Below are 1,051,936 nucleotides of genomic sequence, written 5' to 3'. Positions count from 1 at the left end.
CATGGGGCTTTCCTATTTTTTGTATATGTTCCGGCAGCAATACGGCTTTCTTAATTCTATCCCTCAGAGCTTTTCAATAAAGCTTCGGGGCAAGCGTCTCTTACTTAGTCAGAAGTGACCAAGCGGTTCGGTCAGAAGTTCCCTGGAAGGACTGAAGGCTCCATGAAGGTATACTGGAGCACGAAAATCAAGAAACAACACCATCCCTCAAATTCAGGCATATAGGAAGGGCAAAGCTCGCCCCAAGGTTGCTCTGACCAACTAGCCCTCGTTCGCAAGCACCAAATTAAGTACTAGTGTGCCCTAAGTACCAGATTCGCTTCCAGTGGTCAATTTCTGATCGCTTTCCAAGCTTCTAGCTGCTATATAGGCTGGGATTATTGCTAATGCCGCCCAGCTACAGAAGCAGAACGGCATGGCCCAGCAGCAGCAGGGTCGCGTCGAGCAGGCTCAGAGATTTTCTAAGCGACACGCACTAGTCTAACATGTGCACGGTATCCAACCCGGGCATGGACGCTTCCCTAATAGATAACGCGGGTATGATCATGAATTACTGTAACACCCCAGTCTTTGCCGTGCTCGACGTTCCCAACGGAACTCGGCATTCCCGCTCTTTCTAGAAAGTCGTCAGTACCAGACATATTATTCATTACAGTAGTATTTCGAAGTCAGATTTACCTCCACACTCTTTGACTTGAATTCCCGAGCCTTCGTTTGAAACACGCTAATCTAGAACCGTGCCGTATCGCTCGCATGGATCCAGAAGACTCATGTCTCCGGTGATTTACGTCGGACCTACTGAGTATACTCGATGCACGTTGTGTTATTCTACTACAAAATTGGTGTTGAAAAAACCGCTTTTAGGTCACTTATCCTTATCAATGCGTTCGTTTCAGGGCATTACCCGCTAGATGGAATGGATAGGGTCGAAATTTCGACTTTGTTGCGAAGGCCACAATGACCAATCAATTGCGCGGATGCAATCTAAAAGGCGGCACTAGCTGCCTTATCGTAGTTCGGATGCTAAGAAAAAATCGTTGCCGTTGAACCCATCATGAGCTGCGGCTGGGTTTTAGGCGACGAAGGCAAGCCATTCTCCAAATGTCGAAAATCCATGCCAAATTGGTAGACACAGAAAACAAGGTAGACAAAGTGAGGGACTGTTTGATTCTGGGGGTAAGGTAGTGTGAGTCATTTATTACATTTTGAAGACCACCTCCGAAAGTAAAGAAAAAACATCCCAATGAGATGGTCCGTCGTCTACCTAGATAATCGCCACTGGGACCCGCGAAGCCGGCACCGACGCATGCACCAGCCGTGAATAGAGACACGATCAATTCTCTGCCGAGCTGTCAGAGATTTTAATATATTGTGTGGTATGCGAAACTCACGTTTGAGTGTCATTTGCCTCAATCTTGGCTTTGAATGATTGTCAGACAAGCACCGCGGCAATGACATCCAGATCATCTGCGACTACATTAGATTCCGCGTGTCAAGAATGGCGATTGGGGACATACATCCATAAAGGAATGATCCAAGGCAGGCAAAGACGCCGACCAGGAACTATATCAAAACATGAGCTCGGTATTCTTGATGGAGTTGTCCACTCATACCTGGTACCATGCTGGCGAGAGACGCATGGTTTTAGTGTCTCATGTGTGGTGATAAGGGTTCGCCATCTGGGTTTGAAATTCCACCGCTATTCCACTGACTTTGGGATGCAATGATTTGCCTATTTCAAAGTTCCTTTAAACAAATATCGCGAATTTCCTTCCACACCCGAGCTTGAAGCTTCCGACCCTCAGCTGTGGAGATACATTCAAGACTGCCACTGATGTTTAGATAGTATGAAATTCAATCAGAGACGGAACGACTCACTCAAGGAAGTTGTCGTTGGTCCAAAACTTTCCATGGCCAGCTGCCCCGAGCAATGACGCGCTTAGCAAGGAACGACTTCCTTCCTCCGCAGATCTCCCGCCATATATGTTCAACAACATCATGGCGATTTTCTGAGGCCAGGGAAGGTCTCGGGTGAGATTAGTCACTGTGTAGCCGGGGCAGACGACACTGATAGCCACATGGTATTGTGGGTCCAAAGGTGCGACCAAATAATCATCTATCAATCCCTGCATAACATAGACAACCAAAAGTTTCGTGATGAGATATGAGCTCCGAGAGTAAAATGATTTGGGCTCATTTAAAGCTTCCAGCACATTGGGAGCATCGATGGGTATATCCTTCGTCACCGAGACGCACTCGGCGCTACCTGTGAGGATGAGTTGTGCCGGGTGCACGTTTCCTTCTGAACCCAATTTGAGAAGAGGTAGAACACAGATGGCGAGCAAAGCTGTAGACAGAACATTGACCTGTAGCGCTGATTCCCAGCCTGTCTTCTTGACCACTGAATAGGTTCCAGGGGCAACTCCAGCATTCAATATGGCGACCTGCAGGCCATCCGCTCCGACCTCTTCCTCCAAGCTGGTCGCGAACCGCTTCACGCTTCCGAAATCATCCATGTCAAGCTGCATGGCAATGATACGATCACATTTGCATCCCTCTCCCACAGACATCTGGATATTTCGCTTGGCCGCATGCCCCTTTTCAAGTGTTCGGACGGCTAATATCACCTTCGATGCCCCCAGTTTGACAAACTTTACGGCGGCTTCGTACCCAATACCGGAGTTGGCACCGGTAAGCATGACGTTCATGCCTGAAAATGAGACCTGCGGATCATTGGGAGGGTTTTTCGCTCCCCATCGCATAGTTTGTACGCTTCCGAGCCCCGGGGGTGTCTTAGTCCCAAAGAGCTGATCTCGCTCATGGCTTCCAATTGGGATAGACATGGCAAGTTGAGAATGAAGGCCACCAAAATAAAGTTCAATCTCGAAGTTATCAAGAATCAGATGTGAATAGGAAGAAGTTCGTAAACCCGCAAGTATGTCATCTATCCTGCCTGCAGAATCACAGGAGTAATTATGGCACGGCATAGATCCTATTGGGGCTCAAGAAAGCGATTTTATGCCTCCCTGCAGATGCCACTATGCGATTGGACACCCCGTGTGGTCGTGGAGTACATGCATAATCCTTGCTTTACACCGCCATTTAGCGATCGAGGGTGGGAGGGATGGGTCTAAAGGGGTGGAGTGGACACTCTCTGCCATCATTACACGGTCCTTTGCATGAGACAGAGCATCCTTGAAACTAGGGCGGGCTTAGAAGCAGAGATTATCTCTTATTTTTTAGAGGAACCTCGACTGAATTGATTTTTGCATGTCCAAAATTCCGACCATTTGACAACATGACAGTCTCTGAAACAAAGGATGAGCCCGTGAGGATGTTTGAACCATTCTATCTCACCTGCTTGGATCATACTGTGGGACCGGTTTTCATGAATTTCTTCCTATCGTTCCGCTGCAGCAACATAGAAGAATGCCTCATTGCCACCAACCAGGGAATCACTGGTTTGATCGACAGGCTTCCTTTTTTGACCGGAGATGTCATCCAAACCACCACCCCAGATGGCAGGAAGAATGTAATGCAGATCGTACCATCCTCAATCCTGATCCGCGAAGTTCCTATGATTTCTATCAAGCAACACCCCCACCAACTTATTCCAAATTTACCACTCCAAATCAAAGCAGGAGCTAGTAAGAACCAAAGATTTGCATCTCTCGACGACTCATACGTTCCTCCCGTCTCCTTGTTGCCCCTGTCACCAGGCCCAAGACCAGTTTTTCGCGTCCAAGTCAATGTCCTCGCGGACGGACTTGTTCTGGCGATAGGGTTCCACCACAGCGTGTTTGATGCCACAGGAGCTGGGCGGTTGATTGAAATACTAGCTGAGTGTTGCGGCGGCCCCAGCTCCCACGATTTGACACCCACAACTGAGGTCGAGGATGAAATTAAACTCAGACGTCTAGTTGACAATATTGGGACCTTCACAGCCGGGTCATCCCGTCCGCGCAAAGATGAAGGCCAGAACAGCAACATCGAAACGTCGACAACGGATTCGGACTGGGCCCTACCGAAATTGGACGTCTACTCTTTTCACTTCTCGGCTACTGCTGTCACCCAGCTGAAGACCGCTTGTAACAGCGTATTGTCGGATATTCAATCCCGGCAATACGATGACGCGAGGCCGGGGGGTGAATCGAAAGATCCCAGGCAAAAGTTCATCTCCACCAACGACATATTGACCGCCCTAGCTGCACTAGATATATACAAAGCTCGCAGCCATCACATCAAAGATGGCCAGACCGAGATAAATGCAGAGATGGTCGTGATTGTCGACCTGCGTAAGAAACTTGCCTCCCTGCCGAACAGCTACCTTGGGAATGGCGTTTCTCTCATCAGAGCCCGTGCACACCTCCAGGATGCGTTTCCCAACCCGGCTGTTTTGGTTTCGAAACAGAACCAGCATCCGACCATAGACAACACCACGCTTCTGGAAATCACAGCATTAGCACTTCAGCTTCGCCAGAAGCTCGCCTTAATGGATGACGCGAATGTGCGCCAGGATATAGCACGCCTGATGAGCAACAAGGATTGGAGCCAACTCGGTACACGTCTCCCGGACACGATCGTGTCGAGTTGGCGACAGCTCAAGGCGTGTCGTTTGGATTTTGGGCCTGCGCTAGGGCGAATTGCGGAGTTCAACCCGCAGGCTACGCTGTTAGATGGCTTTTGTATTATCCAGCCGGAGCGTGCGGGTGATGGGTGTGGAGAGAAGCCCGGGTGGGAGGCTTACGTTACGCTACAATCGGATGCTATGGGCTCATTTCTTCAGAATGGGGTATTCAGTACTTTGTCACAGGACAAAGTTGCAAGATACATTTCGTAAATTCTTGTTAGGAGAGTGGAGTGGTATGGATGAATTCTTGGTCTGTTTCAATTTTTATTTTTATTTTCATTTTCTTCTAATAAGTAAGATAGGAAATAGGAGGTTAGCTAAGATATCTGCCAATAGAAGATATTTGCGCTAGCTGTAAACTGTATATCATGAGAGAAATATTATACCACTTCCTAGGTATTACTTGCACTTTATGCCGCTTTAGACATTGATATTGTGATCTGCGGAAATATAGCACTAGTTCCGGAATATCATGCTATAGCCCCCAAATGATCGACAGGCATCTCTATGCAGTAGTTGGGATATGCGTATTACACAACAGCTTACTTGCAGGATGATGTATCACTGCATTGACTTCTCATGAAATATTACTGAGTGATGCACCAACCAGCTTCCAGTTAAAATGCTGTATTGATGATGCATAAGCCACTTCTGCAGCTACGCAATACCATAGAATGAGAGGAGAGCTGATGAAATACCCCCTTGCATATATAATGCGTGGGACTTCTGGCCAACCACATAACCTCTAGGAAAGGGATTAAAACATCGAGTTCTGAATCAGAGTCTTCCTATTAAAAGTAAAATCAATTGGAGATATTCTGTACTTCAAACCATTCTCAATTCACGAGACAAAAAACAGGAAAGATGTTTGAGCCAATTGAGACTCTGAACCACGACGAGAAGCCTGTGCCAGTTATTACTACGGCAGTGGAGATCCCAGGAGAAGATATCGTCCTCCAGCGATACATTCCCGAAATTAACTGGAAGAACGCGACATCTCATCCTGTGAGCTCCACGGTAAATGAGATATTTCGTAAGCATGCTCTCGAGCGTCCAGATGCCCCCGCAGTCTGTGCCTGGGATGGTACATATACATATCGCGAGCTGGCAGAGCGTTCCGCTGGCGTGGCCCACGAACTCCGCCGGCGGGGGTAAAACCCGAGGTTCTGTCAGCCCTACTGTTCGAAAAATCCAAGGTCGTCACCGTTGCCCTGCATGCGGTCCTCCAGGCGGGCGGAGCCTTTGTGCTGTTGGATCCCAGTCTACCAGTGGGTCGCTTGCAAGCTATCTTTGCAGAGTCGAGGGCACAAATGATTATCTCGTCAGCTGCAACAGCTGGCATCGCGGCAGAGATTAGCGCAGACTCGATGATAATGGATGATCAACAAATTCCTCATCCATCTACTGAGTCTTCCGATGGACTAGTCAATCAGCCCGAAAACGCGCTATACAGTGTGTTCACGTCAGGCTCCACAGGAACACCTAAGGGCTTCCTAATGGAACATCGCGCGCTGGTGACCTGCGCATTGGCGTGTGGCCAATCGCTGGGGTTGAATAAGAATTCGCGAACGCTCCAATTTTCGTCCAATTCTTTTGACCTGGCGACATTTGAGCATCTGATTCCGTTTATCTTCGGCGCCTGCATTTGTATTCCTTCCGAAGAGGAGAGGAAGGGTGACCTCACCAAGGCCCTCCACAAATATCAAATCACCCTTGCCATGTTGACCCCCTCAGTAAGTCGACTATTGGAGCCCGAACATTTGCCAATCCTGAAAACCGTGATGCTGTGCGGGGAGCCTGTACTTAGTGAGGATGTGCGCCGGTGGTCTTCATATGTTCACCTGCATAATGGCTACAGCCCCGCGGAAGCTGGGTGCATCACTATCATGAACGAGGCAATGAACGAGGCCGACCCGAACAACATAGGATACTCGCTTGGCATCACCCCATGGGTCGTGCATCCGGACAACTATGATCAGCTCCTGGAGGTTGGGGAAGTAGGAGAGCTGATAATCCAAGGTCACACTGTGGGTAGAGGGTATTTTGGCCCCCGCAAGGAAAGTCAGTCGACCTTCATTGATGCTCCGGCCTGGGTCGGAGATTTTATCCGTGAATCCTACGGATCATTTTATAAGACTGGTGATCTTGTCCAGTTCAACATGGACGGCTCCATGCAGTTTCTGGGTCGCAAGGACTCCCAAGTCAAACTCCACGGGCAGCGTCTGGAACTGGGCGAGATTGAGCATCAGCTGCGACAATATTTCCCGGCCCCTCACGCAATGATCGTCGAGTTGGTGACGGCAGAGAATCGGGAGCCGAATCTAATTGCGTTTGTGAGTCGCTCTCAAGACATGACCAGCATGGTCGCGCATGACAATCTCTTCCTGGTGCCAGACGAGCAATTTATTGCAGACTCGAGGAGGGCAGAAGGCACGTTGCGGGAGAAGTTGCCCGCGTACATGGTTCCCTCGGACTTCTTGCTGCTCTCCCACCTGCCTATGATGCCTTCCGGGAAGACTGACCGTCGGTCCATTCGAACTATGGCTGCAAATCTTGCGCCGATGGAGAGGAGGAAATACAGCAGTATGCTAGCGACCTCTCAGGGCCAGCCATCGACCAAGCTCGAAGAGTCTCTCGTACACCTCTGGGCATCCAGCCTTAACATTCCCATTGACCAGATCGGCACCCAGGACAATTATTTTAGTCTCGGCGGAACCTCACTTGACGCTATTCGTCTTTCTGCGAGCGCGCGCAAACTGGGATATGCCGGCTTGTCTTCTGTCATGGTATTCAAGCATCCAACTATTCAGCTGATGGCAGGCATGTTGGAAGGGGCTATAAAACAACCCATTTCAAACATGCCATCATCGGTATCATTCCAGCTGAACTCAACTGTGACAGATCACCTCCTAGCCAAGTGTCAACTGCAGGCCAATGAATTGGAAGGAGGCTTTCTTCCCACCACTGCGTTTCAACAAAAGTCCGCCGGATTGAAATGCATGCATATTACCCTGGATACTTCCGGCCTAGATCATTCGCGGCTAGAGGCTGCTTGGGAGGCTGTTCAAAAGAAACACATCTCCCTTCGGTCCGTTTATATCACTCATGATGGCTGTGTCTACCAAGCTTTCCTCCGCCAGCCTGAAACCGCGATTTCCATCCAATATTGTGACGATCAACCAATAAAGGAGGTTACAGCGAGCTTTTGCGACCGTGATGCTGAGCCCGTTCTCAATGGCAGCCGTTGGTGGAAGTTAACGAGAATCATCCAAAAAAGAGACAGCAGCAGTCTGCTCATCATCCGCACTACGCACGCGCAATTTGATGCCATGACACTGAATGTGATATTCAAGGACTTCATGGCCGCCTTCGAGGGTCGCGAGCTATCCCAATGCGAGCTGCATTTCTCCGACTACATGACCAGTCGTGTCAAACAGAACTTGTCTTCACCAGTGATGGACTTTTGGACCCAATTCCTGCATGGCTCCCAGATGAGTCAACCTCTATTCACGGACGCTTCCTCTGCCGACCTGCTTCCGGATCATATTGGCATGGTGTTTGTTATGCGCCCAATTACGCCGACCCCCATCCTTCCCGTCGGAATCACTCTCGCTTCTGTGTTCCGGGCTGCCTGGGCATTTGTGCTTGGGAATTATACCGGCCAACATGATCTGGTGTTTGGTGAATTTGTCGAAGGTCGCACGTTGCCTCTCGTGCAAGACGTGGAGAGTATCACGGGATGTACAGCAGCGGAGACTCCGATGCGTATTACCATTCCCCATCACGAGGGGGCCACCGTTCAGGATCTCCTCTCGCACTCGCAGGCGCAATATGCTACTCGGCTGCCGTTTGAAACCTGCGAACTACCAGATATTGTTCCCCATTGTGTTCCGTCTTGGCCAGTGGAGACTACTCGGTTCAGCCATCTCCTAGTGTTGGAAAATACCGAGGCGATTCCCCCGGTCATTGTCGATGGGCAGGTGTGTGCGCATAATTGGGCGTTCCACGGACGCCTGGAAGATGTGCAAGTGCAATTAGTTCCTGGGAAAGATACGTTGCATGTCGCTATCCTTGGACCGGAGATTAGGCTGTCGCAAGATATTGCAGATATGCTGGTAGACAAGCTGGCGACGACTCTCGGTCAATTTGTCTCGATGCCCGATGCATTGATCTCCAAGATCAAATGGTAAGAATTGCCATAAATGATAATATTCTTGGGAAATTAAGGTATCATTTGGAACTAGTACCTACGTATGCATACTCTCTATCCTTCATGGTAACCACTTCAGTACTGTATTGTACCCCTTAGTCTACCAGCCGACATCTGAGAGCGCTAGTCCCGGCCTTGAGTGTCGCATAATTTTACCACATATCAAAAGGTAGGTATTTGTGTTGCCTTTATCCTACGGGATTCGAGAAGAGGGTCACACTGATGTATTGGATTGATACTCTCTACCTCTTGTCTATATCCCTAAACAGCCCCCTTCGATTGAAGGATATAATCGTCTTCCGCGTGGAACAACCCATCCATAGGGGCATTCGTGGGAACATATGCATCGCAATTTCCCTCTCCCTTGTTCAGCGCATCCACTACTTTAGAGAATTCCTCGTGAGCGTGGCTAACACAATCATGGCAATGAATCCAGGCTGGACGGGAGATCGCATTAAAACGGTCGCCGGAGGTGCCAGTGTCCATATCGGCTTCAAGAGTAACTTCCTGGGCTTCGACAGAGCCTTCTTGGATTACGGAGACCCGTCTATATCTAGAGAGTAGTTGATATCAGAATCAGTTTTAACAGAGGACGGGCCCAAAACTTGCCTGAGCTTCTCCATCACGCGCAACGCCAAAGGAACACCATCTTCCTCCCGGCTACTCGAATCGTTCGAACGCGATGCCAGCCGCAAGCAAACTGCCACCACGGCGGCATCTTCAATGGCCTGGTTGGCCCCCTGCCCCGTATGTGGTAGAAATTGATGCGCCGCGTCCCCGATTACAACCATTCGGCCCTGGCGCGAAACCCAAGTCCGTATGGGCTTTCTTGTAACCAGTGAATGATTGAAACATTTGCCTTGAGGGGTCTTGGATATCACGGCAGATAGCTTCTTCGCGATCGGCCAGTCTTGTATATATCTCAGGACCGGGGCAATGGATGCGGCTTGGACCCAGTTGGTCGTAGCTTTCGTCGGGTCCTGTAACCAAATCTATGGTCAATATAAATATTCGACATGCTAAAATTGGTGCTAGATTACCCTGTGTGAACAATTCCACCACACATATTTCCCCTTCCCCATGGTCCCCATAAGAATCGTGACATCCTTTCCAAGATAGATCTCATGTCTGTCATGTGTCGATGCGTCCTGCAATACCCACTGTGCATCAGGATCGGTAGCGACCGCACTCGCATCAAACGTCGATCGAAATATTGCGCCCCCGGTTTCCAGAAGAGTGGCGGCGTCCTCTTCTGGGCTGTCACCGGTGATGATGGCACGCGTTTTGCTATAAATGCCATCTGCCCCAATCACACAATGCCCGCTTATTCTTTCTGCCCCCTCGACAATCACACCCGCTGTTGTTGCTGTCTCCCAATATTCCTCTACCGTCACTCCATATCTCAGATCCAATCCGAGTTCGCTTGTCGCATACTGATACAGCGACTCGACCAGGTCCGACCGACGAAGAAACAGTCCCGCCACTGGACTATCGGCGCCGAATGGGATGGTATATTTCAATTCCCCAGCACTACTGAAAATCTCCACCGAAGACAGTTCGCTACCGAGCGATGTCAGGGTTGAGGCAACGGAGGTGCCGTTGGCGTTGGGCCATTGCGAAAGGACCTTGAGGCCATTCTCACTTAGGCCAATGATATCCCCTAGACTCCAGCGGGCCGTTCAGCGAGGTGATTACTGGATGATACCCGGAGCCGGGGTATACAGATAGAACTGACCAAGTTGATATACCGTGCTTTTCTTTTCTAATCCAATCACCTTATGACCTTGTCGATGACACTCAATTGCGGCAGTGAGTCCAGCGATCCCAAGACCGACAATGATGATAGTGATGCCGGTAGTCGGTATAACTTTCGTCATTGTTGTGCGTATTTGGTATGTTACGAGGATAGAAAAAAAATCGTTGATTGGTATTCATAAGAGTACCAGGGAGAATTGGGAGAATTGGATGACCAAGATACAATCCCCCTAAGTGGACCTACAGGGACCTTTGACGTTCATTGTAGAGCACTGGTGCCTTATTTTACAGTCAATCGAAACAGATGTGCTCGTTTGATGCACGGGAACGGCTGATGTGGCGGTGTGATCTAGTTGCATGGATCATGCAGTAACTAGTCGATAGAGCGCTTGGGCTTATCGTATGCATATCTGATTTGATGTATTGGGACGGGATCTTTCGTCCACTGGAGTCTGGATTCCTCGGAGCTTACTGTCAGGTGCTCGAATTACTGTTTGGCTTACCATCCCTTAAGGGCCCGACATTCTCACGTCAGTTCGAAATCCTGTTAATAATAACCTGAGAAGTTTCCAATCTACAATGATCATGAACTAAGCATTGCTTTGTTCCTACGCCCGCCTTCACTGAGATATGACCTTTCCCGCTGTACCTACGGCCCAGGACGCGTCGGACGCATCTTCCAATTTTGAGCATGAATGCCAATTGCACAATTTGAGCCATGGCCCAAACCCTCTCACAGGTACTGCCAACTACCTCCTTCTCCGTAGAGGCATCTGACAATAGAGCCATTGATCAGGAATACCAAAGTTTGACTCCTTTGCTGAGCACCGGAAGCATATTCTGGTGCATATGGCAGCTGTATTTCGCAACTGGGCGCGTGTGGGCTTTACTGAAGGAATCTCGGGTCATATCAGTGTGCGCGACCCAGAGCATGCTGAGTATATTTGGATGAATCCAATAGGAAAGCACTTTGGCCTGTTGAAGGCACGCGATATGGTGTGTCTTGATGTCAAGACTGGAAAAATCGTCGGTGGTAATCTAGTATGTTCCCACGCCCCTTGTTCACAATCATCATTTCCCAGTCATGTTCTCATCTAGCTGTTAGACTCGACCTGTCAACACTCCTGGCTTCTTCATTCACTCGGAGATTCACCAAGCAAGAACAGACATCCATTCGATTTGCCACGCGCATACCATTGCCGGCCGCGCGTGGGCTACGTTTGGCCAGCCCTTAGATATGATCACACAGGATGTATGTGACCTGTATGGTGTGCTGGCGGTGAGTAAGGAATACGGGGGGATCGTCACAGCCCAGCAAGAAGGGCAGCAAATTGCGAAAGCCCTCGGCAGCAAGGGCAAGGCCGCGGTACTGCTCAACCATGGTCTTTTGAGTGTTGGCTCCACCGTCGATGAGGCCTCCTTTCTCTTTACGCTGCTCGACCGCAGTTGCCAGATCCAGTTGCAGGTGGAGGCGGCCTGTGCAGGGAACCCCGCCCTAAAGAAGCATATTATCCCCAATCAGCTGGCTCAGTTTAACTTTGCCATGGCAGGCCAGAAGGACTGGCTGTATGTAGAGGCGCAGCCGGATATTGAGTATGAGGTTGCCATGGCCGGTGACGCGATCATGTTCGGGTTGGACGACAGTTTTGTATCAAGTCCCAAAGGAAAAGAGCCAGTAACTCTTTGATATTTCAACTAGGTGTCATAGATATACAAAGATTGTGATGAAGCTATCCTGATCCTTGCATGTGCGGATTTAGAATTTAACCTACTCTAGATCCCACCCGCATCCACTGCATCCGCCATTCTCCCAAGTGTGTCAAATCGCCAGTCATACATGGGCTCATCTACATTGCCCATGATCGCCCGCGAACGCGCAATCCACACTGATTTAATTCCCACCTTTTGTGCGGGTTGGTGGTCATGAAATTGGCTCTGCGCGGTGTGCAGGACTTGATTCGACTCGACTCCCAGCCGCTCCTTCACAGCTTTCAACAGGTACTGGAAATTGCGTAAATCCGGTTTATATGACCCAATCTCTTGTGCAGTAAGCACCAAATCAAATGGAAAGCCCTGCAGACTTCCCGCGTTGGTTTTGGAGAAAGAAATTTGATCCACATTGGAAACCACTACAAGTTTGTAATGCTTGGAAAGCCGCTTCAATGCGTCTAACGTGTCGGGAAAGACCGGCCAACGCGCCACGCTTTCGCCAAAGCGCTTGTTTTCTTCAGGGGTGGGTAAAGGCAAGCCCAATTGTTCGATCAAGTCCGGATGCACAGCGGTCAGCAATTCACTGTATAGCATGCCAGGGGACTTGGTCTCATGTTCCAATTCGAGTTCATGGAAGAGGTGAAGCAGTCGGTCTCGCGGAAATTGTACGCCGTAGTGATCTAGTGTCACTTGGAGGGCGGCACAGATACCTTCTTCCCAGTCGACCAGGGTGCCGTAGACATCGAAGCTGAGTAGGCGGTATGCGGATAATTGAGACATGATTCTTGGATCTGATTGGAATGAATATCAGGAGCAGATGTTCTTTGCATCAGATGGAACGTTGGAGAAATTTCGATACGGAGTATGAGTTTTCTATTATAGCGATTAAGGAAGACGGTCTTGCTGCAGAAACGTGAGATTTAGACCACTGAATAATTCTCATTTGTAACAATGATTCCACGCGGAAGAGGTGAAGAATGTGACAGGTGTACGGGCAGAGTGCAGTGGACTCCATGGATATGCAAGTTATTCATCTCATTGTTGTCGTAACATGAACTAAAGATGATCGCATTACGTGATCTGGACATAAGGGAAATGATTTCCGTCGATAAATCGTATTCATCTGAGGCTAATGGACGCTAATGCGGTCTAATGCGGGCCGACGCGGGCCGACGCGGGTCGATATGAGCCATCATACACCTCCGCCTACAATCGCACTGTCCCCTTGCATATCCTGCATTTTCATGAATGTTGGCGGTGTAGTTCAAAGTCATTGAGCCGGCAGCAATTTTTTGTTCGCGATCACCTTTGTGGGATTTTCTCTAAAGTAGCGGTGTGTTGAAAAGCTCTTTGCATTTGGCATCACCAGGGGAACTATTTTTTACTGCGGCTGATAGGTGCATTCAGCGTGGTCGAGTGGAGCTGTAGTGAAGGGAAAGCAGATACACATACAGTCGGTAAGCACATATATTCAGTACCCACATTGCCACCTAGCCACCGCCCCTATCACCGCTTTCCCGGGGGATAGAAATATTTAGAGGGTGGGTGATTATGTGATATAGCCGGCAGAAAATCAAGTGGATAATCAAGTGGGTACAGAATACATGTGCTTACCGACCGTAGTATTTGGTGAAGACTTCCCATTATTAGTCTTAGAGTCTGAACCCCAGCGAGTGCTCGTATAATCGTAATGAATATGACATTCTACGCAAATGAGCAAGTATCCTGGAGGGCGACAGGGGTTCCAACGGCGTTTTCCCTCCCCAGTGCCAGCGAGCTAAGCGTTGCGGAAAGCTCGATCGCGGTCAAGAGCCGGATGGAAAGGAAACGGATTCAGAACCGAATGGCTCAAAGGACCTATCGTAAAATGCCCTCTCTATCCTACCGGTGACAGAGAACCAAAACAGCGAACTAATTTGCACTAGGCCAGCGCGTCAAAGCTCGTCTAGCAGAGCTCCAGGCAAGAGTCGAAGACGATCAACAAAATCGAGTGCAGCAGACTGACGACAACGACTCATTGATGGCCAGTACATATTGCACAGTGACAGCTGAGTCGTGCCAAAAATCGCCAATATTACTTCCAACACCGACCAGATGTGCTGCTTTGGGTGGGGTGCTGCAAGAGAGCTCATACCAGGAACAGAGTCCGACATTACAAGTACACCATTCACAGAACGAACGGGAGACAGGCGATGCTCCAATAGGGGAAGTAAAGCGCATTCTAGATGAGATCGGTTCCCCCCAACACCAATTGGATGAAACCATCTGGCAAGATAATGCAAACTTTCACGCGAATAGCTCGGTTGGCCTTAACACAAACCTGGGTAGGTGGCCCAAAGCCTCAATCCAGTTGATCAGGACGGTGCATTAACAGAGCAGCAGGACTAGCTGAGCAACCCGACAGTGATGCTGTGTTCATGACAGAAAGCCGAGTTAGCAGGGAACAGCTTTTGAACACCTTGGGTGACGCCTGGAAACCAAAGCCCCCCTGTCAGCCGATGAGAACAATCCCGTTGGTGGAAGCCTCATCCAATTCTACCCACACCTCAGACTCATCATATAGTCCCCCTGACTCGGTGGTGTCAGCAAAACAAATCTCGCTAAACGACCGTCTTGAATGTGTGATGGAACGTGTCATTGATAGTGGTTTCGAAAACTTTGACGTGCTGGTCACGGCCTATTACAATGGGATCTTTGCAGAATCATCGCCGCTGGCATACGAACAACGTCTAAGTCGCACTAGACGGCTGCCCAAAGTCATCGCGGATGTATGTCATGCCGCAGACCAATGGGACTCATGGGAGCGACGAGGGTTACAGGAAGAAATCGTAAAGACCACAGAGAACTTCTTATCTTCGGAGGGCGATGACGCACAAAGAAATCTCACTGAATGCATTATGTCCTTTGTCCGGGCGCAGGTGCAGGATACGACGAACAAGACATGTAGCCCCAATCCTATAAAACGGATCATGGAGAATGAGGTGAGATGATTGACCGCTCCACTGAAGGCAACATACTAAATGAAACTCCTAGCTTCCAACCCGGTGGGCTCTGATGATGGGGCTCGCCGCCGAAAATAGGGCAGCCTGGCAACGAGATCGATCAGACATAGCACTTGCAGCCATTGTCCTGTTGCATTTCGCCGGTCGCATACCAAAAGAACAGCTGCTTCGGCTTCTCAACACACTCTTGTGAAATAGGCTTGAAATGTTTATATACATTTCCCCGAAAGTAGACTCTAGGCAGCTAGTCCTGCATTTTGTCAAGTTTCAGTGTACTTTTTGGCTTTGGGAACATGAGTCGAGCAATGTGCATATCATGAGAAGAGTTTTGGAATCTAATTGTACTGGTTCATCTCTCCGAGGGAATCCAGCAGATTAAATGTAACTCTATATACAAGAACAGAAGGTGACCACACTCCATGATTCGGTCCCTTCAGGGCCAAAAGTAATGTCCCTCTGGGCTTACTTCACATAACGGAAAGTAATCAACCTACAGGGCATGACGCACCTGTGGTCCGATGCATACGACAATAAGCCACCAAAGGTGCCCAGATGCAGCGGTCTTATGTTGGGCACCCTAGGGCTTCGGCACCTCCAATAAATTCAAAAAGCGGCACACACTTAAGGCAGTACATAACGATCGACTCAACGTTGACAGTTCCTTTGAACATTTTACCAATTTTCAAAATCTTGCCAGCCAATCATTCATCATCTCGGGGACTTTGGAATTTCCTGTGTTCCTTCTGTGCTATTTCCGGTGATCTCTTCCCAGCAATTCACTCCTGCTACGGCGAGCATCAATGGAAGCTATATCACCCATCAAAAAGCTATGGGGTATGGTACGCCCCGTCTCACATCTCCAGCACCGTATCCGTGGTTATAGTCCCTATCAGCAATGGAACCGGGGAATAGGAGTGGCAAGTTCCGTCTTGAAGCAGACCGGAGACTTGGCCGTGGAACCTCATCTACCCCCGCTCAACGTTCAGAAGCAGAGGGGCAAAGCCGAGTTTTACGAGGCCATCGGTCGGATCTGCCAGCTACGCCAAAAATACCTGGAGAATCGGACAGTTTTCGTGGATGGCAGGGAGATGGTGCCGCTCTTGAAGGCGCTTGGAGCTAGAGATGAAGACTTCGCGACGCTTCAGGCCGTGAACAACGTCCTCATTGACGATCCGACTCTACCTTTCCGCAAGTCCCGCAATGGAAGATTCTGCTTCGACTGGAATACCAAGTCCTTGCGACGACTTGAGTTCCAGCCCTTTGCACTGTCATTGGAGGAAGACTTCAAACGGCATGACTCGAACACCATCCGTCGCTTCGATGAAGTAGACAATGATTTACAGCGCAACACGGTCTTCCAAGCGCTTCTTGTATTCAAAGGAGTCATGTGCCATGGGATTACGGTGAACGAGCGTCCGAAGCTTAATTATCGCAGCAACCAATGGGTGTGTACGCTGTTTGCTCTGCGCACGGTCACGACGCCAGAAATGCTGGGAGAGCCCGCCCTGGAAGGAGTGCACACAGATGGTGTCGACCACACCATGACAACCTACCTACGAAGTACAAACATGTCGTCTAACAGTGCAGTGACCTTCCTGCATGATATCAAAGAAAAAACCGGCATCCGGCTCAATGAGACCTCACCGGAACTTATCCAGGCCCGAGCGCAGCATCGCAATTTCTTGGACACCCTGTTAATTGTCGATAATGAGCGTAAACACAGCATCTCCCCGGTCTATGCGGTCGATGCCTCCAGAGAGGCTACTAGAGACATGCTGATCTTCTTCACGCGCAAGCCAGTGGTTGGAGACCATATTTCTTCTGATATTGACTCTCTTATTCCTCACCGGGAGAAGCAACTGGAGTTTCCGATCATGAGCCTGTCAGATGGATATGAATTGGAAAGCGCTGAATGAAAATTTTTCATTTGCCCCGGGGAGACTACATTTAGCATATCTCTAAATATGTCGAATACAATGGTGGGATACCGGGTTAAAACCGAGTATATTATATCTATGCAAAATCCGCGGATTCACCACAATTCTGGATAAGTCAGCTTATCCATTAGCCATTTTGTTACACGTATACATCGCTAGTGTAGCTACATATTGTAGTGGTGGAACGCATGACATAATGAATACAGTTGCGGTCTGAGGTGTCCCGAATACCTTGGGCGTAAGCAACAGCTTCCACATGAGAATAGAGACAGAAGAGGCATCTACCCAATTCATTCCAGTTGTCACTACAATCTTTCACTCATCGTGCCGTATTAAGTACATTCCATACGGCCTCAGTCCGGAAAACCGCACGGCTTTAATTAGGATTGCTGCGTTCAGGATTGCCCGTACGGCCTCACGGCCTCAACCTAGACACTTGCGACCTCCCTCAGCACGACCTTAACTAAGTGCTTGTTGTGTGTGTGTGTGTGTGTGTGTTGTCCACTGGTTCTTGTTGATTCAATTTGGCCGCTATACATACCTTCCCTTGTTAGTGGGCCACGCTCCAGAAATTAACATACTAAGCCTGACTACTTTAGCCTAAATAATGATAACGATTTATGCAGTACCTTGATTTCTTTTCATTTTAATTTAAAATGTATTACCTATATATGTTGTATCTAGATGAAATAAACAGCCTAGTTATACTTCTTTGCAAAGAAGTAGAAAAGATTGTAGAAAAGTTTTTTTATGCGGCAACACTACCTATGACGCATGGTTCGTGTAGCGAGCTAGTCCAGATTGGGACTCGGGGGTGGTATTGTTTTGTAGTTGTTCGCTCTCTCCCTCTCTTCTCTTTCTTTCCTCAGTTTGAGACGTTTCTGAATGGCACACAAATTATCCTGTGTTGGACTGTGACACTACCAGACTTCCAACCACTGTACTCTTCTCACATGGTAATAATTAATTTGAAGGTCAAGAGGAATAATCCGTCTTGACTGATGTATTGTTTTATTTTGAAAATATTTGGTCCTTAAGAGTTTTTGAGGTAACGATACGTTCAAGTATGCCGAGATAATATCACTCTCTATTTTTATAATCTATTTTCTTTACACTCTCCATTTATGCAGACATTCACTTCGACAATCTAGAATTCACGCATTATAACCAGGTCAACTCATCCAGCCTTCTCCACAAACAAGGCACCTAGAGACTCAGTGGCACTGGCATTCCAGCTCCGAATTGATTGCTCGGATCCCACTTTTGCTTCGCCGCCACCAGCCTGGGTAAGTTATGCTCTCCGTACCACACTTTCGGACCTTCATCGCCGAATGCCTCATTCACATAGCTATGGTGATTTTCGAATCCCATCGCGCCCTGGATATCTGCGCGAACCGGCTGCATAAAGTCATTGAGTGTACCAGCGTATTTCGGGTCGGTCACGTAGTTGACAAGTATCCTGAGATATCACCACAGTTAGCTGGAATCTCCCCGTCTGGCTTTCATTGCGACAGGAACACATACATTTGAATTTTGGTATCTCGCCATGGAAATACTCCTTGCTCCTCCTTTGGAACCGACATCACCTTCTTTTCGGAATGTCTCTCCATCATGATCAGCCCGTTATACCAGTCGTTCTCATAAGAGAAGGTGTTCCAATGGTTGAACGACGAAACCAATGTGTCCACATCAGTCTTCTTTAGACCCATTTGGTACATGTTGGAATTCCAGCCCGTGTTGCACATGATCTCGGTTGGTTCACCGAAGGCGTTCCATGTCATGTTCTCCCAGGAGGTGACGGTTGGGTTGAGGGCTTTTGCTTTGGCGAGATGGGGGGCAGCCTCTTCGTCGCTCCCTTGGACAATTAATCGGAGATGAATTTCAGCCTATTTTTGCCCTTGTTAGGTTTCCTTTGTTTGCTTTTGTTACTTTGGTTGGGAGGTTCATTCACCTCCTTGGTCGTGTGGTTGAAACCGATTAGAATTCCCCAAAAGACGTTGTGCTCGAGGTCCTCATCCACTGACTTCAATATCTCGAATGCGGAGGCATTCCTGGAGTTGGGAATCACGAAATCACCGACTAGACTGTTGCCACCATTGGTCTGGTCGTAGATCTTAAACGTGGCGGAGGTCACAATGCCAAAGTTATGACCGGCTCCACGAATAGCCCAAAAGAGATCCGGATTTTCGGTCAATGAGGCTGTGACTAGGTCACCTGCTGCAGTGACGACGTTAGCTGAGACCAGCGAGTCTGCCAAAATACCACGCGTGCTGTAAAGAGTTCCCAGGCCGCCTCCAATCATCGTGCCAATCGTGCTAATGCAGCGGTCGGTGCTAAGAGCTAAGCAGGTCAGCCAGACAACTTGGGATATCTAATTTGGGGATCAGAGTGGAATTACGGAGTTCCTTTTTCACATCATATACCACGTCGTACACCTGGCTGTTCTTTACTCCTGGTCCGACAGTCACGGTGTCGGTGTCATAGCCCAAAGCGATGTTTTTCATTAGGCTGAGGTCGATGTTCACCGCCCCCTTGACGGAAGCATAGCCTGGTTTGACACTATGACCTGATCCAGTGGCGAGAAAGGAGATATTATGCTCAGTAGCAGCTGAAACCTGAGTAAAGCAAAAACCCAATCAGCATCGATACGAAAATGACATCGGGGGTATATATGAACAACTTACAATGTTTTTCACATCGAGTTCGGTGGCTGGTTGAATAGCAGCATCATACTGCGGGTCTTCCAGATTGGACCATCTTTCATTGACCTTGAAATATTCCGGATCACCGGGGAGGAATAGATGGGCACCGGAAGACAAGACTGGGCTGAAAATAGCTTTGAAATCAGGACCTTCATCTCGGCTAGCAAGTGCTAGTGTTGATCTCGCTAGGATCGGTAATCCCGCGAGGATTGGGATCAAGTACGATCGCATGATATATACCAAAGTGCCGTTCTCCTTTTGTTTGGTTTCGTTGCGATTTGTCTTGGTGGAAAAATCCGATCTTAAGGGAAATCTACCTATATGTATATATAATTATTTAGGTAGCCACACCAGACTCAACCTGTTGGTGCTCGTTGAATTTCTTTTTGAGTTTGTTTTTAGATCTTGCCTGTTTTTCATCTGATATAGATATTCAGATGCGGAAGAATGTCCCCTTACCGACTAATTTTTACGCTCTACCAAGGTAGTCGATCTTATGCAGTGAAATCAATATTCATGCGAAATCATTCTCACGTTACACAAGAAGAAAATCCAGCCATTTGTCTCACAGGTCCTTGCTTTTTTTTTTTTTTTTTTTTTTTTTTTACAGCCATAGGCCCCTTACGCATTGTTGGATCTAAATTGCCAACATTCTACGCAAGACAGTTGCCTCGGAGACCCTGCATTTTTATTGCAGGAGGAAGCTTACCACGCTATGTCCAGGCAATTTACTTTGATTCCAGCAATTTCTGCATGAGGCTAGCACTGCTTCTGCCTTTTCTCCTGACTGATTTTTGTCTATGCTGGGAGAGGTTGCCCAAATACATAGATTGGTGTAGAGATACTGCATTAATGCCGTGGGAGAGGGACTATCAAGGCTGCAAAGATTAACTAATGCATGGAAACTCACTAGAAGAAGAAGAAAATCACATGAACGGGCTATCCGATATATTGTTCAACTATCCGCCTCTTGGTAGTATATGGGATAGCAACTATCAAATAGTAACAGGTGAACGAAAGTGACAATCACCCTCGCTTGTATGTATTCTCTACCCGATACACCCCATCGATGGGGATATTGGTAGGCACATACTCCTTCCCATCTCGAATAGCCTCCACTACAGATTCGAACTCCTGATAGGCATAGCTCTGACAGTCATGGCTAAAGATCCAGTCAGGATTAGGGAACCGGAACTCATCACGCTTGCTCTCTTCCTTGCCCCAGTCTGACCGGAGCACAGTGGCCTGAAATGTCTGACTCCCCAGCTGGATGACAGACGCTCGTGGGTATCGTATCTTTTCGACCACCTGCAGGGCAAGGGGCACGCGCTCCTTACCTGCCAGTGACAGCGCAATGGCGAGAACAGCGCCATCTTCAATTCCCTGACTTCCACCCTGGGCTACAACGGGGTAGTACGGGTGGGCAGAATCACCAATGAGCATAGTTCGTCCGCCGTCAGAGATCCAGGTGCGGAGTGGAGGACGATAGATGAGAGCATGGTTCACCAACTTGCTGGGCTTGGTGTGCCGAATGACGGCTTCAATTCTGTGCCTACCAGGCCAGTGACTGATGGTCGCCAGTGCATCCTCCATCTTGGCTTGACCACCGCCATTCCATGTCTCACGTGCTCCATAGCAATCCTAGAAACCGAAGTCAGTGGGACAGAAAGGTGATGCAGGGAAGGAAGAAAAGAGTGAGATGTCTACCTTGTGCGTCGTCATCCACACTACTTCTTTGCCCCTTTTCAAGGTCATCATGGCCACATTCAGTCCGTCCCCGAACCAAGCATAGGTCCGGTCCTTTGACTCAGTTCCGGCCAGCACCCATTTTGCATCCTCGTCATTTGCAAATGCGTCGGTCTCAATATGAGCCCGGAAAGTTGCCCAGCCGGTTTCCTGTGGAGCCACCTCCTCCTTGGTGACAAACTTCCTGGACATTCCATGGACTCCATCAGCGCAGACTACACAGTCTCCGCTGATACGCTCCCCATCATCCAAAGTCACACCGGCCTGTCCGTTCTCTTCCCAATAATCGGTCACCCGAGAGCCCAGTCGGATGTCAATCCCCAGCCGGTTCTTGGCGTGGGCGTATAGGAGACACACCAGTTTCCCACGATTTGTCACAATACCTTCCCCCTTTCCAGGGAGTTCCTGCCGAGCAATGAGATTATCGTTATGGTCCATCATATCTACTTGCGTGGAGTCACAGCGATTTAGGACGATCTCTGCGAACAGTTCATCGCCCCACTGGCGGATGACCCTGCTTGCGTTAGGGGCGATCATAATCCCATCGCCAGCTTTACAGTCATCAGCTCAGGAAGAATGCAAATCAACTATCTGATTTACGGGAGTATGGGGATATATGTTGTAGAATAACATACCGTCATGTTTTAACTCGGATACCTTTTCGAGGACAATCACAGAGTGAGCCTTTCGATGACATTCGATCGCCGCGGTAATGCCGGCGAGCCCGATTCCCACAATTACCACTTTAATCCCAGTAGAATTAGGAGCAGCATCATTCCCAGCATGCGGAGCAGATGCCGATAGTTGAGGGTCGGTTGTCATCTTGGTCATTGTTTTCCCTGTGCTAAGGGAGAAAAGCGGAATAAAACTAAGGCCAGAGAGAGGGGAACATGAATCGATCAAATGATAGAGGTTAATGGAAACTAATTAATTTTTTGTCATATGAGTATAACATACGATCAAGCTTACTGCAGTAATCTGCGTGCATATGTATGCCAATGCACCTACTGTTACCTAATCGAGCATAAGCTAGCTAGTCATGTGTACTTTGTCCTCCGCGGACTTTTGATCTTGTGGAATGTAGCATGCTGCCATGCCCTACTGCCCTGCAGCCACGCCAACGTAGATGTATATCCTAACCTGTTCAAGGGTAGCCTGCGCGTAATTCCAATACTAATGATTAGTAATAATTCATTCATAGTGTGAAATTTATAGCTCATTTTGTATTTAATTCGTTGTATGCATTTGTAGTAATACCATATATAATACAGGTGGCGTGCATGCATGAGCGTCGTTCTGGGCCGGGGTATCGTGTTAGGGGGCCTGATGATAATAACTCTATCGGGCAAGTGATTTTCCTTGCATGTCCAGATGCATCATATGTTTCATATAGATGATACATTGAAAAAGAGACATTGCATAAGACCAACTCTCCAGGGCTCACCGCTTATAGGCTAAATAGTCCTAAGACTACCAACCAGTTGCATATCCCTTACAAAAATGAAGTATGTGTTGTATGCCACATTTCGATAGTTGCAATAGCTATAGAGACTTGAACATTGAGCTAGTCGGGACTATCCGATGACGAATTCTTAGCCTTATTGCAATTATTATATGGTGGTATCTATACTGTAAGGAGATGCTCCAGGGACGCACGGTAATATCAAGAATGGAGACTAAGAGAAAGACCATGTATGTGGAGGTTTCTCTTCAGCTGCACATCAACATTGAAAGAAAGAATTTGATGTAATACAAGTCTGTAGATTAAAAGGAGAGAGGATTTGCGTTCTTCTTCCTTAATTTTACCAAGAAGAGCATTTTCGCTCATCATTTGATTTCACCAAGCCCGTTCATCCAATTAGACGGAAGATGACAATCCAATCTCTCGAGGGAGAAATTAATCTCCTAACTAAGAAGTGCCTTTTCCCGATCCGGAACGATGGGAACACTCCCGACGACGGGAAAACAAACTGGGGGCGGACCAAACTATGTACCTGCACCCTCAAGGCAGTTGGAATCCTTCCATCCTCGTCCTGCAAGGCCTCTTGTCCCTACCAGGGCCAGGAGCCAGACCGGAGCCCCGAGGCGCAGCAGAAAGACCCCGTGTGCTTTTTAGCTACCGTGTGGGCTCTGATACTTTGTGAATATGCCGAAGTCGACATCGTCCAAATTGGTGTCTGTCAGACCCCCGCCCCCTTGACAGCCGGGAGTGCAGCGAAGCAAAATATGAAGCTGTTCTCGTCTGCACCAAGTCGAATGGGGTCCGTCTCTCAATTGTTTCACCTCGAAGGATGGTCGGTCTCTAGTGTGAGCCAGAGTGATTATCCATATTTCAATACAGGGGTTGCAATCTATCAAGATCAACATGGGAAACCCGGGAGGGATGCGGCTGAGAATCGGACAGCAGGAGAGTTAGGCAAAGCAAGAGAAGGAGAAGAGGAAAAGGTTTGTCTTAAATTCCTGCCTAAACACGTCCGTCACTTGAGGGAAAAATAAAAGAAACACAAATAGCTGACTGGAAAACTCTCTATAGCAATGTGCTATAATGCTGGCCCTCGATTTGGAAAACTCCGAATGGTCTCTTGAGTACAACACTTCTGTCTTGTCCAGTGGGCAGGCGGACCACATGGCATCCCTGCTGGCTGAAGTAGTGACAACCGTGTCGTTAAAGGCAACGAGCAAGAGTAAACTTTCTCAAATGGCCATCACTAGCAGTGCACAGCAAAAGACAATCAAGGAATGGAATGGCCAAGTATTGGCCCAACCATCAGCTCCTACCATCCACCAAATCATCCACAATCTCTCCGACAGCCAGGGTGACCATCCTGCTTTGTTGGCAGCAGATGGCGAATTGACGTATGCCGAACTGGATGTCATTTCGTCGCGATTAGCACGCCATCTCCAGACACTAGGTGTGAACGCAGGCACTCTCATCCCAGTGTGTTTCAACAAATCATTATGGGCGGTAGTAACCATGCTCGCTATCAACAAAGCCGGGGCGGCATTTGTAACGTTGGATGCGTCACAGCCCTTGAGTCGCCTGAGATTAATTGTGAAGCAACTAAACGGCCCACCCCTGGGACTCACCTCGCCCCAGAATCAAGAACTGATGGGCCATGTGATTACACCGACGTTGGCGGTGGACGCCCAAACCATTCTCACCCTGACCAAGACGGAGAATTGTGAGGCGGAGGGCAAATGTTATAGCGACTGGCCAATCGATCCTACAGCACCGTCATATTGTTTCTTCACATCTGGTAGTACGGGAGAGCCCAAGGGATGTCTTGTGGATCACGCAGCGCTGGCCAGTGTGCAAACCCACTGCAAAGCCCTCCACTTGAATCCCACGAGCCGGGTACTACAGTTTGCGTCTTTCAGTTTTGGAGTGTCTTTGATCGAGATTTGGTGCACACTCGCCGCAGGTGGGACAGTGTGTATGCCCTCCGATTCCGACCGAGTGAGTCGTCTGGCGGATGCCATTGAGTCAATGGAAATCAATTGGGCTTTTGTGACTCCAACCGTTCTGGGGACCATCGATCCAGAGGCAGTTCCTGGACTACGACGTATCATGGTCGCTGGCGAGCCGTTGAAGAAGGCTCAAATCTCTCTATGGGCCAAGCGCACGCGGCTGTTTCAAGCTTATGGCTTTACCGAATGGGCTGGTGTGTGTTGCGTATCGCCGCAGATTCACTCCATAGCAGACATCGGCATTATTGGAGCCCCGGCGAACGCGCGTTGCTGGTTGATTGAGCCTGGGAACTCACGCAGAATTGCCCCAATTGGCGCGGTGGCGGAACTATTTGTCGAAGGACCCAGTCTTGCCCAGGGGTATTTACACAATCCGGAGAAGACGGCCCTCAGTTTCCTGGAGGCACCTGACTGGAGGCAGAAGGAACTACTAGTAGGGGTTGGGGAGTTGTCTTACGGAGGAGGTGTTCGCTGCTACAGAACTGGAGATTTGGCTTACTATGATTCCAATGGCCTGCTTCGGTATGTTAGTCGGCAGGATAGACAGGTTAAGGTGCGTGGGCAGCGGATTGACCTGGGAGAGCCTGAGTTCCATGTAGCTCAGGCATCGCCTCTTTTCCGAAAGGCCGTGATCGATGCCATTGTGCCTGCCGATGGTAATGGGGTTGCCACCCTGGTTGCCTTCGTTGAAGCACCCTTATCACACACGACTCCAATCACATCAAACGATAGGAACACCTTTTACACTATGCCAGACCAAGAGTTCGTGGCCACCGCTCAGCAGGTGATCGAGGCCCTGGAGGAAAAGCTGCCTGATGTCATGATTCCGCGCCTATTTGTGCAGATCCAGTCCATGCCGCTGACTGTCACGGGCAAGATTGATCGACGACGACTCCGGCAAGAGGCAGAGGAACTTCGACATGAGGAGCTGCTGGCATGGACCGGCGTGGCCATTGCTGCCTTGGAGCCCCCACAGACCGTCCATGAACTACTCATCCACCGCCTCGTCATCGAGCTGTTGAACCTTGCCCCGACACAAGTTGGCATGGAACATAATTTCTTCGCCCTCGGTGGAGACTCAGTGAAAGCGATGAAAATGGTCTCTCGGGCGAGAGCGGCTGGCGTCGACCTGATGGCAACACATATCTTTGCGGCTTCCAATCTCGGCGACTTAGCCCTTATGGCGGCTGAGCTGGGTCCAGCAACGACCAGTGAAACGGACCCCAACGAGCCATTTGTATTGTTTGATGCCCAATCCAAGCCAGAGCTAATCGAATCTGCAGCCTCTGTGTGTGGAGTCGAAGCAGCCCAGATTGAGAATATGTATCCTTGTACGCCGCTCCAGGAAGGTATGGTGGCTTTATCTGTTTCTAAGCCTGGGGCATATATTGCACGATTTATTCACCGATTGGAGCCTCATGTGGAAATCGGCTCCTTACGCCGTGCGTGGGAGATGGTAGTACAGGCCAGTCCAATCCTGCGGACAAGAATGGTGACCGACCCCGACGGCAGCAGGATGTTCCAGGTCGTTCTGCGAGAGAGCTTCCAATGGGATGACACAGACTCAGATGTAGAGATTGACTGGGATATGTACATGAAACCGCGGCCAACAGAGACCCTCCTGCTTGGGGCACCTCTGGTTCATGCCGGAATTCTTGCCGGGTCAGATTCCGCCTCCTTCGAGAGCGATCCGTCAGCGACCTACTTCGTGGTCATGATGCATCATTGCATATGTGACCGTTGGGCCTCTGGGCTGATGATGGATCTGCTGGAGAAGGCCTACGCTGGCGATTGTCTCGTCAATAACTCGATGACCCCATTCATCCAATACCTCTCTGGCCAGCTCGCCAGCCCCAAGAGCGAACAGTACTGGAAGTCGGAGTTCCAAAACCTTGCTGCAGAGGTGTTCCCTTCGCTCCCATTCCCCGGATACACTCCAGTGCCCTCGGCAAGCATCCACCTCTCGATTCCCTGCCAGCGTGATGCTCCGGGTGGATACACGATGTCTAATGTGATCCGTTTGACATGGGCTGTGGTGATCAGCCATTATACTAGTTCGCCCGATGTTGCCTTTGGTGTAACCGTTTCCGGCCGAGCTGCCCCCGTGGTTGACATTGAGAAGATGGTGGCTCCCGTCGTCGCAACGGTGCCACTCCGCGTGCGGTTCAGTCCCGAGGACACCATCATAGCGGCACTAGAGGCCATCCAAAACCAGTCGAGTGAGATGGTTGCCTTTGAGCAATTCGGTCTCCAGCGGATCCGCAAAGTCAGTCAGGAAGCGGACGATGGATGTGGCTTCCAAAGTCAGCTCATTGTCCAGCCGTCGTGGGCCGACGAAAATCGACCACTGCTGAACACCTTGGAAGCCGGGTCCTCGGTGGTTGGTGGGTTTGCCAGCTGGGCGCTGTCAGTCATATGTAGCCTGACTGATTCACGGCAGGTAGATGTTACCATGGAATTTGACCCCAACGTGATTTCAGTGCCAGGGGTCGAGCGGATTTCACAGCACTTTGAACAGACGTTGCAGTTCCTCCTAACAGAGCCTTCGCTTCCCATAGGAAAGGTGCCATGTATCAGTTCGATGGATATGCAACAATTGCACAAGTGGAGTGGGCTGACGTCCTCTCCCCGAGGTAACTACGAATGTGTGCACAATATCATACAGCGGCGCTGCGTTGAACAACCCACGGCCAATGCTGTCTGGGCGTGGGACGGAAAACTCACATATGCGGAGCTGGACCAGCTATCTACTAGCCTGGCTGCACAGCTCACCAATACGTGCGCAGTGGAAGCTGAGGTGATTGTGCCCATCTGTATGGAGAAATCCCTTTGGACCACTGTTGCAATCATGGCAATTATTAAGGCAGGGGGTGCTTTTGTACTTCTTGATTCATCCCAGCCGCAGAAGCGCCTGGAAGCTATTTGTCGCCGGGTGAAAGCCCGTTCCATAGTGACATCTCCATCCAAGGTCGAATTGGCCCGAACGTTGGTGGCTGTGGCTGTGGTCGTCGCGCAAGATCAGTCAAAGTCCTGGCCCCCTGCTGCTACATTTACACCAACTGTTGCTGCCCAGCCGATATCCACACTATATATCGCCTTCACATCTGGCTCGACTGGCACTCCTAAGGGAGTCATAATTGATCACCGGGCATTCTGCTCCAGCGCACTGGCTCTCAATACCGCCACGGAAGTCACAAGTCAATCCCGTTTGTTGCAGTTCGCTGGGTACTCTTTCGATGGCAGCATTATGGAGACACTGAGTGTATTGATGGCCGGAGGCTGCTTGTGTGTGCCCTCGAATTTCGAAGCCCGCAATGAGTTGGGCGCGGCGGCGCGTAAATTCCGCCTAACTCATGCCCATCTCACCCCGTCTCTGGCACGGCATATATTGCGCAACGATCCGGATTTTACCGAGATTCTCGTGAGTGTGGGTGAGCCCTTGACGCCTTCCGATGTGGCCGACTGGGCCGGCAACAACCCCAAGTGTCGAGTGATGAATGGTTATGGACCAGCCGAGTGTGCGGTCTCCACCACCATTCAGCCATGTATCAACACAGGCTCGAACCCTCAGAACATCGGGTTCCCACTCACTGGCGTCAGCTGCTTTGTGGTACATCCCGAAAGCCATGAAATCTTACTGCCCATTGGCGCAGTGGGCGAGCTTCTTGTGGAAGGCCCCACCGTCGCTCGAGGCTATCTGGACGATCCAGTCCAAACCGAGGGGGCCTTTATCTCCTCTCCGACCTCCTGGCTACGCATTATGCGTCCCGAAGGACCGTATGGTCGGTTGTACAAAACTGGAGATCTCGTCAGTTACAATAGCGACGGGTCACTGCAGTACGTTGGCCGTCGGGATGCCCAGGTAAAACTACGCGGGCAGCGCATTGAACTGGGGGAGGTCGAGGATCATGTCCGGCAGTCTTGGCTGGAGATTGATCAAGTTGCTGTCGAGATGGTCACCTTCAAAATATCGTCTTCGTCCAACACCCAAAGCCTTGTTGCTTTCGTGGTGCCTGCCGACATGGTGGCAAATTCCACAAACGGGGCAGGCGACGGTACTATCGTTCTAATTAACCATCCATCACCCTTATTCAAGGCGCAAGTGTCAGTTGCCCGTCTTAAATTACAAAACAGGATGCCCCTGTACATGGTCCCAGAGATCTTCTTGCCTGTCCGCTATCTACCCCAGAACATATCCGGCAAGCTGGACCGACGCCGGCTGCGTGATCTCGCAGAGGGGTGCTCACCTGAACAGCTAGCATTATATCGCGTGGATTCAGATAAAGCTTCCGCAAGAGCTCCTACCTCTGATGCAGAGCGGACGTTGCACGAGGTGTGGGCACATGTCTTGAACCGGCCTTCCGAGGAATTTGGGGTGGATGATAATTTCTATCATCTTGGTGGTGACTCCATTACTGCCATGCAGATTGTGGCACAAGCGCGCTTCAAAGGCCTGCGAGTAACCCTCGACGAAATTATGAGACACAAAACGATTTCCCAAATCATCCTCCATTCAGAGCAGTGCACAGCCGGATCGGCCGCCATTTGTGGGGAGCAGCACGATGAGGAAGAGGAACTTGACGCCTTTTTTGATCTTTCTCCAGTTCAACAGATGTTTCTAGATCAGCAACCTGAGGGAACTGGTATCAACCGCTTCAACCAGACCTTCTTGCTCCGTCTCACTCGGCCCATGTCGTTAGATACGTTGCGCGCCGCCCTGGATACTCTACATTCCAGGCATTCCATGCTGAGAGCCCAATTTGCACGGCTGCCTGATGATGGTCGGTGGATGCAAAAGATTCTGCCACCTGGCCCGGGAGAGACACACTATCACTGCGCTTCCCACCAACTGGATTCCCGTTCCGAGATAGGCGCAGTCACAGCGGCCAGCACGCACTTGATCAACGTGGAGAAGGGCCCTCTGACTGCGGTAAATCTAATTGACATTACGGATGACGGCTCGCAGCACATCTTCCTGGCGATTCACCATTTGGTGGTTGATCTTGTTTCGTGGCGCATCATCCTAGCCGATCTCAATGCATTGCTCGCTGGGGAGACTCTTGCACAGGAGACCAATTCCATCTCATTTCAGACTTGGTGTCGCCGCCAGGCCCAGTTTGCACAACATTCGCTGTCCCCTGAGGCCGCTCTCCCATTGACCTTGCCAGAAAGTTACCATGAGGACAGCAGGGAGTTCTGGTTCAATTCTGCCGACCAGTCCAACAGCATGGGGGATACACAGACTCAAAGCTTTACTGTGGATCAGAAAACCACACAGTCGTTATTCAAAGGAGCACAGGTTGCCTATGACTGCCAACCAGTCGAGATCCTGCACGCTGGTCTCTTATACTCCTTCCTCAAAGCTTTCCCTGCTCGCAGTGCGCCCATTATATTCAATGAAGGCCACGGCAGAGAACCGTGGGAACCCACTATCAATCTCGCACAAACCGTAGGTTGGTTCACCACCGCCTGGCCCGTGGTGATGGCGGCCACCCTCGAACTGGATCGTCACGACTTCCATCATATCTTGCGTCTAGTCAAAGATGCACGACGAGCGGTACCAAGCAAGGGGTGGGCGTACTTTACGTCTCGCTATCTCAGTCCGGACGGTCAACGCGCTTTTAGGCAGGAACACCCGATGGAGATCATTTTCAACTATGCTGGCGAGTTCCAACAATTGGAGCATGCAAATGGATTATTCGCTACCGAATCCCATGGAGATCAGGGAGCCCTGGACGCAGGTGATGATATCCAACGGTTTGGCATCTTTGAAATCGGTGCATCAGTGCAAAACGGTGGTTTGCGGGTTCAATTGGTGTACCCCCGCCAGATCCAACAAGCAAATCTTATTGACAAGTGGGTGAAAATATATCAGGCAACACTAGAGGGTGCAGCATCCCAACTCCAGGTTGCAAGCCAGAAGAAAAACCACACTCGCTACACGTTGTCCGATTTCCCTCTGCTGCCATCCTTGACGTACCCGCAGCTGCAAGAACTTGTGCTCACAACATTACCGACTATGAGTATTTCAATGGAAAATGTTGAGGAGATTTATCCATGCTCACCTAGTCAGCACGGGATGCTCATCGCCCAGGCCAAAGCTGCGCACAGCTACAACGCCAGTGTGACGTGGAAAATCCAATCCGCAAATGATGGGAAGCGCCGGGCAGCTGATCCACAGCGTCTGTATGCCGCTTGCTCTCAGGTTATCCAACGGCACGCAGCTTTGCGCACTGTTTTCATCGACAGCCCACGCAGTGGCTCCTACATGGAACAACTCGTCTTGCGACATGTTCCAACGGAGGCCGTAGTCAGCCACACAACTTTATCGGGATCGAATCCTCCTCTCCCAGCTGCCCTGTCAGAAGGTTGGCCCAAAGGGCAGTTGATGCACCGAATGAACCTGTGCCAATGGAAGCATAACGGAGAGGAAGAAGTCATGATTCGCCTTGACATGAGTCACGCGATTATGGACCGAACAACCATGCAGATCATTGAGCGCGATCTATGCCTGGCGTATGAGGGGAAGCTTTCACCGAGCAGAGGGCCGCTCTTTAGTGATTATGTGAGTTATATCGAGCGGCAAGATGGGGAGGCCGACTCCTCCTACTGGCAACACTATCTTCAAGACGTCGAGCCGTGTCTGTTCCCGAGAATTAGTGGAGAGGAAAATACCTCCAGCGAGGATTGGGGCCACGCCTCTCGCACGTTTCATCATAGTAGCCTGGGCAAAAGCACCATAGAGGAATTCTGTCGTCGTCACAATGTGACAATGTGGAACCTGGCAGGCCTTGCCTGGGCCCTGGTCCTCCGCAGCTTCACCAATTCTGACCATGTTTGCTTTGGCTATGTCAAGTCTGGCCGTGACCTCCCCATTGTTGGCATCGAGGACGCAGTAGGTGCCATCTTGAATCCTCTCACCTGCCGGGTATCTTTCGCTGGGGAGTTGACCGTACGGGATAGTATCTGCCAGCTGCAAAAGGAGTATTTGGACAGTCTTCGGCATCAGTGTTTCCCGCTCTCGAATGCCCACAGGCTTGCCGGTGTCATGGACGGATCGCTTTTCAATACCTCTGTTGGGGTGCAAAGTGGCCAGATATTGCAAGCGGGAGCCAGAGCCCTAGATTTCACAACACTTGCCATGGAGGATGGAGCTGAAGATGATCTGATTATCTCTCTGATTCCTGGCGGCGATAACACCACTGTCGACCTCCGATTTAAAACATGCGTTCTGTCGCAACAGCAGGCCCGCAGCGTTGTTGCCACCTTTGAGAAAGCGATTCGGTCCATTCTCACGGCCAAGAACGATAGTCCGGTTACAGCGCTCGAAGTCCTCAGCGAGCATGACTTTGACCAGATCTGGGCCAGAAACCAGAGTCTGCCCATTCGTGTGGAGTCTTCCGTCCATCAGATCATTCACGAGCGCTGCATGGAGTACCCGGACAGTGAGGCTGTATGTGACACTAACGGATCGTTTACCTACCGAGAGCTCGAAGATCTTGCGTCACGCCTGGCGCAACATCTTATCTTCAAGTGTGGTGGCGTGGCTCCTAACGAGGTGGTTCCCATTTGTATGGAAAAGTCCCGCTGGACGCCTGTGGCTATGTTGGGAGTGCTAAAGGCTGGTGGCACCTTGCTGTTACTTGATACCTCGTATCCCCAACAACGAAGAATGGAGATTTGCTCCGAGGTTCAGGCCCGGCTTGTGGTCAGCTCCTCGACACATGCATCCATCAGCAATGAGTTGGCATCCACCGTGATCCTCGTAGGACCAGAAAATTGTGCTTGGAACGAGGATTCCCAGAGTGATCCCAACTCCAGAAATATTCGCCTTCCCATTGTCCAACCCGAGCATGCCCTATATGTGGTCTTCACTTCGGGCTCCACAGGCAAACCCAAGGGGGTTGTCATCGATCATGGGTCTTACTGCACAGGTGCTCGAGGTCATATCGGGGCTGCCAAGCTCACTAGACACTCTCGAGTGACACAATTCTGCTCCTACGCCTTTGATATGAGTATGGTTGAACAACTGAGTGTTCTCATGGCGGGTGGCTGTATTTGCGTGATCTCCGACGAGCAGCGCAAAAACAACTTCGGCGAAGTCGCATCCACTCTCAATGCCAATTTTGCCATTCTTGTGCCATCAGTAGCCCGTCTTTTCCGCACCGAGGAGTTGGCCACGATTAAGAGCATCATGCTGGCAGGCGAATGCATGACGCAGACGGATGTATCTTTCTGGGCGCCTCATGTCCATTTAATCAATGGTTATGGTCCTGCAGAGTGCTCTGCCTTGTCTGTCGTCCAACCATCTATCTCCACCACGAGTGACCCGCGCAACATTGGATATCCCGTGGGATGCGTTTTATGGGTGGCAGACAGGAACGACCACCATAAGCTGGTTCCCCAAGGGGCCATTGGTGAGTTATTGATTGAAGGCCCAATTGTCGGCCGTGGATACATCAATCAGCCGGAGAGGACAGCAGAGACTTTTATCGAGCCCCCGGCCTGGCTGCAGGCCCTGCGACCTCAAACGAACTCTGCCCGTCTCTACAAGACCGGCGATTTGGTCCGTTCAAATGCGGATGGATCTCTCCTTGTACTAGGTCGTAAGGATCGACAAGTCAAAGTACGAGGACAACGGCTAGAGTTGGCCGAGGTAGAGGTTCACGTGCACCGGTCCTTCGATGGTGTCGCTCGCGATGTCGTAACTCAGATTATTGTGCCCGCCGGAAGCACCAAATCCCAGCTTGTTGCAATGATCCTTTTGCAGGAAGACAACCACCATGCAGGTGGACCAAAAGGCAACGACTCTCAGATTCTGGGACCTCCCAGCGATAATTTCGCAGCGCAACTGGCCGCCGCGGAGATCCGACTACGCCAACAAGTCCCTGATTTCATGGTGCCCGCCATCTTCCTCCCTGTTGCGAACATGCCTCGAACGCAATCAGGCAAGATAGATCAAAATCGCCTGCGCAATCTCATCACATCAATGCCTTTGGACAAGCTACATGGGTATCGGGCCTCGTCCTCACTGTCGTCGTCCTTGGTCGGGAACCAGCTCTCCACCGACGCGGAACGTGAGTTGGCAAATATCTGGGCAACGGTTCTCGATATTCCGGTTGGGACCATTAGCGCAAGTGATAATTTCTTCTTCCGTGGTGGGCACTCGATTGATGCAATGAAGGCATCTGCACTGGGTCGGGCCGCCGGCATGAGCTTCGGAGTTGCCGACATCTTTGACCATCCTGTCCTCTCAGAGCTAGCCAGTGTGGCAGTCCCCAAAGATAGCACTGAAAGCAAACCGTGGGAACCATTCTCTCTCAGCCCAATCAAAGATCCTCAGGCGCTGCATAAGGAGTTATGTGCAAAGAACATCATTCCTGTCACAAGCACATTGGAGGATTTGCTCCCCGCTACGCAAGCTCAGCATTTGTTCATCAAGAGAGGAACATTCCATTCGTATAACTGGACGATTAAAGGGCGCTCGCTCAACATGGATCGTCTTCGGGCGACATGTCAAACCCTGGTAGACCGACACAGTATTCTCCGGACCAGCTTTGTGGAACGTGACGGGCGCCCCATTCAACTTGTGCTGGCAAACTTGGACGTCAAAGTGCGCGAGATCCGATGCTGGTCAGAAGAAGATCCCTTGGAAGTATGCAAAGCCCTGTGGGATGGTAAAGACTGGCCTACCCTGAACGTCTTGGGTGGCTCCTTGCCTGTGAGATTCACGCTTGTCTCTCGCCCAGGGGACGAGCATGTTGTTCTCACGATCCAGATTTCACACTCTCAGTGGGATGGTGTCTCTATTCCAAAGCTTTTCAGTGATTTCGCGGCCATCTACAATCAAACTCCGCTACCGCCGACCTCCGGCTTTACTCATTACCTATACCATCGAATTTCGTCTGCGAGAGAGGATGTCCAACAAGATCCAACATTCCAATTTTGGCGACGCTACCTCGAAGGTGCTAACATGGCCGTTCCTTTTGCACCACGCGCACTCACTCTCTGTGCAGAGCCGGCTGCCGCAGCGCAGTCTGGTCAAACGCTCTGGGCGTTCAAAGGAATCACCCCTCCAACATTACCATCAGGAGTCACCATGGCTACGTTAGTCAAGGCAGCAACTGGGTTCTTCCTCTCTCATCATCTAGGTTCAAGGGACATAGTCTTTGGCCACACTGTCAACGGCCGAAATCTGCCCATGGATAACATCGAATCTCTCCTGGGGTGCACTCTCAATTTTGTCCCTCTACGGATTACCTTCCCTGAAGATTCGACCGAGTGGACGGTCATGGATCTTCTACGCCATGCACAAACCCAATACACCCGGGCCCTCTCCCATGAACATGTCGAGCTCCGCGACATTTTCCTACACAGTACCAACTGGCCTGCAGAGACGTCACTGAGCTTGATCGTACAGCATCAGAACATCGATCTGAGTTTCAGTCTTCCTTTACAGGGATCAAGCGTTGATGGTGATCGAGAGGATGACGGTTCCCTTGATGTGCAGTATTCAAAATTCGCTCGCTTCGATCCTTTGGATGAAGTCTGGATATTCACTGAGCCTCATGCGGATCGATTGGAAGTTCAGGTTTGTGCCAGCAGTCGTGTACTAGGTCAAGAGCAAGCTACAGAGCTGGTCAATCACATCTCTGCTATTATCGACAAGTTTTCAGCCGACCCAACGGCAAGACTGTTCGACATTGCATTCTGAAGTGGCTGGCTCTTGACAAGCTAGGATAATATCCTTACAAGTATCATTCATCTTTGGTATCATGCAACTCCAACTCTACTGTTGTTTTCTGGGTCGCATATCAATCATATCATGTACATATTTGACCTTAGACAGCCCTCCATACTCAATACATCCCAGGCTCTGCCTATGGTCTAGCAACCCAATTTTAATCCACAGAATTCCTAGAGATAGATTCGTGGTTTATAGATATCCCCGACACCCAGTGAGATCACATTATTAGGAGTTCGTAGGAATCAATGCCTTAATCAGTGACAACTACGGAGTATTGTATGAACTGAACATTTCAAACAAAATAATTTTCATCACGGAGATGATTCACTCATACACTGCGTATTCGTATGATTTGATGTCCCCGAGATGACCTCATCATTGGACTAGAGTACCTGATGGCTTACAACCGAATTGGGCATAGGCAAATACCCGTGTTGGGGTGCTGGGCCAGCTCTTCTACGATGCGTCATATATAATCATTATGCATCATATATTGCATCAAATATTTATATCTAGTAAGTAGCTGCATATCAATGCAGGGGATTCTTTCTTCCATACGGAGGTGGTCAGGACGCAGTGAGAAAAAAAAGGCTCCACCAAGGTCGACGAAGCGAAGAATCAACATTAATGGAAGAATGTGAAGCTTGAAAATGCAAAATGGAATGGAATGCAATGGAATGCAAGGTAATCCGATATAATCGAGCTGGACCGACGCCAAGTCTTGGGGCAGCTTTCAATAAATGCACGAGGTTCCTTGCTTAATTGGAGATTCTGGCACAGGATACCTACATTGCAACTATTTGGACAGATTTGGATATGAAAGTGGATCAAACCAAAACTTCCATGCAATTCTTGCCGAACGAAGGGCGACGATGGATGTATATAAGGTATGTAGCATGCTAGTATAGTTTACCCTGTCCAGTTGCTACAACCTGGTTCACTTTCTTTTCATGATGTTGAAGTCAATTACCTACGTATCCTCCCTCTGCCTCTTGCTGTCCATTGCACAGCCCATCCATGCCTTGGACGGAGGCACGGAGGCTCCTGCCAATGCTGCCCCCTATGTAGCAGCACTTTTGTCGTCCGACGACGCTTTCAACAAATGTGCCGGCGTTCTCGTCACCCCCAAAACCATTTTGACGACCGCATCCTGCGTCCAAAACCAAACCAGCTCCTCCTTGAAAGCCCGGGTTGGTAGCAGCGACCGCACTACCGGTGGAACCGTCGTGAACTTCAACAAGATCATCCAGCATCCCAAGTACAACACCAAGACTTGGGATTTCGATATAGCGCTTCTGAGCTTGAGCGAGGCCGCGCCCGACAACGTGCCGCTCGCGACGATCGGAAACTTCTCCGCTGCTATTGGCTCCGGTACGACGATGTACGGTTGGGGTTTGACCAACTACACCCATACGGAGTTCCCTAAGAAGTTGCAGAAGTTGGACGCAGTCGGAATCACTGACACCTGGTGCGCCGAGGAGTGGAAAGGCCTTCACTCCATCTCCAATCGCATGGTTTGTGATTGGCCGCCGGTGGAGAAGGCTACCTGGGAGGGCGACAAGGGGGGACCAGTCGTCAACACTCTCGATGGAAGTGTTGTGGGGCTCATCAGCTTCAGTATTTATGAGACTGAGAGGAAGAAGGCCCTTCCAGATGTCCATACCAATCTGGAGTACTTCAACAGCTGGATTAAAGCTCATGCTGCCTAGGTCTATTAGCATTAGTGGATCTCGTCTAAGGGCTTATTGTTTGCGTATGCATGTGGCTGTGCCTTCATATACCCCTTACAAGATACCTTTTTTATACTAGCCTGGTGTTGTTCCAAAGCACCATCTATATATAGTAAACATCAGCTGATTGTAAAGCTTGAACCTTCTTTGAAATATTTATTCAACATTGGTCGAATTATAGTCTGTAAAGGGCTTTAGGGCTTTACATATCGGAGATACGGAAGCTCAATACAGCTTTGAATCCTGCAGTCAATCATTGTCTATCCCCAACAGACTGTCATAAAACACGATGTAATAAGAATCCCCACAACAAAGCAGATGTATACACTATGAAATGGACATTGGGAAGAACCTAGAACAATGTATCTACACTGATTTTGTTCGAAGGAATGTAGACAAAACCGCATAATTGGCGTACATAAGCAATGCCTCCTCTATTATTTATATACATACCAACTGAAACAATTAAGTATCAAGGTCCTTTCTAGTAGAGGAAATCCTCACCTCGCCTTCAGCCCTCCCTCAAAGAGCCGTCGTCACCTGCTTCTTTTTCACCGAAATCCATTGGAGGCACAAAGCCCCGAATATCGAAAGCGCACTCATTGCGACTGCGATGTAGAACGACTGGGTGACAGCATTGTTGTACGCTTGTAGAACCACATGGAGGTTTTCAGGGAAAGCCTCCCGTAGCTTTGTTGCTCCAGCTTGAACAACCTCTGCTGGGTCAAGCATCGGCGCCAATTTCCGGATATTTGCAAGCAGACGATTCTGGAAGACATTTTGGGCAATGGAAATAAAAATCGCACCGGAGAGGGATTGGCTGAATACGACCAATGTAGTCGCAACGGGGATATCAGCTTCCTGCACCGCTGCCTGCACAACGATAGTTGGCAGCTGCATACCCATGCCTGCTCCAATCCCAGTCATAGCTTGATAACCTATCCACTTGGCGGGACCGGAATTAGGCTCCAGTGTTGTGAGGAGGCCATTGCCGATGCTGAAGAGTACAGTCGCAGCCAGCATGAAAGGATTATAGTATCCAGAAACCGTCACGAGCACGGCTGAAACCATTGCAAAGATAGTGACTCCTAAAATCAATGGGAGGTTCATGACGCCAGAGGTAGTAGCACTGGCCCCCTTAATTCCCTGGAACCAGAGGGGCAGCTGCCACAGAATATGGTTAGTAGGCATCCAGAGCTCGAAGGGAAGAAACATACATAGTAGACCGAGACGAAGAATGCGCCGCCGAGGCAGGTGTTATAGGCCAGCGCTCCCCACACGTTGCGATTCTTGACGATTCGAGGGGGTACTGTCGCTAGATCTTGCCTTACATGCTGAACGTAGAGCCAGACGCAGAGACCCACCCCAAATAACACAAATAGGACGATAATCCGCACATTTGACCAGGGATATTTCTGACCTCCCCATTGTAAGGCGAGAAGGAGACAAACGATAGTGGGTAAGAAAATAGCTGTGCCAATCAAATCCAAGCTTTGCAGTTTCTCACGGTTTGTGATTTCTTTCTTGGGTGGTTTATCCTGAAAAAAGAGTGCAATTACAATGGCTGTGACGGCTCCAAATGGGAGGTTGATGTAGAAACACCACCTCCACGTCGCATGATCTGTAAGAGCGCCTCCTAGCCTAGTTATATTTGAGATATTATTAGTGAGAGATCACAAAAAGAAAAAGGGGGTCAGCGCCCGTAACGTGCGAGAATATGACTTACAACGGCCCAGCCACGCTAGAAATTCCAAATATAGCCCCAAGAATTCCAGTATAGATCGGGCGCTTTCGCAAAGGCACAAGGGTAGCAATGACAAGCATGGCGCCTGAAAACAGGCCTCCAGCTCCTACACCAGCGAGAGCTCGCCCAATGATCAAGCCAGTTGAGGTTGGGGTAACACCGCAGACCAGGGATCCAAGTTCGAACAAGGCCAAGGCCGTCATAAATGTCCATTTGATTGAGTAATAGGTGTAAAGCTTGCCGAAAATGAGGGTCACCGCACATGTGGTTAACATGTAAGCGCTGCCATACCAGCCCATATCAGCAAGTGAATCGAATTCAGAGGTGATTTTTGGAATCGCCGTCGCGACGATTGTGTTGTCCTTTGCAAGGCGAGTTTTAACAGGACGATTTTGATGATGTGGGATATAGAGCACCTTACCAGGGCCATACAGAAAACGGAACAACAAAGTCCCACCATGATGGGAATCAGTTTCCACATCGATGGATACTCTTCTTCATCTCCTGAGCCATCGGGCACCGCGGCTTCCTCTTCTTCTCCCTTGCCCAACAACTCCTTTTTCGATCCCTGTGGTGATTTTGTCGAGCCATAGTGGTCAAGTTCGACATGGGATGATTTGTTGTCGCTTGCCATGGTTGCCGTAGAAGGGTTCGGCAATTGTTTCAGTTTAAAGAACTAAGCATGAATAACAATCGTCCTTGTATCACTCGTCACTCGGTTGTACACTGTAACATCAGGTAAGGGGTGGCAGTTTCATACATAAGCTTGCGTAAGATTAAATTCACAATAAGTGGGACGAAGGCTGAGACCGAAGAATGCGGGCTGAGAGTTAATGTGGCATCATTCTGCACGCCTCAATGCAGGGTGATCATCATTTATTGTATCACCAAAACAAAACCTTTCAGCTCTATTCCCCCTTCCACATTCATCCTGAGCAGCCCCTAATCGCAATTGGAGGTTCTTAGCACGGCGAGGGAATAGGTGTGTGGTCTCTGCCAATTTGCTCTTCCAGGGTTGCTTGACATCAGTCCACTCAAGCGTCGAAGCTAAAACGCCATCGTAAATCAGCATGGTAGATGATACTGATCATCCTAAGAGACGAGATCGACCGCGCAAGTATGCATCCGCCGAGGAAAAGCGGCAGCAAGAGCGAAGCGAAAACGGATCCAACGTCAAAAGGCGAGGGCCGTCGAGCAGGCTCGCAGCTAGACCTGACTAGGACCTGTGGGTACCCTCCATGACCCTGACCCTCACCTCCCCATGCGGAGGGTCAGGGTCCGAGACCTGGACCCGCGGGGACCCTGAGCATCGTCAAACATGACAAACAGTTAAAAAAACGCGACTCGGCGTCAATTGCATAAATTATGTAGAAACAGGCTGTATCCTATTGTATTTGTAAACTAAAACTTTATTACTTTATGGCCTTATCCTATAGAAGGATACTATATATTGTAGTGGTGGAACGCATGACATAATGAATACAGTTGCGGCCTGAGGTGTCACGAATACCTTAGGTGTAAGCAGCAGCTTCTACATGAGGATAGAGAGAAGGGGAGGCATCTACCCAATTCATTCCAGTTTTCACTACATTCTTTCATTCAACATGCTATATTAAGTACATTCCATACGGGCTCAGTCGGGAAAAACCGTACGGCCTCATTTAGGATTGCTGCGTCCAGGATTGCACGTACGACCTCACGGCCTCACCAAGGACATTCGCGACCTCCCCTAGGACGACCTCTACTACGTGCAGGTTGTGTGTGTGTTGTTCGTTGGTTGCTGTTGCCCAGTCTGTATTGTCAGACAGCCATCGAGCCATCCCCTTTTCAATATTGAAATGGGGATGGCTCGATTGCTGTCGGACAATGCAGACCGGACAATAACAACCAACGGACCACACACACACAACCCGCACGTACCAGAGGTCGTCATAAGGGAGGTCACAAGTGTCCCGGGTGAGGCCGTGAGGCCGTACGGGTTGAGACCGTGAGACCGTATGGGCAATCCTGAAGCAGCAATCCTAAATGAGGCCGTACGGTTTCCCGACTAAGGCCGTAGGGACTGTACTTAATACGGCATCATGAGTGAGACAACTGGAATGAATTGGGGAGATTCCTCTCCTATCTCTATCCTCATGTAGAAGTTTTTGCTTACGCCCAAGGTATTCTTGACACCTCAGGCCGCAACTGTATTCATTATGTTATGCGTTCCACCACTACAATATCTACTCCTTAGTCAATATTATGGGTTCATCTTCGAATAGGGGTTTAAATTAGGGATGGTTTACATTATATCTATAGTATAGTATCTGGTCATGGCTCTAAAGACTCAAGAGTCAAGAGTCAAACTATACACCCATCTAGCAGTCTCGACTTCTTTCGTATCCTACCTGATGCACTATACTGCGTATCAGGTAAGCCAGGCAAGGGTGATACCGAGTTCTCGTCTGAATCCTTAAATTCATTGGTATCAGAACCTTCCTCATCGCCGGAAGTGACCGCAGGCCGCTTTCCAGCGGCGATTGCTGAGAGTGGCGGTGCGTCTACGGTTGCCTGCGGAATTGCCGTAGCAGCCGGTATATCAAGACGTATCTTGATATCCTCCTCATCATCACTGGTAGCTTTGAAGTTATGTGTCTGGACATCAAGTGCCTCGGCCGAAGCTGCAATCTCATGATCCAAACGATACTCTTGGAGAATCAGCCGTTGCTTCTCCTTGATATCGAATCTTGTTGTACACATATATAACATGATATCGCGAATAGTCTCTAGGCTTAACGAGCCCCGGCGGTAGTGGCATATATCCCGGGCAGAGTTTAAAAGACGCTCAACTCCGGCACCAGCCGCCGGAATTGACATAAGATCACAGGTAATGCTTGCAAGAGGGAATTGCCTCTGATGATCTTTCCAGAAGGTCCGAGCGGATCCTTTGATAGTATCTAATTAGGTTAGTATCATGATTTATTAAGTAGGCGTACTGAATTACCACTCTGGAGATATTTAGTGAGCTCGTCATACTGTGGAGCAGTTGATCGTTGTGAAGAATCGCCGTCAACGGCGTCAAGGGCCTTCTCAAGCTCTGATTCAGTTACTATTAACCGACTATCAGAATATATATTGTCTGATGATAGACGTTGGCTATATCTCTCAAAAAGAGACTGAAGACTCTCGCGGTATTCCTTTCTATAAATCTTTCCTGTATCATCTGGGTCCCAATCACTTCTTGAAAAAAACTCCATCTTATTCGATGGCGCTAGTATCGTCCCAATTGCATAGAGATTCCCTTCGATATTATCTGTCTCGCCATAATATTTCTTCAGTTTCACCTTCGCAGCCTCGAGGGAGGAAAGCATCAGCTGTTTACAGGGAACCCTCTTTGGACGAAGCTGACGCATCGATGTTTCAAAATGATCAAAGAGCTTGTTGTAAATCCTAAAGATAAGGTGAATACTTGAGTCTTTAGTACGACAAACCAGCGTGGTAAGTGTGAAAAAGGCCTGGAAAATACAAAGCAAATAGTCAGTCTGTCGCCACCCCTCTGCACTTAATATAAAATGGTGTTGATCATAGTTGGAACAGAACTTGTCTAATGAGGTATGTAGTCTTTTCGCACGCTGGAGCATCAGAAACGTCGAATTCCATCTCGTACGAACATCCTGGATTGGGAGAAGCTATTTTCTAATTATATTGAAACTACCTGCAGCCCGTGTTATCACCCCAGTAAGTACGGAGAATATTACTCCAATTGTTTACGTCATTACTCGCCGAGCTATAAGTGCTTCCGACGAACGGTAATGATTCCCAAGCCTCGGGGGTTCGGGGAAGGTGAGATTAATTATCTCGTGCCATTTGTCTTTAACGTTGATTGGTCCTTATATATCAACACAAACAGCACAAACTATGATGCAGACACAACTAACTTGCTCGGAGACGCCGCCGCGGAGCGATGTGGGTCCGGGGAGATCATAATAAGTTCAAGCAAATAGAGCGAAACTAGCAAACACGCGGATTGATAATACAGGTGTAATCATTGAAGCCAATATAAAAAAACTTGTATGTCCTCCTCAATGATTATTTTCTCTCATCAATTCATACTATGATACCTAGATCGGCGTACGGTATGCCCTCCTCAGACTGCAAATTTTCTCTCTCTTTTTCCCCGCCAGTTTCTGGGTTGACCACGACTTCAATTATATTTAACTAGTTCATTTAGAAAATTATAGAGAAAGGTCTGTTTAGAGCTTTAGGAAGAAACCCAGAGAAGCATCAAGAAAGAAGTGAAGAATTAAGTGTTTTGGCCCTTTAAGATTATCTTCTCGGATGGGCTACCTGTAATCTTGTGACATTTTCCTTCCCTAAATCCCTTTTTTTCCTGGGCAAAACATAGAATACATTGATTTAGAAAAGAATAGAGCTTTTTATCGTATATCTACTCAATTGTTGGGACATTTCTTCAGAGGACTATTAGCCGTCTTCTTCATCCTCCGACCAGAATGAGGAGCCAGACGTATATCGCCGCATCCTCGGCGTTCTTATCTCAAGATTTCTAGCGTGCCCCTCCACCAAGGGCGATGAGACCTCTAGCCATTGAGTTGGCCCTCTGAGAACATTTTCTCTCACGAATCTTTCTGGCGGAGCCGCCCTGTCCATCTCCCGCCGCTCGGGCTCCTCAGTATAAGCCTCCCTGCCTCCTCCATTATCAACCCCGTATGACTCCCGTGTGTTAAAGAGACCAGGTATTTCGCGACTCGGTCGTGTCTCATGCGTCCTTCTGCGTCTCTCATTCGGCACTCTTTCAGAGTACCTGTACGATCTGGGCTCCTCCAGTGTATGCGTTTCTCGCAATTTTTTCGTCAATATCTCTTTCTTCCGGGCTTCTCGCTCAACGTCCATCATCAATCGCCGAGTGGTGCCCATTCTGGGCACATTATAGCCCGAATACCCAAAATCACTCGGAGGTTGGTCCGCTCCTTCTTTGTGCTCCATGTTGTGCATGGGCCTTGCCATTCGGCTAGGCCTCTTTCCTTTGTCATTGACCCCATCTTCCCATTCTGCGAATAGCTCATTGATGATCCTCGTTTCCTCCTCAATTGTCATGTCTCCAAATGAATCTTTCACGTTTTCGTGTTCCGGCCCAGGGGCCATTTCATGATAGAAAGATGACTCATTGTGGATGAACACTGGCGGAGGGGGTGGTGGGTAAGACATACTGGGCCCAGCCGATTCATGAATCACATTACTGATGTTGTCTTGATGGTAGGCTCCTGGACGCCGCACTTCAGCGTATACCTTCGATCCGTCCCGTTCGTCCCAAAGAAATACACGACGACCGTTCCCTTCGTCAATCGGACCCACAGGCTTCCCCTTTGCCTTTTTTCTCACGAAAGACAATCGCGGCTCACGCAAGGTTGTATCAGGTACTGGCCTTACACGCCTAGATGGTGACGAAGGTCGATTAGTGCCCGGTTGCACCTTCATATCTGCAGATCCATATGGTTGACCAGGAGGAATGCTGTCGTCATTGAAACTATGCCCGACAGCTTCACTGGCATATCCGGGGTCGTGGTTGTTGAACGAACTCCTACCAGCCCCGCTAAACCCACTGTCAGGAAGAAATCCAGGACCACCACCTCCCCCTCCCCATCCTCCTCCACCACCTCCGCCTCCGCCTCCAAGCCTTGTACCAGGACCATGTGCGGGAAATCCGAATCCAGGGGAACCAGGGCCTCCACCTGGCCTTATAGGACCGCCCTGTGAGCGATCCGCGGCCCATTCCGTCTTCAAGATGACTTCGATGCTCTTCATTTCTTCAGAAAAGAACCCTGTCTTTTGAGTTTTCAAAGCCAAGCCCGCTAATTTCCATTCCAACAGCGGATACTGCCGAGATAGCTGCAAATTTTCATCACGCAGCAAATTATCCACCAGCATCTTCTGCACGCTCGACTTCAGCAATATTTTACAGTCATCCTGTATCGTTCGTTTCAGCTTTAACCGCTTAGAAGTTTGAGCAAGGACTCTCAAGAAGAGATCTTCAGTGGATAGTGCCATGCGGTGGGAGCCAGCCCATCTCCACGAAATCTGCGAGGAGCTTGTATCGACATGTACGTGTGGTGGCCGGCCTTTGGTTATTGTCCAACCCATATAAAGAGATGTCAGTCGAGATAGATCGGGGAACGTATACGGTCGCCAAGTTGAATAGGCCCATTGATTTGGTGGCGGCGGATATACCGGGCCATGATGATGAGGAACATTATATTGCGGGTCTCGGACTTGGGGTTGGGGTTGAGGCTCTCGGGCACTCGGATTCTCTGGGACCAGGCCCAAGAAATAATTCCTGATTTTTTTGATCTCTTTGAACATGTTCAGAAGCTTCAACGTGATAGATTCTGAATGGTCGGCATCTCTGTGTGGATTTATGTGGTCAATCGCTATGTTTTATCTATTGAAAAAAAAAAGAAAAAGAACATACTTACATCGTGGCCTTGAAGGTAGTTAACGCAATGTTCAACTCCAGCATGTGAGAATCAATCTGTCGATCCATGTCGCGAATATCTTGCTCCGTTAAGAATGTTCTTTTGCGTTCTTCCTCGCTCAACTCAACCTTGTCTCGTCCCATAGGCCGGAGCATGCCAAAGGCAGCCCGAACTTTCGCATTGATACTCTCAAAGCGTTCAGTTGTACTTTTGCTAGCCTGGATCAAGTCGTGAAAACAGGTCTTCTGCAATACGTCTGATGCCATTTCCACTTCACTCTTTTCTTGAGACTGGCCGAGTTCACCGCCATCTCTTCCATCACTGTCGGGTACATTTCCATCCCTCGCTCCTTCTTGTAGCGTGCTGTCATTATCACCTTGACTTTGACCTCGAAAACTTTTGTCGATAATGATGTTTTTCTTTGCTGCTTCTCTCACAACCAGATCGCCGATACTGCTCAGTAATTGAGAAGTTGCTCGAATTCGGTTTGCTATTGATTGTAGGTTTTCACTCGCTGTCGCAACTCTAGCGGTAAACCTCTCGATGTTGTCGGTAAGATTGGCGGCAGAATCAACGGTGATATTGATTGTCCCTGATCCCGTGAGTCACAGTTTGGTAGATGATTTGTAGGATGAAAGATACCAACTATTGTGGTGTATCCAGAATTATTTCCAGTCACTACACCTCCATTATTTTGGATGTTGGTATTATCTACATTTCCCTGCTTGGAATTTTTGTCGTCTTTGAGGGACCCAGCGGGCGTGTCGGGAGGGGTTGGCGGGTCTGGCATGGGATCGATCTTGATTGGGCTTGAGGGAGGAAGCGATATTTGCTTTCTCCCTCTCCCACCAAGAGGTATTGAAAGCGTGGAAGGAACCGATTGGAGACGAGATTTGCAGGAAGGAAGATGCGCTGGCCATTGTGAGAGCTGGCGATGAATGAATAGAATCCTCCAAGACGGCACAGCACTGTCAGGTTCAGCCCCAGATCCATAAAGCAAAGCCCAGCGAGCGCTAGCGGTACAGCAATTTTTAGCCTCCAAGGTACATCGACTTTGACAGAAACCCGGGTTTGAGCCCTCATCTCCTCGGGCAGCTGTCCATAACCCGGCGCCACAAACCTCTGGGGCCTATCAAGGCTCACCCACGCTCGCCGATTATTTCCCTTGGTTTTGTTTCATAATCACACTGCAGATACCCGCATAATGGAGCTTGCCTCCGCATTGGCCAGACCCACGCGGGCTGAAGATGAGGCACCGAGGTTCATATTACCTCGAGTTTCCATAGGGTGGAGACTGATGAAGGATTGCTGACATCTGCCTCGCGCAAACTGCTGACAGCCACCTCGTGAAGGACTGCACAGAAGCATGCATCTGCATACGGAGTATCATGCATTGCGGCTGAGAAGACCTGATCGAGGAGGAGGGGTAGCAATCACAAATGGCCTCGCGAGGGCAGCTGCCTCACCTTCACCCTGCCTCTTCTATTCTGCTCTATATATTGGCGGAGTGCGTCTGGGCACTTTCAATCTCATCATTTTTGAGCTCTTTGAATTTGAATTTGAATTTGAGTTTAATAAACAACTGGACATGGCTAATTCTCAAGACATGGCGACGGGAAACACGACCAGGGAGGGACTGGGAGATATCCTTTTCGATGCTAAAGAAAAGGCTAAAGTGGAGTGAGTGAGCATGAAATCTGTTTTACCGTTCAAACTGACCGCAAATGTCCATGGACAGTATTGTCTTCGTTCATGGCCTGGGGGGTGACAGAATCGACACGTGTAAGCTAAACCCATAAACAGATCATTTAGAGATCGATGTGAACTTTGCAGAAGATCTTTTGTTCCCGAGATATAGCTGATCAAGTGCGGCAAACTAGGGACCTGGAAGAATTCAGATCGTACTCAATTTTGGCCCAAAAGTCTCCTGCCTGCGGACTGTCCGACCGCGAGAATTATGTCCTTTGGCTATAATTCAGACTTCGCTCATTTTTACCCCATGATTGGTCCGAAAGGTATCTCACCTGATCTGACGATCGATAATTACTCGACTTCTTTGTTCCACGCCCTGGTCGGCCTACGAGGAAAGACCGAGACGGTAGGAAAGGGTTACGGCCATATCCGTGACATTCTCTAACAAATAAATTTCTATATAGACCGAACGACCGATTATCTTTGTTGCGCACAGCCTAGGTGGGCTTGTCGTTGCGAATGCACTTTCACGGCCGCGTGGCGCAGATGAAGCCACCAAAGAACTCGCCGATAGAACCATAGGCACTCTTTTCCTCGGTACTCCCTTCCACGGCTCTTCGAAAGCAAAATACGGAAATCTAGCTATAAGCATCCTTTCATACTTCATGCCTACACAGAAGAGAAACATCGAGGACCTAAAGGAACGATCGGTCAAACTTATAAGCATCAATGATGCCTTCGCAAAGTTCCTGAAAGAACGCGATCGTTCGCGCACCAAGCCTTTCTTGGAAGTAGCTTGTTTCTTCGAAGAGCGTCCTTTGCATAAGGGGCCGATCGAGATTGGGTTCATTGTGCCGGAGGAGTCGGCGAGCTGGTTGGGCGTTGATGCAGTTTCCATTCCCGCCAACCACATCGATATGTGCAAATTTGAAAGCAAGTTTGGGTCTGACTACAAGAGTGTAACCGGCAAATTGTGCCAGTGGATTGGGGATATTGATAAGGCCCCAGGTTCGGGCGACGTGGGAGTGAAGGGGCTTAAAGCGCAGGTTTGTTAACGTAAAGCTCAATGTTTGGAAGATATTGACCTGAAATAACAGAACATTGGCGTCAATTTAGGCGATGTCGATAATCGTGGAATAACGAACAATGGCGGAGTTATCGCGGGTAATAATCACGGCACTTCGAAGGATGCCATTAAGTTGATAGGAACTGTGGTAAGTGAAACGCCATGAAGGGTATCATAAGATGCTGATGGTCTATAGAGCTATCATGGTGTGAAGCCTGAATGATATATTTTGTGGTTATTACTGGTATTTAGTCTCACCACCTTTGACTTCTGGCTTGCTTTCTAGATAGATTGTAGCTTCTTCTCTTCATCCTTCTTCATAGCTTCAATCTATCGTTTTCTTCTCTTTTTCTTCCTTTTCTTCAGTGTTATTGCTGTTTGCAAACAGCACAAATTGGTCAACTCGTCTCACCTTCTGACATCTATATGATCACCAGTCAGATACTTTAAAAAAACAACTCTATAAGATCCAATGCCCAAAACAGTCTACCCTTGGAATAACTTTAGACATATCGTGAATATAGGCTAATTCTGGAGCAATGAAAGCTCTGGATCAGATAGCAAGGCAGGAGGCCAGTCTTTAATGGCCAGTCGACCGAATCCTGCTCTGGATGGCACGGAATGGCTTCTCTAGGGATTTGCAAGAGACTCTCAAGACTTTGGAGGTCCAAGGAGGTGTTTTCCTCGCGCTTGGTCTAGCGTTCGGTGGGCGAGGAAATCCGGGGAAAATGCAGCAGGTCGTCTACCCTCAGCTGGCCAAAGAGTGCTCGCGGAGCGGCTCTGGATGAGACTCATCCCGTAGGCGCGAAGAAGGCTTGCAAATGCGCAAACTGATGCGTCAGATTCACGGCGCTGGCCTAGATACTGCTGTTTTTCATGCTGATGCGGGGAAAACCATCAGCTTTGGTTCCTGCGTCTGCTGATAGTGGAGCTGGATATTATGTTACGCATTTCCCTGAGCCCCGCTCTGTTGGTCCTTCTGGCGAGGTGAACGATATCAACACGAACCAGCTGGCTGACCTACAGGGCTCTTCTAGCCAAGACTATAAGCAACCCACCGAAGAACGCACCGTCACTATGCCTGTTCCCAGCGGCCATAATTCGCCAATATTTAATTATACCTCGCGGGGGTTCTCGTCCTGGCTGCCGTCAATGTACTCCCGAAATGCTTTGGCGACGACCAATGATCACCGCAGACAAAGTCCCTCTCAATCCAGTGATGCCGGAACGTTTCCAAGCGCAGGAGTTCGGGCCCAAGATAAGCCGAAGTGTGGTAGTCCAGCTACACAGTATGTGTCGCCCTCATATAGAGGGCTCACACCTTCAATTGGAGACTTGATCTTGAGCTACGACCAATCTCGCGCAAATAGCACAGATTCGATCCCTGTGCTAGACGCGGTGCTTCATCTCTGATCGCACTTCCAGCTGGCTCTCAAGACTCCAACCAATCACTGGACTCTTCAAAGGCTGATCTGCTTGCGCGCCATGGGGCTCATCTCCTTGATATTGAGCGAAAGCAAAAAGAGCACAATATCTCCCGTAAACCTCCGTCCACACAGCACTCTCGGAAAGACACTTACAGCGAAAATAGCTATAGATATGCCATTATCCCGGCGAGGCTCAGGCCGGAGTTATCGTCAATTTGGTCTTTTCTATAAAAACTTTTTTGGAAAGAGTATGACGGGTAAGACTAACGAAGCTGGCCTCAAACTAGGCTAGGGATAGGGTGAAGAAAGGTTGAAATGCTGCCAAAGCGCTATTTAAAAATGACATCACGGAGATTTTCTTCCGGTATTGGGTCCACATAAAAAGCTGCTTTAATAGCGAATATGTGAAGGAGGTGGTAGGCCCTGATGGCCCCCTCTTTGCCGATTTTGAAACTAGCATGGTGCTTCTCGCGTATGAGAAGCTGGTCAGGATCCGGACTCAGCTTGCACTTGAGAGATCCCAGATCTCCCTCGACAAAGGAGACGCAGCGGTTGCTATGTATTTCTTGTCCACCGCTGACAATGAGCGCAATGGTGAAAATCTCGAGACCAAAATTTCTCCCCTCTTGACAGCGGCATTGGAAAAGCACTGCCAGAATGAAGTATGGGGTGTTATTGCCAACATCGGTATTGTGTTGGAGAAGTTGAATCTCAATGCCTACTTTGAAGGAGCGAACATTCCGCAGTATGCGCTGGTGTATGTGTTCCTGAAGAACTCTGTATCAGTAACTGCTTTACGTAAGAGTCAACGGGCCTTTGAGAGTGCCCGAGAATATTGGTTTGAACGAGTATTTCGTTGTTTTCTCTCATGAAACTCTCATTATGAATACGGGTAAAGATATCAGGGTACGTTGAAGCATAAAGATTTTGCTGCTACATATCTAACAATAAGCCCTAGTTCCCCCTTGATCTACAGCCTACATTCTACGATCTTCCGGGCCCATCCCATCTTGATGGATTGGAGATAAATCAGCTTTCTGCCCCTAAAATCTTCCCCCTTTATAAACGAGTTGAATTCTAACATGCGGGGGAGGAAATGGGAGTTTTTCATGGAGGGTGCCGAGAGGAATTTGAACTATATAAGTACATATTGTATAGTTACCAATTCATCCTGATTTTAGCTTGGAACATTTGAACTGGCTTGGATGAGCAGACTGCCTAGGAACTGCCCGGGGCAATAAAAACATGGAAATCATTCATAACGTATTCATACTTGTCTATATATAGCAATTTGATAATCCATTCAAAGCCAAGGTCTGTCTATGCTATGAGTATTTGCCATCTGCAGAATCCTCCTATTTAATGGTGTTTGTATTGTCCATGAAGAATGTAAGATGGAATACCTCCTGGCCATTGACTGTGGGGCTATATTAGTGACATCATGGATGAGGTCAACAGTCATTCATACTCGCCTTGAAATTATTGTTGGGGATTGCGTGTTGCAGAATATAAAAGTCCCACAAATACACAGTAGATCAGTTCCGTGACGAGATAGGAACGGAGAGAGGTGGAGAATCTCGGAGGTGTATCGGCTCTCCGCATCGGCTCCCCGCATCGGCTCCCCGCACTAATGATGAAAAGCTCCTATCGCAGACAGGGGTAACGTTGCCACGGCGTTTGTATAGAATCTATTTGCCTCTTAAAATTATGTCATAGGCTATTTGTCAGGTCCACCTGTGACATGTAGCCTGTTGTGATCCCGTCAAAGGATATACCACTCAGGCGTTCAAGAACAGCAGTGTAGTATCTCTGTGGGAAGGTCAAAGTTTTGAGGCGACTGTAGATAGATAAATACTGATACAAGGGGTTGAGGTTCAAAAGCTGACGCTCGTGTGGGTCTGGAAGCTGTAAAGCCTTCCTTTGAATAAATAATAATGATGAAGAGAGCGCTCAGTGAGGATATCTAGGAACCTCTATAGGTGAGGCCTCATTGAGAAGTTGGCTAACACAAACCATCAAGCCTTTGCGAAGAGTAGGCCATCCTGTTCGAGACGCAAACACACGTAAGAGCTCCTTTACTAAGCGTTGCGCACTCCCTGAACTTGATAACATGCCAACACCCGTGATATGAACAAGTATACCCGAGTTACCCTTAACCCATCGCTCTCTTACACTTGGGTCGTGATGCTGGTCGATTTTGAGGACGGTGCCAATTGTATCGAGTTCTTCAAGGGCCGTAGAAGCGTCAGGTTTCAACCGCTCAAAGGTCCATAGGTATAAGACAGCTATAAGTAGACAGAAGTAATGATAGCAGGCAGTGGTGGGAGCCGATCGGACTTGCCCGAGTATGGCCCCCGCGTGTGCGACACAGGTTCGAGAAAGAACGGGATTATCTCGCATCCAACTGGCTAGATAGGCTCCTCCCGCCGCAATATCCTCCTCTGATGCATACCATCTGGAATAGGCATAGAGTTGCTTCAGCGGGATATGCCTGAGAATCCCAAGTAAATGGTAAAATATGTTCCTTGCATCCAAAATGCTCGTGCTTGTGGATGTCGAGGATTCACCTGTTGTTGTGAGCATCTTGTACTTCCAGTCCAATGTCCGGTATGATGTTGGTGGTCGCGTATTTGAATTCAGGATTTGGTTCTCCTGACCGAAGTTCAGAAGTGCACTGGAGTTGGATGCGTCTATGGCTCGTTGTTCTTCCACAAACAAAAGAAGATGCAGTACCAGTTTACTCAAGTCGGACGAGTGCAGCAAAGCGCTGTTCGAAGTCCAGTTCATGGAGAAAACCTCGTTCAAACTGAGCGGCTGTGGTGTATCTGGCTGATGTGAGCTTATGAACAACTGAAGACTAAGGCATGGATTGATATTGACCATTGCATGCCCTCAAATGAGAGCTCCAGTCATATTCATTGCGCATTCTCCACAATAAATCTGATGATGGAAGCATTTTCTCGTAATCCTTTGCCGAAAAAGTCGGTTGCATCCCCAAAAATATGAAGAAGAAGCAATCCAGCACTATGAATAAAAATCGGGTCAGTCGAATGAGAGAAACAGGACTAGAAAGATGTGCATGATTTCCCTGTATTCGGAACAGATTCTATATTTACTGACCCGAAAAACAATAGGCAAGTCTCCTTTCTGATTCACGACGAATCCATGAATGCCATTGTCCATCAGATTGAACACTGCTTGGCTCTGTCGATAGCAATGACCCCCTAAATTGAGGAGAAGTAAGAAATGGCCGTATCAGTGTAGCAAGCCAGGCTCGTTGAACCTGTAGATTGAGTACATGATCTTTGAAACCACTGAACATGAGGTTGACTACATTCAGCAAGAAACACTGTGCTAATGTCATTGTATCATAGCTCCGAGATTTCAGGGCCTGCAGATAAGTCAGTCAGATACACACAATGGCAAAATAATCGATCACCACTTACATCGAGGGGAAGAGATAACCTGAGAAGGTCTGTAAGCATGGGTACATATGCATCCCGTTTGGCGACGTTGGTATATTGGCATCCAACAGATGCCACAGCCAAAGTGAGGATCCACGGTGTATTTGCTTGTTCCAACAACGATGGATGAATGAATGGTAATTGGTCATCAAAATGCTCATAATAGAGCTGGATGAATGAGTTGAAAACAGAAAGATGGGGGAATGGAACTTCCTGAAAGCGAACATCATGCTGCTGCTCGTAGAAGGCAAAAACGGATTTATAGACATTGTTCAATGGCACATTCACATGACAAAAATTCTCCGCCATGGCAATATCGTCATCTGTAGCTTGCATTGCGAGTAACTGGAAGGGAGTTGGAGATTCTGACTGACGCAGCTCTTGGATTTGAATAGTTGGAGAGAATCTTTCGCCCTCGCTCCGAAACTCTCGCGTTGGAACAGGACCCTGAGAAGGTAATTTATCAGGACCACTGTTTAGACTGATTTCCGCACTAGAGGCGAATGGAGATAGTGAGTATCCCAACTGAGCTACCGGTGGATGATGGGCAGCCAGATGACTCTCAGAGAAGAAATCGGTGTATTCGAGCGTCCAAGGAAAGTCAGCGCTCATGTCCAGGGCGACCAGTGGCAAATCATGGACACCCGAGAAAACAGTATGGTTGCTCTGGGTGCCTTCCAGGACATTCGTACTGGATCCAAAGCTGGCCGGGCCAGATGGCAACTGAGACATCGACGAGGGCACATGAATCGGATCATTGATGTTGCTCGGCGAAGTGAAAACAGCTGGCGCATCGGGGCTCGAATCAACAGTTTGGTTCATCGGATTATCACAGTAAGATAATCTGCTATTCAAAATCCGATTCCCGCCCCGGTGAAGGCAGCGGCGACTTCTACTCAGACATCGGGCACATGGCATTCCGCCACTACATTTCACCTTGTCCTGGGAACAGCTCTGACAGGCGCTGGTACCTCTTGTGCGAACAAGAAGTTCCCGAGCATCATCTCCGTGCGTCGCAAGATGTCTAGCAAGGGTGTCTCTATAATCAGAATGGGTGAGATTGTGTTCGCCTGGCACGTTTCCTCATAAACTGGAAGCCTCACTGCCTTGAGAAAGTCCGCGAACATATCGAACAGGGGTACGGTCGGGCCCCTGAATGGCAACGAAGATGTCGATCAAGATGCTCGCGGCGATTGAACTTTTTCTGACAGTAGCGACATTCGATCTCGCTAAAAACATATGTTTAAGACGTTCTTTCGAGTGAGCGACCCCCTTTTGTTGGTTCTTACCGGTCCATTTGCCAACTTTGAGCGTACTTATGCACTCTATAACAATCGCTAGTGAAATCAAATATAGGATCGAGTTCAGACGGATCAGAGGACGTGTTGAGAGGCGATGTGGCTTTCACATCAACTCGAGCTGGTATGGTAGCGTAATAACGACGAGTTTTGACCGACGCGGCGTACGGCGGTCGGATACCCGAACCCCCGATACCCCACTTATGAACGCCACTCATGAATTATTTATTCTCAAGCCATGGGAATTGATTCAAAGAATATAAAATCAACATCTTTAATGTATCTAATTATATTCTGATCTTACATTTAAAGTTCAATATCAGGACCTAGAATAGAGCTGCATGAAATTCAGCCTTTCAGTCAGCGAGTAGATGAAGGGCATTGTTTATAAACTATGACAATAAGCCCTTTAGGTTCAAAGAGGATGAAGAGCCATCACCAGCCTGACTCCTGTGTCTCTGGCGGTCTAAAGAACGGCACGCGAAGAAAGGCAGAGACAACTGGCACGAGGACTTTCCCAGAGATTGAAATCAACTTGCCCAAGATTCCATCAAAGTCCAATGTCTAGTAATCGCACAGAAAGTCAGCTAGAATGCCTTGGGGGTTTACTGGATCTTTCACGCACCAGCATCGAAGTTCCCCCCGCTTTTCGAAACCCAGGTAAAAGCTCGCTCAATCATTGTCGATTCATACTTTGCACACGCTGAAGAGATCTCTTCGCCTGTGGGGGGCCTCCCGCTAGCGGCAGTACTGTTCAGTTCGAGCAGATATGGGAGGATGTCGGCACAGTCATGCATCGCTTGATTTCCGCCCATGCCTCTGTTGGCTCAGAATGACTGTCAGATAAACTTTTTCTTCTTCGAACTTGACTGCTGGTATGGACTACATTGGGAACCCCAAGCTTTATGAAAACGAAAATCGTACCTATTTGGCTGCATTGCGTGCACCGCATCACCCAAAAGCCAGACACGATGGTGCCCTTCTTCCTGTTTCCCTCCTTGTATTTTCTTCTGTAGTCGCACTCGCCAGTCCTCCGTGGGCTTGGTACTCGCTCGCAAGGGGGTGATGTAAATATCAGAGGATAGCGCATCATCTTGGCCTGTCGTGATTAAAAATTTCCTATTGAATGACAATGTAATCGGTTAATTACCAGCATTGAGTATTACCGTTCAGATCTCTTGATGTTCTCTTACAGTTCTGGTGCCCAGTCGCGGATAATTTCGAGGCAGAATTCTAGGCGGTTTGGAATGTTTGCATAGTCTTGGTATTTCGTTGATAGACATTTAGGGATATTCAGTCCCCAGTAGAATGAGGCCTCTGTCTCATCATAGTCCATATAATCGCTGGCAGACTTGTCCGCGTCGCGCTTTGCGGGCATGTATACTTCATAAACCATATTAGCTCAAAGGTCTCGAAGTGAGAGATATATCTTACAGGCATAGAAAAAGGACACTCCTTTTGCGAACACTATGATTGGCCCTTTTTGAAGCTGAACGGGAAGCTCATTCAATCGGTCTTTTGTAAGGCTTCCCTTGGCCAAAAAGGACCAATGTGTGTCGATATCCACCAGATTCTTGAGACCAAGTGCTTTGTTGACCCGTGAGCCGCTGCCATCGGCTCCAATTAAAACATCACATTCGTCGGATGTTCCGTCAGTAAAGATGACCCTTACTTTTTCACTGCCACTGTAAGCGACATGAATGATCTCATAAGCGGCAAATGATTTTTCATAGCGGATGTTTCCACTTAGTCTCACAGGGTTGAGAAGCAAGTTGCGACAGATTACCCGATTGATTGCGAAGGATTTCGAATACGTGGGCAAGCTGGTGAGATCCAGAACAGGTCGGAACTGGCTTGTGTAGATACATGGCGCTGCGGCTCCCGAAGCAGCAGATTTTCCGAACTTTTGAATAATTGCGTTAAAATCCTCGTCTCGTAGACACGCTTTGAAACCGGTTACAGCGGAGTCTCCCAATCGGATTTGATAGCCTTCTCGCTTGGAGTTCTCTGCCTCTCGCTCATAGATTGTGAAGAGGACATTATTGTTAAGAAGTCCATTAGCAAGCAAGGACCCTGCCAGGCCAGCGCCAATAATGATAACCTTGAATGAGCTTGACTCAGACATGTTGGCCCGAGTTGCCTAGAAGCCTGAAAAGAAAGATTACTTGGAAGCAACTATCATCATCAAGAAGGTTTCCGTTTCTATATAGATTTTCTGGCGACTCACAAACATCGACATTAAACAGTGGTATTATGAAAGCTGGCCTGCACTTTGTAGAGACAGGCAATCCCTTTTCCATGACGTCTGCGGGGAGCCGAAACCCCATGATCAACGAAAGTTAATGGGTCAGCCACAGTCCCGGGGAGTTGCCGGCCCGTTCAGTCATCGAGCAGTGGAAACTCTTTAACTTTGCGGAAAATAGAAAGGTAAATCCTTTGGACTCCGCTGAGCTAGCTTGTTGATGCTTTTTATATGTACGCGAAACTATACTTCTCCTGTTTCAATTATAAAACGATTAATCATCTGGGACAAGACATCCGTGACGAGAATGGAGAACAAAGCCACCCTGGAATACTTTGGTATATTCCCTTTAGAACCTTTATCCTAATACGCGTCTAATCTCACTCGCCCAGGCGCTACAACCTTTCGCCTTCGCGCATTAGGGCTAACAATATTCCACGACACCTGGTTGGATCGACCATCATTGATGCCCGAGTATCTCAACATAAACGATGTAACTGATGTGGACTACATATTGATCTCCCACGCACATTTTGACCAGTACGTGCATTTAGAGAAAAATTACATGGAACAAGATCACTCACCCCGGTTTTATTGAAAGTCTGCCTGGAGCGGACAAAATTGCAAAACGCACAGGAGCCATCATCATCGCAAACAGCGAAGCCATTAATCGTCTTCGCGACGCCGCTGTTCCAGAAGAGCAACTTGTCCCTGTCTCTGGAGGTGAGCGAGTCCCTCTCTTCGCTAAAGCCGTGCGCACTGCAGCCAAGGCAGGAGAAGTAGCTCTACGCGGAGGTCCTCCAGGTGCACCTCTAGAACCCCATCATTCACTTGCTGTAGCCGAGCTTCACATCTGGCCAAGCCTCCACTGTCTCATTCCTGGTGATCATGCCACACTGCCAGACATTTTTGACTCCGGTGCCGTATACCAAGGCAGCACGACTCCATTTGACAGTACCTTAGATATTACCCGAGGAATGAAACACGGGCTATTTCGGCTGAAGGAGATCATCGGGGAGGGCAATATGGATGAAAGAACTGCATCGTTTGCGAGCTGGATGGATGACAAAGAGGCGAATGTCATGTCCGCCTGCGATGGGGGGCAACTCATGTTCAACATCTTACTCGGAGAAAAGGGTGGAGGAAATATGAACATTCTATTCAATGCGCATCTAGGTGCATATGAAGGAATAGTGAGGAGCATTCAGCCAAAGCCGACTGTTGCGATTCTTGGGATTGCGGGGCGGGCAAATTTGAATGGGAGGCCGTTCGATGGGTCTGCAGCGACGTTTGCAACGAACCTGGTCAAGTGGATGGGAATGCCGGAGAAGGTCATCTGGTGCTTGCATGACGAGTGGTGAGCTTTTACCTATATTTGAAGCTCTTTTATTTGACTGACCATTCGGAAGTAGTCTCATTAAACCGTATCAGGTTGATACGAGAGCTGCGACAGAATTAGTGGAGAGAGAAACGAGGTCCAAGGTGGTGAGCCTCCCTCATGCTCTGCCATATACACTATTCTCTAAGTGAAAGACGTGTGTATTGTTCGCGGTGAATGGGATTCTGCCCCTCTTCACCGCATCCCTTGCCTCAGCCTCCATGATAGATCTAGTTCCATAGCTTCCATCTCTAGAATCTACATCTCTCTCTTTTCCTCCTTCCTTCTTCATATGTATAATACAAATGTGAACGGGGAGGTTATTATTTTCATCTTTTCGGTAGAGTCGCCCCCCGGGGGAGGGAGGGGGGGGTAGAGAGAATGCGGAACAAATTGCGGAGAGCCGATGTCGATCATTTTGGAAATTGTTAGCCCCGTTCATAGCTCAAGGTGGGGGTGATGGGTACTGAGCCGAAATAGTGAGCCACTGGTGGGAATTGAACCCCCTTTGGCTGCATAAAGTGGCCTACCTATATGTCGCTGGAGGGTCGAGAACAACATATGAACTGATCAATCATGTCCATCCTTCTTCACCTTGCCGTGGCCCTGTTGGTTTACACAGTGACATGCACAATCTACCAAGTTCTATTTAGCCCTCTCCGCACTGTCCCAGGCCCTTTCTTTGCGCGGTGGACGCGACTCTGGGAGCTTTTTGAGGTGTGCCAGGGTCACTTCGAGAAGACAAACATCGAATTGCACAAGCGCTATGGTAAACTTCTAATATCCTATTGTCGTACCTTGGACCAGCTAAAATAACAAACTTACAGGCTCGATTGTTCGAATTTCTCCATATACCTACAGTATCAATGATCCAGGCGCTATCCGTCAAATCTATGGTGCCGGATCAGCCTTCACCAAGCATTCATTTTACTATGCCTTTGGAAATCCAGACAAAATTCATGCAGACTTGTTCTCAGAAATGGACAATGGGCGGCATGCAATCAAGCGGAGAAAGGTGGCCTCATTGTATTCAATGAGCTCGCTGGTAAACTATGAAGCCGCCATTGACGAGATCAACAGTGAACTGTGTGAGAAGATGAGCTTGTTTGCGACCATAGGAACACCTTTCCAATTCCCCGCGTGGATGCAGTTCTATGCCTTTGATGTTATCGGGAAAATCACAGTCAGCTATTCCACTATACTAATTTCTCTTTCACTCCTCAATCCAACTAACATTCTGCTTAGGTTGGAGAATCTTTCGGCTTCCTCCAAGCTGGATCAGACTGCAATGGCATCCTCGGTGCTATCCATGAAAGCATGGTATACGGCGGTCGGCTTGGAATCTTCGCTGAACTTCACTGGATAATGGCGAAAATTGCCAGGACCCTTCGAATCCCCATTCCATTTGACTTGGTGTCCAACTATATCACAGGCAAAATCAAGGCAAAGACAAGCACTCTTAGCTTGTCGGACAAGCCGGACACAGACTTTCTCTCCCAGCTCCTCATCCGATTCGATTCCGGTAAACTTAACTATGCGGATGTTTTCAATTCTATCGGGGCAAATATTGCTGCTGGCTCCGATACCACTGCCATCTCATTAAGCGCTATATTCTATCACCTCTTAAAAAATCCAGAAAAGCTCCAGAAGCTTGAAGATGAGATTGACACGGTCATGCTTGGGAGACCCACGAGTGATTCTGTCACCTATCGTGAGTCACAACAGATGATTTATCTCCAAGCGTGTATCAAAGAGGCTCTGCGGCTTCATCCGGCAACGGGATACCCTCTCTTACGCGTCGTTCCACGAGGAGGAGTGATGTTGGCTGGGAAGTTCTTTCCGCAGGGGGTAAGAAGACCTGGATTATTCCCAAACGTTCCAGCCGATTTCGAATGTTAACCTTCGCTTCAGACAGTGGTCGGGGTAAACCCCTGGGTTTCGCAACAGAGTGAAAAGATATTCGGACCAGATCCCGCTTCCTTTCAACCGGAACGGTGGTTAGAAGACAAAGACAGAGTTTCGATTATGGAAGCAAATTTTCTCTCGGTAAGCCTTTCCACTGCGAAGGGTCTCGTTGTGATTGACTAGACCAAGGCTAAAACAGACATCAGTTTGGAGCCGGTGCTCGAACATGCATTGGGAAAAATATCAGTCTTTTGGAAATGTCAAAGGTAATCCCTTGCCTTCTGAGTAAGTTCCACTTTCAGCTGGAGCAATCTGAACAGCCATGGGAAACCAGCACTACTTGGTTCGTCAAGCAAAAATTCCGATGCCAGGTAACCTTAAGGCAAACTAAGTCCAGTTCGAGGGCCAAAGAGACCCAGGGTTAGATTATGCAAATTGGTAATGAATCATCGTTCTCCTTTAGTATAAGTAGTGAACTGGAAATTATATCGGTCTTGCGAGCCCAAGATAATGTCAGCTATCTGCAAGATACCAACGAATCCGAAGGATGTCCACGCCCCTTATCATGACCATAACTTGATATAGACCGAAACTCAATCACAGTGATACGTAGGCATCACAGATAGAATATTACCGAAAGTAAGCAATTCTGTGGGGATGAGGTTGTATTTGCAGTAATTATTCGTCGACTAAGTATCTGGATTTCAATTTCTCGCCATGATTGTTGCGCCACTTGCGGCGCGTACAGGTTGTCCACGGCCTCGCGGGTGAGAAATGCCAAGTACACGGCGTATAAAATGTATAGCGAAACATTGGGTGCAAGGGCCTGTGGGGCCTACGTGCGGTTAATACTGTAGTTGCGTGGGTGTTTCCTGGGTGAGAGATTGGTGAGCGCCATTGGGCACCTCATAGACTAGTACTAGTCCCAAAGAGGAAACCAACCTCTGTTTTGAAAATACACCAGATTCGACGGATTTCAGGCATTCCAACGGCCAAGAAAGCTTTTGGGCCATTGAGGGTGTGTCGGCATGGATATCCCCCGGATACCGGGAAAACTTGTTTTGCCTTATGTTGTTTGCATGTCTATTCCTCCATAAATTGCCGACTCGGGGATTAGAGAATACCAGAGTTGTCAATACCACTGATTACGGTGACCGCTTGCAAAGACGGCTTAGGTTTACAGGAGACGCTCCCTCTCAGGAATATCATCGCTTTTACTCCTTCCATGAGCTTTTAGTGTAACAGATAACACAGTGTTTCGTTACCTCCCACCATACTTTCCAAAAATTCTTACCATTTCAGCTACACTAATTTTATGTTGTTAAAAGATGGAACCACCAACCCAGAAAGAGACACCGTCGCTACAACGGTTTTTCCCCATTTAGTTGGGTCAGTGTGTGTTGTGTGCTGGCAACCATCAAAAGTTGCATGGTCTGCATGACGATACTTGTAGTTGTGTAAGGTATCTAACCTCACTTGGCATCCTGTGAGGAAACCAAATGTTCCGTTGGTCGGGGCAACATGACTCCGAGCCATCTGCTAATATACCCGACGGTGCTGGCTCAATGGCTCAGCCTTCCGGCCCCAGGTATCCTGAACATAGCGTCAGGGTCGATCGTTTGTGTTGTCTTGTTTTATGGTAATATACATTGCAGACAAGAGAAAAATTTAATTTAAGATCAATCAGAAATGAGGGAGATGGGTCGGTTGAGTGTAGTAGATGAATTCTCGGAGAACCAAATGACGAAAGCTAGTCGAAGTTCTATATCTCTCCCCATTACCCTCGATTACTTGCGCTTATAGTCGCGCAAGTGCCTCCTTCATCCTCACGTAGGGCTCCACCGCCAAGATCGCTTGTGTCGCTTCTTTGGTCGATATTTTGGACTGCGAAACACGCGCGCTTTTCTGAATTGCCTGAGGCCCGTGGTCGTCGAATGCGGTCCCAGAGTCGCAGTCGGTCGGGGATAAAGTCACCGTCGGAAACATCCGCAAAAAGCGCATTAAGCCCTTCCACATCTTCGAGACATTGGTTGGCCCCCTGTCCTTGGTACGGAACCATCGAATGGGCGGCATCGCCGATCAATACGCCCCGGCCCTTAACATAACTGGGTAAGGGCTCTTGGTCGCGGACTTAGAAGAGCTCAACCTGAGACACGCGACTATTCCGATTTCTGTTGTTAGCTTCATAAAATTAAGTAGGCCATTTCACCCAACTAGGCACCAGGGCTGTTAGATCAGGCACAGAAATTTACCTAGAAAGCCGTCTCAGCCATCTCGGGAACCCCCGGATATTCTCCGCCAACTCCTCCACGTTCCCCTTTGCGTTCCAAGAGTACTCAAGACTAGTCAGATCTTTCAGGATCGTGTCGGGGACAGTACAGGAAACACTCATATACCAATGCATACGAAAGGGATACATAACAAGGTTGCGGTTACCTTCGTCACCTGCGGCAATAATGGCTATGAAATTGCCCTCGTTGTATTTGAACATAGCTGGCATATGGCCTTCTGCTGCTATTGAGCCCTTGAAAACCTCCATAGGGATCATAAAACGATATAAAGTGAGTCCGCAAGGCGGCCGGTTGTGGGTGTGATGGTGGAATAACCGCGGCACAAACTTTCGAATGAATACCGTCGTCACCTAAATGAGAGGCTACTCATCAACTCTAGATAACTTTGTGACTAGCCTCGTTGCATCTTCCATCCAGAAAGGCAGAGAGTGACGCTCAGGGCATTGAGGTGCTCTTGAATTGGCTCGCTGGCATGAAGCTTCACAATATGGCCTCTTTCAGCCGGCTCTTGACGTTCAAATCGAAACCGCGGGTTTTTACCCTAGGTGACATTTTCAACGAACGAGATGATACGGAATCACTAGGGCACTATCTCTTGTACTCGAGTCAGTTTCAGGCCGAGGGACGTCGATAGGGATGAAGAATAAGAGGATATGCACAAGATCGTGGATGCCTATGCAAAAGTCGTCGATAACGTTAATGCTTATTTATATCCTGACGACCTGAATCCGACTGCAGAATATATAAGATTCCTGATAAAAAAAGGCGCAGAGGTAAACTATAGAGTATATGTATAATTTTCGAGGTTAAGCCAAAGCCTCTAACTCCCACCAGAGGCGATAACGTACCCCTTAGCGAAGGCGGGGAACTCCTCCTGAATCATATCTAATCTCTAGCCTAGGACCCTCTCTAGATTCTTTGTTCGGGTGGTGTACTATCCTTTTCGATATAGTAGCATCTATACAACAGTTCCATGATTTAACGGTATTTCTTTGGTATCATTAATACAAATTTGCCCTAGATTGGACTCCCGAGTCAAGCGCCATAGAGAGTCAAGATCTATGTTGGCTTTCCTCCATCCTCAGGGCCACTTCTTGCATTTTTCTCAAAGTGGGATTTGACACCCTCCAGATCCTTATCTCCTTCCTGCCGCTTTCTCTCGTCCTCAGTTGTCGACCGAGTAGAGCGTGCCTCATCATCACTCTCAGCCAGGCTCACATCTTTGCTTTCATCAGTCTGCTTGCGCAGTCCCAACGACTTTTCAAGCTCATGTAACGACCCCGCGCCAACAGCTAGTAGTTTACTTCCTGTCGATGCATGCTTGGCTTGTTTGTGCTTAGCAGGTTTGTTCTCTTCCCCGAGTTCAGAATTACTATCTTGAGCGGCTGAATCCTGGATTGCATCTGCCTGTCGCCAATCTGCGGGATCACTTTCGGGGATAGGCTCGCCTGGTTTCGGTTCGTTAATTGGTTTGCCGGCTGTAACATTGGCTTCATCTTCTTTCTTCTGGGAATCGGATGGTGATAACGGGTACCGCCATACGACCTTGACACGCTCGAATGCGCGCGTGCCCTTCCTCGCACTACCTTTGAGACCATCCATTGCGTCCCATTCAATCTCGAAAATTCCCGAGTCGTGGTCTTTGCCGCCTTCGAAGTAGGCGTTGAACCAGACGTGCGCAACAGAGGTTACCATTGCGAATCCTGTGTATGCGGCTTTGCTGCGTCTCTCGAAGTCGATGTTCACGTCTGATCCTGGCACAATAAGGGGTTTGGCGGGGCGGAACATCACAGCAGATAGGTTGCGGGCTGGGGAGACGGTTGATCGGCGCGTCAGATCAGATACCGATGCAGATGGCGTTGTTGAATCTTCAGATTGAGCGGGCGACCATGTTGCAGACGATTGGACGGCCGAATGATCCAGCTTTTCTTTGCTGCTGTTGCCAAGTTTCTTGACTGGGCTTCCTTCAGCAACAACAGTCCGCTCGCTGCGGTGGAATAGATGGATTCCCTTGATCTTCTTGCCTTGCTCGGCAAAGCCTTGCACAGCAACCTTGACTCCCTCTCTCAACCCCCAGATATGCACCTCGAGGATCTCAACCGGTCGCTCCACATACTCTTTGCCCAGCTCATTCGTCCACCGATCAATATACCCAACGTACCGCATCTGACTAGGAATGCTAACCCCATTCCCAAATCCCACGCGCATCCTCCTCTCGGTAAACCGGTTCAGCGCATCCTCTTTCTTCCACCCCTCCTGACTAATGAGATATCCCGTCGCCACGGTCCCACTCCGCCCCTTCCCAGCCTTGCAATGCACAACAGCAACCCGCTCACCAGGCTCGTCACCTTCCTTCTCATCCAGCCTATGTAACCAGTTCCGCATGCTTCCCATAATATTGGGAATCAGCGCAAACGGCGGCGGATGGTGATCCGGCCACGGGAAATGGTGAATCCGATCATACACCTCCTCGTCAGGGTAGCCGGTGCCTTCGGCGCGGAACTCCCAGATACACCAATTCTTGCCATGTTTTGAGTCGAGGAAGGAGACTAGCGAGTCGAGTGGGTTGCGGTATGCGCGCTGCGGATAGGTTCCGGAGGGTCCTGAGGTTGCGATGACTGCACGTGGTCAGTCTGGGTCTGGATCTGGGTCTGGGTCTGGGTCTGGGTTAGGGGGTATATACCGTTGTTGGTCACGTAGCATAGATCTAGACCAGCTTCCGGGTGCTGCAGTCGCGGACCAGCGACGATCTGGCGGAGAATTGAAGACTGCGGAGTAAGGGTCCGGGGGTCAGCGGGGACCAGCCACGGGGGCTGGGGAAGGAGGTACCATTCTGTTGCGAGGGGATGTAGCTCGCGGGACGGGGAATTCAGCACATGTGTGGCTTTGTTTCGAATATTTGAGAGCTTCCAAGGTTGGAGCTCTGGAGTTGGGCAAGTTGATGGGTTTAAGTTAATTAACTTGTTTATCGGAGCCGCGATTGAGGCGCAGCCGATGATGTCACTACTACACCTTAAGTCAAGTATAGGTTGAAGCATGGGTACGAAACAAATCAATTGTGGTGGAAAGGGAAGTGATATTGTACAGACTAAATACGTCTATGTGCAGTGGATAACTTTTCCAGTCCTCCAAGGAGCGAAAAGTGTCGTAGACAAAGAATCACCCGGAACGCCGTCGCCGTCGTTAAAAAGGGACCTGCAGGCACGCGCCGCAGAGTCAGGGAATTAAAAACGCCGGTTACCAAAAGAAGCCATCCAGTCTAGACCCCGGAGTCATTATTTCACAAGAAAAGAGGAAAGAAGAGTCGGTATGCTTAGGCGACCCCGTAGAGAGACTTGGGCACGATCGTGAAGGACTTGGCGGTCTCAGTGACATTGACGCTGCCGGACTGCCAGTAGTCGGATTGGGAGTTGTACTGGGGCTCGGGGATCGACCATTTGTGCTGAACAGCAACGTTCCAGATGGGGTTAACGACGGGCTTGACCCTGGCGGTGATGTTCTTCAGGTCGCAGACGGTCGCATTGGGCGAGATACCCTCGCAGTGGGTGCTGAAAGCAGGAGTGTTATCAGTCTTGGCTCCGGTGATGTTGAACTCGTAGATACAGCCTCCGGGCGAGCATTCAACGTTCCAGCCAGTTGCTGTCCAGTTGGCGGGCTTCTCGAGGGCAGCCGCGTTGGCAAGGCCCAAGGCGGAGAGGGCGAGAGGGAGGAGAGTGGTGAGTTGCATTATGCAGTGAAGTGAAAAGGAAGTGATGCAATTATAGAATTGACAAGAGTGGGAGGTGTGTAGAACGTAGAATGTAGAATGTAGGGTGTAGGATGTAGGAACAGTCGGAAGTCCAGAGGCTATATAGTCAAGAGGGGGCAGGGACAGGGACGGAGACAGGGTTCAGCATTGAACGGTAACGGCTGACGACCTCTGCTTGGCAAACCCAGCAACTCGCTGGTCCACTTTTTCCCCTTGTCGATCCGCCTCCATTTTCAGGCAGTTTCTACCCTCATGCTCGAACGGTTTTCAGGTTAATTATCAAGGCACGGCCTGAAATTCCTCGGTTTCACTATCTGACAGGTTCGAAGCAAGTTAACTTCCCTAGTCGCGTTTCAGGACGCCCGGTCTATTCTTAGGCGGTGGAGCATCACCTCGCAGTGGTTCCGAGTGGATGAATCCATTCCGTGGGTGAGGGGGAAAGAGGAACCAGGAGACGGGGAATTGTGATAAGGATTTTTCTATGGTTCATCGGCTAAAGGGTTTTTCGTTTCTTTGTACAGGACTATGGTACACTATGATACACTCAATTATGCGGCGAGGCACTGATTGTCGCACGACTGTCTGCACGGCAGACTACCGAAGCCTGAGAAATCGGCGGGTCGTACACGATGGCGATGTCTCCTGCAGGATCTCTGTGTTTTGAAACACGATGGACCCTCAGGGGTTTCTTCGGTTCTATTGCCCCGACCGAATCTTGGTTGGAGCCGTTCACCTAGTACCACTCATCTTGCGCATCGGTCGGGCGGTTTTCTTGGTTTTCATTCCGTTCCATGGCCGCCCGGGCTCTCTTTCTTCGTCGTCGATCCCGGTTATACGCAATTCGCGCTTCGTGCACGAGCTTAGTGCGCCCAAAGCCGCGGGGTCCAGCCTCACCCGTAGCGTCCCCACTGGGCGTTCCGTCACTGGTGGCGATCTTGATGCTCTCTTGGAGCTTCGGATGGTACTGCAACCGCATCGCGTACTCGTCCACCGACCGCGCACAGAGTTTTCGAATCTCTTTCTGTGTCTCCCGGGTGACCGACCCCTCTCTTTTAATTAAATCTTCGAAGTACATGCTCGCGGAGAGGTAGTTGCCCGCGTCCAGACACATCAGGATGATGCTCTCGAAAGTGGTGCCGTTGGGAATGACGTTGAAGGAAGCCATTTCTTTCACCAAAAACATCCCTGCGGCTCGGTTCCCTGCCGTTCGACACATCATGATAAACGAGTTGTACACATCGACATTTGCCCCTTCGGGGCACAGGGTATAGAGTTCTTTGTAGAACCCGATGGCATCCTCCACCACAGAGGGATCGTTACGGACATAGTGATGACACAGATCGGCAATGACCTGGACACTGGCCAGGGGAATGTCGCGTCTTTCATTCTTCAGACGCTTGAGGATCTGCCACGCCTCGCGATGGTCGGTTTTATGTTTGATCATGTAGTCAAGCATTGGCCGCGTTGCGACCTGATTGGGACTTGTTCCCTCCTGTTGCATCGCGCAAAGCACATCAAAGGCAGTAGGCAAGTCGCCTGCACTCAGCTTAGACATGATAAGCGTCGCATAATCTTCCTGGCCGGGCGTCATTCCTTTGTTGTCCATCAAGCGGAACACGGAATTGGCTAGTTCGGTATCCTCGGCGAGTTCAGCCACCGTTAGTACCTTGCTACAAACATCCTTTGAAGGTTGCAAATAGTCGAGTTCAACCATACGCTTCCACACGTAAGAAGTCGCCAGATAATGTCCCGCCGTACTGGCTGTTCCCAATACGTGCTTCCAAAGCGCTGTGGTCATGTCATGGCCCTGCTCCACTCGAGCTCGCATCAGGCGGTACACCTCGTCAAACTCTTCGACATCACATAGGTGGTAGATCAGCGAGCTGTGTAGCCAATTTTCAACCGGAATTTCCTTCCGCTCCATCAATGCAAGCTGATCAAGTGCCAGTTCGAACTGATGGTCGCGAAGTAGTCCTACGACCACAAAGTGCCATCCAGCAGGGCTCAGAGTAAGCCACCGGTCTCGAAGCTTTTGAAGGACTTCTTGGCGGAGGATGTAGTCCGGGTGCACAGCAAAGGCCTACGTGTTGAAATTAAAATTAGTAAAGCTCATATCACGAAGGATCTGTCTTCCACGAGCAATAACGTACCTGCAAAGCGGCGTGTAGGGTACCAGAGTCCGCAGCAATGTCATTGTCTTCCATCTCTTGTAAAAGATGGTGGACAGAGTTCACATTTCCAAGAGTGTTATCGGTATTCGCCTGTATCATGGCCTTGTAGTGGCGAGCTCTCGGTTCGACGTGACGATCGCGAATCAAAGATCTCAACACCTCTATCGTTCCAACGAATCCGGGATTCTCCTCTCCCTGCAGGATGGCCTCTAGATCGGATTGTGATTTTTTCCATAGTTGCCCATATTCTTTCCTTAACGGGCGGGATCGTTGTTTCGGTTTGGGGGGGTCGTTGGATGATATTCCAGGGTCCGAGCGCGGGGACGAATCATCTTCGTAGCTCTCTGTCACCGAATTGCCTTCATCCGTAAAATATGGTTTGTTTAACTCGTCAATGCTCACTGTCGTGATGTCGTGGTGTATATTGGATGGTAGTCGGGGGTTTGGGCACTGTGTCGAAGCATCTCGTGGATTTTCTGACACTGGCGTAGAATTGCCAATATGTTTTTCTTCGGATGGTCTTGCATGACTGCTGTAGTGCCGTCTAGGCGTCAAAGTCGGTGTGGGCGTCGGCGCGGAGAGGCGAATAGTTGGCGGCGAGCGTGCTTTAGAATATCTCTGTCTTGGCCTTAATAAAGGCGCGGAGCGACGAAGTGTCGGCTGTGAAAAAGAGGGACATAAGGAATACCACAGTCCGTCAAGGACCAACGCCTGCCGCGACATGTCGAGTTGCTTGAGCTTCGACGGAGCTCTGCGTCGCCGAATTCCCGTCACCCATGATAGTCACGTGACATATATCGCAGATTCTCCTGCCCTTCAACAATTGACATCTACAAGCAAAGAACAGAGTATTTCTGGGATTTAAAGTGTAGTATTTGTAGATCGCCGTTCGACCCAGTGACCCAGTTCCCACTGAAAAATACAGAGCCAGATACGCCACGGCCATGCTCGACCAAACTGTCCAACCGGATCCCCCCCCGAGAGCGACCTCACACACAGTCTGTTCCAGGGTATCTCGTTATCACATCCTTCCAGCCATGCAATGCTTGTCTGTCGATCATACGCCACCAGGACCGCCAGGACCACCGCGCCCACCACCACCACGACCACGCCCTCCGCGACCACGACCACCGCCACGGCCTCGCTCGCGCCCGCCGTCTCTGTGACCACCGCGTCGGCCCTGTGGTTGATTTGCTTGCTGCTCCTTAACTATGTCGATGATTTCTTCGGGGACTCGGAGGTATTTGATCTAGTGGGGTAGTCAACATGGTGAACCGAGTGTTCGGCGCATAGCTTACGTACGTTGTTGCCACGGATGTAGACTTCAGGAAGGCGGAAGAACTTGTCACCCTCAGGACTTGTCTGCACGACTTCGCGCAGAATAAGGTTCATCCAGTTGTCGCAGGTCACAAGGTGACCGTTCAGGGTCTCGCCGTTCTTAAGCTCCACCAGCATGGGGTGGCCCTGCGCGGCCGTAAGGAGGCCAAGAGGCAACTGTCAGGTTTGTTAGCGCATGGCCTTGAAGGTTTTTTGACGGTGTGCCACGCGCTTACCATGGTGAAATGCGGTTGATAGGATGTAGATGTCGCGGAAGTGGGAGGCTGGTTGAGTGTGTGCGAGGGGTAATCTATACGGGCAGATCCCAATCCCTTAGTTCGTGGATCACGGGATGAAAGAGAAAATGGAATAAAAGACCAATATGAAGGCTGTAGTTTATTGGAAAGTTGTTGAGAGTAACAATGGGTGCAAGTGAGCTCCGCGTCCGCTGTGACGGAGCCTGAAGCCGGAAAAAATGATCTGCCGAAATGCGGCAACGCTCTGGACTTGGTATACTCTCGACGGACATACTCTCAAATGCTTTCAATACATTACTGCTAGGGCAGATGTTATGTTTTGCAGATTTATGTGACGGGATTTAGTTGCGGGCATGAAGCCTTAATTCGTAGCATCACTTGCTATTCCATTGGCCGTAAAACCGTACCATTTCCTTTTCACCAGAGCGGTTGTGTTAGATTACATAGTAGAACAGAAACACGCGCATTAATGGAGCGTGTGATAGCCTTAGACCTTCGGCCGCTTGGATGATGAGGCCTCTTCCTCTTCTTCTTCGTCCTCATCATCCTCGACAGTAAGCTTGCGCTTGTCGCGACGACTCAAAGTCAAAGGAGCCTCGTCCTCTGGCTCAGGCAAGCGACCCTCGAGCGCCTCCAGGGTGATCTCATAGCCTTCCTCCACGTTCTGCACAGTGTCGTCCAGCTTTTCGACCCGATCCATTAGTTCTAGCTCGTTCAGCAACTCCTTGTGCTTCTTATACAGGCGCTGTTTAGTGAGCATGCGCCACCAGTAGTATCGGCGATCATTCTCGTGCTCTGCTTTATACTTCTTGATCAAAAGCCTTGCGAGGTTTGTACCTCCCGCGATGCGGTGGCTCTTGGGAATGGTGCCCAGGAGATACATCTCCAAGACATGGGCGAACTGTGTGGCCTCGATCTTGAAGGAGGTGCGAATGTCCATAAGAAGCTTAGTAGGAATCAAAGCGCCCGTGGGAACGGAGCGAGGGCGCTTCTTCTGAGAATAAGCCCCAAGAGGATCGGGGTTGAGGCCCACATTGTGTTTGAGGAACTCGGGGCGCAAGAGACAGTAATCGGCTGTGTCTCGAAGAGCATCGAAGCTCTCATTGGGATCTTCAACTGTCAACTCCACGATGGTCGGGTCGGCGATGCATGAAGCATGGATTGTTGTATAGAGGTGAGTACCGTGGCCCGAGCGGTGATGTGAGGGAAGAATAAGGAATTGTGCAATGCGAAGGCGAGACGGAAGCTCAGAAACCTTGACTTCGGGAAGAGGGAACACATCGTCTTTAACGGCGGGAGTCTCATTGCGGTCTCTCAGGTACATCCAGTACCGATAGGCTGTGGCGTATCCGACAATTGAATAGGACGATGCGGTCGGCGTCGGAGGTTCAACCTTCTCGTATCTGTAGATTATTAGCAACCAAGTAGACCAGGAATAACAAGGGCCGAAGATTACATAAAGAAGACCGTCCAGCGCTCAAGAGACCACTCAGGATCATCCGTCGCCAGAGGAGTTCCGGCTTCGATGAAAAGCGAAACAAGGACCTGCATACGGTCCAGCAAGAGACGCACTTTCGGATCCGCAAGTGATCCAGCCCAGATCTCGTATCTCCTCTCCTCGACTTCGTAATTAAAGACTAGCTTGCCCGGTGGTGTAAAGTCTATTGCGCTTGGGTCGTCCTGGACTGCCTTCTCATAATCGGGAAGGTTGGCGAATGCCTCTATAGAGCCCAAATATCAGCTCGTATTCCGCGCTCTACACACGGAAAATAATTTACCTTCGGGAACAAAATCCTTCAAGGCCCCTAGAAGATCCATCGGAGCAGTATCACCAACCGCCTTGAATCGATCGTCGTAAGAAATGTGCACATGGGGACGGAGATCATGGGCGGCAAAGCGTAACCGGATGATCAACCCTTTGTAGCCGAAGATTTGTTCATCGTCGCCAAAGATTGGATAGGTAAATTGAGGGTGGAACGTTGACAGCGTCTTAGGTTTCGCATTGCCTGGCTGCACGACTGTTATGTGGAGCGCATCGTTGGCGTCGCACGACCCTAGAAAGTAGGAAGTTAGTAATGATCACTTCAATTCGGATGGTGAGATCGCCTTACAGCCGTCTTCGCTAGCCATTCTGGATATGTGTGGGCAGGTCTGGAGTGATTGCGAGAAGGAAGATTAAGGAAGTCGCGTCTGACCGCGTCGGAGCTCAGTATTACTTAATCTGGCTTAGCGGCACTCTCCACTCTATGAAGATGCCAGATCTGATACCGATGTGATGATCGTGCTAAAATTGAAGATGTAGTTGTTCCTCTTATTGTTCATTGAAAAATTATTTGCTGCTGCTTTTTTTCTCGAGATAGCTTCAATCGAGGTATAATCTCCAGGGCACGCTGGATGCCCATTGTACTTCCGATCTTTTGCAGCCTTTGAATTACCCATTCGTGTACTTCATCCGGAGATCCCCCTGCCCCTCCCGCAATGGCTAACGGAAACATTAACATAAACACACCATTCAGTGGAGGCATACCTATGGTGCCTCCACCTGATACACCACAGCCGTGGGCACCCATTTGGCTCGCAGCGCCAGCGCAAATATAAGTCCCCATCCGAGCTATGGTGTCAAATGCTAGCTGGCGCTGTCCAAGGTCTTCGGGGGTTATCACTGCGAGCCTTGATATGTGCAATAAGATCATCTCGTTGACCATCAATCTTGCCCAGAAGTAATGATTGAGATCTCTGGGTGCCCATGTATCATCATAAACCATATACTTTCCGTTAAATGTACTTTGGGTATCACTAGACTCATTGATCCCAAAGGCCCACTTTTGTGGAAGGATGTTCGCCCACTGATCTAACTCCGACTCGAAAGACAGAGTTAAACTTATTGCAGTTCTTGGGTCAATGTTCGGGTTTGATCGCATGGAATAGTGCACTCTCATAAAACGGATCATGATGTCGATCAGACGGATAGCGGGTTGCATCTCGGGTCCAAATTTCGACATGATATCAGGGCTCCATTCAAGTAGGTCAGGAGTGCTTTTACCTTCGGCGATGAAGTATTTCACCACGGAGACATAGTAATATTGTAGTTGCGGCCGAGGCCGGAAGACCTTTAAGGTCTGATTGAATGCGAGCTGTTTTAGGAGTGCTGCAGCACCATCAACATGGACCGTCCACGAGTCAGGTTGCTTAGTAGTGCAACTGACCATCTTAACAGGAATCAGTTAGCTCGAACCTAGAGTGGGGAAACGGCAATTGCAGCTCGGACGTACCTCGTACAAACTTAGCATGACAATCAGCTTGAATGTTTCATCCGGATTGGCTTGCTGGGGGTTATCCACCGCCACACGGACGCTGCCAATGGCCACCGCATACTTCTCCTTCGCCACGAGACGTATGGCTCGGTCTCGCGTAACATTGGACTTGGCGGCCAGACCGACCGAGATGGCTGCATCTCGGACGGGTGGATGCAGTAACATTGCCTCTAACCAAGGGGAAATCTTTAATTCAGGTGGGGCAGTTTCTAGCATCGAAATTGCTGTTACAAATCGATGGAAGAAGAAGTTCAACCCTTGCTCGTCGACGGTGGACGAGACGGCAACTGGGATTGTGGGTATGAACACCGCTTTGGGCTTCGGTTTCTTTTCCAGCACTACAAGATTTGTTTCAGAAGATTCAGAGTGTTCCGGGCTAGAGGAAGATCTCTCGGAGTCCAAAAATCTGCGCCGAGCCTCCGATTTAGATTTCGCGGTTGCAGAGCGTCGGGCTGTTTTATCATTCTCGTCACGGAACATAAGGGACGGAACATCTCGATAGCCACCGCATGGTTTCCCCGCTCTCTTGCACTGCGAGCAAACCGGTTCGATGCGGTCACACTACCAAAGGTTAGGGGAGATATCGGGGGAGATACCCAGATTACTTGCCTTGATCCGCCGCTCGCGACAACTCTGGCAGCTCTTGCTGGGACGACCGTAAAATGGCATTGTTGCTTTGACGCAGCGTATTCAATTCGCTTGCTTTAAGAGGTCAAACGGGGTAAAAGTATCGTGCTCCGCGGCGTCGGTAACAAGTAGACGGTCGGGATTCGAGGCTCAGTGCCGATCCGTGTCAGCGTCCGCAAGTCGATCACCGTCTCATATGGTTGGCTGCACTCCGCCCACTTCGGTTTCGTGGCTCCGCATTTCCTAATGGGGTAGCCAATTCGTATGTTTCAGAGAAGATTATAGGCCGGTCAATAAGCTCAAGTCTCATTTACTGTAGAATAACCTCTCGATATCCGTGGCTAGCATATTGAAAGCACCCCGAGCATCCGTTTGAACGGGTGCCTAGAAAAATGAACCTTGGAATGGATCTATGACAAGTTGAAGGCTTGGCGGATTTCGTGATCGATAACGAACTCCTTTCCTCTTGAAGGAGGGCTTGGCTTTTTAACGCTGGGGTAAAATAATAACTCCGCCGCCCGAGCACGGTAACTCCGTGGACCGATCGCCGGTCATCTGTACTATATAGTCAGGGCCCAACCTAAACAGGGGTCCACGGGTCTCTTGGTCTGGGTGACACTTCGAATCTGTGTCCTTGCACATTGAAGATGACACTGGAGATGAGAGCCAATACAGGTGGAGATGATGTCTCCTACTATCGTTACAATCCATCTCTAGCAGTGGCCATTGTCGCCGCTGTTCTTTATGGGATCGCTTTCATTTTGACTTTCATCCAATGGTTTCGATTCAAATCCTGGGTTTGGGTGGTTATGGTTACTGCCTCCGCAAGTATGTATAAAACCTTGGAACAGCCGTGCAATATATTTTTCATTGATACTAATACCCTCTCTAGTGGAGGCAGTTGGCTACATCGCCCGATGCGTTTCTACTCAGAATGTGACCGACAAGTCCATCTACGCCCTACAATTCTCTCTCATCATTCTGGCTCCAGTCCTTATGGCAGCATGCTGCTATATTATTTTCAGCCGCATTCTATTCTTAATAGTTCCCCGCGAGGAACGTACCTTCAAACTCTGCTGGGTACCTCCACGATTCATCACCCCGATCTTTGTCGGCTTCGACGTTATTGCACTGCTTCTCCAACTAGGTGGAGCAGTGATCATCACGTCTGTCAGCCCCGACGATAACAATGCGGCAGATAAGCTCAACCGAGGCAAACACATTGCCCAAGCAGGTGTCATTATTCAACTGGCTGCGTTTGGTCTCTTCTCCATCGCTGCTGTTCGTTTCAACTTTACCTCTAAGCGATTCTCAAAGACCATTCATGACCGCTATGAAAGCTTTGGAGAGAAAGAGTATGTAATTGATGGTGTCTTGAAGAACAAGCACTGGCCAGCCTTGCTGCGAGCTGTGAATATCACCACTATCTTGATCCTGGTGAGCGAGCTTCTATCTGATCTATCACCGCTTGACCAACAACACTAACCGATGGATAGGTTCGTTCAATCTATCGTCTTGTCGAGTTCACTGAGGGTAGAACAGGATACATCAATAATCACGAGTGGGCCATGTATGTATTCGACACATTGGCGATCTACCCTTGTGTTGCCCTTTTCATCTACTGGCACCCAGGAAAGTATTTGCCGTACCTGGGATTCCGCTTGCCTAAGCACGTTCGCTAGTATGTCATAGATATTTTGGGATCATCAATTTAAAGAAGCGATACCATTTCTATAATTTGAAGATTATTTCCACGGTTTTTCTGATGTGTCAGCTGGACATGGACGATTATCATTCATGCACACTCGTTCAAAATCATCACTCTCAACTAAATCTATATTTCTGTCAGTCTTTATTCACTTTTACCTTTACATCAGCAGGATATGAGCCTTGGAAATATTCTACTGTCCAAGAAAGATAGTCGTCCGCAATTTTACCTGGTAGCATAAAGCATCGAACCATCTTTTTGTGAATACGCTCTGGCTTGAGACCATAGCCCACATAAGGAACCAGAGGAAGTTCCCATACTCGTCAAAGAAGAAACGCTAGTATAATTCATCTTCAGAGTATGCTTTCTGTATCTCAGGCAGATGCTGTTGTATTCCCATCTGTGCTGGCATTCTATATTAGGCCTACTTTTGCAAATTATCTGGTGGATCATAATGTGGGGAGGATGTTGGATTTATTTGATTTGGACACGGCTGAGTCTGAGGTGGGGAGGGCGTGGAAAGGAGTAGAAATTGGCCGATATGGATTATCATATAACATAATCTTATCATAGCTAGCTAGAGCCATTTTTGTTGAATCTCAAAAAATGCAATACGGAGTATGTGGCTTCACAGAGAATGCCAAGTATCAACGCCAGGCCGGTAATAGTTTCGTTCTGCAAGTCCAGATCGCCTGTCTTGTGGAGCACTGAACCTAGTGAATGTAGGACAACCGATTTTCAGAACTACCCGAGACCCTTTTAAGGCCGAAATGGTGAATTCTTGACAATATACCAGCATGCGTCAATATGGGTGGATGACCAGGTGTTTTGATCCTAAATTAGCGGGCGGTACCTGAGGCCGCGTGGGTCCCCCGAACCTCGACGGGAGTTGCGCCATCTTCGCCTCCTTCCCTGAGCCCAACCCTTCTTCCTTCATCCCTCATCCCTGACATTTGCACTCCTCCGGGGGACTTCGCTCCGAATTTCCCTTAATATCTCTAGGTTCGCACCATGATTGGCACCCTGTAGAGCCCGGCACACGTGCGAATCTCTTGTGACAAGAGGCTACCATGGAGGGACTCTTCACTCTGCTCGCCTTGTGCATTGTGATGGCCATTACGTGAGATGCTGCCCTGTAGTGGGATGCAAGATTATCAAAAGCTAACGTTGTGTACTCTGCAGGTCCTTTGTTGTTGGCTCATTTCCGCTCGTTTTTACACTGTCCCCCTCCCAGCTCCGGTTAATATCCTCGATTGGCATGGGAGTGCTGGTGGGCACATCTTTAATTGTCATTATACCAGAGGGCGTCGAAACCCTGTACAGCGCGAATGCTGTCGCCAAGAAAAGTCTCAATACCCGCACGTCGGCCGTGGCCTGGCAGCCTCAAGGGCTTGCGGGAGCCACGCCGGTACTGAACGATGGCAGCGATGCCTTGATACCCCCATCTGATATTTCTGTTCCTTTTCTTTCCCTCGATGGTGAAATTACACAACCTATTGTAGCCCGATCGGACGAAACACCATTGCTATATGCCCGAAATGAGGAATCTTCGAGTGACAAGTCGAGCGAGGAAGAGGAAGAGGAGAGCTCGCCGCATGCATGGATCGGCATTGCCTTGGTCAGCGGGTTTATTTTGATGTACCTCATCGACAAAGTCCCAGAGTTCGCCTCGCCAACCAAGAATGAGCGAGTGCCATATCACATCTCCCTTGATAATCTTGGATCGGGCCTTAGGCGGGGTTCTTCTCCCACCCGCGATGGAGGAATTCTGGACCCAGGACACTCCAGCTCTCGACGTGGTCACAGCTTTGCGACCACTACGGGCCTGGTGATTCATGCCGCGGCGGATGGTATCGCACTGGGAGCTTCCAGTTCAGACGCCGGGCTGAGTTTCATCATTTTCCTGGCTATTATGGTGCACAAGGCACCAGCCTCTTTCGGTCTTACATCGATTCTACTCAAGCAGGGCCTGTCGAGTCGGACCGCGAGAGCGCATTTGTTGGTTTTCAGTCTGGCGGCCCCTGTTGGCGCGCTGGCTACTTTCCTTTTTGCTCAGATGATGGGATCTTCCAGTGCTGCCGAGGCTGATTCTCAATGGCGCACTGGAATGCTTTTGCTTTTCTCAGGCGGTACTTTCTTGTGAGTGATGCCATCTCTGTTTGGTGGTGAAAGACTGGCTAATGAACTACGCAGATACGTAGCGATGCACACGATGCAAGAGAATGGCCCTGGCTCGTCGCGGGCACTACCCTTCAACGGGTATGGGGATTCCCGAGACTCTCAAAGCGGATCTGACAAGTCGATGAGAGACTTGATCGCCTCTGTTCTTGGCATGGTTCTGCCTCTATTCTTGCAGATCGGACATGCCCACTGAGCTTAAACTTGATGTGTTGTTTCTTCTTGGCTCCCTTCATTATCCTCGCCCGGAGTGGGCAATTCTGCCATTGCAATCTTCATCATTTCACTGCAAGGGAATGGATATCGGGAGCATATACCCTTTGGAATTTGTTGTAAGCTATACGTTGACGGGGTTGGCTATTACGTGTTGGACTGGATGGATAGGAGAAAAAATAAATGTATCATTAGATTTCAATAATTTCAACTTTGTCCTAGACGGAGTTGGTCATCATTGCATGTTCAGGTCAGGTTCTCACGATCACGTCGACGTAGCGTGACCGGGCAGTATATAATGAGGGCAATCCGCTCGATCACTCACAGGCGGATCCTCGCTCATATTTCAATCATCCCAGGGTGGTCATGCACATGGGTGATGAAAGTTGTCGTCAGTCTCGTCAGTCTGCATCATCGTCGCCCGACGGGTCGTTCCATGGTCGACGCTCGCGTGCCGACTGCCTATCCAGGGATTCGGGCCAACTATACAACCTATACTGATAGGATATACTGATATACGTCGTATCTATCGGAGGTCAAATCAGTGCCGAGTGAGTGACTCGAACCGGCATTGATATACCGAGACATTGCCTTGCGAAGTTGCCTCGCAGAATTGCCTATAACCTATACCCGGTGACCCCGATTGCCTCTTGCCGTTGCCATTGCCGTTGCCGTTGCCGTTGTAGTTACCGTCGCACCTGTCTGCCTTGTTGCCTCTCGGGTGGCCATCGGGCAGAGAAGGCAGGGAGTCGAAGTGGAGACGAAATGAGGCATCGATTGATTCCAGAGTGGAGAACGGGGGGAGCTTGGCGGCTTTGTCAGAGTCAGCCCAGTCACGACATCGACTCCGCCTGGTCCTTCTCCCTTTCCATTGATCTTTTTTTGGCTTCTTGACTGGGGTAAAAGCAATAAGAGAAAAAAAAAAGTTCACAGTCGCAAGTCGCAAATCGCAACTCTCATTCAGCATATCATCCAACAAAGTTCGGTCCTTTCTCTCCCTTTCCCGCGGTCATCCTTCGCCAGCCCCCGATCCGATACTACGATAATACCGCACGTCTTCCGCACACCGCACACCGCACACCACACACCGCACACTGCACAGCACCCTCCTATCCTCGATCCTCTATGTCTATCGGCAACACTCGGTGACCTCGGGATCTCGCATACCCTCACGCCACCGGTAAACGCGTCTATACACCCCGATAAACGTGGGACGGGTTCCTGGTCAGGATGGAATCCGACCCAGTATTCAGTGACCTAGCGGACGGGCCGATGAGTTCGCAAACAATGTCGGACCATCTAGATTCGCACTCTCAAGCCTCAAATCGCGACTCTATCTCCAGTTTTACCAGTACCCCCGCCCGATCTCTTAGCGCCAGCAAGAAGAATGTCACCCCGATACCCGCCAACCTGCTTCCCTCAGCTCCCGCCTCACCACCTACGCCCGCGCCTAGTCCGACACCGCACCAGCGACCACCGAACTGGGTGTCGTCGGATGAAGAGGAAAACACCTTCTTGCTGAATCTCCGCATCCACTTCAGCACCCTGTCCAACGCCCGCAAACAAAAACTCCTCGAGGGCATCTTGGATGTATGCGACAGCCAACAACTCAGTTTCGTCTCAAGTTATGTTGGCCCTCGGTTGAGAAAGGATCCTTTCCAAGTTTTTCCAAATGAACTTTGTTTAAGAGTAAGTCATACGATTCGACTGTAATAATGTGGGGATGCGGACAGACCGCTGACGACCTTCTCAACAGGTTCTCTCTTTCATCGACGATCCAAAGACACTCGCACGAGCCTCGCAGGTCTCAATACGCTGGCGCGAACTCCTGAACGACGACATCACCTGGAAGAACCTCTGCGAGAAACACGCATATTCCATGCGCCGGATCTCGGAGGATGATATCGAACCGTTCACCGCTAGATCTAGGGAATCGAAATCCGAGAACAGCTCATCTACCAACCTGCAACGGCGTTTGACCGTGTCTAACGAGCAGTCGGTCGAAACCGCCCCTGAACTTCCCCGCACTTTGTCGGGAGAGTGGCTCCCGCCCACCAGCTTCCCCCCTCGTAGACTCCGAGCCCGACCTGTTTCCTACCGATCACACTTCAAGCAGAAATACATGGTTGAGTCGGCTTGGAATAAAGGGGGCAGATGCACTCAGCGCCATATCACTCCCGATCAGGGGGTGGTCACGAGTTTGCATCTGACCTCGAAATACATCGTGGTGGCCTTGGATAATGCCAAGATCCATGTCTACGACACAAACGGTGATAACCAGAAAACGCTCCAAGGACACGTGATGGGTGTATGGGCCATGGTTCCTTGGGACGATATCTTGGTTAGCGGAGGATGCGACCGCGAAGTGAGGGTATGGAATATGGCTACTGGGTAAGTCTACATTTTTATTGGGTTTCGTCCGAGGCAACAACCTGACATCATTTAGGGCCGGAATTCACTTGCTTCGTGGTCACACATCAACCGTCCGATGCTTGAAAATGTCTGATCGGAATACTGCCATCTCTGGATCTAGAGACACCACACTTCGCATCTGGGACCTGTCAACGGGGACGTGTCGTAACGTCTTGGTTGGGCATCAGGCTAGTGTCCGGTGTTTGGCCATCCATGGTGATCTGGTTGTGTCAGGCAGTTATGACACGACTGCTCGGATATGGAGTATCTCTCAAGGCCGCTGTCTCCGTACACTCTCGGGCCACTTCAGTCAGATCTACGCTATTGCATTTGACGGCCGACGCATTGCCACGGGTAGCTTAGATACTAGCGTCCGAATCTGGGATCCACACTCTGGGCAGTGTCATGCCATTCTCCAAGGTCATACCTCACTGGTTGGTCAACTGCAGATGCGTGGCGATACTCTTGTAACGGGAGGCTCCGATGGCTCTGTGCGTGTATGGTCTCTGACGAAGATGGCGCCTATCCACCGACTGGCGGCCCATGACAATAGTGTCACTAGTCTCCAGTTCGATAACACTCGGATTGTCAGCGGTGGCAGTGATGGTCGCGTGAAAGTGTGGAATCTACAGACTGGCCAGCTGCTACGAGAACTTTCGAGCCCAGCGGACGCCGTCTGGAGAGTCGCCTTTGAAGAAGAAAAGGCTGTCATCATGGCGAGCCGGTCTGGCCGCACAGTAATGGAAGTATGTTCAAACCTATTTGTTCCTTTCTGTTTCCAACTGCTAATTATGATTCAGGTCTGGTCATTCGCTCCACCTCCAGAAGACTATGACGACGTCGTCATCGAAAGTACCTCCAGTACGCCTGGCTTCGGTTCGACGGACGAAAGTGACTTGTCCATTGAACCTCGCCAACGCACTCGCTTCTCCGACCCCCCGCCGACCATCTCGGGCAGTGATGCGGACCAGCCAATGCCGGATGCCGACTCCTGAGCCACGAATCTTTTTCACATATAGCCTGCGATCTAACGACTACGGATATCCTATTTTTGTCTTCCAGCGTCGAGGGCTTGGAACCCTTTCCAGCATTTGTTTTATTGTTCCAGAATGAGCTACTGGCGATTCTTTCAGTCACATGCATTCTTTCTAGAGCACCAAGCGGTTGCATAGTTGGTGTTGCCCTTTCATTTTTTCCGGAGAACCTGTCATCATCGTGGAGTTCCAGTCGGGGAGGAGATTTTGATTATTATTGTTGTTGTTCTATCAGCTTCGGGCTGGATCATTTCGGAGTAATTTGATGGGCCCAGATGATACCTTTTCTAGCGAGAATCGACAATGCAATATAGCGCCTTATAAAATTTCCTGCAGTTTGAGGAAGCTGACTAAGCTCCTTTCACGTAACCGTCCTGGGCATCGTGTCTTACTTTTGTAACTCTGTAACTCAGGGGTGTTTCTTTCGATCTACTCCTTGGACGAAGACTACGATGCGCATGTACTCCACTCGGGCTAGGCAGCCGAGTTGATCTATGCACCAGAAAGTCTCCGTCTGTGGAACCCCCCCCCCGGATCGAGAAGAGCGGAGTCTTCCCTTACCCCCCAGAACCTCGTCGGAATTTCATCGGAACCCTGGAGTGTCTTGTCAAACACAGTCTAGCAGGGTGGGGTTGAACAATGGTGTATGGGGGCAAGCCGAGCACCGGATGTTACTTGTGTCGCAAGCGGAAGATCAAGGTAAGCCCGTCGACGTAACCTCTTGATAGTGGGGGTTCGTGCTGTTTACATGCTCTCGCAGCGAATATGGATCTAGCATATGATCAATGCTAATACGATCTCCAGTGTGATGAAGCTCGTCCTGGTTGTCGAAACTGTGACATCTACGGCCGCCCATGTCCGGGCTACCGGCCCGACGCGGTCTTTCGCAACGAGACCAGAAAAGTCGAGCGACTAGCAAAGAAAGACATAAGTTCTTCCATCTCCGAATCTAACTCATCTTCTTCTTCATCTTCTTCTCAAGCTCTCACGGTCGTCGACCGCCAGCATCAGCCTAGCTCCACTCTCAGCTTGCATCGCATTGCAGATGCCACATGGGAGAATCGTGCACTATGTTACTTCTTCGACCAATACACCATCGCTGACAACAAGGATGAGGGCTTAAGCGGCCATCTCGAGTATCTCCCTCCTCTTTATGCGCGTGCCGCCGAGGTCGAAAGCACCGCGAAAGGCTCTCCCGCTGCGTGTCTGCGATCAGCAGTCGATGCTACGGCACTTATGACTCTTGCAAATTCTTCAAATTCCCCGCCTCTTATGATAAAAGCACGCTATAAGTATGGAAAAGCACTACGTGGATTACGGGAAGCACTGGCATCGCCTGATTCCGCCGTCAAGGATGAGACGTTTGCCTCCGTGATGCTTCTTTCGCTGTATGAAGATATCAGTGGCGAGAGAAATGGGCTTTTCAGCTCACACACGGCTGGCTTTGAATTTCTCATGAAGTTGCGAGGCGAGGGACAGCTGGATCACCGGCGCGGTCGTGACATGTTCAACTTTGCCTATGCACATACCGTATGTTCGATCTTCCCTTGTTTGCTTTTAAACGTGATACTGATGGTTTCTACAGTATGTCGAAATTCTCGCATTAGGAGATAAGCCACGACATGATATCGACTGGGTCATGGGATTGCTAGACCGTAACGACCCCATCGAAGGGTTGATGCTCGCAGCATCAAGAATCAGCCAACTCTTCGTGTCAATGCAAAAAGCACCCAATCCTCCCGAACTGGCCACAGTAGAGCAATGGATTGAGACCGGTCGCCGATCTGACGATGAGCTCTCGCAGTGGCCCTTACAACTTCCCGACCGCTGGCTTCCACTAATCGTCTACTCTACAGCAGGCGAGCCCCTGATGGTGTACAAGTGCATCGCAAACGCCATCATCTGGAACTACTACCGTGCAGCCCGCGTCATGCTCCAACAACTCCTCTTTAGCATAAACCGAACCTACCTCTCCATCATAAAGAAATCGGGAAAGCCTGACGATCCATCCCAGGCGGGATCCGCTCTCGACGAAACTGTCCTGCGCGCAGTCGTCCGAGAAATGACCACAGACGTTTGCAACAGCATTCCATTCTCATTATCAGACGTTGACGAACTGGGCCGTCCCACCAGTTCGCTCGACGGCAAACCCATTCGCGCCGCGCAGGCCTTCGGTCTAATTTGGCCGTTATGGTATATCCTATCCTGGGGTCTGCCAACCGAAGCACAGTTCAACCAGATCCGCGAGGTGTTATGGCGTATTGGGTCCACGCTCGGCATCAAACTGGCGTTGATACTGGCACGTGAGGCTGAGCGCATGCGTAGCGAACCTTCGGCACCTGCCGTCGGCTTCTCGGGCTGCTAGGAGTATATTACTGGCATGGGGTCTCTTGTGTTTATTGTTATGGTCTAGACCCGGCGTCAAATGTGAAGTAGGTGGAGTATGTAGATAACTGGTTTTTATGTATACACATCTCGGTGGAGCCGGCACCCGCCGGATATAGTGACGTCACTGTCTGTGCCGAGTGATCCTTCCAATGTTCAGCTCATCCCACGGTCTCGTTAGTTGAAATGTAGAGTAAAAGGTCAAAGAATTACGGTCGGGCATGAAAGAGCCGAGACTCTAAATCTGGTTTGGATTGGGTAGCTAGGAACCCAAGGAACATATTACTCTGTTGAGTCTATCAATGGATCGACGATCGTGGAGTTGCCTGATAAGCCCCATGCCGACCTTGCCGTTCCCGTCACTTGTGCCCCGTTCATAGCTCGAAAAATAGCTGTGCATTGCGGTGACGACATTCTACCTGGCTTTTTATTCACTTCATCCTCATCTTTCTCCTGTAATCTCCCCTCTTCGCGATCATGGCTACACAAGAACGCAAGCTTCCCTTGGGGAAGATCGAGCCCAACACCCTTAAGTACTTCTATAGCTGCGGACTGGGCGGTATCATCGGTAAGACCCCCTCACTTGCACAATTGACCCATGAAAGGTGCTAACATTCTCTTCTTCCCCTCCAGCGTGTGGTATGCAACATTGACCGATAATCTCGCCTAACACCCCCAATTGACAGCTCCTAGGACCTACTCACACCGCTGTCACACCGCTCGACCTGGTCAAGTGCCGCCGACAAGTCGATCCCAAGATCTACACCTCCAACGTCTCCGCATGGCGCTCCATCTTCGCCAAAGAAGGCCTCCGCGGCGTCTTCTTCGGCTGGTCGCCCACCTTTCTGGGATACTCGTTCCAGGGTGCCGGCAAGTACGGTCTGTATGAGTACTTCAAGTATTTGTACGGCGACCAGATGTTCCCTGATAGCAACCGCACCCTCGTCTTCCTAGGGGCCAGTGCCTCGGCCGAATTCTTCGCTGATATGGCTCTGTGCCCGTTGGAGGCTATCAAGGTCCGCATGCAGACCACTCTCCCGCCATACGCGAATAACCTCCGCGAGGGCTGGAGTCGCATTGTCGCGAAGGAGGGTCTTGGTGGCCTGTACAAGGGATTGTACCCTCTGTGGGCGCGCCAGATTCCCTACACTATGACCAAGTTCGCGACTTTTGAGGAGACAGTGAAGCTCATCTATAAGACCATGGGTAAGCCCAAGGAAGAGTATGGCCAGTTGACCCAGACTGGTGTCAGTTTCTTGGGTGGTTATATCGCTGGTATCTTCTGCGCTATTGTCAGTCATCCCGCCGATGTCATGGTTAGCAAGTTGAATGCCGATCGGAAGGGTAAGTGATATCACGGGACAAGAGCGTTGACCAAAGCTAATCAATGAGTTGAAATAGCTGGTGAGGGTGCCATGACGGCCGTCTCCAGAATTTATGGCAACATTGGCTTCTCCGGGCTTTGGAACGGCCTTCCTACCCGTATCGTGATGCTGGGTACCTTGACCGGCTTCCAGTGGTTGATGTAAGTTGGACCCGGCAAGTGAATTTGAGCTTTGCTAATTAAAAAACCCATCAGCTATGACTCGTTCAAGGTCTTCCTCGGCCTTCCGACAACCGGTGGACATTAGATAGAAAGAAACCTGGTTGCCCTGATGAATGAATATTGATTGAACCTTCACCGCCTGTGATATCGCGGCAGAAACAAATCGCGTAGAAGCGTGGGACACCTCTCCTTGCAACCCAGCTTAGGCACTTAAATACCTTCATTGCGTGTGCACACCCTATATACCCTCGGCATTAATATTCCGATATATTCTGTGTCTCTCACTGCTGCCTATTACGACCCCTTCACATCTACCACCCCAATCCCAACCCCAACCCACCCGAATTCACACACCTCCACTGTCTCCTCCGGTCAAAGAAAGACAAGCTCAACCGCGCCATTCTATGCTCAAACCAAACCCAGCCACCTAATTCATCTCCAAATATATCTGCTCCAATCGCCACAATGGAAGCCCGCCCCCAAACCACCTCCGCAAACCCACCCAGCGTGGAAATCGCCTACAAGCGCAAATGCATCGCGCTGAAGAAGCGCCTCGCCGAAGTCGAAGCCGAGAACGAGATCATGCGCACCCGTAATCGCCGCGGCTGGCAATACATCCAGAAAATGCGCCTCGAATCCTGCATGCTCCTCGAGCGCCTCGCCAAGGTCACCGGCATGGCCGACGAAGCTCAAGCCGGCTCTGCAGACCCGGAACTCCGCGCACGAGCCGCAGCCATGATGTCCAATGCATCTCTGAATGGCCTCGGCGCACAGGGCAACGGCACATATCTGGAGGATGATACCGAGGGGAGCTCGGATGAGCAACCTCCCACTGTAAGCTCCCCCGTCATCGCGTCAGCTCTGATACCGAGCCCCCATAAGACATCCTAACGCCAAATAGCCCGAAGAACGTCCCCTCCGCGTCAAGCGCTCTCGGAAGTCAAACATCAACGCCGAAGGCGGCGAAGATGAATCCGCCGCCCAAGAAGCCCCCGAGCAGGGCGACCGTGAATCCGCCTCTCTTCCCCGTCTCGCACCTGCTCCCAGCCAACAGGACCTGACATCCTCGTTCCGCGTGCAAACCGGGCCCAATGGATCTCCGCACGAGGAACATACTCCTAGCCAAGATAACCGGGATGGACCCCCGGAGCAGAGTCAGGAGGCGGTTGAGGGGATCGAGGGGACGACGCCTATGGATATGGATACTAAGGAGCCCAAGGTTGAGGGGTCAGGTTGATGCTGGATTTGACGGGTTGCTTGTTGCTTTAATTTTAATGGGGGTTTGCTTATTATACAGCGCTGGATACGGTATTTTTCTTTTTCTTAGTTTCTGGTTCAAGGCCTGTCTGCGGGCTGTTAGGCTCGATTGTGTCAATGGGTGGCTCTGTTAGATAGACTTACTCAATGGGACATATTCGGACTTAATCTTCAGGGCTGCTTTGTTTTTCGTAGTTCTATCTTGTAGGAATTGCGTGTGAGACCAGACCCAGGTGTACTCAAATTACTTCATTCGGGACATTGTCGGTGGAACAGTATCCAGATGGACACATACACATTCAAAGATGACTACCACAGACAAGAAGGGGAGATGGCTTGGCCTACGGAGGCAGTCTTCGTACTTTCATTTTGGAATCATCAGTGTCGAAGGGGTTCTTTTGTCAAATAATAGTTCACCACTTACCTCGAAGGAGGGCATGAAGCATCCAACTTGGTCGTGTGCTTGAAACACTCTATCGAACTGTCAGGAAAGCACGATGCCAAGATAGCGTGTGTGGTGTGATTAGCTGGCACTTCGTATTCAGCCAGCCATAATAGATCCACCTCATCTCAGATGATGTGTTGATGTATCAAGCAAGTACTGGGCATTTACGATTAGGGTGGTGGAGCTAAAGTTTCCCATTTTAGAGCAACATGAGGATTGATGTGCATTCAAAGATGTATTGACAAGAATGATCTGTACAGTGCAAGCCGACCGCCGTAACCCCGTTTCCTAATTCAAAGTCAAATCCATAGACTCCGATCCCAGAAGACAGCAGATTATTGTATTGATAGATCTCGCTTTCATTTACAGCGAATCGAGTGGGATGTGATACGCCGTGGACAGTAAGCTGTGGTGATAAGATGATAGGCTAAGCCGGGTTTGGAGTAATTGTGAGGGAAAGTGTTGTGGTAGGCCATCGTGGATACTCGAGACAGGGATGCAGGGATGATGGCCGGGGTCTGGTGCTCGTCTCACGGTGGCATTTAGTTCGTGCAGGGCTGTGATGAACTCTAAAATCATGCAACGCACCATCGAGGCCAGCGTGGGAGAGATGTCTGTGCTTTCTTTTCAAGTTCGTCGTTCGATAGCGTTGGGCTTTGTTGCCATGCCTAGTCGACACCGGCATAGAGATCAACGACAATATTGATGGCGGCGACAAGAATTTCCGCTGCGATCAGGACAATGACTAGGATTATGTTAGCTATTAGGTTCCTGCAGGCACATCTGTGTTACTTACCGATCCATTCGAGATATTCTCCGTGACGGTGTGTCAATTGGTCCTTCAAAACGGCAAGAAGATCGGCAATAACGTCCAATCGCTCAGTGAGCAGACCGACTCGCTGATCCATCTCCAAGTAGCTTCGCACGGCCTGGTACACAGGCTCCAGCTGTGGCTCTGCCCAGAACAGTTCCGGACTATCGAGAACAGAGCCCTGCAGATGGATATTGATGCGCAAAATGAACAGCTCTCCAATCTGCATGTTGATCTGTCGTCTCGTGAGGTTGACGCTACCCGTTTGTGCAATCTGCGCAGGCAATGGCGCGGTGTCGGAAATGGTTTCAGACACGAGGTCCTCGAAAAGGGAGGTCTTGACTGATTGAGCCAGGGCATGAGAGATGGCAAGTTTGATCATGTGGTTACGAGGGTCACGGAGCGAGATGAAGTCGTTGTAGATGCGAGCCTGGTATTCGCGCGCATAGTAAAAATTGAAATTCTCGATTTGCGTGTCATCCGGACTCAATATCGAAGAAGCAAACTTCGATATATCAGACAAGAAGCGCGATTCCTGGGCAGGCGTCATGCCCCATATGACGACGGTTCCGTAATCGAATAGGAAGACTTCAGGAGTATGAATGGTGGTATCGATATCGAAGTGTTCATCTGATTTTGTTTGGGCTACTGCGTGCTCTGGTGTAGCATCAGCGGCATGACCGGCCTCGTCTCGGAAGTCGATCAGATCCTCCCTGCGGGTTTTTGTGTTGTCTTCAACCTCCACAGCACTGTCGGAGTATCTCCGCTCACTTTGTCGTCGTTCCGTGGGACCATTTCCTACAGGGTTCGGGAATAGCCTAGTGCCTTTCTGCTTCTCTTCGTACTGGTAGTCAAACGGAGAGTAGACACATTCATCGTACAGCTTGGGATTCGCACCGCGAGTCTTGGATCGGGATTTGAGGAACTTGATCACACCTTCAAGTCGGTATGAATCGGATGTGCAATAAGCCGTCACTCGAGGGATGCGATCACGGTCGGCTTTACCCAGTCTTGCAGCATGGCTTCGTGCCGCAGGCTCCTTGATACGAGTGATTTGCGAATAGACATCTCGAGGGAACTCTCCGTCACTTTCTTCCTCTTCCGCCGTGACAGGATCAGGCAGCAGCTTCAATTTCTGCGCCTTTTTGGTTGTTCGCTGCGGACCAATCTTAGGAGCGGTGGGCGATGCATTCGGCGGTGCATTGTAGGGAGCGCCATGGCTGTTTCGACGGCGGAGCTTGCTATTCAATGCAGAAAGCATAGGCTGCCCTTGACGAGGATGGGCCCCTTGGGCATTGATATTCTGGACGGGAGGAGAGCCGGTCTGCAATGGACGAAAGGTGGGATCGGTAGCCGTGGTTCCACCATAGGTGCTAATTGTAGCCAACGGGTTGAACGTCACCGAGCGAGAGGCGCGACCGGACTGCGGTGACGAGTTGGGTAATAAAGGAGAGTCTTCGGTCGAAGCCATGACGAACAGGCGACTGACTCCACGGGGAGTTTAGTAGAATTGGGAAGCGTTGAAGCTGGGAAAAGTCGGAGCTTCCAAGGCCGGAGCTTCGCACGTGCTTCTCCACTTTAGTAATCGAGTTGTGACGCCGTCATTTGCATATAAGTTAATCTACTCTGGGATTCTACTCTTGTTTACTCTACAACGATAGACTCAATTAATCAATTCATTTTTGTTCGTCGATCGGACATATGATGCTGGAGGTATATGTACAGTAGCGTAATGCAGGGACATTGGCCTAGGAATGAAAAGAACAAAGAAACAGAAAATAAGGTCGTGGCCGAATTATTAACCTGTCCAATTTAACGGCGCGTGAATCCGGACGGACCGCCCGCTGTCCTTTGCATACCATTAACCTTTGCGGTGCTTCGCTCTCTCTGGAGCCAATTCTGCTTCACATTCCGACCGGCCTTGGAGGCCTTGGGAGCCAATGCGGGCTTGGAGCTCTTCTTCGTAGATGGCGCGTCAAGCACGCGAATGGTGACATCTCCAACCTGAACATCCTTTGGAGCCTTCTCAGACTTCTCCAAAAATCTCAATTTGGTCGGCTTCTTGGGCGCCATTGAGTCCTCGGCCGGCGGTGTGAGAGGGCGAAGGACAGGCTCAGCGTTCAGGATGTCATCGGGAAGCAAGGCCGGCAGGGCGGCGCGTCGGGCGTCCTGTGTGATCGAGCCTTGGAGAGTAGCCGTGCTTTCGGAGAGAAGATCGTCGCTCGAGACAATCTCCTTGGGCTTAGACTTCGCTTGCAGCTTTCGGCGCTCGTCGAGTTTCCTCCGTTTTTCCCTCTTCAGTTGTTCCTCTCTGCGCGAATATGTTAGAAAAATTGACTAGAGGTTGACCAGAGGTAATACATACTGTTGCTTCAGCTTCTCCTGTTTCTTCGCCTGGTCCTTGATCTTGAGGAGCTGTGCAGAGTTATCGATCATCTCAGGCGCATCATCGTCGCTGTCTGAATCCTCGTCGTCGTCCTGGGCTGTCGCGCGAATTTCTTCGGACTGTGTGACCTCGGGCATGGCAGGCTCCTCGCTATCGAATCGGAAGTGTGCCTTTGGCGCAGCAACCGATGACTTCTGCTTCTTGTGACCCTTCAACTCCTCTGAATCGTCGTCGCTGCTTGCATCTGCGGCTTCCAGGCTGTCTCTCTTCCTCCGCTTGCTCTGCTTGTCGTCAGGCTTCTCTGTGGCAGTGGACTGTGTCTTGCGTTTCCCGGCTTTCGCGACGCCATTGGCCTTGGGCTTCTCTACTTCAGGGGCAACAACGCCTCGTCTGGTGGCGGAGACCATGTTGGAATCGGTAGCGATATCGCTAGCAGGATCTGCAGATGTGTTTTGAGACTCCTCTCGCGTGAATAGACCCTTAGCAGCAGTGACCAAGTGAGAGAACATAGAGATCAGAAAATAAATTCGAGATTCGAGGTCCAGTGCAGAAAAGTTGTTGCAACCAAGCTGGCGGGTGATGCGCCGCCAAAAAAAATCGCTCGGCCTTAGGATTTCCCGATTGCGGGCAAGTCTTGGCACCCGCTACGATCTATGAGATCTACAAATACATCCCATTTGATAACCAAAGGGAACCAGATAGATCGACATTTGAAAGCAGAACGGTGTTAGGTAAGTTATTTTTAGAATTACTTTAATAATTCATAAAACAAAATTTCGCAAACATATATTTGATGATCGCAAGCACTATATTGCAAGGGCCCATGAGGCTGGATATATAGATTTGATAAAATGGAATGTTCCAACAAAACCTAGACGACTCCATTTGAGCCATTTTGAATGCCTAGGACTTCCAATAAGCCCGCTACTTAACACCTCAGTTGACTAGATCTCACTTCACAGATAAAGTACTTATATGTCTAAAAACATAAAGAGTGGAACGATCTAAATGAAACGGCCTTTCTTGGTCAACCACTTCTCAACATAGTTGAAGCAAGTAACAGCGGTGTCTCCAAACTATCCAGGGTAAGACTCGTAAGCAGTGCTAGTATTGATGGTGTCCTGGGCCCCCTCAACAAAGGCAATAGCGGTGTCATTACTGCCAGCATTGAGGTGCAGCTTCTCGGCGTTCAAGTAATCGTAGTGTCCAGTCATACTCATGGTAAGAAGAGGAACAGTGACGCCCTTAATGGAAGCGAGGGGAGCCATATTGCTGGAAGCATAGTCGATGCCATCAATCCCGTCGGCTCCGAGGATGTAGTCATCGCCGACCCGAATTGCAAATATCGAGAGGTAGCGCTTGATAGTGGTCTTGAGAGCACCTCCCTCCCACTGGTCGGCAATGCTTTTAAAATTGGCAGGGACACGTATGGATGGAATGAGTTGGGTAGTGGTTCTATTCTTGTGCAACAAAGGCCATGCTTGCGTAGTGTGAGCCAGATAGCGAGTGTCCTGGGCAAAGAAAAGGTTGTCGAAACCAATGTAAGAGACGCCGGGATGGTAAATGGCTCGTCGTCATTGTTAGTGCTGTTTCCTGCTTCGATAGCCACAAGACGCTCCCCAGCGTATTTTATGATGCGGTTGTTGCGGGCCACAGCTCCAGCCTGGAAGGCCTTCTTGAACTCGGCAGTGTAGTTAGACCGAGTGATGTTGTTAAAGCCGTTATTGGGGTTGAACACGTTGAGCGACTGGTTGATCTTGGACGCGTTACTCCCGTCCATGAACGCAGGATTCAGACTTAAGAATGTCATGGTCGAAATACCGTAGTTGGCCGCCAGGAGCATCAAGCCATCTGCAGGCTCGAGATCGTCCATTGCACTTGAGCAGTGGTAGATCTTCTCCGAGCCCTGGCAGGCTGAAGCACCATCTTCTGCAATATCCTGGTACGCAGCCATCATGGTGCCCCCACCACTGTGGCCAAGCATGACGACCTTGTCGATATCGGTCAGGTTACGCAGATATGTCATGCCCCGGTTGACGTTGGTCATCATGTCCTCGAAGTTGAGATCCGACATGTATCCGCTCTTGCTGGCATCGTTGTTTGCGCAGAATACGGTGAAACCTCGCCCTTGAAGGGTTTGGCAGGAAACAAAGGAAGTGTAATCCTGCTCTGCGTGCATCACGTAGACGGCGATTCGTGACTTCGGGCCAGCGACAGAAGGTCGGTAAAAACCACCAAGGACGCCATCATCGTCAAGGTCGACAAGAATCGGCCTTTACAAAGAAGAGCTCAAAGCAAATCCCTTTTGGCTGAAGCCCGCAAAAGAGAGGAGCGTAGCAAGAGCTGCACTTCTCGGGACGATCATTTTGATGCTGCTTAACCAAGGCACTAGGGTGACAGACAAGAATAAGAATGACGCTGATTTCAATTCTTCAAAGCTCGGAGCTGCACTGGATTTATATACCTACCGATGGCCACATTGCAATGAAGATGGGTTGTGCTTGGACTGTCTTCAGTCTATTAGACCTTGGCAGAAGAGAAGACGCGTGTTACTAATATCTAGCCCTGAAACGGGGTCAATGTCAGATCAAGTGGAGTAGCCGCATAATGTTTAGGCTCGCCTCGGATCTAGATAAACCGCGCATAACGTAGTAGTTTGAATGCCAAACTTCCAGGTCATTATGTCGGTATATTGGAGAATCTCAACTGTTGCAGATATATGCAGACTCTTTTCGCGTCCCAAAAAATTGTCTAATATTTTTTGGAGAATTGAGAATCACCAGAATGAGGACGATTGAGGTAGGAATCAGAGTACCCGCTAGCTTCCTCAAGGTTTTCTGCAGATAACATTTCCCCATCACTGGACCTGCGTTTCGCTCGACTGACCTTCAAGAAGTAATTACCACCGACCGAAGTGCGGTCATCGGACTTCTCTCACAGCTACCGAAGGACCCATTGATCGACATCCTTGTGGAGTCTAGTACTATTCAAGATTAGTCGCAATTCCTGGATAACGAGTGGAGGCTTGCACAAGGCCACTCACTGTGTTTAAAGTATAGACCCGAATGCTTGACCTCGCTCGGGAAATATCTTAACCCCTCACTGCGGGCATGTACAGACGACACTTTCCTGAAACCTCGAGATTCATGTAAGGCTCCTAGCAATACATCTCATATCCACAAGCCGTCTAGTGGAAATTAGCCCCGGCCGTTGAAAACACTCTTGCCTTGGATCAGGACTTTTTCCAAGGCTATCGATCTCGGATCTATTGTTACAGCCGATCCGCTCGGAAAGCCATTGTACGAACTCAAGGCTCACTCTGTAGATGGAGATATAACACTTCTGAACCTGGTACTTTTTTTCCCTTTAGCTCATCCCAGGTACTTGATAGAAAAAAAAAGGGTATCTCAACGAGGACCCACGCCTAAACGCCTTTCTAATGTTAAACCCCATGCTGTTGCTGCTAAAACACCAGAGCAGGCCAAATATAACACCGAAGATCCGGATGCAATCAGAAAAGCAATGCAAAAACAGGACAGCTGTACAAATCAAGATCTCCGTCGTACGGCCTTGAGCATACGCCTGCGCTCAGCAGCCTCCTCTTTGGCGTTGATGAAGTCATCTTCGCCGATGTCGCTCATATCATCCCACATCTTTGAGAATTCCTCAGTGTCATCCCCGCTAACAGCCCACATACTCTCTCGTAGGCGTTTGTTGCGCTCGCGGTCTTCCTCGATTCTCTGCTCGATTTGTCTCTTATCCACGCGCATACCCTGAGTCTTGGGGTTGCGGGGCGTTCCCGTCTTCGACTTCGCGCTGCCTTCCGGTGCCTCTTCTTGCTCAAAGTCCAGGTGTGCAGAGTGTGGCTCTCGGTCTTTGAGAGCTGCGTTGATCTCTTCCACAGCTTCAGCCGAGAGAATCTCTTTGCCCTGCAGACTGCTCAGAACGCGTCGGACGTGTTTGACGTTTGCGGCTCCTGTGCCATCGGGCGGCACCACTGCGTCAACGACTCGAAGGATGTCTCGTTGAATCATGCGGACGTAGGGGAGGTGGTCTTCTTTCGTAGCCATTTCGCAAAAGTGCTCGATGAAGGACATAATATTCGCACGGTTATTCATGTTGTTCTACACTAAATCAGTATGAGGGGTAATCTTTCGACTGAGATCTGCTTACTCTCTCGAGCTGCTCCAGAATGCAGGAATGGAGATCCTCATCGAGGTCGCGGTATTTGAGAGCATAGTGGGCGGCTTTCTGTGAGGATGTGACTGACGCGCTGAGGTGCTGCAGCTGCGTCGTAAACCGCATGCGCACTTCGAACGGATCGACCATCATATTGTCATCTGGTGTCGAGGAAGAACATGATTCTGACGGATCACTGAATGAGCTTGCCATTGATGCGGCCGAGCCGGGCGGTGAGCGGGGCAAAATGTCGCGTGGAGGGGAGTCCAGACGAACAAACGAGCGAAAATGGAGGATGAATCTTGAGATTGAAAATGGTGCAAAGGAACAGAATGTCGCGCGGAAAAGTGGCCAAAAGGTATCCAAAGTTTACAAAGTTGGTTGGGCATTTCACGTGCGATAAAATGAGAGATCAATATATTCGTAGGTGAATCTCCGCAGCGAGATGCTGGCTCTAACAGGTATCCATTTTCCTCCAATAAACACCACGCAAAAGATGCCACATTAAGTGTACAAAGGCTACAAAGAAAAGATCACAGGGATTCTCGCCTCAGAGTGCTGCTGAGACTGCTTCGTTCATCGCTGTGAAGGAGACCGACCTCTTCAGCCACATGATGAGCCTCATAATCATGGTCTCGGAGAGCCTCTTGTCGACGGAACTCGACGCCATTCAGAATTGACCAAACATCCTTCTTGGTCAGTAGTCCCTGCAAAATGCCCTTGTTGGCGAACAATACATAGCGTAATCCAAGCCGCTGGAACATGCGCAGCACGATCAAGAACGTAATGTTGCTGTTGAGTGTGATGGGGGTTTGATCCATCCATGGACGGAGGTCCAGGGTCTCCACAGGGTCTGCAAAAGGCTGATGGGAAAAGAAGACTTGAGTCTCACTGGTGAGGTTGCGCTGTGTCGGTGAGGTTGAATACTTCAAAGCAAATGAAAGTTCGTTGCGTGTGATGTAGCCCAGGAGAACGGGGGTCGAAATCTCTGAGATGACGGGGAAGCCACGGTATGTAGTGGTATTAAGAAGTGCACGCAGGGAGCCAATGGTATGTCCAGTTGCTGTGATGACAGAAACATCATCCACAGTGGTCATGACCCGATGAGCAGAGACGTCTGGGGGAATGGTATCGTCTCGGTGATCAAGGAATGGATATTCATTTAGTTGAATCCATGACTCGTAGATACCACGCTTCCCAAAGATATCACCGCACCACTTTGATAGCATCACGGCGATCATGATCGGGATGACATAGGTTAAGGCACCCGTCAACTCGAACATGATGACAACAATCGAAAGAGTCATCCGAGTTGCGCCTCCTAGCGCAGATGCTGCACCGATGATTGCATATAGCCCTGGGGTCACACATGGAATGTCGGGCTCACATTTGCTGAAAATGATAGCCTTCGGATAGGCTTCCTGCCACATCCGAACGAGTATTCCCAAAGCTCGGCCGTACAGAGCGCCAATGGCGATTGAAGGAAGGATGATACCGGCGGGAATATCAAGACCGAAGGTTAATGCAGAAAGGAAAAAGGCTAGCACAGCAGCCAGCAGCAAAATAGCGACTACGCCAAATGACTTGGCTCCGGTGGCGCAGAGACCGAATCGATCGTATGTCTCACTGCTGCACTCCGCGAACAGAGATTGAACAAGCTCCGAATTTTGAGCCCTCATGAAATGATTGGGGAAGTTGATCAAAGCCGTCAGAAGAGCCACGATAGCTACTTCAATCACGGGTCTTGACCAAGACCGAGATCGTCGCCATTTGGCAATTCGTAAGTTCATCCGGATAAGGAACGCGCCGAAAAGACCTCCTACAATACCGAGAATAATGAATGGAATGACCTCAAAGCGATGCCACCCACGAGTATAGGTGACTTGGTATAAAACAATGTTTCCCGTGCGAAATGGGTTCAGAGCTTGTAACGTGACTGCGGCAACCATGGCGCAAACAAAGCTTTGCCACATGGTCTTATCTGGAAAATAATACGATAGTTGCTGGGTTTGGTCAGTATCAACTTCAAGAAATCTTGAGGTTGCCACGTACCTCCAGACTAAAAAGCACTCCTCCAATGGGAGCACCGAAAGCTACTGAGATACCTGCGGCTGCCGCCGCAGAGAGAACCTCGCGCTTTCGAGCTGGAAATCGTTACTTTGAGAGCAATTTGTGAGACGTCTGATACATACCTTCATTTCCATTCAGACTATCGAAAGGCTTCATCATGATATTGGCACAACAACATGCAACATGCACGAGTGGACCTTCTTTGCCCAGCCACAGTCCGGATGCAACCGCGAGACACTAGTAAGAAGTTAGCAGATTCAAGTTTCGCAATATATGACATATTCGACTCACCAGTCCAAGGGACTTGATAGTAAGCGTCCAGGGACCCATGAAATGCCGGATGACAGTTCCTCCGAGAACTGTCTTGATTTCGGGAATTCCGCTATGTCTCGCATAGATGGCAAATTTTCGTACCAAAAGGCAAGCGCATACGGCAAATAGCACCTGATATGAGTTAGGGATTTTCGTTGACCTCTCCAAGCCTTGGGCTCTCACCGAAAAGGAAACGTAGAAGATGTATTCAATGGTATATTGTCCTCCTTTGGAGGATGAGCTCAGGGCACTTCCCCACGGTGTCCAATCTAGGCATTTCGAGTAATCTACCAAACCCATTGGGTCAGCGTATGGGCAGGACATCTCACAGAAAGAACTTACCATCTACTCCCCAGCAGCAAAAGCTGCGGTTGAGATAAAACTTTCCGCCTCCGCTGCCATTTTTGCAGTAACCAGTTTTCAAATCTCCCAACCAGTCTGTCGCGATGTCGATAGTCGCGGCAATGATGCCGACTGCGATACCCGTCGCAACCAAAACAAACCAGATATTGCTTGCCTCGATCAGCCGACGGAAATATCCCGCAATGCCCTGCCCGCTCGAGTAGAGTAATCGCTTTCGTTGCCGCTCTTTTGTGTACTCGTAGATCCAGTCGATAGCCGTGAAATCATCGTAGCCTACTCGACGCCCTGGCCCCTCGACATACCAGTCTAGAGGGGTGCCATCTTTGGAAGCGTCCGGGTTGCCGTTCCATCCAATGGCTCCGTAAGGGTCTAGAGGCGATGCATCTCCATTCTGAGCACCCTGAGATCTTGTAAATCCGTGACCTGTTTCCGAACCACCGGCGGGATTTGGGAACAGACTCGACAGACTGAAGCGGGACTGTCGCCTTTGTTTCCGTTTAAATGTGATTCTGTACCAATCACTGTATCAGAATTTTTATAGCAATTTCCAAATACTCACAGCACTTACGGTTCATGAATGCCCTCCGCGTTCCGACCTGCCTCGTGCGGCCGAGGGTCAAATCGATCATGTTCCGGCTGATCTGGCGTCGCGGCACTGGGGTCGCGATCGCCACCCAAGCCCTGACCAGTCATTGTCATTATGAGCCACTGATGGCCTTCATTAGCATCTCTAGACAAAAGATAGAGGTGCCTTTGACGTTTCAAGCCGCGGAGCTGCGCAAGCTGCAGGGTGACTAAGCTCTCGACTACAGGCGGTGGGGACTGTGTCCGGTGGGGCTGCTGGTTGGATGCGGCAGAAAAAAAAGTTACGGGGAATTCTGCGGTGGATTTCTTCAACTCACAACGAAGAGCTCCTCTGGAACTCGGGACTCAAGTATGAACGAGAGGCCCGTATACGAGAGGACTCTGACAGAGTCCCAAATGCTGGAGCAATTACCGAGCGAGATCGCGAATCTCGTTCGGTCTGCTTCGGGGACTCAACAGCTACACGCGCTTGCGCTTGGCGCATTACAACCACAGTGTACAGAAAGCGTGTTTAGACTTTATGAACCGATCGTCGTCGACCTGGCATCTCGATGGCTTCGATCGGATCTCAATGCCGACCCTATCCACGTCCTGGCGGCATTCGCTCGCATCCTACCATTTGCGACACACCTCCGATCCTTTGCCAGCCAACATGCCTTGTCCCAGGCAGGAGCTTTGTCAGCTCTGACTGGAACAAAGGAACTTACACTGCGACAGTTGGATTCGAATAGCATTCGTGTCTTACTACTAGCACTATTCCGACTTCTCTCCTTCGATTTGGAAACCTTCTCCAAAGCCGTATCGCCGATCCAACTTCAATCTCTTTTCCCCCACGATGACCGAGTTATCAGATACCTCGCCGTCAGATGCTTCGCCCTTTACATGCACGCGGCTGATGCAGCCACCGAGAAGATGCTCCGCGTCAACACTGGCAGTGACCCAATTGAAGGAGATTGGGAGGAGACCACTATTGACTACCGCCTTTTGGGTATTTGGGAAGAGCGGCGATGGGATGTTCTCGGGAACCATATTGAAAACCAAAGATCTTCAAGACCAGAGAATGAGACCATGGAGTTGATCGATAGGACAAGAGAATATTTCACCGCGAGATCCGCAGATGTTTGTGGTGTCTTGATCCCTCGACTGAAGGATGCTAGGCCGTCTTCCTCTTCCATCGTCAAAACCACAACCGCGACAGAGAATTTGCGCCGTATCGCTAGATCTCTTCTGGGTTTCAAGCCTGTCCTCCTTGTTGGATTGCCTAACGCTGGAAAAACTACCCTAATCAATGACATCGCTGCCGCCATGGGCCAGGCGGAAACCATGGTCACCTTGCATCTGAACGAACAAACGGATGCTAAGAGTCTGCTCGGCATGTATGCCACCTCGTCTGCAACGGGCTCCTTCTCTTGGCAGCCTGGTGTGTTGACCAAGGCCGCGAGAGAAGGCCGTTGGTTGTTGATCGAGGATCTTGATCGCGCTCCATCTGAAGTTATTGGACTCATCCTTCCCATAATCGAGAGGGGAGAGTTGACAATTGCTAGTCGGAGAGAGCGCATCAAATGCGCGGAAGGCTTCAAAATCATCGCGACCATGAAATCTTCTTACAACATCTCGGGAGAGGAAATTGCTCCGAACACATCCATGCTTGGAAGCCGATTGTGGCAGAGAGTCCAAGTCTCATCTCTTCCTGTGGACGAGATGCGCAATGTCATCCTTCAAAAGTTCCCTCTTCTTGAGTCGCGCGTGCCAATTATCATGGATGTGTATGGAAGGGTATGTGCTGCGTTCCACGGAAGTCTGGCGATCAAGGGATCTCAGGGTCGGACACCCGGTTTCCGTGACTTGATCAAGCTTTGCAGTCGATTGCATCGGCGCTTGCAACGTATGGGTGCAAAGACTGGCTTTGAACCTACACCGGAAGGTGTCGACGATGAGATCCTGTTGGACATTGTGGATATCTTCCTCAAGTACCTTCCTGAAAAGTCAATGCAAAGCTCTCTCGCGTCCGTTGTATCTGAGGCACTTCAGATTTCGCCTCAGCGTGCCCAGTACTGCCTTGATGAGCGCACACCCAGCTACACGGACAAGAACAACTCTCTTATGCTTGGCCGTGAGACTCTTCAGAAGATCAAGGTCCCGAGTGGCTCAGCATTGAAGCTTGCAGCGGCAGCATCTCGCTTTGCTTCCACGAGATCCGCCTTGGCGATCATGGAGCAAGTCGCCGCTTCAGTGCAGATGGCAGAGCCTGTCTTGCTTGTCGGAGAGACAGGTATCGGAAAGACCACTGTCATTCAACAGCTCGCTACCTTGATGCGTCAGAAGCTCACAGTTGTCAACTTGTCTCAACAGAGTGAGAGTACTGATTTGCTCGGAGGGTTCAAACCAGTCAGCATCCGTACAATGGCTGTGCCATTGCTTGACGAGTTCACCCAGCTGTTTGAGCTCACATTTTCAGCAAAGAAGAACCAAAAGTTCCTTTCTTCTGTGTCCAAGTGTGTTCCTTCGGGAAATTGGGTCCGTCTTGTCAACCTATGGCACGAAGCTGTTCGCCTAGCCAATGGTGTCTTTAACCCTGCCAAGGAGACTGAGAATGGTGATGAGCAACCGGCTAAGAAGCGAAAGCTAGACTCCCCGAAATACCAATACCTGCGGCAACGATGGGAAGGATTTGAGTCTCAACTTGCCGATTTCGAAGCTCAGGTTTCCCAAGGAGATGCCAAATTCGCCTTTGCCTTCGTCCAAGGTAAGATTGTGAGAGCATTGAGGAATGGTGAGTGGGTTCTTCTCGATGAGGTCAACCTGGCTTCCCCCGATACTCTGGAGAACATTGCCAGTCTGCTGCATCATGGCAGTGAGGGCTCTCCATCTGTGCTCCTATCAGAGGCTGGTGACGTTGAGAGAGTATTTGGACATCCCGACTTCCGTATTTTCGGTGCTATGAACCCTGCAACCGATGCAGGCAAACGGGACCTGCCTCCTGGCTTGCGATCTCGATTCACTGAGTTTTACGTGCATTCCCCGGACACCGACTTGAACGACCTCCTCGCGCTTATTGAAAAGTATCTCGGTAGCTTGACGTTGAGCGACCAGCGCGCGGCACCAGACCTTGCACAATTATACATGGAGGTCAAGAAGCTCAGCAACGAGAACAAGCTTACCGATGGAGCTGGTCAACGACCGCATTTCAGTATCCGAACCCTTGTTCGAGCCCTCATCTATGTCATCGATCACGCTGGCACTTATGGACTCCGTCGTGCGATTTTTGAAGGATTCAGCATGAGTTTCTTGACAGTTCTCGGTATAGAGTCTGAGCGATCTTTGATCCCTCTCCTCGAGGCACACATCTTCGGCAACGCAAAGAATGCCAGGGCTCTTCTTGGCCAGACTCCAAGGCCTCCCCAGGACGGTCACGACTATGTCCATTTCAAACATTACTGGATGCAACGTGGTCCTCTAGTTCCCGAGGAGCAACCTCACTACATCATCACTCCGTTTATTGAGAAGAACCTGAAGAACCTCGTCCGAGCAAGCTCAACGCGGCGATTCCCGGTTTTGCTGCAGGGTCCGACGTCTGCAGGAAAGACCAGTATGATTGAGTACCTGGCCAAGGTCTCCGGCAACAAGTTCGTTCGTATCAACAACCACGAGCACACAGACCTGCAGGAGTATCTTGGTTCTTACATCTCCACTGACGATGGAAGTCTGCGGTACCAGGAGGGTGTTCTGGTAGAGGCCTTGCGCAATGGTTACTGGATTGTCCTTGATGAGCTTAACCTCGCGCCCTCCGACGTGCTTGAGGCTATGAACCGACTCTTGGATGATAACAGAGAGCTGTTCATCCCTGAAACCCAAGAAGTTGTCCACCCTCACCCTAACTTCATGCTTTTTGCCACGCAAAACCCTGCTGGTCTTTATGGTGGTCGTAAAGTCCTCTCTCGTGCGTTCAGGAATCGTTTCCTTGAACTGCATTTCGATGATATTCCGGAGAGCGAGCTAGAGTACATTCTGAAAGAACGATCTCAGATTGCACCATCTTTCTGCACCCGAATCGTTTCGGTTTACCGCAAGCTTTCGTTGCTGCGTCAATCCAACCGACTCTTCGAGCAGAAAAACAGTTTTGCCACCCTTCGTGATCTCTTTCGATGGGCTCTTCGTGATGCTGATGATCGCGAACAACTCGCAGTGAACGGTTTCATGCTCCTTGCTGAGCGTGTTCGAAACCCCCAAGAGAAGGCTGCTGTCAAGGCTGTTATTGAAGAAGTCATGAAGGTCCGCCTGGATGAAGATGTTCTGTACAGTACCTCGCAGCTGGAGAAGAGTGTCCCTCAGATGACTGGACTGCCATCTGACATTGTTTGGACCAAGGCCATGAGGCGCCTGTTCATCTTGGTCTCTAAAGCACTGAGAAATAACGAGCCAATTCTTCTTGTTGGAGAGACCGGCTGTGGTAAAACCCAACTTTGCCAGGCTGTCGCTGAGGCCTTTGGCAGAGAGCTGTTCATTGTGAACGCCCATGTGAATCTGGAGACTGGTGATCTCATCGGTGCTCAACGACCCATTCGAAACCGAGCAGCAATCGAAAAACAACTCTTGGAAGATTTACAACTCCTTGTTCACGGTCAGCAGCATGAATCCTCTTTTGAGCAATTGAAGCAGGACTTTGCGGCCCTTGATGCGCAACAACGAGAAGAAAAAGACCAGGACTTATTGCGCAAAGTGGAGAAAAATCTCATCCGATGCAATGCTCTTTTCGAGTGGTCTGATGGAAGTCTGATCACTGCCATGAAGACCGGTGAATTCTTCCTTCTTGATGAAATTTCTCTTGCAGATGATTCTGTTCTCGAGAGACTCAACAGTGTTCTTGAGCCCGCTAGGTCCATACTTTTGGCTGAGAAGGGCCCTGTTGATTCTATGGTTGTGGCCGATGGTGGCTTCCAGTTCCTGTCAACCATGAACCCTGGTGGTGATTATGGTAAACGAGAGCTTTCAGCTGCTCTTCGAAACCGTATGACTGAAATCTGGGCGCCCCAGCTTTCGGAAGATGAAGATATTCTCCCCATTCTTCAAATGCGGTTGAACCTAGAGCAAGAGCAAGTTGCTCGAGCAATGCTTCAGTTCGCCAAATGGTTCAAGACTACTTTCCAGAATACCTCGACTACTTCTCTTTCACTTCGTGATCTCCTCGCTTGGGTTGATTTCGTGAACACTTGCCAAACTGCGGACCCCTTCTTTGCCATCATCCAAGGTGCAGCCATGGTCTTCGTTGATACACTTGGTGCCAACCCAGCCGCTATGCTCGCCATATCTCTTAACAATCTGGACGGTAATCGTCAGAAATGTCTCGACAAGCTGAGCGAATTGTTCAGTGCTGATGCCTCCAAGATTTATCGGGAATCCTCGAATGTCACCCTCGAGCCCGGATTCCTTCGAGTAGGCCCATTCTCTCTACCCACTGCCGGGGACACCGAACCCGACCCGCAATTCACTATGGATGCCCCAACAACCATTGCAAACTCCGTTCGCATTGCTCGTGGCCTACAGTCGTCGAAGCCTATCCTTATGGAAGGTAGCCCCGGTGTCGGCAAAACCACGCTCGTGACAGCACTCGCAAGGGCCCTTGGAAAGCCCCTCACTCGAATCAACCTTTCAGACCAGACCGATCTTACCGACTTGTTCGGGTCTGACGTTCCGGTAGAGGGTGGAGATGTTGGCCAGTTCACTTGGCGTGATGCTCCATTCCTCCGAGCCATGCAGCGTGGTGACTGGGTCCTTTTGGACGAAATGAACTTGGCTTCGCAATCCGTTCTCGAAGGTCTCAACTCTTGTTTGGATCACCGTCAACAAGTATACATCGCCGAGCTTGACCAGACATTCAAGCGCCATCCTAACTTCGTCCTCTTCGCTGCGCAGAACCCACATCACCAAGGTGGTGGCAGGAAGGGTCTTCCTGCATCTTTCGTCAATCGTTTCACTGTCGTTTATGCAGACAGTTTCACTGATGCAGACTTGAAGAGAATCTGCGCTAAGCTTTTCCCTGGTAGCCCTACCATCCAGACAGAAAGACTAGTTGAATTCATCTCCACCCTGAACCGAGCTATCACAACGGAGCGCCAACTTGGAGCTACTGGTGGCCCCTGGGAGGTAAACTTGCGTGACATCCAGCGATGGCTACAGTTGGCGGACCGAGGCGATTTGCAGATCCCAACCAAGCATTTCCTTGATGTTGTCATCAATCAAAGATTCAGAAGCGAAGAGGATCGTGTAGTGGTCTCGCAGATCTACGACCGTATCTTTACGGACTCTGATATCGGCCAAAAGAGCTACTTCCACAACCTTACGCCTGAGTATCTACAGGTCGGTTTGGGAGTCTTGACCAGAGACCCTCTCCTCCAACGCTCAGTTGAACCAAACATGAAGGTCCTTCCGAAGGACCTCCACATCCTCGAGTCGCTCATCCTATGTATTGACAACTCCTGGCCGAGTATTCTGGTTGGAGCTGCGGGATGTGGTAAAACCACACTGATTAGGAAGCTTGCGGCTGTTAATGGTGCCAACCTTGAGGAACTGGCTCTCAGTGCCGACACAGACACGATGGACCTGATTGGTGGGTTTGAGCAAATTGACCACCGGAGAGAAGTCTCATCATTTGTTCACGACGTTGAGCTTTTCTTGCGGCGTCAGATCATCCACTCTTTCGCCTCAGGCGATGTCTCTGATTCTGTGGCTTCGGCTCTTTGGATTTGCCAGCACTTCCAAAGCTCGGAAACTTCGCTGGAAACCGTGGTCTCCTCTCTTTCCGAACTTTGTCAGTCTTACCAGGATCCTACTTTGCAAGACTTCCTCACTAGAGCTCAGAAGCTGTGGGACACCATTCGCAATACCGACAAGATGAAGGTTGGGTTTGAGTGGACCGAAGGAGTTCTTACGCGGGCTGTTCAGAATGGATACTGGGTGGTCCTTGACAACGCAAACCTCTGCAATCCATCCGTCCTGGACAGATTGAACTCCCTGACTGAACCAAATGGTACTCTCATCCTCAACGAACAGCGAACCGAGGATGGCTCGGCGCGCATCATCACCCCTCACCCGAACTTCCGTATCTTCTTGACCATGGATCCTCGAAATGGTGAGCTTTCTCGTGCTATGCGAAACAGATGTGTTGAGATTTGTTTCATGTCAAGCGAGGTTAAGGACATCCCTGCCACAATCGGGCCTTCCTACACTTGCGAATCCTCGCTTTACAGACTCCGCAACCTCTGGGATTTGGAAATTGCCCCGTCGTCCACAAATCTTCAAGACTCCATTGAGGTTTGTCTCGATCATCTTTCGCCGGTAGACTTTTTCTATCTCCAGAAGTCATCTGGCACCTATTTGCCCAGTTATCCCGATGCTGAAGTAAAAAGACTTGTCCAAATTGCCCTGCAACGTCGTTCTTCTGCCCTCCAAGAAAATGAACATTGGAAACCTCTCAACGCTATTGCTGGGGGGATTGTTATGGGTGGGGCCTGTTTGGGTCTGCAAGGATCCCTGCAGCCAATGCACCCTTTGGTCAATGAGCCGCTTTTGTCTGTTACAGGTGGCAGTGGCTACCGCTCAGACATGGTCATTCTCGCCTACCTTGAAGAATTCAGGCTCGACATTCATCGCCTTCGACAAAAATTGGTTCAAGCCAACGAGTCTGGATTGCAACTTAAGCCCAGTGAAATGACGCGCCTCGAGAGGTCATTGGCATCGACGCGGATTCAGTCATTAATGAAAGATTCAACGCAGCCCGTTGGCTTCTTCTTATCTGAATGCGGCCAGGCCTTGTACGATTACATCCAAGGCCTGGACGAGACTAGCCTTCGATCCCCTGAGGTTGTGGCAGCACTCCGTACCATCATCTGTTTGTGCTGGGATGTTTACCGCGCGACAGACGTCAGCCAAGTTGACGAAGGTGAATTCCAAGTTTACCTGCAAATTGGTCGGAAGGTGTGCGCGTCGTTGCTCAGCTCTTCGCCCGCATTGAAGCCTTTGGAAAGCGGACTATCTCGCGCACTTGCTCAATTCCAAGCTGGCTGGGCGATGACTACTGGTCTTAGCATGCAGAAGATCTGGGACTCCTGGAGACATATTACCCCTTCCACCCAAGAGCAGCTAAATTCCTTAATTGAGCTCGAGACTACTGTCTCCGAATTCACATCTCTTGCCTTGCAAACACGCGTGGAGCTGTCTCAGCTGAGCCGTGTCTGGGATTCGCTAGTCACTGCTCAGCGATTCATTCTTCGGGATGGCGCCGATGGAGATGCTCTTATTCAGAGTATTAAGCAGACCGTGGCTGAGCTTGGCCAGGCCGTTCGAAGATCCGACTCTGCCCAATACCCCTACTTCTCTGAAGAATTTGAGGCTTTGTGCCAGTACCATGACATTTCATCGGACATTAATCAAAGTGAAGCAGCTATTAAATCTGTCGTACCCTTGCTTGCTGGTCGTCCTGCCCGCTCACTCGACTCTTCGGCCTCTAAGAGCCAAGTTCCCGAACTCCTCCAGCGAATTGCATCTTTCTCCGGTGCCGCAAAGGAATCAAGCTCCCCATTGGCAATTGGCGGTGTTCTGTCATTGTCATTGTTGGAAAGATTGGCATCGGTTGGTAATACAACCTTGGGCCAGATGGATATTCTCCAGGCCGAGAAGCAGGCCCTTTCAAAGGCCCTCTCTTTGAGCAGTCAACAAATTGCCATGGACCAGGCTGGCAACCTCAAACGCGTTCTCGCTAGCCTCACGCTACAGTTGGTCGCTTGCCATAGAGAGCTCTTGGATTCTCAATGCGCCGAAAATCTCATTTCGGTTCTGCAGAACATCGAAGCAGGCAAGTCCGCGGAGACTGCCCCTTCCGTGTCGCTGCGCCTTGACCAAAGTGTTGCAGATGGCCATTACTTCAAAGCTTTCGCCGAACATGCCCTTCCAGCTCTCATTCGCTCATTGGCCTCGGCTTCCCCCAACATCAATGAGAACATTCATTCTACCGGCCTCGCGGCAGTTCAGCTGGCCATGATTCTTTTGCGACTCTTCGTGCCAGACAAGGCCTTTGATCCCTCCCTTGGCCTGGTTGTTCAACGCACGCGTCATTACCAACGTCTCGATGAAATCAGTGCCAAGTCTAACGCCATTCTTGCGTTCGAGGATTCTTTCTCCGGTCAGCCTTCAAACTTGCGCTCCGCCTTGTTGCAAGAAGAAATCCAAAAATTGGGCTCTGCTCCCCCTCCCTCATCTGTGACTCGCCCTCGGAAATCTGAGCTTGGCCTACTCCATGGCGAGTTCACGAACTTGATTAATTCCGTTCTCAACAGGAACCCAGACCAGATGGTTGGATCTACAGAGACGGCATTGAAGTCCCAGGAAATGATTCAGCTTATGAGAAACAATATCGAACAGCTCAGCAACCGCCTCAGCTCGCACTACAGATCATACGACGATATTACTGTGCCAGTGGTTCGCTTCCTTCAGCTTCTTGATGTTGGTCTTTTCTTGGGCTCCAACCAGACTGATAAGGCCGGTGAAGCTCTTGACATCCAGTCTTTGAGCAACCGCACTCCATTCTTGGGAGGCTCAATCCACCCTATCCATTCCGAGGATGCCGTCAACCAGCCTGCAAGCTCAACCAACCTGGTTGAAATGCGACTCCATGAGCTATCCGCTCTCTGGGTGGCCAAGGATGCAGATTCATCAGTCCTTGACCTTAGATCAGCGCGTGATACAATCCGTCACGTCTTCGCTGATTTCCATCATTTATGGAAGACTAGACTCAGAGAGGACCAGGAGAAGGAAGCTGAGAAGTCTGAACTCTACCGTTTCAAGGGATCATGGGAGGACGAGGAAGAAGTTAATGAAGCTGAACTAAACGAGCTCTTCCCAACGTACGAGCAGGAGAATCTGCCTAATGCAAATGAGGTTGGGCGCATTGACCCCAAGATGATTGCTGTCCGCCTTGCCTCCCTTCATGCCAAGATTGTGGGCGACAAGCGTACCGGTCAAGCTCTGTCCACTTTTGTCAAGGATACTGGTCGCCTGCTAGGAACCATGTGGTCCAACAGCAAGGGTCATTTCGCACCAGTGCCACCCCAACACCACCTTTCCCCGGTGTTTTTACTTCTGGACGACGTTGTTGGCGAAGATGCTCAAGATCGACAGAAGAACTACAACTTCTATACCGACTCCAACATTGCCGAAGCCAGGAGGCTCGTGACTCTCGCCCTCTCGATCCAGGCTCGCTTTGTCCAGATCCAGACTGCATGGCCAGAGCATACTATTCTCCACGACGTTATCACTTGCTGCACGGAGATCCTTCAATTCAAGCATATCGAACCCGTCGCCAAATTCATCACCAAGGTCGAGAAGCTCTACTCGCTGGTTCATGAATGGCAAGTGGTGGCCAGCAGAGAGTATTCTGCCGCTCCTCTTTACGACGAGATCACGAGCCTGATCGTTGCTTGGCGTCGCCTTGAGCTTACGACATGGGCGAAGCTCCTGGATCTCGAGAAAGAGCGATGTATTGACGATGTCAGTGCTTGGTGGTTTGTCGCATATGAAGCACTCTTCGCCGTGCCTATTCAAATGGCCGAGGCTGGAGAGAAAGACATGAGCGAACACATCCATGGTGTCATTTCAACTTTGGAACAATTCTTCAATACCACCACACTGGGCCAGTTCAGCCGCCGCCTTCAGCTTGTTACTGATTTCCAAACTATTCTCACCGTCTTCGGTAAAGACTATGACTGCCTGATGCCTTTCGTCTCCGCTCTTAATAACTTTTTGTCTCACTACCGACCATTTGAGCCCACCGTGGACAAGACCCTGCAGGACAAGAGATCGGTTTTGGAGAAAGATATCAAGGAACAGATCCAATTGGCAAGCTGGAAGGATACCGGCATCGTTGCCCTAAAGGAGAGCGCCAGAAGGTCCCATGTCAAGTTGTTCAAGCTGGTTCGCAAATATCGTGCGGCCCTGGGCGAGTCCGTCCAGCCAATCCTTGAACAAGGCGTTCCCGATTCTGGAGAGAACAGTGTCTATACATCTGAGCCGCAGAATCTGGCAACTATTGTCATTCCTGAGGCCCTCTCGGCCTGTCAGAAGAGCAATGATCTCTGGTCGTCGAGAGCTCTCCGATTCCAGAACCCGGATGGAACAGCTCGCAGCATGCAAAATTTGTATTCGGCTATTCCATCCGAATTTGATATTGCCAAGGACCTTGATGGGTTCGTTGTATCTGTTATTGAGACCATGGATGAGTTCAAGAAGTCAACGCCGAAGACCTTGACCGAAGACAACAAGGACGACGTCCAGCATCTCAAGGTCCAGAAGCGCCGTCTCTACGCTGACACTTTGAAACGTCTCTTCGAGATGGGTGTTAAGCGAAATGCTGGAACAGCCATCATTGAAACCCAGGCATCGATCGCTCAAGTTCTGTCTACGAGTGCTGCCTTTGAAGTCGGCGTTACAGCCTCAGCCTCCATTCGCAGTGCCGAGTCATACTTCCACCGATTGCTTGATCTTCTGCCCCGCGCTCGTCTGGCATCTCGCAACTATTCTGAGGAGCTTAGCAATGTTGAAGTTTCTAGGAGTATGGGCTCGATTGAGCATCTACTGTTCCTGATCCGCCGCCAGAGAGGTGTCCTTTCACCCGCACTTTCTGGTCTTGGAGATCTCAAGGCTACCCTGAACAAGATGCAGAACTTGTGGTCAATTGGCTCGACTTCGCTCATCAAGGCCAGCCCTTCTGCCACGGAAGAATGCATTGGCCTGACCAGAGTTGTCGCATGGTTAACGCCAATTCTTGGACTTGCCTCTAACGTCGTTGAAGTCCATGCTAAGTTCTCAAGCGTCAATACATCAACCATTCTTGAGGGGATTCGAGTGAAGAAGACGATTTTCGATGACTTGCGCAAGTCTCTGGAGTCACTTCCTGCACTTCCGCCCGGCATCGCATTCCTATCACAGCAGGAGCTCACCCAGCGAGCTCGGTCTTCTCTCGACCAACTTGTTGCTGACCTGAGCTGTTGGACACAGGATCGCCCCGACCTCGCTTTTGCTTTGGATCAGATTACCCCATGGACACAAGCAAGCCACATTGCTCTTCCGACTCTCAGTGGCGCAGATAACGTCTCGATTGAAAGCTTCGACAACAGCCTTCTAGCTGCCATTGACAAGATGCTTGTCGGTCTTCAACGACTCAAGGACGTGCCTACTGGAATCGACTTTAGTGGTCTGCTTTCAAGGAGCGACGAGTTCTTCTCCCGAGCCTCAAGGGCTGTTCACCTCAGCGAGATCACCTTGTCGCTGGAGACAGTTCTCGACCAGTTGCAACACCTGCAAGACACCTCTGCTAAGACTCTCCCCATTGCCGCTGCTTTGGTCACCAGTATTCTCCCTATTGCCAATACATACTATCTTATCTGCTACAATCTGGCCGACCGCTTTACCTCGGTTCATCGCCAAGTTTGCAAGACCTCCTACATTTTGACAAAGACCTTTACTACGGTAGCGTCAGAAGGCCTATGCAGCCCGGCCGAGGCATCGCAAGAAGAGGGCAAAGAAGGTCAGATGGAGAGTGGTACTGGTCTCGGTGAGGGTGAAGGCGCCGAGGATATCAGCAAAGATATCGGAGACGACGAAGACCTCTCGGAACTCGCTCAGCAGCAAAACAAGGAGGACACCAAAGACGAAATGGATGATTCTGCCGATGCTGTGAACATGGATCAGGAAGAACTGGAAGGCGAGACTGGTGAGAACAATGATGATGAAGATGAGGAAGACAAAGACAAGAGCGGTGATGAAGGAGAAGACGACATTGACGAGGAAGTCGGCAGTGTCGATGGTCTTGATTCTGGTGCTGTTGACGAGAAGCTGTGGGACGGAGCCAATGATGACCAGCAAAAGGAGACCGAGAACGAGGAAGGAAAGGGCCAAGAAGAGGCTGATCAGCAAGCTGCCGCCCAAGAGCAACAGAAGGAAGGCGAAGAAGCCAAGAAAGGAGAAGAAGGAGAGGAGGAAGAAGAGGATGATGAAGAGGAGGAAGCCCCCGATGATGAGGGTGAAGCTGTTGGTCGTGAGGATATGGATGTGACGGATCCTCAGGCCAAGGAAGAGGAGACATTGGAACTGCCCGAGGAAATGCAGCTCGATGGTAACGACATGGATGGCGGTGATGAGGGTGAAGGTGAAGATGACGATGGCATGAATGATCTCGATGACATGGGTCCTCTTCCAGAGGACGAACAGAAGGCCAATGAAATGGATGATCAGCCTGGTGGTGAAGATGCGGACATGCCGCCGGAGGAGCAAGCCCCCGGCGAGGATGAAGAGATGGCTGATGGTGAAGATACCAACGAAGGCGAAGGAAACGAAGAAGAAGAAGAGGCCGGTGGAGAGGATCCCGAAGAAGCCCAGCAGGACGAATTCCTTGCTAAACGCGACGACAATGAAGAAGCCGGTGAAGAAGTTGCTCCTAGCGAAGCAGTCACCGGTGGCCTTGGTGCCGATCAGGACCAGAATGATGACAAGGGTGCCTCTGGAGACGCACAACAGGAGAGTGGTGAGAATGACCCGACTGCCAGCGCCGAGCAACAAACCGGTGCTGCCAAGGACAGCGAAGAAAGCAAGCGGAGTCGCGACCACGGCGGTGCTGAGGATTCAGCTCCTAACGATCCTCAAATTCAAGCATTCAAGAAACTCGGGGATATTCTCGAGGAATGGCACCGTCGCCAGAAGGAAGTCTTGAATCCGTCAGAAGAAGACGAAGAGTCGCAGCCTCTACCTCAAGATACCGATATGGCGGATGCCGACTTCGAGCACCTGAAGGACGATGACGACCAGGCAGATACTCAAGCTCTTGGACAAGCCAACGAGGACCAGGCTCAGGGTCTCGACCAGAACAAGGGCGTTGAGTCCGAGAACCAGCCGGGAGAGAACACTCTGCCAGATGTCACAGAGGAAAACCAAGAGGCTCTGGATAACCAGCTTCACGATGAAATGGAGCTGGATCGAGGCAACCTCCCCACTGATGGCCAATCTGGAGCTTTCATCCCTGGTGATCACATGTCTCGCGACAATGCAGAGGGCGCTCTCGGAACCGAAGATATCAATGATGAATTGGATGAAGTCGATTCTCAACTCGCGGCCATTCATCTCTCGTCTACGCTCCCTCCTTTGACACCAGAGCCCGAAGCCCGCCGTCTCTGGTCTCGCTACGAATCTGCTACGAACGACCTGTCTCTGTCTCTTACTGAGCAGCTCCGTCTCATTCTCGCACCTACCCTTGCAACTAAGCTTCGCGGCGATTTCCGCACTGGTAAGCGCCTGAACATCAAACGCATCATCCCGTACATCGCCTCCCAATACAAGCGTGACAAGATCTGGATGCGTCGTTCCATTCCCTCTAAGCGCAACTACCAAATCATGCTTGCCGTCGACGACAGCAAGTCCATGCTTGAAAGCGGCAGTGGCCAACTCGCCTTCGAGACTCTGGCCCTGGTTGCTAAGAGTCTGAGCATGCTCGAGGTCGGAGACCTTTGTGTCCTCGGGTTCGGTGATGAAGACCATGTCCGCGTCGCACACGAGTTCGGCAAGCCGTTCTCCTCCGAGGCAGGCATGCAGGTCTTCCAGCACTTCAGCTACCAGCAAACCGGCACAAACGTGCGCAAGCTAATCGCCGACTCTATCGCTCTCTTCCGCGAAGCGCGCTGGAAGCGATCCCCCGGTTCTGGTTCCTCAGACCTGTGGCAGCTCGAGTTGATTATCTCCGATGGTATCTGCGAAGACCACGATACTATTCGACGTCTCGTGCGCCAAGCTCTCGAAGAGCGCATTATGATCGTCTTCGTCATTGTCGATGCTGTCAAGGGAAGCTCTATTCTCGACCTTTCGCAGGCTAGCTTCGAGGCTGATCCTGACTCCAATGGTGAGATGAAGCTGAAGATGAAGCGCTACCTTGAAGGTTTCCCCTTCCCTTACTACCTTGTTGTTCGTGATGTCCGTGAGTTGCCAGCTGTTCTTGCTACTGCGTTGAAGCAGTGGTTTGCCGAGGTGGTGGATGTCTCTTCTTGAGAATAAAAAAATGGGTTGCAATATTTGGAGTTTTGATATTTTGGGGGCGTTGGGCATTTGTATATGATAGATTTTACTAGACATTCTTTGTACATGGAATCAACAGTACTCTTTTTGTTAACTTCGTTTGATCAGTGGTAGATTCTCGGAATTGGTATTGGTATCTTAAAATAGTAATGTACTCGTAAACGCCTGGAACATGCAGAAACTACCATCCATACTTGGAACCGGCCTCCTTCTTGTTTCTTCTGCCTGTGGCAAAACTCTCCTCCAGCGCCTCCTTTTGCGCACTCGCGGCGTTGACCAGCTGCTGCAGAGAGTGTTTGCCTGGTGCAATGGCACGAACCGGATTGTGCTGAGTGGCAGCCAATTCGGTCTTTGCAAGCACCTGGTTTGTGGCATACTCTTTGTCCGTGTTGAACTCAAGGATGCGAGACTCGGCTGGCGGCGCATTGCGGCCAAAGAGCTGTCGTCGCTCTGCCTTTGAAAGATTCAGGTCATTGGCAATGTTGTCCAATGTAGAAGGTTGCGAGGACACCGTTGCAGGTGCCGAATAGGTTGGAATAGCAGAGTCGAATTCTGCCGCGGGTGCTGGGGCTGCAGATGCCGACTCAGTTTCATTGCTGTAAACCAAGGGCTCGTACGTCCCTGATGACGTAGGGACCTCATCTGCCCGGCTCGTGTCTTCAGAAGACAGAGAGAAGAGACTGACTTTCGGCTTTGGAGGAGCTGGCGCGGCAAGCGCTGTTGTAGTTGGCTGCGGTGCTACCGTCTCTGCGGGTTTGGCCGATGGTGCTGGCGCTGAAGGTGTTGGTTGGGATGTAAGCTTCGTCGTCGTCTTCTTCTTTTTCTGGTTGCGTGCCACAGATAGGGGTCTGAACATCATGGGGTTTCCCTGCATTTTGACTTCCCCGACTTCGGTGTTTGTCGCCGCATCGTTTGTTGTGGGTTGCGACCCCAGGCTTCCAGCTGCGGGGATGGTATTGTCATCTCCAACGGCATCAGCGCCGAATGCGAAATCATTCCTCATCTCTGCATCGGCCTCGCGGCTAAAGCCAGGCGCCGCGCCGGTCTTCAGGCTGAACACTTTGCGAGTTGTGGCCACTGGTGCTTTCTTCTCAGCCTTCTTCGGCGCAGGGAGAAAGGAGTTGAAGCCTGAAAATGCGCCTCCACCCCCTACGCGAGGCTTCTTGCGTGCAGGTCCATCTTCGTCCTGAACGGGCGTGTGCTCGGGCTTGACCTCTGGGAGCGCGACCTGGATCTTGCGCGGGTTGCTGCGATCGACCCGGAAGCCAGAACCGGACTCGGGTTTCTTCGTGGTGGAGGGGGCGGGTGTAGTTTCAGGCTCAGAATCAGAGCCTTCAGAGTCGGAATACGCTACCAGCGCCATGGGGGGTGTTGTAGATGTTTGGGCAACTAGAGATGGCGATGATATAACTTCCTTGATGCCTTAATGCCTTGGTTACCACCTATTTTTACTTCTGCCTCAGGCCTAACAATTAGAATTCCCGATCACGATCTGATTACCTCAGCCGAGATGAGCAACGGAGGGATCTCAGGATGAATCGGAGGAATAATACGAGATTTGAATCGGATTGGAGGAAGAATAAAGTCAAAGTAAACTATACCGGCCAATCTGCCGGATGTGAAAGCATTGAGACCGATGATGGCATCTCCATCCGAGACAGTCTATGCATTAAGGGTAAGTCACCACTTCTTAACGTCATCGGTTGCTGGGGGTGATCCGGTTTCTCCGTGGACAGGTTGCACTCATGGCTACGAGACGTGGAGGATAGCAAGCTACCTAGGTATGGTCCTGTGTCTAATTGCCGAATCACGAGTGTTTCGTATAAAAAAAAAAACCGAGTACAGTATAGCTAGGGAGTTAGAGATCTTGACAGAGAAAGACTTGAAACACCTACGGGAGGCACTTGCCCTTCCTTTTTTATCGGGCAACTTGTCACCCTCCTTGAGTCGTGCATGTGCTCCTGTCAAAGTGCACTCGTTGGTTTCATCCTCTTCTTTTAAATCACAAAGCGACTTAATATTGAGCAGTGGAGCAAGCCGGGACCCGAAGGAGAAGAGGAGCGAGATCAATGCGTCATTTCCCTGCCCCTCCCCACCTTCCTCTCTGGACCTCTCCCTCTCTTCTCATGGCCCTCGCCCTTCGTCCTCCATGCCGAGCTTAGGAGGCCTGTTGAAAAAACGGCGCAAGGACTCGCAAGACCTCGCGTCGGAGCAAGCATCCGATCCCTCTAACGAGAACCAGGACGGTTCAAGCGCCTCCATGCAACCCGCCGTGCCGTCACAAGCATCTCCGCACCAGCAGCCCCTGGGGTCCAGCAATGCCGCCAGCATCAACAATATCATAAATTCCCCGGCCAATGCCAGCCAGAGTATGCAGAATGCGCCTCAGACACCCTCCCAGGCTCAGCAAGCTCAGGGCCAGGGCCAGCAGCCCCAGAAAGAGCGCACCACGAGGGGAAAGTACTCCCAAGAGGATTTCTTGCTGCAGCGCACCCTCGGCACTGGTAGCTTCGGTCGTGTCCACCTCGTCCAGTCCAAGCACAACCATCGTTTCTATGCTATGAAGGTGTTGAAAAAGGCCCAGGTGGTCAAGATGAAGCAAATCGAGCATACCAACGACGAGCGACGTATGCTGAATCGTGTCCGGCATCCATTCCTAGTCACTCTATGGGGAACATGGCAGGACTCACGAAACCTGTACATGGTTATGGACTTTGTAGAGGGTGGTGAGCTATTTAGCTTGCTGCGCAAGTCCCAGGTGAGTTTATCAGTCAATCGTTCCCTTTGTGTGCGTTATCTAAACCTTCATCCCCGCAGCGATTCCCCAACCCTGTCGCCAAATTCTATGCTGCGGAAGTCACGCTCGCTTTGGAATATTTGCACGCACATGAAATTATCTATCGTGATTTGAAGCCAGAGAATCTTTTGCTAGACCGTCATGGACACTTGAAGATTACAGATTTCGGTTTCGCCAAGGAGGTGCCCGATATCACCTGGACCCTTTGCGGTACACCCGATTACCTTGCCCCGGAAGTGGTCTCCTCCAAGGGCTACAATAAGTCTGTTGACTGGTATGTCTTTCACCCGATCTCTACCCCCATGCCCACATTCTAATTTTTCCAGGTGGTCATTGGGAATTCTTATCTTTGAAATGCTTTGCGGATTCACTCCTTTTTGGGACAGCGGATCTCCTGTCAAGATTTACGAGAATATCTTGCGAGGCAAGGTCAAGTACCCGCCATATTTGCACGATGATGCCGTCGATTTGCTTTCTCAGTTGATCACCTCTGATCTCACTAAGCGTCTGGGTAACCTGCACGGCGGCCCCGAGGATGTCAAGAACCACGCCTGGTTTGCCGAAGTCACCTGGGACCGTCTGGCCCGCAAGGATATTGACGCTCCCTATATCCCACCTATCCGTGGTGGCCAGGGTGATGCGAGCCAATACGACAAGTATCCCGAAGAGACGGAACACTACGGTCAGGCGGGCGAAGATGCGTAAGTTCTTTCAACCTATACTTGAACAACCCCAGACTAACCAACCTAGATATGGCCATCTTTTCCCCGACTTCTAATCGTGTCTGTATGATTTATGACGAGATGAAAGCCCGCACGGAAATGAATTGGGCCCGGCGGTGCTGGCAGGGAGGGGCTGGGAAAACCGCAAGAGATGTCTTGGAATCTTGGAAGTCTACCCGATCTTGGATCGTATATTAAAGCAACTGGAATCGAGTTTTTCTTTTTTTTCCCTTCTCGATATACAGGGATGTTTCTATAATGGGACCTCATGTCTCCAAACCAAAGAACCACGCCCATAATGTACACGGGCTCGAGGCCGTCAATATTCGTACACATATTCCTTAATATTCCATCCTTCACTTTCTTTTATCGTGTCAGATAGACTCAATAGTCTACTGGGTACCCATAGCGACCAGGGCAGAGGCATCACCACCCATCTTCTTGCTCTCCTGGGAGACACGGGCGATGTAGGTGCGGCTGGTGATGTTCCACATGGCGATGTACTTCTCCATGCAGCTGGACAGGCAGCCGCTCTCCTTGGACGAAAGCGAAGTGCCGGGAGCGGGAACGCAGGCATCGTAGCAGTGCTCGTTGATTTTCTAAACATGAATTAGTGGAGGTAGATGCGTAGAAAGACGGTGACGTACTCCGATCAGAGCGCGGGCATTGTTCATAGCCGACTCCTGCTGCAGCTGCTGCACGAGGGAGGCCTTGATGTCCTCAGAGGACTTGGAAGGGGCGGGAGTGGAGGAGCCGAATAGTGACATAGTGAATGTGATGATGTGGTGTTGTTGGATGAAGGTCGAAGATCGAATCCGAGTTCAAGGATTGAGAGAAGCTTCCGCTGTGGCTGGTGAATCTGCGCCACACCTGATGTGGACACCTTACAGTGCGCATCTACACGAACACCATACGCTACACTCTTCTACTTCATTACTTCTGCCGGCATTCGCTCCCTCTGCCCTCTCCCGTTTCTCAATCTATTTCTCTGGGCTCTTGGGTTCTCGGGTCCTGGTGACACCGGTCTACCCCCATCCCACTCTACTCCCACCCCCGGTCTCTCCTTGAGCAGCCCACCGGGCTCTAATTCGACCCTCCAACATGCGTCTTCCCGCCCTTTCTTCCCTTCTCTGCCTCGTTGGCTTGGCCTCGGTGCCTGTCACTGCCTACGAAGGCGATTCAGATATCAAAAGCATTCCGGTAGGTCACTGTTTGTTGACACCATGTGCGCAACCGAGGTACTGATTGCAATCGCTGTATAGCTTCGAACCCACAGTCTCAGTCCGGTATGAGTCTCCCCAGCTCAATGCAAAGCGCTATATGAGCTTCCGTCCTGTCGTATCTCAAAACGCGCCCTTGTTAACGCCCGCGATAGCCTTACCTCGATTCGGACTTCCAAAGCCGCTGGTTCGACTTCGGAGGAGATACAATCGTTCGGGCTGATAAGTGAGGCTATTCTGCTGATTAGTGAAAGGAATGTATTACTCACGAATGTTGTTGCTAGATACGTTCGTCTCACAGCCGATCGACCTTCGCAGCAAGGATGGATCTTCTCTCGCGTGCCTTTGACCGCGACCAATTGGCAGGTAGGAAGGGATACCAGGTTTCAATAATGCCCAAGAGGCTGACAATTCCTAGATTGAGCTGGAATTCGGCATTCACGGCGAGGGCAACTTGCACGGCGATGGTTTCGCTATGTGGCTCACCAAGCAGCGCGCCACCCAGGGCCCTGTCTTCGGTTCTACTGACCGATTCGAGGGTCTCGGCCTCTTCATAGACACGTACAAGAACAACCGCCCCGGTGTTTCGTTCCCCTACGTTATGGCCATGATGGGTGACGGGTCGACTACCTACGACCAGGCGCACGACGGCAAGGCCAACGAGCTGGCAGGATGTTCCGTACGTTCACTCGAAATAAAGGCGTCAATGGAGCTCTCAACTAACTGATTTCTAGGCTCGTGGTCTCCGTAGCGCTCCTGTTCCTACCAAGTTGCGCCTAACCTACTTCCAGGACAAGTCCCTCACCCTAGACCTTCAGTACAAGACCGAGGACTCGTGGACCAACTGCTTCACCCTCAACGCTGAAGAAACCAACATCGCCATTCCCTCCGTCGCCTACCTGGGTCTTTCCGCCGAGACCGGAGAGCTGAGCGACAACCACGACATCATCTCTCTCAAGGCGGAGAACCTGTACTCACTGAACCGCAACGGCGGCAGCCGAGGCTCCGACAGCTCTAAGGGCCGTGGCCGTGGCGGCTCCAACATCAGGCCCCCCAAAGAGAAGGGCAGCTGGACATGGTTCCTGTTCAAGGTTGTCCTGTTCTTCGGCGCTATCGTGGGTGGCTACTTCGGATACACAATCTACCGTACCAAGGCGCGGTCGTCGCGCTTCTAAGCTGGTCGAGCTCAGGGTACCGTGAAAAGCAGAATTTCTATCAATATCAGATTTGTTCTCTTGTGCTCCGGTTTTGTTGGCTGAATGTTTTGGTCTTGCATAGCCTTGAATGCGTGTGGTTATTTGCGTTCAAATCTTGTTTCCAGGCATCTATATCTTTTTTTTTTGAAACATTGAATGAATCCAGTCATGATTAGCTTAACAGTGGTACTTGATTTGTACTTTGTATGGAAAATGAAGTATAAAGGGTATCGTAAACGCCATGCAAATGCAACGCCAACCCCGGATCTCAATCGAGTTCAATCGCAAATGCATCAATGCCGCTCTTCGTTCCACATGCGATCGATGATCTGAAACACCTCCGTCACGCTTCGCAGAATCACCTCATCAATGCCCAGAGCACCATACCGATGCTGCATCTTATCTGGATGCCAACGCACACGCTCAACCTTGAGCGTCGCCGAAAGATCCCCACCAGGCACATGGCGCATAAAGGCCTGAACAGAATCAGGAATAACATCGCGACGCTTCCCAGACTCAACAGGCCAAAATAAAAGATTCCTCAGCGGCTTCACCGAAGCATCCTTAGTCTCCGAAGCCTCAGACTCCTTCACAACCCTCGCAATCTCCTCCCAACTAGCCAAATACCCCTTCCAAGCCTCTTCCCAAACCTTCCTCTTCTTCCTCTCCGCTCCCCTCTTCAGACTATCCTCCATAGCCCTCTCAAACGCCATTCTCTCCTCATCCCTCCCCCTCCCCAGCTGCTCATTCATCCTCACCTTTCTCCTCTCTTCCCTCAATCTCTCCTGTTCCTCCAGCATACCCTCGCGCGTCCGTTCCCACATCCTTGCACGCACATAGGCAGCATATTCCTCGTCGTCCATGCGCTCCAACTCCCCATCTGGTCCTTCGACTTCGGGCACGGCGTAAGTGTGGATTGGTTGGCCATAGACGCTTTGCCAGTATGCGGCGCCTTCGTCATCGCCTAGCGCGTCGAAGAGAGATTCGCGGAATGCGACGCTAGGCGAGAGGCGGGGGTTGGTTTCATCGGCTGGGGAGGGGGAGTGGTGTCTGTGGCGCCGTTTGGAGGGGCGGGAACTGTGTCTTGGGCTGTGACTTCTGTGGTGTCTTTTCGAGCGGGATGAATGGGAGTGTCGAGAGCTGTCTTTGTCGCGGGATGAGCTGCTTTTGAAGCGGAAGCGGCCTTTACTTTGGCTTGATTTGGACTCGTCTTTTAGGTCGGCTGGGTTCTTGGGGGCATTTTCTGGTGGAGTATCAGCGCCCTCTGTATGGGACTCCATTATTGAGAGGTAAAGGCCCTGGCGAGGTGTTATCATGAGTGACTACGAGGCGTGGTGGCACGCGAACTTAGTCAGTCCTTATCGCTTATTGCTTATCAGTTGATCTATAACTTCAATTTCACCTCCATTTAGTTAAGTAACTACACTAGGAGAGGAAAAAGGTAGAAATGTTCATCAGATTGAATACACCTAGAGATTCACAACGCCCCGTTCCACAGATTTGCTCCCAAATAAAGCGACCCGAATCAAAATGATAAAAGATTCATATGCGATAATGCGCCATGTTCTTCTTGATCTCGTCCACGATCTCAACGGCTTCCAGCGCATTCCGCGCTTCAAAGTCATACCGCTTCTGTTCTGTGGCATCGTTTCCGCGTAGGACAACGACCCGGAAGCTCTTCGGGTGCCGCCGACTGACCTTGCAGCCCACCACGTCGTTGAAGTTAATCGAGCGCGTTTTTGTATCGGAGGCGGTCTTGCCTGTTTCTCCTGGCACAATGTGCATGTAGTCGTTGTCAAATGTCAAGATGCGGTGATTCGAGGCGGTAAATGACATGGGTTGTTTGCGGAAGACGTGGTAACGGCGGTAGTAGCCACCAATGAGATCTTGCTTCTGCGAGGATGATGGCAGCATGCGCTGAACGTTCTTCTTGCCCTTCTTGCCCTTGTCTAATACTGTCGGGTTGCTGTTGTCGACTTGCAAAGGTGCATTTGGTGACGAGCTGCCCGGTGAGCCACCGAGGGAAAGAGGCCCTGCTCCAAAGCGTCGGCGCACAAGGTCGAGCTCAATGATGTTGCCCAAAGCCTCCACAGTACGGTCGAGTGGTGCAACGGTATTCGATCCCATCACCTTGAGTAGGTAGTTACCCTTATCCAGACCCCAGCGCTTGCACACAGAGTCTAGAATCTCTGCGATGTAACTGTCTGAAGTTGTGTTCAGGGTCATGACATGCGCTGAGCCTTCCAGGTTAATGAATCGAATTTTCAAAGTCTTGGAAGCGCCCATGCGAGGGGTGGCATGCGAGATAGGGACTGCCGGTCGATCGGCAGGGGTCAAAGTGGTATCGTTCAGAGCAGAGGAGAAGGGTAGGCCCAGTATAGGATTGAGACGCGGACCAGGAGTCTTCACCGGTGCTGCAACTTGAGCACCTGGAGCGGCAGGAGTGGCTGGCTGTTCACTTTCATCGGATCCTATACTTCCGCTGAATCGCGGATAGAGACGCTCGTTCTCGTCAAACTCCGCATTGGTTGCTTCCACGAGTGCGAATTCATCGTATGGTTTGCCTCGTGAACGGCCTCGTGCCTTTGCGGCCTGGTTGTTGTTCGATGTGAAATCGGTCATGGGGAGCGTCCGCCCAAGCGCAGGGAAATCGTATTCAACCTCGCCGTCATCGACCATGCGTAGTGCCCACCGGTTCACGGCCAACTTTTCGCGTTCGATAGACGGTCCACGTGCATCTTCGGAATACTTCCAGAGCGCAAGACCAATCGTCTCTGCAACAGTTACCGGTGCAGGTTGTTCTGAAAGCTTGGACTCTCGCATGAGCGGCATATCCAGAGGGTCATCGGGATCCGATGAAAAGGGGACATAAATCTTCAAGTACAATGGATCTTCCTGTCCTCTTCCAGAGAGCACCATGAATTTCTCCACCGGATTACTTGGGGCACGTTTGCGGGATTTGAGTTGACTTGTCAGCAGGCTGACCGGCTGTATTGTGCTGATAGGCCGCGGGGGTGGCAGATCATGTAGCTCCGGAGCTGGAGTCTTCGATTTTCGCGGAGAGGAGGTGTGACTTGGTCCAGTTCCCGCCGGGAGCTTGTGCATCAAGACCATTGGTGAGGAAGCATCCATGCCTAGACTGCCGTTGATGCCCACTCCAGCCAGTAGTAGGGAGCCAGATCCCGCTGTGGCGCCGAATTCAGAAGAGAGGGCGGAGTCGACTGACTCGGCTCCGGAATCCTCATCCTCTTCGTGCAAGTCTCCGAGGGCAATGCTCTCTGCACCACGACTGCCGGTCCTTTCTCGTCGCCTACGAGGACGCTCGGATACCTGATCCATTGTAGAGAACTGTACTTGGCTTGGTCTGTAGCTCTGCGGTTCAACCTCATTGTCTGTAGACAGGTCACTGCTGGTAGTGGTATCTCGGCGTGGTCGTTGCGGCTGTCGTAATTGATCTTGATTTGTTCCTGCAACTCCTGCAGAGCCCATACTATTGTGCGTGGCAACATTCTGGGTCGAAGGGGATGTAATCATTAGGCCCGGGCGTTCGCGCTGTTCGCGACTTGGAGAGGAATCGGAGCGATCTGGGCGAATGGGCATCTTGGAGAACTTGATCTGATCGACAGTGCTATATTTGCGTTAGACGGGTTTTGGAACACACTGAACGGGGCTGGATGAACTAACCTGTGCATGCTTTCCGTCTCCTCATCACTCTCATCGCTCAGGTCACTGCTGTCATCGTCCTCGTCGGCTTGACGCTGGACTTCTTGTTGCCGTTCTCGCCGACCTTTCTTCTTACCCGCCCGTACATGCTGCCTTCGTGCTGTAAGTTCCCCATGGCTCTTGCCAGTAACCATGCCCCCTTCGTCATCCTCGCCGTCCTCCAGGCCGAGGCCTTGGAGTTCATCACGTGCAGCATTCGCATCACGTACAGCTAATCGGTAATATTGTGAAGAGACAGCGGCCGTAGTCGGGATCGGAGGGGAATAAGTGCGCTTGATGTGGCTAGCGGTTTGGGCACTGCCAGCAATCGCGGCTGACCAGCCCGCCGCGCGGAATCCTGGAGTGTTGAGTACGGCGTTGTTAACATTGATCAGACGATCACCAATGCCGTCTTTGATTGTTGAAAGGTAAGACGATCGTAACTGCCAGATGGTGAAGCTTGAGCCCAGTCAGTTCCGCAACAATCAAGGACAGGGCGACGAGGTGGCCAAAAGGGGCTCGGAAATAAAAGATCCGACTTACTCTTCATTGTGGAGTAGAGACATATTCGCGGACTATGAAAAATGAGCAGAACTAGTAGAGAAAACTAGAGGTGCTGCACAATCAACAGTCGCGTACAAGCAAGCGAGCTTCACCACAACAGTGCCTTCAAGGTCGGAAGTACATGCTCAGCGAGGGCATGCGCAGGAAAGAACATGTAGTTCCTAATGAAAAAGAAGAGATTTATCAATCAGGGCCAGCCTGGAAGGTAGAGAGAGTGAATGGTAGAGCATGAGCTGAGCTGAGCGGAGTGGAGGTGAGAAGTGGCGGAGATTGCGGATCATTTTCCCCGCCCCTACACAAGGGTCGGCATGTTTGACCTAAATTGAATCTGGCTGCCCTTGATTTTTTTCTTTGCATATATATATATGCTATTAATTTGCCTATGACTAAATACTAGATATCGGCTTTCATTTCACGCCTAATTAGTATTAGTAACATGCGCCTTGACTTGATCTCTTTAATTCATAGTAGTTTGTGGTAGGGCTGAGGTATTTTTATACACTCCCTCTCAGCATAGTCAAGGACTGATAGGATCACGATGGTTTCAATGACTGCACAGGCGGAGGCTGAAGACTAGGATTCAATTATTTAAGAAAAGGTTGAGGCTGCAGAAAGACCGGGTTTGGTATGTTTGACCTACTTGTGACTATAAAGGCAAGATATCCACATCAATGTATTAGACACTTATTACTACGTCTCCCCTGCCGAATTTAATAGTGTAACATATTTGAATGGGCTAGTAAATTCGGTGAGTACATATTGTAATGATGGCACGCGTGATATAATAGATACAGCTGCAGACTAAGGTCTCATAAATACTTCAGGTATACATAGTATTTTCTTTATAAAGATAGAGATAGGATAGGTATCTACCTAATACACTATAGTTCCTATAATATAGTATCAAGGGTAATACGTATACTTTACTTAGAGTAACCTCCGTCCCCGCTCCCTCCTCTCACGTTCTCTAACAGAGCCTAAGGGTGATTACATATATTCTCCTAGCTGGTGTTACCTAGTCTGCAGAGTCAGACCGCCATCGAGCCATTCCCAGTTCAATACATGGATATATACATAGCTATAGTAGCCTGTATATCGCCTTTTTGCGAGGGGTCTTGTTATATTAATCAACCAATACTGTACAAGAAATGCGTAATATCTCGCTTGACTCGTAATATCTCGCTTGACTATTGTTTGATATAGGATGGCGTCATTCAAATTTTGATGTGCGGAGATATCTCCGAAGCGGTAGGAATTTACCTATTCAAAAGTTATTTAGTAGGAGTATGCAATCACTTTCGACAACATCCAGCAAAAACCCAGTGGATCTGATTAGCCGATTTGATATCAACATCTAGGTCATCTGCAACGGCCCAGACCAGCCCGGGATTCTTCTGGAACATCCGTCCAATAAGTACCAGGTCGAGGCCCCTGTTCAGGAGGTCATTGGCCTGGGGACCGGAAGTGATAGCCCCGACAGTCCCCACAAGAAGGCGGTCGCCCGATTGCTTCTTAACTTGTGAAGCAGCCGGGGCTTGATACCCAGGACCTCCAACAATCTTTTTCCTTGGGTCCTTCCTAGAAACGTCAAGAACATCCACACCACGGCTTGCCAAGATTTCGGCAAGTTGAATGGTATAAGGAATGTCCCAGCCACTCCATGCCACTGATACAGAAGAAGAGAGCCATATCTTCGGGCATGTTTTGCCGAGAGACATCAACAAGCTGGACTGCAAGCCGGATTCGAGTTTCGAGGCTTCCACCGTATTCATCAGTCCGCTTGTTCGAAACCGGAGAGAGAAAGTCGTGGATCAAATAACCGTGTGCTCCGTGTATCTCAATGGCCTATTGATAACTGGCATCAGTCAGGAGCGCACATCAATGATTTTTGTGAACACACGTCAAATCCGGCTCGGACAGCTCTCTTAACAGCTTCCCTCCAGGATGCCACGGGCGATTGTATCTCGCTGTGAGACATGCCACGAGGAATGACGTTCTTATCCTTATAGGCGATAGTGCTCGGAGCAACCACATCATCAGGCCAGCCGTGGCGCTGTTAAAATAGATTAGCGATCTGTAGTTATCTGATCTAGCCAGTAGAGCCTTCGTACAGGTGTAAAGACCTCATTTTCAAAGCCATTGACCTTGCAGGTATGGTTAGTACATGGCAATACTCCAATGTCGTATGAAGAAGACATACCGATTTTAAAGGAGCTCCTGGCCCACGAGTCATGCTTAGCCAGGGTGCAACTTTACTTGCCTTGCACCCAGCATGTGCGAGTTGAGTTCCAACAAGTTGGCCCTGACCATGAGCAAATTCCACGATTCTCTCTTCTTATACATGACTCTTGATCGCAGATAAAATAAATCAGATCGAAGAATCAATATAAGCGATTGCTCATACGAGTTTCTATCGAAAATGAAAATCGCCTTGCAAGTGGAGAACCGAAAAAAAAAAGCGAAGGGGAGATGAAAGCTCGCAGAGTTGTCCGGGGGCTCGTACATTGAACGCCCTCCTTGCCGATCATAGACTTCTTCAGCTTCAGCTAAGATTCTACGCCAAGTCATTTCCCCAGCATTCATTATGGATAATGATTGGACGGTTTCCGCCATGGCGGCCAGGCCACGCAATGTTGTCGGCACCTGTCCCCCACTTCTTGTGCTATTGAACATCAACGAAAGAAAGAAAGGGATGGGCTTTCTAATATGGCTTTTATGGCATTTATCGAGACTGAACGATATGTCGTTGTTCTTCGTGAAGCCAGCCCAACTCTCAACTGAACACGGCCGGGTACCCAACAGCCCAAGGCGGCATATTGGTATTAGTCTGGAGCCGACAGACCCAGAAGCGCTACCCGGTCCCGATGAAACCACGATTGGGGCCAGCCTTGAAAGCCAAAGCTAAGGAACGCCTGTCTCCACGCCGGGAAGTGGAGGCCGGGATCTCAACTGCAACTTCCCCAGATTTTGGGGGGCCCCGCGCGATGTTTTGGTCTCCATCTTCATTGTGTATATATCAAGCTTCCCCGGAAGATTCTGTCCATAGGATTATCGATCATTACAAACATCTTTCTCCAATGTCCACTACCCAGATTGACGAGGGTCTTCATGGCTATGGCAGTACTCTCGAGAAAGAAAATACCAATCAAGTCAAGACCCTAGGTCATCTGCGTCTCCGACATGCTGAAACGAACGAAGTGATTCTGGTTCCTACGCCATCTTCTGATCCCAAAGATCCTCTCAATTGGTAACGACACCATTCTCTTAGTCTGCAATAGTGTACCACTGATCGCTACTAGGCCAAGGTGGTTCAAACTATACACAGCGATCGCAGTATGTACCGCTATGGTTCTATGCAACTTCCTCGCTGCCGGGCCTACGCTCGCAATCATTCAGACAGCAGAGGACTTCTTCCCCAATTGGCAAGTAACAGGCTTATCGAGCGCCATCTCAAAGACGGCCTATTTCTTCAACTGCACTGCCCTATTCCAGGGACTAGGTAACCTTTTCTGGATGCCTCTGATTAACAAGTACGGTCGTCGGCCTGTCTACGTCACTGCATTCACGATTTATACCATTACCGCGGTATGGTGTGCTGTGGCTAAGGAGTATGCCAATTTCTTGGTTGCTCGCATTGTCATGGGCATTGCGGCTGGTGCCGGTGAATGTCTGGCGCCGGTGACTATTGCCGATATCTTCTTCCTGCATGAGCGTGGAACTATAACTGCGTATGTGCTAGAGAATTGATCACATTGGAACTACATTTTAACTTGCGACAGCCTTTACAACGCCTCTCTCAACCTAGGTGTCGCACTCGGTGCGATCGTCGACGGCTTCATCGTGAAGGACTACCCATGGCGATACATCTACTATGTCGCGATAGCCCTAATCGGCGGGGTCACCCTCGTTGTATACGCAACATTTCCCGAGACGGCATATAAAAGAGGACATGGCTCAGCAGATACCTTCACAACACTTACCGCATCTGGTGGACGAGTACGCCGCAACACAAAGAGCGAAGAAGAGGGCACTTCTGAGATCCACGAAGTCGTCACCAGAGAAACGGTGAACAGTAATGGAGGTTGGATCAAGGGTCTCAAACTTTACCACGGCAAATACACGGACGAATCGCTCTGGCAGATGACCATCCGACCGGTGGGACTTCTGATTCTCCCCCCAGTTCTGTGGGCCACACTTGTGATGTCCGTGACTATTGGATTCATCACTGCTATCACCTCAAATGTGGCCTCGGCCTTCTCTTCTACGTATGGATTTGCGGCTTGGCAGTCTGGTCTTTGCTTCTCGGCTGCTATCGTTGGATGTTTCTTCGGTATCATCCTTGGTGGACACTTATCAGACTGGGTCGCTGATTACTTTACCCGCCGCAATAATGGTATTCGAGAGCCCGAGATGCGTCTTCCTGCGATCATGGTTGGGGCTATTACTGGACCTCTTGCGTTAGCTCTGTATGGGTGTGGTATCCAGTACAAGATGCACTGGATAGTTCCCACGCTGGGCATTGGACTGAGTAAGTTTTCGTTTTTGATTCGAGAAGTTCGTCTTTCTAACATTTGCAGTCAACTTCACCATCACGCAAGCCACCAATGTCTCCCTTGTCTATACGATCGATAGCTATCGTCCCATTGCTGGAGAAGTTGTTGTCACCCAGCTGGCCTTCAAGTCTGCCTTTGGCTTCTTGCTCGGGTTTTATACTAACCCATGGGTGGACAAGCACGGTTACAACGTGGCCTACGGGGAGATGGCGGCTATTTGTGGTGGTGTCCTTATATTCTGGATCCCGCTCTTCATTTGGGGCAAGGCAATCCGTCAGAAGACTCTGGGTTGGAGGGTTATGAAGTGGGTTCGGTGGGATGTGGACCGTGAAGTTGGCGAGTAAATGGGCTTAGGTGGACTTTTACTATATAGCTTTGCCAGTCTGCTCTACTCTTTTGATTTTTACCACTGTCAGGCTAGGACGATAATGCAAATGCAACTAAGCTCTTCTTAAAAGAAGCATTGCTCTTCGTAGAGAATAGAAGTTTACAGGGTGTAGCGCGATGTGCATTGCAGTTTTGCGCTTCTTAAAAAACAGGATATATTACAAAATTGCAGCCTTGGCCTAAGCCTGAGCTTTAGCTTTGGTCTTGCGGCCCTTCTTCGGCTTTTCCTCGCCGTCATCAATGAAATCATCCGCATCCGCAGCCGCAGCCTTCTTCGTCTTCTTGCCTTTAGGGGCCGCCTTCTTCTTCTTTGGTTGACTGACGTATTTGTCCTTCTTAAGGTCTAACTCCTCGTCGTCGTCCTTGGCTTCCTCAACAACCTCCTCTTCATCAGATTCCTCCAGGGCATCTTCGATATCAGGCTTCTCCTTAGGTGCCGCCTTGGGCGCCACAACCTGGCTGGCTTTCATGAACGAAAGCGGGTGTGAGCGCTGATTGTAGACACGTGTGAATGTGGCTTTGGTCTGTGAGTCTATCTTCACGTTGGACTGGTCCATTGGTCCCAGGCCTAGCTCCATAACCGCATCAAAGTCATCACGGGTTAGGAAATAGGAGTCCATGAAATCAATGACATCGTCCACGCTCTCCTTGCCTTCGGTCATAAGGCGGTTGACTGACTTATCCCAGACGTACGGCATGTACTGCTGACGGATTTCATCACGGCTGCCCGAAGTGCGGAGGCGCATGTGGCCTTGGATTTCCTTGACGAAGCGGGACATTTTGCCTGAAAAGAAAGAAATTAGAATAATTCTCCCCAAATAGAAGACCGATGTCTGTCTTACCTTGCTTGCTGTTCTGGCCGAGCCAGCTGGTGAATTGAGGCCTCTCGCCCATGTTTCCATACTGGAAACTAGCTGGCCGCACGAAGCTGAACACGGCGTGGGCGGGCATCAGACTCCATTGCTGCTGCGTGCCATGGATCATACGATCGACAAGATCACCATCGCTGATACTCTCGGCTGCGTTATCTGCCAGCTCAAGCTGCTTCAGCTTCAACTCTCTGGCGCTCATAGATGACGTAAGAGCAGGCTTGGTTCTCAGGTAGTTCTCTTGGAGCATCAAGTAGCTGAATTCGTGATCGTTAAAGTAAAGCTCGATTTTGTCGTTCAACGTTGAGTTGGAGCTGGCCGAGAACATCTGGGCACTGAGAATCTTGCTAACAATATCCCATGGTTTCAAAATGATATGCTTCTCCCATGCCTTAGACATTTGCTTGCCCTTGTCATAATCCATATCATTTTGGCCTAGCTTGGCAGCAGACAACATGTTAATGACTTGTCGGATATCAGCATGTGTGCCCTCAATGAGACTATCCAAGACAGGCGGCGGAATCTTGAGTTTCTCGCGGAAACAGATTGTGGTCAGCCTCGCCCGAATCTGCTCTACGGTAGGGCGCCTGAAGGGAATGTCGAAGGTAATGTGGTCAAAAGGTTTCATCTTGGGCAGTCGTCGCTCGTTGCAAATGAGAATCAGAGGAATGTTGGTCTTTTTGGCAATGGCTGCAACAGCTCCAACTCCGCCGCGGTCACCGGCCGACATGCCATCGACTTCGTCCATGATCAGGACCATCTTCTTCTTGCTATTGTCGACTTTCTTGCCGTCTCCAGCAAAGTATCCTTGCAAAGATGTCGTATCGAGGACACCGAGGGTGCTGCTCTCAACGAGCTTCTTGCTTCGCGTGTCACTGGCATTGGTCTCCACAACATCATACCCTTCCAGCTTAGCAACCAAGTGCGCAGCCGTCGTCTTGCCAATACCTGGAGGGCCGTGAATCATGACTGCGCGGTATAGTCCTGATCCATCCTTGCCACCATTCTTGAACTTGAGCTTGGCATTTCTTTCCCAATTACGCAGCCAGGTTTGCAGCTTCTCCACATTTCCCTTATTGCCACAAATCATAGTGTAAGAAGTTGGCGCATACTTGGTAGTCCAGAGTTGATCGTCGACAGGTGTAGCCTGTGAGCTCTGAGAAGCAGGCGGAGTAGAGCCGCCAGCAGGAGCCTTGTTCATTCGGGCGGCCTGCTTTCGCTTCTCCTCTGCCTTCTTCTTCTCCTCGGCATCGATTTCTGCTGCCATCTTGCGAACTTTTTCTTCTTCGGCGGCCTTCTTTTCCTGGTATTTTTCTGCAGCTTGTCCAGAGCCACCATTGGCAGGCATTCGTCGAATTAACTCGAAAAGACCATCCTCGTTAATTGTCTTGAGTTTGTTCTTTGCGATGGTTTCAAGTTTCTTCGGACCAGCATCATTGCCAAGGACGACATAGCTTGTCTTAGAGCTGGGTGCTCCAGTGCACTTGCCACCATATTGTTTGACAAGCTCCTGGCCCTCCTCACGGCCCAACGACTCAAGTACGCCAGTGAAGACGAAAGTCAGCCCAGCAAGACAGTTCTCTGCGCCTTGAGGCATATCTTTAGTTCCCGAAACAGGAGGAGTACGAGATCGAGCCCCTCCGAAAGGAAATTTCTTGGTGTCTCCAGTTGGAGCAGGAGGTGATGGCGGCCTGACCAAGGGAATGCTGTCAAAGATATCCTGAATCTCCTTATTCTCGGCCACAGGCTCCTTCTTCTTCGGCGAGGCCTTCGTCTTTTTGGCAGCAGGAGGAGCCTTGGTCCGGGCTGCAGGCTTCTTTGTCTCTTCAAAATCTTCGTCTTCGTCTTCATCGATAAGGGCTTCTGCTTTGCGCTTGCGACCCGGTCGTGCGGGTTTAGGGGCAGGCTTAGGCAAGTCATCCATGATTACATCGTCATCTTCATCATCGAGAACCGTTCGCTTCTTCTGAGTCTTCTTAGATGCCGCAGCATTGGGTTTGATCTCAAGCACTTCGAAGTCGTCGTCGTCGTCGCTGTCCGCTGCTACATAGTCGTCCTCTCTTTTGCCGCGCTTGCCGTATTCGGTTGCGAAGATGTCATCTCCACCGAGATCTTCGTCTTCAACGATGGGTTTAGCTTTGGCGGATGCCCGGGGAGCATTTCGAGATGTCTTTGCGGGAGCTTCCTCTGGCTTGTTGGTCTTTGTGGGCTCAGCTTTGGCTCCTCGCTTCTTGCTGGATGCAAAGTAGTCCGAGGTTGATGTGGGCTCGCCCTTGGGTTCCTCGGGTTTCCTATGTAATAATTTGTTAGTGACTGCAATGCAGCTCTTCAGCGGATCGACCTACGCCTGAGACTTGGATTTTGCTTTAGGAGTAGGCGCCTTCGCAGGCGCAGCCTCTTCATCTTCGTCACTGTCATCCACAACCTTTCTGCTACCTATAGAATAATTAGATCCGAAATGAGGTGTAGGAGGAATATCGATGCCGTACGCTTCTTTCTCGCAGCGGAAGGGTCCTTTACAATGATACAAGGTCAGCAAGTTTCATAATGGGCAATAGGTGCAGATTTGAGAACAGGATCCCCCAAAGCCCGTAGTGAACAGAAGAACAGTAGCTTACTTCTTTCTTCGCGGGCTTCACATCCTCACTTTGGCTCGGCTTGCCACCGAAAAAACTCCTAATATCAGAAGGCATCGTGGGCAACACCGATCACAAAATAACCCAAGTGTGGGGGTAGAGCACCGAGACGATTGGGGATGAACACAAAGCTTCACAGCCTTGGACTGGCGCCTGCAACGCGGGTAACGCGCCGGGAGACGTGACTGCTGACTAACAGACACGCCCAGCACGTGATCACTTAATGGCGACTGATCGGGACTAGCGCCGGGCATCTCGAAAAGTGCCGTTTGGTCTGCGCAAAGAACTAGCGTCGTCCGTTGCATCTCTGGTCGCTTTCCTCGGTCACAATGGGTCCTCAGATCAAGATGTTTGCTGGGCCCCTGTCGGCCTGCACCCGGCCAACATGTGCGCCTCCTCTCCTGCGTTCCTAGATCGATTGCCGTGACTCGAAACTGACAATTGCAATGCAGGTCTCCCCGGATCGCTACCTGCCTTCTCTCTGGCTCGATGCTTCTCGACTACCTCGCCTGCTCTTGACTGGCTCACTCCCAAGTTTGCTGAAAAATCGAAGTCTCCCAAGGGACGCCCGCACGTCGCCACTGGTGGATCTACGCGCGGAACAACAGTGGTGTGGGGAGACTTCGGACTCCGCATGAAGGACCATGACCGCCGTATGCCCTCGTCGGCCTTGAAGATCGCAGAAGAGGCCATCAAGCGACGATTGAGAGGCATGAACTACAAACTGTACAAGCGTGTCAGCGCCAACATCGGTGTGTACACCAAGGGTAATGAGCAGCGTATGGGTAAGGGTAAGGGTAAATTCGACTACTGGACTGTGCGACTTCCCGTCAGCCGTGTCGTTTTCGAATTGAAGGGCGATCTTCACGAGAAGGTCGCTCGTGAGGCATTCAGATTGGCTGGACACAAGTTGCCAGGTATGTTTTGATATAATCCCAATTTGCGTAACGCGACTGATATTCATTCTGTACAGGACTTTGGGAATTTGTCAAGAAAGATGACCCTCCCGTCGTTGGAATCACCAAGCTCGGCAACGGCGTCACCCTCGAATCTCTCAAGCGTGCGCGCCGGGACCGGCCTCTCGGAACCGACAACCTCGACAATCCGCCGCAAAGCACCTCCTCCAGCCCTTCTTCCTCTCAATAAATCCGTCCTCACACATGATACCGGTTTTCATGTTCTCTTCATTCCCTTTTCCTTTCCCATGTTGACCTAAGCCCCAACACCGGAGCCGGGCCCATACCCCTGCAGTCTCCTGGCCTTTGCGGCTGCTGCATCGCCCTTGGTATCGAAATCCCGATCTTTTGTACATTATTGTCAGCTTTTATACACGTCTCAATGGGGCCGTTGAAGTCCGGCCTTCCGGGAAGATGTTCTTGAGTCTATTTTAGGAGTTTAGACAGAAGAATATGTTTAGCATTTACCTTTGTTCTCATTGATCTGTCCCATTCCTAGCTTTTGTGCATTGTCATATTCGTCTCGACTCGCAGTGCCATCTTGCACGGGCTGAATTCCGGTGTTAAGCTCGCTTTCTGTATGAGGGTCGCCGACTGAGGTTGTTAGCTAATGCCAGCCTGCGATGTGATTTTGGTAAAAGAGCAGTGTACCTCCTAGCTGGCCAGTCTGTTTCGCAGGGGGGATTGTGAATTCTCGGATGGACTCGTATCTGGATTCATATTAATGGACAACTAGAATTGTGCTGGTAAGGTTGGATTCGCCTACTGCGTGCTCTCCCCGCCGGGTTCCATATCGATTAGTCTAGGGTCGGACATCTCGGTATAGTCAAAGTCGTTTGGTATTGAACTTGCTTTAAACAAGAAAAAGTCTGTTCAATGATCAAAAAATATTGGTTTAAGTAGAACTGTGCAAAGCCTGGGGTCGAAGGTCGAGTGACGGTATTCCGTGATGACGTAGGTTCAACCGTAAACTCGCAGCATGCATCTTTCTGATCAACACAACCCCTCATGACGTGGGAAGGGACTAGATAGATGGAGATACGCAATTGTCCCTCAAATCTCCCTAAATTCTTGATTACCGAAAGACCAGTCGAATGCAAACATTTTGACTATTTCATGCATAGCTCAAACGAAAACGCCGGAACCCATCACGAGAAAATGCCTTGATACGCCTGTAAATAGTCGGGGCCCAATTTCCCGGCTTGAGTCATTTTTCACGTGCAGTTCTGCATTATGATAAATGACTCAAGCCTACTGTGACTAGGAATCGCCTCCGTAGTGTACAATCATCATTCATCCATTGTTTGAGATCTAGAAATCCATGCCCATCAAATAACTAAAAGGGGTAAGCAATAGAATTGAAAGGCCATCTGACTTGTGACTCACCTCTCGTAGATACGCATGAACTTTGCCACGAAAGCCTCGAGGTGGAAAATAACTTTCTATATTGGCATGCACATTAGTATCATGATCAGCGCACAGGGGCCAAGAACAACTCACACTTCCCAGCTTAATGCGGTGCTCGTAAAAGGCAGACCACTTGATAACATCCGGCTTGAGCGCGTCGTCCACCCGTGAAACAAGCTTGAAGGTCAAGGTCTATCATATGCAAATCAATATACGGTATACTAGTTTCGAGAGTATTTAGTACGTACCTTAAGAATGGTAGATGGAGGAATGCAGTGCGTCAAGAGATCATAGAGACGAGCGCGGACCTGTAGCAGTCGAGCGGGTGACCGTTCCGCAAGGATCTCATCCGCAGTCACCGAAATAAGCGCTTCCCAATCCGGCGGTGGGATCGCAGTCTTGTCTGTAACCTTTTCACTTTGATTGAATCCATGTCAGCATCCAATCAGGCACATTGTCATGGTCGAACGTACTTCTGCGCATAGATAGCCTCGAGCATCAAAAGCGCGCGGCGCAAATTCCGCCCACTCTCCTTTGCGATCCTCTTGTTCAAGCCCTCAGCCTCGTTCCAGCCTTCTCTCTTCGTAGCAATTTGGAGTGCGGAGCAGATATCGGTTTCAGTAGGCGCAGCCACCCTGACCAGCAGGGTTCGCGAACGAATCGGAGCAATGATGTTTGAGGTGCTATTGGCCAAGAGAATCAAGCGCAGGTTAGGACTGTACTTCTCCATAGTACGACGCAGCGCAGCCTGGGCATCACGGGTGAGGTGGTCGGCCTCGTTGATCACAACGACCTTGAACCGTTGCTTCGCAGACTGATCCACCTGCTGTGTTTGGGCGACCTCCTTCAGCAATTCCTGGACCACGACTCGGTCGTAGTTACCGACATCCGCGGGCGTGATCTCGAGGTGGTAGACGGAGGAGACGATGTTGAATTCAAGCTTGCGGTTGCTTGTCGTTTGGAACACTCGCGCGTCAATCTTGATCTTCTCGACTCCCGGCCCGTACAATTCTTTCAGTGTCGCGATGATACGTGTTTTCTTGCCTGCTCCGGATGGTCCATAGACAAGCAGGTGAGGGAAGTCTCCGCTTTGAGCCTAGAGTTGATTAGTTGTTGCGTGAGCAGCTTGCCGATTCTCCCAGCGCAGGGCACTTACCAATGAACGGAGACGGTCTGAGAGCTCGGGGTGATATGTGAGAGCATCAAGCGTCCGAGGACGCAGCTTGTCGACGAGGAGAGCCATTGTGAGCTCTGATATTCTCGAGATGGATGGATTCTTCGAGGTGGACTTTGAAAATGGAAATTGGGGGAACGCGTCGGGAACGCGCACCTAATTAACGAATGGTCCGTGCACGATCTGCGGGCTCTCCATGATGGACTACGCAGCTTTGAGGCAGTTCGTCAAGGGAACATTTGGTAAGAAATCATTGTTTAGATAATTTCGATGTGAGATTAATATCTATATTTACAATGGTGATCACAAGTGGCATCCCATGGTCTCCTTAAAACTCCAGACTATAGTACAGCACATTTTGTCGAGATGAGATGGTGTAGAAGAGGCAGAAACAGGATCGCTGATGAGATCTACTGGCAATTTGCTCAATATTTTTGGTACAAAGAGCATTTCACAATTCTCAAGAGATCCAGAATGCCCAAGGGCCGTGTGCAGGAAGTGATCATTGGGGAATGGGCTTCAAGACCCCGTTGTCGTCATATTTCGCCTCTATATTGGGGTCAGTCCAGGCTTCAATCAAAGACACAGCAATAAACAACTTACTAAAGAAGGTATAAGATAGCGTAATCGTATCAATGCCCTGCATATTCGGATCCGTAGCAAAATCGGGATCAATGAAGAAGAACACAGGCATATCAACCGACTCGCCCGCGTTGAGTTTCTGCTCTTCAAAGCAGAAACACTGGATCTTGCTAAAGTACGGCGCCACCTGTCCCGGTGTCACGCTGTACGTCGCAACTCCAATAATGTCAGAGTTGCTCTTGTTGGTCGCGGTGTAGAATGCCAGTGCCGTCTCGCCCGGCAACACTCGCACTTCTCGCTGCTGTGGAGTAAACTTCCAGGGCAGGACATCAGAAACTGAGCCATTGAAGGTGATTCGGAGGCGTCGGGAGTCTGTCACTGGCGTCACGCGCGCGGCTGTGTCACCGTCGCCGTTGCGGTGGGTGAGGATGGGCTGGCCACCCCAACCAGTCTGTTGGCAAATCTGTAAAGGAAACAGGAATGAGCGGGAAGATCTAGTCTAGTCGGTTCCTCGGAGATGCAAAGAGAATCTGTGAGGGCATATACGCACCATTTTGTACAGTGGAACCGAGCCGTATGCAAGAGCGACAGTTCCAAGGATCATGCTAATGGTATAGTACCTAGATGAATTCGCTGTCAGCATTTAATATAAATTGAGCAGATCCATCCAATCTCGGCTCACATAGTAGATGTATTGCGCTGCTGCGATTGCGGCGTATTGAACGGCGCCGAGGATGCATGACGCTTCTCGTGCAGGAATGTGTTTCTCGAGAAGAACCTCTTTTCAGCTTCAAAGATACCTTTCCGCATGCAAATTGGCCGTTGCGAAATGCTGTTTGTTAATGTGCAGCGCCCCCATGAGGGGAGTAGCCTGGTAAACATGATTATTGAATTTCAATTGGGATCAGATGTTCGACTCCAACGGACGATGGAAAGTATCCACACACGTGACCTACCCTTATCGATAAGGATATCACGTTATCGACACTAAGCAGTGTCAGGATAAGCCTCACATTTGGTGTTGCAAACTGTTCAGAAACAATAAGTGAAGCTTGATTTCGAGGAGGTACAATGGCTCTTGCTTTACTTTTGGTGAAGATGGCACCAAAAGGCTTCGCGGTTTCAATCATGTCGGGGTTAAGTGAGGTGTAGTAAAGTGATTTTAAGTGTTTGATTAAGGCTCGACTGATAAATTAAATGATGCATACTATTAATAGGTAATTCTAGGAACTCCTCGCTGGAGGCCCGAAAGAAAGTTGTAAAGACCACCATAGTAATACAAACAACAAGGGGCTTGACAGGTCCTTTTTAGAAGAGTAATCTAATTCAACACAGTGTTGGCAATGCGGCCAAAGACACCTCGGACTAGCCTCGGGTTTTCCCGAAGGCAAGTGAGAAGAACAGCGGCACTGGTAGCGAAAGCGATACGCTCGCGATATTGATACTGTAACGGAGAAAGGAAAGCGTTAGCAATCGCATGACCACGCCTCGGGGTTCAAGAAGGGCTGGAGCGTATAGGTGTAACCCTTTTGTAAGGCTCAAACATACCTTTATATCATACAGTCGTGGCAACACCGTTGCCACAGCGCGGGGTGCCACAAATAGCGCCAGCTCCTGTCGCTTCCGCGCTTTCTCGGCCAATACACTCCATCCACACATGAGACATCCCGCTCCGACACAGAGACCGGAATCCCACATCTGCGGAGTGACCGTCTTTAGATCAAAGACCTGGGGGCCCAGGCGCGTCCTAGCGAGACAAACGGCGTAATAGAACAGGCCGACGAAAGAGGCGAGGAAGGCAGATGATCGGGCGCCTTCAGAGATCGCGCGGCGAAGAACAGTGGGATTCTTCATCGCTCGTAGGCGCAGGACAATCTGTAACGGGATGTAGGTTGCACAAGCGAACTTGAAAGTCCGGGCAAAGCGGTATAGTGCGTGTTTCTCGCAATTAGAGCCGCAGCCCATGTGTACCATCTCGCATGGAATGGGTGCTGTTTTGGCAGGATCACCCCATTCCTCGGGCCAGCCATAGTCCCTGCACATAGCTTCGAGAAGGGGTGCTTGGCCCGTATCTTTGCCGTACACAAAGACGCCTCGGCGAGCCCGACGAAGAGCTTCGATTAAGCGTGAGTCCACCTTGGCTACCTCTCCAATCCACTTTTCGTAGGTTCGGGGCAACCTCTCCGGCTCATAGAACCATGCCCACATGACCACGGCCGCGCTCATTGCGAAGACCCCCGCATCTGCCAGACCTGGAGCTAGCGACTCAACGAGGGTCCAGCGACTCTGAGCTTTGCGCCGGTGATACCACCAGTTCCATGTTAGACATGCCATTACATCCACTGCTCGTGTGGCTGTGAACAGCGTCAGATCCATCGTTCTCCCAACCAACTCCGGACGGGGATGGTCAAGTGGATTGGCGGCATCTTTCCTGGGTTCTTGATCGGAGAAGGCCCGTTTTGATCGACTGTCCCACGAAAGTGTACGTTTCTTGTTCAAAAGTTCAAAACTAAACCATGCCGAGAAAAAGGCAGTGACGAATCGAATCAGACGGCGAAGAGTCTGGGATCTTTGGACGTCACCGTCGGAAAAGCCGGCTATGGATGCGAATATCCGATACAACAACATCGGAAGCAAAGTTGATCCACCGACCAGGACGGCACAGAAAGTCGGAAAGGTGTTGATGCGCAGAGGCCCCGCTAAGACTTGAGCCAACTATAGGGTTTCGGGGTCAGCGTGCGTTCTTGTTGAGCAACCACCCAACGGTTTTCTTCTAGCCACGGGGGGGGGTCGTGACTTGACATATCGCGCCCACCACAAAGACAGAGGCGCGACGCCCCCGACGTACCTCGCAAAGCTTCTGTTTCGGGGACCAGTCTCTGCGTGCAAAGTGTCGTGCATATGTGACCAGCTTTGGGGTGACTGCAGATAGATATCCCAGGGCATAAGCTCGAAGGATTCTGCAGGGCGATTACCGTTAGCAAGAGCTCCCACCTCCCAGATCTTCATGTCACGGGAGATCGGAGGACAACTCAAACAGAGAACGTACGGCTTCAAAAAGCGGGCTCTAGAGTGCCTGTCACGGAGACTCAACCGGAGATCCATCCTGCCGGTAAGCTCTATGTCGTGATCCGCGGGGCGAAACGATAAGCATGCCACCCGGTGATTCACGGCGGGTCAACCCCAGTACTCGTCAGCCAAGGCCGGGGGTGGTGGGACAAGGTCCTATCCGAGAACGACGATTGGAGGTGGCCGCAGTTCGCACCAGGCCGAAATTTGGGTAGTATTTTCAGTGGGAAAGGTTGTCACCTGCAGTAGTTAGGGGCCCTATGGTCAACCGTGGATCTGTGTAACAGCCAAGCTTAAGTGCTTAATATGAGGGACCGTCGGAGCCTAAGCAGAAAAGAGCAAGGCAGAGGGCCTCGGAGGGGCCTCGGTTCGTGGGGAAGGGCCCCCTTGAAACATAGGCCGAACTAGCGAACGGGGATGGAAGCGACGATCATCCACACGATGGCAATTGTAGTCAAAAGTGGCCGGTCGGTTACGGGGCTCTGCTAAGCCAGGCCCACGGATGATTTAATTAAGTGGTCCCAAAGGGGGAACGATCGAACGCCTCCGAACAGAAACAAGACCAGGCCGAGACAGCCTGCACCGCCCTGCACAGTCTGTATAGTCTAAGTCTGCACAGACCCCGGGGAAAGCCGCGGTGGGGGGAGGTAAGGAATTAAAAGGAGTAGTGAGAAACGAGTAACGAGTAACGAGTAGTGGGAAGTAAGTGGATTATACTGAGTACTTTGGATCGTGGTTGGGTTCAAAGTTGGGGAACATCGGGGAAACATGCCAAACGGTTGCAACTGTGCACTTGGCGTCAGGTACATTCGGAGTAGTGCGGGCGTAACCCCCCGAGTACCGCGGCGTACCGAAGCCATCCGCGCGCAGAGCGGTAATTTATGTAATTTTGGGTATAGCCGTTACGTCACGCGACCGGGAAAATTCACATGTGAAAGTCGATGGCCGATGCTCTTTACAATCCCCAGCTTTCAACTCTTGGGCTTTCGTTCTTGCTACTTTCTTGCTAGTTTCTTGATTCTTGATTCTTGCTTCTTGCGTCTTGTCTCTGTTCTTTTCACTCTCCGTGGGAACTCTACTCTCTCCCGCCGATACCCGCAATAGCATTATCAGCGACATCGTTGTTCGTGTCTTTGTTAAACGGTGAATCTCACTTATCAGATTGCTGGTCCGGGTTCAAGCAAAGGCCAAGGCATGATCACATCGTTCTGGTCCACGCTGCTCTCGACGTTTAGAGCAGCATATCATTGATCCAGACATCGTCTTTGCTCTCCAAGACCAGCAACCCACATACACCATGGAGGCATCTGGCCCCAAAGTACATACTGGTCGAAACTCCCCGCCACCTGGCCCGTTTGGCTGTGAGTATCTCGACCTTACTCGTCACGATCTCTTTTCTGACAGTCTTACGGATTCTTTTCTTGGACCCATGGATACTCCATTTGAGCAGGCTCCGGCCTTGCCCCCGGGTCCCTCTCTTCTTGACGATAACGAATCCCACATGCTCGACAACTTCTTTACCACTATGAATGCAAACAATTTTTCCAACGATTTCTGGATGCGCGGCCCCCAGGACAAATCCACCGGCCTTAATTTCAACTGGACCGAGGAGCTTCCCCCGACTTTTGCGGGTTCTACAACGTCATTATCGCAACCATCATTCCAACAACAAAATCTCAAAGCAAGTCTGATGGGAGGTGCTTCAGACCCCAACATCTATGCTGCAGCGTCCATGCTCTACCAGGGTGGTATGAATGGAGCTGAGCTCGGTTCGGTTCTGGCCCAGCAAGCATTTGCGGGACAGGCACTTCCTATCAATGGCCACCATGTCCAAGCTCGACGCGGCTCACAGCACGTGGCTCCTGCACAGGCGTCGGGATCGTCGCCTCGTGCTCAGCTTCCAACTGGCTTCCACACCTCAGAGATGCTCTTTGATGTTCGCGACCCGATCCCCGAAGATCAACATCCCTCCCGCAAAGTGCGTGGTCTCCACTGGGGCTCAGATAATAGCTTCATGGACCAGGGCTATATTGCCCCTCCCGACCAGCCCGATATGGAGACACGCACAAAGGATCTGCTTGAACATTTGGATTGCTTTGAACCACAAAGCAGTGCAGCCAACACTCGAGCCCCGAGCCCGGAACGAATGACCGGCGCTCATGCGCAACGCTCCGCCTTTCGCCCGATTGACGGAGAAGAAAGCTCACAACCGCGGAAGCGACAGCGTACCATCAAGGATGGTGATCAATACTCGGACGACGAAGATTCGAAGCTACAGACGAGAAAATCCAGGACCCCCAGCAATGCAAAGGCCCGACGGGCTTCGAATCAAACGACCCGTAGAGGGAGCATTACCCCCGGAAGCAAGCTGCCGCGAGAGAACCTCTCGGAGGAGCAAAAGAGGACCAACCACATTCTATCCGAGCAGAAGCGGCGCAATCTCATCCGCCAAGGCTTCGATGACTTGTGCACATTGGTACCTGGTCTCCGAGGCGGCGGCTTCAGCAAGAGTGCTATGCTCACCCAGGCTGCCGACTGGCTCGAGGATCTTCTGCGCGGTAATGAAGTCTTACACAGCCAATTGGCCAATATGAAAGGCATCAATGGTCTGGTGATGCCTCGATGAGGACCTCCCGTGAAGTGACCATGACTATTCTCTTTCTATTGCTCGGGCCTCGGCTCATTGATTGTTTATGTGACATTGCAAGCGATTCGGGGGGTTGGTGGGTTAAGTCCTCTGGACTGGCGAGTGGGCGTTAGTTTTTACAAGATACCATTGTTTTCATTTGAGACCGGCTATATCTCCGGTTGTTAGGGTGTTGATAGGGCTGCAGTGACGGACCATTTGTGATACCTTCAGACAGAATATGCATGAAATGAATCTTCGCATGCTCTACTTCTCACCAAGCTGGAGTAGTTCTACACATCAATGGTGGAAGTGCATTGCATTGCATATATCGAATAAGCTGATTGAACCCGTAGAATAAACCTGGGTGTATAGCTTCCCACTTTCAGTTAAATATGTGCTCCGAAGCCAATCTAGTAACGCTATCAGATGTAATGTACCTTGATAAAAAAATGCCAAGTGACGGGTTATATACTAGCTAACCAGTGTACTTCGGGAAAACGATCCCCCCGGACCAAAGCCGATCCCGCCCCACCGCCGTGTTTTGGCCGACGCGTCTTAACTTCAACCCCAACTCGACAAGCATGCCTCCCAAACGCAAGCGATCCGGCGACAGTCAAAATGCCGATGAATCTAAACATTATGCCTACTTGACACCAAGTGTCCGTCGAGTTCCCGAGAAGACAATCAAAGCGAAATGGTCCACCCTGCCCGAGCCCGTTCAAGACAAAGTCCGCGACTTGTTCCATTCACTCGAACGCCCGGTGATTGTGCGACAACAGAATGAAAAGAAGCGCATCGAGGCACAGAGTGCTGTTAATGCCGTGGTGCGAAAGTATGTTTCGTCTGCGCATGTGTTTTGGTCGCATCACGCCCGCGACTGTTCCGCAGTCTTTATCTCGCAGTTGCTAAAATATTGCTTGAAAATAGCCTAGGGAGACGGCTTCCTCGAATGCCATTTCCGCCGATTACAAAAGACTCGAACTTTGACTATGAGTCGGCTCTCGATGAACATGTAGGTGGTTTCTTACTATGCATGAAATCACAAGCTAACTTGGTGAGCAGCGATCGCTCGAGGCCAACCTTGCTACGATGAAAGATAGCATTGATCTTTTGAAGGCCGAAATTGCGAAAGAAGAGGCTCTTCTCGCGGAAGAAAAGAAATCTCTCCAAGAAATGGACAAGAATGCAAAGAGGGCGGAGGCAGAGAGGAAGCGCCAGACTAAGAATGAACATCCTGTGCTCCGGCAATTAGACGAGCTCCCTCAGATCGCAGATCAGACATACGAGTTCTCTCTACTGGATACCACGGGCAGCCAGACAGGGTTAGATGAGGTAAGATCACCAGCCAGCCATCTACAAACATAACATACTCATGTTTCTCTAGCTGGACGCGGATCCAGCGATCCAGAAGCTGATGAACCAACTTCATGGACATTTGCAATCCATGCAAAGCAATACTGCACCTATGGCAGGACTCAGTGAAGCAATCACCTGCTCGCAAGCCGCCTTGGACCATTACTCGACGCCGAACGACTGAAGTGGTGCTTGATCTTATGCATCTTGACTTATGAATCGAGATCCACGATTGAATGCGAGGCATGTGTGAATACCCCAGAGGCTTGCTGCCAACATACTGCAAGCCTATGGCCGCATTCTACGCCACAGGAACACCTGAGAGAACCCCCTGTCCCCTGTCCCCTGTCGCGTGCTCGGATCCCGATGGATTCGCAGGGGAACTGCGGCATGGTCACACCGCGCACTGAGAGGATTCCCCATCGCACGTGAAAATGAGTGTGTTTAGGCAGTCTGAAGACGCCTACGATTTCCCTTGAGAGGCGGGGGAATGCGTGCGATCCATCATGGTCCGTCAGATTTGGAGAACTCCATTGCGTATGGCACGCGTCAGCGTCCGATGTTGTTTTCCGATCCAGTATCTGATCACAAACCTGTCTATGAGACATTTAAATAGTTAATGACATTGACACCGCACGACTTCCAGGAGTAAATTTGGTAAAAAGTGAACCGAGGTCCTAACTGTACTCGGTGGCGGCTCCGAAAAGATCGGGGATCCCCATGCGGAGCAGTTCGGAGGGGCTGAGTCTCCGCTTTCGCGGCCCCAAGAACTCGGAACTTTGAACTTCGACGACCGGTTCACTTGGACACTCCACTAATGTCTGCAGGCAGCCATTCCACCTGGTCGTACTGATTTCACCATGACTGAGAAGAGCGCAAGCTCCGAGAGGAGCGCCAAGTCCAAGGGAGATGCAGGGAAGGATGCGCGCGTAAAGGACTCACCTGCGGCCAAGTCTGAAACCTCTGGCATCGGTCACTCCAGTCCCAAGAAGCGCCGCAAGGTCAATCACGGTAAGGTGCCTTTGCGCATGCCACGGGGATCTCGGGCTTGCCCTCCCGAGTTCTGCGACTTGGAGACGGTTTTCGCTAATGCTTCATATCTACAGCTTGTGTCTACTGTCGCCGCTCGGTAAGCTTCACATTCCAAACCCTGCGCTCATTCAGAGATAGCCCAGCTAGCTCATCCATGGGTGGTGGGGTTGGTTGCTATTTTGAGGAACCCGCTTTCGCTAACTGGTCGTGTGGGACAGCATATGACTTGCGATTCGGTACGACTTCCAACCCCTTCAAATCAATTCTATTCCATCCCACCCGTCTATCCGTTGTGAATCAGAAAAAAATGTACCTGCTGATCTGTTTCGATGACAGGAACGACCTTGCACGCGATGTATAAAGCGCAATATTGGGCATCTGTGCCATGACGAGCCGCGGGAACCCACGAAGCGGCGCGATCAAGATCAATCCGCCGCCGACGAAGAGGGCTCGTCCAATAATGAGCTCGTTAACGTTCAAGGTATGCCTCGGAATGTCGACGTCTCGGATGCTGCCGGTCAGCAAATCCTCCCCGACGGTACGATCGGAATCCCGCCTTCCTCGGTGCAGCCTGCAAACATTCCCCCATCGGGCCAGGGCCTCGATGAGAATTCTCAGCCGAGTAAGCTTGGAACTAAAGACTCTTTGAATTTTCTTGCACTCAGCTGACGTGGGATCCTAGTGATGCCGTACAATGACTGGATGGGCGGGCAGAACCAGTTCCAAGACATGCACTCGCTTCATCCGTCGTACATGTTTAATGCCCATGAAGTCACCAACGAGTACAACTTGCTGGGAGACTTCCTTAACAACAGTCTACTGGATGATGGAGCTATGTTTCAAAATCAAGACATGCAGGGCATTTACTCTAACCCGTCGGTGATGAACACGATGAACAACTCCCTGAGCATGCCCAATGGCCTGCCACCGCACCAACTCCCCCGCCGGCACAAAGCCTGGCGCCGCAAGGCGATTCCATTCAGCGCCCAACGTCAACGGTCGGAAATGACAAGGCGCGCGAGACATACTACATGACTGCCGCCGACCCATCGGGCTCAGACCCGCCAGAGGAACGTATGAACAAGCTTCTCAAAGCCAAGTACGACGCTGGACTGTTGAAACCATTCAACTATGTCAAGGGTTACGCCAGGCTCAACCAGTATATGGAAAAGAACATGCAACAACAGTCCCGCCAAAAGATCCTCGGACAGCTGGGCAAATTCCGACCCAAGTTTCGAGAGCGCATGCAGAGTCTGACCGACATCGAACTGATCCTCGTGGAAATGTGGTTCGAGCGAAGTCTCATGGAATACGATCGCGTCTTCGCCAGTATGGCCATCCCAGCCTGCTGCTGGCGTCGAACAGGCGAAATCTTCCGAGGCAACAACGAAATGGCACAGCTAATTGACGTTCCAATCGAGAGCCTTCGCGACGTACGAATCCTCTATTTGTTTTCCCTCGAAAGAATACTAACCTCTCCGTCAGGGCAAACTCGCCATCCACGAAATCATAGTCGAAGACCAACTCGTCAGCTACTGGGAGAAATTCGGAGCTATTGCCTTCGACAACACCCAGAAAGCCATGCTTACCAGCTGTACTCTGAAGAGTCCCAATCCCAACGCGGCAAGTGAGGGGATCCAGTGCTGCTTCTCATTTACGATTCGACGAGATAATCACAACATGTAAGTGTTTTCGGTCGAGGTGATCTGGCGTAGAAACTAACCCCCGTGCAGTCCATCTCTTATTGTGGGAAATTTCCTCCCCACGCAGCGGATTCACAAGTAATTTATTCAGACTTTATACAAAGGGTGGGCTTCCAAATGTGGGCTTGTGCTTGTGATTGGTCTTTTTGATTCTTTTGATTCCCCAAGGCTGAAGGCTTGCATCCTTTGCCTCAAATGTACAGGGGTGGAGGTGTACAACTATCAACTAAGTTACTTCCTACCTCCAAGATTCTACGAAATTCAAAATGGGTGGATATGTACCGGGTATCGTGGTCGGTTGTAGCTGTAACTTTCTCCTCACTCGTGGACTTTCTGCGCTCTTCATTCCAACGAGTGGCCACTGGTATCATTGGAACTATGGACCATTCTCAAGGGAAACATCGGCACCTAATGCATAAAGTACGGACACCAGTTTGACACATCGCTCGGGCCCCAATCTCGGCTTGGCCTCCGGACTAGTAACACCCCGGCCAAAACATTCTCTCGTCTCACAACCCTAGTCAAGCCCCATGAACCCGCCCTTTTAATCGGGAAGTGATGAGCGTAATGGCTCCCGAGTCAAGCACACGCCAAGGCCAATCACTTGCGCTCCAGAGAGGATTTCGTTCTGGATCAATGTGCGGTCTTTCTCTGTCCGATGTCAATTCCTTATGGAACTGGGAGATTGACCAATTCGCATCTTTGTTATTCTCCTGGCTCTCGGTCTAGGTGTGATCTTCAAGATGGAGGAAAGTGTACGGCGGATAGGGGACCACGTCCAGCCTTTCCTCTCGCCCCAACGCTACCATCAAGTCTCGCACAGCCGACAGAGTGAAAGTGGCACTGAGCTTATCAGAATTGGTCGGTCAAGCCCTGTCTTCACCTTCTCATCGTATCACGAAAGAGCGCAATCTCCCTGAGCCGACGTCAACAGACCTTTACGCTTAGTGTAATAATAGAATGTACCAATTATGGCACCAATTGAATGCACTTCTTCGTAATCAAAATTGAAGTTGTTGAACCAACATTATATTAAGTTCATATCCAAAGAAGATGAAAAAAAGAGGTCTAGGCCACCTTAGTGTAAAGATAGGGGTATCATCAGAAGTAGAGTATAAGAAAAAGCCAGGAAAAGAAAGTGGCCCTCCATCCCCAGTGGGCAGGATAGGGGGATACAAGGATGAATGGGAACCAGGAAAAGAGAAGATGACGTCAAAGGAGAAAGAAAGAGAAAAACGATAAAAACAAACGAAGGCAGAAGATAAATATGCGGTGCGAGGGGTTGTCAAACACCTGCAGTAATATGATATCTATCGCATAGGAAATCGAGGTCGTGTTATCAACTTCTCCTCTTATGTCCGAGTAAGTGGCTACTCCAAATAACCAAGAGGAAGATTGCCGGAAACTTCAATCATCGGCATTTGCATCGAAAGACCGGCTTCTCGAACCCTCACGAGCGCCTGTATGGCGTAGCACCGGGGTGGAGGGCGCTTGGCGAGGCATGCGAGGAGAGCGAGAAGACATTGATGAGTAGCTCGGCTTCCGGTCCATGTCTTTGCCACTGCTATCGGTCTCGGTCTCGCCGCTCTCATCGCTGGTCTGAGACCGCGCGCTCACAGCACGAAGGGTAAGGTTCAATTCACGCTCAAGCTCTTTTTGAGCTTTCATTTGCTGACTTGAGCCGTTGAGCTTTTTGCGATATGCTCTTAGAGTTCGGCACACCTGCTCAGTGGACATGTCCAGACTGCCAAATTCGCTTCGGCTAGGAGTTTTGGCGCGCGAGCGGTAGTCCATAGATGTCCGGCGGTTGGTGTTTCGTGCACTGCTTGGCTTCTTATAGGTTGATGTCCTTGTCTTTGGGCTAACTGGAGATGGTGACCGGCGGCTTTGATCGGTCGGGGTGAAGCATGTAGGCGAGCGGCGATTTGGAGGAGATGGTGTCTCAGCAAGAGAGTGGTTCTTGAGACTTGATGGTGTCAAGGACAATTTTGACATTTTTCTTGCCAATGTCGGAGAGAGCTCACGAACAGGTGTAGGGGTTCCCAAAGGGTTCTCTGGTCGGAATCCAGCCAGTTCACTCCTCGAAAGAACCTTTCGTAAGGGTGGTTTTGCTGCTGTCATTTCCTTCACGGGGCCTTCATCATCTCGCCCGTTCTGGAGGTCTTGTGAAATTTGTTGTTGCACCGATAAATTCCAGATCATCAAGATACCATCCATACCCGCCGAAACCAAGTTCCGTTTGGGAACGGACTTATCAGACTCATCGGAATCCTCTAGAAGCAACACATCACTAACACCTTCTGTGTGCCCAAACTCTCCAGTGAGCAACTGATCTCGCTCTAGGTCATATACGCGGATGGACTTGTCCGTGCTGGAAACTCCAAGTAAAAGCTTTGGGCACTGGCCTGGAATTTCTGACGTAACAGTCAAAGCACTCATTATAACAGCATCGGTTGCTTCCGAATCAGATGATCGGAAGCAATGAAGCTGTCGTCCCGAGGGTATGTCAAATTTGAGAATGCAGCGGTCCATAGTCGATACAAAAAGCAGGTTCGAGTCATCAGGACAGAGAGTCATGGAAACGGGAGACGATTTGAGGGTAATGACTCTGGATACGAGGTAGGCAACAGAAGTTGTTCCATCTACATCTCGTGTTGCCCGCTCCCGAACGAGAATGGTGCGATCCGCAGAGCTCGACAGCAGTTTCTCGCCGTCGTTCATGAACAATATTTGACTCACTGCCCCAACATGGTCGTCCATGGTCTGGATCAATTGCAGTTCGTTATCTCTCTTCTCGAACAGTTGCACCGTGCGATCTCGGCCAGAGCTGGCCACTAGACAAGAATCGGGAGTAGAGTGGATGGCGATATCCGTAATCTCGGTCCCATGAGCGCGAGCCTCATTGACGCAAGCCCAGGGCTCCCGCGAAAGAAGTCTGAGAACTCCGAGTTTGTCTCCTGAGACGAACCAATCCACATTGTCCCCAGCCCTTAAGACCTTCAGTTCATTTGCGATATCATCTTCAATCGACAGGTCTTGTTCGAATGGCACCATCCTGGATTGTAGACATTTTCCTTTGGCTTCCCAGAAATTCACGGAACCATTGCGAGACCAGGAGAAAAAGTCAGCAGAGAACGCATTCGGTGCCTTCAGACGACGAATTCCAAGCACAGGGTCTCGATGAGCCGGCATGGAGTTCTCCCCGGGTCCTGTTCTTGCTCGCCTTCTTCCCGTAAAGCGTCCATTGGGCAAATACGAATTTCACGGGTCATGTCCACTGTGACCAAATGGGAAGAAAGAGAGCCCATACAAGTAATGGGAGGCGATTTGTTTTTCTTGTCCACTGCGCCTTTCTCCACCCGGCCTGGCGACATGGGGGGTGATCGAATAGCCTCGAAAGACAATCGCTGCATCCTCCTGCCACGCCCGCCCAGCCAGACGCACTCGCGATCAAAGTCAACTGCCAACGAGGTCACGCTGAGCCCAAGTTGCGCCACTGTGGTCATTTTTTGAGATCCTTCCCGATCATCGATTAGGCAAACAGCACCCAACTCTGTGCCAACCACAGCCTCCTGGTCAGAGATGCTACCCACGCAGCTAAAAGTACTATCGCCCAGTGGCCCGAGCAGGCAGTTTCTTCCCGATAGTGCTTTTGGAGCTGGATTTGGCGAAGGGCCTCCGCCTTCCACGACCAAGCGAGATTTGGTAGGAGAGACTGGTCGATTGGTAGGAAGCCTCCACACCTTGACATGGCGCACGCCGGTTCTAAACCCCCCAAAAATTAGCGCGTGTTTACACCATTGGTAGTCCTGGGAAGACATACGTAACTAAGGATTGACCCAGCCAGCACATATCGCGGACCGAGGATGTACATTTGTTCGCTGAATGTAGCCTGGCCGAGCCATTCTTGAGATTGATTGACCAGATGAAGAGGAATCCATCGTTCACATTGCCGAGGGTTGCCAAGTACTGCGAATCAGGGCTGAAGGCAAGGCTGCGGACACCAAATGTATGGTCATTTAGAATCGAAAGAGGAACATCGGGTAAAGCGTCTCGGGCAGTTGAAAAGATCAATACGCGGGGGTTGTAACCGGTCTAGCAAGGGTCAGCGGCGATTGTTTCAATATCTCAGCATCTTGTTACTGACCTCTCCCACCGCGAGAAACCTTCCATTCGGGCTAATGGACACGCTGGTGACAGCCTTGATTCTTTCTCTTGACGACCATGCGCGTGGGCTTCCGCTATCGGAAGTTTCACCTGAGGGCGACGCAGGGAGATTGAGGTGTGGATTAGAGCGAATATGTGAAAGAGAGCGAGATTTGGGATCAGGTGTCGCTGGCGGGGTAGAATGATTGTAGAAGGACGTGGTCGGGTTCACGCTGGTAGCCGAGGGGCGAGCTCGGAAGAAGCGCTGGCTAATGTTGGCATCGTCGTCGAGCTCGGCGAGCACCGCGGCCGAGCCGGCGCATAGAGCAAAGCGCTTGCTCTGGTCGTGGCTCGAGAAGCCATTCGGGGTTGTGGTGGTAGTCCCCAGGACCGTCTGAAGCGATAACGAGGATTGGTGTGACGACTTGCTAGGCGATCGGGTTCCCGGTCGTAGCACAGGAGAATTGGAGGGTGTGATCTTCAGCGAGGCATTTGGCCCTGAGAAGCGCGTGGTTGCCATTGGGGCATTCGAGATAAATTTAGGCTCCCCTGAGTGCGCGGAGTCTTTTCATTGCAGATTGCGCATCCGTCGCAAGGGGTTCTTGAAAGGAGAGAAAAATGGCGTGGCGGGGGATTCGGGAGAAGGCAAGAGGGATGTGGGGTGGAAAAAAAAAAAACAGAAAAGCCAGGAGCTATCAAGTCAAGCTGAAGGATCGGGAAAATAACACAAACAGCTCTATCGGGCGCTAGCTATGTTGATCTTAGATTCCACTGGTAAGGAATGGACCGAAAAATGAACCGTGGATCGTGGATGGTGGGGAAGTATGTGCCCCTGACAGCTGTGGCTAGGCCGATGCCTAAGCCTAAGAAGGTCCAAAGTGTAGTTATTACTAAAGTAGTTTGACTACTATCTTACCTAGCTCTGCATCCTATGCGGAAACTCTAAGAGCTTACGCTGCCTTTTGGCGAGGCGAACGGTGGGGTCGCCCGTCGGGGCCCTAGCATAGCCTTTGGCACTAAACCCATCTTCGCAACGATAGGCCCTGTTACCCTACGCCTGGGTTTGGCAAAAGAAAGTTCTAAAAAAGAGCTTGAAAGTATCCTCGAACACACAACTTTACCTATATGTGTCTAACATACTAGCATCTCGCCTAAATTTCTTTCCAGACAAGATAACATTGCCGTACATCTAACGTGTAGGTCAAATCCATACAAAGAAGTCCTAAGGAGACCTCAACGGGGGTGGTAACTGAAAATGTTAATCTGCGGATGTTTTTTTTCTCTTTTATGAAGGCGAAGAGAAGCTAGTGCTCTGCGAGGAAGGACATAGAATAACATTGATCATGGTAAAGCTCAACCAAACCTCCTGCATGCAAGAGACAACGCTTCCAGACATTCTGTCCCCTGTGTGGACATCAATAAACGGACACAGTCAATGGTTTTCTCCCAGAGTAGCTTAAGAAATGCATCAAGCTCTGAATCCGCGTTACCCGATGCTATGATCGTGAGCATCGTCAGTATCAAGGGCCCCATAGTTAGGACTTGTTCAAGTGGTCGACCCATCGTAGAAATCATCAGTTACCGAGAGGTTGCTAGCTGAAGTTGTATGAGACACCGTAGCTGGTGATATCATCCATGTTTCTTTGGCTCTTATTGAATTATGAGTCTAATTTGTGGTGTGAAATGGAAGAATGAAGATGAAAAAGTGAGCAGTCAGGGTAAGGGAGGGAAATTTGTAGTAAACGAATCAAACACGGAGATAGAGAAGTTGGATTGAGAGGTTACAGACTTCCCATTGCGCGTCGCAGCAGAACCTGGTTGAGGATAATCACAAAACAGACTTCTTTATAGTTGGGCTTGGCTCTGTGCCTTACTTATCGGGCAGCGATCTTATCGCCACCGGGGTTCATCTTTTTCGTCACGACACTTCCTCCTTGATCTTCACTCACGCCACCTACAATGGCAACACAATGTACTGCATCTGCCAAGATGGCTCTCCCGGTGCTTTTACGCAGTGTATTCCGCTCTGAATTTCCCCGCAACCTGCATGCTACTTCTGCGCACCGACTTACTCGCCCTCAACGAACCTTTCAACAACCACGACTTTACAGCTCAACGCCGCGCTTTTGCCAGCTTGTGCTCGACCAGTCATCGCCTCAGTCAACTGAGTCCTCCTCACTCCAAACTACAGAAGACATCGCCTCAAGTGCTTCGCAAAAATCCACACCCCCAAGCGCGAAGAGCCAAGTAAAGACCAAGCGCGACGGCAAGAAAGCGACGAAAGAAAGCAAGAGTACTGGCAAGGATGCAAAGTTCGACAAGCCGAAGAAGCTTCCTATCAATAAGAAGAACACCGAGCATTGGCAAATACAAAAGGGCGCGCTAGGCGAGAAATTCCCTGCCGGCTGGAACCCGCCCAAGAAGCTTTCTCCCGACGCACTCGATGGTATCCGTCACCTGCATGCCACTGCCCCCGATCGATTCACAACTTCGGTTTTGGCCGAAGAATTCAAAACCTCTCCGGAGGCCATTCGTCGCATCCTGAAGAGCAAGTGGAGACCGTCTGGGGAGGAGGTGGAGAGCCGGCGCAAGCGATGGGAGAAGCGACACGAAAGAATCTGGAGTCAGATGAGCGAGTTAGGTCTTCGGCCATCCACCAAAGCTTCTAGGCCTGTGGGCGATGCGAGCAGGTTGTTGTATGGAGACGACGACAATAAATAGGGGGAAATCTCAATTTGTACATCATCTCGGCGTCCACTCTTGCATCATAGCGGTCTTTTTTTGATAGACATATTCTATATTGCACATATGGCTGGTGAATTAATGATCAAATTTTTTTTTGGAATCAGGGCTTGTTCCTAGATCATGGAGTGTTATATGGGTGGACATAGAGTCGACCAGAGTCATCCCATATCTCCAATTCGAGAGTAGTCGATCACTAATATTAATTGCCATGAATCAAATGTCTATTCAATCAACTATACATAATCGATTAGGGTAGCTATTTTGCACATTACATAGAACAAAGGGGTCCCGCCAATGGAATTGTGGAGGCGGCGTCACGCAAGCTCCCTACAACTCCGACTCCGACTCCGACTCCTCGGCAGACACGTCCCATGGACATACATCTCGCGCCTTGTCTTCCATCTGACAGCATGGTGCTGCCTCTTTGACAATCATTATAATCTGTTCTTGACGGTCGCAAATCCCCGACTCCTGAGAACACACACTGAGTGCAGTAGGTCGATACAGCAGACCACATGCTGACACCGCGCCGCTATGCCGTCGAACATCCAGGTCTTCGTGAACTGGAGAGACCAGACGATATTCGCAGGGGAGAATGTGGAATGCACTATTACCTTTAAAAACATCGCCGATACTGCATCTGAAGCCGGCAATGGAGCTGAATTTGGTCAACACCAGCGCAAGGCGTCTCGGGTCGCGAACCACACCAGCACTCCTTCAGAATCTTTCTTCTCGATGAAATCACCCCAGAGCCTCTTCTCAGGACGGCGATCGTATTCAATTAGCTCTCAGAGAAAGCCTTTCCACCGAACCGCCTCTTCGTTAAGCTCCCCGCTCGTCTCCTCCCAGAGCTTCCCCCCCCAGCGGCCCCTCCACACCTCGAACTTGGCAGCCTGGCCACAGCCATAAACGATCCGTGTCGATACTCTCAATCGATAGCGAAGGCCAGACCGATAAAGCACCGTCATCGCACAATTATAGAGGCAAGCCGGCCCGGGCCCATGGACGTTCAGCGAGTCTTCAGATTTCCCCCAGGAGGAACGACAGCTATGACGATTCTTATAGAACAGGGGATATGATGGCTCATAAACCTGCACTTCCTCGGACTCACAGTGGTTACTCAAAAGCGAGATCTCACGTGCCTGGTCCTACGCTCGCAGAATCCCCAAACGAGTCAGCCCCCGGCAATCTGACAGTCGATACCTCCCGCCTAGGACGATCTAGTCGCCAAAGTTCTCTGGCAACCAGCCCGGTTGACCCGACTGAGCAATTGCGCACTTCTTCTCGGAGGCGTCAGCCACCCTCTTTCGATTTCAGGTTTCCAGCTGCCTCTCCAACAACCGAGCCAAACCACCACCCACGTCTCTCTCCTTCGCCCAAATCGACCGACAGGATCACCCCGAACAAGACATCAGCGAGGGATGCTTCAACCTTGGGTGCACCTTCGCATCAACAACTGACGCGAATAATATCAGCTACAAGCGTCAACGGAAGTACCCGGAGCAGCGGCGAGTTTTACTCGGTCAGCGACCATTCCAGTGAGACATTAGCTTCCGAGTACACAACCTATTCAGCTCAAGGTGCACGAGCGCCCCCTCCACCCGCTGCTCGACATGCACGGCATTATTCGAGCGTGGCAGCCCCCTCTGTCAGATCCAACGATGGCCAGGCGCTGCTGATGGGATATGCGCAAATTAGCGCATCATTCACAGTCGACGGATCTCTCGTCAATCAGTCGGTCTTCGACGAAGTTAAAAGGAAAGGAGTCGTCGGTGGGCAACCAGGTACCGGCGGGCTCCCAGGACGGCCAAGCTCTGCCAGCAATGATCGAGCCCGCAAAGGTGGCGGCTTTTGGGGCTCGTTCAAATGGAACGCTATCGAGGAGTCAATCAATGGTCTCCTCTCTAACAATGAGCTTGATGGTTTACGAGAGATGCGTGGAGTTGCTTCGTCACGATCAATTCCATTGCTATCCACTCCACAGTCGCTTCTCTTCGTCGACCTACGGCTGTCGCCCGGGGAAGAACAATCGTACTCATTCTCCTTCTCTCTGCCCAGGGGGCTTCCGGCGAGCCACAAGGGCAAAGCTATCAAGATTTCTTACAATTTGGTCATTGGCACTCAGCGGCCCAGCGGCCCCAACGAATCTCAACGTGTCAACCGCATCAACATCCCATTCCGTGTGTTCAGCGGTGTTAATGGTAAGCTTCAACTCAACCGATCCCTACAGAATTCCCAGATCTAATAGCTTTTAGACAAAGGAGACGTTCTCGGCCATGATCTGATGTCGCCATACGTGATTCTCCGCGATGAAGCCAAGGTACAAAAAGTTGGAGCCAATGCTCCTGTCACTCAAAAACCACAGAGTATCAGCACCCAATGGAACACGGCTGGGGATTTCTTGTCATATGTGGATGAGATCCTAGAGCAGCGCGCGCGATCTAATTCTCTGTTTCCCCCTGGTGCACTTCTCTCGAGGAAACCAAGTTTCGAAGAAATTCCCCATGCAATGACTTGTAAGGACATCATCGACTTTGCAATCCTCCGCAGCAACCAAGCTGTGAACTCGCGGCGCAGTCCCAACCGTTTTGAGATCGCTCGCGATGGGCAACGCATTGCCGTGGTTGTTTTGAATCGCCCTGTTCACCGACTTGGAGAGACGATCATGGCTACGGTGGACTTTGAAAATGCCTCAATCCCATGCTATGCTGTCCGAGCGTCACTGGAAACATCGGAGAAGGTGACACCCACCCTCGCGGTCCGATCAAATGCAAGCATTCACCGAACGACACGGCGCATCCATGCGTCTCTTTTCGAGAATACCCTATACGCCACAAGAGTGGTCTTCAGCCCTGCAATCCCTATCACCGCAACTCCCACCATTCTCACAAGCGGCGTCACCCTAGACTGGGACCTGCGGTTCGAGTTCGTCACACCAACCATGCACAATGAACAAGGTCCCAGTCCATCCGGGACACAGCTCCTGGAAACACTGTCTTCTGATGATCGCGGCAAAGTGATGTCCGCGATGGAACATTTGGGCTGCGAGTCTTTCGAGATCTCTATTCCACTCACAGTCTACGGTGAAACCGTGCGAGAGCAGCTGCCGGAAGAGAACGAAGGGTACGCTATCTAAGGATGCGTGATATGTTTCCGGCACTGGCGGTACAGCCCAACTTCTTGAGCATTCGATTAAGATATCCCCCTATCCCACCTGTGGGTATGTTCCTTGCATGCGCAGCGTTTGTCGCATTTGTTAAATTAGGTATATAATTCGTGTTGATGCCCCCGTTTCGGCAGCACTTGAGGCTCTCCGTAGTTTCTCTCAATACATAATTTACGGGCAAAATTGCACTAAAAACAGCAAACAAACAAAAACAAAATATATACATATTCTTGGACTTTGGAAGGCTGCATAGATAGCCGCTCAAATGATAATTCAACGAGTTGAGCTCGGCTTGGATGAGCAGTCAGGGGGCAGGCACCCTTAGCCTTCATTATGTGCAGCTATCCATACATACCTTGACCCAGCAATTGAGCGGGGCTTTTAGATAGACCTATGCAGAGTACTAGAACTCATATCTACGCCCGGAAACAGTGATAAGAAAAATGTGTATTGTGCAAGTCACAGATATTGAAAACAAATGGAAGAAAAGAGGGATCCAAGAAACCCCTCGATTCCACCTTCACCAGACGCTAACGATCATGCGGGACGGAATGCAATATGAACCATCCCCCACAACTCTATTTTACATTTACAAAGCATCAGTAAGAGCCTTGTTCATCTTGGCGATCTTGGAGGAGACGCTGAGGTCGACGGTGCGGTCACCGATCTCGACAACGAGGCCACCGACAAGGTCGGAGTTGACCTAGGAATGTCAGCTAGATATTCAATCGGACCACAAGGGATGGTAAAAGTTTACCTTGGTGACAATCTTGAGCTTCTTGCCCTGGCTGTACTCAGACTTGGCAACGGCCTTCTCGAGGCGGTTGATGGTCTTGGTGTCAAGCTCCTGTATTCGTGATTTATTAGTAAAGCACTCGTTAATCGAATAACACGTGTGAGCAACGCACCTGAGCGGAGGTGATGCTCAGCTCGATCTCGCCGCGGTGAGCGCTCATCAGGGTAGCGAACTTCTCGCAGACACCCTTGAGGGAGCCGAGACGGTTGTTCTCGGCGAGAGTGGCAAGGAAGTTCTTCAGGATGTCGGCCTTGTCGGCACCGGCGACCTTCTGGAGCTCCTCAATGATCTGCTTCTTGTCGGAGACGGTCAGGGTGGGAGCGCCGAGGATGGTGTGCAGCTTGGGGTCGGCCTTCAGGGTCTGGCCGAGGTTGGCGATGGCCTTGGAGGTCTGGTCGAGAGCAGAGGACTTGGTGGAGGCTTGGTACTATAGAGAGGCAAGGTTAGAATCGGTGTTGTTTTGCGCGTGTTTGTCCCTGCGACAACCAGCTCCAGAATTGACGCAGAGGCGGCAGCGGGAGGGGTCGGGGCGACACGGAGTCGCGAAAAAACTCGACAGGGTAGGAGCTATATCCTGCAAAGGATCGGGTGCATACCAGAGCAGTGGCGTAGGTACCGTCAACGCCGAAAAGGGCGACCGGGGGGCGGACTTCCTGGGCCGGGGTGGCATAGGTGCGCAGACCGTTGAAGGCCGGGCGGGCGACGGAGAACTGCTGGGTGGCACGGAGGCCGGTGCGGGCGATGCGAGCGGACATCATCGTGGAATTGAGCAGGAAAATATCCTCGAGAGAGGGGGAGGAGGCCGTGGGAGTTGAGATGGAGGGAGATGCTAGCGACGGTCGGAGGGCTTGCGTCCTGAGTGCAGGTTGAGTTCGAGGTCCGACTTCTTCCCGAGTCACGTGCTGTGCTGACCTAATCCGTCCGATTTCCTTTTTCGTTCAGCTTCAGATTCCTTGAGTAAGACTTATCCTTGTTCTTTACTCAACAAAGCGTGTATTAGACTCGGATTGGAATATGATCTGTTTCAACTAACTATGGATTTATTTGATACATTCAGTTCCTGATTACAACTCACCAGGCTTACAGCCCAGCTTTCCGGTCACGGTAAACATCGGAACGGCATATGTCGCGTCAATTGTTTTGCAATAGCTATGTTTAATAACAACAGCAAACCCCCATTGTCCATTCTCCCCGGAGAACCCGACACGATCAAAACGTCAAAACGCCGATGAAAACCCATCAACATATCTGAATGGCAATAATGTATTCTCCATGTCCAAACGCCGGTGGGAACGATGTCTTCTGTGTCTCCATCCGCCAGAAAGTCCAGTTTCTGAAATCACAGGCATCTTTCCCATGCAAAGAATATGAAGATATCCTTCATGCTACGCTTTAGTCACTGCGCAACATGCTGTCCACCAGATCACCCAGAGGCCCCCAGTAATCCTTACCAGTAGCCAGCTTGTGCTCATCGATAAACAGGACATAGTGTTTGAAGCTGGTGTTGAGGTGAGGCTCAAGACCGAGGTGCACGACTACCGGGTAATGATGGCAGTAGATATGAGCGTAAACACGGTACAAGCGCTTGAAGATCTGGCGGATGAGACTGGGGAAGGTTTTGGGGAATGGAACGCCTGCAGACGAGAGAACAAATGAGCTTGGCACTCCAGGACAATCATCGAGTATACATACCGATTCGGCTAGGGAACATCTGCTCATTATCGATGTTGCTCTGTACCCAACTCATCAAATGCTCAATGTATTCTGGTGCGGACATCTTGGTCGGGCGCTTGAAGTTCTCCGAGTCTTGCCAGAGGTATTCGAATCTAGATCATCATAAGCCGGGATTCATTACGATCTATCTTCTCGCGATAAGCCATACTCATCGGTCGCCTTCATTTCAGGACATGTCTGCGGCGAGCAGAACTCGGTTATGGATCCATAGAGGAGGTTTATCTGGTTGTAGAAATCGACAACTATCAAATGTCAGAACTCCATTAGCATCGTTTGTCTGCCGATGGTGCGAAGGGTGTCATACTGTTCACAGCAAGCCATTCACTCGAATCCTCGCCCTCGGGGAGCATGACAGCCTTGCGCAGACTGCCACTTCCCAAAGTCGCCTCGGCAAATTGTCTGAGCTGGTAACTACTGGTGCCCTTGGCCGCAGAGCGGGGCTTGAACGGGGCTCGCGTCCGCGCATTGCTGGGAGGGGTTAGTCCATATGAGCCTTGCTTGAGCGCGCGCACTGCTGGAGAGAGATAGGATGGAGGTTCCAGAAGAGGGATATGAGAAGTACGGGTGGTCTGGTAGATGCCCGACGGGCTCAGACTGAGGGAAGGGGTTGGAGGGGATCGCGATAAGGAATGAGACGAGGTCTCGGAGGGAGTCGACATGTGAGATGAGGCAGAAGTAGAGGGGACCGACATTGTGGTGATGAACGAAGCCATCTTATTTTCTTGGGAATCTCCCTTGTTATTTGCGGCGGCGGGGTGAGCGCTGATCGGGGGTGTGCCTGCATTCCGATGTCAGGGTGAGTTGCGCTGCGCGGGAATTTGGACCGTAAGGCACGACATACCAAATGAGACCTTGGAAGTGTGTAGTGTGCAGTGTGCGGTGTGGAGTGAGCAATGCAGAAAAGAACGTAATCCAGACCGAAGAAGCGCAAGTGCAAGGGAGAGGTTATCGGGTTCAGCTCCACCAAACTTGATAGCGATCGCGGGCTGTCCACGTTGCCCCAGTTACCGCCCTACGTCAGGATATGATCTCGATTACTTCCATTGACCTTGTCTACTTCATGCCCTCAATCAACAGGCCTTACAGCCCTGAAGCTCGGGCTTTGAGTTGGATATCCAAATTATGTATGGTAATTTGAAACATCGTAGTTGACGATGACTACCTCACAGATACCCCGTAAACCCCCCCCCACCTTGGAAGTATATATCCGCCAGGCTAAACTCCGGGAGCAACAGGTTTCAATTGATAGACATGAAGGAAACAACCAAGTTCAAAGGTGGAGATGGATAGGTATATCCCGAAATTTAAAACATTGAAAGACATGTTTCACCCTCATTTCGCAGCTCTACCCCCCAATTCACGCTCCATCTCCCCATTCTCAGCCATCTCATTCAGCACTCTCTCGGCAATCTTCATAGCATCCACCCCAGCAGGAGCACCGCAATAAACCGTAGCATGAATGATAGCTTCCCGGATCTCAAGCTCACTGAGCCCATTGTTCCGCGCCCCTCGGATATGAACCGCCAACTCAGGACCGCGGTTCAGGGCCATCAGCATGCCGATGTTGAGCAGACTGCGATCGCGCTTCGCAAGGCCCGGTCTGCCCCACACGTTTCCCCAGGCCCATTCCGTAATGAGCTCTTGCCCTGGTCGAGAGAATTCAGTCGAGCCGTTCTCGAGGGCTCTGTCGACATATGCATCTCCGATAACAGAGCGGCGGGTTTTAAGGCCTTCTTCAAATAGTTGTTTGTGGAGTTCGTCGAACTTTGGGTCGGTGGACATCTTGGCGGTGGAATGGGAGATTGATCCCTTTCAGCTCAATGCCTGAATTAGAGTAGAGCGAATGATTTTCGGAGAGATCTCAAAAGAAGTGGCAAGTGTCCAGAAGTATCAAAGCTTGGTTATTTTCGAAGATTAGAATGAGTATTCCCGACTAGTGATCGCTTTATCGGGTTCGGCTCTGCAGTCGGGTCAAAGCGGAAACTGGAGCCCCGCATCCATATGGCTTTTTCTTCGGACACCAAAGCCATTGTACAGAAGAGGGTTGGAGGTAGTCCGTACCTACGATTAAAAAGAGCTTCGTTTCCCGCGTCAGATGCGAGTCCTGAAACGGGACATATGGCACCTTGAGCCTAAGGTCACGAATAATCTAATTTTTACAGCACTTGAGTCCCAAACGGAACATAAACAGGAGAATTAAAATTCAATTTGTGTCGAATGTACTTATGATCATGCACCAAGATCAATCTGGAAATGCAATACTAGAGAAAAAGGTTCATGCTTTTAGCTCGTAGAACATTTCAACGAGACCCACGCAATGCCCCAATTCGGGTGGTACATATCTTCCTTCTTGCAACCACTGGTCGTCTTGAGCTCAAAATTGGTACCCTTCGAACCATCACGGTCTTTCTCGTTGTAAATAGTGCAAGTGCCGCCTATCACGATAAAAGACCAAAAGACCATACCAGTGGGGCTGGAGGCACAGCTTGTCTGACTGAACCCACCGTCGGTGAAATACCTGCAAGAAGCGCCGGTGTCTTCAACCTCAGTGCCGAGATCTCGGACATTATAGCATTCCGAAACTTCTGCACCATGTAACTCAATGAGATCGTAATCGTCGCCACAATCATCGCCAGTGTAGGCTGTGAGTGTCCATTTGTTGGGCGCGTCTACGGCTGTAGTTGCGGCAGCCTTTGTAGTTGAAGTAGTCTCCACTTTGGTTGTTGTCGATTCTGCTTTTGTACTTATGGTTTCAACTTTGGCTGTGGTCTTGGTCTCTGCACCGTCTTTTGTAGTCTTTGTAGTTTTCTCCATTGTGGTTTTATTCGTCACTTTTGTTCCACAATTCGAGATGCAATGGCTCGAAGAGCAGACATCTGAGATAGTCGAGCATGTACCGGATGAGATGCACTGAAGAATTGTTAGATTAAGTTGCAAGGAAAGAAGTCAAACCACACAAGACTCACACATTTGCCCGATGGACAGGGATTTAGAGAAGCCAGAGCAGCGTACTTGCTTGGTCGTGCTGTTCCAGGTACTTGAGGACCACAAGTGGCGTCTGGAAGTGCGACCGGCATTGGAGGGAATCCTGTACTGAGGCATATGAAATTGCCCTGTTGGATGCCATCGCAGCCTTTCCAGCCATATGTCTGCTTGTTCCAAGACTTGATATCGGCCACAGTAATATCATAGGCATGAGCAATGCTTTGGCAAGAATCCGTTGCCTGGATAGCGTAACTGTCGCAAAGGCCATTGCCATCTGCCTTTGGTGGGAGGTTGGATGCTGTTCGCGAAACTACTGACCAAAGAAGGGTGCGAGATAGAGCATAGAAATCTTCGATAAGTGAAGATGCTGTGACGGTCCGCAGTAGCACGTTTAGGATGAGGAAGAACAATATTTCTAGCTTCGAGATCCTCATCATGAATCCGGACGAAGTAGACTCGCTATTTGCGATTACCTTTGAGCAGTAGCAACACGATTTATATGGACACCCCATAGTATGCCTAACCAATTGCATTGCTACACCTTTGAAAAGAAAAAAAAGAACAAATGAATCGGAATAGGATTGAAAAAGGGAGTCCTAATAATAGCATCAACATCAATGAGCATAAATCCAAGCTCAGGGTTTTCTGCAGGAACCTTAGGGCCGTGAAATTAAACTGGGTAGAGATTAGCTGTACTTTCAATATTTAACAAAGGTTCCCCAGATACAGAAGTATCAAGAACAATATGTTCCGTTAGTATTGTTCCTTTCATCGCTAGACGCGGAGGCGCCGTCAACACCTTCGGCTCATGTCATATTTAGGGCGATCTCATAAAGGGTGTACCAAAACTGAGGTTTGTTAATAGCCTCTATTCGATGAGGGATCATCTCTGAGAGACGCACTAAATGTCTTCTTCCAGCATCTAGGCTAGACATCTCTTTGAAGGAGGATTGCTACTCCTGACTCTACGGTCGATTTCTCCGAAGAGCTTTCCATGGTGTAGTGGAAGTGATACACATCCAGATGCCTGCATTAATCAAAATTTGACGGGTCGGCCCCCCCATAAAGACTCTCATCCACCTTTTTGTATTGGAGTTGAGCGGGTACGCCTTGTCAGCAGTGGATCCTCGGGGAAGCCCTTCCAATGGGTCTGACTCAACTGCCCGAGTTCAGGAAGCTTCCCCCTCAACTTTCATAACACATTCCCCGCAGGCACCAAAATGGCCAAAGCAAGTTTATCAGACCTCCTGAGAACGGGCTCTTTGGACTTGGCTCCTTACGAAGATGTCTACAAAGACTTCCATTTGCATCCTGAACTATCGCGCCAAGAGAAGTCTACATCGGAAAAGGTAGCTGCCCATCTGGCCCAATTGAAAGTCTTTGACATTCAAATCAATATTGGAGGCTATGGACTAGTAGGGGTCTTCAAGAATGGTCCTGGAAAGACTGTTCTTCTGCGAGCGGACATGGATGCACTTCCCGTCAAGGAGCTCACCGGGCTCCCCTATGCGAGCTCCGTGACTATGCGCGATGCAGACGGCATTGAGAAGCCGGTTATGCATGCCTGCGGACACGACATGCACATGACATGTCTTCTTGCCGCTGCTGAGACTCTCGTGAAAATGCAAGACGCGTGGAGCGGGACTCTGATCACGCTGTTCCAGCCCGATGAAGAGCGAGGCGGAGGTGCACAGGCCATGGTTGACGATGATCTTTACTCAAAGATCCCCGTCCCAGATTATGTCTTTGGTCAGCATGTCATGCGAATGCGTGCTGGGACCATTGGATCACGTCCCGGAACGATCATGGCTGCTGCTGATAGTATGAAAATCACGGTGTTCGGGCGTGGCGGCCACGGATCACAGCCGCACCAGACCGTGGATCCCGTCCTTTTGGCTGCGCATATTGTTGTGAGACTGCAGAGCATTGTGAGCCGAGAGATTGACCCAAGTGATCTTGCTGTCTTGACCGTCGGCAGTCTTCAAGCTGGGCAGACAGAGAACATCATTGCGGACAGGGCTGAGCTTGGGGTTGATTTCCGGAGTGCCAAGTTAGAGACTCGAGAGAAGCTCATCTTGGCGATCAAGCGCATTGTTGAGGCCGAGTGTGCCGCGAGTGGCTCGCCCAAGCCGCCCGTGTTCACGCCGACAAGACGATTCCCGCCCACTAACAATGACAGCGACCTGGCATCTTTAGTGGCTGCATCATTCGAAAGTCACTTTGATAGCTTTGACGCTGATACACCCAGGACGAACGTCAGCGAAGACTTCTCTACGTTGGCCACCTGCCGAAACATTCCAAGCGTTTTCTGGCTCACTGGGTGCATTGATCCAGAGATTTGGGATAATGCACAAAGCTCGGGAGAGGAAATCCCTGGAAACCACTCCGCTCTTTTTGCTCCTGTTATACAACCAACAATGAAGGTTGGAGTAGATGCGCTGTGTCTTTCGGTTTTGACATTTTTGAGGAAATAGCTAGATGCTTGGATATAAACAAACCTGTCTGTAATCTGTGAATTGCCCGTTACGACTGGGTTTGCCTTTTTGGTTGGCCGGTATTCTTTAAGTGCAAGAGGAACGATCCACAGCTTGCATGTAATGCTCGTGGAATTTGGATATCTATCTGGTGATATATTTTGTAACTTATCATACTCTACGATTATATTTCTTGTGTTAATTGTTTGGTGTAACCTTGTACCCCTTTCATTATCCCAAGATCGTCGGCCGTCCGCCTGGGCAGTCAGTCTTAATGGTTCTGCCCTTTGCTCTTCCTTCCCCTGCTATCTACCAATCCTACTGCTTTTCGAGAAAATGTTCTTGTTTAATATAAATGGACCGCGCCAGAAGGGTTACTCACGTTATATTGTTCCTTCCCTTTTAGCCTTTGCATAGCTTGCTACACGACATCTCTATAGGTCATGCATGAGATAAGCTAATTAATCGAGCCATAGCTCAATGCTCGTGGGATATCGGGAACTATATGCCTCAGAAGGATCATAACGGGGTGTTCGGAGATATACAGAACCTACCGCCCTTTCGAGAAGATACCTAACCTAAAGGAGCCTCTTCCACACTGAGCTCTTTAACTCTTTGCTCGACATCCCTTAGGCACATCGTTAGAGCTCTTGCTAGACCTCAGTTTGTCCCTTTTTAAAGGCATCCCTCTAGAAGGCTTTGAATACATCTTGATATGACCAGTCACTGCGAATTTAGAACTACTTCTATTACACTAAACATCTGGCCGTAGTCTGCAAATTCCTACTAATCGTATGACCCCTGTATCATCTCCCTGGGGCTCTACACAAATCACTCACTACATCCTAACTAACACCCGTAGAGGACCCCGGAGTCCCCAACGGCTCAAGCGAAGAGATAGCAAATAAAGGCTCAAAATGCATTCTTACTATAGTCTCGTATAAAATATCCAGGGAAAGATTTGACCTCTGAAGAAAGACATCCATTAGACGTATATGAGCGTGTCATGACAAAGGAAAAGAAAAAAGAAACTCATGAATCTACCCACCGAAATAGAATGCAAGACTCAAAACAATCAAGCATATTCATTAAGTGTGACCGTTTCCATTTCTATTTCCATTCTCCTGATCCGCCTGTGTCTCAAGCTCATCCTCGAATGCGCCGAGCGAGGCGGAACTACGGACGCGCTGAAGCTGGCTCTCAACGTAGTGATCGAGATGCTCGTCTGCTGCTCCATTTGTGCTTCCGCGGCGGCTGGCTGGTCTGCTAGTGTCGTAGTCGTCGTCGTCGTCCAAGGTCGAGGAGGCACCTGGGGTGGCGTCGCCGGGCGTGGAGTGGAAGTCGCTGCGGTTGCCGATGGAGCGGGTGGTTGAGGAGCGTCGGACAGTGGGACGTCTAGACATCCCGGGGCGGCCAGTACGAGAGAAGATGTCGTCGAAGTAGTGGGAGGCGGCAGCGAATGGGGAGCGGGGAGTTTGAGGGAGACGACAGTTGAGACTGGGAGATGTTAGTTATGTTTGATTTAAGGCATGCGTGAAAGAAGAATTGCTTACCCAGTGTCGTGGATGACCTTGGCGATGAGACCAGTCCAACCGCACTGGTGGGAAGTTCCGAGACCGCGGCCGGTATCACCATCAAAGAACTCGTGGAACCAGAGGTAGTCCTTCCAGTGCTCATCAAAGTCGAGCAGATCGGAGTGCGCGTTGATGGCACGACGGCCCTCGTCGTTGCGAGCGAAGAGATGCTGCATTCTGTGTTGAAGCTCCTCAGCGACCTGGCCTAGATGCATGTAGTCACCTGAGCCAGTGGGACATTCGACCTTGAAAGAATCGCCGTAGAACATGTAGAAGCGAAGCAGAGACTCGACGAGCAGGAAGTTGACACACAGCCAGATCGGTCCGCGCCAGTTACTGTTACCGCCGAACAGAGAGCTGTTCGAATCACCGGGAACGTATTCCACTTTGAAGGTCTGGCCATTGACGTCCATAGAGTAGGGGCTCTCCTCGTGGAACTTGGACATGGATCGGATGCCGTGCTCGGACAAGAACTCGGTCTCGTCGAGCATACGCTTCAAAATCTTCTCCAGGCGGTCCTTGCTGACAAGAGCCAACAGGAGTCGGTCATCTTTACCGCGATGCTTCATGCTGGCAATGTTACGCTCGGCAATATCTGATTTGTTCTCAATGAACCAATCAAGTCTGCGCTTGAACGAAGGGAACTTCTTGATGATCTCCGGCTCCAGAGTCAGGACAGCATAGAGTGGGATCAGGCCAACCAATGACCGAATGGGTAGCTGCTGAGTCCATGGGCCACCATAGGAAATGGCATCATAGTAGAACCTGGAAGAGTTAGTCTTCACTGTGTAAAATGTTTTATCTTCTGACGTACTCATCCTCCTCATTCCAGAGAGACTGGACCTTGTCATCGCCATTGCGGAAAGTCATAGCATCACTGATAAGGATGAAGTGCTCGAAGAACTTGGACGCAACTGGAATGATGTTAGTACAGAGGGCGCTTTGAATTTCGATCAAACTCACTGTCTTCGTAGGTTCTCCGATGCTTGGCAAGCTCCAAGGCAATGTTGAGCATGCACAAACAGTAGAAGGCCATCCAGCCAGTACTGTCGGCCTGTTCGAGCACACCACCAGTCGGCAGAGGCTCAGAGCGGTTGAACAAACCAATGTTATCCAGACCCAGGAAGCCTCCCTCGAACACGTTCTTCCCATCTGAATCCTTGCGGTTAACCCACCAGGTGAAGTTGAGCAGCAACTTCTGGAAGACGCGCTCGAGGAAATCCAAATCCTGGCGGCCGTACATCTTACGCTCAATCTTGAACGTGCGGAAGACGGCCCAGGCATGCACGGGTGGGTTGACATCTCCGAAGTTCCATTCATACGCAGGCAGTTGGCCATTGGGGTGCATATACCACTCCCTGGTCATAAGGTCGAGTTGCTTCTTCGCGAAGTCCGGATCGATCATTGCCAGAGGAATACAGTGAAACGCGGTATCCCATGCCGCGAAGAACGGGTACTCCCACGAGTCCGGCATCGACAGGATATCGTCGATATACAGGTGGCGCCACTGCTCGTTGCGAATACCTTTTCGGCCTGGCGGCGGGGGAATCTCACCAGAATCACCATTACTCCATTGATCCCAAATGAAGTTGTAGTATTGCTTGCACCACATCATACCCGAGAATGCCTGACGCTGGATGTTGCGCAGGTCCTCGCTCATGGGAAGTGGGTTGATACGGTAGTAAAAGTCATCAGCGTCGGCGCGACGCTGCTCGATCACATCATCGAGGACTTCCTCATCCACGAATTCCTCCTTCTTCTGAGAGAAGCGGAAGCGGACGACGGCACATTCCCCGGGAGGGACCATGTCGTCTCCATCAAAGGCATACCACGCGGCAGCCTTGGTACCCTCGTTGTCAGGATTGACGGCATCTTTCTCATCGTCGACGATGTAGTTGTGGAAAGCATCCTTCACGTAGGGGTGCTCGTTCTCGGTGCCCCAGAGCTTCTTGTTGTTGCTCTCGTTATCCGTGAAAAGCAGAGTGGGCTGAATATCGTCATCACTGGAACCAACAGGGGGCGAAGGGGCGAAGCACGCATATCGGTCACCGAGTGTTTTGTGAGTTGACTTGGCAGTGCGGTCGCCGTCCTTCTTGATCGATGGCTTTGCTTGTTCCTTCTCCCAGGACCAGGTGTTTCGGAACCAGACGTGGGGAATGATATGTAAGGGAGCCGGCTCAGGGCCACGGTTGTATGCAATGACACGGAAGATAAGCTCCTCCTCCTTGTCCGCTTCCTTGGCGGTCTCAATGAAGATGTCCCAGTAGCGATTGTCATCGAAGATACCGGTATCAAGGATCTGGTATTCCTTCTCCAGACGCGACCGCTTGGCATTCTCGTCAATCAGGTCCTGATAGGGAAACTTCTTTTGGGGATACTTGTAAAGAAATTTCATGTAGGAATGCTGCAGGACACGTTAACGCCGGCGATGAGATGTTCAGGGACAGTACTTACGGTGGGGGTGTTATCGACGTGGAAATGGGCTTCCTTGATACTCTCACCATGGTTACCTTGAGGGTTTGATAGACCGAAGAGACGCTCCTTCAGGAAATCGCTAGTCGCAAGTCAGGCCGGCACGTGCAAAAGGGAGGGAGCAGACTCACTCTTCACCGTTCCAAAATGTAAATGCAATATTCTGCAGGCCGTGGGTATCGGATACACCGGCGATTCCGTCTTCGCCCCAACGAAAGGTGCGCGACCGTGCATGATCGTGGGAAAAGTCTCCACCAGGTCAGCTATGATCCCCGCAGTTTGACCAGTTGCAACTTACAGCTCCAAGCGTCTCCATCCTCGCTGATGATCGTTAGTTACGTTCATAGACCCACGCTCTGATCGATTCCAAACTTACGAATAATCCTCACGGACTGGATAATGGTAAAATGATTAGCGAGCCGCACTCGGGCATTTGAGCCGTTTAAGCGTCAGACTCACCGGTTGCCCATTGTCGCTCGGCCACATAGGGACCCCATCGTTTCCAATAGCGAGTACGCTCTCGGTCTTCCTTGAGACGTTTCTCCTCCTCGGTGAGGTACTCGTGCTTGTCGATCAGCACCATGGTGGAGCCGGAATGCGGAGAGGGAGGGTCTGAATCGACCACGGGGTAATTGCAGAGAACCAAGGACGACTCAAAGAAGAGATAAAACTTGAGAGAGAAGAAAAAGAGGAAGAGGAAGAAGAAGAAGAGAGGAGGGGCAGATGCGTTTGTACTCCGCACAGGCCTGGAGCTGTCAAGCTCCACAGAAAAATGAGCAAAGCAGGGACTGCCGCAGTGATGCCGTCACTCAGTGGATGCGGGCGTACGTTCTCTATCGCCCCAATGAGAGCCCGTGCACGCGGTCGATTAGCATCTGGACTGCTTATCGCGCGCTTGCCGGGGACGATTCCAAGGTTCAGGTTTCCCTTTCTTACACGCCGGTCACCTTGGACCCTATGCAACGGGTGAAAAAAACTCAATTACGCCAAGGGGGACCGGAGCCCCAAGTACATACATAGGGCTTTCAAACATGCAACAATAATCAATATCTTGGACCTCTGTAGGTCCACCCGCGAAGCACCGGAAAGGTCAAAGTGGTATAAAAAATTACTGAATCCAAAAGGGGAATGAGAGAATCAAAATCTTCCGCTGATGCACTTCACGACTTGTTGGCCGTTTGCTCCTCCTGAGGCTGCTCAGGGACGGTAGTCTTGCCGGAGGGAGCTGTCTCATATCAGTCCCCGCATAGAACGACTTTCCGGGGCAAAAAGTACAATTTCGGACCGCATGGGGATGATCAAACTGAGCCATCCTTACCGACTGTCTGAGCCTCTCCCCGGTTGGTCTGGCTCGAGGTTCCGTAGACCGACTGGCGCTTCAAACGCTCTTCAGTTTCGCGAATGCGCCGTTGGAGAGCTTCGAGCTCGCGGCTTTGGATCATCATCTGTTGCTTCCTAGGAGATGTTAGTTCGGCGCCCGGCTCGTCCCTGGGTCAAGCACGGCGCTCGCGCTGAGCGGTGCCTGCCTGCGGGAGCTATCACAGATCCTCGGACTTACTTCTGATCAATACTAAGGGACAGGTTGTTGACGTCGCTGTCCAACGAGAAGGCGCTGTCGAGCGCTGTCGAAAAGGCCTGTGCCATGGTGCTGCACTCTTTGTCAACGCCCATTTTATATGATTTCAGAAGGGAAGATCACGCACGACTGAGGCCGAGCCTTGGGCTTCCATTCCTGCTCCATGTCGGACATGTTTCCTGTAATCAATCCGGAAGGGGGACCTCGGACTCTTCGAGTAGAGGGGCTATGTGCGACTTGTTTCGGGCGGGGCAGCTCAGCGGTCGCAATAGAGATATCACGTAAGGATAACGGATCCGAGCTTGTCGAGACAGGGGGGACAGTTGAAATAGTAAAAATGAATAAGGGTAAAAGATGACTATGATCTGCCCCGATCGAGTTCACTGCGGGCGTTGTCAGTGTTTTGGTCCTGTTATACTTCGATAAGCGCCCCCCTAAGAACGGGAGGGGAGCTAGTATGTTCAGGGGACTCGGAAACTCCATACCGGGACGCAAAGCACGGACTGAAGAGGTGATCGGGGACAAGGCTGAAGCTTTGGGAATCTTCCGGAGAGAGAGAGAAGGAGGGGAGGAAAAGAAAGAAGTCGAGGAGAAGGGACGATCGTCGACGTTGCTAGTTGATTAGTAGAATCGCGGAGGGAGCATCTCCACCGCAAGGGGAGTGTCATCGTATTACAGGGGAAGATGAGCGAACTAAGATACACTAAGTCCCTCCTACGTAGTGGTTTAGGGGCTTCATTCAGGGGGTTAGCTCTCCACTTGATTCGAAAAGGGGGTATTTCATTCAACTTCCCAGGGCGGGGTTGACTACGGATGAAATAGGAGATGCCTTGCAGCAATAGTTTAACGTCCGACTATACTTCGAGAAGTACTGAGAAGACTCATTCTTGATAGATGGAAACTGGTTTGTTTCCCGGCAACAAGGGATGACACGTGACCCATGTAATTTTCAGTATTTCCAGTATTTTCAGAAACACCAGCTTGCAGTCTTGCAATCTTGGAGTCGAGTGTCACTTTGCAGGGACATCGGGAGTTACGAATCCACTCATCTCATCCACTCCTTCCTCACCTAGTTTCATCCTTGAGAGCCCCCTGCCGCTCTGCTCGTGGATGGACTGAGGTGTCCGCTTGTGCTCTCCCTCCCTTCCAAACCCTTCCCAACCTTGCCGTTTCCGTCCCTGTGCCCGTCCCCGACCGATTCTGCGCGATCGAACACGCTCCGCGTTCCTTTTCGATCCTCTCCCCTCCACCACCGTGGCACCGATCCCCGTCCTCACCGCCAGTGGCCGACCGGGCGGGCAATGGGGAATGCCTCCTCTGTCGGCATATACACCTTTTGAGTCCTTGCTCTTCTTCCAGTCCCTGGCCACGTCCGATGTGCGACCGGCGAGCTTCGCGACAATCTCCAGTTCGTTGCGAAACAACCCGTTAGTTCGGCAGAATGTTGCGTTTAGTGCCGATCGCTTGACTGTCGAGGCATTGGAGGATCTTTACGCGACATTGCTGCGCGATGGGTTCGATCGCGATGCTCTGGCCGGACCGAATGTACGACCCACCGAAAGCTCCGGCGCAAGCAACCCCAAGAAGCGCAAAATCTCCAGCCCGCGACCAGAGGGGCTATCGGATGGAGTTACACATGCTGTTCTGGTTCCAGAGCTCGTGTCGCATCTCTATGCGCGGTACAAGGAGCTTGTAACGAAGGAGATCAAGGACGACGAAAAGAGATATACTGCGATTAAGGATGAAATCGAGCATTTGAAGGAGGAGAGTAAGCCGCTTGGCACAAGTGTCAAGGACGCTGTCAAGGTTGGGGACAATCTCGAGGCCGAACCCATGGATGTGGATGTGGATGTGAAGGAAGAGACCTTGCGACGGGAGTACTCAAACCCTGAAGTTTTTCCAGTGCAACCGCCTCAAGCAAAGAAACCGCTGGGAGATGGTGCTGGTCAAACTCAAGCAAAACAATCTCAGCCCCCAGCTCCTTCGCAACCACCAACTCACGACATTCAAACACAACCACAGGCCGTTAATGGTCAAACTCCTACGCAAACATCAGATGCCCCGTCGCTCGCGCCTCGGGCTCAGGAGACAGCCCCTGCCACACCTGCCGCAGCAAGAGCCCCGCATCCATCTCAGATCGCGCCTCGTCCCAATGTGCCAGGAGCCACGCCTCTAGCCGGGAAGCCTGGGGTTCCCTCAGGATCGGCGCAACCAACTCCTACCCAATCAAGCTTCCAGCAGTGGCAGCTCGATCCATCTCCTCAATCTCCCTATTCCGCCACTCCCACAGCTGTTCCAGCGCAACCAACCTCCGTGGTTACGAAACAACCCCCACCCGGTTCCATCCAGCTTCCACCTAAAAAGATCTCAATACCGTCTAATGTTCCGAGCACACCAGGTGCTCTTCCTTCGGGCGCCCAGACACCTGTGCCTATCGGCCATCCGCGTATTTCGCACACCCCGAGTATCGTTATACCGCCACACACAGATCGCCGGGGCTCGCGTCCTCGCCTATCCATTGATACACCAGGCTCTTCCACGCCATGGAAGATGACACCGCGTGCGAGCGTTGCTGAATCTCCAGTATCACCCGCACGTCCAGGTCCAGGAGACGTCAGTCCGATAAGTGACCGAGCTTCATCTCCCGATGCTATGGATGAGTCGACCCCCCGAGAACGAAAGTCTCGACGTGGCCAGCCAGAGGGCAAGTCTGGATCTAATATTAAATCCGAGAAAACATCCACTCGACGGACACGTGCGGCAAGCACTGCATCGTCGCCAAGCCGTGGGCGTTCTGCGACCCCAAGAGGAATGTCTCCAGAAGTCGAGGCTTCGCGGGCTACTAGCCGCCGCAAGGGTGCTGTGGTTGATACGGATGATCAAGTCACGAAAAGTCGCTCTAAACGCAAGCGAGGTACTAGCGAAGCATTGGAGCCAGAATCTACACCCATGGAGGCCCCTAGGGTCGATACCCGCTACGTTATGTGTACACGCGGTTTCCACCGGACTGCAGCACCGATTTTGAACGATGTGACCACCCATAAGCTTGCTTCCATCTTCGCAAAACCCATCGGGGAACGTGATGCCCCAGGCTACCACGATCTTATTTACCGACCTCAAGACCTGAAGTCTATCAAATCTGCCGTGCACCAGGGAAGCAAAGCTGTGGTTGCGGCGACAGAGGCTGTCAGTACACCCGCAGGCGATGGCGAATCACCCGCTCCTGCCGTAGGGACACCTTCCAAGCATAATGCCCTCATGCTGCCAAAGACCGAAGATCTCGTGCCTCCAAAGGGTATCGTGAACTCTTCGCAGCTGGAAAAGGAGTTCATCCGCATGTTTGCCAATGCAATCATGTACAACCCAGCTGCTGAGCGTGGCTTCGGCCCTGCTTTCCCCATGATCAGTGACCGTGGTACTCGTGAGAGCACGCAGTCAGAAGGCGACGAAGGTGGCATCATCCAGGATTCAATGGAGATGTTCGAGGACGTCGAGCAGGCCGTCAAGCGCTGGCGTGCTGCAGAACGCACCGCCGACGAACTGGCGAACAAGAACGTTCTCTCCCTTCGACGCGGCAGCGCCAGTGATTTCAATACTGATAGTGCCGACGACGCTAAAGGGTGATCATGGCTTTTATGTAAACTATGACGTTAAAGTGTTTTATTAGGAGATTCTGAATTGAAGATGATCTCATCCGGGGGCCTTCACTAGCCGCCCGTGACAAGCAATATTCTCTTACTCAACCTCGTAGCTCTCGAATTATCAAACACTCTGCCCCTGGTGTCCTATCAAAATCAGATCACCCCACAACTTCCATCCTAAGCACTCTTAGCAATACTTCTCGCTAAAAGTTCAACCCCAACCTCATACCCATAAACCTCCAACCCAACAACAATAGCAGCCGCCTTTTTAGATAAATAATTATCATGTCTGAATTCCTCTCTAGTATAAACATTCGTAATATGAATCTCAATAAACGGAATGTCCGTTTCAGTCAGCGCATGCCGCAGCGGAACACTAGTATGCGTCAATGCACCGAGGTTGATAAGCACCGCGTCGACATTGCCGCGCGCTTCATGGTTTTATTGGGATTGGTTTGGTAGGTATGAGTCCTCAATGCTTGATGTAGGTTTGGGTATCTATTGGGTAACTTGGTTCGTGTTCATTAGCTTGCGTCGGCGAAGGCTTTGGCCGATAGAGATGGGCATACTACGTATATACTGCAGGCCCGGGCATTTATTTTATAGTCCGATCGACATTTTTCGGGTTCGGGTATTCATTATTCCAGTATATATGGGAAGCATTACCTCTCTGAGGGTTGTTGCAATTGAGCCAAAAAATCCGTGTCAAGGTCTCCGTCATAGAAACCGAGGTTATGTGCGAATGAAGGCTCTTGTCTACGAAAGTCAGAAATGAATCAAATATGGAGTGCTAAGGGATACGTACCTGCTTGTTGGGAATGAGCCAACAAGCATCATTTCTTCGAACAATGCGTCGTATTCCTCTGAGCCTCCGCCAACTGGAACTGTGGTGTCGCTGATAGAAAGCGGATCCGGTAGATTTATGTCAGGTGGCTCTGGATGAGACACCATGGTGGCCGAGTTGACTTGTGTGCTATGCGTGGCTGGTATGGGTATCAAAGGTGTGTTGTGTTGATCACTCTGGGTTCCTGAAACTGAAGCTGAAGCAATTGCATGTCGTAACCAATCCCCTCCGTCAAACTGGCTGTTCGGATTTGCTGACTGCAGCAGGGCATCTATGCGCCTCTGCAGAGCCTCCTCTTCTGCCGAGCTCAACAAAGAGACACAAATGCCCAGCGCTTGCTGGCACTGAAGTGCAAAACAATGAACTATTGGGGAAGAACCGGCTGCACCCGTCATCTCCACGTAGTGATCTAACATATCGAGTACACAATAGATTGTTCTGATACACAATTCCAGAATAGCAGATGAGACCTGCCCAAGTTTGAGAATCAATGAAAGGGTCGTGAAGGCGGACGTAAGATGCAAAATAAGAAGTGGAGGGGTGGTAAGGCTATCGCGATTGTAAGGACGGGTTTGGAGGATGGCTGCCTGTTGTTGCCGCAAATTACCCAGAATATCTTTGGAATTTGATAGGGTATTGTAGGTGCAGTATAGGATTTGTGAAGTTTGCTGTGTGAGGTGTCGAATGGAATTGAATGTGCTGAGAGCTTGCAGAGGGGTTGCAGGTGTCTTGGTGCGAAATGCGGACCACACCTCCCACTCATCAACATCGTCTTCGTCCACAGGTCCTTGTTGTAGTTGTTCTTCCAATGAAAGACAGGGCGTTTTACCCAACAAAGCAGAGATAATATTGTCAAGAAAGATGCATCCATTGAATGTATGAGGGAAGCGACCTTTGCGCAGGTTCAAAGGCAGGATTGCTAGCATTCTCGCGGCTTGCCCAAGTGAAAGCCATGCTTGATTAATGTTCCCCATTGAAATATGAGTGAGAACTACAATCAAAGTCGATTGTATATGGTCAAGTTCCAGTTTAGCCATATTAGAAGCAAGAATGCGTTGAGTATATAATTGGATTGCAGGAAGTGCTGGTTGCCCTGGAAGTTGTATGCCTTTCAAGGCACAAGAGTAGATGATGACAGACCAGAGTAACATTTGTCTCGATGTGAGATCAGATGCTGATCGACCAGGGCTGATATGCATAGCTCGAAGAAGATCGCGACGTTCGAGGATAGGAAGCCAGCAATGGGTATAGGTAAAGTAAAAGTCAAGCAGGTCGGGTGTATGATCAGGAATAGCCCAGTTAGGAAGGGTTGGAGTCTCACACGGTAAGACGGGTATTTCACAAATAGCTGAGACCTCATTTGGTTTAGAGATCGAATGAGGACTGCCTTGATCAGCTATGCTTCCATGATCTCGCGTCTTGATCGGTTCCCACTCTGAATCATCAAGGCATTCCGACCCAGGTGTCAATAATTGAGACACATGTCGAGATAGCTTCGACTTTCGCCAGATATTATGAGAATGCTCGGCCACACCACTGGTAAGGAAGTTGCCCTTGCCATGGTAGTCTCGGAGGACACTATGAGTTGTAGCTTCACTGTTCGGAACATGTTGAAACATAAGACCCAAGACGATCTCAAGGCTCCGCACATATCCAGATGGAAGACCGCGCCGGCCACCGCCATTCTGGTATGTGCATGCTCGCTTGGCCGAATAGCAGATGGAACACACAGGCTGGTCGCCGTCACACTTGGACTTACGGTGTCGGCATTGGTCACAGGCACGATATATACGCTGCCTTTTGGATGGACGTGGACTGGTCATTGATACAGTGCATATCAATCATTCATTTATGTAAATCTCCTAGAATAACTTGTGAAGATTACAGTTGCCCTCCAGGCGTGGCGAATGTCATGTGATCGGCCTTGTCTTTAGCCGCTGTGGCATTCCACTTAAATTACACTCGCTCAATCGCCGACAGCGACATGACTTTACTGATAAATTGGCTGGCATAGGAAAGCAGCATATCTGTTGATTTGGCGTCGAAATGAGCGCCGTCGGTAGCGCTGCGGCGCCGTCGAATTCAAGCCTTACAACGTCACCAAGCGACTCTCTTGCTTTTCGACGACAATACGCTCCTGATGCAACACTACTACTCGTCGGTTTTTTCGGCGCCGGAAAGAAAACATTGGGAATCATAGCATCAGTTTCGCTTCGAAGAAGATTCATCGACTTCGACGCGTTCTTCCGGCAAGAAGTTCATTCGTCACCTCAAGAGTTCATTTCTCGGCATGGGTTAGCACGCTATCGTGAGGTAGATCTCGAATTAACGCGTGTCCTTCTCACAAAATACCCAAAAGGCTGTGTGATTGTCGGTCTTGGGGGAAGTTCCAGTCGACCACAGCAATCACTCTTGAACGATTTCGCAAGGGAACATCCGGTCATATACGTGAGACGGGATGTTTCAGACCTCCAACAGCTTGTTGGGTCAAGCAAAGAGAAATTTCAGCGCTTATTTGAAGTTGGAAATGAGTTCTTTGAATCATGTTCCAACTTTGACTTCTTTAACCATACACGGGGGCAGCCCTTTTGGAATGATCGCCCATTGCCAACCTATCTCAAGCTCAAGGAGACCGAGAGGATTTTAGTGGCATTCTTACACCGAATATTTGGAAATTTTCACCGCTCAATTTTCTCAACCGACCCATTCTCTCCATCGCATACCTTCGCCTTGCAAGTACCATTGACTTGGCTGGATGGGACCCAGGACCTCGAAGCACTCGAGGGAGGCGCTGATGCCATAGCCCTGGTTGTTCCTTCTGAGGAGTTCAATTCTCGCACATTGATGGACAGACTTGCACGACATATGACATCTCTGAGAAGACACTGTCGTGTTCCGGTCATTGTGGATGTTAAGGCTTCTCCTGTTATGAAGGCAGACCGCGAGACTTACCACAGGGTATTAATGTCGGTACTTCGACTTGCACCCGACGCCATAACCTGTTCACTTCAGTACGCCGTAGACATGGCCCAAAACATTCACATTTCCAAAGGAAACACGAAACTAATTGTTTCCGTTCATGAGAAACTTCCAGTGGGGTCTCCACAAAGATCTTTGCAGCGCGCAGCCCTTCAAGAACAACTTCGGGTTTCAAAAGCAGATGCCCTCTGCGTTACTGGGGAGTGCAGACTACCAGACGATAATTTTGCGATGGTTCCATTCCATGCGGACTTGTCAACGTCAAGCATACCGGTCGTCTGTTATAATAGGGGATCACATGGCAAGGCTTCAATCTGGCTGAACCCTACTCTTTCTCCTGTAGTGCTGCCTTCAATGACACATACCGGAGTGACTTTGAAACAAGCGCAAGAGGCAATGACAGCTTGCTTTCTTCACACCAAGAAACGGTTCACCATCTTTGGCCAGACTTTAAAGCACAGTCTGTCGCCAGAGATGCACAACGCAGCCTATGCTGTATGTGGACTGCCCCATATCTACGAGAGCATGCAGTCGGATGATTTTTCTAGTGTTCACAAATTAATGGATGACGAGAACCATGGTGGGTTGACAATTTCCCTTCCATACAAATCCGCTATCTTGCCCTTCCTCAACGAAGTCAGTCCAGATGCCAAAGATATCAATGCCGTGAACACTATAACGCTGGAACACAAATACCAATCCGACGGGAAACGAGTTACAATTCGCCGAGGCTACAACACAGATTACATCGGGATCAGAGATTGCATTGACAAGCACCTCTCGCCAGCTAATGCAGTACGAGATGGAACGACTGCATTGATCATTGGCGCCGGTGGAATGGCACACGCTGCAATCTACGCATGTTACGAGCTAGGTGTTCGAAGTATGTGCATTTACAACAGGACTCTTGAGAATGCACAAAAGCTGGCAGATTATTACCATCAGTGGGCACATTCAAAGCCAGGCGTCAAACTTCGTCTACATGCTCTCCTATCACCGGGGGATTCTTGGCCAACAGATCTTCGCCCGCCGACCATTGTTGTATCCTGCATTCCAACATACCAGATAGGGGGTGAGTCCCTTATAGCGGTGCAGCTTCCGGACCAGTGGTTTGAGAGCCGAACTGGTGGTGTATTTGTCGAGGTCGGCCACGCTCTCCTTCAAAAGTTGAACATTGCTAACATTCATTGCAGGTTGGCTATGGTCCATCCAGAACACAATTAATGGAGCGGATGATCCCTCGCGAATCGAAAGGATGGGTTGTGGTCGACGGGCTAATGGTTCTGGTCGAGCAGGGCATTGTCCAGTTTGAGATCTTTACAGGACGACCTGCGCCTGTCCACTGCATGCGGCGCGCTATTAGGGAGCAGTCCATCAAGTATGGATTTGTTCATAAATGAGGGGATGCTTTTTATTGCGGCGCGGCGATGGTGTGCAATTAATGACATGGCATGGGATGCACGATAATTAAGAACAAAGCACAATATCGCCGATGATATTGAACAAGATATTTTAGCTGCGAATAAGTTACAATAAAGACCCGGAACAGCTTACACTAGCTGTCGGCTCGGCTGTGGACAAAGCCGTATGTATTAAGACTTTATCTGAGCCTGCAATGATGTTGAAATAATGCATCTTTCATTCAAAAGCTCACTCACAATAAATTTGACCATTGCAAATACGACTTGCAAACATCTGAAATGAAGTGTCAAGCCGCCATAATGAGCACGTTCCTAGGACGAGCCTGGCCGCACAGTTTCGATTACAAACTCCAGCAAGCTGGGAAATCAAACCTCAAGGAACTTGAACTCTTTTACGCAGACCTGGAATTCGCGGCGCAAATAGTTTTCAGCAGCGATTCACCACCCAACGACCATTTATTCCAAGCAGCGGATCACGTCAGCGGCTTTTGTGAGACGCAGGGTTTTGAGATTATTAGCCTTCGCAGCGTGGCAAAAGCTGCAGCAAAGATCCAACCCTCAACGGTCTTTTCTTTAAGTCAATACCGTGAACAGTAGCCTTCTTGCTATTTGATTTTTTGTTGGACTTTCAACGACTGAGGCGATTGATTGTAAAGTCTAGTGACAGTTGAACCATTAGCTCACAAAATTTCAATTGATAAAATGCTACTTATACATCGAGGTTCTTCCCATCAAGCCAATCTTTAGCCTGCTGATACAACAAGTCGTGCTTCTCCCCATTGACCGAGCCAACATGGCGCCTATGTCCAGGCATATCTTTCAAAACAGTGACGCCCATAGTGAGCTCCTGGCAATAAGCCAAGCACTTGTACCCCTCAGGATACGAAGCCAGCTTAGCCTCATCCACCTTCGGCACCTTGTTAGGATTGACAGGTAGCAACTTATCCTTCTCATACCAATGACGAACAAAACGCGCGCCCCAGCGACCATCAGCTTTCTCAAAGAAGAAAATGAATCGACAATCAGCCTCGGCATCGACTTCACATCCATCGAGTGTGAACCGCTGCGTGATGGTTGCCTTCATCTTGGTGACGGCACGGGTTGCATCGGGCCTGATGTCGGTTGTCACGCCATGGCAGCGGTGCATGATGAATGCGCCTTTGTCCATGCCAGCCTTTGAGGCTTCCATGAAGTCTTTGTAGGATACACGGCCGGACCAGGTGGTGTATACGAAGGCGTCTTCGTGGAAAATTGACTCGAAGTTTTCCCATTCGCATGCATCACTAGTACCACTATAAGTGCTTGAAAGACCTTGGGTTTTTGTCAGAATAGGTACCGGTAGCAAGGCCAGCCTTCTGCCAGCTCGCGTAGCTTTGCGCGCTCCAGCACTAGGTTGTCTGGTCCATTGTTGCGAATGGCATTAGCGGGCCAAGTGCCCGCAGGGAGAGAATGTAGGTCAGGCATGACTGAATGTGAAATTGAGTAGAACTTGGAATACTCAGTTTCGATGAACTGGAGTAATTTGGCGTCCATATATGCTGGTGAGGGGTTGCTCGGAAATGCCGACGGCTAAGGTCACTACCGAAGATTCCCGTTCCCCGAGTCTGCAGATAATCCGGCAAGAGACCCCGGGATAGACTGATCACGAAAACTTGATTATCTATTTCAGGCATATGGTTTGAGCTCGTTTCTCGGAAATGATTTACTGCAACAAGTAAATAATTACAGAGCTGGACAGATGAAAGCAGGGATACGGATGCGCGCTCACTGTCTAGAGCATTTGCGCAGTATATTGCTGATAAGACTGGTTTTAAGGGTAATAAGTATAAATATCAACTTTTTTATTACAAGAGGAACTATTCAGGCACAATCTAGAACAGAAAACAAGAACTCCTCCATCTCCACCCACCACAGTCATTTTAGCCTCTCCACACTTATAGCAAGAAGGTAGTTTGATTATGACCCAATGCCTCTCTCATAAAACAGATTTTCACGATCGAATAGAAACCATTCTGGCCTCAGTCTAGTACACAGAGTTAAGCATGTTCGGCTTGGCGCTCTCCAAGTAGATTACCCTTTGCCCTGGTTTCCAGAAAATGGACTATCTCTACATATGGCTCAATCTCAACACAGTCAAAATGGCCTTCCAAATGTTCTTGGAAATCACTCCCATCAAGTGTCATAGCGTATTATTTCCCCTTTTTTTCAACTCGCTTGTTATCTCAACATTTTTTCCAAAGCTGTCGACTTTGATAGACCCCACCTGGGATACAAATCTCGCGAGGTCGACGGTGGACGTGCTGCAAGTAATTGACAAACTGTTCAGCAATATTCAGCCGGTCAAAGCAGCAGATGGCGAAGAGTGTGTGGGTAGATCGCTGGATAGACCAATGTGTATCTTCATATCGGTCAGGTCCTGGTGTGTAGCGAGACTCGCGGAAGGTGAAGGTGTCGGAGGGACAGCAAGTGGCAATACTGTTTGTCAACTGGATGAACAAAGTGGCACGCAGGGACTTTGCTTGCCATCTACCACTACCAGTCTTGTTCTGCACCGGTGCCAGGATGCGACACGTTAGCCCCCAATCCTACAATCCACCTCCATAGCCTGTAAATGAAAACCAATCCCACATCACTCGTAGTGTGGACTCGGGGTATAGTTTTCGCGAAATTCTGTATGAATAGGCAGTCTTTCATTTTGCAGTAGTGACTCCAGGTCGGCACATGCTGTAGTTGCGTTTCAAAGGCGGCGTTCGGCGCGCCAACCACCGATCCGCCACGGAGAAGGCAAAGAGTCAAGCTGGCACAGCTGATGCGGATTGTGTTGGTAACCTCTTTTATGGGCAATCCTCAAGTCTGTATAAAATCAATCCCAATTCTCGAATGGAAATGATAAGGGATTGGCTAAGATTTTCAATTTGTTTCATCTGAAGAGTACATACAGTTGTTCACTATAGAAGGAAATGAAGGTGGCCCAAATATAGTTTTGTGAGTTCAGACCCATACTATTCACGACTTCCCTAAACTATCCGTATTTCTGTAGTGAACCATCCCTGAAAGTCGCCCTTATTTTCACGTAGTCGGGGAATCAAGTGCAGCTGCCCATTTGGTGGAGAAGACTTGGACCACCCAGTCACATTCAACGTCTCCAGCGACTGTCGTTGTTGTAGAATAGCTCGACAAAGATCTTCCGTGGTCCGAGTCTCTGGGACCTGGAGATTATTATGAGTCATAAGCCGGAGATGGGCCAGGGCAGAGGGAAAGGAGAGGATTCTAACTACCGATCCAATATCAATATATGAACGATCGATACTTAGAGTCTTGAGAGCCGTGATGCCGAAGGCCGTATGCCCTGGAAACCCTACTGGAAGACGAGGATCACCTGGTATCAGAATGACCCTCGATAATTCGAGCCTTTCTATTTGGGGAATGATAAATAGCGCTCCTAAACCACCCAGAGGAAGGTCTTTACCACCATTCTGTGAGAGGAGCCTTAGACGCACTTCAGTTAAGAGTCAGGATCAGGCCTTAACACATTATCGAGTCACTCACCGGAACGAAGATTTCGCAAAGCTCGATCCTTAGGTGGAGTATAAAGACTGGCCTGCCGAACTAAGTCTTTTAATTCGGGACGAGGTTCTCCATAGCCGTCGTACCACTCCCCTTTACCTAATATTTCGAGGTGTTGTAAGAAAGGCATATGCTCCAGATATGGTAGAAAATCGAATGGACAATCCCAGTCATAGTCTGCGCCGTTTGTACCATCAAGCTCAAGTTGGCGAACCAAGTGTCCATATTTCTTCGCGAGCTCTGGGAAACCCTCATTCCCTTCCTGAATAGTATCATGCAATGCTGCTGCAAAAGCCCAGACATTCCTGAATAGCCATCGAGTCGAAAAATCATTTAATGTGTGGCATGTCAAGCGGAGGGATTTTAAGTCCGCGGAAGGAGGATCGTCTGTATCGAGCTCGCCGATGATACGATCAAGTATCTCGGAAGGAAACACTTTCAGCGGTGATGATTCCATGGTCTTGTTTATCATTGAACAAGAACGCATTTCATTTGTGGAGATGTTTGATCGAAATAAATACAGGATAGATCGAAATCAGTTTCACCACTTGCACACAGAGATTCTTTCTCGAACCCTCTTTCAAGACATGCTATTCCTATTATCGTTACTCTGCCCCTGAACCCCCCGTTTCTTGGCATTGTACAGATTAATGTATGTACTGGGCCTGTATTTATTACCTGTACTAGTCCGACATTCCCATCACGCCCGTTGTCTTCGTTGACAACTGACCACACTAGTGGCGCAATGAAGCATGGCACCGAGTCTAGCTAAATCTAGGCTTAAATCTATCCATGATATGATAAGCAATGGTGAACTAAATAACTAATCACCTCCCAGATGACATAAGCTGCTGGGTGCAGCAAGTGCGCAATCATCAGGATCTGAATACTTCACAGGGTGTTGAACAATTTCCTTAAGCCAGTGTCTTGGCAGGGCCCAAAATAATTTATTTGTGGTTCCTGGTGAAGTCGACTTCGCTAGTGGCTGTAATGACTTGCATTTCTCAAGGCTGCTACGAAATTTTGACAAAGTGCTTGTGCCAGATCCATCCAACTTGGTGCGCAGAGTCGTCCTGATTATAAGCAAGCCACAATTCTCCGGTCTCACCGATGACATTGAACATCTCCCCAAGTCCGTAGGTTAGGTAGGGATACCCGGCCTCGCGTCTAGGACTGTCGATATTGAACTCGAAAATACTTGTAGTAAGGAACAGAACCTTGGCTTCGCCGGTGGCATGAAAATTGTGATCAAGAACGCCATTTTCGTCCGGAGCGTTGGATATGGGCATAGCGGATGAGAAGCCCGGAAACTGTTCGACAGGATAGTCTGGATAGTTCTTCTCATTTGACAAGACAATCGTTTCGTCGGATGGAGAGGCCGTGTCCAGGTTCAGTTGAGGTGGGCCAGTGAACACCTGCGTACCGGCTGTTTTGGCGACCTGAGGGCTGGAAATGGCGTTCTTGACTGCTTTGGTCTCATCCAAATTTCCATTTCGCACTGCCTTTATGAGATCAGCATTGGTGTGAGTGATTCTGTAAAGTAGCCGCGCCACTCGATTGGACTTTTTGCCGGGTGCCAGGATAGGGATTGTCCCTTGGCTGTAGGTCGGAAGCTGGGGTTCGACGTTCAGCGTTTCCTCCTCCGGGAGATAGGGATCAGTGTCTGTGGCCGTGGTCACGGGGATCTCATCCTCAATTTCCGCCCCCGGAGTACTATCTGAAGGCCCCCGAAGCATTTCTGGGAAAATTTCTCCCTGACCCAAATCTACTGTCGCAAAGTTGACATGACAGCCTTCAATCTCGTTCTGCGATAGAGCTTGCAGAGAGGTGAGGATAAAATTACGGTTCCGGGTGAAGATTTCGGGGGTGATGCCAATACTCTGCAGTTCTTTCCGAAGCTGTCTCCACCCTTCTTTCTCGTCTATTGAGAGCGAGCTAGTCGATACACTTGACATTACCGAGGATTCACGTTTACCGCTGCGAATCTCGCTAATAAAAGTCTTTAACATACGTTCAACGTTTTCATGAGACGACCTGCTGCAATATCAGCGAAACATCCGAACCCCATTAGGTTTGAAAAGCCCACCGTATCATATTGGTGTTCAACACGTTTAACACTTGTATGTATAACAAGAGCTTCGCTCTGATGTCCACCAGTTCGTCCACGCCCCAGCCCATTCGTTCCCAGGTGACCTGAGTTTGAGGACCGACGTTATCAAAGTGTTCCTTCAATCGTGAAAGGTCACGCAATGCGTCGTGGCATCTATTTAATGCATCGTTCAGTTCGGGGAGCTGTGCATCGTCTGGATGAACCTTTTGGGTGTGTTCTTCAGTCGCATTCAGGACAGATACGAGAAGGCCAAGCTCATTTCTGACTTGGCCAAAAAAATCCGATGAGGTAAAGAGGGATTTGTAGAGGGAATGAGCTAGTGGACGGATTGTAGTAATGTGATCTGGGAATTTGAAGCGGTTAGAATGGGCAGTGCTTTCACAGCCATAGCCAGGTCATAGCCAGAAGTTGCAGAGAGACTCGTACGAATGTTGATGTCACGATCTGCGGAAAGATTGCCGCTGAAGACAGCCCCACCTTGGGTGTTGTATATTTCAGATCGCTCTATGGCACGGCAGTCCTTCGTTAACAAGCCTCTACCTGCCAGGGTTTGTGCAGCCTAAGGTTCCAGTAGACCTACCTGTGGAAAGGTGGAACTGTGCGTCGATCCTGCCATGATTATTCCCTACTTGAAGCCCGGAGTTCATATCGCCAAATAAGATTGACGATGTCATTATAACGGCAATGATTAAAGATCATGCCCGTGGGGGCTTAAAGGCTGCAAGGGGAAGAAGTTTGCAGGACACGAAGTCGGCCGAGTGGGACTCAGCCTCACCATCAGGTGATGCAGCGCACGGGGTATGTGAGTTTTAACGCGACTAGAATTCAATGACTAATAACTATAGTTATTTAGCAGAATTCCAACTAGACAGGGTGAGCCTCATATGGCAAACAGTCTATACAGAGTATCTCGGAAGGGAACCGACGTCGCCTAAAGGCTAGTACTGGCATCCTTCCAATCAACGAATGGCCGGAATAGCCCTCGTGATACCTTCCTGGTCATGGTTGAATGCATTGATATTTCCTCTCAATTCCCTCGTAATTCTACCGCCCCAGTCATCAAGAGCAGAGGCACACTTTGTCCCGCGCAATTTGAAGGTGCAAACATTGGGGTGGTCAATAGAGGTGTGTCAGGAGAAGCTAAAGGCGGGGTCCATAAGGGTGGTGATATGAAGGCAACTCAATTCTTCTCGACGCTGCGCAATTCTGAACATCTCTTCCGTTCCAGTTACCATGCCGCTTACACAGTCGCCCTTTACCGCCAAGTTCAATGACCGTGTCCAGGGGCTGTTAGATAGATGGCACGTTCCTGGTCTCGCGATAGCTGTCATCGATGGCCCGTCCACTTTCTCCAAGGTACGCGCTAATCATTGTCATCAGGACAGGGCTAAAGTCTTGACAGGGATATGGATTTTCGGTACTTCCCGATACTCCAGTGACACCTGAAACAGTCTTCTTCACGGCAAGCACCACAAAGTCCTTCACTGCCGCGAGCGTCTCGCTGCTCATTGATGAGAATCCGGGCCTTGACTGGACTTCGACCCTTTCATCAGTGATTAAAGATGAATTTGTTCTCTCGGATAGCTCTATTACATCGCAAGTTACATTTGAGGATGCCCTAAGTAACAGAGCTGGCCTTTCAGACCACAAACTTAGTTTCGGCCCGAAAACGAACTCTGTCAAGGACGCTGTACGATCTCTAAGACATCTTCCTCTGGCTGCTGATTTTCGTGCACGGTATCTGTACAGCAGTTATATGTTCTCCGCTGTTTCTCATGCAGTTGAGACCATGACCGGCTCTGGTCTCGGAGATTTGATGAAGGAGAGGCTTTGGGGTCCCCTGGGCATGAGGCACACATACTGGACACCACAACAAGCGGCAGCAGACCCAGGGACAATATTAGCACAAGGCTACGCCTGGGACGCATCCACCAAGACCTTCATCGAACAACCAGTTCCCGACTTTCCAGCCGTATCAGGAGCCGGCGCAATGATCAGCAACGTCGTCGACTACGCGAAATGGCTCCGCGGCATGATGAACATGTCATCTCCATTAAGTCAAGCCGCACATCAGACACTAACAGAACCACGCATCCATTTCACTGAATCTGGTAACAATCCATTTGCACCGCCTCATGCCTATGCTCTTGGCTGGACGATTGACACATATCACGGCCAACGTGTTATCTGGCACGGGGGTAGCTGGACTGGATTTGGGTCTGTCATGATGTACCTGCCAGATCTTCAGTGGGGGTTGGTAATGATGGGGAATACAACTGGGACGACTAACTGTGTACAGATCTCTCTGTTCATGGACATGTTGGATGAACTTTTGGGTACCCCTTCTCCTGAGAGGGTGGATTGGAGCTCTGAGCTTGAATTACGGATAGCGAATAGGAGACGTGATAATCTCCGTGTTAGGGAACGTCTCTATCCATCTTTGCCCTCTCAGCCATCTCGTCCCTCGGTTTCTCTCGACGCCCATGCTGGACGGTATTCTCATCCTGCTTATGGAAATCTAGACCTGGAGCTGCGTGGGGTTAGTCTTTTTGCCGATCGCCTGCTTCAAGAAATTCCTATGGTGATTTGGATGCTTCACGTCACGGGCGACTCATGGCTGGCGAGGCTCGAGGTTCTGCGTCAAGATCCCAGGGATTATGACTTTGTGAAAGCAACTTTTGAATTTACTGTGGATAGAGTGGCAAAGAGAGTTGGCCTGGATCTGGAACCTGCACTGGGAGGCGAAATGATATGGTTTAACAGGCTGATACTGTAAGCCCTTGGCTAGTCTATAGGTAGAGTTCTGATACTTCTGCCACCGCTGATCAATGGAAAGTAACATGGGGCAAGGGATAAGAGCTAGACACGTATGTACTCTATTTCCGAGGAGCACCGGGCTTGGCCCGGTGACCTGCAATCTATCTGGGGTATAAACATTCTCTTTGCGTCGTCCAATAGCATATATCATGAGTATAAGTCATTTAGGCAGCACGCACAGCCTGCTCAGGCTTCGTGCGACCCAATCCATCCTTCGCGTAAAAGTCCATGGGATAAATGCCCTTGTTGGCACTGTCCCAGTTCTCACGAATCCCAAGCGCGATGAGCGCTTCGTATGGTGTCAACAATGGGCGCGGGAATGCGTAACCCCAATCAATACTGAGACGGGGACAAGCGATCTGAACCCAGCACTCGACATCGGCCATGGAAGCCAGCTTACCAGGGAAAATCTCGCTCAGAAGAAGATTGATAATTGGAATGCCGCGCTCTTCCAAATGGCGCTCAATCATTGCCATCGTGTTGGGGTTTCCTTGGCGGCCAAGAGAGCCCAGGATGATGCCCCATTTGCGGGCAGTCTTCGCAGATGCAATCGCGTCGCGCCGCAGGGTGTGCATCTCATTGTGGTCATAGCCTTCACGAGTTAAGGTGCGCGAGTAAGGATCATAGCGGTATGCGGGAGTAGTGGGGTTGTGAATCATGGCGGACTCGAGGTGGAAGCGTCCATCGCCGAGGTAGAGAAGAGCATCGATCTCAGTAGTGAGTTGGGGTGATGTGCAGCCCAGAATTTCACCCTTTGAGAGAGGCATTATCTGTGGGATGACTACTTTGAAACCTGCACGTTCCATAACAGGTTTCAATCCGTGGAGGGTTGCGTTAAACTGTATCGTGCCGACGGTGGCAATAGTTTGACCGGGCTTGAAGTTACGCTCAAGGGTTGCCATCAAGTGGGTAGTGTCGATGCTGATATCGACGAAAATATATAGAGTTTTGATCTTGGTAACATCCACGGGAATCAAGCAACTGTGGGCGTAGTGGACGAGCAGATCGCAGCCAAGAGCTCGCGCAGTATAGTCGTCAATGCAGCAGGCGCCGTAAGTGACATCACCCATGATGAGGGTCTCGATTCCGGGGCAAAACTGTGTCAAGATATCGGAGATAGTCGTGGCGAAGATCAAAAGACCCTCTGGAAACTGAAGAGCCACGCGCTTGGCTCCGGAAGTGCGCACTCGGTGGATTGTCTTGGGGATCTCGAACGAGTAGTTTTTGGGGAGAAGCTCCATGGCTTCTTGTATTTCCGGGTCGTTGAGGATCTCGGGAGGCACTTGATTCAGAGTCCGGGCTGACCTTCTAGGTGCAGCTATACGTAACTGATCAGCGGGTGTTTTGGAAGAAGCCGGGCAAATCCTGCATACCTTTCTGGACCTGCGTTGACTCAAAATCAGAACTAGCCGGATCCTTCTGAGTCTGGGCATCTGCGGTACGACGGCCCACGAACCTCTTCTTCGGCTGCCGCAGCTGACTCTGTGCGCTCGTGTCCTCCATGATGGCAATGACTGTCTGGTGGCATGATAGTGATGAGCCCCGCTATCGATTTATCTTTTTTTCCGGTGGGGCGTCACCGGTAATGCACTAGTCCCGATCAGGCAAGGGTCTCTCCGCATCTCATAAGCTTCCCCTCGTCTTTCTCTGTTTCTACTTTCTTACTCACACCGTAACCTCTTCCGAATAGTTTATTTTTACTTGCTCGAGCTACCATGATGGCCTCACGCTCCCGTTTTCGTTTACTCTCGGCTTTGCGCACCCCTGCGTCTACACGCCGCTTTGCGACCGAGTCGCGGTTAGACTCGGATCACGTTCGCATCGTGGAAGTTGGTCCTCGAGATGGACTGCAGAACGAGAAGAAATCCATCTCAATGGAGACTAAATTGGAGTTGATCCGGAGACTGGCCAAGACTGGCGTCAAAACCATCGAGGCGGGCTCATTTGTCCCTGCGAAATGGGTGCCACAGGTGCGTATGCTCGGCATACCTCGGTGCATGATCTCAAGGACCGAAAGCTAACCTGACATGTTGCATTGTACAAGATGGCCAGTACGGCTGAGATTTGTGAACAACTCCTCACATCACCCCCCTCTTCTGAACATACCATCGCATACAATTACCTCGTCCCCAACATCAAGGGGCTGGAGAGTCTGGTCAAGATCATGGATGCAACTGGCGTGCCTGCAAACTCACCCGCGACAGAGTCAAAATCTGCCACAACTACGGAGATTTCTCTCTTCGCCGCAGCCACCGAAGCTTTCTCAAAGGCAAACACCAACTGTACTATTGCCGAATCTCTAGAGCGCATCAGGCCGATTGCTGAATTGGCCAAGACGAAGAACATTCGAGTCCGTGGATACGTTTCCGTTGCCTTGGGATGTCCCTATGAAGGTCCCGATGTTGATCCTACCAAGGTTGCGGATATCACTGCCACCCTCCTGGAGATGGGTGCCGACGAGGTCTCAGTAGCCGACACAACCGGCATGGGAACAGCACCCCGAACTGTGGAACTCCTGCAAGCCCTGAAAGCTGCAGGCATTGCCAACTCAGATCTGGCCTTACATTTCCACGATACGTACGGACAAGCCCTTCTGAACACTCTCGCGGGTTTGGAGCATGGAGTGCGGATTTTTGATTCTTCATGCGCGGGACTGGGATCATGTCCATTTTCACCTAATGCGACTGGGAATGTCTCGACGGAAGACCTTGTTCACACCCTCAATAGCCTGGGTCTTCATTCCGGCGTTGACCTGGCGGAGATGTCGCGGGTTGGGGCCTGGATCAGCGACAAGTTGGGACGACCAAATGATAGCCGAGCCGGAAAAGCAACTCTCGCCCGACTATAAATCTGAAAGGTAGCAATATGGGCTTTTGTGATTGGAGTTTCTCGTCCTCAAGCCATGCCATCTAGTGAATCGGCATGCTCTCTATTTTGAGTGGCAAAAAAAAAAACGCTCATCAGCATCTTCAAAGGTGCTTTCATTCAAGCCAAATGCTATGTACATCGTTATGAGCTTTTGAACAATCCAGGATTTTGTATTATCACAGCAGCCAGAATATTAAATCAACACCGATAGTATGCAGTATATCTTAGTCGCGGGGCCTTAGAAGTCGGTCACCCGGCCACCATAGCTCCAATCTCCCGCAGAACCCCATCGCAGAGGCTCATTCTTAGGGCCACCAATTTCGCCAGTCTTGGGGTTCTTCTCGCCTTCGAACTCGGGCTTCAAGCCTTGCGGCGTATCTGGGTGGAGCTCCTCGCCACTGCCGTTGACCTTGATCTCGGCTTGCGGGGACTGGTTGACTTGAGGTGTGCTGAAAGCGCCAGTTGAGCGGCGCTGAAGGTCTTCGAAGATTTCTTGTTCTTCCTTAGGAAGGCGCGGGGGAGCTGGGCCCGATGCGAATGCGAATGCAGGCTTGTCCTCGTCCTGGCGCAAGACTCGGGTGATGGAGAGGGATCGAACAGCGAGCCGGCTTGTGAAAGAGGGAGCGCATAAGCGGCGTAGAGCAAGTGTGGACGCCATAGCGATTATGTGGGAGGTATTTGTCTGGATCAATAAGGTTGAGAAGTAGAACGCGAACGGGCCCGAAGCACCTCGGGGAGTGGCGCCGATCAGTGGTGTGACTAAGAAATGCCGATCCCGATATCGCCGCCTTTTTTTGCTTCCAATCTTCTCGAGTCCGAGTAGCTGGACCTACCTTGATCTTCAGTCAGGACGATCAATTCGCCCATTCCATTGAACAATGTCTGCTCTCCGTGTGGCCGCGCGCCGCCTCCCTCGCGCCTCCCGGCTGGTCCCTTCAATTGAGTCACCCATTCAGCGTCGATTTGCGGCCACTTCAAATGTCCCTCAGGATGTGAAGGCTCAGGTCCAGGTATGTCCTACGTCCAGACCAATCCCGTCGGTAATTAATTGTGCTAATTGAATTGTAGAAGGAGGCTACCCTGCCCAACCCTGACCCCTCTGCCGACTCCCTCACGCAGTCCTTCATCAACGAGCGCACTCCGTTCATGGTCCCCACCTATGTCCGTCCGGCCCCGATGATGATGAAGGGACAGGGTGTCTACCTATGGGATATGGAGAACCGTCGCTACTTGGATCTTACTGCTGGTATTGCGGTCAACTCTCTCGGTCACTGTGATCCCGAGATCGCGAAGATTGTCGCGGAACAGGTGCGCTTGTTTGAGTCATACTAACACCCAGCTCCGCAATTGCTAATACTAAGCATCTACAGGCCGAGACCCTCATTCACGCTTCCAACCTCTATCACAACCCCTGGACTGGTGCCCTGAGTCAATTGTTGATCGAACAGACTCGCGCGTCCGGCGCCATGCGCGATGCGTCGCAAGTCTTCATTTCCAACTCCGGAACCGAGGCCAATGAGGCTGCTATCAAGTTCGCCCGTAAGGTCGGCCGCTCCAAGGATCCCTCCGGTGCTAAGCACGAGTTCCTCTCCTTCCACAACTCCTTCCACGGCCGCACAATGGGTGCTTTATCCGCAACCCCCAACCCCAAATACCAGACCCCCTTCTCGCCCATGATTCCCGGCTTCAAGTACGGTAACTACAACGACGTTGAGCAGCTTCAGACTCTTATTACGGAAAATACCTGTGGTGTGATTGTCGAGCCCATTCAGGGTGAAGGTGGTGTCAACGTCGCTACTCCCGAGTTCCTCGCTGCTTTGCGCAAGCGCTGTGACGAGGTTGGCGCTGTTCTGATTTTCGACGAGATCCAGTGCGGTCTGTCCCGTACCGGCACTTTCTGGGCCCACGGCCACCCCTCCCTGGCCCCTGCTTCTGGCGAGGCTGCCCACCCCGATATCCTGACTTCCGCGAAGGCCCTGGGCAACGGAATCCCCATCGGCGCAACCATTGTCTCCGGTAAGACTGTCGCCTCGCATATTAAGACTGGTGACCACGGCACCACTTTCGGTGGAAATCCTCTGGCCTGCCGTGTCGCCCACCACATCGTCGAGCGCCTGTCTACACCTGAACTCCAGAGCGCCGTCAAGGAGAAGTCTGCTCAATTCGTCGCTGGCTTCGAGGCTCTTCAGAAGAAGTTCCCCGATGTCATCTCGGAGATCCGCGGTCGGGGCTTGATCTTGGGTGTCCAGCTTACCCCCACTTTCTCTTCCAAGGCAGGCGATATTATCACCGCTGCCCGCGAGCGCGGCATGCTTATCATCACTGCCGGTGATGGCTGTGTCCGCTTCGTTCCTTCTCTGACCATCACTAATGATCAGATTAAGGCTGGCCTGAACATTCTCGAGCAGTCTATCGACTCGGTTGTGGCCAAGTCCTGAATTTTGGAATGACCCAGTGATTTGAATGCCGGCTATGACGTGTTTGATATACCATTTGATTGGCGACAGCGTATATTTTTGGTTTGAAAACATCCCATCTATAGAGGATAGACTGAAGAATAAAAGTGGAAGGGGAGAAATGTCAACTGTGAATTGTCATACTTCAAGACCCGTGCCAAGACTGCCGGACGTACGCGTAGAGTGGAACCCTTTCAGTGGGCCTGACCTTCTTTCCACCTCGCCGAAACAGATGCGATTACCATTCGTATCCCTGATCTTCTCTTTGAAACTAACCTAGAAACATGGATTCCCGATAGTCGTCACCTCCTTCTCTATTACCTGTAGTCTCTTCACCACCCTCACGCGACCACCTTCCCCATGACACGCCCCGCGTCCACAACTGCCCCGATAGGTGATAATGACATTTCACCGTCGCGGCGGGCTCGGTTCAGCGATCGTCTGAATGGAGTTTTCAGCGGCGCGGACCCCCGAGTCTGCGTCGCTTTCTGGCTGTTTGGTACGTATAGCCAGCGAAATCCCGAATGTTCAGCGTCTAACCGCCAAACAGGCCTTATCAACAATGTCCTCTACGTTGTCCTCCTCTCCGCGGCCCTGGACCTTGTCGGACCAGATATCCCCAAAGGCATCGTTCTCCTCGCAGATATCATCCCATCATTCGGGACCAAGCTCATCGCCCCATACTTTATCCATGTGGTTCCTTATTCGGTGCGGGTCATCGCGTTCGTGTTTCTGTCGATAGTTGGCATGGTCGTCGTGGCTCTGAGCCCGCCCTATACCGATGGAGGGACTATTGCGTCTAAGATTGTGGGAATTGTTCTAGCGAGTTTCTCTGCTGGAGCTGGCGAGCTGAGCTTCGTTGGTCTGACGCATTTCTATGGACCCTTTAGCTTGGCGGCCTGGGGTAGCGGGACTGGCGCTGCTGGCTTGGTTGGGGCTGGTGCTTATTCTCTAGCTACCTCTGCAATGGGAATACCTGTCAAGGCCACTCTTTTAGCGTCGGCGCTGTTGCCGTTTGTCATGGCCGCGAGCTTCTTCCTTGTTTTACCGCGGGATGCGTTGAAGCCGGTTAACTCGGCGACGGGAGTATACTATGCTGTTGAGCGCGGGGAGCATCCGAGTGATGAAGAGGGAGATGAGGATAATCATAACCTGCAAACGGGAGACGAAGAGGAGAGACTGTTGGGTGTCTCTGCTCCCACTGCTGAATCCCATAAAGCCGTTCATGTCAGCGAGTCGGCAGCCAAGTGGGCACACTTCCGTGCTAACCTCCACCGTCTTCGGAAGCTATTCTTCCCATAGTATGTACTCATGATATTCTTGCTCATGCTCTGTTGTTGACAATTCTGAAGCATGCTTCCTTTGCTTATGGTATTCATCGCCGAATACGTGATCAACCAGGGCGTGGCCCCTACTCTACTTTTCCCGTTACCCGCCACACCCTTCGAGAACTTCCGCGCTTTCTACCCAGCATACAATGCAATTTACCAAGCCGGAGTCTTCGTCTCGCGCTCCTCAACTCCATTCTTCCGCATCCACAACCTCTACCTACCCTCCATCTTACAACTTTTAAACTTGGCACTTCTAACATGCCATTCCTTGTTTAATTTCATTCCTAGCATCTGGCTTGTGTTCCTGATCATCTTCTGGGAAGGTTTGTTGGGGGGTCTGGTATATGTCAATACGTTCGCAGAAATTAGCGATCGCGTGCCCGAAGAAGACCGCGAATTCTCGCTTGGGGCTACGACTGTTAGCGACTCGGCTGGTATTTGCATTGCTGGATTTTTGAGTATGCCGTGGGAACTTCTGCTGTGCAGGTTTCAGCAGATTCATGGGCGAGAGTACTGCCGGCAGATCTAAGACTACCTGTGCTCAGTGCTTAGACTCCCTTATACTTCCTATTAAATCAAGAGATTAGATTGAAGAATGACCCTTCTCTAAAAACCATCTTGGATTTGAGCTAGCTAGAATTACTTATCAATCGTCTGTCGAGAGGGGCATTGCTCGACTATTGGTTAAGGCATAACGGAAATGCCTCGAGCTGGACCTCTTAGACGGCATTACCCGTCTGGGAACAAGGACGGCGGACCTTGGCATTACCTCGCGCAGAAGATAAGCGATGCTCCGCATGGATGTTGTGCGAGAACTCACAATTCACTAGGAGCAGGGTGATGGGCGCCTAAATAGCGGGATCTTTCAGCCGCATGAAAAGGGTCAAGGCAACAGGATTTGTAGTCAAAGGAAATTCAGGGACTCCAGGATATTTATCCAATGTTGACCGAGGTTTTATGTAAAGCTCGATCGTCCCTTGATCTCTATAATATAAAATTCGCGCCCTGGAGCTTGCCATGATTGCTAAAATCCATCATAGAATTATCGAGGCTTCTTGCACCAAATCGTGAGTTATCAAAGTGTGACCCAAAGTGCTGACAGTGGTTGGAGCTAGGAGACGTCTGGCCACGACCCCAGCATAAAGGCCTACGGGTACTCCATAGGGAGCCTTACGAACTCCGAGTGGATGCTCTTATCATGGTGTTCTTGAGCTGGATATTTTGCTCCAATTACATGGTATAGATGCCGGGAAAATGAGATCCTGTTTGTCCTGATTCATATCATTTGATTCAAGTTCACGATATGCCAAGAACTCAATTGTGGCACATATGCAAGATCGGGATCGCCAGAGCCAGGACGAAAAAGTATAAATACCTGGCTTATTTACAGACATGGGTGTTCCAATAGTTATTTGGAATGAATATCAAAGGGAAACATCAATATAGGCTCGTGATCGATTTATCCGTCTAGTCTTTTGAAAGCCCTAGAGCTGATGGCCTCTGCGTTCGTTGTAACTCGATAGTATCTAGTTCCAATGGGGTGAGTCTTATCTATCACTTTACGGCACTAGTTTCCCGCGAACGGGAGGAATAGCGCAATTTCATCGTATTGTTGGCCCGCTCCGTGGGCTTAGCGCCCATTTCCCCATTCAATTGGCCTTGCCTAGACAAAGTTTAAAACAATCTACCGCATATACTAGCCTAACCTGATATTTTTACTAGCCCAAGGTGGCATAGCTAGACCGACCAAGGCTCGGCTAAAATATCGTACTTTAGTCATGTTCCTCATGAGCTTCAGATCAGCTCCGTTATTGAATGATTTCCAGCTAAGTTGCCAAAACCGGAGCATGAAAAATTATCATTGGCTTACAAGGCCGCCATAAGGTGTTGAGATTTCATTCAGCCCAGCGGGGCTCACTTGGTTTTAGGTTGGTTTGTAGCATAGAGAGCCTACTTCTCCCATAGCACTAATTCATCACTCTTACACATATCTCCGAATCCAGATGTCCCTCTCTGACAAGCTTAAGGTGGCTACGTGGCTGAAGGTATTTGCTTGTTGTAGATGCGGCATGGGGTGAAAAACGGTTGACCGCCGCCTTGCCGCTCAAGATACGAGGAGGCGTCTTGTTTCATGCACATAAACATACCGGCTGACACTCAGAAAAGAATACTGGAATACTTGCATTCTATCATTCCAGACTTGAGAAGACATGCCGGCGAAGGAAAAATTCAACAGAGCTTATAAATATTTCCAATCTCGTGGAATAGATTTCAATAAAGATCGATGAGATCAACATCTTCCGCCATTTTACCTCAGAGGCAAATAGGTATCTAGAGATTTGCAAAGGCACGCTTACAATGCAAGGGGGCCAAATTCAAATATAGCGCGACGGCCCGTGCGTGGCCAGCCTGTAACAATATCGGACTAGAATCATCCTATCGGAGTCTACCTGAGTCTACCTATCCATTCCGCTCAGCACCTCCGATGCCGAGGTCCAAAGCGACTAACTGACAGCGTCAAATAGAGTTTCTACGCATCTGTCTGTTGCCATCTCAGCCGTACTAGGTATCTCAGGCTGAAGTCTTCTCAGCTCGGTCCTAATCCGGCGACGCCATTTTTACTGAAAGATTATTGAGAATTTTTTGAAAACCCTCTTGGTGCCCCACACCTTGCGTCTGACAGATATTCGAAGACAGCAACAATGTCAAATCGTAGTCACAAGACCGATGACTATCCGATACTGAGTCTTCCATTTGACTCAATGAGATCGGAGTATGATGTCGTGGTTATAGGATCCGGTTATGGAGCTGGCGTTGCAGCGAGTCGAATGGCTCGAGCAGGAAAGACAGTTGCCATACTTGAGCTCGGCTGGGAAAGAAGATGTAAGTACCCTTCGCATTTCATTGATTGAAATATTGTCGCTATGAATTATGAAACTTCCATTAAGAGGGCTCAATCGACATGCAAATGCTAACATGCTACCAAGCCGGCTCATTTCCGCACAGCCTGCCTCAATGTCTCATGGATATGAATGTTTCGGGAAAATCTTCAAAGAATTCCTTCCTGTCAAACTGGGTGTCACCTGGAAATCCTACACGGCTCTTTCAATTATTTCTAGGGAATGGGCAACATGCATTCTCTGCTCATGGTACGTGTCGGGCCTCAAATTAGTATGTGAGCATTTTTCTGAATCAAACCAAAGGGCTCGGAGGCTGCTCTTTGATAAATGCGGGAGTCTTTCTGGAAGCAGACGAAGACACTTTGACAATGAGTCCGTGGCCATCGGAGATCAGAAATGACCCTTCAGTGCTGGATGATTGTGAGCCTCCTGCTCTCCGCGAAATGGTAAAAGTCTTACAACTAACCAAAGCAGACTATTTGCGAGCTGAAACAATGTTACAGCCTTCCACGTATCCGGAAGAGTATCCAAATTTGCGCAAACTCGAGCATTTGCAAGAAGATTCAAAACGCCTGGGAACAGGGGAGAACTTCTATAAAGCACCACTCACCACATTCTTCTATAGTGGCCATAACAACGTCGGTGTACCAATGCAAGCAAATACAGGGTCAGGTCACGAGTCTACTGGCCTCAACGATGGCTCGAAAAACTCGGTAGCAACAACATATCTTGCAGATGCCTGGAATTGGGGCGCTGAGATATTCTGTGGGTGTGAGGTCAGGTTTGTGGAGAAAGACCCGAACGAAAATGGGTACATTATCCATTTTGCGTGGCATGGGAGTGGCAGATCCGTTTTCAAAAATTATTTCAAAGAGCAGCTTTTTTGGGTAAAGGCAGTAGGTTCCAACTCAACCGGGCTCTTTCCGAGCCATGAAACGAACGAAATTTGACATATTACCTCTCATAACCAGACGGATTTCTGTTTTCTTGGAGCTGGCGCTCTGGGTACCACTGAGATCCTGCTTAGGTCTAAGAAGTGCGGCTTGCAGATGTCTCCGCTCGTTGGAAGAAATCTTTCCGGTAATGGTGATATGTTGCTATTTGGTATGTCACGTCCAGCATTTCACATCGCTCGCATCTAATTCCGGTCTAGGGTACAATGGGAAAACCGATGTCAACGCAATCGCTCGCAGATTTTCACGCGATATTGAGGCACCAGGCCCGACTATCACTGGAGTGATCGACAACCGCCTTGTTGACCCCGTAGATAGTCCTCTTTCCGGATATATTATCCAGGATGGTTGTATCCCTGAGCCGATGAATCCAGTGATCCAGCTGTTATTTACTCTGCAGACAGTCAAAGACCAAGCCAGGTCCTTTGTGTCAAATCCTCGGGAGGGGACCAGAAGGACTTTTGCCATATTGAAGTCATTTTTACTTGGCCCATATGCAAGTGGTGGAGCATTGCAGCGAACCTCAACATATCTTGTGATGTCCCATGACAGTAATGAGATGACATTGACCCTAGACAGTGATCAACTATGTTTGCAAGCTCCCTCGGAAGGTCGCTCTGAGAATTTCAAGAAGATCAAAAAATTATTGAGTATTTTATTCGGCTACACACAAGCAAGCATGGGGTTTTCATACTTCTACGGTAAGAACGATCGATACTGTGGACGGCCCACGCTAACTCGGATAAGGGCGCCACGAGGAGGAAATTACTGTTCATCCACTTGGAGGTGCCAATATGAGCAGTGATGGTACAGGACTCGCGGGCGTAACTAACTATCTGGGAGAGGTCTTCACTGGCAAAGGTAGCGAAGTACACAAAGGACTTGTGTGCTGCGATGCCTCCATCATTCCAACGGCCTTGGGTGTGAACCCGCTCGCGACGATAACCGCTCTTTCAGAACGTTCTGTCCAGTTTCTTGTGGAGAATTCTGGACTTTCAATTGATCTTGCGACCCAGAACGGTGTCTTGAATACCTATAGCAAGCCTAGGGTCTCAAGCAATCCACGAAATCACAAGGAAAACATGAGCATCGAATCGAACCCTATCGGATGGCAGTTTACAGAGACTCTATATGGACATATTTGCATTGGATCGAGAAAAAAAGACCCCGGGCGCTCTGACAGGTTCGGAAAGGGCTCATCTTGTGCCATGCGGATATTTCTCACGATAGAAATCTGCCGGCCCCAGAAAGGTGAGAAACAAAGCGACCTTTTTTTGACCTCACACTTATGTCTTCATAGGGTCAGGTTACGAAGGGAAATGCACTGGAACAGCTTCTTGCTATGCATTATCGACAAACACGCTAAAAATCGTTGATGGGAGCGTGAAATTTTTCACGTCGATAGAAGACAAGCCCGAGTCGTCGAGCATCTCATATCAGTTGCAGCTCCTCTCAGTAGAAGGCAGGCAATATCATTTGGAAGGCCGCAAGGTTATCAACTCGAACATAGCATTCTCTGTCAGAAAGACTTGGGAAGCCACAACTACAGTCAACGTCAGCATCCTTCGGTCGGATGGGGCAATAGTTGGATCCGGGGCCCTTCATATTTCACTACTGGACTTTCAAAAGCAAATTCAAACGTTCCGGCCGACCGTGTCTCTGACAGCTGGACTTTTCTGGGATTTAATGGTTTTTCTGCTCTCGTTCATACTACACGTGAGCCTCTTCTTCTTCAATCCCTTCGTTCCATTGCGCTTCCCTCGCTCCTCAAGTGAGGACAAGACCCGTTCAAAACAAACCCTACCTTCAAATTCATTCAGAATCAAAGCCAGAGATGGTGTGCAGGCGCTTCTTGAGGTGTATGACTCTCTTCCTTCCGAAGGGAAAGGAATTTCGGAAGACAGCATAACCCCGCCGCCAGTTCTGCTTCTTCCAGGTATCACCGGGAGTGCGGTGCACAATCTTTACGCGTTACCATTCTTGCGTTGCAACATGATCGATTATCTCAGAGAGCGCGGACACCGTTGTTACGCACTTTCACCTCGCTGGAGTGCTGATCCTTCCGTCGCTCAAAGATCCACGGTTTTCGACTGCCGTCTTGACGTTGCCGCAGCGGTCGATTTCATCCGAGGCCGAGAGACCTTGAAGCCATACGTGATAGCCCACTGTCAAGGCTCCGTGGCCCTCGGCATGGGACTCCTCGATGGAACAATATTCAGCAGTGACCTCCTCGGTGTCACTGCAAACTCCGTCTTCATCAATATGGTCTTCGGATACTGGAACGCGATCAAAGGACGGACCACTCTTCTGATCCAACTATACGAATATCTCGCGGGTAACTTTTTCCCTATTTCCAGCAGTGCCGGAGATGCTGTCTTTCAACGATTACTCGATGCCCTGCTTCGATTCTATCCCTTGGGAAATAAACGAGACCGGTGCACATCCACGGCGTGCCGTCGAACCTCTTTTGCCTTTGGATTACTATGGAACCATGAGAACCTTGACGTAGGTATTCATGACAACGTTCATCGGTTCTTCGAAGGGACCTACACTAAGATGATGAAGCAAGTGGTCCGCATGGGAACAAAAGGAGGGTGTACCGATAATGAGTCACATTGTCTTCTCACCGAAGAGAATTTGCAGCGATTACAAGGGCTACCAATTCTTTTCGTTTCGGGAACGGAAAACCAAGTATTCAACCCCGAATCAACACTAAAGGACTATGAGTTGTTGCGCCGACGGTTCGGGGAGAGGCACTATCGCAGATTCCTAGCCGAGGGGTACGGTCATCTCGATCCTATTGTTGGAAAGAACGCTGCCGAGGATGTCTATTGGAGGATAGTGACGCATCTGAGAAGCTGTAGCGAGAATGGGGAGGTGCTGAGACCTAAAACAGAATCTCCGAACATACATAGCGTGTGATTTGGTTGAGCAATGGACGATCATCGTTTGCCAAATTTTTGCAGCGTTCCTAAGCGAGCCCCAGGGAGTGTCCAGCCCGCTAATACCCCACGAATAGTATCATAGTGCGTCAGCGGAAGTAAGAACTGGGGTTTGAATCCCCCACGTTGGCAGCGAAATGTACCCCCGCTGATTTGTTGATAAGAGTCAGCTGATGGCGTCACCGGCATGTGACGGCTTTCACATGTGAAAGTTGCATTTCACTTGACTTCATTTCAATTTTATTTAATTCCATCGTTGCATTGTTTTTGCGTGTTCCTCTTTGGATCATCATTGAGTTTTTCCTTCCCTTCCGGTTGTACAAAAATCTCCTTATACAGGTGCTAGGGTGCTGCATATGCAGCGTGGGTAGATATGATAGGTAAGACGCCTCACCATCGTCAAGATTAACGCTAATGCCAGTTACAGACCACGTCTTAGGGAGACCTTCTACGCGTTTCCGCAAAATCCAGGTTTTCGCCGTAGTTTCTTTCTGGTCACTTTATCTTTTGCGGTGAGCCGATGCTTCGATATATTTGATCCTGGAATGTATCGTGGCTAAGACTCTTATTCACCACAGAGCGAACAAGCATGGCCCCCCTTTCATTCGGTCTCTTTCCAGGTATTTCAGCAGTAAACTAAGTGCCTGGCAAACGACTGTGATCATTTTCCTTTGGCTCTACGTCAGCCGCAACTTTGCCAAGATCGTCGGACTGGAATGTCCGGAACCTTTGGCAAACCTCTACTCACGATCATTCTTCCGCGCGACATGGATCACAACTGGGTTAGACGCCGGTTTCTGGACGGCTATGAAGATTAAGCCGAAATGCCTGCGAGATTTGGCTTCGTTGGTCTTCACGGTCTACTATCTTATCGCCGCGGAACAAGCGGATGAGAAGGTTCGACGCGTTCGCGGCACCTTGACTTTAGAGCATCTGCGTGTGTCGTGGAACAAAGCTACATCTCCTTACCTATGGGTGTTGGCGAGCCTGCTCCGTCCCCGATTGACTCGTTATGCGCCTCGGGCGATTCGCATTGCACGCCCGCTCCACTCCGTTCACGCGGATCCTGTGAATGCATGGTTGTACTTTGACGGACCTTTGAGTGCACTCAAAGATCAAACTGCCATTATTCTAGATGTTCCAGGAGGTGGCTTTGTTGCTATGGGACCCCGGAACTCCGAAGACAAACTATCGTCATGGGCGGGTCGGCTGAAAGTGCCAGTTTTGAGCATCGACTACAAAAAGGCTCCGGAATACGCATACCCGTATGCATTACATGAGTGCTATGATGTTTACCACACTATCATGTCAACTAATGGCCGTTGTCTCGGGCTGAGCGGCTCAACACGCCCTCGAATCGTTGTGACCGGAGAAAGTGCGGGCGGGAACCTCGCCGTTGGCATGACACTGATGGTTTTGCAGTCAGCCATGGCGCGGGGTTGGAAAGGCGAGGATGTGCTTCCTCGTCCAGATGGCCTGGTTCTGGCATATCCGGCTTTGAACGTGAGAGTTGAGAGCTGGATGACCGACGAGCAAATGTCGTTGATCCAGGATAAAGACACTCGCCAGACCAACCGAAGCATTTTGCAGCGGAAGCAAGATCAATATCGCAAGTTAACGCCTTATACCTCCCCAGGTCATTCTGTTGAGGATTTGACTGCGATCACGAAGCAATCACCCCAGAAACCCGAGAAAGTCGATGTTGCATCCGAAACGTCAAGAGCACTCCGCGACAAATTGAAGAAAAGCGAGGATCTGAGCGAGAATGCAGTTCCTCAGCCAGAAGACCAGACTCAGCCTTTAAAAACCAGACTGGCCGTTTCATCAATGATATCTTATGTGCATGATCGGATCCTCACGCCTGAGATGATGCGAGCTATGATCATCCTCTACATCGGTCCTCACCACCGGCCGGACTTCAATACAGATTTCTATTTGTCACCCGTTCTTGCTCCAGATTCATTACTCGCAGCATTCCCCAAAACCTACATTTTAACTGGCGAGCGCGACCCCTTAGTTGACGATACGGTCATCTTCGCAGGCAGACTGCGCCAAGCGAAGCTTCATCAATTCCATGAACGCCAAGACCTGGGCTTGGAAAAGTCCCGACGCGAATTCAATGAGAAGGATCATGTTGAGGTGTCGCTCATTCCGGGAGTCTCGCACGGATTCATGCAAATGGCGGGATTCTTCCCGGATGCATGGAAATACATTAACCGCAGTGCGAGCTGGATTGAGAACATCTTTGACACAATGGATCTGGATGGCTCCGAGTACAGTCTTCTTCAGGCATCTCAGCTCTCCAGCATCCGGACCTCTGCAAGATGGAGGGGCTCAATTAAGGGCAATGGTAGTGCGAGAGGCTACTTTAGCAACCACCACCGCCGTTTCACAGGGGAGTCCTCCGCTGACGAGGACAAACCACTGGAAATGAGCATGAGCAAGATCACGTCATCATCTATCAACGAAGATCACCCGCCGGCTTCACCATCTCGCCGCCGTCGCCGCCGATCTCGTTCCTCCTTCGCATCTTCCCGAGTGACCGGGTTTACGAGCACCAGAAACGAGTCTAGCGATGCAAAAGACTTTCTTGCAAAGCTAGAACGCCTCGACCTAGAAGGCGTAGACCAGGACGGAATCAACAGTGCTCCAGAAAGCCCAGGCGTTCATCGTCCTCGTGGCCGAAGTATCGCATCTTTAGACAGCGAGGAAGATATTTTAGATAGACGCATGAATGGGATTGCGGGTGGTCTAATGGGATTAGGGGAAAGGGCACAGACGCCCGGCCCATGAAGGTATGAATTGGATGTTCATGAGGCCGTACATAGACGCATTAGAGCCACGGAGCAAATCACATTGAAATTGAAATTACCGACTGTAATAACATAGAGACTCTTTCACGTGAAACTGACATGTGAGATGTATTCCTTGCATGTGAATGTGGGTCCCATATGAGCACAACACGAGTGTGTGCTCCAGGGCTTCTATCACACGAATCTGTCTGATTACGACGACGTTAGAGGGGAGAAAGGTTTGCGGTTTGACGCGGCGCCAGAAGTATGGTATCGAGAAGACTGGAATATGATTGGACGGAATCACTCGGCATTGCGATGCCGGCTTTCGAGATCGTCCAGACCGACCTTACGCGGCACATGGCTTGCGATACACTGATTCGCTCCGTACTATCAAACATTGTATCTCTGTAGAGATGCATGTAGGTCATAGTCCATACAAGTCCACATAAGTTGTCAACCCGTACGTAGCTAATAATTTGAACCCGTTGGCCTTTCGTTCCAATGGCTGGTCCGTTTGTATTAGTAATACACATAATTATTCTCGAATATTCCCCGAGTTATCTCCGCATTACGCAGTAGACCACAGGAATCCACGTCTGTTACGTGACGGCCTAGTCATCGTTGAATCCGTACGCACGGAATTTTAGGGTTTCTACCTTGTAAATCGTAGGTAATATAGCTACTAGGACCTATGCTTCCATATATGGTGGCCAGAAATGATTAATTCGCCACTAGCCATCTGAAGTCTATACCTATAGCTCTCGCAAGGGTTCGTCTTAACAGATACAGGAAAGTCTCTTCGAACATGGAAGAAGCTGAATAGGAACTTTCTATGGATGAGACGAATCTTTCTACATCTAGAATGATCACCTGATCCAACGGAACGAGATCGCCGAGGAAACTGAGTCCGAGTCCGGGTGGGCCGGCAGCCCGAGTATGCGTCAAAAGTCGCCGTCGCTTGTGCCCGAGTTGACAAATGATGCTTTGCGGCATCTACAAGTAACATAACTTTCCGACCGGTCCCAAATCATGCCGACTCTGTGACAAATCAGATCCAGTGACTCTTGAAAAAAGGTAATGTTCTGAAGTGATAACTAGAAAACGTCACTCTTGCAAAATACAAAAGTTTCTCACATATCTCAGTCATTTGAAGTCGAACACGTTCATAATGTCATTCGATAGAGTCGCTGTTTTCCCTGCCTCTGGCGGTATTGGTGGCAGCACTGTCAAGCATCTTTTACCTCGACTTCCGTCCGAAAATCTTACCTTCGTCGCTCGTCATCCCGAGAAATTGAGTGACGCTTCTTCTGCCGGTGCAAAAGTTCGTCATGCGGACTATGACGATGATGACACCCTTTCGCGTGCTTTTGATGGTGTGGATACTCTGTTCTTGATCTCATATCCTTCAGTCGAGCATGAGCACAGATCGGAGGTAAGATGTGGAAGCAAATCCACCCGGAAGTATTTAACACAGTGCTAACAATTGTGCGAGTAGCGTCATCGGGTTGCCATTGACTTTGCGATTCGTAGCGGAGTTAAGCATATCTTCTATGGCTCTCTAGGATATGGTGGCAAGCCAGAGAACAAAGCCTCCGTGGCTCACGTTATGCAAGCTCATCTGGATACAGAGAAGTATCTAGAACATTTGTCCCAGACGAATAAGGACTTTGGATACACGGTGGTCCGCGAAGGCCTGTACTCCGAGTCGTACCCTCTCTATACCGCCTTTTTTGACCCGCAGAACCCGGTCAGTGAGATTAAGATCCCACATGACGGATCTGGGCCCGGTATTGCCTGGGTCAAGCGTGAAGAGCTGGGCGAGGGCACTGCTGAGCTTCTAAAAAGATTTGTCAAAGATCCGAAGAGCTTCCCATATCTTCAGAAGTCCGTTTTGCTCTCCGGAAGCCGGGTGGTGTCTTTGAAGGAGTCAGTGGACATTCTGGGCAAAGTGGCCAACCTACCTGTCAAGATCCACCAGGTCTCCGAAGATGAATTTGCTGCACAGCCTCAGGTCAAGCCGAACTTCCTCTATCATGGAGTCGATCACTCCAAGGTGTGGACGACAACCTTTGAAGCCTTCCGTCGAGGTGAGGCAGCATACGCATCACCTCTCCTTGGGGAGCTTTTGGGCCGTGAACCTGAAGATTTCCAGACTACAGTGAGCAACTCGTAGAGTTTCCTAAGGGTGATTTCTCGAAGCAAATTGTAAAACTTTTTCGAGACTTGGGCTTATTCAACTGAAACTTCTCGTCAAAACACTCTTGACCAGGTGTACCTACATGCCAATGTATTGGGAGGATACCCTCTCCCTTCTTGGTATTGAAATTGGAGGACTTTTATTTAGCGGTAAAAAGTTAGGATATTCATTCTTCAATACTAAATTGGCTGTGACAAGATCATAGGGCTCCACTAGGGCTTTGGCAAATTAGAAGAGGTTCCTTATTATTCCTATTCTTGCATTCGATTATTCAATGTAGTTACCATCAATCCTCAGAGGTTATATCGATTTGTAGAGAACACTTCCGTGACTAATAGATAGATATAATACTGCCTGCATGAGTGCCGTTTATGGTAAGAGTGGTTTAAAATAGCCCTCTTAGGCCTATCTCCTCCTCCTACTTCCATTTTTCGGTCCTTGTCTTAATATTACATTACTGGGGACCTGAGTCAAAGATGTCTTCTCCGATTAGCTTGCCTGAGCCGTAACACTGGCCTCCGTTCGTGAAGCCATCCCTAGATCAATTAATTTCCTCCTCTCAGCCAGAATGAACGCTATCTACTATCTCATTGAAAGTTGGCCAGTGTATGCTTTCTTATTCTCTATAATTGAAATAGAAAATATCCTAAGTACACTTGCATGGACTCTGTCTTTTTCACATCTACCTAGTGGGAGAGGTACGCGGTCAATGCCAAGCATCTGCCGGACAGTTGTGTTGGGTCTAATTTTCGAATCCGATTTCTTCCTAACGACCCTGAAGTGTTGGATTGCCGGCAATTTTTCTGAGCTCAGTGTATCGGAAATGCATATAATGATGTCATCCATTGGCATATACTGTTACAGTGACTGCATCGACATACCTTTTGATCTAAGGCCGGTTCCAAAGATACTCAAAGTCCAAGATGCAGTCTCTAGCCTATTCATCTTTATCTCTAGGCACCTAATCCGACAGCACCGAGTTCACGGTTTGGCATATTCGTATCACCGTTTTAAAGCACGAGCTATTTGTCTACTCAGGAGTTTCAGTATTACCGTTTCGAGATTCATGACCCGATTTCAAGTCAAGTCTGATTTATCATTTGGTCTAAGTACTAAGTATCAAAGGGAGTCCTATAAATGCAAATAGCCCGGCCACCTCTAGGCAGCTTGCACCAACCAACCTTGACCTTGCAATCTTTTCCATTTGTTTCAGTATTGGCACACCATGGCACTTTTTCCCGCGAACCATTGGGAACAGCCAGGATGGTCAAAGGTGCCTTAAACATTCGAACATTTTGCAAGATGCTTTGGAATGTAGACACTCCCCCATTCACCCCCTTTGGTTTCCAAGATCAGCTAGCCACCTCGGGCTATTTACATTAGCCACTTTCTGCGAGGTCTCTGTCCCCCTTCCAATATCACAGTTGCTTCAATCCTAACCCATAGCACTGCAAATGTTGCAGCAGCCAGTAAGACGCCGACCATGATACTAGTATTCACATAACTGTGTGAGTTCGTCGTTTGGTGTTGACTGCTACGAATCAACAGGCCAGCGATAGGAGTCCCTAGCAACGTTGCAAGTCCTCTCACCATATACAGCGCGCCGTTAACACCGACGAAATTTTGCACACCAAACAGCTCTACCAGGCTTGTCGGAAACAGTGAGACATAGGCCGAGGCAAACACTCCATAGAACACGGTGAACACGATGAATAGGGCGCTGCCACTGGACTGACTCGTTGATAGGGAAGAAGGGAGCCAAAGGGCAAGTACAGCCACGGATGACAGCAGCGTTGTCAAGAACAATGTGTTCAGCCGGCCCATACGGTCTGCGGCATACCCGATGGCAATCTTGCCAACAGCATTCGCTGCGTTCGAAATCGCAATGAAGTTGGCTGATGTGGCCTGTGAGTAACCCAGTGTGCGCGCAAAAGAGGCAAAGAAGAACACTGGCGTGTAGTATGCAGCCGACTGAAGGGCTGCTCCTAATGCGTGGGCGGCAAATTTGCGAGTGCGCACGACACGCCAGTCAACCAGCGGAATACGCAGAAAGCTTGCTCGTGAATTCGCGGCATTCTCTGCCTGGATACGGGTCAACTGGCTATCGGGCCATCGCATGAAAATGCCCGACACCATAATTAGCACGAAGGAAATCGCGGCGGTGATGCGGAGGCAATTCCGGAATCCCACGCGTTCAATGAGATACCGAAACGCCAAGGGCCAGGCGACTCCCCCGACACCGGTCCCGGCAAGAATGATTCCCATGGCAAGTCCGCGGTGGCTTGAGAACCAGGTGGGTGCCACTGTCACGGAGGGCATGTAGGCCATGCAGGTTCCAATTCCAAGTAGAAGACCCTGGGTGAGAAGGAACTGCCATAGAGCTTGACTAAAGCTGGCAAGAACAAGTGCGACGGAATAGATAACCCCGCCACTCCAGATGACTGATCGAGGCGAATATTGTTTACTCCAAGCCGTTGTGAACGGTGCGCCTATTGTCATGAGCGCGATGGATAGTGTGCCAATGAGATCAATCTGCGCCGGGGTTGCACCGGTAAAGGGCGTATTAGGGAGCTTGGACATAGAGTCATACAGATCCTGGTAGACACCGAATGTGAAGTTGATGCCACATCCTGTGAAAACCAGAGCTGTTGAAGAAGCCAAAATGAGAATTGGCTGTCTGCGAGTTTGTTAGTATGTTACCCGGAAGCACAATGACGCGTTTCACTAACAGACGTTCCGACAGAGTAGGCTGTCTAGCATCAGCTACTACCATGGGCTCTAAATGGCGATCCATAATGGTTATTTTGAGATTAAAGTGATGGACTTCTGGATGTTTTAAATCCTGGGCTCTTGAGTCACGGCGGGGTGTGGGGCTTTTCGGAGTTTAGCATTCGGCGAGAAGCCCGCCGCGCCGAACCCTCCAATGTTAAATGAACCATTCAGTTGATCGTTGTATCTTTCCTGTTGCATAATTGCTGAATTGAGTCAGAAAGTGACGTGCAACCTGGAGAGTCGGACATTTGCGCTTATATACTTCACAAGTAACTGGACCGGCACTGCATTCGGGGAAGGATTCACTGTTGACAGAAGCAAACAATTCGAGGCCACCAGGGTCCAGGGTACCTAGACGAGAGAATTCATAACGCCCTTGGAGTAGTTATATGACAGCGACGGAAATAAACGTTCAGGCCTAGACTCGGCAATGTGTTAGCGCCACCGAGATGATTTATTGAAACGTTCAACTCCCCGCTACGTGCTTATCAACACCCGCGCCACTCATTCCATCTCAGATACATTCTAACAGTCAATATTCAATAGCCTAGATGCCACAAGAATTGACAAGCAGCATCGACCATGCAAGTGATTTATGATGATTCCGGTCTCGGCCTGGTTGGCCCTAGGGTCCTAAGTTCGACTAAGACGATAACTGCACCCCAACTATGCTCCGCCAATGAAGACTAACGATAACGCGGCAAAAGACCGAAAGCACAGTAACGCCTCGACCCACATCGCTCTGATTAGGTGCGACAAGACTCATCGAAGCTGCTTAATTGGTCTCCTGAATATACCCCGCATCCTCGTCTCGTCTAGCGTAAGTCTAGCGGATTCCACTTGATAAGGCACTGATAACCCATCGCGCCGATGGGAATGCGCAATGCTTGAGATCCCGAGCTTCTGAACCTTGTCACCTGCAACTAAGATCTTGACCTACCGGACGATTTTCGCCAGCTGCTCAATGTCGCTAGATACCAGGGATGACGATCCCCAGGGAATAAAGCGAAAGCGGGAAGGACCAGGGAGCAAGAGACGAGCCTCACTTGCGTATGTGAGATTATCTCGGAATTACCCAATGAGTTTCATCGAGCTGACGTGGAAAAGATGCGATACTTGTCGGCGACAAAAGGAAAAATGCGAAGGCGGCCCCCCGTGCTGGAGATGTCAGCGACTTAGTCGACCGTGCCATTTTCAGGAACAACCGGTACCCAAGAAAGCGACGTTTGTGGTGTCCCGACAGCCTCCTCCCCCGGTACCAACGGACAGTGATCAGCGAGTTCAAAACCTTGAACATATTGTACGGCATTTCCTCGGTGATGTTCCCTTGGACGAAGAGAACATCAGTCGGATCGCGTTGAAATGCTCGGAGAAGAACAGTGAGATGGAGAACCTCTTGGACGTCAACGAATCATTTGATGTTCAATTTGTGTCTCGAAATGTGGCCTGTGGGTTTCTTTCCATCTGCTGTCCCTATTTATCTGCAAAATCTAACTCGGGGGCAGTCTATTCTGGAGAGTTTTCACATTGGAACTTCTCGGAAAAGCTGCGTCGCACAACAAGTTCCAATAAGGATACTCCCGCACCAGGGGTTAGTACAGTCTGTCAAGTGTCTCTGAACCCATAGGTTAATCTTTCACAGGTCAAAGAGTATTGGCGCCCGACTCATCTGCAATCATCAATCCACATTGTGACCGAAGTGATCGCCCAGTTACCCCCCGAACCGATAGCCACCTTCCTGATCGGAGTGTTCTTCAAATTCGCAGAGGGCAATGCATTCTATCTGGAAAAAGAATGGGTCTATGAGAAGCTACATTTATGTTATGATGGGACAACGGATCTGTCTGCCAATGACATCCCTTGGCTGTGCTCGCTTTTCTCGGTCCTAGCAATCGGCACCCAGATGGCTCACATGGAGGATGATCGCTCAAACCCGAATTCTGGAGAAACGGAAGAGGCCGCCGCGTGCGTTGAAGACTCAGTAGGACTGGTGTTCTATCATGTAGCCAGCAAGCTGGTCCCTGATGTGATCTTGGCCGCTTCATACGAAAGCGTGCAAGCTTTTGTTCTTTTAGCGACATGGGCCTTACCTGTCTCGGCGGGCGGGCTTTCCTACACTTACCTCGGCCTTGCGATGAAAATGGCGATTCAGAACGGTATGCATCGCAAATATGCTGGAGGGAATGGTGATAGCAGAACTATTGAGCTTCGCAATCGTCTGTTCTGGTCGGCTTACACGCTTGAAAAGTGCGCTTCCGAGTCTTATTACTCTTTGAAACAACACTGATAATTTCCATAGACGAACAAGTATCATGCATGGGCGGCCTGCTTCCATTGCGAGATCAGAAATCAACGCGGATCTACCCACCGACTGTCCAGGATTCGAGTCGCCAAGATTTCCAAACATGACTGCATGGATCAACTTGGGATCTTGGATGGGAGAAGTGGCTGAGACATTGTGGGTGACCACTAGCCCTGACCCAGGGCGTCCATATGCTAATTCGAATACCTTTTAGAACACAGTTTAAGAGGTGCCCCAAGAGGCTTCTTCTGGAGTATTCTGAGCGACTTCTTCGTCTAAAGAACTCCATGAAGCAATGGTGGGGCTCTCTTCCTACAACATGCCACGATTCCAATCCCCAAGGGCTCTTCTTTCGGCAAAATTCGCATCTTAAACTGAGCTACCTTCTTATTTTCATATATATGGGCCGTCCGTTTATCTTTCACAATGATACCAAGGATAGGTCTCTGAACGAGAGTCAGGGAGTTGGGAAATCGTATCGCTCTGAGCTCGTGAACAACTGTGTGGAAAGCGCCCTGGAGATGCTGGCAATCTTACAATCATTGGCAGACAACATCGGACTTTGCCGTGCGTCTTATAACGAGTTCAGCTCGTGCCGGGCGGCTCTTCTGGTAATTCTTGCGGAGACACTCAACTCTGGGAAATCCAAAAGGCTCCAGGACGGCTTAACACGCGGGATGACTTTGATACGACAGATGATCGGAGGAACTGCCTCCCAGTCCGAGATATCATATATTGAATCTATCGAAGCAGCCATCCGTCAGCTATCATCGCATGATGAATCTGGGCGCTCGGCTGAGTCGACCACCAACAGCTCATCATCCGCTTACGCCACGTTCAAGAATTGGACTCAATCCATGAAAAGCAAGAGCAGCGGAAACATCCTCGAGCTTTCCTCATTCAGTCCAATGTCTGGCTTTACATCAGGGGGCGAAAGTGTGTTCCATCCGGATATGAGCGAATTGACAGAATTCCTGAATCCGGAATGGCCTTCCGCTAATTTAGAGCTCGACGCGGAAGTTTTCTTCGGGCAAGATGTATAGGTTCTTTCCAAGTTCTCAAATCTAATGATCGATGTATTTGATTTGGATCTTACGGCTGTGGATAGCGGCTCTAGAGGAAAGCACTAGGGGAGGTTGTCGTTGACTACAATAGTTTTCGAAGCCAGCTGCAGGGAATCCCGCGTTTGGGCCATATTGCATGGCTGCCGTGGTCGCCTCGTGTCTTTCCAAAGTGTCTTACTCGTATGTATATAAAGAAATGAAAATTTAATCCTATCTGATTCCTAAAAATCAGTCTTGGTACAGTTTGACACTTGTTGGGCCGTCTTCACTGATTGACAGGCTTCTAGTTTGCAGTGGGCTATTCTTTACACCTCCCAAGCGTTGTACAGGCGCTGCATTACCAGGATGAACGGCGAAGCCTTGATTTTGGCCAATCCTGAACAGGATCATACCGTAATTCAAACCCCACGGAGCTGCCTCCACTGCAGTGAGAGTACCGAATTGTCCCATGTACTCCCAGGGAATGAGACCGGCAATGATTATCGTCCCTACTATACTTGCTTCAGCTGTGGAGAATTCTTGTGGCAATCCATATCGCACTTTATTTTTCTTCACTGGTCAAAGTGCTCGCCATCAAATATGAGAGAAAAGAGTCTTTACCCATCCAAACCCCTTATGTTCAAGCCCGCATGGCGAAAATGGTGTTCAGCACTCTCTTCTTTTGCACCGACCACATTAATACACTATTCAAGGAAGACATAAATCTTTTGAAGGGGATCCCTCTCATAGTAGTGAGCTATGATGTCCTTAAATATGGTGGCGTCTGTAGAGCCGCAGAAGAAACGCAAAAAGACGAGTCCATCTTGGGCATACGCGGGCAGTATTTGATACAGTGTACAATTTCTTTGGCCTGTCCTGATGGGAACTGATTACATTGCAATCGACTAGCTTTCGCACTATTTACCTTTCTCAAGGGCTTCCCGAGCGTACAACTCGTTATCCGCATTGTGATTCTGTCGCCACTGAACCACGTACTCCGGAACCTGGGCCACTTTGTTCGTAATGCTTGGAACGGGTGTCCCAACAGACTCCCAGACAGGAAGTGTCCCCGTCCACACTCTGCCAGTAACCTCATCGTCTTGAAGGTCTTTCCTGTCATCAGAAGGCCCACCTTGGTTTATTTTGGCGCTGGCGCTGGCGACGTGAACCCTGAGAACTGACGTGCTCAGATTCTCGGCACGCGTAGGAGGCACGCGGGAATTGTCCCAACACCCCGGGACCAAGCCGTCCGTAATGAGGCGAAGGGCCCATTCTTTCTCTGCTTCAACCGTCACAATCGATGCATAGCCGTGCAGCACAACACTGCGGTAGTTGCAGCTGTTGTTGAAGGGCGTTAGCGAGAGCTTGATGCCGTCGAGCAGGGTCGCGGCGACGCAGACGGGGATTCCCTCCGGTCTGTCATTGCCGGCTAAGCGCATGACACGCGAGGCACTGTGGCCATGAAGATATAGATCGAGGGCTCCCATCGACGAGCCATCAAATGAGCCCATGTAGCCAATCATGGGAAGGATGGTTGGAAAGGGATCATCGTCCCGGTTCGTAGGCAGAAACGACACGTGGAGGATGGGTGACGCGTTCACGATAGAATGGACCGTCTCGAAGTCGTACTTGGCTCGCTCGCGATGGCGGCGTACTGTGTTGCGTGCTTGCAGGGGATATGATCCTTCCATACTGGTGTCAATAGCGTCGGAGGCCTGTAGCTCGGGCGTTTATAGTGGGAACGGGAGAGAGACAGGAGAGAAAGAGGCACAGTGTATCTACTGTTCAGATTGTTTCCGAAACGAGTAAGCTGCACTAAGGTACGCCAGAATGAGAAAACCTAAGCTGTGCGTTAGGAAGATGAAATATTTATACGTGAACAAGAACCAGACGACGTGACCACGTCAGGAATGAGATATGGTATATCGGCCGAATGGTTTCGTGAGTATGATAACGTGGTAAGGCTCCTTCTATACTAGAATAAGGTTTCCGAGCGGAGGCACAGCGGATCCACTATATAGCTCTGGGGTAAGCCGCATGAGGGTCGGATATCAATAGACTAACGATGGGGGTGGCGGGGCCGGCCGCGGGCGGGGGCGGGCGCGAGCCGGCCAGCTCACGTCTAGAATGAGCGCGGACTTGATATAGTTCCAACAGTAATGAGAACCACTAATGCAGCCAGGGTTTCATTACCATCTCTGACCACTGAATATGGTGTTTGGAATTTGCACATACTCCAATCTAATGGCCGTGGTGTTGTCTGCATTAGGAGCTGATAATCTTCATCCGACGCTCAACCTTGTTACTGTGCAGTGCTTACCTCTAGAAAATCAGGCCCTCGGCGCGGCGCTGATCTGCTGTCTTGCAGGTGGGCAGGGCCGTTGGAACCATGATTGCAACCGTGGTGCAAATATCGGTGGAACGGGGGGCCATAAGCCGCAGGGGAGCTGAGGGTGACTTATCTGCCTTACTCCGGGGACTTCACTCCGGCCAGTGGTTCAATTTTTTGCTTGCCATTGCTACATCCGCTGTAGCGCTGCTGTTCTCCAGGGGCAAGAAAAGGTAGGCGCGATTCGAGTGTAATAGTCGTGAGCTTCCATATGAACAGATCCCCTCGATGGCGAGGTTTGTCTACTGTCTGACGCGACTAATAAGGGCACTAGGTCAGTTGTGTATTGGCGTCATGCGGGCGTTCAAATCGCAGCTGAGCTTGGCCTAAGCGGCCGGGTCCTGCCGGCCTACTACGCACATACGCACATCGAGAAGCACCGACGTGTGAATGGTAGATTCAAATGATGTCTTTTAAGTAATATGTAGAGCAGATGTATGTATCTACAGGGATGTAACCCATTGGCAATTCGTGCACCAAAGCTTCAATAATTGTTGATAAGTCTTAGGGAAATATTTGTTCATCCGGGTGCCGAACTGCTGGGCCAAATTGGCTGACTATCCGTCGTCTCTTGACTCCGTGTGGCTTAGTGGCGTGGGAAGGGCGAAGGAAGTATGACAGAAAATACCGTTTCCCAGCCCCGTGCCTGGGTTGCGGGACACGATGCAGCGGGAGTAGAATTGCGAGGCTGATAGGCGTTGCAGGAAGTCGGCCGCGGTGACGAGGGTGCATCCGGGCGCAGGGATCGCTGAAAATTCCCACCGGTTCTGCTCAGGAAGGTAGACATGCAATCCCACCTGTTCATGGAACAGCAGGTTAAAGGCCCCGCTGCCAGTGTGCTTATTCTTGACCACGTCAGCGATCTTGACGAGTGAGGGTTCGTATATGAGCTTGAGACCAGTATCGCTGCTGTCCGTAGTTCGATAGTGAGCTTCAAAACGCTTGTCGCTCTCGAGGCGGAGGGAATCAGAGAGTGATGAAAGCATGTTCAAGGCAGCAGCGTGGCAGAGCTTGTTGAATTGCCGGACTAGGTCGCTCTCACCCTGCAGAATGGGTAGAAGTCTTGAGTCATCACGGAGGGGTTCGTCGTCGGCGAACTTGTCAGTATAGTCAGCAGAGCCTGTCACAAGCAACGAACAGGAATGATAAGTACCTCGAATGTCTCATCACAATCACTGCTCTTGTAACTTGATAGAGTCAGTTCACCTGATGCCAGCGAATGATTTAGAAAAGTGTTTCTTACCCACGGTGGCTAGAAGCAGGTTGATCCTCGCGGAAATCCTTCAATTTTACTGCGAGGGCATATTGAATATCGGCACCGCTACTCTTCAAGTCCAAAAAGAACGCTCCGGGACGTGTAGCAGCATCGTAAAGCTTCTGCTTCACCTGAGAGTCACCAGTCAGGATACGTGCTAGGTCGACTGTCTCCAAGTTCACCATGTTGATGTTTGCGCCAAGCTTATAGGGGATCTGGTGGCTGGTCGTCTTTGCCTTTCCTTCAGGGAATACCTGGAAAGAAGCGGCGTGCAACTCTGACCCTTCGACATTTCATCTGTAATGGCCATATCTTGGAGACCTTCGAGTGGGACACAGAAAACGTTGCGCAAGCTATTCAGAACTTCCTCCCCTTTGCGCAGACTACGACCCCTCAGTTAAGTACGATTACAATTGAAGTGTTTGATATAGGACAGGAGGGTGAACTAGACTCAGATGATTCCACGGGGGCTAGATCTTTGTGCGAGGAGCTAGGGCTGGATATAGACAATAGTATGATCCAAGCTAACTTCTCCGCAGGGCTTTGAACGACACACGGGAAACTCCAAGAAGGGTATCGAAGGGACTGTCGTAGTTTTGAATAACCTAAGTTGGACCCAAATGTTGATTTTTCATGGTCTGAGGTAATCTATTCTGTTTTCTTTTCCTTCTTGAGTTTCCTCCAGGGCCTTCGTGCGCGAAGCAAAAATGTCTAAGGTCTGCCGTTTTTAATATTCAAATATTGAAAGCTTTCAGTGAATTTCTTTTAGAGAGCTATGTATCTGAGATCTTTTTGAACCTGTATAGCTAGCAATTTATCCTCATATAAAATCGGCCTATCCCATGGGGTGGCTAGGTACTTTCAACCTGCTGTATCCACTAACCAACGACTTAGCTTCACCCAAACAACATATATTTCACTCGCTTGGTCCATGTCTCCTTTCCAGTGGGCTTCTCTTGCTCTGCAGCTATAGCGTTCAAGCGATCTTCTTCATCAAAGTACTCTGCTTCGCTAAAGTCCATTTCCAGTGGCTTGACGATTTTGGTCTTGTACCAGAGCTATTGAATAGTCAGCAGGAGATTTCATGATTGCGAGAGAAGAAAAATATAAGTATGTCTCAACTTGCCTTGTATGCAACGTAGTCTAACACAAACAACGGAGCAGCTAGGTATGTGGAAAAGAAGCTTTTCACACTACCCTTCTCTCCGAATGGCCAACATGATAGATAGAACTCGCATCCAAGAATAAATACGACGATGATCAGACCCAGGTATTGAGTCCAAGGAGTAAGGAATCCCTTAAAGGGCAGATCACGGAGGTTTTTGCCTTGCGCCTTAAGACCCTGACGGAATCTCAGCACGGATATGAAACAAGACATCCACTCGAAGCAAGTGGCAATCCCAACCTGTGTGTCAAATCAGTTTTAGTCAAGCCTTGAAAGGTAATGGTGGGGCAGAAGGAGGAGGGTATGCGTTTTGGGCCAGGGTTTGGAAGATATCCTAAGTGCTTACCAATGCTGAAAACCATCCATAAACAACAGTACCCACGCTGCTCACGTTAAGATAACAGAGTCCACCTCCTAAGCTCAAACTGATAATCATGGCCACCCATGGTCGTCCTTGATCATCCTTCCTCCCAAAGAATGGATGAATGATGTTCATATCGGCTAGAGCGGTGAGACTTCGACTAGCGACATAGACACTGGTTATACCGCAGCTAATAACACTGAGGAAGATGAATCCATTAATAGCATGTGCCAGGCCGTAGACATCGGCGCGCTTGATGGCAATAACGAAGGGACTTCCAAGAGTTCCCTTGTTGGTCAGATCAGGGTCTTCGGAGGAAATACACATGCCAACAAGCCAAATATTGACTACAAAGAATGTGAACATGCGATAGAATACCGGGCGAACTGTCTTTTTGATGGTGCTTCTGGGGTTGGCTACTTCACCAGCAATGACTGCAATATGCTCACCTGCGTATTTTGAGTCAGCTAAAAATCCGTAGCTATGAGATTGGAATTCATACCGCCACCAAAGCTAAACGCGGCCTGGATAAATGCTTTGGCAATGCCCTTCATGCCATTTTTGAACGCGCCTGGGTCTTTCCAGTACCGGAATTCAATGGGACCGTTAGTTGCAGGGATTCCTCCAGATGTCATGATGAACATGAAACAAATCATGAGGATAATAGCCAGGCATTTGATGAATGACATCCAGTATTCAATATAACCATAGACCCGTACATGAAAGACGTTTCCCAGTCCTATGACAAGTATGAAGATTGTAATGTATGCCGCGAGAGGAACGACTTCCGTTTCGGGCCAGAATTTGAGAACTGATATAGCCGCTGTGATCTCTGCGGGTATGATCATGACCCACTATAGATATTGTCAGTGGGCCACAGTGATAGTAGAGCAGATGAGGATATCTGTACAGAAAACCAAAAGTTCATCCCGATAGCAAAGCCCCAAGCCGGGTCGATGTATTCAATGGATTGCCGAATGAAACCACCGTGGACCGGCTTGAAAGCTGTCATTTCACCAATGGCAGAATATTGGGCATACACGATCATTCTATTCAAAATGATCAGCTTTTTTTTGAGGGTATATCGTGTATTAGTGTCTTACGCAGTGAGGGTATACGTAACAGCAATTCCAGCGGGCCCAGCTAGGGAGAATGTTATCACCAAGACATATTATAGAAACACGGGAGATCCACGTACCATAGTGCAATGCCTGTCCAGTACCTACCCAGAGGCCCGTCCCGATTCCCGCCCCAAATGTCATCATCATGACTTTGCGTCGGGTCAAGGAACGGTGGTATCCAGCGGTGGGTGCTCCGGACGGGATCTCCTTGGAGATACCATGTTGTTCGTCTTCCGAAGTAACGGTTCTTTCGATGTCAATTTCTATATCGGCACCGCCTTTATTGTCCGATTTTCTCTGTAAATGTTCGGTTTGACTTTGCAGGTGCGGGCTTTCGCTGATGGTAGCCATCACTGACAAAAATAGATTGCTCGGTTCGATAGAACCTAGCCCTAGACAAAGTCTGCGTTGTGAACCCTTCTTTAAAACAAACATCCTCAATCAACTTCTATCTACTAATCGTTCTATGAAATCATTGCAGACCTTGGAGCCGGTGGATCAACCCATCCCGCCGGGATCAACAAGCGGGGTTGACGGGAATGATAAGTCACTCTCCACTTCTAGATAACTCGTATCTTCTTGGCCTTCTTCGTTGGCGGTGTCTCACTTTCAACTGCTTGTTTGACTATCGCATAAATTGCCAGGGAGCCCGCGCCACAGATAAGGATCTACACGAAAAGCATCGATTTCATCCAATTGCGTTCAAAATGGCCTCTTCTAAGAACGTTGTGTTCGACATCGTCGGTACCTTGGTATCATACGACTATCTCTACAATGCCATCGAACATCGCCTCGGCGACCGTCTGCGTGCAGAAGGTGTCAAGCCCTCGCTCCTAGGTCAGGCTTGGATGGAGACTGCTGAGCGGGAATACACCAACCTCAGTATCTCAGGCAGGTACCAGCCTTTTGCGAAGGTTTTGGAAGCTTTATTCTACCGCCTCCTTTGGATGGGTGGTATCAAGGAGCCCCGCAATTTTGCTTCTCCTGAAGATCTCGCTTACATTATGACCGAATACCAAAGCCTTACCATGCGGCCTGGCGCCGCAGAATGTGTGAAAAAGCTTCGCGATGCTGGTTTTACAGTATGGGCCTTCACTGCAGCTGATCTAAAGCGTGTCGGTGGATACTTTGAGAAGGCTGGTGTTCCACTACCAGCTGAGAATTTGCTGTCTTGTGATAGCGTTGGGATTGGAAAGCCTGATCTCGCCGCATACAAGCCATTGCTTGACAGGCTAACCTCGGAGAACGAGGGCAAGAAGCCGTGGTTTGCTGCCGCTCATATGTGGGATGTTTCAGCAGCCCGAACAGCTGGGTAATTAAACTGCTTCTTCAGAATTATTGTAGCAATACTAATATTCAAAAACAGATTCAAGGGTGCCTACTGTACAGTGCTAGAGATGGAGGCATTGACCAACCTGTTTGGCGAAATGGATGTCATTGATGCTACTCTACCTGGTATGGCTGATAAGATTATTGCTGACCAGGCGGCTTTTTGATCTAAAATTGACCTTCAATATGTTTGGGATTATATCAATGCTAGGATGTACCTGCTCTCGGTTTCTTCAATGTGCGTACCCTTTCATATCCAGGGCTATGCACATTGAAATACATGCTTACAGATAACCAGTGTAGTCTGGATCTCCAGACTAGGTAGTTGTGTTTTATATATGTGGAAATACTCTATAACTCCTGTGCCTATCCTCGTATATATTCAGTGCGCCCTTGGGGACAATTTTGGAACAAATGAACATCAATCAAGGGCCTGTTCAACTTTCCTCTATCAGCAGCTCTCATTTCTACCATCATCATAGCTAACGATGGATAGGTATGGCAATCAGGCTGTATCCTAAGATACCGCTATCGTTATCTTCTTAGTTGCCTCTATCGTTCAGAGCCGATCAGCATATCTCCAACCCGGTAAGCGGGGCCACCGGGAACAAAGCCGGTCCTTGAGGGGAAGCTCACTCGCCAAGATCAGCGAAGTCATCATCAATAAATGCACCCCTGTTTCAATGTTTATCGCTATCTAGATCACCCCAACTCTGCCTTCTCTTCGAAAATCAAAATCAAAATCAAAATCAAAATCAATGTCGAAACACGTGCCCGTTCAGAATGGGATGCTGCCGTTCTGGCGTACAGATCCCCACCCTCTGGATAACTATCGCTCTAGCGAGACATTGCCTGAGGAAAGTGATATTGTCATCGTTGGTGCTGGATATGCTGGGTCGTCGGTGGCGTATCACATTCTTAACCAAGTAGAGCCTGGGACCAATCCGCCCTCGATCACTATTTTGGAGGCGCGGCAGGCATGTTCGGGGGCTACTGCTCGGAATGGTAAGATGGGTTGCTTACTTCACGAAGCTTGGCTGATATTGTTTGTTTATGAAGGTGGACATATGAAGCCCGATCTATACAACTGGATATCTTCTGTTGCTGCGGATCATGGAGTCGAGGCGGCTGCAGAGATCGCGAAGTTTGAAGCGAGACATGTCTATGCTGTCAAGGTGCGTTTCACTCAGGGTGTCTCAGGGTATCTCATGACTTAAACTGGTTTTCATTAGGAGTTTGTCGAAAGGGAGAAAATTGACTGTGACTATACTGTCACAAAGGCAGTTGATGTGCAGCTGGATGCAGATCACTTCAACAAGCTCACGGCCGGTCGCGAGCGGCTCATTGCGGGAGGCTGCGCCCCCACAAAGGAGGCACAATGTGTCGGCCCCAGGGATGCGGAGGCAGTGAGTAATTCCAGAAGCATTGTTAGCATCAAATCACCAACTCGAGTAGTTCTCAGGGGTCAAGGGCGCAGCGGGCTGCTTCACCTATGACGCGGGCCACATCTGGGCCTACAAGTTTGTACTTCATCTTCTTGAAAAGGTCTTGGCCCAAGGTGTGAACCTGCAGACACATAGTGCGGTTTCAAATATTTCTAAGTCAACTGACCCGGCTTCTGTCTATCCCTGGCGGGTCGAGACACCGCGCGGGGCTGTCGCGGCAAAGAAGGTGGTGCTCGCGACGAACGCCTACACTTCGGCTCTTGCGCCCCAGTTCAAGGACAAGATTGTGCCTGTAAGGGGGACTTGCTGTCGCATTGCTGTTCCTCCGGCGTCTGCGGCTCCGCGCTTGACAAAGACGTATACCTTGCGATGGGGTGGATGGGATTACGATTACCTCATTCCTCGTGCGGACGGGTCCATTGTAGTTGGAGGGGCTCGCAGTTCGTTCATTGACAAGCTGGATAACTGGTACGATGTTAGCGACGACTCTCGTGTTCTGGAGTCCGCCGTGCAGTACTTTGATGGGTATATGCAGCGGAACTTTGTCGGGTGGGAGGATAGCCATGCTTACACGGACAGAGTATGGACTGGAAGTAGGTGCATCCATATCCCAAAGCAAAGAGCAAACAGCAACAACAAAAACTAACTCGAGTTAGTCATGGGCTATTCGTCTGATGGACTGCCACATGTCGGTCACGTCCCCGGAGAGGAGGGTCAGTTCATCCTGGCCGGATTCACTGGTCACGGCATGCCGCAGATCTTCCTTGCAGCAGAAGGCATCGCGAAGATGATAGTTAGTGGAGCCAAGTTTGAGGAGACAGGACTGCCCCGGCTGTTCCAGTCCTCCCAGGCCCGATTGGACACGCAGGAGAACAAGATCTTTGATCATAACCCGCAGGGTAGCACGCAAGCCAAGCTATAAGGGTCGGCAATGGCTACGAAAGGGGCATCAATATCCAATACGAGAAACAATATCTAGAGACTGATACGACTTTCAACTTTAATTGAGTCAATGTCGCCATATCTATTGTAGACGTGAGTGGCCGGAGATGGTCTTCACGGACCCACCCCAGCACGACTTCTCAAGGCTCGATGCCGGCAGTAATTTTACTACATGCGCCCAGTCTTCAGTAATTTCGAGCTGAGCTGGTCAGATATCATCCCCCCCCTCCTGTGCACCATCTTGCGCACCATCTTGCATTCAGGCCTCCCAGGGTGAGATGAGTGGTGGTCGCTTGACTCGGGGTCGAACACGAACATTCGTTCGGACACCACTACTGGTACAGGCCAGACCGACACTTTGATGCATGATGGACCCTTAAAAATCAAAATTGTTAGACAAATAGGAAGTCTTGATCCTGCTTGGCGGTCTTGGCAGCACAAACGTCACTCCGCGCGGTGATTGTGTGCGATCCACTTTGCCCCGGATCGTCCCTGGAATGGGCGACTTCGTGAAACCATCACCCAAGTGCTGGCAAGTGCACATGGAAAGATGGTGCTCGAAGTCACAGTATAGAGTTGACCGATTCGAGTCGCCGTTGGCTCTAGGTGGCTGCATCAGTTCACGGTCGCAAACTCGGTGATCATCTGTGGTGGTATCGCCAATCACGATGGCGTGCTTCTCCTCATCAGCTACCCACAATTGCGCGATACGACCCGCTCTTGGCCTTAACCTTGTGCTTGTCATGCTGGTCGAGCTCTGTTCAAGCTTATATACCATGGCTATCCTCCCGGCTTGCCGCATAAGTTCCTCTGGAAGAGCACCCTCCCCCGGGTCCTCACCGCTATATACATCTTCTGGCACACCGTCTCGATTCCTGCCTGATGGGTGCACCGGAGATGCTTCTCCCCAGGGAATCTCCCAAGGGGGAGCTGGACATCGAGTCCAACGCCCGGTACGAATACGACCCCTGGTTGCTGGATGATCATCCGCTCCGCTCCCATCCCACCGAATGTATTCCGGGACTGGGTACCTTTATTGCCGAATGGTTGGTATCAGTTCAGAAACGCTGGAAGGAGACATTACTTCGCGCCACTTGCCTTATCTTAGCATGCTTGTGAGTCAATAAGTCCCAAGTGCAGCCAGTGTTTCGCCTTGATGGCCGTTATCTAACCATGACATCTTAGGGCTGCATTGCAATGCCTTCGCGCGCTCCCATCTCCTACCAAGGTGCACCCGCGCCCTGCAACGGTGTCGCGTCATAGCCATCGCGACTTGCCCAATACCTGCACCTTTCCCCACTCCGACCCCCGACCCAACGCCCTTACGCAATCCGTTGCTGCCGGATGCGAAGGGTTCCGCACCGACATTTGGATGCACGGCAACGAGCTGCAAATGGGCTTGTCCAGCCACGATCCCGCAAATGACCTGCAGATTCGATTTGACTCGCTCCTCACACGCCGAGAAGCCGATGCATCTTCCCCTGGTTCCCAGCTCCCTATAAACCCAGAGACGATGAGCATGGCCGACGCTCGTACATTCATGCTCGTCCTAGACGCTAAATCACCGATCGATGAGCTGTATTCCATACTCGCGTTGCGCCTTGATACTCTACGTCAGCGTGGTCGATTATCTCACTGGGATGGTGCCGAAGTTGTCCAGGGTGCGGTAATCGTTGTGGTCACAGGCGACTCATTGCCCAGCACGGACTGTGCGAACCAATCCTATTCGGATGTGTTCTGGATCTCGAAAGGAGACATTTCCGGGGGAGATGTTATGAACGACCATCTCACCCCGATCTGCGCATGATGATATGCGAAGTGCCTTATGCGATATAGTTTTCTTGCTTATGATACCCAATGTCAATGTCTAATCAAACTGATATTTATTTCTTGCCGATGGAGTGGTGCACACGTACGACCCAAACTTGTAAGTCTTAGACTGGCCACCAGGCGGTCTGTGGCTAGCACGTAAACATTTTCGTCCGACCTAAAATCCTTGTAAGTGCCTGGACTAAGCACGGATCACCGGGGCTGCGTCGTTAAGACACGGTGATTGCATGCTGCCTAACTCGGTTAGGTATGGGTTGGGCAGCCCAACGTGGAAACGTTGGAACATTTGACCCGGACAACGTAAATAAGACAGGTCGACTCCGAAGCGGACCAGACTATACTATTGACTCTAGCTTCGACCGAACTGCTCCCGTACCAGAACGTAATGGGATCAGGGATCCCGACTGATACCCGTTATCGTGCGCACGAGCGTCATCCCGGCTCTGCGGATACGTTCCCCTGCTGAACCTCACCGTTTTTTTGCATTCGCCAAAACTCGATCCTGGGAAAGGAAACTCAATCGAGGTCTGTTCCTGGACACACTCTTCTCCGCACCTCGCACCTCGTCCCACATCGGCTCGCGGCACTAAGCGCCGATCGTACACTCAGCTCCGGGCCCTCTTTTATTTTTTTTCCTTTCCACCGCCATTCTACCGTCCAAGATCGCTCTTGAAGAAATCTTTTTTTCCCTCTTCCTGCCCATTTCTCGCCCCGGGGCTTAGCATGGACTATTTCCGACGCCCACACCAGAGCTCCTATCCGCCCCGACCTTCCCCCCTAGGCAACTCTCAGGAGTCTCGCGAAGATCGACACCGTTCATACGCCGTAGCTCAGGATCCCCGTCCTGAACGCCGCGATCCCGAGCCTCGCCTGAGCCGCCGTGACTACTCTTCTCCTACACAGATCTACGCCACGGCTGCGCGTCCGCTACACCCCTTACGTGGTCAGAATAATGGCGGAACTCAACTGTCTCCACCGCGGAATCAAAATACGCATCAACATCGCCGACATGCGAGTCTAGAGTCCAAACAGCAACCGTCATCGCATCGAAGAAACCATTCACAGCCACAAAGTGGTCAATATCGACTAGGTAGGCAGAAACTCTCTTGTGTTTTGTTATGTTGAGTTGTGCGCGTCTGCTGTGCGTGTTCTGTGCCCCGGATTCACAAGATTGGGCTCGGACTTGTCCCGTGGTTCCAAGGTTTCAAAGTTCCCAGGCCCCGTTTCTCCGCACGTCAAGCGGATGTTACCTTATGGGGCCAACATGGATGAGAATCGCGCAATCGGCCTTGGGTCTGGGGGCCAGGAAGCTTGAGAAGAACTCTCCGGGCCTATGCAGAGTCGCACTGGCAGGGCCCAGCCTCCCCTGATGCATGTATCCCCGGTGGCTGAGATCCGCCGCTCGGGTACACTAGTCCGCAAGGGGCTTAGAGAGGATTATCCACGCTAGCCTTCTTTGGGACTAGCGGTTCAGCTTCCGGAGTCACGGGTTCGCGGTCCTGAATTCATCATCTCCCCTTGGGATTCATGATGTCTCCGGGATCGCGCGACATGTACCATCCTCCGCCTGACTCTGCGCGCCGTGCATCTCAGGGCAGTAGTGGCAGCCCTGACCACGGTAAGTAACTGGGACCTAATAGATCGCGCTGCGCTACGCGGATCGCGCGCATCAGCTTGTGACAACATCGCATCATCGCATTTTGCGTTACATAGCCCGCTGTGATATTCTGTTCGATGCTGATATTGCTTTTTTGATAGGATCACACGAAAACTCAGCTCCACCTTCATTCGGCACTCGCCAAATGCCTCCACCATCTCCTCCTCACTCCTACGGCTCGAGATCACAATCAGCGAACGCGCCCGCTAATTCCTTCTTCTCCCGCGATGCTCCATCTAGTCAGGCGCCGAGACCAGGCAGTAGCATGTCTATATCAGCCATGCTAGGATCGGACGCCGAGCGCCCGGCCCGAGATACAGGGTCCGCACCGTTTTCGCGGCCATCCGCATCCTCCCTGTTCGGCAGTGCGCCTGCACCAGCCTCTGCAGCCATGTCACCACCGAATGCACCGGCACGGCCTTTGCCAATCGAGCAGTCATTTTTCCGTCGATCAAATACACCCGAGAAACCGTTTTCTAAGCCCCAGCAGGGCCGGCCATACCGATCTGGGTCGGGCGGAGGATCGAGTCTACTGGGTGGCGAGCAAACCAGATACGGGGGATTCTCACGGGCGCCACAATCACAGTTTCCTGAAAAGTCGCACTCAACACACCCATCACCTCAAATATCGGCTGCCGAACCTCCCTACAGTGAGCCCCGACGTATGAGTTTCAGTGGGCCCATTGCCCGACCGAGCAGTCAGCCACCTAACGCTGAGGCTTCTACGCGGCCGCCCGGGTATAGCCCACAGTCACGCCCAAATGCAGGTGTGTCGGACCGATCTGAGTCTGGACAGCGGGCCTCTCCGGCCTCCTATGCGGGTCTTGATCCTCATGGGCGGGATCCCCATGGTCGCTTCGGCAGTCTCTTTGGAGACCGCCGCTCGGAGGATGTCTCACAGCGCGATCGAGACCGGGTATCTCACGGGACCGAACCAAAGGGTTCGTTTAGCGGTTCGGCGAGGTACGGCTCATCAATATATGGCGAGAGGGAAGCAATCGAGCGTCACTCGACAGCTTCAAATTGGGAGCAAGGTCGCTCGCATCCATCTTCCCCCGAAAGCAAACGGTTCCCTGCACCGGAATCTGGAGCTTTTGGGTTTGGTGCCATCCAGAGCTATACCAAGTCTTTGGGCTCTCAGCCTGGTGGGAGTCGGCAGCCTCCACTCTCCCTACAAACCGGCCAGGGTCAGCCTTCTCCCTCCCCCCGCGAATCGCCCTATACGAACAAACAACCACAACTTGCGCGCATGGGATCTAACCCAGTTTCGGCTTCCTCGTCGGGGCCGAACACGATCGGACTGGGTGCACTTGGAGAAGAAGGTCGGCGTAAAGGAAGTGAAGAGCTCCTGCAGCACCGCAACCTTCTATCACTAGGTGCAGATGTTAAACGTGGCGGCCGAGCATCTCCGCTTCCCCAGGCTGTGCAAGGTGCGCAGGCGCCGTTCATCAATCCTTCTGGCGAAGCCGGCATCAAGAATGAATTGGGACGGGTGTTCTCCGGAATCGGTAGTGGTGTTGGAGGTGTTGGAGGTATGACAGGAGCACCCATAGGCAGTGGACCGTCGACGCCGCTCATTGCCAGCCCCTTCAAGCGTGATAGCTTGAACGGTCGTCCTGTGAATGGAGAGGCTGATGACAAGATCGCGCGCCCAACATCTGCCTCGGGCACTAGGAGGGGAAGGAAATCACGGGATGAAGATGATCAGGTGGAATTGGATGGCGCAGATGTCTCTGGTCGGGCAGCTCGTCGCTCGCGTCACGTTCATCCACACCATCACCATCACCAGTACGTATCTTTTGGGTCCCATTCTATGATAGCCACTAACATAGTCCGATAGCCACCACCACCACCGTCATAAGGCGGAAGAGGAAGCTGCCGTTCTCACTGGATTGCATCGATCTCTGTCGTCTGTCAACCCCTTCAACCGTACATCTACCCCGTCAGATGCCGCCGCCGGGCATCATCACCATCACCATCATCACCACCATCATGCGCCTCGACCTGTTGCCGCCGCATCTCCCATCCGGGAGCCTCGCACGACCGTGAATCTCGAGCCTCTTCTATCGAGCGTGTCTCATTTACCGCGTCATCATCTTGGTTCAACACTCTACAACCCCCGTGTGGGAGTTCCATCTGTTAGGTCCTCCTCAGAGAGCTCCAAATTCGGCTACACTTCAACTCCCCAACCTCTTCCTCGATTTGAGAATCGTGAAAATTGCACATTTACTATCCGTGTACCGCGTTTCCGCATAGACTCGACTCGCCGCGAAGAGATCTGTGCACGACGAGCCCTGTGGGGCACGGGTGTTTACACTGACGACTCAGACCCCGTCGCCGCTGCCATCCACTCGGGCTACATCCGGGGTGCCTGGGGCGAGTCTGTCGATGAGTCCATGCTTGATCTGGAAATCAAGGACATCTACCAACATGCGCCGCAGCCCACAGCAGACAAGCGTCCGGATGGCAAGTCTGACTCTCCGGAGAAAGAGGCTCGCCTGCCGCCTGTCCCTCCCACCGACCAAGACCTACACATTACACTCCTAATTTTGCCTCGTCTCGAGAAGTACGACTCGACCGTGATGTTTGGCGTCAAATCTCGAAAATTCGAGGGCCGTCACGATGGCATGAGTTTCAAGGTGCAAAGTGTGGAGTGGGTCGATGACGGGGTTGGGCGCGGCGAGGAGCGAAGCGGCGAAGCCCGACGCAAGCGTTTACGCACTCTGATGCAGACGGGTCGCATTTGCACGGGACCAGCCATAGCGAAGATGGATGAGCTGCGCCGAAGCGGAGTGCAAGTTCCCCGGACTATCGATGGCCAAGAGCAGCCCACTCCTGTCCAACCGGTCTCTTGATGACCCAATTACAGTATTTCCTTTTACAGTGTTCGAGATCCCTTATTTACCTCTTTGGGACTAGGTCGGCGTTCTATTTATTTCTTGTCTGATTTTCTTTTCGATCTTGGGGCGTTGATACCTGCGAATAGCGCGTGCGCGTTCTGATCTGTTTCTATTGGCATCCGGGGCAACGGGAGCGGATGAAGGGATGTTGAGGGGGAATGGGATATACCTGGGACTTTGTCCCCTCCTGCACTTCTTTCAAGTACTTAGTATTCTTAGTATGTTAGTATCTATCTTTAATTCATCTCTCCGCGGGGAGCTTTGTACTCCGCTACTTTGTATAGTATAGCCGGACTGGCGCTAACCAGAAGCTCTCCCCGCATTGCGGTGTCGCGCTGGGGCCCCGAAGCCTCTCGGGCCGTGTTGGCCGTTTTTGATGCTCCTTTTTCCCGTAGAGGCTACGTAGACAATACTATCACGGAGGTATAGCCCACAAGATCAAATTATCTCGGCTCATCTTCGGTGATCCCTGTCTAGTGAAGTCACACGTCCCCGGATTCCCGCCCCAACCGACCTCGGCCCAGCCGTGTAATACCGAAAACCATTCCAGTCACGGTATTCTGGCCTCTCGTCCGTTTTCCGAGGGAAGGTTCCCCGCAAAATACCGCCCGGACGGGACCGTCTCCTTGTGGAATGACAGTACGGGACAATACCCGTTACGATATTACCGCCGAGTCGGCTTCCCCCTCAACCGAGGCACAACGGGCCCATTTCTTATTTGGTCTTTCCTTCTCCTACCTCTCGAGAATCTACTTCTCGTCTCCTTCTCCTTCTTTATACCCGAATCCTTTAACCATCTACAACTGAGAGGCATGTTCGCTGCCTCTGCGCGAAGCCGTCTCTCCACCCTGTCCAGGCCCCGGCTCCCTCCGACGTCACTACTCGCCCGCTCGGTAAGACGGCCACCTCCGCCTCGAGGCACAGCAGCTACGAGCTGCCAGATGCTGGCGCGACAATTGCACCTTAGAGCAATTGACTAACAGTCTACAGACCTTCGCCATGGCTCCTGCTAGGAAAGCTTCTTCGGTTCCTGAGGGTGAGTGGATCACATGCTAGTCGCGATCGCGATGGGACTCGCAACTGATTTTCCGCAGGTTACACGGAGGACCTCTCCAAAGGCAAAATGCTCCGCTTCGAGGATTCTCTGCCCCGTCTGCCTGTTCCCTCGCTCGAGGAGACCGGCCGCCGGTACCTGAAGTCGGTCCACCCGCTGGTCTCCCAGACCGAGTTCGAGAACACCAAGAAGGCCGTCGAGGCGTTCATTCGTCCCGGCGGTGAGGGCGAGTCTCTGCAGAAGCGCCTCTTGGAGCGTGCTGCGGACCCTAAGATGAAGAACTGGATTGCTGAGTGGTGGAACTCCGCTGCCTACCTGGGTTACCGTGACCCCGTCATTCCCTACGTCTCCTACTTCTACTCTTACCGTGATGACCGTGAGCGCCGTGACCCCGCCAAGCGCGCTGCTGCTATTGCGACCGCCGTTCTTGAATTCAAGGGCCAGGTTGACTCCGGTTCCCTCGAGCCCGAGTACTTGCGCCGTCAGCCTATGGCCATGAACTCGTACGAGTACATGTTCAACTGCTGCCGTGTCCCCCATGATGTGGAGGATTTCGCCCGCAAGTTCCCTGCTGCCGAGAACGAGCACATCGTGGTTGTGCGCAAGAACCAGTTCTTCAAGGTTCCCGTTGTTGTTGACGGCAAGGCTTTGAACATTTCCGAGCTCGAGCAGCAGTTCCAGCGCATCTATGAAGTCGCTCAGCCCGCGCCGCCGGTCGGTACGCTGACTGTGGCTGACCGTGATCACTGGAACGCCGCCCGCAAGACCCTGGTTTCTTCCGACCCTGCCAACGAGCAGATCCTGATGGAGATTGAGTCCGCCGGTTTCGTTATCTGTCTTGATGATGCCAAGCCCGTTACTCTGGAGGAGCGCGCTCGCCAGTACTGGCACGGTGATGGCGCCAACCGCTGGTTCGACAAGCCCCTGCAGTTCATCATCAACGATAACGGTACCGCCGGTTTCATGGGCGAGCACAGCATGATGGACGGCACACCCACCCACCGTCTCAGTGACTACGTCAACGACGTGATCTTTAACAAGAAGATCGACCTCTCCCCCAAGACCGTCCGCTCGCAGCTGCCTAGCCCCAGACCCCTCACCTTCAACCTCAACGAGGCTGCCAACGAGGCCATCGACATCGCCACCCAATACCACCGCAAGCAAATCGGATCTCATGAGCTTGTCGTCCAATCATACCAGGGCTACGGTAAGGGCCTGATCAAGAAATTCAAGTGCAGCCCAGATGCCTATGTCCAGATGGTCATCCAACTCGCCTACTTCAAGATGTATGGCAAGAACCGTCCGACCTACGAGTCCGCCTCCACCCGCAAGTTCCAGCAAGGCCGTACCGAGACAACCCGCACTGTCTCCGACGAGAGCACTGCATTCTGCAAGGCCTTCGCCGACCCCAACGTGTCTCGCGAAGAAGTCGTCAAGCTGTTCCGCGCCGCCCTCGCCCAACACACCAAGTACACACTCGAAGCCAGCGACGGCCGCGGCGTCGACCGCCATCTCTTCGGTCTGAAGAAGCTCCTTCAGCCCGGTGAGAAACTGCCCTCCATCTACGAAGATCCTGCATTCACCTACTCCAGCTCCTGGTATATCTCCAGTTCGCAGCTGAGCTCCGAGTTCTTCAACGGCTACGGTTGGAGCCAGGTTATTGACGACGGTTTCGGAATTGCCTACATGATCAACGAGAACAGGTACACACCCGCCCAAACCCTACCCCATCAAATATTTCGTCCATACTAATTTATTCTAGCCTCAACTTTAACATCGTCTGCAAGCGTCTCGGCGCACACCGCATGAGCTACTACCTCAACGAGGCTGCTACTGAACTGCGCGATGTTCTCATGCCTGACCTGGCTGCTCAGCCCGAGAAGGCTAAGCTCTAGTTTGTTCCCTTTCATCCGATACCAGTCTGTTTCCTTTTTCTTCGTCTTCGAGCGCAATAGATGAAATATATTTCCCGCCGCTGGCCTTTGCTGGGGTCTTGTATATTACATCAATCAGGATAGTTTTTCTTAACTTCCAACTCATGCAGGTCGTTTGAACTTGAATGTTTTACCGGTGCAAGTGGTCATGATTATGTTATCGAGGTTGTCTACGTAGAGATGTTGATGGTCTCGCACACGTGGATGAGACTAATGTCTTGTTATTGTATGGATTTCCCAGCCAAAAGTGAGCAAACCAGCTTCATCGGTGTAAACGTTTACAACATTTGACAATGAATGAGAATGAATCTCTATTGAATGTATACCTTGGGGTGCCCGGGCGGCGGGGAGTCTCCAGGCCTCGGATTCCACAGTCTTAAACGGCGCATATGAGTCGGCTACATACAGCCTTGGTCCAGATAATTAGTGCTCAATGTGCGTCAACCCCCATGGATATCCCGACTAAAGTCTGCGATGTCTAAGGCTCCAAAGCGCGACTTTCAGCAGCTATCGCCTGATGCGCACAGCGCTGTGAGATCATGCACCCACCGGCCCGGCGACGTATGAGGGCACTTCACGCCCCAGAAAGAATTTATAACCGCCCAGAACTAGCAGCTAAGAAAGGTAAATGGATGATCCCCTAGTAACTTCATGATCTTTTGATCTTATGTGAGCAATCTCGTTTGCATAGCCGTACACGGAAGCCGTGCGCCCGGCATGTCAATCATCACCAGAACAGGATACACCCGACATCAAACCCCGGCCGAAGGATCAAATTCAGAATCGGGTTCAACTCAGATTGATGCTTTCCCGTCTGAAGATCCCACGGCTTGCGGGTCCGTTTCGGCCCCCTCTTGCCTTGGCTCTCCCGACCGGGTAGTTGGGGTATCTGACGTAGTCGTCATATCTCCTATCTGTCGTTCTGTGGGGTGTTAGGGATTGTACTCAATGATCTCCACTTTTGGTCGGGGTGGGGTTTTCCACAATATGCGGGATTTTCAAGGTTGGGGTGTAGGTAAGGTACGACTTACCGAGTTCTCGGATTCTTTGACGAAGCATTTGGTTCTCGCGGCCGAGCATGGCTGCTTCGGCTTGGTAGAATGCGCTCTCGTCTCGACTACCTCGTCGAGATGAGCTATCTCGTAGAGCGGGGAATGCTTCTGTGCCGTCCGAGCCTCGGAATCCATCTTGTGGTCGGATGCTTGGAGAGTTAGTCAGGCTTGGTGGACGGTTGGAGAGCGATGAGATGGATAGTCGGTGGCTGGATGGTGCAGGTGGAGGCATGGTAGGGAAGAACGAGGCTGACCGTTCCGACGACGGAGTATCATCAAGAACAGCTGTGCCCGACTGCGGGTTCTGCTGTTGGTTATGCTGGAGATGTTGCAGCTGGGCTTGCTGACTGCGGATCATCTGCAAAAGGCGGTTCTATGACATGAACAGTTTAGTTGAGATGCATATTTCCGGTATACTGGAAGACAACCCACCACTTGCGCCTCTTGCTCCTGTTCTAACTCCTGGTGCAGCTCTCCTAGAGACGGTGCCCGTTGGTGGTGCGGGTCTGCTGTCGCAAAGACGGGACTGCCGCCGTGACTGGTGGGACTAGCCGTGCGGAATGCATGCCCCATGGAGGAGCGATGGTCGGACCAGGGATTTTCGGTGAGACTTCCTGAGCCCGTATTGGTCATATCATTCAGGTTCAAAGCCATACCGGCTGCCGAGCGGCGTCGCTCGGAGACCGATAATCGGCCCATGCTAGATCCACGAGATGGCCGTGGGGAGGTAGTGGTAGGATTCACGGGTGCGGGGACTGTTCCGGGCGAGGGTGGGACGTTCCGATGTGGCAGCGACGAAGAAGACGAGGAAGATCGGGATGGTGGAAGAGAGTTCAGATCGGGGGACATGGTGGTAAAGTCCGGCTCACAATAGAGATGGCTGAGCTCCAGGAAGCTCCGATGCTCAGTCGGGCGGCATGATGGCCTGCTGACTGATCACTATCGCGGGGAAAGTCACCTGACTCATTCACCAGCCTGGGGCATCATCACGTGATCTTGCCCAAATCTGGGGTCCTACAACACCCTCAATCAAATTATTCAATCGGCGAGTAAGTGATCCAGCTGCTCTGGACCCGTGTTGCAACCGTCCTACGATTCTTGACTCCTCGGTTTGCTACATTGTCCGGAGTTGCAGACCCCAACCCAATCTGCCAAGTCCCACGCGGCTCCTCCGGGTGGGACGGGTGGCGACAAACTTTCAAAGCAAAACACGATTCTTCTCAGGGGCCGTGAGGCTTTTGAATATACTTTACGGAGTCCACTGATCACCACACAAGGCTCGCGTGGCTTGAGATCCGGGAGATCCTTGACGATGTCTATGCGCGACCGCGAAAGTGGCATCGCACATTCTCCGGGTTGCGGCCTTGGTTGTTTCCGGACAACGTACACAAGATGTGGTCCACCCTCGGCAATGCGACTCGGTGGACCAGGCAAAACTAGGAAAACTCTGTTTGTTCAACCTTTTCTCTCCTTGGGGGTCCAAAGAACAATAAATGACTGAGCAGATGCTCCCCCATGGAACAAGGGGGCCAAAAGTATCGACAACGCACGGGCTCCCAGGGGTTGGGGTCTGCAAGGGATTGAGATCAGCCCTCATGTGGTTGACATTTGACGGCCTTCCATTCTATTCGAATTCTGGAAAACGGAGGACTACAGAGCAGGTCGAATGGGCGGGTCTCGATGAGAAGCCGGTCCGAGGTCCCCCTGGGACCACAAAAACACACACCCACAGAGTAAGAGTATCCCGAACCCGCAGTCGGAACAAGAGTTCTGGACCCCTGTCCTGGATGACAGTGGGCTGGCGCCACGCCCGTAATGGACCACGCCATGGCGGATTAACCCTGTGCCTGCTCCTGATTTTCGATCGAACCACGGCAAGCCTCTGGTTATGATAGGTGTTGGTCCGCCATCTTGACGTCACCCCCCGGCCCGCCACCGTTTCCTGGACTATGAAAATATCGGTCTAGGGCGGCCATGCCGAAGCCTAGTGTGAAGGGCGAAGCGTAGTCAAATAATGGCGGTTCAGTTGACTAAAAAGAACCAGGCTGACCTGCGTCATCGTTCCTAGGTCCCGGATCGTCGGGGACCCATGCGACCCGGGGCAGAATTTGCGCTCCTTGCTTCGCGGGGCGCCACACGAGATCTCGACATCTCGACCTCTCGACATCGCATGGGTACTGTAGATTCGATGTTGCAAGCATCGCGGAATGGAACAGAGGTCTAGATCCTGTTCCGGATGCATTAGAGGTCATCGCCCTGATGCGGACATTCTGACCCGAGTCGGACCCAAAACGGTAGTCTCGGTGTTCTCCCGCTCCCTTCTGCTTTTCTTGACCAAGGATTCAGCCTTCGACCATCGGTCATCGGTCAACGTTGCCGGAGTGGATCCGGGTGCCCAATTGCGGTGCATGCGCTGCCCGTGGGGCGTCTTTTCCCGGCGTCATCGAGGGCCTATGCAGAGGCTTATGTAGAGGCAAATGCTGGCCGGGGTACGTAGGGTCTTGCGCCCGTGCGCGTGCGCGCATCCCCCAAATCCTGCAGACTAGGTGCATGGTATTCTGCTGTAGCTGTAGAGTGCATGTAACATCGTAGAAAACTTGGGGAATTGGGAAGGCCGGGGATGGGGTCCCAAAAAAAAGTGGGTAAATACCCACGGGGAAACGATCAGTCGGCAAGCCGCTTTAGGGAAGAAACGGAAAGTCGGGGACGAGGTCAAAGTCTGGAGATAGTGGGTGACTAAAACCGGGAAATGGAAACTGGGGTTTGTAGTGAGAAATAAAAAGAAAATAATAAAATAATAAAATAAAATAAATTACAGAAAAAAGAATCGGAGGATGGAACCAGGGAAGTGGAATGACCGCATTTGACTGGCCGCATCGCGCCTTCTGTTTCCTGCTTTTATATTTATTGTTTCCTTCTTCCTCTTCCTCTTCTCCATTCTCCTCTTCTCTTCTCTTCTTCTCTCCATTTCTGGGCCCTTTGCTTGTACCCCAAACATCTAATCAACCGTGAGTCGTACATGGTCCCATCGCAGACCATGCCTATACTAACTATCAATAGTTCAGCATGGCCAGCGTCCCCGACAAGGTCGGCGGCGGCCGTGATCCCGTGCAGTCCTCCGAGGCCTCTAGCACCACCCAGGCCGATCAAATTCACGCCGTCATGAGCGAGAAGTCGGAAACCGATGGGCAGTACGAACTCGAGCCCACCACCCCATCCGGACGGGTCGAGCTCACGGAGGACATGTGCTACGACCAGCTCGGATACTCTTTCAGCGAGAGGCGCAAGTGGATGATCATCAGTGTGATTTTCTTGGTACAAGTCTCCATGAATTTCAATACCTCGCTATACTCGAATGGTTTGTCGGGTATCTCTGAGGAGTTTGGTGTCTCCATGCAGGCGGCGCGTTGTGGTGCCATGATTTTCCTTGTGCTGTACGCTTTCGGCTGTGAGCTGTGGGCTCCATGGAGTGAGGAATTGGGTCGCAAACCTATTCTCCAGGCCTCTCTCTTTCTCGTGAATGTCTTCCAGCTGCCCGTGGCTCTTGCCCCCAACTTCGCCTCCATCATGGTTGGCCGTGCCCTCGGTGGTCTTTCTTCCGCCGGTGGCTCGGTGACTTTGGGTATGATTGCGGACCTTTGGGAAGCCGACACTCAACAGTACGCTGTTGCGGCCGTCGTCTTTTCTTCCGTCGGTGGTTCAGTCCTCGGTCCTGTCATCGGTGGTTTCGTTGAGGCTTACCTTCCCTGGCGCTGGAACATTTGGATTCAGTTGATCTTTGGCGGCTTCGTTCAGATCATGCACTTTTTTATTGTCCCCGAAACTCGAACCACTGTCCTGATGGACCGCATTGCGAAGAAGATGCGCAAGAGCGGCGAGCACCCCAACATTGTGGGCCCTACTGAGGGCATGTCTTTCCGCCAACGCTTCCCCCCGCGTGAGCTCATGCTCACCTGGATCCGTCCTTTCCGCATGTTCCTGACCGAGCCCATCGTATTGACCCTCTCTTTGTTGAGCGGTTTCAGTGATGCTCTGATTTTCATGTTCATTCAGTCGCTGTCTCTGGTCTACGGACAGTGGGGTTTCAACACCTGGCAGAAGGGTCTGGCTTTCATTCCTATCGTCATCGGATACTTTATCGCTTGGTTCTCGTGGTTCCCCATTATCCGCCGCAACGTTAAGGAGCGACGCGATAACCCGGAAAGTGAACGCGCCCAGTACGAGTCTCGTCTGTGGTGGCTGCTGTATACCGCGCCCTGCCTGCCCATTGGCCTCATTGGCTTCGCCTGGACCAGTTTGCCCCAGTGCCACTGGATTGGTTCCATGATCTTTGCTGCCATTATTGGCATTGCCAACTATGCCATCTACATGGCTACCATCGATTACATGATCTGTGCCTACGGCCCTTACTCTGCTTCCGCAACCGGCGGCAACGGATGGTCTCGCGACTTCCTGGCTGGTGTGCTTACCATCCCGGCTACACCTTTCTTCACCAATATCGGCGGCAAATACCACCTCGAATATGCTTCCACGATTCTGTGTACGTTCAATCATTACGGGGAAATATGGATTACAATGCTAACATGATCTCTAGTTTGTATCTCTCTTGTGTTGGTCATTGCAGTCTACGTGATCTACTGGAAAGGCCCGAGTCTCCGCAAGCGCTCCCCCTTCGCTCAGCAACTCTCGGAGGCTCGGCACGACGCGCACATTGCGAGCCGTCGTGGATCCAAGGTCCCAATGGCGTCGCGTGCGAACTCGTACGCTCGATCCGCGCAGGATCTCCGCATGCGGCAAGCCATGGGCAGCCGCCCGGGCTCCCGCGTCAACTCCCGCGTCAACTCGCGGGCCAACTCCCGCCGCAACAGTTTGGTTGCTGCCGAAAAGGGTGTCTGAAACCGATATAGGGACCTGCAGTCAAATCGATGACGAGCGGGGTTGAGCCCTTCTCGCTGGAAATAATCATCGTTTCCATTTCTTTTCACTTCTCTGTGCATGTCTTCAATCGCACGAATCCTTGCGCTGGCCGTGGCGGACTCTAATTATTTTTTTTTACCGGTCGGCTGTTATCTGATTGTACTGCATGATTAATACCCTACGGACCCTCGCACATTTACGGTGCCAACGATAGTATCGCAAGGCGTTTGGTCTGAGAATGATGTTTTTCTCTGCTTTGACCGCGCAAAAGTCGAGATTTACAAACTGGGGATGTCATGTACGCTACTGGACTTTTGCGAGGCGCGGATACAGGTCACGAATTGTATACTTTAGCTGACTAATCCAATGATATGTTCATGTTCTGTTACATTTTTTCTCCAGGTCTCTCTAGATGTAATAGTTGGGGTAGGCCGTAGTAGCACTCGGGGATGAAATGGGGCCCCGGGGGCCGGAACAGTGGATCGTCTCCACGATCGAATCGGCGACTTGTGCGGAGAGCTCGCGTGGCTTGGTAGATATCCGGCAACCATTGTCCCGTTCTAGTGAATGGTTCAGTGGCAATGTAGTATTCAGGGTTGGTCAAGTGATTTGGCCAATTCCGGGGAAAAGTCTTGAATATTGTGGCGCAGGCTAGAGTGGTCGGTGGCATTTACTAGGGTGCTAGCGAGGCCACCTTGTTACGCGTATGCATATTAATGAAGACTGTCGCAGTTACATGAACGAGGCGTTCCATAGTAATGTATATGGAACTCGTGATGCATTGGCAGTCCTAGGAATGCAAACAAGTCAAAGACTCGAGCCGTACTTACGGTCCTCGCAACGATGAACACACCTATTACCTACCGATCTGACCTGCACAGTCTCTTGCATACCTTTTCGTTTACTTGCATAGCGAATTCTATCAGTAATGTGCCCTTATATCGTCCTTGCATTCATTCCAGTCCGAACCACGTCGTTTACTTTCGTGCGGGTAAGCGTCAAGATGTAAATGCATCTTCCGAACAATCTTCAATCTGTATTCACTACCAGATCAAATGCATTTAGCGGACTGTACACGAAACTGCTATACATATGCAATGGATCGCTAGGTAGGGGTTTCTTTCCTGAACTGCCACCGCTTATATAAAAGATTACAAGCTCAGGCTTAACGGTCAGTGACTAATCAACAATTAATTAGTGAGTTATCCAGATGCATATAGGCCCCCGAAGACTATAATACAATGCGATGCTATAGCCCCTATTGGGTTGCTTTGACTGTGATGATTGATTCCTTAATAATGTTGATCCTGGCCTGCGCTACTATAGATCCATTATTATCTTCTCGTTTGGCATGCATTCGATGCTGTATAGCGACCGAGGCCAGCTGAGCGGCTTCTACAAAAGACCGGCCCGCGAGACGAATTGGTAGCCAATTTTATCCAAAGCAAGTCCAGGGATATAATGGGCTATTTTCGTTCTTCTCTTCATGGTTCCCGGAGGATCCGGCTGACCACACTTCTCTACATGACTTGACTTCCAAGCGTGAATAGTTGATTCTTATGGGGCATATTTTAGACGAAACCTTGAATACAGTCCACGAATTTGGTATAGATCATACAGACTGAGATAAGGAATGTCTTGGTTCTCTAATCTCGTTTCCTCGGAGAGTTCTCTAATCGACGGCTTACGTCCGCTGGCCCTGGAGAAGAAGATGGCTGCCATCCATGATTCTGCGTCGCAAAGTTCTCGGGCCAATTTCGCGCTGTTATACTTTCCCCGGTTCTGAGATATCACACGATGGTACGATTGCAGATAAATGATGTGAATATCATATTATAGGAAACATCATCTTTTCGGTGGGCGACAGTGGGCCCCATTGCTCCTGTGGACCCTAGCGACCGGCTTTTATCCCCATGCATTATTCTTGAGCGTCACCCCACACTAGACATACACAAGCCATATCTGATATCTCAATGCTGCTGAGTGTTCTCTGAGATGTTCATCCATATATTAGTCACTCCGCTATACGCTCGCCTGTTAGTACCAACCCTTTTCGGAAATGGATGTGTAGTAACGGAAGTTTGCTCGATATCGAAGGGGCCAAAACCCCAACAGTCAGATCCTATAGATACAGTGTGCACTAAGTCAATTGACAGTAGTGGAGACAGTTACCTCGCGTCTCCAATTGACGTGTTTGAACGTGGTGCAATTTACTCCAAGTAAACACCGATAAGATAGCAAACTGGTCCGTGCACCGGAACTGAGAATCGGCGCAACTCGCAAGCACTCAGCTCCGAACTGCAGCAGCTGCAGCCATGGCAAGCCTCCCCGCCCTGCGTCTCGGAAAATTCGCCCTGCAAAGACCCGTCTTTGCACCTGCACCCCGACTGTTATCCGTCGCCTCCCAGCTCCGAATGGCCTCCAACGCGCCGACACCTCGCTTTGCAGAGGGTGAAGACTCGCAGCAGCTCGGATCGGACACTGCAGCACTGCAGCAACAAGGGTGGGCACTGGACACGGACGGAATGGGTGTGACCAAGACATTCCATTTCAAAAGCTACTTCAAGGCCGTAGTGAGTAGCCTCGTTGAAAGCGCAATCTTCCCTTTGGAACTGACTCGTGCAGTCCTTCGTGAACCTGATCGCATCGGAAAGCTCAGCGAAGAAGCACCACCCTACTATGACTGTGGTAAGTAGGCACTGTAACGAGAGATCAAGTCCAAAATTCAGCTAATGCGTGCAGCGGATCGGCTCGGTCGATGTCCACTGGACTACTCATCGCCCGCGCGGCCTCACGGTCAAGGATATTGCGATGGCTCAGCATTGTGACAATGGGGCCGGGCTGATGGGATGTGTTGAGCCCGAACAAGGATTGAAGTGTGGGCCAAAGTGAGGCCAGAGAAGTGAGGCGAGTCCTATACAGTGGCACGACTGTTTACCGAGAGAGGAAAGTTGAAACTCAGTGGAGTAGGACGTTAAGCTCCACTTGAGGTTCGAGATTTCTGCAGATTGGAGTTAGCCGTGAGGCAGGACTGCGTAGGCTGTAGGCTGTAGGCTGTAGAGTATAAATTTATAGGCTGTAGACACCGGTCATTTCATACTCGGTACTTTTGTATAGTAAGAAGAGCGTGAAATGAAAGGCCCACGGGGGCGCAATTTTTAGCGGGCCTCATTTTTATGCACTTCACATCACGTTCGGGAACCAGAACCCACGATTCCCCCCCCCCACTCGCTAATTTCTCCTTTCCTTTCCTTGTGCCTGGTTCCTTGATTTCTCCTCATGTTCTCATAATTCGCCGATGACGTTCGCCTCGTGCGCGCCCACGTTGCCCAGTCGATGATCATTACCTCGTTGATCAACCTCCTTTTCACTCACCTTCTAACGGCGATGCGCTGTTGCTGACGGCAATTAAGACGACCCCGGACATGGGCGACATGTCCATGACTCCTGACTCTGTGCCGCCTTCATTTGGTGAGCGCAGAGGGCATCGGCTCGCACCGTTACAGACCAACTTCAGCCGCCCGACAGCAGGTGAGCCAACTAAAGCGCCGTCGCGATTGCAGCGTCCGCGCCCACATGACTACCCAAGCACCAATGGCTCCGGCGAGCCAATTCCTCTCCAGAGCCCAGTCAGACGACAAACTTCCAAGAGCAGTCTGCGCAATCTGTTCACACGCGACAAATCTACCCGCGCGGCGCCCCCCAATAACAAATTGGCCGAGATTGAGGAGGCACAATCCGCAACACAAACAGTCACCGTAGCCGACACCCCTCTTTCTCCCGACATCTTGTCACCACAGACAGTAGTTTCAAATATCACCTTGACCTCCCCAACGACGCCAAAACAACCTGTGACATTGAAAACCACGCGCCCACCACCGCAGCCAGTTGTCGATCCTAAACTACGCTCACAGGAACAGTATGGTTGGAAGCCACCGCCTTTATTCCAGGCCTACCCACAATCGTTCAAGCATGAGTGTCTTGCTGCGCCGGCGATTTCCGCAGATTCGATTCTGCGTCTTCATGCGACAATGGGGAAAAGTGAATTGGACAGTGGCCGAAGCAACTCGCTAGCACAAGACGAGGCGGCTGACGCAGCACGCAAAAAGAAGGAGCAAAAAGAGCGGAAACATACACGAACTCTATCAAGTACTATAAACAAGGTCGAATGGACAAAGAAAATATATGTGCTTTCTACGACCGGCTATATCCTTCAGTACGCAGGCGAAGGCAAAAACGACCGCCCTCCGGAGAGGATGCTGCCCTTGGGCCCCAAATCGGTAGCTTTTGCTAGTGATGCCATCCCGGGAAAACACTGGGTCCTTCAGATTTCTCAAAATTCGACGGCAGACGCCGGCCCTGAGCCACTGGAGCCTTCCAAACCCCGGTTGCGCTTCGGCTTTCACCGATCCAACACGCGACGGTTGGCAAGCAGCTTCCTCTTGGTTTTCGATAACCCCGAGTCGATGATCTCTTGGCTGACGGTGGTTCGGACGGAGATTGAAGCTCGTGGAGGGCCTAAACTCACGACCGAGAAACACTCTGAAGACGACGAGATGCCTGAGCCTCAACTTCGGCCCAAGTTAAGTGTTCGACAAATGGTGAAGAAAGACCCACATCGCGTTTCAAGTCTATTCCTGCAACCGGTGAACCTGCAATCTCCTCATGAGGAGGATGATGGTACATCTGTTGGATGGATGACACACCAGTCTCGGCGAAGCTCGTATGTTTCTATGAACCGCCGTTCGATAATTGACTCCCGAGCTGGATCCATGTCTACAAACACCTCCGATGCGCACGGATCATCATTCACATCTGCAGACCCTCCGGGATCTCCACCAGAAGTTCCCTTGCCCCGTGATATGGAGTCAACATATACACGCAGTCCACCGACATCCAGCCAGAGCAAGCGCCAATCTCATTTCATGTCTCAGCCACAGGCTATTCCAAACCCTTCTCGTGAAGAACATATTCAACCCAGTCCACCACCAGCCGCCTTCCCCGAAGAATTGGCTCGAAGCGCCTCTCCGCCAGCCCCCAACTTCAGCGTTCCTTTATTCAGCAAAAAGTTTGCGGCGAGGCCGGGACCAACACCTATCGTCAGTAGCCAGCCCTCATCGGTGGCTGATGTTCTTTGGCGAGGCGAGAGCACCGAGTTCAACATCTCAAACATTTCCTCTCCCCCGCAGTCGCCCACCTACAGCGTGGCAAGTTCGCGCCACACAGAATCTTCGGAGCCATCCTTTATGCCTCTCGATGCAACTAGTAGGCGGACCTTACGGACATTCAATTCCGAGGACGCTCTATCAAGAATGGTGCGCTCGGGACAACCAGCCCCGAATTTCTCCCGCGTGCCTCGTCCCTCCGACACGAGTTCTCCGCCTTCCAGGCCTCTGAGCTTGGCTGGTCGCTCTGGACTCGGCATCCAGATGTACCCAGAGCCACAACTGCCTACCATGTCCCCACCGCTTCCTCCACCTGAGCCTGCTCCAAGGCAACCCCTGCCTCCCTTACCTACCGAGGCCCAACCCCCCTATACCATGTCTCGCCGAAAAAGCATGCCAGGCCTGGGCCTATCGATGGGCCCTCCAGCTCCACCACCAAACTGTCCACTCCCTAAGATCCCTCCCTCCATTGCCGCGCAGGCGCAGGCTCAGGCGCAGGCTCAGGCGCAGGCTCAGGCACAGGCTCAGGCACAGGCTCAGGCACAGGCACAGGCACAGGCACAGGTACAGACACAGGCACAGGCACAGGTACAGACACAGGCACAGGCGCAAATTCCTCGACCAGCCAACACCTTGGATACCAGCCGGTTCTACGGCTCACAGCAGGTCCGTGAGCACGTTCAGGACCGACGAAAAAGCAACCTCGAGGAGGCTCCACCCCCACTATCCGGGAAGCTTACCAAGACTGCCGCTCGCCAACCTCGCATGATCCTTCAATGATCCATCCATACATATAAGACACGACTTTGAACAATCTCTTTCCGCACCGTTCAGCACACTTGGATTCTCTTTCAACATTCTACCTATGCATTGTATAACAAATATACCACCGCAAACCCATTCACGATAATGGTGTCTACAAAAATCTACATTGCCCGCATTTACTTCTTGTCAATACCATGCCCGCATCCAATACCCTTGCATGCATACGCTTCTGGAATACTACGGATTTCTTTTCTAGATTCCTGCTAATCATCTCAAAACGACGATACCTGTCTTGGCATCTCCTCTGTTCAGTTCACTTCTCAAGCTGTCTTATATACCCCCTTTTGAGGCCTGATATTGTATTGTACATAGCATACACGTCATTTTCTCTTTTGATCTTCACTACATGTTGTTTTTATTCTTCTTTTATTATATGTTGCTTAAGTATATATAGCTGGAAAGCACCAAGGCATCTTTGAATAGGCATTCAGGCCCAATCGCATAAATATCTTTTTTTTGGACATATTGCTTGATGTAATAATACTTTTTCCCGAGTGCTTTATATTCGACAGCATTGATCCGGCGAAAGTTTATTGAACTCGGCTCTTACTTCAAGTCTCCTGCTCTAAATAGGCAATCCTCTTTGTCACTACAAGCAGTGTACTGGGTTGTCAAGCTACAAGCCCGGCTGGGAAAGCTGGCTCTCCATGCTTCTAGGGCTGACTAGAATGGCAATAGTTCAGTAGGCGGCTGACCTTGAGCTGTTGGATCAATGCCATGATTGAAATTAGGCCAGGTGATCTCTGATTATTTTCTTAGAACCATCATGAAAGTCCTTGTTTTCATCGAGGAGCATTCTGGCCTGTTCGAGCTGCCTTTTCTGATCTATGGGGACCAGAAAGGCTGTAAACCCCACTATAATCTCGCATCGTAGCCTCATCTGATTCTGGATACTTTCGAGGAAGAGTGGCATGAGGACCCAAGTACCATAACCCCCTTCTTAACCAGCCATCGGCCACCAAGGCAGCAATCTATGCCGATTTTGATGTCAAACCACTGGAAGATGATTTGGGGTTCTTGTATTAAGCGAGTCCAGGCTTCTTGGGCCCTTTGACAAAGGCTGTTCGAGTTGTGAATGTTCTCCTTATTTTGCGGTCGCCAAGAAAGGAAATCTGGAACAGAAGCAAACGCGTTTAGCTGTCAACTTTGATGAAAACGATATGTTTGACTGGGCAGGGAGAGAAGGGGGTGAAGGGGCGGTTGATGTTCAGCTGCTGTGCTGGATGGGGAGATCGGCAGGTCTTCTGATGAACAGATGAGGAAATTTCAAAGGGCTTTGACGCCTAGCCTCACAAAGAGATGGAGAGCGGAATAGGGCGAGAAAAGAGATGATGAAGCTAGATGGATGTTTCTGTTCTGTGTGACGAGAGGCCAGGTGTGGTCTTCGGTGATAGAGGGGGAAGGCGTGAGGAGGGACAGGCCATTAGTTGAGTCACAGGAAGTATAGTGACAATGTGTATTCCGAAGCGAGTATTTCAAGCAGTCGCTTCGATTTAATAGACACGAATATATCCGATACGACATCGGAAGATGAATTAAAGCCTTAATGTTGGGTCTGATTTGGGTTCGTTCAAGAAAGCAGGTCACAGGCCATCGTGGTAGTTTCAGGATCCGCCATGTTACTTATCGAGTGATTGGAAGGGTGTAAAGGTAAATCTGACCAAGGATCATGCTATCAGATGCTGATCATGGCTCAGTAGATCCGATCGAGCATCTCGTCAATTATTCCGTTAGAATTGGGTTGCTGTGCTAGGCGCGATGTGATCGATTTCCTACGAGACTGGTCGCCAAACAATTGAACCGGAATCCCCGTCGTCGAGATTTGTCATGTTCGGTCTGTCAACGTGATAATCAACCCAGCTTTTAAACTTGCTGGTGCGGGATTCGCCGAGTGGTACCTGAGACGGGGGCGCGATCTTAGTGGCGCGGTCGCTTGTTTCTCCCCAAACTTCCACCACCACCAACTTAGCGCCTCACTAGTTCTTGCGCCAACAGGCCCCATTTCCAACCTGGGGGTTCATGGTCGCTAAAAAAGGCTCCATGTCGCTTCAAGATGCACTTTTCCGTTCCAGCCCTAGGTAGTTCGCCACGATGACAAGACTGAGCTAATGGATCCAGCGTGATATAAATCCACGGGGCCATGACCTTCAGGATGTGCCTTCTCAAGACATTTGCAAGCAGCGATGGGAATCTGGAAGTCGCTGTTGCTCGCGCTAGCAGCAACTGCGGTGGCTTTGCCTCAGCCCCCCTATGAAGCAGAGGATGACTATGACTGCGATTTTGGCGAAGATTTTGGCGAAGAGCTTGTTCAATTGATTCAACACATTCCCGAAGGACCGTCCTTCTGTCGCCAGTTGATTCATTCCAGTTGCGAAGCAGTAACTTTAACCAAGACTGTGATTCCCGCTCCAACCATCGTCAAAGTTACCCATACGATTACGGACCATCCTCGCCCGGTGACAAACACGAAAACGAAGTCCGTCACCTCGACGACAGTGCGTCCGGTTACCAAAACGACAACAGGCCTTACTACAGTTACCCATACCGTGCCTGTCCAAAGTACGCATCTGGTTTCGGTTACCTCTACCTCTGTCTCAACCGATTTCCTGGCCGAACCTGTGTGGGAGACAATCACCAGATCATTGACGAGCACTGATACGAGTACTATCAGCCAGACCATCACCGACTATGCGACTGCTGTGGTCACTGAGGTCACCATGGAAACCACGACTCAGACTCAGACCAATACCATCAGTGATTACTTCACTTCAGTTGTTACTGTGTACATTACGGATGCTCAGACAGTTTTCGCTAGCAATACCGTTATCGATCTGCTCACAGCGACTACAACCAACGTTCATACTGAGACAGTTACAATTTCTTTTACTGAGACTGCCACGGAAACAGAAACGGACACTATTTCTTCTACGACGACTCAAGAAGTCGATATTACCGCTACCACAACTCTGCCAGTGACAAATTTCCAGACGGACTTTGAGACTGAGACCAATACCATTCTTGCAACAGTGACCGATTACGAGACTTTAACTTCAACTAATGTCGTGACTGTTGACGGCACTGCCGTTACCAAGACCGCTATTGTGACTGTGAAAAAGCGACATGAGTATGCCGGGCAACCAGCTTTCCCTACTCCTCCGGCTCTGAGGACGATTCCCGAGGACTACCTATCCACTGCATGCTCCGATCTGCTTCGAGAAAGGGCTCAGGAGACGGTGTATATCACCAAGGCTGCCGCTCGACCTACTGTATGTTCAATTCTCGATGGAAGTGGGTTGACATGGTGTTAAGATTCTAACATTAATATCAGGAGACCATGGTTTTGACCACCCATATCATACGCGGGAGAACACAAACGATTGATAGCACCAAGACTGTCACCGCATATGTGACCAATACGGTCACTCATCTAGTGGGCCATGTCCTGACCAGCGATGTGACCGTTTCTTCCACATCGGTGCAGGACAAGACTGTGACTGTCACAGCCTTCTCTACTACGACTGCCACAGATATCGAGACAGCTACGATGACACAGGATGTGACAGCAACCGTGACGGACTATGTCACAATACCTGTCACGACTGATTTGAGTTCCACGACCACTGTGGACGTGACGACTCTAGAAACAGCTCAGACGACACAGGATATTACAACGGATATCACCGAAACGACCACCACGGATATTACCACGACTCAAATCACTACAGAAACGCTAGACGTCACGGATAGTCAGACAATCACTCAAACTTCTGATATAACTGCTACCATAACAGCATCCGTCACTGCAACCGAGACTGCAAGTGTCACCGTTGATGTAACGGAAACCTCGACTGTCACTTCCACTTATTCAATCACCGTCACAATCACGGAGCCCACAACTATTCAAACCACCGTCGCAACAGCCGTGGATATCACAAGCACCGTTGAAACAACCATCACCGAGACGACCACGATAACCACAACTGTCACTGCAGCCGTCGCTGCAGCAACTTGCGGTGTCAACTTGATCCAGAACCCAAATTTCGATGGCGGTGACTCAACCGGCGCTTCTGGCGGTGTCCTCACTCCCTGGGCCTTTAGCAGTACTGGCCTTGTTGCAATGTCATACACGACTGGCTACAACACCCCCTATGCCCTCCTGCTCTACTCCCGCGTCCTCAACACCGGTATCGGAAGCATTGTACAATCCATCAACACCGTTGTGGGTAATACCTACACTTTATCTTGGTGGTATTTTACAACAGGAGCAACCGTATCGTCCACGTTCTCTTGTCACTTGGATAATGCCAATTCCAACACTTATACAATTAACCTAGGCACTGTGGCCAAGGGTATATGGCGGGAGTTCTCGACTAGCTTTGTGGCTAGCTCAACGATGACTACCTTGACTTTCAAAATGACTTCTATCAGTGGTCTTCCATATTTGGCAATTGACCAATTTTCGGTTGAGTGTTGAAAGCGCCTTTTTAGATATAGTAACTTTCCTTCCTTTTATATTTACAAATTCAATAATTTATATTTAACTAATTTGAGACCCAATTGAATTTGACGTCTTTTAATTTACATATCCGATATACAAAAAGGCAACCAACCGGGTTGGGATTAGAGTCCTAGGAATAAGAGTGTCAGACATGATCCGCAACAACCGTACTATTAGCCTAGGACAACATTAGGAAATCGGCGTATTGCCGCTATGTCTTCAGAAAGGTTATAGATCCGAAATGCAACTGTCTGGCCTAGGTTGAATGGCCTCAACACTTGAGTGCACATTGTGATGTGACTCGTATAGTTGCAGAGTCGCTCTTGGCTGCTTATGTTAGCAGTTGGGGGCCAACCTCCTCACCTCCAAGCAGCACACCCTCGTTTGCCTCGCGGATCAGGCAATAGTTTGTTGTTAATACGAATACCGCGGTGGACCGGAGATACAATTATCCTTCATGTTTATTACTTATGTAATCTAGAATCCCCCTATAAATTGGCAGAATCAGGGGTAATACAGAGACAGAGCTTTTGATATCGTTGATTGGTTGCATATAAACATTCCGACATTTGTTCTTGCCCACCAAATGCTCTCACATAAGATAATGAATGGAGACACGGCCTCACTAGGAATGTGGAGAATCGTGTCTCTAAGTGACTTAATTTTGAAGGGTATCGCTTGGTAGACAAACTGTCAGGTGACTATTGAAATGGGGATGGCTCGATGGCTGTCTGGCAATGCAGACTGGGCACCAGCAACACACACACTCCCAAAGACTCTGGAAGGCGTAGTGGACACGCTCTGTAGGTGGGTATCGCTTTATCCTTGAAGCTGAACCATGAAGCAAAGAAACCGAAAAGTGAAGTCATATTCTAAATAGTTGTCCTCCTGTGTGTTCCCATCTATGTAGGAGAGAAGAATCCAGACAGACCAAGGCATGTAAGACACCCCAGGCACGCTGTAAGGCCGAACAAAGGAGTCATAAATTGGACGAAAGAAATTGTACCTAGCTTTTATCAGCTCTTATCCGTAATGTAAAGGTTATCAGTGCTTGCTGGAAACTTACAATCTCATTTTACCAATGTGGATGTCTCACCATCATAGCTCATGGCATTGGTGGACATATTTGGACCCATGCCTAGGAAAATCGTGGTCCCATAGCTGGTCGCTCAAAAGATACTCTTTCATACTCTTACACATGCCCTCTGACATATATGGAAGCAGTTTGGGTAGCGAACTGATCGAGCTCGAGAATGTGTTCGCCTGAACGCAGTCCATAAAAGGTTGCAATCGCTCGGGGTGGTCGCATAGATGGCTAGCTCCAAGTTTTTCCCCACACTTGGTCTTGATGGCTTGAAAGAACTGATCAAATGCATCAATAGCCGCGTCCGTGGCCTCTGGAACTCCGCAGTAGGCAGCCCCATCTGCTACTAGAGGCTCAATAACCTCTGGCTTCGTGAATTTGTCCCAGAGGTCTAATTTCGGCTCACAACCAGCGTCACACACGATCTTTTGCGAGTGTTCCACGAAAAGACCAGGAACTTTGTTCATGGTTTTGGCTAGACCAAGGCAAGAGGTACCTAAAACAGCACCCACCGTTGGAAACACACTAAGGCATGCGGCGAATATAATAGAAAACTGATATGGTCGCATCTCGGCACGGATGGTATAAAGAATGAGAAGTGAATGGCAACGGTAATGAATTTTGACAAAGTGGTGACCTTCCTGTGACAAGAAAATAATCGTTTGACTAATACTCTGGCGCACCCAATCTGCGGTCTGTGCGGACTTAAATTAGGAGCTGACCAAAGAAGGGATGAGCTGGCAATTGTCAATGCTGCAAGGAATGGCATAGCATCTAAACATATTGACCTCTTAATGCAAGGGATTACATAGCTTGTACATCAATTGCGCCGCTTAATGCAAATGGTACAATATCGATCGATTGAGTTTTAATGTGGAATGATCTGTCTGACCAATCTGCACTTGAATCCATAGGTAATATGTACCCTCACTCCCACCCCCATTACTCCCACTTCACTAGCTGTTAAGAGCATTCTATTTGTTGGAAGCAGTATTGCGTCAGATCCTTTGATATGGATTTCCACTGCGTTGACACTGCTGGTCCTCGATTCCTACAGGAAATCGCGTTATACGTTTTTCGAGTAAGAATGGAGCCATTTCGCCTAAAAGATGCTTTTGATCAACTCTTGTCGGCCTGGCCAATACTCCAAAGAAATATAAATTTTTCGGTAAGATTTATTTAAAAAATGCTATCTGCATACCTAGTTCATGATCTTTATAGCGCACCAGTGCCTTTCCAACGGGTGACACCACTATGCACTGGCAGTCCAAGATTGTGGACGCCCCGTTGGCGGAACATATTCCCTTCGACTGCTTAGCCAAGGAAGATCTCGGCGAGCTAGAACGACGAGACTTGGAGAAACAATTTCAGTTTCCTCAGTCGTTGAAGTCCCAAATATTTCCTCCGGTATGTCGTTTGCAAGCTGTACATTTCCAAGATGGGTGTCTTTTGAAGTTCACCGTCCAGCATGTATTTTGCGACGGTGCAGGTAACGTGCCATCTTCTATTAAGCTCGGTTTCCTAATTTGCTTATCCCCACAAAGGTGTCCATCGTATTGTGTCTGCATTTGCCTCTCTACTTCGGGGTGAGACAATTGAGCCTATTGAGGAGGCGCGACCGTCTGAGATTCTGTTTCAGGCGCCCAAGCGGGGACGTGAGTCTCTTGATCCGCTTTCTGAGCAGTTATATCATGCATCATGTCGACAATGGGCCACGGGTGTGAGCAGAATGCTTCTTTATGGCATAGCTCAATGGCTAGCTCGAGTCTGTTCACGAAGTCAACGATCACTTCGAACTATGCACATCGCTAGCGCTATTCTAGATCGGCTAGACGACCTCGCCAGGAAGCAAAAGGTTCACGTGACTAGACACGACCTCCTCATGGCAATAATTGCGCAGGTACAAAAATTTCTCCAAAGACAATTTATTGAGAAGTGGCTAATGCTTCTAATAGGCCACAATTAAAGCGTTCCCAGGCCTGTCCCCTACACCTATAGGCTTCATTTACAACTTCAACCATCATCTGGAAAAGCCGGCACCATTGCACAACACTTTCTGGCCAATATCTATTCCCCTGGCCCAGGGAATTGATAAGCCTCATGGTGATGACCAGCTCATCGTGCTTGCGATTCAGGTCCGCCATGCTGTTTGTGCCGCCCGTAGCCCTGAATGCTTAGAGCTCTTCCGTGAGAGATATGAATCGATGGGGCCCAAGCAGCCATTGCACCCGGCCAATCTCAACCCGAATCGCCCCAATATCCAAGTTTCCTCTTCAGCGCATCAAAATTGGTATGACATATCATTTGGACCCGGGGTCAAACCCTACTATGCAGATTTTCATGTACCGGTGATAGATGTTTTTGCATATCTTGGATGGGAGTACCATGACTTGATTATTACCACCAAGGACAAAGAAAAATCTGGGTTCTGCATTCATGGCTCACTCCACACGGAGGTTTGGCGATGGCTTGAGCATATCTGTGATCCTTCAATTCCAGCTCCTTCGCAAAAAGAGTATGCGCGGCTCTGAAAGACTCGTTCAACAAACCTGAATCCATTTTTTGTTTAAAGCAGAACTAGAATAGAAAGAAGGTCTCATTTATATCATTTTTCAGGGTCAACAGTATTGGATTCTAAAGGGAAAACAAAGCTTGGGATCAGCATTTCGCAGTCCTTTAAGAACATGCACATCTCCTCACGATCTCCATTTTGATATCCTTGAGCCTATATGACCGATACAGCAATACAGACGCCCACCGAGCCAGGAGACTTCTTCTTCCAATCCGATTAATACAGTACCATATCTGGTGCTTTTTGAGGGAACTATCAGGCGACTCGCGCTCAGAAAGCGTGAAAAGTTCAAGTTCTCGCAAATCTCTATCGCTTAGATTGTCTCTCAAAATTGTCGTTTTGTCGTCAGAGAACAAGAAGGAAGTTCCCAAAATCACATATTGACGCACAACAAAATGTTGTTTGTCTGAATGCCAATCATCCGCCAACCATTCAACGCGGGGAACCCATGGCCATCGTCGAAATTGACATACCTCGGTCCACACGTCATGAAGCTCACGGCGAGCACGACCTCCGCTGACAGCATGAATAGGGCCAATTGTCCCGAAAGCTAAGTGGGTGAGAAGACGGTCGACAACCACATCCACTGGTACTTCGTCATTCGTCGCTTCTGTCTCGGGTCTCTTGTACCGGGTGGAAATTCGTGCCCAAAGGGACGGCCACAATGCGGTTGCTGCAGTGAATATAGTCATAGGGGTGGAGAGTGGGAAGCTGAACCCAGAGTACGGGTACCTCTGCGCCGGACCAATGATAGATGGTCGCAGAATGAGCAGCTTGTCGGATTTTCCGGTGCAAGAGAATATATCGCAGAGAAGCCGCTCAGTCAATTGCTTTGCGTATGCATACGCCCATGGAAAATTGTTCGATTGATATTCAACACTTGTTCCCTTCTTCTGCACCTCGCTCCATTCCAGCTGTACATTTGGCGTAGCGGAAAGCTGGTATATTTGTTCCTCCACTCGAACATCTCCTTCGGGTGTCGCATGAAAGAGGTGAGTATTCGTATATGCCGTTGAGATATAGACAAAACGCTCTAGGTTTGTGAGCTGCAGTGCGAAATTGGCCAACCCTTCAGTCGCACCAATAATGTTCTGAGAGAGTCTCCCCAGCGGATGCGCCAGGCTGATGGAAGAAGCACAATGCACGACTATGTTGACTTTAGCCCTTAACATGTTGACACAGCTCACAGACAATCCACACTCGGGCTTTATGATGTCACCCTCTAAGATGGTGACTCTTTTTGGATCTAGCATTTTGAGAACGATCTCTTCCGGTAGCCATTGACTCCATGTTTCACGAAGGTTCCTTCCAGACCGCCAAGTCAGTTAGAATGTCACCAGCATTGAAAAGGAAAAATGGATAAGGCCCGTACGAGAGATTTTTTCTACAGAGCAAGAAGACATGGGAAAAGGGGGCCTTCTGTAAAACTCTGTAGACCAGAGTAGTGCCTAGGAAACCGGAACCTCCGGTAATAAGGATGACTTTTCCTTCGTAGTATTCCCACATTGTGCTGATGCTCCAGCTGGAAAAAATGAAAGTGGTGGTAATATTAAAGCTGAGATCATTCCGCTTTTATACCCTCAGGTTAAAAGGGGGTTATTTGACTCGAAACTAGATTCCCCCTTTCAAGTCGACATCCCTTGCTTCAAGGATGCATGTTCACTTCTAATACCAGCTTCTAGCATAAAATGTAAATAAAGTATACGGAGAGGCTTTTGAAAGGTTTTATTCTCATGATAAGAGAAATGTTTGATAGTTAAATATAGATCCTTGGACGTCTTCTAGACACCTTTTAGGGACTCAATGCGACCTCCGACCAAGCGGCAATGTCCACCCCACAAACAAATGGACGCGACCAGCAGCATGCCCCTAAAATTTATTAAAAATTCAGGGCCAGGTTATGCTCATGGTGGAGATTACAAAAAGCCTATGTCATTAGGTACAGTGCATTTATATTCAAACTATGTTTTAATTCCACACTCTTACAAATCATATCTCGAACGTTAGCTCCAGACGCGATTATACAAACTCTTACACTGGTAGTTCCTGCAGGGCTGTGTCGTACCCACTGGTAACTACAATATGTCAGTGTTGTAGTAATGTGGTTCTCGTAGAAACCAATAGATATTAGATTCCTGTGGTGTAAATAGGCCAAACAAAGGGAGACTCCGAAAATTCTGACAAAATCCTTCTCTGAATTTCCTAGTACGCATGCTTCCTCAACACCTATACGTCATATAACAGAAGCTTGGAAAGTGCTGTAGATAATTAATCTGGGAAAAAGAAATCTACGATCGACACCATAGGATAAGCCGGAGTTTAGGATGAATGTCGGTTCCGTAGGACTGTTACTGGCTGTCGGAGAATCTCGGTACCTGCTAAGTCCGGATGATTGACATCGCCCTAGGGTTCCATTAACCAATTAGGTTCGCCGGTGTCCCATCCCTAGCAGTAGGCGTAATGACCTGTGTAGCTTCGATCAAGATCGAGTCACATACTTGATTTGCTAGAAGAGTGAGGCCTCACCCAAGGATCTAGTAACCTTATAAGTAAAGATCAACTCATTGTTCCCAATTTTTTTTCGAGCTCATGCTCCTAAATCCTTGAATGTCTAGGTGAGAAAAGGGGGTGGGCGCGGATCAAGCCAGATTGCTAGATCTCCTATCTTTTCCTAACGATGTTATTTCAGGAGGCACGAGAATCGTGCCAGTGGGGTCGAAGGGCAGAAGGTTGTTGTAGCTTACGGCAAACCTGCCCTTGAAATGTCTACAAACAACAATTCCTTCATTGAAGCCTTCCAATGTCCTGCCCTTCACTCCTAAGCACCACCCTTAGACACTGTACTATTCTGTATCTCTCTTAGAAATCTAAAAAAAGTATATCCATATATATATCTAAATAAAATAAAATAAAAGTATTCTAAACTACTTACACTAGTCCTGATAATGTACCAGTACACTGGATAAGGCTAAATTGCTGATTAATGGTTTAATTTAATGATAGTTTCAGTCTCCCTCTGAGCTGAATCGACGACGCCAATTTTTTTGTTTTTGATTAAGACATACCAAGCTCTATCCACTGATCAAAGAAGGCTAGACACGGCTATCAAGAATGACGCCAGGGATCTGCACTTCGGAACACATATCCAGCGCGGTGGCTAAATATGTGCCTTACAGAGCCGTGGGGCGAAAAAAAGCAAACATAGGCCCCGCTTTGCAACTATGTGGGAATCGCTGATGCTGAATATTCGACGTGGCACTTTTAAATAGTGCCTATAGAAGGAAATAAAAGTTCCTGCCCTCATATTCTTCGATGGCCATCCTTCGTATACTCCGTTCTATCTCCTAGCAATTTAAAATCTGCGTCCTTTTCCGGTGAGTTACTAAACTATTATATTACTCCATCAATGAATCCCTATTAAGCGGAATTTCAGGTTCAATCATAATAAATGTCTTCAGCATTATCGTCCTCCTTGCCGCTTCCTCACTCGGTACGGAATTCTAGCCCGGACAAAATTGTCACAACAACATCGACTACACCGACAACTGCATATGCGGACGATGGTCCGTCATGCAGCTTAAAGAAGACTCCATTCTCGTGCGCGATTCAAACACACAAGCCTTTACGCAACACTACAGCGCGCGTTGCTTCTGAAAGCGCGATCCAACTCACGCTAGAGCCATGGATATGGATCATGAGGATGATGTATGTCGTACCAAAAAAGCACATCGTGCATTTGGGGGCAGCTTTTGTGAGTTTTGTTACTATTCCAAGGGGACATGGTCGGTCTGAGTCAAAATATTGCCTATACATATCAACATTGTTGAATAATGGCAATTGGGGAATTGCAAGGAGCAGCTCTGCGACTCCAAAAAAGGCGCTCTACAGGACCAAGGAAAGCATTATATAATGGTCTAACCACGCGATCAAGATTCAAGAAAGTAAATAGCAAATTCCTATATGTCTCTTCGATGTTGTGTTTGTTAGTCATCGGATTTTCCCTCTCTTAGTAATTGGCCAATCTCGATTTACATGTAACTCAACATCAATCTGCACGATTCCTTTCTGTTGCCCTTTCCCTCTCCATTTTCTACATTGAACTAGTCAACGTGGTTGTACGTGCGCGTCCGCAAAGCCAAGCAGCTTGTCTACCTTGGGACTCTACTGCCACGCACGCTGCCTATTTGCCCCTGCATCGCCTTTTTGAGCCTGGCTTCTCTTGGCCTTTAGGGTTCTAGGGCTTTGTCTGCATGTATATGTACGTTCTAGCTCGATGATTGCTTCATGTGTTGCTCATTGACTCTCTTTTTATCCTGACGCACTTACAATGTATTACCACCCGTAGCTTCACTGGGACTCTCATTTCTTGCGCATGGTATACGGCATGATCGCATTGATCTCGACGTGGACAATTGTCATGACCTTCCTCTCCATCTTCAACTGCAAACCCATTAACGCTTTCTGGACATATGAGGGAATCTACCTGAATTTCAAGCAGTTCGCCATTGGCTACACAATCGTGAATATTATCACTTACTTCGCGATCTGGTTGATGCCGATTCCTAACGTGTGGCAGTTTCAGCTTCCAACGCCGCAGAAAATAGCTGTATTTCTGATTTTTGCGTTGGGCCTCTTGTAAGGATAGCCATTTCTTTCTGAATCTAGAAGATAAAAGACACGCGAGTGCCGGAGAAGATGTCGTGCTAATCATTCTATTTTCTCTTGAAGTGATTGCGCCGCCGCCATAGCATGTCTTCTCCTCTCAATGCTCGTCTTGGGCCAGTTCGACTCCACATGGCTCTACGCGAAGGGATACATGTGGTCCATTATTGAAGTATCAACCGGCATTGTCTGCACGTGTCTGCCAACGATGCGGGTACTCTTGAAATCAACGTTCGGTGGCAGATTGGCAAGGATCTTCGGCATGTCCAGCGACAGGGCCAGCCGTAAGCGGTCTACCAATACAACGTGGTCAAAATCAAATGATTATAGTAACGAAACTAGGGGGATGAGAGCGGCGAAGACGTCTTCCGGCAGGCGTCGTGCGGATATATTTTCGGATCTATGACTCTGAGTGGGATGCGAGGTCTCAGCGCATTCTGGTGATTGATGAGGTGAGTGTTGAGCTTCAGCCAGTCCAACAAACATTGTCTGCAAGCGTAATATGATACCTTTGCTTAAATTCTATCGGAATAGTTGATGTACCATTCGCTCGCCAATCTCGGGATTCTTCTGAGACAGTTTTGAATTAATCGTTCCTGGAATTAATTCAACTATGTTCTACTAGTTGCTAGATCTTCATAAGTATCGGTCCAATTGGTTGCCGAGCGATATAACCGATCGCTCCGTTAATCTGAAGCCCGGAGATCGACATAGATTTTGGCAATGTTGACATTCGCCGGTCGGAAAGGATACACAATCTCCCCGGAATCGTTCTTCTCCTCGAATGTCATTGTGTGAAACTGCCCGACGACCGTCCCCTTGAACGGTGCTGGCGGATTCGACCACACCTTTTTCACAGCCTCAGAAACAGTTTCGATCTGGATACCGACGAAGCCTTCCGCGGCCGATCGTCTCATCATCTCTTCGGCTAGCAGTCTCATAAGTCCATGGCCGGAATAAGATTGGACGGTGCTAGTAGCGTTGCGCATCAGTACTTGTCCGCGGCCCGTGGGCTTCCATGAAGCAGGATCGCGCTGGTCTAGCTCTTTGAGGACGCCGTAGACTTTTTCAAATAAGGGCAGCGCTACTACTAGGGGTTTTATTTGAGCCATGTCAAGCTCGTCGATACCATCGTAGGCCATGGCAATGGAGACTAGTGGGAAGTCCATTTGCTCTGCCAGCTCGCTTTCGGTGGCACTCTCATCCTCCAGGTTCCAGCATAGCTTGCCCTCGGTGCTTGCAGACTCCGGTCGCTTGAATTGGTACTCTTTATCGAAGATACCGAGAGACTTTCCCGAATCGATCTGGTGCTTGATTATATAGTGCGCAGCTCGAAAAAAATGATAGGCCCGCTGCGTTTTATTCTCTGGATAAGCAACCGGCCAGAGCGCGGAGTAGAATATATTGGTGTGAACGCAAATTGCCCGGGCCCATTCCTCATGTTCTGGTCCAAGAACGCGCACTTCATAACGCGATGGGAGAGACGGGGCCATTTCGGTCAAAGTTGATTAGGGTACATTGAATGATGAGAACTAAAAATGCAAAGAGGATGCGAGAAGACTATTTATACCTGATTTGCCAGCCGGGGCTATCTAGTGTTACATTATGCGTCTCCTCGGTTAGTGCTTACAGGGTAAGCAAGAACCAAATGTAGGTTTTCCTTTGCCGGGAGCTGGCTACATCTCCATTACAACTCTCAATTGCATGGCTTGGGCCAATAATTTGACCGTGACTCACGCCGGACTTCTATGCAGTAATGGCGCTCGAGGGATTCATCGTTGCCGAAGGCCTACTCCATGAATTGACTAATCGATAGACTTTAGTCGAGGCTGTGTACAGATCACGAGTTGACAAGTGACAACATCGTTCAAATAAGCGCTAGGCCTAATATAGGATAGTTAATGGCGGACGCAACACTCATACATTAGCGCCAAAACTAGCGTAGTACCCAGGGCTTTGAGGCTTTTTCCTTGCTAAGTGCTTATTAAGCATTTAAATACTTTGTACTTTATATTTTATCTCTCTAGGAAGTCAGTTTACTAGTCTACCTTGCCTCTAAATAACGTAATTCCCAAGCGAGTGGCCACCCCAGCCATCTTTTTAAGCGTCAACGCGTCTCTTCTATTTTCTACCAACCACTATGCCTCCAGATCGCTCTCAAACAGGCCAGAAATCTATCGAGTAGGAGTACCGTATCCTCTTAGCTATACAAGCTATCAAAGCGAATAAATTACCTCTATTATTGAAGCAAAACGACGGTTTAATGTGCCGCGCACAAACCTCCTCCTCCGCATTACCGGGGGTGCATCTTGAGCAGAATCACGCGCCAGCAGCCATAAATTAACCCAGATTGATGGGGATTCGCTAAAGCAATAGATACTCTCTATAGTTAAACGTGGAGCATCGCTGCGACCAATTAACCTCTAAGAAATGGCCAATATCCTCCTTACAGCACGAGGTGCCGACCGTTGGTAAAAACTAGGTCTCTAACTGTATTCGACATACTCCAGTACTAATGTATTTATACATATGCTGTTACAGATCTAAAAATAACTACTAGGTACATCAAGTTCTCCATTGACACTCTCTAGCAATATCCATGAAGCGAGAGCGTTATATGTTATTTAAGGTTCTAAAGTTACCACTCATTGTTTGAATTATTTAAGACTTGGTAATTCTAGATCATCTTTAAGGCCCCCATCGTCTCAAAAGGATTTAATGGATCTTTTTTCCTAATTATCATTGTAGATGTTTTCTGCATTGCCAAGAATGAAGCATTTAAGGAATTAAGAGTGGCAGAAAGGTCTACGTATAACCCGAGGGCGCTCTTTCGAAGATATGGATTTGGAAATAAATATATTCTTAGGCACTAGCTTCTATCTATTACAGTATGGTTAACATATTGAGCTGCTCTAGACTTCCTTGCACCTCTTTTGGGTCCGATTCTAGGGCCTCCTAACAGCCTGCTAGTGCTGGCCGAGGGCTAGATGAAGAATCCCATCAATTATGGTCTGGGACTTGACATTTGGTAAATTTTATTATTGATAAACTTGATTTAGTCCTGCTAGAATAAGATATTCCTGGCCTTCCGTTGACGACGTCTAGGGGGAAAAGAGGAATGGGAATGGGAATAGGGTCCACCAGGGCAGATTGACCCTATCCCAGATCTTGTTAGAGGAAAACGGCCCAGACCGGGTAGATTGGCTCCAGCCTGGACTCCATTTTATGGTAAACTCGGAACCTAATTGATTTAGGTCGTATCAATAAGCGCAATGAAGAGCTCTCAGTAAACACTATAAGTACTGAATACAAAAGTGTACTAAGCCTATTCAAGGAACAGGGTGTAGATAGCAGTAGAATAATAGTTATGCTATATCTTAATCACATTGCACATATAGCCCTAAGTTGCCCGTTCGAAACCGAGACCTCAATTATCCGGGGCGTATTAGAAGCTGGTTATGGACTCTCTTTATTCCTAAAATTATTGGTCCGTGGATGGGAAGTGCCCGTCTATATGAGGAGTAGGGATTGGCTAATGATCATGATTGGATCTTTAATCCTAGTGCCCTGAAACGAAGGAACGGAGTGAAAGGGGTTACAAACCGTGGGTCTACGCGAGGCTGACTTGGACGCTGCGTTGACGCTGGATTGCGACTACCCAAATTTCGCGCCGAGCCTCTCTCTCATTGGTCTGGTACTTGGGAAGTCACATGCTGCGTGCCTTCACGTGTTTTCCTACTATGTTCCCTCCATCCTGATTTTTCTTACCAGGTTCATCCTAGTTCTGTCACCCTACTATCTCTTCCGTTCCTTATTGCGTCGTTTTATTCTTTTTGCTTCGCTCTTGTTCATTTTATTGAATTGCGCTTCACCTGTCCGGCCTATCACACGTATCAGTGCCCCGACACAAGGAACGAAATGAAAGGGGTTGCTACCCTTCACGAGCTGCCCGTGAACATGCGTTCCTACTCGTCGCCGATTAGACGTCGATTGCTCGCTTATATCTCAACGCTCTCTCACGTGATTCGTTAGTCCTGCCAGAATTATTTCCACGTCCTAAAGCCCATATGCTAAGAACTATTCTTATTAGCTCCTCTGCTCTCTTCTAACTGCTCGTGTCTATCTCCACGCTGCTGGTCTGATTATTGCTTTGCCGCTTCACGCTCTCTTTGGTTTACTGCTCTGTCTCGCCACGTTCTATGCTAATCACTCTATACCGTTCTGTTGTCCCCGGCCTCTATGGTCGACCCTACGTGGGATGCTTCCCTTACATATTCGACCTAGCTATTATTAAGAGGCGTTCGGTGTTAGGCTCTGGTGCTATCTGAAACACCTTATCATTATTTAAAAATAGAATTGTTAATCAGTCACAATCCTCCCCAGATATTTACTCCTTTGACAAGACTTGAATTCACGGATAGAATACGCGCGCGCTATTCTGAAACAATAGCACAACAAAGCTTTTCGATTTTAAACTCTATCTTTAGAAGGGCTATTATTTATACTTATCGAGAGTTCAATAGACTCCCTTGATACGAAACAATTCAACTTTCATTTTTCTCACTCTTTTCATTCAACAGAAGGCGGCATTTAGTATGGGTGAGCCACTGACGACCGCACTGGGTACTGCTAGCGCTTTAACTGGCATTATATCTTTTACACTTCACTCCGCTAAATCTCTATACGAGTTAATTCAAAGCTTCAAAGGCTATCCGGAAACGGTTGAAAGTCTCCAAGCAGAGATACACAGCCTTCTTCCAGTCCTCCAGAGAATCCGCCAGTCTTCTTTCGATGAGAACGTACTGCCAGAACTTGAACCAATTCTTAAGGCATGCGACAAGGCTTGCAAAGGCCTTCAGGGTATTATTAACAGATGCACGACGCACTCTGGAGGTAATCAGCCAAATCTTCATGACTGGGCCAAAATGAGATTCCTTGGTGGCAACATCGAGGAATTCAAGGAGAGATTAGCATCGTATAAAGGGACCATTCTCATTATTATCAACATGATAGATTTGTGAGTATATAACGACATATCTCAATTTCAATATCTGACTGAACTAGTGACTTTCGGAAAGCAACATTGAGTCAAGTCTCAGACTTCCAGAACAGGATCACGAAGACAAGTTCTTGTCTTTCAAACCATCTCCACTATCTTGCCAAAAGGACGCCTGACCTTATGGGCCAGCAAAATCAACTCAAAGAAGCTGAAGAGGCTCTTTCCACCTGTATTTATGCCTGCCGGAAAGCGGAATCCGACCTTGGCAGAGTCAGACGTGATATGCTTAAGGGATTAGTTGCAAACTTTGACGCTGACGAGCATGAGTCGGCTTGCACCACTCGGAAAACGGACAGGTTCATAAGCGACAAACAAAAATCCATTTCCGACTACACTGCGCAGCTTTTAGAGCTGCGAGAACAACAAAGGAAACACCAGCAACAAGAACTCGAAGACCAAAGAATGGGAATACACCATTGCTTATCTGTCTTGGCAAAGAAGGCAGAGCAAGCAAGAACTTCGAGCTATGAGAATTTCCATTGCGAGAGCGGAGGTTTACAAATCTGTGCATCCGTCTCTGGGCAGCCCCAATCAGCTAAAGACCTCTTCGTCAAGACTAACGGTTCTCAATTATGTGGTGATTTCCCTAGCTCAACTGTTGAGATGGTTGTTGAGAGGCACAGCTTCACCCAGAACGATAATACCACAGTCCGGCGCGGGAGATTTGGTTTCTTTTCTAGAAAGAACACTTAGTGCTTTGCTTGGAGGGCCTGAAGGTGAAGTAATTGATCTAGGATGGTGCTCTATTGAATGCCCTGAAACGAAGGAATAGAGTGAAAGGGTTATTACATACCGTGGGTCTACGCGAGGCTGATAGCTGGGACGCTGCGTCGACGCTGGGTTTGCGACTACCTACATTCCGCGCCAAGCCTATTTCTCATTGGCCTATTACTTGTCCTCTTACGTGTTGTCCCCTCGCGTGTTGCGTGTCTTCACGTGCTTTTTCTCCATATTCTATACCGGAACTGTAACCGTCCACCTTGCTCTATTTTACCAGGTTCATCCTGGTCTATTGCCTTACTTTCTCTTCTATTCAGCTCTTACTAGTTTCACTCCTGTTTTCTTATTGCCCCCTCGCTGTTGAGTTGCTCTTGATACACTTTTACGATTCGTCCGTTTGTTCGTTTGTTTTCCTAAGTTACGTTCCGCCTCCCTGGCCTGTTATATATGCCAGTGCTTTCCCCTGCCTTGTGTTTTGCTATTTGAATATTCTTAAGAGATCCTCTCGTTTCATTTCCCTTTTCTACAAACCTGGTCGTAAAGTAAGCTAGAAGATTCTTTAATCTCCCGCCTTATCTAAACGTGCTATAGTGCCCTGCTTAGCTTATATAATTTCATTACACTTTAATAACCATCTATGCTACTATCATAGAATTCCCTCCTGCGCAAACCGTGCTATGCTCTAGCTGCTCGCGAACCTGGTAGTCGCCTCTATATAAAACATGTCTTACCTGCCTCCAGAAATCCCACCGTCAAAGACTCCGTCGTTATTTCCTTGCTACTGGTAAGGTATCAACGTCCCTTTCTCCTTCACAACCTCTGCTACCTTCCATATCTATACCCTTAACCTCACAACTTACGCTCTGCTCAAATTACGCCCAACTCTGGTAGTCTCCCCGGTATAAAACTTGTGATCGCTGTCGCCAGTGGAAAAAGAATCGTCGCCGGCTCGCCACTGTTCCGGCGGGGCAGTCTTTTACAGAGGTTACTGATGGCTCCCAAGACGGCGTTTCAGTTCCCAATCTATTTCCCCCAGGTGGGACACTCCCCCAGGTGGGACACTCCAATCTTTGCTAGGTCTGCGACCACATAGCACGAGGCAAAGAACCCTTCAAGGACAGGCGCCGCACGACGCTGTAGGTCAGGCCCCCGACGTTCTGTGGAATGAGTACGACCGTCATGCAGTTGCTTCTTAATCATTCCCGCCGGTTATATCCTCCTCTGATATACGAAACTCCGTTTCCAGATACGAAGAAGTGACCTCGACTGCTGCAAAAGCATCGGTGTGTAGTTTATGTGGCAGATCTATTTTACACGGTGATCAACACCACATGAATGATAAGGATCCTTTGCTTCTTCCTCTGCGTGGTGTCCTCGATAACTGCGACACCAAATCATCACGTGCCCGCTACCCCTTCTTCGACTGGTAAACGGAAGCGTGTTGACCGTTGGTCCCAAAGGGCCGGCCCTCAAACCCCGACTAAATCAGTGGCAAGTTCGCGGACTGAACTACTTCCTATCACCCATCCGCGACTAGATTTCCCTGAAATAGTCGCACTTGATAATGAGGGTGAGGAGGCCACACAAATTACATGGCCAGAGACCACCGACGAAAATGAACCCTCGCTACGAGATAGCACACCACCTCCAGAGAGGCGTTCTCGAAGACAACGAAAAATATGATTCGCCGATATACTTGCACAACCGAAATACAATGGTTAATGAGCAGATTACTGATTTTTCTGTTTTCCAAGGTGTTGCGGCTATTAGTCATATTGTCTAGTTCCTCATCGTCAGCGCTCATTCGCGTTGTGAAGTATTAGTGAAGCAAAATAATGTCCCTTTTTCCTCTTGACTTTCTCGTCCCTTTCTTTCATTTTCATCGTTTCAGGGCGTACAGCGTGCGATAGCGCGCGTCACCAGTTTCTCGCCAAGCCTTGCTCTCATTGGTCAGGTATTTTGGCATATACGTGATGAGGCACATCACTTGTTTGGTTTTCCGCTTCGTCGTTTTAGGGCATCAGCTGCGAAGCGCGCATCACTAGTAATTTACAAAGGGTAATGGGATCGACGGATATACTATATCCGGCTTAGCGTGTTTGGAATTAGGGTTCGGGAATTAAAGTGGAAGAGTGTAGAGGTAAATTTGATTTCGAGTATTACTGTAGATCGCTAGCATTATTCCTGTCAACTATTGTGTGGGAAGCTCGACGTGTATATGTGCCCTATTGGCAGCCACTAGAAGTTTCCTCTCGCGGTGTTTAATACCACCTTACCTTCGATATCCGATTAGATCGGATTAATAACGGAAAATAAACCGGATTTCCGGCCTATCATCTCGGAAAATACGCTTTGACCGGGTCCAGGGGCTACTGCTCGCTGACCCTTGACAGTATGGGTGAATGCCGTACCCCGCAGGTCCCAACCGCCCGAGATGAATGGTGCGTTGGCGCGCTACGACTTATCCGGACAACATCTGCGCAGGCTAGTCACTTATCCGTATCACAAGTGGTCAAACCACACGCAAATAATCCTCCAATAACGTCTCTGAAAAACTAGGTCCAGCTTTTCCTTGGACTTCAATCCCCGCATCCTTGGCTACGAACCCCGCCTGGAGCGTGGCCGCCAAGACCCGGGGGTATTGGGGAAGCAATGAGAGCTCAGACCCTATACTTCTTCGAATTATACATGAGCGATGGTCTACGCCAAAATGGCTTAGCCGAGATGATGTATATATGACCATCTTCGGCCGGCCGGTTGGGAATAGTTTGTAAGATTCCTTCTCCAAGTAGAAGGATCACACAGTCCATCTTATCGTCATGGTTTCTGAAAGTATTGGCAAAAGCGATATCGAAATCGTTGACCAATCTTCTCATATCGAGAGTCTTCCCAAACCATCTCATGTAACTGAGATTGGAACATTTCGTGTTGTCGGATTGACTCCCGACGATGCAGACTTCTATACTAATTTCCCCAAGGAGAAGCGAAAACGTGTCTTTCGCAAGGTTGATGTTCGTTTGGTCCCCATGCTGGCAGTGCTATACTTGATCAGTCACATTGATCGTGCCAATATCGGCAATGCAAAAATCGAAGGCATGGTCCAAGACCTCAATATGACGGGTATACAATACAACACTGTTCTATCCATCTGTGAGTCCGCCCTAAGGCTTTTACACCTAAGAATGTCTAGTCTTCTCATATCAAGCCTGCGAGAGGTATGCTAATATCTGTGGTATAGTCTTCATTCCCTACGTGCTGCTTGAAGTTCCCAGCAATATCCTTTTGAAGAAATTCAAACGTCCATCGGTATACCTTGGCATTCTCGTGTTTAGCTGGGGCATCGTGATGACCTGCACCGGTCTAGTGCAAAACTTCGGTGGTCTTATGACTACAAGGGTACTGCTTGGTATTTTTGAGTGAGTGTCACCGATCAAGTTATCTTTCTCTCTAATACTGAGTTCATAGAGCTGGATTTTTCCCTGGTGCTATTTATCTTTGCTCCTATTGGTACATGCCCAGAGAGCTGGCTCTTCGGATCTCATACTTCTACTGTGCCAGTGCGCTCTCCGGCGCATTTTCTGGTCTTCTTGCGGCTGGTATCGCTAAGATGGACGGGATCGGTGGTCTTGAGGGATGGCGATGGATTTTCATTCTCGAAGGAATTGCCAGTGTGATACTAGGCGTCGCATGTTTCTTCTTGCTCATTGATACGCCCGCTTTATCGGCACACTGGCTATCTCCAGAAGAAATTCGCTATCTGGAACTCTCGATGTTCATCAAACAAGGCGGAATTAGTACGGAGGAGACGGGCTTCAAGTGGAGAGATCTCAGAATAGTCCTCTCAAATTGGCGGATCTACATCCAGGCTTACTTTTTGTTCTGCCAGTCAGCGTTGTCTTATGGTATTGAAATTCTCATTCCAGGCAACTAATCACATAACTAATCAGAATGCTTGATAGGTACCAAGTTCACTCTACCAACAATCACCAAAGCCATGGGCTTCAGCGATACTAACGCCCAGCTTACCTCCGCTCCTCCATACGTTGCTGCCGCGATATCAGCTATTTTTTTCGCGAAACTCTCGGATCACTTCTACTGGCGAATGCCATTTGTGGCCATTCCTATGATTATTGTCACTGTCGCCTATGCTATCATTTTCTCACTGAATGGAGACCTCGAAGCCAAACGAGGCGTAGCCTATTTCGCTGTTGTATTTGCAGTAGTAGGTATATACCCAATCCAGGCAGCTGCGGCTTCCTGGAATGCTAACAACATTGCACCTTCTTCGCGAAGAGCGATTGCCATCGCCCTGATGAACTGCGTGGGCAACATAGGTGGTATTCTAGGAAGCTTCATGTATCTTGCGAGTGAGGAACCAAGATACCCCACAGGCTTTGGTCTTAGTATGGCACTCGGAGCATTTGGGTTGTTTGTTGCCTTCTTTCTTGAATGGACTTACAAGGCTGGAAATGCTAGGAAGGCCCGAATTGCGGACGAAGCAAGAGTGAACTATACTGAGGACCAGCTGTTTGACTTGGGAGATAAGTCTCCGCTTTTCAAATATGTCTTGTAATTAGGTCCTTTCAAATGGTTGTATTAAATGAATTTACTGGTTTTGAAGTCTATTTTGAGAATTCATGAATTTTATATGCCGTTCCCGTAAAACCCCTGCCCTCCGGGAATGTCACATGACCATTACCGATGAGCCGATCGCTGTAGTTCATGGTCAGTTCATCTTGAATTTCAGATGATACAAAAAGGCATATGTGTATATAAATGTTTGTCTTTCAAGCACCAAGTCAGACTGGGACCTGGTTTCGTAAATGAGACGTAGCGATCACGCTGGGTCACGGGTCCTCATCGAGAAAATCTGGCTTCCCTTTGCAGCTAGTGCCGCCATCAGCATTCCGCAACAGGACACCGCCCCTTTATTTATCGCTGACATTGAGCAAATTATCGTTTGGAGCCTGTGCCGCGAGACTCGACTTGGAGGATTGCATAGAAATATTTCGGGTATACGTCTAGGCGTCCATTCATTGATTTCCTTGCGACCCCAACACTAGCAGAGCAGGATGGCACGTCAACGGGCTCATGTGCAGCCATTCGCCGGCCGGATTGGTGGAAATCAGGAATTAGTGCTTGATCGTGATGATCCTCGAAGTGCCGAGATTTTGGAGAAGGCCCCTGATGCGGCCCCGCTTATGACAGCCCGGGAAGGGCTCAGCTTACAAGGATTCCTGAATCTGGACTATTGGAAATTTGGACTCATCGAAGGGATAGGCAAGAGCAGTCCTTTTGTTGAGAAGTGAATGAAAACTAACCCATGATAGGTACTATGCTAAATGTTTTTGTATCATCATGGCTGGCTATACGCCCGAATTCAGCGTCAGTCGTCCCAACTGGACCGGCTGGTGTTTTTGCAACGGCCAACTTTCTAGGCCCTCTGATCGGCGGCTTCGGCAACTGGGTGTTCCTGACACTATTTATTTTTTCTTTCTCGAATGTCAGCGGCAGTCACTTAAACCCGACTATTACGATGGCTACTTTCTTCGCTCGTCTGATTTCATTACCTCGAATGGTCATTTACATCTTCAGTCAAACGGCAGGCGGCACTATAGCAGGTCTCATGCTTCGAGCAGCATATGGTACCCGCGATTTCACCACCGGAGGATGCTTCGTTGACACAAGCCTCGTGCCTGTAGATGATGCATTTCTCCTTGAATTCGTATTCTGCCTTCTTCTTATATTTCTTTCGTTCGGTGTTGGTCTCGATCCTAGACAGAGTACGGTATATGGCCCTGCTTTATCCCCATTCCTTGTCGGTATGGTGCTTTTTGGCGTGAGCTTGGGCTCTTCATTTACGCGGATTGGATATGCTGGCGCGTGTGAGTATTACCGAGGCCTTTGGTCCAAACAAATGTAGAAGGAAATATGCTAATCTTTAATCATGGCAGCCGCTAACCCAGCACGCTGTTTTGGAGTCTATGTCGCGACCTCCTTCCCCAGCTATCACTGGATACATTGGGTAGGACTCATCCCAAATTCGATTTCAAGATCGTACAGCTAACTCGATTGCTTTCAAGGTCGGACCACTTGCTGCTTCTATTGGTCACGGTATTGTATATCTTGTTGTGCCTCCATGGAAGGCTCAAGAGCTATGAGTAGCGAAGTCTGATGGGAGGTTGAGAAGTTGAGACCGTAACTCGAATCACTGAAATACTCCAAGAATTAAATTTGCAAGTCTCAAATCCGCTTCGATGGCCGACCTGCTTTTTGTGACTCAATGTTTCTTCCCTTTCGACTATCACCGCGTCGCTTGTAGTGAGAATTTCCACCCTCCTGGGCCACTTGCTCACTTCCTCAATATCCTACACTCTCATGCCCCTTTCTTTTTCGGGCGCAAAATCCAACTAGAGCCTGATAGTTTCTCTTTTTTCATTCAAACCCCTCGTCATCCTTATGAGCACCTATTTCAGAATTTCTGCAGCCTCCCTTCTCATGGCAAGTGACCAAAGTTCGAGTTGTATCCCAAGCTTTGTTTTTCGATCCCTCCAAAAGAGCCTTTAGATATACACAAGTGATCAGAAGGTCGACCAAATATCATGATATCTGATTGAACGTCAAAACAAAGGTGGCCTGGGAGGAAGACTCGGGGGCGCACAAAGATGAACCTAAAGTCCAATAAATCAGCCATGGTCGACAATTTGCGTCCAGGACCATTAAGAGCGTAATACTGGATTTAAGCACCCACTTTCAAGGTGACAAGTGTTCAATCAATGATGGATCAATAACCCTCGTGGCTTCATCCTCTGTGGACTGTTTATCTTCATAGTGATCAGAGGAGTATCGCGGTGCTCATTACACGTATTCAAATACTTTGAAACGTATGTTTCATTCAAGAACACAAGATATGCTGTTCATTTAATTTTCTTAACGAAGCGATGGAACTCGTAGGGTCTAAGATTATTACAGTGCCGCCAACCCTGCAAGGGTGCAAGTAAATGTTGACAGACGGTAGTTCCAACGTTAGAGACTAACCATGATTGCAGATTCAAATTCGTTCAATTTAAGATCTAGTTATAACTATACGAAGTACATTTTCCCATGCATTATTAAAGTCACACGGATCAGTGGATGATAGAAAAGTATTCAAACGTTAACCGTGAACAACCCTACAAGACAATTCGAGCACGACCTCTAACTCTAGAGCAAAGATATATGGAATTTGAATCTGCCCACGTCTCTGCCAGAGGTCTTTAATTGTTCCCTCATTGTTTTGCAGTATCATTTCGTGCTGCGTCATTCTTAAAAATAAAAACCGAACACTATTCCAGCATATATGAAGAACCCAATACCGAAAGGAGCCCCCACTGAGGTGATTGCCTGCTTGAAGGCGTTGCTAACATGTGTAGTTTGCGCATGAGGGCCCGAGGTTGCACAGCTAGAGTTGTGCAGATTGGCGCGGTCATCATCCCCATTACCCACGCAAGCGGGTGGACCGAGATGTGGATGTGAATGTGTCGCCGTCTGATTTCCAGAGCATGTTGCCTCGAGGCAAAATCCGTAGTAGCATGCAAAGGAACATAAGCCGGAGTAACTTTCATCGCCACTTTTGGGGGTGCCCTTTTCGTACGTGGGCTTTGGTCTCTTCTTCTGGGCACCCATTGCAGTGCAACAACAAGTGTCAATGGGACAATATCCATATCGACAAGTAGTTTCGCAAAGCTCTGTATAGTTTGCGGAGCCTGACCCTTTGATACAAACCTGTTTGGAGAGTGAAAGCTTTGGTGCGACCGGGGAGAAGGTGGTTCCCGAAGTCGCACTTCCAACCCATGCGTTGAAATTGGCGAAACCATCAGTACATGTCTCGGTGATGGCCCGCCCATTGACGTGGACTGTCTCCTCTCCATCGCGCGAGATTGAGACGGTAGTTTCTCCCAGATGGTCATGGTCGAAGTCAAAATTGCCGTGGTAGATGCCTATACCTCCATTCGGCTCGAACTCCCACCGGGCATCCTTTTCGATACCGTCAATGCTCACTTTGACGGAAGCGTTGGAACGCAGAAGTGCGGAAAAAAATATTCTGTCCTGGAAGGACCGATCTTTATATTGCTTTTGCCCTTCAGCGCAAGCGGTCCCAGGTTGAGTCCGATACCAGACGACTAGATTTTCCTCCGTTATCGATGCTGTTCCACCCTTGTACAGATCAATCACGTATGGAAGCTGAAGTCTCCAACCGTCGTGTGGCATATTTCGCGCATAATTGTAAGGCGCTTTTCCCGTGGTGAACACCCCGTACCCCTTCTCATTAAGGGGCCCAATGTAATGTGACTCTCCATAATCGTTCCAGGAGATAATCTCAACCCACTCAGGCTCTAGAAAGGCAACCTCCACCCATCTAGAATACCACAGATCATCACCATGGTAAGCCCAGTCTTTATCGTATCCCGGCATATCGGCGTAAAACCACGGTGATGCTGGCATGAGGTATGGCTTCCCCTTCAAATTATCGAGATACGAAGCATCAATGTATGTGTCCATCGGCTGACCATCCGTGGGCCAGGCCGCCCACGAGAACAAGCCATCAACGACACCACCTGCCAGCTGAAGGGCTGCTTGCGCTCCTATCGATGACCAGTCGGGGACAAAGAAACATCCCGTTTGTTCCTTTATTTCAGACCAGTCACCGGCATTATCGGGACCTTCAAAGGTAGAAACAAATGGCTTTCCACCGTATTTGTAATGGGCCGAGCTAAGTGAATATTTCTGCAGAAACGCAATAACATCAGACTGTGGCCAAGATCCATTGCCGGCATAGTCGAACGAGAAGAACAGCTGAAAACCCAGGGACTCCGCCGCATTGAAGACGTTGGCAACTGCCTGCTCACTCGTGGAAACCCCATAAGCCATGTTAAGCGCAAATGCGTCAATATGACTGCCTTTGGCAAGTGAGATGTCATTTTTGAAGTCATCAACTTCATATTGCGCGGCGCTCGCCATCTAATTGCGGATGTACTAGTCAGCATTTCCATTGAAGATATGCCCGAAAACACAACCTTACCATAAAATGAGCAAAAACGGCTTTTGCAGAGGCATGAGAGGCCAGATCCAAGAGCTGGAGCAGGATGATCAGGTGCCTCCGTACGGAGACTCCTGTCAACTCCATGGTGGACTGGGCAAAGAATGCTTTTTGCCAAATCTGATAACTTTATCCTCGTAGAATGGAAAGGGAAGTGCATCAAACAATAAGGTCGCAACAGAACCCGATGTACATATACCTCTACATTCTCTGTTGCACTATAGCCAATCCTTCTCATGTTACACAATTGCGCTCTCCCGCAGATTAGAACCCGTCGTATGGGCACATTGGCAGATTCCCGATCGATATCTACTAAAAATGTATATCTATTCCGACCTTAAGGCTGTGCGCCTGTTTGCCTTCCGCAAACCCCATGCTGCCCTAAATAAGGCCATTGTGGAAAACGGCCCGAAAAGTCGACCCCAATTTTCATTATACCTTGAGCCTTGCAACCATTTATCCAGCTGATGTGGCCCCCAATTAGGTCCGGCGCACCCCGATCCGGTAAAGTATGATTTCTTCAGCACTGGGCATGGAATGATCCGGGATCTTGGTGAGTTTACCTGTTAAAAGAAGTGACGGGAAGAAGACGTTACACTTACTCACACCGGACAGGTGCACGAATAACTTGTCGCCGTTTCTTCGGATCTTCGGACTGCAATTGTCCCACCAAGTTGCTTTAACGATTCCAGGTAGTCTGCCAGCGGACATCGAAGATTACAGTGCAGGCCCGAGCAGGCCAAATACCAACCTCACTGCTTATGTCGGAATGTATCTTTGCTAGCTGGCTATAGTGCTCATTATACGCTCTTGAAATCCAGAACATCAATTTATAGTGTACTGCGTCACTTTTGATGTTTGTGAGTCATGCTGGTCGCTATGCTTCCGGCAATCGCCCCTATTTTCACTGCACCCGCACTGCATCTAGCAACCAGAAATCCTTCCCTCCTTGAACATGGCGAAAATCCTAGAGCTCACCCTTCTACCCCTTCTGATTTTTCTTTCGTTTGATTTTCTATGCTTAAATTTTCCCCTTCTTTTTAGAAATGGCTGTAGCGTACGCCCTATCCAGGGATTCAAGATGGTGTAAGATGGATCGCCCTCAATGTCATCGCGTGGAAGAACGACGGTCTTCTGCAGTCCCTTGCATCCTTATACCCTGAATGACTTGAGAGTCCCGATTTCGCCCTGTTTACATCCTCTGTTGCATCTTTCAGATGCCATAGTTTCATGTCCTTGACCAGGCTCATCACATGTTCTCCATCGCCGTCGCCAAGATCCTTGAAAACGTCAAGCCACTAATCGTACAGGTAGGGTGAAGCGATCCATGTCATTTAAGATCCCACTCCTAGTGCATTATATGACTCAACACCGTGCTGAATGAGCGTGCTAGGTCACGTGGCTACATGTGGGTAGAAAGTAATAGGAGATATGGCATATGAGCGAAGGCGAAGGCATACTATCTTCAATGAAGCCACCTACCTAAAGGCGCTCCATTGCCCGTGCCGATGGCATCGAAAAGATCCTATCGAGATTATGTTTCCAGCGCACCCATGTGGCGTATCCACACCGTGGCCACATACCGAAAAATTGCCGAAATCTAAATGGTGAATTCCTTTCCCTTGGTGCCAATAATTCGATCAATAGGCAGGAGAAAATAACTGGGCCAGTGGACTTGGGGTGGACCTCTGCCGAAGCCACCTATTTCACAAATACTCCGCCTCCATTTTCCTATACAGTACAGTACATAGATAGGCAACGGTATGCACAAACAGAGCGGAAAACTTGACGAATGAGCTCGAGTGCTGGCTGCACAATTCTCTGAAAGGTAAAAGCCTAGTGCAAGCAAACGAAACACATCAAGTGCCAAACGTCATAGCATCAATGGCGTTTGCTGGCATAGTGGGGACTTTGGATAGCTTATGCGGCTAATAACCCCTTTCCACCATTGATGGGGCTCAATGGGAAAGGATCTACCTGGACTTTTCGTCAACGTCCTGCCCGAACGCCGTGTGGAGATGCGACCGAAGCGAGAGGATAGCCACCAGTCAATTATGCTTTGGGAGAGGCTTGAGCGAGAATGACAGGGAAGTTGAAGGCCCAGTGTTTGGAGATGAACTCTGATGACGATGTGATTGAGGTGGACCGGGATTATTAAGACTGACTCCCGAGTTCTTAATGTTTTTTTCCGAGGTGGAACAGATGTCGGATATTGCCAAGCTCAGCCATGGGGGAATTTCCGGTTAGTGGCCGTAGTCACAGTGGGGCGCAATGAGATAATAAACCTTTCCTTGGCGATGAGAATGCAGTTCGTGGAGGTTCACGCAGGATATCGTGAGATCCTACTGTAGGGTCCATTGCAAGATGATGTCATAAGAAGCGCCACACGCACCTCCACGGCGTTGAGAATGTGCACGCATGTGCATTGGGATCCATAAAAGTGCCTTGGGTGCAGTCTCGGATAGGACGGAAGCCTTTAAATTGGCGTATTCGAGGGGGTCCATAGAAAAACCTGTCTTGACGAACGAAAGTGACCGGGCCCGTTAGGGGAAGTAACAAATTCCTCGGTCGGGGAGGCCCACGGTTCAATCAGTGGCAAGCATTGACTCGACAGTGGGTCAGGCCAGGAACTAGGCGGCAGCCTCCAAAATCTCATTGATCAGAGATTGGCTCCTCATGTGAAGCTTGGGCGACGCCAGAGAGAAGATCACGATGATCGGATGGATCTTGCGTAGTACCTCCACTTTGTGCTGGGATTGAACGGATCCCGGAGGAGGGTTAGCTTAGACACTTTATATCCCAGGTCTGCCTTCACTTGCGCTGCAACTTTGTTTCCCCCCCCCCTCCCTAGTTTACTAGGGGCTTGGCTATTGCTTATTTCCGTAGGTCCGTTCGCCTCGGCACTGACATGCATGCTATTCAGTCCAATGGTTGTCATTTCATCCCAATTCATCTTGCTGACTCCCAGTAGTCAACCATAAACCGGAATTTGGCCAGTGGAAATCATGGACGGAGAAGACAATCCCGGGCGCCCCCGAGCCGTGGTAAGTGCAACCACATAAACAACCAGACGGAGAAGCGGCGCCTAATCCATCGGTATTAACTCTATAGTCGGGGGCAAGGAGCGAAAGAGAACAGTCGGGACGTCAACGGTCATCGACAAATCCTGTCTCCCCGACGAGAACTCGAGGACTCGAGGAGGATGATCCAATTTCACCCCCAAGGAGAGTTCAAACGGCCGAGGAAGGAACGGAAGCGGAAGGGTTGCGACGACGCAGCTCAGCAGCATCTCGACGAAGCGGCGTTCCCAGCCTTGCTCCCCGAACGACGCTTGCCCAAAGAACGACCGGCAAATTTACCCTGGCTGGTCCAGAAGAGACGCCGCAATACAAACTATCTCAAGAGCCCTTTGTGGCGCCTGGATACGGTGATCTGAATCCATCATACGAACAGGCAAACAATGCGAAACCAGTTTGGTCTTTGGCCAAGCCCCTGCCGCGTGTGGTGCGGTCAGGTATGGTACCGACCAGGGAAGAACTGCTTCAGGCTCGCCAGAATGCGGAGATGCCGGCCGAGAATTCGCAGAAGCTGGGACTGGACGTTGATCCAAATGATCTGGAGCTGGGGAAAATCGACAAGACGGCTGATCCGCGGAAGATGGCGGCACAGGTGGAGGATGCACGTCTGCAGCGTGAGCAAAACTTCATGAACAAGCTCCTGAACGGTGAGACTGCCTCCCAGAGACCCGGATCGCGTATTTCCCGCTCCTCATCCATACGCCAGAGACGCCCGTCTCAATGGAACAACCAAGACCAGGATCAACTCTCTACAGTCGAAGAAAGAGAGTCTCAAGCAAGCGTTGATGACCAGGATGGTCCCAAACGGCCGCCCGGTTACTTCAGTAACGACCCTCTGGGGGCTGTGCCTGAGGAGCCCGAAGATTATCAAGACGAGGGTAAATTTGAATTCCCTTCCCTCGACGAAGCAACTTGTCCTGAAGATCTTCACCCATTGATCCAGGAACTCGTCGAGGACGAAGTACACAACAATCACACCACATGGTCCGTCATTCGCACCCACCACCGCGAGGCCCTCGCCGAGGCCCTGGCCGTGTTCGTTCAGCTTACCATCGGCTTCTGCGCGGATTTGTCTGTGACCATCGCTGATTCGGGCAATCCAAACACAACTGACTGGGCCTGGGGGTTTGCCACAATGATCGGTATCTACATTTCTGGTGGTATCTCTGGTGCTCATATGAACCCCGCTGTTACGATTATGCTGTGGTTTTACCGTGGTTTCCCAAAGCGTTTGATGCCGGAGTATTTCGCAGCTCAGTTCATTGGCGCCTTTTGTGCCGCCCTGGTCGCCTACGGTATCTACTACGAGTCCATCCAACACTACCTCGCCACCAACACAACCACCGGCATTGTCACTAGTTTCGTGACTAGCCAGCGTGAAACTTGGATCAGTCCCCAGACAGCATTCTTCAACGAGTTCGTTGGCACGGCTCTGTTGTGCGTTGTGATCCTAGCTCTTGGTGATGACCAGAACGCTCCGCCCGGTGCTGGCATGAACTCCTTCATCATTGGTCTTATCATTACCTGTCTGAGTATTTCTTTTGCCTACCAGACCGGCGCTGCCTTCAACCCTAGCCGTGACTTTGGTCCGCGTCTCGCCTTGCTCGCTATGGGCTATAGTGGCGAGCTGTTCAGGAATGCTTACTGGTTCTATGGACCGTGGGTTGGTGCGATCTCCGGTTCCTTTGGTGGAGCCTTCTTGTATGACTTCTTCATCTTCACCGGTGGTGAGTCTCCTGTCAACTACCCTTGGGAGCGAACCGAGCGTGCGATGAAGAAGAGTGGCATGAAATGGAAGAGGCGGTTGCGCATTGGCAAGAAGAAGGGAGAGAAACCTGTGTGAAGATACCATTGCATGTTGAAAGTACTACAGACCATTCCATCTCATTTACTTGACTTGATATGGCTAATTTTTGAGTTTTGTGTATATATCATTGCGGTCAGTGTGGCCTGTTTGAACTTTTGAAACTGGTCACAACTTGTACATTTCTGGTTGATGATCTTTTTTTTTCCCTGCATATTGATCGGCGGCATATTGTGCTTGCGCTCATCACAAGAATACATATTAATGGCCTTAAGAGAAAATATTATATGAAAATCCATATTTCAAGAACACGTCCAATCATCTCGCTAAACATCTGTGGCGGATTGCCTAGTTGGGAAATCCCGGTCGACCCGAGGGATCACTTGATATAAGTTTCCACGAGAACCCCAAGGTTCCCACTGTTAATGATCTGCTAGTATATTCCGTGCGGCCGCCCAGAGCCGTGACCAAGGGTCAAAAGGGTCTCCCTAACACGTCCCCACCTGGTCGCCGTGCGGACCAATTTTGAGGCTCCCCGTTTGGGGCAGGTTCCGAACCCGAACCCTAAATATTAGTCAAAGGGTGCACGTTTCTGTCAATAAGGCAGATTTCCCGAATATCTAAGAACTGCCAGGCTGTCTCAACCTCGGCAAGATGTACACTTCGAGAATATTGCTCTTTTGGAGACCAATCAGACCCCGCCTGCCGTTTGGCTCAAACGCCAGATACCAACATTGAGACAAAATGAAACGCGACTAGAAGATGAGTCTGTCCAAGTAAAGATACCGATGCAAACCTTCCAGTGTCTAATTTACAGATCATCCAGGCAGCACGTTAACTAATACTGAGCAAGCACGTGGAGCCGGGCAGATTCGTTACAGATTGATCTTGAGTCCGATGTTCACCCTATTGGCTTGTCGGATTGACTCTGGAGGTATAAAGAGGTCATGAAATATCCGTATTGTATGTTTTCCAGAGCATCTACTCGCCAGCAATATCCCAAACACATTCGTTCCATCTCCAATTGCAACATGTACCTTCGTCTTTTGACCCTCGCACTAGCTGGTGCCGTGGCTGCAAGCCCTGTGGATCTCCAGAAACGCCAATGTATGTGCACTTCCTACTGCAGCGCAGCTAAGGAAATTTGGCTAACATTATATCTCGACATCTTTAGTTGACTCTGGCAATGATCTCCGCACAGGATCTTGCAAGGATATCACCTTCATCTTTGCCCGTGGCTCTACCGAAATTGGACTTCTCGGTGAACTAGTCGGTCCGGAGGTCTGCGCTGATCTCCAGGCTGCAAAGCCCGGACAAGTTGCCTGCCAGGGTGTTGGTCCTAAGTACACTGCAGACCTGCCATCTAACTTCCTGCCTGCAAACACCTCCCCCGCTGCCATCGAGGAGGCCGAGGATCTTTTTAAGCTTGCTGCGACGAAGTGTCCCGATACCCAAATCGTTGCTGGTGGATACAGGTTTGTCTTAAACCTGCTCATGATCTCCAAAGAACATAAGGCTGATGGATCTCAACCAATCTAGTCAAGGTACTGCTGTCATGGATAACTCCATTCAGAATCTTCCTGCCTCAGTCATGGCGAAGGTAAAGGCTGTGGCCCTCTTTGGCTTCACTCGTAATTTCCAGGACCATGGTTCCATTCCCAACTACCCTGCAGATCAGACAAAGGTCTACTGCGCTCTGGGTGATTTGGTTTGCGATGACACTCTGATCATTACTGCAGCTCACTTGACTTATGGGGATGATGCTAGCTCTGCTGCTCAGTTCCTGTTGAGCAAGGTCTCTTCCTAGTTTCGTCCTGTTCAGCTCTTCATGGTTTGGATGTTGAGACGGGGTGCTGGTTGCCTCACAACACCAGCCAGCTAGCAGGGTCTGACTGTAAGGTTCATGATGACAAGTGGGAATGTCGAATGTGTTGCTGGTATTGTTGGTCCTGCCTGTTTGCTATTCAATTATTACTTTCTTTTTACGTTGAGTTTCCAAAGAAATCCCTTGATTATTCAAAACTATGCTTTCACAAGTAGCGAATATCTTTTTTAAGCTTCTTGGACATACTAACTGCCAGTAGTTTTAATATGTTTATACCGTCAGATGTTCAACAGATCAATTGCGCATGTACTCTATCATTCAAATGTTATTGCGCTATGTATCCATACGACCAATGTAACGCCTGGTTAATATTGATCTATTGGCCGTCAAACTGGCCAGATCACAGTTTGGCCACCCCGGTCTCAATCTGGGACCACCCCTGGTCATCCAATCTTTGGTACTTCGTACCGTTCAACCAGTACATCGTGTCACCCTCTCCACCCTTACGGGGATCCCAGCCCTTCTTTACCAAATCACCCTTTGCTTGCTTGAAGGTGGCCCCGGTAGCAACCCTGTCATAAAATGAATTAGACCATGTTCTCTGTCGTAACACAAGCAGATACTCACTTTTCGGTAATTCGGACTAGACGCGGTAGAGCATATGAGGGAACACCCCTCTTCTTCAGCTCATTGTAAAGGTTTGACATAAGGTGGAGTTCGGCTGCTGATGAGTGCTCCTCCAAAGTGATACCAGCAGCACCAGCTTGGCCATCATAGCTGCAATACAATTAGTATTTCAAGTTTCAATAATTCATCAATGATAAAAGTAAAGAACTCACCTGGAAAGTTTCACGCCATACACCACGGCATCATGAACACCCTCAATTCGGCAAATATGATCACGAATCTCACCTGCACTAACATTTTCGCCCTTCCAGCGGAAAGTGTCACCAACGCGATCACGGAAACCAACCCACCCAGAATGATCTTGAAGTACGAGATCACCCGTGCGCTGGAAAAGGTCGCCCTTTTCGAAGACGTCACGAAGTAGTTTCGTCTCCGTAGCCTCTTCGTTGTGCAGATACTCCGTCAAGAGCCCGCGGTCGCGAACACGACCAATGGCCTCACCTTCCTCGCCCAAGCTAGCACGAATACAAAACCCCGTCGTGGGATCACGGCAGGGCATCTCAGTCTCAGTATCATATTTAACAATGAATGTATCATCTTCCAAGAACCGGCGGATCGGACCTGAAAATCCAACCTTGCCAACGCCCCAAGAGCCAACTCCATGGTTATCGAATTTAGCCAATCCCTCGGTAGAGCGGTAGAACTCGCGCACCTCCGGCACGGCGAATCGTTGACGGAAGCGTTCCCAGATCTCACCTCGTAGACCGTTACCCGATGCAACGATACAGTTATGGTTGCTGTCGTAGGGAGAGGGGGGTGTGGCCAGGAGATACCGGCATAATTCACCGATGTATAGAATGCGGGTTGCTCGCGAGTCATGGACGTCTTTCCAAAATTGCGAGGCTGAGAATTTGCGTCGCAGGCAGAGAGTTCCTGCATTTCCGACGGAGTAACAGCATCCGGTGAAGAACGCTGTGCCATGGAAGAGGGGGAGAGATGAATATGTTCGCATGGGGTAATATTTAGACTTGTTGTTGAAGTCTGATGATAGAGGTGTGGATGTGATCAGAGCCATCATGTTTCGTACAGCGCATGCTTTGGGTTTTCCGGTAGTTCCCGATGTGTAGATCAAGGCTGTGAGATCCTTTGGACTGCGTTTGGCGGGTTTTATTCCCGACGGAGAGAACTGCTGGAGAATATCGAAGGTGACGAGATCTGTCGCACCAGTTTCAACGCCGTCGAATGAAGTAAGGTTGAATGTCGAATGAGGCAAGTCCCCGCAAACATATTGACACATATCGGGCGTAGAAATGATCGATGTTGAGCCGGAGACATTAAGACAGTGGATGAAGGTATCATCTGAAGGACTGTTAGATGCTATGGGAAAGCTTCAGGAATAGATGGCTTACCCCGCAAATTGGTGTTGATCATAGCGGCCACCGCACCCAATTTTGAGAGTGCATAGAGCAAAACCACCATTTCAGGGGAATTGGTCGTGTACACACCCACCATATCGCCAGATTTTAATCCCCGGCTATGTAGCAGAGCTGCAAGCCGGTCGGCCACTACAAATAACGAGTTAGTCAATAGCAGGTTGAAACTAGCGAAAAAAAGACACTCACACTCTTTCAATTGCGTATAAGACCATGTCTTCTGTTCGAACCAGATCGCATCCGCAGCTCCCTGTCCTTCAACCTCGACAACCCGCTCAAGCATCTTGTAGATCGTCGCCGACTCGCCGAGTTGGCCAATGCGCTCTCCCAAGCGCTTGCCAAAGGCCCTATCATTGAAAATTGTAGCGAGATCGGTGGAGATCGAGAGCTTTGCATTCAAATAGGCACCTGCAGCCACCGAAATGGCAGAAGCAACAGCCACAGCGGGCGCGCCAGCTTCAGCGAAGAATTCCATTGCGTGTGTGGTGGTTCAAGGTCGTTCAAACACGGAAGAGAAGACGCGACAGCTTGCGTGTTATAAGAGCTACCCCGGTTCTATAAGGTCCAAACGGAAGCTATCCAGCTTCAATCTGCCGTTCAATACAAGGATGACCTGGTATCCCACCAGTAGCACCGAGGCGCATTACGAAGTTCAATACGGGAATACCCCGTATTTGCTCTGTCATCTCCGGCTCCTCCCCACGGTTTAGCCGGTTGGTCTACCCCGGTTTTGGCGCGGACGCCCCCGGAAATGTATTTGCACAATCTTTATCCTGAAAAAATATCCTTGAAGATGCTATGAGACCTACAATGACGATACTTGATACCATGCATATTTCCTCGACAACTGTTGAAACGCACTAACCCACACCGACATCGGCCCAACAGCAATCAATAGTGTCGATCATCAAGTGGTATGGGTAACATTTAACGTTTGTAATTTACAACGTACCCACCAACCACAGGCCGTCTTTACATGCCGAGGAATAAACAATTACGGTATCTTACAAACTGAACGCCGAGAGCAACGGCACTTCTATCGGGTCGAATCGACCGTGTTCGGCCCAGTGTTTTTGTCTAGGCTTGGCCCGATACACTAACCCTGGGAATTTCCTAGGTTTGGAAACAGCCGCGGCTCATCGGCTCCCCGCGTTCGATCAATAAAGTAGAAGTCCGCGCTGCTATCTCAACTTGTTTCTCCTGAAAACTTCCCGTTCCTAAGTACCATGTCTTCACCACAGCAGCGATTGGCTTCGGTCGCAAACCAGTTGTCGCCTTCGAGCACTTCTGCCGCTAAGCAGAAGATCCTCTCTAAGAACCCCGATGATGTGGTATGTACCAACTCCGAGCTACGCATGATCGGTCCATTAACGAGTTTATAGGTGATTACCTATCTTGCGCGCACACCGCTCACTAAGGCCCGCAAGGGTGGATTCAAGGATACCACCGTCGACAACCTTCTCATCTCCCTTCTCACCGTGAGTTCACCACAGCAGACATACATCTTCCATAAGCCTGACCATTCCAGACCGTTCGTGAGAAGTCCAAGATCGACCCCAACCTCGTCGAAGATGTCTGTGTCGGCAACTGCCTCGCTCAAGGCGCCGCATACATCGCCCGCTCCTCAGTTCTTGCTGCCGGATTCCCTGTAACAACCGCTGCATCTGTTACCAACCGATTCTGCTCCTCGGGCCTGCTGGCCGTGCAAAATATCGCGAACCAGATCATCGCCGGATCAATCGATGTTGGTATCGCGGTTGGCGCAGAGAGCATGAGCTCCAACGCCGACGGCGGTGCTCCTGAGATGGCGGAGCGTATCAACGACCACCCGATCGCGTCGCAGAATTACTGGCCCATGGGCCGGACGTCGGAGAACGTGGCGGACCAGTTCAATATTTCACGCGAGCAGCATGATAAGTTTGCCGCGAGTAGCTACCAGAAGGCGGAGCGCGCGCAGAAGGCTGGTTGGTTTGAGGACGAGATCGTTCCTATCAAGACTCAGATTAAGGATCCTAAGACTGGGGAGGTCAAGGATATTGTGGTTGATCGAGATGATGGTATTCGTCATGGTACTACCGCTGAGGGACTTGGCAAAATTCGTGCTGCTTTCCCTCAGTGGCAGCCGAGTGCCACTACCGGTGGTAACGCTAGTCAGATCACCGATGGTGCTGCTGCGCTTGTTCTGATGAAGCGGTCGCAGGCCCAGGCGCTTGAACAGCCCATTGTTGGAAAGTTCTGCGGTGCTACCGTTACCGGACTGGAGCCTAGAATCATGGGCATTGGCCCCTCTCTGGCGATTCCCAAGATCCTGAACAAGTTCGGCTTGAGCAAGGACGAGATTGATATCTTTGAGATCAACGAGGCGTTTGCCTCTATGGTGAGTTTAAGTTCACACTTGGTGGGTCTTCTCCGTGTCTGACAGCTTTCTTTAGGGTGTCTACTGTGTGAGCAAGCTTGGCTTGGACGAGGCCAAGGTCAACCCTCGTGGAGGTGCCATGTAAGTTCCTAATTTAGTATCCCGGCGATGAGTAATAGGGGCTAACTGAGACAGTGCTTTCGGTCACCCCCTGGGTGCTACTGGAGCCCGACAGGTGGTCACTGCTCTGGCAGAGTTGCGTCGCCAAGACAAGCGCGTTGCTGTGACTTCAATGTGTGTTGGAACTGTATGTCTCTCTACCCCTGGCGTGCTTACGACACATAACTAATCTTGGTTTACAGGGCATGGGTATGGCCGGTATCTTCGTCTCTGAGCATTAAATTCCCCGGATCATGACCCCTGTGATCTTGTCTTGTACATAGCCTGTCAAGACACAATCAATGATAGGTATAAATAGCAACCATTCATCCCGCAATTTTCAGTCGAGCCCCCTTACTACTGTGCATAGCGTGAGGGATTATTGGGGGCTCGGCCGGCGGCACTAGGCCTCGACCGTGACTTCGCCACAATCAGTATTGAAATTGAATGCCTTGGTCATAAGGTGTCCATGTGTCAGCGCGCGGTCACCTCCCCGATCAGGTTAGCGCGATCAGCCACAAAAATTGTGCGTAGAAAGATCCACATCCCCATCCACTGCAAATGACGCATCACAGCAGATGGATCTCTCCGAATCCTGTAGATCGCGTCCCTGAGGGTCGATCCCTGAAGTTCTCTGTCATGTAAGACACATCGTTTCTGTGCGTTAAAACGTATTCCGGCTACATACGCCCAGTGAGAACACCAGGCCCCGAGACCGATGCCGAGGTAGCCGGGCCCGGTTCTCCCGGCTCTTTGTCTCTGAATTTTTCATCCTGCTCACCCAGGGACCAAAGTCAGCAAGGGACATCAACCAAGGGTCCCAAGTACCGGAGTTCGCAACTTCAGGGAGATGAAAATCCGAGGCGGACGCGGTTCCACGGGCGCAAACTTTGATCCCTACAGTGAAATGGAGACTGGGTGGAAATATGGGAAAGATGGGGATAGCGAATGGCACATCAGGCCTCCCCGTCAGGCCCCGATGGAAGACCAGGAGATGAGCTCCACTCCGAGAGGATCATTGGATGCTCAATTATTTTTGGACGGCCAGTACCAATCGGCTTGAAGGAATTGGGACAAGCAAACGTGTCGCGGCCCACTCGCGTTCCACTTGTGTTCGGTGGCGTTGTCTAGAACTCAGGTCCGCAACTCTCAGACCTTGATTTTATTTCTCCATACATAGCTTTTGTTTCTCTCCTTTCCTTCACTCTCCATCCTTCTCTTGTTACCTTCTTTCCTCACCTTTACTGTCACTCTTTCGACCTTATTTTTCTTTATCTACTATACTTCATATACAGTCTTTATCGATTTCTCACAATGTTCTCCAAGCAGGCTGTCGCTCTCGCTCTGGCCGTGGCCACCGCTGAGGCCGCCTACCAGGGCTTCAACTACGGCTCTACCAACGTCGATGGTAGCTCCAAGTACGAGGCCGACTTCAAGACCGAGTTCCAGACCGCCAAGAACCTCGTTGGCACCGACAACGGCTTCACCAGCGCTCGTCTGTACACTATGATTCAGGGTGGTACCACTGCCGACCCCATTCAGGCTATCCCCGCCGCCGTTGCTGAGGATACTTCCCTTCTCCTCGGCCTCTGGGCCTCCGGCGGCAACATGGCCAACGAGCTCACTGCCCTCAAGGCTGCCATCAGCGCCTACCCGTCTTTCGGCGACAAGGTTGTTGGTATCTCCGTCGGCAGCGAGGATATGTACCGTAACTCCGTCACTGGCTCCAAGTCCAACGCTGGCCCCGGTGTTGAGGCCGATGTCCTCGTCGAGTACATCAAGGAGGTTCGCGCTGCCATTGCCGGCACCAGCCTGAGCGATGCCCCCATCGGTCACGTCGACACCTGGGACGCCTGGACCAACAGCTCCAACGCCGCCGTCATTAACGCTCTTGACTGGCTCGGCTTCGATGGCTACCCTTACTACCAGACCACCGACTCCAACAGCATCGACAACGCCAAGGCCCTGTTCGACGAGTCCGTCGCTAAGACCAAGGAGGTCGCCAACGGCAAGGAGGTCTGGATCACTGAGACCGGCTGGCCCGTCAGCGGCCCCACTGAGGGTGAGGGTGTTGCTTCCACTGCCAACGCCAAGCAGTACTGGGACCAGGTTGCCTGTCCTCTTCTCGGTGAGACCAACACCTGGTGGTACATGCTCGCCGATTCCGGTGCCTCCCCCAGCTTCGGTGTCTCCGACAGCACCTCCAACACCACCCCTCTGTACAGCCTCCGCTGCAACACCACCAGCTCCAGCTCCAGCTCTGCCGCTTCCTCCTCCTCCGCCACCGGTTCCGCTTCCTCCTCCGCCACTGGTTCCGCTTCCGGCAGCACCACCGACTCCTCCTCCGGTTCCACCATCACTGGTGCCGGCATCGTTGCCGCCCACAACGGCACCCGCGCTACTGGCTTCCACTCCACTGTCTCTTCCACCCCTCTCGTTTCTGCCACCAAGGCCGCTAGCACCTCCGGCTCTTCCTCCGGCTCTGGCTCCGGCTCCGGCAGCTCCTCCGGCTCAGGTTCCTCCGGCTCCGGCAGCTCCTCCGGCTCAGGTTCCTCCGGCTCCAGCGCTAGCTCCGGCTCCGGCACCAGCTCCGGCACCTCCAGCTCTGCCTCCTCCTCCCCTGTGTTCAACTCTGCCACCCGCTCTACTGGCTCTGCCTTTGGCGCCATTGTTGCTGCCATTTTCCTCGGCATCGCTATCTAAAAGCATTGCTTTTAATGTGTACGCAGAGTGATGGACAAGACTTTTTCTAGAACCGTTCCGGTGCCGGGTTGAGCGCTTTACTGTGGATATTCTTTTCTTTCTCTCGTTTATTGTACATTCTAGAAATATACTTGGTTCGGCGTGATCTTGGTTTGGCAATACATTGTTACATAAACTCCTGTAAAAATAATTGGAGATCTGATCATGATATTTGCCTTTCAAATACTTCCTTTTCGTAGTGAATTCTATCTCTATGGTAATATTCAGAGCGGTACGGACATTCGAATCAATTGATGTCGGGCACAGTTATGCTGACCTCCCAAAGGATTAGCCCGATCATATAGTTTCCATTGCCACCAGCCCAGCATTTATCTTCCGGTTGTACGATTCGCCTTCCATTTCTGATATCGAGGCGGCTGTTGTTATGGGATATTTGACGCACTGAGTCTTCAGATCTTAATGCATATCGTAATTGACTGTCGAATCACATACGACCAAGCCTACTGGAGATATATATAATAACTACCTGAGCAGGGGATGTCAAGAAGGAATAGCCTTCAACTTAATTCCCTCCGCCGAACTCTCCAACCAAACCTCCATTTTCCTTGACGTATCCTCCATACTCCTAAGCGTCGGACTTGTCTTCAATGGCCCGGAGCTATCAATCGATAAATCTGAAAACAACAAAGCCAGCGGGCTCGATTTCCAGATATACTGATTCTTCGTATGAACAACAGTAACAACCAAGAACACCAAACTAAGCACGACCAGCGCACCAGGAAGAATCAACCATTTCCATCGCACCTGAACGAACGATTGCATGGTCCATGTTGTTCCATTCACGGAAGCCGAGCAGACCTTCGATCGCGCGTTTAGCGTTAATGAGGATGCCATGGATTCGAACATTGTTGATATATCGGTGAGGTTTCCATAAGTGCCGTAGATTGCCTGTGCGGTGCTGGGCGTCCAGCTTGGTCTGTTGCTCACGAAGAGGGTACCTTCGCCTTTCATTAGAGGGGATAATGAATTTTGCATGGCTAGGCGGCTGAGCCAGTTCACGCTGTAGATGCAGTCTTGCGGGCTTGTGTAAGGTTTTTTGTAGCGAGTTCCGTTGAAGAAGCACGTATCTGGCGTGATGACGAAGTCATCTGTTGCGTCTGTCCATGAAGTTGAAGTGTTGGAGGAACTTGCGACTGCGGTTCTGTTTTCCGAGAATACACCTTCTGTGACTCTTGCTTCGTAGGTGCTGACGCAGAAGTAAAGAGCACATTCTGTCGCGCTGATTTGTACTGCTGGTGGGACACCATAGCCTGGAGAAGTGATCGCAGTGAAGTTGAGGATGAGTGGTAAGCCGTCGGCGTTGATTTTCAGGAGATCGAGATTGTAGGTGGCGTTCATCATGTACATCATGCTTTCGGCGGTGGAGAATGATAACCCGTTGGGTAGCTTATAGTTGTAGGTGCTGAGGGTTGTGCCAAGTGGTGTTTTGTTGAGATGAAGAAAGTCGGTGACGTTGGCACATTTGCTGCAGAAGCCGAGGGATTGGTACTTGGGAAATGTGCAGTTTCCAGTTGGACAACTTGCCAGGATATCTTTACTGTTTGGGGCTTGGGTTTGAAAGAGGCCGGAATAGATTGCGCCGTTCGTGCTGAGTGGTACTTCGTTCATTCCGGGCCCAGCACCCTCGCCATAGTCGGAATACAGGCTGGCGTTACAGACCTGGATAGATGACCGGCCTGGGGTATGGATAGGCTTCGCATTAATACCGATGACTTGTTGCACGAACGGGTCGCATGCGGCAGCTAGTACGAGGATGAAACATCCGAAAGTCACCAAATGGCTGATAACGATTAGTATTAGAGCATCTGCTATCATAGTTGGCCAACTTACCGAGGCAGGAAGCGGGTAAGCACAATGAAAGCTCCCATAGCTCCACGGCTGGCGGCATCGAGAAGTGCAAGGTCACTCAGCTTGTTTCCACCTCGAAACCAGGACCATTTGAGCTGCGCCAGAGACTCGGTCAGAACAAATGCCATGGTGGCTTTCATGACCGTGCTGAACACCGAGACGAGGGTGTTGAGCGTAATGCCATGTGGCCAGTCAGGCATTGGCCTTCCATCGAAGTTGAAGAGTATCACAATAATGGCGACCAAGAATCCAATAGATGTGAGACACCCCAGAATTTCCAGGGTCCAGCTTGCACCCCAGAATCCCTGTGTTTGAGACTGCAGGAACACCTGTTCCGCCGTGGACAATGGTCGTTGTCGCGTTCTCTCGGCCTCGGGCGCATCATCGAGTCTCACATATGATAGTCGGTAGTCATCTTTTGATTGCTCCATTCTCAATCAAGGCGCCAAAGGGAATGCTGCCGTATGCTGAAGAAGGCCAAGACAACAATCTAAGAGAGAAAAAACTTGGCTCGGGGTAGAACCAAGTGAACTGGCAGCGAATTTCCCCATAGGGCCGATGAGTGAAACTAGGGCGAAAGTCGCAGAGAACTAGCGCGACAATCTTGAGGTTTGGGTAAATCAATTTCTCCTGTAGGTTAGCGCCAGAGGCTTTGCTTGGTAGAGACCCACGCAATTGGCAGGAACGCCTATCAAACTTGACGATTAGGGGTTCTGGTGGGTCAGTGATCCAGAAATATTCCTGGACTCGCGGGTTTCTTTCGGAAATCATTGGATTCTTAATCTTCAGCTAGATGAACATGCTTATAGATCGCGTGCCCGAGTGGCGTTGTCTATGTACAATCCAGCTAGCGCTAATTTAGTACCAACGGTGATTCTCTGCTCAAAATTTCAACCTTCTCGCCATTAGACCCTCGTTCAACACAATTTCCTAATAGCTTACCCGTCAATTCGGAAAGGGACGGGGGATCGGAACATCCAGCATCAAGCCAGTCACCAGTGAAGTTTTTAACAGCAGTACCATTTCCAAATTCAAGAATCAATCCCCCATTAGCCGCTTTCGAGTCAAATGCAGGCCGACCAACTCTCGTGTTGACTGATTACGATTTTTTGAGGAAGGCCAACAAGAAGTCTTGCATGGTTTCAGACGTATCAGCTTCGAGCTTGGAAAAATTCCCATTATTTACCATGTAGTTCTGAGAGCTTACCCTTCCACAGTAGATGAACCCGCATGAGATCGGCTGGGGTAAAGTCGACGCCGGGATGTCCGAAGTGACGCTGCCTATTTTACGTGCGTTTACCGGGAATGTGGTATGACATCAGGGAGAAGAACAACCGTATATTAGGATTCAGGCTTCAAATGTGGGTTAAACAGAGGAATTAAAGGGTTGAGAGTGGAATCACAGATATGTTGCACTCTTTACGATGGGGCTCAGGTGGTAAAATAATAGGAAGAAAACGTCGAAATTTTCTATACTTGGTTGATCGCACATATCCACGGATACAAGTTTACCTAATCTATCCGTCTGGTGTCAAGTGGGACAAGAAAACGTCTTTTTGGAATAGGCCACTGAGATGGAGCCGTCGTGGGTTTTTGACTATGTGGTCGTCGTTCAACCACGTCGTTGACTCAATTTTAAGAATCATACTCAAACAACAACTTGTTATATCCACTCATGAAGGCTACGAATCTCACGAGGTCTTTCTCTCAAACGAACCAGCTTCCGGGTCTGCGAGGCCTCTCAGATCAGATGTTCGGATGACTTCTAGGTACTTCCAGCTCAGGGTGTATATAGTTGCAGGCTACTTTTATAGCCCTGGAGGGTTCTTTTCTCTTCAAACTTAACATTCTCTAGCGTCTTTTTTGACTAGCTTCGTGTCGCCTTCATTCAAACATGAGAATATTCCTAGTAGACTATTGAAGTATTTCTGGTCTCCTGCCCTACCAACTGGGCACCTAGGGTCCCCCACTAAGAGCCTATATGTGTTTGGAAAGGCCCAAGATTAAAACAGACTACAGTGTTATAGCACGTCAGTTTGTGAAATATATAACGAAAGCCCTCCGTCGTTCTAAGGGTAACTAGCTGAAGCCAATTCCAAAGTTTGCGACCCAAAGAAAAGAGATAAACCCCCGTGGCCCATTTATATGGGAGAGAAATGGGAAGATGACTTATACAAATAAGTGCTGCCAATACGCATCACTTTGTCAGTCACGATGCTCTTGAGCATTGAGCAGGTCACGGGGCTCCACTTTGGGAATGTCGGGCTAAAGCCGGATAGCGATAGACCGATAAACGACTAACAAATCATTTGGTACCTTATTGTGAGGAAATGGGCAATAAAATGGTAAACTGATTTTGATGAGTGGCACCAAAATAATGACATAGAAAAGCTATCTAAGCAAGATAAGCAGAGATCTCACGGAGCCGAGATGCAGGTACAGCGACACAGCGAATACAAGGAAAAGATGACAAGCCGATCCTTGCCCTAAACGGCCATGGCGCATCACGTGCGCCGTCGTCATCAAGTGACCCCAGCCCTGGGTTTGGAGATCCAGCATCTCTCCTCTCTTCACTACAGCTTTTGGACTCCATATTGAACCTTCCTCCGGGTCCTTTAAAGGTAACACCTCATTCTTGATAAATACATCGCTCTCCACAACCGCCTCTGCCATCTTCTAGAGCAAAGCCGACCGTAGCAGCCATGAAGTTCTTATCGGCCGCCACCCTTCTCCTCACGGCGCCTTTGGTCTCGGCTGCCTCCTTACCCTCGCTCTTCGACCCTTCGCAGGTTACGATCAAGACTGCGGAACCCCAGTTCCCCGTTGAGGGTGACAACCCTCTGGAGTATTGCCAGAACCCGGAAAACCATATCCTCAAGATCGAATCTGTCAACCTCTCGCCCAACCCCCCACAGCCGTACGTCCGACTACTTGATATACTCTGGATATAAATTCAACTAACTATTGCGTTTCTTAAACAGTGGCCAGACTCTCAATATCAAGGCCAACGGTACCCTCAACGAAAGGATCGAGAAGGGCGCTACCGTGAGCCTGGAGGTCAAGTGGGGTCTCATTACTCTGATCAAGCAGACTGTCGATCTCTGTAAGGAGCTCGAGAATGTCGATATGGAGTGCCCTCTGGAGAAGGGTGAAATGTCTTTGACCAAGCAGGTGGATCTGCCCAAGCAAATTCCTCCGGTAAGCCCTACGTCGAACGACCTATTACCACCAGCGAAGCTGACATGCAATGCCAGGGTAAATACTCTGTCCTGGCCGACGTCTACGACAAGGACCAGAAGCAGGTTACCTGCCTGAAGGCCAACGATATCACGTTCCACCTTTAGACGATTGGCGATCTTCTCGGGCCTTTTAACATCCTTGCATCCACGCCTTGTGGCATCTGTCTAGTAAACGAGCAAGATTATTGTGATTTTTGCTTTATTTGACCTCCCTACGTCGTCCACGCTTCCGCTTATGTCTCGTTACGACCCTAGCTGATTTTGTCTCTCATTTGATCTTTTTGTCCTTCTCAGCATCCCAGTCCATTCAGATATCACTACTTTACAAACCTGTTTATGCTTTGCATGTGTAACCTGCTCTCTGGATTTGACCCGAGTCTGTTTTGTATGGCCGCGGTCTCGGATTTATCTTGAATATTATTGTCTAAGAATAATGTGATCACTTATTTCACAACCATGAAATTGGCTGTAGACTTTCACGGGCTGTAGATAACAAAGTTGCCTCAATCCAATTGCTGGGCTCAAACTATTACAGGGCTGGTAACGAGTTCTGCATGCTGTGAAATCTCCCTGCTCATGCGGTTTGAGGAATTGGTACAGGTCCCCTGGGCCCGATACTCCCACTAATATTTGCTTGGTGCATAGTCCGAGGGCCCATGTCAATCGGATAGTCAATGGCAGAATGGAAAACTCCATAGTTGTCCCAAATGACTATATCACCTTCCTCGACTGGCGCCAGCAAGATGTATTCCGGCTTGAGAATTCGTTGCTGAATACCCAAAATGAATTTGCGAATCTCGGCTACGTCTTCTATAATTCGAGGTTTCTCCTCCTGACAGCTGCGAAGATGGAGCTTCCGGGCACAGATTCCATGGACCTGGAAGGCCTTTTCACCTGTGAGGGGATTCACCCAGACCATCGGGTACTATTCTCAAATTAGTTGTTGTATCATGTAGATATAGGTCCAGTCATTTAATACCTTCTTGACTGCTGCCGGATCATACTCTCCCAGCTCCTCCATCGTCAAACGGTCACCCCCTTCAGCAAGACCCAAGCCGTTGGAATTGCCCTTGCAGCGCTCGATCCATTTATACGGATAAGGGGCATACTCAACCCAGCTATGATCCGCCAAGGCCTGCTCCTCTGGCGTCAACATAGAATAAAGCTGTGACGTGCTAAAGTAGGCTGTTTGTCCTGGTGAAGATTTGATGCTTTGGCCGGACCCATCGGCCCACTGGACGGTGACACTGGGCCCTTGGGGAAGTTTGATGCATCGTAGCGTCGTGAACCACGCAGGGTCCTTCCCATATAGCGGAGCATCAATATGCCAACGTTGGAAGCGGGTGAGGCCCTGTTTGAACTCTTCGGCAGATGGAGGGACTGCGTGAAAGTCGTTACTGAGGCCTCTGTCGATAGTGTGATTTTTGAGGCCGAAATGGTCTTCTCCTTGGAAGCCTTTTCCAATCAACCTGACGTTTTCTGCGCCTGGAATCCCTACGACCTCCCTTCCTTGCTAATTTATTATTAGTAAGATATTACCAACAAGACGGCTAGGTGTGGATGCCTTACTGCAAGCATTCCACCTTTAGCGCGAAATGTTTTGATGCTGCCATGACTGTGGCCGTCGGTTGCCTTTGGATCCAATCGGGTCACCAATTCCCATTGTTTCTTTGGGAGAAGCTCTGATTGGTTTTTAACGACAACAACTTTATGGCGCCAGACTGCAGCCTTCAGACGGTCGACATCTTCGTCTGTTGTGACTGTTAGATCGAACGTTGCGATATCACTAAAACTGGATTCCACGATGACCCACCTGAAATATTGTTCAAATCCACTCTTGTCACTCGAGCTCCAAACTATTAGTACCGTCAGCTTAGGATCTTGTTTTGGGTATAATTCGCTACCTACGTTGAATTTCTCTTCAGAAGACCGCTTTACGGCGGTCACGGTAAAGGAAGATTGTTGGTCCATTTCGCAATAGACAAGCTGGGAATGTCCTGAAAGTCTTGATATCAATGAAGCCTTTCTAGAATCCGATGATACTTGTCTCATTAGGCAGACTTATTCCCCAGAATTTGGTGATCCTTTTATCAACAGGATTTGCGTGTGTGGCCCCAGTCGATTAAACCATCTCGGCCGAACCTGCTCGAGCTCATGTGGTTCCGTTCTAAGATAGGCATTGTGTATCCTCCATTCATGTTCCAGATGATTATCATTATCAGTTATTGTGTGTGACTTGAAAGAGGGGCGGCGTTCTCTGTTCCCGTCTTCTCACATGGGCCTCAAAGCGGGGTCCATGGCACGGCCGAGATTCACGGCCGACTCTTGACCCATCTGAACAAGGTCCGGATCAAGGATTTGATGATGTTAATCGAGAAGTCCATTAGAGTCTATACGGCGACCTTCAAACTTCAAGTCCAAATTATACAGGACCAAATATGGCCGGCTTAAGTCGCAGGCCTACTTTTATCTCGCATGGTAGTCTACTTCAATCTATCCTGACACGCTTGCAACCAAGGCTTTATCTACTGGGTTTGTAGATTTTGGTTTTATTTCTAAGGGCAAGGAGACTGTAATTAATAAAGAAGCTCTTCATGGCACGTATAGTCTAATCTATAGCCGGGCTATTGTTCACACGCAGAAGATTATTTCGGAGGCGAAACAATCTTTACTCGAACGATGCAAAAGACAAGGCATTTAATTTAATCTCCAAACTTCTGTTTTCTATCTACCCACTTTTTCAAGAAGAACCTTAATAGCGTTGACAGTTCCTTGCAAGTCTTGAAGAATCATCTGATGCCCAACGCCATCAAGAACCTGAACCCATGCATTGTCCCCTATCAGGCCCTGTAAAGCGAGAGACCTTTCCGGAGGAGATATGAGATCACCATCTCCTGCTAGCAACAAGGTCGGTGCACTGATGCAGCTGTAATCAGGATCCAAATGATCGAGGCCTGCTATGGCTTCACATGTCCTAGCATAGGCCTCAGCGTCACATTTCTCCACGGCCTTTCGTACACTCTCTCGCATTTCAAGTGCAACAGCACCCCCCTGAGGAAAATTAGAAAAAGTTGCAATATCTCCAGCAGCTTCAATTCCCCCTGCGCGTGTCTTTTCTGCCAGGCCTAGCATCCGTTCTCTAGCGATAGGAATCTGGGCGATTGAGCGGCCGGGTCCCAATAGCGCGAGACCTTGGACTTTATCTGGGTGTTTGGCGGCGTAGTGCATCGCGACGATAGCTCCGAGGCTGTGGCCGATGAAGAGAGTCTTCTCCCTGCATTCTTCCCCATCAGAGTTTTGGAGAGATGCGATGAGATATTCCAGGTCGTTGACATAGCGTGGGATGGATAGCTTGACGTTCGGTGAAGACAACGGAGTTTGACCGGATCCTTCAAAATCAACACAAATCAGGCGGTTCGTTTCGTGGGAGAAAAAGGGTAGAATTGGCAAAAATGTTTCAGTTGATCCTCCTAAGCCATGGAGAAAAATTGCAAGGACGCCTGATGAGTTTCCAGTATCCGTATAATGCATATTGGTGATCTTGGTGTTTTGGTTTGTGTATCCCAGGTTCTCTTCGAAACGGACCAGAAATTCTTCAGCAAGTGTTTTTGGTTATGAAGACAGCATCTTGGTATCACTCTGGGGGGCCTCTATTAACGGACCCGAGTACGGCCGAGATGACTGCCCATCTACACCCGCAATCCGGCCGTCTATTGCCGCCATCGTCTAATCAAGTCGGGCATGTCAAATCAGATCCAAATAAAAGGGACATCCGTAACGACTTAGACTCAAAGCCAACAACTGAATCTGTTATCGTCACCATGGTATTTGCCGTTTCAACTACAGCCACGGAGGCTGAACAGCCGAAGACCCTTACATTCCGCGAAGTCTATCATCCCCCATCCGCGGCTAGCAGCAATGGGCGGGTAGTATCCATCAAACACGAGAACAACGTAAACTTTGGAGCGGAGATATATGGAATTGATCTGAACAACTTCAACGCGGCTGATTTTGCCTTGATTTCCGATGCCCTTCACCGACACAAACTTCTTGTTTTCAAGGAGCAGCCAAGAATGCTCACCCCAAAACAGCAATATCGGTTGACTTCATGGTAAGATCAATGTTTGGAGCCTTTTCGTTTACTCAGAAATGTTGAGTCCCTGGTTCTTTAGCTTTGATCCCGATGAGAAAACGGGAGGATTCGCTCACGGTGCCGACCCCGTCCTTCTTTCGGAGAACGGTGTCACGATCTACGGTCTACCAAACAGACCAGCAATCAACGAGCAGCCTCAAGTTCATATCCTAGGCCGCGGCGAGGTTCCATCAGACCATTTCGATTTCCCGCCGGGGTTCAAAGTAAAGGGAATTAACCATGTTGATTTTCACCTTCCACCGCACATCCCACAGGAAGAAAGAGAAAAAGGTGCTAGTCGATTCTACCAGTGGCATTGGGACGGATCTCTGTACAAGATCCCACCGCCGCGCGTAGGCTGCCTCCTCGCTGTGCGCACGCCCAAGGGCCCCGATGTTACTGTTCACTGGGGCGATGGGACTGGCAGGACGAAGAAGATCGCGCCCGGAGCGACTGCAATGATTGCTGGATCACAAGCTCTAGATCTTCTGGACCCGGAGCTGCGCGAAATAGTTTTGCACAGTCGCATTGAGTACGCGCCGCATGCATTCCAGTGGATGTCAACGGCGCGCAGTACTCAGCTTGGCCATCTCATCGAAACAGAAGACCGGGAGATACCGCTGGACAAGCTTTCACCATGGTCAGAAGAAAATATTTGCATATATCCCATGGTATGGAAAAACCCAGTCACTGGAGAAAAATCTCTTCAGGTCCATGGTCAGGGGGCGTTCAAGCTATATCTCAAGAGCAGCCCGGACGGAGAGGAGACTGTGATAACAGATCTGAAAGAGGTTCGCGCGTTTATGCATAGGTCTGCTCTTCCCTCCCCATTTTCAGCCCACCACCCATGAAAGAAATCTAACAGCCAACTTTAGGATCATGAGTCCCGTTCTCTCGCCGGAGAACATCTATGCCCATCCTCATGAAGAACAGGATGTTATCCTTTGGTATAACCGGGCATTGTGGCACAGTATTGTAAGATATCATTTGAAAAATCTGCAAAAAAAGGGTTCAATGTACTAACCTAGGGCAGACCGAATTCCCTGAGTCGTATGGGCCGCGCATTATGCATCAGTGCAATATCGCAGCATCGGATCACCCCTCTCAGTGATATAGATGGGTAGGGTGCTGGAGTTAGTTGCGTCGAGGGTACCGCGGAGATTAGTGCCATGTTACGCCAATGCTGAAATTAATGGAAATGATTGCAAGGTCCAATATAGTCGGGGCGAGTGGCCTGAACGTGGCCCGGCTGCTTGCGCTTGTCGGAAACACGCCCGCCATGGTGCGCATGTTCTTCTATAAAAAGAACTCCGATAAAATTGATACAGTTTATTCATGGACTCATTTAAGATATTTCTCTTCCATTTTATCTTCGTCCTGCATCAATTCCCGTTCGTCATGCTCGCAAAACATTATTTGAAAAGTTGAAAAGTAGAAATTACACCACTTGAAGTGAAGGATACGATTGGAAAGAAAACAGGTAATGTTTGTTTAGACATTGAAAACAGTAAATCGTGCTCAGGACCCTCCGTTCTGCACGAATAACAAAATATCCTCTAAAGAATCATGGATCCCGGGTCCGGAGCTTGGGAAAGAAAAATTGCCATACAAATCACCGGAAAATGGCAATGTGGCCGTTGGTGATAGTCCTCCCATGTTCGATGATTTGTCTGTGGGCTGCAAACTACCAGAACGACTAGTCGAAGCCTCCTGCTGACAAAAGGATTCTACAAGAGTGCGTATATCCAAATTTGATGATGATCTGCCCCGCTCCTGCTCTAGCTGTAGCAGGTTTCTTAGTATCTTGACTCCTCGGGCCGCAATCATACTTGTTTCGCAATGTGATAAGATCTCAATCGTATCTTTGGTTAATTCTCGATTATCGCGTTGATCAGATTCAGGAAGTGGCTCAAAGAAAAGATCTAGACAGAGTATGATCTAAAAGGCATCAGTGTCAAATTGGTGCGCGAAGAAGTGAAACATTGACACGTACACTAGCCGCCACGCTGAACGCGTGGTAAATCCATAGAACCGGCCCATCTTCCTTGATGACTTGTTTTTGCTCACGAATGATAGTTTTCGCCGCAGCAATACAGGTTTTGCGTGTAAAAGCGAAGGCAAGGTTTGTAAAGCTTGACCAAAGAAACTTGCGATGGATCATGATTATCTTATGTGCGGAGCTTATGGCTAGACAATGTCTGGCCCAAGGGATATACCTGGGCCACGACGAGTCCATGGCATTACTCCGCAGACAAGACGGAATATGTTTGCTCACGAGTGTACGCATTTGCGTATCATACCGGATGACATGTTCATATTTTGCAAACAATGTATGTGACACGGATAGGTCATCCTGGAGCTGAGGCATGATGATTGCGATGTCATATAAGCAGCGATGGTAGGTCACAAGCGTAGGTCTACTGTCGGGTACCGTGCTCATTTCACCATCATCAATACAGTTTTGAGGCTTCTTTGTATTGAAATCCCGTCGATGGATTAGGTAGCTTTCTGAAAATGGGATCGAGAACCAGTCCTGAATACATAATTCAGTCCACAGCCGTCGGCCAATTTCCCTTCTTGCTCGGCTGGACGGATGATCATCAGTCTCCCCACCAAGTCTATGCATGCCTAAGCTCTGTGCTATTCGCACTGCAGAAGCTAGTTTGACGGAGTGGCTGTTAGAATGGCCCAGCAAGTGAGCGCTTAGAGTCATAGTTGCGATGCATTGGACGCCATATAGGGAATGACGGGCCGTATAATCTGCAAGGCTTAGGCAGATCAGTGCGGCTTTAAAGAATCGATGGGCAAGCGTCGCACGCTCTCTATCTTCAAACCCCCATGAAATGGAGACCTGACGGGGAGCGCAGGTCAAACTGCCTGCCAAGACTGCAAATAGAAGTGCAGTCCATTGGAGATCAATTCGCTGGTCATCGATCCGGCCTTGTTGTTTGAGAAACCGATCGACCTGTTCTTGGAATATACCACCATGAAAAGATGCATGATACCATAGCAGACACTCACAGTGGTAGCCGATCATCTGGACTAAAGTCGGCGGTTCCGGAAGTAAAAGCTGTAGAACTGGGAGTGAGGATGGATCGTCTGTGAGACGCAGCGAAGGAGGGTCCCCAGGTTCATACAAGGAGACGTCTATGTCCACAGGAGATTGGGAGGGTGCAGTCGGATCGGCTAATTCATCGAAATCAGGGACTTTTCGTTTTCCCCAAGCGAGGAATTCCAAAATAGTCGCGGCGTCCTCCGCTTCAGCTGTCTCGGAATTTGAGTTGACCTCCTGGGCCTCTGATGGCGCACGGGTTGTCGACACATCTGCATCAGACCAAGACACTGCCCTGTCATCTAAAACGGGGACTGCCGCCTCGGATGTTCTCACTTCCTGCAGTGTTGCTTGAAGGTTGTTCAGGCAAGCCGCAATAATCCCTGTCAATTCTGACGGACGCTCATTATGGCGGAGGATCCTAGGCGATGCGACTGTCCGCGGGCGCGGAGAAGGCTCAGATCGATAGCATGAACTGCCCCTGTGTGTATACTGATGAGAATCTCAATGATTTTTCTGGTCCCCTAGATTCTATCTCACCTGTGGCGGCAATTCCGACAAGGAAGCACCTTATCGCACTTGATCTTCCGTCGGGTACACTCTGCACACGCCAGTCTTTTTCTCCGTACAGGTGAATTCATTATCACGGAGATATACAAGCTAAGATGCAACAGGCGCATATAACATCGGGCGAAACACGGGTTCCGTGGAGGGCCACCCCGCAGTACTTAACATAGCTTATCTGCACTATCAACTCGGCCGACGCTAGAGTGAACAGGGCTGGGAGAAGATAATGATAATGGCAACGATTGGGGACGAATGCTGTGAAGAACAGCATAGACTATGCGATCAACAAGTCCAGGCCTGATACAGATCAACTGATAGCTAGGAATGTAGGCCAAGACTAAAAGGTTACACAAACCTCAAAAAGACCAATCTTGCCCCAAACCTCCAAGGTCAACCATCATGGCGGGTCTTCACAAGCGTTGGGCTCTACCGAAGCAAGAGAGTAGTATTGCCCCACAGCATGTGTGGAGCAATGCGGATCAAGATCCAGTGCCCCCAGAGAGATGGACCTGGACTGGGTGGACCTTCACCCAATACTGGTTGTCAGACCTGGTCACTGTCTCAACTTGGTCCGCGGCGAGCTCTGCGTATGCATCGGGCTTGTCGGCTACGGACACAGTGTTGTTGACGCTGGTCGCAGCAATATGCAATGCTATTCCAACAGTGCTTAACGGGGTCGTAGGAGCTGACCTTCACATCCCTTTCCCCGTGGCGATTCGAGCCAGTTACGGGTCGTACTTTAGCTATTTCTGCGTGGCCTCGCGTGCAATTCTAGCCTTATTCTGGTTTGGTATTCAGAGTTCATACGGAGGACAGTGTGTCACTCCCGTGAGTCTGCCCACCTCGCCAATCTAGATATTTACGAAGGGCTAGAGCTAATCAATTTAACAGATCATCGTCGCCATTTGGCCCAGCTATGCCAACCTTCCTAACCATCTGCCTGGTTCTGCGGCTATCACAACCCAAGGAATGGTTTCCTATGTGATTTACCACATTATCCAAGCGCCATTCCTCTTTATCCCTACACACAAACTTCAGTATATGTTCTATGCCAAGTCAGCCCTCGTACCACCTATGGCGCTAGCCATGGTTATCTGGATCACTGTCAAGGCAGGGGGAGGAAGCGATTTATTTAATGAGCCACCTTCTGTCCATGGCGCTGCGCGGGCATGGCTGTGGCTAATGAACATGACTTCAATTACAGGTTAGCTGATCAGTTGACTGAGTTGACAAAAACTTGCTGATCAGTTCCAGGAGGATTCTCAACTTTAGCGGTCAACATTTCCGACTTTTCGCGCTTTAGCAAAAAAGCCTACAAGCACACTTTGGCAACTACCGATGATCCCACTGTTCAAAGTCATTACCGGTTTATTTGGTATCATTGCGGCCGGTGCTTCGAAGCGCGTCTATGGCACCATTCTCTGGAGTCCATTGCAGATCATTGATGAGTGGCAAGGTTCTCCTGGTGGACGAGCAGCAGCTTTTTTCTGCGCAACCCTATGGTTGATAGCGCAAATCTGCGCCAATGTATCGGCAAATTCGATCCCTTTTGCTAATGGTACGTACCAATGTCTCCCAAACAAGTTGTGAGAACTTACTGACATGTGCGATTAGATATGACAACGATATGGCCAAAATGGTTTAATATCAAACGTGGAGTGGTTCTATGCATGGTTTTGGGTGGATGGGCGCTGTGCCCCTGGATCATCATTAAGAGTGGTGCCACTTTCCTCAGCTTCATGGGTGCCTATTCTATATTCATGGCACCTATCGCAGGTATCCTCTGCTGCGACTACTGGTTCATTAAGCGTCGCAAATACGATGTCCCTGCTCTTTATGACCCGCGGGGGATTTACTACTACCGAGTGAGTACCGTTCAATAAGTCATCGTGACTCGCACATACTAATAATTCTGGGATCACTTAGATGGGCACAAATTGGCGTGCTCTAATATGTAACCTGTTGGTGATTGTGCCACTTTTGCCCGGATTGGCACATGCTGTGACTCCGGAGAATGTCCATATCAACTCTGGGTTGCAGCATCTGTATGACATCAATTTTCTCTATGGATTTTGCCTATCTATCGTGTTGTACCTTTGCTTGAATTACTTTTGGCCAGATCAGGCAACTTTGGTCCCTAACGTGGTCCCCGGGGTGGTTCGCCCCCTGGATGCAGTTGACTCGGATTTGGAGGCAGAAGTCGGCGTGGAGAAGAGGACAACAGATTTCTTTAGCAAGTCAAAGGACTCATGAAGAAACGCCAGCAGAAATAGACCAGTTAATATGGTGTGCCTTGTGACGTTCCATGCCTACTGCAATCCTTTGGATTTCGAGACTAGAAATGTAATGATCTTTGAAATGTTTATATGCAAATTTCAGACATGTTGGGTATCTTCCTTCTCAAGCTTATCGGCCCCGCCGTATTCAGCTCAGAAGCAAGCTGATCCACAGCCCTGAAATCGTAGTCATCGGAATATTTGAGTAACAGGTAAACGATATGGAAACACCTCTTGAGCCGACAACGCCCAAGAACGAGATGGCCCTCTCCATGACTCTACTCGCCAAAGAGCCGGCGCACACGCTTCAGCACACTATCCTTCTCCGGATCGTAAGGGTGGTCTTTGCTGGGGATCTCGAGGATGGCGGGGAATGGGTCCGCGAATGTGTCTACCGTGTGGCGAATGCGCTCCGCAATCTGTAGCGGGCAGTGTAAGAACCAAGAGCTCGTTGATCAATACAGGGGGTAGCTAACATGTTGGTTGATTAGGACAATGGCAATATCCTTGCGCTCCTGGGTGAAGCTCTGAAACGTCTTCTCGATTTCCGAGGTCTCGGTCTTGCCGTCGACAACAAGGAAGTTTCGCTGGGAGTCTGGGCCATCGGTTACATGCTGTGGAGCAAATCACATAAGTATATCGCACACAATATGAAGTCAAGGGTCGCTAGAGGGCAGCTTCGAGGATTGTACGTACTCCAATGCCAGCGAGCAGGAGACCGGTAACGGAGCTATAGAAGAAGTTGCTGTTAGCTGGGAATGATACTGCCAGTGATTGCAAGGCAATGGTATGGTTACTTACTCTTCATCGCCAATAACAGCGAGGAATTGCCGGTCCTGTAGTCGAGGGGTGTTAGCAAAGCTATCGGAGGGGCTGTTCGAAGCACCAGGTGTCCAGTACCTTGTAGGTTGCGGCTGCCGCCATGATGGAAGGGAAGGCGGAAGTTGCGATAGAAGGAGTTCAAGGCCAAATGCTCTTACAACAAAGCAGAGACCGCACACAGAACAAATCAGTAGAAGCCCAGAGAGACGTCGTTGGATGCCCGCCGCTGGTTGATCGCGGAGAGCTGTGCTGACTCATCGGCTTCTCCAAATTTCCGGGATTGTTTACTTCATTGTTGCGCATCGACACTGCAATCCCCACAACTCCTTTTGAATGCCTTTCCACCACTTCAAATAAGACAAGGCTGCTGAGGAACAGCTTCTGTCTGCCATCCCCCATTATATCCTCTACTATGCCTCGCCTAGTGCGGCGCCGCCCTCTGGGGGAGCGCATCCGCGCCTACCTGGACCCGTGGGACTTTTTCCTTTGGGTATCCGAGGAGATCGAATGCCATGACTGGGACGAGATGAACAAGGACTGGGGAGTGGCGATCGGCGTATCGCTTAACTTCATTTTCCTTGTCGCTCGTGCAAACAGCCGATCCAGTGGAAGCAAAGCCATTGACGATGTGTTTGGGGAAGACGAAGGCGTGCCCTGGCTCAGTTGGTTTGTACGTGATGCCTACCTTTGCTAGGCTTTCTGTCGTTTTTTTCACTGGACTTGGAAGCTAACTGGCACCGTTCAATTGCTGTAGGCATCGTCCGTCGTTCTTGTCTTGAGCATCTTTTCAGGCTTCAATGCTTTTTACACTTTCTATCGCAAGCGACACTACCGAATGTTCGAAAACTCGATTGACAATGCTCCTGCAACACCTTCTGCACGTCGTGTCCGAGTTGATTCGAGCCCTTTGACCGCATCACCCCTCCGATACTTGGCCAACGCCCTGTCCGGCGAATCCGCCCAATCGAGGGCCCACCCCGATGCGCAACGCGATGTTTGGGAGGTTGCGATGTGGGACCCTATTTCGATGAGTGTGCGCTTGTTCTGCTTGTTTAGCCCAGGGCATGTGTTGATCTACCTGCACTTTTTACCGGCCCAACTGTCAGATCCCCGTCCTAGCATGACAGTGGTGACGACCATCTTCTTGACCGCTCTGGTGTCGGTGCAAATGTCATTTCTCTCATCGTCATATACACAACAAGCGAAAGATTCGGCGCTGGTGCAGAAAGAGGTTTTCAAGGAATACGAAACAAAATTCGTCCACCCTAGGACACGACCTCTAATGAGAGATGTTGGTACGCAGTTTTCTGATGAGATTGCTGCCGCTGGGGATTCCCCGAACAAGGTGGAAACCTATACTCCGACTTTCATCATCAATCATGGCTTCAAGACTAGTCCCAACCCAAATTATCACAGCCACGTCGACCCTGACGGCTCTTCACCTCGACGATTTGTCCCTACGTCCACACCCAGTGCCTCGTCAATCTTCCAAGCGCAGTCATCATTACACACCCCCACTGTGTCACGAGATGGTTCCCCTTTGGTACGAACAGGAGGGACGAGTATGCGACAGCCGCAATTCCGACCTGCCTCGACGAGCACTGGCGATGGCGGTAGCCTTGGGGTCTATTCGCATGCAAACTCTCCTCTGAGAAAGTCAGCATCGACTGCTTTTGAGCGCCGCGTCCAGAACAACGGGGATTTCATTTACAAAGAGCGAGGCACCACACCTTTGAGAAAAGGATCCAGCCCTCTCAAACGCAGCAGCCTTGCGACCACCTTAGGTCCATCAACAGGAGTTAATAGACCCAGTAACCTCAGTTCTCGTCGCGAAACTGGTCGGTTCTAAAACGAGTGAATGACTTCATCCTTAACAATGAGAGGTACCCCTTCCAGGAGAATTCAATACGTCATGTCTGTAAGCCATGCATGGTTATGCACGAAAACCTTTGATGCCGAGCTTAATCTACCCCTAGTACAACCGGACCAAGAAGGGTTTGTAATGGGCCTAAACCTTTACTTCTCTCGGTCTATCTAAACAGCTTCCTGGAGTTGAGACGTCTTTTACTCTATTGGAAGCGCTTCTTCGAAGATGCCTGGAAAGACTGTTCATCTTATCGCCCTGGCTGGGTTGTAGTACAGACCCCAGTCCACGTTGTCCAACGTCGTGGCTCTTTCTCCTACTTGGCCACTTGGAGGAATGTGGAATCTGAAGCCCAACCTCCAGGGTGAATGTATAAAGAAGCGCCGCTGAAAACTGCTTTCTTATTGGTCTGTTGACAATTGTGATGCTTTTCTGAATCCATGGATGGCGGTATCAATTTCAACACCTTCGTAACTTCTTACTCAGGGAGACCACCCCGAATCGGGATCGCAGCTTCTGAATGGAGCGTTTCCAGAACATGAACAAATTTGCCTGGGCCAACATTCCAGATCGGGGCGGGAATATCTTCTTGAAGGTTGGGCATTCCGTCGCGGGGGTTGACATTCCTCATCGAACCGCATACCATTCCGACCAACGAGACCCCAGTATTCTTACTTACGCGTTGAAAGAGCTCGCTTCTCTTATCCGCGCCAGGATCAATGACCCCACGGCCCATTCTTTGCATCTGTCATTTGTCTGGTCCTGATTGATGTACATCGACCACCCCCGTCCTACCCTAACCACGGACACTTGTTCCAAACACCCAACCCCTCACCTTGATCTTCACGCCAACGATACCAAGCATCTCTGTTTTTGACGGCATGGGCCAAGGATAATCTCAATTCTGGCCTGAGAGTCAAGACAGATAGCTCCACGAATATCTCTCAGTCCACCATGGAGATCGACAGCCGTGTCGAATTACCAGACGGACATCTTGTGAACCTTTCACCACGACCCCAACATAAGCCTCAGTATAGAGCATACCGAGCTAACTACACAGCTACTACGCTGTCAAGCCCCACACCGCCTCAAAACACCCATCAAGTCTATTGTTCCGAACTTGCTGAGTGTAGCAGCCCTCTTGACAACATGTATCAAAAAGGAAAAGCAACCAAGCTTCCGGTACCGAAGTCTCTTACCGAACGAAGCAGAGAGCAACGGAACCAGACGCCCAGTCCAACTGGGATACCTAAGCCGTCTTCCACTGTCCTCTCTTCGGGAGGATCCGGTGGCCAGTCTGGCGAGCGGGACCGTGACCGATATTGGAGCAGATTGACCGACAAGATCGAGAAGGACTCGTCTCCTTTGTCTCAACGGGTTTCATACCACCGTACAAGGGAAAGCGACAAAAAGAGATCCCCTCAAATAAACCTCTACCAAGAAAGCACACATTCTGTGGTCCGTGAAGAAGTCCGTGAAGAAGCTACCAGCCGTGTACCTCAATCTCGAACAACCATCGCTACTCCCACCACCAACGTCAGAAATTACTATGCTCAAGATGAGCCTGACCACTCCGTTGAGAGCGAAAAGCCATGGCAGATTCAGGAGAGACACTGGTCTCCTGTAGACATGCACGGGACGACTCCTCAGAAGTCGGAGATCACATACACTGCCACCGAGTCAAGTCCTCGATCTCGCCCTTCTATATCCCCAGTTTCTGATGACAGCTCTGTGACCGACTGTGACTGGGAAGACCGCTTTGTCGTCCATATGCCATCTGCTAAGGAACCAAACCCTCCTTCGATGACTTCTCAGCAAATTGCGGACTATCAAAAGAGCATCGAAAAGGTGCGCCGCGAGGGCGGACACATGGTACATCCTAGCACACGGCCTAGTCCACGCAAAGACTCGCCCGATGGAAAACCAAACAGAATGTCTGCCGGCTCCGGTCAATTCAAAGCATATGACGGACGGCCGATGCTATCGCCGCCGCAATTCGAACGTCAGTCCGTGTCAGTCCCAGCACCTGCGCCAGCCTCCCCCTCAGCCCCAGCATCCCACTCACTGGAACCTCCGGGACAAAAAAACTATTACAGTCCAGATGAGATCGGCAAGAATCGGATCAGCACAATATGGGAGGAGCAATCTCCAACTAAACCCAAGGAAAAACGATCCTCTGCAACCCCAGATGGCTCTTTTTTGGGGTGCAAGGAGATCAATGGGCCTGGAACGAAAAATCCAGACGAGATTCTTCTGTTCGCGTCCGGCGAAAACTCGAAAACTCTGCAACCTCGCCCACCTGCTTTAAGTGTCAAGAAGAGACAGAAGGAAGAAAAGAAGAAGGCCCCGCGGATATCCCAAGAGAGCAATCGGACTCCGCCCAAGTCAGGGGAGAGCCTTGTTCAAGAAGAATGGGCACAACATTCTCGGAATTCGAAGCAAGCCCCCTGCTCGAGGTCGTCATCGGCAACCCTATGCCAGGAACCAATCTGCTCCCAGAGCGATCTACCGAGGACCGACTCCCAGGGATCGAGCAAAGAGAACTTCTACCTCGCGCCAAGCACGTCCAATTCGTCGGAGAAGTTGGAAGATACTCGAAGCGACGACGATGTGTTCATTATCACACCCACTATCACACGTACTATGATTCCAACCTCCACGCCAGACCAGAAGAAAGAGAAAAAGCTGAAGGCAGAGAAGAAGCCCTATATTCCCAAGCCACAGGGGCTTCGACGTCCTGGCGGGATTGGCCAATCTGGCACCGGCGAAGCCGTCAAAGCCATTCGAGCCAAAGCCCAGGTCATCTCTACACCTTCTGGGCTGAGACCTGCAGCAGCAGCATCGCAGGGAAAATCGATCGCGTCCTCTCTAACCTCTTCCAAAACGACTCCTCTCAGCAGCATTCCTACCGCGAAGGACAAAGGAAAAGAGTCAATCACGACGAAAGAGGTTCCCGTCAAGAAACCAGAAATTACGCTGAAGAACTTGTCCAAGGCCAAAGACAAAGAAAAGGACGACCACGCGAAACAAACAGGAGGCTCTATCCGTGGGTTCATCCGTACCTCAGGGCTCGCAAGATCCACCGGTCTCGTGAGGTCACCCACAGATAGTCTTGCCACGATACTGCGGCATGGCACCGAGTCTTTGCGCAATCGTGCGGAATCCCTGCGCAAGGGTAATGGGTCCTCCATCAGCCGCAATGGCTCTCCTGTTTCTCAGCCGTCTGGTCCGTCTAGAGACAATTCCGAGTCTTCGCGATCTGAGAGGTCATTCAAGTCCGCAAGAGAGAAGGCAACCCCTCCACCTTCCACGAAACCATCCCCTGCGAAAAACGAGAACCAGTCTTCCGTTTCCAAGCTGTCCTCTGTCGAGAAGCCATCCCCACCAGAGAAGGCTTCGAAAACGGAGTCTCTTCCAATGGAAAAGTCTCCTCCAATGGAGAAATCTTTTCCGATGGAGAAGCCCGTGGATAATTCACCCCTGTCGGCTGAGAGGATCGCCCGGCTCGAGAGACTGGAAAGATTCAAGGAACAGGCACGCCTACGTCGGGCCAGAAAGTCCGCTGAGGTTGAAATCGCAGAGCTGGACGGACACCAAGTCCCCAAACGGAAGGAGAGTCTTCAGCCAAATATCACCGATGTCTGCGATGACCTTGGCGAGCTGAACTCACAGGACAAAGACGAGCCCTTCAAGGATGCAGCCAATACACAGGCTCTATCTATGATGTTTGAAATTGTCTTCGTCGCTGTCACAAACATGCACAAGGGCCTACTCCAGGTGACCGACAGCCCGTACGCAAAATTTCTAGTGACCAATGTGCTGAATATGGTGCGTCATTGTTACCGAGTTTTCAGTCTTGTCTACCATGTTGTCTCAAAATACCAAACAACTGGCACCTGGCCCACAGCCAAGAATGACCAAGCCATTAGTCGCTTTCTGATGGAGCTCCTTCAGGCGATTATCTATCTGTTCATACTCGGCTTCGGATTTATGTTGGCTGGCCGAGCTGCCTCCTATGTTGTGCTTGTTGGAAGCTGGATCGTTTGGTTTGCCCGTCCATTTGCATGGGCTTTCCAATGTGTCGGACGTGTCCTCGTTAATTGACGTGTTGTATTTTTATCGCCTGTCTGGGGTGTTTTGGTTGGTTGTCTATCATGCATTCTTTCTGTTGGGCGTCGGATATCGGCGCTTTATGTACTCCCCTTGTATCTCTTAGTGGGGCTTTGGTTTGGGCTTTGTTTTACCGTGTTATCCCTATCTATATGAGCTATTTCTACATACGCACCAATGTTTCCCTATTACTTCTCTTCCAAACAAGTAAAAACATACTCGATGCATTTAATCCGACACAGTATTGTAGACCAAACTTTGTCCTATCGTGTCCGCTAAAAGCTTCTTTTGGGGCACTATTGGACTATAACCGTATCGGGTATAGCGCATTTTGAATAGGGCTTGAATCAGAAAGCCATCTGAAAAGGATTGCGTAACATGCTGCACTGAATTCCTCGTTTTGGCGCTCTGTTCGATAACTTCGGTTCAATTGGACTTTCAGTGTTTATCATCATGGGCCTTCAGCGATCCGGTGCCTTGGTATGAGCGCTTTCGAAGAAGTCTCTCGGCTGGACAGACTGTTTTTACTAGTATAGAATTAGCGCCGCGCTTGAGCACACTTAAACTTCGACTTCGGCGCAGCCGGTGGCGTAGGCCACGGCCCGCGTATTTTGGCATCAATTAATTTTCTTCAGGCGCTAAAGCTTGTGCTCTGCGTGCACCATGTTGTGGGATTGAGCGGCGAAACCGGAGCTACACGATGGCGTCTGGCCTATACCTAGCCTACATTTGGCTTACACCCGGCCAAACACTGGCTACGATAGGCGATGTTGAAGCAGTAAGCTTCCCCCACACTACCTGTCTGTCGGTTGAAATGCTACAAGGCCGGGATTCCCATGGTTCGACTCTGATGGACAGCTGAGGTATATCGGTTATTTTGCCTCTAGTCGTAGCGGAGTGTAAACATTACAAAGCTGTAAGGTTCTAGAAATGATAAATAGCTCCATGTCCTCGCCCTTCAGATTTTCATCCAGACCAGCAGATAATTCTCTCATTGTTTCGTGTCTAATATCATAATGATTCGATCTCTGGTGTTGGCAGCAGCTGCCCTTACGGGACTCGTCAGTGGACTCCCGGTGAGCGAAGCAACCCCTTTTGAACGCGACTTCTGTCTTCTCGAAGACCTTGTCATCGATATCCTGAAGCTGGATTCAAAGGCAGACACATTCTGCACCAGTGTTCTGAACATTAAGACTGCCACCAACACTGTCACCACCACTTCGACTCCTGCTGTGGCCACGGCTACTGCCACTGCGTACACCACTGGCACAGTGACTACTACTACAACGGCAACCATCACTGATACTATCAGCGACTACTTTACTGCCACCGAGGTTGACTACCTCACAACTCCTGTCACTGATATTGTTGATGTGACGAACACTGTCTCGACTACAATTACTATCGATCAGACCGAGACTGATACTGCTACGGATTATTTCACGGCCATCATCACGGATACTGTGTCAGACACTGTCACCTCTACGGCCACCGCTGTCTCCACTGTTATCGTCTACGACCGCCGTGATATTCAAGAGCGTGGCCAGGCTGTGGCCACTCCTGCCTGCCTACAGGGATTGGGCAATGCCTTCGCTTCTGGGGTTTGCTCATGCTTGCACCTAACTACGCCTACTGTCACTGCAACTTCTACCGTGGTGGCGGCTACTCCGACTGTGACTGTCACAATCACCCTCCCTGTGACTGCCACCGAGATTGATACTGTGACTGCTACAGCCTATTCAACCACAGACATCACCGACACCGAAACCGTCACCTCCACCGTTCCTTCCACGGTCTATATGTCTTCATTCTTCACCGACGTAGAATCTTCCTCAGTCACTGACTATTTCACCGTCACCGCAACTGTGGACTCTACCGTGACCGAAACTGCCACTGTCACCACCGATATCGACGTTTACACGACCGTCCAAGCCGTCGCAACCGCCACCCAAGTTTGCACTACTCTTGCAATCGAGAAGTTCATCCTAGCCAATACCGACCAAACCACCGTCGCAAAAGCCAATCTCTACTCCGGAAGCAACATTGTCATCAACACAAACAACCTCTACGGCCCATTCACCAACCCTTTCCCTTCAACCGACTCCTGGTACGGCTCCGTCCCCAGTCTTTCCATGCTGTTCACCTGCGACGCCGAGCAGCGTATTTTCATTAGCTACAAGGGTGACGGCACCTTCACCGTTGTTCCCGGCCATCTTGCCTCGTCTCCCTTGACCTACGCCGTGTCTGCCACCACTCCTCCTTCAGGCTCCACTATCACAATTTACGCCGTTGTCTGGGGTATTGGCTTGATCACTGATAGCAGTGTTATCAGCGCCTTATATACTGCTCACATCACTGGTACACAGTTCGAGTGGTCTAATACTTTCTTTGGAAAGGATACTTGGGTCAATTATAAGAAGACTGGTGCTATCTATTACACTGATGCCACTGGTACTTTGCAGGTTATCTATGGAAAGGAGAGCACCTATAGCACTCTTTGATTGGTGTTCAAGGTAAGATATACGATAGCTGGATGTGACAATGTCAAGATAGTTATGCATTATAGTTAATGAATCTAAGCGCACATGAAGAATACTCAATATCAACGTATGAGCATTGTCAAGAAGGATATCAAAGTAGCTGGTCAGGCACCTCCTCATGAATCGGACCTTAAGAGAGAATCGCAGAGGACGTGAGGATGGCTGTGTTCACCCACATGCTTTACAAACTACGCATGTCCTTATAGGAAATGGTATGATAGGTCAAAGCATTTATTCTTTACTAGACAACGCCAAAGATAGCCCAAATGCCACAAGAAACACCGCTGCTGAGTGAAGAAGTGCTGCTTGAAATCAAGAACGACCAAGTCATCGCCTTAGCTACAATCTCTATAATAGGAATTTCTGCAGAAATAAAGAAACGAGGGGAGGAAATGTTTCCCGAAAGGGTAAGATTAAGATGTTGAATTTTGATTTCTTCTTTCTTTTTATCCTCCATTTCCCAAGAGCCCGACAGAGAGCAATGCAGGAGACAAGCACCAGGCCTGTGGAGTGGGAAGAGAAAGAAGTGATCTGAGCGATGAAGCGTCATTGTTAAAGAGACGGGGTATCGGAACAGGAAATGTTAGATGTTGAAATGAAAAAGTGAACGCTCAGGAAGAAATCGTTGAGAGGTCTTCAATCGTGATGCCATGACACATTGCAAGGGGGCCCGAGATTTGGTGTTGGTTGGTTTTGGTTCGGGATAGGTTTCGTTGAGTATCGTTGAGAGAGGTGATGTTGAATTAGGTAGAGTCGTAAGTTAATGTTGACAGAGGCTCGTGTTGGAGAGCCTATAACGCTTAGATTAAGCGTGAGTTCCCGGTTGAGTGGGATTTTTAGTTCTTGGTGGCGGCGCCGTTCTCCTCCGTTGCGCCGTTAGTCTCGGGCTTCCCGGGGATCTCAACGGAGAGATCCTTGATTTCGAGATCCTTGAAGAGTTCAAAGACTGCATTGGTTCGGTGGAAGTCGTTGTCGACAATGTTGACCAAGTACCAATCGTCCATGACTTGCTGGATCAGCTTGCGGCTAGCGCTGCCAGACTCGTGGCACTTGGACCAATCTTCACCCAGTCGGTAAGCCTCGTCCTTCCAGGCCAGGAAACTGACTGTCTCGACGATGGTTGGTTGAATGATCTCTCGGCCGGCAAAGATGCCCCATGTCAATGCGTTGGGGCTGTCGTGTGTGTTGGTACGCAGCTCACCGCTCTTTTGGATGGCGTGATAGGTCAGGTCATCATTCTTCTCGATACGAGCAATCAACTCATCGATGAGGTAGGGTGGCACGAGGAGTTCAAGGTAGGCCTTCTGATAAACAAAGCCATTCTTGGGACCCCATCCGTACACAGGGTCTGATGACTTAATGCCGTTAATCGCAGGCTGGGAGTTAATGGTCAAGAATCCTCGCTGGGTGAGTGCGATCAAGTGGTCCTTAATATCATCTGCTTCGGCAGTGATAGGGCTGTCACTCCAAGGCAATCGGTCAAGCTTGCCCGACAGGAAGCTAATGAAGATTTCAGAAAGATCCTTGATAGACTTGGGCTGGCCCCAGAGCTTGATGTTTTGTTCGTTGGTTCCCTTGAGTCCGACACCGTAAGCATCCAGCTCACCGAACGCAGGAGAGCGAGAGTCGGTCCAACGACCGTTGGGGTATTCGTCCCATGTCTGGGTGCGGGCGACATATGACGACTTCCGGTTGCGCCAGAACACCGGTCGCACATCTTCCGTTCTGCGACCCAGTGCAAGAGACGGCCGCCATGGCAGAGAGCGCTGAATAGGAGATTCAGGTGATGGTGAGAGACCCAGCTCCTCCAAAACCAGGTTGGTTGCCTGAGCCAGGTTCATTGTGTAAAAGTGCAGGTGGTTGATGCCGAATGCCAGAAGCTTTCGGCACATCTCCGCAATCAAACGCTTTCCAATATCACGGACAGCGGAGTCATCATTCTTGACGGGCTCCAAAGCCTCCATCCATTCCGGAGGCACACGGGTCTTGGTCCAGGTCGATCGGCGAATGAACGAGGCGTAGGTCTGAATCGGCATGATACCAGGAATGATCGGGACGGTGATGCCCTTGGCTCGGCATTTCTTCACCCATTCGATGAAGTTTTCAGCGTCGTAGAACATCTGAGTGACCACGAAGGTGCTCCCAGCATCCACCTTCTCCTTCAAGTGATCAATCAACTGGTCAACATCAGAGTTGTCATCGGCACCCTCCGGGTAGGCGCCCACACCAATGTCGAAGTGGTTACCATATTTCTCCCGAATGTACTTGACAAGATCCTTCGCGTAGCGGAAACCTTTCTCGTCGGCCTCCCATGCCTCCTTATCACGGGGCGGGTCGCCACGGAGAGCCAGAATGTTAGTGCACCCAGCCTTGTAGGCGGTCTGGAGAGCGTTGTCAACCTTCTCCAAAGGCATGTCGGTACAGGTCAAGTGCATGCATGTCTCCAAACCATAGACAGACTGAGCAACGCCAACCATTTCCAGGGTCAAATCGGAGTGACGACCACCTGCACCCCATGTGATGTCGATGAAAGAGGGGCCCAATCCGTGCATACGGTCCATGCGGTCATAAAGGTTCTGTACACCCTGTGCTGTCTTGGGGGGAAGAACTCAAAGGAGATTCCCGGCTCCCCGGAGGCCTCCTTTTGCGCGAGCTTCTCACGAATATGCATTGTGTTGGGTTAATCTAGCCCAGCGGGGAATTCGTCAGCTTCATTGTTCAAATGGGATGCGCCAATAGGAAAGTTATGTATTCTTCTCTTAGGGCTTGGGGAAAGGGCGAGTCATACTGGGATTCAACGATCGAATAGTTCTGTTCTGGAGCTGCCCTGAGGCTATCGGCGCAGTGGGGGGAGGTCTTACGATCACCAGGATTCCAGACCAGTTTGCTATGGCACCCACAGATGAGAAGATGAACAGGGGGGAGCACCCAGAAGAAAGAAAATAAAGTAGAGAAAAAAAAGGAATAAAAAGGCTCCGAGTGGGAGTTGACGAAAGGTGAATCTTTTGAGACGTTTTGGCGGGGGAGGCCGAAGGTCGGAGAGGCACGTGTTCTGTCCAAAAAGGGAGCATTCGATGGTGCAATCGTTAATTTTTGCGGTTTTTCTGGACATTCCGACCATTGTTACGCGTCTACATCTTCTATTTCCGGCCAATTGATTATGGATTGTTTATTAGTAGAAACTGGCAAGATGGGAACTAGTACTATGGCTGCCCCTCATGCCCCTCCTTGAGAAAAAGGGTTCCGGGGCAAAATTTCCCATTGCGGCCGCTTATCGCCGACTTTTGTCCTTCCTCATTTTTACCTCAACTGGAACCCACCTGTGCTGTCTCTGCCCTTCTATACACAGAGAGCAAGTCGAATACCGTTAAAATGTCGACCTCCATCCCCCCGCCCTCTGCCAACCAGGACTACAAGTCCACTCTGTTGCCGCTCTTGATCTCCAACAAAGTCCTCTCCTTCGGCACTTACGTCCTGAAGTCTGGTCGCGAGTCTCCTTACTTCTTCACATCAACTCTCATGCACACTGCGCCCCTGTTGCGCGCTAGCTCTGCGGCCTATGCTAGCGTTCTCTCCTCCGAGCCCTTCGTGACCACCGACGCCAATGGCACCACCAAGCCCAACTTCGACATTGTCTTCGGCCCCGCCTACAAGGGAATTCCTATTTGTGCGGCCGTCCTCAATGAATTGGCTGTCCAGGACTCTCTCTCCGGTTCCCCTAAGGGCACTTGGGACAACGTGAGCTACTCTTTCAACCGCAAGGAGGCCAAGGCCCACGGTGAGGGTGGTAACATCGTCGGAGCTCCACTGAAGGGCAAGCGCGTCGTCATTGTTGACGATGTCATCACCGCCGGTACTGCTCTGCGTGAGGCTGTCGGCATCATCGAGAAGGAGGGTGGTATCGTCGCCGGTGTCGTTGTCATGCTGGACCGTGAAGAGCGTGTCAGCGACTCTGAGCCCAAGAGCGCTATCGGCTGCGCCGAGCGTGACCTTGGTGGTAACATCCCCATCCGCTCTGTCCTCGGTCTGCACGACCTGATTGAGAAGCTCAGCGACTCGATCGGCGCCGGTGAAATTCAACGCCTGAAGGATTACCGCTCCCGCTACGGCGCGGAGTAAGAATGGTCCGCGACAGCCTCATTGAGGTACGAAGTATGAAGAGACAAGAAAAGAGGAGTCTATGATACCAGGGTAGTCCGGAGTTACTCCAGTCCGTCAATGCACATTGCAGTCTTGAAAAGAATATTTTTGGACTATATATAAGCCTCAATACATCTTTGTCAAGATCCACTTTCCTGTTCAGAAAGCAGGTAGACTCGGGTCACCCACATCTTCCCATATATTTTCCCACGCTCTGACAATGTACAAACTAGTCTGACAGGGCCGACGATTGGGAGTCATTTGGTGCTCCAATCGGCGAAGTTGGAGCTGTGACCTACGAACGCCACTTCGATAGCTACGGTCTCGATGAGAGATTTATCTACATCGTATTTATGAAGAGGCATATAAACTATAAGCAACCTTGGTAGTTTCACGCACCTCTCGCTGATGCGTCGTATGGAATACTGGGAATGTTCAAGGATTTCTGCCGCGTCTCGGTGGAAGCTTGATAGCATCGTACTCTGAAGCCCTTGCCATGAACAGATACGACTACGCCGGATGATGAGAGTTCAACAGTCACACAGCACAGCAGGGGTCATTGCCTCTGAAACTGACCTTTGGGTAATTGTGTAATTAGCACCGGCACTAGATGGAGTTCGAGCGGAATTATCACGTATCTAATGCATCTAATGATCTGATCGCGCTCAGGCCATTTGGGTTGTGAGTTGCCTTAGGTCAGATGCGGACTTGGTACAAGCAACGAAGCCGGAAGTGAAACATGCAAAGCATGACTAGATGGCAAATAGCACGGAAATTCTCCCCTAATTCGTGGAACGTCTGTCAGTAGAATATACTACCAGCGTAATACTTTGTTGCTTTCAGCTTGGTGGACTTAATGACAGTCTAATTACCGTGCACCGCCATCAACGGGGAGTTGCTAGGGACCATTTGACGCACTAGTTCTGATTGGGGAGTCACTAGCCAAGGCCTGGAGGCTTCCGGCGTTTCCCCAGTGGTTGATTGTGTATCACAGAAACACCGGGTGCAATTCTGAATTTCAATTTGGACCATCTGCCGACAGCGGAACGATGCTCCGATAACGGGTCTTTTGCAGTGTATCTATCTTTATGGATAACGACGTTTAAGTTAATTTGGAACTCAAAATATAGCACAATGATTTCTCCCTCTCGACGCCCCGATTGAAACATAACAGTTCCGAGGCGAGTACAAGTATAAAAATAGCGAGCTCTAGCCCAGGTTTGAAGATATTGATCTGATATTTACAGACAGGAAGAACATGGCCAACCATAACTCTTTGGTGCCTTCTTATTGTGATGCGCGAAGAGGGTTCTTGCAGAGCCTGCACAGTCATCGCTACAGCGGCATCAGGTCATGTGCGTGCGCAGGTATTTGAGAGCATCCGATTGTTTGTGTAGGTAATACGCATGTTGGAACATTGGAAGCTCTAATATATCAAAAAATTCTTATTAATTAGTATGAATGGCGCCACAGACAGCTTCACTTGGGTATTCTATAGCTTCAAGTTGGTATGGTTAGACACATGTCTTGTTTTCTCAACAGCTCATCTAACGGGGATATACCCTGGTGAACCAACGTGGTAAGCGATTATTGCTCCGCCAAGCAGCTATTAGCAAAGTACTTGATGTATATCGACACTCCCCAGAAGTACCAGAGCTGATAGAGTTAACCAATTCATCTGACTATAAATCATACCTCATGTTATCTTCGGATTTGCGTTGACTGTCGGGAAACAACTGTCTATGTTAACTCTGGATAATAATCTGCTCTATAATTAGACTTAAGGGCATAGCAAAACCGAGATCCTCTGCGGAGAGAATAGCGGGGGAAAGGCAAAGAGAAATCCAACCATGGACCTCTACTCTATACGTATATTCCCTGTAAGATGCAAGCCGAAAGAGATCATAATGTCAACTAAACATTGGACCGGACTGGAAAATATAGTGTCTATGTTGGCAAACAATCCTACAAGCCACCGAAAACTACGCTCCGAACCTTGGAAGCAGGTAGCCATATACAAAGTCACCGTGATCTGAGTCCAATGACCACGAATAATTCTCTTTGGAATTGGTACCATTGAAAAAAACATCAGCATGCAATCAGAATCGCCAGACATAGCCCGACAAAAACTTATTCTTTAGAGGATGTACTTCATATGCTCCCGAGCAGTGACGCTGCGACAGTCGGAATAGCAATCCGCTCCAGTAATACCGTTTTTGGAAGAAGCAAATCATGAAATAAATTTGCAGGGCTCCAATGAATAGCAATGCCCCTGGATTTCAATGGTCTTATCCTCTTCTTCTTTAAAAGCAGACATAAATTAGCGCAAATCTCCCAACAAGCTCTGGACAATTGGAAAAAGAATGGCTGCCATAATGCTCACCTTCTACACTGAACGTACCTCGTCACTGAGCTTTTTTCAGAGCAAGATAGCCCTAGTCCACTGACAGTCATTTTTAAAATCAGACCAATATCAGGTCGACGCTGCATGTTCTACATCGCTCGTTTTGCTATCGCATCATCGCCTTATTCCTTGCCATTCATGATCGAGGATCGCAGATCCTTGTCCTACATACACCGCATGAGCCGAGCATTCGGCAGTATCGAGACAGGTCCATTCCTACTCGGCCGTCTATTATGCATAGAGCGAAGGATGTTGCTGGGAGTTTCCCGGCGATGGTGATGTCTCGTGAGACACTCCCGAACGCTGGTGTCTGAGCCCCTGTTCACTCGATATTGCATTCGTCAACCAAGATTCCATTCATTCCGCGAGGTTTCCAGATGTATCCTAGGCTTTTTGTCTCTCATCAGGAACTCTCTGGGCCTTCACCGCTCATTCCGGGTGTCAAAGAGGTCCAACCAAAAAGCTATGGGACGAGAGGTGAGATAAATGGTCAGACGGTATGCTTCTTAGCGAAGTAGAAGACACATAAGAGTTACTCGAAAGTGTGCTGTGGGATCTGGCTTCAGTTGGATTATTTTTTTATTTTTTTATTTTTTTCATTTTTCTGGCACACTGGGGATTTCCAATCATCTTTTATTTCTATCAAACACTTCAAAATTTTCTTCTTTCTCTTTTCTCCTGCCGTCATCGGAGGCTGAGTCTGTACTTGTATGCTTTCGCTGTAATTTTCCTACTGAAAGTGCTTTAGGTTCATCGTTGACGTTCAGTATCAACAGTTGTTATCCAGGCCCTGTAGTGTGCCGCTGTGTCTTCGTCCCTCAACGTCGACCATAGGATACGTGCGTTGCTTCTCTACTCAACCCATCCCACTTCAAAATGCAGTTGCAGTAACTTCTTTTCTTTATCCCATTATGACTCAATGTGATGAATCTTCAATTAATCATTAAAATCCATGCAGAAACTGGATTCAACCTTTTATTGACGATGCATTGGAGATATACAAGCCTTCTCATCAGCCAGCTTGCTGTGCTTGGATTATGTTGGCCATACGATGAGGACCTCAACGCATATAACATCAACGAAAATAAGACAGCCACAAATCCCGCCGAATACTGGGGTGAATGGCCCAACCACACTTATCACCCTTCCCCGGCCAATTGGCGCTTTCCAATTTACACACTTTTCCTTGATCGGTTTGTTAATGGTGACCCGACCAACGACAACATCAATGGAACTCTCTTTGAGCATGATTTGAGCTCAAACCAAATGCGACATGGCGGTGATGTGGCAGGCCTGGTTGATACTTTGGACTATCTACAAGGAATGGGCATTAAGGTTAGGAATGAAACCTGCTTGGAGAGTGAAGAACACATCAACTAAAACTTCATTTTCAGGGAATATACCTTGCCGGATTAGTCTTGATGAACCAGCCATGGGGTTCAGACGGTTACTCGGCTCTTGACACGACTCTACTTGATCAGCACTTTGGTACAATTCAGACTTGGCGAGATGCCATCACAGAGATACATAACCGCGGCATGTATGTCATTTTTGACAACACGGTTGCCACGTAAGTCCTTCAAAGAGCACCAAATCTTTCACATAAAAGTTCTAGACAAGAAGTTGATTCTTTCCTAGAATGGGTGATCTTATTGGCTCCGAGGGGTACTTGAACACTACCACACCGTTCTCGTTGAAAGAGCACAAGGCCGAGTGGAAGTCATCTCGACACTACGTTGATTTTCATTTTGGCAACACCTATAATGAATCCTGCGATTATCCTCGCCTCTGGAACGAGACTGGATTCCCAGTAGACTCATACGTTCGAGGTGAGCTATCGGGATGCTACGACAGTGACTTCGATCAATACGGCGACATCGAAGCTTTCGGTGTCTTCCCTGATTGGCAACGTGAACTTGCGAAATTCGCATCGGTCCAGGATCGTCTACGTGAATGGGTACCCAGTGTCCGACAGCGGCTCATCCGACATTCCTGTATGATCATCTCCTCGCTCGATATCGACGGGTTCCGTTACGATAAAGCGACCCAGGCCACCGTTGATGCACTCGGTGACATTTCAAGTTCATACCGAGAATGCGCACGTCGAGTCGGGAAGGAGGATTTTTTTCTCCCGGGAGAGATTACAGTAGGAAACAACCTGGGATCTGTCTTCCTAGGTCGTGGTCGGCAACCTGACATGCTTCCCGAAACACTCGATAAAGCGTTCCACTTGAAGAACTCATCTGAGGATTACTTTATTCGCGACGAGACTCAACAGGCAATTGATGGTGCCGCTTTCCATTATTCTGTTTATCGCTCGCTTACTCGATTCCTTGGAATGGATGGAAACCTTGCAGCTGGCTATGATATTCCAGTGAATTGGACAGAAGCTTGGTACGAGATGATCCTCACGAATGACATGATCAATGCCAATACCGGCAAATTTGATCCTCGGCATATGTACGGCGCAACAAACCAGGATGTCTTCCGTTGGCCAACCGTCTCGCAGGGTGTCGAGAGGCAGCTCTTGGCCTTGTTTATCACCACTCTTCATCTGCCTGGTATCCCACTTTTGCTTTGGGGGGAGGAACAAGCATTCTATATCCTCGATGCTTCAGCTTCCAATTATATCTTCGGTCGACAAGCAATGTCTGCTGCCACAGCCTGGAAGACCCATGGTTGCTTCCAGATGAATTCAACTCAATATTTTCAATGGCCGATCGAATCAGGGCGACTGGGATGTCATGACGAATCAGCCACGTACGACCATCGAGATCCATCTCATCCAGTCCGCAATACCATCAAACATATGTACCAGATGCGACACGACTACCCAGCACTGAACGATGGTTGGTGGATCCAGTTGTTATCTAACCAAACACACAACATCTACTATCCAGGTTCCAATGGTGTTCCAACCGAAACAGGGATGTGGTCTGTTCTGCGAAGTCCGTACTACCAGATGCAGGATCTTGGTGTGGCAGGAAATCAGACAATCTGGTTTGTCTATCAAAATGATAATCGGACTATCACATACGATTTCGATTGTTCTGACAATAATCGGGCTCTCGTGGCGCCTTTTGATACCAATACCAGTGTCAAGAACCTCTTCTATCCCCATGACGAGCTCGCTCTGAAAGATGGCCCCACCAAGCTTCATCTAAACGGCTCCACGAAGTTCAACGGGTGTCACGACAGCATGACTCTCAATCCTTACGAGTTCAGAGCCTACGTCCCGAAAGAAAAGTTCGTGCCTCCGCATCCGATGATCACCAAGTTCACCCCTGGGCATGATGCACCAGTCTTGTCCAAAGCTTCCCCCGGAGAAAGCGAGACTCTCGAAATAGGTCTTTATTTCAACACGGAGATGGACTGCACTCTTCTCGCAGATGCTATTTCACTCAAATCGACAACCGAATCTGGAGAGATTCCCTCCATTGACCTTGACACAGTGGATTGTGGATTCATTAATCCGGATGGTTCTTTGTGGACTGGAAGCATCCCTAGTATCTGGGGCTGGTCGGTAACTTTGAATAACGTCTACAACGGAGTTCACCGCTTGACTGTGAAAAATGCAACAAGCAGCGACGGGAGGTTCACCAATGCCATCGATCATTTCTTGGTTCGACTCGGACAGCACGATAATCCCATGATCTTTACATCTGCCAACTACTCGAGTAACTTGCTTCATCAGCGTAATAATGGAGAGCTCTTCATCCGGCAAAACGCGGCAGGTGCAGATATGTATCGCTACTCAACCAACTGGGGAAGTTCGTTTTCTCCCTGGATCCTATACGAAGGAGGTAATCACACCATCAAAGAGCAAGCTTGGTCTGGAACGAAAGCGCAGAGATGGGACGGAAAACATGTCCGCGTCGAATATTGGAGCCGCTTTACGGGAAGCAGCGATTATGTCCAAGAAGGTGATGGGCCCGAGTGGAAAATGCCTCGTCGTTTCCCTCATCTTTTTTTCAATGGTCCCTTCAATGAATACGGTTACGATTCTGGGCTGGCAAACACCATGAAGCAAGATAGCGATGGCATTTGGAAATTCCGATTCATGGCAGAGTGGCCCGCCCAGGGTCAGCTCAATGTGTGGGGTATCAACCCAGGCGGGCAGCCCGATCAGAGCTATATCTACGGAGATTCCGATGGAAATTCAATTCTGGATCGACTGCCCCCGTCTTCGCTTAGTGTGACTACAATCAACATTACTCGGCATCCTCCACACCCGCATTTGGCTTGGAGAATCCACCTTGACGATGCAACGATGAGATTCAAGCTCATACCTGCGGGCTCGCAGTATACCCAAATCGCTCTGTTCGTTTTTTTGTGGGTTATCCCAGTAATCACAGCCATCACAACTGCCTACGTGTTCAAGAAGACCTTCTACAGAATCAGATTCAACCAGGTCGGAGTGAGTGAGAGGAAAACACTCATCTCCATGGATGTCTTCAACTTATTCAAGCTGGACAAAGCCGAGATTGGACAGTCAAAGAATTCTCTTATACGCTTGGTAACCAGATCAAGATTCCTTCAGAGCAAATCTGCCTTCGGTAACCGCACATCACACAGACGGAAGGTTCTCGTCGCGACTATTGAATATGACCTTGCCGACTGGGACATCAGAATTAAAATTGGTGGCTTGGGTGTCATGGCACAACTGATGAGCAAGCAACTTGGACATCAAGATCTCATTTGGGTCATCCCATGTGTCGGCGGGATCGATTACCCTATTGACAAGCCTGCCGAATCTATGTTTGTCATTATCCTCGGCAACTCGTATGAGGTAAGGATTCAGTACCATTACGTGAAAAACATCACCTATGTGCTCCTGGACGCACCGGTCTTCCGTCAACAATCGGCCCTTGAGCCTTACCCGGCTCGAATGGACGACATGGATAGTGCCATCTATTACTCTGCCTGGAACCAATGCATTGCGCAAGCTATGAAGCGTTTCCCCATCGATTTGTATCATGTCAATGACTACCATGGCTCACTCGCGCCGCTATATCAACTACCTGAGACAATTCCTGTTTGTCTGTCGCTCCATAATGCCGAGTTTCAAGGCTTGTGGCCCATGCGAACGCAGAACGAGAAGACCGAGGTCTGCTCTGTCTACAATCTTGACATGGATGTTGTCACGCGCTATGTCCAATTCGGTGAAATCTTCAACCTGCTGCATGCCGGTGCTACTTATCTACGTCTACACCAGCAAGGCTTTGGTGCTGTTGGCGTCTCGAAGAAATATGGCAAACGTTCCTATGCAAGATATCCTATCTTCTGGGGTCTCAGAAAGCTTGGAAATTTGCCAAATCCCGATCCCTCGGATACTGGCGAGTGGAACAAGGATCTGCCTAAGGAAAATGAGATCAGTGTCGACAGTGCATTTGAAATTGGCAGAAAAGAACTCAAACGTCAAGCTCAAGAATGGGCTGGTCTGGAACAGAACCCTTCTGCTGATCTTCTCGTCTTTGTTGGAAGATGGTCAATGCAAAAGGGCATCGATCTGATCGCCGACGTAATGCCTGCCGTTCTTGAATCAAGACCAAATGTTCAACTCATCTGCATCGGACCGGTTATTGATTTGTATGGCAAGTTTGCCGCCCTCAAACTGGATCGCATGATGAATCTCTATCCCGGAAGAGTATTCTCGAAACCTCAGTTCACGGTTCTGCCACCATTTATCTTCTCGGGCGCTGAATTCGCATTGATTCCTTCGCGAGACGAGCCTTTTGGCCTGGTCGCCGTCGAATTTGGTCGCAAGGGAGCTCTTGGTATCGGTGCTCGAGTAGGTGGTCTCGGTCAAATGCCTGGTTGGTGGTATACAGTTGAGTCCACGACCACATCGCATCTTCTCAAGCAATTCAAGCTTGCGATTGACAATGCTTTGAGCTCTAAATCCGAAGTTCGAGCTATGATGCGTGCGAGATCAGCCTTGCAGCGATTCCCTGTTGCACAATGGATTGAAGACTTGGAGATTCTTCAGTCAACAGCTATTCGAATTCACAACAAGGAACGTGCAAAGACACAGGCGCAACCATCTGCTGCAGTGTCGGCATATAATGCCATCTACGGAATGATGACTCCACAGGCTGTAACGAGGCCTAATGCTTCAACTGGTACTCTCACATCACCGCTTCAGCCAAGTAGTAGGCCTGGAACTGTTGCATCGATGCAACGCAGCTCTATCATATATAGCCGCGATCCGAGTCCTGGCGCTGATTCCCGTCCTAAGTCAGGACCGAGTCGACAAATGCCATTCGGTGTTAGGCCTGTTTCCGCTCCACTGGAGGGTCGTGGGAGACGAGATCCTGGAAAGGGAAGCGTAAGCGATGTTGAAGAGGTTAGAGAAGGATCAGTGCCCGATATCGATGATGACAGTGATGACGAGATGTTGTCTACCTGCTATGGTGACGATGAGTATCCACTGGGTCCCGACTCTGCTGATGCAGGTCGACAAATGGAAGCTTCTCAGTCTCTTCTACCTCTTACCCGAGAAGTCCTTGCTGCCCGACACACGGGTCAAGGCTCTCTTTTGCCTCGATTCATGAATACGTCTTCGAGCTCCACATCGCCCAGCACAGCGGGTACGGAAGATACTCTCCTTCCTCCGCAACGTCCTTGGGCAGAGCCAGGAAATCGTCTTAGCAGTGCCTCACAGCTATCTGTTGACTCAGTCGTTGGAGACAAAAAAGATTACAAATTGCAAAAGGTCGATCCCTTCTTCACGGACAGCAATGGCGAGTACTATAAAGCTTTCGAGAAGAAATTGGAAGTTCTCAATGGCGCGAATTCAGACTCTCAGCTTTGCATCGAGCAGTATCTCGAGAAGAGCGAGAAGAAATGGTTCGATAAATTCCGAGATGCACGTCTGGGACGCAACCAGTCTCCAGCTCCTTCAATGCGATTCGGCAAGAACGGCGGGTCCTCTCCTCCGGGGTCTATCACCAATGATGACACCACATCTCATGAGAGTGGCGGTCAAGAGAGAAAAGAAGTCGGCGATGAGTTCCAGCTGGGAGAAGACTACGTCCCACCGACGGGGCTGAAGAAATGGATGCAGATCCGACTTGGAGACTGGCCAGTCTACTCCCTGTTCCTCGGTCTCGGCCAGATCATTGCTGCTAATTCCTATCAAATTACCCTGCTTACTGGGGAGGTCGGGCAGACAGCAGCAAAACTGTATGGAATCGCTACTGTATATCTGATTACATCTATTCTTTGGTGGTTTTTCTTCCGATTCTACAAATCCGTGCTTGTCTTGACCGTACCATGGTTCCTATACGGCTCTGCCTTTTTGGTCATTGGCCTCGCCCACTACGAGCCTAACTCATTCATACGTGGATGGATTCAGAATATCGGAAGTGGTATCTATGCCGCAGCATCATCAAGTGGTTCTATCTTCTTTGCCCTCAACTTTGGTGATGAGAGCGGAGCCCCTGTGAAGCAATGGGTGTTCCGTGCTTGTCTTATTCAAGGCACACAGCAAGCATATGTCATCGCTCTCTGGTATTGGGGCTCAACCCTGACCAAGGCGACGAATGCTGGGGTTGCGAATGTGCAAGGCAGTATTACCAACACGTGGAGGATGACGTTAGTTTCATTCGTGATTCCCGTCTTTTCAAGTCCTGGACTAACGTTGAGGCAGAGCGGTTTGTGCACCTATCACAATCTTCTTGTGGACAATCGGTTTGATTGTTTACTTCGGCTTGCCAAATTACTATCGTCAGGCTCCTGGCAAGGTTCCGTCTTTTTACAAGTCCGTCTTTCGGCGAAAGATCGTGCTTTGGAATTGGGTTGTGGTCATCTTCCAGAACTTCTTCTTGAGCGCACCCTATGGTCGAAACTGGAACTGTAAGTACCTACTTCCCACTCATCTGGAGCAATTGAGACAACTAAGACTATCATAGTCCTCTGGATCTCCAATCACGCCAGGCCCTGGCAGATCCTATGCCTCTGCATTGCCTTCTTCGGCTTGGTCTGGATAGCAGTGCTTTGTCTCATGGCTCGCATATCCAAGTCGCATAGCTGGATTTTACCCATCGTGGCCTGTGGCCTCGGTGCACCCAGATGGGCGCAAATATGGTGGGGAACATCCGGCACGGGTGTTTTCCTTCCATGGGCAGGAACCTATGTATCCGGTGCTTTGATATCCCGAAGTCTTTGGCTATGGCTCGGTGTGCTGGATGCACTGCAGGGTCTTGGCTTCGGCATGATTCTTTTGCAGACCTTGACGCGTATGCACATTTGCTTCACATTGCTTGTCTCGCAGGTTCTTGGTTCCCTCGCAACGATATGTGCGAGATCTTTCGCACCGAATAAGATCGGCCCGGGTCCCATCTCCCCAGATATAACGGCCGGTGTCAGTGCATTGGGCAACGCATGGTTTTGGATCGCGCTTGTTTTCCAGCTTTTGATTTGGTAAGCCGTTTCAATTGATCTAGTTAATAGAAGGCTTAATTCTAACGTAAATACAGTGGTGGCTTCCTTCTCTTCTTCCGCCGCGAACAGCTGTCAAAGCCTTAGGTGAAGCCTAGGAAGTGATTCTTGTTGATGAAATTGGCCAAACAGGAAGATGATTTAATGGAGCTTGTCACGGCCGGACTTTAGTTTCCTTTTCTAACGCCCACTTTTTCCTTTGTCCAAATTTCTCGCCATTGGTCTCCAACTAGTATCTAATGTAATGTCCTCTCATTTCTCGATAAGCAGATTGGCCTCTGGAGATCAAAGGCATGTACTGTTAGCTGCTAGTCAAGTTTATACTCAGTAGCTTGATCGTGGACACGAGATTGGCGTTTCAGTAACCATGGAAATGAGTCACGTCAGCCACAGGCCGCAAATAACCGCGATAATTAATCCTTCCATTATCCGTTCTCTTCTGATTCCCTTCGAATTGATTTGAAGTTCTCAGTTGCAATCGTCATGGCTCAGGAAATGGACTATCACTTTGTTGGAACCTACACCCGCTATTCCAGTAAGCCCCACTGAGCGCGGAGTGTCGAGCATCGCTAATCATAATTCTAGGCTGGACGTCCCGGGTGGAAGCTGTCTTGGAGTATTTCCAAATTCCGCATAGCTCCCAATTCATCAAACTTTCCGATGTACATGATAATGCACGATCAATTGATTTCTTTTTTGATCACTACTTACATTTGTATCCGGGTTCATAGGTGAAAACGGTCTCTCCAACTGGTTTCGTGCCATTCCTCCAATGCCGCTCAATCGGATCCACCATCGGTGATTCACTGGCAATCTGCGAATTCCTCGCGGAGTCTCATCCCGAGCTTCCTCTCTGGCCTCGTGACCGTCAACTCAGAGCTTTGGCCCGTAGCGCGGCTGCCCAGATGCATTCCGGCTTTTCGACTCTGCGAAACCTATACAGTACCAACTTCCTCGCCCGGTATACCGGCAATGTGCCGATTCCAGAGGCGGCTTTGAAAGATATCAACCGCATGCTAGCTTTGTGGGACGAAGTCCGAAAGGCTTCGAAAGAGCGCCTTGCGGTTCTCGGGGAGGCCGACGAGGGTTTCCTGTTTGGAGGATTCAGTATTGCCGATGCCTTTTTCTGGCCGGTCCTTTGGGTACGAATTTCTCGTGCCGAGTATTTATGATGAGTATCACTGACAATATCAGCGATTCCGTACCTACGGCCTTCCTTTGACATCTGCGAGTCAGGACGCTCTGGCCTGGATGGCTACCATGTGGAATGACCCCGCGTTCCGGTCCTTGAGCGAAAAGTACTACCTGCAGGCCAAGGACCCGGAAACTCGTATTGAGCATTATGATGACATTTATCGTGGCAAGGGGGACATTCACTACGATCACTTCCCCGAGGATTGGACGTTTCATGTCGCTAAGTGAGACGGGTGACTCTTACTATTGAAGATCGGGTCTCAAGCTACGGGGAGAAGGACAGCGATCGAGCGTCAGTGCCCAATGCGCGTAATGGGCCAGGGCAGACCTTTTAAATACGTGAAGAGTTTTCACCTAGCTAAGATCCTGAAAAATCGAAAGTTCCTAGTATGGCGTTTTAAGGCAAGAACTAGCCATTGTTAGCGCCCATTTTAGTGTCATCTAGAATTGTGATACTCTATAGCACTACAGTAAAGAAACGTCTGGATTCATAACTCATTCTCATTGAAACTCGTAGACCACTGAAAAGAAATCCAAAAACAAGGCCTCGAAATATGCAGAACAAACAATCAAAAGGGGAATATAGGTTTCTGAAATAAGGCGAAAACTTTTGAACACAAAGCAGAGCTTCTATTACCGTATTCAATGCGATCCTGCACGGCGCCAATTTAAACACAGAAAAATTTTACCACTCGAGGGGCTCGCTCTTCACATCACCACGGTTGGTCTTAGGAACAGGAGCGGCGTCGATGCGGGTAGCGCCGCGGTTGTCACGCTTGAGGTAGCCACTGCCATCCAACCAGGGAGTCTCGAGGCTGCGCTTGGTCTCGAAGGTGCGGATCTTGCCCTCCATCTGGAGAGTGAGACCAATGTCATCGAGGCCGTTGACGAGGCAGTGCTTGCGGAAGCTGTCGACCTCGAAGGAGGCGATCTTGTTGCCCTCGGAGTCCTTGATCTCCTGGTTGACAAGGTCGACCTCAACTTCGCGACCGGCGTGAGCCTCAGCGGCGATCTTGGCCAGAGCGGCTTCGTCGGTGATGGGGACAGGAAGCATGCCGTTCTTGAAGGTGTTGTTGAAGAAGATATCGGCGAAGGAGGGGGCGATGATGCACTTGATGCCGAAGTCGAGCAGAGCCCAGGGGGCGTGCTCTCGGGAGCTACCACAGCCGAAGTTGGGGCCAGTGACGACCAGAATCTTAGATTGGCGGTAGATGCCCTGGTTCAAGATGAAGTCGGGGTTCTCCTTGCCGGTGGCAGGGTCGTAGCGAAGCTCGTAGAAGGCAGCGACACCGAGTCCAGTTCGCTTGATGGTCTTCAAGAACTGCTTGGGGATGATGGCGTCGGTGTCGACGTTCGAACGATCCAGAGGCGCGGCGATACCCTTCAGGGTTGTGAACTTGGGCAGGCCGGTGCTGCTGCCGCCGCCAACAGCGGAGGTGTTGGTGTGGGGCTCGTTATCAGCGGGAAGGTCGAGGACACGGTCAAGCTCATCCTCGGTCTCGGGGGAGTCAGCCGCGGGCTGAGTCTCGATAACAGGCTGAACCTTGGCGATGACGGGGCTGGCGACGACATGCTCACGAATGTCGGCAAGCTTGCCAACAATGGCAGCAGTGGCGGCCATGGCGGGAGACATCAGATGAGTGCGGCCTTGAGCACCCTGGCGACCCTCGAAGTTGCGGTTGGAGGTGGAGGCACAACGCTCCTTGGGGGAGAGAATATCGGGGTTCATACCCAGACACATGGAGCAACCAGCCTCGCGCCACTCAAAGCCAGCATCGGTGAAGATCTTGTCCAGACCCTCAGCCTCAGCCTGCTCCTTGACCAGACCGGAACCGGGGACGATCATGGCGCGGAGAATGTTAGAGGCAATCTTCTTGCCGTTGACAACCTTGGCAGCGGCGCGCAGATCCTCAATACGGGCGTTTGTGCAAGATCCGATGAAGACCTTGTCGACAGGGATCTCCTTCATGGGAGTACCAGAGGTGAGACCCATGTACTCAAGAGCACGCTTGCAAGCGAGCTTGCGGCTCTCGTCTTCGAAGTCATCGGGGCTGGGGACAACTCCGTTGATGGGAATAACATCCTGAGGGGAAGTGCCCCAGGAGATGGTAGGAATGATATCCTTGCCGTCAAGGTAGATCTCAGTGTCGAACTTGGCACCGGGGTCGGTCTTCAGAGTAGACCAGTAGTTGACGGCCTTCTTCCACTCGGCACTGCCGTACTTGGGAGCCAGGGGACGGCCCTTGAGGTACTCGAAAGTGATCTCATCGGGGGCAATCATACCAGCACGAGCACCACCCTCAATGGACATGTTGCACATGGACATACGGGCTTCCATGCTGAGGCCACGAATCACGGATCCGCAGAACTCAATGACAGCGCCGGTACCACCAGCAGTTCCAATGACACCAATGATGTGGAGAACAACGTCCTTGCTAGTAACACCGGGAGGAAGCTCTCCATCAACCTGAACCTTCATGTTCTTGCTTCGGCGGGTAAGGAGTGTTTGGGTAGCGAGAACGTGCTCGACTTCACTGGTACCGATACCGAAGGCGAGGGAACCGAAGGCACCGTGGGTGGAGGTGTGGCTGTCACCGCAGACGACGGTAGTTCCGGGCAGAGTGAAGCCCTGCTCGGGACCGATAATGTGAACGATACCCTGGCGCTTGTCGCCCATACCGAAGTAGGTGAGGCCGAAGTTCTTGACATTATCCTCGAGGGTGGTACATTGGAGACGCGAGTCGTTCTCCTTGATGAAGTCGGAGGCGTTCTTGAAGTTCTTGCGAGAGGAGGTGGGGATGTTCTGTAGGCAAGGAAACCCCGGTTAGCTGCAACGCCGCCATCGATTTGGAGGCTCCAACATACGTGGTCAACAGTCGCCAGAGTGCAGTCCGGCCGGCGGACCTTGCGGCTGGCATTTGTGAGACCCTCAAAAGCCTGAGGAGAGGTCACCTCGTGGACAAGATGGCGGTCTGGGGTTGAATGTTAGAAAATACCGTGAAGGTGCGGGACAGCTCGGCATACCGATATAAAGCAGGCAAGTGCCATCGTCTTGCTCGTTGACAATGTGGTCAGCGAAAACCTTGTCATACAAGGTTCTCGGTTTTGTCTCTGCGGAAGGCATGTTGTATAGATAATTCAGATTGAGAGTAGCAAGAAGTCAGGGATAGCAAACAACTTATATTTCGCCGCGCCCGCGATGTCGCTGGGGAGCTACTCGAGGGGCAACGCCGGTTTCGGTCGGTCAGCGGCCAATGCTTGGGAGATTATTGGCTGAAGTGGCGAAACTAGGGGGGCCCGATGTCGGCCGATATCGGCCATCAACAAAAATGTGACGGCGGGTAGTGGCGCTTGTGGGCGGCTGGTCGCGACTCACTTTGACTCATCTTTATTGAAGATTTTTAACTAGGTTCGAAAGTAGATAACGATTACGGTTGTAGTATGTGTTTTAGCTTAAACCCTAGAGCTTCTATCTGATACGATTGACTTTTGGGTAGAATTGCATTGTTCAGTTGTAAATATGCATGACGTAGACCACCCGACTCCGGGGTCAATTCTTAAGAATTGCACTAATGGCTGGGCATTGATTGGCTTCGGCCGCCGGAGACCGATCGGGCCCCGCCTGCAGATTATCGCTCTGCACAAGATGTGAGGGGCTGTGCATTTGCAGTGGAAGTCATTAGCAATTTGGTGGGTTGGTTTCTTCTTATGTGTCAATCCATGGATGCTCTTCTTTTGACTCATTGTACCCGGCAGTGCATAGGTGATTTCAGATCTCAATTCACCCGTGGGTAGTCGCATACTTCGGGGTTAGCGGTGAATATATTTCTTACCCGTCCAACCTTGAAACTACGCCCAGAGTGCTTTGAATCCGGGGTAGGTTTCTAGACATTCACTAGTGTGGTTTGGCTTTGTGTCTACATTTATTCTTCCCTTCCAGAATTAAAAATTAGACCGTACAAAGCCTCTTAAATGCATTTTCTTTGTCCAAATGTTCATGTTCTTGTCCATGTTCATCTTCTAGAAACATGTCAAAGTGTGGCTAAATCTTAAAAAAGGGTTGCTACGAACACCTCGGAAATTCACACGTCGCGGTGGATAGTCTAAAAAAATCAAAGAATTAAGCGTTATGGCCGCTCGCCAAGCCCCACCACAATCCGTTTCCCAGAGGCCGATCCACTTCGCAATACCTCCAATGCTGCATTGATTCCCCCTAGTCCTCCGTCCGCCTCGATAATCTCTGGCAAGGTCAAGTTGTCTGAGCTTAGCAGATCCTCCAACCAGGTCACCATAGCTTCACCCACGGCAGGTGCTGTATGGAACAACTTAATTGGCACGGTGTGTTGGTGGATGCCACGTACTTGCTCCTTCGGAAGTCCTGTAAGCCCTAAGAGATGGGAGTGTCCAGAAGGGTCAAGGGCCTTCTGGAGAAGTGTGGCCGTATCCTTGCCGACAATGTCCACTGCAAATCGCAGCTTACCACCAGTGACACCGATAATAATCTCTACCGCTCGGTCGGTATCGTGGCGATCAACGAGCAAATCGGCACCTGACTTCACAAGCTTCGCTCCGTGCCTCGCGACGTCAGTCACACAGATGACTCGAAGACCAGCAAGTTTAGCCAGCTGGAGAGCAACAAGACCGGTAGTTGTTGAGGCTTCAAAAAGTCAGTATAGTACATAAAACATGGGATGTTCGATATCTTACCTCCCCAAATCGCAACCCATTCACCGGGCTGCGGCCGTTGTGCCTCTGACGACGAAGCAAAGCATTCATCATGAATGTCACTTGGAATCTCGCTTTTTTCAAGCTTATTGATAATTTCGACCAGGTTTGGACCAGGACATCGCTTCAGAAGGGAAAAGTCCAACCCGAATGAAACACCTAAAGCCAGGGCAGCAGCGACGAAGGCAACGCCAACTGAGGCGGAGGCTTGAATGCATGTTGAAGATGGGATGCGAGCTGCATTGAAATCGGTGGCAACTGCGTATTCTTGGAAAGCTGCTTTCCTAATGTCACGATAGTCTGTTGACGGCACCAGGACGACGTCGCCAACACGAAGACGAGACGAATCATTGGGGACTTGGACGACTAGCCCTGCCAGATCCCGACCGTTAATCCATGGTAATCCGGGGATGCCAAAGTTGAAAGCACTGAAAACAATTGTCAGTTAATGTGAGGACTGTGTGAGGATGAGTTGAGCGAACATACGGTCCCTTCCAGTCGATCGGGTTGAGGCCGATTGCCAATACCTACCAATGAGCCGTCAGTATCTTGCATGCAGATCAGAGGAGAGCCAAAGGGAGCATACTTTTACGAGAATTTCACCAGGATGTAAAATAGATGGAACAGTATGATCATCGACCAGGGTGTATTGCTCCCGAGCTCCCTTGAGAAGAAGCACCTTCTGCCGTGTCTCCAAAATTTCGGACTTCGGGGACGACGGTTCCTCTCTTAATTGATGAGAGACGTGAGACGGAGGCTCAGAAAAGAAGCAGCGACGGAAATTCGCTTGCTCGTTTCGCACTTCGTCGAGCTGAAGGCAGGTAGTGGTTGACATGATGCTGGGCGCTACTAATGCCATGCTTGGATGCAATCACCACAGAACCCAAATCCAGCCCGTCTTTATCTATATCTAATTTAAGGATTACCAACCCAGGTCTCTTCTCGGGCGAGAACAGGACAAGGCAATGCACGCTCGCCATCAGGGAGCGGGGGCGTTGGTATCAGTCCTTGCCAGAAGCACGCACTGGGTTTGGGGAGTCTCCACTGAGCGCTTGGCCTGGAAAATATCTAATAGAAAAGTCCCAAATGAAAGCATATCGTCTCAAACTTGCGCCATACGACCTATCCCGTGGCTTCCAGATCTGGGTTGGGGTTACTCGTCATTGCTCATGGCGGGGGCCGGATGGCGTGATGGAGACTCCTCGTTGGCAGCCCGGGGGAGGGGAATGAAGATCAAGCCTTGATTGCTTTGTGAGATCACCCGTCGTGCGGTCTATTTGGGAGTTACTCTTATACTGAGGTCTTCTCCATAAATCATCGGATCTAGGGTTTTGCTTTGCGACCTTGTAAAATCGACAACGTTGAGTATAAATCAAAAACTTCATCGATTCACGTCATGATTCACAGAAAGCCTCGGCGTAGCTCACAATTCGATAGAGATGATGAAATCCGAAGGTGCCTTTTTGAGTTAAGCTGATGTGATCCGGGGATGTGATGACGAAACATGAAACTGTTTTGCTCAGGTTCAAATGAGAAGTAATTCAAGCACCAGCCTAATTTAGACCAAGGCACACATCTAAAGAAAACAGAGGCAGACTTCAAATACTAATAGATTCAACCAAGTGTTGTATAACGGCTAAACAGGCATAAATTCGTCTTGTGATGGTACTAAGACCGTAGCAAGGAGGAATAAAAGGAAGGTCCGCTAACCCATCAACCCCTGCAAAAGTATTTGCAGAGTGAATTTGAGGATCATGGTCGAGGCGCAGTTATTCAATTTACCCAAAAAGATGGACAGGATATTTTCAATGATTTTTGCGTTAATTGCGAAATGCTTATTTTAAACTGCCTCCAGCTCGGCTCACCATTTCTCACTCCCAAGTTTCTTCTCCCCAAATGCTGATATCTGCAAAACTTTGCTCCTCCCATCTGCCACTATCTCATGCAACATAGATAATAAGGGTCTAGTCCGAGGGGTATGTACTGCAGTAAGCGATTCGTTGTCGAAGCTGATATAGAGCCACTGAGGTGTAGACGTGCATCTCGGCCGTGTAAACTACCTAATTCGACTCGAATGACAGCAAATTAGGCATGATTTTGGAAGCAAACACCCGTTTTGGTGATTAAAGACTCCATTCTGGACTTTCTTCGACAAGACATGGGTGACTTATCGATAGTTCGTGTGAGCACGTAATATTCTCCAAGAACGACAACATCTATTTTCCTAAAAAGGCATCATCCGAATAAACAAGAGTCCAATCGATAGTCCAAAACGTGGGGGCTCCGATGTTACCATAGCACGAAATGTCATGTTTCATTGCAGAATTCCGATAGTTAGATCTAGATCTGCTATCGTGCAGCATACTTAAATCTGGCGGGTGCCTCTAGCTGACTCTGGAAGCTTTTCGGTTAGTGCCCAAAGTTGCGTTCCCTGCCAATTTTATTATGGCAAGCTCCGAAAAGGCCACTTCACCGAAAGATGAAGAGGTTAGTCGTGACTCCTTTGATACTCCCACTGTTGGGCAACAGCAAGGTAAGAGCAATTCTTCATTCTTTGAGACTACCCCTTCATCAATTGGGAACATCCTGACAAGGAACGCAGTAAAATGGTACCGCTCAACTTTCTACAATGCCCTCATCCTGGGACTCTGCAATCTTCTTGCCCCTGGTATCTGGGGTGCCATGAACTCCTTAGGTGGAGGAGGCGAGGAGAAACCGTATCTTGTCAACGCCGCAAACGCCCTCACGTTCGCACTCATGGTAGTCTCATGCTTCTTTTCCAGCATCTTCGTGCGATTCATTGGGATTAAATGGACTTTGATTGTGGGAACAATGGGGTACGCGCCATACGCAGCGGGGCTATATGTGAACAACCGATTCGGCGACCAATGGCTGGTGCTCCTCGGTGCAGCACTGTGTGGTTTGTCGGCGGGTATCTTCTGGGCGGCTGAAGCAGCTATCGCACTCGCATACCCTGAGCCCTATAACCAAGGGCGATTCTTGGGCTTCTGGCTCAGCTTTCGTGTTGGAGGACAGATCCTCGGAGGTGCCATTAGTTTGGGAATCAATGCTCATCGTGCGACCGCGGGCAGTGTTTCATATGCTGTATACCTCGTCTTCATTGTGCTTCAGGCTTTAGGGCCCTTTGCTGGTTTGCTTTTGAATAACCCGTCCCAAGTCCAGCGAAAGGATGGTGTCCCCGTTCAACTTCAAGTCACCAAGGGTGTCGGGTATGAAATGCGGGCTATGTTGAAGCTCTTCGTCAGTCGCAAGTTTCTCCTCGCTATCCCGTTCATCTGCCAGGCGGTCTACACGGAGGCTGTCATGTTCTCATACGAGGATTTGTGGTTCTCGGTGCGCTCAAGAGCTCTGGGTTCCCTCTTGTCTGGTGTGGTTGCTTTGATCATTGGGAACCTGCTGGGTACATTCCTTGACAACAAATCGATATCACTGAAGACGCGAAGTCGGTCTGCATTCATTTTTGTTGTGGCTTGGCAAGGTATGTGCTGGATATGGGCATCGGTGGTAACTACAGAGTTCAACAAGATGGGCCCTGTGTATGACTGGGTCGACCCTGGCTTCGGAAGGGCCTTTGCTCTTTTCATTTTCTGGGTTGCTGGGTTTCAACTCAATTACATGTACCTGTATGTACACCCCAGTTGAGCCATCTGGAAGGTATGCTAACAAGGATGCAGATTCTTCCTCGTCGGAAACCTGGCCGATGATCATGAGGAAGTTGTTCGAATTGCGGGCTTACTGCGAGGGACCGAGTCTGCCGCCCAGTGTGTTAGCGTATGTTTCGCATTGTTTGCCTGGTTTCTATTGGCCTTTCACAAGCTAATAACGATTCTTTCAGTACGGCCTCAGCAGCGTATCTATTATGGCTTCCGTCGGAAGCGTTTATCTCAACTTTGGCCTCTGGGCAATCGCTATTCTGCCAGCGTGGCTCATTGTTCGACAAATCGGGCATGCATTCGGGGATAAAAAGATTGACAGGGAGACTCGTGCCTTGCGGGATGCTTCTGACAATGAGTAAATGATGACACATAGATGACTCCGAAGGACATATAGAAATGAGCAGGAAATAACGAGCTGAATTACCAAAGACATCTCTATTCGGCCTCACGGAAGGAGAGCATAAGTATGTACATAGAATCGAAACATCGACAAGTGTTTCTTCTCGATTCAATCGGATAAACGAACGGCTAGGCATGCCATGTGTTGAAGATCTCGAGTCCAAGGTTATCTTGGTTGAACACCAATGAGGCGAGTCGGTGTCGTACAAACAGACCGAAAAGTCCACAGAATGTCTGGACTCCGACCATGTGCCATGCAAGTCGATCTTCCTTCATTGGCCCCATCCACACAAGCCAAAGATTCAAGATCGTTAGATTTGAAGACTCAACAATTTGACCATCTTCGTTCCTTTTCACTCGCACCAAGTGCAATATGTGTAGAAGGTTAAGTGTGGTAGTAATCAATGGTGATGGAGGAATAGTCCATTCCGTGACAGAGGCATCAAGCAGGCCGGTGGAGGAGTTGAACTTTGGCAGTCGATGACGTGGGCAGGGAATCAGGTGGAATAGCTGTGGTGTTGAGTAAAGGAAGTTGAAGATCTGCGGGACAAATAGAAGCAAAAGAGTCTTGCTGAAATGGCCCAAGATACCCACAACCGCAAACACCATGCCCGCAAAGTAACAGTAGGTATCACCCACGAACACCTTGGAGGGGTACCAGTTGTGGCACAGTAGCGCCGCTGAAACGCCAATAAATGGCAGCAAAAAGTAAATCGAGAACAAGTGGGAGTCAGTGGCCGGATGAGGGTATGGCGTGATAGGCGTCAGGTACATCGCATCATTGAACAATAGCAAAACCGCGATAACGAGCGACTGAGCCACCTCGATCCCATTAATACCCGCCAGCATATTAATGGCGTTCGGGCAGAAGATTGCCACGGCCGCCATGTACATGTAGTACAGCCATCCAAGGTCAATAAAATCACCAAGGTACCGCTGCAGCGGGACTGGCACAACGACATGTGTCACGCCAAAGTCGACAAAATATACGATGAGCATCGGGATGGAGGCAAATGCAGGGATCAGGACTTTGTGTCTCCAGCGAATGTCAAGTAGGTCATCTCCAATCCCAAGGATGACGATGGACTGCAGGGATAGAAGACCTGACAGGTACGATGCAAGCTACCACGGGGACAATTAGCTCAGTGCTTAGAGAAAGAGTAGAAGTCTCACAAACCTTTCCATGGGGAAACCTATGCAGGTACCGACCAGTTTCAATATGTTGGTCTTCGATCACAACATCGCGATTACCTCCGCCAGACGTGGCGGCGACAATGTCTTTGTAAAAGGCAAATGGAATGAAGACGATGAGACAGATGAGATATACCACGGCGCAGACGGCTCCCATTGTTTCCGGGCTGAAGCAAATATTAGCCCTGGATACCCATGCCATTGAAGGCTACTGAGGAGTATACTTACATTTCAGGCCTTCTGGGTTTAGCCATATCCTTGCCTTTCAGACCAGCTTTGATAAAGACAGGCCCGAGCCACCGAATCATGCTGAATGTGATTGCAAAGGCAATACCGGCCATCGCAATTGAGGCAATTAGAGGCGCGCCATCACCCTGGAACGTGTTAACCAGAACGCCGATTCCAGCCCCCACCAACAGCAGAAGACGCCAAGTCTCCGCCCGGGAGAGATCGCTTGGAGTGTTCATGGTGAGCAATTGGCTCTGACGCCAGGGTCTGAAAAGCAGCAGACCAACAAATTCCAGACGATGTGAACAACAATTTCAAATGGAGCAAGAGCTTACGCAACCTGGCATCAAGCCGGAAACAACGATAAGCTTATCGATTCTGCCGGTCAGCGACACACCGCTTTGCGGGCGGCGAGATCCAGTCCCGTGATACTGGCGGCCGAGAAGGGCAAGCCGCAGGGACGCTGAGACACCTCTGTTTCATGTCACAGCATGCATACGTGTGGGTAAAACGCGTCATTGGCCCATTGACGGATTATCCTGTCTTTATCTAGTCAAGTCAAAGATCTGGTCTCGATGGGGGCAGTGGAGCACCCCGAGATGGCTGGCGGCTTTGCCGACTTCGATGCTGGCCACAGGGATCTGGTATCGGTCACCAAGTTCAACTTTTATGGAAACCGCATTGTCACGGCCTCGTCTGATCATCGCATGAAAGTCTGGGACTTGAAAGATAATCAATGGCAGCTGACAGATACCTGGCGAGCTCACGACGCGGAGATTCGCGATGTAAGACTCAAAGAAATCAGCTCCTGATACCGCATGGCTGAATATAGGCTAAACTCTTGTTCCAGGCAACTTGGAACGGACCCTTCTCTGGTCAGCATATCGGCAGCGTGGGAGAGGACATGAAGTTCAAAATCTGGCAGGAAGATGTCACCCAGCCGCCTAACTCGGGCCGTCGGTTCAAGTCCATCTTTCGCATGACGGCTCCTCAAAGGCATCCATTTGTGTCGTTGGACTTCCGCAATATTGATCTGGAGTCATGGCTTGCCTTGATTACAAGAGATGGCTACTTGGTGATCATGGAGCCGGTCAGTCCAGATAGTCTGGCAGATTGGCAGACCCTTGACCAGTTTCGCGTATGTCCCGCGCCTGAACGCGGCGAGGAAACAAGCTTCAGGGTCCAGTTTCACCATGACCCCACCGACATCACACACACCCTTCTGCCGGACTCAGATCCGAAGAGCCTCTCGCTGGTTGTGGCAGCCATGGATACAGTTAAGGTATATCGCACCGATGCGAATCGGCGCTTTTATCATGCCATTGAATTGAACGGGCATGGCGGTCTCGTCCGGGACATCTCCTGGGCCAATGGCTCCGTCCGAGGCTATGATCTTATTGCTAGTGGAGGTAAAGACGGCTTGGTCCGTATTTTCGAGGTCTACACCATTCCCATCAACCAGGGATCCCAAACCTCCAACTCTCGAAAGGACGATCGTCGTCAAGAGCAATCATCACTGCGAGGAATGTCGCAATCAGGTATTGGTTCTGCTCTCGCAACCCGTGTGCCTTCTTCTCCTTCCAACCGGCCAGCGACTGGAGACTTTCAATTCCGGCACTCCTTCAAGCAGGTGGCTTGCATTGACAGCAAGCATATTGATGTGTGGCAAGTTGAATTTTCTTTCGCGGGTAAGTTGTGATCCCCGATTTACTCTTTATGCTCTAATGTGCCTTTTTAGGTGACTCTCTTATCTCCTCCGGCGATGATGGCGTTGTCCGATTCTGGAAGAAATCGTTGACGGGAGAGTGGCTGGAGTTTGCTGAGACGGACATGGCCTCGCAATAAGATTTATCTACTTTCTGTTTTCTCTTCATCAAGAGCAACTTCTACCCTGTCATGATTTCGTCCCCTTGGCAGCTAATTCAATGATACCCTTTCACATCATTTCAAAATTTAAATATTATCATGATGTTCTGCTACTTGTGCTATCTAACAGATTATGTTGATGCGCGTCCTGTTGGGGAAGGTCCAAATGTGCGATGTCGCAGGTGCGACACGGCAACGGGCACATCTTGAATGCCTTCAATGTTCCTCGAGATCTCCTAACATCGCGATTCTCTTCGACCTTATCTATGGTCCATTCATTCGTCATTCTTATGTGAATATCACACATGGCCGTAAGCCCGACACTCGGTACGGGGCTGTTCATCGGCGCCGGTCAGGCCCTGGCCATCGGTGGCCCGGCTTCACTGCTCATTTCCTACATATTTCTATCGTTGTTGACCTACTTCATGGTTACGACTGCCGCTGAAGTTGCCACTCATACACCTTCTCGAAACGGTACCTTGGTCACACATGTCTTTCGATACATGACTCCTAGCATGGGAGTTGCTGCCGGCTTTCTCCGCTGGTATACCTTGGTCATGTTTGTCCCATACGAGATTACGACAGCAGTTGTGAACCTTGGCGTGTGGAACCCCGGACCTACTATTGTCAGCCGACTGTCTATCATCACGACCGTCGTCGTTGGCTTCAACTTCATCCCCGAGCGATTATTCAGGAGCTCCGAGAAGCTGCTCACTAGAATCAAGATCGGCACCATGATCAGTCTCCTCTTTCTGTCTTTTTCTATTGCAATCGGTGGTGCTACTGGACACGATAAGTGGGGATTCCAATACTGGAAGAAACCTGGTGCGATGCATGAATACTTGGCTAAAGGCGCGATGGGAAAGTTTTTGGGCTTGCTGCAGTGTCTTCTAACCAGTTCCGTCGCCTTTACCCTCGGCCCCGAAATGATCGTTCATCGTGCCGAGTCTCCTCAAGTACCGAGCGAGTCTGAAGTGACCGAACATCTAGATCCGGACATCCAATCTAGCGTGCCACGACAGGTGACCCTTGACGTCGCCACTACGATCTTCCCATATATCCTGAGCACCTTTGCAATGGGGTTGATGGCCCCATACAATGATCCTCTTCTTACGAACAATGGAGCTGGGGCCGGCTTGTCTCCCTTCGTAATCGGATTCAACGCGGCGAAAGTTCGGATTGTCCCCGTCATGGCAACTGTATTGATTTATATTTCTTCGGTTGCCTCCGGTCGATCGTTTTTATTCGCTGCTTCGCATGTACTGGTCGCCATGTCAGAGCTCGGCCATGGATTCAAATTCTTCCAAGCCCACAATAGATACGGCATTCGTTACGTTGCCGTCACAGTGTCCGCCCTGCCTGCTCTTCTCGCTTTCATATCCGTTGCGATTTCCAGCTCAGTCGCGTCGAATTACTTTCTTCTCTTCCTCACCAGCTCTGGCTTCGTGTCCTGGCTCATCTCAGCCTCCGTGTATCACCATTACAGAAGACAAATGAAATTGCGAGGCATTACCAGCGCGTATCGGTTCGACATCCAACCGTTCGGTACATACTTTGGATTTGCTGCCAGTGCTGCGATGATCGTGGCCAATGGTATCGCTGGAGTACTGCCTGGCCCTCGGAATGGGACAAGAGGTGGCAGGCTTCTCGCTGCTTATATCACTCTCCCCATGTTCAGCTTTGTATACCTCTTCCATCGGTTCCGGGATTTTGTTCCCTATCGTGCTCAAGAGAGCGAAGAGCGCACTGGAAAAGGTGGCCCTGGTAATCTCACGACTCGATCGCCCCGTCGGCGGGGCCAGGAAAACGGACGACCCGATAATGCATCATCGCTCGAAATGGATCAAGTATGGTCATTGGCCGTGGAAGACTAGATGGCGTCGTCTGGGTAGGCAGCGGGTACTCGAAGCAGGGAATTTGAGGTTGTTTTCATGTATCTTTAGTTGTGCCTGCGGCCTGTATTCTTAATATTATTTTATACACCTGTTTGTCGCCAGTGCTTGCCTCGTTGCCTTGCCACTGTTGGAAATCACGTAGACTACATTCACGTGGCATACGCACCAACTTCCCACAACAACTTTCTTCAACTCTAAATACCCCACCCCATCTCTCCCCTCCCAAATATGATTCTCACGACTATGCTCTATTTTTGATGCCCGGGTGATAGCTTCACCCGTTTCCTTGGTACTCCGCGTTCTCCGTCGGTGTGTATCGGGTGTGCTACTTGTTGTATCACGGGTGGCACCCCCGCGTCACCAAACCAGAACAACCCAACCTGGCGCGTCCAGATAACAGGTACCAGATTTTATGCTGAAACTCGCGATTGCCCTAGACCTGAGCGGAAGATGGATGTCAATTCTGATGCTGGTGCTGATGCTGATGCGCGGCGGGCCGGCGGGTGGACCCATACAGTATCAATACTCCGTCTTCCGCCTGATGATCGACTAAACGGTTTTGATTAGCCCTGTTCCTTGCGCACCAGCATCCTCTATAGTGGCAAAAAAAAGGCCACCAAATCACAAGGTTGGAATAATAATATCGCAGACCTGCTGAGCATCCCATCCCCCCTTTTAACACCTTCTTAGGCACCTCTTCTTCCGCCTTCGCTCCCAAGTTCCCGAGTTCCCACTTCCGGTGCTAGGTCGTACACTTGTGTCCTCCAGGCCTTTTTCTTCTGACCTACGCCTGGGCCAGAATGGCTTTGGGCCCCCCCCCCCTTCCCCTCGCGACATCTGCGCCATTCCCCCCTACCCTGCCCCATTCATCCTTCCGGCTGATCTCCCTTTTTCCATGGACCACGTTCCGCTCTATACTCTTTGCTTCTGTCCAACTTGACCCCCCTTTACCCCCATGATCGGGATTTCCTTCCCCTTTCATGAAATCTTGCATCGCTATCTGCTAGCCCCTTTTTGACCCTATCTGATCCGTGCAAGGCGTTGTTTCTCGTAGAGGAATCGCCTCACGGAATGCTTCTAGCCATTCCATGGCCCTTTTTTCTTGTCTGCGTACAGAACAAACCTCCTTTGGGACTCGGCATGAACAGTCATATCCCTACCCATCCCTCCGAGCAATGAGCTATCCTCTATCGGATCTCAGTGATACCTATGCGTATCTCACAGGTCACCCAGTCACACTGGGGTGCATGGACACCCGGATGTGCATCGGAACCTGGTGGAGCCGGGACAGGAGACCCCGAGAGTGAATTTATTTTGCTATACGACTAACAATAATCTAGATGCTAACCTACTGACCTAGGAGTAGGTATATGGGATGATATCCTATCTTACCTATCTTACCCAGTCTCCTCCATGCATTTCTGGACCGTGACTCCCCACCGAGTTCTTCCCGACACTAGTCCCCTTCGGTACTAGTGTCATTTTCATTCCCGTATCCAAAAGTCCCGTGACCACCAGCAATGCCCGGTTTTTTTCGTTTTCGGGTCGAGTCACTCTCCTGGTGGCATCCCAGCGCGTGGTCCACGCTAGACCCTTTTCGCCTTGCCTGGTTCGGGGCCCATTCGCTGCCTTAGGCCCGCCTCTCCTTCAACTCGAATCACCCTCTTTTCCCTCTCCTTTTCCCACTGCGCATATCCTATCTTCCTCGGATTCCTTCCATTTCGTTTGTTTCCGTCTCCTCCACTATCACTTCTGTCTGGAATCCTCGTCCTCTTCTTCTCGTCCCCTCCACGCGATCCCGTCACTCACCCTTTTCGCCCTCGACTCGCCCTCCTCCAACCACGACTCTACCTTTCTCTCACGCAATCGCGCCGCTTAACCTCTCTTATCTCGAATCGCCTCGAGCCCTATTCTATTCTCCAGCCTTTTTCAGATCGCCATCTGACTCCCTCTTCCGTCCACCCTTCTGGACACGGGGCAGGCGCATTCAGCCAAGATTTTCCGACCTCGTCAGCCCACCCCGGCTATTCAATAACCATCGGGATTGATCCAGTCCTTCTGTCAGAACGTGCTGGTTGTAGTGGCTGGCATACTGAGGTTTCCACTGGAGGTCATTAACCTCGACGTTCCCTCGCTGCGTAGTCCCCTGTCCGAACGCGTCTGGCATTGACAAGGAGGATCTAGCAGTGAACCATCTGCAAAAGCGGTCGTTGACATGCCCGTTGAATAGTGACGGCACGGCCACGCCATCTTTCATATCCCAAATACACCATTTTGCCGTTACCTGAGAGGGGGTAATCTGTCAGACTATGACAGATACCTCCTCCCTCGCCATCACGCACGCCACGACGGATCCCTATCCGGTCCCCCCTCCTCCGGGCTCACCTCTCGCCAACGGCGCCATCTCAGACTCAGTCGCCCCCGATGAAGAGCCGTACACCATCAAGTGCATCTGTCAGTTTGACGAAGATGATGGTAATACGGTATTCTGCGAAGGGTGTGAGACATGGCAGCACATCATCTGTTACTACCCTAAACATAGGGTTCCTGATGTGCACAACTGCGTCGACTGTGAGCCTAGGCCCTTGGATGTCCGCCGCGCTATCGAGCGCCAGCGGGCAGAGAGTGTCAAAGAGCGGAGTGAGGACGGTGACCGGAAAAAGCGGCCGAGTGCAAAGGCTACAAAGAAGAAGAGCAAGGAGGGCGATGTGAATGGGTTTGGCCACCAGCGAAGCGAGTCAGGGGCGCGCGATCAACCCCCGCCAAAGAAGACCAAGACATCCCACCGCTCATCCGCGTCCATCAGTGCTCTCGCGGGTACTCCGATCCTTCCTTCGGAGACTCGGAAACGTCGTTCATCCACATCCATTGCACCCAGTCCTACTAAACCTCCTGGCCCTTCCATCCCACTTTACTCGAACGAATTCCTTCACCTTTACGACCGAGATGATGAACATGTGGACATGGATAGTAATCTGTTTGTTAATGTGAATCTAGTCGGTGATACTGCTTCGTGGGTCAAGGATCCCGAAGCTTTGAAACGCGTGACCAAGGGGAGCACCGAAGATACGTTCAACTGGTCGGATGCGGCCTTGGATCGATCGCGTTGGCCGAACTTGACCACCGACGTTATCACGGACCCCTCGCCCGAGATGAGCGGACCGCAACCGACTTGGAAGATCCTCAAGACTCAGGATCCTGTACAAAAAGATCAGATCGTTGGGGAGATTACGGGTAAGGTTGGCCTTTTTAAAGACTACTGCCTTGATCCCAAGAATCGTTGGCAGGAACTGCGACACCCCGAACCCTTTGTGTTCTTCAGTTCTCACCTTCCCCTTTATATCGACAGCCGCCACGAAGGCAGTGTCCTCCGCTACACCCGTCGGTCATGCAATCCCAACGTCACGATGAAAATATTCATCACCAACGATGTCGAGTACCACTTCTGTTTCGTTGCCAAGGAGGACATCCCCCCAACTCAGAGATCACCATTATGTGGTATGTGGATTCATCTTTGTCTGGGTCACCAGACTCTGAATTGCCCGAGTCATCGAATGGTGTGGTGAAGCAGGAGTCTGGCGACAGTACAACCGAGGCTGCGGCCATCACCACCGAAGCTGCTGCTATCTGCATTAGCAACACACTCGCCAACTTCGGAGGTTGTGCCTGTGGTATGCCGCGGAATTGTCTACTTGCAAAACTGGATTCCCGGCGGCATCCCAAATTCCTCGAGTCTGGTGTCAAGCAGGCGAACGGTAAGCGGAGGAGGGTCAAGGCGAAGTCTACCGCTTCGCCCCGCGATACGAGTCGCACATCCATCAGTCGCGCTGGAAGCGAGACGACAAAGCTTCCGGAAGACGATGAAGTCGCCGCGGAATCTCGATCCACGTCGGGCTCCGCACGTGGACAGCCTCGAAGCCGTGACACCAGTCCTGTCCTCCCGGAGTTGTCTACTCGTGAAAAACGTAAAATTGCAGACGCTGAAAAACACTTCCAACAACTGGAGCAACAAGAGCATCGCCCAGGGCAGAAGAAGAAGAAACGTGTCAGTGGACCATCAGCGCAATCACCCGCAGCTGTGGCAAGCTCCACCCAAACAGGATACTTTCCTTCTCAGCCGCGGTCAGCAAAGTCACTCCATCTTGATTCTGCAGGCCAATCTCGCTCTCCGACATCAGCGCTCTCCCCTGGACCTTTGCTCCCTGGTCGTCGTGGATCACCTCGGAAGACGTCCAGATCAAGTACTCCGTACTCTCGCTCTACGCATAATAGGCCCGCATACGTGGATGCCGCGGTCCAGGCGAATCTTAGCGAGCCTGAGGATTCAATATCCCGCGGCCTGTCACCGCGCCCCCGTTCCGTTTTTGTCCCCATGACCCTACGGCTTCTGAAGCGGTTCAGCATGGATCGACTGAGATCCGAAGAGGTTGCGCGACAGCAGTTATCTTCGGCCGGTTCTGATAGTGTGGGTCCTGCAGCATCGTCATCCCCTTACACGGTTCGATCTCCAGTTGTCAGTCACAGTGATTTTGCTATGGCCGATGCGGACAACGAGCGGAAGCCTTCCACTCCAGTTGGCCAAATGGATGTAGAGATGCAAGATGACTCTAGCAATGTTGAGTCTGAATCACTCCAAGCCAATCAGGATCCCAGCAAGCCGCTTATTCCTCCTCCTTGGCCATCGACTGCTGCTCACAACACTCCTCTCCTTCGCTCCGTAATACCGGCTGACCGTGGCAACCTCCGTGTCACTATGCCTCCTCCGTCTACCATCCCCACCGCCTCTTCTTCCGCGGTCAGCCCGAGGTCTATGTCTTTCAATTCTCCTACGAACTTCGATACATCTCCTAATGCTACTGTGCCCCCGGCTATCTCCGCGGCACCTGCACCTGCACCTACCCCCGCCAAGAAGAAACTCAGCCTTGGTGATTATCTTAACCGAAGAAACACCATGACGGCCACTCCCACGTCGGAGAAGTCTCAGGTCCAGGCAGCCATTTTTGCTCCTCAGAATTCGCCTTCCACGCCAGGGTCAGGCCCAACACATAGTGCCGATGGCGAAAAGACTCCTATCAAGGCGTCTCCTGTCACCAAGGCAGAGGAAACCCTTAGCTCACCCGATGTAGCGATGAAAGACGCTCCGGAATCAACTCAACCCCACATCCCCTCCATCTCATCGTGATCTGTTTCATCATGACCATCATGACTTGTTCTCGTGTGGCGGGTGAACTTTCCGGACTTACGTTTTACGACCCCAAAAATCTTTCTTGCGTGACTTGATTCGGCCCCTACTGAACGGGCCTGGCGTTTCGGGCTGTTCGAATGACGGTTCTTTTTTTTTTCTCTTTTCAATGCGAGGCGTACTCGGCGTGTCAATTGTATGGGATTGGTCGGTTATGGAAATACCAGGAATGGGTTCAGGGAATGGGGCTGCTGCTCAAATGCAGTGCTCGATCTTTCATGATTTGTGAGATTATCTGCCGGATTTTGTTTTCTCCCCTTCGACTTCGATGTTACCATTTCATGGTACGGATAGCTTGTATGAACAACATGTTGATAGTTTTGTCCTTTTGTCCGAACTTGTTTGTAGGAGTAGTATTGGTTTAGGTACCATAATGCGTAGTTTGCATATTGGCCATGTAGCACCGGGCACTTCTCGGAGAGGACATCTCACTGACTTCTCCTTTGACCGCCTGCTCCTACTCTAGAAGGAAGATTGGGGCTTCGGGAGGGCTGTTACCGCTTATTGACTCATTCGTTCTAGATATGTAGGCCTAGGCTTCTTCAACCATAAATCTGGACCTTCTTTATCCTCTTGGGGCGTGAACTAAGTCCCTGGACCAGTAAATGGTTAATTAGGGTAGAAAAAAGCATTGGTCGAGTGCCTTATCTGTGCCAACCACGTCGAGCGAATCTCCGCATTTCCCGAGAAAACATCGGGACGAAGTCCGCAAGATCGTCATTGCATGAAAGTCTCGATGAGTCAAGGAATTAGGGGACCAAGCACAAGAATTCCACATCTCCCCTATTGAATCTTTAACATGAGAATCTCTGTCTTGCTAAAGGATATGAAATAACGCAACTATGAGCGTCTCCAATGAGTCCTTTGCCTTGACCGAGGCCCAGTCACCCCGAACACAAGAATTCGAGATCGAACAGCCAGCGCTACCTCAGGCTGATGGAGGAAGAGCTGCCTGGTTGATGCTGGCGTCGTCTTGTCTGATTCAGCTGCCAGTTTGGGGTATACCTCAACTTGAGAACAACTGGAGTACATGAACTAATCCGCCGCAGGCTTCTCTACTGTGTTCGGTGTCTTCCAGGAGTACTACACTACTCATAGCGTCCTGCAGGGAAATAAAGGAGATCTCGCTACTGTTGGAACCACCTCAGGTGTACGACTCTCGAACCTGTCGTACGACCAGTCTCTAATGCTGATTGACTTGCCAGGGCATCCTCTATCTTATGTCACCGGTGACCTTCACCTTGCTGACCCGGTATCCATATCTTCAAACATACTGCGCCCCAGCTGGGCTGGTCATCACGGTGATCGGGTCGATTCTGTCTTCCTTCTCGACGGAAATATGGCATCTCATCGCTACCCAGGGCGTAATGTGCGCCATCGGCAATGGCCTACTCTGGAGCCCGAGCTCGCTGTATCTTGATCAATGGTTTGTCCGGAAGAAGGGCCTTGCACTGGGCGTAATGTGGTCTGCGAAGAGTGTTACTGGTGTTGCTCTTCCTTTTATCGCAGCTTCTTCTCTCGACCGCTTTGGTTCCAGTACTACTTTGCGTGCTTGGGCTGTTGTCACGGTATGATCCTTCTACGTCCCTATCTAATCCTCCTATCGAATACTCACTGTTCGACAGTTTATATCGACAATTCTCTCCCTGCCATTCATGAAACCCCGAATTCCCGTGTCGCGTTCCTCCACTGCCCGTCGCCTGGATCTTAGTTTCCTACGCCTGGCCACCTTCTGGATGCTGCAAGTGGGCAACATCATCCAGAGCTTTGGATACTTCCTTCCCTCGACATATCTCCCCTCCTACTCAACTGCAACAATCGGCTTGCAAGTGACAACGGGCACGATGCTCGTCTCACTCTTCAACGCAACGTCCGTCTTCGGTGGCATTGCGCTTGGGATGCTATGTGATCGCTTCGCAGTCACCAATATCCTATTGCTCTCTTCAATAGGATCTGCTTTATCCGTGTTCCTTTTCTGGGGCATGGCTGGTAACGAAACGTCGCATACTGGCATTGCTCTACTTACTCTCTTTTCAATCAGTTATGGCTTCTTCGCAGGTGGGTTCAGTTCCACTTGGTCGGGGGTCATAACGCAGATTAAACATGAGTCTTCCCCGTCCCTGGAGACTGGGTTGGTGTTTGGTTTGCTTGCTGGTGGTCGAGGTATTGGAAATGTCGTGAGTGGACCACTGAGTACATTGCTACTTCGCCAGGGGTCTGTGGGTGACCCGAATGGCCTGGATTCTGCAACAGGATACAACACCAAGTATGGTACTTTGATTATTTTCACTGGTGTCACGGCCTTTCTGGGCGCGTGGAGCTGGATGTGGCGGTACATCAGCTCTGGCCTGCGTAGTATAAGTTGAGGTGGCAGGACGAAGCGATGTCTTCCTGGTTACGTTTGAGAAGCAAATCAAAGTTTATTCTCGTCGGCTTAATATCCAGCTCTTATAAACTAAATATAAAATCACTAGTTACGTATAAATTCAGAAATGCAGTTGTAAAGACAGACCACCCATCGAAGTCACGTGCACCGAGCTTAATCGCGCACCCGTCGAACTTCCAGGCGCAAACTTCCAGTCGCTCCCAATCCAACCGCAGCTTCTCCCAGGGCGCTGTCCCCTTCATCAAAATCATGTCCGCGGCCGAACAAGACCCTCTCCTCTCACTTCGGCGCGCCATCGCCTCCGGCACCCTCCCAAAGCCGACGACCTCATCAGAGCTCACCGACGAAAATGCGACAGAAGACCTAGCTCAGGCGACACATCTCTACTTTGCACAGCCAATCCCACAGGCAATCCCACTGGGAACAACGACACGGTTCATCTCCGATGCCACGAAAGAGGCTGTCGATCTGCGCAGTATCTTCTTTGCGTGGCAGAAGAAGGATGTCGCTATTCCCGAGTATATTGCCTCAGCGCAGGAGCTGAATGAAGCCCTCAAGGCAAAGGGTCAAGGAGAGCAGGTTCAGAACCTCGTTTTCCTTGAGCGTCTCGACCTCATTACCTGGCTTGAAGGTGCCTCGGATGGAAGTGACCACATCAAGCCTCTCGAGGGTGCTGCTGCTGCAGCTGAGGCGGCCGCCGCGGCTGCCGGTGCTGCTCAGGCTGATGCGTCCGCTGGAATCGCCTCTGGTGCGACAGGTGGCATTTCACAGGTGGCGAGTGGCCCTGTTGGTGCTGTACCAGGCGGTGCTCCGGGTCGAACGCAGAAGCAAATCGACCCCCGACTGCAGGAGATTTACAATGGAGAGCGAAAGACCGGAGATCGGAATACGGTGCTGCGCGGCATCAAGGCTACGGTAAGCCGAATCCCCCTATCAATTGGAGAATGACAATGAAGCTAATGGTATATCGACAGGACTTCTCTCACGTCCGCAAGAGTGCCGAGGTGTTCCTCAGAGGCAACCGCCCCGGCCAAGCAGGCGCCAAACCAGGCATCAAGAGCTCATCAATGGTTCCCGCCCCATCCGCCGGTCTCTCAATGCCATCATCTCGCAAGTCCAACTCACGCCCGGACCCAATTATCCTCCTCTCCCCCTCCGCCTCATCCCTCATCCGCATGTCAAACATCAAATCCTTCCTCCAAGATGGCGTCTTCGTCCCGCCCGACCACCCAACTCTCAGCACATCCACTGAAGCCAATTTCATGGAACTCAAGCGCCCACTACGCATCAAAGCCGACCCATCCAACCCCAACGCTTCAGCAATCGGCTCCGGCTCCGGCAGCCGTGGCCTCAAGCCAACCAAGTTCATTCTCGTCGACGGAACAACCAACTTCAAGCCCGAGTACTGGTCCCGACTCGTTGCCGTCTTCACCACCGGCCAGACATGGCAGTTCAAGTCATATAAATGGTCTTCTCCGCCTGAGCTATTCAAGCATGCAACCGGTATCTACGTTGGCTGGCGCGGCGAGGAAGTTCCATCGCAGGTCAAGGGATGGGGTCGTGGCGTGGAGAGTTTCGCCGTTGAGCGCTGGGATGAGAAGGGTGGAATCCACGGCGGAGGAAGGTGGAGGGATCGGGAGATTGTGGAGGGTATTTGGACTGCGATCGAGGAAGGCATGAGGCTGAGGGGTTGGGGATCTAAGTAGATTCTCTTTTCCTTCAGTGCTTTGTCTCTTTTATACTTCGATTCCCCTTCGTCATTCTGCGGTTTCTTTCTCTCGAAAATGGAATTTGATGACATATGACATTAGGTGCGACTTGGCGTTTGAGAATCCATATAATTTCTTTTAGTTCTTGTCTTGGACAGGTGTGTATTCTGATTGAGCTGCAAAGACCTGGTATATTGGTTGACTTTGTGGTGTTCGCATTCATGTTCATCTCCTGTTCTTATCTGCCCTGTTTTGTAGCATAGCCAAAAAAGAAAATAAGTCAACCCTACAATGGACGTGGCAGCCGGAGTCAATAGTAAAATGCATATATAGTACTTCAGTATCATCAATGAATGCGTCTATTGTCTATCGATCTATCTTAACCAAGTAAGCTCATGCCATCCTAAGACACACGCTCCCGAAGATGAGAACTACAAGGAATAGAGTATATGATATCGTAATGTCCATTACAATTCTCGTAGGAACTGGTAAGATATGACATACAAAAAGACCAGAACTCACTCGCTGTGCCCAAGAAAGAACAATGCATGTGACAAAGGAAAAAGAAAAAGGAAAAAGACTAGGAAATGCTTCGAAATCCATGCAGGAAGAATAAAATGGAGAGGAGTATGAAGAGAAAAAAAGAAAAAAAGGGCAAAGAAAAGGAACATGCAATGATAAACGCCATGTCTGATGCTCAACGAAAACAAAATCAAAGCATGCAAGATTCAACAACCGGTCTTTTGTTCTGAGGATATTTTCTGGTTCTTTTTTTTCTCCGGCTCTGGCGCCTCTCCATGGTTGAAAAGATGCCAGCAGAAGGGGATATCGTGTATAAGGAAAGAGGAAAAACGTCATCCAAATATTACAAGGGGGAGCGGGGGTTCCCAAAGAAAATTCCGGCCTTCTCTATAACATGAGGCATCGATCGTAACGTCTTTCATCTGGAGGGAATAAAGGAAAAGCTCGTGGCGAGGGAAAAAAGTAGCAGGGGGTAAAGGGGCAGCCCGAGAACCAGGGGGTAATCTAGGCTGCATGCCAATTGAAAAGCAGAGAAGGTAAATTCGTGGTCGGAAGGGATCATGACGGAATCGGAATGGTCGAAGAAAGAACTCTCCCCTATTTTCTTAGACTCGTTGCGCCAGATCCCCGTCGCGGGTGTGATTCCCGCGTTGCAGTCGCACAAGTACGGCAAGTGGATACGACTCGATTGGGCCGGTATCGCATCCGCAGAACTTTGATTCGGGAAGGCGTTGAAGCTTGGCGATTATGCGCGGACAAGGGTCTTGGGAACGTTCGAATCACGGCGAGGCCAGGTGTTTGCTGATGTGGAGGCATCAATCGATGATTGTCATGACCGGGCTGAACGGCTCATGCTTCGTTCCGGGCCGCCGGGGGTCGGCGAGTACGAGCGTGTCCCGCCAAAAATGTCCACGTCGTGCTCCTGCAGGACCACGGAGTACTTGGGGTCACGAAGGAATTTCGGAACGGAGTCCTTTTATCAAAAGTCAGCATCAAACACCATCTGTACCGGGTAGAGTCAGACTTACACTCGACATCAGCTTGAAGACCGAGGTCTGAGCTAGCTCGAAGAGGTGGACAACCTCCTGGAGACTCTTGAACATTGACTCGTCGTCGCCCACGGCCTTGGTCATACGGCTGGCCAGGCTGTTGCGCAGAGCGTGGTCAATGTTCAGCTCACAGGGTGATCCAGGAGCCAGGAACGCGTTGTACAAACCTAAGGGGGGTGTTAGAAAGAAAACAAAACTGTGATTTCAATTGGAACGAAACTCACCATAGGCAGCAGCCAGGGTCTCGCGCACCGAGTCGACCTTGTTGAACGTGCCAGTCTTCTCCGCCTTGTGGTAGTTGGCAGTGAATTCGGAAACATCGAGATAGAAGGACAGATTCTCCTCACACAGCGAGTAACGCAGGAACTCGCGGAAGAGAAGGCGGAGGGCGGGGTCCCCCAGTATGTGGGTCAGGCGAGCGTTGTTGGAATCGCGGGGCATACCGCGGCTGTCGTAGGTAGTGTTGTTGGTGCTGGCATTGGCATCGCGGGCCTTGTCACGGGCAATCCATCCACACACACGCTGGCCTCGCTCGGTAATGGTGTATATCGCATACTTGGACGGTTGGAAGACGGCGTTCGAGTCCGGGTAGGACTTGTCATCCTGGATCATGGTAATTAAACCGTACTTGAGGAACAGCTCCGCAATCAGGCAAGTCTCGCGGCGTTCGATAGTTGTCGAGCAATCCATCAACCAATCCACAGCACCCTTTCCAGTGAAGGTGTTGGTGTAGGACTTTCCATCATGCAGCTTGCGCTCCCGAGCCATCTTCACACCCACAATACCGTTGGAGTAGTCGCTTAATGAATCGGAGTCGGAGGTGGAGATGCTGCTCTTAATGTTGGGACCATCCTGGCCGGCGAAACGGCGGAAGATGACTTCGATGGTGGCTCGGTCATGCGACAGCTTATCGGTTTCGGTGTCTCGCTCGAGGTTCACCAATTGCATGGTGTTGCGCGGCGACTCAAGAACGTCCATCACGTGACGAGCAGTGATTCCGTTCCGCTGACAGAAGCGCTGGAGGATGTTAATACCCTTGGGAGTGAGCTGGAAGAGCGCTCCCTTGAGAGGGAAAATCGGCAAAGCCTTGCCATCCACCGACTCGATGAAGCGAGCATCCACGAAGCGCTGACACACGGAGCGGGCCATCTCCTTGGCCATAGAAAAGGTGGTGGTTGTAGTGGTGGTCACGATGCGCGAGGGGTCCTTGGGATCGGGCATGCGGTTCGACTGGGAGAACTTGAGCGAGCCCAAGTTGTTGATCGCCTCTTCTGAGGTGAAGGTGTGATCATAACGCGTGAAGCGAACCCGGTGCGAATCCAACTTCAAGCTCACCATGAGGGTTGAGAACAAGTCCATGAAATCCTAACGGGAATTGTTAGTTACTCAATTGCGGGCTTTTCCGGCCGTGGCCATGCCATTCTCGACATTCCCAGCAGTGACCTACCTTGGTGAAGGGGCGCTCATCTTCGGTCATGCGCAACAGCCTTGACGACGTTTGATGCATCTTGGGAGGCGCGATTGGCGCAAGGCCCGACAGGCTGCGGGATTCTTGAGGAGGGGTCGGAACGCGCTGAAGAGTTAGGCGGCGTTTAGGCGGATCCGGAGAATAAGGGCGCCAAAGGGACAATTGCTCGTCGTCGGACAATGGCGGGGTCAAGGGGTTCTTGGTTTTGCTCAAACTGTTGGAGGAGGTGGAGGTGTGCAGCGTAGGAGCAGCAATGGTGGACAAACTCGCCAGGGCGCTGGAGGTTCTCTGAGCCAAGGCAGCAAAGGAACGTCGATTGCGTCTTGAAATCGAACCGACGACTGACCCAGTAAATGCGGGTTGAATAAGGATCGGATCAGCCGCAGGGGGGTTGAAGAATGAACAATGGAAGGATCAGGAACTGCAGGAACTGGGAGAGGTCTTCTGGGGTGGTTCACGGAAGGTAGGGTTGGCATTGAATGGGAAGTCTCTTGGGTGAACCAGACTTTCGTGAAAAGTGGGTAAAATCAAAGTGGTACCCACGAAACCATTCAAAAATACGTAGAGGTGTGTAAGGTTGTAAAGCCAATTTTGGGTGGAACTCCCTATACAGTGTACGGGAGGAGGGGAAGGGGGGGGGGGAATTAGGAATGAAAGGGAAGGGGGAAACGAGGTTGGGAGGAAATTATACACTATAGTTTCCGATTTCTTAGCTTTTTGGTTTCTTTTTTTATTTTTTTTACTCTTTTTTCCCGTTTTAGTTTCTTGGAGGTTTTTTTATTTACTATATTTTATTTAATTTTAAATTTTTAAATTAATTTTTTTAATTCTGTATCTAGGGTATATTTGGAGGGGGAATAAAGAAAAAAAAATGAAAAAAAAAATGAGAGGGGTGGATTAGAGGGGAAAAGAGGGCGGGTCTAAGCAAAGAACAAAGAGAGAGTAGAAACGGAAAAGAAAAAAAAAGAAAAAAATGGAACGATTGTGATCTCCCCCTTGTGAAGAATCACAGCCATTCGGCCTGTCATTCATGACCCACAGCCCACGCGTGAGTCCAGCCGGAAAGAGTTAGGTATGCTGCACCCAAGCAACGTGGGCCAAGGGAGGGGATTGCCTCATGGTAAAGATCGGTGGATTCCTTGTTTCGGGCCTGAAACTGCAACCGGATACCTGCAGTGCCTCGGTACTGTCACTGGTTTTCTTTTCTTTTAATTTTCCAGTACGGCAGTACCGAGTATCAGTCCTATTCTCAGGTGGCCAGGACTGCTCATTTTTGTGTCCGGACCACTATGGCCATCTAGCAATCCATGATAACCATAATCTGGACGGTGTACCCCCACGCCTATTCCAAATACAAAGTCATGATTTCACCATCCGCCCGGGGCCACCGAGATCCCTTAGAACCAACCGTCAGCGACCCAGGGAAATGAGATGCAAACACCGAATAGATCCGATTGAAGATCGCTGGGTATCGGTATTACAGATGTAATGATCATCCAAGAGACTGACTCGGGATTTCCCCTCCCCCTTTGTGCACGACTGGACATTTCCCCGATCAGGGATAGTGGCATCCCGATGTAGGAAGTGGCCTCCTATCATCTATCTAGCCCTTGTTCTCATTGGGACACGGTGATTGCGATACTCCACCTTTCTCCGGACTGGCTTCGTCTTTCTCGGGCCCCTGGCCCGAACAGGCAAAGGTGTTTCTTTCTCACGCCCACGTGGGAATCCCTCGCCCCCCTCCCAGCACTATCAGGAACCTTATCGGGTGGTGGCGAGGTACCTTCGATCCCGTTCTGCTTTTTGAGCCAGATCATCATCGGAGTATTTTCCATCTGTCCTGCCGTACAAGCATCGGCCGATAAGGCAAAATCTGTGGCATCCCACGTTTCAGGCGGCTCCGATTGGGGGCGACCCCCGGCGCCACGAAGGAAGTGCTTGGGTCAGTTTTCCGTGTCTCTGTGTTTCGTGTTTCGTGTTTCGTGTTTCAGGGCTTGACCGTGGCGTGGGTTCTTCGGAGTTTCCAGGCTTCGATGAGTCCATGTGGTCCACGTGGACACACGTGGAGCCTGAGCGCCTGAGGCTCCCAATGATTGGAGGTTCAAGTGCGGCTGTTTTGTCCCGCACAAACGGCTTGTTTCATCTCCCCCAACGCTTCCCTTCTTACTGGTTCTAGAAGATGAGATGGAGGCGCACAGACTAATGACCGAAACACACGAACCGGCTTGTCAAATCACCCCCCTGGCTCACATCGCTTTCCTTAGAACCCTCGTCGATCGACCCTTATTCATATATACAAATGTCCTTACATGTCCTTTATTAGCGGTTGAGCCTCACTAGCCAAGGGTTGCGCGATTATCACCCCCTTCCAGGGCTCTTCTGATGGAGTTAACACGTCAGTCGTCTCTCCACCTTTTCCATGATCTGCCCCCGGGGAACCTGCCAGAGAACAGGGCACGAACCCCCTCCCAGCCAGATGGAAACGAAGCTGGCTGTCATACACGTCAGCCCGGATCCTGCGAGGCAGTGCTCAGCAAGGCTGGCCAACCAGCCTGGCAAAGACGCAGTGTCAGTGCGAGCTCGTCCGCCAGGAGCCGACGAGCACCTAAGATTGGCTAGGGATCACGCTCGCCATGACACATTACAGTGCGCAAAGGTATACCTGTCGATTCATGGGGTCGATCGGATATCCCGGGATCAGAAAGGTTCCATGTTCCATGCGAATCGAAGAGCGATGTGATATATCGCGCATACGTGCTTGAGATCTATCGACTTTCGATCAGCCACGTGGACTGGGAATTCGATCTATAGTTCGAGACCGCGCAGGCTAGACGATGCAGGAAACATTCTTATGCACACCTGCGCCATGATCAATAAATCCCTCGCGCGAAATACAGTACGAAATAGGTAGGTAGCTTCCATGTGTCCAAGGATGGGGTCCAACCGCGGGGCCATAAGCTTTGTGATCCAGTCACAGGCGAGACGCTTTTGATCGACGCCCAAAATCTGAGGCTCTGATATGGAACTAAGAGCTGTCAAAAAAGCAAAAACCAAAGTTCAGATCAAGTGCTAGTCGATCGAGGAACAGCGAACGTGAAAATATTGGCGCGGATTAGCGAAAAGCCAAAATGTGAAACCGCTACTGCACACGCGAGAAAGCGTCGCTTAGTTCCGCTGAGCTAACCGTTATCGCCAAGATCAAGTGGGCAGCATCAAACATTGAGAAGCCGCTAGTACGGTTACGGAGAATTCTCCATGCGCCAGAATTGCGGTCAGACGCCCAACGGCAAGAGTCCAAAGCCAAAGACCCAGTGATCCTCGTATGCTGATCCGCTATTTCCAAATGAGTTGGCGAGTCTAGTGGTATTAATTTACCCGAATTGGTGCTAATGGTTATGATGGTATTGTAACCCTTAGTTGTATCGATGATCCCTGACCGCCACGCGACAATGGATTTATGCAGGTCACCTACAGGATATTGCGCCTCCACTCGAACCTTGAAAAGTTCCATGGTTCTGAGGCTGGATTATGGGCAGCCACGAACATAGTCGGAACTATCGGGAAAGGATTGTCGTCTTCCTGCCTACTCCCTGCATTACACTATTACACCATCTAGCCTGGTCCAGCTCAAAAACCCCCACCGAAAACCTTGTGAGTCAGGTGCAAAACTGTAAGATGCCGCGAACAGACCCTTGCGCCAATCACCCACACCAAGCTTAGTGTGGGTGAAATTTGGGGAGATCGTCGTTCTCGACCGCTGCTCTCAAGTCCCTCTGGCTGAACTTTGTATATCCTGAACTAATCACGTCCGGAGAAGAGACGAAGTACAGTTCGGCCGCCTGGGACAGTAACTCCGGCCCGGCCAGTCAAAGCGCCTTCCTCTGGTGATACCAAGACTAGGACGAAGTATACACATAGTCTCTCAGAATAACTCCCGATTAATCGATATGGAGATGCAAATCGTTGCGGAATACAGCAGCACTAGCAATCCGGCTGTTGAGCCGGAACGTGGCTTCGGCTGTTTTGAACTATCATTTGGCTTCGTGGCTCGCGCTAAGCTCGATCTTCGTCTATTTCCACCACTGTCAGCCTGGTGGCTGGCGGATGTCCTATCTTTGGGAATAGCCTCCAAGTTCCATCATTTGTCACGGCGGGCTAGAATCAGCCAGCGGGATATTTTGAAGCGAACGGCCCCTGAATCCTAAATGCTACCGTACACCCGTGCTTTCGCCCTACGCAATAGGCTCCGTCATCCCGAACAAGGACCCAGTTCTCCCATGTGGCTTTCCCGCGCGCCCTACAACCTTTTTATCCTTTTCCGTTCGACCTTTTTGGGCGATCATCTCGAGCCGGCTATGTGGGCCATTTCACCACGTGGAATTTTTCCGGTCGAACGTCTGCCTAAACCGAGTCAGGTAGAGATCTGAGGCGTTTAGACCTCCCCGTATTCCTGCCATGTGGCTTGTTCGGCGACCACTAACTTCGCGTCAGCTCCGAACACGGAGCAGGGATTCTCACCCTGCCCAGTTCAAAAAAAAAAAAAAAAAAAAGACAAAAGGGGGGTAGCCCTTATCATGCGTCCAGGGCTGGTAGAGCCTCAATCCTTTCTAGCCTCCGATAGATCCTGGCTATAAATGGAAAAGCCACAGTTCCGGCCTCGCTCCCCTGAAACAAACAAGCGCCTGGACATTTAGGGCTGCTGACTACTAATCCATATAGAACCTAGGAGACCTAGGGCCTAGGTAGCCACAGACATAGGAAATAGTTCGGCCTGGCCGGCGGAAACAACATCGGCACGTCGGCCGTACTTGGGGATCCTCAGGGGGGACCCCGGCCGAGATGTAAAATCGTAAAACGTAAAGGGGGATCTGTCGGGACGATCCGCAACCGTAATGACAGAAACCATCCAGGGAGGTGTAACAATACATTCACCTTCGATACGGGGGGATCCACCGCACTTACTCGATCAAGAGATAGCGTGCGAGGTGCGAGGTGGATCACGTCATAGACTTCTTTGCTATCGCGGGGAGGGAAGTCTACCTATCATCATACATCACTCTTTTATGTTTACTAAACATGCCAATTTTATTTTATTTTATTTTACTTATCCTTGATTCTTTATTCTTTTTTCTATTTTGATATCATTTCGGAAAGAAAACCACTAGTGCAATGTTTGATTCATCAAAGCCCACGGGGGGGCCGGGGCAGAGTCTGGCGGAGATGTCCGCGCGTGGCAAATTCCGGTACTAAAACCTTTCTAGAAGGATTCTAGAATACGCTAAGAGCTCACTAGCGAATCTCGTGTTTCTGCGCCCATCAAACGGCCGCTCCACTGAAAAAGGAGATTGCTCCTCCTTTGGCGCTCAGGGGCCGGTCTTTCGCAAAGAAACCAAGAAATACAGAGGTACGTGAATAGTAAGACGGTTGAATGATTTTGCCTTCGGTTCCTGAGACTATTTTTTGGGACCGCACAATCAAGCAAGGCTTGGCACTTGTGAAGAGTGGAGAGTGGAGCAGACTCGGAGAAATTTCAAGGCTGGAGAAACTGTATTGCTAATGCTACTGCTACCCTGATGCGTGATGCCTCGATTTTCTGATCTCCAACTTGACTTTCGGAGATCATATTTCCGAGGAGAAGGGGTGATCCTCCATGACTCCGTCCGAGATACAGGATTCGAGATATCCATTTTACAGTTTACTTCACCGTTACCCCATTTGTGCGGCTTGAATACCGGGAGTCCCCCACAGTCTCAAGAAATCACACCGCACGGGAAGCTGTCCACGTGGTAGATGATCTACAGAGGAAAAAAAGTCAGTGGCAGTCGTGGAATAGGAAAGAGGGGGGAGGTCCAAGGCGGTTCGGCTGCAGCTAGCGGTGCCCGGCGAAGATCGTGATTAATTCGCCGTGATGACTTACAGTTGAAACTATGTGGATCTCCCATAACACCACCTGTCTTTTATTTACTCTGCTTGGTCTAGTATAGTACTCGAGACACATAGCAACGCGGTCTCTCATCTGCCCACTTGATATGCGTATAGGTTGCATCCATTGGTCGATTCGATTGACTCCGGCGTTTCGTAGCTGCAGGTTGTTGCGTGCTGACAGGCTTGTTTGAGAATGGTTCCGGTCGCTGTTTTGGGGGCCGAAACGAGCTCAGTCTTTAGGTTGACGAATCTGAACAAAGGCCATACTCTGTAGCTGACGTTTTGTCGTGCGAGGGAATCCATGGCCACGGCCAGTATCATATGACATTAGATTGGGTATCGAATTGAGCCAAGAAAGTGCTCTTTTCCTAGGTTCATGGCGGTTGACACTACACCCATGGAACAGAGCTGCAGATTGACAGTGCCAAGTAGACAGCTCGGACTTGGCATCTTCAGGGCCTGCTGAAACACTCTTATCTATACCTACCAGAAAAACACAACCATGATATCTCAGGCCATACCAGCCCCGACATCCTATACTCCGTACAGCACGGAGTTATGACGGAGCCAACAGGGTGCAGGGTATGGGTGCGGGCGATATAGTGATCGTCGTCCTAGAAGCATGGCTATCGTCCGATATTGCCATCCCATAGACCACTCTGACTTGAGGGCCCTATGCCACTGGCTCGCAATAATCCCGAGCCAACATGCCCTTCCCGGCCTTTGTGCCGTCATTGTGGGCTTCACAGCCCCGTTAGCCTGAAGCAGAAGCGGGGAGACGATCACCATCCCGTCTCTTATTCACTTGCCACTAACCTCCGACAAATTTCCCTGTGAGCCAATTGATGTCGGCCTCTAGGGTAACCGCGAAAACTAAGACAAAATGACAAAAACGCCTCATACTCCCACAGAGCGGGGTTGCTTCTTAGTTGCTTGCGCCGGTGACCGCCGGATATGCAGCTACAGCTTCCAGCGTCCTGGTGCGTTTCGACTTTCGTCCTCTAATTCCTGGGGTACCATGCGAAATATGCAGGAGCTTTCTCATGTGGTTCCTTGACACGGCTTGGGCTCGTATGACCTGAGGTTTGTTTCCTTCGGCCGAGGGTCAATGCTTCGACTCAAGTTCCAAGTCCCAATTTCCAGTCACAACTTTGTCATGCCTGTACCGATACTTAGTCTCCCCTCCCCTTTCCAACAGCCGTTTCGCCACAACGGTCTAGTGGCCGTGAAGAAGGGTGGAGTCGGAGATGTGTTGAGTGCTTGTTGGACAGGAAATGGTTCTCCGTCACTTGGACCTCTTGTAGAACCTCGACTCCACAATTCTGCACTACTCGCATGGCTCATAGCTCCAGATGGCGACCTTGCCTGCGACCCAATGCCGTTGCAAATCAACCCAGGTGCTGCAGGCCGCAGATCCTGCGGTTCGGGGTTAGCAGGTAATGGCCCGCTGCGGTAGCCCGGTTTGCTCGTCCATAAGGGGAATCTCCCCCCTTGTGAAAGAGACCAGACCGTAACTGGAGGTCCGAGGAGATGGTCAAGATTGCATTCCAAGTAGTGCAGACAATAGGGTAACAGGATGCATGACCCCTGTGGGGAATCCACGACTCTTTCCACAACTGAGGAGGACTTCCAAACCCCGAACCCCCAATCTATTCCCGTGCAACCCGGGACATCCCAGATTCGCAGCCTGCAGGCAGCATATGTCCGCATTGATAGCGTGCGGCATTCTCGGCCCATAGAATGACCGGAGGCCGACAGATATTAATAATATCAAATTATGTTTTGCAACCCCAGCAATCGGCGTGCTGCATGTGCAGTAATATGCTCAGTTCGCCAAACAGAGACCCCCTGCCTCCATTTCCGTTCTAGGCATAGTCGTGAGAACTTGCGACATGTCACTCGACATGTCACTTTCGACACATGGCACACATGCATGCCGCGTGTCTGTGCACCAATCACCAACCCTGCGATCAATGTGGCAAAGATGGTGGCACTTTGATGAAGGGGTCTGTTAGTAGTTGAGATCGGATTTGGCTACAGTATATCCTCTACCGGTAGCCATGGTCTTGAAATGGGCCCGGGGAGGAGGTTGAGGTAGTCATCCATGGATGGGAGGTATTCTTGTTTGCTTTATCTCTGTTTTTATCACCTGTACCACGTGAGGTGTCCTGGATTTACCAAATAGTCCCATCTAGACCTTCCTAAAGCATCAATCCATGAGAGGGAAAAAAATAATTAATAATAAATACCGACATCGAAACCTTGAGTCAGTTCCTACATACTCCGATGATGTACCGAGAACAACTGTTGTTGGGATACACGGCACGGTGCAGGGAGCAAAGGTAAGGGCGGACACGATTGATCAAGGCCAGGGATAGCGCGATATCATCGCCAATCTAGAAAGTAGCATCTAGGAAATGATCGGCCGCTGAAGGTGTCATGACCTCTCCAATTGAGCTAGCGTCCACGGGTATCGATTCCAATGCTTAGACGAGGCGGGGATGAATTCTGGTCCGCTACCTTATAGGCTGGTATTCCCTTCCAAGAATGTGATATAGAAAATCTACTGTAGCGTGGCAATCGATCGGGCGGTAGATCGGCCGCGTGGAACTACCGTGAAACCGGTTTGCACCCACGTTGAGCAGGTTTGTTTGTAATAACCTTGAAACTCTTCTGATCGAGATTTATCTGGAAGTTGTGGGGGGTGGTTCCAAAGAATTTTGCCCTAGGTGCAGGGGGTCGAGGCAAAGGTATGCACATTGACTGTGTTGTTCGTGACAAAGTCTGAAACTCGCCTAAACGGATGCTTGTTCTCAGGGGTTGAACATAGTATTGAGCTCTTCTAATTCGAACGTCATTAAAGCGTGCAGCCCTGGGTGTAGATAATGCATGGCTGAGTAAATGCAAAAATGCAGATGCATAATCAAAAAAAAAAAATGTCGTTGACGATGCTAGACCTGATCAACCATCTCGCCACCACTGACCCAACGAACTGCTCGATCCAGCCATTTCAACAACCTCTTCAAAGCTTATCTCCACTCGGAACATCTGCCCATCGGCAGTGCCACTACCTCCACCAACCGGAGTGACCAGCCCCCATGTAACCAACTTTTCCCACGATTCGCGTGCCACATCGCGCCCCCAGACGCGGCCAGGCGTGGCAGCCGCACCGGACACGGAAGCAGATGTCTTGGCGGATGTGAGTAGACGCACGTATTCTGCGTATGCGGCTGGGAAAGAGAGTGCGAGTGGTGATAAGCTTTGTGCTTGGCCGTCGTTGCCGGGGTCGAAGAGAGCCGTCAGGCGAGTGGCAGCCAGCAGGAGTGCCAGTGGCAGGGAGGAAGGGCTCGATGAGGATGTAGATGTTGCGAATGGGAGTGGGGCTGGGTCGGGGCAGGAGAGAGATTGTGAGGCGAAGCTTTTGGCGGTTGGGACTTGGAATGTAGGTTTGTCGGCGGCTAGCGTGCTGAGGTGTAGCTCGCTGATGGGTAGAAGAGCGCTGGTGAGGAAGTCCTTGACGGTTTTGGTTTGGTGGTAGATTCTCTTGAGGTGGAATTGGAAGTCCTCGTCGTCCCATAGTTGCTATAAAAAAAGTGTCAGTTTGATCGTTAAGTCTGGTAGCTAAGATGAGCAGTCGCGTACCTTCAAGTATACCTTCCATCCCTCGAGTAAAGTCTTCCAATCATTGGATTCCACTATAGCGTGTTTATCGCCGAGAGAACCCATAAGCTGCAGCACTTCGCTGTCACTGAGATCAAGACTCGCCATACAAATATCCGAGAAAATCTCATAGGTCCTAGGTAGCGGAACGTAGACGTAGCGGTGGCTGAAACGACTCTTGACTCGCTTCTCTAACATCTCAGTCACGTCGACCTTGGTAGTCAACCCGATCACTGCGATCGGAGCCTTTCGTGCTTGCGCAATATCAAACAGATTGTATAGCAAAGTCTGGCGTGGGTGGGTGACAAACAGATCGAACTCATCCAGCAGAATCACAATTGATTTGGCGGCTGTCACATCCTTTGCATTCCCAGAAGCGCCGAACAATTCCTCCGGGTGAGAGAGGAGAGCCAAAAGGGTCGCCATCGTATCGGCATAGGAGCTGACCTTGGCTGTGTCGTCCTCGGTATGGGTCTCACGACCAAGCTGGCGCCACATTTCTCGTAGAGCCAGACGATCATCGGTATGCAAGAAGCCATTCAAACGAACGACGTGGAAGTCGTTCCCATGATCTTTTGCAAGAGAAGAAATGATAGTTTCCACCATTGCCGTCTTTCCGCACCCGCGCGATCCAAGAAGGAGCATCGAGTTACCTTCACCAATGGTTACCGTCTGCTCGATCAAGTGGTTGACCTTGGTATATTCGTTCTCAACGCCCTTGAGCGGAATTTGCTGTTTTCCAGACAACTTCTCCAGAACGGCAGTCGTAAGGACACGCATTTCATCTTGAAGTCCACCCTGACAGAGTTGTTGTAGGTTCTCGACATATTCAGGAACCGGCTCAGCCACTTCAGCAACTTCGTGCGTCTCTTGTTGGCCCTGGAGATCTTGCTGTAATTGCATGGCAACAAGGTCATCCAGACCATCATTATACCCTTCAAGCGAAGGAGACAACTCCTTATCATGTCCTCCATTCTTCGCACCATTTGCCCTGGGTCTGGTAGTACTCCTCCTAGACCTGGTCCTTGCAACCGAGGCAGTCGGCTTCGGTGACGGCTCGTCCAGATCCATCTCCTCGTCGTCCACAGACTCCTGCTTCGGTTTCTGTGCGCTTCTTGACTCACGAGTACTCCGAGGCGTAGCGGCACCTCTTCGCGTGGAAGACGGTGTCACGGCGTCGCCTTCCAATCTCTGGGGCGCTTTGCGCTGCCGTCCACTTGACCGAGTACCAGCTCTCGCGGGTGTCTCTGCGCCATTCTCATGAGCCTCTTCTTCTTGGTCCAGCCCTTCCGGCACAGTTTTATTCCCACCTCGAGTTGATCGACGCCGATTTGCTGATTTCCGGGGAGCGCGATAATCTTGGTCGTCCTCGGAGTCTCCAGCGGCTGGGGAGGATGGAATTGAGTAAATGTCGATCTCGTCGCCGTCCATTTCAATATCTCCATCTTGGTCCTGGGATGGCTCCTCGGAGACTCTTCTCCGCTTCGATGCGCGCGGGTCCCTCATGGTTGCGATTTGTCGTGTTGCGCCGGACAATGTTTAGAGGATATAGGCAGGGGCGAGGTGGCTCGCTGGAGACAAAAAGAGTTCGTGTGATGCGTCTCATACAAATTGAGTGTACAATTCGGGTTTGCGACCGCTCCAGTGATCAATACTGAGCTCAACACTGTCCGATCACCCTTGTGTACGTCGAGCTAGGGACTTAATCCCACAACACGCATAAAAAGAATAGAGGGATGTCGTCTCAATTTGAACGCAGGCAATGTCAAAAAAAAGGCGCCGGGAGCCTGTTAGCCTTTTTCTATCCCGAAGACAGTCGTGTCGGGAGGTCAATGGCAGGGGCAGCTATTGACGGTTCGGCAACAAATCGACATCTCCGGGTTTCTCGCCTGAGGCCACCACGCGTGACGCGAAGTCAGGTGCGCGAGTCGCCATGCTGGACATTCGTCTTTATGCTTCTAGATGAGATGGCAGTCATTATTGTGAGACCAAATGAATTAAATTATGCAATCGCGAATGTTTGGAAACAGAGTGATATTATTGATATTGGTAATAGTAAAAAGCTTCGAAGATACCTTGAAATATACACATGCACGTTAACCTTAGAACAGTCGATAAGAATTAAAATAAAGATATAATGGAACCAGCACACAAGCACTTGACAGTTCGGGAGATTTCGCCATAGAGTCTCGTATCGAAAACCCAATCTCGACAGTGCTTCCAAGGTTGTATGCGGCAAGACACTCGGGCGTGATATCGGCATCGTCGATGCCGAGGTCCACGTCGGAGCTGCCTGCGGGGACCTGCCGTTACGAGGATCCTGGAACTTCTTCAATTTCTTCATAGCTCCCACGATACCCATTTGCTTATTTCTTTTCTACCAGTCATTTCATTATTACAATCATCATGTCCGAACATGCTATCAAAGCCCCGGCGCGACAAATGGACGAGTTTGAAGAGCTCGTCTACGAGTATACGATTCGAATGGGCCTGGGCAGCGAGGAGGTTCGTCCTAACAAGCGACTAGCTTCGCGACAATCCACTAGCCTCAAGGATACATCGCTGACTATTCTCCAGCACTGGGATGTCGATGCGCGCAGCTGCAATCTGCGCTTTGAATCCGCAACCCGCGGCCCGCCGGCCAAGGTCTCCTTCCTCATCAACATCACCCCGGCTCTTAGCAACTATATGGGCAACTTGCACGGCGGTTGCGCTGCCACTTTGATCGATGTTCTCTCCACCACGATTCTCTTGGGTGTCTCGGAGCCCGGCAAGTTCTCTCTTGGCGGTGTGAGCCGCAATCTTAAGGTGACCTACTTGCGCCCTGTGCCGACAGGTACTGAGGCACGGATAGTGTGTGAGTTGATACATGTCGGAAAGCGGCTGGCACTGCTGCGTGCGGAGATCCAGAAGGCCGAGTCTGGGGATGTGTGCGTTGTTGGAGAGCATGAGAAGGCGAATACAGATCCGGAGATGAAACAGAGGATTTAAGAATGGATAGAGATACAGGTGGACGTGGAGACGGGCTTAGCGGGTGTACATAGAACATTGCCCTTTTTGATACCTTACGCCAATATAAAGAACTACGGCTGTATGAATTGAATGGCAGACAGGTATATTGCGCTTGCTACCTCCTGGTTAGATCTGACAGAGCAGTTGGTGCTCAGGAGCGAAAAACGAAGAACGACAGAGTATCAAACATGTTCAAGAGAAATATAGTCAACCAGCATCTAGCGATAGCTCAATTTGTAACATTTGAAGGCTTCTAGTCATCTACTCCTGAGCCAGCTGCTGGTCCTCCCGGAGTCCCTCAACCTTCAGCTCCTCGCCGGCCGCACGACGGTACATATCTCTGACGTCGTCTACAGATGCAGTTAGTAACATATAATTCAATGGGAGGGCTATAAAGCTTACAGGTTGTGGTCTCAAAGTGAGATGTGGCATCGTAGCTCTTGGAGATGAAAATATTATCCTTCTCGCCACTCTCCAGGGGCTCGTAGAGCGGGATGGGAGGACCCATGAACTTCTCCTCAATCTCGCCCAGACGGTCAAAGCCGGCCTCAAGCTCAATATGGTGGTTAGCATCCTTCTCGGCAATGGTAGAGACGATGGCAATGTAGTAGCCCTTGGGGCAGACGTTGTGTGCGGAAGACACCATCGCAATGTAGACATCTACAGATATTAGTGAAATGCCTCCTTATTGCCTGCTCATCTTCATCTTACCGTGCTTGCGTCCAACCTGGGACTGAGGAATAATCAGCTGCAGCGAATCGCTGCCGTCAGTCTTGTCGATGGGGTGCTTCAGGATACAGATAGCCTTGATAAGGTATCCGCTGACCTGAACCTTGCCGGGGAAGTAGGAAGGATCGGCGATAATCTTCTTGGTCTTGGTCTCGAACTTCATGGCCTCAGACTGGTCATCACGGTCCTTCATGGTGGCCTTGATGCCGGAGACCTTGCCGCTGTCATCGTAGAGCACCTCGTCGATGTCGGTGTTCAGCATGTAAGTGCCACCGTAGATGGCGGACAGACGAGCAAAGCCTTGAGGAAGCTCACCCAAACCGTAGAGAGGGTAGATGTAAGGAGACTTGCCGTAACGAGCCATGGAGTTGACATAAAGGCGGATGCGGTTGATAGCCTCAACGGCCATGCCGGGAGTGGAAATGTAGTTATCCTCGGGGAACAAGGCCATGGAATGGCCGACGAAATCACGGGTGTTCTCCTCGAGGCCGAACTTGTCATAAACCTCCTTCATGGTGCAAGCGTTGACATTCAGGCCTTGACTAGGTTAGCTAGCTATACCATGGCCATTAAGATCTACTATCACTTACCTAGGTGGGTCGCAGAATCGTCCTCCTTGAACTCTCCAACCCATTCAAGGAACTTCTTGGCGCGGCGCTTCTCGAAGAGACCCATGAGGGAAGAGCGCAGGGCCTCACCCGCATCCGAGGGCACCTTGGCTACAGTCGCCTTAGGACCTTTGCCCTGCTGGACGTAGCTGCCAGCGATCTGCTTGAACTCCAGGTATCGCGTCACGTCGGTGGAAACCAAAATGTTGGTCAACTCGCCGTTGGCCATCAGCAGCTTGGGGACCAAGTCAATATTCCAGTCGTTGACACGTCCGTACTTCTTCCATGGCTCCTCGCCGGGGGCGACATTGCGGTACTTCTTGAACAGCTGCGGGGGAGTGTTAGCAGGGACCATCACGAACGGACCACTAGGCGTACTGTCTCAATGTTGACGGAGGCGGCCTCTCTGAAATCATTGTTAGCTATCTCGGCACTGGTTGGAGTTGTGGGGAGCTCTGTTGGTCGGCGTACCCTCCGTAGTGGTCGTTGCGGTCGATGTGGAGGACCTTGTTACCCTTCACACTCAGGACACTGGAGAAGAGAACATTAGAGAAGAAGCATTGACAGCTTGATGTTTAAGAGCTCCGTACCCAGACAACACGCACTCGGTCAGGCCTGGAGGGGAAGGTCAGTGATTGTGCAGTGGAATGGCGGGGTAGCAACGTACCAGTGCCCAGCACCACGACGTCGTACTCAGGCGCGATCTCATCCATTGTGGATATAGCAAAGCAAAGAGTAGGTAAGATATGAGAAAGGTAATGCAGATGCCGGAAAGTGGAAAGAAAGAAGGTTCTCCTTAGACTCCCCCGCGGATCAACGAAGCGGTAAGAAGGGGACTATTTGACGGGTCCGCCACTAGTGAGTTACCTCAGTGACCAAACACTTTTCTTCCTATCCCCCTAATCTGCTTCGACTCCCCCTTTAAATAGACAACGGTTCTAGACTATTCTTTACGTATAGCCCCTGAAACGACATGTTCTTACGTGGTCTACGTGATTCACTGTCCCATAAAAGAAGAAGGCAGCTTTTCCAACATTTGAAATCCTTCGTTAGATAATTTACATGCAGCAGAACTATGAAAAAAAAAGAAAGGTGGTCTGGACTATGCTACAAGATTCGAGACGGGGATTCCACGCCTTCATTTAAGGCTTCGACGGGCTGCTTTCGAAAGTCTCCTCCTCCATTGCGGACTCATGCTGCGGGCGGTAGCCCTTAGTGAAGTACTCGTGTTTGGCGTCCTCCCAGGCGTACCAGCGCTCACGCAGAACGTGCTTGATGCTCTTCTGTGTGATTTGGACCTAAGGGAAAGAGATGTCAGTACATAACCGAAACAAATGACAACGAGGAACTTTGGACTCTCAAGAGTAACCAACTGGCAAGCCCTCGAAGGAAATGCCGCATCGGTGGATTTCTCCAGCAAGCCAAACGATGATATAAGTGATGCTTAGACGAGCAAGGTGACAACTTACCACACGGTCACGCGCACTGGCCTCGTGTTCACCATAACCAGCCTTCATTCGCTCTCTCTCTAAGTTGGTAGTCGCAATGCGGTTGCGCTCCTTGACGCAAACCCACCACAGCTTGTGCAGATCGTCCCAGCTCTTCTCACGTAGTTCTTGAACGGCCCATGAGCGACCTAGTTTGACCAATTAGAACAAAGCACGTTTGAAGTGTATATCACGTAACATGACCGGGAAGCTGTTCACTCACCATGGTCCATGTCGAATTCGGGGGCGCTCATTGCCTCGCGCGACTTGGGGAAGAAGCCCCAGAGTCCGTGATCGGGGGTTTGTTGCGGCTCGGGCGTCACGGGCTTGGGCAAGGGATATTTCGATGCACTCAGCTTAAACCGGGTGCCAGTGCGGTGAATGGCCGACACGCCGCGGGTTCTGTTCATGTCGCGTCCACGGCCGGCGGCGACAGGAGTCGTAGAGAAGCTCGAGGACTGGGAGGATCGGGCCATCGAGAAATGGAGAGAAGGTGCCAGATAGGGAGGGGGCAATTCAGCCACAAGACCCCCATATTGGGCGAGACGAGCAATGGACGGCCGATGCATGGTGATGCTTTGTCGTTGCAGGAGTCCGAATTGGCGCTGTCTTTTTTTCGGGATCGAAGGCGGATGGTCACGTGCGCGACTCGCGGCAACTCCAAAGCCGCTCTTCAATTGTACCTTGAAGGAAAGACAGGACTGTCTTTTGGCTCGACTCGTCGGAAGTTCGGTCTTTCTTGAAAATTTTCTTTATTTTTATCCCTCTTACATGGTCACTTTGTCGACTACAACTTAAAGTAAACTTGTGCATCCACTCGCATCCGCGCGCCTAATCGCCCAATCGAGTCACTCCACCTCCAGGCGGAGCAGTACCGCATTAAGTACGGTCGAGAGGGCCTTTGTGGACTGCTATCTCTCCACGGTTTCTTACTCGGTCTAGTACTCGACTGATATTTGTGCTCGACCGATCCGAGAGTCTCTCTCATTCTTACTCAACTGATCCTCGACCCCCCGATTATGAACAGGCCAGGTGCGTCATTTTCTTCACCCACTCAGTGCCTTGCCTGGCGTGTCTCCGGCCACAAGAGAATGTGTTAGATATGAGGGTCACTGTTCCTGGATTGGTCTCGAAAGGCGGAGATATCTTCACTTCGAATTCGAGGGCGAAGGGGTTTCGTGCTCCAATGGCAGCCGGGGTGCAGATAGTTCCCTCATTTGCGACCGAGACATTTTTGAGAGGATCTGGAGACACATTCTTGCGTTGACCCAAGGCATGGGCACTGTGATTTGAGTCAGTGAAGATCATACTAACTCCTTGTCCTCGCGTATAGGACCTGGCCCGCAGCCGCTACGAGGCATGTCCGGATTCCCCGCGCCACAGCAAGCACAGGCCCGAACTGCTACATTGCCCTCCGCACGATTGCCAAACGGAAAATTGGGTACGATTTCTTCACTAGTCGATTGAAATTCATGATTCGAAGGCACGGATTGGAAGCTAACACTCGGGGGACTACTATCGCAGGTGGCGCAGCTAATTGGAACTTCAATCTCCCCGTTAGCGGAGCCTCCACTCTACAAACCAACCAGCAACGCACCATGGGAACTATGGGAAGCTTTGCGCAAAGTCTTGGGGGTTCCCAACCGGCCACGCCGTTAGACATGTCGTAAGGAACTCGTTGCTGATAGGATCAATTGGTCCATTTTCCTCGGTGTTGCCCGAGGAGTTGCCGCGTTGAGAGCTAACGGCGACGATGTTTTAGTGAATTCCCTAGCCTCTCCAACGCGCCGCAGCAATCACAATCTCAGAACCCTGGACAGCTCGTGTGGGCCAACGCAAGCCAACGAGCTGCACAGCACACGCCTGTTCAGAGACAACAGCCTCCTCCTACGTCGCAAACCCCTTCTCGAGCCTCCCAGACGCCATCACATTCTGCACAGCAACCGTCTCAGCCTCCTCATGACGACATGTTCCCCTCGGGGAGTCAGTTTGCCAACCGACTGGACGATTTCAGGAATGGTGGACAAGGCATCAGTAGCCAAATAGGGAGTCAGCCTCAGACAGGCAACATCGAGGAGTTCCCTCCTTTGGGTCGCAATGTTCCTGCCGAGCTCGGGCAAGACCGCCGAACCTCTCTGATGCAGAATGCGGCTTTCGGGAGCTACAATACCAGTAAGAGAGTGCCAGTGAAAGCGACCGACAGTCGAAAATGGGTGGCTAATATAGCATTCAGGTATCGGAACATCGCGATCGCCTGTGCACCAGGGACCTAATGGCGTGTTGGGACAGGAGAAAGAAGTGAGTAGATCGTCGATCGTGGTCCAGGCCCCGCACTCACCGACACTGCAGGACCTGAACAACACCCTCATGTCGGGTCAACGCACCTTCAGCGATCCGCAACAACAATTGCAGCAAAGGCAGCAACAAGCTACCGAGGGCCAGGAGGTTTCGGGCGGCGCTCAAAGTGCTGAGCAGCCGCCTCTCGCACAGATGAATGAGCTCGATCGGTTCGGACTGGCCGGCCTCCTGCGCATGATTCACAGCGAGAGCCCCGATGTGGCCAGTCTGGCTGTTGGTCAAGATCTGATGACTCTTGGTTTAGACTTGAACCAGCCCGAGTACGCGTCTTTTCCCGACTATCCCGTTTTCTCCGATCACTGCTAAGAATGACACGCTGTAGGCCTCTGCACACCTCGTTTGCCTCACCATTCGTATCCTCCATGTCCGCCGTACCCCTGGAGCAAGATTTCTCCCTGCCATCTTGCTACAATGTCGCCAACATCCAGCCCCTCCAATCCCGAATTCCCGGTTTCAGCGACGAGACGCTCTTCTACATCTTCTATAGCATGCCTCGAGATATCATGCAAGAGCTAGTCGCAGAGGAGTTGATGGGTCGCAAATGGCGTTACCACAAGCTAGAGCGCTGCTGGTTGACTCGTGATGACACATATCCGGGCCCGGTCGATGTGGAGCGCGGCGTGAGTGAGCGCGGCGTGTACCTTCTCTGGGACCCTGCCAGCTGGAAGAAGGTTCGAGTAAGTCAAGTAAACACCTGACAAACGAAATAGCATGCTAACTGGCCCCGACAGCGTGAATTTATTTTGCGATACGAAGATTTGGATAACCGGCTCGACGCCAACCGCAGCATGAGTCGTCCAGCTGGTCCCACGCACGCTTCATGAGTAGATATCTATGAAGCAGATCAAGGCGTGGCGGAACTGATTTATGTAATCAGCAATGGCGTTTGGCTTAATGGTTTCTGTAACGTTGTTCCAAGGGTGGCCGATAGTACAGTGCAGTTCAGGATCGAGGCGCGTTGATTTATCGGGGAATCTAAATGGGCTATGGAAACCAAGATATGATCTCACAATCAAATGGCCTTTATGACTTTGCCAATTTCATACATCTGACTTCTGTCTGTAGACTCAACCAGCTTGATCATTGATCTATAGTCCATCATTGCTTCGAACTGCAAGAAAAATGACCAGGATGCATCTTAAGACAAAAGCCAGGCAAAGACTCTGTATTCAATTTTCCATCCCGCACTTTTCGCCCCGATCTCTTATACAAAGTTGCCTCTACCTCGTGTCTTCGGCACTTCTTCTCTTCCACAAAGACCAGCCATTAATTTGGCTTGCAAGCCGTAGAAAGAATAGCCGTCCATTCCATAGGCACGTCCTCATCCTTTCCATAGCGTTGCTCCAGGTACTTCTCCAATGCCGGACGAACCTTATCTCCATGATCCTCGCGCTGTTTCTCTGTCCAGAAGGACTTGGTAATGACGGGGAACATAATCATGGCCATTTCCACAAACTCTGGACCGGGCAGTGAGATGGTCTTGGTATCAGCCTTCACGATGATTTTCTCGAAGCCCCGCTGCTTGAGCTGGGACTCGATCCAGGGCACAGAGTTCCATTCGACACGGCCGGAATGAGCGAGAAATTCTTCAGTTGTAGGGAAAGGTAGGCTCTCGGGGATAGTTTCGAGAGCCTTCTGGACGATGGTGATCCAGCCAGCTGGACTAATGTTACTTCGAGGGGCTAGTCATTATTGTTGGAGACTTACGTTCAATCCAGGTCGAGAAAGCAATGGTACCTCCAGGCTGGAGAATGCGAGACGTTTCTAATACCAGATCAAGTTAATGACATGGCATCATGACGGACCAAAAGAGCTATTTACCATCCAAAGCTTCCAGTGATTTAGGAAGAGCCATGTAAGCTGACCGGGTCAGTAGTCTAGACCAAGCATAATGTACTTGAAGCATAGGGTGCAAGCTTACCAAATGCAGTAATCGCGTGCGTGTAGTGAGCACTAGGCAATCCAGTCTCTTGTGCATCCACGTTTTTGACCTCCACATTTTGCCAGTCTTCGTGCTGAAGTCGGTTACGAGTGTAAGCCAGCATGCCCTCTGTAATATCACCGCAAGTCAAGTTCCAGTTCTTCTTGACTTTTTCACTAAGCTGCTGGTTAAGAAGACTCGAGACAACCCCAGTGCCGCAAGCATTGTCTAACACCACGAGGGACTTCTCTGGGCTAGAATTGGCATATTTGACCATGCCACTCTGCTCGAGCAGTGACTGGGCGAATTTTCCGGTGACCTTTTCACCGGTTTTATAGTTGTCGACGAACTTGTTGTCTTTGAACATCTTCTGCCATTCGTATTTATCCATTGTAGAGTGCGGTTTCGATGATCTGGTGGGAGCCAGTACTAGATATTGAATTGAAATGGAAGTTTGAAGGGACTTGAATAGATTTTGAATCACAAATTGTGTAAGGGATGAAGAAAAGAATAGTCTACATGTGTCCCTGGAGGTGTTTTTATACGTTTTGCCTGGCATTCTGCACTTTGATCTTACCGAACTATTGGTCTGCTATACGAAGCGGTGTCGAAAGTGTCCGAAAATGTCTCCGCGAACACGTGTGGGGACCACCTGGGTTTAGGACTATGGTACGAACACAGGTTGCGGATGATGGAAAGATGATGTATTCTTTAAACTATGGGCTCGGTACAGCAACTAAACTAGACTAGGCGGTCAGCCAGCTTGGTGATAGACTAGGATGATTTAGATCTCCTACGTTCAATGTGACTTCATGAGTATCAGGGAGGGAGATAATGGGTAGTCTTGTCAGATTTGTGTCTGTGATGAATTACTTGCGGTAAAAAATTTACCGCTATTCTCTGAATCATTGGGATAATGCTAATATGGCTATAGAGAAGTGGCACAGTCAACTGAACATGACGGAGAGTTTTTTGGAAAGTGGCCGAGATGACCTAATATGCTCGAGTGCAGCCATTGGAGGTTGGCTGCCCAGTATAGGCAAGTACACATCTACTTTCGGTTTCTCTGTAGTTCGGTGGATATGGTTTTCGGCTTCACCCTCACGTCGAAAGATTAAGCCTGCCAGCTACTAAAAGTAGACGAATTTGATCTATATAGTCCACAAGGGGATATCCGGAATAGCTATTCACCGGCAAGCGGAGCTCCCACCAACACGTGACTCGCGCTATCCCATTATGGTCAATCATAAACATCATCACAAACACGACCCCTCTCGTCTCACGATACCGCCTCCGACGAGCCCGCATTGCCCAACATGCGGATCACCGAGATTGTGATAGACGTGAGCTACCAGTTGAGCTAACTACGTCTACTCTATGCGCTAACCTCTTTGTGTTTTAGGGCTTCAAATCGTACGCCGTGCGTACGGTGATCTCGGGATGGTGCGCAAATCCTCCGTTGCATGCGATGCTGTCAAAGATGTGACATTTATGGAGCGAAGCTAATTGCATGGTTTAGGGACGAATCCTTCAACGCTGTCACCGGTCTCAACGGTTCCGGTAAATCCAACATCCTCGATGCGATCTGTTTCGTTCTCGGTATCACGAACATGTCCACCGTTCGCGCGCAAAACCTTCAAGACCTAATCTACAAGCGCGGTCAAGCTGGTGTGACCAAGGCCAGTGTCACCATCGTCTTTGACAATCGCGACACGTCCAAATCCCCAATCGGATTTGAAGAATACGCCAACATCTCCGTGACCCGACAGATCGTTCTTGGCGGTACGAGCAAATACCTGATCAATGGCCATCGCGCGCAGCAACAGACTGTGCAGAACCTCTTTCAGAGTGTTCAGCTGAACATCAACAACCCCAACTTCCTCATTATGCAGGGTCGCATTACGAAAGTCCTGAACATGAAGGCGGTTGAGATTTTGTCAATGATCGAAGAAGCGGCTGGTACACGAATGTTCGAAGACCGGAGGGAAAAAGCAAACAAGACAATGAACAAGAAAGACGTGAAGCTGCGCGAGATCGAAGAGCTTCTGAAGGAAGAGATCGAGCCCAAGCTTGAGAAGCTCCGGTCCGAAAAGCGTGCATTCCTCGACTTCCAACAAACACAAAATGACCTTGAGCGGTTGACCCGCCTCGTTATTGCCCATGACTACGTGCGCGGCGGAGAGCGATTACGAATTGCAGGCGACGAGTGCGACAACAAGAGAGCCAAGGTTCAAGCGCTGGAAGACAATGCCGCAAAGCTGAAGGGCGAAATCGCCCACTTAGAAGAGGACGTGAAATCGGTCCGGGCCGCGCGCGATAAGGAACTGCGGAAGGGTGGTAAGTTCCAAGGTCTTGAAGATGAAGTCAAGAATCACTCGCACGAGCTGGTTCGATTGACAACCGTCTTCGATCTGAAAAACTCTAGCATGGAGGAGGAGAAAGAGAAGGGCAAGAACATTCAAAAGACCGTTAGCGAACTGGAGAAAGCTTTGAAGGAGAAGAGAAAGGTCTACGAGAGACTACAAGCCCAATACGATTCAGCCAAATCCGAACTTGATGCGCAAAATGTCGAAGTCGAACAAAAAGAAGAGTTACTACAGACCTTGCAGACTGGTGTGGCCTCGAAGGAAGGACAGGAGAGCGGATATCAAGGACAACTCCAAGACGCCCGAAACCGCGCCAGCAACGCCGCTACGGAACAAGAACAAGCGAAGCTCAAGATCACCAACTTTGAGAAGCGGATCAGAGAGGAAGAGCCGCGCGCCAAAAAGGCCAAGGAGCAGAATTCAGGCCTCCTGAAGGACTTGGAAGGCATGAAAACCCAGGCTCAAAAGCTGGAGTCGGAGCTCTCTCGACTTGGTTTTGAGCCAGGCAAAGAGGAGCAAATCTACCAAGAGCAGTCTGGACTGCAGCGCGATATCAGTGATCTCCGCCAAAGGGCCGATGGCTTGAGGAGGAAGGCTGCGAATATCGACTTCAACTACACCGATCCCCACCCAAACTTTGATCGTTCCAAGGTCAAAGGTCTGGTCGCGCAGCTGTTCACTCTCAATAAGGACAAGGTGCAATCTGCCACCGCTCTGGAGATTTGTGCAGGTGGCCGTCTGTACAACGTAGTGGTTGAAAGCGCTGAAATCGGTACCCAGCTGCTTCAAAACGGTAAGCTGCGCAAGCGTGTGACGATCATTCCTCTGAACAAGATCTCCGCTTTCAAAGCTTCTGCAGAGAAGATTGGAGCTGCACAAAAGCTTGCTCCCGGAAAGGTCGACCTGGCATTGTCTTTGATCGGCCACGACGAGGAAGTCCTTGCGGCTATGAACTACGTTTTCGGCAATACCCTGATCGCCAATGATGCCGACACAGCCAAGAAGGTGACATTCGATCCTTCTGTCCGTATGAAGAGTGTTACTCTCGACGGAGATGTTTATGATCCCTCTGGAACGCTCTCTGGTGGAAGTTCACCCAATTCTAGTGGTGTTCTTGTTACTTTGGGCAAGCTCAATGAACTGACCAAGGAGTTGCGAAACAAGGAACGCCAGCTTGCTATGCTGGAAGACAACATGAAGAGGGAGAAGAAGAAGCTCGATGCTGTTCGTTCGATTAAGCAGGAGCTTGACCTCAAGACCCACGAGATCAAGCTCACCGAAGAGCAGATCAACAACAACTCGTCGTCGTCGATCATTCAAGCTGTTGAGGAGATGAAGGCGAATATTGAGCAGCTCAAGAAAGACATTGTTGACGCCAAGTCTCGCCAAACCGAAGCATCCAAGGATATCAAACGAATCGAGAAGGACATGAGCGAATTCAGCAACAACAAAGACAGCAAGTTAGCAGAGCTGCAAGCTTCAGTTGATTCGCTCAAGAAGAGTCTCACCAACAATTCAGCCTCGGTTAAAGAGCTACAGAAAGAGCTACAGTCCTCTCGCCTCGATTCTGAGCAATTTGGAAGCGACCTTTCCGCAGCCGAGGAACAGCTGACCGAGTCAATCAATACTCTGAAGGCGCAGCAGGAGGAAATGGATTCTCTCAAGCGAGAGCAATCACGACTCAAGGTACATACAAACCGAGATTATACCGACAAAGTCACAGATGCTAATCTTCGCAGGATGCCCACGATATTGTGCAAGCTCAGCTTGAAGATGAGCGGGCTAAGCTCACCGGCTTCGACGAAGAATTGCGGGAGCTCGAGGAAACTATGAAGTCCAAGTCCTCGCAGATCACCGAGGAAGGTTTGGAGATGCAGAAGTTGGGCCACCAACTTGAGAAGCTGCAGAAAGACCAGCACACTGCCGCTCAGGCCGTTTCCCATATGGAGCAAGAGCATGAGTGGATTGCAGACGAGAAAGAGCACTTCGGCCGTGCCAACACACCTTACCACTTCCAGAATCAGAACATTGCCGAATGCAAGTCGACGCTACGCAATCTGACGGAACGTTCCCAGGGTATGAAGAAGAAGATCAATCCTAAGGTCATGAATATGATCGATAGTGTCGAGAAGAAGGAAGCTGCTCTGAAGAACATGATGAAAACGGTCACTCGCGACAAGCGCAAGATCGAAGAGACCATCACCAATCTCAACGAGTATAAGAAGGAGGCTCTTCACAAGACCTGGGTCAAGGTCAACAGCGACTTTGGACAGATCTTCGCAGACATTCTGCCAGGCAGTTTCGCCAAGCTGGATCCTCCGGAAGGCAAGGATATTACCGATGGTTTGGAGGTCAAGGTGTCTCTGGGCAAGGTCTGGAAGCAGAGTTTGACAGAGCTGAGTGGTGGACAGCGGTCCCTCATCGCTTTGTCGCTCATTATGGCTTTGTTGCAATTCAAGCCTGCACCTATGTACATTCTCGACGAGGTCGACGCTGCGCTGGATCTTTCGCATACTCAGAACATCGGTCGTTTGATCAAAACTCGTTTCAAGGGATCTCAGTTCATTGTCGTCTCCCTCAAGGACGGCATGTTCCAAAACGCCAACCGCATCTTCCGCACGCGGTTCAGCGAGGGTACCAGTATTGTCCAGGCACTGACCCCCGCCGACATGAAATGAGTGGTATGAAAGAGACGTCGGCTGGTAATCTGTTTGTCTTTTTTGCCTTTGGTTTTATTGGTGTCGTCCGGTGCTGTGCATTATGGCTCCATAGCGTGGCCGCGGGTGTTATGGTTTAGTCCGGCTTTATCGGGTTTTGGGAAGGGATATCGGTTCATGATCTACGCTCATGATCTACGCATAATGGCTTCTGGGTCTGCGCAGTCTCAGTTTTGTTTTCTGGAGTATTAGTTGATTCATGTAAATCATTTTCTCTGCTTAGGTGCAAGAGTACTCGATCTCAACCACCCTGCTTCCTGATAAGAATAACTTTTGTGAATACTTTCCAACAATACCTCCCATCTGGCATGTAGTCTTCAATCCTGTCTGGTTTCGGGCGTTCTTAATAGAACCAAATTCAAGGTTGGGTTCATGAAGACAGTTGCCTAAAGGGTATCTCGGGAGTATACATCGGGTAACCAACAAGATCATGACTGGTGGTCAGTCCTGCGGAGTATATGAGTATACCTAGCCTTCAATGAATCGGAGGCGCATACTCTTATCTCATCGCAGATACTCATAGGCTTCTTTCGCAGTTATACCTCTCAATCAACTTGCAGGTGCGCGCGGTGCCCACGGAATCTTCGGCACGTGCAGAGGACCCCGACCCGAAACTCCCACGCCACACCTCGCGCCTCTAAACCCAGGACATCAACTTGACTCGATCACGCATCCCACCCAACTTGTCTTCGTCGCATCGCGACATTCCTCCTTCCCGCACGACCTCCTACCCGACCCGGAATTGTCCCGCCTCCGCAATCCGACTTTGGCATCCCGATTCAACCCAACCGAACCCTGTCCGAATCCCGCCAGCGCAATGCATGACGACGAGCCTTCGTTGAACATACCCTCTCTTCTTACTCTGGCAGTGGTATCCTTCTTTGTGTTACGATGGTTCTTTAACCGCGACGACAGCCCCTCTACTGGCGGCCGGCCCCGCGGACGTGGGAATGTCGTCGATCCAGCCCAGGTGGAGCAGATCTTGCAGATGTTCCCTCAGCTGAGCACCCGTGAGATCATGTGGGACCTGCAGCGTAATGGCGGCAGCGTTGCGGCGACGACAGAGAGAATCTTGGCCGGGCGGGGTCTGGAAACTGTACGTGTTGCGGTGAACGCTGATGTTACCATCTGCGCCACATTACCCGGGTGACTCTTATGGATTTTCTCAAGGAGACCCTATATTTTGAATATAAACTGACTGATTAATTCTTGTAGCCGCCTCCATCATTCCAACCCCAGGTTGTGATGCCCGCGAATCGCCCAGCCACGCAGGCTACCTCTACAACTGCATCGACGTCGAAGGCGGGTGGGCAGGATTTGATATCCCGTTATAACCTGAGCGCGAAGCTCGCAAGTGAGAACGCAGAGGCTATCTCAGCGACGCCTTCCAAAAATGCCTGGTCCCAGAATAAAGAAGAGCGACAACGGCTTCTGCAGAAGCGCCGCGACGAGATGATCCTCGCGGCGCGGAGGAAGATGATGCAAAAGGAGCAGGGTAATGCCCAATGAATCGAATATTCCTATTAAATAATTTCGACTTCTGTTTCCGGCTTGACGATGAAAGGCAATACCCAGGACCCGCGTGTCTGCGAAACGGTGCTCTCCCACTCCTGTCGCGCAGCATTATCCCCCCTCGATTTGTATTAGAGCGCTCGCATTATGGTGTTTATTGAATTGGCATAGCCTTTGGTTATAACCTCTTGTCATGATCTGAAAAAAGGCCGGGTATATAAGTCTATATACATGAACGTCGTTTGGGGCATCGGTCTGCGTCACATATGCACCTTAACTCCAAAATAATCATACCCAAATGAGAAATCCCATGCGCCTAGAATTCCATGTAATCTTCCTCCTCGTCATCTTGAGTGCCATTGTATCCACCATTCGCTCTTTGCTCTGCCATTTGTTCTCGTCGAGCTTGTTCTTTCGATGCGCCGATTTTCCTAGAGAATTGTTAGTGTGAATCCTTCAGAACTGAACGTATAGGTCCCAATAAGTTGAAACATACCTTAGACCGTCAACTACGCCGGTCAAGAACCCACGCTCTTCGCTAATCTCCATTGCGCCAACACCTGTGAGCGCTACACCTCCTCCGCCTGTTGCCGCTGCGTCCATGACATCCACACCAGATCTCATCTTAGCCATGCGCACTTCACGAAGATCTTTCAGAAGCCGCCTGACCTGGTCCGGGTCTACTAGATCGTCGCTCGCCGCATCAAGCAACATATTCCCGACCTCAACCCAGTGGAAGGGTAATGGAGGCACTTCATCCCTTGATATTGTGGATTGCGCAACATTCTGAGGAAGGAATGGCGGCGCCGGGTAGTACTTGTCGCCGTCTCTTGTATACTGCGGCCGGGCAACGGGCATGGCTCCATCTTGCAACTCCCGGATACTGGGCTGACCAGGCAGTCGAGGAGGTGGCGAGAAGGCGTTTTTATAGTCCTGATGCTGGGACTCAATCTCGAGAAGGAGGCTGAGCGCTTCTGGGTGTAGCCATGGCGGGGGCATGATATTTGCTCGGCGCTGGCGTTTGAGGAGCAGAGCGAGCCAGAGGGGAAGGGATGCGCGTCGTGGCGGGACGAGAGGTTCAATAGGACCCTGGGAAACCCATTAGTTTTGAAACACCTTCATAGCACGATAATCCTTACACCGAGTAATTCGAGGCCCTCGAGGCGCTGGCGAGGCACTACGGTTACCGTCTCCATCTCCGCAAGAAAGGCAATCTCCGTGGGCGTGATGCCCCGCGGGAGAGGGAAAGCCATTGGCGCGTCTCAACGGAGAAAAAAAAAGAATCAGAAGTCACGTAGCCAGTTCGTCTGGAGATTGTCATCAACGCCCCATGTCGCGTGTCTGAATATGCGGAGTCTCAATTCGCGATTCGCGTCTTGATGTCAAATGCGGTGTTTGGCGTGTTTGCACCGGAGCTTGCCCACCTGTCGTCTTTCTCGAGCTTCTTTTTAGAGCCTTGCTAATTCGTTCTCGGGACAAAATGAGTTCTTCCGAATCGAACCTCAGCCGTGCGGCTCGCTATGCCGTTCCGTTCGCCTTGGTCTTGATTCCTGTTTGGAGGGCCAAGGTTAACGCGGAAGTCCCCGAGCCGTATCTCGATGAGGTCTTCCATGTCCCTCAAGCTCAGGCGTACTGGGCTCACCAATGGACACATTGGGATCCAAAACTTACTACTCCCCCAGGCCTTTACCTATGGTCGTATCTCCTCTGCGCCGTTCTTCTCGCAATCCGCGGCTCTCCGACGAAGCTCGACACCGAAGCTCTGCGCGCGACCAATGTCGCGACAACCGCCGTCTTTCTCCCGTGGAGACTTCAGGCACTCTCGGATGCTGTGCATAGTGTGCGAAACTCCCGACAAGCGGGTGCCTGGATCAGTCATACGGTGCTGAACATCTGTCTGTTTCCGCCGCTGTTTTTCTTCTCCGGACTATATTATACCGATATCCTCGCGCTTTTGGCTGTCGTCGAGGCATACAACTGGGATCTCAAGCTGGCGTCTAGAAAAGGATACACTGTGGTCTCTACTTTTGGATTCCTAGTGTTTGGGCTTGCGGCGTTGGTTTGCCGCCAGACAAATATCTTCTGGGTGGCTGTGTTCCTGGGTGGACTGCAAGTTGTTCGGACAATTCGCAGCCACTCCAAGACTCTTCAGTCATCTGATCTACCCTCTGTTTTTGAAGGTGGTATGCGAGGCCATATTTATGACCCGTTGGTCTCGGAGGCTTCTCTTGGAGGTATGTGGTATTCTACACAGTTCGCATTTGACCATTGCAATGCTAATATACTGTAGATTACTTCAAAGCTGCAATTTCCTTCGCTGTGTCGAGCCTGAGACACCCCATCACCGTTGTTGGATATCTCCTCCCCCACATTATCATTCTGGGAGCATTTGGTGCATTTGTTCTCTGGAACGATGGTGTTGTTTTGGGTAAGCTCGCAAACTATTGGCATCAAAATTCTCAAATTGACATAGTTGAAATAGGACACAAAGAGTTCCATACCGCTGGGATTCATTTGGCTCAAATGCTTTATATCTGGCCCTACTTCGTTTTCTTTTCCTGGCCGATCTTGATTATCCCTGTGCTCAATCTTGTTCTTCCTCGGAGTGTTCTGCCGAAGTCTCTCAACTATGGCTTCCCCGAGAAACAGAAGAAGTTGCCTGGTATCCTCGCCTGCCTGATTGTTCTGCCGACCATGCTTGCCATCGTCCATTTCAACACGATTGTGCACCCTTTCACTCTGGCTGACAACCGTCACTACGTCTTCTATGTCTTCCGCCTCCTGCTTGGAGTCCACCCCACCATCAAGTACGCGGCAGTCGTGGTCTACTTCCTCTGCGGATGGTCGGTGATCTCCGCCTTTGGATTTTCGACTCCTCAGTTCCTTCAAGTCCCTGCCACCAAGCCAACTCATGCCACCAAGCCTACTGAGAAGGAGGTGCCCAAGGAGACCAGAAAACAGACTCGAGCTAAGGCCAAGGCTGCACCCCAAAATGGCAACCAGCAGCCGGAGCAGAAGCCGCAGCCACCCAAAATACAGCCAATATCACCTGAGGCATTTGAACGGATGAGGGAGACTCTTGCTCAGCGGAAAGCCCAGGAAAAAGAGACGCGAGTCAGTTTTGTGCTTGTTTGGATCGCTGCCACTGCATTGTCTCTTGTGACAGCACCGCTTGTCGAACCCCGATACTTTATTATCCCTTGGGTGATGTGGCGCCTGCATCTGCCACCCTCGCCGACTCCCGCAGCGCTCCGAAAGCGTTTTGCTAATGAGGGCGAGAAATTCCGCGCGGATGTGGCTACCAATTTCCCCAAGTTCCTTGAAACCGTATGGTTCATTCTCATCAATGTCGTTACGGGGTACGTCTTCCTGTACAAGGGCTTCGAATGGCCCCAGGAGCCGGGCAAGATTCAACGGTTCATGTGGTGATTGTTGCGTCACCGAGTATGACTCTTAAAAGGTCATGCATGTACATTTAGTTCGAACTGTATTTAGACTGTATTTATATTACTTAGAGAGAAAAGTTATTCAAAGTATTTCTATCAACGCAGTGTGGAAGCGGCAGATCAGCGGGCGGTGGTATAGCCGGACCAAGAACGCATTAAAAATGGCTGAACACACGGCCGTGGCTTATCTCCTCAGGTTCCAAAGCCATTGAGAGGAATACCTTGGAAAAAGAACACAAAGGCGTCTACCCAGAACTCTACGGAGATGTTTAGAAAGATGTTGAGAAGGAATTGAACAGTCAAGCGTTTCGGTCCGTATTCATATTAGTATCTTCTCGATCGGGCTGTACTTCGCCGTGCACCTCACCAATCACCTCATCTCATCTATTCCTGGTCCTAGACTGACGCTATCAACAACGCCGAATGCTTCTTCAATTTACTCGAGTACAGAATTTTATATCTCAAACCCACGCTCGGGTCACTCTCAGCTCACTCAAACCCAACCGCCAGCTACCAGTCCCCACGCGACCAGTCACTTCGCTTGGTCACCCTGGCCTCCAAGTTGGATCTCGGCCGCTGGTGATGGAGCGCCCATCTAAACGGGCAAGACTGTCTCCAGACTCGAGTAGAGCAGGCGATAATCATCAAAGTACGGCCTCGACACCTTTGGCCTCTTTACACAGAGCTATCACTCCGCCACCCAGGTCCCGCTCTCGGCAATCACCAGGCCTCAATACTACATGTCCAGAGCTCAAGAATGACCAGGTTCTTACCCAAGAACCAGAATTGACCAAGGCCAACTCCACCAAACGGCCTCAATTCGTTTCATCTCCGGTCCAATTAAGTCACATCGAGGGCTTCCCCCCAGTAAGGGCTACAATGTCGACACAGTCAAACTGCGTGACATTCTCGGGGATCCAATGATCCGCGAGTGCTGGAACTTCAACTACTTGTTCGACGTGGATTTCGTGATGAATCAGTTTGACGAGGACGTTCGGAGTTTGGTGCAAGTCAAAGTCGTGCATGGGTCCTGGGAGAGGGAGGCTGCTAATCGGATCCGGGTGGAAGTAAGTCCTGTCTCGCCTCTCTCTTTTCATTCAGCCCTTTTTGTTTGAGATTCAGTATGGGATGAAAATTGACATGGTAATAGGAAGCATGCGCTCGATATTCCAATGTCGAACCCATCATAGCTTATATGCCCGAGCGGTTTGGGACGCACCATTCGAAGATGATGATTCTTCTGCGGCATGATGATCTGGCTCAGTGCGTATATTGATCGACTATTTAATGGTCTATTTACTGACTTCATCAGAGTTGTTATACATACCGCAAACATGATCCGAGGAGACTGGACGAACATGACACAGGCTGTGTGGCGGTCCCCGTTGCTTCCTCTTTGTCCAGCTGGATCTCTGAATTCTGCACAAGCCCAATCTGCCATCGGTAGTGGTTCACGGTTCAAGAGAGATCTACTGTCATACTTAAAGGCCTATGGGCCCAAGAAAACCGGTTCACTGGTACAGCAACTTATTCGTTATGATTTCGGCGCTATTCGTGCAGCGCTTGTGGCGAGTGTACCATCCAAGCAGGATTTCGGTGTTCTCGACTCTGAGATTGCTACTGTATGGGGCTGGCCTGCTTTGAGAGATCTCATGAATCGCATACCTATCAAGAAACGACCCAAAGAAGGGAAAGGTCCTGAGGGCTTGACGCCTCACATCGTCGCTCAAATCTCTTCAGTAGCCTCCCTCGGCCAGACAGACAAGTGGCTGAAGGATGTCTTCTTCAAATCACTCGCGCCAGTATCAAAGCCACAACCCAAATTCTCCATCATTTTCCCAACTCCAGACGAAATCCGGCGCTCGTTGGATGGCTACGGTTCTGGCGGATCAATCCATATGAAAATACAGAGCGCGCCGCAGCAAAAACAACTTCAGTACATGCGTCCACATCTCTGTCACTGGGCAAGTGATAACCCGTCGAGTACGAACTTTGTTGATCTATCTGAAGACAAACCTCCCAAGCGTGAAGCCGGTCGCGGTCGTGCCGCACCTCATATCAAGACCTATGTCCGGTATTCAGATGCAAAAACCATGGATACCATTGACTGGGCGATGGTAACTTCTGCGAACCTGTCCACACAGGCTTGGGGAGCTGCGACAAATGCGAATGGAGAAGTGAGAATTTCCAGCTGGGAAATTGGTGTCGCTGTGTGGCCAGAGCTGTTCACGGATGACTCTGCCTCTCCGAATCCCATATCGGAATCTTCCGCGTTGATGGTGCCCTGCTTTAAGCGCGATCGGCCCTGTTCGTCTTCGGACGACGCCCTGGAGAGGAAACCTTCTACAATTGTTGGATTTCGACTGCCATACGATCTCCCACTCACACCATACAGCGCATCAGACGAGCCATGGTGTGCAACAAAGTCACACGATCTTCCTGACTGGCAAGGTCTATCCTGGGCCGCCTGAAGAATTCCCGCGATGACAGTTGAGCTGCTTCTATAGCCACTATTCCAACATTTTTACAGGTACAGCCCAGCACTAAACTGACACAATTACCTCGGCATGTGTTATGTACAGGACACGGGCGTTCCATTCATTCGTGATGCATCGCTTGATTTCTAAAGTCATAGCAATTCCATAGGATATTTCATCGTTCCATTCGCAGTTAGAGCTCCCATTCCCCACTCGACCATGTCTTCCTCGCCGATATCACAACCCCTTACTCATCGCGAAGACTGTACTTGCCAATGAACTCGTTAACCTTCTCGATGTAGAGAGCCTGGGCCTTCTGGTCGCTGTAGTGCTTGACCTTCTCCCACTCGCCGACGAGCTGCTTCTTCTGTAAAATGAAAGCCAAATTAGCAATCTGAGCCACCCAATCCAAAGGAAACACTAAATTGAAACATACCACCATGTCGAACATGCCAGCCTTCTCGGGAATGACGTTGTTGCCGAGCTTGAAGTAAACCCAGAGATCCTTCTTCTCAAAGGGACCGGGGGCAGTCTTGAGCATCATGACCAGCTTGCCAGCGAAGTCGAGACCCTTCTTGAGAGCGGCGATCTGGGCGTCATCGGAGAGCTTGTCCTCCACACCCATGGCAAGGGCAGCCTCGACGGCGGCCTTGAGGGTAGCAGGGTCGATGCCGGAGGCAGCATTCTGCACCTCGGGGGTGAACTTGGCCTTGCTCTGGGCGGCCTCGAGGGCGGAGATGAAATCGGTGATGTCAGACATTGTGAATGTGTGTGATGAGAGAAGAGCTGGGGGAGAAGAGCTGGGGGAGAAGAGCTGGGGGAGAAGAGCTTGGGGTTTGTTGAGGAGGGGCACGGGTGGGGTTGCTGACAGTGCACTCGCCAGTTGGTTATTGTTCTGGTGATGGGTATGGGTATGGGTATGGCTCACCTTGGTTGTCTATGGTTTTCCAGGGTTGTTCACTTGGGGCCTCGCAGTTAATGAAATTTAAAGAAATGCTATGCAACTGTAATCTATCAGGTATGCAGTTATTGATACAAAAGGACCTGTGACGCCCATGCCGATGCAAGCCGACGCTGCATATCACTCGCCATGCACGGAAATAAAATAGAGAAATGTACACTGGACAAGAAAAGAATATATCAACCAGGATCACCAGTCCACCGCCCATCCATTCTTATCCAGGAATTCTTCGCAGGCGGCTTTGAGCGCATAGTTGGGCCGCAAATCATTGACCGTCATAGAAACACGAGTAAGCGGATCAACACCCGATTTCTCAACGTATTTGACAATGCCAATGCGATCAAAGCTATTACCTGCCGGTGTCACGACAGGATCATGTATAATCTCAAAAGTAATGCCATCAATCAACCAGTCAGGCACAACCTACAAGAGTCACAAGTCAGCATCAACCTCAAACCCAGAGCACCATTCGGGAAGAAAAAAAAAGAGAGAAAAAATCAGAAAAGAAAGCCACATACCCTCTCAGCAATCTCCCCCTTGGACGCAATCCGATACATCTCCCGCAAATCAGCCACCTTCTTCTCCGCATCCTCCCTAATCGCCTTCTCATCCTCCCCAAACCCTATCTGTCCAATCTCCCCACGCTCCAACTGGCCCTGCAAGTCCTTGATCGACCGCTCCAGATCCGCCTCAATAAGCAATTCAACGCTCTTCAACGTCTCATCCATCTCACGCAAACGCGCTGACTCCCGCGCAGCCCATAATTGCTGCTTCGCGCGCAGTACAATATTGGACAGGTTCTCGGTCTGCGCGCTCTTAGCAGCGAGACTAGCCTGGTATGCGTCGATGGCGACTTCATATGCTTCCTGTGGTCGTTGGAGACCAATAAGTGCTTGCGCAAGGTACCAGCTGCTTTTGAGGGATGTGGGGTTCTTCAGGCCGTAGATGTTGATTGCGGCGCGAGCGTCATGTTCGACTTCGGACCATTTGGAGAGTTTCATTCGAGTTAGGGCGCGGTTTGTGAAGAATGTTGCATCGTTGGGGTTCTTTTGAATTCTGGGTTGTGTTAGTTTGAGGATTTGGAAGGCAGTTGGGACTGCGGGTGGACGGTGGATGTGGATGGTGGATGTACGCTTGTGAGTAGTAGTCTTCGGCGCCCAGGTAGTCGCCCTCCTTGTAGAGCTGGTTGCCCTTGGCTTTCAGCTCGGAGGCCATGATTGCAGGGTGTGTGTGTGAGAGGGAGAAGTGTGGACTTTGGAGTCGCTGATCAATCAGTTCCCCAGGTGGGGCGGCCCACTATAGCGATCAGGAACGAGGGGTTGCGGGAATGAAGTGCATGAAGCTAAAGTGGAAGTTGATGGATTGGGGGATTTGATTTATTTACAAATGAGATTGCTCGTTCATCTGGCTGCTCTTTACTTTACAAAGGGAAGTGCAGATGTAGAAGCATTGGAAGCCCATCGATCCCCGCGGAATGGATGACTCAGCAGGTTCTATGCAGTCTGCGGGCTCCGTTTCCAAGTGCTTTCGGCTTCAACAGTTCTCGAGGTCTAAAGATGGATGGATGTGCAGGCTGCAAATTATTTCTTTGTAATTTGTACTATGTACAGAGATCAAGTATGAAATTTCCTTTAGATCCGAATCCCAGCTTCAACAGCAGGACTCAACCTTCAATTCGTGGTATCATGATGCGCTTTCAATAAATAACAGACGTGACAGTGCCGTCCATGTGTGCAGACAGGTATGTTCAGAGGTCGGCGATGGGCTCTGCCCACGGGGAAGTATATCGATATCTCTTGCAACAGGATCGACCTGATTTAAGCAGAGCCGGCGAACTTGGTCTCATAGTCAGAGATGGCCTGGACCTTGGCGGCCGAGGCACTCTTGGGGTCGAAGCGGTACTTGAGCCAGTCGCCGACCAGCTTCTTGGCGAGCTCAATGCCGATAACACGCTGGCCCATGCAGAGGACCTGGGCGTCGTTGCTCAGAATGGCGCGCTCGACGGAGAAGGGATCGTGGGCAGTGACGGCGCGGATACCGGGCACCTTGTTGGCGGCAATGGCAACACCGAGACCGGTACCGCAGATGAAGAGACCGCGGTCAGCCTTGCCATCCTTGATGAGCTTGGCACCCTCGACAGCGGGGTGGGGATAGGCGGTCTTGTCGGAAGCAGAGTTGACACCGACGTCGGTGATGGACTCGACCAAAGGGTTCTTCTCGAGAAGGGCCTTGATGGCATCCTTGTAAGGAACACCGGCCTCATCGCAGGCCATCACGAGACGGAGTGGCTTCAAGTCAGACATGGTGAAAGAGTATAAACAAAAAGGTCTATTTTTATGTAGAAGTAGAAGAGGATGGTAGTTGAGGATCTTCAGAGGTAGCAGAGGAGCAAGGGGGTTCTTATACCCGTAGCATGTCGCAGAGCGCAGAGAGAACCATACCCCAGGGTGGAGACGGGATGAACGCAGACTCCAGTCCCATTCATGATCTGGTACATGGTACATGGTACGGGGTACTCTTGTATCCACGTACAAGGTCCAGACGCATTGCCCCGCTCATGGCGTCATGGTTCAATTTTGGGGATTATAACTGGACAACCGTCCGGTTGCTCATCAACACCATACGATGTCGTACATATCCGATACCCTGTCATTACCACTCTATACTATAGACGCCTGAAGCCATCGCCGAAGCCATCCATGTCATGGCCTTGGCTGCCGCTCAGCCAACTGAGTGTGATCCGTGCTCGATACTCCCTATGATCCGTGCCTCAGATTCGGCAGACCTCCCCTGTCTTACCCGTCGGCGCTAGGATACCTTCCCGCTGAATGAAAGCGCCCGTGCGAGACAACGGTTAGATGAGGGGTTTGTTACGTGCGGCATAGGAGTCGACCGGCCGAGGACCCAGGACCCAGGATTCTGATTGACTGTCTTCCAAAGGTTGCCGAGAAACTCTGTCATCGAGCCGAAGCCGTAAACCTGATCATACGGTGGACCTGTTGACTATGGACTACATGATATCAGGCCTATCTTTGAGAGTCCACTCTGATTGTCTGAAACTCCGCCTATTTGCGTTTCCTGGGAGAGCTAATGTACAGTACAGTATGAGGGGCGAGTTGGTCGATGCAGCTTGGAGCCTAGGACTCCGGATTTAGACAGAAATGCCTCCCCACTACGACTCCACCGTTGATGACGCCGTTGGTTACCTGGCCGCTGACATGAGAGCCATATCCCGCTAGTATGAACCTACTCCGGATTCTACTCTTTGCTCTGGTGACGGTCGTGTGTACTCCGGACGGATGCTTGCTATACTACCTGTGGGCGAGAGCGTGGGATTGGGCATAGTCTATGGTAAGGTTGTAGAGCCCGGGACAGCCACATGCAAAGGACCGCCACGAGCGGCAAGTCTAAGAAAGCCCAGATCTCGGGAATAGTCACTTTGGACCTTCCGTGCAACCGGTTTTGGCCTTTGTCTGTTTCTCTTCTCCGTACCTGAGATAAACCTGGCACTGATTATCTGCTCTCCCAATCATCGTTGCGAACCAGGTTTCTGCCTTCTAGCCTTACCCCTTTCATACATCTACATCATCCCATGGAGCCACTTGTCGCAATCTTGAGCCGCGGGGTTTCAGCATCCAACTCCAGTCCTAACGCTTGGTGACATCACGCTCCGATCTTCAATCCGTCCGTGCTCGATTCCCTCCGAATGAGGACCGGCTCCCCCTTGGCGCCTTGTCGACCACTAATGCGTCTGCCGGATGCCCAGGAGACCCAAAAAAAAAATATCTCACTCCAAATTGAGGCCACTTGTTCAATTCCCTTCGAGTCTGAATTGCAATACTTGCACGATACTTGCAGGAAGCGGGAGAACTTGACACCGACGTACCCGAACCTGTTTGTCCGGGGACCCCATTGAATCCACTTCAACTCTTCGACATTAACATCAACATCAACCCGGAACACTCTACTCTCAATCTACTACTCACGACCTAGATTCCCGCCATGGCGCCCACAACTTACCCCGTGCTTCCGGAGAAACTACTCCTCATCTCATTGAAGATGTACTTCACCCCAGAGCGTACCCTCAGCTACGTCCGCGGCCTCCTCGACCCCACAAACGAGATCGTCAACCCACAAAACCGCGAGAAGCTCTTGCTGGCTCTAATCCCAGACTTCCTGACCATCTGGCCATGTGCCGACATCATCAGGGAATACGAGAGCAAGCTCGCTGCCTCCGGTATCCCCACGTCGCCGCCCCCGTTCTACCTCGGCGCCCAGGACTGCATGTGGGAAGAATACGGCGCCTACACCGGCGAGGTATCCCCGGCCGCAATCAAGTCCCTGGGCTGCTCAATCGTCGAACTGGGCCATGCTGAGCGCCGTGCCATCTTCGGTGAGACAGATGAGCAGACCGCGCGCAAGGCCGCCGCTACCAGTGCCCAGGGGATGGTCCCCCTCGTCTGCGTCGGGGAGGTCACTGCCCCGGGGGCCATAGCCTCGGCGGCTGTCGGGCAGGCCGTGTCCGAATGCGCAGTCCTCGTACAAGCCGTGCTGAATGCCATCCCCGCTGAGGCACCCGTGATCTTCGCTTACGAGCCCGTGTGGGCGATCGGTAAACCCAAGCCCGCGGGCGTCGACCACGTCGCTGCAGTGGTGGACGGCATTCGCGGTGTCATTGGGTCTCGGCCTGGCACTGCGCGCGTTCTCTACGGTGGCAGCGCGGGTCCCGGTCTCTGGGGCGCGGGCGGGCTGGGCAAAGCCGTCGACGGAATGTTCCTGGGCCGATTCGCGCACGAAATCGAAGGCGTGCGCAAGGTCGTCCGTGAGGTGGAGGAGACATTGGGTGTCGCCTGATTGAACAGCCCATAACCTGCATCCTGCATCCTTTATCGTTCCTCTCTAATGCCAACGATTTTACGAACTGTGTATTGTGTTTCGCATCTTACACTATACGGTCATGGTTATACCCATAGCCCATACACCAAGCCCACAACGGGTCTAGACAGCTGTTTAATGCGGGTCGTGGACGTGTATGGAAACCCCCCAGCTTCTCGGGAAGCCTAACCTGGGGATCCCGGCTTCGATGGAGTCTGTGGAGTTCGTGGAGCACTGGAAAATGGAGAACTGGTGGGTTCAATCCTGCGTGCCACCCCCACGGCCCTGTCACGCGCCAAAGCTTTTTGATCTGCATTCTGCGTATGGCTTTTTATTCGGCGCTTTCCCCTGGATTAGTCCGCGCTATGGGTGTCAATGCATCAAAATTGGATCCTCTGCCCCCCTGTACCTCTTAGTGGGCGCATTGTGGACTCAATTGTGATTCTTCGAACTGATCGAGTAATCCGAGCTCGTCGATTTGATTAACCCACAACGGTACTGCCTGAGTAGGCAAGAAGTCGCTTTTTAAATAGTCGCTGTTTTCCGCTCTTCGAGTTCGAGTCCCGCTTTTGCTCTTGTCGAACGAGAAACGAAGCTCCAGCTCAGCCCCGCACCGAAACATTAATGAGTAAGAAATTTCATGCAGAATCCCTGTCTTGTGCTATGTACAAAAATATAATCTATCGTTGTCGTTTTTTTTTTTACCACTCGCGCACACCGCTTCATTTCTTCTGCAGCTCCTCGCGCAGCTCCTGCTTAACCCGCGTCACGGTTCCGATACCGCCATACACAATGCCGGTGTACATCATCGCAACAGAGGCACCAGCATCCAGTGCGGCGCGCGCCTGCTGGCCGGTAGTGATACCGCCCGAGGCGAAAATCACCTTGCGCGGGGCATCAGCGGGGATCTTCTCGGCATCGGGCGCGTCAGTCTGGGACTGGGGTCCCTTGTCGAGGAGGGCGCGGTAACGGGCAACAAGGGCGACGGAGCGGTCAGAGAGCTGCGGGCCAGAGTAGCCGCCTGTCTCCTTCAGGGTCTGCTGCTCCTTCTCTGGGAGGACGAAGCCCTGGGGGAGAGGGTCGGGTCGGCGGTTGGTGGTGTTGCCGACGATGACACCGTCGACACCGGAGTTCCAGACTGCTTCACAGATACCGGAGATCTGCTCGTCTGAGTCTTCATCCGGGCTGACCTTCACCATCACGTAAGGCTTGGTCTTGCGATCAACCTTCTTGGCGGAGCCAACGACGGCTGTCAGGATGGCTGTCAGTGGGGCTGCGGCTTGGAGGTCGCGCAAACCGGGGGTGTTGGGGCTGGACACATTCACGACGAGAATATCAGCGTAGCGGGCAACACGGTCAACACAGTAGACGTAGTCGCGCGCAATAGCATCAATGTCTCCGTCGGGGGTGAGCTTGTTCTTGGCCACCTGCACAGCAAGCAGCTTGCCGGGGACCAGACTGCCCGGAGGTACATTGGCCTCGCCATCCAGAACGCGCTGTGCGGACTCCTCGTGTTTGCCAAAGCCGGCAGCGTAGGCGAAGTCAATCACACGCTGCTTCAGAACCTCGGCCATGTGGTCGGCTCCCTTGGAGTTGAGACCGTAGCGATTGATCATGGCGCGCTGCGAGGTCAGACGGAACACTCGAGGCTTGGAGTTACCATCTTGGGGCAGAGGAGTAGTGCCGCCGACCTCAACGATGGCGGGGCCAACTTCGAACAGCGGATCGGGGATATCGGCATGCTTGTCCAGACCAGCAGAGATACCAATGGGGTTGGAGAGGGTGTATCCGAAGACCTTCCAAGCAGCCTGTTAGTATTGGATGCTACAGCGTCATATCTTGATGTGAACATACCTCAGTAGACAGAGCACCATCACCATCCTGATTGCCGCGCTCACGAGGATGAAGACCATATTGATAAAGGGTCTTCATCGCATCCACACCAGCATGATGCGCATCCTCGGCATCGGGGTAAATCATCCGAATAAGAGGCACAAGACCGTACCTGTGCACACTAGCCCGGGTATCAGTGCCATAGATGTATCCCACCAGCAGCACAACCGCCAACGAAGTACCATAGATACCCTTCCGCGACTTGCGACCAGCACGCTTGGGGATCTCCTTAACCTCCTGGGGGAGTTCCTTGGGAGCCTCCTTCACGACCTCAGCGGCCTTCGCAGGGGCAGATTCGGAGGCATATCTCACAGTGCCGCACCGCTCGGCCCGTGGCAGAAAGGCCGAGGGCCGTTGAGTCCAGCGGGAGGCGGGGAGGGCGCGAGCCCGGAGGCTGTTTCGCCAGGCGATAGACGCGGAACGGGATGTCATATTGGCTGTACAAAGCCTATATGCTTAATTGGGCGCTGTCTCGAGGAGTACGCGCCGGTATGGACCTGCGTGATGGGTTAGTTCTTGCGATTCCCGATCCCGGAGAGTGGTGCAGCTTGAGCTTTGGGTGCTCTGGTTGAGTGGACCACGAGCTGATTCCTGTCCATGCGGTGGCTTGGATGAGCTTTTACTTACCTAGATAATGCAATTGGCTCCGAGGTTCTGGCTATGCAGCGCCCTTGCAGGTCGAGATCGAGGTATCGCAGGGCGGAATCGGGATCTTTTGCAAATGCGGGCGGTGAGCGGAATATCTTTGCTTTAATTGGTCTATGCTACAGTACATGCATAAACAGTAGACTTGTGAATTACTTGTCAATGGCATCTCGAGGTTACTGTTGATCCTTAGGCAGCATGTCTGACTGATCAGGGTGCATAATAGCGAGGTCAGCGGCTGGCGTTTCCACGAAATAACACTCTGGTGCAGACACTTCCCGCGCAATTACACATCGAGCTATCTTTCCATGAAGAGGTGGACAATGCGTAAAGATTTGTACTATTGGGAATCCATGAATTCTAAAGGTACACAACGCCTTTTTGTGTCGCTCACCAGACGCCAGGCTCCATAAGTACTCCGAAGTTGCAATGTTCAAGAAAGGAAATTCACGCATGCACCATTGTGGGAACCCTCAAGTGCTCTATTCATCGCTCATTTGAGCGTCCTCGTCAGCTGCATGGGGCTGCTCCTCTTGCTCTTCGACAGGGAGCTCAGGAGGAGGGGAAGTGTGCTGGCAAACTTCGGGTCGATGTTTGCGCGGTGCAGAGAGCGCTTGTACATCTCAGCCTCATCGGGGTCACGAACAACAACCTGCATCTGATCTATCTGGTCTTCCTGTGCCTGGGTTGCACTAGGAGCAAGACCGGCCTGGGCAATTGTGCGGGCACGCTCAGGCTTGAGGCGGGTCTTACCCAGAATTGGGTAGTAATAGGCGGCCGTCTGCTTGTTCTCGCCCTCGTTAGGCTTGTAGAGAGTGAGAGCGATATCTCTCTGTTTTTGATCGGCATTGAGAGACTGCATGCTAGTGGCATAGGTGCGAGCGCGGTCGTAGCGGTGGAATTTATTGCCATCGGGTCCTTCGTGGGTGTACAGGCTTTCGTCGTCGCGGTCAGGGTCGTTGATGTTCATGCTCTTGCGGATCTTCTTTGCATTCTCATGCTTCTCAGGCAAGAGGAGCTCGTAATCGAATGGAATAGGACCCGGGTCCGGGTAGATGCCGGGGTTGGCCTCGTAAAGAGCCGTCTTCGAGGCGTGTTCTTGACAAATGCGCTCTTCGGGAGCCCGGGGGTGAAGCAACGCAACTTCCATGCGCTTGTCACGCTTTCCAGCAATACCACCAACAGGCGCCTTGTCGAATTTGAACTGAACGTAGCCACCGGGATCCGGGAAGCCCTCGAGATCAGGAAGCACAGGAAAGAAACCAACAGGCTTCAACTTAGGGTTATCAGGGTGGACAGGCTTCGCCCATGCGTCACTCGCAGCCTTTGTGGCGGCAAGGCCGCGGATCCGGCTCTCTGTATCTTCCCCGGTGTGCTTGCTTTCGGGGTATGCAATGTCGAAGCCCGTCTGAATGAACTTCTTGATGTGTCTCGGGTCATCCACCGAAACCTTGATCTTCTTACCGATACGGGTCTGGGCCTTAGCGGGGGCACCCGGTGCCGCCGCCCCTCGCTCGACAGAGATGTGCTGCGTGCGACGAAGGAAACTAACATTCGTGTTCTTAGGGGCGGGGTTGCGAAGTTGATCAAGGGACATCAGGAGGGGGAGATCCGCCTCATCAAGAGGACCGGGGTGTTCGGGAGCCATGATAGCTATGTAGAGCTCTCATTAGCGACCTTTCTTTTCTTTCTGAATCAATAAACAGTGCCCACGTACCACTTTCGTCGCCCAAGTGAAGACCCGGGAGACCAACAAGGTCAATGGGCATACCGCCCTCGGCATCAACATCGACATTGGGTTCCTCACGACGCGCCAGATTCGACGCAAATCCAGGAGTGAGGAAACGGCTTAGGCCTTCGTGGGGAATGTCGAGGAACTTCGGGGGCATGTCAGGTGGGGGGAGATCATTGCGGTAGCGCAGAGATGCGATGTACTCCTGGTGGAAGCCGCCAGATGACTGACCCTCCTTGGGCTTGGAAGACATGTTGGCGTTCAGGTGAGAGTCACGGTTGCGAGCGCGGGTTTGAATTGGCTCCACCGGCGCAGAGACAAACCAGACAGAGCTTAGATAGGACGAGTCACAAAGGACCTTCGATTAATCGCAGTCTTCGGGAGTACCAGGTACAATGAGCAATTCAGGAGAACCCCAAAGGGTGGGACAAGGGGCTTGATAAAGAGCTTGTTCGCATCCGAGAATCGAGTCGGTCGTTCAATGCTAAACATTTTGCCGGGCGCGACCGCCTCTGTGGTTGAGACGAAGGGAGGGCAAACGGAATAAAGATAGTCCGTAAGAGGGATGATCCGAAGTATGAATGAAGTCCGCAGGCAACAACTGAATTGTTACTCAATGGCGCGGAAATCGGACACAGACATTCGTTTCATTCAGCCAAAACTAGCTCATTATTCCTAAACAACCATTACATAAACAAAAAGGGCATCTCATCACAATCAAACCCACCCTAGTAGGCCCACATACACTTGTAAGCCATCAGTCGATGACCCAACCGATCATACTCTAGCTTTCCAATCCAACTATCATTCGTCCCACTCAGCTTGCCAAAGATACTAGCTCCCTTCCACACAACGACTTGCGGATCCATCTCTCGTGGCGGCACACCGATCATAATATCCTTTGCAAAGCCTGGGCGAAGCATTTGGAGCCGCTCTTCCAGAAACAAGTTCAAGCCACTAGTTAAGCTGCCACCACCGACAATCATGATACCTCCGATAAAGTCGCGCATCTTCTTCTCATCGGATCGAGCGGCGTGTGCAATCGAGGTCAAGATGGCATTGTCCAAGGCGAAGACGGGCAAAATATCATCGCGATATTCGATCGAGGTACGAGCCGGTTGGGACGTCGGTGCAGGTACAGCAGGGGTGCTGCCACCGGCCTGTGGAGTTCCTGCAGCTTCTGGCGCGGGGGAGCCAGCAACAGATGAGCGGGGCGTGGCCTCCTGCTCCTGGATTCGACCCAATGCACTGGGTGGTTGGGGTTTGCTGGGGGTGGCTTGGACTTCCGCCGTCGCTACTGGGGCATCCCCATCTGCTTTTTCGTTGGGTGGAAGCGGAGGAGCCAAAGCAGTCATGATCTCGGACTGGGCCGCAGAGGTAGGGTCATTCTTGGATCCATCGTAAATGTCAAAGGAAGGTTCAATCAACTTTCGACGCCCTTTGAGCTTGTCCTCGTTGTCAAATAGAGTTGGTTCGAAGAAGCCCATCGGCGCCAAGTGAACTTCATCGAAAGCCTTAAATGTGTGCTTCACGGTATCCTGACCGGATACTCGAAGGTGGAAGTCAAAGACTTGTGGAGAAACACTGGCCTCATTCATCGTGCAGATATTCTTCTTCAATTCTTCTGCGAGCAACCAGTCGTACCGCCGCCACAGATCAATGTCGGCATAAGGGAAGTGATCATGCAGCATCATCTTGATGAAGGTCTCGGTGACATCTCGGCCACCCATTTTCAGGTTCACGCGCGAGTTCTCAACGCACATGCCCTCCTCCACGCAGCAGATTGATGTCTTCTCTGCTCCAACATCCACCACACAGGCAGAGGTGAATCCGGCACCGAAAGTTGCCGCCAGACTCTCCTGGATGAAGCAAACCCGCGCAAAGGCGAATTCCCGCATCAACATTTCAAGCACCTGGTTGACGTATGACTTTTCGTAAAGATCAGGAATGACGAATACGCAAGAGTACTGGTGCCAGTCCTTCTTGCTGGTCAGACCCAATTGGGTCTTGATCGCATCTTCCAGGATGAGTGAAATGTCCAAAAACAACATTCTCTTGCTGTGGTAGTCCCTTTCATTGCACCATCCGTGTCGAATAGGCCAATAGAGCTTGTAGCGAGGATTTGAAGAGTCTGGAACTCTTAATGCAGCTTGTCCGATGATGTACTCTGGCGGAGGGTTGGACAGCTCGGTCCAGTCGACACGCAGTGGGTCGTTGTGTTCTGAGATAATTTCTGGGTTCGTCCTCCGGTTATAGTTCACAACCATTTCCTTCGAGTTGGGCAGCATTCGTCGCTTGTTTTGTCGCATGTGCACCTTGAGGTCTCCTGACATTTGACTGAAATGAGACGACCACTATTCCCACAATTAGTTACTACTGTGCTGCCTTGCTGCCTGTGGTGTAGAATATCATCGAACATACCTCCTCGCCAAATAGGTTCTCTGGCTCCTCGGGAGTGTCATCGTCCCGCTTCTGCCTTTTCGGCTTAGGTTCCTCTCGGTCTTCGCTTTCACTAGTCTTCGACTTTCGCGCAATGACCATTGGTACTGTTTTCGGCAAGGCATCACTAGCCAATCCGATGCGCAGATTCTGGCTGCCAATGTGAATGATAATGACCTTGGAGCCAACAGTCTCCGCCGGTACCTCTTCCGCGTCCTCCATGTTGGCATCACCGTCCGCCTCTGCCTCTGCCTCCACGTCACCTCCTTCGTTGGATTTGGCCATGGCGAGGGCGCGGTCTTTGTCCTTGGCGGATTTGGTCATCTTCGTCCTTGCCTCCTCATTCTGTAGTCTGAACGCCAGGTACTGATCATCTCTCTTAAGGTAGTCACTAGATAATGGGCACGATCAGCATTTTTATTCTTCCCATAATCGCTTCAGAATAATAAGGAGGGATGCGACCACTCACGTATAGTAATTCTTCTGGTTGATAGCTGGGATCTGGGGCCAGCTGGAGAGCTCCATGTTGTTATCCGTCCGCTCGAGACCTGTTAGTTCGATGTTAGACATCAATCGACCAAATCGCATGGCATATGCCATAGCCGCTTCGTCGCAACAACTTACCCTCATCACGAAGGGCCTTGCCCGATTTCTTGCCCACCATGTTGAAGGCGTGCGGGTGACCGTCCGCGCCGGGTCAATGGGGATGCGCTTCAATCTAGGGAGAAGGCAAGTCAAGGACTTGGTTTCGTTTTGCGCGCGCAGAGTCGTAGGTGAAAGTGGTAGAAAGACCGGCTTCAATGGGATGAGGCCAAAGAGAGCAGCGAGGACGGGAAGGTGTAGAGCGAGATCCCCATCGACTCCCCGATATTGACCGCCCACACGCACAGGCCGATCGCTCCAATGCGGTTGCCACCACCCTTTCAACTCCCCTCACTTCTCTCTCCCCTGCTCCGATTGTACCATAGTCATTCCGTCCTTTTCTTGGCTCTTTCTCCTGAACGACTCCCCTTTGTTCACTCGCGACACACTGTCGCAGCTCAACTTCGGACCCTGTCATAGCCGCGAACCAACACCGGTGATTTCAAATCGGACATCATCTACTACACATTACCATGGGAGGGTCATTATCGCGTCTGTGGTCTTTGGTCTGGACTAAGAAAGAGATCCGAATTCTCATCCTGGGTCTCGTACGTACAGCTCCTTCCGATTACTCGACCAGCGCGGGGAGAAGCATCCACGGCCAGCGCAGGACCTAAAGACTGATTGCAATTTTCTATCCAGGATAACGCTGGAAAGACCACTCTTCTGTACAGACTCAAGGTGCGATACCAATTTCAACCGTATTACCGCGTTTTAGGCGCGTTGGCAGCTCCGATGCTAAAAGCTCGTGTCTCTAGATCGGCGAAGTCGTTACCACCATTCCCACCATCGGATTCAACGTCGAGTCGGTCACATATCGGAATCTGAATTTCAATGTCTGGGTAAGTAGTATTGGTACTACACGGTTTCGCTTGGGCGCCACTGACAAGAGTGACTCCAGGATCTTGGTGGCCAAACATCCATTCGCCCCTACTGGCGTTGTTACTACGCCAACACCGCAGCCGTCGTCTTTGTCATCGACTCTACAGATATCGAGCGGCTGGGGACCGCGGCAGATGAGCTGTCGGCCATGCTGAATGAGGATGAACTTCGCGAGGCGGCTTTGCTGGTGTTTGCCAATAAGCAAGACCAGCCTGGTGCCAAGGGTGCGGGTGAAATTTCGGAGGCATTGAAACTGGGAGAGCTGCGGGACCGGAACTGGAGTATCGTTGCTTGTTCCGCCATTGATGGCAAGGGCATCAATGAGGGCATGGACTGGCTGGTGGTTCGTCTCTCCAAGTATCCCTTTATGATTACTGTATATTGACTGTTCTACTTCTAGCAAACCATCCAGGCGGAGAACTCATGAAGTACATCTTTGTCGGATGATAGATTTTGATCTACGATATACCTTGATACTCGGGTTTCTCGCGCAACTCGGGGTCATCCTGCTGCATTAGGGGTGCTATGCCACTTCTTTCTCTTCGGCTCTGCTGAGACCGGCGGAGTCCTTGTCTTATATTGCTACTTGATTAGGGTGTGCCTTGCGGGTGTTAGGGTAATAGTTTAATGAACTGCTGTGAGGCTTGACTGGTGAAATAGAGGTGAAATACCTTCCTTGGTTATTCCAGGTTATGTCTAGCTGCAGATTGCGTAGTATAGGCACATGTTTATTGATCTGTTCACCTATTGTTTAGAGTGACAACCCACTGCTTTCCTATCTCCAAATCGCTCGAGATAAGCGGCATATCATTCACCCCCGCACTTGTGATCCGACCCAAACTTGCATTATCTAGTGGCTGGTCTCTCAGTCGTTCAATTTGAACTTTCAATTTCTCACTTTCAAAGCCAATCAAGACACTTATATCCCATTTTGTGACTCTCGCAAGACAATATGGCCACTCCATCCACTCAGATTGCAGCTGTTGTGCCGCCTCCTGGGATGTCTGCCACATCTATAGTGGTGATTAGCAACACACACCCTGTGCCTAAGCCTGACGGCGGTGACGTCTTGATCAAGCTCGAGTACTCTGGCGTGTGCCATTCCGACCTGCATAGTATCATGGGGGATACACCGATGAAGACAGACGTTGCTGGTCACGAGGGAGTCGGAACGGTGATCAAAGGCAAGACAATATTTGCTTGGACCGTCGAAGCCAATATCGAGCTCATGACTAATTTGTCCATCTGATTTAGTTGGAGCTGGCGTCGATGAAAAGTTGTGGATGGGCCAGAGAGTTGGTATCCGGTTAGTGCTAATGGGATCATCTGCATCCAGCTCCAGCTCCAGCTCCAGCGGACTAACGAGGGGTAATTTGGTTAGATGGCTATACAGCTCCTGTCTCGAGTGTGAGATATGTGCAGTTAATCACACAGCGTGTCCCAATCAGAGAAATGCTGGCGCGGTAAGTGTAGGGTTGTGGAACATTATATACCTCCCAGGGACCATGCTCAAATCTTGGAATCATCTAACTAACATGTGCTTCTAAAAACTTAGAATGTCCCGGGTACTTTCCAACGTAGGCTTTTCCGTGGAATTTTGGAATTTACTTCACCATCCGTCACTGACCAGAAGATCCAGAGTACATCGTCAGCCCAGCCATTCATGTTACCAAAATCCCCTCCAAATTATCTCCTGATTTAGCTGCTCCTCTTCTTTGCGGTATGTTCATGGGAAACTTTTGATTTGTGCTCCACGTCAGAATCTTGGGAATTGAGCGACTAATCGTTCACAGCTGGAATCGCTATGTATTCTTCAATTATGAAGACCAACTCCAGGCCAGGTGATTGGATTGCTATCCTTGGTGCAGGTGGAGGCCTGGGGCATATGTACGACGCCTTCTTTTCGAATTGAGTCTTCCATCCTTGTACTAAGATTCACTGTGAACAGGGGTGTACAGATTGCTGCTAAAAAGGGGCTAAGGGTTCTTGCAATCGATAAGTATGCTCCCTTGTGACAGTGGTCACTTCCGATTTTATTCTAGACTAAAGCTAACATTGTACAGGGGTGAAAAGAAGAGACAATTATGCATCTCGCTCGGTGCTACGGAGTTCTTAGACTTCTCCAAGGTGGATATTGTAGAGGCAGTTAAGGCCTCTGCTTCCGGGCTCGGCGCACATGCCGTTATCTGTACTGCCAACGGTGAACGCGCATATGAGCAGAGCATGCAAATGCTTCGTCCTCTGGGAACACTAGTTTGTGTGGGGATCCCCAACGTTCCGTTCAGGTTGCCGGCTACCCCATTCGACATGATTGTTAAAGGTGAGAATCACACCCAATTCAATGCAAAGTCACAATCCACCGTCTTCTTGAGCTAACTCGCTTGGACTTACAGGGCTCAGGATTGTCGGGAACTCTGCGGGTACTGCGAAGGAAATGGATGAATTGTTGGCAATGGCGGTGGCAGGTGATGTCAAAGCGCATATAGAGTGCTACGAGCTAAGCGATCTTCTTGAAGTCTTAGGACGTCTCGAACGCTCGGAGATAGAAGGGCGAGCCGTTCTCAAGATCCCTGAGTGAGCAGATGCGTGGCATTTTGGGGGTGTCAAGATCCACAAGTGGTTCATACTGAATCAATGTCTTTCCCAAAGTCCGCAGGGGGAACAAAGAAAGTGCATCATCACCAGTATACATTTCCATGGTTAGTTAAATAATTAAAAATAATAAATAAATAACAACTATCAAGTTTGTGAGCCTGGTCCTAGGTTTCTTTCTTGGAAAGCACCCAAGGGACTAAAAACATAACACAAAAATAAATGGTTCCAGAGGGGGTCGAACCCTCGACTTTGGCGTTATTAGCACCACACTCTAACCAACTGAGTTATGGAACCTCTTATATGAAGATCGGCCATTTTTTTGAAACTATGATGCATGTTCATGAGAGATCAAATCATACTAGAGATCAGTGTACGTGAACAAGCTAGTGTATATTTAAGCGTGAATCAAGGCGGTTGAAGAGCCTCGAGTGATCCCGGGTGTGACTACAGCATTCTAGAGTGGATACGTCAAAATTCAAATGTTTGCCCGGGAAGCGGAAGAGTAAGACCAGGTGCTGTCACTTAATACTGCAAAGCGTATCTCTTGCAGCTGGGATATATACAATCACTGGGGATTTTGGCAATCGAAACCCATTACCCAACATGAAACTGCAACCTCTGAATGTGCCACCTGGGATAGATGGAGCACACAGACCTGGCCCTTATCCTATTCACACCCAGCAACCAATAGAAAAAAAAAAAAAAAGGAAGAATACCAGAACAATATTTGAGATTGTAGCCATAAGTGAACCCAAGGATCCGTGGAACAATGCATACAGATAAAGCAGCCCCAGCTCCCCCGAGCCATACCGATCACATAGACTCTAGGAATTAAGTGAGTAATATACGGGGAATGCGTATGCCAAATAGGCCTGCGGAACGTAAGAATGATCGGTCATTGGAATTGTTTAAAGGGCGATGGACTCCGGATATTTTACACTGCAGAAATATAGGATCAAATATTGGGTTGGCAGTAAGTAAGAAGAACCAAGAACAAATACCCCTATGACCTGCCTAGCTCCTATGCCACACACACTACTCAAAATTCCGAATGAGTGCTATCCCTAGAAGGAACTGGAAGCAAAAAGATAAGTATAAAAAAAGGCAAAAGCAAAAGAAAAGTGGTTCCAGAGGGGGTCGAACCCTCGACTTTGGCGTTATTAGCACCACACTCTAACCAACTGAGTTATGGAACCCCAATTGATGTTTTTTGGAGGACCATTGTGGAACAAGTGGGGTTCAGGATGATGCATGACGACAAATTTTGATTCTCGCTGATTTGTGGTCTTGGCACCTGCTAGCGTCGCTTTTTTATTGGGCCCACCTAAACTAAGAGCTCTGGCAATATCAGTGATTTCTAGATACATAACATTCGTGAAGTTTGATTGATCGTGAAATAAGATATGGTTTCTTGTATATAATAAGCAGTCTCCATTCAATGTAAATTGACTATGTGGCTGAGAAGTCAGTGACAATTTTCTGTCTAGGGCATCATGATGCCCGCCCTATCTAGGTGCATCTAAATTTGATCCACAAGCCCCCTTAAGTACACACAACAAACGGGTTCCATAACTCAGTTGGTTAGAGTGTGGTGCTAATAACGCCAAAGTCGAGGGTTCGACCCCCTCTGGAACCATGTGTATAATCATCTACGATTATCTTTTTTGTTTTGCCCTGACACTCAGGTGTAGGAGGTCCAATTTTTTTGTTATCTTTCAGTGGCTCAGTGATTACCCAGTTAACAAGCATACCCGAAGTTTATCCATCGACCCATTGAGACGCGAGAGCGTTGATGCCCTCTCGAGGAAAGGACCGAAGATCTATAGCGGGCACTTGGTGATCAGCGTTTGTGCTGCACCATTCAGTCCTAGGCGTTTTTTTTCGTAAGTTTCACGTAGGCACAGTAGGCAATGCTTCCAATTTTCTCTGCCTTCGTGGCTTCATATATGGTCGGATTCTACTCGTCTTCGGCATACTGATAGCCTGGTCGAAAGCCTTGCATCTCTCCAGCACCGATGCAAATGATGATGTGTCAATGATGTGGCCTACAGACGAATTACGGGTTGCAACTATCTCAAGAATACTCGAATTATGAGGGTAGCAGATTTCATGAAGTCAAACTCGTTGCCTTTCACGGCCAGAACGCAAGATCGGGCGATGTAAATCACTCGGACCTAAAACTGGATTAGCAGCCTTATAACAAATTAATTCCTCTTCTTCTCGCGCTAGCACTTGAGTTTCGTCCCAAGTTTTGAATCGTCCGGGGCTCAAACTTTCTCCAAATCTCTTTATGTGAGTGAATCAAAATAGTCATTGTCTGCCTATCCTCTGGGGAAATAAATGTCTAGCTCCACGATGCTTCGAGAGAAATGATCATTTAAATAGATCAATGAACCTGGAGTTTGATACTGTTTGATTGCCAAGTTGTTCAGATTCTGGAGACAAGTCCTTCTCAAATGCCTAGGCTTCCCCGTTCCAGTTCTCTGCAACATTTCCCGAGACAACTACTGGAATGATGTTCGCATATTTAGCAATAATCAATGATCAGGGCAAAATCCCTGAACTCACGGTAGCATTTACGACGCTCTTAATGTCATTATTAATGAAGCTTGCACCGATACGGAACAGTGGCAAGAAACCCCAAGACTGTGGTGAGAGAAATAGAGGATTGTCTAATTCCTGAGACCATCTTCCTGCGATAGGCGCTCCAAATTCATAAAATCACTCGAAGTTTCTTCCAAATAAAGGTAACATCCACAGTGCCCTTTTCTTCCGAATCAGCCCGGAGCTTTCAGCGTCACACATTCTCTCTCTTCCACATCAACGCCACGGCCAACAGCTGCGTTGCCGAAAATGCGCCGGTCAACTTCATTTGCGCACTATAGGCCATCGCATAGACTTCACGAACATGTAGTTGAACATCTGAAGGGAAAGCATTGATCGCTGTGGTTGTTTGCAAGAGAGCGGCTAGCTCCTGAGGTTGCAGACTAGACGACAATCGGCTCTGAATGTAATGGTGGAGAATGGTGGTCGAGGCTGCAACTCCCCCAACGCCACCCAAGGATCTTAATTGGATGCCAATGGCGAGAGCAATGTTTTGATCCTTCGGATCCACCACAAGTGATGTCGCCATGTAAAATGCAGACACAGATAGACCTATCCCAAGCCCGGCTAAAACTAGATATCCGAACTGACCTAGCCAAAGCTTTGGCGTAGAGGCAATTTCTGAATAGGGAAACAGACCGGCAATCTGACAGGCTATACCAAATAGCGCTATGTAACAAAAAGGAATTTTAGCGCGTCCTGACAACAGAGAGCAGGCTATGATGCCGACCTGACAGCTTAGCGCAAATGATAACAGTTTGACGCCGGCGCCGATCGGAGAGCTTCCATTGACTATTTGAAATCGCTGGGGAATCATGATCACACAGACGGTTAAGGGTAGTCCGGTTGTGAAGAATCCGCTGAAGGTCCGCTCGTTAGCTAGTCCAATCTCCTACAAAGTACTCGGGGCTGAAAAAGCATTACTTACAGAGCAAGTCCCATGAAAGTACGATTGTGGGTCAATCGCCATGGAAATACTGGGCTAATTGTTTGGCAATGCAGAGAGATGAACCATTCCCATCCGACAAAAGCAAACCAGAAGACTCCTGAGATAACAAGGAAACTGATTACCAGACCGGAGTCCCATGCATACTGAGAATTTCCTTCCTGAAGAGCGGCAATAAGAAGCGAACAGGCAGTTAATATGATAAATGCACCCATCAGGTCTAGATGACGGAAACAAGTCTTTGTCTTCTGCCAAATTCGAATCGATAATGACTCCTTAGTTGGCGGTGGGGATCGATGAGGGAAATGGGCTGGGAGAATGAGGAAAATCATAAGCCACGCAAAAGCGCCTGCTGGAAGGCTGCCATAATGGTCAGTTTGGGAAAATCGGAGATAGAATGGTCTTACTTGTATAAGAACACCCAGCGCCACTTTCCACTGTTAGAAATGGCACCTCCAAACAAGGGGCCAAGAACAAGACCCAGTGATATGACACCACCAGCGATTGTGGTGGTCAGCTTGTATTGCTCAGGAGGAACGATACGAATAAAAGAGAAGCATGCCAAAGTGTACACACCAGCAGCGCCAATTCCTTGAAACGCGCGACAGATGATCCTATGATCCATGGGGATTAGATCCGATCACATGGATTGGAAGAAGATAATCCAACGTACAATTGATTAAAGGTCTGCGCTCCACCACAACCACCTGAGAATGCCGTGAAAAGGAACAAGGAACTGAGGAGGGCATGTTTAACCCCAAGGACGTTGCCAAAATTGGACCAGATGACAATAAACCCTAGAAGCAATAAAGGTTAGACGGAAGCACACTGAATTGAGGATAGATCAGAGAACCTGTATATGTTAAAAGATAGGAGGTGATAATCCAGCTGCTTTGTTCGGAATTTTGAAGGTCATTGACGATGGTCACCAGTGACGTGCTCACAATGGTTGCCTCAATGCCAGTGAGGAAGAGAGCCAATCCGAGACTGAAGATAGTTGCAAAATTAACAACCACGGATTACTGCTTGGTTTTGATTTGAGAAATGTTTTACCCTATCATTCCGAGGTACCGACGAACCCCGTACAATGCGCCACTCCACTCAGTGGTGAAATCAGAATCATATTCAGCCACGCTCGGGGCCTTCTCAACCACATGCGTCATCTTCCAAGGAGGGCAAACTCTGGGCTAGGTAATGCTTTAGGAACCAGGCATGAAAGGGAAGTGCATAAGATACCGATTTGGACATTCAAAGGTGGGATCTCCGGGCAACTTATACCCACAGGTACTCGGCTGGGCTTATGATCACCTAGATCTCTAGCTTACCGCGTTGCCAAGCCCTTGATGCTTCTCGATTAATTTCTTCAAGCCCCTATGGGGATTATTGAGACTCATTCCGCAAGGGGAAGGAAGTCAGTGAACCAGCTACGTAGGCTTTCTGTGCCCGTAAACTTGTATGGCAATGGCCAGCATGATATGGCATTAAAGTGACTTCAAGCTAGATAAAAAAATTCAATTTGGGGTGTGTAACTTCGATGTTCTTGGAAAATCTTTTCGATGAAGCTAGGAGTCGATCATGATGCCGGCTCGGCTCTGTAAGATCATCGATCATATTTGCCACGTAAACGAACTTGATTATTTGGTAGTTAGCGTGCAGAAGAGTGGGCCTTTCCTCTGCACTGCAGGGTCATCCCATTACAGCTGCATTATGCGAGGCCGCTATTATAACCGATCTGCCGACCGTCAACTACGTGCTGTGGGTGAGTCGAGAGTTCTAACACACCCGAAGGGTCAAAATGGCGTTGGTGCTACTTTTTCGCGAGTATGCAAACCAGGTTCATGCTGTAGAGAAGCAGCGATTCTTGCAGTTATCGTCACACCGAAAAAGTAACGTGTATTTCAGCTCTACATTTCAGCCACATCATAACGCTTTGACCCCCTAGATTAAGCAAAGTCATCACCTTACAGCCCAATCAAGAGAAAGCTTCAAGGGGGCCTAAACGCTTTATTTTGCTAAGCCTTCTCAGCCCTCTAGAAAAACTGGCGGGGTCCGTGGAGACCTTTTGCTCTTTGCCAGTTTACCATTTCAACAGCTCTTTAGATGCCCGCGGAAAGACAAGCCATAGCCGCATATTTAGAAGTATTTGATTGTTAGCTAAGTCCGGCTGTGTCTAGATAGCTTCCCTCAAGAATGTGTTCATTCTTCGAGGTTTTTGAGAAATTCTGGTTAATGGTGTCGAAATCTATAGTAATTGGTTTACTCCGGCCTAGGATGCAGCTTGAAGGCTTGTCTGTCTATGAAACTTATGACCTGATGACGTTGGGTGACCGTCTTAGTCATTTATGTGCCGCAGAGTGCTCTCCTAGCTTAGTTTCTCTATTTAGTATTGTTTCTAGCCTAGATAGCCTACTTCTCCCATAGCACTAATTCATCACTCTTACACATATCTCCGTATTCAGTCATCCCTCTCTGACAAGTATTACTGAAGAAAAGCATGAGTCTCGTGCATGACGACAACAATCTAACATTGATGATCGCAATTCTCTTCGTCATCCTCTATCCGCCAAGATCTGTCCTCTTTTTTGACGAGCTTTGCCATCACAGTGCGAGTGCTTGAATGTCATTGTCCAAGCCAGAGCACAACAAGGCAATAGGAGATGATTCTAACAGCGGAACTCCGATTCGTCTTGCTTGCAAAATTTTAACTGCAAGTAGGCTCGTCGTTATGATCATCAAGGCCGCAGGAAACGTATTCCACGCCCATCGAAAAGATTATTCTAGCTTGCGCTTCCTAATTGGCGGACGGATATCGTCATTCCAGCAGCAATGTTCTTAAAGATCTTGCTCACTGGGACAAGCGCCATCGGTTGCGTGAAGTCTGTCACAGCATGGTTATCGTCCGTTTTACCACTGGTGCAATCGAGACACCCAAAACTGTTCATATCGAGCTTTGTGATAAGCCAACTTCCTCGATCCTGACGATTCATGAGATTCGTTCCCAAGCAAGCCTGAGTCGGGATTGACCATGAAGTCAGGTATTGGCGCTCTGTAGTTTTTAAGCGGACGGAGTCTCAGGAGTTGGCGTGGTCTTTCGGCAGTAGAATCAGTCCACGTCTCCAAGTGAGATTCGTTGAACTTGCTACCCGTCATATGTGCTGACATAGTCTTTATGCACCAGAATACAACGCATTGCGTCGCATTAACTATCGGTGTATTGGATCCAGAGCGATATTTGATGGCCGTGAAATCTACCATAGTCGTATTGCCGTAATATGGAAGCTGGGTCATTGATCTAATTTCAGTGGCAACAGAGCCTGTCATGCTTTTAAGAAAGATCGTGGCATTATTCCAATTGGAGCGAAAGGAGATTTTTAGGCACTTTGGGAGGGAATAGCGGTTTATAGGATCGCCTGTATCCCCAAATGCCGCTTTTGAATGTGATAATATATGAGAGATATCAGAACCTCATGAGCAGACTGCAAGTCGTTAAATGGGGGAAGCGCATTCCCTAGTTGGGCATGACGGTGAAATTGTAGAATACGATGCTTTGGAGCTGTTTGCTGAACAGCCCGACTTCAAGCAGTTAAAGACATATTCATATATTTTCCCGATCATCTCATTTCGTGGTTCCTTGCCAGTTGTATTGCCCGAGGGATGGTATGAGTATGACTGTGCATGGGCTATGGATGCTGGAAAATTAGACAAAATCAGGCTTTTCTCGACCATGGCCATCTGCTGGATGAAAGGCGCGTTCCCAGCAGCCAAATTGGTAGTAAGTGCCCCAATGGTAGCATTTTGTCTGCATTATGAATATCTCAGTATCACTGCATTAATCAACAGATAGATAGATTCGAAGGAACCAGAGATTAGTTGGGCCAAGAAACGGTATACAGCCCAGCACACTCCAACTAGCTGAATCATAGGTATTTATGTTTGCCAGGGGTCTTCGTGTCCTATTGAAGGAGTTCCATTTCACCTGGCCAAGACAACTGGCTACGGCACCAAGCAGACATGCATTCAGAATAAGCGACAGGAATGATAGCACAGCATTGAGAGTGATGCCGTTCGGCCATTCTGGAATAGTTTTGTTGTCGTATGCGAGAAGGAACTCGGTTATTGCAGTCAGAGCTGCCGTAGTCCCAATACAGCATGCTATATCAAAAACCCAGTTTTCGTCCAGCTAGATTTGAAGTTATCTTTTCAGCTCGACTTGATTTCCTTCAGGTGAATGAGTCTGGGCCGAATCGGGACATAATCAGCCTCTGATCGCCGGCCCCTTCGGTTTGTGATGGACGACAATTCGATGGCCATGATGCAGACAATTAAGTGACCGGGGTTGAAAACGAGCTCCTGGTTATATATTTTGGCCCCATCTGAGTTTCTCTAACTCAGATGGGGCTTACTGGAGGCTATGTTCCACCAGTCGACTTGACCAATCCACAAATCAAAGGTAAAATGGAACCGAACCGAGGTCTCCGCGTTGGTTTAATTGATCCCTCCTTTAACGCAGACAGCCCGGTTGTCTGGACTACCACTAATACTGTACCACGCCACGGGATCGACAGTTGAGTGGGGTAGGATACAATACGAGGCGGTTCACGGTCGTTGTGAGAGGCACCAGTGTCACCGTGGTGTCTGAGCTGGTAGCAGTTATTTTTCAATCTCTGCAAACAGAGGAGCTTCTGAGATAATCGAGGTTTGATGTCGAAGGCTGAGGTAAATGAATGTCAAGTTTGGCAGGGTCCTTTGCGTCCCTCCACATTTTGTCGCGTGGACCGATCCGAGCGCGGGGGCTAGGTTCAGCGTTGCGGCTTGTTCAATGCATTTGACAGGATAGTCTATAGCGACAATGTCTATGCCCTGGGGCCAAAGGAAGCCATCTTTGAATTAGGCAATTTATTGTAGATCCCGAAGGCCGCATCATTTTGACTGACATGGGGCCGTGTATCAGCGCATCCTATCTTAATGTTTCTACTCAACATTGAAAGCTAGAGCAGCAGAGAGTTGATAAGGGCTTGATATTCGTTCCTGCAAGATAGGAGCCAACGAGTGCTGTGAGACTCTATTCAAAGGAATGTGACATTATCTACATCGATCTGTGAAGGGGCGCGCCCAAGGCAGTTCGGCCTCTGGCCCCGCGCCACCCGCGGACAATAAAGGGCTATTGCACTACCCCAATCTATATTAGGCAATATTTAAAATGATCTCGAGCCTCATCTCCATTGAATACACTTCCTTCCTTCCTTCCTACCTAGCTGCCTTGTTGCGGATAGCATGGTGCTCAGCCCCCAACACCCCACTTCATGACTAGTATCGTTCTTTTACAAAGCTTATCACTGCTGCGGAGGTTTACTCGGCAATTTATTTCCAAGAAGTTTAAATATCACTGAATGCCCCTGCCATTTCTTTACTCTACTCAGTATTCCATCGACAAACCTCTGATACAAGGAATATCCTCATAATTTGGTCACGAAACAACTACCTACTATTCAATATGAGGTTTCATTACCAGGCCGCTTCTATAATCGGTTTATTTGGTTGAGGCTTTTCCATAAACCCTGAATTTGATCCGATTACCCGGCCTACCCAGGGTGAAACTATTCGGGCCGGTACGGTTTACACCATCAAATGGGATACCTCAACCCAAGGCCACTCCGGTCCGATCAAGTGAAGTGATCGAAAGAGGCCTTTTAAGTATCACGATAGAACCTACTATCTCCCAACATTCTTAAATCAGCTACATTTACAGTGAACCCTTCTAGGTTTTCATAATCATGTTCTATTTAGCTGAATCTCTGACTTCTATATTTGAGGATCTCCTGAGACTATCCACGGGGTCCCCTTGAGGATCCTCAAGAACACGATACGCAGCCGCGGCAAAGACAAATAGTGGAGCAGATCGTGTCATAAGAGCATGAAAATTCGCCCCTCTTGGCCACTGAATAGGGAGTGATCGATCTTTTCTGGACTTTGCGGTTTTCTATGCTAATCCACTTGTGAATTATACCAACACAGTGTTCATTGAATGCTGTTAAGAATAGAAAATAATATGGTTCAAAATTTTCCTTCATGTTGATCCGCAGAATCTTGACCTTTGAGTGTTATTGGAATATGTCGTAAGTAGATTAGCGCTTCTTGGCAATCGGATTCGAGAAACAGTCAGAGAGTGTAGGTGGTGACACCAATTATCGGAAGTACTGGACACTTGGCGCTCTATTTGTTTCAGAGCCATCCGTCTTAAGTATGCCCCTGGGTAGATAGGTAGATTCCCGAGGTAGCTAGTCTGTGAATAAACACCAGTGCTAATAAAAGGCCCCTAATTAATAATGGAACACTTGAGGATAGATTGTCAGGCCCATAGTGGGGAACAACTATAGGGGGTCTATCAGATGGGTTCATATAGGAAAGGAAGTCCGGGATCGGCAATACGACCCAATAATTAGTCCCTCATAGTAAAGTACAGAGTACGGAGTGATCTGTAGGCGAAATGCAGATTAACGGGCTGATAGCATAACGGGGCCAATACTGCTAGGGAGCGATCCCTTTAAACATGGGGAAGCTCGACCGTGACGGCGATTGCGAACTTGATTGGCGCCTGTGGATTCCGTTACCCATAATCGAGTTACGGGCCTATCGGGGGTCGGAATTGCCCCCACGGGTCGCAGTGATGGGCGGGGATGGACCCGATGGACCCGACTTAGTGGAGACTTCCAGGCACATGGCCCGGGTCGACTCTCTAAGTGGCCCGAGAATCGGGACTAGTGGTAGACGAGTGAAGCCAAACGCTCTTAAAGTTGACCCGGAGAGCATGTGCACGATACGCCAGCACGACAGCTATGTACCGCCTTCCCATTGCGGAGCCCGTGGATGAACTCGGGTCATTGATCTACTTCTGGGACAATCCCTTCTAGGTAACTACTACGCTCGCTGAATGCTGATTAGCTATCAGAACCCTGTGCCATGTACTTTCCTCCGTAAATCCCCCTCCAATTCCGGGCTTATCGCGGCTCCCCCACCCATGTGTCGTCGTGATAGGATCTCAACGATGCTCTTGGTCCCCAGTGCGGCGCGTGCCATCGCCCTGCCTCCGTATATGACTGTCCCTGATCCTATTCTGTCTTCATATCTCTTTCAATTGCCCATACACAATGGATTGGCTACACGTCTACATCGCCGGAGCGGCGTTCCTGGTCTTTGCCCTCGTCGGCCTGGTCATGGTTGTCTCATCTCAGCAATTCAAGGTTGACTTAAACAAAGGCGTATTTACTTGGCTCAAATACATCTATGCGAACATCCTCAAACCGCATGAGAAGAGTGCCGAAGGCCAACAGGGTGCACTGGAGAGTTTCTACAAGACACAGGTACGAGAGGAAGAAGGGAGAATGGAGAAGGAGTTGCTAAGTCGAAGCAGGCAAGCATTTACGACGCTACCCGCCACCGTCTCCTTCATGGTCGCGAGGACATGCTCGGCCTGGTGGCCGCGCAGCTGAAGCACAAGGTCGAGAGCAAGGAGATCAAGTCAGGAAAGGCAGTCTGGGTGGATGTGAGTTTCCCTACGTCTACGTCTATGACTTTAAATTTGACAAATGGGAACCGTACTGATTGAGAATAACAGGTTGGCGGTGGCACTGGGTATGCAATTTGATCATGCAGAATGCGATCTCTCTTGGCTTGCAATGGCTGACCCTAAATAGATACAACATCGAAGCCATGGCCTCTTTCGTCCCCGTCGACAAGTTCTTCGATCAAGTTTACTTGGTCGATCTCTCCCCTTCCCTCTGTGAAGTTGCTCGCCAGCGCTTTGAACGTCTTGGATGGAAGAATGTCACCGTTATCTGTCAGGATGCCCGGTCTTTCCGTCTCCCTGAGCGTCAGCTCGATCCCAAAACCCCGACCGGTGCCAAGACCGATCGCGTGGATTTGATTACCATGAGCTACAGCTTGTCTATGATTCCTGGTATGGCAAAAGTCCCAAGCTTTGTTCGGAGATTTAACCAAGCTGACTGTTCTGTAGACTATTACAGCGTTGTTGACTCTTTGACCTCGCGCCTCAAGTCTACCGGTCTGCTGGGTGTTTGCGACTTCTATGTCCAGAGCATCGTCGATGTTTCTACCCGCAACTACACCGGTGGTGCTTTCAACCGCCACGTCAACTGGCTTGGTCGAGTATTCTGGCGCGCTTGGTTCGACTTTGACCGCGTCAGCCTGGAGGCTGCCCGACGTGACTATCTCGAGTACAAGTTCGGAACTGTCATTTCAGCTAGCGACCGCAACTACCTACTTGGTGGTATTCCTTACTACATCTTTGTTGGTTGTCCCAAGGAATTTGCTTCTACTCCCACGGCCCAGAACACCATCGAGAAGCTGGATGCTTCATTCACGGAATCGCCCTATCTGCTACCGGCCAACCATCAGAAGGAGATGGAAAAAGCAGTCGAGAAGAGCTCGAATGAGATCCGGTCCAAGGCATACGAATCGGCCGTGATCAATCTGAGTGCCAACCTGCCCCTGCCTTCGTCTTTCTACCAGAACCACCACTACCGTATCCACTACAATGACATGCTGCCCAAGCACACTCAGTTCCAGAATGAATACATCTACGCCTTTACGTGGGAAGACCCCCGCGTAGACCACCGTCTCTTGAACATCGGCTCTGATGACGTTATCCTGGCTATCACCAGTGCCGGCGACAACATCCTGGACTACCTTCAGAAGAACCCTCGACGTGTCCACGCCGTGGACCTCAACCCGAACCAGAACCACCTTCTCGAGTTGAAGGTGGCCAGCTACACCGCACTGGGACACCGGGATATGTGGAAGATATTTGGTGACGGCAAGCACGCACAATTCCGTGAGCTGCTCATTACCAAATTGAGCCCCCATCTGTCCAGCCAGGCCTTCCAGTACTGGCTTGAGCACACCCATGTTTTCACCTCAACTTCTGGCAAAGGCCTGTATGAGACCGGAGGCTCTCGCCATGCCATTCGCATGGTGCGTTATTTGTTCAACATCTTCGGACTCCAGGGTGAGGTGCAAAAGATGTGTGAGGCCCAGACTCTGGCCGAGCAGCGGGAGATCTGGCCTCGTATTCGCAAGGTCCTTCTGAGCAAACCTCTCAACTGGGCCATCGTGAGTACTGAGTGGTTCGCCTGGAAGGCGGCTGGTGTTCCGCGCAACCAGCGCAATATGATCGTCGATGACTTCTTCATCCGCAACGGTCTGACTTCGGACATGAAGCGCAGCAAAGATATTAGCGGCCAGTCAATCTGGGAATACGTTGTGAACACCCTGGACCCTGTCGTCAAGGAAACTCTTATCAGCAACGACAACTACTTCTACTACCTGTGCATGCAGGGCAAGTTCTCTCGACGGTTCGTGTGACCTTCTTCCTGCAGATAGAATTGCACTAACCGGTTATCAGATGCCACCCCAGCTATCTGTCTCCCCAAGCACACGTTAAGCTCTCTACCCCCGGTGCCTTCGATGGCCTTCGCATCCACACCGATGAGATCAACGAGGTCATCAACCGCATCACCCCTGGTACATTGACTATTGCAGTGGTGAGTAATGTTTTCATTTGTTGTATCCACGTGGTGCTTACAATTACTTAGGTCATGGACTCAATGGACTGGTTTGACCCCACCGAGGACGCCGCTTCAGAACAAGCTCGTCGGTTCAATCATGCTCTCAAGAAGGGTGGCCGCATCCTTCTTCGCTCCGCTAGTATCGAGCCTTGGTACATTAAGCACTTTGAAGCAAACGGCTTCGTAGCCCGTCGCGTGGGTGCCCGTTTCCCCGGTACTTGCATTGACCGGTACGTTCCCCACCTGAAACTCTCGACTGCAGCCATCGCTAACATAGTCTAGTGTCAACATGTATGCTTCAACTTGGATCTGCACCAAGCAAGAAGACGTCGTCCGCCCTAAGAACGGACGCACAATGTCTGTCCTGTCCCTCGGTGACAGTGCAATCGAAATGACCAAGCGGTCGAACAGCGTCGAGGATTTGAAGATTTAAGCGTGATACCTTTTTGCCTGTGCCCTTGCCTTCTAATGATTTCTTTTTCCTTTCATGCCCTTTATCATTCTTATGGCACACACTTTATGTGGTGTTGGTGTATACCCGGGATGTCAGTGGAGTTGATACGACCCAAAATGGACTTTTCTTTTCTTTTCTATTTTTCTTTGAATAAAGACGTTTGTGTACTGAACAGCAAGTGAATTTGTTATGATACCCACGAAAAGAACTTTGGTTTATTGCTCTATTCTGTCACTAGATATTATTGTAGAGCAGTTTACTTCACATTCCTAGCCAATATAAAATAAAAAAACTGAGTACTGAAAATCCCCGAGAACGCGATTGCTCGTATCATGACTCTAAAAATGGCAAGCATGCCTTTTCCCCCTCCCTATTGAAAGCCCATTTCTTTATTTTTTATCGCCATGGATGCCATTGGCACGTATTGATCATCTACCGAGGTTTCCAACTCTTTGGCCTTCGCCACTGCCCGCAATTCCTCCAATTCGACAAACCCAAGTCTCACCAACGTAGATATGAGAGCTTTCTTATGCATTGAGATGTTGGAAGAATCCTCGGACCTAATCAATTCTGTCAAAATGTGGCTTATTAGGGAGAAATCGAAAGTGGTGTTTGCCTACCCTCTCAAGTAATGTGATTGGTGTGTGACCCATCCATTGAGTCCCTTTATATAAGCAGTCGCAAAAATGAATACCAATGATGCCCCAGGCACTCGGCTCTCATGAATGCTTAGGGCGGCGGCCAGTGGAATCGAGATGGCGTAAATGGTGCTCCCCCGGTATGATCGGATGTACGGCGTGTAGCTGAAAAAGGTAATCGCCAAACGGGCATAGAAGAAACTATCCAGCGCACTGATTGACAACCTGTGTAGGCTGGGGATACTAAAGAGGTAGGAGATGAGGGATATCATTGGACGCAGGACAGCAGCAGCCTGGTAAGGAGGTCGTGTGGTTCGTGGATCTCCTCGGCGAAGCGTCTTCACAAGTTCCAAGCTTGTCCAGCCCCAAATGAAACAAGACAAGACATCTGTAGCATGAGGCAAGAGATCGGAACGGCCCTGGAACGTCTCACGAAGTCGGTACAGAATTGCCTCTGTCAGACCAGTGAAGATGTGCACGTAGAGGTAGATCTTCTTCTTGTGAAATTTTCGTTGGTAGATTGGAACCTCATGTCGAGTGTTATAGATGATGATGAAGATGAACCCAAAGATCAGTAAAACTATATTCATAGGCTCATGTGCCCCGGGGGGCCTGGACAAGTTGAAAACGTTCAGTTGATATTTCATCGTGAGGCCCGTCGCGGGATCCCAATACTTAGAGGAGATCATGGAAGCCCAACCTTGAGAGGGCATCGAAGAAGGCCAGTATTCGGAGGGAATCATGATGAGAGTGTTCAATTGGTAATATGCTCGGCCGTAGAAGATGACTCAGGGCCTTCTTATACTCGTCTGTCATCGGACCCCGTCCACAAGTATCAACGCCACCATGCGATGTCTATTCAATCGAGATGGATTGACTTAGGTAGTTCTGATTCGATCCAGTTATCCTCCTTCGACAAATGCCCTGAACCTACGCTGGTGAAGAAACATACATCTGTGTAGCACAATAGATGACGAATGAGTTCTCCGATGTCGGTGAGTCACGCCCACCACAACTCGGCTGAGCTCAAGAACCAAGTATTTCTCTGCTGTGTACCTACCCTAGATCCAATCTAATTGCTTGTCAATACACCTTTACAGTTTTCTCTATCCAATCGGAGTTCTGTGCGCACCTTTTCCATTACGGTCACAAACTGCAGATAAGCCGTGGTCTCCACTATATTCGCCTCTTATTTGGACTGCAAGTATGAAGCATCTATCCCCGACGCAAGCGCGAAGGTCCGGAGAGCTTTTGGGGGTGACATGTCTATTTACAGCGCGGTTGAAAAAGTCAGATGGCTACCCAGTTAATTGATTTATCGTCTTTCTCCCTACTTCCATGAAGTGGTTTTCTCGCGCTTGGGTTGCTCCTGCAATCTACTTCGGTTGTGATCGACGCTATGTTCTATTACGACCTTTTGGGTTGGTTTCACGACTGAAGTAGGCACTGAGCTCTGTTATCGCCATCCAATGGCCACATCCTGTCATTATACGTTGTCCTTGGCCGTGGCGAGTCTAGCACTTGAGGGTTTGCACGTGTCTCATACCAGTATGTTGTAGGCAGAGACCCCCAGAAACTGCCCGGGAGTCTGCTAAAAGAAAGCTACAAGACTTTCAAATGGGAATTGTGTTTGGGAGGAAATATTGATTCAATCAAATCTATAATTCAACGCTTGACTTGTTGACAGTAGCCGAATACAAGCAGACCATTTGAAGTACTCACCGAACAAAGCTTATGCAGCCGAAGACATGTAAAACAGGAGTACCCAGGGTTGCTTTAGCCCTTTCATCATCATGGAAGAGGTTGTAGAGGTGTACTGACAAGCCATTTAATTAGGCCTGGGATAACTTGCACACTGAAAGTATCAAAGATCGATCCCCACCGCGGGCACGTTTACTCATTAAGAACCCGGCAAAGCCCTACACCCCCAAAGTTCCCATAGTGTCTATGCTCAGGCCTTGTTAGAGGATCTATAAGTACCTACATGATTGATAGTCATGACATCAACAAAACAAGCATATGCTCCGGCTGAGAGTCAATTCTCCCCAGTACCTGACCGTCACTATTGCTGATATCAGCGTTCACCCCTGTAGGAATGCGCCCCGCATGGCAAAGTAAGACGACGAACGCAAGCAACTGCATAAGGCCATGTCTGCACACCAGAACCCCGTAAAATGTGAAATCTCTGCAAGTTAACGGGCATCAAACCCTGTCTTGGCAGGTTCTTAAGTAGAACAAGGTGCAGGGACTCGGCCCTAGTGTTATGCACCTCGGGAAATAAATGAGATCTTTCAGCTACAGGGCCAAGACCCCCCCCTCTCTGCTAAGCTCTAGTCTTACATTACACCTGCAGAGGTAGCTTGAGCGAACCGAAATGGTCTTTCCAAACTTTGTTATTGTTTTATAGGAACTGTCAGTTGTCATTCTGGGTTTGGAATCGGTGGCCATTAATTATGCCAAAACATCTCAAATCAAACCAGTGCTGATGCGGACTTTGGCTTTCAGGTCCTCGAGATTAGTGATTATAGGCGAGTGGCTTGTATGAGGCTGGAGCATCGAGTTGCATGCAATTACAATTCAGACCAACAGGTAATCGGCACATCTCATACAGTGGTTTGCGATAGTTTGTAAAAACAAAAAAAAGTACTTTGAGTTCATCATAATTAGACCCGGTACCCAATGTATTATCATGCAAAACAAATGGTCATAGAAAAACATCAAGGCCGATATGACCGGCCCCAGATCTAATCATATCTCACAGGAAAAATGAAAAGCCAATCAAGGGTTCTCGCAGAAAAGAACCAAGGCGCCCTCTAAAGTAATACGAGTTACAGAGCAATCAGAGATCGCCATGAACCCTCAACCCATGCTCTTTTCTTTTCATCGCTCGAATCATATCCATGGCAGCCGCTAAGATACATACACACGTTGAAATTCACAAAGCATCTCTGATAATAGAGGCCAGAGAGGTAGAATTAAAAAGTACAGCGAAAAGAAGACGTTCATGAGCGGCCGTAACGCGTCTTGCCGAAGGAGAAGGGCACGTAGCGGTACTTGATCATGTGCTGGATTTGGCGGCGCACTAGATAGAAGTCAGTATAGGTGTTCTATGTTTATCGGGGCCTTATCTTGAGAGATAGGGAAATTCGGGATTCAACTCACTGGTCAAGACAAACAGGATGATCCAGTAGACCACAAGGACGGGCCAGAAGACGGGGATGTCGAAGATCGCGAACCAACTGCACACGAAGCCGATGGTGATGGCGCGGGTGGCCGCGTGCCAGAACTTGAACTCGGGCAGACGGCGAATGAAGGGCCGGAACTCGTCATCTTGCTTGGTGGGAAGGCTAGAAGCGCCGGCGTCGCCGTCCTCCAGGCCTTCATCCTGTGTGAGCGATGGGTCGAACTTGGGTGTCAAAAAAGCGAGGAAAAGGTTGAGGAGATAAATGCCGAGAGTGTAGGCAACTAATGATGGAAATGAAAGTCAGCGTTCAGTTCTCGTTGTCATCAATTGTCATGCGATCATTTTTCCCTCAGTCTGCCCTGGACGAAAACATCCAATTCTTCCTGTGTAGGCGCCCGGGCTAAGTTCAGACAAGACGTACCGATATACCATCCTTGCGCAAAGACGATGCGCAAGAAGAAGAGGAAGAGCAGAACACCACTGCCAACCCAGCGATAGGTGGTGTAGGGAGTCGAGGCATCGAGCCAGGATTGATATTGCTATGGCGATTGGTTAGCATGGCATTCTGTAGGGAGATCTGAAACTCCGGACGGAGAATGGCGGCCATGCGCCATCCGGGGGCCCCTCATGGAGAAGGCAAACACTCACCCGTGTCAGTTTAGAAGTGTGCGCCGTCATGGCGGTAAAAGGCGACTGATCGGGCTCGGGGACATCCATGATGGCGGACAGGGGTTGCGAAGAAGAAGAAAAGGGTAATGAAGGTAAAATGTCCGAAAATGTCAACGCAGATCGCAGTGACTGAATGCAGGCTGGGAAAACAGGAGCAAAGTGTCCCCTGGCGCTGGACCAATCAACGCATCGATGATCTGGGCGCCACACGTACCACGTGATTTACAAGTGGCAGTGCTGCTGAGTCAGGGAGCTGAGTCAGGGAGCGAAGTCAGGGCACTCTTAATCAGCTGTCTTCCAATGATGGGCCTCGGCGCGGTTAACTTCGGCCCTTGCTCGGCTGCGGGGGGTCGACATCATAGGCCTGGTTCCGTTGTCCCGATACTAGCTATCAAGCTCCAACTTCCAATCTACACATTTACAGCTCGCAATTGTCACCATGTTTGCTCGTCGCTGTGCTCGTCTCGCTACCTCTCGGACAGCCGTCCCTTTGAATAACTACCTGGCCCGCATTCGCCAGTACTCGTCCGGTCCGAGCTATGAGCACATCCTCACCTCCACTCCGAAACCCGGTGTCGGTCTCAGTAGGTGGCTCAAAGCCATAGCGTATGTGAGCTGGTAGCTAACTCACATAGTCACCTTGAACCGCCCTAAGGCATTGAACGCTCTCTGCAGCCCGCTCTTTACCGAGCTCAACGATGCCCTGAGCAAGTATGACAGCGACAAGAGTATCGGCGCTATCATTATCACAGGCAGCGAGAAGGCCTTTGCCGGTACTTTCCCCTACAAACCGAGATACAACGCAGAGCCACGCTAACAAATCCCAGCCGGCGCCGACATCAAGGAGATGGCTCCCTTGAGCTTCGCCGCCGCTTACACCGACAACTTCATCGCGCCGTGGTCCCATCTCGCAAACGCAATCCGCAAGCCCGTCATCGCCGCTGTGTCCGGATACGCCCTCGGTGGTGGCTGCGAGCTGGCCCTGATGTGCGACATCCTGTACTGCACATCGAACGCGACTTTCGGCCAGCCAGAGATCAAGCTCGGTACCATTCCCGGCGCCGGTGGCTCCCAGCGCCTTACCCGGGCCGTTGGTAAGAGCAAGGCTATGGAGTTGATTCTCACTGGCAAGAACTTCAGCGGCAAGGAGGCCGGTGAGTGGGGTGTTGCGGCACAGGTTGTTGATGGTGGTAAGGAGGAGTTGCTTGAGGTTGCTTTCAAGACCGCCGAAACTATTGCTGGGTATAGCCGTGTGGCGGTTGTTGCTGGTAAGGAGGTTGTGAATAAGAGCCAGGAGTTGTCGCTGCGTGAGGGTGTTGAGTATGAGCGACGCCTGTTCCATAGCTTGTTTGGCAGCAAGGACCAAAAGATTGGTGAGTTGATTCAACGTTTCATCCTATGCATTTAAATGTACCCACTGACATGATTACAGGAATGGCTGCCTTTGCTGAGAAGAAGAAGCCCGAGTGGTCAAACGAGTAATTTCCGATGATCCCTATAAAATATATCGGGTTTAATATTACCTGCAGCCTTCTTGAGAAGACAATCAAATGGGCCGATACACTTAATTCTTCAGTTCCCTTCCCAACGTCTTTCTGGGCATCTCCGTAGATCTAAGGCCAGGCCTCTTCTTCTTCCTCTTCTTAAGATACCCCTCTAAGTGGCGTCGAATACCTCTGGGGAAATAAGGCACGGCCGTGTATTCAGAGCCATTTGGTAGTAAAACCCTGGCCCGGCTGTGTAATGGAACTTGAAGAAGATCTAACTGTATTTGACGTAATATTTCGTTCAGTATTTACTGCCAGCTACGGCCTGCCGCAGTTTCACTGGCCCATGCATTACCCATAGGCGTATCCGAGTCGACGGGGTGCGCATCGCCTGTCGGAGTTCCTGTTTTGTATTGCTCCAATGATCGATTGATACCGACAATTCCCCATGCAAACACAGCCACGTCGCGAATAGTATCCATGAGATTGGATGCATTGGGTCCTCTTGGTCCCCTCGTGTTGGGCTCTTCTGGGAAGGGGGGATAAGCGAACTCGTAACCGCTGGACTGCGAGAAGGAGCCGTATCCCGAGGAAGCAGAAGCAGACGCAGACGCAGATGCAGAACTGGAGTCCATGGAGATACTGTCGTCTCTGCAGTAGCTTCTCTTCTCTTCTGGGTATGTCGACTGGCGGACTGCACTGTCGTGAGGATAAGATGCCGCACCGTAGGAGAAGACAGGTTCCAAAGCCCATGGCGCAGCGAACAGGCCGCTGGCGTAGACAGGCACAGGCTGCGGCGGGACAGCAGCAGCCGGGATTGGAGCTCGAGCTCGGCGGAGAATAACAACGAGACCATCAGACGTACAAGATACAACAGCTTCCAACTCAATAGGGGTCCTCGGATCCACAGAGGGGTTGGTGCCGTATGTAGGGTTCCCATCGACGTCTATGTTATCGTCCTGTAACGGATTGCGGAACCAAAATCGCAGATACGCAATCGAGTCGTTGCTTTTCGCGCCTTCTAGACAGCGAACTGCATCTCGGAGACAGGCCTCCTGAATACAATAGAAGAAGCTCCGAGAAATAAGCTGGTCCGGGCTCATGCCAAGAATCTCCGACACGCCATTGGTAGCGTACATTATAGTCGCAGTGCGGGTAAATCGATTAACGAAAAGAGCAGCGCGCGGCTCATGAAGCGGCTCAGTAAGGCGTCGTGAGAACTTGTCCGAAATCCAAGTAAGCATGTGGTAGCGGGGATCATGCGGCGAGGAGTCGAACAGCTGGCGGACGATGGGAGCATCAAGGGCGCGCTCTAGAAAACGACCGCATGTCAGCAATCTCGAATTGAGTTTTAAAGAATGCAGGGTTCACAGCTTACTTTGACTTCCCTTTCCACTGCGGTAAACTGTGGTACTTGCGATCAACACATCGTACACCACGGTGAAGACACACTCGCATCCGACCCACGAGCCATCCTTGTGCCGAATCGAGCAGTAATTCAACACTGCAGCCTTATCTAGTCGCACGCCTCGACCGTGTACACTCCGAGCGAAGGGCAGTTCCTGAGGATGAAAGTATTCCCAGCAGGAGCGATTGATAACCTCGTGTGGCTGGTAGCCAAGGACAACCTGTATGCTGTCGGAGGCATAGCGAATGGAGGCATCGCGCGAGAGGTCTGTGAGCCTTCCGTTAGTGATGGTCTATGGGGTACCGATCGATCGATCGATCGAGGATGCCACATGCACGGGACACCCGGCGGACACTTACCGTGGATGGTGATGAAAGTCGTGTCCATGCTGCAGAAGAGTGGGGTTCCAACTACACCACGAAAAACAATGAAGAATGCGAGTCAGGAGACGTGAAGATACTTGGCAGATGGAAATTCTAAGCCGGGATCTTGCTGCCTACGGGGATTTCCCCAGAAATGACGAAGGGGGGTGGAGGAGGAGAGTTCGTACTGGCAGTGGCTGAGCCGGTGGACACTGGTTCCAAACGGCTGTCAGCCGTGGATCTCGTTAGCTCCGCTAGCTTCAGGAACGGGAATAACTAGGACTCGGAAGAATAGGACAATAAATAGTATTATTAAATGTATGGCTACAAATGCAAGATATGACTATGTACAGATAGATCAAAGTGGGCGCGTCCAGACGTCATTAACATGAGACACATTGCATCATTGGTACTTCTCCGCGTCAGCCGGATTCCTCTGCTGCTCCCGGTAATTATCCACCACCTGGCCTTCGATGGTCTCGTCGAACACGTCGACTTCCGCTTCGGCGAACTTGCGAGCACTGACTCCGCGCTCGAAGAGCAGATCGAGTTCGGCAAATGACCGACCGCTGGGCTCTGGCACGCGGAAATAGGCGTAAATTATACAGAGGAAGCAGATACCGCCCCAGAAGAAGCCCGTATAGTTGCCCCAGTCCCAGGCACTAGGGTTGAGCATATAGGGAGTAAGGACGCCGCAGATGATGGCGACAATGTTATACAGGCAGCGACCGAGGACGACGGTCTTAATTTGAAGTCGGCGTGTGGACAGTTCCGCCACAAGGGAATAACAGACAGTACCGACTGTCAGCTGGTAGAACAGTGCCCAGATAAGCATGAGGGAGCCCGTGGCCATAGAGGCCGCGTCTCGGTGTTCAGACGGGACGAGTCCCAGGAAGCCCATGATAAGCAGCATGACACACAGGCCACACAGTCCCCACAGACACAGGGCGCGACGACCGACTCCGAGACTCATGAGGAACCACGCTCCGAATGTACCAAGCATGTTAATGCCGTATTGGCCCATGGCGAACGCATAGGCATTGGACGGAGAGAGACCGGCCTGCTCCAAGAAATAAGTCGAGTAGTTGGAGAAGGAGTTTCCGCTCAGGTTCTGAATCGCCCAGACCATGCAGACAATCTCGGTTCGGCGCAAGTCAGTGCCCCTGAAACAATCGAAATAGCTAGCGCCCTTGGTGATCTTAGCCTCCAGGGCAGTTGTATGCACCATCATCGAAATCGTCTCGTCGGCATCGAAATCAGTATCGCGGTTCTTGCTGGTGAGGCGTTCCAGGGCCTTCTTTGCGTCCGAGGTCCGTCCTTTGCGAACCAGCCACCAAGGGGATTCAGGAGCACAAGCGATTCCAATGAAGAGAGGCAGAGGCCACATCCACTGTAATCCATAGGGAATCCTGTATGCCCACTGGTCCTCCCGGTTCAGCATTCCCATAATCACGCCAATTCCAATGAGCTGGCCAAGACCCCAGCAAAAGTTGACATAGGTGGTCAAGTATCCGCGCAGCGCAACGGGGCACACCTCGGAGGCATACGTGATGGTCAATGTCTGGAAAACACCCCAAGGAATACCGCACAGAATCTCGGCGGCGAGAAGGGACTGGACGTTCGGGGCTGTGAAGAAGATGGCGGTCCAGGCGGTCACGAGCAACAGACAGGCCATGATGGTATACCGATATCCAAACCGTTCCGAAGCCCATCCGTTGATGAATAGACCGATGATCTCGCCAGCGTAGGCACCGTTACTCAGACCTGCTTGCCACTGAACGTGGTGTCAGTACAGATGTCTTGCCTCCTGACCGAGCTCCTGGCCGACGAAGGCCCCGCCAATGGGTCTGGGAAGGGATTCAACAAAAGCGTACCTGTGCAGAAACTTGATATGACCCACCCGCCACTTGTGTACCGTATTTCCTGTTGAACTGGTCGAATGCGTAAAAGTTGTTCACCAGACTGATATCATAGCCCTCCATTGCAATACAGGTCGAGATGAGAACACTCCAAGCGACAGCCTTGGGGTACAATTTAATACCCTGAAGCAGACTCATATTCTGCTCCTTCTCCGTCGCCGCCTTAGCGTTCTGAATAATTGTCTTCATCGAGGAGTCTGAGGGTCGCCCCTCGGAGGGGTATGCGGGCGGCGGGGGCCCATCCACTGGCGCAATGGCATCGTGCGCCTTGGTCTCAGCCATGATGGCGGGCTATGATCACAAAGACACGTGTATATAGAATTTGGAGGAGGGATAGGGGGCGGTTGAGCGGGTTGAAGAAGATCGAAAACGGACTCGGAGACCTGCGGAGTTTAAAGAAAAATCTATGCGTACCCACAGGCTCGTGGAAACATTGCACGCGAGCTCTCCGGGGCGCAAAGTTATTCTCTCCTAGGTTAAAGAAGGAATCAACTGGAATCTAGAACGGGAGACTAGACAGAAAAAGGAATAAAAGAGCAGAGGTTTGCGGGGAACGCAGGCTCGTGTCTCCAGACACAAATTTTCATTGAAGCTTGGCGAATTGGGGGGGGGGGGGGGCCACCCGGGGTAACATTGCCGTGTGCATGATGCCTTCTTTTCCCTTTTTTCTTCTTTTTTGACCTCTGTGGACGGAGCTTAAAGGTTTATTTGATTTAGCATTAATTCTTCGCTTAGATCCCGAATTACTATCTAGTATAAGTTGTGCATGTCTGACAGGTACCTGTCAAACCCTACTGGCTGATTGACCAAAGACCCTTGCGCGATGCGGCATGTGCCATCCGCCGCATTTGGCCCGAGATCTCCAATACCCCTCTCTGGTCTTTAATTATGAATCAGGGGAATCATGTGGTCATGAAGATTTTGAAATTATCATGCCTCCTCGTCATGGTAGAAGCATTGGATCCCGTGTCAATCGCGCCATGTCCTCAGTTCGAATGCGAATTGAGATATCCACCCCGTTTTCGGTCCAATCACTTTCTCCCGTTGTGCTTATATTCAACGGGGGTGCCTCCTTAATGACCAGCACGCCATCCAAGTCGGGAATCACTGCATCGGCATACCGAATGATTGGCTTGGCACTGAGCCCGAAATCTATATCGTAGAGGCCCGCTCGTGCCCAGGTTGTCACCATTAGGTGTCGTTGTCCCAGGAATGCCTGCCAAATTCGCTGCGGAGTCTTTTCGAACGCGATGCTGTGAAGATGTACACCGAGCGCGGTCGGGTTACTCATCTTGTTGATGGTCTCGCGGATCTGTTGAGCAATATTTCGCAGTTGGTTATCCTGGCTTGGAGAAGCTAGCTGGATGCCAGACATTTCGACATTCAACATGAGACTTGTTGAGCCGATGAAATTATTTCCCAACTGGAGTGCAGGGCGCGTTCCACAGACAAGGTCGCAGTGTAGAGGGCCAGCGTCACTCTGCTGGTTTCGTGCGCGAGCAATGCATGACCAGATGTGAGCCAGAACAGCATCGTGTCGACTTATTCGGGCGTTTGTTGGCCCGCCCTCGGTTGCCTTTTGATAAACTACCTCAACTTGGTCGCACGTATAATGCACCAAGTAATGTGATACGGGGGAGTTGACATCCCAATCAGACCAGGGCATAGCTGTTCCCGCAGGCGCTGGCTCCTCGTCCCGGAACGCGGCCGGGATCTCTTGAGGCCAAGGGCATCGTGGCTGTACAGCCCACCAGTCGTAGCGATGTAGAGGCAGGGCTCCAACTCGGTCAAGAATTTGTGGGTCTGGTTGGTTCCCGCTGATGTCTCCTGCGGCTTTTGAGTCCAGTAGTTCTGGTTGAAACACGGGGTTAAGCACAGGCTGGGGTAGATCTAAGCCCGCGAGAATCCAGCGACTAATTGCCGACCAATCTTTTGCAAACAAAACAAGCGACTGGATATCACCTAGTACATGCGAAAGCTTGGCCGATAACGCAAAGTTGCCACACGCTAGCTCGGTCAATTGGATTGCCAGCACGGGTGGCACAGCACCATCCTGTTCGGGGGCGCTTTGTTGAATTGGGCGAGCCAGAAGAGTGGATGAAACAAGTCCAGCAAAAGAACAGTTATTGCAATTCAGGATCGGCTGGTCTGTAGTTCGAGAAGAGGGGCTGAGTGTCTCGAGAGTAGCACTGCTCCTTGCCGTCACGAACTCGACTCCGGCATCCTGAGATGTCCCATAATGAGCATAAACTCGTCCAAATCGACGCGCATGTGGGGCAAATTCGAGTTCCTCGCTTTCCAATTGAGATGGGTCAAGCGTCGAGATGCTTTTGACTTGACCCGTCCACTGAGGATAAGCGTCTAGAACGAGTTGAAGGGAGCGGCAAAAATGATGGGCTAAATCGAAATGAACGTTGTTTGGTCGTTGACAAAGCCAGATTGCACAAGTCGGCGCAAATTCTGCCGCAGTCGCATCAAGAAGAGAGAGTGCCACTGCCCGCCGAGGCGGCTTTGTGCTCGGGAATAGCCGTTCAGACTGAAGTATCTCAATGGAGCCCATATCGGTCGATCGGCGGTATCTTGCTTGGAATTGCGATATTAATTGATTTAAACATCGCCCTCTCTATATACTCCTAGCTAGAATACAGCGTTCCAACACTGTTTATAGATGGTGAGTCATGGTGAGTAAATCTTACGCTCTAGCTTCATCGCCCTAAACACGCACAGCCCCATATTGGCAAAACTCGCGATAGATACAAGCTTGGCATGAATCCTTGTGCCTGTGGCCGAAAAGTTTGCACGCTCAGTTTAGCCGCGCATGCCATTGTATCTTCAATGGGAGATCAGAATTAGGTTGGCAATCACCTGGGGTGGCTACATAGACGAATCCGGCCTGGAGGCAAAATGATATCATCGGCCAGGGTCAGAACCAAGTATAAATACCGCCTCTCAGGAACCATCACTTTAATCAAAAATCAGACCTTCAACTATCTTTTCTTTGAACAAAACTGTTCAAATCAATTTCAAGTTTATTCTTCCAATCTTCGCCATGTCCGAAGAGAACAAGAGCAACCAGAGCAACCGTGAGTAGTCATCGATTTTCTTTGCCTGAGCTGCACTGCAACCGATCTTCATTTACCACATTTTGAAATACTCGAGCTAACCGTGTATTATAATACAGCTGGCTTCTTTGGAGGTCTCGGTAACGCAGTAGGCAGCACTGCCAATGGCGCTACAACCACGATTGGCAACACACTTGGCGGATTGGGGAGCGCTGCTGGTGGCGCTGCAGAGGGCATCGGCCAGACTGTGAGCGGTGCTACTGAGGGACTTGGTGATGCAACCAAGGGTCTTGGACAGACTGTGAACAAGGCCCTAGGATCAGGAGAACAGAAATCAGGAGAACAGAGCAAGTCTTAAGTGATTGATACAAACGGGCTATACTCCAGGTGCAGTTGGCCATGATCTGGGATGAGACGCGATTGGAATCGTTTGTGTTTCGACCTTACTGTATATTAGTGCCGTCACTATTTCCTAAATGACATGTTCGATTTTGTTTTGTCTTATCGACATTGCGACCGCGCAGTGAAACTTAATGTGTTCCAAGACACAACTGGTACACCAGCTTCTGATGAGAATCGATATTCTAATTCAAAAACAAAATCCCGACCTGGAGTAAGTCAGGAACCAGAAATCCGGTCAGCGGGATTCCGCAGTGGTACACGGAGCTCAGAGGTCTCCGCCTGGTTGTCTGTCTCGACAAGGAAATATCTACAAGGAGAGGGTCCAGTCTGGAACGTAAAATTTCAAGTCTAAAAACTCAGCGTAACTAAGATATACAAAAAGCGAATTCACTGTCAACATGGCTCTTGAGCTCAAAAGATCGACATCAGTCTTCCAATAATAACGCCAATCACATCGTGTGTCCAGTTGGGTGAAAAGAAAAAGAAAATCAATAATGGAAAAAGGCTCGCTGATCGTATCTCTTGTATATGTCAAATCCAATGGGTCTGTCAGATGGCCATTGTTGATGTACTCATGATTGCGATCCGTCATGGATCGAGGCAGATGAGTACATATAGTATGCGACGGGTGTATGTATGGAAAATAAAGGAGAGTATGGGAAAGTTGACTATTTCCAGCAACCCCAGACTATCCCTGGGTGTGTGCAAGTCGATGAGGCTTTGGAACCATGACCTGTCATAGTGGCGGCCGTAGTAGTGGTCGATGGGTCATTGCAGCCGAACCAGCCAGCATTGTGGCACGCACTTGTCGACGTTGCTTCTGGGTTCTTGGGTGCCACTGTAGGCGCTGGTGTTATTTGAGGTGCGGTAGCTGTTGGGTCATTGCAGCCGAACCAACCCGGGGTTTCGCACGTTGAGGTCGAGGTCGAAGTTGGGGTGGATGTTGCTGTCGTGGTTGTTGGATCATTGCAGCCGAACCATCCTGGTGTTTTGCAAGTTGTTGTTGTCGTTGTTGCAGTAGTTGTAGCTGTGGTAGATGTGGTTGTTGCGGTGGTCGTAGTACTTTCGTCGAGGCAGCCCCACCAGCCCGGAGTCTTGCAAGTTGCGGTCCTAGTGAGTGTTGGAGATGTTGTAGTTGAAGTCGTCGTGGTAGTGATCTCGGAACCATTACTTCGGAAAAACTTCCAGAGCACACAGTCATAACATTCTTCCTCGGGCGCACATGGTGGGACATCATCGTAGGCTTTGATCACATCAGAAATGACATTCTGGATCTTGTGAGTGCCGATTCCTACGCGCCAGCCTTTGTCTGCCACGGTATCATAAGTGCACATCTGGCCGGTATGGCATGCGGACTCCATTGCATAGCCACCCCATGTACAGATTGAGTTAATCCCATTACAAGTCCCCATATAGATCGGATCGGCAGTATGGCCAAAATGATAGGCGCCTGTAAAAGCTCGCTGTTGGGGCAAGCGTGAATCATGACCTGGGGGACTCGGAAGACCTAGTCTAGCTGCTGGAAGTGCTTCTGGAACCGCCTCGAAAGTCACAACTGGAAGACCAAAGGTCAATCCAAGCAGGCTAGTCATTGCACCGCCCAATGAGTGTCCTGTCAACCAAACATTTGTGTCCGGGTAGATCTCTGTCACGTTGGTGTATAGATCAATGGCGGCTCTGTAGTATTTATTCTCATCATTCATTGCCTCGGTGATGCAGGTCAAGTTCGCCTTGTAGGTGGCAGTCTGGCAATCACATGACTGCCTCCAGAGGTAAGACCCTCCTTGACCACAACAGCAACTGAAGAACAGATTATCGTTCACCTTGTCATTTGTTGTAGTTCCTGCACCATCAAATAGGGCTGGAGAAGTACCCTTGAGTGAAATGACAATAGTGCTGTTGGATTTGTCGGAGTAAATATGCCCTCGGAGTCCATCTCCCTTCCATCCAAAGCTCGTCGAGTAGTTAAACCGTCCGTGGATAGTATGCCAATCCTGGGTACCAGGCTCCTCAATATAGTCATTTGCAGTCATCTTGGCAAAAGTCAACACGGTTGCCTTGTCCGAAATATTTGGGCCCGGAAGTGTGTCCATGACCCATTCCGTGGGCGACAACGTGGAAGCTTCACCGGACAGCTTTGCAGCTGCCAAGTGGCTCTCAATCACCGACAAACGCCGATCAGCTAGCCGTTGTATCGTGATCGGGTTTGAGGAAGCGACCAGTGAAGGATGCACCTCAACTGATTCAGTCTCTGTCCCATCTTCGGATAGAGTTATGAGGCGGGTGTCGGGTCCGACGTCTAAACGGGCATGAAGGTCAGGGTGTTCGTAGGTGCCTCGGTGGAAGATATGGCGAAGTGACTAAAGATAGTAAGTATTTGTACAGAACATAAGAGCTCCTCAGCAGGCAACCTACAAACTCGTGTGTTTCTGACGGGGGCTCGGACCCATCCAAGGGTAGCTGTGGCGGGAGGATTGGGGCCTGGAGTGGAGGTAGGTTGTAGTGCCCGTAGACGGCGCGAGGTAGAAGTACAGCCGATATTAAGAGTTCAGAGAGACTTAGTCTCTTCCTTTGGCGTGTTCGACATCGTTGAGGGGCCATGACGGGCGATGGGCGACGGGCGAACATACAGGAAGCTGAGGACGGATGATGGGCTATCGCGGCTTATCGGAGTGACGCAGTGCGGAGGTGATCCGCACGTGATAAGAGCCCCGTGACGCGCCATCTTTCGGGATTGGCGATCTTCGAATTGAGAACTGCTGACCCTGGGATTTACCCTGGATTCGTCATTCTCGAAGTCTTTTGCTCAGCTTGTCACATTACACTGAGTCCTGCGAGCTGGACAGTGCGGAATTGGGGAGAACGGGCATCTATCTGCATGAGCCTATCAGCTGGGCCTGGCGGAGCACTTACGACTAGTGTCTTATAGGGCCAGGTGTCGCCCCTGCTAAGATGTCTGGCCCCTCCGATAATGTATCTGGGCCTCAACTGCATCCCGCCCGGTCGTTCACCAGGATGGAGAGCTCAGACGTTAGCCCCCTGGTCTCTGGTGAATACACAGCAAATGAGCCGGAAAACGAGACGACAACCAAGACAGCAACCGAGCCAGCAAATCCTACCACGCAGCCCTCGACGCCTTCCGAGGAGAAGAAGCAGGGAAATGACACCGATGTATTCGAAAGGCGAAGGTCTGCAGCTTCCGGTAGCACCGGCGAAGGACAGGCAGATGAGGGCTTCGTATTATCACGAAGCGTGCAAGATCCCTCCGAGGAGCTCCCTATCGAGCTGGTGAGCTTGACAGATCGGTAAGTAGCAACTAAATCAGCCATGAATAAAAATCCTCACCTAACACTGCGACTGCCAACAGGTTCGTCAACTCCTTGAGTGCCAAGGTTCATAACTCACCTCCTACGATTGATAAAATTTCCTCCCTCTTCCAAGTCTTCTACGACCGCGCCGAATCTCATATTGCCACCCATATATCCGCACTTGCATCTCGTATCAACCGTGAAGCAACGCCCCAGGCGCCTCCGAGGGTGAGGGGAAGTGGTCTATCAAGACTGACGAGCAAGCGCTCTCAGGATGATGTCCGGCCGAGTGGGTTTGGTCGACAGATGCTGACCCCGGAGGAGGTAGAGGAGAGACGCAAGGCTCGCAAGGCTCTTGAATATAAGCGAGCGGCAATGGAAGAAGCTGCAGAGCGGAGAGTTTGTGAGCAGGTTTATGACAAAATCTGGAGACACAAAAGTACATTGGATGAAGTTCGAGACGAAAAGCTGCGTTCCAAAACCGCAGCTTTGCTACTTGTGGGAATCGATCTGAAAGACCTGGGCATTGACTTGGATATATCAAGAATCTCCGAGGAGAAGCAACAGGAGGCCAACAATTGCCTTGCTCAGGCACGGGAGTATCTGGAAAAGATGAACGACCAGAAATACCCTCTCGGCAAGCTTCAACAGTTAGCAGCTGCTCACAAAGCTATTGTTGATGCTCTTACCAAACTGCTCCCTTCTTCATCTTCCGCGGACGAGATTTTACCCACCTTGATTTATTCTCTTGTTACTTGCCCTCCCGAGGGTATCAACATCGTCAGCAACCTTACTTTCATCCAACGGTTCAGATCATCGAACAAAATCGACGGCGAGACAGCCTATTGTTTGACTAATCTTGAGGCTGCTATCAGCTTTTTGGAGAATGTTGAGCTATCCAGCTTACGAGCAGATGAGCTTCAAGAAGGCCCTATCAAAACCCCAAGTGAGGCTGCTACGCCGTCTTCCGAGCGAGTCGACCCTTTCCGACCAACCAAAGATACCACGACTGCAGCAGTTACGACTGTGTCTGCAGAACCTGAAATCTCACAGCCCGAGGTCAAGGAACCAGCTGCTTCCACATTACCTCGTCCTCGTCCCTCCCCAGCACCGCAACAAAGACGCTTGAGTAACCTATTCCAACCCCCGGCAAAGGTCTTCGAAGCTGCCAATGATGCAGTCCGCAGTACTGCGGATCAAAGCTTGAAGAATATCGGCGCGTCGCTTGATAACAGTTTTAACTTCCTATTTGGTCGCCTCAAGGAACTGCAGACCACACAAGGGCCTAACGCACAAGGAGATGGAACCTTGTTACCCAAGACGTTGGCTGAGGCTCGCCGTCTAGTATCAAACCCGCCAGCCAACAACCAGAATCTCACCCCAGAAGAAATGGCCTCCATAAATGCGATCTCTGCTGAGGAGGCTGCACAAGGCCGCAGCAGCTCCAGATCTACCCTCGTGAGTGGAGGCCCAACACCTCGTGACCGAAGCACCGACAGTGCGAGGACACAGGGCAGCAGCAAAATGTCAGTCGCTACTTCACTACGGGACGAACTTGCCCAATCGCCGGCTTCAGTCACAACTCCCAACCCGCTAGAGTCTATGCGTAGCTTCGGAAACACGCTCAACCCTCTCAACCACATCCCTGGCATGATCAAGAATTTTGGCCGCAATACACCAGAAATTCCAAACGCCAGATCGGTGTCTCCTGCAGCAATGGACCGCCTCAAGACATCGCCTCCTTCAGCTGGTGAAGTTGGTGGAGCGGGAAGTCGCTCTCCTGGTTCTTCGAAGATCGGACCTCCAATTCAACGGTTCCTGGAAACGAAGGATGCAACTGATCTCCGCGTTGGAGATATAGCTATTTTACTACAAGATTATAAACGGCTTGCAGCTGCGCTCTACCAGTCTGGTCCAGGGCCTCGTTGAATTTTGCATGAATCATTACATCGCAATTGTGTTATCCATTTCAGGGAGATGTTGTTGCATTGTGGACTATTCTTGGCGTCTTAAGCATTTGTTGGTGTATCTCAAACTTTGGGTTAGGACTTAGATGGCATGGCATGGTCATATAGGCTGTGCGCTTGTGCATATTATACATATTGGTAGACTGCATCTTTCATGAAGTTGAAAACATTCTTGGTATCCGATTTTCCGCAGTAGGTAGGATAAGACAGGGCAGATAGGGGTATTGAGCATGAATAAAGTATGGAAGTTTCAATCCAAAGTAAGTGTAGCATAGAAGTGGTGTGAATATGCCGCGAGGTTCATAAGCTATGCATCTCAAATGATACACGGAAAGTGGTGGCGTAGAGGTAAGAAGAGGGAATTGTCATCATCCATTCGATCGACCTCGGAGGACCTCGACACCACCAGTCCGCATTTCGTTCAGCTTCGTCGATAACTCTGCATCTTGTACCTCGACCTCTTCGTGACGACGCCGCATCTCGGCTTCAAAAATTGCAGCTGTTTGACGGCGAGCCCGACGCAAATTCTTCATCTCCGTGAGGAGGTGGCTGAATCGGTCGATTAGCTGGTCTCCACAGTCTTCCCACTCATCGACAGACATGCGTGAAAGGTACGCCGGGCGGTTTTCTTCTGCAGACCGTAGAAGCTCGGATACGGCATCATTGGGAGAGTGAAAATTCGGCACAAGAGGCGGCCCTGGTGGCAACGAAGGTGATCTGGCTGTTGGGGGAGGGGATGGTATTTTTTCGAAGGGCTCGGCTTGAAGATCGGCAAAGGATTTCTGGTACAGTAGCTCCGGGGGATAGTCTGCTTCCAGTTCTCGTTTCATCGTACGGATGACTGTGTTGCGTCTGCCCCGTTTGGTGGCGGAGCGTGCGAAGAATGGATCTTGCATCAATTCATCGTTGTCGTCACGCGACAAGTCGGTTAGGCTGGTAATGTCGAAAGCATTACCCGAATGTTCGCTTGCTTGTCTGCTGCTGAATTGGCTGACGCGAATAGTTTCATCAATACCGGCAGCATCGCTTCCATCGTCATCGCCATGCTCTGACGGTTGAAAAGTGGGCATATTGAGGGTCCGCATTAGTTGAGGCGGCGGCTCGGAGCCATGTCGGGTTGGTGATATATCCAGCCGGTCCAGGAGAGAAGGCTTAGGTGGACTGAAGCGAGTCCTTGGAGTTACGGACATGCTATGGGGAATTTTGATCTTCCTTGCAGCAGCGGGGGAAGCATATGGCCCAGCTTGCGCGGTTGCGATTCGGGCGAAGGGTTCATAGGAGCCGGTGGTTGGGGGTCTGCTGGTGCTTGATCCATGGACTCCGAGGGTGCTTTTTTACTCGCGGACCAAAAGTTCTCCAGGCGCTTGCTCAGCGGCTCTCCTGTGGAACGGTACTTGTGAGATGCCTGCCAGCTGCTTGGCTCTTCAACCTTTTCGGCTATTTCGGTCTTTTCATCATCTCCGTCATCTCCAACAGACGAAGTCAATTGACTTTCCGTTTCTTCGTAGTCGGAGGAATTAAAGCCAGCTTTCTTCATAGCCTTGTCACCTAGACCACCTCCGTACCAGGATGATCGGGAGTGTCGACTAGGCCGAGGGAGATAAGATGGCCGTGGTGAAGTATTCTCATCACCATTTGCATGGAATGTTGAATGCAATTGTCCGTCATCAAAGCCGAAAACACTGGTACCTGCGATAGTTGAATCATCGAGTCCCTCGACATCGGTGTCAAACATATCCCGCTGCACTCCATTTCCAGGAGGCGAGCGAGACTGGCGTGGAAGCACCACGGGAGGTTGAAATCTCGGGGATGCAGCTCTACCATTCCCACTGGCATCCCTCAGGTGACCCATAGGCATCTCAACTTTGACTTGTTCCGCCCGGAGATGGCGCTGCGACGGGCCTAGGTCGGCGGGTGCACGAGGCTGCCCGACCTCCCTAGAGTGAACATAGTCACCCACCCCCATAATTGATTGAACAATTTCAGTGAGTCCCACTGGGTATGTATCTAACCGTGAGATCGAACTGTGTACAATTGCTTCTCATAAAGTTGGTGAGAAGGTGAGAAACCCGAATGTTTGACAGACTCCGACGCGAGACCACCGCGTGATCACGTGCATATCCATTCTTGCCAAAGTTGAGCTTTACTCGACATATTGCAAAATTTGCTATAACTACAAGTGAGGAAAATTCAGAGAAGATAAAGTGCAGAAAGTCTCTTGTTGCATACAGAGATTTACTTAAGGGACATTGAAATAGAAGTGTGTTCAAAGTGCATATTGAAGTAATCTATAAACGAAGACTAAGGGTATCATATTGCATTATTCTCCATCATCCATCAAGTCACCGGGCGAAGTACCACTCCTCGAGTCAACAGATGGAGCATTTGGCGGTCCGTCCGACGAGAAGTCATCCGACAAGTGAGTGGGCGAAGAAGCATCCACCAAGTCAATGGGTGACGGTGGCGGAGAAGGAGAAGGAGAAGGAGAAGAGGATTCGTGAATATGGAAATGCTCCAGATTGATTGCAACATACCTTCCTCGGTCTTTCGCTTTCTCCAAAAACTCCTTCGCCTTGTCTACTTCTGATTGCTTCTGTTCCATCGCAAGCCTTTGCGCACGCCTTGCCTCCAGAGAGCCAGGCGCGCTGTTGTTGGTCATTTTATCGGTATTATCAACCGAGTCCTCGATAAGCCTTGGCAAGGACGTGACAATCAAATCACCAATCCAAAGAGACACCATGCCTCGAAGTTCTAGTAATTGTGGAGAGTCGGCGTACGGAGGGGACCCGAGAAGCGTATCCATGCGTGTGGCAATTAGTTGCGCTTGCTCTAGTTCTTTCGCTCTGACGGCTGCAGTAATGGTGTATCTTTTGGCGGCCTCTCGGCGTTCCATATCATTTTCGGAGTCTTCCCCGTCCGAAGGCTCTTCGACGGACAGGTCACGCTCAAGCACGTTTTTCCTTGCCATTTTGCTCTCTTCCTGCGTGACATAAATCCATAGACCAAACATGGCGGGATAGAAATGCAAAGCAGAGATAGAGTTTGGATGAGGTTTCGAGAAAGGGTGATTCAGAATGAGCCTTTCATAATACTCTTTTGCCTCCGCAAATCCTTTTTTGGTGAATGGCGAAGCAGAATCGTGGTCACCAAGGCTATTGGGCGTGCGGTTATCAGCATTCTCTAAAGATTCTGACTGGCCTCGGCGCAGCAAAATCTCAGCACCGATTCCCCACCTGCCTTGGGCGCGTATATCCAAGGGCATTCCTCGAATCCCATCTCGCAATAATAGCCCCCACGCTCTTCCAGCTCGAGTATAGTCCCCATGAAGCAAAGACCGATGTAGAATGGCAGTTAATGCCGACAAATGCTGCAGGCGAATGTTGCCTTGGAGTGCCGCGGACTGAGGGGGATAGAGAGGGACATCCAAATAAGGTAAACTCCCGAGAAGTTGACCTGGCAAATTCCTTCTAATGAAGACATAGTCCTTGTCGTACCCAGGTGCATGCGGAAAATTACCGCTCGGCAATTCCTGGTTGGAGGAGAGACCGGCGATTCGATATTGATGGGACTCGTTGGGTGTCAGGGTCAGAGGCGAATCGGGAGCTGCAGAGTCTGCCACCGAGGCAGCATCTGTCGTGTCTCCTTCTGTTTCATCGGTCCAATCGTCGCTCTTCTTTCGCTTTCGATCATAGTGTTCGGAGCGAATACTGGCCGGCTGCGCCCATGTCGGCAGTGGCAAGGCAAAATTGGATGCGGCCAGGCGGGGAGCCATATGCCCATGGAAATCAAGGCGCAAAGGCCATGGAGTTCAGGGAAGATTCGCGAAGTAAATGACGGAGAGATTCTTAGAAATCCACTTTTGGTTGACTAAGAACCTTCCGAACCTCAGGCCGAGTTTCCCGAAGGCAAAGGAGACAAACATTCACTTATCGATATCGCCCTCTTCATTCTGTGGATTAACTTCTCCTCCTTACCTCCTTTTCCTCCTCTTCACTTCGTCTTTCGTTTCCCCTCTTAGCTGCTGATCATCTTGGGGAGTCTGCCTTCCACCATCCACCGGGCCCCATCCGCGGATTTCCCAATCGCCCCGGCTCGGCGGGTATTAATAGGCACTTTAAGTACCTCGAGTGCGGGCTACTCCTAGGCGCTTGTCAAACCGTTCGGCATTACCCTGATCCGTCGCTATATTTCGTGTCGAACAACCTATGCGTTTCACATAGTTGTCCGTTATTGCTCATCGCCGCCTCAACGCCTCCTTTGTCCCGAATGAGACACTACAGCTTCCCAACATAGCCGGAAACCATTGTCATTTCACATTCCGCCCGCCGATAACGACGCACATTGCATATCCGGTCGATATATCATATTCATCGTTCAGACATCGTCCGCTTGATCATTTTAGTCGGTTCAATCAGGATCGGGTAGAGACAGTGTGGATACGGTCGCTACCAGCTGTTTTGGGCATTCATATGGCAGTGGACGTATAATATCCCCTGCCCGATTTCACCACTTTAATCGGCTACTATGGGACAGTCTGCTTCTACAGCGCGAGATCCACCCGACACTGGTTACCCAGATTACCACACTTCTTTCTCAGCAGAGCGCAACCCTGATATGAGGAATGAAGACATGAACAACGAACAGGCGACTGAGCAGAACGGAGGAGCCGGTTCCTCATCCGGAGCGGAAATACACCATCACAACGACCAAGATATGGCATTGGATCAATCGCATGAACAATTAGAGGATTGGCAGCAACCCGCACGATTTTCCGGGGATTATTCGAATCAGATGCGGAGCATAGAAGAAGAGCATGACGCTGAATATGAGCTTCCAGATCGAGAGTTACGCTCGGCCGCTATGGCCCGTATGGCAAGGCGACAATCCACCATGTCGAGATTAGGATCCAGAATTCTCCCCAATTCGGTGATCCGAGGTCTTCTTAGTAGCACAGAGGAGACACCCGCAGAGGGCCACGCACACCGCCATGGACAGGTTCCAAGAACACCTGTCAGGTCTGAGACGGCTCATAGTACCAGCCGTTTTAGCCCTTTCCAAGCACTTGGATCCAGGGGAATCACCCGCAGACGTACCTCTCGAACACCTTACTTCATTCCTCCTCGCGCAGAGCGCGCGGATTCCACCGTTCTTTCAGATGCTGCAACCGACTCTATTGTTGAGGCTACCGCTCAACGGCTACCAGAGCCCGCCAGGTCATCTTGGCGTCGAAGTGCTCGCCTGCACCGCATGCGCCACTCTCTTCCCGCACCTATCTCTAACATGTTCGGCCAGTCGCAATCTGATATGGCCTCATCACATGAGAGTCCATCGTACCAACCAGTGAGACAGTCTTTCGACGATATTTTACCAAGTCCCATGGATACTCGCCTGGACTTTGGTGAACCCCTGCCTGAATTGGATTCGGTAGAACCTGGAGTTTCAAATGGTGAGCCGCTATCTTCCAATCAGCCAAACCCTGGCGTATTGGGGATGCGCAGGCTTCCTGGCTTAATAAGAGCCCGATCTGCGCGAGCCTTACGCCGAGAAGAACAAACACCTCTTTCTCGGGTTCTTCAACTCGCTGCAGCTGCCATCGCGGCTCAGCTTTCTGGCACCACTGGCCCTGCTCTGCCAAATATACAAGCCCTTGGAAACGACGGCCTGGAAGGCTCTCTTGAGAACTTCATCCAGAGTTTACAGCATGCCACAAATGCCCAATCCCAACCGACAGCGCCTGGAGAAGGATCGAGTAACCCGGGACCCGAAGGACCATCACCACCGGTGAACTTTCTGAGAGTCTTCCGTTTTGCCAATTCGGAGTCTCCGCTGGGCCCCAATCTTGAAAATCCTGCCAATTCTTCCAACACCAATGCCACCAGTGAGAACTCGAATGGGCCTGATACCCAAGGCGCCCCGTCAAACGGAATGTCTCTTGATGATCCTCCAGAGGGCGGCGAGGGTCGAACAGTTACATTGGTAGTTGTCGGTGTACGGTCCGTTCCATCGAGCAACGGAGGTAATGGAGGTAATGGAGAACAGGGAGCGCAAGGCGCTGGGGGTCCAGGCCTGGATGCTCTTCTTGGACTACCATTCCTCCCGCCCAATGCTATTCCGCGACCTGCAGGTGTGACAGGGGATCTGGCACAGCGACCAGATGGAATTGGAGGAATGAATCCTCCGCGTCCTGCAGTGCCTACATTCCGTGCACCTAGTGTTCCAGAGCTTTTGCGACAACCAGGATTAAACCCCTCTCGCAGACTATCTGACGCCGGACTTCGTCCAGGATACCCATCATTCCCCCCTTCTGCCTTATCTGAAAGCCCACCTGGTCCCCACCCTCCTCCCTCAACACCCGCCGAGCACGGCGTATCTGCTGTATCCTCTGGCACTTCGACTCCAAGCCGTAGGCCTTCCTCTGCGTCAGCCATGTCGCCGAGTATTCTACCGCATTTGCATGAGGGATATCCGTTGCAATCGACAGCGGAACCCACAGAGGAGCCGGTCGCACCTAGCGCCGCTCGGCAACGCCGACGAAGCGATTCCGAGTACGCCCGTCATCGTGCTCTTGGATCAGGATCAGTGCGCCGCAATGGCATGGTTGAACCTGATCAACCTTCTCCCAGTGGTGGTCGAAGCTGGTTGATCTACGTCGTGGGGACCAATCTATCAGAGAACCACCCTGCTCTTACAACACCGAGCCTCTTCACTGATGTAAGTACCCCTTCTTTTACTTGCTTGAGGACTAGTTACTAACTACTGTCTCTAGAACCCCACGTATGAGGATATGATTCTGCTATCGTCCCTGTTAGGACCGGCTAAGCCCCCTGTCGCCTCACAGGACGATATCAATTCCGCAGGCGGATTGTTCCGTCTTGTCGAAAATGCGGGGTCCTTGGTTGCCGAATTTGTGGATGGCACCGGCTCAATTCAGATGTCGGACGGAGAGCGTTGTCTCATCTGCTTGAGTGACTATGAAGTCGGCGAGGAAGTCCGAGAATTGAACAAGTGCAAACATGTCTTCCACAAGGACTGCATTGACCAGTGGCTTACGACTGGCCGCAACTCCTGCCCACTCTGTCGTGGTCAAGGCGTCGTTGAAACCTCTAACGATAATAGCGCTCCAACATCTGAAGCTGCTCCTGCCGCTGTCCCTACCCCAGCTGCTGAACCCACTGATTTTTAGCATACTGCCGTCAAATCATGCGGATGCTTTACCTTATGGGCCACTCCTCTCCTCGTCAATTTATAGCATCCAGCGTCTGCTTAGAGCCTAACGACCTTTTTCATGGATATCCCTTTTGCATTCTGTTCGTACTGCGTCGTGTCTTGGGCGCCTTATCTGTTAAGTTCATCTTCCATCAACGTTCACCAGTTTAGAAGCGGCGTGATTCTTGTGACATTTTCTACGTCTATTCTCGGTTGGCTGTCCATTGGTTTTATTCCTTTGTATCAATGTTGGTCTCTTGTTGGTTCATTGTCAGTGCACGCCGTTGATCATACCTATCGATTCTTTCTTGGGAAATTTGGACGGCCTTTGCGCAATTAGCCCAGTTTGCGTGAGAAAAGATATTTATTTGTAGTTATTTCCACTCAGTTCTACACTTTTTACAAAAAGTTCACGATCTTGGAAGTAAGTAACGTCCTATATCGGACACTATGCCCTGCCCCGCCGACCCCTCGATCGTAGTCACGTGCAGGAAAATCTGCCCCGGTGCGGCATGAAGCTTCGCATTTCAGCTTTACTTTCTGCTCTTTGGCTTGTACAGGTGTGCTTCTGAAAGTCCAGTCTCTTATTGAATTACTCAATTGATCTGTTCCGAAGCACTGCATCCGCTTTGGCCAATAGAAATCTCAACTTACGAAGCAACCGCTCGAGACCTCATAAGAAACTCTACGACCGAACGACCACTGAGCACCGAGAAATCCCTCGAAACCCCACGAACCCACTCGAAGATTATCGCAAGCACCGAGAATGTCCACTCCAATTCGCATAACAGTCCTGATCTCAGGCAACGGATCCAACCTCCAAGCCGTAATCGACAAAATAGCCGCGCAGCAACTGAACGCCAACATCGTGCGCGTGCTCTCAAATCGCAAAGACGCCTACGGTCTCGAGCGCGCCCGCAAAGCCAACATCCCCACTCAATACCACAACCTTGTCAAATACAAGAAGCAGCACCCTGCCACGCCAGAGGGCGTCCAGGCCGCGCGCGAGGAGTACGATGCCGAGCTTGCGCGACTAATTCTGGTCGACGAGCCCGAGCTCGTTGCTTGCCTTGGATTCATGCATGTGCTATCTCCACGGTTCCTGGAGCCGTTGCAGGCGGCTGGTGTTCGCATTATCAACTTGCATCCGGCGTTGCCGGGGGCGTTTAACGGTGTGGTGAGTTTTGAGACCATTAGTTCTGTGTGGGGTAAGAACTGATGTAAGTTTTTTTTAGGCTGCGATCGAGCGGGCTCATGCTGCGTGGATGGAGGGCAAAATTGATAAGACGGGTGTTATGATTCATGACGTGATTTCGGAGGTGGATATGGGTAAACCCATTCTGGTGCAGGAGATTCCTTTCCAAAAGGGACGGGATGAGGACTTGGAGATGTTTGAGAAGCGGGTGCATGAAACGGAATGGGGCACCGTGCTTGCGGGAGTGGATATGGTGCTTAAGGAGCTGGCTGCGAAGAAGCAATGATCGAGCTTCACATCTTCACATCCATGGAGACACTGGAGGCCATTGGGAACCCTAGCATCGACTGTTGACGATTTAATGACTATATATCATGTATGAAGCAAGAAAGACCATTTTCGCACATCTCCAGAGTCTCTCGCACTGTCTGTACTCCAAGTGCTTTGCAATGCTTGTTTCGGAGCTTGGGTCATACTAGATAGGGATGATCAAATTCAAGTGCATCCGGGCAATGCCGGAGCAAGACTTGCGCAGCCAAGAACGGTAGCCAAGAGGAAAGCCATGGCAGACGTGGAAATGAGCCAGAACGGCAATGAGGTAGTTGAGTTCATGTAGGTGACAAGGCCCAGAACCGGACTGGCAAAGGAAGTAATCTCAAGACTGCATAAGCCTCAATCTACAGAGAAAGTTAGAGATCAAAACGGCTACCGGTGCCGCGGACACCGCCAATCCAGAGGAAATAATCTCCACCATTGCACAGGTGGCGCAGGTAAAGGTTCACTAGGATCGCTGGAGGCGTACAGGGATATGAAATTGCATCCACTCTCGTCACATGTCCGTAGTTTAATCTCCAAATGCCCGAGGCAAATCACCCGGAGCCACGCACTCTGCCTTTGCCCCCTAGAAGCAAGCAGTGTAACACTGGCAGATCCTTGTCCCAAGTCCTATAGTAGTCCCAGAAAATTAGCCGGCCCGCCCAACCAGGATCAACAGACTTCACCCCTGGAACCGCCGTTGGGCCGGCGCCAACTGTGAGACATTGACAGATCCCAGGTCTGAGACCCCACCGGGGGAAAAGCACATGGTCCCGGCGCCCCTTCTGGGATTCTAACATGGCTCCATACGCTGGCATCCTGAGTGCCACATCCCGAACGACCGGCGCCAACTCTATGCTGGATTAATAGAGGCAGTCGTATCCGACGGTAGTACTTGATCGGCAGATCTCTAGCTAGTGGCTTTTTCTGTTGGCTTGTGTCGGTGTAGACTTTCCCCCAAGTACGTAGGCTTTACTTCTGTGAGCTTCTAGCTCGTGGCTGTCTACGTGATCCCGTGGTTCTCCCGGAAGGCTCAGATGTGGATGTTACGCTACGCAGATAGATGACATAGCTCGAAATCTTTGGAAGACTTTCTAAAAATTACTAAGGTGCACTAACGAGTCATGTCCCGGAGATCAACCTGGTTCGATTCCACGTTGTTGCAAGGAAATCTACTTGCAGGGTTTAATTGCATATTACAGGGGCATTAGTGGACTAATACACAGAATGGATAGCCGCCACTCGCTGAGGCCAACAGGCCCCCATTATTTCCACACATGGCGAAGTTTTGAATTCACCAACTAGATTCCTCGAGCTGAAGACGTCATGCTAGTCCCGAAATCTGTCAGACAATCACTATTTCCTGATTCCAGTCTAATGGGCGAGAAGAACTCGGACTTTTTTACTCAAAAAATCAAATCAGACCATATCCAGCTGCCGAGGCCGAGGCCGAGTCCCCCATATCGTAATCCAACGTTCTCCAGTTTTAGCTATCCCATAAACGGCCAAAAAGTGCCGAGACTTGGAAAGGCTGGGACCTCTATAGCTCTCAGCGGGTCTAAGTGAAGCACTATATCTTTGTGGGAATTCAAAGCATTGCCGAATCAGGGGAAGCTTGCGAGCCAAAGTACGGAAAGCGCAGCAGAGTTATGATTTGCCTCCTGGGTAATTGATCATGAGGCTAAGTTTGCCGCTCAGAACGCGCTAGGGATAGCTGCACATGTGGAGCCGAACCCCAAGCCCTGGATCAGCTATGGCCAGGGGGTGGTGGGATGAGATCTGGGACGGAGATGTTTCCCAGGAAGGCCCAGTGCGGACTGATGCAAAGCTAGGCCGGGAATAGACATCCAGCAGAAGCAGACCAGTGCAGACCAGTGCAGGGCTAGTCCGGACAGAGACTGGGATTAGAGGGAGCCACATGAACGGCATGGTAGGTGTGGAACCACGGCCCACTGTCTGTCAAGGAGCACGTCCTTTAGCGTTTGAGCCGGTTCGCCTTTCACCCACATGGCGAGTCCATTCGAAGGTCTGTGCGCATAGGCCATCTATGGGATACGGATACGTGATTCAGGGCTTGCAGCCTACGAATAGGAGGGCGATCCGCCGAAAGATCGACCATTGTCTGGATCGTGGCCAAGACGGGATACGTAGCTCCGTCAAGTGATTGGGACTGACGGAGTCGATCCCACAGCTGGCATCTCTAGCGTATTTCGATCTTCTCCACCTTTTATTTGCACCTGTCAAACTTCCGTCGATCAGGTACCTGGACGGGTAAAATTCTTTTCCCAAGTCCAGCTGGGAGAGGCTGAAGTACTGCAGCCATCCGCCCCGGGCCTTGTTTCATTTACAATACAATACAGAATGTCTCAAAGAGCCCACACCTTCCCGAGTCAATGATCATGATTCATGAGTAGGCTACTTGAGCTACGTGAGCTACTTGATTGACTCTTAGTCACCCGGGGCCCACTCTAAGACCCGATCCCCGTCACGAACAGAGCGTTTTCGGCATTTCCCAGAGGCGCCGGCCCTTCTGGAGGTTTCAGATTTGCCGACAGGCTACCGGAGGGCTCCGTTTGACCCTCCCGGACTTTTTGTGTAGAGCTTCGGGTTCACGCCATCCGATGTCTGAATATCATACCAGGTAGTCTCTTTCGGCCGGGCAGTCGCCGCAATATTCCCTTTCGGTCGGCTTCCGGGACTTCCTGAGGTTCCTAAGGACCCATAAAGTGAAGCAGATGGGTCCCACGAACCTATCCGTACCGCTATAGAGTATGGAGTGCGGCTCGGTCATAGTTAGGGCAAGACTCGTACCGTGATGATCATGTCTGAGTGTTCGAGCAGGAGAGTGGAAGTATGATTTCACGCTTGGGGGATCGTCAACGCAGAACTTCCCTTTTCAAATCCACCGAGACCCGAGGCTGGAGATCAAGAGATAAAAATATACAAGTCGATCGGTGGGGAAAGGGGCCAATTGATTGAGTGCAGGAGTGCTACATCAGGGGATCGGTGATACTACCTTGTGGATTTCCCAGATCATTAGCCCCTGGCCCCGGTTGAAATCTCCACCTTCCGGAGCCTGTGGCTCTTACATCTTGCCTAGAGATTCGTAGTCTCATAGTCTCATAGTTTCATAGTTTCATAGTCTCATAGTCTCATCGTCTCGTATTTGGGGGGTCGATCTTGATCGCTGCACCGGTGGTTGGGCCTACCAAAAATACAATTCAAGGGCTTTAATCTCCGCACCTGGCTCCAATAGTTTGGGTCTAAACTTCACCCCACCCCTACTAACATACTCTGCTCTTTCCAAGCTTCTATTCTATTCTTCCTTTTCAATTTTTTTTTTTCCTTTTCTACTTTTGGCTTTCTCTTTCTGTAGTCCAATGCATGTCCCGGTGACTCGCTGACTTTCATGGAGACCTGGAGCACAACGGGCTGATCCATCATGGCCCAGTCATATCACCAGCCCCAGACTGCCCTGGCGGGCTTCCTAGATTCAATGCAGCAGGACTCGAGCATGTCTGCATATTCTCTATTCGGCCCTTCCCAGTATCCAGAAAGTGTTGCGTTCTGGCATGATCCCTCCTCGGCGCCAGCCATGGCCATCTCCGCCTCGTCATATCCACCTAAGCAGCCCACGCTGCTCCAACCCATCTCGGATGCAAAGAAACATAAGCGTACTCGAAGCGGCTGCTTCACCTGTCGTGCTCGCCGGATCAAATGCGACGAAGGCCGTCCCGTCTGCGAGCGTTGCCGGAAAGGAAGTCGGGACTGTGTCTATCCCTCGCCCGCTGCTCCCTCAAAGGGCGCACGCGCTGGCGGTAAATCACGCAGTGCCCGACCGCCATCTCAGGGAAGCGATTCTTCTGGTAAATTTGAGCATGACGAAGTGAGCCCTCTGGAGCCCATTATCGACGAGGAAGAACCCGATGGTGCCGGATTTGGATCGCAGTTGTCGCCATCGAGCGGTACTGGCCCCTCGCGGCCTGATTTACTCAGGACGCAGAGTGGCCAGTCTCTGCAAAGGCCCAACATGAAGCAGTTGTCTGATGCTGGTACCTTTTCCGTGGATCCGAGCAGCTCACCTTCAACCGAAGGATCACGCTTTGAATCGACGAGCGTTCGGTCGCTCAGCATTAGCCACTCCATCAACGAATTACTCAGCACGTCCCGGCTCCCAGATGATATACGGTTCTATCTGAATTTCCATCAAGAATTCATCTCCCATGAACACTTCTTTCTCAGGTCGGGCAGCGACCGCTTCATCCATCACAGCATCATCGAACTTGCCCTGGGTTATGAGCCTTTACTGTATGCCCTGGTGGGCTTCTCGGCCTACCATCACACTTTGCAAACACCGGGAGGAAAGCTCTATACATTCCTCAAATATTATAATAAAGCCCTGGTTCTTTTGCGGAAATCACTAGGCTCTGGGGAGGAACATACCGAGGCAACATTGTGCACGGTCCTAATGTTGACAACATTTGAGGTAAGATCGCCAGCATTCTTCGTCGCGGCGGGGCTATTTGGAATATTATCTGATCATGAATCTCAACAGGAATATATCGGCGACTGGGTGAACCTCATCGACCACCACTCAGCAGCGCACGCGCTGATGCGGGAGTTACTGACTCCCGAGACTTCCAACTTGATCGAACTTCATACGAACATCTTCCTCTGGTATGCGCGGTTCGACGTGGTTGCAGGCATTGTGGCCGGCACAGAAGCGATCCTGAGCCGCGAGTGGTACATGGCGAAGGAGCAATACGACGAGGAGCAAGCCGCCCTCTACCCGGACGACCCGCACAAGCAGCTCGTGCTTGTTGCTTCAATCAACCGACGTTTCGGCCTCGACATGGCTTCACTCTACGCAAAACTGGCACGTGGCTTGATCCCTATGGACGAGTTCGCTGAGCAGAATAATAAGCTGGGGAAAACGCTGGAACGGGCGAAAGACATTTTGAGACAGTTTGACGACTCCGAATACACCGTTTACTCCTATCCGAACAAGAGGCCCCTCACGGAAGACGATGTCATTGACCCTTATATGCCTGGCGCTATACATCAGGGCCCGCTGTGGGATGCCAATTACGCTTGGATCGATCTTCTTTCCACCGATACGATGTTCAAATACCAAACCATGCTCACTTTGCAGCAGCCGCTTCTTCCGGACCTGGCCCAGCTGGCCCTTGATCAGTGTCGTTTAATTGAGACTATTGATCGCTGGCCAGATAGAGGAAATGGGCACTGCATCGGGTTCAAGAATAGCATCGGCATGGCGTCCATGTTCCTTCCCAAAGACGAGAAGCATCTGATGTGGTCCCGGCGTAAGATTGCGATGATGGAACAAAATGGGTGAGTACACTACAGCCGGACCTTTTGAATTTTCCAATAGTAACATTTCTTTTCCAATAGATACATCATCGCCCCTCGATTCCGCGACGCCCTTGCCGCCATCTGGCAACTCCCCGAAGTCCATCACTGGTGGCTCCCCAACGACGAAGGCTACACGGAGATTATTCGCGAGATCCGCTCCATGTCAGAAGAACGATTGAACCAGCCTCGCGATGAGCACCGCGAGAACGTGCGGGATATGAAAGGGCTTTTCTGGAAGTTGAGCGTCGACGACCAGGAAGACGACCAAAGCCCCGGGAGCAATAATAGCACGTTTCCTTGAAGGAAAGCCCGTTGCTCTGATACCCTGGCCATTCAGTAATTCCAAGCTGGATCAACTGCACAGCCTACTAATAGCGAACCCTTCAATCGACAGACCCTGGCTTTCATGAACCAGCACACCTCATGACTCGAGCACAGCTATACCTCCAATAATCCATTACGCCTGAGTGCGCAGTCCTTACCCGTGGACTTATTCGATTTCCAACTTCCGACCGAATGGCACGGACATACCCGTCCTAAGTCGCAACTCAACCATGCGCAGACACCGTGACATTCTAACTTCTTTCGCTATGCATCATATCCCGTTTCTACGCCTTTATCTGTCCCATTCTAATCCATCAATTCCCCCTATTTACCCGACGGCCCTCTCGGCCATGACTTTATGTGTACATCTATTATACCCTTTGCTCAAAATCTCCGACCTATCAATCACACTGCTCTGGGCCTTTCACGTCAAATACCCATGCATTCGAAGCTCTACATATGAAGCCAAAGACCCAAGACCCAATAGCATATAGACATTCTCGGATTGTGAAGTGGTCGTCTACAACCGCGATAGATAGTGTACCCGTGTACGTAGAATCAAGGCCGTTTTCATGGCAAATGTGTAATTATACATCCGTGGCCTCTTTCTCTTTCTCGAAGTTGCACCCCTGCTTCCACGGCACCTCCCCAGCCCTAACAACAGTCTCGAACCCACCAGCCAACTCACCAGCCCCAAACTCCTCCCCATTCACATCCTCGCCCCAAGGCAGTGCATCCACATCGACCTCCCACCCAAGTAAACACCTAAGAATCACCCCGGCGCCAGCCTTACTCATAACCTGGTTCATCTCCTTGCACCGCTCATCGCAAACACACTCCACACACCCCTGTGGCGAAAGACACACACAGGTCTCAATCCGTGCCACGGCACGGCGCAAAAGCAACCCGATAAACTCAAACGCCTTACTCGCAATGCCAGAACCACAGGCCCCGCCCTTCGCATCGTAAAATGTCAGCCTAGCAGGTCGTTGCCTCTTAGGTGGCTGCACAGTCCGCTCCATCTCCTCCTTCGACATCAACGCGTCATTCGCACGACGGAGTCCGCGACCAAGCTCCTTCTTGGCCACTTTACATTCCGTGCGGACGTCACCGGGCGATGATATTACGAAAGATGGCAAAAGAGATAAGACGGCATGCTCAGCAGCGTGAATAGCAGCCGCGATATTGAGACGGTGAGATTCCAGAATTGTAATTGCGCGACCAGGCACATCAAGCCACATACCCTTTGTCAGGAGGTCGATGGGTGGATTATCGACAGCGACGGCATCGAGGACGCGACCGCGCTTGTCAATTTTGAAGAATCCGTAGACCACGGCGTGGATTTGGATGGCGCCGAAGAATGCACGGCATGCGTCTTTACCGGGGCCCACTAGACGCATGGATTCGGTTTCTATGGGGTCGATATCTGTGAAGTCGCGTTGCATTGTGCTCCAGTCTACGTGGACGCGGACGACGCGGGCGAAGTATTGGGATGTATTCAGTTCTCGGACGAGGTATGTTTGGCCTTGGTGGAGGAAAATGCCACCTTCGTAGATTGTGAAGAAGGCGCGTGAGGCTTCGACTTCTTCGAGGACGACGTTGCGGTTGTTGGTTATGTCGATAACAGCGAAGTGTTGATCTTCTGTGTCGCGGATTGAGACGCAGCGGGAGGGTTGGGGTCGGAAGCGGTCGTGGCAGTGGTAGAAGCCCATGCTATCTTTTATGAGGCGGGTTGGGGCGAGGGCGAAGAGTTGTTCGGTGAAGTAGATGTGGTCTTCATCTGGGCGGATTGGTGCTTCGAATGCTGCGCATTGGACGTGGCCTTCTAGGATGAGCTCGTTGGCTAGGTCGATTTGCAGCTCGCAATTTGGTTTGGTGAATATCTCGTCTGGGTTCTTCATGTAGTGCTGGTCTGTTGGGTACCTGTCCCCAACCAAGACAGACAGAGAGTCTTTGTTGCGGCGTCCAGCCCGGCCGCTCTGTTGACGCAAGTTGGAGATCGAGAAGGGGAATCCCATAGTGATGACAGCATCCAGAGATCCAATATCAACACCGAGCTCCAAAGCATTTGTCGCGACGATTCCCATCAGCTTCCCTTCGAACATTTCTTTCTCTATCCGTCGCCGATCTTGGGGACTGTATCCACCACGATATCCCATTACCATGTTGCCAACCTCTGGACGTTCTAGACCTTTGAACTCATTTCGCACGGCCTGAAGGAGGACCTCGCATAGCTTTCTGATCCTGCAGAAAGCAATCACTCTTACTCCTCGTAAGAGTAATTGGCAGAACAAACGTGCAGTCTCAGCGACACTATCGGCACGCCCAGAAGTTGGGTCTGCAGGGTCTTTGAAGGGTGTGTTCCAGCAAATGAATTCCTTGCGACCTGATGGGGATCCGTCGAAATCAATCAGCTTTACATCTGAAATTCCAAAGATGGACTTCATATGGTTCTCTGGGTTTGCAACTGTGGCTGAGCAGGATATGAATTTGACATGCCTATTGCCCACTGCGGCGCAAATCCTGCGAAGTCTTCGCATGATAAAGGCAACGTGAGAGCCGAATAAGCCATTGTAGACATGGAGCTCATCGACGACCACGAATTTCAGATTCTTCAAAAATGTGCGCCAGGCACTTTCCTGTGGCAGAATTGTGATGTGAAGCATGTCTGGGTTGGTAAATATGATTCGCGCTTCATCTCGAATGAGGTTCCGGCTTCCCATGGGCGTGTCACCGTCAAAGGTTTCGACCATTGTATGCTGTAAGCCATCCATATACTGTAGTAAATCCATCATGCTGCGCCTCTGGTCTTGTGCCAAGGCTTTTGTGGGGAAGATGTACATTCCTCTGCTTTCATGATCCTTTTCCAGCTCGTGAAGCATCGGGACTTGATAAATTAATGACTTGCCGGAACTGGTCGAGGTCGAAACAATCACGTTATGGCCCTCATACAAATGATTGATCGCTTCTGCTTGGTGCGAATAGAGTTGGGTGATACCTTTTGTGTTGTAAAGAGCATTGACAAGATCCTGGGATAGCTGGAACGACAAATCGCCATAGATGGGAGCTTGAGCATCGAATACCCGATGTCCGTCAGGTACGATCTGGGCATGATACCAATCCATCTCACGAATCTCCGCAATGATTTCCGCAATCGATTTTCGTTCCTTGGGGATAGTTGTCGGTACTTTTACGACAGCCGGTGTATTTGTTCCACTTCCAGGGGGCGTAGGCAAAAGCATGTCCTTTTCCTGTTCCAAAACCAGCACCGGGTCGATGGCTTGGTCTTCACACCGGATCAGAAATGTGTCTATGGCATCTGAAAATTTGTTGTTGCGCTTCTCAATCAAATTCAACATCTGCTTCTGGCTGTAGACCGGCATTTTCAAATCTTCATCCTTCATGCGGCGTACAGGTTTAGATGGCTCTCCAGTTTTGGGATGCTTCACTTCTCGCTTGAGATCCCCGTCAACAAACTCGAATAGTAGAACATCCTTTCTGCATGCTGAGCGATCGCCCAAATTTGCCTGCAGCTCATCGGCCGATGTCGACAGGCTATGTCCCTTATGCAACCCATACTCAATGGTTTCTTTGTCTCCGACTGTCATAACCTCCAAGCTTGCTTCGTCCACGTATTCGAATCGCACTGCTCGGGGGACTAGGACCTTCACCCTTGCCACATCTTCGACTGTGAGTTCACGCCCTTCGCCCAGCTGAGACTGGACGGCTTTCTTTATATTCTCAAAAGTCGTCGCAAAGTGTTTTCGCGTGCAACAGAAGGTATACACGAGGTTCAGAGCTCGATGAATCTGCGCCAGTCGCTTCAACTCGTCCGGCCATGGGCTGGATGGTGTTCGCTTTTTTGGCGCTTTGGGACGATCAGTTGCACCTGCTGACTTCTTTCCCGGTCCTGAAACTTTCTTATTGCTCCGAGGTTGCTCGGGTGTCTTTTCATCCGCTGTATAGGTGAGGGAGGCGTTTGCGGTCGCGAGGGTAGGGTCAAGAGGGGACGCGTTTGAGGATGGCGTCGTCGCAGGATCAGAAGTTGAGGGATGGCCTTCATGTCTCTGTTTTCGCTTCAGTATATTTACAGCTGCGACTGAAGGTGAATCCGCCATGTCGATGACCCATCGCGGGGTTCCATTTGGCATTTGAGTCCGATGATGTCGCCGGTTGAAAGCTGGAAACGCGAAGTCACGTGTATCCATCGATATAACCCTGTTGGGAAAGTGATGTAAATCGGTTGAAATGTTCGTTGTAATAGTGAATTTGGGAATGAATTTGGGAAACTGAAGTTACTTCTAGCTCATTATAGCTCAATATACTGACCTTTCTGCCTGATTGTGAGAGTTGTACATACTGGAGTCCCTAAGAGAGATAAGGGAGGTATAACTATCGCGTAGAGGTTATCTTGATATGTACCTTTGGCATGTCAGTTGTTAGGCTAACGCCCGGCGTAGCTAATTTCATTCATTCCAGAACTATATTCAGAAATATGTCGAACACTATGTGTAAGTCTATTAGCATATCTTAAGTAACAGAACCCACTGCCTTTCTAAATTCCCATCAAATATTCCTCATTTTCCATGTACATTTTGTTGTGAAACTGGCAGTGATAAATATTGATTAGCTAGTAGGTGTTTTATCATACTTATCAAAAACGGGGAGGAATTGAATTGGAATATCTGGGTGGCTGGTTGTGGAATTTGTCTGCTAGCGGATTGGTTCCAGGCCATTACAAACAGACACCTACCTATTTTGATCGGAAGCTCACATAGGAGGAAACAGATCTAATATTGAGCGATAAGCGACGGCTAGATGAACATAGTACAATCAAGATGTTTGATGGTGTTGCTCTTTACTAGACGGCATGGCGATCGGTCGATACGCAGGCGCGTTATTGTGCGTATTGCTATGCTCCATACATCTGAGCATCTCTTAGGGAATTATTAGTCTAAACACTCACTGGGGCCCTGCTGTTCTTCAGCCTGACCAAGAAGATAATGCAAATGAGCACAAACACCTCGTTACACTCGTTCTTCTAAATCTCTTTCGGGTCAATTCTATACATGTCTTCTAAGACCTCCTTCTATTCGTTTTTAATCTGATCTGTTTTTCAAACGACTCAAAAAATACAACTAGACAGATAAGTCATCGCCACCTATTCTGTCTCGTTCAAGGTATCTCCTTGGTCAGGCTGTAGGTTCCTTAGCGCTTGTTGTGTTGTTTATTCGCTGCGGGGCCGAGCGGTGAAAGCACAAGTGACGAGTGACGAGGGCATACCCTGGCCCTGACATATTCCTCTCTTTCCATCTTCCTCCTTGACCTCTTCCAGCTGGTCTAGATCATACCAATCTTGTTTAGTCCTTACATCATATCCATCCAAAGTCTGTGGGCATCAAACAACCCCCGCAACACTAGCAATGGAGTCACCGCGCTCCGACGACGGCGGTGAGCGCCCGGTCCGCAAGCAACTCTCCAAAGCCACGATTGATTCCACCCCGCAAGATTCGACCCAGGAAAATACTAGTGGTCGCAAGCGATCCTTCGAAGAGTCCCGCGACGCCGCGGAATACCATACCGAAGACGGCCAGATCAGGAAGAAGCGATCACGAGAGGGCACTCCGAACTCGCCCGAGCAGAAGCAGGCCGGCAGCAAGGACGAAAGTGCTGGTCCCCAGGAAGTAGGCAACCCCATACCCTCCATTTCCCGCACAGTTTCCTCGAGTCCGAGGAGCAGAACATTCTTGATCACTCTAAGAAGTCTCCCGGGCCCCATCAAGCCGATGACCTCCCTGAATGCGACGGATACCCGTGGACTAAGGTCCTAGAGGAGCGCGAAATGCTCTCCGGGCGGCTTTGGCACGAGGTACTGCATCATGGCAAGCTCCTCAGATACTATGAGAACTGCTATGGGGAGTATGTAGACGGTTTCAACGCTTCGAAGCATGCGCTCAAGCTCCAGGAGAAGATAATGGACAAACGTGAGCAGTCGGCTGCCCAGCGCGAAGAGATGGCTATGTGTCGGGAGAAGGCAGCTGCCATTCATGAAAAATTCGTCCAAAACCGCGAAAAGAAGGTACAAAGGCGTGAGCATGAGCCATTGAACGAAACCGTCACCGTCAATTTCGCGGGCACCCCCTCACCCGAACACTGGGAGACTTCTGCCAGCGAGAACAATTCTGAATCTCAAGGCAACTGGGACTGGGAGTCTCAATATGAACATGAAGAAAAAATCCTTGACGAACATGGTTAACGATAAAATTTCCTAACTCCAGGATTCACCCGCGACCAAACAAACCCCCACCTCTACGACAACCGCCACGATGCCGTCCGACGATCACCCCACGCAGGTTCTTAAGAAGAAGCGGAGCCGAGAACAACTTGATTTGAACTCTTCGGTCGATTCCAAGGCCGCGGCCAAATCAGCACAGAATTCTGCTCCGGTCGAGCCTTCTGAGGAGAAGTCGACCGACGCGAAAGAGCCGGAGAAGAAGCGTCACCGGGATGGCTCGCAGGAGCAAGAGACCAAGACTGACAAAGTTAGCTCACATTGCTCTCTTCACGTGAATTTTCGATCACTGACCATTTTTCGTCTCAGGGTTTCGCGGGGAGTGCGTTTGCGACATCCTCACTTGCTGCATTCGCTGGTTCTGACAAGTCCCCCTTTGGCTCGATTGGAACATCGACACCATCTGTTTTCAAGCCCGCCGACTCTGGGATGACAAGTTTCGCTTCACCCTCTGGAGGTTCCGGCTTTGGTTCCTTTGGCGGTGGCTTCTCTGGTGTCGGTGGCGGATTCTCAGCAGCAGCAAAGACCAGTGGCCTCACCAGCTTTGCCTCTCCCAGTGCCCCTGCTACTTTTGGTGAAACCAAACCCTCGGCGCTTGGCGAGTCCAAAGCTTCAACGCTCGGTGCCGAAGATTCCAAGGATCAGGACGAGGAGAGCGACAAGGACGACGGCGAAGAGGAAGACAACAGCACTTTTGAGGCTGAGAAGACCGATGAGCGCTTCTACGAACAAACCAGTATGAAATCTCTCTTTGTTGACCCCCGAAATCACCCTCTAATCATCCGAACAGTGGAAACTGGCGAGGAAGAGGAAATTACCTACTTCTCATCCAGGTCCAAGTTGTTTCACTTCTTGGACGGCGAGTGGAAGGAGCGCGGTATTGGTACCTTCAAGCTGAACGGCCGCAAGAGCTCCACCGACCCTGAAAAGATATTCTCCCGCATGATCATGCGCGCCGACGGCAACATGCGTGTCATGCTGAACAGCTCTCTCTTCCGTGGCATGAACTACGGAGATTCCAAGAACGAATGCCCGACCACCAAGCAAATTCTCCTGGCCGGTCTTGAAAATGGCCGAACTTTTCCTCTCATGTTACGCGTAAGTCACTCGACTCGTCAATCGTTCTCCACGCAGGTTCTTAACACCCTTCACAGTTCTCCAGCGTGGAAACAGCCGAGAAGCTCTGGACGGAAATCGGAAAGTGCATCAAGAACCTACCGGGCGATGATGGAGAGGAAAGCTAGATGATACAATTTCAGTCATATGGAAGACAGTACACTGGAGGGTTCGGAGCATATGGAGTTTACGCATTCACCACGAGTGAGCGATTTCTGATTATTAGCGATGACGAATCTCGTCTGTTTGAGTAATCATACTTGATTTCGCGATCCTACTTTGACCATAATAATGAGGCTTTAGTCTTGGATGTACCAGCACCCGTTGTGGCAGCAATAACACCAGGAAATAACCACATAGCACTGGGATCATCAGAGCCGCAAATGCCGATCCCATATTGATTTGGTCTTGGTCCCTAGTGATGTGACTGCTACATCCGATGTCGGCGCTATGTGCTTACATGGAGGCGCCGTGCGCCGTGCACTTGAAAGGCTGGACAATTTCGAACTTTACATTCCTCCAACCATATGCAGTTCAAGACGTTTGATCGCTAGACCGCACGCGAGCTCAGTATTGCTATCGCTGTGGTGCCGGGACGAGGCTATGTGGATTGGAAGACGCTTAATGGGCGATCGACTCCAATATTAGCGATAGAAAGTGGCGGATCTCATTCAAAGACACCGCATGCCTAGGCACTGATCTTAGCGCTAGCAAGATACATGGCTGGGATGATGCCGGTATGAAAGTATTATCATTTTGGAAATACATTGTACATTGAGAATTTAGAAAAGGAGATAGAAACATCACGCAACTACTTTTTGACAGCAACCACAAACAGACGTGGGTAACGAAGCAAAACTCGGCCATCAACAGACACTGGATACGCCCCTTGCAGACGCTTTAAATAATCCTGCAGGAATCCCTCCTTCTCCTCCGGACCCAGGGGATCTAGATAGGGTCTTAATCCAGTGCCCTTTACCCATTCAATAACAGCTTCATGACTTTCAAGGGCGTGGTAATAGCTTGTGTGGAAGATATCCACCCGGGAGCTAACAGGCTTGAGTACATCATAGATCTCCTGCGTTGTCTGGAAAGTATCTCTGCCCACCGTTGACAACGTAGCAGCCCAGGGCCCGTTCTCAGCGGTCTCCCGCATCAAGACATGAGAGGGTTCGGAGAGGTTGTCCGGAACTTGAAGAGCGAAAACACCGCCTGTTGGTTGGGTGGCCATTAATTTCTTGACGATCTCGAAGCGCTCGTCTTTCTTGAGCCACTGGAACACGGCATTGGAGTAGAACAAGTCGACTGGGCCTGGAGGAGAATAAGACGTCAGGTCTTCCACGGCGAATTCGCGGTGTGAGAGGGTGGCTTTGGCCTTGCGGATCATGTCCGGTGAAGAGTCAATTCCCTTTAACTGGGCGTCTGGGTAGCGGGACTCGAGGACTGCGGTGGAGTTTCCTGGTCCACAGCCTAGGTCGACAATGGTCTTTGGGGACTGGAGAGTAACTCGAGCGAGTAGATCGCGAGCTGGCTGGGTGCGTTCATCTTCAAACTTGAGGTATTGCGCGGCGCTCCAGTCGTGCGCGGGAGCTCCCGTAGACATGGCTCTGCAAGTTGATAATCCTGAGAAAGCCCGTTGAGAGAACTGGAATAGTCTTCTGGAGGATTGAATATGCGACATAACGATGTGAAGGTCGCAAGTGTATGTGGGACTAGAGACCCGTTGGTATTGGAACCGACCCGCTACTTAAGTAGCGCGTCTAGGGTCGGTCATCCGATGGGCCTAGCGGGATCCCCCAACAACGCCGCCAATGTCATATAGTCCATGGATGGCATACCTCCTGGACCGGCAGATGTTCTTTCCTACATTGCACGACGGGCAATCTCAAAAAGGGCCGATTTGTCGGAAATCGGAATCTCCGACTGGTCATCGAGCATGAAGCTCAATCAAAGTGCCGATAATCGGAAGTAACCGAAGTATGGAACTTGGATTCCATCATCGGAGTTGAGCCGAATGTAGGACCAAAAGCATGCAGGCTGATGTTTCTAAGCTCTCCCATTGACCATAATCCTGTCAAACTACTCTATCTAACAGCCTCCTTACTAACTCTCCTTGCGAGTCTCAATCTTGTCACCCCGATCACTTTGGCTTTCCCAGTTGGCACGAAGCCAGGAACTAACGTCCAGGGTAGTTGGAGACGTAACGCCATGTGCTCTTTGCAAAGGCAACTTCACATTTGCTTTGCATCGTCATGATTAAAAGCTGGAAAGAACATGGCTGCGAACGCAAGTGAAAATGGACTTCTTACGTTATTTGAACGAGCAAATGCAGAGAGCATCAAACACCCTGAATGACGATAGAGACAACTATATGGAAGTCGGCGAGATTCTCTGTTCGATGGCAACCTGGGGGAAGACGCGCATGTGCGGGTCATAGGCCATCGGGCCTGGAATTCACCAATATAGAATCTTCAGTGCTTCTATCCATCGCGTCAGCTGCCAGCCTACCGATCAAAGCCCCCGGAACCAATTACGACGTTCTTGGAATCATACTTGAATTGACTTCGGTTATGATTCGCTTCTCAGGCATTGATAAGGATGTATACAGGTATCCGTTGCAAGTGAACATGAGATATAGATATTCTGGAGGTAATTGGCTGGCATTCGACTCCAACAAGACTGGCCGAGGGACTTCCTCAGCCCCGGAGAGTACAAGATACCGCTCGTACTCTAACTAATGAAACAGAGACATCCAATCGAGATATAGAAGATGAAAAGAGGGTACACAGCAATGCCCACCCGGTTCCGAACAATCCCCGAGCCGCCCAAGATGCTGACACCTGCAGCCAACGACCATGCCACTAGGACAAGATAGACTGGTATTCTGGCGATTGTGGGAAGACCGACTGCGCTGAGAAGCGCAGCGATCACGAGTGGGAAGAGCGTGTAACCGATAATGCAGATCGACTGGAAGAAGGAGCTAGAGAGGGGTAATTTTAGTATAGCAATGCCAAGTACGGATTGAGAGACTTACATCTTGCCACCAAGAAGCTTGATCTGAAGAGTAACAGCCGCCTCTCCGATCCAAACAATACAGAAGACACCGGAGAAGACAAGCGATGACTGGTCTCCGTGAGCCATAGACAGGAACAAGCTCAGAACCAAACAGAAGATAAGTGGGCCCCTACGCCATTGTTAGTCCACAAACTAAGACCAGCTCCCAACGGCAGTAACATACCAAAGATCCCAATCGCGCAATCCCTCACTCATACCACCCTGCAGGACCACGTCGGCATCCGGCCAGCGACCTACGAACCCGCGCAGGTTGCGACCAAATCCAGTGGCCTCGCCTCTCTCGGCATCACTGATACCACCTCCACCGCGCTGCAAGATACCGCCCAGCAGATACTTGGGGTACAGCACCTGGCGCATCTTCTCCCACACGGCGATCAGGTCGCGCGACAGGGTCGCCCAGACGGTCTCATCGATGGTGTTTTGAGTGGAGCGGCGGTCTTCGCCAGGGATAGAGGAGGTCAGGTAGTTTCCATATCCGGAGCCGCGGCCTCTGGAGTTGGAGTCTTCAATGTTGCCTCGTAGAGGGGCTGTGTCGGAGGTGTCGTGCAGGGGGTCATCGGCTTCAATGTCTATCAGGTGAGTGGCTTGTTAGCAAGAAAGAGCCAAGACAAGCGACGGCGTTTATTAGAATTGTAGGGGAAACGGACCATGGTCGGCATCGATCAGGTCATCGTCCAGGAGCGACTCGTCGTCATGCAGGTCGATCTGGTGGCCGTGTTGTACGTTCGCCATGGTTTGGGAACTGTTCTTTGTTTGTTGACGCGAAATGAAAACGGGTTTACCGCAGGAGCATCGCCTCTTGAGGGAGGAGCAGAGTCACAACACCCAGAATATTGGAAGGAGGTTGAAGCAGTTGTTGATCAAGCTGTCCCGGAACGGCTAAGGCTAGAGTGGCACTTCGCATTGCGTGGGTCACCGCCTACCGTGAACCAGCTGTCTCATCCTTGAATGTTCATTGTTTAGATTCTAACACGATTCAATTATCAACTCAAGTTATCAATCTAACAATCTGGTGCCATAATGTGCAATGTCTAAACGGCTTCAGAACCCTCCACAAATGGTGCCTCCTCTTGGTACACATCATACTTAAACTTGCTGCCTGGATGGTCATCTCTAAGCTCCTTTTGGCCCTTCCCATACACCTTCTCCCGGAGAGCAAGCGGCTCATCCGATCGGTTCGAAGGCTCCGGGTAAAGCCCGCGCTTCCTCAACTCGGGAAGAACCAGGTCAATTAAATCCTCAAAGGTCCCTGGCGTGGTCACATAGCCAATATTGAATCCATCGAGATCCGCCTCGCGGATCCAGCGCTCCATCTCGTCGGCAACAGTAGCAGGGCTTCCAATGGCAACGGGTCCAAGACCGCCAATGGCGGCCTTTTCAGCCACAATCCGGGGCGTCCATTTGGGGACATCTTTGCTGGTCTTCAGCAAGGAGTCTAGGAGACTGGTCACCTTCCCGGCCTCTAGGGAATCGGCAGCCGTGATCTCTTGATCCAGTGGGATCTTTGAGATATCAATGCCCGTCCATCCACTAAATAGAACCAGACCACCGATCACGGATGCATATTTCTTGAGCTCCTCGTACTTCTCCCAAGCTTCCTCGTCGGTTCTACCCACGATGGGTGTGAATGTGCCGAAGAACTTGATAGACTGCGGGTCACGACCGAGCTCTGCAGCCTGCTTGCGGATACTCTGGACCTTGGGTCGCAAGACCTCCGGAGAATGAGAGGAGACGAAGATAGCCTCCGCGTGGGTTGATGCAAAGGTTGATCCTGCCGGGGATGTTCCTGCTTGGAACAGGAACGGTGTTCTCTGGGGCGAAGGGTCGACGATGTGGCGTGTGTTCAGGGAGTAAAATTCTCCCTTGTGGTTGATCTGGCGAACCTTGTCTGGATCAATGTACGAGTCGGCCTCGGGGTTGGGGGAGAGCGCATCTGACGCCCAAGAGCCTTCCCAGAGCCTTTAAGCGGTTAGTAGTGATTTCCGTACCGGGGATTCAGACACGAACTTGTAGAGCACGCGTAGATACTCGTCTGCTTGACGATATCGCTGGTCATGCTCGATGGGAGTGTCCAGGCCAATGGCTTTGAAGGCCGCCTTCTTGTACGAAGTAACAATGTTCCAGCCCACACGGCCATTGGTCAAGTGGTCCAGTGTAGAGAACCGCTTTGCGAGCAGGAAGGGCTGTTCGAACGATGTCGATGCTGTGATGCCGAAAGCAAGGTTCTTGGTTACTGCAGCCATTGCGCTAATGGGCTTTCCGAGAGTCAGTACCGCTTCAATTGCAAGACTATACACTTACGATGGTTGGGTCTGTCACAGGCCATTGCGCTGCCCGTCGAATACACTCGTCGAGCTTGCCCTCGTAGGTGTCGTGGCCTCCCGTTGTGTCTGCCAGGAACAGCGCATTAATGTCCCCTCGCTCCAGCAGTTTTGCGAGATCAATCCAGTAATCGAGTTTGCGCTTGGTCGCCGACTTGTCTTTCGGATTCTATGCGTGTCAGTGCGAGTGGTCCCAAATGTAAGAGCTTGAACACACCTTCCACTGCCCAGGTGACAGATGCCCGACTGTTGACATATCAAATGCATTGATCAAGATGTGCTTCTTGCCGTTGGCAGAGCCATTTTGGCCACTGGTTGGATGGATATCACCCATTTCTACGGTTTCAATTGCTTTGCGTTCTAGAGCTTCAGAGCTTGCAACTCCACCTCTGAGACTGACGGCCGCATATAAGAACTTGAAAATCTTAAAACAAGTGCACTCCCCGCACCTCGATTCCTCCGAATCTTCCCATCAAATGCGCATCTTGCGCCATCAAGTGTGACAAAGCAGTCGGCAAAATACCGAGAGCTACAGCTATCGGGGTCGAGCTTCCTCGTCGGTGGCGCATGGTAGTAGCATTCGCAATAAGCCCCACTGAAAGCGCAACCTCTCTGCTCACTGCAGCAGTCTCCAATTAGGAGAAGTCATCGGCGCGATGTCCGTTGACATAAGTCCGGACGTATGAAATGAGGGGAAGATGCAGATATTCATCTCATCATGCCGGACAAGATGGCGTGACCGCACCCCTGTCAACACAACCATCAATTATTCAGTGGACCAGTGGTTATATACGCCTTATCTTAGGGGAAACTATCCACAAGCGAGTTTGAGAGGAGGTGGCCATGATAGCTTGTTGTGGAAACTTCAAAATATTGCGCTAAAGTATATGTCTCGGTATATAACAGCCTGGCAACGCAGTTGAGGTAACAATAAGCCACCCACGATAGGTAAACGCAGGCACACTAGTTGTGAATATCCTTTCCAATTACACTCTCCTGCTGGGGTCCAGATTCCAGGTTACTCGAGTCATCGGCACTGTCATGGCCAGGCAGGCAGCCGTTTCTGGCTTCAAGTTTCCTAGCAAAAAAGTTAGAATCTTATCAGTCTACCGAACAGTTGCTTAACCACTCACTCTTGCCTTGAAATAAAATGCTGTACTACATGCGACAAAATAATCAGGCAAATCGCATTCCCAAGAACAAAGGAATACCCTTTTGTAAACCGCGGTCCTTCAACAGTCTTAAAAACCAGCAACGGCGTCCAAGCAGTTGTAGATTGGGAAATCATGTTGACAATAACCAGTGTCACCGCACGCTCTGTCGGGGAAGCACGTAGCTGGCTATTAATCCAGCCATAGAGCACGCTAGACATGGCAACGGCCGAATAGGTTGTCATAAAAGCAAACCAGAGCGCCGACTCCGGCACATTCCAAATAACGAGGATCGTGCAACCGATAATATTCCATACATGGGCAACAGTAATTGCCCATGCGGGACCGAGTAATAGATCAGACGAAAAGCACACCAAAAGCGTGTAAAAGATTCCAAGGCCCGGAGAGGCAGCGGCGAGTTCATTCAATCGGCTGGTCGAGAAGCGGTTGAGACTCTTTAACCATAGTTGGTAGCCGCCGGTCGTGGTGTTGACACTGCCGTTCCAGAAGAGAATGTCCAGCCAGAGTAACGCCCAGAATTTCCAATTGCGCCCGACTTTGAGAACAGTCTGCCATGTAAGTGGCGACTCCTCGACCTTGTGTGAAGCGCGCTGCAGCCGAGACTTGGCGAGCGCGATGTCTTTGTCTTTTAAGAAGAATTTGTTGGGCTTGTCTGGTGTTCCTGGAAGAAGGAAGTAGCCCATAATTGCCACGGGTATGGTGATGACGGCGCAGATAATGTACATCCATCTCCAGCCGGAGAGTCCGTTGACGCCGTCCAGGCTACTTGATGTACCTGCTTGAATGAGGCTTGCGGTGAGAGTTCCTAATGTGAGACCGACATAGAACAGCCCTCCTCGTCGGGAGATCTCATCGCTTCGATACCAGGAGCCTGAGACTTTTAGATAGGTGCATCTTAGGCGCTTAAAGGAGACATACCGAAAATGTAGTGCATTCCGGGATAGTACGCCGCCTGAATCAAGTTAGGGCTCCATTCTTAATCGCAGATCAGCAAGACTGACCTCAAACCATCCAACTAGGAAGCGATAGGCTGCTAATTCAGCATATGAATTTGCTCGGTATTGTACTAATGTGAAGATACCCCATGCAATATCCATGAACGGAATGATCCAGTGCATCGGGAGTTTGGTGAAGAGATAGGCGAAGGGTAACTGGCCCACCACAGCGCCAATAGTGTAAATCGTCTGCAGTTGTACGAGCTCATTGCCATGAAGACCCAGATCTTCCTTGAGACCAGAGACGTATGCATTATCTAGGGAATTTGTCAATACTCGGCGTTTTTCTGGGATCCCAGACGCGCTTACTGATATTCGCCTGGTCGATGTACTTGGTCCAGTAGGCCAAAAAAGCATACGGCACAATCAATAAGTCAAGCTTGAGGATGAGCTTTCTCTCCTCTTTAGTGTCTTGGTCTGCGAACCATTGCACATAGTACCATTTCCGTCGTTGCTGGGGGACGGACATTGTTAGTGCGTTTTCTCTCCAGCTGAAGAGAGATTGAGATCGGAAAGTATGAAGAGTTCAAGGAGGTTCACACAATTAAACATTCGCGACTGCTCTCACTTTCACTTTCTAGTAAGGTCAGGCAAGGATGGAAGATGCCACTGCAGATGGCAATTGCGTGACGAGTACCTCGGCGATGCCCCGAGGTACCCCAAGCACCTGCGGCCAAAGCTCCCATGCAGCGTATTCTGAGACTAGCAAAGTCATTATCTTTCCAACCTCGCATTTCCCCAATTGAAACTCTGTCGGCCAAGAGAAATGTCAAAAAGTGGAGCAAAGACGTGCTAGGATGTGCTTACGGCCGCGCTGGCCTAGTGGGGAAATTCAACTAAAACATTTGCAGGAATTCAAAACAAAACGTAGAGTTCCAATGATCTATTATGTCCGTAGAGGGGAATGGCTCAATGCTCTTTTGTACAAAATGCAAATGCACAACGCCGTCTAAACCAAATGCCTAATATACATGTAAACTATGCAGAATCAGAGACCGTCGAATGGCCTCAAATATTGTATGCAGCATATCCGGGGCCGTTTGAGCCAAGTTAAGACTTGGTTTCTCCTAGCGGCGAGGCAGGCTCCGCTTGTTCCTGGGCGTGACCTGCCACCTCCTCGGACTGGATTGCCGGCTGCTCCTTGCGGAGTTCTGCCACCTCGTGGGTGGGCTTCTCAGTCCCCTGGGGCTCCTCGGCAGCCTGTTCTTGGGGCTTCTCTTGGGCCTGCTCGGCCACTTGTTCTTCGGTTGGGCGAGCCACCTCTTCGGTAGCATAGTTTGTCGCTTGCTCTTCAGGCTGCTCTGCCACCTGTTCTTGAAGAGTCTCAGACACCCTCTTTTCAGACTTGGGTGGGCCTCTTAGTTCCAATTGTCGGAGCTTGAACTCATTCCGCTGCTCAACCGTGGGCTTGACAGGCTTTCCGGTAAGTTTCTGAATCGTCGCCTGGTCGGAGTACTTCTTCAGCATGTTCGACTCCGATTGGAGAATTTTACGCTCTTCTTTGGTCACAAAGAGCGCAAATTCGGTCTTCAACGTCTCATCGGTGATCAGGCGCACCCAAGCCATGATTCTGGCACAATCCTCGCCCATGGCCAGCTCACCGAGATCGGTATCCCAACGACCCTTACGGGCAGCGCCAGATTGTCCGTTCTCCATGGCCTCATGAAGCTTGGCGATGTGAGGTCGAAGAGTGGCGAGGGCACATAGACGTAGCTTGGTTTGCAGCTTCTTGCCTAAGGTTTGCAAAGTGCGAGTGTCGCGTCCTGTATCCATGTCCAGTCCTAGAAGGTACATGAGACTATGTGGGTTGTCGCAGAGCCTTTGGACCAATTCCAGGTAGTTTCCTAGTGAGCGAGGATCGGGAAGAAGACACGATTCATTCATCAAATCGAGGAGCTCGTTCGCATGCAAGAGAACTTTGCGGTTCTTGCGGTCCCGGCGACAGCATGACAGAGCAACATGGAATGCCTTTCCCTTGGCCCGTCCCGCAGGGACCATTTGCTCGCGCATGACACGAGTAGCAGTGTGGCTGGACCGCGTGAGACGGAGCAGACGGAAGTACTCCATGTAAGAAAGATTGTCAGGCTCGATACGGGTTGGATTTTCTGGTTTGGTCAAGTGATCCCAGTAAACAGAACCAGTGGAGGCACCTTGAGTCAATTTGAAACATGCCTCCAAGATCATGGTAAGATCCTTGTTGTTAGGTTGGAGGTAAGAAAGGTTCTCGGAGCCTGGTACCATTGGATCGAAGAGGGAATCAAATTTTTCCTCCTCCTCTTCCTCGACGGGAGCCTCTTTTTTGGCCCGTTTCAACAAATTGTTATCCTGATCGACAAATGGAACATCGTCTTCCACACTCGAGCCCGGTGCTGTCTTGGGTCTTCGTTCGAGCTCTCGCCAGACCCTTCGATGCGCGATCTTGACGTTATTCTCTGGGAGCTTTCCAAAGATGGGAGTTCCTGTGGCTTGATTATAGAGTGCAAATATGTCGTAGAAATCACGATCATTGGCACCCTGAAGAAGCAGACTGGCCATGGAGCCTACCACGTTGTTATCGATAGGCAAGGGATTTACCTTGTCCTTTGCCCAGCGATAGACAACATCGGCCCAAATTCGCTTGCCCTCTGTAACCATCTGTGATTTTCGCGCAACGATTTTTTCAATCTCGGAGCGATCCATTTTCAGGATGTCGTTTTGGGCTGCGAACTGAATGGCCGTCAAGATAGTACTGTAGGTCACCATATCGGGTGACTGTGGTCCTTCTTCTGGCAGCTCACCGGCAATGCGCCATAACGTATCCATATCACCGTGTCGCTGACAGACCGAAAGCATCGCGTTGGTATGAATGATGTCGGGCTTGACTGGGGAGTTCTCGGCGAAGATTGAACGATAGACTCGGAGCGCATCCTGGACTACGTTTGGCGTACCCTCCGCGGCTTTGCGGAAGCCCGTCAACATGATCGTGTACGTCCTCGAGTTCGGTGCGCGGCCTCGTTTTTTCATCTACCGGAAATTTCATGGTTAGCAATGTCCTATCGCCGAATACCAGTGTCTCGAGGTATGAGATCCATATATACTCACATCGTTATAAAGCTTGAATGCCGCTTTGGAGCATTGTCGGTCCATGAAGTATTGAAGCAAATTATTCCAAGCAACACCGCAGCTCAGTCCCTCCCTCTGTGCCTGCCGGACCAGCGCGGCCGCTTTTGCCACATCACCGCTTTGCAGGATACGTGCCACCCGGTCCGCCAGAGCACGAGGGTCTGCGAGCCATTTCAACTCCAATTCAAGAGTCTTGCGGGAGGTCGGGTCTTCGCCGTCGAGTTTTGAGTTGGAGGCAATCGCCATCAATGAAGCCCTTTCTGCCTTGGACGCACTTTGGCTCCAGGACATGCCTCCATTAGAATTCCTGTTACTCGCAAAGTGTTCCTTGTGGCCTTTCCAGGGCTCGGGGCTGGCATTGGTCTCTACCTTCGGCGGAAGTTTGAGGGAGGTCTCTTGCTCATGATCGGCGAGTGTATCTTCGGTGGCTTCGGTGGAATACGACCGCGACGCGCTCGGGGGTAGGCTGCGACCTAGGCGGTATGCGCCAGTGTTCGCTAGTCGTTGCTGGATCAGTCGGCTGCGCAGAGTTCTGCTCAGGACCGATCCTGGAAGTTGGATTGACATCACCGGACGTCTGGTCGCGACAGGGGGCGGCGGCTTGTCCTGATGAAAAGCCCGTCTATATGTAGTGTGACACGCGGAATGGGAACTTCTCCGGAGTAGAACCCTATAGGAAAAAAAAAAAAAAAAGGGACGTGAAGATGGTTTCTGGATTCTCGCGGAGTCGCAACAATTTCTCGGAGAAAGAATCGATCTAGTCCTTATCAGGCTAGGTTCTGATCCTGGACGTTCAGGCAGACAATTTGTGCCTGAGGCGCTCAACACATGGCGCGGCAGCACTAAGCCTCATGCAGTTTGGCTCCTGTATGGAGCGGCCCGCAAGAAGGTCCACGGAATTTCTTGCATTCTTACAGCTCGTAAGGACTAGTTCCGCATCAACTTTGGTACGCCAACGCCGGTTTCAGATCTGCATATGCCGGGGTCATATGTCGTTCCTTCATGCCAAGAACGCTAGTTTCTTGAATCTATAGTCTTTATCCACTACTATAATGTTAATACTTCATCTCAAATTACCTAGCAACAAATTTAGACATTTTCCGCAGTCCCCTACGATAACGGCTTAGTGCATAGATTCCAATAATACAGTCAACAGTCGGCCCCGTTAGCGGACTACAGCCAGGTCTATCCCTCAAGTTGACGTAGAGAGGACGAGAGAATATGACTGCCCCGCGTGCAAGTGCGCTGCGAGTAGAGTTAGTGGCGGCAAAGACACTCGCTGCATAGTGTGAATAACATGCAAGGATATGAAGGAAGACACATTGCATCAAGATGACGAGCCATGCTGGATGAATGATAGTTCTCATTGTCGGCACGATCCAATGAATACCTAGTCGAGCAGCCCAACCAAAAATAGATAGACCAACCGAGGGCCCGAAAACGCAAAAAGCGCTGGAATCGAGACTTTTTTTTTTGCTTCATGAAGCGATCTTCGCGTAATCTGGGAACGAAGACTCTGTACATGTAGAAGTCGTAGATGACGAATGAGATGGCTGTGCCGACCACGATGGCAAGACTTGCTACTCCCTATCTCACCAAGGCGAACCCGTAGAGCCTTGGTATACGATCAGGAGTATTTTAAAGAAAGAATAATAGATGCCGGAAGTGAGCAATATGTGGCAGTTCAAATACAGAAATGGCGGGTCAAGGGATGTAATCTTCGAAGAAAAAAGCAACGATTCTCGCACCACGGTGTGAAAGAAGACGCCACCCTGTGTAATCTCTGCAGCAGACTTGTTGACACCGAACTCAACGATGAATGAGCTCTCACCTGGCGCGTAGATAGGTGCAGCCATGTACACAACGAAACTGTATATGCCAATCACCAAGTTGACAAATGCTTCCTTCGACTGTGGCCAGTTATGCGGATTCTCTTCATACTTTTCAGAATACCGATTGACAAGAGCTGTTTTGCTGTCATTATACCCAGAATGGGGCATAACCGGAGCCTTTTCATGTCGCTTGCTCTTTTTCATACCCCAACCAAGTTGTCTGAATATTAGACGAAGATATTGTCCAATAAGGCTGTCACGTGCACCTTGAGAAGTCATAGCTTTTGGGAGGCTTAATTTGTCTCTCGAGGCAAAACTATTGTACATGGCTTTGAAGCCCAACCAACTACAGTCAACTTCCAATATTCAAAGCATTTAACCGCCATCTGTTCCACACATAAACATCCTCAATTCATAGATACCAAGACATCCAGAATAAATAAAAGGTCAAAAGACCTGAAAGGCGTAGTGAAAAATCTACAACGCCTCCAAAACGCCAAGACCCGTCACTAAGTAACTAGAAAGCGCCCCCAAGGGTCCAAGCAGTACGAAGGAACGGACCGCCAACTAAGCGCCAATCCAAAAGCGCGGCAGCACTAGACCTCAAACAGTTTGGCTGTTTTGCGAAGGAGCGGGCCGCTAGAGCAGATTTTGAACGCAGGCGTACGGCTCAAAAGTACTAGCTCCCGGCAGCTCAACTCTGGTACGCCAGTGGCGGTTCCAGATCTCCGGTGGCCCGAGTCTTACCTGCATTGCGTATTGCATGTTGCAGCCTGCAGCTATCAGGATGCGCATACACAGGGTTAGGAGATATTGTGGCTTTTCTTCTTATTGGATGAGTTTTTGGGTTGTTCGGTTTCTTCCGTAGATTGTTCGCTGAAGAGTTTGAAGATTGTCATGATGAAACTGGGATGTCTCAAGGGCTAGTAAGCTAGCTGATCCTCACTGTACATTTAATGTTATGGAAAACCCAGGCAGGACAGTCCACGGACGTCTAGATTTTATTCAATAGTGTAAAGTAAACTCTTCATCTAACATACTCTCAGCTTCTTCCCCAAATTCTTTTCTCGAGGATTATGCAGCCCTGCACCAAAATCCTAAGCTAGAGCAAAACCCAAGGGTTCAGATTCAACAAATGAAAAACAACATTCGATCCGTACACTTTTCTTCGCCGCCCTGTATTTCGGTATACACCCATTCAACACACAGAGTCAACCCCTCAAAACGAACAATGGCAGGCACTGTGTAATGCACGCATCCCAATCTAATCCCAAACTAAACTAAACACATCAAAGTTCCTGACCTGCAGGGTCAAGGTACCCTAGTCCACGTGGCCTCGCACACCAACGCCAACCTTAAATCAAAGACCTGCAGGGAACCTCGGCCACAGGCATCTAATGGATACATCCAGATACAAAGGTACCTTCAAGTACAACTCCATAGAAATCACCAACGGGAAATCAACATAATCTCTCGGCTCCCAAACCTTCCAATCCAATCTAATCCTGGCTGACGGTTAAAAAAATCGAAAGCCACAAGGAAAACAAAAAACAGCCTACATTGACTTTCGACGCAGGTTAAGAAAGCAAACCAGTGCCATAAACATTAGTCTGTAAGATATCGATGCTGGACTCTTGGTGGGCTTAGCCCGGTACGCTACGCGGCTCCGGCTAGCTTGGGCAGCGACTTGTGGGGGGACTAGATGATCCTGGCGCCCGGGCTGGCTTAACCTTATTTGATAAATTACATACTAGAGCGAGCTACAGGGTTGGAGGGCGGGTAAGGCTTTACGTGTGGGGAGGTTAGTTGGTGTTAGATAGTATTAGTGCTTAAATCGTGTCCTGGTACTTTAAGGAAGGTTTTTGATGGCTGGTGTCTAGATATGAGAGGAAATTGACATGTGCATAACCGGCAGGTACTGGGGTTGTATTTTAGGAGTTTACTGAGGTTTACAGTCCTGGAGCTTGAGTCTGGTTCAAGTTGTCATCCATTACATGGCGTATAAAATAGACGTCTCATCTCTGTAATTACAGCGAGCAAAACAGACACACAGACACAGACACAAGGAAATCAGATAATGCACAGTAGTTTCAAACAGTTGACTGTAGACCCAGCACAGTATAATATACGTAGACGTAGAGGAGAGAGACAAGAGACGTATCAGCAGTAAAGAACAAGAACCTGCAAAGCAAGGGTTCCCATGCAAGCAAAGAGACGAGAGACAGAGACAGAGACAGAGACAGGGACATGGGATGAAGCCAAGAAACAACCCCTTCCAGAAAAAAAAGAAAAAAGAAAGCAACGATTTTGGGAGGAATGCCCGTAACAACAGAAATAAACACATGCAAGAAAGGGAATAAATCCGCCCACCCAACCAAAATTCTTGAACAGCCCCCGACAAAGGAGCACGAGCGCAAGCTAAAAGCTAAAACAAAGGAACCCACCAGAAAGAAGAGACTCTTTTGAAGGATGCACAACTCTAGTACAGGAAAGGAAGAAGGTCGGAAAGCCACTCTTTGACTGGAACTGGATGGATTAAAGCCGCAAGAGGTTGGTATCATCGAGGGAAAAGACGTGAAGGGGGCAAGGATCCGGATCCGGGAGACATGAGGGTCAAGTCAAGAACATGGGATATCGTGATTAGAAAGAACAGCAAGACAGAAAAAAAGAAAAACGAAAACAGCAAGGACAGATGCAGTTTCCGTGCCACGGCGTAGGAGTCGATTATGTAAATTATTGCGGGTAGCTGGTAGATTGAGTCTCTGGATTTGCCGTAGCGAAGTAGATCAGCCGATCGGTCCTGGGAGAGTTATGGCGCGTGTTGGACCGTGTTGGACCGAAGGGGAGGGAAAGAATCCAGTTGGGTCGATCCTGGCAGAGAAACTAGATGGCGATGATGGCTGTATTTTACTCACGTTGCTGATACACGGGACCGTTCTGGTAGGGAGAGTGAGGGTAGTTGGGAGGATAGCCCATCTGTCCGTTGCTCTGGTAGACCATGCCGCCGCCAGGGGGGCCATATTGGCCGGGCACCTGGCCATCAGCAGCCTGGTAGCCGATAGGAGGGAGTTGAGGGCGAACGCCGCCGGCGTAGGCAGAGGGCTGACCCTGAGAGGGATCGGAGGGGCCAGGAGCGTCGACCTGGTTGGCTTGTACCGCCTGGGCAGCAGCACGCTCACGCTCCTCAGCGGCCTTACGCTGAGCCTCTTCCTCCTTCTTTCGGGCCTTCCATTCCTTGCGGATTTCCTTGAATTCTGAAGAGGAAGTCAGCAATGAGGTCAAATCAAGCAGTGAAAGGTATGGTGGTGGTTTGGCAAGTTAGGGGCGGAAAGGGATACGCTATCAGTTAAGCATGCTTAACCTCCACGCCGGTGAGGCACTACTGCAGCCCCGCGAAATCTAGTGTAACTCACTAGCGCGAAGCTGCCGGCGCTAACCCAATCCAGCCATTTGCGACAGACCAAGACAACAATTCAAGATCGCGATTGAGGAAATAAAAAGATAAACTCACCTTCGGGAGTGCGCTTCGAGCCGTGCGACTGCATTGTCACATGCGCGTTCAAGTGGTTGAGAGTACCATAGGCCTTCTCACAACCGTGCCATCCACACTTGTACATGCGCTCGATTTCCTCATAGCGACGACGAGGGCGCTTGTGCTGCTGAGCACCGGGAATAGGAACAAAGGAGTAGACCTGTCGAGGACGAAAACGAATTAGCATACCAATCCAGTCAATTGCCCAGATATTTTTTTTCATAGGCAACCAGCAAATCTCAATCGCAGAACGAGAGAGAAATGCACTGTTTTTGACGATCCCTTGGGCGGCTTCTTTCACAGTATGCCGAGCCCAGAGGCGTCCAAGACAACAGAAATGAGAGAAGCCCCAGGGATCATCAAAAACATACCTGGCCAGGGCGCGGCCCTGCGGTCGCGGCAGGGGAGGCAGAACCAACCGTTGTAGCGGGCGAGGCATAGGGGCCTGGCATGTGGTGTTGCTGTCCATAGCTATGCGGCCAATCCGGGCGCGTGTACATCTGATGAGGCGGGGGCGGGTGACCCTGATACTGAGCCATCTCGTGTCCCTGAGGTTGGTAGGGGGAGTAGGGAGGAGGGTAGGAGGGGCTGTTGGCCGGAAGAGAAGGATCTAGGACGGGGTCAGGATTGAACGAAGGAGCCTCGGGCAGGAACGGGAACTGACTTGTTGCTTGAGCCATACCGGCCGGCGCGCCGGGCTGAGAGTTGGGGGCGTAGGGTTGAGGGCGCGGGAGGTAGTCCTGGTAGGCGGGCGAGCGAGTGGGCGGAGGGTTCAACCCGTACTCTGGCTGGGGGGTGTTGGAGGACGAAATGTTGGCGGGTCGAACCTCAGGCTGCGAGTACTTTACGTCGGGTGGGGCGTAGTGAGCAGGGGCAGCAGCAGAGGTTTGATCTGCAGATTGGGGTTCAGAAGGTGCGCCGGTGATGGACGGGTGGTGCGAACCTGACTGTGCGTACTCGGAGGCGGGCCGGGTGTCCATAAAAGAATCGAGTCGCGAAGGGAGAGAGATCTGACGCGTCACAGATGAGTTTGGGCCGTTTGGTAGTTTGGTGGGAATTGCAAGTGCAAGTACAAGTGAAAGTCAAAGTCAAGATGGAAGATAGTGAAGATCGGGAAGGGGAATGGGAATGGGCGGAGAAATTGAAGCGGATAGGTATCAAAGCACTTGGTCGCCACGTTGGAGTGACAGACCAGGGGGGAAAGACGAGAATTGACGTACTCTCTCCAAAGGTGCAGATCGTGAATGTGGAGATCCAAAAGAAAGGGGATCGACGCGTTTCTGTCAAAGCGCGTTGGAAGGAAGCCCCGATGCTTAAATCTTAGTTCGCTTTTTAGGACGAGGATGCCTTGCAGGTGGCGGCGTAAGCACGAGGCACCAGGGGGATATAGAAAAGAAAAAAAAGGCAAGAGACTCAAGAGGGGTGCAGTAGGCGCCCTAAAAGGCCGATTCGGCAGGGCAAAAGACGACCTCGTGGGATCCGAGGATGCTGTGGACCCGGTGGTAATCACGGTATCACCGTGGTCACGTATTTTATTTCTCAGAGATATGGATGCTCATGCTAATTACTTTTATTCTATTTTCATTTGCATTTTCATTTTCATTTCCATCTCCCTCTCGGACCTTTCCCGTTTCTACACAATACTCCGGTTTGGCCCCCTTTCCCCCCCCCTCTCTCTCCTCCGGCTAAGTGGTGTCTGCTCCATGATGAAATGGGAAAAAAAGAAAGAAAAAAAAGAATGGGAAAAAAAAGCGGATCCCCTGGATACTGGAAGAAAAAAAAAAAAAGTGGCGACATGATGATGGTCCAACCTCCTCTTTTGAAATTCTTGAATTCTTTCACATTCAATCCGAATGGTCGTGAAAAGATGGTGGACGTTGAGATATAGAGATGTAGTCAAGTAGTGGTTGCTCTAGTGGCTAGCTCCGAGCTGGAAGACTAGTCTACCCGCAAACTCGGGGCGCGTCTCTAAGACAGCGAACCTAGCGTCTACGCTCCGTGGGTACCAAGATCGTAGAAGGGGCCAGGGGGGCCATGGGTGCCATGGGTGCCATGGCGTGCCCGAGGAACCTCAACGGGGGGAGAGGGCCGCCAGCCTGAATAGGATTAGGAGACGAGCACTAGCCCACAAAGGGACAAAGCGCAGGCCGGGGGAAGCAGAAGCGATGGAACTCGGGAAGACCAGGGCTAGCGTGGACGGCGTGGGTGGTCTCTTGCGAGTTTGCACCTATGAGTGCCCCTCGGTACCCACCCGCTGTGGAGCAGCTCGGTGGAGGGTCAACCCGGTTAGGATTAGTGTAAAGCTTACGAAGTTGGAAAGCCGGGCGGTTGAAGCCGGTAGGTTCTTTAGGAAATGTAAGAAAGCCAGAAAGTAAGGGAAAAAAAAAAGGTAAAAAAGGTGTGTGTGTGTGTGTATCCTGTGGAGATGTTTTTACAGTACGTACCTAATTATTCGAGTGATCAATGCAACACTGCAACACTGGAGCTCAAACTCTGGAGTAAACAAGATCTCCGTACCTGGGTACCCGGCCCTAAAAGGGGCTCTCTCTCTCTCTCTCTCTCGCACTCCCACTCCGCTCTCGCGTAGCTTCCCCCCCCCAGTCACGATACCTCAACGCGAGTGGAAACAGAACCCCACCGGGATTGGAGACCTCATGACACCTGTAGTTATTTGATTTATTTGATAACAGTCACGGCGCCAGCCGGTTCCGATTCGAGTATAAATGTCTCCCCCTTTTCCCTGCAGTGACGCCCCCACCTCTCTGAGAGTGGGAGGTTGTGCCGCCGAGATGTCCGATATGTCCCAGGTTGGAGGCCGACCGTGGTTCTGCCTCAATGCTTCATCATACAACCGGGGTTAAATATAGGTCCCAGATGCCTCTTGTCCTTTTTCGTGCTGGTCCGTGGTACGTGCTGGTTGTCCCCGGCGGAGTATCGGCGGCTCTCCGGGGCTTTTTACCCTAACTAGCCTACGTGGAGCCGACGCACCAGATAGGGAGAAAACGGACCATGCAGATGCAAATGCAAATGCAAATGCAAATGCAAATGCAGCAACCATAATGCAAGGCTCCCAGCTCGGAATGGTATCCTCCTGTTTCGGTTCTCCATAGGTGATTGGCCTTGGGGACCACCAAACTGGATCTCACCCCGCAGCGCGGAACCTGTTCATCCACTGCCGGTGAGGCAAAAAGCAACTCTGTTCGCCCCATCACACACTTCCTCTTCCTTGTCAATATGATTTACACCGAATCGGACCCGGTAAACAACTAATGAGAGATAGAGAGAGAGTAAGAGAAAGGGAGCAAGATAAGGCAAAGGCCGAAGGGCTACCACAGTGGGCCCCCCACCCCCCTCTCCTTCTTGGCGGAGAGCTCCGCGGACAATACGGAGTACGGGAATTCCGGACATGAAGCCGGGATCGATATCAAATTCATATGGCGCGTCAGTCATTGGGCGCCGCAGCCGCAAGTGCTCCAGTACGCGGGATACGGGTACGCTCCAAGCGTACATACTGGTACTGGCCTTCCCCTTCGGACGATCACTCCATAGACTCCCCAGTTTTCATGTCCTTGATGGCCTATATGATCCGTAGATCAAATCCGCATCTCGGAGAATCTTGGCAATTCCCGAGATTTTATTATGCAATATAGCCCTACCCGAACAGCTCTGGGAATCTTCCCGCTCTAGGCGGGCTCTGCGGTTGTGGGTATAGACGGGAAGACAGACGAGACGAGAGGAGAGAAAAGAGAGGGGCGGAGACAGCGTGGCGATGGTGGACTGTAGGGGTGCACGTGTTGTGTGGTATGGAGGCGTGAACATGGACTGTTCGAGGCACGCACGGCTATTCTCCGGCTGATCACCACACCACAACAAAGCCCATCCGTACCAAACCCCTTGGGACCAAGGACGAGGACCAAGCACCAAGAAAGGACCGAACTAAGGACGATCCTCCCCAGCTGTCAACCCGGGTACCTCAATGCACGTCTACTCGGCCATAGGCACGAAATCAGTGCCCTGTGCTCATAACAATCTCCCACGGATCCACATGGACTGTGCAAATACCATGCTACGCCGTACACAGTAAGTGTTACCCGCCATTCGGCAGATCGAGCACAACGACTGATATCCCATCGTGATCAAATCAGTCTTGATTCATGGCCATCCCCTAGAACCTGTTTTCCTTTTGATTCTTTTGTTTTCTCTATCTTTTCCCCTTGACCATTGAGAGGCACGTCCCCTCTCGCTTACGAGACGGAACCCCAATCTCAATTCTCGCACGAATGACAGGGAACGAAAAGAGGGGAAAATCAAGGTTGAAATGTTACCAAACAATCAGCCAATTAAGTAACCAACAGGGATTCGAATCCCGCGTCTTTCTCAGTCTTGTCCTTGACAGCCAAGGCGCCCCTGGGTCCTAAACCTTGGAAATCATGTGGAGTCCTGTACACGTCCCATGTGAGATTCAAGAAGCCCCGAATAAATGCGAGGCTAGATACACCGAGTAGAGTTACATTTTCCATGCATATTCTACGCCTGCTCCAGGAGGCAGAAACCTTGCATGGGCCGTTGCCTAGCCCAGCAATGCGGCGGGAGCTGGAATTGGAGCTGGAATTGGAACTGGAATTGGAATTGAACTGAACTGGAGCATCCTAGAGAATTGATAAACACTGGTCGCGTTGCTTTGTTTCTGTTTTCTGTTGTGAGTTCTGTTGCCACTTGCTCACTCTTCCAAGGTCAACGGGAAGAGCCGCCGGAGTTTGGGTCGCGATGGGGCTACAGGTGGACGCGTTGGGGATGATGCAGGATAGTGCAGGATAGTGCAGGACGGTACAGGATGGTACATGGGCATGGAGAAGCTTTGGGACCAATGCATACTGTAGTGTGCAGCCGCTCGGCTGGACATACATTATTTCACGATTATGCTTTCGGTTCAGGGGTGAATTGGCCCCCCCCCCCGCCCCTCGTCTCATTTTTGGGTCTCCCTTGGCGGGCGCGAGGTGTCAGTTTGCGCTTGGGTCAGGAGATTGTTGCGGGTAATTCTAATCATTTAAATTCTTTCAATCTGGGTTTACAGGTATTGGTAATTTGGAGAGGTCAGGTCAGGTCATGGTGGTGTTAGGGTATGGTTTATGTTCATGTAACAAGATTCCAGACTCGGGATGCCTGGATAAGAGGGCACTCACAACCAAGGACCAAGATTGAAAGAGCATGAAAATTGAAAGAGCATGAAACTACATCAACATACACAATTAAAGCATGGACCAGATCCCCACAGCCGTCACTTTAGTTAGCGCATGCTTCTTTCTATAGTGTATCTGCGGTGAAACCTACTTAACCTTAGCTCACTAGCACTTGCACCGCCTTGCTGTGGGCCGGTTTAAGCATAAACCCTACCTGCTCGGCGAAGAGCTAGCAGTGATTATGAGATCACTCCACTAGGCTGTTTACGGGCTGAAATACGATTGACAGGTTGAAAGATCGAGCACTCGACCTTAGTGTACCTAGGATGGTTAGGGCATTCGCATTGAGTCTGGTGCCGAGTATATCTAGGTCTATCACGGTATAAATCTGACCGCTAATCCTCTCTGGGCAGGCTCCTAAATGTCACGGTTCTTTCTATATCTATGAAGCACACCGAGCGGGAGCGTGAAGCGCTCGATGACATTTGACTCGCTAGGGTTCTTGAGCCTGATATATACCAAACTTTAGATAGGTAATTGAATCTCGTTTGAGGCTCCCCACCCCGGTCCATCGCTAGAAACTAAACTCCCTCAGGTTTCAGACAACTTTGAATTTCTCCCCTTCCAAGTCTCTTCATGCCTTTTCAGGCTCATCTGTGCTTGATCCGTTATAACCGACGGAAAAATATCTTCCGTCCGCAGGCAGAGTTACCCCGGGCACGGATCGACTGCGGGGTTGAATTGCTTGCTCTCGATATGTACATAGTCAACGATCAGGACAATGAGAAGGAACACTTAAAAGGGAAAACAGAGACCGCCAATTTCAGCTGCTTGTTATCGCTTTCCCACTTAAGCATCCAGGGGTCACAATGAACTCGTCACTAGGATACATCACCACATTGCTCTCGCTGTTCCAGTCAGTTTCGGCAATACCCACAGCACAAGCACCAAATAAATTCAACTGGTCTGCCAAGAAAGGAATGTAAGTAAAAGACTCCAATCTAGATCTTTATTCAACTAGTCCGCCAGAAAGGCTAACCAAATAGAATCGCATTCGGCGACTCCTACACCTATGTACAAGGAACCCACGGCCACCAGAACTACAGCTTTATAGGCGATCAATTCAACTACGCATACGATCCAGAGACTCTACTCTCAAACATGATTGTCCAAAACCAGGTACACTCCAATTCTCCAATTCCTTCCAAGTATGTATTATACCCAAGCGGAATCCGAACTAACACTCGACCCGAGACCGCAACCGCAGAAGGAGGTCCAAACTGGATCGAATACCTCACAAACTGCGGCCTCGAACCCGGAATGACCTCCCCACGGAGCTGCCAAAAACAGCTTTGGGACTTTGCCTTCGCCGGCGCAGACATATCAACCGAATAGTACGACCACGAACTCTCCCAGGCCACCCAGGCCACCCAGAGAACATTGAACTAATTCGATGGATACTATCCAGCACACCCCTCCACCACAACTTCACCGTCTCCCTAGTAAACCAAATAACCCAATTCCAAGAATACGGTCACAGCACCCTCTCCCAACACCTCAGAGAAACAGAAACTCTGATTGCAATCTGGATCGGCATCAACGACATCGGCGACAGCAGCAAATACGCCGTTGATTTCCCAACATTCTACGCAAATCTCACAAACACTCTCTTCACTTCTATAGACACTTTATATAAACTGGGCTACAAATCCTACCTTCTCATCAACCTCCCACCACTGGATCGCACGCCCTCAAACCAGGCGACTAGTACGCCGCATCCGAATGCGACGCAGGTTACCTGGTATAATGACGCATTAGCTGCGCATGCAGAGCAGTTTGGGAAGAAGCGAAATGTTGAGATGAGGGTGTTTGATGCGCATGGCAGGTTGAGTGAGATTATGGAATCTCCGGGACGGTATGGGATTGTGAATACGACGGGGTATTGTGCAGGGTATGATCAGTTGGATGTTGGGGTGAATTATAAGGAGTATGGGTGTCCGGTGCCGGTGGAGGAGTATTTTTGGTTTAATTCAGGGCATTTGACTAGTCATGTCCATCGGATACTGGCTGGGGAGATTGAGAGGTGGTTGATGAGATAACGGGGAAAGGGCATTGTACTCCAAAGAGGACGAAGGAGGTTACGAGACAGATATCTACGTAGTGATGGAAAGATGGAACAATAAATAATCAATTATGGACACACTGAACTTGGTCGGTCCTCGTGAGCCGACACAATTAGAAAAACTTTTCGAATAATCAACATGTATGAATTTGGCCATAAAATCCAAGCCTCTAGGATTGCCGAAGGAACCGCAGACATGGGGTGAGGGGCTCGGCGAAAGAGCCCTCAATGTACCGATAAAAGCAGGTAAAACTGTCTATGACATCGAAAACGCCGTCCGTACCGAATTACGCAAGGAACCGAAGTGAAGCAAAACAAGAGAAAGTCTACCGGGTACGCAGAGCAGTGTCTGGAGGGCGTGCTTACCAGCCACGGTTACCGCCGAGGCCACCGGAGTTGGAGCCAGTGTTGTAGCTACCGCCGCCACCGCCGCCACCGCCGCCACGACCACGACCACCCCAACCACCACGGCCACGACCGCGGCCACCCCAGCGGCCACCACCACCGCCGCCACCGCCGTAGCGGACCATCTCGGCGAGACGGGGGTCGATCTGCTGCTTGGCCTCAGTGAGGATACTGACAAGGTCACGGGCCTGCTTGGCATCTGTGGGAAAAAAAGGTTAGAATTGATAAACCCAAAAAGGGGAAAAGGGACGTACTCTCGGTGGTGAAGAAGGTGATGGCAGTACCACTGGCACCGGCACGACCAGTACGACCAATGCGGTGGATGTAGTCCTCCGAGTTGTTGGGGTAGTCGTAGTTCAAAACGTGAGTGATGTCACGAACATCTTTTACAAAGGTTTCGTTAGCATAAACAGGGCATTAGTGGGTAAAGCAACGTGGCCATAGAGGGCCCTTTCTCAGTCGTGGAGGACCTGATGCATCATTGCTCTCTGCTTGGAATTCAGAAGAAAATCCTGAGGGAAGCGAGTCCATGGGATGGCAGTGTAATCGCGGTCCTAGAGTAACCTTGGGGATAAATGCAGCTTTCGAACAGTTCAAGAACAATGAGATACGAAAAAGACTCCAACTCAGGCATGAGTTTAGAGGAGTCCGGGAATCCGATCAGGACTGCTGTCTGCTACGCTGCACTGTGAGTCTCCAAGGTCCTCCTGGTATGAGAACCATAAAAGATGACGCGACTTTCCGCCTGGACGAGTCGTGTGGGTACCAACACGCTTCGGAGAGAGTTGAGCACCGTGCCAGTTGTGTTATAATATCACATTCAACACGGGTGAGTGTTCTCAAGGGCCCCTTCAGGGAAGGGGTCAAGGGGGAGGGGGAAGGGGAGGGGGTTGCAATTTGATCATACCGATACCACGGGAAGCCACATCGGTGGCCACCATGATTGGGCTCTTGCCCTGCTTGAACTCGTTCAAGACCCAGTCACGCTCGTTCTGCTGCTTGTCACCGTGGATGGCTGAGTGAAAATGTTAGTGAAATGTACCAAGGAGAATGGGGGATAGAAACATACAAAGCGCGGGCCATCCGTCCTGGCGGAGGAAGCGGGTAATCTCGTCAGCGACACGCTTGGTGCCAGTGAAGATAAGAATCTTGTTGGAGCGATCTTCCATAACCTTCTCCATGTGCTTAATCATGCGGTCACGCTTCTCGAAGTCGGACATGACCTCGACGATTTGAGTGATACGGTGGTTAGCGGAAAGCCCCTCGGAGCCGATGTTGACCTGAATGTAATCGTTGAGGAAGTCAGAGGCCAGCTGGCGGACCTCCTTGGGCCAGGTAGCGGACCACATGCAAGTCTGACGGTCAGGGCGAATCTGGCCAATGATCTTGCGAATTTGGGGCTCGAAACCCATGTCGAGCATGCGATCAGCCTCGTCGAGAACGAGGTAGGTGACACGGCGCAGGTTGGTGCGGCCGGCCTCGAGCATATCAATCAGACGACCAGGAGTGGCAATGCAGACCTCAACACCGCGGGAAAGGTCACGGATTTGGGGGCCCTTGGGGACACCACCGTAGACACAGGTGTTGCGAATGCGGGAGGACTTGCCGAACTTGGTGATCTCAGCCTGAATCTGGACAGCCAACTCACGAGTGGGAGCCAGGACAAGGACGATGGGACCATCGCCAGGAGCAAGGAGAGGCTGAGCGTTGATGTGAACAATAGCGGGCAGACAGTAGGACAGAGTCTTTCCGGAACCAGTCTCGGCGATACCGACGACATCACGACCAGAGAGGGCCATGGGCCAACCCTGGGACTGAATGGCAGTGGGGGCGTCGAAGCCCTGTGCCTTGACCTCAGACAGGACGTACTGAGGGAAACCAGCCTCATCGAAGTTCTCGACAGGGCGGGGGACATCTGTGCCCTTGATGGCCATGTTCTTCTCCTTGCGGAAAGCATCGACCTCTTCCTGCGAGCGGGCAGAGACATCCGGGTGCTCCTTGTAGAAGGACTTCTCGAACTTGGGCATAGTGTTAATGTCTAATTAATTCACTTGTTAGTGTTTTGCGATCGGTAAAAGACGTGCTTGCAAGGAACTCACCCCACTCCTGAACCTTCAGGTTCTGGCCAAGGGCAGACATGCGGTCACCGCCGCGGTCACCACCACCACCGAAGCCTCCTCCACGGCCACCGCCGTAACCACCACCACCTCCTCCACCGTAACCACCACCACCGCCGCCGCCATAGCCACCACCGCCGCCGCCGCCGGAGTAGCCATTGCCGCCGTCATTGCGGGAGCTGAAAAGATATTGTTAGCTAGGGGGTTCAACTCGAAGTGTGACAAGCGCATTTTTCGTTCCGGTCGTAGCAGGCAACACCTGAAACCCAGCCCAACAAGGGCCGAACGTAATCAAATGTGCGAGTTGCAGCCAGACATGTTTGAGGAACATAGCAAGCACAAGAGGGAGGTCCTCCAAGCATAAGACCATGCCGGAGAGGCTCCCTTTGCAGGAGGAAAAAAACTTACCGATAGGAATCGCCACCACCGCGCTGGTAACCACCACCGTAAGACATAATGAAGGCTTTTGAAGGTCGGTTTCTTTGAGGATAGGGTAAAGAAGGAGAGAAACCGAAGATGAGAAATGAGACGAGAGAAGGGAACCTGAGTGAAGATGGGTTCCTCGTTGAATTTGAAGAAACAAAGGGGAGGCGCGACAGGAAAAAAAAAAAAAAGGCCCTAAGAGAGGCGCGGACCCGCTCGCTGAGTCAGCGTGTTATTCGCCCCTTCCGGATTTTCAACGGTCGACCGTGGTTCACCGTGAAATAACAATTGCTTTGGTGAAAGGAGGCAAAGGGGGCGAAAGCATATTCCGAAATTTGAAGTTTTTGAAGAGTGATTGTGTAGCTAGGGTCTGTTGTCCCATGTAGATTCTTTTCGTCCCAAGTCACCCTATATACAGATTTTTTCTCATTGCCGATAACATCTCACACCTTCTTATCGCTTAGACCCATATCCCAGAAACTAATCTCCAGCTCCGTAGCCCGGATGAAAATCTTGATCAACTCTTCCATGCGACTGGGGGATACCAGCTTCATGTGACTTTCTAGCAATTCTGTTTCGAATTCAAATTAGCGGAACCCAGACAATTCCAGAAGCTTCACTTACCTGATCCGAGTCGCACGGCTTCGGAATAGTCCTCGGCGACGTAGTTCTCAATCCACTTCCAGAACTGGTTTCCTTCACGGAGAGTCTCGGAATCGGTGTGGAGTCGTTTGGCAATAGCACCGTATCCGATAAGACAAGGTGCAAGAGCCATTTGCAGTGCGAGCCAATCTTCCGATTGTCCTACGTCGAGAATGTATCGGCTGTACGCGGTACATGCTATTTAAGATTAGTCTAGCGACAGATCCGCTGGATATAAAGGGGGAATGTCCTACCAATAGTCTCCTTGTGGGCCAGCATCTCCGCTTTGGAGAGACCGAAGGAAGCGCAGTAATCCACATGCAGAGCCATCTCTCGCTCGATATGTAGAACGATTTGAGCGGACTAGAATGCCCGAGTCAGATGGGATCAGAAGAAAACAGCGGAAGGATACTCACTGCTGCTATTGAGTCCATGCTCTTGGCCTTGTACGATGCAAGTGCATTACTGCGAGCGAATTGGACCTGCAAGATCTGATTAGTAGCGTCTCAAGAGTAAACCCCAAAAACAGAACTCACCAGGTAGAGATAGTCCTGCACAAGATACTCTTTGAATCTCTGTACAGGAAGCGTACCCTTGCCCAGACCCTCAACAAAATCGTGATGGGTGAATTTCTGCCAAATTTGCTGGACGTCCGGGCGATCCATAATGTATTCCAGGAACCGGCCACTGGGTTCAGTCAGTTGATATTTTGTTCAAGTTTCATTGAGTATGGCGTCACATACGGTGCAAAGGGCATAGTGTAGATCGAGTGGAAATGGTTGATAGGCCCACTTCCTTTACCCAAGTCGGTGCTGGTCTTGATTCCCGCTTCGACGAATCGCACGGCGCTGCGAACAGCTCTCACCATGTCTTTTCCTTGGGCCAGGTTGGCGGCGATTGCCGAGGCGAGTGAGCAGCCGGTGCCGTGCGTGTTCTTCGAGACTAAGTAGTCTGTCTCGAACAGAGTTGCTTTTTCTCCATCAAAAAGAATGTCGATGACCGTGGTCGCTTCTTGCGGGTTTTTGGCAGTCTTGTGTTCCTTGGTCAGAGGGATATGGCCACCCTTGAGGAGCACTGCCTTGGGGCCTAGCGAACAGATTTTCTTGGCCAGTTCAACCATGCCGTCAAGATCCGCTGGCTCCGGAGCTTCTGCTCCCGCATCCTTGAGCAAGAGCTGTGCTTCGGGAATGTTCGGGGTTAAGATTGTCGTAAGCGGAAGCAGTTTCGTGCGGAGCCCTTTAACGGCCTTCTCAGGGAGCAGCTGCGATCCACTCGTGGACACCATGACCTGATTGACAGTCAATATGAGCCTTGTTCAAGAATCGAAATGGGATGTTAGTTACCGGATCGAGGACAATTGAGGGAACTCGATGGGTTTGCAATGTTTCCGCGATGACATCAATCGTCTCGGCAGACGACAGCATACCTGTCCAAGTCAGTAAAAGAACTCATACCACGCACAGATATCGGCAGACTGACCGAGTTTGACCACATCGGCACCGACATCTTCCAAACCAGCATTGATCTGCTTTCTGACGAACTCGGCTGGGATGACGAAGATGTCTTGCACACCGAGTGTGTTCTGGGCCGTCAAGCCCGTTGTGGCAGTGAGAGCATAGCAGCCATGGGCGGCTAGAACTCTTTGATCGGCTTCCAAGCCCCTTCAATCCCGTTAGCGTACGTTCGAGCTTCACATGGACCCATGGCAGGCACGATGCGGCATTGGGAGTACCGGCCTGATACCGTGAATGTCGGGGGACTTACGCGCCACCAGAGCTATCAGATCCCGCAATGACTAGGACCCGCTTGACTGACATGATTAAAAGAGCCAATTGGGGTGTGAAAATAAGGGAAAGTGAACGACTGGGGGTCTTCAAGTGCGGGATCAGGCAAAAGTCGAGATAAGATAAGACAGACACGGGTTTGGCGGGGCTAAAGGCTTCTACGGCTTCGGCTTCGATGGTGTATACAACTTACGAAAGTTATATCCGAAAGTAAATGATGCAAATGCAAATTGATTCTGATTCCTGTAAGCCCTTCTCAGGAGGCTCATTATTTACAAATTCCCTAAAAAAAAGTCGTACGCCACCGGGGCATTTATTGTAACATGAAGCGGAAAATAGTATCCATCTCGACCCATTGCCGGCCGCACTTCTTCAGGTAGCTGTCAACCACCGTCTTGATAGTATCAAATCGTGTTCGGTTAAACTCAGCGAGTGCTGTCACACTGTCCTTCTTCTCTCCAGATTCCTTGGTGGCAGCAGCCTTGGCCTTGTCGACATCCCAGAGGCCGGCAAAGTACAGAAGCTGATTGTAGATCTGCTTCTCGGTGTATTCATACGACATTCGACCAAGACAGCCGTCGGCACGGCCGCGCGGGCCCAGACAGCGGTGTCCGTAAACGCTGATCTGGCGGGTGCGGTTGCCGCAGGACGAGTCATCACAAACGAGCCATCCCTCATAGTATCGGGCAGTCTGTTCGCGGATCTGGCTTTCCAGCTGGGCGATAATAGTCAGGACTGCGAAGGGTTTCTGACAGTTCTGATTTGGGCAGACAATGCCGTTTGCGGAGCACATTTGTGATGAACCTGCCAAACCCTCGAAGACTGATTGCTCCTTGCAGGAACGGCACCTCAGGGTCAACCGCGCTGCCTCGGCAAAGCGGACGGAGTCCGGAACTTGTGACTCCAGAGGGAAGATCTCTGCGTTTTGACTGTTGCTTGCACTGGAAGTGTTGATTTGGTACTTGCGAGTGTCAAGTCCAAGACACTCGGCCAAGCGGACAGCATCGGTTCCGGGGATCGGGGCACACAGACGCTCAATAGGAGGGAAGATTTGCTTGAGCAGGTAGAACTCGACATCCGGCTTGAGCCCTGAGTTCGACTTCAGCACATCTTGTGGGCTATAAGATCGCTTGGCAGGAGGAAGAGAAGCGGTTTCCGAGTCTCCACTGGTCACAATGTATGAGATGACATCGTTCGGTCGTATATTCTTGCCTCGGGCTATATCTCGGAGGGCGACTTGCGCTGGAGGCATGCTCTCCTTGTTCGGGTATTCATCAGGTCGTTTGGACAGTTTCTGGTTTACCGATGTCAGCAATGGCGGTCTGAGCCTTCCGTGAGCTTTCACATACCGTGTAAATGACATATTTCTGAGCAGGGACAGCAAACTCCTTCATTTTCTCGGCGAGCTCCCGCAGGTACTCATGGACCTTGTTCAGAACAACCTCCTGGTCCTCGCCAGACAAGATTTCATTAAGAAGTCGAGCCGACACTTCCTTGGAAAGAGCACAGTATTCACGGCGCTTCATATCCAGACCCTTCACCTCCAGCTTTTCAACGTACTTGCCGTCGATCTCGGTTAGATTCACAGCAGCGTACTTCTTCTTGGCATGCAAAAGGAGCCGGCGGAAGACATTGTCAATGTCGATCTCCAGTAACCGATACCGCTCGTTGACAGCCTTCTTGAACTCTTCACCGACCTTGAGCGCCTCACTAATGGTATCCATGTTGGTGTTGATCATGACGGAATCAGTATCACCGTAGATGACACGCAGGTTGGTACTTTCGGCAAGCTCCTTCGTACTTCTCAGAATCTCACGACCTTTGAAGGTGGTGAGCATGGCCAGTGGTCGAGCGTAGAATCGGCTTTGGGTATAACCCAGACATCCGTACATAGAGTTGGCAGTAAGCTTGAACGCAAGTTGCTTCGTGTCCCACAGAGCGAGCTGCTCGGGCGTGGCACGCTTATCTTTCATCAACTTCTTGACTTCGCGTCTACGGCCGACCAAAGTAGCAATGAGCCGCGGCAGAATGCCTTGTTCGGAGTCCGATGAGGGGACCTCGGGCACTTTCTCATCGTTCTCATTCTCAGCCTTAAAAGAGATGTTAGTATCAAGTCCCAAGCTTTCTAGACCTGCTGTAAGATGCTCACCGTAGAGTGTCGGTCGACTGTTGTGAAACAGATGTTGTACTCTTGAATGATACTAGGGTACAAACTGTTAAAGTCCATGACCAGGATGAAACGGTCATACAGGCCCTTCTCGGGCTCGAAGACAAGACCACCCTTATACTTGTCCTTCTTTTTCTTGTCGACGGTCTCATCATCATCGCCATCCTGCATCAGCTTCTCCTCAGCTTTCTGCAGACGCGAAGAGTACTTGTCTGGACAAATATACTTGTTGCGGTGGAACTCGTGCAGCAGAATGTACTCGTTACGCTCTGCACGGGTACCGCTCAGAGTACGTGCCCAAGAGTTACCGGCAATGTTGGTCAGAACCTTGGTGAGTGGCAGCATCTGCAAACGCAGCACCAGGGCAGCGATAAAGTATGTGTCGGTGTCGGCATGGTTGACGAAGTTCATCAGGCCCTCTTTCGTGGACGCCCATGACTTCAGGGCTGCTTCGACATCGAGATCTTGACGGTTATTGCCCTCGCCGAGATAAAGCTGGCACATTTCCGTCAAGCTCCACGATTGACATTTCATCATGAGAGACTTGCCCATATCATTGGCAGTATCACAGAGCAGACGGCCTGCGATAAGCTGCCTCTCAGCAAAGAAGCTACCTCCTTTGTTAAAGTTCTTAGGCCAGTCACCACGCCTAAGTCGGCCGATGCGGTGCCATCCAGGAGTCTTTTTCTCTCGCATGCGATTAAGAAGAATGCTGAGGTCAACGTCCTGTAGCTGGTGACCCATGATAACGTCAGGATCCATCTTTTCGAACAGGGCCAGGAACTTGCTCAGCAAGAACTGCTCGCTCTTCTCCAACATGAAGGTACCCCGCTGCTTCCGTGTCTCGGCTTCGAAATGCATCGGGTATGAGGTACCAGAAGGTCGCATCACAGTGAAAGTCTTGCAAGGAAGCTTCTCGGGCGGAGTTGTGTCTGTCAAGGAGATATTCTCGTACACTCGAGCACTAGCCAACAAGATCTCCTGCTTGTTCTCCTTCACATTGAGCTGAGTTCGGAAAGACAAACTCATCAGGGTTAAAGGCGGCATCTCCAGGTTCTCAGAGTCGGGGACCGGGGAGATGAGCGCTGGCTTGGAAGCCTGACACTCGAACTTGCACCAGGATGCGTTGTTAACCGCTGAGAAATCGGCTTCATCAATGCTCAACCAGCAAGGGCCCATGATGTTCTTCCAGAGAACGAACTGCTCGAAGAGGGAGGTGTTGGTACCGAAAACATGGGAGAATGTCTCTCCCTTGATGTCCATGGGAAGTGCAGGCTTGTGATATGGATACAAAAGTTTCAAGTATTCGGCCTCCTTGGGGACACCGGGCATCTCGAATGCGTATTTTCGAGTGCAAGGCTTGATCTTGTGCATGCCGACCTTCATCCGCGACATCGTGTCATCAACCTCTTGGTAGACGTCTTCCATACCAACCTCCTCTTCTGTCTCTCTTCCATGCTTCACCCGGTTCTCACGGGGGAGGAAGTAGAGCTTTCGCAGGACGTTGTCGACCTTAACGAAGGCACTAGCATATGAACCGTTCTGCTTATTCTTAACCTTTCCAAACAGACACAGAGCCCCATTGACCTCAGTATAGTCCAGCCAGAAAAAACGTAGGCTGCCGTCTTCCTCCACAACATCCTGAGCTCGTAGCTTTCCGAAAGTGCGCATCTCCGGTGCCGGGCTGCTGAGAACGTTCAGCTTGCTCCGGACATCATTCCACGAAGGATCCATGACTTCCGGTGCAGCCTTAGCAGGTGATGAGCTGGCGGGCGTGGGGAGAATCTCCTTTTTGAGCTTGGGAGGTGGCCGGCTACCGGTCATGTTGATATTGGCTGTCTTGATGTTTGATGAGACAGTAGCCTCCGCAACGTCCATCATGTCGATATCATCCTCATCTTCCTCTTCAGTCTTCACCGGAACGATAACACTCTTCCGCTCGACGGCTTTGGTGATTGGGGAAGAAGGCATGGGATCGCCCATATCCACGTCGTCGTCGTCAGTCATAGGAAGCGGGCCGTCATCGAGGTCGTCCGAGTGAAGGGGCTGCTCCTTAATTGGCGGGGAGCTGGGAGCATCATTTTCGTCTTTTGCACGGGGCTTTTGCTGTCGTTTCTCGGACCAAGGTGGGGATAGAACGCGGACCTTGCGACGGGCCTCGGATTTCACAATGCTCGGGGTAGGGACTTTATTGAAAACCACGTTTGTGTTGACCTCACCGAGCAGATCTGCCATGAAGGCGTCATCCTCAGCAGTAGCAACGGGCTAAGGTATTGTCAGCACGGGGCATGATTGTAGCATACGTCGAGGACTGCACTCACCTTCGGTTTGGGAGCATTTGAGGTTGCTTGACCAGCATTGAAGTATTTTGAGATGCCGTTGTTGATCTTCTCTTTCCGTTGCTTCTCCTCTTCGCGCTTTCGCTTGGCCACTTTGCCACGGGCTGGCAGTTCATCGCTATCTTCACTGTCGTATTCTTCTGTGCGTTCGTTCCACACTTCACGGCCGTCGTCTGCGTAACCAGCACCGTTATCGTCGACAACGAAATCGTCTTCGTCTAAACGGCTGCGGATGACTTTTTTGTAGCCGTCGTCATCCACCTCATCGTAAATGTCGCCCTGGTCCTCAATTTCATAAGTGGAAATGCGCTTCTTGCCCGAGGCACGGAGGGCCCTCAGCTCAGCCAATCTGTCACGAGCAGAAGGCATAATTTGTGATGTTACGAGCAAAGGCCCATCAAATACGTGGGACTAGAAAACAACGAGTGGGGAAAGGGAGGATTGAAGGGAGTCGCGCCCTGGATCTAGCACGAGACGCGATCCGCGTCGCGTCCGCCCACTTAAAGTGGTTATGTAATAGCCACGCGCCTTGCTGCAATTGATAAGATGGTCATGTGACTTTGTGTACTATACTTATCCCTTCTTTTCTGCGTTTACTCTTTCTTTTTTCTCGATTTGACATCCTCGGTCTCTAGGCTAGAGGAATTATCGGTGTAGGAGGTTGGATTCAGGAAATCGAGTGCAGAAGATGCAGCCGGACGTTCTCTTGATAGTGCTCTTGGGCTCCATTTCTGGAACCTAATATCATGGGCTGTCAGCTTTTCTGAAAGCCCCAACCATTTTAACAGCCTGACAATGTGTCCATGAGAAGTGACTTGCTCTCATTCAGTTATACTTGCAACAGATATGCATCACATTCTATATACTCGGAGGTTTGTACCCTTACTAAGAATACATAGTTATTCACAGTCTCTCGTCAGTCATCTTAGTGGCAAACCTTCTTGTAGCCCACAAGCCCATACCCTCTTGTACATTCAGTTCCTTCTCTAAAATAGCATCAATTCCAAGGTAAGCCAACACTTACATAAAGCAAATAGACCCATGTTGAGCAGTTCTAATGGCCCTTGTATCATCTTAACCTAGAAAATCAAGTTTATCTTGGCCCACTGTCCGTTGTCACCTGAAATCAGCTGTGGGGTTACTAACGTTCACGGCGATCGATCGTCATGTGTCCTATAAGTGTTCCTCCCCACCTTCTTTACCTCCCCCACATCTTTATACCTGTTTGCCTATCGATGCTCCAGCTCCAAAGCTCTTAAGTCAGACGTCGTGATCGTCGACGAAGCACTCAATAATGAACAACATTCTGTGGCCTACAATTTAGCAGCGATTCGTCTACTTACAGATGACATGCCGCTGCGGCCTTGTTCAATTTGCTCACTCACATTCTCCGATCACATTCAAGCCTGGATTTGTGACATCCCATGCAAGTGTCCATTGCGTCCCTTTCGTGGGACGGTCGTGGTTCAGAAACCTTGTCGGAACGCCCTCGAACCCCCGATGGGACTGTTTCTATCACCCCGAAGCGTCGAGAAATTTAGCGGTTAGAGAGAACCAACTAGCTCAGCCGATCAATGCTAATGGGATGGATTTCGCATCTAGCGCTGTTCTCAGAGATACACCGATCTCCTATTACCTTTCTTCATATCACGATTCGCCCTTATTATCCATTGATTTCTTGTTCTTGCCTCTTTGCGTCTATGTATCCCGCTAAACCGCTCGGAGGATAGGCCGCGACAACCGATGTGGTGGGCCGACGCTTGCCACTTGGGACAACGGCGAGTCCGTTGGGGGATCTTGATGGGTAGATATCTCATGCTTGTCAAGTGTGGAGGACTTGAAGGTGGCTATGATGACCCTGGCTCTACCAATGATGATCAAGAAGGAAACCCGAAAATCTAGGGTCTCGGAAGTAAATTAACAAGAAAGAGCAGCAGAGGAAGGCAAGATCGCTTGACAAATTAAATCTGCCCGTCCCCAAACGAATCAACAAATACACGACAAGGAGGTTGAGAGTCCAAGGATGGTCCATGGTGAGGCTTCCGGGATGAAGAGCAGTCTACGAATTCACTTGATATCAAGCGTCAAGAGCGTATTTCCTCTTCAGCATGACCGACAATCGTTTCGACGATATCCTGTGTCCCAATTAGACAGCTATTAGAAGTCTGCTATGAAAGACTTGCTTTTAAATGTGTTGTGACCAGGTACCATGGGTGATATGCCTCTGGTATCTGTCAGATAGGCGTCACTACATTGCCCTTGATGCGAATCGAGTAAGTAAGCGGAAATAGGGATACGGACAAGTGGTTTGGGAAGCATCATTGCATGGAAACGAGCGTAGGAGAATCTATGTGGAATTTATCTAGAGTTAGAGTAGCCGGTAGATGCCATAGCCAGAATTGCAACGAGAGGCGAGCCAATACGTGCTGCTAAACAGGCGTGAAGTTGTCGACGCATATGGAACGTGCCTATCGCCTGGAAAGCTAGCGAGAATTTCCAAGTAGGTCGAGGCTCTATGAGAACCTTGAAGTCTACGAAGTAAGCCGCAATTGAACAAAATTGAAAACCCGGTGTTATTTGAGCAGATTTTCCTGGCCTATGCTAGGGATATTTTTCCAGCCGTGAAGTACAGCGCCAGTAAAAAACATAGGATATGCTAATCCCCTCCAGCAACCGGCACCGGGAAAACCGGTCCTGTTCCACCCACATGAGCGGTCACGTTCTCCAACCGCTCATGCCAACAACCAAATCCTCCCAATACCCAGTCCACCTAGAAGAAATCCATGAAAACAAGTCGTGAGATGAATAAGAGACATGAGTTCCACGGACCACCACCGTTTTTTTGTAAATTCCTTTCGCCCGCAATAATGAGAGAAAGAGAATTTAACGGTAGGACTTCTGGTAACGGGAGCGGGCACCGCGACCACCGAACTTCTTGGGCTCCGCGCGGCGGTTGTCGGCAACGAGCAGGGTGCGGTCGTACTGGACAAGAGCCTGCTTGAGCTGGTTCTTGGAGTGCTCATCAACGTACTTCTGGTAGTAGGCGACAATGGACTTGGCGATGGCCTGACGGATGGCGTAGACCTGGGAGGTGTGACCACCACCGGTGACACGGACACGGATGTCGACACCGGCGAACTTGTCAACGCCGACGATCAGGAGGGGCTCGTAGACCTGGCGAAATTCATGTCAGAAAAAAGCGATTCGAAACTTGATGCCGCTGCCTATTTCCTTGAAAGGTTCCTCCTCTTGCAAATCGATTTCCATCGATTCCATTGGCAGATCTGTGTGGGCGGATGCGAATGTGCGTACCTTGAAGCGGAGGATCTCGGGCTGGACCAGGGAGAGGGGCTGGCCGTTAACCTTGACGAGGCCCTTGCCTTGCTGTAAAATCGAAAAAGTCTCAGCATGCTGTTCATCCAGCTGTTGTGTGTTCCATGCGCCGTATGTGTCTTCAACATTCGCCCTTCCGAAAAACCCGAACCATCGAATTCCTCTCTAAATCCCTTCCATGCGCAGCAAATTCCTCTCGAGTTTTCTTTCCAGGCGTATCCGACACAATGGGCGTAGGGAATGGGGAGAAGATTCCGTCTTCATACCTTGCAGTGGGCGACAGCGGTGGCTATTGAAGATCATCAGTAACGAAATTCTCACGAGTCGCTCAAGGCTCGGGGGAGGACGCAAACTCACCCGTCTTCTTCTTGCCGAAGCATTGCACACTCGGGACGGAAGCCATGGTGAATAGATGGCCCTTGTCGGTGTCGATAGGGAGGGAGTGTGTTGTCGTGGGAGATGGAAAAGAGTCGACCGCGAATTCCCACACTGCAGCGATTCGCCTGAATTGCCCTTTGGTGCGGGTTTCGCTTAGGGCACACTAGTCTTAATGGGGTTAGTCTACAGCCTGGCTTAGGGCTCGGTCACATGATATGTCTCTAGTCACGTGCGCGGACAACATCGGAGTCTGGAGGCGCAAAGTTCGGGGTTGCGCTGTGAGATCCGCGTGCTTGCTCTGCTCTCCGTCCCTCCTTTCATCATATCCAGACAACATGTCGCAGACCGTTGGCAAGGTAAACATTGCCACCAGGTGCTATTTGATAGCACCCAACCCCCCAATTGCGTGGAGCTGTGCCTAACAAGTGTTGATAGACCCGTCTTGCGTACTCCCGGGCATGGCACTATGTTGATGCCGGTTCAGACCCGCGTTCGCTCGGCCGTCTGGCCTCCGGTATTGCCCTCGTCCTGATGGGCAAGCACAAGCCTATCTACGACCCCTCAACAGACTGCGGTGACTACGTTGTCGTCGCCGGTTGCCACGATCTCCGAACGACCGGCAAGAAGCGTTTCCAGAAGAAGTACTACCACCACAACACACGGCCCGGTAGCTTGAAGAGCATGACAATGGATCAAATGTTTGAAAAATGGGGTGGTGGTGAAGTTTTGCGACGCGCCGTGAAGGGCATGCTGCCCAAGAACCGTCTCCAGGATCCCCGGTTGGCACGACTGAAGAGTAAGTTTTGCCAAGATCATGCTGTACAATCAATTCCCTAGGGAATTTTTAGCTCGCAGCACTTAAGTTTCCGGATAATAGACTAACGATGCATATAGCTTTCGAGGGTCTCGCCCATCCTTACAAGGAGAACATCGTCAAATTCGGCAACGAATCCGTCCTAGGCAACACTAAAGTGCGGGAAGCTTTTGAGGAGGCCAAGACGGAAGCCACCGAAACTAAGGCATCGGCATAAACCCCTTCTTTTCTTTTTCGCATTGTTTTTAACCCCTTGGGGTCTGTGTAATCTAGTCTGCGTTTATGATCCAAAACCGCAAGCGCATGGGTGTGGAGTCCAAATTTTTCTGGGAAATGTACCATTCTGATTCTCTTTGCCGTTTGACTACTTTGGATCTACTCTATCATTTAGGTAGGGTGGTTTTGATCTCCCCTTGGCATGTACTATATAGCAGTCCGAATGGAAATACAAAAGAGAAAATTGAGTGCCAATTTCATAATCAATTGATTGGGGCGTCATGACCGTGGTATATAATGACAGAGATTTATGTACAGGAAGAGTATGCTAAGAAGTATAGAGCGCGTTGCTGACGTTGGCACGTTTACAACTTGGCCTTCTGGTTGCGGGCAACGGTGCACTTGATGAGACCGTTGGGGCCGGACTGGGGGGCGTAAACCTCGGCGTCCTTGCCAGTGTTCTTGGTGCCCTTGTGCCAGCTGAGGTCTACGAGATAGTTAGTACAACGTCTTTTGATCTTGCTTTTGGGAAAGAGTGAAAACATACCGATCTCGAAATAGTGGATGTTGGGCAGGGCGTAGGAGACAGTGTCGAGATCCGGCACAGCAGCGAGGATCAGCTCGCTCATCTTGTACATAGTGGCCTGGACACTGGCGCTGTTATCCTCGGCGAAGGTCTTGAGGGTGGTGTTGCGGGCATTCTCCCAGGCGGGGTTGAACTTGTTGGCGTTGGCCTTGACCTCAGACAGACCGCTGAAGCGGCGCCACTGCCAGCTGGCATCAACACTGGTGCTCAGAATACGGTCCCAGGTCTCCTTGAGAGTGGTGAACTCGTCGCGGAGGAAGCTGTGGAACTGGGAGCCGGTGCTCTTGAGGACAGTCAGGCCGTTGATGGAGGAGTTGATATCGATACCCTTGCCCTCGACAACATCAACCTGGACATTGCGAGTCTCGCCACCCTCCTTAACGAAGGAGTGGGGGTGAGGCTTGCCGTCAATGTCCATGCGCACCCAGCGGTGGGTGATGATGTTAACGTGAGCGGCGTGGATGTGGCTGTACTTCTCGATGAAGTGATTTCCGAGAATGGAGCCGAACAGCTCGGGGGGAGTAACGGGCTGCTGCTTGGCAGTGATGTAGATGGTGTTCTTGATCGAGTCGGTGGCCACGACGACGCTGTTGTCGGCCTTGGTGTAGCTGTTTGCCGTGGTTAGCCGGTGACGCTGATAAGGAATGCGAATGTGAATGCGCGCCAACTTACGAGGTCTCAATATCGCCCTCCAGCAGAACGCAGACGGTCATCTCGACCACGGTCTGCTCACCGGTCTTCTCATCGCGGTGAACCTTGTACACGCGGACATTGTCCTTGCCGTAGCGGGCAGCGGCGAGAGAGTTCATGATGACGGTTAGAGGATAGGAAGTTTATGGATAAACGGCGAGGGTCTGAAATCTGAGATTGAAGCTGTAGAGTGCTAGAGAGGAGAATAGAGGACAGGACCAGTATTTATTGGAATAAAGGGCAAAAAATGGGCTAATGCGGCCAACAAGAAGGCATCGGGCACCTCCGATGGCCGCGGCCGCCCACTATCTTATCGCCCTGCAAACAGCCCAAACTTCCCCAGATTGTGGCTTTTGTCCTCCCTTCGTGGCTCAATCGTATGAGGGTGCTGCATGTCAGATGCTCCTTACCTGGTCTAGTCGCCTTTGGCATTTTCCGAGAGGCCTTTGTTCCGATTACCCGCCAGGTGAGGTTGTTGTGGTGGAGCAGCTTGACTTTCCAGGTCCGAAATCCGAAAATCCGGATTCCGAATCCACTCTCGTCCGCCATTCAGGGACCTTCTGTTTCGCGTCTCTGGCTCCACTCTCGGCGACCTCCACTACACTCACTGCGGAGAGATGCGCTCACGAATAGACGTAAGATCCTCGGGATTTGAGCTCGGGATCCTACATGCGTGGAGAATAAGGTATGAGGCTGTAACCTCAAATCCAGGAGTCATTGGTGATGTCCTTCAATCACGGATTGGGGATGCGCTATCGATAAAATGTCATTTGTATTGTCATTTATACGACACCTAGTCTGATTGGGACTCAACTAATCTAGACACAGCAGTTCACGCACAAGAATTCTCAAAAGCATTTCATTATACTCAGATCCATCGAGCTATGTGCAAACCATTAATCCCGAGATTCTTCGCTGATCCCATCACTGCTCAATTCCAGCTATTATCTTTGAAAGTACCTCTACGACATGATACTTGAAGAAGATGCATACAGCATCCTGTCACGGTATATGCAAGCCCAGTATCAAACATTTAATCCCCCTCTCCAAGCAAGTACCATAATAAGCCCGATTTACCTCGCCAACGTCCATCCGGCGTCCAGACTCTGCCCGAAATGGCATGCTTTGAATATGAGCGGGCGTAGAAGATCTGCAAAATAAGAGTGGAGAATCGTGGCTCACCCACAAAGCAAAAGAGACATCGAGGAGCTTTCATGCAGTTCTTCACGACGAGCAAAATGGGCCTAGGCATCACAACGACTGGCGCAGGCAACCGGAGCACTGGTCAGCAGTCAGACTTCCGGGAACGACTGATCAAAGAGTACAACGCTAAGCATCCTACGGAGGAATTTCTTTGGTGCCCTGTTCTTCAAAGTTGGCTTCACAGACGTTCAGTCGTTGCCGCACACTTGTTCGCCTATAAGCATGGGCAGAGTGTTGTGGATGCTATCTTTGGCGAGGCAAAGGAACCCGAGCTCTTTTCACCCTTCAACAGCATACTCGTATCACCATTCATTGAAGTATTCCTAGATTCTGGGCAGCTGGTCATCGTGCCAGATCTGCCAGACCGGCTGACGTTCTCAACGTTAGTCGCATGGTTAACCGGTGACGTCCGCAACTTGACCTCGTGGACAGCCCAAAGAACGACCCCGAGCGAAACAATTCTCAAGTCACTGCGCACGACTCCCATTGTCGGGGTACACAAGGCAGAGTGTCGTCGCAAGGGCGACGGATACCCATCCATGCAAGAGGTCATGCACACAGAAAAAATCGAGAATCGGTATAGATGATATTGCACATGAACCCAAATTCTTTTCCTTTTGTTTCTGCGTACGAGCTCACGGGCTCGCGGTGATAGATCCGAGCGAATCCGGCACCTGGTCTCGTTCGCAGTTCTCAAATCGGATTCCAGGATCGAAGTATGTACCCGGTGCATCTGATCAGTGGCGTTGTATCTGCAACGTCAATTGATCGGAGGTTATGTTGTAGAGGTCATGACGAGGTGCAGGGTGTGGGACGTAGAGGACAAAGTCGGTGTAGGGGGAGGCTCTTGTACGAGGGTATCAAACTTGGGATGTTGACCGATCGTTGCTGTTTTTCGCCTCCATATTTGGCCTGAGGTCTAGTATTTAGTCTTGGGTTGGCGCACGCTTCTTCTCATTTCGAGAAACTAGTTTGCAGTCATGAGGGCACTTCTGACGTCCAAGGCGATTTTGCATAATCGGCAGCCTCCATGGGGATTGAAGTTGCGATCGTCGACGGCCTTTATTGTTGCAACGGTTTGGATGTCTACTTTCACGGTATGTACAAGCCATATCCGGAGTATCTCAGGCTAAATGAAGGAAACAAGGATTTCCTCCTCTACGCAATGGTAAGTCAAGACACTATACCCGAGAATAAGAGTATAATATTGAGTAGATCGTTCCTGTTATGCCCACGGCACTTATGACCCGGGCCGATGTCGAGTACGATGATCGTAGGTTTCAATTCCAGGCCTGTCAATCGCAGATTTATAGGTTTCTCAGGAGAATACTGGGTCAGCGTCCTCCTCATGTGCGAAGCCGGCACGGCCCTTATATTCTGTCCGATCTTCGGATACCTCGTCGACCGAGCCCGCACCCGCCAGCTCCCCTTCTTCGGTGCACTCATCCTGCTAGCCGGATGCATGGTGATCCTACACATATCTCATTCATTAGAATTATTCGTCATAGGTCGACTGTTCCAGGGCTGTGCAGGTGCGCTAATGGTGGTGGCTTCCTTTGCGCTGCTCAACGACTCCGTGCCACAGGAGCGTCTCGGGCAGAGTATCGGATATCTAGGTTCCGCTATTGCTTCTGGTTTTCTGCTTGGGCCGTTTATGGGTGGTATTGTGTATCATACTGGTGGCTACGATGCTGTCTTCTATGTTGCGTATTCCATCATTGCGATTGATATGGGGATGCGTGTGGCTATGGTTGAAAAGCAAGTTGCCGAGAGGTGGGATCGCAATTCTAGTGGCGAGTCCAATGAGCAAAATACACGAGCTGAGTCGTCAACAGTGTGTAAGGTTCAGGATCAGGCTGCCCCCAGAACGAAACGCTTTGTTATGTTCCAAATCCTTAGACAGAGGCGGGTGTTGATCTCTTCGTGGGCTCTTCTGGTGCAGGGGATATTCTTGTCCGCATTTGATGCGGTATGTTGCAGCGAGCCGAGTCTTCAACGATCGCAAGACTAAACTGGAATTAGACACTATCCATCTTTGTTGAGTCACGATACGGCTGGTCAGCACTCGGGATGGGACTCATCTTCCTTCCGATGGCAATTCCAGCCTTTTTTGAACCATTATTCGGTGCGTGGCAGGGTCCTCTCGGACCATGTGCTCAGCTGATGCTTCACAGGCTTTATCACGGACCGATTTGGAGCCCGCTTGATGGCCTTTAGCTGTTTCCTCCTTCTCTGTCCGGTAATTATTTGCCTCCGATTCGCGGAGACCGACTCCACACCACACATAGCCTTGCTGATTACCCTTCTCTTCGTGATTGGGATATTCATCCACGCATGTGCACCTGCCATGTATGTGGAGACACAGTTAGCCCTGACGGCGATGGAGTCCGCGGAACCCGGGCTACTGGGGTCCAAGGGAGCGGTGGCGCAGGGGTTCGGGCTTCAAAGCATGTGTCAGTTTGCGGGAGTCTTCTTCGGTCCACTCGGCGGCGGGTTTGTGGAGTACCGCTTTGGGTGGGGCGTCATGTCGGCGGTCTTAGGTGCGTTGGCTGCATTGACGGCGATGCCGATGCTGTGGTTGGGCGAGAGGCATGGAGATGCCGATGAGGAGAGACAGCCGTTGTTTAGCTGCTGATCATGTCCACCAGGGCCTGCAAGCTATCACCCGGATTAGTGCAGTCGTTAGCAATGTCTAGTGGCAGCCTAATCGGGCAATCCAGTTGAGTTCCGGGTCGATCGCGTAGACTATCCCAATCGGGTGCTCATTCTACAACGTCACGACAAGACTGGACTTTAAATAGCCCCTCGTATTGCACGATGCTCTCTGTGTCCAGTCTTAACAGTCTTCGATGTCGAGTATCTCTCGCTCTTTGGTGCGACAAGCCGCTAGTCTACAGAGTAAAAGCAGTCAGGTCCGTAGACTGCAAGACCCTTCCAGTCCCACCCACCTTACTGACATCGAGTAAAGAGCGCCTTGAATTTCTCAATCTGCTCCTCCCAATCTACCCTTCACCAGAGAACTCTCCACTCGCATACAACCCGTCACCTCATCAAACCCTCCTTCACGATGCCTCCCACCAACAACCTCTGGCACCTCCAACAACGAGGCCAACCAATCCACACCTCCTCAGACCAATCCAAATACATCGCGCCAGCCGAAACAACCCCCCATAAAGCCACAATCCTCGGCTTCCCCTCCCGCTGCTCGACCTTCCCATCACTCTACACGCGCACCTGCAACGAGATAATCGATCTAGCAGCCACAATCGCGCACTTCGAGCCCGTGCGCCTCCATGTACGCCCCGAAGACCAAGCCCACGCTCAATCCCTCCTGGAAAAACGCATGGCCAGCGCCCCGGCGTCCGAAAAAGCCCGCATCTCTCTAATCCCAGTCGCAACAAACCACGTCTGGGTCCGTGACACAGGCCCCGTCTACGTCCGCGGCGCGGAAGACAACAAGAGATACGCGATTGACTTCCGGTTCTGCGAATGGGGGAATAAAATCGACGAGCTCCTTTACAATAGTAGTGCGGACAAAGCCGCAGCGTTGGAGATCGAGGCTGAGACGGAAGATTGGCCTATTCTAGAAGAACGTGCTAGAAAAGAGAACACGGAGTTTGCAAGTCGGGTTCTGGAGATTGAAAATGCCTCGAATCCCGAGGATCCCGTTACGCGGATTCAGTCGAAGGTGAGGCTTGAGGGTGGTGGGATTGAGATGGACGGGGAGGGGACTTTCATGGCTGCGGAAAGCAGTGTGCTTGTTTCGTCGCGAAATGAGGGTCTTTCTCGCGAGGAGATTGAGGATGAGCTGAGGAGACTTCTTGGGGTGAAGAAGTTTATTTGGATTCCTGGTCGTGAGGGACTGGATATTACGGATTGTCATATCGATGCGGAGGCGCGGTTCGTTCGGCCTGGTGTTGTTGTTGTCTGCAAGCCTCATCCGTCATGCGAGCAGGTCTACTGGGACATTTACAACGAGGCCCGGGCGGTTCTGGATAATGCAACGGATGCGCAGAACCGCAAGCTCGAAGTTCACGATATCGAGGAGCCGGACCCTGCACTGGTGAAGGGTGATGTTCCTGGTGAGGAAAATGCACCTGCGGCGTCATACGTGAACTTCTACTTTGTGAATGGTGGCTTGGTGATTCCTTCATTTGGAGATCCAGAGCCGGATCGCAAGGCTTTTGAACTTTTGCAGAAGCTTGTTCCTGAGCGTGAGATTCGCCAGGTGGCTGTTAATGCGCTGCCCAGAACTGGGGGCGTGTTGCACTGTACCACGCAGCAGGTGCTGTAAAACGGGGCTTCCTTAGGGCTAGGATGGCATTTTCGTGTCTAACAGAACAGGGTTTTGGGTGCTGTGCTTCTGTTCTCTTATCATGTACTTTACGAATTCTATGCAGATCATGAGGCTTTCCTTTCCGTCTCGGAGCATTCAGTACAATCTACCTTCTGGTCCCCACTTTCTCGCTACAGTATTCAATAGCATCGGAGGTCTTTTAGACATTGGATACCCTCACCACTCTCAAGGCAGGTAGATATGGGATCTCTATCAAGTCAGATGATACTCAGTATAGGTACTCTTCCCATCTTTAAGAGACCAAGCTATTCCAACGTACCAAAGGTACGAGCCTAGCTCTCCTCCGTTGTGAAGACGCTTTTCTAAATACGCCGATCTCGTATTTATCTGATCTGTGGGGCCGATCCTCTGATTGATTATGCATTACTCTACGGAAAGGGAACCGAGGCTGACGTATGTCGAGTTTCGAGGTCTAGAATTATCGTCTTAAAAAGACCAGACGTGTTTCTCCCCTTCAGTCCTTTTCCTTCGACTATCTCCGGATCCTCTATCAGCCTACGAAAGCTAAAAGTCAAACTCTCTCAATGGAGGGAGCTATCAAATTCTCAACAAGAATATACATCCATGTCAAGCAGAGCAGAGATCAAGTCTTCAATACACCTCTCCCAAGTACACCATCCAAAGAAGAACGGAAAAGAAAGGGAAAGGACTGGATGAAAAAAAAAACCCATGTAGACAAAGCTGTAAATGTATGTCTTTTTCTTTTCACCTCATCTCGAGGAATCCTGAAGCAAAAACACCTACTCCCAATGCCGAAGATGAACCCCCAAAAGCGAAAGCCAGAACCAAAGCAGCCATAAAAGTCGTAAGCAGGAACGTGCCTAACACAATCCATCCTGAGCCTCGGACAAGTCCTAGAGACTCAACTGATCAATACTCCCAACCCGTCCACTACCACCGAGTCTCCCACCCCCCTTCGTCACCATACCCAGCCGGTAGAATCTCTCTTCTCCGGCCGGCGTCCGGCCACCGATATACCACTTCTCCGGGCCTAGAGCATCACGGAATCCGCCCGAGCCAGATGACGAGTCACTTCCGCGGCGTTGGCGGTCCGGGCCTCGAATCGGGATAGGAGTTGAAGAGGACGGGGTAGGTGGTGGGGATGCGGCGATGGGTGATTCGGAGTGGTAGTGGTGAGAGTGGTGTGTTGAAGTTGAAGAGGTGTGGTTGTGCTGGGGAGCATGTGGGGTCTGGGCGGATGTTGATGCTGATGTATGATGGGACTGGGAGGGTGTGGAGCCGGCGGCCTTGGAGGCGATAGCGCGGGCGGATTGGGAGATTTGGGCGGAGGATAGAGAGGCTGTTCCAGTTGATGAGGAGGATGCTTTGTAGGCTGACTGGGCGCGGAAGGCGGCCAGGAAGTTGGCTAGGAAGGGCCGGTTGGTAGACATGTCGGTGAGGCTCATGTGGTGGCTGTGGATGGTTGTGGGTGATGTCTGGTTGTGATTGTAGTCGGGGTTATGGTTATGGATGCGAGGCTGGAGCGTGGAGAGGGGGATCGGCGGGGGCGCTAAGTAGAAGTCATATCCAAAGTAATCGAAAAAGCGGAGCCGACGTGAACGGCGGGGGAAAGAGAGAAGAGAGATCCCGACTTCAACCTTGGTTGCCCGTGAGGGTCCAATCAGATGCGGGGGATTAGGGACATGACGTCGGAAAGGAAGATTCCGGTTTCGAGGTCGGGAACATCTCGGGTTCTTTTGCCCGCGGAAATACATATCCTCGACGCTATAGAAGACATCAGGCCACTCATTTATAAATCAATCGGTTATAGGCCGTTTCGGCCTTTGGAGTCTGGAGTCTGATGTGTGTCCTCGACGGTAGGGATTCGGTTCTTGCGGTAGCGGATAATCTACTCTATAAGTGACTGGCGGTTATACTGTAAGCTAGGGGAGAACGGTTAAGACTAGTGATAGCGCTAGAGCCTCCGTGTCATAGAAGTAGGGTATCACTCAATATCGTCAAATGTAAAATAAGCTAGTACCCGGGTTATATAGAGGACCTGAGGAGTCTGGGAGACTTACGTATAATATCTGTTATAATAGGACAAACACCGTTGCCAGGCGTATCAATAGTAATAGCCGGAGCTTCTCCAGGGACTTTGATGGTGATAAGTATCACTGCTTAGAATGGGACGAAGTAAAGAGTGAGTAGGCGAACTTACAAACTTACACAAGGGTGAGTCGCAAAGTGGTCATCCGTAACTCATCCGTAACCCCAAGGACGAAGTCATGACTTCCTGAACGGTGACCGAAGACGTCCGATGAACATGATACGCATGGGAGCATTCAAATGTTGATCTGCGTCGCTTGGAGTTGAGCCACATCCCGACATACGACATTGACTTAATACTTTCAACTACATATGAATGTAGTTCAAGGAAAAGAGGATAAAGATAACGGGTCTATTTCTAATGCTTTTCAAGTAGAACTGAAGCCCTGAGGTTGACAAGAATAACACAACACCCTAAATCACACCACAAGCCCGAAGCGCACATATGTCCGTGCCGTGCCGACTGTACTTACAGGAACGAGGCCATGCAGATGCACCGGGGAAAAAAACAAAGAGCCACAAAGAAAACCGGTAATTCGACAGTAGCCTTCCCGCAAAGCTTTTCTCTTTCTGTTGTCGAGTTCGCAAAACACATGCCCATGTCTATAGTGTGGACGCCGAACGAAACCACCCATTCTGCCCACTTCATCAAACAGATAAATGAAAACAATGAAGAAAAAAAAAAAAAACAGATGTAAATCATACTCGCGATTCAACGGCCGTTATCGATAAACCTGTGCCGAGGGAGAAAAAAATGCGATTCCCACACCGGATGGGAAAATGGAAGCAGACGGAGGAATAAGGAGAATATAAAGCCATCAAGGATGCGCAATACAAGAATTGGAATCAGGTCGGTGTACAGACGCAGGAAAGCCGAACAGCACCGCTGCAGGCATAGAGAAATCAGATGACAGAGACCGAGACGATTTTGATCGACACCACATTCGAACTTTTGAAAAGAATCAAGACTGGGTATGCGTCGCTCTTACCGTCGCGGACACACCGTCGTGAAAACTGCATCAGTTTTGTCTTCACCGGGGCTCAGAACGAGTTTTTCATTTCTTCCTGGTCATGCGTGGTGATCCGAACGAGCCGTTTACTGTCTCGCGGGCTGGACGGTTCCTGTAATGAATTAGCAATGAATCTCGAGATAGTCATTCCGAATCGTGGTTGACTTACCATCACCGCTCATAGTAGAAGCAAGGTAAAGACCGTTCATACCGTTCTCGTGGCCGCCCGCGGTCGTAGCAGGGTAGAACTTGCGGTCGGCATCGACGGGGGCATGGATGGACTCCTGGCCAGCGGCCATGGAATGAGGGAAAACGGGATTCATGTAGCCATCGGAGGCACCGTGCTGAAACATCGAAGTCCAGTCAACACCGGGCTGATTGGAATGGGGACCGGGCATGACCGGGTGTTTAGGATCAATGAGGGGCTTTACCTGTTCAAGAGGACGATCAACACTCAGTTGCTGCGCATGGGCGTCGGCACCATGGTGCATGAGGTACGGATTCTGCTTGGGCGCCATCCACGAGGCTCGCGACGCGTGTCCGTTGAATTCGTCACCCGGACGGTTCATGCCGTTGACGGACTGCATCGTGAACCCGAGAGGCTGCTGCTGCTCCGCGTAGCCGGGACGGCCATGGGCCATCCCGTTGCCATTCACGGCCCCATCGCCGAATTGCGCACCCATCACACCGTTGGAAGCCTGGGCAGGAACGGGATTACTGACTTCATCAATAGGCTTAGCGGGGTTGGCCGCTGCAGCAGCCGCAGCCGCCTGTTGAGAGCGCTTCAGATGGGCCTGAGGGTGCGACAAGTGGGTCGCGCCCGTGGGGTTACCCCGGCGGATTGAGCACTTCTGGAAGTGGCGCTTCAAGATATCACTGCGGGAGAAGGTATCCTTGCAGAGAACACACATATAGGGGCGGTCGCCGGTGTCTAGAGATTCCATCGACGCGTCATTAGCATGTTTCTCACTTTCCCAATCGAATTGGAAGGGTTCACTCACGTCGCAGAAGATGACGCTTCAGGTGCTTTGCGTGGAGATAGGTTTTGTTGCAGTGCGGGCAGGGGAATTTGCCATCGGCATCCTTGGCGGGAATGGTGGTACTCTTCGCAGTGCCATTGACCCCGTTGGTAACCGGAGTCGCGCGGCCCGGAACGCTCGGCAGGATGCCACGACGGCCCTGAGAGCCCACGACCTGTGTGCGTGGCGGTTCCTTAGCACCGTAGGGAGAGCCGTTGGCGCCGTTCACATCAGGGCCCATACCCCAGGACTTGCCATCGGAATAGCTGAAAGCACCGGAGGGGAGGCCGTTGAAATCACGGCGGTCACGCGGGGGAGCGGGAGCGATAGGCTGGGGGTAGCTTTGCGCGCTCGACGCGGGGAGGCAACCCGCTCGGGGGCGGGGGTAAGACTGGTGAGTCTGGGGGGAATGGTTAGGATGCGACATGTATGACGGTTGCTGACCGCCGACAGTCGTGTGCGGCATAATAGGAGCCGACGAGCCTCCGTACACGTCGTGTGTCGAGGTCGGGTAGCGACCCAAGTCCGGCCGGTAAGGCTGGCTCATGTAGGGATGCGGCGCGGGCGACTGAGTGTGATGAGGCTGGAGGGGAGGCAGCGTGTGCGGCTGCGACACCGGGTACTGAGGCTGCATCGAGTACTGAGGCATCGGCATACTCGAGATGGGGGTCGAGCCTTGGGGCATGCTGGTGGACGGAGGTCGCGAAGGGTGCGATCGGGGATCCATCACGGGAGGGAGAAGATTGACGAGCTTGGGTGGTGAGAAAGTGGTGTTTGTGTGGGTGTGTGTGATCACGAAGCAATCATCGAACGCGTCTCTCAAATCCTTCACTCGGGAGATTTTTCTTTGGCGAACCTCGACAAGGACTCCTTGTTTGAGATTTTCGGGAAATGGCTCAAGGTCTCGGGGAGGAGCAATTGAAGATCTAAGACTCCACTCGAACAATGTCAGAAAGAAAGAAGCAGATGAAGAAGAAATCCCCACGGCGTCACCCACCAAGAAAAGTCGTGTGGGTTGTGTTTTATCCGCACGTTGTCAGCGTCGATGGGTTCTTGTATCCACCAGGTGGAAGTGGGTCTCGCAGCACAACACTAGTTCAAGATCTCGCGCGTCTCTTTCAACTTTCGAGAATTCGATTTGAAATCGAATGGAGAAAGATCAAGGATGAAAGATGAAAGAATGGAAAAGCGAGGATGTGAAAAACTCTGGAAATGGCCTTCGGTCGCAGAACGGGGAGAGGATGAGGAAATGGGGGAAAATTGGGGGGCGGCCAATTCAGATAAAAAAAAAAAAAAAAAAAAAAGAAGAGAAAAATTAAGAAGGGAAAAAGAGAAAAGGAAAAAAAGAAAATTCACGGCGTGACGGAAGACCGGGACAGCGAAACAGACGATCGTTTCTCGGGGGGGCAAGAGGCGAGGGCAAAAATGGGCGAAAATGAGCAGAAAAGGGAAGAAAAAGAGTATTAGGCGAGTAAAATTACCACCCAAAAACAGGGACCAAACGGACGGGCGTAATTCAATTTCCAAAGTTACGAGCAGTTTGGGTGAACCAAAAGTGGCCTCGGGTGATGACGATATGCGCGGCCGTCTTCCGAGCCCGGAGGAATGGCCGCGAACGTAGTCTTTTATTACTCATTTGGGGTATTTCTCTTACTATAATTGAATCGTAATGGTCATTGCTCTGTTCGTCGGGTTCTAGAGACATATCTCTAGGTAGAATAGAGATATTGGATATAGGATATAGATCTCTGTGGATGCCATGGAGCCTTCCCCAGAAAATACCCAGGTGGATGAGTGTCCACCGTCCAGGGATGCGTTCAGATCCATCTTACTCCGTAGCCCTTACCCCGATTACGGCGCTGCATTCGGACCGTGACTCAATCGTTGCTGTTCATTTGGCCAGAAAACTTCGACCCGGTTTATGCTTTATACTTTCGCGCAGTTGTGCCTTTGATGGGCTCCGCAGTGGCTTGAGCCCCGCAGGTAAACAGATCATAGTGCAGCTGCACCTACTCCAAGGCATGGACAGAGCTATCTATCGCCCTAGGTATAAGAGCTCCGAGAACCAGGCCTCGAACCGGCGAACGGACACTGATCTCCAAGTACAGCACGTCATCTTCGAGGCGTAGCTTCAGCGCGGACCTCGACCGCATCGTGCATAGCCTTTCCCCCTCAGCATGCATGCAACGGCACAAATTCAGCATGCAGGATTGGAGGGGAGAGCAGTCCTATCGATCGCACTCTACTGCAACCCTGGCGCTCTCACGGAGGACGGGTTAACGGCCATGCATTGTTGCGCTACATAGTTTAGTGGATGCGCCGTAGCCGCCTTCACCCATTTCCGTTCTTCGCACGCCGTACGCCGTCCTCCGTCCTCTCCGTACCCGACACTACTCCGACCGTACCCTAAATCCCCTAGACTCCCCCGAACTTTCCTAGGAGGGGCAATTTAGGTGTCCGCAATAGACGGCGTGCAGACTACTACTGCAACCGGCTGAGCCTAAACTGGGCTCTGCCCACTCGTTCTCCCTGGACCGCGCATCGAACCACCTTGGGTCGGGCTTCCATTGGATATGGTGGCTACTTCCGGGGCCTCTGGTTGGTGCCGGGCAAAAATACCCCGAATCTCGACTCGCCTTACTAAGGTTTCAGTGTGCGGGATTCCGAATCCCAGGGGGGGGAATTTGAAGGATGTCTCAGGCTGACTTCCAAGAGGATTTAAATTAAATACTTCCCTGGGTACTGCACAAGGGGGTTTGTTGTCCAGGCCGTAGATCTCCCAGTTCCTGGAAATGTACCTGAAAGATGCGAACAAGTAACCCTGGCCCCTCCGTCTCCACCGTAGAAATTCGCAAGAGCTTCTCCCGCTTCGATTGTGGACCTGAAAGGCTTGGACCAGGGTTCTGCAGAAATCAGCGATCGGGGGGCCTTCCCCTCCCCTCCCCTCGTGACTTCACAGACTTTTATCCGGGCTGAAACTATCTGATCCTTGGCGGGGGGGTTTAGTGAATTCTATGGTCAACACTACGACGTAACAGGCAGGTTGATGGGCAAATTAGGCTCGACTGGGTGTACTCGCTTGACCTTCTAATTTCATCGCGGTATGTGACGGGCGGCTTCCGTCCGGTACGGGAGGAAGGGCCAAAATATTTCACACACACTGTGTGGCTTGATCTACTGCACGCGGCGTGTTGAATCTGGCAGGTCGTTTAGTCGGAAGAACAATTAGGTAGAGCTCGGCATCGGAATAGATCCACAGGGGTCCCGAGACGGTTCGGTCCACGAGGAGCGACTGAAAGTGGCTGATCCCACAAAATACGGTGAGGCTGTTCCGTCGCCCCTTGTCCGTAGTCTATTTGACTGAGATCCAGTCCACAGCGATCGGCAGCGATGGATATTTCCTGCGTATGGAAGCTTGGTCCCCGGCAACCGCCAATCCCCATATGCCGTCCAACCCCGCCAGTAGGGCCGGCGGACTATGCATAGTCTGACATTGTTGTAGGTTATTGCGAAATAACGCCATGCCGTCAAGATCTGTAGATCGTCTGCTCGTCTCACCCGCCTCCTTTCCAGCCTCCAGCCACCCCTACGTAACATTTTGACATGTAACCACGTAACCATGCGACTCGGCCGAACAGATCAGACAATCCGAGGAGCCTGGAAGACAAACAAGACAACGGCGGTGACTGAAGACTCGAAGATTAATAACAAAATGTTGAAACTGTGGTAAACATTGGAAACACAAATAAAATAAAAATTACAGGTACAGGTACAGGTACACATCCGACGGGCCAACCTGCCCAACGTGGCCCACCACATCCGACACCACGAACCGGCATAGTCCGGAAAAGACAAAAAGACCAGAAAGCCAAGTCCGGATCGCCGAGTTTCAGCGTCCCACCAATCACGGCTCCCCAACGCTCCCAGCGAACGAGAGAATCGCGCGCGCCACCCACCTCATAGGTACAGAAGGCGTGGCTAGCCACCCCGAGGTGATTTTCGGATGCGAACCGACTAAGTGTAAAATGGAAATGGTAAGGAAAGGAAAAAAATCAACCCGGGACCTGACACAGTGGGGATCTCTCTTGTACACCGCGTATGTCCGTCTACAACCTACCCAACTAGGCTATTTCGTGAAATACTTCGCACTATAAGATATTAGATATTCATCAGCCCTCCGCGGAAATATCATCACCGTCCCGTGGACCTGGGATTGTCTGCACTGGGAAAGTCATTACCCCCCTTGGCTCGGCCGCGTAATTGGCGTTCGCACCCCGATGGGAATAGTCGAAAATCAAAAAATCAAAAAATCAAAAAAAAGAGAGTAATATTATTAAATGATACCTGACTAAGATACTCGATCCTGCGAGAGTAAATTTCACCGTAATTTTTGCTATTAATATTTCCCGGGTTCGACATCTCCATGTGATTGCTCGTACCAAAGGATGCAGCCGCCGACCGCGGAACGCCGGTTGCAGTTGAGTAATACCCTTTAAGCGAACATGGAATGCAGGCCCTGGCCATCATGGCTGCCTGAAAGGTGCATGCAGACCACGGATGGCTGGGTCAGTAGTCCTTGAATAGGTGAGCAGGGGCGAGACATTTTCCTTGTTCAGTCTTGGACAACCTGCCATCTTTTCGTGAATTTGAGACTGAGAGAGTCGTGTGGCGGAAAGGCAAATTTGGAGTCGTTTGGAATACACCACAATTATTACGGCCATACCGCACTTTCCCGTACACACCGTTTTCTCTCCATGATTTAATGAATTAATGGTTTGATGTTTCAATTTTTATTCCCATCCGGGCGTATGGCTCGTAGAAAGATCCAGGAACGGCTCAATTTCAAGCCTAGGAATCCAGTGCATCCTCGGCAGAACCGCCCAGTCGTAGCCCCTGACAGGGTGTCGATCGCGCGAGCCGTCTCGGAGCGCGTATCGGGCAGGAAATAGGCATCCTAGTTACATGAGGACAGAGTAGCAATTTCTCAATTTCTAGCCTTTGACCTTTCGCTGAGAATTGAGTACCCCAAAGCCGAACCCGAGAAACGATGTGTACTTTGAATTTCACTCTCTGGTGGAGCCCCATCTCGTGTCGCGGTGCGAGTGTCAGGGGTGTGAATGGGGTGGGTGGATTGCCCCTCCATTTGGAGTCAGATTAAGCATATCTGTGTGTCCCATAACTATTTCTCCGTTGCATCCATGTCCGGTGCCCACTGGTGGTGGGGACTTGGTGTGGTGGATCTACAGGATTCGGGGGGATCCCAGCGGCGGAGTGGTACTGGGTACGTTGCGGCGTAGTCTGTCTCAGAGGTTGGTATGCGGCGGTGGGGGTTCCCTTGTACGGATGACACTGGTGATTTTTGTTGGCTCTGCTGGTATCCTAGTCGGTTGGTTGGTCCTGGTTACTCGATGCGCTGAGTCGGAATTGCGAATTTCACGCCGTCGTCGAGGTACCCAATACATAAGCACTGGCGAACAGGGGGGCTGTGATCGACCACGCTTGTTCCCTGCAGTCGGCGGGTTGTAGATGATCTGATTAGAATGTTTTCTTTTTTAGTTATTTACAAATATCTTTCGGTCTTTGAATCTTTTGTTTTCGGGATATCCTAACCAGCTGTATTTCGCTGGGGTGCAAGCTATATATCGTAGCTAGCCCTAGTTACCAATTCAACCAAACCACACCCACCCACTTTCCACCTCGTACAGAAATAGCACAGATACCTTGGTATGTCTTAAAAACAACACTTTGAGGTTTCCAACAACAAATACACATTCCATTCCTTCTCCATTTTACTCCACCTCTCCACATCTCCCCGTGCCGACGGCATAAATGAACTACGATATGCATCCGGGGCCGGTGGAGCCCTGGAGACATGGAGTCCACAGCTCCATCACGGGAACCACACCCACTATAACCCAATTTTGAGGTACGATGGGGCACTGGGTCTGGTTCCAGAATCCATCTTATCAAGTGGTCCATCGATGGAAGATGTCAAGCCGACCGTGCATCGTGGTCAACTCCATGCCGCGGGCCCACGATCGCAATCAAGATGTTGAGCTGGACACGAAAGTGGGAGATAAGATCCATCGCAGGATCAATGGGTTCATACAGAGTGCGGAGTTCACAGATGCTTTTTGTAGTAAGTCCTGGTGATCAAATATAGTGGCATATCCAGCCTCATGTACACGAAATCATTAGAGCTATGGTACACAGTACCCGCAAAGAAGAGAAACCCATAACTCCCCTAATCCAACCTATTGAACTCATGCGGCAGTACAGCCCAAGACTATACATCCGTCGCCTTACTTGAAACAGTCTCCTGCTCCGTATCCCTGTGTTCCTCAGGCTCGATCCCGTCAACAGGAACCGCATGGATGGCATGCATCACATTGACAACCGGACCCGTAAACCACTTCCGAGCATCAACAATCCACCAAATCGTCACAGCAAGCATCGGGCCACCCCAAACAAGACAAGTCCAGTTCATCAGATCCGGGGTCAAATCACCCTTGGTAACACTGGGCAGACACAAGATTGGGACCATGAGAAGAACAAACAAAACGCCGACTCCTCCGATCCAAGGACTGAGCGCACCCAAGTGCCAAGGACCCCGACGGAAGCGGTCTCCGACGAAGAATACACGGATCGCGATGGGGATGGCGAAGGCCACGAATTGAGCGATGGCGCCAATAGAGAACAGAGCGCCGATAGCGGTTGTTCCGGCCAGAATGAGCAGACACATGAAAACACCCAGGACGCCATTCAAGATGACTGCGTTGACAGGGGTGGAGGTAGTCTTATTGACCTTCTTCCAGATTCTCGAGTACGGGAAGCAGTCGTCACGCGCATAAGCGTACGTGACTCGCGACGCAGCAACCATACATCCCTGACCCATGGAAAACCCACAGATAATAGTCAGACCGAGAATGCCCAGCGCGGCTTTTTGAGAAAGGACCTGGAGGAGGTATGAAGCCCAGGGCTGACCGAGGTCGGAGTCAATGACGGCGCTGATATCGGTGACTGTGTATGCGACGACGAGCTGGAGGAACCAGCCCATTACGCCGCCGACGCCGGATGTCATGACGATTGCGCGAGGCGAGGCGACACTTGCGTTGGAGCACTCTTCTGATAGATGGAAGGGGAGTCGTAGCCTGACATTGTCCAGATGACACCGACAAAAGTCATGAGCACGGCGATTCCATTTGGGTAGTCTGTTTGGTTGGTGATTGTGTTCCAGACTTCGTGGGAGGGATTGAATTTGGGTTTGTTGGTTGTTGCAGCTGGGATGACGATGAGGGTTGCGACGAGTGCGATGATGTTGAATGTCGAGCCGTAGGAGTTGAATTGGGCGACGCGCTTGGTCGGAAGACTGCTAATTACCGAGTGTATGATGATGATGAGTGTTGTCAGGAGGAAGATCTGCCAGTTCGTTGGGACGTAGCTTGGGTTGGTGATCGAAACGGCGGCTAGGATCATTGCTGATAGAGCGTAATCCACGGATGGTGCGCCAGTGATTTGTCCAATCCAGTTGGACCAACCTGTCAACCAAGCAGCTAGCGGACCATATCCTGGAGGCGCGAGTACGGCGGCGGCGTAATAGAGACCTCCACTGAAAAGAGATATCGGATTAGCCTCTGTGTTGAAAGATGCTGGCAATGAATTGGTCAGGGCTCGTACCTGGTAGGCATCGCGGAGCACAGCTCAGCCATTGCCATTGCAATACATTGAATGGGAATCATGGCAATAATCCAACCCCAGACCATACCCGCGGTACCAGCATATCCCATTCCTTCCCAGAGTCAGTGCGGTGCATCACAGGATGAATTGGAAGGGCACTCACCATAGTAGAGAGTACTCGCAAAGGACGGCAAAAGACCGAGCACTGCAAAACTGACACAGAAGGTCGTCCACAAGGAGAATTCACGTTTGAATTCCTGTTTATAACCCAGGGCCATAATCACCCGCTCATCGGCATCCATCTCATGATCCGTATATGGCACGTCGCCATCCCGGAGAATGGACGTGACAGGCGCATGGCTGTCACCATAAATATGGCTCTTGGAGCTTTTGGAGGTTCCAGAATCTGTTGTTTTGACTTCCATCCTTATGCTATGACCATTCGAGGGGGGTATGAAGTTGATATAGAAAAAAGCAAGGAGACGGATCTGAAGACAAGGTAGGAAGGGTCAAGGAACAGCTTCCACTCTAGACTTGAGATAGGCTTTAGATTGGTCAAAATAGCGCAAGATCTCACCCAGGGCGAGATGTCTGATTTAAACAAGCCATCGTTTCACAGGGGAAGGGATGAGCGGACCGCTCGAAAAGAGTTATCTACACGGCACCTCATTGAGCCCCCGCAATGACGATAGAACAGTGAGCTTCACCAGTGAACATCTTTAGCTGAACCAAGCAACGACCTATCTGATGTTGGTGGGCCTCCCGAACGGCGCTAGAAAGAAGCCGGGAGGGGGCCTCAGATACCGGGGAGGGGGCTTCCACTTCATCTCCGCATGTACGGACATGATAACGGGCCAAATCACGACAGTCATATTCATGATTTATGAGATAACCTTTATACGACGCTTCGGTTGCGTGGAATCGCCCGTTTGATTCGCGCGTTTTCGATCAGCGCCGCATGACTTCTCCGCACGGAAGGTCCTGTGATTCGTAGAAAGGGTGACTCGGATGCCGTCAAAGATCGAGACGTGGGATCCGTGCTACCCCGGCGAGCTTGGCAAGGGAGCTTCCATACCCATCAGGGAAGTTTCAGGCGTCGAGAGTCTGGGAGGCGAAGGCGTTGGTCTTATCGGTGGTGATGTAGATAGTAGAGATAAGCCCGAGCCTCCGTGCGCGATGATTCCCAGTTCCCAATTACTAGATGAATTCAGGCTTATCGGCATGGGCTGGACCTGCCAGGAAGGGTGAAGCGCGGCCCTGTTTGACGATTTGACCAGCTGCGTGGCGCTCGATACGCCCCTACCCTATCTATAGAGCTCGACCATGTTGCTACCCTAGTCTCTACCGCTACCAGTGGTTCATGCATGAACCATTCACGAAAGAGATCAGCCCAGATGTGGTTGGAAACGGTTGCTTCTATGTGCTATTCAAAACATAAAAGACCTCTATTCTACACTCGGGAACCCCTCATCTCCAATGTCGGGGCGTCCGACATTGCCGTCCAGGTATACACGCTAGGATCATTTAGAAGGGCTGATGTAGTGTTAGCATGGGCTCCCCAACAGGCCATAGGGCTTGACTTACGTTGTCCTCAGGGGCAACGGGGTTGTCGTAGTACGCATCCAGGAAGGGGATCTGGCGGATGACATCGCGGTTGAAACGGGGGATATCGCCGAAGAAGAACACGACAAAGGTACCGGCGGCGACACCGAAGCTACCAGCAATGGTACCACTAGCAGGGAATTTAGTACAAGAGCGCTGGACAAGACCGTGGAGAGGCCCGTGATGCTGTTGGGGGTCGACTTACGCCTTGACAGCGGAAGGGAGAGTGAAGCCTGCGACAGAGCGCTGGAGATGAATCCTGTAGCAAGGCGCACTGGTCAGCTTGACGTTCTAATAACATAGCCCAGTCATGTCAGATTGAAATATCCCGGAAGACTTGATATTTCGCACTCCCCGAGATCCCCGAATTCCACATGCTGAGCTGGGCTCAACCATGTCATAGATAGGACCACAGGGTCGAGCAGCCACATCAAGCCTCCGGATCCGACACAAGAAGGCCCTTCCAGTCGACCGAGGTCTTGTCTCATGGGTCCATCTTGCATATTATGACGGAGTTGAAGGGTCGTGGTCCGGGGAAGGCTCACTTGGGGCCAAAGGCAGAGGGGGCCTGAGCCGCGGCGCGGCGGAGAGTAGGAGTGAAGACCTATCAAGATAAAAGAGACATTGTTAGTTGGTCGTTCATTCATCGTCTTTTGCGTATTCCGCGGTCATCCCATGTGACCTGGTGGCCGGCTATCCGTGACGCGATGGCACAACCGGATACCAAACCACGATGGAGCAGGAGCGACAGTTCTGAAAACAGGGATACGGTCTTGTGAATTGCAATGGCGGTTTATTGAACGTACCATTTTTGTCAGCGAGGGCAGGTCGTGGGACAATTGCTCGAGAGAGGGAGTCGAGCTGTGGCAGCGTGGTCGACGAAAACCGGGTGCGCCCGAACTCACAGCCAATCAGCGACGGCTATGTTTCCCCTCACGTGACACGAAAACCTGGAGCCAATCAGCGAGTGGCAATTACTTCAATTGACAGGCGCATACAGTTGAAGTATAGAATGAGTGCGGTGGGCAATGTACAGAAAGTAATAGGAAATTAAATGTGTCTAAAATGTTGATTCAAACTAGAAATAAAACAAGGAAACAGGAAACGTGGAGGTATGTGCTTCAAAGCTCCAGCTTTCAGAATGCAGAGACCAATGAACCCGTAAAGACAACCTGGGATCAATCAAATACAATCGAATAGGGAAAAATTATAACAACCGTGTAGCCAAACACCTGATCTGTACATGCGTCTCATTAGTCGACCTTTCCAGTCGAGCCCCCGTTCAACAGTCCTTCCTTGCCATCCAGGTGGAAGAAGCCTCCGCCATTGGGCGAGTTTCCTAGAATGCCACCGCGGCCAACACCGCGACGCAGCAACCGTCCGCGACCGAAGATGGCGGCCACAGCCACTGTCAGCCCCAGAAGAATGAAGAAGAGGATAGGGTGAGCGTTGAGGAAAGAACGGGTGAAGAAGAAGAATGTCTCGATGGTGCCCACAGTGGACTTGGGAGACAGCTTGGGAGGGGAAGAGACGACCAGGGGAATGGTCTCAAGAATGGAGGTACGCGAGGCCATGATCGTGGCCCCACTCGAGGCAGTATCCCAGTAGCGGCGGTTCTGTTATAGGTTAGTTCGAATGCTAACGTAGGTTGGAGACAAATAGAAACCTACATCTTCATCGTTGATGATCACACGATCACCGTTCTCAACATCGATACCATAGGTGGTACGAACCCAGCGCTCCCAGAAGTCGCCATCTACCCAGGCAAAGCCAACGGCCTTCTTGTCATCCTCACGAATGGTGATGCGCATATTCTTGGCAGCCCGCAGAGCGCGCTGGTCATCGCGGTCATCAGCTTCTTCAATACGCAGCTGCTTGGCATCACGGAGTTCAGATCGCTCAAGACGGAAAAGTTGAATCTGCTTGTCCATCCACTCAAAGGCGGCTTCCTTTAATTCACGCTTGGACTGCTTGAAATCGTCGGAACGGCGGCGGCTAAGAATGCCGAGAACAACAAACTTTCCATCCATGATCTCCCGAGCGTTCGAAGCGGTAAGCTCAGGAAGAATCGGGAGCCACACAGTCTGCATCCACGATAAGACTTGTCGGAAGTCTCTCATGTCCTTGGGAGCAAGAGCATTGTAGTAGTTGGGCCGTCCTTCGCGGACCACCAGGAGACGTGGCCAGGTGGAAATCTTGAAGCGCTCGGCCAAAGCGGCACTGCTGGTCTTGACAATGCGAGCATGCCCCACCAAGCTAAGAGTGAGCCGTTCCATCGCCTTGAAGTCCTCGGAGGTGGTTGCCTGGTCATAGAAGTACAAGAAGAGAACCTCCTCGGTCTCTTCTAATTCCATAAAAGTATGCGCATCCACATCCTCAATGCTAGAGCCAACACCAATTGCCTTGTTCGTGTACGAAAGCAAATCTCCAAGACCACGCAGACCAGTGTACTCCACTCTCTGGCCGCCCCGGAAGAAGTAGATGGTGGGGAAAGCATCAACCCGCGCGTCCTGGCAAAGGCGACTTTCGACCTCACAATTCACCTCACCGATGTTCAGGGTGTCCTTCATTTCCTTGGCCATCTCCTTCCAGTTAGGAGCCATCGCCTGACAGTGGGCGCACCACGGTGCGTAAAACTTGATGAACCATGAGTCCTGGGTGGTTGTCACAAGCTTCTGGAAGCTCTCGGCAGTAAGGGGAACAGAAATACCCTGAGGGTTGGCGGGGGCGGGCGGTGGCTTGGTCTTGGTCTTGGAGTTCGTGTTGTCCTTGGCTGCGGCTCCATCGCCTGCCTTCTGGGCGACTAACTCATTTTGCTTCTCGCCTGCCTTGATACCCGCCTCAGAGTCCTTGTCTTTGGCAACAGGGGAATCGGGCTCCGCGGTTGAGTCGACGCCTGGTGCGCCAACTTCGGGAAGCTTGACGCCCTGCGGGGGTCGAGATCCAGGCTTGATCGACTCGAGCTTCTCTTCGATGAGTTTGCTTAGAGCCGGAATGAACTGCGTACCGACAATCGGATCCTTTTGAACCCCATTATCGTAGAAGGCGAATGTGGGCCAACTGGAGACGCCGAGTTTCACGCAAAGGTCAGCATAGGCTAAACAGTTGATGGATCCGAAATGGAAGTTATAATAGGCAGTGAACCCGTTCGCAGACTTCGGGTCTGGGGACTTTGCGGAAGAAGGTGCCAAGGGATTGGAGGTCTATTACTCGCGAATTAGTACTGATTTCCGCTGCAATTCAACATCTGGGGTCACGCACGTAGTAGTATTCGTATGCAGTCTGGTAGTAAGGTGCGGCCTGTTTGCAGTGATGGCAGGACGGCGAATAATGTTTCACAATCCTGGGACGGTCAGCATGTGTTATTCCAGTGGGGGGTTGCATAGAACTGACCAAGTACCATCCTTGGTGGCCTCCTCGAAATTCTCGGGGGTCAGCTGAAACAGCGGAGGCACGTCGAGGCCGTTGAACACCGAGGGAACCTCCGGATCAACTGCATAGGTGCCCCATCTCTTCATGAGATTGTTGCCTTCTTTCAACTCCGAGTCCGAAGTCGCGGCCAATGTAGGCACGGCTAAGAATGAGAGGAGGGACCACCCCAACCAAGAAGCCTTCATTGTGGCGATTGTAGTAGACAAGAAAGTGTGAATGTCGGGAAAAAAAGTATAGAGGGGCCTGCGAGGGCCAGAACCGAAGGTAAACGAGGGACGCTGGTCGAAGGGGGTATGCGAAATATCACAGGTGGCACATTGGATCTGGGGGGCGAAAACTGGCTCAGTGAAGTTGAACAGCCAGTTGCTAAGGATCAACGGGAAGGACCAATCCCGAAGCCTTATAAGACAGCAGCAAACCACACTCTGTCTGGAAGATTGAGACTTTGCGCTCGCGTGTAGATGAGAAGACCAACGAATGTGGCTGCCCCTGCCTGTCTATTGGGGGTGGAACGGCGAGTTAATCCGATCCGGTCCGACTTCAACTTCCCGCTCTCCCTGACCTTAGTAAGTGTTGCGCCCACATATCTACAACCCTGCCAACCCTCAAAATGCGTCCTGCACTCCGGCTTCTGGCCAATGCTAAGCCCCGGTACCTGGAGCCTTTCGCTCCTACCGGATTGACCGGCCTCAACACCCACCCGAGCCCCCGTCCGACTTTGATCTACTTGTACACATCCACCCTTCAGAAGTTGCAGGCTTTCCCCGAGAACTCCGCCTACCGCAAGTCCGTCGAGGCTCTTAGCCGCCACCGTCTTCAAATTGTTGAGGCGCACAAGCCCGCCGGCTTCGATGTCTGGCTTGAGCGGGTGAAGAAGACCGTTGGTGCCGAGCCCGAGCGCTTTGCTCAGCTCCAGCGCCCTGACGGCTCTTTCACCTTTGTCGCTAAGCAGGAGGCTGATTTCACGGATAACCCTCGCGGCATGGAATGGGATGGCGAGAAGATCACCCCGGGAACCGAGGGCCCTGCCCGTACCCCGCAAGAATCCGCCGAGTGGCACAAGATCATGGAGGAAGCTACCACAACATCCGACAAGTCCGAAGCTGATCACCATGAGCTTTCTATGAAGTGGGAGAACGAGCCTGCTCTGAACGCCGACCAGTAAGTCGACATTTCCCCGGGGGCTACAACAGAAAGGTTAACACTCGACATAGAATCTCTGCCATTGAGAACGAGATCGGCGCCGGTCTTATTGAGGAGGTCATTCAGGTTGCTGAGCACGAGCACGAGCTCGTTAACGAGATGCACAAGAATACGGTGTGAGTAAATCTCGAGATTTATAGCTAATATCCAGACTGCTGACGCGATTACAGTTGGGAGGAGTTGGAGGAGAAGCCCGCTCCTGGCCAGTGGTCTTACTTTGAGCGCGGTAACTAAAGATAAGTCGGAAAAGGCTAGATGCCAATTTCTGTAACTATTAGAAGACGGGTTGTTCGAATAAATTTCTTTACGGTTTCAATCCGTTTCCTGTCTCGCCTTTCTTCTTCAGAGATAGGTATATCCCTTACGTCTACTGGGCATTTGAATATCTACATTGGCTCTTTTGTACTGTCTCAATCGCGTACACTTATGGTACGTCCATAGCTGGATCTAGATCTAGAAGTAGAGTCGGATGCTTATCGGCCTTGCAAATCTCCAAGAAAACAATATTTTTCTCATCCAATCCGATTTTTCCTTCCTGGAATATAGGAAGCGGACTGTCTCCTAACTCTTCATAGTTAGCACGATTGCATTGTCGTTCGGTGGATCGACTCCTCAACTGCGTAACTGAGACGCGGGTGCCTCAAGGGAAGGCGGTGAGTGTCGGCGGGAATCCCTTGTGGACACATACATTGTCCCTGAACGGCCTCCAGCTCTCTTCCAGCAGGGAAATTTCTGTGATTCTTGTTTTATTCCAAGCTGATCCAAAGGATCGTTCGTCCCACAACTCTTGGGCTGTCTGAGCGGCTCGCGGAAACCCCCCTCGCTCTCACAGGCCCGAAGCCGCATCACACAAACACTCGTCTCATCCCCCACACACCATGCGGCTCGACGTTAAGGTACGCAGACCTCCCTTGAGCAATGGGATTTGCTTCCCGCAAGCTCGGCGATATCATTGCAGATGAACATTAGCGGAATTGGGGTGATTGCTGACAGGAATGGCGTTCAACAGAGGCAGCTCTTTGCCCGCTCGGAGCGGGTAAAGGGTATTGATTTCCACCCCACGGAGCCATGGGTAAGCTTTTATAATAGTACTCAGGTTGACTTGACCATGCTGATGATGCTTTAGATCTTGACAACCTTGTACAGTGGTATGTCCGCGCAGAGGTAGCCCCCGCGACACGCCCCAGCTGCTAACCTCTCACCGGCAACAGGTCACGTCTACATTTGGTCATATGAGACGCAGGTATGTCGGGGATGGCCTTTCTGGCCCTGAACATCCAGAACTAACGCTCCATGTCCACAGTCCATCATCAAGACGTTCGAACTTACAGATGTCCCCGTTCGCGCCGGTCGATTCATTGCGCGGAAGAACTGGATTGTTTGCGGTTCAGATGACTTCCAGCTCCGTGTCTACAACTACAATACCTCCGAAAAGATTACCTCCTTCGAAGCACACCCCGACTACATTCGTTCAATTTGCGTCCACCCGACCCAACCATTCGTCCTCACCGCAAGTGATGACATGACAATTAAGCTGTGGGATTGGGAGAAGGGTTGGAAGTGTGTTCAGGTCTTCGAGGGCCACAGTCACTATGTGATGGGCATGTCTATCAACCCCAAGGATACCAACACTTTTGCTTCGGCGTGTCTGGACCGGACGGTCAAGATCTGGAACCTTGGCTCTTCTCACGCCAACTTCACTCTGGAGGCCCACGAGACCAAGGGTGTCAACCACGTCGATTACTACCCTCACGCTGATAAGCCGTACCTCCTCACAACCTCGGATGATAAGACTGTCAAGGTAAGAAAGATTTTGCCTCTTGTGGCGACCTCCTGGATACTAACGCATAGCAGATCTGGGATTACACCACCAAGGCGCTCATTGCCACTCTCGAGGGCCACACCAGCAACGTCTCGGTAAGTTACTGACATACTGATCATCTATATTAAGTAGTATTTGCTGATTCAATTTTCCCAGTTTGCGTGTTACCACCCTGCGCTTCCTGTGATTATCAGTGGTTCCGAAGATGGCACGGTCAAGATTTGGCATGCCAATACCTACCGGTTGGAGCAGTCACTAAGCTATGGCCTGGAGCGGGCATGGTGTGTTTCTTACCAGCGTGGTGGACAAGGAATCGCAGTTGGTTTCGATGATGGTGCTGTTGTTGTGAAGATGGGCCGGGAAGAGCCTGCCGTTTCAATGGACGGATCTGGCAAGCTCATCTGGGCCAAGCACAGTGAGATCGTTTCATCAGTCATCAAGGGCGGTGATGCCAGCGTGAAGGACGGCGAGCCTCTCTCTTTGCCCACTAAGGACTTGGGTACCTGCGAGGTCTACCCGCAAACCCTTACTCACTCACCCAATGGACGCTTCGTCTCTGTCTGCGGCGATGGTGAGTACATTATCTATACCGCTTTGGCTTGGAGAAACAAAGCCTTCGGTCAGGCTTTGGATTTCGCTTGGGGCTCCAAGGATAACAGCAACGATTACGCTATTCGCGAGTCCGCCACGAGTGTCAAGATCTTTAAGAACTTCAAGGAACAGAGCGGTGGCCTTGATGTTGGATTCCAAGCAGAGGGTCTGACTGATGGTGTTCTCCTTGGTGTTAAGGGCCAAGGTGGTATTGGTCTGTTTGACTGGGAGAGCGGCTCGCTAGTCCGCAGAATTGAGGTTGATCCTAAGAATGTGAGTTGTACTAATCACAGGCTTTGCCGGGATCGATGACTGACTGTTCTCTGTAGGTTTACTGGTCCGAGTCCGGAGAGTTGGTCGCACTTGCTTGCGAGGATGACTTCTACGTCCTCCGCTACTCTCGCGAGAACTACATCAATGGGCTGAACAACGGCGAGGCTGACGAGGATGGCGTCGAGGCAGCCATCGAGCACGTTGCCACCATTAACGAGTCTGTCCGGACCGGTGAGTGGGTTGGTGATTGCTTCATCTACACTAACTCCACCAACCGCCTGAACTATCTTGTCGGCGATCAAACCTACACCATCTCCCACTTCGACCAACCCATGTACTGCATTGGCTATATTCCCCGTGATGGTAGGATGTACGTGGCCGACAAGGACGTCAATGTCGTCTCTTTCGGCTTGTCTCTCAATATGGTCGAGTACCAGACCGTTGTCCTGCGTGGCGACATGGATATGGCCGCTGAGCTACTTCGTGACGTGCCCCAAGATCAAATGAACAAGATCGCACGATTCCTCGAGGGACAAGGCTACAAAGAAATGGCGCTTGAGGTCGCCACAGACCCAGAGCATCGCTTTGACCTGGCTTTGTCGCTGAACGACCTCGAGACTGCCCACCAGATTGCCCGCGAGGCTAACGCGGAGCACCGCTGGAAGCAGGTCGGTGACGCCGCCTTAGCCGGCTGGAACCTCGCCCTGGCCCAGGAGTGCTTCACCAACGCCAAGGACGTTGGATCCCTGCTTCTCCTGCACACCGCCAGCGGCAACCGAGCAGGCCTCAAGGCGCTTGCTACCCAGGCCTCCGAGTCTGGCCTGCACAACGTCGCCTTCTCCACTCTCTGGTCTTTGGGTGATGTCGATGGCTGCATCGACCTTCTCGTTGCGACTAACCGTATCGGAGAGGCCGTCCTCTTCGCCCAGACTTACAAGCCCTCCCGTGCTCCCGAACTGGTCGTCCAGTGGAAGAGCTCTCTTGAGGGAGTCGGCAAGACCAAGGTCTCCCGCCTGATCGGTGTTCCTCCCGGCGCCCCTGACATCGTCTCCACCGACGACGACCTCTTCCCAGAGTGGGATGAGTACATCCGCATGGAGAAGGAGGGCGTTGTGCCCGAACCCCCGTCCTCCGAGTCTCTGATCGACATCGACGGCGACAAAGAGCCCGCATCTGCAACCAACGGTGGCCCCGAGACCGAGGCCGAGGTTGAAGCCGAAGAGGAAGAGGAAGAGGAGGAAGAAGAGGACGCCGTGGCCGAAATTGACGCGGCCGCGGCCGCCGAGGCGGAGTAAAAGAGCAGACTGATCGGGTTGTATTGAGTACATGCTCGGAGATGCGTGGATAGAGCATTTGATTTCCGATTGACGAGTCGGCTGATTTGAATTGCGAGCGGCGTCTTAACGTGTGTCCGACTTATTTTCTTTTTGTTTTCTTAGTGCTGTAATTCCCTTGCGACATGTCTCGATCTTGGGGATGTCTGAGATTGGGTGATAGATACAATGACAAGGAGCTGTTCTATTTCATTTGATACTGTGTAGTGATGATAGAACACACGAGAAGCCTGGGGGGGGTTCTTTTGTGAGATTTGCTTGCATGTAGGACTTCTACCTGGTCACCACAAGAGCTCAAAACCTTATTACCCCGGCTCCCCTTGATGATCTGGTCGGTTCTCAAGTCTCCTCGGATTCATTTCTGAAATTACGGTCTGACGATAATAAGAAGTCTTTAGAGAAAGTATGGTTGGCATTGTCCATTTGCTTTTTTTTTGTCAAGGATACAGAGAGTGAACACCTCGCACCCGAAACCGAGCGGATACGACGAAAAAGATACCTAGGTAAGAGACAGGCAAAGACCGCTTGAGACATCAAACGAAAACAAGGGTTGAAAGGAACCTGCCTGTCGGGTGGGTGTGGGGATGACGCTGAGATAGATGACCAGAAACAAATCAAAGCGCTCAATGGTAGGGGGTTGGAGAGAGAAAAAGAGACAAGACGACACACAACTGTAGTCTCGGGGGACTCCGAGACCGAAATGCCACGGACTCCTTGGGATGGGAAAAATTGGAAATGAAAACAAGGCAAGAAAGATGAAGATGATCAAGATTGTGATATGTGTGAATCAGGACAAACAGTACAAATGGAGATCGTCTCTATGAGCCTCTTCTCGCACATCATTCTCGATCTAGTTGAAAGCTACCCGGTGCAGGCCCTGCACTTACTCCGGGATGCTGCCAAACGACGGATCTTTGACACTGCCGCCTGCATCACCAAGTCCAGCAACCGGTCGGTTGTATGACCAGCCGGCGAACTGCTGCTGCATGGTTTGGGACAGAGCGGGGCCGTCAACGTACGAGTCCTGTGGAGCCTCGGAGGTGAACTCGCGGTCGAAGTTGTCTGTATCACGAGCATCCAGCTGGGAAACTCTGTTAGTTGCTGAATGAAGAAGTATAGGGAAGTAAGACATACCACGTTGGGACGGAAGCTGGGCTCGTACTTCCGCTGGAGAAGCTTGCGCCAGTCAATGTTGGCGAAGAAGTGGTGCGACTTGATCTCAGCAGCACCGTTGGCACCCAGACGGCGCTGGGGATCACGGTCCAGCAGACGGGTGAGAAGATCCCTGGCGGCCGGTGGTACAATGTCGCTACTTGGGAAGGTCAGAGGCTCCTGCAAGATCTTGCGGTACATCTCGTTGGTGTTCTCGTCATAGAATGGTGGTAAACCAGTCAGCATCTCATAGAGCAAGACGCCCAGCGTCCACCAATCCACGGACTTGGTATATCCGTTGCCGAGCAGCAGCTCGGGGGCAAGATACTCGGGAGTTCCGCAGAAAGCTGTAATTTGTCAGATGAGAGGAAATATTTGTGAAAGTTAACAAGGAGGATCTTACTATTTGTTCGGTCCTCATCCTTCATGTCCAGCTTGCAAAGACCGAAATCGCACAGAGCAATGTGACCAGTATAATCAAGGAGAATGTTCTCGGGCTTGAGATCACGATAGATGACCTTGAAACCATGAAGACACTCAAGTGCGCACAACAGCTCCGCGGTATAGAATCGAGCACGATTGATGTCGAATCGCTGCTCTTTTTGCAGGTGGTGGAACAACTCTCCGCCGTTAACGAAAGCCAGGACGAAATATAACTTTTCGGGCGACTGGAAAGAGAATTTCAAGGGGACGATGAAAGGGTTGTTGATCTGCGCCAGCACCGATCGCTCCGCGAGGGTATGTGTGACTTCGGATCGCGAGATAATGTGAGCCTTGCGGATGGTCTTGAGGGCGTAGATTCGACCGGTATCCTTCTTTATGACCTGCATGACCTTGCCGAAACTACCCTTGCCTACAACCTTCAGCAAGTCAAAGTCCTCCATCTTCAAGCTGCGCTGCCGGTTCTTGACGAAGGAAACACCAATCTTGATCGAGCCACCACCGAACTGGAGATCCAGCCATTCGGCACCTAGCTGACCCGCCTGGCGTTCTTGCTCCGCATGAGCGGCGGCGGCCTTTTGGTTATCCTTCTTGCTCAGCTTGGGGTCCTCAACGTACGGTTGAGCCTCCTCGAAACGAGGGTTCACCTTGGTCGCACCCAAGAAGATATCCTCGCTGCGACCAGCGCCAGGCCGGGCCGCAGGGTTGCGGAGGTAAAGCTGAACATTCAGTTCGGTCTTTCGAGACACATCAAACTTGAAAGCTGTGCTGTCACCCGCCCACAGGGGGTTTTCGGGAGAACCCGAGACGGCGTCAACGAAAACCTGGTTCTTTTCAAAATCGAGAAGTGCGTAGGGAAGGTATTTGGTGGAATAGCGGCCGTGGGTGGTGGGGGCAGCGTTGATGCCCCCGCTGGTGGACTGGGGCCGACCGGACTGCACAAAGGAGCCCGCTTGATGGGTGGAGTGTGACGAGGAGGAAGTGCTAGGACGCAATGAAGAGGGTGCGTAGGAATTGTTCTGGAAGTGAGAGTTGAAGATCTGCTGGAAATGAGGAGACAGGGCGAAGCCTTTGCCCTCGTGAAGGGTAACGATCAGAATGCCCGGCTGCACAGGGTTGACTGGGGGAGAGACAAGACACTCTGACGCGGCTGTTCAAAATAGAGTTAGTCACGGTGTCCCAGACACACGAGCCGTAGGAAATCCATACCGATGCCATTTGACGAGGCAGTCGGGGTAGAGGCGATACTGGGGGGTTGCGAGGCCACGGGTGTCTCAGCACCATCACCAGCGCCATTTGAATCGCCCTTGATGGTCGAGGTGGAAGAAGATCGGCCAAAGGAGTTCGTCAAGGGCGCCAGATGCGTCTCCTTGAGTTCTAGAGGAGTCAGAATTAGCCATTGCCCCGGAGGTCATCACCGCCTCATCTGCATAGGAGAGAGGGGCGGACAAAGGAGGGGGAGGGATCAGGGAGACCAACTGAACATACTTTTGGTGAGCTTCCAGGACATGATGGCGGACTCAGGGCCAGTGAGGGGTATCAAGGAGTTAAAGACAAGAAGTCGAAAAGTCCAAGATGCGATGCGTGTAGCAAAGACTGAACCACCAAGAAGTCAACATCGAAAGTTCCCAAAATAAGATCCGCGCCACGCAGTCCAGACCGTCGAAGCACCACCCTTACCTGAAATCGCACCGAAAGAGAATAAAATGAAGTACACCAGGGTCGAGGAGAATGAGTGACCCGGTTGTTCTGGTTGACAGGAGACGAAGAGGAGGGGGGGGGCAAGAGGAAGCCCGTGCCTGTGTAGATTACCCGACGGCCAGGGACGTATGTGACCAAAGTTACACACTTTAAGTCTCTGAAGTACTGGTAAATGGTATGTGACATACGAGAATACCAGCTGAGTCAGCACCACAGGGCAGGGGACCGCGCCACGGTGGATCTCGATTGAGGCAGTGCCGACTGTGGCTCCGTGAATGGTCGTCCAAGAGGCATTTCATATGCATTGGATCGATTTCCGGCTCGATTCTTCAGTTACTGTACTTACTGTACTTTTTATATGCACATTTGATTATTTTCGCACGCACCTCGGATTATCTCCCCACCCGATCGACGATCGATACCCCGGAGTCTCATCACACCTCACCACACCTCACCACACCTCACCTCACTTCTCCAAACCAGCATCGGTAATTGCCCTCTCAGACCTCTGGAGGGTGGTTTTGGGCGTTCGCGACGGCTTTGGACTCAGCGGAGGATGAACGGGACCAAAAACCGATGGGTGTAATACGCAAGAAGACCGCCTCGCGCGGCACCGAGGCTGGCACCAAGTTCCACTGCGACGTGTGCTCGGTTGATGTCACGTCTACTGTGAGCTTTCATCACTTTCCATCTATGGCAATCGACTAACCGAGGACTCGTGAAGGTTCGAATCTCCTGCGCTCATCCCTCCTGTCCTGAATACGACCTCTGCGTTCCCTGCTTCGCCAGCGGGGAAAGCTCCAAGAACCACGACCCGCAAAGCCATCCCTTCCAAGTCATCGAACAGAACTCTGTCCCGATCTTCCAGGGTGACTGGGGTGCCGATGAGGAATTACTTCTGCTCGAGGGAGCCGAGATCTACGGCCTTGGCTCCTGGGCCGATATCGCCGACCACATTGGCGGTTACCGCTCCAAGGACGAAGTGCGTGACCACTACATTGATACATATGTATACAGCTCCAATTTCCCCCTTCCCGACCATGCGGACCCGGATGACCACAGCCTTCAAGAAGAGATCTCGAAAGAAGAGTTCCAAACGCGTAAGAAGCGACGGATTGAGGAGCGCAAGGACGCCGCTAAGGCGGCTCCGCCCACAACACCCAAGCAGAAGCCTACTGCCAGTGTGCCGGCATGCCACGAAGTGCAGGGCTATATGCCCGGTCGATTGGAATTCGAGACTGAGTTCCTCAACGATGCGGAAGAAGCCGTCCAGCACATGACGTTCGAGCCCGGGGCGGGCATTAGTAGCAATGGCGAAATGGACGCGGAAGCAGAACTCAAGATGACTGTGGTGGATATTTATAACTCTCGACTCACAGCGCGCACAGAGCGCAAGAAGATTCTCTTCGAACACAATTTGTTGGAGTATCGAAAGAACACTGCGCTGGAGAAAAAGCGCTCCAAAGAAGAGCGAGAACTCCTTAATAAAGCGAAGCCGCTTGCACGAATGATGAGTTGTAATGACTTCGAGGAACTGAACAAGGGTCTCGAATATGAGCACAACCTTCGCCTAGCCATCTCACAACTCCAGGAGTGGCGACAAATGGGCATTGGTGACTTGAAAGCAGGCGAGAAATACGAGCAAGACAAGCAGTCGCGTGTGCAACGTATGTTGCCCCAAGGCTCGTTCGATCGTTTCGCCAGCGCTCGTCCCAACAAGACCCAGATCCCTGAAACGTCCGCCGCAGCTACCCAGCTCACGACCCCAGAGCTGCCCCTGCGGTTCCAGAAGGCTACCACAAACTCCAACCAGAATGATTCAGAGCCACTGAATGATTTTGACCGTGCTTTCGCCACAGAGGGCGACCAGGCACCCTCACAATCGAGCAAGGCGAAATATATTGTGCAGCCACTAAGCGGAGTACCAGCATGGAAGCTGGACACCGAGGACGCTGCCGATCTCCATCTCTTGACACAGGAGGAGGTTGAAGTGTGTAATGTGTTGCGCATAATGCCCAAGCCATATCTCGTGGTAAAGGAAACTTTGTTGAAAGAGGCAATGAAGCAGGGCGGCACCCTGAAGAAGAAGGATGCACGAGCGATCTGCAAGGTAAGCTCCAAATTTACCCTTTTAGTTGTGCTTTACTCATCCCGTCACAGATCGAGGGCACCAAAACCAGCCGCATTTACGATTTTATGGTGCATAGTGGGTGGATCAACAAAGGCTAGTGGCTGGGCTGGAGGGGGTTTTTTTCTCTACTAGTTGATATCCACATGTGTCTGCGATTGTACTCCAGCGTGTGATTTTCTGGCGTTAACAATGGGGAAGAAAGGGGTGTTGATTTGACCGTGTTCATATACTGAGCGTACTAGGAGGTGTACACCAACCTTGAACTTTGAAAATGATGAATCATGTGCAGATTTCCACATAAGTAAACCTAGAATGTAGATCGCGACAAGATGAATATCAGTAAAACACCCCAAAGTATGTATTTTGAAAAAAACCGAATACTGAACTCGGCCGAGCTCTCCGCATCGGCCCTCGGCATCTCCAGCTCTCCCCGCGTTTCTAGAATCCCGAGTTCACCTACCTCCAGGGCTCATCTCAACGCCGATGAACTTGCATACAAACATATGTACAAAATTGCAAGTCTACCATCATAATAGACTCACCTAAACCGCAATGTCCAACTTCGCCACTCCACCCCCTCAACCGGAGGCCTCTCTCCTTTCCTTCCCAGCACCGCATGTTGTCCTCGTCACGCTCAACAGGCCCCGCGAGATGAATTGCATCAACGCACAAGGCCACGCCGATCTAGACGCAGTCTGGCAGTGGATGGACGAGGAGCCTAGTCTACGAGTCGGTATCTTGACCGGACAGGGGCGGGCGTTCTGCGCTGGCGCCGATTTGAAAGGTATCCACCATCTCACGAGCAAAAGTGTTCACCAGCTAAAACATGCCAGAATGGAACGCCAGCACCAGCGGCAATAAATCCCGTGCCCCAATGCCACCATCGGGCTTTGGTGGCCTGGCTAGACGAAAGGGCAAGAAGCCTGTCATCTGCGCTGTCAATGGGATGTGCTTTGGCGGTGGCGCTGAGATGATTATCAATAGTGACATTGTGATCGCTGCCTCGCGCGCTCTGATCGGGTTGCCGGAGGTTAAGCGTGGCGTTGTTGCGCTTGCGGGTGCATTGCCACGACTTGTTCGGACGGTGGGCAAGCAGCGTGCCATGGAGATGGTGTTGACGGGACGGTCGTTAAGTGCTGGGGAGGCGGAGAGGTGGGGGCTTGTGAACGAGGTTGTTAGTGTTGATGAGAAGGAGAAGGATGAGGTGATTTCTGCTGCGGTTGTGTCTAGCGCTCTTGCTGTTGCGAAGGAGATTGCAGGGAATAGTCCTGATTCGGTCTTGGTTAGTCGGGAGGGGGTGAAGTTGGGTTGGGAGGGGGTTGGTGCGGATGAGGCTACGGGGATGTTGAATGATACTTGGGTGAAGAGGTTATATGAGGGAGAGAATATCAAGGAGGGGTTGAGGGCTTTTGTGGAGAAGAGGAAGCCTGTCTGGGTGGATAGCAAGCTGTAAGATATCGTATCTGGTTTGTTGTTTAGAACTATCGAATGACTCCTTCGGATTTTTCACTGGAAGAGATTATAACAATGGGTCTACATCCATTCTAGATCGAAAAACCAGCCTCAAGAAGCGCGCACATCTTACTTTTGGATCATTGTCTCAAACACAAGCTTCAAGGCATCTAGGTCATATCGCATTCGCAGGATACTGGACTCCCAAACAGCAAGGTCAATTTTCACTAGCGCCGAACCAAGGCGTTTCAAGTCTAAATCAGCGGCTCATTAACTATGTGTCCGGCAAATCCAATTTCCAAATTCTAAACGCAGCCCTAGAAGTCTTCTCCGTTGACGGATTCTCTTGAAACACCCAAGGCTCCGAAGAGGCCCCAATCCGCTACTTCCTTCGCATCCATTAGACAGAACTTCAACTTAATTGCCGGGTCCATATTCTTCAGACACAGCGCCTCATATCCCAGGCAGTTGCTTTGGTATTGAGGACGTTGGCTATACGGCTTACGCTGGATGGGGTTCAGATGATGAATTTGTAGCGGAGAAGGAGAGGTGCGGAGAGTTAAGGAGGAGGACGTAAACGAAGACAAAGGAGATAAGTGATGGAGAAACGGGATATTGGGTTTGGGATAATTTGAATGAAGCCGTTGCGAGGTGTGTTTGTTTTCAGTGTTCGTGGAGTGTGAACGTGCTGTGGATGACGATGAGGATTATCTGTTTGTTTCCTTTGGAGTCGAAGGCTTGGTTTAGTTTTGAAGGGTGGGGTCATGCGTCCGTTGATTGAGGTATAGGGTACGGGCTTGTACAAAGAAGTTACGTAGAGGGAGTTGATGGTATACTTGCTTCGAGTTGTTGATGTCATCATATCCCAATGAAGATAAGAGCCAGGGGCTAGAACGGTATCGCCCAGGGGAGGGGAAGATCCGGTATAAGGAGCCGGCACGTTTTGTCCCGATGCTCGGCAATCCCATTTTGGGTTTGTATCTGATTTGAGAATCAACCATGCACGTTGGTGCACTAGGTGAGTTCCGAGGCTTTTCTTGAACGTGCATGTACTAGGTGGACTGGGAGTCACGGTGGGGAAGAACATGTGATGGTCAGTTGTTGAATAAGATAATATATTGAAACACTTGCTAGTCATAGCTATTCATACTACAGTCGTAAGTCATGCAAAAAGAAAACGCCCACGTCTGAAACACCCCGTATTCGCCATTCTATGCGACAGAACAATACTCGTAAGCACGGTGAGACCCCACTTAGATGCGCGGCTGGCCGGTTTCCCTATTGACAAACGGTTAGTACGTATTCAACGGACGAATTAGGAATGGACACATACTTAGCCTCGGATTGTACCTGTTCAACCACCTTCACCACAGCCGAGAACAGAGGGTGAGTGCGCTCCAGCCCGGTAAGTTGGACTGTAGCATCGGCGGGTGAGTTCTCCTTGAGGATGGTAGCCAGTTGGGCGCTCTCCTCATCATCGGGAACATTCTGGAAACGCAAAGCCATCTCAACAGACCCAAGCAAAGACTCGTACTTCATACCGCGCTCGGCGAGGTGGGCAGCAGGTCCAATGAATCGTTCACTGCGACCCAACTTGCGGACGGGGGCACGGCCAACTCGCTCGACAGTGTCCTCCAGGTAAGGGTTAGAGATACGGCTGACAATAGTCTCGACGTAATCCTTCTGCTCCTGGGCGGAGATTGCGTGCTTGTCAACAATAAGGGAGGCAGTCTCCTCGAGCGCGGCGTGGACGACACCCTTGATATAAGAATCCTTCATGGCCTCAGCGATAGTCTTCTTGCCGGCGTGTCTTCCATAGTAGGCTGCAGTTGCGTGGCTAGTGTTGACGGTGAACAGCTTGCGCTCAATGTATGGCTGCAGATCATCAACCCAGTGGATGGCGGGGATGTCAGGGTGACCGACACTGCCGAAGGGAGTCTGCTCGACAACCCACTCGTAGAACTTCTCGATGCGGACATTTAAGCCAGCGTCGGGAGCCTGGGCAGGAACAATGCGGTCGATGGCAGAGTTGGCGAACTGAGCGCGCTCGCCCATGGAGGTGAGACGTTCTGAGTCGGTCTTCTCCTCGATGTACTTGCGCAGCTGATCGGTACCACCAATCATGTTCTCGCAAGCAATGACGGCGAGAGGCTTGGGGGTGGAGCGGGTGTCAATACCCTTGGCAATGACGGGGGCGATGAACTTGAGGATGTTGGGACCAACGGCGCAGGTGACGACATCAGCAGTCGCTATCTCCTGGACGACATCGGCCTCGTTGGTCTTGGAGTTGATGGCACGGTAGTTGGTGATCGTCTTGGTGGTCTCACCGGCTTCGCTAACCTCGGTGACCTGATAAGACTTGGTGTTTTGTAGGGCAGAGATGATGTTGTCCATCACATCAATGAAGACGACTTCATAGCCAGCGGTGTGAAGGAACTCGGCAACAAAGCCACGGCCGATGTTGCCGCCGCCAAAGTGAACAGCCTTCTTGCCCATGATTGGAGGATATAACAAGGATGGTAGATCGGAGTGGAGAAAAGGAAGCAAGATGAGGTCTTGTGATGTACTAGACAGCGGGTGGCTGATGTTTAATAGAAGAGCGTGGGGAAGAAAGTAAGTGGGAGGAAGGAGTATTTAAGTGAAAAGGAAAAAGAGCTGGGAACTGAGAATGGAGGGGTTTATTTCCAAGTTCACGATAGGAAGGCGCATTCCCGTATTATACTTCGTGGCTTCCCCCATAGGTGGAATGACTACTTAATGCTCGTGATGACTTCATAGACTGGGAGGCGCACGGAACCAGGCTCCGCCTTGATTCAAACCCATGGATGAGCACATTGAGTACGCCGAGAACATGAGTAGAGCCCACGATAATTTGATTCCGTTCTTCATTCTCTGTACACCCCGACCTTTCGATACAATTCCATTGATGGGCCCGGCAGTGTAACCCCCGCTTTGCCGTGCAACCTCATCCAGTCGTCCTATACAGAAGAGACTAAATCAGAATCTAGCTAAACCCACTTTGGCCCTGGTTCCTCTCTCCAACCCGGCCATTCCCCTTTCTGTTTCTTCATCTCCGTTCTCTAAAAAGATTCACCGAACACCATGGGGGTGAGTCCGGGAAATCCCGTGGACGCTCTCCGCATTCCGGCTTGAACCTCATCTCCCCTTGGCGCACCCCGGGGCTTAGTCGGGAAGTCAAACCCCCAGCAATAGCCTCCCCCCGGAGGACAGTGTTCCTAGGTCCCGGGGTCTGACAGGTGCAAAAAGCGCCCATCTGATACGCGATAGTCGCAGTCTAGGCAGTCTACTCAGTCGACTAGATCGACTGGTGATTTGCTCCGCAGTGACGTCGGATGAACGGGTGACAAGCCAGACCCAGTTTTTCCTTCCCGCTAGTCGTCCACTATGCCGAGGTTGGAACGATCTCGAATCATCGTCTATTCCTTTCCAACACGCCCGGACTCATGTTTTCCTAATCGGTCCTGCCACCGACACCATGTCCGATGCCTCTTGTGTCATTGGTTCCACGAACTTCTTAGTCCTTCTGACGGTCGCCAGGTTGTCAATTTCGCTTCCTCTTACATGCCCGACGGACACGGGCTTCAACTCTCTTACATGCCCGACGTACAAGGGCTTCAATCCATCTCATTGGCCAAGTTATTCATTCAGGTGGCATTGCAGGTCATATCATATTAAACTATTGAAACATGTTCCCTCGCACGACTTCACCCGACCTATGTGCCTCCGGTGTCCGCGTCCGTTTCGGGCCGCGCTCAAGCATCCTATCTCTCTCCCCCACCATGAGGACCCCTCTTCAGCCCTCCTCCTCATCTTTTCCGACGGGCATCTCCGGCTCCTGTTCCTCGTAGCCTCGGACAAAGACATTGATGAAACAGCTGATAGTACCTACCAGCAGCAAGGCCGTTGAAGCCCAGGTCATACCGAGGAACTTCTCGCCGTATTGTGCTGACACGTCGGAACCATCGCCGTGTGCGTTAATAAGCGCAACGAACTCAAAGGCAATAACCGTCGCAATGATGGACGCAATGCTGATACTCAAAGCACCGAGCTACAGGACCCGGCTATTAGTGGATGTAGAAAACAAAACCCCCTGCCACGAGACCGAATGACTTACCACCATGAACCCAAACTCAAATAGGCCCGTCTGTGCTTTCCGAGTGATCACCGACGACAAGCAAGACACAAGGGCAAATCCGATCGCACCCACTCCGATAATATAAAATACTGCCATTGATCGGCTCGTGAAACTGAAGGCGTTGAAGTCGTCGCTGATCACCCGCGGCCACTCTAGCGTCGGTCCGTGGGTGATGATCTCCTCGGGCCAAGCATCGGTCGGGTTGAATGCGAACAGAAGCGTGCGGCTCGAGCACTCGGTCACGTTGCGTGCCACGCTCGTCTCACCGGCGTCCACTGTTCCCAGGACGCCTTGACAGTATGACATGACATGGACGGAGTAGAAGTTGTGGGCCGTGTCCGAGTGACCTTCGGGGGTGTATAGCTGGTGCGGGTCAGCATCTGTCGTCTGCGTGAATCCTACTCCTTCGACGTACCGTAAGGAGGTCCGCATTATTCAAGAGGTCCTTCTGAGATCCCGCGAAGAGGCACAGGAGCGTGAGGATGAATGCGATGAAGGCGGTTATCGCCGGGAAGATACTCTTGAAGTCAACCTTCATCGTGACCAGTAAGTGTCGTCGATGGATGGATTTTTTTTTATCGATGATGGGACTGTGTTGGAGTCTGGGAACTAACCAACAGCCCGAATAAACAGAGCCGTGAGACCTGCTTGACAAGTACTCAGCATGGGTGGGAATTGTCATGAATGAGGGCTAACTCACCAGAGTGTATCGAAAAAAATCTACTTTACTTACTGAACAAACCAGAAAACCTCCGATTCCCAAGACCCAATCCTTATATACGACCCCGACAACGCGTCGGAATAGTTCAGACAAGCCATCATTCCCGGTATGGGCTGCACAGAGGAAAGGTAGCAGGTAGGAGTGCAAAGGAGCATATTGAGGATATCGGCACGCAGGTGGATCGGGGATGGCATGTGTCCATCGCGGAAAATTAACCGTCGCAGTGCAATGATAGGCGTGTCTGGCTTCTACAGGGCAAGCACAGATGCCTGGATGGGTGAGTTGAGTGGGGGGTCGACATGTTGACTTTCCCGGCCTGTCTCTGGAATGCTGCCAGCCACTAGAAGTTTTGCACAACGACGAGTCGTAGCTTGCGCTTTCGATACCAGGTTTACTGAGGATTGAAGGGGCTCAGAGATACAATGGTTTTCCTTGAGTCAGCAGTGTTCTAATTGCGTTGACCATTGTTTGGCATGGTGGCTTTTGGTGCCTTGGTTGGCGGCTGCCGAGCCGGCGCGGGCGCTGGGGTGAGGTCGGTCTCCACGGTGTAAACAACATGTTACGATTATACTTAGATCCCAGTTCATAGTCAAGAGCCTCTCGATGATCTCATATTGTTTTGTTTGATTAACTCCTGATGTGGTCAGTTGAAGACTGGTCCAAAGTAACATCTCCGGGCGTGTCTGGAATGCGACGTTGGCGGACCCGTTCAACTGCACCTTAGGCCATATGATATCTCTCCGAGTGGATCTAATGGGAGAAATTTGCATCATACTATACTACTCATCGTGGTTCTAGAAAAAAAAAAGATCATGATCAATTGTCATTGGTGTGATTCAATGGCCAGCCCACGCCTTCGACTCGGATTACTCGTGTATTTCGATCGACCCGGTCGGACGAGCTCAGCACGATGTGAGTATTGCAAAGAGATGCCTCTTGATCTGGTGTCAATGAAGGCCCCGACTGCGGACGGGGTTCGGAACGTTGCTCAAGTGTACTTGGTCTTACGCAAGAGAATGGGGCGCTTCGGTATTGCCGCTTTCCACTGGAGTTTCAGATTAGACGGCACTGCCAGACTAAAAAGGGTATATGCACCTTGCATGGTGGGTTGTACTACGTGGCGGATACCGCGGGTGGGTGAGCTGAGGGCGTTGCTTACAACGTACCGCGCGTTCGCAGGAGTAAAGCACAGGGCGACGATCCCAGATGCACTCGTTGGATCTTGCAGTGATCTGCGCAGGGCGCAGAAGCTGCACTGGAATTCTTCAGCAAGGCAACTTTCCAGAACAAATGCGGTGTTTGTGATGGGCGGGGGCGAGTCTCGCAGCCTCGCACCCCTGGCTCGACAGAGACAGCCAGACAAAGACGTAGAATCTTGTCAGCCTTCCATGGGCTAGCCTTATTGAGTAGATCTATACGCTTCCCGGCGACGGTCTGTCGGGATGGCGTAGATGTGGCCCTCGATCGACGTACCCACGCCGTACCCCTGAGTCAAAGTCTATGCGAGTCCTGTGCCGTGCGCCGGTGCCGTGCAGTGGTTTCACTGGTGGGTGCCCTGAACTAGGAGAACCCGACAGAGTACGCCCGTGTGGGCGTTGTAGGTAATGATTCTGATTCAAGGGTTGAGGGTCCAGATCCATTCTGCCAGGTACCGACTACCCGACCACGTGCTGGCAACGTCAAGCATTTCCAAGCGATTCCAAGAATGATAGATGCAGACCGGCATTGCTTGGATATGCTTATGCATGAAGGCTACCAGACATGTGCATGGCAGAGTACTAGCAAGTATGGGCCAAGACCAAGGCGCCAAGGCCCAGCCCGGATATGCCTCAAGCCAAGAACTACTCCGTAGATGGAAGGTAGCCGGAGCGCACCGGACTAGGCATGCAGGAAGAAGCGGCATATGACGGTGATTCGTACCAAGACCAACCCTTATGAGGCAAGGACCAAGAGCCGGGGCAGAAAGACTCAACAGGAAGGCCTGGAGGACAAGGGTGGATCCAACTGACAGCGTGAACAAGGGTGGGCGAGCACATGGGCACAGCGGGGAATCTGACTGGCCCGCGGGGTTGACAATCAATGCGTGCGCCCCCAGATATTAGCGCGAAGTCTATCAATTTCAACCACACTTCAACAGCTACAGTAATTGTGCCAGTGCATTAGCTTTGAATTAGCCTGCTTCTTTAAAGCGCCCAGGCTGTTCGGGTCGAGTCAATCTGGCCCTGGAGCACGCGAGCTTTCGGATTAGGAAGGACCACACGTGCGCCCCTGTGGTAGCGGATTTGGGGATCTCCCAGTGTTCGGGGACACTGGGACCACATCGATAGGTACCGGGTCAGGGTCCCCGTTATCGCTGATCTCGCTTGCATACGCTGCTACCACCGACACCACGTGTAAAATGCGCATTACATCGACGACTCCTCTCAGGGGGGTCGGGTGTAATAGTTTCTGGGGCGCCATGTCGTGAGTTGGAACGGCGAAGGACGCCCCACACTTGGCAGATCTCACGAGTAGTTGCAGGCGAGGTGCAGGCGGTGGGCCTAATGAGGGCGGACAGGTCCGGATTCTGCCACCACGTGCCCCGGTGATTGGATGCGGGCCTTACAACTCAGATCCACCGAATCTGTTTTCGTCTTCCGAACCACCGGAAGGCGCAGACTTTTTTTTTTCTCGGTGGAAGGCTACTCGAGTGGAGCCGCCACTTGAGTATGGAGCATGGCCGAACTCGAGCTCGGCCGCTCCGGTCCTTCCTTTCTTTTTTTCGCTCTGTCCATATATAAATTCTATTTCCCTCTGGGTCTTCTGTGTGCTACTACACCACATCTTCCCCGTGGTCATCACGACCTTCCCTCCCCCCAATCCGGCGTTGCCTCGCCCCGAGTCTTCAACTTCCGGGTTTAGCTCTCACCGAGCCTATATTTCATCATGACCGACTTTGGACCGCGCGCCCCTCATGGGCCTGATATGACCGGCACTCACAACCCGCTAGAGGACATGGATATCAACGAGAAGGGTGCTTTCGACTCACTGATTCGTCCCGAGGACAGCTATAACCCCAAGGGCGTCTACTGGGCCGATCTCCCCATTGGCCAGAAGATCAAATTCGTTAGCTCCTACGATGCTGGCGAGGCCAAGCGTGAGCTTGGTACCATCTGGTCCATGATGAAGGAGGACCCTCTTTCACCTGTTTCATATTACTTCCGCAACATGGTTCTGCCCGGTGCCGGACTCGGTCTCGAGGGTTACGTGCTCTTCTCCATTGGAAACATCAAGCCTCTGTTCGAGAAGACCTTCCCCTCGTGCTGGGACACCCACGAGATTTGCGATGAGCAATGGACGAATGCGGTGGATTATCTCGAGATTATTGGTATCATCTGCGGCCAGATCTTGGTCGGTGTGATTGGTGACTGGTAAGTTTCTTCCCGCCGAACCAAAACTCAATTCCGGCCGAATCTAACAGGTGCGCAGGATCGGACGTCGCTGGGGTCTGATTCAGGATGCGACCATTATGTTTATTGGTTTGCTGATGTTGACCGCCGCCTGGGGTGTGACCCAGAACGGCTGGGTTATCTGCTATGCTTGGTCGCTTTTCTTCTACAGTGTTGGTGTTGGTACGTTCTCCTTGCTCAAAATACTCTCCCGAGTGGCGACTAACCGTGCAACCAGGTGGCGAGTACCCCATGACTGCGACCAGCGGTATGGAGAATGCCGTCGGGTCGGGCAAGATCTCGACGAAGGACGATCGCCTTCACCGTGGCCGCAAGGTTACCAGCGCCTTCTTGATGCAGGGCTGGGGCCAGTTCGCAAACCAGGTTATTCTGATCATCCTCCTGCTCTGCTTCCACCACGGTAGCGGTAATAACCCTTACTCCGCCGTGTCCACCCAGTGGACCTACCGTATCTCTTTCGCCATTCCCGCCGTCGGGACCCTGTGGCTCGTCTACTACCGTGCCTACCACATGAAGGCGGCTAGCAAGCAGCTTGCTGCGGCTAAGAAGAAGGCCTCCGTGACCGGTTATGATGTTGACTCTCTGCGCCTTACCTTCAAGTACTTCGGCCCTCGCCTGATCGCGACCGCTGGCGGCTGGTTCGCCAACGATGTTTTCTTCTACGGAAACAAGCTGTTTCAAAGCGAGTTCATCTCCGTTATCAGCCCCGCGACCGACTCGGTGATGCCCACCTGGTTGTGGAACCTGGTCAACGTCGGCGTCTCTCTCGTCGGCTACTACATGGCTTCATTCTTTATTGACAATAAGCTGTACGGCCGCAAGTGGATGCAAACCTTCGGTTTCCTTATGTGCTTCGTTCTGTTCGTCGTCCCTGCCTTCCACTACGAGTACTACACCACGGGCGAGCACATCAAGGAGTTCCAGGCCATGTACTTCCTGAGTTCCTTCTTCAACCAGTTTGGTCCCAACTGTGTCACTTTCCTGGTTGCGGCTGAGGTCTTCCCCACTCCCATCCGTGCTACTGCCCACGGTATCTCTGCTGCGGCCGGAAAGTCCGGTGCTCTCCTGGCCTCAGTCTTGTACAACTACATCGACACCCAGACCAAGTTCTACGTCGTTCCCTGGTTCGGCCTGGCCGGTATGGTTCTGACTCTGGCTTTCCTGCCCGACACCACTGGTCTTGATCTCAAGGAGCAGGAGCGTCGCTGGCAATTCTTGCGCGAGGGTCGCGAGGAGGAATACCACGGCGCCGCTGTGCACCCCGCTCACCTGTCTTGGTATGAGCGCTTCGTTCTCCGCAAGTGCCGCTTCTACGACGCCGAGAAGGACTACCAGCAGAAGGTCGAGGAGTACCGCCTGGAGTGGGAAGCCGCCATGGCCCAGAAGATTCAAGAGCAGGACAAGGCGGACACCCTCAATGACACTGACGACACCTTGCTCGAGGGCCATGTCCACACCTACTTCCACCGCACCAGCCCCATGTTCAAGGGCCAGGAGAAGCTCGGTGGAAGGCAGGACAACTTCACTTTGCCCCCTCCTGCCGAGGGTGCTTCTCAAGGATCTTCCTTGAATGAAAAGTCGCCCTAGATGTGGGCTTTGCACAAAAAATTAAACATTTGCATTTTGGTTGGGGGTTCGCTTGTTTTTTTTTGGTGTTCGGATATCCCCTACGGCCGATTGGCCTTGCTTGGACATTTGCATGAAATGCACAACGCATGATGCAGGCACATGCCTGCAGTATTTATATATTATTACATACCCATGGCTACAAGACCATTACTCTTTTGAGACTCAAGCTTCACTTTCCTGAATTTCGTAGATCCACATACCGTAGAGGTCTAAAATCTCGGCTCCAGTTCGGCCGACTCGCGCTCCACCCACCAAAAACTCTCACAAAAGCGGCCTTTCAAGCGGTGACATACTGCCGATCCAAGAAACTACCCAAAGAAGTCACTTCTACACAATATTCTCATACCGAGAGTAAGAGGAAGAGAAAGAGCCGACCAAATGAGACTCTTCGCTTTCGGCTCCAACGGCTCCGGCCAACTAGCCCTTGGCCACAAAGAAGACGTCTCATCTCCAACACAATGCCTCTTCTCCTCCCCCACCATCCCAGACGACGAGATCATCCACATGGCTGCTGGCGGGAATCACACTCTGCTTCTCACGAAGCGAGGATGTGTCTATGCTGCGGGCTGCAACTCCGATGGGCGGTGCGGGCCTACGCCCTCCACTGCATATGATGAGAGCACCGGCAGCGTCGATAAAGATGACTTACTTCGCTTTCGTCGCGTTCTTCTCACGGACGAGACGGGGTTACCTGTTGAATTCTTCAAGTGTGTTTCTGCGACGTGGGAGGGGTCTGTTCTTGTTGCCTTGAACAAGGAGAACGAAGATAGAATCTTTGTTCTGGGTTCTTCTCCCAAGGGTGAACTTGGTCTTGGATCTGGTGTTTCTTCTGCGATGAACGGTATGTCTCTGTCTCTTTCGTTGCCGCCGGGGACTAGCATTACTGCGTTGGCGAGTGGGATGGGTCATTCTGTGGCTGTTACTTCGAATGGAGATGTATTGGGCTGGGGCGGGGCACGGAAGGGCCAACTTGGTGATTCTCTTAAGGGTCAGAAGATTTTATGGACACCCGCGAAAGTTGAGGGGATCCCATTCCGCGCAACGGCTGCCGTATGCGGACGTGAGTTTACGGTCATCGTTGGGCAGCGTGAAGCTGGGGAATTTATGGTTCTTGGGGATCGAGGGAATCGGTGGGGTATTCTGAATGTTCCTTCTTTAGGTGGGATGGGGTATAGTGATATTGGAGCTAGTTGGCATGGTATTTATGTACATATTGCTCCAGAGGCGGGGAACTCCAAGGCGCCGGTTATTGCTTGGGGTCGCGATGATCGTGGTCAACTCCCACCTCCGAGGTTGCCTGAGCCTGTTCAAGTTGCTGTTGGCAGTGAGCATGTTCTTGCGCTTTTGGAGGGCGGAGAGGTTGCGACATTTGGTTGGGGTGAGCATGGGAACTGCGGCCCTGATACGGATGAGAAGGGGAATGTGGCCGGCACGTTCAATTTGGTTTCGTTGCCGGATTCTGTGCGCGCTGTTGGTGCGAAGGTCGTTGGTGTTGGAGCTGGATGTGCGACAAGTTGGTTGAACGTGAAATGAGGAGCAGATCAGAGTGGTTCAATACACACTTCTGACACTTCGGAAAGATCTGAAGCACTGGGATGACACATTTTCAATCGAAGAGACCAAGCCCTCGAACCTAGACAGCGTTAGCTGGACTCGACCAACTCGACTGGGCTCCCATACCTGTGACATGCGTTGTGTCGGCGGAACGCCCATTTCATCCTTTGGAGGCCGACGACGCGTATCGGCGATTTTAGGGAAATCAGGCTCCGCTTCTTGGAGAGTCGGCTCAGAGTTATCCTGAATTTCATCAGCCTCCAACCTTTGAACAGAACAAAAAGGGCCACAAACCTGTCTACCCGACGCATCCCACCCAAGAATATCCTGCGGCTCCTCTTGCTCATCCATTTCATCCCATTGGCGATCATCATCAGCCGGCACAAAGAGACTATCATAGTCCATCGAGACCGACGATGCAGAAGGCCGATCTGACACTGCGGTGGGAGCAAGATGCTCCTGTGTTGACGACCCATTCAAGGGACGAATGGACCGACTCCGCGGCGGGGGCGGAAGCATCTGTGTATTTGGCGTTGCACCGCGAGGAGTATTCATCCTGTTCAAAGAGATGGGCGCAGGTGTATGACGCTGTGAAAGCTGTGGCATTCCGACTCGAGATGAAGCCGGTGCTGTCTCGCCTTCTACCTCACCCCGCGTCATGATCGTGAACTCGGCATTGACACCTTCGAAGTCGTATGCCAGCTGCAGTGGCTTGCAAGGCTGTGTATATCGTGCCGTGACCGTTGCATTGGCAGTCTCGGCGTGGGCGACGACGGCTTTAAAATCCTTCAAATTGATCGCAATGTGCATGTTGTCTTCGATTTGGATTTCCTCGAAATCCCGCTTGTCGGCAGCCACGGAGGTGTGCACGGGGTATTTAAGGACCTCTGTATTTTATCAGCTCCCAAACTTTGACATGGAAGATTTCTGCCATACCTTTTCCATCCATAATCTTCGTCGTAAAACTCGTGAACACTGCCTTTCCTGAGTCGGAGTAAATATCCAGCTGCTCGGCGGATAAGCTGAAATGTTCAATAATTTGCTTCAGGAATCGTGGATCTGCAGTCCATTGATTCGTCGCCCTGCCTTTATCGAACACGGCATGCTGGATTGACGCCGGTTCGTAGGTGAGCTTATAAGATTTGATTACACCTGATAAAGTCAGATACAAAAACAATGGCGGAGATAGAGGAGCTTACCAAGTCCACAGATCATCTTAATAGTCAATCGGCATTCTGTCTCTTGCGGATCTTCTTGAAGCTCCATGTCACAACGCTCCACGGCCGTGTCCTTGTTCCGGTCCACCCTTCCTCGAAAGACAGACAGAAGCGTCTGGGTAATCGATCAGATCAAAAATTGACTCTAGATATTCGGAGATACTTACCTTGAGAAGAATCTGGCAGTAGAATCGATCTCCTGCAGTACTTCCGCTTGAAGACCGAATGTCCTTACGGACATTGAACGCGTAAGTCTCGAAGAACACTTCCTTCTCGCAGACAAAAGAGGCGAACGCGGTCTTCGTCGAGTTGAGCGCACTCAAGCGGAGCTGCAAACAATCTTTCAGCAAGGTATCCTAGATCGTCGAATTCCAAAAGCCCTACCAGATCATGCTCAGCCTCAATGGCAACAGTGTCACTGAACTTGGACAGACATATCAGCACGTCGTGCAGCCGCACCAAGGCTGGTGGGGCCAATGATAAAGTCAGAGATGACATGGAGACTCAAGACGTGGTATATCCAGTACAAGTTCCATTGATTTGAAATTATTGAGCATGAATGGACTCGGCGTTCGAGAATCGCGTCGCTGGGACGCGGTCAAACGCGGATTACATAAGCCACTTATTACCAAATTGGATGCTAGGGTCGTCAGGCATCAGCTATAAATGAAGAAAGGAATGAATTCGAAAGAAGAAAAAGAAGGTTAAAAAAAGAAAGTCGAAAAAAAGAAAGTCGGTTCCATGAAATGAACCCCGCGAGCAAAAAGGTGTTTCTACAGGTGGTCTCAGACTTGGCTCTGCTCAATTACTCGAGAGGGTTCTTCAGACTTTCGAGACTTTCGAGTCTGCATCTTTCTTCTAGGCCACCTGCGATTCTTTTGAAAGAAAAAACCTTAACCCAAATGATATGCCTCTTTCTTGATGTGTTTCGGTTTAAGCGTTACCATACTCATCTTCCCACTCTCCCACTTCTCTCCCTTTTCTACTCTAGGTCATTGACCTATAGTTTATATTCCTTTACACCTCGTCGTTTAATAAGCCCCGATCTCTTCACTTATACTGAGTTGACGGCTCTTTTTTGAATCATAGCAACCCATATTCCATAGAATTTAAAAAAAAAATTTCTACCCTTCCTTGACGTTAGTCACGGGGCCCCCTAAAAGCTAATAGATCTCCCACAGTATTTGGGCTATCCTAATCACCATTCTAAGGGCTAGGCTTGATCCTGGACATCCATCTGGAGGTATTGTGAAGGAAGACGGTCCTTATATTAGCTAGAACCCGGATGATAATTTTCTACGTAGCAAGACTGTAAGCACTTGAGTAACTTTTGTATCTTAAGGAAAGAAACTCTGGAAATCTCGTATATAAGGAGCGTAGTTCTCATGGTATGTTCAAGTTCATGGTAAAAAGTTGATACAACTCTAGCATGAATCGGCGATGGAGGTCGTTAACCAACATCGTGCGTAGATCCTGGGGCCGGAGACCGCAGGCCATCCCCTCCTTCGCCCACTAGACCAACGTTTGACACAGGCTCTGGTCGCTCGGTTTGATCCCGAGGTTGCGGGGGCACCGGCTGCGGAAACTGCAACTCCATAGATTGTCTCCTCCTCCGCCCTTTTCGCATAAATTGCAAGAAGTTGATTCCCACCTGCGCGCAGAAAAGTGCAAGAAAAATTCCAATGACGAGGGTTGGTGGAATGTATTTTTCGGACGGTTCGTCTGACCGGGGCCGCGTTTGTTCCTGTGGCTGCTCGCCGTTTTCCAGGAGCGTAGGCGAGCCACCAAAGGACACGGAAATTGAAAAGGAAAATGGCGTTAGTGATGTAAGAACGTTGGGTGTCATTGACGACACGAGTGACGATAACGGATTGAAAGCCAACGGAATCAGGCAGAAGGCTAGCAAAGGAACGGCTAGTCATAAGACAGAATTGAGTGATGAGCGGGCGGACCTATGGAAGTGTTAGATCTTCAAGGAGTCAAAATTGAGAGAAGAACGTACCAATCTCGAGCTTCCAGCTCCCTTGCCCATTTTGCTGAAATCTTAAGTCTCTCCCGCACACTCATTGCAGATAAGATAGGGTACTTTTCCTCTTCGGCGATTGGTAAAATACTGGCAAACCACCACGGGAACCGTGCCGCGTCTGTTGGAACAGGTCCATAAGCCAGCATCACGCGCGGATGTAGCCAAGGCGCTCCTGATTGGCGCTGCCTGCGAATGAATTCTCTAGCCAGGTTGAGGAGATCCAGGGTTGACATCGACTCCAAGGGAGTTTCAGCATCTGCTGCTTGTGTCGGGCCAGGGATGGCAGAGGCTGCCGTTTCGGTCGCCTCTAGTCTTTCTTCTTCCGCTAGTGAGAGATCATCAATGCGCTCCGTTTTGGCAACATGGTAACCATCCATCTCACCGGCCTCGAGCACCTTGAACCGCGAGACGCCTGTCGCAATCACGAGACTGCGCCCATCTGGAAGCAACTCATAGCGCTCGACCATCAACAGTGTCCCATATTGCATGAACGGTACGGTGCCCAAATCGTCACTTTGTGCCCGGCCGCGACGATTGTACATCACCATACCAAATTTGCCATCCCCGCTGTCAACGACACGGCGGATCATGAGTCGATACCGAGGCTCGAAAATATGTAGGAATGTTGGCATTGTTGGGAAAGACAACGTGCAAACGAAAAGCGGAAGATTCTTTTCATGATCTCCTGCCAGTTCTTCCTCCGCGAGGGCCTCTCTGCGGGCTGTGATCTGGTCCGCAAAAAAATGGTCAATTATGCGTACAAGGGTGTTGTTCAATGGCTCAGATTGTAAAGCAGCGGGCATCCCGACTTTGCGGCGGCAGATTGGACAAAGGTCGGTATGATCCAAGACCCTTGCGACGCATTTACGACAGAAGGTATGACCACAGGGCGTGGTCAGCGGATCTAGTATAAGTGAATAACAGACTTGGCAGTCCAGTTCGGTGTGAAGCTTGTCTCTGAGTTTCTGGAAGCGGACGCAGTCTTGCTTCATGGAACTCTCTTGCTCGACATTTTCGTGAGACGCATTTGGCTCCTCATACACAAAATCATATGCATTGTGTGGAAGCTGACCATCCCATGCCAATAGATATAGGCCCTGTAGCCATCCGGGCTTGGTAACCTCGGCGCTGTGCAGTTCCGGAGCTTTTGTGTCTGGCTGCTTTACTTTCCAGCGAGCAACTCGTGCATCGCCTTGCTGATCTTGAGACTCCTGCTGGTTTTGTGACTCGGCTACTGGCAAGTCCCAAGCCAGTTCTTCTTGAAAGATCCCCACAATATTGCACAGCACGACATCAACGCCGCAGTCTCCGACGCAATGCTCCCCAAAACAGTTGTTCGTTCCCTCCCAATAGCACGTGAATCCCTCTTCTCGACCCTCTGCAACTGGGTATGTGATGCCTGTCCGAGGCCTGACCGATGGGAGACAAGCGCGACATACAGAGTTGCCGCATGGCAAGCGGAGTGGCGCATGTAGCGGGTGCGAGCAGTGCTGGCATTGGATCAAGCGGACGACGAGGTGGGGGACATCGAGGCCGCGAGGGGCACATTCCTCAGAGCCTGCCACGTCCAAGATCTCAGGCGGGTCAAGGTGGGACATGTCGGACATGTCGGCATAATCCTCTATGGGTGAGGAGTATCGAGAGGAGTCGGGTCAAGCTGTCTCGGGGTGGGTCGGAGATCTAAAGTGGGTCCAACTTTAGATAATCGCAGAACTTCATCACTTCAACACTTTAATCAAGATGCAAGAGGCAAGCGGACATTGGAAGGTTGATAGCAGGAATAGAAACTGGAATACGTTTATTTTTTATGCCACAACGGAGATGCCTGATCAACGCAAAGGTTCTGGACGGGCTTCAACGAGGAAGGAACAGATACTAGACCGACTTCGGGTAAATTCCCGAGCTTCGCATCAACCTAAACGCGAGCTTGAATTGTTGCTCGTGTTGAGCACTAGGCCACTAGAGGGGATTATTTAGTTTTTTTATGATCCCTTCTGGTCCCTCAGCTTCATTCTCTCCTTATTTACGCAAAGCATATAATTGATATCATTCGTGTCTCATTTCCAAGGTTCGCCGCCATGCCAGGTACAAATGGATGAGTAAATAGAAGGGAAAGCCAGATTGCATTGCCAGTTGCTTATGATACCGAAAAGTCCAAGTTTTCCATCAATCGTTTTTAGGTAAATCGGTGCGTAGCGTGGTCCTCGCCTGCGGTGCTGCGTTGCGAGATGCAGTAAAGGAGAATGGTGAGAAGAAGAGAGGAACCCACTATTTGGACTTTAGCGTGGTTCATGAAGATGAGTCTGAGTCCGAGATATCGGAGTCGTCCTCGAGAACGATTCGCCGCATCACGCTCTTGTCGAAAAGATCAAGGGCAAAGCGCCGCGCTGGCAGCCTGAAATGATGGCTCTCAAGAATGCAGAGGGCCTTGCGGAAGAGATGTACTTGGTGGAATCGTTCAGGCTGCTTGGATTTGATGCTACGGGTGGAGAGGTCAGTGATCTCTCAGAGAAATGATACGAGAGATAATACCTGTGTAGGTCTGCCGCTGATCGCTTTGATAGAACAGTGTTCCCCATGTCCACAATCAGTTTCAAAATCTTCTGGTTGGTCTGGTCCGAGTCTGTAGTAGCCTCCTTGAGTTTGTCCTGCGGGGTTCGTTTGGCCTCTGAATTGTAGCCAGGGAAGGAAATCTGGATAGGTTAGTCACCGTTGGGAGTGGCCGCAATGGAAGAGAATAAAGGGAATACATACTAGGAACAGAGTGCGGAAGTCAGTAGGAAGACAGAGACCCAGTGAGCCTCCTTCCGAGTCGATAGCAGAGTCCCATCCCAGCATCCGCAGTGCCTTTAGCCCATGCTTGCTGCGAGAAATCAATCCTAGGACGAAAAAGGCAGTACCTCGCATGGTGAGCACACCAGCACTCTCCGCAATCGCCACAATTCGCTGCACAATTTCGGGTTCCAGGAAGGGCGCACCGAGCTCCATGGACCCAACGTTGCCCACGGCCCAGAGACATCCCTTGACTTTGAGAAGCACCTCGGTATCTTCCTCCTCCAGCCGGAAATCCCGAATCGTCCAAGCAAATTCATTGAAATGCCCGGACTGCTCCAGTAGCTTACAGCCCTCGGCTGTCCGAGCGAGCTCTCGGTAGAAATGAGGGGGAACGACTCCGACGTCCTGCATATCTACCAAGTCCTCGGGTGCAAAGCTGTTACGTCGCGGCTGATCGACATAGGCTCGAGACAGGGCTGCTTCGACAAGGGCGACATAAGAATCATTTCGGCCGAGGAACCAATCGTCCATTTCTTGTGTGATATAGTCAAGGCCGTCCAGATAATGGTAGCCGACAGATGTTGACAAAAAACGCAGGAGAAGCGGTGCGCCGATCTCTCCAAGGTGATCCAGAGAGGGTCTACATTTGACCACAAACTCCAGGTAATCACGCTGGTTGCATGCCTCCTCGAGGATCTTCACGGCAATCTGACAAACCGTGACATCCGGATCATAGAGCTGGGTGACGAGGAGCTTTACGACCCATTCCGCGTTGGCAAGAGCAACGTGCGAGCTGACGGCAATGTCCCCGACGGCGTATTTTCGTAGCAGCTTGGTGGCAAATATACGAATATCCTTGGAGCCAATTGTGAGGGCTTTGGAAAGCATGACTCGCAGGTGACTTTCTCGACTGTAGTCCATGTTGCCCAGAAGCGTTTGGATAAGATCATTCCGGTCTTGAAGCTCGATGATATGGTAGAACATGTTCAGCATGTGCCATCTTTCCATCATGAGAAGCCCATTTGCATCAGCACTCAGTGTTCCAAGCATCGCGAAATATCCTCCACTTAAGGTATTGGCCATTTGTTCACGCGAGAATAGGGGTGAGGTAGATGTCAGTCCACTCATGCGGTCAAGTTGGGCCAAGCACTCTGCTACTTGACGCAAAAACTTGTTCTCGGCCAGATACTTGGTACCCTCGGAGGTTTGGACCAGGGTCCGCATCAACGCACAACCAGTTCGCACATAACGCTGGTTTGCCTTTGAAACTGGGATCATGGCGAACCGATACTTAAAGGGCCGGTAGAACCCAATAAGACGCTTCATGAATTTGGAACCTTTGATGGCCTCGTCCATGCGTTTGGAATTTGTGAGAGGGCCTTCGACGAGACGATGAATGAGATCCCACTTCCATTTGAGGAAGTTGACTGTATTTAATACATGAGTCTCCAAAATTGCGTTGCGGAACGTTTGCTCGTCCATCGATGGGCTTAGCTTGTCTTTTCCTTGTTCGCCAGGTAGCAAAGAAAGGGAAATTTCGGCATCCATGTATCGGCCAGGACTATTCGAAAGGCCTCCAGAGCGTGCCAGCGTTCGGTTGATGCTTTCAATTTGGAAGATTGTCGAAGTAGAGACATCATGGTTTTCAAGATCATATTGAATTGCGGGAGGGAGAAGATGGGGAAGGACCTGAAGCTTGGCACTTACGCTTGATGGCAATGAGTGATGGGCAAGTTTGAGTACTTCGGTCAAAAGGAGAGTGGCTTTTCGTCGAAGCGACGCATCAGTCTCATCTTCAATGAGATCCGACAGAGCCTACACCTAATTAGCGCCTATTTCCATCTAATCTTCGGAATATTGCAAACCTTTGGGAGCCCAGCTGCGATCAAAGCTGCCAGAATGAGAGTCGAGAAGTGTGCTGTGAGATCAACTCTGCTATTGCTGGCCTCGGGGAATCCGCGGGCGTGTTTCGATTCGGTGTCGGCGCGCAGGTTTGAGACTCTCCCATATGTCGTGAGTCTTCTACCCGCAAGGAATGAAGATGACCAAGAGGGTGGTTTTATCCGCAAAGCATCGAATAATAGCTCCATAAGGAGATCTCGAGCTTGGGGATCAGGGTAGTGGAGTGACTCGAGAAGCGACTTGAGCGGTTGCGCTCCATTTCTTGCCAGAATTACCAGACCGGGCCATGTTTTAAGCATTGCAGAGACCGCCCGCGCTGCAGACTTTAACCGGCCATGGCGAAGAGAATCAGCCAATGAGTCGGTAAAAGGAGCTAGAACGGCTTCTAATTCACACCCTTGCAAGTACTTTCGACTACGTGGCATATCCAGAACGTGTAAGAAACTCGAGATCAGACTCTCTGAAGCGCCAAATGTGCCTTCGGATAAAGCATCATGCAACGCGGAAAACCCGCCTGCTGAAGCAACGAGCTCGGGATCTTTGACTAACATCTCCGCAAGGGTCATGATAGAAATATTTCGCAGACGGTCTTCATGATGTTCGGCAATGGAGACAATCGTACGCACAATAGCACGAGAAATCTCCTTGACGCCGTCCTTGACGTCGAGGAAGGCTCTCACGAACTTGAGAGCTTGCTCCCTCTCAATGCTGGCTTTGCTCTCCTTTACAAGAGATAGGATGACGAGCTCGTCGGTATGTAATGCTCGAATTGTTTGGAGGGATTTTCGATCCGCTATAGCGTAACGTGTGAGCCGATAACCAGCAGCCACCACTTCTTTGCTGTCGCTGAGAAGCATCACTTGAACGCGCAGGCCAAATACAGGCCATGCGAGATCGTACTTCAGAGTAGGATGTCGTTTGAAAAGTTCAACCAGATTGTTGGCGCGCTCGACGTAGAAGTCGGGGGACATGCCCTCGATCTCCAAGGCCTGGAGTGTTTCGGTAAGAACGTATGTTGGCGACTCAATGTCTCCCTCCTCCTCATATTCCTGTTGTTCCTCATCGACGGGTTCTGGGAAGTTGTTGTTGTTTCGCGAGGGTGAACGCATAGGACTGCTTCGGAACAGGCTTGAAATGCGACTGCGAGGGGGTGTTGTAGATGGCGCCTGCGCACGAAGCAGCTCCTCCTCTAGCTCTTGTTGCAACTGGACCAGCTTGCGATTGGAAGTACTCAATTCCGATTCCACTCGTATACGCTGGTCTTTGGTCTGCTTTAGAGGCTTTGCCAGCAGGGCCTCCAACATGTTTTCTGTTCCAGTCTTGATCTTCATCTCTTTCGCAATTTTGTCTCGAATCAACGCTTGTCGTTCTTCGGTCGTATTGAGGTCTTCTTCACCAATCGATCGGCTCGCTCGTCTCGTGTAGGTACCGTCGGGGCGGGGTGTGACACTCCGTGAGTTCATGCTCTTGAGCTCCGCGCTGAAGCTACCTGGCCCGCCAAAGGACGGGGCCAGCGACGCTCCTCGTCCACCCGTAGTTGCACTCCCTCCAGATCCGGATCGTCCATTTCGCCCTGGTTTGGGGGCTGCATCGTTCCAGCTCCCGGCTACCGAGCCACCGTCCTGGCTGAATGAAGAGCGCCCATCACCCAAAACACGGTGCTGGGTGGACGCGGAAAACGCTGAGTTGTGTCCGGAAGCCATAGAGCTCCATTTAGCCACGGGGCTGTCTATCACCTGTGGCAAATATCCCGGATGTCGAGCGTCTGCATTGGGGTTGGGGGGGGGGAAAGGTCGGCGGAGCAAGGGCTCGAATATGGGGAAGAAGGCGTAAGGGAGGGGGGTCCTCCGCAGTCACGAGTTGCAGTCACAATGATCAGAGAGCAACAGCAGGTGCCATCACGACTGACTCGGGCTCAACTGAAGCAAAGACCTGGTAAATGACCAGCGCAAACGATCAGCGCGATTGTCGATCGTCTCACCTGGCTCGGTTCAGCCTGATCGCGACAAACACATGGATGACTAAGTTGCCCTTATCACCGGGTGGTCTGGCCTGAAGAAGCGTCCCTACAACATACTTGCCTCGTTACATGGCAAACATTTATTTCCTTGGGCTGATCTTGATTTTTATATTAACTGTGGGTTTTGAATTACTCCCCTTATAACATAGTTAACTAACGTGATGATCCCGGTTTCGACGGCATTGTAAGCGCCGATCGAGAACATGGACATAATCTGGATGATTGAAATGTTCTCCATGAGAATAGCCCCCTAATTGCGAGGGTCTTAAATCTAGGAATTCCGGGATAGGAATAGTCCCAGATTAAAGACTCATCTACGAAAGTTGCAATTATGTATTTTATATCTCCATATAAGTGATGCGCCTTACATTCTGTTTTTTGTCTCTCAGTAGACAGGCCATACATGCAATTAATAATGTACCTGTTCAATGTTAATAACTTCAAGTGCGTAATCTATGGAATTGCTTCATATCACACTCTAGCCTTTGCTTTCATCAGCATCGCCCCTCGATAAAGAACCAAATACTCAGGGCAATTCCACTCCTTGGTAACAGCCTCCCAGTCAAAGTGCCACAGCAGCTTCGCCACAATCAACCGCAATTCCATCCACGCAATATTCCTCCCAATACAAGTGCGCGGGCCTAGCCCGAACGGCTGACTAGCCTCCAAGTCATCATTCTTAAACTCTCCATTCCGGTCCATCCACCGCTGCGGCAGGAATTCATCCGCCCGGTGGAACACTTCCGGGTTACGGAAGATGTTGTAGCGCATCGCCCCCAGCTCCGTGTGTGCCGGCACCATGTGGCCTGCGACGGGGATCGGGTTGTCCGTGTGTCGCCACATCGGGCCCGGCAAGACGGGTGACACGCGCATCGACTCGTTAATAACGGCGTCCAGGTATGGGATCTTTTGCGCGACTTTGGGCGACACGATGCTTTCTGAAGTGAGGAATTCGGAGCGGATTTCCGACACCAGACGTTCGTATACGGCTGGGTTCTGGCCCAGGTGCCAGAATGTGTTTGTTAGTGCTGTGGCGACGGTGTCCCCTCCGCCTGGTCTTGTTAATTTATCTACACTTTTGATCTTATGACGGAAGGAAGTCTCACCAGTTACGAGATTCGTCGCTTCACCCAGCATTTCATACTTTCCGAGATGCGCATACCCCGCCTGGCCTTTGAACTTTTCGTTCCCCGCAGCGATAATACTGATGATGTCCTGACGACTGCCCAGATCGAATTCAGTATCGTCGCGCTGCCTCCGCATGTTGAGATGGTACCCTGCGAAATCCACAACTCCGCGGAATGCCTTTGGAGTCATCCAGGCCGGCCCATGGCGGTTGATAAAGGAGAGGAAGCGAAACACCTCGGGGATGCATTGTGCAATGACTGACAAGCGCAGCACATTAGGCAAGACGTGCAGAAACGGATGATCATGTAGCTTATCCAGCATGGCGAAGTTCGCGCCAAACGATAATGCCCCAATGATATCCAGCGTCGCACAGTCAAAGTAGTCAGACAGGTTCACAACATCCGTCTCCGCGCCTGCAATGCGGCTCACAAGCTTGTCGACAATCGGCACCACGATACCAGGCTCCTGGGCATTCAACGCCGTATTAGAGAACCCCGGGGCCATAAGGCGGCGCTTGCGACGGTGTTCTCCGGGATCGCGAATATTAGACACGTTTGTCCCGGCGAAGCCAATGACGCGGAGAGCGAAGTTGCCGCGATATACGTCGCTGCGGCCCACTATGTCTTTGATGGAGCGTGGGTCGTTGAAGACGAGTTGCCCAGGTGCGACACGGATCACGGTCGATTTGTAGCGGCGGAAGAGCGTCTCGCAGTGCTGCGGGAAGTAGCCGGTCCAGATGTAGTACATGAAGTAGAGGCTGGAGCAGGCTGCGAGTTTGGGGCCGGGGTATTTAGCTAGTGGGTGGAGGGCTAGACGATAGATCCATATTGCTGGGAGCGTTGCGGCGGCCTGTGGGGGATTCAGTGAGTATTCTTCTAGAAGATTTCTGCTTGGACTTACGACAACTAGCGCAGCAGACCAGAGAGGTGTAGGCAGCTTGTCCAAACTCAGGGCCGTCAAGCCCTTGAGGATGAAGAAGTTATTCGACATGTCTAGTAAATCCAGTACAAGTGAAATGTTTCAAAGGTGGTAGATCTACAGACGAGTATCCCTTCGCCTTCTGAGAAGATTCCAGGTCTTATTATACCGGTGTCAACAGCTTTTGGGAATTAGAAGCTGGTATCGATATGGGTTTGAACCCCGCACAGAATAGTGGGCCATGTCCACAAAGCCAACCTATTCTCATTCATATAATTGATAGCAGGTGGCCTGGAACCAATTGGACAGATAGCAGAATCTATCCCGTTAGAGTACATGACTTATAGCATGTATGCGACGGCGCTAGCCTTCAGCAATATATCCGACGGGCTCAATATACCAAGACTAAACGCCACCCCCGAATAGAGATAATCGTAATACTTCGCTTCTGGCTAGACGATTAGAAGACTAAGATACTAACCTAGGTTTGCCCTGTACTCGCTTAGAGATCGTCGGGGGATGAAATGCGGAGAAGCGACCGGAAAGCACGGCACATTCTCTTCAGTGGAGAACGCCATGCTGTACAACCCAGGTTTAATTTAAGATTCACCAATGTCAGCTTGAAAAGGGAGATCATCCGTGCGCATCGTCCGTCGGATAGATAGCCAACCTTATCAGGATACAGTGCCAACATTCTCACTTCCTAGGTGCGACGCCTAGTGAAGTCAGAAATTCTTTGAACCCTGACCTCGCTTGCTTGCCTCTTATCAAACCTTCATTTATTTACTTTGGTCTAGACGGATTAAACTACGAAACCCGTGCATTTATCTCTATCAAAGGCTCTGGAAGCCAATAAGATCACTCTTCAATAGTCAAAGAGCTCACGAGACAGAGAGACGGGGCCGATTCTTAAATTGGGGTTTAAAATCGAGCCTTTTCCCGATACTTTCTTCCTTTGTAATTCGTATAGTTTTGATTATCTGTGCTATTAAGTCCCACATTCTAACTATTGAACGTTGATACTACACATGCTTGACTCCACATTCCCACATTCCCACTAATCAGCGGAAAGCTTAAGTCCCACAGCATACAATGGGTCCCGACAACGAAAAATCCCCCACAGAATCACAGGCCTCTGTCGATGGCTCGACTGCTGACATCGAGTCCGGCATTGCCGTGGAGTCAAAGGGCTGGCTCCACACGCTTAGCCAGAAGCTAGAGCTTCTGGCCGGGTTGGAAACCCGGGGTATTGAGCGAGTGCCCGATGACATGCGTGGAGGACCCACCTCCACCAAGCAGTATCTCTCAGCTGCGCTGATGTGGTTTGGGATCAACTGCACCGCGAACAGTTTGAACGTTGGCATTTTAGGACCATTGGCCTTTCAGCTGGGGTTTGTGGATGCAATTCTGTAGGTTCATCCATGACGTTGAGGAGCTATATTGACTATTACAGTTGTTGTATCTTCGGTACGCTCACAGGCTGTATTTGTGCCGGGTATATTTCAACTTTTGGGCCAGTATCCGGATGTCGTACGCTGGTAGGTCTGCGCGAGTTCTCTCAATCGAGGCTTGACCTAATAGTCCCGGTTTCGTACAGGTCGTAGCCCGATATACAATGGGATGGTGGCCCGCCAAGCTGTGTGTTGTACTGAACATCTTCATCGCGCTCGGATACGGCGTGACCAACTGCCTGACCGCTGGTTTAATTCTCTCGGCCGTCAACGGCCATGGGATGAAACCGTGGGTAGGCATAGTGGTTTCGGCGCTGATCACCTGGGTGATTGCGACATTTGGATACCGGTGGTTCTTCAATTTCGAAAGGTCTGCCCGCTGCATGCAAAACGAGTTCGTCAGTGCTGACAATCCCCTAGATTCTGCTGGATACCTCAGATCCTGATCATGTTTATTATGATCGGCTGTGCTGGTCCCGATTTCAACCCGGATAGCCAGAGCGTCGGAGTAGGTGCCGAGTTGGCCGGTAATCGACTAACGTTCTTCTTTCTCTGCATGTCAGTCCCCCTGAGCTGGGCTTCGTATGCGGCGGACTATTATGTACGACCTTCTCTACTCCCATTAGAGTGTCACTAATCCCCACAAAAGGCTTACTTCCCCAAAGACACGGTGAAATGGAAGGTTGCCCTCTCCACGACAATCGGCATCTTTCTTGCCAAAGTCCTCTGTCTCTCCATCGGCATCGGTCTAGGCGGCGGCACCCTTACCAACAAGTCCTGGGCCGAAGGCTTCGACAGATCAACTGGAGGCCTTATAATGGCCAGTCTCGCCCCTCTGAACAGCTTCGGTAATTTCCTCGGCGTAATCCTCGCTCTCGGCCTAGTTGCCAACCAAGTCCCAGGCATGTCACATACCTCTCACCCGCAACAGATCTACTAACCCAAACCCAAGGAGCCTACTCCGCCTCCTTCAACCTCCAACTCCTCGGTCCCTGGGCTCATAAAATTCCCCGCTTTATCTGGAGCACAATCGCCGTCGTTGTTTACACCGTCTGCGCCATAGCAGGCGAAGCTTACCTCCTAACCATCTTCAACAACTTCCTTGCCCTTGTCGGCTACTGGACCATGATCTGGGTCGTTATTACAGCGGAAGAACACACCATTTTCCGCCAAGATTTCAACTGGGCCGACTGGAACGACCGCCGTGCGTTGCCCCTGGGCTGGGCGGCATTAGTGGCCTTTCTGATCGGGTGGGCAGGCGCGATCCTGGGCATGAATCAGGTGTATTTTATTGGGCCAGTTGCGAGGTTGGTGGGAGGTGGGGCGGATGTAGGTAGTCTTTCTTCCTTTTTCTCCTTACTGTGATTCTGCGCTTATAGATTGATTGATTGCTGACGGATCGTTTAGATGGGGTTACCTATTGCTGCGTCTTGGACGGCGCTGAGTTTTCCCCCGTTGCGATACCTGGAGTTGAAGGTTTTCGGACGGTGAGAGGGGCATTATGGGGTTGAGGTTGTTTGAATATTACATAATTCACTCATAACATGTGGTTTCTCTCGGACGGAGGGCCATGTTATAACCGGAAGTTTACTGTACACTCTTCAATTGATGTTCCTGCCCCTACGCCAAGACACACTAGTCTATATTGGGAACAAAGCCAGAATATCAATAGTTATTCCTGTAGCGGTCACAATACTACAACTTTACTCTCATCAAATACGATGCTTTGTCTCGTAAATGTATTGGCGATCCAATTATTATCATGTGACTTGTGGCTAAACTATTGGTGTAGCACAGGGATGAAGACACCAGCTTAGCATTCGGATGTTGATTCAAGCGTTGCCAATTGGTGCTTTGCAGTCGGCAATTATTGGCTGACATAAATACTCGGCCCGAAATCGTCCACTTCAGATCTTGGTCCTAAAGCCACAGCCCTGCCACCACCTGGCTTAGAGCACAGCTAGATATAGGTCTGTAGATTTCCATCACGGCCAGCCTTATGATTACTGACACGTGTCTACTATGGACAACTGCCTACCTCGGCCAGAGTTCCTCGTACCCAAGTCCAGAGGGGTATAGATCACCCTGAGCAATTCATTGCATACGAAGGGCCACCGTTTTCCGCTCTGGCATTGTAGATGTTATGCGCTATTCAGTGTAGAAAAATATGAGAAGCATGATACAAGACACAAGAACGCCTGGGGAAATATTTCTACCTAAATCGTGAACAGCATCACGGAGCTTTTGCAGCTCATGGCCAGGTCTGGAACGACGCTAACTACCAGACCTGACCCGTCTGGTTAGATACTCCTGGCTACAGGCGAGTGACAGGGGAGCGAAAGGGGGCGGTACTAGCAAGAGGGGGCCATTTTTTTTATATATATAATTAAGGGGGTCTGAATAGCACATGAGAGGCAGAGAGCGCGAGTAGGGCTGGCAAGAAATGTGGCTATTCCGGATCGAATAATTCAGTCATTCGTTAGATTACAGAACCATGCATAGCAGAATCATATCCAGAAAGAGATCCTGAAAGGAGCGAACAGAAATCGAGCGTCTGTCCAGGAGGGGGGTTAGCGCGGGCAGCAATGAGCCCGCGGAAGAAGTACACTATCGGCTCAAATCGAATTTCAAACTGCATGAATTGTCTCAGCCTTTCAAGCCAACATATGCAGAACGCGGGCTACCAACCCATCCATGTTCGAGGCTAAAGCAACTTATGCATTCATTCACTAGCGCTAAAGGTAGCATCCACAGGCCTTTGTTGGCAACCTTTAGGCGGCTTATAATTAATCCTACTTTTATGACTGCTTTGGGTGTAGTTCGCCCCTACCTTAGTCCCATGAGCGATAAGCACCGAGCATTGAAACGCAACGGGAACGACAAGACATGGGAAAGGAAAAGAAGAGAATTGGCAACTTTGAAAAGTGCAAAACGAAAAGACGTAAAATGAAGATTGAAACTACACACATGTGCAGCATAGATGATTAGATTAATGTAAGAAGAATCCGCCAAAGTAAGCATGAATCTAGTAGATAGACAGTCTCCGTACCCTGAACAAACTCCGATCGCACCTTAGGTATTTGAAAGCGAATCAGGCACCATACTCCTTAGGCCCCTGGCCCCTACCTTATCATACAATGATACAAGTCAAATGAGGAAAAATCTAAGAAAAGGAGAAGATCATATCATACACCTCCATTACCAAGGTGACTCAAGGGTTGTTGGTTGTCTTCTCCAGGATCGTCTTCATCATTTCGTTTCCAAGCTTCGAGGCCTCGGCGAAGCGAGGGGCGAAGTACGATGCAATTCGCTCGAAGCGATCGCGGTAGGACTCAAAGTCACCAAAGGAGACGCAGTCAGACCATGCCTAGATGAGTCAGGTTAGTATTATCCCGTGGACTCGAACATGGAGCTTGTCCAAGAAACATTGGTTATAACCTACCCGCGCAGCAAAGGTAAATTCCAGATCATCCGAACGGAAGTTGTGGTCGTCTATCGCAGTGTCCAAAGCTTCGTCGAGGAGCTCAGGGTTGCGGAATAAGTATTCAGTCACGCCTAACCACAGGCGGAACAGCTAATTAAGTTAGAAGGTAGGCCTTTTCGAGGAAATAAAAACTCCACGAGACTAGTCCACTTACCGGCGTCGAACAAATCATGTGATCGTAGGGAACGATGCCAAGCTTGGACCAACAGTCGACAATGGCGAGCAGACTCAAATGGCTGTTCGGGGGAGCCTTCTCGCGGGACTTGTTGGACAAAGAGAACTGATCGAGAACCTCATCCTTTAACAAGAGATCCTGACTGGTCGTGCCCTCCTTGAAAACCGAGGCACCAGCAGCCTTTACTCTCCGCTTGAGTTCCTCTCGGTCTCCACTGATCATAAGCTTGTATAGTTCGGTAACGGATTCAGCATACTGGCGGATTTGTTGCCTGGCGGCGGGGTTGAGGATGGCAAGACCGGCGTAGACGTGCCATTTGTTGGAGTAGATGCGCAAGGTGATGTTGATCTTGACATTCTCAATGCCACCAATCCACCGTGAGTGCTCCCAGGGAAACTGGTCGTTTGCCTGCCATGCAGTTCCCATACTCAGGAAAGCAGCATGGGTAACGGCCTGGGTATCGGCGGTGATACGGTCGTGCATCTCACCAGTGAGATAGACATGCTTCGAGCCGAAGGAGGAGAGGATTTGATCGACGAATTGGAGGCTTTCATCGGAGGCACGGTGTTGGATCAGGACCTAGACGACACACGTTATTCAGTGTTGGGCTGGGCTGGCGTGGAATCGGGCTGGGTGTGGCGTCGTACCAGTGGCTGTCCCTTCGGGTTGACCTTGGGCCCATGCAGCGAATGGCATGATACGATCTCTACATCCTGCGGCAGATGCTTCTCGAACGCTGCAAGTTCCGGGGCCTTGCAGGACGTTTGACCACCAACGATGGCGCCGACCTTGGTTGCTTTTTTGCGACATGTCAGATATACCTGTCATATGTAGAGCCATAGCCTTCAAATAGATCGAGACATACAGGGCCCATACTGTGCCACGACACGGTCGATGACGCCGGCCTCTACACTGTAAAGAATGAAATCGCTAAGTCTGGAAACGAGATGTCCATTCGGGAATATGGTGACTCCTTGCTATATACGAATGAGTTTCTGGGCGATATGGCCCTGGCGGGAGACGTACTTGAGAAGCGAACTCTTGTTGGAGAGATTCATAATTCTCAGGTCTATCACACGCATTGATTCTTGAAGAAACAGATTTATGTTAGTAAAAGGTATATTCATTTCAAATGCCCCGAGAAGACCAGTTACGTCATGACCTATTTGATTCACTGATTAGCATTTGTTCCGAAGAGCAATGGTAAAGCGAAAACAGAATGGTTGAGTTCGAAGTTTTTTCAGACAAGAAAATTAAGGTAGCGAGGGTTTCACATCATCGACAGTCCGGAGATCAACCACCGCCAGAATGGTTAGGCAGTATAGCCCCGGACCATACTCGAGCCAAATGCACTCAAGTCATCATTCGAAAGGGGACTGGGAAAGAAAAAGAGAAGAGTGGAAAGCTTACCTTCTCGTACATCACTGATGCAGATCGACAACGGAAAACAAGGCTGCAATTTACCTCCAGCCGGCGTCACTCAGGCGCTGGGCATACATCTTGCCCATGTCACCCATACCGATGATGCCAATCGAGGCATCCTCTTTGGTGCGTCCCATTCCGGCAATGACTCAGGGCCACGATTCGGGCCGATACTGCGTAGTTCTCGCAACTGATGGCAGAGGATGAGGTTAGTATCAGAGAATTGGTCTTCTTGGACGTCAAGCCCCAGCTTTCCACTGGATTCTTTGAGTTCTGGAAGATCAATGGCAATGCTGAGAACGTGTAAATGATGGGCGACGGAAGAAAATTTAAATAGGCGAGCAAAAGAGCTTCCCTCACCGCCCACGGGCCGACCGCGATTCCGAGGTTCGAAAAGCCTCAGGCAACTCGCTTACTGTTCTCTCCACTCGGCCAATCACAGCCCGCAACTCGCTAGGGCACACACCCACTTTTCTGATCAAAGATCAACCGCCTCGAGTTGATTTCTTCTCTTCCATATTCCATCCACTAACCCCCAAAACACCACAGTCGCAATGGCCCCTACCAAGAAGGCTCCCGCCGCCAAGGAGAACGTCTCCCTCGGCCCCCTCGCCGGTGATGGTATGTTGCACTGATCTTTTAAAAAGAGAATTGAAAAAAAAAAGAAAAAATTTCTTCGTGATCATGAGGCTGACGAGTATGCTCATGGAACAGGCAAGCTCGTTTTCGGCGTTGCTCGCATCTTCGCCTCCTTCAATGATACCTTCGTTCACGTTACCGATCTTTCGTACGTTCCCTGCAATTGCTCCTGAGCCTCTGCGCGCTCAACCGATTCGACGGGATTCAAGAGCCGTAGCGGGGCGTTCAACAGTTCAGTCTGAATTATGTTTGCTGACATCGAATTTCTTCAACAGCGGCCGTGAAACCATCACCCGTGTTACCGGTGGTATGAAGGTCAAGGCTGACCGTGACGAGTCCTCCCCCTACGCCGCCATGTTGGCTGCCCAGGACGTCGCTGCCCGCTGCAAGGAGCTTGGCATCAACGCCCTGCACATCAAGATCCGTGCCACTGGTGGTAACGGCACCAAGACCCCCGGTCCCGGTGCCCAGTCTGCCCTCCGTGCCCTCGCCCGTGCCGGTATGCGCATTGGCCGCATTGAGGACGTCACCCCCACCCCCTCCGACTCTACTCGTCGCAAGGGTGGTCGCCGTGGTCGCCGTCTGTAGACGTGTGCGGGTGTCTCTCTCATGTCCTACTGCGACTCTACTTCGTGGATGGATTGGAGGCTACCGGCAGGGTCTACTACCTGCAACTGTGGATGGAATAAACGCGAGGAACGGCCTTTATCGCCTGGTCTTCAGATATTTCAATGCCCTCAAAAGCTCCTGCTCAGTTTTGTTTTTGTTTTAGGTAGTCTTCTGACGATCAATCAATTACTTGTCTGAGTTAACTTTTTTCGTAAACCCCATTCAAATTTCTATTGTAGCATTTGTAGTTCTACCAATTCGAACAATGTTTTTTTTTGGGCTTTTCAAACTAAATCTGTACAAGAAAATTGTAAATCGAAGACAAGTTATTGAAGTACCTTGGTGAACACTGCAAACTACTCCCTGGAATAGGAAGCTGGTGCGGGGAGCTGTCGCGGGGCCGATGGAAAAAAGTGAGCTGCTTCAACATCGAACCCCAACCCAACAGGTTTGATTCACAGCCCCTGAGGATACTACTAAACTCTTCCTATCAATAATGCAATAGCATCATACAATCCTCAGAAGCTTGCACCTGCCTGCCAAGGGCTCACATCAGCTCCGCGCCGTTCCCGTCGGACGAGTTTTTAAAGTTGACTACCGGAACATTGCTTGCATCACACCGGCTCATCCATAGCCTCCGATATTACACCCATTGAAACAACCAGATACCCAGGATCCTGACAAGGAACGATGGCTTCGTCACTCCAGCCTTCCCCGACCATCCTTCTCCCCGGTCTACCGCCCAAGACCCTGGTTGGAACCGATCTGATCACCTTTACCTCGACGGCCAATTTCCACGGAATCAGAGATCTACCAGAAGGATGGCACTTTCTGTATACCGGTACAACAGAGAGCCTGTCTCTCCGATGTGGCGCATGGTTCTACGTCGGAGACATTAGCAAGGCTGGGGTAGGAGGCAATGACACCGCGCTCGTGGCACGAAACCAAAGACCCGGACCGGAGATCTATATCTGGAAATGGAATAACGACACCGAATCACTTGTGTCACTGAAAAGCGACAGCGATCTAGACCGCCAGGCGGCCATGCGCTACAAGGCGAACCTAGGTGCGGTTTGGCAGAGCGGTGGCTTGTTCCGATACCGAAGCCGCGTGTCGCCGGCCATGTTGTCGAATCCATCCGGATCAACCCAGCATGAGGCACCTCAGTTGGAGGATGATACGGAAGTCGAGGAAAGCGGTCGCAGGGATTGGCATCAACTTACCGACCGGATATCGCCCAGTCTGTTGTCTCGCGTCATTGGGAACCCTGAACTGGATGTCGATGGCCATCCGCGGTGGATGGTGACTTCTGCTGGCACGGCCAACCGTGACGCGGACCATATCCCTGGACTCGATCAACCCACGGAAGCCCAAGATGGAGCTCCCGAGGCTAGTGGAGAACAAGAAAGGGAGTTTGGTTTCCTTCCAGTTGACCTGAAGCGGACCTGGAGAGAGGGAGCTATTGGACGCGAAAGGACCGAAGCTGCTCAAGACCGCTCTTGGGCTCTGGGAGAATTGATCCTTATGCACTCCAGTTCGGTCACTGGCGAGATAACAGTTGATGAACGAACCGGCGAATCACAGCTTCTGGGAGAGCTGCAATTCTCTTTCCTGATGGTTCTGACCATGATGAACTTCTCCTGTCTCCAGCAGTGGAAGCGGCTGCTGGAGCTTATTCTGACCTGCCGCCGAGCGATCGTGGACAGAGAAGAGTTTATGAGTGATGTGGTTCGCCTACTCCTACGGCAGCTAAAGAGATGCGATGATGTTGAAGGCGGTCTTTTTGAGATAGATGGGGATGAAGGTGGAGCCTTCTTACGCAACCTGCTCACAAAGCTTCGACGATCTGTGGATGAGGTTGTTGAGAACGGAGCAGAGTCAATGGTCACAATCGAACTTGACAATCTGGAGGCTTGGGTCAAGGAAGAGTATGATTGGGAGTTGAAGCGCGAGTCTATCGTCAGACGGGGAATGCTCCAGCTGGAGGACGGCGAGGAAGTTGAAATGGAGATGGACGATAATGACGAAGACGAGGAAACGGGCGAATATGCTCCCCTTGTGGTTGATCTGGATGAAGGCACTGCCGTGCCCGAAGAAGAGGTTGAAGATGACAGGGAAGACACACATGACCTCGACGACTTGCGATACTAAGGTCCGGACATCTGGATTTATGCCTTTTACGATTGCCATGTACTTAATAAACGATTCCCCCAATCCACTTAACAGGAAGCCAATATCTAGCATACTACAAGCAAGAGAAGTGCAAACAAAAGAGGCTGTAAAATGTCTAGGCAAATAACAAGCGCAGGCTTGTTTCTATGAGAAGGCGAAGTCTATATACATGATCCCATAAATCATCAAAAATGCAGTCACAACTGCCTATTTCTCCTCATTCTCAACGACGTAAGCCCACTCGTGTTCCTCCTTGCCGAACATGATGGCCTCCAACCAGGACTTGATCTGGGTAGCATAGCCAGCAGGCTCGCCGTTCTTGCCCAAAGTGTTAATATCGGTATCATTGTTGCGAATCATAGCAACGGGGGTAATGAAGTACTGTGAATGATGTTAGGGCACGTCGATGATCAATTGAACAGAGCAAAACTTACAGCAGTACCAGAGACGAAAGACTCGACAATGCGGCCCTCCTGGGCAGCCTTCTCGATCTCCGAGATGGTCAAAGTGCGCTCCACCACCTGCAGAGGCTCCAGACTGCCCACGGCCTGCTTCGACAGACGTTCACGAACCAGCTCCAGAACACTGCGGCGAGTAACACCGGGCAGAATGAGCTGGTTCTCCAGAGGAGCGGTAACAAGCTCCAGACGGCCAGTGTCGGCGTTGTGCCAGATGATGAAGAAGTTGCTAGCACCAGCCTCAGTGACCTGGCGGTCCTCGCCGAACAGCCAAAGGATCTGGTCGAAGCCCAGAGCCTGAGCCTTGCCGTGGGCCTGTAGAGACGGACCATAGTTGGCACCGAGCTTGGCCGAGCCGAAGCCACCGGGCCAGGCACGGACGGAGTCGGGAGTAGAGGCGAAGAGCTTCAGGCCCTTCTTGGGCTCAGTCTCACCCTCCTTCTTCATCTTGGTGAAATCTGGCCAGGGAACGGCAATAATGAAAAGCAGAGCCTCCTTGGGGACCTGGACACCGAGGTGAGGACCGTTACCAATGACAGTAGGGCGAATGTAAAGGAAAGAGCCGGGACGCTCCTTGGGAAGCCAGCCTAGTTTCGGATTAGTAAATTGGGTTTCAATTTTATCAAGCACGGTGAGACATACGGGATCCGTCAACCTGCATCAGCTTAGCAACCAGCTTCTTCACCTCGTCGTACTTGAATCCGGGCAGCGAAGAACGCTGGGAACTGCTGTTAAGACGCTCGCCATTGCAGTCAGGGCGGAACAGGCGCAGCTTCCCGTCGTAGCCTCGGTACACCTTCATGCCCTCGAAGCACTCGGTGGCGTAGTGAAGGACGGACGCAGTAGGCGGGATGCTGAGGTTCTGATAGGGCTTGACCTCGGGAGTCTCCCAGCCGCTGTTAACAGTCCACCTCACAGTGACCATGTGGTCAGTGCAGTAGGAGTGGCTCATCTCCTCAGGAGAGCCAGGAAGAGGAACATCACGCAGATTGGTGGAGCGGGTGATGTTGAAATTGGAGCCATCAAGCTCGGCCACATTAGGAGAGACAGAACCCATCGTGGATGTTTGGGTTAAATATAATCAGGCAAATAGAAGGCGGATTTGGTTATTTGAAAATTAAATTCCTCTTGGTAAACGAAGGGAATGTATGCTATGAGTCACTGTTAACCAAAGATCCGGAATTGGAATTGATAGAATTGTGCCTGATCCATACCTTTTGAGGATTGAAAGTTATCTATAAAGAGAATGCCAAAGAGAATTGAAGAAGAGGCCAAGGTCAGGTTATTATATGATCTCGCGGTTTGCCCCGGGCCACCGTTCTTTATCAGCGTGCCGGTCCCGAAAAAGTTTTTCGCCAAGCGGGATTCTTCTAGGTTTTTTTTTTGCCATCGACCTCGAACCAATGATCGCTATCGGAGAAATGACATCCTTAGCAGATCCACTAATTAGAACCTCTTGCATTTTCTACGAGCTCGATAGCACTTGTTATGATAATAATTGCGCAACCCCATTTGCAGCTGGGAATGCTGTGCGCCCTACGCCCTATTCTTGACAGCGAGGGGTGAAACTCTGATAGTGCCTTATCAGAGGATCCACCTCATTAGAATATCGCCGATGGTAGCCGTGCCTTCAATATAAAGGCCGGCATTGTTGTTCCGCACGCTAAAAATGGCCTTATCAATCTGCGTGGCTTATGTGCGTGTCAGGAATTTGACTGATTTTGTCACATCCCTTGCTAAGGGGCTGAATACAGCGACGATTAATGTAGCAGCTCAACAAGTCACTAGTAGGTCGCCGTTAGATTCTGCAGCAACTGAGTTGCTTACTTGCGAAAACCAGCTATAGCCAGCAGACTAAGTACATGAAGTACATACAATTGAAGATGGGATGCCTGGCTTGTACTAAATTATGGACCAATTAGACCCCGGCCGTCCGTGCAGGGGGAGGGACCTACTAACACTTGGATAAACTAGAAATGCAAGTTTGGCTACACCTGCGCGGCTCTTACCCAGAATCAACAGGATTCTAGTATCTTAGTCGCTTGTCAAGGATATTACTTGTGGTACGCAGATACTCTTAACCGAGTCAGAATGAGATTTGCCCTTTGGGTCATTCGATCCTGGCCATAAGTAGCAAAATGTCTAGGGCAGAAGCTTTAGACAGCTTTGAAAATCATAGGACATGACAGCACATAGAGACCTGAATAGAAAGCGCAGGAATAAGAATGACATGCAAAGTGGGGAGCCAAGGGGGAAGAATCAGCCCCGCAATGTCCAACAAGATATAGGCAGGGAGAAGCTGATGAGGACTAAAGTGATGGGTGGCGATGGCTGCTGCGAGGGGAACTTACAAAGACAGCCTACCTCTGTCTCACTTGCCTTTTCTGTTCTTCCTTAGACGCATTCGATGTGCTATTCACGGTTTACTACGATTTTATGTACTATATTGCTCTGATCTTTCTAGGAGCTTTCAAAGTGAGGATATTTTGCGAGTTTCTGATACGGAGAAGCCAGGCAGCAATGCTATTTATTACCAGCATAGAAATTATAAGCAGTCGGGGTCACGCTAGACTGGGTTTCTTGTAACTTGTTTCTCTCTCGCCTCACCGGAACTGTCCTTCCAGAAAAACCACGACAGCGTGATGGAGCCCTTCAATGCGACCGCCAGCCACAAGCTACTTGCCATACCCGTGGCCTTTGAGAGCCCACCTGCAGTCATGGCGCCCATGAATAGGGCTAGAAAGGCGGCAATCCTCCTGTTTCTCTTCGGATTGGCTGACCACGGTCTGGTGTAGAGATTTGTATCCACCAGTAGATCACATAGAAGAGTGGTGAGTACGACAGTAGGTATCTCATCAAAGGCCAAAAGGCGGGAGGCGACTATCTGGCCTGCAGCCTGGAAAGCGAGAAGTGTGATGGGTATTATCTGATTCCACTGAATCGGGCCTCGCGGGTCTTCTGGCTTAGGACTGACGATCCCAGCTTGAACCACGGAAGCGGCGACAATGAGGGCAGCAGTCTGTAGTCCGAATGAAAGGATGAGAGTCGACCGTCGTAGAGGATTGAGTGCGCGGCCTAGGTGGATGAAGAAGACATTGCTTAACAAGAAGACGCTCAGGGCGATGAGCGACTTTGCCCAAAGAAACGCCGGATATTCTGGCTGACCAGATACACCCAGGGCAATAAAAACAGTGTTTCCTGTTCTCATTTAGCATAGATTGATTTCAAATGAAGACAATGGCAACATACCTGTCTGCATACTCGAAAAGCTGCCCCATGCATTGAAAGACAAGCCATCGACTAGGCCGCTGACGAACCCACAAACGATAAGGATTACATCTGCACGTCTAGGATCCAGCTTCGCGAAGAAATAAAGTGACATCTGAGACAGCAAGGATGGGTTCTCCGTAAGGGTATCCGCGGTCCCATCAAATGATACATCGGTATAGTGTTGCGCAGAGCGAGGGGCCATTGGCACTGTGTGTCCCGGGCGGGTTTGATGAGCTGCTCCATAGTGTGTATCTACCGGGTCCCTTATCCTGCCATCGGGGCTGGTCTCTGTTGTTGCTGAAGACAGTGATCGCCTGGGACTGTGCATTTTGGATAGAGTGTGATAGACAATGAACTAAATGGGCCTGCATAAGATCAGGAGGAATGGTCTTCGGCTCGGCTTATAGAGCTGACTTCGGGTAGCAATGACAAGAGGTGGACCGCGTAAAATGACGACAACAAGGATCACCCTGCAGTTACTTTTCATCGCCGTCTTGGTGTCTTGGGACTCCACTGGTGTTCCGTGGTATCCACATTGCTGATATGATGCCTCTAATGAATAAGCAGGAAGTGGCACTTGCCAGAGAGGATGAGAACAGGATATCTAAAAAGCCGCTTTTCTTTCTGAATCTAGACCTTTCGCCAGGCTGCAGATAGGACTGTGATCCATGTGGCCGTCAGGTCGGGCTCCCCTAAGCACAGTCACATCAATGAGCCTTCAATCTAGCCTCATAAATGGGCATGAAAGGACAACGTCTCTAAACCCTTGGCGGCCTTGGCGGGCGTCCGAAAATGGGTGTATTGATTTATCGACAGCAGCTGAGAGGCTGGCGGCACCTATTCTACGGTCTCATCGCTCTAATCTTGGCGGCGAGGACTGAAGGCTATGGCCGCCAGTGTAGATCTGTGGATGTGCCAAGTGCAGCGCCTCATCGAAGCTCGCAAAAGACTCTCATTTGCCAACATGGTGGAGCTATGTCCGGATCGGGATGATCGACGGAGGTGACAAGGTCCTTATCATGGGTTTGGCGGGAGATTTCATGCCAAGGTCATCCCACCGAGTGGGAGACTCCATGCCAAGCGTATTCCGCCAAGCCCACTGAGTGGAAGCCTACTGTAGATACCGGTCAAGTGCCGAAGCGGGACCCCCACGGGGATGGCTGTCTTGTGGAGACCATTCCTGCTTGCTGCACAGTCAGACATGATATGTCACCCTTTGCCCGTCCTAATTCCAATGAAAGGTGCAGACACGAGAAGGTGGCTTCATTGGCGTGGTTATAGACGTAGATAAGGTGGGAGGATTATGAGTCTTGTGAGAACCGGGAGGGAAAGAATGTTCCCGTCTCCTGCGTACTTCGTAATGTAGGGAATGACACGGGGAAGATTCAGACCCACAAGATCGACACCATCGCCAAACTAAGGCAGCTGACACAGCCATCCACTCGCACTTGAACGAGAACGATTCGCATGGTGTTTCATTGTGATTCCTACGGCTCTTATTGGCCCGGAATATTCACCCAAAGTGGCTGAGTCTTCGTACTTGTAGACGGAGGAACTTGGGCCTTGGCAGACTCAAGCAACTCTTCTAGGTTCCCCCTGGCACCGGTCATCTGATTACACCCCTTAATTAGTCAAGTTGATTGCCTGAACTACTAGCTCAGCATGGCATCTTTATTTCAAAGAGATGAGCATGTCTAGCTTTCTCTATATCTACTTTGTAAAGCTCTAGTGACCACCATCAATGTGGGTATTCGGAAAATATCCATATGCAGCCAGAGTGAGGGGATTTTGCAAATTCATTAGACACTTCTCTCGTTTCTTTTTCTCTTTTCATCTTCTTTGCCCTTCCATACCGACAAAACTCGTTCTTGCACTTTTGAAGTTCACCCACTTCAGCTAGCCATCAGCTTATCGTCACCTACAGCTGTTAATATGGACCAAGTCAGAGCTTGGTTACCTGCCGAAGCGATTCAACTCGACAGAATGCCAATGGTAGATTGAGCCTCATCGTGAGAGATCTTCCGTCTGCTCTCTCTCCTCAGTCCGTTGAGAACAGCCCGCTAACCGGAGCCGGCATTTTCTGAGCCCCAAATACAGCGACTTGATCATGATTTGCGGAAATACACGATTCCAAGGCCATCGGGCGATTTTCTGCCTCCAGTTTAACTATTTTCATATCGGCGTGTACGGGATATTTCAAGGTATCTGACTTCAAAAGTGGAGTTTAAAGTATGCTGAAGCTGACGAAAGACGACTTTAGTAGTCAAATGGAGTGATGAAGCTCAACGGCAAGGATGCATTTCTGCTCAAGAAGATGCTCGAGTTCCTCTTTGCCGGGAACTACAGTAACACGGTTGGTATGAATTAGTCATAAGCCAGAGCAGCTGACCCCAGGAATTCTGGGGAGCTGCCCGTCAAATGCACAATGACGCTCGAGGGTATCAGTGACACCCTTGAAGCCTCAGAATGGACTGAGAAACACCCAGCATACTTCCAAGCAGATTCATGCCGAAGCAATTACTTCATGATCAATGCTCTCAGGGCATTGGTAGCATTACATCAAAAATCCAACCACAGGCCCATTCACCCACTCGCAGTTCGAGGAATTGGCGGAGGAGCTTTATTCAGGGCGAGCCAGATATCTACAACCCCAAGAGCTCATAATGGAGAGCCTTGGGAACTGGCCTGTCTTCAAGCGATGCCCCTGGAGAGAGACTTTGCGCCTTGTACCCGACCTCGTGTTCGACGAATGCCAAGCATCCATGGAGAGCCGATATGCGGTGGGACTTGAATTGTTGCTTCGTGGCAGAGATTAGTCGAACAAATTTTGATCCGCGTTGAGCCTGGAAGCTGGCAGATACTTCAGCCTAGGAATCAAATGGAGAAAGCCCGCCTGGACAGAGATCCGTTCCTGATGAAGAAGACACTCGAGTTCCTCTATACTGATGTCTACAATGTCACCTTTCAAATCTCAGGCAATGATTCTGAGCAGCCGTGTACCAAGCGCCGAAAGGTCCTTAATGGCATGGGATCTTCCAATGCTTCGGAGTGGGCGGCACATAAGGCACTCTTCCACACCCGCATGTATGCCGAAGGGGACTACTTTATGATTGATACTCTCAAGCGACTGGCAAGGAAAAGTTTCTTCCCGCTAATCTGTCATCGGCTAGATTCCAAAGATGCCCAAAGTCTCGTCGAGATTTATTCCAAAAGGGCGAACTATCAAGAGCTCAAAAAACACTGATCTGCCATTTTGCGGATTAATCTTGGGGCTCGCCCGACGCCTTTTGGACAGAGACCATGAAGTCGCTGCCAGATTTCACGTTCGACTTGGCTCAGGGGTCTATGAGACTATCAGAGAGGGATGACTGAATATGGAGATATGTGTACAAGTGATGAATTAGTGCTATGGGAGAAGTAGGCTATCTAGGCTACAAACAGAGACGATCAGGGATATTTAGTACCAACTGACAGATAAGGGACTATGTGGCCAGTAGTGAGTGAGAGGGATATAGGTCCTCAGGGTACGGCAGTTGATGCTTGCCATCACTCAAAATAATCCTGGAAGGGCAAATAAATGGGCGGATCCGTGGTTACGTGCTGGCAGCAGAGTTGCAAGGTCCAGTGAATCAAGCACAAGGAAGGTGGTGATGCAAAATACGAGGCTCATGAGTAGCTCGAGCTACAGCAGGTATTGAGCCAGAAGGAACCATGAGAAAGATGGAAAATCAAAGATATGCAGCAGAAGCTACACAGTCAAGCAGCCGCAGTAGACCATGTCCTAGGAGCAGGGCTTCCAAGTATACGTTCGCCCTAAGACTAAATTTCCCCAAAGATTGAAGGCACTAGGGGCAATGCGACCATGCGCTTGCGAATCATCACATTTACAACGGCAAAGGCGGATGATCGAGATTAGTCCGGCAGGAGGTCAATCTATCGTCGTTGAGATTAAGTATTTCACTAAGCCCCCGGGGCGCTACCTTGTGGTCAGAGCGCGTTGACCGCGAGATGGATTGGAAACAGTCGGGTGCAGTGGACGGGGAGGATCAGCAATCAACATTCAATGACAGTACCGACAATGGTTCGATAGAAAAGAAAAGACACACAAGATACTAAGATACTAAGATACTAAGATACTAAGATACTAAGATACTAAGATACTAAGATACTAAGATACTAAGACACAAAGACACAAGAGGGGAAAGGCCGACTCAGGGCTCGCCGGATCGTAAGGCTTCAGCATGGGGTACGCTACATAGTGGACGGCTGATGCGGCTGATACGGCTGATACGGCTGATACGGCTGATACGGCTGGCTAATGAGGTGACGTGGACGCGGCACGGCTTGTTTCTCCGGGCCAGTCAGGGGGCTGGGGTGACATCAGCCTCGCTTTCGGTTAGTCCAGCAACATGGATGTAGATTGTGATCTGCAATTTTTCTTTGTCTGCGAGTCCAGGATCTTTTGCATTTTTTGCCTCCGCTCGACCAAATTCCCACTTCGCAGAGAATCGGGGTTCATCATCTGCGCGAAGTGTACCACGCATGTCAGCTCACGTTCACATTGGGCGATCACTCAAGGTCTTAACGAGAATTAGGAATTGTCAGGTCGGGTCCTCGGAACGCTACGGCTGTCAGATATCCCGTCAGCGGCGCTCCGCCATGCACAGTAATACTGAGGATTACTGTAAAAGAAATGGGAGCCTCGCTAGGCTGAAAGTGGCAAGAGTCTTGGCAAAGGGTCCTTGTGGGAGCAAAGACCTGACAGGCGCACATGGAAGTGAGATTGCATGAGATAATAGTCACACGGCAGTAGGCATCGAGAAAAGAGAAATACCCATGTCGATGACGAAGCACAAACATATATAATCAGCCTTGAAGACTGAGAATTTTTGCACAGGCACAAGATACTGTACACGTCCTGCGCCGCATCGCGAAGTATCAAAATGGGGATATATGCCAAGACTTGAATTGTGCCGCAAGAACGCATCCGATTGGTCGGAAGTGGACCAGCCACTTGACTGCTACGAACGAGCAATGATGGAGACTATAGCGCTGCAGATCGCGGTTGCTTTCCCCGACACATTGGCCACGCACATAGTCCTGTGTAGTGGACCCGACTGTCAGGTGAGCGGAACGATACCGGAATTTCCAGTTCTCGTGGTTTCATCAACCGGGGATCTGGAATTCCTTTGGACATTTTTTCTGCCCCGCCACCCGGCCTGGGAACGCTGTTGATTGAATGGAACGAAAATGAGCGCGAGCTTGCCACCTAGCTACATACCCAAACCGGAAAGTTGACTGTTGTAAGCGCGGGAAACCGAGGTCCGTCATAGGCTGATCCATGGATCCCAAGTGCTTGTACAGTATGCTACACATCTCTATATAAGAATGGTTTGGGGCCATATCCACTCAATTCCAGGTACCAGTGGTATCGTGCGTGCACAGTCCTAGTGCGCATGACTGTCTGGTTCGGGAGAAATCTGCGGATCCCGTAGAGAGCTTCGTAGCGAACCAGTCTCGGTCGAGCCTTTTGCCGGAGGCAAACACACATACAGATCAAAGACGGTGGTTGAGCCAATAAAGGGTCCTGTGGCGGGTATAGCTCCCAATTGTTTTAGTTCGGCCGTGCTTTAATGGACTAGAATCTTTGCTCGTGCTCTTGGATGAGTCGCGGATCGTCGGTCGCGGCCTTCCGAGCGGAAATGACATCGATGCCCTTTTCAAATATCTCTCCGGGTGTGAGTGCCATGATACCGCCGTCCATTCCCTCTCCAGGCCCATCAAGCCCTTGTTTTGGACCGGTATTTCGGGTATTTCCACCTATAGCAATGACGTCCCAGCGGCTGCTGCCCGATACCCTCCATCTTGCACTGGCTGACCAGGGTTCTGACCAGCCTCGCCTCCATGACTGCCGTTCCCCTTGCCTGCCCCGTCCCATGCCGCCAACAGCGCCTAGCCTGGCAAACTGCTGAATCCATTCTTCTGCAATAACCCGCAACTTTCAACCGGGCCACCTGGCTACCCTGGCTGTGTCACAATCACCTGGCCCCCTCCCCCCCCCCTCCCCCTGCAGATGGTGACAGACACTTCCCCCCTCAATTGAGTCGAATTTTCAGCACCTGTAGGTCAACTTTGGCCACCGCGATCAATCTCGATTTCACGACTACCGTCCCCGTCCCCGGCCTCGTCCCACTCCCGAACACATTGCGCAGCAAACGAAAGCCCGACGACCCGCGCTTTTACGACATGTGCCTTTCTGCTCTCGATCAACGAGTCCGGTGAGATTGCGGATATTTCCATTCGATGGTGTATGTGTGATATAGAACCATAGGCGGAGTGTGGTCCGATGCTGTCACCGGTCAGCTTGTTTTTCTCGCTCTTTGCAACACAGCAGAGGATGAACACAAGCTGACTGCGTATTTCTCTCAGGCCACATCAACATAACCGGGACTCTATGGCGGAGGATTCTCAGGAAACCGGAAACGTTCCGGCGGGACACATGTCTCTCCTTCACGAGACTGACCAGTCAGCGGATGAGAAGATGAGCCATCACGACGACTCCAAGCAGTTGCCTGCACTGGCCCCCGGGCCACCTCGTAGGTTCGCGCCGCAGCCCTCCCCGGCGGTCCTTCGGCCCAAAAAAAATTCCACCGCGTGTTTAGCATGCAAAGTTGCAAAGAGGAAGGTAAGTTGCCTGTCACCATCGCTTGTTGGACGTAATCCGGCACCCGACGAGTCATAGTTATCACCTAGAAGAACTCGGCTGACGTGGCTATTTTGCACCATCCAGTGTTCAGGGACCTGCCCTTGCAAGGCGTGCCTGGCTGCCGGCTTAGAAGCTGACTGCCGTTTCGACCCCACTCGAGATTTGCGGCGCAAAGTGGCTGTCAAGCGAACGATCAAGGAGCTCAGCGATTACAAAGACTTGCTGGAAACATTGTTAGCCAGTATTCGGTCGGATCCCCAAGAAAAACTTTACGAACTCATCGAATTGATTCGAAACAATGGTTCGTTGAGGGATATCGCCCGTTCCGTGGGAAATCCCGTCACGAAATTCACGGATTCGGAGACTTTGTCAAGGGCGAGTTTGGCAACTCTGTCAGAGTTTGAAGATATCAAACCCCGCCGACGATCAGAACCCGATCTAATCCCGACCTCACCAGAAGAAGAATACCCCAGGGAGTCACCTCGGGCAAAATTTCATCCTTATGCACGTGTAGCCTTGGAAACTCTCTGCGATATTCCACTGTTCAAGGTACCGGCCAGACCATGGACAGAAGTGACGGATGACAGCGATTTTGTGTCGCACCTTGTCTCGCTGTATTTCACGTGGGACCACCCGTGCGCACAGTATCTTGACCAGAAGATATTCATCGATCATATGAAACGGGGAGACACCAGTTCTCAGTTCTGCACACCATTACTGGTTAACAGTCTCTTATCGATGGCATGCGTATGCAACTCAGGATTTCCCCAGCCCCTATATCCATTTTGACACAAAGACAGGTTTACTCCGATAGCCCAGATGCATTCTTCAATCTTGAAGATACATTTTCGCGTGGACAACATTTTCTTCAAGAAGCAGAAAGATTGTGGACTGCCCAGAGAGGCCGCCAGACGTTGCCTAATATCCAGGCTTTGCTTATGATGTGCAGTGTGTATGTGATCCATTGTGTATTGGGCTTGTTGAATATGATGCTGATTCAATTTTGCAGACTTTTATCGCAAGGCGAGATTCAACAGGGTTGGTTCCTACTTCGACAGGCCGCTCAAATGGGACAGGATATGGGGCTGCTGATGCTGCCGAGGACTGTAAACCCGTTCAAGGAATATATAGGGTTTGCGATGCCATCAGCATCTGAGCTGTCCGATGATGAAGTCAAGCGTAAAGACGGCGATGAGGGGTCAATTTTGCATCAGATGGAACATATTCGAACAATTACGGCCTGGGGTATCTTCAACTTGAACTCGTAAGCGTCTCTCTCGCTTCGTGACAGACCAATGCTCACATATGGGTCAGACAAATGTCAATGAAATTGCGCAGGGTCACAAGCTTGCCGCCCCCAATATCCAAGGTGTCCATGGGAGGCGACGCCGACTTTGAGTGGACTCCGTACCCACGTTTGAACAAGATCACTTATGCACCAAAGCTGGCGCGCTTGCCCCAACTCAGACAAGGAATGGCTGAGCTTACGGACATTTTGGCTCATATTCAAGAGCTTCTGCATGATCAGAGTTTGGCCTCAAGCATTCAAGCCTTGTCTGCGATGGCAGAAGCTCCATATGAACGTTTGCGACAGTGGCTGGCAAATTGGCCTGATCCTTTACAGATCGAAAAAGAACCCACTCCACAAGTTCTCATCCTTCGGTAAGAAGACTCTCCTTGGCTATGTGGCTTCATAGTGCTTGTTTGGTTTGTCGTGCTAACCAGGTCCAAAGCATCAAGTGCCACCAGGCTATTATGAACCTTCTGGAGATGATGATCCAGCGGGACTCTCAAGGCTCCATGACCCAAAAGTTGCAACAGGAATGGTGTCAACAGGTAGCAGAAATGGCCCAATGTTTCCGTATTCACCGCCAGGCATATGGTCTCAAGTACATCCCCAGCCAGGTGGTCGACGCGGTCCAGTCCTCCCTCCGCATCCTCGTACACCAGCTAGAGATCGAAGAAGTGAGACATGCATTTGTCGAGTTCTGTCGTTTTGGGATGGCCATGAGTCGCACGTTCACACCAACTGCTGACGCGATTTACGCGATCCAGTCACTGGCGCAGCGGGGGTTGTGATGCTACCACCAGAAGCCATTGCAATTCTTGAGGGGTTCGACTTTCGCGGAGGACAGGAAGCCTAAGAGGCCGTGTGTATTCTGAAAGGGGGGCATTCGGACCGATTTCTGCGTGCAGATAGAGCGGTCGGAAGTGGATGGACGATGTCTAACGCTGTTGTGTCTTCATCCTCACCATCCTAGACTGAAGGTGAACATCATAGATATGGCATCGATTTTGTGTAAAGGGCGTTGGAAACAGTCGACGTGTGAGTTTCTGGCTCGTTTGGCTGGTCGTCGAAGTTGTTGAAAGTGAGGCAGACATCGGTCCTAGCAAAGTGAGTCCCCAGGCACTGCAGGCAGAGGTTCGCGGAGACAACCTTGAGATTGTTGGTCAGAAAATACCTTCGCAGTACCACGCTATGGTGGTCTAGAATGGAAAGACCAAGATAGATGGTGTTATGAAGACATCGAAACATTCAAAGGGTTGAAATGGGCCGAGTGCCCCAGAGTGTGCGCGCTACTGCCATTGTTCAGGCCCCATCAGGCGGGCGGCAGCCGGATTTATTATCCGATAACTTCAAACCAAAAGATTTGCTCTCCGTTCCCTATCAAACTCTTCCAATCTTCCGGGACTCGGGGAAATCCGATGGACTGTCGCTTAAATAGAACGTCCATGCCCCAGCGAGCGAGCCATGTGTGCTGTTCTTATAAGTCCCTGGCTGTCTCTACATAGTGCCGAGATCTGATCGGCAACACGAATTCCTCAAGGAGTCATTACCTGGCAATACATGAGTCTATGATACGACTCATTGACTTGAACTTTGAACTCCTTGTTCACATTCTTTAATTTACGAAGTGTTTGAATGTAGACCACGCCCCCGGCCTTTTTACAGGCCCGCGCCTGTATAGTAGAGCATTACAAAAGACTGCCTTTATCTAGACTTGTTTTCAGTCATAATCTGTTCACGGAAATGCTCGCCCATCTCTCCTATAATCAGTTAGAGACACCAGTGCTGGAGTAGCCTGGGTTACAATTGTTCCTTCAAATATTGAACTAACCCGATGTACTGGGCACCTTGAGGTATGAATGAAAGGCTTTACTGAGTCTAATGTTCCTTATTCCTATACCCTGTTTATTGTATTGTATTCAAAGCTGTTTCCCAAGCTTGTGTAGGTCCATGGTCGTCGTAGTTGAACTCGAGAGGCGAGGTGCCGTCGCTGCCAGCATATCCAGGCACCATACTTGCACAGTGTGCACATGCTGAGTCAGCATCCACTTTATGTGCAGATAAGATAAGCACAACACCCAAGCGAAAACCCTCAAAATTCGACTTCTTTGGCTAAATCCCACACGGCGACGACGGACGTGCACCCCCACCAACCCTCCACCCGCCCTTTGCCGTCTTCCCGGCTCCTCGACCGAAAAAATCACCAATCCACCCAATCTCCTCCCTTTTCACACTCACCCACAATGTCCTACGACGACCGCGCCAATGCGCGCCCCAACCTGAACGATGAGTCCGACGTTGAGGAGGAGGCTATGGCCAATGACTACCGTGAGCAGGTCAACTTTGACGACAGCATGAGCGAGCTTGACCGGACAACATCCCTTGGTGGCTCTCAGGCCCAGGACCTCCAGGCACAGCTGACCGCTGCTGCTACCCCGCTGGAATACCAGGCGACTCTGGAGACCAAGTTCGCCAGCTACGACAACTACTGCAGTCTTTTCCACTATATCCTGAACTCGGAAGGCCCCGTCGATATTGAGATTCCCTCGGTAGGTCATCCGTTTCGTCCATTGATTAGCTCCGGACACAGAAAGAAAAGGCTGGGCTTGGCACATTCGTGAAATTGGCCAGCCCGGTGGCGTGAGAGAGAACAACAGGACTAACGGTTGGACTTTTTTTAGTACTACTGGGCTTGGGATGTCATTGACGAGTTCATTTACCAATTCGAATCATTCTGCCGCTACCGCAACCGTGTGGCTCGCACCGGATCCAACGAGGAGGAGGCCGCGCTTCTCCGCGAGAACCCCAACACTTGGGGCTGCTACTCTGTGCTTAACGTTCTGTACTCGCTCATCCAGCGATCGCAGATCAATGAGCAGCTCGCTGCCATCAAACGTGGCGAGGACGGCGCCGCCTTCGCCGGGGAGTACGGTTCTCGCCCGCTGTACAAGATGCTGGGATACTTCTCCATCATCGGCCTGCTGCGCGTGCACTGCCTGCTCGGTGACTTCAGCTTGGCCCTGAAGACCCTTGATGACATTGAGCTGAACAAGAAGGCCATGTTCGCCCGCGTCATGGCCGCCCACTTCACCACCTACTACTACGTGGGCTTCTCCTACATGATGATGCGCCGCTACGGCGATGCCATCCGCATGTTCAGCCACATTCTGGTCTACGTTTCCCGGACGAAGAACTTCCAGAAGGGCGGCAACAGCTACGACACTATTGCCAAGAAGAACGACCAGATGTACGCCCTGATCGCCATCTGTGTCGCTCTCCACCCCACCCGTCTGGACGACACCATTCACTCCGCCGTCCGCGAGAAGTACGGTGAGCAGTTCCTGCGCATGCAGCAGGGTGGCCCGGAGGCCCTCCCCGTCTTCGAGGAGCTTTTCCGCTCCTCCTGCCCCAAGTTCATCTCCCCCACTCCTCCCGACTTCGAGAACCCGGCCTCCAACGTCGACCCCATCGACCACCACACCGCCATCTTCATGGATGAGGTCAAGAACACCCTTTTCAACCCCACCATCCGCTCTTACCTCAAGCTTTACACCACCATGGACCTCAAGAAGCTTGCCGGCTTCCTCGAGGTTGAGCCCGAGAAGCTCCGCAGCTGGTTGCTCGTTAACAAGCAGCGTAGCCGCCAGATTCGTTGGGTCGAGGGTGCTCTGCTCGAGGGCGAGCCTACTATTGCCAACGATCTCGACTACGCTCTGGAGAACGATCTGATCCACGTAAGCGAGACCAAGGCCGGTCGCCGTCTGGTGGACTGGTACCTCCGCAACCTTGCTCGAGTCTACTAAGTGCAGGCGCATGAAATGGTTCGATATTTATGAAAATATCAACCATGGCATGTTCTGCGGGTGTTTGGAGAAGGAAAAAAAAGTTGAAGGATGGACTCTGCATGCAAGAAAGAAACGGACATGACTCGAGATGAATTATTCTTTCATTTTTCTTATCCCGCTCCCCTTGTGTTTCTCATTTCCATATTGTCTCCCCCAATTGCTGGTTTCTATACGCTTTTTTTTTGTTTATTTTTGTTCATTTTTTCCTATCCGTGTTTTGTTCCCGCTTGGATTTCCATTCGGATTCAAAATCGAGTCGGGCTATCGCGATATCTCTGGAGGGCGTACGATTCACATTTGCCCCGGTCTGTTGTTCTGCTTCTTTCGAGCAGGTGATTTACTCCATGTGGAGTGTGTTGGTGTGAGGTAGAAGAAAAAGGAGACTTGATGAATGCATAGATCTACGATATTTATTATCCTACACTCCCCAGGGCGCTATCAAGGGGCCTTGCGTAGAGCAAAATAGAGAGAAGAGGGGGTATAACATGCATTAATCTATCTTTGAGATGTGCCGTATGTCGTATCTGTACACGCAAGAGAATGCCTCCGGGATCCCCAGAATGGAATCAATCCATGACATCAAAGCTCGTGCCGCAACCACAGTTACTCGTCGCACGCGGATTGTCCACGATCTTAAATTGACTGCCAATCAACTCGGTGGTGTAATCGACTGTGCTTCCGGAGAGTAGCTCCAACGACGGCTCATCCATGACAACCTTAGCTTCTCCGGCAGCCTCCGCAGCCGGCGCAGCACCATCCAAATCACCCTCAAAAACGGTGTCTTCTTCGCCGTCGATTTTTTCCGCTGATTCAAGAGACATCATATACTGGAAACCATGGCAGCCACCACTAGTCACAGTAATGCGGAGGTGGTTGTAGGGGGTTTCTTGGTTTGTGGCGGAGGGTGAGGAAGTAGGGTCGGTAATTTCGCGAAGACGCTGCATAAGTTAGTTTTTGATTGAAACTGTACAGCAGGAACGGCCATAGAAAGTTCCAAAAAAAAAAAAAAAAAAACTCCAAAAACAAAAACATACAACAGCAGGGATTCGCTGGTGGTCACCCACCCAACTACTAACCTGCCGGCGTGTGGCTTAAGTACGGCTGAGCGGACGGGAAGCCCTGTTCTCCACACCCTATGGTCGTATGTGATAGAATGAGGCCGGAACAGGCTTATGCTGGGGCCATGGGATCTCCGGTGGTTTTTGGAGTTCCCGACAGCGGCGCATAACCATTCCGGTGAAGCTTCCCATCCGGCACAAGCCACTCAAAGCCTCGATATAAAACAGGAACAGGCACATCGAATATAATGGGTTGTTAACCTACCTCCACGGCTCGTGGCGAGATACTGATCATAAGGTTCTCTCCATCATCTCCAGTTCTCGGGTTTTGCGTAACATGAGTGGCAGGGCGGATGGAGGAGGCGGAGAAAAAAGCAGAAGGCTGACGGAAGAGGGATCGAGCGAACGATGATCTCAGTACTAAAGGTCTGCAAAGGGAAGTGCGGGCTGTTGCTGCAACAGTTGCCCGGCGAGAAGCGGACTCGCCGACGGAGGATGCGGAGAGGCGCAAGGCCGGTCGGGAGGTCGAGAAGAGCCGACAGGGCTGTTTTGACAGCTGTCTGACAGCTCTGGGTGTGAGGAAGGACCTGGACATTTTTGTAAAGGATGCAGAGTCTCAGGGCCGGAGATATGGCAAGGAGAAAGTTGACGATGGCATCACTCGACTCGATATCGTCGCGTTAGTCAGCTCGGCAGTGGCGCGATTGGTCATCTAGGGCGGTGTGCAATGGCACAACATGACGAAAATGGTAAAGATCGGACATGGCGGGGTGCAGGTTGAATGTTGGTCATTTTGGTCAAGCTGTATTCTTTATCGGAATTAGACGGCTCTGCATAGCTACAGAAGTCACTAACACGGAAATATGGGCTCACGACAGCACGTCCGGGATATCAAAGCCGGCCCCCCGCTTCCATATCAGGATGATATCAGAGCTCACACAAGAGAGTATGCTGAAGCTCTCGACGCCCAAGATCCGCTGCGTCAGTTTCAGGATGAGTTTATTGTTCCTTCAAAGAATGACCTAAAGAGAAGGGTCCTGGCAGAAGACAAGGGTATTTAAACCTCCTCGATATACCTGCATCACACAGCAACGATATATTGACAGTTGAGAAATGCAGAACATGATGAAACGTCCGACTCGAGATGTATCTATTTATGTGGTAACTCACTGGGTGTGCAACCAAAAAGCACCCGGCGATATATTGAACAGTATCTACGAACATGGGCCACAAAAGGCGTCACCGGGCATTTTGTCCCGCATGACGACCAATTGCTTCCTCCCTTTGTCGATGTCGACACCGCCGGCTCCAAGCTGATGGCGCCAGTTGTGGGTGCACTTGAGAGCGAAGTGGCTGTTATGGGGACCTTGACTGCGAATCTACATTTCCTGATGGCAAGTTTCTACCGTCCAACCAAGGAGAAGTATAAGATTATCTTGGAGGGCAAGGCCTTTCCCAGTGACCATGTATGCAATATACCCGAGTTAGCTCATTCATTGCATTTTCAATAGTACTGATCATTATTAGTATGCAATCGAGTCTCAAATTCGACACCACAACTTGGATCCAAAGGATGCCATGGTCTTGATTGAACCCGAGAACCAGGATCACCCCGTTCTCAGCACAGAACAAATCATCAAAACAATCGATGACAACGCCTCCAGTACTGCACTGGTTCTGCTCTCTGGAATCCAATTCTACACAGGACAGTATTTTGACATCGAACGCATCACAGCACATGCGCACTCAAAGGGAATTCTAATCGGATGGGATTGTGCTCATGCTGCCGGAAACGTGGACCTACGCCTGCATGATTGGAACGTCGATTTTGCAGCATGGTGCAGCTACAAGTATTTGAACAGTGGCCCTGGCGGTATGGCAGCACTATTTGTCCACGAACGCCATGGCCGTGTGGATGAGAAGCAGCCTGACAGCGACGAGACATTCCGTCCACGCTTTTCGGGCTGGTGGGGTGGTGATATCAAGACTCGATTCAACATGGTGAACAGTGCGTGATAATTATTCGATATATTATAGACAAAGCTAATTGCTTTAGAGTTCACACCTCAACCCGGTGCTGCTGGTTTCCAGCTCTCTAACCCCTCCGTTCTTGATATGAACGCCGTTGTCGCCTCACTGGAGATATTCAACCGTGCTACCATGCAGGAAATTCGCAAGAAGTCACTCAATATCACGGGTTATCTTGAGCATCTGTTGCTCAAGTATCCTCTGGACGCCTCACCAAAGGACAAGCCCTTCAGCCTGATTACGCCTTCCAATCCAGCCGAGCGTGGTGCCCAGCTTAGTCTGCGGCTTCAACCGGGGCTTCTTGACCACATTTTGCATCACTTGGAGGAGCATGCGGTGGTCATTGATGAGAGAAAGCCAGACGTTATTCGTGTGGCCCCTGCCCCGCTCTACAATACCTACACAGAGGTATGGGAATTTTGTCAAATATTCTTGGAGGGTTGTCGTGGGGCAGTCAATGCACGTGGATGATACTTTTTACATTAAAACATCTTCAAGTTATCGGTGAGACAGGATTGTATTATATGGATCACTTTTCAATTAATGTTCACGTAAATATTGTCTATCAATAAATCGTTTTCAAGGGAAGATTCAGCATAAGGGCATCGATCATGGTTGTACGCTAAAGTTCTATCATTGCGGCATAAATGACGATGCAGTAGTAATGGCTGTGAGAAATTAAGCATCTGTAACAGACTTCTCGTTCTGCCTCGCGGCTACAGGGGATGTGATACTCCCGAGCTTCTTCGCTTCTTCTTTCAAACGGCGCTCTTCACGCCATTTAGGACCGTTGTGGATCTCGATCAAGAGCAGCGGAGACGTACAAAGCATGACCAGAGAAATAAATGTGAAACACCATCCACGACCCATGGACGAGAGCATAGGGTCGATAAGGGCAGTCGCGCCAGCTCCGAGCAAACATCGCACAAAATTGTTGGCGGCTGTAGCTTTGGCTGCCTGGGTGGGGTAAAAGTCCACCAGCAGGGTGCTGACTGTGTTGAAAGCGCCTGTGAGGGTAAGGCCCATTAAGAATAGAATGGTGGTAGGCGCAGCGAGATGGACACCAAAGTTCAAACACCAACCAAATGCGAGGATGCTCAGACTTCCAATTGCTAGCATTGGAAAGGCGATCTGAAGACGAGCTTTTTCGATTGGGAAATTCCGCAGATCCGCGTGGCGGTTCTTCACCAACGGGAAGTTTATGCTATTCGCAATACGGCGATAATTGTAGTCGAGGAATCTACCATTCAAAATTGATGCAATGCTCGCGCCAAGTCCAAAGGGAATGTAGCACAGGCCGATCTGCAGGTCGTCCAGACCGTATAGTTCGTTGAAGATCGACGGAATTGTCGCACTGACATCGTAGAAGCCAGCGAAGAGAATCGCGTTGCAGAACAAGACGATGCTGGTATCTTTCTGGAATACGATGGCCAGTGTCTGCAATGGGTTGGGAAAACTGAGCTTCTGCTTTGTGCCGGCTGGTGACTCGACACCTTCGTCACGAGCTTTCCGGGACCTCAAATAGCTGATCAGAGACATGTTCCATTTCTGAGGCGGCAAAGATCCATCGCCAACGACACCACGGGCTGTTTCGGGGAAGAACATTAGGAACGGAACCATGAACGCCCCCGAGAAGATGACGAGGAACCAAAATATGGACCTCCAGCCAAGGTACTGAGCAAGGAGACCTCCAATCACTGGACCCACCGAGGGCCCTAGGAGAGAACCCGCTGTCACAAGGCCCATGTATGAGCCACGCTGAGATGCAGTCGCCACGTCCGAGACTACGCCCGACGAGAGTGCGATGGTGGTGCTGCTTCCCGCACTTTGCAGGCATCGGAGAACGAAAAGCGCCGCATAATTATTTTGCAAAGCCAAGCCGATATTAGCCGCGATATAGATTGTGAAGCACACGACATAGGCTGGTCGTCTTCCAGCTTTATCGGCGAAATCACCAATGAACATGGGCGACAGTCCTTGAAAGATCTACCACAGCGTCAGTCGCGGAGCATCGCATTTGACTATGATATCGACTCACCATGTAGCTAGTCAAGGTCAGATTAATCAAAGAATTTGAGACATGAAGGTCTTTGGCGAGAGTATTTAAAGCCGGGAAGTAGATCTGCGACGAAACGGGAGAGAAGAACCCAGCCCACGAAGCCATGAAAACAATATATCGCCTTTGGCTAACGGTAAAGACCGAATAGTCGACATCAGCGATATCTCCACTTCGATTCCCCGCATTTTCAGGATGTGCTTGTTCCAAGTCGGTCGCAGTTGATTCTGGTGAAGTACCCATATCCGGTGTCGCACTGGCCGCGGAGGATGAAGTCCGCACCGGCCAGAGAGGGTTGAAGTCAAGAGCCTGGAAGGCGGAATAGACCAGGATATCATTCACCCATGACTAACCCAACCTGGAAGTGAGCCCTGGTCTATCATTTGTGGAGCTATTGGACTTGTGCCGAGAAGCCGAAGCTTTTTGGCATGGAAAGGGTCCTCCCTTATCGGCGGTTAACTCCGACTGTAGCCAAGAGTTACAACTGCACGTCGGCATCTTGTCAAATTCTCCGAGCTTCATGCTAATGGTTCAAAAAGGGCTGTCAATAGAGGCGTAGTGCCGAATTCTTGCGTGCGGTTCTATGTAGAAGTGTATGTATGTAAAAATATAAACATGAAAATTTACCGTTAATGGGTGGACCGCCGGGTGGCCGTACTGGATGGAGCCACAATACGTTGTTCCGAGACAATGATGACAACCTTTCAAGCATCAACACCTAGAAAGGGGATGAACCAATCCTGTGTCAACATAAGGGATCAGAGAAACCATGGATCTGGAGGCTAGGGCTATCTCCTATCATTCTTCGGAGATATGAAAACCTCCAAAGGTCATGTAGTCTCGAACCGGGAAGGACAAGACAGATATCTAAGCCTCTATATCTATAATTGGCAGATCTGGGAAGACCGAATTATGTAAAGTTTGGACACTCGAGAGATATCTGTGTTATAAGAGACATTTCCCTTATGGGGCAATGACTTATCCATTCCAGGCCTCTTCCTCTGACCCGAGGTGCATGGTATTGCATGCCGAAGACCTTTTAAGAGCTGATATCTTGAATTAAACATGCCATGAATTTCAATTTATACTACAGCTGAATCATCCTCATTATCACCTGAAAGCAAAATAAGCCTGCTCTAGAGGCTGTCGTTCCGATTCCCATGCGAGCCAATCTGATCTCGTAGTCCTGCCAGTTGTGTCAGTGAAAAGTTGAGAGACCATGCATTCGGGAACACATACGGCAACAAGCCCATTCCATTAACTTTCCAGATTCCCAAGGCCAACAACAACAGCTGCATCAGCACGTAGACTGCCTTCACTGCAACCAGGCGCCCACGGGTCGTCGGGGTTTCGTATTTGGCAAAGGCCGCATTGGTGTTAATCAGACCTTGAATTGGTCCCTTGAACAGCATGAAAACCATCATAATACTGAAAATCTGGAGGCTGTTGCCGGACATGTACATCATGATACCGTTCATGGGAAGCTGCTTGGACGGGGCGATGGCAATCTCCCATGCCTTCTTCATTTTCAGGGTATCGGTCTCTTCGGGCCTGGCTGCGGTGGGTTGTTGTTGCTGCTTCTCGCGCTGAGGATGATTCGTATGGTCAACACGGCAATAGGACAGCTCTGGGGCTGAGCTCACCTGTTTACCTCCACGGCTGGCGAAGCCAGGTGGATTTGGGATGCTGGATGCCGCCTTGGAGGGTCGCGCCATCGGCGAGTTCATCGCGACGGCCCATTGCGGTGGAGGTGGAGGTGGGAGAACCGACGACATGGCGTTCGTAGATGAGAATGGTGAAGGGTGGCGTGTGAGAGCTGAAAAAGTGGATGACGGGGGTTTCACTAGGGAGGATCCTCCGCAGCTTCCTCCACTCCGCCTTTGGATTCTCCTTTCCTCGACCTCAACCGCGACTTCCCACTCTTTGATCTTCCCCGCTAATTCTTCTTTACTATGTCCATTTCATGATTCCAATTCTCTCCGACTCTTCCGAACGGGCTACAATTGCGGTGGAGTGAAGCGACAGTCTCACCCTTTTGACAACGGACCACCCCCTCCATATCCCCGATCCGGTCCTTTTTTGCCCTCGATTTTCGCGTCGCCTTCACCTTAGGTTACTTCGTACCTCCTGAGCCTCAAGTGATCCATATTCAGTCGTCGCAATCGATCAATCGATCGCACGCCTCCCTGCTTGATCCAGAGCCTCCGAAGAAAACAACCGCTCATTAAACCTTGCGTTTCGTCCAACGCCGCAATCATGAGTTCTGGCGGCGATGCAAAGCTGTTCGCTAGGGTAAGTGATATACCTGATCGCCTGATTTGCCCATGGTGGCTTTCAACCTTCCCCGCATCTGGCCGTATCATATGCAACTTTTGTCCTATGTGACTTTCGCAGCTACCGTTCCTTACACCTTGTCTTTTGAGACCTGATATACTCTACACTTGCTTCCTAATGTTTATTGCTTTCGGTCCCTATGCTTCGCCAAGTAGCTTACGTTTTGCGCGAACTTCACAGGGCAAGGTCGCCGAGTTGCGACAGGAACTCAATAGCGGCGGTAAGAAAGATAAGAACTACTCCGCCAAAAAGATCGCCTTGAAGAAGATTGTCGCCAATATGACCATGAGCAATAACGATATGGTTGCGCTATTCCCGGATGTTATTGACTGCATGAACCTGCCGAGCTTGGAAATCAAGAAAATGTATGAGACCCTCGCCCAGCCGCGCCTGCGGGGTGTCGCATGGTCTTGGGAGTCCACCTGCTTACTTCGATCCTAGGTGCTTCTTGTTCCTGGTCAACTATTCGAGAATGAAGCCGGAGGTTGCGATGAAGGCGCTTTCTATTCTAGTTGATGTATGTCTCCGTCGTGGAGTGGTGGGAGAGATTCAGGAGTGCACCTCTGACCATCTCATAGGACATGGCAGACGACAATCCGCTTGTGCGTGCGCTTGCACTGCGAACCATTTCCTACGTTCATGTGCGCGAGTTCGTCGAAGCGACATTCCAGCCTCTCAAGCGCCTCATGCAAGACAGCGACCCCTACGTCCGCAAGACTGCCGCTTTCTGTGTGGCCAAACTCTACGAACACGACAAGAAGACAGTTGAAAACTCAGATTTGATCGATCGCCTTAATAAGATGTTGAAAGACGAAAATCCCACAGTCGTCTCCAGTGTTCTGGCCTCCCTGGTCGACATCTGGGGCCGCAGCGAGTCCATCTCTCTGACCATTGACTATGTCAGTGCTTCAAAACTAGTTTCTATTCTGCCCGATTGCTCTGAGTATGTATCTTTCGTCCCCCTTTGAAACCAGGAAACTCTGATCTAACCGCTGGGCTAGATGGGGTCAATCTTACATCCTCGAAGCTCTGATGTCTTACGTGCCCCAAGATAATGCCGAGGCCCTTCTGCTGGCAGAACGAATTGCCCCGCGGTTATCTCACTCGAACTCTGCAGTCGTATTGACTGCTTGCCGAGTGATCCTCTATCTCATGAACTACATCGCCGAGGAGAAGCACATCACGTCACTTTGCCGGAAATTATCACCGCCCCTTGTCACCTTGCTCTCCAAGCCGCCAGAGGTTCAATATCTCGCCCTGCGCAATGCCATTCTGATCTTGCAGAAGCGCCCGGAAGTCCTTCGTAATGATATTCGTGTGTTCTTCTGCAATTACAACGACCCGATCTACGTCAAAGTGACCAAGTTGGAGTTGATGTTCATGCTGACCACAAAGGATAACATTTCCGTGGTTCTGGCTGAGCTTCGAGAGTGAGTCTCTTTCTACGATTACCTACCGCTTGCCATACTAACCACTTCCGACAGATATGCCACAGAGATTGATGTACACTTCGTACGTAAGGCAGTGCGTGCCATCGGTAAACTGGCAATCAAGATTGAGTCCGCCGCAAAGCAATGTATCGATACCTTGTTGGAGCTGGTCGATGCCAAGATTCCGTACATCGTCCAGGAAGCCACGGTTGTGATCCGCAATATCTTCCGCAAGTATCCCAACCAGTACGAGAGCATCATCAGCCACGTGATTAGCAACATTGACGACCTCGACGAGCCCGAAGCCAAAGCAGCCATCATCTGGATCATCGGTCAGTATGCGGATCGTATTGAGAACTCGGATGGCCTGCTGCAGGATTACTTGGCTACCTTCCACGACGAAACCATCGAAGTGCAGTTGGCCCTTCTCACTGCCACCGTGAAGTTCTTCATCCAGCGGCCTACGAAGGGTCAACAACTTGTTCCTCAAGTCCTCAAGTGGTGCACGGAAGAGACAGATGACCCGGACCTCCGTGACCGAGGCTACATGTATTGGCGTCTGCTATCGACCGACCCGGCAACAGCCAAGCAAGTTGTCATGGGCCAGAAACCACCCATCACCGCGGAGAGCGAGAAGCTGGACCCTCGTACACTTGAGGAGTTGTGCTTGAACGTCGGCACTCTGGCCACTGTCTACCTCAAGCCTATCCACCAAGTTTTCCGCGCCGCACGCCCTCGTCGTCTGCAACCGAGCCCGGCGTTGCAACGGCCTCGCATCGAAGACGGCACTGGTACCATGCTCGAATACAACCCTCCCTCTGCCAGCATGCCAGCCGCATCAACCAGCAACAGCGGTCTCGCCACTATCACGACTACAGGAAACCCCATCAGCCCCGTCAATGCTGCTCCCCCCACTTTCCCTGTTCCAGTTGGAAGCGTTGCCCCTGGCACCAACACCTCAGCCGAGGCACTTAGCGCGGCAGACTCGTACTTCAACAACATCGGTTCGCAACAGATGGCCTCAATGGACATTGGTGGACGTGACGATGGCGTAGGTGGTGGAGGCGCGCTTCAGACACAGTATGTTGTTACGCAGAACCAGCAGCAGGCGTACCAGCCTCAGTTTGCTGGTGGCGCAGCTACGGGCGAGTTATTGTTGCTTTAAGGGAGTTTACTTGGTTCCAGGTTGTAATTGTAGATAGAATTGATATCAGGATAATCAGTACAGGAAAGGATGTCCATTCATACGAGTCTGCTTTACTTCACTTCTATGTATTTGTTCAACCGGACAATGGGCAAAAAGAAGAGAAGAGAATGCTTCACTTCTCTGACCGATTCTTGTCTTTTCCAGCGTATCGTTGATATATATATCTCTGGAATACAATCCTTCCCGACATCTAGATTATCTCCTTGGTCTGGCTGAAGCTATCTACGACGATAGAGCGTGTCTGTAGATACAAACTTGTCTCATTGAATTTGTGAATAGTACTAGGGAATCACCGCTAAAACATGTAGTCGATACATAGGAAATGCAAAAGCTTGAACCTCAATCCTCGTCCATCCTGGACAGTCCACCGCGACTGCGCTTAATACGTTCATCCAATGTATCTTCTTGCGCACGCTTGTGGATCTGCGACATGAACTGGCCACGTTCTGAGCGTTGCTTGTCGTCCGCCTCTGCCTGCTGCTCTTCCTTCGTGGTGATCTCTGCAATGCGTTGGCGGCGATCTGACTCGAGATCGGTGGCATTCGATTGCATCTCGGCTAGCTTGCGGCGGCGCTCTTCTTCCTGTTCCTTGGGTTCGGTTTTGTTGGCCTCAGGGCGAGGAGGTGGCGGGCCACGCTCTCGAGCAACTGGGCGAAGGTCGTTGTTGTAGTCTCGTCGAGGATAATCGCGGCGGGCACCGCGTTCTTCTGTTGGGCGTGGAGATGGAGAGCGTCCCGGGGGAAGAGAACGGTGTGGAGATCGGGTGCGGTCCTTGCCTTGATCGCGCTCACCCTCGTCATCTCGATCTCGACGGCTCGTGTAAAATTCTTTTCTCTCTCGGTCGTCGCGGCGCTCTCGGTCATCTCCACGGCGTCCTTCTTCTCGACGATCACGATTTTCTCTGCGGGGACCATTCTCCCGTCGATCACGATTTTCTCTGCGGTGTCCATCCTCCCGACGATCACGATTCTCTCTGCGGCGTCTGTCCTCTCGACGATCGCGATCATCACGTTCGCTGCGATGTTCGCGGTTGGAACGCCCAGGGGATCTTGAACGATGACGGCGCGAAGAGTGATGGTGGCGGGATCGGCGGTCATCCTCAGCATCATCACTGTATCTCCGGCGCTTTGCATCGCGGTCCTTATCTCCATCGCGAGCATTGCGTTTCTCCTCTCTCCTCCTTCCGTCGCACAGCCTCCTTGACCATAGCCTCATACGCAGCCTGCTCTCGCTTCTTGACTTCGAACAGCGGATCAGCCATAACCTTAGCCATGGTATCACGTTGAGATCCAACAGACGGACCGGCCGCTGCAGCAGTGGCCGCATTCGCGCCAGCAAGATCAGCACCCTTCTCTAGCTTCTGGTTGTCGGTATCGTTCTTCAATAGGATTCCGTCAATGCGGCGCTTGCCAAGCAGGTACCCCTCCATCTCTTCCGAGTAATGGCCCGTTGCGCTAGAAGGGGCTTGGTACATCCAGTCGACTCGGTTGAGTTGCTTCGGTTTCCCTGAGGCCTCATGCAGGCGCTGGATTTCTTGCATCTGGCGCTCTTCGTCGCGTTCTCGGCGCAGTTGGTCGATACGCTTGCGTTCTTCGAGAGCGCGCTTCTCCTCCGACCAGACGCGCTCCTGATTGCGCATCAACCCCGGGTGCCATGATCTGGGATCTGGTTAGCATTTGAAATTCTCAAGGAGGATTCTGGATATTCGAAAGCCGGTGTATAACTTGAGGTCAACTTACTTCTTCAAGTTCAGGTCGCCACCCATTTTGGCGGTTGCGAGACGAGCTGCGGAGGTTGGAAGAAGTTGGAGGGAGATGGCTGCCCGATAAGGAAATGGCCACTCGACACCTGAGGCGGTCATAAATATAGGATCACGTGCAGCACATACTATATGGACAGTGTACGTTCATGAAGACTTGAAAATGGATACATTGCAAATAGATACAGGCAATGGTAACTAAAAATAATCATAGCAGAGCGGAAGGGGCATTGGTCATGCAGAATTTACCGGGGACACGAGGAAATCAAAAGGGTGTGCACGCTCGCTCAATTCTCCATCAAAATCGTCCACCCGGCTCTCTCATTACCACATAAGCAGGATGGCGTAAGAAAAGGGAAAAGTATAGGGGGAGGAATGTGTGAGCCCTATCTCAGACACATTCCCATCGAATCTAGACAAAAGAAAGAATCATCCAAATCACCTCCGCCGACAAGACTTAGAATCTCCTTATTTGGAAGATTCCCAGCCAACCCAGGTACGCGGCATCACTCGCCAGACCTTACACTCACCACTGCGCAGGTCGTTCAGCTTGAAGCTTTCCATCTTCACCTTTTTGCTCTCGCGTCCCTGCTCCCAAGCGCGAATCTTCTTCTTAGTGCCGTCCCAGTCGACGACAATGCCGACGTGGTCTGGCTTGCCCACTTCAGCACTATACTTCTGGTGCATGGTGCCTCGGTGGCCTTGGAATCGGGCATTGCGGAAGCTCACGATATCACCAGCGCGGATCTCATCATTTTGAGAGACAGATGCATTGGCCAGATTGGAGTAAACCAGCGCACCATATGCCCGGGTACCAACAGGAAGCAGCGCATCAGATAGCGGGTTAAGCAGATGCTGGACGAGCCCAAATGGTGTGCCATCGCCGACAGTAGAATTCTGAATGGCGTTTATAGAGTCAGAGATGCGGGTTCCGAGCTGAATATGGGCTTGTTCCAGTTGGTCCTGGCGGAGCTGGAGCGGTGGAGCTTCGTGACGCTGCTCCAGGGTGGCATCCACGGGATTCTTGCCGTCGAACTGCACAGTCACAATGGTCTGAGAGTAGTCAATGAACAGAATGTAGACGTCCTTAGAAACTGTTGTCTTCCCACCACGCTTCGAGGAAGATGACTCTTCAACTTCGAAAAGGATGTCTTTTCGATTTTGAAAGGCGGGAGGGGGGTGTTGGGCTGCGTCCACCAAAGAGTATTCTCTCCAAGATCAACTTCAGTGGCGATGTAACCCTGGTCAACAGAGGGTCGAGAGACATCCATGGAGCGTCGAACGTTGGATCCTCTTAACATGTCCATGGAAGCCCGCTGGCCTCGACTAGTCGATGGGGATGGCATCCCGGAGGCCGAAGCCATGGGAGGTGGTGGCGCCAAAGAAAGCCTCTTCTCATGTTTTGATGTAGGCGGCTTCTCGCTTGCTGAGGTTTGGACTGGAGATGCATCATACAAGTCATCGTATTCTTCAGTCTCTTGATGCGGAGGTGGAGGGGGCGGCGCATCTGGGCGTCCGGTGGGAAGAGGCGGGGGAGTAGGCAGGCCATGTTGAGGGGCGGCATAATTGAATGGGTCGTACTCTTCATCATCGTCATCTCCAGCTAATGGCTCTCGGTTTGGCGGAGGCGGGGGAGGGCCTCGAGGTGTGTCTATGGAAGCCCTAGCATTCCGAGGCGGCTGACTTGGAGGAGGCGGCGGGGCTCCCCTAGGAGCGCCCGAAGGGACTGGTGGAGGCTGTCTAGGTTCCACAGGGCTGCGTGGGGACTGGAGCGAGTGGTCATCGGTTATCGTACCCTCATCAAAACTGGAATCACGCTCATGAGATCTCAAGGCATCCTTGAACTTGGCACCCGACGCAATATCAGTGTCGTAGTCTCCATCGTACTCGGTCACCTCTCCTTCGACATCCTCACCAGCCTGTCGAGGAGCAGAAGTGGCGCTCATACGACTATCCGCAGTGGATCGTCGGCGGATTTGACCAGGAGGTGGTGGAGGCGCGGCGCGGCTCTGCGCTGGCGGCGCCGGTGGATTTGACGGTATCGGAGGTGGTGGACGGCTTGCTTTCTTTTCAGCAGTCGGGGTCGGAAAAGGTGGGATAGATTCATAGGTCGAGGAATGACGGGCATCAATATGATCAGGAAGCGCGGGTGCCGGCACGGGAGGTGGTCCACCTGCGGGCTGGCTTAAGGACAAATTCTCTGCATGCAAGGAGAGCTCATCATCGGATTCATCGCCAGTTGAGGGCCTCAGGGGTGGAGCCGGTCGACCTAGTTAAACGTATTAACGAAAATGTACCGAGAAGGTTATGAGTCTCTATAACTTACCTCCTGGGACTGGTGGGGGCGAAGCTGGCGTATCGGCTGGCACAGGGAGAGACGGAACAGGCCGCGACGCAATAGGCGGCGGGCGAGGTCTGTCAGTAGAGCGACGAGGAAGAGAAGGCGGAGCACCATCATGGATGACCTCCTCGACATCTGGCACGTCTTGGGAGGCATGTTGCTCAGTGATAGGAGTCGCCAGGGGTTCCTCTTCCTCTTGCTCCACATCGGCAGGAGGAGGAACGGGCCGAGTGTGAATGTTCATTCCCGGTAAAGGGACAGGAGGAGCAATGCCCGGTGAAGTCGGCTCTTCGAGCTTCTTTTCTGATTCACCAGGAGTCTTAGGTTTCCGGGGCGCAGCAGCAGACATACCGGGCATACCGCCTGGCGGGCCAAAGAGGCCCATCATGCCCATGCCACCACTCATCTTGGCCATACGGTTACGTAGCTCCATTCGGCGTCGGGTCTCAGGGTCCATCTCCTCTTCTTCCTCGTCCTCTTCATCAGCCTCCTCTCCCTTAGACTCAACTGCATGGGTCGAGGGCTGTTCCGCAGGCTCCTCCTCATCATCCTTGCTAGCAGATGTTTCTCCTTCATCTTCGGAGTCCGCGGCAGCGGAATAGTCAGCATCATTAGTATCGCTGGCAATCTCCTCTGTCGGCGAGAAGGGGGCCGAGGGAGCTGGAGGGGCTCTTGCTCGCAGGGTATCGACACTCGGATCCCGAGCGGTTGCTGATGGTTCAACAGGTGACTCGGCCTCTTCGGGCTCTGCAGCGACGGTTTCCGAAGGCAGATCAAGTGACTTCTTCGGAGGCTTAGGCTTTTCCTTCTTTTGAGCAGCTTCGGCGTGACGCTGGGCCTGCTCCAGCTGCTGCTTCTGAAGAAGAGCAATTCTGTCCTTAAGGCTGGTGGGCTTTGGCTGATCCTCGGCGCTCTCCTCCGTCGACTCTTGCTGTAGAGGAGGCGGCGGAGGCCGGCTTTCGGAAACCGGTAGCTCGCGAGCAAGCTGCTCCTTCACCTCTGGGTCCTCCTCTCTCTTATAAACCTTGGGAGCGGGGTCCCTTGGCGCGGGCACGAACGAGTCCTTGCTTGGAGGGGGAGCCACAAACTGCTTCTTGATGAAGGAACTTGACTGCGAAACGGCGGGCTTCAAGGGTGCAACTGGTGACGCGGCGGGCTTATTGAAGGCGGCGATACGGTCTTTAAATGATGAGCCGGAAGGCTTCTCCGCCACGGCCGGAGGCGGGGGCTTCGAGGATGCCTTCACGGGAGGAGCGGCGGCGGCGGCGGCGACAGGCGCAGGCACTTGAGCCGGCTGCAAAGGAGAGGATGGCAATTCAACAGCAGGACTCGAAGCAGCGTGAGGAGATTGAGGCGAGAGTGGTTGCTGGACAACTACGTCCTTGTTCTCCTCGGCGGGCTGCTCCGCAACCTCGGGCTCCGCTTCGGGTTGACGTGCGCTCACAGCGACAGGAGATTCAATCGCTGCCGGTTCAGCTTCCTTCTTGGGCCTGTTAGGGCGTGTTGGGCGTGGAGGAGCGGGAGGCTCATAGCGCTCGACAAAGTTCTTGGGGAAGATGCCCTCTTGTTTGTCCCCGGACCCGTCTGTGTATTCTCCGTAGTACCATTCGGCATCCTCCACAGCGGTGACGGTTAGAATTTGACCGATTGGGAAACTGAGATCTTCATCATGGCCCGAAGCATACTCGAAGACCGATTTAACCGTAAAAGGCGGGTTGGACATCTGGCAAGTCGGGCCCCAGAGTTCGGAGCGACGGGGGTAGAGACGCTAAAGCACAGGCGTGTAACGGCAATCAGGCTAGGAATATACAGGGCAAATCACCAGATCGGATACCTCCAGCATGCAGTGGTATACTGGTGAAAAGGGAGCAAAACTTTGGTCACACCGAAGTCAGCTCGGGATGACGACAGTGTTGATGGGTGCCTAGGGGAGATGAGGGGGAGTGGAGGGGTCCGGAAGGGACTCACAGTGGAACTGGATGATCGAACACCCTAACGGAGGTCAGGGATTGAGGAACGAAGTAGGTAGGGGACCAGCCGTTGATTGCGAACACCAGATGTTGGGAGAGGAGGAGTGTGGAAGGGAAGTGAGGTGGTCGTCACTTGGCGGGATGAGGGAGACAGAGGCTCCACTGGACGATCGGCGGCTAAGAAGAACCAGGGTAGACGCAGCACTGCATAGAAGCTGTAACAAATGTGTGTTCTTCTTCTTAAAGACAATGTCCTTCTCTGATACTTTACGGGTCTGACCTGCATATCTATAGCTCCCGATGTAAGCTATACGGGGGCTGGTTAGCTTAGATAGCTGGACCGAGCTGCAATCTGTAACCGTATTCCGAGACCAGCACGAGCACTGAAATGACTAGCATAGCCCTTTGATAAATTACGAAACAAGTAGGAAACATAACCTCCATTTCCTGCCCCAAAAGTGCCTACGTCAGAAAAAGCCGGGAGGTGAAGTGTCGTGGCTCCTATTGGCGACATCACTGCCCGCGAACCCCGGGCTTTGCTTTTTGCCTCCGCCGAAAATCGTGGACCACAAATGCCCGAGCTTCTGCTCTTCCCACTCCTTGCCACACGCCCAGTCAAAACCTCGACGTGTCAACCTATTCACCATGCCTGCGCAAGCCTCTTCGAAACATGCGTTGAAAACCTCCCTCCAAACTGCATACGCTGCCGCCAGCGCCGAACAGCCATCTTCACTCCCAACTCGAGAAGAACAAGATAAATACCTCGAAGGTCGCCCTCGTGCGACTACTCACCACCTAGGAATCGCCCTTCAACATGCGCATCAGATTCAGGCACAGAAAGATGCGGAGGAAATGATCCTGGACCGCATCATCGAACTTCTCGCGCTTCCCTCCTCTCCATCCGCCGACCCAGCAACACCCTCCCCACAAGACGCCCAGCTATTCAAATCAGCATTATATCCATTCCGACCAAGCGACTATGATAGTCTCGTGGAAGAACGAAATAATGAGGATTTATGCGGCTATGGCCTTTGTCCCCGCAAAAATCGCAAAGACCATTATGGCCAAGGCCAATCGTTCCGATTCAAATATGGTGCTAAAGGGACTGGACCTGGTGGCCGCGGGCGCAGCGTGGATATTGTGCCCAGCGACAACATCGAGAAATGGTGCTCTGACCAGTGTGCTGAACGCGCTCTCTACATTCGCGTACAACTAGGCGAAAGGCCAGTATGGGAGAGGCGGGCGAATGACACCCATGCCAAAAACATCCAATTGCTCGAAGAAGGTCGTGCCAAATCACAGAAATCCAAGGTTGAGAGTTCAAAGGCCGCGTTGCGCACTCCTCAGCTGGACGGAGGTGGTGACATGATGGCTGGTATGAGGAACTTGAATATCCAGGACAACGAGCGCTCTGAGGAGCTTGCTTTGGAGCGCGGTGATACGGGTCGTATACACCGTCATGGCCGCGTTGGTGTCCACGTCAAGGAGAATGAACTTAGCGAGCATTCTTCTGCCAGTGCCCCGCAGCCGCGGCCGGAAGATGCCCTGGGAGGATCCATTGAAGGATATGTGCCGCAGGATCGGCGAGACAAAGAGTCCACTGCAAACCAGGCAGATCTACTTGATCAGATCTGAGACGGCAGGAGGCGATTGCATAGTGAGCGGCGTTCCATATTTCTTACAGTGCATACCCGGAGGCATGTGACGACTACGATATTCATAAAAAAATCTACGACTGGCCATGAGACTTCAATCCGCAGAATGCTGAGCATCCGTATGTAGCACCGATCAAAACTCGATGGCCCCGAGTCAATTCGAACAATATCCGAAGACTCCTACGTAGTTAAACCTGGGGAACAAGCCCCACAGGTAAACGCACGAGGACAAGTTTTGGCAATCAAGCGTCATCCCCATAGGAGAATCGGCGACACCTTTGTCAAGGGAATCATTTTTTTCATTCCTCATCCATGGATAGCCTCCATTCTTTAGCTAAAACCGTGATAGCCGGGAAGAAAGCCAGCCCGGGGGGAGTGTCGTCAGGGAAACGCCAGGAGCCGACCTAAGACCGTCAAAGAACTTTTGTATCTCCCAACGCAACCATCCAGGGTGCTAGATTTAGCGGGGACCGAAGCGGCGGGGGCGCTCGGACTGCTGCTGCTGGCTGACAGCGACGACGTTGACCTTGAGGTTGTCGAACTAGAAGATAATTAGATTATTTTTCGTCGTGATTGTAGACAAAGCAAACTTACGCCCATGGACTTGAGGAGGTCCTTGGTGTCGGCATCAACATCGAGCTGGCCGGACTCGGTCTGGGAAACATCCAGAGCGGAGACCTCGGGGACGTACTGATCCTTGCGCTCACGCTCCTCCTCCTGAAGCTTGAAGGAGATACCGCGGACGGGACCACGCTGAATGCGCTTCATCAGATGGGTGGTGTACTGAGTATAGCAGTTAGCAACTGTTCAATGAGATAATTGGTGTGAAGCACTTACACCAGCGATCTTGTTGCGAAGACGCTTGGAGGCAATGATGGCGATCTCATCGCAGATGCGCTTGTTGGTCTCGAAGTCGAGGGTCAACTTGGGGTAGTAGCGCTCGATGATGACCTTGGCGGACCGCTTGACGGTCTTAGTACGGACGCGACCCATTTTGGCGAATTGTTGGCTGGAAGGATGTTCGGGGATAGGAATCTAAAGTGTTGCCGTTTTGGAAGACTCGGGCGGTTGCTCTCGCTTAGCGGTGTGCGGGTCCTTGCCCTACTTCAACCCTAGTAATCACGTGATATTACTCTATTACGTAAGGTATAGATATTTGAGCCTGAGGCCTCGATGTTTTCTTTTACGGCCGAAACGCAATGCAAATGCTACTACTACAGACCTTGGGCCCGTAGGATTTTTCGAGTTCAATAATATGAGATCGATGCATTGGCTTATATCACATGTGCAGAAGGGTAATGAGAGTAGCTTTACACAAGCCCCAGGTCTAATCGTACATTTCTTTGTCAAAATTCCATCGCTCAGGACCTCTTGTCCTTCTTATCGCGACGCATTCAAGTCCTGCATAAGGCTATTGACAAGGTCTTCTTTTGACTTCTCAGGTGCCCTCGATACATTGTCGGGCGAGGGCCTGAAACGACCCTGGTTGAAACGGGGTCGATCCAAACGGGGCACGACGTTGGCGTCCCGTCGAGCGGCTTCCGAGATGCTTGTGACGCCAGGCTTCTTGAAATCCTGAATGCCGTAAGGTGCCTTGGCAGTTGCACTGGCACGGTAGGACGACAGCCCAATTCTGCCATCAGAATCGACAGCAGCGCGAATCGGGGTAACCCAGTACTTGGCACCACCAGGGATAGTCGCATCGAAGAACGTCAGACCAGGAGGTGTGCCTTGGTCGATAAAGGTCATGGCATTCAAGTCTTCAACTGCAATACCACCAACACCTGCAATAGCCCTAGAAACACGTCCCCTGAATCGGCCCTTCGGGCGCAAGATACGAGCCTCAACAGGGCGCTGGAAGGCCTGTGGACCATGCTCAGGGTGGTTGTATGTCAGAGCGTGGGATCGTGTGTAAGAGAGACCAGCAGAAGGGTGTGTCTTGGGAGGTCCGGTCACAGAGTATTCAGACGCTGACAGCTTGGTCCCGGGGGATTGATAGTACTTGCGTCCGATCCGCTCGCTGGGCACCGCAGGAGGCGACGGAAGATCCAACAACTCGAACACAACGGGACCGAGAGCAAATGGATCGTTTCTGAGGGTTTTGATATATGTCTTGAACTCCTCGTCGGTAACCTTGACAGGCTCAATTGCTTCCAAGTCCTCCCCGTTATCCTGAGCCTGTTTCCGGGCCTCGGCAAACCGTTTGGCTTCGAGCCGCTCTCGCATCTGCACAAGCAGCTCTGGCTTCTTTGAACGTACTTGGTCCAGATAGGTCACGAACTCTGCCTGGCTCAAACCACCAAGCCAGGGACCGGACTGTCTATACTGTTTAGCACCGGTCTCTGCCAAGCTCTGGCTCTTTTCGGTGTTGTCGACAAAGGTTTCGAACGGGCTCTGGTGCCTGGGAACGATGCTTGTCGCGTAGTTGACTTTAGAGGGAAGTGACATGGGCATGTGTAGCTCCTGGAACTTCTCCAGGGTCAGGGTGTGATCGGCTGCGGACTCGAAATCGGTGACATGTTCGTAAGTGTCCAGGGCCTGCAACCGGACGATAGGTCTCGAAGACTTTTCCGATGTCGACTTCGCTGGCAAAGACCGCTTCAAACCCCAATCGCCTCTAGCTAGGGCCTTTTGCGGAGTGACGATCGAAGCGCGGATGGGGTGAGGGAGGGTGGAGGTGTTGGATTCGAACACGGCTTTGGACGCCGGGGGCTCCTGCGGAGGCTGCAAAGCTTGGGGAAGGGCGAATAAACGGGACTTGCGCAAAAGATTCGCCGTTGGCGACAGCCTGGCGGTCGCCATCTTGTTCAATGGTCGATGGAAAGCTGGACGGCGGTCGCGCAAGAAAAGTTGGCCGGAGAGACGGGTTGAGCCGATACGGCGCACAACAGCGACCAAAGACGCGGTAGCCTATCACGATGCCGGTCTTGCGCTTCACAATGCGCTTCTTAATACGTACAAGACTGGCGTGTCACTGGCTTCAGGCAAAAATCCAAATATCTCGTCAAATATGTTATTACCCTAGAAAGATTACTCTGTCTCCACCTCCCCCCCCAAAAAGAGACACTTAGACCATTTTCTTCTCTTCATTCACTAGGAAGATTACTATCGTTCATACTTCTTGAATTTGGTTCAGGATTACAAATGTGCCGATTTAGGGAAACACGTTACTTGACTTCGGAAACCAGGCGACGAAAATGCCATTTCTTAATTCTCGTACTTCTTTATAGCGTTTTTTCCTAGGTCCAGTTTTCTCCCGTAACAAGACCAGCAGCTTAAGCACCAACGGCCAGCAACGAATCAATTGTGTCCGTAACGGTTTCCTTAAATGTGTGATACTTCAGTCCAAGGATCTGCAATGACTTGCTGTTGTCGAACTCGTAAATATTTTCCGGGAGGTCACCTGGAGCATCTTTGGGAGGAAGTTTCGACTCCAGATCGGGGTGAGTGTCACGGACAATCTCAACGATTTCCTTGTTGGAGAAATAGCCGGCTGTAATGAAGAATCTCTGACCACCTGCTTCGGGGACCTCAATGGCCTTCACGTGCGCAAGTGCCACATCCCGGACGTCGACCCAGAGGAAAACGCCGCTCGGGGCAATCTTCTCCTTCATCTGACCCTGAATGATGTTTCGCATTCGCTGGTTCGAGGTATTGATGGCATCAAGCGAGTTCAAGTAATGTACAATTGGGCCAAACACCAGAGGGGGGTTGATAGTGGTGATATCGAAGTCGGGCTTCTCTTTCTTAATAAAGTCCCAGGCGGCCTTCTCGGCAAAGGTCTTGTGGGCGATAACGGTCAGCTCATACTATGAAAGATCATAGGAGTGTTTGCTTACCTTGCTGGCCCGGTAAACATTGGAAGGGTCCATAGCTTCTTCCCATGTTACTGGGTTCCAATTCTCCTCACTATAGACCCTAGGGTGCTGCTTGCTATTCACAATGGCAGCAAAGGATGAGGTAATGACAACCCGCTTGACTTCGGGCGCGTAAGATTTCACAGCGTGGAGAATGCCTGTAGTTCCCTTGATCGCGGGGTCCAGGAAGTCCTTTACAGGGTCTTGAACGTTGAAGTGGAAGGGCGACGCAGTATGCAGGACATAGTCAAATGGTGGGTTGGACTTGACGGCCTGTTTAGAAAGACATAAGTACCAAATGAGGCAGAAAACGGGGAGGAGGGGTCTACTCACCTCGTCAAAAGCGCCCTCTTGGGCGACATCCTTGACAATTACATAAGAGAGCTTGCCCTTGGGAGTGTCGGGGTGGGCCTCGAGGATCTTATTGCCCTTGTCTTCGGATCTGACCGTCACTACGGTTTCAAAGCTATAATGGAGATCAGTTTCAGCAATTAAACCATGAAGAGTTAGTCGTCGAGCCGTACCCATGCTGCAGAAGGATATCAACGATGTGGGCGGCGATAAAGCCGCTACCGCCTATTGAGAACGATTAGACCCATGATGCCGGCATGGAAGTATTGGAGTGCTGGAGGTTCCTTACCGGTCAAGAGTACTTTAACCATTGTGACAATTGAGATACGATAGTATGTACCGTGGAAAGACAGAGATAATGTATGTAAGGATGGGGACGTCCCTGGCTTTTATGGTCCTCCGACCCCTCAATCCCGTCATTGCTCCCCACCACGGCCCACCCGCTCGGGGGCTCACAGTCGATTACAAATAGACGGTTGAACAGCCTCACTGGCTTCTGGGATTCAAGGCTAAGACTTAATGGCGCAATAAATCCGAGTAACTCCGCCTCGCTTCTTGGGTTTCACTTTGATTCTTTCATGTGGCATTGCGGAACACCAGTCATTGCAGTTAATCATCGGAGACAAGGATCTATCCACCAGCACTAGCATACCAATGCAGGCAAAAGCGATAGCGCGTATCTTCCCACATGTCTGCCAAACATATCTCCGTGGTCGATCATACGGTCACTTGTCAAATTATAAAGCAATGTGTCGGCGTCTGCTTTTGCTGTTTCCAGGGATAACGTTGTTGTGAAGGCTCGTGAGAAGTAACCTGGCTGCAGGTTAATTGAGATATATCAAATTCGAAGTGACGATCCATAGATAAGCACATAGAAAGCCCCGGTTACCGAACATTTACAAGGTATTAAAACACGGTACTTCTGGACCGCATGTTCTTAGATGACTAGTTGTATGCCTGCTGTGTAACTTGACATTAAATCGTCGATCACCATCACTAACTCAATTTTAATTCGTGGCAATCGGCACCCTATTAAGCACACAGATGAGTACATACATGTTTGCTTTGCGCTAGGGGTGTCCTTGACCACTCTCGCATGAGGCGTAACCAGGTTCTAGACCGATTCCAGAAGGATCCCCCAGCCTCGTGCGGAGAGCATCGATAAGCAGCTGAGCCTTAAGGTATGTAGTTCTTATGGTTCAAGAGGTTGTTGAGGTGCTTCGTACGTATACTAGTGCTATACAGGCGAGAGACTCCAGTACGTGGCATTTCAGAAGTGCTTCCATGGAGTGGTGGCCAGCACAGGAATTAATGGTACAATGCGGCTGCTCAAGCGTAGCAGACAAGTAATACCTTTGTTTTGAGACGGCACATAGGGACTTAACAAGGATACACAAAGATTTCCAACTCAATCAAAAACCATATGCAGAACTAGTAAGACGTATTGAGCGTGGAGAGGTGAAGGCAACGCGGGAAGGGAACGTGGTCTGTGCACCCCGTCTTCAACCTGGAGGCTCACACATGACCATCCCTCCTCCACCATCTTCTACTCATTTTATGCGCCCTGCGCTTCTGCTCTACCGCGGTCGGCTTCCAATGTCAACCCGGGGGTGTGTGTCGCAATCATGGCGCAAGCAGGCCCTATGACCGATGTGACCCAACGACTATTCGTGGAGTTGAAGTCCAAGAACGACGAGACCCGTGCCCGAGCTGCCTACGAGCTCTACGACAATGTCCTATCAGTCTCACGAGGTATGACCAGACCTCTAGACTTATTGAAAGCTCTCCTAGTTAGCTGACACTCTCATTCTCTCTGCAGACTGGCCCGCCGAGAAATTCGTCGAGTTTTACAACGCTGTTAGCCAGCGGATCGCCCAGTTGGTGGTGACCGGTAGTGATGCAAATGAAAGAATCGGCGGACTATTAGCGCTCGATCATCTGATCGATTTCGATGGCGTCGACGCCGCCCAAAAAACCACGCGTTTCGCAAGCTACTTACGAAGCGCACTTCGAAGCAACGACAATGCGGTGCTGGTTTACGCTGCCCGATCGCTCGGCCGCCTTGCGAAGCCCGGCGGAGCACTCACTGCGGAGCTTGTGGAAAGTGAAATTCAGTCAGCTCTGGAATGGCTACAATCTGAACGTCAAGAAAGCAGGCGTTTTGCGGCTGTGCTGGTGATCAGGGAGCTTGCAAAGGGCTCCCCCACGCTACTTTACGGCTTCGTACCACAGATCTTTGAGCTCGTTTGGGTGGCACTTCGGGACCCCAAAGTCCTCATCCGAGAAACTGCTGCGGAAGCCGTTGGTGAATGTTTCGATATCATCGTGGCTCGAGATGCCCAGGTCCGTCAGTCGTGGTTCCAACGTATTCACGAGGAGGCACAGATGGGACTTAAGTCCAACAACATCGATTGGATTCACGGCTCCCTATTGATTCTCAAGGAACTGATCCTGAAGGGTACTATGTTTATGAATGAACACTACCGCGGCGCGTGCGAGATCGTGCTACGCCTCAAAGACCATCGTGATCCTAAGATTCGCACTCAAGTCGTCCTCACCATTCCCATCCTCGCATCCTACGCCCCTACCGACTTTATTGAGATCTACTTGCACCGGTTCATGATCTATCTCCAGGCACAGCTTAAGAGAAAGGAAGAAAGGAACTCTGCTTTCGTCGCTATTGGAAAGATCGCAAATGCAGTGGGGCCAGCCATCGCACAATACCTCGACGGCATCATCGTCTACATCCGTGAGGGGCTGGCAGTGAAAGCCAGGAACCGCGCGGGTGTCAACGAGGCACCTATGTTTGAGTGTATCAGTATGCTTTCGCTGGCGGTGGGACAAGCCCTCAGCAAATACATGGAGGCTCTTCTTGACCCTATTTTTGCCTGCGGTCTTAGCAAATCTTTAACACAAGCTTTGGTTGACATGGCTCACTACATCCCTCCCATCAAATCGACAATCCAAGAGAAGCTTCTCGATATGCTGAGTATCATTCTTTGTGGAACACCATTCCGGCCTCTTGGTTGTCCCGAAAACCGTCTCCCTCCCATGCCATCATTTGCCAAAGATTTTGCACCCCAAGAGCTTCATTCCGATGCCGAAATTGCGTTGGCTCTCCATACACTGGGAAGTTTCGATTTCTCTGGGCACATCCTGAATGAGTTTGTTCGCGATGTGGCGATTAATTATGTGGAGAATGACAACCCAGAGATCCGGAAGGCATCGGCTCTTACATGCTGTCAGCTCTTCGTCCACGATCCGATCATCAACCAGACTAGTGGACACTCGATACAAGTTGTCAGTGAAGTTATCGACAAATTGTTAACTGTTGGTATTGGTGACCCTGATCCGGAGATCCGCCGCACTGTTCTTTGGTCATTGGATCGCAAATTTGATCGGCATCTGGCGCGACCAGAGAACATCCGATGCTTGTTCCTCGCTGTCAACGATGAAGTGTTCGAAGTCAAAGAGGCTGCCATCTGCATCATTGGCCGTCTCTCTAGCGTCAACCCCGCTTATGTCTTCCCGCCGTTGCGGAAGCTATTGGTCAATCTTTTGACAGGACTCGGATTTGCGAATACTGCCCGCCAAAAAGAAGAAACCGCGCAGCTCATCAGCTTGTTTGTTTCGAATGCAACAAAGCTGATCAGATCCTATGTGGATCCCATGGTCACAGCCCTACTGCCGAAAGCGACAGATACGAACCCAGGTGTAGCTGCTGTCACTCTGAAGGCCGTGGGGGAGCTTGCTAATGTCGGCGGAGGGGAGATGAGGCGTTACCTCTCCCATATCATGCCCATCATCCTTGATTCGCTGCAAGATCTTTCGTCTCACTCAAAACGTGAAGCTGCCTTGAAGACTTTGGGACAATTGGCTAGCAACTCTGGCTATGTCATCGAGCCATATCTCGAATATCCTCATCTCCTTGATGTCTTGATCAACATCATCAAAACCGAGCAAACAGGATCTCTACGGAAGGAGACCATTAAGCTTGTTGGTGTTCTTGGTGCTCTGGACCCCTACAAATACCAGCAGATCAGTGATACCGAGCCCGATGTGCACCACATCAACGAGATTCAGAATGTCTCGGATGTTGCCTTGATTATGCAGGGTTTAACCCCGTCAAATGAAGAGTATTACCCTACGGTGGTCATTCACACTCTGTTGCAAAATATCTTGAAGGAGAACTCCCTGGTTCAGTACCACTCCGCTGTGATTGATGCCATCGTGACTATATTTAAAACCTTGGGCTTGAAGTGTGTGCCATTCCTAGGGCAGATTGTTCCGGCATTCATCTCTGTGATCAGGAGCTCTCCTGCAAGTCGCCTTGAGTCTTATTTCAACCAGATGGCTATTCTGGTCAATATTGTGCGACAACACATCCGTGCGTTCTTGCCAGAAATTATTGACGTAATTCGCGAGTTTTGGGATGCTACATACCAAGTGCAAGGAACGATTTTGTCCCTGGTTGAGGCCATTGCTAGGTCATTGGAAGGAGAATTTAGGAAGTACCTTGCCCGTCTGATTCCCCTGATGCTTGACACCCTCGAGAAGGACACCACACCGCGTCGTCAGCCTTCTGAGAAGATTCTCCACGCTTTCTTGATATTTGGATCGAGCGGCGAGGAATACATGCATCTGATCATTCCATCCATTGTGCGTCTTTTTGATCGTCAGCAACACCCGCAAAGCATCCGCAAGTCAGCCATCGACAGTTTGACGAAATTGTCGCGACAGGTCAATGTCTCAGATTTTGCATCGCTTATGGTCCATGCTCTGTCTCGAGTTGTGGTCAGCGGTGACCGCGTATTGCGTCAGGCTGCTCTTGATTGCATCTGCGCTCTGATCTTCCAGCTAGGCCAAGACTTTACTCATTACATTCATTTGTTGAACAAAGTTCTTAAGCAGCACCAGATCACACACACCAACTATCAGATCTTGGTGACGAAGCTCCAAAAGGGAGATCCGCTCCCGCAAGATCTGAACCCGGAAGAAAACTACGCCTTCCCCGCCGATGATACAAGCTTTGCAGAAATTGGTCAAAAGAAGATTGTTGTGAACCAGCAACATCTCAAGAATGCGTGGGATGCTTCGCAGAAGTCCACGCGGGAAGATTGGCAGGAGTGGATTCGTCGATTCAGTGTTGAGCTTCTGAAAGAGTCTCCATCACCGGCATTGCGGGCCTGTGCCAGTTTGGCCGGAATATACCAGCCTTTAGCCCGTGATCTTTTCAACGCTGCCTTTGTGTCGTGCTGGACCGAACTCTATGACCAGTATCAGGAGGAGTTGGTCCGTTCTATCGAGAAAGCACTCACTTCACCAAATATCTCTCCTGAGATCCTGCAAATCCTGCTCAATCTTGCCGAGTTCATGGAACATGATGACAAAGCTCTGCCGATTGATATTCGCACCCTTGGCAAGTATGCAGCCAAATGTCATGCCTTTGCCAAGGCCCTTCACTACAAGGAGCTCGAGTTTGAACAGGACCAAAATTCGGGTGCGGTAGAAGCCCTTATCACTATCAACAATCAGCTCCAGCAATCCGATGCCGCCATCGGTATTCTCCGCAAGGCACAGGCTTACCGTGACGTGGAGCTGAAAGAGACTTGGTTTGAAAAGCTCCAGCGATGGGACGAGGCTCTTGCCGCTTACAAGAGACGCGAGAGGACCGATCCGGATTCTTTCGGCATCACAATGGGTAAGATGCGTTGTTTGCACGCCCTTGGTGAGTGGAAAGTTCTTTCGGATCTTGCACAAGAAAAGTGGAATCAAGCGTCACTGGAGCACCGCAGGGCTATTGCTCCTCTTGCTGCTGCTGCAGCCTGGGGTCGCGGCCAGTGGGAACTTATGGACTCTTATCTTGGTGTCATGAAAGAGCAGTCTCCAGACCGTTCCTTCTTTGGCGCTATTCTCGCCATTCACCGCAACCAGTTCGAAGAGGCCAACATGTACATTGAAAAGGCACGTAATGGGCTCGATACCGAGCTGTCGGCTCTTCTCGGAGAGTCTTACAACCGGGCCTACAACGTTGTCGTTCGTGTCCAGATGCTTGCAGAGCTTGAAGAAATCATCACCTACAAACAGAACGTTGGTGATGCTGAGAAGCAAGAGGCGATGCGCGTAACATGGAACCAACGATTGCTTGGATGCCAGCAGAATGTGGAAGTGTGGCAGCGTATGCTAAAGGTCCGGGCACTCGTGACTCCTCCCCGTGAGAATCTTGAGATGTCCATCAAATTCGCCAACCTTTGCCGCAAATCCAACCGCATGGGTCTTGCCGAGCGGTCTCTTGCGTCACTGGAGACTATCATCACCGACCTCAACGGTACACACACGATTTCTCACCCGGAGGTCACCTACGCCCGATTGAAGTTCAGCTGGGCGAACGGACACCAACTTGAGGCTCTTGAAATGCTAAAGGATTTCACCTCTGGTTTGACTGACGATCTCTCTAAGTTCAACACCCTCATGGTGTCGCACAACGAACATCACGGAATGAATGGTGTAAATGGAGTCTCTGATCCCAGTCACCCTGATTCCATTAGTCTGCGTGAACGTATAGGAGATGTCACGAAATTCCGAAAGCTTCTGTCCAAGAGTTACCTCCGACAGGCTGAATGGCAGACGTCTCTCCAGAGAGGTGACTGGAGACCTGAGTATGTCCGCGAGATTCTCAGCGCATATTCTGCGGCCACCCAGTATAACCGCGACTCATACAAAGCGTGGCACGCCTGGGCTCTTGCAAACTTTGAGGTTGTCACAACGATCTCCAACCAGGCAAGTCGTGATGGCAAGCCTGCGCCAGTGCCGCCCCATATCGTGACAGAGCACGTCATTCCTGCCATTCGTGGCTTCCTGCGGTCTATCGCCTTGTCCTCTACATCCTCATTGCAAGACACTTTGAGATTGTTGACCTTATGGTTCGCCCACGGTGGCGATCACGAAGTGAACAACGTCGTCACCGAGGGATTTACCACTGTTAACGTCGACACATGGCTTACTGTAACTCCTCAGCTTATTGCACGAATTAACCAGCCCAACATCAGGGTTCGTGGTTCCGTTCACAGGCTACTTGCTGAGGTTGGCAAGACACACCCGCAGGCCCTAGTGTACCCACTGACCGTAGCCATGAAATCTAATGTTGCTCGGCGGTCTCAATCTGCCACGAACATCATGGAAAGCATGAGGCAGCACAGTGCTAAGCTTGTGGAACAGGCGGATCTCGTCAGTCACGAACTTATCCGTGTTGCTGTCCTGTGGCACGAGCTTTGGCATGAAGGCTTGGAGGAAGCCTCTCGCCTGTACTTCGGTGACCACAACGTGGAGGGAATGTTTGCCACTCTTGCTCCTCTTCACGACATGCTTGACAAAGGAGCCGAAACACTCCGTGAAGTATCTTTCGCACAAGCGTTTGGTCGTGATCTCGCTGAAGCGAAGCACTACTGCATGCTTTATCGTCAGACAGAGGAGATCGGCGATCTCAACCAAGCTTGGGATCTCTATTACACGGTGTTCCGTAAGATTAACCGTCAACTTCCGCAGCTGTCCATTCTCGATCTCAAATATGTGTCGCCTCGCCTCAAGGAATGCAATGGTCTTGACTTGGCAGTACCGGGGACCTATCAAAGCGGTCGTCCTGTCATTCGCATTATCAGCTTCGATCCGATTTTGCATGTCCTGCAAACCAAGAAGAGACCGCGTCGTATGTGCTTGAAGGGTGATTCAGGTCATAATTATCAGGTATGTCAGGCCCTTTAATATCTAAATCCGGCGCAGAACTGACACTTAATCTCTCTCAGTACGCTCTTAAAGGTCACGAAGACATCCGTCAAGATGAGCGAGTTATGCAACTTTTCGGGCTGTGCAACACGCTTCTGGACAATGACAGCGAGAGTTTCAAGCGCCACCTCTCTGTCCAGCGCTTCCCTGCAATTCCACTTTCCCAAAGCTCCGGTCTGCTTGGTTGGGTCTGTAACTCCGACACCCTTCATGCGCTGATCAAGGAGTACCGTGAAAGCCGACGGATTCTGCTCAACATTGAGCACCGGATCATGTTGCAGATGGCACCCGACTACGACAGCCTCACTCTCATGCAGAAAGTTGAGGTCTTCGGATATGCCATGGACAATACCACGGGCAAAGATCTGTACCGGGTTCTATGGCTCAAGAGTAAGAGCTCCGAGGCCTGGCTTGAGCGACGCACTAACTACACACGATCACTCGGTGTCATGTCCATGGTTGGTTACATTCTTGGTCTGGGCGATCGTCACCCTTCCAACTTGTTGCTCGATCGTACAACGGGTCGTGTTGTGCACATCGATTTCGGTGATTGTTTCGAGGTGGCTATGCACCGCGAGAAGTACCCCGAACGTGTGCCCTTCCGTCTCACGCGCATGTTGACCTTCGCAATGGAGGTCAGCAACATCGAAGGAAGCTACCGGATTACTTGCGAGGCTGTCATGCGTGTCCTGCGGGAGAATAACGATTCTCTCATGGCGGTATTGGAGGCCGTAAGTCCCATGAATTTCTTGCTTATTACTATCATCACGACTGACAATCATCTAGTTCATTCATGACCCTTTGATCAACTGGCGTCTCGGTGCACAGGAATCCCCAGACCGAGTATCACTTACAGCCGAGCGTCGCCAGTCCATCATCGAAGGCATCAATTTCGAGCATGGCGTACAGCCGAGCAACTTCTCTCGTCGCCGACCTTCCATTCTCGAAGGTGGCATCCTCGACACCCAAGAAGGTGTCCCTGCCGAAGCCCGCGAAGCACAGAACGCTCGTGCGCTCCAGGTTCTCGCCCGGGTCAAGGAGAAGCTGACGGGACGAGACTTCAAGCACTACGAGGAGCTCAATGCGAGCGACCAAGTCGACAAGCTCCTTGCCCAGGCCACGAATGTGGAGAACATCTGCCAGCACTGGATCGGTTGGTGCAGTTTCTGGTAAACCAAGTTCACGGCGTGCGTTTCCGGAGTTTCTGGGTTGATTTGACGCGTTATGACGAGTGTTCATTCCTTTCACGCGGCGATTTCATTTGCTTTTCATTTTCATTTTCTTCTGTAACTAGAGTTACCCGCCTTTGCTGTCTTAATATTTCCTACTTTGTCCTGCGGGTGTCGTTGCGTTGCTTGCGGCATCCATTTGAGAAGCTTTGTTTAATTTTCAGGAACATTGAGATATCCAATTTCGATCCAAGTATCAGTGCGGTAATAGTAGAGCTATGCAACTAAATCTTCAAATGTTCCTAAGGTGGCTCCGGATCAAGTACAAATATTATGTGGACATGTGATTACTGGGAAATCAGAGGAAAGCACCAAGCACCAAACACCATACACCAAGCACTAAGACCCTGGAAATTATCGTCCGCCTTCATGTTGATTAATCCTCCAACTGTCCATGATCTAAATATGTAAAGCAAAGACCTAGATTGTGGAAACTACCAGTCCACGGGTACAAGAAGTAGACATAGCCACAGCCGAGGTCGGTGCGGAAGTGGAGAACTCTCCCCCATCTTCTCTCACCTCCCCAGACCATGGGCGGTTGATTTCGTATTCTGTATATCGGCCTAACAAGCACCATGCCGACTCCAGATGCTCCTTCAGGGGCCCCCGCGCCTGGGGAAACAGCGACCATTCACCCGATCGTCCGTAATGCTTTGCGCATTAGTCTGAGCGTGAAGGAGTACCGAACCCTCCACGATGTCGCCGTCAAACGCGCCCCATCCTTGAAAGACAGGCTCCCATCTCCGTCGCATTACGAGACCGTGTCGAATCTAAAGAACCGGCACACCGAGGCCGCTCTCCGCACGTCGCTGCGTGTTTTCGTGGGCTCGGGTATCGCGATGAAGCTGGTGGAGGTGGTGATGAAGCGGGTTCGAGGCGATACGACACGGTATGAACAAGACGAATCACTCTTCTACAGTTACGTGTCCCTATTCAGGATTCTTGCTAACGCCATATCACTACAGAGAGAAGACCCGTACCCCGCTGCACCGAAGCCCCATCTTCCGCCTTTCGATTTCCATGTCACTCCTGCTCCTCTTTCATCGTCTCCTCTATCGCTTCTTCGGCCGACTCCGTGCAAACCTCCGCACCGATGACGCGGAGCCCTTCCGGGTGCGAAACCCGCGGATCTCGCGCGCGCTCACGTCGCGCTTTGCCCCGGCCGTCGGGGCTAGTTTGGCCGGCTTCGCTCTGGCGATAACGCCACAGGAGCAGCTCCGTTTGACGGCTGCTATCTACTGGTCGACGCGGAGTCTGGAGTTCTTGTTCAATACTATGGATGAGAAGGGATGGTTGGCTCAGCGCCCATGGTGGTTCGGCAGCTGGCTGCTTATGCCGATCTCGTGTGCTCAGCTCTTCCATGCTTTTGTATTTGACCGCGAGACTACGCCTAAGGTTGGTCACATACCTTGTATACTGTGAAAATGATGGAGGATGACGGCTGATTTGTGTTCTAGTGGTTCGGCAATGCCATTCTCAAGCTCTCGCCGAGTTATATCCCCGGCCGACCGGAGTCGCTCCCTGCCAGCAGCTCCTGGCCCGAGAAGGAGCAGATCGTGGATTCTCTCGCATCTATTGCGGATCTGCGCTGGCCGTAAGTTTCGTTTTTTTCCCTGCTTTGTATATACCTGACCCCGTCTAGTAAATTTGTGTCGCCCATTCTGCACCCGGCCGACCCTCTTACCCTCCCATCCGTGGTCAAGTCAATTTCCCCGATTACAGGTCCTGCGCACCCCTCGATCACGAACCTGTCATGCGCTCTGCTTCACCCAGGGGTACCAAACTGCAGCACAGCGTACCTACACCACATTCTACTCTCGGTGCCCCCGCTAGCCCGCTTCCTGGCCACCGTGACGCTAGCACTGACCATTCCCAAATTCAAGAGCGTCCTCGCTCAGCCATTTACATCTATAAACAATCTATCCAAGCGAATCCTCCTGATGACTGCCGTACTGTCAGCCGCCATCGGGTCCGCTTGGGGCAGCATCTGCCTTCTGAATGGCGCTCTTCCTCGCTCCACACTCCCCACCAAGCGTTTCTTCCTCAGCGGAGCCATTGGTGGACTCCCATTCATGTTCCTGGGTAGCAGCCGCAGCGTGTTTATGTATTTCTTCCGCGCTGGAGTGGACTCGGCCTGGAAGACCGGTGTCAAGCGTGGACTATGGAAGGGTGGCCGTGGCGGTGAAGTCTGGCTCTTCGTTCTCTCCTGGGCGGTCATCGGATCAATCTACGAGGCCCACCCGGCTGCGGTACAGGGTCCAGGTATTCGCAAGTCCCTGGCGTGGTTGCGGGGAGACGGGTGGGTCGACCCCGAAGAGATCATTGCGAAGCGCAAGTTGCGACGGGAGCACGAGGCGCGGAGGGAGAGTCTTTTTCAACGCGATGATATCAATCTGAATCCCGAAGTTTAGGAAGTTTAGGAAAATAATGCAGCGTTGAATTCCTCGGAAGTCGAATTCCAGTCGGCCTTGTAGTTCCGACTTCCCCGAATGTCGGTCTGGCTGACCCACTTTCTCCGCATTCATCTTTTTTAAAAGCCGGGGGGGGGGGGACTCGAACTACATTTTGGGAATCCAATTGATCTTCCCACCCTGTACAGAGCACACCATGTCCGTTCAAAAAATGAAGATCGGCTGTGCCGGCCTCGGCCGTATGGGCAAGCGTCACGCCCTCAACTTCCTGGAGCGTTGCCCTCGCGCCGAGCTGGTAGCCGCTAGCTCCCCGGACCCCGTCGAGCTCGAATGGGCCAAGACACACCTGGAGCCCTTCGGGGTGCGCCTGTACCAAAATTACGACGACATGTTGAAGCAGGAGGGTCTACAAGCCATTGTCGTTGCATCGGCCACTGCAGTACACGCCGAGCAGGCCATCAAGGCCATCGAAGCCGACAAGCACGTTCTCTGCGAAAAGCCGCTGTCGACCAGCGTTGACGTCGTACGTACTCCCCCTCCACCCCTCCATTGGCAACACCTAACACCCAATAGTCCCAATCCGTCGTCGATGCCGCCAACAAAAAGCCCCACTTGAAAGTGATGTGCGGGTTCTCTCGCCGATTCGACGCCTCTTACCGCGACGCCTTCAAAAAGATGAGCACCGGCACGATCGGCACACCCTCCGTCCTCCGCAGCCAAACCTGCGACAAGCTCGACCCCTCGGGCTTCTTCGTCGCCTACGCCGAATTCTCCGGTGGAATCTTCGTCGACTGCTCCATCCACGACATCGACCTCGCACTCTGGTTCTTCGGCGCCCACAGCAAAGTCAAATCCGTCTCGGCGGTAGGAATCACCGCCGTGGAACCGGACCTCCGCAAACACAACGACCGCGACAATGCAGTTGGACTAGTCGAGTTCCATGATGGCAAGATAGCGTACTTCTACGCGTCGCGCATGATGGCGGCTGGACAGGAGGATACGACGGAGATTATTGGAACGAAGGGGAAGCTCGCTGTGAATGCGCAGCCGCAGATGAATTTGGTTAATATCTTTGATGACTCCGGGGTGAGGCGGGAGATTCCGCAGACTTATTACGATCGCTTTGAGTATGCCTTTGTTACTGAGGCGAATGAGTTTACGGCGTGTGTGCTTGAGGATCGGAAGTTGCCGTTGGATCTGAACGCTGCCGTGCAGGCTGTACGCATTGGGGCGGCGTTGCAGGAGAGTATGGTTGGTGGGAAGAAGATTGTCTTTGATGAAGATGGGAACCGCATAGAGGTGTCGAAGCTTTAATTGGACATGTCTGCGTTCAGATGTGATTTGTGATTTGTAAATGCCATTGATTTTTGTTGATCTTTCTTCTGTATATTAGGATCAATGGATGTTTTTAAATAAGAGCTGAGATAACTAGGGCCTTCGGACTTGCTCGAGGTTCTTTTTAGTATCCCCAGCGCTATAGCTAATTTGCCGGATGAACAAGGCGGCGAACATTACCCTCGATGGTCGAGTGCTCGGGAATCAAGTTCCAGGTCTCCACAGAGCGGCGTCGGGTATGGACTTGTCCTGCATAATGTGACGAGCACCGGCAATGCTTCCAAGGTTGCTCGTTCATGTCGGCTCTGTCGTTTGGATGTTTATATTCTACCTAGGGTAGCTTTGGAGTCTACTGACGCTTTGCGGCTTACTATCGATCATGCTGCGAGTTCGGAGTGCGGGGTCCTCGAGAGCCCAGGAGCCTTGGCGTGATTGCCCGATTAGCGTGGTCCCCGGGTACTCTATTTACCCGATCCAAATACCCCGATTCGGGACATGACATAGCGCGACTTCTCGCAACTCTAGTCCATCCGAGTCATTCGTATCGTCAACATTGCTTAGAATGATGTCAACAGGCGAACCACGAGAATCCGCAGATGTGGAAGAGAAAAACATTGTACATTACTGTAGAATCCAATTCCCGATGCTGACTGACGCCATGTTCAGCTGTATTTGGTTCGCTGCCCTGGTTCTTCTTTCGCGAGTGGGCAATTCGCGAACCACGTCACCGCGTGTACTCCGTTGCCGACAGGAGCAAACCTAGGGCCCAACAGAATCCACATGACGACAGTACTCGAAACCGGGTATGATTGCCCTGGTTGACGGAAAAACGAAGACGAGGACCGGTCGGAGTGAGAATACCGGGCCCGAGTCGCAAAAGGCGGGGCAAAGAATCCCCCGCGCGTGGGGGCACAGCTCGGTGCATCTTTACATCGGTCCCCGGCCTCTTCTTCCTTACTTCTCTTGCCCTCTCTTCCTCTTCCTCGTCCTCTTCCTTTCTCAATTCAATCCATCTCTCAAAGTCATACACAATGGCTGCCTGTGACGTCCGGATCAAGCTCAACACCGGTGCCGAGATCCCTGCTCTGGGTCTCGGTACCTGGCAATCTGGCCCTGGCGAAGTCGCCAGGGCTGTTGCCCACGCCATCAAGGTCGGCTACCGCCACATTGACACTGCTCTGGTCTACGGCAACGAGAACGAAGTCGGCCAGGGTATCAAGGAGGCCATTGACTCCGGTATCGTGAAGCGCGAGGAGCTCTTCGTCACCACCAAGCTGTGGTGCTCCTACCACGCCCGCGCCGAGGAGGGTCTCGAGACCAGCTTGAAGAACCTCGGACTCGACTATGTCGACCTCTACCTGATGCACTGGCCCCTGGCCATGAACCCCATCGGTGAGTCTTCCATTCTACAATCACAACCTGGCCCATTCTAACAAACATAGGAAACCATCCTGTCTTCCCCAAGCTGGCCGACGGCTCCCGGGACATCGACCACAGCCACTCCCACGTCACCACCTGGAAGAGCATGGAGAAGCTCGTTGGCACCGGCAAAGTCAAGGCCATCGGCGTCTCCAACTACTCCGTCAAGTACCTCGAGGAGCTCCTCCCCCAGGCGACCATCATCCCCGCCGCCAACCAGATCGAGAACCACCCCTCTCTGCCGCAGCAGGAGATCGTCGACTACTGTGCCGCCAAGGGCATCCACATCACTGCCTACAGTCCCCTAGGCAGCACCGGCAGCCCCCTCTTCACCGCCGAGCCCATCGTCACCGTCGCCAAGAAGCGCAATGTCACGCCCGCTACTGTCCTGCTCAGCTGGCACATCGCTCGCGGCTCCTCTGTGCTCGCCAAGTCTGTGACTCCCGCGCGCATCGAGGCTAATCGGGCTGATCTCATCCATCTCGACGCTGAGGATATGGCGACCATTAAGATGTACTCGGAGACTTTAGCTGCGACTAAGTCGTTCCAGCGCTTCGTCTTCCCTCCGTTCGGTGTTACCTTTGGGTTCCCGGATAAGGAGTAGATGGTAGTTTGCACTTTGTATAGATGATACCTTGGGTAGATAGCGGCCGCACAAATTCGGAATTTTACTGGGAATCTTCCTTCGGTCTAGAGCTGCCGAAATCGGCTTCGACGGCCCATGGGCTTTATGCCACGGCCACAGTAGCGACACGCCACGTACCTTGAGCCTTGAACAAAATTTGGTGTGCTTACGCTTCATGAGAAACTTCTTTCCACGGCCCAGACGTGGTTCCTTTCCCGACAACAGTGAAGCTATATGTGACACAGGGGCGGAGGGTCTCTTGCTTCTTATGTCTTCTAGTGAAGAGCAATCATAGAAGGAAGCAAAAGATAGAATCGATAGTCATGAAATATCCACGGAATGATGACATTCATGCTGCCCCTTTTGTAATCGGCTCCTAGAGCAAAAGCGAAGTTGGTACTCGCTTTACTTAAGGAGCCACAATCCTTCGAGCTCAAGGCATTAATTAAGCGGTTCTTCTCCCTTCTGGAACTCCTCTTTTCTCTCCTCCTCCAGCCTCTTTCATGGAGTGTTAGCCCACTGGTTCGATACCCATATTTGCTCTACAGAATAAAGTATCTCGCCACGGATTCTTTGAACATTTATAACACACCTCGATTTGCCAAACGTCCCTTCACCTCTTTTTGTTATGTCTGAAGCCGGATATCCTGACACTTCATCAGTGCATCGTACAATTCAGTTTTCCTTACTCGAAAGTGATACACCATTTCGTATATATGATCCCGTTACATAAAAGCAAGAGGTCAGCAAAAGCTAAGCCTCATCAGATCCTTTCTTTTTCTTCATAGACAAGTGTAGAATGGAGGAGGTTATTCGAAGGGGGCAACAACAACGTCCGGTTCGTGATAATTCAGGAAGTTACTACGAACCCATTACGCCATTGGTCCCATCTGCTCTTGCTTAACTACGGCCTCTACGTGCATCCACTAGATAAACTTCAAACCAGAAGGAAAGCTGCAACGTACTCATGACTGGGCCTAAACTCTGAAAATCTTACATCGTGCTACCACCTGGGCAGGTATCTTTTCATTAGGATACAGGAAGACAGTGGGGGGTATCTTGTTCATGGAAAATAGATCGTAGGAAATGGAGAAGATTCGTTCATGCGGATGACTGGTAAATCACAACTGAATTTAGTATGAACGCGCCGGAAACGCTCCATGCATGTATGCATTGATTGAATCCTAAATCCCAGATCACATCGTATTCGTAAAGTCGCTGTTCAAGGTAGATGGCTGTGCAATTGCTGTGCAATTGATGAACATTGAAGGTGAGTAAAGGACTCACTGCTGCGTGGCGTTTGACTTCTTCTTTCGGTTCTTCTTATTCTTTTTCTTCCTTGGAGTCTGGGGTTGTTCACCATCAGGAACAGGGGTATTCGGAGTTTGAGCGATTGTGCCGGGGACAGGCGGAGTCGGAACATTCAAGTTGGGAGCTGGTGGAATCTCAACTTTCGAGCCAGGAGCAGAGGGAGTCTGGATGGTGCTTTTCTTTCCGGTGATTGTCTGGGTAGTCGGGCCAGAGACAGCAGTACCGTTACCCTTCTTTCCCTTGCTCATGTTGTTCATGTTGTTCTTGTTGCGCGAGGCACGTTTGCTGGGGCCTTCGCCGTAGGAGTTCGGCTCAAAAGAAGCTTCAAGATCGGCCAGAGTCAAAGGATGTGATGGGAGAGCGACAGGAGGGTCAAGCCCGACCCAGATGCGATGGACCATGGCATTGCTGACGCACTGGTCTGCGGCTCGTTCGAAGAGGACAAATTCACGGTAGGCAAGTTCCTCAAGATAGGCTTGGTCGATGACAACAGATGGGAGTCTCTTTTGGGCAAAGATATGCAAGGCCCATGTGCGGCGTTCTTCACGCAGGCCAACAACCTCCTTCATCAGTTCCACGGTCAGCGCGGGGGCCCGAGCCTTCTTCATCTCATCGATGAGGTTCATGAAGAAACAGAATGGAAGAGTGATAAGCATTGCGGAAAGGATGGTGATATCGAGACGTTTGGGTCTAGGATCTGCGAAAGAGAGGTTGCCTCCATAGCGGACTGCCTCAATGCTCATGTTATCCATGTATGAACCAGGCAGGGTCCAGATCTGGCGCGGAATGCGCGTCGCGTAGTAAGTGGCTTGGGCACGTTCGTAGAGTTTGAAACCGGGCATAATGTTCGACGCCATGAACTTGAACAATGCCTTCTTGACAATACCTATTTCGTTCAAATGGAAGTTGGACATGTGCTGATCACCAATTTGCCCGGCCCGCACAACGGCGGGAGTGGGCTTGACCGCGCCTGGGTGAAGGGCAGGAACAGTCAGCATGTATTCGCCGACCAGAAGACACGACGAAAGAAGGAAATCTGCGCTTTCCCAGTCAAGAAGATCCAGGATCAGCTCAATCGCCCGCGTGACAGCCGGCTGATATCCGAAGAAAGCACCAGCCGAACCATAGCAAAGAGCAAAATCCACCATGGCCAGGTGAACTGAGAAGGTCATATCGCTGTCCTTTTTTCTGGGTTCACCGCCCAGACCATTTATGGCATGGTATCGAATGTTCTCGTGCGAAAGCTTCCGCTTAGGGTCGTACAGGCCATCGAGAGCCAAATCGAAAGCAGTGTGGCAGTTGAATCTGGGACCACCGTGGAGGTGGATGCGAGTTATTCCATCTCCATCCTCCTTAATGACCTGCAAGGCTGCGGCAAGGAACGGGCTGGTGGCCATGAGTATCTCTTTGTGAGCCTTGCACTCACTGGGCTTGGCCGAGAGATTTGTTACGGGCGTGAGGAGAATTCTGACACCCTGAGATTTGTGGAGGCAACTGTCCCTGATGACTTGCATCTTCTCAGACGATGGGTACTTCCAAGTGGAGTCGCCAGAGCCTTTGTCAAAGTGAACAGAGGGAGAAGGGGATTCCATTTTTGCCTCGGGGCTCTTCAGGCAGCTCCTCTTGGGAGACCCTTGAGGAGTGGTTCGTTCAGTGACCGGTTCAGTGGCGATACCTGGCGAAGTAGGTCTGTCTGACTTTTCGGTTGGAATAGGAGATGTGTTCTGCTCCTGTCTAGCGTCAAAGAACTCGTGAGGGGTGTCCGGTGTAAGTGAAGTCGAATCAGTGCGAAGGCTCTGCATAGACAAGTGTTCCGGTTTGGCCTTCTCAGACTTGGCCTGCTCGAACCAGATCTGATCAGACTCAGATTGCTCGAGTCTGGCTTGCCTGAGCCAATCACTGGTCTGCGTAATCATGCGATCGATCCTGTTTGCGTCGAGATTCATGGGAGCAGAGCCCGGGCGAGCGAGGGGATCAGGAGACGGTTCATCAATGGAGTCAAGAGGCGAGAAGAATGACACAGTGCGTCGGCACCAGTCAAGTGGAGTGGGAAGAGCCGGGAGAAGGTTCGAAACAACTGATACCGCAAAGGCCCTATTGTCAAATAGTGAATCGATCGATTCAATAGGAGTGGTCTCAGTCACAGGAACAAGTGCCGTGGGAGGAATGTTGGAAGAGGGGGAAAGTGAAGTCTCAGTTGACGAGAGCTGAGGGGTATCAGAAACCTTCCCAGTCAGATTCAACTCAGTTGTTACCTCAGGGAAAGTGAAAGCTGGAGCTGGCACGGGAACCTGACGTGTAGTTTGACGTCTCCGAACAGGTGGCTCTGCTACCCCCACAGGTTCTCGTAGATCATGTATTGGAGGCAGGGGGCTACCTAGATCAGTCTGTGGCCGAGTAGGAGACGCCACTATAGAAGGTCCGGGTCCGGACCCAGGTCGACCATGCTGATAGCTGCCAGAGGAAGGCGTGTTTATATGGTTACCTCCATGTCGAGGTCGATATTGACCTACAAAGGCCTGGGGTTGCTGTCTGTTTCCATGAGAACTGCTAGTTTGAACAGAACTGTTTTGAACTCGAGCTGACCCTGGGAAGATAGAACCCTCTTTTCCTGGAGGTCTCACAACGTAGCTTGATGGCCCAACATTACGAATGTATTGACCATTGTAGCCGGAGTGAATGGGACCGTATTGACCAGAAATACCGTGAGCATAGCCTCTGAAAGGGACAGAAAGAGCTTGTCCAGTTTGTTTTATCAGACCCCATTCGCCAGATCCACCCGGATTGTAATAACCATATCCAGTCAAGTTGGCAGGAGGCACCGCGACAGAGCCTAAAAGCCAGTTACCGATGCCTCCCGGCTTCTCCAGACCGGGTTGCGCGATAAGGCCGCTAGAAGAAGTAAGGTACCCACTGTTATCAGGCCGGAATCTTCCAGAAATCACGACAGGCTGATCACGGAAGTCATGTCCTATTCTTTCATCAGGGATATTACCCCAAGGTAACCCGGCCTCGGGCACCGCATTTTGCATCTCCAGAGTAAGACAAGGGCAGCATCTTGACGGATCATGAGCACAGCAGCAACTATCTGCCCAATGCAAAGGAGTGTTTGTCCGGAGGGCATATGCATGCCTGTGCTGGCAGCACGGGGGGTTGAACCAGCACTTCGCTGGGTCACTCAAGAATGCTTCTAGGTAGTCGTACCCCGGTTCACTCATATGGGTCCAAGTGAAGACATGCATGCCCTGATCTGTATGCTGGGTCATGTGCGGGTAAGTGACGGCCGAGCGAGGGTGAGAACTCTCACTCTGCCAGTACGTGTATCCCGCCGCTTTTTCTATCGCCGGTATGCCATTGGGATAGGATCGCCCAGCCTCACGGTACTCGTCGTCCGTCATGAGCGGCATGCCCAGGGGCCACGGAACGGCGTTGGGGTTACCAAACGCGATCTGAGGGTTTTGATGGGCATACTGGCGGGTGGTTTCCACGAGCTTCAGGTGCGCGTCAGCTAGCGCACGCCTCTTCTCATCCCCGTGCACATCCTGGGCCTGCTTAGCTGTGGCAATCGTCTCGTCGATTTCGAGTTGTGTCTCAGCAACCTTATTGCGCCAATCCTCCGTTTCGATGATAAAGGGCTTAGAGTTCTGCTCTGGGACGAGCACAACGCATGCAGGCACCGGAATAATAGCAGCTGGCATAGGGACTGGAACAGCACCAGTAGACAGGGGGGCTGAGATAATGATAGAAGACGGCGGTGGCCTAATAACCACAGCCCGGCTGACCACAGGGGGTTCTTTCAACGCTCTCTTCACTCGCTTCTCGGTACGTGGCAGCAGCCGAGGGTCTCTCCGTGATAATTTCAATCGACGAAGACGACCCATCGCTACTGTGGGAAGATGTCTCTTCAGGCTCCACGGGGAGAGTTGAGGGAACGGGATCCAAACGGGAAGGTGAGGTAGAAGCCAGATGAGGAGAGAACGAGACAGAAATCGGACGGTCCGGAGAAATAGGAGCCGGCTGGTGAGACGGAACGATAGTATCCGTACGGGAAAGCGAAGAGACGGGAATCGCAGGCGAAGAAGACGGAACGGGAGCGGGTTGTGAAGGAGAAGAACGGACGGGAGTAGACCTGGGAGGAGAGATGGCGGACAGACATGGAGGCAATTCCATGGAAACGGGGCGAGAGGCATCTGGCTGCTTCTTTTTGTCATTTTGCCGTGCACTCGCACTTGAGGTGGACGGTGTAGGCTGAGCAGGCGAGTTACCAGAGCCAGTGGTCTTTATTTTATCTTTAGGCGACACCTTCGCGTTCTTGGGGGTCTGGGGGACCGGAGATGCCTTGGCTGATGATTTCTTCAAAGCAGCTTCCTTTTTCTTGTTCACCACTTTGGTCCAAGGTTTTGAAGAGGTATCATCCCAAGCATGTTCGGCGGGGAGGTCAGAGAGAGGCAGAGGAGCATAGATGGATGCGAACGAGAGAGCAGGAACAGGTGGAGTAGGTGAAAGTGAGAGAAGCTTTGAAGAAGCCTCAGCATTGAGTGCGCTGGCGGTAGGTTTAGGAAGCGGCTTCTTCGCCATGTTTTTCTTTTTGAAGGCCTTTTTGGGCCCAGTGCCTTTCTGAGAATGAGGTTTGTTCACGTGTGAAGAAGTGATAATATCGGTCTCTAGAGGACAAGGCTGATACTCCTCAACGTGAGGCTGTTTAGAATGAGGCGGAGGGGAAGGAGAATAAGACGGAGTGTTGACAGGAATAGCACGAGATGAGGGGAAAGGTGCGGAGAAGTGATCAAGGTTGAGAGAAAAGTCGAAATTGAAACCAGCGTCAATAATTTGCCCAAGTGAAGGTCCATCGAGAGTAGACGGTCCTCGCGTTTCAAGGGAGTCGTCGGAAAGAGCAGATCCTGAGGCGATGTTGACCGATGAATCCTTGACGACCGGCGCGTGTCCAACTGCCTGTCCTGAACTATCAAAACACCGTACAAACTCATCCGCTGGGTTTCGAGGCGCATGCGCGACATATCGAGTTCCTGCAGGAGTTGAATACCACTTGTGGTAATTCCAAAACCTTCCCAGAAAGTCCTCTGGAGATAGATTCTCGCGAAGTTCAAAAGAATTTTCGGTCAAAGAGCCAGGAGCCGCCGCATACTCGTACTCTGAAGAGTCCAGGTCCGTACACACGGTGGCATCCTCAGGAATTCCAGGCATTGGAAGACCTTGACTGTACGCTAGGACCTGTTCGGACCAGTGCATGCCGCCTTGGTACTTACCCTCGGAGTGCGCCATGGCTGTTGGCCTTAGTCTCAATGAGGTTTTGTAAAAGTTACGGGGGAAAGGGCGTGGAAGTAGTGAGTTGGAAAGTAAAGGTTGGCGGCGCATCAAGCCTCATCGCAACGCACACGGCCCCTGGGCCTGGTTTAGCTTCTCGCCGGTTGCACATACTTACGAAGGCTTCCTTGTATATTTCGGGAAAGGTGTCATCCTTCGCAGTTATAGACCCGTCGGAGTCTAGATCACCCAGAACGGCTGCCTTCTATATTCACCTGCATATTGAGCATTTGAAGAGAGCCTATATTATTATAGACATGTTGTTTCATCTCTGTGAGTTTATAAAAAGGGTTCCCGTCAAAAATGAGCTGTTGTCATCTTATGTATCGCAGTACGGGAAGGTGAAAGGTTGACTTTAGAATCGATAAACAAGGGCACGGATTTACCACGTGATTGTGATTATTAACCACCATCCCATCCAATTACCAGCTATGCTATGAGATACCTTGACTGAACAGACGAGTGACAAAGTTTAACAATCGAGGCCTGGCACTGAGAGAGTTTTTGTTCGTACTAATGATCCCCGACGATTGACTTTAAGTGTGCGCGTTAGGCTACATGTCGCTTTCCTTAGTGTTAATGGTTCAATGTAGTCCATATCCACGTACTTTCAGATGCTCACGATTGTATCATTGGAAGCATTACCGATGGCCTAGACAAGTTAGCTGTATCCAGAATAATGAAGTGCATGCGGTGAGGAGACTGTAAAAAGTACATCCGTCTTGAATGGTTCCGAACAGAATATAGGATCGGAAGCTTACAGGCCGGAAAAAGAAGCTTCATGGCCTGGGAGACCTAGAGTTACTACGGTCTAACCGGTCCTAGACACTCACACGGAACGTTTGAGCACCATTTACAGGCAATACGCTAGGGGCATGCATGAAATTATGTCTTTACGAAGGAAGAATAGTCCAAAAGGCAATATGTAATTCAAAGTTTTCAACTCAAGATACACACCAGTGTAGTACACCCGAGCCCATATTGTGACAAAAAGATAAAGGAAAAAAAGGTAGACAAGTGACGCTCAAGTAATGCACCAGGTGGTATATAGTCGTGAGAAGTATGAGAGCAATGTGACGCAAGAAAAGCTAGAGGTAGAGAGACGTGCAAAGGTATGTGGCTTGATACCAAACGAAGAAACGAAAAAGAAATTTTATCAAAGAGCGGGATGTTTAGAACATGCCACCATCCGCGGGAATGGCAGGGGGAGGGTAAGACGGGACGGCTGGGACAGGGTCCGCCATTGCTTCCTGGCGAGCGCGCACGTTCATGCTACCTCCTTCGCTTGAGGTCTTGCGAAGGCGGTTTCTGGAGCGGGAGTTTGAGCGTGGGCGAGTTTCGTCGTCGGGGAAGACGCTGTGCTCATCGGAGATGCTGGGAGCGGGGGATGAGACCCGCGAGGAGTCATGTTTGAAGGCGCTGATGAAAGTTTGGGTTCCGCGGCGGCGGCGAGGGTTCATGGGGGGCACTGGGGGTGTAGTTGCTGGAGACCCTCCGGGTAGACCAACGGTAGGAACATTCGATGTGCACGACACGAATGTCGGCTCAGAAATGAGCTTCTTGTTTATGGGACGCTTCTGGAGCATGTTGTAACCAGGGGCCCGCTGGGGTGGGTTGGTACCGCTGCCCGCTGAGGTAGTGGGTGATTGATCCTCGTTCAGCGGGGGAGTGGCATTGGCAGAGTAGGCCGGCGTCGCAGGCGATGGTCGCGGGGAGACACCGATCATTGAGGTCGGCTGGGACTGTTGATACTGGAAGGGGCGTTCGTATTGGAAGCTTGCGGTTCCAGATCGGCTGGTGCTGCGGTATCTGCCAGAGGAAGCAGAGGCAGCGAGGTCGAAGTAACCAGGCTCGTTACCTTCCATCGAAGGGCGAGCTGAACCTGGAACTGAAGCAGGAACTGGAGGCTCGAAGTTGTCAGGTATGACGAACTTGTCATGTGCGATAACTGCGCCTTCGTCCACCGTCTGAAGATCATCACGGTCGCGGTATCTAGTTCGGCTCTTGGAACGACCAGAGCCGCCAGAACCAGAACGGTCCCTCTGAGCGGGAGATTCATTGCGGCTGTCACTCGACTCGCGCGATGCGTCACGGCCAGTCCGGCTGAGGGCTGGCATCCGAGATCGGAAGGATCGCTCGGCAACTTGAGGGGAGCTAGAGTTGCCGTGGCGGCCAAAGTTGAATGCAGCACGTTCCTCATCGCGGCGAAGATCATCGGATGGTAAAGCAGGTGTGGATGAGTTGCCATAGCCATAGATATGGCCGTTCTTGATATCATTCCTTGGAAGCTCCTGCTTGCTTGATTTATACTTCAGCATAGAGAAAGCGTTGCCTGCCTTGATTTCCGGAGTCGATCGCCCAGGGGTAGGGCTGCTAGATCGGCTCTCGCTTTCTGCAACACTGCGCAGCTTCTCCTGAACCTTTCTGCGTCGCTCGGCCAGCTCAATGGCGAACTCTTCGCGCTCTTTCTGAGTTTCGGTACTCCCATCCTGGCGGTGGTGTTGGTAAAGCTCCTCTTTCCACGACGCAATATTCGAGTCTGAGCTATTTCCGGGGAAAGCAGTGGACTCGGATGAATCCTCGCTGCCGCGGCTTGATGCCTCTAGCTGTTCAGTTGACGAGGGAATATCTTCCTCTCGGGGATGCGATGCAATGGAAGGACTGCGCGACTGCTCAAGGATAGGCTCCTCCATAGCGAGTCTATTTGCAATGGAGTCTTGCGCTGGAAGACCAGGCGATGGAGGCGGGTAGATTGAAGACTTGTCGCTTGGGTTACGCAGATGAGACCGAATCCCACTCAGCCCAACGCCATGAAGTATTGGTGAGTCAGGACGCTCGGGGGTGTGATCCCCAGTCATGCCTGATGGATGGGGCTCGTCCACGTTTTCTTCGATGGGCTTAAGGTCACCGAGATCCGAATATCTCACCTCGGGAAGCGTCTCAAGGTGGTCGCCGGTGGGTGTCGGCGGCTTAGATGCAAAGGAATGATGCAGCGAGGGACCATACTCGGTGGCCAGTGATGTAGCAGAAGAAAGCTCGTAGGATCCGCGATCATCGCCTTCGTCTCCAGATTCGCTGGCAGTAGAAGTAGCATAAAAAGTTGACACACCAGGCCGTCCTGGTGATGCTTCCACACTAGATGCTCGGGAGTAGTCAATGCCGTGATGCGCATCACTACTGTAATGGGACGAAGCAGACTCGGCTCGGGAACGGTAGCTGGACTTGGACAGGCCACGCTGACGGACCACAGGCTCCGCGGGCAGAGGGCGACGAGGGGGGAAGAAGGACGCCGCAACGGGGGAGTGCTGCGTCCCTGTTGCATCTGAAGCTGGCGGCGAGCGAATGCCTGCTCGTCAAAGCCGGTGGCGGGTCGGTTGAAAAGACCCATGGCGGTGGCCTTTCCGTGGTCTTCGGGGTTGAGTGCTGCGGCCAACAAGGAGGCACCATCCTCGTTCTCGCTCGAGGGCGGGCTCAGGGGAGGGGCAGACCCGAAAGCGGCGGCCGTGGGTGAGATGCGTTCCATAGGCGAAGGTTCCGGAATAGTGGCCTGCTGGGGCGAGGTCGCTGATGAGGGAGGACTAGTAGGCCGGGACGAAGGAGCTTGCTCCGTAATGTTGAGCTTCTGCAGCCGACCCCGCAGATTGGAGGCACTTCGGGAGAAGGCACGGTTCATAGGCTGAAGCTCGGGGGTACCCGCACGCTGGCGGCTCAAGCTCTCCAACCGATTCAAAGTTGAGGACTGCTGGTTCTGAGCAGCCTGAGTCAGGCCTTGACCGTAGAGCCGACGGGGAGCGGATTGAGCCAGTCTTTGGGGTCGACATGGCAGATGCTGACCGGAAGTCCACGTGGGCTTCTGCAGGAGTGGAAACTTGTGATTGCGACACAATAAATTGGGATTCGTCGATTGAAGTAGCCGCGGTCGAGGAGCGCGCATCCGCTGCAGGTCCCGATGCCGTCGAAGAGAAGGTGGTACGCTGTGCAGAGATGGTCGAATTGGCATCCTCATTCTCCTGTGTGAGGCTTTCTCGAGTTGATTCCTCAGCGGCAGCTCGCTCCTGCTTCTCCTTGAGCCTCAGGCGCTGGAAAGCAGACATGTTTAGGTCATGGTCGTACACAAACTTGCCCGAGCCCAATGGGCTCTCGGGCGCCGGGCTGTCCCCCGGCGTCCGCACTGGAATCCGATAGACCTTTTGGCGCCCTCCAAACAAGTTGTTGCCCTCTGCTCGGCGGGCTCTGCTCATGATGCTACCATTTTGTGATCGATCGTCGTCCGTACCATATCCTCCATCAACGCCAGAAGCGTATGAGTCTTTGCGTCCCAAGGCGATTGAAGGTCGACTACCGTCATTCGAGGAGACCTCGTCGATATCAGCGAGCATGCTTGGGTTGTGACCGAATATGTTCAATCGGGAGGCGCGCTTAGGGAACAGCACACTATCATCGCTCGCTTTCCCTATTTTTGATTCTGGATCATCCTGTTCTCGCAACATGCTGAAGCGAGCCGATAGTTTCGGCATGAGTAAACTGGTCCGGAAGTTATCTGTGGAGGGGAGTTCGATGGAGAATTCGGGCTCTGGTTGCGGCTCGGGCTCCTTCTTCTTGGACTTCAGACTAAAGACGGGATTTGTAGTGTGTGTCGGTCCATTTTCCAAGTCCTCCAAGACCTCCTTGGCCTTCTCCTTCTCCTTCTTGTTCTTGCGGAATCGATTCATTGTGGTGGGTGGGTATGGAAAGGAGTGGCTGCAGTCAAGCAGGGGAAATTAAACGAAGGACGAGGGGTATACGAGATTGACTGTGGCTGTAGCAAGTAGCCGTCAGTCTTGCCAGTCTTAGCTTGAATCTCCTGTCTTAGACCACTCACCGAAGCTTAGGAGAAAGAGAGCGGCATGACCGTCAGGCGGGGAAGCTGGCGACGGGGAAAGAAAAACAGGCGCGCGTTGGGACTATGTATAACTCTTGGATCGATCTCGCGTATCGTATACAGGGAAATCGGGCCAGGGGTGTTGCGCCAATCAAGGTTGAAGACCGGTGGTTGTGGAATTGGCGATTGATCACACGAAGAAAGACCGGGCCTGTACCGGAAGGTCACAGCGTTGTTGTGTTCAATATAGATTAATAGCAAAGCGAAAGATAGAAAAAAGAGTGACTGAAGGGAATAGTTAGACAATGTTAGAACCTCGTCGAGGAATGCAAGTTGGGAATGGGGAAGAAAAGTACCGCTAACTGAGCCTGGATCCCTTTGTATGTGTATTATGAGTATGTACGGGGCTAAGAACCCGAAAAGCAAAATCCTTCAATTAAAATTAAAAAAATTCCTAAAATCCTAGGATCTGGATCCGGATCGTCCCCGACATTGTCCCACCGTTCAGTCGATCAATTGAAATTTTTAAAAAAAAAATTTAAATTTTTTCTTCTTCTCTTCTCTTGTCTTCGGTCAGAATTGGCGTGTGTTTATTTTGTTTGGCCTGTCAGTACAACGCGACGCCCATGAGGGGAAGGTAAGGAAGGGGCTACCCGAACTCGCATCCATGGATGTGTGTCTTTGTCATAGTCCATGGTACAGGGTCCCCTTGCATTACCTAGGCCTGGAAATAGATACCTGTAATCTATCACATCCCGTAAATTTCTCTCGCGTGTGCTGCGGCATGTGGACCTGGGGCTTGATGCGCCACTTCAAGCATCTCCCATTTCCCAGTCTCCCACGTACATGTTCCAACCTTCACGGTATGCAACCTACGTGTTTCGCGTGCCAAGTTGGCTCGGTGCTTGAAAACCAGGTAATTCCAACCAAAAGAAGACTAAATTACTAGCGGACTATGGGTTCCGGGGGTCTGGACGCGGGTCAACGCGATGCCCCGATCTCAGATGAACCTGATTTTTTGACGATCACTGGCCTCTCGGAGAGCCGTCGCGAGCCTATGCAGGGAAATTACCCTCGGCTGGAGCTCTAGCAATATAACTCGATGGTTTACGACTCCTTGCATCGGAAACAATGCAATTAATAGCCAAATTGCCGTAAATGTGGCGAGGCACTAAAGAGACGCATCAATGCATCAGCCACACTGCACACTGCACCGGTCGTCGCACCGAGCCCAATTCCTGAGCTTTTTCTCCGAGCGCGCAGACCTCCTGCATCGTGCAGGTACGGGTGGACCCGTGTATCTGCTGTATGCTCATGAGGCTATGGTGCTGTGCCACTACGGAGTATGCTGCACCACGCTGCACGGCCCAGGAGATTATTCCATAGTCCTGGGTTTGGATTTGTTGTCGTGGATCTCATACTTGGTCGGGCAGAGAAAAACAAACCAGCTGAGGCAAGTGATGGGGCTCGCTCAACTCCTTCACCGTGCATTTCAATAGTGACCTTCTTAGGGTCGCTCCAGGATTAGAGAACCCAGGAAACCGGATCATCTCTGTGGAACCATGAGATCATGAGGACAAGACGATGGATAATGAAGAACTGGCCCAAAGCGGACAAAGGGAAGCAAACTGTCTAGCGTAGTTTCCGGGTCGCCTTTGGTGTTCTGACAGCCGTTGCTGGACCCGGAGTAAGCTTTCTGAGAGATTCTGGCCCCCGGAGGACCTGCTACCTTGGGTGTAGCTTTAGAAAGGACGAGCAGTGGGACTGAGAGGGGGTGTAAATGGGAGTCAATGGATCAGAGCCTAGTGCGTGGGTTTTGGGTTCCACACGATGAGCTGTCCTCGGCTGCAGTGCGGGTCGAGCTGAGTGTGTTAAGAGCACGCACTGGAAATTAAAGTGGGATGCCCCTTTTCAGCTAAAACCGCTACAACATCCCCCGCCAGCCCGGATTGGATGCTAGTGCACTGGTGTGCCCCTGACTAGTGCGTTGGGTAAACTCAATTTATTGTGGGAGCGAAATTTGAATATACATAGCCCTACCCCTGCATTTCCTGCATCTCTTGCGAGTCTGGCCTGATATATGAGATCCTCGAATTTCAGATGGCAAAGTGTAGATCCCTGATTGTCAGTTTCAGACCTCAACTGCTTCGGGCAGTCTCAATAGCAAAGGATAACTAATTGACATGATCCAAACAAACACCTGGACAGTGTGCAGTGTGCCTGAGTGGAGCCGGTATTGGATCCATGGAACGGTACTTATTCCTAGGTCCACCGGATCCTGTCCTCCGTTTCCCCTCTACTCACTTTCCTTTGGCATCTAAACCCGCCTTGTCTTCCAAGCCTCTCAACGCCTTATCGATCTAGACACATAGATAAAGCCACATAGATGACTAGTGCCGCTATAGAACAATTACCGTCGAATGTTGATTCAACAAAATCCTGCAGGAATCGACTCGGAATTCAACAAGCGACGCCCTGAAGTCCATGCACTCGGGCGAACCTCCAGATCGAGCGGCATTCTCACCGAGTTCAAGAGAAAGCGACCGCGACGATATCGCCGGCAATAATATGTGAACGGGGCACCCCAATCTCACGAGCTCCGCTTTCCCCTCCCAAGCCATCGTTTCACCACGATCGAGGCTTGCCAGGGCTTGATTTTGGGTTTGCGCGACCGTTCTCTGTCCGCGGAATTCGGGTCTTGTCCCCGGGGGTTCGCTCGTTTCAGTGCCCAACGTTGATCACAAGATCGATGAAGCAGTCGCTTGGGACTTTAGCGACAACGGCGCCCCTGGGGCGGGGTGGAGTCGACTGTTGAACCGCCCTGTGATAGAGTTTTACTTTCGCGACCTTTTTTCCGTGCCCTACCGTCATTCCCGTGTCAGTAATCTATTTCAGACCGGGCACGCGAATCTAGAACTTTGTGAGCGGTTCGACTGAGCTGAGTCATGGGTCGGCTTTTTCCTGTAGTCCTGATTCGGGCGGGGATATGAAGGAGTTGAACAAGAAACCCGCCCCCGTTACATATGCTTCAACTATACAGCCTCGGAAGGTCCGCCCTTTCTAGAAGATCAATAGATTGAATAATTCTGAGGATCATCATTTTATTGATCCTATTGTGGATCCCGGTACTGGCAAAAGATGCATGACGTCGTGCAGACAGCCGCGACTAGATTATATATAGACCCGAAAGTGTAAACATTGGGATCATGGACCAACTGCGCTCGTTAAGGACCATCGGTGCTGCCCGATCGGGAAAATCTCGGAATACCTGAATTGATCGTTAAGGTTTGCCGTGAATGTTAAGGACCTTCCAAGGTTGGAACCATTTGCGCACGGATGGATACTTGATCCTTTGGCGTTGGTTTTATTGTCCGATTTTCATATTCCAAGTCCCTAGCACAACGACCCCATATTCTGACTTACTGTATTTCATCTCTTCATTGCCAGACTTGACGTAATTTATAGTAACTGCGATTAATCTTAAGTGATATCTCACTAACAATAAGTTGTGAGGATATTTGATTTGATAGTATACGTTATTATTATTTTTATTCGAGGCAAACGTGGGGAATATTAGACTACTAGACAAATTATTATATACATATTCCTGTCGCTACGACCAGTATACTTTTCAGTAATATAGTATAATATTTCTTTACTTACTTACAGGTGCTTTGATGATCAGAGGATTTTGTTTCGCTTGATTTGCATAAAAGGACCCACTGCGTAGGCATCGGTTGTTAAAACGGCAGGTGAATGGAATTGCATCGCAATAAGTGCAGAATCTGTCGAATGCTTGGGGGCACATAGCTGTAGCAGGATGAGAAATTGGTGCTTGAAATACTTGGAGTTGATACTCACGTGTTGACATAATTGACAGACCAAGCTACTATAGCAGTGACGCCGTATACAGTGACATACGAATGGCCGCTCGTCAGTGGGGCGCGCAGAATTGAGAAACAGACACTGTCTGTTATGGTAAAACTAAAAAGCAGTGTATGAGAAAGGGATAGATATGCCAAAGTATATCTGCTAGTAAAAATGAAGATTCAAGCCGGAAGTCAGCGTCAACACTACCGTGCTCATATTAAGTAGTACTGCTAGTTGACAGTCATCGATACATCTGTCAGTATATCTAATCAACCAAGTCAGAGAGGAAATTAATCATGTTCACTCTTAGGAAAAGCTAACTAGAAAGACGAGAAAATTGTGAGGGTCGAGAATCTACATAAATAATTCTATAGTTTCAATTCGATGAAGCGCCTCACAAATCGGCCTTTCGGTACTTGCAGAGTGCCATGTATTGCCATGCGTCATATCAGGATTATATTGCCGCTTTAGAAAGAATTGAAAATTCGAAAATTAAGGGGATTGAAAAGCAACGTTCAGGCCATTTAAATCTAAATTGAGGTTTAAAAATTTCCACCAAGAGATAGTATCGCCAAAACTATTATGCAAAAAGTAATGAGTGGAAAATACTTAGATGCCATCTTGCTGGCCTTAATGGACCGCCAGCCAGATATATTCACGAGGTAATCTATCCATAGAGCCGGGCTTGGAAATCGGTTAAGCTAAGTCTTGAGCGCCTTCTAGCCGCTTTCCTCCCTAGAAGATGATTTAGACCATGTACTCATGGCTCGGCCTCGCCTCCGGGTCTCCAGGAGCTGGTGAATAATTCGAGAGACTTCATTGTATGTTGACTGCACCACGCCGATCCTGCAGAATCTCAGATTTCGCAAAATCTTCTACGATATCAAGATTTTCGACTTGGGAACATGACGTTGCCAAGGCTGCCGTAGTGGCTAGTCCTTGAATTGACGTACTGATGTTCATTTAAGCGCCTTCCAACGCTATGGCGATAAGATCATTGTGACCTTAGGTAGGTATGCCGAAGATGGAATGTCAGGGCCTGATGGCTCGTTGAGTACTAAGGTGGCCTAACTCATGTGACACGACACACTCAAGTACTGGCTCATTGAATGTCACAGCTTCAACCAGTCAGCGTCGGTGAACATGTTGAGAACTTTTTCGTTCTAGTCATGGTCCCCGTTATTACATCCTGGAAAGGGCAACCGGCACGTTTTTCAGATTGAGAGGTTAATTTATCTAGGCAGTGGCCATTGCGGCGCAGTACACTTACCATTCCGTGTCAATAACCTATCATGTCGAGGAAGGGTTAACTTTATGGGCCGAATGTGTCAACTTCCTGGCTTCCGCTTTTTTTCGGGTCCGTCTGACGGCTCGTCGCACGCCCATGAAATTTGATTTTTGTCACTGGCCAGAGTCTGCGAAATGGAGAAACCTGGCTCGTATCGAGGCCGCTCGATCGTTAGAAGCTAGAATGTTTTTGAAGTTAAAAAGTCTTGGCCTGCCATATTACCCCGGTTATACATATCAGATCCTCAGTTGTCTCGAAAGGGCTTGGTCTTGAGCTTGTGTGAAGTACGTCGTTGAAAAATCCTCACCCAAACCTGGCTTTTGTCAAGTCTCTTCCCCTCAATCTGTAGCACTTGTCCCTTTGGGTAATTTTTACTGCAGGTGAGCCTCGTTGACTTTTGACCGCGACTGGAGCTCGCCGATTAATCAAGCCCCTATTTCGGGTGATCTCAACACGTGTAGCCTCAGCAGACAAGTCACACCATAGCCCGCAATCCAAGACATGCACGCTGTTGACATACACGGGGCTCTACATGAGACAACCAGCATCGCCCCACTCAACCGCGTGCCTGGCGTTCTGCAGAGCTCCATCAACAGACTGCTCATTGGAGGACATCCCCATCTCAGGCTGAAACGGGTACCGACCCCCGTCAAATTTATTTCCCGAATATCTTCCGAGACTGAGGAATAGTCTCCTTTGGACTTTCTCGGCCCTTGTATTGTCCGAACACGCTGCCGAGGTACTGGTGGGCCAATTCGGACCATCGCCGAATTCGGGAACAGACAAGACTTCTTAACATGGTGATGATGCGCACTGTGGAGATCATCTCGGAGCTTCAATTGGAGTTTAGATATGTATATTAGGACCCAGAACTCCTGACAGGGGGTTTTATTGAGGGATGAGATAGTCATTCAACCGTTTCATGTGATGTCCGCTAATCTTGATCATTCTTATATAGCAAGGTGTACCATGCTGTCAATTGCTTTTTTCGAGTCAATCCATTCTTGTTATTCGTTCTTTTAGTTCCTTTTGTTCGAGCTAGTCTCTACTTGCACTCTTTTTCTGTCTGTTGATCGGACAATACTTCAAAATGCGTTCTTCCGTTGTTTCGATGCTCGCCTTGGGCGCAGCCGTGACATCTGCTTTCCCCACTGCTTCTCGTGCCTCGAGCCAGGTTAAGAGAGCCACTTCCTGCACTTTCACCTCTGCCACCAAGGCCAGCGAAAGTCAGAAATCATGCTCCACGATTGTGCTGGACAACATCGAGGTGCCTGCTGGTGAGTCTCTGGACCTCTCCGACCTCGAAGATGGCACCAAGGTATGAATCAAAGATCGTTCTATCTCAAAATACCGTCTAATTTTGGGAACAGGTCATCTTCGACGGTGAAACCACCTTCGGATACGAAGAATGGGATGGCCCTCTCATCCGTATCGAGGGATCGAACATCATCGTTACCGGAACATCCAACCACACCATTAATGGCGGCGGCGCTCGCTGGTGGGACGGCGAGGGCACCAACGGCGGCAAGACGAAGCCCAAATTCTTCTACGCCCATAGCCTGGACGACTCGACCATCACTGGCCTCAACATCAAGAACACTCCCGTGCAGGCCTTTAGTGTCCAGTCTGACAACATCGTCCTGAACCGTATCACCATTGACAACTCCGATGGTGACTCCGCAGGTGGCCACAACACTGATGCCTTTGATGTTAGTGAGAGCAACGGTGTGACCATCCGTAACGCTGTTGTCAAGAACCAGGATGACTGCTTGGCTATCAACTCTGGCTCTGTGAGTGCCCCAATCTCTTACATTCCTCTGATGTAGAGAATCCTATAACAACCAAGATAGCATATTCTAATATTCAGTATAGAACATCGTCTTCACTGGCGGCACCTGCTCCGGTGGCCACGGTTTGTCCATCGGCTCAGTCGGCGGACGTGACGACAACACCGTCAAGAACGTGACCATCTCGCACTCGACCGTGGCCGACTCTGCCAACGGTATCCGCATCAAGACCATCTCCGATGCCACTGGCTCCGTCTCGGGCGTGACCTTCTCTGACATCACCCTCTCCGGTATCAGCGACTACGGCATTGTCTTCGAGCAGGACTACGAGAACGGCAGCCCTACTGGTACTCCTACCACCGGTGTGCCCATCACCGATTTGACCGTGAGCTCGATCACTGGCTCCGTCGATAGCGATGCTGAGCAGGTCTATATCCTATGCGGTGATGGCTCTTGCTCCGACTGGACTTGGTCCGGTGTCTCGATCACTGGTGGTTCTTCCAGCAGCGAGTGTGAGAATGTGCCTTCTGGTGCCTCTTGCTAAAAGCGTGCGTAATAGAACCTAGCCTATCTTGTAAACCATCAAGTGACAATATACACGAGCGGGTCCTTTACATCAAATTTACGTAGAAATTAGATCAAGAACGCGCCATTTTGGTGGCGTCATCGGGCCCCCGCATGAGCTGAAATAAGAGTTCATGCTGAAACCACCAATTTCTTCCCCTCGACACCTCTGATCCTTTGAAAATACCACAGTCCAATATGCAAGTCCTTCTGCTCGGTGGCCACGGTAAAGTGGCCCTCCACATGACGCCGCTCTTTCTCAACAGAGCTTGGAATGTCACCAGCGTAGTGCGCAACCCCGACCACAAGAGCGAGATCCTGGCCCTCGGCAAGGGCCTCAAGGGCAAGCTTGACGTGCTCGTCTCCAGCCTGGAAGACGTGAAGAGCGCCTCGGATGCCAGAAAGATCCTCGACTCCGTCACTCCAGACTATGTGGTTTGGTCGGCTGGTAAGCTCGCGCCCCGTCCCGCCCCCACTAAAGCTCCGCGGTGCCGGACCTCAGAATCCACTGAACAACCTACCCAAATATACCCTATCTTAATACCTTCAAAATCATCATACTAATGAATACCTTCCATTCCAGGCGCCGGCGGCAAAGGCGGCCCAGCCAGCACAATCGCCATCGACCAAGAAGCCGCTAAACACTTCATGACCGCCTCCTTCTCCTCACCCAGTGTAACCAAATTCCTAATGATCTCATACCTGGGCAGCCGCAGCAAGCAACCTCGTTGGATGTCCAACGATGATTGGGCGAGTATCGTCCGCACAAACACCGAAGTCCTCCCCACCTACGCCAAAGCCAAGCAAGAAGCAGACGAGTACATGGCCGCGCTCACAGCGCGCCGCAAGCTGGATACCGCGGCTGGTCCGTTCCAGGCAATTAATCTTCGTCCGGGTACGTTGACGACAGAGCCTGCTACGAGGAGGGTTGAGTTGGGTCATACAGCGAATGGGCATGTGACGCGTGAGGATGTTGCTATTGTTGCAGATCAGTTGCTTGCTAGGAACGATATTGAAGGGTGGATTGACCTTATTAATGGCAAGGTTCCGGTGGAGGAGGCTGTTGAGAAGGTCGCAAAAGAGAAGATTGATGCTGTTGAAGGAGAGGATGTTAAGGGAATGGTTAAGAGATTCTTCCCCTAAGGAGGATGATGCATCGTCTGCATTTCGGGTCGATTTTTAGGAAACACAGTTTTCCGACCAAAAAATTCATTATTTTTCGGGTTTCTTACAGTGGATATGGTTTGAATATAAGATCTATGAATTTCAACAATCTATACAGAAAATAAGGTATTTATAGCTTTGCCTTTGGGCCTTGAAGGTCGTTCTTGAACTTCTGCTTCAGCACGCGGCGCAAGATCTTCCCACTAGGGTTCTTGGGGATCTCATCGACGAAGCGCACACCACCGCGCAGACGCTTGTGGTGGGCAACCTTGCTATCCAACCACTGCACGATCTTAGCAGCTTCCTGCTCCTCGTTGGAACCAGAAGACTTGCTCTTGGCGCTGCGAACAACACACGCCAAAGGCACCTCAGAGCCGTGAGCCTCGCTCTCGATACCAATGACAGCCACATCATCAATGGCCTCGTTGTCCACCAGAATTCCCTCAAGTTCAGCGGGTGGTACTTGGAATCCCTTGTATTTGATGAGTTCCTTGACACGATCCGTGATGAAGAAATTGCCCTTGGCATCTTGGTATCCCACATCGCCGGTACGGAACCAGCCATCTTCCGACAAACACTCCCTAGTAGCTTCCGGGTTGTTGTGGTAGCCCAAGAAGACGTTAGGGCCGCGCAAGTAGAGCTCGCCGACCTCACCAGCCTTTACTTCCTTGGACTCGGAGCCATCTTCAGACATGGTCATGTACCGAGCCTCCATATTTGGCATCAAACGACCAACAGAGCCGATATAGTCGCGCCAATCCTCCCACCGCTGAGAGTGTGTGGTGGGGCTGGTCTCACTGAGACCGTATCCTTGCTTGATTCCAACCTTGATACGGGAGTAGACATTTTCCACCAGCTCTTGTGTGAGGGGTGCTGCGCCGGAGTTCATCATGCGAAGACTGGACAGATCGTATTTGTCAACTACGGGATGCTTTCCCAGTAGGAGCACGACCGGGGGCACAATGTAGCTGAAGGTAATGCGATAGTTCTGCACGTGTGCACACCACTTCTCAATCTCGAACTTGGACATAACAACAAGATGGTAGCCCTTGTAGAGTGCTTGGGTGATCAAACAGGTCAATCCTAGAAAGCTAGTATCAGCATTTCAGCATACGTATAATCGGATCCCTCGGACATACCGTAGATATGGTAGAAAGGCAAGAATGCCAAAACCCGGTCACCCTTGCCATCCGGACCCCCATTCCAGGTCAGATTTCCACCCTCGCCGATATACTGCTGCATAATGTTGGCAATAATATTCCTATGAGACAGCATCACACCCTTAGGAACACCAGTAGTTCCTGAAGAGTAAACCAGGAAAGCCAAATCCGATTCCGGTGTAATCTTCTGCTTGCGATACCGTGTAGCCCCCGAGATGTTGCGGACAGATGTGAAATGCTTGAAGCGAGCATTGGGATCCCGCTGATCGCCGAGCAGGATAATGTGGTCCTCTGGAATTCCGACCTTCTTCGCAGCCTTGACGGCAACATCCAGCACGGAGGTTTGCGTGGCGATGACCTTGGCACCAGAGTTCTTCAGCTGGAAGGCCAGCTCGTCGACCGTGTAGGCGGGGTTGGCGGGGGATACAATGCCGCCTGCCCAGAGGGTTCCCCACATCAGCACGGGGGTGTCGATAGTGTTTGGGGTGAAGAGGCCGAGGACATCGCCCTTGCGCCAATCGTAGAGGGCCTTGAGACCCTTTCCGAAGTCTAGAGAGGCATCCTTGAGGCCTTCGTAGGTGTAATGCCGCTTAGTGTCGGCATCTTGGTAGAGGACTGTTGAGCGTTAGCACAATTTTTTTCCGGGGTAGAAGGAGACCTATGAAACCACCAGAATCCTCAATACTCACTCTTGTCATCAGGGAAAGGCCTATCCTTGCGTTCAAACAGGAAGTTCCAAAGGTCGACGTTGGGAATGTCGGCATTTGGATAATTGGAGGAGACAGGCATGTTGCGGGGAAGAGCCAAGCGGCCGATCCGGGGAAGGTCAGGAGGTATGAATCGGCAAGCCGTACGTTGTAGATTAAATCACGAATGGGAGGGATGAAGGTTATAAGAAGTAGAAAGGAAGAGGAAGGGGTCTTTTCTCCGCAGTTCTCGGTTCCTGGGGAGTCGGGGCCTCGGTCCATTGCTACCTCAGAGAGCCTATGGGGTAGCCAATACCCGAAGCCCACCATCGCGGACTTGAGACCGCTGCGCTTGATTTATATAATCTACATTTAGCGAGTACAAATACCAAGGCCAACAAGTCTTTTGACTAGGTTATAGAGATTCCATTCGCCTTCGCATGCTGTTTCTGCAGGCACTGTTGGCTGTTCTCGCAGTTGAGTGCCCGCTCGGTGATGTTCGGCCCTTTTTTGAGTCTCAAGTGGACCCTGTATGCTGTCATTCCCCAACATTGGCCACGCATTACGGAGTTACGCCTACCGCCACCATGCAAATACCGTACGTTAGAGTCAACGGTTCTGTATGGGGACCATGATAGGTCATATCGTTGGGGAAGGCCAAAGATTCACCACGAATATGTCCATTCAAACTGTCCTTCCGGCTAGCAGCCCGGCACCATGTCACTAAGCGGACAGGCCAGAAGGACTCTGTGATATAGTGAGTGACACAGGGCGATTAACCCACACACAAGGCAGTGTCCACCGCAACAAGCCTCAAGACCCTATGCTAGCGTGGAGTCACACTATACTACGATGTCGAGGTGAAAGTTGTCATATCGTAAATTGAAACTCCATTCCCTAGTAACGCGGACGCAACCAGAGGTAGGATACCTTTTTAACTCCGCCAGATCGACGAAGAACAGAAGGATACAAGATCCCGTAATTTTATGCCGACAAAATCTTTAAATTGAGACGGAAACAGCTGACCCGCTCTGGAAATACAAGCTGAATAAAGAAGTCCAGATTTGGACTGCGCTGGCTTCCATTTTTCCTTTCCCAGAACCTTCTCCACCACACGCCACTCCAAGGGGAATCGTTTGAAGTCGTTTACTTGAGGGGAATGAAACGGGAAGAGTGGGTGGCACCGATACCGGGACGACCGTGCTTGACGGGCTTGCTGGAGGGTTGTTAGTTGTGTGTGAAGATGTATAGATCCAAGAGTGGAACGTACTAAGAGATAGAGAACTCAGCCAGGTAGTGGCCAACCATCTCAGGCTTGATCTCAACCTGGTTGAACTCCTTGCCGGAGTAGATACCGATGACGGAGCCGATCATCTCGGGGACAACGATCATGTCACGGAGGTGGGTCTTGACGAGATCGGGCTTCTCGTTGGGCTTGGCCTCCTGCTTGGCCTTGCGGAGCTTCTTGATGAGACCCATGGGCTTGCGCTTCAGACCGCGGTTGAAGCGTCTGCGGGCACGAGCGTGGACAACATCGCGGAGCTGCTCGGAGGAGAGGTCGAGGAGCCTGGAATATTCAGTCAGATTTGTTGTTCGAAAAAATTTGAGTGCCAAGTTCCATCACGTAACGACGTCTGGCACTACTGCGACATGAACCAGTGACAACCGTCAAGAGTATTGAAAGTTGCCCTTGAATCGCATGGGCACCAGACGAAGGCCGTGATTGAATGTTTTTTGAGGGGCGAGGGGTTGGCGATCAAACGTACTGGTCGAGGTCAATACCGCGGTAGGAGAACTTGCGGAACTGTCTTCTCTTCTTGATCTCTGTTGGGCGAAGGCGTTGTCAGCGACCTGTGTTCTCGTTCATCGTGTGTTTCCATCCCCCTGCGTCCAAGTCGAAATTATCCCCGCGCCAAAATTCCATTACATCCATCGTCGTTCGTTTCATCCAGGTGTTCCATTCGGTTCCATGACTTGACAGGTGATTCTCTTCGGGGGATGGGTTGGATAGATGTTGGATTCAAAAACGTACCGGCAGCCTCCTCGGCGTTCTAAAGGCGCATGTTAGCATCAAAGTCGTGGACGGTACAGGGACGAGGAAGAGAACTCACGTATTCGTGGTCAGCCATGTTAGCGGTGGTTTCCTTGAAGCTCGCTTTCCGAACGGGATCTCGAAAAGCGAAGGAAGATGGATTGTCGGGATTGTCGTGTCGCTAAACGGAGCGTCTGGGCGCACTAACACCCTAACGAGGTGGGCAGGGCTCGTCTAAGCGATTTACGAGGGCTAGCCCTAGTACCCTAATCTACTTTGGGTGTATGGTATGTACTGTGTAATTCAATGTAATTTATTGGCCAGGGTTCGTGGAAGGTACTGCCTGACCCCACTTTGAACGTGCGAGGCTTCCCGTACCCATGGCTCATTACGACTGCGTATTGGCGTGACTCGATGTCTGTCTTGCCTTCCCTTTCCAACCTGATATCAAGGATGTTTTTGATATGTCCATTCCCCAGCATATTATCGTTTAGGAAAGATTGACCGTATGAAGAACGGTACTAAAAGCCTAGAAATATAATTCCAGAGCCAGACACAACGTACGACTACATCTTACGCAGAACACAGTGGTGGAGGACAGATGAATCTGTATTGGCTATGAACTCTTTCAAGCTCACACATGGTAAAGTCGTAACTGCGTTAAAACAGTCGGAGAAATGCACATTTGCGACCCAAATTGGCGAAGACTCTTCTCAAACTGGACGCACCATCCAGACGTCTGTCCCCCCCAAGTCGTCATTTTTGAGGTTCCTAAGAGGAAGGCATTTAGTCGAAAAGACCGAATCCCATGTCATCATCGGACTCCTCCTTCTCCTCCTCCTTCTCCTCAGCGGCGGGAGCGTCACCACTGGCAGCGGCACCACCGGCAGCGGGGGCAGCGGCACCAGCACCACCGGAGGGAACGGAGGCGAGCTTGGTGGAACCCTCAGCGATCAACTAGAGCCACAGAGTTAGTATGTTACTCTTCCATAATTTAAAAGTTGTAGATGAAACTAACCTCCTGGAGGTTCTTGCCCTGGAGCTCAGCGATGACCTTGTCGAGGCGCTCAGAGTCGGCATCGATACCGACGGAGGAGAGGACAGCCTTGATGTCGGCGGCGGAGGGGGACTCGTTGCCGGCAAGGGCGAGGAGGAGGTAAGTGGCGAGGTACTTCATTTTGATAGACTGGTCGCAAAGAATTCGATGTTAGCTTCAAAGTCGAATATTGAAATTTGCGGCCTTCAGTACGCTGGGACTGAAGTTGGTGCAGGCAAGCAACGAGGTTCTTACCTTTGTCTGTTATCTGGAACAGGAGAAACAATCGATTTAACCGCGAATTGGGCGGAGACTGCAACGTCGAGTTCGAAGGGTGGTTGAGAAACTGAACAAACGGGCCGTGAAAATCGAGGGAAAAGTGCGATGCGGCTGGATGTGGCTGTGTCACCGCCCGGCAGAAAAGGACTAAGCGAGTGTGGCGCGATGACACGTGACGAGTGGCCATCTCCAAAGTTCAAGGCTCCTTTCACCTCCCCTTCCTATCACTGCCTGCTTTGTCTCGAAGTAGCGGAGAAGATCATCTGGAAGCTCTTCTCTCGCTCCAACCTTTCTTTTGTCTTCCTCTCAAGTCAAAAGGTCGAAATCTCCGACCAAACCTCCCCAGTATATGGTCTCGCGTTGGGAGTCATGAAGCTACCTAGTCGAACTAATCGTGGACGATAATCGGTACTTCTACTCTTTGTCGCATCCTAGATCCTACCAACGCAAAGCTTCATCATTTCTTACCCTCCGAGATGAGTGTAAGCATATCTTTTCTTCGCATCTGCCTTGCTCCTATCTAACATCTCGACTAGTTTCTCGACTCCGTTCTCACGTCTCTCCAGACGGGGAAGCCGTCTCCAGCCCCGCTTTCTCAACCACCGGCGCCGCCAGCTACGTCTTCGACTGTTAAGACGGTCGAGCGCAAACCAGCGACTCCCACGCCGCGGCCAGCCCTGAGTGTAAATGCCAGTGGAGGAATAAAGCGCAAGGCCGAGGACCAGCTCCCCCGTCCCTCGCGACCTGAAGCTCCAAAAGTCGACACTTCGTCCACTAACAGGGCTCCAGCACCGCCCAGGGCTCTCAGAATTTTGTCTAAACCGGCCCCGCCCCCCGCTACAAGTCTCAAGCCTGCATCGCCCAAGCCTGCCCCAAGGAATGGCCCCGGTGCTGCCACCAAGACTGCACCTGCGAAATCTGCACCCATTAAGGCTGTTTCTGCAAAAGCTGCCCCGCCGAAGCCTTCTGCGGCTCCATCAAAGGCACCACCAAAGGGCTCTTTTGCCGAGATCATGGCCCGAGCCAAGGCATTGCAGGATCAAGCACCGGCACAAGTTGGCATGCTACGTCACCAGTCAGTGCCTAAGGAGAGGCTGAGCAAAGTCGAGCGCAAGCGCCGCATGATGGAAGCCCAGGCGCAGGAGAAAGCTGCTCGTCGTCCGGGCCAGAAGCCCGCGCCTGGTGCCCTGCCAATGAAGGGCAACTCAGGTGTGAAAAAGGAATCCGAGGGCCCTGCCTACAAGGGCACAGCCAAGCCACCACCTAAAGCACCCGAAGGACCCTTGTACCGTGGCACAGCCGGCCTTCCAGGCCGTGGTGGTAATGATCGCCGGGCTCACGGCAAGCGTCGTAGGGACGAGTACCTCGGAACAGACGAGGAAGATGAGGGCGATTACGGTGGCTACGACGACCATTACTCTGACGCATCCTCCGACATGGAAGCTGGCTTCGACGATGTGGCAGGCGAAGAAGATGCTGCGCTTAGATCTGCACGCAAGGAAGACGAAAAGGAGCTGGCCATGGAAATGGCCGCGAAGTTGGAAAAGCAGGAGCGGCAGAGGAAGTTGGCTGCTCTTGCAAACCGAACGAAGCGTTAAGTCCTTTGGGGCTCTCAACATGCATTATAGGCTTTCATTTATCATTTCTTTTGTATTGGGAGGGGGCTTTTTTGCCGAGCATCATGAGCGTTTTGGTGTCCTTAGAAAGGTGAACACTCAATTTTTGCGAACATTTTCCATAGCGGGCGTCTTACCAATACCAAATCTGCTTTGTTTCGGGACTATTCAACTGTCCTATATGCTCATAGACCTGCAATTCACTCGCATTATTCAGCAAAATGACAAGTACATGATGGCAAGTGATAATCAAGTAACGTCTGAGTGTACAAACCTGTCGGCCCCACTTGGAGGTGACATCACCCGTTGATCTTACTCGGCTTCCGATCAACCTCTACACCTACTTACTACCTTCCTTCCAAAGATCATTTTATTCCTTCATTCACATTCATCATGGAGTCGGTTCATCATGTCACGGCCTCATCAAAGGTTTTGTTCACCAAGGTGCGCAAGATCGTGCCGCCTATGCTTGAGAAGTTCCACAAAGGTTTGTTGTCAATTAAGTGCCTTAGCTTCTTGGGCCTCATGGCTGGATCATTGTCGGCGGTGGAAATAGATGCTAACACGGCGTTGAAGGTCAATTGGGGCGTGTAGCGGTTATTGGAGGATGTGTTGAGTATGTCCCTTTAACTCCGGCGAGGGCGTTGACTGACCCCGCGAAAGCTATACCGGCGCTCCATACTTCTCGGCCATGGCATCTGCCAAATTAGGTATGTCTCACACGACATTTGAGTATTGAGCAACAGTAAATAACCTAATGGTATCATAGGGTGTGACATGGTAAGTGGGCGGGTTCCTACAGGCAAATCTGCTGTGCTGACAATCGCCAGAGTCATGTCGTCTGCGAACGTTCAGCAGCTCCAGTGTGTTCAACCCCCAGGTGAAAGACCAAGTACTTTGACTAATATGCGTCTAGGTTGTCAAGAGTTATTCTCCGAACCTAATGGTCCATCCGTTGTTACCAAGCTCGGATACTGTCAAAGACACCCAGTCAATTGATGCTCCTGCACTTGCAGGCCCCATTATCGACATGCTTTCTCGCCTCCATGCACTGGTCATTGGACCAGGACTTGGTCGTGATGGCGTCACGCTCAAGGTAGTGGCTGAAGTAATCAAAGCGGCACGGTCTCAGTCTATTCCCTTCGTGCTGGATGCCGACGGGCTTCTCATTGTGACAGAAAACCCGGGTCTGATTAAAGGGTACAAGGAGTGCATTCTCACACCGAATGTCGTGGAATTCGGGCGTCTCGCCAAAGCCCTGGGAATCAAGGTAGCCAGCCAGGCGGAGATCTCCCAAGAAGGAAACGGCGACCAGATTAGCAAGGAATCAGAAGCCTGCGAACAGCTGTCCAAAGCCCTCGGCGGCGTGACAGTTGTCCAGAAAGGACCGCACGACGTGATCTCCAACGGAGTCACCAGCATAATATCTGACACCAAAGGAGGACTGAAGCGCAGCGGCGGCCAAGGCGATACTCTGACGGGTTCGCTAGGTACCTTTCTCGCCTGGAGAGCAGCTTACCACGACAAGCTGTGGGACTCTGGTGAGCAAGACAACGCAAAGGATGCGCAGACCAGGGATGAAGTCCAGGCCGAGCTCGAGTCCAACAAGCGCATGTCCCCGACAACGACGCTACTCCTGGCTGCATGGGCTGGAAGTAGTATTACTCGAGAGTGCTCGCGAAAGGCTTTCGAGGCCAAAGGGCGGAGCATGCAGGCTAGTGATCTCACCGATGAAGTGCATGGGGCTTTCTTGAGGCTGATTGGAGAGCCGGAGGGATCGCAGACGCATCTCTAGACTAGCATCTGTGGGTTGATGACTGGTAAAGAAGTATGTACCGACAGGAAAGTCTGAGCCTTGGGCTCATGTCTCACTATAGTCTTTTGTCTATTTTCGATTTGCAGCAGCGTGGAATCAAATGCTTTTTAGTACTCGTCTTGTTTGACTTGAGCGTTGACTATAGAGGCCAAAGCTGACGTACCTGACTGTCTACGAGACTCCTGACCTGCATTTGTCCTATATAGGACAACATTATCTGTTTTGCCTTTGCTACGAGCGTAAACTAGGAATCAAATTTCACCGAGGCGGTACAGTCCCTGAATAGATCTCGCTCGGAGGCAAAAATAGCTCAGACGAGAACATCACGCTCACCCGCGATTGGCTCTTATACTAGGCACATTTTACTGCATACCTCGTGCTCCACTCAAACAGTGATTGATCGATTCTTTACTCAGGCGTCCTATTGTCTGCCTGAATTGCCGAGAAGTAAGCGTGACACCTGGCTAAGCCAAGGATGTAGTGGTTCGTGTCGATCACGATGTCATGCCATGGTTGCAGTCCTCTGGCAGTGAGGTCTATGCAGATGGTTAGGTAAATCTGTTTGAAACAGGACCAACCCTGTGTGCGAGCGTGCCATGTGGGCAATGTGAACCATGGGGATGGCCCAGAAGCGGAAATACAAGACGAAGTGCAGACTTCTTCTCCCCTCTGGAAGTTAGACATCTGATATCTCTCCTTCTCGTTTCACGATGAATATCCTGGTGCTCTTTATTGATGGGTGTTTCGTAAAGCCTGTTATGCAATCGAATCTTCGAGTTCTGAAAGCTGGTCTTACTAGGAACGAAACAATCAACCAGGACTGATGAAGTTCAATCAGTAAAAGATGACAACGCATGTCGAAGCGGTGTGAGACAGCTGGGGCGACAAGTCAAGCCCGTCCCCGCATTCTTTACAGAACGTCGGGGAAAGTGAAGATCTTGATCCGGGTCGAGTTAGGGCTGTCAAAGCTGAGACATCCACCCCCGCGTTCACCTTGACACTACACGACGCCTCTATTTCCAGAACACTAGCAGAGCTCGACCCTGACCCTGAGTTGGCAAGGCATAGCCCTCAGCCTCGTCGACGAGCATTGGTGGTGTCTCGACCGGTTCCAGATCTCGTATTCACAGCTCGCCCAATCCGGGGCCTGTGGCTCTGCCTCCCCGGCCTATCCGAGCGCGGGGGAGCAGCTCTGCAGCCAAACCCGAGGCCAAAAAAAAAGAAAAGAACAATGACCATAAGATTGCCACTCCCGAATACCCAAGGTTTACTCAAGTAAGACCATGCTGATGGCCTCGTGATGAGCTGGTAGGTAGGGGGACACCGGATCTATACGGATCCACAGCAAATATAAAAGGAAGCTCTGTTGCCACCAAGCTGGTATATCACGCCATATCAGATCAGATTTAGTTCAGATCTTCATCCTCTGAACAAAATGCACTTCACCCTCATCGCAGTTGTCGCCGCGGCCACTCTGGCCGTGGCCAACCCAGCTCCGCCCAAGTGCGGCACCTGCAATCCCGTCTCGGGCCAGAACAGCTGCGACGTCACCACTTCGTGCATCAACACCGGGTCGACCTTCCACTGTGCCTGCCGTGCCGGTTACAAGGCTTCTGACGCCGATAATAATGTCCACTCGCAGTTCCGTCTGCCCGTGCCCAACTATGAGTTCCTCGTTTTCGTGCCCGAAAACACTGCTTGCAATACCCTTTGTGACAACCCCTATGCCGCCGCCTCAGAGCTTTGCAATGAGGTTCACTTGTATGAGAAGTGCGCGATTTAGGGTGGTTAGTTCAGTCGGATGGGGCGGTTCATGTATTGAGATGTTAGATTGGGGAAGTGTTGGGCGCTAAGACCTTCGTCTTACATGTCATTCCTTAAGAGTCGGATTCGAATTACAAACGACAATTTTGAAGAGATGAGGTCGAAGACAGATTAATGTAGATTGGGAATAAGATCTTTTGATTGACCAAACAAATCACAAGAGCCGGCTTTCCTGTCCCGCGAATACACCTAAACACCTGTTGCCTAAAGACTTCCACTGAATGCATTTTCTCACCCGCAAAGACCAGTCAACCGTCGAGAAGAACAGAAAAGAAAAACAAGTATCCTCATTAGCCTTGCATTTCATCATCACCCTCAATGAACATGAGGCGAGCACCGTTGCCAGTAGTTTGCCAAACCTGGGGAGAAGGTTAGTGGTAGGTTCAGTTAATGGTGAGCAGATTGAAAAACTTACGCCCAACTCGGCATATTCGAAGAGAGCAGTGGTAAGCTGGTCCTCGGTGAAGCCCTTGGCCAACACGCGTTCGCGGATGCGGCGCACGCTAAGCTCGTTGTCATCACCGTCGCCCACAGCTGCGGCACCACTCTCGCGCAGGTTACGGATCATGGTGTAGATCTTGCTGCTGGGGGTGTGGTCGGCAGAGGCATCGCCGTCGTTGTACAGAGAGGCCTTGCTGACATCAATGATGCGCAGGGCTTCATCGACATCCTCACGCACAACCTCCTCGCTGAAGCGAAGACGAGCCAGAGCCTGCGACAGACGGACAATACCCAGCAAAGTACGGGGTGTGACGTGGGAGAACTGCTGGCGACGGGCCTCGTCCTTCTTTTGTCTTTTGCGCATAGCGACGTAGGCGCCAACCATGTAGTCGGAGACGCTGCTAGGGACGACAGGGCGGAAGGTACGGGCCTTGGCGATGTACTGGCGGACCTCGTGGGGAGTGAACATAATGCCGGAATCTTCAGACTCGGGGTGCTTGTTGTGCATGTGGACGTAGGTGACGTGGTTAGCCAGCTCCTCGTCGCCTTCGCGGTTGGGAGTGTCGAGCAGCAGGAACATGACATCGAAACGAGAAAGGAGAGCGGCAGGAAGGTTGATGTTCTCAACTGGGGATAGGCGAGGGTTGTAGCGGCCATACAGGGGGTTGGCTGCGGCCAGAATCGAAGTACGAGCGTTGAGGGTCGTGTTGATACCGGCTTTGGAGATGGAAATGGTCTGTTGTTCCATAACTTCGTGAATGGCTGTACGGTCTCCATCTTCCATCTTGTCGAACTCATCAATACAGCAGATACCGTTGTCGGCAAGGACAAGGGCACCTCCCTCCAGCATCATCTCATCGGTAACGGGATCTCTCATCACAGCAGCGGTCAGACCGACACCACTGGAACCACGACCAGTAGTGTAAACACCACGGGGAGCAACCTTGGTGATGTATCGAAGAAGTTGGGATTTGGCCACACCAGGGTCACCCATAAGGCAAATGTTGATATCACCACGAATGTGCATACCATCACCCATCTCCTTGGTCACACCGCCGATCAGAAGAAGAAGCAGAGCCTTCTTCACATCGAGATGTCCGTAGATCTCGGGGGCGATAGACCGTGAGAGGTATTCGTACATGTTGCCGGAGCTCTGATGCTGTTCAATTTTGCGCAAGGTTCGGGCGTCCATGCCCATATCCTGGTAGGACTTCTTGTGTTGGGTGATATGCTGGGCCTCGAGGTAGGTGTCGGTCAGGAGACCGGCACGAATGGCACGGAAACCAGTGTAGGGAGTGGGAAGGAAGATACCGGCGATATCTACCACATCACCGGGATTCAGCTGCCGGGTGAGAGCACCGTGGCAGTGGATAGTCAGGGTACGGGGAATGTGACCCACGGGCACCTGTTCTGCCATTTCCTGAATCTTGACTTCTTGGAAGGGCACAAACTTCGAGGCACGAGTAGAAAGGAAGAGCTGGCCCTTGGAGTTGTTCTTCTTGCACTCCTCGGATAAGCACTCGGAAAGAGGAAGGAACTGCTTGGTGACAATGGGCTGGAAGACTTCGCATCCACATCGGTCGCAAGTGTAGGCGTTGATCTGGACAGCCGGCTTGACATCAGATACACGAGTGGTAATGCCGCGGACAGTGATCAAGCTGCCCAAGTGCTCTCCACGCACATTGCGGACGGCGAAGGCCTTGCCCGCACGGTCGCTGCTAGAGCCGGACGGGGTAAGCGGCTTGAAGTTCAGGGTGTATCGGCGGGTAAGCTCCGGGGGGAACATGCTCGCAGCAGCGGCAGCTTCCATATCAGCCTCCGCAGCCATCTCCATGGTCTCATTACGCTTCTCACGCTGGGACATGATGACATCCAGCACATCATCCTTGAATCTGTGTCATGTTAGCTTGGTGTATGCCATTGCGCCAGAATCATTGACGTACGTGACATCCTTGGTCTCCTTGGGCATGACCGCATCCACCGCCTGTGAGAAAACATCGATATAGCGCTTGGTGTTCTTCTGGATCGATCCGACAAGGTTCAAGCTCTGCTGCTCCTCCGGAAGGGCTCTTTCGAACTGTGGGCCAAGGTTGTGAGCAATTGGGGGGTCATGGATCTCGGGGTTTGAAGAGACTTACGATTTCCAAGTCGTCAAGCTCAATCACAATATTTGAGGCATCCCGGTTGGCAAGGTCTTGCAGAATCTGCATGTACTTGAGCTTCGGCTCTTTGCGCCTCCTTGCTCCCGCTCCCTCATTAACATCATCCATAAAATCATATTCGTCACTGGTGCGGTTGCCGTCGATGTTCAATTCCTCCAAGGCCTCGGTCGCAGCGGCTTCTGAAGTTGACTGCAGGGTCTTAAAGTGTTTCAAGAAATCCTTGAAGCCGTCCAGTTGGGCGGCATAGTCAACCGGCGCTTGATATTGGTTCAAAGCCATGGTGGGATGAAATGCGCGTTTTCAAGCTTTGGGTGACAAGCTTGTTGCAAGGAGAACGCAAAGTGGTGGAAAGTGGGTTCCCAAGAAAAGGGCCGACGCAGCCCCTTCGCAGCGCGACAACGTGAGACGCGAACGCGAAAGAGACGCGCCCGGGAATGTGCGCTAGCCCTGATACAGACTAGCTCAGGTACACCGGATTAATGGTTATTGCGTTTATCTGGATGTGAGTCACGTGGATCGTATCGGGCCGAGGCTATGAGCCAATCCTCCGTGGGCGGTCTCGTGTGGAGGAGCTAGTCCGGGGGCTTTGCGATCAGACATCCCACTCCTACATCCTTCCTGCGTGAGCGTCTGTACCTCTGCGCCTTGATCATGGCGCCCAAGAAGCCCTCTACCACCGCGGAAGTTGCTCTCGTTTCGTTGAAGAACTGTCTTGTGAACTTGCCGCCGTCGCTGGTCGCCTTGCTGGTCAATGCCAACACGGTCAGTTTACCAGCTCCACTGAAAGCTCCCTCTCCGGCTAATTTGAAGACTTGCAGGCTGCCCAAAATGTGATCATTGAATTGCAGTATAAGGCCCTTTCTGGGAAAGCCAATGGGCCTCCCCCACAGCGGTCATGCTTCTTGGGTTGGACGGGCATGCCGAGCAAGCGCAAACCCGCGCCCGTCGTCGGTCGAGACGGCATCAACGGGGGCTTCTCTAGGGAGCAAGAGGCCTCCAGCGTGGAACTAGATACTACGTTTGGAAGACTTCTCGGTCTCACTGAAGGGCAGAAGGTAACTTCTCCGCTGCATATCGTCTCCCACGTGGGGTACTGACATGGCTCCTTACAGGTCGGACTACTTGTGCACCTTGACCCGCCTATCGCGCATACAATTAATATTGAACCATTGACTCCTGAGGATTGGGAGAGTACGTCTATGTCTCGTTCCGTCACGTTCGAACATCAGGCTAATTGTTGCCGTTGCAGTTATCGAGCTCCATGCCACATTCCTGGAGCTTAATCTCCTCTCACAGATCCGCGCGCTTCCAAATCCTACATATAATGCGACGGAAGGCGAACATATGCACCCGCTCGCATTGCACCTTTCTCCTACTTCTACCGCGAACATCGTCGTCACCTCGCTTACACCCGCCCCATCATCTACATCTCCGTTCGCAAAAATTTCGCCCGATGCCGAGGTCATTGTGGCACCGAAGACCCGAGCGAAGACCGCAAAATCGCCCCGGAGCACCGCAGGGAGCAGTAAGAAGAGTACTGGGGGGCGAAGTTCCGGGAGTACAGTCCGCCCGAAGAAGTCTGACTCGAGGGGCGCTCTCTACTTGAGAGGCGTAGATCGCCTGATGGCCGATCAATCGTTCGATCCAGAAATTGAAGAGGATGATAATGACGGTCTACGTGTTTGGGTTGACCCGGAATTGTTGGCCTCCAATGAACTCCGCGGCGCGACTTGGGCGTGTGTTTCAATTGTGCAGCCGTCGGGCCTGAAGCCTCCAGTCGACCCCCAGCAACAAATCGCTCAGCAGGAGCAGAAATCCAGTGAGGCCGGAGTCCCGACCAACAAATTGGTAGCTAAACTGCTGCCGTGGGAGGAAGCCCCGGACAGTCGGCATGCGGCGATGTCCACTCTGCTGTGCACGGCCCTTGGCGCGGAGCACATAGTGGGGGGAGTCGTGCGGGTGGAGGCCGCACCACCCCAACTACATCGATCCGCGGTCAAGACACTCAAAGTATATCCGTTTACTGGCGATGCATCAAGGAAAAAGGATGGTTTGAAATTCGGAGCTGATACCGCGGCCTCTCGCGATGCCTTGGCCGAGCGCCTCAAGGTTATCTATGGCAGCACTGGTTCTGATCATGGTCTTTTCGCCGGTCCATTGACAGATGGAATGATTTTACCAAAGGTCGAGAGTCACCCGTCTGTCTCTGCCTTCGATGGCGCTATTATTAGATTCGATCCTCCCTTGAAGGGTGGCTCAGAAGAGACTAAATCGATGTTTGGATGGCTTCTAGGATCTGAAGCCAAACTCAACTTTGAAGTGCAAGCCGAAATCCCGACACCCTCTGATTCGACTTCATCTGCTCTACCGAGCGAGGACCCTCTTCCGGATACTGTTCCTCACATGGTCGGAATTGATTCGATCATCTCGCAATCGCTCACCAACTTGACCAAGTCCTCATCTGTCTTGTTGACTGGTGGCCTCGGGGCTGGAAAGACAGCACTCGCTCAGCTTCTTGGTCATCGCCTGCGCAAAGAACAGCTTTTCAACGTGAAATACTTTTCTTGCCGCAAGCTCGTCACTGATGAGACACGAATCTCGAACATTAAAGAGGTCTTGAACCGCCTCTTCATGTCTGCTTCTTGGTGTGCCCGTCTCGGTGGTCAAGCAGTAGTAATTCTTGATGATCTTGATAAGCTCTGCCCTGCGGAAACGGAACTACAAGTTGGTGGCGATAACGGCCGTAGTCGTCAGAACAGTGAAGTTATTTGCTCCATGGTTCGAGACTTTTGTTCTATGAACTCTTCCGTCGTGCTGCTTGCCACTGCCCAAGCTAAGGAGTCTTTGAACAATGTTATCATTGGCGGTCATGTTGTTCGTGAGATCATCAGCATTCGGGCCCCTGACAAGGAAGGACGCCGCAAGGTGTTGGAGAAGCTCACTACCCAGGATAGAGCCACTGAGAGTCTCAATGGCCATGTTCGTTCGCAGAGCTCTTCCACACAAAACACACAAGACTCATGGCTTGACCCATCAAATCCTGGCAGCCGACCAAGCTCCTCTGGTGGTGATGGATTCGTATTGAGTCGCGACGTGGACATGCTCGAGCTTGCCGGAAAGACCGATGGATACATGCCCGGGGATCTTGTGTTGCTGGTTGCTCGTGCGCGTAACGAAGCACTTATCCGCTCCGTTCAAGATGTCACAGTCGAGTCTAAGATGATCAACTTTGGGTTGGAAGACTTTGAGAGTGCCCTAAAGGGCTTCACCCCGGCATCCCTCCGGAATGTCACTCTCACTTCGTCTACAACAACATTCTCGGCTATCGGCGGTCTCTTCGAGACTCGCCAGATTCTGCTTGAGACCCTGCAGTACCCCACCAAGTATGCGCCGATTTTTGCACAGTGCCCGTTGCGACTGCGGTCTGGTCTACTCTTGTATGGTTTCCCCGGTTGTGGTAAAACGATGTTGGCCAGTGCCGTGGCGGGCGAGTGTGGTTTGAACTTCATCAGTGTCAAGGGTCCCGAGATTTTGAACAAGTATATCGGTGCTAGTGAAAAGAGCGTTCGCGATCTTTTCGAGAGAGCGCAGGCGGCTCGCCCTTGTATTCTCTTCTTCGACGAATTTGACAGTATTGCACCAAAGCGTGGCCACGACTCCACTGGTGTCACTGATCGTGTCGTCAACCAGCTTTTGACACAGATGGATGGTGCCGAGGGTCTCTCAGGCGTTTATGTTCTTGCTGCGACATCTCGTCCGGATCTGATCGATCCCGCTCTGTTGCGACCCGGTCGTCTTGACAAGTCCCTGCTTTGTGATATGCCTTCGCACGCAGACCGCGTTGATATCATCAAGGCAGTCAGCGAGAAGCTGAAGATGAATGACGAGGTTGCTTCTCGTCTGAGTGAAGTTGCTGATCAGACTGAGGGCTTCTCTGGTGCTGACCTCCAGGCGATCGTGTACAATGCCCATCTTGAGGCAGTGCACGACGCACTAGGCGATCGCACCACTGGGAACGAAAAGCCCGGTGCCAAATCCAGCGCCACAAAGTCTTCCGCAAGCGCCTCGAGCAAATCCTTTATCCAGTTCCTCTACTCATCCTCAGAGGAAGCCTCCGGCTCGGTCTCGATGCCACCTCCAGCTGTGATCGCAGCCAAGCTCGAAGCTATCAAGAACTCCCGTCGCCGTCAACGCCAGCTCGAGAACGGCTCGGCCAACACCGGCTCCAGCGCCGCCGCAACACCAGCCACCAAGGGTGCCGATCCATCTGCCGACGAGTTGCGAGACGAGATCATCGTGCGATGGGAACATATTGAGCGCTCCCTCGCCAGCACACGCTCTTCACTCAGTTCCGCCGAGCGTCGTCGGCTCAGCGGGATCTACCGGGAATTCATTGCCGGCCGAAATGGTGAAATGCCCAACGGTGAGCCCTCGAATGAGATCGGTGGCCGGTCGAGTCTTATGTGATCTGGCTTTGGGGGATCCGTTGCTTGGTAGATATTTTACCTTGTATATATACATTTGCATTGTCTTTATGCTCCCTTCATGTACTTATTGTTACTGGCGTGAATCATCCCAGCTTCTAGAGCGCTATTCGAACTATCCAGATCTTGAGGTTCTCCAGGCTCTCACAGTTTTGTAGATTGGAAATAATTCTCACGAAGCAATGGCTTTAGACGTACAAACAATGCCGGGTGTCCGCAAAATAACCACTTTACAGCTGCAAGAACCCATATGCTGTAGTGTCCCATGAGATGTAATTGAATACCCATGTAGTGTAGTCCAGAGCTCTTATTCTTATTCTATTCTGTGTCTAATGCACACTGAACAAGCCTCTCCAATTTCTTCCACTCGGCACTAACAACGGCCTTTTGTGTACTCGGATCAATCCCATGCGACTTGAACTCATTATGCACCTGGGCAAAGTTGGCCCCAACCAATTGCTTGAAGCTCGGCACAGTACAGCTCTCCAGCTGTTTGCTAGCCAGATCGGCCAGGATGTACCACAGGATATAGTGGAAGTTGATCTCGAAATCTTGTAGCTGGATCGGATCTTTGGGGCTAGGCTCGAAGCCTTGAGAAATGTAGATTGCAAGCTTTGCGAGAATCCAGGCGTGAATTTGTCTGATCGGATGTGCTGGGCTGTACAGCTCTGGATCAACACGCAGATACCGAACCGCAGCTTGGATGAAGGCTTTGTTGAACTTGTTCCCGGCTAGGAGGGAGACGATGAGCTGGTCGCGGATGGACGCGTAGGGTTGCCGGTGTAGTGGCCAGTTGGAGACTCTGTGGAGGGCGTTCAGGGCTGATTCGAGATATGCGATTGCTTCGTCTGGCTTTGCGTCGTCGGCTGAGGCGGACTGCATGAGTTCCAATGCCTGGCGTTCGGCTGCTTCGAGGGCCGATGTGTCTTCAACTGGGACAGAGAAGCGATCTTCGGGGGAATCTTTGCCCTTTGCACATTTTGAGCATTGGCAGTCGAAGAAGTAGCGCTCGATAAGTTCCTTACGCCGGACTTCGTTGGGTGTTGTGGTGTCGATGTATGAGATGAAGATTTGCTCGTTCTTTTGGATTGGTTTGACTGCTTTGACAAAAATCTCCTCGCCGTCAAATCCAACCGTGGCGTTGTAATCACAGCTGTGGTTGATCAGAGAGGCATAAGGATGCAAGTATAATCCGATTTTGTCATATAGTGCCGTGGTGAGATTGAATGAGTTGAGATCCAACTGGAAGTCTCCTGTTAGCCATGAATGTTTGGGAGACAATGGGCCACTTACTCTAGCGGCGTAGGCAGCGATGTCTTCGTGGGACATTTCACTCAGCGAGTATTCCTTGACGGCCTTGGCAGTCAGATTGACGCGGTCAAGGTGGGCTTGAATTTCTTGAATCTGGCCCATATGAGTCTCCAGATTATTGAAGATCTCCAGCTCCCGTGCGCTGTATTTACCGCGTCCAGTGCGCAGAACCATTCGCAACAGAGCACGAGCATTGTTTGGGAGAACCATGGGCTTGAGCTTCTGGAAGATAGGGCACTCCGTAGAGTGTGCAAACTTCCAATCTTTCGACTGACAGGCCTGTTTCCATTCTGATCAGTACTATTCAGATATAGCACTCCAATCCCAAATTTAAACTAATCCATCAAAAAGATAGACTAAGAACTCACCCGATCACAGTATTTGACCACACGGCATCCTGTGCATGCCTTTAAATCGGTCTCTCCGCCCATCTGCTTCTTTCCAAAGCAGCCGGAACAGGTGTCCTCCAGACGCGGTGAGTCGAGCACTGCGACAAACGGCACTCGGGCATGCACAACATCTTCGCCAACCTTGATGTTTGATGTTGCGAACAACCCATTGCCCATACCATCAGGGGCAGAGCGGGGCTCTGTTTTCGTCGTCACTGAAGGTAAAGATGTTGACATCGTGGCGTAGTTGAACAGTTTATACCATCTGAAGCTTGCAAGCCGTGGTGCTGTTGGATGTTAGTCAGCATATGTTTATCGCCGCCTCAGGCTAAAAGTGGGATGTCGATGTCACAGCTACAGTTACAGCTATGAGGAGCCCTTGCAACAATTACTTGAACGAAGTAGATATTGGCGTAAATACACCTTGGATTATATAAGAAACCTTAAAACGTTCTTTTGTCGCTGAAACACAAAACCAACTACAATTCACAAAAACCCGGAAAGCAGGCACAAGCAGACCCAATTTGTCAGATACAGAACCATCAGGGCGCTGAGAGCAGCCTCTGCGCTAATCCCCCGCCTTGTTTTGCCGCAGGGGAAAAGCCGGAAACAAACATCGATAATCGGGAGAACCCAGAACACTCAATACTCAAAACGAGGAGAACAATGCACGCCGTCTATCAACAGGCTACCCTACCTACACCACCATGCCGGGAAAGCTGGGTATAATCTCGATTCAAAAGGCCGAGAAGTGCCGCTAGGCGCAGGGGCTTTTTTTGTCTTTCTGTGCAAGGGATTTCATCATTTACAGCAGTTTACCGCCAACGAAGTCGGACCAGCTGCGGACCTCGGTGGGAATACCCTCGGCGCGGGGGAGCTTGACGTTCATGCACTGAGCGAAGAGCTGGGCGGTCTATTGAGGACGTAGTTAGAATTTGATACGCTGGGTGGATATGAAATGGAGTAAACATACCTTGGGCTCCATGAAGAGGGGAACGCCAAAGTCGACAGCGTTACGGCGCATAACGTAGTCTTCATCAAGCTGGGTCTTGCCACGGGTCTTGGCCAAGTTGAAGACACCACGAATGTCGTACTTCTGGAAGACCTCACGGAGAGCACGCTTGTCCTTCTTGGGGAACTCGATGACCTGGACGGAGACGTTGTCCTTGCAGGTCTTCTCGAGGTGGTTCTTGATCTCGGGGTTGGCAGCGAAGAACTTGTAGCCGAGGGGGTTCAAGTAGTCGACGACGGCAGCCAGAGCAGTCTGGTTGATGTCACCGCCGAGGAGGATACCCTCACCGGGCTCGGGCATGCGGAAGTTCATGGTGGACTGGAGGGAGGCCCAGTAGGCCTCAACCAGGTCCTTACCGAAGCAGGCAATCTCACCGGTGGAGGACATCTCAACACCGAGGAAGGGGTCGGCACCAGCCAGACGGGTCCAGGAGAATTGGGGAACCTTGGTGGCGAGGTAGTCACGCTTCTCACTCATGAGATCAACGGGCTTGGGGACATCACGGCCGACAAGAGCCTTGGTGGCAACATCAATGAAGTTGGTACCCAAGACCTTGCTGACGAAGGGGAAGGAACGCGAGGCACGCAGGTTGCACTCGATGACCTTGAGCTGGGGCTCGGCACCCTCCTGGTCAGCCTTGATGATCTGCATGTTGAAGGGACCGGTGATGTTCCAGGCCTTGGCGACCTTCTCAGCGATCTCCTTAACACGGTCCATGATGGACTCGGGCAGGTTGACAGGGGGGAGGACAAGAGTGGCATCTCCAGAGTGGACACCAGCGGGCTCAATGTGTTCGGAAACGGCGTGGAGCAGCAATTCGCCGTTGGAAGCGACAGCGTCAACATCGATCTCCTCGGCACCCTCAATGAACTTGGTAATGACGACGGGGTGGTCGGGGGAGACGGCGCTGGCGTTGAGGAGCTTCTCCTTGAGCTCATCGACACCGTAGATGACGTTCATGGCAGCACCAGACAGGACGTAACTGGGGCGGACCAGGACGGGGTATCCAACGGTCTCAGCGAACTGCTCAGCCTCGGGGAAGGAGGTCAGCTCCTTCCAGGCGGGCTGGTCAACACCAATGCTGTCAAGGATCTGAGAGAACTTGTGACGGTCCTCGGCCTTGTCAATATCCTGGGGATCGGTACCAAGAACCTTGGCACCGCCAGTCTCCTGCAGACGGAGGGCAATGTTCTGGGGCAGCTGACCGCCGACAGAGACAACAACGCCGGTGGCGCTCTCCAGCTCGTAGATATCCATGACACGCTCGTAGCTCAACTCCTCAAAGTACAGCTTATCGGCGGTATCGAAGTCAGTGGAGTAGGTCTCGGGGTTGTAGTTGATCATGACAGTCTTCTTGCCCATGCTGCGAAGAGACAAGGTGGCATTCACAGCGCACCAATCGAACTCGACGGAGCTACCAATACGGTAAACACCGCTACCCAGGATGAGAGTTCCGTGGTCATCGAAAGTGACATCGTGGGAGGAGGCATTGTAGGTAGTGTACAAGTAGTTGGTGTCCGCAGGGAACTCAGCAGCCAGGGTATCGATCTTCTTGACCCAGGGGGTGATGCCGAAGGACTTACGGCGAGCGCGGACCTCGTCCTCGGAGCAACCAACAAGAAGAGAGATCTGCTTGTCAGAGAAGCCGAGCTTCTTGGCCTTGAGCATGGTCTCCTTCTTGACGCCGAAGAGGCTGCCGATCTCCTTGAGCTCGTTGTTGCAGTCAACGATGTTCTGGATCTTGTACAAGAACCACTTGTCGATCTTGCTCAGCTCGTGAATCCGGTCAACAGTGTAACCTTCGTGGAGCATAGCCTGGCCGACGGCCAACCAGCGGCGGTCAGTGGGGTTCTTCAAGACGTCGTCAAGGTCCTCGAAGTGGTCACCCTGGAGACCAAGGTACTTGGGGTCAACCTGGCGGATAGCCTTCTGGAGGGACTCTTCGAAAGTACGTCCGATAGCCATAACCTCACCAACAGACTTCATGGCACTGCCAATGTCACGGTTGACGTGCTGGAACTTGCTCAAATCCCAGCGGGGAATCTTAGTGACGATGTAGTCAAGGGAAGGCTCGAAGTTGGCGGTGGTGGTCTTGGTGACAGCGTTAGGCAGCTCGGGCAGGGTGTGGCCGAGACCAATCTTGGCAGCAGTGTAGGCCAGAGGGTAACCGGTAGCCTTGGAGGCCAGAGCAGACGAACGAGAGAGACGAGCGTTGACCTCAATGACACGGTAGTCGAGACCATCGGGCTGCAGAGCGTACTGGACGTTGCACTCGCCGACGACACCAAGGTGACGGACGATCTTGATGGCAGCGGTACGGAGCATATGGTACTCCTCGTCAGACAGAGTTTGACTGGGAGCAACAACGATACTGTCACCAGTGTGGATACCGAGAGGGTCGAAGTTCTCCATGTTGCAAACGGTAATACAATTGTTGGAGGCATCGCGGACGACCTCGTACTCAACCTCCTTCCAGCCCTTGAGCGATTTCTCAACCAGAATCTGGGGAGCGAGAGACAGAGAGCGGGAAGACAGGTTGCGCAGCTCCTCGGGGTTGGCAGCGAAACCGGAGCCCAGACCACCAAGAGCATAGGCGGAACGGACGATAATGGGGTAGCCAACCTCCTCGGCGGCCTTGAGGGCGTCATCAACGGTGCCAACGGCGATAGACTCGGCGATGGGGATGTTGATCTCGTTCAGGGCCTGGGAGAAGAGCTCACGATCCTCACTAGTCTCCAGGGTCTTGATGCTAGTACCGAGAACACGGACACCGTAGCGCTCGAAGATACCCATGCGGTTCATCTGCACACCCAAGTTCAGGGCAGTCTGACCACCGAAGGCCAGCATGATACCATCGGGCTGCTCGCGCTCAATGACGTGGGTGACATATTCAGGGGTGACGGGGAGGTAGTAGACCTCATCGGCCAGCTTGTGGTCGGTCTGGATAGTGGCAATGTTGGGGTTGATCAGAACCGATTGGATGTTAGCCTCCTTGAGGGCCTTCAGAGCCTGGGAGCCTGTGTTATCGCAGTCAAAAATTAGTCACAAGTTTTCCTTTGGAGATTGCGAAACTCCGCAAGCTCTCTGCATGCTTCCCGCGGAGCGAGTCGTGTGCCTCAGTCCGCAAGGGACCTCAGCCTCCACGACTGTCCGGGGCTCCAGTTGATCTCTCTCGACTTACCGGAGTAATCGAATTCACCAGCCTGGCCAATGCTCAGACCACCACTACCAATGACCAGAACCTTCTTGACATCGACAAGGTTGCTGCTGGGCTTGAGGACACCGCTAGCGAGATAGGACTCGGCATCGGGCTTCTGCTCAGCGAGACGGCTCAGAGCACTGGAGAAAGCGCGCAGCTGCTGGGAGCGAGCCGGGGAAGCGAACTTCTGCAGGCGCAGAGTGGTGGCCGGGGTGCGAACGGTGTTGGAGAAAGCGCGGAGAGAGAGGGCCGGACGAGCCTCAGCGAGGCATCGCTGGCGCAGCAGAGACGCCGCCTGCCCACAACGAGCAGCAAGAACCATTGCGCCGCTTGTAGCGGAGAAGATAGAAGTTCAATTGCTGAAAGTGGAAATGGTTGGGGAGCAGAGAAGATGACTCTCCGACTCGGAGGTTCTTTTTTCCCCCACTGGGTCGCTAATTGGCTCGTGCCCTTCACCGTAAAGGATCCACTTTTCTCTCAGAAAAAAAGATAATGGGGACCTCGAGCAATCGAGTATAGCAGATACAGATGAGGGGAAAGCAGATGAGTTGCAATAGAAAAAAAGAGTCACGGGGAAGAGCGGAGACAAGGTTTTGTTTTTTTTTTTTTTCCTTCATGCTTCGAGGATGAGTCAATTCGGAGCAGTTTACCCGGGTCAATAGATTCCCTGAAGAGTGGGTAAACTGGGGCAGCCGAAATTACATAGTTCAATTTTTAAAGACTCCTATGAGTCAGAGGGTCCATAAAGAAAGTAACTACAAAGGTAATGTCGAGGCGTATACACTTCCAGAATCGCACTTGCAGTATAGGGCTTCATAGACAATTATGAGAAGGCATCAGCGTGGGAGTCCGATGCCGGAAGCTTGCCGGTCGCACTAAAGACCCGCCGCTCTTATCTGCAAATGATCTACACTCGACGTTCACCTTACGAGATAATTTTATGCCGGGACCCCGTGGACTGAATTCCTTTTGTGTGTGACGTAGTCTAGCGTTGACTTAGTGAAACCGCTAGGAGCATCTAGACAAGCATCACCAGGAGGCTATCTCAATTGAGTTTGATGCTCTGCACTGGAATGGATCTATCTGTGCACAGCACGAATTACACATCTTAGCTCATTATTCCACTCCAACCCGCCCATTCAATCCAGACCAAGGACCTCTCGGGCGCCTTTCTAGCCGGGCCGCAGTGGCGTTCGTAACCCCTCTCGTGGAGCGAGCTTCGGAGGCCCAGATATCTGACGCTAGCTCGGGCTCCGCTTCGCCAATGACCTCGTTCAGGTCTTGGTTTAGGGTGCCGTATACATCTTCTAGTGTTCTTCGTGCGTCTTGTGCCACCTCATTGCCCAATATGATCTTTTGCTGTACGTAGTCTCGCTCGTGTCCTCCCGCCGCATTTGAGGCAAATGCCCATGCTTCCGCAAGGCTCACTACTTCATCTGGTGGGGTTTGATCAGACTGTGAGGAAGTGCGGGAATTGAGGGCGGCGACAGCGTGCTTGAAGCGCGGCTGTCGTGCGAGAATCGGGTACTCGGGAAGGAGATGGCTTTCATGGCTCAAACGGTTCAGGGTCCGAAGAGTTGTAGATTTCTCCTTGGAAAGCAGTCCAGACAGATAAGACTTCTGAAGAGCCAGGGCCTTCTGGCTCTTGGAAAGCGGTACAAGGTTATCGGCTGCGTACGATACCACGTCCAACCCATTGGGCGGTTGTACTTCTTCAGAAGCAAATTCGGTTCTGACTGGTCGAGTTGGAGGCTTTGAGGTCACTGTCACAGGTTGACAGGCTCTGGAGGCGGCCTCAAGAAGATCTCGTCGAGCATGGAGATAGGCAGTGTATTGCTCGGCGATTTGCATCTTTTGATGCTCCAGTACACGCTGAGCCTCTTCGATTTCTTCCGGGGGAAGGTCTTGCACTATACTTTCGTCCGGATCTCCCTCGATGATCAGCCGTTCTTCAACCCATTGAACCAGTTCGTCCCGTGTGCGTTGTAACGCACGAGCTTTCATAGCTGCAGAGATCTCGCTTGAGGCCGCACTGCCCCTTGAACCATGCTGGGCTTTGATTTTCTCGAATAACTGCTTCTCTCGGTCCAATTGTTTCCGGGAGCGCAGCACTGCTCTTTCAAGCTTGTGCACCAGTGCCTCTAAGTCTGTATCGGTGTCACTCCGACCAGACACATCTGCCTCCAAGCCCTTAGGCAACAGTTGCGGGCTCTGATCCTCTCCAGCCCCGATTCCTTTCAGTTCGATCTCTTTTTTCCCTTCCAGCTGTTCCAGATAATCCTGAAACACTTGTAATTTGGCATGCCGCCGTCGATCGCGCAGAAGTAGGAGATAATCTCGCAGGTCCGCGCCGGTTTCCTGCGGCTCGGCGAATTCAGCAGGGCGGGTAGCGGGCGTCCGCTGACGCCTCAGAGAGGCAACGTCCTCAGACACAGCCCGGAGCCCCTTTCGCGCTGCGACATTGGCCTGAAGCGCCTGCAGGTATTCTTTGCGGAGCCCCGTGAGATCGGCAGGGATGGGTTTGACGTCCGCAATGGCATCGGTGGGCGCACAGAGGGCAAGGTGAGACTGGGTGTGGTTCGGGAGATTTGCATCGTCGAAGACGATGAGCGAGCGCAGGTACAACGTCAATGCCTGGCGGATGCGGAGGGCTTCCTGACGGGGTTTGACGTAAGGAGCGACAGGTTTCACAAAGGGTGGAATGTGGATAAGAGGGTCATAGGGCCGGGTCATGTTGTCATTGGCAGAGAGTAGAATGGTGAGAGTTGAGGCTGTGACGGAGTGAGGCCACTCCCGCGGGTCTCTGGGTTGGCTCAAACGTAAATCGTAAATAACAACTCCGCAATGTTCCCCGTTGTTGTTTTGCCGTTTTGGGCGCGATTATGTAACCCCAAGTGTAGATCAAACAGAGCTTAATGAGCTTATTCGATGGATTGTCGGGTTTTACGAACGTTTATTGTTTTGCTGCGAGGAGCTGATGCCTAGCCAAGTATACTCGTCAGATCGATATATATCGAGGCTGTACTGCATCTATAAGCTACTACGATCTTCCACAGTTGAGACATCAGTTTCCTGCCTGAGAGGCCCGAGCACTCAAGGTGCTACGATGAGCTACACTCGGTAGATCAACGAGGCGAATCCAAGGACGTCATAGACATTGCGGTTCATGATGGCTCCGACGTTCATAGCTATGTTGATCGTATGATAGATGAGCGTTAGGAATGCACCCATATTTAATATTGGCTCTGGTTATATATTCCCTGCGTCGGCAGCTAGGTACGTACCTTCTATCTGCACATTACCCGCACGGCCCAATAGCACGGCAATCCTGTGTTATCAGGGGTCGGGATGATTCTCCCCTCACTGAGAGACTCCCCTGCGCCTGTCTACGTCAAAAGAGCTCATCCCATAGTCGCAGTGGAATGTTTCGTCGCATTCCGATCTAGGGGTTTCCACGGTTATTGTTCTGAGCCACACCTGCCCAGCCCTGAAACGCTTATAGTTCGCTGCCCGCTGCTTCCTTTGATTCTCACATGCCTTCTGCAGGTTCAGAGGAGCTTGCCTTTCCTTAACTTTCTAGCTATGGCCCCCGATCTCACGTCCACACGTCGGCCTCGTGCTGCTACTTCCGTATTACCCACGATGTTGCCTACCATGGGGCCACCTTCACCTAGACACACTCGAGGTGCCAGTATGGCAGCTACCAGTCCCCCGCTCGGGACCAGTGAGCCGGGTATTACCAGCACGGCGCAAGGTATGTGACCATACGGAGATTTGTTCCTGACCCCGAGACTAATTAATGCAGGGCCGCTGCGACACCCGAAACCACTTACACCCTCGGATCTTCATTTGGTGCTGGAGAAGGAGCAGGAGGCGATGGTGGGATACTATCTCTCATGACATTTGAATTATGACGAGACTGACATTTACAACTATAGGTCAACCGGTTGACCCGAGAGCTCTCCCTTCTTCGCCAACAGACTGTATCCGTGAATTCCACGGCATCCTCCGCCTCAAATCTGACTGAGCCTGACGGGCTACACGCATCCCCGTCGTTGGGCAGCTCCACCACCTCCCACGTCTCCCGACGACAGCGATCGTCGTCCAGTCTCAGCTCTCATACCCCTGCAGCCCAGAGCGCCCAAGCTGCGAGCGTAAGCGGGATTGCCCCGTCTCGCGACACTAGCCATCCATCGCGATCAACAGAGCATGCCCTGCCTCGCACAATTCGGAGCCGCGAACCATCTGTGACTTCTCGTCGCCCATCCGTCGGATCTCTACCCTCTTCACAATATCCCCACGGTGACCCGCTATCTCACTACGGCAGCCCATCGATCTATCCGCATCGAAGCTCTGTCTCACAGACTCATCTCGGACTGTCGAGCGGCTCAAGTTCCATGGCGCGGTACGAGGAGGCTACTATTCATCGATCGGAGCTGGAATCCATGAAACGGGAGAATGAGCAGCTACGGCGCCGTGTGCGGGAGCTGGAAAACACACTGAAACAGCAGAAGGAATCGCCAGTCGAGTGAAGAGGGGACCTTTTTTTCATTTTCTTTATCTGCCAGGGGCAGTTTACTTTTCACATGTTATTTTTAGGGCAGAGTTTGCAGGCAGACACTTTGCAAAACAACCGTTGGGCCATTGGTCTCCCGAGCAAGTTTAGTGTTTATAGTCATACGCGGCGGTGCAGCCCCGCTCTACGTCACTTGTGGCGCAGTTGCGACAGATAAATAGCTGACTAGATCAAGTTTCCCTCTTTAACCCCCTTCTAAACACACCCGATTTTACTTGCCATCCTCGTGCTCTTCTCATTCATAATGTCTAACCAGTCTACCGTCCACGTTTCGGGCATCGCCCCCGCAACCTCCGAGAAGGACGTTCGCGACTTCTTCAGCTTCTGGTATGAACCAACCCAGCTCCCAGCTCCCAGCTCCCCCGCTGCAGGCCAAGACACTCCTAACAGCTTTACTTGAACAGCGGAAAGATCGTCTCTCTGTCCATCACCCCTGTCTCGTCCGAGGCCGACGCCCAAAAGTCCGCCAGCGTCACTTTCGAGAAGCAAGCGTAAGCTACCCCGCACCCGCGTTTCAAGATGCTGCCCCTCAATCGCACGCATCCTCAAAAATGGATCACACCATATCTAACATTGCATGAACAGCGCCGCTAAGACCGCTCTGCTCCTAGACCAGACCCAATTGGGCAGCTCCTCCGTCCACGTCGAGTCCGCCTCTAACATCGACGACCTTGCCGGCGAGAAGGCCACCGCCAACACCGAGAAGGAAGATGACGACGAGCTCTCCCAGGAGGACAAGCCTCGCTCCCGTATTGTTGCCGAGTACCTCGCCCAAGGCTACGTGGTCAGCGACAACGCAATCCAGAAGGCCATCGCCCTGGACCAGAAGCACGGCTTCTCCAACCGCTTCACCTCCGTCCTGAGCAACTTCGACAAGAAATTCAGCGCCACCGACCGCGCCAAGGGCCTCGATGAGAGCTACCAGATCACCAGCAAGGCCCAGACCGGCTGGAGCAGCCTGCACTCGTACTTCGAGAAGGCCCTCGAGCACCCCTCCGGCCGTAAGCTCCTTGAGTTTTACTCCCAGACCGATAAGCAGGTCCGCGATATCCACAACGAGGCTCGTCGTCTTGCCGATCTGAAGCAGGGTAAGAGTGAGTCTGCTACGACTGGCGAGACTGCTGGTGTTGTCCCGGCTTCGGCTCCTGTCGCTGAGGCTGCTGGTGCTGCTCCCCCTGCTGAGCCTAAGGCATAGATAACTTGTGCTGGCTCGCATTCTTCATGTCTATGCTTATTAAATGCTGTTTACCCTTTTTCCTTGCGATGATGATACCGCTGCGATGCAATAAGACGCTTTTATTTTGCTATGACGAGGTTACGCTTACCGTGATTTGATTCCAACACTTGCTTTTCCTGTTACTTTAATACACGGAGGAAATGGACATAAAATTGTCATGCTACTGGCACACAGTTCCTTTCATACATTTTGTGCATTTGTAAATGTAAACTCATGATTTCATTATCTGATGTTATTCCAATAAGCCGTGATGATTTTCCTTTCCTCTCAAAGTAGAGTGGGTATGCTAATTATCATAATGAAACTCCAGCTTAATTCCCAGTTCCCTTATGGTACTTGGCTTCTTCCAACTTCTCCAGCGGATGTGTGGGGTTGCTCTCAAGACCATGTGCCTTAGACTTGTCCGACTCTTGCTGACCGAATTCTGGGCCGGGGCGAACAGATGAGTTTCCGATCTTGCCGCTGGCGGGAGGGTCGTTGCCCTGAGCACCAGATTGGCGCTCCGGAGGTGGGGATTGGCGACCGGGGTAGGGAGCAGACATTATGGTGGTAGTTTTCGAGTAAGGTGAAAGGTGAGTGATGTGGCTGCACTAATTGGTGTTAGATCCAAAACCTAGAAACAAGTGGCGAGGTATACACTTACCACGTAGATAGCTTGCCTTGGATTTAAAGTATGGCAAATTCGAGATGTTTTGAATGCTGAGAGTGGATGGAGGAAGGATTTGACTTGAAGCTCTCATTTAAAGAAGAGTCTCTACTCATCTGACGTGACCACCCCTCAAACCGGACAGTCTGGATGTCTCATCATGATGACGTTTCAAACCACAGACAATTGCAGCTGGTTTCCAATCCAGCGCGACCTTGGCACCTGTGGAGTCAACCTCCACATACTGTAATCTTATTCCTGTTGAGTTGCCTTGCAATGCGAACGGTGAATGGCTTGCCAGTCTACTATGACATCATGTCATGACGGTCACGTGCGCGATACAAACCCAGACCTTGAATTCTAGTGAGTGTGATTCGAGAACAGCGTTGCTATTATTAGAAGGGCAGTCTACAATTTGGAAAAGACATGAAAACAGTATTGTTTGCGTGGCTGATGTACTATATCATTCGGCGACTAGGTCTTGGGGAATCTGTGCAGTGAGGCGGATTAGAAGGGGGAGGGGCATAGGGCGGTAGAGACTTTTGGGAGCACATCAGGGGGGACATGACAAGGAAATGGGTTAAAAAAAAAAGAGAAAACAGACATGAGCAGATATGAACGAGAAAGCGGGCATGATCTAAACAAGGTGGAAAGACATGAAATGGGCATATGTCTCGTGAGGATGAAAAGATGAGAATCCCAAATGACCTGACATGATGACTGTGACATCCTGTTCAATGCGATACGGCGTCAATTTGGTTTATTGGCCGTTGGTCGGAATGCCCGCTGCAGCAGCAGCCTCGGCGTTGGCGGCGGCGATCAACGCCTTGGCATCGGCTTCGTGGAAGACGGACTCGATGATCCGCTGCTCCTCAGGGCCGAGGACCTTGGTTAGGCTGTCGTAGAGCTGGGGCTGTTCTTGCTGCAGGCCTGTGGATGTTGTTAGATGGAATTTACTTGGAAATGATTGTAACGATGACTTACTCAGGAAGACATGCTTGAACATGCCGTAGGGCTCAACCTTGTCCAGAGGGGTCTCGAGGAGGGACTCCTCGTCCATCTCATCATCGTCATCATCAGCGAAAGAGCCGAACTTTTGAGCCTCCTTGTTCAGGAACTCGAGGTAGGCAGCGCTCTCGTCGGCGACGTCGCCTTCAAGGGCCTCCTCAACCTCTTCCTCGTTCCACTCAACCTCGCCATCCCAGTCGTTCTCCTCGTCATCATCCTCAACATCGTCATCGAGCGTGAAGTCGGACTCCTTGGTGGCATCCTCGCGCACTATAAAATTGTTAGTAGGATACAAAGGTGTAAAGAAAGGAAAGAAAACCGGAAACTCACTCTTGATAGCAGCGGGCAGGGTCTGGAAGAGTCTTGTCACACCCTGCAACAATCTGGGCCATCCCTGCTGGACACTGTGGGGAACAGTCTCGGCCTTCATGGTTAGAAGCGAGCTGATGGCGGCAATGGACAGCTTCTTGTCGTGGACACGGCGGAAGCTGTCAATACTAGAGAACCAGGTGCTGAAGAACTTGTTGGTCCAGCCCTTGGCTTCCAAGACCTGGAGGCTGAGAAGAGGGTTGTAGTAGATGGCGTTGATGATCATCTCCATCAGGTGGATGCGGTAAGACTTGGTGCGGGCCTCGCCAGCATCAATGACAGCCATGGCCAACTCAATGAAGAGCGGGATGTACTGGTCAATGTGACCACGGAGGTTGAGCATGAGGGTCTCAGCGAGCTTGCAGCCGCAGATGCGGTCAACACCGCCGACCTTCTCGTCACGGAAGATGTCCTCGACCATGCCGACAACGGCACCGAGGTAAGCCGGGTTCTGGACCAGCATCTCGGAGCCGTAAGAGACGTAGTTGTCAAGAGCAGGCAGCATGTCCTCGAGGTACAGCTCGGCGCCGGCTTTGAAAGTCTTGTGGATCAGCTCGAAGGCCTGCCACATGGTAGGGGAGATGGACTTGGATGCGAAAGTGCAGCTGTCAATGATTTCGAAGACCTCGTTGTAAAGGTCGTAGAGCTTGTTCTCCAAAGTGATGCTGATGACGGGCATCAGGATGGTCTCAAGGTGCAGAAGCACATCGGGGGTGCTCTCCAGGGTGAGAATCAGAGTTCCAATGGTCTGCAAAACACCCAAAGCGGTGATGCTCTTGTCATCGAGGAAGTCGCCATATCCGTCGTCGTCACCACCCTTGGTAGCATTGCGCTCCAAAAGCTCGCCAACAATGCGCATATAAGTGTCGCGTAGCTGCTCGCTCAAGGCAACAGCGAAGGGAGTGAGCTCAGCAGAGAAGACCTCAACGAAGTCCTCCATAACGTTGGCCAGAGCATCAACGTCGACCTCGTTAGCCAGCTTGAGAAGCTGCTGCATGATTTGGGGAATATTCTGCTGCATAGAAGTGCGAATGACATCGTGGCGGATCAGCGGCTGAAGGGCAAGGGCAGCCTCAACTCGGACGGGCAGCTCGGGATCGGTCATCGACTCCAGAATGTTGCGGTAAATCACCATCAAGTTGTTGGGGTCCTGGAAGTCAAGCTGCTCGAACTTCTCCAGCGTGTCGCAAGCACGGGCACGGAGGAAGCCGTGAGGGCTGCGGAACTCGGGGAAAACGTGGCGAACGAAGAAGTACTCGACCTGGTCGGCGATGGGGCTCTTCTTGCCCAGAATGACGGAGGCGAGAGAACCGATCATGCGGAGAGCACCCTCCTTCTCACGGGGTTGCTTCTGGTCCTCAGGAGCGGACTCGTACTTACTGACAACGGAGTTGACGAAGGTGAGAATCGAGAAGGTCTGCTTCTTGCGGTTCTTGGTGAGAGAGACCAGGAAGTTCGTGGCAGCGACATCGGGAGCGGAAACTTCCTCGTAGAAGTTCAACTTGCGGTGGAGATATTCCGAAGGATCCTCCTCGAACAGCTCAATATCCTCATCCGACTGGCAAAGGATGGGGAAAACGAAGTGCGCGATCAGGTTCTCCATGTGAGGCTTGAGGTGGTCCCACATCGCCTTTGGCTTGACGCACTCCTCCATGAAGACCAAAGTATACGAAAGGGAGGGGTTGCTGAGCCATTGCGACTTGGAGACCCATTTGTCAATCTCCTGCAGATATCCCTTGAGGATTTCCGGGGCGAAAGTGCTGATAAAGGTCTTCGCATACGGGGTATAATCGGGAGTGGAGGATTTCGTGATTGTAGTGGGGTTTCCGTATCTGGTGGGGGTTAGAATATCGACTCTAAACGGGAGATCTCGACACAACGCGGAGTATAAGCGATAGCCTACCTGATGAAAAGACGGTTCAAGTTGGCATAGGACCACTTCTTGCACTTCCACCAGTGGTTCATCTCACGTTCCTCCTTGGACTCGCCCATGGCGTTGGCCGGAGCGGTCTTGGCGATAATTCGCAGGAACAATGTACACCAGTCGACGGTAGCCTGGTGAGTCTGGAGAGCGGGCGAAAGCTCGAACTAGAGACTGGATTAGCCAATTCTTCCTAGGGTTGCCATCTATTAATCAGAGGCACTCACGTAGATAGCGTGTTTATACGACTTGACGACAATACGGAGCATCTCCGCAGCCTCCAGGCTCTCCTCATCGACGAGCTTCTGACCAATGCTGAGCAGCTGGGGGAAGGAGTGTTCCACAATCTTGTCGAACTCCTCCCGCTTCTCTCCGGCCTTGAATCGGTACACACGGCAGATGGCCAACAGACACTGGAGACCGGCGTAGACGTGGTTCGCATCGTTGGTACCGAGCAGCTGAAGGGTGAGATCCAGGAATCCAGGCCACTGTTCGGGGAAATCGTTCTGCAGGATCTTTTGGAGGAGGGGGACCAGCTGGGCGCGGACATTGGGAGGGGTCGACGCCAGTGCGGGGATGAGTCGCTCGCGGAATCCAGGCTTCTCGGACTCGGGGATAGGGGCACGCTGAGGGCTATCGTCGATTGGGGCCCATCCGCGGCTGATGCGGTTCTTCAGGTACACACCGGCTAGAGAGGGGGGAGGGGTTTGATTAGCCACACAGTGCGATAGAATACCGAGGATACATCATAGCGCCTACCAGATAGCTGAACAGCGTTGTTCTGCTCGCCCTGCAGAATGTCCAGCAGCGCATTGATAAATCCGGGCTGAGTTTCGGCCTAGACATGGGGGAAAGGCCCCCCGAGTGTAAGTTTTTGAGATCCAGTCACCACTAACCAGGCCCAGCACATACATATTTCAGGTCCAACTCGGCTTGTTGACGAGTACTTGTGTTCGCATCTAGCGTTGACTGGACGCGGTCTCGGAGAACCGTGACGTCCATCTTGACCTAGGCACCCCGCCAGGAACAGAAGCCCAAAAAAAAAGAAAAGAAAAACTCCAAGGAACCCCCGAGGAAGACAGACCGGGGCTAGAAGTGAGGGAGAGAGTAAGGACAGAGTCCGTGGCAGTGGGTTTAAAAAAGTGTACGAGGGGAAGAATTGAAATTCTTTGGGATTTTCGCGGGCGGTCGCCCCGCAGCTAATCAGCGGCCGCACAGTGATTTCCGTCGGATCTTTGTTTATCTTTGTTTTTGAGGCTTGAATTTTGACGGTTCTACATTTCAAGGCGATGATGATCGATATCTTTCATTGTATTCATCTCTTTCTTTTGTGGCATAATCATGAATTCTCTGTGGTGGGGGATGCCCAATGGACATGCAGAGAGTAACCCGATATGGCCCACATTCAGCCTTGGGCCCTCAGCCCTGGAGTCTCTTCACATGTATAGCGATGCCGCGAAAATCACATCGCGCTTGATCAACTCCTGGGCCTGCTGCATCTTGGTATGGAGAGTCGGGTCTCCAATTAGCTTAGCCGCATTCTTCACCTCGCGACATGTCTCATCCAGTCGAGAGATCGTGCGAACGATAGTTCCCTCCATCACATCCGTAAGATCGGTAATGCGGTTGAAGGACATGCCCTTGGCCCATTCGTAGACCACCTCGGCCAGGCCAAATCGGGGTTCACTGGCAAAGTTATTGGAGTCCTCGGTAGACTGAATCACCTGGTGTTTGATCTGGAAATCATTGACCTTCTCCGCAATTCGAATAATGGCCTGTTGACCCTTCTCCAGACGAGGGGTGAGTGTTGGCGTACTCTCGGTTTTCTCCTGGAAGACAAACGCCGAGAGTAGCGCAACGATTTCTTCGGGTTCGTACTCGGCAAGAACGTTCTCGAGAACCAGCTCGGTCAGAACCAGCTCGTCGGCTGAGTGGATCTCGCAAGCCACCTTGCCCTTCAACTGCACGCGGCCTTGGTCGTCAACAAAGCCTAGCTCCTTCAGAACCTGAATACGCTGCTCGTAGTCCGGCAGCAGTTGCAGGTTTTGATCGGACATCAGCTGCTTCAACTGTGAAATATTCTCCTTCACCTGCCATTCGTCATGTTGCATCTCGAACTGCAAATTGATCAGTGACTGGCACCAATGCCCTGCGAGATAAATTCACTCACATGTTTCAAGAACTCAGGGCACTGCAAACAGTGGCATGACTGTGCAGTCTGGGCTTGGGCGTTTCGCTTATCGAGGATGTCTCGTACTTGCAGTTCCTTAATCCGCGACCAGTCGATCTCATCCCACGAATCTTGGGTCCAGGAGGAGGTGTATTTGGTTAGTTCCTTTTCGCCGAACTTGATGGCCTCTGCGTTGGGGTATGAGCTTAGTATGATGAAAATGATTCCACTAGCGAGAGGGGTTGTCAGTACCTTTCCTAATATTCAAATACCAAATCGGCCCTCCAGCTTTAACTTGCATGTTCGTCACACATTCCAGGTCCGACAACGGGATCTTGAGCACTTTGAGGTGCATTGACGCAGCCTTTGCAGGTAACTGCTGGAAGAACGATCTGAACATGGGCAGGAATGGGAGAATGTCACTCGGGTGGCGCTTGTTGGTAATTCTGCCAACTTCGAGCACTTGGATGCATGGCATATTACCACCCGTCACTCCCTCTTTGACGAGAACTCCGGCAGTGCGTAGTCCATCCTAGATGAGGGTCAGAAAAATCGTGTAAAGAAAATGGCCGAATCATGAACAAACCTTCCGATAAACTACCAGCCTCTTGACGGAGAAAAGCCGCCTACCAACCGGCGAAGACAGCAAGCCAACATGCAGCTCATTCGTGAGTCTCTCATACTCCATAGCAGCCTCGTGACAAGCTGCCAGATCAAGGTCACAAGTCTCACAGGGCTCACGTTTGATCTTAGCCAGACTAGCTTCGGACAGCTGGACTTGCTTCTCATGCTCCGGAAGAAGGGCTTGGGTTGCATTCTCAGAGAAACTTCTCTTGATCATCTCTTCGATCTTCAGAGCTTCCACACGCAGAAGGTTCAGCATCATGTTGTACGTGAGACGGAACTGAGATCGGAGCTTGGTGGGGTCTCCGAGAATCATCTTCTTCAGGGCACCGGCTGGCGGGGCCTCATCTCGGCCAGAGGTTGTGATGATCACATAGCCTACCTTGTCGAGACCTCGACGTCCTGCACGACCAGCCATTTGGGTGTACTCGCCTGGCAGCAGATCGCGGAAACTCTTGCCGTCATGCTTGCGGAATCCAGAGAATACAACCGTTCTGGTCGGAAGATTGAGACCCATGGCAAATGTCTCAGTCGCGAAGAGACACTTGACCAGAGACTTGGCAAAGAGAATCTCGACAATTTCCTTCATGATAGGCAGGAGACCACCATGATGCACAGCAATACCTCTTGACAGGAGTTCACGGAGCCGGAGGATTTGTGGAAGTGCTCTGTCCTCAGGCTTGAGTCGAGTGAGCGACTTCTCGATGAACATGTGGATCAAGCTCTTTTCTGAAGCGTTGCAGAAGTCCTGTCTAGCTAGAGCATCTGCATTCAGCTCACATCGTTTCTTGGAGAAGACGAAGATACAGGCCGGCAGAAGATCCTCCTTGCGAAGGTGGGAAACCAGGTGGACCCAAAGATTCTGATCTTGCTGAGCACTCGTTCGGCCGCCTCCACGCCCAGTGCGAGCAATGTTTCCTTGGCCGCGATTGGAGGGAGCTCCTCGTCCTCTTTGTGGGGCACCTCCACGCTGTCCATTGCCGCGAGCGCCACCTCTGCCTCGGTCCTGACCACCACGTCCTCGTCCCTGGGGTCCGCCGCGCTGGGACTGTCCCTGGGCCGCGGCTTCAGCCTCCTTCTTCGACTTTGCATCTTTGCCGGACATGATATCATTTGCTTTCTTCCAGCCGCCTTCAAGAAAATGCTTGGTGTTGTCGACGATTTTGAACTTCTCTTTTCCGGCCCAAAGATAGTGTTCCAGGGGAACGGGTCGCTTCAGAGTGGAGATCACGTAAATATCCTTCTTCTTCGTGCGGCCAACCCAGGATGCGAATTCTTGGGTGTTGGGTACAGTCGCGGACAGTAAGATCAGAGTAACATGCTCCGGAAGCATAATAATGACTTCCTCCCATACCACACCTCTCTCGAGGTCATTGACGTAGTGGACTTCGTCAAAAATGACAAATTCAACATCTCGAATGAGATCTGCGCCTCGATACAGCATACTTCGCAAAATTTCTGTGGTCATGATGAGACAGCTCGCCTCGGGGTTAATTTGAACATCACCCGTGAGGATACCAACGTCATCGAACTCGTTGCGGAAGTCACGGTATTTCTGGTTACTAAGTGCTTTGATGGGCGATGTATAGATGGCCTTCGTCATGTGTTTAGATGCCAAGGCAATGGCATATTCAGCCACAACAGTTTTTCCTGCTGAAGTATGCGCAGCAACAAACACGGAATCACCATTCTCGAGATGGTAGACCGCTTCCTTCTGGAAGGTATCCAGCTCAAACGGCCATTCCCTGGCCATGTCTGGAACCAGGTCACTGAAGTTTGTGATTTCCTTGTTGACATCGACCACATGGGCCCACTCCTTACCCTTCTGTTGCTGGATACCCAGGAGCAGTGGGTTGCGTGGTTCGAGTGCAGGGAATTCCACAGGCAACAGAGCATCGATGTCTTCGGCATCCTCGTCACTAATCTCGTCATCATCCTCGGCCAGTGTCTGGCCCTTGGCTTCGGGCATGCGTTCGGCCTCATCAGTCTTAAGCTCGCTCTCCTCCTGAAGGGTATGCTCTACTTCTTGATCTTCATCGGCAGCTTCTTTGGACTTAGCCTCTGCGAAGTCGAAACCACGACTAAAGCCGGGAGGTGTTGTGAGAAGGCCTCCCTCAGTTCCGAAGTTGATAATCCGGTCCAGACCGGCCTGTTTTCCACCGCTTCGCGACGGGTCCGCGGACTCTGGGTCTTCCTCCATATCAGCGATAGCTTGAACACCTTCCAGGCCGCCAGGCGCGAAAGGAAAAAATCCAGCAGCACCTCGAACAAACTCTGCGCGGCCTGCAGGTCGGCGAAGAAGCGATGTCGAGTTCTTGGCATTGATGCTTGAAGCTGGAACCGTCACTTCGTGGTATCCAGTCACTCGTCCTTCCAGTCCTTCTCGCGAAAATCGTGTGACCGTTCGTGTCTGGGTGGGTGCAATCTCAAAAAGGTCGGTGGAGTCGGTCGACACATCCCATCGCCTGCAACAATGTCAGCACCTTGTCTTTTCCAAACTCGACTGGACTGGCTTTACTTTTGTAGCTGATTCAACCACTTTGGGCTGAATCGAGATGACGGAGCCAGGAAATCATTTTCCAGCTCTTTTAGCAGCTCCTCTGTGGTCTTTCGAGTTTGCTTGCGAGGCCTGGTGTTCTTGAGAGTACCATTCTCCTCCTCTGCAAGCCGGGTCGCGAGCAATTCTGGGTCTGCATCCTTGGTGTTGAGGCTCAGGCGCTCCAACACCGAGCTCAGGTTTTCAGCCATGGTAGGAATGAACGTGCAATGGGTGTTGTCAGATCGTAGATTTATCGGGTTCAGTTCGGGAAACACACCCCACGACGATGTGTGTCTGGCGCCCACGACGCAATCACTGCGTTTTGCGTGACTGCACACGTCAGTGCCTGATGTATGTGATATTCCAAGGGTATGTCCCTTGTCTGGAGAACAGAGGAAAAGTCTCACAATAGAAAGGCGGACTGGGCGTTGACATGAACTCGCTTGTCGGAGCTTGGTAGATGGCGGTGTGCAATGGCAGAATGAGAGGATTGACGTCGTGTGGGGCTCTTTCTATGGAATCATGGCGGATCAACAAGTGATGATCAATATTAAGTCTTTTGCGGCATGAAAATTTCTCTGACCTCCTCATTCTTCATGAAGCCTGTCTGTCTATATATTATCACACGTTTGTTGTCTAAGCAGATGCCTCTACCATGACCAAAGATAGCTCTGATGTTATAATTGGGATATAAATCTTGCCTGAATAGGCTAGAAGAGATGAGTGCTTTTTGGGGTGCAGAATTGGAAGAACGGCGGAAAAAAAATGATGTTGACTATATTGGACATATTGGCAACTACTAATGATGTATGTAGGTATCTTCTCCGGGGCACTTGGGTTCCCATGTGCCCTTAGCTTCTGGCCGGTCTCGCACGAGTAATTTCCATCGCTAACGGTATGATATTGCAACGAGCCCTTGAGAATTCCCCAAGCTTAAGAGTCTTATTCCTGTAAGAGTACGCGTCTGGCTAGTCAGCATCGGGTTAAGAGGTTGCTTGTGTATCGATTAGGATTAGGCTACTCCGTGCCGGGTTACATTAATAATATCGCGGCACTTGAGCAGGTCACGGTGCAGCTTATGCTGACGACCGCACAGAACTACATGCTGACCTATCAAATGCTGCACGCTAGCCCACAGGCTGATCTGACTGGTTCTTACCCCTAGCGATAATGTGTATTTCAATCAATTATTGTAGTTCGATGCCCCCTCAAACCCGGTCCACGTGGTCCACACCAGCCCTATCCCGCCGCCTGTGCCTGATGGCACATTCCCTGAAGATGCTAAGCTCTGCCACTTGCGTCAAGCATAGAAACCACTGACTATTCACAGGCACTAGCCCGGGAATATGTCCCAGCTGGGATGGTCACATCCCGGCACGATGTCCTCACGAATGTAGGCTGTATTAGGAGTGACCAAGGACTATAAGTATAGTCACGACTGCCCGACCATGTCAATCTGCATCGGTGCGCGACACTATACCACACACCGCATACCATCAGGATGTCCTCAATTCACCAAGTGTTCAACTTTCTCGCGCTCGCGAGCCTCACAGCTGCAGTGCCTCTTAAGGAGGCTGGTTCTAAGCTGGTCAAGCGCGACACGCTCCCTGATTATGCTATCACATATGCGCCCCTGTCTTACCTTTATAGTATTGAGAAGTGGTTCCCGTCTGATATCACAACACATCTGGCCAACGTTGAGCCCGAGGTGGACTATGTCGCTACCGGGACCAACGGGTCGGTCACGCTCGATACGCTCGACACGTATGCTTCGGATGTCTATCTGACTGCCTCTGACGGACCCATTCTGGACCCATTGGATGACACCCCGGCCTGGCTCCTTTCGGAGTACGGCATCCCCGACAGCGATGGCCTCAGCGCCGCTCCGGGTCTTATTATTGCCGCAGAGAAGAACAGCACCACGACCGATGTGTTCTACTTCTACTTTTATTCGTACAACTATGGTGGAAAGTCAGTGCCCGAGCTTCTGCTCGCGCTAAATTTACATTTGGTTTGCTAATCTGTAATTCTCGGCAGGGTTTTGGACATCAACTTTGACGACCACGTCGGTGACTGGGAGCACGTTATGGTAAGCATACTTTCAGAAATTTTCACACGCTTGATCTGTGCCTAATCTTATACATACTCTTTAGATCCGTTTCGTTGATGAAAAACCGTACGCCATCTATTGTTCCGAGCACAGCGCCGGATCAGCCTACTACTGGGATGTGTTGGACTTCTCAGGAGATCGCCCCATCACCTACATCGCGTACGGAGGACACGCCAACTACGTTACCGCGGGCACCCAAGACTACACTATCGCACTGGGCATTATTTCCGACAAAACGGACGCTGGTTACGTATGGGATATGACGCTCAATTACCGGGGCTTCTTGTACGACGTTGACTCGAGTACATTCACCGTCGCGTCTGGGGCTGGAACAGGAGCTACTGAGGAGACAGATGAGACAGCTGAATGGTTGAACTGGTTAGGCTACTGGGGTGACGAGCAGTATCCAGATGGGCTCCTTGACGATATTGAGACCGGGCAGTACTGCATCTCGTCCGAGTGTCGCTACTCAAGTGGGCCAACTGGGCCCGTGGATAAAAACCTCGAGCGCACGACTATGTGCGAGGATGACGATGACTGTACCATTTTTGACAGCATTGATGATCTAACTACGCAGTCCTAGATGAAGAGCAACGTTTCGAGCGAGGTATTAGTGGAATGTAGCTATAATTACTTAGTTGATACATTTCTATCGACTTGCATTAATTTGAAAGCCACTCCTTGAACCAAGTAGTCTTACGATCAGCTCAATTACGACGAATTTATTCCGAACTGAAAATGTTCCTTTCCTTTTTTTTTCCTTTTTTTTTTTTTTTTTTTTTTTTTTTTCAAATAGCCCTTGTCAGCAAGTGAAAGACTCGATAGCGCCGCAAAGATACACATGTCAATTTTCATCACGTACTTGTCCAGCCACCCCATATAGAGAAGTAAACCATTACAAAGTTTCTTCGAAGTCTTGTTTGATCGTACACTGGAGGCAAGGACAAAATTGCATTCGCTGATTCAGGCGCAAAGAGAGCCTGAAGGCCCCTCGAATCATAGAGGTAGTATCATCATCTCGTGCATGCCTCTTCTTCCATTCATATTCTTTTTTTGTTGCCCGAAGATACATGTGCATTGCATACTTGTCATTGCCACTATATGGGTCTAGTGTCAGTCTTCCTACGTGAACGGCGAGCATTTCAATCATCAGTGACGCTTTCCCTTGGGAACAGGGGAAACTTTTATCTGTAAGCTCTTTGCTTACATTTTGAAACTCCGTCTCAAGCCTCGCGCACTTCTTAATAAAGCATGCCGCGGTTTGCTGGTATAACAATTGGTCGGTAGTTGATGCCAACTTACTTACCATGGCAAGCTCGCTGGCGCATCGAGCGAGAAATTCTGCCGTCTCTTGAAAGTTGTCTTTCCGATGGTCAATCTTGCGACTATAATGCATCAATTTATTAACGAGACTAGCCCTATTGTTCATCATGATGGCTGCTGTAATACTGGGGCTGGACCAAGACTTGCCCATCTTGAATAGTATTGTCAGGACGGTACTCGATAAATTGATCTTTTGAGTTGGGTCGATTAGTGTTGTCCCGGGGTAGAGGACATGGCTTAAGCTGCCTTTTATACTCTTGGTATCATTATTATGCTCTCGCCAAATTCCAGCTTACATAAAGACCCTTTGTTCTTCATTTCGATGCATGAGACAGACTGCCTTAGATACAATAGGCATTGTCGAAATGTGAAACATTATTAATAGATATTATTACTGGATTCGAATCTTTGTCTGCTCTCTAAAATGACTTATTTATCATCCAAGAGCATTCACATAAGTTTGAGTATATATTTACATTTCTTTGCAGTCGAACAAAGCCCTTGGCTTCACTCACAAGTCGGCAAAGTAGGGGCCAAGGTATTTCCCGGAGCTCTCTACCATGTTATACTTCGAGCTTTTAGCTGCATCTTTCTCCCCATATGGGTGATCTTTGATTAATCTAAACTACTGGGGGCCGGTTCATTCCCGAGACTATTGTGTCAAAGTGCGCAACAAAGCTATTCAAAAATTTTCAAAAGTATTCTCAAGGTGGAGACCGAAACATTCCTTAGACTAAATATTTGTACACAATCTCCTACTAACTCATATACGTTAGCTTTTTCCGTATCAATCCTTCTTCGTAACACCAGGGAGTGTCCGCCTAACACACTGAAGACACTGGCAGCGCGGAACTGCCTGGTTTAATCTAACAAAGATCTGATGGGCATACCGAACAATAAGTTGACCCTTCCGATCAATCTTATTCCGCCTCTTCCAATCAAATTGATTCGATCCAATCTTCCGCTCCAAAGCCTGAGAAAGGTCAACGGCAGTACTACTGCCATCTAGAGTCAATCTGCCAGAGTGAATAGCGAGCATCTCGATCAATAGCGAGCCCAAAGCGGGGGGCAGGGACCTACTCGTGAGTCCTTGGCTTAGTTTCTGCATTTCTTCTTTGATCATGTCGCATCGTGCTGGAAAGCAGAGAGGGACGTCTCGTCCGTTTCCTTGAGAAATATCTGCGAGTTGTTTTATCTTGTCAAACTCTCGTGCTACTTTGGTTAGGTATTGTGCAATTTCCATGTACTTCTCTGGTTCACGGTTGATGAGGCGGCTTCGATGCATTAGGGATTTGTAGAAGCTTTCGCGATCCTGCTCAAATGTAGGGTTGTGTTCTTGTTTGGAGTTCCAAGAATGCTTGGAGATGGGTGGTTTGCCATTGGGTGACCTAAAGCTGGATGGCTTTGGATCGGATGGCTTGGAGTCAGATGGGCGTGACGTGGGGGAAGGCATAGTGAATGAGGTCAGCTTGATTTTGCAACAAAAGCCTTCGAATGAAGCATTAGTATGTAAAGAATGCCTAGAATACAGATAGACTGTGAAAGCTTGTAAGTGAAAGCTATTGCTAGAGGACCTCCATGCCTTATGTAGTTGAGCACAATTGGTTGTTTAAGGAACCAACAATACCCTGTTTCCCGCTGCCCTATGTTTGACTAGTTCGATCCAGCCTCTCAAGTCAAAGAATTCTTTGTTATACGGAAGGTAAAAGAGACATGTAATCTAAAACTCCTTTGTACAGGAATGATGGGTGGATGCAGAGAAAAAAGAATGACATCCAAGAAGCTACGTCCAAGAAACCAAAGCCCTTAAGAGAACTAGCTCACCATGACCGAAAGCTTGGAAACTGAGCTTGACCTTTGGATCCAAAGTTCACTGGATCATGACACTGACAGGTCTTTCGCCCAATTTACCTTCATACACTACCCAGCATTTACCGTCCTTTCCTTGAGTCACAACCTACAAGAGGTAGATTTGTAATTTTCTCTACGCTCAAAACCAGTCCCATAGATGAATTAGAAAATAAGTAGCTGGACTTTTGTACCTTGATCAGCCATTCGGGAAGAATCTGTGCATGAAGCCTTAAGCCTTGGAACGAAGAACAGAATGGCCGATGAGATGTACGCCCCGAGCGCCCCGAATCATATGCATGAAAAGACGCCAGAAGTCAGAAATTGAAGAAATCCGCAAAGAAAAGACCCATAAAGGGTTAAAAAAGTTCATAAAGTCAAAAGTCCGAATGTATCCCTGCCAGATAATTTTGGCTTTATTGAGCCAAGGGATAAGAAAAAAATGGGGCCGAGACAATTACCGGTATGAAAATACCGGGAATGTTTTTCGATCATGAATGTTGAGTGAAAACTCGAAGATTCCTTCCATGGTCGCAATATACCTAAAAAATGGTCAAGAAAGAAAGAAAGAAAGTTTGGGGAAATGTGTCAGCTTACAGTGTTCTGCCATCAGCGCCAAAGCCTACGCCTGCAGTGGAGTCGGGCTCTTCGGCGCCAGGGCCAGGGACGAGGCTTCGATCCGGGAGATCATTGATGATATTTCGAATCCATCGGGGAGAATGGGTCTGTTCAAAACCAAGAAGCTGTTGACGATGCCGTTGTTCCCGTTCAAAGGAGCGGTTATGTACCTCATTGGCTATCTGACGTTGGCGCCGAAGACGCTCGGCCGCAACATTAGCTCTAATCTCGTAGTTCGATAGACGTGACGTGTCGTAGCGCCTCTCGGCACCGGACTGCCCTTGTTCGGGTCGTCGGGGTGTAGATCTGGACCGGGCTAGAATACGCAATGCCTCGGGAGAAAGACCGAGATCGAGACCAGTCACTGGGGGTGAAGGCGGTGCTCTCATCTCGGGGAGAAAGCCTGTATCATGGATGGCGGGGTCTGAATCGGCAAACCGAGACGTGGCGTCCGATCCGTTAGATCGTAACTCGGAAGGCGATGCGGTGTAGCTGAGGGTCAGGCTGGGCTGGTGGTCCTGACTGGAACCTCCCGCTTCAGATGATCGGCTCCCTTGAGAAAGCACCACGGAGCTTTGGCGTCGGGGATGGTGCGTACGTCCCAAATGACTGGTACGGGATAATTCAGCAGATTCATGAAGATATGGAGGTGAAGTAGGACGGGATGGACGAGTGGCCCCATCTGTAGAACCGTAATGTCGCGAACGCGTCGCAGGGAGAGGATGAAGAGTGGCTCTGGGCGGTCTTTCCGGGCGCTCGGTGAGTCCCTCTTCTAGTCTCGACGTCCAACGAGCCGTGTTCAAGAATTCCATGATAAGTCTCTCGCGCTCTGTGAGATCCGAAATCAAGGCCTCGCGGAGGGAAGACCGTTCCGCTTCATGCCCACCCCGCTCATTGAGAGAATCCTCGACATCAAGCCCTACCCGCGGTGAGACTTCCAGATCATCGTCTTCAAAATTCGGAGTGTCATATCCGTCTGTCTTGGGAACTAGGCGAACCTCTTGAAGCTGCGGGTCATCGGCGTCCAAGTGAATTATCTGCCGACGCAAGAATGCCTGGCGAACATCTGCAATTCCAGCTCTCCCATGGCCTTCGAGCCATACCAGGAGATCCCACGGCTCGGGCGAAAATGTCATGCAGCGCACAGCTCCTCCTTCGGGGCAAGATCGGGAGGCCGGGAATTGGCACATAACTGGCAAATCGGTTGGCTCGTCACCCGCAGTGTTGTGAATCATCTCAACGTCCAGAACGGTGACAATTCCGGACTGGGATCCGATAGCACATAAATGACTCGAGGGCGAGAAAGCGATGGTGAAGCAGCACGCGTCATCCGCCCGCAGGCCAATATCCATTTCAACGCATTGTGCCAAGTCCCATTCCAATCCGGCGAGCTTCTCGCCGGATTCCGTTGTCACCAACCCCTCGAGATCACGCGTGATCTCGTAGAAATAAGCACGGTTCTCGTCTCCTACAGCAGCAAGCAGCCTATGATCGGGGGATATGGAGGCATAGTTCATGCAAGTTGGGTGTTGAAGAACCTTCAAAACTTTCGCGCGGGTCAGCGAATAGACGGTGATAGTTCGGTCATTGTTACTGCAAGAATGTCAGCCACATAGCACCACGCCAAACAAGTTAAATCAGTACCTAAAGACCACCACATCTTCATCCGAGAGGGTTTGTCCATTTCCTGGGAAACGATGAATAGTCACGGAGTTCACGATGGTACCTCCGAACTTGTGAAGCTCAAATTCAGGCAAGATCCTCCGGCCCGAACGTCGAGCGGCAGGCGCCGAGGCACCGTTGGAAGTACCGGGCGAAGACAAGCCAGAAGGCGGCTCAAGGTCGAGCGGAAGCGCGCTGTCCACGTCGGCGTGTTGGTGAGAGGTCGTCTCGCCATGGACCTGAATGCCGCTGTCACCGATCTTAATGAAGGCGCATTCCCCATTATCGGGGCCCCCCACCGCGATCCACCCAAAACCAGCCGCCAAGCATCGCGGCTCGAACGGAATGACAGCTATGTTCTCGGAGCACTGAGTGGAAACGTGGATGGCCCAGACGATTCTGTCGACGACGACATAGATGCGATCAGGATCGGCGGTGCTGATGTAGTGGCGAAGCTGGGTATGACTGTTCAGATTGATGTCAGTGCGGGCCCAGGAGGGGAAGCGGGAAGCGGAGATACAGACAAGTTCGGGATTTTGAAGGGAATGAAGCGTCGCTTATTCGGTAGGATGAGAGACTCGGTCGGGCGATGTCTAAGACAGCGTGAGTGTGAGAAGCGCCGCAAAGCACGGAACCTCGGGAGAGGGAAGATGGACTCACAGGGACGAGTCCGAGGTCATGGTGAATTAGCTCAGCCAGGACATCGTCCAAGCGCACGATTATAGCATAAGACACAAGGTACAAAGCGCCCCCGAAGAACCCGGAGAGCAAAACCTGAGCCGAAACAGAACCCAAGGTGCTCAGGTGCTCACAGATGCGCTTTCAAACGGATGACGTAATACTTTACTGGAGCTCAAAGCCGGGGAACCAACGAATGCGGACGTAGGGTCCGGATGCGAATGAAGTCGTGCTGATTCAGGCTTCAAGTCCCAATCCGCTGGAAGCTGACTCTGGGACCAGTTGGTAATGTCGGAGATAAAAGGTTAATACCAATGGTTGTGAATAGTGAATTGTCAGGTGCAGGTGGGGAGACATGGCCGACTGACTCGTGCATAGCCTGGAGCGGGAATAGATACCCCAGCATTGAACATCGCCCAGGTGAACTTCAGCTCTGATCTCTCGAGTCTCCTACCTAGATAGCCCTAGAGGGCCACCTGAACATGTTGAGCAGCCATCATTGCGATCCAGTCGGAGAGCATTGATACCGCCATCTACATTCGGACCGATTATCGTCCTCTTCCCAACGGTCGACAGACTGAAGAGAGCGAGGGTCACACGACACATGGCCACGGACCCCCAAATCCCCCAAGCTCGAAAGCATCAGGGACACATTGCCATTGAGCTGGGAGAATCATCTCAATCTGGCCCGATTCTCCAGGAAAGGGTTCGGGGACCCTCGCCGGTTGCCCGAGGTTATTTGCCCGAGGCTATGGTATGTACTGACTGGACTGATGGTGCTTGGGGTGGCAGATTGCTTTGGAATAACATGGAGAATGAGACAAGGCGTAGACACCCTGGGGTAGGCACCCCGTATATCACAGTTAGGTATCATGTTCTAGATAAAACCAAAACAACAATTTTTGCATGTAATTCCATCCCTTCCATCGACCACAGAATGACGGCATCATCACTGACTTTGTGTACACTCCTTAATTTAATGCCGGGCGGTGATGGATACGCATTCTTGATTGGTCCCGGGACACGGTTCTACCGGCTTCGACCGGTCGCTCGAAGCTCCCCGACAATTTCTTCCCGTTCTTCCTCCCTTCTTCTCCTTCTCCTTCTCAATCTCCATCTTCAACCCTTCTTCCCCTTTTCTCCTTTCATCACTCTGCGATTGAGTCGTCGAGTGTAATACCCTTTTCTAGTTCTTGTTTTACTTAATATTACACAATGCTTCCTTCTCGCATTTCCCGCGCGGTAAGGTTTCCCGGGAGAAAAATTCGTCACGCGTCGCAACATTTCCACTGACTCTTTGTCGCAACAGCTCCCCCGCGCTGCTTTCGCTCGCACCACCCCTACCTCCAGAATCCCCGGCGCTGCTTTCCGCCGATGGAACTCCACAGAGGGTGGCGAGGAGAAGGTGAAGGGCCAGGTTATCGGTATTGATCTGGGTAAGTAGCATCTTATAACGGCAATGTTATCCATCAAGCAGGATCCTAACATTGATAAATACAGGTACCACCAACTCTGCCGTCGCTGTTATGGAGGGCAAGGCCCCTAAGATTATTGAGAACGCTGAGGGTGAGTCACAAAAAATTTTCTCCCTGGCTAGGTGGCCAGAGCTCTCCAAGTCAAGATTGGAGATTCTGGCGCCTGGGCATCAAAAAATGAAGGAAATAGATCGCTAATGCTGTTTCCGAACAGGTGCCCGTACTACTCCCTCCGTTGTCGGTTTCGCTCAGGATGGTGAGCGTCTCGTCGGTATTGCCGCCAAGCGTCAGGCCGTTGTCAACCCCGAGAACACCCTCTTCGCTACCAAGCGTTTGATCGGCCGCAAGTTCACCGACATTGAGGTCCAGCGTGACATTAAGGAGGTCCCCTACAAGATCGTCCAGCACTCCAACGGTGATGCCTGGGTCGAGGCCCGTGGCCAGAAGTACTCTCCCTCCCAGATCGGTGGTTTCGTCCTGAACAAGATGAAGGAGACCGCTGAGGCCTACATGAGCAAGCCCGTTAAGAACGCCGTCGTTACTGTCCCCGCCTACTTCAACGACTCTCAGCGTCAGGCTACCAAGGACGCCGGTCAGATCGCCGGTCTCAACGTCCTCCGTGTCGTTAACGAGCCCACTGCCGCCGCCCTTGCTTACGGTATGGAGAAGGAGAATGACCGTGTCGTCGCCGTCTATGATCTTGGTGGTGGTACCTTCGATATCTCCGTTCTGGAGATCCAGAAGGGTGTCTTCGAGGTCAAGTCCACCAATGGTGACACCCACCTTGGTGGTGAGGACTTCGATATCCACCTCGTCCGCTTCATCGTTGAGCAGTTCAAGAAGGAGTCCGGTGTTGACCTCGCCGGTGACCGCATGGCCATCCAGCGTGTCCGTGAGGCCGCCGAGAAGGCCAAGATCGAGCTGTCCTCCTCCCTCCAGACCGAGATCTCCCTTCCCTTCATCTCCGCTGGCCCCAGCGGTGCCCTCCACATCAACCAGAAGATGACCCGTGCCCAGCTCGAGTCTCTCGTTGACCCCCTCATCAGCCGTACCACCGAGCCCGTCCGCAAGGCCCTCAAGGACGCCAACCTTCAGTCCTCCGACATTCAGGACATTATCCTGGTCGGTGGTATGACCCGTATGCCCAAGGTCACCGAGTCCGTCAAGTCCATGTTCGGCCGTGACCCCGCCAAGTCGGTCAACCCCGATGAGGCTGTCGCCATTGGTGCCGCTATCCAGGGTGCCGTCCTGGCCGGTGAGGTCACCGACGTTCTCCTGCTCGATGTCACTCCCCTCTCCCTCGGTATCGAGACCCTCGGCGGTGTCTTCACTCGTCTGATCAACCGCAACACCACCATCCCCACCAAGAAGTCCCAGACCTTCTCCACCGCTGCTGATATGCAGACCGCTGTTGAGATCAAGGTCTTCCAGGGTGAGCGTGAGCTCGTCAAGGACAACAAACTCCTCGGAAACTTCCAGCTTGTTGGCATTCCCCCTGCCCACCGTGGTGTTCCCCAGATTGAGGTCACCTTCGACATTGATGCTGACTCCATTGTCCACGTCAACGCCAAGGACAAGTCCACCAACAAGGATCAGTCCATCACCATTGCCTCCGGCTCCGGTCTTTCCGACTCCGAGATCCAGTCTATGGTCGAGGATGCCGAGAAGTACGGTGAGGCTGATAAGGAGCGCAAGGCCGCCATTGAGGCCGCCAACCGCGCCGATAGCGTCCTGAACGATACCGAGAAGGCCCTCAAGGACTTCGAGGACCGCCTCGACAAGACCGAGGCCGAGTCCATCAAGGAGAAGATTGCCACTCTCCGTGAGTTCGTTGTTAAGAGCCAGTCTGGCGAGGGCTCTGCCACCGCTGAGGAGCTCAAGGAGAAGGTCGACGAGCTCCAGACCGCCTCCCTCACCCTGTTCGACAAGATGCACAAGGCTCAGAACGAGCAGCAGCAGCAGCAGGGTGGTGAGCAGCAGGGTGAGAACAAGCAGTAAGCTGCTTCACTCCTGACTATTTCACCTTTGGTCACCCCGCGTGACTAGTGTATTTTTTTTCTTTTCCTATATTTCTTGTTTCCTTTGTGTTAAAGAGACTCCCTGATTACCTCCGCATGTTCTTTTCTTTTTACGCATTAACTGTACACATACTCCCAAGGCCCTTTTTACCCCCTTCTACGTTTCTGGTGTCTCGGTGTTTGATTACCAACCTGTATGATCTATTTTCCCCATTTTCTTCCCTTCGTCTTTTCGCCTGCACCTCTGCGCCCAGGCCTCGAGCCTGGTCAGAGAGTAAGCCGGGATTGTCTACCATTGTATCTAATGACATTACGGCAAGGGGCCACAAAAAAGGATGCTGGGATTTGGCTAGTTGGGTGGCATGTGACAATAGAAATCGGAACATTCTCCTCTCTTTTTTTTTTTTTTTTAATATTTTGAATCCAACTGTAGAGCCGTTATGGCATAACTTGGGTGCAGCTTATGTTCTTTCCCCAGAAGGCATGAGCAATTGCCAACGAATTACTTGGATTGTTACCCTGCGGCCACGCTACCTAATACGCCAATAGATTCCCCGACGAATGACAAATACGGGCTATGCGCGGCTGCGTGCTCTTCTCATCCGGGATGCACCCTGCAAGTTCCCAGGTGTCCACCATGTATCCCATATCCACCTCTCCACTCCTAGAGTTTCAGTCTGACAGGCAAGTCCAAATTTACCACCCAAGGCCAATATCGGACAGCGTGGAAAGCGATAGGTCGGAAACATGCCTGACACACGGCTTGTTCTTGGGTTTGGAAATCCCAGCAAATTTTGATCCCCAGGTGCTTGGGCCCATGGCTTGGCCACAGCTCTAACGGAGTGTTCCATCTCGGCAGTCGATTAGAGTGCCTTTTGCGGAAGAAAGAGACGTCGGTTTCAAAGTTTACTTTTCTAACACGATTATTGTGCCGCCGACACCGGCTTGAAACACTCTAGTCTATGCACAATTCAGCCACAGAGCCCTTTTCTATGATGTTTCAGACGATAGCGGGACGGAAGATGCTGTATTTTCCGGGACGGTGTGAACGTAGGACTTTTGTTCGCCTTTGTTGTCCCGTGAGTGTAAAAGGGGAGCTTGACAGGAGCCAAGGTGCAGAACAATGGGCTGATCGGCGCTCATTTCTAAACTGCAGATCGATGGCTAGATCGGCCAATCTCCGATCGTCCTCGACCCCCTGTTAGACGATCTTAAAGCATGGACAATTTTGAGCTCTGAACTCAAGATGCGGTATGGGTGTTGACATAGAACTTACTTTCTTTTCTTCAAAAGCAATATACTGTATACTTTAAATTTGAAGTGTAAAGTATATAGCTAAGACGAATGTTCTACAGGCTGCATTTCAGGCTCCATGTACGTTGGCCATTCACTGTTACTTTCAAGACGCATACACCGAAAACATTGGAAATAAAGAAAAGAGCGAGATTCCATTGAAATCACATTTTGATTTCGCGCGAATTGTATCTCGTGCCCTGCAAGCCATCCAAAGAGGCAAATGTCCATTTATTGAGACTGTGCAGCTGAAGACGAAACCTACGTGACCACGTGACCTTCTAGCTCTCAGAGGGGGCCAGGAACACTTTCAAAATAATTCTTCTTGACTCATGTTGACCGACAAACACTTAGCTCGATACAACCAAGCAGGGCCAAAAAGTAACCTAATACACAATTGTGTTTTAATCTAGAAACCGGATTTCAGAAGTGGACGGAGTCCGTGAAGGTAATGTGCCCTTGACTCCGCCAGACAAAGACGCGCGACCAAAACTTGGTAAGCTAGTGCAGCTAGTGTAGACAGACCAATCGCCTCTATAGTCTCGATTCCTTGCATGAAACCTCGTAACAATTCAAACGAGATGCCAAGCGAGGGCATTTCGCGGTGAAGTATTGGGTGGTCTATGTCCGTCCTTTTGACCAAGCAAGGAAATCAACAAACAACCGTCCCAATATCCCCGGTCTCGGTCTCGGTCACAGTCACAGTCACAGTCACAGTCACGGTCTCGACTCTCGACCCTCGGCCGTTGCGTTATCTCTCATTCTATCATTCACAGGGATGGCCACGAGCGTGATGCAGCTCAGGCCAATCTGGACTCGGGTCGCCGGTGACAGCGAAGCAGTCGTGCGTGCTTTGCTGCAGCGGCGGGCAGTAGCAAATCATCGTTGTACACACCAGTCGGGCTTCCAAGTGGGTCTAGCAATGATGTTTGTGAAATTACGAGGCCCGAGATCCAGCATTAGTGGATGGATCATGTTCGGCTTGAAAACGGAGACTGAACAACATGGGGCCTAAGAAAAATTTCAAACGCCCACATAACCAGGCCTTTGGTAATTCGTCGATCACACTCAGACTTGTGAGACCGTCCACGTTAGCGTGCCCCTAGTGCTGTTGTGTATGAATTATTTCCCATTGTGTCCCCACTTTTTACACTCCATTTTATTTCCACCTTACCCTAAGCCCTGACGTCTGCCGTTTGGCGGCGAACTTTGTACGAGAAAAGACCCGGGCAAACTGGGGGCTTCTATGGCTCCAGAATTGGGAATGCGGGAACAATGGAGCTTTGGACCATGGTAATTTCCCATCATCGTATAGATGCCTCATTTCTCATCTCTATCGCCTATTTGGTTGTTCTCTTCTAAAGGCCACCCTTGCCTACCCCCTCTTTTGGAGCTACCACTAGTTACCCGATTGGATCATTCAAATCCAATATACCGATCTCACCGGACAATAATCTCCATCATCCCAATTATGAGGTTGAATAGGAGCAATGTACCCAAATGGCCTGATCGGTAACCCAGATTGTATGGCCCTGCCACATCGGGCCGATGTACCCTGCACACAGTCGGGTCATCTCCCTTGACCTATAGCTCTCTAGTTTCTGCAGACTTATCGCCTGCGATGCTCCGTTCTGAGACCTGGGACAGTAAACTATTTCGTTCTAGCAGCTTCGAATCCCGTGGAACCCACTTCCCCTGTGTTACATAATGATCTCCCGCAATGACCACGGCGCGCCTTGGCAGACATGACGGTAGATCTACGTTGTGCGATTGGTGGTTGAGCCCGGAGGAAGCTTCAAGCTCGCCCTTTGCTCACTGGATTTGATTCGGCTGTTCCAGACTGGGTTTCTAAGTTCGCGCCCGCACTTAAAAAGTGACTGATCATCGATAGACCTACTCCTGTTTTTTCTCCGGAGGCTGTCCGGTACTCTTAGACCTTTGCCCCAAACAAAAGGTAATTGATTTGTAGCAATACGATTTGAACTGCCATGTGGAAAAAATACACTGGATTGTTGAGATCAGTCACTTGACCCGAACAGAATAGTAACCCCTGACGAACCACACATAGTGAATCTTTGGTACCAAGTGTGTTCAGAGTGGGACTCCCGGGTACCTTTTTTTTTTTTTTTTTTTTTCCCTGGGGGGGGGTTTTTTTTAGCATCCCAGGGCATCGACAACCTGCACAAAGTTACATACCCACCGGAAAAGGTCAAGGTCAACTGACTCTCGATCCGTCAGGCTAGAGACCAAAACAGCTAGTGCTAGGGATTGTCGCAATTCCAATCTCGAGCAAATCTCCAAGAAAGGATTTGTGATTGTTGTGATTTGATTACATCGGGCCACTAGCGCCGCGCCAATCCATGGAAGTCTTCGCCCACTGACCGCATCGACCAAACTGGTTTTGCTGCATGCCAAACGTACCAGGTGGACCACAAAGTATGATGATACGCCCCGGTAGTGACGGCTGACCCGGTGTGACTGGGTGATCTAATTGAGATCCTTGTTCCTCCCCCCTAATTACCTAGCTCAACCTAGCTTGGATGATCCCCTTACGCCGTTACGGGAAATTTCAAGATAACGGGGGTGCAGGCCAAGGGTCGCGCTAGTGGATTTTGTCATTTCTTATTTCAATTTTTTTTTGGCTATTATTATAATTGATGGGTTCTATGGGGACGTTTGGATGTCAATCCTTTCCTAACCACCCATAGATCGGGAATGGGTCCTTCCTCTTGATTATTGTCTTGCCCACCCGGTTTCTATTTTCGCTTCCCTTCTTTCCCTTTCCCTTCTTCTGCTTCCTGAGAATAGAGCTTTCCCCTCATAGCCCTCTATAGTGACCTCTAGGGCTTGAGGTTTGGATTTATTGACTCACTGGTGACCTCGTCATGGCTACTGCACCCCCGGTACCACACCCTGTTCCCGACAGTGGTATGAATGGCCATGGTCATCACGGTATCCCACGCTATCATCCCATCGCTATGAATCCCAATCCCCCACCTCATCCATCAATGCCTCCTCCGGAGCAGATGGTGCAAAATCACCATTTCCGCCACTTTGCACCGCCGCCGTTGCACGATCTTCACCCACACCCTGGTCCCTCGCCGGTGCCGCAACCGCCGAGTCCAAGCTCATTGGAGCAGATTGAAGTCCGCCTACGACAATTGGAACATGAAGAAATGAACCGGATGGCTGCCCGCCATCATATCCTTGCAGTGCGCAAGCGGGAAGATGAAGAATTCCGCAGATTGACAGAAGGCGCCGAAGCCGAAGAAGAGGTATACATCTTTTCCTAGTATCACAAGTTTACAGGAACCATAAAATTCTAACGTAAACCAGGACCTGCGAAGGCAGAGAAAAAGGATTAAAAGAGAGTCGATGGGCTTGATTCAGAATTGTACAGTCGACTCGCCGCCATTGCGGCCTACACCACCGCGCCGGTTGTCAGAGACCAGCGCGGCCACAACACTCGCTTTCTTCAAGCAGCAGAGTCCACCGGAGCCTCGTCAAACTCCTCTTCCTGTATCACAGCCTCCACCTCCACCTTCTATGCTCCCGCCGGCTCATATGCACCCTCAATCTCACCCACCTCATCCACCTCATCAAGCTCATCAAGCTCATCAAGCTCATCCGCCTCACCAAGCCCATCAACCTCATCAACCTCATCACCCTCCTCCGCCTCCGCCAACTCAGCAGCACCCTATTGCTCCACACGACCCTTCTGCTGGCCTGGGTTCTATCCGACGCAAGCAAAAGTACACTATCAAGAATGTTGAGGCCTGGGGCGAGCGCCATGGCCGTCCCGCCGCACATGATCCATCTGGCCGCGCTTTATGGAAGCGGCCATCGGATGGAAGCCTAGTTTATCTCACATGTCCTATTTCAGGCTGCGGGAAATCAGATTTCGTCACCCTCCACGGATTCATGTGCCATTTGACCAAAAAACACAAGGACCGCACATTGGGCAGCCAGTCACGAGCCCTCGAAATCTGCGGCATCGTCTACGACCCTAACGCTCCACTCCCACCCATTAGAGCTAGCAACCGCGCCTCCACGGAGGAGAGCCCGGCAGCAATGGACCACGACGGCGAACAGCGAGACGACGATCTCGACTCCGAGGACGAAGAAATGGAAGACGACCCCCGGGAAGAGTCATATCGAGTAAAAACCGAGGTCACGGAACGCTCGATCCCAGACGCAGAAGACTCCTCGTTACCTCTTGACACCTCTACGCCCCCCAACCCTATTCTCAACGGATCCATTAAGCAGTCCATTTTATCCATTATCGACCGCACTCCGGAACTGGAGCCGCGGGACGCCCTTGCCTCCCTGCCAACTTCGGAAAGCATCTCTCAAGGGCCAACGCCACATCCCGGGCAGACCGTCCCCTCCAAGCGCAAATACGAGTACTCGCCTGAGAAGGAGAACACCGAGCCAAAGGAGGGATCTACGCCTGCGTAGTCCCACCCGGTCATCATCTGATTTTACCATCTAACCAAACCTTGACGTGATATCCGTGAGGTTGCATTTGGAAAGTAAAAGTTCGATCTGAACATGTACCCACCTTGCATGTCGTTTTCTTCTCTCAATACCCTTATTTTTTGTTTGTTTGGGCGGCTTGTTCTTGTTCTTATCCTGCCACTCTGTGGCAGGACTTAGATTGACGGATATCGCTCTTGTCTATAATTAATTTGCATCAAGCATGTTTATACTCATATACACGAAATTTATGGTTCGTGGTTAATACAATGATGGTCTTTCCCTGGTTCACACCGGGGTACTTTCCAAGCATGATTTCATTTTCGTATTTCGATGTTCTGAGACGGTACGCAAATTGCCTTGATTTCAATATTTATGACCTGTAGATTGGATGTCACTTTCTGTGGGGATGATATCAAGCTTTCAGTCTGCAAGGGTGCAAGGGATCAGAAGCTTCCAAGGTTCATGGGCCTAGCTTCTTTCAACAAATCCAGTGAATCGTTACTCGGCAATAGTAGTCTTGAAAATTTTACGTGTCTATGTACAGCTGGGTATAGTTTGAATCGTACTCTATCTGCATTTCAATTCTTCTCCCTCACCATGAGCAAATGTACTAAGTACCCGTTGCCACCCTTTAGCCCATCCCCGAGAGCCTCATCGCTTAACCTCCAAACACGAAACTCTCGTAGGGTCTCCCGAAGCCAGGTCTCAAAGACATCCGGGGAGCGCTGCTGCTGCGCAATGATGCAGACCGTCGGCGGGCGACGAGACTGAGAGTCCGATTCCTCTGAAGGTTGATACGCAGGGCGTAAACGAGAAATCTCAGCACATGTGCGCACAAATGGTGCGACGAGAGCTTCGTTATAGATACAATCACAAGAGAGCAAAAGGTCGAAGCCTAGATCCTCCTCTTCGACGTCATTGTCATTATTGTGAAGCGTATCACGGCCACTGGTCTCAGACTCGATACAACCCTTCAGCAAGCCGGGTTGATCCGTTTCCCAGTCCAGGGTAGTGAATGTGATATTAGAAGCCGTCGGGATCCCGGCGGACTGCTTTTTAGTTGCAGATTTTCCTTTAGCTTTACTACCCCTTTGCTTGGCCGAGGGTGCATTCACAGCCGCGTTGGCGTCAACATTTGTGCGAAACAGACGCCGGACGTACTCTTGGTCCGTGGCGATGTAGTGTTGCACGGTGGGGGCCACGGCCAAGGCGACTAGGGCAGAGATGCCGCAGCCGAGCTCGGTTACCACGGAGTCCGAGGAAAGGAAGCCGTGTGTTCGGAGAGGATTGGAAGGGGAGGATATCCATTCCGCGAAGTGGGGTGTGATTTTCCAGAGGACTATTTAGAAGTGTCACATGTGGTTAGTTCCAGGTGATGTGTTTGACAAATGGTGTCTATAGCAGAGGTACCATAGAGCCAAGCATGAACCAGGCCCCACGGACAGTATTCCGAACCCGAAAATCAAATGACAAGGCCCAGACCGAAGCCGAGGCTGAATTTTCCCCGGGGGACCCTTTGGAAAATAAGACAAACTGCGGGGTGTCCGTGCATGGACCTGGGGAGTACGGAGTGTAGGTTGGGGAGGCGCAGATCATGAACTTACCGGCGCCCGTTGTGCCCCCGGCACGAGAGGACGAGAGCAACGTCGGAGACTGGTGGATTGAGTACTCGCCGCCACGGATCGTCACATCGACGGTCGTAGCGCGGGAGTCGACGAACCCCAGGTTGCTCGAGGGGATCTCTTGACTGAAGAGGAGGAAGGCTTCTGGAGACAGATGAGCGGTCTATCATAGCTGGATTTTAGAGAGACAAAGCATACCCTCTTCAGCATCCGTGACCTCCTCACCAATGGCCAGGAACTCGGCGAGTCGGGTGTTCATGATGGGGATTTTGTCGAGAAAAGGATTTCTACCTCAGAACACTACTTGATCACGGGACCAGATTCCCACGAATATCGAGAAGATGCCTTCTAGCCAATCTACCGCGCACCCGAAGCTAGCCAGTCGATATCCGAGTGTAGTTTACTAGTGAACCTTTACTCCGCTGGTGTGTTGGGGCTCCCGCCCAACAGAAAAACAAAACGGAAACTGATCTGCCGGACTAACACTAAACTCTAGCTAGAGGACACTAAAACAGTTCAAAGGCACCGATGTTTCCGACATGCAGTGCACAGGACCGCGGCTCGTATAAACGTGAACCGAACGACGGATACCCTATGGTCCTCTTTATTTGTAAATTAAAAGCAAAAGTCCCGTAAAAGTGGCTCCTCGACGACCTAGGAATGTGCGTCATCCTGTCGGAGCCCAGCCACTGCGCGAACGGACTTCCCTGTACCTAAGTTAGCACCTAAGGTAGCTTCCCTGCCCAGCTTCCTCGTTTTCTTTTTTCCTTCTCACGACCTTCCCGCTCAACTCTCCAAGCTGCAGCTTCTTCTCCTTATTGCTTTGGCATCGGGTAAGTCGTGTGCCGGACCCTCGAGCTCCTTTGCCGCCCCCCCCCCAGAGTCCGGAATCCACTAACGTCACTGCTAGCGGAGTTTTCCAAGCCACTGCCGGAACTTCCTTAACCTCTCCCTTCTATCCCTCTCAGCGTTACAGCTACCACAAACATGTCGAAGCGCGACCTACACATCCAGCCGCGCATGGCCAAGAAGGGCCCCTTCTCGGTCGAAGCGCCCGGCTACGAGCCCGTCCAGGGGGAGACCATTCCCCGCCGGCATCCGGCCGCGAAGGATAAGCTGATCGTGCGCCCTTCTGAAGATGTCGCGACCACCTACGATAACTTCCGCCGTTCCGCCCGCTTGTTCGGAAACAACAAGGCCGTCGCCAGCCGCAAGCTGGTCAAGACGCACACCGAGAACAAGAAGGTCAAGAAGATGGTCGATGGTGTTGAGAAGGAGGTTGACAAGCAGTGGACCTACTTTGAGAAGAGCGGGTACACCTACAAGACCTTCCTTGAGTACGAGCAGCTCTGCCTGCAGCTCGGTAGCGGTCTGCGCAAGCTCGGCCTCGAGAAGGATGGCCGTATTCACCTCTACGGCGCGACGAGTGCACACTGGCTGGCCATGTCGCACGGTGCTGCGTCTCAATCAATCACCATTGTCACTGCCTATGATACCCTCGGCGAGGACGGCTTAAAGCACTCCCTCAAGCAGACCTCCAGCACTGCCATCTTCCTCGACCCCGGTCTGATCCAGTCCCTGACCAACGTCCTGAGTGAGGTGCCCTCTATCAAGTTCGTTATCTGGAACACCGATGACGAGGTGAAGCAGGCGGACCTTGACAAGCTCAAGAACGACTTCCCCGAGATCACGGTGCTCAGCATTGAGGATCTGCGCAAGAGCGGCGAGGAGAACCCCGTGGACCCCGTGCCGCCTAAGGCCGAGGATCTCTGCTGCATCATGTACACCTCCGGATCTACTGGCCCGCCCAAGGGTGTCTCTCTGACCCAGGCCAACGTGATCGCCGCGACCGCCGGTGTCAACGAGATCGTCGGACCCTACATTGGCCCCAAGGATTCTTTGCTCACATACTTGCCGCAGGCTCACATTTTGGAGTTCATGTTCGAGAACCTGTGCCTGTTCTGGGGTGGCTGCATGGGCTACGGTAACCCGCGCACTCTGTCAGATGCCTCCATGCGCAATTGCAAGGGTGATATCCGCGAGTTCCAGCCTACTATCCTGGTTGGTGTCCCGGCTGTTTGGGAGTCCGTGAAGAAGGGTGTCTTGAACAACCTGAACAAGAACAGCATTATCATAAAGAGCATGTTCTGGGGTGCTATGGCTGCCAAGAACTTCCTTCTCAACAACGGCTTCCCTGGTGCGGGCATGGGCGCTTCCATTCTCGACGCTGTCGTCTTCAAGAAGCTTAAGGAGGCTACCGGTGGCCACCTGCGCATTATGATGAACGGCGGTGGCCCCATTTCCAAGGATACCCAGCGCTTCCTGTCCATGGCCATTGCTCCCATGATTGGTGGCTATGGTTTGACCGAGACCTCCGCCATGGGTGCTTTGAACGACCCGATGGCGTGGAACCCCAACGCCCTTGGAGAGATTCCTGCCTCGGTGGAGATCAAGCTCGTGGACTTCCCCGATGCCGGATACCTCGCCAAAAACAACCCCCCTCAAGGTGAGATCTTCATCCGCGGTGGTAGTGTGACTTCTGGGTACTTCGACAACGAGGAGGAGACCAAGAGCGCGTTGACTGAGGACGGATGGTTCATGACCGGCGATATCGGCGAGTTCGACTCCAACGGCCACCTGCGCATCATTGACCGCAAGAAGAACCTGGTCAAGACTCTCAACGGCGAGTATATCGCTCTCGAGAAGCTTGAGTCTGTCTACCGCTCATGCCCTGTTGTTGGCAACATCTGTGTCTACGCTGCCGAGGACCAGGACAAGCCGGTCGCCATTATCGTGCCCGTTGAAATTGCCCTGAAGAAGATTGCTAGCGAGAACGGTATTGAGGGTGACACCCTGGAGACCCTTGTGCACAACGAGAAGCTTCAGCGCCTGGTTCTGCAGCAGCTCCAGAGCTCCGGCCGTGCCGGTGGCCTGCGCGGTATCGAGATCATCAACGGTGTTGTTCTGTCTGACGAGGAGTGGACCCCACAGAACGTAAGTGGTCACTAGGGACAACGAACATATATTTGACAGCTAACACCATACCCAGGGTTACATGACCGCTGCCCAGAAGCTCCAGCGCAAGAAGATCATCAGCACATACCAGGCTCAGATCGACAAGGCCTACGGCAAGAAATAAAAAAACTGACGATGCGCTCCTGATATTTTCGGGTTTATTAATTGGTTTCTTTTCTTCTCTATTTCTCTGCTCTGTTACCCTCTACCGCGATTGATTTTTACCATGCGATCTCCCAAGCCTTGTGATATATGACTTTGCATTTTCTGTGGATGGCCCTTGGCCACGATGTAGACGAGACAGTGATGAATGTGGAAATGACGTTGCGACTGGCTTGCTTTCAACATAGCTGATAACTCGTCCTCGGTCAATTCCTTTCTCTCTGACATTTTGCGCCTCGTAAGCGCCCATAGAATCCATCCGAAAGTACTTCTCCACCCTGTATACTTCGGCCACGGTTACACCACTACACAGGCGCCCAGGCCATAACAACTGTACGAGTGGTACAAGCCCTTGGCAGGTACCTGGCAGATTGTCCACGCCTTGTATCGACCGGTACTTCTGTAGCGAGGTTTGCGAGTGCCTCAGGCCTAAGCCTGAAATGGCTAGTTCTGGCACGTGACTTCAACATCCAAAGCTCGACGGCGGTTTCTCTTCAGAGTTGACACAGCACTCGAACGCACATAATGTCTCTGTGGAGGTATGTTGAATAAGAGTCTTTGGCTCTACCGTCTTGCCTCGGAGCTAACATTTGCCTAGCACCTACCGATCCCTCACCCCCAAAACCCGAGCCCTGTTCGGCGTCGGTGTCATGGCCTGGGCGTCCATCGGACTGTGGACCTCACCCCAAGTCGAGGATGCACTGGGCATGGCCTCTACGACGGAGGAACAAGAGGCTCTGGATAAGCAACTGGCTGTTCGGATTTCGCGTGTCGGAGGGGACGAGAAGGAAAGCCGCGTGAATTAAGTCGGACCGTCAAAACCCTCGACGGAATACTATCTGGATGTCTCGGTCGCTACAAGAGACCCCGCGCGGATCAAATTGGACGCATAATAGGAACAGAATGGGCTATGCACACCCCCCAACTCGTCAATGCTCGACCACAGACATATTCAATACCCGGACTCCCCCCTCCAATGGCACTGCATCTAAGCCCTCGCGAGACATTCCCTTCGGATCGGGGTTCAGAAGCAGGCCCGTACTCGGGATTCATCGATACAACAACGAGGTCAGAGCACAATTTCCATATCACTAAGCCACGCGCAACAAGCCAGACCAAATCCACACCCGTGAGTCCGAGCTACGTCCGTGCTACTGAATGTTGCATGATGTTTCGGAGGGACAGATGTCTACTTTGGGCCTGCGCTGGGTTTGCAGAAACCTGCACGTCGGGAAAAAAAACCTGGTGGCTGAAGGGCAGGTGGCTTGTCTGGTCCAAATCGTGATTTTGCTAGGCTCGGCGGTGATAAACCAATCGTGGGCTGGTTTATTCTCCGGTTTGGATGTCCGGAAGGCCGGCTTTGATTGGGGCATGGTTATGCTGGTGTTTGGAATGGGAATGCGAGACCTGTTGTATCGGACCCTGTTTTTTCCTGTGGTTGAGCTTTTGCATGGCTGTCTCCGGTTCATTGTATTGACTTATTATGTACTGTGATAGCAGTTTAGGTCTCCCGTACGGAAAGTAAATGGATAACCAACATTTGAAATTTTATTCAAACATATTTCTCAGGACAATACCTATACTCAGACAAAAGATGAGTGAATCTGATCATATCTACATCCTGGCCTCTGTAGCGAAGACAATTCTTCACCATGCCGTGAACAGCAATCCCCAAACCAACGTCGTCCCAACTCCAAGTCACCCGCCTATCCATGAGCATACCTGACGTGCCCAAGAAAGATCTCTCTTCCGCGTGGGGAGACAGAAGCCGTTGACGTGGACCAACAGAGAAACTTCGCGATCCATGCTGGCTGGCTATGAACTCCGCCCAGTGACCCAGTAAAGCAGGGGCTACACATCCGACGGGTCTGAATCCCGACCTGCAGCGCCCGAGCCCTGGTTAAGTCGAACCTGGCCAACCATTTAGGGCTGCTTTGCGCCGATATGACTTGGGTAGGTGGGATCTTGATCATTGAACAGGGGCTAGAGTGACCAGGAAGGAGCATGAAGATGTGAGCATTGCGGTTTTGGAAGAGGCAGATGCAAAATGGGCATTTGATTGCTAGAGACTGTGTATTTAGGCTAGAGACGGAAGACGAGGTACCTTGATACACGCGAGAGGGAATCCTGGTCTCGCATGGTTGTCTAGAATAGGTTACGCAAAAGTTGGACCCGTTGCACTCACAACCCAGGGTTCAAGCCAGTTTTGTCGACGGATAGCGATGTGCATGTCCGACGAGCCAGGATTAATAAGGTGTTTTTTTTGGTTTTTTGTGTTTTTTCTTGAATGGAGTTTGACCTGGATAGTCGACAAGTATCATACGTTAGATGAATCGTTTCTTGAAATTGCACATGCTCAAAATTGAAGACTGGATATTGAAGGCAGCAGTTTTTACCTCTCGGAATCGTTAGTCATCTGTCACCTGTCGTGCAACCTACTCAGAGTCAAGACTCGATTGCACATACGGCGAGCCAAAGTCAAGGAGATATCTCGGGGTTTGAAGATGTCATCCATTTTTCCAAGTTAGTGAAATATTTACCAGAAGAAACAGGAATATGAGTTTGCACATGGTCTGACATCCCGTATAGAGAGTGGGTGCTGAGTCTACGGATTGTCTTTTCGGCCCATGGCCCTTGTACGACGTGCAGATGTTTAGGGCCCCAGCACTGGACGATCCCGACGCGCGGTGGATTTTGGGCGATCCTGTGATTTCCACTTCAGAACCAATGATAGAAATAATGATAGAAATACCACCGTAGGATGCATCGAGCAAAGTCTAGTCTCAGGCCAGGTGAGGCTCCTACTCACTCGCAGCAGGCGACTAGGATTCATGCCCTTAATCGAGACGCCTGCAGAGAGCCACGAACCATCGGCACTTGCCGATGTACGTAAGAACATGGTTATAGTCTTGTCATGGGGTCAGTGTTGTAGGATTGGAGGTTGCGTGACGACGGTGATTCAGCCCCTTGTACTTTCACTGCCACGCCCGAATAGGAGAAGCCAGATAGTAGACTACGTTGAATTATACCCTAGACCTTGGTGCTTTGACATCAGACCAAAGTACCCTGCGTCTTGTAGCCGCAAGTCGAGCAGTAAATTACGTGCGCACGCATCATCGATTGGGGGGGGCGGATTAGGGATCTGCATGTTCTACCACAGACCATCACAGACCATCACAGACACATGCACTTGTGAGGGGTATCCGTAGTCCCTTGCCTTCTACATCATTATCGTCATTCATCATCGTCCCCATCATGTGTACCGGGATATATTTCCAGAGTTCTCTAGGAGAGAAGTGCTCCTGCCCAAATGGGCTGCTGCTCGTGGTTCGTGTTTGGTTCTTATGCTGCATCTTGCCATCTACCAGACACATAAGGCTCGTCAATCTTGCTCGAAGCCCTGCTCCAAATATCTCTAAAAGCAAATCAGATAACAATAAAAGAAAAGTCGCATCCAAACACCTTGCGCCACTAGATGTCCCTTAATCTTGCCCTCATGCAACCCCTGCTCATGTGCGCTTACTCGGACAACCCTCCCCGTCCTAGATTCACCAGCACCCCCATGATTTTTCTTTTGACCTGGAACGTTTGTGGAGGGAGCTAGGCCAATAAAAAGCTGGTAGATGCGGCGCCCCATTGGCCATTGGAGCTGGAACCGAGTTGCTCCCTGCAGACACCCTGGGCAGAATCAAGTACTGGACCAGGACTGCAGCTAATAACGGCTCCTGGCGGACAGGGCGAATCGGGGAATTGTGCCACTTGCATGGGGTGATGAGGCTATGACAGATGGGTAGATTGGTGTAAATTGCAGAGGGCAATAGAGAGCTTGGCATAACATGCAGTGCAATTCTGGGTGGTCTCCCTTTTTCAAAATTCTGGGGTAAGAAAATTATTCAAGCAAAAAAATACAAACAAGGAAAAGAAATGACTTGAAAGCAGGGGAGGCTTGTTGTCAATTTTGTTTGAGCTGGAGACCCGGGAGCTTGCGTTCTCTGCAGCTCATATCAACTTGCCGGCCCGGTCCTTCCGGAGGACTGAAGAGGAATTAAGAGAAGGAAATGAAGGGAAGATCTGCAGAAAAGGATCCAAGAAATAAAAGCCAATCTCAAGAAAAAAAAAACAAATACCCCAGATACTCAAAGTCCCGTAATTCATTTGCCCCCCCCCCCCCGGGCGCCGTCCTGCACCAATCCGCAGTCGCATTTGCCTGTCTGCAACCTGCACTAAAGTTTCCCTCAAGGATAAATCACATCAAACAGGAAAGAGAAAGTAAGAACATATGGGGCATCTAGGTGCATAGGCTATGCGGATTCTGTATCGGGTCGTAACGGCCATAGGTCGAGTAGACCGGGTCGTATCCGCCCGCGCTCGAGCGATGCTGGTTGGGTATTGCTGGAAATTCCGGATCCTGATACGGGTCCAGAGTAGATGCCGTCTTCATCGTATCCATTGGGTCCATGGTATCATTCATCATGGAGTAATCAAAGCCGGATGAAGACGATGACGAGATAAGTGGGCTGTCGCTCAGAGGGGAGTGCTCAGTGGTAGACATCTGGCGGTAGTCTTGTCGTCCGTATGATAGGCTACTCCTGTGTCCATCATACATCATTAGGGGCGAGCGTGCATTTTGACCCATGCCGTGAGAAAGCCCTCCAGGTCCATCACCGCTGCTTCCATCGGGGCCCATGCTCGTGGTGCTATCGCGACGCCCGTCCTTGTAGTGACCGGGCGAGCGTCCTCGAACAACCATTTGGTGCGAGTGTTTCCGAGCAATGAGAACCCACTGCGGATCGTTACCAACAGGTCCAGAAACCTCAGCGTGGAGCTCGACTACTAAATTGTAGAACTGCTGTTGAGCTCGGCGCTTGCCGTTGTTGGCAGTCGCCTTCTGGAATTGGATTCGCTCAAACATATGGGAGGTCGCGGGCTGAGCACAAGGCTGAGGAGTTCCTGTGAAAGACGTGTTGTAGTCCGTAGACTGCGAACCCAGGGGGAAACCAACATGGCCGTGATTTCCAGTTGAAACACCGAATGATGGGGGCGGAGAGGGCTGAAGTGGGATTCGACATGGCTTGCGTTCTGACAGCTTGTCCCTTTTAGGAGTGTGCTGAACAAGCTCTCGAGTATCCCCGTATTGTCCATTAACAATGGCGGAAATGGACATGGCGAATCCTCGAATTGGTTCGAGGGTCTGATCTGGGTGACGAATGTAGAGAGGGACGGTGGAAGGCCAAGGATGGAGACTGAAGCTGCAAGTTACAGCGAAATAATTTCGTCGATAGCAGGTCCATTTCCCATCGGATGAGAAGAAGCCTCTTCCAATCTTCGCTTGGACGTCTGGCTTCACAGTCTGCTGAGTGCCTCCAACTTCCGCCACGATTGCCTCGAGAACACTCGTTTCTTCAAAAGGGGGTGCTTCAACCTGGGTCTGGGATCGCTGTGTAGGCTCTGCCAATGGCTGCTGGAAGATGGGAGTCTGATTTCGGTCCAGCATACCTTCCAGGACTCGAGAAGTACCCGAGTATTGATGAGCACGGGAGACATCATTCACACCTGTCAGTGGCATTCCCATGCCCCGATGGAGGGTGTATGTTGAGGAAAATGCGTTGCTTCTGCCCATCAATGCTGGAATGGAACTGGCGTGAGAAGCTGTCTGCATAGCCGGAGGATGACTGGAAAAGAAAAAAGCAAAGCCCATTAGTACTGCATAGGTATTTAAATCAGAACGCTAACGCTAACGCTTACAGAGCCGGGACTCTTCGAAACTCTCCCATCCTATCGAATGGATGCTGGTGCTGGCTCAAATGTGGAAAGATAGAGCCAGAGGTGGGCGAAAAAGAATCTAGTCGAAGATCGGGATCAGTCAGCTGGGAATGTTGTTAATAGTCCGCCGAGAAGATCATACCAGAACAGGAATCTGGAGGAGTCATTGCGAGAGCAGCGGAGCCGGGGTAACTATGGAAAAGGAACGACTTTAGTACATTACATCACCACAAAGGATGGTAGAAGCGAGCTGCAAGACAGTCAAAATGGGAAGAAGGACCATAGGAAACCGAGGCTGGCGCTAATTCCGTATTGTGTAAGAAGAAATCGAGACGGGCGCTCGATCAGGCAAGAAGCAAAACAAAGACACGAGTTCAGATAAAAAAGGACAAAACATCGGAATAAACGCATGCAGGTTGCGGATCAGTATGGAAGGTACCGAAACAGGCTGGACTCAAGTCTAAGCTGCCCGGACCCGGAGGAGGCACAACGACAAGGGGGTCGAGAGACCGAGAGAAGGGCAAGGGCAGTCCGGATTGAAAGCGAACAGAAATAACTTACTGTAAGTCCTGCATCGCAGGCTGTTGCGCATGGTACCGCACGCCGTTGGTGACAGGTATAGAGGCGAGCGCTCCGACTCGCTGGCAGTCATCGTCGTCAAAGGGGAACCCTGTCACATGGGAGCCGATATAGTCACCTTCGGTGGTGGCTGGGCAGTCCATGGTGAATGATTCCGGAAGCAGAGTGGCTAGATGGTGCATATTAGACTCTGGGAAAATGGATGCCAAGATTCACAATATCACACCGGCCGCACGACGGCGAAAAGAAAAACGCAGGGTATCAGATGGTGACTCACAGGGATTCATCTTGATCGTGCTGATGCCAGATGCGTCGAGGACCCTGAAGTATGGCTAGTTGAGGTGACACCGGCGAGACGCCCAAGCCGTCGCCTGGCCGTAGACTTCTGAGAGTGGCGAGACAAGGCTGTCTACAATGACAGCCGTGTTAGTTACCAGGTCCAGGATCAGCTCAGCATCGGTATTTGCTCACAGGTGATTCAAGCAACCGGTAGGCCGAGCACTTTGTCGGGGGGTGGGGGTGGTGTAAGGACTTATAAGTGTATATCGTTAGGGCACATTTCACGAAAAACGAACCAAAGACAATCCTCAGAGTGAAGTAAATGAGGGGAAAAAATGCAAACAAACGCAAGATACCGGGGTTAGAAGGGCAGTGTCAAGAGCGCAGAGAAAGCGAGCCAAGATAAAAGAGACACAGAGGGGCGAAGATGAGAATAAGAGCATGATTTCTAGGCAACGGTAGTGTCTCATTATCAGCTTTTCTGTGGAATGCAGAAGTAGCTGTCGGGGAAAATGATCAAGAGGGGTGCGTCACCGGTTGATAGACAAATGGGATAACTTCCTATTTGGGATCTGCTCACGTCCAGTAATCGGGCCTCCCGCCCTCCTCAAAGTCGATCAAGACTGAAGTCCTCGATTTAGAAGATCAACAACCCGTGTAGGTAAGAATGAGAGATATTGCCCATGCAATGCAGTGGAAAAAATAGCATGTAATCTGAAGAAATGCAAAGGAGCTAAAGGGAGACTTACTGACGCGATTCAGTGCAACTGCCCTGAAGGTGACCGCGCGTGGAAGGCCTGGAATGCAACAACAGGCTGAAGACTCCGGAGGTCTGCAACCCCAGATAGAGGCGATCAGCGCAAGGCCCAGGAAAAGAAGTACCGACAACACGGTACAGAATATAGACCTTTCTCTCGGGTTCTAAAGGAGCCAGAATAATATCTTCGTGGGATGTCGGTGATTTTGTGGCTGGGTTGAAAAGTCTGGGGAAAGAAAATGGCCTTGAACGGACGAGGTATGCAATTGATATTTGTTTCCCGGCGATGATACCGGGGGGCCTCTTGTCGAACCCTGGTAAGCTTGTAGAGAGACACCCCAAAATAGCCTCAGACCCTCACGACCCGACGATAAATTGTTGCCACGAGTTCCTGTGGGAACTGGGTCTGCCAGGGACAGCGAAATACAGTTGTATTCGGCAAAGCGACAGTGGGTGGCAGCAGGCATTTTGCAATAGGGGTCCAGCCATAATCCATATCGGCCAAGTATTTCCGTAATATGGAAAGATCTAGGCTTTTTGCATTTTTGGATCCAGAGTTTTTCTTTTAATTATTTTCGCAATTACGTTTTTGTGATCCTTGTCCCGGCAGATGGAGACCAGCCGAATGGAGTATAGAATGGGTACGGGAGGTGGGGGGAGTGCGAGATGCCCAGAGGAAACAGTAGCATCGACTCATTGGTCCGAGCTCTAGACAGTCTGATTGTTCAAGGAGCATGGCATTGGTTCGAACCTTCATGTTACGTGCCCTGGAATCCAAACCTGCACGGACAGTGGCCGACCCAAACTTGAGGTGGGTATGGGCCCAGGACGCGAATCAATAGCAGCCAGGGAGGGTGTATCTTCCATTACAGCTCTTACAGTAAGTCTGGGGTTCCAGCGCGAACACCCGGTAGACGGGACGCCGCAGGAAAACCAAATAAGATGAAACTAGAAAGGATGGAAGAAATGATCGTCACCCAGGATACCCGTGCAGACTCCCAGCCGCATGACAGTGGTGGATGTATCAGACTTTGGGGACTGCAAGCCAATAGACCGTGCCGATAGCCTAGAAAGTAATAATTCGCCCGTGGCAAGAAAAGCAAGTAAGAGGGAAAAGACGCCTTGCATAGGTCGGATACACCCAAGGAAACTCGATCAGCGTCTCTACAACTAGCAACTACCATGATAGGGTTCCTGCTAGATTTATTGCCACACTTCCGGTATGGAACAAAAAGGAAAGCGAAGCGATCGGCACTTTTCATTCAGCCAGGTGCATTGTGCAGGCTGGCAATTCTCTCACCGACAGATGCCTAGGGCGAAAAATGTCAGGTAGCGCCGGCGATGATCTTCCGGGCCAATTCGATTGCGCCACTGAGAGGATCTTGCACGCGTGCTGGGCTATGACCGATGTAATCACACACCCCAATTTGGGAGAGGTGGCTCCACAAGGATACCCGAAGTAGATGCAGCGGGTGCGGTCCGTACCCGATCGTCTCTTCCAGAATAGCAGTCCCGGGCCCACTCGCGGGCCAAAACCGCTCATCCAACGAAGTGCATTTTGGGTAGGATCCGGTAAACTGAAATTATAGATCCCAAGATCCTGGGTGGACCCCAGCCGCGATTAGCCCTGGTTAGTCTTGATCGAGTTGACAGAGACTGCAGTGGTGGCTGGAAGATCGGCTCATACTGCAGGAGGCTAGCTGATCAAGATGGCAAATTGCGAAAAGCGATGGAAACGTATCCGGAAGTTCATGATTGGCTAGACCCGGGGGGTCTGATCGATACTCGTCATTAGTCATTGGGGGTTACTGTATGTTATGCAGGGCAGTTCCTTTCAGAGGCCATTTGAACGCGACGATCCCAAATGCAGTACTGGGTGCAGGAGACGACGGTCAGCATTCTCTAGCAGCCGAGATTCACATGTGACCAAATGATAACATGGAAGGGATGTAAGTTTGGCTCTCAAGGGCGCCATGGGCGGCACTTGTGGGGGCGGTGAACAGGTCCCTCGTCTTTGGTGTCATCCGGTGCCGATTACGGGCGCCCATCTCCACAGTTAAGCATATATATCTGTATAGCTTACATAGTCTGGGGCTGCAGGTGGTGTACACCCCAGCCGTTTGAGTAGTCCTTTCGCTCTGCAGGTCTTTCAGCTCCTGTTCCTCCAGGCCCCCTCAGTGACGAATCGAGGCTACTGTCCCGTTATACTGCTAGATCGATCCACCCGTACCCGGGCCGGGATCCACAGCCGTTCTCCACCAGTTACGATCTATCACAGACGAGATGGACCGAGTACATGGCACTAGATTATGAGATACATAATTACTTCGCAATTGAAAAGATCCGATCCCGGCTGGTGGAAAGTCCGCACGGCCCTATACTGCAGGTACCTCTCTCTCCTAAAGTGTAATTGGTTGCGCGCTAAGAATGGATCTGGATTTGAATGACTGAGGTGAAAGAAAGGCTACAATATTGCATGAACTCAGCACCCCCCCCCCCCCGGCCGTCCATGGATCTGAGCTTCGGCCCCGGCAAATCACCCGGGCGAGAGAGTTTATGAGGCTGTTCAGCGTTGCATATTCTCCTGAGACAGTCCAGTCCGGTGCACGTGTCACTCCTTTGCCCGTTACGAAAATAATTGGCATTGGTATTTCGACGTGGAAACATCTCGTGTGACTTCACGTCAATCCTTCTGACCATCTCCCGAGCTGCATCCAACCGGATGCTTAGGTTCAAGGAAGACAAAGGTCTATGGAGAGCGTCGGAACTGCCTTCTAATTGCATGAGCCGTTTTACTTTTATTTCGGGCGTATATATCCATCAGCTATTGGCTGGAGACAAGCAGCGTGGTATACTGAGAAGGGCAGCCGGTAATATTCTAGACTGCCTGGCCCTTGCCCCGTAACCCCAGCTCATCATGCCCGTGGGTCTAGGATCTTGAATCCCACTGTGGGCCTTATTCTGAACCCCAACAACACCCTCAAATGATCGCATCTAGGTGGGGTCCGTGTCAGCATTGCCCAGGTTCACCCTAGACAAAACCGGGAGAGGTCGTTGGCAACCGCCCCTCGAATCCTATGCGCGGCTTATCTAGGCTAACTTTCATGCTATCCACCAGGATCCATGGCTCCGAGTCTTGTCCGTTGCGTTAAGGTTCGGGACAGCCATTGATCACACCGGACACTCCATTCTCCACCCATTGGGGGCTGAAATGCACGGAGCGGAAGTTCAAGTCAGGTACCGAGACAGAACTTGGTAACTTCCTGCGAGACCCATTTTTGACAGTCGATCTTCCATAACTCGACACTAACGACTCAATGGTCGCAGCTTGCATATCGACGAAACTCAACCCCGGCTCTTCGTACGGCCTCTGGACACAAAGTTTGGCGATTTGTTGTGTATCACGTATGGCAGAGATTGAAGGGTTACTTGGGGCGACAGGCGACCTGATCCCCGGTAGTCCACTCCACAAATTTTGTTCCTTCATCGATCGATTGCCTCGCCCTTGTCACATTCCGGTGTAAAAATGGGATTTCACCAGAACCCTACGAGGCTCTCATTGGACACGATGCCAGTCTCGTTATCTCTTGAGCGCTCTGGACTTTCAGCCATCGGCAGTGATCGTATCACGGTGGAAGTCCTGCAATAGCGTCATGGGGAGATGCAGCTTTCTAACGCTCCCCCGACAAGGGTTTAAGATGACAACCCTGGAAAAAACCAGAGAAACAAGGATCGCGGGCCTCTGTACTCATTCCAATTGGCCCGCCATCGGCTGGAGTCTCTCAGAAGCTTGTCAGGAGGCCAACATACTTTGGATGGCGTCGGCTGCAGACCGGCGGAAGCGCCCAAACGTCCGTACAGCACGGGAGAAGCATCGCCTAGGCTCAATATCGTGATAATCCATCTCAGCCCTTACCAGCCATCCCTGACGAACAGCAGCAGCCAACCCGGACAAGAAAGCAGGTAGCACAGGAGAAGGACCTTGACAAAACTTGCTCAACGGCACAAAATCAACAGGGTGAACTTACGAAAAAACACCCTTCTCGTCAATCGATTCGGGACCGTCTCACGACGTCCTCATTCAAGACCGGGGTCTTCCGTAGTGCCACTGGAGCTTGAGAACGTCACGAACGCCTTTCTCCTTTGCTCTCCTGTCATACTGCATGCCGCAGTGGCGATGCAGACAGAATCTGGCGGCCTAGTGATGCGGTGGAGTTGCAAGAAAAGGACCAAAACCGAACAAGCCAATGCATGCCCTTCCCTGCTAACATGAGCTTTTCCTAGCGGGTCAACGATGGGGCCAAATGCGAGATCCCAGGTAAGCTTTTTAAGTCTCTTTCCTGTTTGGAATCAAGGATACCACGCGATGCAACCCCAATCCGCAATCCGCCTTCGGGAAATTACTCCCTCATGCTGTCGAGGGACATGCGCTCGTGGAGATCTAGATAGATCGACGCTGTTGCAATTGAGTGCATAATCGGGGATCCGGGAGCAGATAGTCTCGAACATGCATTTGGGGGCGCAACCTTGTCATTACTTCGGCCGAGTGGTTATCTGCAGGGAGCGAAGTTAGATTCATGCTCTCGACTATCCTGGCACTGCTCTGGTACTGTTGCTGAGCTTGATGAGCTCATTGAGCTGCTTTTTACGTGGACGACGTCCGACCAGATGACAGGAACCCCTGAACGTTCACATGAAGACTCATGATTCGTGCGCAGCGGCTGTCTTGACCTCGCCGAGTTATATGCAACTATACCAAGTTATCGATAATCCCTGTTAGCAGGCAGCGCGTGTCAGCTGCAATGAGTCTTTACGGAATTTGTAGATGACCTAGGGCAAGGCTTTCATAGCACCCTGCGAAGTGCTAGGCGGTATGGCGAGTCTAAAGATGGAAATTTGGGACAATTGGCAAGTAAACAATGCAAAATAAACAAAGCAAAGCAGTAACCATAATTTTATTGGAGTATGCTGGAACTGGGTACGCAACCCATTCTCTATTAACGAAACGGATCATGCAAGAATCTCTCAACCATTGCTTTTGTATAGACTGACGAATGCAAATAAATGACATGGTGTCTTTTGAGGCATCATCATTATCAATCAATCATACAGTACAAAAAGAGAAGAGCTTCACCCAAGAGGTAGGTAGGCCCGCCTGAAAAGAAAAAGGAAACGGAGCGAGAAATGTCGTAAGAAAGGCGAAAAACAGATCAAGTGCGCTTCGCGAACTCCACGCGCAAGATAAGGTGGCGGTAACCGACTGCAAAGAGTGTATGTTAGTGTTAGTGATTGCGGGAAAAAGGAGAAGGAAAACATACAGCCGTCCATCTTGTCGCAAGCAAGCTCTGCGTCCGACCGATCGGCGTAGGAGATGAAGGCGAAGCCCTTGGCCCTCTGGGTCTCTCTGTCCCGGGCAAGGAAAACTCTGGTCACACGACCGAACCGCTCGAAGAGATCCCGCATCTCTTGTTCCTCTGCCAACTCGCTGACCTGTTTGTAGCAAAAAAAGATAAGTTAGCAATTGGGCCGCAAAGCGCCACCAGGATATAGGGACGTACGTTTGTGACACGGAGAGTCGCAAGATCGTCCTTCTCGAAGCGTCCTCCCATCTTCTCGCCAGCAGCAGCACCGCCCTTCCGCATGTGAGGAGGAACGTAGCCTCCAGAGCCTTGGCCGAGCGTACCACTCTTTTCCTCCTCGGTAGCGCCCTCGGCGCCACCAGTGGGCTCCTCGACGGGAGCCATGGTGTCCTTGAAAGGACAGCGAGCTGTGAAATGCTCTCCGGAACAAATACGACACTTAACCTTCTTGTCCTTGAGCTGATCCTTCATGCTGCCCTTCTCACCGCCATCCTTCTCGGCCTCCTTGGCTTGAGCCTTCCAGTTGATGCTAGGGCGGAAGACAATGTTCTCGCCGACGGAGGTGGTGTCGAACGTAGGACCGGGGGGTGACCCTTCTCGAGACCGAACTTGGGCCACGAGCGGCGCTCGGCGACCTGGGGGTTGACGTGTTCGCGGACGACGGAGGTCTTGATGCAGCGGGTAACCTTCACTTTCTTGTTGTCATCGTTGAAGCGGTAGGAGATGACGGTCTTGGTGCCATCTTTGTTCGTGATCACTTGTTGCGCGGGGAGCGCGGAGGGGTCATCGAATTCCTCGTCGTCGGCCCAGTCGGCACGGCTGTAAATTTTGAAAAAATGGTTAGAGTAGAGATTTGGAGGGATTTTGGGCAGTCGGTACTCACTTCCCGAGTTTAGACATGGTGTGTGGTGGTGTGAAGCGGTAACTGCTGAATTTCTGGGATTTCTTTCAAAGGCGAATCCGTTGTGGATTTCGATTCGCGGCGATTTTGCTGTGGCGCAACTGTGGCTGGTGCGCCCTGTGTCATGTGATCATATGCTGCCTCAGTTTTCAGGTGTCGGTAGATTTTTCGGGCACTACTTCTATTTTTGAAATTATCAGGAAAGCATTGTGTGAATGAACTAAGAAACGCAATGCAATTACTGAGCTAGACCTATTGCACAAAAGTTCGTCGTCGTGCCGATCCCTGTCGAGTCCCTTTCATCTCCATTTTCAGCCATTTTCCATCCTAACCCATTTAACTTTTGTAGAGCAGCAAGTAACGCAAAATACAAAAAGATTGCAATATCGATCCCCAAGGAACAATCTGCCAAGGTCTTGAAAGCTCTTTTTGTCTTTCACTAGGGCAGACAATCCAAGCAGTCTCATTTGGCGAAGCCTTAGAGATAGTCAACTTTGATGGTACCGTGGTTTTTATCCTGGAACCAGAGCGAGTAGTCGCAATGGGCTGAGTAGTAGTTGGCAAGGATCTTGTATGAGACATTGTAATAGTCTTCTCCATCCTTGCCTTGTGAGACCGGGATCCTTTCTCGGAGAGTTCGATCGAGGTCAGGGCAAAGGTTGCAGTGCTTTCGTATCTCTAATAGATAAAGTCAATTCAGTTCTTGAATTGGAGTCATCTGTGGACTCAACCTACTTCGAGTGAAATAAAGTGGTGCCTCTTCGCTATTTGTTGCATAAGCTAGTACCAGATCTATGAGGTGATTTAAGACTTCTAGATACAGTAGCCCGGCTCAGGTACATTTCAATGGAATCAAGTCCCGACCTAGCGTACCTACCGAGGAAAAAGGCTATTTTATTCGTCTTTGCGGTGACTTACGAAGCGACCTCGAGGGGCGCCGCTAGGATGGAATAGAATTTAACATGATTTCCTAAACTTACCTTTCTCCAGTCCTTGATTCATCAAGAAATGGCTCTGAAGATTGCCCAACATGCCCCGCCAGCAAGCCCGTTCATTCTATAATTATTTCAATGGCCTAGGTATCTGGGTGGAGGCCGCCCTTGTGGCAGCCCTGCTAACCCTGGGCCTGTCAGAGTCGCCCGTCCCAGATTTCGATTCGGTCCATATACCAAACCCAAAGCCAAGGTTCCAGATGCGTCACAGACCGAAAAGGTTGGCAATAAACAGAAGCCTGCTCGTAAAAGTTCACGCTAAAATCGTGCCCCTGAATGTCAACTTAGCAGCTTTTTACCGGCTTGTGAATCGTGATCAAGAAACAGGGACTTCAGCGAATAACAAATAATGTGCTTGGCAGGATGGAGAGCGCCAATAAATTTGGAAGACAGTGACCGAGATGCAGTGCTGTATTTCATCACCGTCACTGTGGCTTCAAGGCTATAGGCTGTATTTGTTGGTTCTGAAATTTGAATTATGCAATGGTATTCATTGATTGATCAGATTGACCTCATAGAACCTTCGCATGTAACACAAAGCACCATCTACCGTAATGAGGAGTATAGCACTATCAGATCTTATCTTTCTGGCTATATTCGTCATCGGTGACAGCCTCGTGCCAGACAGTACTCCCAATGCCGAGGACAAAATGAGTCATGATACTCTCATTATCTGCTCCATGCCAGTGCGTAGTTCCAGCGGGAGCCCAAACAACATCCCCCGTCTTCAACCGTTGGGGAATTTCACCCTTATCACAAATCCAGCCACTACCAGCGATAACTTTGATCATCTGTCCCTTCTCATGAGTATGCCAGTGGGTGCGAGCGCAGGGTGTGAACGTGACATTGGCGATAGATGCATCCTTTCCCATATGGATAGGATCCAGATAGACATCGCCACTGAAAGTTTCGGTGGGCTTGATGCATTTGGCGTCCGACTTGAAGCCGTTCTTGATGACAAGAGATTGAGGGTTCGACATGGCGGTGAGTGTAATTCGAGTCTAGCTTCAGGACAGGATAAGTCAGTACTCAAATGTATATTGAGGCTGTTAGATATGCCATTTCGAAGACTCACGTCGATTGAATCTATGATTCGGAGTAGAATGAAGAGTATTGTTGACAGTAATGGATGCAGCGTGACATTTAAGTATCGTTTGGAAAAGTAAAATACTCAGCACTTCCTTGGACTATTGATATTCTCGCCTAGCAAAGAAATGAAATGTTGGCTCCGCAGTAGTCTGATATAGAATATCCGATGCGCGTGTACTCCACCAGGTGTCAGCAGTATAGTTATCGGTTGATCAGATCCGCCTAGCTCCACCATTAACTCCGGGCTGATGACACCCCTCCTTTATAGTTGACAAGGCGTACTGCCGGTAGTGGCTAAAAATGTAATTTAATCCAATTTGAGAGAACCATGGGAGTTTTCGCTTCGGCGAAAAAATCTATTTTGCAGTATTAGAGAGTTGGGTGGACAACAAGTTCTGAGGATCTAGGCATAGTAAAATTTTTAGTCCGCCGAGTGACTATATCAAGTATTCGATTAGAACTCAGTCTTCTACTCTATGATTCACTTGTAGAATATGAGGACCTGTGAAATCGATGACGATTATGACCGCCTTTGAAGCCAAGAACAGCCGCCTTTCTACTCGTAAATTTGCTGTGGCGAGCCGTCGCTTAACCGCCCAACGGCTTTGTAGCACGGCTATTCTGCACCTGCAAAGTATATCTAGCCACCCTCCTCCCAAGTTAGTGTTTAGCATTCGACTTGAATAAGTTGTTCTCCCTATTTCTATTTCCACTCACGACCAAAGAGAAGGCAAGAATGTGGAATACCATACAAATTGCCTTGCACAAGACTACTCCAGCCTCTGTGATTGACACCGGAGGGAGACAGAAAAAAGAGGCGGTAGGGTGGTCGGTAAGTGGTTAAAGTTGTTTCGATTCAGTGGTCTCTATTACGCGCCGTAGATTTGAGCAATCCGTAGTTTGCGAAGCCGGTCAGAATGCAAAAGGCCTTAACTTCACCAGGATTATGCCAGACTGTTCCGAAGATCATGGGCCCCATCTTTGCCAAATGTCCTCCACCACCCAGAAACGGGTGTTGCATCTCTTCCCCAAGCTCCTAGCTGAGTTGCGACTCGTCATTTGGCGTGTGTATGCCATACCGCGTCCATAAGCTTGACGGCCATCAGGCGTTATCTCCAGGCCTGGAGCTCGATTGGTCCTCTAACACCCTCATATTCTCATGGCTCGATCCTCTACGAGACCCGATTCACCTAAATTGGACCCTGAGTACGGAACAGATTTTATGAGCGATGGTAGTCCACTCCACAGTCCGGCTTATCGCGCTGCTGGGGCTTGCGGGGGCTCTTTCATGTTTGATTGGTTTCGGCTCTCTATTCAGGCTACTGCCGAGACAATCGACGCCCTCCGGCAACTACCGTACTGGGTAGTTATTATGCAGACTGTGGTCATGCATACTGACTTTGCGACTGCCACGAAAACAGGCATGTTTGGACTTCTCGTTGATGCATGGGTCCAGATCGTTGATATATTTGACAAATCGAGAGTCAATGTGTTTTTCGATCAGGCCGAGGAATGCGAGCGGAGAACTCATGTCAGTCCTAGACAGAAATTCAAAAGAGACTGCAAAAGCTAAACGATCAGATTGTTGACAACTGCTCATTTAAACATTGACTTCCCCCAATACAACTAGCCTATATGTTCAGACTTTGCATCGATATGTGTAATCATACAAGTCAACGTGGTGGGAAGATACCTACATTCACCGGACAAGGAAAGCAGATGTGTGAGGGCAATAAAAACAAAAATGAGCTCCGGTGCAGCAATTGACGCTCAATTGCGGGCTCTCGTGGCACTTAAGACAATATCCAACGTTTTCTTTTCTGTGTAGGTGTCAAGGAAGCACCTGATGACGGGCATGTAATATAGCTGCAGATTTCTTTCCGCAAAATTCGCGTACACCCTACATTAAGAGATACCCGCAAATAGGGTTTCACAATTCAACGATAGCGCGTTTCCCCAAATCTTTATATAAGCAACTGTAAAGTGACCCCCGTGAATCTAATCCTGTACACAAGAAGAATAATTCTTGAAGTAAAAAATAGAGATACTTTAAAAGTAGCAGCTACAAAACAGCCCATAACCTCGAAGTAGTAGGTAGCCTACAGAAAATTAAAAAATAACAATCTTGGACCTTCCGCTGAATAAATTATCGTCTTCCATTGTACCTGTGTAGTGAAAACCCTGGTTACATGTATTTGTCGATCTCTTTTCAAAGGGTGGCTGAGGACCATTTTGATGCACTTGGGTGGTTACTCTGCTCGTCTCACTGGGACAAATCAACTCACCGGAATGGAACGGTGGTCCGATTTACGGATAATGCTAGCGTTGCGCCTCCCTAATCTTATGGGATATTTCGGCTGCCTTGAATGTATGTAACATCAATTCCATGATGCACCCCACAACGCAATACCATTAGACTCTTCAATCCATAATATTTCATTCTCTTTGCTTCCAGAGCCTCCTGGATCACACGTGGGCATCTAAAAGCGTGGCAGCCTGGAGCAGATGAGTCACAACGTTACACAGAGCCCGCCACCTGCAGCCTTAGAAACAAGGCCGAACTTAGAGTTGCCCTTTCTAGATCGATCACGTTCCCTGCAGCAGGGGCAGACCCAGACTCTCCCCAGACTCTCCCCAGACCATATTCCTGGGAAGAAAGCGCCAGCCATGTTCAAACTATCTCGTATCCAGCGTCTAAGTGCCGTCATTTGCATTTCCTCATGTTTCTTTGTAGCGGAGATCTCAGGTGAGCCGCGGAGCTAGTCCATCAACTCGAAATTTCCGATTAAAGCTAATATGACATCTTGGTAGTGGGTTTCTATACACATTCCCTCGCATTGGTGGCTGATGCGTTTCACTATGTATGTTGATCGACGGCTATTTGTTGACGGGACTGACATGCTTCAGCTCAATGATCTTGTTGGATTCATTATTGCTCTAGCTGCGGCGATAGTATGTTAATTCCAGAAGCTCTTTCTGTGACACAACTAATTCATTACAGGTCGCAGATAAGAATACACACCCTAAAGCACTGACGTTCGGCTGGCAACGAGTACAGCTGCTCGGTGCCTTTTTCAATGGAGCTCTTCTATTCGGCCTTGGAATCAGTGTCTTTCTGCAGTCGGTTGAGCGGTTTGTATCTTTACAACGTGGGTTGGGCTTCTCGCATGCCGTCTAATCAATACTAATGAAAGTTTGACTCCAGGAGTCGAGCAGCCGAAATTAGTCCTGGTTATGGGCTGCGTGGGACTTGGTCTGAACATACTCAGCGTGATGTTCTTGCATGGTAAGTCCTACCACAGCGATACCTGGGTAATACCACTGACATCTACATAGATCACGATCATGGCCATGATCATAACAGCCACGACGGCCACAGTCATGAGACGACAAACGAGGGCTCTGCCTCTATCAGTCTAGTCAGCGAGAGAGTAAGTACCGTCATGCCTTTTAAGGACTTCCTTCATGCTAACAGAAATAGCACATGCACCACAAACACCACACAAATGCATCAAACAACACCCGCAGCTCGAACCGAGACCTCGCCATGATGGGCGTCCTTATCCACGTCCTAGGCGACTGCGCCAATAACATCGGAGTCATAATCGCTGCCGCGGTGATCTGGTTCGCCCACTATGAAGGGCGTTACTATGCCGACCCAGCCGCAAGCATGGGAATTGCAATCATGATTTTCCTATCTTCAATCCCACTCAGTACGTTTCGTTGGGTCTCGTTTCATGCCATCTCCCCGTCTCATATCCGCTAACCCTAAAACCTTCCAAGTCAAACGAGCGGGCCTAATCCTCCTCCAAAGCGCGCCCCAAGGCGTCGACCACGACGATGTGAAATACGACCTCGAAGAAATTCCCGGTGTCAGCTCCATCCACGAGCTTCATATCTGGCGCTTGAACCAGACGAAATCTCTTGCATCGGCGCACGTGGTGTTGGATAATGATGCGATGCTTGATTTTGATGGTTTGGCAAAGACTATTCGTGAGTGCTTCCATGCGTATGGAATCCACTCTTTGACTCTTCAGCCGGAGATTCCGGCGAAGCGAATATCCGGTGCGGATATACAGGGTGGGGCTAGACGCCGTAAGCGGCAGAGTTCAGAGGAGTGTGAGTTCGTCTGTGGAAGTTTGTGCCAGGGGCTTGCTTGTTGTCAGTAAGAGGGATGGGTTATGGAATCCCTACCCGTGCATACCCCCACGGGGATATGCAGTGTTGATATAGGGCCAATGATATAATATAATTGAAGAATCATAGTTGGAAATAGGTAATGCCAATGTCAATGTCCATGCATGTTCAATTATAAACAGTCCCACAAACCTCGGAACTGACGCAAAAATATAATATGTTATCCCAAACACTCCAACCCAAGTTATGTACAAGAATATAACACCCGCTTATCGACCGAAATAACGAAGCTCAAACGGTCTCAAGGCACAATACACGGTAAACGAAAAGGCAAAGCCAAGCTCGAAACCGACATCACCACCATAAGGCAGAGCACCAGCGTGCCGGGCAATCGGACCCACAAACCACGTCTGGCTCATACCGGTAACCATACCGGCGACACCGAAGCAGAACGCGATACTAGCGGCAATTCCAATGGGAAGCTTATCGCGCTGGTCGTAAATCTCCGGGTTATATCCACGGAAACCGCGCTTGAAGACGAAGTGGTCGGCGATGGCGATTCCGGAGTAGATAGAAAGCCAGTAGGCGATGAAGTTCATGAAGTTGTTCAGGACGGTCTCGAAGTCCGAGTAACCGGGAATGGCGATGGCGAGGGACGCACAGCCGCCGAGGAAAGTCCAGATGAAACGGGGCACGCGCTGGGTGTAGCGACTCAGAACTTGGAGGGTCAGAGAGACGGAGTAGAGGTTGGGGCAGTTGTTGGCGATAATGGACAGGGCCAGAATGACCAGACAAAATTTGCCGAATCCGCCAAGAGGCTCGAGGACGGCGTTGAGCAAACCACCATTACCGGAGGCTGTGTAACCGGCGGCGTACTTGTTGACGCCACCGTTCAGATCAGTGGCGGTGTAGATGGCGATGCCCAGCATCTCAGTAAAGAGAAGGGGAATGATCAGACCGAGCCAGGTGGCACCAAACACCTTGCGGCGGCTGCGGTCCGCCGGCTGGTACACGGTGTAATCGGCGGCGTAACTAGTCCAGCCAGTTGCGAAGCCGTAGATGGTCGAGCCGAAGGACAGGACATTACCGAGCTCAGAGGTGCCGGTATCCATGGGAAGGTTGAGGAAATCACCGGAGTGGGCGAAGCATCCGAGCACGATGATGAAGACGATGCAGGTGGGGATCCAGCTCCAGTACTCGTAAGCGTGAACGACTTTGTATCCGGCGAAGGTGATGAAGAGAGTAGCGAAGGTAATAACGAGGATGCCGGCGTAACCAGGAACATCACTGTTGACTGCATTGAGGAGCTGGGCACCGACGATGGCATTGGCAGCAGACCAACCGACACAGGCGATAACGTTCAGACAAGCCACTATAGAGGTAGATAAGTTAGGACTGGCTTTCTTTCCGGTACGATTCACCAATGCAACCCGAACTTACCGAACTTGACTGGCCACCATCCGAACCAGAAACGAGAGAGCACCATCTGGCGCAAACCGAAGGCGGGGCCGAAGCAGGAGAAGAAACACACGGTCAAAACGCCCAGCAAGTTGAAGAAGATACAGACGAGGATGGCATCAACGAAGCCCAAGTAGAACAGGGACTTGCCGAGCACACCAATGGCGAACGAGCTCACGACCATGTTTGCGGCCAGCCACTAGGTCTGGTCAGCGGGAAGCCCCTTGGGCTGTCAAAGAGTAGAACACACCATGCTGCCGATGTTGAAGTAGGAGGTATCCGTTTGCTCCTCCGCGGGCACACGCTCAATGCCTCGCTGCTCGACGTTGATCTTACCGGCGAGACGCTGGATCTTCGCATAGAGCGAGTTGCCATATTCGAAGGTTTCGCCGGGGACAGCATTGGTGTGGCCAGGTTCGTAGATCTCGGTGGTGTCGTTGCTGCGGCTCTCGTACGCGTTGTCGACCTGAGGCGCCTTCTCCAGGTCGGCCTCTCGTGACTCGAAGCCAATCATAGTGGTGAGGGGAGCAGGGTGTCTATACTGCAACAGGGAAGGACGAGCAAAGAATGAGCTCGGCTCAGCTCAACTCTTTTGTAACCCAAGGGTCAGATTTGAAGTAGGAAGGAAGGAATCCGCACAGTCACATCTTTCTTTTTTCGAGCTCCACCGGCAGCGAGGCATGCTATATAGTCGCGACAAAATTTCTACAGTGCGCGTCGCCCCACCGAGTGTGGCAAGAAGATAGCGCGGGCCTGTCGCGTGGGCCCCCGACGAAAAATTCTGGAAAGAAGCAAATGACAAGCCTCGAGCTCCACCAAACGGGCCGAAATATCCAATCGTAGGCGACGACGGCACGCCCTAGCTTATCAGCAGTCCGAGGTTTCACTCGGACTGATTCGGTAGTCTCGTGCAAGTGGTTCGCTCCGTTTCACTGCCCTCGCTTCCAATAAAGACCGTGGGTCAGACCTCCCGATAAGAGCCGGCCCACAATACGTCCGTGATAGCTTTGACATGCCTAGTACTATCTGCTATTCCTTCTATCTACGGTTCTATCTATCGCGTTATTGGCCACCCCCTCCCCTATCCTGCGCCCGGCTTCCCTGCCTATGCTTGTCATTCAGTAAGCTTTCTATACAGTTCATTCCTGTCAGACGGGGGACGCCGATATGCGTCGAACCTTCCACTCTTCTATCTACCCTACCTACCCTACTCTTAACCCCTAGTTCGTGCGGGGAAGATCCCCCAACTTAATTTAACCCGTGGGACAATAGGCGTGGCAAAACCCTTTCCAACCGAGCCCATTGGGTCTAAGGCCAAGTCCTACCGGCACTAGGAAGGCCATAGCGACCACGAACATCATGAGGGTGCCCGTGTCTCCGGATCTGGATCTAGCAGGTTGAACCGGGTGGGTCTCCTCTATCGCGATCATGCAGGGCCGCCCTCCAGCTGGTCATACCGCCCATATTGTCCAGAACAGAGCCATCTCGACTCTCTATGCTCTACAGTACACGCCCTATGGATCCTGGGGCTCCAGTCCCCGTCTTCCATGTGGTAGCGGAGATCACCGTTGCATCTACCATTGGTGCGATCGGGTCCCTCCCCAGATCTGCTGAGAGATCTTTTCGTGTAATATGCTAGCGCTAGGCACATCAATCCACCTCTATTCTAATGAGGCCTTTTCTTTTCGGTTACGTATTAATGCCAAATTGACTTCCGAGCCCCTCAGCCTTGTCAACTTGCTTTTGCGTATTGCTTTTTACGGGCTGTACTCGTGCCTGCATAGTCTCAATCCCGGTATATACTGACACTGCAGATTTCGGAGTCCCCCGGTGACCCGGTGCCTTGCTATCAGATTCGTGGGGCTGGATCACGATCTGCGGACCTGTTCGGTCTGTTCGGAATCTGGGTGGCGGTAATTGCGCGTGATCACCGGAACTAGATGAACTCGCTTCGTCATTGCAGCAAAGACCTGATCATGATTCATGCGAGATGAAACGGACGGTATTCTGGAATGCTTGTTTACCCTCTTATTTCTTGGAGAATGCTTGGGCTTCTTGGCTGGGAAATTAGACCAGTCAGGATACTATACCGCTACTTTGTAGACATACCTTTTCGGTCTTCTACCATTTAGCCAGACTCTCCATAGCAGTTCCCTTGAATGACAATATTGATTTTCTCATGCTCAATGTCATCTCCGTGTACGCCCGCATCGTATTCGCTTCCATCTTCTCCCTCATGAACGAGAGCGAGAAAGTATCTCGGGCCCTCTCGTGTCCATCGGGGCTTGGGGAATGCCAGCTTGGTAGCGAAATGAAACTTTCTGGAGTGTGCACGTTTGTGATTCATAGTTATTTCTAATTGCCTCGGTCTATCAGGAGCAGCGCCCGAGACCGGAGCCCTTGGCATGTCCATTCTCAACCAACTCCATACTTGCGTCCGTAACAAAGACTGCCCATAATTGAGGAAAGACTTCGGACTCAGTAACGCCCCGGTCTATGCCGGGTCTCGAAGTTTCTCACGCCGCAAGTATTGTTGTGGATCTCCCCAATCGAGTATCATGACTTTGCTTGCCTATCGTATCTGGGTGATGTACGACGGAGTTGTCCTTCGTTATCTGATGACAGATGTTTAGAAAGCTGGAAATTAATGATAGGAGGCTGTTGATAGACAAAACAAGGATGTTATCTTGAGATTGATGCATGCAGGCCGCTGATTGATGGTTATAAGGGGGGACAGGCGGCGGAGTTGTATCAACTCGCCCACTTTCCTCCACCTCCCTCGATCGGGGTGATAGATTCGTCGTAGATTGTATCTGGGCATCTCCAAAGAGGTCTCAACCTGATAAGCTCATGGAGAAAGGTGTACTGATGGTGAAACTCTCGTTTGAATCGCGATATGGTGCTCGAGAAGGTATCTATGAGTGTTGATCTGGATGCTTCGTTCGGACGCCATTGAGCCTGATCGGTGTCTTCTTCTCAGCCTCACTAACAAGACCTGGCAACAGAATCAAATGCTTGTCATCTGTCTCTAGATTGATCCCTCGATCTCGCCGAAACGTATACCGCCGTCATCAGAATCGTCTTTCGCTCCTCCCTCGTCGCTGTCGATGTGAACTGCACCACCACGACCTCCTCATCAAACGATCCCTTCCTGCAAATCTCAGTACATCTTCAGATGGAAATCTTCTAGAACAGCTGTTTTTGAAAAGAAAATTGCGTGTTATAAACCGGGAACCACCACATGTGCAATGTTGACGTGACCTTCTCTCAGTCGGCCCTCAAGTCCCAGAGCCTTCAGGGGCAGATTCTCCCGATCAGTGCCCTGTCTTCAGTGGTCTGAACCAAGCCAAGAGACCCCCGACCCCTCCGGGCTTGCTGGCAGTTCTGGATGGCTACTATATACATTTTACTGGATATTGAATGACCATTCATGATGCCTTGACGATGCCACTTAAACACTTGGCGAGGTATGAACTATCAGAGAGTTTGCACTTTCTTCTTGGATTTTGATGACAACCTTCCCGAGCATGATTCTGCGTCATTGCTTCTGGCGTAGTTGACACTGTGGCATCGAGGCTGACAAGTTTGCTTCACCTCGCTACTGTCATCGCGTCTACTGATGCTGTTCTCGTTTCGTGCCAACATCTGGCTAGCAATTGGAACAGCTTCGCGTACAACAATCTTTCGGCAGGACTACCTTCCATTACCTGAATGACCGAGACTATCGACACACAGGAACCCCGAAAGACACTTCCTTGCGACGCAATTGCTATTCTCCTCCATCAAGGGGAAATTGGCTCGTACACTTGGAGTGACCCGTCAATTGGACTTCGAAAGCTGGAGTGTAGCCTCGATTATCAGCTAGGCTCGCATACTGGGCTTATTCGTCTATTTTGTTTGATAGAATCGGATACACAGGGTTGCCAATCGGTCAAACACTCAAAGCGATATAGCTCCCTCGAGACTATGCTGATGACCCTAATTGTACGGGCATATTTCGGCAATGAGGATGGGTCTATCACTTTGAGCGATTCTAATCGCGACAACAAAAGGCACTTGAGCATTGAGACGCTATTGGGCTCTCAAGTGAGCCTTGCGGGCATGTCGCATCTTGCACACACCCAAGTACCCTAACATCAATTACAGACCTTGCGCGGTTCAGCATAAAGGCCTATGCCTTTGCTTGAGAAAGCACATTAAGAAAACTACCTGCATGCAGAATTGATTAAATCCACTACAGCTCATCATCAGATATCCCGACATCCCGAAGATTGCCCGAGGTCTCCAGCCACTTCTCCGCCAATCCCGCATCCCCACAACCCGTTTCCCGACAAAAAGGACACTTGTCGGCCCAGATGCAACTATCGGATACGAAAAGTAGGCCCACATCGGAAACAAAACTCACTGGACGGGAGACGATCCAGCCATCAAACCTTAGCTGATAACCCGCACTTGCCATTGGCTTCACAATGCTCACGAATGAGGCTTCCTCGGCCCCATGGGGCATATGAATGGATCCTGGGGGTGTCAAAGCTACCTTAACAGACGAAAAAGTAGTTCGTTAGCTTCTCATACCCACTTGATTTGGGCGCCAGGTCAGAGCTCGATTTCGAACTGACCCCATCCGATGAAACTCTATCGATGCTATCGATCACATAAGACTCTGAATACCTAGAGATTTTCAGTCTCGTTTGATTGTACAAGTTCATTCGCAATCATACTCCCACTACTTCAGTGAACATTATCATAGCATTTCGATGAGGACTTCAATGAAGTCCGCATCACTTTCACATCCAATGGATATCCAAGCGTCGCACTAGCACTCCCATCCATTGGAGCAAAGTCCCCAAACACGGGCCTTACAGATGATGCCGCCTTTGTTTCATGCCAAGAAGAGGACTGGTCTTCTGGATATGCTTGGTGGGAACTTTTTGCCGTGAATGAAGGTTGAGGTGAGTTATATCGGCTTTATACCAGGTGATGAAGGTTGACGTAGGTTATATCGGCTGTATACTAGGTAGGCTTGGGGCGACTGACGGTTTCCGATTTCAGGGTGATTACTGCAGATCATCTAAAGAAGAGCAAGTGTTCTATCACGATCTCTCCGAGGAAGATCAGAAGAAGTGGATTTCTAAGCTCACGCATACTTCATGTGCTGCCTTTAGGGTTGCTCATGAGCCCTGGCATGATCTTCGTCGCATCTACATCTTCTGTGAGAGTGATCAAGCCTTGTCTCCCAATTCAAGAAGCTATGGCTGCTTCTTTGGGTGACTGCAGTCATTACCGGTGCAAAACCTCCCATTCTCCCTTCTTGAGCCAGCCCGCGGATATTGCGGAGGCGTTTGAGCTGGCAGCTAAGATTGGCTTGGAAATGAACGCGGCTTGAGCGGACGGCACATTTGCATATGCTTTTGGATATTGGGTGGTTTCAGTTTTCTCGGTTATATAGGTTGGACCTCGGTCTCGGGAGGCAGCAAGTAATTTATACATTCCCTCCAATACGAACAATACATGAATTCACAGAAGTGCAAATGCAATCGACCAACTGCCGTGGTGGTAATATTTAGCTAGTCACACTGGACCAAGCTATGAGCGAGAAAAAGAAGTGATCATTATTTACAGCTTAGAGACCATCTGGTTGCCCTTCTTGAGGAGTGCAGCAGCGTCTTGTACGAGCTCGTCGACGATAGCCTTGGCGGACTTCTTCTCATTAACGACAGCAGATACCTTACCCATCAAGAAGGGACGCGCGTTGTCAAGGGTATCATCGTCAGCATCATCGGGCAGGTTCTCCATGTCGTGCTCGACGGGGATGACACCCTTGGAAGTGAGTGTCTTAATCTCCTCAGCGCGGTTCTCCTCCCAGTTCAAGATGTAAGCGTTCTTGCGGACACGGAGGGGACGGCCCTGTTGTACATGTTAGCGACTATAGTGCGTGAAGCTTGGGTATGACTAAGACATACAGTGAAGATGATAGTACGGATATTATCCTCGAAACCAGCAGTGCGGACAGCCTCCTGGTGAGCCTTGGGAGCACCGGCCTCATCAGACAGAATGAAGCGGGTACCAATCCAGACAGCCGAGGCGCCGAGCATGAGAGCGGCAGCGACGGAGTTACCGTTATACAGACCACCAGCAGCAATGACCTGGACGGGCTGGCCGGTCAGAGGGCTCTTGTGGCCCTCGACCAGCTTGGCAACGGCGGGAATGAGAACAGTGGTGGGAACATCACCGGTGTGGCCACCGCCCTCGCCACCCTGAGCGCAAATGATATCGATGCCGACCTCAAGGCACTTCTTAACGTGCTTGGGGTGACCGATCATGTTCATGGTGAGGATACCGGCGCCGTGAAGGCGATCGACGACAGCCTTGGGGGGAACACCAACGGCGGAGACGAAGAGCTTCGCACCTTCCTTGATGATGATTTCGACGAGCTCGTTAAGCTTGCCCTTGGTGTAGTCGTAGCTAGTGGTGAAGGACATGGTCAACAACGATTCCCGCGAAAACGTTTCAAGATAGACTTACTTGGTCTTGCGGGCAGAGCCACCGACCTGGGGAAGGAGCAGGTCGACACCGAAAGGCGCGTTCTTATCGTTCAGGTAGCTCTTGAGTTCGGCGATCTGCTCCTTGAGCATCTCAGGAGTGTAGCCAACACCACCGATGACACCCAGGCCACCAGCGTTGGTGACAGCAGCCGCCAGCTTGGGGCCGGCGGCCACGTTCATACCAGCCAGCAGAACTGGGTGGTTGATCTTGAGCAGATCAGTGATGGGGGTACGGATAACCTCTGTTGATGTTTAGCAGCTGTCAGGCACAAAGTAGAGAACAAACATACGAGGAGAAGCCATTTTGGATGTGATGGAGAAAAAAGAAATCCGGGGAAAGCGGACACTTTAAAAGGGACAGGTTACTCGGTACAATCACAATGAGCCGAGGCCCATTTGCCTGCGGGGCGCGTTGATTGCCGTCGCATGACAGTTTCGCACCTCGTATTTCAGGCATCAAGGCATCAAGGCATCAAGGCATTAACTCACCTGACGTCCACGCGACTTAACTTATGGTACACTCGCCTTGTGTCCATCTACAACGTTTTGACACAAGAATGAGCTCGAGAGTTGCTAGCTGCCTAGGGGCACCGTCATGGACTTGTGCTCGCAATAATTCATTTCCATTGAGTGCATTGAAACCAGCTAGGAGGTTTTCTTATTTGCCGGGCCCTCCGACCGCGTCACATTGGAAACGGCCCTCCGATGGAACCTGGACGAAGAGGCAAGTTCCTAATGATCAAGAGAAAAGATATTGCAGCTGACATTGGATTAAAGTAACCCGTCGTTCGCGAGCTTGAGTAGGTTGCTCCCTCATTTCCGTAACGGGCTTATCGGTCATGTATCTGTATCGTCAAAAATGCGGGACATGCATTTCTTAGATCTTGCCTTCTACACAACCAAAACGACCCTGAGACTAAATACCGTTAGGGCACTATTCTATGGGGAAGCGCGAGATTTCACCCTCGTGTCCTGAAAATGGCCGACCTAAGCGTCTAACCCCGCTGTCAGACCCGAATACTCACGCGAGGAGATTTTCATGTGGGCAAGGAACGCGTTTGGACGATACCATGAATCCAGTACGGAGCAGTCCTGTGTCCCACCGGGCATTTATTGCGCTAGGCAGTAATGTCGGAGATCGCATCGAAATGATCGAAAAGGCTTGTCTTGAGCTGGACCGAGCCAACATCCAGGTTAAGAGGACCAGCTCACTCTTTGAGACAGAGCCTATGTATGTGCTGGACCAAGCACCATTCATGAACGGAGTTTGCGAGGTAAGTGTGTAGTCAGAATACGATATATCCAATATTAACAGCTATCAGGTTGAAACTACTCTTGAACCAATGGAGCTTTTGGATGCCCTCCAGTCCATCGAGATTGAGTTGGGTAGAAAGAAGCTTATTGATAAGGGTCCACGCTCAATCGACCTAGACATCTTATTGTATGATCAAGAGGTCTTCTCCCACGAGCGTCTCAATGTCCCGCATAGTTTAATGCTGGAACGAGACTTCGTTCTCCGGCCTCTCTGCCAGTGTGTCTCAACCATATACATGGATATCTCAATACAAGGGGCTAACCTATCCCCAGATTAATTCCCCACGAACGCCCGCCTCAATCAGAGAAGAACACACATACATACAGTGAATACCTTCAATCTCTACCCCCACCATCGCCCACCCCCTTCTCAACAATCCCAATTTCGCCAAAATTCCCAACCTTGCACGCAACAGATCCAAAGCGCAGCACTCACATCATGGCCATCCTAAATTTAACCCCAGACTCCTTCTCTGACGGAGGCAAACACTCCCCCCATGACATGACCTATATTACCGAAACAGTGCGCACCTTCATCACTCAAGGCGCAACGATTATCGACATCGGCGGAGAAAGCACTCGCCCGGGCTCAAAGCCCGTTGGTGCAGACGAGGAAATCGCCCGCGTAGTCCCTGCAATCAAACACATCCGGGCTAACATTCCCGAAGCGGCACACATCGCCATCAGTATCGATACGTACCGTGCCAGCGTGGCTGAAGCAGCGTGTGCCGCCGGTGCAGATATCATCAACGATGTCTCAGCCGGAACCCTCGACCCCGATATGCTGAACACAGCAGCACGGATCAACAAGACCATTATCCTTATGCATATGCGTGGAACACCGCAGACAATGACCACACTAGCGGACTATCCCAATGGGGTCATCCCAGAGGTAGCCTCCGAGCTACGCGAGCGCATCGCCGCGGCCGAAGAGGCTGGTATTCGACGCTGGCGCATTATCCTAGACCCCGGTCTTGGATTCGCGAAAAACCAGCCCGAGGACCTAGAGGTCCTGCGTGAGCTCTCAAAGCTGCGTGCCGCCGAGGGACTGGAGTATCTCCCCTGGCTGATGGGACCGAGTCGAAAACGGTTCATTGGGCATATTACTGGCGTGAAGACTGCCCGTGAACGTGTTTGGGGAACGGCTGCTACCGTCACGGCGAGTGTTGCGGGTGGAGCGGATATTGTTCGAGTGCATGATGTGCATGAGATGTGGCAGGCGGCTAGAGTGGCGGATGCTATTTATCGTGTTGAGTGAGTGGTTGCATATTGATTTAAGCTTGTGGCTTTTTCTCTTCTTCTTCAACATTGTATGAGATAAGGTGTATTGTTTCTTCATTCATCATGGAGTTTACATTTGATTGGTGTATAGAGGTGGAGTTGTGATGGAACGGATTACAATATCATGAATCGATTCGGTCTGCGTGGACCGAGGGTATATCCAAGTGGTACCTTTGTTTCTTGGCCAATGTAACTTCGAGTCCTACACTTGTTCATAGAGTTCATCGATTCTAGCCTTGTTCGTGTAATTTTGCCACATGTGCATTTTGTCTAGGATTATACAAAGTGACCTGAAAACATAGCTATTCATAGATTTTCTCATTAACTCAAATCCTACCAAGGAAACAAACAAAGGAAAAAGCGTTGCGGAAAATGCGTCCACCATGCCAGGCAGCAATTTCACCCAATTTTGTTGCTCAACTGCCACTCATCGATGCAGATGGGAACACAGAAAAGAAAATTGGAATAATATGACGGTGAGTTTCAAACAGGTATCCGTGACGCATCACGGGAAGGGATCAATGGGCTTGCTAAGTATCGATACGACAGAACTGAGGTCCGGGGATATGCCAAATTTAGTTGTTCAGGTAGTTGCGGATAGCACCTGGGATTCCGTTAGCTAGATAATTTGGAATATATAGGAGAAGTCCGTACCTTGTAGCTTTGTGGCTCCTTCGCCGACGAGGTGAGACAAGTTCTCGATATCGTCACCAGCGGTGATACCAAAGCGACGGACAAAGTCCTTGGCCGCAGCCTCCATATCTCCGTAGCCGTCATCCATCGCGGAAACGTCATCCTCGGGCCGGCCGAAGTAGGCACTGCTAGAGATCGAGGTCGCACTATCGAAATTCTGGAGACGCGACTTGGCTTCGGCCTGGGCAGCGGGATCGAAGCGCTCACGGCCGAAGAACTCATCGGACGAGATACCCTTCTGAGTGCCGAATCGGGTCCTGGTCTGGGCGAGCTCCTCATCTGTTATACAGTTAGTACGTAGAAAACATCATGTGCGAACAGGGAGATTACCATCAGCAGCAGGCTTGGCAGGAGCAACAGCGCCGAAGCCAAGCTTCTTAGGGGCCGGAGGCTTCGACACTTGGCCGAACCCAAGTCTTCCCATTCCCATACCCAGCCGCTCGACATCGTTCGAGTTGCGCTCGCTGCTAGTAGCACCGAATCCGCCGCGGCTCGGGCTGATGGGAGTGGGAGAAGTGATTGTGGTGGTAGAAGCAACGGTCTTGGCCGCCTCAGCCTCAGCCTTCTCGGCTTCGGGGTCGTATCCGAGTTTCTCGATGCGCTCAGCCTCCTCCTTGGCCTTGCGCTCGGCCTCTTCGAAATCGATATCTGCGGCGGTCACCTTCTTCGCTCCGAGTTTAGGAACCTTCTTGGCTCCTAGCACGCTCTTCTTCGCAGCGCCGCTAGCGGCGGTAGTCTTCCGAGTAGCAGAGGAGGGGCGAATGGCGGTCGGGGCGGGAGAGGTAGCCTTCTCCTCAGACGCGGAAAGGGGCGACTTCGAGCGTGACCCGTTCGCATTGCCGGCGTTCAGGAAGGGGGAGCCATTTCGGCTCACAACGGGTGGCGTTCCAGTACGAGACGGGGGGTTGCTGGGGCGCTTGATCGAGGGCTTGTCCCAGGAGGAGAAAAAATCATCGTCTTCACCGGCAGGGGTGGCCGAGCCGTCGGACGGGGTGCCAGCAGGAATATCAGTGATGATAACCTCCTCGGGGTGCCTATGTTATGACCTTGTCAGCATCCCAAAACAAACAACCAAGTAGGGGAACTGACTGCTGCGCATCCGCCGCAGCTCGCCTCTTGAGCTCCTCCTTATATTTGACTGCCGCATTGGATGTATACTTGACCTTGCTGTCCTTGCTGGCCAGGGCCGCGGATCCTCCGTGTGATTGGAAATACTTGGTCGCAGACTCATTTCCACCAACCTTCATCACTCGTAGTTGTTCCCATTGCCACTCTGGAAAAATAGCATCAGCCTCCGTTCCTCGGTGGATAGTATGATCCGTATAAATGCGCTTGGGGATACATACGATCGAGATTCGTAGAGCGAACAAAGGAGATGTGGACACCGAGGTTGCGATGGTGGGCAGAGCAATCAAGGCACAGGTAGATACCAAAAGGCACCGACGACCAGGTCGGATTCTTAGAATTGCAGTCGAAGCATACCTACAGCGAGGAGGGTATTAGTGAACAATGACCAAAACACGCTGGAGACGGAGGCGGGGTGACTGTTTTGAGTCGTGGGCAGTAGGCAGTGAGAGTCGCGCACCTTGTTTGCGGGCTTCAGCTTCAGCTTCTCAAAGATTTTTTGAGACTGCGCCTTGGAGGCACTCATGATTGGCGAGGTCGAGGAAAGTCAGGGGAGGTGGAAGACGAGAAGGTCGGGAACGGCGAACGACGAACGTGGACACACTCAGTGCCTGTAATTTGGATTCTGCGGCGACACCCCAAACCCGGCGGTGGAGCATTGCCCACCTGCAAATATACCGTACCGTAACTTTGCCCACACGTGAGCTACTATCGTTATCGACTCGACGATTCGACGATTTGATCTGGGGTTCATCACACATCCTGTCGCCATGAACCACCAAGCTCTGCGAGCTCTACCTCGAACATCGGTCGGCGCCCCGGCCTCCTTCCGGTCTTTCTCTGAAATAACCCGACGGTACGCCACCCAAGGCAACTTCGGCGACGGCCTCAAACCCAAGAGGAGGAGCGTTACAGTCCTGTCGGACGATGGACGATATGCGTGGGGTGATTTGAGTGGACGAGAGAAGGTCGCACGGGCGACGCAACAGTCCTTCAACTTTGTGATCGTGATCGCTGGTGTGGTACTCACAGTACGTCCCAATCTCCACCCACCGAGATCTTGCATGGCCTGATGCAAACTAACGGCATGGACTATAGGGCGGTGTCTTCACACTCCTATATCAAGAGGTCTTTTCGCCAAACAGCGGGACATGGCAGTTTGAGAAGGCAGTCGAGCGCATCAAGGAGGATCCCCGGTGTACCAAGCTTCTCGGTGACCGACGAGAGATCAAGGCATACGGTGAAAATACCAACAGCCGATGGGCCAGAAGCCGACCTATTGCGTACGTTTTTCTTGAGAAGAACCCTATGGAATTGAGAATCTGACAAGCGAATACAGGACTACCTCTGAGAAAGATCGCTTAGGCCGTGAGCATCTTCGGATGAATTTCCACGTACGTCCAATCACGCTTTTGTTCGACAGAATCATACTGACGATAAACTAGGTTGAGGGACCCCTCAACTCAGGTGTTGTCCACGTGCATATGATTAAGCATTTGGATAAGAACGAGTTGGAGTACCAGCTGCTTGCTCTGGATGTCAAGGGCCACTCGCGCATCATTCTCGAGAAGGCCTCAGAGAGGCCTAGTGTGGCGAGCTCCCTGAAGCTCTTCGGTATTCAGTGGCGATGAGCTACATACGGCCACCCTCGACATGTTTTTTCATTCTCATTTGCGGATCTCTGTTCGCGAGGGATTGAGACTGAAGTCTCGCAACTTGCGTGATATAAGACTTTATTCGGTCGTCTAGTGGCGATTTTCATTGTACTTTTAAGGCTACTGCCTACCTGATCAAGGCTTCAGCCTTTTCTATGTACCATAAACCCAACTGCACCACCTCCAACGCAGTCTGCCTGAGATACGGCACCCAATACCCAATGGAAAAAAAATTCTATATGTGAACAAACAACCTTTGGAAAATCTGAATATTTTGGAACAGCTATGGACATGAATAACATAAAGGACATAGGTATAGAGGAAGTTTAAACCACCCGAGGGCCATCGATAATGCTCTTAGCCTCCTCGGACTGCCACCAGCTCTTACCTTTCTCACCAGGGAACGCAAAGGCATCCATGCTCTCAGCTTTCATCTCGACACTGTAGCCAGGCTCCATAGGAGTGACATAGTATCCATCCTTAACACTAGACGGGTGAACAAAATGCTCGTGCAGATGATCCACATACTCCAACACGCTCTTTTTACCGCTAACAACGACATAGTCGATTGTGCTCAGGTGCTGAGTGTACTCGGGCAGACCAACACCACCGGAGTGGGGCACAATGGGGACACCGAACTTGCGGGCCAAGAGCAGAATGGCCAGGACCTCGTTTACACCACCAACACGGCATGCGTCGGCCTGAAGCACGGTCAGAGCACCCGCCTGAAGCAGCTGCTTGAAGACGACGCGATTCTGGCACATCTCGCCGGTGGCGACCCCAATGGTACCGTGAGGTGTGTTCTCGAGGGCCTTCTTGATCGCGGCGTGACCGAGGATGTCATCGGGGGAGGTGGGCTCTTCGATGAACCAGGGCTTGAACTGGGCAAGCTCCTGCATCCAAGTGATAGCCTCGGGGACGGACCAGACCTATTACATGTCCATGTAAGTCTCCCAACTGGTTCAGCGTGATCTTTCAAACATACCTGGTTCGCATCCACCATCAGGATATTACCCTTGTCATAACCAATCGCCTCGCGAGCAATCCTCAACCGAGCTTTATCATCCTCCAGGTTCCCACCAACCTTCAACTTGAAATGTTTGTATCCCTGCTCGACACTCTCCTGCAGCAACCTCTTCAACTTATCCTCGCCATATCCCAACCACCCAGCGCTGGTAGTATAGGCCGGAACAGCCTGGCTAGCTTCCGCCTCCTGAATACGCTGCTGCTTACCACCCTCAACCTCCTTAAGTAACTCAACGGCCTCTTCAGGAGTAATAGCATCGGTGATATAACGGAAGTCGATGCAACGCACGAACTCCTCGGGGCTCATATCAGCAACAATACGCCACACCGGCTTGCCTAGAGTCTTGGCCCAAAGATCCCAGAGGGCATTGACAACGGCGCCAAGAGCAAGGTGGATAACACCCTTCTCAGGACCGATCCAGCGGAGCTGGCTGTCAGAGACCAGGTAGCGCCAGGTCTTGCCCCAGTCAGCAGTGAGCTCGTCAAGGTCCTTGCCAACGACGAGAGGGGTCACTAAGGAGATAGCGGCGCAGACGATCTCGTTACCGCGGCCAATCGTGAATGTCTAGAATGTCTCGATTAATCACGATTCGACGAGAATGGGTTGGCCAACATACCATGCCGTGGCCGGTGTACTCAGAGTCTGTGTTCAAAATACAGTAGGCGGAGGAGTAGTCGCCAGCTGCGTTCATAGCATCAGAGCCAGTCTTGTCGAGGGAGGTCTGCCATTGTTAGATATGCGCGACTTGCGGGTAGGAGGCATGACGTACTGGGAACCTCACGTCCCGTGTGGTGAAGCCAGTGATTTTGACCATGGCGAAGGCTAATGCGATGCAATTTGGATCAGGCTTTGTATTCAATTGCGCAAGGCTGAATGTGTCCGCGCAAATTCAATGGCAGACAACACGGTGCTGGTTTGCGGGGTGAATATCCGGAGCTCAACAGAGTAAGTATATACACGAAGAGATTGTACTGGGGATGGAGGGGAAAGGTTTGTACACCGAGAAGAAGAAGAGAAATGACAAACGCAGAATTTGGGAAATTGCGACGTAGGCCCCGTATATAGACAGCAAGTGACCCCCCACGTTGCCTCAACTTGCCCTGCGCCCCTCACTCCGCGTTGTAATCGCGCAGTCTGATTGGCGGATAATTGCGCGGGTCTGGAAAATGCGGGTTTCCACCAATGAGAGGACGGAACGCGACATCGGAGTAAATCCGCGTTTCTGGGGTTTGGCGGAGCCCTAACTTAGACGGTAGTGATGGGGTTTAGAGACTACTATGGAGGTGGTGGCATGAAGTATGGGTATGCATTTCAATGTAAATAATCCATCGCTTTTGGATCCTATCCCCTGAAGTATAGCAAGTTATCCCCGGACTGACAGGCTGCATGTGCATTTGCATCCTGGTCTGCATCTATGCCGACAGCCCGCGCTTCTCGCTTTCCGAGAAGAAGATGATCATTCGCCAGAGCTTACGGACCAGAACCTCGGCCTCTTCGTCCAGAGCCTGTAGAGAATATAATTAGCACACTATCACACGAGTGAGTAAAACAAGGCAATGAACTCACCTCGGCCAGCTGCTCGGCCAACTCCTGAGGGCTGCCGTGCTGCCGAATGTGCTCCTCCACAAGATCGATCAGCATCTGCTCTTGCACACCCAGATACTCGACAATCTTCTTTTCCACGAAAGGTTTGATTTGGTCGCTGATAACGGCCTGGTCTACAAACTCCCACTTGATATTCCACTTCCACAGGCCTTCTTTATCGGTGGGGATCTCAGCAGCAAGTTGGCGAGCAGCCTGGGCTCGTTCTTCGTCGGAGAGACCAGCCGCTTCAGCAGCGGTATCGAACTTGATCGGAATTAGAGGGCGGCGGGTTGTACTGGCGGGCTCTTCCTCATCCTCCAGTAGACCTTCGACCTCGGCCACGGTGCGGCGAGTAGTCGCAGCCTGGGCCTTCTGGGCAGCGGCACCCAGAGACAACTTGAAGCGCTTGGGCTCCTCGCGAGGCTCTGGGACACGGTTCTCGAGTTCCTGTGCCTGGCGAGCCAAGAAGTCATCGGCCATACCGCGTGCCTGCTCCTGTTGCTTGGCGGTTTGAGCAAGCTCCCTCTCCTCGGCGGCGCGGTCAGCCTCGTCCATGCTGGCCTCACGGGCACGGAAAGCCGCACGACTGCGCAGCCAGGCACCGTGGTCTGCGTAATACTCAACAGCCTTACGGCTAGCTTCGTTATCATCATTCCATTCCTTGAGACGCTCCTCCATCTCATCGTGAGCAGCCTGCAACTTCCCGTCTTCCTCCTTGTCTCGCTTCTTCTCACGCTCTAGGGCGGCTGTTCGGCTTCGCTCACGATTGAGCCACCGGCGCTCCTGATCAAGGAATTGCTTTTCCTGCTCTGCATCGCGCTTAGCCTGGCGACGGCGTTCAAGTTCCTCGTCGCTTGCATCGGTCTCTTCGTCTTCACGATCACGATAGGCCTGCCCTCCGTTAATCAAACCCCCGTTCACAAAGGACACACCCTTCTGGTAATCCTTGGGGATCTGTACGCCGAATCCCTTAGGACCAGATGGGGCACCACGAGGACCAAGTGGGATGTTATTGGTGCCACCGGCTGGGCCACTGGGAGCAGAGGCCGGGGGAGAAGCAAGACGATTCCGCCCACCAGCATTACGAGCGCGTTCCATTGACTCAATTTCCTCCTCGCGTCTCAAGCGTTCGGTATCCCGACGGTTGCTCCGCTCACGGAACGCAGCAATTTCTTTCGCGACATTCTCGCGCATTTCTGGAGGAATATCTGCCAGTTCGTCTTCTCCCGTAATAGGGATCATGACCACCTCTCCATCTTTCATGGGAGTACCGCCTTCTCTCATCTCAGTATCGCCTTCCCGGTCAAGTGCAGAGGCATCCTCCTTCTGTACAGGGGTGGCTGGATTGCAAAGTTGCTCCAGAACGCTCATTAGGGTGTTGTTAGCGGCTGTAAAACGAGCTTGCAGTTCTTCCGGGTCACGTTCGCCCCGGGTGGCTTCAAACTGCTCGAGATAAGTCATGGTACTCTCGTCCACCACAACCTGTTAAACCATTAGTCGTCTATATCAAGCCGTCAGAATACAACCAACATACCAAAAGAGTACTCTTTTCCACTTCTTGCTGCTCTTCACCCTCCTTCCGTGCGAGCTGTCGCTTCACAGGCACCTCGACCTCTTTGAGAATCTCGACGGCGATTTCCAAGCTCTCGGGATTTTCATACTCCGCAAATCCAAACCGGCAAGGCTTCTCATCGGCATCCGTGGCGCGCATCCACCGGCGCAAACCACCCGCAGACCGTAGAATTTGCTCAATTCCATCGTCACCGCCACATCCCTCTGTGATACCGCCAACAAACAGTGTGCGCACAATCTCATCGCGAGTAGGCGGCTGGAGCTGCGCCATGGTATCATACGATCTGTGGTGGTTGTCCATGTTCGATGACCCCAATCCTGGACGCCGCCCAGCGCTCTCTGACCCACGCTCACGACCAGAGTCCTGTCCCGCAGGTTTTGCCGGGCCCGAGGTGCCCAGTCGAATCACTGGCGCAGAAAAGTTGATGTTCGGCATGTTCGGGGGTGGTTGGAAGTTCGCTGGGAAGCCACGAGGGCCACCAGGCTGCTGGGCATTGGCCTGTTGCATACCGGGAGGAAGAGCGGTGCCGGGAGCAGCCATGCCTGGAGGAGGAGCTGTAGCTAGTCAGTCATGATATGTGACACTTTTGAATTGAGGTATTCGATTCTAACATACCCATGCCCGGCGGCGCACCATATGCCGCGTAGTCGGGTTGGCCGTACATGCCCGGAGCTAAAGAGAGGTCAGAGTATGATCATGCTGGAGTCAAAGTCCGCGACTGCGCAGATGATGGGTGATGCGAAGACTCACGTTGGTAAGGATTGTACATGATGCAGGCGTTCTCACTAGCTCGGCGCCAGCAAACTCGTCGATATACGTTTAGGCAGTGAGTACCAGCTATCGTATGACAAGGTTATCGAATAGTGGCGATCTCACAAGCTCCGTGTTGATATGAGCGCGCAGAGAAAGAAAGTTGCGATGTTGCGGATTTTAGTGGTCCGTGCGCCGATCTTGGCAGCGTTGCGGTTTACGCGCTTTCTACGTTATTCACCAGGTAGTAGGTACAATGATACCTTTGGACCGAGAAGACATTGTAAGTGAGTCTCAATCGATGGGTGTTAAGTACAGATATAGATAAGTTAAAGTGAGTTTAGCAAAAGGTACTCTAAACAAGATATCAAAAGGTATCTAAACAGACCTCGGAAGAAATGCCTAGGCAAAGAGTTGGAGGGGAATCCAAGACATATAGCTTAGGCCGATTCACAATACCTTGGCTCTTCTGCAAGAGAATCAAAGGATTGATTTACATTGCATATAAACAGGGGATACTGGAAAAATAGATCCGGGGCACTGGAGTCCGAATTAGAATCTCGGGCAAGGAAGGTCCGGCTTCGTGGGGGTACGGTGAATGCTCCATAGCCACGGGCTAGAGTGACTGCAGTCAATTGGTCATATGAGCGCAAGATGCCCAGGATCCAGATGTCCAGAAGCTCAAACCCCGGGAATCATAGTCCAAGCAGATTCATCTCAGGGTTGTATAGAGGCGCAAGGTAGGGATCCCAGGTAGCTCCGTCCTCCGTCACTGGGTACCTAGGACAACATCGGATAAACCGGTTAAAAAGGCTAGAAACGCGAACTAGACCAGCACACGAAGGACCGTCCTGGCACATGAGTAGAAGGTAAAAATAAGCCAGACTAGCTGATTATCAATTAACGTGATCCAGACCGGAAGCACCTTAGGAACCAGAACCGCGGGCCCGAATGCGGCAATGATGATGCTTGCCCCACGGCCCCTCCATCGGACCCCAACACGCCGGTGACACTTGACGCCATCTTTTTTCTTCCAAGCTTTCTCTCTCTTCTTTCTTCACCTCCAGTGATACCCCTCTAATTCTCCGTTATACCTTGTAAGTTCTTATCTCAGTGCTGAACGTCCTTCTTCTACTGCCCCGCACTAACACAATTCATAGTATTACCAACGTCATCATGTCGGGTTTCGCGCAAGCTTCCGATCTCAATGCCTGGAAGGAGCTCCAGGAGCACCACACCACCCTGGGCCGTAACATTGTCCTGAAGGAGTACTTCCAAAAGGACCCCCAGCGCTTCCAGAAGTTCAGCCGCACCTTTACCAACACCGTCGATGGCCAGGATATCCTCTTTGACTTCTCCAAGAACTTCCTCACCGAGGAGACTCTGTCTCTGTTGGTCAAGCTAGCCAAGGAGGCCAATGTCGAGGGCCTGCGCGATCAAATGTTCAAGGGTGAGCACATCAACTTCACCGAGGACCGTGCTGTCTACCACGCCGCCCTGCGCAACACCTCCAACGAGCCCATGCAGGTCGATGGCAAGAGCGTCGTCGAGGACGTCAACGCCGTTCTCGAGCATATGAAGGAGTTCTCCGAGCAGGTGCGCAGTGGTGAGTGGAAGGGTTACACCGGCAAGAAGATCGATACCATCGTCAACATTGGTATCGGTGGCTCCGACCTGTAGGTTTCAATCAATTCTGGAAGATATAGACGCGCGAACTGACATTCGTTTAGTGGCCCCGTCATGGTTACCGAGGCCCTGAAGCCCTATGGTCACCCTGACATGAAGCTCCACTTCGTTTCCAACATTGATGGCACTCACATCGCCGAGGCCCTCAAGAACTCCAACCCCGAGACCACTCTCTTCCTGGTCGCCTCCAAGACCTTCACCACCGCCGAAACCTGCACCAACGCCAACACTGCTAAGAGTTGGTTCCTTGAGACAGCTAAGGATGAGTCTGCGATCGCTAAGCACTTCGTTGCCCTCTCCACCAACGAAGCCGAGGTCACCAAGTTCGGTATCGACAGCAAGAACATGTTCGGCTTCGCGTCGTGGGTCGGTGGTCGTTACTCCGTTTGGAGTGCCATTGGTCTCTCCGTGGCCCTGTACATCGGCTATGACAACTTCCATCAGTTCCTAGCCGGTGCCCACGCTATGGACAAGCACTTCCGCGAGACTCCCCTGGAGCAGAACATCCCCGCTCTCGGTGGTCTGTTGAGCGTCTGGTACAGCGACTTTTTTGGTGCCCAGACTCACCTGGTTGCTCCCTTCGACCAGTACCTGCACCGCTTCCCCGCTTACTTGCAGCAGCTTTCCATGGAGAGCAACGGTAAGGCCATTACCCGCTCCGGTGAGTACGTCAAGTACACCACCGGCCCCATCCTGTTCGGTGAGCCGGCCACCAACGCCCAGCACAGCTTCTTCCAGCTGCTGCACCAGGGCACAAAGCTCATCCCAGCCGATTTCATCATGGCCGCCGAGTCGCACAACCCCGTCGAGGGTGGCAAGCACCAGCGCATGCTGGCTTCCAACTTCTTGGCTCAGTCTGAGGCCCTGATGGTCGGTAAGACCCCCGAGCAGGTCAAGGCCGAGGGTGCCCCCGACCACTTGGTCTCACACAAGACCTTCCTGGGCAACCGCCCCACCACCTCCATTCTGGCCCAAAAGATCACGCCCTCGACCCTGGGTGCTCTGATCACCTACTACGAGCACGTCACCTTCACCGAGGGTGCCGTCTGGAACATCAACTCCTTCGATCAGTGGGGTGTCGAGCTCGGCAAGGTCCTGGCCAAGAAGATCCAGGCTGAGTTGGAGACTTCTGGTGGCGGCAGTGATCACGATAGCTCCACCAGCGGTCTGCTTCTCGCTTTCAAGGCGAAGGCTAACTTGGCGTAAATTTGACCAAGTCTTGCATCAAGTACTTTGTTGGACGATGCGGTTTTGACGAGCTTTGACGAGCAACGAATGAATATTTGACACCATGTCTCCTTTTCTTAAATTTAAATTGAATGGAATCGCCGAAAATTCCCCGTGAGTCAGTAGGTGTAGCTTTGAATGCGCGTCTCAGTAATGACCATTGTTTCGCCTCGACTTCTTATGATAAGTGCGTCGCAAGCTGAACTAGTTACTATTCACCTCAAGGCTGTTAATCGCAAAAATTCCCACATGATTTCAGCTGTCTCGTAGAGTAAACAATGGTGGTGGCGACAAATTGCGCTTTCATAGCGGAAGTTGATCATGGGGAAAGGGCTCCGACTCCGACTCCGCGGGCCGCAAACACCTCCGTGTCTTCTCCGCGTCTCCTACATCCAACAACCCAACGCGGGGGACTACACTTCGCCATGAAATTCGCGAGCATGTCGCCTTCGCGCTCAATGACACGGCTCCCAGCTACAGCAACACTGCTCTCCCTCGCATGCGCGCTTTGGCCGACAGCCGCAGTCGCGGAAAGGACCAGTGGCAACAGTGGGGTGGGATACAGTCTTGGAGAAGAGATCCCAGTATCCTGCCTCAATCGGACCGCGTGAGTCTCTTCTAACCGATCCTCCATCCATAACAAAAGCAATTGCTAACCAAAAAGCCATGTACAGCGAAGGAGAACATGTATGCGCCTCGAACTCCTGAGCGCCCCCAGAATCCCATGTCCACAAATTAACAAAACAAAACAGATAACAGATGAGCTGGGCAAGCTACAGTACATCCCGTTTGCAACCTGCAATGAGACCTCGCGTCCCCTGGTCCTCCACTACGGTGTCTCCGAAACAATCACCTGCACGATCCCCTCACTTTCAGACTCCCTCTACCACCTCTACGAATTCTACGTGCACTCTGACGTCCCAATGACCTGCCGCGTCCCAACAGCGCCCTTATCAAGCACCACAAAAGCAGATAAAGAGTCCGAGTCCGGCGAAGTTGACTCGCTCGCCGCGCTGAACGAGAACGGCCCGCCCTTCACCCCAGTCACCGTTGCGCTGCAGGGAACACTGCAGCTTAGCCACTTACACATCTGGACGGATATGAATATGCTCATGCATAATATGGCTTCTGATCCTGCGGCGCAGGAACTGCAACCTAAACACGCCCAAACTGGGCAGCCTGGGTATGCGGTTGCTGGGACGGCATACTCGACTCCCGAGTTCGAGGCTACTGTTAAGGGTCTTGCGCTTGATGACGACGAAGAGTCTGTTGCTCTCGCGCAAGCTGCGCGCGAGCCTTGGACTACTGGACATGGTACCAAGGTTGTGCGTGGTGAGCCATTAACCTTTTCTTTCCATGTTGCTTGGGTTGAAGGTGGTGCTGGCATTGGGTGGCCGGAGAGGCCTACGTTTGGCTCTTTCTTAGGTGCTGCTGCTGCTAGCCAGAGCTCTCGCTCTGGAGGGATCTTCTCGGACCTGTTTCTCTTTGTCGCGGCCGCTTCTTTTGGCGCTTTTGCTGCGCTGTACTGGGAGCGCAATGGCGGTCGTTTGCGAGGTCGCTCCGGCTGGCAGGGTGATGGTATCTTGGGCGCGCCTCCTCGGGGTAAAGGACCCGGCGTGACCTTTGGAAACGGCGGGCGTATTAATGGCTACGGCGGATACTCTGCGGCTTCTAATGGCGCGGGAACTGGCGGCGGGGGATACGGATTTCCTACTGGGAAGAGGGATTGATGAATTGATATAGAGCCGTGTATATCAGTGTACAAGATAGCCATGCACAGTGCATGTGTACATGACTGTCAGATTCAAATTGGAGTCAAGGAAATAGATCCAATGCATTCCATATCTAATGCAAAAAGCAGAATCGAAAGGTAGTTTCACAAATAGTTGTACAAGCCAGACAAAATCGTCCTATCAGCGGACATAATAGCAAATCGTCCAGTCCGCAATATATACACCCTCCATGCAAATCACCATCCCTGCGCCTGCATGCGCTGGATCTTCTTCACGGTCTCTTGGAAAGAGAAGCGGAAAAGCTTCCTCCAGCGCTCCCGTCGCTGCTGCTTCCGCACCATACCCTTGCGCACGTGGAACTTCTGTTGGAAGGATTGCTGCTTGATCTTGTTCGCGTTGACAACCATGTTCAAGTTGCGAATAGCAGCGCCGAGGTCGACGCCACGCTCGGGCTCGACGTGAACCTGACGACCCAGCGTAGGGCCGAGCTTCAGCTCCGTCTTGCGGCTCGCCAGCTGGGCGGACTGCTCTTTGAAGCCCAGCCCACGCGACAGAGAGCTAGTTACTCGACCCTGGCCCTTACCAGCGGTGGGGTTCTCTGATTTGGCGCGGCTGCCGAGATTAAGCTGGTTCAGAATGTCGTCAAAGTCGGAGCCGGAGCTGGTTGATTTCGAGGTGGGTTTCTCGGCGTTGGATGGTGTGGCCGGAGCGGCAGCTTCTGTGGGTGTTTGAGAAGAGGGATTTTGTGATGAGGAGTCTGAGGAGTTGTATCGGATTGTGGTAGGGAAGAAACGCTGAGGTTGCTGGCGCGTGAGCAGGAATGGGGACGGCCTGGCGCGGAGGCCACGGGCCAGGAGGCGGGTGTCCATTTTTCAGAGCAGTCAGATCAGCCTGACGAGTTCAATTGAGGGTATTGAACAATTGCCCTGGGGTAGACGATGGTGTGGAGTGGGATATTGGTTCGTAGATCTGAAAGTGCAAGACTCGGGGAAAATCATTTGCAAGGGAAATTCCACGTCACGTGCACGTCGAGAAGTTCACTGCGAAACGGACGAAATCCATATCTTCTTCCTCTTTACGTGATTTTTTCTCGGTTACTGGTCAGTTATCTAGGAAACGATCGCTACCTCAACATCTTGCTTCACGTCAACAAAATGTCGACCATCTCGATCGCGACGCTGCCGCGGATGAGCCGCGATACCCTTGCCGCTCTACTCTCCGCCGAGACCCCCGCCAACAAGCTCGGAATTATTGACGTTCGTGACTCTGGTGAGTAAAAAAAATATGATGATAGCAATTTAGTTCAATGCATAATTAGTAACCACTATGGATAGACCACGTCGGAGGCCACATCCACTCCTCCAACTGGGTCCCCAGCTCCAGCCTTGATGTCCGTATGCCCGAGCTTATCCGCACTCTCAAGGACACCGAGAAGGTTGTTTTCCACTGCGCTCTCAGCCAGCAGCGTGGACCCTCTGCTGCACTGCGGTATGCGCGAGAGCGTGAACAAGCCTACGGCCCTGAAGAATTCAAGAAGCAGGAGATCTTTATTCTTGAGGGTGGTTTCGTGAAGTGGCAGGAGAAATATGGCCTTGATAAGAAGCTGACTGAGGCTTTCGCTGCTGATATCTGGCAAGAGGGGTACTGAGTGCGTCTTCGGATGGCTTTTTTGTGGCGCTTTGCTCTGTGAATAGCCATACTTTATGAGATATGAGACGATGAGATACCACATAGATAGTTATTGAAAGGCTCTACTTTCCGAGCTTGCCAGGTGCGAGGCGCACGAATTAGTTATGAAAGGAACCCTGTTCAATGTACTACACCATTGCTTGTAATACATTGTCCAGTGATACAGAATGATTGTACAGAATGTATACATCCAAGCTAACCCTAGTTAACCTGAACACCCCCACCAAATCCAACAGGGGGTCTCTTACCACCATTCTCAGGCACAATAGCCAAAACCTTATAGATCTGGCCCATGGAACCACCACCTTTCTCGACCAAGCGCTTCCACCCAGTCTCCAAGGTCTTCTTGCTCTCATCATCCTTGGCCGCACGGATCAGTTGTTCCATGCGCTCGGTAATGCCCAGAACCGAGAGGAAATCACCTTGCTCAACAGGTCCATGGACCTCAACACCATCACTACCCTCAATGGCTGCTTCGGCCAGAGAAGTAAAGTCAACGTCTGCGCTGACGTCAACCTGACCAGGTGCCGAAAGTGCAGGGACAATCTTATGGCCTTGGATTCCACGCAGAGAGTTGATAGGAATGGTAGACATGGTACCGTAATCCATAATCAAGGCTGCGCCGGAAGGTGTCATCTTCTTCAGTGCAGGGGGAGGAGTAGAGGGAGCCTTCTTAGAAGGCGGAGGAGCGGCATCACCACCGATACGCCGAGCGAAGTCGGCGGCGTAGATTCGGCTCTCGGGACTCACTTCAATCGTTGAACCGGCCTGATTTTTCAGTGCCTTGTAGCGCTGTGAAATCTCGGGAATCACGAGTGAAGATGGGGTTGAGGCATTGGCCTTGGTTAGTTGGAATTCGGGTTCGCCTTCGATATTCTCGTCGATAGCCTTGGGGTTCAAGGTAACAAGAAGCTCGCGCCATTGCGGAGTATTGGCATGTTTGAGCGGGACGTGCAGCTTTTGAGGCCCAGTAGGAGTCATGATTTCCTTGGGCGCATCTGGCACTTCATTCTCGGGTGATGGGGGAACTGATTCGAAGGCGTGGATTGGGAGTGCATCGAAGAACTCATGTGCGAAGATGAAGGGTGTTTTCCCTTCCTCTGTGAATGATATTAACAAAAATTCCATGTTTGAACGTGGCTGAGCTGCAACTTACCATGAGGCAGCAGACGAATATCCTCAACCCAGACGACCGGCACATCAAAGTACTTGCATTTACTTCGGTGTCCAATATCAGTCTCCTCCATAACAGCATCCTCTCCACAAAGAGTTCGCTTCTGCACCTCTCTAAGCGTAGCACTGGCCTCAACGAGATAGATCGCCTCAACACTCGAAGAAAACATCTTGAAATTCCGGAATGTCTGTTCCATCGCAACTCCGATTAGCCTCGGAGCTTGAATTCGTAAAACCATGACTTACACGCAGCATATCATCCATCAAAGTTCCTTTACCAGGCCCAACTTCCATAAGCTGTACACCACTCTTCTTCCGGCCCTGGGACATCCACTCCGCAATAGTCCAGATGCCAACCAGTTCGCCAAAAACCTGGGAGATTTCAGGTGACGTGACAAAGTCACCGTGTTTGCCGAAAACGTTGGTTCGAGAGGTATAGTATCCGTCTTCTGGGGCTGTCAGGACCTGGCGCATGAAGGCAGCGATTGGCACGGGGCCTGTGACCTAGATAGGTGAGGATCGTTAGTGGTTGATGCGAGATGCTGCTGGGATACGCGTACCTTCATCGCATTGGCCAATGTGCGGGCTAATGGTGTGGACCATTTCCTTTGGTCAAATGCCTCTGTTGCGGACGAGTTCCATCGCCGCGGGCATGTGGTGAATATCGAGTTGCGAGACCTCCGGAGGGTATGCGACGCCGCGCGGCGCGCCGTGGTGTTCATTGCGCGTAGGCCCTATTTCCAAAGTGTTTATTGCGTCAGGGGAGTATGTGTTAAGAGGACTCAAGATAACGTCTAGGGATTCAATTGATCCCCGAGACAGACACTGTCAAGAGTTGCTTCTCCAAATCTGCGGATCTCCGCAAAAGCTCCGCTACACGTGATCTTATCCTTATCGACAGTATGAAGCGTTTCAAAATGGTTCGATTTGGGATACTCGATATTCATACATGTCATGAGGTTGGGTACATCGGGCGCACATAATAAAATACATGGGATCAATGCAATTACCGTTTCAAGTTCTAGTTATCATTTTTGGACGAGTTCCGTTTAACGCTGGCGTCTCCGTCGCTGCTGGTTCTTCTGTGCCGGGGCATCCACCATCATCTGGTCGCTATAGAACCCCGGGCTCTTTTTCTTGTTGCTCAAAACGTCTTCATTATCATTGAATCCGTAGCTGCCGTCCTGCACACCTGGCTCCGAGTGGCGAGTCCGTCGTTGGCGATCTGCCTGCTCTCGGAGTTGGCTATAGGAATTTGCTTGGGGTTGCAAATTGGCTTTAGCTCCAATAGGCTTGAGTGTCATAGACAAAACTCTGCCGTCAGCCTAAGTATTATTTTAGCTTACTCGTATAATCCACCAGCTACGGCACAGTCTTACCCTCTGATTGTGGAAGTTTGCGACCATGTTCTCCGCCGTCCACTTGTCCTGGAAAGCAAATTCGGCCGTGACATTCGGGCTTTGCCCAGTGACTCGGCAACTGAGCATTGGTCCTGTAGTAGGCTCCAGCGCGGACTGGATATCTGCGGCTGTCGTTCCTGGGGCAAAGTTGCTCCCCACCACCACAAACGGACCTGAGGCACCCTTAATGAACAGGCCGCCACTGGGTTGTCGGATGGTCGCCTGAGTGTTACCAGTTTCAAGCGCATTTAGGAGGCGTTCGGCGTTGTGCTGCTTCTTATTTGCGGGGTTTGCGCGCGTGCGCGCAGATGCGACTATGGCGGAAGCTGGGTTGGGTTTGGGCTTATTGGTCTGGTTCGGACGGGAAGAGGTCGACGCGGAGCGCTACATGACAAGGAAGATGTTGTCAGAGATGCTTCATGCGTCTCAGATCTGGAACGATGGGTTTGATGATACCTTGGGCATGCCGATCCGGCTGGCTAAGCTCCCGGGTTTCGCGGTCGGTGCCTTGCTGACCGCTCCAGGTCCTGGTGCACTTGCGCGTCGGTCCTTCTTGTTTCTGTTCCTCCCCAGGAGCTGACTAGCCAGCTGCTCATGTTGCTTCTTCTGGCGATCTGAGGGCGCACAGGGTTAGAATGCGGGTAGAAGACGGATTGGGGGCGACATTACCAGATTTGATGATGTCGTCGAATGAAATAGATGGAGAAGGCTTAGACTTCGCCATTATGTAAGGATGAGGGGAGAAACGACAAGACTAGGGTGAGATGGGATGGAGGTGAGGATAGAAGGGAGGCGGAGAAAAGAAGCTCAGCGCAGCTCCATGTGGAGCCGCGATCTGCGCCTCTGCGGCAAACATGTTTGTTCTGCGCTAGTTGGCTTGTCAACCTCTTGCTCCCAAGGCCCCCTACTTTTCATATTGCATCTTTCAACTTGGAGTGGGCTTGCTAATATGGCCCATTTCTGACCTAATGACCTGTTTTGAAGGGATGATACTAATTGGGGATGTATTGGGGGCCAGAAGTAGTAGTCGCGCTTGGATTGTATATCCGTAGATCCTTCATGAGAAGACGGCACTTTCCATTTCGGATAACAATATGTAATTCTTTCTTAAGCATTACTCGAATTCTATTATTATCATCTGCCTTCTTTCTCGGATATTCCTGTCTCCGTACCCTGCATCTTCTTCCATATTACGAATTGCATTCTTTTTCACCCAACGAATCCATCTACGTCAGCTTCTGCACAGCTTCGTGTCGAAGGAATGGATCCAAACATGTCTCACCAAGAGACACCAAGGCCGAGTGATAGCTCGCACGAATTTGCCCGACGCAGATCCAACTTTTCCCTGTCGTTCGCACGTCGTTCGACCAAGAACAGAGCCAGGTAAGTTACCAGAAGTATATCAAGGTATTTACTAAAAAAATCCGCAGTGTGCTCAGCATCGATACACCGGAGCCAAAATGTCAGGAAAGAATTCACTATCCTGTCTTCAACCCAGACGATCCCCGTCACAATCCTTCGGGGCGTCGTCATTACTGCCAGAACTCATCGGTGGACTCCCAGAAGCAAGCACATTGGGTTCAAGACCTCCAAAGACGCTCCATCCACAAGGTCCGATCGGGATTGCTGTCTCTGCGAGAAGGACTGCTCCGCCTGTCGAGTTGGAAGGATAGCGATATTAAGGATACTGGCTCTATGCTTGAGCGTCCGCAAAATCATAGCAGAGAAGGAAGGAACCCAGCATTTGGGTTTTCGAGTATCTCCGATGTCAGCACCCAGGAGGATATGAACTTTGGAATTGGTATGTGCCGCATGAACTCGCCCTGGCCTTCGACTTTCCGTGAGCCAAGTATTAATAGATCGACTCGGGTCGCCTCTTCTCTGGCATTACCAAATTTGTCGGCCACAGAATTGCAGGTAAGCAGTGGACAGCACCGTCCAGAATCTCCATCATTCCGCAAAGTGATCCTTACATCTGGAGACGCGCCTCCGTACTCCACGAGATACGACAAACCTCTTGCCGACGGTCTCGCGGACGCGGACACGGATCAGGGGAGGTCGTTTGTGGACACCGAACGAAGTGTTGATGGAGATTTCAGTGAACATTTGGATCAATCTGAGGTGTCGGATTGGGAAACAATTGCATCTGGGAAAGAAAGTGGTAGTTCGGTGAATGGAGATGTCTCTGGGGCTCGTGGATCGTGTGACGACAACACGCCTGCAGAACAGCCTCACGCAGCAGTGACCCTCTTGAAAATTCCAGCAAATGCAAAGCGGTGCAAGACTGTCAGCCCAGATCTGCCTCACAAGGGAGTAAGATCCGATGATTGTCCGATGTATGAAGAGACCACGAATAGCTCCATGGGGTCGTTCAAGCTTCCAGATCCGGATGCGCCAAGTAGTTTCAGTCCAAGCAAATTTGATCACCCACTGGCTAATATAAGAGAGTCGGAAGCTCTGGTGACACAGGAGCGCCTGCAGATTCATCGGACAAAAAGTGAGGAGGCTGCTGCATCGTCCATTGCCATGTCAAGGAAATGCTCTGTGAATGTTGTGAAGATTGCTTTCCCTGGCGTGTACCACGCCTTGCTCGAGCAGTGGACGAGAGAGACTCGTAACCTTTTTGTGAACAGTGCTGAGATAGGAGGGGATATTTCACCTCTTTCTCACATCCCCGACTCCGCTGCAGAGCAGAATCAGCAGGATCTCAACTACCACGAGTTGCCCTGGAGGTGTGGGAACCGCACTCACGGACTACCAGCCAGCACATCCTCTGGCCACAGAACGTGGGGTTCAAGTGAGTCTTTCTCATCTGGTGAACACAGTTCGACAACCATCGAGGATATATGGGTTCAAGCAGGGCCCCCTTCACGCTTCAGAACCTCCAGGCCTGCCAGAACTGCCAACTTAACCCGAAGTTCATCCACAGCCCACACTCATCCTCCGGAAGAGATGCCAGAACTTAATACACGCCATTCTTTCGGCCTTCATATTGTCCAGGGAGGTGTGAGTGTTAAGACACAACACAACCTGAAAACTTACTGACAGTTATCAGGAACCCGACGAGAGGACCTCGTTAAATGATCAAGGTCATCAAGACAACCTACGACAATCCTCTTATCAACAAGTTCCCCGACAGGCATCCCAACAGGCTCCAACAGACGGCCAATACACATCTCTCTCTGCCCCTGTCACGGGTGGCCCCCTGGGATCTCCTTTTGATCAATCGGAATTTTCATCAGTATGGACCAATGCCAGCTCCATCTCTCCAGGTGCCACATCCAGAACATCCATCTCCAACATGCCATGGTCACCGATGGACTCTCCTATCGACGAAGAGGTTCTCTTCTCAAACACCATTTGGCGCGATGAATATTACATGGCTGATGGCAAGACAAGCAACTACTACCCTGATCGAGGTGACCAGCCTACCAAAAGAATATGGAGGCAGCGTCTCACCGATGACGGCAGCATTCACAGTGGACCTGGTTTGGATCGCACTCCCTCCAGTAGACTCCATGTCTCCGAGCTGATGGCCCCGGTGACTCTCCCGCGCCCCTGTACATCACTGCCAAACCGACCACGCCTCGAAAGGGAGGGCTCAGGTCAGCCACAGGGAAACTTCCCTAGACACCAGGCTCAGACAGGTCGCCTTGGATGAGAGTTCTCACCTGCAATGCACTCTATAGTCGCTCTTTCTAGCTTTTTTTGCTCTCAAGGGACGGCGATCACGGATGAAACCAAGCTCGTCTCTCGCTATCCTATTTCATTGCTAGCTGTGTATCTTTAGAAACTGTGACGATGCAATGTCTTCGCGTCGGCCATTCATTTGTTCTTTGAATCAAAAATCAAACTCCATGCTAAATGACGATGATATATGTCTTTCAAGATTTATTAGTCTGTAACTGCCATGTCAAACTATCCTAGACGCAGTGCGAAGCCAGCACCCGTCTCCCCCGACTCTCCTCCCGGGGCTCCTCCAAATACACTCGCAAAGTCCAGCTCGGGTGCTTCCTGGCCCCGCTTTGGGGCTTCAGGTGTGTAATTGCGTCTCCGTTTCTCCATTCCTGCTTTAGAAGGGTAGGTTGGGAACATCTCTTTGGGCTTTGGGCGTGGATCTTCCTTGAAATAAGCATGTGCCAGACACTGTTGTGCAGTCGGGCGCACGACGGGGTTCAGTGCCAATAAACTAGACAACAGACTTAAGCCTGCATTGGTCAAGTATGGAAATCTGGAACGAGGCAACAGAGGCGGGTTCCCGGCTGGCGAAGTTGAGGTTGATGGTATCTTCAATGATTTGGCATTTGGCAGAGAGCGAAAGCCCGGCCAAATCTGCTGGTTCGGAGGACCCGTCAAGGCAAAGATCTTGGATACCTGGTCAACTTCATTCTTGCCCTGTAGCAGAGGCTCCTTGGTGAGAAGTTCACCGAAGATACACCCAATACTCCACATGTCAATCTCCGGACCGTACTTTTCGGCACCTAGTAGTAGCTCTGGTGAGCGGTACCATAGTGTGACGACGAGCTGGGTCAACTTGGGTGGCGGATCACCGTAGTAGCGAGCCATACCGAAATCGGCGAGCTTGATCTCGCCGCGGTTGTTCATGAGGAGGTTTGATGTTTTGAGATCGCGGTGCATAATCCACTGGGAATGTAGGAATTCAAGGCCGCCCACGACTTGTAGGAGAAGTGTCTTGATCTCCGAGGGCAAAAATGGCTCGCGCATGTCGTCGAGGAGGGTTTTGAGGTCGTGTTCGAGGAAGTCCATTACTAGGAATACACTGTTAAGAGATCCGGTTAGCTGTCGTTTTCATCCAATGCAATGCGACGATCGAAGGAACTCACTCGTCCATCTTGTTCCCCATAACCACTTCTCGAAGATAAACCACATTTGGATGCCGAGCCTCCAAGAGTGTCTGAATCTCCCGCAGTCCAGTGACCGGGAACCCGTCCGGCGCATTCTCGATCTTCAATTTCTTCAGCGCGACCACCTCGCCCGTTGTGATATCCTTGGCCCGAGAAACCCATCCATACGAGCCTTCCTCGATATGATTCAATCGCTCGAAGTTGTTCACATGCCTGCAAGTTCCCCATTCGCGCACAGGGAACCGCAGCAAAGTCGACCGCTTCTTCTGCCCCTTCTGCTCATCGTTCTGTGGGATCTCACCAGCGTCGGGCGCATCGGGATCATTCGAAAGTCTGCGGCGCTTTTTCGGAGGTCCTGATTCCCCATTGGGCCCCTGGGCGCCATCGGCAGATTGTGCTGTCGTCTGAGCTTTGCTGGCCTCGAGTTGGCGCTGCTTCTCAGCTTTGGCGCGTTTCTTTTCTTCCTTTTCGCGCTTGCGTTGCGCGATAATTGCCTCAGTTTCTGGGTCGTCGTCTGCCCAGCGCGACTGTGCAGACATTGTGGCTCGCGGGTGGAGGATGAAGGGTTAGGGTGCGGAATGACGTTTGGCTCTGGGGAACGAACGGGCCGAAGTGCAGCTCCGATTTGAAATCCAAATGGGTCCCCGCCAGTTTCTAGACTTTGCAACTGGAATGATCTTATAACATAGCGCTCGGTTTCTCTTCGGTTCCTTACCTTCAGCATACTTTCTCATTCTTTCTGCCTGATACCCTATACTCCCACTTCTGCTGTTGCCGGCGTCGGACCTACACCCCGCCATGATTGAGCCATTCCAGGTCGGTACTCGGCCTTCTGTCTGTCCCCTTGGCAATGCTTACTGACACTTCTTGTCCTCTCAGACTACATTCTCGGTCCCCATGACCTGTGATGGATGTGTTAAGGACATCTCCAGCGCCCTGTACAAGCTTGATGGTATGCGCCGCCCTCGGATACGATCGAGTGGCATCTCCCCGCAACAACCTTCTGACAGCGAAAAACTCTCCGTATAGGAATTAGCAATGTGGACGCCAACCTCAACGACCAACTCATCTTCATCGAAGGCACCGCGCCCCCGAGTTCCATCGTGACCGCCATCCAGGACACCGGCCGCGATGCGATCCTGCGCGGAAGTGGCAATACAAACGGTACTGAACTCCGCATATTGTCCTAAAAGACTCATCCTAATTGATGATCTTCCAGGCTCGGCCGTCTGCATCCTCGAAACACACAAATCTGTCGTCTCCAACAAGATCCGCGGCCTTGCCCGCATGGTCGAGGTCTCCAAGAACATGACCTTAGTCGACCTGACCGTCAATGGCATGGCTCCAGGCAAGTACTGGGCCACCGTCCGTGAAGCCGGTGATATCTCACAGGGTGCCGCCTCTGCCGGCGGCATCTGGGAGTCATTGAAGAACAAGGTCTTGGGCTCAAATGATGCCCCGCCTACGGAGAAGGAGCCGCGGGGTGTCTTTGGATCAGTGGATGTTGATGAGAAGGGTCGGGGCAATGTGTTCATGGACCGACCTGTTGCTATTTGGGAGTTGATTGGGCGAAGTATGGTGCTCTCCAAGACTATAGAGGGTCCCTTCAAGCGCGACGATGAGCATACCCTTGTGGGTGTTATTGCGCGTAGCGCGGGTGTGTGGGATAATGATAAGATGGTTTGCTCATGCTCTGGTAAGAATGTTTGGCAGGAGAGACAGGAGCAGGTCAGTCAGGGTATGGCTTAAGCACTATTTTGACCTTATCAAGGATGAAATATGGGGTGGTGTTTTGGGGTTGAGATTGGTGCAGGCTTCAAATACCCAGCATCACGCAATTCTTGGAAGTGCAGGAAAACTAGCTGGCGGGGGTCTTCGGGGAGCAGTAAATATGAATGAACGTGACAGATTATTAACGATTGGAATTGATCGGAATATCAGGGGAGGGACTAGCCTAGAAATATTAGTCCCCTTACTATATCGGATATCGAGAATCTAGTTTACATTACAGGTGGCTAAGCCGTATACTGGCAAAAGTTCTGCAGAAATAATTGCCTTGTATAACCGAGGGAGCACCGCATGATGCAGTTGCTTGGGGATCGGCACAGGGAGCAACGGGCGAATTGCACTTTCGGCAGTGGGGCTTGATCTACTGACAGTTCAACTCGGCGTTTTGGCTCCTTGTTCTTCAATCCTGTCTGGGGCCTAGATCGTACTTCTAGTAAATCCTGTCGGGTATTTCAGGTGTGCTGTAGCTAACCCTGGGGATGAAACATGGATAAACGAGAAAATCACCGTGAAGCTCGCATATTCTTGCTGAAGAGTTGGGTCTAGATCAGTGACTAAGAGGATCACGTGGGGCCGCCTCAAAGCATTTCACTTCCCCGCGACCTGACCATGACTTCAAACTATCGTTGGACTTGGGTCCTTGACGATACTCACTATGCTGGCGCCGAATCTCCAGCTAAACCCTCCACTGCCGAGTCCCCCCGTAGAGAAGACGCCCACATATCGCCCGGAAGAAGTCCCCTCCTGCGGAGGTCATGGGACCTACGAAATTCTCGAGGTAATTCGCTTCCTGGAACACCATGGGATCGAATGCTGTCTCGTCGGTGTTTCAGCGTTGATATTCTACGGTGCCGGGCGTGTCCGCAATGTAAGGTGTCTTGAATCAAGGGCCAGGCCGGATTGCAAAGCTGACGGGCTGCAGGATTGGGAACTTTGTATCCCCACCGAGAAAGTCGGCGACGCTGTCTCATTACTCAATTCTGGAGCTTTCTCCGACAAAATACACCCCATAGCTCCTCATCCGATTCCTCAGCCTTCTTCATTACACTACACATACCACCGATTCAAAGGGAGGGGCATCCACTTCTACTTCCTTATTGTTCCCTCTCATGATGCCCACATTCCATGCGGTCCATTCCGCATTCAACGGAGCTTAAATGGACTGCCCTACCCGACATTACCAGTTTTGATGCAGAGCTTCCTCGACATGAACAATGATGTGGCGCTTTGCGACTGTATCGACGGTTCCAATGTCTCAGAGCAATGGGGGTACGAGAACCTAGATCTCGATGGGTCCAACGATTTAGAGTGGACAAAACGGATGAACGACACAGCTACACAATCCGCTAAAGGGAAAGGGTGGCTGTTTATCCAGTATTTCCCAACACAAACCATCAGCCGTCGGGAGAAGTGGCAAAACCGAGTCCGGAGCAAGAAGGGCCGACTTGGATGGACTACGCCAGAAGATCTCTTCGAGACACGCTTCCGTCTGAAAGGCTCCCCGGATCCATGGACGCAGAAACTCATATCATGCTAAGTCAGGGCTCATGTTCAGTATTTACATCCCATTTACGATTAGATTTTTTATGAATATACGTCAAACACCAAGCAGTGTCTTCATATTTTCAACCTGCTCTGGGAAGGCCACATACGTCGTGGCATAATGTCTCCAAAAGTACCTTCGCTGTTCCAAGTCATAGTAGTCTCGTAGACTGGGTATTTGAGTCGCATATGTTGAGAATAAGAATTCCAGATCCAGAAAGTCGTTGCTGCCCTCGCCACCGCGCCGGGAGAATGCATCGAGCTTCGCATAGATCTGGAAGAAGAGCCCAAGCACCAAAACAGGTGAGCCCTGGGGCGTGGGCCAAACAGGCATAATGGATTCCCTCGAGGATCCGAGATCAACGGGTGTGCCAAGGTTCCCTTGCTCTTAAATGATTAGCACTATCGCCACCGCTATAAGTATACAAAAACTCACCGCTAATCACCACATCCATACTAACCGCCAAGTCCGGAATGTGAGGGAAGTCCTTATCAAAATTACGGCCGACATCAATAAAAATCTGAACTGAGGTTTTGCCGTGTATGGCCGGGAAATGTATTCTAAAGCACGTTAAAACCCTCTCTCTGGCAAATACGCGAATAGCCGAATTCGAGTAAAGGAAAGCAAGTACCGGGATTGTGCCATCAGGATCTCCCTCAGATGGTCCATGGTAGTCTTTACGGAGATGTCAATATCCCTCGTCGTACGGCTTCCGCCCCTTAAATATACGGCCCATCCTCCAATGAAAGCATACGTGATCTGGCTTTCTTCGAAAAGGGTCGCTATGAATCTACCAGCGAGACCCAGCTGCATGATTTCGGCCGTGTTGGACGGGTAATAGAGCTCCGCGAAGCGGTCAGTATTATAGATTTCGGCCATCGTGGGCGATCAAAGGGAGGGGAAACCATTTGCGATGGCGAATGAATGATTCTGTTGATTTGGGAGGGTTGGTGGAGATGGTAAAGGGGTAGGGGGGCTGTTGTCGTGCTCGGACGTTTTAAAGGAGGGGGAGGCGACTAGGTAATGCCGGTCGTGCTGTCGTGCTTGGCGACATCCTTGTCAGTTGACCGAGTGTATATATCAATGCGAGGAAAATCAGAGACTATGACTCCAATGGTTTCATCATGATTTTTTTCTTTTTTTTCCTGAATGTTTAGTAGCATTGCTGCACAATATCTACATTCAATTTTTGTGAAATTTGTCCCGAACTAAGCTTCCCCGCGATGTCATTTACTTCCGACTTAATTCCGAAGTATCAGCACGTTTCCGCCATAGCGACGTCGAACGTTGTAGGATCAGCAGAATGAGTCTTGGAATGGATGAGAGCTGTTTTGACTCAACATCAACAACTCGGTGCTATCAACTACCTGATCAGTAGTTCCCGGGTTGTTTATCTTCTGATTCATTTCCATCCAAGCTATGGACTGGCATCTTCGTTAAAGAAGGCCGGTGCGTCTCGTATTGACAGCGAATTTAAGTACATGGGAACTGGAATGACTGTGAATATTGTCATGGGGCACTCAAATACCATATCCGAGGTCATTTGGAGTCTAGCCGACACCTGTGAGATATGGAACCAGTATCGTCGGTAACGGTAATGGGGACGCCACGTATGATCGAAAGGAACAGTAGATGGGAGCTGTGTTGACTCGCAATTGGGAGAAAGGGAAGATCAGCCAGTTGGCTGCATGGCCAAGGCAAGGTTATTGTTTCTTGTACGCTAAGCTGGCGGTGTCTTTGTGGACGAATATGTGGCAGGTCAGGCCTACCAAGACTTTGAACTGAGTATGCTATGGACCAGCCTGTCAAGATGCTCATAGTAAAGGAAGGCGTTTGCGACGCACTTGCTTTGATTCCGATGGAATATAATCTGGTCAGCGGTTGATCGTAAGTTGAAAGAGGATAAGAAGCATTTCCCCGGTTCTGAGGGCAATGAACACTTTCGGGCATCCAAGATATAGATGACGATGCTCAGTTGACCCAGACAATCGACCATAAAATTGGCTTAGTGATAATACCATGATCTAGAGGTCCCAGAAATCACTTTTCTCATTTTCTTATTCTCTCATTACCACGGGTGGATCTTTGACTCCTGCATATTCTAAAATTAGTTCTGCCCATTGGGCATCGGAGCAAAGATACAGAAGGAGCGCCTTGCCGTCCAATCGTCAAGCCCGATGGCCGGATCCTTCGTGTGTCTTTATCAAAAATGTGAGCAGACCATGCGTCCGACCCCAATATCCCCCGAGGTCCCCGACACTATCACATCAAGCTTCCTCTTGACGGAAGATAATGTCCAATCGTATATTCAACGGCACAAGCGCACAGACAATGCCTCATTCAAGAACCACTTGGCTGCAAATCGCGATGGTATGCTGACCTGCACGGTTGACTCCGTGGACCGAACATGACAATGATGCTCACTATGAGCATAGATACGGGTTCTTTTGGGGGGTATCCATCTAAATATAAACAATCGCTACCAGATTTACCCCTGCTCATAGCGGAGTTGTTGCTCGCGATTAGACCTATGTGGGCTTATACGAACATCTAGTTCACGGTACTTTTGCTCACGAGTACCATTGCGCGCACCTGGCGATTCAGAGATGGACATCCACCTCAGTATCTCCGGTGAACCCAGTGACCCCACTCTTCACTCATCTCGCTCCCCTTAGGATCCATCCATTGATTCAGGATAACTAACGATAGTGGTCAACTGTTGAAATCTAATCAAAGCACTGCAAGCGCCGTGACGAGACGAAGAGCCAATAGTAAGCGCCCAAGCCACCTGGACAAGGGTACAGTATGTATTTTCCGACCCCCGCACCCTCGCACGTTGGCCCATGGATCCTCACCGCGGCCCGTTCGTCGAACCAACCAGTCTTCCATCATTTCCCCCTTTCCTATGGGTCTGATGGAGTCCGGGAAATCATGTAGAGATGAAATGGCCAATGTGCTCCCCCGCCTGGCCCTCTGCACCAAGCGGTGTGACAGGGGGTCTGCGACCTCAAGAGATGAAGTTGAAGAGCGTCTAGGGTCCATAGAATAGAGACACGAGATTCATCGGTCATGCAGGAGACTCGCGACAAAAACGCCCACTCACAGACGCGGTCGAACGAAAGCTGGGACGGGGCGTTTTGATTGATCGCATCGTGCAGAAGTGCTGCAGGTGCAACGCAAGTTATTCTTGGGCCGTCACCTTCCCCTCGGCGCTTCCCAGTGGTCGTTCCCAGTTGGTTTGGACAAGCCCCCTCTCCTGCATGCTTGGCCTGCACTTCCATCTCTTCCCCTTTTCTTCTTTTCCCATCTTCTCTCCGATCCTAGCCTCGGTGTCTGCCACTCCGGGCCCTCGCACCGTGATCGGAGGTCCCCTCGATTGCCGGTCCCTTGTCACCCGGCTTGTAGGTATCGTGTGGTTCTATAAATACATTTCGAACGGATCGATTACCCCTCGGACGGCACGAGCCATCGGTATAGCTCCAAAGTTCCAAGTTCACAGTATCTCCCGTATCGTATCCGCCACCAACTCGCCCCCGCCACTCAGTTCCTGCCTTGGCGGAGTCTGACATCTACCCATCACATTGGACCCGGTGCAAATTGCTGTCGCTTATAATACCATCGGCTTGCCCACGCTAATTCTCTCCGCGTGACTTTCCGACTTGCTCCAGATCTGGAATCCTTGTGCCTGGGTAACCTGAGTGGAAGCTGTCTTGAATCACTTCCTTTCGGTTAGCCCATCAAGGCACAGGGGATACCAAAGTATTGTATGAGGATACGATGTCACTCAAGCAGGTAAGGATATAGACTGGCCGACTCGGAGTATGCGACTGATTCCATTCTAGGAAATCGAAACATGGGTCCAGGCTCTGGAGGCCTATGACAACCAGGAGTTTGAGGAGGCACTGCGACAGTTTGACCAGATCGCCGATACCTCGAAGATCTTTTTCAATTGTGGCGTGATATATGCGACCCTCGGCGAGCATGATAAAGCAGTATGTCTCGAATCGTCCAATCGATCAAGCAAGTGACTTACTTCAAACATAGGTGGAATGTTATCAACGAGCTGTCGGCTTGGATCGGTACCTCGCCATTGCTTACTTTCAGCAGGGTGTTTCTAATTTCCTGCTGGGTGACTTTGAAGAAGCATTGGCCAATTTCAACGACACTTTGTTATATCTCCGAGGAAACACATCGATTGACTATGAGCAGCTCGGTCTCATCTTTCGTTTGTATTCATGCGAGGTGCTGTTCAATCGTGGCCTCTGCTATGTCTATCTCCGACAGATGGGCCCTGGGATGCAAGACCTAGAGTATGCAGGAAAGGAGAAGGTCACGACAGATCATGAGGTGATCGACGATGCCATACGTGAGAACGCAGAGGTACGTCTTGGAATCTTGAACATCGGATTCCCGCTAACTGAAAGATAGGGGTACACCGTGTTCTCCATCCCTGTGGGTGTCTTGTATCGTCCCAATGCCGCTAAAGTCAAGAATCTCAAAACCAAGGATTATCTGGGCAAGGCCCGACTCGTTGCTGCATCTGATCGCACACAAGGTGCAGAATCTCAATGGAGACCTATAGTAATAGATAAAACCGCTCTCGATGAGCGTGAGGGGATGTCTTTTGCCGCTACCAATCTGGTCCACAAGAACTTGAGCAGCCGCACTCGTCAACAATCAGAACCTCCATTAAACCGCAACGTGTTCCCACCAACCCCGCCACCAGACGACCGATCAACAAACGGATCCACAGCAGGAGGATCACTACACCACCGATCATCATCTCTCCGAGCAGCGCGACCACCTCGACTAGATCTAGATCGAACAGGAGCGGGCTTGGATCGTCGATCCGGACAACAAGGGAATGGGCCTCCAGGCCCAGAGAAACCACGAATCGGTACCACACGGACTGCATCAGAGCCCCGAGGACCGACAATTAGGCATCAGAATATGCGAGGCTTCGCCCAAGACTCCAGTCGAGGAAACTGGCCCCGCGACCCGGGAGGACACCGACGCAACCTTAGTGACACCAGTTGTGCGACAGACCCCAACCCCCCCCAGACAGAACCTTACAATACATATTCAACCCCCCAAAGCCTATCAAATGCAGGCTGGGGTCGGGGAGGCCGACACCAACCACCACAATTCATCGACGAAGAAGATGAGTACGGCAGCGACGTATGCGACGGTGAGCCCCTAAACGGCGGAGGCTTCGAGATAGTAGCAGCTGCTCCAGGAGGGCCCGGGTCGTCCCCTTCACAACAACGACGTACGCGATCACCAGCGCGGTTCTCACGACGCGCCAACTCACGAAGGCCTGAAGTTCGACGTTTCCGCACCAAGGTACATGCTCCCGACGATATTCGGTATATCATGATCGGGCCGATGGTTGATTTCTCCGAGTTTGAGAATCGCATTCGAGAGAAATTTGGCTTCCAGTGTCCGTTGAAGATGAAGGTGCAGGATGATGGTGACATGATTACTATGGTGGACCAGGAGGATCTGGAGTTGCTGCTCAGCTCAGCCCGGGAGGTTGCTCAGAGGGAGGGGAGTGAAATGGGCAAGATGGAGGTGAGTTCTTTCTGCTTTCAGCTCTTTACACTCTGCTTGAGATCGTGCTAATGGTTATAGGTCTGGGTGGAAGAGCGGTCCATGATCTAGGTCTGTAGTATTGGGGTTCTTGGGCATTCTGGATAGCATTTGGATTTGATTATACCCTTTGGATTAGCATGGAAATACAGTGAATATGATCTATAGACCTGAAATCGCAAAGATTCCTGGATTTATAAATATCCCAATCCTATAGTTTAAGGTACCTCAGAGCCAACCAATTGCGGTGACGACTGTTGACGGCTCCACCCTCCAACTCCAACGCCAACTCCGCTTGTACACATCGTCACATCTTCCCTCAACACCTTCCCTCCCCCCCGCGCACACACACACACAATGACCGATCTCACACCCACCCTCAATCAACTCCTCTCCGTCAAAAATGGCCCCCAGGTCCCCACCTCCCGCCCATCCCCGGAAATCGCCGACGAGTTCCTAAAGGAGGCATATCGCATCGTCAGTGCCAACATCAAACACCCCCCAAAGACCCAAGCTCACAAACCCCAGAACTCGCACATCAGCTCCCTCCTAAAATATCTTCAAACAATCCGCCACGCCTACCTAACCACAACGCCCCAACGGCGCCCTCAACCCCAAAATCACGACCGCCACCCCTCCCAAACCCACCTAACCGACCCTGAGCGCGACTCCATCGACTCTTCAACAGCCCTTCTCCTCCGCGACCTAGCAGCCTCGATCTCAAACCTCTCCTCCGCCGAATCTCTCCGCCAATCAACCGAATCGCAAGTCCTGCGCAAGAAATACGGACACAGCGCCGCGGGCGAACTCCTCTGGCGCTGGGCTGGCGGCGCAGGAATCGGCGAGGAAGACGAAGGCAAGTCCGGGGAACAAGTTTTTGCAGAGGAGCGCGCGAAGACAGTTGCGACTGTGCGCGAGGGCGTGCTTTGGTTTTTGAGGACGGGGTTGGAGGGCGCGGCGAGTGTGCAAAGGGAGATGGTTGAGAAGAGGATTGAGAGGATTAGGGAGAAGGAGAAGAGTGTGTTGTATAAGAATGCAGGGTCTCAGGCTAAGGCTCAGGCCTCGAGTGTGGGGGAACAATACGGGCCACCAAAGATATCGCGCCTGGCTTCATCGACGCCCGACGCGGTGGCTCTCAGTGAGGTTGATTCGAGGCAGATTGAAGCGCAGCTTTCGCCGGAACAGTTGCAGCTTTTTGCCGAGGAGAATGATTCTATGCTTCGGCATTATGAGGATACGCTTGGGAAAGTACAGTATGTTTCTATTCTGGTCTTGATCTGTTTTAATCGGGGGGTAGGGTTTATACTGACCTGGTGCTAGGAACGCCGAGAAATCGCTTATTGAAATCTCGTCGCTGCAGGAAACTCTCGTTACCCATCTGGCTACGCAAGAGGAATATATCTCGCAGCTTGTTAGTGATGTCGATCTGACCCAGTCGAATGTGGGACGGGGAAATCGCGAGCTCAAGCGCGCGACTGAGCGTAAGAGTACGGCGCAGGCTGTGTTCTGGGGAACGGTGGGGCTGTGTACAACCCTTGTGGTGTGGGATTTGGTCTTTTGATTGCATACAGCGCATGCATTAGGTTATACGGTGCGAGGATTGTATATGCATACCCAGTCTCCTCTTTTATTTTCATCTCCTATCTCCCTCTAGTATACTTTTCTCAAAATAATCTACGGAAGCAACAAATCGGACGAAAAGAAGTCAGACGTCGAAACATATAGAGTATTACCGAAAAGCCCTAAATATTGGTCTACCATAATCAAATCCGATCCAAGCCCGTAGATCTACATGTCATGCAAAGCCCCGGACCCACCGAGGAAAGATAGTCGAACAAGCAGAGAATGGGTAATTCCATCAGCCATGGGAAAGTGTAAATAAAAGAAAATGAAAGAAAAGGAACGCCGATCCGGGTTGTCTAAAGAACAACTATGCTTCGCGGACGACGCTGTCAATAGCCTCGGCGAAGTAGTCGATGTTATTTGTGTTCAAGCCTGCCATGGAGATACGGCCGTTCTTGGTCTATATCAATTAGCGATTGTCTTTGATGTAACGGTACCAAAGGGGGGGGGGGGGGGTAAAGTGGAACTTACCATATAGACATGCCACTTCGACCGTAGCGTCATCACCTGCTTCTCATTCAGACCAGTAAAGCTGAACATGCCAATCTGGCTGGTAATGTGATCCCAGTTACCAGGTGTACCCTTGGCAATCAATCGCTCACGCAGACCACGGCGCATCTCCTGGATCCGACCACTCATCGTACGGAGATCCTCCTCCCACTGCGCAAAGAGCACAGGGTCATTAAGGACCTTGCTAGCAATACGGGCGCCATACGCGGGCGGGTTCGAGATCTCCGAGCGCTGCAGGATAGCCAGCTGGCTAGCGATGTTTGCATTTGCAACGGAGGCGTCGGCGCCGGGGGCAGAGACAAAGTGGAAAGCACCGGTGCGCTCGCCGTATAAGCCGAAATTCTTAGCGAAGGACTGGGCAACGCAGAGCTCGAAGCCCTGCTCGACAAAGTAGCGGATGGCCCATGAGTCGCGGACTAGATCGCCGGATGCAAAGCCTTGGTAGGCTGTGTCGAAGAAGGGGAAGTGGTTGTGCTCGCGCATGACCGAGGCGATCTGCTTCCACTGGTCCTGGGTGGGATCGACGCCGGTGGGGTTGTGGGCACAGGCATGCAGGAGGATGACGGAGCCGGTCGGCGCTGCCTGCAGCGCTTGCAGCATACCATCGAAGTCGAGACCCTTGGTCGTTGGGGAGAAGTAGGGGTAATCGGCGAGTTTGAGGCCGACGTTGGTAAAGATTTGCTTGTGATTGGCCCATGTTGGGTTGGAGAGGTAGATGGAGGGCTTCTGCGGGTGGAACTTGGAGAGGAAGAGGCCGCCTAGGTGGACGGCGCCGGTTCCCGAGATGGTTTGCAAGGAACAGATCTAAGGCGGATGAGTTAGTTTTTTGGTGCGCCTTTTGATTTGAGAGGCTGGAGGTGGCCGGGCTCGCATCGACTTACCCGTTTCTCGCGGATCGCAGGGCTATCAGCGCCGACGATGAGCTTTTGTGCCGCGGAGGTGAAATCGGCCAAACCGCCGATGGAGAGATACTCGTGGTTCAAGGAAGGGTCGTTGTGAATGGCATCATCGGCCTGGCGTCGTTAGCAGGGCGCAATTGACAGATGGAAAGAGAGAAAGCGAGAGCATACCTTCTTGACGACGGGCAAGATCCAGGGCTTCGCATTGTTGTCGCGATAGGCACCGATACCCAGATCGACCTTTTTATCGGAAGGGTCTTCGCGGTAGGCTTTCATTAAACCGAAGAGGGGATCTTCGGGGGCGGCAGCGACATTGGCCGCGGTGAAAACGGAAGGATTGGAGGCGCCCATGATGTGATTGTTGATGGATGAAAGACGGTCGCGCGCAGAAGAGGGGGGGAGCAGGGGAGTTTTGAAGCTGACGGGTCATGTTGTCTGGTGTTTGGTCTTTCCCCGGAATCTGGCCACCGAAACCTTGCTGCTTGCGTTCACCGGATGAGGAGGAATGAGGGGGTGGAGACGGACGGTTAAATCAGGTCGCAGTGATTGTCAGCTGCAGCTATAGTAAGTAATGTAGTAATGTAGTAACGAGAACGAGTATCTAGGTAATGTTTGGAATTCGTACGGTTTCTTCATTATATACGTCTCCTTCATCTTCGGAAGCTTTCAACGAGCCGAGGAACTTCCGTAAACTCTTCGTCGTATGACGAGTGGAGTTCACATGCTGTTGCCGCATGTGCCACTACGGTCCTGTCTATTACAAGTGACAAGTGACAAGTGACAAGGGACAAGTGACAAGTCACTAGATACCAATTACCAGCGACTGAAAATGACTCAAATTACCCGGTAAACCAAAATCCCACTCGGTGAAAAACGTGGCCCGCAGACGCCGACAGGGCCACACGCGCCGCGAAGCATCAAATGTGTCATACAACGCCGAAGGAAAAAGGCGCAAAGTGGGCCCTTCTGGAATGGTCTGGTTTGGCAACTGGCAACTTCACACTAACTACACTCGCCCTAGCTCTATCTCGGGCTATTCTCTCACCCTCATGCGGAGCCGCGTTTTCCCCCTCCCTCCGATCTCCCTTGGGGTTGGCCCCCCCCCCACGAGGAGAACAGGCGACTCCAACTTGAAGCCCTATGCCCTAAACTAACAAAAGTAGAGTAGTCACCCGCCCAAGACCAAACTAAGAAAGACGATCTCGGACTCCGCAGGGGGAAAAACGGAAATCCTCCGACCACGGGCCTTGCCCCGATAATTCATGATGTCAAGGTGGTTCTCGCACGGCGCTCCGGGTCTTGGGCCTTGGTCTGGGGTCTTGGACCATCACTTGGGCACCGTCACCACCCTGGCAAAATGCACCCCGAACTCCACCTGTTTCGCCTGTTTCCCCCACGTCTGCCAAGATGTTGATCATTACTGGGGGCCCCCCGTAGGCGTAGCGATTTCCCGTCCGGCTCGACTTGCCTGGTATTATAATTGATAGATTTGCACTTATCCGGTCATTCGGGAAGGATATGTCGTCGCATCGAGGGCCCCGAATTGAGTTTGCAAGGGTGGAAGTTGAACATAGTGAAGAGGACGTTTACCTCGGGCGGATATAGAATTCTGGGGTTGACTCTGGTTTGGTCTACAGTCGCTGGGTCATGTCAGCATTTGAGTATATATTTGATTCACAATGGGAGCTACAACACCCTATATCTCAATATACATGGCGTATGTGCAAGAATGAAGAAAATAGAAAAAAATCACAAGAATATAAAGGAATGGCTCTTTCCCCTCCAAGTCTCATAAACGCCGTTTGTGCCATAATCCCTCTTCCCAAGTCATAGAAAATCACCAACGCCAAAAAAGAAAAAGGAAAAAAAAAAAAGCCGTTCATAAATAATCACATAAGAATTTCGTCTCGCAAATTCCAGATTCACGATCAGGAGGGTCTCATAAATCATGTCGACTCCGGTGCCGTGTGCGCCGGTGCCGGGACGGTCGGGGTCGTGGTACCACTTTCGCCGGGGCTGGTGGTCTCGACGCCGTGAGCACGCGTGCGAATGCGGAAGCGCTCGCGGAGACGCGTGGCTAGGCGGTTGCGATTGGGGCGGGACGCCTCGTCGGTCGCCTGATCCTGGTTTGCTTCGCGGACGCGGCGCAGTGCGGTGAGGCGCTCTTCGACGCTGGCGTGGTGCATGCGCCGAGCGTTGAGATAACCTGTTAGTCGGTGGCCGTGGCGGCCTTGGATTGCATCGGCTGAGGTGCCGTCTGCTGCGGTTTCTCCGGCGTTTTCGGCGTTTTCACCTTCCGGATGTTCGGCGTTCTCTCCTTCCTTGGCTGGGTTGAGGTCGATACGGCTGGAGATGGGGTTAAAAGGGGATTGGGTGATATTGCAGGAGATTGGGAACGTACCAGAGAGGGCATGTGCCCGACACATTCATAAGCCAGGGATCGACACACTCGAGATGGAATTGATGGTTACAGGGGAGTACACGCAGGTCCTGACCCTTGACAAAGTCGTCGGTACAGATGGGACACGAGAAGTTGCCCGCCTCGGTTGCGTCAGTCTTTGGCTCAGGAGCCGGGGTCGGTCGGTCATCTTGCTGCTCGGTAGTCTCCATCTCGGTCTCACGGGGAGTCGTTTGGGCGGCGACATTCTCTTGAGAGTTGGCCGGGGAATGCTCATGATTGGGGTCATCCGATCTGGCCATCTCGATATCTCGCTTGGCGGCGTCCACACCATCGTTTTCGTTGAATTTGACGATGGGTATCGTTTCGAGCATGGCACGTGCAATGCCTCTCGCTCGACTTTGTCGAGGCCGACCGACAGTTCGGCGAGGGCCGTACCGCTCAGGATGGCGATGGGCACGGACAGCGCCCGTGATGATAATACCCAAGAACAAAGCGGTGATGATACCCGTAATGCTGTATAGGATGATCATCGCTGCGACATCATGTTAGTATACTACCCCAGATGACATCAAATGAAGACGAACCAGTGTTTGGACTGTTACCGGTGCCTCCGCCCGTGTCGGTACTGTTGGTATAGCCGGATGGATTGATGGTCGCCATGGCGATGATGTTAACAGTCTTGTTGGGGGAATTGAAGGTCTCTTGCAATGCGGTGATGGCCGTCGAATTATTCCCGATCAGCGTAAAGACGTAGCGAAAAGACTCGGCGGTACCATCGGTCGAGAGATTGCAATGGGTGGCCGATTCACTGTAGAGGATGACGGCGGCAGGATCCTGGCCGATAACGTAGTCGAGCGTCTGGCCGGCGTCTAAGTTCCCGGAGTAAAACGACGGATCGCACGGAATGCAGGCAATCTGCGAACTCTGCAATCCAAATGGATTGACGGAAGTGACTTCTTTGACGGCGCCCGAGATATCAAAGGCCTACAGGCGGAATTAGCGGGAGTGCAGGAAGCAAGCAGTAGTTCAGAGCCACCTTTTGCTGGGCGTCCGTCAGCTGGAGAAGAGATTGGGTGAGCGGGGCAAGATGCTGGTTGTCGAGGTGGCTGGAACCCCAAATGCGGAAGTAGGACGAAGTAGAGAGGGAATTGTTAGATGGCAGCACTTGAGTGTCCGCCTGGACCGCGATGAGGAAGAGGAGGACAGGAAGGAGCCTCATAACCGCGTACGGGAACGGACGGATGTGCGTGGGGTGGGCACACATTCGAAGAGAAGACGTGGAGCGTGGAGCGTAAGAAGAGCGGAGGTGGAGTTGGCATAAAAAAGGGCCGGAAAACAGGGAAAAGAGGGGAGAGCTAAGACCGATCGTAGTATGGATCCCCCGTGGAGATGGAGCAGATCCAAGCGATCATGACGATGGGGTTCTACTTGGGCGTCCCATTAGGGAAGTTCAGGCGGGTGGCTATGGATCCTGATCGGCTGCTCCAGACGCGACACATTACCTACTATAGGATAGAGCGTCGAGATAGTGATAATCAAAGGACGGTGTCATGAATCCATCACTTGACACTCTGGAGATTGAACCGGGGATCCACCGGCCGAGGTCCGCGTTGGTTGGTCTCACTCGATCTCGTTCTCGTATCATCCGTGAACTTATGGTTCGACCTTCACAGCCCAGTAAGCCGGGCTGAAAGGTATGCCTCTTATAGGAATGCCGTGTCCGACCTACAGCACAGCACAGTAGACCTAGGTATGGTTCCCCTCTGACCCGGTTTCACGCAGATCTTCAGCCCCGCAGGCACCGTGAAAACTTTGACACATGGATCGACCAAGCCCCCTCTCTCTCCCCCTTACAAAGACCGCTGCGAGTCCCAGGGGTGGTCCAGTCGAAGCAAATACTCAGTATTGTAGCTCCAACTGGGCTGCCGCCAAAATTGAACCTCATCCCTCTCGCATTCCTATCTGCTTTCCTCAGAAACCTAGAATGGTAAAAGCCTTCGAACCTAGTATCTGAGAACCTAGGGACCTAGAAACCGAAGAACCTAAGAAATCAAATCTCCCGCTCTCTCCCCATCCCCATCCCCATCCCCATATCCATATCCATATCCATCCCCGAACCCCCATCCACAGGTACCTAGGTACCTAACGACCCAAGTACGAGGTACCTGGGTACCTACAAAATACACGGGAATCTCTTCCTGGGCCAAGCAGGGCCCAGGCCACGTACCAGTTGATCACGCACGGTGATTTGCGGACTGCTCGGTGGAGGGGGGTCGAGGCTCTCATCGACCGGCGTACAAGTGAAAAAGAATGTCCTTACCTATGTATTAATAGTACCTTTTTTTTTTTCCTTCTGAGTTGCTTTAGGGAGCGGCTGCACCCGCACTTCGGTCCTTTTCATCTCTCTCCTAAGATCCTTCCCTTCTCCTCCTTCTTTTCCCCCTTCAGATCGGCACTCCACCCTTATCCACCCGGTCATGACAGTCTGAACTTCCACCTTTCCCCCCCTCTTCGTAGACTCTCGAGGGTGGCCTGTTTAGGGCCCCGATGCGTCGCAGCATGCCCTCCGAGTTGCCTGCTGCCCTGATCGTCCAGGGTTGGAAGCCCGTCTCATCGTAAGTCGCGTGCGGAGCGGGATGAAAATTCAATCTAACAAGTTTCGTGAAGAAACCCTGCCATCGCCGACCTTGACATCGAACACACCGAACTCGCCCAGACGTGGAGGTCCTTTGTCCGACATCTGATACCCGAAGATACCGTCGAGTGGGTGGAACGACCCCAGACTTCGCAGGATGTCCAGGCCCTGGTGCGCAATCTCCAGTCCCTATGGGCATCCCAACCGCGCCATCGGGTCTTTCGGTTCGCCTCATCTCTCTGCGACCGATTCATCCCCACCGTTGAAACACACGCGACCTTACTCGCCACCCTAGCGGATTCCGATTCCTATCATGGCCCCCTTTTCTACGGTGCTCTCCAATCTGTGCTCAAGGTGGGTTCGATGCACTTCCTCGGGTATCGTGACAGCCCGCTGATTCTGGCATTTTCCGCGTTTTAGGCATCAGCAAACTACCCCAGAGTGATGGAAGGATTACTCACAACCCTACTTAATATACATAGTGCGCTTGCCCCACTGGCCGACCGGGTCTCGTCCGTAAGCGTGGAGTCGATCGCGAAACTATACGCCCTAGTGTTTTTCCTCCTCACCGAGTTCATGGATTGGTACGTGAGGAGGTTTACGTGCCAGCTGCTCCCGAGTCATAGCCAGGATCCCTACACCGAGTTCAACCACCTGGTCAGTTGTATCCAACGACAGGCCAAGGCCGTCGAAAGCTCATCCGACTCGATGGATGTGGACGAGGATTCCGACGCAGCATATAGCCCCCGTGCCCTTTGGGAAGACTCCCAACTGAGTCAGGTGGGGCGTCAGGGGACAGAGCGTCGGATTGCGGCCCAAAACACAATAACTCGGCGGTTGATTTGGGAAATCCAACAAGATGCGGAGGAGCGCACTCGCATTCGAGAAACACGGGATCAGCTGCTGGTGCAGATGGTCGAAGCTGTCAGCCAGCAACTGCGTCCTGTCAGTGAGCAGAGCAGCGGCATAGTCTGTTTGACGACCGCAGCCCCAGACCTAGGTAGGCGGATATGCCCCAAACTCGCTGTTGAGCGACCCCGTTACTGACTCTTTACCAGTCACATCATCCTTCGAATGGTCCCGAGGATCCAAACGACGCCTCGCCCGACTCGAGCTTCAAAGCGCCTCCAAGCACCTCCAGGCATTCTTCGACAGCGACGACCAGATCGCCGACCTCCCCAAAGAGGTCCTTGCTGAAACCAGTGTGATCACCTCTCTGCAGAAATGGGCCAGGAACCCGCGGTCTCAGGCCCTCGCGGTAGGCGGGTCCCAGGAAACAACAGCCCCCAGCCCCGTGGCTCTTATCTCAGCCTGCTATAGTGTTTTCGCCCGACGGTCGCAACTGCCCGTAATCTCCCATTTCTGCGCTCTCCCCGCCCACGGAATACAGGGTGTCACCCCTCACCAACAAGGGCTGATTGCCCTCACCTACAGTCTAATTCGCCAATTGATCGATTCTCTTCCGAGTGTGGTCGACAGCGATGCTTTGTTAGACCTCAGTGCAGAACGCTTCCGCATGCTGGATGGAACAATGTCCAGCTGGAAACCTGCCTTGGCACTCGTTGATACCCTCCTCCACTTCCTACCGCCCTTACTTCTCCTTATCATCGATGGCGTTGACACTATCCACGACTCCTCCACGGACACCGAATTACGCGACTTGATCCGTGTTCTCCTCACCCACACCCGGCATCAGCCCCAATCTGCTTCCAGTGGGGGCACGGGGCCGATGTTTCTATTCAAGGTCCTCTTCACTGTTGCTGGGAGACCCAGCGCCTTGGTAGAAACCATGTCGGAGAACCAACTAGTCCTCACCGATGCGAGCCAGACGGACGAACTCACCCCATCCGATGCGGTCCTGACCTCGGACCTCGGAGCGGTCATGATGAACGCATGATCATGAACCGCCTGGCCCGCTTGACGAATTTCCTTATTTATTCCTCAAAAGGAACCTCTTGATTCCAACATAGATTTGCACTGCAAGGTTGGGCTACGAGGTTTATCACGATGCATGAGGTACACGAAGCAACGGCGACAACTTGTGCGATTTTGTTGTTATTTTCTCGCTACTTGCATGGGATTGGACTGGTGATACTCTTCGTTTTCTGTTGGTGTTGTGCTATGGCTATTGCTCTTCTGGCGTCCGGCATCGGGACATATCTATAGGCTCCGGCTCGTGCTTTTTCTGCTTTTTTTTTCTGCCATTCAGCGACCTGTGGTAGACCGCTGTACTATACTGCTTGCTCGCTGTGATACCCTTTTAGAACTAATGCTATTCACTCGGAAACTGAATTCCGGCTTGCATCGCCCACTTCCCATTTCCATCCCAAGCCCGAAATTCACCGAATCAGGCCTTTTTGGCGATCTAGAGCGGGTCTCGTAGTCGGTGGGAAAGGGTCGAAGGGTGCGGGGGCTTTGATGGAGATTGAATTCCGCCTCAGGACACTTAAATGGCCCGAGAGTTCGAAGCGTGCAGACTCATAGTATAATAATTCGAAACAATGAATGGCCACGCTTCCCTCCCTTCACGTCTCTATCAAGCCGAGTCAGTCCGGCTCGACGACTTCAAACAGATCTGCTCGCGCTCCATTGATAAATCCACCTACCCACTGGCCTGTGCCGTGGAGCGCAATGTCCCCATCTATGACCTCGCCGCCCTCGAGGCGCAGCCAGTGACAGCCGAGACCCTCTCGCTCCTGCAAGATGAATGGCATCACATCCTGCACAGCGGACCCGGCATATTTGTCCTACAAGGGATGTATGCACCCACCCGGTACAGCAACATCCTCTCCGCCACCAACGTAGCCTTCGACCGAATCATCGCTAAAGAGCGTGCCTCCAACGTATCAAAAGGCGACCACTTCGCCGCGGGCGACACCAACGACCGGATCTGGAACGCTTTCCAGAAACACGGCGAAGAAGATCCCGCCTCCTTCCTTGCCTACTACTCCAACCCATGGCTAGCTACCGTCTGCGACGCCTGGCTCGGCCCAGGCTACCGCGTCACTGCACAGGTTAATGCAGTTCATCCAGGCGGTGCAGCCCAACAGGCCCACCGCGACTACCATCTCGGCTTCATGGAAACGGACACCTGCGTGCGCTACCCGGCTCCAGCGCAATTGACCTCCCAGTTCCTGACGCTGCAGGGCGCCGTCGCGCATACCGACATGCCTGCTGATAGTGGTCCCACCCGTTTCTTACCATTCAGCCAGACCTACGCACCAGGATATCTCGCCTGGCGAAGACCCGAGTTCCGCGCCTTCTTCCAAGAGAACTATGTCGCGCTCCCACTCAACCTAGGAGACGGCGTCTTCTTCAACCCAGCCCTCTTCCACGCCGCAGGTGCAAACACAATGTCCCCATCGAACGGCTTCCGCCGCGTCGCAAACCTCCTGCAAATAAGCAGTGCATTCGGCAAACCCATGGAAACAGTCGACTCTCTCCCTTTAGTAAATGGGACCTGGGATCTATTATCTAAGCGCTACGCAGATGCGGGGACACTCGCAGACGCGGATTTGGATCCGGGCCGATACTCGCTTGCGCAGCGCGAGATCAAGGCGTTCGTGCAGGCTGTTGCGGAGGGGTATCCTTTCCCCACAAATCTAGACCGAAGACCGCCTGCGCCGAGTGGGATGGCGCCGGAGAGTGAGCAGGATCTTCTGGTGCGGGGTTTGGAGACGGGTTGGAGCCGTGCGCAGGTCGTTGCCACTCTCGAGGAGATGCGGAAGGATGCGAGGGCTTAAGCTTAGCTTGACACATGTCCAGGGTGCATGTTGAGGGCGTGAGCGGCCAGTTGGTTTTTGATGGGTGCTCTTAGCGGTTGTACATATATGTGTGTGAACCTTGCGGGGTTAGACATGGCATATGTTTCATTGGTTTATAGGAAGGGCCGGGGGCACCTGGGGTACATTGACACGGCCGGGTGGTGTTGGATGCACGCTTCTAAGTCTAGCCTGATTCGGTGAGTTATTATGCATTCACGTTTCATCACAATCCACCGTGTCCGATGTCCAGATTGAAGATCCAATACCAGGAAGCCAATAGCTAGCCAGTAAGCTAGCCACCTAGCACATCTGGGCGAGTATAGACAAGTATCAATCTACGGATATACCGGGAATTTGTGAATCTAAATGGGTCAGTTTTCCGGTGTTGATGCGTTGTCCAGCACTGGAGGTGGACACCTGAGTGCTCCACCTGTATCTAGTTATGCCCTAGGGTACACGAATATGCCAAGAATGAGCCAAGTTTTTTGGTAAGAACTAAAAAACAGACAAACATATGACCCAAGGCCTGTGGAGTAAACCAAACAATGAAATCATGCTGAAATCATTCAACAACGCAATAAATGTTACCTCCCAGAACGGCCGTCGAGGTCCCCCAGGGCGGGGCTCCAAGTCTTTATTTGGGGGTTCCAGACGTCATCTATGCCCTGTCCTTATTAAGGGACCACGCGAGACGCCCCCTAAATCCCAAACAGCCGGACTTTTACACCGGATCGGAGACTAAGAGACTACCTAAACTGTACTTAGAACAAGTGTCCCCATCTGGGCCGTGCTGGGCCTGTCGAACGCTACCCCTAGCCATCTGGACCCCCTGTGATCGGGACGCCACCGGGGGCATAAACGGGCTGCGATTCGCCGGACCCGTTGTACGCCCGGTGGGGATCGGCGGGACCTGCATCCTGTAGACGGTCGCCAGAGTCGACGGGAGTGGCAACTTTTAGAGCCGTTTCCCCTCAGGTACGCGTACGGATTCTAGCTAAGTATAGCTCTAGAGATCTGTCGTTCATACTACTCCATCGTCGATAGTGCTCATTGCTAGTCTCGAAAATACGAAGGGTCTAGCAAAATTGCAGGAAAATAACAATAATGCACTGGAATGCGCACACTGCCATAGTGGGCCTCAAACCGCGAAGAATGGCTGTCTCACATTTTTTTTGGCTTTGCCATGGTGAAACATGGCTTTGTGTTTTTTTTCGTCCCCTGCACGCGTAAACTGCCTTAAACTGAAGCTGAGCTGAGCTGAACATCCTGCACTCTGGGTTTCTTCTCGAACAACCTCGGTCTTTGCCGATCCAATCTCCACCGCGCTGTCCTTGCGCCGCTCTCGAGCCATTGTGAGTGATCGACTCCAACCGAAGGCGAATAGTGGCCCGGCAGACAGAGCCTAGCGAGACAGGCAGTCAACAGGCGCGAATTCTGGGTCTTCCAGCACGCCGTGAGGGGGAAAATCTGGCAGCGCAGCCAGTGAATTTTTCTGTCCCTCAGGCCTTTCTCCACCACGGGCCCATAATCGAGCCAACCAGTTTTCAGGATCGATCTAAACTGTCACAACGTTCCTTTTAAAAGGGCGGACTTCCCCCGCCGCCCGTCCTTCAAGATGAGAAGTCGCTTGGGGATCAATGCCAAGCGATCTTCGAATCACCGATTTGAGCAGATTCCTGATCTGCCTCACGACAAGATGAATCCCAACGACGCGACCATCGACATTCCTTTGACCGAGACTCAGAGCAGGAGCCAGAATGGCGCCCGCAAATGGGGCTCGAATTCCAACACTATCGCTGCGGAGGACGGTGAAAAGGTTCCCCTTCATACTGGCCCTGGCAAACGTCGTCGCACCGATATCAATGACTTGACGGGTAAACCGGCAGCCTCGCCCGAGGACGGATCCATTAATCGGCTGGGCCGCATCTACCAGGCCGTCTACAATTTCTCTATCGTCACTCGTTATATGATCTATGTTATTCCCATCGGTCTTCTGATTGCTATTCCCATGATTGTGGGCGCCACTGTTGCGCAGGACGCTTATATCGGTGGCGTTCACCTCTACTGGTTCTTCACCTGGATCGAGGTTGTTTGGGTCAGTTTGTGGGTGTGCAAGGTCTTCGCCAAATTTATTCCCTATTTTTTCCAAACCCTCTGCGGTTTCGTCAGTTCGGGTACTCGCAAGTATGCTCTTATCCTGCGCGCCCTCGAAACCCCAATTACCATTGTACTTTGGTGTGTTGTCTCGCTGGTGACCTTCCTTCCGGTAAGATTCTCGCTACCCTCGCTCTTATTCGAGTCAAATTTGCTGATTCAAACCTCTAGATTATGCGATATGGAGTCGATAATAGCTCCACCGTCGGGTCCTGGGAGAAGAGCGTCAAGAACATCCTCTTCGCGTTGCTTGTCTGCAGTTTGATCTTCTTCGCCGAGAAGGCTCTTGTCCAGCTCATCTCCATCAGCTACCACCGAAAGCAGTTCGACTCCAAGATCAAGGAGTCTAAGCGCAATGTCTACCTCGTCGGTCTCCTCTTCGAGGCTTCGCGTAACATGTTCCCCATGTACTGCCCCGAGTTTGCTGAGGAGGACACCACCATTCTTGATCCCCTCCTGGGCCAGGTCGTTGGCAATAGTAACAGCAAGCGCAGTTCAGTGATGCCTCTTCGCATGATTAAGAATGTCGGTCGTCAAGTCGGACAGAATGTCGGCCGCATTGGTGACAAGGTCACTGCCGCCTTTGGCAACGTCGCGTCCGAACTCACGGGCAAGCAGGTGTTCAACCCGGCTGCTACCCACTCCATTGTTATCCAGGCTCTGGAGCGGAAACGTTGTGCGGCTGCCTTGGCTCGCCGTATTTGGATGTCCTTCGTTATGGAGGGCCGCGAGTCTCTGTATTTGGATGATATCATCGAGGTTCTCGGACATGAACATGAGGCCGACGCTGAAGAGTGTTTTGCTTCCCTGGACAAGGACGGCAATGGTGATATCTCCTTGGACGAGATGATCCTGACCATCACCGAGTTTGGTCACATGCGTAAGTCTCTGAACAGCAGTATGCACGATGTCGACCAGGCTATCCGTGTTTTGGACAATCTGCTGCTTTCTGTTGCCTTCCTTGTCGGTGTTCTTGTCTTCATTTCTTTCGTCACAACTGGGTTCGGTACTGTTATCGCCGCTGGCGCTACCTCGCTGCTGTCTCTGTCTTTCGTCTTCTCAACCACATGTCAAGAGGTCCTCGGTTCTTGCATTTTCTTGTTTGTCAAGCACCCCTTCGACATTGGCGACCGCATCGAAGTTTCCGACAAGGCGTACGTTGTCGAGCGTATCTCTCTGCTGTTCAGTGTTTTCCGCACCGTTGGTGATCACCGCATGACCCAGGTGCCCAACAACATCCTGAACAGTCTGTGGGTCGACAACTTTACTCGAGCCAACGCCATGCACGAGCAGCTCTCTGTTCCGGTTGCATTTGATACTTCCTTCGCCGAGATCCAGGCTCTGCGCGAGGAGATGGAGTTGTTCGTCCGCGACAAGGAGAATTGCCGTGACTTCCAGCAGGATATTGACATTGAGGTTGTTGGTGTTGGTGACATGGACAAGCTCGAGCTTCGTGTCGACATCCGTCACAAGTCCAACTGGTCGAATGAGACTGTCCGTGCTGCTCGTCGCTCCAAGTTCATGTGTGCCTTGGTTCTCGCTGTGCGCAAGGTCCGTATTCGGGCCCCTGGTGTCGCCGTTCCCGACGAGGAGGAGAAGAAGGACGAGGGTGGTGATGACGACAAGGGTGACAACGCTGGTGCTGAGGCTGCTGCGGGCGACCGCAAGTCTTCTCAGACTACCGGCTTGGCTGCTCCTGCTGCCGCCGCCGCCACGGCGAACGATTCGCTATTCCCAAACACTGCCGCAGCGACTGGCTTTGAACAGAACCACTCTTCGGGTACCGTCTCCCACCGCGGATCCAGCGCACTTCAGCGTGAGGCCGCCATCGCCGAACGTCTGAATGCCCGCTCACCTGCTGCCGACTTTGGCCGTGAAGAGCAGGCTGAAGGCCTCTACCGCACGGTCACCGGCGCCTCCAGCCAGGGCCGCCAGAGTGTCCACGGCTCCGTCCCCAACAACGCGCCAAACCGCGGCCTCTCGACCGGTCATCGCAAGGCCGGTCTGCGCGCTTCATACAACGACGGAGAGGTCCCGAGGCCCCCGCCCCTCTCCTCAGTGCAAGCAGGCATGACCCCAACCACCAGCGAAGTGCCCATCCTCAGTCACCCTGCGCCTCCAGGATCCCGTGGTAGCGCCCGCTACGAGCCTCCCAACCAGAGCGCCACACTCCCTATCATCGGCTCGCCCGGGTCCGACAACTACCACTCCTACTACAACCAAGAAAACGCCTACGAGCCCACAACCCTAACTGGCGAGGCTCAGCCCTTCTCCGGCATGAACGAGTCATCCTCCCACTACGAGGTCCAAGATCGTTACGACCCTGTCTCGCCCCCCTCCATCTACTCGCCTCAACCTCCCCAGCCTGCTGCATTCACGCCTATCACTCAGCCGCAAGAGACCAACACAAACCCCACTCACCGGTCTTCGTTTATCTCACGGACGCTGAAGCGCGATAAGAACAAGCCCCAGAATGAGGGCGAGGCGTGATGTTCGATATCTTGATGTTGATAGATTTGGATGGTGATTTGTTACATTTCTTTGCCAAAATTTTCTTTTTTCGCGATTTATTCTTCTAGCTTTCTTTTTGATGTATGAATATGCGCCTACGGGCTCTTTTGATCTGAGAAATGGATATTCACATCCCTGATGACTATGTGAACTGGTCTGAAACTGAAAATGCTACTGCTACTATTAATCAATCTTAGCCTAAAGCCTTCTACTTGATCCGATAACTGGTGCTACGTTTTGGTAGAAACTCGTGCATGTTGCGAGGAATACCTTGTCTAGTAATGTGGTTACACGATTATGGCAGTGATCCGGGGCAAGTATAAGTAAATAGTTTTTGCCTAGTACTGTGTTTTATACCTCGGAAACCGCTTGGTAGATTCTACATATCACAACTTACACCTTCCGCTTCAGCAGACCACGGAAGAAATCAAAGCTGTTGCTGTCACTTTGCAACTGCCAGACCCGCCCAGTTGGTCGGTCATTCCAGCCCAGCTCCTCGGCAAGCAAGAGTCCATAGTCTCGTGTGATACCTTGGATACGGGCACGAGTACCACCTTCCTCCTCGAGTGTGACAATCTGGTGCATGTGAAGCCAGTCTTCGTAGTACATTGCCTCAAAGCCGCGGTCAAAGCCGACGCGGAGGAATCGGGTGTAAAGATCCTCGAAGGTTGTGAGAACCCGGGCTAGAAGCTTCTCGAGCGTTACAGGTGAGGCAGCGGCAGCGCCGGAAGTAGCGTAGCGTGCTGCAAGCGACGTTAGGGCTGTGGTCGGGGATGCGTTTGTGGCATTGAGACCGATGCCGACGACGGAGATGTATTCGTTTGACATGAAATGGGAATTGATGAGGATGCCACAGATCTTGGTGTATCGCTTTTGCTCGGGATCGTCAGGGTCGAGGGCATCTGGGAAGTTTAGTGACTGTTACCGAAGTTCAGCGTGAAGATCAACTTACAGATATCGTTGGGCCACTTCATTTTGACAGGAATATTCTCATATCCCTTGGCGTAGCTCTTGATACCTTTCACCACAGCCATGGCTGCTAAATACTGCAGGAATACCACAGGAGCCGATTGAATCTTCTCCATCGGATGCCGAACCACTGTCGAGAAAATCAGACAGCCTGCTGGTGAGATCCAGACGTTGGAGCCTCTTCCACGCCCAGCAACCTGAACAGTGGCGGTAGCAGTGAAGCCCTGTGGTAAGCGACGAAGAAGTTGTGCGTTCCTAAAGCGAGTCAGACTTGTCTAAATCATAAGAAAGTGAAAACGCTCACTTTTCCATGATTGTATTCGTACTTGTCACCACCTCGCCATACATCAGGGTAGAGCCAAACTGCGAAGCGCCCTCTTTCGATTCAGACTGGTACTGGCGAAGATTTGAATAGAATGCATGGTGGTTGAAGTAAGGAGTGAGCTTGGAGGACGGTAGATCGTCGTGGAACACAAGTCTCTTGATAACTTTCTGGTAGTCAATAATACCATCACTCGATGCGGTGGAATCGGTGGGAAGCGACTCCTCCAAGTCGCCCAGGTTCCATGTTCCCGGACGCTCAATCCGGAATGTGTCATATTCGTCTTTCAAGTATTCGCTTTGACTTTCCTTTGTCAAAGCTGGTGCTAGGCACGCCAAGATTTCCATGGTTTCATCTGCATCAAGACCAGAGACATGTAACGAGGATAGCGAAGGCACGTGTGCCGTCTCTTGCGCAACTTGTAGTCCGAGTTTAGACAAACAAGCCTTCAAGAAGTCTATACGCTCCTTGTCATCGGCAGCAAGTGCGTCGACGAGGTCTTTATATTCAGGTCCATTGGCCTTCGGGTCAAGGTTCACGGCAGCAAACCTAGAAAAGAGTGTCAGTAAGCCAATTTGTCAAGTCCGCATGGACCACATACTCCGGGTGCGGTCCAGTCAATATGGCCGCTCCATCGCCAACTTTACAGTAGATGACAGCTGCTGTGCCCTCACCGGGATCAACATTGAGCTTCTCAGAGTAGTTGGCTAGCACTTCAACACCCTGATCCTTGAACTTGGCTGCATCCACAAAGACACCACCACCATTATAGTATGAGTGGAAGTTTGTCGGTACATTTCCGATGCTCAATGCCTCTTTTGAAACGTCCAGTTGCGCCGCTCGTGCACCCGCCTCGCTGTGGTAGACGAAGCCAGGGAAAGCCCCTCCACGGCAAGTACCAGGGAAGAAAGCAAGCTCCCGGTCACCAATGACCTCCATAGTCTTATCGCCGACCTCAAATTCACACTTCTTGCAACCATAGTAGCCACCCGCACACAAACCGAGGTATTTACCGCCCCGGCGCACGAATTGGGTGATGCGCCGGTTGCCCGCACCATTGAGCGTCCGGCCGTATCCCTGATCGGCGCCGCCGGGGATTACCAGCAGGGCACAAGTAGCCGACCATGGCTCCTTGAGAAGCATATCACCAGTGACTGGGGTAACGGCATAATAGGGAGCAAGCAGGCGGCGGAGGGTGTAGAGGGTGTGTCGAACTGAGTCAACGGTGGTTCCGGTTCCTGTCGGGCCAGTGTCGGTCAGAAAGCGGCTCAGCTGCCAAGCGGAATGGGTGAGCGAACCGGAGTAGACAAGGACATTGAGCCTTTTGCCAGTAAGATTGGCATCGTTGCCCGTGGGCGTCGCCATTGTTGACTGTAGGGAGGAAAGTGTGGGAGGCGGACGATAAGATGGGTGATAAGGATAAAGCCGATGCCAGCCGTTTGACCTCTTCCTCTCCCCATCTATGACCATGTCGAACAACGCAGAACCTCGTGATGTCCCTCAAGATGACGATGATGAGCCTGATGAGTGGTAATTGATGTTCCTTGTGTCTTGTAGAATTGATGGAAGGTTGCTGATGGCATGATACAGGGACAAGCGCATCTTTAGCACAGGTTGTCATGGTAAGCAACTAACAAGCTGCCTTCGTCTGCCAATTGCTGAAGAAAGACAGCCGAGCAGGACAAAATGAACGACTGCTACTTTGCAAAGAAAGACTGGCGCGAATGCAAGAATGAGGTAGGCTAATATCTGTCATTCCTCTTTTCTCTAGCCATCTCTCTTCCGCCCAACCCAAAATTATCCATCACATCTTTCCCTGGAATTTGATCATCTGCTGCTTATACAATTATCTATTCGTTTCTTAATGTCTTATATCCCATTCCACTGACCCTCAATGCAGATGGAAGCTTTCCGCGAATGCTGGAAACGACAGGGCAACGACCAGCGAACGCAGAGTCAAGATGCGTGACGGCTCTGATTCATTGAAACTGTGTACTTTATTATATTCTAAACCAATATACAATCTCCTCTTATCGATCTCTTCAGACAGAATCGTGAATTCTACTTCGCTCAGTGGTTGTCACGTGATGCCGTTTCTGAGTAACTTGAGCTCTAGCACCAGCTTTCTGCATCATCCCATCACATCATGTCTGCTCTACGATGTCGCCCGTGGCGTACATTGGAGACTCTCCAGTATGCAAGAGCTGCTGCTCAAGCCCCCTGCGCTTGGATGACCGCCCACAAGCTGTCCAGCTTTATTTCCAAGCGCGCGATCAGCTCCAGCTCAACGCGCCCCCAGAATTCACAAAGCAGCGCTGCAAAGCCGGCGCCACCAGCTCAAACACCGCGTACTACAACCCCCACCTCCGCAGCTACAGCAACTCGTGCTTCTGCGGCAACACCCAGCCGTGCAACAACAGACAACCTCTCCAAGAGCGGACTCTCCGACCAACCCCGAGAGCTCGAAAATGCCACAGAAGACAAGATTGATTGGACACGCTCATTTCACGGTCTCTCCGCAACCCCATTCCCCAAGGAAGCAGCGGATATTCTTATGGCCGAGACAGACCCCGAGGAGGTGGAGATTAAACCGGACGGAATCCTCTACCTGCCCGAGATCAAGTACAGACGTATTCTGAACAAAGCATTCGGGCCTGGTGGATGGGGTCTTGCGCCGCGTGGTGAAAGCATTGTGACGCCGAAAACGGTGACGAGGGAGTATGCGCTTGTCTGTCACGGCCGGTGAGTTCCCTTCAACGTACCTCGGATCAACGATCAAAGCTAATAAATGTATTTAAGTCTCGTCTCTGTTGCCCGTGGTGAGCAGGACTACTTCTCGCCGGATGGTATCCCCACCGCGACGGAGGGTTGTCGCTCCAATGCGCTTGTGCGCTGCTGCAAGGACCTCGGTATTGCCAGTGAACTCTGGGATCCGCGCTATATCCGCAAGTTCAAGGCGAAATACACTCGCGAGGCATTTGTCGAGCACGTGGTGAATAAGAGAAAGACCAAGATCTGGATTCGGAAGGGCGACGATGTAACGTATCCGTGGAAGGAGACTAAGTAGATGGTTTTCGCGGTGGTAGATAGAGGGCATCGTCGACTAGCTTGTATTATACCTTTCTTTTGCTCATGTTGATTAAATCCACCTTGGAGAAATGACACCTGATCTCCACTCGAATTTCAATCCTGTAGAGTGCTCTTTATGCGACTGATTCACATTCTCCAGCGTGTCAGGTAAGAAGCAGATCGCGCCGCCCAGTGCACCGGTAACAACACTTCCATGGACTTCATCTTCAGAACACCTTTCCTTAGCTGCTCATATAAAACCACTCTGCTCAAGGCGCCCAACCATATATTCGCAGTCATCTCCCACTGGACTCGTCCTTGCCGTCTGTACCCGCTTGATGAATCTCATCAGACTGATTCTTTTCACCAATAGGTGGCTGCTCATGAGACTCATAAGCCATCCAAAATCCTGGTCTTCGATGAGTCGGTATACGCTAGAACCACTCTTCCTCTTGGAGGACAAATCCGTCATTCCTCGAAATCAATGGACTAAAATTCTAGTGTTTCTGGGTCCTTCAAGCTGTCCTCTATAAGAATCAAAACATACAGCGATAGAGTCATATACCTAGTCGCTCATTCTATTTACAGTATACTTCCGAGGTCCACGTCTTTTCACCAGTCTATAGTCCTAAGTGCTCATAGTGCACGAGAAGCTGGCACTACTGGTGCTGTCGTGGATGGACTTACCCGAGACGTAAAGGCCAAGACCACACTAGGAAATGTTAGCAATTGCCCGTCTTGGAAATCCAGAGAGAGAAGCTTACCAGAATAACACAAACACAGATGGAAAAGATATTGACAAATGTCTGAATGGTCTGCTTGGGCGATGAGAGCCACAAGCCCCTGCTCATATGCAGTCCAAACAGACCGGTGAACCCGAAGGTAAACCAGCTCCCAAATAGTGCCGTCTGTTGAATGAGTCGTGTTAGTTGCGAGCAGCAGGAATAGGAGATGAGGTCAAACCGACAATTAAACTAAGCAGGTCACTAAAGACCGGAATTGCGGAGGCAATGATCCACGCAATAAGCCATAAGCTGAAGCTGATTGCGATCCAGGAACCGACGGCGACCAAGTCGCTCTTATGCATGCGGTCTGTGCCAGCGAAGACGCGGATGTAGATAGATTTGGCAGCGACGTGACTATTTATGACGCCTGCGATGACAATCTGATTCAGTTAGATTTGCTGCCTTGTTGTGGAAGGGGAATGTAAAGGGTAGCTTACTGTTGGAAGGGCAATACCGTATGCTATTTTAGAAATCAAAGAATCAGCAGACCCCAGAGCCGGAGAAGCGACATCGGCACCGGTGAACCGGTAGATAACTACGGATGCAACGATGTAGAGTGTCATGTCGACTGTTTGGAGAAGAGCAAGGGCTTTAGGGAAGTCTTTTGGGTCTTTAAGCTCTGCAATGAAAGTGAAAAAGGTGTTATGGCTTGCTGCATAGTGTTAATCGTTCCCTTCCTGTTTAATGGTACAAATGGTCTTTCCACGTGGATGGGCTGACCGTATGAGAAAGCGATGTTGGATGCCGCGGTGAATCCCGTTATCAGATTGGTTTCAACAGTGGGGTGAACGATGGCATTAGGGTTTTGAATTCCGACGGCAATCATAGTGATCATAACAGCAGAGAAGATACTGACGAAAGCTTTCCAAGAGACACACTTTATTAGCCAAAAACATTCCATCATAGAAATAAGATGGAAGTAAAAACTTCAAACTCACACACAAGCGACAGCCACGACACCTTCGCGAGAGTCCGCGGCAGCGACATCAAGCAGGAAATGACCATACCCACGATCCCGAATACAATTGAGCAAGTCGCATGCCCAGTGATGGTGTTCAGTGCGACAGTGAAAGTCAGAATATGGCTCGCCATAATAAAGATTAGAAATAGTAATTGTGCTGTGCCAAACAGTTCACGGCCGAATCGACCCATAAGGACCTCTCCTGCATCGGCCATGCTAGAGATGTGTGGGTGCATTTGTTTGAATTTTCCGATCAAGTAGCCTGTGTATGTTGCAAGAAGCCCCATGCCGATGAGCACGATGAGTGCTGGGACTAGACCTAGACCTGCCATGGCTGCTGGGAGGGAGAGAATGCCCAATGAAATAGTCTCTGCGACCATGAGGAGGCCACCTTGCCTGAAACCAGACGGTAGTTAGAACGGCAAACATGACAGGTGAAAAAAAAGGCCAGGGTATACGCACCACCATTTTAGGACCTTGTACTTGATCTCTGCATTCTCTTCATCTCCGAAGGCATCCTCTCGCTGAGTTCTAAGATCGGGCTTTTCGATATCTAAAGCGTCAACATGATGCAAATTCTGCTCCGGTCCGGCATGTGTCGGTTCAATATCAATAATCTGAGGACGCATTGCCATTGTTCTCATACTATCGTATGATAAATAGAAAGTAGAAGATTAGTTTAACTCTCACCGAGGCTAGCGTAGTGAAAACAAAAGAAAGTGATTTGGTAACTTGGAAAGAATAAAAACTAGCCAAGGCGCTTGATAGACATCCCCCGGACCCCGGTTATTGCGAAAGCAAGCTCCTGCCTTCCCTTTCTAGCCGAGATGGAGTCGGTGGAGACGGGGTAAGTCTTCGGGTCACAAATTGATAGTCGGAGGCGTCAACAGAGGGAAAGGCATGCCTGCTAGGTGGTCGATAAGGATAAAGGCGAACGTTTGTCTCTTATCGCGAGACTTAGGTTTAAATGTCTCTTCGGGCTGGTTTGTGTCGTGGAGATGTCTAGTTTCTGTGTGCATATTGATGATTGTGTTGAGGAAACGTTCCCTACACAAGCTTGTATATGCTTAACTCTGTCTCTTCCCCGGATTCCTTCTTTCTCGAATTACGTGCCGGTTCGTAAATCTGGGGTATTCGTCTTGTCTTCGGAGCGGCCTGCCTGTTTCGGAGTCCACTTCTCAGAATGGGACCCAGGGTCATTCACGATAAAAAGTGTAGTAATTCTATGTTGTCATCGGAATAAATGAAGAAACTTGATCCCTGTTTCTATCATGTCATTGAAAGGGAACGTTTTGTCATTGCCGTGAATTGATAGGCAACAGACATTTACTTAGTCCACGTGTGCATGTATCCCAGACAATGCTACTACAGTGCCACAAATCACTCTGGAAGAAAGAGAGAGAGAGAGAGAGAGAGTAGTCGTCGCGTAGAAGAAATTTACAATGGAATCATAGCGAAATCGATTCTACCATGTGGTTTCTCATTTTGCGTCTCGGTCATCAGACGTCTATCATAAGCTTTAATCTAATTATGTACACATTTTCATTCAGCTCTACAGCCTGGTGCCCATGTTAACGTGCACGGCCTTGACCTGACTATAAGCTTCAAGACCAGCCTCTCCAAGTTCGCGGCCAATGCCACTTTGTTTGACACCACCGAATGGCACACGAGGATCACAGTCTTGGCTACTATTAATCCACACCATGCCCGACTCAATTTCCGCAGCCACACGATGAGCACGCTCCAGATCCTTCGTGAAGACAGCCGCACCCAGACCGTATTCTGTGTCATTGGCCCGTCGAATCGCCTCCTCCTCGGTGTCAAAGGGCAAAATCACCACCACTGGGCCGAAGACTTCCTCGCGGACAATGCGCATAGAGTCAATGACATCGGTAACAATAGTTGGCTGGATGAAGTATCCATCTTTGTGCTCAGCACTGGCAGGAGTATATGTAGCACCGCCGGTCAAGATTGTAGCGCCTTCACTCTTCGCAATCTCGAAGTAAGAGAGAATACGCTCGTATTGAGCGCGTGTCACCTGCGGACCCTGGAAAGTTGACGCGTCCCACTGGTCACCGATCTTGACGCTCTCCACGGCCTCCTTGAACTTAGGCAAAAAGGTTGGTAGGACATCCCGGTGCACGAAGATGCGAGATGTCGCAGTGCAAATCTGGCCCTGGTTTGACATGATACCGAAGTGGGACCATTTAACCGCCTGGTCCATATCGGCATCAGGGAACACCAGAAGCGGGGACTTGCCGCCGGTCTCGAGGGTTATGTTCTTCAAGGATCCAGCGGCCATCTTCATAATCTCACGAGCGGTGCCAGTAGATCCAGTGAATGCGATCTTGTCAACCAGTGGGTGGGAGGCGAGTGCGGCGCCGGCCTCTCGACCGTAGCCATTGACGATATTGACAACACCGGGAGGGAAACCAGCCTCGGCGATCAGCTTGCCGAAGAAAAGGACGCTCAGCGGAGTCTGTTCCGCGGGCTTCAGCACAACGGTGTTACCGCATGCCAAGGCAGGACCGAGTTTCCAAGTTGCCATGGACAGGGGGTAGTTCCAGGGAATGATCTGACCAACAACACCGATGGGCTGGCGGATGGTGTATGCGAACTTTTGCGGGGTGGTGTTGATCGTCTGTCCAAAAGACTTATCGGCCCAGCCGCTGTAGTAGCGAATGGTGCTGATGGCCTCGGTGAGATCCTCCTCGAAAGCAACGTGATAAGGCTTGCCGTTATCCCACGCATCAATAGTAGCAAGAAGCTCTCTGTTCTGCTCCATCAGATCGGCTAGTCGCGCCATCAACTGGCCGCGCTCGGTGGAAGGAAGGAGCTTCCACGAAGGATCTGTCAGTGCGGCTTTGGCGGCCTTGACTGCGCGGTCTACATCGTCGGCACTAGCAGCATGCACAGTAGCAATTGGCTTATCGGTACTGCCTGCAGTTAGCAGCCGGTTCTGTACATGAAGAGGAACTTATGGACTTACGCAGGGTCGAGCGAGGTAATAGTCTGCCCACTTGAGGCGACAAATTCGTTGTTGATGAACAGACCAGTGGGCTGCTGGTAGCTGTGCCCGTTAGGCGTGACGATATCGACAGAAAGCGTCATGATTGAACAGAATAATGACACAAAATGAGTAAATTGACGCCGCCGCGCAGATATAAGAGGGGCACGAGGCACCGCGTAGCAAGTGGGTCGCCCCTCCGCAAAGGCAGTCAATTCCGACAGAACTAGGCTGTGAACGTTAGGTCCAGCCGCGGAACGTTCCAACAAGCCCCGATAACGACTATCGCCGTCCCGTCATTCCCATTTCATGTTAGTATTGTAGTATTCGTTAAAAACATCATCTGACTGGAAAGCCAAGGCATGAAGGACCCGCGCAGATCAACTGACCCCACCGCAGAAACTATGGAGAGATCGGAAAACCGGAATCCAAGCAGGGACATACTTAAGGTAAAGCGATCGACGAGCGCTGAAGACAGAGAATAGTGAAATGGTTGGAGATAGAGCCTCCGATTTCAGGTAACAGCAAAGAACCCCTGAATCGGGCAGCCGACACCATGACAGGCGTAGGAAATAACCAACGCGAAAGTACATGTCGCACTATGGTACGAACAGTCATTCGAGGGAAAATGATAGAGCAACTGTTATAATAAGCTCCTAGTATTTTCCAGTGCTTACATCTGTAACCGAGCTTGATAGAGTGATTTGGCGCCATGGTACTTAAAAAGCTAAGCAAGGAAATCAAGAAGAATTTGCATAGCGGTGAGATGAGGTAACCTATAGTCTAGACTTATAGAACCTTGACATAATAGACCTAGATAAATTAAAACCTTGGAATCTGAAACCTTGGAATACATAGCTAGGAATGATTTCTTGTATGTTGTTCTGTTGGAATATAGGACAAAGCCACATAGGGTTAATACTGTTCCTCTCATCTAAGGTTAGCCCTGCAATTTATTCGCTTACCTTTCTTTCTCATGTAATGATTATAACTCAATAATTGCCCCTCGTACCCCGCAAGATCTATTATATTTCTTTTTCCGACTCATCTTGAGCCCTTTCGATCGAAAGTATATAATCTCAAGCACTTTTTGTCTACAACACGCGCGAGGCTTCAAAAGAAATATCGAATAATCTCAACTGAATTCCCGCGAAGTAAATCGATTTTCATGAAGATATTTTGTCTTAAATTGCGTTTGTTTCTCCTTAGTTACCTCTTCCTTACCTCTTCCTTATCGCTCGTTCACTTCGTGGTCGAGCTTCAGATTAATCTCGGACGAATATCCCACTTATTCATTCTGGCCACTTTTCAAACTTTATTCTTCGTTCGAAAAGAAATAATAACGAACAGTTGTTAGAGTATGATGACTGGCCCGCACTTCTATCCTTGTGTCATTTTGAAGGGTCCATTTTGTTTTATCTACATCTCTCGGTCTTAGATCCACTTGCCAACGACGACACCGACGCGAGAGAGTAATTGGACACTGGATACCGATGTAGGGGCTGCATAGCTATGAATTCTAATATACAAACGCCTCGATGTAGGATCTTATATAGTAATCTGATAATCTATAGAGGGCCTAGAAAACGAAGGTATTCTTGATCCATGCTTAAAGTAACTGAGTGTTTCTTGCATGTGATATTCGGGTAGAAATAATATTCGAAGACTGTGGGTGGTGACACCGATACTACCTTAAGTTTCATCCTCATTCGCCTTCAAATAAGTGCTCTACCTAGCTGACTTGATCTCTGGAACGTATCTAAGGGGCAATGTCTTGGTCAGGTCTATCGCTTCAGCGATGGCAATCTCAAGGCTCTGAACCGCCTTATCGCCACCTGATGACATATATTTCGCTCATGCTCAAGAGCGGCCAGGGATGTCCACTAGGAAAGCCAAGAGTTGTGAAACAATCCCCGGTACAAAGGCGAGGCTGTGAGGCCCCCTTTCCTCCTAATCTCGGGGTTTTTACTCCGCGCTAGACTGCTTTCATCGTAAAGAGGCTCTTCAATTGCGGTACTATAACCATTTTTAGGTGGTCTCTAAGGGGACGCGCTCAACGAGAGACACTCGGATTCAAGACGGTGTGCCCTAGCCGCCTCAATATGCAGTGATATACCTGGCAGGCTGTGCGATTGCCACTAAAAGCGGAGATAAGAAGGGCGCTCAAGTTCTAATCATCGTAGCGATGTGGCCCGTACTCAATGCCTTGAAAAATGGATTGTGCCACGCGAGTCGCGCGATTCATAAACTAGGAATACCTGCAGTGTGAGGGGCACTGGTTTCATGTCTCACTTATAGGAACCCTCCCGAAATCGTATTCTAGGAACATTGTTTGATTTTTCGAGACCAATTCGGAATTTGGGCTAGAAATTCATACATTTACTGCACTGCTTCTAGATCATTTTCATTTCGGCAATCAAAGGTGATTGACTTAAAGGAACCCCAATCTTGTGCTTTGAGAAGCTGGCCACCTGTAAGGAAATAGAAAGGTCGATTGGGCTCGCGAATGCAGGGTCTTGATAGAGGGTTCCTGCTAGGAAGATGCTTTATCGTTCATATAAGAAGGATGATCAAAGTCATTTATGATTCATAGTGAAAAAAATTAGAATTAAAGTTACCAAAGTAATACAGAAGATAGTGAGTTAGCAGCTAGAAGTAGCGCCTATATAGTATAGAAAGTCAGATACTCAGAGTAACCTAGGTTGCCTTTCTCTCCTACCGGTAGGTCTGCTTAGTCCTTTAATCGCGCTTGAAGCCTTTAGCTTATTCCTAATTACATAATATCGTAAGTAGATCCTGAGATGTATTGGCTCTCGGAGGTCTACTTCGTAAATTACGGCCCCTTGAATAGTTAGTGGCTATAGGGGTTGTAACAAGAGCGTATAGCTATAAACTAATACCCCCTGGATCCTAACCGGGCCTAACCCCGTACATCATATTAAATCCCTATGTGACTCGTCCTCGTACCATACGTCGCAGAAAGGATCATAGGGGTAAGCGGCCTAGACGTGGCCGGGATGCTTGTACCCGTGGACTTGGAAGCAGACACGCTCACAGCGTACCGCGGCAGTCAGCGCTACCAAGACAACAATATTAATCGTTACTCAATTTTAACCCAGCAGAACATACCTGCTACCCACGTGTATACAAGATAGAGTAATATAAAGTAAAGCACTGCGGCACATTAAGCAGTGGCCTTGAGCCCTTTCAGGTCCGAAAAAAGCTGTAGCCTTCTCGAAGATACGCTCAAGCATACTCAAGCTACTACTGCCTGTTACTTACCCTGCTCATCTGGATTTGATTAGGCCGCAAATGTTTAGGGTACAACCGAGTGGTTAAATCTACTTCTCCATAAAGCTTCGTTGATAATTTTACAAACAGACTAGTGTAATGGCAGATGGCTAGCAATATGCCCACTGAAACAAATTGCTCATGGCATTCTACCGGTTAAATCATTGTTGCTTGAGCCTTTCGTAACGACCCCTTTAAAAGGGCTGAGATCGAGCTGGGTGGGATTCTTGTTGCCGCGCGTTATGGCGTAGTCTAGGCCAGACAGCCGATGCGTAGTGCACTACGGGCGTGGCATATCCTTGGTAGATTTACCACATCTATTCAAGGTGTAGATGCCGTGGCCTACCAATTGCGATAGTCGCATTGGTTGCACATTCGAAAGCCTGCTGGATGTGTTTGTTCCCCTGGAGCCCCTGAGTACAGCAGCTTTACAAGGGTAGTGATTTGAGTATCTTCCTATCGATAGCTGTTTGTGTTTGGAGGTCTGGGCTCTTTTGCCTCGTGAAGTGGCTGCGCCCGGGTTTGTCGGCTCCGAGGTAGCTCGGTTCGTTGGGTCCATGCTTCAATGCGGGGTATTTTTTGGGACTGTATGGTGGCTAGCGCTGTCACGTGTCGTTTGACAGCCTCTACGAATAGTAGCCCTGACCACAAACCCGACGCCACCAGCTCGGCTAACCACTGCGGTAAGTACTCGATGTGGAGACTTCCTCCGTCTGCCCAAAGATAGCGTTGCTTGGCAATATGGGACATGGTATAACTAATATATCTGCGTGAAGGCCCAGGGACCATGGTATTGTCTCATCAATGCGTCAATTCTACAAATTACTTGTCTAAAGTTTTGGAGGTGCATTATGTTACACCAGTGCGCTCAGGCCCTCATAACGCGTGTCTGAGTGGTATACCATTGGCTATGGATCCACTTACGGGCCCCCTCAGCTGGATTGTGGACGGAGAATTTGTGTCTCGGAAATACATTGGATATGCGTAGTGCAGGGACCTTGTCTCGGCCAGATTGATTAAATCGGGGCCGCCATTTATTCCACCGGAAAGTCCCATGGATTTGGGGGAAGGTAATAACGCGGCTGATTGCAGGGCGCTCAATAGTCGCGGCAGTGTTCCCGACTTGGGCCTTCGCTTAGGCGAAGCTTTGGCCTTCTAGAATGTCTTGTTAGAAATTGAGTAGCATTTAACCCAATCGGCACATTGAAAGCCATCTCGGCAAGTGATACTTTAAGGACCCTGAAAGGCCGCAGGCTGCCGCGCCACCGGTCAAGTCCGCTTGGTCGGTGATTGACCGCAGGCAAGTGCTGGAAAACGGTCAACAGCTTTCACTCGTCGAAGAGAACAGAGAACAGAGAACAGATAACAGAAAGCATTGCACATTGTAATATTGTTGGTCCGTTGAAGGGTTGCCCGGATCGATGGAGGATGCTTGGGCCAGTAGTTCCAAGGATCTCGATCGTTCCGACCGGGAGCTACTACCCCTTCGGGACTTCCGAGGTCCACTTGGTCACACCTGGGCAAATCGATGGCCACACTGACCAAGCTTTTCGATCCTGCTTTACATATCCACACCTCGGCCTCCACTTTAAAAGTTCGAAATGGTCTGTGTAGGCGATCCAAGTGGAACCGGGACCTCTGCTTTCAGCCTCGTAGCCGGTCGCCCGGCAGGGATGCGATTACATATAGTCGTCGGTGGACATTGGTCAAGTGCTTCGTGAGAGTCCCCACTATGCAGGTGGGCATATCTGCCGCTTCAGTTCTTCCCCATCCTTTCTGTCCTTAATTCACATCATGGGACTGTCTGAAAGCTACCCTGCGTACGGCGGCCGCGGCCCAGATGACCTTCGCCTGGGACTTGGGTTGGGCACATTGGCCACCATTCTTATGATCTTGCGCGTCTACGTCAGACTGAGGGTCAACCAATTCGGCACAACGGCGTTGATTTGGTCACTTGTGGCTTGGGTACTATGTTCTTACCCTAATATTATCAAGCTATCTACTAATACATTTGCAGTTCCTCACTGTCATTACACAATGTTTTGGCGTGATATCTGTCCTTCACGGACTAGGAAACAAAATCGCCGTTGTCGAAGCAACCAATCAATTAGGAAACTATCTTCTATTCACATGGATCACGGTCTTCTTTTTCAACATGGCAATCCCGATTGGAAAGGTTGCAGTGGCAGCATTTTTGATTGAGATTAATGCGGGAGGCAGTACGTTCCCATTACTTCCTTGTCTCAGGGCCTTATCTAACATCTTTTTTTTTCCCCTCCTGAAGATCCTAGGATCCGCAAGAGTCTAATCGCTGTTGCTGCATTGAATATCATTCTAAATATCCCGCAGGTCTTGCTTGCCTGGTTCCAATGCAGTCCCCCCAGTGCACTTTGGGATCCCTCACGACAAAACTTGTGTAATCACAGCACGAGTGTTCATTACACCTACTTTGTTGGTGCCGTAGCGGCAGTCTCGGACTTTTATCTGGCCATCATTCCCGTTACGATGCTGGCACCATTACGGATTGATCGTAAGCTGAAATGGGGGTTGAGTTTCCTCATGGGGCTCGGTGTTTTTGCTGGAGGAGCTGCCATTGTTCGAACATGGGCAGCTAAGTTCATTATGAGTGATGACCCATCATGTAAGTCATAGTGTCATTCCCATCCGAAGTAATTGTAATCGCTAACATAGACATACAGGGGGTGTCGGCATTTTGTTCCATTGGGGTGAAGTTGAAGAATGGGTTGTTCTCATCTCCATGTCAATTCCTCCGGTTTGGCCTTTGTTCCGGCCATTCACCCACCGATTTATCAAATCTAGCGCGTCTCGCAGTAACCCGCTCTACAACCAATACAGCCAATATGGCTCGAAGACGGGTAATCATACCTCGACTGGCGCACCTCCTGTCGTCACTACTACTATTTCCATTTCATCCACCAAGGGCGTTTCAGCCGCAGCGATGCCGGTGGGGGCATCATCCTCGGCAGAGTCTATGACCAGGTATTCCGAAGAACCCGAGACACCTCATACTGTTTGGAGCAGCAATGGGGACCCAGAAGGCTGGGTGGAAATGTCTCACTACAAGCAAAATCATTGCCAGTGAGAACAAATCCAGCTTCCTTCTGTCATATAATTATAAGAAATAGATTTAATCCAGCTCTCTAGTCTTGGAAGGTATGGTTGGATGTAAGTTCCCACCGATTATCAAGGTCCTACTAGTCTCTCTCTCTTAAAAAAATAGAAATACCGCCCTCGACATAATTGTATCCATGGAACCCCACGCAAGAGAGGTAATCCTTATTTAAAACGTGACCTGTTTCAACGAGAGACGAACACATATTTGAATACTATACAGTTAAGTGTTCAAAGAGGGAAGCTAGCGATGAACAGGTCCCCGAAGTGGGGATTGAGTAAATCAAAATTCTCAATCGAGATAGATTGCCAAGCACTGGAATGAAATTATCTTTGTCACCTAAATTTGGTATACTCCAACATAGACTTGTCCGTTTCTGGGGCCCTTGATTAAAAGCCGAGGCTTGCGAAGCTTTATGTGAAGTCTGCATATATTCCCTCATAAATGGTAGAGGGCAACGTGAGGAAAACTTTAGCATTGCCAAAGCAAGGATCACAGTCTCGCTTTCTTCCAGGGAGGAATGATGAAACCAGTTGTGAGGTAAATACAAACGACAGAGTATTCCGTCAACAATCCCATGGTCAAGAATGGGGCTATCGGGCCATACAGAGCACTCCATCTTAAATCGGATGAATCAAACACCGAAAGGAAAAGGAAGGTGATGCGGACGACCATAAATGGTGTAGCTAGAGCCATGGCTTTCAGAGCCTGCCAATAGACCGTCAGCAAATAGTGAATCAAGCCTATCGTTAGGTGGTGTACCGTTCGGGCTGTTCTCGAAAGACGGGAAGATTGTTGCCAGAAATATCCTTGAACAACCAGCAAGCAAATGAGAAATACTAGCACGATAAAGTATCCAGCTTTGACAAGTTTGACACCTGTAAGTGCATCGGAGTTGTTGTCGCTTCCCTCAAGAGCCCCGCCAGCAACAGTAAGTCCCATTCCCACGAAGAAAAGTAGGCGGGACAGAAGCAGGCATTGTCCGAGCCTTGGGGTTTTGTCCTTTTCAAGAACCATTCTTATAGAGATATTAGACAACGATCATGCAGTATTTACTTGCTCTCGCTTACATGATTCGGATGAGTCCCAGAGTGGCTGCAATCAAGGGAAACACACCGGTATTGAGAAGGATAGTCGATGCTATCGCGACCTCGAGGCTAGGCTTCTGCTCTGTAACAATGACCAAAACTCCCGCAGCGGTCCGGACTGAATAATGATTGATGTTAGAGGCGTCGCAATCCCAAAAATTCGGAGCATTGTCGTGTAATACTCACTAAAGGCGAAAAATATCACAATTATCCACATCATGTGGGGTCGCAGGCGCCGATAACATGTTAAGTAGACTGCCAGTAGGATTACCGGTATATAGAATATGACGAGCGCAATGCCAAGTTTGGAATGGCTGTCGAGCATGTTGAAGTAGAAATGGGAAGAAAATCTCAGAATCATGCATTGATCAAAGTTAGTCTCAATTTCTATACGCGAGGGCTTCGACAGCTACAGAGGGCTTTGCATAATCCCAGTCTTATGAGAGAAGACGAAACGCTGGCTGCCTGTATGTCCTTGAATCTTTACGAGGCCATTGAATGCCCAGGTTCTGAGCCTGAAGCTTACTTCAATCACTGCCACGGAATCATAGCCTTGATACAGGCCCGCGGCGCCTATGCACACTCTTCAGGCGCAGGCCGTTTGTTATTCCTTGGAGCTCGGATTCCAGAAGTGAGTAGTTCAACGCATAAAAGTGATCGAGCCTATAATTCTTACTAATTTGAATTAGGTCTTACGAGCTTTGCGGTGCCGTACTTCAACAATTTTGAGCAACGAAATTTGGATGGAGCAACCCTGGTCCTCGATTCCAAAAACTTTCTACGATCAGGTAACAGATTGCCTCACCGAAGCCCCTGGTATTCTCGAACGCGTGGCGCCACTGTGGCATCTGAGTGCCACTCAACAACTTGACCTAGTCTATGAGTTGGTACATGAATGTAGGCACATCGACGAGAGACTGGCCATTATTCACGATGAAATGCTACGCGCCGCACCCGATCCACTATATTGGTCAATACCATCCGATTTTACGTTGATATTCGGTTCTGACAACCCTGTGACCTTTCCAGTCATTTACTGGTTCTCTGATCTTCACTGCGCTGCAACACTCATCCTCCTGTGGGCAACTCGAACGATGATATGGACGGGACTTTACAATCTATACAGCAATGTCGACAAAATCATGGCCACGAAGGGCTCGGTCTTTGAAGCTTATGAGACTATGGCTCCGCAAATCTCGGGAGTTGAAGTGGTCAACCCGCTTCCTCCTCTTGATCGCTGCACAGACATTCTTTCTATGGCTCACCGGGTGTGTAGATCCGTGGAATTCTTTCTCCGAGACGATATGCTACTAGCTGGGCCATTATCTATAATTCCAGCACTTGGTATCGTCATCGACGCTCTAAAGAACCAGCCATCTCACGCCCCAGAGGTTGCATGGCTACAGGAAGCTTTAGAGGTAGTTCGACAGAAGGGTATTCGCAGCTTGGAACACGTGAAGTAATCGATAGTCCCGAATAGTGTATAGCAAATAAATCGTACTATGAACAGCAAATAAGATGGACTTATTGCTCAGTATGTAGGAAGAGATAATCCTATACATTGTGGCGAGCCGCCCCCGCCCGGACTTTCCACTGGAAAAAATCGAACATCTTCGTGATTTGCAATAAGAAGCCTAGAAGTTCTTCAACTTAATGAAATTCTCAACAGATTTCACCTTCCAGCGCGTTCAATGTCTCACCTGGAACCATGTCTGTCACGTGATTTGCTCATGGAAACGTGGAGAAGGATCCACAACCAGCGGGAAGGCCCGACTGGGTACGAGCATCAACCTGTATACGTCAAAGAACTCCAAGTACAGCATCTAGTAGCTTCCAGAAGAGCCAGGATGGCCAGGGATAGAATACTTGGAACCTCCCTTCGCTGCCTTCTCCTCCTTTATAAAAAGACCTTCATCCACCGGTGACCTTCCGTCCCATCTCTCAACGATCTAGAGTCTCAAAAAGAAATATCCAAAGAGCTTCAATCTCTCATCTTCCACTATCTTGAAAGTCAACCTCCAGTCAAAAATTTGACCATTCTCTTATACAATATGTCTCTCTTCCGCACCAATCTTCCCGCCAGTGACGGCTTTTCGTCTTTGTTCCGTCTTCTTGACGACTATGATCACCACCGCACTGGTCAGCAACAGTCAGCGCTGCGTATCACCCCGCGCTTCGATGTCCGCGAGAGCAACGACTCATACCACTTGGACGGAGAACTTCCCGGAATTGCGCAGAGTGATATCGATATTGAATTTTCCGACCCGCAAACCTTGGTCGTGAAAGGTCGCACCGAGCGCTCTTACAAAACTGAGCCACAGGACCAGGTCGAGGAGGAAGAGAGCTCCAATACCGTGACGGAGACCGCCAAGACTAAAACAACCTCTAAGCCCGACTCGAAGACCATCTACTGGGCTAACGAGCGCGTGGTCGGCGAGTTCCAGCGCACCTTTTCTTTTGCTCAGCGCGTCGATCAAGATGCTGTCAAAGCCAGTCTGAAGAATGGTATCTTGTCCATCTCTGTTCCCAAGGCAGCTGCCGCTTCTGTCAAGAAGATCACCATTGATTAAATTGATGGGCTGAAACTTTTCATCGGTTGTAATTCGACAATCGGATGTCCACACGAATTACGACTGTATTGCTTGATTGATTATATTGGAATAGGATGGGATTAGCCTTTGTGTTTTCAAATATGTATTTTAAGGAGAAATAATAAACTGAATGCTTGACTATGACTCGTCAATTTCTTGAGTGTAAGGCAGAGTGTACGTAGATACTTACCATTTGACTGGTTGTTCAGGTAGGCCACATGTGAGCAAGTTCATGTGCACTGCTCAAGAATCGAAGCCGTCTGAGCAAGGTCGCCCCCCCGATGTGTCTCCATGGCCAGATGGAGACCCAAGCTACAGGTGGCACCATGCCGCATTTGCAAAAAAACAATTCAAGCGGCTAGAACATCTGCAGAGGCATGAGCGGATTCGTTTGTACCGCCTTCCTCTCATGGCTCCAAGGTTACTTTGATCTTATATTCACCTACCACAAGATACCCAAGAGAAGCCATTTGTTTGTCACTGCGGTTGCACTTTCGCACGACAGTCTTACTGTCTAACCTTTCACTCTTGTATCTAGACTGAACATTTGATCAATTACTACATAGGGACCTTCTCAGTCGCCACGATCGGCTATGCCATCTTCCTGCTGATGCTGAAGAGCCCACACCATTGCCCACTCACCCCCCGCATGTGCAAAGCCAAGACGAAGTCAGGCTTCCATCAGACTCGCATGAGACTTTCAGTCACACCCCGTCCAAGGCTTCAGGGAAATTATGCCATAGGAGACATCGTTTAGGATACTTTAACTTCCATATTCGATTTACGCGCTTAGTTCAAACGGCACGTGGAGTGGCTTTGCTAGAACTTTCCTAACCTCTTTCGTGTTCCTTGGCATGAAATAATGGCTATGGAAGGAAATGCCTCCAGTCGATGGTTACGGTAGCTCGGAGCTGCATTCCCCGACCCAGGTGTCCCTAAAGTGGGTCCGACATTTTAGGCAAGCGATTCCACCACGATATACGTCCCCTCCATAATCCATTTCGTAAGATACGAAGGCCAGATCGAATCAAAAAAAGAAAGCATTTCCGTTAGATCCAAGTATATCTTCATCTCTTGGTCGGCAAAATCAATATGCAATACCACTCCACCACTCACTTCAATCTTACCTCTCTCCAACTCCAACCAAACAAATCAACAAAATGGCGGACCTCGGCGGTATCATGGTGGCCTTGATCACCCCATTTACCGACGACAAGACCAAGATCGACGAGTCGCGTCTGCAAGCACACATCGAGCACCTCATCAAGGCAGGCGTGCACGGCCTCGTTCCCGGTGGCAGCACGGGCGAGTTCACTACCATGTCCACAGCCGAGCGTAAGCAGCTCACAGAGTTGTGCGTGAAATTCGCCGCCGGCCGTATCCCTGTCGTTGCGGGCACAGGTAGCACCTCATCCGCCGAGGCTGTTGAGCTCTCCGTCCACGCCGCGCAGGTCGGCGCCGCGGCCGTCATGGTCGTTCCTCCATTCTACGATCCCGTCAATCTCGAGCAGCTGCATGAGATTATGTCTGAGATTCACACTGAGTCGAAGCTGCCTATTATGTTCTATAACATTCCCTCCGCGACGGGATTGACCCTCTCACCCACCGAGATCGCAGGCCTGTCTAAGGTCGGCGTGAAATACCTTAAGGATACTTCTGGGAACGCGCCTGCTCTGACGGAGTTGATTTTCGGTCTGTCAGATCAGATCACTGCCTTCAATGGCTGGGATACATTGACTTTCTACGGTCTTGCTGCTGGTGCCCCCGGTGGAGTGTGGGGTGCGGCTAACATTATTCCTGAGCTCGCGGTTGAGTTGTGGGATGCTGTCAGTGTCAAGGGAGACTTGAAGCGCGGTCGGGAGTTGTGGGCTCAAGCGTGGCCTGTTTGCAAGTTCTTAGAGTCGCATAATTATGCTGCGGCTGTCAAGACTGGTGTCGAATTGACTGGGCAGGCTACCGGTGGCTTGCGGAAACCGTTTGCTTTGCTTAACCCGGAGTTGACAGCGGAGCTGAAGCAGCTGTTGGAGAATGCGGGTGTTAAGACTGTTTAGAAGGTATATATGCGAACTGGCTTTTATAATGTCATCAATGGATCACGACGACTTTGAAGTTAATTGGATCTCTGTAGAGAGAGAGAGAGAGAGAGAGAGAGAGAGATATACCAAAGCCTGCTATCAGCATGCATTCGAGCTAGACTCTTCTCAGATGTTGTTTCTATGCCTAGCTGGCATTTAATTAAGAATATGAGTAGTAAGACTAAATAGTATTGTACATTGAGTTATTCAGCAGAACAGAGGCCATATCTGATCCTCCTTCACAATGTCAATCCATGAGGGCATCGGGTCGCCACGGGTCGTCAATAGATGCTCATCCTGTCGGCACCACACTTTAGTCAAAATACCACGGGCTGTATCAAATGAGGCGTAACCAGATACTGAGCTTGCATGGTCCAGCCATCGCATGATCGCCTCTCTTCTATTTGACGTAATAGCCTCGCATCCAGCAATAAAGGCTGGCCAAGCCGTTCCAGGACCTGTTGGATCACCTTTCGACATGGAAGCACTGCATTCTTCCAATGCTGTGATGACACTGTCAACGTGACCTTGTAAGACTGCCGAATGGGTATCGCGAATTCGGCGGTAGAAGAATATCAAGAGTGCTCCGTTCAGCGCGTCAAGCATAAAGGCATGGGGTTTGGATTTCGCCTGTGGGTCTGTCTGCGCACCCTTTGTAAGGCCAAGGTTAAACGAACAGATCATATTTTCTAAACGAAAGGCGCGGCGCTGGAGTGTTTCCCACGCTTCGAGTCGTAGACTCTTTCCTGCGTTGCGTGCAACGACAAAGGTCGCCATGACATTGGCCAGTCTCGTAGTCTGCGATACAAGACTAAGCCAAGTTTCGGGGATACCATAGATCTGTTTGTATAAGGTCTCAGGAAAGCTTCGAGAATCATGCAAGTGGATATCGTGGAACCCTTTTCCGCGATCTTTCGGTTCGTCGATGTTTAGATCATTGTCTGAGTTTTGGCTTTCCAGTCTAAGGAAGTCGTCGAGGCGAGGGTTCGGTTCAGCTTGAGTAGCCAGATTTGAACTGCCCTCCCTGGATGTATGGGATCTTGATGATTGGCCAAGCGGCTCAAGACATGGGTAGGAGAGGCTGTAATCATGCAAGACAAAGGTGCTCTCGCCCACAATCCGTAGCCACGTGTATACGTGGTGCAGAAGACGGGCTTTTTTTGAGATCCGTTTTTTAGATAGACCTCGTAGACGTAGAAGTCGCTCTGCATCGATCAAGAAGCACCTTGCGTGTTGCTGTTGTCCTGACAGAATCTGCGCTTATCAGAACCGGTTCCCGAACAGATTGTTGAAGGGTCTTCTTACCGCATACTGTGTTAAGATATTGGCTGCCATCAGTTGGTCTTTATATTTGGCTTTATTTGGACCATGAGTCTCTTGTTGAAGAGACACTTGAATGTGGTCTTTTGCCAACTGATATGTTTGATTGGCAATCCGATCCCAACGTTCTGTGAGTTCCACCAGCTCGGTGGGCGGCTTCAAGGCCAGGTCAATGGCAGAACAGGCCAAAATACCGTATAGATTGGCAAGTCTTGCATGGCTGACACCACTGGTACCAAGAAAAGTCGTGTCCCCAAATGCGACGACTGCTGCTGGTAGGTTCAAGATCTTCCAAGGAGATTTCTCTCCGAATGGGATTGCCATTATCTGAGGAATAACAACATCTTGGAAATGCCTGAGTAAGAACTGCGCATCTTTCAAAATATCTGGTGTTGCGGAAACCACTTCGATCGATGCTTGTTGTGGATTTAGGATCCCCGTGGGTTCTTCTTGGGTATTTTGAACATCCTGGAATACGCTCATCTCATTACCGAGATCGATTGAAAAATCATTCGGCATGCTGAGTGTTGGGTACGTTGTCAGGCCTGCCTGATCTGGACTAAAACTTAATAGATCCGACCAGTGCAGAAAGTCATCCATCTGCGATAGAGAGTCAATGATTGACGCCGGGCTGGGATCCGGGATTTGTTCCTCGATGGTTGAGCTTGCCGGCCCCTGGACTGGGCCTGGCTCAGCCGAAGTCAGTTCATCTTCTTGGTAAATGACAACATCTGCCTTTGGCTGCCTCGCAGTGGTTGTAAAGTCGAGGACCGCGAAAGGACCGATTGCGATATCGCCTTCAGGTTCACGATCCGGGTCTCGCGATCTCAAGTCGACTTCTGCAAGAGATGCATCAATAGATCCCAAGAGTAGATTCTTGCTCAGTGCAGTACTCATAGATAGTCGGGATTGCTCTAGAGAATGAGTCAGGATGGACATTCGTCGACTAAACGTTGCTCAGAGTACCTGTGTAGAGATGACGACGCGTTCCACGTCGGCCGCCTTCAGCCACCTCGCCTTCATCACCGCGCATCCATAGAACTTGATCAGAGAAGCCCTCGCATGGAACACCAAGAGTCCGGCATGTACGGCAAGCGGGCCGTTTCTGGTCGCATTTGACGTGCCGGCGCCTGCAGGTAGTGCATCCGCCGAGCACATGGGAACGGCGAGCACGGCCTCGCTTCGAGCCTGCCATTGAGCTAACGAAATGTTTCAATATAGAGTAATCGACTTGAATTCATGACCTAGAATATCTTGAGGCATGGGAATCCGGGGAGATTGTTAGCCCCGCCGGACTGGGAACGCCTTCCTAAAAGGTGCGTATCTCTTATCTATTTGCCGCCACCTTCCAATCCTGGAATCCACTACAGTTTCCCCAATCGAGTCGCCTCCGCTTGCACTGTCAACGGAATCTCCTTCTCAATTGAATGTCCCTGGGGAACCCATCCCAGACGCCGAATTCGTTCTGATTTCTGGCAGGCATTGGTACCGCAGAACACGCTGGCGGGGGCCCATAGGGCGTTCGCTTCACTGGCGCTGATGGTCTTCACAGTCGGTGAGTCTGTCAGACCAAGCTTGTGAGCTGCCTCAGCGACAAGACTTGAGATCTTTCCAAACCTCTGTTCGAGTTAGCCATCATTTACGAATTAGGCGCTCGTGATTCTCTTACCAGCATGCCGTTGCCGACGAAGTAGAGACCGTTTTGGCCCCAAAATTCACCCTCACTGCCGTCGATGGCCTTTTCAATCAGCTTCACGAATACGTCGGCGACGTCGGCGATGTGGACATTGCTCCAGGTACTCTCCCCCTTGCCCACCTGAACGGTCTCGCGTGTTTCAATGGCAATCCTGGAGAGCTCCGGGATCTGCACGCTCCGCCCTTTGACGGGGCCTCTGCCCTGGCCATAGATAATCGGTGGGAATACAAGAGCAGTCTTAATATCGGAGACTTTGTTCAAAACGTAGTCGTCCATGACGCGCTTGGCGGCGTTCTGTTTGATGATATCACGGATCTCGTTGGCGTCTTCAATATCACCGTAGACCCTGTCGGATCCCTCGCCGAAGCGGCCGCTCACAATGTCCGAGATTGAAAGCACACTTGCGCCTGAAACTTGGATCCAATAACCTGGATGCACGGTTAGCTCGACTTTTTCTCTCGTGAATTCTTTGGCTTACCAGGCTTGGGACCAGTATGCTTGGCCAGGCCGCGAGCAATGGCCTCGGCACTTTTTACGTGACTATTGCTCGCGGCATCTATATAAATCGTTAGCCTAGATCATTATTCAATGCGAGCATTACCTACGAACGACCACATCGGCCTTCGCCGCCTCTTCCTCAATCAATGCAACATTATCCAGGTCACCAAGGATAATTCGAACATCGGGATACGCCTTGGAGACGGCATCTGCTTTGGCGCTATCACGCAAGAGAACACTGCATTGGTATTCGGGGTGTGTCGACTTGAGGACGTGGAGAACGTCCCCACCAATGTAGCCCGAGGCGCCAGTGCTAAGGGGAAGTCAGTATACGATATATCAAAATCAGGCCAAAGTGGCACTAACAGAAAGATCTGAGCCATTGTTATCAAAGCAATTACTTTCTACCGATTAATACTCGGAGGATGTTTGTGGAAGTGTCGCACATACACGAGTGCTTTAAAGCAGACCTTACGACTGCGGGGCCCCTATGAAGGAAAGCGATTCCGAGCCCCGCCATCAGGGATTCTACGATAGGAAGTCGACTCAATCTATGAACCTAGAAGGCCATTAGGAGCTCATCTCAATTGGGATAGCAGATTCATCCGAGGCCAATTGGCCACTGATTGGGACCATACTTATTTGCGTGGCCGTTCGCTGTTCGCTCCGATGTCTTCTTTCTTTTCCGACACACTGGACATTCACACATCCTACACGTGACAAAAATGTCGCATCGGGGCGAGACTCTTCACAAAGATGTGTGCTGCATTGCTGACCTGAAGGAGCTGGGGAGTAAAAGGCTCTCTCCCATGGTCCGGGGTAAGAGAGCAGTTTGAATGCGCGCTCGCGTGCCTCGGTACCTCGATACTAACATATACAGACTACTATAATGAAGGAGCTATGGATTTGATTACGTGCGATTTCCCCTCAGCCAAGTCCACCGCTTTATCTAACCCTGCTTTCACAGTCTGCGCGAAAACGAAACCGCTTTCGATCGCTACAAGATCCGACCACGAATTTTGGTCAACGTCGATAATGTCGACACCAGCACAGAGGTGCTTGACACTAAGGTCCGTTTCATTCTCAAATACCGACCAGCTTCTACGGCTTCTTACTATCAACCAGGTCAATCTTCCCTTCGGCTTCAGCCCTGCCGCCTCACACAAACTAGCACACCCAGATGGAGAACTGGCGACATCTCGCGCGGCCGCCAAATATGGAATTTGCATGGGCTTGTCATCCTATGCGACATACCCTCTGGAAGACGTTGCCGCGCAGGGTCTGGGCAATCCGTATTTCATGCAGATGTGTGTGTTGAAAGATCGTTCAATCACATTGCAGTTGCTAGATCGCGCAGAGAGTAGGTGGTCTGAACAAAAGCCTCTGATTCGATTGTACTCATAATATCTGCAGAGGCCGGATACAAGGCGCTTTTTCTGTCGGTGGACGTACCCGTGCTAGGCAAGCGACTGAATGAATATCGCAACGAATTCCGCATCCCAGAGGATATGGAGTATCCCAACATCCTCAGCAGCGGTTCCGACGTCTCAGATCGCACTAACTATGGTAAGATTGCCACGTGGTTACTTGTGGAACAGGGTTGACTCCTCTAGACCCTAGTCTAGACTGGGAGAGCGCAATTTCATGGCTCCGAGAACATACATCGCTGAAAGTTTGGCTGAAAGGAGGTTAGCGTCCCCATTCTATTGGATTAGCTCCAGTTTATTGACACGGCTTAAAGTTTGTTCCCCTGAGGACGTTGAGCTTGCGATTCAGTACGGGGTCGACGGTATCGTTATTTCCAACCATGGTGGTCGTCAACTAGATGGCCTTCCAGCGACGCTTGATGCACTAAGAGTGTGCGCTCCTGTTGCCAAGGGACGGGTACCCATCACTATTGATGGTGGCATTCGTCGCGGGTCAGATATCTTCAAGGCGCTAGCTCTTGGGGCTAGCTATTGCTTCCTGGGGAGGATCCCCATTTGGGGCCTGGCTGTATGTTTTATCCACCCTTATGTTGGGCTCTGCTGACTTGCATAAGTATGACGGCCAAGAAGGAGTGGAGCTGGCGATCAAGATCTTGCGCCAAGAGCTGATGATCACGATGGCACTTGCTGGGTGAGTTCCTCTCCTGAGTATCTAAATATGACCACGAGGTACTAATTCAATCATAGATGCCGCACCATCAACGACATCCAAAAATGCTATTTGTCGGTGCTGCACCCTGACGGCATTCTTGCCAAGCTGTAAGGTCAGCCCTAGCTCTCTTGTGATCCGTTCTACCCGATCATCCAGCGCGGCTTGCGTAAGTGGGCTCCGCCAAGGGCTTGGCGGTCCGCCCTTTCAGACAGGGCTGATGGGGTCAACCACACTTCTCTCCCGCTCAAACGTGGACGGCCCTGCAGGGCGGACGAGTCGAACGGGTCAAACGGGTCAAAAGGGGCGGACTAGGCTGCTGTAAATATCTAGAACCATGAAATCAACCCGAATATAGACTCAAACCTTGGGAAGTACGTACGAGCGAGGCTTGTTCGGTGGCGGTGTGCTTAGCACCAGCCCCAGTGTGTCGCAGTAGGCAGCACCATTCCGATTAGTCCCGCGCTATACTTAGCAGTTTCATGTATTGGGGAATGCGTATTCGGGTGCCCGTAGACTCCGTAGGCGCAGGATAGTTGCGGGCGCTAACTGATTTATTAGGGAGCCGATCCTCCACATCGAAGGGACCACTAATCTCCTCATTTTTCTCTATTTTTTTTTTTTTTTTACTTTTTGGCCCTGGTGATCCTACCTGATCCCCTCCCGACAACCCGTTTTATTTAAACCGTTTCCCGCCTTGTCAATTTTATTTTCTGACAATCGACATTCCCCTGAACATCTCAAATTTTTTCATCATGTTCAACTTCAACTTCTTCAAGTCCTCTACTGAGGCTGAGACTGCCAACGAGAACGGCTGGAACTCCAACACGGTTGCTATGCAGCAGCCTACCAGCCCTGCCGCTCCTTCTACCAACCAGCTCGTCTCCGAGCAGCCCGTACGTGATATCCCTTTTGACTTGCATTGTGTGGAACGTGACTAATGACCTCTTCAGGCTGGTCAGGAGCAAATGCAGATGCAGCTGCGCGGTGGTGGTGGCGGCGGCATGTGCTGTGGAATGTAAGTATTCGCTTTTATTGAGGTTTCCGGTACAGAGTCTCACATGTCACAGTTGTGCCGGTCTTGCCTGCTTCGAGTGCTGCGAGATCTGCTGTTAAACGCCCAGTACGATCGAACGGGGAGGAAAGGGAACACAAGATTGCGGTTGAATATCGGGCTTCTCACGAATCCGCTATAAACTAGGCTCGTAGTTCTCTGGTCGCATCACACGTCTTACACGATATACCCAATGAACAATTATGCAGAGATGGATTGCACTCTATGCGTTGATTCTGGTCATTTCTCATCGTATCTCATGGTATCGTAGCATTTCTGCTCTCTATTTAGGTAAACGGCCGTCTGTGGATAGCCGTCCGCAAAGCGGCATCTACGTTCCACAATTTAAATCCAGGAGCGCGGCCGAGGATTCGGAAATTGGCGAGAAGCACTGTCTCGGTCAGCGTATGCATCATTGGGAAGTTGGACGGAGGGCCTGACTCACGATCAAAGAAGCATTCAACGTCTAGGACATAAGTCGATTGGTTTAGATATTCAGTTCCGTTCATGTCAATTGGCGAGGTGCCTTCAGAGGACATGTAATAATGAGACGTCAATCCTTCCGGCGAGAACCCATATAGAACACCGACTGTAGTGGCTGGGACCTCCAGCCACAGTGACGAGCCATCTAGCATAACCCCATGGGATTCCAGATATCCTTGCACATCGTGACAATCGTACCATTCACCCTCCAGATCAAGTGAACGTAAACGATCCTTATCGTTCATCGCCCTCTCTGTTAACCCGATCGCATCTTGCAGATCCGGCTCCGCATCCCCACTCCAATCTTCATCCCAGTCTTGGATCCCACCACGCCGTAAGATCCGACTTAATCGTCGAAGGATCTTGCCAGGTCGCCGAAAGTTCACGGGGTAAACTGGCCGACCATCCGCTCCAATGCGTGGATAGTGTGTACCCGCACCACCGAGTGAGTAGAACGGCATTTTATTGGCTTCGAGCGAACCGCCAATCTCGCTTTGCAAGGTTCGCCGGATGCTGCGTCGTACTCCCGGCATGTCTTGAATGCATGGCATTAGTCCGAATATTCGGCTCATAAGGCTGGGGTCGGCATGTGGGTCTGTTAGCCAGCGGTATGTATGTTCCAAACAGAAGCGCTGGAGGCGTCTGGAGAGGTTAGATTCTTGATGGCTGTAGGTGTAGATGGTTGTTGGAGGGAAAAGACGGTTGAGCAGGGGAGATGGTGATCGTGCATATGGGCGTGTATATCGTGAGTTTGTCTTGTCATATTGATTCGTGTTGACGTTTTCGGTGTTTCTTCCAGTACGCGAGACGTGATACCCGAATATATCGCGAAGACTCGCCAAGCTGCGATCGGGCTGGGAATGCTCCCCAGAGATTGAGCGGGTCTTGTGGATTTCCGCCATCACTAATTGTCTGGCGCGAGTGAGGCTGTCGCCTTGCGACCCAACTGTAGTAAGAGCGTGGGTCTCTTGTTCGGCACCTAAAATATCTGCAACATTCTGCAAAGTCTGTTCAAGAACATCTACACGGGTTTTGAGCCCCTGGATAGTCGCCTCTTTCTTTTGTCGATACGTACGCTGTGCGCGACGGATCTGCAATCGCCGTCCCTGAAGGCCACAATCAGCACAAGTCTTTCCCAGTCGAGTTCCATTACAGTACCTCGATCGCAGCAGCATCTTTGGTAGTTTCCAGTCTAGGGCGGCCTCGTTTACGCATCGGGCGCTCCACGGGCGGGTCTCTGATCTCGGACGTTTCGGGCTTCTCCGATTCATTTGCTTCCTTCGCTTCCTTTAGGGATGGCCGTTTCGCGCGGACTCGTAAGCGCGGGCCCGAGTTACCCTCGGGCTCGATCGGGTCCTCCGAAACGACCGAGTCAGGGGTATCATGGCTTTGCGAGTTGACTATTTCGGGTTGAATGTGGTTTTGCGCTAGCTCCAGATAAGATCGTGCGGACAGCGTCTCCGATAGCGCGTGGTCTGATCGCGAATCGTCCGACATTCGCATTAGTTCGGATTGTAAATGAAACTGTGATATTATCCGGATAGAGTATAGTATGATAGGATACAATGAAGAGGGATATCCAAGTTTGGAGTTGGGGTTGATATTATCAAGCTGTTGAATAATCACGTTAATGCAGACCTCGGCAAACCCCCACTTTTCAGGGGCTCTGACCCAATCGTCAGGACGCCTGTCACTCGACGTTCGAGCTGCAGCTACCGGAAAGCTTTAATCATCCTGGAGGCGCACTTGAGGCCAAACTGCCAATAGCTGCGGGCCCTGCAGGGGCTCGGGGCTTGGGGCTTACTGTGGACACTGATGTGGCCGTTGTCTCCGCATACCGATTGATGCAGACTGCACTTACACCTTATACATGAGTTACATTAGATGTTCAGATCGTCGGAGATTTAACGAGTGGGTACCCACAGAGGAGAGAACACCGGCGACGCCGGTGTGCTAAACGACCCTGAACACCGGGCCATCCACACCGAGTAAAAGCGAGGGCGATCAGATCGGGTTAGGAATTACAAACAGAGCGAAGTCCGACGGATGAACGAACATGACCTCCGCTCTACCGCCCATTGGCCATCCATGGATCATCCTACCCTGCGAACATCTCCACCCTGGCACAGGCCTCGGCCTTGGTCACGACCACAGTTAAATATCCCTTGCTCCCCTCTCTGAGACGAGGAGCATCTTCGCGCCATCATGACTGCCAACTTCATCGTGGGGTTTGCGGCCGCTGCCGTGGTCCTGCAGATTATCCGCCTGGTGTTCGCCTCATGGCAACACTCGCGCAAGGCCAAGAGCTTGGGTTGTGGACGTCTGCCCAGTTTTCCGAGCAAGGATCCTCTTGGTATCGATAATCTGAAACAGACTCTCGCAGCAGACAAGGAAGGATTGGTACCCAAGTTGACTGAGAAGCGCGTTCAAATCATCAGTGAACGGGAAAACCGCTATGTCAGTACCTACAACATTTGCAACCTCGGTCGCAACCATGTCTTCACCATCGATCCCAAGAACATCCAGGCCCTCTTGGCTACTCAATTCAAGGATTTCGAGCTTGGGCAGGTCCGCCATGCGAGTATGCATCCCTTGTTGGGAACCGGTATTGTAAGTCACGTGTCTTGAAGTCGGTTAGTTCGGCCAAGTTTACATTGCTGACCTCGTCCAGTTCACGGCTGATGGCGAAGAATGGTCCCGCTCTCGCGGTCTGCTGCGTCCGCAGTTCACTAGAGATCAGATCAGTCAGTTGGACTTGGAGGAAGAGCATGTCAAGAAGGCTATGCAGGCTCTGCCCGTTGCGGCCAACGGTTGGACCGCTGCCACAGATATCCAGTCTATCTTCTTCCGTTTGACAATTGATTCGGCCACTGAGTTCTTGTTTGGCGAGAGTGTTGAAAGCCAGCTGGGTGCTATCAATGGCCTCCAGCGCCCCGAGGACTCCTTCGCCGCATACTTCGATAAGTCCCAGTGGGTCTGCGCTCAGCGATCTCGTTTCGAGAAGCTGGGCTTCCTCGTGAACAGCAAGGAGACGCGTCATTCCGATAAGCAGGTTCATGACTTCGTCGACAAGTTCGTTCACAAGGCCTTGCACTCCGTTGAAAACGAGAAGCCCGCCGACGAGGAGAAAGCCAACTACGTCTTCCTGGATGCCCTTGTGGCTGCAACTCGCGATCCCATCGAGCTCCGCTCGCAGCTGCTGAACATCCTGTTGGCCGGTCGTGATACCACCGCCTCGCTGCTCAGCTGGACTACCATGATGTTGGCCCGTAATCCCGAGGCATTCCGCAAGCTGCGCGAGACCATCATCTCCGAATTCGGCACCTACTCGTCTCCCCGCAACATTACCTTTGCCTCGCTCAAGTCCTGCCAAGATCTGCAGCACTGCATGAACGAGTCTCTCCGTCTGTTCCCCGTTGTCCCCTTCAACCGTCGTGCTGCCCTTCGTGACACCACCATCCCCCGCGGCGGTGGTCCAGACGGCCAGTCCCCCGTGTACGTTAAGAAGGGCCAGTCTGTCATCTATAGCACCCACGTCATGCATCGCCGCAAGGACTTCTGGGGTCCGGACGCCGACGAATTCAAACCCGAACGTTGGGTGAATCGTAAGGCTGGCTGGGAGTACATTCCCTTCAACGGCGGCCCGCGCATTTGCATTGGCCAGCAGTTCGCTCTCACCGAAGCCGGTTACGTCCTTGTTCGTCTGCTTCAGCGCTTCGACCAAATTGAGGATATCAACGCGGATCAGCCGATCCGCTGGGGCTTGACTTTGACTAGTTGCCCTAAGGATCTGGTGACTGTCCGTATGCACCAGGCGGGTGATGCTTAAACGTCTCCCTTCTTGGTACGGTACGGATAGGAAACCTGTTGGGCGATATTGTGAATGAATAGTCTGGACTTTTGCCTTTATTGTGGGCTTGGGAGGCTTGGAGGTGTCTTAATATGCGTGGTTTGCACGCACCAGTGTGGCGATTGGGCCTATGATATGACGATACGATCTAGTTACGTTCTTTTTCATACAAAATGTTAACTCTAATTTATGCATTCAACTTGAGTGTGAAGAGAAACCTAAATAACGAGTGATATACTATGTATTTTTAAGGTGTACGAAAGTGTAGGATAGCACCACAGGACCAAGTCCCAAAGCAGACATATGGTTCAATGGGAGCTTAGATACTTCATCTTAGTTCTTTTAAGCCTTTGAAAGATATTCTAGGTTTCTTGCAATTTCTAGAAGTTTTTCTTTCAGGATACCTGAACATCTTTCAATTCTTCTTCAAAGGTATGTCTGGAGTTTACCTTGGACACGGGTACCCGGTACTGGTTGACTGCGGAAATGGATCCCCTCTTCATCCAAAAGAAGATCATTTGCAGACAGGCTATCGTTGCATTTAACTAGGTCTTGATCTTTCTGATTGCTACGACCAAGGCTTTATTGATGAAGAAATGGATAAATGGATAGATAGCTGGCAGATGAAGAATAATTTTGATGATAAATGTAGTAGAATCGAAGTAAAAATATACAAGTACGGACCAAGTCCAAAGAAGTGTCAACCGATCTGAAAGTCTCCTCCTAAGCTCCCCAATACCCCAACGTAATCCAATAGACCACCAACACAGTTTGTTTAAACACACTGGTGGTAGTAAGGGTTCTGCTGGACGCAGGTGTAGGGGCTCTCGCAAGATGTAGCACCGGTCCAGTTCTTGCCACCGCACTGGTAGTAGTGTTGAGCTACGCTTCCGCTGGGAGTGCCAGTGACGCTGCTGGTAGGCGCAGCGGAGGCAACAGGCGAGGGAGACTGGATGCTGACCATGGTGGTAGGGGCGGAAGTGGGAACATAGGTGGAGACGGCAGAGGCGCTGGTCTCAACAGGCGCGGCAGACGTAGTAGAGGATTCAACAGCGCTGGACACCTGAACCTGGGTGTTGGGGGTGACGGTGGTTACGGCCTCAATGGTGGAGGTGGAAGTCTCGACGGCACTAACGGTGGAGGTGGACTTCTCGACGGCACTAGCGGTGGAGACGGACGCGGAGTCGCTCACAAAGTACTTCTCCAGGATGGGGAGGTAGGTTGAGTACGCAGGGCCGCTAGAAGGCTCCAAGCTGTACATGTAGCTTCCCCACCAGGGACCGGCACTCCACCATGAGGCGCCCATCCAGACGTCGGTGTTGTCGGACAAGTAGGAGAGCATGCCCTCAACGGCGGTCTCACAGACGGAGTTGACACCACCGGCAAACTCACCGATGATACCCTTCTTGCCGTTGTTCTTCAACCAGGTGGTGGCGGACTCAAGACGCTCCTTTCCAATGGTAGAGCTGACACATGTCTCGGAGGTACCAGAGCTATCGGAGTCGAGGTACTGGTGCATCTCGTAGACGATCTTGTCCTCGGTATCGGTCAAGCCGCTGAGGTTGTCGTTGGTGTTGGTCCAAGACCAGGCGCCGGAGTAGGCGTTACCCTCGACGAAGATGTACTGGCTGGTGGCGCCAGCAGCACGGATACCGTTGATGGCAGCCTGGTTGAGCTCCAGAACAAGGCTCTGTTCCATGTCGTGGTACTCATTGTTAGTATCGAAGATAACCTTCTCATTGTCGGCGAACTCGGCCGCAACGGTCTTCCACCAGCTCTGGAAGTTGGCGGTCGATTCGATGATACTGCCATCATATCTACCATAGTTATGGGGGTCAAGGACGGCATAGGCACCGCTGTCAGTGATGAAGTTAACGGTCTTCTTCAAAGCAGCTAGGTAGGTCGCATCGGGGGTGGCGGTGATGCTACCCTGGGTCAGACGCTCCATCAAGAAAGGAACTCGGAAGATGTTCATGCCCTTGTTGCGCAGGATCTCGATCTGGGAGGTCTCGGGCCAGGTGTAGTCGGTACCCAGGGTTCCGGGGAGGCTTGAGCCGAACTCAGCACCAGACTCGCTGACACCGACCCCTATCGTCTATTAGTCTTCCGTTTTATGCGTATAGATTGATAGGCATTCGTGGAAACACGTACAGGTGAAACCAGTAGACCGCTTCTTAACGTCGACACTTCGCTTGGAAGGAACGACCTCTCGGCCCTTAGGATAGGCACAGACCATGCTGGCAGCGCTGGCAGCGAGAACAACGTTGGTGAACTTCATCTTGAATAATAAAAGAGTGTGTGGGTTTCGAGTTTGTCGAGAAATGAATGAATGGAAGCAAAAAGAAAGGAAATATCAAGAACCAGTCTCGATGATTGTAAAGAAAGTATGGGTTGCCAACAGAAGAGAGTTCCGAGAAATTTGAAGTCTCTTATTATATAGCAAGTTCTGCAGCCTGGGACAGCCTGGGAGAGGGCGTCAATCAAGGCCATCTGGTGGGTTCTCGGTCTCGGGCTAACAGGCATCTGACACACGGAGTGGGTTCATCGTTCAAGGCCCCAAGAGAACAAGATCCTCGTACCGGTGCTTGACCTGTCACGGCCATAGTCCCGGTGAAGGCTGGTATGAAGCCATATTGCAGGGATGGATCTGTCTAGTGTTAGAGGATGAACGAGTGCGGGTATTCAGTAGGGATCGTTGGGCCACTAGGGCCGCCACGGGGTCTAGAACGGTCAAGCTATGTCTATAGCTTAATTTAATTTCCTACCAGATCTGTTGTGGCAGAGAATTAGTCGGGTTAGGCACCTCGTAGTTGGTGAGAAGGCGAGTTTTACTGGGGCGTGGAGTGGAGCCATCGACGCAGGGCTCTCAGGGGCTCAGGTTCATTTCCCTTTGCAATATGAACTCATATCACCAAGTTATAAGTGGAAAATCAAGTGGAAATTATTCCGGTGCGTAAAGCGCGCGAGTGGACTGGGCCTTTCCTTCTTGGGGTTGTGGCCGAGACCAAAAGCGCCGGGTAGATGGACTTGCTCAAGGTGAAACACGGCGGAGCGTTTCGCATGACGGCCGGTGAATACTCGCGCACTTGGCCTAATTGATGCAAAAATTCCTTTACAAACCGGCGCAGAAGGAGTCGATGAAATCGATGAAAGGGGAAATAAATAGATAGCATTGATGTCAATTACACCGATTGAGATGAACAGTGTCAGGGATAGGAACTAGGCTGGAGAAAAAAGTACACCATGACCCCGTCGTTGGAACCTTCTAACATGCAGGTCGTTACATCATCACGCATCATGTCTACTTTCATTAATGCCGTTTCAATGACCATTTGTGCTTGCCGTCTCGGGCTGAGCAGTAAATTCGATGCACTTGTCACCTTGTCCGGCGGGGACCGCGTTAGCTTGGTTGTCGTATAGTGTTCGCTCAAAGTACCGCACTCGTCCATTTGTCTGTGCCAGAAGGACAGTTTGTTTCTGCGTACCATAAAGTCCACTAAAAAACTTTGGGTCCATAAGGCCATTCGACGGCGGCTTCTTGGTTTCATCCTCGGTGCACGCTACAGCCACATCGGTCCCGATAACTGGAACAAATATACTCTTCGGTATGAATGGGATATAATCGTCGAGGCTACTCTCCTTCGGCAAGCGAGGCAGAGTATCGGTACTCAGCACCTGAAGTAGACGCTCCACCAGAGCATCCTCATCCTCCTGAGCCTGGACATGCTCTTTGATAGCCATTTCCATCAACTTCTCCCCTTCAATGATCTTCGGCCACGTTCGATCTCCAAAGTTGGTGTTGCTGAGCCCGAGAGTCTGGTTCTTCTCGGATGCCACCCAGATGATCTGCTCCATATCGCGAGAACGGTTGGAGACGATGGCCAAAGGCTCATTGATGTGACCGCACACGAGACTGAACCCGCCTACCTGCTTTGCTTCAGGACTAGCAACCATCGCCTGCACAAAGTCAAGTGTGGTCTGCTTTTCCGCGGGCGGGCTCGTCAACCAACTATTGACGATTTTCCCGCGACTGTGCCACCCAATAGCCTCGGAAGACTTTTGCTCACGGTAGTTGGTGAGCACTGCAACTTTGCCCTGTTTGGTGACTCCCATCCAGGTTCCGTGCTCGGATCGGGCTAAATCGCGTGACCCGAGGACAAAAGAAGATGGCTCCGGCCACCAGTCCGGCGACGAGGTCGGTCGATGAAGGAATTCCTTGGTACCGTCAGCTTGAGCCCATAGCGGATTCTATACCCATACATACATCTCTATTGTCGATGACGATTAATGAGTAGAGGGGGTGCGCGGTTGAGATCAGCGCGATGCACATTGTTGTAAGGTGGCCAAGTAAGGAGTATGCGGAGATGCGGGGAAGAGGGGGAATACGACCACGCCAGTTTCCAGTGTCAGGTGGTTCGGAAAATAGCACAAATATTCAAAGAAACTTGTATCATGAACAGAGCAGAGTGGCGGTTTGTTACAGATATGTTCGGGTTGATAAGGGTGATCGGGGCGCTCGGCATGCACGACACGCCATTCTAAATGACCACACGAAAGAGGTGGTGCGAGGCACTGCAAGACAGTCTTAAGCGATGAAAACAGCCGCGGTGAAGAGAACAAGGGAGAGTAAGGAGCCGCAGCGTTTAAACTCGCGTGACGTCAAGACGAGCCGTTGATCTCGTGTAGGTTTTTCTTGCCTCAGGCACCGAGGCACATTTCCAGCTGATATCTCTCTGATCTTCTACCCCTCTTCTGCTTCACTTCTTCACTTCTATAGAGATCGGGCTTTGAGTGTGATCTCTGAAAGACTGTGACGGAGCTTTGCAGTCCCACCCGTGCTGAATGGAGGCTGTTTCGCTTGTCTGCCTGATCCGATCTCCACCGCCGTTTCGTAATTCCTGAAGTTTGATCTCCTGACTCCTACACCCTCCACCAACATGTTCGGGATTATCGCGGACTTGATGTCGTAAGTCTGTCCTGGGCTAGAGCTCCCAGTGAACTGGATGGGCAATTAGAGCTAACTTGTTGTAGCTCGGTCATCACCATCCTCTTCCCGATCTTCGCCTCCTACAAGGCTCTCCGCACCTCCGACCCCTCACAACTTGCACCATGGCTGATGTACTGGGTGGTCTTGTCGGTCATTCTGCTGGCAGAATCCTGGACTGTGTTCATCGTCGGATGGTATGGACAGCTCATTTGCCTAGGACTAGACCGCAGCTAACCGCTATCTGTACAGGTTCCCCTTCTATAGCTGGATCCGCCTCTTTTTCATGTGCTACCTCGTCCTTCCCCAGACCCAGGGAGCCCGGCTGCTTTACCAAGACTATGTCGATCCGTTCTTGACACACCATGAGCGGGAGATTGAGGAGATAATTGGTCGCACTCATGAGCGAGCCAAAACTCTCGGCCTGCAGTATGTCTATAAGGCTTTCGATCTGGTCCGGGAGAAGTTGCTGGGCCTACCTGCTCATAGCCAGACACCCACTCCACCCTCAGGCCCGGCTGCTTACGCCCAGTCACTGCTGTCGCGGTTCAATCTGCCTTCGGCCGGAGCAGCCGCGAGCTCCAACGACTGGTACTCAGTACTCGGGTCAGCGTTGGGCTCGGTCACCTCGGCGGGCAAGTCTCGCGAGACACGTGAGGAAGAGCTATCGGCCAGCGGCACTCTTCTCCAGCGCAAGCTAGAAAACATGACCGGGCCCGAGAAAGAAAGCTATATAAACGTCCAGCGTGAGGCTCTTGATTTCTTGCGCTCGACTTTGGCGCGAGAGGAAAAGGCTATGGGCCGTGACGAACCCGATACGGATGACCTGGCCTACGGACCTCCGCTGCGAAAGAACCGCAGCGATAACAGCTTCGACGTGATCGACAACGAAGATCTCGGAAGCAGAGCCTCACGTCAGACCAGCGGGAAATGGGCCGGCTGGCTGGGCACCGAGCATGACTCGTCCGGCTCATCAGGCACCGACTATGCCGCCCGGACAACAGGCTACGATCGCTACTAAGGGAGGCATACGTGATTCGGGTGGTAGAGATCGAAAGAAAAACTAGACGCTGGCTCTTTGAATGTACTTGACGGAGTTTACGGGAATGGAGATTTTGCTGTGCATTAGCGTGACCCGGTAGTCCGTACTTTGACCAAACATGTCCGAGATATACAGGATTTGACAGGTTTCGGGTAAAGATCCCCGATTCCGTCCGGGAGAATGCTGCAGCAGAACCTTCTGCAAGGCGCGGAAGTCGGGGCAGATCGCAAGAATGCATATCCCTTGTATAATAACTTGATAGTAAGTAGACTAAGGGGGAAGGAAGACATCCCTAGAGTCATACAAGGTACCTGATCAGCTGGGCATGACCGTTAGTTCATGGCTCAGTGACTGTTCGCTCCGAATAGAGGCGTTGAGGTCGTTTCCATAATGACTTGGTGGCAACGGGGAAACCGTGCGGGATGTGGATTCCTTGGACGATCCACACAAGATTGTTAGCATCGGCATCGTTCTCTTGAATATCATCTTTGGCCCAGGTGTCCCGACTGTTGCGAAGTCATAGCCTTGCATTTATAGAATCTAACCTGTAATCCTGAATAAAAGAATAACTCGATGTTCATCTCTCTCTCACTTGCCGATGTAATGGGTGGCGGAGCTAAGAATCTTTCTCTGTAGATAGTACCAACTTCCCCCCTTCCTCCCCTTCCCTTCCCTTTTCTTTTTCTTTTCTTTTTCCCTTCTTTCAACCCTCCCAACAAACCCGTAATCCCATCTCCGTTGGGTTACTCATTAAATCGGTAAGTTGGGCTCGAGTGCCTGTTGCGCCGTGCTTCCACAAACCCCCGTCAATTTTTCCCACCGAACACAACTTTTTTTCCTTGGAATTTTTCTCCTTCCACAACCCACAACACCTTCAATCAAAAACACTCTTGTGGACCACACGCTGCATTCTTTCGCTGCGTAGCTGGTCGTTGTGTGTCGAATTATTCTTTCGGCCACTCCTTTTTGGATTTTTTATTAATCGAATCCCCGTGCAGATTCCAGGTTTGGATGCGGCCTTGATTGAGCCCCAGCCAACCCTTGACATCACTGTCACCTCTCCAAAAAACCCTCTCTACGCACACGACGTGGACACTACCTGTCTAATGACATCGAACCCTCCTCAGTCGGGCGTTCAAAAAGGACAGAGCACCGCTACTACCTCCCCTTCGCCCGCCTCCAACACCCCCCTGGCCGCGACTGCTTCGGCGCCGTCCAGGTCCTACGCCAACGCCACGAAGAAGTCCGCGACGGACTCGATCGCCGCTCCCGTCACCGTGGGTGGCTCGGCGCAACATGGGAAGTCGACTTCCGTGTCTCCTGTGAACGGCAAACCCATGCAAAACCAACAGACCCAGCAGGCAGCTTCGGGTGTCACCATCGTGAATGGCGCCCCGACTGCTCCTGCTGCTTCCCAGGGCGACCACTCGCGCAAGCCCTCCGTGACTATCACTTCGGCTGGCACCTCGGGCTACATCCCTAACGGCGGTCCCGCCAGTCGTCCCAACAGCCTTCAGTTCGGGTTCGCCAACCAACAGAGCTCGCCCAACATGGGAAACCCTGCGCTTGCCTCCAGTCAGTCGCAATCCGGCCTGAATGCTCCGTCTGCGAACCCGCGTGTCACTTCGCCTCAGACTTCTCCCTCCCCGATCCCACAGCCCGCCTCCAGCGGTGGCCGCCCCCCCTCCCTCGACCTATCAGGCAGGAAATGTGCCCAACTTTGGCAGCTTTGGAGAGTCTGGTGATAACAACGTAAGCCCTGTCCCCTGTTCCTCTTGCTGTGAATACTTTTTTTCGTCGAAACATTGGGTGTGCGCGTGGTGGCGTCTCGCGCGAGTATGTGCGGGACGCGACCGCGCCAAAGCTTGCCCCAGGACCCCCACGTTTTAACTCGTCGCTCACACTGTTTCTTTCAACTCCACAGGCTCCTCTCGGTCCCGGTCCTCAGCACCTTCGTCGCGAATCTTCCCAGTCGACCCACAGCGATATGAGCAACCATATGGGCTCTGGCCCTGGACGTGGTGGCTACCCTCACCAGGGCGGCCGTGGTCGTGGATATTCTCAGTCTAACTACCAGGGACAGCCCTACTCGCCCGGCCCTACCTTCCGCCCTACTCCCAACCAGCCTCGCGGTGGTCACAACATGGGCCCTCAGTTCCACGGCCCGAACCAGGGTCGCCCGATGGGCTTCCCCAACTCGCCGCACCAGGCAAACCGCAGTCCCGCGCTCGCCAATGCGCATCCCAACCCCACTACCCCCCAGATGAACGCTGTTCCCATGCACATGCCGCCCCAGGGCTACGGCTATAACCCGAACATGGGTCCCCAAATGGTAACTACACCCTCTCATCCTTTTTCTCAGCGCGGGCGTCGCAATTTCAACAGAGGCCGCCGAAACACCTCGATCCCTTATGGATTTGATACCCGAAATGGTGCCGGTAATGGCACGGGCTACCCCCCAGTGATGCCCCAACCTACCCCCCAAACTATACCCCCAGTACCCATGCTCCTGACCCGAATACCAATCTGAATTTTGCACCCGAAACGGGCGACTTTGAACGATATCTAACATGGATGAAAACCACTCAGGGCTACCCTCCTTACGATCCTACCTACGGTTACGGATACCCTACCGGCTACATGGCTCCCCAGGGACAGTATATGGCTCCTCCCTCGCCTCAACCCCGTGCCGGTCTGCCGTACAACCCCCAGGCCGCCGGATTCATGCAGGGCCAGTATCCCGTTCAGCCACCGCCGCAGTCGACTCCTCTCTCGCGCACGCCCTCTCAGATGTCTACTGACCGTCCTGGGTCAAGCCTTGGTCAACCCGCTCCGGGTACCCCAGGTGCTACTCACGCTCACACCGGTAGCAGAACTTCTAACAGCCCTGCGCCGAACAAGCCCAACTTCATCATTCCCGCGAAAAAGAGCGCCATTGTCATCAAGGATCCCAGCGGTGCTGTCAAGACTTTCGAGAAGACCCCCGCCTCCCCGGCTCGCGCCACACCCTCTCCTGTTAAGATCTCCACGCCTCCCACATCGACGCCGCCTCCCCGAACCGCTAGCGCCGCTGATCACTCTCGCACCGAGAGTAAGGTCGCTAGCAGCAAGACCGACGAGGAGAAGAAACAGGAGTTGAAGGACGCTGTTCGCCAGAAGATCCAGGAGGATGAGGCTGCCCAGAAGCGCCAGGCTGAGGAAGCTGCTCGCAAGAGCGCCGAGGATACCAAGGCTGCTGAGCCCAAGAAGGATGATGCCGCTGAGTCTGCTCGTGCTGCTATGGAGGACTTGAGCCTGAAGGAGAAGGCTGCCCCTGTTGAACGGGCCGCCCCTGCTGAGAAGGCCATTCCTGCTGAGAAGGCTGCCCCGGTTGCGAAGGCTGTCCCCGCTGAGAAGGCTGCACCTGCTGAGCAGCCCAAGAAGGCCGCTGCTCCCCCTCCTCCCGCCGATGAGGAAGAGATCGACTTCGATGCTATTGAGCGTGAGATGGCCGAGATTGAGGCCAAGGAGCGTGCTGCGGAGGAAGACTACAACCGCAAGAAGCAGGAGAAGAAGGAGGCTGCCGAGCGCAAGGAGCGCGAAGACCGCGAGAACTATGAGGCGAACATGAAGAAGGCCGAGCGGGAGGCTGAGGAGCGTGAGCTCGCCCGCGAGGCAGCTCGTGCCAAGGGCGAGACCGTCAACGATGAGTCCAAGGATCTCTTTGCATCTCTGAAGACGGGCGGCTTCGGTGCCACCGAGAGCTCTACCCCCGGCGACAGTGGTGCTGCCACTCCTGTTTCATCTGACATGTCTATGGGTCCCCCGGCTAAGCCCGCCAGTGCCACTGGCAAGAAGCCTGTTGGTCTGAAGCTCGACACCCCCAAGCCCACCGAGCCCCTTCAGCCCAGTGCTGCCATGAAGTCTCTTCAGAACGCCAAGTATCTGGAAGACCTCAGCAAGGTCACATACCCCTCCGCCTTTACCCCCCCGGACGCTGCTTTGAACGCCTCTTCTCCCGTCGGCCGTAAGTTCCACTACGACCGTGACTTCTTGCTTCAGTTCCAGGCTATCTTCAAGGATAAAATCTCCGTTGACTGGGATTCTCGTGTCCGTGAGACTGTTGGTGACAGTGACTCCTCTGCTCGCCCCCAATCTGCTCGCACCCCCAGCATGGGTGGCCGCTCCAACTCCCGTAGCGCCATGGGAACCTTCCCCGGCTCGATGGGTCAGTTTGGCCAGCCCGGAAACCGCCACAGCATGCCTCCCGTCAACTCCGGCATGGGTCGTGGTGGCTTCCCCGGTAGCTTCCCCGGTGGCCCTGGCATGCGTGGCATGGGTACTCCCTCCATAAGCCGCAGTGCCTCTGGCGTGGGTGGCCCCATGTCTCCCCGGAATGTCTCCAGCAAGGGCCGCAATGCCTCCAAGGCCAAGCACGGTGACAAGAAGGAGCATGAGCACAACAAGTCCATGCCTCTCACTGCTGGTATGGATCTGAAGGCTCTCGAGATCTCCACCACTGGTTGGAAGCCCCGCAGCATCGGTCAAGCTTCCGCTGCCGGCCCTGCTCCTGGTGGCGAAGGCTACCTCGCTCCTGATGTCGTGCAGCGTAAGGTCAAGTCTCATTTGAACAAGATGACACCTGAGAAGTTCGACCGTATTGCCGATCAGATTCTCGAGATCGTTTCTCAATCAAAGGACGAGTCCGATGGCCGCACCCTCCGCCAATGCATCCAGTTGGTGTTCGAGAAGGCTACCGATGAAGCCCACTGGGCGCCTATGTATGCCAAGTTCTGCAAGCGTATGCTTGAGAGCATGAGTTTGGACATCAAGGATGAGAACATCCGCGACAAGAATGGAAACGTTGTTGCTGGTGGCAATCTCTTCCGCAAGTACCTGCTCAACCGTTGTCAGGAGGAGTTCGAGCGCGGTTGGAAGCTCAACCTGCCCGAGAAGCCTGAGGGTGTTACTGAGGAGATCGCCATGCTGTCCGACGAGTACTACGTTGCTGCTGCTGCTAAGCGTCGTGGCCTTGGTCTCGTCAAGTTCATTGGTGAGCTTTACAAGCTGGGCATGTTGACTGAGCGTATCAGTAAGTTCTTATCGTTCTATTTGCAAGGAGTTCACGGATTGCTAATTTTTTCCTTCAGTGCACGAGTGTGTTAAGAAGCTGGTTGACTATGAGGGTATGCCCGATGAGGCAGAGGTTGAGTCTTTGACCTCTCTTCTGCGCACCATCGGTTCCTCTCTAGATGCTTCCGAGCGTGGCCACGCTATGATGGATGCTTACTTCGCCCGTATTAACCTTATGGGTATGTCGGCTCTCCCTATAAATACATCTGTAAACAACACTAACACAACTTCTAGTTGAAACACCTAATCTTCCTAGCCGTCTGCGTTTCATGCTTTTGGTATGTCAACTTCTACATTGGATGCTTGCTCTCAAAACTAACGAGTCCTCCAGGATGTCATTGATCTTCGTGCCAAGCGCTGGGCTTCTAAGGATGCCGACAAGGGTCCCAAGACCATTACACAAATTCGCGAGGAGGCCGCTCGCGCCCAGCAAGAGGCTGAGGCGGAGCGCCAGCGCCAGCAAGCTAACCGCGGCGGCGGTGGCCGTCCCCAGATGGGACGTGGTGATGCTCGCGGATTCAGCTATGGAGGCCACCAGGCACCCCCGCCCGACTACGCCTCCAGCAAGGTTGGTAGTGACGACCTTCGCCGTCTCCGCGCTACCCGCAGCAACACCAACCAGAGCACTCCCTTCGGCTCCAGCCTCCTCGGCTCGCGCAGCAGCAGTGGCCGCAAGAACCTGGGTCCCGGCGGCAGCCTAGTCCGCGGCAGCGACGATAGTGCCGCCAGCAGCCGCAGTGGCACTCCCGCTGGCAAGAAGGAGGACAAGGATGCCTCCTCTTCTATGAACGCTTTCAGCGCCCTTGCTGCACTGGAAGACCGCGATAACATGGCCACCTCCCCGCCTTCAAACCCTACCTCCCCGGCTCTTACCAAGTCGCAGCCCGCCACTGAGCGTCGGCCCTCAAAAACCCCGTCGAAGGATGACGAGAACGCAGCATAGATTCTTTAGGAGTAATGATCAACGTTTTCCATTTCTCTTGGTTCAACAAAAGATTTCCCTTCTTCTCGTTTTGCATGTTCTTCCATCTTGCTCCCATCACTGCGCCTGTTTCTAATGTCGAAAGTCCCCGTCCTTGCATCTTCCGACTGGTCGGGTTTTTACCGCGGGACTTTTTTCTTCCTCGTCTCTTTTTTTTTGACGATTCATAGTGTACAATCTTCACATCTTTTTCTATTCTTCTTCTTTCCACTTACTTTCCCGTTCTTGCCTAATACGGGGTCGAGAAGGAGATGTACTGCGTAGGGTTGTGCTACGGGGCTATGGGTTCTTTTGTTGTTGAGCTGGATTTTCTACGGCCTGCGCGTGGCTCTGTATGAGGAGAGGAGAGGAATGGACGCAGTTGCCCGATATTTTCTCTCTGTTCCGGTCGTTAAATACCCGAGGTCTAGATGGGAGTCTGATGGATGCTTTGATTCATTCCCTGTATATGTGTAAACACTTGCTCAAGCATCTTAAACGAAATTCCAAGCTCTCGACCAATGTCCGAAGTAGATACATCACATGATTGCCGTTGCCCTTGGGTAGTGAATCCATCTTGGGACGTGACAGAAGCTTAATCACCCCCGTGGAAGCACGCACCCTCGCTGAGAGGCAAAGTGATGATTCATTTTCCCGCCTTCAACTATTTTCCCAGCCGTACCTTGCAGCCAAGCTTTGGTTCATGTAAACCACCCAAGCTCCATGGAAGGTGCCGCACCCCGGACGACACTAAGCTTCCCACGCTACGCCAGAGATGATCGTGCCCTCTAGCCAATTGTCTTCTCTGCTGAGCAGCGCGGCAGAGGTGGCGTCAACTCCCACTTCAACACCATGGTTACGAACAGCAAATCGAGTGATAGTCGCGATCGGGCTCGCGCTAAGCACAAGCTGCCTCGCAATGCGCATACACACCAAGATTGTCATAATGAAAAAGTTCTGGTGGGACGATGGTCCGTTATCTCTATTCTCCTCTGCGACTGTATCGGCTTTTCCGGATGGATCATTAACACGAGTTTATGGGCTAGTGTGCATTATTGTTGCCTGGGTAAGGCGAGCAGTCACAATCGCAGGGAGCTTGAATAACTTATCAGCCGTCTGAAGATGTTCTCTGTTGGCACCCAAGCAACCATACTGTGTAAGTCCACTAAGCAAATAAAGACGCATTGAGTTAATTCGAACCCTTTCATTAGATGGCTATGCCCACGGTGGCATCGGATACCACATATTTGACTTGTCTCCGGCAACTATAGAAATTCTACAAAAGGTATCAAGTTCATGCCATGATCTCTCTTCCAAGATTCCAGAGAAGTCAAGACTAATTCAGGCTCTATCAATGCGCAAAGGTCGTCCTAGCAGCAGCAGTGATCTATATCCCCTCCCTCGCATTCGCAAAACTCGCCTTACTTATGCTCTACTACCGACTCCTCAACACTGTCCAAGCCTGGGTTTATACAATCTACCTCGTCGCCTTCATTATCTCCGGGTACAGCCTCGCACTGGCCCTAGCTCTTATTTTCGCATGCAGTCCGATTCAGAAAGGTTGGGATCTTACAATCACCTCGGGCTCATGTATCAGTCGACCAGGCATATACCTCGCAACAGCAATCACAAATACTGTCAGCGATTTGGTTCTGATCTTAATCCCCGTGAATATCGTCTGGGGGCTTCGGATACGGCTTATTCAGAAACTAGGAGTCATCTTCATGTTTGGATTAGGGTGTCTGTATGGAATTTCCCTTGGGCCGATTTATGTGGCCGATCTCCATCCCTTGCTATGAACTAGCATGCTGATTTGAGACGTGAAGGACCATCGTCACGAGTATCCTACGATTAGCCACTTTGTGGCCTCTGGTGACATCACAAGATATCTCGTACAAAATTTCTCTTGCTAGCATATTCATGTAAGCTCTGATTGGAAGCCTGGTAACTTTCTTGGATGAATCACTAAGGAGAAATGAAAATTTTCATAGCAACATCGAAGCCAATTTTATCATTTTATGTGGCTCTCTTCCCTACCTCCGCCAATTTTCTCGCCACTACTTTTGGAAACGGCCTCCTGGTCGCTGGATCAAAGGGCATTTGAAAGCGTCCTGGTCCACTCCTAGCTCTACGTCAGTGAGGAACGGTCGAGATGAGCGGTTTGCCGACTCTCGTCATCATCCTGACGAAGAAGAGCTTTGATGTTGTGCCGTAACAAGAAAACAGCATTCGAATGGGCAACTTCTCCCACGAAGTCAGGATCTGGCTCTATGACTTGTTAACTATAATTCAAACATCATAATTTATATTAATGAAGTACTTCTTTAGTGCCGTTCTATCTGAAACGTCGAGGTATAGTACTTGACTGTGTTCTACATATACCCTTGAACCGTAGACGTCCAAGATGCCTGAAATAGAAGTATAGGTACTGAAAGGAGATGATAGGAGTGTAGGCTCGGCTGGCTGAGATGGAATACCAAAAATGCATTTCGGCGTCAATTTCATACGTCCTCACAATCTATTTGTAAAGAGAGACAGAAAGAGTGTCAAAGGATGGGGACGTGTAGGGGTATGTTGCGCGCTGGTGGGGTATATGGGCCAGAGTTGGGTGCCCTGGCGCTGTACAAATGCAATTGCTCAGGTGTGAAATGATCGGTCGTTCAATTGTCCTCGGCTTTTTCATCATTGTTCTTCGGCACTTTTCTCGTCGGTGTCGTTGGAGACTTCGATCGTTGGGATCGAGACGGGGTTTGCAGGTGATTCTTCGGGTGGTGGCGCTGCGGAGTCGATGTCGGGTCCTTTGGAGGTTGATTCTGTATCGTCGGACGATTCTTCGCTTGTCTCATCGAGAGCTTCAGGAATGAGTAGATGTCCTGGTCTCTCCGTGTCTTCGCTAAGACTGATGCTCTCCTCTGAACTGGCAGGGCTGCCGATAAGAGGGCTCCTCATAACCACTGCATCAAGTGAGTGGGGAACTGGAGAAGTAGAATCGGAGTCGTCATGGCTAAGACTGCTTCGATCCGAGACAGAAAGAGAGCTGCGCGAGTGGGCATGAGAGTAGGATGCTGGAAGGCCGAGCGCTTCGGCAACGGCAGCCTCCTCGTCGGGAAGTTTAGAAACTCCATCCTCTGTGCTGGAACTGGCGTCGAAAATGCGGCTACCTCGCTGCTCGCTGAGATTGAGAATCTGGTTGTAGCTCTTGCGTGTGGGATCTGCGCGACGCTTCTTTTTCTTCTTCTCGCGCTTGGGTGATGGGCGTACCACGATGACCGGAATAGGTGACTGCTGCAGACAGTATTTGGAGACAGAGCCAGGCAGGAGACTGTGAACGCCCTTCAAGTTGCGCCCGCGGGTACCGACCACGAGCATGGCGGGCTCGTATATACGGATCTGGGTCTGTTAGACGAATGCTCAAATATAGGATATTGGCCAATCTTACCATCCGCTGAATAATATCCTCCACTTTCCCGACCACCAGTTCCAGGACCAAGCTGATCGCTTTCTCGTCCTGGCTATTCTTCTGAATCACCTGCTCGAACAGCCTCTTTGCCTCCTGGCGGTACTTGCCCTCCTCAATGCCTGCATCACTAGCCATGCGCGAGTCTTTCTCTACCGCACGAAGACACACGATCTCGTCGCCATCATCGACAAGTTCATCGAGTAGCCACTCAAGGGCGAACTCTGAGTAATCATTTTGATCCGTGCCCACCAGGAACGACCGGCTTCGCCGAGTACTCTGATACCCCTTATGTTTGTAGTTGAGCGTCAAGGAAAAGTCCGGCGCATCGGGGTTGTCGAAAGTGTTGAAGGAGACGCCCCGTTCATAGGTCCTACAACCAATCAGCATAAAAAAAAATCCATATTGCACCTCTGGGGAAAAACGTACTTTGGCGGCGGCGGTGAAGGACCTCGACCCGCTTGCGCAGACCGCTGGTCTCTCTCTGCTTCTTCCCTGGGCGACGTATCTCCATGGGATACCCGCTTTTCCAGCGGTCGACTAGGCAGCTGCGACTCTGCAGCGGCCACTTGGAACTGGATCGACCTTCGTCGGGGCCTGCCATTCTTCGGGTTGTCTTCAAAAGAGATATTGCGCTTGTGCTTGGACCCTGCGGCTGCAGACTTTGACAAACTCTGACTGGATTCCGGACGCTCCTCGGACTCGAACGAGGGCTTTGGCGAAGGCGGTGCTGACATGTTTGCGCTGAAGGAGGGAAACCCGATCTACCGGGTTGGAATCGGCCAGGGATATGTGTCTCGTGGAAGAAGAGGTGGATGTCGTTTTGAGAGTGATCTCGTGGTGCGTGGGGTTATTGACCCTCCGGGGATGCGACTGTGTTTCTGTTTCTCGTATATAGTCGTGCTGTGGAACAGGGATCGGGCACGATGCTAATGCTTCAGCCGGGAGGCACGCAATGATGGTATTTGCTCAGTCACGCATATCCTTCAAATTGATGACTTCAACATGAAGGAGCTCATGGTTTGGACGTGTGGCTCTCGGATGTCGAAAAGTAAGGCATCACTCTTGTGGGGAGGGCAGCTGTGACGCTTGCAGCGAGGGGCTCATCCTGAAAGCGCAGGCGGTGAAGGGTTATCGATAGCATGTTCGCCGCCCGAACATTCAGGTGTCATATTGGTTACACAGTCTTGGAGGGCTTTGTGTGTATTTTACCTGTGGCTGTTTGGTATTGCATTGGGGATCGAAGAGAACATTCGAAGGTTCCACGATTTCGTAGAATCTTCGGTAATAGCCTATCCGACAACCCGTCTGTTCTATGTAACTATCTGCGCGGTTCAACTCGGGCCGACAAGGGCCTTATAACCCATTCGGGAAATACAACCCTATGGACTCTCCCAGGGTCCGGATACCCCAGAGCTTCAAGAAATATGCATCTGACAATGCATCTGACACTCTCCGTTCCGAAGGTCAGCTGGACAGACAGCAGATAACCGTATATCGAGCCAGAAAATAGGTTTGCAGATCCCGGGCCTTTCCTGGTAACGCAATCTCCATCTCAACGCCAAGTGCTCCATACCCCGTCTATCTATACCAGAGATAGTTACCACCACCTTAGTCTTCCTCTAGATCATGACTAGTCAACGATATTGACTTAGCCCAGATCCAATTATTGAATTCCCCCTCCCCAGGTGCCCCTGATGCACACAGATCATATCCCCTGTAAGCCTGAGCATCTCCACCCAGCAAACCCTTCACGACACTAGTCACCCGAAGCGGAGCCCGCTATGCCGACTTAGCCGCGATGATCGGAGACTATCGCCCACTTTGGCGTGGATCTATCCACCAGCGGTGAAGCCCCGCGAGCACATCAGCGCCGAACTAAGCTGCCACTGCGCTCAGGGCGCTGTCCTGCAGGCCGATCGACCGGTCACATGCACCGTTGGAGGTGTGTGGTTGGCAGTGAATGGTCAATCGGGGACTGCTAGATACAGCTACAGCTACACTTGGGCCTACGTGCTTCCCAAGGTTGGATTGTGTACAGGTACAAGGAAGATGTCAAGTTTGAACTGTTTTTAATGGTATATTTGGTGTTTTGCTATATACAAGTTTCGGTCGGGTTTCCAATTTTCCCCGCCTTGGGTACAGTCTGGACCCGTCCACCTGTGGATGGGGAGAGCTGCCCGACATAGTAATCGTGAGATGAGATGCAAAGTAGAGTGGTGTATAAAGTGCCATGTGCGATGGGGTGTCGCAAGAACGCCGAAAAACAGAAAATGTAGAAGGAGAAAAAAGCTATGCGTCGCTCCAGTCATCGTTCGTAAAGCGTCAGGGTATCACAAGAGTCAAAAACATTTCGTGGGTGGTATACAAGAGAGAGATGCAGAATGGTGGGTCAAGGCAGGCGAGATCAGTATGCCTCGATCATTGTGCTCTCTTGTGAAACGTAGAACCCTGACTCGAACAGATGGGCCTGGGAGCCTTCCAACGGGTTGGTGGTGGCGGATGCCTCTTTCTCGTCAAATGCCTCGAGAGTGGGTTCGTCCGGAGAGGGCGGCGTAGCCTCGTCCTCGGAGCTGTCGTCCAGGTCGGCGAGCAGCTCAGGTGGTGATTGCCGGGATGGGGAACGAGTCAAGCTCAACTCCCCCAGATCCTCGGCGTCGTCATATTCGAAATCAGAGTCGGTGTCGTCCTCCTCTTCCAGGAGGGGCTCAATGGGTGCCACGGGCGATGGTGCCCGACAGCGAACGGGAGTGTTGATGACAAAGTCGCTCTCGTCGAAGTCAGAATCGTCCTCGTCACTGTCACTGAGGTCCGAATCAAGATCGGAAGCATCCTCATGCTCGTAGTCTTCGGGCTCCTCGACCACGGTCGAGGTAGAGGCCCATTGAATGTGTCGAGGCTCTTCCTGGGATGCCTTGGAGGCACCGCTGACGGTCTGGTTGAACCAGCGTTCTTGCTCGCGCTCAGCGTCAGCGAGATCAAGCATCAGAGAATCAAGGAGGTTGGCGTGGCCGACTAGCAGGCGCAAGTCGTGATCCGCCCGCGAAGCCTCACGAGTGAGCTTCTTGCGGGCGGTATGGGCGAGGTAGTAAGTTTGTGTGATGCTCATCTTCTTCTGTTGACGTCTTCGGGTGAGGGAATCAAAGTAGGGGGAAGCGGCGGAGGAGAAGGAGGAATCCTCGGGGTGTGCGAGTGTGAGGGAATCCATGGCGTTGAGGTGCTTATGAGCTCAATTGAAAATGACTCGTTCTGCCAAGGTGGTGACTCAATACCGTGATCATCCAGTCACAGGTGGCTATGGCGCGAGGCGGTGTACCCAAGGTGCTTGGGTGTTTCAAAGGTACTCAAATAGGAACAAGGGTGGTAAGAGGCTCAAGTTAAGTCGTGTTAAGAGTTTCAGACCTTGGGGTTGTATTGTTATACTGGAGATCAGAAGTGTAACACGGGGGACGAAGCGGATTATAAAACATGATGCTTGGCTTATTATTCTTTTTTTTTTCATTCCCGTGTACCCGTCTAAAGTCCGGGTCCCGATCGGAGCGCGAAGATCCCCACCGATTTTATGCGTGGATCCACCGAGCCCGAATATCCGCTGAATAATTTGATTTTTTTCTACGTAGTCTTTTCCTCTTTCGTCCTTTTTGCCTAATTTTTATTTTCCAACGGACTCTACTCAGCCAGGGATGCCTTGCGCCTCACACCGCTATCTAGCTCGTATTGCTAGATATGGTTATGCAGAGAGTCGCCTATTCGTTACCTGTTACCTCTCTAACTCTAAAACCTATCCCCGCTTGTTAATACCGTTATGCTTGTAAATCCATAAACCCTTTTACCTCCCGTCACCGTGAGTCACCTTATGTCCGTTCTTCCGTTTCTCGCTGTTCGGCATAGACCCTGGACCCACCATGGATGACCAATTCGGCCGGAGCCGTTTCTTTTTCTTAAACCGGTCATTCATTTTCTATTCGATTACTCAACTCAACCTTCCTCAGGTTTCCAAGGTCTGTTCTTTAATTCGCATAATCCCGCGCCGTACTTTCCTCAGCTGGTGATTTCCAATCACTATATACTTTAGTTCATGATCACATCACCGCCCTCTTGGGACCAGATGACAAGATGACAATTACCATGTCGTGATTTCTGCTCGGACCTTCATTCCGTAATCGTACTCTGTATTACATGCGGCTGCAATGTTATCCAAGGCTATCGCGCTGCCTATAGGCTTGGCTCTTGGCCGCATTCCCCAGAGTCATAGTCCTGTAATCCTTGTGGCTGCGCAGGCTGACATGAGGCAGCGCAGTTTCTCGAGACACGTACCACCCCTCCCCCGCCTCGCTCCTTGCAGCCTAAGAAGCGAGAAGCGAGTAACGAGGGAATTCAGCCCCATCCTTTGGGGGCCACACCTGGAATGCTCGTGTCTTGCGCCTGAAGTTAGCTGGAATGTCGAATTGGATGCCCAGAATGGCTAAACCCAGGAGCCTTGGCTAAACCTGAGAGCCTTGGGAGCCCCCCTAGTCCTATTCTGGTGTCCTTGTGCCCTGGTGGATTGTTTCTCGCAGCATATTCCCTTTGCAGCCCAATGTCAACTTGCGTTCCCCACCGGTGCCAAAGTTGGCCCGGCAGCCCTACGGTGATCACCGAAACACGATTCATGCCTCGAGTAACTCATTTAGAATATCGTATTCCGGCCGAAAATGGCCACATACCTGTCTAGGCAATAATTGAACGCCTTTATCGACATCACTCATCCAGACCCATCATGGGTCATCCAAGGCCCAGAACAAAGGCCCGCCGGGTGAGAGCTCTTGGAATGACCTCAGAAGCTGGAGTTAGCAGTGGCTCGTATCTTGCACCCAATTCAAATTCAATCTCCATGGTAGCTTGAGCAACTCGGGCCATTCACGGGCGCACCCAGAATCGCGAGGCTCGGCGTTTACTTCTTCGTCTCCGAGGCCGATCCACCCTGACAGCTCGATGACATCAAGACCATCAAGACCCTCTTGGTCGCGGAGATACGCATCTATACTTAGTTTGAAATATCGACAAATAGTGGTGATGGCATCTGTATAGAGTTCTGGATTATTGATAGAGATTTCTAATCGGTCGCGAGGCCCTCACGCGTGAAGCACAGAAAGGAAAAGAGCATTGATGCCTTACCTCTGGTGTCACCATTAGCTAAGCGGCCCCGGATGTCTGAGGAACGCCTGAGGAACGCACAACGCATTGTCCATCTCATTTTCGAGTCAAATAAGCTCATGCACAGTCACCTGTGATCACCTGCTTCAAAATCCCCGACATGTCCATCAAAAACAATTCATCCGAGTACCGGACCAAGGTGAGTCAACAGAAAACCCGGAGCCTCGGGCGATCCTCGAACGGAACCTGACAACTCCGACGCCGACTTGCCGTTTACTCCGGAACCGTGGGTCATCCTAGCCGCACACGCACAACTTTTATGTAGAATCCTTGATGGACTCTACTCCTAATCCACGTGCATCCTGTCCAGGTATCTGCCGTATTCCGGAATGGCATGGGTTCAAGCATGCGCAGGAGCATGATCCAAGAGCATAACATTGCTCGATGCGGGGCGTGTCATGTGGCTCTCCCTGTCTTTCCTTGATAATCCGAGTTTCTTTATCACCGGACTTGGTGCATGTCCTGATGTGCATTGAGCATATGCTAGCTAGCGGGTGAGGTTAAACAATTGAGACAGGGATGAAACCCCCCTGCTGAATGTTGTGCGATGATGACACTGCTAGACATTCAATGTTCCGGGCTAAGGTGCTGACTCGATCGTGTGATAGCCTCAGATGAGGCTGATAATTTGCCCAATCGGGGTCCCGAATGCACCTGAGGTCGCACAGTCCTGATTCTTTCCCAAGTAGTTTATTAGTTATACTTAATTGGGGCGTTTCAGGAATTATCTGTCAATCAAGCAACTTGTATTGTACATACCTAATCGTCAATCTATAGATTAGCCAGATCGAGGCACAGACATCCAGAGGGTCAAGGCTCTCCCTCGGAGATATATATAAAGGTGAATGTGCCCACCGGTGGATCGTGGCTGTCGATCTCCAGGGGCAAGTGGATTCCTGGCCGCATGGGACTTTTTCTTACATAGCGCCAACGGAAGAGAATTTGACGATATATTCCAGCAACTTGGTCTAGCTATCAGCATAATGAGTCTAATAACTACATGGTTTCCCCAAGGTGTGACCTGGGGCGCTCTCATTCCATGGTGCTGAGTAATGAATCTCGGCAGTCCTATACTGCCCCGCCGTGGCTGAAATAGCTAACATCAACGCCGTTTGACAAGATTCAATTTTTATTTCAGCAATATTGAGACTGTCAGCTTTCAAGTTCGCCGCGTGGGGTGCTGAGAGAGGCGTGGTTTCCATATAAATCACCGATCAGGTGTCATGGATGACAAAAGGCGCCGGACCAGGACAGGCTGCCTGACATGCCGAACACGACGAATCAAATGCGATGAAAGAAAGCCGGCCTGCGAGCGCTGCGAAACCGCGAATGTCGAGTGTGCTGGATACGCAGAGAAACGCCATCTTATGACAAGGCACCCAAAACAAAGCTCGGCCACGCTTACGGTTACGGCCACGACCGTGTCGCGCTCAACAGAGCCTGAGCCACAAGACGATAACACACCACATCCACACTTACGCATCGATGGATCGCCTTTGATAGGACTTCCAAACAACCCGGATCCATTACAGCGGCCGCACGCACGGGCCCGCGATGTATTGGCCTACCACCAGTTCCTCTTCAGGACCATGCCCAACATTTTCCCACCGGAGAGTCTTTCATTCTGGAGAGACTATATTTGTCAAGAAGCGTGGGAAGTCGAATACGTCTTTGATGCCATAGTCGCTCTCGGATCCATGCATCGGGCAACTTTGCTGTTATCACAGCAAAGCGAGAATGACCGCCATCGAGGTTTAGACACCAAGGTCATCGCTATTCGGGCGTATGCAAACGCTTTGCAAGGTGTTTCAGATAATCTGGCTTGTGATCAAATCCCAATGGCTCTTCTATTGGGAGTACTTATCCTCTTTGCATACGTTGAGGTAAAACATTCCATCTCTTCTTACCACCCTGGTGGTACTGATTCCAACACAGTGTTTCGACGGGAATGTTCCTGCGACAATGCGACATATCCATATGGCTCAGTATTATTCTCGGGCAATGTGCTCTAAGAATACCCAAGAATCGGAACGATTCAAGAAACCGATCGAGCTATGCCTTCAAGACTTAGATCTCCTTCGTCGTGTTACCCTGCCGGATCCAAAAGTGATCAAAATGATTTATCCGCTATATCGACAAGGTCAAAGTCCTAGTCTATCTTTATCATCATCTCAGGCGTCTCTGGACCCGTCACCGAGACTTATGCTGCAACAGTTACTTGACATTGGCTCTATGGACGCCGAAATCAAACAACTAACATGGTGCGCAATTGGAGTCAACCTGAGGCAGTTACCAGAGAGCAAACTTCTGGCCATCAGTGAGAGACTGAAATCATGGAAAGACGCCTATGCCGTCCTATTCCACAGGTACGAGGTCGATGAAGCATTATCAGACCCCGTAAACTTCAATTTTGCGGCTTTGGACAAACTTTCCATGCCCCCGGCACCTCACCTGCTTCTACCAAAAGACTACTGCCTCACTCTAGCATTATATTCATTCTACCGAGCGCGTCTGCTTTGGGCACTCAGCATCCACAACCATGGGGAAGGCAACCTCGAACTCGACGCCTATCACTTTATCTACCAGTTTCTACGATTTGTCAAAACAGCCACAGACACTCCACCGACAAACTCCCAAGACAGTCCCTTAGGATGCGAAGCCCTAAGAATAGGGTTCTCGCCAATGCTCTTCCTCGCTGCCCAATCCTGCGCCAAACCAGCATGGCTTCGCTGGATATCATTCGAACTAGCTCGAGTCGGCCAAGAAGGCGTCTTCAATAACAAAGCATTCGCTTCAAGCCTCGATGTCCTTTCGACTCTCGAGACGCGCGTCAATAGAAACGCGGGACAGACTGGTATCGAGCACTTCTCATCACCGACTTCACGTGTCCTTTCTATCATTTTCCCTGATATGGATGGACGGGCTTACGTCACATACTACGGCCAAGTCAGCGATAGAGATGCAGATGGTGGAAGCCTGTATTCTCCATTGTGTATAGCGCGCTGGTCAGCTTCTGTCAATGGGGGCAGACCTGTTGTGGACACGTTTGATGGTGCTCAGGAGACGGTGTACAGTGAATGGGTGTTGCATCAGAATCTGGTTAGGGAGTGGGTGCAATGGTTGACTTTTTCGGAATTTGATCTGAATCAGACGCTTCATGATCATATGAGCGGTAGTAGGCTTCTGCCTAATCGTGATGAAATGGATTGGTAATTGTTAGATATGTTCACTGAGATGTTTCAAGTTTTTTGAACTCGGACGACGTTCACCGAAATAAGCGAGTAGAGCGAGTTAGTCGTCACCTTTTGGATTAGCTGGGTGTCATATTGATAATTATGGCGCGCGCCTTTAGTAGATTTCGAAAGACCGATGATCTTCTTGACAATTCCGTTCATTGATTCATCTGTCTCGACATGGACCAAACCAATCAACCATCATTGAAGCTTTGGTACTCTCAAGGAGCATGCTCTCTCGCCGGCTCCGTCTTCCTCCTTGAAATAGAGTTGAAATTCGGCCTACCCCTCTAGCAGGTCGGCTATTTCACCGATGAATTTGTTTATAAAATTGAATCTGGAAGGACGCATGCCCGTTCTGTCATTCGACGAAACGCAGGCAATCCTTACCGAGATTTCATACCTGGCTCCTGAGAGACACCTCCTCGGAAAATTGATACTAGAAACTGCTCGAGTGTATGAGTAGTTTATTGGAAAAGGAAGAGGAATATATTTCTGAAAGCTTCATTTGACATGCATTACTATACACCATCCCCTTTAATAGAAACCTTCTCTGTGGATTCGAGTCAATGGGAAACCGGCGGCTTGTAGTCCGTCAGTGACCGAGTCCCCAAATCCATTGGGACCACAGATAAAGACCTCTTTGTCTAGTGGTAAGCCTTTCCAGTACTCTGCGACAACACGACCCGTGTGCATGGAGATCTCCCGGCTCGGTGTATTGAGATATGCTGTGTCGAAGTTCGATTCATTGCTGAACATGGCGATTTTGATGTTTATCGTCGATGACATCTTTTCAAGAGCTGGTTTCATCAAGTTGACCATGATTTCTGGCTCTCTTGTTGCCAAAACAAAGACGACTTCACCCTCGGCTTTGGACCCCCGCTCAGCCAGTGCACTGAGCATGGCCAGAAAGGGTGTTAGCCCAATTCCACCGGCTACCAACAGAATATTGAGCTTGCCCTGGCCCATGCAAAAGTCCCCCGTGATGCCAACAATGTCTGCAGACACAAGGGCATTGAAGTAAATTGGTTGACCGATTTTGCTTGCATGGGCTTTCCTCAGGAGATCAAACAAGGCACCAGTGACCGCACCTCCTATCACCTCGCGCATGGTTAATTCAAAGCAAATCGTCTTCCCTTCTTCGTGAGCGCTCGACACGGTCCAAGTGCGGACTCGATCGTCATTGATCGACCCAGGTGCTGAATTCGCCATGTGTTGGTACTGAGGTGGCCCAATCCAATCCATAAAGTCAAGTACGATAGCTTGCCCGGGGCGAATGTTAAGATCATTGGCACCGGCAGCTGAGCTGACTTTGAATTTGAAAACAGCAAGGTCGGAAGAGAGTTGTACTGCTTCTTGAAGCTGCGCTTTATGTTGTTGAGCACCGCCCATTTGTGTCCCCGCCTCTTCTACCAGGTACTTGATTTTCGGGCTGTACGGACTGCGCTCAACGGAGGTGCCCATTTGCTGTCGGACGGGAAGAGCGTCGTGAACAAAGGTGAAGCCTGTAGCATGTACCGATGTGATACTGGCATGTCTAGCCATAATCTTGAGCGCGGGTGATCCCACAATGTTCTCGGCAGTGCCTGTCAGGTAGAGAATATCTCCTGTTGTGAAAGATACGATAGTCAAGCCGACCACCCCACTAGACTCTATGTTTCCCAGACTGGAGACAAATCGGTTGCCTGAATAATCTGGAATCACCACTGTGCGACCATCGGATGGGCGGACACGAATGAAACCGGGTAAACCACCTCGCGCATTCATGCCGGCGTGCGAAGGGAATTCCGAGACATCTGATTTGAAGATTGACCCGATGAAGACGGTATCGGCGTCGGTAATGAATTGAATCATCTCTTCTGGAAGGCGTTGCTGCGGATTCAGATGCTGATGTTGGTAGACAACTTTAGGTCGCGTATGCGGATAGGGTACGAGCTTGCGAATGTTGATGTACTTTGGGCAGTTTCTGGTAGTATATTAGCATTTGATCTACAAGAGTAGCATGGTGATTCTTGACCCTACTCACCCTAGGGCCTCGATGACATCCACGTCAATTTGGTACTCTGAATCCGACCAGCGTCTCACACCGCGTATAGTCCCCGCAAACTTGTTTCGTCTTCGCGTTGAGAATTCAATGCCCAGGCCCGCAGTGAGAAATCTCTCGCGAGGTGCTTTTCGCCTTTTTTGATCGATCCATGCTTTGGCTGTGTCTAAAAGTGGATCACCTTCCCATAATCGAGTATGAATGGACAGAGTTTGTGAATCAGGACTCTTCACGAAACCAACTTCACCCGTAGGTCCAGCAACAATTGAGGCCCAGGGTCGGCCCTCTTCATCAAGAGTAGCGATGGGAATGAAGGGGAGATTGGAAGTGTGAAACAGGCGATGCTGCTCTGGCATGAAGTTGCTGATGCGGGACCAGCCATCAGTGACGGCGTTAGCGAACCCGAGCTTTCGCTGGATGCTGAGCTCGCCGGGGTGCCACCCGTGTAGCGCTGTTGTGGCCATGAGTAATTTGTGTCAGGAGTCAAAGTCCGAAATGGCGTTCTGTCAAGGCATTATAGCTGCGCGAGAGCGAAGCTAATTCCCTAGGGTCGTAACGCCTCTTATTATGCGGTGAGATCATAGTGTTTCGTTCGAATACGGGTCTACCAGGAGGCTTGACACCCTTTGGAATCATTTACCTTTCCTAAGGTTGGGTACGATCTAGCCTCTGGGAGACCCCCCGGTAAGCTGACAAATGTCGCCTTAGCGGTCTGAACCTTTTAGGCAATTCGTTACAACCCTAGTTCCTGTTCCGGTAGCCTTTACGCTAAGCAGGTCTGTCCTGGCCCGAGCCATCGTATCCTTCTATTCTTGTAGGCAAAAGCCGGTGTGCCTGTGGCTCTAGTGAGATAATACAATCCATACAGAGGGCGTCATCTACGGCATCGCCTCACCTTCACATCTGAGAAACGGACTGAAAGTAAGTGCTTATACTAGGTTGGCTCGGAGACATATACAGGTTGATCACAGCGTATGAATCTTTCGGGCTTCCTTCACGGATTCTCTCTCAGCCTGCCTATTTACGTATACCGTATAAAAGGGATACGTTTATTCCATTTCGATGTTCAGTCTTGACGCCCAAAGGTATAGTAGGACGAGACAAGCATCGGCGACAGTAAAAGAGTCTCCGACAGCAAATTGGGTTCCTGAAGCTTTCAGCTTTTCCTCAATCAATGCATAGACTTCTTGAATCGTTTCCCGTCCCTTTTGCCGAATCGCCGGATAGGTCGATGGGTCATTGGTGAATCTTTCCGTCCGGAAAACCGATGCTACGGCTTGAGCATGAGCAGTTGTGGAAAAGTAGTTCAGCCACTCATATACTCGGATAGTCTCCAACGTGGTGCGCCCAAGTAGTTTTGATTCTGGCGCAAGCGAGGAGACCGCTGTGAGTATCGCCGCCATCTCGGTGATGACTTCGTCGTCGATGGCTAGCACTGGGACTCGGCGTTTAGGATTCACTGCTTGAAATTCTTCCGCCATAGCTCCAACTTGGGCTAGGATGAGATCTGCCTTGATGCCCGCCTCGCCTAGTGCCACATGTGGAACAAATGAGCATGCGCCCGGGGAGTACCAAAGTCTCACGGTCGGTGTAGTATTTTCAGCCATGTTGGGTCAAGTTCTTCGAATTACTTCTTGGGCCATGTATTTAGATCGTTTTATTGCGCTCATGGGACGATTTCCGTGTCACGCAATTACCATACAGGCTGAGAAATTGATGAAATGGTCCATTGATGAGTGCGAGACACATATTCCTCTTAAATAACTTCTACCTTTGCAATGAAGAGCCGAACAAAGAATTTGTCCTACTATCCTTCCCGATTAGGATATTGAATCGGTGACCGGCTTCCGTTCCGCGTAGCTCGTTCGTCTCGCTTATCTCGCTTACCTCCCCAAAGATCTGCAGCGTCACCATCTGGGCACGGAGGGTGCAAGGTTGAACCTAGCAAATCACGAGAATTTACGTGTTATTTCCTAAGCGAATATGCCCAAAGCACTCTCGCTGGGTGTCAGACACGCTATAAGAAGGACATGGACGCATTGTAATATGTTCGCCATTCCACTAGTTGCAACTGATTTGGTCTACAAAGCTCTCTCAATCGCCCATTTCAAAGGTTGAGCTACTTGGCAGCTCAGACATAATCGTTATGGCCGCACAGAAGTCGGCGACCTTCTACTACCTTGACCTTGGCAGGCTGGGTCGGGGAGAAGTTGTCAAGTAGGTGTCATACCCCTCTATACCCTCTCCCCTACGCTTCCTTCGCAGTGCTTGTCGCCATGAGCTTGCAACACTTGGACTAACTTTACAAGTCTTTTCTTAAAAGACGCTGGCATTGCCTGCAAAGATATTCGCTATCAGTATGATGATACCTGGGCTCAAAAGAGTAAGACGCTCCAGGATCAGGGTATCACAAGAACAGGAAAATTGCCCGCGGTCGAGTATCAGGGATTGATCCTTACGCAAGTACGCTGCATTTGTTCTTCCCTCGCTACATATGATCGAGACTGACTACGTCCCTAGCACATCCCAACCTTGCGTTACTTTGCTCGAGACCTCGGTTCTTATGATGGGGAGACCAACAAAGAGAAATATGTGGTTGACTGTGTCTCGGATATCTACGTCGATTGGAGAGTAAGGCAAACCCACTCGAAGTAAGGTTTCAATGAGTAACCGGCATGCAGGCCCAATGGGTAGCCAACCTAAGCAACAAGACGGATAAGTACAAGGATGAGGTTGTGCCTGAGTACCATCGCCTTTTGGAACAGTACTACAGCGAAAATGGTGGCCCGTACCTCCTGGGTGACAAGATCACTTACGCTGATTTTGCGGTCTACCAATCCATTGATAATGATGAGAGAACTGGAACTCTGCCGGTATGCTCTCTCCGCCGAACGTGACTCGGAATTTGTCACTAACCACTTTCTAGTCATCTCTCTCTCAGCCCCTTCTCAAGCTTTGCGAGGCTATCGAGAAGCGACCCAATATTTCTGAGTATATTCGAGAGACTCGTGTGAAGAAAGACTAAGCTTTTGAAGAGCCAGCCAAGTGCAAGAATATGTGATAGTTCTATGCAATACAAGCTATCGATCTAGTGCTTTAAATTTTAATAATGGCAAGGTCGTTAAATAAAATACGAATAAAAACACCAACGTTGAATTTGAGGTTGTCGCGTCAAAGACGGCTAATAGCAAAGCATGGGCGTTCTATTCGAGCGCGGTGACAGCATGTCTGCTCGTTGGCCTGGGATCACGCGGCCAAAGGCAGATGCGACGTTGATGATTGAGAGGATGTAGGATGACAGCTCTTTACAGACATGTGGGCTCACTTATGAATTCACGACAACATCGAAGATGGGGATGTAAAGGCCTATGAAAGTCAAGGCTAAGCCGATGGTGAAAAGCGTATAGGGAATATTCTTAAACGCCGCAAATGGACCATCTTCCGTGTTGGCTTAGGAGGCGCAAGTCGACTCTTCATGACAGCCGTCCTTATTGAAAGAAGGCGCAGTGCGATAAAAGCAATTTCTCGGTCTTTGGCCCTCTCGGGACCGTCCACAAAGTCGGCTTAGTGCAAATTAGTCGCAACCTCGTGGCAACAATGGCATCTGTAACAAATTGTAGACCTCATTGAGTAATACTACTTAATTAGAGAGATTCTTTCTCCTTCTAGATCTCGTCATCGGGAAAGACAGCAAGCAAAAGATTTTCTAGAGGACAACAGATGCGACTGGGCTCGGGTGCATCGCTCTTTTCGCTTCTCTCGCTTGCACGAACAAGCGTCAACCTTTCATATGAATGGCAGGGAATTATGCAATATAGTGGACCGGCGCTAATTTCTAAGATTATTTGAGAATTGAAATGGTAGATTCTCTTGATCCCAATGCAGAATCTCATGTTCGGCCAGAAAGCAAGGCGCAGTCTAGGGCCAACAAAGGATTCCAGGCACCCAATCAAGGGACAAAATAAGGAGAGAAAAAATCAAGGGGAACATTCATCATCTCATTAATTAAAAGTAGCACAAGGCACCTTGAAAGGGCCATACTATCACGACCATCCCTAGGTCTTTTTCATGGTCGTGCGCAGCACCCTAGGCGTCACGCTCACTGCATTCCCAGTCTGATCCAAATTAAACACAAACTCATCAATCCCCACGCTCCCATACACTTGCGAGTCGACCGTGAACCAAGTAATACAGGATGAAGTAAAGGGACCGATTCCGGATGGCAGGGCTGGCGGTGTGACAGCGCGGAAGGAGATTTTTCCCGGGCTTTCAAGGCCTGTGGGATACAGACGAGTGCTGAGCTGCGAGGGGCCTGTCATTCCGTTTAAGGACATGAAGGCAGCGGCCATGGAGGAGGAGTCGCTGATCCAGTTTGTGACAAGTAGACCCGGTCCGTCGTCGGTGCTGATGGTTATTGAGGAGTTGGCGCTGTCAAGGGCGTATGTTCCTGCGAAACGCTTGGCTGCTTGTTTCTTGGCGCTTTTCTCGAGGGCGGGGATTAGAATTGCAGAGACTAGATCTGAGGCAAGTGCGAGTGATTTGTGGGTGTTGGCTCCTGCGCCGAGGACGACGAAGCCGACGCCGTGGTCGGGGGAAAGAGCGAATACAGATGAGTATGTGCCGATGTCTCCGGATTTGGTATAGAGATCGATCGGGCGCTCACTGCCAAAGGACAGGATTTCCCAGGGGGCTCCGACTCCGTAGTCTAGGGATGAAGTGTGGGAGACAGGCTTCAACCAGCGTCTGGTGAGGGCCGGAGGGAGCAGGGTGCTGTTGAGAATGGCTCGCCCGATGGTGGCCATGTCCTTAGCGGAGGAGTATATGCCTCCGGCACTTAAAATTCGTGAGCATTATGACCAATGTGGATTGCTATGGTGTTACTCACGGTATCTCATCGCCCATTGCAAAGTTCCACCACTCCAGACCTCCTTTATTAGGGATGACACCGAGCGAGGTGTCGGGGGCGCCGTAAGATGTCCGGCTGAGGTTGAGTGGCTTCAGAATATCGTCAGAGAGAACCTTGCTATAATCATCGCCTGCCATCGCCTCCACGACATAACCAAGAATTTGGAAAGCGGCATTGGAGTAGATTGGCGTTCTGGATGTGGGTACAATGGGGTGCCTCTGAACCATGCCCTTGAAGAAATCTGTGTACGTCTCGTCAGTATCAAATCCAGAAATGAGGAGTCGTGAGACATACGCTTCCTATCACAAGGAAAAGGTACACCACAGGTAGGAATTTGAGATGTTGGCAGAGCAGGGAAGCCCAATGCCTCAACGGTCGAAGCCTGTTCGGTAAAATCAAGGACGCCATCTAGGGATTCGGTTAGGGTTACAAGGGAGGTCAAACCAGGGTCAAGCCATGAGCACTTACAGTCTCTTCCAATACCAGCCATGTGAGTAGCCAGTTCTCCAACAGTCACCTCGTTCCATTTGGTAAAGTCAATCCCATTATCCCAGTTTGTGGAATTCCGGAAGAGGTCAATGATAGCGTCGCGCAACTCGGGAATGTAATCCGCAACTGGGTCCTGCATGGGACCGAGCCCGTTTTCTATCAACAGCATGAACATGGTGAAAAGCTTTGATGTGCTTCCGATGCGGAAAACGGTGTTCTCATCGACGTCGCTCACACCGAGAGTGGTGTTGATGTCGGCGGCAGTGTTGAACAAGCTGAGCAGCGCACCAGGGTCATTCGCATCAAATATTTGCAAAGAGATTGAATCTGACGAAAAGTTTCCTGCATCAATTGCGTGTTCAATTGTTGTGGTAATATTCTGCAGAGCCTCGATGACCACCGGGTCCGAGGAGAGGCCTGTTGCAGCAGGCCAGATAGGGCCCAAGATAGGGCATGGATTGACAGCATTGACAACAGAAGTGCAAAACAATGGCAGCAATGGAAGAAGCCTTGTAAACGAATACATTATGATCGCTGGGAGGAGGTAGTTACTCCCGTTCTGTGGCGAGCCGACGTGGTATTTATGCGCCGCGCTATCACAGTCATTAAAGTATTAGATTAGGTTCACACATGGGGTAAGTCATACGAATGAGCACTATATAAGCAAGAAGAGCACGGACTCTCGCTGGGAAGCATACCGGGCACAGTTGAAGTCCTTAAGGGTGGCAGGTATACATTCCGATTCGGTTGGTATTCACCGGAATGCGGCCCCGTTCACGCTCGAGTCAACGCGACAAGGATAGCAAGGATATCAAGGATAGTAAGGACTAAGACGCTTCTCTCTATTGATACGATGAGGTAGTGTATGAATAGGCCTTCTTTTTCTCGCGCCGGTGGAAGGGCTAGCTCCTTTCCAGGCACGTCCTTAACATTCTTTGTTCTCCTACATGATCTTGCAAACTGTCCTTGTCCGACTGGGTCTTTTCAATTAGCCAGCATTGAGTCAATTGAGACTGACAAAATAGACTCGGCGCCATTTGTCCTTTAACAACGTGGTGAAAAAATAAATGTGTTGAGCTAAGCACCATGTCATTATTCATGCTCGCAACAAAGTCATGAACTAATCGCGGCCTCGGTATCTAACATATGAACACTGTCTAACCTGCCTATTTATCACACGACCCTGAAGACGTACACTGTTGATCAGCAATACATAGACCGCAAACTCCACCCGGTCTCAACGCAAAGAACATGGCCCGAGCCAATTACAGACCAGGGCGCGCGTACTAAGATGCTAGCTCGATCGAGTCCGCCATTTGTCTTATCACGTCAAGACCCTGGCAAGCGCCACGAAATGATTCAAGTACATCGTGCTCGACCTCGGACACCGATGTCAACTCCACTGGGGTAGTAATTTCTATGCTAAGATGATATGCGCTTCGGCAATTCTCGCTCGATTTCACGTGCTCGGTTCAGATCGACTCGGACGAGAGGCCTATTTAACCCCCGCTCAGGTGCTAAGGCGCCGATAGAATTCAGATTTTGATGGCCGTGTTGAGATTGGAGCCGAGGTGCCCAATCTCATTTCTAGGTTGTATGAGTCCCACCGAGATTCCGGGGTTATGGAACGACAGATCTTGAGATTCCAACGATTTTGCGGGAGCTAACTTGACATGTGGTTTTGAATTAAGATAGAGGGCCATAGTTAGTAGAGTATATTGACTGCAGTAAGGGTTAGATATTGATGGATAGGTAATCTTCTCAGTCATGAGATTGCCTGGGTCATGCGGCCATGCACAATCCATTATCCATTCAATCCTGCAGGTATCGGCATGTTTCCTATAAAGTTCATTTGTGTCAAAAGTCACATCCGCTAGAAAAAGAAATCCCCCGAGGAAGTCGTAGTTACATCTACCGTACTTCCGAGGTTACAGCAATAGGCTCCTGGGATGGTTTTGGACGGGAGACTGCAATTATGGTCATGCTCAGCTGTATGGCCACGAACATCGACCTACCTATACAGCCAAAAGTTTGAGCGAAACCCAACTACAGCCACATAGGGATTGAAATATGTGTAAATTTCTAATTCATAAACAAAGAAGCTATCATCATCATAACCTAAAATATCTTTTTGCACCGGGACATCACTCAACAACAAATTCCAGCCACTAACCAAATCTAGTGGTGGAACAGACGAATACCCTGCTGGACGAAGGTAATACCCAGCTTCTCGGCGGTCTCGAAGACAGGGGTGTCGTTCTGGCTGCCGGTGGGGGCGGCAATGTACTTGACACCGGAGCGGGCAGCGCGGAAGACGTTGTCGATGAAGGGGAACTAGAGGATTCAGTCAGTATATCATAAACCAAAGAAAAAATGAACAAGGAACTCACGAAAGCGTCAGAAGAGACAGCAACCTCACTCAGCTTGGACAACCAAGCATCACGCTCCTCCTGGGTGAAGGGAGCGGGAACTTCCTCGAAGACACGCTCGTACTCGACGGTCTCGGCATCGGTGCGAGGGGTCTGGCCAGAGCACAGCAGGTCAATGGCGTTGCTCTTGTCGGCGCGCTTGGTGCCCTGCTTCCACTTGATGTTGATAACACGGTCGTGGAAGCGCATCCACCAGTTGTCGGCCTTGTCGCCGGCAAGACGGGTGCAGTGGATACGGCTCTGCTGACCAGCGCCGAGACCGATGATCTGGCCGTTCAGGGCGTAGCAAACCGAGTTGGACTGGGTGTACTTGAGAGCGATAGTAGCGACGGTCATGTCGCGGAGGGCGGCCTCGGGAAGAGCGGGGGAGTCCTTGGGGGTGATGATGGTGTTGAAGGTCTTGCTGGGGGAGATAATGACGTCGTTGCGGTGCTGGGACAGCTGCACGCCGTACAGGGTACGGGTCTCCTCGGGAGCGGGAGTGTAGTCCTCATCCATCTGAAGGACGAGGTACTTGCCGCCCTTCTTCTTGGACAAGATCGCCAGAGCCTCGGGCTCGTAGCCGGCGGCAATGACACCGTCGGAGACTTCGCGAGAGATGATCTTGGCGGTGGGGGTATCGACGATGTCGCTGAGGGCGAGGATGTCACCGAAGCTGGACATGCGGTCGGCACCACGGGCACGGGCGTAAGCCTGAGCCAGACCAGAGGACTCGATGCCCTTGATGTCGTCAACCATGTAGACCTTGCGCTCCTTCTCGTTCAGAGGAACACCGATGGCAGCACCAGCGGGGGAAACATGCTTGAAGGAAGCAGCGGCGGGGAAGCCGAGAGCCTGCTTAAGCTCCTTGACCAGAGGCCAGGCGTTGAGAGCATCGAGCAGGTTGACATAGCCGGGGGAGCCGTTAAGCACCTTGAAGGGCAGCTTGCCCTGGGGCATGAAAGCAGAAGCGGGCTTCTGGTGGGGGTTGGTGCCGTAGCGCAGAGAGAGCTGCTGCAGACCGTTGCCAGCGTACTCCTTGCGGAAGAAGCCAGAGATGGCGGAGTCGTAGTCGGCGGTCTGCTCGAAGGCCTTCAGGGCATACTGCTTGCGGCTAGCTTCGTTGATGGCACCAGCCTCGAGCTCCTTGAGGAACTCATGGTAGTCGGTGGGGTCCGACAGAATGGTGACGCGCTTGTGGTTCTTGGCCGCAGCGCGGAGCAGAGTGACACCACCGATATCGATCTCCTCGACGGCCTCGTCAATGGTGACGTTGACCTTGGCGACGGTCTCCTTGAAGGGGTACAGGTTGCAGACGACGAAGTCAACCTTGGAGATCTTCTGCTCGGCGAGGTCCTTCTCGTCGGATTCGATGTCGCGGGCAAGGATACCACCGTGGACAGCGGGGTGGAGGGTCTTGACACGGCCACCCAGCATCTCGGGAGCGTGGGTGATGGCAGAGACGTCCCTATAGTACAGGGATTAGCAATGAGCTTTCCATCCGATGCTTTGAGTACAGGAGGTCATAGTTCTTTCCATGGAGAGCCAAAACACCCAATGCAGGTAAGGTACTCACTCGACAGGGAAACCGGCCTCGCGAATCATCTTAGCGGTACCGCCAGAGGCAAGAAGACGGACATCCTGCTTAACAAGGCCCTTGGCCAGGTCAAGCAGACCAGTCTTGTCGTAGACAGAGATGATAGCTGTTGTGAAAACGAACCAAGATCAGTTCAAGTACAAATGAATCCCCAACCACCGAAGAGTAATCCGGGGAATGATATAGGTCAAGAACACCCACCGGACTTCTGTTGAGACATGATGTCGACACTAAGAAGCAATTAGCAAGTAAACCACTTCCTCCAATACCAATAAGCAATCAATTGGCATGAAATGGGCCAGTACACACCTTGAATCCAAGCAACCGTATACAGAGGGGCAGCTCAAAGTGAAGAAAAGAAATAATTCAGTCCCGCCGCGGGGTCCGCAAGAACGCAATGCCGCAATCGGGGGTTAACTTACGGTAATACCGTATGTCATTTACACCACTTGTTGAGTGGATACCACGTGACGGTATCAGCTAGTGAAAGTCACGTGCCCTGAGGGCTAAAAGCTGTTTTCTCGCGCGAAGATTTCTCTCTTTTTCTTTTCTCTTCATGAACAACGCAAAAAAATCACGTTCTTCAAAAGCGTTCCTGCGAGGACTTAGTGCCCATGAACCACGGAAATCGTCATAAAGAAACGGAGACTGAGTGTATTACACAGAGTCGATCTTGGGTGCAGTGCCTGCCTGACCTTCGGGTCCTGTGGTAGGAACTGCAATGATTGACACTACAAACCTTCGCCTATATTCCTCTTTGATGTTGGAGGGATCTGTAAGGTTCTTTTAAGAAAAAAAAAATATCTTAGATATTACGTACGTCGTACATAGCCAATATGGCACAGAAGCCAAAATTCTATTGCAATTCTTATGCCATTAAAAGTCTGTATAAACTATTTTCTCCTAAATCCCACTGTAGCAACCCGGGTCTTCACATTTGCAAAATAATGACCATTCGAGGAGTCGCTTGATCTTTGTTCTCTGAACTCTGTACTCTGCTTATGTCTTCAGGGTATTTCTCGTGCCGGCTCCGATGGCGAGCTGGCGACCGATGTTTCCAAAACAGACGCAGGCGCAGAAAATCACACTCGCGACCCAGGTGCGAACCGCAATACTTTCCTGTGTAATGCCAGCTCCCATCGCGTTTTCCCATCCTGTTCCATTCAAGAATGCAGTGCCTACCGAAGGACCGGTGGATGCGGGAATCAATTGAGGCTTCAGCCCGAGGACAGCGCTCATGCCAGCGATTCCAACGACGGCGGAGAGGACAAACCCGGTCGAGGTGCGATCAATCAGATACCATAGGACGGGGTTTGCGAGAGCGAGGGTCAAGGAGGCTTGGGTCGTAGATTCCCAGGGAAGTCGACGCTGAAAAAAAAAAAAAAAAAGTTAGTTTTTTTCACTTTTTTGTTTTTCTCTTTCAGACTTTCAGAACGTCAACATAAGGGAAAGACTTACCATGGCGAATGCGATTCCGACGAATGCACCGATACTGCGAGCAACAGTCACCCACGAAGGAGTTCGGTCCTGGCCGTCTTCACTGCTAGTTTTTGCTTGATAACTCTCGTCGGTCTCGCGCCAGCTATCCAGCCAGGGAAGAAGGTTGCCCAGCGCAATACCTGCCAAACCCCAGGAGCCCAAGTACTGCCATGAGTCGTAGTAGTGAACGTTCTCAAGCTTGACAGGTGTAATCCAGTGGTTCTCGTGCAGGTGGACCGTAATCACGCCGTAAACGATTCCAAAGCCAAAGAGCAAAGCACTGCTCATCACCTGCGGCAAAATAACGCCACGGAACATGCCCTGGCTCAGTCGCGAGCGAGTCCGTCGGAGGGCATACCGACGCGGCTCAGTCGCAGACTTCTCAGCCTCGCGCTGCATAGGCTCCGGGGGGTATTCGGCCGCAGGGGAATTCGCTTCCGTGCCCCAGGGGCTGTCTTCACCGCGAAGGCCATTGAACGCAGTGGGCTGGTAGATTCCGTAGAGGGTCGAGGAGGTCAAATTTAAGATTGAGCCGGTGCGACTCACGCTGGTCGAGGTCGATTCGGTCTCCTGAGTGTTGGGACTCAGCAGGTCGGCGCTGGCGGGATCGGCGGGCGTAGGAGGTCCGGACGACTCATTGGAGGCAGGGGTGAGTTCGAATGGGCGTCTTGGGCGCGGCCGCAGGACGCGAGGTGTTTCCGCCATCGTGTACGGGCGGTTGCTTTTCGAGTTATTTATGTTGACAAGACCGTTGGTCTCAGGGCGGACGGGATGCAATGTCACTGGGGCACTAGAGCCTCCGATCGTCGGCGCAAGGGACCAAGCGGGTTCCTGAATTTCCACCTGGTAATTGCAGCGGATGGATCGGGGTGTCGAAGAATAGACCCGCAGCTACAGCTGAAAAATTGGTCGTACACCGCGTCCGAAGAAAAAATAGGTGTCCGGGGAAGGGATTCGGAGGGATTTTCGGTACGATGGACCCTTGGGGAAATCCAAATGTGACAAAGATATTCCTCTCGCAAGATGCCAATAACTCAGGAGAGAAAAAAGAAAAGATTGGAAGCCAAGCTTAGAAGCTCAAAAGTGTTGGGGGATACGTCAGACCACCGAGTGTCGAGCCTTAGGAATCCGCTCGTTGCTGTTGGCAGAATCGTTAAGTTTTCGACTTTGGCCTCCACTTTTGAGCCGTGATGACTCTCTCTGAGTTTCTTTGCGTAGATCTCTGGTGAATTCGAAGGAGAACTTGGAGGGGAACTTGGAGGGGTAATCGCCAGGACCTTTACTTTCTACTTGACAGTGGCTCGAGACTCGGACGCAGACGTGGATGCGGAGTAAAAGAGGGGGGGCTTCACATGTAATTGATGCCCGTGTATGCAGTTGGCCTTCGACGGTGACATATGACATATGAGTGGGGGCCCAAGACGCCCTGGATACCCTCGACGATGATCGGGCCATCGCTTCTCGGAGGCCAACGCATCACGGTGGACTCTCGCCGCCCTCTGCTCCACTGCTTTCTCGTCATGCTGAGACACCTCCAAGCCGCTGCCTTCCGTCCAAGGTTGGAAGAGGAAGGAAATGAGACTCCTATACTACATCTAAGCCGAGAATGGCGCGTCTCAGGTCGCAGAGTCCTTCCAGTCTGGGTGGTCTAGAGGTCTCTAGGTCCAGGACCTCGGTTTCCCCGTAGTTGAGGACTCGAGCTTAAAAAGAGTGGATGTATATATTCCAATGAGGGTCCACCTGCACGCAACCAGCGGTAGCGCCCCAACACAATTGGAATATGCTCCCTGAACCCTTGGATGAACAGTCCAGAGTATTCTGGAGTACTCCAATTTATAAACCACTAGTTGAGCTCAAGGAATATACCGAGGCATCAAAGCATGGATGAAGCTCGAAGTGGCGACCAAATCGAGTTCATCCGCTCCGACGGCGGGATTCAAACACGACCCCCGAACGTCGATCTTGGCATGGAATCGTAGATACCATTTAACCTCGCGCAGAATTGACTTTCCAATCCGATAAGCTTATTCAAAGTCTTGCAAGAGCATCATGCTCTCCATTAATATCCCCCAGCATACCACGCCAGACAGTTACCAGTTGAGCGAAGTCCCCGTTCCTAAGATCGACAGCCCCAAAGACATCTTGATCAAGACCTATGCGGCAAGTATCAATCCAATTGATGTCAAAAAAGCTTCTGGTGCTTCGAAACTGGCCTTGAAGGATAGGTTAGTATATTAGTATACCCCAGGGCCCGAACAAGCTCGTAGTCTGACACTTAACAAGTTTTCCCTACAAAATCGGCTATGACTGCGCTGGCGTCGTTGAGGAAGTCGGATCCGATGTAACCTGCTTCAAAGCCGGCGATGAAGTCTTTGTGCGTTTACCGGAGTGCCACAGAGGTATATGACTCTCCCATCAGCAAAGATGGATCATTACCGATGAATTTACATAGGAGCATGGAGCGAGTACGCAAAGTCTACAGAAGACTTTGTCGCCCCGAAACCAGCTGGACTTTCCATGGCAGAAGCGGCTTCGATCCCTCTAGCAGCGATGACTGCACTACAAGCTCTCCGACGGTATCAAGGGAATCTTGAAGGGAAGACCGTCTTCGTTCCAGCCGGATGTAAGTCCCTGCTGATTCATTTGGATTCCAGATGCTGATCTTTCTTCACAGTAAGTGGCACTGGCTTATTTGCCTGCCAACTGGCCAAGAGCATCTTCAAAGCCGGCAAAGTAATCACCACCGTCTCCACGGCCAAAGTATCCAAAGTCGACGAACTACTCGGCCAAGGTGTCGTAGACGAGGGTTAGTCCCTACCTGCTCTACCACACCACCATGCAAAATACTAATACTGAACTACAGTAATCGACTACTCAAAAACAGATCCCAAGACTAGCATTCCCGAGCGTTCTGTCGACTTCATTCTCGACACAACAGCCAGCGCAATGGCCTATCTCTCTCTTATGCGCCCGGGAACAGGCACGATCGTCACCATCTCCATCCTGACTTCGGGAGATGTCCTCCAGAACTCAAGTCTTATGCGTCTATCGCCTGATCCGGCTGACAAGGCTCCTGCGCCGTTCCCTCTGCGTTTCTCGTTGAATGTACTAGATCGGATTCGTGTGTTGCGGGCTTCACGGTGGAAGGTGAAGTACTTCTCTATCTTTCTTGAGCCGAATGCGAAGGATCTTGAGTTGGTGAAGGGGTGGGTTGAGAGTGGGAAGGTGAGGACTGTGGTTGGGACGAGGGCTCATTATAAGGATGTTGGGGCTGTGAGGGACGCATGTCAGAAGGTGTTTGACGGGAAGGGAGGTGTTGGGAAGGCGGTTATTTTATTTGACTAAATTTTTTAAAAGTAAAACTAGATAGAGATGAAGATGAAGGTGTGATGGGATAAAATGAAATCCATGCCATGACAAGCGGAAGGATATAAGTGTACAGTCCAGCACAACAAGCCCTATATTATCTTAAAGTCACAGTGTACCCAACAACACCCCGGTCCTGGGAACATAAAAATAAAGCAATTGAGATATTATCGTCACAAAATCCTTAAAACACCCACTTAGTCCTCCATTGCCACGTCACCTCGTTCGCCTAGTCCCGACGGAACAGGGGATGAGCTCTCGTGTCGTGCGTAGCCGTTGGGTCCGTCGTAGGTTGACGAGTTCTCGTCGTCGTCGTCCGAATCATCTGAGGAATCGCCGTCGTCTTGTCCTGCGCGTGGTGGCATATCGTCCTCGCCGGAGGCCTCGCCGAGTAGCTCGCGGTCCAAGTCATCCAGTTCGCCTTCCATGTACTCATTTCCAGTGGCATGTTCAGGGTCCCAAGATGGTGTGCCCACCCCAGATGCACCGACAGGACGACTGCGACCACCCTTCGGGCGTGCAGACCCAGGCGCCTTCTTGCCCCCAGAGGTTGCCGCAAGGTTGGTGGACTTGCGCTTCGCGGGACCGCCCCGAGACGGTCGTGCGCGAGACCGGTTATTAGCAGCCCGTACATCAGCTTCCAAAGCGGCCTTCGTGCGTTGACGCTCCTCCCGCTCCTGACGGCGATCCTTCTTCGGTCCATTGGCGTACTCGTAGTCCCAGCGATCAAGACGTCGAGATGCTTTGCGGATCACAGAAAGGAAGAAGCTGGCGCTCTCGCCGAAGTCGTCCTCTTCCTCGGGATTCGGAACCAGGCCACCTTTGCCCCATGCAGTCTCTTCATCCTCTGTATCGTAACCGTCGGGTAGACCCTGTAGGAGGCGTCCATATCGGACGAATGGAATCTCGTTTTCGCGCTTGCCACGAATAACGCGATAAGCATTGCTTCTCCGCTTCGCAAGGAGGTATTCGATGCGTTGCCGGCGATTTTGCTCGACGGCAATCTGATGTTGCGTGAGAGGGCGCGGCCGACGGCCAGGCGCCTGTGATAGTGAAGGCTCAGGAATGAAGCGGTTCAGAACAGGGTGGTTTCCAGAAGGGGCGGGAGAAGCATCGGGGGTATGATCCATTCTGGTCTTCAAGATGAGACGCTGCTGGCCCACGGCACGGTTCAAAGACGATTCACGCTTAGCTTGCTTGTTGCGGGGTCGAGACATGCCAGGTGTGAGCTCGTCGTCGTCGTCATCCAAGCTTCGCTTCGCAGATGGATGAAGTGGTGTTGACATGGCGGATCCGCGTCCTCCCATGCCAGAGTAGTCGCCTGCGAAGGAGTCTTCGTCGAAGCCATATTCTAAGAGATAGAGGTGAGTTTCTGAAGAAGTGTGGTACAAAGGGATCACGACAGCTTACCTTTCTTTGGGCGCTTCGGAATCCGGGGAATTGGCTCATCCTCTTCCAAGATGCCTATAAAAGCATTAGTAAACCTCACAGTCATTAGCAGACCAAATAATCACTCACGCTTGCGCTCAAGCCTCTTCATTTCTCCATATTCCAGTTCTTCAGGTGAATCCACATTCTCCTCGTTGGCCTGCTCCTCTGTCAAGCTCTCAAATACCGGCACCTTCAAAGGCAAGCCCTCAGTGCCCTCACCTTCCAAACCAGGCCCAAACGGATTATTCCTTGCGGCCTCGGGTGTGAAATCGCTCTCCAGATACCACCACATCAGCCAAAGGAACGCCCGAGCGCGGCTCTTACTACTGAGGGTGGATCTCATGACCAAGTCGAAGAAGTCGCGCGGGGGGAAGAAATGCATTTCCGAAACCTTTGGAGCATATTGCGCCAAGACGAAGATGAGGTTGACAGGGTTTGTCCGAGGTGCATCCTGGCGCTTGATCTTGTCCAAGGTATTCGGCTGATCGACATCTTCCGAGGCGCCCTTGAGGATAGACTTGAGACGCGGAGCATCCTGCAGCTGCTTGTAGGCATTGGAATCTTGGTGGGCTTGAAGAGAAGGGATGGAGTGGTAGGTTCGCAACTGGGCACGCATTTCGGGAAAGACTAAAAAGTAGCGAAGAGAGACACGTTAGTACCGCGAAATGGGTAATACCATACGATAGACTGGGGAAAGGGCGTACAGTTCAGAGTCGTGTTCATGCGGCCGAAATTAACCAGCAGACAGACCATCGCCATGCTTATGGCAGCGGGCTTGTCATTCTGTAACTTGTCTTTAAGGATCTTGCTCGTCTTGCTGCTCCTCGCCATCGCATCGATGTATATGTCGGCAAAGTCGAGATTCTTTTGTCCGTCGGGGTACCGCGTGAAGACCGGGGTCTTGTCCTCGAAAACGAGCTTCAGAAACTGGTACTGGATATCCTTGCGCCATAGGGGAATGCCATCCTCCTTCTTGAGATGCCGAATCTTGTTGCCCGAGTAGACGGAGCCAATGGTGCCGTTGGCCTGGCGTCTCGTGCCGACCGTTGCGCTGGCGGTCATGCCATGATTCTGGTCGTCCGCAGCTTCGGACACAGCGAATGATTCGTCCATGGCGGGATTTTCGACCTCGGCCATCCTGGGTGATGATTGCGATCAGGTATGTGCGCCTGTGCGAAAGCTCCTAGGGATCCGAGGGAGGTTGGAGGTTCGAGGACGATGATGTCGCCCCCTTAGGAGGCGCGAGTAGATGAATACGCGGAGATGAAAAGGTTGAAAGGGGGAAATGGGGGGAAGGAAAAGAGGGGGAGGAAAAGAAAGATGCAGGGGGAAGGGAACGGACGAAATCTTGCCGAGTAGAGGATGAGTCCGTTCGTGGATTTAAGTGGTGATATCTACCCGCATTCACGTAACGTGGTGTCTAGTTACTTGAACCATCCCGACTAATTTCCTTCGTATATGACAGCTGGTTCAATGTAAATCTCGAGTACTTTGGAGTTGCTCATTACAGATTTACATCGGATTGAAATAGTCCTGGACAAAGGACGGGAATAGCCCGGCCCTGTCAAGTCCAAAAGTATACGAGCTACAGGGTCTCGTCTACAAAGAACCTCGGAACTTAGGGAAAAAAAAAGTTGAACTGGAAACACTTTTCAAATTGCATTGAAATAAGGCTTTCCTTCTCGCGGCCTCACCCAGACCTTCTGCGTCCTCCCGGCTCGAACCATGCGAGGAGACATGATACCCGTGAGCAAACCATTCATTCAGCGCCAGCGACATCCCATCTTCGGTTCCACGATGCAAGAAAATAAGAGAACCGTGGAAACAAAGCCTCCAGAGGACATATAGTCGTCAAGCCAACGCCATACAGAATGCAAAGAACCCATAAAGCCACGCAAAGCAACGACAGCAACCGCCGGTGCCATTGCACACATTAGCCTGAGAAAGAAAGCGCGAATTTTTGGCTTTCGAAGACCGAATTGACCGCAGAACACACGAGGGCAGCAACAGAAAGAAGAGTCCGCCATAAGATACCGACGCTGGAAAGTCTATACAAAGGCATAGCACAGCACCGAGAAGATGGATGCAGATAGAGAAAAAGCACTTTTCGAGGAGTGTCGAAAGCCGGCATTCTCCGCTCGGCGCACACGCGTCGATTCGAACGTATCCCCCACAGGGGACGCTCGAATAAAGGGGTATCTGATGAGAGCGGACACAAAAGACAACGCATTCTATGATGTTCATGCAGCGCTGATCACCTGGTTGCTCGATAGAAAAAGGAAATTGTCATGAGGTCATGACCAGGGAGCAACAAGAAAAAGGTAATCAGGACTGCTCGAACGCCCCGTGTCGAAACAAGGCCAGATTGAGAGCCAGTGAAAACGTGCGAAATGGAAAGCAGGCAAAACAGATACAGGAAAAGGAAGATAAAATATCAGAGAAAACACGGAGATAACAGAGAAGCAAAGAGAGCAACGACGCATGAATGTAGACAATAGGAAAGACGTGGCAGTCGTGACAAAGCCGTCCCTGAGAAATAACGAGGTATAAGAGAGCTCAGGGGCGCGTTCTGATCGTATCCATCAAAGAGAGAAAAGGAAAAAGGTGAGAGGAACCAACCAGACCTGACGGCCTCGTCATCAGACCACGACTGATTTACCACCAGGAAGAGGGGCCGGTAGGGCCGGAGGGGTTGCCGTAGCTGCCACCACCGCCGCCACCACCAGCACCACCACCATAGCCGCCGCCGTAGCCGCCGCTGGCACCACCGCTGCTGTAGGAGGGAGCACCACCCATGGTGCCGCTGCCACCGTAGGAGGGAGCAGCGCCGTAAGCGCTACCGCTGCCGAAAGTGGAGGCAGAGGCACCCGGGCCACCGCCGAAGCGACGAACATCACGGGTAGCGTTGGAGCTACCACGGCCACGGCCACCGCCGCGGCCACCACGGCCACTGAAGCCGCTGCCCTCGCGAGCAATGCTCTCCAGGAAAGCAGGAACCTCCTGGTGAGCTTCCTTCAAGAGCTCGAGGAGGTCACGGACAACACCGCGGTTGCCACGGTTGAAGAAAGCGGTGGCAATACCAGTGTTACCGGCACGACCAGTACGACCGATACGGTGAACATAGTCATCAATGTCGGTGGGCAGATCGTAGTTGATAACGTGGGTCACGTTGGGAATATCGAGACCACGGGCAGCAACAGCGGTAGCGACCAGAATGGGACAACGGCCGTTACGGAAGAGCTCGAGGGCACGCTCACGCTCGCGCTGGGTGCGGTCACCGTGAATGGCAGTGGCAGGGAAGCGCTGGTTGATGAGGAAGTCGGACAGGGAGTCAGCCATGCGCTTAGTCTCGACGAAGATCAGGGTCAGACCGGTGGTTCCGTGGGTGTGGAGAATGTCCAGCAGAACCGAGCGCTTGTCCATGTCCTCAACATACTCAATCTTCTGAGTAATGTTCTCAGAGGTGGAACCGACACGACCGACAGACAGGAAGATGTAATCCTTCAGGAAGTCGCGGGCCAACATCTGGATATCACGGGGGAAGGTGGCAGAGAACATGAGGGTCTGGCGGTCCTCGACGCGAGGCATATCCTCACCCTCAACAATGCGGCGAATTTGGGGCTCGAAACCCATGTCCAGCATGCGATCGGCCTCATCAAGGACGAGGTACTTGATGTTCTGGAGGGAGATACGACCACGCTCAATCAAATCAACGAGACGACCGGGGGTAGCCACGAGCAGATCGCAGCCACGCTCGATCTGGCGCAGTTGAGAGCCAATATCGGCACCACCATACACGACACAGGGGCGGACCCAGGAGCGGTAGGCGAACTTGCGGGCCTCATCGAAGATCTGGGAGACCAGCTCACGAGTGGGAGCCAGAATGAGCGAGGTGGGGTAGGCCTTGCGCTGACGGCCGTAACTGAACTGACCACCACCCTGCTGGGCGGGAGCGGCGGAAGGACCGTTCTGGAAAGCCTGGGACAGGATGGGGAAGAGGAAGCCACCAGTCTTACCCGAACCAGTCTGGGCACAAGCCATGAGATCACGTCCGCCCATGACAATAGGGATGGAGTATTTCTGAACGGGAGTGGGAGTAACGTAGTTGGCGAGACCGATGTTGGTGATCAGGTGGTCATCAAGAGGAGGGTTGGTGAAGGTGTTGACGGGATCGGGGACGTTGTCACCGGAGGCCTCGACGGGGATATCATCGTAGTTGGAGAAGTTGATACCGGTCTGCTGCTTGGTAGGGTCGTTGGGGATACCGAAGAGCTCACGCTCAACGCGAGCGTTGGCGGGTCCGGGAATGTGCTTGCCATCGCGCCACTGGCCATCACCAGAGCCACGGGCTTGAGCGCCACCACCGGCACCAGCACTAGCACCGCCGCCGCTGTAACCTGTTGACGCGGGATATCCGTAAGCATGTGGGTTAAAGGGTTGGGCTTCTCCAAGGGGGACCCAGTTGGACTTTGAATTGGAGGTGGAGTTAAAGTTACCATTGGTAGGGCCGCGAGGGCTGAAGTCGGGAGCGTTAGCGTTGGCCCAGTTGCCACCGCGAGGACCACCCCTAGAGAAGCAATTTGAGGTTAGTGAACGAATCTCACAAATATGGAATCGGTGAAAACTGTACCGAGGAGCACCGTAGCCAGGGCCGGGGGGAGGGGCAGCACTGTCGATGTTGCCAGCGCCAGCGCCCGTGCTGCGCTGGGAGTTGCGGAGGTGGGGAGGGATGTAGGCGGCACGACCCTGACCCTGAGGGGGGTTACCCCCCTGGGGAGCGTGCTGGGAGTCGTTGATGGACAGGTTGCCCATTTGGAGACCGTCGGCCATGATTGCGGGTATTTTGGTTATTCTAAAATGCGGCAAGACGCCTGTTGTCAGTAATTCAAAACGAGAACCAAATTTCAGATTTTGCGAGATGACGAAGGGAGAACGGTATGCGAACACAGTTCTTTGGCATTCACCGAGGGAAGTTTCTTCAATAAACAGACTAGAACTTCATACAACATGACGACTCTCGCAAAAATCTCGGGTGAAGGAAATACCTTTAAAAAGAAAAATGAGGTCTGTAGGAGACGAAGAAGAGCTCACTCTTTTTTTTTCCACTCAAACAAGAAGTGGCAAAAGAACAAGTGAAGGAAGAGGAGCAGGAGAGAAGGACGAAAATGCAAGTCTCCCCAAATCTAAGAACTCTATGAGCACCGAGAAAAAAAAAGAGAAAGAGGGTTGGGTTTGGAAAAAGGGATGTGAAGGGGAAGAAGGTGTCGCAGGTTTTCTGTGGGAGGCGAATCCGTACCCAGGTGAACTTGGTTGATCCTGCACCGCAGATCGGTACCGCGGCAGTATACTTTACATACAGGGGAGTCGATACTTCGGTACACCGCCATAATATACCGGATTAGGCTTGGCGTTTGATACTGACCCAGTAAAAACTCCGTATCAACACGCAGGTCAGATTTTTTTTCTGACACGCCAGTTGTTGAGACTATCTGACTAAGGCGGCATTTATGCACTGTGACTGGATGCAGCATGTGCATGTTACCTTAAAAAGCTATACTTGGAAGTACACGGTCCTCTGTACTGGGTACTTCGACATGGGCAACACGGGCTATAAATAAAGTAACTTGCTTGTTCTACCTAGGTACTTGCCTAAGCTTCAAACTCCTTCATTTCACGCTGCTGGTTGTTACGGCGAACAAGGTAGATTCCCACCACGATAACAATCGCCAGCAGGAACCATAGCGGGCGCATCGAGTATGAGGACGCATCGGTCTCCTCAACGGGAACTTCTGTGTTGACTTGGGGCTCGTCGTCGTCGTCGTATTCTTGGAGATGCATCGTCAGCCACCGTCTACCAGTAGCGGAGGCGTAGCACTAGGGCCGTTGCTGATCTACAGCTCGTCGCGGCTACCTTTGTCCTCGGATTCCTTATCCATCTCGAGCTCGCCACTCTTCACGATCTTGACAGCGTCGATGGGCTTGTCGCCGCGGGCCTTGGGAACGTTCTGGATCTTGTCGACGATATCGTAGCCCTCGAGGACCTCGCCAAACACGACGTGCTTACCATCGAGCCACGAGGTGATAGCGGTGGTAATGAAGAACTGGGAACCGTTGGTGTCCTTGCCGGCGTTGGCCATGCCTGGGAATCCGTTAGCGTCGCCTCGCGATGACTAGCATTGGGGTATATCATACTCAGTTGACCCTTACGGGTGTGGCGGATCTTGAAGTTCTCATCGGCGAACTTGTTGCCGTAGATGGACTTGCCACCGGTGCCTAAGCAATGATTAGTACCACGAGGTATACTTACCAAGGGACCAATACGAACCATCGCCCTTGGTGAAATCACCACCCTGGATCATGAAGTCCTTGATAACACGGTGGAAAGTCGAGTCCTGGAAGCCGAAGCCCTTCTCGCCGGTGGCCAGAGCACTGGGGTTCCATTAGTATTCGTCAAGGGTGATCGTGATCGTGATCGATGTCATCGTACCGGAAGTTCTCCGCAGTCTAGAAGATCATAAATCAGTCATTTGTCTCAATTGAAATCGGAACCAATGGATTTCGAAGTTACCTCAGGGACGGTCTTGCCGTACAGACCCATCACAATGCGACCGAGAGGCTCGTCGCCATGCTGGATATCGAAGTAGACCTAGAGAACGAGTCAGCTCTGCTAGAACCCCAGTAATGAGATGAATTACCTTGGTGGTGATTTTGGGACCACGGGGCTTGGCCTCCTCAGCCTGAACCAGGGCGATGCCAACGGCAATGACCAGGAAGAGGGACAAGAAAAGGTTGCGGAAATTCATGGTTGCGAATGGCCGAATTTGCAGTTGAAGAAGAAAGGAGGTCGAGAGGGGAGGCCAGCTTGCGCAATAGCGTGCGGAGAGTACACACTCCCAGATGGTAATATTTGCAGTATCTAGCTATTAATTCAAGGGGGATTTCCAATTATTTACCGTAAATACGGAACTGAAGTTTGAAAATACGTTGCGTGATCTGCAATTAATTACCCGGAGAAACATTGTTGCCGGTCGATTTCTCCCGCTCAACTCGGCCAGTGTCTCGACTCGAGCACGAATTAATTGACAGGCACACACGACAAGACAAGATGGTACCGTGCTCTCGCCTGGCCTTTGGATGTCTATATAAGCTAATACAGTGTCTATAGGTCTTCATCCTCGGCGTCAACTTCCCTGAGCGGAACCTGCTCAAGGTCAGCACACCCTCGTCTACATCACCTCCGATCTCAATCCTCCGCAACCCCCAATTGACCGGAAACTAAAGCCAATCTACATATAGAAATCCCTCGAGTCTTTCTTCGGAGTCGGCGGCAACACTTCATCTCGCCTCTTGGCCCGCTTCAACATTCACCCGACCTGCCGCGTTGGCGAGCTGGCCAACAAGCAAGTCCTCGACCTGACCGCCGTCCTGTCCGACATGAAAATTGAAAATGACTTGCGCCGAGAGGTCTTGAACGACATTAAGCGCTTGAAGGAGACTGGTACCTACCGCGGTCGCCGCCATGCGCTCGGCTTGCCTGTACGCGGCCAGCGCACCCGGACTCAGGTTGGTCTCTCTTATCCACTTTCCTTGAGGTGTTATTGGGAGCCGGAGGGCTAGCATGACTTTGCTGGCTCTCAGCAATATCGGATAGGGAAATGTGTATTCTGGAAGAATATTTACTAACCACTTTAATAGATCAAAACTCCTGTCCGATTGAATCGGATGGAGCGTCGCCTCTAAGTCTCATCGCTGCGTGGCCTTTTTTGAAAATATTATTGGGACAATCTCACATCTTGTGTGAGGCATGGGAATGGCGTTTTGTTGATTGCTGGATCTTTAGCCGGCTTTGATGTCACTGTACCTAGGTACCTCTGTATTATATCTCCAATGGGCGTGGAAAAAATAATCTACACTTTGGAACACTTGGAACACTTTCTTGGTCAAGCCCTAGGGGTATATACCTACTTTCTTACGTCAAAAAACCTGACCTGTAGGTGATGTCCACCGCCTTCATAGACTCCAGGGCTTACTCTCAACATCAGCATTGGAAGGATTGGAAGAACATAATAGATCGAAAATAGAGTAGATTTACACAAAGGTTCGATATAGTATATCCACATCGGTGGGTCTAAGAAAAGGCTGAAATCGAGAACAGACGAACAGAAACTTTTAAACAAAACCCGGATCTCAAACGCCTAGCCAATATGTGCAATCTACTGCTTTGCGGACAGGACACCCTCGCCGCGGTTGATCTGGATGCGCTTGTCCTCACCGGCACTGACAATGCCAACCTCCCTGTCCCAGCACACACTGAAGACCTTGACACCTTCACCACCGACGCGCTTGCTGTCGGCCTTGCCTTCCTCCTCGAGGCTCTTGCGGCCAATCGAATACACGCTCTCGCCGACAATACCGTCCTTGTCAGACTTGGTAGAGCGGATATCCCAGATTCGGCATGTGCCGTCGTGGCTACCACTAATAAGACCGTAGGTGCTGTGAGGGTCGCGGGCGAGGCTGACGACGGCGTTTGTGTGTCCACGGAGCGTCAAGGCCGTAACGGTTGTGGCAGATGCTCGGGGGTCGATCAGGGTGATGTGTCGGGCAGAGGTACCTGCTGCCAGGAGGTGGTGTTCGGGAAGGTGCTCAAGAGAGAGGAGAGAGTGGGAAGTAGAGCGAGTATCAACCAGAGCGCCGGTAACTAGATCCCAGGTGCGCAACGAGTGATCCCAAGAGGCGGAGTATCCAACAGTGGAATCTCTTGCGTCGAAGATGGCGGCAGAGACAGGGGCAGTGTGGCCTGAAAGAAGGGACAGAGGTCCACGCTGCGGCGTGCTGACGGAGTTGTTCAGCTTGCGTCGCTTTGAAGTCCGACCAATTGCGGAAGGGAGAAGGCTCTCTGGGGCGGCACCGGCATCGGCCTTCTTTGTGGACCAGAAGCCGACAGTGTGATCGGCCGAGGCTGTGAGAAGACGATTGGAAGGCGCATGCACAGCCAGAGATTCAATGGCGGATTTGTGTCCGTAGAGCTCCAGCTGAGGAGTAATCTTGCCAGAGAATTCATCGTTCTCAGTGTACTTCCACAAACGAACAGAGCGGTCTAGACCGGTGGACGCAATCTGGTTGGGAGACACGAACTTGGCGGCCTTGATAGACGCAGTGTGTCCACCTTCCGCGGGACCAGGCGAGGTCGCAATGATCTCCGAAGACATGTTCCATATCCGCAGCAGACCGTCGTAACTTCCCGACAAAATTCTCTCCTGACCCTTGGAGAAGGTGGCACCGGAGGCCCAAGATGCGGCGTGCGAAGTTTCAGAAAGCACGTCGGTAGCGCTGACCCAGTCATCATGCTGGAAAGACGCGATGTGAAGCGGGGGAATAAGAGCTCGGACATATTCAATCTCGAGGGTAGTCTCAGCAGAGATACCATTGGCAGTCAGGTATTCATCGATCGAGGTACGCAAAAAAGTTCCGTTGATCAAAAACTCGAACGGGATCGGCTTCTCACTGCCCAGAAGGTTGTTCACCAGAGTAGACAGAGCATAACGACGCAAGCCTAGCAATTATCCAGGATTAGAATTTTGAAGCCCATGCGAAACTCCCAGGGAGCTGTAAAAAGTTCTTACCAGTGGGAACGAGGATGGGACCGGTGCTTTCAGGCAGAGCGATATCCTCCTGCTGGCTAGAGAGCTGCACACGAACCTGTCGCTGCACAACCTCAGCGGCAGACGAGACCTGTTCTTCACTCATGATGGGCAAAAATGAGGCAATGTGGTCGTTTCTGGACTTTGCTATGGTGGCTGTCGCAAAATGAACGAGCCTTCGCGGGTGAGAAAAAATACGGTGACCGGTGCGGCACACTACCGCAAAGCGCGGAGATGGCCCCGCGATGCGTTCGTCTACCGTCTACCTAGCTTTACTTGCGAAAATTGAAACATAACCATCCACGATGTTTATATTGGATATGAATACTAGACATGAACTACCCCCGAGGAGCTCGTCGAATCTCGGAAATGGCTCGGCGACGATAATCGGACTCGGCGAATAGTGCTTCAATCAGATCAACGACCTCGTCAACCGAAAACTCTAGACCCAATTCGCCCTCTAACCACAGGAACTTGATGTCGGCCAGGGAGCTCTCCAAAATGTTGACCAGATATTGGAAGCGAAGCCAGCTCGGTACATACACGGCAGTGACTGGTAGAGCTTCGGCGTCATCGGTAGCTTCAGGCATGAAGAGATCCTCCAGCTTGGACACCTGGTTGCAGAACAAGACCAATTGCTTGGACTGATCTTCAGAGATATCACCCAGGTCCTCAACATCAATAATGATCTTGTTGATCACCGTGGAAAGCAGAGAACCAATAGATTGCAGCAACGCAGAATGCGACAAGATGGGCTGCCACTCCTTGTAGACATCGCGAATTCGGTCCACAGTCGCACTGATAGCGCTCTCACACTCTGACTTATATGGCTGCTCCGAGCACTGACTGAGCCCTTGCGCACCATCGAGGAGATCTGTGACAATGGTGCTCTGCGTCTGCATCTCTTTGCTGTAGGCAACCTTGCCGAACTTTTCGAGAGCTTCAACATCGGAACTGAGCCTGGAGAGGTCGTGCTCTTCTATCAACTTCCGAACCAGACCGGCAAGGTAAAGGCTGTCATTGTAAATATACATCTGCCCAGAGTTGAGCTTCAGAGAATAGAAGGTGGACGAAGTGGCCTTGAACATCGCCAGGATCAGCGTTGGCAGTGCCAGTAGACCAACACCAGAGGAAGAAACACGGGAAATTGAGTGTCTATATACCTGTTAGTCTCCATCATTCGGCAGGTTATCAAGTTCAAGACTTACGGTGGTTGTGAAATGTCTTTTGAGTCTGTGATCTGCCGCTGGATGATCTGAAGGACGGAATCCGGGATATCCGTAACCGTATAGACCTCTCTCAACGTGACCTCTCTGGGAGAGGGGGACTTGTCTGTGCTTCGCTCATTCGCCGGCCTTGATGCTGCGGCGGGTTGTGATGGTTGGGGTTTCCCACCCTTCACTTCCTCGTCATCATCGCCCCAACCCCAGGCGTCGTCTGCATCCTCATCTTCGGTCGGGGCAGAGGCACCCTGCTTGGTCTCCTCTTGGGTGTCTTCATCTAAACCCCATGCATCAAGATCCTCATCATCCTCAGGTGGAGTGCCTTTTGTCTGCTCAGCGGGCGTTTCTTCTTTCTCATCGTCCCAGCCCGCATCCCAATCGTCGTTCGTGGCATTTTCAAGCAAAGCTCCGTCAGCCTGGGAGACCTTCTCAATCTCAACCCGCTCGACTTGCTTTGTGGTTCCTTTGCTGGCCGCAAGAACTTTGCGCACACTGTCAAGCGAGTCAACTCGACGACGAGTGAGCCACAATCTAGGGGCTTGGTAAACCCAAGAAACAAGTTCTTCTTGCCCACTCCATCCCCAGGATTCAATGGTCTTTGTAAACTGCAAAACCTGGTCCAGAGTACCCTCGAAGTCATCTAGACCAATAAGATCTGTTGGGATGGCAGATGACAGCCAGCCGGATATCATCTTTGAAGAGATAGCCGGAATCAACGATGGGGACAAATCATACATTGTAGAAGATGGGAGGTTCAGTCGCAGGTAGTTCAGGAGTTCCGTCATGCGATTGAGAATGTCAGCCACAGTTGCCTTTGAAGGTTTGGACTCGACAAGGACGCCAGCCTCGGTGACAGCAACGGCATAGCTGCTCCCATTTTTGCGAGGCAGAAGAATGGGATCAATAATTACCGAGATGAGATCTTTTTGGAACTGGCCACTGGCAGACGTGAGAATGTCCATTTGTGATAGCGCAGCAATTGTATTCTCCAGCGAGTCTGGACCCTCCTGCTTGGTGACCTGGAACTCGCCCTTTTCTCGGTCAAATTTCAACTGCTCGCTCCAACGTAGACGTAACGCCTCTTCAACTTCCTGTCTCAATCGCGACACTTCGAGGGAGAGTATGCTCATCACATTCGTATTCGTAAAGAACGAATCTCCTCCGATGGCGGCGTCCGCGGCCACTAACTGATCAATTGCTGCGGTGATCTGGCCATTCACTAGGGCAGTGCGCCCGCTTTCCAACCGTTGACAGAGTCGCTGCACCTCCTCTAGAGTCTCCGCGACGGCCTGGTTGAAGGCTATCTCTGTCTCGATCAAGCCCACTTTTGCACTCGCATCTTCAACCTTGGCCTCTAGGGGTTTGGTGTGCTCATGTTGAGCAACGATCTCCCGTGCGGTGACTCGCGATCGTTCTATGTCTGCGTGGAGCTGTTTGGCCTGGATGATCCAATCGTCGGCGTCGAAGGTGTTCTCGCTGCTAAGGGAGCTGATCTCATTCTATTGGCAGAGGTGCCAGTTAGTCAAAGCAATAGAAAGACTGTCACTGGTGCCCGCATACCTCAACTTGTTCGCGAGCCTTGGCTATGAGCTCCAATTCCTTCGCGAGAGCTGTCATGGGGAACTCGGCGGCCACCACATTCTCCTCGGGGTAAGTGCCTTCTGTGACAAAGTTCAGCACCGACTGGCACACAGCCTCGGAGTCCTGTGGCATGGTTGTAATGTAGAGCACTACAGTCGCAAGTTGGTTGATCGGAGCTGAAGCGGCAAGCTGTCAACAACCCGTGACTTGGGCGTCACCGCCCCACGTGTGTAAATACGACTCGATTTTGAAGCTGAGAGAAGCTGGAAACCCGCAATAAGCCTGAAGATAAAATTTGCGGTCTAAAATCCTATATAAAAACACACATATACCCAAACCAGACGAGGTAAAAAACACCGCTCGCTTTGTAAGAAACGGGACCCAACTTTAGGAACTCTGGAACGTCTGGGACACTCCGCCTGGGCCACACTCAGGTTCTCCAAACTCCCAAATCCACCGTGTCTCGCTTTTGCCTGCGTGGTCTGAGTCTGGTGAGAACTACTCGCTCTTTGTAAGTGAGTCTCTTCACCTTGTGCTTCCCTATGACATCAATCCCGTCCCTCAATCTCTGTCTGCCCCGCCGTCACACACGATCCGATGAATCCCTGCAGGGTACATCGGTCATCGGTCATCGCTGTGGTGTGTGCTCTGATTCCGATTTTCTTTTCAATATCGTGGATACGGTGCATATAGCCCCTCTAGAGCCTGCGCGTCGAGCTATGGTGTCTGGCGGACATCAAATGCCCCTCACATATCAGGGAAATGTACATGCTTGGAAGAAAGTAGCTAATGAATACCAGTTTGACAAGTTTTCGGCGAGATATCTTCTCTGGAAGGTCTCAACTGATCAATATGTCGCCCTCGGTGCAACAAAGTCACTTCAAGCTGCTTCAGCAGTTTAAGCCCGACTACTCGCCGAGCGAATTCACTGAGTATGAGTCTCAGCGTACCGGCATGCGGGTGGTTGTCATCGACCAGCCCGGTCCCAAAGTCAATGGCTACTTCGTGCTTGCCACCGAGATTCACGACGATTCGGGAGCTCCTCACACTCTTGAGCACCTCTGTTTCATGGGTTCTCGCAACTACCGCTATAAGGGCTTCCTTGACAAGCTGGCTACCCGTGTGTACTCCAACACCAATGCTTGGACTGCCACAGACCACACTGCGTACACTCTTGATACAGCTGGCTGGGAAGGCTTTGCCCGCATTCTACCCATTTACCTCGAGCATGTGATTGCCCCCACTCTTACCGACGAGGGTTGCTACACTGAAGTATTCCACATTGATGGCTCTGGAAATGATGCCGGTGTGGTATACTCTGAGATGCAGGGTGTTCAGAACAATGCTGCTGAGCTGATTGATCTGGCTGCCCGTCGCCTGACTTATCCCGAGGGCAATGGCTTCCGGTATGAGACTGGAGGTATGATGGAACAGCTCCGTGTCTTGTCTGCTGAGCGGATCCGAGAATTTCACCGTGAGATGTATCAGCCCAAGAACTTGTGCTTGGTCATTACCGGTGAGGTGGACCAGAACAACATGTTGAACATCTTAGACAAGTTCGAAGAAACAATTATGGATGTCATTCCTAGCCCAGATGCGCCCTTTAAGAGGCCTTGGACCGATTCCAAGCAGGCCCCTGTTCTGCAGAAATCAATTATTGAGAGGGTTGAATTCCCCGAAGAGGACGAGTCGTTTGGTGAAATCGAGATCCGCTTCCTTGGTCCGGACTGCACCGACTCCATTCAATGTAAGCCTTACTTTTAAACAACTATTGAGGCAGATACTGACAATCGATAGCTGGTGCTTTGAATGTCGCTCTTTTGTACTTGGCTGGATCATCTGCGTCTCTGCTCGAGAACGCTATCGTCGAAAAGGAACAGATTGCCAGTGCAGTCTATTACGCTACCGAAGATCACCCGAGCATCGAGGTTCGCTTCACTTTAACCAGTGTTGAGACAGAGAAACTAGAGCAGGTTGAGAAGAGATTCTTCGAGATCTTGCAGGATGCTATGAAGAAGGAGCTTGACATGAAATATCTCAAGGAGTGCATTGACCGCCAGCGCCGTACCTGGAAGTTCTCGACCGAGTCTTCAGCCTCGTCCTTCGCGGAGTATGTCATTTCGGACTTCCTGTTTGGAAAGCGAGACGGCTCCACCATGCGCGACGTCGCTTCTCTAAAGGAGTACGACGCCCTTGAGAACTGGAAAGAGGATGAGTGGCGTTCATTCATGAAGAAGTGGATTGCAGATGCAGCTCATGTTTCTATTCTGGGTGTCCCATCCCTGAAACTGTCCGACAAGCTGAAGAACGATGAGGAGGCTCGTGTTGCTGCTCAAAAGGAGCGTCTTGGTGAGAAGGGCTTGAAGGAGCTTGCTGACAAGCTTGAGAAGGCCAAGGCTGAGAATGACAAGGAGATCCCAAAGGACTTGCTAGCTGCCTTCGAGATCCCCGGCGCCGAATCTATTCACTTCATGAACACTACCACGGCCCTGTCAGGCGCTGCTCTGAAGGCTGGACGCCCTAACCACAAGATCCAGAAGATCATTGATGCCGATGATTCGAGCCTGCCTCTTTTCATTCACTTCGAGCACATTCCTAGTAGCTTTGTGCAGATGTCGGTCCTCATCTCTGCGCAGTCTGTTCCCATCCAGCTACGTCCTCTGCTGTCTGTGTACACTGAGGCGTTCTTCAACATCCCCGTTGAGCGTGATGGCAAGACAATCGACTTCGAGCAGGTGGTTGTAGAGCTTGAGAAGGATACCGTTGGCTATTTCATGGAGAATGCCCGCGTTCTTGGAAATTCTGAGATGCTGCGTGTGTCCTTCCAGGTTGAGCGCGAGAAGTATGAGACTGCCATCGCCTGGATTCAGGAGATTACCTGGAACTCCATCTTCGACGTTGAGAGGCTCCGGGCCATCACCTCGCGACTCCTGGCCGACGTTCCTGACTCTAAGCGCAGTGGTGAGGACATGCTTGCCGCCGTGCATGTTATGATTCACTATGCCGAGGAGTCTATCACTCGGGCCCGTAGCACCTTGGTCAAGGCCCGCTACCTCAAGCGCGTCAAGCGCCTGCTCGCTGAGAAGCCCGAGGAGATCGTCAGCCGCATGGAGGAGATCCGCAAGTCACTCTTCCAGCCCGACAATATCCGAGTCGTCGTGTTTGCCGATCTAGAGAAGCTTACCAACCCCGTCTCGGCTTGGAAGCCCTTTGTTGAGCGTCTGGGAACCAGCACCGATCTAAAACCTATTACCAAGAAGCGCGACCTGCTGAGCGACGCGGGCAAGAACCTTGGTGGCAAGTCTTTCATCGTTCCCATGCCTACTGTTGACTCCTCGTTCGCCTATGCCACTGCCCGAGGCCTGGACTCATATGACGATGCCAAACTCCCCGCGGCTATGGTGGCTATTGCATACATGAATGCAGTTGAGGGTCCTCTCTGGGTCGCTGTCCGTGGCAAAGGTCTGGCATACGGCACCAACTTTGCTTATAACATTGATACCGGCGTCGTCAACTTCGACGTGTACCGGTCTCCCAACGCGCACAAGGCCTTCGAGGCCAGTAAGCAGATCGTTGAAGACCACCTTTCTGGAGCCTCGCCTTTCGATCCTCTCATGCTGGAGGGTGCTATCAGCAGCATTGTTGTTGGTTACGCCAACGAGCAGATGACCGCTGCTATGGCGGCACAGGGCAGCTTCATCCGCCAGGTCGTGCGCAACCTGCCTGCTGACTACAAGGAGAAAATGCTCAAGAAGGTCCGGGGTATCAGTGTGGACGAGGTTAAGGGTGCTCTTCGCGAGATCATTCTGCCGCTGTTTGATCCCAAGACTGCTAACCTTGTTGTCACCTGTGGCACTGTTCTAGAAGAGGTAAGTTCACCATCGTGATATTTCAAAAAAAAAAAAAAAGGCATATTCTAACCTTGAAAACAGCCTCTCAAGCAAGGTTTCGAGACCTTTGGTTTCACCCCGGTAGTCCAGCCCCTCAAGGAATTCGAGGATGACTACGGTTTCAAGCTCGACGGCGACAAAGAAGAGGAGGAGGAGGAGGAGGAGGAGGAGGAGGAGGAGGAGGATGACGAGGAAGACTCGGAGGGCGAAAGCGGCTCCGAGGAAGAGGACGATGACGAAGAAATGGATGATGAGTAACGTGCTCCGCGATATTAGACACAGCAGACCTAGGCAGATCTCATACAATGGCTACGGGACTGTGTTGGTACCTTTTCATCTAGACATATGGGCATCTACTGCATGCTGAACTCTGCTGAAATTGCGTATAATCTCACAATACCTCGTCGAGGATATAAAATATGGTACATGGTACAAGGCCGGACAAGCCTGAATGTTCCGTCTCAAGTCAACCTCAAGAATACACTTCCTCTAATATAACCCCCAAATGCATCCATCTCCGCACTTCCACCTCTTATATCAATAAATCTTTACCAGCTCATCGCCTTACGTCCCTTTACCCGCCGGCGCGTAAGAGTCAGCCGTCCCTTTTGAGCTTTGTTCCGAGCCAGGAAACCATGGCGGCGCTTCTGGACTCGTCGCGAGGGGTTGTAGGTAACACGGCGCACGCCTAGCGAAGCAGATGCCGAGAAGGAGCGGGCCTGGAAAGGCTTCTGGGCGAGCAGTGAGGACACAGACGAGGTAATGGGAGTGGTGAGGGTCTGCGATGGTTGGAAGCGGGTTGGCGTGGAGAGAAGCGAGGAGAAGGGTCGCGAGGAAAGGAATGACGGTGTGCTTGTTGTCTGTGGTGTGAATTGGGAGATTCTATATCGGTGTGTGGTCCGTTAGTGGTATGTTCGAGGTGGGTTGTTGTTGCGGAATCATGGACGGACCTGGTCATCGGGGTCTGAATGGAGACGGGGGCCTGGAGGGTGGGCAAAGCCCTGCAGCGGATGCGAGGCATGGTGAGTGAGTCGAATCCGGGTGAGGTTGGAGACTCGGGAGGATTGATGGCTGAATTGGTGGGTTGGGATGTCGCTGGCACTTGAGGCGCGGTGTTCGGAAGTCGAAAGAAAATTAAGCGCGGAGCCGCAGGCACGGACCCGCCTGTATTTTCAACGACGACAATCGAGGATTAATGTTCTTAAATAATGAGCTATAAAAGACTAAGCGTGGAAATTGAATATAGTTGAGTCCATTTGGCAGTGATTGAATATAAATCTCTGTAATTGTAAGGCACTTTCATTGATTTGAGTCCAGTATGCTACCCGATTGGGCCTAGTGCCACCGAAACTTTTTGTCGCGATGCGCCGGCGGATTGCTTCAATTTTTGATTCCAAAGACCCCGGTCTCACTCCCATACGCCCTGGACGCAAAGAGGTCATCTATAATACTCCACACGCCTATTCCACAACGTCTGCATCAGCCATCACACGCCATCCAGCATCAAAATGAACGCCCAGGGCCCGTCTTCCCTCCCGCCGACAATCGTGCACAGCACGAAGTCGATTAGCCAGTCTGAGGCCCACGACTTCTTGGCCGCCTACCTGAGCCGCGCAGCCAACGACCCATCTCTGCAACCCAATGCCAGCATCACAGAGCACGGTCCGGTCTCGCGGACCACCGCCGCAGCTCCCAACCTGATCCTCCACAACTTGAAGCGCGTGGAAGCCGGTCTTTCTGGCGAAGTCCTCGGCCGCGATCTTACTGTCGCTAAGCAAAATCCCGGCGAGGATTACCTGGATGTCGCCGCCGGAGTCTCGAACAACCAGAACGATGGCGAGGAACAGGGCAATGACCTCGGAATGGCCGAAGAAGGCTTTGAGACGGAGGCAGGTGCATTTGAGGCCCAGGAGTCTATTGATAAGAATGAGCGCAAACGCCTAAAGAAGGAGCGACGCGTGGCCGAGAAGAAGGCCCGGACCCAGAAGGGAAATGTCTCGGAAAGTGACTCGGAGTGAGCTTTTGTCTTTTGGATCTATTTGAGCCGTGGGCGTTGTTGCATTGGGACGGAGTTTTTCTTTTCTGTTATGTTCTTGAGGCTCTACCTACTACGGAATATGCGCGGGTTTGGCTTAGATCTTGATCACCTGCATTCTCATGTCTGGGCAAAAAGTTGTTATTTATCATAGACGGATTGACTTAGTTCAATCGATACATAATGGAAAGCTCAAGCCTTTTGCTCCTCTCCAATCTCCAATCCCCATTCTCTATTACCCGCCACTTTTCGCCAGCTTAAGAATCAGAAATAGGAGAAAGATGTCCGAGGCATCATGAATTGGTGCATGTCTACAGCTCGCGGTCAGCGGCCTTGACGGGCTTCTCGCTGTCCTCGGCCTTGGAGCTGGTGACTTTTCCGCCTTTCCAGCCGAGAGCAGCAAGACGCTCGGTGAGGATAGGGTGCGAGTAGTGGTAGCTGGCGTAGATCGGATCAGCATCCATGGTGCTCAGGTTTTGGATCTGAAGCTTCAGGAGAGAGGAAGCAAGCTCATCGGAGAATCCGAGGCCCTGGGCGAAAGTATCTGGAGAAACAATTAGTACGGGTTGGAATTTACTGGAGGTTTGTGGTTGAACATACCGGCCTCGAACTCGAACTTCCGGCTGAGGATGTTCATCAGGAGCTTCACGACAGCGTCCATGGGAGCGAGAGCATCCGAGAACAAAAGGAAGCCAACCATGATGGGCTGCTCCTTGATGAAGCCGAAGGACTGGTAAAGAGACTTGTTGTTGACGAAGACGGAGAACAGGGCGAAGATGTAGAACATGTGGAACTATATGAAAAAATTAGCAATCGTCCAAGATATATCAAAGACGCGCGGAGCCATACCTGAGCAATACCAAAGAGCTTGGTGGTGTGGCTCAAGCTCCAGTGACCAAGCTCGTGGCTCAAAACAGCAACGACCTCTTGCGGCTCGCTCTTCTCAAGCAGGGTATCGTAGATGACAATGTGCTTCTTCCACGGCAGACCGTAGAAGTAAGCGTTGCTGTGGGCACTACGCTTGCTGCCATCAATAACATGAAGCTCGGAGAGCGGGAACTTCAGCTTCTTAGCAAGGTCCTCGACGCCAGTCTTGATAGCGCCAGGCTCGAGAGGAGAGAGCTTGTTGAACAGAGGCAGAATCACAATGGGGTAGATGGTGATTGCAAAGATTTGGACGAAGACGCCGAACATCCACAGATAGTAGAAGAACGAGTTGCCGGTCTTCTGGACGATCTTCAGCACCGCACTGATAATAGGAGTTCCCAGCACAATTCCGAGCATCTGTCCCTTGAGCATATCCGTCACCCAGAGCTTAACAGTCTGCTTGTTGAAACCGAACTTCTCCTCGAGCACGAAAGTCTGGTAGTAGGAGATCGGGACCGAGAGGATAGTGCTGAGAATGTTGAAACCGAAAATAAACACAAGCGTCTGGGTGATTTCACCCCTGAAATTGACCGGGAAGATAGCGCGCCAGGACGAGACCACTGATGCTCCAAAGCTTGGGGAGGACATCGCCGTAGATGAAAGCGAGATTCTGGATTTGACCGTAGAGACCTGAGACGAGACCGAACTTGGCCTTTGCGCGACCATATGCCTGTATTCACATCCCATTTGTAAGCTTGCTGTTGTCCGCCCTTGGTGTTCCGCGATGCTACTTACCTGGGACTGATCGAAGACTTTCTGAGTAACCTCACCCTCGAGGACCTTAGGAGCCTTTGTTCGCTGCAAAACCTTGTATTGGCGGAGAGAGAGGAGACCCTCGAGGACAAACTGCCCGACGGAGAATCCCACGAGCACGTTCTTCCATGGGAAGAGCGGCCGATCGAGGAAACGCGCGAGTTGCTAGAAAAGACACCTGTCAGGACATGGTTTTCGACGAGAGCATTTCCTAGTGGAAGTTGAAATGAAAGGCTGAAGAGTAGAAATATGCTTACCTCAAGAACCCACATGATGCAGATGCGCGACAATGTCAAATGGAGATGTGTCGAAAGGCCGAAGAAGCTACTTTGTTATTGCCGGGTGCCTTAGTCAGATCTCGCGATCCGGGGCCGCTGCAATGAGACAAATTGAATACTCTCCGATCTGCAAACCGCACCGTCAAGCCACGTCGCGTGAAAAACGAGCAGGTCAGCGTTTTGAAAGGAAAGAGTGAGAGGGTCTTACGCGAAATGCGATCCAAAGTGAGGTGATCTCTACTAGCTTCAACTAGGGTGAATTTCATGACGGCGGGGGTGTTTAATTAGAGGGTCTGCATCCTGTCAGAAACCAGGCGGCAGTCGAGACTGACAGTACTGGAATTGTCAACATGATTGCACAGGAGCTCCGTCACTGTACATACTAGTCGCGTGCTATGGAACCTAGGAAGTAAAACTATCTAAAGGGGCATGTATTCAAGAGTGTGTCTTCAAAGGGAATAAAAGATGTCTCGAATTATACTTAGAGCCGTATCCTGATTCCCTCGAAGAGGCTTACACAAATTATGCATTCGAGTATACACATGCTTGGTAGGTAGGGAAACATCCATCGCACATACTTACAGTAGTGGAGGTCATCCGATACGTATGGGTCTAGAGATTGATACGCTATACACGAAATGGAAACAAAAGAAAATCTCTTCAATACAACTCCCTAGAACACACAAAATAGAAAGAAGTGCACCTCTTCTTCGTCAACGTGACTCGTATTCTAACCCAGCGCCATCCTCCACCCCGTACCCGCCAGCACCCTAGGACTTGATGTCTCCAGATATGCCGAAGCAGGTCGGGTGCAGGTGACCGAGTAGAACTTCGATAAACCTCCTCTATTCAGTCGGGGGAATCTGTAAATGTCATGCCTTCACTTTTCCGACTCGTCGTAAGCGTAAAACTTTTTCTGCAAATCGCAGTGCGTGAGCCCGGAAGCCGGCGGGTCGAAGTTTGTTGATGAAATATATTGCTTTACACGAATGCCTCTTGTCAACCAGACCTCTCCCCAGACCGACCAACTCGGGACTGAACGTCATTCAAAAGGCAGCAATTTAGTGCTGGGTAGGCTCCAGAGTGTTACCACTATAGTAAAAGCTCGTTAGTCAGGTACAAACAATGGCACACGACAGCAGAACTTACGCAACGATGTTGGCCCAACCAATCAGACGCCAGTGCTTGTCGATTCTTCGAGAGATGGCGATCTTCTCGCCAACTTCTGTGCAGGCAGGGGAGGTCAAGGACAGCTTGGCGGCATCGGCCTTGACACCAAGAACCTTGGCACCGGTGGCGGTGGAACCAATGTTGACCATCAGAACCTCGTTCTTAGCCAGCTTGGAAACCTTGGCCTGCTTGCCGTCGGCGGTCTTGACACCCAGAAGGCGACGGAGCAGGAAGTAGTTGACCTCGATCTCGGTGTAGATGGCGGGAAGATGGCCGCGGTGGCCCAGAACGAAACCGACGAGACGATCAGCACGGCCTGTGAATATGTTAGCAAGCTTGACAAATAATTGAATATCCAGCCTTAATATCTTGAGTCCCCCATAGAGGGCTCTCGTCTCCAGCTCTTCGTTTCAGGGTTGTTGTTTCATTCGATACTTACACAGAGTAGGGTCAATACGGGTACCAACACCAATAAGACCACCAGGAACAGCGAATTTAAGAGGGTTGCTCTCAGCGAAGAGGGACTCGACACGGGAGAAAATAGGGCGGCACTGGATCTTGCCGTTCTCGTCCTTGGTGACCAGACCGGGGCGGATCTCGATCTCGTCGTTGACCTTGACGACACCGGTGAGAATGGAGCCACCGGCAACACCACCCTTCAGCTCATCAATCTCGGCACCGGGCTTGTTAACGTCGAAGCTTCGAATGACCATCATGTTGGGCAGAGCAGTGAAATCGCGGATGGGAACAGGGATGTGAGACACGAGGTGTTCGTTGACGGCATCGATGTTGTACTTCAGCTGGGCGGAGATGGGAATAACTGGCGAGTTATCGGCGACGGTTCCTCGGATGAACTTGAGAATGGACTGGTAGTGCTGGAGAGCGGCCTCTTCGCGCATAAGGTCGACCTTGTTCTGGCAAATAATGATGTGCTGGAGCTTCATGATCTCAATAGCGGCCAACTATAGTTTTGGTCAGTAACACATTCTCGCGACTGACCGGACTTCAAATCCTACATGTTCCGAGGTTTGCGGTTGCGGGCAGGTCTCGTTTCCGGCGATGAGGAGGAGGGCAGCGTCCATGACGGCGGCACCAGACAACATAGTACTCATCTAGAACCGGTTAGCACTGGCTTTTTTCCAACCAACGATTGACAAAAGAAAACTTACGAGAATGTCGTGACCGGGACAGTCGACGAAGGCTATGAGGTATATCCATCAGTCATTCGTTCAAGTGGGATTTTCACAAGCACTCTTCCACGGTATTACTCACAGACGTGGCGGAGAAGTCTGTAGCGGCCCTCGCAGCCCGGGCGCTCACAGGGAGGGTCGACCTCCTTGAAACTGCTGTAACTCTTGTAGCATGTCGGGCGAGGACAAGCGGGGTTGTCACACTTGTAGATCTTCGCGTTCGCGTAGCCTAGCTTAATTGTGATGTTTCTCTCCAGCTCGTTCTTGAAGCGCACAGTCTGAACCTCGGAGATGGCCTTCACGAGAGTGGACTTTCCGTCTAGATTTTCCAGAGCCAGTTAGCGAATGTTCCACGAGAGACGAGAAAGAAGGCGACGCACGAGCGACGTGACCGATTGTGCCAATGTTCTGGGTAGCTTGGCGAGCAATAATCTCGGGCGTCAAGGGCGTGAGTGTCGAAAGATCCAGAGTCTCAGGGTTGGGCTGCTCGGGGAGCTCAGGCTTAGCAGCGACAGGAGCTGACTTCAGAGCGGACTTGATGGGCTTTTCGACCTGGTCGAGAGGCTCCTGATCATCGAAGTCCTGGGCATTGTTGGCGTCGAGGACCGGGGATCCGGGCTGCGACTCGTCGGAGAAGTCACCGTTGGTCGCCATATTGGAATAGAAAAAAATTCAAAGCGAGCCTCGTCCGTCGGGTTTGGAGGGTGGGAACAAGGACAGGAGGTGACGGGGTTGGTGGAGGGTGGAGTTGAAGGGTCGGATGAAAATTGCTGGTGGGCGATAATGATATGAAAGAATGGGCGTGGTGGGGGTTGTGTGCAGTGGAGAGCGAGCGGGCGGTGTCTACTTCCAACGCAAAAATGGCCTACAAGTTACGACACGCCCGAGATTTATTGTTTGAATTATTATTGATTTTATATATTCAGATCTCGTGCAGTTCATATCTGGTTCAGGTGGTGTGTGAGTCACGGGGAAAATCTGTGTGGCATCGCGGCCTCATCAAAACTAGGTATCTAGGCACGAGTGGCCACCCAACTGAAAATATTCGACGTCTTCATAATTTTAACTTTTTTAATTCCTAGTACAATCGAAAAGAACTCGGACTTCGTAAAATCGCTCGATGCTCACTTTTGGTGATCACAGTTACAACTGAGATCGGGTCTAACAGTACATTGGGTATAAGGTCACATAAGTCTAACGAGCTTTTATTCGTCGTCGTCGGATGACTCTTCCTCTTCCTCATCCTCTTCATCATCATCTCCCTCCGAGTCGAAGAGTGTGGATGGATCCTCCGCCGGAAGCATGACAAAGGCTGCCATGCATGTAATGCGGTTTCCAGTCTCATAGGTAGTCAAAAGGTTGCCGACCTGGCGAGCGGTATCTTTCTTGTCCTTGGACTGCTTTGTTGGGACAAGGTCCTGTCCAGCGACCTTCCAGACGCGAACCACACCGTCAGAGTTGCCAGTCACGAGTAAGAAGTCGTTGCGAATCTCCTTGGCCTGGTCGGCTAGGCTCAAAATCTCGAAATCCTTGATACGGCCGGGAAGCTCGGCTTGTTTGCCGCCAACCTGTGCCAGTGAGGTAGCGTAGGGAATTTCGGAATCATCGCCTTCCTCGGCATCCTTGAGCTCGGTAGTAGAATAGAAGATGACACGGCCGTCTTCCGTGGAAACGGCCAGAACATCACCCTTCTGATCCTCACCTTCGGGCAGAGAGACATACTTCATCTGATGGACCTTGCTTCGTGGGCTCGGCAGAACTCTGCACTTGGGGGTTGAGTCCTGTATCGAATGATTAGCTGGTGAATCAATGCTCCAACAATCAGAGGCAACTTACAACACCAAACACTACGACACCCCATTCGAATGCAACAGCAAATTCCTCTCCAGCACCGTTCCATGCGATGCGACGACCCTCGCCAGAGCTCCACTTGCCCTCCTTCACACTTGATAACAAGTCTCTGCTGAAGTTCAAGACTCCCGCCTTCTTGCCCGTCACTAGATTCCACAACCGCATACACTTCTCGCCCTTACCGACACTAACCATCAACTTCATACTCGGATGGACTGCAAAGTGATTGACTCCAGAAGGAGCAGCTCCATGTGGAGCTGTATCACCGCTGGGGCGGCCCTGCACCTTCGGGTTAGGCGCCTTGATGGTCGAGACCACAGTCCAATCGCGGGTCTTGGAGACGGAAATCATATTGTCCTCTCCGGCAGCAAGCAGCTTGCTGCGGGAAGGGAAGCTCAGAGAGGAGATACTGGCGGTGTGATGCAACAAGGATCCCAGCTCGCGGTTCTTGGGGTTCTCGAGAATTTTGTTTCCAGCCAGGGTTGGCACGGTGGGGTAGTCTTCGTTGACGGCGGGAGGAGCAGCGGACAGCTGGTACAGATTGATGCGTTCATCGGTCGAGCCACTGGCCATAATGACCTTTTGAGCGTCCGGCGAGTCGGTGGCCTTGGGCATCGGAGAGAGCGCCAGACAGCGGATTGCAGATCCATGGGCCTCGAACAAGAAAGTGTCGACGCATTGAACGGCATTTGGGGAATCTTTGGAAGCGTCCTTCTTGGCACTGAAACTGGAAGCTGGAATACCGGCTGTGAAGCCGTGCAGCACGCGCTCATAGGAGCCGGTCACTACTTGGACTGTGACAGCAGCATCTGGAGCTTGCAACGGAGTAGGAGCGGACTTGACGGTTTTGGCCGGGCTCTCGGTAGTCTTTTCCTCCTTGAGAGGATCGTTTCTCTTGCGTTTAGCCATTGTTATGGGTGCTATGGGGGATGGAGTCAGTTTATTGGAGAGCAGCGGGCTTTTTTTTTCGCAGCGTTTTTCTGCGGGTTATCGATAGGAGTGGATACCATGACTCGAGGCCTTGAAGCCTCAGGCTACAATAACAGGTGTCGAGGCTCCAAGGTACCAAGGCTGTAAGGCAGCAATTCGTGGATGCAAGCGGCCTTCCCAGTTCCAAGTTGGAATGCGAATGCTTACATGTTCCTTACGTGTTTCACACTTGCCAGTTGAAAGTCCGGCCACGCAGCAGCCAACGCATGGATACAATGTCAGACAGGCCATGGAATCCATGGATAGGCGTAGATACTCCAAAAACACAGCCAGACATTATATAGTCGAATAAATGAAGGTTATCTAGGAATACAAAGAATGCCCACGATCCAGGAGTTGGTAACATTACAGTACGGTACCTTCACCAACTTCTCCCCCCGAACGCTTCCCTTTTTTCCCGTGCCAACCCGTACAGAAAAGTCCTCCCTTCCCTACCCTCCATCGCCTCACGCGCCTTCCACATCTGATTTCATCCCGTATTGCGACTATTACTGTCTGAATGACCTCGGTCAATCCATTCCCTTTTTTCCCGCGTTAATCGGATGCTGTGTTCCCGAGTTAGACCTCATGCTCCGCGACGAGCTTCTCCGGTCTAAGAACGATGAGATCGCGTGAGTATTAATTCGGGAAAACTCGTTTCTGAGTTGTTTTCGGTGAAATATGATGGACAAATCGCTAATTTACGCCCAGAAACTGTTTGTTGTCGCGCAAGCGAAAATTGACCGAGTTGTATTATGCGACCGTGGGTTTTGAGGGCGCGACCGCCGACGCTCATTACCTGCGAAAGGAACAGGCTTTTCTCGAGGCCAACGACCTCTCCAAGTGAGTCTCTACTACCCATTGCTATTTCAAATCCCCTTTATTTCCTTGGAAGCCACTACGCGACATAAATTACGCGATCTCGATGCTCATACCTTGCACAGAGGTCGTTACTACGACGAAGCTACTCTGCCATCGCCAAACCATGCGCGCGCGCGTTCTCCCAGCATAAAGCCTGTCGCATCCGCTATCTCAGATTCCAAGGCCCATCCTGCCGCTGGTATTACGCCGCCACCAACTGTAGATGACAACGCCCCGACCGGAGCCAGTCCGCAGGCGAAGCCCGTCATATCTCCCCTCGGAGTCGCATCATCTGCAGAAGATGCACCGACATCTTCTGTGTCTGTGATTATTCCGGAGGCTTCTCAGGGCGCGGATGCATCGACGCCGACTGCGCAATCCAAGCAAATCGGCGACCAGAAAGCAAGCGCATCAGTGCCACAGATTCCGCTCAGCTCCCAAGTTCGCGATGGAGCAGAAGTCAAGATCTCTCCCGGCGCAGCGAGATCTGCTGCGACGAATGCGACGCCCTCTCTTGAAATCCCTCAATCTCTTCCCCGAAAGAAACACGACTCTCGACCCTCTCTTACTCTAGGCCCTTCAAACATCGAACAAACTCTCTCGCCCGCTTCATCTATCGACCCCTACTCTAATAATACGCCTATTCCCGTCGCAGCTTCACCCGACACAAGCCCCGGCGAGGAAGTGACCGATGTGGATCAAATTGGTCGCTCGAGTCCCAAACAAACCAGATCTGCGCACCCGTGTCCAGGCTTGGTTCCTGCGACTCCCGACGAGCAATTGCGGCTGGAGGAGGCACAGTCTTTGAAGCAAAAGACTGGGGAAAGTGTGGCTAACGCCGGATTACCTTCGTCGAACGAGGTCTTCCAGGAGAGTGTTGGCCCCGGGGCCGATAAGGATGAAATGGAAGTTGACCAAGAGCCTACTGTCGGGGTCATTGAGTCTAAGCTTCCAGATGAGACGGCAAGCTTGTCGCCAACCGAACAATTGTCTGAAGGGGTACGGTCTACCGGCGATTCTTTCGAGACACCTCACAAGAAGCCCGCCACTATCCCATCCACTCTCTCTAGCTCTACGCAACCGGAACGCATGACTACTCGAGTGTCATCCGGGGCCATTCGCCACAAGTCTGTTTCCGAAATTCTCGGGGAGACGCCGAAAGCCTTGACTCACGAGCGAAGCCATGGCGACGAGACACCCGACAGCGTTGCGCGGATGCGCTTCAAGGATCGCAAAGACAGAGAGAAGGAAAGGACCAGGCTCTCGACCGTTGTTTTCCCTAAGCAAACTCCGACGCAGCAAGATAAGGCGGATTCATTGGATCTTATCCACCGGGACTCTAGCGATGCTGTTTCAAAGGTGAACGAGGAACAAGACTATCTGTTCACTCTGTTTTTGAACAGGGCGTATGCTCCTCCTCGGGGTAGCCATCTTAACACCCTCCTCACATCCGCCCACAAGACTTTATCAACCTCAAATCATCTTCTCGAATACCAGGAGCAAATGGACTGCCGTACCTTGCGCCGAATCTATGCACTGCAGAACGCGAACCGCTGGCCACTTCGCCAGATGAAACGATCTATGGAGCCTCCTCGCCAGGGAAGCCACTGGGATGTCCTTGTTGACCATATGAAATGGATGCGAACGGACTTCCGCGAGGAACGAAAATGGAAGATTGCCGCGGCGAAGAGCTGTGCCGATTGGTGCGCAGAGTACGTCAACAGCGATGAGGAGCACAGAGCGCTGCTTCGCATCCACGCGAAGATTCCTACACCAATTATCGCAACTCAAGACATCCTCAAGAGTGCGGCTTCTCCATCCGAGGATACCGGCGACGAGGCTGTTGCCGTGTCTCATCCCACACCAGATCTGGTTCCATCTGCAGAGGAGGAATCAGTCAGCGATGGGTTTAACGAAGAGCCACGCCATGATCTGCGAGATACAGTCGCCCCTGCAGCTATCTTCTCTCTGGGTTCCGACGAGTTCAACTTCTCGATCGAGATGACTCCCGCTGCCGAGAAGTTGCTAGATGAACTTCCACTTTACGAACCAGTTCGCATCGCTCCAGAGGCTCAAACGCCAATATTCAAGCAACCCCCAGATTCTGTTTGGAAAACAGAGCTTCTTCCGGTATCGAAGTTTGCCTCTACCAAAATTACTTTCCACGATGATGAGCGTCCTCGCAAACGAAGCCGATACGATTACTCTCAGTATACTTCGGGCTTGGGCACTCACATCACCGAAATTCCTCCAGAGCAGACTAATGTGGCCCTCTTCCGACCTGAGAACAAGCACATTCGTGACCGCATCCATCCTGGCCATTCGTTCCGGCCGCCAACCGAGCACCCGATGCCGTCGGTTGGGTTCTTCGAATCTCGACAGTCGTCGCAGTGGACCATGGCAGAGGACGATGAACTTCGCCGTTTGGTTAAAGAGTACTCTTATAATTGGTCCCTTATTTCCAGCTGTCTCACTTCACCATCAATATTTACTTCTGGAGCCGAGAGACGGACACCTTGGGAATGCTTTGAACGTTGGGTGGGACTGGAGGGACTCCCGGCAGATATGTCCAAGACGCAGTACTTCCGAGCCTACCACCAGCGACTTGAGACGGCTCAGCGAACCGTGCTAGCTCAACAGCAGGCTGCCCAGCAGCAGCAGCAACAACAGGCCGCTAACAATGGCCAAGTTCAACAGCCTATTCGCCGTCGGACTACGCAGCCTCTGCGTGTGGACCGAAGAAGATCTTCCAGACATCTTGCGATGCTTGATGCCATGCGCAAGCTGGCCAAGAAGCGCGAGACCATGCTGCAAAAGCAACAACATGCTTCTCATCTTGCCTCTTTGAGAAAGGCCAACGAAGCTAACCAGCCCAAGCCTCCTATCTCGTCACCGGCGGAGTTCAGTCGTCTCAAACATGAGCGAGAACAGAAGTTGCAGGAGCGACAAGAGCAATACCGCCAGCAGATGATCGCTCAGCAGCGAGCTAATCTTACCGCTCAGCGTGCTGGTCAGATGCCAAACCAGCAACAATCACAGCAGCAACAGCAAATGATGAATGCTCAGGGCCGAACTCCCAACAACATGCCTCCCAATTCTGCCAACGGTGCTATTTCTAACGGCACACCTAACGGGGTGGCTAATGGTTTGCAGACAGGTGTTGGCGTCAATCAGAACCGCACTCAGCCTATGCAGGGCCTGCCAGCTGGAGCCACGCCTGTCAATGGTCAAATGCAGAATAACGCTTTGGCAATGAAAATCATGCCACAGGGCCAAATGCAACCGGGTCTTGGTGCGAGACCCGCGGTGCCCGTGCAAACCTCACCGGAGAACGATCGGATCGTGCGGGAGGCCACCCGACTGCAGGAGCAGCAGCGTGCTCTGCAATCACGCCAACAAACTCAAGTGCCTCAGCAAGCAGGTCAGCCTCAGCAAGCCCAACAGCAGTTCCACAACCAGCAGTTTGCGCAAGGCTCCCCGAATCTCAATATGCCGAACGGCACCAATAATCCTGCCATGATCGCTGCCATGCAAGCCCAAGGAGGAATGCAAAGCTCATCGTTCCACGGTGGGACACCACAAGGTGTCTCGACTCCGTCGCCCCGCATGGCCCAACCCAACCCTCTCTCGAGCGGTGTTGTTCCAACCATCAGCACCTACCAAAGCCAGATCCAACAGGCCAACCCAAACCTGCCTCTCGAACAGGTGAATAAGATGGCCACGGACCGCCTCAACGCGTATCGACAGCAGCGTAGCATCTCCCAACAAGCGGCTATGAACGCCGCTGCAGGCGGCATGAATAGCGTTCAGGCCAACTACCAGGTCCCGCATGATGGCAACTTCCAGACTCCACCTCAACCTGGCGTGCCAAATGGCAACCCGGCAATGCAGGTTCCTCAGAACCAGGGCTTTTCACCGATGATGCGAGTTCCTCAGGCCAACCAGCAGAGCCGTGTCAGCGTCACCAGCTCGCCAGCCATGAACGGTGCCGTTCCTCAAGCTAGCCGCAGCGCAACACCCCAAACACAACGCAGCGGTAGCGCCCAAGCCGCGGCAATGCAGGGCTCTAGCAAGAGCCCACACCCTCCAGCAGCCCAGACAGCGCGCAGCTAAGGGCCCAGTCCTGCCATTGTCCCGTCTAATACCCTTACTCTTACCTCCTACCTTCTTCTCCTTCTACTGTATATACCCTTTCACTACTCCTTCCTACCTTGATTTATTCTCTCTGCCTTTCTCTTTCTGTCGGTGGTTCGGGGTGGTGGCGCAACTTGCTTTTAACCTTATTTCCCCTCGACGCTTTTGCCTGTCGAGTTTTTTTACACCCCTCCGAACCAGCTACCGAGTTCATTAACTAAATGGACCAGATAAAGCGCTGGCTACGTTCTTACCAGCGCTGCGAACTTATTGATTTGAGCATGTATTTTTTTTTCATGGGATTGGCGAAAACTTCTGGTTCGGTGCAACCCGGGAAATTAACGAACATGAAATGTATGATTAGTTTCGAATTTGGGTCTTTTTCCAATCATTCTCTCGTTGTAGAGCTCACTGGTAAAATATGATGTAAATGCCTAATCTGTACATCTTTGACTTGATGTATCTTAGGGCTCAGGATGTGCACGTCCCTTCCGCTTTTGCCACCGCCTTGGAGCTCTCTTGTCAAATCTTCGACATCTCGTTGCCCCAAAACATCTTTCACTCTCCAAATCTCCTGCTGTCGCGATGTCCTCATCGCAGGCCCCGGGTGACCGCAACGGTGGCGGTCAACCATCTGCAAAAGTGTTTTCCCTATCATCTAGTTCAAACGGACGTGCCAAGAAAACCGCCTTCAACCTTCAGTCGAGTCGCGGGCGACCTGGCGCAAACAAGAGTCATGCTCTTCCCCGCCGTCCACACCACCTTGGTCATGGTGGTGAGTCTTCAGATGAAGAGGAGAGCGCCCCCGCTCACAAGGAAGTCGCCGGCTTCGATACACTCACTGGTGAAGCAATTACCGCGGACGGAAAGGCTATTAACGATGCGAACGAGCCACTGGTTATTCCGGTCACGAGCAAAAATAACTGGCGCGATAGGGCTGGTACGAATTCGAAGAAAAGCAAGAAGAATCTACTCCCAGCTGAGGTCCAGGCTTTACAAGAAGCCCAACGAACTGGACAGGCACCTCCTGGCGGTGCGGTTGAGACGGAGGGCCCGAGTATGGCTTACGGCCTCAGCTTCGTTGATAAGCCTGCGGATCAAGAGACAACCGCTACGGCGGACGAAGACCGGCCCATGCCGGATGCAAAACCGGCAGGAGAGACCAAGCCTCTCACGGACGACCAGCTTGCTATGCAGGCATTGATCAGCGAGAGCAAAGGTGAGGTGGAGCGGAGGTCAGATCTTGTTATTGAGGCATCTATGTCTCGAGATGACGAGGACGAAGCGCCTGGCCGATACGATGAGACAAGCTCTTTCCGAACAGACGTGCTATCTCGGCCCGAACCCGCTACCTTAGACCAATATAATGCCATTCCAGTCGAAGAATTCGGAGCTGCGCTTCTCCGTGGAATGGGCTGGAAAGACGGGCAATCCATCGGGCGGGGCAATTATGGGTCGGCTGCCAAAGCGGACGGTAACAAGCCTCGTGTTCCAGAGAGACGCCCTGGCTTCCTGGGTATTGGAGCCAAGGACTCAACAGATGGAAAGGGCGCCGAAGCCGAGTTCGGTGCGTGGGGAAAAGCAGCCATGCGCAAGGCGTCTAGGAAGGCGGGCGAGGAGAATGGGAACGGAAACACTGAGGGTGTGTATATGCCAATCACCATGCAAAACAAGAAAACGGGCGAGCACATTACAGAGGCAGAGCTCGAAGAATTGAAGAAAGCGTCGAAGTCCGAGCCCGCCAAGGACGACTGGCGCGAACGCCGGGATCACAACTTGGAGAAGAGTGGACGCGATAGTGATCGAGATCGAGACTACCGTAAGCGTGACTACGACGATGATCGCTCTGACCGGAGGACTGGATCTTCAAGGAGAGACCGAAGCTCATCTGCCAGTCGCCATTCCTCCAGGCGCTCGCGCTACGACGATGATGACCGTCGCAAAGATGATCGGTCATATCGTGATCGTGACCGTGAACGCGACCGCGACAGAGATCGACGACGGGATCGCGATGATGATAAAGTTTCTCGCCGGGACAGGGATCGTGATGGTGATCGACGACACCGTGACGATAAGTACAGCAGCTCCAGGCACACGTCTCATTCGTCTCGGAACGACCGAGACCGAGATCGTGACCGCGATTCTCGTCGAAGCCGGAGGGACGATTAAATAATGAATATTAGGCGGATTTCTATGCATCGCATGCATCGACCATGGAAATGGGAGTTGTCTCCGCAAATGTATACTTCAGCCTACAAAGATGGCATCTAGCCTACTACTCCAAAAATAGAGATACCCTGAATACTACAGCTCAGACTGAAATCAAGTGACATAACAGTTCAATTCTATGAGAAAGTAGATGCTTTTATCCTTTCCCACTAGCCCGATATACTCCAAGACAAAGCGCCGTCAATATACACAAGATGCAATGCAGACTTAAGTCTCCAACATAATCACATCCTTCTCGTGCTCCGGCACCTCCCCATTGCCCTTAGCCTCATCCAGATTCATCAGGCCAAGTCCACCAAGACCTACACCACCGTCCATCTCACCAAGCACCCACTCCACGAGGTAACTATCATCCGACAGCTCCTCGACACGGCGGTAATGGCGCTCCGTGTACGAAGCGAGAGCTTGAAGAATATCCTTCAGACCAGCTGCCGCACGACCGTCCTTACCGCGAACAGACTGGGTAGCCAGTTCGACGAAGGTCGAGGCAGGGTAAGACCGGAAAAGAGCAAAGAGGACACGCTGGGCCACGCGGGAGGTACGCGCGTTGGTGTTCCAGTCACGCAGACGGAGCAACAGAGTGCGCAGGTTCGTAGAGTCGAGAGACTGCAGCACCTCGTCAATAGATGGGTTACCAGTCAGACTGCCAGATGCACGCTCACGCTCCTCAGCTGGCAGAGTAGGGTCATCAGCTGCGTCAATGGCAGATGTGAAGAGGGAGAGAAGACGACCGGGGTGGTTGAGCTGAAGGGCCAGGGTGATGGCTTCGCGGTAGGCGCCTGCGCGGATGTAGTTCTGCAGCTGCTGGTCTTGCTCGACGCGCTCGGAGGTGGCATGTACGGCGGCCGTGTAGGTGGCGGAGGTGGTGTCGGTCCAGAAGGTCACAGTAGAGTCGGAGGAGCCACTGGCCAGGGCGTAGGGGGTTGAGTTGAATTTAGAGGATGTGGGCTTCACGTCGGAACGTGAACCGGAGGGAGTCGGACTGGCTAGAGACCAGACTCGGTCGGTGTGATTGTCGAGGGTAGTCTCGAGCTCGCCGGTATATGGGCTCCAGATCTTGACCAGTCCGTCTGCGGCTGCGGAAGCGATGAGAGGTCTTGTCTGCTCGACGTTCTTGCCGGTAGGGACATCCTCATCGTCCGAGTCATCATCGTCGTTCTTGGCCTTGGAGACCTGGGGAGGAGGAAGCCAGATCACCTTTAGGACACTGTTTGTGTGGCCCTCAAAAGTGAGAAGACAACTGTAGTCGGACAAACTCCAGACCTTGATGGTCTTGTCACCAGAACCGGTTGCAATGAGGCCTCGGCTGGTGCTAGTTCCGGCGTCGGAGTTGATGATGGGCGTATTTTGAGGCGCAAATCGCACACCCCAAACACCACGCTTGTGACCACGAAGAACGCCAATTGCGGATCCGTCCTCAGCATCGAAGATCTTCACAGTCTTATCCTGGGAAGCGGACGCAAAGAGGGAGGACGTTCCATCAACATCAAGCGAGTTGATATCTTTCTCATGAGCACGTCGTGTGTAGACTGCCTTAGTGTTGTGCGGCTTGCCGCCAGTAAGCGGACCCAGCTTGCCAATATCCCAGCGCTTCACAGTCTTATCCTGAGAGCCTGTAATAAGGAACGGAGGTGGGTGGTTGACCGGGTCTTTATAAGCTGCACTGTCAACGGGAGGCGGAGTCCGCGGCAGAGCAATCGCTCCCAATGACTCGGCATGACCGGTCAGGGTTGCAAAGCAAGTATAAGAATTGTTCTTGGGGTCAATGCGCCAGAGAATGGCCTTGTTGTCCTTGCCACCCGTAACAAGCCAGTGCCCGGACCAGTCCACGTCAAGGCAGATAATGATATCGTCGTGAGCCTCGAGATGGGCGATGTCAGCCCCAAAGAATTCCTCGCCTTGAACTGAGGGTCGATCTTCTGAAGGGGCAACAGAGACAATTCGAATGCCCTCGGTGTTGGTAGCCAACGCCAACATTGACCGATCACCACCAACGTAAGCCAGATCAATGAACTCGTCATCATTTCCGGAGATGCGGCGTGTGATGGTCAATGGCTCCAGCGTCGAGCCAGGCTTGTAATCCGACAAAGACTCGACCGAGTGAAGTCTGATAGTCTGGTCTGCGTGCACAGTCATGATGAAGGGCAGACCGGGTGAGTACTGAATAGCCACAATGGTCTCAAAGTCCTCTCCTGCTTCTTGGTCCTCTGTGATCTCGCTGCCGCGGTTGACATCAAAAGCGCGCAACTTGCCATTCTCTCCACCAACCACGCAAACTCCGCTATCAAGAATGAAGGATGCAGCCTCCACACTCTCAAGCACGGGAATAATTCTCCTAGTTTTCCAGGTACGAGCGTCCCAAACAATAATAGTTTTGTCTCTGGAGGCAGAGAGAAGTGCGTTCTCGGTCGGGGAGAATGACAAACTGCGCACGAGCGAAACGTGCGAGTCGAGCGACGCAATGGACTTCCTCTTGTGCAAATCATACACGCGAACTTTGCCCTCTTCACTACCACTGGCCAGTCGGAAGCCTGCTGTAGAGTCCGTAGCATGCAAAGCAGCCTCGTCCATCTCTTCGTCATCGTCTCCGGATGCCTTGCGCTTAGACTTCTTCTTGGACGAAGACTTTGCGTCGCTCTCCGTAGCGGAAACCTCGAAAAAGCAGAGCGCGGAGATGACACCACGGTCGTGGAAAGTGTGCGTCACATAGCCTCCACGGATATCCCAGACCTTGATGGCACCGTCAGCACCACCTGTGGCCAGAAGGGTGCTGGTCTGATCAATTGCGGTTGTCACGACAGGCGCAGTGTGGGGCTTGAGGGACCGGACAAGCTTCGCATCGATGACCTTGGAAGTTTCGTCGAACGGAGACAGAGAGTAAATGCGCATGGACATAGAGCGAGAGCAGACAACGGCGTGCGAAGCGGATGGCGTAACTAAAGAAAATGTGAGTATTGGGTCTCATGAGCGCTGTGAAAAGTTGACGTACTCGCCAAGCTCGTAATAATTTCTCCATCCTATCAAACTTATCAGTATAGGCTCTGCGACAGCATTGAACATTCAACTCACTCCTTCGAGACTGGCAAGCTGATCACCAGTCTCCAAATCGACGATCAGAGCGTCTTCGCCCACGCAGGTCAGCAAGATGCGGCCGCTGGCATTCAGTGCCGTGCTACCACCAGTGTAGATGGGGCGGAGCGTGCGAGACGCCTCGAAGGTAGTTTTAACAATTGCCTTCGACATTATGTGAATCGCAGCCCTTTGCGACAGCAGAAGTTTAGAGCCCGAGCTTTTCGCGGGCAACTTTTTTCGGTCATTTGCACTGTTTGCACCGATAAGATAAGCTCACCTAGCCGCGACGCCTCACCTTCTACTTTCTACTTTCTTTCTTCGTCTTCCATATTTATATCGGTCCGATGAACAACTTGATTGTCTAATATTCACGCTCATTTACCGAGTGATGAGTCTTGATCTCATATTTACACACGATGGGCCGACAGGCTTATTTAAACCGGCTCGCTTTGGTAAGCCTCCTTTCGCTGTTCGCTAGTCTTCATTCCTAGTCGCGCCAGGTTCATGTCCATTTTTCCTATGGGATGATAGCGACTTGATCAGCTTGTCCTTACGACGGCCCGTCCAACAAGCTGGTGGAAGTCTCCTCGCATGATGTGGACCAGCGCTGTTTAGCTAGAATGGACAAGTCTGTCTAACATAATAGCATATTGCTTTGATTTCTTGATCTTCGTGATAGCCAATACTAACTGATTACAAGGGCCGGTCACCTTATGAGCCACCTGAGATTGCCGCAGTGGATCCTTCGAACCCGGTACGAAGGGTGTCCAACATTCATTCCGATAGTCACATGCAGCAGTACGATGCTCGGGGTCATCCAGTCAATCCAGAATCAAAAGCCCTGGGGCGGGAGCTTCGCAGAGCAAAAAATGACATCCTCTCTACGATGGGAGTTGTTGTCAGCGGCGAGGACAGGAACGCTAGCTCTTCCAGAGAACAGGAGAAGATTAACCAAATTGCCACTGAGAACGACTTCGGCCTGGTTATCACCACGGTGGATCAACTTTGCGTATTCCTGGGTACCTGGTGGTCCTCATCTCTCACCGGGCGAATTCAGGTATGGTTACATCTAGAAACTTTGCTTTTCGTGCTAATATGGAGATGCTTGTCCTACAGGCTTACCGACACTATACGCATGCTGCTTTGCTTGAAGTAATCCGCTCCGAGCGTGGAGCGACTGGAGTACTCGGATTCTACTTAGCTGGCATCCCTGCATGGGCAGTGTCTAGTGGCTTGGCCATCATTCGGGACAACCCACTGAAGCGGGTTTTTATCACGGCACGCGATTACTTCGCGGATATCACCGGCAGTGGAAGTCTCTCGCTCGGAGTTAGATCTCTTTTCGGGCTCACGTATTATGTGTAAGCTTCTTCATTTTGTTTCTTTGCTATGTCCCTATCATGCTAACGATAGTTATAGGGCAAGAAGCTCAGTCCTTCTTTTGTCGGTGGAAGCCTACATGTACTCTCTGCTCCAGTCTCTTTCTCTTGTGCCTTCAAATGCTATTCCTAGCCTTCGCATCCTTGTGCCATTTGGCAAAGAATCTCTGGTTCAATTACCCCCTGTTCCTACCGAGCTATCTATACCGTCGGTTGGTGGGTTCTTTCTACGCCTGATGGCATCCCCAGGAGTTTTGACCTTCCTATTTGCCTTTTACTTGCGACCGGAGCTTGAAGAGCGCATTTACAGACTTATTCGTCGCCAGCTGCCGAAGCCTACTGTTGTCGACGAGCTTTCAATTCGAGTCGCATACGAAGAGAATCTTATCGACTGGGTGGTCCCCACTCTGGGACGCAGATCCGCAGAGGAAATGCGCCGCGTTAAGCTCACATTATTTGAGGATATCAAGTACGAACTGAGGTCTTTCCAAGGATGGCTGTTCTCTTTTTTCGGTCTTTTGTCAAAACCAAAGGTTGACACAAAAACCAAGGATGGAAATCAATTGGAGAGAATAGAAACGCTTCGACACTCAATTGAATCGTTACAAAACGAGCTTGAAGAAGTTCAACTTCGTAACCTTCCTCTTGACGAGGAACCGGAGGATCGGTTTGCAAGGCGTCTGGGGTCATTCTCCCGTACAAACACGGGTGAAATTGGACGGCCTGATCTGCCAATTGTTGCAGGACCTACCCACATGACCGAGGCGGAGCTGGCCCTGGGTATGCACCAGGTACTCACCAATGAAAATCGGATGTCCCAATCGCCGGGAGAAATGAGTAACGATTTCTTCTCTGAAATGGCAACACTGGGTCGAACAAGTGCCAACTCGAACACCACAGCTTCACAGAGTCAATTGAGCCACACACCAGGCGGGGAGGATACAACAGCAGATCGACAAAACTCTCGCTCAAACACACTGTTTTCTCGCCCGTCATCACCGGAGACTTCTCCCCCAACTTCACCTCGTGTTCGAGCCTCTTTGATTCACCAAAGTTCCGATATAATCACGATGCAGCTGGAGCTTTTGGGCAACCGAAGCCACAGCGTCCAAGGCCAGGGGATTGCCTCAAACCTACTGCCCAGAACGAGCCGAAATGGCTCTAGCTTGCGGCCTTCGGCCCTACCTGACCGCAGATCGATTGCCGAGTTCCTCGAGGCATTGATTTTGAGCCAGGCTGCCCAACAAGGGATTACGGCAGATCAAGATGGCGATTCAAATGTAACTGCAGGAGCGAGCTATACAACAGCTCAAGACCTCCCTATGAATGACGAAGAGTCTCAAAACTCGATAGAAGAGGCCATTGCAGTTAGCCATCCCATCCCGCCTCCCCAACAAGAAGGGCCAACCTTGAACGTCCCCAACATTCTTCCAGATGGTGTCGAGGAACCGAACGACGAGGGGCCAGACAGTCAATTGCCATTGGCTGTGGGAGCAGCCCAGGGTGCAAATATTCCAGTAGACCCCGCCCTCGGACTCCCGAATTTCGCTTCTCGCCTCCCTGGGCAACCTGGCATTAACCAGACCATGATCGCTCACCGGGTTACTCTTCTCTCTGCGCACCCAGTGGATTCGCTGGCATCACACCTTGCTGCTATTATCAGCACTATAATTCTTTCTCCCTTGGAATCGCTTACCCTGCGCTCTCTGGCCCACTCTTACCTTTCCACACACCCTTCATCTACAACTCGACTTTCAGATCTTTATTCCATGGATATCTGGTTTGGTGGAGGCTCTTGGTCTGATAGACTTGCATATACTGGGAGACTATTTCTTATGAGAGGCATGCAGGCCGCGCTAAGGGCAGGCGTCTGGGGATTCCTGGTTGGCTCCACGATGAGGATTGGGCGAAAGTTCTGTGGCTGGGGGAGTCTGAAGTGATCAAGCCAAATGTCTTCTCATATAATGTAGCGCTTTTCATGCATTGACAATCATTTATCTTACGTCCTGCTGAAAATGTAGCGTGAAGTCGTCATGTTTTTAGTAATACACCAGATCTGCCATTAACACAGATGCCCGGGTTCTGCCCCGAGGACAATCAAGAAACCCCCAATATACGAACAAAAGATCCCCAAGCCAAACTACCCTTATTCGATCCATGGTTTTTCAGTTTACTTCGCACGGCCCTTTCCTTTCTGTCCAGGAGCCTTGCGCCGCTCCCAGACCATCAAGTAGCCCTCGCGTGTGAACAGAGTCTCACTCTCGGCGCGCTTGACGAACAGATCTTGAATCTCGAGCCACTCAGAGTGCTCTGCAGCACCACCTTGGTGGCGAGAATTTTCAGCGGAGACGGCCTTGTCGTGAAGCTGGACAAGCCAGGAGACCTTCTCGCTGCCTCCACCGGCCCCAGAAGAGGATCCTGCGGCTCCGGAAGCGGCGTTGACACCCTTGTCAGCTGCGTCTTCGGTGGCACCTGGTGCCGCGATACTGGGGTCGAGAATGATGTTGGCAACGAGATCGTACATAATTGGTTCGCCTGGAGGCCAAACCTCTGGGTTGGGCTCAACGTATGGTGACATGTCGAGGCCACGAGGGGAGGGGAAGGTGACAATTGTTGGGTTGCGCTCGGAAACAAAGCGGTTCTTGCTGAATCGCTTGATGTGGAAAAATAGGAAAGGCGGGAGAGGATGGAGGAGGCGGTGTCGGACACGATGCGCCATCTTTTCAGAGGCTGTGAGGCCGTTGTATTTGTTGAGGAGGGTAGTCAACGGGACCTGAGGGATGATGGATTCGCGATTTGCGGATTGGAACAGGGGGGTTGGAGGTAGATCCAGTGTGAGGATCATGAATGGCGTGACATTGCTTTTGATATCTCCAGATTCCGTGAAGACCAGACGGGCGTTTTGGGTATCGGAGTGCGCGGTAATGGCCTGGGATTCGATCTTGACGCGGCCCTGGAATGTAGCATGAATGACACTCGTCGGTGTTTTTGATGGTTTCTTGGAGCCTCCCAGTGAGAGGTGAAGGGTGTTCAGAAACCAGGAAAGGAAATCCACGGGATCTGATTGTTCGCTGAGTGTGAAGCGCTTCGAGGATCGTAGAGCGACTTCCTGCAGCAATTCATGCGGAGATACATGGGACCGGAATGCCTTTGGGTTCCATAGCTTGCGCACAAAAGTTCTGAATCGAAGAACGAGCTCTGGGGTGCCTGGTGTTGGAAATTCGTGGAGAAGGAAGAAGTTCCGGATAGGATGGACATGAGCCAGAAGTTGAATGACACAATTAAAGTAGTCGTTTTTCTTGATCTGATTCATTCCCACAAATCCTGGTCTGTACCGTGACCCCGAAAGATCCCAAGCGTCGTGCACCTCTCTGTCGAGTTTCACCACCGCATCCTTGGTGAAATGGGGATCCACCACATATTTGATATCATCCAAGCTCTGATTCTTGACTTCATAGCCTTCAGGCAAGACATAAACCTTCTTCAAAGCAATATTGATGAAGACGTGATGTCCAACTTCAAGCGCGTGAAAATACGCATGCGACTTGGGGCCGCGTCCCTGGAAATATTTGCCGCAAACCAGACAAGCGTAAACGTTGATATTTGACAGACTGATAGAACACAGCTTCTCGAAATCGAAATCTAGCACACTGCGGTTGATGGTGTCGAGATAGAGGTCGCCATAACCTTCCATGGGCTGGGTTTGTCGCTTGGGCGCGCTGAGGGCGGAGACCTCTTCATCAATATCCGAGGACTCTGGCATATCTTGCGCCCCCTCCTGCAGCTCTTCTCCTTCCATGTCGGCGGCTGCTAATATATCGAGGCCATTGCGCTCGTCCTGCTCGAGCTCCTGGCCGCTGGTTCGTTGCGCGGGCGCGCTGTTGTGAAGATTGGCCTCGGTATCATTCTCCACGCGCACTTTTTTCGAGGCTGGCGACCCGGGAAAGTTCTGTTCCAAGGGCAGCTCTGCGTGTCTCTTTGACATTGCGACGGTCCAGAGGTGTGTTGGTGGCAAGTGAATGATACGTCGAAGATCTCTAGTTCCGCGAGCTTGGGAAGACGGATGCAAACGTGACAAACATCAGGGTTGCGCACCGCGTCAGTTCAAACAGCCCGATCGGTTCGGTTGTTTCAATGCTTCACTTCTATATAGATTTAGGTAATTTTACGGCTAATAAGGAGGTCTATAATTCCCATCCTGCTACTAAAGATTGTACCCATTATGCCACCTATGTGTAGGTTATTCCGTAATCAAATTTAATTCAAACGTCATAGGATATGATACAACAAACACCTTGGCATGTCGTCCATTAAGCACTCCGCGCAACACGATCGTTATCGAAAGGGATCTCCTTAACACCATCCTTCGTCACTACCTTCACCAAGACCTGTATAGAGTGGTTAGTGAAGCACTAATAAGAGAAAGAAAAGTAAAACGTACACCCTTGTAGTCAATAGGTAGCCGGCGCTTAAGCTCATCTGTGCACATCTCGAGGAGCTTCATGCCTTCTTCGAGAGAGATGTTGGGGTTGTGGTGCTTGTCGAGGAGGGAAAGACAGTAGTATCTATAAACATTAGGACTTATGGTTCTGAAGCTCAACTCGACTCGATATCCGAAAAGGTCAAGACGTACTGGGCATAGCCATGGGCGGCGTATGGTACAGGTGCCAGCGAGGCGAGATAGTCCACCCAGTACAGGCTGGGCTCCTCAGTGACGGGATCCAGACCTCCCAACAACAGGTTGACGGTGTACGGGCTTCGTGATCGCAAGCTGCGTGCCAGCTCTCCTCGGACGAAGTTGGAAACGGCGGCGGGGCTGAGTTCGGTATCGTTGCGCATCGAGTACAATTTGATGTTGGCTTGGATGAATTCCGCGAATTGCACTAGAAACCAACGATCGTCAGAGTCTGGTAAAGTTCCGTTGTAAATCACGAGCTACTCACCGGTATCTCCAGCCTCTCCGGAGAAAGCCATGAGCGTGTGGGGGTTCAGTTGCCGTGTCTTGTCATCCTCGGCCTTAATGATGGTCGGGCCTCGCATTACGGCCTTTGATGCGGCCATAATGACGAAGTCTTTGCCAGTGATACCCAAGAGAACCTCCCTGGCAAGCACGGACTGTCAGCTGCGTTCCATTGGATTGGCGAACAATAGGTACCAGGGACTTACATATTTGCGATGAGTGGGAAACAAGCGTAAAACGAAAAGGTGAGGTTCAAAAAGGGCGATGAAGGAAAGATGTGGTTGAATGATGACCGCGCGGCGAGCTTGAAGCCTGGAGCTCTCAGCTACCTTGGTGACTAAGCCGCCGCCGAGCAGCGCTTTTTCCCCGAAAAAAAAAGTTGATCCGCGCAGACTCGACTTCTACGAACCTCACTTTCCTGCCCGGGGCTTTTTACCCGCAAATATTGACAGGGACATATATTGGAAATCGTCTCCTGAAGATCGCCATGTCTTCTTTTTTCACTGTCCCCGCTTCCCAGCGCAAGCGCAAGAGAGACGACCGCGCCGCAGCACCAGGATCTAAGAAACGGGGTGTCGATGCCCAGAACGAAGGCGCTGGAGGTCGACGAGCCAGGGAAAGAGAGGAATCAATCTCTGGAAGTGACCTGGACGAAGGTGACGAAATTGCGTCCGCACAATCGGGCGAAGAATCCGATTCCGACTCGGACGATGGCGAGACGGCCGCAGACCGACGATTGAAACTCGCTGAACGCTACTTGGGCAACGTCCGGGATGAAGTTGACGAAGTTGGATTCGACGCAGCAGACATTGATCGAGATCTGATTGCGGAGAGGCTGAAGGAGGATGTCGATGAATTCAAAGGCAGAGTGTTTCGCCTACTTGGCTCAAAACTATCGTTTCCCACCGCTTCTCACTCTTTCTTCCGCTCCGACACGCAGTCTACCACTTCTATCGCCGTTTATGCGCCGTATGTCTACACCGTTAGCAAAGACAAGACCTTGATCAAGTGGGAGTTGGCGACTCCAGCCGAACCGAAACCTGCCGACCCGAATTCAAAGCGGCCTCCTCGTCCCCAACGCAAGACTCCTAAGCGAGTCAGATACTTCCGTGGTACTCGCAAAATTAATGGCGAGGTGCAAGGACACACAGGGAATATCCTGTGTGTTGCGGTCTCTCCCTCCGGAAAGTTCGTTGCAACTGGTGGAAGCGATAACAAGCTGGTAATTTGGGATGCTGAGACTCTTACACCGACCAAGACTTTCACGCAGCATCGTGATTCCGTCGCTTCTTTGGCTTTCGCCCGTCACATCTCGACCATGAGCTCCGGAGAACAATTGTTCTCGGGCAGTTATGACCGCACAATAAAGACCTGGTCTATCTCCTCAGCCGGTCATGCATATGTCGAGACATTGTTCGGACACCAAGATCACGTCACTGGTGTTGCTGCCATGACTATTGATCAGTGTGTCAGTGTTGGAGCTCGTGACCGAACTGCACGTTTATGGAAGGTCGTTGATGAGTCTCAGCTCGTGTTCCGAGGCGGTGCCTCCAAGAACGCGCCTTACCGTGAGAGCAATATCGACTGCATTGCACCGCTCCCGCCTTCTCACTTTGTGACTGGCTCTGACTCCGGCTCTATTTCGCTCTGGTCAATGCACAAGAAGAAGCCTCTTTATACGATTGCTCTCGCACATGGCGTGGACCCCATTCCTCCTCTGGATGAGCTATCGCCTGAGACCGACCCAGAGGTTGCGGCCCACAACACCCGGCACATGCGGCCCACAGCTCGCTGGATCACAGCGCTGACCACTCTCCCGGGTACTGATATTGTCCTGAGTGGTAGTTGGGATGGCTGGGTCCGTGCGTGGCGCATTTCGGATGACAAGAAGACCATTATTTCCCTGGGACCTATTGGTGCTGGTCAACCGATTGTCGACACCCCTTCACAACAGCTCAGCCATTCTCTTGCGCAAGACGGCACCCCCAATGGTGATGATATGGAAGTTGAGGCCACACCAGCACAAAAGGCCGACCTACAGCCATTACTCAAGGGTGTCATCAACGGTATCGCCGTTCTTGAGCGCCGTCCCGAGGGTGCATCGTCGGGCCAGAAATCATCCAAATCTCAGCCTCAAACAGAGCCCGAGGTACGGGGTCTGTGCATTGTCGCTGCAATTGGCAAGGAGCATCGGTTGGGCCGGTGGAAGTGCTATGCCAACAATTACCATGAGGGAGATGCTCCTCAAGGTCGCAACGGTGCCGTTGTGTTTGAGGTTCCTTTTGCCTCTAAGGAAGTCGTCGAGGCTGATGTATAAAAGTTTCCATTTTACCGTCAGCCTTGGGTAAACTCCTGCAATCGGACTGTACGGGGTTGGAGGATAAAAATAGGAGCGTTATTCGGAGTGTGGTGTCCTGGAGTCGGGATTTGCATGTATTTTATCATCTTGCATACATATTGATCTCTTCATAGGAGATATTACATGGATTTTCATTGCCAAAATTTGACCCAACCGTAAATTTATACCAGGCTTCCAAAAATATTTTCAAGAAGCACAAATGAGCGCCTCAAGTGCTCGGGGAAATTTTGTTTGCTTGAGTTCGACTTGGACGTCCGCCTTATACCGTCAGCCGTTGACCGCCTCAGGCCGCAATCCCAACTACATCCATTACTCGACAATCTCTTATAGATATTGCAAACAAGCCTCTGAGCCAAAAAGCCAGCCAGCGCAGCCAGATACCATGAAAGCTTCGCGGTACTCTAGATCTCGACAAAAGTCCTGCCAGCAATGTTCAAGTGCCAAGGCAAAGTGCGATCGCAAGCAGGGACGATGCACCAGATGCATCCACAGAGGCATCCCATGCATATTTCCTCACACCACTGCTCCTTTCACTTCTTCCAGACAGCCTCTCCAAAGTCCTACCATGAATGGTGGTATTGAGCTGGGCGCCTCAGTCCCGATGCCCGACGCCTCGTTCCCAAGCCCTAGTTCTGACCTGAGCGTGAATTTTCCACCTATGAATACGGCAGCGGTTCAGTCCAGCCCGCAAAATATGGCACGGGGTCTCAATCAAGATTCAATACAAAGAAATGAGAATTTGAATGATCTTGATTTTACAAATCTGGATTTGATCTGTCCGATTAATGTTGACGATATCAGTAATCGCTGGTTAAACCCTTACATTCCGAGTCCTGAACAAACCGTCAAGGAATATCCAGCTACAGTCACCCGTTTTATTTATCGAGTGTTGAAATCATATGCATCGTTCGCGACCCGTGGCCGAAATATTCTACCATTCATCCATCCCATGCAAATGAATGAGCAATCGTCAACAGGTTCACCACTCACTACATGTCTAAACCTGATTCGGGTATGCGAAAATCCGTTGCCCGGAAGTGAGAGCTCTGCAGCCATCATTCTTCGGCGTGAGATGGAAAGTATGACGGAGATACGAGAGAAATACGACGACATGTCTCTGCTGGCAGCCTTTCAAGCCTATCTCATTTACACTATGGTTCTATTCTTTCGTCTCAGTCAGGGACCTAGCCCTTTTTTCCGGCAGGCGATGATCAATCTTCAAGAACTTGCTTGTTCCTGCTCACGGCGAGGACTAGTATGTGCGGCTGATCAAAGTCACACGCGACCGAGGTGGGAAGAGTGGATTGTGACTGAGGCTAAGCGACGTACACTTTTCGTGATGTATCTCCTTGACAGTGTGTTCTCGGTCCAAGAGAATCTTCCTACTTTTCTTGGAACTGAACTACAAGGGCTTCCTGCTCCCTCTAATAAATCTTTATGGAAAGCTCAATCTCGAACTGATTGGGAGACAGAATACACCATTTTTCTGACGGAGTGGACGGAAGAGAGTCTCAGTATTGACGAGCTTTGGCCCATACCTGCGGGTTTCGATGCAGCGAGCATTACTCGGAGACGTGACAGAGTAGACAGGTGGCTTGAGAATCTTGATGAGTATGGCACCATGATGTTTGCGGTGACAGAATGTACACATGGCGGTTGAATATGATCCACCACAAATTCCATAATTAACTCCTTACTCTTCGCCATAAGCCAGGCCTATCAGGTCAACATGATGCTTATATCCATGATTAATATATTCTGCCCCTCTGCAAGTTCCAAAACAGCATCATTGAGCGAGATAACCTTCAAGTTCATCTACGGCAAAAGGTCACAAGCATGACTTTTGAGACAGGCTCACTATGATCCACCAGCTAGTCCAGCACATTATCTGTGACGACTAATGCTTTGTAACCCAAGTCAAATGGTTGGTAGATGGTGTTCATAACAGCGCCAGAGAGAGTCAGGCCAGACTACAGATTGCAAGTTAGCCATGATCCATGAATCGAAGCCTTGTATCACGTATGACTACTACCGTATCAATGCCCTGTGCCTTCAATATCTGTTCTAGATTTCTTCCAGTGGTGGCAGACCGTCTTTTTTTTAAAACAACAACATATTATCTAGTTTGAAGCGGGGTCAATGGCGGTGGTTCGATGACCCATCTTTCAACGAGCGAAAAGGTGCGATGAGCCATTGATTGGTCTTTTGACGAACCGCAATGCTCCAGCGAGCAAGATGCAAATTCAAGGCCTTTCACCTCAGGTGTTTCTTCGGCTTTGATCAAGACGGACATACAATCGACATTGAGATGGCATAGTGTTTTCCGAAGCTCACAGAGTCGGCACAAGTCTTTTCTGATGAACCAAGTATGCCCCAGTTGAGATGAACATGGTATAAATAGGGTGAAGTCTTTACTTTCAAGTAAGGTTAGGGGGAAAAAAAATTCTCGTTGCCATATGAATCAGGTCTATACTTTACGTGGGTCTGAGGTGAAGTCAGGGTCCTGTTCCGGTCATTGTGTCTAGAGGCGTCTTCAACTCCGAGTCTCAACTCCGTCAACTCCGGAAAGCGGAAGATTATGTTCACCATCCCAGGTTGATAAGTCTCACATTTGATCTTCTTCTCCAACCGAAGATTACTCTTTTCAACCCGTCCAAGAGGTTTCAGATCAATTATTTCTGGGATACTTGAGCCTTCTGCCCACTAACCATGGCCTCAGACAGCCATCAAGAGCAACCACTGAGTAATTCTGCCGAGTCAATACCTGCTGGTACCAATGTACCTTGCACCATCTTCGATAAAAGACAAAAATGGCTTGTTGTGTTCATCATTTCATTTGCTGCGACGTGTAAGCACGAGAGAATCGCCACCTTGAGATGTTGATTCCATCAGCTAACGCTCATAAAGTCTCTGGCTTCGCATCAAACATCTACTTCCCTGCTTTACCAACCATAGCAAGTGACCTCAACGTATCCCTAGAACAAGTCAACTTGACAGTCACATCATATCTTATCTTTCAAGGGATAGCGCCGAGCTTCTGGGGCCCGGTATCCGATGTGAGAGGTCGTCGTGTAGCATACACATGCACGTTCCTGGTGTTTCTCGGCGCATGCATTGGCCTCGCCGAGAGTAAGAATTATGCCACCCTTGTCGTGCTCCGATGCCTTCAAAGTACTGGAAGTGCCAGTACTATCGCGATCGGATCTGGCGTGATTGGCGACATCACTACTCGAGCTGATCGTGGTGGGTATATGGGGATTTTCCAGGCTGGTTTACTGGTGCCTGTTGCTGTTGGGCCGGTGATAGGAGGTGCTCTCGCTGAATCTTTGGGATGGAGGTCTATTTTCTGGTTCTTGGCTATTTACAGTGGCGTTTTTCTAATTGTGCTGCTCCTGTTCCTGCCTGAAACACTTCGATCCCTCGTCGCCAATGGATCATTGGTATCATTGAACCCACTGACCAGATACCCTCTGAATATCTACCAAAAGCTCAGCAAGACAGGATGGGACCATGAAACACCACCACCTCAGTTGGCAGCCAGGAAAAGCATCGGCATCTTGAGCCCTTTTCCCATTCTTGTCACCAAGTTCACATCACCTATTATCTTATTTCTTGCGATTTACTATGCTGTCTGGCAAATGAGCATCACAGCCATGTCGTCACTTTTCGAAAGCCGCTACGGTCTCAACGAGATGCAAATTGGTCTGACGTTTATTGCCAACGGAGTTGGCTCCATGGTTGGAACCCTAGCCACCGGCAAAATTCTCGATCGGGATTATCGCCGCGTGAAAGCCAAGTACGAGCCTCAATCCGATGTTGAAGCTGGAGATTCATCAAAGAATGTTGTCTGTCAGGAAGACTTTCCGATTGAAAAGGCTCGTCTTCGACTTGTCCCATTATTTTCGGGCCTACAGTGTCTTTCTATTCTTCTGTTCGGTTGGACTATTCAATACTCCCACCGCATCCATATCGCTGTTCCAATCGTTTCAACTTTTATCACAGGATGGACTGCTGTCTCTACGCAGTCGGTTAGCATGACCTATCTGGTGGATATTTTCCCGGGTCAAAGTGCTGCAGCTAGTGCGAGTTTGAACCTGGCGCGATGTCTGTTCGCTGCTGGCGGAACAAGCTTTGTCATGCCTATGATTAATGGCACTGGGGTCGGGCTAACATTCACCGTCTGTGTTGTTGTTCAGGTTATTGCCCTTGTTGGGCCTTTTTTCCAGTGGAAATTCGCGGGGTCATGGAGGAGGGAAACAGGAAGACAAGAGGCTCCATCCTTCGAAGGCGGGAGCTAGTAATACTGGCACGGCTGGATATGGGAATAGGATGAACGAAGGGATCTCCTTGGCATGGATTGCATATTGTTTTTTGGCAAAGACACTAGATTAGTATCTAATAGCCTAGAATTGCATGATCGATTATTTAGAATCATTCATATTCACATCTTGAAATTAGGCGAGGTGGCGCTTCCACCAATTCTCCTTTTGCTTGAAAGACTCAAGAATAGCCGTGTGCCCATGCCATCCATGGCCCTCGCCGGGGAATTCAACCACCTCAGCGACTCTACCATGAGCATGCATAGCTTGAGCCATATTCCAGGCTTGAGCCAACGGAACCACCATATCCACAGTCCCCTGAAGAAGGAGCAGCGGTGCCTTAATGTTTTCCGCAAAGAAGCACGGACTTCGCTTCTTCAGCTCCTCCTCCCTGTCCCGCTTCTCTGTTTTAGACAGAAGCAACCGATCCACATCTTGGCTCTCAAACTTGTACGAATCAGCCTGCAACATCTTCACGTCGCTAATACCATAGGAACTAATTCCAGCTGCCCAGACATCGGGATACATGTGCAGGGCTTGCAGGGTCAAGTAGCCACCGGCACTGCCACCATAGATGCCGACGCGGGCTTCATCGATCAATCCTTCATTTGCCAGATACTTGACGGCGCTGACTGCATCTCCCGTATCAACCAGGCCCCAGTACCCGGACAGTCGCTCCCGATACTCGCGTCCGAAGCCCGTAGAGCCAGTGTAGTTGACAGCGCAAACGGCAAAGCCGCGAGTTGTATAGAACTGGATTTCCAGATTCAGAGCCGGGGTAACGTTTGCATTGGGTCCACCATGGACATATACCAGAACAGGGGGAGGGTTCGACCCTTCAGCTAGGAAGTCCGGGTTCTGAGGAGGGAAATAAAACATGTGCACTTTGCCATCGCATCGTGGGCCATACTTTTGAGGGGCGGTGAATTCTTGAGCACGAGAGATATACTCCGGTGCGAGGTCAAATGAGGCAGTTGAGGTGAGAACCTTTGTTTGCGTTTCAAATGAGGGCGCGATTGAGACCAATGCCAGTTCTTGGAAAGAGGTTGCTGAGGCAGCAACGACTGCAAAGCTGTTTGGTGATACGCGGTAGATTGCGTTGGCGCGGAATCCGACGTCAACATAGGGAAGATCCAAATCTCGCACGGACAGATCAACCGTGTCAATGAGGACAATTTTGCTAGTGGCATGAGTGATGGCCGTTGCCACTATTGTCCTCTCGTCTAGGGAGATATAGGTGGAGCTAGACAAGATTAGACTCCTACCAGCGAGAGTTGAATAGTTTTCTGAACTTACCTTCCAAGTTCCCATTCCGCAATGGCGAAATCAGCCTTCTCTAGACCCTTAAGCGAAAGACTGCGAGTATTGGCGTTCTTTGGATCGTATGAGTAAAGTTGCCAAAACCCAGTCCGATCACTTGCAAAGTACAATAGCCCATCCAAGCCCCATTTGGGCTGCGCAATGCTCTCCACCATCGCTTTTCCAGCAATGGAAGTATTATTTTGCAAAGATCCACTGGCCCACTCCGCCACGTGAAGCACAGTGCCTGTCCATGGCATATCTGGATGGGACCATTGAATCCAAGAAACATACTTGCCAGAAGGGTCGAACTTGGGGTGGGAGTAGAAATCATCACCTTCCGCAATGGTAGTTTCTTTCCCAGATCTAATATCAATTGCCACAAGGGTATTGTGGACGTGAGTGGCCTGAGTCTCCGGGGTAGCTTCGCGGTGGTCTTCCTTAATTGCAATCATCCAGTCCGACTTTTTCGGGTGGGTGTTGAATTCCGCATAGCGAATACCCTTGGGTGCTTCGAGGATGAGCTTGACTTGGCTCGACTCCGGGTCCAGAAGATAGATATTACAAGAATCATCATCTGAAAGAAGGATCTGACCGTCGGGTCTCATAGAAATGGAGCCACCGCCGAGTTCCTGCACCGTGGCGTGAGCGCTCAGCTCCTTGGGCAAAACATCCTTTGTTTGCCCATGGAGATGCTGCACAATAGCGAAGCGGCCGTCCTCGTTGGGTCGGCATTCAATTGAGTAGATTGCCCCCGTAGATTCCTGAACCTAATCAGCCAAACCCGTCGGGTCCGATGTACAGGTACCACTCACATTGACAGCGACTTCTTGAAGCGATATGCTGGAGCCTGCCAAAAGCTCCGCCGTGAGCGGGCTCTTCCAATGACCGTACGGTGCTGTTTGAGAAGACATCGCTCTCAGTCCTGTTTGATTACCAAGAGTTGAAATTCGAAAGATGGATCTCGAGGTGAGACACGAAATGCTCGGGACCCTCTTCAATAAGTAGCCCGCTTGGCAGTAATTCTGGATGACTCATGAGTCAGAAAATAGATAGCAAAGTCACACGGTGAGACAAACGCTAGAAAGTTTTGGTGAATAGTTACTATATGGTCGTCCCAGTATACTAAAGGATGGCCTGGAACAGAAACTAAACGGTGCCCGGATGATGCTGCGTTTCATCCCTGTCTATTCCGCCCAATCAAATCACGGAACAGCCACCTTTGGAGAGGGTTTGTAGCCGAAGATTGAGACAAGTTTGAAGTAGGCCCTGGGACAAGAAGCGGAGAAAAGAGTACTGGTTGAGTTGAATAAATGACGGGAGAAAACTGGAGGACGCAGGACGGGGTGATCGGGCGTGTTAGCCTATTTTATCAGGCAACTACAATAAATTAACCTACGGTCAGAGAACAAATTGCTTGTCACCTTGATATTTAGGTATTTCATTTCATTGGAAGGACTATTAGAGATCCTGAAGCCAGGCAACTGGATTGTAATTAAAGTATCTGGGTTGTCCTTTGGCTCACTTGGGAGTTGCCAACAAAGAATAGATATTCGGAGATAGTTGAGACTGGAATCCAGGCCATAGGAAGGAAAGATGGGGTATTATGGAGCATGCTATTTTTTTTCACGTAGCAGAAGAAAGCATGTATATGGAAGACCCGGTACCACCGGTCGAGTGAAAAAGGCACTCCTGCAAGGAAAGCGCCGAGTGATTTTCTATCCCAGTCAAACGCCGCGCTATTTGAAATCATGGAACCAACGCCGAATATGCATAAGAGAAGGAGGCTGGAGTAAGAAAAGAGAGAAGATCGGATCATAGAGTTCAATAAGGAGTCGCTCGGGCAAGGCGGCGCTGGGTTGCTCTCCTCATAGGTCCGACTGGTTGTTCGTCTTCAGAATCATCGATAGTGATTGCGTTACCGGCAGAAACCCCAGTGGTCCTGGCGGGCCTCATCGGTCTTGGAGCAGAACTGTCGCTTGAAGGTTCACTGTCATAATCGGTAGGGTAGAAACCTTGTTCGTAAAAACGGTGGGCATGAGCCATTTCAGGGTCCGCTCCATCATTCGTTTCAGCCTCGGAGACCATCGGAGATGATCTTGTGTCGTGGAATGTAGGGCTGCTGGAAGATGGGCCCACGCGAGAAGAAGAGGAGGCTTCCCAGGGTTCTCTAGTCTCTGTAAAGCTATCTTCTTCCTCGTCGACCTCACTGCCTTCCTCTTCGTCGTCTGCCATAGGAGCATATGAGATGTCGCTATAACGCGGTGGGCCCCATGATGGTACAGCCCTGTTACGAATAGGGGCAGCGCCCACCACCGTGACTCCGTCAGACTCCGCATCATCTTCCCCATCCGGGCGAACTTCGTCGTCATCAATGAACGAATCCTGATCGTCGTATTCATCTTCCTCGTCTTCATCATCGTAATCAGTCATCTCCGAATGCATCACTTGCCCTGGGTGAGGATTAGGATGAGAGTGAGGCCGAGGATTTGGGTAAAATTGAGGGTGGTGTGGGTGAGGACGAGAGCGCCATGCTTGTGGGTGACTTGGATTATTTGGATGACCTGGATGCCACAATCCATTCATTGCCTGACTGATTGCCGAAACTACGGCGATGTTAGGGTCTGCATATGGATGCGACGCACTGAACGGTCCAAATTGGCTGAATACGTCCTCGGCCTCAAAATCCCCAAATTCGTCCTCTTCGTAATCGTCTTCATTGGACTCAAAGTCAGAGGCGGTCACGCTGCCGTCGTCATCGCCACTGTAATCTGTCATTTCGTCTTCTGGGTGATAACGCCAGTTGCAATTATGACATTCTTCGCCGTCCTCAAGCTCCCACGAGCAACATGGACATCGAGTGACGCCATCGTCGACGTCGACGACTGGCTTCAAAGAAGGACCTTTTGGCTTGAAGAGTCCTCCGAACAGGCCACCTCTGTGTGGATCTGCGTTTGCCTTGTCCGTGTCTAAACGACCCGCCTCTTCTTGTTGATTTTTCGAATGCTCCGCGGTAGTCTCCCCCTTGTCCAAGAGCTCTGCGCGACTTGTGAACATCTGCACGACTGCACGAACCTATGAAAAACACAAAATATTAGAATGCTGCATGAAAGCAAGTAAGAAACCATACTTACCAGATATGCCGGCGCTGGTTGGGTTTTGACGGGTGCCCGACAGTCCGGGCATGTCCGTTTCGATCGACCGCCAGAGAACCATGAGGATAGACACTGCACGATATTAGAGAGACCATGACGAAATGCCCTGGCTGCACGCAAGAGACTTACAGAATAGCAGAAGGTGTGCCCACAAGCTAGGGTGTAGGGCTCGTAGAGTGGCCGGATACAGATACCGCACTGTATAAGACTTCTAATATCATCCACATGGCCTTGGAGCGTGTTGACCAGCTAGAACCACGTTAATTTTGAACCTCTTAAGCAAAGGGCCTGGAAAGCTTACCCCGGAGGCCTCGGCCTCAGAGCCACTACCACACGCCATGTTGGCCGCCATGCTGGCCAAGCAGGTTGGGTGGATATTTGAGGTCACTGCAGCCGCAAATTTGATATTGAAGAGATCGCGTTTTTGAAGTGGTTGCGCGGAAACGCGAAGTCCGTGAGAATGCGGTGGGGGTCGGAGGAAAAGTTTCCCGACAGTGGCAAGAAGGCGATTTAGCAGGGAACACTGGAAAAATCCGTGTCAGAGGCCAAAAGCGAATGACGCAAGAATGGGACAATGGAGAAGATAACGGAGGAAGATCCAGGCATATAAACTGGTCTCCGACGTAGAAGTCAGCCAAGAATAAAGGTGTTGTCTGCAGCCTCAGGCATAAGCTGACATAACGGTGCCTTGTCAGGTCACGTGGTTTTGTTATGCATCGATTGCTTTACTTTCACATCACAACCCTGATCCTCCCCAATCTTACCGTCACTTTCTTTCTTTCCTTTTTCTCTTGCTCTTATTATACTAGAAAGGGGTAGCCACTGTGATGATTTCAAAGGCTAGTTTGAATCCGGTTGTACATACGAGTAACATGTTTACAACACGGGCCATGAGCACTATCGCTGCCAGTTGCCGCCTCCTTACATTCAGTATGGGAAATCTATTGGCTCGGCGATATGTGTTCATTTCCTGCAAGTTAATGCAGGGATGTGGAAAGTACAGTGGTTTATCACCCCCCTGTGGTGTAGTTGATTAATAGTGAGGCTGGCGCGGGAAATCTGGCCTGTCTTGGTGATACACATGGTTCTGGTCCACGGCCCCTAGTCTAGCCTAAGGGGCTATAACTTCATAGGTATTGCAATTGAAAAATCCAGTAATGAATCGACGTGACGCATAGTGCAATATTATACTAGTAGACTCGTCAAAATACCCAGTACGGGATACTGCCACATTGCTCTCTCAGCTCTCTTGAGCATGACTCCATGCTTATACTGACTGGGGACATGCGATATTGTCAACAGCGTTAAGTTGATGACTATGCGGCTCCGGTGGTTGGCAGATTCGGGTCTCCGCGCCAAGACCGCGGATCCCCAATTCTGCCGGAGCAGCACTAACGTCCAGATCTCCAATCCACCTCTAACTTCCCCCAAAATCGCATCAGACAAGTCCTATCGGTGCTCGAATCCTTACATATACCCATACCGGCTATTTTCATTCTATTGAACCGGAGAAGTCGACAATCCAAAGACCTTGTCTCGATGTCGGGTGAAGCTCCCAAGGAGGAACCCCACGGCAAGGCGTGGGAGAAGGCGGAGAGGAAGTTCTCCCAGTAAGTTTCAAATGTCATTTCCCTTGTTCTCAGCATCTCAGTTGTGGGGCCATTGATATATGTGCACATACTTGTTGCTGGACCTCCGTCGCAGTGAAACGAAAGGATACCACCTGCGCAAGGCGACGTTGTGATTTATATAAGACCAACTTCAGGAGAGGGAAGAACACCGTTTTGAAAACATTTTGATTCGAACAATGCCTTATTTCAGCTTGCATTCTGTGCCTCAATTCATGTACATGGCTAATCCGATGATACCAGTAAAAATGCCAGCGAATACTATGATCCCTGCCAGGACTTTGCGGATCGAAGTTTAAAGTGCATGAAGCGCAACGGCTTTGATCGAGAGATGTGCGGCGACTACTTCCAGTATGTCTCTTGCCCCTAGTTCCCGAGAAACTATGCGTTGAGACCTCGGTTGGCTTGATCGCCTGTCAATTCGTCTTTTCTCGTTCCATTATTCGCGACTAACTGGATTCACTTGCCAGGGCTTATCGCGACTGCAAGAAAAATTGGGTGAGTTGAGACTTTCCAAGTTTCTTCGTTGTCTATGCGCCCCATTGAAGGCAATTCGCGTAGGCTATTCTGGGACTCGCATTATGGTGACGTGAACGCTAGTATATTGAAGCCTCGCTGACAGTGACCACAGTTGAATCAAAAGAAGGCTTCTTAACCTTTAAATTAAGACTCAAAGGAACCCGATGCTTTCCAACGGAATAGGTGCCTGTGTTAGGAGCAACAGTTGCATCTTGTGTAACATACTTTATAACCCATTAGCATGTCATTTTTCATCTCAATTATTTTGAAATTCGTTGTCTTCAATCAATCCGTATGGATGACCACATGATCTTTCATTGGAGATCTTGTGTAGCAGGCATTGAATTGCCATCGAGGAAAGGGGATGCTACTGAAGTACTCATTGCAAAGCATAATGTGAAGCTCCCTTGGAGAAATTGGAGCATATTGCCTTACAAAGAGAAATCAATTATCACCCCAGAGATCCATAACGTTCCAAGTGAAAGAGGAGTTTCTTACATGCGTATGTCAATGAGAATGTGACACTTCTTCAGAGGCAACTCAAGCAGTCACATCCGTTGGGGCTTAGTCAGCAGGCGCCTCTAACCACAAATACCCCTCGGCCCTCACCGCCCTTCCTGCTTCTGCCTCTTAGCTTCACCGCCCTCCAACCTTCTGCCTCTTTTCTCTTCACCGCTCTCTTACTTCCCCGCCATAGTGCGACTGCGAGCTCTCTTTAAGTTCGAATTACTCTCTATTTCTGCGTGACTGCGCTGTTGGGTCGTGTAAGAGCGTCTCAAAATGGCGTCTGCGAATGATCCAGTCTTCCTGCGTCGGAACAACCAGGTTCAGGATGCGATTGACGGGCAGAATCTGAAGCAGGCGCTTCAGTTGGTCGAAAAACGCATGAAGAAAGGCGAGGACACAAGATTCTTGAAAGTACGTAGATCTAATTGCCACGGATCTGAGCTTCGAGTACCTCGAACTCGCGCTCTACGTCAGACGAAAGCATTGTTAACATGAAACTTGACAGGCTTGGAAAGCGCATATCCTCTTTCTCCATGCAGACGATGCTCACAAGCAGCGTGGAATTGCCGAGACCCTCGAGCTTTGTGCCGCCGAACCCCCTACCACCGACCTCGAAACCTTGGACAAGCTCTTCCGGACGCTGCAGAGGCTGGACGGGCATAGTGCGACTAGAAGTAGTCTGTGGGAGAAGGCCTCCAAGGCAAAGCCACAAGATCTGGAGATTCAGCTAGAATGGTTTACAACTTCGTTTGAAAGCAATGACTGGAAGTCGGCGCAAAAGGTCGGCAAGAAACTATGACCCCATGCATTGCTCACTCAAATCTGACTTTTATTTCTCTCTAATTACAGGCTGCAATGAGCCTCCAGAAGAACTTCCCTAGGGAGCGGAAGTATTACTTTTGGGCCATCTTACTCACGCATCTTCTCGCAACAGATGCTGCCAGTTCTGACATGGAGCGCAAGCTTTTTGGAACATTGGGGTATCGGATGGTCTCAAAAGCAGCTGCCGACGTTCCTGCCAATCCGGTAAGTAGCCTTTCCTGAATCTCGAATATCCTTTTCTTTATATTGCCTTTAAGGGATGGAAAGCTTACAAGTAACTATACCAGGCCGATCTGTTGAGCCACTCACGCGTAATTCAGACTTCTGAGGAGCTAAGATTGCTTATCAAGATTTTCGAGTCTCAGAACCAGCATGCCGAAATTGTCAAGATTTTGGATAGCGAAAACCTTGGTCTCAAATCTCGGATTATCCGAAACGACAAGAGCTTCCTCATCAGTAAAGCCACGGCCTTGGCGTCTGCTGGACTGTGGGACGAAGGCCTGGCTTTTGCGAAAGACCTTTACACTGTCTCCGAGGGTATGATCAAGAAGAAGCTTCGCGAGCTCGATGATTGGGGCATCTGGAGTCTGTTGGTTGAAGCTATACGGAACATCAAAACTCCCGGGTTTGTTTCTAGACCCCATTGTAAAAACGAGATCATGCTAACCATTCCTCGCTCTTTAGAATTGCCACTGAGACACAAAAATTTGTCGAAGAGTTCATCAAAGCCAATCCTAAGTCCCGCAATGCGGCTCTGGCCTTTATTGACTTGTCCATATTCGGGATGCAACGGGGAGAGATGACCGCGGATGATGTTCTCTCAGCTTGCCAGAGATACGCAGATCAACACAAGCACAAGCTCTATTTGTTTGGCGATCTACGAAGAGCGTTAGCTGATAACAGAACTGCCTTGTCGAAGATTGCCGACTATCTTTCAATTGCTAAGGATGATGGCAAAGATGTTAGTTTCCAAATTTCCAAACATCTCGCATACTTTTGTTGAAGTCTAACCGTCAATTCAGTTCATTGTTCCGATGATCAACTCTCTCAAAATTTCCTACTGTCTGAACATCTCAGGTGCCGAGGACAGCTCTTCCAAGAACAAGGTTGAGGCATTTGTTAGGCAGTGCCTGAACCTCTATCAGTCTTGCATCAACAAAGGAAGTCCGGAAAAGACCAAGGAGGAGGAAGCGGCTTCTGCCACTGAAAGCCAGCCTAGAGATGATCTGTGCATTCTTGCTGCTATGGCTCTTCTTCGTGCAAGTGAGACTGGTGAGATCCAAGCGCGGGTTCCAGATTCGGCTCTCATTCGTGCCGCTAGCGTTTTGGAACGGCTTCTGCTCGATTCGCCTCACAACTACCAGGCTCGTTTACTCTTGGTTCGCACCTATCTTATCCTTGGTGCCGGCTCTCTTGCATTGAGCACATTCAGCAAGCTTTCAGTCAAGCAGATTCAATTTGAGTCTGTTGCTCACAATCTCTTTACCCGCCTCGCAACTATTCACCCTCACTCTGCGCCGCCAGTCGAAGGCGCCGAGTACAAGGACTTTGACCCTCAAGCAGCATTTATTCAGGCCCTTAACTTCTACCGTACCTCCGAGGTATCAACACTCAAGTTCCGCACTCGTTGCATAGTTGAGGGAAGCTTTGTCAATGCGGAAGAAATGGTTCAGCTGCGGGATCGCCTCAGGAACAGTATCTGTCGCAAGATGTTTGCGCTCGAAGTGCGACGCTCGCAGAGACTGGCGGGAGGAGACCCATTGGCTCGCTATGATGATATAGGTTCGTTTCCACTTGTGTTGAACGTTAATTTTTGTTTGAAGCGGTTGTTAACTATGCTCACAGCTCGCAATGCCTCTCCTTCCACGGACAACCGAGATTACGATGTGTTTATGAACTGTGAAGGCCTAGAGAAACCTTCATTTGAGCAGAGAATGCGCGTTGGACCGATTCCCAAGGTATCTTTTCTTGGTTTGAGTTGTCTCCTCAACATTAGCTGACATTTGTTCAGGAAAACTGGATGGTTTCTGCCCGGGTTACCGACCAACTGTTTTGCGTGCTGAAGGGCATTACTTTGCAGAAGCCACTCACACTGGAACTGGATGTCCATGAACTCGAGACGTTGAGCATCTCCGAGGCAGCAGGTGATCAAACAGTCTCGGAGAAAGAGGCAGCCAAAATTCATTCATCGCTACTAAAAGCTGCAGTCTTTATGGCTGGGTCGAAAACCACCACCCCTGAACAAGCCGACAAGGCTCTCGTCGAAGTGGAGGAATTTCTGAAATTAAAGAAGAAGGATCTGACGCTTGATTCCACTGATGTCTCGCCGATCATTTCCACTACCGCTTTCTACCTATCCGATCTGCCGACTGCGCCCACCTGGAGATTTTTCCACGTTGTCTTCACGCTTCTGGAGACACTGAATGCTCTTTCTCAACTCACTACGTTAGCTTCACGGAAGGGTTCTAAGGCCACCAAACTCCCCAAAGAGCGTGTTGACCGGCTCTCTACTCTGGTCGCTGAGATCTTTGATCTCGTCCGGGCTAACACCAAGGCGCTTAAGAAGCGCGTTTCCGCATCTGGTGTGCTGAGTGGCCTGGTCGACCTTGTCGGCCAAGGCGACCCAACCAACAGCTACAACCAGGAACTCCAGCAAACACTGGAGGCCACCTTGGATGGATCTGCAGTCGAGGTATTCTGCGGCTCTCTGATGGAGAGCTGGGAAGACGCCCTGGATGGAGTCATAGGAGTCAGAATCTGATAGGGCACATAGATGGCTTGTCAAATTCATTTCTGGTGATTATTAAAAGATGCCCTAGAGAGATGGATGGCCATGGAACGCCTGTATCATTCTTACTCTATAAGAACATGTAGATCCCATGCGAGGGCATACAGTAGCACGTGACTCGTATGGTCTCTACTGCCTCAGGCAAATATACCCGCATGACCACTAGCCTGAATGGGTGATTAGCCCTAGCCCTAATAACTCGCCTACCGCACACCGCGCCAAGACCCGCAATTGTGCGGTTCCCGTTACTAGGCGGATCTGCTCACTGGATTCTTCATTCCCTTTCTACGACAACCACCGCCAACCTCCCCAGTCACCAACCGTCGAGATGGCCCAGGAACGCTCCGGAATTGTGCTCGGCACCAACAGTGGCCACGTATGTCCATCACCTTTTCCCCTTGGCAGTGTCATGTTTGGAGCTTTGTTTTTCGGTGGAAATTTTTCGAGTCAGGTCCCGTCGAGGGTTCAAGATCAACACACAATGCGCCACTGCGATGATACCGCAGATCAGAAGAACAGGTTTATGGAACATGAACTGGAAGAGGATGAGCTGGGGATGGACGTTCAAAGTTGCGGAAGAAAATTTGGACATTTGGGGGACCCGACAAAACATGAATCACCAACCTGAACTCCCGACACGATCTTGAACCGAATCAAATCGACGTACACGAATGAACAAAGCTCTCCAACATGAACATGACTGCAAATGGATCATTTGAACCTGACCGACTAACATGCTCAATTATAGAAAACCACTGCCCTCAACACCCCCAAGAACAAGATCAGCCGTACCAAGGGCCAATCTTCCCGCCGCACTCAGTTCGTCCGCGACATCACCCGTGAGGTCGTCGGTCTCGCCCCCTATGAGCGCCGCATCGTTGAGCTGTTGAGGAACGCCCAGGACAAGCGTGCCCGCAAGCTCGCTAAGAAGCGCGTACGTGTCGATCCCTCTTTTTTTCATTGATCTGTTCGCGTGTTGGATTGGTTTGATTTAGGAATTGTGTGGTTCGGAACAATCTGGTGCAGCAGGGTGCTTGATGCGATTTGCCGCTCAAGGAAGACACAAGTCGACCTTCACTCGGCTCATCCACATATTGCAAACCTGCACCATTTGCCCCGAGTTACCATTTCCATCTTCCAATCTCCAGCGAGAAGACAAGCAAATGACCGTCGAACCAATGCTAACATCATCTTCAGCTCGGTACTTTCGGCCGTGGCAAGGCTAAGGTTGAGGACATGCAGCGCGTCATCGCTGAGTCCCGCCGTGTCCAGGGTCACTAAACGCTCCATTCCGTTGATTCTTTTTCTCCTTAACGACTCGAATACCTGGCGCGCGCAAGGGATACGAACGAAAAAATCGCATAGCGTATGGCTTGCGGATCGGAATATGGATATAGTTTTTGACTACCGGTGGATGACGGGGATGGCAAAAGTGGAATCCCTTCCTCTTGTTATGGAAGAGAAACCATAATGAAAACATTTTGTTCAACGTTCTATGCATTTACTCGTAGTTTCGTAAGGTGTTTGAGTGACTCGTGGGGGTCATGTCTAAGCGTGACGATGTTGCGCGCGTGGTGCTATCTGGGGTTATGGATTATTTTAGGGATTCACTGGAATGAATAGTAGAGTGGAGCTAGATCGTCGTCAATCATGCAATTACATTGGTACAGCTCAGTATACGCAAATAGATCTATCGCCATTCGCACAGCAATGCAACGCGTGCCAAGTCATGGTCATCCAGAAACACGCATCACTCATGAGACACGTCTGAGTCGTTAAGATACTTCATTTCTTTCCAGGGAGCTTCAGCCACTTCGGAATGCCACCACTCTTTTTTGCTCCACCAGGCTTGCCATCGCCAGAACCACTCGGGCCTTCCTCGGTCTTCCGTGCAGATGGTTCCTCCTTGGGTTCTAGTGGCTGCTCGACCTTCAACTCCTGAGCTTTGCTTCGGAGTTCCGGGCGCAGCAAATTTGTTCGGCGCTGTGCAGAGGACACGCCATCGGCCCATGTGAAGTTGACCAGGACTCGACCTGCGAGACCCAAGTCCTGGATCAGGGTCTGATCAGACTCAGGCAGGGTGCTCGGGCTTCCAGGATGCGATGCAGTGGGGCCGCTGAATATGTTGAGGTTGAACTTCTCTCCAGAAAATGCTGAATCAAGACAGTTGCGTACGAATCCGTACAGTGATTTGCCAGAGTCGAAGGGTCCAAACTTCGCAACTATTTGGCTCTGGTCTGGGAACCGGACTTTCACATCTACCTCGCGAATTGCGGAGCGCCGCTTCTCCTCTGCTGCAGCTTTGGCGGCGATTTCAGCGTCGGTGAGTAAGCGCTGGTTGCGAGAGCTTTGGTTGAGTAGGCGCTGATGAGCTTTAGCGTGCTCGACCGAGGGTACATAGTCTTCCTCGTTGTAGGGTATTTGCGCAGACGATGGGGTATTGGCGGATGGAGGGAGAAGACGGCGATAGGCCGTTCAGGCGTTGACATTAAAGTCGGGTGCTCTGAAGCATCCGGCATCAGAGTATCCTGGTCATCTACTGAGGCCACAGTCGGTTCACTTGATGCTTCGGCTTGATCAGAACCAGAAAGCTGCTGCTGCGTTCCATTGTTTGTCTCCTCTCCAGGCGTTGCGGGTGCTTCGTTCGGTGTCGGCGCTGGCATTTCATCCTCTGATGCCTTGAAGTACTCAGCAATCTTGGTCATGGCCACGTGGAGCGGGTCTTCTGTCTGTCGGAAGCTGAGTCGCATAAGCACGTTGCCACTATTGAAGCCGAGCTGGGCCAGCGTTTTCTGCAAGTCCGCAAAGCTTGATAGCTCGCGCTCCAAGATCCGTAGGACCGGGATCTCGTAGAACAAGCTACCAGCACCGGAGTCGCCATCAGTTGTAGCAGGCACCCCTCGAGCAGTCAAATTCCGCAGTGGACCAGCTCCTGCGACTCCAGCTTCAAACTTGCGCAATACCAGCCAGAGCGTAGTCGAGCTCGGGAATTTGTCAAGTATGCGGCCGTTTGGTGCACCGCGAGCTTCGGATTCGGGGAGCTGGAGGGCGACTGTGACGACGGAAGGAGATCGAGATAGCTGGACAAGCTCTAGCTTTGCGCCAGGAATCAGGCCAGAGAGGCGATAGGAAAGGGAAAGGTCCAGTTGTTTGCCGTTGTGCCTTGTAAACCGGGTTAGCATCGCCACATGTCGGCGGAAGGCAGCTTGACTCACTTTAAGGCATATTGGTTGGGGTTGTATCCAAGCTTGGAGCATGCCTCCTGCAACACATCCGTCAAGTGTTTGGTAGGTGTTGTCTTGACCGTTGCCCGCCTGGCCGTCGCGTCGATCACCACGACGTGGGCGCTCATAGTTACGATGTCTGTGACTCTTAGAGTGCAATGGGGAGATGAAATAATAAGAAGAAAGTTAGGAATGAGGTGAGGTGAAGATAGGAGTAGACAAGGTAAGATGAGGAGAGTGTGGGGGTGAATGTTAGAAAGAAAGTAGTCGAAGGTCGAGGCCGACCAAACAGGCAGCGGTGCGGCGTCATCCGAGCTCTCGCGTACCTCACAGCTCCCCATCGCCAACTCACCTCCCCCATCATCCCCCCGACCTTCTCCTCCAACCCTCTTTGCATCCCCACCTGTCTCTCGTCAAAGCTCCAGAAACTACTCCGCTACCGGGATTGATAAGAAAGAACTGCAATAATGGTATGAGACAGGATCCCTTCCCCCATTCAATCCTAGCCGCTGGACCTCAAAGCTAACCACCTCCTGCCATCATCAGGGCTCTCCCTTCGACATCAGTACGAATCTATCTTGCCCCTAAACCCCAATCGGCCAATACACTAATATTTACACAGATGGCGGTGCCTGCGTCGCCATGGTGGGCAAGGACTGTGTCGCCATCGCTTGCGACCTTCGCTTGGGCATGCAAGCCCTGACCGTCTCCAACAACTTCCCCAAGATCTTCAACTACGCCCCGTCTACCTATCTCGGCCTGACTGGTCTCGCCACCGATGTCAATACCGTCTCTGATCTCTTCCGCTACAAGGTCAACATGTACCGCCTGCGAGAGGAGCGCAATATCTCCCCGCAGACCTTGGCCAACCTGGTCAGCTCATCGTTGTACGAGAAGCGTTTCGGTCCCTTCTTTGTCAGCCCTGTCATCGGCGGTATCAACCAAACGACTGGCAAACCGTTCATCTGCGGATTCGACAGTATTGGCTGTATCGACTTCGCCAAGGACTTCATCGTGAGCGGTACGGCCAGCGAACAGCTGTTCGGTACCTGTGAGGGTCTGTGGGAGCCTGATCTGGTGCGTACACGCTCTTTCATTTCCTTGCGATCGAAGCTAACATGATCACAGTCTCCTGAGGACCTCTTCGAGACCATCTCCCAAGCGCTACTGGCCGCCGTCGACCGAGACGCTCTCTCCGGTTGGGGTGCACAGGTGTATATTATAGAGAAGGACAAGGTGACCCAGCGGTTACTGAAGGGACGACAGGATTAAAGAGGAGGATACATGAGGGTTCAAGTCAGTTCATTTTGGGCTTTCTGTTGGTTTGAGGGCATCGGCGTCTGTGGTCTTCACTGGATGATGATGTGCCATCGCGGGTCAGCCACTGGTGCAATACCACAGTGACGCGAGGACGACGGCCAGGCCGTGGATTCGTCCTGCTATAAGTTTCTCATACTCAATATCACGATAATACAAGCCCCGTCATTTGGTCACAATTGTGTTTCATTCGCATGAATCTGGAGTTGATTCTCATCCAGGGATACTAGTTGTTTAATTCAACACGGGGTCAATAGCCATCTTTACCCTGGACCGCCTCGTAGGCTGGCCCATCCCTGCCCAGGAATGCTTTCACATCACCCGCCAGTACTTCGGGCACCTCCCAAGCAGCAAAATGGCCACCACGCTCAAACTCCTTCTCCTGCACCACATTTCCAATCGAACGGTACCAAGTAATAGGCCACTGGATAATCTCTCCCTTGAACTGCGCGACAGCAAACCGCACATTATATTGCGCAGAAGCCGACAGCACCTCAGAAAGAGTCATCCAGTTCGTAATCATCTCCTGCTTGCTATCACCCCCGGTGTCCTTACTTTCAGGCTTCGATGCCGAGCCTTCATGGTAGATCCGAGTCGATGCTGTCGGCCCAGCCCGCGAGAAATAGTACACGCTGATCCAGGTCAGGATCTCGTCATCTGTCCATTGGTAGTTATCTGACCACAAATGTAATTTGTCGTAAATCCACGCGAGAAGCGCCACTGGGCTGTCATGCAGGCCATACCCTAATGTCTGCGGCCGGGTCTCTTGCTGCTTCATGTACGCACTGCCATTGAGAGCATAGTCCACGGTGCGGCCGATAGCCCTCCGGTCCTTAGCAGAGAAAGGCACGCTTGCTAGGGAACAAAGGAATCGGAGAGGATTCCGCCATGGGAAAGGGGGTATCACGGGGATGAAGTTAAGGTGGATGGCTTGGATGTGCCTGCTGTAGTACTGTGCCATGGTGCGGGCGATCATGCTTCCCCAGTCTCCTCCCTGGATGACTGCAGAACACTCCGTCAGCGATTGGGTTGACCATTTATGATACCGTCGTCTTTACCGTATTCTTCATACCCTAGGGTGATCATCACCTTGTGCATAGTCTCGGCATACTGAGCTAGACCAAATCCTCTCTAGTAATCACAATCATCATCGGTATACATCCAGGAGACACCAGATCAAAGAACATACCATCTGCACACCCTGTGAGAAACCATAGTTAGGCAATGAAGGTACCACAACATCAAAGGCTGGACCATCATCGCCCTTCAAAAGCAGTGGGATTAATTTCGTAGCTTCGAGGAAGCTTCCCGGCCCTAGTATGCAGTTAGCCACCGCGCATCTGACATGAGCAGAGATTGAGCATGTAAAAAGCTAACATCCGTGAATAAACAAGAGAGGAATAGCGCGTGGACTCCCACTCTGATGATGCACGACATGGATATCGAGTTCACCAAAGCCATCCACACGAATGGCGACTATGAACTGGTTGAGCTGCTCGTTCAACTTCTTTTCTTGGGCGCGCCAGTCAAAGTTCTCACGCCATGTTGTGACCAGGCGCTTCATCTCAGCGAGTGGAACACCCATGTCCCAGCCAGCTTCGTCCAGTTCATCGGGGAATTTTGCTGCTTCGAGTTTCTCGTTGAGTTGTTTGAGCTGCGAATCCGGTACGGCGATGTTGAAGGGGGAAATGGAGCCCATATTTGGTTCAACACGGATTAGATGTCTTAGCAGAGAATTGAGGAGTTAGGTTTGCTGTATACATCTGAAATCAATGTTGCGACGTGATCCCTACACTGCGGAGCCCTAATGCATCATTGGTGGGGATCTACCTCGGTATCACAGAATCACGATGCCAACGGGCACTGAAAAGCTTTCAGCTACGTCTTAGGATTCACTTAAGAGTCATTGAAGAGCAGTGTTATTACTTTGTGTTACTATAGTCGTGTCTCAGGGTATTCAGTGGGGTCGTCCACGTCAACTGCCGGCTCGGCTGCTTTCATGGAAGTTAACATATATATGTATTCACTGCTCCGCTGCTCCACTATTCCATTACTGGACTTGGAATGCACCATCCGGCACTCGACCGTGTCTAGCTCCCAGTGTTGTACTCTTTGAAAAAAAAAAAAAAAAAAAAAAGCAAATCGAATTCAAATTTTGAATCCGATTTTGATACCCCTTAAAACGAGAAAGGGCATGCAACCCTGGGATACGAGCAAGGCCGTGCGGCTGAGATCGGCCAGTCGGGAATATCCCTGTTTTCCTGAGCGCAGCATAATTCAGGGATCGGGACTTGATTATGCACAGTTGCCTGAGGAGAAAACGAGAGAACTACTCCTGGTTCATTTGACTCGACAGATCATTTTTGGAATTGAGACTTTGAGATTTGGACTGGACGATATCAAAATACGCTCCGGCGGTGGAATGCCACGACAAGGAGAATTAGCTTGAGTAGGTGAGGGTCAACTGTTTTCCTAGGAGGGCATGTGTAGACAATGCTCTTATCTCCAGTGCCATAGTTCCAATGACGACGGTCGTCAGGAAATCGAAGATCAATCGGGAGTTCTCCACGCTCGCCTAGTTCGCCGAGCCAGTCCGAGCGTGCCCCGGTACCCAGTACGTGCCCACTGGTGCCCCCAGCGTGGCCACACAAGTACTCGCTACTTACGCGAAGGCTTGAGTCCTCATCTGCGCGGCGCAGGTCTAGATCCCGCCGATCCGGTCTTTCCGTACGTATGTGCGTGAACAAAAGAAAAGAAAGGGAGACATACCTGGATACAAAAGTGCGGAAGCTTGACTATATTTATTCCTATTACCAACTGCCACTCCCGAGGGTTGCACTTGGATCTGTTCCTGACCCGCGAACTCCTGTTTCAGCCAAAGGGCAAAGCGCCCGTTGTCTAGACCGCCCCGGTGGCCCCATAGAGCTCGGGAAAATCCCCTCCTGATCTCCCCTCCTGGCCGATTCAATCCTTGCTGACTTCTCGTGCTTTTGACCTCGATACCTGTTTCCTGGACAAGCCATGATCTTTACCCTACCGCCATAGAACAGCCCGAGAGAGCATTGTTTACCTACCACTCCACATGGACTATGTCCGAAACGCCCGAGTCCGATGTCCCTAACTCCGTACCGCGACCCGTCATGTCCTTTTCCTCCTGCAAGTCTGAAGCCGTCAACGATGGGCTTGCGACCGTGACCGAAGATGGGGACATGCAGTTTGACCCTTCGGGTCGCTCCTGGAACGATGGCGCTCAAACGACCGCCATTGAGCACCTCGTGACCCTCAAAGAGGGCTTGCACACCCCGGATACTGAGTTGTTCTGGAAACGGCTCATGGAAGATATCACGTTGATGGGCAAGGCCCAGTATGGATTCGTCGCCCGCAGAGTACATGGTGGCGAACCTATGGCCGAACTTGGCGGGCGGCGCCCGACCCTCTTCGGTGCCGCGTTCTATTACAACGACGGCTACCAGACCGTCGGGCTGCAGCGACACCGGTATTTCGCAGGCGGAAACCCTCTTTTGCATATGGATCATGAGCGACCCTGTCTGATTCCCGAAAACCTCAAATCTTTGGTATCATTTGGAGACGACCAGTTGCCGTTTGCTGCTGAGGCCTACTTGGCTATCCCCCTCTTCTCAGCCGGCAAATGCCTAGCATATCTCGGTCTGATGTGGTCTTCTGAAGGCCTCCGTACTCGAACCCTGTCCTGGACTTTTCTGGAAATGATGTTACATTCTCTCGAGGACAGGGTCGTTCAAAGACTCCTACTAGACGAAATGTTCACCGGCCAGAGTCTGAATTCTGTTCCAACGTCTGATACGTCGATTGTTCAAAATAACCAAACAGCTTCCTTCAACGACGCCTTTGATTTCACATCCCAGCCACTCAAACCGTACGCACGCAGCTTATCCCACGAGCTGCGGACTCCAATGCAAGGCGTGGTAGGCATGCTCGATGTTATGCATGCCACGGTCCGTGAAGCGATGGAGAGCAAGACCCCCGTGAAGTCGGGTGGTATCTTCCAAGCTCTTAAAGAGGGCATTGAGATGGTTCAAGACAGCGCAAGACGTGCTGTCGAAGCGGCCGACAACGTTGTACATGCCTATGATCTCAACATGCAAGTCCCCAAAACACCACAACGGGAGGAAGAGAACGGCATGTTTGAGAACCAAGGTCCGCCGCCCGTGACGAGTGAGCGTCGTCCGAGTGTTTTCATTGAAGGAAACAACATCGCAGTGAACCCGTACAAGAGGCGACGGAGTCTTCCCCTCGACATGAGCTCTGGTGGTCCAGCTCCCCGCAGGCAAAGAACCCGAGCATCATCATCGCGACAAGAACTATCACCTCGCAGTGAAGAAGTCAAGAATGCCGTCCACGAGAGTGAACAGATCGTTCATGCTACACCCGCCCGCCAAATCGAAGCAGTCATGGCTAACATGGTCGATCCTCGCCCATCAATCGCCGTTCGACGGTCAGCCCCCCACCTGCTACTGGAAGGCATCAATATGAACCTACGGGGTCCAGCTCTGCGTTTCACAAAATTGCGGGACCTTCTCCGCTTGGTGATCAACGAGTCTCTCCACGTTGGCGGCAGGCCTGACTCTGCTGTCAGCAATGCAACCGAGTCTGGTGAGAAAATTGAAATTCGGTCTAAAACGTCGAATGGAGAAATTCACACCAAGATTGTGGACTGGTCTGTTGACCCGGCTTTGCCCGACACCCTGCTTGCCGACGACAGGGATCTGGCTAAGTTGATCTCGTGCGTCTTTCTCAATGCCATCAAATTCACAAACAGCGGCACAATTACGTTATGTGCGACGATTGACACCAAAACCAACGATGTCTTGATTCGCGTGCGTGATACTGGCCCTGGCATTCCGGAAGCATTCATACCAAATCTCTTTAAACCATTTGCTCGCGAGGACGCATCAACGACTCGCAGTAAAGATGGATTGGGCTTGGGACTTCTTGTCGCGAAGGGTCTCTCGCGGAAGATGGGAGGTGATCTGATTTGTGTTCGCTCCTCGACTACCGGCCCCGATCACGGCTCCGAGTTCCAGATCCGTGTGCCCGTGAACCAGCGGGAGGCTTATAATCGACTTGGAACCCCGAATGAGAGGACCATGACACCCCCAATGATCAACGACCACTCCCGCCAGGGCAGTGCCAGCAGTTTCATCTGGGAAAATTCTGCATCCATCTCCCCTTCTTTGCCTCCGAGCCAGCTGCAACAACCGACACCTAGTACCGGTGATGAGAAATGTTCTGAGAGCCCGACACCGCCGCCAACATTGCCGCCATCCCGACCGATTCGCTCGCATCTCAACCGGGACTTCTACGATAAGAAGCTCGGCGAGAAGTTTCCATTACGTTTTCTCGTTGCGGAAGATAATCGAATCAACCGCCGTGTGCTAATCAACATGCTGCGCAAGCTGGGCTACCGGGACGTCCTCGAGGCTGCCGATGGCAGAGAAGCCGTTCAAATCGTACAAGACCTTTTGTCTGCGTCAACCACCAATAGCATCAACCCAGAAGGAGATTCTAGTGTCACTGCCCAGGCAAGTGATTTGTCGAAGGTGAAACCCATCGACATTGTGCTCATGGATCTCTGGATGCCCGAAATGGATGGTTACGAGGCGACGTCTCGAATCCTTCAGATGATGAATGATCACCGGAGGCAATATCCTGGACCCAACGATGGCTCAATGCAGATAGACAACACTGGTCATCTCGATTACATGGCTGTCGATCCAACCTCACCTACGATTCGAGCTCCGCAGCCTCCCACCGTGCTCGCTGTCAGCGCCGATGTCACTGACGAGGCGCTGAATCGTGCCTCGAAAGTGGGCATCAAAGGCTACATGACGAAGCCTTACAAACTTTCAGACCTCGAACGACTCATCGTTAAGTTCTGCGGTCTTACTGCCGACCCCGCCGCGGCGTAAGCACCAATTATTGACGAAGCCTGATACTTCCATTTTGCTTTCTGTTGGTCCTTTGGCAGGGACCGCCATATACCCCTAAAGTCGTTTCTGCAAGGAATGCATTCTTCCACGTGGCCTCGCGGCCTCCATTGCATTTTGAGCTGGAACTTGCCCTTCCTCGACGAGTAATCTACTCGTCATTGTCCATTTGGCGTCTTCTTTTCGAGTCGCCCTTTCCTCTTTGCCATATACCACTATTGGGCATTTCGTATTTACCCATTTCTATTATTTGTTCCGGACATAATGAATGATGACACTACGCACAATCAATCAGGGCATGCCCCTTTTACATTCTTTCAAAAAGAAAACAGTAAACTACGTAGCTACAAATACAGTTGAGAAAGAGAAAGAATAAGCAGTCATTACATCCATTATCAAAATCGACATCGCTCGAACCATGCGGCTCCAAGCATTCCACGCCCCTCTTTTGTTGAAACACAGACCCAAAGCAGACATGCCAGAGCTACTTCTAGCATATAACCAGAAAAATTGCAACCTAGCCATCGCTCCGGCCCTTCTCAAAAAGAAAGATAAACACCAAGTAGAAAACAAAGATCGATATTCGCGTAAACTGGGCGTGGGTGTGGTACATAGAGCTGGCAACCAGATGCAAGGTGAAGAAAAGGCTTAAACAGATTTAGATTAGCGAAACGTTCCCATCAACTTTCCATCTAGGTCAACTTCTGCTTGATGAAGAATGACCGCAGGTGCGAGAGCTGCCAGGCACAGGCGGCGGAGAGAACGGCCACCTGGATCAGGGCCCAGCGCACAACGCGGGAGTTGGTGGTCTCAGACTGGTCACGGAATTCGGCCTCGCGTTCCTATTCAACCATCAGTTAGACATTGTTCATATTAAGCCATGGATTTCCCATAAGACAGTCTCCTGCTATGGGAATGCCATCAGGGGCAGACAACATACCCGCTGGTACACCTGCTCCCGACGAATATCGTGCAACCGGCTGTTCAGATCACGAACCCGCTGCACAATATCCTTCATCTTGTCCTTATCCTCGGTCTCGATCTTGCTCGTCTCGCCAATGGCGATATCCAGGGAAACCTTGACGGCTCCTTGGGAGTTGGACAACCAGCCGCCAGAGGTAGCGTCGGTCTCAGCGGTGAAGCAGATGCGGTGCTGGCCGGCGTCAGCAGCGGAGAAGGTGAAGCGGCCAGAGTTGTTCTCGCGCTTGGAGACGACGCGGTGATCGTTGTCGAAAGTCTCATCGACCGTGATGAGCATCTTCAGGTTGGGGTCAACGGAGTAGGTGTTTGAGCCCTGGTTGATGACTTCCGTTTCGAACTTGCCTGTATATTGAAGATTGGATTAGTTGAAATGATCTCCCAGGCACAAGTGAGCTTGCAGTGATTCCATACCCGCTACGAGGGTGTCCTTCGGCAGGTCCTCGAAGAAGCACTTCGGTTGCCGACCCTCGACATAGAAGTACAGAGCATTGGCGGGGACGAGGAGAGAAAGAATGGAGAACAAGGCCAAGGCGGCCGCGAGCCATGATGGCGAGGATGTTGAGAGAACCATGGCTGGGAAGTTTGCGCAACTGGGGGGAACCTCAACTCCTGTCAACACGCGGAGTGTTGACCATCTGGCGACATCGCCGCCCTCACCGCCTGCCACCTTCGGCACTCTCCCTTGCCAGTCGCCGCGCTCGATTTTCATCGTCAAGGCAACTCCCTCCTCATTACTGCCATCTATTCTGATTGACACGCCTGTCTCGCCGACTTGACGTGGTAAAATCCGTGTACTTTTACCCGCAACACCCTACCTGAGCAGGGCTCACCGTTATCGCCATGGCCGCCGCTGCCGATGTGCGCGACATGCTGGACTTGCCGGCTGAGGGCCAGCCTCGACCTCACAAGAAGCAGAAAGTTGTGGAGAAGCGACCTGGTAAGTAGAATTGGAGCCTTTACTGCGGAATCCCACCTGACAGTCTTTTCGCAGAGGGTATCACACGCGAACTCTACGCGCTACTGGGCGAACGAGCACCGCCAATCGCTATCAACGAGAATAAATATAAGGGGCGCCCGAAGTGGATGAACAAGCTTCGAGTGCGACCATGGTATGTGTTATATATAACTTGAGAAAACTGCGATAGGACTGACTAGATTCACAGGCGCATGACTCCTTTCACGAACGGCGCCAGATCAGACGGTCTGGTCTTGAACCACTGGCAGAGGAAGCATGAGTCGACCCGGCCATTTGCGGAACAAGGAGCTCAGATGGATGTCGATGAAAAGACTGAAGAAGGAACGGAAGAGGCTCCAAAGTCGCTGGAGCAGGAATACAACTTCGCGAAATACAACGTCAAGGCACGCGTACCACGACGATACAACGATGAGGAGTATAACCGACTTTTGAGAAGCGACGCCTGGTCGCGCGAGGAGACGGATTACTTGATGGACCTGGCTACCGAGTATGATCTTCGCTGGGTGTTGATTGCGGACCGTTACGATTATCAGCCTCGCATGGATTCCGAGCCAGATGTTAATGCGATGGTGCCAGCCAAGCACGTTCGCACAATGGAACATATGAAGGCGCGATACTACAAGGTTGCCGCTACGATTCTGGCAATTGAGCACCCACCAGCCGAGATGTCCGAGGCCGAGTTCGACATGCATGAGAAGATGCAAAAGTTCGACCCCGAACGAGAGAAGGCGCGCAAGGACCTGGCCTCACTGCAGCTCGACCGCACCGCCGACGAAGTTCGCGAAGAGGCAATGTTGCTCGAAGAGCTCAAGCGCATCACAACCAATGAGCAGAGCTTCATCGCCGAGCGCCGCGAGCTCTACTCCCGCCTCGAAGTCCCTATCAGCGTCGGCAACACAGCCATGTATCAGTCCAGCCAGGGCTTATCACAACTCCTCCAAACTCTTCTCCAAGCGGACAAGAGCAAGAAGCGACGCTCAATCCTCGGCCCCGATGGCGCCGTTGCCAGTCCCGCCGGCCAAACACCCACACAAGCCGGCCCTCTCGGTCGCGCCGAAACACCCAGCTCAAATCCAGCTGCCAACAAAAAGGGCTCAACATCACAACCCCAGCCCATGGTCCGCACGCTTACACCAGCCGAGGAAGCCCGGTATGGAGTCCAGCACCACGAACGCGTCACAGCAGGTGTCCAATTCCGCAGCGACCGTGCCCAGAAACTCACACAGGCCAAGTCAAACGTACAAACACTCAAACTGGCCGGGGCACTCGCCGAGCTCGAGATTCCCGTGCGCCTGTTCATGCCCACGGAACGTGTCTGCAAGGACTTTGAAAAACTTATTCAATCCGTCAACTTACTGCTTGACGCCCGTAAGGTCTCCGAAAAAGTCGAAGGCGAGATTCGCGTTTTGGAAGCCGCTAAGGCCGAACGCGAGCGCAAGTCGAGAGAAGCTGCCGGTGACTTTTCAAAGGGTGATCACCCAGTGAAGACCGAGGCCGAGGATGGCGGGAATAGCGGGCTGGACTCAGCGGCTGAAGCTTCCGCTCCTGCCGATGATGGCGAGGATGAAAAGGATAGGACCCACAAGCGGTCTGCGAGCGTACTGAGTGGTGTCAGTGATAAGAGTAATAAGCGACAGCGGCGGTAGATCTAGAGGTCTTTTGAATTACCTAGATAGGGACGGAAAATCTACTGGACTGTACGATACAATTTCGTTTTGAGCTTGATATGATTGATACCTCTGTACGATTAATGAATTTCTGTTGGGAGTTAACTATCTATAATCCAATTTCACTCCACCTTTCACTGCCAATTAACAATAGTAACATGCCTGCTGGGTATAATAAAGTCATTGACGCTCCGCTCATATAGGCATTAACTCTTTTGTTTTATCATCATAAGTCATGGAATCAGTAACAATCTTCAGTCGTGCACAAGTCCCACAATACTTGGCTACCGCGGTTTGCCCAGCGACTGCCATCAAACGAGCCAGGCATGCGGAGACAATCCCGGTAGACACTCGCCGGGTCTTCTGTTCCGCTGCTTTTGGTGGAGTTTGTCCGTCTGGCACTGTTCGAGTCACACTCAAGGAAAGCCGTGGAAGTCTGGGAGGTTTCTTGTTTGTGCACATTTGAGAGGCGAAGACTTGCTCGACGCTTGGAAAGCTTCAACAGCCATCGTGAGCTGCGTGGATTGCTTGGGTGCATCTGGCCAGCTTGGTCTTCGTCCTCGTCATGCTGATCTACAGTAAGAGGCTCCGTTGCGGAGGGTTTTTGTTCAATGTGCCCATTTGAGTTGCCTCCAGTGTCTCCTAGATTACCGACGGAGCGCCCAATTGCCGAGCGTGAATCACCATGGCTGCCTGTCTCATGGCCGTCTAGTCGCTCTTCAATTTTTCGGGCTCGATGCACATTCATGGATCGACTGAGTCGGGCCCAGCGGTTTGCAGAGGCATCATTTGGATGAATGCTGTAGTGGGAGCTTTGTGGGACCTCGCAATACTCATTCTGAGCCGTTGGAGGCACTTCTGGTGCACGGACATTCGGAGGTTTGGTTTCATCCACCCAGACTGCACCAGTCTCATGGTCTCGACTGGATTGATTGGCTCGACTTCCCATGACACCCCCCAAATAAGGCCGCACAAGATAATCCTTGGCTGAGCGAGGAGATGTTCTGGCTTTGGGAATAGTAGCTGCTCCAATTTCACGGCGCTTTGCGTTCATAGGAGGTGGGATCGGGCGAGGCTCTTGAATAGTTGATTCCATAGCTTCCCCAAGACCCATCCGACAATCGTGGGATGGAGATTGGAATTGACGTTCATTCTTCATTGGCGGTCTCCAGCCCGTTACTTCACTTGAATGTCCGTCGTCACTTTGATGTTGGGTCTGTGCCTCCTCAGCATCTGACACCGGACTATAGCCATAGCCAACTCGCCTGCCTCCTGACATCCAACCCGCACTGACCCTGCGCGGAGAATCGAGATTATTCGGGCCATAAGGGTAGCGGTGATAATATGGAGGTGAGTTGGCAGCATCACAATGCTCGCGGAATCTGCTTTCATGAATAAAGCCATTATCCGTGACAGGACTTCCACCTTGACGCTTTCCATTCGTTCCCTGGTTGGTATAAATGGGGGTTTCGTGGTGAATTATCGGAGACTGGACACGCGGCGATATATTTTTTGAACTGGGATGACTGCTTTGGTGAGAGTAAAATGATGATGGAACGCGGCGATTGCTCTGCCCCTGCTGTGACCTCTGGCGAGGTTGAAAGTTCTCATGCGAAGAAGACATAAATTGGCCATGACGATTATTACAAGCAAGATCAATACTCGAGGGGTTGTGCGAACCAGAAGACATGGTATGGGAAGCGAGTCGATGAGATATATTGAGATCCCCCAGATGAAGTGCCCGAGGATCTGGTTGAGACATGGCCAAAGTCCCTGGAAGTCTCTTCTTGGCTACCAGGGCATCCGTCGACAGGTTTGGCACAGACCCTGAAGTCGCCGTGTCATTCCTTAGATCCCTCCTCAAGTATTGATTCCAATGGACCATGAGATTAATGTCATCTGCAACGGCTGATCCAACAAGAGCTGATGAGTGCGTTGAAACCGATGGACCAGAACCCTGGCTCGATGCATTCAAATCGGGGAGGGATCTTGCAAGCCCCATCTGCAGACCATGTTCTCCACGGGTGCGCTCATCCTCGAGAGCTGGATGCTGACTGTTCGCTTCACGGACTGGACGAGGGATACCTCTTAAGCTGCTTTTGGGAGTCGGTATATAATGCAACCCAAATGGGGAATCACAAGAATCTGAGTTGTGTGGTGACTGGTCCGTTGTCCAGCGCTCAGATTCATCCCGTTCCTGGCTTCTTTCTACGAGATCACTCAAGTCCACCCTGCGAAAGCCTTGAGCTGCAGGCGAGGCTGCCATATGGATCGCACGGGTTGGAGTCGGGATAGTTCGTGCATCGCTGTCGTACCCTCTCTCGTTCATCAGACTGCTCCCCATGTCTTCCAGTACCGTGAGTTCTGTCCCAGACTTCGTTGTGGACCTTGCCTTGAGGGAAAAGGGAAGACCAAGTTTGCCAGAATCATGGTGGCCATTTGAAGTTTTGGCCTCTCTCGAGAAGCGATGTCGAAGCATATGAGTGAAGGTTCCGGGCTGCTTCTGACTCAAAGGTGGAATATTTTCAAATTCAGATAGTGGCCCTGATATAAACAGTCAGTGTTTATTCTTTATACAATACTAATTGACAGGATGTGAAAGTGCCGGGTGTAGGGCATACCTTGTGCCTGGCCCTGCTGTGAGGCAACCCCAGCGTGGGTGCTTTTGTAGGATCGAGCAACCTCCGATGGCGAAGCCGGCCTCGGTTTTCTCAGCCAAGGACAAGTGAAGAATGACATATCGCATAACGGTGAAGACTCGAGCGGAAGGAAGAAGGATGAATCCCACGATGTATGGGGTCTTTTTCCCTATGCTGGCAGCAGGTGCCCTGCTGTGCTCCTTCCACAGCACGGATACTCCAGATCCACATATGTCTGTTCATGATTATTACCACGGTACCCGTCATGATAGACACCTTGACTTATTCAACGAGCTTTACGCACTTGAAAAGCATCTGGGTCAATCAAGAAATGCAGAGCCGGTTGAGAATACTCGGCGGGTCGAGAGGCCGATCTCAAATAGGCTTAACCCAGCCTCGAAGACAAGCCCACGTCGAGTCTTGAATGGTTCGTAGCTGTGCAATTGCCTAGGAACAAAACTCCAGCCACGCCGAGTGCGATAAACCGTGCAATGGCAATAATTTTATGTATTTTGCTCTATGACAAGATTCTCTTGCCTCCGCGGCCAGCTTTCCCTAATAAGTCCAGGCAATCGAGCCAAATGACTCCTGAGAATTGATCTACTGATCTACACGATTGCATTCGAAGATGGCGCGAAGCTAACTGTAATTGTCAGCCACCGATGCTGATTTGACCCGACCCCGGTCCTATGTCAAGGTTGACGCTTACATTACTCCGCGACAAAGTTTGTCCTTTTCCATGCTTACTCCGCGCCCCTCAATTGCTAATTATCACGGACAAACATGTGTATTAAACTCCTAGATGAAAGGCATGGAAGCTTAGCGGTGTGCAATTGGTGCAGTGCATAGCTAGCGTCCTCGGGATCCGAGAGGAGAAGCCGGTCAACCCCGCGTCAGCGATACGGACTTTGCTCAATTGCAGGAGACAAAGCGAAAAACAGATAGTCCTAGCAGTAGCAGAATTGAAATTGCTCGAAAGCATAGCATTACCGAAATTACTGGAACCATTGAGACTGTTATATTATTCACAAGAACCTCGAAAAGTGGCTATCGCCTCGTGTTAAGATGGCGTGATCTCCGCCGATCACGGAGACCCCTGTTGGGGTAAAGTTACATAAAGATTACCACAGTACACACTAAAATTTGGCTATATAAGTGGGGCAAGTGCATGATGTGACAATACCGATACCTGTGTGTCGAATTGCCCCTCCATCCCGTTGGGGTTAGTCTACAACCACGGACCTCCCCCTCCATTTTTCTTCTCGCTCTTCCCCTTCTTTCTCCCTCTTCTTCTTTTTCTCTTCACAGGCATCGAGGTCTTTTTCATCATCTCTAAGACTCCGAATTCCCCTTTCCCTCTTTCTCACACACATCCATCAGAATGGTTCAATCGTATGTTGCTCTCTAGCCCGCTGTTTGACTGTTGGACATGACACTAACTGGTTTAGATCCGTTCTGGGTTTCCCCCGTATGGGTAAGCTCCGTGACCTGAAGAAGGCCACGGAATCTTACTGGGGTGGCAAGATCTCTCGCGAGGAGCTCCTCGCTGAGGGCAAGCGTCTCCGTCTCGAGCACTGGAAGATCCAGAAGGCTGCTGGTGTGACTCAGATCCCCAGCAACGACTTCGCTTTCTACGACCAGGTCCTGGCTCAGTCCCAGCTGTTCGGTGTCATCCCCGAGCGCTACAGCAAGTACAACCTCGACCCTATCGATGAGTACTTCGCCATGGGCCGTGGTCTCCAGAAGGACGGTGTCGATGTCCCCGCCCTCGAGATGGTTAAGTGGTACGTGGACTAGACTTTCTATATAAGGTGGCCTCTTGCTAATTTTTTTTCCCAGGTTCGACTCTAACTACCACTACGTCAAGCCTGCTCTCCAGGACAACCAGGTCTTCAAGCTGGATGCCAACCCCAAGCCCGTTGTTGAGTTCAACGAGGCTAAGGAGGCCGGTATCATCACCCGCCCCGTTCTCCTCGGTCCCGTCTCCTACCTGGCTCTCGGAAAGGCCGACCGTGGTCAGACCGTCGACCCCATCGACAAGCTGAGCGATCTCCTGCCCGTCTACGTTGACCTCTTGGCCCAGCTGAAGGCTGCTGGCGCTGAGGATGTCCAGATTGACGAGCCCGTCCTCGTCTTCGACCTTCCTGCCAAGGTCAAGGCCGCATTCAAGCCTGCCTATGAGAAGCTTGGCAGCCTCGGTGCTAAAGCTCCCCGCCTGACCGTTGCTACCTACTTCGGTGACATTGTCCACAACATCGATGTCCTTCCTGCCCTTCACAATGTTCACTCCATCCACGTCGACTTGGTCCGCAACCCCGAGCAGCTCGACACCGTTGTTGCTGCCCTTGGCCCCAACCAGGTTCTCTCTGCTGGTGTCGTCGATGGACGTAACATCTGGAAGACCAATTACAAGGCTGCCATCGAGAAGGTTGAGGCCGCTATTCAGAAGCTCGGCAAGGACCGTGTCATTGTCGCCACCTCCAGCTCCCTTCTCCACGTCCCCCACACTCTGGCTTCCGAGAAGAAGCTCGACCCCGAGGTTGCTGACTGGTTCAGCTTCGCCGTCGAGAAGGTCTCCGAGGTCGTTGTCATTGCCAAGGCTGTCACCGAGGGCCCTACTGCTGTTGCTGCTGAGCTTGAGGCCAACGCCAAGTCGGTCCAGTCTCGCGCTACCTCCAAGCGTACCAATGACCCCGATGTCAAGGCCCGCCAGGCTGCTGTCACCCCTGAGATGCACAACCGCTTGTCTCCCTTCGAGACCCGTATCCAGAAGCAGACCGACCACATCAAGCTCCCCTTGTTCCCCACCACCACCATTGGCTCCTTCCCCCAGACCGGTGAAATCCGCAAGCAGCGCAACCTGTTCACCAAGGGTGAGATCACTGCTGAGCAGTACGATCAGTTCATCAAGGATGAGATCAAGATGGTCGTCGAGGAGCAGGAGAAGCTTGGCCTTGACGTCCTCGTCCACGGCGAGCCCGAGCGTAACGACATGGTCCAGTACTTCGGTGAGCGCCTGACTGGTTACACTTTCACTGAGAAGGCCTGGGTCCAGTCTTACGGCTCCCGCTGCGTTCGTCCCCCCATTATCTACGGTGACATTAGCCGCCCTGCCCCCATGACCGTTAAGGAGTCCCAGTACGCTGTTTCTATCAGCAGCAAGCCCATGAAGGGTATGCTTACTGGTCCCATCACCTGCCTGCGGTGGTCTTTCCCCCGTGACGACATTCACCAGAGCCAACAGGCTCAGCAGCTGGCCCTTGCCCTGCGCGACGAGGTGATTGACCTCGAGAAGGCTGGTGTTTCCGTGATCCAGGTCGATGAGCCTGCTCTGCGTGAGGGTCTTCCTCTTCGCAAGGGTAGCGAGCGTGACGCCTACATCAAGTGGGCCGTCGATGCTTTCAAGCTGTCCACCGCTGGTGTCACTGATGCCACTCAGGTCCACTCTCACTTCTGTTACTCCGAGTTCCAGGACTTCTTCTACGCCATCGAGGCTCTTGACGCTGATGTTCTCTCCATTGAGAACAGCAAGTCTGATGCCAAGCTTCTGGAGGTCTTCAAGGCCAAGGACTACCCCCGTCACATCGGTCCTGGTGTCTACGACATCCACTCCCCCCGTATCCCCAGCGAGCAGGAGATGAAGGAGCGCATCGAGCAGATGCTTGTCCACCTCGACCCCAAGAAGCTGTGGATCAACCCTGACTGTGGCCTTAAGACCCGTGGCTGGGAGGAGACCCGGGCTAGTCTGGTAAGTTTTTTTTTTTTTGTTTTCAAAGTGTGAAGATTGCTAACATGCCACCCAGTCCAACCTTGTGTCCGCCGCGAAGTTCTTCCGCGAGCGCTACGCTTCTTAAATTTTTTCTCAACACAACACACATCTTCCCTTTTAATTTCTTAATTGGGTGGGGCGGCAATCAACCTGCCGCCTCCAACACGGGAGTTTTTTTTTCTAATGATGAGTTACGACGATGATACCAAATCTCAACATATGGGTTTCAGCGAGGGTTTGTGATCAAGGCACCAAAAGCGGGTTACCATAGGGTATGGTACGGAGTTCAACATTTCTAACGATTTCAACATGGGTGCCACCAATTCAGGTGCCAATCTTTCAACAATTTTACTCTCCCTCCTTTGCTTCTGCATTTGCAAGGCATCGGACTTGGAGACGAGACTGTGTAGAATTAGCTGTGAATACTACTACTACCATTCTATACTACTTTTGTTCAAGTAAATGTAAGACTGTAAATCCGAAATCCGAGACTTTGTGAGTGCTCCTAAATGGTTGTTCATGCTGGGCACCATGACATCGGGTTTGTTCTCAGTGATGCAGGATGGATTGGATCGAAAACAATTTCACAACTTACACCCAGTGTCATTGTGGATCATTACAAACATTGAGAGAAGGAGTCTTGGCACAATACTACGAGGAGAAATCTGCCTGTGACTAGAGTCTAGGGGAACCCACTCATCTCCAACGGACATCCTCATTGGCGATAATGACAGAGCGAAGCCTGAATCAACCCGATCCATTTCGAGAGGACGGTGCCATTTCCGAATTGGCCGGAAACATAATGCCGATACACAGTGTGCACGAACCTGATGTTCAACAACTGCGATATCGTGGTCTAGGCTGATCGGATGCTTCACTGATGCTGGAAGTTTGCCAAGAACTGGCGCACACGCAGAGCCTCAGTCTCATTCGCACAAGTCGCTCATATTGGATCAAGACTGGGTTGCACGAGTGCCTCGGACGCGTGAACCAGAGCTACAGGATGTTAGATAGCGCTGAAAATATGTTTCCCTCTGCTCAGGTGGGCCCTTGAATACGATTTGGAATGCTCGGAATGCATTGATCAGGTCATCTATCTTCAGCATCAATTTCACCAACACGAGGAGAACGTTACATTGCGAAAAAGACTGATGTAGACCCCTTGGTCTCATGGAAAAGAATCTATACTGACGGGAAAAATCTTGAACACAGCTCGTGACGAGTTTTTTCCTCTCCAATACATTGCTTCTTTCTGCCCTGGCAACAAAAAACGTGCCTTTCATGACCGATTGTTGGCGGGAGGCTGCAAAAGAGTCATTGAAGAAAGATGATGTAGTCACGAGCACGCGTCCGGAATTGGTTCTTGCTGACCTTTACTGCGAGCTCACTCAAGATGAAGCCAAGGCAATTCGCACATGGGAAAACAATCATTGGCCAGTTCACTACCACCAAAGAGGTGCGTCAGACCGACTACCTCAAAGTCGGAGCCGTGGGAATATGTCAGACGAGAATATGTTAGATGAGGCCAGAGAACGACAGAGATGGGCTTGAGAGGCTAACCAAGGCTTTATTGGCGACGGGGGATGTTTCAAATGTGGTCGCAATCTCATATGCCCTTGGCTACTATGATGCTAACATTGACACTGAGAGCCATGAGTGGGAGCCTGAATCCGAGAACATAGTGAATACTTGTTCTGGGCCATACTTTATCAAGCAAAGTATATATGACCGGTTGTCTCAGTGTCCTATCTGCTTTGACCGGGCTTTTTGTGAGTCCTCTGTGAACCTCTTGCCGGAGGAGAAGTCAGACATGAATTGGTGTAGCCCGAAGCATCTTGAATACTTCATTTATACTCCTTACTAGCACGGGACCAGAGGGTGGATGGGACGGTCATGAGCTTTTCTGGTTGGGTGCTTTGAGAAAGAAGTGGGACTTGTAATCAGTTGATTTTAAAGGATTGCTATTGTTTATGCGCTACCTTCATACCATTACAGGAAATGCTCCCGCTTGCCAGTCACACACCCGGGTCTTTCAGCCTAGGACTTGGAAACAATTCGAGCGCCGGCAAAGCCACCGGTGAATCCGGACCGAGCAGCGAGGAAGCACCAAAACAACGTCGCCTGCATAAGCCTCTTCCCGTCAGCCAATTGCTTGTTGCCATTTCGGTCGCGAAAGGCAAGTGGATTCCTTCTCTTCAGGTTACCTCGGCTTCCCCGGGTTCCAGATAAACTCGGCATTGACCAATAGCAATCTATCCAGAGGGGCACGCGGGCGCCAGGGGCTGAAACAGGGTCCGAAGCCTTAGAATCCATCTTGAAGTAGTATGCAATTTCTGTTTGCGTATATGGGTGCTGCTATTGGAAATGGGATCGTTTGTTTCTTTTTTATTTAGCTAGATTCTTTTCTGGTGAAATACAACATTTTATCTCTGGAATTGTCTTTTCAAGTACCCTCAATGCGTTTTCGACGTTTTAAGATACGACGATCTCAAGTACGTTGAAACCCCGCCCCACTCCTCAGCTCACTACTGGCTCAGGCGTCCCTTCGGCTCGCCCAAAATACAAATAGGAATTGCCTTTTTCGTTCATCTTTCTCAACTTGCAGGGATCAGAAACCGAGGGCGCCTCATTCGAAGATTCAAAACACCATGTGGGATCGCGGCAAGCTTCATGATGACTAGTATGGCAACGTTATATCCACCTAGGTACTGAGCCCGGCTCCTTTAACCTCCGGCTGGAAATATTTAAGAGTCCTACCTCCGTCCGCAGATAGAGCGTATTCCAGCTTCCTCTACTACTTCTTTTTCATCAGCAGTCAATCACAGTATGGCATTTGTATCCTCAGTCCTGGTAGCATCGCTGGCTCTTCTTAACCCAGCGTTCGCCCAGAGCGTTGATGGCTCGAAGTATAACAACCCAACCGCCGGACCTCCCTCGAGCTATTTTGCTGCCGCTACATCGGTCCCTGTCGCTGCTCTGAAAAGTGCTGCTGCAAAGGCCAGTACTGCTGCAAAGGACGCGACTTATCCTATCAACAACGATGGTGGTGCTGCTAAGGTTACCATTCATAGTGATTGGTCCAAGTTTAGCGAGGTAGGTGGATTTCAAGACCATCAAGTATTCAGTGAACTCATTCTAACCTCTGTGTACAGGGTGCGGCTTTTGTTTGGGTCGCCGACATGGATGTCGATTGCGATGGTCTCGACTACAAGTGCAAGGTATCTTGAATTCCGCCCTGCGGCCGATGAAAACTGATGCACTGTCACAGGGAAATCCGGACGGACTGCCTGATACCAACTTCGGTGCTCTGGCTGCATATGAGGTACCATGGATTGTGATCCCAGACAAGTTCGGCACTACTTACCAAAGCGTCCTCCCTGGAAACAACATTGGTGCAGTTATCTGGTGAGCATCTCCGACCGGAAATGAGAAAAGGGTTCGAAAATAACACATTTCAGCGACGGTAAAATGTTCTACGGAATCTACGGCGATTCCGATGGTGACACTCCCCAGGTTATCGGAGAAGCTTCGTGGCTCATGGCACGAACTTGCTTCCCCAATGATGACTTGAACGGAAATGCTGGCCACGGTAATGTCGATGTGACATGTAAGCTGAACATCAAACACTCATTCCGTGCACATTTACTAACTTTAGGAAGACATTTTGTTCACTGGCAAAGACGCCGTGCTCCCGAGCAGCGCTCTCAACAAGAACTACATCACCAACTTTACCACTCTGCGGTCGATGGGCGACAATCTGATGGCTGCTCTTGCGAAGAACTTGGGTCTATCTGGTGGGTCTGGAAACCCTACCACCACTTTGACTACAAAGACTATTACCGGTACCTCTCCTACGGCTACATGCACCTGGTCCGGGCATTGCGCGGGGGCCTCTTGCTCTACCGAGAATGACTGCTCTGGTGATCTGGTCTGCAAGAGTGGAAAGTGTGCCAACCCTTGAATGTAATATAAGGATAGGACCAAAGGGTTCAAAGGTTATCATGTATCGAATGAACTATTCAGCTAGCTAGGTCTTTGACATGCTGCCTTCATTGCTTGAAGAGACACTCCAAATCATGCCTCTCAAACCACTCTTTGTTCTTTCCCCATCCTTGCACAATCAGATCCCTGCCGACCTTCACAACCTCCTCGATTTTTTCCTCGCTACCCCAACCAGCGACCCGACTGCCCCAGACAACCAGGTGGACGCCCACATGAATGGCAGTTCTGAAGGCCATATCATCGCTAAGAGGTCCATAGCCCTCCAAGAAGCCTTGAATGGCCCACACACCGCAGTCCACATTCTTGAAGAGCTTCGTTTCATACAACTCAGCAATCATTTGTCCCAGATCCAGAGCTCGGGTCCCGATCTGGCATAGTTCCCAGTCAATGATAAAGAGGGTAGTATCAGACTGTTCAACGAGTGGAACATTGGGAATAAGAACACTAGTAATCACGTTAGGATCTCCTGACTCAAGATTGAATAAGGAAGAACTTACTTCCCGGTCCAGAAATCACCATGAATGATTCCAAATCCATCTTCATGATCGCGTTCCTTCATCTCCGCTGCAGCGAAAGTTTTCACTTCCTCAAAAACATCCCGACTCTCTTCCAGAACACCTGGGAAGTTCGCAATCGTGTCCATCAGCATGGAGTAGTTGACGTAAAACTTCAATCCTTTCATCGATTCATTCTGGGCAAGGAAAGATCGGATTTCTGCCTGCTCGCCTTTCCTCGCCCAGTCATGGAATGACTTCAGCCAACATCCAAGCGACCGACCGAGCAATCGCCCTGAAGACGCCGACACGTCACGGCACCAACCCGAGAGAAGAAAGTTCTTCAGATCCAGTGAATTAGGCAAATCTTCCAATATCTGCGTGTTTCTTTCTCGATCAAAATTAAATACACGGGGCGTTTTCACAGTGATATTTCCCTGGGAGTGGGACGGTAGACCGTCGAGTGCTTGAAGGATGGCTTCTTCGAAGTGCTAGCTTCAATTAGTCCTCAATCCTTGATCGCAGTGCAGAAACTAACACATCGCTTTGCATCGAGCTTGAAATCCTGGTTGGAGGCCACATAGTCCTTGGTATGCTTAATGATGATTGAATCCGGAGACGAGGGTGTACCCCTGTAGACGAAATTGGCGGTGCCGCCAGATAGGCGCGTGAGAGAGGAGCATGCGAACGGAGTTTGAGAGAGCTGCTGGGTGATTTGATCGCGTATCTCATCTTTGTCTTCGGTGTTTGCCATCTTGGTGTGCATTCTTCAATATGTGGAGGAGATGTGCATTATCTGCTTGAATATGGACCCTGCACTAGGCCACTTCCAGTGCCCGCGATGGAGCGGAGAGCGCCAAGGCTTGCCCCACGGGCGATCAGCCACACCCCGCAGTGACTCACGGGCATTGGCGATCGCATTGAATTGTATTGTCTAGCGTTCATGAAGATCGCGGTCTGGTCATCTGAGGCTGACAAGTCTCTGCCTACTGAAAGTCTAAATCCTTAGGCATCTAGATTCACAAGTGGAGTGATGATTCGTAACGCATGTATTGGCCCTTCTATCTGGGGCTACGATGAGAGGAACATTGCTTTCAAGGCCACAAAGGCCAGATCTCACATTCAAGTCAAACAAAGGAAAAAGAAAAAGCCATCTCACCTCGAATCTCAATCCTCAAGCTTCTCCACAAACGAGTGAGTCACTAGAAAATAGCCAATAAAACCACACGGGCAGCAAAAACTTGCATAAAGCAGTCGCAGCATTGCACCCTTCTCATTGGCCGCCAGACACATATCTGCAGCTTATGGAGGGGCACACATCCATGGCCCTATCAAGGCCAACAGAACTATAGAAGCTCAAGCAGGAAGAATAAAAAGTCCCCGAGTCACGCCAAGGACCCAGATCGTTTCCCAGATGGGAGTCCGATTCGAAGTCTTAGGATGACTCAAACAAAGGGCCCGTGGGCGCATCCAAGCAGGCCCGGCTCCCTTGTTCCAGCTCCAAGACCGGAGGTAGGGGTTACCAGGTGGATTCCACGCTGGTGAAGACCGGCTTGCGGTCACGGGCAATCAATGCCGTCAGATGGAAATGAATCCTGTCGCAGTAAAGGCGGTTCGTAAAGCGTATAAATAATCATCAAATGCATAGTTTAATGCTGTCAAAGCGGATTTAGAAGCGGTAGTCTGCGCCTCGGCGGCGGATTCGAGAGGACTCGAATCGCTGCTCGGAGCGCTCGCGGTCGGAGCTATAGAGCGAGCCACGGCTGGATGGGCTGCGGGACATTGAGCTGCGAGGGGATTGATAGACGATAACGTGGCGTCTGTCCTGGCCTGGAGAGCGCTCAGAGCGAGGAGCTCTCTCGATGATCTCTGTTGCGGTGCGCTCCGGCTCCGGGGAGTATGAGCGGGATGGACGGACTTGCTCGATCACAGGTCGGCGAGTTGGAACATAGATAGTGCTAGTTCTAGGAGAACGGACGGGAGAGGCACGGCCACGACGAGGGGAGTTGAGGGTCAGGCCTGCGGCGACGGCGTCGAGGAGGTTGCGGATGGAGTTGGCTTCACGGGGAAGCTTGACTCTCATCAGAACATTACTCTCTTTGTCCACGACCGAGAAGTATTTTCCGTCCTTGCTGTATAGATATTTGGTCACGTCGATGGCACGAGGGTGGCCGCGCTCGCAGAGGCTGTCTCTGGGTTGGTTAAGGGCGGTGGTACACTGGGTGCAGTGACCGACGTGACGGTCAAACTCTTCGACTACGAGCTTCTCCGCGTCGTCCATGTCGCGGACGACGAGGGGAGGCTCGACGATTCCAGTTTGGCCAGGCATGGTGTCGGGACGGGTCAAACTGGGTTGACGTCGCGGGGACTGGCGTGGTCTTTCTATGGTGACGGAGTGAGGGTTGATATAGTACTTGGTGGAGTGGAAAGGCGACACCGTGACTGATGTCGAGGAGTCACGCGGGAGACGGTGTGTGATCACCGTATAGATAGGGTGGAAATAGACAGAAGTAGACGACGTGGTGGGATGTGGATTGTAAAAATGTAACTGAAGTGAACCGTGGATAATGGATAGTGGACAGTGTGAATGTAAAATCAACTGTAGAGGGGGAGCGGAGTATATATAGGTTTCCTAATTCGCAAGGCGCATGGCAGCCTGGGGACTGGCGCAAAGAACATGTACATCAGTGACTTGAGCCCCACTAGCCCTTGTACCCTTGAGACTTCAAAAGAGGCTAGCCCCAGAACTAAGAGTGTGGCTCAGTTCACTGAATTGAACTAATTTGAACTAAATCGAACTAAGTCGAACTAAGTCCAACACCGCCCGAGGGGCCCGAACCCGGTGCGCTAATTGGTCTCCGCCCTCAGTTGGACGGTCTACAATCATTTGAACGGCTTCTGTGATGTCGTGCATAGCCTTGTAAGGTGCTTTTCTCGCAGGAACATACATCATATCATTGTATCTCAAGCGCTGTCCGTCACTGCCACTACACACCCATGTCATCGACCCTGGACCAGTGGCTTAAGCCTCGTGTTCCTGAGAGTGCGCGTCTCGTGCACCCCCTGACCCTGAGAACCCATGTTCACGTCACTCGAGCGATCATCCATCGTTGAATGACAGCCATTACATTTGATGTGTACTGTTACGTCTGACGCTCGCCCTGGGCGAATTCTATCGCGCTCAACCCTCATTTGCTCCGCAACCGCTCCCCTCGACCCCAGCGTCTACCCAGACGGTTATCAAACAACCCGATCTATTATTCTGGCGATTCGAGAATCCGTGCTCAATTCCATTCTTAGAGTTCTCGATCGCTGTTTCGGACTTTGACAATTCCAAGAATAGAGCAGCGATCGCGACGATACGATACTTTGGACCCCACGCTATTAACCCCTCACGAGGCGCTCCTCAGCTCCAAGCCACACCACAATCCCCTTCACCTCCTGCTTACTTTTGTCCTCTCTCTTTTCCTCCAAGGTTCTACATAGCCACAGCCACAACGCCGCTTATCTTTGAAAATGATTCGATGCACCAGCCACGGTCTCTTTTCTCGTGTCGTTGCTGACCAAGTTCCTGAATATATCTCCGTGCCACTAGTGCTCAGTCCCGTCACCCTGCACCCTCAGGGGGTGTTCGAGCCATGTTCATACCCTCAAGGGTTCTAGAGGATTCGAGCGCTCTTTGATGCGCGGTATTCGAGGAGATTCTAGGACACTTGTCTTTCTGCCTTCAAGGCATCTGCCAGTCCCTCCATTCGTGCTCAACCCGGGCAAACGCCAGAACGCCCAGACCCCGCTGATCCTCCGAGCCGCAAAAGGCCACTTCCTCTTTCAGGATTTGGCCCGATTGCTTTGCAATTGCTTGTCAGAATTGGTCTGACCTCCCCCAAGGGTCTAGTCCTCGGCCCCTTGTTGCCCGCTGAGGACTCGTTTAGTCAATGGGTGAAAGACTCCATCAGCCAGTATGAGTCTGTACTAGGTCAAGTCCTTCACCAAGCCCTGCCGGGCTAGCTCAATCGGTAGAGCGTGAGACTCTTAATCTCAAGGTTGCGGGTTCGACCCCCGCGTTCGGCTATTCCTACAGAACAACCTGAGATATAATCTTTTTTTTCTTGCTAAAAAGTTTTTCCTCGAGGCTCCTGTCGTGGCCGGTGAGTGGTCGATCCGTTTGTTGGGGATCCACCGGGTGGGGATCGGCCCGTTCGTCGAAGAACGCCTCTACTGCGTACTAGGCGAGTCTGATAAGGACGACAGAACAGGCTTCATGACCAACAGGAAAAAGCAAATATTGTGTGGTAAGCCGAAAACACTTAGATGCCTGTGGACTGTGCCTGGATCGAGGGCCAAAGCGCAAGGCAGATTATACTATTCCGAATCGGGAGTGAAGGTTTTCTGTTCTGCAGATGCAGCTGATCATGGATTTGAAATGACCAGGCATCAGTGATGGATAACACTGTGAATTTGATAGACCGCGTTGATCGGAGTTTTTTCTTATTCCTTGAACCTTTGGGAAACAAGAAAGACTAGACTAGGCTTCCGCAAGGCTGTCATGCTCGCGCCGCAATTACATGCTATGCAGATTGGAGGCGAAAGCAAAGACGGCCACGGGGTGTTACACGTGAGAAATAAACTAGTTGGGATATGACTCCATTGAACGTAATTGGAAGTGAAATGAGATTGTTCTTTCAATTCCATTTTGCCAATCTAGCACACCTACACACTTGGAGTAGATCACGGAAGGCGCCGGCACGAACTCTTACCCACTTACATCATTGCCCCCTTCAACGCATAGTTACACATTCACATTCACTATACGCTTGTTCCGTGCACACATCAACTACTTCGGTCTTGGTGACCCAACCTCAATTCAAATGGAAGCCTCCATATCTTTCGGTACGCCCACCCGAAGACCATCCGAGGGCGTTCCAGATTCCCAGAAAAAAAAAAAAAATAAACCGGTTAGTTGCGTCTTCCATGACCCCTAGACCCACACAGAAAGCATGTGGAGCATGGTTCGAGGGTCAATCAACGCCAGCTCACTCAACACCAGCACAATCTACACCACCTCAATCCATCGATCTCAATGCCGGTTCCCGCATCTCAGAGCCAAAACCGGACAGAACAGTCTCATGGCCAGAATGGCGCTTTGAGCCAGTTAATTAATCGCTACCGGCCAGACTTAAAGCCCTTTGAGGGCATTTACCGCCGCCTTCACAAACAGCCCGAGCTATCCGGGCAAGAAGAACAAACGGCCAGCAAAGCGGCCGAGCACTTGAGAAGCCTAGACTTCGAAGTTTATACCGATATTGGTGGTCATGGGGTAGCCGGTGTCCTTCAAAATGGCGATGGGCCAACAGTTCTATTACGCGCGGATATGGATGCGTTGCCACTAGAAGAGAGAACCGGACTACCATATGCCAGCACACAATGGGTCAATGGCCCGAATGGGAAAAGTACACCCGTCTCACATGCATGCGGACATGACTCGCATGTCACGGCACTCATGGCGGCTGCGATGCTCCTGCATGCCGCGCGCGAACAATGGGGCGGCACGCTGATCTGCATTTTCCAGCCGTCCGAGGAACATCTAAATGGGGCTCGTGCAATGCTCGATGATGGACTTTACGACAAAATTCCCAAGCCGGATGTTGTCTTGGCTCAGCACGTTATGAGGATGAGAGCTGGCACTGTGTGTTTGAAATCCGAGTCGCTTCTTACAGCAGCGGACTCTTTCGATGTGCGTGTTTTCGGACGGGGAGGGCATGGCTCGGCGCCTCAGACTACTATTGATCCAATCGTTATTGGCGCATCCATTGTTATGCGTCTCCAGACTATTGTCTCGCGCGAAGTTACTCCTGGCGAGCTGGCGGTCGTTTCATGTGGCAGCATCAGTGCTGGACATGGTCCGAACATTATTCCCGATCACCTTGACTTGCAGTTAAATGTGCGAACACTCGATGCTGGGGTACGCAAGCGTGTTTGCGCTGCTATTCACCGCATTATTGAGGCGGAGTGCTCGTCTGCTGGTGCTGTTGAGAAGCCAAAGATTACAAAAACGTACTCGTCACCGGCCACCGTCAATGATGAAGATACCGTCGAAGCTCTTCGTGCGACATTCGAGCCGCATTTCAAAGATAACATGGCTGATATGGAGCGCCCGACTGCTAGCGAGGACTTTTCGCTCCTGGCGACGGCTGTCGGTGCACCCTACGTCATGTGGATGTTTGGTGGTATCGATGCGGAGACTTGGGATGAGGCTGTTGCTAATGACAAGGTGAATGAATTGCCCAGCAATCATTCTCCCTATTTTGCACCTGCAATTCAGCCTACACTGCAGACAGGCGTGGATGCTCTGGCCCTCGGCGCTTTGACATTCTTCAGTGCGAAATGATATTTTATGGTCATAATTGTACTCATTTCCCATTTCCCATTTCCCTGAATTCCAAACGAAGTCCTTAGACTGCCCTATTCATAATTGATCTGCATCTGGAAAGTGGCCAGACGACGGCGCCGTGACCACCCGATCGGCTGTTCGAGAGTGGCACTCCCTTCGTCCTCTACATAAAGTCTTACTCGGGTGATCGACATGACAAATCCCTGGACCCTGGCAAACTTGAAACAAGATAGTCATCCTATTGCACGCCTCGGGGCCCGCCGATCTACTTTTACCGAGCTTTTTGCGGCATGACTAAGGGGCAACTTCCGCACGACCAGGAAATCGGTGGTGCAAAATAGATTGAATATTTTCGCTTTTGCTGCCAAGTGGACTGTGTTGTACATCTCATTAACTTCGCGACCATATGATACCTTTGTCATTCATTGATAGAGACAACAACGTAGATCGGAAGACATAGTAAATCCGCCATTTGGTCTCTCCTCCATGATTTGATACGGATTATGCGACCGCAAAATGACTGCAAGATGAAAATGGGCTCGAATGATAAAGTGCGCTAAGTCTCATTTGACGGAGGTCAAACTCAGGGTCCATGTACTTCCAGCGGCTCATAGACGCACGACTGACTTTCAGGACTTCGAACAGAGAACTAAATCGGCAGTGGGAATTACGCACTCTCCATCAAGAATGGAAACAGCTCTTTCCTGTGGATAGAAAAGAGCGAGGCAGGGTACAGCAACCGACATACGTACAATCAGATCTTATATATTGAGGTTTAGCTGTCAATTCACCGTTTCTGAATTTTGAAACCAATGAGAGAAGTGTATATATGATGCCATTGGTTTGTGATTGATGTTGAGTACCGAATACTGGTCGCAGCCTTGCATGTTAAATAAAAGCAATTGTCTGTGAGCCTGGTACGGGCTTCGGAAACAATTATTGCTACTATATATTGAGACGTAGGGAATTTGAAGATCAAGAAGTAGCTGATAGTGGTGAGGTTAACTATGGTTATAACCGACGGATCGCTGTTTCCATCGACATATCGAAACAGGGTGCGCAAATATCGGGAAACAGTTGCCGTTCAATATCTTCTTAAATTAATGTGAGTGGCGCCGCTGTCTCCTGCGTCGATATGAACCGTGCTTTATACTGAAATAAACATCATCAAGACTGTGTATCGTTTTATTTGTTCAGCATTCCAAGGGTAAAGGCTTCGCACAGAATCGTGGCGGTGTCGCAATCATGTATAAGAAAGGGTCAGCAAAGGAGGACTGTCGGCATGGATATCCCCCGGATACCGGGAAAAGTGTTATTCGTTTGCATGTCTATTACACCATAAATTGCGGATTCAAGTATTAGAGAACACCAGAGTTTTCACTCTAGATGATGTATGCTAGATGTTGACATTTGTTACAGCCGTACAAGTCTCGTTCATTGCCAATGGCAATTGAACATACCATCCCGTGAAGCATCTCCATATCTTACCTTGTAAATAATCTTGAATCCTATATCGACCTGGCCCAACGATACATCCCCTTCAGTCAACGCACTGGGATCCTCTGGGTCGGTGATAAATAGAGATGCAGGAGACAATGCAATTGGCCGCGCCATCTTAAAGAACATTGAGAACTACAGCATCTCGATCACTGCCGCAAAGCTGCAAGATAATAAAACGTAGAAAAGTTAAAAATTACTTTAAATGTGTAATATATACTATATCAAATAGATTAAGAAAAAGAACTATGTTTCCTGTACCTTTTATACTAGAGGACGGTAGAGTAACCTTCAAATTATTGTAACCCTAGATATATTCTAGGAGTTGCTTCGTATTGTAATTGGCCTTTATAGTACGTCCGATAAAGTTTCGTGGCTCGGCTTTCACAACCCTAAAAGAAGTAGCCAGTCACTCCTAGACACTACAATAATAACCACTCAATAGTAGTATCAAGTAATAGCGCTTAGATTTAATTATAACTGAGCAATGTTTGGTGGGCGTAGCGTCACGATGTCTAGAGTTATCTTTACGAAGAAATTGTTGTTTTGCGTAGGAGCAGTAGCTCAATCAGACTGCACCTTAACATCCTCTTCAAGAAAAAAAAATAGTCGTGTCAAGTGCAGGCCAATCTAGGGAATGCCTCGACTCTTGATGTTAGCTTTGAGGTCAGCGACTTTCTGCATAAAGTACCTAAAGATGGGCAGTACCACACGTGAATTGTTACTTAGCCCACCCTAGACTTGAAGAGCGTCACACGCTAAACAGAAAGAGCCGAAATAAATCGCAGCATATACTCTAATAATGATTGAACCCAGGGCTTAGTGCTGATGGTCTCTGTCTGTGCCCGGAAGTGGTTGTATGTGTCCCCCCGCTCAGCCCTCTCCACCGACTTGAGTCTGAGCCTCTTTTAAAAGGAGGGGGTTACATGATATGTAAACTCGGTGAAGTCAAACTCAACGACCTAGCGTGTGGATACAAGTCGCGTGGGTTCATCTTTACGGTTCCGCCGTTCTCACATAACCAAAATGTACGTAACCATCGACTTCAACAACTCGAGGTGAAGATGGTGATTTCGATTCACGTTCGATAGTAATGTTTATATTCGACTTTTGTCTAACTGAATTGAATCTACCTACTTCAAAGGGCGGAGTGTTTTCCCGCATGATCCACCAACGGGGTAGAGTAGTCCGCATCATCCAAGTCCATCATTTGTATCCGGTGCTGGGTCATGTTCTCCTCGGTCTGAGACTCAACCTGCTTTTCCATACGCTGTTCCTCGCCGAATCCGTCCTGGCTATTCAGAGTATCACGAGCAGTCGAAGATTCACGATCTTTGATACCCGCTTCGGTTTCATTTTTGGTCCTCTCAGCCTCCAGCTTTTCATCTTCAACTGCCAGGGCATGCTCTTCACTTTCGATCTCATTGACATCGACATCTTGCAGCCCGACAGATTTTATGATCCTTCCTAGCAGATATTGGTATCGAAGGTGACCACTGATCATGTCACTGACGTTGAGGTTCTCGACACCGGGCACGTTTTCAACGGGCTGCAAACCAGCGATTCCCAGTTGGAGACTACTAGTCCGGTAGAGAAATCCAAGGACTGAGTCATTCTCAGAGTAGACATTGACAACGCGGCCACTTACGACGCTGCGAATGCGGCGCCAATACTCGGCATCGGATGGAGTTGGTGATCCCATCACAATGACTGACTCCACGAGACCGTATGCACCTCTCTTGCACAACGTTTGTAGACACGAGAAGATCAAGCGAGAACCCAGAGAATACCCGATAAGAGTCACTGGCCGTTCTCCTTGAGCTTTGTTGATCAATGCATCTGCCAAAACTTCACCCGCTTTGTCGGCCCGGGCCTTGGCAACGCTGAATGGATTATCCACGATGCCAGCGACCTTCATGAGACCCATCGGAAGCATAACGGCACTCATGATAGTGGCGAAAATTGTGCGGGTCAAGACTTCTCGGCCGGCGACAGACCATGCCGCGCTCGTAACCAGTGCGGAGATTGCATTGCCCAGCTTCATCAGTGGCTCCATTTCCCAACGAAGCGCGAAGACCTCAGAGTCAGCACCGAGTACTCGCCAGGGAACAACAAAGTTAGACTCTTCTTTCACCCAGCCAGTCACACCGATCGTGACTCGCAGCCGATGGTCTTGCTTAGCAGCTTCACTCTCATCCTCGGTCCGACGGCTCCGTGAACCGCGAGTAGGGATGAAGGCAAAGTCGTCTACCTCCTTGGCATACTTGTCCATCATCCTGCCAGTCATACGACCTCCATAGGCTCCAAAAAGGCCTCCAACAACAACGCCGCTTCCTGCCAGAGTTCCCAATAACCCGGCAGCTGCAGTGGCACCGAGGCCTAGTCCACCCATGACGGTTCCAATACCAGCTGCAACCAACGGAGCTGCAAGACCACCGGTGACGCCAATAAGAACAGCGCCGGCAACTGAAGCAATCCCGACTTTCCATTTCCGAGAATCATCACTCTTCTTCACTTGCTGCTTGGCCTCCGGCTGTGATGACAGCGCTAGCGCCGTGTCAAGAAGTCCACGTGCAACCTTGACTTCGTCTTGATTCAGCACATCGATATCTATACCCAAGCTAGATGCAACATGAAGCATCAAAACTCGAGAATAGGCAGTATACTTTTCCAGACTGAGCAGCAATAGAAGAAGCGAATGTAGAATAAGCAGTCTTGTCGCCTTAGGAACTTGCGCCAGCGGCGATTCCACAGGATGGTAGATTTGACAAAGCTTTGCGAGCCTTTCTTCGTCCTGGACAATGGGAACGTCATCTGACTTAGCGGCATCTGAAGGCTCTTTGTTATTGTCTTCTTCATTCTCATCATCCTTATTAACAACCTCGCCGAGTCTCAATAAGACAGCATCTCTCCAATCATCAAAGTGAGAAAGTGTCTTCGCTTTAGCGCGAGCTTTGACTCTAGCATTTCTCGCAGCCGCTTGCTGATTTCTGCTCCCCAGGGGTGGTGATGCTTTCGCCCCATCAGGCCTGGGCGGCAATGGGGGTGTTGCATCATCATCGCCCTGGTCGGACGGTTTTCGATTCGGAGATGAGCCATTTCCAGACGGCTTTGGCTCATCAAAACTCTCAAATATCTCGAGAATACCAATTCGCATCGATTGCGCGATCTCCGCTACAAGAACCGTGAGGTCGGCACGTTCAGAACGGTCCAATATTGACGTCAGATCTTGGCCGCGCTCGCTCTTCGGCGGTGGATTGGATTTCTTGGAGTCGAACACATTGCCATGTTTTTCTTTGAGATTTTTAAACATTTGGAAAACAGAATGCAAATCTAAATTATTAGAAAATGTCCCGAGTGTTTGATGTTGGGAGTTGACAGGACAAGAGAGGGGGATATTGCTTGGCTCGGGGGCGGCCGGAGCCTCTTCGTGGCCTAAGGCATACTTTTCTAGTCACTGCGAATGTCAAACTAGATCTATGGTATAGCACAGGAAATATCCAAAAACTGGAAGATATTGTAGTCTTCACCCTATAAGCAAATTGGCTTACTTGAATCCCTAAGTTGGCCGGTTGTCTCTTTCACTTGGCCCAAGGACCCTCAGTAAGGGTCTCGGGATATGCACGCGACAGTTTACAGTGTGATTTAGATTTTTCAACGACAATTATGTGCCTCAGGGTGAGCGTTCATATTGATTATGCAAAAATGTGCTGAGGATGCTATTCAGACCACAGGGATTTAATATTTCATCCCAAATAAATGAGGTTGTGGAGATATGAGGTTGTATTTTCGCATTTAAAGTGGTGTTTTGGGGTTAATCCCTTGCTTGTGCTCACTACTTTCGGTGGCATACTTGCGGGGCACTGTCGCGGCCCTACTCTTGAGTGCCAGACTGGCTCCTTTATCCCAGTTTCTGAAATCTGAACAACGTTATGAGGTAAGTTGTCCACATCATGTGTCAGCTTTCGGCTAAAAGAATCTTCCGAACCGCCCCTTGCAGCCGAGATAGAGGAAAATGTAGTCAATACCCCTGGTTATCTAGATGCGCGCTAAACATGTAGCCCTACTAGCCTTACAAGGAGTAAGAGGGAGTCTTCTATGCTCCCACCCCTGCTCGTCTTGCGGAAGTATACGATAGTAATAGGGTTTCTTAGATCATCTTGCCCTCGAAGAGTTCCCGGGTATGTCAATATTGGCAGTTGACGGTAGTAGATTTGAGTACTACTCTAAGCGGCTATAGACTTCCTCAGCTTGTTCTTGAGTGCATCGATCACAGTGACAAGAAAATAGGAAGTTTTCTTGCAGTAGCTTTTGCCGTGCTTTCACATCTACATACTTGCACGGATCAAAATAGCAAATGAAGCACTCGTCGCCTGCGGCAAGATCTCGCGAAGTCGTCAAAACCATCCGTCCATCGTTGTCTGGTTTCCAGGTGACCTAGGACATTTGAGTATGTGATTTAGTGTTCCCATGGAGTAACTTACGTTTGGAATGCAGGAATGGTTGATTATAGTGGCTCTTGGATAAATACCCAATCCGTAATCCACGCCTCGTTCGACTGGGGGGTCCGAAATTGGAAATAACCCAGTGTCCTTTGGATATAGGCCGAATGAATTAGACTCTTCTTTGCAGACGAGATCCACTAGGTCATCAACACTGAGATCTGACTGGTTATCATGAGTCAGGTATACCTCAACTAGCCTTTTCCAGTGCAAAATCTGCGTCTGAGGCCAGTTCTCCCGGTTACTGTGAAGGATTTCAATAGATTCCCATCCCCGCTGGAACCGATCTTCCCAGGAATAGAGCTTTGATGGCCTGGATCCTACCTGTAGCTCAAAGTACCTTCCAGCTAGAAGACGCATGACTGTCCAAAGCATGGTAAAATCATATTGACCCTCATTTTGACGAATAGTTTCTCCGTAATTCTTCAACCAAGCGCATTCAAAGTCATGGCGAGCCTGATCTGCAGTTCGACAAAGGTTGTTACACCAAACAACATCTCGGATGCAATTCCTTTGGCAACTCTCTCTCTGTGTGCACTGTGATACCTGTTTGCGGCATTTCAGATTACTGCAAATCGGGGCGTTAGGATGGGATGGATCTAGAGATGGGGTCAAAGCATATGGTATATCTGCGAGAATCGTGGTGCCGGCTGGTACAAATGCAGAGACTTGTAACAATCTTCCTTTGTGACGATTATAGCTTTGTACCAGACTTGGATGTACGTAGACATCCGCATCTTGATCCAAAGCATTGGAGGCTGTGGACTTGACTGGCTTCTGTGCAACGACCAATTGTCTGCGCTCCATCATGCCCATGTCTCCAGAGCCGTCTCGCTTCGCCGTTGTGATCTTTATCCCATCCTCTGCTTGCAGGGATAGCCCCGATCTTTGCAGAAGATTGTCCATTTCCTCCAGATCGTAAAGCCTGACGGAATAAAAAAGATCCTGGCGAATGGAAGGACCTTCCAAATCAATCACAATCTCTCGGCTGGCAAGCAGGGTTTTATCCGGAGAAAGCTCTCGTTCACGACAGGCCAGAAGTGTTTCTTTGCCCTCAAGCCATTCCCATCCACTTTGACTGAAGTTGGATCTAATCCACGATCCATCCACGTGATCAATGATGAAAATTCCTCCTGGCTTCAGGACCCGACAGACCTCGCGGAGGGACTGTAGGTCACCTTCATCATTACAGTGTCCAAAAGAATTCCCTAGAAGTATGACCAGATCAAAGGAACAGTTCGCTGCAGGAACCTGACGAAGGTCTCCCTTCTGAAACGTGACGTTACCCTGCACGTTTTCTGCAATTGCCCTTTCTCGAGCAAGGCCGAGGAGGTAGGTGCTTTGATCGATGCCGCAAAAGTTCACTGATGGAAAGCGTTTGGCAAGATTGATGCTATGTCGGCCTTGGCCACAGCATAGATCCAATACTTTGATCGGGGATTCTTGAGTCTGTAACATCTGCTGCACGCTAGGAATTCCAATGAGGTCGTTGCATTCGGTTTCTGTGATTGCGGGAACTTCGACACAGTCGCCATCGGTGTAGAGGTACATCTCATTGTAGGCCTTCTTCCACCAATCCTTCTCGATATGGGGAAACAAGGAGGCAACGCGACCAAGGTTGGCAGTAATCGACATTCTGAATAATCTTGGGAAGTGAAGATACAACTTGGAGACAAGACGATTCACGCGATAACTATTTATACACCCACGTGGGTAAGTAACTTTTCAGCAATAGTCCGGTGGCTTGCCCACACCGCTTCAGGTGTTGGTCCCCCCAAGCTCAACGTAAATCCAGAGCCCAATGTAAATATTGAGGCTATTCAGCTCTATTATTTTCTCCACCTCTATAAATAACCACTGTTGAGCTGGTATTCAGGTGCCATGGGTATCTGCTTGCGTCATGATCCTTCTCCTTCCTCTTTGAAATATAGCGATTCGCATCATTCGTAGTAAGGGCACCGAATATACCGATCTGCTTCTGTGACTTGCGAGCTTTTAAACGTATAGGCGGATGCTAGTGCTGAATAGTAGATGTTAGAAGGCTGATCTCCTCTGCCATCTGTATAACCTGACGGGAGAGTCGATTGATCTGACGGCGAGTGTCCAGCTGGATAGCCTCACGATCAGATCTCCTAGACATATTCTCTTGCGAACGGCGCGCCTGGGTCGCTGATTCAGGCGGAGGCCTTAGTATACTGGATGACTGAGGTGGCGGAGTGTCCCCGGTAGGCCAGTGAAGCTCTGGTGTAGGTGATCTCGTAGAGTCGAGGCGTTCCATGACTGGGGCTGGATTAAATGGATAGATGCCACGGTCCGCAAATACCTTCCGAATCGTACGTGGCTTTATAGCCTGCTGTCGTATGCCGGTGATTTCGCGAAAGAAGAAGCCTGTATCCTCAGGATCTCCACCCCACTGAGCGATCGTGTTATTTTTTGCACGGAATCTCGCTTTTAAGGCACGAAACGGGCTTCTATCGAGAGGATGGATGATATACGTGGTATGCGGAGGAAAGACGAAAGCGATAATATTCCACTGTTCGCAGAGATGCAAGAACTGCCAGGTAAGATGCGAGCTATGGCTATCGAAGAGCAATAGTCGCGGTCCACCACAAGCGCGGTTGCGTGTGTGTTCCTGAAAGAAATGAAGCCAATCGACAGCGAGGGTATCATTCGAATAACCAGATGAGGTTACCGCGATTCGTGTTTCCTCTACGCGTGTTCCGCCTTCATACCATCGTTCGAGATGCACCAAGCCTGGTGCCACGAAGTATGGCTCCATCAGCCATCCATCAGCTGCTATACACTCAATTCCAGTCAAGAGTTCACCTCGCTCGCTCGACAATGGCCTCGTACGCTGCTGGTTGCGACTGATAACCTTCTGAGGCTTTCCCTGGCCAAGCTGGAAGCCAGTCTCGTCAAAATTGTATATATTCGAGGGCGGGATTCGCTTCACGAATGGCTCAAGACGCTCATACCAGGCCTGCAGAGTACTAATATCCGCAGCCTCAATGCTTTCTCTTTCCGTTGGGTTCTGTTTTACCCAGTGAAGGCCATCAGGTAGGCGCTTAACGAAATTGTATACCCACATCTTATTCACAGGTGCTACTATATCTCCAGTTGCTTCGGCACTTCTCTGAATTATCGCATTCGCACTCGCTTCAACCATATAGGCAGTAGGTGGTACATGAAGGGCATCAAGGGTATCGATCCAGCTGATCAATGCTGCTTCCTGCGAGTCATCCAGGCGCTTGGTGGTGATGGTACGCTGCGTACGAGGTTGCCGACCGTGGAGACGCGCCCGCAGCCGGGACACAGGAACGTCGAATTCGCGCGCCAGCGAGGTGATTTTCACATTCTTTCGAGCTCTGGCGGCCTCGCAGGCGACCTGGATACGCTGTTCAATGGCCACATACGAAGAATTCATGGTGGGGGTGGAATGATGGAGTTGAAGAGCTTCAAGATTTACGTTGGGCTAATGGATTTACGTTGGGCATTGGGGGGACATCTGAAGCGGCGTAGGTAAGCCACGAGACCGTTCAAGGAAATGAATGACCCCCTGGGCACGGATCTCGATCGCGATCTTCATGCATGCCACGTCATATACATCATGCATGCAACGTCACACATTTAGAAAGTGGTTGATGTTGGGATCCAAACGATCGAAAAGAAATGACCGGGAACAAAACAAGGGTGAGTTGATACAAACAGCAAAGCGCTAAGCGACAGGATACTGACAGAATACCATACGAAAGGAGCAAAAAGTCAACCAATACAGGGAACCTTCGAGCCGGGAACGATAATGCAGCCAAGGTGGCGGGAAGTGCGGAAAGCGCGTGTCTGACAAATAAAGCCCCGAGAGGAAAAGCACCTGCTGTACAAGGTACTGTACTGTACAACAAAGCCCCCGGACGAACCAGGACGCTTACTATGGGGTCATTTGGCCCTTGTAGTTGATGTCGTAGTTAACGAGACCGAATCCCCTTATTTTTGGTCTGCTACCTCAAACACTACTTCCAAATCTGCTCACGCTACCTCAGACGCACCACGGTCGAAAGATGGAGGCTTCGATAAGCAGCCACTGGCGTGTCCTTGCGGCGGTCTGTACAATAATGTGGGGGATTTACTTTAGTACTTCCATCGGGTGTCCCCCCTCGCAGCACGACTGATTTGTCCAGTTTATGACCTTCCCGCGCCCCTGTCGGTATCATTACAGGAGCATTTATCACTTTCAAGCTCTCAGTACACGTACTTTGTCTCGGCACTCTATACAGCCTATGCAGCACCCAACACGGTCCTGCCCTTTTTTTCTGGGTGGGCAGTGCAGCGGTTAGGGGAGAGGTCGGTCCTCCTTGCTACCCTCGGGAGCGTGGTAGCTGGTCAGTTGATCTTCGCGGTCGCCCTTCAGTTACGAGTCCAGTCCGGAATGATGCTTGGGCGCGTCATTATTGGCTTGGGAGGGGAGATAATTGGCGTCCTAGGAAGTGAAATCACAACACGCTGGTTCAAGTGAGCTCCCATTCTACCGACTCGGGGTGGCTGCTAACATATGTTGCTCAGAGACAAGCAACTATCTTTGGCGCTGTCAATGGTTTTGTGCATATCGAGACTAGGCTCCGTCGTTGCATCCGTTTTCGTCCCCAGAATGGTCGAAAGCTTTGGCGTAGTGTGCGCTGTATGGATCGGGTCCATATTGTCGTTGGGAGTCGCCGTTACTAGTACTTTTTATCTATTAGCCGTCAGCGATACTACAACGTCGCATCATGAGAGAGAGGACAATGATTCAGCATATTCAGCTCGTCAGTTTCCTCGTGGCTTCTGGCAATTGGCTTTGATTTGCATACTGGGCTACGGAGGTATCAATACTTTCACGATTTCTGCGCAGAGGTTCCTAGCCACATGGTTCTACGATGGAGATCAGCGCAAGGCTGGAGCTGCCACAGGGCAAGTTGATCCATTCTTACGCTGTCCAAAGCTGACATTGTTTCATCTAGTATACCATACTTCCTCTCTGGGATTTTGACTCCACTATTTGGACTTTTATTGAATTCGCTATGGTTCCCAAGCTACCTGCGGCCCCTAGGTGCCAGTAATATCCTCATGATAGCAGCGCATCTACTATTACTCTATAGAATAGAACCGATTGGACCGATGTGTCTGCTGGGCATAGCGTATGCACTTTACGGGGTGGCATTTTGGGCCGGACTCGCGCGATGTCTTCTCTCTATCGTCGAGTCCTTTTCGGCAAAGGCAAATATGCCAGATACCCGGGGTAGAAGTTCCGTCGATGAAAACGAATATGGGACCTTTCACCTCCCGACACATCTCTCCGATGATCGCTCTGATGCTGCTGACGGAGAGAACGAGCCGGGAGAAATGGGCGCGGATGGAATCATCACGCTTGGCTACGGAATTATGACCAGTCTCAACAACCTGACTACGGCTGTGGTTCCGATCCTCCTCGCCAGGATAGAAAATGCCATGGGCTTTACAGGTTTGGAGGTATTTTTTCTCATACTATCACTACTCGGGCTTTTCACATCTGTTGAGTTGTCATGTTCTTGGAGGATCTAGAAAAAGCCACTACAGAATGATACCATTTTACCTAGACTTCTGTGTAAGATGGGTTACGCCATTCCTTTTTTGAGTTGCCCTGTTAATTTGAATCTGCATCGTAGTTCAAACTGTTCAGCTCAATCATTGACTAGATTTGCGTCACATTCTTTGTCTCAAACATAAACCCCTTCCTTTGCTTTTCCCTCTTCTTTTTATTAACGGGACAAGGCCATCCCCTCTTTCCAATCCTCCATTTTGTTTGATCACCAGCTCTATGATCTTTCTCTATACAAAACTGTGCAATCACGAAGCGAGATCTCTGTGTCTAAACAACCCGAGTTATGGCGGTCTCAGGCGAAACTAGCCAGCCGCTGCCGGAATCCCTTCACACCAAAGACTATACTCCTGTAGACGCAGAGGTCGCAAATAATCACACCGACGAGAACATACATACCAGAGAATCGATAACATGGCAGGGTGAAGCAAAACAGATGTCAAAAAACGCTGCCCCCATTATTCTGTCCTCCATACTCGAGTATTCCTTGTCAACAACTACAATGATCGTGGTCGGACGTCTGGGAACTACCGAGCTTGGGGCAGCGAGTCTGGGCAGCATGATTGCAAACTTCACAGCCTACAATGTCTACCACGGCCTTGCCACAGGCCAGGATTCTCTATGTGCCCAGGCATATGGCTCAGGGGCAAAGCACATGGTGGCCGTGCACTTCCAGCGCATGACCTGTTTCTTGTTGCTGGTCACCATTCCAATCATCGCCCTCTGGTCTGCAGCGGACATCATTCTCCCAGCACTCCTCCCTACGAAAGATCCCAGTCTCGCTATCCTTACTAGCCGTTACCTTCAGGTGGTCGCGTTTGGTGCCCCTGCGTATGCAATGTTTGAGTCAAGCAAGCGTTACATGCAGGCTCAGGGTGTGTACACAGCCTCATTCTTTATCCTCCTCATATGCTCGCCAATCAATGCCTTTATGAACTGGTTCTTGGTTTGGGTATGTACACCTGAATTTCCCCATAAGTAAAGCTCACTGCCATCTGACTGACTCTAATTAGAACCGGGGCTGGGGTTTTATCGGGGCCCCGATCGCATTGGCCCTAACAGACTACCTCCTCCTCTACAGCCTATTTTTGTATGTTTATCTTGGATCGCATGATAAATGCTGGACAGGATTCACCTGGCAAGCACTTTGCAATTGGGGCCCAATGGTCCGACTGGCCTTCCCAGGCCTGCTGAGTGTGCAAGCTGAATCTCTAGCTTACGGTGCCAACACCCTCGTCTGTTCGTACATAAGCCCCACTGTGCTAGCCACACAAACTGTTCTGTCCACCGTATCCAATATTGCCTGGCAAGTGCCCTTCTCTCTATCGCTCTCTGTCCGCGTCCACATAGGCACCCTGGTCGGCGCTGGACGCTCCAATGCAGCCCAGATCGCAAATAGGGCTGCGGAATACTTGGCTATTGGTGTTGGAGTAATACTTATGATTATCCTGTGGGCCTTGAGATCATACATCACCCCTTTCTTCACAACCGAACCTGCCGTCATCAAGCTGGTTGTTCAAGTCATGCCACTCTGCGCCGCAGCGCATTTTCTGGAGTCCATGGCTCTCATCTATAGTGGAGTCTTGTGCGGCATTGGTCGACAGGATATCGCTGGCTACGCTCAAACCGGCGCTTTCAGCATCATTGCGCTACCGATTGGCGTGGGGACGGCATTTGGCCTCGGCTGGCATGTCTGGGGACTCTGGATTGGTGCGTTGGTTGGGTTTTGTGCGGTAGTTGCAATAGAGTGGATTTTCTTGAGAAGGGTCAATTGGCAACGTAGTGTCGAAGATGCAAAGGAAAAATGCTTCTAACGATAGAGTACAAGGGATGGTTATCGATATTACAAACTGATTAGATTAATGGAAAGCAAATGACTCTTTGGCTATCAGTGGTCATCACGAAGTAATGCAACAACCCCGCCAAAAGGGCAGGCTAATTGCGCAAACGGTAATTCAGCCACAGCAGGCCTTGCCGAGGCTCTAGGTTCGTTTTCAATAAATGGTAACTAGCTCTTCTAACACAATTCCTTTTTATCTAAGATGCGGAACCACACCGGCGTCGCGATAAGGGACCGTAGGCCACCAGCAAAATCTTCTATATATAGCGGAGGCGGCCCATTATAACCCGGGTCCACCGCGTTCGTCAACTTAGTGTTCGTTAGCTTAAGTATAATGTATTGATAGACAAAGTGATGATGAAGAACGGGACAGGAAGACAGCTGTCCGGGGTATATTGCAACATATTGTACAGGTATAGTATCACAGTGCGCCCGAAGACGAAAGAACATAAATGCAGCATCGGGAGGGCTAAGAAGCTGCGCCACTGCCGGTATCGACAACAAAATATGGGCCCTTGGTCTTAGACGCCGATGCGAGCGCATTCCCATCCCAAGCTGACCCATCTGGGTGAGTATTTCTTTTGTCCTGGACGCGCTGAACTCGCCGCCTCCTCCCCGTGACGCGCTCTCTCGCAATGGTATCCTTGAGCTTATCGAATCCAATGGTCATCTCCTTCACCGCAGCAGGGCTCTCGTCACGGATACTGCGCAAGGGCTCGACGCCTGTTGTATCCACGCTCTGCATTTCTTTCACGAAATGAATTTGCGATTCGAGGGTCTTCAGCATGGATTGCTCCTCCTCTGCGCTGGCTGGTTGTGGGAGGGCCGAGAGGCGAAGGAGGTGGTGAAGTTGCTTTGGTGTGATTGATGGTGTAGAAGGCTCTGAGGACTGGTCTGGAAGGAGAGACCGGACTGACCAGCTTGGTTCGGCGAGAATTGACTCGATGTTGTATGCTTGAGGTTTGGAAGAATAGAGGCGAATAAAACCGGAGTGGGAAGTGAGTGACTGCGACAGTCGTTGGCTGGTTCTTAAAAACGCCATATTTGAGTTGTAAAGCAATGACTGCTTTAGAGGTTGCGACGTGATGTAAATCGTGGGGATGAGCAGGTCAGAGGCAGTAAAGTGAAGTTGATCCTCACAGACCGCCTCGGACCCACCGATCGATGCTCTCATCATACCCCATCGCCTCCTTCTAACTGTGGATTAATACCTTACAGTGATCACATCTATCTTTCACCATGGCAACTCAAGATCCCCGTGTTCTTCTCCAAAAAGTGAGCTCCCCTTGACCCTCCCCCACCTCGCCCGCTGGCGATGACGAAAGGCGGCATAGCTAACGATGTCTCGCATCCCGCGAGCAACCAGGCCGATAAAGCTCTTTCGGGTGCTTCCGGTGGCTTCAGCTGGTTTGGAGGACGCACAGAAAAGTATGAGAGTGCCGCCGATCTTTACACCCAGGCTGCGAACGCCTTTCGAGTACAGAAAATGAGTGAGCCACCCCGCGTCGCCACGTCTGCCTACACTACAGTCACGGCCGCTGACGAACGGTGTTCACCCGCGAATAGATAAGGAAGCTGGCCAGGCCTTTGAGAAAGCAGCAAAAATTCAGACGCAGAGCCTTAACGAGCCCGACGATGCGGCCAATACCCTCCAGGAAGCCTTCAAGGTCTACCGCAAGTCTGACCCAGAGGATGCGGCCCGTGTTCTCTCCAGTGCGATCCAGCACTATGTTTTGCGCGGAAACTTGCGCCGCGCGGCGACTCAGCAGCAGTATCTGGCCGAGGTTTACGAGGTTGAGCTGGGAGATATGAAGAAGGCGCTGGATGCATATGAGAAGGCCGCGGAGTGGTTCGAGGGCGATAATGCAGAGGCGTATGAATCCCACCGATGTCCGGTTCAAGAAGCAAAGCTAACAACTAGACCTCTTTAGTCTTGCAAACAAGCACTTCCTGAAGGTCGCAGATTTGTCTGCGATGAACGAGGACTACTACAAAGCCATCAACAACTACGAGCGCATTGCTCGCCAGTCCACAAACAACCAGCTGATGAAGTGGTCGGTGAAAGATTATTTTTTGAAGGCCGGCATCTGCCACCTTGCCACCAAGGTATGTCTGCCCGAATCCTCAACTTACACAATCTACTCACTCGCTCTAGGATCTGGTCGAATCGAACCGCGCCCTCGAATCATACCGTGAAATCGATCCTACCTTCGCCTCAACCCGTGAGCACCAGCTGCTTGTGGATCTACTCCAGGCCGTGGAGGCTGGTGATCAGGAACAGTTCGCTGATAAGCTGTTCCAGTTTGATCAGCTCAGCAAGCTGGACAAGTGGAAGACTACTATCTTGTTGCGAATTAAGAACAGTATCGAGGAGGCCGAGGAGGACTTTTCGTAGATGATATTGGATTTGTTTTCACCTTTGATTCCCCGTGCTGTGCAAGGAATATTGAAATGAAGTATTTTTGAAGATTATGCGGTAGTCGTTTCTAAGCAACTTTTTTTTTTGGCTTGGAAATGAATGCAGCCTTTGGATTTTCCATGATGGTCTTGAGTAAATAGTGCACTTCATAACTTTAGACAAATGTTGGAAATCTCGAGTCTACATTGACGACAAAAATGGGATGAACGATGTAAGAAGAAATCTCGTAATTCATTAGGAAATGCCTCTATGTACTTTTGGGGTGTATCATGCCACGCATTCCTGGCCAGGAACTGCTCTCATCATTTCAGGTATCCAAGTATAGTTCATCCATCTCTTACAGAACAGTCGAAAGCGCCACTCTATGCGCCATAAGCCTCGAGAGCCACCGAAGGACGAGGGAAGACACGCTTGTACAAACTGATACCAATCGAGTCCTGGGGGTTAAGCTTGGCATCAAAGGTAGCCTTGAAGTAACCATGAGTACCAAGACTCTCCTTGATATAACCACTGCGACCACGGCGAGTCCAGAGTTGCAGAGCTTTGAACCAGGCAACGTCCTCCTGGTTGAAGAACATGTACCGAACGGTAACGACCTTCTTGTGGATCTTGTACGGGTGACCGGTGAGAATGGCACGCTTGGCAATGACACGCTTGGGGTCGGGAGCAACGACAGTACCGGTGCCGATCAGCTCCAGGCGGTTCATATCGATAGGCTCCTGCACCGGCTTGTCGTCCGCGGAGTCAAGCATCTCGGGGTCCTCTTCCGTCTGCTTGTTGCGGAAGACGAGGATGGGAACGGCGCCCCAGGTCATGGGTCCAATCCATGTGGCGATGGCGCTGCGAGCGGGGTGCAAGTAACGGTCGAACTTGTGCACGTTGTTGGGAGTGTTGTCAGCAGAGGAAAACACTGGCTTGACCACAATACGACGGGCACCGCACTGCACAACGAGCTCTTCCTTGGCCTTAAGGGGCTTCTCAACGCTTCCATTCAAGGTCATGTTAACGTTGACCACGGTATTCTTGTGCTCGTGGCGCAGGAGAGAGAACAGGGAGAGCGGCTGGGCCTTGTGGCGGAGAGCAGCGGGAACTGCACGAAGATGGATATCGACACGGATACCAGGGTTGACTCCACCGATAAGAGCTTCACGAATCACACGGTTCTTGATGCTCTTGTAGTTACCAAACTGCAACAAACGACGCCAGTCTTCCGGCTCGAAGGGTCGGTCCTCAGAAGTCTCCCAAGTACTGATCTTCATGCTCTTCAAACCACGGAAACGAGCGAGACGCTCTCTAGCGAGCACGTTGGGGTGCAATTCAATCTCATCGGGGAATTCAAGGTCTTCTTCGGCCTCAGTCTTGCGGCTAGCGCGGTAATCCGCCAGCTCCTGAGCCTCGTCCTCGGGTGATGGGTCAAGGAACATCTCTGACTGAGGGTACTCGGAGGGACCACCTTCTGTCATGGCGTCGGCGTTGTCGGGGAACACGCCATCTTCAGGCGCACCAGCAGTGTCCATCTCCATCTCCTCATCGTCATCCTCCAAATCGGATCCAGAATCGGAGACATCCTCCAGATACCAAGCGGACTGGTATGTTGAGGTACCCTTGGGCAAACGCTTAGGCGTTGCGGGAATGTGAGAGTCATCGTCTGAGAAGTAGTGGTGGTCGTCGAGCAGGACACCCTTCTTCTCTGTGTCGGCCATGGAAACCATATCATCATCCTGCATTTCGATCTCCTCGGGCGCAACAGTGGCCATGTCGTCCTGGTCCGCACTGGGGCCATCAAGAACCTGGCTTGCCTGGCTGTCGTCCACATTCATCGCATCATCACGCTTGCCCTTAGTGGGCAATGGAGCTGCTGTGATCGAGTCGATCTGGAAGTCACCCCAGCCTGGGATGTGTGCAATTCTGTCGGCCTTCAAGCCTTTTCCACGGACGATACCAGTGATAACAACATCATCAAGCACTTCCTCGCTCGACTCTGGCCACTGCACGTTCTCAATAAGCATCCAGCTACGCTCGTCACGCCAGCGAATACCCTTGGGGGTCGCAGTGCAAAGAGAACGGACGGCATTGGAGCATTCCTGTCGTGAATCGAGCGACATGACCTTCTCGACGGCTGGGAAGAAATGGTTGACGAAAGACTTAAGCGAAGAAGCCACTTGAGGACGCTTCTTGGCGGGGTTGATCTTGTCAAGACCCTGAACAACGGTGAGAACGTTGGAGATACCTTGACTCTCAATGGAGCGCAAGAGCAGCTCGCCATCTTCCTGCACTTCCGTCTCTGACGACACGACCAACACGACAAAGTCGGCCATACGGCACACATCCAGAGCACTCATCAAGTCATACTTGGCCGGCATATAGAGTAAGCTCTGACGGAAGCGCTCGACGCGCACGCGGGTAGGTCCATCAATAGATATAGCACAGGAGATTTCGACACTCTCGTTCAAAGCTTGGATCGTAGCGGGAATATCAATATCGGGGGTAAGCGGGACAATGGCGATGTGACGAGGCGCTCCATTCTGACCAGTGAAAATGCTGGTCTCCTGAACTCGCAGCTGGTGCTTCAATTGCTGCCTCTGGCGGGCCTGATTGCGACGATCGAGTTTTGACTTGAGCTGTTGGTGGGGGGTTTTGCGAGTGCCCCGCTCCGTCTCGATTTTGCCTGCAAAATTATCAGGGGAATTCCATGCAAATTTCGTGAATATTTCAAAAATTACTCACCCTTCTGCTGGTCCTTTAGAGCACTCTTAGAGGCATGCTTGGTCTTGAAAGGCTTGTTCGCGGCCTTGGTAGAGTTGCGGTGGTGGTGCACCGGGTTGGGCGCCATGTTGGCACTGGACCCTTTAAAACGGTATGGAAGGGAGTCCAGATTGAAAAGAGAAACCAATTTCTGTGATAATTAAATCGAGACCAAAAACACTGAGATCGAAGAAATCCCACGCAGACAGAAAAAAATTGGCGATAAGAAAACAAAATTCGGCAGTGGAGAGGATAAGCGAGCGGTGAGCGCAACTCTTGGCGCAATTTTTTAGATTTCGCTTTTTCTCCGCGACTCGATTAGCGTTTTCCTTCGAAAAGCAGCACATCCTCGAAAATGGCGGACTCGGGTTCGAAACAAGTCATGACGGCCGAAGACCGCGCGGCTAAACAACGGCTCATCGAAGCCCAAAAGGCCTACGGACGAGGCAAAGCTATCTCAACCAAGGCCATTCGAAACAAGAAGATCCGGTCGACCCTCCAGGCGCAAGAGGTCAAGCAAAAGCAAGCTGTCTTGCAGGCGAAGGATTCGGAGATTCTTCTCGAGCACGAGGCCGGCTTCCTCGAGCCTGAAGGAGAGCTTGAACGGACATATAAAATTCGACAAGATGAGATTAAGGATAATGTTGGAATTGAAACGGCTAAGAAAGGCTTCGAGCTGCGTCTCAATGACTTCGGACCCTATCGTGCGGATTACACTCGGAACGGACGCAATCTGTTGTTGGCTGGACGGAAGGGCCATATCGCAACCATGGACTGGCGTGATGGCAAGCTGGGCTGTGAGCTCAACTTGAACGAGACAGTTCGCGATGCGCGCTGGCTGCACAACAACCAGTACTTTGCGGTTGCCCAGAAGAAATACGTCTACATCTATGACCATCAAGGAACCGAGTTGCACTGTCTCAACAAGCACCTGGAGCCTCTCTACCTCGAATTCCTCCCCTACCACTATCTTCTGGCCAGTGTTGTAAGTTCAATCCGCCTCAATTGGCTGTCACGAAAATTTTCTAACACGATTTCTCTACAAAGGGCATCAGCGGTTACCTCAAATACACCGACACTTCCATCGGCACAACCGTCGCCGAGTTGCCCACCCGCTTGGGCCGTCCCACTGCCCTGTGTCAGAACCCTCATAACGCCATCCTCCACGTTGGACACCAGAATGGACAAGTGACATTATGGTCGCCCAATTCTCAAACAGCGCTCGTCAAGGCCATGGTTCACAAGGGACCCGTCCGCTCGCTCGCGATTGACCGCCAAGGCCGTTACATGGTATCCACTGGCCAGGACCAAAGGATGAACGTCTGGGACATTCGCATGTTCCGTGAAGTCCACTCATACTCTACCTACCAGCCCGGTGCGTCGGTCTCCATCAGTGATCGCGGTCTTACCGCTGTCGGCTGGGGTACTCAGGTCAGTGTGTGGCGCGGCCTCTTTGACGCCGCCGTCGCCGACCAGGGTAAGGTGCAAAGCCCTTACATGGCATGGGGTGGTGATGGCCAGCGTATTGAAAACATGCGCTGGTGTCCTTACGAAGATATTCTAGGCGTCACCCACGACCAAGGATTCGCCAGCATCCTCGTCCCCGGCGCCGGAGAGCCCAACTTCGACTCTCTGGAGGCGAACCCCTACGAGAACGCGCACCAGCGCCAGGAGGCAGAGGTGCACTCTCTGCTTACCAAGCTCCAGCCGGATATGATTTCGTTGGACCCCGATGTTATCGGAAGGCTCGATACCATCAGCGACAAGAAGCGCCAAGAAGAGCGCAACCCAGACCACAAGCCCCAGGACCATATGGACAAGATCAAGAACCGCGGTCGTGGCCGCAACAGTGCTCTCCGCAAGTACCTTCGCAAGAAGGGCCGCGGCAATGTCATCGACGAGAAGCGACTCAAGGCCGAGGCTCTGCGCAAGGAGCATGCCGAGCGCCACAAGAACAAGCTTCGCCAGGAGCGCGAGGAACTTGGACCTGCTCTGGGCAGATTCGCCAAGAAGGACTCTTAATATGTTTCTTGCGTTTGCTCGTCTCTCTCGAGCCTCAGACAGCTATCCAGATACCCAGCTCTGCGGCTTTTTGATATTAGAGAGCAAGCTATGTAGCTGCATTTCAGGCGTTGGAGGAACCCATGTGTATAGAATCTTTGGACCGGAAAAGCTAGTACCTATGTACCATCATCATTTTATGGCATCTGAATATATGACCAACGTCTCACTTCTTCGTATATCTACTCGACACTGCCCGAACCACGCGGGGCACCGTTCTTCCACCGCTGCAAGCTCAGATCATATGCACCGCTTCCCTTCCAAGCACTAATAATCAGATTCACAATGTGATTCATGCCCGTCCCATGCTTCACAACGGCAAAGACAGTCGGCCCATCTTCGCGCATCTTCGCCGCATCCCGCTCCATAACCTTCAAATCCGCACCAACAGCCTCAGCAAGATCAATCTTGTTCACGACCAACAGATCCGAACCAGTAATACCCGGACCACCCTTCCTGGGGACCTTGTCACCACCCGCAACATCGATCACGTAGATAATAAAATCCGCCAATTCGCGCGAGTAGTTTGCAGCCAGATTATCACCACCAGACTCAATGAGCAACAGATCAGTCGTGAACTGCCTTTGTAGATTCTGCAGAGCGAGCAGGTTCGCGCTGATATCCTCACGGACAGCAGCGTGGGGACAACCGCCCGTTTCGATAGCACGAATACGCGAGGGCGCGAGGGCTTTATTGCGGGTAAGGAATTCTGCGTCTTCACGGGTGAAGATATCATTTGTGACGGCTGCGATGTTGTACTCGTCACGGAGGGCGTTGCACAGGGCCAGCATGAGAGCTGTCTTGCCGGAACCGACGGGTCTGGAGCTGTCAGGTATAATCCGGGGTAGGGCACGGATCATTTGAAAGAGGTTGTCATCACTTACCCTCCAATTCCGATTGTGAAGGCACGGTCCTTCCAGTCGCGGCCTTCGATCAGAGGCATCTCGCGGTTGAGGTAGGAGCCTGGGCCATCGAGGATATCGTGCGAGTGGCCGTGGCCGTTGAAGGGATCGTCATGGGAGTGGCTTACGCCAGCATCGTGAGAGTGGGAGTGGGCCATTGTATAAGATTGAGTCTCTCAGTATCAGAAGGTATAAGGGGTATAAGGGTAAAATTTAGGGAATGGAAGAAGACTGAGGTCGAGAGTAAGGAGGGGCAGTTGAGCAAGGGCTTGGCTTGGTGGGGAAATGCGATAACAAAAATGCCGAGAATGTCAACTTGGCCGAACGGAGGTCGCCGGTTCGGCCAACTATACTTCCATTGACCACGGAGTAGATTGCATAGTTGCATAATTGTATCGTGTAGAAAACGCTAGTACAGAGTTACAGGTGCAGTGCTGATATGTATGGATTCGTCAATATAGCGGCAGAACGATGAGCCCCGAGTGGAGAAATCATCAACTCCCAAGCTACGGGCCCAAAGGACCACCCCAATGCACGCAGACGTAGATTCAAGGAAACAAAAAGCCCGACGCCAGTGCAATCGCCAATACGGATATCAAACGAGTAAATCCAAAGGTCAGAAACAGCAAAACAAAGTCCAATCCAGAAATCGTCAAACCCCTCGCATTGGCAAGACTTCCAAAGCTCGGAGAACATGCAAATAAGTAAAGTCAGGCGATGATCCCGAGCCAACCGAACACACGCTGAAAGGGAGATAGAGTACATTAGGATTGAAGGTAGATCGGGAATCGATGGGGACGCGCTTCATATCACAGGCGCCGAAAGCCAAAAGGCGCGCAACGATGAATCCATCATCGACGACAGGCTTTATCGTCAGAGTACCGAAAGCTGAAGGAAACAGCTTTCTGAGAATCAAACTAGACCCAAAAACAAGAAGAGCGAAGACGAATGTCTCGCCAGGTATCCAAAATCGTACGCCGGTTCCCCGCCTCTTGAAATAATGGGAATCAAAAAACGAAACGACATGATCAATCAAGCGGCTTGCCCCTTTTGTCGTTTGGGTACTCGAGGGCTAGCCTTGACCTTGGCCGAGCCGGGAGCCGAGGTGCCGTTGACCTCTGTCCCGTCATCGCCTTCCATCTTAACGGTGCTTGCCCGGCGGCGTTTGTTGCCGCCCACATTAGGGCTATTGTTGACACCAACCGGAGATGGATGGACTGAGCCTGGCATCCCCGGGGGCCCAGCAAGCTGACTTTGAGCAGGGCTCGCGTGTGCAGAGCCGAGATGGGGCGATCCCTGAGCCCCCGGTAGACCGAGATGGGCCATGGCAGGAGATGCGAACTGCGAAGGACCATTGATGCTTGGATTGCGTGCGTTGGGCATGGGTTGCATGCCTTGCATACCTTGCATACCTTGCATGGCTTGCATGGCCTGTAAATTTTGCATATTTTGCAAATTTTGCATATTCTGCATATTCTGCATATTTTGCATATTTTGCATGTTCTGCATATTCTGCATATTTTGCATATTCTGCATACCTTGCATTCCTTGCATTCCTTGCATGCCTGGGTTCATCGGAGGTGCGAATCCTTGGTTAGGAACCGTCTGCAGGACGTTGACGAGGTTGCGGAGGGCTTCGGGGGGCGACAACGTCGGATTCTGCTGAGAATAGTGGAAAAGCATTTGCATGTGTGAGATGGTCTCTGCAACTTCCAAGAATCCCATTACCGGGAGAGTAACGCCGTGGGAGTTGACCAAAGACTCCGGCAGCATTGGTGATTGGGCCTGCTTCTGTGTCCGCTTCGCGGAATTTTTAGAGACTTTGGGGCTCTGCTTTAGCTCGGGCATCTCCAGTGTCTGAGCAAGACTTCGAGGAACAAACTCGTTGTGGCTGGTGACAGTGATGTCAAGCATCTCAAGCTTATTGTCAATTCCAAAGGATGCACGCAGCTGTCCGTTCGTGAAAAGCTAGATAATGGCCATTAGTAAATTGCCCAAGTGTGTCATGATATCAAAAATCTTACTTGGCAATCATTCGTAAACCAGTAGATGAAGGAGGTTCGAGGACTCTCGACCATGTGTCCTCCATTGGGCAAATCCCGCTCACGGGCGCCCTCGACGACCATCTGAATCTGGCGGATTCCACTTGAGAATTGGGTAAGGTAATAACGAGCGAGTGCAGGTGTTGTAATCTCAAACTGCTTTGATCCGGTCTGAGAGTTCCAAACACCCTGTCGCAGAACACCTCCGGGTGAATAGAATTTCTCAACAAAGCTGTTCCAGTACATAAGATCGGCCGTCTCGTTTCGACTCTGGAAATTGCTGAGGTTTTCGGCGTAAGCGTGAAGATACAAGATCGATTGGCCACCCGGTCGGTTCATCCTTTGCATCATCAGAGCGTGCTGCTGCTGCTGTGCTTTGATTTGGGCCTCCTGAGCAGCCAGTGCTTGCGGATTCGGCGGGCCACCTGGATGGCCTGGTTGGCCTTGAGCACCTTGAGGCTGTGACTGGGGGCCTGGCTGGCCTGGCTGTTGACCTGGCTGTTGACCCTGCGGCAGCTGCTGTGGCTGCTGGTTCGGTGTACCCTGAGCTTGGGGTGGTCCCTGCGACTGCGGGGGTTGAGACGACGGAGGTTGAGATGGCTGACGCGGTTGAGGTGTCCCACTCTGCGGCGGACCATGCTGAGACTGAGGGGTCCCACCCTGGGCCTCGTGCATGTTGGGAGGTTGCGCAGAAGCTCGCTGGGGAGTATGTTGGCCAGGCTGTCCATTATTTGCCTGAGCCTGTTGTTGCGCCTGCTGCTGGGCTTGCGCTTGCGCTTGCTGGAAAGCGAACAACTGTTGCTGCGTGAGATTTTGCGGTTGGCCGTGGGGCACCTGGCTTTGAAGATGCATCATATTGACCGGCCGCATTCCTGGATTTCCCTGCATCTGAGCCAGCTGCGCAGCATTCAAACCCTGGGTTCCATTGGGTAATGATACAGGGAGGGAGTGTTGCTGTTGCTGTTGCGCTGCTTGCTGCCGCTGCTGGAGAATCATTTGCTGCCGCATCATCTGCTGTTGGTGCATTAACTGGGGATTGTTCGCATCTGGCAGTTGAGCGGTGCTATTAGCATGTGTCCTAGATGAATAATGGCTGGGGCGCTGCGAGTAAAGCCCGGAGGGCCGCGGGTTGACCGCTACTGCCGAGTATGCGCCCGCGTATCCGGTAAAGCCCGCGCATCCAAGAGCAAGCAAGATGTATAGGAATTACTCACAGTTTTGAGCAAATGCCTGTTGCTGAAACATATGTGGTGCCTGCGGATTCAGATGGGACATAGCGTGGGCATTGGGCATGGGGCCACCAGGACCCGCAGTCCCAGCGCCCGGGGGCATCCCACCCATCATTGGACCGGCCTGGCTCACTTGGGGTCCTCCTGGCGCGGAAACTCCAGGGTGCATTTGTTGTACCATGCCAGGTCCGGGGTGACCAGTATTTGGGTGTTGACCAGCCATTGGGTGATGACCCGGGGGCAGGCCGTGCTGTGGGATGCCTTGATGGGCAGCGAACGGTTGCGCCATCATCATTGCGGAAAGTGTCACCACTGACGAGGGCTCTGTAGGGCGAAGTACCGCGACGGCGACGAGGAAGCGACCGAGATATGTATATAGGAGTCGCGCGCCTGAAGACTACAGGCCGCTTTCTTGGCGATTCGGAGCGGACGCCCAGGCGACTAAGGATCCAGTAGACGCGAAAGGCTGAAGCATCGATGGGAACCTCGGCCTAGACTTCGATTCGGCTCAATGCAGGCCTCGTTGTCCTGTAGGACGGGTGATTAGTTCTGGTGGGGAGGACGGGTTGATAAGAGACACGAAGTTGGGGGGCGGGAAACAAGAGGTAATAGGGAGGCGTGGAGGGGCTGGGCCTCCAAACATGGGAGACGACTCACACAGCGAAGCCCGAATCCGAAGTCGATGAGGCGGTGTTAAAGAGGACAGGGACAGTCGCGAGCGCCCATGAGAGGAGAGAAAGATGATCGCCCGGTGGGAGCGAAGAGGAAACTGGGGACGGAGGATCCGGCACCGAAAGTGGAGGATGTAACCGAGCAGTCAAGAAGGATGATAGGGGGCAAAACAGCAGATCAAGACGAGAAAGATGATCTCTTGTCTGTGAAGATCAAGATCTCACCTCTGGATTTCCCTTTCACCTTGAGGCTTTTTTCCCCTTCGCACTCGACTGCGATTGCAAAGCTGCCGCGCTAAACCGCTTTCTCACGGTCACGTGAGCACGGTCTATTTCAGCGCGTTTTTTTTCTTCTCCCGCTTTCTTCGTCTTCACACTTACTTCACTGTTGACTTTCTCTCTGGAGTGCCTCTCTATTGATGAGGAGAGAGGCCTCTAGCGTGGTCATTATATCGTATGACTCTTGAATCTCGCCCCTAACCAACCTGCTCCTGCAGCTTATGTACCTTTGGTAAGTCCCAACTGTGTTTCCCTCCCACCCTCTTCTTTCTCTGGTTCAAGGATGTCAAACACTTTTTACTTCTTTATCCGCCAAATCGACCATGACGAGACAGTTCGGATCTTCCTTTCCCGGTTGGTCTGCTACTTGCCAGTATATCTTGTCTGAGAACCATTCCAATTATCAATTGATTGTTGCATTGCAAGTTGCGTGAGACATGGGCTGACCCGACATTTGCATCAGGCGAACCACAGATTTTCTTGATCATGCCACGTTAAGATCGTTCAGGTTATACCATAATCTTATAGTCAATGCATGGGACCATTTCATTTGATATCATTGCTTCCTTGACCTTGAACTCCGTACTTGTGTTAGCTTTCCACCCGTAATTCGATCCACAAACTTTATTGTAATCCTGGCCGAAGATCACTCTTAGCGTAGCGAGTGCGTAATGTGACGGAATCCAATTTTTAGGCTGACAAGAGTCCTCCAAAACTCATGATTTTGACCAAATGAAAGAACATCCACGCATCAAGTCTGAAGATTGCAGATCTGGTTTTCCACGCGCACGTATTTTTTTTGATAGACATCACGTGATCTTATATTTCTCCCGCGGAGGCACCTGGCGTCAGCGCTGGAACGTCTTTCACGGTCAATGCTGTAATTTGATTCCCGTGACTTCGCGCTTTCTATTCCGGTGGCATCTAGTGCCCCGGATGTATCTGTCAATGCAATTGTCCCGGCTGTCTGTCGCACGCCCTTGTCGATTTATCGCACGTCGCCGCTATCCCGCGCTCATTGCCTCGCGGCCTTTCCACCTGTCGCGACGATATTTGTCCGCCCCGAACGATCCCCGGGACGGTCCAACTCCCTCTGAAAGTATTGTCGATGAACCTCGCTCGTCGGATATCGACGAATTACTCGCGAACAATGGCTCTTTGCCCGTCGACCAGACTGGCAAACCCGCTTCAAGGCCACACGGATCCGCTGTGCGGAGAGCTATGAGAAACAGGTTACCGAAGCAAGAAAAAAAGTCGCCACCTGTGCCAACAATTCCTGCGTGGTTTGTGAAACGAAACACGGTGAATCGAGGCCCCGAAGGTCAAGCTGCGGTACAATCTCAATATCAGGTCGAGATCGTCAAGTCAAAATCTATACCGGACTCCGAGGAGCCCGGTCAAGAAGCGCAAACTTCTGGTGGTGATGACAATGAACCTTCATCGACCGAACCGACGGGGTCAGAAAACCGATATGCCGTGGCAGATGCAACATGGGATGAATTGCGGGCTTCAGTCAAAGCTGGTCTGAGACTACCATCCGTGCAATATGCAAACGAACCCGCAGCGAAGAAGTCCCACCTTGTGCTTCAGTATCCAGGCAGTAATGGTATCGCGTTCTTGGATGCAGTTGTGAAGCGTCTTGCCCTTGAACAAGACACCCATCTAGTCACACTCAATGCCCAAGACATCGCCATTCTGTTCAGCGAGCTTGATCTTACTGAATCCGGTGCCTCCTCGGCTATTCGTTCCCTTGGATATGAGGTTTACAGACCCCCAGTCGTGGCTTGGCCCGAGCCTGCGGAGGGTGAAGATGGCGACGAAGATATATCAGAAATTGCTGCCGGTCAAGGTGTGCGCGCTGAGGTTAGCACCCCTCGCTTCATTACCATCGAGGCAAGCAGAGACTCAGGCGATATTCCGCTCCCTAATTGGATGGGGTTGAAATCGCTGGTGGCGTCAATCAATGGTCAGCAGGATCAGGATACGGGTACAATGCGTCATTTCGGTCAGGGCGTGGAGCAACGCTGGGCTGGTCTCCTCAACGAAATTATTTCCCCAGCTGATCAATCAACAAAATCTGCGCCTGCTGAGACAGACGGGCCTTCCGAATCGGACACTTCCAAAAAGGTACTGGTACGAGACACAATTGTGCACATCCAGGACTATCGCGAGATTCAAAGCACCAGAGAGGGCGCGAGAATGATTAGTCTTTTACAAAAGGTCATTCAGGATTGGAGGCGGGGAGGATCGAGAGTCATGCTCGTGGGCAGTACATCCCAGGATCTTCGTCATTCTTCTCCCCAAGACGGCTCGAGGATATTACAAAATGTCTTTGACGACAACTTCTCGAAGACCCTGGTGATTACACCCGCCATGTCCGCAAAGGCCGTTGAAAAGACATTTGCAGAGGACGAGAAGAACCGTACAATGGACATAAATATTCGTCATCTCCAGATGATGCTTCGCTACCGGCTCAGCGAGACTTCTACTGCCGCCAAAGATCGGATTTTTCTTGATAGCGCCTGGCCGCTGGATCCGACCACTATTAAGAAATCCGGCATCAGAGAGCGTTTCTGGTCTTACAACCAGGTGCACTGGGTTTCAACCCTGGCGCTGGGCAGTGCAGAGTCCGATGAAGCCTTTGGCTTCGAGCATATCCGAAAAGGTATCGAACTCATGGACAATGGTGACCGAGTTACCAGTGATTGGTTGCAAGAGAAATCCCCCAAATCGACAGATTCTCCAGCCGGCCAAAGTCGAGAACAATTACTGGCTTCCCTGCGAAAGACTTGCAACAACCACGAGAAGAAGCTGCTCAACGGCGTCGTGGATGCAAAGAGCCTCCGCACCACTTTTGCAGACGTACATGTTCCACCTGAAACTGTGGACGCCCTCAAGACTCTGACTTCCTTGTCGCTTATCCGCCCCGACGCTTTTACCTACGGTGTGTTGGCCACCGACAAGATCCCTGGCCTTCTTCTCTACGGCCCTCCGGGCACCGGTAAGACGCTGCTTGCCAAGGCCGTTGCTCGCGAGAGCGGGGCGACTGTTCTTGAAGTGAGTGGGTCCGAGGTATACGATATGTACGTCGGTGAAGGCGAAAAGAATGTGAAAGCCATCTTTACTCTAGCGAAGAAACTGAGCCCATGTATCGTATTCATCGACGAAGCCGATGCTATTTTCTGTTCTCGCACAGGAGCTAGCAGCCGCACCTCCCACCGCGAACTGATCAACCAGTTCCTGCGCGAATGGGATGGAATGAACGACTTATCGGCCTTCATTATGGTCGCAACCAACCGACCCTTTGACCTTGACGATGCCGTTCTCCGTCGTCTCCCTCGCCGGCTCCTCGTGGACCTGCCCACAGAAGAAGACCGCCGTTCGATCCTGAAGATCCACCTCAAAGAAGAACAACTCGACCCCTCCGTCGACCTCGCCGAGCTAGCCAAGCGCACCCCGCTATACTCCGGCTCCGATCTGAAGAACCTGTCCGTCGCCGCTGCACTGGCTTGCGTGCGTGAAGAGAACGCCGCTGCTGCGAAACACCAAGGCGATGAACCCTACCAGTACCCCGAGCGTCGCACGCTGACACCGACCCATTTCGAACGAGGAATGGAAGAAATCAGCGCGTCTATCAGTGAGGACATGTCTTCTCTCTCTGCTATTCGGAAGTTCGACGAGCAGTACGGCGATCGCAAGGGTCGCCGTCAGAAGGCCCCTGGGTGGGGATTCAACCCGTCTGGCGAGGAGCCTGTGGCGGATAGCGCACGTGTGCGCACTTGATTTTTGTGATTGTAGATTTAGGGATGCATTCTGGGTTTTGAATCTTTTCGCCTGAGGGACCCCTTTGTACTTTTAGTGACACGATAGACATGTACCAATATCGCGAGGGTAAATACGCTTTTATTTGCATTTTTTGCCTTCCACTTTATTCTGCCCTTATATTAGGCAAAGTTTAGAACATTTGAATCGATGCGATTCCTAATTTTGAGATATTTTAAACTATTTTGTTCAATTTGGGGCATCGGAATAAAGCTTCTGGGCCGATCTATATTTGTCTGGGCAGCCGACGATTGATGTCATCCATAATTCCAAGAATCCACTACGTAGTCGCCATTCGAACCTGGTCATATTCCCGAGGAAAGGCGTTGGGAGGAAAAAATAATAACCGGTCAGTATCTTCGCCGAAGTCTAGATCGCTGGCATACAACCGCAAGTGTTCCTTTGCCGCAACCTGTGAAGAACTACCCACACGGATCGCGAAGGACCGGGCCTTGAATGCCGTTTGAGAACCCCTTGGAAGACCTGCATGGGTGTGCTTTAGCGTGGCATCGTCTTACATCATGTGCAGGGGTCAACAGGGCTTGATGTGGTGTGATACATTAAGTGGGTGTTCTTAGCTTGATGGCATGTTCCCCCGGAGATTCAATGCGTACTTAGACTTCAGAATTGAACCAGTTTCAACGTGTTGAGGTAAATTCGTAGCGCATTGTTAGACGTGCCCATTTAGCGCAATTGTTGTCTCCTTTGGAATATTACAGGGTCTTGTCGGGTTTCTTTTAAACTAAGACATCGCTGCGTTGTCAACGCAGGGGGCTCAAATTCAGTGTCACCTTAGACTGTAGAACTTTACAGTAATCGATAACAGTCTGGTGCAAATGGTGTCCAAATGTATCAAATTTATCAAATGCGATGTCTCAATTCTCCGATGGTAATGGGATCAAGACTATAGGCTCTGTTACCTCCGTGTGACCTCTCTTGCTCCGACTTTCTACTGCGTACACAGTATGGGCACAGTGTAGCCAATCCTATTTCAGACTATTCTGACACGCTGTCTAACTACTTGTACGAACACACCTTTACGATATGATGCGATGTATAGTTATCTCGTATCTTGATCAGCAGGGATGTTCAAAGCCATAGATGCGCGGAATCGCGGACCTCAATACAGCTGAACCATAGAAAATACATTGAGTGCTGACTTGAGCTTGCGAAGCTTCACCGAGTGAGAACTCAGCGGAGTGCCATGGCTAAGACGCACCACTCTAATCAAGTCTGAGCTTGGTATAGATCAGCCCAAAGAGGCACTACTACTGCATGTCCCCCGCCTTCACACCACGCGACGAAATTGAAGACGTTACACTTGTCTCTTCCAAGCTTTCTGCTCAACCTTCGGTCACCGAAAGAAATCCTCATTTTCGAACATAGCGCTCTTATGCCCGACTTAGGCGGCGCCCGCGAAGAGAAGGCACGTGCCACGATGACATCGTATCCGTCTCCACCCGCCACTCAAGCTTCTTTTCTTCACTGGAGGCTGAGAGGGACTGCTTCGCCCCGGCCTGATCCCGCGATAAAACGAGTGCGCGTCGATCATACTCTCCTGCTACCGCCATTCTGCACGCCTTCGACCGAAGAAAATTCAGACTCCCCACCGAAGGCCATGTCTGGCGACTCACGCGACATTGCCATTCGCGATGCGAAACGGTTCGTCCGTGACGTGGTTCGTAATGACTGGGAGTTCGATCCCAATACAAGCGCCGATGCTGCTCGTCCCACTTCATCCTCATCTACTGATTCAACCGGCACCCTCTACCAAAATCGCCAAGTGACCGAATGGCGAAATCGCGAATTTGACAGCTCAGGCTCCGAGCTCGAACCGCAATCGTCGGACGATGATGATTCGGACTCACCCTCCGGTGTGAGAACGGCAGAAACGGCGATTGAGAGGCGGCGCAAACGCCGCCGACAGATGGACGAGGAGATGACATGGAATGAGGGGTTGCGGATGTGGATGGCACAACGGGATGCATGGTCTGGAGCTCGGACACGACGACAAATTCGAGCTAAGGAGCAGAAGCGCAAACTGGAGGAATCTAGCTCCTCAAATCAGGACCAAGCTACTGTCGACAGTGTTGATTCAGGCGTTGATACCAGTGCGGGGAAACCCCCACCCTCAGACCAAAAAGCTCACAGCGAGACCACCGAGGGGTCTGGACTGGCAAACACAACCGAGAGATCCTTGTCTATCTCAGAAAAGGAGAGGCTCGAGGAAGAGCAATCCACCGCTCCAGATGAAGAAAAGCGCAAGGAGTCCACCGAGACCGGCATCACCGAACCTGACGCACATACGTCCAAGGACCCCTCCCACTTGACGACATTCCCGGCCATTGACGACAGCGACCCGGAGGACACCGATGAAGAGCTCGACGAGCCTCTCATTCCTGTCGCGCCTCCATTCATATCCGCCGAAAACCCCATCCGCGCAACCATCGGCCCAGCAATCTACCCATCCATCTACGCCAAGGTGGTCGTGCAGGGCATGACCCCTACTGTACCAGTCAATCTAGCCGACTTGACTAATGCCATGGTACATGGCTGGAAGGCAGACGGACAATGGCCACCCAAGCCAGCCGTCACTTCAATTGTCCTCCAAGACGACGCCTCTGTTCCCAAGACGGCTTCATCTGATAACCCAACCCAGACAAGGCGAAAGAACAGCATCACAAATGCGATGCGCAAGGTCTTTCACAACCCCTTCCACCGACGCGGATCAACCGATGCTGCTTCCGGGCCCGGAACCCCCGGTGCTGTCTAGTATATATTCGGACGAAGAGTTGTCGCTTCAGTGTTCAACTTATCACGATATGTACGGGCTGTTGTCTTTCGCGCAATGCATCTGGCGTCTGCATTCGGGGGGTCTATGTCTTCGGTTTCTCGTTATCTAATTAGGTCGACCTGGGCGTGCGGAGGTTTTGTGTCATACAATTCTTGTGGCTGTTACTATCCCTTGACGATATCATAATTTTGTGCATGGTTCTCTCACACATATTTCTAAAGGAGGTTTCTACGGCCCACACCAGCAGGCCTTGATGATTCTTGACGACTTTATATGAGCATAAATATCTGAAATATCCATTTTGCATTAGTAGTAGTGCGTAGTAGAGGCAGAGCTATACCAAATGTGCAGCGGTTCGTCTGTTTAAATGACTTCCAAAAACCCCTCATCTACATCGATGGCTCATATATGAACAGATGCCGACTATCGTGCCAGAATCGTGGTAAACGAGGAGCCACAGCCCATATTTACGGACTGCCATGGTATGCTTTGTTAGACCCTAGGAGACCAAGCTGGACGACCGAATGCTATATGGCACCCGATCGAGCCAAGTTCAATGTTTCCTGAAACGATCATCGCCATAACCCATCAGTTGAGCCCACTCATGAGTTGAGATCCTGACTGTACCGTCTGGTCGTGCTTTCCAAAGCTCTAAAGCTACCGTCTGTAGAATTTCACTCAGTCGTTGATCTTCCACTTCAACCCCTCGACTAGATGTCCATTCCCTTCTCACAGGGCGTCTTCAACTCGAACAGGGAAGTGTACCTACCTCAAGTATCAGACTTGCCCATCCTTCATTAACCTCGTCAAATCTTCCACCCTCTCCTGCTGTTTACATTCCGATCTCAGCAACACCCACGCCATGTATCCTCGCACGATCATTCACTCCGGTCAATTCAGCCGTATTGTGGATCCAGAATTCCCCAAGAGTCTCAGAATCGGCACCGGACGCCTCATTCCCAGAAGATTCAATCCTCCAAGTACATGGGATTCACCGCAAACGCTCTTCCCACCTACCCGCGGTCGTAACAATACCTTGCCTGTGAATCGCTTCATCAACTCAACCGACCGCAGACAGTTCTTAATCTACACCGGCGGCGCAATTTCGGGAACTACCCAACAACACCCAGAAGGCAGCTGTGCCTTCGTCTTCCAGTCGCCAGACTGCGGGCCTGATGGCTATGCAAGCTTTGCTCTTGAGAGGGAAGGTCCCACTGGCCAAGCTCACCCTGGAACGAAAGTTCGAGCCGAGCTCCGCGCGGTCATTGCAGCTCTTCGATACAAATACTGGATAGAAGAGGGATTCAACAGTCTCGTGATCGCCACTGCCTCCGAATACGTGGTTAAAGGCATCACCGAATGGGTGTCGGTGTGGCTCACAACCAGCTGGAGAACCAGTACATGTGCTGATGTCAAGAATCGTGACCTTTGGGAATGTCTGCTGGGCGAGATTGAGGCGTGGGATGATGAGGGCATGGAGGTTCGGTTCTGGGCTATTCCAAGGGAGTGGAGCACGTGTGCTGACTCTCATGCTAAAGAGGCTCGGCTCAAGAGGCCTCATGAACAGTTTCATGATGTGTAGGGTGTGCGTGTATGAATCGTCTTATGAATGAGATCGAATACCAGACGATGGAGTGAAAGGAAGAAGGAATGATGAACCAAATGATGCACTTATATACTTTAGGGGCGCTTAATTCAGCTTTAATAGGGATTCCGAACAGGAATCCTACTGATGTTACTTTTCTCCAACATTATCAGATAGCGTCCAGATTAACCAATATGAAGTTCATAACCCTTCATTAGTGGTCCATCTGTCTGGACCCCTTATCTTGGAAAGATACAATTAAAGCCGCTATTCTAGCCCCAGGGCTCGGAGAAAATGAAATCGTAGTAATGAGTATAATGCAGCCTTTGAAACGTCCCCCATAATCATAACCACCGGACGCCAGTGCTAAATGCATGCAACAAATTGAAACATAAATCTTTACTGCAAGTGCAGCGATTGAAGACAGTCGTGTAAAGAAGACAAAGTAGACTCATCCATCCGTCCATGAGACTCATGACTCGGCACCTCAAGAGGTGGCAGCAGTCCCAATTGCTCTACAGCATACATGTATTCTGCTGTAGCATCCTCAAATGCTTTTTTCGCAACAGTTTCATTCTCAACCACTGCTGCTATCTCAGCCTCGAGATAAATTTCCTTAGAATCGTGACCGGGCCGGGTGTAGTAGTATTTTCCATTATGGAATGACCAGTTTCGAAGATATAACTGGTGGTCTTCCAAGGCCATGCGGCGAGCTGTGGCCCGTTGCTGAGGCATTTCGACTGTCATAGTGTTCGATAGTGGCTCGGGTGGTGAGAGCTTATCAGAACCTGGACTTGTCGGATCCAAGTATAAGGTCACAGCCATTATAAAGTCTCGGAACCATTGGATGTAGGAGATGAGTTCATCGGCAGCCTCGGTGATACGTTCGATGTAATCGATCAAAGGTAGAGAGGCGGTTATCATCTCGAGGAAGGCGGCGGTTACGGCTAGAACAGCAGGGTCTTTGAACTTAGTTGGCCGGTTGGAAAGTGGCCGAAGTGCTCGATAGGATGACTGGAGAACCACTTCGAAGATCTTCAACAAGGAAGAGACGCAGCTTGGATCTGAAAGGTCAATCTTGAATAGCAAGTCCTTAGAGACAAGTGAGATGCTCAGGATGACAGGACGGGCGAGGAGCCACGCGGCAGGGCTGCTGAATGCTAGTTCGAGGTAGGCTGGGAACATGCATTGCAGCAGAACGGCCCGAAGTGTTGGCTTGTCGGGTCGTCCGGCTTCATAAGTATCTTTCATAGCTGCGTGCAGCTGACCAGCAAGATGATTCTGCTGGCCCTCAACAAGCGCCCTCTCGGTAATGCCTTGGATAAACCCAGTCAGAGTTACAAGTTCCTTGTTCAAATAAAGCTTAGGTTCGTAACGTTTTAATTTCGCAACAATGTACCGTGGGTCGGTGGATGGAAGCGGGAACAGCGCTGGGTCTGTGAAGAAGGGGTCGACGGGCCGTATATCACTCGTGAGCTCTTGGAGGAATCTGATGATTCGATGGACGAACTCGACATAAGCGCCCTGAGCAGACTCAGCGGATCCATTACCGAGCTCACGGTAATTGTCTTTCATGGCTGCCATCACTCGCTGAAGTATTTCAGAATAGTCGTGCTTTGTGACGTTCAAATCTCGACTCATGGACACTTCTAGTCCGAGGATGTGTTCGCGCATGTTCGACAACACGCTTGAAATGAGAGATAATCGTCGCTGGCTCACTTCTTCCAAGATGATTGCATACCGCTCGGTCTTTTTGTCCTTCGTGAATGGAAGGTTTTGGAGCAATGGATCTTGGGTGCTTCCATTCAGAATTGCTTCGGTGAGATGGTGTTGGAATTTGAGCATTGAGGATCGTTCAACCAGAGACGACATCCACATGCTCATGACAATGATTCGACAATCGGAAAGAATTTGCTCATCTTTCTCAATACAAAGTGCCACAAATTGCGGCGCATATTTTCTTGTCTGCAGCGTGTCTCGAAGTCTCGCCCAGGACTCATCTCCGAATTGACTGAGGTAGGTGTCCCAATCTTTGAGTCCATTACGAACTAAAACTTGGGCGATAGATGTCCAGCAATCTAGGGAGCTCTTGAGAATGGCATCATCTGGGCAATGATCGGCACCAAAACAGTTGGAAACTAGGCGGGAAACCACTGGGTGAAGGGTTCTCTGCACATGCTCGATACTTTCACGTGGCGGAGAATTCTGCTGGACCAGCTCCGCATCGATATCGGCCCAGTCGGAATCACCGAAGCCAAATTCTTGGCTATCTTCATCCACAGATGGCAATGCCGCAGATACAGCAGCAGCAGCCGGAGGCAGAACAAGATCATCTTTATGAGTATACGCCACAATCACCTGCAAAGCCTGCGTCACGACAACATTTACTCGCGCAAGTTTTGGGTTGAAGAGACCCATGATAGAATCAAAGGGGGTCTTCGACATCAACCTATGCGCATGGTCCAGGGATGGCGCCAGCTCAATAGCAGTCTGCATTCCACCAAGAGCCATGCTCAACAAGCTTTCGACTTGTCGCTGGTTCTGGGATATAGTGCTCTCGATAAGCTGCTTGGAAACATCGCCCTTATTCTCTGCCTCAGTTTCCTGACGGGCAAGTGCATGCTGTTGCCGAAGCTCGTTCAAGAAGTAGCTGTGCCAGTCGGCGAATGGATCCAGCCCCGCAACATCTTCTTTGGTTGAAAGCTTGAATCGAACAAGCCTTGCCCAAGCACGAAGATTGATGCTGCACGTCTCGATATGAGAATCGGCGGGATGAATGAGGTTGCGAATGCTTTCCAGTCTCGGGCGACACCCGTCAGGAACAGCCCAGTACAGAGTGCAGAGGAGATCGTGGTGGTTTCGCAAAGCATCTAGGTCTTCGTGGTATATAGGCATGTCTTTTGGGTAGACTCGACCGTGGTTGGGTAGGAAACGCCAGGCGATGTTTCGAATTCTTTTGTTGTCGTACCGCTCAGACAAGAAGCGAAGGCCGCTTGCCATGATTTTGAGCAGTGTGTGGAAGCATGGCTCGTTAGGTCGGATTTCCAAGGAAGGTTTCTGGTCGAGCTCATCAAGGAAGGCAGGGGAGCCGTAGCTTTCTTCGAGCTTCAAGTTGTAAAACGTCCTTTGCGCGAAGAAATCGTATAAAGTTTCGAGGGCGGGCCTGCATTCCCTCCAGCCCCACATATTGATCAGACGATGACAACGTTGAAAGAGCGTTCGACAGTAGGCATTGTATGAGATTGGTTGCGCAGCAGAGTTGCTGTCGTAATTGTCTAGCGCTGGGGACAGAAGCCGTTTGACTAAAGTCCAATTGTCGTGGCTTGTTTTGAACCGGGTTTCACGGCGCGCTATACCATGGTGGTCGATCTCATGAAGAGGCATCGGAGTGAACAAGCTGCGCCATGCCATCTCAAGGATGACAATATTTTTGTGGCTGCGAACAATTCTCTTGGTGCAAACCTCGAGTTCAACGTCGTTAAGAATGCTAGTGAACCCATCTGAGCTGTGCAGGAGCTGCTGAACAACAACGTAAGCTTCCGCCGACGGAGACTCCTCATGGATCGCTCTCCCGTATTGCTCTGATGTCTTGATTTCTTCAAACATTTTTTGCAGTTCGGTCACCCCAGTTTCGTCGAAGACTAATACTAGAGTGTCCTTCGCAGAGGTTTTTATCAGATTAAGAGAATCATCGGCGAGAGAAGAGTTGACAAGGCTGTGAGATGCGATCTGACGGATCTGATTTGCAAACACCAGATTGTAGTATGCAAACCGGACCAGGCCAATCTTGTTATAATCGCTGCTGGTGATGAAAGCGGCCATTGGATCCTTGAGTCTGAAAAGCAGCCCAATTGCGCGAATGGCAAAGCCTGTCCGGTCCACAGGGTCGATGAACGACAAATGCTCCGTCACGTACTTGATCAATGATCGATATGCCAGTGATGCAGAAGTCAAGTCAGCCTTGGTACCCGGAGCAGCAGTGGCACTTTTCTCGACGTCCTCGACCATCATATCGAAAACATATTCCAAATCCGAAGAGACTTTCTCGTTCCAGACACCGCATTGTAACGTCCGGTCTCTGATTGGAATTGAAGAAAAGCCAGATTCACGATTCATGTTGCGTTTTGCAACATTCAGTGAGCGGAAAAACTCGCCACTTCCTATGAATGTAGATTCATGGAAGAATGTCCCATCACGCAATGGCAATACCCCAAAATCGACTGAATAAGAGCGTTGCCAATTGAATAGTCCGCCAACACAGAAAGATAAAGGCCGCACAGGTGCTGCAATATTTGAAGGGAATGGATCCAAGTCATCGGAGACTGTTACAATAGCCTCCGGATCTTGAGCAAATTCATATGCATCAAGGTTGAGTTGCTTTGGTGGGCGTTTCTCCAAGCGACCCTTGCGCTGACGGACTTGCGTACTCGGAGCTTTGTTGGTCGCGGTTTCTGGAGCAGTGATAGATGAGGGAGTACCGGCCGGAGATCCCGCAGATACAGGGTCAGTAATATACCGATCAAGAGTCAGACTGGACTTGAATTTCCGGGACGCTTGTTTTTGGTGGCGGAAGTCTCGATTGAGCAGGGTCAGAGAACGACCAAATCCTGCTCGATTTGCAACTTGGCTTTGACCAGGACTCGTTAGGCTGGCCGCAGCAGGACGAGCACCGTTACGCTGGAAAGATGATATGCCAACGTTTCGGCGAACGATCCATTGGTGGCCTTGTCGCTCGGCCTGGGCTGGACGTTTCGCATCTGAGATTCTTTCCTTTGAAAAAACAGGGTCAACAGAATTACCAATTGAGGGGTCGTCTGGTGGAATAACATCCTCGGGGGCTTGAATTGCTTCTGCCACAGCAAAGTGATTTGAAATTCGAGAGGTTCGAGCAGTTAGTCCAGCTCCGCGAACACCCGTCGATGGGTTTGCGATTGACTGGCTTTTGCGAGGCTTGGATTGAGGACGAGCAATTTTGCTTTGTTTGATTGCTCCTTTTCTCCAGTCTCGCAGGAATTCATTCGCATCTGCAGTCTCAACTCTCGATCCAAGTTGAAAGAACTTACGCGTTGGACTTTGTCTTCCCCTGTCTTGGCGCAAACGAGCTTTTCTAGCAGCGACCCTGAGGAATTGGGGTTGCTCTGTGCGAGGTTTAGATGCCACATCAGGGGCATCCAAAATTCCCAATCTGGGCACTGAAGTTGTACGTTTCTTTTCTGTTCGACGTCCTCCGTATGAGGCATCGGTGAGTCTGGTTTGTCGTTTTAAACGAGCTTTCTTCAACCGCCTCTCCGTCTGACGGGAGTCTTCTTTGGAATGCGCTCGTTTCAAGCTCTTTCGCTTCTCACGAGGCCCGCGAGCAATAGTCGGAAGCATATAGTCGATTCGGTTGTCCTCAAGAGCATCTCCATCTCGGTCAAATTCCATGGACATGTCTGCTCGCTGGTCGGCGCCTTCTTCGATATTGTGGCTGATTGGAGGCTGATTCTCTTCATCACTTTCAGAGTCTGCGAGGTCAATGAGGCCTTGCTGCAGTCTTGACTGTCCTGAATGTAATTTTCGAACGATTTTCTGGGCAACACCTTTGCCATCTGGTCGTTGGGCAGCATGTCGGGTTTGTTGAGTACCCTTCTGTTGCTTGAGCCTCTGTTCTGCATCGATACGGACCCAAGAAGCAGGAAGAACACCCCGAATGCGTCGCTGCATAAGACGGTTTACACGATCTTCGTTACTTCCCTCAGGTTCCGCAGAGCTATGAGAATCATCGGACTCCTCCGATTCGTCAGAATCGACGAGCAGGCCAGACTCGCCCTCTGCGGTGGGTTCATCAATCACTGGTGATGCTGAATACGAATCGACGGCACCAGACATAGTCGGCGGTACTATAAATCCCGTAGGGAAGCGGAAACCCTCTATTGCACGAGGGGTCCTCGAACCTGGCGAATCTGGCGGACTGGATGGAATATCGAAGAAAGAAAGGTCGACGCCGCTCGCGGGTGTGCGATTTTGAATCACCACTTGCGGCCTAGCTTGAGCCTCTGAGCGATGCCTATTACTTGGCGAAGTCAATCTGTGAGACTTCTTCCGTCGTTTGTGAGACTGTGTTCGCTGGAGCAGAGAGACTTGCTTCTCACGATTTCGGATTTCTTGACCTGATGAATCTCGTTCTCTCTGTCGTTCGGTTCTGAGAAATTCTTCTGGCGGCGGACTGGACTGAAGTACATCGGGGTTGAAAGCATCTTGCTCCTGGCTCTCATCTGTGGCTTCTTGGGCTTGTGTTTTGGATGCTTCTGCGGGTGGTCGAATTGGCCTCATACCTCGTTCTCTCATTTGTCGTTGATATTTGGCAAGCTCGAGGGCATAGGGGTGCAGCTGGATTGCATTTCGCTCCCGGAAAGACCTGCGCGCTGGCTGAGAAAATTTTTGTAATTGTTCTAGTGGGACATCAATCTTTGCCAGGCCCTGGTCTATAACCTTCGGTGACGGAATTGTTGAGACTCTGTCCTCCACATCTGGCTCCTCTCCGGATGGAGGTTGGGGAGATGCCGGGGGCGATGATAATGGAGAATCATCCGAATCATCTTTCGAGGGTTCTTCTTGAACCTTGAAATGTTCGATACGCTGTGGTGGTCTCGGCGGTGGCTCTGTAACCACGTTTAATTCATCGGGCGAAGAGCTCCGGGATGATAGTGCATCTATCTGCTCTGGCCGATTTTGTGGTTCCTTCGCATGAGGTCGTAGTGCAATTTTAGAGGGCGAATGTGGTTTGGGCGTAAAAGATATTGGCGTGGACTCATGGCTTCGTGATTTACCTCCAGACCTGGCTCCTAGTACCGGTGAACTAGGAATATCCCATATCCTATCGTTTTCGTTTTTCGGTGTGGATTGCGGTTCTCTGATAAGGGAGCTCGGCGTTCGTGTTGACGATGTATGTCTCCCATATGTTCTGCGCGCTCTTCGTGGTTTTGGCGTTTGTTCTCCCAGGGACGGGCTTACTGGGCGATCCTTTGCTATCATGCTGGCCGGTGAAGGTTCTGTGTTCGGCTTGCACGAATGGTCATCATTGGCTGTGGGAGTCGCGTCCCGTCCACGCTTGCTTTCTTCGGAGACGTCGTTGGGATCTCCAATATCCGAAAGCGTTATCGAGTCGTTGTCATTGTTGATGTCGGGCTGCTCGTCCACAGCTTCTTTCCCTCCCGAGGTCAAAATCGATGTGGGTAGATGGATATATTCGAGATCGACCACATTGTCGGTATCCTCTGCGTCGTCGATAGAGGCATTTCGTGTATCCAAAGAGTCGAATTCGTCTTCTTCATCGGAGTCCGGGACAAACCCTCGTTTCCGCCATGGTTCCGTGGACATTCTTGGCGGGGCTCGCCCATGTCTCTAGAGTGTCATCGAGTCTTGTTGAGAGATAAACAATGTCAACCCATAACCTTCAAAACAATTGAGTCGTTGTGCCAGACTTGACGTGTGGTAGACGCGTTCGAGAAGTGAATAATTTGGCGACGCGCCGATAAACGATAACGCTCCGCATCTCCGAATCCACTTTAACTTCTTCCGACACTTCATTCCCCAGCACTCGAAGCTTGCATCTGCCAAAATGAGTCGCAATTTCTTTCCCGTTGTGATGGCAATCGGAGTCGGTGTATTTACTGGTATTTATCACTTTCCCCTTGGTCACGGCTAGAGTCGCTCGGTGCTAACGTTACTTTGTCTCCGCAGGTTACTACACCTTCCAACCAACCTTTCAACAGCTTGCGGCTGAGAAACCCCCCAGTGTTCAGTCTTCCAACCCTGCTGGTTCATCTGATAAGGCCACTGGAGCTCCCACTTCTGGAGCTCTGCCATCTGCTACTAAGCCCGAGGCCGAGAAGAATCAATAACGTTGATGACGTTTGCCATGGGGGATCCAGAAAGATTGGCCATTTTCGCGAATTGTCCCGGGAAGAGAGTACAACTACTGAAGCCTCACTTGGGGGTCTAAAAAACATGGTTCACATCGGGACATATCGCACTTTTGGGCGTTTGGGGGTCTCTCAAATCCACGCGCGAGATTGCCAAAGCTGCGCGGGCGCAGAAGCTCTTCGGACTGGCTTCCTGGATTTAATCGCCCTTTTGCGACCTCTCTAGGATTCCAGAGGGCCATGGCGCGCACTGGATCATGTACAATAGACAAATAACGACCGCACCGTTGATATTCTTGAAATGTAAATTTTGCTCTTTGGGCTTGAAGAAACCCAAGTTGATAGATGTAACGCCATGCCTTAACTAGTACAGAAGAAGCCGAGACAACCAGCCGGTCTTCGGATATAATCCAGTCCATTCCCAACCCAGATAGCCACCCAATGCGCCTCGAACCGGTGCAATATGTTTGCAGTATGCTTTTATACCTCCTCAACCATCTTACCGGTTGGAGCTGCGAGAGGAGCGCCAAACACACGGCCGGCCGGAGTGCCGAGCCATTCCTCGGGTACGCCGACTTTGCAGCCCTTCGTGCCGCTGACCCATCGGACCATGAGAGGATCGGCTTTCTCAGGCTCACGGGCCTCTTGGTCGCCGGGAGTGGTGTCGTTGGCGTCCGCAGCGACGGCGGCACCTCGGCCACGCCGTTTCGGGGGCTGTTTTCGGAGCAGACGGTTGATCGTATCCATCTATATAAGGTCAGAGATCAAGTTCCCAATCGGCCGTGTATCCAGCTATGAATGGTGTGAAGCTGGCACCGGTCATGATTTACCTTTTCTTCTTCATTTCGCTTCTCACTCAAGTTCTTTCGTCGGCGCGCCATTTCAGCTCGTCGCATAATACGTTCCTCAGCTGTCAGGTGTTTCTTGACTTGAGGTTCTATTCACCCGTTAGCATCCTGTTGAGATTTAGCAGCAGAAAATGCTTACCCATAGGGAGCTGGAGGAAATCGTCGCCCAAGTTCCCTCTTTGACGCTTGGTCTGTTTGCCGCCATCAAGTGCAAGTGCATCACTGTCAAGCTCGTCGTCCAACTCGTCTTCCTCGTCCTCTTCATCCAGATCGTCGACGTTGACATCCGGAACCGCGCTCTCGTCCATGTCGTCGGGCTCGCCTTCGGCGTCGGATTCGGTATCTGAGACGTTGCCGTCCTCTTCCTCTTCGTCCTCTTCTTCGTCTTCCTCATCTTCTAGCTCCATCTCCTTGGCTTCCACGCTTTTGACATTCTTGCCACGAGCTGGTGCTGCCACTTTGGCATTCCGCCTAGCTGGCGGTTGGGGTGGGGCATCATCCATATTCACGTCGCCATCGGCATCGGCATCTTCATCATCTTCACCGGGAGCATCTTCGTCTTCGACTTCGTCTTCCTCTTGATCTTCAATATCCTCGTCGTCACTCGAAGGAACCTCGACAACCTTCTTTCTGTTTCGACTAGAACGAGGCCCCGAGACGATAGGGTCCTCTTGGAAGACATTGACCGAGCGCCGGCCAGGACGGCCGCCGGTGGCTTCGCGCATTTTACCAGCGGGCATCTTTACTGTGAGACGGAGGCTTCTGCCCGGTTCGCCAGATGAGTGAGACTGAGAACGGGAGATAGTAATTGAGGCTGAAGCAGCAGTAGCACGATTTCGCCTGTTGGATCTGGTGACGATATTAGTTTCTGGCTCTGGAGGCGTTTCACGTGAAGCTCGCGATCGCATAGAGCGACGTAGTTCCACCATGGCGACGATAATGACAATGAAGCAATGAGAGTGGGGAATAGAAAGAACGGAAAGTGCATTCGAAGCCTGGGGGAAGAGGGCGGGGTGAACGTGAATGCCGATGAGCAAGTGTGTGGCAGTACAGACTGCTCTTGCCAGCCCGGAGAGGGAAAAAGCCCAGCTCCCACGAGGACCCAATCGCAGTAATTGGGGCCTCAAAGCAGTGCAAACGGGAAGGATACAGGACCGGCATGTTTCAGGCGCCACCGATGAGCTCGTAACCTTTGCGAACAAAGCGCAGGTTACAGGGGATCTGGGGTGTCTCCTGTCGTGTTCCCCGGGCTCTTCGTTACGGGGAGATGTAGGGTCCAGGTGGATGCATGGCGACAAAGAGATACAGGGGATCCCAGTTGAGGGCCAATCGGGGTCAAACTCACCAGTATTTTGCAAAAGGGTTTCAATGTCCTGGAGTTTTGTCGCTGGCGCCGAACGAATGAAGTAACCATCCCATTCTGCCGGGCGGTGGCTGGTGGCTGTATACGCGATAAGGGCAACAGAGACGAATTATTTCCTTACGTACCCTAGTTATAGACTGGGAATGGTCATGTCCGTTTAAAAAGCCATGTCTAACTGAGCTTGAATACTTACAGCTAATTAGTCTGATCGGTACTATCTCTATCCAATGACTGCTGGGTCTCACTGAGTCTTACTGTACTACCAATTGATGAAAAGGCTTGACGGGATGATTTAAGTCTGACTGAAAGATAGGTAGGCACTAATAGACGACCTTGGTCAGGTCATTCTAATAGACTACGTTTAATCTGACAATTGTTGTATAGGTTGGTGACATCAATCGGGGCGAGCCGAGTCAGTGCAACAGCCGAGGTCGGCTCACATGGACCCAAAGTCACCCAAGTCCGGGGAAGTTCCTCTTCTCTCCAACTTACACTTCCTGTGACAAGTCAGGGCCAGACACAAGTAAAATGTCAGACCCATCATCCAAGCCAACTTCCATTCCCTCGTGGCAACGGTCAGGGTCTGCGCCAGACCAGGCACCCTTGTCCTCGTCGCCGAGCTCCGATAATGCGCCCGCATCCACTTCACGTCAAGACCTGGTCGAGTCAGCGTCCAGATTCCTCGAGGACGAATCAATCCGTGATGCTCCAACAGATCGCAAGGTCTCTTTTCTCGAATCTAAAGGGTTGAACTCAGACGAGATTCAACAGCTTCTCGGCGTCTCCCGAAACCCAGAGGCGACCAGCAGCACCGTGACTGCAGCCGAGGATCAGGGTTCAGAAGCACCACCAGCCTCATCTTCCTCCGACCAGCCCGAAGTCACTTCTTCTACACTTTCCACTCCTGTCACTTCGTCATCGACCTCCAACACCATGTCTCAACCGCGCTCCACGACCACCGCAACCGCCCCCTCCGCACCACGCGATCAGCCTCCGATCATCACCTACCCCGAATTCCTCTTCGAGCCTGCCAAACAGCCCCCGCTGGTAACAATGAGCAATATCCTATACACAATCTACGGCGCCGCAGGTCTCGGCGCCACCATATACGGCGCGAGCGAGTATTTGATTAAACCAATGATTGCAAACCTCACCAGCGCACGACACGATCTCGCTGTCACAGCGCAAGAGAACTTGAAAACGTTGAACGAGAAGCTCGAAGCAAGTGTCTCTGTCATTCCCGCCCAGTTAACCGCACGCAAGATCGCATCTGATGAGGAAGATATGTCCAATGAAGACGGAGACTCGGTCACCTCCGATCCTACAGAACTCTTCCACCGAGACATGGGAACCCAGACAACACCAGACATTACTCCATCACCCGCTCTAGAGGCAAAGGATGAGAACAGTCCGCTGGATGCGCCGGTCGAAGCCGTGAACAACCACATAAGCCGCTTGGCCTCGATTCAATCTCAGCTCAAAGAGATCACCGAGTTTGAGAAAGATGCGAGTAACGTCGACGATATGGCGCGTGCCACTTTGTCTGATCTTCACCACTATCTTGACGGATTGATCTATGCTGCGCCTACATACTCTTCCTCCACGCCCAACTTTGGTCTGTACACTGGCAATGTGAGCTCGGACAGCAGATCGACTGGTGTACGTAAGGCAGAGGATGACGCTATTGCCAGCTTCAAGGCGGATATTCGTGGTGTCAAGGGTGCTTTGCTGAGTGCCCGGAACTTCCCTGCGAGCCGAGGTGGCAGACTTGCTGGCGTCCGGTGATGTCTTCACAGCTAGCGAAGTATCGGCTTTTGCAATGTAAATTGTTTGTACATAAAGATTCCTTTTGATACCAAGACATTTCTCCCAGGGTTAAATAACATATTACTATGCACAAAGCTATTGTTCTCCACCGATGATAAGGGGAAGAAGAAATTCGATGGTATCTGCATAAAGATTTATCCAATGTCCGGCAGCACTTTCTTCAAATTAGAGACCATCATAGCAGAGTAATGATACAAAAGCATATCGTTTTACTCCGGCACAACGGCAGCCCAGTCATGCTCGGTGCAGCCCTACATAATGTCGTACAGCAATTTCTTGAGCTTTCCAGTCACCTCGCTGGGTCCGCCATCTGATCCCATGGAAACGTCGATAAGCTTGTCCCGGTGTTAAATTGCCGAAACGGGACAAATCAACCACTGCAAGACGAGTGAGTCAATGTTAGGTCACGCATAGTAGGAAGCACGTACAGCTGTATCCGCAGAAAAAGCCTTCGGAAGCCGGTCCTCAGAAGCCGCCTCGGCCAAATCATCGATGGTGAATTTACGCTCAGTAACCTCAATCTGTCCCTCAAGCCGCTCTTTAACCAGTTCAAGCAACCCCGCCGTATCACGCCATCAAAAATCAACCGATCATCCAAAGGCGCAGCGAGAAGCTCCGTATCTCCATCCTTGCGTTTCCAAACCACGAAGAAGTTACTTCCACCTGCCTCCGTGCATTTACCCTGATCCCCATAGAGCCAAAGAATCTGATGGAATCCCTGCCTTGCAGCCTCTTGACTAGCAGCAACAGACGGCCCATAGTTGGCACCTACCTTTGCATGCCCCAATCCACCAACCCAAGAGCGAACTATATCGTCCGGGGATGTAAGAAGGCCTTTTCCACCAGCAGGCATCTCAGTAGGTCCGCAAATTCGATAATGATATATAAGGTAGCTTCCTTTGGCCCACGGTTTAGCCCGGGGGAATTCAGTCCCGAGAGAAGAAGGATAAGCTTTTTAACGCGCCAAGGATAAGGAATAGCTATGGAATTTACAGTGATGTCCACTTAGCATTATATTGCAAGATCCTACATATTCCTGCCTCGATTCTGTATCGTCTCAAATCCAAAAATTTCATACTCAGCTTATTTTTACAAACAGTATACGCCCTATTGATCTGAATGCCCCCCAGGCTCCATAGAGAAATGATTCTGCCTGTAATGATTCCGCCGAAAGTTGGAAATCCACTCAGGGTTATCGGCAAACGTCTGATTCCAAGGATCGTCTGAATCGTAAAGAACCCGTCTAGCTTCCCGCTGGAACATTTCATCCGTGGGTATGATACCCTGACTCATATTTTGCCGAGCGAACTGGCCAAGGTGCATAGTAACAACTTCTAAGAAAGTGTTCAGAGGAACGTTATTGGTTTGCAACTGTTCAAGAGAACTAGTCAACATAGCCGTGCTTTCATCTTTCTCCTGAAGCTCGCTCTCTTTCGGACTCCCCTCCGCCCGAATATTTGCTCCATCTGCTCGCGAGGAGATCTGAGCAAGGTGGTCTTTGCTGTTGGAATTCGTGGCTGAGAAGGGTACCATTGAAATGGACTCGGATGCAAGAAGATACGGCGGTACCGCGTTCATCACTTGTGCGGCAATACTCGGCTCAAAGTCGTGATCTCCATGCCAATGGCGCATTGTCAGTCCTTTCTTAAAGTGCGCCGCCAGGTGCTCAACACGTTCCTCCCAGCTTTCGAGGCGATGATCACAGAAGCCGCAACGAGAGGTCACTTCGACAGAGCCAGTCTTCCATTCATCGAGGACTGGTAATTTATCAAGCCGATGAGCTAATCGGAGATGCTGAACAAGATGGTCCTTTCTCCGGAAAGTGCGCCGTGTTCTCGAGCACGGACCGTAGTTATGTTCGTCAAGATGTTCCAAAGAGGGCTCCAGGCAATAGCAAAAGACGCAATGTTGCCTTCCAGTCAATGGGGAAATTGGAAATCCTCCATGTGGAGCGCAGACCCAACCTTCCAAATTTAGATGAAGGGATTTCTCATGACGGACCCAATCGTATTTGCTCTTGAATTTATCGCAGCAAAAAGTGCAACAGAACGGTCGATTTGTGTCATCTTTAGCCGCCGTTCTTCTTTTTCCGGTCTTTCGAACTCGATTTTGATTGCGGCGTTGCGTTTTTTGTGATTCTTGCGTTGCTGATGATGCCTCAGATCTAGTTGAGCGAATTGATTGATGGGAGGAAAAGCTGGTGTCACTATTGGAGCTGGCCAGTGAGGCAGGTCGTCGATAACCATTAAAGGCGCCGTGGCTCCCGATTTTCATATCTCTCCGCTCTGATGACCTTAAAGCACTGATGATCGCAGACCTGGAGGCTGGCTCGTCCTCCGGAGGGGACTCTTGCCACCGCTGCATGGGGTTCAGGTCACTGTCGGCCTGACTTGGAATGAAGATGGGAGACCCAGAGCTCTGGGAAGATCTGATCAGATATCGACTTCGTCTTCTAGGAAGACCTGTATTGGGGGCTGCATTTGGCACAGGGAAGTTCGGTCCGGCATGCTCAAGATGTGCACGATGGATAGACTCAGTCAAATGGTTCATCGAATCCAAATACGAGTGTTGAGAATGTAAATCGGTCTCGGTGGGGAGAGCTAGTGGAACATCCGCCTGTGAGGCGAAGAGTCCGCTGTTCACCGCTGGAAATGACTGCCTCTCATGGGGATCGATAGTCTCATCATTGTTGAAGGAGGTGGTGACATTCCGTTCCCACGGGATCTCGAAGAAACCAGGGTCATATATGTAGTTTGAAGACTCATTTTGTTGCGTGGAGAGTCTTTGAAATGATGTATTGAAATGAGCAGTTGAATCCAACTGCTCCGGGAATGCTTTGGCCAAATTCAATCCCAGTGGTTGGAAGACTGGATCGGATGGATCATTGCCTGGAGAAAGATTAGATCATGGGTTCATTAATCATTTTCCAGTATGTGAATTAGTGGCGCACCCGAGGAAAAATTAAATGGCGAGCCACCCGAGCGCGGCATCTGCTCCATGCCCCAATGGCACGACAACCCACTGTGTGGGCTACGTTCAAGGGTAAGGAGTCGATTGATTTGAAGTAGCAGGCAGGAGGTGAAGTCAAGTGCCGGACGGTGCCGTACGGTGACTTGACTCACGCGGGTGGGGGGTTCCATGGTTCATGCCGGGTGAGCTCTGGGTCTACTGGAAGCTAAATTCTAGCTCTCTAAAAGTTGGACCAAGGAGAGGATTTGGAGGCTTCGGAATATGCGGCCATTGTTTTATATTTTTAATTCATCTTCCCGGGGATATCAAAAAGGTGCTTCAATGCTTCAATTCTTCAATGGAAATGATCAAAAAAAGTCTATGATTATACTTAGCGTCATTCCTAGGAACTTGAGAAGCACTACGAACAATGTCTCCAGGTCCCCGTGGATCATCTCCTTGGTCGGCCTATACACCCATGGACGTTACCTATGATCAATCTACTTGTTCATTTCATAGCACGTCTATCTGACACTCTAATCCATTCCAAGCCCAGGTATCCGTGTTATGAAACATTGGGAATTTTTCTTTTCTCATGACAGTAATTGATCAGACTAGACCCCCCGGGGAGGACGCAAAAAAGGAAATACGCAGGCATTAATAGTAAAATGAACAAGAACCAAAATCTAGGCCGTCATATCGGAACCTCAATCAATCTCCGTCTCAATCCTCTCTATCGAGAGACAGCTAAGCATCAAGTCCTAGTTCGGGGAGAGCTTCACGGGGTAGCTTTGCTCATGCTAATCAGACGCTTGACACCAACCTTCGCTATAGTTAGTATTGTAAATCGAAGAACGATTAGACAGAAGAACTCACCATCCAGTTACCGCACTCGTCGGTTCGATTGGTCATGATGTCAACGTGGATACTGCGGGCCGTCTCATAGTCGCGGTTCTGAATGGCGCGGGATAAGTTGGCCATGTCCTCGATGGTGTTGGGCTTGAGCAGGTCCTCGTTGTTCAAGTGGTCAAAGAGGAGACTCAAGCGACGCTCGGCATCATCAACCTGGGCCTTGAAGGAGGTCGGGGCCCGAGCCTTGACGCGCTCCATGTCGGCTGAGAGGATCTCGAAGACCGGCATGGCGTTCGCCGGGATATGAGAGCGGTCACCAGGGGCTACGAACAGTCAGCGATTTTTTGTCCTTTCACTTGGGCTTAGCAAGAAAAACTTACGGTACTTGGGGGTCGAGGGGGGAGGTGCCCGTTGAGAGGTCGCCGTGGGAGGGCGAGATCCCTGTAGGGGAGCTCCTTGGGGCGGAGGCGGGACCTGCGCAGCCATAGGAGGGGGCTGCATGCCCATGGGAGGAGGTTGCATGGCAGCACCCGGGCTAGGCGCATATGGGTTGGCGGCTGGAGGCTGGGCTGCTTGTTGAGGGGCATACATCGACGGAGCCCCTTGAGGAGGAGGTGCTACAGGGGCGCGAGTTTGCATTTGCGGGCTTGCAGCCTGAGCAGCCGGGCTTGGCGCGTACCGGTTGGTAGGCGGGGGCATGCTAGGCGGGGCATTGTATGGCGAAGGACCCCTGGGGATTGAGGCCTGAGGAGGAGCCATACCCGAACCCATTGACGGGGACTGGGGGAGAGAGGCATAGGGGTTGACAGGCGGCGGCGGCGAAGGTCCAGGTGCCATGCTCGATGCTAAGGGAGATGTCACGCGCGGGGGTAGTGACCCAGCCTTGGGAGGAGGAGGAACAGAAGGTGCTCGTTGAGGCGGCCCTGTGGGCGGGAGAGGGCCTTGGGCCATAGGAGGTGATTGCTGGTTGGCAAACGGAGAGCTGATGGCCGCGGCTGCACCAGGAGTGCTGCGACGAGACATGGGAGCCTTGGCAAAGCCCTCGGGGAGATCGTTCCATGCAGGGAGACCAGTGGCCGTGGTGTAGGTCGTTACCTGGCGAGCGGGTGACTGAGTTCCGGCACGAGGGGGAGGGGGAACACCAGCTGGTGCGGTCGGTCCCCCGAATGGAGTCGAGGGAGCGTACGCCGGCGCTCTCATGCCCTGAGTCGGCTGGTATCCGGTGTTGGGCTGGTAGCCAGCTCCACCAGAGGGAATCGAGGCGTAAGGATTAGCGGGCTGAGCCGGCGCGGCATTCAAGGGAGCATAAGCATTCACCGGCGGCTGCGGAGCAGCAGCAGGGGTGATAGGTGCGTAAGGTGCAGGAATCGCAGGAGCCGCAGGGCTGAAAGTTTGCGTAGGCTGGTAAAAGTTGGGCTGAGTGGGCAGAGGCTTGAAGTTGCCAGGTCTCGCGGTGGCAGTGGCCTGTGCCTTCTGGGGGGCCTGTCTCATAGCGAGCTTGATGCGATTACGAGCAACCTCGGCCTCGGGGTGCTTCTCGGGCACGAGATCAAGATACTTCTGAGCAATTTGAAGACGGCCGTGGGTGGCCACAACGTCAGCGTACTCAATATACTTATCGTACAAGGTACCGAGGCGCCAGTCGGAGTCCTTGGTGCGTTCCGTATCCTGGAACTTGGTGACTTGGCGGAAAATGGTAACCTTCTCGATCAGGCCCTGCAAAGCACGAACGTGGATAGAGAAGGTCGAGTTATCCGCATCGGTCTCGATTCCTCGCTGCTCGTTCTCGCGCAGTTCCTCAACCCAGATAGCCACGACCTTTTCGAGCTTGGAGCCAGCCAAGAAGCAGAATGATGCATCCTTGCGAGCAGTCTTGTCATCAGTGTTGCGAACCTGCTCCTCAAGACGGTCACCGAGAGCATCACACAGATCGGGGAATTCCTTCTCGTCGGCGAAAGTGCACAGAGCAGCCATGACCTCCTTCCAGCTGGAAAGATCAGCGTTGTGCACAACATCCCATAGGTTCTTGCCCACAATGGAAGCGAGGAGTCGCATATAATTGGGACCACCGGACTGCTTGGTGAAATAATACTCCTGGGCCTTCTCAATGCACTTCTGACCACCACAGATGGCAATCATGAAGGCATCAGACATGCGGTCCTCCTGGAGAGCGACATCGAGAGCTTTGTCGAACTCTCCGAGAAGCAATGCCCGGGTAATCTTCTGCTCAGCCTCGCTTTCGGAACCATTGAAGATCTGGAAGGGGTTGTTGGTCTGCGCACCCTTCGAAGCAGCAAGTTCTGAAAGGAAATCGTCACTGTCGGGGGTTGCATCAAACATGGATTGCAAACGCTTGTGCTTCTTGGCATTCGACTTGGGCTTCTCTGTCGGTTCGGGGGTCTCATCGTCATCCTTCTTATCAAGACCAAGCTTAGACAAGGTATCGGCGGCCTCATCAGCCGAGTCTTGGAAGCCAAGATACTCCACCAGGCCCTTGCGGGGGTTATCAGAGAGCAAAGCCTGCATAACCTTCCACTCAGACTTCTCTTCCTCGCTGGAAGCGCCAGCCGCGCGAGTCTCGCAGAGACTGCGAAGGTCACCCTCCTTCAAAGCGTTCTCAAAGCTCTCAGTAGCATTGCCGACGCTCTCATCAACTTCGAAAGGAGTTATCCTGACCTTCGATACGCGGGAATCCTTCTCGGAGACACCGAGAGAGACGACGCGGCCACCAAATCCAAAGGAGGCGGCACAGGGCCGCTCGAGCCAGCGAGGAGGCTTCGGGAGGGAGAACTTAGAGACTTGGGGCTGTGTCTGAGCCTTGGCGAAGAAGTCCTCGCCATCAAGGTTCTGGTTTTGGTCGGCAATCGCCTGCGCGTCATCGGTCTTGGTGTTCTGGAGAGTCTGCACCGAAATCTTTCCATCGAACGAAGCGGTGGCGAAGAAGTTGGGGTTGTGAGGGTTCCAGCGAGTCTGGAAGGTCCAGTTTGTGACAACGGGGAACTCGCCGTAAGGAGTACCGGTCTGCGGGTTCCAACAAATGTTGCGGTTGTCTTTGCCGGAAGACAGCAGGAGATCGGGGTCGTGCTCGCACCAAGCAAGTGACAACACTCCGGATTCGTGGCCCTTGAGAGTCCTCTCCGGAGCGTGCGAGTTTCGCAGGTCCCAAACGTAGATCATGGGGTCCGACTCAAGAGGAGTCGCAGTGATCAGCTTGGTGGGCTTCTCAGGGTCCCATGCAACAGCGCTGACAGCCTTACGGCCCATGTTGTTGAGGGTCAAGCTCTCCTTCTTCGTCTTGACATCCCAGACAGTCACGAAACCGGCGCTGCTACCCGTTACCAAAATATGAGCGACCTTCTTGTTCCAGTCCAAGCATTCAATATCGTCTGTGCGAGCCGCGTTGGTACCCAATCGGAACGGGTTTTCGATATTGTTCAGATCGGAGATGAAGAGCTCGCCCTTCGCACCACCAGTGGCCAGGAGGTTGGAGTGTTTAGGGTTGAATTGGAGGGCCTTAATAGCGCCGGAGTGTTTCGATGTTCTCGAGATCAGCGATTCACTTTAATACATTAGCCATTGTACCTATGTATATTGTTTAGGTGGAATTTTGCGCACCTGGAGTTGGCAAGCAGCTTATCGGCGTTCCACAGGTCCAAAGAACCATTCTCCAATCCACCAGCAATAACACCACGTTTTGTATCGTCAAACTCTGTCCAAGCCAAGTCGTTGAAGCTAGGCACATCCGTCAGTACAATCGATCATCACAAAGTTTCAATATCGGCACCATACCCCGAGTCGGTGTCGAGCTTAGCTATAGGCTGCAGCTCTTCGCTCGCATCCTGGCGATCCAGACCTAGATCCCAGAGCTCAAGACATGTTTTGTTGGAAAAATCGACATCGACGGCACCTGCGCGAGTTCCAGTGGCGATCAATGGCGATGCAGCCCCAGGAGACCAGGCGAAGGTGGCCGTCCTTGGGATCTCCCTCAGACGGACCATGATGAAGAAGAGGGGTATATGTGAAGGAGATGAAGCCGGTCGAGGCACGGGTCTAAGAAAACACAATCAAATCCCACCCCTGTACAAGAAATTGACAATGGGGGGCGTGCAGCTCAGAGTAAACCAAGTGGCCTCCTGGACTTGGAGGGACCGGGGAACCCGCGCTAAACCCAATGTGGTACTCGCCAAAACACCCCCGAGGCTTGTCGCACGTGATATCAGTTTCTCTTCCTCCAGCAGAGCTACGGACGAGCAACAATCCACGCCCAGAACACGTTGACCCTTGATTCAACGAGCTGTCCATATCCGAACTTGGATATATCTATGCGATCGCTTCTATTCGCACCGATTTAAAATACGATTCGAGCTCAATTTACAGCAAAGTCTCCACCATGAGTGAAAGCGCACGCCTAAAGAGCACAGTCTACGTGGGCGGTCTGGACCAGGCCGTGACAGCACAGACACTGGCAGAGGCATTCGTACCTTTCGGTGAAATTGTCGACATCTCTCTCCCTAAGCCAGAGGCACCCAACTCCTCCGAGGTCCATCGCGGCTTCGGATACGTCGAGTTCGATCTCCCCCAAGATGCCAAAGAAGCCATCGACAACATGGATGGCAGTGAGCTGTACGGCCGCACAATCAAGGTTGCCGCCGCCAAACCACAAAAGGACGCCAACGAGGGACTGGGCAGCAAGACTGCAATCTGGGAGCAGGTACGTCTGAACTAATCTTGCTATCTGTCGCATTACGACTAACCATACATCGCAATACAGGAGGGTTACCTGGCCAAGTACGCCGTCAGCGACGAGGACCGCCAAGTCACCGCAGAAACCAAGGCCGAGGGCAACCGCCCACAAGACCCGATGCAGGGCTTGGAACAGCTCGACGTTGCCGGGCCGAAGCCCGAATAATGTATACTATTACGAAGGCCACGATAATAATGAAAGACCACGAACGTCCTTTTTTGCCGAAATACGTGAAACAAGGCAGTCCCCTAGACGAGCCGGACTATATACATAGACGCCGGTACCGAACACGTCTTCTTCCCTGATGCGCTCAATTGCATTTTCTCTCGGCTTCCAATCTGTCTGAAAACAATACAAGCGGCAAGGATTCAATTAAGAAACTTGGAATCGCATTCTCGGAGCTTAAAGAAACATAATGATGGTACATTTAGTGCTCACGGCTCTCGGGGCTGTTGCGGTAGAGACGGAGAGTCTTGTCGGACATGAGCTTCTTGCTGCTGGCGTAGACGGCGGCACCGATGGCGACACTGCAGATATTGAGTCAGCATGGACAATGAGGAATGCTCAGTTTGATTGAGGGTAGACGGGGTGGCCGATCAAGAAATCTCGTGCATATCATGCGCGGATCGATCGGGGATGGGAGATCAGATAGAAACGTACCCAAGGACGATGCCTAATAACATAAAATGGTTAGATCTTGGATTTGTTATGTGTAGTTCCATGGTAGAGGACATACCGAGAGGGATCAACTCCGGGGGAACCTTGCGGAGCTGGCGCAGGCGCTGGGAGATGGTGTGGGCTAGAAACACGTTAGTTCAATGGCTCTCTCTCTCTCTCTCTCTCTCTTTTTTTTTCTCTCTCCCGCTTGAATTCAAGGCAGGCGTATCAATGGCTTGTAGCGTGGTGGTAACCAAGGGGTAGTCGTACCGCTGTGAGCCTCCTTCTGTAGGGAAATTAGCCTTAACCGAACCGAATCGTATGATCACCGACCACACCCGATAAGGGGCAAAAGAGAACTTACAGGAGCCGGGCTGTAGAAGGCCCGCGAGGGCTGCATCTGGAAGACGCGGGTGGGAAACATGGTGGTGGATGGAGGGGAGTTGGAAGGTGGAGAGAAGAGGGAAGACGAGAACTTGGAGGTTAGCTTTCCCAGAGCGGGCTGTGACTGGCTCGGGTGGTTTTGGGAAAAGCAGCGATGCTCAGTGGCTCTCGCTTGACCGCCCGCGGTCACACCCGGCTCTTCACAGCTTCCATCACCCAACGTCTCATCTTGTACCTTCGCTCTAACCTCTCCCCTCTCACCACTCCAATTGTCCTTCTGTGTTCTTTCTGAGTACACATCGCCAACATGGGTGCCATTCCGGAACACGACCCCGACGAGCCCGTCGAGACCAAGCCCTTCAAGTTCGTTACTGGTATGTCTGCCCACTCCCCCCTCCTGTGAAAACGGCCATTTCTCCAATTCTCTCCGGGTCAATTGCTAATTCCGTTATAGCTGGTGCGTATACCTTCGATCTCCTTGCGATGTGACGCCCTATCGGGATACTTTTGGGGTGTCACCCGACCAGCCGGGACACAGCGAAGTTAACATTTTCCGAACGCGATCACAGGTTACGACGCCCGTTTCCCCCAGCAGAACCAGTACGCGACCCGCCCAATACGTTAATGGCATCATCTCTAACATCTGCGCTCCCAGGACCAAGCACTGCTGGCAAAACTACGTCGACTACTACAAGTGTGTCGAGGCCAAGGGTGATGACTTCCGCCCCTGCAAGCAGGTACTTTCCACCCAAGCGACTACCCGACTACCACAAACGCTAATCAACCTCCAGTTCTACCACGCTTTCCGCTCCCTCTGCCCCAAGGCCTGGACCGACCGCTGGGACGGCCAGCGCGGTACGTTTTCGTCTCTTAAACCAATTTAACAGCGCATGCTAATACACTCAAACAGAGGCCGGCAACTTCCCTGCCCACCTTGACCGGTAAATAGCCAACGGCCGCTTTGTGTCGGTTGGACTATATCAAATTTTGTGTATTGACAACTTCCAATGTACTCTACCTGGTCATGCGGGGATGCATTTCCTTTCTTCCTGGATGTAATCCGATGCTCGGGGAAAGGGTGTCTATAAACCTGCCGCCTGCTGAGAAATGTGTTTGATTAGACCATGCTCTTCTGCCGTAGTCCTGAGTAGCAATGATTTCGTTGAAATCAGTAACATCTGAGCCTTACTTTTGTTTGAGCCCTGGACGCTCGAACCTGGTATCGTATGATCAATGATCACGCATGGAAACTTGGTGAGAAGCCATATTCTAGAGATTGCCTACGCGATTAAACATGTGATGATAAAAATTGATGTTCCTTGTAGGAGACATTCTGAATGCAATTCAAGGTGTATCTATGTCTATATGATTTGAGTCTTCCGGATTCTACCATACAACGCATCCTGTACACGGCGATCCGGACCAGAGTATACCCCCGGCCATGGATCACCAAACTGCTCAACATTAATGAGCATGCAAGATATGTGCAAGCTGAATGCTTGTGTCCGCTTGCTCCGCCCGAAGATCATAAAAGGAAGCGGGAGCCGTATATACTCGGAATGGGTCGAGGGAAAGGTGTAGATAGGTATGAGGGTACAGACCGCGAGGGGGGGAAAAAAAGAAAAAGAAAGAAAAGAAGATGCGCAAACCTCTGAGATCCAAATCTAAATGCCCTTCAACTTGCGGTATAGCTTCTTGTGCTCCTCAAGGAATAGGAATGTGGCAATAGTGTGAGGGCCCAGACGAATAAAACTGGGAACCCAGCCGCGGAAAGTCCAAGCCAGGCCTTCCTTGCGGCAGATATCGCGCAGCAGGTGGACAATGCTCTGACCACGGCCATCGGCGTGAGAGGCGGTCATAACACGGGTCTTGATCACGTCGACGGGACTGCAGACAGTGGTTGCGACGAAACCAGCCATGAACGAGGCGGTGAAGTGAGTGCCCAGGTGATCGCCCATACCAGCCTGCTCCATGCACATTTTCTTGAAAGTGTCGTAGGAAGCCAATTGGGATGCTGTCATGAGGACCGCGCGGGTAGAGTTTGGCCACACGCCACGGAACAACGAGCCGAATCCTTCAGTCCGGGTCATCTCGATCAAGCCATGGAAGGCGTGGCGGTAGTTTCGGCGCTGGGCCGGAGGAAGAGAGGCATCGTGCTGCATGCGCACGTTCAGCACGTCGGCCGGGTTGCCGACAACACCGCCGATGAAGCCGGAGGTACATGAGATGCCGAGGAGGGTGAGGATGCTCGGCGAGGAATTCGGGGAGGATGTGGCGACACGGGATTTTAATTCTTCGTAGATTCCGAATCGTGTTGTAGAGTAGGTCATTTGGCGCAGGAGGGCGGCAGAGAGCTGTATCAAAGCAATTGCGATCTTGTCAGCCAAAAAACATCCCCATGCAGGGTGATCATCGCGGATCGGCGATTGGGCGCGCCACATACACCATTGTACAGGCCGAAGAGCCCATTATTTCTGATGATATGTCCAAAAGTGCCAACCATGGTCTTGGGGGCATCGGGAGCGCGTGTTTGTAACCGGACCTAGAATGCGACGAACATGTGTATCAGCGATCGGGTTCGGAGAGGCGAACAATCGAAGTCGGAGCCGAAAGGTACCTTGACTGTAGATGCCGAGTTAGCTCGCGATCACACCAAGTCGTCAAAGAATCGAATCGCAAGAAGACTTACCCAAGTCTAACGGGTGCGTCACGCCGGCCGCAAAGCATGAGGCTGAACCTCCAAACCAAAACGGATAGTGCACCTTTGATGTCGACGGCGCAGGCGTTGTCACGGGGGCCACCCGCGCATGGACGGGAGCCTCGAGAAGTTTGCCGCTATCAGCCATCTTGTGTCAAACAAGGTCGCTATTGAGCGAAGGCGGGGTGGGGAGAAGGGGAGTGTGGTTAAGAGTACTGGGTCATTTTTTCCAAAATCACAGCGGTTTGACGTAATTTGGTACGGAGACAAATCAGGCCGCCGATACTCCGCTCAGCCGCGACCGACGGCGCATCTCCGCCAATGGTTCTTCGTCTCTCGATGGACCCTGGCACTATGGTCCAATGATATCCTCGGTTTTGCCTATCCCCGATCTCGTCTGTAAGGGACATACAACCCTTGTCATGGCCATGATGCATTGCTCGTGCTGCTCGTGCTGTCTTCGGAGATTGAATTAGACCCGGACGAGTCTCTCCACGATCAGATATACACTAAGGAAGCTCGGTGTTCTGACGATAGCAAGGCAATTTGGCGGCATTTTCTCGGGTATTCGGTGGAATCGCGGACTTCCGCAGGAGAGGGGTTACCGAGGAGAGAGGGGGGCCAGGTTTTGCCCCTCTCCGTATGGAACTCGCAGGTGGATCAGATAAGACTGACCTGCTCAGTCTCGGATCAAATAGGGTCCACCATCTATCTCCCTATGCTTTGGGCCACTGGGAAAACCGGACGAGAACAGCGCATGAAACAGACGATCTGATTACTGAACCTGATACGAACCCAAGACCGGTGCCTAGGTGAGTGCTGCCGCCCATCATAGACTTGATGGTATCGGAATTCAGGTGGATCAATCCGTATGCAATTACTGCCCGTCAATTTTATCGCTCTCATGAGATCGCCTCACAAGGGATCTAGGGACCATGATCTTGTATTACTTCGGAGTATGCATTAGTGTTTCCGAAGCCGCAAGGACACGGCTCCCTTGAGTCAGTTCAAAGCCGTATTGAACATGTTAATTCAAGCTGTTGAAACACGCACAACAAACCCAGCAGGTAATCCGTCTTCCAGGAACGAATTTGCTAGAAATTGGTTCCGCTCTCCCTCGCAAACAGCCACGACTACCCATGATCATTCACATGATATGCCGAGCCACTCACCTTCATGCAGTTCTTCTTCGAAGTTACAGGCCCATCGGCTCAACGGGAGCAAGAATCTCAACCCGGGAACCTTTCTGGCAGCCAGTGGAACTTGTGGAACTTTCATTTGAGCCCTCTGGTGCCTATGAATGAGAATGAAGAGTGTATGAATAATGCTTTCAGTTCTTGAAGATAAAGATGTACATGTAGGAATGACTGATACATTTCATGTAAATCAATGGAAGAACGATTTGACAACGTAAGGTGCTTCTGGCAAGGCTTCCAATGCGACGGACACTAACTTACCAATATGTACTTCGGCGACTTGTTTCCCCGGCCCGAGGTGTTTTTGAGATCCCGCAATGCGTAGAGCCGATCTTCAATTGACTGCCACTCCTTCACTAGCAATGCGGCTCTTAGCTACTGGAAGAGCCCTGCGGGCTAGCAGTAGCAGATGGTCCACTGCTGCGACTCGTCCTAAATCCTGCAGCCCCCGATTGATTGGCCTCCGACAGACCGTCCCGACGCCCACTCGGAGCTGGAGCTCAACCGCAGCTCTCCGCACCGCAGACCAAAAGCCCAGCGCTGGCTCACCAAGCTCATCAAAGTCTACGCTGAAGATCGAGGGCGAAGACTACTCCACAGACCAATGGACCAACACCCCCGACACAATCCTGTCCCATGTCGGCCGACGACTCTACCTTGACGAGAACCACCCTCTCGCCATTACCCGCAAACTCATTGAGAGCCAATTCCCCTGTCCAGTCTTCGGCAATTACTCTGAGAAGAACCCGGTCGTAACAACTAGACAGAATTTCGACGTCTTGGGCTTCCCACCGGACCATCCGGGTCGTTCTCGCACGGATACCTACTACATCAACGACAAGACGGTCCTGCGCACACATACAAGTGCGCACCAGCAGACATATTTCCAACAAATCAACCGCAATGAGAAGGTTCGCCCGGAGGAAGTTGGATACACCGTGATCGCTGATGTCTACCGTCGTGATGCCATTGACCGCAGCCACTACCCGGTCTTCCACCAGATGGAGGGCGCCATGCTGTGGAAGCGGCCGGACAGCAACCCCCTTGCGAGCTCTACAGAGACAGCCGCTAAGATCAAGGCTGATGTGGATTTGATTCCGCGCCATAATGTTACCGTCGAAGATCCCAACCCAACCATCCACGCCCAGCGCAATCCCTTACAGGCCGAGCACCACAGCGAGGAGGAGGTCGAGGCTATTGCGGAGCACCTTAAGAGGTCTCTTGAGCGAATGGTAATCAAGGTCTTCACAGAGGGTAGCAAGGCCGCCGCGGCCAGCTCTGATAACAACATCGAATCGGAGCCTTTGAAGGTTCGCTGGGTCGAGGCGTACTTTCCCTTCACGAGTCCGTCGTGGGAACTCGAGGTCTTCTGGCAGGGTGACTGGCTAGAGATTTTGGGCTGCGGTGTCATCAAGCAGGACCTCCTCATCAACTCCGATGTACCAAACCGCGTCGGCTGGGCGTTTGGTCTGGGTATCGAGCGCATCGCCATGCTCCTCTTCAACATCCCCGATATCCGTCTCTTCTGGTCTCGCGACGAGCGCTTCCTGTCCCAGTTCCGTGCCGGTGAAATCACGCGCTTTAAGCCGTTCTCCAAGCATCCTGCCTCCTACAAGGATGTTGCCTTCTGGTTGCCTCCCTCCGCTGTGACTGGTGGAAGCAGTGCTGCTGGCGGTGCCGTGCCTTTCCACGAGAACGATGTGATGGAGGTTGTCCGCGGAATTGGAGGTGATCTTGTTGAGGATGTCACCCTGATTGATGAATTTACGCATCCCAAGTCTGGACGCAAGAGTATGTGCTACCGCATTAACTACAGGAGTCTGGAACGTACCTTGACGAACGAGGAAACCAACGAGATGCATAACAAGGTTCGGGAGAAGCTTGTCGGTGACTTTGGAGTGGAGTTGAGGTAATTGAGGATGTTGTCTGTACTATATAATCTCTACTATACTCAGAACTGTACAATATGAGAACTTTCCCGACAAACTTTACAAATTTTACAATCATGAAAATAAATCGAGGCCATCCGGAGGCTGATAGCCTCCAACGGGTATATATTATACAGAGATGAGGAGAGAGTTATCGGGAGGCACAGATTGCGCGAAACAAGTGAAAGAAATACACACCCAACACGAATCCGGACGCCTCCAGTCACATGCAACAACGGTGTATCATACAGATCCAAGAGATAAGGGGACATGAGAAAGAAGAGTTTTCCACGGACCAACAGCCAGCCGCATCCGAGTGCAAATCCCAACCGTGATCATGACGTATGATATATGGTACAGATAGAATGAAAAGAGGAGGTAGGAGAGAAAGCAAAGCGTTATGCTCGAGAGAAGATTTAGTCGTTCTTAACAACACCGACCTTGCCAGCCTGCAAAAGTTATGAAAGTCAACAAAGAGTCCACGACAAAGATAACCGAAAATATAACTTACGCGGAGAACACGTCCATTGAGACGGAAGCCCTTAGTCTGAGCGTACATCACATCACCGTTTTCCATGCCCTCAGCCTTGGCCATGAAAGTAGCCTCGTGCAGGTTGGGGTCGAACTTCTGGGGCTTGCCCTCGACCTTCTCGCCGGGGTCGAAGCGCTCGAGGCCGTGCTTTTGAAGAGTGTTCATAAGGATGTTCTCGGTCATCTTGAGACCGGCAACAAGATCAAGCAGAGCCTTGTTCTCCTCGGTCTGAGGAGCCTCGAGCTGATCCTTGGGCACGGCCAGCAGCGCCCGGTCGAAGTTGTCAATGCTCTCCAGGAGGTCCTTGGCGAAGCGCTGGATGGCGAAGTTGCGCGCACCTTCCATGTCACGCTTGGTACGCTCCTGCAGGTTACGGAACTCGGCGACGGAACGAAGGTATTTGTCCTAATTGAAATTAGTTTTGCGCACGCGACAGTGAAGAGGCTACCGGGATGAAACATACCTTCAGATCAATGACTTCCTTGTTCTTGGCCTCAAGCTCCTTCTCGAGGGGGTTCTGCTCGGCATTCTCACCCTCGCCCTCCTTGGTAGCTTCCTTCTCGGTGGAGTAGAAGCGAGTGGGCTGGGCAAATGGCCGGATGGCAGCGGGCAGCTGTTGTTGCAAACGTGTTGTCCGTCGGAGAGCGAGGGATGCGGATGTGGAGGTGGAAGCTGCCAGAGCCGACCGGGCGGCCTGGGCTTGTCTGAGAAGAGTGCGCTGGAACATTGCGAAGATAAAAAAATTACAATTGAGTAGGGTATGAGTTGAAGAAGAACGGTTGTAGCGATAGCTGATCGGGCAAAATTCATCTAGCATCACCTGACCGCTTTAGCTCGGCAAAACCGGTGGCCGCCAGTACCGCCTTCTCTAACTCATCTATAGGCCATGTCACTCTCTATTCAGCACCCCAGAACCTCCCAGCTTTACGGTAAGAAATAAATTGTACTTAGCGAGAATGTTATCCGTGATCCCCGGGCCGCGGACTTACAAATAGGTATCCTCGATCGCGCTCTTCACGGCTGTCTCGTCGTAAGGTGCGATAGATACTTCCAGAATGCGTAAGTTTCGTGAGTAACTGATAGTATCCAGCATTCGGTCAGTGTCTTTAGGTCTTATCGCGCGGATTACATGATCTACATTGGTACTTAGAGCCTACTGGAGAATACGTTCCTCAACCTAGTCGAGTTCGGCGCCGGAAAGATCCTTATTCAACATCCGTAATGCTGGAACGTATCCGGCGAAACCCTGACGCTGTTTATTAACGATATCAAGGCCGCTGATCGGTTCGAGAGAATTGTAACCGTCTTCCATGAATTGAACTGGTGTTATGGTTGGTGAAAGCGCTCGGCGTAGCGCGTGGAGCCTCCACTCGTGGTTGGGGTGGCTGGGTTTCCAGACTCGCTACGCGAGCTATAAAAGCAGTAGCAGTTTGGGTTGCGGCAAGTGCATTCCGTGCCGCTACATCGGGCATCGTTCTTCTTTTGTCCCTCGCGCTTCGTGGAAATTCGGCGCGTCTCTTGCGGTGTTTAGGGTCAACCGAGTTAGCTATTATGGGCCAGAAAAACAAAGCTCTTTCTGGGTCAATGTCGCTATCGGTTCAGCGTGTAAGGTGCCGTGATCATATGAAGGATGCCGAGTTCGACGCATTTTGCTTATGGAATAGAGAGAGGGGCATTCGCACAGGTACGGGGATTATAACTCGGGATCTTGGCTAGGGGCATAGTACTCGTGATGCTCTTGTTAGCCATGAGCACGAACAAATCAGGTTTAGTGTTCCTCTCAACGTAAACCTGGCATAGAGGCTCGCTCAGATAGTAAGTAATCTTCGGTGGCGTAAAGAATATGATTAAAGCTACTTTTGATCTATAAAAATAAGTAAGTCAATTAATTGTAAGGAATCTAGTCATCTCAATTTAATTCTTATGATTCTTACTTTATTCGTTATTTTCTCTTACTTTTCTCTCACCTTCCTCTTCCTTTTCTCATGCTTCTTTATCTATTTAGCGATATCTTTAGCCCATAAAGGTGTTACTTAGATAGAACTCGGTATCATCTGAGGCTATTGGTTAGTATTCTAATATAGATAGGCCTTTAGGACTATATTACAATATTAGCAATATACTATGGTGATGCTACGTATAATTATAAATTCTCGGAGTTCTCGGAATCTTAGAACCTAGCTTCTACTTATGTCCCCACTTAAATGCTACCTATGATGTAATAACACCTAACATAACTACTGTAGAGAGGTTAGATAAGAAAGCTTATACCTGAACTCGCGAATTTGACTTTCATCACTTTGGTCCCGAACATAGTGAATATTTGCTCGCTGTAAGCCTGGGACACCGCATTTGCTAAAGCTAGGGTGATCTCGCGATTGATAAGGCGGGAATGCACGCGGGTGCTAAAATAGATCTAAATACTCCGCAAGGCTTTTGTATACGCTATAAGTTCTCGGAGAACGTCCTAGTGTATTTTACGACATCTGCCTAGTATCTTAGATCCATTCAGGGACTAAAGTAGTACGCTCCACAGTGCAAATGCAACCTCGGGAAGTAGAAACCTTCTCGCCTGGAGACCTGCCTAACTTCGTTAACGGTGGATATTGTTTAGTGCACTTCGGTAAAACAGAACTCGGAACTGCACCGCGGAGTTATAACATTTGAAACCTTCAAATTGCCAAGCTCAGCCTCGTCACATATCGGTTATGATCTGAAGCCTGGAAGCTTGTAGCATTCGAATGGTGATAAGGGCCCACTCCACATGTGCAGGGTCCACTGTTCAAATAGGAACCGTTTGGTCCGAGTACGAGATATTTTTTGGAGCGCATATTGAGGCTGAAATAGTTCAATTTCAGAGGAGTCCACTAAGATGAACTTTACTACCCGGACTCTTCTCTGTCGTTCTCGTTGTAGGGGGGTCCTAAGGGTGCACCCCACTGATAGGATTCACCAATCTCTCCCTGGGTCCAGACCGCGCGATCTTGGAGGTAAGAAGGACCAAGGTTCGCAATTTCCGCTGCCTTCATAGATTTCTCACGGTAGGAACGGATTGCCCGTCCACACTCGTCGTACCACACTATGAGGACAGTCCCTGCGTCGGGGCCTTCCGAGGCTAAAGTCCTTTTATCGACGACGTAGATATACCTAATGACTAACTGGAAGAGGTAATCCGAATAGAAGCATATCCAAGGGTTTTCATCTTCCTCTGGGTCATATCCCTCTTCCTCAGCACGCTGGGAATCAGTGGTATCGTACTCGATTGCCTCTTCCAGGGCCTCCTGAACCCTCTCTTCGTATTCCTCGAACGAACAACGATTATCGAGTAGCTGTGGGGCACGAAGAAAAATCTTCTCCCAGTTGGAACCAAAGTTATACAAGGCGGGGTCGTTGTAGACTGTGACTGGGCCACCGACTTTGGTATCAATATATTCTTGGATCTGAGCCCATGAGTCTTCTGAGGAAGGGTCATAGCAGGTGCGGACCCAGCATGGGTCATCATTTCGCACACGCTCAGCGGGCAGGCGGATACGATCCAAAAGCTCTTGGCTATGGGACGAAAGATCTCGCACTTTCTTGTTCGCTAGCCTTCGCTGCTGGTCCCAATACGGCTATTCCGAGAGGTGAGTTTCAAATTTCGCGTTAGAGTGACCGGGGGCCAAAATCAAATTACCTCGCGACCGCGAACTCCAAGTGCCACATATTTAGCGAAAATAGCCTCGCGTTGGGCATCAACTGACAGCGACGAGTCTTCTTGCCATTGCTCCTAAAATGCTATTAAAAAAAAGGATCAAATTGCTAAGCGAATGATCTTACCAGAAGAAACAAATCGGCCTGGAAGGCTTGAAAGTCTGACATATTGCACAAAATTCCCAAGGGGCAGGATGGTGGGACAGTGAGAGAGAGTGATTCGAGGTTGTCTCGGTACTTAAGATTGCTTGGTTGACTTGGCAGGGCTTATTACGAAGTTGAAGTGGAGGATGTCTTAGAATCACCAGCAGGAAATATGCAAGCGAAGCGGGGTTCGAAATGAAACTGGGAAATTAGACAGAAAAGGAAATAAGTGAGAGAACAAAAAATTGAGGGAAAAAATGATCTGAGGATTGGGGGGAGAGGCTAGGGTGACGGAATAAGCTTCGCCAGCGATCAGGCCATGTTACGTCATAAGTGTTCTCAGGGCTATAAAGACAGGAGCCCGTAGGGAGATTTGCAATCAACATTACAGTCCGAACTTGCTTAAATTTGGGGTTCACACTTTGCTGTCAAAACGCCGTTTACAACCATGTCGAGCTTCCTGCACCACCATCACAAAGACTTAGAAAAGCCTTCTGAGCAGTCCCCCCAGCGTGACTCGCAGGTAGACGATAAAGCCAGTATGTGAATCTTCTTTCTTATGATAGTTGGAAAAATGCTAATCGATCTATAGACAACAACGCCCACCATCACCACCACCTCTTCGGCCACCACAAGGATGGCGAAGAAAAGACTCACCACCGCCCCAGCCAGGCAGAAATCGATAACGCTGAATTTGCTGCTGCGAAACACTATGACCACGCTCTGAAATCTAGTCATGGTCCAGGTGTCGGCTTCGAGGGAGGCCGCCAGGGTTAGAAAGGACAGCATACGATACAAGGGATCACAGAGGTACACTGCTTCTGTATATAGATTTTACGAACCTTCATGTAGACCGAATTTCAATGATTTGCACTGTTTCCAACGAACGTTCCAGTACTAATTTGATTGGTTGATCAAATACAGACATTGCACGTACATTAATCCTCACATCTTCCAACCATCAGCCTGATTGTACTTGAGAAGCCGCAACCCCGCCAAAAGAATCATGCCCGCAGCGACCATCACTGCACAAAACAGCTGTGCCTTCCAGAACACTGCATCTTGCAAATTGAGCAAGGCACCGGCGATAGGATTTCCAATGAGTAGTCCCAATCCCGCAAAAATAAAGCACATTCCCAGCCATGTACCAACAACACTCATGTTAGGCGCCAAGTGTGCAACAATCGTAGGCGGCAATGAAACAAGAGCACCTGATGCATATCCATATATGCAAGCGAAGACGATTGTGCCAGCCTCATTGCGGATACCGATCCACGCGAAAGCCAAAATTGTCGCGATGGCGCTGATCGGCACGATGGTGTTTACAGAACCGATCCTGTCTGCGAGAATGCCTGGAGTGATCCGGCCGAATACTGAAGCTGCGTTGAGAATGGCAATTGAGTAGAATGCGATATTGGTATCGGAATGTAGGAATACGCTGAAGTAGCTAGGTAAGTAGAAGAAAGGGAAGTATAGTCCGGTAAAAACAAAGAATAGACCAAAGCAGAAGACGAGAAACGGTATCTCTTTCAGTGCGCTGAAATCGAACATTGAGCGGCTATGTTTAGGTGGCGAGAGGCGCATCTTCATCACTGCTATCGAAAAGCAAAGCCCACCTAAAGCGACGAAAGCTATGACTCGGGTCGTCCAGCCGAATCCGAGGCGATCGATTAATTTATGAAATATGACTGGATATATCACAGCCCCTAAACATATTATGATTTTAGTCTCCATCAGACGATAGACATCATTACTTACCAATACTACCCCCGGACGCAGTAATACCCATTGCCAAAGCTCGATGCGTCGTGAAATACGTAGCAACGATAGCAATACTAGGGAGGAACAAGAAGGCACAACCAATCCCCACGGATAATCCATGGGCTAGGAAGACCTGATAGTATTCAGTCGACAGAGAAGTCATCATCAGACCGAAGACAACAAGGAATGTACCGATGGTAATGAGCACTTTGAGATGTCCTTTGTCGAAGACAGGACCGACCACTACCCCTGCTAGAAAGAGGCAGAATCCTTGAATTGTGCCGATCCATGATATGGAAGATGCAGAGTATTTTGCAAGGAGAACGTCTTCGTAGTAGCTTTGGAATACACCAAACGTGTTTACCACGCCCCTGGTATGTATTTTAGTAGCGAGATTGGAAGTAATCGGACGATGCCCACCAGGAATTAAAGAATAGGAAGAACGCTCCGGCAACCTGTAGCCAGGCCATGAGCCCTCCATCCGGCGGGGGTGGAGGAGACGGCCGTGTAGCTGTTTCTACTGAAGATTGTTTCTCATCGGATACTGCGATAGGTACCTCCAAGGAGACGCCCCTGATGTCTTCGTCGTTTTCCGTAGAGATAGACATGGCGAATAATGAAGAGAATATTTGACTGCTTCAGTCCGCCATCTGGAGAAAAGGAGAGAAAGATTTGGTAAAGATAACGATGGTAAGCGCTGTATTTAACTGCTAGGGGTAAATGCTGGCTGAGAGCTCGGTCTTTCGGCTTATCTTACCCACAGGGGGGCGTTTCTTATTCCCCACTGTCGAGATATTGTGGTTACATGACATTCAACATGTACACCTTGGCTTGGGCAAAAGGTCCCAAGCCATAGAATTAAATATCCACATCAAGACAGCTAATGGGCAGCAGGGCATGCATGCCCTTCATGTTGATCATCTTGACGAACGAGATTTTCAAATGATTAATTTGAAGGCAGCTTGCAGTGTCGGGTTGTTGAAAAGATGCGAAGAGCATCGAATATTGCTAGCAAACCACAAGGCATATAGTTGTTGGGAAGATTCTAAAAGGCTCTGAAGCATTCAGGCCTTGTTTACACCCATCGGCTGATAAATCCAGGCTGCGTGCCCCGAAAATTTCGGAAATGATGATAAATCAATAATCCTGCCCTTTCTTCTTCGAGATTTGGGTATGTCCAAATTTAGTCAGCTTGATGGATTGGGCATGCTGCATGATGGAAAACCAATACTAAGTTTGGCAGCGTATATTCTAAAGATGACCACAGGAATGGTGTGATTGGCGTCAAACGCGCGGCCTAAGTTAAGAAAGTAATGAACAGAATAATTAAAAACAGGTTTTTGATTGAGACACTAAAGCATTTCAACAACCAAACTTTGCAATTAAAGATTTAATAGCAGACCGAAGTAAGTGGTTACCTCGGAAAACGAACAAAAAGAGGTGAAGGTCAAGAGAGAACTGAAGAATCATGTGTAGAGGGCCCTGTCATCTCGACTAGGCCATAGAAATAGAAATAGAAACCTCAGATCAATCTTGAAAAATTGATTAAGGTAATATTGCAAAGCTTTCGCCACAGAAGGTTTCGGATGTAAGACTATTCTTGCTACAGATCTTTAATCTGTCGTCTGGAGGAACTACTACAAATTGATTTATAGCCTGATGAAGTTTTTAGGTTTATAGTTCTTCGGACCGATCTTTAAAAAGCATTACCAAGATCTCCAATGCGCGAGCTAGCCTATCGAAAATTCATCGAGATCACAAAGGGGCGCGCTGAGCGCATTGAGCGCGCGCCCATTAGCCGGGCATGGGGTATAATGAATAGAACGCAATACATGTCATTGTTTCATTGCCAAATTGGGCAGGTGATGGGTATAAATTAGCGGCCCTCGGCGCGCTCTATCAACTGATCGTCCAAGCCCATGGGCTCCCACACATCTTTGGTCTTCTTGTTCTGTACCATGACAATATCGCCTTGCAAGAAGGCCACCACTCCACCCCTTCCTGTTGCGCTGGCTGTGATGCGAAACAGCGGATGTCCGGTTTGCGGGTGTGCCTCGCGCAACGGCAGCATAATAAGACCTTGTTCCACACACCAATTTTCCAGAATATCCTTGAATGAGATCTCCTCCTCGATGTGTGCCTTGGGCTTTGGCGGAGGAGCTGCTGCTGCTGCCGCTGCTGCTTCGGCCACGGCGTCTTCACGAGTGGGAAGCGTAACGCGAGCAGTGACTGGACGTGGGAGTTCAGCAGCTGCGCGATCTCCAAGCTCCGCAGCTTGATGCATAGTTTGAATACCCGTGCTCCACTCGCTGTCCACTTTGGGGACTTCGTTGATCTCGGTTGGGATTTGTTCCTTCCACCAAGAGAACCACGTAGCAACTTCCTCAAGGTTGGGATCATTGGTGAGCCAAATGTAAAGAATCTCGTGCCACTTAGGGAAGAAGCCAGAGACGAGCAGCTCGCCCATAACGACGGGCTTGAAATAGACTTTCCACCGGAAAACATCCTCTAGTGCCGTCAAATCTTGTTCCTGGGGGTTCACGACGAAGTCTTCTCGGAGATGACGTGCCAAGCGTGGTAATAAGTGGTTTCGTAGACAAACATCAAACTCGCTACCGAGAGCCTCTTTCCAGAGGTCCAAGCCACTGATAAGACCCCTGTGTAAGCTCCAGGAATCGAGCACCACCCGGAACTTTCTCTTGGTGTCTGACATGAGACCCGTTGGCTGCTTAGGATTGGTGTGTTTTTCATCCAGGTATTGCAGCCATTGGAACAGCCACCAAGGGAACTTTCCATCATGTTGAGATGGGTGTCGTCGGCTGCTCCGGGGCTTCCACTCCTTCAATGCCCCGCTAAGCTTAGGAACAACCAGTTGGTCAAGAAGGTTGGCAAGTACGAATGGAGGAATGATCACCCTCCAGGAATTCACCAGGGTAGTCGCAGCAGTCGGGTCGTAAACATCCCAGTCATTCATCAGCGCTGAACGGACTCGCGGAAGCCAGAGAGTGTATATCATCGTTTCGTAGGGCGATGTTGATTGCCGTTGGAATTCTTCTTTTTCACTTCGGCGAGCGAGAAGTGGTTGAAGGCGGGTGAGATTCGATACCAGAAACGTGGGATTCTGTAGAGGCTCCCATTCCTCCATGGCCTGACGAAAGAGTGGGTGCATAGCAGCTACTGCAGCCTCAGCTAGCTTGTACTCGTCCATGACATCCTCGTATTGTGTTTTCATGCCCTCAAGCTTGCCGGTCATTTCGTCGAATTTAGCTGCAATACTTTCATCATGTTCAAAGAGATCCAGCTCTTCCACGGCGGCGATCAGCCCAGTCAGATGATTGAGACGGGCTTGATAGGCGTCGAGTTCATCCACGACCTGCGCTTCTTCGATTTCAATGAAGTTCTTCCTTTCGGTCAAACCTTTCCATTCGTCTGCAAATGCCTCCAAATCATGGCGAGCACGCCTAGCAATCTTTAATGCTTCTCCTTCGCCCGAACCGACGAAACCTTGCCCAGCCATCAAACCGGCAGTCGATGTCAGGGTGCGTTGTTCTTTGCCAGTGGCGTCGATAAGCGATTTCAGCACGTTCGGCACCTCGAGACCCTCCATATCGGCTTCCATCTCATGCGCTGTCCGGAATTGAGGCTTCTTGGGTCGCGGTACTGGGGTGCCTGTGCCACTGCGAGACTCTGTCTTGCGTCCATCCTTCTTCTTCCGATGTCTCGGCTTCTCCTCATCAGAACTTTCTTCGACTGCATCGCCTCTGCGCTTGGCATCTCGTCGTTCCTCGTCGCGTGCCTGCTTGGTCTTCTCTCGAACTGCACCGAGACCGGCACCCTGCGGGCGCGCCTGGGCTTCGATCGGGTTGACGATACCCTGCCCGGTAGAGCCAAGACCCTGCCCCTCCTTGTAACCCATCTTCGACATCATGCGCGCGGCGAATGAGTTTCCAGCGCCCTTCCCTCCACGGGCGGTGCCTCCACCGCGGGGTGCCGTGTTCTCGCTGGTTCCGTTGTTCATTTTGTTCCAAGGATTGCGATTGGCACTACCCAAGCCGCCCATTCTCGGAGGCGATTCGGAGGGCTCTCGCGCTCTGGCGAAACCTTTAAAGCCGGTGGTCGGGCGGTCATCTTCGCTATCGGAGCTCATGTCGGCGACCTTGCGCTTCTGGCCGGCGTAGGGCGACGATGGCGAGTCCATGTCCGCCGGTTGTCACTGCAAACAAGCGACAACTTCGTAGCTCACAGCTCGATCGTAAGCTCTCAAAGTCAGAGCTCGTGAAATTCACGTGTAGAGCCGGGGCGGAAGAACCCGTATCCGAGGCGACGGAAACAAGATGACGTTGAGCTCGGTTACTTCATAGCTTCGAGGATTCCGTTCGTCCTTTTTCTTCCATCTTACATACACTTTTCTCACTGCACCCCTCATCAATACTCAGGTATTCACAATGGCTGCTCTCTTCTCCACTTCCGCTCGCGTTGCCCTTCGCTCGGGAGCTTCGGCTTCCTACAAGGCCGGCGCTGCGAGCTTGACCTTTGCTCGCGGCAAAGCTACCCTACCCGACCTTTCCTGTAAGTTCTTTGTGCTGGCGCAGAGATTTTGTGTCAATGTGTTCCCTGGCGCAACACAGGTATACTAATTGTAATCCAAGACGACTATGGCGCTCTTGAGCCCTCTATCAACGGCAAGATCATGGAACTTCACCACAAGAACCACCATAACACCTATGTCAACGGCTACAACACCGCTATTGAGCAGCTCCAGGAGGCCCAACACAAGGGTGACATTGCCGCCCAGATTTCCCTTAAGCCCGCCATCAACTTCCACGGTGGTGGCCACCTGAACCACACTCTCTTCTGGGAGAACTTGGCTCCCAAGAGCGCTGGTGGTGGTGAGCCCCCCTCCGGCTCTCTGGCCAAGGCTATCGACACCACTTTCGGTGGCCTCGATGGATTCAAGGGCAAGATGAACGCCGCTCTGGCGGGCATCCAGGGCTCCGGCTGGGCTTGGCTCGTCAAGGACAAGCAGACCGGTCAGATCAGCATCCGCACCTACGCTGTGAGTGCCGTATCTTCTAAACAATCTAAAAAAGGCAAAGCTGACCCTTAAACAGAACCAAGACCCCGTCGTCGGCCAATTCGAGCCCCTCCTCGGTATCGACGCCTGGGAGCACGCCTACTAGTAAGAAACCCTACTCATGTATCACCGCTTTCCAATGCTAACAACCTGTTCTAGCTTACAATACCAGAACCGCAAGGCTGAGTACTTCAGCGCCATCTGGGATGTCATTAACTGGAAGGCCGCGGAGAAGCGCTTCTCTTAAAGAGAGATCTTATATATCGGCCCCGTCATGACCGGAGCCCAGAATTCTCCTGTATTGTAGCATCTCCTGATAATCTCAGTCCAGAGCAATTGCTTCCAAATATCAAAATTTAGCAATCTAAACGTAAATCCCAAACTCGCAAGTTCTAGGCCCCGAAGTGGCTGAAAGTGACTGTCTCATCGGTCCGCGACGGCCCGTCACATCATGTATAATGTAAGCGCGTCACCAGGGTCTGCGACGATCAACATTCCAACAAGCTCCACTTCTCTGAATGGCAAACTCCGACACCATCACAATCATGTCGGCAGAAAGCCCAGGCCCAAAGTCAGGCTTCAAATCCTTCTTCTCCAATGCCCTCCGCCCAAAGAAATCCCGCCAGACCCTCCGGAAGGGTGGCAGTCGATCCACGACAGACCTGCGGCAGGCCGTTCGTCCAAGTCTCGACGATGCTCCCCCAATGCCCGACATGGCGCCCTTGCAAGTCCATCGAATGAAATACCAAGCGCAACATGCGAATCTCGACTCCCAGCTAGGCGAACGCCAGGACTACACAACCATTATCCACTCGATAGGATGTTTAGAAATGGACGACACCACCGGGCCCGCCGACATCCACGACCCGAATCGGAAACCGGGAGAAGGTGATATCGCGAAGTTATCCTCGAGACTATGGGCGCATGTCGCATGGTATCTGGATCCAGCCTCGGCTGCTAGTCTAGCTGTTTCCAGCTCCACATTATACCACCGGCTAGGACCTTGGTACCTTCAGGCCCTGGAAGCACCGCAGAACCGCGAATACAAGATGCAATTCCTCATTGGAATGGAAATCTCTCTACCACATCATCTGCTGTGTTTCCAATGCGGCCGATACCATAGACGCACGCAGGAAGGCGTTGAACGTATACGACCTGCTCACGTCCTCAACCCGCTATTCAAGTGCCCCGAGGTAACAAACATGCTGAACCCGCAGGCACGGACCCGTATTACGCATGGACGCACGCTGCCTTTTACATTTGTGCAACTGGCCACGCGCGCGCATAAGTACGGTCCTCAATACGGTATCTCCGTTGAGGATATGGGGAGACGCTGGCAAAGAGACAACTGGTCGCATGCTTCGCGCTTTTTCATTCATGAAGGACGGCTTTTGATGCGTGTTACGAGCCAGACGTTCGCGGCGGCGGCTCTCCCGCCTGCTTCTATGCGAATGCTCCTGTTCTCGCGCGAGGACTACTGGCCTTATTTCTCTGCGTGCGCACACTGGCGCGACGGTGAATTGATGGCTGTTTGCAAGTGTGCGTTGGGACATATCCCCGAGCCACGGGATACTGGTGGACTACAGGGTCTCGAGCATAAGGTCAAAGACCGGATCGCTGGACAACGCTTTGATCCTAATTCCTTGACGACCTTATGTGGGTTCTGTCGGCCTATGCGTCGATGTCCTGAGTGTCCAAGTGAATACCTGACCGAAGTCAAATTGTGTGAAGACAAGTCGGATCCTCGCAGGCTGGTGTTCAAGCAGGCGATTGTGGTGACTCGGTGGACTGATCTGGGTGATGGGTCTACACCGAATTGTTTGCAGTGGGGCGCAATCAATGGCAAACGGGATGACTTTGACTCGTTCCAGCATTATGCGAAGCGTGGGATTGCGAGTGTCTTCGAGGCTGCGTTTACAGCTGATACGCTTCCCGGTCAAAGGGTTCTTTCTATGAATCCCAAGAAAAAGAAGCTGGGTGAGGCGGGGGATACTTGGTATTAGTCTGCTGTTTTCTGGTGCCTTGGTTTGTCTTCTGGAGCCTAGACTGCTCTGTATATTATATGACTCAAGTGCTGCTTTTTTTTCGGCGTTGGGGTGGTGAAAATGGGTTGAGTATCGACAACTTGGAATACGGACTAATGACACTATGTAGCTTGGATACCTAAAAAACTTTGAAAATCCTACTAATATGTTATGGAACGTGGCGATAGAAAGTTATAGTTGTAATACAGCCAGACCGGGGGGGGATAATTAAGAAGATCTTGGATAAACCGGCCATGGCCTGTCTTTCTGGTTGTTCTTAAAGATGTGTTGGGTTGGGTTTGAATCATATACTGGAGAGGAGCGAAATGTGTCTAGTAAATCCTTAAGCGACCTCTAGGAAGGACGAAAGGAACGGAGACATGAAATACTTTTAGTTAATCGCCTTGGTCGGGCTGCAGGTAGTTATCCATGCCTTTGAGGCTGTGTCATCTGATTTTTCTCCTGTCGACCAAGTTTCTATCTCATTGTTGAGAACGGGGTCAGCCACACATCGAATGAGGGAAGAGCCTTAACTCCAATGGCTTGTTACCTGGGCGTAGAACTGGTCACAAAAGAGTAGTTACCGAATCTGAATTTAGCGTAAACCCAGTTTGGTTGAAAGAAACACATTGATTGCAAGTTGTCAAATAACCAGGGTTATAACGTCAAGCGTAAGCTAAATACATCGATGAATTGCAAGACACGAGAAGCCCCTCTGAACCAGCAGAAGGCATAGAATAAAAAACCCTCCCAACGTAAAATGCATCGAACATCATAATCTGAGTTTCTCCAAACCTCGTGAGCGCTCCGCCTCCAGGGCGGAGATCGATAAATAAAGAGGCTGTAATACAACACAAATGCTGGCTTGAATCCATGGGGTATTGTACAAAAAGAAGGGGTATCATAAAAAATACAGGATAATTTTCTGATTCAAGCCAGCATGAGCATCGTATTCCTCAGCTTCGACGAGACCGGCGACCCATATACCTAGGCTGTCGAGTTGTATCATCGGACCCGACGGTCATCATGGAACGAGGCCGGATGGTGGGTGCGTCCATAGAGTCGGGGGTAGAAGCACGAGGTACAGAGAACTGGGGAGGTTCCTTCATTAGACGCGCAGGGTTCCGGTTCTCCTTCGGTGCGACGTCTGTGAATTTGTCGCTGACCAGGGGCGCAGGCTCCGAGCGTTTGCCGCCGACATTCTTCATCCAGCCGAAGATTCCTAGTGAGCTGCGGCGTTTATGTTCTGTGTTTTGAGATGTTGATGGACGGCCTGATATTGTGGCGGATTCGATGGGCTGGCCTCCTTCCCGAGCCTCCATTAGAGATTGGTGGAAGGCCCGAGGGCTGTCCTCGAGGTTTTCAATCGCAGCAGGGATGTTGGAGTACAAGTCGGCCGAGTTCGTGATAATCTGCGACATGGGACGTCTTGGGGCGCCACCTGGGTTCCTGGTCTTCGGAATAATGGGGGAGGGTGCGCCATCTTCCTCATCATCAAAGTATTCACTCAGCGTTGGTGAAGACTGTAGACGGCGAGGGCCATTGTGGCGATTGAGGAAAGCAGGGCGGAAGCTGAAGCGTCGGCGTGGCTCCGGACCAGTTTCATCCTCAGGCTCGGGAATAGAAGCAAGTCGCTCAGAAGCAGGGTTCTCGAGGATTGCGAGGGCTTCCATATTCAGAGTTGGGATACCAGGGACTTCAGGCTCAACGGCGAACGAGTCGACGCTGTCGTTATCGTGGAAGGCGGCCTGGCTTATGATATGTCGATCTGCTTCTTCCTGCTGTTCGGTCCGAAATCCGCGAGCTTTCTCCTTTCGAGATCGGGGGGTTTTCTGAGCGGCTGCAAGCCAGTCCTGCGGGGTCAATGGCGGAGACGATTCGAATTCCATGGACCTTTGCTGTAACGCGCGGGATTTTGTGGGTGTCCTCCGGTTAATTGGCGGAGGCACTGCTTCGTCAATGTTATGTGGGTGGAACAGGTCGGCAAAAGACTCGAGAGCAGGGTTGTTAGGGCTTCCGGGTCCAAGCAATTCACTGGCCTTGGAAGCAACTGTGTTGAAAGGATAAATCACCGGCGATTCCGAATTCCTGCCATCGAGACGGGGTGTGTCACTGCAATTTGTCTGCATACTGTCTGTGATGTCGCTACCGGCTCTGCTGCGGCGGGTCGTGAGTTCATCAGCAGAACGGTGACGCTCCAGGCGTGGACCACTGAACAGCTGATCACGACTCTGCGGAGGGCTCTTCGGGGGTGCGATGCTTCCGTTTGAACCGTTGTGGACGGCTGCATATGCTGTGCTCATAGTGTCCGGGGTGGGAGGAAGCCTTGCGCCCTCAAACAGCGAGGCATCGAGGCGCTGGCGGCCTCGGGGTTTGCTCGTAAACAAGTCGCCTCCGAAAGTTGGAACTACTACCTTCGATGCATCTGACATTGCCCGGTTCTGTCTTCGTTGGATTATAGTTTGCGACTGCATCCAGCTGTCGGTCTGATTGTCCTTTCTCTCCACCGGTCCAGTTGGGGGAACATAGCTGTCCAGGCTGCTCGTGGTAGATAGTGCTTTGCTGACAGGAATTTCTAGTTCGTCGTACGCGTACCATTTTGACGATGTATCAATAAGGTTTAACTCACTGGCCTCGCTGAGTACACTCAACCGAGGAGATGCCGGTTCGGTGGCATCAGCCATCGTGTGATAGCTTTCCGACTTGGTCATTTCACTGAAAGCCGAGTGGGACTGGTTGTCATCTGGGACATAAAGGCTGCGCAGCGCGGCAGTGTTCTGGTTTTCCTCGAGCAAGAACGAAGGTGCCTTGGAAAGCAGCTGCAAATCGGACGATCGGCGCCGACTCAATCGAGATTTCAAAGTTCCGCCTCTGGAGGAAGTTCTCTCGGGAATTTCGAAAGTGGTCTGAGCCTGAGCCTTGGGTGTCGAGGCATTTGGGCCATCGAGGACCAGTCGACTTGGAGACAGCTGTGAAGTCCGCCCACCAGTCTCGAGCTGCTCGATCTTCGACTCAAGCTGGCAGATGAGCTGAACGGCCTCGGTAACAGCCTGATCCCGTTTTCCCAGCTCCAGGCGAAGCTCTTCATTTGACTCCCGAAGTCGGCGATTATCCTTTTCAGCCTCGCGGAGCTCCTCTACTTCCTCCTCCAGCCTCTGCATCTTGGTCAACTCCTCCTCTATCGACTTCATCCGTTCCAATTTTTTCTCTAGGTTTCCCATCTGCTGTGTGCGATGAAAAACCTCGAGTTTCAAGTCGAAATTGAGTTTATTCATTTTGGAAACGTACTGGCCACGGTTAGTTTGTGTTTATCCCGTGGTTCTACCGAGGGACCCACCTGATCCATCTCTCGCATCGCCATCTCCTTGGGCTTTCGAAGTCCGGCGGAGAAGGCGTCGCTGACTTTTCTCGCCCTTTCTGAGGCCGTGAAAGTGCCGTCTTCCTGTGTGCGAGGTCTTTCGGGAGTTCGTGGGATGTCCTCCCAATCTTCGGGTGCGGACCCGCGCGAGTCACGATGCGCGCGCTGTTCCTTGAGCATATCTTGAAGAAGAGTAGAAGCCGGATTTACTAAAGTTGGTGTGCCTTTAGTTGGAGTTCCTGCGTTGAGGCCCCATGTTAGTCTCTAAATTTTTAGGCGAAACAGTTGTGACAGGACGCACTCTGCTGTTGGGGTGGTGTTCTGCTTCCCCCACGGACCGGCGACTGGTCGTTCAGCCATGACCGGTCGGGACTCATCTGGGGCGGCGTATACATGTTGCTTCTGCCCTTGACACGAGAAAGCGACGGATGCTGAAGACGACGGGGTTGAGCTGAATGGTAAATTTATTAGTTTGATCTGAACACCCTGTATAGACCGAACTCAGTCGAGGAATGGCGTACAGCTTGAGCCAGACTTGGAAGGGCAGGAGCTCGGAGGGGCCTCGGGATGATATATTGGGGCCTGAGAGTGAGAGGCTGGAGGCTTGACAGGAGGCTTGACGGCCGAACTCCGCCTGGCCTTCTCCATTACTGGTGCATCCATGGCCTGCAGGTTATGCGCATGCTTGACGCAAAGACTCGACTGGCGGCCTGCGTCTGGAGCAATCAGCGCCCAGTATAGATCGGTAGATCACAGATGAATCCACCACATCGGAAGATTAATCGTCGGGATGTGCCTTCCGCGCGGTCACAATTGGACGGCCGCTAGTCAATGTATTGGATGGTCCGAAAAAGTGGAGGATAAACAGGATGCAAGAAGCGAGGGATGCAGCGTAGAAGAAGGGAATCAATCAGACTCGAGTGGGCTCGGTGGAGCAAGGAAAGTCTAAGGCGGGAAAAGTGAGGTATACGAAGCGAGGGGAGATCAGAGAATCGGATTGTGATAAGTCAATCGTCGCATTGAAGGCAGCGAAATCGGGCACATCTGATGGTGTTATTGTTGTGCCCTGCGTTGATCACCGGAATGCGCCAGGAAAGAATGGAAGAAGAGAAGGGCAGGGAACGAAGAAGGAATCTCAGGATCTGGTAATGAGCACACCAATTCCCTAAGCTACGATTCGAATGATCGCCGTGTGCCTGACATCGAGACCAATCGGAAAGCGGCCGTGGAGCGAGACGGTCTCAGCTTGTCCTTACTTGGTGGCTCTCCTCAGCACCGGGCGTGGGTTTCTGGGTTTCGCCTCTGAGTTCCACCCCGTTGGATCCAGTCCTCACTGGGAATCCAGGGGCCCATCGAATCTCCGTCGTTCCCCTAACCTGAATTATGTGTTTCTGACACACAGCAATGGCCCTCCGATTGAAAATCCTAAGGCCCAAGTTCCAGTGCCTAATTTCCACTTCCAATCAACTTGCCCACCCCGCTCCCGTTCCACTGCGATCCATGGGAACTACGAACTCCAGTTCATCTCCTTTCGGTGATTGTACTTATCCCCACTCGGTTGCAGTAGTCTCCTATAGAAAAACATAGATCAAGATCCAACCCAAACTACGTACGCTGGATGGCTTGACAGCTCGCATGCTCGGACCTAAGCCTAGCGTCCGTCAGCTGTGCCCGCACTCCACGTCACAAATTGTGAAACGGTGGCGACGAAACCTGTGAGTTTTCACCACCCCCTCCCCGGTCTAGAACGATACTTTAATCCCCTAGACAATGTCTGCGACCCTCACCGACGTAGTATGGAGAAAGAGCATTGAATCTATTCAGAGATGAATTCGTCCCGCTGTCAGGAAGGATCATCACCCGTGGAAGTGTCATTATCATTCGAAATAGAGTTATGCGATACATCTCACGCCTACTGACAGTACCCAGACGAGCTCAGCTCAGCCTAGTTGCCCTCACTACAGATCATTTCCTCTTCGTCTCCCCTGACCAAATACGCATTTCTTTGGCCCGGTCGTGTGCCGCACGGAACACTGCGATATGTCAGTTGCCACACTCAATATCACTCCGATCCATGCACATACATTGCCGCTCGGTCTCGTCTAACCCGCGGAGGAAATTTACGCCCTCCCCCACGGCACCACGCGGGTTGTGGGCGTGGTCGGCAATTTCTGCAGCCCGTTTCTTGAAGGTCTAGGATCAGGCAATTGTCAGCGGTGACAGCTCGTGTAGTTCATAGGCCAATGAAACCCTCACATCACTCAGCACATCAACCATGTCCTCTTCCTCAAAGATCTCAAGAATGCGCTCGCTGAGATTGTAGAAGTGCGGTGCTAGTGCGCGTAGGTCAACTGTGCGGGGGTCTGCTTTTAGTGCATTCATCACCCGCTCTGACAGGGCCTCGGGCATGTCGAGAGTAACGAGACGCGAAGTCCCCAGACGCGCACTTGTTCTGTGTCAGAATTTATCTCCTTCTGGAAAAAGGCCATATCTCACCCGATCGAAAGCATCTCACCCAACCATAGCGGAAGGTCGATGCGGGTCCCCGCTTTGATCTGGTTCTAATCAACTGCTGAGCACGACACAAAATGCTCCTGGGTGACATACATCCTCGCCGGGGTTCCCTTCAAGGATTCCTAGGCCTGGGACTTCCAGCTCAAAAGTGCACGGCAGTTTCTGGGTCCCGTGGGGTTAGCCGGGGAAAGCTCCAAGCTGAAAGGTCAAACATCGGGGTTGGACTCACCTGAGCATCAGTCAGAGCGGAATCAATATCATAGTAGGACATTTCGGTACATTGACTCGGACGTGATCCCCGCAGGCCGTTGTCGTTGGGTGTTCCAGGGTTGATTGATTTGATATTCGCGGCGCGTCCAACGGCGCGCGTGGTCACGTGCGAACCGCGAAAGGAGTTTCCTATCTGGGCGTTAATGCCCTGACACCTGGTGGCGCTGATTAAGCACTCGCGCGAGGAACCTATCAAAGAAGTTATTAAGAGCCTCTGTCATTATCGCCATTTGACAACGACTTCTTGCCGCCTTCAAAGAGATAGCGCTACCGGAAAATCGCCTCATGTTGGCCGAAAGGTCATCGAATGCCCTTAACATTCTATTGATAACAGAGTTGAGAAGACATATAGCCCGATCTAGAAGTTGATCTAACGGGGCGTCCGCACTTGATCATTTGTTTCTTTCTAGAACCCTTTCTGGGCTCTTCTCTAAAGCTCGTTCTAGACTTCTTTTCAAATTTTGCTTTGCTCCTCTTCTAAGTCCTCTTTTTTTACGACATCGCAGATGTCCGAGAGATCAAGTCATGGCCGTATATTTAGGTTCATTCGTCTTATATTCATAATACGGCTATATAGGCCGAGAGAGCCACTGAGCATCTTATAGTAAGGATTCGGCGCCGAAATGGAAAGCGCCTGCGGCTATATATATAAGATAAATGTGGCCTACCACTTTACAAATCCAGCGTTGAGAGCTTATTGTTACAGTGCCGCCCGTTATTGCCTTCCATATCTAGAGACAGAGAGATGCTCTTTCAAACCCGAATCACGTGATGGGATGAACCCAATATGGAATAGCGTCAATTACGCGTCATGGCTATACGTAGTACTGGTACCTGAATTTGTACCCCTAGTTGTACCGATACAAGTCTCTGTAGGCAGGGACGACTAGAAGGCTCCATGCAAACTAAGCAAACCAGCGACCGTTAGCAATCTGGTCACTTCCCTCCTCCATCCCTCAGCTGCCTCACTGTAGAGGGTTTGACACTGCGTTTAGTGTCCATCTCTGGTCAAGTTGGAAGGCAAGGCTTGACAGTAATATTTTTTTCGTGATTACCATTGCTAATCGCCATGTGGCGGATTCCGACGTTCATTGGGCATCAGGCATACCTAGCTAACCCCTTACGGAGTACAGCTCGAGGCTACTCCTCCTCTGGACATATTCGCCATGACCTATAGCTCTTTTGATGACGATGCAGATCAACCTCGGATAATTGACCCATTGGAACCAACTTGGCACGACGCCCCCACTCCTGGATATTTCGGTAGAACATCCGAGACGTCGTATTCCCCCAGCCCTACCCCGTATCGTGCCACGGGTCAGCCACAGTCGGATCAACTCAATTTTCTACCATTTGCCGAACGGGAAGAAGGTGGCGAATACGATGAAGAGCCGCCGAGATATGTCAGCTACACAATCGAATGGAAGCTTATACTCAACCGCAAGACGGTAGGTAGAGTGACCGAAGAAGATTTGGTTGTAGCTCCTAGCGAGTATTGGGAGGAGACTCTGAAAGCAGCAGTTGAAGATATGCTGCAAATGAAAAAGAAACGTCATCAGAGAGTTCGATCTGAGGGCACAGCTATCATGATGAAATCGAGTGACCGGTCCTAGAAGAATATCGAAAAGTTCTGCAATTCCACAAACATCGACTGGAAACCAGTGGAGAAGCAGCTGCGTAAATGGAGCAATTTGCTTCGTATTGGCAAGACGCTCACCATAGTCATTGCATTTAATTATAGGAGTGAAGATGATGATCATTCTGCGTCAGCATCAAAGAGAGTCGACAAAAGAGGCCGTGTCTCTGCAACAAGCAGAATGTTGGCTGAGCGAGAGGCCCATATTGCTGACGAGGAAGAGAGAACCGGGAGACCTGCAACGTGGAGTGCTGTATATGACCTAATGCGGTGTAATGTTCGTGCATGCCCGCTGAAGTCTGATTGGTGCTGGGAGGACCCGACAGACAGAAAACATTACAAACTAAGAGCCCCACATCTGGTAAGACTTATCGAGCATGTTGATGGGGGTGGGAGCCTCGATTGTCATGATGATGTGCCTAGCGATATCCGTTGAGACCTGGTTCTGGAAAGTCAGATAGGAAGAAAGTCGAAAAAAGCTGATATGGCATCGACTGGCGCACCATATCCTCCAACCATTATCAATGTTCTGCCAGCACAAACCGGGTTATCGTCTACGGTTACTTCCTCCCTGCCCATGTCTTTACCCGAGCCTATCGTAATTCCTGGGCCTCGGGAAGCGGCGGTGAGGGAATACTGTAAGTGGCTGGAATCACGCGCCACCGACGAGAAATACAAAGCAGATTTCCGGAAAAGCTGTCAGGTGACTTTGGAAAATCACCTGGATCTTGAACTGATCCTCGAGGACCCAGACTCTGACTTCTTTGTTCAGCGAGGAATTCAAATTGGAACTGCCCGTCGCTTTTTGCGCGACATAAATGAATCGGCTACTTTGATGAGACCAACGATGCGACTGGATCTGTCCGCTGGAGAAAGTCTCGGTACCGAATCGACTGAATAATTGCCGTTTTTTTACAATCACTATGACTGGCTCCATTCGCGATCAGTTGGCGATGTTATTGTGCGTTAGGGAATTTTGTCGTATATTGGAATTAATTCTGCAGTAGTTGCGTCTTTTGCAGCGATCACTCGTTCATATACAGTACTCCATAATTAACAACTAGCCTAAGTTGATGGCCAAGCCTTCGAGCCATGACCCACATTCTTAATCAGTAAAATAATAGAGCCTAGCGTCACATATTATCGGAGCAGTACCGATATCCTATAAATACACGTATCAGTCATTTTGATGCATCTTATCTGTGTTCCAACAATGTATTTTGGCGACTGGCACCGCCTTGATAAAGCACTGATTATTGGCAGAGAACCTAGAATGTTTATTAGTAATCTCATCACGTGGAGAGGGGAACTCGTTTCAGTTCCGTTTTTAAGTCCCCCAAACTACAGTAACGTTGTACTTGGATAGCTACTGTTGCTCAACGGACTATGCTAGTGACAACACGGTCCAGTCCTGATCGACCACGACTATAGGGTTGTCACAGGATAGCCGCACGAGACTCCACTATATGATTACTCATCATCCCAGGGGCTGGACACGATGGATAATGAAAAGAAGGCGCAGAAGGTATGCGACTTTCATGGAGTCTCCCTGCGATACTTCATAGTCTACACGGTATGATCATTCTCCAAGGATTCCGATCGACTTGCTCGCGTACGTGAGAACCAGCACAAAAGCCGTGCGCGCAAACAAGCTTATGTCTCGGAGCTAGAGCAACGAGTGGCTGCGATTCAGCAGGAAACCCGGCAGATGGACATCACCAATCGAATCGTCTTACAGGAAATAGAAACGGAAAATCGTCTCATCAAGAATCTGATCGTGTCGCTCGGCTTTTGGTCGGAGTTGATTAAGCGTTATCTGCAGTTGGCCGACCAGAACACAGTTGTGGATCGTAAGGTGGCCATTCCGGCCGCGATAGGCCGGTCGGTTGAGACGCGCTCGGTCGCCTCCTGTCAATCGCCATGCTCAACGCCGTCGCCGCAGTTGACGACTGGTGTCTTTGCGGTGGAAAACCACTCGGTTGAACAGCCCATGTTGTATGACTATGTGCGTGGAACTGGCACGGTCCCTACACTGCAATCGATAGAGGGGCAACAGAATTGTACTATGGCCATTTCAACGGCGATGGGCCGGCCGGTTGAGGCGCGCTCGGTCGCTTCCTGTCAATCGCCTTGCTCAACGCCGTCGCCGCAGGTGACTACTGGCAACTCTGCTGGGGGAAATGATTTTGTTAAACAGCGCGTGCTTCATGACTATACGTATTCAACGAACACAATCTCAACGCAGCAACCCATAGAGGAACAACAAATGTCTCCTATCTCTCCTTCACGCAAGGAGGATACGATAGGCAGCATGCTTCGGAGCCTCAACCCGAGCATAAAAATGCGCTCAATACGACTCTATGTGTTGCCGCTGAGGATCTTCTTGACTAACATAATGCGAAAGGAATACATATGGATGGTCTTCGGCGAAGAATATGCCCAGGAGTTGAGGAGACTGACCTTGATTGCTGCCGAGTACAGAATGACGTCTAACTTCAGGTTTTGGACGATATCAGCAACATAACATTGCACTAAACAGTCGATCAATTCGCACTGCCTACATCTTACGTACCCGTTCGGCTATAAGGGTATCCGTCACAATCGCCGGCCGAAAGAGGTCAGGCATATGGCAACTCTAGAATCACTGACATCTACGTGAAAGTATGAAATTTCAGGGCCTCAGCGACCGAATTGGTTGGCAGGGTTTGAGATGCATGTGCGAAGATTGGCTTACAGTAAGTTGCGAAAATGGTGCAATAAGAACACTCTTAGACACTCTTTCTAGCCCCGCTGCCAAGGCCTTAGCGCAGATCATTTATTGAGCGGAGCTTGTCTAATTGAGGGACACTAGGCGTCGTGTGTATGGTACTGTATCTTGCTATGTATCCACGCCCACGAAATTTCGCGAAATATCACGTGACCTCTAGGATATCTGAGATATCTGACCGTACGTACAGTGGCCGTCCAAAAGTATTTGGAACACAGTACTTGCCATCCCTACCGCTCTACACACCGCCTACCTTAAGTAGCCACACCCGCCCTCGCCCAAGCGGTTGAATCCAGTTAATTCGCCTAAATTATTTGCTGTTTTGTGCAGTTGGGGTGCTCAGTATGAATATTGTATGTTACCATTGTCTTGCAAGGTGATTGGCTATGAAAAATCCATTCGATAGTTGCCCTCAAATTACTGCTTCCATGAACAATTCTCCGTTAAACAGCATCCATTTATAAATGTCAGACTACGATAATAGTCATTCCATTTTTCCCCTTGTATCTAAATCAAATAATTTTTGATTTGCTATATTGTGAGATCTCATCTTAGGCCAAGGACGCAGAATTTTGACGGCCCCCTGTCATTGAAAGATTAGATGCTGGTGTTTTCTCTAATGCTAGAACAGTGAATCCCTGTCCTTAAATAATACATAGAACATTCTGTCGGTTTGATGGAGCGGATCATGGTATTTCCGTAACGTCAAACGACACGTGACCTAGTGAGGCAGAATATCAAGGCGGGGTTGATTTACTATTGGTGCACTTTTTGGTGGAAGTGGGTCCACGAAACCTAGCCTAGGGGTGTGCGCCCCGTTCCCAATACAGCAGAACAGACTTCCCTGTCATGGAAGGTCACATTGATCAGATAATTGTACGGACTAGCCCGTCAATTGCATCACACAATAAAATGGACAAGATGAGCGCATTCCAAGGCTGATCTTGGCAGTTTCTGCTCGGTAGGGTAGAGAAGACGGCTCCTGCCAATAGCGTCGTCTGTCTAACCGCCCGCTACTGCACGACGTGTTCATCGTGAGGCTGAGCCTCCCCGGTTGGCAACCATTTCACCTCTGTCTTACAGGGCTTCTTTCCTTCTATCAACCCTCCTCCTCTCTCCTTTTCTCATAGGCGCATATGTTGTTCCTATAAGCTGAGCCTCCATTGCACACCAGAACTCCGAACTTTCGAAAGATCACGCGGGTAACTCATTTGCAGGCTGTTTCTCTACCGTTGAAGCCATGTCAGATCCTGCCAGGTATACTGTGGGTTTGATTTGCGCCTTGTCCGTGGAATACATTGCTGCACGGGAGTTTCTCGATGAAGAGCACGACAAACCGAGCTTTGTGTCGCCAAACGATGCCAACGACTATACGCTAGGCAAGATAGGCAAACACAACGTTGTCATCGCCAAGCTGCCCGATGGTGAATATGGAACAGCTTCCGCGGCGAGTGTAGCGACAGACATGCTTAACAGTTTTCACAACATCAGGATTGGCCTTATGGTCGGGATTGGCGGGGGTGTACCAAGCGAGAGCCATGATATTCGCTTGGGCGATGTTGTGGTCGGTGCGCCTCGAGGTGGCAAGAGTGGTGTTCTTCAATACGATTTTGGCAAGTCGATCCAGAATCAAAGTTTTCAGCATCCGTGGTTCTTCAACCTGCCGCCGGCTATATTACGCGCTGCAATAGCAGATATTCAAACACAATACGAGAGAAAAGGGCATCAATTCGAGGAGGCCATCAACAGCGTTCTTAGAAAGAACATAAGACTACGTCAGATGTACAAACGGCCAGAACCAATCGCGGATAGGCTGTTTCTTCCGGAAGTTATTCATCACCAAGTAGGCTGTGAGAAATGTGCAGCTGATCCTTCAACGTTGGTACTACGGAGTGAGAGGGCCGACGACAAATATAACCCTGCCATTCATTATGGCCTCATTGCTTCTAGCAATCAGTTAATGAAGGATGCTGTGATTCGAGATCGGCTTGCCGCGGAAAATGACGTTCTCTGTTTCGAAATGGCAGCCGCTGGGCTGATGAACACTTTCCCATGCCTAGTCATCCGAGGGATCTGTGACTACTCGGACTCACACAAGAACAAAGAGTGGCAAGGATATGCAGCTATAGTGGCAGCTGCATACGCGAAAGACCTTCTGCAGAGGATCCCTCCGAACAGAATTGAAGCCGAGGAGAGGGTCAGTGTTATTGTGTGTGGTAAGTCTAGCGAAGTCCTTTAATGATAAAGTTAGCCAATATTGACCTGGACACTACTCAGAGGAGCTGAAAGGCATCAACCATCGCTTAGATCAAGTATACAGTCAACAGGAGCGACACTTTAGTGAACAGATAGCAAGAGCCTTAACGGATCAGCAGCGCCGATGCCACCATCTGTTCAAGGTCGTTAACTACGCAGAGCAAAAGAACATCAACCAAAAACGGGCTAAGGGAACCTGTCGGTGGGCCTTGCAGAGCTCTGAGTACATCCGTTGGTGGGAAAGCAACAGCAATGACCTTCTCTGGGTGTCGGCTGACCCAGGCTGCGGCAAATCTGTCCTGGCCAGATCAATCATCGACGATTACTCAGAGAACTCCCATCCATCTGTGAGAATATGTTACTTTTTTTTTAATGAAAATGATCAGCAGAACAATCTTGCTACGGCACTATGTTCCGTACTTCATCAGCTATTTAGCCAACAGCCATATCTATTACAACATGCTATTCCGACCTGGGAAAAGAATGGGGAGACACTCCGACAAGAAGTCGATGAGCTTTGGCGGATCTTGATAGCGGTAGCGTCAGCTGACACATCATGTAATACCATTTGCGTACTTGACGCACTTGATCAGTGTCGCGAAATGGATCAGCGCCGATTCATTGAAAAGCTCCAAGCGTTTCATCGCCAGCCATCTTCGTTAATAGAGAAAAGCTGTCTGAAGTTCTTGCTAACCAGTCGTCCCTATGATCATATACAGTATCACTTTCGAGCAATCACCGCTTCTTTCCCACGTATACATATCAAGGGGGAGGAGCAGAATGACCAAATCCATGAGGAGATTGATCTAGTGGTGAGGGCTCGGGTGAGAGAACTAGCTGAGACAATACCACTCTCGCCAGATCTTCATCATCGAATCGAACAGCAGCTGCTTAAAACGGAACACCGTACATATCTTTGGCTACACCTAGCTATCGATGATATCCGCACTACCTTCAAAGACGGCCTCCGACCTGTAGAGGATTGGATTACGCTGATTCCACCTTCTGTGAATGCAGCATATGAGAAGATACTCTCTCGAGTCCCAGCCGATCAAATGGAAGAAGTCAAGAAGATCCTAGAGATCATCGTGGCGGCACGGCGTCCTCTGACAATACAAGAGATGGCTATGGCGTTGGGAATTGCTACTAGCTCAGGATCATCAACAAAACAGGCTGGGCTAGATCTGATTGGTTTAGACGGCATACTTCGGCGATGTTGCGGCCTGCTTATCTTTACTAGCAATTCGAAAATCTTCTTAATCCATCAAACAGCCAGAGAATTTCTCATTACGAAGAAAGATTCCAACAATCCCAATTGCGCATACTGGCACAGTCTGACTGATGCGGAAGATCAGATGGCTAAGATCTGTTTGCGATACTTGTTGATGGAGGATTCAAAATACGATGGTGAATCGGGCCCCTTTAGTGGAAGTTTCTTGGAATATTCAGCAGTACATTGGCCCGATCACGTACGAAACATGTCTTTGACTTCAATGCTAAAAGAAACGGACCGAGTGCATCGATTATACGACACGAATGGGAAACCTTTCTTGAGGTGGTTTCCCATTTTTTGGAGGACGATCAGACCATACGAAAGAGCTCCTGTGATGAGTGCACTGCATCTGGCAGCATTTAATGGCCATGAACAACAGGTATATTCTATACTTGATGTCGATGAAAATGACGTCAATGCACCTGATGATACAGGAATATATCCAGTCACGTGGGCTTCAATCAATGGACATGATAGGATTGTGCAACTTATGTTAGAGCGAGGAGCCGATGCGAACGCCCAGGGTGGAGAGTACGGAAATGCCCTCCAGGCTGCTTGTGATAGAGGACACGACAAGATCGCACAGATGCTACTAGACCAAGGAGCCGATGTCAACGCCCAGGTCGGATCTAACGGAAATGCCCTCCAGGCTGCTTGTGATAGAGGACACGACAAGATCGCACAGTTACTGCTAGACCGAGGAGCCGACATCAACGCCCAGGGTGGACGCTACGGAAATGCCCTCCAGGCTGCTTGTGACAGGGGACACGACAAGATCGCACAGTTGGTACTAGACCAAGGAGCCGATGTCAACGCCCAGGGTGGACGCTACGGAAATGCCCTCCAGGCTGCGTGTAGCAGAGGACACGACAAGATCGCACAGTTGCTACTAGACCGAGGAGTTAATGTCAACGCCCAGGGTGGACGCTACGGAAATGCCCTCCAGGCTGCTTGTGATAGAGGACACGACAAGATCGCACAGATGCTACTAGACCGAGGAGCCGATGTCAACGCCCAGGGTGGACGCTACGGAAATGCCCTCCAGGCTGCTTGTGACAGGGGACACGACAAGATCGCACAGTTGCTACTAGACCGAGGAGCCGATGTCAACGCCCAGGGTGGACGCTACGGAAATGCCCTCCAGGCTGCGTGTGGCAGAGGACACGACAAGATCGCACAGATGCTACTAGACCGAGGAGTTAATGTCAACGCCCAGGGTGGACGCTACGGAAATGCCCTCCAGGTTGCTTGCTCTAGAGGATACGTCAAGATCGCGCAGATGCTGCTTCAGCACGGAGCCGATGCTAACCTGACGGCTGGTAGCGTCTCTGCCCTTTCCTTGGCTACCCAAAGCCGGAATGGCGATCTTCTGGAATTGCTTCTTGTCTCCGGAGCAAATGTTGAAACAGCACTACAACCGCTAGATTCAACAGATGACCAGGCTTACCTGAAACAAAATGCGCTGGATTATGCTGCTGCTGCAGGAAATCACAACATGGTGAAGATTCTGATCTCAGCAGGAGCCGATGTCAATCATGCGTCGAAATCAGATCTTAGGGTGCCTTTGCACCTGGCAGCTGAATCAGGCCAAATTGACGTGATTACGGCATTACTTGATGCAAACGCGGACCCCACGAAGGAAGACAGCTTGTCTAGGAATGTTCTGTATTATGCTAGCCTTGCTGGTTCAACCTCAGTTGCTCAGATCCTTGAGAGTGCAATCGGTCACTACAACAGAGGATTCAAGCTCGGACTGTGCTACAGGGCTAATACCGGAGGATTTTCGGTGCACAAGGTCCAAATCACTAAGAGAATAAGCGACTATATTCTATTTTCAGACATCCTTCACGCATACAGACAAAGGCGATGTCAAGGATTGCGCCGATATTCTCTGAAGGGCCTGCAAGGTGTAAAGCCCGTCAAGGTGAAATAAGAAATCCTGTCTAACATTAAGAAGAGAATCTCTAACGCTTATTAGTATGAACTTATCTACTCGGATTCTGACCAACCAGCTATCACTGAAGATTATATGCCTCTCTCAAAGCTACTCGCGACATGTGCTGGCCAAGCGCATCTCTGCTCCATCATCATGAATCCTCCGGAACGGAGCAAGGGTCAAAAAATATGGGTGGATGTTATTATTCAAGAACTTGCCGAGGAGGATGGCTTTGGCCTTCTTTGTCTTGAGAGTTGAGTTATCAAAAGGATCACAGTGCTTGCTGTAGCATGTGTTGTGGGCGCGGGGTTGATTGGAATTTTGTGGGCTACAGTTTTAGATAAAACCTCCGATGGGTTCGCCATCACAGGATGTCTAATTGCTGCCGAAGCCCTAGCCATCAGTCTCATGCTTTTTGAGGCTCAACTTAGACCGGTCAACTAGAATATTCACTCCAGAACTATGGGGCGACAAATGGAAAATCTCTGTCCGAGATGACTACCTGTGCAGAACAAACTAGACGACGGGGAGACAGCCAACACAACTGTCTGCGTCACTACGCATCGTGTACAGTCAATAGCGAAATTCACTTCTTCATCGACGACGGCTTTTCGCTTTCGTGAACTCACTGCTGAGGTGATACTTTATGAATTCCACCACGATCATTTGAAGGGCACAGTAAAATGCTTCTGGACTATGACCGTTGCGATCAATGTTTAATAAGTAACGCTTCCTGTAGTTAACTAAATGTTGGATGTAATTACAGCAAGGGATACAGTATTTTACTCCACATATTGATAACGGCTCTCAACTTTAGAATGGCTAGATCAATGAATATTCTACGCTGATGTCTTGGCAGCCGTTCCCAGGAAAGTAAAGGCAGTCTTTAGGAGGAAGCTGTTTTCGCTGGTGACTGTAAGAGGATGCATGTTGTAGGCTGTGAAAGAAAATCCAAGTCGCTTTACACACTGTCGGGGATTGATGGCATCAGGCCTTCTCACATTATTTGCGGGGACCAACTTCCGTGGTATTCCATAGAATTCTGGTAAGCCTTGTGTAACTTTACTAGCCAGATACGATATACAGTATCGTACACATGACGCCTAGTGTCCCTCAATTAGATAAGTTCCGCTCAATAGATGATCTGCGCTAAGGCCTTGGCAGCGGAGCTAGAAAGAGTGTCCAACGTACTGTATTCTGCATTTATCCCTACATAGACTTTGACTATGGTGGTCACTTATGCCTTTTCTATTGTTATGCCTGCATGTCTGAAATGACCTTCCGCGCTCTCCTGTTTTGCACCAACTTCATGAACACACCGCCGGAGGAAGGCATGAAACCCTTGGTCCGGATTCTCTTCGTATGCTGACCAAAATTTTCTGATATAAGCCTTGAGCTCCGCGAAGAACTCTTCGATAGGGTTGAAATCCGGGGAGTAAGGAGGTAGGTACAGTAGTTTAACTCCCGCGTTAGCACATAACTGCTTGATTCGGTCCGAATGATGGAAAGACACGTTATCCATAACAAGCACAGATTTTGGCTCCGGCCACCTCCCACAATGCTGCAGAAGCTGCTCGATAAAAGATTCGAATAATGTAGCGTCCGTTGAGCCTTTGAAAATACGAGACAAAATGATCCCATCTTGAGCATATGCAGGCAGTATCTGGAAGCGTTGGCCGCAATGAAACTTCGACACTTGGACCGGTGTCACCCCGAGCGGTGACCAGCCAGTCTGCCTATATCCAATTCTTTTATCACATCCGGATTCATCAACAAATAACAGATGATATGACCGAAAATTGGATAGCTTATGCTGGTAGAAGTCTCGTAGCTGAGGGTTCTGTTCTTTGGCTATCTGCTGTGCTTTCTTTTTTGTCCAGCCAGCATGGGAAAGAGCACGCTTGATGCTAGATGACGATGGTAATATGTTGAACTCATCCCAGAGGAAAATAGCCATCTCTTCGGCGTATAGGCCAGGCTTTTGGACGAGGTGGTCACAGAGGGCGTCAAGCATAGTAGGGGCGATACTTGGTTGTCGACCGACCGAGACTTGGGGAGATCTGGCACTACCGAATAACCGCAAGTTCTTGCGGATGTTAGTGATAGAGCGCTCGCTACACTGCGCGACCTTTGCCATTTGCGATGTAGTGAGTTTGCTCTTGCTACATATCATATGAATAATCATCTTACGCTGCCAGGTATTGATGTTTCTGGCCATTCTGTAAGGGGTTTGGGTGATGCAGTTGCTAGGTTGGGAATTTGGATGAATATCCATTTGGCGGTTTTCTTGTTGGGGGGGATTTAAATTTGGATATGGGTTATTTTTGGACATGTCGCAGTACATTACTATACAGTCTAATACTTTCAGCCGTAATATCATGCAACCCTGGAACAGATCCAAAAATACTATGCTAGCCATATAAGGTTTAGCGGACCACGTGACTAGGGTTTGAATGACTATCTCTCTGTTTCTAGATATGGAAGGCAATACCGGGCGGCACTGTAACTTTGACGGACAGTCTGAGGGATTTACGAGAGCGTAGCCTTTCAGCACATGGTAGTCATATAATTGAAAGCGACCAAAATAAGCGATACGCCGTTTAAAGACTAGATTTCTGATAGAAACAGGGAATAAAGTTAGTTAGCCGTCGCCCAATTTACTACCACGTAGCATTTGGTGTAGTCCCGAACGCTTATCTAGATTAACATTATGAACCAATAGCCTTTTGAGCACTTTCATTGGTGGTGGTGCTACCTCGCTTTGCATGTTTAACGTCCTACACTAGCTAATATGCTTTTAAATCGCGCAAGAGAGGTAAAAGAAGAAACCTGATATTTTATAGAACTGGCACAGCGCTTGTAGACCCAAACATATAATCTAAACCCACTTGATATTCACTTTACCTTGATGACCGAGTGATGTTTTCTAGGTCACCGAGAGGAAAAAGTATACGACAGGACACTAGAAAAGAGGGCAATAGAATCCAGGAGAACAGCGTTGTATCATATAGCCGGTCTTATAAAGATGGGGAATAAAATAGTTCGTTTAATGAACCAAAAGTCTTATCAATATAGAATGTAGCCTAGTGCGATGCCCGCAGATGCTTAGCACCTTTTGCGTTTGCCAATGTAGGTTAACCCACTATTGGAATCGAAACCCATGTCGTCATGTACCTCGCTAAAATCTCCCTTTCAAATTTCCATACTCCCTATCTTTCTTCCCGATATCTTCTTCATAGACGTCGAGAAAGCGTCCACGGGTCGACCCGTTCCCACTCTTAGAATAGGCGCTTTCAAAAAGACTGCGATTGTCGTTATCTGACCCACACCAAGCGGAAATAAAACGTTCCCTGGATAGTGTGATCAGGCATTCATGGTTCCTCACCAGTACCGAGACAGAGGTATTCCCCTTGATGATGATAACCCCACATGTGATGAGATGGCCAAATGGGGTAACCCCTCCGTGAAGGTGGCCCGCCTGACGTTCTTCAGGGAAATAGATGAACCTTTAGCGCCCAGCTAGTGAAATTGCAGCAATGTGACCGACGCCCACGGAGAAGTTATGGGAAGCTAAGATTCTGCTCCCTGTACGCGACCCCTGATGATCCAATCGGCTCAGGCGGGAGAATTGGCATTAGAATATTCAATCTCCGCCTCGGCTAGCGAGGAGTCAATCATTTCTTGAAAGAGAGGAACGTGTCGAGAAATTCTCTTTTCTCGGCTCTGCATTTGCTGTCAGGCACCAATGTAATTATCCGTCTCTCGCTGGCGACGGGGAGATTCGGTGTAGCTTGAAGTATACAAAAGATTCATATAAGAGGATTCTTGTCGGAAATTGAGGACCTTGATGATTACATCTCCTATGGTTCCAAGATTATAGCTTGCTACAATGCTTATCTCTAAGTGGATTGCTTTTGCCGGTTTGCTAGGTGTTGCAGTCGCTTCTCCTGGCAAGTCTTTGGCGAAAAGAACTACAGTGGACGAGGTGCTCACTGATATTGAGGGGGCGGTGACGTGTGCTGCCTGCGAGGTGAGTGATCCTGCTGGTGTCACTGATCTTCAGGAACAACATAACCAGGCTGACCATATACCACAAACAGGCCTTGCTCGTAGTCCTTCAGGCTCTGGCCCATGTAGGCAATGATGATTTCGTCGATGTCATCACCGACGTCTGTATTTTGGCGGGGGTTCGTGAAGTTACTCTGATAAATCGATCCTGGCTGACGCTCGTTAAAGGTGGAAGACTCGGACGTCTGTACAGGTGCGATCGCTCGAGAAGGCCCAGTACTAGCTCATGATCTTCGCGAGATGAGCATCCCTTCTAAGACGGCGACTCTCTTCTGCTCAACTATTTTCGGACTTTGTGACTACCCTGCCGTTACTGAATACTCTCTCGACTTTCCATCCGCAAAGCCAGACACTTCTCGCCCATCGCCCAGTGGCGAGACACCGATTCAAGTCGTCCACATCAGTGATATCCACGTTGACCTGTTTTACGAAACTGGCGCAAGGTATTTCATTCGTCGATACATTAATTCCCTTGGAAGCAACTGCTGACTTGAATTAGCTATAACTGCACCAAGAACATCTGCTGTCGCCCATATACTTCAGCCGACGCTCCTGGAAATACTAGCTATCCTGCTGGTGAATATGGAAATCACAACTGTGACGCTCCATTGAGTCTGGAGCAATCGATGTATGAAGCAGTGGCCACCTTGGTGCCCGATGCTTCATTCACCATCTTCACTGGCGATGTGGTCGAGGGCGCTGTTTGGCTTGTCAACGAAACCGAAGTTACCAACGATCTGAACGACGCCTATCAAACACGCATGCCTAATTATCTTAACTTGGTCTACCCTGTTATTGGAAATCATGACACTGCCCCCGTCAATTCCTTCCCGCCAAGCGATATCGACACCACACTGGGTAGTGACTGGGCCTACTCTACCCTCAGCTCCGACTGGACTCAATGGATTGGATCAACAGCCGCGACCACTGCCGATAACTACGGTGCTTACTCCGTCTTGTATCCCCACGGCAACCTTAGAATCATATCTTTCAACTCCAACTTCTACTACAAGGAGAACTTCTGGTTGTACGAGAAGACCATGCAGTCGGATCCCAATGGCCAGCTGGCATGGCTCGTAACTGAGTTAGATGCAGCTGAAACTGCTGGCTCCCGGGTCTGGCTCGTAGGACACATGCCAATGGGAGGATCAGACGCTTTCCATGATGGATCTAATTATTTCAACCAAATCATCCAGCGTTACGACGCAACTATCGCCGCTACCTTCTATGGACACACCCACAAGGACGAGTTCGAGATCGCTTACTCGAACTATTCCAACCCAACTGCCGACACTGCGACTATGATGTCCTACATTGCACCCGCCCTGACTCCGACCTCTGGAAACCCTACCTTCCGGGTTTACTCCATTGATCCAGTCACATTTGGTGTGCTCGATTTCGAGGTTTACATCGCGAACATGTCGGACCCGAACTACCAGACCAAGCCAACTTGGGAGAAGTACTACTCTGCGAAGGAAACCTATGGCTCTCTTCTCACCCCGGCTGTCACAGACAGCTCTGCTGAACTGACTCCTGCCTTCTGGCACAACCTAACTGTCCTGTTCGAGGAAGACGACACTGTTTTCCAGGACTATATTGCTCGCAAGTCTCGAGGATGGGATTATTCATCTTGCACTGGAGACTGTAAGACTGATGAGATCTGCCAGCTTCGTGCCGCTGAATCGCAGTATAACTGCGTGACCATCACCCCCGGCATTAGCTTCAAGAAGCGTGATATTTCCACTAAATTGCACGAAGAGAGCGTATGCGGTGAATCTGTTATTGGGACTATGTTCTCGGATTTCGAGGGCGCTGTGTCTGCACTCAAGTCGTCCTTGGCTTCGAGTTTCTTGAACACCACGGTCAACTCTACTGTCGCGTAAACCATGTTCAATCAGGATTAGAAGGAGTTTGGTCATATTTCGCCTATTTATGTTAACCTCCCGAAATTGAACCCTAGATTGTACCCTAAATTGAGCCTTAAATTGAGCCTTGAATTGGAGACGCCGTCTCCACGTTCAGACAAATCCGCAGTGTTGATAACGAAACTAAAATGATTCAATCAAATGATCTGTCAGCTTTTTAAGGCAATTTATAAACTTCTTCCAGGGCTTGTCCCACATTATCGGACACGTTCCATAGATACCATAGGACAATTAGTCTACACCATAGAGGGCTGTCTGCCCACGACAATCGCATGAGCTTAGCGCCTCTATAGCCTCGGAGAAATATAGGAGACAATCTGCCCAGGCTCTAGTTCATCTCGGTTAAATATTCGGGGCGTCCGGCATACCGACACGTGGTCCGGTTATAGGCCTGTGTGTTCCCCGTTGACGCTAACCTATAATTGCAGCTAACCACAACCAACGCGTCTCCGGGGAGTCCTTGGCGAGAGAAGTATATAGACCGTGCCGATTGCTTCTCAAATGTTGCATCTAGCAAGACAAATTCGAAGTGCTTCGGCAACTCATTCTTTTAACCATGGCCAACTCTTTGTCTATCCTTTCAGTTTCTTCTTTAATGTTGGCTGCCGCGGCTAATGCCGCGACGCTGGCCCCAGCGAATGATATTTTGTTTCCTTCGACCTCGAACTCCCAGAACCCTTTGATCTATTCTGGAGGGAACACTCCTTGGTATGCCGGTCCCAATGTCAATGGTATGAGTAATTCTGTACCCAAGACATGCACCGTGCAGCAAGCGGCATATGTCGTGAGACACGGTAGCAGGTATGACACCCAGTGAATGCGCATGAAGCCTTTTCTTACATATCAAAGATTCCCTGATTCTGGCTCTTATTCATCTTGGGTCAATCTTCACGAGAAGGTAAGCATTATTCCGGATCCTTCGTGGTTGTAAACGACTAACACGACTAAAGATCCAAATCGCCGTCAACGGCTCTGGTTTCAAGGCTCGTGACGAGCTGGCCTTCATTTCCGACTGGAGCCCGGTTCTGACCAACCCAACTTTGCAAATTGCTCAAGAAACTATGACTGGATGGAAGGAGGTATGAGATGCATTGGCTCTGCAGGTTATTTGAAATAGTGCTGATGAATATTAGGCTCGCGATCTTGGTTATCAACTCCGGGCTCGCTGTAAGTCTATCTGCGTTGCCTTGAGGCTATGACTGACAGTGATAGATCCCGACTTCTACGAGGACGGTAACCCCTTCTACGTTTGGGCGAACCAGTACGCCTCTCCTATCATCAAGTCTCGAGTAGTCCAGACCGCGCGCGCGTTTGTTCAGGGTTACCTCTACGGCTTTGCTAGCACCGCAGGCACCGTGGTCAGTGTCAACTCGACCGGCTCTATTAGCGCCATTGGTAATTCACTGGGACCTTCAGATGGGTGTCCAAGTTTCGCGGCCGGATCCACTGGAGGAAACAATGTCACCAACTGTAAGTCTGAGGAAGAAAGATGAAAGATTCTAAGCAAGAATTTCCATTGACTATTACATCCAGTCGATGCTACTTGGGTCCCGACGGCTCTGAAGCGCATCAATTCCATGATCAGCGGAAACCTGACCTTTGATGAGACCGACATCCTGTTCTTCCCCTATCTGTGCGGATACGAGAGCCAGATTACCGGTAATATCAGCCCGTGGTGCAGCGTGTTCACCCAGAAAGAGCTGCAAAACTATGCCTACTCCCAGGATCTTAGCTACTACTACAGTGTCGGCCCCGGAGCCGTTGGTGGACCGGCACCTAAGCTTTTCCTGCCTTTCCTCCAGAGCCTGACCACTTTGTTGAGCAAGGGGCCTGGCCAGACCGGTATCGCCGCTGATGGCGGCAATTTCACCGTTCCCAACCTGATCATGGCTTTCCTCAATGATAACCAGATCGCCGAGATGACGGCTGCCATGGGTATGTTCGATAATGAGGACCCTCTGCCCGATGACCACGTCCCCAAGGATCACCTTTATAATGTCTCTCACTTCATCACCATGCGCGGTACTGTTGCCTTTGAGGTTCTGAACTGCGAGGTTGGCCATGGAAGAAAGACTTCTGACGAGCTCTACCTTCGCATTATGTTCAACGATGCCGTTTACCCTATTCCCCGCTGCCAGAACGGTCCCGGCAGTAGCTGTTTGCTCTCGGATTACATCTCGATGATTGAGAAGAAGAGCAAGAAAGCCGGCAACTGGCTCGACTACTGCGATGTGACTGAGACTACGGAGCCTGTGGCTGGAGCTAGCTTCTTCACTGATCTGTCACTGGACTTTTTGACTATGGTCAGCCCGTGAGCAGTCTTTCTTTTCTTGTATATTGTCGAGGCTGTGTACGGCGGCCGATAGAGACACTCGAGTCATAGCATAACCTTTTCGGGCTTACCGTCCTAGGTTCCGCTCTCAGCTTCATAGGTGTACTGCGTGATTAGATCCTCAAATAGTATAGTTATTGCCAGACCAGGAATATCATATAAACGGCTCTAAATCGGCAGTCATGACTTGTTCTCCCCGATGTATTCGATACTATTGAGAAGGACCCCTTGAAAAAGGAATCAAAAGATGGCTAAGAGCTTTAGCCCGTCCCTAAAAATAATGGTCAAGAAAGAACTAAAGGATTAGCTAATGGACGGCCCCTTTTCAATCTCTCCACTGTGGCTTGTGTCAGTTGGGCTATTAGTGTATAAGCTGGGGATCCGGCCGGTTCCTAAAGGGCTATGTATCGAATGTCTCTATCAGCCGCTGTAGCTGCAGGAAGTGCTGTGGGAAGTGCTGTGAAACGAAGGCCGTCCCTTCATTTCGTTTTCGGGGCCCGGAGCTTATCCCGATGACAGAGAACCAATAGAAAAGCCTCCTCTTGATTATCATCCAACCTTTGCCAAGCAACGCCTTATCTTTAGTCCGTTCACGATTGGTTGTAGATCCAATGTTGTAGGCAATATTAGGGACGTAGCCACGAGACAGCGAATTCGGCAAGGGAGCATGCGCAGCGAACAAGTCGAGTGGCAGTCAACATCACGGCCAAGTGCAGGTGCTTATCATATTGCAGAGCGCAGCGTGCAGCGTGCAGCGTGCAGCGTGCAGCATCCAGGCGTTGTTTGCCATGAGGCAAGAAGGCGCGAACCAAGCGGACAAGAAAGAAGGCCCAGAACCTCCGTGCTTTCCCCACCTGCCCTACGCTCGTGGAGAGGTCTGAGGTCCGGCTCCAGTCACTAGTGGGCTTGGTGCTCTAAACCGGTCTAAACCAGTCTAAATCTGTCTCAATATTAGACTAAGTGGTCCGAGACATGGGAGTCCCTGCAACGAACTCGACCAAACTTGAAAAGTGGCTTGGCTGTCAAAGTGCCTGGTTTTTAGAGTGGACATGCGCCCCCTCAGGGCCCAAAGGGGTGTACAGTATGACAATCCAAATTTAGAGAGGCGAAAACATTGGGAGTGACCACGGATGAAACATCCACCCGGTTCTGCTCGTCCCTGAACTCCCTTCCTTCGTATGGGACTGAACTTGTTCAATCCCTGCTCTCTGTCTTCACAGGCTTCGGTCTGGACGACTCTTTGATCATGGCCTACAACCTGGTCGCTCAGGTTGACGAAGTGGCCTCCCACTCGGGTTCCGACGCATCGCGCTCCCCATCTCCAACTCAAGCTGACCTGGGACCGAACCACCCAGGGTCAGGCCGGATCGACGACAACCAGGGACTAGGCCGACTGGGCTCAATACTCCAATCCATGTCCTCGACAAGCTACGATATAGTCGAGGCCGATGACTACGATGTCGATCCTTCCCTTGCGAGGCAATCGAGCAACCCCCGGAGCATTCCGCCGCTCAATACCAGTGTCGCGCGACATTCCTCGTCCGAAACCCCCTTGCGCAGCGCATCTAGCGATCTCCCGACCCCTCTTAGTCACCCAACTCCGGACCTCCAATCTATCCAGGGCGCCTACAAAGGAAATGTAGAGCGGTTGGAAATGAGCGCGGAGCGTCTCAGCCTCCATTCAGCAGACATCGGCAGCGAGATTCGCAGAATGGACCAGGAACAGAAGCGACGCTCCTGCAGCTCCGCGTCAAACTCAATCAAGATGCGGAATGGAGCATTCTCTCCAGGGGGGATCGCTTCACCCATTGGATCGACTATCTCCACGCGACAGCGCTCCGCGTCGGGCGCATCTCGCCTCGCCCAGGTGCCGGAGCCCGACTACGAAGGTCACTTCTTGGACAACTTCCCAGCCCGCTTGCCGATCCTCCCCGATTCGCATACCCCAGTCTATGCTCATGAAGATGAGGTCTACCAAGAACAATACGATGTCCCCGCGGATGTCGAGAGACCCGGAACGGCAGCCTCGGGTGATACCTACCAGCAGGCTCGAACACTATTTACTGACTTCGATGGCGTTCATTTCGCACCCTTGGACCGCATGAATACCGGACGGCAGCTATCTCTCACCCAACCGCCCCTTGCCAGCAAGCCGGAGCCATTCAAGGAACCCAAATTGGGCGAGCACATGGTGTACTACCCAGCTCCTGTCCCTCGCATGCTGAACCTTCCCCCAAAGCTATCCCGCAAGCCAATTGTAGAACGCGAAACGCGTCGCATGCAACTGTTGACCTCCATTGTCGCAGAAGACAGAAAGGCGGAGGCATGGCATGAGCAGGAAAAATCACGCGGTAATCAGAAGGAGAAACGCCCATCCACAATTCCACCGCAGCTTCGCGCAAGCGTCTTCTTTGAATCCCCGAGCCAATCGATAGAGGTTGATGTCAAGCAGGATTCGGCTGTTGCCACGCTTGATAGCATTCTCGACGCTTCGGCCAACGCACCTGTATCGGCCTTTACGGATCACCCTTACGCTGGTCAGGTTGGTTCGTACGTGTATACGAAGTCGAAGCGCAATGCCATAGCGAAAGATCCGAAGAAATTGAAGGCGCGGAATTCGCAGCTTTCCATGGGTCAGCATCAGAGTTCCCAGCGAGGTAGCACGGTTGGTTCGGAAGATCGAAGGGGTGAACAGCATCACGATGAGCATGATTCCGAGCTGTCAGGCAGTGAATCTGAAGAAGATGAAGATGCTTCAGGAAGCGAGGGGGATGAGGATGAGGACGACGAGGTCTCGGATTACGTTGGGCCGCCAAACACACTACTGGCAGAGCTAGAGTTGCGGAAACAAGAACTGAAGCAGCGACAACGTACGTTCGTGCCGAAGCCTACGCCGGGGATGAGGAAATCTCTCCTCGAGCTGGATGCAATGGCCCAGATGCAGAGCGAGAAAAGACGCCGGCGTCCAGTCACCCTGGCATGGGACAATCACAATGCCGATGACGAAGAGGTTCCGTTGGCTTTGCTTTACCCCGAGAAGTCCAAATCCAATCTTGCAGCAGAGGAGGACCGCCCTATTGGGTTGATGGAACAACGTCAATTCGAAGAAAATGAGCCATTGAGCTCACGTCGGGCGAGACTTCGAGGTGAACCCGTTCTTGAAAAACGCCCTGTCACTGTGTATTCGGAGAACGCTGCATCAGCCTCAGCCTCAGCAGCACCAGAACCAGAACCAGAGAGCGGTGACGAGGGTGAGACGCTAGCAGAGCGACTACGGCGATTACGAGGACAGAACCCGACAGAGAGCGAGTTTGCTCATGATCTCCTGGCCGAGATCGATCATCGAGCCGGAGTCGCACCCGCTTCGACTTCTGCTTCTGCCTCCGTGGAGCCCGTGGTAGCTCCCGAGGAAGAGACTCTGGCACAACGACGCGCTCGTCTTCAAAAGGAGAGTGGCGGCCAACAGGCAAACGTGAAGAACCCTCGCATGCGACGAAGCATGGCAGCTCTTCCCCAAGTCCGACCCAGACACGTCGTGCGCCAGTCATCTCATGATGTACTTGGCCGGCCCGGCATGATGCAGTATGGCAATCGAACGTCCATGCAACCGTTCTCAGCCCAGATGCAACAGCAGGGGATGAACAGAGCTTCATTCCAACCATCTTACGCCTACGGAACCGGATATCCGCCTGTTTATCCCTACAATATGGGCATGAATGGAATGGCATATCCACCACCGGGCGCCTGTGGCCCAACCATGCGACAGCCCATCATTGACCCCAATCAAGCCGATGTCATTGACCGCTGGAGACAGAGCGTCCACTATTAATATTGACCAACATTCTCATTTCTTATGTCTTTCTTCCCTCGTTCCATCCTCATAGCGTCGTCGTTCAGGCGTCCTTTTTTTTTTTTTTTTTTTTTTTTTTGGCTTTGGGTCGGGATATCCGTGTAGAGTAGCAAGCTTGTGTATGATTTGGAGAGGCAATTGGGTCTCTGGTTGGTTTTATTTCTGCATTATTTTGAGGCCTAGCTCAATCTATCTTTTGACACTTTTCCTTGATTGTTGATGTGGACTAGATCCTGGAATGATATGAAGCAGACAATCCATGGTTCGGTGCGTCAGTGGCACTAAATATACATTGGTGGCTAAAATCATCTCCGAGTCTGATAACATCCTAACTAATATTATTGAACGAGTAGCCGTGAGACTCTGATAAGCTAGCTAAAGCCGAGATTAAATTCCTGAATTAAAACCGACTACTGCATGCACATGTAAATAAGGAGGCCAGACACGAGGCGAAGCTCTGGGGTACGCTGCACCGGTTACGTCTCCTTTATCGGCCGATCATTTTTATTTTTATTTTCCATCTCTAAGTGTTGCTTCTCCTGATTTCGCTCTCGAGGTCATTCTTCTCAAAGCTACGAACCCTTGAGCTTCAACCCAAGTGGCTCGTGCAAGCCCCATCGGTGCCTGGTATGTGAGATTGAACCCAGTCCTGCTTCACCTCTTCTTAGGCTAAGACCTGCTACAGATGATAACCGCGATGGAGTCCCACGTCCCTTAAACTTTCACTCTGCTTCATATTGCGCCCAGGCCTACTGGATCTGTGGTCACGATGCCCCCGTCCACTGTCTTCTCCTACTGGCGACGCGACCACCGCCGCTCGACCGCGCCGCCCGCATCGTCTCCAGCCTCGAAAGGTTCAAATGACAGCCCACCCGCACTCGGCCCTCCTCAGCTCCCCGAGATCCCTGATACCCCTACCATTACGACCCCGTTCGATGTCAACCAGTCATACGATGCCCCGCCTTGGGCCGATTCCCCGCTAGAGATCGATGCTTCAAAGCTCAACTTCAACACATCCGTCGCGCCACTGTCTTCCTCTGTGAGCCTGGCCGTTCCATCACCTTCCCCCGAGAAAGATAATCGCCCGAACTCGAGTCCTAATGAGAGTGTGCCTGAGCTGGGCCTTGCGTCGCAGCCCCACAGTTCCCAGCCGTCTGACAGCATGCTGCGACCAGAGCAGGGAGATGTCGAGTCGAACTCGAAGCCAAATTCGCCTTTTCGTCTCTCTTTCGGGGGAAGACCGCGTGCTTTGCAAACGCCAACTACCGAGGGACAGAAGCGTTCACCCACTGCGGGACCAGGGAGCAGTTACTTTGGATTGAAAACGTCACCAGGAGAATCACCCTCAGAGAAACCGGTCATGCCACACAAGGAATCCAGGATAGAGGGTGCGATTACTCGGTGGGCAGGAGACCGTGAAGTACCCGGGGATCATGCCCATCACAAGCCGGGGAAGGCAATGCTTCATCTCTTGAACCCGATGTCCCTGCTGGCTCGCCGACGATCGTCTCAGATTGGTAGTTCGCGCGTGGAAAACCCGAAGATTGGTGCGCAGAGCTCGATTCCTGCAATTCCTGACGACTATGATCCTCGAATTCGCGGAAACATTGTGCATGACTTCTCTGCCCCCAGACCACGCCGCACCTTATCGGGCACTCCGAGCGGCCCTACACCGTCTGATGACAACAGCAATATGCAAGATGCTTCACCATCACAGAGTGGTCTAAGCCCCGCCACCCGGTGGAACAACCAGACGAGGAGACACAGTGATCACTCACCCGTGTTTAAAGAGCATTTCGAGGACGATCAGAATGTACTCCAACCTGAGAAGAAGGGTTATCTTCAATCGTCATTATTGACAAATCCCACACAACATGGATACGAAAAATCAATTCCAGTCTTTGCGAGAAAGCTGCCTTCTCACTTGCCAGAGGAGCAGAGTCCTGAGTCTGCAGAACCGAATGTGTCTCCACCAGCAGAGCTTCTTGCAGAGCTTCCCGCAGAGCTCCCTGCTGAGCCACCAAAAGCAACTATGCCCGAAGATCAACAAAACCAAACCGATCCAGATATTATTCCAAATGTGCCACATCCACCCTCGAGCATTCCAAGGCATCTTAAGAGCAATTCTTCGCGATTCAGCTTCGACATGGGTGGCGTGGAGTCATCCGTCCAAGAGAAGCTCCTCGAGGAGAGACACAAGGCAAAAGAGGCTACACGTAAAATGGAAGATGGATATTTTGATGACTTCGACGATGACTTCGATCATGACCTCATGGACGACTTGGACGACTTGGAAGAGAAGATCCCTGGTGTCAATGCTGACGCCGATGATGATGATGATGATGATGAGTTCTCTACGCCCTATCTTAACGTGAAATCCTGGGCTGCTCCAAAGCTGTCACCTGTGGTTGCGAGCCCCATTACTCCAGCGCCTCCTGAGATTCAAGCCAACACGACTCTAACGAAGTATCTTGACCCCGAGGCTGACTCTCCAACTTCGTCTTATTCATTCGAAGATGATGAGACGCAACAAGGGCTCGCTCAAGCAGAACAGTCAGACCAATTGCGACCGCCCTTTCCTGATCACACTGAAATCTTGGGAGCTGCGCCACAGGTTCCAGACACTCATCAAAGACAGATCATCCACGATGAGGACGATATGTACTTTGACGACGGGGAATTCGGCGACCTTAGCCTCGATGACCAGGATGGAAGATTCGACGAGACTGTTTTTGACGACGTGACAAGCCACCTCTATGAGCGGAAGCCAGTCATGCCACAAGAAGCTCAGAATCCCGAAGCTGATGGGCCTGATGACGAGTCTTTACAGCATGACATTGATGACCTGGAAGAAAATGCTACCCATAGCCTCAAGCACATGCCCAGCGTGGCTAGTACTTACCAGACGACGTCTGTCAAGCGCGGTCCACTCGGCGAGCCGATTCCAAACATGGGACCTGCCAGGGGTCATGGCGGCGTGCTCACGGAGCAAAACTTGGATATCTTGCACAATGCGTTGGCTTTTGCAGCCAACGAAGCAGCGAGCAAGAGCCGAGTTGAACGCAATTTCAGTACAAGTGATCGGTCTTTAGGACAGGAGAGTGTCCAAACCGCACAGACGGTGGATTCTCAACCTGGTCTAGTATCGGATGATAGCCGCCTTAGCCAGGGGCCTGATATCATGACCTTTGAAGAATCCTACGACGATCAGATCTTAGATGATGATGCGTACTGGGATGACGCGATTATCGCCGCAGCCAATGCGGAAGCTCTAGAAAACGACGACGACGGCTTCTACGGCCAAGAATTCGGTTTCTATGCGGAAGCACATGATACCGCCAGTTCCGAGCTTACGAATGGAGGCTACTTTGGCCCTCGAGGCGTCGAGAGCATCACCCGCAGCCACAGCAGTCGTGGCAAGTTCCAAGAACCCAGCCTCACCCCCATCACTGAACGGAGTGAATGGAGTACGCGCAACTCAATGATTTCGCTAAAGGCACACGGTGCTGCTCACTCCAACCCTTCTTTAGCAAGCCCGGGCCTAGCCCAGCTAGTGGATATGGGCAATCTCGATGACGAAATGTCACTAAGCGCCCTTATGAAGCTGCGCCGGGGTGCATGGGGCGGAAGCAATGGAAGCTTGCGGAGCAGCGCGGGCAGTCCGCCACCTCATACCCTTCCGTCCTCCAACCGTGCCAGCTTCACAGGGGCATCTGATGCGAGTCCCTCGGATGTGCGGCCCCCTGCCGACGACGGGTTGGCAGGAATTGGCTATCACCAGGACGATAACAACCCCTATATGGCCTCACCGCTCAAAGATCTTGCCGATCTCCCGATCCACGGAATAGGCGGACCGAACAACACTGAAAGCGATGTTGACATGCCGGCTTTGACATCCCAGCATGTCAATGTTTTGTAAACATTCACTTGGATATACTCGTCACTTTTTGGGCGTTCCTCTTTGCATATGATCTTTTTCTCCATCATCTAATTACGATCTAATGACTACCCGAGTGATTGCGTTTCCGGTTGGCAATTTGCTCTACGCCTATGCTGCTTGTTTGTATTTTTGGGAGGAGAGGGAAAGCCTATGGTTAGCACCCCATGTCTATATGGACCGACAGTTACGAAACAAGTCCATCAGGAACAGTATATAGAAAACATTACAAAATGGTAATTGAGTTGACCACTATTGGGCCGAAAACACCCGCAAAGGGGCCGAAATGCTTAGCCGGGGGCGGAGTGTGGCTTGTCGTCACATAAAAATATCGGCTACTGTTCGGGCTGACTCAGCGCACCAGCCTCAGGCCGCCATTCCCTGAAGGTCTTGTTCTTGTTCTGGCTCTTTCTTGCTCTGCCTCTCCACTCACCTTTCCTCCGTTTTGTACCAGCAGAGTTTCTGCTCTCTGATGATTTCCGATCCTATACAGGTGTTACGGCAGTACTAGTCGACACCTGTCTTTTGCGCATACCCCCTTTAGTACGTGTTCACTTCCTTTCCTCCGTGTTTCGGTATCCTCGGCAGATCCATCACAAACCCGGCAAACTCCATCAACTGGGGGATTCTTGAGCAAACCCCAAGCTAACTTGCGCGCGTGCAGCTGGTTTGACTCGAGAGAATCTTTGAGTCTGAACTTTCAGTTTCTCCCCTTCTCATCACAACTACTTCGGATTCATCTCCGCGATCACCGAAAAACTCCGCAATGTTTAGAAACACTGCCCTGAAGGCCACCCACAGCGGTCTGCTGCGTGGTGCGACCTCGACATGCCGTCGGTCCGTCCACCTGGCCGCGAAGAGTTCCAACTTCGGCCTGTCTGCACGCCGTCCTATGGCTGTCGCCAACCGCGTCTTCAACGGCGCTCGGCTCTATGCTTCGTCCGTAGAGGCGGGAGTGGTAAGTTTGCAACACACCCTGATCAAGCGCGATCCAATTCGAGATGCGCGAAGGGAATCCCCCAAATCCCGGCCATTTCACTAACGCGACGGCACGACTTTGCCTTTCTGAACAATAGGACCCTAACGATTCCTTCCTCTCCGGCAACACTGCCAACTACGTTGACGAGATGTACATGGCCTGGAAGCAAGATCCTTCCAGCGTTCACATCTCGTGGCAGACCTACTTTCGCAACATGGAGGATGGCAACATGCCCATCTCTCAGGCTTTCACTCCTCCCCCAACCATCGTCCCTACCCCTACCGGCGGTGTTCCCCAGGATATGCCTGGCGCTGGCATGGCCGCTGGTACCGACGTCACCAACCACTTGAAGGTCCAGCTTCTTTGCCGTGCCTACCAGGCCCGTGGCCACCACAAGGCCAAGATTGACCCTCTCGGCATCCGTGGCGACGCTGAGGCTTTCGGCTATAGCAAACCCAAGGAGCTTGAGCTTGACCACTACGGTTTCACTGAGCGCGACCTCGACCAGGAGTTCGCCCTCGGACCCGGTATCCTGCCTCGTTTCCTGACCGACGAGCGCAAGAAGATGACTCTGCGCGAGATTATCGACGCTTGTGAGAAGATCTACTGTGGCTCCTACGGTGTCGAGTACATCCACATCCCCGACCGCAAGCCTTGCGAGTGGATCCGTGACCGCTTCGAGATCCCCGAGCCCTACAAGTACTCGGTTGACGACAAGCGCCGTATCCTCGACCGTCTGATCTGGAGTTCCAGCTTCGAGTCCTTCCTTGCTACCAAGTTCCCTAACGACAAGCGCTTCGGTCTGGAAGGTTGCGAGACCCTGGTCCCCGGTATGAAGGCCTTGATTGACCGCAGTGTCGACTACGGTGTCAAGGACATCGTCATTGGTATGCCCCACCGTGGCCGTCTGAACATTCTGTCCAACGTCGTTCGCAAGCCCAACGAGTCCATCTTCAGTGAGTTCGCTGGCTCTGCTGAGCCTTCTGATGAAGGCTCCGGTGATGTTAAGTACCACTTGGGTATGAACTTCGAGCGTCCCACTCCCTCCGGCAAGCGTGTCCAGCTTTCTCTGGTCGCCAACCCCTCCCACTTGGAGGCTGAGGACCCCGTTGTGCTCGGCAAGACCCGTGCCATCCAGCACTACAACAACGACGAGACCAAGTTCGACAGCGCCATGGGTGTCCTGCTCCACGGTGACGCTGCCTTCGCTGCTCAGGGTGTCGTCTACGAGACTATGGGCTTCGAATCTCTTCCCGCCTACTCTACCGGTGGTACCATCCACATTGTTGTGAACAACCAGATCGGTTTCACCACTGATCCTCGCTTTGCTCGTTCCACCCCCTACTGCTCTGACATTGCCAAGTCCATCGACGCTCCCGTCTTCCACGTCAACGCTGACGATGTTGAGGCTGTCAACTACGTTTGCCAGGTCGCTGCTGACTGGCGTGCTGAATTCAAGCGTGACGTTGTCGTTGACATTGTCTGCTACCGTAAGCAGGGTCACAACGAGACTGATCAGCCTTCGTTCACCCAGCCTTTGATGTACAAGCGCATTGCCAACCAGAAGGCTCAGCTTGACACCTACGTCGCCAAGCTGATCGAGGAAGGCACCTTCACCAAGGAGGACATTGATGAGCACAAGAAGTGGGTCTGGGGCATGCTCGGCGACAGCTTCGACCGCAGCAAGGACTACCAGCCTACATCCAAGGAGTGGCTGACCTCCGCCTGGAACAACTTCAAGACCCCCAAGGAGCTGGCTACTGAGGTTCTTCCCCACCTTTCCACTGCTGTGGGCGCCAAGTCCCTCCAGCACATCGCCGACAAGGTCAGTGGTGCCGACGCCCCCAAGGGCTTCACTCTCCACAAGAACTTGAAGCGTATTCTTGCCAACCGCAAGAAGTCCGTTGACGAGGGCAAGAACATTGACTGGTCCACCGCCGAGGCTCTCGCTTTCGGTTCCCTCGTTGACGAGGGCTACCACGTCCGTGTTTCCGGTCAGGATGTTGAGCGTGGTACTTTCTCCCAGCGTCACGCCGTCCTGCACGACCAGGAGACCGAGGCCACCTACACTCCCCTGAAGAACATCAATGAGAAGCAGGGCAGCTTCGTCATCTCCAACTCGTCCCTGTCCGAGTTCGGTGCTCTTGGCTTCGAGTATGGTTACTCTTTGACGTCTCCCGAGGCTCTTGTCATGTGGGAGGCCCAGTTCGGTGACTTCGCCAACAACGCTCAGTGTATCATTGATCAGTTCATTGCCTCTGGTGAATCCAAGTGGCTGCAGCGTTCCGGTCTGGTTGTCTCTCTGCCTCACGGTTACGACGGCCAGGGCCCTGAGCACTCTTCCGGTCGCATGGAGCGTTGGCTCCAGCTTTGCAACGAGGAGCCCCGCGTGTTCCCCTCTGCTGACAAGCTGGACCGCCAGCACCAGGACTGCAACATGCAGATTGCCTACATGACGGAGCCCTCCAACTTGTTCCACATTCTCCGTCGCCAGATCCACCGCCAGTTCCGCAAGCGTATGTTGAATCCCCTCTGCATTTTGAAATCATGAACTAACCATCTTCCTAGCCCTTGTGATCTTCTTCTCCAAGGCTCTGCTGCGTCACCCTATTTGCCGCTCCGATATTGAGGCCTTCAGCGATGACTCCCACTTCCAGTGGATCATCCCCGACCCCGCCCACGGCACCGCCATCGACGCCCCCGAGAAGATCGAGCGCGTTGTCATGTGCTCTGGCCAAGTTTACGCCGCTTTGGTCAAGCATCGTGAGGCCAACGGCATCCGCAACACCGCCATCACCCGTGTTGAACAGCTTCACCCCTTCCCTTGGGCCCAGCTGAAGGAGAACCTCGACAGCTACCCCAACGCCAAGAACATCGTCTGGTGCCAGGAGGAGCCCCTGAACGCCGGTCCCTGGTCGTACGCCCAGCCCCGTATCGAGACCCTTCTGAACGCCACTGAGCACCACAGCCGCCGTCACGTCATGTACGCCGGCCGCTCGCCTTCCGCCTCCGTTGCCACTGGTACCAAGTCTGTTCACCTGAAGGAGGAGCAGGAGCTTCTCGAGACTGCTTTCTCCATTCACCAGGAGCGCCTCAAGGGCGAGTAAATGCCTGTTGATTGGGTTTCTCTGGGAGATAGCGTCTGATTTGGGTTTCATTTGTACTACCGCACCCTCTGCATGAGTTGTCGCTTGTGCTCGCAGCTGGTGTATAGACCTGTCGTGCTCTTTCCTGATTACCGACGAGTTTATACCTAGATCACCTATGTTTGTAAAATACAAATCTCATTTACTTGTTGCAATTGGAAGAATTGGTCTGCTAGGTTTGTAATAACTCGAACGTAGCGTAGAAGCTTTGAAGAAGAAATCATTCAAAAGGGTCTGATAACGCTTGTTTTCACAAGTGTAACTAGTAACAAGGCCTCGATTTCTGGTATTCATTCCCTGACATTATCCATCGGTACGAAAGGAAAGTATTCAACGCCTCGAAAAGCAACAAAGCACCCCAGTCTTCGCCAGGAACCAAAGAGCTCCAAGAAATCGGAAACAAGACAACCCAGAGGTCCCCCAAAGAATAACTTTGAAATACCACGCCGTCCGCAAGGTCGATGTGGTCTATCAAAACGTTAGCACCTGCTTGCTCACAACTCTAGTTCCAACATACCGTCAAGCAAAGCTGCTTCACTCCAACATTGTTAATATACAACGCCAAAAGCCCATTACTAAAGGTCCACAGCAGCACCAAGTTCGTCCGGAACGACTTGTACGAATCATCCAAGTTAACCTCCTTCTGCTCCTCCGGCTCAACCCACTTTTCCAAAGCCCTCTTCACCGCAAGCTCAAATTGCACATCAATATCAACCTGCGGCTTGTCCGGCTCCTCCAAATACGGCGCCTGCCCCAAAGCCGCTTGAAGATCCGATTTCGTCCTTGCCGAGGGCAACGCATCAGCATTATCAGACCCCTTCGTGCCCCATGATACATCATGCCAGTTGCAAAATGCATAGACCATCAGAATATTGATTGAAGAAGGCATGCCTAAGAAATACGCCCAGGATGAAGTGAACATGTGCCATGGGTCCATGTATAGGAAGCTGGCGATGAAGTAGATGCCGTATGTGGAGACTAGTGCGACGAGGACGATTCCGCCGGTTGAGGTGACGAAGGAGCTTAGGAAGCCGCCGATGCCGTTTTTGAAGTTGAAGTCGAGGTTGTCGCCCGTTAGGGCCTGGGCGACGAGGTAGAATGATAGGACGAGAATGTAGGCTTGGACGATTGAGAAGTAGATTAGAGAGAGTGTATATGGAAACCTCGATCTGTACATAGGAATATGTTAGTAGGTGCCACAGGGTGGTGGGGTTGTAACGTACCCTTTTGGTCGATTTCCGAGAGCCAGGATGAATTGGAGCATGAGGAATGCTAGATAGCCGATCTTGAAGACGTTGTTGACAATAGGTGTAGCTTCGCCCCCAAAAGGCCAGCCTTTGAAATGGTTTACTGCACTCGGGGTTCCGACGATGTCCATGATGACTGAACTGGTAAGCCAGTATGAAGCTGCTCGCGAATCCCCGATTAGCTATAGTTCAGACCACGCATAGACATGAAATACCTAGGGAAAACCACGTCATGACCAACTGACAGATGTTATAACCAAGCTGCACATGAAGAACACACAACCGAACCCAATTATGCCCGCTTTTGTAAATGCGATTGAAATGCATCGTCGCATACAGACTCGCGGCGAAAGATCCGTTCAACCAACGCCTTCGCTGGCTAAGGAATTCTGGTACACCTTCAGGCACATCCGTCTCTCCTTTCGAAGCTTTGACATAAGTAAGCTTCCATTGACACCCAGCTTTAGCGACGAGTTCAAAACAAAGAATTCGATCTTCAGCTAAGAACATATTCTTCTTGAAGATATTCATCCCCTCGATTCCCTTCTTCCCCAATCTTTCAGAAAGCGTATGGTCACCGTGGAAGTATTGCTCCAGAGGTCGTCCGACTATAGCTCGATAACGATAGGCTGAGAATGCGCCTGGTAGAACGCTCACATAGCCAAAACTGCTTTCCAGAGGTTTGTCAAGGATGTTGGAGATTTTGTACTCGAAGTTCTGGGCGGCGACGAGCGGATTCCAGACCTTAGTCCATCCGCGCCCAAGGAGAGCGTGGATTTCTCCACATGCGCCGCCGAGGTGTCGATCATTGTAGAATGCTTCCCAGAGGGTGAGAAGTGACTTGTGACCTGGTTTGGTACCGGCATCGATCAGGATGCAGACCTCTGGGTTTAGGATTCGCCCGAAAGCATTGAATAGCCAGCGATGAGAGTTAATCTTTTTGCTGTTTTGCTGCTTGAGGCAGAAGATCATTTGAACTGGAGGGAGATTGGTCGGGTCATTATCGAATGGGCGAACTAGTTGCTGGGTTGGTGTTACCGATAGCTGGGTTGTATATTCGAACTATAAGGATTTATGAAGGTTAGCTGGTCAATGTCTCATGGACGATTCATAGCTGGATGAATAAGAGAGTAACTTACAATATGAGCAACTGTCTCTCTGCCATCCACATCGTGTTTCATTACGCCATCTTGGTATACTCCCACGGTTGCGAGAATATCCAATGTTCTCTTGTCGCAGGGCTTAAGCCCATCAAACACCAGACAGACGACGATTTTCTGCCATGCTGGACCTCCCTTGGTCCAAAACTCTGTCTTTTTCAGATTTACAATGTCTCGGACATTCTGCATGACGCCGTGCAGAGTTCTGGCTGTAAGGACTTTATCTTCATTGTAGTAGGTAATAGCGATGAGCATCTCGGTATGTCGATTGTACATAGAAGGACGGAGATTGTATCCATGTTCCAAAGTAAATTCGTCCGGGTCGCATGTAGCCGCAGTGTCTATTCGAAATTAGTATTGTGTATCAAATTTCAACTTTAGCTTCTTACATCTCATATGAGTAAACTCTTCAGAAGGGTCTCCCTCCAGGTCACGGTATTTTGCCTGTACGGCGTTGCATATCGCACTAGGGACTGGATAATCAACACTCAATACGGTACCCTGGACCAGTTTGATTCGACGAGTGGGATATCGACGTGGTAGTCCAGAGCTATTTCTTTGACGTTGTTCCCAGCCCTTTGAAATTGTGGACCTTGTCTCGGCAACATATTTTCCATCTTGCACCTCCACGTAGCAAGGACTCGATGGAAATACCGCACTGATGCGGAATAATGGAGCATGGATTGACTGGCTCTGTGTGCCAGAGTGCTCTGGTACATTAGATGGGTAATGGGTATGGAGAGGAGGAGGCAGTAGAAACTGCCTGGATTGATCGTGTTCTTCGGATACGGAAGTTATCTGATTAGCAGTGTTTTAGCCAAGCCAGAATGATATGTAAAGGGCATTGCCTCTGCGTTGGAGAGGTACGTACACCAAAGGTATCTGGATTTTCTATGGACTGGCTCCTATTCGGCGCGCGGTGCGTCGGGCCAAGCGGGTGGTCCATAGCTGGTACCGGTTTACGCTAAAGCAGTCCAAAAGGATAGTCAAACAAGTGCAGAAGATAAGAAGACAAACTAATAATGTGCTTGATGAGGTAGCAAGGGCAGCCTAATCGGCGGTGGTAGGACACAAAGAGTTTCACATGCGATGTCGGAACCAGAAAAATAGCGGCAGTTATTGACTTGTGTGAGAAAAATTGTTACTAATTTGAGATCCCGATAGACCCTT

At 50.9% G+C, this 1,051,936-nt stretch overlaps 400 protein-coding genes across 400 annotated transcripts; 192 read left to right on the top strand and 208 right to left on the bottom strand.

The window, feature by feature from the left end:
- Positions 1-1,874: 1,874 nt before the first annotated feature.
- Positions 1,875-2,843, bottom strand: N7443_005161 (uncharacterized protein; the record flags this gene model as incomplete). The annotated part of the gene is made up of 1 exon (XM_056885217.1): positions 1,875-2,843. The coding sequence occupies one exon, from the start codon at positions 2,841-2,843 to the stop codon at positions 1,875-1,877; it is 969 nt and encodes a 322-aa protein (XP_056743495.1).
- A 455-nt stretch (positions 2,844-3,298) lies between these two features.
- N7443_005160 (uncharacterized protein) lies at positions 3,299-4,840 on the top strand (the record flags this gene model as incomplete). Its single annotated transcript, XM_056885216.1, has 1 exon — positions 3,299-4,840. The coding sequence occupies one exon, from the start codon at positions 3,299-3,301 to the stop codon at positions 4,838-4,840; it is 1,542 nt and encodes a 513-aa protein (XP_056743494.1).
- A 654-nt stretch (positions 4,841-5,494) lies between these two features.
- nrps11 (nonribosomal peptide synthetase fmqC) lies at positions 5,495-8,820 on the top strand (the record flags this gene model as incomplete). Its single annotated transcript, XM_056885215.1, has 2 exons — positions 5,495-5,755; positions 5,827-8,820. The coding sequence occupies 2 exons, from the start codon at positions 5,495-5,497 to the stop codon at positions 8,818-8,820; spliced, it is 3,255 nt and encodes a 1,084-aa protein (XP_056743493.1).
- Positions 8,821-9,101: 281 nt separating this feature from the next.
- On the bottom strand, positions 9,102-10,717 carry N7443_005158 (FAD-dependent oxidoreductase; the record flags this gene model as incomplete). Its single annotated transcript, XM_056885214.1, has 4 exons — positions 9,102-9,387; positions 9,435-9,820; positions 9,881-10,500; positions 10,576-10,717. The coding sequence occupies 4 exons, from the start codon at positions 10,715-10,717 to the stop codon at positions 9,102-9,104; spliced, it is 1,434 nt and encodes a 477-aa protein (XP_056743492.1).
- A 727-nt stretch (positions 10,718-11,444) lies between these two features.
- On the top strand, positions 11,445-12,282 carry N7443_005157 (Monooxygenase FAD-binding protein; the record flags this gene model as incomplete). The annotated part of the gene is made up of 2 exons (XM_056885213.1): positions 11,445-11,636; positions 11,701-12,282. The coding sequence occupies 2 exons, from the start codon at positions 11,445-11,447 to the stop codon at positions 12,280-12,282; spliced, it is 774 nt and encodes a 257-aa protein (XP_056743491.1).
- Positions 12,283-12,368: 86 nt separating this feature from the next.
- Positions 12,369-13,085, bottom strand: N7443_005156 (Protein-tyrosine phosphatase catalytic; the record flags this gene model as incomplete). Its single annotated transcript, XM_056885212.1, has 1 exon — positions 12,369-13,085. The coding sequence occupies one exon, from the start codon at positions 13,083-13,085 to the stop codon at positions 12,369-12,371; it is 717 nt and encodes a 238-aa protein (XP_056743490.1).
- A 910-nt stretch (positions 13,086-13,995) lies between these two features.
- Positions 13,996-15,500, top strand: N7443_005155 (bZIP transcription factor; the record flags this gene model as incomplete). The annotated part of the gene is made up of 4 exons (XM_056885211.1): positions 13,996-14,167; positions 14,231-14,629; positions 14,688-15,286; positions 15,339-15,500. The coding sequence occupies 4 exons, from the start codon at positions 13,996-13,998 to the stop codon at positions 15,498-15,500; spliced, it is 1,332 nt and encodes a 443-aa protein (XP_056743489.1).
- Positions 15,501-16,107: 607 nt separating this feature from the next.
- N7443_005154 (2OG-Fe dioxygenase family protein) lies at positions 16,108-17,223 on the top strand (the record flags this gene model as incomplete). The annotated part of the gene is made up of 1 exon (XM_056885210.1): positions 16,108-17,223. The coding sequence occupies one exon, from the start codon at positions 16,108-16,110 to the stop codon at positions 17,221-17,223; it is 1,116 nt and encodes a 371-aa protein (XP_056743488.1).
- A 1,227-nt stretch (positions 17,224-18,450) lies between these two features.
- Positions 18,451-20,177, bottom strand: fmqD (FAD-dependent monooxygenase fmqD; the record flags this gene model as incomplete). The annotated part of the gene is made up of 5 exons (XM_056885209.1): positions 18,451-18,703; positions 18,769-19,130; positions 19,196-19,584; positions 19,643-19,859; positions 19,929-20,177. The coding sequence occupies 5 exons, from the start codon at positions 20,175-20,177 to the stop codon at positions 18,451-18,453; spliced, it is 1,470 nt and encodes a 489-aa protein (XP_056743487.1).
- Positions 20,178-20,972: 795 nt separating this feature from the next.
- N7443_005152 (FAD-dependent oxidoreductase) lies at positions 20,973-22,523 on the bottom strand (the record flags this gene model as incomplete). The annotated part of the gene is made up of 3 exons (XM_056885208.1): positions 20,973-21,587; positions 21,654-22,243; positions 22,328-22,523. 3 exons carry the CDS (start codon positions 22,521-22,523, stop codon positions 20,973-20,975), a joined length of 1,401 nt encoding a protein of 466 aa, XP_056743486.1.
- A 1,038-nt stretch (positions 22,524-23,561) lies between these two features.
- nrps12 (nonribosomal peptide synthetase fmqA) lies at positions 23,562-35,874 on the top strand (the record flags this gene model as incomplete). The annotated part of the gene is made up of 2 exons (XM_056885207.1): positions 23,562-24,137; positions 24,226-35,874. The coding sequence occupies 2 exons, from the start codon at positions 23,562-23,564 to the stop codon at positions 35,872-35,874; spliced, it is 12,225 nt and encodes a 4,074-aa protein (XP_056743485.1).
- Positions 35,875-36,860: 986 nt separating this feature from the next.
- On the top strand, positions 36,861-37,616 carry N7443_005150 (S1 family serine peptidase; the record flags this gene model as incomplete). The annotated part of the gene is made up of 1 exon (XM_056885206.1): positions 36,861-37,616. The coding sequence occupies one exon, from the start codon at positions 36,861-36,863 to the stop codon at positions 37,614-37,616; it is 756 nt and encodes a 251-aa protein (XP_056743484.1).
- Positions 37,617-38,159: 543 nt separating this feature from the next.
- N7443_005149 (MDR family MFS transporter) lies at positions 38,160-40,015 on the bottom strand (the record flags this gene model as incomplete). The annotated part of the gene is made up of 4 exons (XM_056885205.1): positions 38,160-38,801; positions 38,855-39,278; positions 39,364-39,743; positions 39,803-40,015. The coding sequence occupies 4 exons, from the start codon at positions 40,013-40,015 to the stop codon at positions 38,160-38,162; spliced, it is 1,659 nt and encodes a 552-aa protein (XP_056743483.1).
- Positions 40,016-41,694: 1,679 nt separating this feature from the next.
- Positions 41,695-42,734, bottom strand: N7443_005148 (uncharacterized protein; the record flags this gene model as incomplete). The annotated part of the gene is made up of 4 exons (XM_056885204.1): positions 41,695-41,702; positions 41,772-42,320; positions 42,368-42,460; positions 42,515-42,734. The coding sequence occupies 4 exons, from the start codon at positions 42,732-42,734 to the stop codon at positions 41,695-41,697; spliced, it is 870 nt and encodes a 289-aa protein (XP_056743482.1).
- Positions 42,735-43,845: 1,111 nt separating this feature from the next.
- On the bottom strand, positions 43,846-46,644 carry N7443_005147 (uncharacterized protein; the record flags this gene model as incomplete). Its single annotated transcript, XM_056885203.1, has 3 exons — positions 43,846-45,784; positions 45,855-46,446; positions 46,497-46,644. The coding sequence occupies 3 exons, from the start codon at positions 46,642-46,644 to the stop codon at positions 43,846-43,848; spliced, it is 2,679 nt and encodes an 892-aa protein (XP_056743481.1).
- Positions 46,645-47,853: 1,209 nt separating this feature from the next.
- On the top strand, positions 47,854-48,835 carry N7443_005146 (uncharacterized protein; the record flags this gene model as incomplete). The annotated part of the gene is made up of 4 exons (XM_056885202.1): positions 47,854-47,952; positions 48,011-48,592; positions 48,644-48,760; positions 48,809-48,835. The coding sequence occupies 4 exons, from the start codon at positions 47,854-47,856 to the stop codon at positions 48,833-48,835; spliced, it is 825 nt and encodes a 274-aa protein (XP_056743480.1).
- Positions 48,836-49,494: 659 nt separating this feature from the next.
- Positions 49,495-51,120, top strand: N7443_005145 (uncharacterized protein; the record flags this gene model as incomplete). The annotated part of the gene is made up of 4 exons (XM_056885201.1): positions 49,495-49,901; positions 50,437-50,796; positions 50,843-50,945; positions 50,998-51,120. 4 exons carry the CDS (start codon positions 49,495-49,497, stop codon positions 51,118-51,120), a joined length of 993 nt encoding a protein of 330 aa, XP_056743479.1.
- Positions 51,121-52,575: 1,455 nt separating this feature from the next.
- N7443_005144 (uncharacterized protein) lies at positions 52,576-52,877 on the top strand (the record flags this gene model as incomplete). The annotated part of the gene is given in 2 exon segments (XM_056885200.1): positions 52,576-52,665; positions 52,680-52,877. 2 exon segments carry the CDS (start codon positions 52,576-52,578, stop codon positions 52,875-52,877), a joined length of 288 nt encoding a protein of 95 aa, XP_056743478.1.
- Positions 52,878-53,407: 530 nt separating this feature from the next.
- Positions 53,408-54,325, bottom strand: N7443_005143 (uncharacterized protein; the record flags this gene model as incomplete). Its single annotated transcript, XM_056885199.1, has 1 exon — positions 53,408-54,325. One exon carries the CDS (start codon positions 54,323-54,325, stop codon positions 53,408-53,410), a length of 918 nt encoding a protein of 305 aa, XP_056743477.1.
- Positions 54,326-55,418: 1,093 nt separating this feature from the next.
- Positions 55,419-56,926, bottom strand: N7443_005142 (sporulation protein; the record flags this gene model as incomplete). The annotated part of the gene is made up of 4 exons (XM_056885198.1): positions 55,419-55,620; positions 55,726-55,920; positions 55,995-56,184; positions 56,236-56,926. The coding sequence occupies 4 exons, from the start codon at positions 56,924-56,926 to the stop codon at positions 55,419-55,421; spliced, it is 1,278 nt and encodes a 425-aa protein (XP_056743476.1).
- A 424-nt stretch (positions 56,927-57,350) lies between these two features.
- Positions 57,351-58,404, top strand: N7443_005141 (Cystathionine beta-synthase core; the record flags this gene model as incomplete). Its single annotated transcript, XM_056885197.1, has 3 exons — positions 57,351-57,381; positions 57,436-57,583; positions 57,645-58,404. The coding sequence occupies 3 exons, from the start codon at positions 57,351-57,353 to the stop codon at positions 58,402-58,404; spliced, it is 939 nt and encodes a 312-aa protein (XP_056743475.1).
- A 593-nt stretch (positions 58,405-58,997) lies between these two features.
- On the top strand, positions 58,998-60,751 carry N7443_005140 (cytochrome P450; the record flags this gene model as incomplete). Its single annotated transcript, XM_056885196.1, has 5 exons — positions 58,998-59,190; positions 59,249-59,604; positions 59,667-60,269; positions 60,333-60,467; positions 60,533-60,751. The coding sequence occupies 5 exons, from the start codon at positions 58,998-59,000 to the stop codon at positions 60,749-60,751; spliced, it is 1,506 nt and encodes a 501-aa protein (XP_056743474.1).
- Positions 60,752-62,103: 1,352 nt separating this feature from the next.
- Positions 62,104-62,865, bottom strand: N7443_005139 (FAD-dependent oxidoreductase; the record flags this gene model as incomplete). Its single annotated transcript, XM_056885195.1, has 2 exons — positions 62,104-62,431; positions 62,579-62,865. The coding sequence occupies 2 exons, from the start codon at positions 62,863-62,865 to the stop codon at positions 62,104-62,106; spliced, it is 615 nt and encodes a 204-aa protein (XP_056743473.1).
- An 811-nt stretch (positions 62,866-63,676) lies between these two features.
- On the bottom strand, positions 63,677-65,449 carry N7443_005138 (putative phosphatidylinositol-3,4,5-trisphosphate 3-phosphatase; the record flags this gene model as incomplete). The annotated part of the gene is made up of 3 exons (XM_056885194.1): positions 63,677-65,235; positions 65,301-65,385; positions 65,447-65,449. The coding sequence occupies 3 exons, from the start codon at positions 65,447-65,449 to the stop codon at positions 63,677-63,679; spliced, it is 1,647 nt and encodes a 548-aa protein (XP_056743472.1).
- Positions 65,450-65,930: 481 nt separating this feature from the next.
- N7443_005137 (uncharacterized protein) lies at positions 65,931-66,344 on the bottom strand (the record flags this gene model as incomplete). Its single annotated transcript, XM_056885193.1, has 1 exon — positions 65,931-66,344. The coding sequence occupies one exon, from the start codon at positions 66,342-66,344 to the stop codon at positions 65,931-65,933; it is 414 nt and encodes a 137-aa protein (XP_056743471.1).
- A 754-nt stretch (positions 66,345-67,098) lies between these two features.
- Positions 67,099-70,092, bottom strand: N7443_005136 (pentatricopeptide repeat protein; the record flags this gene model as incomplete). The annotated part of the gene is made up of 6 exons (XM_056885192.1): positions 67,099-68,445; positions 68,516-69,287; positions 69,460-69,536; positions 69,600-69,785; positions 69,839-70,030; positions 70,090-70,092. The coding sequence occupies 6 exons, from the start codon at positions 70,090-70,092 to the stop codon at positions 67,099-67,101; spliced, it is 2,577 nt and encodes an 858-aa protein (XP_056743470.1).
- Positions 70,093-70,597: 505 nt separating this feature from the next.
- hat1 (histone acetyltransferase catalytic subunit HAT1) lies at positions 70,598-73,904 on the bottom strand (the record flags this gene model as incomplete). Its single annotated transcript, XM_056885191.1, has 5 exons — positions 70,598-71,513; positions 71,567-71,831; positions 71,889-72,164; positions 73,154-73,319; positions 73,383-73,904. The coding sequence occupies 5 exons, from the start codon at positions 73,902-73,904 to the stop codon at positions 70,598-70,600; spliced, it is 2,145 nt and encodes a 714-aa protein (XP_056743469.1).
- Positions 73,905-74,698: 794 nt separating this feature from the next.
- N7443_005134 (RTA1 domain-containing protein) lies at positions 74,699-75,733 on the top strand (the record flags this gene model as incomplete). Its single annotated transcript, XM_056885190.1, has 3 exons — positions 74,699-74,879; positions 74,944-75,488; positions 75,548-75,733. 3 exons carry the CDS (start codon positions 74,699-74,701, stop codon positions 75,731-75,733), a joined length of 912 nt encoding a protein of 303 aa, XP_056743468.1.
- Positions 75,734-76,829: 1,096 nt separating this feature from the next.
- N7443_005133 (Mn(2+) transporter ATX2) lies at positions 76,830-78,133 on the top strand (the record flags this gene model as incomplete). Its single annotated transcript, XM_056885189.1, has 3 exons — positions 76,830-76,879; positions 76,942-77,898; positions 77,953-78,133. 3 exons carry the CDS (start codon positions 76,830-76,832, stop codon positions 78,131-78,133), a joined length of 1,188 nt encoding a protein of 395 aa, XP_056743467.1.
- Positions 78,134-79,380: 1,247 nt separating this feature from the next.
- On the top strand, positions 79,381-81,557 carry N7443_005132 (F-box/WD repeat-containing protein; the record flags this gene model as incomplete). Its single annotated transcript, XM_056885188.1, has 4 exons — positions 79,381-79,839; positions 79,907-80,541; positions 80,597-81,308; positions 81,363-81,557. 4 exons carry the CDS (start codon positions 79,381-79,383, stop codon positions 81,555-81,557), a joined length of 2,001 nt encoding a protein of 666 aa, XP_056743466.1.
- Positions 81,558-82,235: 678 nt separating this feature from the next.
- Positions 82,236-83,961, top strand: N7443_005131 (putative C6 transcription factor; the record flags this gene model as incomplete). Its single annotated transcript, XM_056885187.1, has 3 exons — positions 82,236-82,295; positions 82,401-83,126; positions 83,182-83,961. The coding sequence occupies 3 exons, from the start codon at positions 82,236-82,238 to the stop codon at positions 83,959-83,961; spliced, it is 1,566 nt and encodes a 521-aa protein (XP_056743465.1).
- A 497-nt stretch (positions 83,962-84,458) lies between these two features.
- N7443_005130 (putative mitochondrial phosphate transporter Pic2) lies at positions 84,459-85,612 on the top strand (the record flags this gene model as incomplete). Its single annotated transcript, XM_056885186.1, has 5 exons — positions 84,459-84,549; positions 84,615-84,620; positions 84,675-85,325; positions 85,383-85,506; positions 85,561-85,612. The coding sequence occupies 5 exons, from the start codon at positions 84,459-84,461 to the stop codon at positions 85,610-85,612; spliced, it is 924 nt and encodes a 307-aa protein (XP_056743464.1).
- Positions 85,613-85,992: 380 nt separating this feature from the next.
- Positions 85,993-86,764, top strand: N7443_005129 (uncharacterized protein; the record flags this gene model as incomplete). The annotated part of the gene is made up of 2 exons (XM_056885185.1): positions 85,993-86,361; positions 86,429-86,764. 2 exons carry the CDS (start codon positions 85,993-85,995, stop codon positions 86,762-86,764), a joined length of 705 nt encoding a protein of 234 aa, XP_056743463.1.
- Positions 86,765-87,897: 1,133 nt separating this feature from the next.
- Positions 87,898-89,511, bottom strand: N7443_005128 (YagE family protein; the record flags this gene model as incomplete). Its single annotated transcript, XM_056885184.1, has 2 exons — positions 87,898-87,974; positions 88,026-89,511. 2 exons carry the CDS (start codon positions 89,509-89,511, stop codon positions 87,898-87,900), a joined length of 1,563 nt encoding a protein of 520 aa, XP_056743462.1.
- A 341-nt stretch (positions 89,512-89,852) lies between these two features.
- Positions 89,853-90,935, bottom strand: N7443_005127 (uncharacterized protein; the record flags this gene model as incomplete). Its single annotated transcript, XM_056885183.1, has 2 exons — positions 89,853-90,351; positions 90,406-90,935. 2 exons carry the CDS (start codon positions 90,933-90,935, stop codon positions 89,853-89,855), a joined length of 1,029 nt encoding a protein of 342 aa, XP_056743461.1.
- Positions 90,936-91,502: 567 nt separating this feature from the next.
- N7443_005126 (uncharacterized protein) lies at positions 91,503-92,605 on the bottom strand (the record flags this gene model as incomplete). The annotated part of the gene is made up of 2 exons (XM_056885182.1): positions 91,503-91,830; positions 91,977-92,605. The coding sequence occupies 2 exons, from the start codon at positions 92,603-92,605 to the stop codon at positions 91,503-91,505; spliced, it is 957 nt and encodes a 318-aa protein (XP_056743460.1).
- Positions 92,606-93,974: 1,369 nt separating this feature from the next.
- Positions 93,975-94,758, bottom strand: N7443_005125 (CTD kinase subunit gamma; the record flags this gene model as incomplete). The annotated part of the gene is made up of 2 exons (XM_056885181.1): positions 93,975-94,550; positions 94,600-94,758. 2 exons carry the CDS (start codon positions 94,756-94,758, stop codon positions 93,975-93,977), a joined length of 735 nt encoding a protein of 244 aa, XP_056743459.1.
- A 380-nt stretch (positions 94,759-95,138) lies between these two features.
- On the bottom strand, positions 95,139-98,049 carry N7443_005124 (chloride channel protein; the record flags this gene model as incomplete). The annotated part of the gene is made up of 6 exons (XM_056885180.1): positions 95,139-96,608; positions 96,658-96,716; positions 96,798-96,912; positions 96,967-97,274; positions 97,330-97,859; positions 97,919-98,049. 6 exons carry the CDS (start codon positions 98,047-98,049, stop codon positions 95,139-95,141), a joined length of 2,613 nt encoding a protein of 870 aa, XP_056743458.1.
- Positions 98,050-98,286: 237 nt separating this feature from the next.
- N7443_005123 (AAA family ATPase midasin) lies at positions 98,287-113,019 on the top strand (the record flags this gene model as incomplete). The annotated part of the gene is made up of 1 exon (XM_056885179.1): positions 98,287-113,019. The coding sequence occupies one exon, from the start codon at positions 98,287-98,289 to the stop codon at positions 113,017-113,019; it is 14,733 nt and encodes a 4,910-aa protein (XP_056743457.1).
- A 208-nt stretch (positions 113,020-113,227) lies between these two features.
- Positions 113,228-114,409, bottom strand: N7443_005122 (PRCC domain-containing protein; the record flags this gene model as incomplete). The annotated part of the gene is made up of 1 exon (XM_056885178.1): positions 113,228-114,409. One exon carries the CDS (start codon positions 114,407-114,409, stop codon positions 113,228-113,230), a length of 1,182 nt encoding a protein of 393 aa, XP_056743456.1.
- Positions 114,410-116,957: 2,548 nt separating this feature from the next.
- On the bottom strand, positions 116,958-117,332 carry tim13 (protein translocase subunit TIM13; the record flags this gene model as incomplete). The annotated part of the gene is made up of 2 exons (XM_056885177.1): positions 116,958-117,164; positions 117,213-117,332. The coding sequence occupies 2 exons, from the start codon at positions 117,330-117,332 to the stop codon at positions 116,958-116,960; spliced, it is 327 nt and encodes a 108-aa protein (XP_056743455.1).
- A 334-nt stretch (positions 117,333-117,666) lies between these two features.
- On the top strand, positions 117,667-118,960 carry N7443_005120 (legume-like lectin family protein; the record flags this gene model as incomplete). The annotated part of the gene is made up of 6 exons (XM_056885176.1): positions 117,667-117,765; positions 117,828-117,851; positions 117,941-118,011; positions 118,070-118,151; positions 118,204-118,464; positions 118,520-118,960. The coding sequence occupies 6 exons, from the start codon at positions 117,667-117,669 to the stop codon at positions 118,958-118,960; spliced, it is 978 nt and encodes a 325-aa protein (XP_056743454.1).
- Positions 118,961-119,274: 314 nt separating this feature from the next.
- Positions 119,275-120,261, bottom strand: N7443_005119 (uncharacterized protein; the record flags this gene model as incomplete). The annotated part of the gene is made up of 1 exon (XM_056885175.1): positions 119,275-120,261. One exon carries the CDS (start codon positions 120,259-120,261, stop codon positions 119,275-119,277), a length of 987 nt encoding a protein of 328 aa, XP_056743453.1.
- Positions 120,262-120,523: 262 nt separating this feature from the next.
- N7443_005118 (Sin1 family protein) lies at positions 120,524-123,249 on the bottom strand (the record flags this gene model as incomplete). The annotated part of the gene is made up of 3 exons (XM_056885174.1): positions 120,524-122,609; positions 122,666-123,142; positions 123,227-123,249. The coding sequence occupies 3 exons, from the start codon at positions 123,247-123,249 to the stop codon at positions 120,524-120,526; spliced, it is 2,586 nt and encodes an 861-aa protein (XP_056743452.1).
- A 1,290-nt stretch (positions 123,250-124,539) lies between these two features.
- Positions 124,540-125,480, bottom strand: N7443_005117 (Peptidoglycan-binding Lysin subgroup; the record flags this gene model as incomplete). The annotated part of the gene is made up of 5 exons (XM_056885173.1): positions 124,540-124,825; positions 124,905-125,092; positions 125,148-125,300; positions 125,359-125,391; positions 125,448-125,480. 5 exons carry the CDS (start codon positions 125,478-125,480, stop codon positions 124,540-124,542), a joined length of 693 nt encoding a protein of 230 aa, XP_056743451.1.
- An 844-nt stretch (positions 125,481-126,324) lies between these two features.
- On the top strand, positions 126,325-128,144 carry N7443_005116 (putative MFS transporter; the record flags this gene model as incomplete). Its single annotated transcript, XM_056885172.1, has 4 exons — positions 126,325-126,494; positions 126,547-126,975; positions 127,027-127,775; positions 127,825-128,144. 4 exons carry the CDS (start codon positions 126,325-126,327, stop codon positions 128,142-128,144), a joined length of 1,668 nt encoding a protein of 555 aa, XP_056743450.1.
- A 222-nt stretch (positions 128,145-128,366) lies between these two features.
- On the bottom strand, positions 128,367-131,749 carry N7443_005115 (replication factor C subunit 1; the record flags this gene model as incomplete). The annotated part of the gene is made up of 5 exons (XM_056885171.1): positions 128,367-128,971; positions 129,030-131,347; positions 131,402-131,492; positions 131,546-131,570; positions 131,675-131,749. 5 exons carry the CDS (start codon positions 131,747-131,749, stop codon positions 128,367-128,369), a joined length of 3,114 nt encoding a protein of 1,037 aa, XP_056743449.1.
- A 272-nt stretch (positions 131,750-132,021) lies between these two features.
- N7443_005114 (mitochondrial 54S ribosomal protein uL16m) lies at positions 132,022-132,838 on the top strand (the record flags this gene model as incomplete). The annotated part of the gene is made up of 3 exons (XM_056885170.1): positions 132,022-132,079; positions 132,145-132,609; positions 132,666-132,838. 3 exons carry the CDS (start codon positions 132,022-132,024, stop codon positions 132,836-132,838), a joined length of 696 nt encoding a protein of 231 aa, XP_056743448.1.
- A 66-nt stretch (positions 132,839-132,904) lies between these two features.
- Positions 132,905-133,464, bottom strand: N7443_005113 (uncharacterized protein; the record flags this gene model as incomplete). The annotated part of the gene is made up of 4 exons (XM_056885169.1): positions 132,905-132,993; positions 133,117-133,242; positions 133,300-133,358; positions 133,415-133,464. The coding sequence occupies 4 exons, from the start codon at positions 133,462-133,464 to the stop codon at positions 132,905-132,907; spliced, it is 324 nt and encodes a 107-aa protein (XP_056743447.1).
- Positions 133,465-133,959: 495 nt separating this feature from the next.
- On the bottom strand, positions 133,960-135,298 carry N7443_005112 (replication factor C subunit 5; the record flags this gene model as incomplete). Its single annotated transcript, XM_056885168.1, has 6 exons — positions 133,960-133,984; positions 134,035-134,090; positions 134,149-134,247; positions 134,304-134,472; positions 134,529-135,151; positions 135,212-135,298. The coding sequence occupies 6 exons, from the start codon at positions 135,296-135,298 to the stop codon at positions 133,960-133,962; spliced, it is 1,059 nt and encodes a 352-aa protein (XP_056743446.1).
- A 433-nt stretch (positions 135,299-135,731) lies between these two features.
- N7443_005111 (cytochrome c oxidase assembly protein) lies at positions 135,732-138,916 on the bottom strand (the record flags this gene model as incomplete). The annotated part of the gene is made up of 8 exons (XM_056885167.1): positions 135,732-135,778; positions 135,833-136,274; positions 136,362-136,431; positions 136,494-136,682; positions 137,143-137,255; positions 137,360-138,526; positions 138,660-138,771; positions 138,861-138,916. 8 exons carry the CDS (start codon positions 138,914-138,916, stop codon positions 135,732-135,734), a joined length of 2,196 nt encoding a protein of 731 aa, XP_056743445.1.
- A 1,261-nt stretch (positions 138,917-140,177) lies between these two features.
- Positions 140,178-141,506, top strand: N7443_005110 (basic helix-loop-helix domain-containing protein; the record flags this gene model as incomplete). Its single annotated transcript, XM_056885166.1, has 1 exon — positions 140,178-141,506. One exon carries the CDS (start codon positions 140,178-140,180, stop codon positions 141,504-141,506), a length of 1,329 nt encoding a protein of 442 aa, XP_056743444.1.
- A 584-nt stretch (positions 141,507-142,090) lies between these two features.
- N7443_005109 (uncharacterized protein) lies at positions 142,091-143,046 on the top strand (the record flags this gene model as incomplete). Its single annotated transcript, XM_056885165.1, has 4 exons — positions 142,091-142,341; positions 142,437-142,521; positions 142,572-142,841; positions 142,894-143,046. The coding sequence occupies 4 exons, from the start codon at positions 142,091-142,093 to the stop codon at positions 143,044-143,046; spliced, it is 759 nt and encodes a 252-aa protein (XP_056743443.1).
- Positions 143,047-143,689: 643 nt separating this feature from the next.
- acuM (gluconeogenesis transcription factor RDS2) lies at positions 143,690-145,679 on the top strand (the record flags this gene model as incomplete). The annotated part of the gene is made up of 7 exons (XM_056885164.1): positions 143,690-143,873; positions 143,969-144,186; positions 144,231-144,516; positions 144,577-144,769; positions 144,850-145,327; positions 145,380-145,576; positions 145,628-145,679. Coding segments are annotated over 7 exons (1,608 nt in total), but the record flags the coding sequence as incomplete, so codon positions are not given.
- A 1,325-nt stretch (positions 145,680-147,004) lies between these two features.
- N7443_005107 (WD40 repeat domain-containing protein) lies at positions 147,005-148,789 on the bottom strand (the record flags this gene model as incomplete). Its single annotated transcript, XM_056885163.1, has 1 exon — positions 147,005-148,789. The coding sequence occupies one exon, from the start codon at positions 148,787-148,789 to the stop codon at positions 147,005-147,007; it is 1,785 nt and encodes a 594-aa protein (XP_056743441.1).
- N7443_005106 (WD40 repeat domain-containing protein) lies at positions 148,747-150,263 on the bottom strand (the record flags this gene model as incomplete). The annotated part of the gene is made up of 3 exons (XM_056885162.1): positions 148,747-149,362; positions 149,421-149,692; positions 149,745-150,263. 3 exons carry the CDS (start codon positions 150,261-150,263, stop codon positions 148,747-148,749), a joined length of 1,407 nt encoding a protein of 468 aa, XP_056743440.1.
- A 1,439-nt stretch (positions 150,264-151,702) lies between these two features.
- Positions 151,703-152,464, top strand: rrg9 (mitochondrial ribosome assembly protein RRG9; the record flags this gene model as incomplete). Its single annotated transcript, XM_056885161.1, has 1 exon — positions 151,703-152,464. One exon carries the CDS (start codon positions 151,703-151,705, stop codon positions 152,462-152,464), a length of 762 nt encoding a protein of 253 aa, XP_056743439.1.
- Positions 152,465-153,022: 558 nt separating this feature from the next.
- On the top strand, positions 153,023-155,624 carry N7443_005104 (putative intracellular protein transport protein (Sat1); the record flags this gene model as incomplete). Its single annotated transcript, XM_056885160.1, has 3 exons — positions 153,023-153,261; positions 153,554-154,689; positions 154,744-155,624. The coding sequence occupies 3 exons, from the start codon at positions 153,023-153,025 to the stop codon at positions 155,622-155,624; spliced, it is 2,256 nt and encodes a 751-aa protein (XP_056743438.1).
- Positions 155,625-156,243: 619 nt separating this feature from the next.
- Positions 156,244-157,208, bottom strand: N7443_005103 (F1F0 ATP synthase subunit 5; the record flags this gene model as incomplete). Its single annotated transcript, XM_056885159.1, has 4 exons — positions 156,244-156,357; positions 156,412-156,501; positions 156,563-156,877; positions 157,047-157,208. 4 exons carry the CDS (start codon positions 157,206-157,208, stop codon positions 156,244-156,246), a joined length of 681 nt encoding a protein of 226 aa, XP_056743437.1.
- Positions 157,209-157,842: 634 nt separating this feature from the next.
- On the bottom strand, positions 157,843-159,966 carry N7443_005102 (uncharacterized protein; the record flags this gene model as incomplete). The annotated part of the gene is made up of 5 exons (XM_056885158.1): positions 157,843-158,084; positions 158,143-158,276; positions 158,333-158,426; positions 158,489-158,962; positions 159,534-159,966. 5 exons carry the CDS (start codon positions 159,964-159,966, stop codon positions 157,843-157,845), a joined length of 1,377 nt encoding a protein of 458 aa, XP_056743436.1.
- Positions 159,967-160,467: 501 nt separating this feature from the next.
- Positions 160,468-161,603, bottom strand: N7443_005101 (LysM peptidoglycan-binding domain-containing protein; the record flags this gene model as incomplete). Its single annotated transcript, XM_056885157.1, has 2 exons — positions 160,468-161,094; positions 161,151-161,603. 2 exons carry the CDS (start codon positions 161,601-161,603, stop codon positions 160,468-160,470), a joined length of 1,080 nt encoding a protein of 359 aa, XP_056743435.1.
- A 786-nt stretch (positions 161,604-162,389) lies between these two features.
- On the top strand, positions 162,390-163,643 carry N7443_005100 (M20 family metallopeptidase; the record flags this gene model as incomplete). The annotated part of the gene is made up of 1 exon (XM_056885156.1): positions 162,390-163,643. The coding sequence occupies one exon, from the start codon at positions 162,390-162,392 to the stop codon at positions 163,641-163,643; it is 1,254 nt and encodes a 417-aa protein (XP_056743434.1).
- A 1,088-nt stretch (positions 163,644-164,731) lies between these two features.
- N7443_005099 (uncharacterized protein) lies at positions 164,732-168,272 on the bottom strand (the record flags this gene model as incomplete). Its single annotated transcript, XM_056885155.1, has 9 exons — positions 164,732-165,140; positions 165,197-165,982; positions 166,032-166,131; positions 166,181-167,621; positions 167,672-167,771; positions 167,821-167,938; positions 167,988-168,010; positions 168,066-168,081; positions 168,149-168,272. The coding sequence occupies 9 exons, from the start codon at positions 168,270-168,272 to the stop codon at positions 164,732-164,734; spliced, it is 3,117 nt and encodes a 1,038-aa protein (XP_056743433.1).
- A 577-nt stretch (positions 168,273-168,849) lies between these two features.
- N7443_005098 (uncharacterized protein) lies at positions 168,850-169,439 on the bottom strand (the record flags this gene model as incomplete). Its single annotated transcript, XM_056885154.1, has 4 exons — positions 168,850-168,914; positions 169,008-169,144; positions 169,248-169,337; positions 169,393-169,439. 4 exons carry the CDS (start codon positions 169,437-169,439, stop codon positions 168,850-168,852), a joined length of 339 nt encoding a protein of 112 aa, XP_056743432.1.
- Positions 169,440-170,573: 1,134 nt separating this feature from the next.
- N7443_005097 (uncharacterized protein) lies at positions 170,574-172,889 on the top strand (the record flags this gene model as incomplete). The annotated part of the gene is made up of 1 exon (XM_056885153.1): positions 170,574-172,889. The coding sequence occupies one exon, from the start codon at positions 170,574-170,576 to the stop codon at positions 172,887-172,889; it is 2,316 nt and encodes a 771-aa protein (XP_056743431.1).
- A 302-nt stretch (positions 172,890-173,191) lies between these two features.
- N7443_005096 (Major facilitator superfamily domain general substrate transporter) lies at positions 173,192-173,434 on the top strand (the record flags this gene model as incomplete). Its single annotated transcript, XM_056885152.1, has 2 exons — positions 173,192-173,364; positions 173,395-173,434. The coding sequence occupies 2 exons, from the start codon at positions 173,192-173,194 to the stop codon at positions 173,432-173,434; spliced, it is 213 nt and encodes a 70-aa protein (XP_056743430.1).
- Positions 173,435-173,568: 134 nt separating this feature from the next.
- N7443_005095 (uncharacterized protein) lies at positions 173,569-175,573 on the bottom strand (the record flags this gene model as incomplete). The annotated part of the gene is made up of 2 exons (XM_056885151.1): positions 173,569-173,662; positions 173,712-175,573. 2 exons carry the CDS (start codon positions 175,571-175,573, stop codon positions 173,569-173,571), a joined length of 1,956 nt encoding a protein of 651 aa, XP_056743429.1.
- Positions 175,574-175,796: 223 nt separating this feature from the next.
- Positions 175,797-178,129, top strand: N7443_005094 (putative pentafunctional AROM polypeptide; the record flags this gene model as incomplete). The annotated part of the gene is made up of 2 exons (XM_056885150.1): positions 175,797-177,872; positions 177,923-178,129. The coding sequence occupies 2 exons, from the start codon at positions 175,797-175,799 to the stop codon at positions 178,127-178,129; spliced, it is 2,283 nt and encodes a 760-aa protein (XP_056743428.1).
- Positions 178,130-178,859: 730 nt separating this feature from the next.
- On the bottom strand, positions 178,860-179,614 carry N7443_005093 (putative pathogenesis associated protein Pep2; the record flags this gene model as incomplete). Its single annotated transcript, XM_056885149.1, has 2 exons — positions 178,860-179,442; positions 179,487-179,614. The coding sequence occupies 2 exons, from the start codon at positions 179,612-179,614 to the stop codon at positions 178,860-178,862; spliced, it is 711 nt and encodes a 236-aa protein (XP_056743427.1).
- Positions 179,615-182,730: 3,116 nt separating this feature from the next.
- N7443_005092 (Amino acid/polyamine transporter I) lies at positions 182,731-183,672 on the bottom strand (the record flags this gene model as incomplete). Its single annotated transcript, XM_056885148.1, has 1 exon — positions 182,731-183,672. The coding sequence occupies one exon, from the start codon at positions 183,670-183,672 to the stop codon at positions 182,731-182,733; it is 942 nt and encodes a 313-aa protein (XP_056743426.1).
- An 839-nt stretch (positions 183,673-184,511) lies between these two features.
- On the top strand, positions 184,512-184,806 carry N7443_005091 (uncharacterized protein; the record flags this gene model as incomplete). Its single annotated transcript, XM_056885147.1, has 2 exons — positions 184,512-184,625; positions 184,732-184,806. 2 exons carry the CDS (start codon positions 184,512-184,514, stop codon positions 184,804-184,806), a joined length of 189 nt encoding a protein of 62 aa, XP_056743425.1.
- Positions 184,807-185,060: 254 nt separating this feature from the next.
- Positions 185,061-186,603, top strand: N7443_005090 (uncharacterized protein; the record flags this gene model as incomplete). Its single annotated transcript, XM_056885146.1, has 2 exons — positions 185,061-185,183; positions 185,230-186,603. 2 exons carry the CDS (start codon positions 185,061-185,063, stop codon positions 186,601-186,603), a joined length of 1,497 nt encoding a protein of 498 aa, XP_056743424.1.
- A 205-nt stretch (positions 186,604-186,808) lies between these two features.
- dph1 (2-(3-amino-3-carboxypropyl)histidine synthase) lies at positions 186,809-188,147 on the bottom strand (the record flags this gene model as incomplete). The annotated part of the gene is made up of 2 exons (XM_056885145.1): positions 186,809-187,962; positions 188,018-188,147. 2 exons carry the CDS (start codon positions 188,145-188,147, stop codon positions 186,809-186,811), a joined length of 1,284 nt encoding a protein of 427 aa, XP_056743423.1.
- A 215-nt stretch (positions 188,148-188,362) lies between these two features.
- N7443_005088 (hydroxymethylglutaryl-CoA lyase) lies at positions 188,363-189,492 on the top strand (the record flags this gene model as incomplete). Its single annotated transcript, XM_056885144.1, has 2 exons — positions 188,363-188,614; positions 188,689-189,492. 2 exons carry the CDS (start codon positions 188,363-188,365, stop codon positions 189,490-189,492), a joined length of 1,056 nt encoding a protein of 351 aa, XP_056743422.1.
- A 258-nt stretch (positions 189,493-189,750) lies between these two features.
- Positions 189,751-190,170, bottom strand: N7443_005087 (succinate dehydrogenase assembly factor 4; the record flags this gene model as incomplete). The annotated part of the gene is made up of 1 exon (XM_056885143.1): positions 189,751-190,170. The coding sequence occupies one exon, from the start codon at positions 190,168-190,170 to the stop codon at positions 189,751-189,753; it is 420 nt and encodes a 139-aa protein (XP_056743421.1).
- Positions 190,171-190,390: 220 nt separating this feature from the next.
- On the top strand, positions 190,391-191,950 carry N7443_005086 (acetylornithine transaminase; the record flags this gene model as incomplete). Its single annotated transcript, XM_056885142.1, has 3 exons — positions 190,391-190,522; positions 190,581-190,820; positions 190,883-191,950. 3 exons carry the CDS (start codon positions 190,391-190,393, stop codon positions 191,948-191,950), a joined length of 1,440 nt encoding a protein of 479 aa, XP_056743420.1.
- Positions 191,951-192,328: 378 nt separating this feature from the next.
- Positions 192,329-193,828, top strand: N7443_005085 (battenin family protein; the record flags this gene model as incomplete). The annotated part of the gene is made up of 3 exons (XM_056885141.1): positions 192,329-192,467; positions 192,519-193,269; positions 193,321-193,828. 3 exons carry the CDS (start codon positions 192,329-192,331, stop codon positions 193,826-193,828), a joined length of 1,398 nt encoding a protein of 465 aa, XP_056743419.1.
- Positions 193,829-196,001: 2,173 nt separating this feature from the next.
- N7443_005084 (uncharacterized protein) lies at positions 196,002-200,074 on the top strand (the record flags this gene model as incomplete). Its single annotated transcript, XM_056885140.1, has 7 exons — positions 196,002-196,182; positions 196,287-196,448; positions 196,503-197,095; positions 197,171-197,303; positions 197,353-197,853; positions 197,900-198,403; positions 198,453-200,074. 7 exons carry the CDS (start codon positions 196,002-196,004, stop codon positions 200,072-200,074), a joined length of 3,696 nt encoding a protein of 1,231 aa, XP_056743418.1.
- A 434-nt stretch (positions 200,075-200,508) lies between these two features.
- On the top strand, positions 200,509-202,887 carry N7443_005083 (putative lipase; the record flags this gene model as incomplete). Its single annotated transcript, XM_056885139.1, has 2 exons — positions 200,509-200,606; positions 200,673-202,887. 2 exons carry the CDS (start codon positions 200,509-200,511, stop codon positions 202,885-202,887), a joined length of 2,313 nt encoding a protein of 770 aa, XP_056743417.1.
- A 1,170-nt stretch (positions 202,888-204,057) lies between these two features.
- N7443_005082 (uncharacterized protein) lies at positions 204,058-205,062 on the top strand (the record flags this gene model as incomplete). The annotated part of the gene is made up of 2 exons (XM_056885138.1): positions 204,058-204,321; positions 204,385-205,062. The coding sequence occupies 2 exons, from the start codon at positions 204,058-204,060 to the stop codon at positions 205,060-205,062; spliced, it is 942 nt and encodes a 313-aa protein (XP_056743416.1).
- Positions 205,063-206,460: 1,398 nt separating this feature from the next.
- Positions 206,461-207,880, bottom strand: N7443_005081 (putative MFS monocarboxylate transporter; the record flags this gene model as incomplete). The annotated part of the gene is made up of 2 exons (XM_056885137.1): positions 206,461-207,763; positions 207,816-207,880. The coding sequence occupies 2 exons, from the start codon at positions 207,878-207,880 to the stop codon at positions 206,461-206,463; spliced, it is 1,368 nt and encodes a 455-aa protein (XP_056743415.1).
- A 942-nt stretch (positions 207,881-208,822) lies between these two features.
- Positions 208,823-211,203, top strand: N7443_005080 (uncharacterized protein; the record flags this gene model as incomplete). The annotated part of the gene is made up of 5 exons (XM_056885136.1): positions 208,823-209,306; positions 209,364-209,449; positions 209,501-210,105; positions 210,158-210,316; positions 210,375-211,203. 5 exons carry the CDS (start codon positions 208,823-208,825, stop codon positions 211,201-211,203), a joined length of 2,163 nt encoding a protein of 720 aa, XP_056743414.1.
- Positions 211,204-212,120: 917 nt separating this feature from the next.
- On the bottom strand, positions 212,121-212,894 carry N7443_005079 (pyridoxamine 5'-phosphate oxidase family protein; the record flags this gene model as incomplete). The annotated part of the gene is made up of 1 exon (XM_056885135.1): positions 212,121-212,894. One exon carries the CDS (start codon positions 212,892-212,894, stop codon positions 212,121-212,123), a length of 774 nt encoding a protein of 257 aa, XP_056743413.1.
- A 1,255-nt stretch (positions 212,895-214,149) lies between these two features.
- Positions 214,150-215,032, bottom strand: N7443_005078 (uncharacterized protein; the record flags this gene model as incomplete). Its single annotated transcript, XM_056885134.1, has 3 exons — positions 214,150-214,689; positions 214,746-214,779; positions 214,836-215,032. 3 exons carry the CDS (start codon positions 215,030-215,032, stop codon positions 214,150-214,152), a joined length of 771 nt encoding a protein of 256 aa, XP_056743412.1.
- A 711-nt stretch (positions 215,033-215,743) lies between these two features.
- N7443_005077 (uncharacterized protein) lies at positions 215,744-217,845 on the bottom strand (the record flags this gene model as incomplete). The annotated part of the gene is made up of 7 exons (XM_056885133.1): positions 215,744-215,905; positions 215,974-216,252; positions 216,359-216,822; positions 216,876-217,227; positions 217,284-217,422; positions 217,477-217,516; positions 217,572-217,845. 7 exons carry the CDS (start codon positions 217,843-217,845, stop codon positions 215,744-215,746), a joined length of 1,710 nt encoding a protein of 569 aa, XP_056743411.1.
- Positions 217,846-218,201: 356 nt separating this feature from the next.
- Positions 218,202-218,990, top strand: N7443_005076 (uncharacterized protein; the record flags this gene model as incomplete). The annotated part of the gene is made up of 2 exons (XM_056885132.1): positions 218,202-218,806; positions 218,861-218,990. 2 exons carry the CDS (start codon positions 218,202-218,204, stop codon positions 218,988-218,990), a joined length of 735 nt encoding a protein of 244 aa, XP_056743410.1.
- Positions 218,991-219,581: 591 nt separating this feature from the next.
- Positions 219,582-221,190, top strand: N7443_005075 (NAD(P)/FAD-dependent oxidoreductase; the record flags this gene model as incomplete). The annotated part of the gene is made up of 5 exons (XM_056885131.1): positions 219,582-219,828; positions 219,883-219,998; positions 220,056-220,229; positions 220,279-220,861; positions 220,925-221,190. The coding sequence occupies 5 exons, from the start codon at positions 219,582-219,584 to the stop codon at positions 221,188-221,190; spliced, it is 1,386 nt and encodes a 461-aa protein (XP_056743409.1).
- A 902-nt stretch (positions 221,191-222,092) lies between these two features.
- On the top strand, positions 222,093-223,017 carry N7443_005074 (uncharacterized protein; the record flags this gene model as incomplete). Its single annotated transcript, XM_056885130.1, has 2 exons — positions 222,093-222,325; positions 222,396-223,017. The coding sequence occupies 2 exons, from the start codon at positions 222,093-222,095 to the stop codon at positions 223,015-223,017; spliced, it is 855 nt and encodes a 284-aa protein (XP_056743408.1).
- A 1,553-nt stretch (positions 223,018-224,570) lies between these two features.
- N7443_005073 (uncharacterized protein) lies at positions 224,571-227,552 on the top strand (the record flags this gene model as incomplete). The annotated part of the gene is made up of 3 exons (XM_056885129.1): positions 224,571-224,658; positions 224,754-226,485; positions 226,538-227,552. The coding sequence occupies 3 exons, from the start codon at positions 224,571-224,573 to the stop codon at positions 227,550-227,552; spliced, it is 2,835 nt and encodes a 944-aa protein (XP_056743407.1).
- An 857-nt stretch (positions 227,553-228,409) lies between these two features.
- N7443_005072 (carnitine O-acetyltransferase CAT2) lies at positions 228,410-230,546 on the top strand (the record flags this gene model as incomplete). The annotated part of the gene is made up of 4 exons (XM_056885128.1): positions 228,410-228,490; positions 228,588-228,633; positions 228,692-230,354; positions 230,414-230,546. The coding sequence occupies 4 exons, from the start codon at positions 228,410-228,412 to the stop codon at positions 230,544-230,546; spliced, it is 1,923 nt and encodes a 640-aa protein (XP_056743406.1).
- Positions 230,547-231,379: 833 nt separating this feature from the next.
- Positions 231,380-232,486, bottom strand: N7443_005071 (uncharacterized protein; the record flags this gene model as incomplete). The annotated part of the gene is made up of 3 exons (XM_056885127.1): positions 231,380-231,507; positions 231,617-232,010; positions 232,070-232,486. 3 exons carry the CDS (start codon positions 232,484-232,486, stop codon positions 231,380-231,382), a joined length of 939 nt encoding a protein of 312 aa, XP_056743405.1.
- Positions 232,487-234,703: 2,217 nt separating this feature from the next.
- On the top strand, positions 234,704-236,533 carry N7443_005070 (uncharacterized protein; the record flags this gene model as incomplete). Its single annotated transcript, XM_056885126.1, has 2 exons — positions 234,704-236,177; positions 236,232-236,533. 2 exons carry the CDS (start codon positions 234,704-234,706, stop codon positions 236,531-236,533), a joined length of 1,776 nt encoding a protein of 591 aa, XP_056743404.1.
- A 2,336-nt stretch (positions 236,534-238,869) lies between these two features.
- N7443_005069 (uncharacterized protein) lies at positions 238,870-239,250 on the top strand (the record flags this gene model as incomplete). Its single annotated transcript, XM_056885125.1, has 1 exon — positions 238,870-239,250. The coding sequence occupies one exon, from the start codon at positions 238,870-238,872 to the stop codon at positions 239,248-239,250; it is 381 nt and encodes a 126-aa protein (XP_056743403.1).
- A 738-nt stretch (positions 239,251-239,988) lies between these two features.
- N7443_005068 (peptidase family M20/M25/M40 protein) lies at positions 239,989-242,499 on the top strand (the record flags this gene model as incomplete). Its single annotated transcript, XM_056885124.1, has 1 exon — positions 239,989-242,499. One exon carries the CDS (start codon positions 239,989-239,991, stop codon positions 242,497-242,499), a length of 2,511 nt encoding a protein of 836 aa, XP_056743402.1.
- Positions 242,500-244,727: 2,228 nt separating this feature from the next.
- Positions 244,728-247,018, top strand: N7443_005067 (uncharacterized protein; the record flags this gene model as incomplete). The annotated part of the gene is made up of 2 exons (XM_056885123.1): positions 244,728-245,810; positions 245,873-247,018. The coding sequence occupies 2 exons, from the start codon at positions 244,728-244,730 to the stop codon at positions 247,016-247,018; spliced, it is 2,229 nt and encodes a 742-aa protein (XP_056743401.1).
- A 1,122-nt stretch (positions 247,019-248,140) lies between these two features.
- On the bottom strand, positions 248,141-248,593 carry N7443_005066 (uncharacterized protein; the record flags this gene model as incomplete). The annotated part of the gene is made up of 1 exon (XM_056885122.1): positions 248,141-248,593. One exon carries the CDS (start codon positions 248,591-248,593, stop codon positions 248,141-248,143), a length of 453 nt encoding a protein of 150 aa, XP_056743400.1.
- Positions 248,594-249,380: 787 nt separating this feature from the next.
- N7443_005065 (uncharacterized protein) lies at positions 249,381-250,657 on the top strand (the record flags this gene model as incomplete). The annotated part of the gene is made up of 5 exons (XM_056885121.1): positions 249,381-249,533; positions 249,582-249,615; positions 249,671-249,781; positions 249,950-250,026; positions 250,082-250,657. 5 exons carry the CDS (start codon positions 249,381-249,383, stop codon positions 250,655-250,657), a joined length of 951 nt encoding a protein of 316 aa, XP_056743399.1.
- A 145-nt stretch (positions 250,658-250,802) lies between these two features.
- On the bottom strand, positions 250,803-252,204 carry N7443_005064 (uncharacterized protein; the record flags this gene model as incomplete). Its single annotated transcript, XM_056885120.1, has 2 exons — positions 250,803-252,003; positions 252,071-252,204. The coding sequence occupies 2 exons, from the start codon at positions 252,202-252,204 to the stop codon at positions 250,803-250,805; spliced, it is 1,335 nt and encodes a 444-aa protein (XP_056743398.1).
- A 3,842-nt stretch (positions 252,205-256,046) lies between these two features.
- Positions 256,047-256,853, bottom strand: N7443_005063 (NCS1 allantoate transporter; the record flags this gene model as incomplete). Its single annotated transcript, XM_056885119.1, has 1 exon — positions 256,047-256,853. The coding sequence occupies one exon, from the start codon at positions 256,851-256,853 to the stop codon at positions 256,047-256,049; it is 807 nt and encodes a 268-aa protein (XP_056743397.1).
- Positions 256,854-263,958: 7,105 nt separating this feature from the next.
- Positions 263,959-265,712, top strand: N7443_005062 (uncharacterized protein; the record flags this gene model as incomplete). Its single annotated transcript, XM_056885118.1, has 4 exons — positions 263,959-264,289; positions 264,378-264,555; positions 264,605-265,041; positions 265,099-265,712. 4 exons carry the CDS (start codon positions 263,959-263,961, stop codon positions 265,710-265,712), a joined length of 1,560 nt encoding a protein of 519 aa, XP_056743396.1.
- A 499-nt stretch (positions 265,713-266,211) lies between these two features.
- Positions 266,212-267,300, top strand: N7443_005061 (uncharacterized protein; the record flags this gene model as incomplete). The annotated part of the gene is made up of 4 exons (XM_056885117.1): positions 266,212-266,428; positions 266,470-267,024; positions 267,094-267,164; positions 267,223-267,300. The coding sequence occupies 4 exons, from the start codon at positions 266,212-266,214 to the stop codon at positions 267,298-267,300; spliced, it is 921 nt and encodes a 306-aa protein (XP_056743395.1).
- Positions 267,301-268,444: 1,144 nt separating this feature from the next.
- N7443_005060 (glycoside hydrolase family 71 protein) lies at positions 268,445-270,305 on the bottom strand (the record flags this gene model as incomplete). Its single annotated transcript, XM_056885116.1, has 2 exons — positions 268,445-270,139; positions 270,201-270,305. The coding sequence occupies 2 exons, from the start codon at positions 270,303-270,305 to the stop codon at positions 268,445-268,447; spliced, it is 1,800 nt and encodes a 599-aa protein (XP_056743394.1).
- Positions 270,306-273,223: 2,918 nt separating this feature from the next.
- N7443_005059 (MIP/aquaporin family protein) lies at positions 273,224-275,138 on the top strand (the record flags this gene model as incomplete). Its single annotated transcript, XM_056885115.1, has 2 exons — positions 273,224-273,262; positions 273,330-275,138. 2 exons carry the CDS (start codon positions 273,224-273,226, stop codon positions 275,136-275,138), a joined length of 1,848 nt encoding a protein of 615 aa, XP_056743393.1.
- A 992-nt stretch (positions 275,139-276,130) lies between these two features.
- Positions 276,131-276,906, top strand: N7443_005058 (cutinase family protein; the record flags this gene model as incomplete). The annotated part of the gene is made up of 3 exons (XM_056885114.1): positions 276,131-276,206; positions 276,274-276,574; positions 276,639-276,906. 3 exons carry the CDS (start codon positions 276,131-276,133, stop codon positions 276,904-276,906), a joined length of 645 nt encoding a protein of 214 aa, XP_056743392.1.
- Positions 276,907-277,324: 418 nt separating this feature from the next.
- On the bottom strand, positions 277,325-279,459 carry N7443_005057 (putative bifunctional fatty acid transporter/acyl-CoA synthetase (FAT1); the record flags this gene model as incomplete). Its single annotated transcript, XM_056885113.1, has 5 exons — positions 277,325-277,496; positions 277,552-277,701; positions 277,764-278,910; positions 278,961-279,116; positions 279,174-279,459. 5 exons carry the CDS (start codon positions 279,457-279,459, stop codon positions 277,325-277,327), a joined length of 1,911 nt encoding a protein of 636 aa, XP_056743391.1.
- A 751-nt stretch (positions 279,460-280,210) lies between these two features.
- N7443_005056 (putative peroxisomal 3-ketoacyl-coA thiolase (Kat1)) lies at positions 280,211-281,741 on the top strand (the record flags this gene model as incomplete). Its single annotated transcript, XM_056885112.1, has 6 exons — positions 280,211-280,315; positions 280,367-280,462; positions 280,513-281,361; positions 281,417-281,481; positions 281,536-281,647; positions 281,703-281,741. The coding sequence occupies 6 exons, from the start codon at positions 280,211-280,213 to the stop codon at positions 281,739-281,741; spliced, it is 1,266 nt and encodes a 421-aa protein (XP_056743390.1).
- Positions 281,742-282,813: 1,072 nt separating this feature from the next.
- bgt2 (GPI-anchored beta-1,3-endoglucanase EglC) lies at positions 282,814-284,202 on the top strand (the record flags this gene model as incomplete). Its single annotated transcript, XM_056885111.1, has 1 exon — positions 282,814-284,202. One exon carries the CDS (start codon positions 282,814-282,816, stop codon positions 284,200-284,202), a length of 1,389 nt encoding a protein of 462 aa, XP_056743389.1.
- Positions 284,203-284,742: 540 nt separating this feature from the next.
- N7443_005054 (DUF3176 domain-containing protein) lies at positions 284,743-286,541 on the bottom strand (the record flags this gene model as incomplete). Its single annotated transcript, XM_056885110.1, has 2 exons — positions 284,743-286,042; positions 286,093-286,541. 2 exons carry the CDS (start codon positions 286,539-286,541, stop codon positions 284,743-284,745), a joined length of 1,749 nt encoding a protein of 582 aa, XP_056743388.1.
- Positions 286,542-288,812: 2,271 nt separating this feature from the next.
- Positions 288,813-289,454, top strand: N7443_005053 (ML domain-containing protein; the record flags this gene model as incomplete). The annotated part of the gene is made up of 3 exons (XM_056885109.1): positions 288,813-289,027; positions 289,092-289,308; positions 289,365-289,454. The coding sequence occupies 3 exons, from the start codon at positions 288,813-288,815 to the stop codon at positions 289,452-289,454; spliced, it is 522 nt and encodes a 173-aa protein (XP_056743387.1).
- Positions 289,455-289,923: 469 nt separating this feature from the next.
- On the bottom strand, positions 289,924-291,320 carry N7443_005052 (TauD/TfdA dioxygenase family protein; the record flags this gene model as incomplete). The annotated part of the gene is made up of 5 exons (XM_056885108.1): positions 289,924-290,274; positions 290,329-290,862; positions 290,919-291,109; positions 291,163-291,205; positions 291,258-291,320. The coding sequence occupies 5 exons, from the start codon at positions 291,318-291,320 to the stop codon at positions 289,924-289,926; spliced, it is 1,182 nt and encodes a 393-aa protein (XP_056743386.1).
- Positions 291,321-292,073: 753 nt separating this feature from the next.
- On the bottom strand, positions 292,074-292,880 carry N7443_005051 (alpha/beta fold hydrolase; the record flags this gene model as incomplete). The annotated part of the gene is made up of 1 exon (XM_056885107.1): positions 292,074-292,880. The coding sequence occupies one exon, from the start codon at positions 292,878-292,880 to the stop codon at positions 292,074-292,076; it is 807 nt and encodes a 268-aa protein (XP_056743385.1).
- Positions 292,881-293,170: 290 nt separating this feature from the next.
- Positions 293,171-294,592, top strand: N7443_005050 (TauD/TfdA dioxygenase family protein; the record flags this gene model as incomplete). Its single annotated transcript, XM_056885106.1, has 4 exons — positions 293,171-293,460; positions 293,522-294,292; positions 294,357-294,456; positions 294,515-294,592. The coding sequence occupies 4 exons, from the start codon at positions 293,171-293,173 to the stop codon at positions 294,590-294,592; spliced, it is 1,239 nt and encodes a 412-aa protein (XP_056743384.1).
- Positions 294,593-295,435: 843 nt separating this feature from the next.
- On the bottom strand, positions 295,436-296,940 carry N7443_005049 (fungal specific transcription factor domain-containing protein; the record flags this gene model as incomplete). The annotated part of the gene is made up of 2 exons (XM_056885105.1): positions 295,436-296,883; positions 296,931-296,940. The coding sequence occupies 2 exons, from the start codon at positions 296,938-296,940 to the stop codon at positions 295,436-295,438; spliced, it is 1,458 nt and encodes a 485-aa protein (XP_056743383.1).
- A 559-nt stretch (positions 296,941-297,499) lies between these two features.
- N7443_005048 (nucleobase cation symporter-1 family protein) lies at positions 297,500-299,353 on the top strand (the record flags this gene model as incomplete). Its single annotated transcript, XM_056885104.1, has 5 exons — positions 297,500-297,928; positions 297,992-298,304; positions 298,404-298,658; positions 298,715-298,965; positions 299,027-299,353. 5 exons carry the CDS (start codon positions 297,500-297,502, stop codon positions 299,351-299,353), a joined length of 1,575 nt encoding a protein of 524 aa, XP_056743382.1.
- A 301-nt stretch (positions 299,354-299,654) lies between these two features.
- On the bottom strand, positions 299,655-300,300 carry N7443_005047 (H(+)-transporting V1 sector ATPase subunit F; the record flags this gene model as incomplete). Its single annotated transcript, XM_056885103.1, has 5 exons — positions 299,655-299,795; positions 299,853-299,990; positions 300,073-300,106; positions 300,178-300,212; positions 300,277-300,300. 5 exons carry the CDS (start codon positions 300,298-300,300, stop codon positions 299,655-299,657), a joined length of 372 nt encoding a protein of 123 aa, XP_056743381.1.
- A 310-nt stretch (positions 300,301-300,610) lies between these two features.
- On the top strand, positions 300,611-302,047 carry N7443_005046 (Nur1/Mug154 family protein; the record flags this gene model as incomplete). The annotated part of the gene is made up of 2 exons (XM_056885102.1): positions 300,611-300,868; positions 300,953-302,047. The coding sequence occupies 2 exons, from the start codon at positions 300,611-300,613 to the stop codon at positions 302,045-302,047; spliced, it is 1,353 nt and encodes a 450-aa protein (XP_056743380.1).
- A 969-nt stretch (positions 302,048-303,016) lies between these two features.
- On the top strand, positions 303,017-306,166 carry N7443_005045 (putative NTP binding protein; the record flags this gene model as incomplete). Its single annotated transcript, XM_056885101.1, has 1 exon — positions 303,017-306,166. One exon carries the CDS (start codon positions 303,017-303,019, stop codon positions 306,164-306,166), a length of 3,150 nt encoding a protein of 1,049 aa, XP_056743379.1.
- A 1,022-nt stretch (positions 306,167-307,188) lies between these two features.
- Positions 307,189-308,673, top strand: N7443_005044 (Thioesterase superfamily; the record flags this gene model as incomplete). The annotated part of the gene is made up of 1 exon (XM_056885100.1): positions 307,189-308,673. One exon carries the CDS (start codon positions 307,189-307,191, stop codon positions 308,671-308,673), a length of 1,485 nt encoding a protein of 494 aa, XP_056743378.1.
- Positions 308,674-309,548: 875 nt separating this feature from the next.
- Positions 309,549-311,273, bottom strand: N7443_005043 (methylenetetrahydrofolate reductase (NAD(P)H) MET13; the record flags this gene model as incomplete). The annotated part of the gene is made up of 1 exon (XM_056885099.1): positions 309,549-311,273. One exon carries the CDS (start codon positions 311,271-311,273, stop codon positions 309,549-309,551), a length of 1,725 nt encoding a protein of 574 aa, XP_056743377.1.
- Positions 311,274-312,084: 811 nt separating this feature from the next.
- N7443_005042 (orotate phosphoribosyltransferase) lies at positions 312,085-312,831 on the top strand (the record flags this gene model as incomplete). Its single annotated transcript, XM_056885098.1, has 1 exon — positions 312,085-312,831. One exon carries the CDS (start codon positions 312,085-312,087, stop codon positions 312,829-312,831), a length of 747 nt encoding a protein of 248 aa, XP_056743376.1.
- Positions 312,832-316,240: 3,409 nt separating this feature from the next.
- Positions 316,241-323,785, top strand: ags2 (alpha-1,3-glucan synthase Ags2; the record flags this gene model as incomplete). Its single annotated transcript, XM_056885097.1, has 6 exons — positions 316,241-316,591; positions 316,651-316,826; positions 316,895-322,852; positions 322,908-323,113; positions 323,170-323,680; positions 323,737-323,785. The coding sequence occupies 6 exons, from the start codon at positions 316,241-316,243 to the stop codon at positions 323,783-323,785; spliced, it is 7,251 nt and encodes a 2,416-aa protein (XP_056743375.1).
- Positions 323,786-324,240: 455 nt separating this feature from the next.
- N7443_005040 (uncharacterized protein) lies at positions 324,241-325,114 on the top strand (the record flags this gene model as incomplete). The annotated part of the gene is made up of 3 exons (XM_056885096.1): positions 324,241-324,360; positions 324,430-324,840; positions 324,893-325,114. Coding segments are annotated over 3 exons (753 nt in total), but the record flags the coding sequence as incomplete, so codon positions are not given.
- Positions 325,115-325,577: 463 nt separating this feature from the next.
- Positions 325,578-328,016, bottom strand: luA (3-isopropylmalate dehydratase LEU1; the record flags this gene model as incomplete). Its single annotated transcript, XM_056885095.1, has 3 exons — positions 325,578-327,695; positions 327,758-327,864; positions 327,917-328,016. The coding sequence occupies 3 exons, from the start codon at positions 328,014-328,016 to the stop codon at positions 325,578-325,580; spliced, it is 2,325 nt and encodes a 774-aa protein (XP_056743373.1).
- Positions 328,017-329,019: 1,003 nt separating this feature from the next.
- On the bottom strand, positions 329,020-330,452 carry N7443_005038 (zinc-binding alcohol dehydrogenase family protein; the record flags this gene model as incomplete). Its single annotated transcript, XM_056885094.1, has 4 exons — positions 329,020-329,549; positions 329,600-330,045; positions 330,104-330,144; positions 330,204-330,452. The coding sequence occupies 4 exons, from the start codon at positions 330,450-330,452 to the stop codon at positions 329,020-329,022; spliced, it is 1,266 nt and encodes a 421-aa protein (XP_056743372.1).
- Positions 330,453-332,062: 1,610 nt separating this feature from the next.
- On the top strand, positions 332,063-333,653 carry N7443_005037 (DUF895 domain membrane protein; the record flags this gene model as incomplete). The annotated part of the gene is made up of 3 exons (XM_056885093.1): positions 332,063-333,261; positions 333,313-333,409; positions 333,474-333,653. 3 exons carry the CDS (start codon positions 332,063-332,065, stop codon positions 333,651-333,653), a joined length of 1,476 nt encoding a protein of 491 aa, XP_056743371.1.
- Positions 333,654-333,822: 169 nt separating this feature from the next.
- Positions 333,823-335,351, bottom strand: N7443_005036 (UDP-N-acetylglucosamine--dolichyl-phosphate N-acetylglucosaminephosphotransferase; the record flags this gene model as incomplete). Its single annotated transcript, XM_056885092.1, has 3 exons — positions 333,823-334,815; positions 334,871-335,051; positions 335,113-335,351. The coding sequence occupies 3 exons, from the start codon at positions 335,349-335,351 to the stop codon at positions 333,823-333,825; spliced, it is 1,413 nt and encodes a 470-aa protein (XP_056743370.1).
- A 336-nt stretch (positions 335,352-335,687) lies between these two features.
- Positions 335,688-336,957, top strand: N7443_005035 (putative nuclear pore protein (SEH1); the record flags this gene model as incomplete). The annotated part of the gene is made up of 3 exons (XM_056885091.1): positions 335,688-335,897; positions 335,963-336,800; positions 336,851-336,957. 3 exons carry the CDS (start codon positions 335,688-335,690, stop codon positions 336,955-336,957), a joined length of 1,155 nt encoding a protein of 384 aa, XP_056743369.1.
- Positions 336,958-337,283: 326 nt separating this feature from the next.
- On the top strand, positions 337,284-338,852 carry N7443_005034 (putative proline permease; the record flags this gene model as incomplete). The annotated part of the gene is made up of 1 exon (XM_056885090.1): positions 337,284-338,852. One exon carries the CDS (start codon positions 337,284-337,286, stop codon positions 338,850-338,852), a length of 1,569 nt encoding a protein of 522 aa, XP_056743368.1.
- A 2,330-nt stretch (positions 338,853-341,182) lies between these two features.
- Positions 341,183-344,055, top strand: N7443_005033 (putative PHD finger and SET domain protein; the record flags this gene model as incomplete). The annotated part of the gene is made up of 2 exons (XM_056885089.1): positions 341,183-342,371; positions 342,404-344,055. 2 exons carry the CDS (start codon positions 341,183-341,185, stop codon positions 344,053-344,055), a joined length of 2,841 nt encoding a protein of 946 aa, XP_056743367.1.
- Positions 344,056-345,335: 1,280 nt separating this feature from the next.
- N7443_005032 (putative MFS monocarboxylate transporter) lies at positions 345,336-346,481 on the top strand (the record flags this gene model as incomplete). The annotated part of the gene is made up of 2 exons (XM_056885088.1): positions 345,336-345,683; positions 345,741-346,481. The coding sequence occupies 2 exons, from the start codon at positions 345,336-345,338 to the stop codon at positions 346,479-346,481; spliced, it is 1,089 nt and encodes a 362-aa protein (XP_056743366.1).
- Positions 346,482-346,750: 269 nt separating this feature from the next.
- On the top strand, positions 346,751-348,207 carry N7443_005031 (CDC73 C-terminal domain-containing protein; the record flags this gene model as incomplete). Its single annotated transcript, XM_056885087.1, has 2 exons — positions 346,751-347,416; positions 347,476-348,207. The coding sequence occupies 2 exons, from the start codon at positions 346,751-346,753 to the stop codon at positions 348,205-348,207; spliced, it is 1,398 nt and encodes a 465-aa protein (XP_056743365.1).
- A 1,354-nt stretch (positions 348,208-349,561) lies between these two features.
- On the bottom strand, positions 349,562-351,588 carry flbA (developmental regulator FlbA; the record flags this gene model as incomplete). The annotated part of the gene is made up of 4 exons (XM_056885086.1): positions 349,562-349,705; positions 349,761-349,948; positions 350,006-351,146; positions 351,229-351,588. Coding segments are annotated over 4 exons (1,833 nt in total), but the record flags the coding sequence as incomplete, so codon positions are not given.
- Positions 351,589-360,135: 8,547 nt separating this feature from the next.
- N7443_005029 (origin recognition complex subunit 4) lies at positions 360,136-362,340 on the bottom strand (the record flags this gene model as incomplete). Its single annotated transcript, XM_056885085.1, has 2 exons — positions 360,136-360,756; positions 360,817-362,340. The coding sequence occupies 2 exons, from the start codon at positions 362,338-362,340 to the stop codon at positions 360,136-360,138; spliced, it is 2,145 nt and encodes a 714-aa protein (XP_056743363.1).
- A 900-nt stretch (positions 362,341-363,240) lies between these two features.
- On the top strand, positions 363,241-363,825 carry N7443_005028 (PaaI family thioesterase; the record flags this gene model as incomplete). The annotated part of the gene is made up of 1 exon (XM_056885084.1): positions 363,241-363,825. One exon carries the CDS (start codon positions 363,241-363,243, stop codon positions 363,823-363,825), a length of 585 nt encoding a protein of 194 aa, XP_056743362.1.
- Positions 363,826-364,107: 282 nt separating this feature from the next.
- Positions 364,108-365,896, bottom strand: N7443_005027 (secretory pathway gdp dissociation inhibitor; the record flags this gene model as incomplete). The annotated part of the gene is made up of 8 exons (XM_056885083.1): positions 364,108-364,196; positions 364,249-364,506; positions 364,558-365,112; positions 365,166-365,511; positions 365,562-365,589; positions 365,655-365,714; positions 365,774-365,798; positions 365,851-365,896. The coding sequence occupies 8 exons, from the start codon at positions 365,894-365,896 to the stop codon at positions 364,108-364,110; spliced, it is 1,407 nt and encodes a 468-aa protein (XP_056743361.1).
- A 429-nt stretch (positions 365,897-366,325) lies between these two features.
- mrpl4 (mitochondrial 54S ribosomal protein uL29m) lies at positions 366,326-367,239 on the bottom strand (the record flags this gene model as incomplete). The annotated part of the gene is made up of 3 exons (XM_056885082.1): positions 366,326-366,481; positions 366,653-366,819; positions 366,894-367,239. The coding sequence occupies 3 exons, from the start codon at positions 367,237-367,239 to the stop codon at positions 366,326-366,328; spliced, it is 669 nt and encodes a 222-aa protein (XP_056743360.1).
- Positions 367,240-367,969: 730 nt separating this feature from the next.
- N7443_005025 (NOT2/NOT3/NOT5 family protein) lies at positions 367,970-369,852 on the top strand (the record flags this gene model as incomplete). The annotated part of the gene is made up of 7 exons (XM_056885081.1): positions 367,970-368,111; positions 368,195-368,336; positions 368,433-368,842; positions 368,904-368,968; positions 369,020-369,288; positions 369,351-369,705; positions 369,760-369,852. Coding segments are annotated over 7 exons (1,476 nt in total), but the record flags the coding sequence as incomplete, so codon positions are not given.
- A 442-nt stretch (positions 369,853-370,294) lies between these two features.
- gtmA (gliotoxin thiomethyltransferase) lies at positions 370,295-371,340 on the bottom strand (the record flags this gene model as incomplete). The annotated part of the gene is made up of 4 exons (XM_056885080.1): positions 370,295-370,686; positions 370,736-370,792; positions 370,850-370,888; positions 370,950-371,340. 4 exons carry the CDS (start codon positions 371,338-371,340, stop codon positions 370,295-370,297), a joined length of 879 nt encoding a protein of 292 aa, XP_056743358.1.
- A 1,072-nt stretch (positions 371,341-372,412) lies between these two features.
- Positions 372,413-375,993, top strand: N7443_005023 (condensin subunit SMC2; the record flags this gene model as incomplete). Its single annotated transcript, XM_056885079.1, has 2 exons — positions 372,413-375,001; positions 375,055-375,993. The coding sequence occupies 2 exons, from the start codon at positions 372,413-372,415 to the stop codon at positions 375,991-375,993; spliced, it is 3,528 nt and encodes a 1,175-aa protein (XP_056743357.1).
- A 469-nt stretch (positions 375,994-376,462) lies between these two features.
- Positions 376,463-377,541, top strand: N7443_005022 (uncharacterized protein; the record flags this gene model as incomplete). Its single annotated transcript, XM_056885078.1, has 3 exons — positions 376,463-376,472; positions 376,569-377,128; positions 377,248-377,541. 3 exons carry the CDS (start codon positions 376,463-376,465, stop codon positions 377,539-377,541), a joined length of 864 nt encoding a protein of 287 aa, XP_056743356.1.
- Positions 377,542-377,860: 319 nt separating this feature from the next.
- psf2 (DNA replication protein PSF2) lies at positions 377,861-378,797 on the bottom strand (the record flags this gene model as incomplete). Its single annotated transcript, XM_056885077.1, has 3 exons — positions 377,861-377,975; positions 378,041-378,633; positions 378,684-378,797. The coding sequence occupies 3 exons, from the start codon at positions 378,795-378,797 to the stop codon at positions 377,861-377,863; spliced, it is 822 nt and encodes a 273-aa protein (XP_056743355.1).
- A 227-nt stretch (positions 378,798-379,024) lies between these two features.
- alg10 (dolichyl-P-Glc:Glc(2)Man(9)GlcNAc(2)-PP-dolichol alpha-1,2- glucosyltransferase) lies at positions 379,025-380,973 on the top strand (the record flags this gene model as incomplete). Its single annotated transcript, XM_056885076.1, has 3 exons — positions 379,025-379,778; positions 379,835-379,972; positions 380,027-380,973. 3 exons carry the CDS (start codon positions 379,025-379,027, stop codon positions 380,971-380,973), a joined length of 1,839 nt encoding a protein of 612 aa, XP_056743354.1.
- A 937-nt stretch (positions 380,974-381,910) lies between these two features.
- N7443_005019 (tyrosyl-DNA phosphodiesterase 1) lies at positions 381,911-383,461 on the top strand (the record flags this gene model as incomplete). Its single annotated transcript, XM_056885075.1, has 3 exons — positions 381,911-382,057; positions 382,141-382,253; positions 382,303-383,461. 3 exons carry the CDS (start codon positions 381,911-381,913, stop codon positions 383,459-383,461), a joined length of 1,419 nt encoding a protein of 472 aa, XP_056743353.1.
- A 253-nt stretch (positions 383,462-383,714) lies between these two features.
- On the bottom strand, positions 383,715-384,227 carry N7443_005018 (uncharacterized protein; the record flags this gene model as incomplete). The annotated part of the gene is made up of 2 exons (XM_056885074.1): positions 383,715-383,834; positions 383,904-384,227. The coding sequence occupies 2 exons, from the start codon at positions 384,225-384,227 to the stop codon at positions 383,715-383,717; spliced, it is 444 nt and encodes a 147-aa protein (XP_056743352.1).
- Positions 384,228-384,617: 390 nt separating this feature from the next.
- Positions 384,618-385,643, bottom strand: N7443_005017 (putative U-box domain protein; the record flags this gene model as incomplete). The annotated part of the gene is made up of 3 exons (XM_056885073.1): positions 384,618-384,851; positions 384,947-385,484; positions 385,561-385,643. The coding sequence occupies 3 exons, from the start codon at positions 385,641-385,643 to the stop codon at positions 384,618-384,620; spliced, it is 855 nt and encodes a 284-aa protein (XP_056743351.1).
- A 602-nt stretch (positions 385,644-386,245) lies between these two features.
- Positions 386,246-386,731, bottom strand: N7443_005016 (RpiB/LacA/LacB family sugar-phosphate isomerase; the record flags this gene model as incomplete). The annotated part of the gene is made up of 1 exon (XM_056885072.1): positions 386,246-386,731. One exon carries the CDS (start codon positions 386,729-386,731, stop codon positions 386,246-386,248), a length of 486 nt encoding a protein of 161 aa, XP_056743350.1.
- A 1,699-nt stretch (positions 386,732-388,430) lies between these two features.
- N7443_005015 (triose-phosphate isomerase) lies at positions 388,431-389,282 on the top strand (the record flags this gene model as incomplete). The annotated part of the gene is made up of 1 exon (XM_056885071.1): positions 388,431-389,282. The coding sequence occupies one exon, from the start codon at positions 388,431-388,433 to the stop codon at positions 389,280-389,282; it is 852 nt and encodes a 283-aa protein (XP_056743349.1).
- Positions 389,283-390,025: 743 nt separating this feature from the next.
- Positions 390,026-391,628, bottom strand: N7443_005014 (dihydroorotate dehydrogenase 2; the record flags this gene model as incomplete). Its single annotated transcript, XM_056885070.1, has 2 exons — positions 390,026-391,099; positions 391,158-391,628. The coding sequence occupies 2 exons, from the start codon at positions 391,626-391,628 to the stop codon at positions 390,026-390,028; spliced, it is 1,545 nt and encodes a 514-aa protein (XP_056743348.1).
- A 706-nt stretch (positions 391,629-392,334) lies between these two features.
- N7443_005013 (uncharacterized protein) lies at positions 392,335-393,826 on the bottom strand (the record flags this gene model as incomplete). The annotated part of the gene is made up of 2 exons (XM_056885069.1): positions 392,335-393,494; positions 393,559-393,826. The coding sequence occupies 2 exons, from the start codon at positions 393,824-393,826 to the stop codon at positions 392,335-392,337; spliced, it is 1,428 nt and encodes a 475-aa protein (XP_056743347.1).
- Positions 393,827-394,301: 475 nt separating this feature from the next.
- N7443_005012 (putative chromatin remodeling complex subunit (Arp8)) lies at positions 394,302-396,676 on the bottom strand (the record flags this gene model as incomplete). The annotated part of the gene is made up of 4 exons (XM_056885068.1): positions 394,302-395,927; positions 395,995-396,403; positions 396,482-396,560; positions 396,637-396,676. The coding sequence occupies 4 exons, from the start codon at positions 396,674-396,676 to the stop codon at positions 394,302-394,304; spliced, it is 2,154 nt and encodes a 717-aa protein (XP_056743346.1).
- A 451-nt stretch (positions 396,677-397,127) lies between these two features.
- On the top strand, positions 397,128-397,963 carry N7443_005011 (ADP-ribosylation factor family protein; the record flags this gene model as incomplete). The annotated part of the gene is made up of 5 exons (XM_056885067.1): positions 397,128-397,202; positions 397,297-397,335; positions 397,413-397,496; positions 397,556-397,879; positions 397,937-397,963. 5 exons carry the CDS (start codon positions 397,128-397,130, stop codon positions 397,961-397,963), a joined length of 549 nt encoding a protein of 182 aa, XP_056743345.1.
- A 525-nt stretch (positions 397,964-398,488) lies between these two features.
- Positions 398,489-400,114, top strand: N7443_005010 (uncharacterized protein; the record flags this gene model as incomplete). The annotated part of the gene is made up of 8 exons (XM_056885066.1): positions 398,489-398,690; positions 398,791-398,842; positions 398,971-398,999; positions 399,176-399,256; positions 399,330-399,423; positions 399,485-399,535; positions 399,600-399,856; positions 399,930-400,114. 8 exons carry the CDS (start codon positions 398,489-398,491, stop codon positions 400,112-400,114), a joined length of 951 nt encoding a protein of 316 aa, XP_056743344.1.
- A 2,814-nt stretch (positions 400,115-402,928) lies between these two features.
- Positions 402,929-404,844, bottom strand: N7443_005009 (uncharacterized protein; the record flags this gene model as incomplete). Its single annotated transcript, XM_056885065.1, has 6 exons — positions 402,929-403,595; positions 403,664-404,041; positions 404,089-404,295; positions 404,351-404,478; positions 404,509-404,668; positions 404,735-404,844. 6 exons carry the CDS (start codon positions 404,842-404,844, stop codon positions 402,929-402,931), a joined length of 1,650 nt encoding a protein of 549 aa, XP_056743343.1.
- Positions 404,845-407,079: 2,235 nt separating this feature from the next.
- On the bottom strand, positions 407,080-407,992 carry N7443_005008 (DUF3176 domain-containing protein; the record flags this gene model as incomplete). Its single annotated transcript, XM_056885064.1, has 4 exons — positions 407,080-407,254; positions 407,352-407,480; positions 407,566-407,861; positions 407,933-407,992. 4 exons carry the CDS (start codon positions 407,990-407,992, stop codon positions 407,080-407,082), a joined length of 660 nt encoding a protein of 219 aa, XP_056743342.1.
- A 2,837-nt stretch (positions 407,993-410,829) lies between these two features.
- Positions 410,830-413,698, top strand: N7443_005007 (class I SAM-dependent methyltransferase; the record flags this gene model as incomplete). The annotated part of the gene is made up of 8 exons (XM_056885063.1): positions 410,830-411,042; positions 411,093-411,224; positions 411,297-411,313; positions 411,376-411,638; positions 411,696-413,052; positions 413,103-413,241; positions 413,293-413,495; positions 413,548-413,698. The coding sequence occupies 8 exons, from the start codon at positions 410,830-410,832 to the stop codon at positions 413,696-413,698; spliced, it is 2,475 nt and encodes an 824-aa protein (XP_056743341.1).
- Positions 413,699-414,335: 637 nt separating this feature from the next.
- On the bottom strand, positions 414,336-415,100 carry N7443_005006 (uncharacterized protein; the record flags this gene model as incomplete). Its single annotated transcript, XM_056885062.1, has 1 exon — positions 414,336-415,100. The coding sequence occupies one exon, from the start codon at positions 415,098-415,100 to the stop codon at positions 414,336-414,338; it is 765 nt and encodes a 254-aa protein (XP_056743340.1).
- Positions 415,101-417,355: 2,255 nt separating this feature from the next.
- N7443_005005 (Rer1 family protein) lies at positions 417,356-418,258 on the bottom strand (the record flags this gene model as incomplete). Its single annotated transcript, XM_056885061.1, has 4 exons — positions 417,356-417,439; positions 417,520-417,822; positions 417,963-418,080; positions 418,190-418,258. The coding sequence occupies 4 exons, from the start codon at positions 418,256-418,258 to the stop codon at positions 417,360-417,362; spliced, it is 570 nt and encodes a 189-aa protein (XP_056743339.1). The 3' UTR covers positions 417,356-417,359.
- A 391-nt stretch (positions 418,259-418,649) lies between these two features.
- Positions 418,650-419,692, top strand: echA (enoyl-CoA hydratase echA; the record flags this gene model as incomplete). Its single annotated transcript, XM_056885060.1, has 4 exons — positions 418,650-418,794; positions 418,846-418,983; positions 419,038-419,583; positions 419,643-419,692. 4 exons carry the CDS (start codon positions 418,650-418,652, stop codon positions 419,690-419,692), a joined length of 879 nt encoding a protein of 292 aa, XP_056743338.1.
- A 313-nt stretch (positions 419,693-420,005) lies between these two features.
- On the bottom strand, positions 420,006-421,492 carry N7443_005003 (PAS domain-containing protein; the record flags this gene model as incomplete). The annotated part of the gene is made up of 3 exons (XM_056885059.1): positions 420,006-421,009; positions 421,076-421,372; positions 421,465-421,492. The coding sequence occupies 3 exons, from the start codon at positions 421,490-421,492 to the stop codon at positions 420,006-420,008; spliced, it is 1,329 nt and encodes a 442-aa protein (XP_056743337.1).
- A 378-nt stretch (positions 421,493-421,870) lies between these two features.
- Positions 421,871-423,668, bottom strand: N7443_005002 (putative MFS alpha-glucoside transporter; the record flags this gene model as incomplete). The annotated part of the gene is made up of 2 exons (XM_056885058.1): positions 421,871-423,241; positions 423,342-423,668. The coding sequence occupies 2 exons, from the start codon at positions 423,666-423,668 to the stop codon at positions 421,871-421,873; spliced, it is 1,698 nt and encodes a 565-aa protein (XP_056743336.1).
- A 661-nt stretch (positions 423,669-424,329) lies between these two features.
- N7443_005001 (transferase family protein) lies at positions 424,330-425,946 on the bottom strand (the record flags this gene model as incomplete). The annotated part of the gene is made up of 1 exon (XM_056885057.1): positions 424,330-425,946. The coding sequence occupies one exon, from the start codon at positions 425,944-425,946 to the stop codon at positions 424,330-424,332; it is 1,617 nt and encodes a 538-aa protein (XP_056743335.1).
- Positions 425,947-426,435: 489 nt separating this feature from the next.
- On the top strand, positions 426,436-426,806 carry N7443_005000 (uncharacterized protein; the record flags this gene model as incomplete). Its single annotated transcript, XM_056885056.1, has 2 exons — positions 426,436-426,469; positions 426,568-426,806. The coding sequence occupies 2 exons, from the start codon at positions 426,436-426,438 to the stop codon at positions 426,804-426,806; spliced, it is 273 nt and encodes a 90-aa protein (XP_056743334.1).
- Positions 426,807-427,518: 712 nt separating this feature from the next.
- Positions 427,519-429,451, bottom strand: atg15 (triglyceride lipase ATG15; the record flags this gene model as incomplete). Its single annotated transcript, XM_056885055.1, has 2 exons — positions 427,519-429,210; positions 429,266-429,451. The coding sequence occupies 2 exons, from the start codon at positions 429,449-429,451 to the stop codon at positions 427,519-427,521; spliced, it is 1,878 nt and encodes a 625-aa protein (XP_056743333.1).
- A 351-nt stretch (positions 429,452-429,802) lies between these two features.
- Positions 429,803-432,087, top strand: N7443_004998 (VPS9 domain-containing protein; the record flags this gene model as incomplete). Its single annotated transcript, XM_056885054.1, has 2 exons — positions 429,803-430,155; positions 430,218-432,087. The coding sequence occupies 2 exons, from the start codon at positions 429,803-429,805 to the stop codon at positions 432,085-432,087; spliced, it is 2,223 nt and encodes a 740-aa protein (XP_056743332.1).
- Positions 432,088-432,493: 406 nt separating this feature from the next.
- On the bottom strand, positions 432,494-433,195 carry N7443_004997 (RNA helicase (Dbp); the record flags this gene model as incomplete). Its single annotated transcript, XM_056885053.1, has 1 exon — positions 432,494-433,195. The coding sequence occupies one exon, from the start codon at positions 433,193-433,195 to the stop codon at positions 432,494-432,496; it is 702 nt and encodes a 233-aa protein (XP_056743331.1).
- A 110-nt stretch (positions 433,196-433,305) lies between these two features.
- N7443_004996 (uncharacterized protein) lies at positions 433,306-434,091 on the bottom strand (the record flags this gene model as incomplete). The annotated part of the gene is made up of 1 exon (XM_056885052.1): positions 433,306-434,091. The coding sequence occupies one exon, from the start codon at positions 434,089-434,091 to the stop codon at positions 433,306-433,308; it is 786 nt and encodes a 261-aa protein (XP_056743330.1).
- Positions 434,092-434,445: 354 nt separating this feature from the next.
- On the bottom strand, positions 434,446-435,897 carry N7443_004995 (uncharacterized protein; the record flags this gene model as incomplete). The annotated part of the gene is made up of 1 exon (XM_056885051.1): positions 434,446-435,897. One exon carries the CDS (start codon positions 435,895-435,897, stop codon positions 434,446-434,448), a length of 1,452 nt encoding a protein of 483 aa, XP_056743329.1.
- Positions 435,898-436,649: 752 nt separating this feature from the next.
- On the top strand, positions 436,650-439,308 carry N7443_004994 (RING-H2 finger protein; the record flags this gene model as incomplete). Its single annotated transcript, XM_056885050.1, has 2 exons — positions 436,650-438,836; positions 438,892-439,308. The coding sequence occupies 2 exons, from the start codon at positions 436,650-436,652 to the stop codon at positions 439,306-439,308; spliced, it is 2,604 nt and encodes an 867-aa protein (XP_056743328.1).
- Positions 439,309-440,097: 789 nt separating this feature from the next.
- Positions 440,098-440,812, top strand: N7443_004993 (phosphoribosylglycinamide formyltransferase; the record flags this gene model as incomplete). The annotated part of the gene is made up of 2 exons (XM_056885049.1): positions 440,098-440,508; positions 440,567-440,812. 2 exons carry the CDS (start codon positions 440,098-440,100, stop codon positions 440,810-440,812), a joined length of 657 nt encoding a protein of 218 aa, XP_056743327.1.
- Positions 440,813-444,283: 3,471 nt separating this feature from the next.
- N7443_004992 (Zn(II)2Cys6 transcription factor) lies at positions 444,284-446,515 on the top strand (the record flags this gene model as incomplete). The annotated part of the gene is made up of 3 exons (XM_056885048.1): positions 444,284-445,327; positions 445,397-446,193; positions 446,254-446,515. The coding sequence occupies 3 exons, from the start codon at positions 444,284-444,286 to the stop codon at positions 446,513-446,515; spliced, it is 2,103 nt and encodes a 700-aa protein (XP_056743326.1).
- A 610-nt stretch (positions 446,516-447,125) lies between these two features.
- On the bottom strand, positions 447,126-450,656 carry N7443_004991 (ATP-dependent 3'-5' DNA helicase; the record flags this gene model as incomplete). The annotated part of the gene is made up of 1 exon (XM_056885047.1): positions 447,126-450,656. The coding sequence occupies one exon, from the start codon at positions 450,654-450,656 to the stop codon at positions 447,126-447,128; it is 3,531 nt and encodes a 1,176-aa protein (XP_056743325.1).
- A 1,305-nt stretch (positions 450,657-451,961) lies between these two features.
- Positions 451,962-452,794, top strand: N7443_004990 (Tetracycline resistance protein TetA/multidrug resistance protein MdtG; the record flags this gene model as incomplete). The annotated part of the gene is made up of 2 exons (XM_056885046.1): positions 451,962-452,222; positions 452,267-452,794. The coding sequence occupies 2 exons, from the start codon at positions 451,962-451,964 to the stop codon at positions 452,792-452,794; spliced, it is 789 nt and encodes a 262-aa protein (XP_056743324.1).
- A 70-nt stretch (positions 452,795-452,864) lies between these two features.
- N7443_004989 (uncharacterized protein) lies at positions 452,865-454,074 on the top strand (the record flags this gene model as incomplete). Its single annotated transcript, XM_056885045.1, has 3 exons — positions 452,865-453,080; positions 453,140-453,928; positions 453,985-454,074. The coding sequence occupies 3 exons, from the start codon at positions 452,865-452,867 to the stop codon at positions 454,072-454,074; spliced, it is 1,095 nt and encodes a 364-aa protein (XP_056743323.1).
- Positions 454,075-454,757: 683 nt separating this feature from the next.
- Positions 454,758-455,549, bottom strand: N7443_004988 (uncharacterized protein; the record flags this gene model as incomplete). The annotated part of the gene is made up of 1 exon (XM_056885044.1): positions 454,758-455,549. One exon carries the CDS (start codon positions 455,547-455,549, stop codon positions 454,758-454,760), a length of 792 nt encoding a protein of 263 aa, XP_056743322.1.
- Positions 455,550-456,676: 1,127 nt separating this feature from the next.
- On the bottom strand, positions 456,677-457,753 carry N7443_004987 (Yip1 domain protein; the record flags this gene model as incomplete). The annotated part of the gene is made up of 4 exons (XM_056885043.1): positions 456,677-456,926; positions 456,981-457,130; positions 457,185-457,590; positions 457,669-457,753. 4 exons carry the CDS (start codon positions 457,751-457,753, stop codon positions 456,677-456,679), a joined length of 891 nt encoding a protein of 296 aa, XP_056743321.1.
- Positions 457,754-458,052: 299 nt separating this feature from the next.
- On the bottom strand, positions 458,053-459,676 carry N7443_004986 (xenobiotic compound monooxygenase, DszA family; the record flags this gene model as incomplete). Its single annotated transcript, XM_056885042.1, has 4 exons — positions 458,053-458,980; positions 459,029-459,276; positions 459,323-459,511; positions 459,560-459,676. 4 exons carry the CDS (start codon positions 459,674-459,676, stop codon positions 458,053-458,055), a joined length of 1,482 nt encoding a protein of 493 aa, XP_056743320.1.
- Positions 459,677-460,305: 629 nt separating this feature from the next.
- Positions 460,306-461,999, bottom strand: N7443_004985 (uncharacterized protein; the record flags this gene model as incomplete). Its single annotated transcript, XM_056885041.1, has 5 exons — positions 460,306-460,420; positions 460,476-461,385; positions 461,433-461,466; positions 461,516-461,766; positions 461,819-461,999. Coding segments are annotated over 5 exons (1,491 nt in total), but the record flags the coding sequence as incomplete, so codon positions are not given.
- A 560-nt stretch (positions 462,000-462,559) lies between these two features.
- On the bottom strand, positions 462,560-465,178 carry N7443_004984 (uncharacterized protein; the record flags this gene model as incomplete). Its single annotated transcript, XM_056885040.1, has 2 exons — positions 462,560-464,512; positions 464,591-465,178. 2 exons carry the CDS (start codon positions 465,176-465,178, stop codon positions 462,560-462,562), a joined length of 2,541 nt encoding a protein of 846 aa, XP_056743318.1.
- A 4,172-nt stretch (positions 465,179-469,350) lies between these two features.
- Positions 469,351-470,955, bottom strand: N7443_004983 (putative C2H2 transcription factor (Con7); the record flags this gene model as incomplete). Its single annotated transcript, XM_056885039.1, has 3 exons — positions 469,351-469,697; positions 469,955-470,135; positions 470,347-470,955. 3 exons carry the CDS (start codon positions 470,953-470,955, stop codon positions 469,351-469,353), a joined length of 1,137 nt encoding a protein of 378 aa, XP_056743317.1.
- A 5,069-nt stretch (positions 470,956-476,024) lies between these two features.
- On the top strand, positions 476,025-477,254 carry N7443_004982 (SGNH/GDSL hydrolase family protein; the record flags this gene model as incomplete). Its single annotated transcript, XM_056885038.1, has 3 exons — positions 476,025-476,137; positions 476,202-476,549; positions 476,624-477,254. 3 exons carry the CDS (start codon positions 476,025-476,027, stop codon positions 477,252-477,254), a joined length of 1,092 nt encoding a protein of 363 aa, XP_056743316.1.
- A 385-nt stretch (positions 477,255-477,639) lies between these two features.
- Positions 477,640-480,254, bottom strand: N7443_004981 (DEAD-box ATP-dependent RNA helicase DBP2; the record flags this gene model as incomplete). The annotated part of the gene is made up of 6 exons (XM_056885037.1): positions 477,640-477,881; positions 477,937-478,065; positions 478,590-478,697; positions 478,752-479,720; positions 479,782-479,978; positions 480,208-480,254. 6 exons carry the CDS (start codon positions 480,252-480,254, stop codon positions 477,640-477,642), a joined length of 1,692 nt encoding a protein of 563 aa, XP_056743315.1.
- Positions 480,255-480,665: 411 nt separating this feature from the next.
- Positions 480,666-482,681, bottom strand: N7443_004980 (uncharacterized protein; the record flags this gene model as incomplete). Its single annotated transcript, XM_056885036.1, has 9 exons — positions 480,666-480,793; positions 480,847-481,062; positions 481,119-481,227; positions 481,281-481,346; positions 481,401-481,551; positions 481,608-482,152; positions 482,208-482,290; positions 482,344-482,525; positions 482,629-482,681. The coding sequence occupies 9 exons, from the start codon at positions 482,679-482,681 to the stop codon at positions 480,666-480,668; spliced, it is 1,533 nt and encodes a 510-aa protein (XP_056743314.1).
- A 280-nt stretch (positions 482,682-482,961) lies between these two features.
- N7443_004979 (DNA-directed DNA polymerase alpha catalytic subunit POL1) lies at positions 482,962-487,523 on the bottom strand (the record flags this gene model as incomplete). Its single annotated transcript, XM_056885035.1, has 4 exons — positions 482,962-483,942; positions 483,998-484,738; positions 484,798-487,080; positions 487,137-487,523. The coding sequence occupies 4 exons, from the start codon at positions 487,521-487,523 to the stop codon at positions 482,962-482,964; spliced, it is 4,392 nt and encodes a 1,463-aa protein (XP_056743313.1).
- Positions 487,524-489,868: 2,345 nt separating this feature from the next.
- Positions 489,869-490,938, bottom strand: N7443_004978 (40S ribosomal protein uS9). Its single transcript, XM_056885034.1, has 4 exons — positions 490,845-490,938; positions 490,754-490,776; positions 490,467-490,538; positions 489,869-490,328 (listed from the first exon to the last, which is right to left on the bottom strand). Exons 1-4 carry the CDS (start codon positions 490,888-490,890, stop codon positions 490,038-490,040), a joined length of 432 nt encoding a protein of 143 aa, XP_056743312.1. The 5' UTR covers positions 490,891-490,938; the 3' UTR covers positions 489,869-490,037.
- Positions 490,939-491,200: 262 nt separating this feature from the next.
- N7443_004977 (mitochondrial 54S ribosomal protein uL13m) lies at positions 491,201-491,896 on the top strand (the record flags this gene model as incomplete). The annotated part of the gene is made up of 3 exons (XM_056885033.1): positions 491,201-491,221; positions 491,301-491,661; positions 491,760-491,896. The coding sequence occupies 3 exons, from the start codon at positions 491,201-491,203 to the stop codon at positions 491,894-491,896; spliced, it is 519 nt and encodes a 172-aa protein (XP_056743311.1).
- A 364-nt stretch (positions 491,897-492,260) lies between these two features.
- Positions 492,261-493,290, bottom strand: N7443_004976 (urate oxidase; the record flags this gene model as incomplete). Its single annotated transcript, XM_056885032.1, has 3 exons — positions 492,261-492,382; positions 492,443-493,089; positions 493,154-493,290. The coding sequence occupies 3 exons, from the start codon at positions 493,288-493,290 to the stop codon at positions 492,261-492,263; spliced, it is 906 nt and encodes a 301-aa protein (XP_056743310.1).
- Positions 493,291-494,409: 1,119 nt separating this feature from the next.
- On the top strand, positions 494,410-494,961 carry N7443_004975 (uncharacterized protein; the record flags this gene model as incomplete). Its single annotated transcript, XM_056885031.1, has 1 exon — positions 494,410-494,961. The coding sequence occupies one exon, from the start codon at positions 494,410-494,412 to the stop codon at positions 494,959-494,961; it is 552 nt and encodes a 183-aa protein (XP_056743309.1).
- Positions 494,962-495,354: 393 nt separating this feature from the next.
- Positions 495,355-497,009, top strand: N7443_004974 (MFS transporter; the record flags this gene model as incomplete). Its single annotated transcript, XM_056885030.1, has 6 exons — positions 495,355-495,471; positions 495,522-495,542; positions 495,590-495,647; positions 495,697-496,343; positions 496,397-496,499; positions 496,549-497,009. 6 exons carry the CDS (start codon positions 495,355-495,357, stop codon positions 497,007-497,009), a joined length of 1,407 nt encoding a protein of 468 aa, XP_056743308.1.
- A 432-nt stretch (positions 497,010-497,441) lies between these two features.
- On the top strand, positions 497,442-498,668 carry N7443_004973 (agmatine deiminase family protein; the record flags this gene model as incomplete). Its single annotated transcript, XM_056885029.1, has 1 exon — positions 497,442-498,668. The coding sequence occupies one exon, from the start codon at positions 497,442-497,444 to the stop codon at positions 498,666-498,668; it is 1,227 nt and encodes a 408-aa protein (XP_056743307.1).
- Positions 498,669-499,585: 917 nt separating this feature from the next.
- N7443_004972 (uncharacterized protein) lies at positions 499,586-500,122 on the bottom strand (the record flags this gene model as incomplete). Its single annotated transcript, XM_056885028.1, has 1 exon — positions 499,586-500,122. The coding sequence occupies one exon, from the start codon at positions 500,120-500,122 to the stop codon at positions 499,586-499,588; it is 537 nt and encodes a 178-aa protein (XP_056743306.1).
- Positions 500,123-501,876: 1,754 nt separating this feature from the next.
- N7443_004971 (C2H2-type zinc finger protein) lies at positions 501,877-503,536 on the bottom strand (the record flags this gene model as incomplete). The annotated part of the gene is made up of 3 exons (XM_056885027.1): positions 501,877-501,902; positions 501,960-502,721; positions 502,792-503,536. The coding sequence occupies 3 exons, from the start codon at positions 503,534-503,536 to the stop codon at positions 501,877-501,879; spliced, it is 1,533 nt and encodes a 510-aa protein (XP_056743305.1).
- A 5,559-nt stretch (positions 503,537-509,095) lies between these two features.
- Positions 509,096-510,911, bottom strand: N7443_004970 (amino acid permease; the record flags this gene model as incomplete). The annotated part of the gene is made up of 4 exons (XM_056885026.1): positions 509,096-509,934; positions 509,982-510,418; positions 510,487-510,598; positions 510,650-510,911. The coding sequence occupies 4 exons, from the start codon at positions 510,909-510,911 to the stop codon at positions 509,096-509,098; spliced, it is 1,650 nt and encodes a 549-aa protein (XP_056743304.1).
- A 1,099-nt stretch (positions 510,912-512,010) lies between these two features.
- On the bottom strand, positions 512,011-512,897 carry N7443_004969 (cytochrome b-c1 complex subunit 10; the record flags this gene model as incomplete). The annotated part of the gene is made up of 5 exons (XM_056885025.1): positions 512,011-512,019; positions 512,071-512,218; positions 512,294-512,347; positions 512,634-512,692; positions 512,895-512,897. The coding sequence occupies 5 exons, from the start codon at positions 512,895-512,897 to the stop codon at positions 512,011-512,013; spliced, it is 273 nt and encodes a 90-aa protein (XP_056743303.1).
- Positions 512,898-513,341: 444 nt separating this feature from the next.
- On the bottom strand, positions 513,342-515,705 carry N7443_004968 (putative disulfide isomerase; the record flags this gene model as incomplete). Its single annotated transcript, XM_056885024.1, has 4 exons — positions 513,342-513,704; positions 513,759-515,291; positions 515,350-515,431; positions 515,482-515,705. The coding sequence occupies 4 exons, from the start codon at positions 515,703-515,705 to the stop codon at positions 513,342-513,344; spliced, it is 2,202 nt and encodes a 733-aa protein (XP_056743302.1).
- A 425-nt stretch (positions 515,706-516,130) lies between these two features.
- On the top strand, positions 516,131-516,957 carry N7443_004967 (complex I NDUFA5 subunit family protein; the record flags this gene model as incomplete). The annotated part of the gene is made up of 3 exons (XM_056885023.1): positions 516,131-516,681; positions 516,735-516,839; positions 516,894-516,957. The coding sequence occupies 3 exons, from the start codon at positions 516,131-516,133 to the stop codon at positions 516,955-516,957; spliced, it is 720 nt and encodes a 239-aa protein (XP_056743301.1).
- A 644-nt stretch (positions 516,958-517,601) lies between these two features.
- Positions 517,602-520,704, top strand: N7443_004966 (coatomer subunit beta'; the record flags this gene model as incomplete). The annotated part of the gene is made up of 8 exons (XM_056885022.1): positions 517,602-517,619; positions 517,733-517,795; positions 517,850-517,871; positions 517,935-517,966; positions 518,027-518,524; positions 518,578-518,640; positions 518,702-519,409; positions 519,466-520,704. 8 exons carry the CDS (start codon positions 517,602-517,604, stop codon positions 520,702-520,704), a joined length of 2,643 nt encoding a protein of 880 aa, XP_056743300.1.
- A 922-nt stretch (positions 520,705-521,626) lies between these two features.
- Positions 521,627-523,846, bottom strand: N7443_004965 (serine/threonine-protein kinase; the record flags this gene model as incomplete). The annotated part of the gene is made up of 5 exons (XM_056885021.1): positions 521,627-521,824; positions 521,878-522,242; positions 522,299-523,486; positions 523,546-523,713; positions 523,825-523,846. The coding sequence occupies 5 exons, from the start codon at positions 523,844-523,846 to the stop codon at positions 521,627-521,629; spliced, it is 1,941 nt and encodes a 646-aa protein (XP_056743299.1).
- A 767-nt stretch (positions 523,847-524,613) lies between these two features.
- Positions 524,614-526,266, top strand: adaB (chromatin-binding transcription regulator ADA2; the record flags this gene model as incomplete). Its single annotated transcript, XM_056885020.1, has 3 exons — positions 524,614-524,706; positions 524,762-526,147; positions 526,198-526,266. 3 exons carry the CDS (start codon positions 524,614-524,616, stop codon positions 526,264-526,266), a joined length of 1,548 nt encoding a protein of 515 aa, XP_056743298.1.
- Positions 526,267-526,720: 454 nt separating this feature from the next.
- N7443_004963 (enoyl-CoA hydratase/isomerase family protein) lies at positions 526,721-527,621 on the top strand (the record flags this gene model as incomplete). The annotated part of the gene is made up of 2 exons (XM_056885019.1): positions 526,721-526,952; positions 527,002-527,621. The coding sequence occupies 2 exons, from the start codon at positions 526,721-526,723 to the stop codon at positions 527,619-527,621; spliced, it is 852 nt and encodes a 283-aa protein (XP_056743297.1).
- A 1,252-nt stretch (positions 527,622-528,873) lies between these two features.
- On the bottom strand, positions 528,874-530,116 carry N7443_004962 (mannitol-1-phosphate 5-dehydrogenase; the record flags this gene model as incomplete). The annotated part of the gene is made up of 2 exons (XM_056885018.1): positions 528,874-528,898; positions 528,954-530,116. The coding sequence occupies 2 exons, from the start codon at positions 530,114-530,116 to the stop codon at positions 528,874-528,876; spliced, it is 1,188 nt and encodes a 395-aa protein (XP_056743296.1).
- A 1,318-nt stretch (positions 530,117-531,434) lies between these two features.
- On the bottom strand, positions 531,435-532,314 carry N7443_004961 (SUR7/PalI family protein; the record flags this gene model as incomplete). Its single annotated transcript, XM_056885017.1, has 3 exons — positions 531,435-531,689; positions 531,756-532,139; positions 532,192-532,314. 3 exons carry the CDS (start codon positions 532,312-532,314, stop codon positions 531,435-531,437), a joined length of 762 nt encoding a protein of 253 aa, XP_056743295.1.
- Positions 532,315-535,422: 3,108 nt separating this feature from the next.
- On the top strand, positions 535,423-537,533 carry N7443_004960 (putative MFS phosphate transporter; the record flags this gene model as incomplete). The annotated part of the gene is made up of 3 exons (XM_056885016.1): positions 535,423-535,907; positions 535,966-536,108; positions 536,164-537,533. The coding sequence occupies 3 exons, from the start codon at positions 535,423-535,425 to the stop codon at positions 537,531-537,533; spliced, it is 1,998 nt and encodes a 665-aa protein (XP_056743294.1).
- Positions 537,534-537,953: 420 nt separating this feature from the next.
- Positions 537,954-539,108, top strand: N7443_004959 (uncharacterized protein; the record flags this gene model as incomplete). Its single annotated transcript, XM_056885015.1, has 1 exon — positions 537,954-539,108. One exon carries the CDS (start codon positions 537,954-537,956, stop codon positions 539,106-539,108), a length of 1,155 nt encoding a protein of 384 aa, XP_056743293.1.
- Positions 539,109-539,181: 73 nt separating this feature from the next.
- Positions 539,182-540,844, bottom strand: N7443_004958 (uncharacterized protein; the record flags this gene model as incomplete). Its single annotated transcript, XM_056885014.1, has 7 exons — positions 539,182-539,208; positions 539,256-539,372; positions 539,424-540,016; positions 540,066-540,281; positions 540,329-540,461; positions 540,514-540,675; positions 540,731-540,844. The coding sequence occupies 7 exons, from the start codon at positions 540,842-540,844 to the stop codon at positions 539,182-539,184; spliced, it is 1,362 nt and encodes a 453-aa protein (XP_056743292.1).
- A 1,420-nt stretch (positions 540,845-542,264) lies between these two features.
- Positions 542,265-543,979, bottom strand: N7443_004957 (uncharacterized protein; the record flags this gene model as incomplete). The annotated part of the gene is made up of 2 exons (XM_056885013.1): positions 542,265-542,298; positions 542,349-543,979. 2 exons carry the CDS (start codon positions 543,977-543,979, stop codon positions 542,265-542,267), a joined length of 1,665 nt encoding a protein of 554 aa, XP_056743291.1.
- Positions 543,980-544,661: 682 nt separating this feature from the next.
- On the bottom strand, positions 544,662-548,752 carry N7443_004956 (putative cytosolic regulator Pianissimo; the record flags this gene model as incomplete). Its single annotated transcript, XM_056885012.1, has 4 exons — positions 544,662-544,851; positions 544,905-545,065; positions 545,127-546,962; positions 547,013-548,752. The coding sequence occupies 4 exons, from the start codon at positions 548,750-548,752 to the stop codon at positions 544,662-544,664; spliced, it is 3,927 nt and encodes a 1,308-aa protein (XP_056743290.1).
- Positions 548,753-549,540: 788 nt separating this feature from the next.
- N7443_004955 (Tor) lies at positions 549,541-551,187 on the bottom strand (the record flags this gene model as incomplete). The annotated part of the gene is made up of 2 exons (XM_056885011.1): positions 549,541-551,046; positions 551,098-551,187. The coding sequence occupies 2 exons, from the start codon at positions 551,185-551,187 to the stop codon at positions 549,541-549,543; spliced, it is 1,596 nt and encodes a 531-aa protein (XP_056743289.1).
- Positions 551,188-552,207: 1,020 nt separating this feature from the next.
- N7443_004954 (Pre-mRNA splicing factor-domain-containing protein) lies at positions 552,208-554,057 on the top strand (the record flags this gene model as incomplete). The annotated part of the gene is made up of 7 exons (XM_056885010.1): positions 552,208-552,524; positions 552,569-552,653; positions 552,713-552,936; positions 552,987-553,167; positions 553,216-553,468; positions 553,519-553,895; positions 553,974-554,057. The coding sequence occupies 7 exons, from the start codon at positions 552,208-552,210 to the stop codon at positions 554,055-554,057; spliced, it is 1,521 nt and encodes a 506-aa protein (XP_056743288.1).
- A 1,720-nt stretch (positions 554,058-555,777) lies between these two features.
- Positions 555,778-557,784, bottom strand: N7443_004953 (prephenate dehydrogenase (NADP(+)); the record flags this gene model as incomplete). The annotated part of the gene is made up of 7 exons (XM_056885009.1): positions 555,778-555,933; positions 556,009-556,140; positions 556,205-556,804; positions 556,873-557,021; positions 557,091-557,202; positions 557,252-557,312; positions 557,690-557,784. The coding sequence occupies 7 exons, from the start codon at positions 557,782-557,784 to the stop codon at positions 555,778-555,780; spliced, it is 1,305 nt and encodes a 434-aa protein (XP_056743287.1).
- A 417-nt stretch (positions 557,785-558,201) lies between these two features.
- Positions 558,202-558,874, top strand: N7443_004952 (40S ribosomal protein uS11; the record flags this gene model as incomplete). The annotated part of the gene is made up of 3 exons (XM_056885008.1): positions 558,202-558,268; positions 558,362-558,434; positions 558,562-558,874. 3 exons carry the CDS (start codon positions 558,202-558,204, stop codon positions 558,872-558,874), a joined length of 453 nt encoding a protein of 150 aa, XP_056743286.1.
- Positions 558,875-559,585: 711 nt separating this feature from the next.
- N7443_004951 (AAR2 splicing factor family protein) lies at positions 559,586-561,046 on the top strand (the record flags this gene model as incomplete). The annotated part of the gene is made up of 1 exon (XM_056885007.1): positions 559,586-561,046. One exon carries the CDS (start codon positions 559,586-559,588, stop codon positions 561,044-561,046), a length of 1,461 nt encoding a protein of 486 aa, XP_056743285.1.
- A 228-nt stretch (positions 561,047-561,274) lies between these two features.
- Positions 561,275-562,582, bottom strand: N7443_004950 (branched-chain amino acid aminotransferase, cytosolic; the record flags this gene model as incomplete). Its single annotated transcript, XM_056885006.1, has 3 exons — positions 561,275-561,448; positions 561,502-562,112; positions 562,168-562,582. 3 exons carry the CDS (start codon positions 562,580-562,582, stop codon positions 561,275-561,277), a joined length of 1,200 nt encoding a protein of 399 aa, XP_056743284.1.
- A 1,509-nt stretch (positions 562,583-564,091) lies between these two features.
- N7443_004949 (YoaK family protein) lies at positions 564,092-565,123 on the bottom strand (the record flags this gene model as incomplete). The annotated part of the gene is made up of 2 exons (XM_056885005.1): positions 564,092-564,723; positions 564,775-565,123. 2 exons carry the CDS (start codon positions 565,121-565,123, stop codon positions 564,092-564,094), a joined length of 981 nt encoding a protein of 326 aa, XP_056743283.1.
- Positions 565,124-567,673: 2,550 nt separating this feature from the next.
- Positions 567,674-568,039, top strand: N7443_004948 (uncharacterized protein; the record flags this gene model as incomplete). The annotated part of the gene is made up of 1 exon (XM_056885004.1): positions 567,674-568,039. One exon carries the CDS (start codon positions 567,674-567,676, stop codon positions 568,037-568,039), a length of 366 nt encoding a protein of 121 aa, XP_056743282.1.
- Positions 568,040-570,433: 2,394 nt separating this feature from the next.
- N7443_004947 (uncharacterized protein) lies at positions 570,434-570,701 on the bottom strand (the record flags this gene model as incomplete). The annotated part of the gene is given in 2 exon segments (XM_056885003.1): positions 570,434-570,615; positions 570,629-570,701. 2 exon segments carry the CDS (start codon positions 570,699-570,701, stop codon positions 570,434-570,436), a joined length of 255 nt encoding a protein of 84 aa, XP_056743281.1.
- A 548-nt stretch (positions 570,702-571,249) lies between these two features.
- Positions 571,250-573,580, top strand: N7443_004946 (putative C6 transcription factor; the record flags this gene model as incomplete). Its single annotated transcript, XM_056885002.1, has 5 exons — positions 571,250-571,480; positions 571,538-572,248; positions 572,302-572,765; positions 572,816-573,163; positions 573,235-573,580. The coding sequence occupies 5 exons, from the start codon at positions 571,250-571,252 to the stop codon at positions 573,578-573,580; spliced, it is 2,100 nt and encodes a 699-aa protein (XP_056743280.1).
- A 1,452-nt stretch (positions 573,581-575,032) lies between these two features.
- Positions 575,033-576,592, top strand: N7443_004945 (putative eukaryotic translation initiation factor 3 subunit EifCl; the record flags this gene model as incomplete). Its single annotated transcript, XM_056885001.1, has 2 exons — positions 575,033-575,338; positions 575,471-576,592. 2 exons carry the CDS (start codon positions 575,033-575,035, stop codon positions 576,590-576,592), a joined length of 1,428 nt encoding a protein of 475 aa, XP_056743279.1.
- Positions 576,593-577,200: 608 nt separating this feature from the next.
- On the bottom strand, positions 577,201-578,287 carry N7443_004944 (HesB/IscA family protein; the record flags this gene model as incomplete). The annotated part of the gene is made up of 2 exons (XM_056885000.1): positions 577,201-577,572; positions 577,958-578,287. The coding sequence occupies 2 exons, from the start codon at positions 578,285-578,287 to the stop codon at positions 577,201-577,203; spliced, it is 702 nt and encodes a 233-aa protein (XP_056743278.1).
- A 268-nt stretch (positions 578,288-578,555) lies between these two features.
- bna5-1 (kynureninase) lies at positions 578,556-580,191 on the top strand (the record flags this gene model as incomplete). Its single annotated transcript, XM_056884999.1, has 4 exons — positions 578,556-578,745; positions 578,812-579,158; positions 579,220-579,700; positions 579,749-580,191. The coding sequence occupies 4 exons, from the start codon at positions 578,556-578,558 to the stop codon at positions 580,189-580,191; spliced, it is 1,461 nt and encodes a 486-aa protein (XP_056743277.1).
- Positions 580,192-580,398: 207 nt separating this feature from the next.
- Positions 580,399-582,019, bottom strand: N7443_004942 (MFS transporter; the record flags this gene model as incomplete). The annotated part of the gene is made up of 2 exons (XM_056884998.1): positions 580,399-581,706; positions 581,759-582,019. The coding sequence occupies 2 exons, from the start codon at positions 582,017-582,019 to the stop codon at positions 580,399-580,401; spliced, it is 1,569 nt and encodes a 522-aa protein (XP_056743276.1).
- Positions 582,020-582,912: 893 nt separating this feature from the next.
- On the bottom strand, positions 582,913-583,551 carry N7443_004941 (ER membrane protein complex subunit 4; the record flags this gene model as incomplete). Its single annotated transcript, XM_056884997.1, has 1 exon — positions 582,913-583,551. One exon carries the CDS (start codon positions 583,549-583,551, stop codon positions 582,913-582,915), a length of 639 nt encoding a protein of 212 aa, XP_056743275.1.
- Positions 583,552-584,032: 481 nt separating this feature from the next.
- N7443_004940 (putative AP-2 adaptor complex subunit beta) lies at positions 584,033-586,705 on the top strand (the record flags this gene model as incomplete). The annotated part of the gene is made up of 6 exons (XM_056884996.1): positions 584,033-584,068; positions 584,171-584,475; positions 584,552-584,627; positions 584,689-585,053; positions 585,112-585,540; positions 585,595-586,705. The coding sequence occupies 6 exons, from the start codon at positions 584,033-584,035 to the stop codon at positions 586,703-586,705; spliced, it is 2,322 nt and encodes a 773-aa protein (XP_056743274.1).
- A 381-nt stretch (positions 586,706-587,086) lies between these two features.
- cwc25 (U2-type spliceosomal complex subunit CWC25) lies at positions 587,087-588,512 on the bottom strand (the record flags this gene model as incomplete). The annotated part of the gene is made up of 3 exons (XM_056884995.1): positions 587,087-587,887; positions 587,940-588,405; positions 588,487-588,512. The coding sequence occupies 3 exons, from the start codon at positions 588,510-588,512 to the stop codon at positions 587,087-587,089; spliced, it is 1,293 nt and encodes a 430-aa protein (XP_056743273.1).
- Positions 588,513-588,974: 462 nt separating this feature from the next.
- On the bottom strand, positions 588,975-592,570 carry N7443_004938 (SH3 domain protein; the record flags this gene model as incomplete). Its single annotated transcript, XM_056884994.1, has 3 exons — positions 588,975-589,642; positions 589,747-590,775; positions 590,833-592,570. 3 exons carry the CDS (start codon positions 592,568-592,570, stop codon positions 588,975-588,977), a joined length of 3,435 nt encoding a protein of 1,144 aa, XP_056743272.1.
- An 892-nt stretch (positions 592,571-593,462) lies between these two features.
- On the top strand, positions 593,463-594,452 carry N7443_004937 (Rtr1/RPAP2 family protein phosphatase; the record flags this gene model as incomplete). The annotated part of the gene is made up of 1 exon (XM_056884993.1): positions 593,463-594,452. The coding sequence occupies one exon, from the start codon at positions 593,463-593,465 to the stop codon at positions 594,450-594,452; it is 990 nt and encodes a 329-aa protein (XP_056743271.1).
- Positions 594,453-594,932: 480 nt separating this feature from the next.
- On the bottom strand, positions 594,933-595,465 carry N7443_004936 (40S ribosomal protein eS17; the record flags this gene model as incomplete). The annotated part of the gene is made up of 3 exons (XM_056884992.1): positions 594,933-595,013; positions 595,067-595,255; positions 595,310-595,465. 3 exons carry the CDS (start codon positions 595,463-595,465, stop codon positions 594,933-594,935), a joined length of 426 nt encoding a protein of 141 aa, XP_056743270.1.
- A 387-nt stretch (positions 595,466-595,852) lies between these two features.
- N7443_004935 (mitochondrial 37S ribosomal protein bS1m) lies at positions 595,853-597,274 on the bottom strand (the record flags this gene model as incomplete). Its single annotated transcript, XM_056884991.1, has 1 exon — positions 595,853-597,274. The coding sequence occupies one exon, from the start codon at positions 597,272-597,274 to the stop codon at positions 595,853-595,855; it is 1,422 nt and encodes a 473-aa protein (XP_056743269.1).
- A 473-nt stretch (positions 597,275-597,747) lies between these two features.
- N7443_004934 (SDR family oxidoreductase) lies at positions 597,748-598,991 on the bottom strand (the record flags this gene model as incomplete). Its single annotated transcript, XM_056884990.1, has 5 exons — positions 597,748-598,254; positions 598,312-598,602; positions 598,663-598,795; positions 598,854-598,905; positions 598,970-598,991. 5 exons carry the CDS (start codon positions 598,989-598,991, stop codon positions 597,748-597,750), a joined length of 1,005 nt encoding a protein of 334 aa, XP_056743268.1.
- Positions 598,992-600,305: 1,314 nt separating this feature from the next.
- tor (putative TOR pathway phosphatidylinositol 3-kinase TorA) lies at positions 600,306-607,635 on the top strand (the record flags this gene model as incomplete). Its single annotated transcript, XM_056884989.1, has 4 exons — positions 600,306-600,432; positions 600,500-606,423; positions 606,483-607,193; positions 607,249-607,635. The coding sequence occupies 4 exons, from the start codon at positions 600,306-600,308 to the stop codon at positions 607,633-607,635; spliced, it is 7,149 nt and encodes a 2,382-aa protein (XP_056743267.1).
- Positions 607,636-608,266: 631 nt separating this feature from the next.
- Positions 608,267-610,102, top strand: N7443_004932 (uncharacterized protein; the record flags this gene model as incomplete). Its single annotated transcript, XM_056884988.1, has 4 exons — positions 608,267-608,580; positions 608,657-609,086; positions 609,149-609,285; positions 609,334-610,102. The coding sequence occupies 4 exons, from the start codon at positions 608,267-608,269 to the stop codon at positions 610,100-610,102; spliced, it is 1,650 nt and encodes a 549-aa protein (XP_056743266.1).
- A 196-nt stretch (positions 610,103-610,298) lies between these two features.
- N7443_004931 (putative NAD binding Rossmann fold oxidoreductase) lies at positions 610,299-611,416 on the top strand (the record flags this gene model as incomplete). Its single annotated transcript, XM_056884987.1, has 2 exons — positions 610,299-610,625; positions 610,676-611,416. 2 exons carry the CDS (start codon positions 610,299-610,301, stop codon positions 611,414-611,416), a joined length of 1,068 nt encoding a protein of 355 aa, XP_056743265.1.
- Positions 611,417-612,468: 1,052 nt separating this feature from the next.
- On the top strand, positions 612,469-613,460 carry N7443_004930 (putative glycerol dehydrogenase; the record flags this gene model as incomplete). The annotated part of the gene is made up of 2 exons (XM_056884986.1): positions 612,469-612,829; positions 612,880-613,460. The coding sequence occupies 2 exons, from the start codon at positions 612,469-612,471 to the stop codon at positions 613,458-613,460; spliced, it is 942 nt and encodes a 313-aa protein (XP_056743264.1).
- A 1,304-nt stretch (positions 613,461-614,764) lies between these two features.
- Positions 614,765-618,490, bottom strand: N7443_004929 (uncharacterized protein; the record flags this gene model as incomplete). Its single annotated transcript, XM_056884985.1, has 1 exon — positions 614,765-618,490. One exon carries the CDS (start codon positions 618,488-618,490, stop codon positions 614,765-614,767), a length of 3,726 nt encoding a protein of 1,241 aa, XP_056743263.1.
- Positions 618,491-618,551: 61 nt separating this feature from the next.
- Positions 618,552-620,075, bottom strand: N7443_004928 (uncharacterized protein; the record flags this gene model as incomplete). The annotated part of the gene is made up of 1 exon (XM_056884984.1): positions 618,552-620,075. One exon carries the CDS (start codon positions 620,073-620,075, stop codon positions 618,552-618,554), a length of 1,524 nt encoding a protein of 507 aa, XP_056743262.1.
- Positions 620,076-621,289: 1,214 nt separating this feature from the next.
- Positions 621,290-624,829, bottom strand: N7443_004927 (uncharacterized protein; the record flags this gene model as incomplete). Its single annotated transcript, XM_056884983.1, has 3 exons — positions 621,290-623,294; positions 623,363-623,767; positions 623,811-624,829. 3 exons carry the CDS (start codon positions 624,827-624,829, stop codon positions 621,290-621,292), a joined length of 3,429 nt encoding a protein of 1,142 aa, XP_056743261.1.
- Positions 624,830-631,226: 6,397 nt separating this feature from the next.
- Positions 631,227-632,467, top strand: N7443_004926 (glycoside hydrolase family 28 protein; the record flags this gene model as incomplete). Its single annotated transcript, XM_056884982.1, has 3 exons — positions 631,227-631,454; positions 631,507-631,926; positions 632,009-632,467. The coding sequence occupies 3 exons, from the start codon at positions 631,227-631,229 to the stop codon at positions 632,465-632,467; spliced, it is 1,107 nt and encodes a 368-aa protein (XP_056743260.1).
- Positions 632,468-632,685: 218 nt separating this feature from the next.
- N7443_004925 (uncharacterized protein) lies at positions 632,686-633,630 on the top strand (the record flags this gene model as incomplete). The annotated part of the gene is made up of 2 exons (XM_056884981.1): positions 632,686-632,935; positions 633,071-633,630. 2 exons carry the CDS (start codon positions 632,686-632,688, stop codon positions 633,628-633,630), a joined length of 810 nt encoding a protein of 269 aa, XP_056743259.1.
- A 151-nt stretch (positions 633,631-633,781) lies between these two features.
- On the bottom strand, positions 633,782-635,600 carry N7443_004924 (acyl--CoA ligase; the record flags this gene model as incomplete). Its single annotated transcript, XM_056884980.1, has 3 exons — positions 633,782-634,734; positions 634,791-635,426; positions 635,501-635,600. The coding sequence occupies 3 exons, from the start codon at positions 635,598-635,600 to the stop codon at positions 633,782-633,784; spliced, it is 1,689 nt and encodes a 562-aa protein (XP_056743258.1).
- Positions 635,601-636,643: 1,043 nt separating this feature from the next.
- On the bottom strand, positions 636,644-637,626 carry N7443_004923 (40S ribosomal protein uS19; the record flags this gene model as incomplete). Its single annotated transcript, XM_056884979.1, has 5 exons — positions 636,644-636,713; positions 636,768-637,064; positions 637,264-637,321; positions 637,530-637,548; positions 637,609-637,626. 5 exons carry the CDS (start codon positions 637,624-637,626, stop codon positions 636,644-636,646), a joined length of 462 nt encoding a protein of 153 aa, XP_056743257.1.
- A 689-nt stretch (positions 637,627-638,315) lies between these two features.
- aspf8 (ribosomal protein P2) lies at positions 638,316-638,706 on the bottom strand (the record flags this gene model as incomplete). Its single annotated transcript, XM_056884978.1, has 2 exons — positions 638,316-638,486; positions 638,548-638,706. 2 exons carry the CDS (start codon positions 638,704-638,706, stop codon positions 638,316-638,318), a joined length of 330 nt encoding a protein of 109 aa, XP_056743256.1.
- Positions 638,707-639,320: 614 nt separating this feature from the next.
- N7443_004921 (uncharacterized protein) lies at positions 639,321-640,442 on the top strand (the record flags this gene model as incomplete). The annotated part of the gene is made up of 2 exons (XM_056884977.1): positions 639,321-639,326; positions 639,381-640,442. 2 exons carry the CDS (start codon positions 639,321-639,323, stop codon positions 640,440-640,442), a joined length of 1,068 nt encoding a protein of 355 aa, XP_056743255.1.
- Positions 640,443-640,853: 411 nt separating this feature from the next.
- On the top strand, positions 640,854-642,255 carry N7443_004920 (ATP-dependent (S)-NAD(P)H-hydrate dehydratase; the record flags this gene model as incomplete). The annotated part of the gene is made up of 6 exons (XM_056884976.1): positions 640,854-640,947; positions 641,037-641,076; positions 641,124-641,170; positions 641,230-641,240; positions 641,291-641,323; positions 641,377-642,255. 6 exons carry the CDS (start codon positions 640,854-640,856, stop codon positions 642,253-642,255), a joined length of 1,104 nt encoding a protein of 367 aa, XP_056743254.1.
- A 1,456-nt stretch (positions 642,256-643,711) lies between these two features.
- Positions 643,712-644,059, top strand: N7443_004919 (putative adhesin; the record flags this gene model as incomplete). The annotated part of the gene is made up of 1 exon (XM_056884975.1): positions 643,712-644,059. The coding sequence occupies one exon, from the start codon at positions 643,712-643,714 to the stop codon at positions 644,057-644,059; it is 348 nt and encodes a 115-aa protein (XP_056743253.1).
- A 331-nt stretch (positions 644,060-644,390) lies between these two features.
- On the bottom strand, positions 644,391-646,982 carry N7443_004918 (DNA replication licensing factor MCM7; the record flags this gene model as incomplete). The annotated part of the gene is made up of 4 exons (XM_056884974.1): positions 644,391-644,459; positions 644,516-646,433; positions 646,485-646,618; positions 646,680-646,982. The coding sequence occupies 4 exons, from the start codon at positions 646,980-646,982 to the stop codon at positions 644,391-644,393; spliced, it is 2,424 nt and encodes an 807-aa protein (XP_056743252.1).
- A 372-nt stretch (positions 646,983-647,354) lies between these two features.
- pex1 (AAA family ATPase peroxin 1) lies at positions 647,355-651,170 on the top strand (the record flags this gene model as incomplete). Its single annotated transcript, XM_056884973.1, has 4 exons — positions 647,355-647,465; positions 647,522-647,758; positions 647,816-647,894; positions 647,953-651,170. The coding sequence occupies 4 exons, from the start codon at positions 647,355-647,357 to the stop codon at positions 651,168-651,170; spliced, it is 3,645 nt and encodes a 1,214-aa protein (XP_056743251.1).
- A 335-nt stretch (positions 651,171-651,505) lies between these two features.
- N7443_004916 (S-adenosylmethionine-dependent methyltransferase) lies at positions 651,506-653,124 on the bottom strand (the record flags this gene model as incomplete). Its single annotated transcript, XM_056884972.1, has 2 exons — positions 651,506-652,735; positions 652,867-653,124. 2 exons carry the CDS (start codon positions 653,122-653,124, stop codon positions 651,506-651,508), a joined length of 1,488 nt encoding a protein of 495 aa, XP_056743250.1.
- A 568-nt stretch (positions 653,125-653,692) lies between these two features.
- N7443_004915 (carbamoyl-phosphate synthase (glutamine-hydrolyzing) CPA2) lies at positions 653,693-657,420 on the bottom strand (the record flags this gene model as incomplete). Its single annotated transcript, XM_056884971.1, has 3 exons — positions 653,693-653,800; positions 653,861-656,916; positions 657,081-657,420. The coding sequence occupies 3 exons, from the start codon at positions 657,418-657,420 to the stop codon at positions 653,693-653,695; spliced, it is 3,504 nt and encodes a 1,167-aa protein (XP_056743249.1).
- Positions 657,421-658,214: 794 nt separating this feature from the next.
- N7443_004914 (uncharacterized protein) lies at positions 658,215-659,831 on the bottom strand (the record flags this gene model as incomplete). The annotated part of the gene is made up of 1 exon (XM_056884970.1): positions 658,215-659,831. The coding sequence occupies one exon, from the start codon at positions 659,829-659,831 to the stop codon at positions 658,215-658,217; it is 1,617 nt and encodes a 538-aa protein (XP_056743248.1).
- Positions 659,832-660,680: 849 nt separating this feature from the next.
- On the top strand, positions 660,681-661,630 carry N7443_004913 (uncharacterized protein; the record flags this gene model as incomplete). The annotated part of the gene is made up of 3 exons (XM_056884969.1): positions 660,681-660,852; positions 660,904-660,977; positions 661,037-661,630. 3 exons carry the CDS (start codon positions 660,681-660,683, stop codon positions 661,628-661,630), a joined length of 840 nt encoding a protein of 279 aa, XP_056743247.1.
- A 288-nt stretch (positions 661,631-661,918) lies between these two features.
- vip1 (putative actin cytoskeleton protein (VIP1)) lies at positions 661,919-662,869 on the top strand (the record flags this gene model as incomplete). Its single annotated transcript, XM_056884968.1, has 3 exons — positions 661,919-662,001; positions 662,079-662,165; positions 662,260-662,869. The coding sequence occupies 3 exons, from the start codon at positions 661,919-661,921 to the stop codon at positions 662,867-662,869; spliced, it is 780 nt and encodes a 259-aa protein (XP_056743246.1).
- Positions 662,870-663,222: 353 nt separating this feature from the next.
- On the bottom strand, positions 663,223-663,453 carry N7443_004911 (uncharacterized protein; the record flags this gene model as incomplete). Its single annotated transcript, XM_056884967.1, has 1 exon — positions 663,223-663,453. The coding sequence occupies one exon, from the start codon at positions 663,451-663,453 to the stop codon at positions 663,223-663,225; it is 231 nt and encodes a 76-aa protein (XP_056743245.1).
- An 864-nt stretch (positions 663,454-664,317) lies between these two features.
- N7443_004910 (putative nonsense-mediated mRNA decay protein (Nmd5)) lies at positions 664,318-667,857 on the bottom strand (the record flags this gene model as incomplete). The annotated part of the gene is made up of 6 exons (XM_056884966.1): positions 664,318-664,487; positions 664,542-666,766; positions 666,838-667,022; positions 667,083-667,543; positions 667,615-667,693; positions 667,768-667,857. 6 exons carry the CDS (start codon positions 667,855-667,857, stop codon positions 664,318-664,320), a joined length of 3,210 nt encoding a protein of 1,069 aa, XP_056743244.1.
- Positions 667,858-668,291: 434 nt separating this feature from the next.
- Positions 668,292-672,397, bottom strand: N7443_004909 (SKI complex RNA helicase subunit SKI2; the record flags this gene model as incomplete). The annotated part of the gene is made up of 5 exons (XM_056884965.1): positions 668,292-668,972; positions 669,026-669,230; positions 669,298-669,557; positions 669,612-672,114; positions 672,168-672,397. The coding sequence occupies 5 exons, from the start codon at positions 672,395-672,397 to the stop codon at positions 668,292-668,294; spliced, it is 3,879 nt and encodes a 1,292-aa protein (XP_056743243.1).
- A 1,292-nt stretch (positions 672,398-673,689) lies between these two features.
- Positions 673,690-674,881, top strand: N7443_004908 (uncharacterized protein; the record flags this gene model as incomplete). Its single annotated transcript, XM_056884964.1, has 3 exons — positions 673,690-674,159; positions 674,226-674,277; positions 674,342-674,881. The coding sequence occupies 3 exons, from the start codon at positions 673,690-673,692 to the stop codon at positions 674,879-674,881; spliced, it is 1,062 nt and encodes a 353-aa protein (XP_056743242.1).
- Positions 674,882-675,447: 566 nt separating this feature from the next.
- N7443_004907 (uncharacterized protein) lies at positions 675,448-675,772 on the bottom strand (the record flags this gene model as incomplete). The annotated part of the gene is given in 3 exon segments (XM_056884963.1): positions 675,448-675,486; positions 675,506-675,562; positions 675,605-675,772. 3 exon segments carry the CDS (start codon positions 675,770-675,772, stop codon positions 675,448-675,450), a joined length of 264 nt encoding a protein of 87 aa, XP_056743241.1.
- A 636-nt stretch (positions 675,773-676,408) lies between these two features.
- N7443_004906 (uncharacterized protein) lies at positions 676,409-677,074 on the bottom strand (the record flags this gene model as incomplete). Its single annotated transcript, XM_056884962.1, has 1 exon — positions 676,409-677,074. One exon carries the CDS (start codon positions 677,072-677,074, stop codon positions 676,409-676,411), a length of 666 nt encoding a protein of 221 aa, XP_056743240.1.
- An 852-nt stretch (positions 677,075-677,926) lies between these two features.
- N7443_004905 (uncharacterized protein) lies at positions 677,927-680,429 on the bottom strand (the record flags this gene model as incomplete). The annotated part of the gene is made up of 5 exons (XM_056884961.1): positions 677,927-678,011; positions 678,067-679,680; positions 679,732-680,214; positions 680,274-680,384; positions 680,410-680,429. The coding sequence occupies 5 exons, from the start codon at positions 680,427-680,429 to the stop codon at positions 677,927-677,929; spliced, it is 2,313 nt and encodes a 770-aa protein (XP_056743239.1).
- Positions 680,430-681,642: 1,213 nt separating this feature from the next.
- Positions 681,643-683,900, top strand: N7443_004904 (Hsp70 family protein; the record flags this gene model as incomplete). The annotated part of the gene is made up of 4 exons (XM_056884960.1): positions 681,643-681,669; positions 681,737-681,863; positions 681,928-681,993; positions 682,117-683,900. 4 exons carry the CDS (start codon positions 681,643-681,645, stop codon positions 683,898-683,900), a joined length of 2,004 nt encoding a protein of 667 aa, XP_056743238.1.
- Positions 683,901-688,098: 4,198 nt separating this feature from the next.
- N7443_004903 (uncharacterized protein) lies at positions 688,099-689,671 on the top strand (the record flags this gene model as incomplete). The annotated part of the gene is made up of 2 exons (XM_056884959.1): positions 688,099-688,488; positions 688,550-689,671. 2 exons carry the CDS (start codon positions 688,099-688,101, stop codon positions 689,669-689,671), a joined length of 1,512 nt encoding a protein of 503 aa, XP_056743237.1.
- A 599-nt stretch (positions 689,672-690,270) lies between these two features.
- Positions 690,271-691,573, bottom strand: N7443_004902 (S-adenosylmethionine-dependent methyltransferase; the record flags this gene model as incomplete). Its single annotated transcript, XM_056884958.1, has 3 exons — positions 690,271-691,031; positions 691,297-691,458; positions 691,513-691,573. 3 exons carry the CDS (start codon positions 691,571-691,573, stop codon positions 690,271-690,273), a joined length of 984 nt encoding a protein of 327 aa, XP_056743236.1.
- A 728-nt stretch (positions 691,574-692,301) lies between these two features.
- Positions 692,302-694,453, top strand: faa4 (long-chain fatty acid-CoA ligase FAA1; the record flags this gene model as incomplete). Its single annotated transcript, XM_056884957.1, has 2 exons — positions 692,302-694,308; positions 694,364-694,453. 2 exons carry the CDS (start codon positions 692,302-692,304, stop codon positions 694,451-694,453), a joined length of 2,097 nt encoding a protein of 698 aa, XP_056743235.1.
- Positions 694,454-695,016: 563 nt separating this feature from the next.
- Positions 695,017-695,297, top strand: N7443_004900 (uncharacterized protein; the record flags this gene model as incomplete). The annotated part of the gene is made up of 2 exons (XM_056884956.1): positions 695,017-695,030; positions 695,090-695,297. The coding sequence occupies 2 exons, from the start codon at positions 695,017-695,019 to the stop codon at positions 695,295-695,297; spliced, it is 222 nt and encodes a 73-aa protein (XP_056743234.1).
- A 3,482-nt stretch (positions 695,298-698,779) lies between these two features.
- N7443_004899 (NDT80/PhoG-like DNA-binding family protein) lies at positions 698,780-700,150 on the bottom strand (the record flags this gene model as incomplete). Its single annotated transcript, XM_056884955.1, has 1 exon — positions 698,780-700,150. The coding sequence occupies one exon, from the start codon at positions 700,148-700,150 to the stop codon at positions 698,780-698,782; it is 1,371 nt and encodes a 456-aa protein (XP_056743233.1).
- Positions 700,151-700,811: 661 nt separating this feature from the next.
- Positions 700,812-701,015, bottom strand: N7443_004898 (uncharacterized protein; the record flags this gene model as incomplete). The annotated part of the gene is made up of 1 exon (XM_056884954.1): positions 700,812-701,015. One exon carries the CDS (start codon positions 701,013-701,015, stop codon positions 700,812-700,814), a length of 204 nt encoding a protein of 67 aa, XP_056743232.1.
- Positions 701,016-707,079: 6,064 nt separating this feature from the next.
- On the bottom strand, positions 707,080-708,167 carry tif35 (translation initiation factor eIF3 core subunit g; the record flags this gene model as incomplete). The annotated part of the gene is given in 5 exon segments (XM_056884953.1): positions 707,080-707,129; positions 707,188-707,359; positions 707,428-707,758; positions 707,773-708,048; positions 708,113-708,167. The coding sequence occupies 5 exon segments, from the start codon at positions 708,127-708,129 to the stop codon at positions 707,080-707,082; spliced, it is 846 nt and encodes a 281-aa protein (XP_056743231.1). The 5' UTR covers positions 708,130-708,167.
- Positions 708,168-709,694: 1,527 nt separating this feature from the next.
- On the bottom strand, positions 709,695-710,102 carry N7443_004896 (cupin domain-containing protein; the record flags this gene model as incomplete). Its single annotated transcript, XM_056884952.1, has 1 exon — positions 709,695-710,102. The coding sequence occupies one exon, from the start codon at positions 710,100-710,102 to the stop codon at positions 709,695-709,697; it is 408 nt and encodes a 135-aa protein (XP_056743230.1).
- A 2,776-nt stretch (positions 710,103-712,878) lies between these two features.
- On the top strand, positions 712,879-714,374 carry N7443_004895 (cation diffusion facilitator family transporter; the record flags this gene model as incomplete). The annotated part of the gene is made up of 8 exons (XM_056884951.1): positions 712,879-712,957; positions 713,023-713,072; positions 713,119-713,163; positions 713,213-713,360; positions 713,417-713,497; positions 713,548-713,642; positions 713,693-713,924; positions 713,995-714,374. Coding segments are annotated over 8 exons (1,110 nt in total), but the record flags the coding sequence as incomplete, so codon positions are not given.
- Positions 714,375-714,617: 243 nt separating this feature from the next.
- On the bottom strand, positions 714,618-716,320 carry N7443_004894 (cytosine permease; the record flags this gene model as incomplete). Its single annotated transcript, XM_056884950.1, has 3 exons — positions 714,618-715,720; positions 715,789-716,005; positions 716,057-716,320. 3 exons carry the CDS (start codon positions 716,318-716,320, stop codon positions 714,618-714,620), a joined length of 1,584 nt encoding a protein of 527 aa, XP_056743228.1.
- Positions 716,321-721,422: 5,102 nt separating this feature from the next.
- N7443_004893 (NAD(P)H-dependent flavin oxidoreductase) lies at positions 721,423-722,654 on the bottom strand (the record flags this gene model as incomplete). Its single annotated transcript, XM_056884949.1, has 4 exons — positions 721,423-721,713; positions 721,770-722,271; positions 722,332-722,593; positions 722,642-722,654. 4 exons carry the CDS (start codon positions 722,652-722,654, stop codon positions 721,423-721,425), a joined length of 1,068 nt encoding a protein of 355 aa, XP_056743227.1.
- Positions 722,655-723,292: 638 nt separating this feature from the next.
- On the top strand, positions 723,293-724,923 carry N7443_004892 (folic acid synthesis protein; the record flags this gene model as incomplete). The annotated part of the gene is made up of 3 exons (XM_056884948.1): positions 723,293-723,625; positions 723,674-723,882; positions 723,939-724,923. The coding sequence occupies 3 exons, from the start codon at positions 723,293-723,295 to the stop codon at positions 724,921-724,923; spliced, it is 1,527 nt and encodes a 508-aa protein (XP_056743226.1).
- Positions 724,924-725,521: 598 nt separating this feature from the next.
- Positions 725,522-727,290, bottom strand: N7443_004891 (ADP-ribosylation factor GTPase-activating protein; the record flags this gene model as incomplete). The annotated part of the gene is made up of 6 exons (XM_056884947.1): positions 725,522-725,550; positions 725,601-725,918; positions 725,970-726,673; positions 726,729-726,912; positions 726,986-727,121; positions 727,225-727,290. The coding sequence occupies 6 exons, from the start codon at positions 727,288-727,290 to the stop codon at positions 725,522-725,524; spliced, it is 1,437 nt and encodes a 478-aa protein (XP_056743225.1).
- A 244-nt stretch (positions 727,291-727,534) lies between these two features.
- On the top strand, positions 727,535-728,395 carry tim21 (the record flags this gene model as incomplete). Its single annotated transcript, XM_056884946.1, has 4 exons — positions 727,535-727,795; positions 727,863-728,047; positions 728,104-728,158; positions 728,210-728,395. The coding sequence occupies 4 exons, from the start codon at positions 727,535-727,537 to the stop codon at positions 728,393-728,395; spliced, it is 687 nt and encodes a 228-aa protein (XP_056743224.1).
- A 350-nt stretch (positions 728,396-728,745) lies between these two features.
- Positions 728,746-730,260, bottom strand: N7443_004889 (L-fuconate dehydratase; the record flags this gene model as incomplete). The annotated part of the gene is made up of 4 exons (XM_056884945.1): positions 728,746-729,348; positions 729,405-730,010; positions 730,063-730,167; positions 730,216-730,260. The coding sequence occupies 4 exons, from the start codon at positions 730,258-730,260 to the stop codon at positions 728,746-728,748; spliced, it is 1,359 nt and encodes a 452-aa protein (XP_056743223.1).
- Positions 730,261-730,858: 598 nt separating this feature from the next.
- N7443_004888 (uncharacterized protein) lies at positions 730,859-733,372 on the bottom strand (the record flags this gene model as incomplete). Its single annotated transcript, XM_056884944.1, has 5 exons — positions 730,859-730,951; positions 731,013-732,512; positions 732,565-733,157; positions 733,219-733,275; positions 733,354-733,372. The coding sequence occupies 5 exons, from the start codon at positions 733,370-733,372 to the stop codon at positions 730,859-730,861; spliced, it is 2,262 nt and encodes a 753-aa protein (XP_056743222.1).
- A 1,157-nt stretch (positions 733,373-734,529) lies between these two features.
- Positions 734,530-736,245, top strand: N7443_004887 (glucose-6-phosphate isomerase; the record flags this gene model as incomplete). Its single annotated transcript, XM_056884943.1, has 2 exons — positions 734,530-735,029; positions 735,084-736,245. 2 exons carry the CDS (start codon positions 734,530-734,532, stop codon positions 736,243-736,245), a joined length of 1,662 nt encoding a protein of 553 aa, XP_056743221.1.
- A 520-nt stretch (positions 736,246-736,765) lies between these two features.
- Positions 736,766-737,996, top strand: N7443_004886 (uncharacterized protein; the record flags this gene model as incomplete). The annotated part of the gene is made up of 2 exons (XM_056884942.1): positions 736,766-736,873; positions 737,019-737,996. 2 exons carry the CDS (start codon positions 736,766-736,768, stop codon positions 737,994-737,996), a joined length of 1,086 nt encoding a protein of 361 aa, XP_056743220.1.
- A 239-nt stretch (positions 737,997-738,235) lies between these two features.
- N7443_004885 (mitochondrial 37S ribosomal protein bS21m) lies at positions 738,236-738,868 on the bottom strand (the record flags this gene model as incomplete). The annotated part of the gene is made up of 1 exon (XM_056884941.1): positions 738,236-738,868. The coding sequence occupies one exon, from the start codon at positions 738,866-738,868 to the stop codon at positions 738,236-738,238; it is 633 nt and encodes a 210-aa protein (XP_056743219.1).
- A 285-nt stretch (positions 738,869-739,153) lies between these two features.
- Positions 739,154-739,638, top strand: N7443_004884 (phosphatase YCH1; the record flags this gene model as incomplete). Its single annotated transcript, XM_056884940.1, has 2 exons — positions 739,154-739,268; positions 739,334-739,638. Coding segments are annotated over 2 exons (420 nt in total), but the record flags the coding sequence as incomplete, so codon positions are not given.
- A 251-nt stretch (positions 739,639-739,889) lies between these two features.
- Positions 739,890-741,583, bottom strand: N7443_004883 (uncharacterized protein; the record flags this gene model as incomplete). The annotated part of the gene is made up of 4 exons (XM_056884939.1): positions 739,890-740,788; positions 740,845-741,049; positions 741,108-741,365; positions 741,422-741,583. 4 exons carry the CDS (start codon positions 741,581-741,583, stop codon positions 739,890-739,892), a joined length of 1,524 nt encoding a protein of 507 aa, XP_056743217.1.
- Positions 741,584-741,910: 327 nt separating this feature from the next.
- Positions 741,911-742,985, bottom strand: N7443_004882 (Amino acid transporter transmembrane; the record flags this gene model as incomplete). The annotated part of the gene is made up of 4 exons (XM_056884938.1): positions 741,911-742,186; positions 742,241-742,645; positions 742,718-742,875; positions 742,931-742,985. 4 exons carry the CDS (start codon positions 742,983-742,985, stop codon positions 741,911-741,913), a joined length of 894 nt encoding a protein of 297 aa, XP_056743216.1.
- A 537-nt stretch (positions 742,986-743,522) lies between these two features.
- On the top strand, positions 743,523-745,922 carry N7443_004881 (uncharacterized protein; the record flags this gene model as incomplete). Its single annotated transcript, XM_056884937.1, has 3 exons — positions 743,523-743,644; positions 743,692-745,267; positions 745,317-745,922. 3 exons carry the CDS (start codon positions 743,523-743,525, stop codon positions 745,920-745,922), a joined length of 2,304 nt encoding a protein of 767 aa, XP_056743215.1.
- A 257-nt stretch (positions 745,923-746,179) lies between these two features.
- On the bottom strand, positions 746,180-747,665 carry N7443_004880 (uncharacterized protein; the record flags this gene model as incomplete). The annotated part of the gene is made up of 2 exons (XM_056884936.1): positions 746,180-747,041; positions 747,106-747,665. 2 exons carry the CDS (start codon positions 747,663-747,665, stop codon positions 746,180-746,182), a joined length of 1,422 nt encoding a protein of 473 aa, XP_056743214.1.
- Positions 747,666-747,924: 259 nt separating this feature from the next.
- Positions 747,925-748,875, top strand: N7443_004879 (copper chaperone CCS1; the record flags this gene model as incomplete). The annotated part of the gene is made up of 4 exons (XM_056884935.1): positions 747,925-747,942; positions 748,006-748,078; positions 748,156-748,290; positions 748,346-748,875. 4 exons carry the CDS (start codon positions 747,925-747,927, stop codon positions 748,873-748,875), a joined length of 756 nt encoding a protein of 251 aa, XP_056743213.1.
- A 694-nt stretch (positions 748,876-749,569) lies between these two features.
- Positions 749,570-750,451, top strand: N7443_004878 (uncharacterized protein; the record flags this gene model as incomplete). The annotated part of the gene is made up of 2 exons (XM_056884934.1): positions 749,570-749,782; positions 749,837-750,451. 2 exons carry the CDS (start codon positions 749,570-749,572, stop codon positions 750,449-750,451), a joined length of 828 nt encoding a protein of 275 aa, XP_056743212.1.
- A 60-nt stretch (positions 750,452-750,511) lies between these two features.
- Positions 750,512-751,336, bottom strand: N7443_004877 (uncharacterized protein; the record flags this gene model as incomplete). The annotated part of the gene is made up of 3 exons (XM_056884933.1): positions 750,512-750,843; positions 750,893-751,017; positions 751,089-751,336. 3 exons carry the CDS (start codon positions 751,334-751,336, stop codon positions 750,512-750,514), a joined length of 705 nt encoding a protein of 234 aa, XP_056743211.1.
- Positions 751,337-752,634: 1,298 nt separating this feature from the next.
- On the top strand, positions 752,635-752,868 carry N7443_004876 (uncharacterized protein; the record flags this gene model as incomplete). Its single annotated transcript, XM_056884932.1, has 2 exons — positions 752,635-752,649; positions 752,677-752,868. 2 exons carry the CDS (start codon positions 752,635-752,637, stop codon positions 752,866-752,868), a joined length of 207 nt encoding a protein of 68 aa, XP_056743210.1.
- A 1,366-nt stretch (positions 752,869-754,234) lies between these two features.
- Positions 754,235-756,118, top strand: N7443_004875 (putative PB1 domain protein; the record flags this gene model as incomplete). Its single annotated transcript, XM_056884931.1, has 5 exons — positions 754,235-754,249; positions 754,300-754,449; positions 754,502-754,837; positions 754,886-756,028; positions 756,089-756,118. The coding sequence occupies 5 exons, from the start codon at positions 754,235-754,237 to the stop codon at positions 756,116-756,118; spliced, it is 1,674 nt and encodes a 557-aa protein (XP_056743209.1).
- A 285-nt stretch (positions 756,119-756,403) lies between these two features.
- Positions 756,404-757,607, top strand: N7443_004874 (uncharacterized protein; the record flags this gene model as incomplete). The annotated part of the gene is made up of 2 exons (XM_056884930.1): positions 756,404-757,299; positions 757,367-757,607. 2 exons carry the CDS (start codon positions 756,404-756,406, stop codon positions 757,605-757,607), a joined length of 1,137 nt encoding a protein of 378 aa, XP_056743208.1.
- Positions 757,608-757,976: 369 nt separating this feature from the next.
- Positions 757,977-759,429, bottom strand: N7443_004873 (aspartate aminotransferase; the record flags this gene model as incomplete). The annotated part of the gene is made up of 4 exons (XM_056884929.1): positions 757,977-758,069; positions 758,141-758,983; positions 759,061-759,192; positions 759,250-759,429. 4 exons carry the CDS (start codon positions 759,427-759,429, stop codon positions 757,977-757,979), a joined length of 1,248 nt encoding a protein of 415 aa, XP_056743207.1.
- A 1,595-nt stretch (positions 759,430-761,024) lies between these two features.
- N7443_004872 (RING-H2 finger protein) lies at positions 761,025-762,743 on the bottom strand (the record flags this gene model as incomplete). Its single annotated transcript, XM_056884928.1, has 4 exons — positions 761,025-761,424; positions 761,480-762,011; positions 762,064-762,463; positions 762,516-762,743. 4 exons carry the CDS (start codon positions 762,741-762,743, stop codon positions 761,025-761,027), a joined length of 1,560 nt encoding a protein of 519 aa, XP_056743206.1.
- Positions 762,744-764,038: 1,295 nt separating this feature from the next.
- On the top strand, positions 764,039-766,011 carry N7443_004871 (uncharacterized protein; the record flags this gene model as incomplete). Its single annotated transcript, XM_056884927.1, has 4 exons — positions 764,039-764,094; positions 764,147-764,468; positions 764,535-765,114; positions 765,173-766,011. 4 exons carry the CDS (start codon positions 764,039-764,041, stop codon positions 766,009-766,011), a joined length of 1,797 nt encoding a protein of 598 aa, XP_056743205.1.
- Positions 766,012-766,615: 604 nt separating this feature from the next.
- On the top strand, positions 766,616-767,857 carry N7443_004870 (phytanoyl-CoA dioxygenase family protein; the record flags this gene model as incomplete). Its single annotated transcript, XM_056884926.1, has 1 exon — positions 766,616-767,857. The coding sequence occupies one exon, from the start codon at positions 766,616-766,618 to the stop codon at positions 767,855-767,857; it is 1,242 nt and encodes a 413-aa protein (XP_056743204.1).
- Positions 767,858-769,016: 1,159 nt separating this feature from the next.
- On the bottom strand, positions 769,017-769,229 carry N7443_004869 (uncharacterized protein; the record flags this gene model as incomplete). The annotated part of the gene is made up of 1 exon (XM_056884925.1): positions 769,017-769,229. One exon carries the CDS (start codon positions 769,227-769,229, stop codon positions 769,017-769,019), a length of 213 nt encoding a protein of 70 aa, XP_056743203.1.
- A 264-nt stretch (positions 769,230-769,493) lies between these two features.
- N7443_004868 (serine/threonine protein kinase) lies at positions 769,494-772,522 on the top strand (the record flags this gene model as incomplete). The annotated part of the gene is made up of 2 exons (XM_056884924.1): positions 769,494-770,144; positions 770,204-772,522. 2 exons carry the CDS (start codon positions 769,494-769,496, stop codon positions 772,520-772,522), a joined length of 2,970 nt encoding a protein of 989 aa, XP_056743202.1.
- Positions 772,523-772,751: 229 nt separating this feature from the next.
- On the bottom strand, positions 772,752-775,199 carry N7443_004867 (biotin--[acetyl-CoA-carboxylase] ligase BPL1; the record flags this gene model as incomplete). Its single annotated transcript, XM_056884923.1, has 5 exons — positions 772,752-772,818; positions 772,941-773,445; positions 773,496-773,767; positions 773,817-774,383; positions 774,436-775,199. 5 exons carry the CDS (start codon positions 775,197-775,199, stop codon positions 772,752-772,754), a joined length of 2,175 nt encoding a protein of 724 aa, XP_056743201.1.
- Positions 775,200-775,980: 781 nt separating this feature from the next.
- Positions 775,981-776,901, top strand: N7443_004866 (putative mitochondrial genome maintenance protein Mgm101; the record flags this gene model as incomplete). Its single annotated transcript, XM_056884922.1, has 2 exons — positions 775,981-776,576; positions 776,634-776,901. The coding sequence occupies 2 exons, from the start codon at positions 775,981-775,983 to the stop codon at positions 776,899-776,901; spliced, it is 864 nt and encodes a 287-aa protein (XP_056743200.1).
- Positions 776,902-777,531: 630 nt separating this feature from the next.
- On the bottom strand, positions 777,532-779,284 carry N7443_004865 (uncharacterized protein; the record flags this gene model as incomplete). Its single annotated transcript, XM_056884921.1, has 7 exons — positions 777,532-777,615; positions 777,668-777,811; positions 777,871-778,068; positions 778,126-778,340; positions 778,409-778,549; positions 778,627-779,045; positions 779,112-779,284. 7 exons carry the CDS (start codon positions 779,282-779,284, stop codon positions 777,532-777,534), a joined length of 1,374 nt encoding a protein of 457 aa, XP_056743199.1.
- Positions 779,285-780,201: 917 nt separating this feature from the next.
- N7443_004864 (aldehyde dehydrogenase ALDH) lies at positions 780,202-781,760 on the bottom strand (the record flags this gene model as incomplete). Its single annotated transcript, XM_056884920.1, has 2 exons — positions 780,202-781,585; positions 781,639-781,760. 2 exons carry the CDS (start codon positions 781,758-781,760, stop codon positions 780,202-780,204), a joined length of 1,506 nt encoding a protein of 501 aa, XP_056743198.1.
- A 4,981-nt stretch (positions 781,761-786,741) lies between these two features.
- N7443_004863 (uncharacterized protein) lies at positions 786,742-788,050 on the top strand (the record flags this gene model as incomplete). Its single annotated transcript, XM_056884919.1, has 4 exons — positions 786,742-786,912; positions 786,965-787,166; positions 787,232-787,588; positions 787,647-788,050. The coding sequence occupies 4 exons, from the start codon at positions 786,742-786,744 to the stop codon at positions 788,048-788,050; spliced, it is 1,134 nt and encodes a 377-aa protein (XP_056743197.1).
- Positions 788,051-788,572: 522 nt separating this feature from the next.
- On the bottom strand, positions 788,573-789,385 carry N7443_004862 (uncharacterized protein; the record flags this gene model as incomplete). The annotated part of the gene is made up of 4 exons (XM_056884918.1): positions 788,573-788,788; positions 788,843-789,098; positions 789,151-789,286; positions 789,355-789,385. 4 exons carry the CDS (start codon positions 789,383-789,385, stop codon positions 788,573-788,575), a joined length of 639 nt encoding a protein of 212 aa, XP_056743196.1.
- Positions 789,386-789,911: 526 nt separating this feature from the next.
- N7443_004861 (uncharacterized protein) lies at positions 789,912-790,631 on the top strand (the record flags this gene model as incomplete). The annotated part of the gene is made up of 1 exon (XM_056884917.1): positions 789,912-790,631. The coding sequence occupies one exon, from the start codon at positions 789,912-789,914 to the stop codon at positions 790,629-790,631; it is 720 nt and encodes a 239-aa protein (XP_056743195.1).
- A 588-nt stretch (positions 790,632-791,219) lies between these two features.
- N7443_004860 (Hsp20/alpha crystallin family protein) lies at positions 791,220-791,738 on the top strand (the record flags this gene model as incomplete). The annotated part of the gene is made up of 1 exon (XM_056884916.1): positions 791,220-791,738. One exon carries the CDS (start codon positions 791,220-791,222, stop codon positions 791,736-791,738), a length of 519 nt encoding a protein of 172 aa, XP_056743194.1.
- A 1,181-nt stretch (positions 791,739-792,919) lies between these two features.
- Positions 792,920-793,810, top strand: N7443_004859 (dihydrodipicolinate synthase family protein; the record flags this gene model as incomplete). The annotated part of the gene is made up of 1 exon (XM_056884915.1): positions 792,920-793,810. One exon carries the CDS (start codon positions 792,920-792,922, stop codon positions 793,808-793,810), a length of 891 nt encoding a protein of 296 aa, XP_056743193.1.
- A 231-nt stretch (positions 793,811-794,041) lies between these two features.
- N7443_004858 (Zn(II)2Cys6 transcription factor) lies at positions 794,042-796,349 on the bottom strand (the record flags this gene model as incomplete). Its single annotated transcript, XM_056884914.1, has 3 exons — positions 794,042-795,088; positions 795,140-796,068; positions 796,121-796,349. The coding sequence occupies 3 exons, from the start codon at positions 796,347-796,349 to the stop codon at positions 794,042-794,044; spliced, it is 2,205 nt and encodes a 734-aa protein (XP_056743192.1).
- A 169-nt stretch (positions 796,350-796,518) lies between these two features.
- Positions 796,519-797,731, bottom strand: N7443_004857 (uncharacterized protein; the record flags this gene model as incomplete). Its single annotated transcript, XM_056884913.1, has 5 exons — positions 796,519-796,761; positions 796,824-797,278; positions 797,329-797,406; positions 797,456-797,661; positions 797,715-797,731. The coding sequence occupies 5 exons, from the start codon at positions 797,729-797,731 to the stop codon at positions 796,519-796,521; spliced, it is 999 nt and encodes a 332-aa protein (XP_056743191.1).
- Positions 797,732-798,073: 342 nt separating this feature from the next.
- On the top strand, positions 798,074-799,598 carry N7443_004856 (alpha-hydroxy acid oxidase; the record flags this gene model as incomplete). The annotated part of the gene is made up of 9 exons (XM_056884912.1): positions 798,074-798,167; positions 798,229-798,262; positions 798,316-798,418; positions 798,474-798,708; positions 798,762-798,914; positions 798,962-799,036; positions 799,090-799,343; positions 799,390-799,466; positions 799,523-799,598. The coding sequence occupies 9 exons, from the start codon at positions 798,074-798,076 to the stop codon at positions 799,596-799,598; spliced, it is 1,101 nt and encodes a 366-aa protein (XP_056743190.1).
- A 641-nt stretch (positions 799,599-800,239) lies between these two features.
- Positions 800,240-800,600, top strand: N7443_004855 (uncharacterized protein; the record flags this gene model as incomplete). Its single annotated transcript, XM_056884911.1, has 3 exons — positions 800,240-800,380; positions 800,438-800,502; positions 800,555-800,600. The coding sequence occupies 3 exons, from the start codon at positions 800,240-800,242 to the stop codon at positions 800,598-800,600; spliced, it is 252 nt and encodes an 83-aa protein (XP_056743189.1).
- Positions 800,601-800,825: 225 nt separating this feature from the next.
- N7443_004854 (uncharacterized protein) lies at positions 800,826-802,518 on the bottom strand (the record flags this gene model as incomplete). Its single annotated transcript, XM_056884910.1, has 2 exons — positions 800,826-802,127; positions 802,180-802,518. 2 exons carry the CDS (start codon positions 802,516-802,518, stop codon positions 800,826-800,828), a joined length of 1,641 nt encoding a protein of 546 aa, XP_056743188.1.
- A 708-nt stretch (positions 802,519-803,226) lies between these two features.
- On the top strand, positions 803,227-804,850 carry N7443_004853 (cytochrome P450; the record flags this gene model as incomplete). Its single annotated transcript, XM_056884909.1, has 2 exons — positions 803,227-803,631; positions 803,693-804,850. The coding sequence occupies 2 exons, from the start codon at positions 803,227-803,229 to the stop codon at positions 804,848-804,850; spliced, it is 1,563 nt and encodes a 520-aa protein (XP_056743187.1).
- Positions 804,851-805,646: 796 nt separating this feature from the next.
- egl3 (putative extracellular endoglucanase/cellulase) lies at positions 805,647-807,149 on the bottom strand (the record flags this gene model as incomplete). Its single annotated transcript, XM_056884908.1, has 2 exons — positions 805,647-806,959; positions 807,023-807,149. 2 exons carry the CDS (start codon positions 807,147-807,149, stop codon positions 805,647-805,649), a joined length of 1,440 nt encoding a protein of 479 aa, XP_056743186.1.
- Positions 807,150-808,192: 1,043 nt separating this feature from the next.
- Positions 808,193-809,201, bottom strand: N7443_004851 (NRDE family protein; the record flags this gene model as incomplete). The annotated part of the gene is made up of 2 exons (XM_056884907.1): positions 808,193-809,086; positions 809,136-809,201. The coding sequence occupies 2 exons, from the start codon at positions 809,199-809,201 to the stop codon at positions 808,193-808,195; spliced, it is 960 nt and encodes a 319-aa protein (XP_056743185.1).
- Positions 809,202-809,808: 607 nt separating this feature from the next.
- On the top strand, positions 809,809-810,876 carry N7443_004850 (HVA22/TB2/DP1 family protein; the record flags this gene model as incomplete). The annotated part of the gene is made up of 3 exons (XM_056884906.1): positions 809,809-809,837; positions 809,903-810,052; positions 810,108-810,876. 3 exons carry the CDS (start codon positions 809,809-809,811, stop codon positions 810,874-810,876), a joined length of 948 nt encoding a protein of 315 aa, XP_056743184.1.
- Positions 810,877-812,003: 1,127 nt separating this feature from the next.
- Positions 812,004-816,952, top strand: N7443_004849 (putative eukaryotic translation initiation factor subunit eIF-4F; the record flags this gene model as incomplete). Its single annotated transcript, XM_056884905.1, has 6 exons — positions 812,004-812,607; positions 812,655-813,394; positions 813,487-815,968; positions 816,027-816,188; positions 816,244-816,287; positions 816,341-816,952. 6 exons carry the CDS (start codon positions 812,004-812,006, stop codon positions 816,950-816,952), a joined length of 4,644 nt encoding a protein of 1,547 aa, XP_056743183.1.
- Positions 816,953-817,720: 768 nt separating this feature from the next.
- Positions 817,721-817,915, bottom strand: N7443_004848 (uncharacterized protein; the record flags this gene model as incomplete). Its single annotated transcript, XM_056884904.1, has 1 exon — positions 817,721-817,915. One exon carries the CDS (start codon positions 817,913-817,915, stop codon positions 817,721-817,723), a length of 195 nt encoding a protein of 64 aa, XP_056743182.1.
- Positions 817,916-819,652: 1,737 nt separating this feature from the next.
- On the bottom strand, positions 819,653-821,164 carry N7443_004847 (universal stress protein; the record flags this gene model as incomplete). Its single annotated transcript, XM_056884903.1, has 3 exons — positions 819,653-820,360; positions 820,410-820,800; positions 820,857-821,164. 3 exons carry the CDS (start codon positions 821,162-821,164, stop codon positions 819,653-819,655), a joined length of 1,407 nt encoding a protein of 468 aa, XP_056743181.1.
- Positions 821,165-822,834: 1,670 nt separating this feature from the next.
- On the bottom strand, positions 822,835-823,635 carry N7443_004846 (uncharacterized protein; the record flags this gene model as incomplete). Its single annotated transcript, XM_056884902.1, has 1 exon — positions 822,835-823,635. One exon carries the CDS (start codon positions 823,633-823,635, stop codon positions 822,835-822,837), a length of 801 nt encoding a protein of 266 aa, XP_056743180.1.
- Positions 823,636-826,990: 3,355 nt separating this feature from the next.
- On the top strand, positions 826,991-828,836 carry N7443_004845 (CAAX prenyl protease 1; the record flags this gene model as incomplete). Its single annotated transcript, XM_056884901.1, has 2 exons — positions 826,991-827,506; positions 827,559-828,836. 2 exons carry the CDS (start codon positions 826,991-826,993, stop codon positions 828,834-828,836), a joined length of 1,794 nt encoding a protein of 597 aa, XP_056743179.1.
- A 557-nt stretch (positions 828,837-829,393) lies between these two features.
- N7443_004844 (uncharacterized protein) lies at positions 829,394-831,364 on the bottom strand (the record flags this gene model as incomplete). Its single annotated transcript, XM_056884900.1, has 2 exons — positions 829,394-830,822; positions 830,883-831,364. 2 exons carry the CDS (start codon positions 831,362-831,364, stop codon positions 829,394-829,396), a joined length of 1,911 nt encoding a protein of 636 aa, XP_056743178.1.
- Positions 831,365-831,949: 585 nt separating this feature from the next.
- On the bottom strand, positions 831,950-832,507 carry N7443_004843 (glutathione S-transferase family protein; the record flags this gene model as incomplete). Its single annotated transcript, XM_056884899.1, has 1 exon — positions 831,950-832,507. The coding sequence occupies one exon, from the start codon at positions 832,505-832,507 to the stop codon at positions 831,950-831,952; it is 558 nt and encodes a 185-aa protein (XP_056743177.1).
- Positions 832,508-833,046: 539 nt separating this feature from the next.
- On the top strand, positions 833,047-833,925 carry N7443_004842 (glutathione S-transferase; the record flags this gene model as incomplete). Its single annotated transcript, XM_056884898.1, has 5 exons — positions 833,047-833,117; positions 833,210-833,363; positions 833,421-833,531; positions 833,582-833,773; positions 833,827-833,925. 5 exons carry the CDS (start codon positions 833,047-833,049, stop codon positions 833,923-833,925), a joined length of 627 nt encoding a protein of 208 aa, XP_056743176.1.
- A 1,030-nt stretch (positions 833,926-834,955) lies between these two features.
- Positions 834,956-836,821, bottom strand: N7443_004841 (serine hydrolase domain-containing protein; the record flags this gene model as incomplete). The annotated part of the gene is made up of 4 exons (XM_056884897.1): positions 834,956-835,733; positions 835,786-836,047; positions 836,101-836,214; positions 836,275-836,821. 4 exons carry the CDS (start codon positions 836,819-836,821, stop codon positions 834,956-834,958), a joined length of 1,701 nt encoding a protein of 566 aa, XP_056743175.1.
- Positions 836,822-838,473: 1,652 nt separating this feature from the next.
- Positions 838,474-840,520, bottom strand: N7443_004840 (phosphoribosylaminoimidazolecarboxamide formyltransferase/IMP cyclohydrolase; the record flags this gene model as incomplete). Its single annotated transcript, XM_056884896.1, has 4 exons — positions 838,474-838,629; positions 838,686-840,171; positions 840,280-840,406; positions 840,502-840,520. The coding sequence occupies 4 exons, from the start codon at positions 840,518-840,520 to the stop codon at positions 838,474-838,476; spliced, it is 1,788 nt and encodes a 595-aa protein (XP_056743174.1).
- Positions 840,521-841,299: 779 nt separating this feature from the next.
- Positions 841,300-842,484, bottom strand: N7443_004839 (INSIG family protein; the record flags this gene model as incomplete). Its single annotated transcript, XM_056884895.1, has 2 exons — positions 841,300-841,668; positions 841,759-842,484. The coding sequence occupies 2 exons, from the start codon at positions 842,482-842,484 to the stop codon at positions 841,300-841,302; spliced, it is 1,095 nt and encodes a 364-aa protein (XP_056743173.1).
- A 1,344-nt stretch (positions 842,485-843,828) lies between these two features.
- N7443_004838 (NADP-dependent oxidoreductase) lies at positions 843,829-845,124 on the top strand (the record flags this gene model as incomplete). The annotated part of the gene is made up of 5 exons (XM_056884894.1): positions 843,829-844,004; positions 844,063-844,178; positions 844,232-844,402; positions 844,454-844,585; positions 844,643-845,124. The coding sequence occupies 5 exons, from the start codon at positions 843,829-843,831 to the stop codon at positions 845,122-845,124; spliced, it is 1,077 nt and encodes a 358-aa protein (XP_056743172.1).
- Positions 845,125-845,342: 218 nt separating this feature from the next.
- Positions 845,343-847,713, bottom strand: N7443_004837 (uncharacterized protein; the record flags this gene model as incomplete). The annotated part of the gene is made up of 4 exons (XM_056884893.1): positions 845,343-846,496; positions 846,556-846,609; positions 846,664-847,203; positions 847,281-847,713. The coding sequence occupies 4 exons, from the start codon at positions 847,711-847,713 to the stop codon at positions 845,343-845,345; spliced, it is 2,181 nt and encodes a 726-aa protein (XP_056743171.1).
- Positions 847,714-849,231: 1,518 nt separating this feature from the next.
- N7443_004836 (DEAD/DEAH box helicase) lies at positions 849,232-851,406 on the bottom strand (the record flags this gene model as incomplete). The annotated part of the gene is made up of 2 exons (XM_056884892.1): positions 849,232-851,143; positions 851,207-851,406. 2 exons carry the CDS (start codon positions 851,404-851,406, stop codon positions 849,232-849,234), a joined length of 2,112 nt encoding a protein of 703 aa, XP_056743170.1.
- An 819-nt stretch (positions 851,407-852,225) lies between these two features.
- Positions 852,226-853,379, bottom strand: N7443_004835 (peptidylprolyl isomerase; the record flags this gene model as incomplete). The annotated part of the gene is made up of 7 exons (XM_056884891.1): positions 852,226-852,427; positions 852,472-852,715; positions 852,769-852,849; positions 852,902-853,005; positions 853,064-853,080; positions 853,145-853,222; positions 853,272-853,379. 7 exons carry the CDS (start codon positions 853,377-853,379, stop codon positions 852,226-852,228), a joined length of 834 nt encoding a protein of 277 aa, XP_056743169.1.
- Positions 853,380-853,681: 302 nt separating this feature from the next.
- Positions 853,682-854,316, top strand: N7443_004834 (mitochondrial 37S ribosomal protein uS13m; the record flags this gene model as incomplete). Its single annotated transcript, XM_056884890.1, has 4 exons — positions 853,682-853,684; positions 853,742-853,786; positions 853,873-854,139; positions 854,272-854,316. The coding sequence occupies 4 exons, from the start codon at positions 853,682-853,684 to the stop codon at positions 854,314-854,316; spliced, it is 360 nt and encodes a 119-aa protein (XP_056743168.1).
- A 473-nt stretch (positions 854,317-854,789) lies between these two features.
- On the bottom strand, positions 854,790-859,153 carry N7443_004833 (uncharacterized protein; the record flags this gene model as incomplete). The annotated part of the gene is made up of 5 exons (XM_056884889.1): positions 854,790-856,129; positions 856,200-856,354; positions 856,560-857,372; positions 857,426-858,939; positions 859,001-859,153. The coding sequence occupies 5 exons, from the start codon at positions 859,151-859,153 to the stop codon at positions 854,790-854,792; spliced, it is 3,975 nt and encodes a 1,324-aa protein (XP_056743167.1).
- Positions 859,154-859,873: 720 nt separating this feature from the next.
- Positions 859,874-863,169, top strand: N7443_004832 (putative zinc metalloprotease; the record flags this gene model as incomplete). The annotated part of the gene is made up of 3 exons (XM_056884888.1): positions 859,874-860,768; positions 860,819-862,890; positions 862,954-863,169. 3 exons carry the CDS (start codon positions 859,874-859,876, stop codon positions 863,167-863,169), a joined length of 3,183 nt encoding a protein of 1,060 aa, XP_056743166.1.
- Positions 863,170-863,459: 290 nt separating this feature from the next.
- On the bottom strand, positions 863,460-863,932 carry N7443_004831 (mitochondrial 54S ribosomal protein bL34m; the record flags this gene model as incomplete). Its single annotated transcript, XM_056884887.1, has 2 exons — positions 863,460-863,793; positions 863,862-863,932. The coding sequence occupies 2 exons, from the start codon at positions 863,930-863,932 to the stop codon at positions 863,460-863,462; spliced, it is 405 nt and encodes a 134-aa protein (XP_056743165.1).
- A 487-nt stretch (positions 863,933-864,419) lies between these two features.
- N7443_004830 (uncharacterized protein) lies at positions 864,420-864,929 on the top strand (the record flags this gene model as incomplete). Its single annotated transcript, XM_056884886.1, has 1 exon — positions 864,420-864,929. One exon carries the CDS (start codon positions 864,420-864,422, stop codon positions 864,927-864,929), a length of 510 nt encoding a protein of 169 aa, XP_056743164.1.
- A 328-nt stretch (positions 864,930-865,257) lies between these two features.
- N7443_004829 (zinc metalloprotease) lies at positions 865,258-866,898 on the bottom strand (the record flags this gene model as incomplete). The annotated part of the gene is made up of 4 exons (XM_056884885.1): positions 865,258-865,490; positions 865,547-865,739; positions 865,796-866,791; positions 866,884-866,898. The coding sequence occupies 4 exons, from the start codon at positions 866,896-866,898 to the stop codon at positions 865,258-865,260; spliced, it is 1,437 nt and encodes a 478-aa protein (XP_056743163.1).
- Positions 866,899-867,965: 1,067 nt separating this feature from the next.
- On the bottom strand, positions 867,966-869,918 carry N7443_004828 (translation initiation factor eIF2 subunit gamma; the record flags this gene model as incomplete). The annotated part of the gene is made up of 7 exons (XM_056884884.1): positions 867,966-867,996; positions 868,054-868,390; positions 868,514-869,036; positions 869,091-869,186; positions 869,244-869,275; positions 869,347-869,583; positions 869,645-869,918. 7 exons carry the CDS (start codon positions 869,916-869,918, stop codon positions 867,966-867,968), a joined length of 1,530 nt encoding a protein of 509 aa, XP_056743162.1.
- A 551-nt stretch (positions 869,919-870,469) lies between these two features.
- Positions 870,470-872,024, bottom strand: N7443_004827 (putative 60S ribosome biogenesis protein Mak11; the record flags this gene model as incomplete). The annotated part of the gene is made up of 2 exons (XM_056884883.1): positions 870,470-871,045; positions 871,101-872,024. The coding sequence occupies 2 exons, from the start codon at positions 872,022-872,024 to the stop codon at positions 870,470-870,472; spliced, it is 1,500 nt and encodes a 499-aa protein (XP_056743161.1).
- Positions 872,025-872,423: 399 nt separating this feature from the next.
- On the top strand, positions 872,424-877,058 carry eaf1 (MYB and HSA domain protein; the record flags this gene model as incomplete). The annotated part of the gene is made up of 3 exons (XM_056884882.1): positions 872,424-872,716; positions 872,796-872,927; positions 873,029-877,058. 3 exons carry the CDS (start codon positions 872,424-872,426, stop codon positions 877,056-877,058), a joined length of 4,455 nt encoding a protein of 1,484 aa, XP_056743160.1.
- A 606-nt stretch (positions 877,059-877,664) lies between these two features.
- Positions 877,665-879,248, top strand: spp2 (spliceosome ATPase-activating subunit SPP2; the record flags this gene model as incomplete). The annotated part of the gene is made up of 1 exon (XM_056884881.1): positions 877,665-879,248. One exon carries the CDS (start codon positions 877,665-877,667, stop codon positions 879,246-879,248), a length of 1,584 nt encoding a protein of 527 aa, XP_056743159.1.
- A 267-nt stretch (positions 879,249-879,515) lies between these two features.
- Positions 879,516-882,551, bottom strand: N7443_004824 (U3 snoRNA-associated protein UTP13; the record flags this gene model as incomplete). Its single annotated transcript, XM_056884880.1, has 3 exons — positions 879,516-882,244; positions 882,298-882,325; positions 882,378-882,551. 3 exons carry the CDS (start codon positions 882,549-882,551, stop codon positions 879,516-879,518), a joined length of 2,931 nt encoding a protein of 976 aa, XP_056743158.1.
- A 245-nt stretch (positions 882,552-882,796) lies between these two features.
- Positions 882,797-885,699, top strand: N7443_004823 (uncharacterized protein; the record flags this gene model as incomplete). The annotated part of the gene is made up of 4 exons (XM_056884879.1): positions 882,797-882,832; positions 883,081-883,437; positions 883,497-883,741; positions 883,800-885,699. The coding sequence occupies 4 exons, from the start codon at positions 882,797-882,799 to the stop codon at positions 885,697-885,699; spliced, it is 2,538 nt and encodes an 845-aa protein (XP_056743157.1).
- Positions 885,700-885,929: 230 nt separating this feature from the next.
- Positions 885,930-887,744, bottom strand: N7443_004822 (ubiquitin carboxyl-terminal hydrolase family protein; the record flags this gene model as incomplete). Its single annotated transcript, XM_056884878.1, has 1 exon — positions 885,930-887,744. One exon carries the CDS (start codon positions 887,742-887,744, stop codon positions 885,930-885,932), a length of 1,815 nt encoding a protein of 604 aa, XP_056743156.1.
- A 325-nt stretch (positions 887,745-888,069) lies between these two features.
- Positions 888,070-888,874, bottom strand: pre1 (proteasome core particle subunit beta 4; the record flags this gene model as incomplete). Its single annotated transcript, XM_056884877.1, has 4 exons — positions 888,070-888,147; positions 888,201-888,324; positions 888,393-888,642; positions 888,703-888,874. Coding segments are annotated over 4 exons (624 nt in total), but the record flags the coding sequence as incomplete, so codon positions are not given.
- A 332-nt stretch (positions 888,875-889,206) lies between these two features.
- Positions 889,207-891,036, top strand: N7443_004820 (ribosomal RNA-processing protein RRP9; the record flags this gene model as incomplete). The annotated part of the gene is made up of 1 exon (XM_056884876.1): positions 889,207-891,036. The coding sequence occupies one exon, from the start codon at positions 889,207-889,209 to the stop codon at positions 891,034-891,036; it is 1,830 nt and encodes a 609-aa protein (XP_056743154.1).
- A 2,751-nt stretch (positions 891,037-893,787) lies between these two features.
- Positions 893,788-895,376, top strand: N7443_004819 (putative MFS multidrug transporter; the record flags this gene model as incomplete). Its single annotated transcript, XM_056884875.1, has 2 exons — positions 893,788-893,926; positions 893,986-895,376. The coding sequence occupies 2 exons, from the start codon at positions 893,788-893,790 to the stop codon at positions 895,374-895,376; spliced, it is 1,530 nt and encodes a 509-aa protein (XP_056743153.1).
- Positions 895,377-895,532: 156 nt separating this feature from the next.
- Positions 895,533-897,610, bottom strand: N7443_004818 (S9 family peptidase; the record flags this gene model as incomplete). The annotated part of the gene is made up of 3 exons (XM_056884874.1): positions 895,533-896,640; positions 896,694-897,460; positions 897,512-897,610. The coding sequence occupies 3 exons, from the start codon at positions 897,608-897,610 to the stop codon at positions 895,533-895,535; spliced, it is 1,974 nt and encodes a 657-aa protein (XP_056743152.1).
- Positions 897,611-898,520: 910 nt separating this feature from the next.
- Positions 898,521-900,203, bottom strand: N7443_004817 (uncharacterized protein; the record flags this gene model as incomplete). The annotated part of the gene is made up of 4 exons (XM_056884873.1): positions 898,521-899,771; positions 899,831-899,923; positions 899,981-900,100; positions 900,153-900,203. The coding sequence occupies 4 exons, from the start codon at positions 900,201-900,203 to the stop codon at positions 898,521-898,523; spliced, it is 1,515 nt and encodes a 504-aa protein (XP_056743151.1).
- A 2,575-nt stretch (positions 900,204-902,778) lies between these two features.
- On the top strand, positions 902,779-907,396 carry N7443_004816 (MATE efflux family protein; the record flags this gene model as incomplete). Its single annotated transcript, XM_056884872.1, has 11 exons — positions 902,779-902,916; positions 903,011-903,286; positions 903,355-903,531; positions 903,615-903,952; positions 904,012-904,288; positions 904,350-905,109; positions 905,173-905,285; positions 905,339-906,076; positions 906,282-906,491; positions 906,864-907,049; positions 907,313-907,396. 11 exons carry the CDS (start codon positions 902,779-902,781, stop codon positions 907,394-907,396), a joined length of 3,297 nt encoding a protein of 1,098 aa, XP_056743150.1.
- A 504-nt stretch (positions 907,397-907,900) lies between these two features.
- N7443_004815 (putative UBX domain protein) lies at positions 907,901-909,467 on the bottom strand (the record flags this gene model as incomplete). The annotated part of the gene is made up of 3 exons (XM_056884871.1): positions 907,901-908,487; positions 908,547-909,277; positions 909,331-909,467. 3 exons carry the CDS (start codon positions 909,465-909,467, stop codon positions 907,901-907,903), a joined length of 1,455 nt encoding a protein of 484 aa, XP_056743149.1.
- Positions 909,468-909,806: 339 nt separating this feature from the next.
- pup3 (proteasome core particle subunit beta 3) lies at positions 909,807-910,611 on the top strand (the record flags this gene model as incomplete). The annotated part of the gene is made up of 4 exons (XM_056884870.1): positions 909,807-909,809; positions 909,886-909,904; positions 909,962-910,416; positions 910,468-910,611. 4 exons carry the CDS (start codon positions 909,807-909,809, stop codon positions 910,609-910,611), a joined length of 621 nt encoding a protein of 206 aa, XP_056743148.1.
- A 295-nt stretch (positions 910,612-910,906) lies between these two features.
- Positions 910,907-912,355, bottom strand: N7443_004813 (epoxide hydrolase; the record flags this gene model as incomplete). The annotated part of the gene is made up of 4 exons (XM_056884869.1): positions 910,907-911,658; positions 911,715-911,787; positions 911,846-911,970; positions 912,034-912,355. 4 exons carry the CDS (start codon positions 912,353-912,355, stop codon positions 910,907-910,909), a joined length of 1,272 nt encoding a protein of 423 aa, XP_056743147.1.
- A 1,390-nt stretch (positions 912,356-913,745) lies between these two features.
- On the top strand, positions 913,746-916,604 carry N7443_004812 (ATP-binding response regulator; the record flags this gene model as incomplete). Its single annotated transcript, XM_056884868.1, has 1 exon — positions 913,746-916,604. The coding sequence occupies one exon, from the start codon at positions 913,746-913,748 to the stop codon at positions 916,602-916,604; it is 2,859 nt and encodes a 952-aa protein (XP_056743146.1).
- A 710-nt stretch (positions 916,605-917,314) lies between these two features.
- On the bottom strand, positions 917,315-918,174 carry N7443_004811 (p24 family protein; the record flags this gene model as incomplete). The annotated part of the gene is made up of 3 exons (XM_056884867.1): positions 917,315-917,464; positions 917,563-917,945; positions 918,015-918,174. The coding sequence occupies 3 exons, from the start codon at positions 918,172-918,174 to the stop codon at positions 917,315-917,317; spliced, it is 693 nt and encodes a 230-aa protein (XP_056743145.1).
- Positions 918,175-918,443: 269 nt separating this feature from the next.
- N7443_004810 (SANT/Myb-like DNA-binding domain-containing protein) lies at positions 918,444-920,225 on the top strand (the record flags this gene model as incomplete). The annotated part of the gene is made up of 3 exons (XM_056884866.1): positions 918,444-918,540; positions 918,595-918,712; positions 918,767-920,225. 3 exons carry the CDS (start codon positions 918,444-918,446, stop codon positions 920,223-920,225), a joined length of 1,674 nt encoding a protein of 557 aa, XP_056743144.1.
- A 262-nt stretch (positions 920,226-920,487) lies between these two features.
- On the bottom strand, positions 920,488-922,725 carry N7443_004809 (uncharacterized protein; the record flags this gene model as incomplete). Its single annotated transcript, XM_056884865.1, has 1 exon — positions 920,488-922,725. One exon carries the CDS (start codon positions 922,723-922,725, stop codon positions 920,488-920,490), a length of 2,238 nt encoding a protein of 745 aa, XP_056743143.1.
- Positions 922,726-924,266: 1,541 nt separating this feature from the next.
- On the top strand, positions 924,267-926,739 carry N7443_004808 (5-methyltetrahydropteroyltriglutamate--homocysteine S-methyltransferase; the record flags this gene model as incomplete). The annotated part of the gene is made up of 4 exons (XM_056884864.1): positions 924,267-924,277; positions 924,334-924,669; positions 924,725-926,633; positions 926,689-926,739. The coding sequence occupies 4 exons, from the start codon at positions 924,267-924,269 to the stop codon at positions 926,737-926,739; spliced, it is 2,307 nt and encodes a 768-aa protein (XP_056743142.1).
- Positions 926,740-929,480: 2,741 nt separating this feature from the next.
- N7443_004807 (glycoside hydrolase family 75 protein) lies at positions 929,481-930,615 on the top strand (the record flags this gene model as incomplete). The annotated part of the gene is made up of 5 exons (XM_056884863.1): positions 929,481-929,747; positions 929,807-929,872; positions 929,923-930,059; positions 930,113-930,261; positions 930,314-930,615. 5 exons carry the CDS (start codon positions 929,481-929,483, stop codon positions 930,613-930,615), a joined length of 921 nt encoding a protein of 306 aa, XP_056743141.1.
- An 88-nt stretch (positions 930,616-930,703) lies between these two features.
- N7443_004806 (uncharacterized protein) lies at positions 930,704-931,904 on the bottom strand (the record flags this gene model as incomplete). The annotated part of the gene is made up of 3 exons (XM_056884862.1): positions 930,704-931,100; positions 931,154-931,641; positions 931,689-931,904. The coding sequence occupies 3 exons, from the start codon at positions 931,902-931,904 to the stop codon at positions 930,704-930,706; spliced, it is 1,101 nt and encodes a 366-aa protein (XP_056743140.1).
- A 915-nt stretch (positions 931,905-932,819) lies between these two features.
- Positions 932,820-933,479, bottom strand: N7443_004805 (uncharacterized protein; the record flags this gene model as incomplete). Its single annotated transcript, XM_056884861.1, has 1 exon — positions 932,820-933,479. The coding sequence occupies one exon, from the start codon at positions 933,477-933,479 to the stop codon at positions 932,820-932,822; it is 660 nt and encodes a 219-aa protein (XP_056743139.1).
- A 2,751-nt stretch (positions 933,480-936,230) lies between these two features.
- Positions 936,231-937,538, top strand: N7443_004804 (putative zinc metallopeptidase; the record flags this gene model as incomplete). Its single annotated transcript, XM_056884860.1, has 1 exon — positions 936,231-937,538. The coding sequence occupies one exon, from the start codon at positions 936,231-936,233 to the stop codon at positions 937,536-937,538; it is 1,308 nt and encodes a 435-aa protein (XP_056743138.1).
- A 2,638-nt stretch (positions 937,539-940,176) lies between these two features.
- Positions 940,177-942,351, bottom strand: N7443_004803 (DUF726 domain protein; the record flags this gene model as incomplete). Its single annotated transcript, XM_056884859.1, has 1 exon — positions 940,177-942,351. One exon carries the CDS (start codon positions 942,349-942,351, stop codon positions 940,177-940,179), a length of 2,175 nt encoding a protein of 724 aa, XP_056743137.1.
- Positions 942,352-943,259: 908 nt separating this feature from the next.
- Positions 943,260-945,175, bottom strand: N7443_004802 (uncharacterized protein; the record flags this gene model as incomplete). The annotated part of the gene is made up of 2 exons (XM_056884858.1): positions 943,260-943,475; positions 943,523-945,175. 2 exons carry the CDS (start codon positions 945,173-945,175, stop codon positions 943,260-943,262), a joined length of 1,869 nt encoding a protein of 622 aa, XP_056743136.1.
- Positions 945,176-945,554: 379 nt separating this feature from the next.
- N7443_004801 (transposase) lies at positions 945,555-946,964 on the bottom strand (the record flags this gene model as incomplete). Its single annotated transcript, XM_056884857.1, has 1 exon — positions 945,555-946,964. One exon carries the CDS (start codon positions 946,962-946,964, stop codon positions 945,555-945,557), a length of 1,410 nt encoding a protein of 469 aa, XP_056743135.1.
- A 1,724-nt stretch (positions 946,965-948,688) lies between these two features.
- On the top strand, positions 948,689-950,962 carry N7443_004800 (MATE family efflux transporter; the record flags this gene model as incomplete). The annotated part of the gene is made up of 3 exons (XM_056884856.1): positions 948,689-949,031; positions 949,433-950,100; positions 950,162-950,962. 3 exons carry the CDS (start codon positions 948,689-948,691, stop codon positions 950,960-950,962), a joined length of 1,812 nt encoding a protein of 603 aa, XP_056743134.1.
- A 495-nt stretch (positions 950,963-951,457) lies between these two features.
- Positions 951,458-952,030, bottom strand: N7443_004799 (uncharacterized protein; the record flags this gene model as incomplete). The annotated part of the gene is made up of 1 exon (XM_056884855.1): positions 951,458-952,030. The coding sequence occupies one exon, from the start codon at positions 952,028-952,030 to the stop codon at positions 951,458-951,460; it is 573 nt and encodes a 190-aa protein (XP_056743133.1).
- A 273-nt stretch (positions 952,031-952,303) lies between these two features.
- sec17 (alpha-soluble NSF attachment protein SEC17) lies at positions 952,304-953,383 on the top strand (the record flags this gene model as incomplete). Its single annotated transcript, XM_056884854.1, has 4 exons — positions 952,304-952,465; positions 952,518-952,861; positions 952,920-953,094; positions 953,144-953,383. 4 exons carry the CDS (start codon positions 952,304-952,306, stop codon positions 953,381-953,383), a joined length of 921 nt encoding a protein of 306 aa, XP_056743132.1.
- Positions 953,384-953,769: 386 nt separating this feature from the next.
- Positions 953,770-956,240, bottom strand: N7443_004797 (small subunit rRNA maturation protein TSR1; the record flags this gene model as incomplete). The annotated part of the gene is made up of 2 exons (XM_056884853.1): positions 953,770-956,075; positions 956,135-956,240. 2 exons carry the CDS (start codon positions 956,238-956,240, stop codon positions 953,770-953,772), a joined length of 2,412 nt encoding a protein of 803 aa, XP_056743131.1.
- Positions 956,241-956,507: 267 nt separating this feature from the next.
- Positions 956,508-958,174, top strand: N7443_004796 (WDR46/Utp7 family protein; the record flags this gene model as incomplete). Its single annotated transcript, XM_056884852.1, has 2 exons — positions 956,508-957,137; positions 957,200-958,174. The coding sequence occupies 2 exons, from the start codon at positions 956,508-956,510 to the stop codon at positions 958,172-958,174; spliced, it is 1,605 nt and encodes a 534-aa protein (XP_056743130.1).
- A 221-nt stretch (positions 958,175-958,395) lies between these two features.
- Positions 958,396-959,273, bottom strand: N7443_004795 (urease accessory protein UreG; the record flags this gene model as incomplete). Its single annotated transcript, XM_056884851.1, has 2 exons — positions 958,396-959,032; positions 959,098-959,273. 2 exons carry the CDS (start codon positions 959,271-959,273, stop codon positions 958,396-958,398), a joined length of 813 nt encoding a protein of 270 aa, XP_056743129.1.
- An 874-nt stretch (positions 959,274-960,147) lies between these two features.
- Positions 960,148-962,678, bottom strand: N7443_004794 (LIM domain-binding protein; the record flags this gene model as incomplete). Its single annotated transcript, XM_056884850.1, has 3 exons — positions 960,148-961,083; positions 961,140-962,203; positions 962,372-962,678. 3 exons carry the CDS (start codon positions 962,676-962,678, stop codon positions 960,148-960,150), a joined length of 2,307 nt encoding a protein of 768 aa, XP_056743128.1.
- A 1,606-nt stretch (positions 962,679-964,284) lies between these two features.
- Positions 964,285-967,119, top strand: N7443_004793 (ATP-binding protein; the record flags this gene model as incomplete). Its single annotated transcript, XM_056884849.1, has 1 exon — positions 964,285-967,119. The coding sequence occupies one exon, from the start codon at positions 964,285-964,287 to the stop codon at positions 967,117-967,119; it is 2,835 nt and encodes a 944-aa protein (XP_056743127.1).
- Positions 967,120-968,551: 1,432 nt separating this feature from the next.
- N7443_004792 (DUF4050 domain-containing protein) lies at positions 968,552-969,931 on the top strand (the record flags this gene model as incomplete). Its single annotated transcript, XM_056884848.1, has 1 exon — positions 968,552-969,931. The coding sequence occupies one exon, from the start codon at positions 968,552-968,554 to the stop codon at positions 969,929-969,931; it is 1,380 nt and encodes a 459-aa protein (XP_056743126.1).
- Positions 969,932-970,814: 883 nt separating this feature from the next.
- On the top strand, positions 970,815-971,534 carry N7443_004791 (uncharacterized protein; the record flags this gene model as incomplete). The annotated part of the gene is made up of 1 exon (XM_056884847.1): positions 970,815-971,534. The coding sequence occupies one exon, from the start codon at positions 970,815-970,817 to the stop codon at positions 971,532-971,534; it is 720 nt and encodes a 239-aa protein (XP_056743125.1).
- Positions 971,535-971,936: 402 nt separating this feature from the next.
- Positions 971,937-978,896, bottom strand: N7443_004790 (uncharacterized protein; the record flags this gene model as incomplete). Its single annotated transcript, XM_056884846.1, has 1 exon — positions 971,937-978,896. The coding sequence occupies one exon, from the start codon at positions 978,894-978,896 to the stop codon at positions 971,937-971,939; it is 6,960 nt and encodes a 2,319-aa protein (XP_056743124.1).
- Positions 978,897-979,137: 241 nt separating this feature from the next.
- On the top strand, positions 979,138-979,420 carry N7443_004789 (uncharacterized protein; the record flags this gene model as incomplete). Its single annotated transcript, XM_056884845.1, has 2 exons — positions 979,138-979,192; positions 979,260-979,420. 2 exons carry the CDS (start codon positions 979,138-979,140, stop codon positions 979,418-979,420), a joined length of 216 nt encoding a protein of 71 aa, XP_056743123.1.
- Positions 979,421-979,921: 501 nt separating this feature from the next.
- On the bottom strand, positions 979,922-981,218 carry N7443_004788 (PAPA-1-like domain-containing protein; the record flags this gene model as incomplete). The annotated part of the gene is made up of 3 exons (XM_056884844.1): positions 979,922-980,188; positions 980,272-980,378; positions 980,429-981,218. 3 exons carry the CDS (start codon positions 981,216-981,218, stop codon positions 979,922-979,924), a joined length of 1,164 nt encoding a protein of 387 aa, XP_056743122.1.
- Positions 981,219-982,180: 962 nt separating this feature from the next.
- N7443_004787 (peroxisomal membrane protein PEX14) lies at positions 982,181-983,437 on the top strand (the record flags this gene model as incomplete). The annotated part of the gene is made up of 1 exon (XM_056884843.1): positions 982,181-983,437. One exon carries the CDS (start codon positions 982,181-982,183, stop codon positions 983,435-983,437), a length of 1,257 nt encoding a protein of 418 aa, XP_056743121.1.
- Positions 983,438-984,586: 1,149 nt separating this feature from the next.
- On the bottom strand, positions 984,587-986,478 carry N7443_004786 (DNA-binding domain-containing protein; the record flags this gene model as incomplete). Its single annotated transcript, XM_056884842.1, has 2 exons — positions 984,587-986,367; positions 986,430-986,478. The coding sequence occupies 2 exons, from the start codon at positions 986,476-986,478 to the stop codon at positions 984,587-984,589; spliced, it is 1,830 nt and encodes a 609-aa protein (XP_056743120.1).
- A 728-nt stretch (positions 986,479-987,206) lies between these two features.
- sec31 (putative protein transport protein (SEC31)) lies at positions 987,207-991,278 on the bottom strand (the record flags this gene model as incomplete). The annotated part of the gene is made up of 5 exons (XM_056884841.1): positions 987,207-987,251; positions 987,305-987,603; positions 987,661-990,839; positions 990,896-991,012; positions 991,070-991,278. 5 exons carry the CDS (start codon positions 991,276-991,278, stop codon positions 987,207-987,209), a joined length of 3,849 nt encoding a protein of 1,282 aa, XP_056743119.1.
- A 392-nt stretch (positions 991,279-991,670) lies between these two features.
- On the top strand, positions 991,671-992,189 carry N7443_004784 (RNA-binding protein; the record flags this gene model as incomplete). The annotated part of the gene is made up of 2 exons (XM_056884840.1): positions 991,671-991,991; positions 992,052-992,189. The coding sequence occupies 2 exons, from the start codon at positions 991,671-991,673 to the stop codon at positions 992,187-992,189; spliced, it is 459 nt and encodes a 152-aa protein (XP_056743118.1).
- A 262-nt stretch (positions 992,190-992,451) lies between these two features.
- Positions 992,452-993,105, bottom strand: N7443_004783 (uncharacterized protein; the record flags this gene model as incomplete). Its single annotated transcript, XM_056884839.1, has 5 exons — positions 992,452-992,551; positions 992,685-992,697; positions 992,761-992,823; positions 992,952-992,967; positions 993,046-993,105. The coding sequence occupies 5 exons, from the start codon at positions 993,103-993,105 to the stop codon at positions 992,452-992,454; spliced, it is 252 nt and encodes an 83-aa protein (XP_056743117.1).
- A 267-nt stretch (positions 993,106-993,372) lies between these two features.
- On the top strand, positions 993,373-994,010 carry N7443_004782 (cytochrome c oxidase subunit VIb; the record flags this gene model as incomplete). Its single annotated transcript, XM_056884838.1, has 5 exons — positions 993,373-993,439; positions 993,635-993,665; positions 993,721-993,802; positions 993,857-993,920; positions 993,976-994,010. The coding sequence occupies 5 exons, from the start codon at positions 993,373-993,375 to the stop codon at positions 994,008-994,010; spliced, it is 279 nt and encodes a 92-aa protein (XP_056743116.1).
- Positions 994,011-994,729: 719 nt separating this feature from the next.
- Positions 994,730-995,911, bottom strand: N7443_004781 (uncharacterized protein; the record flags this gene model as incomplete). The annotated part of the gene is made up of 4 exons (XM_056884837.1): positions 994,730-995,419; positions 995,509-995,607; positions 995,683-995,687; positions 995,755-995,911. 4 exons carry the CDS (start codon positions 995,909-995,911, stop codon positions 994,730-994,732), a joined length of 951 nt encoding a protein of 316 aa, XP_056743115.1.
- A 1,410-nt stretch (positions 995,912-997,321) lies between these two features.
- N7443_004780 (phenylalanine--tRNA ligase) lies at positions 997,322-998,872 on the top strand (the record flags this gene model as incomplete). Its single annotated transcript, XM_056884836.1, has 1 exon — positions 997,322-998,872. The coding sequence occupies one exon, from the start codon at positions 997,322-997,324 to the stop codon at positions 998,870-998,872; it is 1,551 nt and encodes a 516-aa protein (XP_056743114.1).
- Positions 998,873-999,303: 431 nt separating this feature from the next.
- On the bottom strand, positions 999,304-1,000,146 carry grpE (mitochondrial nucleotide exchange factor MGE1; the record flags this gene model as incomplete). Its single annotated transcript, XM_056884835.1, has 3 exons — positions 999,304-999,336; positions 999,399-999,824; positions 999,883-1,000,146. 3 exons carry the CDS (start codon positions 1,000,144-1,000,146, stop codon positions 999,304-999,306), a joined length of 723 nt encoding a protein of 240 aa, XP_056743113.1.
- A 2,155-nt stretch (positions 1,000,147-1,002,301) lies between these two features.
- Positions 1,002,302-1,003,277, bottom strand: N7443_004778 (2-oxoglutarate dehydrogenase; the record flags this gene model as incomplete). The annotated part of the gene is made up of 2 exons (XM_056884834.1): positions 1,002,302-1,003,030; positions 1,003,236-1,003,277. 2 exons carry the CDS (start codon positions 1,003,275-1,003,277, stop codon positions 1,002,302-1,002,304), a joined length of 771 nt encoding a protein of 256 aa, XP_056743112.1.
- A 424-nt stretch (positions 1,003,278-1,003,701) lies between these two features.
- On the top strand, positions 1,003,702-1,004,030 carry N7443_004777 (chitin synthase C; the record flags this gene model as incomplete). The annotated part of the gene is made up of 2 exons (XM_056884833.1): positions 1,003,702-1,003,792; positions 1,003,846-1,004,030. 2 exons carry the CDS (start codon positions 1,003,702-1,003,704, stop codon positions 1,004,028-1,004,030), a joined length of 276 nt encoding a protein of 91 aa, XP_056743111.1.
- Positions 1,004,031-1,004,198: 168 nt separating this feature from the next.
- N7443_004776 (uncharacterized protein) lies at positions 1,004,199-1,005,622 on the bottom strand (the record flags this gene model as incomplete). The annotated part of the gene is made up of 3 exons (XM_056884832.1): positions 1,004,199-1,004,845; positions 1,005,012-1,005,385; positions 1,005,435-1,005,622. The coding sequence occupies 3 exons, from the start codon at positions 1,005,620-1,005,622 to the stop codon at positions 1,004,199-1,004,201; spliced, it is 1,209 nt and encodes a 402-aa protein (XP_056743110.1).
- A 1,268-nt stretch (positions 1,005,623-1,006,890) lies between these two features.
- On the bottom strand, positions 1,006,891-1,009,212 carry N7443_004775 (putative G-patch domain protein (TFIP11); the record flags this gene model as incomplete). The annotated part of the gene is made up of 1 exon (XM_056884831.1): positions 1,006,891-1,009,212. One exon carries the CDS (start codon positions 1,009,210-1,009,212, stop codon positions 1,006,891-1,006,893), a length of 2,322 nt encoding a protein of 773 aa, XP_056743109.1.
- A 247-nt stretch (positions 1,009,213-1,009,459) lies between these two features.
- Positions 1,009,460-1,010,335, top strand: sod2 (superoxide dismutase sodB; the record flags this gene model as incomplete). The annotated part of the gene is made up of 4 exons (XM_056884830.1): positions 1,009,460-1,009,583; positions 1,009,664-1,010,070; positions 1,010,126-1,010,193; positions 1,010,248-1,010,335. 4 exons carry the CDS (start codon positions 1,009,460-1,009,462, stop codon positions 1,010,333-1,010,335), a joined length of 687 nt encoding a protein of 228 aa, XP_056743108.1.
- A 298-nt stretch (positions 1,010,336-1,010,633) lies between these two features.
- N7443_004773 (uncharacterized protein) lies at positions 1,010,634-1,012,091 on the top strand (the record flags this gene model as incomplete). The annotated part of the gene is made up of 1 exon (XM_056884829.1): positions 1,010,634-1,012,091. The coding sequence occupies one exon, from the start codon at positions 1,010,634-1,010,636 to the stop codon at positions 1,012,089-1,012,091; it is 1,458 nt and encodes a 485-aa protein (XP_056743107.1).
- Positions 1,012,092-1,013,068: 977 nt separating this feature from the next.
- N7443_004772 (uncharacterized protein) lies at positions 1,013,069-1,018,255 on the bottom strand (the record flags this gene model as incomplete). Its single annotated transcript, XM_056884828.1, has 10 exons — positions 1,013,069-1,015,399; positions 1,015,450-1,015,709; positions 1,015,772-1,015,921; positions 1,015,992-1,016,186; positions 1,017,468-1,017,503; positions 1,017,555-1,017,663; positions 1,017,727-1,017,916; positions 1,017,967-1,018,025; positions 1,018,078-1,018,146; positions 1,018,214-1,018,255. The coding sequence occupies 10 exons, from the start codon at positions 1,018,253-1,018,255 to the stop codon at positions 1,013,069-1,013,071; spliced, it is 3,441 nt and encodes a 1,146-aa protein (XP_056743106.1).
- Positions 1,018,256-1,019,420: 1,165 nt separating this feature from the next.
- Positions 1,019,421-1,019,867, top strand: N7443_004771 (uncharacterized protein; the record flags this gene model as incomplete). Its single annotated transcript, XM_056884827.1, has 1 exon — positions 1,019,421-1,019,867. The coding sequence occupies one exon, from the start codon at positions 1,019,421-1,019,423 to the stop codon at positions 1,019,865-1,019,867; it is 447 nt and encodes a 148-aa protein (XP_056743105.1).
- A 507-nt stretch (positions 1,019,868-1,020,374) lies between these two features.
- On the top strand, positions 1,020,375-1,020,791 carry N7443_004770 (uncharacterized protein; the record flags this gene model as incomplete). Its single annotated transcript, XM_056884826.1, has 1 exon — positions 1,020,375-1,020,791. One exon carries the CDS (start codon positions 1,020,375-1,020,377, stop codon positions 1,020,789-1,020,791), a length of 417 nt encoding a protein of 138 aa, XP_056743104.1.
- Positions 1,020,792-1,021,388: 597 nt separating this feature from the next.
- N7443_004769 (bZIP transcription factor) lies at positions 1,021,389-1,022,414 on the top strand (the record flags this gene model as incomplete). The annotated part of the gene is made up of 2 exons (XM_056884825.1): positions 1,021,389-1,021,415; positions 1,021,482-1,022,414. The coding sequence occupies 2 exons, from the start codon at positions 1,021,389-1,021,391 to the stop codon at positions 1,022,412-1,022,414; spliced, it is 960 nt and encodes a 319-aa protein (XP_056743103.1).
- A 1,462-nt stretch (positions 1,022,415-1,023,876) lies between these two features.
- N7443_004768 (uncharacterized protein) lies at positions 1,023,877-1,028,081 on the top strand (the record flags this gene model as incomplete). Its single annotated transcript, XM_056884824.1, has 3 exons — positions 1,023,877-1,024,873; positions 1,024,935-1,027,972; positions 1,028,025-1,028,081. Coding segments are annotated over 3 exons (4,092 nt in total), but the record flags the coding sequence as incomplete, so codon positions are not given.
- Positions 1,028,082-1,032,011: 3,930 nt separating this feature from the next.
- N7443_004767 (sphingomyelin phosphodiesterase) lies at positions 1,032,012-1,034,073 on the top strand (the record flags this gene model as incomplete). Its single annotated transcript, XM_056884823.1, has 4 exons — positions 1,032,012-1,032,152; positions 1,032,223-1,032,309; positions 1,032,359-1,032,633; positions 1,032,690-1,034,073. 4 exons carry the CDS (start codon positions 1,032,012-1,032,014, stop codon positions 1,034,071-1,034,073), a joined length of 1,887 nt encoding a protein of 628 aa, XP_056743101.1.
- Positions 1,034,074-1,034,671: 598 nt separating this feature from the next.
- N7443_004766 (uncharacterized protein) lies at positions 1,034,672-1,036,430 on the top strand (the record flags this gene model as incomplete). The annotated part of the gene is made up of 6 exons (XM_056884822.1): positions 1,034,672-1,034,916; positions 1,034,965-1,035,013; positions 1,035,066-1,035,194; positions 1,035,249-1,035,282; positions 1,035,328-1,035,585; positions 1,035,649-1,036,430. The coding sequence occupies 6 exons, from the start codon at positions 1,034,672-1,034,674 to the stop codon at positions 1,036,428-1,036,430; spliced, it is 1,497 nt and encodes a 498-aa protein (XP_056743100.1).
- Positions 1,036,431-1,037,693: 1,263 nt separating this feature from the next.
- Positions 1,037,694-1,040,276, top strand: N7443_004765 (uncharacterized protein; the record flags this gene model as incomplete). The annotated part of the gene is made up of 1 exon (XM_056884821.1): positions 1,037,694-1,040,276. One exon carries the CDS (start codon positions 1,037,694-1,037,696, stop codon positions 1,040,274-1,040,276), a length of 2,583 nt encoding a protein of 860 aa, XP_056743099.1.
- A 790-nt stretch (positions 1,040,277-1,041,066) lies between these two features.
- Positions 1,041,067-1,044,216, top strand: N7443_004764 (uncharacterized protein; the record flags this gene model as incomplete). Its single annotated transcript, XM_056884820.1, has 1 exon — positions 1,041,067-1,044,216. One exon carries the CDS (start codon positions 1,041,067-1,041,069, stop codon positions 1,044,214-1,044,216), a length of 3,150 nt encoding a protein of 1,049 aa, XP_056743098.1.
- Positions 1,044,217-1,045,000: 784 nt separating this feature from the next.
- Positions 1,045,001-1,048,320, top strand: kgd1 (alpha-ketoglutarate dehydrogenase KGD1; the record flags this gene model as incomplete). The annotated part of the gene is made up of 3 exons (XM_056884819.1): positions 1,045,001-1,045,192; positions 1,045,311-1,047,729; positions 1,047,782-1,048,320. 3 exons carry the CDS (start codon positions 1,045,001-1,045,003, stop codon positions 1,048,318-1,048,320), a joined length of 3,150 nt encoding a protein of 1,049 aa, XP_056743097.1.
- Positions 1,048,321-1,048,689: 369 nt separating this feature from the next.
- On the bottom strand, positions 1,048,690-1,051,712 carry N7443_004762 (glutamate-1-semialdehyde 2-1-aminomutase; the record flags this gene model as incomplete). Its single annotated transcript, XM_056884818.1, has 7 exons — positions 1,048,690-1,048,827; positions 1,048,877-1,049,528; positions 1,049,583-1,049,766; positions 1,049,822-1,050,668; positions 1,050,746-1,051,107; positions 1,051,156-1,051,564; positions 1,051,638-1,051,712. 7 exons carry the CDS (start codon positions 1,051,710-1,051,712, stop codon positions 1,048,690-1,048,692), a joined length of 2,667 nt encoding a protein of 888 aa, XP_056743096.1.
- Positions 1,051,713-1,051,936: the final 224 nt, after the last annotated feature.

The sequence above is a fragment of the Penicillium atrosanguineum genome (assembly GCF_028827265.1).
Source record: "Penicillium atrosanguineum strain IBT 20685 chromosome Unknown utg000003l_segment0_segment0, whole genome shotgun sequence".
Classification (NCBI taxonomy): domain Eukaryota; kingdom Fungi; phylum Ascomycota; class Eurotiomycetes; order Eurotiales; family Aspergillaceae; genus Penicillium; species Penicillium atrosanguineum.
Note: the sequence above shows the minus strand (reverse complement) of the source record. Positions and strands in the feature narration are given on the sequence as shown.

Bases quoted from the DNA above. Each gene is read 5' to 3' on its own strand.
- N7443_004978 (XM_056885034.1), bottom strand. From the start codon at position 490,890: ATGGCTTCCGTCCCGAGTGTGCAATGCTTCGGCAAGAAGAAGACGG. The intron at 490,777-490,844 runs GTGAGTTTGCGT...GATCTTCAATAG, and splicing joins CTTCGGCAAGAAGAAGACGG to CCACCGCTGTCGCCCACTGC. The intron at 490,329-490,466 runs GTACGCACATTC...GAATTTCGCCAG, and splicing joins CCGAGATCCTCCGCTTCAAG to GTCTACGAGCCCCTCCTGAT.